General features: G+C 38.1%; 12 protein-coding genes, 3 long non-coding RNA genes and 1 pseudogene across 85 annotated transcripts; 11 read left to right on the top strand and 5 right to left on the bottom strand.

The window, feature by feature from the left end:
* Nucleotides 1–22577: 22577 nt before the first annotated feature.
* On the top strand, nt 22578–47479 carry STEAP4 (STEAP4 metalloreductase). The gene is made up of 5 exons (XM_045494749.1): nt 22578–22836; nt 39475–39932; nt 40574–41101; nt 42647–42811; nt 44421–47479. Exons 2-5 carry the CDS (start codon nt 39477–39479, stop codon nt 44706–44708), a joined length of 1437 nt encoding a protein of 478 aa, XP_045350705.1. The 5' UTR covers nt 22578–22836; nt 39475–39476; the 3' UTR covers nt 44709–47479.
* A 44662-nt stretch (nt 47480–92141) lies between these two features.
* Nucleotides 92142–108642, top strand: SRI (sorcin). Its single transcript, XM_045494748.1, has 8 exons — nt 92142–92249; nt 93223–93306; nt 95662–95731; nt 102850–102893; nt 103691–103838; nt 104100–104213; nt 105655–105713; nt 107311–108642. The coding sequence occupies exons 1-8, from the start codon at nt 92199–92201 to the stop codon at nt 107335–107337; spliced, it is 597 nt and encodes a 198-aa protein (XP_045350704.1). The 5' UTR covers nt 92142–92198; the 3' UTR covers nt 107338–108642.
* A 2188-nt stretch (nt 108643–110830) lies between these two features.
* ADAM22 (ADAM metallopeptidase domain 22) lies at nt 110831–352357 on the bottom strand. Of its 35 annotated transcripts, none has more exons than XM_045494713.1 (34): nt 352146–352357; nt 351522–351682; nt 308976–309052; nt 226092–226158; nt 199092–199174; nt 192858–192921; nt 191112–191181; nt 185519–185589; nt 181482–181556; nt 179519–179590; nt 178538–178704; nt 176760–176844; nt 175650–175740; nt 174177–174228; nt 169395–169494; nt 166683–166754; nt 166368–166460; nt 162442–162522; nt 159380–159430; nt 159093–159156; nt 157288–157393; nt 155066–155185; nt 151489–151657; nt 149857–149971; nt 146695–146785; nt 142344–142361; nt 134871–135065; nt 132463–132563; nt 132047–132113; nt 129701–129811; nt 127402–127488; nt 126046–126075; nt 121534–121657; nt 110831–117285 (listed from the first exon to the last, which is right to left on the bottom strand). In XM_045494713.1, the coding sequence occupies exons 1-34, from the start codon at nt 352228–352230 to the stop codon at nt 117157–117159; spliced, it is 3144 nt and encodes a 1047-aa protein (XP_045350669.1). In that variant the 5' UTR covers nt 352231–352357; the 3' UTR covers nt 110831–117156. The 35 variants fall into 35 exon arrangements, 31 of the variants coding, with proteins under 31 accessions (XP_045350669.1, XP_045350674.1, XP_045350671.1 ...); XM_045494718.1 differs by having other exon boundaries at nt 134958–135065; XM_045494715.1 differs by having other exon boundaries at nt 351522–351679.
* Nucleotides 170365–170500, top strand: LOC123607822 (annotated as a pseudogene).
* Nucleotides 351593–353562, top strand: LOC123606410. The gene is made up of 2 exons (XR_006716272.1): nt 351593–351699; nt 353035–353562. It is a non-coding gene; the product is annotated as an uncharacterized LOC123606410 (long non-coding RNA).
* Nucleotides 353563–367383: 13821 nt separating this feature from the next.
* On the bottom strand, nt 367384–399293 carry DBF4 (DBF4 zinc finger). 3 transcript variants are annotated; one of them, XM_045494710.1, is made up of 12 exons: nt 398969–399293; nt 397296–397468; nt 390968–391147; nt 389460–389510; nt 388906–388975; nt 388598–388674; nt 380259–380295; nt 378947–378992; nt 375835–375963; nt 375263–375374; nt 371513–371637; nt 367384–369277 (listed from the first exon to the last, which is right to left on the bottom strand). In XM_045494710.1, the coding sequence occupies exons 1-12, from the start codon at nt 399012–399014 to the stop codon at nt 368293–368295; spliced, it is 2031 nt and encodes a 676-aa protein (XP_045350666.1). In that variant the 5' UTR covers nt 399015–399293; the 3' UTR covers nt 367384–368292. The 3 variants fall into 3 exon arrangements, with proteins under 3 accessions (XP_045350666.1, XP_045350667.1, XP_045350668.1); XM_045494711.1 differs by having other exon boundaries at nt 378947–378989; nt 398969–399283; XM_045494712.1 differs by lacking the exons at nt 390968–391147; nt 397296–397468; nt 398969–399293 and adding an exon at nt 389686–389793.
* A 76-nt stretch (nt 399294–399369) lies between these two features.
* SLC25A40 (solute carrier family 25 member 40) lies at nt 399370–466156 on the top strand. Of its 4 annotated transcripts, XR_006716265.1 has the most exons (14): nt 399383–399597; nt 413554–413619; nt 415272–415392; nt 416616–416675; nt 418495–418601; nt 429993–430060; nt 432384–432508; nt 433379–433552; nt 443814–443923; nt 446251–446332; nt 450509–450589; nt 450942–451107; nt 451823–451855; nt 466050–466156. XR_006716265.1 is itself a non-coding variant. In XM_045494706.1 (12 exons), the coding sequence occupies exons 3-12, from the start codon at nt 415296–415298 to the stop codon at nt 451055–451057; spliced, it is 1020 nt and encodes a 339-aa protein (XP_045350662.1). In that variant the 5' UTR covers nt 399370–399597; nt 413554–413619; nt 415272–415295; the 3' UTR covers nt 451058–451214. The 4 variants fall into 4 exon arrangements, 2 of the variants coding, with proteins under 2 accessions (XP_045350662.1, XP_045350664.1); XR_006716264.1 differs by lacking the exon at nt 466050–466156 and having other exon boundaries at nt 451823–452701; XM_045494706.1 differs by lacking the exons at nt 451823–451855; nt 466050–466156 and having other exon boundaries at nt 399370–399597; nt 450942–451214.
* RUNDC3B (RUN domain containing 3B) lies at nt 455026–603554 on the bottom strand. 6 transcript variants are annotated; one of them, XM_045494700.1, is made up of 12 exons: nt 602957–603554; nt 584082–584197; nt 548690–548740; nt 542832–542965; nt 531872–531957; nt 521210–521299; nt 518627–518707; nt 506243–506411; nt 505213–505370; nt 477523–477669; nt 470582–470703; nt 455026–457401 (listed from the first exon to the last, which is right to left on the bottom strand). In XM_045494700.1, exons 1-12 carry the CDS (start codon nt 603076–603078, stop codon nt 457256–457258), a joined length of 1422 nt encoding a protein of 473 aa, XP_045350656.1. In that variant the 5' UTR covers nt 603079–603554; the 3' UTR covers nt 455026–457255. The 6 variants fall into 6 exon arrangements, with proteins under 6 accessions (XP_045350656.1, XP_045350658.1, XP_045350657.1 ...); XM_045494702.1 differs by lacking the exon at nt 477523–477669; XM_045494701.1 differs by lacking the exon at nt 548690–548740 and having other exon boundaries at nt 602957–603553.
* Nucleotides 529658–771793, top strand: ABCB1 (ATP binding cassette subfamily B member 1). Of its 7 annotated transcripts, none has more exons than XM_045494677.1 (29): nt 529658–529759; nt 656109–656179; nt 659562–659676; nt 661344–661392; nt 674845–675016; nt 687118–687169; nt 689939–690130; nt 690543–690714; nt 702671–702795; nt 711969–712140; nt 714193–714306; nt 714424–714534; nt 714714–714839; nt 714949–715152; nt 715474–715644; nt 724760–724921; nt 726006–726182; nt 726728–726874; nt 729118–729225; nt 734258–734335; nt 737689–737772; nt 744032–744235; nt 748381–748481; nt 749726–749866; nt 753113–753269; nt 753768–753965; nt 766329–766535; nt 769647–769793; nt 771184–771793. In XM_045494677.1, exons 2-29 carry the CDS (start codon nt 656137–656139, stop codon nt 771385–771387), a joined length of 3933 nt encoding a protein of 1310 aa, XP_045350633.1. In that variant the 5' UTR covers nt 529658–529759; nt 656109–656136; the 3' UTR covers nt 771388–771793. The 7 variants fall into 7 exon arrangements, with proteins under 7 accessions (XP_045350633.1, XP_045350635.1, XP_045350632.1 ...); XM_045494676.1 differs by lacking the exon at nt 529658–529759 and adding an exon at nt 655380–655625; XM_045494679.1 differs by lacking the exon at nt 659562–659676 and having other exon boundaries at nt 529659–529759.
* Nucleotides 730071–730896, top strand: LOC123606405 (acyl-coenzyme A thioesterase THEM4-like). The gene has a single exon (XM_045494709.1). The coding sequence runs from the start codon at nt 730190–730192 to the stop codon at nt 730787–730789; it is 600 nt and encodes a 199-aa protein (XP_045350665.1). The 5' UTR covers nt 730071–730189; the 3' UTR covers nt 730790–730896.
* Nucleotides 771794–794869: 23076 nt separating the features above from the next.
* Nucleotides 794870–869227, top strand: ABCB4 (ATP binding cassette subfamily B member 4). Of its 11 annotated transcripts, XM_045494687.1 has the most exons (29): nt 794870–795014; nt 795206–795291; nt 798523–798577; nt 802221–802371; nt 809185–809242; nt 810794–810985; nt 812078–812249; nt 813504–813628; nt 816308–816479; nt 818983–819096; nt 820187–820297; nt 820514–820639; nt 823806–824009; nt 824369–824539; nt 832630–832791; nt 839014–839190; nt 842307–842453; nt 844322–844426; nt 846255–846332; nt 847681–847764; nt 848863–849066; nt 853224–853324; nt 854904–855044; nt 858201–858357; nt 859865–860062; nt 861043–861249; nt 864031–864177; nt 864623–864796; nt 869034–869226. In XM_045494687.1, the coding sequence occupies exons 2-29, from the start codon at nt 795212–795214 to the stop codon at nt 869121–869123; spliced, it is 3903 nt and encodes a 1300-aa protein (XP_045350643.1). In that variant the 5' UTR covers nt 794870–795014; nt 795206–795211; the 3' UTR covers nt 869124–869226. The 11 variants fall into 11 exon arrangements, 10 of the variants coding, with proteins under 10 accessions (XP_045350643.1, XP_045350640.1, XP_045350646.1 ...); XM_045494684.1 differs by lacking the exon at nt 864031–864177 and having other exon boundaries at nt 794873–795014; nt 869034–869227; XM_045494683.1 differs by lacking the exon at nt 869034–869226 and having other exon boundaries at nt 794880–795014; nt 864623–864876.
* CROT (carnitine O-octanoyltransferase) lies at nt 866822–915915 on the bottom strand. Of its 4 annotated transcripts, none has more exons than XM_045494695.1 (18): nt 915807–915915; nt 915108–915159; nt 911889–912024; nt 908275–908399; nt 906375–906556; nt 906086–906210; nt 895240–895348; nt 888313–888406; nt 887409–887534; nt 885432–885533; nt 879849–879932; nt 879661–879768; nt 879306–879436; nt 873193–873316; nt 870905–870983; nt 870724–870817; nt 870263–870382; nt 866822–867689 (listed from the first exon to the last, which is right to left on the bottom strand). In XM_045494695.1, the coding sequence occupies exons 3-18, from the start codon at nt 912001–912003 to the stop codon at nt 867569–867571; spliced, it is 1839 nt and encodes a 612-aa protein (XP_045350651.1). In that variant the 5' UTR covers nt 912004–912024; nt 915108–915159; nt 915807–915915; the 3' UTR covers nt 866822–867568. The 4 variants fall into 4 exon arrangements, with proteins under 4 accessions (XP_045350651.1, XP_045350655.1, XP_045350652.1 ...); XM_045494699.1 differs by having other exon boundaries at nt 915748–915855; XM_045494696.1 differs by having other exon boundaries at nt 915738–915850.
* LOC123606406 lies at nt 910399–911500 on the top strand. The gene is made up of 2 exons (XR_006716266.1): nt 910399–911044; nt 911282–911500. It is a non-coding gene; the product is annotated as an uncharacterized LOC123606406 (long non-coding RNA).
* A 77354-nt stretch (nt 915916–993269) lies between the features above and the next one.
* On the top strand, nt 993270–1015599 carry TMEM243 (transmembrane protein 243). 4 transcript variants are annotated; one of them, XM_045494675.1, is made up of 5 exons: nt 993270–993515; nt 994222–994521; nt 1012518–1012568; nt 1013529–1013633; nt 1014994–1015599. In XM_045494675.1, the coding sequence occupies exons 2-5, from the start codon at nt 994444–994446 to the stop codon at nt 1015114–1015116; spliced, it is 357 nt and encodes a 118-aa protein (XP_045350631.1). In that variant the 5' UTR covers nt 993270–993515; nt 994222–994443; the 3' UTR covers nt 1015117–1015599. The 4 variants fall into 4 exon arrangements, with proteins under 4 accessions (XP_045350631.1, XP_045350630.1, XP_045350629.1 ...); XM_045494674.1 differs by lacking the exon at nt 993270–993515 and adding an exon at nt 993677–993854; XM_045494673.1 differs by lacking the exon at nt 993270–993515 and adding an exon at nt 993677–993986.
* DMTF1 (cyclin D binding myb like transcription factor 1) lies at nt 1015421–1060979 on the bottom strand. Of its 5 annotated transcripts, none has more exons than XM_045494667.1 (19): nt 1060813–1060952; nt 1058918–1059057; nt 1051471–1051593; nt 1049994–1050110; nt 1048090–1048212; nt 1043416–1043510; nt 1039025–1039139; nt 1038064–1038140; nt 1033230–1033387; nt 1032061–1032093; nt 1031045–1031154; nt 1026859–1027087; nt 1025492–1025643; nt 1023982–1024191; nt 1021338–1021423; nt 1018583–1018738; nt 1017700–1018074; nt 1016962–1017109; nt 1015421–1016767 (listed from the first exon to the last, which is right to left on the bottom strand). In XM_045494667.1, exons 4-19 carry the CDS (start codon nt 1050100–1050102, stop codon nt 1016658–1016660), a joined length of 2286 nt encoding a protein of 761 aa, XP_045350623.1. In that variant the 5' UTR covers nt 1050103–1050110; nt 1051471–1051593; nt 1058918–1059057; nt 1060813–1060952; the 3' UTR covers nt 1015421–1016657. The 5 variants fall into 5 exon arrangements, with proteins under 5 accessions (XP_045350623.1, XP_045350624.1, XP_045350622.1 ...); XM_045494668.1 differs by lacking the exon at nt 1060813–1060952 and adding an exon at nt 1060426–1060756; XM_045494666.1 differs by lacking the exon at nt 1058918–1059057.
* Nucleotides 1060980–1114493: 53514 nt separating this feature from the next.
* On the top strand, nt 1114494–1124929 carry LOC123606396. Its single transcript, XR_006716262.1, has 3 exons — nt 1114494–1114531; nt 1119090–1119145; nt 1124872–1124929. It is a non-coding gene; the product is annotated as an uncharacterized LOC123606396 (long non-coding RNA).
* Nucleotides 1124930–1153433: the final 28504 nt, after the last annotated feature.

Genomic DNA, 1153433 nt, shown 5'->3' with positions numbered 1-1153433 from the left:
CTGACTCTTGATTTCAGCTCACGTCATGATCCCAAGGTCATGGGATCGAGCCCCACGTTGGGTTCTGCACTGAGTGTGGAGCCTGCTTAAGATTCTCTCTCTCTCTCTCTCTCTCTCTCTGCCCCTCTCGCCTGCTTGTGCTCTCTCTCTCTGTCTCTCTCTCTAAAATAAAAATAAATAAAATAAATTTTTACTCAAACAAGAAATTCTGGAGGGAAGTACACCAAACACTATTAGTAGTTGCCTATAACTATTTGAATTACACATAATTTTTATTTATTTTCTTTACACCTTTCCTCCAAAAATCAGCTATAATGAATGGATATTGCCTTTTAATTAAAAAAAATCCTATTTGTCTTTACACTATGTGATTAAGAAAATGTACTGTATGTGCAGCAGAAGACTGGAAAGAAAAGCAGCTGTTCCTTGCAATGACAGAGAATAATTTGTGTATTACCTCTTGGAGATATAGTCCTATCTTGCCACCTTGAAATGATAATAAATAACAACTACTCTTACACTGAAGTGGTGTCAGAGTGCTACAATGGGAAGCCAAAGTAATATTAATTGTCTCAAAGTCGTATGTCAACCAAATGCAAAAGTTCCCCAGAGACAGATGCTGGTAGAATAAATCATCAAGAATAGTAGACAGTACCTCTGGTAAATAGTGTTTTTTGTGAGGTTGCATAAACAGAGTTCTAACAGCATGTAAGATATTACTCACGATACTAATTTTGATGCACAGTGATAAGCATTTCAAGAGTTATGTTATTAGATTCATATAGTCACCACATAAAGATCTTGTGAGAAGAAACATTTGGGAATTGGGTCCACATAACCCACTTAAAATGTATTTGTGTTAAAGCATTTATAAAAGCATTGTACCTGCAAGTTTATGAATATATTTACCCTTCAAATGTAACTTCCTTTAATCTCTCCCTACCCCACCTGAGCTTACGTGCTCCCCAATACACACGCGCACACACACATACACTCATTCTCATCACCATGATAATCAAAAACAACTCATATTTCTTTTCACTTTTACCTGGCAAATTTTCTGCTGTCTGGTTATCCAGTTACAATAGAGCCTAAGTTTTCTATTTTCACTACCTAGGGAAAATCCAGAGGAAATTGAGTTTCTTTGATTCATAAAGCCACTGCTAAGCTTATGAGCTTCTCTTTTTCATTCAAATCACATCGACAGTAAATTGATCAAAGAAGAAAAGTGTAGGAGTAAAGTTTCATAGAAATACTCACCTTTTACTCATTCACTGCAAAGAGGAATTGAATCAACTCTGCACTTTCCTCCCAGCCTAAGAGGACAAATGTTTCTATGCCTAACAGTTTAGGAAGAGATTCTTACTGTCATGCTGAGGGAGAACAACGAGCATGTATGACACTTTGATTGGGGGAATCAGGAAGTTATGTCAGCAGAGCAGAGAATGTTCCAACCTGTGAGCTTGTTAAGGCCAAGAGCACTGTGGGATTGTTCAAATGGGCACAGTCTGGGTTTTGTACTATTTCTTGTCCAGTGCCACTTAACAGCTCGCAATCCCTAAATAATCCTAAGGAAAAAGACGTCAGTGAATGTAAAAATTAAATACAGAGTGTTTTAGTTTGGGCTCCCCAGGAAGTAAGGATCTGAGTGAACATTTCCTTGGGAGGTTCAGGAAACTCCAGTAGCAGAGTAGGAAAAAGATAAAGGCAAGGGAAGGCAACAGACAGTAAGCGGTTAAGCAAATGCGTTGGTTAGTTTGTCCCACATAACAAGTCATTCCAATGCTACTGACTTTAAAATTGAACATGTATAGTTTCTCATGCTTCTATGAATCATCCAGATGATTCTTCTTGTCTGAGTGGGCTCAACTGATTCCTGCATTCATCTGGCAGCTCTTTCAACGACTAGGTGTCTTCCGTGGTCAGACACATACTTCTAATGGTTGGCCTAGGCAGCTCTAGCTGGATAAGCTCATTTCTAAGTCAACTCTCATCCTCCAAGAGGCCAGCCCTGGCTCCTTTAGGTGGCAGCCTCAAGTTCTAAGTGCTGCAAGCAAACAAGCCCCAGCAAGCAAGCACTTTTCAAGCTTCTTATTGGGTCATATTTGCTAATCTCCCAATGGCCAAAGCAAATTCACATGACTACCTAGATTCAAGGTTAGGGGAATGAATTCCACTTTTTGATGGGAGATCTGCAATGTTGCATGGCAGGAAGGAGGATGATTTGCGGTTATTTTTCAAATTACTACCACCAGCAGCCATACTGAGAGGTGGGAATTTAATCCAGCATGCAATTTCTGAATTAATCTATGCTTCAGAATTAATTCATCCCACCCAAGGAAGGGAGGAGGAGCCTGGGGTATTTATACACCAATCCCCACTGGTCACTGGAAGCCCACTGCAGGGTTACTAACACTCCAGTTCCAGCTGCCTGCACCAGACCAGCTAGATTAGCTCACTGATCCAGATACTGGCAGTCATGACTCTTCTGTCACACCCAGAAACAAGCCCTCAAGACAAAATGAGACCATGTCTGTGAATGCTATACACAGCGTATATTTACCATTCAAAGTGATTCAAAGCATCCAAGGCTAATAGTTTCAATCAGTTTGTAATTCTAGTTCTGCTCCGTGTGAAGTTTCTGTTGCTGTTGTTTGAATTCCTGAGACAGTTAAATGCCTGACAAGTGGCATGTAATAGCCCTCATCTGATTTCTGAGGAAAACAATGGCATAGTTGCTCTCTAGTGCCTCATTAGGCAGCCAGTTACCCACCAACTGGAAATGTCTGAGAATTTGTACTAAAAAGTCAACTTGTTCAATGAGCACTACTCAGTGTTCAAAGATACCCTTCCTCTTTACACAAAGAGGAATGAACTATAATAAGCTAGCCTAATCTTAGTGTCACACTTTATCTTTGCACCAACACCAATGAATAAGGATCAAGTCATTGGCACGTATTTTCTGAAATGGAATTATCAGAGAAGAGCAGTGATAACATTATTTCAATCACTTTGAATGAGATGTTACCAAAGACTCAAATCCACAATGAGATCCTAAAAACGTAACATTTTTGTTTACAAAATACTTGCATTTATTATAGGGAGAGGTACTACAGAGCAGTGGTCAAGATCATGATTCTGAAGTCAGATGCTTGGGTTAGAATCCTGACTTGGCCACATATTAGCTACCAGCTTGAACAATTCATTAAAGCTCTCAGTGCCTCCATCCTTTCAACCAATAAAATGAGGATAATAACACTTCCTATCCCAAAGAATTATAGTAAGAATTAATACATATGATGTTCTTAGAACAATACTGGACAATATGATTACTTTAGTAGTGAATTACTATTTCCACATACTGACTAGTGCTCTATTAACTCGAGTTAACAAGAATTATTTGAAAACAGAAGTAAGCTAGGAACAGTTTACAGGTTTGATTTAATTGCACCTAGATGTTAGTTAATACCTTGAGGAAATTAGACTCTAAAACTCAGAGACAAGCAGTTCTGATTTCAGTAAATTCAAGCTTTTCTCAATGACTTCTTGGTAAGCAATGAACTGTCCATTGCACACAGACACCCATTTACAATACCTACGTCCACACCCACACATACACACATAAACTAATATACTTACACATATACACCTAAAAAATGTTTCATGAAGCAACACTCATTGTGATATTCTCTACTTTCTTTTATCTCAGTTTATTAAAATGTTAGTAATAATATGTCACTGATTTTGCCATCATTAATGGGTCATGACCTCATGTCTGAAAAAATACTATATGACCAATCCTTTCAATGAGATAATTACGTGGGAAAAATATGTGCTCTTCCCATTTCTGGCCACTCTTCAGCCCAGTCCCGTCCTGTAGTACTGGGATAAGCTCTCCTTAGTACAAAGGGAAACAGAGACTCTTTACAGACTTTCCCTACTAGATCAGACTACCGCATCTCTAGCCCTGTCATCAGCTACTCATTCTTCTCAGCACGCTTCTGAACATGCAGGATGTGGGAGATGAATGCTTCTGCCTGGGAAAATAAAGACAACTCTATGACCTAAAGTTCTTCTGCCTATTGTGGACGTGGGAGACATGAGGTTGTAGCAAGGAGAGGTCATCAAACCTCTGGAGAGCTGTGAAGAGACTCTTTCCAGCACTAGAATAGAAATTATGACCGCTGACCTATCATCCAATTTGTGACCAAAGCGGCATACAGTACAGCATCTGATCTAATCCTTGACAATTAAACACATGACAAGATTTTAGAAATGGAAATTCTGTGGGGACAAGGTCAGGTTGAGTTTATTTTTAGATAAATGGTGCTTATCTCCAACCACAAAATCACATGAAACACAGTCCACTTGCTTTTTCAAAAATCTCTTTCCACCTGTGCCAACTACACTTCACTTTTAGTCATGATTCACATTTCTTTTTTTTTTTTTTTAACTTTATTTATTTATAGAAAGAGAGAGCACATGTGCACTCATGAGCGGGGGAGGGGCAGAGAGCAAGGGGGAAAGAGAATCCCAAGCAGGCTCCATACTGTCAGCACAGAGCCCAACACGGGGCTCAAACTCATGAACCCAAACCAGGAGATCATAACCTGAGCCGAAATGAAGAGGCAGACACTTCACTGACTGAGCCACCCAGGTGCCCCAAAGTACTTCTACTCCTTGATTTTTACACTTGGTAGGTTGAACTAGAGGTGTGAGAATTTCACCTCACATAACAATATTAAATAAGAGTTCTAGACAAAGGTGGTGGCGATTTTGATAGCACAGCAATGTGAATGTACTTAATGCCACTAACCTGTACACTTAAAAATTATTAAGATGGTAAATTTTATGCTATATGTGTATTTTACCATGAATATAAAATAATGTTCTTTTAAGTATTACATAGAAGTTTTTGAATTCAGGTTACATATTTAGACCCTCCTCCTACCTCACCCCCTCATTACTAAAAAAAAAAAAAAAAAAAAAAAAAAGAAAGAAAGAAAGAAAGAAAAAAACACAAGCAAGTGTTACATTTTATAGTTTGTTAGTCAAGAAATATTTAGGTAGCTATTTAAATCTTTAAACCTAAATGTCATCCGTCACCACTTGCTAATGTCTGTGGTTTTGGGGGATAACCAGAGGAAACGGAAATACCCCTCTTGATATCTTATTCACCCCAAAGTTTCCACACATCCAAACACCCCATCCCTGAAAAAGTTCTTCATAATAAACATGTCTCCAAAAATAGACTGATATTTTTACTGATGCCAGAATTGACATATTAACTTAATCTTTGTGTTCAGGAACCTACTGACTCACTCAAATTGAGCAGTCAAAAGTAATAAAAATATATTCAAAGAATTATATAAATACGGTATTCCAAAAAATATGAAAAATGGAGGACTTGTTTAAAGCCTGTGCTTGACTACACCTTGAAAATTCAAGAAAGCAAGGACATTTTAAATTTTTTTTTTCCACGTTTTTATCTATTTTTGGGACAGAGACAGAGCATGAACGGGGGAGGGGCAGAGAGAGAGGGAGACACAGAATCGGAAACAGGCTCCAGGCTCTGAGCCATCAGCCCAGAGCCCGACGCGGGGCTCGAACTCACGGACCGCGAGATCGTGACCTGGCTGAAGTCGGACGCTTAACAGACTGCGCCACCCAGGCGCCCCAAGGACATTTTACTTGGATGTCTCTAGTAAATGAGGCCTTGGAGAAAACCAAGGGAGCAGTTCGTTGAGCATGTGTTTCTCATTGACCTGGGGAGATATCCGTCAGCATCTTTAACAAAAGAAAACTGTGAATAAGTATGGTCTCTTACTGTTGAATTTTGATGGCCTTATAAGCCACTCAAGCTTCACCTTCCTGGTTAATGTATCATCAGAACCTATTTCTAGTCATTTTGTGGATAGCTTTGTTGTAGCTTTCAATTACCATACTATATACGCTTCTCTCTCTTGCCCACCTTATTACCCAAACCAAACACTCTACTTCCTAAGAACAAACTTATTTCATGTAATATTCATTTTTAAAATCCTTTACATTAGCCTTTTATCACAGCGCTTGAATGATGCATGTAACATCTCTGTCCTAATTCTAATCCTGAAATCGACCTTATTCAAACCTAATGGCTTAATAGTACTTTCATGCCCTGCCCCACCCCTCCTAATTTTCCAAAATAGTTGATTACATAGGAAATATAGTATGATTGAAGTCATGAAGAAACACTTAAATTTTAAAGCTAACTATGCAAATGCCTATTTTTCAATAAACAGTTCTGCTTAAGTTAAAAGCATTAAGTAAAGAATATTTTGTGGCATTGTCCTAATCCAGAACTAAAAGGAAGTTCTAAACATAAACAGCAAGTCAAACTTTCTGATCAAAAGTTCTGTTGTTCTGTTCTATTCTATTCTGTAATACACAACCACTGTACTACAAAGAGTTGAAGAGAGTCACATGTACCTAGAATTTCAGGAACAAACAATACAAACAGCCCTGACAAGATCATTTTCTTGTAACTACCAATGACCAAATTATATCAACAAGAAAGATTTTTTAATTGCTTAAAGAGATTCTGAAATTAACATAATGGTCAAAAGATGAAGATGTATACGTGCATGCCTTGCATAGTGTAAACCTCTTTGTGAATAAGGAAATCTCAACCTTGTAGCCTCGAATTCCTAAATCTATAAACAAGAAAGCATAGCTCACCCAAATATAACTGGCATTTTATTTGCATTAAACAAAGAACTATCAAGTAGCAAAGAAGGGTGAAATGATAGCAAATGTATTTCATACACAGACCAACTCACATTCCTTTAATCTTTGGATACTCCTCCTCCTGAAACCTTTTAGGCCCACATCCAGGAAGCCCTTTCAAATGACTCCTGTATATCAAACTCTCATTATCACAGTCTACTTGGCTTAATCTATGACTTCTAAGAACTGTTACTTTTTCAACTCCCAAACCTAACTGTACTACTAACATTTCCTACCACCCAATTCAAAAAGAAGAAATGGCATCAGGAAAGTAAAAAGAGGAAGGAAAACGGGGGGAAATGTGAGGAATCAAGAAAAAAAACAAGTAAAATCATGATTATAATAGGGCAAAATACCTCATTCCATTATTTTCCTTTTCTCCAGCTTACTAAATTCAGAAGAAAACTTTTCTAGTAATAATAGCTGATGTTTGCAGAGCAGCTATTATAAGCTGAGCATTGCTCTAAGTAATACTTGCTCTTACAAGTATTATCTCACTTAATACTCACAAGTCAATGAGGTAGGTATGATTAAAATTCCATTTTACAGACAAAAACTCTGAGACACAGTGACCCAGGTCACAGAGCTAGTAAGTACCAGATCCAGGATTCAACCCAAGCAAAACTACTTCTGGAGACCATATTTTTACCCAGTTCTGTGTAAGAGAACCTGTTACTGTATCCACTTGTGAGTTCCATTGTGACACTACAAACTCAGGGGGGAGGAGATCCTAGTAATTTGTTCCTTCAGTAAACATTTATCATGGGGGCCCCTGGGTGGCTCAGTCAGTTAAGCGTCTGACTGCTTCAGCTCAGATCATGATCTCATGGTTCTCGTGAGTTCGAGGCCCATGGTCAGGTTCTCTGCTGTCAGCACAGAGCTTGTTTCAGATATTCTATCCCCCCCTCTCTCTCCCCCACTCATGTGCACTCTTTCTCTCTCAAAAATGAATTAAAAAAATAAAAAATGAAAACATTTATCATGAACAGACTCTACTTTCAGCTTCTTGAAGGGAATACAAAAATGAACAGATCATATTTCCAGCCTTAGATAAACTCAGTCTAGTGGAGGATATGTTATTACAACACAATGAAAACAGTGCTTATAGAGCTCCATCCAAACTGCTACTGGGGATATGGAGTGGAATGACTAACTTCGTGGAGAATGTCAGGGGGATATCAAAGAGAGGTGATATACAATCTAAGTTTTTCAAAGGACAAATAGAAGTTTCCAGAAATAGGATAGAAGAAGTAAGTAGGTACCCATGTTTTCAATAATAATGAAGACTCATTTTTTAATTAAAATAAATTTTTGATGCATACATATACACAGGGTTTAAGCCAAGTCCACAGAAGACATAAAAATAAATTACAATTTCTTCTTTCAATAACTAGATCACCTAGAAGGGAGGTAACACACAAATGAATATTTTAAGGCCATATTTATATATATATATATATATATATATATATATATATATATATATATATATATTTTTTTTTTTTTTTTATTAATTTATTATTTATATAAATATATATATATTTAATGCTGTAAGACATCTAGGATATGCCCTTTAGATAACCTAAGAGCTTCTTAGAATGAATCTAAGGAATTCTAGGAAACTAATGCCTATTCTGCTTCTATAAGCCTGAGTTCAGGAATGTAGTTGGATCAGCTGAACTATCCTCAAGGACCCGAGGGTAAAGGATGAGAACTGAATGTACTGCTTCAATCACATTTTGCACTCTCTAATTTTGAGATTGATGACCTGGACCAAGTAAGGACATATCTGCACATACCCAGACTAGACAATGTGCAGGCCTCCTCCAGCCTTAAGCATAACACTGGGCATGGAAAGGGAAAAGTTATACTTCTAGAAAGACTTACAATCTGCACTCACAATGGTGTAATCCCTGGTTAGAGGGGGGTACTAGGAAGCTTGTATCTTTGTACTGGATGCTGCTACTGACCTTACCACCATTATCCTAACTCCACCTTGTATTGCATTCCTAAGATAAGTAAAGTGTGTCTGATTTACTCAAAGAGAGAGCGATGAAGTAGAAGCACAAAGAGAATCAAGGAACAGACACAAAAAGAGTACCCAGTGGTTTTGCCACCCTGTTCCAGTCCTTTGAGACCTATCTGTACTCTTAGTGCTGTATTCCATTTCCTTCCATCTAACTTGAGTTGGTTTCCATTACTTAAAACCAGGGTCTTAAATAGTAATATTGCAGAATCTGCAGAAGGCCAATTAATATTATCCCATTCACTAGGATACAGTGGCCAAAAGAAAGAGAAGGAAGGAAGAGAAAGAGAAGGAAGGAAGAAAGAGAAGGAAGGAAGAGAATAGAAAGAAGGCAGGGAGGCAGGAAGAGAGGGATGGAGGGAAAGGAAGGGAAGGGAAGAAGAGAGAGAGAAGAAAAACCTCCCATTCTGCTCCCCAATAGGAAAGGGAGTAGATTCACAGCCTGAGTTTTGAAGATAAGTGCATGTGCATAAGAACAATGAATTTGGTGGATAAAACAAACAAAAATTCCCAGACTAATCTTAACAGTGCTTTGGGAAAATGAACCTGGTGAATGGGTTTAGGGGTGGTGGATGGAAGCAGGGGGGAAAGAGAAGAGATATCATTTGGGAATTGAGAATTAACCTTAAGAAGGAAAGGACTGTACAAATCGAACAGACAAGAAGAATGCAATTATGTGTCATTCCCAAGTTAATTCAGGAAAAAATGGTATGAAAAATGCTGAGAAAGAAGACTGGACAACACTTAGCAACCAACAGCTGTGTGGGATAATGGAGGAAAGGAGGAGTCAAAGGTAACTGTCCCAAGTCTGGGGGCTGGGTGGCTACAAGAATAAGACCAGTGAGTCCATCAGAAATCAGGAGGAGTGATGGTTTAAGAGGCCGGAGATCATGCGTATGGGAGGTACCTGCCTGGCACTTTCAAATGACTCACCCAGTGGGGGTGTCCACCAGTCCAGGAGGAAAGACAATACGGTGTCTACAGATATGGGGGTTGGTCTTCTGGGCTGACAGTTGACATGAGCTCACTTAGGTAGAGCTTTACAGAGAGAGAGAGAAGGACCAGTAAGGCCTGGGGGAGGAGCCACATCTGGGGATGGACAGATGTGGGCAATAGGACTACAAAACCCCAGAGAAATCAAAGGAAATCAGGAACGCACAGTGCCAGTGATACTTAGAAAGAAGACAGTGTTCAGGAGGCGGCAGTCCACAGTTTAAAACAGCTCGGAGAGGTCAGAAAAAAAATTGAGAATTTGAGACTAGCCATCAAAATTCACATTAAAAAGTCACTGAGCACTTTTCAGTGGCTTGATGAGAGAGAATATCAAATGACAAAGGTCCCAGGAGTAAGTAGTTATGAGCACGTGAGAACTCTTCCAAGGGTGTTTGGAGATGAAGAGAAGCAGACAAGAGAGGCTTGATCATGAGTGTTTTCCTTTTTCCTTGTTTCTGTTTGGATGGTGGCTTTGGACTGTTGGTTGCCAATGTTTTGAATAATGAACACCTAATTGTAGGTAATGGGGAAAGGACCAGTGACACCAGACATTAAAAATGCATGAAAGGGAGTAAAATTGGTAGAAATAAGATCGTGGAAGGGAAAAACAGCACCAGTGTTCCTGAAGAGAAAAGTCTGATTTGGAGAGGGAGATTGTTAAGTGAGGTCTTCCATTCTCTGTGAAGTCACAGGAGAAGACTACCAAGAGAGATGGAGATGCTAGCACGTGAAATCACAGTTCAAAACACAGGCCCTGCAGCCAGTCAGCACGTAACAAACATTTGTTGAATGAATAAATGATTCTCCTACTCCAATATGTATGTGTGAATATAGACATAGATTTTTTTTTTGAGTGACAGAGAGGGAGCAAGTGAGTGAGGAGCAGAGAGAGAGAGAGAGAGAGAAGTGGGGTTCACTCAAAGTGGGGCTTTTTACCTGAAGCGGACCTCATGCTCACCCAAAGCAGGGCTTGAGCTCAGCAGATGGGGGACTTGAACTCAAAAACCATAAGATCATGACCTGAGCCAAAGTCAGATGCTTAACTGACTGAGCCACCCAGACTCCCTGTTGCTGATGGTTTTCAAAAATTAGTTCCGAAAAAAGAGAGCATTCTATAACCAATAACCCTAAAGAGAGCCAAAAATAACAATAAGCTCCACTTGCCTTGAACATCAGAGAAGAGGTATGCAATTATGTGTCATGCCCAATTCAGCCACACCTATACACTCAGAAGCCATAGCATCAGCAGAATAATTTTCCATGATGAAAGGCAAAGTAGTATAAACAGCATTTTCATTTCCATAAAGGAAACTCCATGACACCCTGTCCACATGACCTTCCTCTAATGTCCCTGTTTTCTCATAAATGACTTCGTGTCTTCCAGCACAAACATTCTGAGGGTAGCATGCACCCCATTTCCAGTTACAAGCCAAATAAGGAAGGTCAGTATATGACCAAGGCAGAGTAAAGATGATCACGCATTCAGAATCAATATCGAGAGCTGCAGACGACTAATGATAATAAAACCCCTCCGCAGAAAACTAACAAGACATGTTCAATGTGGCCGCCAAAAAAGCTGGTACACAAGATGTAGATGTAAATAAAATGTAAAGTAACTAAAGAGAACAAGGGCTTGGTCATTTTTGGAAAACTGGAGTGTTACTTATTGCTACTTGTCTATGCCCTTGAAAGGAAATGTGCTAAACAACCCAGGTTTCCAGAAGCAAATGATTTAATGGCCTCAGACCTTGATCGTCTTTCTTTCTAAGAGCTAATGCAAGGGTTCTTAAAATCTTCTGTGCCATTGACCTCTCTGGCAGGCTACGGAAGCCTATGGACCCCTTCTCAGAATAAAACTGATAAAGGCATAAAATAAAATAAGTTTACCAAAGCAACTGAAATTGAATTACAATTGAGTTTCATTTTGTGTTTAATAAAAATAGAAAATTTTTGCTGTGAACCTGAATTCACAGACTCCAGGTTAAAAACCCTTGGTTGTCCCTTTTATGAATAGAACAAATGTAATTGGCATTCACCTACTGTGATTACTAACTAAATAAACACAAGCTTTGGCCTTCTAGAACTATTAAGACTTCAGCAAGTGATCAGAGAGCAAGGACCTAGAACTGTGACTGCAGCAAGCACAGGAAAGATTCAAGTCCACGGATGCAGAGAATCTCTGATACACTCTGACAAAATTCACGTCACCACTACCCTGGCTCCCGGAAGGGCCCTGAAGAAGGATGAGTGAAGTGTTCCTTCAGTTATTCCAGCCTAACATGATTCACTCTCTGTGTCCTGAAAACCTATAACGTGCAAATGACAATCTTAAACTGTCTAAGATCATGTTGCTAAGTATGTTTCTCTCTGTATTATTTTGATTAAAATTCTCTCAGAAAGAAGGTATATTTCATCAAAATTCTAAGTTAGGCATTGTTCATTGAAATATTGCTAAACACATGACAATTACAATTTTTATAATAATACACATGAGATACTTAAAAAGAAAAACCACAGAAGCACAGATTTTTTAATATACTCGGGTGGTTGATTGTTGTTGGTATTGGGTTGTCTTTATTGCAAAGCTTGGGAGAAACCACCTTTTACCCAGGGATACAGTGAAAGTGGGCATTTGACGATGTATGAGACAGGAAATAACCATAAAGGAAGCAATAATCAGCAATAGGTAAGGATCTTCTTGGCATTGCTCAAGCCATGAACTTGTTATTTCCCCACTAAAACCAAGTGTTTTAATTTCCTACAGTTGCCATAACAGGTTACCTCAGGACTGGTGGCATAAAATAACAGAAATTTATTATCTCACAGTTCCAGACACCAGAAGTTGAAAATCAAGGTGTTAGCAGGGTCAGTTCCCTCTGGAAGCTCTGAGGAGGAATCTGTTCCAGGCATTTCTTCCCGCAACCCTCAGCATCCCTTCACTTGGGTCTGCATAACATCTCTTTACTTCGGTCTGCTTCTGTCTTCACCTGGCCTTCTTTCTGTGTCTCAAATCTTTCTCTTATAAGGACACAATTTATTGGATTTAGAGCTCACCCTAAATCCAGGACGATCTCATCTCAAGATCCTTAACTAACTACATTGGCAAAGACCCTACTTCCAAATAAGTTCACATTCACAGGTACTCACAGGGCTGGGGACTGGAATATATCTTTTAGGGGAACAGAATTCAACTTACTACACCAAAGAACCTTAAAATTCCAGACATGCTAGCTACAGAGGCTTTTGGTAAAAGATGATAGGAGGCAATGCAAAGTATAAAGCATTTTTTTTCTTATACACAGTATCAGTAGATACTTCTATATTTTTTTTAAAAATGCATATCATAAATTCTTAGCACTGCAGATCTGTGCAATAAACACAGGGAGTATATGTAGCTACAGAACTGAAATAGAGTTGGTGCAGACTGTGTAGTTGAAACAGAAAGTTAAGATATTTTAGGGACTTAACTTTGAGAAATTATAGACACATACCAGAAACTCCCGGTGATCATCTCTGAAATGAGCTGTGCCCAGGCCAGTCCGGGAAGGTGTGGGCTAGTGTAGGATGTAAAAACAGGATGAAGACAGATGTCTCCTTAGTCACTGCTGCCTAAGGGTATTCCTAGTTCTTTAAGGAAATAGGCTGAGTATCACCCAACCCATGTTGGAGCTATGACTGAATTGTTTAAGATATGCTGTCTATATTTGTTCTTAAATTACCACTTTGTGAGTTTTCAAAAATGTATAGTTCATCTAGTGGTATGTGGCCAACTCTACTAAATTAAGGCTTTTGTGTTTACAGAAAGTCCTAAAAAAGTGGGGAAGAAGACACTTAATGTAGTACAAAGAAAAATGGTATCAGAACTGGGAAGACCAACTGATACTTGCATTCAGAAAGGGGATTCTGCTTGATGCCCAAATATGAATATTCTTATTTGGATCCAACACCCTTAATATATCCTAAGACTTTGAAAGCTAGGTGCCAAGGTATGGTGATATGGCCTTTATCCAAGTAATCTAACTTCATGAATATTTTCCGTATCTTCAATATAGAAAGAATATTGTCACCTAAAAACTAGAAGTATGCAAAGGTATAAATATTTTATAAATTTGTTCATTTTATTTAATGATATTATACAGTCATTTATAGATGTACAATACTTAGACTTACTAAATATATTACTCCTGTCTTTTCCGAAAGGACCCCGTCTTATTCTTCTTTGGTATCTCTCACAACACCTAGCACAGTTCCTGGGGTGTAGTGTATCCAAGATCAGTGGTGGCTACAAGATTGCCTGATACTTTATGCTAAATGGTTGTTCCTTCTAATGGAAATGACGACCAGCAAATGTGATGATCTGAAGGGATTTAGGTTAGATAAACACTGCTCAACATTTTCCCCACTGAGGCAACAATGAAATCTAGGTTGGGAAATACCTAAGTGTGCGGGCATGTTCTGTGCCTCAGTTTCCTCATTTGTTGTACTTGCTTCAGAGGGCTGTTGTGAGGCTTAAACAAACGTTTGAAAAGTGTCCAGAAAAATGTCTGGCACATAGAAAGTTCTATATAAGCATTTTTATTAGCAGTGGTGTTCATATTATTGTTTTTCACTAGCCTTCCAGAACTGGATTTGTTTGAAGGAGAAAACACAATAATACATCTTTTATCAGCATTGCTGGGGAACAATTTCTTCCAAATTATTGTAATTACTACCTTTAAGTAGTCAATCAGTCAATCCATCAGTCAGTATTGAGCACCTATTGAATGCCAGTGACTGTTCTCTGACAATACAGAACACGGTAATGAAGAGGCGGTTCCTGGACTCCAATAAGCTTACCCTCCAGTGGGAACAGAAATACATAAACACATCAGTAAGAAGCTAGGCATTCTCAGACACTATGTACCATGAGGGAAATAAAATTATGTAATGTGACATACGGTGCCTACCTGAAAGGTGGTAGATGGGAGAGCTAATCTGAGCTAAGAGGGTCGTTAAAGGCAACAAGATGAGAAGCTGAGCTGAGAACAGAATAATGAGGCAGTCACTTGTAGATCTGAGCAAAGTCCTTTCTTTCCAAGCAGAAGCAGCAGTAGCTACAATATGCAAACATCCTGTAGTGGAAACAAATACTCAAGGTTAGGACAGGAAGACATTACTTGAATGCTATCTGACATAATCCAGGGCACAGGGATGAACCGAAAACTGGGACAAGGAAGAAGATAATTGGAGGAGTGGTCTTTATGAAGGTACTTCTGGGTGAGATCCAGAGTATACCTGGACAAAACGGCCTTAGGGGCACATTGGCAGAATGTATAAGTATGAATATGGGGGGCTCTTAGAATTAGTGGTAGGAAAATGAAATCATGGTAACATCACAGCATGTGATTGAGTAGGGAAGGGAAGAAGAGGTTTAAGGAGTCATTTCAGAGAGTGAGACATTGAATCTGCTTGGCAGACACAGCAGGATGGCACTTAGTGTGGTATGCCTTTGCCACGTGTGCTCATGGTTTTGAAATGACTGTAGTCAGCATGACTATGTCATTTTCCCCAGCAACAGTTACCTGCTTTGAGTGGAGGTGCAAAGTAGGCAGTTAGCTGGGGGAAACCGAGGTTGAGATTTTGCCAGATAAGGAAAATGGACAAAGAGATGGCCAAGGGAATCAAAAAGCATTTGTGAGCAAAGGGTCGCGGGAGTAGGTGGAATCTCGGCGAGGTAAAAGAAATGAAGAGACAGGGGGAGCAGGAGCAACTGAGGAGTATAAGAGTAAGCAAGAGCAGAGGTCTAGATGAGGTCAGAAACCAGCAAGAGTGGGACAGACAGGGTGAGTGGGCTGGATGGACAGAGGTAATGATGAGAAAATCAGAGTGAAAATGGAAGTGTGGCAATTATTAGTTATGAAAAGGTGGATGCAGGTGACTGTGAGTGGTTTCTCAGGAGAGAGGGTGGGTCAGTATTAAAAACTCACTTCATGACAATCGTTTTGGATAGAAATGCCATTAAAATGGTTTTTATACCATTCCTTGTATTATGGAAGCACACTAAACATAATTTTTCTTGTCATAATAGGGCTATCAATATAAAGATTAATATATTATAACATATATAGTAATTCCTTCAGCATATCCTGATTGTTTTGCTCCTATAATAAAGTATCCCAGTCATATTTTGAGTCTTGGGTCTGCTTTTTAGAGTTTTCCTGTCTCTTCCTTTTCCCCTTCCAAGTAGAGTGATCTAAAAACTGGTCTTAGACTTAACTAAAATGTCTTAATGGCACTACATTTGAAGTCCACGAACTTGACTGAATCTGTTTGGGTTCCCTTGGCGTCCTTAACTGGGCTTCCTTCCCTCCCTCTGGTCAAATGAGGATTTATTCTTTGAAGAGAAGGGGGCACCAGGATCGACAGATATCACCCTCCCCTCCAAAAATAATAAACTTTTATTTCTAGCAAGTGGACTTTGACAAGATTTGATAAACTTCGTTTCTCTACATAAATTTCTAGTGTTTAATTAAAATATTTCTCTTGCTTATGAATGGTATTCTTAATGAATGGCCATTAAGTTATGAATGGCCCTGGATTTAAGTTCAAAATTAAAATAGTTCTGATCTAAAGTATTAAGTAATTCACATTTGAATGACATAAAAAATTATAACCTACCTCCCCACTGCTCCCAAATATTCTTTCCCTTGTGGCTTTCCTTGTGTGTAAAATCTATTATGTAATCACTGCTTTACCAAATGCAAGAAAGCATAAATTAAGAATATTCCCAAATAGTCACTAGTCCCACCAAAGATATCTGTCTAAAGAGGATCAGTAGAATAAGCCATTTATTTTGTTTTTCTCCACCTCCTCTTTTTTAATGATTTCAAATATTTTTTACTTACACTATTTGAAAGCCATCTGTCCACATCTCTTTTCCCTGCAATGGTTATATAAAAACAAAGGTGATATTTCTGAGGAATCAAAACTCTTTCAATGGCTCCTGTACAGTCCTAAAATGTGAACAGGGTAGTCTTCCCTCCCTTTCCTATAATGAATGCTGGACACCCTTCCACGGCCTATTTACAAGTGCTAATTGCTGGGACTTTGTGCAATGTCTCACTACCAAGACACTTTCAGAAAAAAAGACCCAAGAATTCCATCACATTTTCACAAAATGCTATTGCAGTCTTAGGAGATACGGAGCTGGGAGAGAAGTAATTAAATGAAAAGGTTATAGCTGCAAAAGAAGTCTGAAAAAAAGCAGAACCCTGGGAATAGCAGGAGAGAAGTAGCCAGAGGCACTGGCCTTTTCTGAACGAGTTTAGCACAAAAATGTTTGGCCATCAGTAGAGGCAGTTAATTGAGCATTCCACTTCCACTGGTGAAGAGCAGATTTAATCACATCAATACAGTGTTTACATGAATGGTTTCAAAGATCTTAAATTTCTACATATCTCTCTTAGGGGTTGCTACCAGTCCATCATTGTTCCTTCGAAACATATATTCACTTATTCATTCAACAATATTTACTGAGACCCTGCTACGTGGTACCAACCACCATTCCAGGTGCTACATACACAGCAGATTGCAAATGACACAAAAATGCTTTGTTCCCGTGGCTCCTGCAATCTAGGGGAAGACAAACAATAAACACAGTAAATCATTCCATTACAGTGTGATAGAAACTAATGAGTGCTATGGAAACAAAGCAGAGAAAGGGGGGAACAAGTAAAGGAAGCTAGGCATGTACCGGTATATAATTTTAAATAGACCTGCCTTGACTGTTCTTTCTGAATGATCTCTAAGTTGCACCGTTAAGTGAGAAAAGCAAGAAGTAGAATGTGACTAGTAGGCTGCCGCTTGGATTTTTTAAGACTAAATATACAGGCTTTTATTTGCATAGTTTGTCTGTGAAAGGAACCCAATAAATCATCAACATGGTTGCTTCTGGACAGGAGAACTCGATGTCTGGGGGGAAATGCTTTCTAATCTTACTGCTTTCATATCTTGAATTTTGCACCTGTGCATCAACCTTTCAAATATTTTAATTTAATCCTTTAACATGAAGTTTTACATAACCTAAAATAATCTATAGTAGTGAAAGCAACTGTTTGGCAAGTAATCTATAAATAAAAAATAAATAAACTATATTTGGCATTCCCTTACCAGCATGATAAAGAAAGCTTTATAGTTATCTTTAAGGCAATTCCAAGGAAGAAAAATAACTCTTAGCAAGTAATTGATCTTTATAAACAGTCAAAAGTAGAAAAAAATGGGCTAATGTTTTCATTATTCTTGTCCTTTTCCAACAATGATCTGCTTTATACTAATCTCATTGCAAATTCTCTTTGAACAGGACAATGGATTAAGCTACATTCACTTTTTTCTTCTCCTTTTCTTTCTTTCTTTCTTTCTTTCTTTCTTTCTTTCTTTCTTTCTTTCTTTCTTTCTTTCTTTTTTTCTTTTTTGGTCTCCTCTTCAGTATGTGACAATTTAGCTAACCTCCCTTTCCTGGCACCAGGCACAGGCTGGCTGTACTAGAATCACCTTTACCAATAATATTTCTAGTACTAACAGGAACCACTACCCACTGTGGAAACAGCGCTCCCAGCACCTTGACAACCAGCTCCTTTACCAGGAGGCTGAGGTAAAACTTATTTTCAGCTTTTGAATTACAAAAAGAACATCTCTATTAACTTATCAAAAAATGTATCATTTATCAAAACATTAACTTGACTTAGATATTTCCTCCATCTCTTCAAACTTTGAAGATGTTGTTCTTTGATAACATCATAGCCAAGTGACCTCATCCGACACCAGTAGGTGTGGCCTGGACCCAGTCCAGATTTCTCTTGGGGATGGTCAGTCCATAGTCCTGCCAAATTACCACAGACCTTGTGACTCAGAGAGTCAGAGATGCAGATAAATACAACAGGGATTCCTCCCCCATTTCCCAATCCCAGAAGTAGCTGCCCTTGACCTCGAGTCAGTGCTATTATTCACTCATTCTCACACACTCAACTCTTCTACTTTCACCTTTTCTTAAGTTTCTAGTGACAGAGCCAGGGTCTTCAGGGCATGTCTTATTTTTAAATTCTTTATTGTTATTCCTGACATCATTGTCTAGCCCAGTCTCCATGATTGCCAGTGTCTGGCATATTTTCCCATCAGTGGTTTGGGTTTTTTTGGTTTTTTTTTTTGTTTTTTTTTTGGTAACAGGTGGGTGGCAAAATGTTGTTTGGTTTTGCTTCCTGCTTTGTGTTGGCAGGAATCCTAGAAATCGGTATAGTAAGTAAATTCAGGCCATGGACCCAGTTTGAACCCTTTGTCATTTCGCATTTCACGGGGGAGAAAAGGTGGTTCTATTAGCCCACCTCCCAGGAGAGTAGGAAAGAAGTAGAAAAGAAGTTGGCTAGGAAAAGAAATTAAACTTCCACATCTACCGAGAAGTAGCCGAGAAACTTCAGCCACACAGGTTATTTACTCAAGCCCCAGATTTGCTACAAGAAAATTCAGGAAATTTGTTTTTCCCCCAAACAATAAATGGCATCCGCATCCCAGTGGTGTGATGAAGCCACCTTAGCGGGCAGACTGGAGAAGCAAGACTGAGCAGGTGCCCTTCCCATCCTACCGTATCCCGTATCGTTACGCAGGATGGTACAAATAGCACACAATTATTCACACACGTAACTAAAAAGCCCAGGGTGTATAATCCTCCTCAGGTGTAGAGTTCCAACAGATTCAGAAATAGATCCCTCTCACCTCTTTGCTCTCCTTTCCCTTGACGGGCTTCTTTCTCAGGCTCACTCTCTCCTCTAGCAGGTTCACCTGAGGTCCAGGAAAGATTCCTATTAGCCCAGCCTAGCTCACGTGTCATCATGGAACTAATCACTGTGAACGAGACTGTGTGCTTTGACTGGCCAGGCCTATGTCACGGGTCTATTCCGAAAACCGACTCTCCCCCCATCCCTACTCAGTGTTGTCACTTCCACCTGGACCACAGGGACTGAGACCTGTGCTAGGGTGTTTCCCAAAGGAAAATGAAGATGTGGTTAGCACAAAGAAAAATGGATTCTGCAAAGGCTAGGACAAGAGGAGGTCGGTGAGGCACCAAAGAGCCTAAATTTAAGGAACACTCCTTTTCTGGTTCACAAGGATCCATTTTAAGAGTGGATAGAGTGAACCCCGCCTCAAATTTTGTGCCCCTAGGCTCCTCACTCACCTCACCCTAGTCCTGACCCTGGATACTGGGCAAGCAAAAGACAAAATACTCATTATACCCATATTCAAAATTATCTCCCAAAGTGCCTGAAATCCAATCCCCCTCATTACAGATTTATTTCTTTGGATAAGCCAGACATCTCCAGGAATCCTTCAGTTTTGTTTTGTTTTTCAAAAACAGCTAGAGGGCAAATCTGATGTGAAGAGTTTCCCATATATGTGCTAATTACAGACTATCATGTCAGTCACCTCCAGAGCCAGCACCCCATGATAATGTGTGACGCACTGTAAGAAGAGGTCTCTGGGAAGAGGGAGGAGTGGTCAAGACCCAAGACTGCAAAGAAAATAAGCCCCAAAGAGGAGAGAAATGACATAGAAAAGGAGGCACAAGCTATTAAAGGCATACTTTCATTCAGTCATTAAGTAATGGCTCCAGGCCTACTTCGTCAATTGTCCTAAATTCTGCTACATGGAGAGATTGAGACAGCAGGCTGGACCAGGAGGAAGTGGCAGGAAAGACTTAGGGCGTGATAAATGTGGAAATCTCTAAACAGGAATGCTACGGTGTGTGCAACATCTGGGAAGGCTTATCCGGAGTTCTGATGATAAGCTTTCAGGAGAAGGATGAATTCTGCCAACGGCAAAGCCTTGGTCTTCAGGCTGCTGGCATCTTTGAAAGTTTAATTTTCCCTACAGCAGGGGTTTAAGGAAAGACTGGGAGAGTTAGGAATTTTGTGTCCCTCCTAGGACCCAGGGAAAAATCAATCTTTAAACTACAAGATAAATAAGTCGAGTACCTCTTAAGTTTAGTACTAATACAGACAATTTCTTCTATCCTTCATATTTCAGTAATTTAATCTTCCCTTTCTGGGACTCTAGTTGCCTTTGGCAAAGAAAAGAGCTTACATAACTGAAATATATCTGCCTTTCATAAAAATCAGGTTTAAAATTTTTTTGTCCACCTGAAAATAAGTATAAAAAAAAATGATTCTGTTATTAGTTGAAGACTGCATTTGGGATATGATTATCCATATGTCAATTCATCACGGATCCAAACACCACCCAGACACCAGAATGACCTTGTCCACAGACCCAGCAACATGCTGGTGGCAGATATGTTATCCTGGTGTCAATGGTGGGTGCTTAGATGCCAGCAGCCTTGGAATGTGATACCTCACTCCCCTGTGTATAGAGGAGGCTTGTGCATAAAATGGCTTCCTTGGGATGTTCCCCCAGGGAAAGAATGTGATGGCTAGAATGTTTGGTGCCCTCCACAACTGTATTTTCACAGTAATTATTTTCTTTATATTCCATTTGACGACTAACAAATCAGCATTACAGTTGTAAGTATCCGGGTCAGTGTGCAAAGAATCAAGTTTCGTGCTCACAAAGGCTTAAAGCCACACTAGACCAGGGGCAGGTCACTAAAACCGTGCTGATTAACCATGAGGCCTCTAAGGAACACACCAGGAGGCCTTCTTTCCTAGCTGCACACCTTTCTCTCACTTTGTCAGTCTTCAAACTGGGGAAACTGATGCTATAAAATCAATTAATATTTTCTTAAGCTCTTCCTTGCCCAAAGAAACTATCAGATGAACCTCTAACATAGGTTTATCAATGAGTGCACTAAATATGGAGTACCTATTATAAGCAAGCACTGTTCTAGGTGTGGTGGAGAATCCCAGGCTGAAAACAATAGGGTGTCAACCCCGGGAGCTTGCAGTCCAGGAGAGGAGATGTAGACACAGTAACTCTCTTACGAGGCAAACCATCCTAACTGCTGTATTGGAAGCATAAACTACCCTGTATGGAGAAAGAAAAGTTTTATTGCAACCAGAGGCTCGGAGAAGACTTCTTGGAAGACATGGGGTGAGAGCTAACACCACAAGATACTCTGCAGAGAGCTGCAATCCAGGCAAAGGAAGGGTTGGCTCCAAAGTGCTGGGAACAGGCCTCCATGTGGCTGAACATCTGGATCTTGACAAGTATGCCATGGAACTTAAGACCAGATGGCTTGGCAAGAGACAGATTCGGAGATTCTAGGTTCTAAACTGCAGAGTTTGAGGGGTGCTTTGCCCCATAGGTTACCATGACTAATTAAATCTTAAACCCCCATAGCTGTAGTTTCTGAGCTCCTCCTATATAGGAAGACATATCAATCCCATTTGCATGTATATAATTATGCAATATATATTATTGCATATTATTATGTAATATTATCTAGCTATAGATCAACAATAAGGCATCCACATCATCATCCTTCTTTCTTTCAGCTTCTTTTGAACGACTTAATCTACCTAAATGAAAACCTCCTAATTCAAGATCAAGTTATGAGCCCCACGAGAACCCAAGGCTTCCAGACAGAGGGGAAAGATGTCACCTTTTACTCTGAATTGAGACAAAATGGCAGCAAGAGAAATGCCTGGAAGCCTAGACCAGGTAGTGTTTTCCCAGCTACTCAGAGTTGTCTGGCTCCTTCGGGAGAGGGATCCTCCTCAGCCTCCCTAAATTTCAATCTGCCTGGAATGCAGATTCCACGGGCTCTGGGGAAAACCCTTGAAAACCCCGCAGGCTGATACCAGCAGCAACATCCGCAGCAACGGCCACAGTGGCAGCACAGGAAGTTCTGGTTCTTCCAGTTGCCCGGGATTCCCAGTTTGAACGCTTCCTGGAAACGCTTTCTTCACCGCTTATCTTGCGAAATCTAGCGGGCCCTCCCTCCTCTCTCTGGCCTCTTATACGAGCGAGAGGCGCCACCCGCAGCCCGGAGCTGTGAGCTGACCCCCGGCGCTCCCTGCTGCAGCTGCGCCTGACCGTGGCCGCCTCGCCTCAAAAGCACTTCCTAGCAGGTGGGTCCCTGTAGCCCGCTACTGCCTCGTACTTTTCGCCGCGCGGCTCCCCTCCCTTATCTGCTTCAGCCCACCTCGAGCCCCTACTTCCAGGACCCCACTCTCCAGCCCGAAAGCACCTGGAAGAAGGTGCTGGCAAACTCCGCGCCGCGCCCACCCTACCCCCGCGTCCCTCTCCAAGACGGGCCATCCAAGGGTGTCCCGCGATGCGTTAAGCAATTCAGCAAGCATCTATTTTCCTGGAGTTTTATCGCCCATCTCTACCCCAGGGTGCAGAGAAACCCGAAGACTTAGGGTTTATATTCCTCTATCTTAACTTCTGGATGAGAGCGGTTTTGTGGCGCTCACCAGGAAGGGCGCCTGGAAGAATGTGGCTTTGGCAATCTCCGCAGTCTCAGATCTTCACCAAGAGCTGAAATGTGTGCCGAGATCTGCAACCACTTCCGTCCTTGATCTCGATTTAAACTCCCTCTTTTGTAATTTAGCGATTGCTTTTCCAGAGAAATACTGTTGGAAAAAGTAATTTATTGTGAAGAATAAATAAATCTCTGTTTCCCAGTTTGTCCAGAGGCAGCTAGAAGGTAGTTCTCCTCCCTCCCTGGATGGTAATTTAGGAACTTTTTAAAAAGATGACTGGTGTCATGAAGGGGAGCTGGACGGAGAATAGGGGAGGGAGGTTGGAGAATTCTATTCCTAGTTCTAACTAGAAGCTCACCACCTCAGCCTCATTTTCCACATATGTAAAATAAAAGGCTCTTGGACCAGATGATCGACAGGGTCCAACACTTTACCAAGGTGAAAATCAATGACTAAAGATGCTTGCTGGTTTGAAATATATAGAAAATCTCATTAATGCAGTAAGTATAACCAAGGAATTACTTTCTTCATACTAATGCAAGTTTCAGTGTTGTAGGGAAACTACCCAGTTTTGGAGTGTCTCTTCCCACACAAGTATCTTAGACTTCTAACACATTTATCATTCAGAGAATACTCTCAGCTTTCAAAACCATTCTTCAGCCTTGCTCTGTGAGAATGTCCTATTCCCTATAAATGGCAGTCATATAAATGTCACTCACATGAAAGAACATTTTTTCTGATTCAGTAGGTGTAATTTTATGAAATGGCACATTTATTTGAAGCAGTAACTTTTTTGAGATATGGCCTTTTGCAAGGCCCCGAGTTTTTCAGAATGCTGTGATTTAGCACAGAATGAAATTCCGCCTGCATGCATTCTACCTGCGTGGCAAACATTGCCAACCCAGAAAACCTATTTATCAGGCTTTGGGGTTGTAAAGTAAATGGTACATGTGTATAGAGAAATTGGGTCAGAGCACTTTCTCCATTGGCAACATTTATGGCTCTGCAGAAGTTCACAGAGCAACTTCATGTTCAGAAACCGATGTGTACAAGACCTGACCCCTAACTCGAAAACAATTTCCAGACTTCTGGCTTGCTTCAGCTTACTAACTATTGTTAGAAGTAACCAAATAAAAGTTTATAAGCCTGTTAATAAGTTGAAAACCCTGGGCCTTGAGCCTTGTTCTGAACAGTTTTAAGAAAAATAGATTCGTTTGTCGTAGAATTTCAAAATTGAAGAAACCCTGGGCAGTCACTCTGCATTTCACGATCTCCTGAAGGACCACCCCTACATCATTCCACCATTGTTAATGCCCTTATTAAAAGGACATAGATTCTCCTTTTAAAATCTCCCAAGTAGCTGATTCTGTGGTCACCCTTGGAAACACAGTCCAGTGTTTCGTGATCCTCACCATCTGGTGCTTTTTATAAGTCACTTAGATCTGTCGTCAACTGCTATTTAAAAATCATTTCCTTTTAAAATCTTAAGAAGGCTAAAAAGCTACTGGCAAATAGATGTACATAATCACCCTTCAAACTTGAAGACTTGCTAGGGTACCTTTTTGGTAGTTTCCCCTGAGTTGTCCTCTGAGAAGGAGGCCATTTGCTAAGTCTCTGTACCCACATCTACCTATAATTCTTACTGTAAGATTCTACACGGGCTACGAATAATGTGGTTTTCTGGGTGGGAGCATTTTTTTGAAGTTACATTTATGCCAGAAATAACAGAAATAAGATTTACAAAGACAAGAGCTCTGAAGTCACCTGTTTGTCTCTGTTCTTTGTAAGCCCAAAGAGAATGGGTCATTAGTCAATTATGAAGACTTTCTGAGCAGTTCTGCCTGATGTGTTAAGCCTACTTGAGACATTTTGAATGACTTTTCAAAATGATTTGAATTAACACTTGTTCTTTTGTTGAGAAGAAATCAGTCCTGGAAGGAACAAAGGCGATAAATAACTAAAGGATAATTAATGCTTAAAACAATGCATGATGAGAAAACATACTTGGCCTATATACATAAACAGTTTGTTTTTCCAAAACCATTAAGGAAAAGAGAACAAAGGATGTTTGTACTTTATGGAGATCATCTTTCCGAAATATACTACAAAAAGAATACACTCTTCTACTAGAAGAACTATTTCCATTCTAACTAGGCAGGACATTGACATCCTAATCCAAATCCTTCTCCACAATGTTCTAGAAGAGTTTATTAAACCATGTGAGAGAGATCTTACCACATTGTACTTTGGCAGTCACATATTTCTGAAAAGTTATTTTGAGAGAAATATGTTTCTTTTAAATGTAGATTGTATGAGCAGTTCTAATGTCAGGCTGAAGCAAAGTTCAATTTTCATCTTAAAAGGAAAAAAGTGTGTGCGAAGGGTAATTTTGAAAAGTTAGGACCTATAATTCTGAATAAAAAGAAACCTAAGAGGTAACAATATGACTACATAGTACACCTCCTAGAGGGTTATTAGAACCGAAACTAGGTCGTCTCTTTTGCCTCAGTTCCAAATACTGGGGGGGGGGGGGGGGGGGGGGGGGGGGGGGGAATGGCATTAACAATAGAGCAGGGGACTCCAGTGAGGTCTTCAGTGGTGACGGCACCAAAGCTGAGGAACATGAGAATATGAGGGGGCAATTAATGGTCCACACTGATTATGCATGTTTCATCTGCACCTGCTCTTTTCACAGGGTGTGGAAACAGCTTTGAGCCCAAGTTGAATAGTGGCTGAGGCAATTTTGCGCAGACTTTAGTAAACTTCCTTGTCCTGTTTCCCAGATTAACTTGTGCCCATTCTTTAACCTGGGACCCACTTTGCACAATCCCTTACTTGGGTCCTTACACACTATATTATAGCAGTTTGAGGATGTGTCTACGTCCTCTCCAAGAGGGAGTACAGCACAGTGCCTGGCACAGAGAGTCTGTTCAAAAAGTCTGTTGCAAACATGAAAGCCTAACAACATGTTGATAACACTGATTTTTATCTTTGGAAGATAAGAACCCTTATGGATGTAGTAGGTTCTGAGCACAGATGCCCCCTGCACTGTACCACTTAAGGTCAAAGTGTCCAGATTTCAAACATTTGCCATTTGGGGAGAAGCATGAGATTGCTTTGTACTGTACAGTCAATATAAAATAAATAGTAGGAATTATTGTAAGTATTTTTTTTAAGGAGGAAGAAATTGCAGGAACCTTGGTGGTTCTTCTCATTAACGTTAATTTTAGTAACCCTATTATGTTGCTATACCGGTTTCATAAAAAAAATGTGTAACTATAATACTTTAGAGTGTAATTCATTTTAAAGAGTGATTTAATAGGATTAAGGCATTTAACTGAGGCCAGGAAAATTGGAATATTGAATTTTTAAAGGTTTTAATTAGTTTAACTTAAGTAAAACATGTTAGCCTTCTTTAATACTTGAAAGCATGGTATAAGATACAAAGCCTAGTGAACAGTTCACAAGAATTAAGTTATATCAAATCATTCTTATACAAAAAAAAATTATCATACTTCCAGTTATTTCTTCTCCATTACCCAAGTACTAAAATGATTTCTTCATCCTATTCAATTGCCCTGACTTGGGTGGTATCGGAAAGGGGAGGATGTTGAGGAGAAAGCAGTTAGCAGCTTGGCAAATGGTTTGATTCAGTTGATAATGAAAGCGTATCAATTGCCTCTGGTTTTCCTAGACTAAGATCCCAAATTGTGCATTCTTGAAGCATATCTGAAAAATGGAAAGATACGTGTTTGGGGATAGCAGTACACAAAGAGGCTCCTGTCTCTATCTCCCCCAGGAAAGCAGGAATTACTTTCCCATTTCCACAGTCACATGCAATTCTTGGGAATGGAGGGAAGGGGGGGAGGTGTGGAAAGGTAGGGAAAGAGCCAATGGGGTGCTGGTAAATGGCTCTCTGAGAAGAAAAAAAAAAGTCCTGATTTATCACATTTGCTGATTTCCATGGCATGAAGATTCCCACCGTGCCTAATGTCAAGCTCTTACCTGGCAAGCCAGCCTCTAGCCATACATACCACTGAAAAGAGCTGACATTGAAAACCGAGGAATTTAAAAGAAGGAGCTGTCTCATTAAAGAATATTTATCAACTAGCACTGCTCTCAAGTTTGTATATCAGAGTATAACACAGGGAGGAAGGGGAGCAGTTTCAAGACCACTTTGTCCCCTGGGATAAGACAGGGAGCAGCTACAAGGCCAGACCCGGCCCGAAAGCTCAAGCTGATCAGTCCTGGCAAACATTAGAGGCACTCTGGCCACAGCGGAGTCCTTGCCTCTGAGAGCTAGCTTAGAAAGAGATGAAAATGGTACCCAAAAGATGAAGGAAACTATATTCCTAAGAATGTGTGAATCTCCCCTGCCCCCAGGAGATTTATTTTTTAAATGGTAAGAAGATAGACAATATGAAGCAGAATTGAGTTTCTTTTTTTTTTTTTTAATTTTTTTTAATGTTTATTTTTGAGACAGAGAGAGACAGAGCATGAACAGGGGAGGGGCAGAGAGAGAGGGAGACACAGAATCAGAAGCAGGCTCCAGGCTCTGAGCCATCAGCCCAGAGCCCGACGCGGGGCTCGAACTCACGGACCGCGAAATCGTGACCTGAGCCGACTGAGCCATCCAGGCTCCCCTAAGCAGAATTGAGTTTCATCAGCAGGGACTTAGGAGTGGGATCAGATCCACAGCAACACTCCTCTACCCCCAAACTAAGTTGGCAGTTATCAATACTTAGAGAATTCCTCGTGGCCTCAGTGCGAAGATAAATGACCATTCATAGGGAATTTACTTAAACAAAGTTCATTCAGAATTGAAATGATCAAATCACTTGCCAAATATCCCTGACCACAGTAGTCCTAGAAAAAGCAAACCCCACTAATTGACACTAACTATTAAGTGGGTTGTCGCGATCACCAAATTATCCAATAAGCAAATGCTCATGTAGCGTGTACAAGCCAAATGCCACCTAATCAGCAAGATAGAGTTATTTTTCTGATGGTGGCAAGTCCAGTTCTGTCCTGATGCTGAATGTGTGGTAAACTACAGATTTGTAAGAAGTTGTCCAGCATTTAGAAGGTAAATAGAGGTCAAGGCAAATTAACTCAGACGTGACTAAATTCCTGACCTTGTTGTCATGAGCCCCAGGCTTTAATCAAATAAATTAACCAACCTAGTCAGTGGCTAATGAACCTACATGATAAAATTCTTGGCCAGGGAATCTTGACAGATGTGGCTGAGATCCAAATGTGAAAACATGTATTAGTAAGGTTTTTGGTTGAACGAGAATTTCATGGAGAACTTAAGTTAAAAATAAATAATGTTTTCTTTTAAAGTACAATTAAAATAGATACTAGAGATCTGCATTTCCTTGCTGTCTTGGTAATTCATTGGGTGGCAGTGAAATGTTACTAACAGAATCATTATAGCTGCAGCACAGGCCATAGCTGGTTCTCATTATTAGCAAATCCCTATAGAACATTAACGTGAAGGTTATATAGTTATGTTCTTGTGACTTGATCAAACTGTACAGGTTAAGACTCCTGTTTCCTTTTGCATTATTCTGTTGGCCAGCGTAAAAGCTAATCATCAGTAAACTTGGTTGCTATGAGATAAATAATATTTTCTCACAAAACAATTGAAATAATTTATCAGTTTTTCAGCAACCAACCTACAGTGGTTTTTAATTGGATTAAATGCATTAAATGCTAGATATCTTTTTGTCTGTGACTATTACTAACAGAGGTACTTCTAACTACAAGGCTAAAATAAGAAATGCACTATTTTATTTTCAAATAACATGTGCAACTGAAGACTGAATGTCAAAAAAAAAACAATTAATTAGAAAAATCCATTGATTATAGACATGTTACATTTTTCATAAACTGCAATCAGAAGTCTTTTTAAACCAAGGTCTTCTGATTTTGCTGCAATAATATATACCTGTCAGTAAAATAATACATGCTTAAATGTGAATATGCTTGCTTTCTCTGAAGAACCTTGATTTCACTAAATACAGAAAGAGCTCAGTGAAAAAATTGGAGGAGTTCATGTGTTAGTGGAAGGTTTTAAAATTTTTTTAAGTATGTTTTGCTTTCCATTTGTCCCTGGGATATATTAAAACAAATGCTCTAATCACAAAAAGACTGGCACCATTGCACAAGTCCCTGCTGCCCCTCTGCCTTGTGATGAAAGGAGATACTTGATTGATGGGCTTCAGCTCATTACAAATATATTGTCAAGTCATGTAGGGCTTTCAGGTTGAAATTCAGAAGGAATAATAAAACAGAAGGAGGGACTTAAAAAAAATCCCTGTTTACAGGCATCAAATTAAAATGAAAAATCGTGTCACATCTTACAGAGTTTAAAAATGTTATTTGTATTCTAACTCTTTGGAAGGGGCCAAGCAAGATCCCTGGGTTTGTGTGCTACAACACCAGGGGCAGTGTATGTGTCCATTGGGGATACTACCTGCCAAAAGAATTCAAAATCTTGGATTGAACAATCGTTTCAGAATTCAAAGCTGAATTATTAAGTGGGGAAAGGTGGAGAATATCTTTAATAATGGTTTTGTCCAAATGATAAACGAGATAGTGTATGGCACCATTTGAGAGTTACTATTCAAATTCAGGAGCACTGTAGTAGATCTGTGAGGGGAATTGACCCAACAAACTTTGTGGCTCATGGAGAACATCCTGTCAAGGTTTCCTTGAGATAGGAACAAAGCAAAACCCTATCTGGCTGTCTAATACCAAACCCTGAGTCTGACTCCCTCGAGTTTCCTCTTTGTGGGTCCTGCACACTCATTCCTGCCTCTGGTTTTCATAAAAATAGGAATTCTAGGCTCTCAGACTCAGCCAATGAGTATGTGGTGGGAAAGTTGAAAAGCAGGTGAAATGTTCCTGCAAACCCTTATAACCTCATCAACACCCTACTTTCTCTCTGCCTTTCCCTTCCCTATCATCTCTCTCCAAAAAAGATAGACTTATCTTTTTTTCATTTGCAGTGGTTTTCAGCCGTGGTTCTCCTTAGAATTGATTGCTTGTTTGGGTTGGGTTTTTATGTTGTTGTTTGTTAATACAGACGTCTGGGCTCTATCTCAGACCAATTGATTCAGAATCTCAGGGGGTGGTGCCCTAGCATTTAATAGCTACCTAGCTGATTTTAATGTATGACCAGGAAGAGAACCACTGTAGCAGACCATTAACTGAAAGCTAACAGGTAATGGTTTGCATTCTTGGCTCAAGTAGAATCATCTAGGGGAGCTGTTTTTGAAAAAGAAAATGCCCAGACTCTACCCTAGACCAGTTGACTGAGACTCTCCAAGAGTTTGATCATCAGTATGTTACAAAAGTTCTCTACGTGATCCTAATGTATACCAAGGTTGAGAACCACTACTTTCTAGTGGTTCCTTTGTATGGGTGTTTGCATTTTATAAACCTTAGTGATTCTAAGAATTCACCTTGATGGTTGAACAAAACTCTGGAAAGAGTGCAAGGAAGACATCTGTTTGTCTATACCACCACCATGGCCCCTCTCCCTGCATTCCTGTCCAAACCAAATTCAATAAATGGGTCCTTCTTTGCCTGCTTATGGTTTTATCATGGTTCCCAGCACACTATTTCTATTACCCAAAATTGTGTGTTGTGATGACGATAGAGCTTCGTCTTTATAGTCCTTTTCATGATTACCTCCAAACCTTTTTCAGTGAAACGTTTTTTTTTGCATTTTTAGTTTGTATAAATATGTAAAACTGGGTAAACTAAAAAAACAAGTAAGCCTTCTACTATTGTGTGTTAATATAAGATTGTATCTTTGTATCAAAGAATTTACCTTAATTTGTATTTTCTCTAGATTTATCAGAATAGAAGATGTAAGAGGATTCATGAAGGCTAATTTTTCCTTTCAGGGCTCTCTGCACCTGAGAGAGAGGGGAAGATTTTCTTTCCTCTTCCCATTTTTAAAATGGTCTTATGTTCATAAGTATTTAAATATTTTCCTCTTCATTCTGTGAAAACATTAGGGGAAACAAATGGCCCATTTTCCGAAAGCAAGGCGACAAAGTGCCCACCTTTTAGAATGGGCATGCTTTGGGTTGTTGATCCCTGTTCTTCTTACTAAAAGGAATGCAGAACAGGATCTATTCCAGGGCACAGAGAGGGGAGAAAGGTCAATTTGCCTCTGGCTGCTGATACACAAAGGACTTCAAAAGTTTATTTTGATGTGTTCTGCAAATGAGGTCTATGCATATACAGAAATATACTGCTAAGGATAAAAAGAAGTCTATTTTACAAGTTTAGATTTGTATCTACTTATCAGATAACTGCACACTGCTATTATACTTTAATATGAATTAATATTGTAATACAGCCCGTGATTATCTCCTAAACAAAACAAATAGAGTATGTTTTATTTTCATAAAATGTCAAAAATCATTGATTTGTTAAGTATAAGCATTTAAAATATACAATTTTTTATAGCTATGGATAAGATATTACAAAAACTTATATTGAAAGGCAAAGGAACTAGAATATCTAAAACAGTTCTGAAAATTAAAAAAAAAAATGAAGTGGGAAGAATGAGTCTACCTAATTTTAAGTCATCAAAACTTCATAGAATTGGCAGAGTGTAGAAACATAGATCAATGGAACAGAATAGAAAACACAGAAATAGAGCCATGCATGTGCAGGCAACCGATTTTTGACAAAGGTACAAAAGCAATTAAATGAAAGAAGGATAGTCTTTTAAAAACTGATAGGGAAGTAATTATATATTCATAGGCAAAAAAAATTATTTAAACCTCAGACTTTGTACAAAGATTCACTCAAAATGGATTATGGATTTATATGTAAAATATAAAACTACCAAGCTTTGAGGAGAAAATATTCAAGACCAAGAGCTAGGTGAAGAATTCCCAGACATGACATGAAAAGTACAATCCACAAAAGGAAAAGGCAATATATTAAATTTAATCAAAATTAAAAACCTCTGCTCTGCGAATGACCCATCAGAATAAAAAAACAAGCTACAGAGTGGGAGGAAATATTTGAAGACCACCTATCTGACCAAGGACTCATATCTAGAATATATAAAAATTCAACAGTTAAAAAAACCAAAAATCCATTTAAAAAATGGCCAACAAGATGACTTTTCAAAAACAGGACATATAGTAGCAAATAAGCAAATGAAGAAGTCCATACAATGGACCAGTAGTCAGCCATAAAAAGGAACAAACTGATACATGCACCAACTTGGATGGATCTCAAGGGCATTATGTGACGGGGAAGGGGGGGGCGGGATGCCAGCATGAAAAAGTTACATTCTATGTGATTTCATTTATATTTCATTCTAAAATGACAAAATGATAGAATTAGAGAACAGACTGATGATTTCCAGGGGTTAAGAGAGCAGAGAGGGGAGTAGAGCTAGAACACTTCTGTATCCTAATGGCACCAGTGGATACATGAACTTACCTATGGGATAAAATGACAGAGAACCATACACACACATTCTACCAATATCAGTTTCCCAGTTTTGATATTGTACTACATTTATGGAAAATGTAACCCCTGGAGGAAATGAAGGATCCCCAGGAACCTCTCTTACTATCTTTACAACTTCCTGTGAATCTATAGGTATTTCAACAAAAATATTCTTTTGTTAATAGCATTGATTTGTCAGGCATAAACATTTAAAACATGCAATTTTTGTTATCTTGTTGAGACATTTCCATGTTTTTTAAAAGCTAGAATGCTCTTAAATTGGAAGTGGCCAGGCCCTCTCTCATCTCTGACCTCTAGGAGGTGATAGAAATAAAACACACAAACCAGACAAGCCCTAACTTCCTCAAGTGAAGCCTAGTTGGAATTTCCCAGAAGAAGGCTGTCTCAGGTTCCCCATGCCTGGGCTGGGATCTGCAGACAGAGGGAGATGACGGGCAACACTCTACATGACCCACACCTAGTCCCGCTCCGTGCCTTACACGCACGCACATGAGTGCACCCATGCGCAGGCACACAAGCTTCTCTGGTGGCTGCTACCATGGCCCTTCCAAGTCATCTTCGCCACCTTTGCATCTGTGCTGTTGGTTACCAATCTCTTAATCTATATGAACACCCAGTGGGGTCACTTTACCTGTCTTGGCCTTCATCTCAAGGAGCCTCTGAATGATTTTCCAATCCAGGGGGTATTCTTGTGTTTCCTGTGACAGAACTGAAGTGTGTAAAGAGCAGAAGGAAAAAGAAATCACTATGTTATGTTTTAACTATCTTAACTCTACTTTCCCTTAATACCTCTGCTTCCTGTGTAACACATTTCTTATTTTCTTTGTTCCTTCCATCCTACATCTAAAAGTAAAATAGGATTAGGAAACTTTTTAAGTGGCATAAGAAATCTTACTACCTCCAGAAACCCACGTTTACACACGGGAGCTATTTTGAGTTACAAATGGTAAGAAATGGGCGTAACTTCCTTTTTTATATAATACCTTCTCTAAAACGAACCCTCAACTTGATCTCCCTTGTGGTTTCAATTATGCCTACATCTCCTTTTTATGAACTCCTGTCATTGGAATTTTTTCCAAAAGTTCAGAATTAAATTCTTCCAAAGAATTAATAACTTTATTTTTCACATGTTTTTTCATCATCCCAGTTATGGTAACCTGAGATCTGATCTTTTTTGCTTTTTCCATGAAAACAAACAATAACCAAACTGCTGTATTATCCTGGATTGATTGGCAAGCAGAGGCTGTGACAAAGGTATGCATGCAGAATTTACTAGGAAGTGATTCCAAGGAGCGGGAGTGAAGAGCAAGGGGCATAAACTAGGAACGTGAGAAAGATGGCAGGAGAGAGCCTTAATGTGGCCACTGCTAAGGAGGAGTGGTGCTGTATTCTGCTGTGGCTTTCTGAGGAGCCTTATAAAACGTGTCAGAACTGCGTGCCAGAAGATGAAAGGGTCAGCATTTATCCAGGGGGCCACGTTCTCCATTGGGCTATGGTGGCCCCATGGGTCATATGTGTCTGAATGCTAAGCAGATACAGGTATCAGAGAAACCTCAGGACAAGAATGAAGAGGGTCCCCAAAGTGGTTCCCCAAAGCGAGCCTCTGATAGGCAGTGGAAGTTCAGCAGAGCTCCATTACTGCCCAATAACTAAAAGCAGAACCAGGAAGATTTGAAGAGGAGCTCAAGATGTGGCCAACACAATTACCAACCTTATAACTTCTGTAACTTGATAAGGAGTAACTAATTGCCCTATTTCTTTCTAAATCAATCAGTGTATTTTAATACCTCCTTACCATCTTTGTACCTCCAATTTGCCCAGTAATATCTCTGAAGGTTTAATACTGAAAATATTTTTTTAAGGTTATTTTCAGAGAGACAGAGCACGAGCAGGGGAGGGGCAGAGAGAGAGAGAGAGAGAGAGAGAGAGAGAGAGAGAGACCCAAGCAGGTTCTGCAGGGTCAGTGCAGAGCCCAGTGTGGATTTCAAACTCATGACCTGAGCCAAAATCAAGAATCGGACGCTTAACCAACTGAGCCATCCAGGTGTCCCAAGAGTGAAAATAATTTTAATGTTTGGTGTAACAACCCAAGTGTGTTACACTAGATTGTTAAGCTGCACTTTAAGAGGAAAATATTAAAATAAAATATGAAAGAATTACAAATGAGAGAAATTCACACTTGAACTGTTTATATATCTATGTTTTGATAAATTCCTATGCCCTAAAGCCATTTCACACAGGATTTTTAAGAAATAATTGAGGAAAGCAGAAACTTCTTAAGAATTATTGAATGCTATTCCAGATAAATTTTATATATTTCCAATAATCCGTTATAGAAGCATAATTATCCCTTACTTTATAGAATTTATATAAAGGTTTCATTAATTAGGTAACAGATTGGTTAATTAGAAAATTACTAAATTATTTGAATAACCTATTAATATTAGATAAGTTATTGAGCATTTTCTATATCTCAAGAACTATATTAAGATACACTAGTTCATCGAATCCTCACACTGTCTCCAATGTAGGTACTATCAATCTCTCATTTTAAAGGTGATGAAACAGAGACACCAAGAGTTTAAGTAACTTACCCAAGCTGAGAGTGGTAGTAAAAATTGGAGCAAAGAAAGAGGCATTTGGGTAGCTTAGTTGGTTAAGTGTCTGACTCTTGATCTCATCTCAGGTCTTGATCTCAGGGTCTTTTTTTTTTTTAATGTTTATTTATGTATTTATTTTTGAGAGGAGAAAGTGCGAGCAGGGGAGGGACAGAGAGAAAGGGAGACAGAGAATCCCAAGCAGGCTCCGTGCTGTCAGCTCAGTGCCTGACGTGGGGCTCAAACTCACGAAACAATGAGATTGTGACTTGAGCCGAAATCAAGAGGCGGATGCTTAACCAACTGAGCCACCCAGCTGCCCTGATCTCAGGGTCTTAATCTCGTGATCATGAGTTCAAACCCTATGTTTAAGCTTCACTAAAAAAAAAAAAAAAAAAAAAGTTGGAGCAAAACAATAGTGCTGTTTAGCTGATATGTTCATTTTTTTTTTTTTTAAGTTTATGACAGGTTAGAATAAATTAAGGTAGTGGCCAAACTGCCAAAATTGAGTCTGGAATCACTCTCACTTTGCAATGATTAAGATGATCCAAGTAAGAATATGTCAATAAAGATACCATCCATCTCATTAACAGTTGCTGGTAACTTTATCAAATCTGTATTTTGCTTGCAAATGTTCACCCAAATATAAGAGATCGAAAATAATGTTAGGATAAAAGACTGGATGAAAAGTGAGGGGACAGCTATCTGACCTTCTTTGAACACACTCACAGTCTGACAGTAACTAAGGCATCATTTACCAGTTTGAGGGGTTGAGTTGTAAAAACAAGGTGTTAACTGATTAGCAATTAACCAATATAATATAAATTGCTAACCTAGTGTGCATTTGTAGATGCTACTAAAAATTTTTCAAAGGCACAGCTACGTTCCCATCTGAGAGGCCCTATATCATCTTCAGGTGCTTCCCTACATGCGGTCACAAAAGTTCAGGGTATCAGTCACCAGCTGGTTTTAAAAATGATTCAGTTGCTATGATTAATTCAGTTATTCAAAGAGTTCCTGTGGAAGCACAGGAGAGTCTTGCATGTCCTGTCCTTTTCTTCCATGACTTGTGACTACCTCCAAAGCTCTAACTGGTCTGCTTGTGATACAGGTACACATTTTTAGATAAGCTCAGGTAAGAGTATAGGTGTTTTCCACAGGCTAAATGGAAAGGGCAAATTTCTGAAATCCCATTAAAAAGGTACAAGCTTCAAGCTCTACAATCAGCATGAAAGCCACCCTGTAGGAATTAAATAGTGACTACATCTGGTTTAAAATTCCACAGCAAATTCACTGAGTGTTACTTTAAACCCATTTGGATTAAAGAAGCAATGTCTTTACAACATCCTCCCCAACTTCTCTCCTTCTCCCTTATTCTTCCCCGTTCTTATATCATAATCATTCAACTTCCTCTTCATTATGTGCCCCACACTGTGCCTGGCACACAGAGCAAACAGCTACTTCTAACACCTACAATGCACCTTTCTAATATCATTCAACAAATTGTAGCAGGAAGTGTCTAGTCCATCATAATCAATGCTCTTGTTAGCACTGGGGATACGTTACTAAACAAAAAGACAGACAGACAGAAAGAAAGAAAGAAAGAAAGAAAGAAAGAAAGAAAGAAAGAAAGAAAGCGAGAGCGATGGAGGGAGGGAGGGAGGGAAGGAGGGAGGGAAAGAAAGAAAGAAAGAGAAAGAAAGAAAGAAAGAAAGAAAGAAAGAAAGAGAAAGAGGAAGAAAGAAGGAAGGGGAAAGAAAGGAAAGAAAGAAAAAGAAAGAGGAAGAAAGAAGGAAGGAGAAAGAAAGGAAAAGGTCAATTGAAAATTTAAACTAAATAATAAATGTTATTTAAAATAAATAATAGGGGTGCCTAGGGTGGCTTAGTCAGCTGAGGGTCTGACTCTTGGGTTTGGCTCAGGTCATAATCTCAGGGGCATGGATTTGAGCCCCACATCGAGCTCTGTGCTGAGCATGGTGCCTGCTTGAGATTCTCTCTCTCTCTTAAAAATAATTAATTGGGGCGCCTGGGTGGCGCAGTCGGTTAAGCGTCCGACTTCAGCCAGGTCACGATCTCGCGGTCCGTGAGTTCGAGCCCCGCGTCGGGCTCTGGGCTGATGGCTCAGAGCCTGGAGCCTGTTTCCGATTCTGTGTCTCCCTCTCTCTCTGCCCCTCCCCCATTCATGCTCTGTCTCTCTCTGTCCCAAAAATAAATAAACGTTGAAAAAAAAAAGTTTAAAAAAAAAATAATTAATTTTGGGAAAAATTCAGTACTAAAAGAAAAAAAAATATTCTAATAAAACAACCAAGTTTATTTTATTACATTGGAGAAATTTGAGGACTTTGATTTGTTTTTAATTTAAATTTCACAAACTTTCAAAAAGTAACTCACATGGTTTACAACAGTATCCAACTTTAGTTTCAACTTGCATTTCTTTTATTTTGGGTAAGATTAAGATTTTTTTGTTTCACTACATTAAAAAGTCTTTCATATCACCTTAGGATAAACAGTCAACTTATATCCTTTGCCCAATTTTCTAAAGGACAATTTTTTAAAAATATTTATTTATTTTTGAGAGACAGAGAGCATAAGCAGGGGAGGAGCAGAGAGAGGCACACACACACACACAGAATCTGAAGCATGTTCCAGGCTCCGAGCTGTCTGCACAGAGCCCGATGTGGGATTCGAACTCATGACCTCATGAGATCATTACCTGAGCCGAAGTTGGATGCTTAACTAATTGAGCCACCCAGGCTTTCCAGCAATTATTTTTTTTTATTTGTAGGAGTTAAAAATATTTTTTCCAGTTTGTTGATCTTCTTACTTTGTTTATAGTGGTTTCTGCTTTGCAGGTATTATTTATTTTTAGGTAATCTCATTTATTCCCTTTTTCTTTGATGGTTTCAGGAATTTATAGGAAAAGAGCCTTTCCCCTCTAAAGTTATAAAAGAAACCTCAATGTTTCCATCTAGTTCTATTATGGTTCTAGATAGATAGATAGATAGATAGATAGATAGATAGATAAAGACAGATAATTTAAGTGTTTAATTTTTCTTCATCTAGTTCTTGTACCTGTCTTGTTATCTTAAGTTTATTCCTAAATATTTTCTCTATTTTGTTGCAACTGTAAATAGGACCCTTTCTTCTATTAAATCTTGAACTTATTTTTTAATAAATGAAAAATATTGATATTAATTGGCTTCCTGAACAAGATGCTGGATTGATTTTATTACAGTACTTTTTCAGTTGACTTTCTCAAGGTTCCCAAAATTACAGTTTGATCATCCACAACTCCTTTTGACTTTCTATATCTCAAATCTTTTACTCTGGTCTAGTTGTGTTAGCTAGAATTTCCAAACAATAATAACTAAAGTGGTCAAAGCAGATAGGTTTCTCTGGCTTACGACTTTATTGGGAGTGTTTCTGGTCATTTTTTTTTTTTTTTGTAATTCTGTTTAAGTATAATACTAATTGATTTTAGGTTGAGGGAGATATTTTGTATGTTAAAGAAATATCTCTCTGTTCCTTTTTGACTATGAATCAAAAATAAATGTCAAATTTTAACATATGTCCACTTAGCATACATAAATTTGACTGTATTTTTCTCCTTAAATCTTCTAATATATTAAGTTATATTAGTAGAGTGCCTAATATTGAATTTAAAGAACTAATCTTTATATTTATTCCTAGAATAATCCCCATTTGATCAATGCACACTTTCTCTTACCAAGCTACTGGATTCCATTTGCTAATGTTTTATTTAGGATTTTTGTATCATAAAACATAAGTAAATTGGTCTACAATTTCCTTACTAGTGCATCCTTTGCTAGATTTTGCTCTGAGAACTCTAGGAACTGTTAAGTGTTAGGTAAATGCAGTTATCATTGTAACACAGGTCCATGGTTTAAAGCATCCACCAATAAGTGTCTTGGTTCTTCACTACATGTCTTTATCCAACAGAAGTTTTTCACTAATGACTTTGTTAAATGAGACACATGTGAGCATATACATGAAAATTTTTACTCTTTCCAAATTATGTGGGAATTATGCTTGAGATAATTCATGAGAAGATAAGAGCAACCCAGATGATCACTGTTTCCTGGATATGATTCTCATTAACTTTTCCAGGTTGAGCATTCCTATTTTGTTGACTATTTCTGTTATTATATTTCAGTTATGGAAAAAACTTCTACAGATGCATTTCCTTTTACTATGAATTCTTCAGAAAAGCAAGAGACTGTATGTATTTTTGGAACTGGAGATTTTGGAAGATCACTGGCACTTAAAATGCTCCAGTGTGGTTATTCTATTGTTTTTGGAAGTAGAAACCCCCAGAAGTCCAGTCTGCTGCCCAACGGTGCAGAGGTCTTCAGCTACTCAGAAGCGGCCCGGAAATCAGACATCATAATCATAGCAGTCCACAGAGAGCATTATGGTTTTCTCACAGAACTAACTGAGGTGCTCAAAGGGAAAACATTGGTCGACATCAGCAATAACCTCAAGATCAATCAGTATCCAGAATCTAATGCCGAGTACCTTGCTCAGCTGGTGCCAGGTGCTCACGTAGTAAAAGCATTTAACACCATCTCAGCCTGGGCTCTCCAGTCTGGAGCACTGGATGCAAATCGGCAGGTAATATTAAATGATTACTTTATACTCAATCTTTAAAAAAGTAAATGTTTGAATGTCCACTTTCCTCAAAGATGCCAAAATATAATTACAAAACAAAATACCCACTAAACATTTCAGTTTGCTAATATGTGCCATGGATAATTTTCTTGGGCTTAATCAAGTAGTCAATTGTTGTGATTTATTTCCCACTGTCAGCACCCTCAGCTTTGAGTTTGATTGAAGCCAATGGTGTCAGTCTCCAGAGGCCTCCTATAAATACTAAAAAGTAACACAGTTAAATTATTGATGGATATCCTTTCCATTCCCATCACACTGTATGAAACTGATTCCATTTATTCACTGAGATTAAAAGTAATCCCAAAGTGATATAGTACCCACAAATACAGAAGAAAAATCAAACCATCACCCTGGGAGAACCAAGTCCTATTGTGTCAGTGTGATATACTTAAAACCACTCTCAATTTCAACCCCGGTACTTAACTATCCAGCACGCATGTGCAAGTTGAAAACATGTTGCTTCTATATCCTTGTTTGAAAAGCAGTTCACTACTACACGTCCTTGCTCTGCACAGTGCTTACATAGACTTTCAAAGTAATTATTAAAGAAAGAATAAGTACAAAATAAATTATTCTTAACCCAGGTGTTCGTCTGTGGAAATGACAGCAAAGCCAAGCAAAGAGTAATGGATATTGTTCGTACTCTTGGACTTACTCCACTGGATCAAGGATCTCTCATGGCAGCCAAAGAAATTGAAAACTACCCCCTGCAACTGTTTCCAATGTGGAAGTTCCCCTTCTATTTGTCTGCCTTTCTGTGTGTCTTCTTCTTTTTCTACTGTGTTGTAAGAGATGTAATCTACCCCTACGTTAATGGTGGGAAAGATAGCACATTTCGCATGGCTATTTCCATTCCAAATCGTGTCTTCCCAATAGCAGCACTTACACTGCTTGCCTTGGTTTACCTCCCGGGCGTTATTGCTGCCATTCTGCAACTGTACCGAGGTACAAAATATCGCCGATTCCCGGACTGGCTTGACCATTGGATGCTTTGCAGAAAGCAGCTTGGCTTGGTGGCACTGGGATTTGCCTCCCTTCACGTCCTCTACACACTAGTGATTCCTATTCGATATTATGTACGATGGACAATGAAAAACAGAACCATTACCCAGGTAAATCTCTACTCATTTGTATTCTCCAGTTCCTTAAAGCAAAGGGAAATCTTGCTACATCATATTCCACTTCATAATTATAGAAAATCACTCTTCTAACCATCTTTTTTTTCTTTAATGTTTATTTATTTATTTTGAGAGAGGGGGCAGGAGCAGAGAGAGAGTGAGACAGAGAATCCCAAGCAGGCTCTGCACTGTCAACACAGGACCTGACACAGGGCCAGAACTCACGAACCATGAGAACATGACCTGAGCTGAAATTAAGAGTCAGACAGTTAACCGACTGAGCCACCCAGGTTCCCCAAACCATCTTTATTTTTTTTTTTTTTTTAATGTAGACTATAGTTCCTGTTTGGGGTTTTCTTTGTTTTGGTTTGGTTTGGGGCTTTTCTGAGTTTGGGTTTTAGGGTTTTGTTTTGTTTTTGTTTTTTTTTTAATGAATTTGGTTGAGATCTCATAAAACTAGTGAGAATGAAAGTTAGATTCCCAGGTTCGCTTGGGTGCAGATGTGTACTTGCGGGATTCACTGGGATACCGGCAAACTGGCAGATTTGGAGGCTCAGGAAACCTAATAACACTTACTTGAATTCCTTAGGGAAGGAGAGCAGTCAAGAAATGTAAACCAATGAGTTTTCAAGCTTCTCTTGTTGTGCATGCTACTTCCTTTTGGAAGTCAAAACCAACTTATAAAAGTAAGGGGACTGTTCAAACCTCTGTCACAGGAAGGTAAACAAATTCACAAAAGGGTGCTTATACCTCCACTAATGTTTGACTTGCAGAAAGCCATCCTCAAAAACTAGAAAATTAAACAATTTTGAGCAAATGTCAAATACTATTTTCTGCATAGTGAACAATTCAGAGAGAATCAGCTCAGAGAGTCATAAAGCAATCCCAGAGGAAGTGCTATCCATCCGTTCTAGTTTGGAAGTAATCGGTTTTGATCAATCTTACTGAAGTCTCAAAGTTTCTTAGTCAATAACTCATTGATGGTACTTCTGTGGATTTCCCTACATTATTTCTCAAATACATAGGAAATTCTTAGGCAACAGTCCCATTTAAAGGGCCTGGATTTTCTCAGTCTGTGGTATGGGCAGACTTGATGCTATGTTATGACATAATAAACATGAAAGAACCCAAACGTTGTGCGTGTGAATAATCAGCATAAAAAGCAGATGAACAGAATCCAGATATAATCATTTGAGAACATCAAGTTTTGCTTGAGGAACAAGAAGCCATATGGTAAAGAAGGTTTAAGTAAATGTTTACTTGGTTTTAGAATTTATAGGGTCAATTAAAACCTTCTACACAATTCCTAGAGTCAACTATATAATAAAGTCCCAGCAGAACCAATTACTTTTTCTACCAAGAAATATCATTTCCAAGTACATATTTCTCTATAGTTATTTTCAAGTGATTATTAAGAAATACATATGATTTGTCCTGAGCAAATATAGTATGCAGAGGTATTTTTCACTCCCCTTAAAAGTCTGGGCAGTTTGTAAAAAAAAAATGTAATTTTTAAAAATTGATAATAATTTTTCTTAGGCAACGGCAAAGAGAGAAGATCCATTTAGTACCTCTACTGCCTGGCTTAGTGATTCATACGTAGCTTTGGGAATCCTTGGATTTTTCCTGTTTGTACTCTTGGGAATCACTTCCTTGCCATCCGTTAGCAACACGGTCAACTGGAGAGAGTTCCGATTTGTCCAGGTAATGACTTCAAGATATAATCTACTTTATATTGCAAAATAAGTCTGGCTTTACAAATATTTTCATTTTTCTCTCATACAATGTACAGATTTTCATTATGCTCCTTCACTTCCACCGCAGTGTCACAAAAATAGCAAGTGAAACACGTTCAAGTCCAAAAATGCTAAACTCTGGTACCAAAAGGCATTGCATAATAGTTTCATTTCCTAGCTGGGCATCACATACCAAGACTGCTGACTACTCCTAGAGCCACAGGTGTGAGTATAGAGTGAAGAGCACCAATAACTATTAAACTTTGTGTGTAGGGATATGCTAGGCACAAGGTGAAGAGAAACCCAAAGACAAAATTTCTACTTCTGATATCTGCCTTCTAATAAGGACATATTGATACAAAAAAGGCATATATTAAACTCAACTTTAAAACCACCAAAGCAAGGTTTGTTAGACTGTCATACCAGACTCAGTGCGGGTCTATACAAGGGAGAATTGGTTTTGCCCACATACCAACCACCAGACACCTCACTAAAAGCAGTTAGTTACTATTCTTATAGACCAGTAGTCCTCAAAGTGTGCTACCTACAACCTCAGCATCACCTGGGATCTTATTAGAGACACAAGTCCCCAGGCTCCACGCAGACCAAATGGATCAGAAACTCTAGAGGTGTGGCCCCGCAATGTGTTTTAACAAGCCTTCCAAATTATTTTGATGCATGCTCATTGTGAATCAGTATAGTAGAAAAGACCATTAGTAACTGGAATTGGATTTGAATTTTATAAAACTATTTGAATTTCTGAAAGTCTTGCAGTTTCTCCCAGAGAACAAATGCAGTCAACATTTTCTCATGTTAACACCTTTAGTCAAGGCTATTAAGACAGAAATAAACATTGAGCTTTAGAATTTAGGCCAAAACAAACAAACAAAAGTAAAGTTTGCTAATTGTTCTTTACTGCAACAGAAATTAGCTAGCATCTGCTTTTAGTCTGTAACATAAACTAATGTGGTGCTTCTTAAGGACATACTGTCTTAGCATCTCTGGCCTCCAGAAAAGTTGATCAAGAAAAGAGTTTCACCACTGGGGAAGAAGCCACAGTATATTACTTATTCTAACTCAAAAAAGTTTACTTCTGGAAAACTTTCCCATCTAGCCAGGTTAAGATGAAACCACCACTTAATCCCTTCACCTATTTCGCCCATCCCAGGAATGAAAAGTACAGGGAATATAGTCAATAATATTGTAATAAAATAGTATGGTAACAGCTGGTCCTACACTTGTCATGGTGAGCAGTACAAAACATATGGAATTGTCAAATCAATACGTTGTACACCTGAAACTAATATGACATTGTATGCCAACTATACTTCAAGAATAAAATTTTTTTAAAAAAGGATGAAACCACCATATCATTTATAAGCACAATATTTTTTAAATGAAATATTTATCAACCTGAAGGAGGGTTAATGTTTTCTCCAGTACTTAGGAGAGTGTTGTAAATATTACAGACGTCAAAGGTTTGTGGTTGGTAATAAATATCCTGCATTGGCTTAGAGTGTTTCATTTTAAAATATAAATATAGTGTTAATATACATATTCTTTTCTTGCTTATCCAGTCCAAACTGGGTTATTTGACCCTGATCTTATGCACAGCCCACACCATGGTGTATGGTGGCAAGAGATTCCTCAGTCCTTCGAGTCTCATATGGTACCTTCCTTCAGCCTACGTGATAGCACTCATCATTCCCTGCATCGTGCTGGTGATCAAGTTCGTCCTCGTCCTGCCATGTATAGACAGGACCCTTACACGGATCCGCCAGGGCTGGGAGAGGAATGCAAAACCGACATTGAATGGAGAAAGATATTTAAAGCAAAGTTCAGTCCACCTGGACTCTGAACTGTAGTAGTGTATATTTAGAGAAGACTACGTAATGGGAACAGTTAAGAAGCCATTTTTCTCCCACCATGACCTGAAGTTTGTTAACAGAGAAGGAGCTGTTGCCTGACTTTAAGAACTTGACAGATAGGAATAGAACACCAGTAAATCTCAGGTTAGTGATGAATCTGTGTAGGTCCCTGCCTCTCTTTTTCCCAGAGGCAGCAGGGCTGAGGTCATGGTTATCTTTGTGGTTTCACACTAAAAAGTTGTTTTGTCATGGGCAACGTGCATGACCTAATGTCTTGCAAAATCCAGGGGAAGTACAGCAACTTCCTTCTCTGGGTCAAGGGGCTGAGTGGAATGAAAAAGAAAACAGTAAGATGGTGGCCACTGATAAAGGCTTTCTGAGGTATGTCTGAAAAGGAGGACCAATGAAGTGAAAGGAATGAGAATTTTTCTTATTGTTCTTTGCAAGTGAAGGTGGTCAAAAATATTGCCATAGTGAATTCTGTAGTTAAATGTGCTCTTTGATTTTGCTTTTGCCAACATGGATGTGTACTGTGGAGAACCATTTTATAACACAACAAATAATTTCACAATTGATTGGAAGTAACCATGGGTTGGATATATGCAAGTCTATTACTGTTGTCATAAGATCCTTCCTTTACAAGGAATAAGTACAGGGAAGATTGAATTACAATTGAGAGATATCCACTTGGATTTTCTCAGTGTACAAAAAGCAAGGAAGGGTTGATAAAACCCTTGCACAAAAAGTTCACATAAACCAGAATTTTAGACAGCAAGCTACATAAATTTTGTAAAGTTGCGCTATACTAGGTATGTATGATTTAGATATTGTGGTATGCTTTGTGAATACTATATTCCAAATATTGGTCAATACTAATCATCTACGAAATGGATTTCTAGTATAAAAAAAGTGTCTTCTCTAATTCTAAAGGCTTATTATAATTTTAAGCAGTGACATTAAATGAATAATGAAAGTATAATTTTGACAAATGCATAGATGAGAGAGAATTATGTAAAATCTTAGGGTAGGGAGGCATGAACAGTAGCTGAAGTATAAGACTTGGTTCTTTCTCAAATCTTTGTTGTAATGTAGATGGTTTGCTCTATTTTTCCTGTGCTGATAATACCATTTCCAAGATGACTTTCCACAGGATTAGCCTTCCTGGCTCATGCATGAAGCTGAAAGGGGCCTTAGGCACCCACTTCCCACAAAATGAAATAACCCAAAGGCTTTGGGTTTGACATTTTTCTGTCTACTCCATAAAGGCCACCTATTTTTCTTTCTGTTTTAACTTTTATTATCATATATTCTACATGATGCAAAATGATTAAAATATATTAAAATATCACCCACCATCCAGGAGATTTTTCTAGGAAACTTTTTGAAAATAGTTTCATCTATACTGTATATTCAACTTTACATCCTCCCTTTTTCACTTAATATATCAGTGGTTTTGTTCTCTTACTTACATGGTATATGTATATTATTAATGGCTGCATTAATATTACATCAAATGGGCACTTATTTAACCAATGCGCTAATTAAACATGTAGGTTATATCTGTTTTTTACTAAAACAAATAACATTTCAGAATATCTTAGCACTTATAACTTTTTTCCATACTTTAAATTATTTCCTTGGAATACTTGCCAAGAATTGGGATTATGAAATTAAAGAACTTTTTTAATGCTTATTTATTTTTGAGAGAGAGAGAGACAGAGCGTGAGTAGGATAGGGCAGAGAGAGAGACAGAGACAGAATCCTAAGCAGGCTCCAGGCTCTGAGCTGTCAGCACAGCAGGGCTGGAACCCACAAACCACTAGATCATGACCTGAGCTGAAGTCAGACACTTAACTAACTAAGCCACCCAAGAGCCCCAGATTTTGTTTTTTATATCAGTTTGTGTTCCCTGAGAAGGCACACAGAATGCATGCTCCAATAATTTATCTTTGATTCACTCAAGCAAGGTTACAAAAAACCTGGAAAACTGTGAGCAGAGCTGAGGTGTGTGGCACTGATCCTAGAGCATCCGTGGGAAAGACAGAGAAAATGTCATTACTCATCTACTCTGTTTTGTGCAAAACAACCGAGTGTTCTAGGGTTGGAGCCTGCTCTTTGTCTAGAGAATGGTTGCTTCAAAATTAAATACTATCCAGGCTGATATAAAGAAAACCTCTGGGGTTAATCATGCTTTTTGGTATGTTGTTACTTGATCATAGTTCATCACTAAAAATAGAAAATGATACAACTTGGGGGAGGGGGGGAAGCTGCCTAGAGTAAAACTCTACTTTTATAACCTAGTAAAAATGTTCTACCTATGTAGTTAATAAAAGCCATCCATGAAGCCAGAAGTTAAAGAACACGTCCAGTGGTTTTGGTGTAACAGTGCGTTGCTAGGCCTGACCCCCAGCTTCAACTACAAGGGTCCCCAGCCCCACCGGTGGACCAGAGAAGCCAATTTCCTCCTTTCATCCCTCTCAACATCCTTCCTCCCCAACCATCAAACCAACTTGGCCATCCTAACACAGCTGACTCCTCCAGTTCACCTAGGGTTGGAAAGAATGAGTTTGGAGCAGACGAAAGTAGCAAACTATATTCCTTTTAACAGGTCCAGACCGTTTTACATAAAAAAGTTAGACTAAACTTCACTGTATTCTAGGAAAATTTTTATTGAGCTCATAAACATTTTGTTTTTGTATGTCTGCCCCATGTTAAGGGATGACTGCTTTTGTAAATTTGTACTCATTAAATGTCATTTTAAAAATACATTCCAGGTTTGTTTAATTCTGGTTTTGACTCATTAGCATTTCAAAAGGAAAAAAAAGGCAAGAAAAGGTTGGAAGGATTTAAATCACAGTAGTTCTGGCATCTGGAAGTAAAAATACCTCCTTTCAGGCATAAGGAAAAGGAGAGGCAGGACATGGGCTTTAAAGCACATTAACAGATTTGCAGCTTTGTGCAATATATGCTTGAGCTCATCAGTGGGTGCACTGCAATACCCTATGCATTTCAATTTTACCCTCAGAGAGGCGAGAGCATCAGCTGGCCAAACAGGGGTAGGGGTATATTATCCCACACCAGATTTCAGTTAGAAGTAGAAAACAAAATGCCTTTCTTCCTCCAGGTAGATGCCACCATGGCAGGGCTAATGACTTCACCAGTGGACCGACCTCAGGTTGGAGTTCAGCCTGCAGACCAGATATTAAATGCCCTGCACAAGTGGACAGCTGCAGGCCTGATGGGTGTAACCATTCTTTCAAAAGCAAAATAAAAACTGGGAAATAGAGGGCTAGCAACCTGGAGTAGGCTAGAAGCAAAGAGAAAAGCCCCCACTGAAAAGCTACTTCAATTAGATATTACATTAAAAGCTTTTCCTGCGTTGATTGTTCAGGGACCACAAAAGAGCCATGATAATGATAAAAGTGTGTAATGAATTTTACCTCTAGGAACCCAAAAGATTCTGGACCTTCTCCCCCAAATCAAGGTGGAATGACAGTTAAGGTGCCGCCCACAGAGCTTGCAGGTTTTATTCTCTATCCCCAAAACCATCATCCACACCACCCACCTATTACACGTTAACACACCAAACATATCCTTGCATGATCCTACTCCAATTCTCTATAATGAGTAAGAATTACAATGTAGAAAAATCCTCTACTCTTCTAAAGATTTGTTCAGTAGAATTTAGGAAAAGAGAGTTTTCATTACTCTTCTATGCACTGCCTTTCCTCAAGCTCAAGCCAAAGCCCTGAAAGTTCCGGGCCAAGATGGCAACCTGGGAGGCCCCTGAACTCACCCCCTCCCTCAGACACAACAAATCTGTAGCTGCACACATTGCAATTCCCTCTGACAGCCCCTGAACTCATAGATAAGAGGAAATAAGAAGAAGACTACAGTGAGAAGGAGCAGGATCAAGGGTGAAAGGGAAAGGATTGGGGGTTAGAGAAAAGGGGACTGTGTCTGAGCAGGACAGTGAACCCCTGCCCTAGCCCAGAAGAGAAGCATCCATGTTTCCGGCCACAAGGGAATCCTGTAGGGCTTTTAATAATGCTTGTTGCCTAATTCTATGGGCAAAGCCTATGCTAAACACTTCACATGCATTATCTTACTTAATCCTCATGCCAATTTTCGGAAGTACTCATATTATCCCCAATTCTCAGAAGCAAAAAATGAGGTTTAAAAATATTGAGTGCCTTCCCTGATAGGAGGCAAAGCTGGAATTCGAACTGGAGGCAATGTGCCTCCAAGGCCACTCCCTTTTAACACCACAGTATAATGGAGGACACCCATGCCATCCTCCAAAACATTCCTTCAAATGCATATATTAGGCTGGATGGAACCTGAACCACTGACAACTCTTTTTCGAAATATTATTTAAAGAGGGGGCTCATTAGTACTTTCAATATCCCTGATTGCCCATCTTCAACACTCCACATTTGCCTAGTGTTGATTTTAGTACACCCTATGAGATTGTAGTGACTGCCATGGCAGTTTCAACACTGAGTTCAACTTTGTTGCAAGTGCCATGAAAATCTTCCCACTCCAGTCTGATGACAAGCTAGCATAAGCCTCAGAGAGAGAGCTTGGTTCACCTGGAGGCAGGCAAAACCCCTGACCTGAGGACTCAGAATGAGTAGCCAAGAACAGCCGAGCTCTACTCCAGAAGCTCAAACTCAAATGTGTTCTTTCTCTCTGGTTTCACCTCAGTGCTTTATGCAGTGAATGAACTTATTTGTTCTTGAGGTCCAGTGACTCACCTAGGAAATCTCTTAACATTGTTCACTTAGTATTTTAATGCCAGTTGAGAAACTTCAGTGCTTAAAAAAAAAAAAACAAAAAAAAAGATTCCGTACCATTACCTAGTTGCCAGTTTCCCAGTTCTGTAAATTACGAACAGTCACTGGATGAAACTCACAATACACCAAAGACTATCAGAACAGGATCAACTAGAACTAAACTTTCCCCCATAATTTTTATGTTTATTTATTTATTTTTGAGAGAGAGAGAGAGAGAGAGAGAGAACACAAGCAGGGGAGGGGCAGAGAGAAAGACACAGAACATGAAGCAGGCTCCAGGCTCTGCACTATCAGCTCAGAGCCCAACGTGAGGCTAGAACCAGTGAACCGTGAGATCATGGCCTGAGCCGAAGTCGGATGCTTCACCAAGTGAGCCACGGAGGCGCCCCTCCCCTATAATTTTTAGACAGTCAACAGGTTTTCAGGAACACAATCAGCATATTAGTTCCATTTTTACTAACCCTGTCTCTTGTTAGAAACAGAAGAAAATGAAACAACTAGAGAAAGCAAATAAAATACAAAACATACAGAAAGAGTAAAGACTCCTTAAAAAATTTTAAAACAAAGAAAAAGAATGACAGAGTGACTGCTCAAATTCCATTCAGACAGAGTGGGAGAATCTATTGAAATGGAAGAGTTCTGCCAGAATCTGAAGCTGGCTCCAGGCTCCAACCTGTCAGCACAGAGCCCAACGTGGGGCTCAAACTCACCGACCCTGAGATCATACACCCTGAGCCGAAGTCGGAGGCTTAACTGACTGAGCCACCCAGGTGCCCATAACCAAAATTTTTCTAGTTGTACTTCCACCCATTGTTCTTAGGACCATCATTTAAAGTTAGGGCCTCTCCAACTATCTGAGGTAAAGGCCAGATTTTTTGTTTTTGTTTTCTGCCAGTTTACCACAGACTCTGTGTGTGTGTGTGTGTGTGTGTGTGTGTGTGTGTACACAAAATCACATGCTTACATGTTGTGGCAACATCATATTGCTATAGAAATTTCTAAAGTTTTAAGCTCAAATTCTGAATTTATCAGATGGCTAACAACCAGGCCACAAACCGGCGCCATCTGCAGACCACACTTAGAATAGCACTCAAAGATAGGACTAACAACATGGTTAGGCTTGGGTTCCTCCAGAAGCCGACACTGAGGCAAGGATTCCATCACACACAGTTTACTTTGGAAATGAAATCATTAAGTATAGGAATAGAGTAAGAAAGTAGAGCAGAGAAGGAATAAAGTGTGAATTTTCAAGCTGGTTTCCATTGTGGGCCCAACTCCCCTGGGAAACTCTGGAAGACAGTGTTAAATGTAACTGAGATTTATCCCTATTGAGGGGAAGGGAAGATGGAGGTTGTATGCACCAAATCTGTTTGTTATTGGATAAAAGAAGCTTCTAGGGCATTAACTTTTGGCTCTCCTGACTTTTGCTATATACTCTCACCCCATTTGCCAACGTGGCCAGAAAAAAGCCTGCAGGGAAAGCATTACAGGTGTTCATTCAAGCAGCTTTCAGTTTGCAGAGGTGAATGCCAAAAGGATGAGGTATAGAAATAACAACCACTACATAATCCAGTACAAAACTGTGCAAAGGGTATGAACAGAGAGCTTATGTGGGAAAAAGTATCTCCAACATATGAAAGGATATTCACTTACATTCATAAAGAGACGCATGAAAACTGAAACTACATTAAGATGCCATTTCTCACCTAATAGGTGGCAAAAATCCAAAAGTTTGAGCACACTCTGCGTGGGTGAGGCTGTAAAGACACGTATTTGCATACATTGCTCTTGAATGTGCAAACTGGGACCACCCTTATAGATAGCAATAAGGCAGTATCTTTTGATACTAACAATGCATAGTTAAGTTTGGGCCCAGAGGCCCCACTCCCAAGAATTTATCCTATAAATATCTCTGCAAGATTTTGAGGTGAAAAATAGGCATTGCTGTTCATTTTTCTTGTTTTTTCATGAATGGCAACATCATACAAACAGAAACTGGGCAAGAACTCAAGCAATGATCTTTGGAACTGGTTATGTTACCTGTGGTGCTTTCACAGATGGAATTCTATACAACTATTTAAAACAAATGAGGCTCCCTGGGTGGCTCAGTTGGGTGAGTGTCAGACTCATGATTTCAGCTTAGGTCATGATCTCACAGTTCATGAAATCAAGTCCCGTGTCAGGCTCTGTACTGACAGTGCAGAGCCTGCTTGGGATTATCCGATCTCCCTCTCTCTCTCTCTCTCTCTCTCTCTCTCTCCCTCTCTCTCTGTTCCTCCTCTGCTAGCTTTCTCACTCTCTCTAAAATAAATAAATAAATTTTTTTTTCAACGTTTTATTTATTTTTGGGACAGAGAGACAGACAGAGCATGAACGGGGGAGGGGCAGAGAGAGAGGGAGACACAGAATCGGAAACAGGCTCCAGGCTCTGAGCCATCAGCCCAGAGCCTGACGCGGGGCTCGAACTCACGGACGGCGAGATAGTGACCTGGCTGAAGTCGGACGCTTAACCGACTGTGCCACCCAGGCGCCCCAATAAATTTTTTTTAATGAGGCACCTTCTTTATACATATATGGAAAAATCTCCAAATATATTACTAAGTAAAAAAAATTCAAAGTGCAAAATAACATGCATAGTTTGATTCCTTTTGTATATGTGTATTTGCTTGTAATTGCCTGAGGAAACACTGTGGAAGGATTCAAAAGAAATGAATAAAAAAATCATACCTAAACAGGATGGGGAAACAGAGTAGAAACAGAAGTAGATGCATTGATACCTTTTCTATTGTTTTGATTTTTTAATTATATGAGCAGTTTACCTAATTTTTTAAAATATATGTAATTTAAAAAATAATTCATTGCATGTTTCTGCTAAGTCTTCTTGTTTAGGCTAAACCTCTCGAGCAGTGTCAGTATTTCCTCTTATATAATAATTTAAAAATCTTTCATTACTCCACTCTCTCTTCTTTAGACCTTGTGCAAACACTTCAGTGTTCCTTTCCTAACACAGTTGCCTGAACCAAAAATAGAACTCTAGGTGACGTTTAGCCAGGTTACAGGACAATATGATTGGTGCTTCCCTTATTCTGGATCATTAATGTAGGTCTCTATTAATGTAGGTATTAGGTGCATTAGGTGGTTGTTGTGGCGTTTTGAAAGTCACATAATATCAGGACTGCATGACATAATATACCTAAATTCATTCCACACTCTGCCCCAGTAGCCCCATCTCAGCCCCTTCCACCACCACCCCACCCAACACTGATTGCCACAGATATTTTTACACTTAAGTGTAAGGCAAAAACAAATAAGCACTCTGTACTATCTTCACCATAAATCTGTAAATCTAAAACTGTTCTAAAATAAAAGGCTTATTAAAAAAAAAAACAATCCACCCTATCATTATTAAAGTTTATTTTGTAGAAAATAACCTATCCCTCAGGCCTGAAACATTATTTTAAATATTAATTGCATTTTCCAACATGTGTGCTGTCCACACATTTCCTAAATATAGCTTCCGTGTCTTTATTTTAGTTTTTGATAACAAATCTAGAAAATATTTTATCCATAACCTCCAACTTCAAGTGCAATATTTCATAGGCTAGATGAAGCCTAGAGATTATCTAATCTAATAAACTCATTTCCCAGATGTGGAAACTGAAGTCCAAGGGGGTGAAGCAATTTCTGCAAGGTCACACAGCTACATCGTAACAAAGCAGAATTAGACCACAGATGAACTGATTCCCAGGCTAGGAGTTTTTCTGGTCCTTTTGGAAGATGATTCAGTTGAAAACAAATTGGCTGGAGATCAAAATCAAAATGGTCAAAAGGACAGACTGATCAGAAACAGGTACATCCAGTCACCAATTTTGGACTTTGCCGTCAGTGAGGAGTACCTCACATTTGGGAAAATAAAAAATAAGACTAAAATAACAGCACTATCTAATGGTGTATTTAGATTGCCTACAATTATTGGAACGATAAATAATGAAAAATGATATTTTAACTTCTTTCACATTCTCTAATTAAAATAATATTTAGATTCTTAGACATTTTAGGAATATACAGCAACAAAAGTTGTACATTATTGATCTCTGTTGGAATCTTTGCCCCATACGGGAAGAAGACTTTGTCAAACTGCTTTAATATAGAAAAAAATTTACGTTAAAAGTGGTTTTTAAAACTGGCTAAATGTATCAGGTAGACATCAGCGGCAGCCATAGAGATGACCCACTCCCATGGCCCTTCAAGAGAACCTGCTGATTGACAGGAATGCAGCACCTCATTCACTCAATCCACGCTCCACATTGAACCTGGGCTGCTCCTGGCCAACAAATTGTGCGTGACAGGGGGACTGGAACCAAGCAATTACCGACCGCTTCACGCAAGATTCTCTAACGGGCACATTTTGTTTGAGTATTTCCCATTGCCCCGCCAGGAGTTTTTCATACCTGCACCAGGATCTGAATCCCTTCCTACCCCATTGTTCCATCACTTCCCTCTTTCACAGGTGTAAGACCTGCACTGCAGTATGAAGGCTCCTTCCCACCTTATCCATCATGGCATTTCCTCCAATGTATCTCTTGTTCTACCTTGCTGTCTGCTTCTTGGAGGACCTGACAAGTATTGGTGACCGAAAAGTCACAAAAAAAATAAATTATTTTTTATTATAATATATCTAAAAAAATCTTCACACTTATTGCGTCTTTTGTTGAAATACACCCTTTAGCAATTAGCTTCACTGACTTGAATACTAAGACAAGATGGGCATAAATAAGCAAAGATGTGCATTAACAGTGTGTCGGGACAGTGTTACTAGAAGAGGTAACTTATGTGGATCCTGAGAAACTTAACAGAAACCCATGGGGGAGGGGAAGTAGAAAAAAAAAAAAAAGAGGTTAGAGTGGGAGAGAGCCAAAGCATAAGAGACTCTTAAAAACTGAGAACAAACTGAGGGTTGATGGGGGGTGGGAGGGAGGGGAGGGTGGGTGATGGGTATTGAGGAGGGCACCTTTTGGGATGAGCACCGGGTGTTGTATGGAAACCAATTTGACAATAAACTTCATATACTGAAAAAAAAAAAGAAGTGGTATCTACTTCCCAAGTTCGAATCCCATACCTGTAAAACAGAAGATAATATGTGTTCCTAAAGATTTAAAGATATAAAATATCCTTCAAAACACACAGAAGAAAAACATGTATTTCTGTTTCACTGAAAATTTTGAAACCGATGGTCTCAGAGAGCGGTAGCTTGGGCAGCAGAAGTTGAAATGGCCAAATGTGAGTGAAAAAGTATGGGTTTAGCCTCTCCTCTACCCAGAGACTGAGGTGGCCAGGGGAATGAGGGTTGTGGAATGAAGCATCCAAGTGACGACAGCCGCCTTACGGAGTCTTAGTAAGACGCAAAGGTTTTAGCAAGAATCTTCACACGATGTAGTGAAGTGCTCTGAGAGTTATCTCTAAGGACACTCAAAGCGAAGAGCCTAAATCAAGCCAACTCTCAACAGCAGTAGCACATAGCCAGAGGAGCCAGAACACAGATGCCAACGGCTGTGTGGACAGGACCAGACCCCACCCCATCTTCTAGCCACAAGCAATCCCTGGCTCCTGCTTTGATAAAAAAGTAAAAGAGCATAAGACACAAAGAGTTCCTCAAATTGAATCTGGCTAGTTGAGTGGTAGCTCCAAAGAGTTGTTCTGATTTAGAAAATTAAGAATTGTAGCATTCCTTATACCCAGGAGTTATGCATCAAAAGTTACACAAGGATAGAAAATGAAAATTGATGGATGTCAAAAAAGAAATGGGAGAGAAGAGCAAAAAGTGAGAAATAAAAACTAAATTAAAAAGAACACACAGGGGCACCTGGGTGGCTCAGTGGGTTAAGCGTCCAGCTTCAGCTCAGGTCATGATCTCACAGCTCGTGGGTTTAAGCCCCACATCGAGCTCTATGCTGATAACTCAGAGCCTGGAGCCTGCTTCAGACTCTGTGTCTCCCTCTCTCTCTGTCCCTCTCCTGCTTGTACTTTCTCTCTCAAAAATAAACACTAAAAAAAAAAAAAAAAAAAGAACCCACAAATAGATGCCATGAATGCATAGAGAGGTAAAAGTGAAGGAAGGAATGCAAACAAAGTTGTTGTTGTTCATGTTACTGTTGTTGTTTTTAAGATTTAGGAGAAAATATGACAGAAAAAAATAGGATAAAATAGGCAGAGAGGGAAAGGATTAGGACCTAACAGCGCTGGGTGGGGAAAGACATATTTTGGAACAATGCTGGGAGTGTCTGACCACAGCAAACACTTTCAGGTGACTCCCCTTCAGGTTTCCTTCAGGAATTTGACAAAAGATCTGACTAAAAATAAGTAGACCATAAAACCTATGACCCACAAGGAACTGGTGTGGCCACAGACCACCCCTCATACAATGGAAAAGAGCTACCAGCACCTACAGTTATCCAGCCCTACAGTTATCCAGCCAATAAAGATAAAACCTGAGAAGGAATGAGGGGAAAGGGAGGGGTGGGGGTGGGGGCGACCAGAACCTTATAAAACAAGGACCCTTGCCTATTGTCAGGGTTCCCTCTCTGTAAAGAGAGCTCTCCTACTATTCTTCCTTTTTAATCTTACATTCTTTTTTTTTTTTAATTTTTTTTAATGTTTATTTTTCACAGAGAGAGAGAGAGAGACAGAGCATGAGCGGGGGAGGGGGAGAGAGAAAGGGAGACACAGAATCAGAAGCAGGCTCCAGGCTCTGAGCTGTCAGCACAGAGCCCAACGTGGGGCTCGAACTCACAGACCGCGAGATCATGACCTGAGCCTAAGTTGGACGCTCAACCGACTGAGCCACCCAGGCGCCCCTAATTTTATATTCTAATAAACTTATGCCTGCTGCTCATTTTGTGTCCACCTCTTGAGACAACGAATCCTGGGTATTGTGGTAAAAATCCTGCAACAAAAGTACTAGAAATAGCCAGAAAATAAAAGAGAGCTAATACAAATGTATTTGGAGAACTGTAAGATAACATCTAAGAAATGGGACAAATAAAACATTTAAAACCATAACGTAAGAAGTTTTCTGAAAAAAAAAAGAAAAAGAAAAAGAAAAAAAAAGGTTTCCTGAATTAAAAAGTATTGGATCTATATACGTATCAAGGAGAAATGCTGCGTGATCAGGTCATGATCTTGCGGTTAGTGGGTTCAAGCGGTGTGTCACGTTCAGTGCTGACAGCTCAGAGCCTGGAGCCTGCTTCAGATTCTGTGTTCCCCTCTCTCTCTCTGCCCCTCCCCACTCATGCTCTGTCTCTGTCTCTGTCTCTCTCTCTCTCAAAATAAAATTTTTAAATAAAAAGGAAAAATGCTATATTAACCTATAAATGATATATTTTATTGGACATATCTTAGTAAAATTATTGAATTTCAAATATAAGGAAAAAATTCTTTAGGTAGTCATGAACAATGAAAATCAGATTGGCACCCATTTTCCAAGCAGCAATATTTTGTGGTAGAAAACACTGGCGCAATGTCTGCAAGATACTCAATGAAAGAAAATAAGGAACTAAGGATTTACATCTAGTTAAATTGTTCTTCAAACGTAAAAGCCACAGATAAAGAGATGTAAAGGCTCTTTCTGAAGAAGGTACTAGAGAAGGATCCAAGCAAGTGGACGGCAGAAGGTCCAGCATAAAGCTGACAGGTAAGCACTGAACATACTCAACTGTGGAACAAAGACCAAAAGACAGGGGTAAGGCTGACCAAGTAGTATGTACATTCCAAAATGTCCTGACAATGTGTAAATAATCCATACAGAGAGCAAAAAATGCGAGGGGAAAGAAAAGCACACGAGGAAAGGAGAGCAGATATAAGGTATGAACCTTCCAGCGATACCTCTTAAGATACCCAATGAAAGAAAATGTGAGCTAAGGATATCTCCTGAAGGTGATAAGCCTTGTCATAGTAGTTTAATTGTCCTTAAGAATATACAGACTCAGATAAAACTATCACATTCTGTCTTTTTAATACAAAAGATAAAATTAAGGGGCGCCTGGGTGGCGCAGTCGGTTAAGCGTCCGACTTCAGCCAGGTCACGATCTCGCGGTCCGTGAGTTCGAGCCCCGCGTCGGGCTCTGGGCTGAAGGCTCGGAGCCTGGAGCCTGTTTCCGATTCTGTGTCTCCCTCTCTCTCTGCCCCTCCCCGGTTCATGCTCTGTCTCTCTCTGTCCCAAAAATAAATAAACGTTGAAAAAAAAAAAAATCAAAAGATAAAATTAAGACAAAAAAATAAAATTGAACAGTAGGGGAGAGGAAGAACAGAGGAGAGGTAGCAGTAATAAGCTATTTTAAGTCCTGGTTCTCATAGGAAGTCAGGATCTAAACAGAGAGAAGATTAAGGGCATTAGCAGAAAAGTAATAATTAGAATAAAAATGAAAAGTACTCCTAATTATCATCAGATATTAAGACATATTGTACAGTCACTATAATTAAAACAGTGTGTGGTAGAGGGTGGCTGAGTCAGTTAAGCGTCCATCTCGATTTCGGCTCAAGTCATGATCCCATGGTTAGTGAGTTCCAGCCCTGCATGGGGCTCTGTGCTCACAGCATGGAGTCTTCTTGGGATTCTCTTTCCCTCTCTCTCTCTATCCTTCCCCTTCTCTCTCAAAAATAAATTAATTAAAAAAAAAACACTGCTCATTTTGTGTCCACCTCTTGAGACAACGAATCCTGGGTATTGTGGTAAAAATCCTGCAACAAAAGTACTAGAAATAGCCAGAAAATAAAAGAGAGCTAATACAAATGCATTTGGAGAACTGTAAGATAACATCTAAGAAATGGAACAAGTAAAACATTTAAAACCATAACTCGAGAAGTTTTCTGAAAAAAAAAAAAAAAAAAAAGAAAAAGAAAAAAAAAAGGTTTCCTGAATTTAAAAAGTGTTGGTACAAATAGAACAAAAAAGAAAGTATGTAATAGACTCAAGTGTATATGGAAATCCAGTATCTGATAAAGGTGGCATCTCAAATTACTGAAGAAAAAGATGAACTATAATAAATAGTGTTAGGACAACTAGATATAAATTAGGAAAATAAAATTAAGTCAGGTGAATACTTAATACCACGATAAATTCCAGATAAACCAAAGTTTAAATGTTATGAACTGAAAAACATACTAAAAGAAAACATGGGAGAATTGCCTTATCACCTGAGCAGAGGAAAACCTTACTAATTCAAAATCTAGAAGCTATGAGATAAAACATTGAGATATCCAATCATGATCACATTTCCTTAAACTATTGGCATTGACACAACACAAGCTCAAAGCTAAAGGTAAAAGACAAATGGTAAACTGAGAAAATATATTTGCATGTAAGTGGCTAATATGCTTAATATATTAAGAGTTCTTACTGAGAAGAAACTAACAACCTGATAGAAAAGCAGCAATACGTATCAGCCGCCATTCCCAAAGGAAGAAATGAAGATGGTGCCTAAATATATGAAAAGATGCCCAAACTTACTCTTATTCAGGAAATGCAAATGAAAACTACAATGAGTTTTCATACAATCTCTCATATATCAGACTGGCAAACATCCCGAAGTCTGACAACGTACTCTATTGGCAAGGTTCTGGCAAACAGCTGATGAGAATACAAAATGGTACAACTCCCAGGGAATGGAATTTGATAAGATCTTAAAAAAAAAAAAAATGCTACCAATCTATCTAGAAATTTCACTTCTAGGAATCTACCTCCAAAACATTCCAGCAAAAATAAAAAATGACTTATATGAAGAAAATAAAAAATGACTTATGTGACTAATATAACTCTGTATGTTAACTAACTGGAATCAAATTTAAAACTTAAAAAAATGACTTGTATGAAAAGTATATTTTTTCAATGGCAAGATATGGAACAGTATACATAGTAGGATAACATTTGGATTAAAAAAAGCAGATTATTAATATATATGTAATTTTGTTATATTTGCAAAAAGAGAAACTAATAAAAATGGTTATCACTAGAACAGTGATTCTCACATATTACATAGCATTCACCTGCAGAGACTGACTCCCAAGGTTTCTGATTTAGAAGTTCTGAGATGGGGCCCAAGAATTTGTATTTCTAACAAGTTCTCAAGTGATGCTGAAGCAGCTGGTCTGGAGACCATACTCTGCCTCCAATTTAAAACAAATGAAAACAATCAAACCTGTCAATACATCCAAATAATGACATTGTAACACAAACAATAGATTTATTTCAAGTGGTTTTTGAGTACTTTGTAATCTTAAGTGTAATGTGTTCTAATTAAAAACAGAGCTTTAGGGGTGCCTGGGTGGCTCAGTCGGTAGAGCGTCCAACTCTTGATTTCGGCTCAGGTCATGATCTCACAGTTCACGAGATAAAGCCCCATGTTGGGCTCTGCATTGATGGCACAGAACCTGCATGGGATTCTCTCTCTCTTCTCTCTCTGTCCCTCCCCAATTCACTCACCTGCACGCGCTCCCTCCCTCTCTCTCAAAATAAAAAAATATACATTTTTTTTAAAAAAAATAGAGCTTCAAATAAGTCTTGAACTTAATTCAGTAACTATTAGTTTTAGTATTATTAATTTGGAACTAGTACACACACAAATGCACACATTTATGCATGAAGATAAATTAAAATAGTTCAATGTTGCTAAGAACCAAAATTATTAGTGTAAGAGAAAAGAATTTAAAGTTAAAACAGCTAAATGAAAATTCTATGCTGTTAAATTTGAATTGAATATCAATATTAAATATCAGTATTATTTCATTATTTTTCTTTTAAAAATATGTATTGCTTAGCTTTACAACTGCAAAGATCTAGAGGACAGTGACCACCCAAAAACAAGAGAGCCCCAGTGCCCAAATTCTGGTCCCTAAGCAGCATTTTCCACTAAAAGGAACCAGGGGTCTGTGACAGAATTCTGATTCTCTATGTGGGGAATAAAATGCATTAAATGAGTTTGTGGTGAGTTATGTCAGAAAGCAAGGAAGCAATCAAAGATTAATAGGACATGTCAGAAACAAATATAAACAAGCAGGAACAAATATAAGAATCCCACTGGAAAAAATATGCAAGCAATGAAAAAAATAGTAACTGAAATTAATTAATTAGAATTCATGAGTTCATTCCATCACTTAAAAATAAAAAACCCCAATACACACAGATACAAAAACCTAGTTGGTCACCGTTGGGTTTAGAATATTCCTTACTTTGAAAATTGGCAGAAGAAAAGAATTAGGCATTTAACCTGCCTTCTCTGCTCAACCCAATAACTAAATAGCCCTAGTCAATAAAGTAAAATTCTTCTCCACAGAAAAAATCCAGTTAATGAAAGTGAAAAAAAGAAAAAGAAAATTAGAAAATTGCCGTTTTACCTAATGAAATGATTCCAGCAACTTTCATCAGTAGATGAAATTGCTAGAGGAAAAGTTGATGGGTAATTGTATCATGTTAGCATCACATAAGTGTGATGACTAGACACTAACACTATGTACTTTCTATGAATGAGCCAACACCACAAATGTTTGCCAATAGAGTTGAACCTGAATCTCATCAAACACTGAGTATTCAGTTAACAAGAAATACAAGGGGTAGACCAACAAGTTAAATGTCACCAACAGGAAGTACAGAGACAAATCCAGAATATGAAACATTCTACAGGACAAATAACACAATTTTTTCAATAAATCAACAATACAGAGGATGTGAAACTAGATCAAGAGATTTAACCAAATGCAGAGTGTGTGGTACCTTGTGTGAACCAATCAAGTGTAAAAAGATATTTTTGAAATATTTGGAGAATTATAAATATATTAGACTTTGTGAAGAATTGCTAATTTTGTTAAGGTGATAATGGTTTCATGATTTTTTAAAGTCCATTTTAAAACAGCGCATACTAATATATGTCAGAATAAAATAATACAATGTTTGGGATTTGTTTTCAAATATTTCAGCAAGGGGCACCTGGGTGGCTTAGTGAGTTAAGCATCCAACTTCAGCTCAGGTCATGATCTCATGGTTTGTGAATTCAAGCCCCACATCAGGCTCTCTGCTCTCAGTTCAGAACCTGCTTTGGCTTCTCTGTCTCCCTCTCTCTCTTCCCCTCCCCCCCACCTCAAAAATAAATAAACATTAAAAGGTAAATATTTCAGCAAAAAAGAAGAATGGATGAAACCAGTGATGCAAAATGTTTATGGCTATTGAATCTAGCATATGGGTATTCATTATACCTTTGTTTCTATTTTTATATATTTAAAACTCCAAAATATATTTGACATAGTGGAATTGAAAAAGTGAAATTGGCCCAAAGAACTCTGTTAATTTTTTTAAAGTATTTCATGCTGGAAGGATCTAGATTACTGATAATTACTGCTTTCTCATCATTTAAGAATTTAATCTAAATCCAATGTAATAGAAAATGTCCTAGAGGGGCACCTGGGTGGTTCAGTAGGTTAAGCATCCAACTTCAGCTCAAGTCATGATCTCACAGTTCATGAGTTTGAGCCCCGCATTGGGCTCTGGGATGACAGCTCAGAGCCTGAAGCCTATTTCAGATTCTGTGTCTCCCTCTCTCTCTCTGCTCCTCCCCCACTTGCGTTCTGTGTCTCCCTCTCAAAAATAAATAAACACTTAAAAAAAAAGAAAAGAAAAAAATGTCCTTGAATAAAAGTCCAGTGGGAAACCTACAGCCAGTCTCTGACATTAATCTTTTGAATTTGGACAGGTCATTTAATCTTTTCAGATCTTGTGATATGCAAATTTAGGAAATTAGGCCAGATGACTTTAAGTCATATTTTACCTCCAATCACCAGAAAGTAACACAAATGTACCCTTTCGGGTAAGCAGAGGGCACAGAATTAGGTAACCAAAAAATCATGAAAGAGCAATTAACTGGAGTGCTCGCTTTGACAGCACATATACTAAAAAAGAGCAATTAACTGGAATAACTTCCTTGAGTCCCCTATGTGAAGTGAGTGGATTAGATTACATTTTTTCCAAGATGTCTCCTAGTTTTAAAATTCTATGAAATGCAATAGCTGTAGTCATAATCCAGACAAAAAATAAAATAAAAAAATAAGAATTTTATAGCAAATCCTAGTTGCTGATGTTAGTACTCAGTTTCAGCAAGGCTGTTGTTTCTGTACTTCATGCTTATTTACCAATAGGATAGGAAAACAAGAATTGGCCAATTGGTTTCTAACTTTCTTATCTGTATATCAAAGAAAGAGCCTATTAATGATGGAGAGGGAGCAAGTTGAGTTTTCTAGTGTAGTATTGCAACATCTCAAGAGACACCTAGTGCTGCAACCCCAGATGAGCATCCTTTAACATGGGCTCTCCCAGAAAAACAAGTTAGGACTAAGACAACGATTGATACTGAGTTGGAGAGTGTAGAGTGTCAGCACTCTAAACAGAAGATAAGAATTTTAAGCAATCTTGGTAAATGATTATATCTCAAAATATTACATTTGATGAGTTGACATAGTAGGTAAAAGGGCTGAGGGGAAGCTGTTGGCCATGACTGAGACTGATGACTGAAAGTTAAAGGAGACACTGTTCTCTGAACCCTGGGGATGAGAGCATTCTCGTAAGGACTACTGCTTTCTGAGGTGGAATGGATGGTCTCAAGAGACAGTGAACTTATTGCTACCGAAGGCTGTTTCACCAGAGGCCAGCATGCATTTTATCCACTTTTTTTAAGTTTATTTATTTATTTTGAGAGAGAGACAGTACAAATTGGAGAGGGGCAGAGAGAGAGAGAGAGAGAGAGAGAGAGAGAATCCCAAGCAGGCCCCACACTGCCAGTGCAGAACCTAATATGTGGCTCGAACCCAAAAAGCCGTCAAAGTCGTCAAAGCCATGAGATCATAACCTGAGCCAAACCAAGAGTCAACGCTTAACTGACTGAGCCACCCAGGAGCCCCCCTTTTTTTTTCCACTTTTTTTTTTAGTTTATTTTAGTGTGCATTTTATAAAGTGATTTCAAGCATCAAATATGTCATAATTTATAAAATGTGTAAATTTTTAAAAAGTGGAGGTGGGGCTTAAAGAAGCTACTCTATCCAATTTTTAAGTATGTTATGATTCTGCAACAGAAGTATAATGTAGAGATCTATATTACCAGTAATCACTGTTTTTTTCTCATTTGAGAAAATTCCAACTCCCAGTTAATGGATTCCTCATTGGAAATTCTAATTTGTCTATTCTATTTATAAAATAAGGAAAATGGTTATAAATATTTGTTAAATGAATGAGTAATGTGAAATTTAGGAGGGAAAAATCAATTCACGCAATCATTCAAGAAAGAGTTTTTGAAAGTCATCTAAGCACCAGAAAGTGGTAAATCCCTTGTTTTCATGGAGTTTATATTCTAGCTGAAGGAATCAGTTAGCAAATGATTTTTAAAATTACATGTCAGATGACTATTGTGCTGTACACCTGAAACTAATAACATTATATGTCAGTTATTCCTCAATAAAAAAATACGTCAAGTGGTAACTTTTATGAAGAAAAGTAAGTGAATAGGGACAATTGGGCAGCTATTTTCGATGGGGTTTCCAGGAAAGCATGTGTCATAAGGTAACACCTGGGCAGAAGTCTGAAGGAATTTGAGGGAGATGACCACATGGATATCTGAGGGGAAGGGCCAGGAAGATGGAAGAGCATGCACAAAGACCCTGAGGCAGGACAGTGTTTGGTGCTCAAGGAAGGACAAGGAAGCAAGTGTTGCAGGAGTAGAATGAACCTGAAGAAAAGCAGGTGGCAACAGCTCAGACAGATAACAGGGTCACTCCGCAAGCCTGGGAAGCCAGAGCAAAGACTTGGGCTCTTTTTTTTTTTTTTTAATATTTGTTTATTTTTGAAAGAGAGACAGACAGATAGACCATGAGGGGGAGGAGCAGAGAGAGAGGGAGACACAGAATCCGAAGCAGGCTCCAGGCTCTGAGCTGTCAGCAAAGAGCCTGACGCGGGGCTCGAACTCACAGACTGCGAGATCATGACCTGAGCTGACATCGGACTCTTAACCGACTGAACCACCCAGGTGCCCCAAGATTTGGCTCTTTAGTCTCTCTGAAAAGGAAGTCATTTAAAAGGAAGAGCGGCATGTTTCCAAAGGATCTCTCACTTTGCTAAGTGCGTAGTAGACCATGAAGGGCCAAGGGAATAGAGGAGAAATTAGAAGATAATGAGCCAGGAATGAGATTATGGTTTGGACTGGAGGGGTTGCTGGGAATATCGTGAGGCTTGGTCAGATGTGGGAGAAACAGGTTTGCAGGGAGGAAATTTCATTTTGAACATGTCAAATGAGAAAGGCCCATCAGTCATACAGGTGGAAATGTCAGGTATACAGGTGGAAATGTCAGGTGTACAGGTGGACAGACATGTCTGAGAACCATCTGGAGATGTAAATTTAGAAGCCTTTCACATACAGGTCTTTAAAGCCACGGGATTGAAGGAATCACCTGAGATGTGAGTGAGACAAAATCAGGTCTAATGACTGAGACATGGTACATCCTAACCTTAGAGTGTGGGGAGATGATGAAGATCCAGCAAAGGATATTGAGGTAGGCAGAGAATCTCAAAAGAGTGGAGACCTGGAGGCCACATGAAAAAATGTGCCCAGCAGGAGGAAGTGATGACCACGTTAAGCACTTCTGATGTGCCCAATATGATAAAGCTGATAATTGGATTTGGCAACATGGAAATCATTTGTGACCCTAAAAACCCTAATAACTCTGGACCTCTGAGAATATTTTACACATAGTGTGTTTAAAAAATATTTGTTGAATACATGAAAAGATATAGCTGTACACCATAATTCTGAAGTTTTATAGAATTCTGTCATTGAGCCACTTAAAAATATAAAAAGTTATTGCTCTGATTTAGCATAACAAAAGTACAAAAGAAATAAACTCTATGCAAACAGGTTGCCCAAATGCTAGAGATACGCCAGAGAAATTCTCTGCATATGATTTAAAATAAATTTTAATGCTGACTGTTGTATTTAGATGAATAATTTTTTTTCATTAAAAATAAATAAAAGCACAACTCACTAGACAGCCTGCGGGAGGAGATAGTAATGGATGTGATTAACATAAAAACAGTAGCTTCTAAAAGACAGCTACAGAAAGAAGTATCCTGCCTCCAGGGTGACCAATCAACCAGAGACCTCAGGGTAGACTTTCCAAACACCTGCTTAGAAACCGGCGTATTTTCCCAGATCTATTCCTGCGGTTTTAATTAAGCTAAAGAACATATCAGTTTTTATACTTGGTATGAGCTGTTGCATTTCCAACTGCTCTCAAGGTTTATAAATAACATGTGCATCAAGGGTAGAAGACATTGAAGTGTTATGGCTTACTTTATGTCATTTCATTCTGTGAAGAGGTTTAACACCAACACTAAGATGATGTGGGAAATAGGAGACACAGAGTAACGAGTACAAAATACTGGACCTGAAAACCTGTGATGATTTTTCTGAGATATCTTCACATTTGACAAAGTATACTAAGTACTCAGAAACTAGGAATTAATATTTCAGCACTATCGATCAACTAACAAAGTATTTGAAAAACATACTGTAGGGGATACAAAGAAATATAAGAAATGATCAACTGATAATCACCTCATTTACAACTAACCAATTGTACAGCTGACATTTGTGTCAGGAATTTGAATTTAACTAACACCTTCTGAGCATCTTATATAGGCCAGAAATGAGAACAAAAATGCATTAAGACTTCCTGCTTCATGCATTTTACGAAGTAATAATTATTTGTTTCCTCACTCCAAGGTAAGAGCAGATTAGTTGAAAGTTAAGGTGAAGGGAAGTTCAACAATTGGGCAGCAAGCCCATTGTGAGGGTTAGGAAAGGCCTTTCATGATACCCTGGAGAAAGGACGTGACAGCAGCATTAGGTTTTGTGATCTACAGACTTAAGAAAATAAAGGGAAATGCAATGCATAAGGAATAATTAGGTTAATTTAAATATAGACTCAGTGTTACAATTATTCATAATTACTGGGAAATTAATGTTAATTTTGTCATCTGGGACAATGATACTGTGTTTATATAGAAAATATTCTTCTCATTTAGAGATGTCATATGACACATTTGGGGGCAAAACATCATGATTTTATTAATTTAAATCACTTGAGAAAATTAAAACACAAGAAGTGAAATGCAAGGGTATCAGATACTTTTGCCTATTATAAATATCTGTCTGCTGTGCATCTTCGATCCATAAAATTGGAGATACTTTTGTCTCTGTCTCCCCAAGCAACATATATTGATCTGAGAACCACTGTTCTGAGAACTGACAGAATACAGTTACAGGTCATTTGAAGATTAAATGTGTTTTTAGGCTTCTAATCACACTGAGAGAATATGTCACATATGCAGATTTTTCTCTTGTACTCGATATTAGTTGTTTTTTTAAGTTTTTTTTAAGTTTAAGTAATCTCTACACCCAATGTGAGGCTTGAACTCACAACCCTGAGATCAAGAGTCACATGCTCTTCCAACTGAGCCAGTCAGGTGCCCCTCACTATTCGCTTTTATGATGAAATAGACCTCACATTAGGAAATATATTCAACTTTTACATACAACTTAAAAATATACACCTGGAATGAGACTGAATCTATATATTAATTTTGGGGAAAATTGACTTTTTTTTTTATTTGGAATCTTCCTACTCTTGAACATTGTATGGGTCCCCTTTACATTTATATTTAGGTCTTGCTTTAGTATCTTCTTATAATGTTTTATAATTCTCTCTACAAAATGGTGTTACACTTCATTTGTTAAATTTATTTCTAGGTATGTTATTTTGCTGACATTGTTGGGAATAATTTTTATTTTTTAACTTTCTATTTGATGCCAACATATAAATACCAATCTAGGGGCGCCTGGGTGGCGCAGTCGGTTAAGCTTCCGACTTCAGCCAGGTCACAATCTCGCGGTCCGTGAGTTCGAGCCCCGCGTCAGGCTCTGGGCTGATGGCTCAGAGCCTGGAGCCTGTTTCCGATTCTGTGTCTCCCTCTCTCTCTGCCCCTCCCCCGTTCATGCTCTGTCTCTCTCTGTCCCAAAAATAAATAAACGTTGAAAAAAAAAAAAAATACAAATCTACACACAAATGTAGACCTGTTCATTCATCCAATGTATTATGTTGATCTTATATCTGGGAACCAGGCTAAGCTCTACTATTATATTTAGATTCTTTTGAATTTCTACATAAATGATCATAAAATTTGTGAATCTATCTAACTCTTTCCCTTTCTGGTCTTACTGCATTGGCTAACGTCTTTAATGCAATGTTAAAAAAATAAATAAAGTGGTAGCAGCAAGAATTATTTCCTGGTTTTTAATTTCAGACAGAAATGTTTTCTAAAGTATATACAATAAGTATTTTTTTATCTGTTGTATTTCACTTTCTTTAGATATCCTTATAGGTTAAGGAAGTTACTATCTATATCTAGTGTTAGAGCCTGCAACATAAATTAATTAAATTATAGTGACTGTATCATTGTTCTCTTATAATCTTCTATACCACTATGGTGACTTACATTAATAATATTGCATTCCTGGAATACTCCAACTTGGTCAAATTGTATTATTTCTGCTATACCTTGCTAGATTTGATTTGCTAATAAAATATTTACTAATATTTTACTAGTACCGAGGGCACGCATGAAATTGGTCTAATGTTCCTTTCTCATATTATCTTTATCCAGTTTTGATTCCAAAATTGTATCAGTCTTATCAAATGAGGTAGAGAATGTTTTCTTTTTATATCTATAAGTAGATGTAAGATTGGAATTTGCTGCTCCTGATATGTTTGTAGAACTTGCTAATAAAACCCACTGAGTGTTTATAAGAGGGATAATTTTTGACTACTGATTCAACTTTTTTAATGCCTTAGCTGAATTCTACAGGTTTTCAGATGTAATTTTTTTATTTTACATAGTTAAGTATTTTCTAGTTTCTCCTATAATTGCTTCTTTGACCAACAACTTGGTTTAAATGCTTTTAACTTCTAAACATATGTTATCTATTTTGTTACTGACATCTAATTCAATTACATTGGTCAGAGACTGTGGTCTCCATACCAGTTCTTAGAAATATGTTGAAATTTGCCTTATAGACTCACATATTTTCCACTTTTATTAAAGTTCATTGTGTGCTTAAAAAGAATGTACGATCTCCTGTGGTTGACAGCAATGTTCTGTATATGTCCATTAAATTAAGTTTGTTGATTTTGTTTTTCTTTTTATTTGGTTCTTTTAAATCCTCTATTTCCTTAATCATGTTTTTGTCCACTTGATCCATCAAATACTGAGAGAAGTGCGTTAAAATTTTCAAATATGATTGTGAATTTGTCTTGTTTCTTTTATAATTCTATTGGCTTTTACTTTATAGAACTTGAAACTATGCATGGGGCATACACACTTGCAATTACTATTGTACTGAAATTTTATATATTACATATTATACATATTATACACATATATCAGTCCATTTAAATTGATTGTTATTACTAATATATTTGGATTTATTTCAAATGTGTTATTTTGTTCTTTTTGTTTATGTTGTTTTATAATTCTTTTTCCCTTTTCTTGCCTTCTCCTGGAGTGATGGACTATTTCCCTTCATTCCATATTTTCCTTTTCCTGCTTTGAAAGTTATAGTCTATTGCAGTCTTACAGTAAGTACCTTAGAGATTACAACATGCATATTTAACTTTTTAAAAAGTTTAAAGATAATCACTGTTTTTTTATCCCTTTCTGCATCATACAAGTACCAAAAATGTTTTAACTCCAACCCCTATCCCCTTCTACTTATACAGTCTTGTTGTTAGATTTATTCATGCTGTTTATTTATTTACTATCTCCCAGCTCCAAGTCCACTTTTTTCTACTCTGTTCTGCGCTGCAACTCTACAAATGATACTTCCCAGACTTTCTTGCCTGCTGACTTCCTATTGTGCTGATACTTGGGACACAAAAGGAATGTGAAAAGTCAGGGGAGAAGAGAAAAGCATTCCTTCCAATTTTTCAATTGTGGCCAGCATTGCCCATCAGCAACTTTGCTGGTCCAGCCCTCACCTTTTTCCAGAACTTCCAATACCAGCTTTGGCAGTCTCCTTCAGAGCAACCAGCAGCCTCCAGGGGACTCCCTCTGGAAGTTCAGCTTACTAAAAAATGGGAAAATTAGGAAGAGTGAAAATGCAAGCCCGGTTCCAAAATAAATATAATGTTACAGTGACATCTCGTGGATACTGGCAGTATAGCACTGACCCATCAGTGAAAAGTAGCATTGTAACTACAAAGCTGCTAGGTATTTTGGAACTTAAAAACAACAACAACAACAACAACAACAACAACAACATGTTTTAGCTAGACTAGAAAAATTAAGATCAAATAAACATAGGACAACAGAAAGTACAATTGGTTAAATCATGTTTCCATTCCTTGTGTTGCACAACACTAGATTGCTCCTTAAAAACAATAGCTTGTTCACATGAATAGACACTTTTACAAAAAAAGCCATCGAGATGGTTAACAGACACATGAAAAAATGCTCAGCATCACTCATCATCAGGGAAATACAAATCAAAACCACAATGAGATGCCACCTCACACCTGAAAGAATGGCTAAAATTAACAACTCAGGCAACAACAGATGTTGACAAAGATGTGGAGTAAGAGGATCTCTTTTGTACTGCTGGTGGGAATGAAAACTGGTACAGCCACTCTGGAAAACAGTATGGAGACTCCCCCCAAAATTAAAAATAGACCTACCCTACGACCCAGCAATTGCACTACTAGGTATTTATCCAAAGGATACAGCTGTGCTGTTTCAAAGGGGCACATGCACCCCCATGTTTAAAGCAGTGCTATCGACAATAGCCAAAGTATGGAAAGAGCCCAAATGTCCACTGATGGATGAATGGATAAAGAAGATGTGGTATGTATATACACAGTGGAATATTACTCCGCAAGCAGAAAGAATGAAATCCTGCCATTTGCAATAACGTGGATGGAACTAGAGTGTGTTATGCTAAGCGAAATTAGTCAGAGAAAAACAAATATCATATGACTTCACTCATATATGGAATTTAGGATACAAAACAGATGACCATAAGGGAAGGGAAGCAAAAATAATAAAAAACAGGGAGGGGTACAAAACATAGGAGACTCTTAAATACAGAGAACAAACTGAGGGTTGCTGGAGGGGTTTTGGGTGGGGTGATGGTCTAAATGGGTTAGAGGCATTAAGGAAGACACTTGTTGGGATGAGCACTGGGTATTTTATGTAGGGGATGAATCACTAGAATCTACTCCTGAAATCATTATTGCACTATATGCCAATTAACTTGAATATAGTTTAAAATAAACAAATAAATAAGACCAGCTTGTTCCACTTCAGTTTGCTGCCATTTTTAATTTCTCAAGTTTAAAGACCTAATTTCTTCTTCAAATAAATCAATGATCCTCACCCTTTTTTAATAACTAGTTTTTTCCTATTTATTATATATTTTTATAGTTGTGTTCTGTACATTTCTACCCTTTTCATTAACATTTTCAACTTGTCAAAAAGAAAAACACAACTTTTAGCAATCTATCCTACTAAACTATGTTTTTGTGTAAGACAAAGACATTAGCCCTGATATAATTGTAGTACATCCATTCATTTTTCTAAATTTCTACATTTTCCCTTTATTAAACAACTTGCTGGTTTTTAAAACCTTCTGTTATTATGTTGTGTATGTCAGTTACCGCTTCAACAGAATTTAACCACTTTCATGTTTTAAAATTAAAATAGTATGGAAAGAAGTTTAGTAGGCCATATAACAATTAGAAAACAAGATACTTGGTTTGAGAAGACCTAACCTCAAGGCTAGCCTTTCCGTTTATTAGTAAGACTAAGGAAAGTTGTCTAATTTAATTAGCCTCAGTATAATCATCTGTAAAATGGGGGTTCCAACAGGACTCACAAATTTTACAATATTAAATAGGAAACTGTACATAAAATACTGATACATTGTAAAGTATTCTACAGATTCCATTAGTTGAGATAACATGCATCATGTTCACAAGAGTCTACTTAGTTTAGGATTTTGTATGGAAGAAATTTAAAGTAGCCCATTCCATACATCTGACAAACAATCCTCACATAATTACTCAGAGTCTATTTTTTGCAAGATACTCTAAGAGATATAAAGGCAAATGATTCCCAGTGCCAGCCTTTAAAGTTTTATACTTTGTTTTGAGGATTCATATATACCGGATAAGCTAAATTACAAAGAGATTTAACTAATCTTTATTTTTTAATGTTTATTTTTGAGAGAGCATGAGAGGGGGAGGGGCAGAGGGAGGGTGGACAGAGCATCTGAAGTGGGCTCTGTGCTGACAGCAGTAAGCCCAGTGTGGGGGCCAAAATCCATGAACTTGTGAAATCATGACCTAAGCAGAAGTCTGACACTCAACCGACTGAGCCACCCAGGTGCCCCTAACTAGTCTTGAGGTGACTTCACAAAAAAAGTGTTCAGCTAGGTTTGGGGTACAATGCTGGGAAAAATAAGCTGTGAACAAAAGAATACTTTGATTTTCCCTGTCTTGGCACTGCTACAGTATTTACTGTTTAAAAAAAAAAATACTGTTATTAACTTTTGGCTCCTAACCATATGGTGCTTTAACATATAGTTTTGGTTCCCAAATATAACTTTGGCTCTTGTTTAATTTAGGATTTCTGCATGGATGTTCAATTAAGCTTGGTCAACGATTTCTTTTTCTGTTCTACTATTGAAACCAATGTCAGATTACCTTTTTAAAAACGAATTACATGGTGTCTCATCTTTTTCCATGTTCTGAAATAGTTTGTATAAGATAAGAATAATCTGTTATTTTAAGATTTGGTATCACATGACATTTGCTAGTGGCAAAACTTTGCAATATCCATTTTTCTTTTGTGACAATTCCTCTATTCAGATTTTCTACCAGCCCTGTCTCAGGAATGGAGGTGGATATACTCTATCTTTTCCAAAAGAACTGCAAATTTAAGTGACAAAGAACAGCGATATAGGGAAGGATATAGTGTGAACTTAAGGAAGGATATAGTGCGAACAATTATGCAAAATACCACAGACTGTATTGTGTTAAACCATATTTTTAAATTTCCTGTGTCCTTTTTTTTTCTCCTGTTCCTCTCTTCTCCTTGAGAAATCATACAAAAGATTTTTCTACATTATTACATTACATAAAGAACTAGCTTCTAATTTTATTAATGAACTCAAATTGATTTTTTGGTTTGTTTTATCCTTCTTTAATATTTATTTCTCAAATTCCTTCATTCTACTTTTTGGAGGATTATTATGTTGTTCTTTATCTCTGTATCTTTGCTCAATTATAGTCAATCTTTCTTTTCTAATCACAAACATTTAAGGGTATAAATTTCTCATTGGACACTAATTCAGGTGCACAACAACATATTGCTTTTTTAGCCTAGTTCCAAATTTTTATAGTTTGATTTTTATATGCTATGTTTAACCAAAAAGTTATTTAAATGTATGTTTTTAAATTTACAGCCATGTATAGAATTTTTAAAAATATCTTTTTGTTGTTGATTCCTTTTTAATACTATTCAGGTCAGTGAACAGGTATGTATGCATGTTTGGGGTTTTGGGGGCCATTCGTGGACAACTTTTCTCTTTGGTTGATTTTCAAAGATATTCCATGTTGAAAAGAACATGCATTCCCTTTTTGTTGGGTGCACAGTTGTATATGTATACTATGTTCTGCTTGTTAATTGTTCTGGTCTTCTCTGTTCTTATTTTTGCCTACTTGATCTTTCAGTGTCAGAGTGATGTGTTAAAAACTCCCAACAGGCTGTATTAGGCCATTTCTCCTTATATTTCCATCAATTTTGTTTTATAAAGTCTGACACTATGCTGTTCCTGTATAAATGTTAATGACTATAATGCATTCTTGGTAATCTGTTGGATTTTTTTTCCATATAAAAGTAACATTCTTTAGCCTTTTTATCTTGGGAGACTGAGTGAGTACAGGAGCTGTGTTTTATTCAGAGGAGCAAATCCTAGTGCTCCTGGGAGCCTGTACTGAACCTGTACAGAAGATGCCACATAGTGGCCTGGAAAGTCAAGTAAGAAAAACCTTTTAAACCACACTGCAAGATAAACAAACAAACAAACAGATCAAAGAGATTCCGTTCAAGAGGGAAAGAAACAAACACACAAAAAAAGGTGGGGCGGGTGGAAATTAGAGAATTAGAGGATAAACCTAAGAGATCTAATACGCAAGCAAATGTTCCAGAAATAAAAGATGCAGAGGAAACAGGTTATAATTAAAGAAATAATAGAATGGGGCGCCTGGGTGGCTCAGTCAGTTGAGCCTCCGACTTTGGCTCAGATCATGATCTCACGGTTCGTGAGTTCGATCCCCACGTCAGGCTCTGTGCTGACAGCTCAGAGCCTGGAGCCTGCTTCGGATTCTGTGTCTCCCTCTCTCTCTGACCCTCCCCCATTCATGCTCTGTCTGTCTCTGTCTCAAAAATAAATAAACATTAAAAAAAAAAGAAATAATAGAAGAATTTTTCCCAGAGCTGAAGAAAGACCTAAAAAAAGTTCACCCAAGGATGATTAACACACACACACACACACACACACAGCCAGAGACACATTCTAGAAATTCCTAAACTCCAAGAATAAAGTGAAAACCTTCTAATCATTCAGTCAGAAAAAAAGTTGCCTCATGAGACTGGCAATGAATGTTTCATCTGCAACATTAAAAGACGAAATGGGGGGCGCCTGGGGGGCGCAGTCGGTTAAGCGTCCGACTTCAGCCAGGTCACGATCTCACGGTCTGTGAGTTCGAGCCCCGCGTCAGGCTCTGGGCTGATGGCTCATGATGGCCCAGAGCCTGGAGCCTGTTTCCGATTCTGTGTCTCCCTCTCTCTCTCTCTGCCCCTCCCCCATTCATGCTCTGTCTCTCTCTGTCCCAAAAATAAATAAACGTTGAAAAAAAAAATTTTTTTTTAAAAAAGACGAAATGGAAGGCTTTCAGGGAAGATGGTGGAGTAAGAGGACCCTACGCTCACCTTGTCCCACGAATACACCTAGATAACACCCACATCAGTGTAAATAACCCAGAAAATGACCCGAAGATGGGCAGAACAGACTCTCCACAGCTAAACGTACAGAAGAGGCCACATCAGTGTGGGTATAAAGGGCAGGGATACAGTGGGAACCAAGTTCTATCCATGGGAGGGAGGGACAGGACAGGTACAGAGAAGGGAGAGGAGCAGACCTCATACCAGGCACCCCAGGCACAAGGGACCCATACATGGAAGATGAATCCTCATAATGTTTGGCTTTGAAAGCCAGAGGGACTTAACTCTGCAAGTTCTTACAACCAATGGGGCCTAACATCTGAAGATGTTGGCTCTGGGAGAACCAGGAGGAAGACAGGAAACTGGGCCCTCTGCCTCAAAAAGACAGCACAAGAAATAGCCCCTCTGACATACGGTATAGAAGGAGCAGTTTGAAAAATACCTGGGGTACACAGGAGGGAGATTTGTTTACTAATCTCAGAGCATGTGCTAATGGGGCAGAATCTTTAGGAAGCTTCTCCAAGAAAAAAAAAAGACCTGGTGGGCACCATCTGCCTCCTCTACCCCCTTGTGTAGACACAGGGACACCTGCAGGAAATAGTGCAGCACTCTGCACCTAGCTTGCTAACAATGTGCCTCAGCTCCACACTCTTCTGCAGATGACCTAATCCAACCTGTCCTCAACAGGAGTTTGCCAAAGCGGCTCCAGGTCCCTTCCCACAGCAGACCTGTGCAAACCTTGCTAACATCCCAAGCTCTGTTCCCTTACTCTCTTGCAGGCCTGCCCCCTCCAACCCACCCTCTGCAGAATTCCATCTAAAGTGGGCACCTCAAGCATGACAGTACGCAAGCAGCCCCAACAGGTGCCAGCACCACTCCAAAGTGACTCCTGCCCCAGGAAAAGGGAAAGATAACCACACCAACAGTATGACTGTAGCCCAGGCAGTGGGCTGGGGGCAGATATCTGGGGGAAGATAGGCCCCACTCACCAAGGAAAGCTTCTCAGGGGACAACACAAGGAGAGCACTCAGCAGTTCAGTGCTACTGCAGCTCTGACAAATGCCTAGTCTGATCCAACTCAAGCCCAACATGGCCCCAGTCTGGCCCATTAATAAAATGAGGACCAAAACCTTTGCACAACAGGTAAAGAGGGCCATGGAAGACAACTGGACTGAAGGAAGATGCAGCTCAGCCACAAAAGCAGGACAAACACAACACACACAGGAGAAGCACCATGTACTAGTGAACAGGGGATATGGCACAAAAGGACCTCTTCTTCATAAGGCCACTACTTTCAAGAGCAGGAGATGGAGCTGACTTTTCTAACCCATAGAAACAGACACAAAGAGTTAGACAAAATGAGGAAACACAGGAATGTGTCCCAAATGAAAGAAGAGGACAAAATCACAGCACAAGAGCTAAATGAAACACAGATAAGTAGTATGTCAGATAAAGAATTTAGGGGCGCCTGGGTGGCGCAGTCGGTTAAGCGTCCAACTTCAGCCAGGTCACGATCTCGCGGTCTGTGAGTTCGAGCCCCGCGTCAGGCTCTGGGCTGATGGCTCAGAGCCTGGAGCCTGTTTCCGATTCTGTGCTTCCCTCTCTCTCTGACCCTCCCCCGTTCATGCTCTGTCTCTCTCTGTCCCGAAAATAAATAAACGTTGAAAAAAAAAAAAAAAGAATTTAAAGTAATGGTCCTGAAGATACTCACTGGACTTGAGAAATGAGTGAAGGATCTCAACAAGACTCTCAACAAAGAAACGGAAAACATAAAAAAGGAACCAATCAGAGAGGAAGAACTCAATAACTGAAATAAAAAATACACTGGAGGGAATAAATAGTAGACTAGAGGAAGAAGAAGACCAGATGACTGAACTGGAAGACAAAATAATGGAAAACAATCAAGCTGAAGAGAAGAAAGAAAAAAGAAAAATTAAAAAATGAGAGTAAACTAAGGGAACTCAGTGATACCACCAGGCATAATAACATTTGTATTATAGGAGTTCCAGAAAGAGATGAGAGAGAAAAAGTGACAGAAAATGTATTTGAAGATATAATAGCTGAAAATTTCCTGAATCTGGGAAAGGAAACAGAAATCCAGATCTAAGAGGCACAAGAAGGTCCACACCAAGACATATAGTAATTAAAATGGCAACAAGGAGTGATAGAGATTTTTAAAAGCAGAAAGAGAAAAGAAAACAGTTATATACAAGGGAAACTCCATGAGGCTATCAGCTGATATTTCAGCAGAAATTTTGCAGGTCAGAAGGGAATGGCATGATAACTCAAAGTATTGAAAGGTAAAAATATACCTTTTTTTTTAGAGTACCAAGAATACTCTATCCAGCAGGGTTATCATTCAGAATAGAAGGAGAGATAAAGAATTTGTTAGACAAACAAAAGTTGAACAAATTCACTGCCACTAAACCAGCCTTACAAGAAACGTTAAAGGGGATTCTTTGAGTGGAAAGGAAAGACCATAAGCAGGAGTAAGAAAAGTAGGAAGCACATAAGCATTAAAAATAAATATATCTATAAAAATCAGTCAAGAGATTCAAAAAATAAAAGGATGTAAGTATGACACCATACTTACATGGTAAGTATGGAGAAGAAGAGTAAAAATTTAGTGCTTTTAGAATGGGTTCAAACTTAAGCAACCTTCAACTTAATATAGACTGCTATATGCATAAGACATTATATATAAACCTAATGATAATGACAAATCAAAAGCCAGTAATAGATATGCAAAAAAATAAAGAGAAAGGAATCAAAGTATATGACTAAAGAAAGCCAGCAAACCATGAGAAGAGAGCAAGAGAAGAAAGCAACACAGAAGAACTACAAAACAACCATATAACAAGTAACAGAATGGCAGTAAGTATATACCTTTCAATAATTACCTTCATTATAAATGAATTAAATGCTCAAATCAAAAGACACAGGATGTCAGAATGGATAAAAAGCCAAGACCCATCCAAATGCTGCCTATAAGTGTCTCATTTCAAACCTAAAGGTGCATGAAGATTGAAAGTAAAGGGGAGGAAAAGCATTTATCAGGCAAATGAAAGTGAAAAGAAAGCTGGGGTAGCAACACTTACATGGGACAAAACAGACTCTAAAACAAAGAAGGACACTATATAAGCATAAAGGGGAAAATCCAACAAGATATAACAATTATAAACATCTATGCACCAAACATGAAAGCACCCAAATACATTAAGCAGCTAGTAGCAAGCATTAAGGAAGCAGTCAATAGTAATACAATAATAGTAGAGGACTTTAATATCCCACCTATTCAGTAGACAGACCATCCAAACAGAAAATCAATAAGGAAACAGTGGCTTAGAATGACACATGAGACCAGATGGATCTAACAGATATATTCAGAACATTCCATCCTAAAACAATGGAATACACATTCTTTTCAAGTGCACATGGGACATTCTCCAGATTAGATCACATACTGGGCCACAAAACAAGTCTCAGCAAATTCAAAAAGACTGAAGTCATACCCATAATCTTCTCTGACCACAATGCTATGAAACTAGAAGTCAAACACAAGAAAAAAATTCTGGAAAGGCTGCAAATGCATGCAGGTTAAATAACATGCTACTAAACAATGAATGGGTAAACCAATAAATCAAAGAGGGAAGCAAAAATACATAGAGACAAATGAAAATGAAAACACAATAGTCCAAAATCTTTAGGATGGAACAAAAGCTGTCGTAAGAGGGAAGTTCATAACAATATGGGTCTACCTGAAGAAGCAAGAAAGCTCAAATAAACAACAAACCTGACACCCAAAGGAGCTAGAAAAAGAACAAACAAAACCCCAAACCAGTAGAAGGAAGGAAATAAAAACTTTAGAGCAGAAATAAATGAAATAGAAACTAAAAAAACAATAGATGAGATAATAAAACCAGGTGCTGATTCTTTGAAAAGATCAACAAAATTGATCAACTGTTAGCCAAATTCATTGAGAGGGAAAGGAAGAGAATGGACTCAGATAAATGAAATCAGAAATGAAAGAGGAAAAATAACAACCAACACCACAGAAATACAAAGGATTGTAAGAGAATATTATGAAAAATTATATGCCAACAAATTGGACAACTTAGAAGAAATGGATAAATTCTTAGAAACATACAACCCTCTGAATCAGGAAGAAATAGAAAATGTGAACAGACCGATTACCAGCAATGAAATTAAATCGGTAATAAAAAAAACTCCCAGCAAACAAAAGTCCTTGCCTTCACGGATAAATTCTACCAAACATTTAAAGTTAATAGGTATTAACTTCTCAAACTACTAATAGGTATTCTCCTCAAACTACTCCAAAAAATATGAGGAAGGAAACTTCCAAATTCGTTTTATGAGGCCAGCATTACTCTGATACCAAAACCACATAAAGACACTACAAAAACGAAAGAATTCTCTGATGCCAATATCTCTGATGAACATAGATGCAAAACTCCTCAGCAAAATATTAGCTTAACCAAATCCAACAATACATTAAAGAAACCATTCACCACGATTAAGAGGGATCTATTCCCAGGATGCAAGGGTAGTTCAATATTTGCAAATCAATGTGATATACTACATTAATAAAAGAAGGGATAAGAACCATATGGTCATTTCAAAAGATGCAGTAAAAGCGTTTGACAAAGGACCACATCCATTCATGATAAAAACCCTCATCGAAGTAGGTTTCGAGGAAACAGAAGAAAGGCTATATATGAAAAACCCATGGCAAATACCATACTCAATGGTGAAAAATGGAGAGCTTTTCCCCTAAGATTAGGAGCATGATAAAAAGCTTCTGCACAGCCAAGGAAACAATCAACAAAGTTAAAAGTCAACCTACAGAATGGGAGAAGATATTTTCAAATGACATATCAGATAAAAGGTTAGTATCCAAAATATATAAAGAACATAGAAAACACCCCCAAAATAAATAATCCAATTAAAAAATGAGAAGACATGACCAGACATTTCTCTGTAGAATACATACAGATGGACAAAAGACACATGAAAAGATGCTCATGATCACTTATATCAGGGAAATGCAAATCAAAACTACAAGGATATATCACCACACACCTGTCAGAATGGTTAAAATAAGGGGTGCCTGGGTGGCTGTCGGTTAAGCGTTCAACTTTGGCTTAAGTCATGAACTTGCAGTTTGTACGTTCGAGCCCCGTGTTGGGCTCTGTGCTGACAGCTAAGTCTGGATCCTGCTTCAGATTCTCTATCTCCCTCTCTCTGTGCCCCTTCCCTGCTCATTCTTTGTCTCTCTCTGTCTCTCAAAAATAAGTAAATGTTAAAAAAAATTAAAAACAGAATGGCTAAAATAAAAAACACAAGAAATAACAGGTGTTGGCGAGGATATGGAGAAAAAGGAACCCTCATGCACTGTTGGTGGGAATGCAAACTGGTGCAGCCACTGTGGAAAACAGTATGGAGGTTCTTCCAAAAGTTAAAAATAGAACTACCACATGATCTATTGTACTATTGGGTATTTACCCAAATACAAATATACTAGTTCAGAAAGATATTTGTACCCCTATGATTACTGTAGCATTACTTACAATAGCCAAGATATGGAAGCAGCCCAAGTGTCCACTGATTGATGAATGGATAAAGATGTGATATGTGTGTGTGTGTGTGTGTGTGTGTGTGTGTGTGTAGTGGCAGGCATAAAAAAGTATGACATATTGCCATTCACAATGACAAATGACATGGTTGGAACTAGAGAGTATAATGCTAAATGAAGTAAGTCACACAGAGAAAGACAAACACCATATAATTTCACTCATATGTGAAATTTAAGAAACAAAACAAATGAACCCAGAAAAAACAAGAGAGACAAACCAAAAAACAGATTCTTAACTATAGAGAACAAATTGATGGTTACCAGAGGGGAGAGAGGTGGGGGATGAGTAAAATAGGCGATAGGTGATGGGGATTAAGAGTACACTTATCATGATGAGCGCTGAGTAATGTACGAACTATTGAATCACTATATTGTATACCTGAAACTCATATAACAATGTATGTTACATACACTGGAATTTAAAAACTAAAATTTAAAAAAAAATTTTTAATTTTAAAATGGAGATAGAATGGCATCCACCGACCAGTGAGAAATAAGAACTGTATTCCAACTACCCCATGATGACCATAGATTTGCGGATATGCAAAAATTTAGAAAATACATCTGATTTGAGGAAAGATTTCCAACAAATGAATGTGAACAAGAGTACTCAAGCTAAGAGCATGTGGAGAAGAAAGGAGAAGAGTAATGTGCAATGAATCTTCCAAGTTAACTGTCTTTAAATAGTTCAATATAAATTAATAATGAGAAACTGAGGATATGGAAAATAAATAAACACAAAGAGCACTGAAAAAGAAGAGACACAGTGCCAGAGATATTCTAACCACATCATGAATGGAAAGCAGTAAAGGTACTCAGCAATTCCTAGTAGCAGGTGGTTGCAATAGGAAAGAAATACAAGCATTACAAATGGGACCAGAGGAGGCTGGGTGCAGAGCAAGGATGATAAATTATTCTAAAGATCTCACCTTACTGGGGAAAAGAGTGAGGAAGGTGAGTATTCTGGTGGGGGAAATATTGGTTATCATGTTTCAAAAAATAAAGAAATTGATGTCTAATCATAAGTGCTAAAAATTGAAGAGTAGAGTGGCATTTACAAATTAATCAGGGGGAAAAAACAGTAAAGACCCAAGTAAAAATAAATGATAAAGAACTATGGAAGGAATACCAAGAATATTAGTCAAGACATAAAACTCCTACAAATACTATCACTGTCTGACACTCTGCCAGATTCAACTGAAACTAAGCCTGGCTGCAGTCTGTTTCCAAGAAAACAGAATGGGAAAGGGGTAAAGCGAGGCTGGAAATGAAGAGAGGGGCAAAAAGCAGAAAAACATAAATTAAGCAAAACAGGGGCAAGATGGGCAATTACGATCAGGAAAGATTAAAGTTAAAAGTGATACAGTGGACAGTCATGTTTATATATGTAGATATGGATATACATAGACATACACACAGAGATATACATGAGTTCTTACAACTTGTAAAAATAAAATTTCCAGTGGGTAAAAAATGTCAAGTTGTAGAGTTGAAATTTTCACAAAGAAGCAACAAAAGCAGCCTGTGGACTGCTGGACACAGTCCACACTGGCAGCACCTAGAATACTTGTTCAAGTCATTTGCAATGTTTAAAAAGTGTGTGTTTGTGAGGTGCCTGGGTGGCTCAGTTGATTAAGCATCTGACTTCGGCTCAAGTCATGATCTCACCGCTCATGGGTTCCAGCTCCGTGTTGGCCTCTGTGTTGACAGCTCAGAGCGGGGAGCCTGCTTTGAGTTCTGTGTCTCCCTCTCTCTCTGTGTCTTCCTCTCTCTCTGCCCCTCCTCTGCTCATGCTCTGTCTCTCAAAAATAAATAAATGTTAAAAAATTATAATAAATAAACAAATAAATAAATAATTTTTTTTTTAATTAAAGTGTGGTTGGGAGGGTGGAGGGAGAATCTCCCAAAAAAGAATCTAGAAGCAATTCCTCAGAATCCTGTGTAAAAATAGCAGAATCAGCTTGTTTTTGCTTTACCATAGCAACAAAGAATAAGATTTTCAGTTTCCAGTTTGTAAGTTGTAAGGGCATTTGCACCTAGGTCAGTGGTTCTTATCCTGGGTGATTTTGCCCCATAGGTACGTTTGGCAATGTCTTGAGACATTTTTTGATTGTGACAACCAATGGTGGGAAGTCTTAACTGGTATCTAGTGGGTAGAGGCTATGGATGCTGCAAACATCCTACAATTCACAGGACAGTCCCCCAAAACAACAAATTATGTGCCCCACCATGCCAATAGTTCCAAGGCTGAGAAACCTTGCTAGAGTGACCAACTAATGTGGTTTGCCCAGGACTGGAGAGTTTCTCAGAACTAAGAACTTTCAGCTCAAAAACCAGGAAAATCCTACATTATTGTAAATCAAAATGACAGGCAAAATAATATGGCTGTGTAAGGAGCATTTTGGGGCAATCAAGATACTGACCTTAGTTGGACTCCTATCTGTATCTCTACAGATTGCTTCACAGCTCCTTTAAAGTTAATTTGGAGCTACAAATATAAAAAGATAGAGTTTACTACACTTCCAGAAAAATTTTCTTTGGGACAATGTCCTCATAATATTTTTTAACATAGTAAATGGGCATAAAGACTAATCCATAAAGCACTATACATCTGTTAGAATAAAAACAATATAATTAAAAAGTGGAATAATTCTGTTCATAAATGACCCTGATTTTTTTTTTTTTAATTTTTTTTTTCAACGTTTATTTATTTTTGGGACAGAGAGAGACAGAGCATGAACGGGGGAGGGGCAGAGAGAGAGGGAGACACAGAATCGGAAACAGGCTCCAGGCTCTGAGCCATCAGCGCAGAGCCCGACGCGGGGCTCGAACTCACGGACCGCGAGATCGTGACCTGGCTGAAGTCGGACGCTTAACCGACTGCGCCACCCTGGCGCCCCGACCCGGATTTTATAAAAAGAAAATCTTCTCTATATTTCAAAAATAATTCTAATTAATAGACTAATTCTTAGGACTAATATGGGTTTTTTAATAGATATATAGTTAAGATAACTTGCCAAAACTTCAAAAATAAAATTATGCTTTAGAAATATTCTGGTTTCTTTTTTAATTTTTTTTAACGTTTATTTATTTTTGAGACAGAGAGAGACAGAGCATGAACGGGGGAGGGGCAGAGAGAGAGGGAGACAGAATCGGAAGCAGGCTCCAGGCTCTGGCCCATCAGCCCAGAGCCCGACGCGGGGCTCGAACTCACGGACCGCGAGATCGTGACCCACGCTGAAGTCAGACGCTTCACCGACTGAGCCACCCAGGCACCCCAAGAAATGTTCTGTTTTTTAGGGAAGATGTTTCTGCACTGTAAAATTAAATACTGACTCAGAAGTATGGCAACTTTATTTTTTTTTTGAGAGAGGGAGAGAGAGTGCACGCAAGTGAGGGAGGGAGGGACAAGAAGAGAGAGAATCCCAAGCAGGCTCTGTGCTGTAAGTGCAGAGTCCGACAGGGGGCTCAGTCTCACAAACCATGAGATCATGACGAAGTATGGAAACTTTACAGATGCAGTAATTCAGTGGTCTCTTTACGATGATTTTATATTCAGATAAAATTTATCTGAATATAGATTTGGTAGATTTATATTCAGAATAACAATAAAACAGATATAACAATTCCAGACAACCATTTCTACTTATATCACTTTCTTAAAAGCAAACAAACATTTCCTAGATTCCCCCCATATGACTTCCCTTTTAATCTTACTGCCAGAAGTAGGTCACATGCTCATTTTTTTTTAAATTGGGATTTAAAAAAGGCATACAGGCAAAAGACAGGGGTATCCATTCTCACCACTCCTATTGAATTAGCATAGTACTAAAAGTCCTAGCTAGAGCAATCATTCAAGAAAAAGAAATACAACATATTAGAATTGGAAAGGAAGAAGTAAAATTGTCTCTATTCGCAGATGATATGATTTTATATATATAAAATCCTAAAGACTCAACCAAAAAACTATTAGATCTAAGCAATGAATTCAGTGAAGTTACATCATACAAAATTAATATACAAAAATGAGTAGCATTTCTGTACATTACTAACATATTTTCTAAGAAAAATAAATCTATACCATTTGCAATAGCATCAAAAAAACAAACACTTAGAAGTAACTTTAACTACAAAGATGAAAGATGTCTACTCAGAAAACAAAACACTGATGAAAGAATTGAAGGAGACACAAATAAATGGGAAAGAATCCTATAATCGTGGATTGGAAGAATTAATGCTGTTAAAATGTCAATATTATCAAAATTCCTCTATAGATTCAATGCAATCCCTATCAAGATTCCAATAGCATTTTTTTTACAGAAGTAGAAAAAACACTGCTAAAATAAATTTAGAACTACAAAAGCCAAATAGCCTGAATAGCCAAAGAAATCCTGAGAAAGAAGGAAAAAGAGAAGGCATCACACTTACTGATTCAAGTTATACTATGAAGCTTTAATCATAACAACAGTATGGTGCTGGTATAAAACAGACAAACAGACCAATGGAACAGAAAACCCAAGCATACGCAAATCAACTAGTATTTGACAAGGGAGCTAAGAATACTCAATGGAGAAAAGACAGTCTCTTCAATAAATGGTGCAGGGATAATTGGATATTCACATGTAAAAGAATGAAACAGGACCCATATCTTACACCACTCACAAAAATTAACTCAAAATAGATTAAAGACTTACGTGTAAAGACCTCAGATCATGAAACTCCTAGAAGAAAACAGGAATAAAGCTCCTTGACATAGGTCTTGGTAATGAATTTTTGGGTACGACACCTAAAATACAAGCAACACAATAAAAAATAAGTTGGACTGCATCAAACTAGAAAACTTCTGCATGAAAAAAAAAATCAACAAAAAGACTATTTATAGGACAACTGTGGTTAACAATTCATTATCACCTAAAATGTGCCAGGAAGCCACTAAACACTTTTCAAGCAAGCACTAAAACATCAATGATGGAAGTTTTACTCTCACTTAAAAATATTTACAGTTACTTGATTAATTGAGCTCTTATTCTGGGCAGTTAGAGAAGGGTGTCTGTGATTCCCAAGTGAAGATCCTAATCTTCATATCGTTCCCCAGCAATCTTAAGAAAATGGAGATAGTATTTATGGGTTCCCCATGTTATCAATCATTCCTATATTTTTTGAGATCTGAGCTCTCTCTAAAGCAAAGGTCTTTAAATCATGACATAACACACCAAGATCAGAGTTAAAAAAAGTAGAGACCTTAATCTGGTAAATGTCGTTGCTCATTTCTTCCTGATACATTAGACCTGGGGTTAATTCAAATGCAGGAAATAGTGAAGTAACTTCAGTTACTGAGCTGGAAGTTCTCCTTCACCCTTTACTTGAGCAGAGAAGTTCCGTCTGGATGCTCTATGCAATTCTTTATTTCCTTTTTATCAAATTATAGTTGACACGCAAGGTTACATTCATTTCAGGCATACAACATAGTGTGGGTACAACTCTATACACTATGCTATGCTCACCATAGTGTAGCCTCCATCTGTCACATACAACACTATTATAATACCACTGACTCTATTTGCTAAACTGTCCCTTTCATCCCTGTGACTCATTCATTACACAACTGGAATCTATGCAGTACTTTATATTAAATTTTTTCCAGGAACAAAGAGAGTGTTCACACAGCCTTTAGTCTTGAAAATAGAATAAAGGTGGATTGGGGATGGTAAAGCACAAAAGAACAAGATTCTCTCTGAAAGACATTTTCAGCTAATGCTATAACTTAAATTGGAAAGAGTGAAATATTTATATCAGGCTAGGACAGCCCTTCAAGATCTTGGGCCAGTCATTTACCTACTCCCATCCTCTCTAAGCTCTTTCATTTTTTTCATAAAACAACATGGCTGGAGAAGATGGCAAAGGTTATGTGATTGCATTGACGTCAAAATGACTATGATCCATAGCCTATCTATAAACCTCACATAGCTCTCACCCTAACCCATATTGCTGCCACACCCCTCAACCATTGTGGTATGGCTGCTTAATTTCTGTAGTCTTTTTCTAGATATTAGCAAATTAAAACAAATAACACAGTATTTTAGTCCCCACACTGTCCATAGAAGTTAGGAATCCCTCTTCCAACTATATAGCTTGGGTGTTATTTTGCTGAGTTTCTTTAAATGGCTTGAGGATTGCAACACCCGTATCTAGGACTCTGTGATCTGAACATATAAGGGTAAGAATGGATTCTGATTCCACTGAGGTTTTTATTGGGTTCAAAATCAAAGTAGACACAAGGAGTGGACTCTCTTTCTCTAGGTTATATTTAGAAATGGAGGAAGTAAGTAGGCATCGCTCCTTGATGATTTGTGTGGTCTTGCCCAAGGGTGACTCATATGACTTTGGACAATTTTTTTACCTCTAAACATTCGTTTTCTGCAGCCCCTCCACTGCCCCATTTCCTCAGGAAGCAGTACAATGAGGGGGGAAAATGTGAGTTTGGTTTAATATCTTTGTAGTTTTTCATGTTTTTTTTTAAAATGCCCATGCTTTAGAGTTAGGTAGATTAGAGGTCAAAGACATGGTAATAGCCTTGGGAAAGTTACTTATGCCTCAATTTCCTCATCTATGAAATGTGGGTAATTACATGTCCTTTTGAAGGTGATGTTCTTTAAGTGCAGTACCATAATGAAGTATCTTGGCACTTGGCACATACCAAGAACTTGGAAAAGTTGTTTATTTCTCCCTTCATCTTCACCCCTTCCTTTGGAATGAATGTCAAAACCATAAAAATAAATTGCCTGTATTACTTCTATTTTTGTAGAATTCCTATTGAGTACATGTTCTTGATTTTGAGGGGTTCGACAATACTCAGCCTATGAATAAAGTAATCCATGATACATGGATAAACATTCAAAGCTGGCTTTACATCCAGCTTTGTCACTGAACATGTCATCTATCTACTACTACACAGGATGTGATTGATAAGTCAGGGATTCACAGTGTCCCAAAAGGTCATCTCATTGGACTACAGGAAAGACTTTGAAGAAGCCATTTTATACATCAGATCCTGTCCCAGGGAGGTCATCATTTCTAAGTGTGACTCAGGCACTGCTACCCACAGCCCTATCCTAAAACCAGCAAAGCATTTGCTAAGGTGCTCTTCTCCTGGGGTCATAGCCAGAATCCTAGAGGGGTTTTCAGCAGTGGTTGGCAAACTACTACTCAAGGGCCAAATCTGGCCCACTGCTTGTTTTTGTATAACGGGAGCTAAGAATGATATGTACATATTTTAATAGTTGAAAAAAATAAAATGAAGAATAATGTTCCATGGTATGTGAAAATTATATGAAATTCAAATTTCAGTGTCTGTAAATAAAATTGCTTTGAAACACAGCCACACCCATTCATTTGTGCATTGTCTATGTATGCTTGCATGCTACAATGGCAGAATTGCGTAGTTGCTACAGAGACTATATGGCGCACAAAGCCTATTATATTTACCAACTGGCCCTTTACAAAGTTTGCTGTCCCCTAGTGTAGAGCACAGACTCCAGGGCCATGTGGCCTGGAAGCCAAGCTCAGCTCTGTGTTCATCCCACTTAGGAAAATTCTCTCATCTCCTCTGTTTCCTCAACTGTATAATGAGGATGATATAACCATTTACCTTATGGGATTCTATAAGGTTTAAGTGAATATATAAAGTGTTTAGAAGAGGGTCTGTCCATATTAAGTACTGTATGTATCTGTTGTTATTAGTTGCCACAATTTTTTTCATAAACTAAAACAGCAGCAACTTAACAATTTGTTAACAATAATTGTAAGAATTTCATTTGTAGCACTCCATTAAATTTAATTCTTTAGCAGTGGGGTAGTGGGAAGATGTCTGAAGACAACTGAAAACACAACTAGCATAGTTGCTTATCCATAAAGTTCATTCTGCACACTCACAAATATTTCATACACTATATGATCTTTCAAACTTGAGTCTTGAAAGAGCTTACACTCAACTTTGAGTTCAGTCCTCTCCATCTATTCTTTATTCTTGGTTACTTCTATAGAAATGGACTTCAAAGCAGAGGTCAAGTAACAGAAGAGAGAGCCCCAAAATAAATCCGTGCATATACAATTAACTGATCTTCCGCAAGAATGTCAAAAATACACCATTGAGAAAGGATGGTCTCCTCCACAAATGGTGTTGGGAAAACCAGATATCCATACACAAAAGAATAAAAAAATTGGAATCTTATCTTACACTATACACAAAAATCAACTCAAAATGGATTAAAGACAATATAAGACCAAAAACTATAAAACTCCTAGAAGAAAATATAGGGGAAAAATTCCATGACATTGGAGTCTATCTTAAAACCAGCTCTATCTTAAAACCAGCAAAGCATTTGCTAAGGTGCTATTCTCCCAGAGTCATAGCCAGAAGACAATGCCAAGGCAATGATTTCATAGCTATGACAACAAAAGCATAGGCAACAAAAACATAAATAGACAAGTATGACTATATCATACTAAAAACCTTCCGCACAACAAAGGAAACAACAGAATGAAAAGGCAAACCATGGAATGGGATAAAAATGTGCAAACCATATACCCGATAAGGAGTTAGTTTTCAAAATATATAAGGAATTTTTACAACAGCAAAAAACTAATAACCCACTTTGATAATGGGCTAAAGAAGCCAACAGAAACATGAAAAGGTGTTCAACATTAATGGTCATCAGGAAAATGCAAATCAAAACCACAATGAGATATCACCTCACACCTGTCAGAATGGCTAAAATCAAAAACATAAGAAACAATAGGTGCTGGTAAGGATGTGGAGAAAAAGGAACCCTCTTACACTGTTGGTGGGAATACAAACTGGTGCAGCCACTGTGGAAAATAGTATGCAGGTCGCTCAAAAAATTAAAAATAGAGCTACCTAATAAGCCAATAACTCCACTACTGGACACTTACCCAAAGAATATGAAAGCACTAATTTAAAAAGATATTTGCACCCCTGTGTTTATTACAGCATTATTTACAACAGCCAAATTATGGAAGCAACACAAGTGTCCACAAGAAGGACGAATGGGTAAAGAAGATGTAGTGTATATATACAATGGGATATTACTTAACCATAAAAGAGAATGAAATCTGGCCATTTGGAACAACATGGATGGAGGTAGAAAGTATTACACTAAGTGAAATAAGTCTGAGAAAGACAAATACTGTATGATTTTTTATATGTGGAATTTAAGAAACAAAACAAAGGAACAAAGGAAAAAAGACACAAACCAAAAAACAGATCCTTAACTATAGAGAACAAACTGGGAGATGGGTGGGGGGTGGGCGAAATAGGTGAAGAGGATTAGGAGTACACTTAGCATTATTAGCACTGAGTATAGAACTGCTGAATCACTATATTGTACATCTGAAGCTAATATAACTAATATAAACTAATTTAAGTATACTGGATTTAAAATTAAAAAAAATTTTAATGGGCTAAATAATTAAATAAATATTTCTCCAAGGAAAGTATACAAATGGCCAACAAGTACAGGAAAAAGTGCTCAATGCTACTAATTATCAGGGAAATACCACACTGAGCTATCACTTCACACCTCCACTATTAGGAACCCCCACCTGACCAGACAATAAGTGTTGGTAAGTATGTGAAATAATTGGAATTCTTGCATATTGTTGATGGGAGTGCAAAATGGTATATCCACTATGTAAAACGGTATTGAGTTTCCTCAATTAAACTAAATTTAAATTTAAAATAAAACTACCATATGATCCAGGGGTGCCTGGGTGACTCAGTCAATTGAGTGTCTGACTTCCCATGGTTTCGGCCACGATCTCATGGTTTGCGGGTTCAAGCCCCACTTTGGGCTCTGTGCTGACAGCTCAAAGCTTGGAGCCTTCTTTGGATTCTGTGTCTCCCTGTTTCTCTGCCCTTCCCGTGCTAGTGTTCTCTGTCTCTCAAAAATAAATAAACATTAAATTTTTTTTTAAAAAAAGAAAAGAGGATTTCAAAGAGCTATTTACACAGCCATGTTCATCGCAGAATTATTTGCAATAACCAAGATGCAGAAGCAACCCAAATGTCCATCTATGGATGAATGAATTTAAAATGTGGCATATACATGTAATAGAATTTTATCCAGACTTAAAAAGAAGGAAATCGTGTCATATGCTACAACATGGATAAATTTCAAGGACATTATGCTAGGTGAAATAAGCCAATCACAAAAAGACAAATACTTCATTATTGTAATTATTGAGGTATCTGAGGTAACCAATCTCATAGAAACAAACAATGCTGGTTTTGAGGGGCTGGAAGAAGGAGCAAATGGGGAGTAGATGTTAATAGGTACAGATTTTCAGTCACACAGGATGAAAAGTCCTAGAGACCTGCTGTATAACACTGTGCGTATAGTTAACAACACTGTATTGTACACTTAAACATTTGTTAAGAGGGTAGATCTCCTGTTCATTGTTCTTACCACACAAAAGGAAAAAAATAAGAAAAAAGAAAACTCCGCGGAGGCCAAGGACTGAAAAATTGCCTAATCTACCTCGATAATAGCTTTGGAATTTGAAAACAGTAATATACTTCCTAAATCAAACATTAAACAGGTAATACATAGTTTATTTGATAGGTAACAACAGGGACTATTAAAGTTGTTCTCACAACTCAGGACTTATCATCTTTGGAGTTTGAGCAGCCAAAAAGAGGACTTGGAAGAGAGTTATACATTAGAAGAAAACAATGACCCTAGTGGGAACACAGCCCGGAAACTTGGAATGGAGGAACCCGGTCCACCATGGTGAACAGCACGTCACCACACTCAACAGGTGCTCCAACATTTGTTAAATGTTTATGACTTAATTTTTCAGTGCAGCCTCCGTAGCAAATAATGTGAATGTTGCTCATCAGTGCATTTCTTAAAACGTTCAAATTCAGAAAAACATTCATGACTGAAATGACATGAAACCAAACAAACAAAAAAATCTCACACCTGAATTGCTCACATCAGACTGTTCAACGAGGGTGAAAAGAAAAATGCATGAAGAGAACCATTTCCTGAATCTGCCTAAAAGAATAGTTCTAACCTCTCACCTTCCTGAATATTTACCAGGGCACTCTTAGCTTGCCCTAAACTTTTCTTGTATACAAAGTGGCTGAGTAATTTTGGAGAAGGGGGATTGTTTCGCCTGAATCATCGAGATAATTCAAACAACTCATTTGCTAAGAACCTGGGCGGGGTTGCCTTGCCAGTCAATGCCCTCCGTCCTTCCCAGGCCATATGACACCCAGCTTAACCAAGAGTTGACCGCGTCCCCTAGCAAGAAAACAGGCCGGTGTTCAGTGAAACGTGCAACCGCAAACCAAAGGCTCGCTTGCACACAGTTCGTGAAGTTTATTCCTGTTTTCCAAGGGCGTTTTCTTATTTTGATTTTCCAACGTCTCCTTCCCTCACAGGCATCTAAGAGCTGTCCTAATGCATCCAGCTCCTTCCCTGCAAAACTGCACTCCGCTTAGAGCCGGGCGGCCCAGACTAACGAAGTTGGTTAAAATGTTCAAAAGTATCAGAATATAGCCGAGTTAGGAAGAAATAAAGAACCCCCGAGGCACCGTACTGGTGTTGGAATGTGCCATTCGTTTCGCAGGGAGGAATGCCACCGGCGTGAACTGCGTCGCAGGTCCCAGGCACTTGCGGGACCCAGGCTTGGGCGCGACCCCGGCACAGGAAGCGCGGAGCCACGCGGTGCGCACGCAGAGGGCTGAGGCGGGAGCTGAGCGCCGAGCGGAAGGGGGCTCCGGCGCGCGTCCCCCGCTGCCCGCGTGGTGCGTTCCGGGGCGGCCCCGGCGGGAGGGTGAGGGCGGTGGCGGTGGCGGCGGCGCAGTCTGCACCATGGCGTACCCCGGGCACCCTGGCGCCGGCGGCGGGTACTACCCAGGCGGGGTAAGTGCAGCCCGCGCGGGCTGGTGGCCCGGGCGCAACCCTGGGACACCGCGGACGCCGAGAGGCCACGCTGGGCCACTCTGCCGGGGCGGCTCCGCGGGCGCCTCCCGCCCCCACCCCGGGCTTCTCCCTGCCCGCTGCCTCGCCCCAGGCCGCTGCCCTTCGGCCTCATCCTGGGGCTCCCTCCTTCTCCGCGTCCCTTCGCCCTGCGGGTGGCTGCGTGGGGCCGAGGCGCGGGTGGGCTTTGATCCAAGAAGCTCACCCTGTGACTTTGGGACACGCGGCGTGAAATTGTGTAAATTCGCTTCCTTCACCTCCGGGTTTCCCCTGAGAGCAACAGCCATTTTAATCTCGAATGGCCCGGGGATCCACCTCCCATCTTTAAAAGAAAGTGGGATTAAAAGAGAAGTTGGGGGAAGACCGCTAGAGTAAAAGCCTTCCGGGAGGAAGGCCGCCTCGCTGGGCGCCTGGGATGTGCGTCGTCGTGGGAACTGTTTCTGAAAAGGAAAGTTCCTTCGCCGCGCCTCCTCGCCCAGGTGCTCGCCGCCAAATAGCCTAACCGAGACACCTAAGCACGGCCTAGGCTACACCTGTCTCAAAATGCTTCAGAACACCATAATCGTTGTAAAAGGAAAAGGAAGACAATTCCGAGCTCTGCCCTTAAGTTGCTTGCCTAGGCTGCATTTAATCAGTAACCTGCAGGTTAATTGGGATTTTGAAAGTTGCTTCGCTCATGCAGATGTCACTATTCGGGACATCTCATTTTGGTCCAAGCTGCCAGTTTTTACATTGTGATGGAGCGGGAATGAAAGAAAAGGGATGGGATGATTGCAGTCAGAGCGTGCTGGTAGTGGGGAGGTGAACCATGGATGTGACTGGCCGGCATTTGCCTAGCTTTGCACAAAGGCATTCAGTGGTCAAAGAATAACACTGGATTCAGTGGGATGATGCTCTTGTGTTTGTTGTTTTACAGTATGGAGGGGCTCCCGGAGGGCCTACGTTTCCCGGACAAACTCAGGATCCGCTGTATGGTTACTTTGCTGCTGTAGCAGGACAGGTTAGCTTTTTCCATTAATATTAAAGAATTGTCAGAGTCTTCATTTGTATTAGCTGTTGTTAGAGTGGCATGGAAAAAAGAACTCTCCTCTGGAAAAGAATCCCTTTGCTTGTGGAAAGAAAAGAGAAAGAATGAAGTTTATACTCAGTTGCTTATTTCTGCATATTCAGAACAAATTAGAACAAAGTGTTGTTACCTGTATTTATGTTAGTTCACTTCAAGACTAAATTTGTGATTGAATTAATGCCAGAATGAACAGAATAAAGGGCTATAAATATACTGTGAGGATCTGTAAAGTAGAAAGATGTTTTTAGAACGATGAATTGTCAGGGTCCATGGTGGTTTACAGAGAATAAATTCCAGATCTGGTGAACACAAACCCTTGTTAGTACGGTTTACAGACATGTGCCAGTAATCATGTAGTCAGATTCTAATGGACGCTTTCTTTGGATTGAATTTGTTAATCAATTACCCCCTGAGGAAATAGGTACTTATGTTAAAAACTTACCAGCTTCTGGGGCGCCTGGGTGGCGCAGTCGGTTAAGCTTCCGACTTCAGCCAGGTCACAATCTCGCGGTCCGTGAGTTCGAGCCCCGCGTCAGGCTCTGGGCTGATGGCTCAGAGCCTGGAGCCTGTTTCCGATTCTGTGTCTCCCTCTCTCTCTGCCCCTCCCCCATTCATGCTCTGTCTCTCTCTGCCCCAAAAATAAATAAACGTTGAAAAAAAAATTAAAAAAAAAAAAAAAACTTACCAGCTTCAACAAAAGAAAGTTACTTACTATTCCCTTACTATCAGGAAGTGAATCTTGTGCACAGTTTACTTTCTCTTTGATGCTGATGCTGTTACTAGGTCAGCTCTTCCATGTCCGTATAAAGTGTTGTGGCTTGTTGACCCAGAGAGAGAATTAAGGTGGGCTCCTGGAGACCTTTGACTTCTCTATATTGTGTGGTAGGACAGGTGGTGGTGTACATTGAGGAAGGACACTTCCCTAGCTCACCACGCCGCTGTGTATGGTAAATTCACTGCTGGTAGAACCCAGTCCTCTCCAGAAGGGATGTTTGCTCTTTTGTCTTGGCATTTACCTTTGTTTTGATCAAAAGCAAGAAACAGCACAGTCTTAATGTGAAGAAGCTGTAGAATATTATGAGATAAAAATTCAAGACCGCCTTGCAGAAAAGCATTCTAAGAACTATAGCTCAAAAAATTGAATGGAAAATTGAGTCCAAAACCGAAAGAGCTTCCCTTTAAGTATCTGCTTAATCAGTTAATGATCTGTATCTATGAAACCACAAGACAGGGCAAAGCTCAAGACTTGTGTTCTTAGATTGCCTGTGCCTCCAGCCCTGTAAGTGACCCCACCTGCTCCTCTTGCAGCAGCCTGGGCCTACCCCTACATCAGCATAGCCATTGTCTTTCAAATTATTGATCCTGCTCTGCACTTAGAAGTTACAATCCTCATGGACGTGAGGGATTTAGGTATTTTATTTTTAAATCCCTAAAAACAACATATATCTAGTTGTGAACTTGGTTAGCCAATAAATAGGCACTGGGAACCTGTATCTTCCAGATATAATTGTAGTTCTGAAAAAAACCATTCACCTCATCATAAACCAAGGTGATCACAAAGGCCTCTGTTTTATCCAGACTTTTTATTCATGGATGTTAGATTTGTATGCTGCTATGCCTTTACCACCCCCGCCCCCCACAAAAAAATAGCTAGAAAGAGGAATAAGACTTTAAAGCAACTATATAAATAATTTTAAATGCTTAAATGGCAGTTTCTTAGCTCAGACTAAAAGAAGAGTAGTTCAAGACAGAAACTAATTTCATTCACACATTAAAAAAAAAACTTGTGTATCAGAAGAAGAAACTGAATTTACCTCAGTGTTTCATTAAAAAGACCAACCTTCCGCTTGAAAATTTAATCCCAAATCTAATTGAGGAACTTAGAGGAATGATGAGAAGATAATGTTAATACTAAAGTAGAGGTGTAAGCAGCTTTCCAACCTTGTGAATTCATATGTAATAATTATTTAAAATAGAGTCTGAAATTGAATGCCCACTTAAGTATCACGAAATGTATTTTGTTTGTTTGTTTATGGCCCTAAATATGCATTTGTGGAAGAGGACTTAACTATTTGTTTCTCTTTCATTATTATTTTTGAAAGTAGAATTGGGAAAGGAATGCCTATGTTTGGAAGGCATTCTTTTTTCCAAAAAAAAAAAAAGGTCTTACGCATGAAAATGCTCATTTTCTTTGTCATTGCTAAAATAATATACTGAAAGTAAACAAAGAACTAGAAGGTACAAATCATTATTGTAATTTGTCTTCCTATTTTTTTTTTTCTTCAAAAGGATGGGCAGATAGATGCTGATGAATTGCAGAGATGTCTGACACAGTCAGGCATTGCTGGAGGATACAAACGTAAGTTCACAATCCCACAGTACTCTTCTGTCTCGTATTTTAACTTCCTTATGATTATAGCCTCCAAGGAAATTGAGCTTTTCTGATCCAGCATAATTTAGAATTTCAAAAGCTAATTTTGGTTGTTTATTATCACAAAATGTGAATTTGAAAACAGCTATTAATAAATCATTCTACACTACCTGCCCGTTTAGCGGGTCCATTGGATTTGGAACCTTTGGAAGCAATGAGAGGGACAGCGTGGTCTCCTTCACAGAGGACGAGGTGAGGTGCTGAAATGAAATCTGCTAGGTCAGGTGTCATTAATGGCAGGAGCTAACATTTACAACTGACCATTTGCCAAGAGTTGACTGTCCTGAGGCTGATGGCACTTAGGACTTTGAGTGCCTGGTCCTGTGCAGCTGCTCCCCAAATGGCCTGTCCTGCACTCCTAGTTCTGAGGGGTCAGTCCTGTCCCGCATTCCCCGCAGTGGCTGGTCCCACCCCTGGTCCTCAGGAAACCGGTTCTGCATTCATGGGCTCTGAGCATGCTGCTGGCAACATGAGCGCTTGCCATGACATCCCCCAGGTCTTTCTTCATTTCTCTTTCTGCTTCAGAGAATGTGGGCAGGCTATGTTTGAAGTGCCCTTCCTAATTTCTTAACTCTTTGCACCAGTCTTCCTTCTGCCCTGGTCCTCAGTTCTGCCACCTTATAATTCAGTGCTTACACCACCTTCCTGCCTTTTGAAAGAGCTCTTTGCCACGAGCTACAGATGGGGAATGATTGCAGAAGTACTGCATCTTATCAGTGCCTCTCATCATCCCATGTACATCCCACTTGCTTCTTTTCCAATCGGATCCTGACCCTGACAGATCCATAAGGTAGAAAGTAGTGTCTTGACTTGCTAACTTCTTTGCCTGTTGTTAATGGGGACAAAACATCAAATCAGAGCCTTAGCTGTTGGTAAATTGTGAATTACAATGCTCAAACTACAGGGGTGCCTGAGTGGCTCAGTTGGTTAAACGTCTGACTCTTGGTTTTGGCTCAGGTCATGATCTGTTGGTTTGTGAGTTCGAGCCCTGCGTCAGGTTCTGCGCTGACAGTGCAGAGCCTGCTTGGAATTCTCTCTCTTTGCCCCTACTGCGTGATCTGTCTCTCTCAAAATAAATAAATAAACTTTAAAAATAAAATGCTCGAACTAGAAGTCACACATGAAGATTTATAGTCGCATTTTCTTTGACTGTTTGACATGGCATATTTACTAGATGGCTCTCTTCTTAAACTATTTGCATTTCTATTTTTACCCTTTGTATTATATGACTTAAGTATCCTATTAATATTTCCTAGTTGGAGGAATTAATATGAAAGAGGAACCGTTTGCATTTCTCATTTAATCTGGTCCTAAACAAAAGAAGCACTTTCTAGATTTGGGAATTTTTTTTTTTTTTAAGTGTTGTAGGGAATACATTTAAAGTGTTAAATGTTAACCTCAAGCAGTTGGGGCTAGTGAACATAGCAGGTTTAATAGGGTTTATGAAAGTGAGCTGTGTAGCAACATAAACTATTACTCTGTACCCTTTCGGTAGAAGAGGTGTGGCAGGTTTTAAAATCTGACTAACAAATGGGCTGTGTATCCTGGGAGAATAGTCCTTTTAAAAATTTCATGTGAGGAGGTGCCTGGGTGGCTCTTGTCAGTTAAGCGTCCGACTCTTGGTTTCAGCTCAGGTCATGGTCTCATGGTTCATGGGTTTGAGCCGTGCATAGTTTCTGTGCTGATAGTGCAGAGCCTGCTTGGAATTCTCTCTCCCTCTCTCTCTGCCCCTCCCCTGTTCATGTTCTCACGCTCTCTCAAAATAAATCAACTTAAAAAAAAATTTTTTTTTAATTTCATGTGAGAAAATCATGTTTAGTGATGGCCTTAGAGCAGTGAGTTATAGGGAAGACATTTCCTGAGTCATCAGAGCCATGTGATTGAATTAATTTGCTTACCATCCTCTGGTTGTGGAGGCTGTAATAAATCACAAAACCATCCTGCTTGTGAAGTGTCACAGTGAGTTTCATGATACAGAAATTATACAGCCATTGGTGTTTTTTAAACCCAGCTTCCAAACCAAAAAGTACAGGTGGAGGTGGAATGAGGAACAGAGAGTATTCCAGCCTAGTTCCTACAGTCATCTTCTCCAGCTTAAAAGGAACCGGTCATACTCAGAAGTGGAGTTGATAAGAGACGTTGCTCTAGTCTGTAAGATAGTAATGCAGCTTCTTTTTTTCCCCCTTGAGTGTAGCTGTTACTCTATGGTAAGGCTGAGAGAAACAACTGAAGGTAATGTTTTCCTGCTAGGTCCATTACATTTTGGATTTCTACTAGAAGAAAAGATGTATGAGGCATTTTAGTAGAATAAACAGGAGAAGGGAGAGAGTAAAAATAAAATTATCAAAGACTCTTGAAGCTATTTAAAATAGAATAGCACTAGTAAAAGCTATTTCTTGGGACACCTAGGTGGCTCAGTAGGTTAAGCGTCCAACTCTTGGTTTCGGCTCAGGTCATGATCTCACAGTTCGTGAGTTTGAGCCCCATTTAGGGCTCTGCACTTAACAGCACAGAGCCTGCTTCAGATTCCCTTGTCTCCCTCTTTCTTTGCCTCTCCCCTGCTCACACGTGCTGGGTGTGCACGTGTGCTCTCAAAGTAAATTTTAATAAATAAAAGCAAACTATTTCTGGAGAAAAATAAAATTAAAATTGAGCAAGAGTTTTCCCTACCCAAACTTCTGTGACATCAGTGTTCTAGTTCCATTAGAACTGTCTGGAATAGTGAATTTTCTGTCATTCACTTTTGTTGCCTGCCCATCACGTTCCCTCTTTTAAACCCTTCTCATAAAAGATGACCAGATTTTTGGGCTTCCTGACACATCCTCTAACCTGTTAGTTTCTTCTTCTAAAATTCTTTGGTAGCTCCTTGGTACCTGTAAAACAAAACCTAAACACCTTAGTAGGAATTCAAGATCTTCTAATGTAGCCTCATCAAACATACTTCCTCCCACTTACTTTGCTTGGCCTGAACTTTCCTGATTCACTTTGCTTATGCTGGTCCATAGCTCTACTTAACTGTCCCCAAATGTCCCTCATCTTTCCTGTCATTCAAGGCTTGACTTAAATGCTGCTGCTTCTGTGAAGTGTTTCTTAGTAGGAAGGAGCCTCCTCAGTACTTCCTGGTACTGCTTACTGTCTCCATTATGGTTCGTTCACCACTCTCTACCTTGATTAGAGTTGCATGCATGCATGACTTCTCTTTTCCTTAGACTGTCAGGGCAGGATCCAGTTTTTAATTTGTATCTCCAATGTTCTTGGTATCCTGGGCCCTGTACATAATGAGTACCTAACAGGCATTTGTTGAATTAATGAGTATGGAAGATTTCCTAAAATGGAGAAAACATAGCTCTATACCCTTATTGGTATTTTGACTTATGATTTGTCTTAAGGGATTATACAGTCCTTTTAAGTATCCGTAAAAATGAGATTTTATTTTTAAAAACCTATCCTGCGTATACTGGTTGAGGGGAGTGTATAGCTGTCTACACAGGGATGAGGGGTCCTATCTATTCAGCCGTCTAACCAATACATTTTAATGGATACCATCATATGCAAGGTGCCAGGCTGTGCACCCACAAGTGGTGCCTGTGGGACACAGTGAAAAGTGCTGGGATAAGTGAAGTAGAGAGGCTGTGGGCCCACATAGGAGAGGCACATAACCCAGAAAGTGGTCAGGAAAGTTTTCCTGGCAGAACTGATGCCAAACTGAGGAGAAATGAAAGTCAAGCAGAAACCAGGCAGACCAAGAAGTGAGAGGGATAAAGGGCAGTTGTGCCCCAGGCAGATAGAACAGCATGTACTAAAGACCCACAGGTAGGGGGAAACATGTGCATGTGCAGTCAAAGAACTGGGAGAAATTGGCCTTGAAGATGGAATGTGAAGGTTGAATAAAGAGCAGGAGATTAGCTGAACTGGGAACATATGCATATGACTTCATATGCCACTTAGGTGCTTGGACTTCATCCTGACAGCAGTGCAACATGTCTACTGGGTTTTGTATAGAAGAGCACATACTGTTCTGGATGTAGCATAAAAACCAAATTGCGGGGCATGGGTATGGGGGGTGTGGAGCACGGGGAGTCAGGGACACCTGTTAGGTGGCCATTGGAGTCATCAGGTGAGTAAAATACTTCCTAAACGAGGGAAGTGATTATGGAACTGGAAATGGATAGGTCCTAAAGCCATTTAGAAGGCGATTGAGGGGCGCCTGGGTGGTTCAGTCGGTTGAGCATCCGACTTCAGCTCAGGTCATGATCTCGCAGTTTGTGAGTTTGATCCCCACATCATGCTCTGTGCTGACAGCTCAGAACCTGCTTCAGATTCTGTGCCTCCCTCCCTCTCTCTCTGCCTCTTCCCACCTTGTGCTCTGTCTCTCTCTCTCAAAAATAAACATTAAAAAAAGAAGAAGAAGAAGGTGATTGAATATCAGGGAACAGGGAACTGGGGACACTCCCTGGTTTCTGGCTTGGGTGACTGAGTGGATGGAGATGTTACTTGTAGCACTTGGGACACAGGGAAGCTGTCTGCCTTACAGCCCCTCAAAATCCTTGACTTAAAGTCAGACACAAGTGGATCTGCCTCTTGGTTGACAGGCCCTCTAGAGCATTGGTTCCTAAACTTGAGCTATGTCAGCATCACTGGATTGCTGAGCCCTGTCCTAGAATTTTTCATTTAAAAGGTCTGAGGTAAGACCGGAGAATTTGCATCTGGAACAAGCTTCCAGAAGATTCAGGTGGTCCAGGTCCACCAGCTGTTTTTATGTGAAAATAAATCACCTGGGGATCTTATTTAAATGCAGATTCTGATTTTTTTGGTGTAGGTTAAAGGCCGAGATTCTGTAATTCTAAAAGGTCCCAGATGATGTTAACATGGCTGGTCCAGGAATCATACTTTGAGAAGAACAGTGGTCTCAACCTTGGCTGCTCACTGGAATCATTGAGAAGCTTTAAAAAAAAACAGTCATGCCTTGGTTCCATGCTCAGGGATTCTCATTTAATTGCTCTGTGGTGATGGTGACAATACTGTATTGTATACTAGAAAATAGCTAGGAGAGTTGATCTTAAAAGTTCTCATCACACAGACGAAAAAGTTAACTATGTGAGGTGATGGATGTGTTAAATAACCTAATTATGGTTATCATTTTGCAGTATGTGCATATATGAGATCATTACATTATACACCTTAAACTTACAGAATGGTATTTGTTAATTATATCTCCGTAACGCTGAGGGGAAAAAAACTGTTCTGTGGTGCAGCCCCAGTACTATGATCTTTTAAAGCTTCTGGGTGATTCTGATAAGCACCCGGGATTGAAAACCATTGGTCTAGATCAGAGAGACTTCGTGCCTCCACACAACTTAAGAGTCAGAATGAAGAATCAACCAACTCTTTCTCAAAAGTGTGTAGAAGTGTTGCTTCCTGTCACCTCAGAGACCTGTATCTGTGGATTAGATGGAGTTTGAAGGGCCAAAACAGAGATAGTCCTCCACCTTTTATTTCATGTTCCAGAGTATGCCAAACACAGGAATCTGTTAAAAGTGGAAAATTTATAGTTTATACTGTTTGGAAACACTACAGTACTGAGAGTTAGCTCAGATGTATTTGAAATTCAGTTTGTTGGAGACAAAAATGAAGCTAGTAAGAGCTGTAAAAATGTTAGTTCTGTGTGCCTCTCAACAAACTTGCAGAATTTATGCCAGCTTTGCCCACCTGACCTTTGTCCCTTCTGCCTTCTAGCCTTCTAGCTTCTTTGTACCTATATATTTCCCCAGTCATTGATTCTCATGAACAGAATGGAAGATGCAAGGAATTTTTTCTTTATATTTGCTAATGCTTAGGTAGGTCATCAGTAGGCCCATTAACTAGTAAATATATTCTAGTGTGTTTTTCTAAGTGTCGTATAGAAATGTCCTCAGAATATATTCAAGCTGTTCAAAAACTCAAAAGCCTTCCGAATCATGGTCATCACTGAATTGGTCATTATATCGTATTCCAGAGTGCTCTTACTTAACACTGTTCTAGCAAGCATATTTATCTGGTTTCGTATATAAACTTACTGTATATAAAAAGGTGTCATAAGCTATATGAGGTAGGAGGTAATTCAGTGTGTGACATTAAAGGGGAAAGAAAGGTAAACAAATGAACTAGTGACACAGAACAAACAAAACCAGCAATTGATAGTCAGGAGTAGAAATGTAGTAACCCTATCTTCCTACTCACCATGGTGAATATAATACATTATGGTTCATTATGGTGAATTAAACTCACTATATTACAGTTTCAAAGGCAAAAAAGTATATAAAACTTTTTTAAAAAGACTATATTAGTGGCACCTGAGTGGCTCAATTGGCTAAGTGTCCGACTTCGGCTCAAGTCATGATCTCACTTCGTGAGGTTCGTGGGGTCGAGCCCCGTGTTAGGCTCTGTGCTGATAGCTCAGAGCCTGGAGCGTGTTTCGGATTCTGTGTCTTCCTCTCTCTGCCCTTCCCCTGCTCGTGCTCTGGCTCTCTCTGTCTCTCAGAAATAAATAAATGGTAAAAAAAAATTTTTTTAAGACTGTATTATAGAAAATGTATGCCTATCTAAGAACAGAGATAATTATTACGAACTTCCATGCACCTGTCACCCAGCTTCAACAATTATCAGTGTGTTGTTATTCTTAGTTCATGTGTAACCCTGTCTGTTTTCTTTTGAAGCTCATTCCAGATATCTTAACATTCATTTCATCTACAAATAACTTCAGTATATACTTTTCTAAAAGATAAGGACATTTCCCTCACCAACTTCAAAGCCATTATCATACCTAAAAATATTAATAGTACAATGCAATACTTTTTTTAAAAGATTTCGATTAAAGTTATTAAAATCAAATTTGGATTCTGCAAGGAATCCCCTCTATCCGGAAAAAATCTGCTTCAAAACTCCCATGTTGTTTGACATATAAAAATAAGATTGTGTAAATAAATAGTCATTTTCCTAATGAATTTGAATGTATGCAATATAATGTGAATTTTTGAAACTATTATGTGCTTTTTTTGATTTAACAGCTTTTAACCTGGAGACTTGTCGGCTTATGGTGTCAATGCTGGATGTATCCTTTACTTTGATTGATGTCTAGAGTGTTTTTTTCTGATCACCCTCCCCCCAAAAAAAAATTCTTCCTAAAAGAATTTATCTAGGAATTAATACCCAGTAAACACAAGGTGACAGATGACCACAAAAAAAGTTTTCTGAAATCATTAGCTTTTAAGATGTAGTTTGGTGTGAAAAAGGAAAGGAGCTCAGTAAATAGAATGTTGGTTCTTCAAGAATTCAAGGAAGCATCAGAGAACACCTATAGAAATCAGAGTGGTCTGGCAAGGTTTTTTGCTTTAACAGTGAGCTATGCATGATTCACACCTGATCTTCAGGCAGTGGAATTTCTCACATCACAGTTACAGCACTCAGGTTAGCTAGTGGTGACCCTGCAGTGCCTTTCATCCCACCTCCTTTTCCAAAAGTGAAAACCCTGGGTCTGGAAGGGCCCAGCAAATGAATGTTAAAGCCAAGACCCCAGTACCCTAGCAGCATACCCTGGGGCGCCCAGAAAGTGCGGCACAGTTCCAGGAACTCTGTTTTTTACATGTGGCTCACAGTGGCCACGTTATTTCATTGTAATCACCTCACATAGATTATCTTTTTCCCACAGTGGAAATACGTACTCAGCTTTTCTCCCTAGGCCCTTTTTATTATCTCATTGGAGTATGTTTTTATTATATTACACTAAGAAGAACATACAACATTTTTAACCTTTTTAGCAGAAAGATCATTATATTCCCTTATCCTTGATCTTGAATTGTTACAAAATGTTGCAAAATAAAGATACTCTAATCCTTGATTATAATTCAGAGAGATATGTCAGGCACAATGGGTTTCAATGAATTTAAAGAACTCTGGGCCGTGCTGAACGGCTGGAGACAACACTTCACCAGTTTTGACAGTGACAGGAGTGGAACAGTGGACCCTCAAGAACTGCAGAAGGCCCTAACCACAATGGGTGGGTATGGCTAACTCGAGCCACCTGGTCGGCATAATTCTGTGTTAATTTCTAAAACTAAGTACTATGGGAAGGCAGTTTCCGATTTCTAGAAGAAGTGTATACTCATAATTACATAATACACACATAGTTGCTAGTGTGTATTCATAATTAAAATGAGTGTGCCCCCAGTCTGAAAAAAATTGTGCTTGATTATTTTCAACGGTCTTCTTGTAATCCTTTCACGTTATTTTTTTCACTGGGTGATTTTCCTTCCTTCAGGATTTCGGTTGAGCCCCCAAGCTGTGAATTCAATTGCAAAACGATACAGCACCAATGGCAAGATCACTTTTGATGACTACATCGCCTGCTGTGTGAAACTGCGAGCTCTGACAGGTGTGTTCTTTGAGATGGTGTCTATCCAAAGGCCAAGAAGACACAACTTGCATTACATTTCATTTTCAGTGTTCTGAACTTCTTTTGTCCCTGATCAGTCTTTCCACCCCACCTCATTTCAATGGCTTTTTTAACACTGCTATTAAACCTATCTAGCAGAGTAATTGTGTTTTTTGTTTTCAGAAATTCTTTCAGATTAGTGATAATCTGCCATTAAAATAATCTTAACTTTCACAAAATGTTCCAAAATATGATAAGCTAATTTGTGCACTTTTGATCAGAGTATGAGTAGTATTCTGTGATTTCTCCCTATAATGTAAATATGTGAAGAGAGTAAAATTACTCATTTGTAGCTCTCTTTCCTAAGTCCTCTTGTTGGAAAGTAATTTTAAATGGTAGTCATTTAAATGGTAGTGATATTAAATGGTAGAACGTACTTCTTAGATGAGGCTATATTAGTAATCTCTACTTTTCTATCCCCTCTTTTCTTTCTTTTGTATATTTTTGTTGTTCCAGTCTTCTCTTTAGTCTTTTTTACTCTTTTTAAAATGTGGTTTTGTAATTTTTTTTTTTTTTTTTTGCATCCTAACAAAAATTTGAGGTCAGTTTTTTTTTAATTTAAATTCAAGTTAGTTAACCTACAGTGTAGTAGTAGTTTCAGGAGAATTTAGTGACTCATCACTTACATATGACACCCAGTGTTCATCCCAACAAGTGCCCTCCTTAATGCCCATCACTCATTTAGCCCATTCCCCCTACCCATCTCTCCTCCAGCAACCCTCAGTTCTCCGTATTTAAGAGTCTCATGGTTTGCCTCCCTCTCTTTTTCTTATTTTTCCTTCCTTTCCCCTATGTTCATCTGTTGTGTTTCTTAAATTCCACATATGTGTAAAATCATATTACATTTGTCTTTCTCTGACTTATTTCACTTAGCATAATATACTCTAGTTCCATCCACGTTGCAGGTAGCAAGATTTCATTCTTTTTGATTATTAAAGTAAATTCTTTTCAATAGCACAGAACTCAGATAAGTGAAATATTTTATTACAGCCCGTTTGTCATATTAGGGACTCCCATCTATCCATTTCCTAATTAAACATTATCTATGTTATTAACAAGTTTGAAATTCTGTGTTTTCATCACAACTAAGTAATGGCCTTGGAGGTCACATGGCTTTTACTGACTTTGGGATAAGATGCTTTCTTCCAGCTGCACATTGAAAAAGACAGTTGACTAACTTCTACATTGTTGTATTACTTTGTTGTTTATTAAATTTATTCATGTTCATTGTAGTTGGCTTCTTTGCTGTGGTCTTTTGTTTATGTTAGCTGGTTTTACAACTCACATGTTTCTACAGTTTGAACCCAATGCCAAAATAAGTAACTATTGTGATTTCAGATGTTACAAAAATAACCATAAATTTTACTGTGGTGTTTTACAGACAGCTTTCGAAGACGGGATACTGCTCAGCAAGGTGTTGTGAATTTCCCATATGATGATGTAAGTCTCCGTAAATTCACAATTGGGCATCCCTTTTGAAGTTAGCCATTAAGAGCATCTTAAGGATGCAGAGTAATGAAGGATTAAATGATCAGGAGTTACCGTTCAAAATTTATCAATTTCATTTATTATTAGTCTTACTCATAGACCACTGTTTGATTCGCATTAAAAGACTTGGTTCAAAGCCCAACTGGTCTCACTTGCTGGTGGGGTCACTTAGGCAGGTTTCTTCATTGCTCCAAGACTATTTGAGGAGAGGAAGTAGTAATGCCTTCTTCCCTGGGCTGTTGTGAGATTTCAGTCAGAAATGTCCCTGAAAACACCATGCAGATGTTGCTGTTTTTGGCTTCATCGAATAAATATCTCAGTCACTGAGAAGTAAATTTAACAACTCTAAGCTGTACTTGACACACCCATGTTCTTCATTGAGGCTATAAAGCACAAACTTAAGTTGCAATTTAAAACAATGTATTTACTAAACAGCCACACTAAATATGATAGGACAAGGCAAGGCCACGTAACCAATGTGAACATAGCCAGTTGTCATCTCTGATGGCATTAGCTGAATACACATAACTAGGGAGATGCTTAGTTCTTCTATTTTTTGGTCAGCTATGGACTTTAAAAAATTGCTTTCAGAATAGCAGTCACTGTGATAACTGAATGTTCTAAAGGTTTCTCTGCTACAAAATGCAAGGATGCACATATTTTCAGTTTGGCAGCTGCCACAGTTCAGATCATTTAAAAAGGCTTATATGTAAGTATGTTTATTTCTTCTGCTTAAAGGTGTGTTTTCATTAGTGTGTATCAGTGTCTCGGGTGACAGTCCTGTCATTCTTTCCAAAGATGGAAAAGCAGCCTATGGAGTGGAAAGTGCATGGACTTTGGCCTCCAATGGGCTCTTAGGAGATTTTAAATGTTCCCCTTTATCTGAAAGTGATCATCAGCTTGGCCTTGTAGGAATGCTGTAGGGATTAGCATACACAGTGCCTCACTGGTGTCGGAAGAATGAGAAAGAAAATTGATAGAAAAGCAGAGTGTTGGTGTTTATGGTGAAGCAAACATTTCACAGCAAATGCTGATGCCTCTCAACTTGGGTTTCTGAATTGCAGAGGAAAGGTCATATATTCCATTTCTGTGTATACATATACTTGCATGCTAGGATTTTTTTACAATTAAGCAGATTTTAAGGGCATAACCTATTTAAAGGTGCTGGTGCCAGAGCAGTGGGGTACTACTGTGTAGTTTGGAGGTCCCCAGGTGATTTAACAGTATCAACTGTTATTTCTGAGTGGGTACCTTTTACCATGACCATTACCATTTCTAGATTCTGAGATATTTGGAATTTAAATATTCGTTATCCATTGAAGTAAAGTCTGCTTTCTGTAAGAAGAGAAACCCACTCGATTTTCTATTAGACTGCTTCCCCTACAAACATGAATCTTTCTGTCTATCATGTACTTTTATTTTAGAAATGGATGTTTCTTGATCCATAATTCAATTTAGGAAAACAAAATGTAAACTGCCAAAAAATAAGCTAGGGTGTACTCAGTGCCACAATGTGTGCAGGGTAACGTGGACTTGGTCTCTCTTTCAGTTCATTCAGTGCGTCATGAGTGTTTAAATCAAGAGGAAGCTGCATGAACATAACCGACATTCCGACTGGAGTCCTCTTTTGCCTTTGCCTTCAGTAACGTGTGTAACTTGCATCACTGCTTTTCCTTAAGGGCCGTCATAAACGTTTATTACTTTGTGTACAACTGAAGTTTTTAGTATTGATAATAAATTCTTTGAAATTTTACTAATACAAGATCGGGTCTCTTATACCACTTAGAACTTCGTTGAGCCATTGTCAGTGATGCCTTATTTTGTTGCTGAGCCTCTTTTATGTAAATTTCAGCATGCAAAATGTTTAAGGCACATTATGTATTTTTCATTGTAAGATACTTTAAAATGTTCCCATCAGACTATATTGTTCTTATCTTTCCTAGAAGAGATTTTACATGGTATTGAAGGCCTTATGTGTGGAGTATTCTTATCATGTAAATGATTTATACCCTTTTGGATGCAGGAAAAAAAAAACAACGAAAAACCATGATAATCCATGTCAGGCTTCACCTTAGTGGAAACTTAAGAACAGGCTTTAAGGCTTACACATTTTTGATGGCCACACAATTGGACAGGGAGCATGAGTGATTATTTTCTGCCTCTTTAACACCTGTTGAACCATTTGAGTGGCAAATACTATCTGTCACCAAGTTTTTTTGTCATCATCCACCTAGACCTTTATTAACTGCACTTAAAAATCTTGTAAATTATGGGCTTAACTATGTAAAAAAAGAAAACTGATGGAAAGAAACCTAAGGGAATATATGAAAATATTAACTATGGTCATTTTTGGCTTATGAGATTCTAGGTGACTTGAATTTCCTTGATAGATTTTAGTATTTTCCAAGTTTTCTATAATGTGTGTGCTTTCCTTCTAAAATCAGAAGATAATTTTTAAAATATTGATAGATCCATTTTGATAGGCCACGCATTCACACTCACATTATAAAATATACACAGAAAAAGGACTGGAAGAGAGACCAAGATATTGATGTTGCTACCACTGGCAGTCAGGGTCATGAGTTCATTTTCTTCCTTCTTACTATTGTTCCAAATAATCTCTGATAAGCAAGTATTGCATTTATAATGGAAGACTTTTTTTTTTTAATTTTTAAACCACGTGATTTTAAGTAGGATCTGGAGTCCAATACCATAGGCTGTGTCTCTTCCTGAATATGTAAATTAATCATCTCAGATAATCTCAGAGCCTCAGTTTCCCCATCTTCGCAAAGGAGATTAATACTCCATGGGATAGTTCTGAACATGAAAAAGTGCGTTGGTTTAATAAGCACCAATAAAGTTTCCGTTTCTTGGATTTAAAGCTGGTCTGGTTTGCTCTTTTTTGCGAGAGAGCACAAGAGGTGAAACATGATGCGGTTGGCCTATTTTCTCCCTGCCAGCAGAATATCTGTCTTATTTTAGGGCTCCAGTGTGATAGCTACCATTCAGATGATCAATTATTTGTCACCAATGAGAAAACATTTCTAAGCATCTTCAGCCTCATTTCACTTGGTTATTTTTTCAAATATTGCTAAAATATATTAAATTTATAAATATTTAGCCTTAAGTATGTCAAGTATTCACACCTGGACTACATATGTGAGGCAGCCTGCTTTATATTACACAGTGTCTCTAGGTTTCACTACAGATACACTGTGAGACCATAAAGCCTGGCTTGAGCCTGAGCTTTCTAGCAAAGGGCTAAAGAAGGGTCAGAGGACCAGGAGGCAGAGAACTCATTGTTAAAGCCCCAGTGCCTGCTGTTTGATTCAGACTCACTAGGATCCCACGAGGAAGGGATAGTTAAAGGAAATGGTCATTTCCTGGGTGACCCTAATGTGATAAGGAAGAAGGCCTACACTAGCCCAAAGTTACAGACCATGTTTGAAATATCCTCCTGCTCTGGTAAGTCCCACAGGGTGCTGCATCAATCATGGTTCTGAATTTGCTTTTTGGATAAATGCTCAAGTATTGCAAAACCGTGTCTCTTGAAACATTCAATTACTTCAGTTTTAATTATTGATACCTTGTAGCAATCTCCTTATCTCTTCCACTTCTGCTTTCATAGTGTCTTTCCAAAAGTGTGGAGCCTCGTCTTCAGTATGTCCCCACAGTTAGAACGTTTCCTTCCCCTTGACAAATTTGACATATCCATCCGTGTTCTTCAATTACAGCCAAAGTCTTCATTACAAGTGAATCTCGGGTTGCCTTATTCCTGTTTTATGTTGGGTTCTGTGTTTCATTCACTATATACTTCCAGTGTAGTCTCACCCAATTCTTAAAACTGTTTCTTGATCTGTTCTTCTTAAAAGCATCTAGCTGGAGTATGGTCAAGCTGTGAGCCCGAGCTTGACTACTTCAATTATTTAGAGACGAAGTTCCTCAAAAAATGCCAACTCATCTTTGGAGATAATGTGAGCTAGTCTTGTGTTTCAGGAGATTCATGATTTATAAAGTACCTATATGTAACCAGTTTTGACGCACTCCATTGGAATGTGGCTGCAGAAGCCAGATTTATACCACAGCAGCCCTATATAATTAACCACAGTCCTCTCTCCCTTTGAGCCAAAGTGGAGGTAAGACTGCATTTCAGCATGATGCTCCAGGTGGTACTGTCTGTCCATGAGAGGCATGTGAGCTAAAACTTGTGCTATCCCAACTAGACTTTGCTTTTGCTCACCTGAGTGTGTTACTGTTTCAGTGTTCATCTGAATTCTTCTATGCCTAAAATATTACAAATACAAGAAATGGAGCTATATGTAATCCTAAATTTTTTTAATCTAATAAACATACAAACTCTAGTCAATGACTTCTGTTATTCTCACGTTAAAACTACTTTGGGGGGTGCCTGGGTGGTTCAGTTGGTTAAGCGTCTGACTTATGCTGAGGTCATAATCTCACTCTCCAGGAGTTCGAGCCCTGCATCGCACTCTGTGCTGACAGCTCAGAGCCTGCAGCCTGCTTCAAATTCTGTGTCTCCCTCTCTCTCTGTCCCTCCTCCGCTCCTGCTGTCTCTCAAAAATAAACATTAAAAATAATAATTTAAAAAAAACAGTAGTCTGACTACTTACAACTACTTTTTTCCTCAGCAGACTGTGAGCTGAAGGCAAGGAAACAGGTGTCAAGGTTAAGACCAGAGGATGAAATGGCTCTGTGAGAGACAAACAGCTAGGTGGACCAGTGTTTCAGGCAGTGAATCTCCTGAACCTAAGCCAAGTGCATCCAAGGCCCAATGCTTTAGAGTCTAACACAGGTGAACTTATTCTATTAAATAAGCACCACTGCCCGGGCTCTGGGTCAGGATTCAGGAAACAGATCCATGTTAGGGTCAGAGAGGAAGTGCTTATGAGGCAAGGCAAGTGGATAACGGGAGACTCCACCTGTCACTCAGCTGAGGAAACTCCAACAAAGTGAGCAACCAGGCTTTGCTACAGGATCTCTGTACTTCTCATGCTTCTGAAAGAGAAACCACGATTGGGAGAAAAAACAGGATTAAAGGGAGTCAGGCATCAAAATAACATAAAATCTTTTATTGAAAGTCACTTTATTGATGTTACAATGAGAGTAACATAGAAAACTGGTATCTTTTTAGCTTCAGAAGTGAATACAAATAAAATTGTGCCAGAAATTTGAACCTCAAGTTACAGTGACCTTTAAAAACAGTTAAGGTTTTTGTATACCTACAATATAAGAACAACTTGATAATTTGAACAGCCATAAAACACATCACGCTTGCTCAGGAAAGCAGTTGCCATAAACATTTCAGTTGGTGATTGCCAAAACCCAATTTTTAAAATAGCTTAAGACCTGAAGTGCAGAGGAGCAGAGAGAATATATTAAAATGAAGCCAATCTTAGGTATATACACAGGATTACCTGGTTACCAAAAGTGAAATCATGCCGATAATAACACTTCCCATGAAGTGGCTTCCACTATCTGCAGATGGACATCACCCCTTAAGATGATGGTTGTGGAAAACACTAGCGCAGAACTACCTCGGCTAACATATAAGCTGCTATGTTTAGTTAGAATGCCCAGTTCCTAAAAGAAGTTGTCTTCTTGGGATGCTAGATTGGAGGGGTAAGTCTCTTCCAGCAAGTTTAAAAAGGACATACGTGCTTAGTTATCCTGAATAAACCTTTTGTTAAGCACTTTAGAAGTTAGTGTTAAAAAAAAAAAAAAGTTTCCCATATAAAACAAAGGTGTTGGGTCATTTTTACCCATTAAAAAGACTGGCTGTAGAATCACAGATTTTGTGCTAGATTAGAAAAGAAAGTGGGGTTTCTAATCAGGCAGTGATATACATGTATAATTTAGCAAGAACTCTTGTATCATAACTGAATAAATTATTAATTCATATCAGCACTTTCCATAATGTGTTATCTGGTATAACTTAGCACCGCTATGTTTAAAGATTTGGGGGCTATTTGCATTATTTTAGAGTTTGACCATTACAACACAAAAAATCCGCATCTGACACTTTTTTAACTTGAGAGGAAAATGTCCTTTTCTTCATAAACTCTTTGAAAACTTTACTGATGATTTTGTAAGTGCATTATCTTAAGATTGCTAGTCTCATTGTATGCCTTTTTGTAAAAAAAAAAAAAAAAAAAAAAGGAAAGAAAGAAAAAAAAAGCCACCCTACATTTTCCCTGGTTTTGATTTTAAGGATACCTAAAAACATGAAATAATGGTGCCCTGGAGCAAAACTCTGCCAGCCTTGAAGTATGTCTCCATTCAATACAGGTTTTATGAACAATTCAATAGGGACACACTGAGCAAGGGTGACAGGCCCAACATGTACTGGGCCCATAAAGTATTTATAGAGCCAACACTCAGTAAAACTGCAAAGTATACCAGTCTGTCGTAGGCACTCAGCCCCTCTGTCCCCACCACACCCCCAGTGATCACCTTCTGCACACCTGGCTTCTGGGTTCATGTGCGTCTCCATTCTGCTCCTGTGTCAAGACTAAATACCCCGTGACCTCCCAAGGCTCACTACTTTCTATCCCCCCTCCATCCTGAAATATACCCGAGGACCAATCTCTTAGTGACTTCTAAATGTTGCATAATCCATGCCCAGTTGCCAGTGAGAGAAGACTAAAGTTGCCTCTCTTCCTCCTATTCTTCACCCTGTGGTTCTCCCCAGTGCCAGTTTAGCCAAGAAGGGACTTACCTCCATGACAGTGAGGAGAAAAGGGCTGGCAAGCTACTGAAGAGGAGTAGGAAGGGTTTGGAAGCATCTCTCAGACTCCGTAGGGAGGATGCTTACTGTTTGTCAGGCCCTGGAGATAAAGGACAAAAATGCCAGGCAGGTTTTTTTGAATGTTTTGCTTTTTTACTTATAAACTGAACCAGATGGTGCTCCATGTTAGGGGCTCTGACAAAGCCATGAATAAAACATGAAGAGAAATACTATGCCCTGATTTCTAAAGTCCTGCTGTATCTTCGTTTGATGAACATCTGGGAAAGCTCCTCTCAGAATTAAAGGCACCTGCCTGCACAGCATATGCTATCACCATGTGCCCAGAGTTCTAGCACATGCGGCTGTGCACGTGTGCACACACGCATACAGACACCCAGATCGTGGGCTGCTGCCTCTTAACGGATTCATAAGAGCAGTCTGGGCTCCTCACAATCCAACAGGGGAAGCTGTTTATGAAAGTGCTTAGTGCTCCTATGCCAGGAGGAAACGTGCTGCATCCAAAATCAGAACAGTTTTTATCCATTCAGAAAATAACTGAGGGGAAAAACAACAAAAAAAAATTAACAAGCCTCAAATTAAGCCCTATTCCACAGAAATATCTGCCTTTTATATATTTTAAGCTAGTAGAATGAGAAATTCACCTTGACTCCATTGAACAACAACGAAAATGTGCGTAGCAGTTTTAGGGGAAAACGAAAGCGAAAGGAAAAGGACCATCAGGACCCTGAAATGTAGATGTTATGCCGCCAGTGGAAGTCAGAACATTTCATGAAAAACTGATGGCAACTTACCAAGTTGGTAGGATGGAATTTATAATACGCTGCCCAAGGGGGCGCCCTTGACAGCAGCTGGCAGTGGTGTCCTAGTCAGGCTGTGGCAGCAAGCGGCTGGCCACCCTTCGTTCCTTCAGTCCACTGAGTGCCACATCTCGGCACTGCCAGCTACTCAGTATCCTCCCAATAAACTACCCTTCCTTTACGTTTAAGTAAAATAAAGTAAAATAGTCTTCTCTTTAGGTAAGGATTTATTATGTTGAATAACATGAGGAAATATTAAAACACTAAATATATAAGTTAAAGTAGAAGTACATGACAACAGGAAATGAAGAATGGATGAAATAAACACGCTTGATTTCGTAAAGGAGGGCATAAAAATACCGCATTTCCTCCAGCCCATAGGTAACTAAAAAGTAAAGAACAAAGTCCAAAAAAGCAAAAGGTAAAGAGATCTGGGACAATTGACAGTTTAAATTATGCAAATTTGCAAGGGAATCAACAACAACAACAACAGAAACGTAAGGCTGTGATGAAAATCAAACATAAATAGTCCTTTTTGGGAAGTGCACAAAAGATCTAATTTTATCAGCAACTTCTTTTAGAAACCCTATCCATCTTATGCACAGAAATCTATACCAGACTGACTTTATACATAAAGACAATTTTAAAAGCCTTTTTAAAGCCAGGGGAAAAAGAAACTAGTATCACTTAATAAAGCACCTATCTCAAGTATTTTTGGCATTTCAACCCTACATTTACTTTATTAGTCAAAAATTTTTAAAGAACAGCCCTGGGTTTCTTTAAACTATAGAGCAACTAAGGTAAACTGAAGGCCCTCACTATGCTGTGCTGTTTGAGTGGGTTCCTTTCCACAGACTGCACGTGACCTGGGATCACTTTCCAGCTGAGGGACTCCTGAGGAGGACGCTACTTCCTGACTAAAGAAAGAGTTGGCTGGACACAGACCGGTAAGTCTGACCTCAGTTCCTTCAGGGGCTCCCTCTTACCCCCACCCCCTTGTTATCACTCTTAATAAAGAGATTTCAATGTTTAAGTCAGAGTTTGCTATACTGCAATGTCTATGGACAAACGGACCATTGCAGGCAGCACGGTTGCCAATCTGAAGTTTTATCTATGCAAAAAACTTTAGAAAGAAAGAAAAAGGCATACAATGGAACAGAAAGGCCAATGAACCACTCTTCTCTGCTTGGCATCAGAGTTCTATAATTGACTGGGGGCTATAAATATTAGTTGCATGATACAAACCGCTATGATGACCTCAAAGTTCCTCTCCAAAAGATATTAAAAAGTTCTAATGCTGTGCTTGTGTTTAGTGCCATAGGTCCATTTTCCTGTTTCAGTGGATGAAAAGTCATAAATATTTAGATTTAATACATCTAAATACCAACCATGAGTACCCGTATAGGTATTTCTCAAAAGTATCCACTAAGATTATAAACTTGTCAGAGAATTCTGCAAATGGCTGTAAGAATGTTCAAACATTCTTAGGCAGATACCCAGAACAGAACATTAAAGCTACCATAAAATCATAATCTTCCTGCAAATAAAACAAATGCTTTTCATTCAGTTCCACCTGAAGGTTATTATCAAGGAGCCTGACTATAAATAACTATGCCTTACAAAAGACATGTTACAATGACTTTTACTTGAAATAATAATTTTCATGTAAAAATAATTGAGAAAGTAAGGAAAGTGTATGGGAGGGAATCTGTTGACAAGTAGCTCCCCATTTGTAAATTCTTTCAAATTAGGGTTTATGTAACCATAACTAGGAAGCATATTTACACAAGGTACCTTACATTCAAATCTATAAACTCTTTTATAGTCAAAATAAATCTTATAACATTAGCATTTTATACACTCAATACCAGAAAATATTCAGTGCACATTAAAGTGATCTTGGTCAAAAGCCACTTTATTTGCTACATCTTTAAATCTGTCTGCCCTCCTGCCCTTCATTTGAGCTACATGGCATCGTCACCCAACACTCACCCAAATCTTAATCTGATGGATCATTTCATTGTAGTATCGACAATCACATCCCTTCCTGTCATGAAAAATGCCATTTACAAACACTTTATAGTTTTGAGTGATTAAATTTCTTGTCAAACATTTTCAAAGACTTTCAGAAGAGAGGTCCGTTACAGAAGACAAAAACCACAGAATATAAAATACTGCCTCTAACATGGCCCTTCAGTTTGGGCATCTAAGATGACTATATGTGAAGATGAAATAGATTTTGACCATGGACACTACTGGGAGAGATCAAATTTAGGAGAATATTTCTGAAATCTTGTCTGCAGATTCCATTCCTCTCAAGAAAAAGGAAAGAAAATGAGGAAATTCAGAAGTACTCTTCACATCAAAGCACTGGATTGATCCCATCAATTTCGGAGTTCACTAGAGTAGTCTTTCCCGGGGAAGTTTTCTTTTAGAATGACAGAGCTGCGTTGTAACAGCTATCCAACTTTGGTTTTAAAGAAGGGACTTTAACATAGATTTCTCACTTTTCTATGGATTAAAAAAAAAAAAAAAAAAAAAAAAAAAGAGTTCAAAACGTCAGATCTTTTCCCCTGCCAGCTGTTTGGGTAACTTCACAGTTGTGGCTTTAGGTTTCTTCTAACCCTCTGTGGCCTGTTGAGGCTTCCCGCCCAGTGGGTAGAACCTCCATCACCTTGCTTCCACATCAGTGCGGAATGACCTGTTGGACTCACATCCTACTGATGATAAATATCCTTGATAAACAGTGTAAAAGTTGGTTTTATTAAAACAAGCTATTCATCTTACAGATAAAGGTAGCTAAAAAGTTTTGTCAAAGAACAAAAATTGAGGCCACAAAGGGTTAGAGTGTCGGCAAGTCGGAAGCTATCAATGTATCAGGGGCCCCCGTCTCACGTGTCTTTGGTACACTTGCTTAAGGTCAGCAGGACGTGCTGCTGAGGGGCTCACGGGCCTCCAGGGTGAGACTAGGCGTGCTCTGATACTGAAAGACAACAGCTGCCGAGGCAGACACTGGCTGGAGGACTCCCAGGGAGCAGCCATCAGCTTCAGAGTGAGTGCCTGGAGGCCGGAGACTGGCTACACTACTGAGCTCCTGCCCCAGCCAATGTGGAAGCCCCAGATTTGCTGGGCATTTTCTTCTCTGGTTTGATTAATCACTCAAGAAAACTGCCTCCAGGCTGTGCACAGCTTAAAGGGATATCACAGGTTTTGGAGGACAAATACCAATTACGGAGAGAGACACTTAGGGCACTGACCACTATATTTACAACATCATCTGTTTATCATCTTTAAAGACCATTTGATGGATGATGACGATGTGCCTGTTACTGATTATTTTTAGGCATTTGGCAAAATACACTTGTGTGTAACAGTTGCTTTTTTTATTTTAAAAATGTTTACATATGTACAATTGTCCTTGTATGCTGATATAAATATGAAAAGTAAAAAAACAAAAATAAAGATACATGTTTCGAGTAAGCATATGGGATATTGGCCTCTCAAGCTTTAAAGTCCTGCAGAAAAATCCTATATGCCTTAGCCCTGCATGCTAGTTTCTATTATGGGATGTTGTTTCCTTAAATGTGGAAAGCAATAAACAGAAGCTTCATGCACATAGCATTACTGTCTACAATGAGGATGTGCTTCAGAATGTCAGTTCTGAATCCACTATTGTCCCTTAGAAAACTTGCTACATTTGGGTCATGAGTTAATTTTAGTGAGATTTCTACATGTATCTGTCATGCGGATTATCCGTTAACATACCGGTACCTTTATTTTTCCATGTTATAGTGTAACATTTCAGTAGTTCTTTTCATGGTTCAGTTAAATCCTAAGCCAATGACAAAAAGAAAATGGTATCCAGACGTAAGACTCGGCTTCCTCTCCTCTGTGGCATCTCAGAGGGTCTGTATTGTCTGAAGAGCAGATAGATTTGCAGTGATTCCATGAGGCTGGGTTTCTATAAAAGTTGAAGTAAACAGTTTTGATGTATCACATGTAAACAGTGGATCTTAAATGGATGTCTCCCATAGCTGCACAACAGAGAAAAGCAAAATTGCACATTATGAAAGCAGAAAAACAGGCATTTTTTTTAATGTTTATTTGAGAGAGAGAGAGAGAGAGAGAGAGAGCATGAGCAGGGGAGGAGCAGAGAGAGAGGGAGACACAGAATCAGAAGCAGCCTCCAGGCTCCACGCTGTCAGCACAGAGCCCTATGGGGGCTCAAACCCACGAGCTGTGAGATCATAACCTGAGCTGAAGTCAGATGCTTTACTGAGCCATCCAAGTGCACTGGAAACAGGCCTATTCTGAGCTATGAAGATGAAAAAGATGAAAAAGAGTTGGTGATTCCATCCATACTTATGTGGTTGTGGAAGCACACTCTTATGACATCTAATGAATGGATAAAATAAACGCTCTAATTTTTAGCTTTCTCCTTCCTCTAAACCTGTGTTTCAATCTTGTTAGCAATTGCCACCTTTTAATACCAAACCCGTCACATCTTCATTTACTGTTACTCAAAAATTTGAATAGATTAAATATTATGTCTCAAATGAAATAAAATAATTTAAAATATTATTTTTTTAAATCATATATACACTCCTTTTCCCCAGGATTCTGATATGGCCTTCTAGAGTAGTGGTTCTTGACCCACCTGCACATTTCAGTGATCTGAGGAGGTTTTAAAAATCCTACTGCCCAGGCCACTCATCAGACCAACTAACTCAAAATCTCTCTGGGTCCCTGGGTGGGATTCAGGCATCAGCATAATCTAGAAGCCCTTCAAACAATTCCCATGTACGGCCAGTACTGAGAAGTACTGACCTCGGGAAAGTGTGATGCCATCAATACCACTACCACCCACTTAGAAATCACTGCTGTGGGCCTATGACCAGGCCATCCGCTCTCCAAATCCATCACTGTCTCCTAGAAAATTGTCCTTTCCCAGGAAACAGAGCACCCATGGCATGATGTCAATTCCTTACTTCCCTTACCTCTTCCCCTTCCTTACCTCTCCCACCAGTTCTGTACACTGTCCTGTTCATATCTAATTTCTACAGCATTCAGTAATTGCTTTAATGGACTATAAACAACTTTGGAATGATCAAATATGAATGCAACTCAGCTCACCAGAGTGGCTAATTAAAAAAAAGAAGAAGAAGATGACGACGACGACGAAGAAGACCTGGCTGATAAAATATTGCTTCCAAGGCAATATGATTTGGGTACACTTTTATAAACATGAACAAAGAAAGTCTAGAGACCAGTGTGACTTAAGTTACATCCAAATTAATCCAAATTCCATTTTTACTGAAATCTAGGGCATGTCATTGTATACCTAATGAGATTCTGGGACAGAAAAAGGAGAAACGGCTAAGTGACTATGTGGATGTTTCTACGTAGGTTCCCTATTTAATAGGTTCTCTTGAATCTTCATGGAAATCTTGTTCTCAATAGTCACGTTGGCTACTCCACAAAGACTATGGTAGAGCCGCCTGTGTTCTCCCCTTTTGGAGGACAAATCACTCAACTCTAAGGATGTTTGTGTGTGTGAATGACCCCTGTTGGTGGAGAATAGTGAAAATGAATGGTTAAACAGGACGTTTGCCGGGTAAGAACATCTGGATTGACACTCAGATGATGGTATGGAGTGGTAAAGGGTTCAGGCTTCAGCTTCAGTGAGTCCAGTTTTCTCTCAAACGGTTAAGAAAATTAGTGACAGCTTGCAGAAAGGGGAACAGAGGGATGACACTGGTGGGACACTGGTGGAACCTGAAGATCACCATCATCCCAGTGAGGAAAAAGGAGCAAAGAATTTTGCAAGTCATCACTTTTAGGAACAGACGTGACTGTGGCCATTTCTAATTTCTAGATGACTATAATGGAGGGGTTGCTGGTAAAAAAGATCTGCTTGTTTGATACTCCCCAGCCCTCCAAGGCAGCCCAGAGATGGGGGCTGCCTATTCTGCAGGATTCTGCTATGTGCTCATGTGGATGTTCATGGTGAACGGAGCCATGGGCCTTTCACACTGTCCCTGGGGTTACAGTCTTCACCGTCGCCCCATTCATCCCAGGGAAGAGGCCACGAGCCGGCCATGTCCTCTGGGGAGCTGTCATTTTCAGGGCTTTCCTGTGGGAACAATAACCTGCACCCTGGCATGACAAAGGCTGAGAGAATATCCCCAAGTAGACAGAGCAAAACAGCAATGTAAACAATTTATCAGAGGTAAAAAGTAGGGTGTTATACTTTGACAATTCTCTGAGGAAGGATGACAGCCTTGGATTTCTTTACCACATACTCATGTCATGAACAACTGGATGCCTATTAATGATTCTGTTTTTTACAGCCAGAAAGCTGAGGGCTGGGAATCGGAATTTTCTTCTTCCTTTCCATCTTTTACCATTATCCATATGAACACGGGAAGCTAACTTGTCACGTAATTCACAAAACACCACTGCTTGGTTTTAAAGTCTTTTTGATCATAGTAATCTAATCTGCTTTTAGCGAGTTTTCTTACTGACTGCGAGTGGATCGAGTTAAAATTTGAATGATTCGTGTATACCTTGAACCCCATTACTTAAGCCATCAAAGAGGCTCTGAAATATCTTTCTACACCAAAAAACCTAGGAACCTGAGACCCACTAGCAGATAAATCTGCCCGGGCTTTTAAAGCTCCATTTTTTTTTATTTTATTGCAAAATTATTTCTGAAAAGATCAACATTACACTGTAACTGACCACAACAGAACTTGGATACCAATAAAAGTACTCTTTAGTTATATCTCTCATTTAAGCCTCTCTGAGGGCCAGTATGCCTCTCTAAATTCAACTATCTCTCAAATTTCACATAATGGATGTATTCTGGGAATACTGTAAGGCTGAGCAGAACCATAATTAAAGTTATAAAAGAGGACTCAGTATTTAAGGAAACTTCTGGCACACCTGAAGCTAATATAACCCTGCAGACAATACTAAATTATATTACTAGATTATAGTAATATATTACTTCATTTAAAAAATAAAGTAGAAAGGAATTGGTTCTTCTATGTGAAGACCCAATGACAAATTAAAAAAAAAAAGTAAATAAATAAATAATAAATAAATAAAACTTATGGTTAACCATATTTTTATATAATCAGTTCTTATGCGTTTTTAAATATGGCTTTTTAGGGGTGCCTGGGTGGCTCAGTTGGTTAATTGCCTGACTTCAGCTCAGGTCATGATCTCCCTGTCCATGAGTTTGAGCCCGGAGTCAGGCTCTGTGCTGACAGCTCAGAACCTCGAGCTGGCTTTGGATTCTGTTGCCTCTGTCTCTCTTTATCCCTCCCCCATTTGTGCTCTGTCTCTCTCTCTCTCAAAAATAAATAAACGTTAAAATAGTAAAATAAATCTGGCTTTTTCAAATATAAAAGGTTGCTAAATTTTACCATACCCATTGCCATATTTTTTTAATATTAGAGATTTTCTTTTTTTTTTTTAATTTTCTTTTTTTAACGTTTTATTTATTTTTGAGACAGGGAGAGACAGAGCATGAACAGGGGAGGGTCACAGAGAGGGAGACACAGAATCTGAAGCAGGCTCCAGGCTCTGAGCTGTCAGCACAGAGCCCGACACGGGGCTCGAACTCACGGACCGTGAGATCATGACCTGAGCTGAAGTCGGCCGCTTAACTGACTGAGCCACCCAGGCGCCCCAATATTAGAGATTTTCATATGTATCCAAATTCCACCCCTGCCTCTAAGCCACTGGTCTAACTTTCTGTCACAGGTTCTGATTTCTAAAGTCCTATTGGGTATTATTAGCCAGTAAAAGGCCTGAGTAAGCAAATTAGGCATGAAGATGAGGCTAGTTTATTTCATCACTGGCATTTCCAGGTATATTAAAAAACTGATAAAAACAAAACACATTCTGTTTTGTTTATTCCAGGCTGTCATATAGAAGCTACGAAGTATAATAAAAGATAGAAATACATAGCAATGTATGATTAAAACATACCAAATATCACTAGAATTAATTCAGTAATTAAACTCATTTGCAAATATAAATCTGAGCCCCAAACCCCAAGAATCTTCTATTTTTCAATGGAATCTTGAAAATCTTCCCCCCCCTTTTTTTTTATAAAGAAGGAAAAACAGCTCTCTCTTTTAAAGCATGAACTCATAGATAAACGATAATGACTGAGGCTATTAGTGTATATTCCACATACCCTGGCACTTTGTCGGTTCACTTTCTTCTCTTCATCAGGAAGTGGAGGCATTGGGTATGGGTATTTTCTGCTGGAGGCAATAGACCCAGTTGATGAAGAAGGAGACTTGGCAGGAGATAGAGTCCTGAGATGTTGAGAACACATGGAATAAATACTATGTGACTGCCTAACATCTCTTTCAAATATCTGAAAAGTAGGTTCAAAACAATCCCTCTGATTGCAATTTTCATAGGCCACTACTGCAAAGGTTTAACTACTGGGAGATTCTCTGTTCTTCACAACACTGGAATGCTGGAATTTTATTTTCCTAATGTCATAACTGCAATGGATTATTTAAATGTTAGCACACAGAATCAGACTTCAACTAGAAAAGCCAATCATGAAGTTTCCTATAGAATAGATAAAAAGCTAAAATGGAGAAGGGGCAAAATTATTCTAAGAGCTCATAATGGTAAATTAAATGTACAACATAGGAATATTCTGCCTTGTTTTTACCACTTAATGTAAAAAGTGTTTTAGTACAGTAATTCCAATTATATTTTTAAGTTCTGAAAATACAATACAATTGATACATTTATTAGTTGCTAAGTCACACACCAGTTTACACATAACTCATGCATTCAGAGGCCAGTGTGTTAGTTGTGAAAGAACAAAGGCAAATAGAGGGGTTTTAATAATAAATTAGTAAACATGCAAGCAGTAAGGAGTGCAGAGTTCCAGCCAAACAACGAGTCTGATGAGAACATACAAAAATGGTCTGATCAGTCCCTACAATCAGCATTTCTGGACAGGGAGGGTTTTGTGCCACAGAAGTAGATCTTGCTAACTCATGTAGGGTGTACTTGTCATGCTAATAAGGTGGCTACACTTTAGTGACTGGAATTTTACTGAAACGAACACAAAACACAAATACCCTTCCTATTTAGATAACGTGTATTATCTCCATCATGAAGACATTCCGTATGAAAGATACGCATGAGTTGTGATGTATTCTGCTCTTCTGTATTCTGCCTGTGCAGTGGTAATATGTGTGACTAGGCTGAGCTCACAGGAAGTGCCCACATCTGTTATCTTGTCTTCAAAGTAAAAAAACAAAAAAACAAAAACAAAAAAACAGCTGAGAGTTTGTTCACTTACACCGTATCAAAGGGAAACAGATGTGCTGATTCAGCAGTACCTATCCATTCACAAATGTTACCACTCCACATCTATGACTGCTCAGCTCCCAGTGCCTGGTGGCTGTGAGCCACACCGCTGAAGTGGTTACACAGCCACGTCAGAGCACAGGTATTATTGCCGCAGGAGGCACCTCACCTGCTGGGGGGGACTGACAGCCTGGGAGTGTCAGCAGCAGGGCGGTGCTGGGCAGGGGAAGATCCACTGCACTGCATGCAAAGGCATCAAGAGGGTTCTTCTTTCCCCCTTGTTGTAAATTTTGGTTCCCATCCATATATTACGCTTTGCTCTAGTTCTCCTGTAGTCTTCAAACCAGTTTCCATGTTATAGACACCAAATTCAAGCTGACGTTTGAAAATACTTTTTCCTACAAGTCCTGAGATTCAAGTGACCCTTCTTGCTCAATTGTAAGAATCAATACTGCTTTAACTTACTTTTAATTTGTAGCTCCTAACACTTCCTCTAGTTTTGGGAAATGTCCAGGACCAGTGTGAACTGGTCTAATGTTCTAGCAGTGTGAATAGTCACAATATCACAGATATTTGACTTCTCTTGTGCTGATGCTCCCCACTACAGAGCAGATGGGTAAAACTAAGAATACAAGTACTTCAAATCCTTCGAAAGACTATTAAGGCAGTGTATTACTACTGCATTTTTTTTTTCTAATGCAGAAATTAAGGATGTTTTTAATTTTAAGAAAACACTGCCAATATGACTATGACCTTGAAGAAACATATTCAGTGTGTGTAGAATGAGGATAAGTTTTTGTATTTAGATATTTAAATACATATTTCTAAAACAAGGGATGTTAACCTGGGTTCAGATTTTTAGCCTAATCACTACTGGTAAGAAACCCAAGTTCGGGAAAGCTAGTCAGGTACACAAAGAAATAAATCTTGTTTACTTTAGGGGAACATGCAAAATGAGTCCTCTTCTTAACTTGCTACAGTGTGGATGTGTCCATAGCATGAGCTGTTAGCTTATAGCTTCACAGTCATGCCAGTCATTCACTTGGCCATGAGTCCAAATGACCAGCTCTACACACATACCAGGCCATCCCAATGAGGGGTGCTGGAATATTTCCTCCAAATATTTTTCCATGGCCAAAGCCAATGGTGAGTGAAAACAAAACAGAAGATATTCTCCAGATCCCCCAAGAGATTGCATGTATACTTCCTCTCACGTGAATACGCCAGCTAGCTGACACTTTGGACTGACCCTAAGGGGAAGAAAAGCCAAGCAGGATGGTTTTAGTAGGGGCCAGGGGCATCATGTCCTGGAGGTTGGGTGGTGTGTGACAGCATATTATTTTGAGGGGTTATTCGGCACCAGAACAGGAGTCAGAATAAGAGCAGAGAACAAGGTGGGGTAAATCAGCTTAGGGAAATAAAAGCAAACTAAAATTTTGTAACAAATGTCTAAAGAGAGATTTCTGCCTCCACGGTCTTTTCTGACCCTGGCTACTTGCCTGGTAGTTCCAATCTGGCATTTACTGAAAACCAGGCACTGGCCCAGCTCATTCACTTAGAAAGTAATCTTTGAACAAATGTTAATGATTATCATTACAGCATTTTAAAAAACCATAATAACCTTAATGGGTGCCATTTAAGGCTAAACAATGAATGTGTGCCTGTGTGCCCATGGATTGTGGTCTATCTTGGGGCCACAGGAGACTTGCTGGGCTTGCCTTTCGTAGACATGTCTGTAAGGCCACGCTGAGCTCAGTTCTGCCCCCCAGGAATGGCTGAAACCACACCAGTCATGTATGAGGGACACGGGTCCACCCTTACTCAATTGTCTTTGTTCAGATGCAAATTTTATATAATCCAGAAGGATTTATAATGTGTCCTAGGATAGAATTTAAGTAGTCACTATACCCCCTGCTATTCTTAAGTAATTACAGAGAAGTGGAAAGGGAACAGATTTTGGAGTCACAGCCAAGCTGATAATTCTGATTCTTATACTTAACTAGCTGTGCTACCCTGAGTTACTTGTTGTGTCTCAGTTTCCTCTATCCATAGAAAGGGAGTAAGAATGCCCAAATATCATGATGTGGTAAGAGATAAAGGTATACAGCAGGCACTCAATACAGGATAATTATTTCTGGTTTCTTTTCAGAGCTACTGCATTTTCCGTAAGATCATGGGACTCTGAGTAATCAAATGCATAATACTCCAGAGAAAAGATACCTGCTCAGAGCTTGGAAAGCACTGTCACCAACAGAACTGCCCCCAGGGTGTAGGTATGGGGAGATAATGCTCTTGTCCTGCTTGACGTGAGCATATGCTGGCAACCATTTGAGCAACCAGTGTCGGATACAGAACTGTGTAAGGGAGCACAGCTGAGGCACTAGCATCACTCAAAACTTTTTGGCATGTGCTTTTCTCTTCATAGTGATGAGGATGTAGTATTTTAAATGCTGGGCTATACTTTGGACCAGATTGTAGCACTCACAAAGTCCCCACTACGTTTTGATTAAGGATGCCACAAAGCCCACACCACATGGGTGATTAATAAAATGACCTTTGCCCCCATCGGTGTTTTGGCAGGAGAGGGAATCCCAAATAACCTGATGACTGTTGAAGCATATCTAAGCTTAAGCACAGGGCTGGCAAAGCATAAGCCAAAGTGTGAATGCACTTCGGCCCTCTATGTAAGGACTGGCTTGGACGGAGGGTGGATGAAATTCTCTCTGTTGTGTTAGAATCACTGTGCTAAAAGCTCTGGGGCATCTTCGATTATTCACGACTTTCACAAAAATTGTGCATTGGTTTTCAGGTCCTACCAACATAATGCTTATTAATCCTAAAATGAGAGTTATATTATAAACCTCCACTGGATTTTATCTAGCCTTTAAATACAAATACGGACTTTAATAATTAATTCATAATGTTGCCATCCACCGTGGGAGGTGACACCTAATTCTAAAAGAGGAGATAAAGAAACCCTCTAAAATTGCCCTCGCAGCTTTGCACGTGCAACCAGGGGTGCTAAAGCATTTCCCCATCCAAATTGCGTTTAGTCATGCAGCTTCTGGGCAGACCTGGGTGCTGATTTTAAGAAATGTGAACTCTTCTCTGGGAGCCACATCAACTACTCAGCTGACCCAGGGGAGGTGAAACAACTCTTCCGGGGTACCATTTCACAAATTAGTGTTGCAAAGACGCTAGGTCCATTTAGGGATAAAAGTCCTAGCCCATATGCGACCAAAGTCATTCTGTTTGGGTTCCATGGCTGATACAAATTACAATCTGCCCACAAGCCTGAGGAAGATAGACAGGAGAAATAGGACTGCAGGTGAGCCAAGATTCCAAATAACATTCAAAATAATCTTACCTGTCTTCCTGACGCTGGCCATCTTGAGAGCTACAGGTGAGGGTGGGATGTTTGAATGTGAGTGTATGTGTATGAGGTTCAGTGTGAGAAAGTGGTAAAAGCAGAGGAACAGGGCAGAAGGGAAAGATGGGGTATAAAAGCAGGATATATTGTTGTGAGCAGGCAGGGTTATGCTTTCCTTGGGGCATATGCAAATGTATGGATCAAAATAAAATGCAAGTAGGTCTAATCATTTTCTCAAACTATACATGTCTAAACTAAATGGTACACTGGAAGAGAAAGTCCACCTTATATGGGTGCTGAGAGTTAAACACACGTACATATTTTGATATCTATTAAATGCTGACCCAAGTCATGGCAAAAAGTAATCTGAAAGCTAATTGTGTTCAGAAGAGGTCGTAATTTAGTCCATATTTCTTCTTTACATTAGTTGTCCACAAAGTAGTCAGATATAAACTGGACATTTACCTCTAGGAAATCACTTTGGTATTAGAAAGAGTGAAAAAATGCCATTAAGAGCTCTTGGAAATTCTCTCTGACCTCTGACGTTAGATTGAGCTACAGTGGATTGAGTAAATTCTAGAGTTTCTAAAATGTAGGGATACTCTGCTCTTCTGTGAACCAAGAACATGTTTTCAGTCTGCTTCCTGCTCTGTCTGAAGTGTTATACAACAAGCATTCTACTAGCATAAAAAGTGCCTTGAATGTTTTGTTGCAAATCTGTAAAGTACTTCTCGGCACTGCCCTTGTCTGGGAGCAAACGGTTGTACTGAAAATGAAACGTAAATTCATCCAATCTACTCTCTTGTGGTCAAGATTCTCTGGATAATTTTAAGTTCCATTAAATCACTGGTTTTACTCGAAGTAAAATTCCACTACATTTCATTTAGTTTCTTTTCATGTTTTCCCTTAAGTTTTCTCGTACGCACTATGCACTCTTAAGGCAGTAAGTAGGAAAAATGCACTATGAAACTGCTAAATTCTAGACATTAAATTGTTCAGGTTAATAGTGCTTCTTTATTAGTGGAAAGTATGTTTCATGCCCACAGAACACTACATAGCATAAAATGAAGATAAAGCTACTAAAAAAGCTCAAGATGGTGATGGGGACATGCACTAAACGGCAACCCTTTCAAATGGCTTCATTTGAAACATTCAGGAAAAGGAAACAAAAAACAAAAAACTAGACTTGCTCACGAAGCCAGAAACAGAGATCAAAAGGCAGCAAATAAACAAGGACCCTTTCCACCTATGGGAACTTGTATTGGGAGATACAAGATAGAGAGCCAGTCACACTACAGTATTTGTATGTGCTGGGAGAGTTTGAAAAGGATATAAAATTAATTTATAAAATACCTAAAGTATGGTCCTTCAGTGTTTTTATTCACATCTTCTACCCACTTAGCTACATTATAGTCTCTTTTGAACCATGGGTTTAAATACCTGCAGAAAGCAATGGAAGGAACAAAGAAAGCAGAACAAGATAGAAAATCTGAAAATACACAGCACAAGCTTAGCAAGGATGTTCTTCACCCTCCAAATGCAAGTGACTATGGCAAATAAACCAGGATGGATGTTGGGTGATTATGAGGCAGTCTGTACAATGACATGAGAATAAACTCAGCTACAACAAGGCTCGAGGCATTCTAGAATGTATTCAACATTGCAGGGAAAATCTTTCCAGTGGTTTCCCCAAGTGGATCAGAAGCGGCCTTCCAATCAGTACTGTCAGTAATCTCATTCACCCACCTCCAAAGTGGCTTTTTCCAGGCCACCTCTCATTTGGTTCCTTGGTTTTCAAATGATAACGATGCTTTTTGAGAATATTCAGATGGCTGCAATTCCAACCTGGTGTTTGGGTATATAATGCCCCAAGAACAATTAAAAGGAGCAAAGTTCTCTTTCCAGTATGAAAAAAAGACTTTACAAGGCCTTGGTCTCACGGTCTCACTCCAGACAGCAGATCCTAAGCTGGAGTTAACAAAGATAGGTGCCTCAGCCGGCTCTATCAAGAGCAGACAGGGCCCCTGCTCTTCTGATCCTGGAACCCCAAAACACATTAAGTGTGGTCCAAACAGGCCTGCACGACCTTTAAGTTGGGCTCCGCAATTTTAGTTGTAGCTGCAAAACTCCTTCCTTTTCTTCATGCACTCCAGACTAAAGTGTTCATGTTTCCATTAGCAAATGGACCTCAGAAGTTGCCTTCTGAGTGTCTGATCATGAACTTGTTTGAGTGACTGCCAGAGGATACTAATGACCTTAATTAGCATTTCCATGATGGATCTGGCAAAGTCTCCATCAGAATTACTGTGCAAAGGAAAATGTAAAAAGGTGGTAAAACTGGGAGTGCAAGTCTGTTTTTGTTTTTGGGGGGGTTCCCCCCGCCCCCCCCCCACTAGAGTTTTCTTTGATTTTTACTCAGGGAGCCAAGCAAAAACACATCCTCTTTAGAATGTGCCCTTGTAAAATAAATACAGATTCAACAAATTCAGTGTTGGAATCATTTGCAGGTTCTACTGAGTTTTCTCATTTCAAAAGTAACTCCTAGAGATACTATAGATAACGAAGATGCAAGCTCCATCAAATTTTGCAAGTCATTTGGAAACAAACCAAGGGAAAGGTAAAATACACTATTTGGGGTTAAACTTTGCTTCTTTCTACCATGTTTGGTTTCAGTTTGTAAATAGACTTAAATCATGACATTTCCAGACATATAAACAAAAGTGGATTACTTTTTCCATAGTCCTTTCCCTCATTTTTAGCTATAACCAATGAAGTTCCCTCCTAAGAGAAGGTTTTGGTTGCCTTTTATGGCTGTAAGACCATTTTTGCTAAGACAGTGTTCCCTGACTCAGGAACAATTTCACACTAGTTTTGCCTTTAGCCACAATCATTGCCAACTTGCACTTTTCACAGAGATAGCCAATTAAAACTTGCATAAAAATTTCCACCGAGACTTTGAACAAAAAGAAAATGTCAAAAAGCAAGTGCAGCCACAGATGAAGGCTAGTGAATGCTCTGGCCTGGGGAAAACCGTAGAAAAAGCCCATGCAGCTGTTATCAGGTGAAACATAGCCACACAGCAAACTGAGTCACCCACAGGCAGCTTCCAGGAGGAGACGTGTGGTCCTTTCACTGACAATCTTAGAAGCTCAAAGGACTGACGCCATGGCTGTTCCATGATACCTACAGCTACATGGCTTGGCTTGTACATGATGGACCTTTTCTTCCATTTCAAGGAGCATCTCAGAAGGCTGTGATCACTTCACTAGAGGTCACTGAAGAGAGCTCTCAAAGGTTGTTCCTTCTGGGGATCTGCCCGTTAAAGTGTCTTCAAAGTGGGCTTCCTAGCATCTCTAGGTGGCGGTGGTGGAAGTGATGAGAGTTTATCAAACCGCTATAAACCTGCCTATGTGGCTTGACTTGGCTTGTAGCGCAACATGCAAAAAAATGCGTTAGACAGGGTAGGAGAGCTCTTTGTGTTCTCCAGGATGGAAAGGCAGAGGAAAATTAGCTTGTGCTGGCTGGACCAGGACCATGTCCAAGCAGACATTGGGGGTCAGTCAGAGATCAAATGACCCCGTTCTCAGCCAAGGAAGGGACTAGAAGGGAGATTAAGTGGCAGCCCAGAATGAAGGGGCAGGTGGAGACTGACCTGTGATCCAGACTCCCTGTCTGGGGGCTGTCAGAGCCCCCTGGGCTTATGCCTTGGGATGGGACTGTCTGGGCGAGGGAGTGCCCAGGCTCAGGTGCTTGGGGCTCCCTCCTGTAAAAACACAATATATAATACAAAGTCTAAGCCAAAACCTTCTTTTCACAGCATGTACAACAGTGAGGAAGATGCAAAAACGTTGAGTGTCAAAACAATACAATAAACAAGGACATTTTATGTTGTTAATTAGTAGGGTATGCATTTGTGGTGAATGCTTTAATTCATGTCCTGATGTTTTATCATCCCTGGGGATGATGGGTACTAAAGGGGATGTGGAAATAATGAACCTGATGATACCTTTTAACCTAAAAAATAAAAAAAGGTATGTTTGTCTGTGGTCATTCTGCTCCTCTTATAGTCCCACAAATTATATTGTTGTATCAGAAACAAGAGGGATTATTTAATGAATATGGAAAGGTATAAAAAATGACTGTCAATGTAATTCCTAAGATGCTACGTATTAGGATTCCTTTTAAGAAAAAACAAAATATGTATGTATATAGTGCCCATACAACAAGGTATGTGAGAATAGTGGTAAACTTCACAGGCTTGGTTCCATTTAATTAATATGAGTCATGTAACCCAAATGCAGAAAGTGAAAAATCTGAGGGAGTCATTACTACTTTTTCTCACAAAGGTGATTCCACTATGATGTCTTATTAAATATTATAGCGTTATCTCACAGGCAAGAGACTTATTAAGGGCTATCTAGTATTATAATTTTCATCATATGATATGAGCGGGAATTCTACAGAAAAATTTTTCAAAATAAGTGACTGCACTAGCAAATATTGTATGAATCTTGCTAAACATCAAGTGCTGTTTGGGTCCTAAACACATAGCTTTACTATGATGTTGATCTATTTCCACTCGGGAGTTTTCAAAACCTTATTATAGGAAATATCATTAAAACGCTAACCAGCACACAAAGGAAGTTCTGAAGAACACCTGACAGTTTTATCTGTATTCTTGTGAGCAACTGAGATGAGCTAAGGAGCTCTTACCAGGTGACCTCATGCAAAACAAATCAAACAACATTCCAAGAAGAGTTTATCCACAATGAGCCCTAAAGCATCCAAGCGCTTTGGGAAATGTTAAAGATAAACTCTAACAGATTAGTTATTTATGATGGAGTTCTATGATGCCATTCTGGACCATGCAATGGTATCACTTAAACCTATATTTTGTTTCTAAGGTAAAGTGTCCTCTAGCAAACTTTGACAAGCCACTTACAAGACAATACCATCAGCAGGAAGGTCCAAATTTCAGGGCACTGTTATTATTCCTGGACTGAAAAAGGCAGGGTATATGATGGAAAAGCTAACATAAGTTTCTGACAAGCAGTTAACAAATACCTGCTATTCAGATTTTTAAAGTATTAAGGCATGAAGAAGCAATAGTGATCCTGAAAACAATAACTAGCACTATAGTGAGAAATAAGTTAAAAAAAAAAAAACTTTAGGTAGGTCAAAAAAGTACGGTTAATGAAAACCTGGTGGCAAGGAAGTTCCAGAAGCATACCAAGGGTGTGTTTTATTCTTCGACGTCAGGTTTGAGGAAGCTTACTTTTGCTGTACTTTCTTAAGTGAAGAAACAAACAAAAACAGTGCATGGTGTTTACCTCATTAGAAGTAACTTTAAATGTAACTTGTGATCCCACCCCCCACTTAAAAAAAATGTGTGGCTATCATTGAAAACGGACAGTGTTGCACTTAGTGACAATGATTCCGTTAAAGAGCAAGTTTTGGGTAAGTGCCCTTTTAAATGTCCTCAGAAGGAAGATTTAAAAGGGAAGTGTATTCCATTAGTCTGAGAGAATGCTTAGATTGCAGCCATGAAGCCCTCGGAGCGGTGGTTTCACACTGGGAGCAGTATCATGCTCAGACGGTGGGAATTTCCCCCTGATGCTTCTAGGCTGTGTGAATACTGGGAACAGGAAGGGTGACCCCTCTGGAATGGCTGGACCCCGGGTGATGAGAAGAAAGGAATGTTATCAAAATTCCCTTCAAAAGGAACCAAGACACCACAATGGCAGGTTACTGGAGGAAAAAGCCTGCAGCGAGGGTGGGAACCCCGCTAGCAGTGAATATTGGTTTGGGCACAGTTGCGGAGATGCCTATGTAAAAGAGAAAAGCCATGGTTAATTTTAAAACGGCAAAAAGGAATTAAAAAGACAAAACCAAGACCAGAGGCATGGTTTACAGTTCTTTGATGATCTCGTTAATTAACTTTTCACACTAATTGCATAGGACCTTGGAATGCCTTTTTCCATTAGAGGTGTAGACTTACTCAGTTGAATTAGACCGAGGTCTAAATCTTTTGCCTCTGATTTTCTTTCTGTTGCCTCCCAGGTTACCTGAAAAAGATGGTTTACGGATAGATTCGCATATAAATGAACAACTGCCATATGTTTAATCACACAGTATTTCAAGTGGTAATATTCCCAGCCAGTCCCACCCAGAACACAGGGCTGTATAGCACATACAGCCTTCTGGGTTTGTCCAGAGCCCTGGTACTAGTGAATCCCATCATTTCTCAACCAAGAAAAAAAGACATGGACTTTCATAATAACTGCCCTCATCTCTGTTGGGAGAAGAGCTAAAGAGCTTACAGGAAAGAACAAATCTTTACAACCAAGAACCACAAAATGTAAAATTTGGGTTCTGCAAACAGACACACTAGCTGTTCAAAATGCCGCCCTCTACCTTGCCAAGAGTTACTTCGAGGTCGTCCATTTTCACAGATGTCTGAAATGTGTTTTGTGTCTGGGATCCTTTCACTCCAAGAATGAGAAAGCCCATTAGACCTGAAATTGAAAATGTATATATACTGTTCAAAAATACAATCAAGTGAATGCTTTAAAATCAGTAAGCAAAATCTCTAAGCACTACTGTGCATTAAATAAATCAAGAAAGAAAAAAATCTGAAATGAAAGAATGAAGAGAACATGAAAGTCTTCATGAAGAAGGCAGAATTACACAACATTCAATGTAAGAAAAGTCAAATACAATGGAACCCCATTACAATAGTTTATAGTTGAAAAGTATCAGCACACAGTGCAAGCCAATCACATTGCCAGCAACCACATAGAGCAAATTCACTACATATTTCAGTTATACAACTGGAGCAGAAGAGTTATAATGGGGTCCCACTATAGATGTTTCTTAACTGTAAAGCAATGGTTTTCATTCAAATATTATGAGAACATGGACTTCCAAGAGATTTCACTAAGATCTGTTCAACTGAACCTAGTCAACCTTTACCAAAGTAACATTCAGGTTTTTTTAAACAATAAAACTATTTTCTGAGAATTGGCATTTTCCCCACAAATACGGCCACCTCAAAATGTAGTGCTGTTAGTTACCTATCCAATAACTGAACTAAATCACATGTTTATGCTGGAAGTATCTCTCACAAAGCCCATGTACCATGATGCCCTTGTGCTATCTGTGTCCTGCCATCTTAAATAAACTGTCTACAGAAGCAAAATTCATACACCTACCACATAAGAAAAGTATTTTGACAAACTATATATACTTAGGAAGAGTTACATAATTTGACACCATTTTTAAATGCTTAAAAGTCATTACCCATTTTTCTAAAATCTGGGAATTATTCAAGTCAATATTTTAAGTTCTTCTTGAGATATATTAGAAAATAGCACTATGCTTAAAATATTTTCCATATGTCATTCCAGTTAATCACTAATAAACGTCTATTTTAAAAGGAATCTTCTACAGATGAATGAAAATAAATGAAACTCAGCACAATTATTACATATTAATTCCCCAAATTAGGATTTTTGCAATGTAAATTTGCTAATTATAGAATGAATCTTATTTTGTACAGAAGGACAACAGAAATTCCACTGGAATACATTGATTTCTCTGCTTATTTACCATCTTATTTAATTTAAAATTAAATATGTGACCAAGAAAATATTTATATACAGGCAGAATTTAGATCTTACTCTCTTAGCCAAAAAAATTCCCAATATGTTAAAAAAATAAAAATTTGGGGCATCTTATAGATTTGTACTCCTTGTGCAAAAACTAGCATTTTTACTTTTGCTCTAAGCTATGTTATCTGAGTAAAAACAATCCTTCATGCTTAAGATAGTTCTACATAAAGAAGAATTCCCAGATTTACTGATTCTTTCTTTTCTCCTTTGTGATTGTTTACTGAGTGAAATCCATTGCAGAATTTTTACAGATGATTCACTTATTTAGAATTCCAGAAGAGATCACATTTCTTCTAAACAAACTAGAAATTTCCACTTCAGTCTACAAAGTAAGTACTGTGCCCAAAGTAATGTACTGGGCTATCAAAAATTTTTTTTCTATATATTACACCAACAATATTAAAGAAACTTTTCCACAAGAGTATTTTAGCTTTCTTGAATGTGAATGGAGGTCTAATTTCCTAAAACATTCCAACTATTTATTTCTTCTACCAGTTTATTTTATTAAGCAATTATAAAGCATGCAGAATTTTAACTGGTCTTATACATCTTAAGATCCTGGATAAAGAATATAAGATCGAAGTTTAAAACATATAAATAATATATTAACCCCATTTGTCCTATTATAAAACTCAGGCAAATATATTTAAATATACTTAAATTAATTTGGCAACCAAGCTCTAAATTAGAAAGTCTAGAAATAATCATTCCAGGAATAAAAGGCAAAATCATAATATTCAAATATACAATTCACAGAAAAGCGATCTTTTTTTTTTTCACAGCAAGCTTAGCTTTGGTATATTTAAAATTTTTAAATATTCAACGCAGCACTTATTTTACCAACTTAACAACTGCTTTACGGAAGCATGACAGTAACCTTTTTCTTTGACTACCAAACATGACATAAAGCTCACCATTTAAAATATTATCACATACTATGAATAGTTTCTCAAGCCGTATAAGAGCAAGATTGAAAAACCCTACGATTTCTATATAGATTTAGGATTGCTGTTCGTTTAGTTCAGTTTTGTTTTGATTTCTGGCCTGATTTGTTTGAGTGGTTCTGAGCATATGGCATTTTGAAGCACAGTAATCAAAGAACAAAGGATACTATTTGTTAACATTCAAGAAAGAAGGAAGAAGTAATCAAACCTGCTGCAAAATAATGAAATGTTCTGACTAATGGAATAATGTGTGATGGAACAGGCAGAAATCTGAAAATGCGACAGAAAAGCAGACCTCTTCTTAGAACTAGATGCTGAGTTTGTGCTGATTCCGGGAGGAATGTCGCTATAAAAAGAGTCACCATCTCCAGGCTTTTTTACATAATCTCCCTGGGGTAACTGTCTAAGGCATAATAAACATTTCAGAGTCAGAAAACAAGACACACACATGAACACAGACATATACAAATATTATTTTAGGAAAAAAAGAGGTAGGGGTAATGATCTACATGAACCAAATCTATAACAACACATAAGATTATTAATAAATGTGACAAGTTTAAGTAAGTCATGCTAACTGCCAAGGTCAGAAATGCAATCGCTTAAGTCTTTACAGTCTGGATGAATAAAGCCTTGCTTCAAGGGAAAACTATGGAAAGATGAGGTTTTTCATTGTAACTTTATTACACTTCAAGATGTTAACTGCGGCTTTGTCTGAAAATAAATAAATAAATAAATAAATAAATAAATAAATAAATGGTGCTGAAGGAGACATGTCGGGACAGACAGTCCCTGCCCCTCATAAGGCATAGTTTTGTTTTTCTTTTGTTTACTGTCATGAATAAACTATTTATGATTTCTAAATGTGATATAATGTAACCTTAACTGGTCTTCAAATAACAGATTAATTTCTAAGCCATGTCTATAATTTAATCCAAGTAAATTCTTATTAATCTGTTCAATTTGGAGTTTCACTGTTCATTTAAGAGGAATATGAAGAAACTGAAAGAGATTCAAACATCAATCAACAATGTAATTCTATAACTGCACAGGAGAATATGTGAAGGAAGATGATTTAGCAAGAGGAAGAAGGGGTTGAAAACAATTCTTGTTGAGACTATAGGAAGATATTTACAGGGAGTTGGTGGGTGACCTCAGTTCTCTGTCTCCACCATAGAAGGATTACAACAAAGGAAGATCTACTTACTCTGTACTATTACTGACCCCACTTGCTCTGATTTTGAATTAACTACGATTAAAACAGATTTTTATTACTTTTCCTAAGGGAGGAGGGTAGAAAACTATAGAACGGACCACTCAATCTCAATAACCAATCATCGGCCAGTGCATGGACCGCAAACAGCCATGTGCATCCAAAACTTGATTCAGTTCCATTCAGAATCATTGTGAGGGGTGCCACAAACTGGTGCTGGATTGAGAATTTTAAAAAGAATATACTTAAAAAGGTATCCAACGAAGGCCACAGTTACTAACTGCTTTTCCTACTTGGTCTTTCCTTAGTTACCATGCTTACCTTGGTTACTTGCTGATGCTAAATTCTATTTTATTTTTTTTTTTTCTATTCAAAAAAAAATTTTTTTAATGTTTATTTTTGACAGAGAGACAGAGCATGAGCGGGGGAGGGGCAGAGAGAGAGGGAGACACAGAATCGGAAGCAGGCTGCAGACTCTGAGCTGTCAGCACAGAGCCCGACACGGGGCTCGAACTCACAGACCGCAAGATCATGCCCTGAGCCGAAGTCGGATGCTCAACCGACTGAGCCACCCACCCAGGCACCCCTAAATTCTATTTTTAAAAAATGCTACTTTCAGATATTTGCCTTGCTTGTACTAATTCCCATTCTGTTTAAAATGTTTACAATACTGGATCATTCGCTCTTCGGAATGACTGAATACTTCTCTAATATTTTTTCAATCCTATATACTCACACACCTCCATAAATTAAATTTTCAACCCATACAAAGCACATATAATAATTTATGTGATCCTCCCCTTCAAAGAAAGTCAAATTTCTCATTAAATTTGTATGTAAGACTAATTTTACCTATAACTCTGTGACACATATTCCTTCAAAATATTTTTAACCCCTTACGTGACTTCAGCTCATAATTATAACCTTTTTTGTTTTTCCCAGTATATTACGAAACATTAATTTTTTATAAGAAATAAGACAATTTCCCCATATTCATAGTGTTAATAAGACAAGGGTGGCTGGGTGGCTCAGCCACTTAAGCATCCAACTTTGGCTCAGGTCATGATCTTATGTTGGGCTTTGTGCTGACAGCTCAGAGCCTGGAACCTCCTTGTGAGTTCAAGCTTTGCATCAAGACCTGTGTTGACAGCTCAAAGCCTGGAGCCTGCTTTGGATTCTGTGTCTCCCTCTCTCTGCCCTTCCCCTACTCATGTGCACGCTCTTTCTCTCCCAAAAATAAACATTAAAAAATTATAAAAATATAGTAATACAGGACAAATGATATATATTCTTATTCAAGAGATCTTTAATCTCTGGAATCACATTTTCTGCCTTGCCTCCTATGAGTAAAATATTCTATCAATGCTCAAAAAAAATGATCTCAATAAAAGCAGAGCTCTGTATGTCGTCTCAGGGAGGAAACTTTCCTTTTGGATATTAATATTATAAAAGAATGCCAAGGAACATCCATCAATATCACATTTCCAATAATAATCCTTATGGTTAAATCCTTTTCATCGTTATTACCTTTAATGATCATCTGTATAAGTTGATGAGATGTAACTCACTACAAATTAAAAAAAGACAAGCTCCAAATCCACTTGAATTTTCCCATTAATCTATCCCCTAAATTACCTTCTCTTTACATGGTTCTAGCATTTGTGCATTTACCCAGGGCTCACTTAGCTGATCATGCAGGCTTAAATGGACTGCCTCTCATGATGGATGGGCTTAGATTTGTTGTTGGTTTGTTGTTGTTGTTTTAACTCTGCACATTTTACCACTCCTTCAACATAATTCCTCTGCAGTGCATGGTCATCTATCACACAACGCACAAAACTCCTAAATGCCAAATATATCATAAACTGTGGGCTTCAGTCAAGGGGCTGGAAGGAAGTTCAAGTACAATGAACTTCTGGGGCATGGCCTTGTTTTTATCGTGATGGGCAGATTAGATTCTTACCTACCTCTATTAGGAAGACTCCAAAATATAGACGCTACTCTGCATTCTCCTTACAATTCCATAAGGAATGCATGTAACTTTCTTCACATATTAAATGAATGAAAATGTTAATTATAAATTAAGAATTTTGTTAAATCTCTTAAGAATAATATTTAACATTCTTCACTGTCCAGAAATTTATCCTTCATCAATATCCATTACAGATGATAACAAACTGATTTCTTCTTGCTTAAACTTTAGTGAAGATAGAGAGTATCAGGTCCCCATGATCAATGAAATAATATTTCATCATTTGTTACATAAGATCATAAGTGACCAGCTAAATGATTCTTTAAAAATTTTTAACTGAATTTATTTTTCTAGTCTTTGTGACTTGCTTCTTAAATTTTGCTCATTTCATGGAATTTTGAATCAAGAAGTGATTACTACATTAGGTGGCCTGACCAGTGCCACGTTTTGTAATGGGAACATTATCTCATGTTTCCCACATTATATGCAAATATTGTAGACATGCGCATGAATTTTTATAAATAATGACCAAAAGAAAATACAAGTTTATTTAACTAAATTCTTTTTCCTCAAGAAGGAACCCTCTTGTGAGGGAAATCTGGTATTTCTTTAAAGGGTCCATTGAACCATAATATTTAATTTAATAATCCTTACACAGACTCAAAATGAGAATACAATGAGAAAAAATAAGTCTTAACCTTCATGCTGAAGGAGGCATTTCTCCAATGTTTTGTTGGTACCTGGGTTGTCTGATACTGGAATTGTTACTTTACTGTTTTAAGAAATATTGTGTAATGTGTACCAAGTCACATTGACAGATGCATGAATGTTACCGAAATAATAATAGTAATAGTAATAATAATAATGTAAAAACAAATTAAGATAGGTTTGAAAAAAATGAGGGAGGGTGGTTCACAAGCAGAAAATAAACTGGTTAAAAAGAATGAGAGAGAAAAGTGGGGAAAGGGGTTTCTGCTTAAGGAATAGATCAGGAAGATATGATCTAGTTATTTATTCTATTTCACATTAATTATAATGATGTGTGTTCATTTCAGACAAAGGAAGAAAATATTTCAGCTCACTATGGATGTCTCATAAATCCAAGTTCAGATTAATGTTTTCTTATTCTATTGCTCTTTGCAAACCTATCTGAAAACTAAAGCTCAAACTTGTAATTCTTGTTACAAAGTATACAGATGCTGGGGCACCTAGTTGGCTCAGTTAGTGAAGCTTGAGACTCTTGATCTCGGGGTTATGAGTTCAAGTCCCCCGCTGGGTGTAGAGATTGCTTAAAAATAAAACCTAAAAAAAAAAAAAGTATACAGCAGCTAAATCCTAAAGCAATTATGCTAAAAATGTAAGTGATAGCATCAACTGAAAATATTATGGAAGTCTTCTTCCCTGAAGATTTTAAAGAAAAAGATCAATAGCCATCTATCCAACCACATGATGTGTAAGAACTCTCGGTGGCTCCTAGGTTACATGGTTCTACCCTTCACAAGGTAACATTAGCAGATTTAAAGTAATATCATTCATGTATTGGGTTCTGCCTCTACTGTGCCCCAGAATAGGGTTCTATTTTTTATTAAGCAGTTTGTAAACAAAAAGAAAACAATGGGTTTGCTTCACATCTTTTTGCTAGACCTGCTATTAAACCTATCATGCCAAGTTATCAAGCTCCTTCACAGAAGTACTTGCCTGACCTCTCCAAAAATTTGAAAGTTATGCCCAATGGCATTTCTGAGCCATTATATCATTAGTAGGAATCTGATAACTAGCTACATATTTAATATGGTCTTGCATTTAGTGTCAAAGCAAACCTTTATGTTCGCGAATACCTATACCAGGTCAACCAGTATGTGTGGGTATCATTCATATCCATGAATGCTGCCTTTCTCTTTGAGAATAACCACATCCACCTCCTTTATTTGAAGATCAGAAAAACACAAAGCCTTCAGAGACCACATACTAATAACTTCCCTTGCGATAATGCTTTATAGATTACAAAGAACTTTATCTGGTTTTAAAGTTGTGGAAAGTTTAAGTGATTTCCCAAGACCACATCCTAGCAAGTGGATTTCTGATTTCTTGCCAATTGGTCCGCTCACCATGGAACCTCAGAGGAAAACCCACCTTAAAGGCAAGGATGACTCAAAATTCTTATTCCTATTTCCTGGCATCTTTTAGAACTGGACACATCTTTATTTGAATCCCTGACAATATTTTTATGAGAGTATAAATTTCTTAATACATGCTTTGTTCCATTCACCTTACCACCTGCTCTGTAACCATTGACAAATATTCTTAAAAAGGAAAGTCCTTCAGAAGATATTTATACATTTACGACTTGCTGATCTAAAGTCCACTGTTTGCTACTTCTCCACTTTGAGGATTATTATACAAGGCCTAAGATTCATTAGCAATGGACAGGGCAAAAATAAATAAATAAAGTTTGTGATGAAACATATCAAAATACATAAAATAAATATCTGTCGAAGATGTGACAGCTCTCAAAATAATGAACTAGATTCCAAAAAAGTAACCAGATCGACAAAATGATGACTCAGTAATACCAGGAGGCATGAAATTTTATCAGACACATAACGAAAATTCTTAATGTAAAAATGTTAACTGTGCCTAAGCATATATTGAGATAGAATAAGAAACTGGTACACAGTTTTGCCTATGAATAATTTTTTGTACCGTGGGCAATCCCTAATTCTGGATAATACTCTTGGTGAGAATGTGTCTTGGAGCACTGGTGTAGGTTTGCTTATGTTACACAGTAGTGACATTTTACTTTCTATCTTATATAGCTAGCAATATTAAATTACTTTAGAGTCTTAGCTACTATGGAAATGAGGCTGGGTCATCAATATTTGATCTTATTAGTCTAATTTTATTTTTCATTAGAGAAATCCACCAAACTTAGATTTCAATGTGACTGATCAAATTCTACCCAATAGAAAGTTTAAATGATTCCAGCTCTTCTCCTGTAGTTCCAGACACTAGAATTTTAAACATATCAAAAAGAAATCTAGTTTTTAAAACTTAATTAATTTTGTTTAGGTTTACCTTTTACATTAATGATGAGTTAGTTACCAGAGCAAGGTGAATATTTTCTATTATCTATGCTAACTGACCAAGATCTGCCTTGTGAGCACATTTATAGAGACTATACAAATGGCTAAAGTCTTCTAGGAATTTTAAATTATAACATGGAAGGAAACTGAATGAAAAAATGAAATCTGGTTGGGGAGTGAAAAGGTGTTATCACGTTTATTACTACTTATTTCCAATCTGCCTCTGACATTTAATGGAACAGTGGGGAGAGTTATGTAGGAACCTGCATAGATATCTTGAGCACAAAACTAGTACTATGTGATGTGCAAGACCTGGTCTGGCTCATCTATTTCCAGGATATTTAAATGTTTTTATTGGGGCGCCTGGGTGGCTCAGTAAGTTAAGCGTCCAACTTCAGCTTAGGTCACTATCTCGTGGTCAGGGGATTTGAGCCTTGCTTCCAGCTCTGTGCTGACAGCTCAGAGCCTGGAGCCTTCTTCGGATTCTGTGTCTCCCTCTGTCTCTGCCCCTCCCCTGCTTGTGCTCTGTCTCTCTCTCTCTCTCTCAAAAATAAATAAAAATTAAAAATTTTTATAAATAAATAATTTTTTGTATCAACAGCTAAGAACAATAATTTTTTAAATGTGAAAAGTGAAGGAGATATCTCAATATGGACTAATTTAGATTTAGAAAAAATAGGCATTTTTATAAAACTACATGAATGCTTTGTATCTCTTTTTATGCTGTTAGCTAAACACAGATTTTAAGGTTATGATGAATAGGGGTACCTGACTTTATGGGCTTTTATATTTATAAAAAAAGTATACTAGACAATCTGAGAGTCTAATAATGCAAATCATTTCTTTACCTAGGCAATTACCGAATCAGTACAAAAATATTTTCTTAGGCAGAGATAATCAGGCCCATTAAGTACTAGGACATTCTCCTGAAGCCAACACTGTGCCCACAGAAATGTTATCATTTATGAATGGAAGTTACTAATATAACAACAGTAACAAATAACAAATAAATTCCTTTATAAAGTACTAGGCAATAAGCTTGTTTAAAAGATGAGGAAAAGCCAATTAATTAATGTAAACACAAGTGGTTCCTCAACATAGAGGAAGTTTGTTTTAGATGGAAAAAAAATTCAATTCCACATATATTACTATAAAGGTAATACAAGTAACTGCTATTACTGTAGTATTGTTGGATGAAAGAACCATTAAAATTAAATAGGTCTATTTTAAAGTAATACATTCCTCAGCACCATTATTAAAATTATCATTTCAAGGTCATGAAAAACAAGATTGCTTTATCATTTCAACACAAAAACAAAGTCAACCTGATTTATAACTGCATGTATAAATTCCAAGGATGCTAACAGGATTTAAGCTTTTCAGTTATATGTTCAGGTTATTCTCATCACATACCTCTGTTCTCGATAATTTCTTTTCATGGACAAGAAGAAAAGGGGGGGAAAAAAAAGAATTAGTTACCTATGGAAGTACATTCAGAGAGACCACTAAACATAAAAGCTCTAACACTCATCGAAAGGTCTCTACAAAGGATTTTGAATTGCAGAACTAAAATGAGGAATACAGTCTCTCTCTTACACACACACACACACACACACACACACACACTCCTCACTTCATCTTTAGAAATGATACCAATGGATTTGTGACAATATTTTCAAATAACTATTTTTAAAAGCATAAATAAGCTTCAGTTATTAGAAAAATAACTGTCTTCTCAATATCAATTGTACCATATTTAACATTTAGTAATGCTCTAAAGTCAATCTTACTCAACTTACTTATATAAACTAACTGTGCTTCCATAGAAATAAAAATCATAATTCATTCCTTTTGGAATCTATACCTGCAAACTAAAGCTCTTCCTAAGAATTTCAAATAGGAGAACATAACTGGACCCTAGAACATTTTATGTCATCATTTATGTAAAATATTAGAGTGAGTTAATTCACAGCTGTTATGGACCTTCTAATTTACCACTACTTACTGAAACTGTACACTGGAAATACTTTGTTCAAAGTTTAGTCTCTGTTTTTCACTAAAACAAAATTACATGAGTTTTAAAACACATGATCTTGGGGCGCCTGGGTGGCGCAGTCGGTTAAGCGTCCGACTTCAGCCAGGTCACGATCTCGCGGTCCGTGAGTTCGAGCCCCGTGTCAGGCTCTGGGCTGATGGCTCAGAGCCTGGAGCCTGTTTCCGATTCTGTGTCTCCCTCTCTCTCTGCCCCTCCCCCGTTCATACTCTGTCTCTCTCTGTCCCAAAAATAAATAAACGTTGAAAAAAAAATTAAAAAAAAAAAAACACATGATCTTAAAAATGTGTCCTAGATGGTATAGTAGTTAAGACACCAGAACTCAAAAGAGTTAATTTTTAACTTTCTATCATGACCTAATTAAGTTTTAGTATTTTGAAGACAAGTTAGAAAGGCCAAGCAACTGAGTAGTGGGCTCCTTCCTCCTAGATCAAGCATGTTTCCATATTGCTTTCATTTGTAGCACCTTCCTCTGCCTATCTAGTCCAATACGTATATTGGCTTTTTTAAAAAAATTTTTTAATGTTTACTTATTTTTTGGAAGCAGAGAGAGACAGAGCATGAGTGGGAGAGGAACAGAGAGAGAGGGAGACACAGAATCCAAAGCAGGCTCCAGATTCTGAGCTGTCAGCACAGAGACCAATGCTGGGCTCGAACTCATGAACCGTGAGATCATGACCTGAACTAAAGTCAGATGCTTAGCCGACTGAGCCACCTAGGCACCCCAAGTATCTTGGTTTAATGATGAGCTCATGAGAGTAAAAGTTCCAATTTGTTACTTATGATTTTTCATTCTTCAAACCACTGGATAGTGGGGGAGAGAATAAGCTCCAGAATTTTTCTATTCAGTATGTTTTAATTTTATTGCCTCAGTGTGATTACGTGAGTGGTCTATCAGTTCCAAGTGAGTATTGCTCATTGCCTATTCCTGCCATTCCTTCACTCCAAGGCTTGGAGAAGGGGTAGAAAGTTTAATTGGAAGGATTAATGAGGAAATGAATTCTCACGTCCTACATCCATCTTTGAGTTTCAAATAGAATATGAAATTCATGAATTTAATTCCTGTATTAAAACTTAGACATTCTCTTTCTATTCTTAAACATATTCTGAATAAGTTTAGTAGCATTAAAACTTCCATCATTTATGTTCAAACTATTTATGAAGAGGATACTGTTGTATGAATAAGATTGGTATTTTTCCTTAGTGAATATGCAAAGTACAAATATTCAGAAACGGAAAAAAACAGTGAAATCTCAAAAGAATTTCATAAAAATAAGAAATGATATAAAGAAATAAGTATTTTAATTCTAATTATTAAAGCAAAGGTAATTTCATTAGCAATAGGAGAAGTTTAGATTTCATACTTTCTGAAAAGTAATTTTTTTCCAAGATTGCAAAAACATGAAATACCAATTTGCATCAGTAGGTGGCAGAAAATTGCACACCATAGAACTAATAATTTTGCTTTTCCCTTTTCACATGACCAATGAAACCCCTGAGCTACTTCAAGAATGCAAAGCTTCTGATGACAATTGCCACATAGGTCTTAAATCAGGGAAGTTGAGGAAACAGTGTTACTCCAAGATGGGGCTGATTCACCTGAGGTGTGAGGCAAGATCAAACAACAAATACACAGAAAAGCCTTCCTTTCAAACGTGGGATTTTACAACTTCTAATGTTATGCTGAAATCAGCTCGTGCAAATGTAAGTATGTGATATACCTGATGGCCTGCACATCAAAAAGGCCCATAGGTAGTGAGCATGTATGAGCCGGTACAGAGCTAGGTTCTCATTTAATCAAGGCAAAGCATTCCTACTGTGCTGTGCCCTCCTTCACTGGTCTAGGCTGTATTTACTATGCTGTGCTGAACTATATACTATGCTGTCTGGGTTGCTTGTTAATATAGCCTTCCACAAATGCCTTCTATATTTTAATGCCTTTAGCATATGAACTTTATCGTGGCAGTAAGTTAAATGTTTTCCATCAAAGAAACTCTTTCAGAGTTTTGACCTCGGAAAGGGCAACAGCCATGTACGCTTTTAAAGAAATTTCCTTTAACTCAACCGGTTTAAGACTATGTCAGGTAATAATAATAGTAATAGCACATAATTATATAGTGCCTAGCCTACTGAAAGTCTTGGGGTAATTTGGAAGCCTAAACTATTCTAATACCCAAGTCTTTCAGTGAACTAAGTTTGGTCTATGAGGGCGAAAAGGTGCTAAAATGCGGTAATGGCCAGAATGCCTAGAAAAAATTGCAGGCCCTTCAAAAGGGAGAAGCCCCGTTGGCCCGGGGTGCTGAGACATCATCATCAGAGATCAGTAGAACTATGATTTTAAGTTGAAATATTAAACATAACTTAAGGTTCACCATATTTAAGTGTCAATTTATTAAATTTAAATAAGTTACTTGAATACTAAGGAAATTTTTTACATCATAAGATGTACTTTAAAAGGAAGTTGAACATACTAAATATACAACAAGTTTGGAATTTTTGAAGTCATTTACTCAGCTAAATGTTCAAGGAGATGCAGTATTCAAAAGTTATATAATTTATAACTTTTTAAAAATTATTTTTAAGAACTAAAAACTTGTAAATTGAACTTGGAAGCTTAAGAATTAGGTTGTAGGGGCACCTGGGTGGCTCAGTAGGTTAAGCATCTGACTTCAGCTCAGGTCATGATCTCACGATTCGTGGGTTCAAACCCCATGTTGGGCTCTACGCTGACAGTGTGGAGACTGAAGCCTGCTTCAGATTCTGTGTCTCCCTCTCTCTATGCCCCTCCCCACTCATGCTCTCTCTCAACAATAAACATTAAAAAAGGAATTAGATTGTAAAAGTTGTAACTTAAAGCTGAATTTTAATTTGAACAAATAATCTCTGAACAGTATTTTCTTCCCACACAAAAACCCAATATTAACAAATAATAGTATCTCCTTCATACTGCCTATGAAGATAAAGAGGTTTTGTCCTTAGCAGGATGCAAGGCCATACCAAGTATGCAGCCAACAGATGTGCTGCTGCTGGTTCTTGTCAATATTGATGTTATCACTGGGGTGGTTAGTAAAGCACTATGCTCCCTACATAACTATCTTGCCTAGATTTTTGGATATGGGTTTAAGTCAAGAGAACCTGTGTCACTAAAGAGCCAATCCACACAGCCTTAGTTTAAGACACGATTTAGATTGATTTCACTTCACACCATGGTTTTTAAAACAATATTCTTGGGGCGCCTGGGTGGCGCAGTCGGTTGAGCGTCCGACTTCGGCCAGGTCACGATCTCGCGGTCCGTGAGTTCGAGCCCCGCGTCGGGCTCTGGGCTGATGGCTCAGAGCCTGGAGCCTGTTTCCGATTCTGTGTCTCCCTCTCTCTCTGCCCCCCCCCCCCGTTCATGCTCTGTCTCTCTCTGTCCCAAAAATAAATAAACATTGAAAAAAAAATTAAAAAAAAAAAAAAAAAATTAAAAAAAAAAAATAAATAAAACAATATTCTTTACTTTGAGAATAGAAGGCAGTTATTTCAAAATCTATTTTCAAGAATAATAAATCATGATTACCTCTAATCATGCCAAGAATAATCACTGATTGCATGTTCAGCCAGAATGATTTTCACTGAAAATGCTACAAAACTTTCTAGATGTTTAATTCACTTAAACAAAATGTTTTAAAGTATATTTTGATAGTAACAATACTGAGACATTTCACTTACTTATAACCCCATGCAGTTATTCCTAATATGAGGGCCAGCACCAAGATAGTGCCAGCGATTATGCCTATTATGATATTGGTACCAGCAACACCTACAGGGAAAAAAGAAAACAATGAAGATCAAGTGTATGTAATTGAAATTTTGATACAAAGTTCTTTCAGGAACTTTATTCTCCATATTTGGAATCATGACACTAACGAAATTATTTGTTTTAAAAAGTGGGTATTGTTTTCTTTTACCAGTCTTAATGTTAGAGAATATTTTTTTTCATTTAATTTTTTTGACCTACAATTGATACGCTGTTGTAGTGGTTTCAGTTGTACAGCATAATGATTTGGTATTTGTACATACTGTGGAGTAAAAAAATGGGTGTTTTTTAAAAGGATAAAAAAATCAACCATTACTTAGCAATCCCCATCAACTGTTTTTTAAAAAATAATTCTTGGCTTACATTCCCTTTTAATTCTTGTCCCAGTGCGTTTTGCAGTTTTATTTTCCATGTAATTTTCTCAAAAATAAGATGAGGTCAATGAACTACAAGAAGAGTAAAGACTGAAAAAAAGGGAGGGTAAGGGTGACCCTACTATATTGCCATAGCACTCTCTGGACAAGAACTTGTAGAAATTCATGTTCTTTTTTACTCTGACCTCTTCCTCAGGAATTCCAGAGATGTTACAGTCTTTGTCTCTCCATCTTTTTTTTTTCAAGTTTATTTATTTTGAGAGAGAGAGACAGCACATAGAAGAGAGAAGAGAGAACATGAGTGGGGCAGGGGCAGAGAGAAAGAAAATCCCAAGCAGGTTCTAAGCACTGTCAGCGCAGAGCCCAAAGCAGAACTCAAACCCATGAACTGTGAGATCATGACCTGAGCCAAAATCAAGAGTCGGATGTTTAACTGAATGAGCCACCTGGGCGCCCCCATGTCACTCCATCTTGACAACTAATGCAAAGTTCTTATTGCTCCCACTTGTACGTGTGATACATTGTCACTCATATATAAGTTCCTTAAGAGAGAAAACATGTCTACAGAGTTATACAATCAGTGCTCAGGTGATACAGACAATACAAGCACCGGGCTTGTAGTTCCCAGTCTTTGTAACAATGGCTGGCATCCGAGAGAAGGAAAAACCAAAGATAGAGTGTAGTGAGCAGGAGATCAGTGCTGGTCAGGCATGAGAGTGAGGCTGCAGCAGACTGGCAGAGGGCCAAGACTGGGCTGACTCTCAGGACTCAATAATGGCACTGTTGTGTCACCACCTGCTGTCAGACAGGCAGAGATGTAATCCATAGGGGAGATCATGGTGGTGTGAGTGGCCCAGTAAGTCAAAGCCTTGGTCAAAATGCTCAAGTGACAGCCCAAGAGCAGAAAAGACAGATCAGAGGCCTGGCTGTTTTGCTGATAATGATCTACACCACACATTTCAATCACCCAGATCTGTTTCACTCAGAGCAGCTCAGATCTCTTTTTGTCTGCTGCACTCATGAAGCATCCTTCTAGATGTCAACCATCAGTGATCATGTGCAACAGAGCAGATGGCAAATCCCCATGACAGAAGTGGCAGCCTCCTTGTCTGGGAGCCCTCAGTAAATCATTTCGGAAGCAGGGCATCTGAGGAAACTGGCAGACTCCACCCTGCCCAGGTCCTCTGTGAGATGGGTGGATGCAGAGGACCTTCTGGGTCAGTGGGGTTTTCCCACTGTAAGGCCTGGCATGTCTGTATTCTCTTTCTTTTCTTCCAGTGATTTTTAACAGGGATCAATAAACTTGGATGCCAGCCTGGTTATTTCTAAGTAATGGTAAGACTTTTGACAAGTCACTTAAATCCATGGATCTGAATAGCCACATCTCTGCTTTAACTGCTGAAAAGAAGCTCCACATTACCATTGCTAAGGCTGAGGATACCAGAATCTTAATTCTTTCACTTTCCTTGCTAAAGTCATCTTGGCTAAGAATTTTAACCTGTCTGGATGATTACAATGAACATACTTCTTTTTTCTCATCCTTTGGAAGTGAATGGACTTCAGAATTTGAGAACTTCTGTATGTAGAACACTCAATCATGAAAGATAATAAAATAGTTTAAAATGGGACCTCTAGGGGCACCTGGGTGGCACAGTCGGTTAAGCGTCCGACTTCAGCCAGGTCACGATCTCGCGGTCCGTGAGTTCGAGCCCCGCGTCGGGCTCTGGGCTGATGGCTCAGAGCCTGGAGCCTGTTTCCGATTCTGTGTCTCCCCCTCTCTCTGTCCCTCCCCCGTTCATGCTCTATCTCTCTCTGTCCCAAAAATAAATAAATGTTGAAAAAAAAAAATGGGACCTGTAGTTGCAATGTATGCGTTCTTTCAACTATCTGCATTGAATTTCTACTTCTCCAGTTGGACCATTCTAGCTTTTAGATCTGCACCTGTTGTTTATTATCCATGTCCTTAATCCCCTTCCAGGCACCTTGGCTAAGGTTACTACTTCTAGAATTACCTACAGTTCAGGCTACAGAACTCAGGTTGAATAGAGATGAGATTCTATAATGAAAAATATTAAAGTCGGGGCACCTGGGTGGCTCAGTCTGTTAAGCATCCAACTCTTGGTTTCGGCTCAGGTCATGATCTCATGATTCGTGAGGTTGAGCCCCACCCACCTCAGGCCCTGCACGGATAACCCAGAGCCTGTTTGGGATTCTCTCTCACCCTCTCTCTCTGCCCATCCCCTGCTCATGCTTGCTTTCTTCTCTTTCTGTCTCTCAAAATAAATAAATAAACTTAAGAAAAAAACACACATTAAAGTCAACAAGATATTTAAAACTCAATTCTTCAACTGTTTTTTTTTTCCTATGTATTCAGTCCCCAAATATAAAATTCTTCCCTTAAGTTCAGACAGTTCAGAAAGAGGACTACTGCTTTTTCACTTAAATGCTAGGGTTTTGTTGTCAGCTCCCAAAAACAGAATACTTGAAAAATCTCAGTCTCATGTAGGACAAGATGAGGCTCAATCAGTAGACTAAATTATATTCAACATTACACATGATTACAAGTTATGGAAAATATCAACTTCATATTGTAGATCCCAGTTGTATTTTATAGTTGAATTATAATCTAAATGAAACTGTCTGAAGAGTTTCCTTTAGTTATGCATAAAACGATGTAATGGCACCAAGTCCAGTACCTACCATTGCCAGACAGAGTAATGCCAGTCTTGGAGTCCTCATTGTGAGGGAAGTAAGTGCTGCAGTCTGCACCCACCCAGTGTCTGTTACACACACACTTCAGCTCATTACTGCACACCTGAAATCCAAAATCAATCAAGAGGAAACATCAACTCTCTGATACAATGGCATGGAAACTAAAGAGTGATTTCTAATTGTTATATGCCTAGAATTTGCTGGTACTGAAAAATTATCGGTACTTTCTTCTTCGTACTAATTACCTTATTTCTCACTCAAGTACCCAAAATAATATTTTCTAGAGATCAGCAGTTAGACCCAAAGGGAATACTGAATTTTAACAGGGGAAATGAGTTTACAGTCCAAAAAGAAATCAATGAAATTACTGTTTTGAATTTCATTAACTTAAATTTTATAGGAGGGAGGTTTTTATTTTTTTATCTAAAAAAATTTTATAGGAGGGAGACTTATAAAACTAAGCAGAAATACAAGCATTTGCCAATTATCTAATACAAACGTTTCTTTCTTCCAAACATAAGGTCAGGAATTCTAGATGAAGAAGACATTGTTATCATTAGCATGAATGAACAAGAAATAATTTCAATGTTTTTGCCCTATCCCCCCAAAAGCATTTCCGCTAACATTTTCTTACTTATTAAAGAAAGAAGACTTATTAGACTCATCTATAGGAGCAGAACTACTTACCACATACCTTCTCTGTTTTCATATGCTGTAAGAATTCCTATCCTTTGGCAAAAAGTTACTAGTAAGACCTCCCTAAGAAACTTCTTGGCACATTCCTGGGGATCTACGTGGAATGACCAGGATTAAAGGCTGACAATTTCAGGACAGGGATCCTTCACCTCAACTGGGTATTATGACCAGTTCAAGCAAAGAATCTGGTGAGGGTAGAAAGAAAATCATAGTACATGCCAAAAGAAAAAGAAGTGAAAATTATTTTATTAGTATAGGAATTCCTAACTAAAAATGACAAAACTATAGTCACTAATAGAGCATGTTTATCTAAGCTACAAATTTTGTTATCTAGGACTAACATTATCAGATAGATATATGACAGAAAGAATAAAATTTAGTATTTTATACAATGCCATTATTTCTATTCATTTGTTGATAAACACTTCCCTGAATTATTCAGTTTTTATTTCGAGGAGTTATCCTCAGCTGATACACACTCGGTGTGGCCACAACAGGTACTTATGATTTGTTCTAATTGCTTAGTGCCTGGACAATACGAATTGTTAAATACTGTGGCCAATGATCCTCCCTGTTATACCCTTTTTAAAAAACCCCATTACAGTTTATTAAAATTTGTCTCCCAGATCACTTGTAGAAAACTGGCCATTATACTTCTATTATATGAGATCACATTAACATGATAAGAAAGAAAAACAGAAGAATTTGGTTAGGAAAACTATACTTTTTCTTATTCCCAGGCTTGCACAGATTACGCAAGAGAAATATTCCAGTGACTATGACCAAATTACTGTTTACATGCCAGCTAGAAACACGGATAAGCATATTTTCCATTTTTACAAAATAAACAGGTTAGGGTCATGTCTATTTCTGTGTTACAAAAGAACAGAGGAGTTTCCCTATGGCAAGGTACTGAATACTTACTCCATTTCCTGAACAAACAGTGCCTTCTTTATTGCTTAAGCAAGTGCTAAAGTTGAAGGAAGCCACAGGAAGACACCTGTGTTCTAAGCACATCATTTGGGGACCACAAGGTGTCCCATCTTCCACATAGCCAAGATCTACATCTTCCTCAAGCTTCACATGCCCACCACTAAAAAAAAGGAAGCAAAAAGAAATTAGGATTCTATTAAGTCACATTCATTTTGAGAATCTGCTTTAAAAAACTAAAAAGTGGGCAAGAAAGTATTGCCCACTTATTGTACAACTGCAATAAAGTCGTACAGCGCTCTCTCCTCCACCATATATTCCTCCTTGGAAGAAACTGCTTTCTACTCTATTTTCTACTCATTATCTAATAAAAAACAACAGCATGAGCATTTTCTTCCTTTAAATGAAGAAAGCAATTGAATCTTTTGATCTAATGCTTTTGAGATATTGACATATTTTAGAATTTGAACATAATTATTATAGCAAAGGTCTGAATTAAAATAGCTTTGTCATTTTGCCTTGGATATCATGTACAAATCAAGTGAGGCATTATTGCTAGGATTTGATTTGGTAGTTGTAATTGTAGGTTTCAAGATTTCAAACATGTTTCAAACAAGCATGAGAACTGGTCTAGGTTTACATTTCCCAAGAAGGTTAATAATTTAAAAATTATATTAGAGAATGGCTAAAATATTTAACTTCACTATTCAATAGAGCAAGCCTACATGTTCTATAGAAATTTAAAAAACCAGAATGAGGTAAAAATGTATATTCATAGTTGATTTACTCATATGGTGCCATGTCAATGCCAGCACATAAATCTCAATTCTTTTTATTTATTTTTATCAAAATGACACATGCATACAGTTTAAAGAGTCAATCAGATAAATCAGTTTTTTAAATGCAATAAAGTCGTACAGTGCTCTCTCCTCCACCATATATTCCTCCTTGGAAGAAACTACTTTCTACTCTTAATTGATTCTTTTGTTATTTATCCACACATTTTTAAATAATGTGTTACTATTTTTTATTTTTCCATTTCAGATATTAGCAACCAACTTACCTCTATGGAACTTGAAGATTTATGTCTTTTTCCTATACCCCCATCATAAATTTTGTTTAATGAATAGTTAAATCAATAAAAAGGCACATTATTATGACCATGTAAATGTTATTCAGTTAAGTGATACAGTGTGCCATAATTAAGCCTTTTCTTTCCTGCACAACTCTTCATTTTCCCTCAAATTAGCAAGTCTCTTATTTGTTGTCTTTTTTGCCTACTTTTTAAGAATCTGTCACCAATGTAAAACTGATCAAACTCTGCTAACCCCAAATCCATACTCGAGATGTGTCTTGAGCATCAGTTCATCTTCCTGCAGAAATCTCTCCTGGAGTTTCCATCTGCAGTCTGCCCTGCTCCTGTCTGATCTAGTTGTCTTCTGTACCTTGTGGAAAACTTGAACACTTGGATTTCCCCTCACCATTCATTGCAGGATTGCCCTGTCTTCATGGTGGGTATTTTGTTTCCTACACGCACAGCCTTTCTCTTAGTTTACTCTTTGATTTTGGTGGAGTACAATTTCACCAATAGCTTCCTGAGAAATGGTACAGGGCAATAAATTCAGGGGCAACCTGAATATCTAAAAGTGTCTCTATTTTCTACTTTGACACTTGATTGATAAGGTACAGAAATAAGGTACAGAACTTATTTCAAAAATCATGTCCTCCATTGTCTTCTGATTCCCGGGGCTCCTGTTAATAAGATTCCAAGTCTGATCCTTTTTTTCTCCTCTCTGGAAACATCTGGGATTCCTTTCTTTGTCCTAAGGTCGTGAAATTTCACAATGACATGTTTAAATGTGCCTCTAATTTCACTCCGTGTATTTGGCACTTGGTGAACCTGTCAATGTAGAAACTCAAGTCTATCCATTGTAGACAATCAAAGTCACTCATTGACAATTTCTTCCCTGGTATTTTCTCTGTTCATCGTGTCTATTCTAACTTGGTGAGGTTTTCTCTATGGTTCCATTCCTTTGCTGCTTTTGCCCTACTTTCTGGGAGATAATTTCAACTACTGAGTTTAATTCCTACCTCCCTATTTTAAAATTTCCAACAGCATTTTATTTCTATGAATGCTCTTCATTTTTTTAAATTTTTTTCTATTTTGAGTAAGAGAGACAGCAAGCGAGCGGGGGAAAGGTACAGAGGGAGAAAGAGAGGGAATCTTAAGCAGGCTCCACACTCAGCATGGAGCCTGACACAGGGCTCAGTCCCACATCTCTGGCATCAAGAGTCGGATGCTCAACCGACTGAGCCACCCAGGCACCCCTGCTCTTCATTAAATAGCACTTTATTCTGGTTTCATGATAGAAATATCTTATCTCTCATAAATATTGACAGGTGCCTCTTTTTCTGGCTCTTTTTAACTCTTTGCGTATGTGTGTTAGAGCCTTTATTCACATGTCTAATAAACTGCTCATATTTGAGTTAGGAAATCAGATAAACTATAGGAGATTTTAGGGCTTTCTGGCTGAACATCAATGAGCCTAGACCACTTCCATACACCCTGATATCAATATTGCCGGCTATCCTTCAGTTTGGAAACCTGCTTTATTATCTGCAGAATGTAAAGCTCAAATCTATGTTGGGAGGGTGAGCAATCCCCAGTTTAGGTGGGTCAGGCAGTAATCTGTTAGCAGACTTTCAACTATCTTCTTTATTTTAGCCCTTCCTTGCCCCAAATCCTTTACTCCCTTTTGCAGAAGTAGATGATGCTACCAATTTTTGAGCCTTTTGGGAACTAACTTTATATACTGGGCTAGCTCTCAGTTTTCCCCGTTACTGACTTAGGAATTCAGCTTTCTTAGTTTTCTTTTTTTTTTTAATTTTTTTTTAAAGTTTATTTATTTTTGAGACAGAGAGAGACAGAGCATGAACGGGGGAGGGTCAGAGAGAGGGAGACACAGAATCTGAAACAGGCTCCAGGCTCTGAGCTGTCAGCACAGAGCCCGACGCGGGGCTCGAACTCACAGACCGCGAGATCATGACCTGAGCCGAAGTCGGCCGCTTAACCGACTGAGCCACCCAGGCGCCCCTCAGCTTTCTTAGTTTTGACAACTATTTGCCACACATCCATTTGCCTTCCACGCTCCAAAATTTTGTTGCTGTTGTCTCTTCTCCCTTTCTCTGCCTCCCTGTGGATACATGAATTCTAAAAAAAGATCCAGTTAGTGTCATTTTAGTGGGATTTCAGAAGGAAGTAAAAGAAGATGCATATATTTAATCCACTGATTTTACCCAGGAGTTCTCACTCACTTTCCTCAGTAGGAAAGAAATGCAAACCAAACCCTGCAAGGTATTACTGACCCATTAAATATAGCTCCAGCAACTAAAGTCAACTAATTCTCATCTTTTCAACCCTCTTGTGTCAGGATTTACTCAGTCACTGCTCTGGGCTAGATTCCATGTCGCCTTGCTAACATGCATGGGAACTGAAAACCGAAGTGATTCTATGCGGCAGTCCTCAGAAGTAAGATGAATGATGTTCTCGTGGAAAGAGGTAGAGCATTACCTGCAGTTTAATGTTCTTCCCTGCTGCACAACCAAAGTAGATGTGATTTCACCATCAAGTTCTCCAAGCCTTGGGATGTTACCAACATTGGTGCACAAAAGGTAACCACAAAGCACATCCCTGTGTTAAAAGATAACAATTCTTTACTTCTTTCCACAAAGAGAGAACAAACCATGTATAGTTAGAACAATAATCTTATCCTGCTTTAGCGTTTGTTTTTCATGTTTGTTTACATTTTATTTGCTCAAATTACAAGCTAAATACGCCCAAATTAGTTTGCCTCTCACTTTAAAAAGTGTCTTCTCTGAAGCTCCTATTAGCGCACCAAAATCCCAACTGTGTTCTAGCTTTTCCTGTACTGTCCATTAGTTCAAGTATTTGTTAAAGGAAATTATCCATCAGATAGACATCTTTTAGATCAGAATCTCTTTCTCTAGAACATATTACTGGATATGTTAAAACATTTTTTAATATTTGGTAAGTGAATAAATGACCTTTGGGTGAGTATTCTTTTGGAATACAGCTCTTTCTTTAACCTGTTGCCCCCAAATAAAGAAGAATTAGGCGTGTGTGTGGGGGGGGAGGGTATGTGTCTATATATAGACACATAACCACACACACTCATGATCCCTTTTTCAATATATTCCACTATTCCTCCAACTGCCACATATAATAACTAAACCTGTAAAATATTTGTACTGGTATAAAATATTATCTGACATATTTTCTGTATATAGAACATTTTAATTACTAACATACATAATTATAAATACATATACTGATAACTGTCTTGTCAAGAATGATTAGTAGACTAGCAAAATTATATATAGAAATAGGCTTTATCATACAGAGGAAAGAGAAAAATTAGAACTTACATCTATCACTAGCACAGAAAAAATGTATTAATTCATCCTTAAAAAACAATTTTTAAAAGTTATTTCATTTTATCATATCTATCATAAACAAAAATGCTTTCTTAACACAGAAGAGATGGTCAACATTTTTATAAGTCTTATTTATGTGCATGGAGCTTACAAAGTACTTTAGGATATACAAAGAAAAAAAGACACGGTCATGGAAATACGTTCTCGGTGAGAAGAGAATCGCACACATAAACAACGATAAAACAGAGAGGCTGGGACAAGGGCCACAATAATAGAACAAAAGGCCGTGGGAATTCAGAGAAGAGGGAAATGACTTTACGTTTGTTTATTTATTTGGAGAGAGAAGGAGAGATGGAGAGTAAGCAGGGCAGAGGCAGAGAGAGAGGGAGACAGAGAATCCCAAGCAGTCTCCATGCTGTCAGCACAGAGCTTGACGTGGGACTCAAACCCACAAACTGTGACATCATAACATGGGCCAAAATCAAGAATTGGATGCTTAAGTGTCCAAACTACCCAGGCACCCTGAAAATGATTTATTTCTAGAATAAACCCAGAAATAATTCATAAAGTATGGAGAGAGGTGGGGGGGGAGGGGCAGAGAGAAAGGGAAAGAGAGAATCCCAAGCAGGCTCTGCACAGTCAGTGCAGAGCCAGATGCAGGGTTCAAACTCACAAACTGTGAGATCATGACCTGAGCCAAAACCAAAAGTCAGACACTTAACCAACGGAGCCACCCAGATGCCCCTCAGTAGAAGAGTAGAATACAGCATGCCAGATCTGCTTGGCTTAAAACACTGTTAAGAGGCCTTTGTAATAGACCAAGCATTAACATAGGTCTTAGCTGGGGTAATAGGAAAGGAATGAAAAGATGAATTAAAGACAAATGGTGGAGGAGTAAAAGGGAAGAATGGCCATGATTTGGCATTTGGAAAATGTGACAGAGGGACGGTGGCATCAAGGTCCATTGTGAGGCTTAATAACTGAAGGACAGTGAGTTATGGTGACCTCTGACAAAAACAGTGGTTTAGAAAAGTCAGAGCCAGCTAACTGAGTACATATTCTGGTGGCTTTAATTTTTGTTGCTTTTGAGATGCTAGCAGGTGCCTTCTAGGTGAGCAAGTCCTGAGGCAGCTGCAAGTGTGACCTGGGCCTTTGGGGAGAGGCCAGCATATGTGTTAAGATTTGGGAGGCTTCTGCAAGGTAGTGCTGGGATGCAATGAAAAGATGAGGTGAGCAGGCAACAGAAAGCTCTGGAGGATGCAGAGAAGAGGAAATGGGACGCTGAAAGTAATGCTTGTAATTCACTAAGGGATAAACTCTGGACAAACTTCATCTCACCGTTTGTTGCACTGTATCCACGTATCTTTGTCTTTTCCACAGTTACCCTTCTCTGTCCCTTCGATGTTCAGTTTCTCATAGCAGTATTTGTCTGATGCCATCACCTCTGAAGCAGAATAGAGTTTTCTCTCAGTGAGGGACAGAACACGAGAGTTGCTCAAAATGTTTGCAGGAAGGGAAAGAAGCCATCTAAGGACTCTTCTTCATGACAATGTGGCCAGTTCCAAAACCTGGACCCATGGTTCTCCAGAGTTTTACTTGACCACAGACATCCATGACTCAGCTACATTCTTCATGACTGCTCATTGGAAATTTGGAAAACCAATCTATGTCAATCTTTGACAGGATTGAGGCTATCGGTTCCAAGGAACAACACTCCTCACAATTTGGCCAATAATTAGGGCAAGATACTACCAAATGGTCCCCAGAATAAATACTCCACACTTTAATCTCAGCGCCAAATATAAAGCACAAATTTTTCACGTGTCAATTTTTATTAATCATAACGATGAGTTTATTAAAATAGCTATGCACTATAATTAAAGATTTAAGAAACAGTATGAATTCTACCTTGTTTATAGTTAATTCTTATAGTTAATTCTATAGTTAAGTCTATAGTTAATTCTACCTTGTTAATTCCTAACAACTATCAAAAAAAACCACCTTAATTTTATTCTGTTCTAAATAAGCTTGAATTCATGTTAAATGTATGAGGGCCAAATAACATTTTAAACAATGTCAGCATTACAAAACTTTAATTTTGCTAAAGCCAGGGCTGGCTGATGGGATTGTCCTGTAGTGAGATCAAAAATGAGTTTTGCAAACTAATCAAATGATTACTGTTTGTGTATATATTTTTTTTTAATTTTATTTTTTTATTTAAATTAAAGTTAACTTACATACAGTATAGTCTTGGTTTCAGGAGAATTTGTGTATATTTAAAAAAATAACTAGTCACCATTGGTAGTTCTTTTTCCCTACTTCTTGCGATGAGCAACACTTTTTTCTCAAGCGGGGGAAACAAAACTGTAACTCTGTTCAGAGTGCAAACGTGCACACACCTCCCCTCCCAAACAGAATGCAGCCACTATCTGTGACAAGTAAAGATTAGCATTATCTTTTGAGCTTGCTTTCTAATACAAATTGTCTTCTGAAGGAGTTTCAAAAAGAACTGCTTTCAAAAGGGCCAGTAACACTGGGGGAAAAATAATGACACAACCTTTAAATACACATTTAAATAAAGATATAATTTAAGTTATATGTTTTAGAAATCAATGTTACATTTCCCTCAGAAAATGTGACAAACTTTGAAAGCGATAATGCTGAAATTTTTTTCTGACACGGTAGAGCTACCTAAGCAGAAGGTCACCTGTAATTTTAAGAGAGATGGTTGAGGAAGAAAAAGCCACTCTAGCTAAACTGCTACAGTGCCAAGGGTGCCCTATCCAGGGTCCGTGTCCATTCCATATGGTTGTACAGGTTTTGCTTAAGGACATTCAGCTGAGGGAAGTGTACACGGAGCTCAAATCCAGGTTTGTTCTATTCTCCAGGCTGCACACTCTGGGGTGGACTTCACCTGCCTGGCAGCAAAGGCACCTTATTTCTTGTCCAAAGGCACAACCAACTAGCCACGTGTCTTTCAAGGGAGGTGCTCCTCTCTAATTCCACAAAAGTGACCCTTCCAAGACTTGCAGTGTCTTTGAGAATCCCCCAGTCATAAAGTGGTTCAAAATTGACTTCCAGCCCACACGTCATATGGCCTCATATCATATTGTGAAAGCAATCAATCCACGCTATTTACTTACTTTGCCCCCAGATGTATTTGCATTGTCTATCCCTGGTTTTACATCTTCCTCCAAAGCAAATCCCCTAAAATGGAAAAGCACACCTATTAATGATGCAGTGTCTGCTTATGTCAGATCACTGAAAAAGAAACTGCGACTGAGACAGCTAGTAGATGAGTATTATAAAGCCTTTTATCTTCAGAATGGATTACAAAACATTTAAACTGACTTTCCTCTTTTGATAAGATTTCAGTATTTCTTTCATGCTGGCACACATGAAAGATTTAGGTAAAGATGAAGTAACCTACCTGAATACCATCACATGAATATCCATCCATTTTATGAATATTTGGGGCACACTAGGAAATGAAAACAGAACTGTGAACCACGTGCACAGCAAAATATCAGGCTGAGCTAATCCCTGTAATGTTTCCATTAAAAAAAGGTAAAATAAAAGTCTGATAATATAGTAAGTCTCTTAAAACAACTGAAAATAAAAACAAAAAAGATCAAGAGAAAGCAAAAGGAAATATAACAATTGGTGCACTTTCCTCTAAAAATATGCATCTACCAGAGGTATAAACAGTTGATCACATAGTAGCAAATAAAAAGAAGCAACAGCAATGACTCAGACAACCCCAACATTTCAGAGCATCTTGCTTTATACAGATACATCATTCCTCAGAGCGAGAAAAACGAGAGCGCAAAACAAAAGCGAGGAGGATCCCAACGTAAATGAAGCAATAGCTAGTTTCCTCTTTTTTACCATGAGAAGCACCACAGCCCTTACTCTTAAAATGCTCCTTGAGCAGAAATCCACCTAGCGCACATTAGAAAAATCATGTTATTTTATAGCCTCGGTTTTCCCTTGTAGCAAGTGCAGAAAATTGTAAAACATTCTTGTGTGGCTATAAACAGTATTTTTTAAATTTATTACACATTTTTTTCTATATTTAATAATTATACACTCATTGAGAAAAATTAGTAAATGTAAAAAAAGTAAAAACACACACACAAAAGTCTCATGTTCCCACCACCCAGAGACAATTTTTTATATTATGGTACATCTTTTTCTTTACATTTTTCTACAAAATTTTATTTTTTATTCTTTATTTACTTTCTTTTTCCTTCTTTATTTTTGAGAGAGACGGCTCGTGAGAGTGGGGTAGGGGCAGAAAGAAAGAGGGAGACAGAAAATCCTAAACAGGCTTCACAAGGTCACCTCAGAGCTCAACGCAGGGCTCGAAGTCATGAACTGTGAGATCATGACCGGAGCCGAAATCAACAGTCAGACGCTTAACCGACTGAGCCACCCAGGCGCCCCCAAAATTTGATTTTTTTAAACACAGGTATGTAATCAAGTTATAGATAGTATTTTATATTCAGCTTCTTCTCTTTATTTTTTCATCACATGAATTTCCTCATGTCACAATAAGTGTTTTTGTAGGGAATTTCTTTAATAGCTGTAGTACATTGCATTGTGCTAACAAACCATATAACCACCGTACTGCATTATTCATTTATAATTATAAAATATTATAAATTTATAAAATACTCATTTATAATTAAACAGCAGTTTATGCTGTTACAACTAATTCAACAAGAGGATCTTTATATGCCATCTTTGGATTTGGGCTTCTTTTTTTTAAAACTCCTACTTATTGGATTTCCAAAGAAGTTGCTTTAATATACTCCCCCTCCAGGAACATATGAGGCAATCATTAATTGTATCCTCATCATCACTATGTGTTAACTTAGAAAAACAATGCTAATCAGATAGTAAGAAAAGAAAATACTTTCATATGAAAGATCTTTAGTCTCTTAGGATGACTACCTTTAAAATAAAACATTTTTAATGATTAATGCAGGTTTACCACTATTGAATCCCTCTTCTCTAGAAGAAAAAGATGTAGGCTGTCCTTGTTTTGCATGGCTCCAATATACATGAATTTCAGTCACCATGGTTTTGTTAAATGACATCAGTACCCCAATGACACGGTTCCAACTTCAGTTACCACAGCGTATTGACTGTGAGTAACTGCATAAAGCACAAACTTTGCTGCTAGCTCATTAGTCTGTGATCACTAGGTATATGACAGCTGCCATTGTGGTCACTGATCCAACCTGTCATTTATCGCAAAGTCCGCAAGGGACTGGTACTCGCCTGGATGCATTTAGTTCATGCACAGACAACAAAGGCTGTAGCTGTGCTGCCTCTCTGTCTCTGGGTAATAGCACGTGACATTTTATAAAACTGGACAATCGTAAGAGGGAGCTGGCCAGAAAAGATGAAAGTGCAGAAAAGAAATGAAAAGTGATGACACTAGAAGTGAAATTCCAATCAAACGTAAATTGAGTTACAGAGAAAAAAAAAGCACTAACTAGGAATGCTGATACTGCTGCTTGGCCAAAAAACCCCCTCCCATTCACATCTTCACATCTCCTGGAGATATTTCATGACATTGGAAGTACAAAGGATAAAATGTCAAAAGCTGATCCAAACTTAGAAAGGAGTGTGATCATTGAACAAGGCACACAAAAGATGCTTACTATGGATCTTAAGGTTTCTGAACAGAAGACATGCACAGCTCAAACTACTCCTGATAAGGATTTTACAACAAAAATAAAGCTTTTAATTCTCAACGTTTGTTTTAATTTAGCATGCTAAATAAATACTGGTTTATTTTTTCATTTCCTTATTCACTTAAAACCAAGAGTAAGAGAGGTTTTAGTAGGCTGGCAACATTTTTTAAAGATCACAGAACAACTCTCATTTTTTCCATTGATTAAGATGCCTTTACATGACTTCAGCCTGCATGGTCATTTTTATGGTCCCACACTACCATGCAAACTGAAGACTGTCTGTATATAGAAGGACCATGTGAAATCTGTGAACTCTCACCAAAGTGTATCAGTTCCCGCATCTTCTCCATTTACAACTACATGATACTAAATTCAAGAGCAGGTATTAATGGGTGAGGTGCTGCACGTGGCCTCAGATCAACAAAAGACAGAACAGACCCCTTCTCATAACCCAGTGCTCTGTGGGTCTCTGTGCCTTGGCTGGCTCCTGTCTCAACCAGCTGAATTGAAAATTAGACAAAAAAGCAAATGCCTTTTACTCTCTCCTTAAAACCAAAATAGTTAAGGTATGAATGTAGTCTTAGGTTAGTTCAACATGAAGATAAAATTACATGGAACATCTGCTCAAGCTTTGATCACGGAAACTTAAATTCCCAGAAGTAAATAGAGAATGAGAACTGATGTAGAAAAGACATCGTGTCCCTTGACACTTTGTCTGGGGGCCAGGGCACTTAAGCTACCCCTGCTTTTTTGCCATCAGGTTTAGAGGAATGATTCTGTAAAGTACCTGGCTTGAATTTCCTGAGCACGTTTCACGAATATCGCAATCATTTACTGCTTCTCGGCACACAGTCCCCATAGGCTGAAACTAAAATGAACAAAAATCAATGTGTAAAACTGTTGAAGAAAAAAAAATCTCTCACAGTATCTATCGTCTTAAAAAAAAAAAAAGCAACATGAATATTTTTGGATAAGAATATTTTAGGCTGTTTTAAGATGGTAGTCTGAAGACCACAGTTACTGAATGAAACGTTCATTTAGTAAGTTTTCAGAGAGAGTTTCTCTCGTGTGAAAGAATTTGCATACTCATCACACAGAAGTCTTACAACATCTACTAAAATAGGGTACATCTTGATGGTACCTCTCCCCAGAAGGACAAGTCAGTCCATGTTCTACTAATTCTCCCTCTCAAAAAAGTTTTGGATTTACACTTTCCTCTTCATTTCTTACTGGCACCTTTGTCACATTACTCTTCTTTGGCTTATCTGCCAAGAATCTGAATGTTACATTCTGGGCTGAATTGCAAAAGTTAGATTTTCTGGCAAAGCAATTTCTTCCCATACTGTCCTTTATCTCCTGCCTCATTTTTATATAGATCTACGGCTTGGTCTTTTATTCTTGTCTAATGTTCTTGTTATTTGTATACCTGTGTATGGGAAGAGTCTTTCCTCTTTGTTTTTGCTTTTTCTTTTCTCTATTTTCAACTACCTCAAATATTTCTCATAAGTATAGGGGTTACAAATAAAATTTTAAGTTCACTGAATTTATAAATTGCTAGAGTCTTTATCCTCACAAAACAGACACACAAAGTCATCATCTTCCTTCTCTCCTCTTCCATACTATTCTCTTTCCCTCTCCAAAATGCTAACAAATGCTATGCTTTTATGTCTACTCACACAAACACACACTCGATGTGGGCCCCTCCCTCCCCCACTAACTTCCATTTTCTCTGCCTTGCTCACAACCCTCCAAGCACTTGAGTTTCCTATTGTTCCTAGAATATGAACAGCCCACTCCAATCAGGATTTCAACAGTATTTCTTAGAAGATCGAAACAAAATTTGTATTCATTTAGTTACCAAGTATTTACTAGGCACTTAACATGTGCCAGGCACTTTCTAGTCACTGGGGATTCAGTGGAGGAAAAAAAAGCACAAGAATCCTGCTTGCAAGGAACTCACATTTTAGTGGGAGTAAATAGGCCCTGAAAATAAGGAAATAAACAAGTAATTTAAATTCATATACTCTGGTTCTTATCCTTCCAATTTCTTGGGATTGAGGTAAGTAAGCCACAATTTTAGAACATCTCAGGTACAAATATAAGCAGATTTAAGAGGGAGTTTATATGAGAGTGTAAGTGTTCCAGAACTGCCAAGAAACTTCTGAAAGAAAGCCCAGTGAAGGACAGTTTGCTCTAAGTGCTGGGATATGCAGTAGATAAAGTGACCCAAATCCCTGCCCTCTTGAAACTTACCACTGAGTAAAGAAAAATAATAAGTCAATGGGCAATGTTTTAGAGCAGGGGTTGGCAAATTATAGCTTGAGGACAAAAAGTGGCTGTCCATCTGTTTTACTGGAACATAGCCATGCTGATTTGTTTCCGTATTTTTTTACAACATTTTTAAAAAGTTTATTTATTTATTTTGAGAGAGAAGGAGACAGCGTGAGCAGGGGAGGGGCAGAGAGAGAAAGGAAGGGAGAGAATCCTAATCAGGCGCCCTGCTGTCAGCACAGAGCCCAACGTGGGCTCGAGCTCATGAAGCTGTGAGATCATGACCTAAGCCAAACCCAAGAGTTGGACACTTAATCGACTGAGCCACCTAGGTGCCCCTTGTTTCTGTATTTTCGATGGCTGCTCTCAAAGGTAGAGTTGAGTAACTGAGACAGAGAGCTTATGACCCACAAAGCCTTAACTATTTACTACTTGACCCTTTACCTAAAATGTTTGCCAACTCTGACTTATAGATACTTTAGCATAAATACATACAGGGAAAACAGATACACAGGATTTCTCATCCTGTTTTTCTGTTCTCCCTCCTCCATTCACTATCCTGCCTCTGGCTCCTCCAGGAGGGTAGGGTGGGAGTAAGAGCCGGAGGTGCAGGATAGAGAGAGTGGCAAAAAGCTCTTACTTGACTGGTGTAACTGTAGCTTACTTTGGGGGATAGTTAATCCTGACATTTTATTGTACATATTATGATTCTATTATTTTATATTTGTTCCTTGAAATATTCATATAACAAAGAACCTAATTCTATACTTCAAAATAAAAATGGCATTTTATAAACGGGCAGACTTAAAACATCGAAAATTAAAATAAATGATGGGGGACCCATTGTTATGGCAGTTGGAGAAGCTGACAGATTATATAGTTGATGCAGCCCAAATTTAAAAATGTCTGTTTCATATTTGATTTTATATTCCTTTTTTAGAAAGTGCTTTCAGAGATCTCTGCCAGTGCCTTGCTTGCCTTAAAAAGCTGCCAGAGACATAGTGATAAAGTGGAAACAACACAAATGCTGCCAGCAGATCTGGGATGTAACTTCACATTTATTCCTTAATAGCTGAATGAGCATATGCAGGTTATATCACTTCCTTGAGACCAGGATTGCTCAACTGGAAAAATAAGGATAATAATGCCTTTCCCAAAAGTGTGGTTGTGAGCATTATCTAAGACAGCAGTCTCAAGCAGCAATGATCTGACCCCCAAGGGGACATTTGGCAATGTCTGGAAATATTTTTGGTTGTCACGGCTGGGAGGGGTGGTGCTTGTATCTAATGGGCAGAATTCAGGGATGTTGCTAAATAACTTACAGTACACAAGACACACCCTCAAAACAAAAGAAAAAATTATCCAGCCAAAAATGGCAATAGTGCCAGGGTTGAGAAATCCAGATACATGATGATATAACATAAAAGTGTTTACCACAATCCCCGGCACACAGTAGATACTTAGTATGATAGGTTCATATCCTACTCTCCCTTAACTCATTAGACTAACATTAGTCAATCAGCATATAATCAAGAAGAGAGTGTTGCACATATTTATTCTTCATTCAACAAATATTTACTAAGAACCTGTAGCAGGTACTGGGTAATTACTAGGGGCACGTAGGTGGCTCAGTCAGTTGAGTGTCTGACTTTTGATTGTGGCTCAGATTATGATCCTAGAGTCATGGGATGGAACCCCATATTGGGCTCCACACTGAGCAGGGAGCCTGCTTAAAATTCTCTCTCTCTCTCTCTCTCTCTCTCTCTCTCTCTCTCTCAGCTCCTCTCCTGCTCAGGCTCTCTCTGCTAAAAAAAAAAAAAAAATACATACTAAGATGCATACCAAACCTCAGAGATAATGTAGAATATTGTACCAGATTTTATATGAGAAGAGAAAAAAAGAAATAGATTTATTTGAAAAAGATAAGCCTCAAATAACTTTTCGTCCTGATGTTAAGGCTTAAATATTTGGAGAGAGGTATAGGATGCCATTGGGAGGATGAAAACAGATAATGTGAATAAAGATGCATTCTAAACTCTCATGTGAAGTGTTATCATGTCTAAAAGTACAGCTTCCGATCTCTCAACTGCTAATGCAAGAAATATACCAAGCAGAGCGGCAAGGAAAAAGAATCTACTGAATAGCCACTTGGCTTTACAAAGAAAGGAAAAACACAATTCGAAGGTTAGGAACACCTGGCTTCATACAATGTGCATATTTCTCAGGGAGGCAGTAATAAGAAGACAAACTGAGGAGATTAACAAGGTTCAGGACCCAGCTCTGTGACTTACGTGGTACAAGACCCCAGGCACACTCGCACTTAGTCACTCAATATATCTTAGACACTACTATTGTTATTACATTATATTTACCCAGTCTTAACGATTAAATCAAATATATCCTCTTTTTTTGTCAATTAGTCATTGCTCAACATTTATTTACCTTGCATTTCTTACAACAAAGACCATCGCTGCATTGAGAGTCTTGAGTCAAGGTGCATTTCTTACAACACTCTGCTCCTTCAAGGACACATTCCTAAGGAATATAAGCATTTGTAAAACATCAGAAAACCATGTCATTTTCCTCAAAGTTGCAGAATATTTTTTAAAGAAAAGTATATAGACCCCCCCAATAATAATCTTTCTTCCATATATCCTATGAAATTTCCAGACATAACACCAGCTCTGTATGTCTCAGTGTGTGGAATGACTCTGAATAACCTAAAAAAAAAAAACATCAAAACACCCAGAGACTTACTGCAGGGGTCCCACAGTCACACTCCTCTCCAGTTTCGATGAAGCCATTGCCACATTCAGGAGGATCGAGCAGCTGCAGGATGAAATCAAAAAGACAACTACAATTTAGATAAATCAAGATCAAAGACCTTATGAGGGACCGTAAGTGCCACACCTACGCATGCGGCATACTTATCAGTCATTTCAAAGTATATTTTTATTTTCCCAAACTTGAAAGCTTAACTTTAGAATTTTAAAACTGGGAGCTTTAGAACAAAAGTGTCTACTTCTGTTTCCATTTCAGATTTAATTATATTTACATAAGTAACATACATATCAAGTCTAGTAAATTCCACCAAAATAAAGATGATCTAGCCATTGACCCTTGACAGAGAGGAAGCAAGAGAATTGGGGAAAGAAAGTCTGTTCAAATCTTGGCTCAGCTACTTATCTTGGGCAAATGGCTTGTCATCTCTGAGCACATAGGTGCCTTAATATTTCAAGCAAGAATAATAATAATATTAGCTGCCCATCTACATCACAAATTATTGTGAGAATCAAGTTCAATTATCTGTGAAGGCCAACTAACTATATCTCCTTGTGAAATAGAGAGTTATTTCATAGACAAGTAGGAAAACATCACAAAAATTGATAAATCCATTGATTTAATATTAAATAGAACTCCTCCTATTAACATAGTTTTACAGATAACAGTAATAATAATTTGCCCCAGAGATGGAAGCAACTTTTGGCCTGTATAAGAGTATATTTTAAGGCCATTTTATCTTTTAACTCTGTATCAATTACATTATCTTTTGAGCATAACTTACCTTATGGTGATAGTTAAAATTAGTAAGTAGCTGCTATGTTCCACTTACATATTACTTATTCAGAAGTTCGTCAAAGTTTATGTGTTATAGAATGGGCTGGAACACACACCTATCACAGACATACACCCACACATACACTTTCTTAACTAATTAGAGGGGGGAAAACAGAATAAAAAAAGCAGCAATAACAACAACAAAACCCCCACCTGATTTCAAATATTCTCTTCTCTCCTACAAAATAATCAAAACATCTTTAGATTCTATTTTCAGTTGAAAGGGATCATAACAAATCAGACAGCTTTAAAAGCCAAACTAAAACTTATTAAGGTGAAAAACACACTTATTCTTTTACTCTGAGTTGGTAAAGAGGCTTGAATTGTTTTTCATTTATAGCAGCAGGGATTTAGATCAAATATCCCTTCTGAAGTTTTGCAACAAGTCTCACAATTATCAAGTTGCTTTTCAAGGCAATATGATACTCTTCCTAAATTTCACTGGAACAGAGAGAGAATGAAACCAGGAAAAATGATTATAAAGGCAATGCCACTCATTGCTATGGCACACAGAAGCACGGAATGGTTCACATAATTAACAAGGACAAAGCTTTCTACTGCATGCAGTTTTCCAAATGCATGAGGAAATTACTGCTTTCAAGTCAGTAACCAGAAGATGCCCTGCATGTTGGAAAAGCCTCTGACAAAGTCTAAGTACACAAAGACTTTCTCCTTTTCTGCTGTAAGCAGCCTTGGTTTTTATACTGAGAAGTAATGGTAATTTTAATCATACTGCTCATTCTGAAAGGCAGTGGTGGGGAGTTATGTGGGAAGCAATGCCCTCCTTGCTATCAGTATGAGTTGTGATTACATATCCAACAAACAAGGATCCAAGAACATGAGAAAGAAGGCAAATGACACCATCTTTGTAAGCTAATTATTTTTCAGAAGGAACACAGTCTTTCTACCTGCTTTCTATTCCTATCAGAAGAGCCCCAAATGCCCAAAATTAAGGCTGACTTTAAAATGCAGACATTTTGGGGCACCTGGGTGGCGCAGTCGGTTAAGCGTCCGACTTCAGCCAGGTCATGATCTCGCGGTCCGTGAGTTCGAGCCCCGCGTCGGGCTCTGGGCTGATGGCTCAGAGCCTGGAGCCTGTTTCCGATTCTGTGTCTCCCTCTCTCTCTGCCCCTCCCCCGTTCATGCTCTGTCTCTCTCTGTCCCAAAAATAAATAAACGTTGAAAAAAAAAATGCAGACATTTTAGGGCACCTGGGTGGCTCAGTCAATTAAGCATCTGACTTCTGCTCAGATCATGATCTCGCATTCATGGGTTCGAGCCCCACATCGGACTCTATGCTGACAGCTCAGTGCCTGGAGCCTGCTTCGGATTCTGTGTCACTCTCTCTGCTCCTCCTCCACTTGTGTGCCCTCTCTCTCTCTCTCTCTCTCTCTCTTAAAGATGAATAAACATTAATAAAATGAAATAAAAGCAGGTATTTTAGGGCTCCTGGGTGGCTCAGTTGGTTAAGCGTCCAACTTCGGCTCAGGTCATAATCTCACAGTTCGTGAGTTCAAGCCCTGTGTTAGGCTCTGCGCTGACAGCTTGAAGCCTTCTTCGGATTCTCTCTGTCTCCCTCTCTCTCTCTCTCTCTCTCTGCCCCTCCCTGGCTTGTATTCCCCTCCACCTCCCTCTCCAAAATAAATAAATAAACATTTAAAAAAATAAAATAAAATGCATATATTTCACATATCTAGTATATGTACATATAAGCCAAGTTAGAAAGCCTTCTTTTGTAAGACCCAATGGCTAAAAACTTGTGCTTGTAATAGATCATAATATAATATATATAATATAACAACTGATTATTATTAAAGATTATTAACTAATAACTCTGATCACACTTATTACCTTGGAAGGTTTGTTGAAAAGGCAGGCACCACCCCCACTATTCAGAAAGTCGTGATACTCTTCAATATTACATTGAGTGAATTTTTTAGGAAGATAATACCTAGAAGACAGAAGAAAAGCAATAATTGGGTACAATTGTAGTCCCTTATCTGTATGTTAGTCTTAAATTTGAACATTGTTAGAATTGCAACATTATTCTTAAAGATGAAAGAATAAATTCCACTTACGTACAAAATTTGTGTTAAATCCATAAGACTTTCATTCCACCAATACATTTCTAAATTATTCATTGGGTAAGTAATCGTGACTATGGGTTATTCATTGTTAGCATACACATGCAAAGGAAACAACACATACCTGTATTTTCAATCAAAGAGAGCTAGGAATACTTTATTTCATAATGAGTCTTTCTTAAATATTAAAGCCGGGCTGGATCCCAAACTGCACAACATCTTACAAAGTAACTGATTTATAATTTATGAATGTGTCAAAGTCATGAAAGTCAAAGAAAAACCAAAGAACTGTTCCAGATTGAAGGACGCTAAGAGACATAAAACTAAACACGATGCTTGATTCTGAACCTTCTGTTAAAGGGGCATTTTTGAAACAGAGGGCTAATCTTGAATGAGGGCTAGGAATCAGATGATCTCCTTGGTTGCACTGTGGTTCTGTAGGAGGAGCTGGTCTGTAGGGAATGCACACTGAGGTGCTTGGGGGTGATGGGGCACCAAGTTAGCACCTTAAGATTCTAAGAAGTTTCTTTGTTATTATTCTTGAAACTTTTCTTAAGTTTATGTCTATATATATATATATAAAGAAAGGTATACCAAAAAAAGTAATAAAGGATCAGTAGAAAAGGAAATGTGGCTAGAGAACAATGGCAATATATATTAAGAACCTTCAAAATGAGAAATATCCTTAAATCTGATAATTCTGCTTTAAGAAATTCTTCTTGAGGAAATAACTAGTAATCGCTTCTCGGCCTTTTGGCTAAGATCAAGTGTAGGAAATAACTAGCTATGTGTACAAAGATGTTGGAACAGAGGAACTTCCCACTGGAAGTTACACAATTTATTTATTACACAAGTTGTAATAGCCAACACTATGAAAATCACCTAAATGTATAGAAATAAGAAACTGCTACCTAGACTGTGATATATTAATAAAATAGAATACCATGTAGTTATTAATAATCATCATGTCAAAAACTACTTAGAAAAATGCTGACTATATAATGTTAAGTAAAAAATGAATAAACAATGACATATGCAAGATCCAAATTTTACAAAGCAAGAATAAACATGGAAAGAGAAAAAAATACTAATTAGTAGTATTTTCACATTAACCATGGCTATTACCAAATAATGAGACAAGTAGCAATTAATATTTAATTTTCTATTTTTCAAAAATTGTTTTAATTGAACTTTTTTTTTTCATGTTTATTTATTTTTAAGAGGAAGAGACAGGGTGCGAGCCAGGGAGGGGCAGAGAGAGAGGGAGACACAGAATCTGAAGCAGGGTCCAGGCTCTGAGCTTTTAGCACAGAACCCCGACGCGGGGCTCGAACTCATAAACCACAAAATCATGACCTGAGCCAAAGTCGGACGCTTAACCAACTGAGGCACCCAGGCACCCCTAACATTGAACTTTTATAAAAGTGAAACATAATTAAAAGAATAATGGATAGTTTTTATAAAGTCTCTCCCACCAGCCTGCAAGTACGATGTCCATTTATATCCCTACTTCTTTCTACCACAAAGGTTAATGTTTTGTGAATCAATTAATGGAATTTACAATGATTATTCACCCTAAACTAATTTGTCAAGTGTTTCATGCCAAATAAAGGTATCCTGGGTTTATGTTATCTGAATTATTTTATTTCCTTCACTTCATCTTCCTAATAGGTCATGAACTTTATGCTTTATTTAAGAAGTTTGTTACACATATTACTTACTTTTTTCCTCCCATTGCCTACACCCTAGCCAAAGTTTTTATCATCTTCCCCTCTAATCCATCCTACATATCTCTGTCTGAGTTATGGGATTTAAACAGGATTTCTTTAAGTTCCCTCTTCACTCTACTGGCCAAAACTTGAGATAGCTCCCTACTGGGAAAGAAAAAAGTGACTAATTCTTATGTTGGACCCCTAGTGTTGGAGTCCAACTCTAGTTCAGCCTCTACCCTGCAAAGGAGCCCTCTGGGGCCTCAGCCTGGCCCAGCCTCCTGCCCACTGCTCACCTGGGGGTTTAGTCTGCTCTTAGCAGTGACAGGAAACTCACCACCTTATAGGAAAGTTCTTTCTACATATGAAGAGTTGGAATTTGTGGATTTCTCTTACCTTCACCGTGCCAAGTCTGACTTCCTATAACTGTCACACACAGTTTTGTGTGGTTACCTGTGTCAAATAAAACTAACTCCTCTACCATGCCATGGCTCTTCAAATACCTGAAAGCCGAAATCTCCCTAGACTCTTCTCGGAAACTTCTTTTTTTGCAGGCTACTATATTTATTTTGAAGGGCAACTGTATCTATCTATTTGCAGGGTAATGTATCTATTATAGTCAATGCTTTCTTAAAATTTAATTTTTATATCTTTAAATAGGACTGGTGGTCATTTTAACATGCTTTCCAACATTTAGGAGTACACAGAAACTTCAGAAAGTAGAAATGAGAGGGAAAGTACCCATCAGAAATACATGTCCATAATTAGTACTGTTAGGTGACGTTTGACACAGCTCAAATTTTATATAGCATTGTGCTAGACAATGTCTTACGTTAGAAGCTTTTCTCTTGCACACATCTATTTGATGTAAGAGGAGTTCAATGCAAAGAGCTATATATATATTTCTGAATGTCGCCATTTGATCTTGCTACACATTATGCTTAGTCTAAATAGATTGTCTATAAAATTTTATTTCTAGTAATTAAGCAGAATAATCAAATATAACATACTAAATAGCTTTTAAAAGATAAGAACCTCTAGCTTCAATTTAGTAATTGTTGGAAAATTACAGCTATGGATAAGGATTTTTATCATTTCCTTTTATTACTAAACAGAAAATCCAAAGGTATTTTGAAAAATATTTTAATACATGTTTGCATACACATTCCCTCAATCATTTATTTTCCTTGTCATACATTTCTTGAGAGTTCAAAATTCAAATACCAATGAATATTTATTGAAAATCAAGTGTGTCAAGAGATGATGGTGTGAAGTCAAACAAAAATATCTACGTAATCTTCAAAAAGTCACAACTAATTGGTGAGTATAAGGATATATGGAATTAAATTACAACACAGGAATTAAAATTACAATAAATCTAAAAAATGACTAGAAGTGTGGTTAGAGAAAAATGAGAATTCCAGATGAAGACAATATACTAAAGGAACCAGAAGAAGCTGGAAATTACATTAATGGTGAGCAAATTTTTAACAAGCTTAAAATCAATGGAGGATTATCGTTAGAAAATTAAAAAAAAAAGCTGGAAACCCCTGTATAATTATGGCAATAAACAAACCGACAACCATGAACAGCAGTGGAAAATGAGGTTATAAGTGATGATGAAGAAAGATTATGCATATTTAAGTACTGGAGGAAGAAATCCAAATCTTATTCTTTAGACAATAGAGACTCACAAAAGTTCTAAGCAGGAAAATGATTCACACACATGAAGAGGAAAGTAGAGAAATTTGTGCTGTATATTTTCAGTGAACTAGGGCTATATATTATCAGCATAGATAAATCTTACAAACATAAAGATCAAAAAAAGCAAGTCACAGAAGACTACATATGACTCCTTTCATATAAACTAAAAGTTGCAAAGCAGTGCTATGTATTACTTCAACACACACACATATACACTGTGAAAGGTGCTTGTGAATGATACGAATCAAATTCAAGACAGCAGTTACTTTGGTTGGGGCTGGGGACCAATAAGAGAGAACACAAGGAATATTTAACTATGTAGGTGGTGTTTTGTTTGTTTGTTTAGGCTGGGTGATGGTATACAAGTGTTTACTCTTCTATGCTTTATACCTTTTCAGTAATGATGGAAATGGAGTTCAGAAGGGGAGAAAGGAAGGCTGAAAGTTGCCTGAGTATCTGGAATACTATTAAAATAATAAGAGCTAAGAGCTCAAGATGATAAGAGTTTAAAGGAGTAGTGATGAGCTTGACATGAAAAGAATGGTTGTACAACTTATTTAGGAAAAATAAATAGAAGACTGGCATCTGATAGTGTGTGAAGGGTTTAGAAATGAAAACCTTTCTCAGGACAGCAAAGTGTACACATCTCTTCCCTACTCCTTGCTCGGTGACGTACTATTGGTAGCCTGAAATCAGCAATTGTAGGAGTATTTACACCACAAAAATCTGAGAAAGCTACAAATCCAGGCTCTTTTCTTGTTTCTGATTTTGAATATCAGCTTACTAGCACATTACTGTTTACAACCCATTTAATTAGAATTGAAGAGACAAAAGAAAATTAGTAGGTAAGCCACGAAGAACACACCTGTTCCTCACTTCTTACATTTCTAGCCTAGATTGAAGCCTACAAACATCTTTGGACTACTATCTTAACTGACATCAATTGTTTTCATAAATAAGAAACTATTTTGTGAAAATACTTTATAATACAGAGCCATTGGGAAAATCTACTTCCGATTTTCTTTTTAAAGTCTTTGGTGAGGTTGCGCGCACTAAGTTATTCAGTATCATATTCCTAAGAAGACAACAGCACAGCAGGAAAGGGAAAGCGAGTTATTTTCCGAGAGGTGGCTCACCCAGTGTCTCCCATTATGCATCCAGACCACGTGTCCTCACATTTACACTCACCTAAGAGAAAATGAATACACATGCCTTGTTATAAAGTGAAAAAAGGTGCGTTAGAGTAGCCTGTTTTTAAACAGTATATTTTCACTTTATTCCTTAAATACCTTTTAAAAAGTAATACCTGTTTTCTAATTTTCCTTATATTTGAAGTTTTCTATGCAAGGATAACAACAAAAATCTACTCTGATCATATCAAGATTATATAATTTTTATAACAATAAAATCTTGATATTTGCTTCAAAATGGCTTAACAATTCCAGGGGCCCCTGGGTGGCTCAGTTGGTTAAGGGTCTAACTTTGACTCAGGTCATGATCTTACAGCTCGTGAGTTCAAGTCCCACTTTGGCTCTGTGCCGACAGCTCAGAGCCCGGAGCCTGCTTCAGATTCTGTGTCTCCCTCTCTCTCTGCCCCTCCCCTGCCTGCTCTATCTCAAAAAGTAAGTCTTTTTTAAAAAAATTTTAAGAAAATGGTTTAACAATCCCATACCAATGAAACAGCATCACTGTAGGATTCTGGTTTCACAGTTCCTTATGGGAATTCCTACACTTTCTTGTCCAGTTTTAAAACCTCTGCACCAAAGCTGCTGGCAGAAGGTAGTATAGCATACTAGTTAAGCAGAAAGGCTTAAAACACCTGGGTTCAAAACCTGGGCTTGCCACTTAATTTATGTGTCATCTTGAAGACATTACCCTTTTGACATCCAGTCACATTATTCTGTAAAATGGGGCTGATAATCGGTATGGTGCAGGATTATCTTGAGGATTAAACTAGTATCTAGATGTAGATAATAGTGGCATTCGGTTATGTCTTATAAAGGGTACTTCATAAATGGTAAGAGTTATTATTAACAGAAACAGTCTCATTTATATTTATTATTAATACAATAAATAAGGTTCTAATCAACTCACTCCAAATACATAATATTTGACCATTCCTGATAAATTAACTTTAGCTACTTGAAAAAACATATTCTTCCCTGATAGCAATCCTAGCGTATTTTACTAGATCCATATTTTACTAAGCCCTTTACGAGGTCTGATCCTGGCAGACAAGTTCTACGTCTGTGGCCATACTAAGAGATGTTTTAAATAAACCATAATAGAAGTATGCCTTAAACCTATATGCCTAAGATTCTCTACTAGACCATTTGAAATTAGCAAACTGAGCTCAATTTTTAGGTGAAATTCAACAATTAGTTTATCATCACACAGCTTTAAACGTTTATTACACATGGAAAAATTTTCACCTGCAATATAAATATTACCTTGTATTACTTTTGACAAAAATGTTGTATGCCCTGGCTGTTTATCTTATACTGTTACCCAAACTCTTTTGATCAAACAACTGAATTCAAAATCTCATTCTCTAAAATATTTATAGATAGTCTATTTTAAATACAACTAAACCACAAGGGTGAACTTACCACTTGCTAACTTTCTTTTGTCTGAGATAATACCAATATTATGAGCTAATGACTGGGCAAGTGTAACTGCCATTAAATCAGTTTTCCCAAACTGAAAAACAAAAACAAAATACATGTAAATACAAATTATTTTTTATTTAAGATGGGCCAGAGAAAGATGTCATAATATAATTGGAAATATGTAAGTTCTAAGCATCTTATTTAGCAGAGGTTAAACCAGTAGCTAAAGCTGAACTATGGAGCATTTGGGAAAAAGCTGTCAGAAATAAATCCACATTTGATAAAGTCTTATAGGGAAGCCTAGAAGCCAGAGAATCACCAACTTTTGGGTTTCGAAACTTAAGTCTAATTGTGAGTCCAAATTTCACCAGTGACATTTCTGAAAAACTTAATACTTGTATATACTTAAATCAGTCTTTTAGGTAATAATAAAAATAAAGGTGTAAATTATTTGGAACTTGTTTATCTTTGTGTATCCATCCAATTCACTCCTGAAATTTCCCCAAATTAAACAGAGTGTGACTTCAGAAAACAAATGGTATGGGTAAAAGGAAGTGGTAATGATCTGTGGGCAAAAGAAACTTGAGAAGACCAATAAAAGGTATTTTTTTCATTACGTCGATTTAATATTTTTCTTGTAGATCACTTCCATCAGACTTAGTGCCCTAAGGGTATATCCAAAAGACAGTTTTCTTTGGAAAACTTAATCTATTTTTTTTCTCTAAAAATTTACCAAATATTGAAGAAGGAAGAAAATTTCCAACTGGGTTGTTAGGTAGGAAGCCAATGCTTCAGAGAATTACTCAATTCTCCAGAAAATCAGCCAATGTAATAAACAGGGTTTTATTTTCAATAAAGGTAAAAGTAAAACATTTTCTCTATATAATCTGTAAATAGCTAAATTTGCAGATTATTCTAAGGAGAACATGAACAGAATTATCAAATATGATCTTCCATTATTTTCCTATTCTTTGTCCTCTGATCATTTTGGTTGTTAATAAAAAAAACTAACATCTAGAGAATGTGGAATATGAGAAATGATCTCTTAAATATTAGGAAAACATTTTCAGCCATCATACCACTTTGTATTGTACAGATGTTCACACCTACTTCATTCACGCCTCCTCCTTTCAGCAACGAGCAAATCCCACCAATATAAGCTGCCCCGCTCCGGCTACTCTCAAATTGACTTCCCCTTTTAGAAAAGGAAATGGAAAATGCTTACTCTTCGCAGTTCAAATATCATTGCACCTCTCATTATTAATTTACCACACTTATTTTCTCAACGAAATACATTTCTATACTACATATTCCTAAGTGAGGAATGTGAATACGGTTTACACACATAGCCAAAGAAAAACGTCTGAGGGATGTTTCCCCACATGAGCAATAATATCTTAAACAGGACCATACTTATTTTAAAAACTTACTAATATGAGGTATTCTGAGGATACAAAAATCACTTCTGTGTTTATTTCTGGACAAAATACATAACTTGAATCTCTTAATGAGAAAACATCAGACATTCCCACAAGGAGGAACATTCTATAAAATAACTGACCTACACTCTTCAAAAATGTTAAGCCCAAAATACACAAAGAAAGGCTGAGGAGATCTCCCAAATTAAAGGAGGCTAAAAAGACAGGACAATTAGATGCAATGCATGACCCCAGGTTGGGTCTGAATGGGGGGGAGGGAATTAGCTATCAAAGACATTATTCAGATAACTGGAGAAATCTGAATATAGACTATGGGTTACTTAAAAGTCTTGTGTCCCCATTAAATTTTCTGGTTTTAGTAATTTACTCTGGTGATATAAGAGAATGTCTTTATTTTTAGGGAATATATATGTATTTAGTAGTGAAGGCCCAGTATGTGAGTATCTCCAACTTCCTCTCAAATGGTTCCAGGGAAAAAAAATTGATAGATAAAAAAATAAATGAAGGGGCGCCTGGGTGGCTCAGTCGGTTAAGCGTCCGACTTCGGCTTAGGTCACGATCTCACTTGTCTGTGAGTTCGAGCCCCGTGTCGGGCTCTGTACTGACTGCTCAGAGCCTGGAGCCTGTTTCAGATTCTGTGTCTCCCCCTCTCTCTGACCCTCCCTGGTTCATGCTCTGTCTCTCTCTGTCTCAAAAATAAATAAACGTTAAAAAAATTAAAAAAAAAGAAAAATAAATGAAAGCGAAAAAAAGAAGGAAGGGAGGGAAAAAAGCATAGAAGGACAGAAGGAATAAAATCATACACAAATGGGGCCAAATGTAAATAATTGATGAATCTGGGTAAAGAACATAAGATATTTCTTTGTAGTATCCTTGTAACTTTTCTGTAAATTTGAAATTGTATAAAACTTAAAAGTTATCTCAAAATACACTCTTTGACTTCCATTTAAACTTCCTTCAATAGTTCTTTAGATAACAGGTTTTTTTATATGCTATAATATATAATTTGCTATTATATCACATATGCATTTTACCCCCAAAAAACTGAAATAGTGAGAAGAAATTAAAAATAAACTCCAGAAATACTAATGTCTCCCCTTGGAACCAAAACAAAGGTAACATTAACATTTAAAAGAAAGAAACTTAAAAGAATATAATTAATCTGTTAAGAATATTCTTTATAATATTACCAGTACTTTTACTCAATACTCTGATTAAAATATCTTAAAAATTAAATATAAATATATATTCAGTAATAAAATAATTCAAAATTAAACTTCTTACACTTTCATGACAATTTCAAACAACCTATACTTTAAAACTTCTTCCAAATGTATCTGCCATGTCAAATTCTAACTGCACTATACAGCAGAAAGGATATATCTCAGTCACAAGTAACAGAACATTCAACATGGAACCAAAAAAAGTAATAAATCATAAGTTACGTACGAAAAAAGGTGAACTGCATCACTTTTCTCTTTGATAAAATCCCTCCTGTATTTCATAAACTCACGTAGGGTGATCAATGGATTTTCAGATATGGCAAACTTGTTGTCAGCTGCCCAGGTTTCCATGGCAACCAATACTATCCTTGTCTTCAGTTGGTCTTTATAGATCTAGTATATTAACAAAATGAACACACCAGCTATATACATGCAGTAAAATCAAATGATTTATGAACAGGACTATAAATCTTTTATTAAAACCCTTGCATTTTAGTTAAATGCAAAAAACTCTAGTGTCTTTGAGGGAGATAATTATTTTTCTAATTCCTATGCATTTTCCTTGAGTAACAGAGAATCAAATTGTTTACCAACTAATTTCCAAAGAACAGAACACTAGTTAGAAACAAAAGATCACTTTTTGACAAATATTTGCACCCTTAATCAAGGCTCCCCCTGAGTCTATTTTCTGGCACCCTGGAAAAAGAATTTATGCATTCTTGGGTTTTCCAAGCAAAGAAAGGAACAACAAAAACACCCCAGGGATATAATTTCTATGCAACCTAACTGGCCCCAATTAAACTCACACTGCCTTGTCAAGAAAAGATTCAGAAAGTGAACACAGTAGGATTACTTAGTGCATTATTCCCAGAGACCTAGGCACTCTCTTGAAAATAGCATAACTGCTGTACTGTTTCTCTGTATCTTTGTTAAGGGCTAGGGCTCAACTTTTTATTTTTCATTGTGACCAATATAAGAAGAATTTCAAGCGTAAATCCATGGGTAACTCTGACCACCGCCTTTTATCCTCTTCCCAGGCAGGGATCAAAATCAAGGAAGTCCATAGCAAGGTTACTAGGGACATAGAGGACACCTTGCCTGAAGGGCAATTCAGAGCACCGAAAATATATGAGCCATATTATCCATTCTATTAGCAATCAGGAGAAGAAATTCCTCCGTGGCAATACTAGGTAGAGTTGATACTTACCAAATCCGCCATGTTCACCACTGATTTTGCATATGTATTGGTATGTACAACCGAAAGCCGATGTTTTTTAAACTGAAAACAAAACAAACAAACAAGTGAAGGGTTTCCAAGGTCATCAGCAAGTAATCACCTCAGCAGACAAAAACATAAAGTAACTGAAATATCTCTACAGCTTTTTGTAAAAAAAAAAAAAATGTAAGAATTGAGAATTAGTTCTTTGTATGTTGTATAGTCTAGGAAAGGCTCTTAAAGTTTGAGGCCTCAGTTGATTCAACTGTGAGATAAAATAAAAAAATACCTATTCCATCCATTTCACAAGTTTATTTTTATCACAGAATTGTTACTCAAAATGAGAAAACATGAAAGTTGTCTATGAACTGCAAGACATGCAAATATAAGTAGGGTGGACAGCCAGAAAAATGTACGTGAATACTGCTGTACGTATAAAAACTTACAAGTTCTGGGGCGCCTGGGTGGCGCAGTCGGTTAAGCGTCCGACTTCAGCCAGGTCACGATCTCGCGCTCCGTGAGTTCGAGCCCCGCGTCAGGCTCTGGGTCAGGCTTTGGGCTGATGGCTCAGAGCCTGGAGCCTGCTTCTGATTCTGTGTCTCCCTCTCTCTCTGCCCCTCCCCCGTTCATGCTCTGTCTCTCTCCGTCCCCAAAAAAATGAATGGACGTTGAAGGAAAAAAAAATAAATAAAAAATAAAAAAAAAATAAAAACTTACAAGTTCTACAAGACTTAATCAGTAAGAAGAAGAAAGTCCTAACGGGTCACAAAGAGGTAAATTAAAGGCTAGATGTGGATGCCATAAACCTTTTGTTTGGCCTCAGTAGTGTTTTAGAAACCAAGAACTATGTAAACCTGATTTCTGGCTTCCCTTAAAATTAGCATTCTCCCCATCGTGATAACTAGCAAGGCTAAGAGGCAGTTACTTCCATTAGACAGGCCATGTTACTTTGCTTTTCCCATAGGCCTCAACCTCCTCCCCCATTGTTTTACTCCTGGCTTATTTCACTTGTGTTACCTGCCTATAGACATCTGAATCTGTGCTGTCCTAAAACATCCAAATATATGTTTTTATAACTTATTCTGATCTTGTAAAAAACCTCAGGAAATAGTAACATTCACTGATTTCAAAGAGGTAGAAAGATAAAACTTAGTTCTAGCCTGAACAAAGAAGCACCCAATCTGGAAATTATTATCATTATTACTATTATTATCATTATTAGCAACAATACATGATCAATATGTTTGTTTACTTAATCATATACAAACAAATGAGACACTTTCCTTCAAATAAATCAAAGTAAATTAAAATGCACTTGTACCTGAAATTAAGTAAAAATCAACTATGTTCATCACTGAACATGTTTAGTTTAAAACAGTGGTTACATAGAACAATTAGCATTATAATTCACTGCTGTGCTGTAAATGTAAGCTAGTGACTCCAACAAGTCCATGAGTTGAATATACACACACTCTGGGTCAAAATAAATGACTCAGCAAGAAGGAGGCTTTGCCAGGTTCCTATCCTAAAATCTTCACTGCTTGCCTATATAAGCATTTCCACATGGTTTGCTACAGAGCAAGCCAGAAATCGAAAAGCTGCTTTTCTTTTATTAGGATAAAGCTGTACATTTCAAACTAAAGTGTCACATTACTGGTGCCTCACTAATTTTTTTTCAATATACAAATATTAATTAAGCAAATCCAAAGAGCTGACTAATTGTAAGTCAAATAAATATTTTTGGAACCTCACAAAATACTGCTAGTTACATCCACCTAAGAATGTTTCTAATTTACAGGTTGTTACTGGCTAACAAATACTTCAGCCACTTAAATATCTTCTCCAAGTTACAATTTTCTGGGTTTCTTGTTTCTTCTAAACATATTTTTGCACCAACCGGCTTTACCCACAGGGACAGACAAGTTCAAACAACAAACATTTCAGCAAATCCTACCATGAGATGATCGTTGACAATCATCAGTTCAATATATTTGGTCTCCTCCTCTACATTACGAGGATGTCGACGAAGCTGCAATATAGTAAAGGAAATAGCACCTAAATAAGCCCCCTGAACTTAGCTGTAACTAAAAAATATGTTACACGTTATGTCACACATTTTACTGTACCTTTTTTTCCAAACTCTCCTTATTTCCCCCACTCCTAGCCTCTGACAACCACTTTTCTACTCTTTTTTGTGAGTTTGACCTTTTTTTTTTTTTGATTCCACATAGAAGTGGTACCATACAATATCTTTCTTTGAATTATTTCATTTAGCATAATGTCCTCCACATTCATCCATGTTGTCACAAATGACAGGATTTTCTTCTTTTTTAAGGCTGAATGATATTCCACTGTAGATATTTACCACATTTTCTTTTTTTTATTTTTTTTAACGTTTATTTGTTATTGAGAGACAGAGAGACACAGAGCATGAGCAGGGGAGGGGTCAAGAGATGGAGAGACACAGAATCTGAAGCAGGCTACAGGCTCTGAGCTGTTAGCACAGAGTCCCACACGGGGCTCAAACTCACAAACTGCGAGATCATGACCTGAGCCAAAGTCCAACGCTCAACAAACTGGCCCACCCAAGCACTCCCCACGTTTTCTTGATCCATTCATTTGTTGACGGACACTTACACTGATAAGACTGTATTGTTTAATTGAAATATATACACACACATACACATATTATATATATAATCAAATCATCCCATTGTACAGTTGTACATCCCATTGTACATCCCATTGTACACACACAATCAGTGTGTGTGTGTGTATATACACATTATATATATATATCAAATCATCCCATTATACACTTCAAGTATCTCATAATTTTATTTGTGAATTATGCTTCAATAAGGCTGAAAAAATGTTTTTAATTTTAAAAAAACTGTATGAGAGAAATAAAATTTCCACTTTCATTCCTTCAGAATTCTTTTTTTCATTTTCATCAATTTTAACCTAGTTTTTGAATAGGTAATACATTTATATGGTTTAAAGAATTATCAAAAGGTTCAGGGTCAAAATCTTCCTCTCACTTCTGTTCCCTATCCACCTAGTTGTTAACCCTTCCCCCACAATTGGTATAGCACAGTTATTTGTTTCTTCCAGAAATATTTATGCATATAAAATCAAATATAACATTTATTTTACTTGGTACTTCCACTTATTTCACTAGCTTTTGCATGAGGGTATTTTCACTTACCAGTATATCTTGGAGATTATAACATATGAAGGGCATGCTTTCTGTTTAATTTAAGCTCCTGCGGATCTCTGAGAGGATACAGGGAGTATCTGATGGACACTTTTATTCTACAATCTCCAAATCTGGGACTGAGAATGTCCCTCCTTCTTCTGGTACATTTTAAGGGATCTCCCAAATGATATAAGAGCTTTTGTTAGGATAGTTTTGAGAGCTTCCAGGAAGTCTTGGATTATTTAGTACAGCTCTATTATATGTCTGTTTAACAATGAATTTTCTCCACCTTCAAAATCATAATTAGTGGATGCCACCAGTAGGAAACACGAAGGCAGCCATATGCCTTTGTTCCCTGCAGTCAGTCTATAACACAGTCTTTAACAAGATCTATAAAATTAAGTCTTAATTTTTTTAATGTTTATTTTTGAGAGAGAGAGAGAGAGAGAGAGACAGAGCACAAGAGGGGAGGGGCCAAGAGAGAGGGACACACAGAATCTGAAGCAGGCTCCAGACTCTGAGCTATCAGCACACAGCCCGACACAGGGCTCAAACTAATAGACTGCAAGATCATGACCTGAGCCAAAGTTGGATGCCCAACCGACTGAACCACCCAGGTGCCCCAATTCTTTCCATTATGCTATCTTTGGTATCCATTTTTTCAGTAAATCTTTTTATTCACTTGTCCAATGGCTATTTTTGTGATGAGAGTATATAACCAAAACTAATCAATGCATGAATATTTGCTTTCAGAGCTGCATTTAAAATAAACTAAAAAAATTGCTGCCATGTGGATTTTGTTCCAGTGTTAATTGCATTCCCAAATTTTAAAACTTATTTTAAAATTCAAATCCCTTACTACACCAAGTTGACAGAATTCTCAGTTTGGAAACCAAGTAGTAGTATAAACTGCATCCAATGACCTGAGGCTTTTTAAAAGTGGATGTTTTAGGATGACAGTATCTGCTTTGTAATTGTGGAAGAGACCTGAGTCTTACCAGTTATCACAGCAGACTGTCTAACAAGACTCAACATTTTCTCAATGTCAGAGACTTGCCATATTGGCCACACAGCATTCTAGCACCTCACCTCTGTGGGTTCACAGCTGTCTCAGAAAAAGAAATCTAGTGTCTGTCTGCCTTCAAATGACTGGATGTCACAGATGTTTATGAAGAACTTCACGGAACGTGTCAAAAGAAAACTATCCTGTTCTCTGATCTCATAAGTCATGAAAATAAATATTATTTCAAATTAAATCCTGTTGGCATCTTTATTTAACTGGGCCTCAATATGTATGTATATTCACAAAATATATAAAGCTCATGTAGCAATTCACAGAACACAAGGGCTTCTGAGAGGCAGTATATAAAGTATATATGGCTATAAAAATACCAGACTTCCTAGGTCAGAATCTGAACTCCACCACTGGATAACTCACTATAACCCTGGGCAAGTTTCTTAAGCTTCTCATGCTTCAATGTCCTTATCAGTAAAATGGGGATAATAATAATACATTCTTTATAAGATTGTTAGGAGAATCAAATGTATTAATATAATTTAAATTCTTAGAATAGGACCAGGCACAAGTAACCTGTGCCTCAATAAAAATAAGTAATTTTATTCACATTAGATATGTGTCTGTAAACTCATATTATGTCATACTTATAAACATATTTAAACAGAAGATGATTGGTTTCTTCAACTGTGTGATCTTACTAGAGATCTATTTCCATCATCCTATGTTTTTTATGCCAAACACCCATACATAATGTATGATATTTTAATTCTAATAACTGGAGTTCTGTTCTTTCTTTTCCTCTCCTTTTCTGAGTATACTAGACATATAATGTTACATTAGTTTCAGTATACAACACAGTGATTCAACTTCTAAGTTATGCTGTGCTCATCACAAGTGTAGCTGCCATCTGCGACCATACAGGTTATTGCAATATCAGTGACTATATTCTCTGTGCTGCCCTTTACCCCTGTGACTTGCTCATTCCATAACTGGAAGCCTGTGTCTCTCACTCTCCTTCTCCCATTTTGCCCATGACTCCACCCACTTCCCTCTGGCAACCACCAGTTTGTTTTCTATATTTACTGGTTTGATTCTGCTTTTTGTTTGTTTATTCATTTATTTTTTAGATTCCACAAAGTGAGTGAAATCGTACGGTACTGTGATGAGCAGAGTTCTTATTATGCCTAAAGCATTCGCCAGTTCTATGATTCTGGTCATTTTCATATTCGAAGACATCATTTTTTTTCCTGTGAAAGGGGATTGATAGCACCTCCTTCAAATGGTGCAAAGCATTATACAAACTGTCATTATTTTTTCCAAGTCCAAGATGCACTGGACATTCATAAAGTTGACATCCTGAGTTTATATCCCAGACTCCAACATAGTTTAAGTGTGGCAACAGCATTTTGTGGCTTTAAAACCTGATGGATTCTCTTTTAAGGGGGTATCTTTACAAGTAGACCTCATGATGTGGTACAACCCAGGCCAAGGAAAGAGGCCTATGTTATAAAGAACCCGAGATGCCACAGCAGGGGCCATAATCCATCTGTAAGATGAATAACCATATTATCACCACTATCTTGAATCCTTTTTGAGTCTATGAAACAATATGGCCTCATCTCCACTGCTCCTACAGATCCGTCACCCTTACTGTTTACCATGACAAATGCCTGAACTAATACTTAGCCATCTTACAGAGACTTAATGTAGATTTAGATGACTGGTAGTTGCCAAGTGTTTTTGAAACATCATGGAATATCCTGTGAATACGTACCTGCCGTTTACTTCTTTTTGGTGCTGGCTTCAAAATAAATTTTGGTGGAGTGATGTGTACTTGCTGAAATTCTAAAAGGAAATAAAAATAAATTAATGTAACTTGTATTTTCCAGTTTTCTTTCATACAGAGGAATCAAAGTTTTACTATCCCTTCATAGAATAAATTGTATAATTATACTTTATTAACTATTAGTAACAGTTACTATAACTGTTGATAATTAATGTAAGTTATAATTGGAAAATTAGATAATTATAATTATGTGGTTATTATAAATTTTATAATATATAATGTTACACTTAAAGATAATATAGAACATTAATCAAAATAATTGTGCTCATATTAATACTAAATACATATATCATGAATGAATATAATTAAAGCAATCTTGGGCACTATTCCTATTTTAATTTATCTCAAAATTTTTCTCATATTTCTGCAATAAATACTATCACATCCTTTATCAAGAATCTTCTAAATAGCCAACTTGACTTCCCACTACTGACCTTCATTAAAGAATGACACAGCAAATGCTGATGAAGATGTGAACAATCAGAACTCTCATATAGTGCTGATGAGCGTAAAATGGTATAAGCACTTAAGAGAAAGGCTCAGCAATTTCTCACACAACAATAGTTCTCAAAGTGAAATCCATGAACTAATGGCATCAGCATATTCCCAGCATACCTGGGAACTTGCTGGAAATGCAAACTCTCATAACCCACCCAAGACGTACTTGAATCAAAATCTGTAGCAACTGGTGCAGCCACTATGGAAGACAGTATGAGGTTCCTCAAAAATTAAAAATAGAACAATGCTAGGACCCTGCAATCCCACTTCTGGGCATAGAGCCAAAGGAATTGAAATCAGCATCTCAAAGAGATACGTGCACCACCATGTTCACTGCAGCATTATTCACCATAGCCAAGACATAGAAACAACCTAAATGTTAAAGGAAATGTGGTATACACATGCAATGAAGTATTACTCGGCCTAAAAACAAAAGAAGAAAGAAAGAAAGAAAGAAAGAAAGAAAGAAAGAAAGAAAGAAAGAAAGAAAGAAAGAAAGAAGGAAGGAAGGAAGGAAGGAAGGAAGGAAGGAAGGAAGGAAGGAAGGAAGGAGAGAGAGAGAGAGAGAGAGGGAGGGAGGGAGGGAGGGAGGGAGGAAGGAAGGAAGGAAGGAAGGAAGGAAGGAAGGAAGGAAGGAAGAAAGAAAGGAACCTTTCTATTTGTGACAACATGGATGAACCTGGAGGGCATTATGTTGAGTGAAACTAGCCAGACACAGAAGGACATATAAGAGTCCAACTCCTAGGGGCGCCTGGGTGGCTCAGTCGGTTGAGCGTCCGGCTTTGGCTCAGGTCATGATCTCGCAGTCCGTGAGTTCGAGTCCCGTGTCAGGCTCTGTGCTGACCGCTCAGAGCCTGGAGCCTGTTTCAGATTCTGTGTCTCCCTCTCCCTCTGACCCTCCCCCGTTCATGCTCTGTCTCTCTCTGTCTCAAAAATAAATAAACGTTTAAAAAAATTTAAAAAAAATTAAAAAAAAAAAAAGAGTCCAACTCCTAGAAGCAAAGTGGAATGGCAGTTGCTAGAGGTTAGGAAAAGGGGGAAACAGGGGAGCATTCCTCAAAGGGCACAAAGTTACAGTTGTACAAATGAGAAGGTCCTAAAGATCTACTGTACAGCACAGTGCCCAGAGTTAACAATACTATATTCAGTATACTTAAAATTTTGCTAACAGTGTACATCTTGTGTTGTATTCTTACCACTACTACTACTACTAACAATAATAATAATAACAACCACAACAATAATAAAGAGGGTGAAAACAAACTGCTGGAGCTAATCGGTATGTTTACAACATAGATTACAGTGATGACTTCATGGGTGCAGATTTATCTCCAAACTCGTCAAACTGTATACATTAATTATGTGCAGCTTTCCCTTAATGCCAATCATATCTCAATTAAGTGGCTTGGAAAAACCCTCTAGATACACAGCCAGGAGTCTGTGTTTAACAAGCTGCCATGAGGTACTCTGATGCACTCCGAAGTTTGAGAGGAATACACCATTGTGTGGTTAAACATACAACTACGCTGTGACTCGGTAATTCCACTGCCAGGTAATTAATTACAGAAGAAATGTAAACATGTGTCCACCAAAGAGATTTTTATAAGAATATTTATAGTTATTTTATTCAGACTAGCCAAAAAGTGGAAACAACCCAAATGTCCATCAACAGAATGGATAAAACTCTGTGTTATCTTCAAACAACAGAACGTACTCAGCAATTTAAAAAGATAAAGACAGGGGCGCCTGGGTGGCGCAGTCGGTTAAGCGTCCGACTTCAGCCAGGTCACGATCTCACGGTCCGTGAGTTTGAGCCCCGCGTCGGGCTCTGGGCTGATGGCTCAGAGCCTGGAGCCTGTTTCCGATTCTGTGTCTCCCTCTCTCTCTGCCCCTCTCCCGTTAATGCTCTGTCTCTCTCTGTCCCAAAAATAAATAAACGTTGAAAAAAAAATTTTTTAAAAAATAAAAAGATAAAGACAAACTGTTGCTATCTCTGACATTAATCTCATAGGCATATGCTAAGCAAAAGAAGCTGGACACAAGACACAATGCATGAAGATCTAAATCAGGATAAACTAATCTACAGCAAAAAAAAAAAAAAAAAAAAAAAAAAAAAGCCACAAAAGGGACTGCAGAAGTGGGAGCCACTGACTGGGATGCAGTACAAAGGAAGGTACTGGGGTAACAGACATGTGCCAAATCTCACCAAGGGAGTATCTATGTACCAAAACTCATTTAAAGGTATTCGAGATTTACATACTTCATTGCACTTATTTTTATTTAAAAAAAAATTTTTTTTAATGTTTATTTTATTTTTGACAGAGAGAGACAGAGCCTGAGCAGGGGAGGGGCAGAGAGAGAGGGGGACACAGAATCTGAAGCAGGCTCCAGGCTCTGAGCTGTCAGCACAGAGCCTGACACGGAGCTCGAACTCACAGACCGCAAGATCATGACCTGAGCCGAAGTCGGACGCTCAACTGACTGAGCCACCCAGGCGCCCCTCATTGTACTAATTTTTAAAACAGACTGTGCTAAGGGGTCCATAGGAAGTAAATAAACCTTTCCCAAATGTTTTCTTAGGGACACTAGTCCTGAGAGATGGGTCATGTAAAACAAAAGGGTCCACAGTGAAACAAGTCTGGGGGGACACCTGACCACATTCTGTCTCAGAGACATGCATCATGCACAGCAAGACAAAGGTATTGATAAGTCATGACCCAGGAAAACTTCATTAAATCTAAAGTAAAAAAGCTTCCACATGAGCTTATTTCACAAAAATCGCAGTTTTGACATTTCTTTCTTTCTTTTTTTCTAATTTGTTATAATAAATCCAAGTATCTAGAAAGACAAATAACACTCTTAAAACTGACAGTGCCAACTTCTGATGGGAAAAGAAAACCAGAAACTAAGGGAGACAGACCTGACTTGGGGAAGAACACGTTCAAAATTATTGTTAATGACAGCAAAAGTGCCAAGTCATCTTTAAAAAGTTTGTATGGGGCGCCTTGGTGGCGCAGTCGGTTAGGCGTCTGACTTCAGCCAGGTCACGATCTCGCGGTCCGTGAGTTCGAGCCCCACGTCGGGCTCTGTGCTGGCAGCTCAGAGCCTGGAGCCTGCTTCCGATTCTGTGTCTCCCTCTCTCTGACCCTCCCCCGTTCATGTTCTATCTCTCTCTGTCCCAAAAATAAATAAACGTTGAAAAAAAAAATTAAAAAAAAAAAAAAAAGTTTGTATAGAAAAGAAACCCTGAACAAAGTTTAAAAAACAAAACAAAACTGGAAGATTGTATCACAGCAAGCCTACAGTAGAGTCCTTAGGGGGATCTTTATTTATTACTTTAAATATTAATTAATGTTTATTACTTCCAGTAAGACCTATTAGGTTGTAGCTTTATTCTCAGACAGACTGGCATGATTTACTTTCTTCCCATCACAGGGATTGTAAATGGTTTCACAAGGTAACCGAAGGAACAGCCTCAAGTATCTATGTAAAGTAAGAGCATCTATATGCTTATTTGCACGTTTTTTTAAATTGTGAAATCTATAAAATGGATCCCCTAGCCCTTTGGCAGCAGGGCAGAAGAAAGGCAGAAGATCAAGGAGTCACAAATCTATTCCAGAGAAGGGACATTAGCAAACACTCATCTCATTTTCCAATAAGGAGACAACGTTAACTTCTTAAAAAGTATTTATTTTTTTATTTATTTTGAGAGAGAGCAAGCGAGAGCACACAAGGCAGGAGAGGGGCAGAGACAGAGAGAGAGAGAGAGGCAGAATCCTAAGCAGGATCCATGCTGTCATCATAGAGCCTGACGTGGGGCTCGATTCCAGACACCGTGAGATCATGGCCGGAGCCAAAATCAAGAGTCAGACGCTTAACCAAGTAAGCCACCCAGGCATCCCAAAACTTTTTATTTTTTTAAGTTTTTATTTATTTAAGTAATATCTACACCCAATGTGGGGCTTGAACTCATGACCCCGAGATCAAGAGCTGCATGTTCTTACAACTAGGCCAACCAGGCACCCCAACAATGTACACTTTTAAGTTGTTTTCCTAAGCAGTAGTTTAGGACATGCTCTTGGTTGGATAATTCTTCCATTTCCCCGCTGCCTCTCTCACAGCACACATTCTCATAGTGGCACAATCCAAAACCCCGCTCAGCCCCCGACTAGCTGTGGGCCCAGGAAAAGACAAGCTAGATGAGCCCATTTCTTCATCTATAAAATGTAAGTGATAAAATCAATCTCACAGAGCTGTAACGAAGATAAAAATGAGATTAAAAATTCGAAGGTTCTGTAACCATAGGTAGGGCCCACTAAGAAAGGAAGCGTCTCCACCCCAGGTATTCAGAGCGTGCTCGGTCTTGAAAAGAAAATCAAGGAATCCAGTACATCCAAAGACAAATGTACTCCGTATAATCGCTGTTCGACTAACGAGGCCAAAGTAGGAGTACTCTGCCCTGCTTGTCATGCAAAGGTTTGGATCAACTCAAGCCAACACGTATAAATAAATGGGCCTGCAAACAAACACACGTGAGATGGAAAGACTTCACAAAAACACATAAGAATAAAAAGCATTAGTCTATAATCGTGCCTTCTGAAAATGCTGGGGCAAAAAGAGAGGAGGAAAACAACAAATGGGGAAATGATTACAAGTCCATCCCTATGTTTATAAAATCAGTATCTCACTGAAAGTGAATTTTTCTGTATTTTGTCCACGCAGACCAATTTTTGCTCTAACATTACTTCTCCTTTCAGAGATACCCTACTGTGATTGTTACCATTTTAAAAAGTCTTCCTCCAATGTGCTCAAGCTGTATCTTTCCAAACTCATCCACTACAAACATGAGGTCAGTTTGCATTTTATTGTCCTTCTTGATGTCACTTGACCTCATGTCACTTTCTCTCTCAAACTGTTATGAGCAGTCATGTGCTAAGGACATTTCACATACAGATTAGCTCTAAAGCATTCAAATGAATTATTAAGCCTGACTTTTTTTAAAGTCATAATATGAATACCATACCAGATGGAAGATCATCCAAGGGAAATTCAAACAGTCTGGATTTGTAAACCGAATGAAAATGGAAATCCTCCTGCAATAACAAACAACAGAGATTGAGCACATGCAACCACTTATCCCCAGCCTCAGGCAATGAGAGCTGAAGAAGCAGAGACCCCTAAAAGAAGCATGACTATGCGCCCTCCTGGATTTGGAAAGGCAATGAGCCACTGTGCAACCCTCCCCCGCCTGGATTCCCCCTGCACCAGAGAAATATCCTATTAGAAACAAAATGCCTCTGCAGACACAGAGGCCAAAGCCTGCAGTAATGGAAAATAAATGAATGAACCTATTCCCCCAAGGAGAAGTAAGACATCTGGGAAAATGGGCTAATGCTTTTTATAACTAGTTCCTGTCTGAGGATCCCTGCCCCACTTTCAGAGTCAGATAGTTTTGCTAGGCAAAGACTGCAGGGCTAACACTCTTCCGGTATCGGGGAGTAGGATGACTGGTGTAAGCAGATGCCCAAACGGACCTTGCTCCAAAATTCAAATGTCATACAAAGTTCTGTGACAAACCAACAGACAAAAAGTCCTGTTCCATCTAAGAAAAATTAATGAACATTCAAGTAACTACTTCTGGCTTCTTTCCATTAAAAAAAACCAGAATGTCATAAACAGTCAAGTTTCATGATACTGCCATAAAAACATCACCTGGCCAGGCGAAGTGATACGACAGCCAGTAATAGGCATCCAGAAAACAAAATACAATACAAATAGCTTCCCTTTATGGGTGGCAACACAGTGTGTATTTTTAGAAATTACTTAAGTGTTTGAACACTGTTGCACGACACGATGAAGAATGTTTCTGTGCACAGAGCTAGAATGGAAGTGTATTATCTTTCTCTGCAGTCTATAATATTAACTCAACCCTCTTCTAGTTTTTTTTGGAAAATGAATTGTTTCGACTAAAATGAAGGAGAAATTAATAAAACAGATTTCTCTACATTTCACCAGCACAAGGCCTTATAGACAATAGGCAATAGAGAAAAATCTGAAATCCAGAAAAGAAAATGAGGTGGAAAATCATGCATCTATTGAGTTGGTGTGTAACAGACTGAATGATTGTGTCCATCCCCACCCTGCCAAATTAATATGTTTAAGCCCTAACTCCTAATGTGACTGTATTTGGAGATTGGGCCTATGAGAAGGTACTAAAGGTTAAAACAGGTTTCAAGGGTGGGGCTGGGGTCCTTATAGGAAGAGGAAACACCAAAGCGCGCTCTCTCTCTTTCTCTCTCTCTCTCTCTCTCTCTCTCTCTCTCTCTCTCTCTCTCTGCCATGTGAACACAGAGTAAGAAGGAAGCCATCCCAATCGAAGGAGAGAGCTCTTGACAGACATGGACCCTGCCGGCACCTTGATCTTGGACTTCCAGCCACCACAACTGTGAGAAAATAAATTTCTGTTGTTCAAGCCACCCACTCTCTTATGATGACTGCCTGAGCAAACTAAGACAAATCACAGCACATTATGGTGGAGTTAGAACAAAAATGGAAGCTTCAGAACACCTGAGAAGGAAAGTATTTCCAGTATCCAGAGAAAGAGACAGACTTTAAAAAACACTTGTGGTTTTGACTTATTCAATATTCAATTATATCCTGACTCTAAAAATATGAAAATAGAGACCAAAAAAAAAAAAGGAGGAAAAGGGAAGAGGGAAAGCCCCCAATATAAATTTTCACATTGGCCACAAGAAACAGGAGCACTTACTTGGGAGGTGTCATTCTCTTCTGGTTCAATGAGATAGGTGTGGTTCCCATCATAGAACATTCCACTGCCAAGGACAAGAAAATAATCAGGCATAGCCATCTTGCCTCAGAACAAGATCATTTTAAAATCAACAGCTGCTGAAGGATGAATTCACTTCTCAACCCTCACTTCCCAGTCCCACCCATCATCGCCAGTTACACACCACATACCATAGACACACAGACACACACACATTCCCCATATACCACACCACACACACCCTACTTACCACACACCACACACATACACACACACCCCACATATACCCCCACATACCACACATACACAGCACATACAGATTACATACTACATACCACACATCATACCCCACAAACCTCCCAATACCACACCCCACATACACATACACACTGCACCACATCACACGTGGGTAAACACACACACACACACACACACACACACACACACACTACTAAAGGGAAAGGCTCGTTCCTCTGACTCCCCATAAACAGCAGGGTCTCCTCATCCTGACCCTTCCCAGGTTCAGGGTTATCATTCTTTAACTGTGGTCCACTATTCCTCCCTCCAACACGTAATTTTAAAACTTTATATGCAAATAGTCACCTGGAGAGCTTGTAAAATTGTAAAACTTTCAGGGCCTTCCTCAGATTTCTTGGCTAGGGCCCAGGAAGCTGCATTTTAAACAAATCCCAGGTGGTTCTGACGCAGGTTGTCAGGGACTACACTGAGAATTGCCTATCTACCACACACCTGAAACGTTCTCTGGTAACAAGAGATGATGCATTTCAACAATTTACCATGCGCTAAAAACTTGACACTCATTTGAATCGCTTCCACAAATGTATGAGGGAGGCACACTTATACGTTTGCCTATACTCATTTTTACAAGAAATGAAACCAAAGCTCAAAGAGATGAAGTAACCTGACCAAATTACATAACCAGGAAGATCAGAGGCGGGAACAGAGAGCCCAGGCAGATTGGTTCCTGAACTGCCTATCTGCAGTTGGCTACCTCTTCATCCATTCACTCATTCAGCACACACTTACAGAGCACCTACAATACACTGCTCTAAGTGCTGGGGGTACCATAGTGGACAAAACAGATGATTTTTCTGCCCTCATGGTGCTCATGTGCATTGCAGGGAAGACAGACAAAAAATATATAATCAACAAGTATATATATATAGATATAAATATAGATATATAGATATACTATATATAGATATATCAATATATATACCATATATATAGTATATATATATAGATATATCTATATCATAGATACTATATATCATATATACTATATCATATCATATATCATATATACTATATATATGGTATATATATAGATATATCTATATATATGGTATATATATATAGATATATCTATATATATGGTATATATATATAGATATATCTATATATATGGTATATAGATATAGATATATCTATATATATGGTATATAGATATAGTTATATAGTTATATAGTATATCTATATATATCTAGATCTATATAGATATATCTATATATATATACTATATATATGGTATATATATTGATATATCTATATATATATATGGTGGTAAAAAATTCTAGGGAGGAAAGTAAAGCAGGTTAAGGACAATAAATTGTGCTAGAGGACTGGGTGTAGAGACCAAAGAGAGACGACTGTTGATTTACATAGAGTCTCAGAGAAAGGCTTTCTAGAGAAGATCTGAAATAAAGGAAGGGAGGATATCTGTGCAAAGAGCGTTGAGCCCTAAGTGTGCTCCAGGAACATCAAGGATGCAGTGTGGCTGGAGTAGGGTGGGTGTGAGGAGGGCTCTGAAATGATTATCAGAGGAAGAGTGGGGCCACATGAGGCAGGCCCTTCTAACAGCCCTGGCTTTCACCCTGAGAGACATCTGGATTTAAGTTAGCAGAGGGAAACACGATCGCTCTTAAATTTTAAAATAATTGCTCCAACTGCTGTGTTAGAATAGTCTTTAGGATGGCAAGGACAGGAAATGGGGAAATTATAGCAATAATCCAGGTGGAAAAAAAAATGGTAGCCACCTAGATCACAATGGTAATGGTGGAGATCGTGAGAACTGGTCAAATTGGGGGTAGTTTTTCAAAATTAGAACACCAGTAGGATTTACTAATGAATTTGAATTGGAGTATGCAAGAAAGAGTTGTGTCGATGAAAACTCCAAGGTTTTGACCTGAGCAACTGGTGAGATGGGTTTGCCATTTAGTCAGATAGGAAAAGCTGCAGGAAGGACAGAATGGACCTTGGAAGCAGGATGCAGGGAGCAGGGCATAAATCTGGAGTTGGGTTTTGATCTCTTAGGCTGAAGATGACTATAAGCCAACTGAGAAATCCTCTGGAGGGCATTTTAAGCTACAGATGGCCTCAGCTCCCACTCAGAGAGATCCTGATGGCCATTCCTTCTAGGAGAACATGGTCTTTCTACTAAGATGAAACCTCTAATGACACTGAAGAAATGTGTCTTATCATTCAGGCATCTGAGAAGGGACAAAGTGTGATCTTCAGGAGTCATTTCTCAGTGTTATGTGGAAATGACTGCATGAGACCCAAACTGTTAAGCATATAATAGTATTTATCTTTTGATGATGGCTTAATGGAATCAGTTGGTTTCCCTGAGCTGTAATCATAATGGCTTTCAGCTCTGCCTCTATCCAAATTCTTTCATTCCTGCTGTAACATCTTCCACATGCCCTCAACTTTCATATACCCTTAGAACTGCTTCTCTCACATCTGTAAGGTTTTCCACCAAAGTACACTTTCTGAATTTGGATGACATCGCATTTGGAATTTGAAGATAAACAGATGCAATTTATAAGATATTACTGACAATACACTCCTAAAGAATCAGAGTGGGGGAAGCCTTTTTCAAACAGTAGACCAAATACGACAGCAGACATTCTCTCTGCACCTGTTGAGAACTGGCCAGACCCATCCAGAAAATGGTACAGAACAACTACCCTTTGCCAAAATTCACATGGCTATGCTGATTAAACAGCAAGCAGATTGTTTTGTTTAAATAATCCAGGGTATTATTTCCTCTTGCATTAAGTTGGTGTCCAGTGTGAAAGTCAGTGACCTTTATTGGATCTAAACATCATGACACACAGGGTAAAGAAATCAGATTCTGACATCATATATATCTAGAAGATTCTGGCTCCCTATATGATAATGTGCCATCACTAACTCTTTAACTATTAAAAAGCATATGTGTTTTATTTGTTTTGAGCATTGACACCTTTCGGTTGTATTTATATAAAATTCCAATAAGTATATCAAGTCCACACAGAGTATACTTTTGATAAAAACCAGCATCCAGGACCTATTTATTATAGGCTAATAGAGCTGATTTTTTAAAAGGCTGGATCAAAACAAGATTTTGAAAAGAAACAGCCATTCTTAAAAATTGCCACAAGAGGGCAATAAACTTACATCTGATTCCATTCTTTTAGGTTCCTATAGTTACAGGATTTTGTCATAACATCAAACATACCAGGACCAAAATACTGCCTGTTAGTCCTCTGAATTTGAAAAAAAAATGTGCAATCCTGAGAAACTTAACAGAAACCCATGGGGGAGGGGGAGGGAAAAAAAAGAAAAAAAAAAAAAAAAAAAAAAGAGGTTAGAGTGGGAGAGAGCCAAAGCATAAGAGACTCAAAACTGAGAACACACTGAGGGTTGATGGGGGGTGGGAGGGAAGGGAGGGTGGGTGATGGGTATTGAAGAGGGCATCTTTTGGGGTGAGCACTGGGTGTTGTATGGAAACCAATTTGACAATAAATTTCATATATTAAAAAAAATAAATAAAAAATAAAAAATAAAAACTTAAAAAATTAAAAATTTTTTTAAAATGTGCATTTTCTGGTTCTTTATGGAAAAGATATATAAATATGCATCTTTCCCCCCCTTCATGTTCTTCAACTGAATTCAGTAAACCAAGAAAAATGAGAGATCTATGTATGTACTTGGTAAATTACTAAAGATGAGTCATGGATGAAATAATCTATTTCATATCCAAATCAATGTAATTGATACAATATAAATTATTTAATATTTAGTAATATCCTCTAAAATATTTGTCAGCAATTTTTTCAGAAAGTAAAATCAACATGAGGATAATTAATAATAAATAACAAAATGGATCAAGAGTAAATTTATCCAACACGCTCACAAAGGTCTAAGAACACCCAAAGATGCTTATACACAATCCTGACAGTGTTCCTAGACACATGATGCATTTTCTGTTTTTTTTTTTTTTTTTGTTTCATTTTAAACAGAAAGTTTTCTCATGACAGAGGTAAATTTTACCTAGTTAAAACAACTGAAGCTGCCTCAGAGTGATACTCCTGATATAGTCACTAAAGTTTCCTTAAAGTTTCTTTTCCATCCTCCTTCAAATGACTGTGTAAGGTTAGTAGCAAGCTCCTGGTCTACCAGAGTCCCTGGAAGGCAGTGACACCTTCTCATTGCTTCTCACGACATGCTGTTTGGAAAACTGGAAGACAAAGTGGAATAAGCCCTGGGCAAGATGCTTACATGGGAACTTTGGGTTGAGATGGTAAGAGGAAGAGAAGGAGAAAAAAGCCTCTTCCTATTTATATCACTATCATACATTTGTTGTCACGAATGTCGATGGGCCCAGGGTACCACTCTTAGCAGAAAGCTGTGCTCATCTTGAGATGAGTTGTAACAATTTTATTACTGAAGGGGACTTTAAATTTATTTTTACAGATAAGAAAACCAAGACCATATGAGGCATGGATTCCTGTTTGTAAAAATGTCTCTTTAGTCAAAGACTGTAATCAAAGTAAGTAAAAGTCTTTCAGAGCAAACAATCAGCAGATAGAGGTCTTCCATGCTCTTGGGCATCTGGTGTCATTCCTCTGGTTCCTCATACTCTCTACCTTCTGCCTCTCGCATACCTACTGCCCAAGTCTGACTGGAGGCACCACTTAGGCAGACTAGCTCGATTTTCCTGGATTTCCCATTAGAACTCTTTTCTAACGTTAAGACCTGTCTGCCTAGCCCTCTCTCTTGGAAGGCTCTATCAAAGCCTATTAAAGGGCCCACTCTACCTACTCAGATGGCATTTCTTCAGAGGCCTCAAGCACTACCTCATTCCCCAGGGCCCACTCTCTATTTGCACTTTTCTGTTACTTTCTCTCTCAAAGAAAACATACCTATCTCATTCCATAGTAGGAAGCTGAGCTAGTTTTAGCTTCCCCCACAGGACTGTGAGCTGTTGTGGACAGGAGTCATGTTCTCATTGCCTCGATTTTCCCAGGGGCTGGCACATAGCAGACACTCAATAACTGCTAGCTACACAAAAAAGCCAGATCTCTTACTTGGGAACTGACAGGATGCATTTTAAATTTTCCAAGAAAAAATTTAACAAAACTAAAGTGCTGGTTTGTTCCACATCCAAAAAAAAGTAAAGCAAACAAGGAAGAACTGAGATGATTTAGCTTCAGTAGAATGCAGAGGAGTGACACGGTAGCTTCACACGGTGTTAACAAAACAAGTGAGAGCTGGCCACCTGTGTGTCACCATTAGCGACAGAACAGAGGAAGTGGATGTATTCCCATGTTAAACATCAGCAAACATTCTTTGATAATGAAGGTTATGAGAAAGGAAGCAAGGCCCCGAAGAAGCATGACCTCCATTCCTTGGAGGTTTCCGAGAACAGACAGACGCTCCCACAAGCTTGCTGTGGGTTTTAGGTGGGATTCTGGACAAACAATGGGCTCCAACACATGAGCTCTTGAGGTGATTTGCAGTCTAGTGTCTTTGTACAAGGAGTCAAGAGTTTCCACCTACTAAAATTTCTACTATTCCATAAAACTATAAAAACTAGCATCAAGAAGGAGTAGGGGCAGAATGGTACCAAGGGTCTAAACACCCAGAGAAACAGAGACCCACATTATGCAAACCGCTCCTGTCCCAACTTGGATGAAACTAGAAAATGCTTCAAACATCACCATAGGGTGTCATATCATAACTCCAAAGACCCTGGCCTGTTTCCGCAACTCTAATCTAAAAATCTACCTGGTTTCGAAACCTCAGAAGAAAGTAAGATCAGATCCGTTGCTGATTTACTTGACATAGAATTTTGATTACAGTGCATTAAAAATAAAGAAAATAAGTGACTGAAAGAGTGGATAGTACAAAAACTTGGGGGACACTTACTGAAGTCCATGGCATGTTGACAATGCAACAAATGAAGCTGGGTTTCCTCGGACACGGCCCTGGTAGTAGCAATGTTCTCCTCCCTGGAAACAGAAACCGAGAGCATAAGCCTCCACCATCGCCAAGAGCATCACCCACGTCATTCCTCAGGTTCCAGTGCACGCCACACCTCCATGTCTGAAGCTCTGCAGAATATTTCGTTATTCAGATTAGTGCTATCAGACCTCTTCTAACAGAATTATTCATAAACACTCCAAGCGAGCCAACTCCAAATCAAAAGATGAAGAAATAAAAGTTGACTTAACTTGCCTTTTATGTAGGTGATGATAGAAAGAGCAAAGAAATAGATACTGAAATACATCTGTGGCTCCTGCATCAGGATCAGCTGAATCATCTATCTCCCCAGTCATGAGAAACTCAACCTAGAGCACCAGCAAGATGATGCTCTTTCACATACAGCTAAGTAAAAATGACTATAAATCATTCCAGAGTCACTAAATTAAACTGATGGAGGAAAATACCTATTTTTATAGTGTTTATAGCAAAACTTGACAAATTTATACTATTTTGTTCTCCAATCATGAATGGCTTTCCCAGGAAGCTGTCTGGGTGGGGTGTGAAATTCCAAACTTTCTTCTAGCAGCTGGTTACATTAACTAAAATCCCATGAGACTCATTTCTTTGGATTAAACGTTCCTGGAAAAGGTAATAGGATAAATCCTCTGCCATCTCAGGGTGGTGCCTCAGTCTTCAAATACCTGCCACTCAGAGCATAGTCTAGAAACCAGCAGCACTAACACCCCCAGGAGCTGGTTAGAAATGCAGTTTCAAACTCCAGCCCCAACCTACCTACTTATTATAATCGGCATTTTAACAAGGCCCCTATTGATCCATATGCACATTAAAATTTGAGAACCATTGTTCTAAATGGCCTCTTCCATTCCCCCACTAATCTCCTATTTCTTCAGAAGCTGAAAGCTGCTACTTCAACTGATCCACTGAGATGTGAAAGAATGAAATCAGAAGGACTTGAACAATGGATGGTTTAAAGGGGCAAAAATGCTACCTGCCTTATAGTCTGACTTTAGGACTAATCCTACCTCAAATATTCAGTACTTGACAAGTAGAGGGGAGAGAACAGAAAGACACAGGATGTAACAAGCCTGAAGACATTTTCTGCACTGGAATCCCAAGGAAGGCAGCTGGGCCTGTAACTTCTGCTCCTCGTGAGATAATCCTACAGGATCTGGGGGACCTCAGCTGCAGTGAGGGGGCCAAGAATAGGCACTCGAGCTAGTCTGCCTAATCCTGTGACATCACCAAATCTCCAAAGGAGTCACTGAGCGTCATGAACTGAGGAATGCAGTTGGATTTGATGGACGGTAAGAACAGGGGGGTACTCACCTATAAGCCTGGCAGGGGGTATAACCCAATAGGCCACAGACTGTATTTCTGTCCTAGGAAATACAGACAGACACCAACTTTCTGCATAGGGCTGGTTTGGTGTAGATGCTAACTGCATGAGCTATCAGCTCCTTCATTTACTGGCTGTGTGACCTCAGGCAAGTTACAGGCCATCTGGCAAATGGGGGCAACAATTTCAGAGGGGTGTTCAGACCATTAAAGAGGTAAAATGAAGAAAGGGCTTAGAATAATGCTTGCCACTTAGTAAGCACTTAATAAATGCTTGCTACTGTTATAATTACTGTGTGTCAATTATTCAATGTGCATACACAATCACCTTAAATCCCTACATCAATCCTATAAAGAAATCTTGCTCCCTCTGTTCTACATAGGAGGTCACAACCTTAAGAGTGAAGGTTGTCCACCTGGGAAGTTGCGAAGTAGAGATGCAAACTTTATGTGAATGTGTAAATGCAAGCCCTGTGTCATTTCCCCTACACTACTTATGAGTTGGGCCTAGAACCTATAGGGTGTCTAGTGAAAATCTAACCTTTCCCCCAGGCTGCTTCTTTAGGGGTTTTGTTTGTTTTAATTTATTTTTTGAGTAAAGCTAGGAGTAAATTTAACAGAGTTTAAAATATCTTCTGTTGAGAATTATCCATAACATTAGATTGTAAATTATAACTCACTATGTTTCAAAAGACCTTGTTTTCCTGGAAACATCTAATTGGACCAACAACACTCTAGCTTTCTACTCAACAGACAAGAGGGGCCAAGAGTCAATGGGGTCACCTGGATACAGAGATAATTCTATCTAAAAATGTTTCCCTCTATTGGATAGTTACTAAATAACCCCATCAGATCTCTTTCTGAAGTCTAAGACTGTAGTGAACAGCAGATATAAAGATAGTAGAAACAGGTGGCTCAGTTGGTTGAGCATCCAGCTCTTAGTTTCCGCTCATGTCATGATCTCACAGTTTGTGGGTTCGAGCCTCGTGTCAGGCTCTTTGCCAACAATGCAGGGCCTGCTTGGAGTTCTCTATCTCCCTCTCTCTCTACCCCTCCCCTGTGCTCTCTCTCTCTCTCTCTCTCAAAAAAAAAAAAAAAAAAAAAAAAAAAAAAAAAAAAAAAAAAACTTAAAAAAAAAGCAGAAACAAAAAAGATAATCAGAAGAATTATGGTATCAAATTAGGGAACAATGGAAGTTGACAAGTCACTGTACGTGGGGAAAATATGTCAGAAGCAAAGGCACATAAGAAATCTTTTATAAACTACTAAAGTTTTCTTTAAAATGCCAACTCTGGAAACATGTTATAGTAAATCATAAAAAAAAATAATTCATGTTTTAAAACAATCTTCCAATATACTGGGACTAAATAGATGATTAGATAATGGAAAACAATCTTTTACTAATTTCTGATTCTGAAAAATAGGAGTCAATCCAAAAACAGCATATGACTGAGACCCATCTGCACAAAAGCCTAACACTGCAAATGAAGCAAAGAGCTCAATATGGTTGATTCATTATCAAATGTTTCCATGACACTTCAAGAGAAGCACAAACAACAGGGGGTAAAATCTCTTCAGTTGGGCTATTTACAATTCCTATCCTGAGGCTCTTCACTGATGGTACATGCAATTCTTCTAAATACTGATGAGAATTAATTTGTGTGTTGTGATTTTTTAAGGGATTATTAACCAGATAGCAATAGTTATTAAAATAAGAACTAAAGCAATAAAGTTTTACATTGAAATTATTAATTTATTACTAAAATAAATAAAATAAGTATTGCTTCTCAGCCTTTTGGGTAAGATTAAGTGTAAAATACATAAAATAAACTTAATAGATTTTGAGTTTTTACGTAACTTTTCATCCAGTATTTTATTTTTTTTTTTTTTGTTTACCCAGTATTTAAAAATTAAAACATGCTTACAGAAAAATTCTAAGAATTCAGGAGGTACATGACAAAGAGTAGAAAAATATCTCCTTCATAAACACTGTCCAGGCTATAGATGACTCCTAAAAAGTAAGCATGTTTGGCAGATTTTGTGTGCTGTATCAGGAATGGTCTGTATGGTATATTAAAGGAAATACCTAAATACACAGATATCTATTTCAGTGCACAAATGGGTTGTACACTGGGCACACTGTTCTGCCACTTAATTTTTTTCCTTTAAGTTAACCTTGACATCTTTGTATATCAATATCTCATTCTTCTAGTGATGGCATAATATTCCATTAGAGGGGTGAACCATGATTTATTTAAATAGTCCTGTACTAACAGACATTTAGATTATCTCCATATTTGTTTGTTGTCATAAACAACATTGCAAACATCCTTTAACATATTTTGTGCAATTCTGTCGCTATGTCTGTAGAACACATTACTAGATGTGGATCTGGCAGGTCAAAAAATATGTGCATTTTAAATTTAAAAAAATACTTTAAGAAGCAAATAAAATTGTGTATCTTTGCACTTATATCTTAAAAGAGGCACTCCATTTGAAAATAATACACTTGTATCTTAAAAGAGGCACTCCATTTGAAAATAAAAACAGTACACTGCAAAAAAGATGACTCCTTAAGCCAACTTTCTCAAGCATTATCAATTATAAAAGTTCTCCATATCTTCATACAACTTTCTTGAGGAACCAGATGCTTTATGAAAGTAGGTATTATAAATAATAATCTAAGACAGATGTAGGAAAAGAAAAAAGCCAGCAGCACATCCTAATAGATTTCGGCTCTTTAGCCGACTGCCAGTCAGAGCTTTATTCCTTAAAGTCTCTTTTGTTCCAGAAATAAATCCACTGTCATTGAAACTTTCTTCTCCTTGATTTAGTAACACAATCATAATAGTACAGATGTTTATTTTTAGCTAATTAAATAGTTATAGCTAAAAAAAATTACCCACCTCTATAAAAATGAACTGTATGATAGCTCCATTGGTTTACTTCCCCCTGGACAACAGGCTTATTGTAATTTTTATTCTAGGGAAGTCAAAATAATCACTTACTTGCAATATTCAAAGACAAACCACATTTTTATTAAATAGCCAGAAAGATCTCAAAACAGAAACAGAATTTATTATAAATACGATAAACTGAAAGCACTAAGGAAGTTACACAGACTGGGTTACAAAACTATAAAAATCCAATAAAGGGAACCAATTGGAGCGCAGCACCAAGGCCACAGTCATTTGCCCTCCATTCAGACCCTCAAAGGAAATTCTGCAACTTTCATCAGTTCCAAGAGGAGCGGAGCCAGGGTTACCTCCTCTAAAGAGCCTTCTCTGAATCCCTCCTCTTCACAAATTACTCTTCCTAAACCTCTTTGAATTTTCATATATTTTCAGGTCTGTACTCCACCTCATTACTATGTCCCCCACTAGACCATGGTGTCTATGTTTATATCTCCAAGTGTGCTGTTAGAAAACTGCGAATCTCAAGTTTCCTCATCAATAAAATGGGGATAATATCTACCCACACTGCTTCACAGACATATGCGAAGGATTCCAGGAGATAACAAATTAAAGTCCACTGTAAACTGCTATATAAATAGGTGAGAGGTGCAGTCGGGGAATATTTACTCAATGAAAGATTCTATCATGCCCCTTGAGCTAGGATTCTGTTAATTTATTGTCAAGACGAACGATTCAGGGCATTGATTAATAGGACACCAGAACAGTGGTTCTCAATCTTGACTGCATATCAGAATCACCTGGGGAGGTTTTAAAATCCCATTGGGGCGCCTGCGTGGCTCAGTTAAGCGACTGATTCATGGCTCAGGCCATGATCTCCTGGTACCTGAGTTTGAGCCCTGAACCACATTGTGCTGACAGGGCAGAGCCTGGAGCCTGCTTTGGATTCTTTGTCTCTTTCTCTTTGCCCCTCCCCCCCCCCCCCCCCCCCCATGCACTCTGTCTCTTTCTCTCTCTCTCTCTCAAAAATAAATAAACATTAAAAAAATTTTTTTAGGGGCATCTGGGTGGCTCAGTCGGTTAACCGTGTGACTTCAGCTCAGGTCATGATTTCATGGTCTGTGAGTTCGAGCCCCGCATCAGGCTCTGTGCTGACAGGGCAGAGCCTGGAGCCTGCTTTGGATTCTGTGTCTCCCCCTCTTTCTACCCCACCCCTGCTCACGCTCTGTCTCTCTCTAAAAAATAAACAAACATTAAAAAAAATTTTTTTAGTCCCAATGCCCAGGCCATACTCCAAATCAATTAAGCCATAATCTCTGGAGACAGGGCCCAGGCATCAGCAACTTTATAAATGTTCTCAGTGATTCAATGAAGCTGCAGTGGCTGAGAAGCCCTGCACTGGAGAACAGTCGCTCAGGAGCAGTGGTTCCCAAAACTATTCCCCAAAGCAAAGCCTCACTGTGATAGGCTTTGCGAACCAAATGATTCCCAGGCCTTTCCTCAGACCTACTGAAGCAGAACGTCCAAGGAGGCAGGGCTCTAGGTTTTTTAGAATTGCAAAAAGTTCCCCAGGTGGTTTTGAATATTGTATTTGGAATTACTAACCTAAAAATACTCAACCCAATAGGAAATCATCCCCATGTAGGCACATGGGTGGCTCAGTCAGCTGAGCCTCCAACTCATGGTTTCAGCTCAGGTCATGATCTCATGGTTCACAGGTTTGAGCCCTAAGTCAGGCTTCATGCTGACAGTGTGCAGCCTACTTGAAATTCTCCCTCTCTCTCTCTCTGCCCCAACCTCCCCACCACCCAGCTCACACTCTACTCCTGCTCTCTCAAAATAAACTTAAAAAAAGCAGTTTCCATCACAATAACATGTACTTGTTAGAAATACAAGTTCCTGGGGCCCCTGGGTGGCTTAGTCAGTTGGGCATCTGACTCTTGATTTTGGCTCAGGTCATGATCTCATGATTCCTGGGTTCGAACTCCACATCAGGCTCTGCAATGACAGCATGGAGCCTGCTTAGGATTCTTCCTTTCTTTCTCTCTGTCCCCCCCCGACTCATGCTGTCTCTCTCTCATATGAAATAAATAAATGAATGAATGAATGAATGAATGAGAAGGAAGGAAGGAAGGAAGGAAGGAAGGAAGGAAAGAAAGAAAGAAAGAAAGAAAGAAAGAAAGAAAGAAAGAAAGAAAGAAAGAAAGAAAGAAAGAAAGAAAGAAAGAAAGAAAGAAAGAAAGAAATTCTCAAGCCTCACCCTAGACTTAATCCAATCCGATGCTCTGGGGATGTGTTTTCGCCAACCCGCCAGCTGACTTCAATGCACTCTAGACTTTGAGAACAACTGCTTTACACCACACCTGTCCTCAGAGCCCCTCACTGCTGAGCTCCCTGAAATCATACACTAGTTCCTCAGCAGATTCTTAATGAAGCAGAAAGGACGTAAACAGCCACAGCTCTTCTCCACTCCTTTTCCTGTTTTCCCCAGAGCAGCTGGCTTTATAAGAAACAATATGGAAGGTTAAAAGTGAGCCAAGAATATGTGAGAGTTCTACTGTGGACAGAGTCATGAAAAGCAGCACTACTTTTTGTAGGTGAGGTGCTGGTAAGTAGGATGCTTTGGCCAGCATTACAAAACCCAGAGTGATCAACTGTCCTGGTTAGATTAAGATCAAGGGGGCCTCACAGGATGCAAGTTATTCAGTGCTACATCCATGAAAACCACAGGAAAATAAAGATGATGTGGTCACCATAAAAGGGACATGGCCAGTGGAGACACTACCAGATCAAATTGTCAACCTGGAAACCCTTGTGTTCCTGCTCTGCTCCCTGGGTCATAGCCCTCTCCCTGTCCATGGGTACCAGTGCCAGGACCAGCCTTCTGCCTTGCAGATCAGGGCTTATTCCAGTCATCCTTCTCTATGGGTGAGATCTCTGCTCACTCTAGCACAGTGGTTCTGAGCCCTGGATACACACTAATATCACAGGGGAAGCTTTTAAAACAATACCAAGCCTCACTTCATACCAGTTATATCAGAATCTCTACAGGTGGGACCTGGCATTTCTAAAATCTATCCAGATGATTCCAATATGCTGCCATGGTTGAGAAGCTATGCTCTAGCCAATACCCCTTTGCAATAACTGAAGCCCTGCTGTTGAACTTTACTGTATACTAGATTCCTCCCAGGCATGTGCACTGCCCAGACTTCTGTTTGTGGCCATGCGGCTGAAATCTATTCCACCAGGTGCTTGCCTACAATAACCTATTTCCAATTTCCTCTTGAGTAGTATCAACATGAGGAACCCACCCTTTTCTTACCTTTACCCTCCCTCCCAATGGTGACAAATGGTGCTTTCAGTCATTATTCAGTCAGGAGTATACCACATCTCCCTAGTGCCATCTGCATCAAGGAAATTCCTAGAAAAGCAAAATCTTATTATGTTGGAGAGGATCTACCAACCCACCCGGATTAAAATTCATAATTTGGGATTACAAAGAATCAGAGCAGATTCGCAGAAGTGACATAGGCTAAACACCTCTTCAGGTACAAAGTATAAGAGTATTTGATTCTACAGGCTCTCAAAGAAAAGTGGAGAGAAAGATAATCTCATCTCATTTTACAGTAAGTTAAAAATTAAAGAACACTACCACATGGTGGTTCACAAATGCCAATAGTCCATGGGTCTATACTAATGCAGGTCAAAATCTCTACCAGTTCATGCCAAGATGAGAAAAATAATTACAATGTTGTCAGTTTTTCATAAAGCTAAATGTACTTAATTTTTATATAACTTCCTGTTGTTTTGAGATTAGTCCATTCCTTCCCTTTGATTATTAAACTTAAGCATTTTTAAAATTTTTAAAAAATCTTTATTTTCAGGGTAATTTTAGACACAAAAAAGTTGCAAAGATGGTGCCCAGAGTTCTAGTATACCTAATCACCCAGTTTCTCCCACTGTTAACATCTTACATTACCTGAGTACATTTGTAAAAACTAAGAAATTGACCTCAGTACATTACTATTTAATAGACTTTGAGCACTGAGATTTTACCAGTGTTTCCACTAATTTCCTCTTTCTGTTCCAGGATCTAACCCAGGGTACTATACTGCATTAGTTGTCATACTCATTTTCTGTGAATTGGTGACAATAGCAAATAGAATTTAAGTAATATGAAAGGGTTGTTTCCTATAATGATCTCCATAATTTGTTTTGTTAGTATGCTGAGCTATGAAATATAACTCTAGGATGAATAGTATAAGTGAATTCTTTCTAGGCTTTAACTTCATTCACACTATAAGTTTTCAAAAGATTTTTTTAACACCCTTATGTAATCAGCTTAATTTAGGTGACTGGTTAAAAATATATTTTTTAAAATAACCCATGGACATAAATTCTAAAAGATTAGTCAATAACACTTTGCTATAATAAAAATCTAGGACCCTTTGTTTTCTGGGATTGTTCTGGACTATCCTTTCAAGGATGTTCATATACTGGACGGCCTTGAAAGATAGAGATATTTCCCTCTAGAGCAAAAAGCTAAACATGTTTACTTCCTATTTTTTTTTTTTATATTTACTTATTTTTGAGAGACAGAGAGAGACAGAGCGTGAGCAAGGGAGGGGCAGAGAGAGAGAGAGAGAGAGACAGAATCAAAAGCAGGCTCCAGGCTCTGAGCTGTCAGGACAGAGCCCGACACAGGGCTCGAACCCACGAACTGTGAGATCATGACCTGAGCTGAAGTCGGACGCTTAACTGATTGAGCCACCCAGGTGCCCCTGCTTCCGATTACAAAAGATCTAGGTTTCCTAAATTCAGAATTTCTCTCTAGTAACATGACACACCATGTGTGCAGGTGTCACCCAGTCCCTCTGTTAGCCCCTGGGAATTAAGGCTCAAGACACAAATAAAAGAAAATGTTGATGTTCCGGCTATTGCTATTGCTATGAGATATAAAGTCCTTTGTCTCTGACCCAGGATCTCCTCTCTTCTGCTAGCACAGATGAAATTGCAGCAGGCTAACTTGTTAAACTGAAAGTAGGATAAAATCTCAGACCTTCAGAGTTCTGGAAATTGGGATTTCCATCTTTCTCTGAAGGTTAGGAGATTTGCTAACAGTGAGACTTAGTCCCATACTTCCATCTTCCTGTAGGACAAAAATCAGCTGAAGATGAAAAAGGCACACATTGCCCATTTTATCACAGCTAGCCACTCTCTCATTTATACTACTGGTTGATACTTTTGGTTATTTGTGCTTGCCACCCTATTCCATGGTATGGTTATCTAAGGAGCAACCAAATTACAGGCTTACTCCAACATCTGGAGCTAATGGGTCATTCAAAATTTGTGCACTGGTTTAATATTCACTGATAAGCACTAGGATTTTGCAGCAACATCATTAATCAAAAAACATTTTAAAAACTAATAGATAAATCTAGCTGACTAAAAAGAATTATTTCATTTAAAGATTACATGGTTCCTGTTAAAGAGAAAAAGATGTATATTATTGTAGCAAAAGTTACTACAAGAAAGGAAAAAAAAAAGAACTAGAAAGTCACTGGATATAAATAAAAGTGATAAGGGAAGAGTCTTATTGGAAGGTGGTGAACATCACAGAAAACGAGGGCCATAACTTTCTTACGAGCTCTCAGGTTTAAAAAAAAAAATCCCACTAGGGACCTAGTGAACTTAAAATCTATTTTTATCATTGTGCAGGAGTCTTTCCGTATACTGATTTCCCCTGGGTACTGTCAGTTAAGGAAAATAAAGTATGAAAACTATGGTAAGTTCCCAGGAGTTCCAGCTCACAAGTGCCCTAAGTGAACAATTGGTAGTCTTTTGGGATGCAATGCATTTCCAAAACGTACAGACTTAGTTCTTTCTCCTCTTGGATATTGGTCCAGGCACCTCAAGCACATATTCTAAATGTTTTTACATTAGTTATAATCAAAATGCCTTCTGTATTAGTTTCCCAGGTTGGCCATAACAAATTACCAAATTACCTGGGTGGTTTAAAATGGAAATGTATACTCTCACAGCGCTGGAGGCTAGGAGTCTGAAATCAAGGTGTTAGCAGAGCCATGCTCCTTCCGAAGACCCTTGGAAAGAATCCCCTTGTTTCTCCCTAAGTTCCTGTGGTTGCCAAGAATCCTCTATGTTCCCTGACTCGTACACACATCCTCCAGCCTCTGAGTTGTCTTCACATTGTGTTTTCCTTGTGTGTTTATGTCTCTAAGTTTCCCTCTTTTTTTTTTTAAATTTATTTAAGTTTTTATTTATTTATTTTTAAGAGAGAGAAAGCACGGGGGGGGGGATGGGGGGAGGGCGGGCAGAGAGAGAGGGAGAGAGAGAGAATCCCAAGCAGGCTCTGCACTCTCAGCCCAGAGACCGATGTGGGTCTCGAACCCACAAACTGAACCTGAACTGAAGTCCAAGGCTTAACAGATCGAGCCACCCAGGGGCCCCTAAGCTTCCCTCTTATAAGGACACCAGAATGTGATTATGGACCTCTTTGTAATTTGATTATAATCTGAAAAGATCCTATTTGCAGAAAAAAGGTCACATTCACAGATAACAGGCACATGAATTTTGAAGGTACACACTATTCAACACAGTACAACTTCTCATCAAGTGAATGTTTAGATTTCTAAATCCAGGGATTTTGCTTCTAAGAAGATTGGCTCAATGGAATAAACTGGAGGCATCCAGCTTCATTCATTTAATAAGATTAAAATGTATCCTAATTACCTCTAGCCAGCCATTCTAGTTTCCCATAACTTCATTTAAAAATGCTCGCCATTATTTTTACACAAATAATACGGTAAATCTGACCTTCAGTTCCCTTATTAAGTCAAACAGAGCTTCCCAAATTGCTTATTTTTAACCAGAAAATAGGCAAGAGAAATTATTTTTCAGCTGTCAGGTAATTATGACACTCATCAATATAACAATGTCTTCTTAGACTGCTAAAAAAATATTCAGTTCCCACAAAGTGCTCCTCTGCAACAAATTACTGTAATACAGACAGGGTACTTATCAGGTACTGTGAGATGCACTTCTAAATTGGGAGAATGGAAAATCAATGTGGACCACATACAGTGACTATATAATTACAAACTCATGAAATTATAACTCTTTCCAGGAAATTATTACATCATTGTATCTTTTTAAAATAACAGAAGTTTAAATCAATTGCTCTATATGAATATTTTAGCATAAGAGATGTATATTATCTAAAACTTTATTCTGTAGTTGATGTCTGAACATTAACATTGAGAAATATAACTGATTAGGAGATAGTTCTGCAAAAAGAAAGCTATGTGGCATCCCTAAAATGAAGAAAAAGATTATGTTACATCTGAAAAGAAGACTTTTGTTGTTGTTTTCTTGTCCTTTTTCTACCCCCCCCCCCAAACCCCCGCTAAGAAAAATGAGGGTCTGGGGTAAGGAGAAAAAGGACTTTTCCCCCACTTCTACCATGAATTTATCCTCCTTTATTTTCATTTCCATTCTATCATTCTCCCTCTACTCCTTTTCTGAAGAAGTAAGGATAAGCAGCATCCTTTTTCCCTCTTATACCTTGAGTCTCAAACACTTGAGCTCAAGAACTCAACACCAGCATTCAGCATTCCCTCCCTGGATGATTGTGAATTAGCTCAGGGCAGATTTAAATGCACATACAAAAAACTGACTTTCTAAGGAGGAACTTCTTAAGCAATGTCCTTCAGAGAGACAAACTGGTATATTTATGGCTGTATCTGATGAAAAGTGAAATTAAGTTTGGAAAAGTAAGTGTTGTTGTTTTTTGTTTTTCCCCCAGCAACTGTTTCTGTGGACACAGGTTGGTCATTTGCCATGTTTTTGTTGCTTATTTTCTTGTAAAATGAAAGTGGGAGTTGAATTACATGGTATCTATGATTTGTAGTCTATTTTTTATTATTGTTTTTTGTTTGTTTTTGTAATTTACTTTAAAAAAATCAAAGGTTACCAACTATTTTCTTTTAAATACCAGGCCAACTTCCAAAAATTCAGTATCTTATATACAGCACTTAGCATAAAGCAATAAAATTGAAAACCAATAACATAAGATTTGGAAATGTTTTTAATGTTTAATACAAAATTTTTAAACAATTTAAAAATTGTTTCTAAAATCTAAATAATTTCTGAGTCAACTGAAGGTTGATGGGTGTGGGGGCTGGGGGGGGTGGGTAAATGAGTGATGGGCATTGAGGAGGGCACTTGTTGGGATGAGCAATGGGTGATGTATGTAAGTGATAAATCACAGGAATCTACCACTGAAGCCAAGACTACACTGTATGTTAGCTAACTTGAGAAAAAATTAAAAATAAAAATAATAAATAAATAAATAAATAAATAATTTGTGAGTCATATAAAAGTCATGGTATAGGGGCACCTGGGTGGCTCAGTCAGTTAAGCATTCCAACTCTTAATTTCGGCTCAAGTCATGATCTACGGGTTTGTGAGATTGAGCCTCACCTCGGGCTCTGCACTGACCGTGCAGAGCCTGCTTGGTATTATCTCTCTACCTCTCTCTCTCTGCCCCTCCCCTGCTTGTGTGTGCTCTCTCTCTAAATAAGTAAATAAATAAATTTTTTTAAAAAGTCATGGTTATAGATTACGGAAAAAATGTATATGGACAACAAAAAAATGTAGGTATCAGAACTTCATGAATACTGCTAAAATAGTACTTAAGAGTAAATTTTACATTCCTAGATGCTTACAGAAAATAGGATTGATAATGAATCAGCTAAACATTTAACTCAATGAATTATGAAAAGAACAAAGAGAAGTGCTTTTAAAGTAAAAGCAGTAAACGTTAATAACAAAAGTAAAGCTGATTCTTTGAAAAAATGTTTTTAAAAAAGTTTCAGGATTAATCAAGTAAAAGAGTAAAGGCATAAACAAATGGAAATAAAATAGGAGACACAACAATATAGAATTCAATTTTAAAAACCTTGAGAAGATTTGAAACAAATATAGCAAAATACTAACATGTTAAGTGTACAAATGGATATGTTATAATATATGCAATTTTTAATGTTTTAAGTATTTCAAAATTATAGGAATTTATATCACAGGTCAGCTGCTGATAGCTTATGATTTTCAATTTAAAATTGACTTAGAAGTGGCTCTAAAATACTTTGGAAAGGAAACACATGTGGATGTGAGCCTCAGCACAGGTGATGAACTTAGCACTAGGTGAGCAGATGTGAGGCTCACAATCTGGTTCTTGGTATTCCTGTTTATAGTTACTGCATCTTTTTATGGCAGGGGGAGAAACAGGATCTCTCACACCTGTCCAAACTGGACTTCGCCCCACACAGTGTTGGGTGAATAGGAGCAACTACCCTATTTCCTAATGATGGGCTTAATTCATTCACTTATTTTTTTTGTTCAACAGATATTTATTGTCTTCTAGGCACACAACATGCTGAAGGCTAGGTACACACTACAAGTTTCCACAGGAGCTTACTCTTGGAGTAACTTCTCATGGAGTGTACAGTCTAGGGGCACAGACGATTGTTTTATTGTGAAGCAGAGTGTGAAGGATAGCTTTTGTTGATCCGGCTGTGCTTCCTGTGCCCTGAGTAGGATCAGAAACTGGCAGGAAGAATGGGCAGAAGCCACCAAAGTCCTAGCTAGAAATTCCTTACAAACTGTCACTCTACCTTAATAATAGTAATATCAAAACTGATATTTATGGAGCACTTTCTCTACCCAAAGCTCTGGGCTACATGTTTGTCTCACTCATTTCATAGACAAGGAAAATGAACAAAGAAGGAATAAGGACTGTCCGAGGTCCTACAAATACAAATTGGCACAGTCAGGATATGAATTTAGGACTGTCTAGCCTTAATGAGACTGTCAGTCTTTAAGCTTTACTGCTTCCAAACTACAGACCTGTTCTGGACTTCGAAACAAAAGAAGTGCTTAATTATATCTGTTAACACTACTCAAGAAAAATTGAAAAAAAAATTGTTTTTTAATCAGAAAAGTAGCATGAAAAAGCTCAAGAAGATAGCACTTACTCTGCACAAAAATCTAATTGTCATGTGGAATGCCTACTGACCCCACTCAGAATTACCAAAGCCACTATTCTGCTTTCCAGAGACAGTTAAAAGTACTCTTCCAGATTTTTGAGAATATTGAGAAAAGAGAAAAATCAATGTGTAAACCCAAAGGCAGGATTGGTCCAATTCTTGTAGGTCATACCTGATTTCTTTGAGTTGAGGCTCTGGTCACAGATCATACTCCTGCTTTGATCCCATCCCTTCTTGTACCACCTCCTGCTCTATCCACCCTCTCTGGTTTCTTTCAGTTTCTCTAAGGCACCAAGATCCTGCATCAGGGCCTCTGGATCCTTACACATGCTAATTTCACTGCCTGCAAAGCTGTTCCTATCCCATTTCACCTGCCTGTTACTTATTTTTCAAACTTCAGAATTCATATCATTTCCTTAAGGAAGGCTTTCCTAACCAAGCAGACTAGATGAGGTCTCACATAAAATGCTTTCAGGACGTGGACTTAATTCCCTTTACAGCACTTTCATAACTGCCTTTTGAAAAGCTCTTTTGGTAGTTATTTTCATTATGCCTGTCATCCCCACTGAACTGTAAGTGTTGAGAGTGAGAAGTGTATCATACTATTCATAGCTACATCCCTAAGCTGATGGCAAGCACTCAATATATATCTATTGAAAGAAGGAGACGTGAGAACACAAACAGGGTATCTGAGAATTTAGGTTTTTTCCCACTGTCATAAATCTCTAATGTCACCTTTCATAGTTCCTTAAACTCCACATGGGTAAGTTTTCAGAAGTTTCCCATAGGGATAATCAGGTCCACTTGGATCTACCTCCCATTCTAACTCTTACATGCAACAAAAAGGCTGTTATGATAAAACATCAAAAGGAGCCCTAATCAATTACCCCTCCAAAATGGCTCAAACCACCCAAAGCTAAGGTACTTATTCTCTAGTCATTATTACCTGTTCTTATTTTTATAGTGGCCACTTATTCACTGGAAAATAAGCATTTTTTATAAACGAGTAAGAAAATAACATTAGGTCAACACAGGGAATAATCTATGATTTTTTTTTTTTTTTGCTTCAAACCAGTTTCAAACTTGTCAAAAACATTTCCACAACTTCCTGTTCAATCATAATTACTCTAGTAATTGTTCACTCTAAATTCAAAAAAAATTGCAACAGTAGATTTATATAAGACATTATATAATGAAAAATTAACTCTGTGATTAGAATTAAAGAAGGAACAATATTCTATTACAAAATAGTTAATTGGTTCTAAACATAGAAATACCATTAGTTAGTGCTACTTTTAATTTTAACTTATGGCTGAACATGTCTTTTTAAGTTTATGGATAACACTTTGAATATTAACAGATGAAATAATTATTTAGGGACTTAATTGGAAAAAAACATTACACTAGAAAGAAAAGAAAAAGGACTTTCTACTCAAACTGGTTACAAACAGAGCTTTGAAACAGAACTCACACTGATACCAGCTGTCACTTTTCATTTCTTCCTGCTCCTATCCCTAAGATACTTGACCTGTATAAACTGGTAATGGGCCAATATATTTTCTTCAGGCTACAAAGTTAAGACTACTTGCAATCTTAACAATGCCATTAAGGTAGCTGATGCATTATACATGATGATGGACCTACAGCAACTCTGCTTTAGTCCCAAGGGAAAGGAAAATTTACTTAATCCCCAAAGAATTTCTTCCTATAATGCAAAGAGAATCAAATCGTGAAATGTGAGACCTTCCTGAAACCACACTGATTACAAGATGGCAGAGGAGCATATGTCTGCATAAGCTTGCCAAGGGAAAAATGCACACACTGTCCAGCTCATCAAAAGGATACTAAAATAGAGACTAGCTGTGGCTAAAAAATAAAGTTAGGAAACATACCCAGAATAAATATCACATGTAAGGAAGAAACAAACACTTTAGAATTTTTAAATTAAATTTGTGTAGCTCTTTAACTCTTCCGTGGGGGGGGGGGGGTGGCGTGTGGGTGTGGGTGCATACACATGGGGAAAGAAAAGGGAATGGGTATTTTGAAGCAGGCTGGCAGAAATATAATCAAATATCTTCTAGTCTCTTGGCACGATGATGATATGTTTCGGCTTAGTTACTCTTGTCCATAGAACTTCACATTTCCTCCAGATGCAAATAAATTTACACATAGGCATAAGATGGGCATAAGAACCCAGCCATGTGTTTGCCATGTGCAAGACAGTAACATATTTCAAAGGGTTATAATTTAGCAGCCTTGGCAAATTCCTATACTGAATGATAATCTAACCTCTATGGAGAACAAAGAATAGTTAAAAATAAATCCCAAGAGAATGGGGCACCTGGTTTGCTCATTCGGTTATGCATCTGACTTTGGCTCAGGTCACGATCTCATGGCTCTTGAGTTTGAGCCCCGTGTCGGGCTCCGTGCTGACAGCTCAGAGCCAGGAAACTGCTTTGGATTCTGTGTCTCCCTCTCTCTCTGTTCCTCCCTCGCTCACGCTCTGTCTCTTAAAAATGAATAAACACTAAAAAAAATTGTTTTTAATAAGTAAATAAACCCCAAGGGAAAATGGCTAAAAAAACAGGGCTTCCTTAGAAGGCATTTGGTTTTCTTTAGAATAGAAATTTTATATTTAGAATAATTGAAACTCACCTAAACCAAATGATTACATCTTCACTGTATGGCTTAGTAAAACAAGTTCCAATGGAGAGGAAATTGCAAATGGTAAACTGAAGTGTTATAACTTAAATATTTGTATTCTGATTCCTCTGTTATTATTTGTTTCCATACAGAAAGTAGACTATAGTGGAAAATAGTAGGAATTCTGGCACCAGACTACTTGGATTTAAATTCTTGGGCAAGTTAGTTATTAAACTTTCTGTGTCTTTGTTTCTTCACTGCAAAATGAGGATAGCAATGGTACTATTGGAGGATACATAACTTAGCGTATGTGAAATTTTTATTAGACTAGTATCCAGCACCTAGTTAGTACCACACCACCATCTGCTATTTCTTCAACTGCCACCAGTACTTCTAATCTTATTATTCCTCAGCCCAGTTACCAGTATTGATCCCATCAGAATATCAATATGATTCAAAGAGGTACAGATCGCTTAAAACAAAAAATCCCTGATGGTACAATGAGCATCCATGGGGTAATAATTATTCATTTGCAAAAATGCAGAATTTTGAGAATGATCTAAAACAGAAGCACAGCTAGGCATTTTATTTTTCAATTCCATTAAGGTGAGTACAGTTAGCTGGAAAGAACATGCTACCAATAGCCTTAAGGAAGCAAAATGAGTTTGGCTTTTAAGGAGAATTGGTTAACTCTTGCAAGCAGCTAACATTAAAACCACTGGCAGCAGTAATTTGCCATGAGGAAAGATTGAGTCCTGCAGATAGCAATGAAAACATAGACTTTATACAGGAAAGCAACACATGGTAATTATCAATCAACAAAGCCGGCTGACTAGGATTCACAAACATTAACCATCAAATAGATGGCTTTTCCAGCTATACTTTTGTTCACAATTTAAAATACTTATATGAGGATATATGGTTCTTGCACTAGTAACAGAGAAAATTAAGGAGTCGTCATTTCAATGTAATTCACTATTTGAAGATTAAAATATTTAAAAATGAGCAACAGCTCAACTCTGGACCAGAAGCACAAGGTTTCCCTGTGCTGTCTCTAGTTGCAGTTACAGAATCATTTCTAAACCAGGAGATCCTAGAATTGAATACCACTACCAGCCCCCATTATTATTCAATTCAATAACTTCTTATTAAATTGCTGGAAGATTAACCTTACTTATATACATATTTTGTAGAAAGTCTAGATCTCATTCTTGGAGGAGTCTTATATCCTCAGTTTTAAAAAAAAATTAGCTATGTCAGCAGTTATAGGCTAGTGAAATCATTGAATATAATAAAATACATCTGGTAACCAAATATTCATGCATAAGAAAAATATGTAGATCAATAATTCTTTAAAAGTCATTCAGGTTTTACTACTAGTCAGACTGATGTTACATCATGGCTAAACTGTCTCAGACAATGGAGAAGAAATTTCTTGAAGTCATCTAATTTTAAAAATCACGTATTTGTGGGTTGCCTGGGTGCTCAGTCGGCTGAGTGTGCAACTCTTGTGGTTGGCTCAGGTCGTGCTCTCACGGTCGTGAGATCAAGCCCCATGTGGGACTGCACTGAGCATGGAGCCTGCTTAGGATTCTCTCTCTCCCTCTCTCTACCCTGACCCCATCCTGCTTGCATGCATATGTGCTCTCTCTCTTTCTCTCTCTCTCAAAATAAATTTAAAAAATTTTTTTTAATTGTGTATTTGTGGTGAACTTGGTTTTTATTTTATTTTATTATTTTTTAAAAAATTTTAAGTTTATTTTGAGACAGAGAGCAAGCAGGGGAGGGACAGAGAGAGGACGAAAAGAGGATCTGAAGCAGGCTCTGTGATGATAGCAGACAGCCCAATGTGGGGCTCAAACTCATGGAGTGTGAGATCATGAACTGAGCCGAAATCAAGAGTTGGATGCTTAACTGACTAAGCCACCCAGGCACCCCTGAACTTGGTGTTCATTAGTGTAAAAAGTTATCACGTCTATATATATGACATGTGAAAATCTCCTCCCTGGTAAAGAGAACCTGTGTGAGGTACCTGTACAACCTGTAACACCTGTCCCTGAAATTGACCTTCATCCTGTACCTGGGGTTTTGCTCACAGAGTTTTGACTCAGTGGTGAAAAGTCCTTAGCCTAAATCTCCCAGAAAATCTAGCAACAAGAACATAAATACAGATTCTGACATATGGGTAGCTGCATCTGCCAAACATACTATCAATGCTTCATTAAATTGTTTGTAATAATTTTAATCAACTCTATTTACACACACTTGGTTAAAAAAACAAAAACAAAAAAAACCTCCCTGACAAAATTGAGACCAAAAACCACTTCAGTTTATAGTAAATGAACTGTATCTCAATAGAACTGTTTTTTTAAAAATAATCCCAGTTACCATGGCAGCAGGAACCCCCCCAAAGGACCAACTAAGGGTCTTTGATTGATAGTCTGCCCCTCAGCCATCCTTAAAATGCACATCACCGAGTTACTTTACTAGATAAAGGCCTTCTCCATTTCCACAGAGCCAGGGGAAATGCCTGAGCCTTGTATTTGAAATTAAAGGTGATACAACTAAGAGCTTACATGAAAACTTCTATAAATAGATCCATTAAAAAAAAAAATCCTCTCTAAAAGCATCTTTCCAGATCATGTGACTTAATTACCGTCTAGGTAACTAAGTATTACTCCCTTATCCAAGAAGCTCCGAAAAAGCTACTGTAGTGAGAATTCAAGATAGAAAGCATGTCCCTCAAATGTGAAGGAAAGTTGTAAACAGACACATTTTGGAAGAGAAATGCTGTTGTTGAGTTGTCCTCCTAAAAAAACAAAAACAAAAACAGAAAACAACATTTTAAAAAGCTTTTGTGTACATCACTTGGCAACAGTGGCTGTTGCTTGCATTTCATGTCAAAGACAGCCTCAAAACAAAGAGATCACCTAAAAGCTACTTGAAAAAAACACAAGTCTCCATTTCAGAAGATTCATCATTGAAGCAATGGTATAGAGGGCCCTGTACTAATGCATGCAGCAAAATTTACTGAACACCCAAGACTGGTTTTCCTTTTCTTCTTAATCACTTACTCTTTCTTCTTCCTTCTATAGAAAGAACCAGGATTCTGAACAGTAATGCAGTTTTGAGAATCAATAAGGAAACTTGATACTCAGAATAAGCAAAAACAGATTAACCCCTTTGTTCATCTTTTCTGCTGCAATAAATATATATAATGACACTTTGGCAGTTAAATAGCAATTTTTGTGTTCCCATGGCCAAAAAATAAATAGTTCAAGCATTTACGCACTACTCAATTGCATGCAATGAATTCAAGAAAAATCTCTCTCATAAAAGGATATGTTAAGCTTTTGTCATTAAAATAAAAAGTAGAAGCAGAATGCAGTCACTGAACTATAATCTATATTTTAAATAGACTAAATCCTTCTACTAATGACAAACTGAGAACATTTTTTACTTAAGAAAGCAGTCCACAATATTTTATAGCAACACATAATTATTTGGGGGGGTAGTTTTTTGCAAACAAAACAAGTTAAAAGATATCTTAAGAAACATTTATTTAATACATTATAGGCTTTTTAAACTATTCAAGTGTCGAACATTATGTTCGTCGTGGAGAAATCAGAAAATGAAACATGAGAAAGCTTGAAAATAATTCAAAATAACAAGGAATTTTTTATGGATACCATTCAGGCTTAAAGGAACTGCAAAGTTAGCATAAGCCAGGAAGGTATATGTTGCCCTGATGGTCATCACATTTAATATTTTCTAAGTGATCTCTTAAAGCTATTTTCCACTAGAAGCTTTTTTCCTATCTTTGACACATTCATTGTGGAAAACAAAAAGATTAAAGGCAGGATTAAAAAACAAGTTAATCTCTTCTTTATGAAAGAAGAATGAGCTAGAAATTGACTTATAAAAATGAGTGCAAAAGGAATCTAGAGATTCTGCCTGTAGCACAGGTATCTGCTGGTAGATGGTACCACTCTGTGCTGTTAATCTTTCATGGAGCTTCAACCCCAGGGAGCTAAGATGATGTGAACAGCAGGAGAAAAACTATGGTAGAAAAACTCAGGCTTTCTCCTTGCCTCTATATCAACTTTACTGATACTCTATTTCCAGAAGTAACATTAGCCATTTCAATTTTCTTTGAAAGTATTTTATTTATTTATTTTTAAATTTTTCTTTTAAAGAAAAAGGGAGAAAGAGCAGGGCAGAGGGGCAGAGGGAAAGAGAGAGAATCCCAAAGAAGCTCCACGCTAAGTGCAGAGTTCAACACAGGGCTTGATCCTGCAACTCGGGGATCATGACCTGAGCTGAAATCAAGAGTCTGACACTCAACCAACTAAGGCCCTCCTTAGGAAGTATTTTTAATGAGAATTACACCATCATTCTTTTACAGTAAAAGGTTTCCTCGAGTCACAATAACCTTTCCTGCCCTCAGGTAAACACTTTTTCCTCTGGCACCTGCACCCCAACACACAGCAATTCCTTTACTCATTTGTATACTCAACCTTGATCCACACTCCTCTGCTTTCTTACTATCTTTTTACTGCCACTATGGGCATAAATTGAGACAATGATCCTTGAGTGCCCTCAATTCAATTAAATGATGGACAGTAACCAGTAGATTGACAAAGTCAATGCTATATAATGAGCATTCTGTACACAGCCCTTAGGATCCTGATCCAAAGACAAGCTGGGAGTGCTCATATACAGTAGATTAGAAATAATTTGAGCTAATTGGATACTTAGCAGCTATTACTTTTGCTTATAAGACATCAAAAAATCTAACCAAAAAAATATTGTTATAACAAATGATACTGATGACTGGTCATGGTCTTTCATAGGTAATAAATACAATAAATCATATCTCTACCAAGATAACTATTCTTTTTCACCCAAAGGAAATCTGTCCCATTCCACATCTATATATATTCTTGATAGATATAAAGAATTGAACCATTACTTTCCTAATGATCCAAAATTCCTACTAAGGTGATTTTCCTGAGATGTGATAAGTAAAACAGGCTTTGTACTAGATGTGTCTTTACCATATGTTGCACAAGGCAAATGACATAACTGAAAAACTACCCTAACACACAACCAAATTTGAGAGAAATACCTGAAAGGTCTTTGAGTAGACCACCACTTCAGGTTAAGGATAACCTATAAAGGAGTCATTAGGTACCTCCAAAATGAATTAGGTATGTATAAAATCAGTCCAAATTAAATACATTTCAGTTTTCATGGCTATCCTCTCTTACATAATATAGAATATATGGTAGATAATATGGTGTAAGAGTCAGCTCGGGAGTTAAATAGCCTAGATTTCAATTGTGGCTCTACTGCTTTTCACTGTGTTGATTTCAGCAAGTTACATAACCTCTATATGCCTCAGTTTCCTGTCAAGTGTCATAATAATTATATTTATAATCACAGGTCCTTTTGAACACCAAATACATATAAGTTCATGTGCCTGTCACATCACAAGCAATAAATACCATGATTATTAGTATTATAACACTGATGAACCAGAGTCTATATAACTGGAAACCAATTAGGCTGAATATTGGCAGCTTTCAAGACAAAAAAGCTAGCTAACAATAAAACAGTGAGCTGCACAGTGTACACTCATTTGCTGCTGCTCATCAATCCTAATTTACTTTGTCTCAAGAGTCTAGATCTACAGTTCTTCACAGTCAAAATGAAAAGATTTTGTTCCCAAGATACTCTGATCAGTTGAAGCTTACTGTTAAAATTCTTTTTAAATGTTTTTTATTTATTTTTGAGACACAGAGAGACAGAGCATGAGTGGGGGAAGGGCAGAGAGAGAGGGAGACAGAATCTGAAGCAGACTCCAGGCTCTGAGCCATCAGCACAGAGTCTCATGCAGGGCTCAAACCCACAAGCTGTGAGATTATGACCTGAGCTGAAGTAGGACCCTCAACCAACTGAGCCACCCAGGCGCCCCTTAAAATTCTTTTAAAAGTTCATATTAAACACATAAAAGTTCTCTCTAAGCTAAGGGGCAAATTTATAATTTAATTTTTAAATGAAATGGAAATAAATTTAAGTGAAAGATGAGATTAATATGTCTTATTAAAGGTACAAAAATTTTTTTTTCTGCTTAAAGCCTTTATCTTTGTAACCTTTGAAGAAAAGTTTTTTAAAAAACTTTAAAATCAGGATTCTGTATCTATCTGACCAGAATAAAACCACCTTTGACAAGGCATAGAATTTCTTTGCAGACAATACACATTACTATCTTAAGGAAAGATCACTGACACATATTTCATTTTACTCTAAATATAAAATTGCAGTCAACAGCAAAATCCAGACTGAGAAAACACACAAGATCAACAATTTATCTGTGGAAGAAACAAATTTGTTGTAAAAAGAGAAAGATATGGGGAAACCAATGGATTAAAAGAGACTTTTTAAAAATCATTTTAAAAACAGGCAAAATTAAACTACAGGGATACATGCTTGGGTAATAAAACAATAAATAAAACCAGAAAAGTCACAATAGTATTTACAAGTCTATAAGAGGAGACAGGAGGAGCTCAGCTTTGGGAAGTATCACACAGAAGAGCTGGTCAAGCTCTATTTCTTGAATTGGATAGTGGTTATGGAGTATTCACCTTAGTAATTTCCGTGCCAGTGTTATATATTAGAAAAAAAAATGTTTGGGAAAAAAAAGGTTTGAAAAATATAATCGCAATCTAAAAGATTTGCCAAAGTAGCTATTATGTACTTTTCCATGAAAATACATTCCTTTCCCACAGTCATACTCACACACTTAAATAAATGCATTGTACCTGAGTCTCACAAATAAAGGTTCCATGACACGTGAGCAGTCATTTATCAGATTGATGTCTACTCATTGCTTAAATCTGGCATAAATGTATTTGGTTTTATGTCATCAAAAAAGTAGAGTTTTGGGGCACCCAGTTGGCTCAGTCCGTTGAGCATCCGACTTCAGTTCAGGTCATGATCTCGCAGTTTGTGGGTTCGAGCCCTGCATCGGGCTCTGTGCTAACAGCTTGGAGCCTGGAGCCTGCTTCGGATTCTGGGTCTCCCTCTCTCTCTGCCCCTTCCCCACTCATGCTCTGTCTCTTAAAAAATAAATAAAAACGTTTAAAAACATTTTTTAAAGAAGTAGAGTTTTGTCTTGATTTCATACCCTTCATTTATTTCACTTCCAAAAGCAAAGCCAATTTAAAAACAAAACAAAACCAAATAGAGCTCTTAGGAAAGGTGTTATGGGCTTAATTGTATTTCCCTGAAATTCTTATGTTGAAGTCCTAACTCCCTACTATTTCAGACTGTAAAGATAGTCTTCAAAGAAGTAATTAAGTTAAAATGAGGTTGTTTAGAGCAGGCCCTAATCAACATGATGAATGTCCTTTTAAGAAGAAGAAATTGGAGAACAGATATACACAGAGGAAAAATCACGTAAAGCCATATGGAGAAGGCACCATCTACAAGCCTCAGAGGAAACCAACCCATTTGACACGTTGGTCTTGAACTTCCAGCCTCCAGAATTGTAAGAAAATACATTTCTGTTGTTTAAGCCACTCTGTGGTACTTTGTTATGGGAGCCTTAGCAAACTAGTACAGCACATAAGAAAAAAAATTGTTTGAAAAGGTAGTAGAAAGAAGAAGAAGAAATACAAAATGTTACAATTTTACAATTTTAGTTGACTCATAATGTACAGTGAAAAGAAAAGCTTAAGAAAATTCTGAGTCATTAGTAAAGAAAAGAGAACAGATTACGTTAAAAAGAAACACCCCAATGAGCTAAGCACAAAGGGCAAGACACGAGGGAACCAGCAGGAAAATAACTGGCTACTGACTGAATTGATGGGGCAGGATTCAGAGCTTTCAGTGTGGTTTCTGGAAAAAACCCAGAGGAGAATTTTGAGTTAGGTTTTTAAAGGGACTAGACACAAATGGAGGTGATGGGTGAGATCCAAGTGGTTTTCTGAAAGGGAGAAACGTCTTCTGGCCCAAGGGTTTAAATGAAGGTTGGATTTTATTATTTCCCTGGTTTAATAGGGTTGGGGTTTAGGCAACCATCAAACAAAGAAAATGAAATTCTCAGACTGGAAAATCAGCAAAGATTGTGCAGAAAGTCAGTGCTCTGAGTGTTATATATACCCATGGAGCCTAATGATCTCAGAGTGGAATACGCTCTGTTGATTAAGTACAAGTTTCCTGAAAAGGGACATTACTGGAGCAACAGCAGATGGCTCTTTGCTCGATCTGCCCTCCATGCTCATATTTGCATTTCATCATTCCACTGACAGGCATAAATAGAAATAGTGAACTGCCTGTTTCTTTTCCTCTTAATTTAACAATAACAAATACTCTGCATTCAGAAAAGCAACATACAAAATAGGGAAGTAAAGCCAAGCAACGGGAAAGAGAATAAAAGCCCAGAGATTCTAAATCTAGGTAATTTTTTCCAACTATAAGCAACATGGCACCATTCTCCTGTGTCATGCCTGGAAGCATCCTAACGTCCTTTCTGCAGAAAGGCAGTAAAATAAATCAACCAACCATTCCATTTGTCAGCCTTAACAAGTTTAGAATAACTTTCTGGAAGGACTGGCATAATTATTATAAATTAGTTCACTTGTAAAAATTAACATATTTTGTTTTTAGTCTTTATCAAAGATATCTATACATGATATAGAAATTTTGCTTATAAAGCAAGATACAATACTGCAGATGTATATGATAGCAAATATGCAAAAAATTAAAATATGAATATGTGGACAGGGCAAAACAATACTAAAAGAAAATACAATAAAATTAAAACAAAGTTTACCTCAGTGATGAATTTTAGTGAGTTTTCATTTTTATTTTTACTTTTCTCTACTTGTAAGTTTTCTAAAACGAGTCTGTATCAAATGTATATTCAGAAAAAAAGCAAATATATATAAATGGTATTATAATTCTGACAAGGCAAATAGGTAGTCTGAACTCTTTTCGGAAGAAAATAAACACTTAGCCAAAACTTACAATACTACAAAATGAGCCTAAAAAAAACCTTTGGGTGGAATTTGGTCTCACATACCCTCAGATTACATCATCATCAGACCAGAAAAAAATACACATGCCTATGTCTGCAACTGGAGGAGGATTTTATTTACAAGGCATCTCTTCAGAGCTTACTTGACAAGAATCAATATCCTGGGGCACCTGGATGGCTCAGCTGCTTGAGTGTCCAACTTTTGATTGACTATTGATTTCGGCTCAGATCATGATCTCATGGTTCGTGAGTTCGAGCCGCACATCTGGCTCCATGCTGACAGCATGGAGCCTGCTTCGGATTCTCTCTCTCTCTCTCTCTCTCTCTCTCTCTCTCTCTCTCTCTCCCCCCCCCCCTCAGTTTCTCTCTCTTTCTCTCTCTCTCTCCCCCTCCCCCACTTTCTCTGTCTCTCTCTCAAAATAAATAAATAAACTTAAAAAAAAAAAAGAACAATATCCTGAGATTTCTCTCTCCAGGGATTTAAAACCTCCTGGGACTACCCTGAACACCAAATAAATTTATCATTTTACCAGGGGAATGTCTTTTCCAACTGAATGCAAAGTCACATACCTACCCTGGACCCAAGATTTCACCTTTTGGTTCTCAGGGCTAACCTTAAAGGCAAATTTCAGGAATTACTTTCTGTGACATATTCTAAATAAGAACCCTTGCATTGTATTAATCCCACACAACCCTTGTATTAATCCCATAAAACATAACTCCCACAATTCCTATAGCACACTAAGAATCCTTTTTCTGGTAACTAAAGGTTTTATTCACAAGCGGGTGATACACTTAGTTGAAAAATGCCGAAATACAGAAACCCCAAAACTGTACATTAGAAGTTTCACTGAAAATTAAAATCATAACCAATATTTTAACAATTTTCAAAAAATCTCCACCAGAGGGAGACAATCTTACTTACTTTAACTTCCACAGTCTTCCCTCCATGTTCAACATGTCTCTCTACGTATTCAGAGGACAGCAAATCGCTGTAACAGATAGAAATGGTGATTAAAAAGGACCCTGAGAGTGTAAATCACTTGAAAGTCACCAAGTTTACATATATCAGCTTTCTGATTTTTAACTCAGATTTGAATACAAAAAGAAAACTTTATAGGTCTCTCTCTGTATCCCTCCCCCTCTCCTTCTGTCTTTCTCTCTCTCTTACACACACACACACGCACACACACACACACACACATACACTCTCTCTCTCTCTCTCTCTCTCTCTCTCTCTCTCACACACACACACACACACACACACACACATACCTGGACTTCTAAAAAAACATGAGGTTAAATCACCTGTCACCCCTTGCAGCAGAGCTAATGCCACTGATCAAGTTCAACAGGTCTCGGAAACTACCATAAGCACACCGTTATTTGCAAGACATCTTATTCTTCCTGGTTTTACTTTAGTTTTTATTAAATAGTTCTGATTTGCTACTGTACTTGACCATTTTTAAAGTGTGATATATTAATCTAGCAAAATAATCCTTTCCATCACAAAAAACATTAAAAAGGGGGCAAAGGAAGGTAGAAGAAATGAGAAGGAATGTGCTTTCAGAAATTTTAAATAATTCTTTTTGAAATCTCTCCTAAACAATGTTCTTGTATAATTTAAACATGCTTACATTATCTTAAATATGCTTCTCTTTAATTCCATATGTATGAAAAAAAATTCCCCTTTAATGGTGGTGCCTCAAGATACAACTTCTATAACAAGTCATAAAGTCTGAAGATTTTTAAATAAATAAATAAATAAATAAATAAATAAATAAATAAATAATAACATTAAGTAAAAATAATTGTGAAGCTATAAATTTCTAAATGTATTAATAGACATTCAACCAACTAAATAATCTTTTTCACAGTGTTTTGAAGGTCACCATGCCAAAATCGTCCCAATCATTTCAAAAAAGTGAATTTCTGAGCACACAGGTCTGCTGTGATAAGCACCCTGTCTACAGTTGCTTCAAATGTAAACAGAATGATCAAACATGTGTTATATTAACCCAGGCACCATCATCAATTTCCTCCAGCATCTGACCCTTACATTGCCATTTTGGAAACCTATAATCATAGCTTAAGTCCTTGTTTCATTTATCTTTGTAATTTATTTTCCTATTGATGTTATGGGGGAGTCAGTTAGGATTCTCTAAGCTGCAAGATGCAGAAAACACAACTAAAAATGGCTTAAACAATCAGGACATTTATATCTTATTTCTTGTTAGAAATTCCAGGACAGGTGTAATGTGAATATGCTTTTGCAAATCTCCAGATGTTAGATGTATAAATCTGGAGTTCATAAAATACATGCAAACACATTTTAGATGTCTTAAATATAGATAAGTACTAGTAAACAAAATTGTGTTAGATGCGCCAGAATGCAAAGGATGTGTGAAGTATAACTAAGAAGATCATGTGTGTGTTACACACTGATAGAAAGGGATGGATGACCAAAAGATACCTAATGTTCATGAGGCACCTGGGTGATAAATGTTCATGATATAATAAATATACAAAAAAGATACTAAATATCCAGGATACACTATACATAAACACTTATTATTTATGAGGTCTTCATTCAATATCCATGGCTTCTCAACTTCCATACTACTGACATTTAGAGCCAGATAATTCTTTGTCTTGGGGGGTGTCTTATACACTGTCACATGTTTAGCAGCATCCCTGGCCTCTACCCACTAGGTGCCAGTAGCATCACACAGACACACACGCTAGTCATGACTATCAAAAATGTCTCCCAATATTGCCAATGTACACTCACGGTTAAAATAGCTTTGGTTAAGAAACACTGCTGACATCCATTTCTGCCTCATGTTTTCTTTGCCCCCAAAATACAAAGAGAATTCATGACTGACCATCAAGCTAACCAGCAATTTACAACCCCCGACCAAGCATACTGTCCCTGTGTAATTCAGATAGGGCAAACGGGTGTCATTAACTTGGACTACCTTTCACCTATGGAGCTTGCCAAAACCTCACCTCTAGTCCTTGAAACCACATCATCAGTAGGGAAGATAGATGCAACAGAGAGAGAAGCAGAACATATGAACACTGTGTACCCGAGGATTAGCCGGAGCGATTCTTCCATCCAACTTGCACCCTAACCTAAATGTGCTAACCTACCCATTTCTTTCCTCTTGCTTGTCACCAGGTCCTTAAAATTAATTCAGCAAACCATGTGACCTGAAGATTTTAATTTGGCGTATGGGGGCTAGCTTGCCTGGTACTTGTAGACTTGTAGACTTGTAGACTTGTAGACTACCATTGCAACATAGTAACTTCCCACCAGACAACAAGGCAGCTCCAGAGTTAGCTTGTGTGGTGGCTCAGCACAATTGTGTGACCAGGCATAAGTTCATCCTTCTGTTCTGCCATCAGTATAGTGAGTGATCTGTTCTCTTAACTGGCTCCTATCATGACCCTAACATGGCTACTGCAATTCTAAGCATCTCACACAGATAAAAATATCCCACGTTAAAAAACAAACAAACTGTATTTCCTTAAAAGAGTCAGTAAACATCACAAAAAGCCCCTAGCATTCATCTTCTCAAACATGTTTTTCCAGAATTACCTTACTGGGCCTTGCCAAAACAAATCTTTTCACTGGGAAATTTGTCTTTGAACAATCAAGTTCTCCTTCTCCCGAGCCTGCCATGTGTATCATGACTACCCAAGAGAGAGCTGAATAATGTCAGGGGGAAGGATGGTGGTGGAGAGAGTGTCTGTTGAACATCCAACCAACAGTTGTCTTTCTTTTATTTCTTGCTTGCTCTTTTTCCCCCTTATTATGGGGTTATCAGATAGTATTTCACAAATCTCCAAGGCCTTCTAACAAAAGTAAAGCCACATGATAAAAATCTGCCTCAAGCAATATATGTCATTGTGCAAGCATCCACATCTCACCCTCTTAGGCGTGACCATACCCCGAACAGGAGAGATACCAGCCAGATATCTACAAGGGACTGTCCCTCAACCTTGTATCGGTCTCAAACAACCTCCCCAGAAGTGGGAGAGAAAAACTGCCATACCCAGGCAGTGTTTATTAGCAGAAACTATTCCTTCCCTTGGGAATCTGAACAAATAAATGCATACACACAAAAAAATAATTCAAGGAAAGAGAAGCAGAAAGTCAAAAATAAGCAGACATTTGAGAGAAACAGAGTTGTGTCGGTGGTGAATACCAGAGGGAAAGCCCCAGATCTCTGCTGCTTAGGTCCCGGGACCCAGAACAGCACAGCCCTGCTGCTGAGTACTGGTGGGATGCTTTCTCCATCAGTCACCTGAGTAAACCCCCTAGCACGAGTGAGATCAAAAGCAACTAGGTACAATATCACTTAGAGAAGTTGTGATAGTAGTAATAATCACAATAATTTCTGAAAAACAACTTTTGAATCTTCCAGGTTTTCAAAGTTCAAGGGAATATTTTCTTTTCAATTATAAAATCTAGGAATTAAGAGAGTTTATGAGTCACCACATGAACGAAATTACAGCAAAGAAAACTCCCTGCTCAGGAATTATGTAGCTCTATACCTACAGGTATTGTTGGAAGGGGTTCCATGTAATTTAAACTAAAAACAGCCCTGACAATTGGGTTTTGTTTGTTTGCAGTATTGTGGAAGTCTGCTAAGAATTGCTATTTTAATTATTAGGCTGAAAAACCTTATATTTAAAATGTCACTTTTCCTCCACTAAAGCATAAAATCTTGACTACCATCTACTTAGACCCTAAGCAAATTTTCTTGAAGCCTCCTAGTTAGAGATAATAAAAATTACCTTAAGTTCCTTTCCTTAGATCGACATTGTTTACAGTTAAGCAGGGATCTATTTAAATAATCTCAAGTGCAGGAAAATGCGGAATCTCCTTAACATTGGGAAATTTTATTTTACTGTAAAGTGAGAAGGTAAAATTTACTCTATGTTAACGGCTTACTCGAAACTGATGTGTGAATGCTAACTTGTGAATTTTGAAAGATGAAAACTGAAAATCATTTTCAATCAAATTATAAAGGCCACTTGTTTTACAAAGAAAGTAGGGAGATGTTTTTAAAATTAGAAATGTAGTCTGAGGCCTTTTTTAAAATTTGCATACCTTAATAAGCCTAAAGAAAGCAAAACAAATACAGTGTAAACGTTCTCAGTCGTAATAATGATTACTCTTTGTCTAGTGGGCAACTGTCATGAATCAGAGGCAGCTGGTAAAGTACAAAGATTCTGGAGTTTAAATATGAAACTAGTATTTTGACTTCCTATCCAAACTGTCATTTATTTGCTGTGTGACCTTGGTCAAGTTATTTAATCTTTATAAACATAATTTGTCTATGGAGATAATATGAAGTTGGTAGATATTAAACCAGAATATGTGTGAAATCCCTCCCACATCCTGATTCCAAACACCCCATTCCCTATTCACCGTCTCCTAGCCATCTTTCCCTTAAACTTCCACTTAACTCTTTGGCATTTATTTATTTTTAAAGTTTATTTACCTATTTTTTTTGGGGGGGGAGGGGCAGGGAGAGAGGGAGAGAGAGAATCCTAAGCAGGATCTGCACTGTCAGAGTGAAGCCTGACACAGGGCTCGATGTGGGGCTCAAACTCACATAACACGAGATCATTACCTGAGCAGAAACCAAGAGTTGGACATCAAATCTAATGAGTCACCCAGGAGCCCCTGGATACTTTTAAACAATGAACCCTACCTACTGATTTTTCACTGTCCTTTACCTCCCTCCTGTCCATCTAATCTAACTCATATTCCATGCTCTGTCATGATAATCACCCCCTTATATACACTCTAAACTTCCATACTTCTCTTGCTCTGCTCTCTCCACTATGCTCACTTGGCCAAACCTCAACTGTGGCAAAACTTACCTCTTCCAATAGTCAAAGTCTGTCCTCAAAAAGCAGAATATCCTGAATGGTGATATGTTGAATTTATGACCACAATTATCAAGTGGTCCCTCAGCACAACACTGCCCATCAATCCACTAATCAATTTACTCTAAGAGGACCCTTCCAAGCCTTTCTCTCCAAAGTATTCCTTCATCATAACTCTCTGTTAATGACCTCAATTCTGTATTCACTGAGAAAATGGAGACACAAAAAGACTACTTCACCTTTCCAATCAACAGACCAACTGGCACTCCTATTTCTAAACCAGCCTGTACAAGGATGTCAAAGAGGCATCTCAAACTCAACATGGCTAATGCATAACTCTCTCAGCCAAATCCCAATATTCAATTCTACATTCAAAATGTACCCTAGTAATAAATTTACAGTGAAGAAAACTGGGGCATGTCACCTTAATCAAGTGATCAGTTAACATCATCAGTAATGGAAAAAACCAAAATCATGTGCTTCCTGAAGTGATATACTGAGAAGGACATATCATTTACAGTATTCCCACTAAAAATACCAAAGGAAGAAACAAATGAATGAAGAAATCTGAACCAGCATTAGATTTTCAAAATAACAGCCTTAGAGCAAAGCTCTAATCTAAGGTACTACCAGTAAAATGTGACCTCAAGGTCAAGATCAAATCAAAGATGCATTTGTAAGACCCTTTGTTAAGACCTCAGAAAGACTTAGGGCTGTTTTACCTGGATTATATCACCTATATAAGAGTTTCTAAGATTCTCCAGGGCCTACCTACCAGTAGCTCAGATACACAAAAGAGTTTCCAAGAATCTTAAAAGCACTGTCTTATAGCATCTTAACTCAAAGTCAAAAATAGGGAAGGGCCTCCCCCCCAAATGAGGTGTGGCTATGGTTTTGTCCAATGGGGTAAATCTCGATGAATTCACACAGAACCCACCAACAGAACAACCACCAGCTTTGGTCAAAATGGAAAGTCAATGAAAAATTTTTAGTCAGGAAGCAGACCTAGAAAAATATTTAGATTAAAACTGGGCCCATTTCTTATGGAAAAGAAATGGTGACTCAAACAGTACAGCCAAGAACCACAGGCAACCACCCCCAGGAAGCAGAACAGAGCCTTAACCTACATATTCCCTTTCCCCAAACAGGGGAAACCTGGCTGAGTATCAGAATTTCAATCAACTACATGAAAGCTAGGTACTTCCTATTTCCTCCCTTTTTAAACAAGAGTATCTACTGCAGTCATCCTGTCCTCATCTCTCCCTTTGGAACTTGAGTGTTTGTGGAACAGCTCATTTGTCTTCTCAGTTCAAGGGTCTGTACCTGAGTTACTTCATCTAATAAGCTAATTAAATACCAGAACCTGATTCAGATGATGAGGACCAGAGCCCTGAGCTCAAGTCTGATGCTACAACGGAATGAGATTTTTCAGGAATGTTTGGAGGAACTGAGTGCATTTTGCATTTGTGAGAAATGTAAATAATATGTGGTCAAAGGATGGACTGTGGTTAATTAAAGATGTCTAGGGGCACCTGTGTGGCTCAGTCAGTTAAGCATCTAACTTTGGCTCAGGTCATGATCTCACAGCTCTTGGATTTGAGCCCTGCATAGGGTTCTGTGCTGATAGCTCAGAGTCTAGAGACTGCTTCGGATTCTGTGTCTCCCTCTCTCTCTGCTCCTCCCCTACTCATGCTCTGTCTCTCAAAAATAAATAAACATTAAAAAAATCTTTTTAAAAAGATGTCTACAAATTATTTGTCACTTCTCTTATAGTCAAGTGGAGACCACTTCTCCTCCCCTCGAATCTGAGCTGGCCCTGTAGCAAATCTAATGAGGCAGAAGTAATACCGTGTGGTATCTGAGGTTTGCAGTTTCTACTTTCATGCATGTACAATTCTCCATTTTTCAATCTCTGAATCCAGCCATCATGCTGTAAGAAAGCCTAAGCAACCACATAATAAGATGCTTGTAGAGGACAACATCTACCTGACCCGATAATAAGATGCATAATAAGATGCTTGTAGAGGACAACATCTATCCTGACCCAATAGCCCCAGCTGAATTCCCAGCCAATGGCAGCACCAATTTCCAACCATGTGATTGAGGCCATTGTGGATCCTACAGATGTAACAGTGCCCCAGCCAATACTATATGAAACAGAACTGCCTAGTCAACCCACAGATTTGTACAAAATAATAATTTATAAGGCAGTAGGCTGACCGTGCCTGTTTATTCTCATCATTCAGTAATTGTTAATAGTGCACAAAATTAACATCATGTTTTCCTTAGAGCAGGCTCCAAACGAGCCCAGTGTAACTTACTTGGGATAATAAAAACAAAAGGATCATAAAATTTTCATATATGACTATAATCCATCCATTAAAATATGGAAACACCCTATGGGTCATGGGCCACAATGGAAAAATAGAGATTTCATTTGGTTTCAAAGCTTTTCAGAAGAACATAACTGGGAAAATGAAAAGTTTAGGAATCCAAATTTCATTAACTTACATAAGAGGTATAAGAAACTATAAGCTTAGGGGAAAAAAGAAAACACTCTTCCAATCCTCTCCATTTTATGCATTCCCTCCCTCCAATTCATCTTCTCTTTTGTTTTTTTGCCCCATCTAATCAAGAATTAACCTCTTAGATCCTTTTTAAAAACTAATATCTTCACTGAGAATCTTCACTACAGAAAATAGATAAATTTTCTGGACATTCATACCACTGAGAATTAATCATCCATTCTTCAGCCCTAGTTTGTCCCAGAACTGTTGCCTACATCCTCAGTATGTAATAACTAGTATTTAAAATTCCTATTTTGTTTAAAATAAATTAAAGGGAAACAACTAAATTAAAAGCTTACGTAAGATCTGCCTTTTGGATGAAAGTTTCATTTTATCCCTTTCCAAAATGTAAATATGAAGATTCCTTTCCTGCTTATACACTTACAAGAGATTTTCTGTATACTCTGTGCCTAATGGTGAGGCTACTTCAGTTATGCTCAACTGAGGAAGTCATAATCTGATGAAAATTTTCAAGGAGCTTTCAGTGTGCATATAAGGACTAAGACCTTTAGAGTAAATGTGATTAGGTGACAGTTGAATTGGGCACTATTATTAATATTGCTTCTTATTTATAGAATCCTTATTCCTACTAAGGCAAAGGTATCCAAGCCTGGCTTAGCAGCAGAATCACAAAAAAAATTTTTTTAATGCCTGGGAACCACCCCTAACCCACCTACTAAATCAGAATCTCCTAGGCTTATTTTGACATACAAAAAAATGTTACCAGGGCATTGAAGTATAATCAGACTAAGTCTACAAATATTCTAGCAAAATAATATTAATATAACAATGTGTTAGTATATTCTGACAATTGTGACTCATTACCCCGCTGAAAGCCAAAGATACTAGGGAACACAATGCAGCAAAGCAATAAAAAGAAATCCCTGGTGAATCTTAATGGCACACAATCAACAGAGGGAGAAAAAAAATGGCCTTTTTTCCATTAAAGCCAAATCAAGGAGTCATTTAAAAAAAATTGGGGGGCACCTGGGTGGCTCAGTAAGTTGAGCATCTGACTTCAGCTCAGGTCACGATCTCACAGTTCGTGAGTTCGAGCTCTGCGTTGGGCTCTGTGCTGACAGCTGGGAGCCGGGAGCCTGCTTGGGATTTTATGTTTCCCTCTCTCTCTGCTCCTCCCCTGCTCACACTCTGTCTCCCTCTCTCAAACATAAACATTAAAATTTTTTTTTAATTTTTTTTAAGTTTTATTTATTTTGAGAGAGAGAAGGAGCATGAGTGGGGGAAGGGCAGAGAGAGAGGGCGAGAGAGAGAGAATCCCAACCAGCCTCTGTGCTGTCAGTGCAGAGCCAGATGCAGGGCTCAGTCTCACAAACCAGGAGACCATGACCTGAGCCAAGATCAAGAGTCCAACATGTAACCAAATGAGCCACCTAGGCGGCCCAAGGACTCATTTTTTAAAAAGAAAATTGACAGACTTACTTCAATATTTACTTAGATTTCCCATGAGCACCATAGAAATGAAAGGTTTTGGTACTTGTAAAAAGTTGTAATCCTTACATATGGTTCAAATAAAGTGTATTACTTAAACATTTCCATTTTTATATTAATTACTTGAAAAGCATACTCAACAATGTAGGGCTAGCCTCAAACTCTCTACTGCCATCTGCCCAATGAACATCTTTACCTTCTTTGTCTCCTTCCTCTCCACTAACCATATTCTGGGAATATGACCATATCCCTCAGCCAGACTCCATTGTCAGTAATAAAGAACTCACTGCTAAATTCACTGTTCAACACCCCTACCTATGTGACTTCATAAGCTGGAGTCAAGTGGGAGTCCCAATTCTGCCTGTTCCTAGAAGACAGCATCTACCTACCATCACCCCATACAGCCTCATCATGGCAATGTGCTCCCAAAATATCAAGAATAACCTCCTTCAGGCCTATTACCCTAGTTCATGTCTGTCACCTCATGTCTGTCAGGCTCCCAAATCATCCCTCATCTCCAGATCTCAAATCCCTTTAGGGCTCTGTCACTTTGTCCCACACTCTCTACCCTAGATACCCTTTAATCATGCCCTCTGGAATTCACCCATGGCCATTAGAAAAATCTCCAGTCTCTTCCTTTAACACTTCCTTCACCATCTTCTGCTGGGAAACAGCTCTTCACTATAGGATCTGCTTTTTCTGCACCCCCTTAAGTGGGGGCTGCACATCCTTACTAAAGGGATGTGGAAAGATATCCTCCATGTTTCTCATTGCCATGTCATTCCATCCTAGCACATTCCACCAAAAATCACACCACTTTCTCCTATCATCAGACTATACCACCTATCACTGATCCTTATAGCAATTTATTGATTCCTGGTCAACTCCCCTCCTGCTGTGGAGATTTTAGCTTCTAGTTTTCATCATACTCTCCAACACTACTCTGTTGTAATTATTGGTGATTTTGATATTTACCTAGGTGACCCTTATAATTCTGCCTTCTCAGCTCCTTGACCTTATCTCCTCTGATGATCTCCTCCTACCTACATTTCACCTACATTTCACCTACCATATAAATATTCTAAATTCCAAGGCTCTCACTCTCTGAGCAACTTCTGTCCATCTAACTTTCTCCTTCAATACCCCGTTTCAATTCTTTGACCCCAGTGACATCCATAATCCACTGAACTTACTACCATTTCACTGTCCCTCACCACCCTCATGTCTCATACCCTTCCTTGCTCAGCTTCGATTCAATCTTAATATTCACTGCTTTGTAACTTTCCCTACCCAACTTCTACAATATAATTCTCCCTGGACTAAACCAATCCTGATTAAAGCCCTTACAAGCACCAGGCCTACTCAGTGAAAGTGAATGAAGCTGAAGAGCAGCCTATCATCATGTTGACTGTATTCGCTTTACAATGAGGAACACTGACCTCAACGAATCCTTTAAAGCCATCTGGAAACTTCCCTCCTAGTCTAGGAATTAGCTGTCCAGGTAATTATCCAAAGCCAACACCCCTACTCACACACCATAATCCATCCCTTCATGCCTACCAAGGGATATGGCACCAGATGTTGTTCCCTTTCCCGCATCATCAAATTCCCCCCTTCTATTAGATCTTTTCCACCAGCATACAAACTCTGTTATTTCTCCCATTCACAAAAACAAACAAAACAATTCTTAACATCATTTCCCTATCCAACTGCTACTACATTTCTTTCTGTCCATTAAGCAAAACCACTCAAGACAATTACCCATAGTCAATATCCACCTTTCTCTCCTCTCCTATCTCTTGAGCATATCTAATCAGATTTTCACCACATCACTTCACCAAAACAGCTCTTAACAAAGTCACAAATTACTTACCTTAAACTAAATGTAGAAATCTAATGGCTGATTCCCACTCTTCATCTTACTTGACCTATAAGCGGCATTTGATACAATTCATCACCCATCCTCTTGAAAATATTTCCTTACATTTCCAACCAGGCACCACATTCTCCTGGTGTTTCTCCTACTTCTCTTGCTGCTGTTTCTCAAGCTCCTTTGCTAGTTTCTTCCTGTTTCCCCAATCTTTAAACAATGTAGTGCTCTGAGGCTCAGTCGGTGGTCCTTTTCTTTTTATACTTAGTCTTATGGTGATCTTACCTAATGTCTTCTGTTAAATAACAAGTATATGTTGATGACCTTCAGATTTATATCTCCACTTCAGAATTCTCTGAACTTCAGAATAATATTTCCAACCACATAGTAACATCTCCTCCTTATCAAATAAACATATCACACTTAACTATATCCAAATTTAAGTTCCTGATCTTGCTTGACAAACGATTTTCCAATAGTCTTCCCACCTTCATAAATAGCTACTCCATCTTTCCAGTTACCCTGGCCAAAAACCAAGGAGTGATCACTGACTCCTCAATTTCTCTTATATACCATATCCAGTTGATTATGCCAACTCTGTTTTCAAAATATATCCAGAATGTGACTTCTATTGCCACCATCCTGGTCTGAATCACCATGGTATCTTGCCTGGATTGTAGTAATGCTTAAGATCTATGTGTCAACCTGTCAATACTTTCCTAATCATTTGTGTGAAGATGATAACAGTCCCATTTTTAGAGAGAACACAGATTAACAGACTTTTCTTACCCACTGGTAATGATGGTCAAATTTTTCCCCATTTTTTTTGTTGTTGGAGTATAATTAACATACAGTGGTACATTCGTTTCAAGCGTGCAACATATTAATTCAACAATTCTATCCATTATAGTTAACGTCCACCACAATAAGTGTAGTCACCCTCTGTCATTATGCAATGTTATTACAATATTATTGCTTATATTCCCTATGCTATACTTTTCATGTCCACGACTTACTCTGTAATTAGAATTTTGTACCTCTTAATCCCCTTTATCTATTTCATCCATCCTCCCACCCACCTGTCCTCTGGCAACCACCAGTTTTTTCCCCTGTTTTTAAGAGTCTTGGGTTTTCCTTGTATGTTTTATTTTTTATATTCCACATATAAATAAAATTATGTATTATTTGTCTTTCACTCTCTGACTTATTTCACTTAACATAATGCCTTGTAGGTCCATCCATGTTGTCACAAATGGCAAGATTTCATTTATTTTTATGGCTGACTAATACTCCACTATATGTATTCATCACTTCTTCCTTTATCCATTCATCCATTGGTGGATCCCTAGGTGGCTTCTGTATCTTAAATCATTGCCCTCTTCTGAGAAAGTAATCTTTCAAAATTTAGTAAAAGTCTTAAAATTCTGATATTCTTGGCATTCAAGAATCTAATGAAGGAAAATAGCTATAAATATAAAAGATATTTTATGCCATTTAAAAAATAGTTATTATTTAAAAGCCTAGTGTTGACAAGGCTACTAGGAACCAGTAGCACACACATTGTAAGCACAGAATTTTTAAAAACTCAAGGAGGGCAGTTGGACAGTACATCCTGAACTTAAATAGTTTTGAAACTGCAATTCTGTTTCTAAAACTTTAACCTAAGAAAATTATTTTTTTACTGTGTACAGGTGTTTAGCCATAAAGACTGTCAATATAGTATCATCATGGAGAAACACTGGAAATAACAAGAGAAACAATTAAATACATAGGGTATAAAAACTTACCGTTGAACACTACTAACAAGAACAGGTCATTAAAGATATTAAAAGATGTTCATAAGATGTCTACTTAAGGGGCGCCTGGGTGGCTCAGTCGGTTAAGCGTCCGACTTCAGCTCAGGTCACGATCTCACAGTCCGTGAGTTCGAGCCCCGCATCAGGCTCTGGGCTGATGGCTCAGAGCCTGGAGCCTGCTTCCAGTTCTGTGTCTCCCTCTCTCTGACCCTCCCCCGTTCATGCTGTCTCTCTCTGTCTCAAAAATAAATAAACGTTAAAAAAAAAAAATTAAAAAAAAAAAGATGTCTACTTAAGAAAAACTCCAAATTTTGCAAAAGAAAGAAAAATATATAGGTATGAAGGACAATGAAAAAACAAGCACACATTAAAAATGTTGCAGTGCTTACCTCTGGGTAATTAGATTACGGCTACATTAATTGTACTTGTTTTACTTCTACACATTATCTATACTATCTATTATTTCTATAATAAAAATGTATTACAGGGGCGCCTGGGTGGCTTGGTCGGTTAAGCATCCGACTTCAGCTCAGGTCATGATCTCATGGTCCGTGAGTTCGAGCCCCGCGTTGGGCTCTGTGCTGACAGCTCAGAGCCTGGAGCCTGTTTCAGATTCTGTGTCTCCCTCTCTCTCTGCTCCTCCCCTGTTCATGCTCTGTCTCTCTCTGTCTCAAAAATAAATAAATGTTAAAAAAAAATGTATTACATTAAGAAACTAAAGAAATAAGTTATAATTCCCTAAAATAGGAAACTAAATTTGAAATGTATTTCTCAAAGTGATCACTAAAATTATTCACAAAAAAACCTAAACATACAAAAATAGATGAATGGTTGAACACATTACTTTCTATCCAATAAGTAAAAAATAATAAAAGTCAACAAAAACTTTTAAGAAGAATTTGTATTAACTAGAAAAATGCTTCTTAAGTTAAAAAAGAAAAGTAGTACATGAAATTACATTGAGAGAACATGACAATTACATAGATAAAATAAAGCACAGAAAAAAAAAACCTGGAAGAAAATGCACCCAAATATTTAAAAAAGGTCACCTTTGAGTGGTCCTTAAATTTTTTTAGCTTCTTAAACAGCTTCTTCTCCACATTTCTCAAAAAGAAGTATGCTCAAAATTATATTTCTTTACTGTTTTAAGTTTAATTATTCATAGCAATAATAAAAATAACAGTTAATAATTTTGGGTCCTTACTACTAATTATTACTACTGCTACTACTACTGATCTAATGGCTTCACATGCATTAATTGAATCTTTATAGCGATTTTGGTAAGTGGGTATTATTATTATCTCCATATAGACGAGGAAACTGAAGCACAGAGAAGTGAGTAACTTTATCAAGAGTACACAGATAGTAATAAGTGTAGAGCCAGCATTCGAACTCAGACGGTCTGACTCCGGCGTGCATCTTCTTGACCAACTAAACCCAACCCCCACATGTACTTTCTTTCCCTTCTCACATCATTTTCTTCTCTTCTTAATTAATTTTCCATACATGTCACTAAATTAGCCCCAGACTTTCCCACAGAACTATAAAGCCTTCAGTATGGTCAAACACATCAGGTACTCTATCAATTTCATGTTTCTTCTTAGTTGTATTCCTCCTACACCCTTCTATCCTCCTGCTCATAGATGGGCTGATTGCACTCAAGGTCTGTGGCATAGATGTGACCTGTCTTTGTCTTCACCATGATCCTGAGAACCCCCTCTGGTTCTCTCCTTCTTGTAAACCTGTTTCCTATTTCTCATATCTTCATCTTTCTTGGTGTTCTCTCATTTATTTTGGTAGGAGTCAGTCTCCAGTACCTTCCAAATAAAGAATGCATATGATGTTCATTTATTTTAGATCTTGCATGTACATTTTTTGAGAACTCGCCTTTGATTGATGGTTTAGATTTGCAAGTACAGAAATCCTTCAGAATTTACACAGCACTGCTCCACTTTCTCTGGTATCCGGCATTGCTAATGAGAAATCTGATGTTATTCTGATGCTGATCCTTCCAATGTGACCTGGTTCTTGTCTTGAGAAGCTTTTGTGACCTTCTCTTCTATTTCTATCCTAAAACTTCAAAATTGTATGTCTTTATGTCGGTCTTCTTTTATTCACAGACTTGGGCACTCAATATTCCCTTTCAATCTAGAAATTCATGCCCCTCAGTTATGAAGAATAATTTTTGTTAATTTATGTTCTGTTTTCTCTCTACCCTATGGAATTCCTATTACTTGGATGTTCAATCTCCTGGATTGATCCTCTCACAGTTTTTATCTTTTCTCTCCTACCTTCCACCTATCTTTTGTCCTGTTTTCTGGGAGACAACTTTCCCCCCAACTTTATCATTCAACCCTTCTATCGATCTTTATTGTTTCTCATATTTTTGTAGTTGCTTTTCTCTGGATTTTTAATGGCATTTTCTTGTTTCATAGATGCAGTATTTATCTTTCTTATTTTTATTGGGTTTTTAAATATCTTCCTCTGTTTCCTGCATATTTTTGTTTCAGCTGAATTCATTTGTTTGTTCTGATCTCTTTCTTTTTGTTAGATGTTCTCCTCAAGTATCTGATAATCCATATTATATGCTTACTGCTTTTCAAATTTGCTTTTTTCCTCAATTATTGGAATTCTAATACCTAGTATTGACAATATGGGCCCTTCTAACAACAGACGACCCTTCAACAACAAAGGGTTGAATTGCATGGGTCCTCTGAATCGGTAGATTTTTTCAACACATGTGGTACAATACTGTAAAAGTATTTGCTCTTTCTTATGATTTTCTCAACACTTTATTTTCTCTAGCCAATTTTATTATAAGGATACAGTATATAATGCAAGCAACATACAAAACATGTGTTCATCAACTGTTTATGTTTTCAGTAAGGCTTCCAGTCAACAGTAAGGTATTAGTACTTAAGTTTTGAGGAGTCAAAAGTTATAGACAGATTTCTTACTGCGTTGGAGGTTAGTGCTCCTAATTCCCATGTTATTCAAAGGTTAACTGTATTGGTGAAAGGAAGTTCGTCAGGATAAAAAGAAACATTCTTTCTTCTTCCTGCTTCTATAGTGGCAGGAAAGCAAATACTAATCTATGTTATTGAACAGTTTTTGAAAACGTTATTTCCAACAACAAATTCTTACCCAGAATCCAGACATGAGGAAGTGTGGTATGTCCCATGAAAGTAAGCATACTGTCTAAAAAGTCTGTAATTCTATTTGGTCTCCTTACTTAAATGTTATTCTATTAATAATATTTAAACATTGTTTTTTGTAAAGCATAAATAATCGTTAAAAGAGCATTTCTTTTTTTTTTAATTTTTTTTAATGTTTTATTTTTATTTTTTGAGACAGAGAGAGACAGAGCATGAATGGGGGAGGGGCAGAGAGAGGGGGAGACACAGAATGGAAGCAGGCTCCAGGCTCTGAGCCATCAGCCCAGAGCCCGATGCGGGGCTCGAACTCACTGACAGTGAGATCGACCTGAGCCGAAGTCGGACGCTCAACCGACTGAGCCACCCAGGCGCCCCTAAAAGAGCATTTCTTGCTGACACTGCTATCTTCTCCCACGTTAGAGATGTAAAACAAAGTAAAACTATGACTGTATTATTTCCCATTATAAAACACAGTTTTAGAGCTTAATATCTTTTTAAGTTAATATAATCTACCTTTGCTTTCAGCACCACACCTTAGCCCAGTTTCCTGAGATATCTGATGGTTCCATTTCCAGAGCTCTTCCCAGGTTCTGCTTCTTACTGAAATTAGAAAGCAGCTTTCTCCACCCAAGTCAGTCAGTTACCCCTTGCCCATTTTTGTGACATCTTCCAAATTTTTTATTGATGTCTCTCATCTACTTTGCTCTTGTGAGTTTATTATGCCCTCACTGTCATTATCATGGAGGAAAGACACATGTGAGGGTTCAGTCGACCCTATCTAATCAGGAATATGCAGGTCATTTTAAATGTTTATATTTTTACATGATCATATAATTTTTATGATGGAAAATATTCGATTAACCTGAGCCAGGGAAATCTAGAGAATCTGGGCACGAAATAGATACCAGAGAATAGATAATTACATCTCACCATTTGTCTCAAACCCTAGCAATACTTCCTTAACAGGTGCCCTCTGCTCTAACACATTCCATTCTATTCTGTTAGCTGTCATTTCCTTACCTATCATTCAATTCCAAGGGCCATTTCCAGTTAGTGTCAGTCAATTTACAATGACTTTTTATGAGCAAATGGTAATCACACCAAGTCAAACTATTTTATTTTGGTTCCACTAATGTTTCTTCACAATGCCAGAATATTACAATTAATAATGAGTGGTTTTTAAAAATTATACCAGAACTAAATAGCCAGCTGAATTTCATCAATTTCAAACCATCATCTTTTTTTAAAAAAGTACTTACTTATTTATTTTGAGGATGAAGCAAAGGGGAGGGGCAGAGCGAGGGAGAATGCGAGAATCCTAAGCAGGCTCTGTCCTACCAGAGCGGAGCCCAACATGGGGCTCTATCTCATGAACTGTGAGATCATGACCTGAGTCTAAATCAAGAGTCAGACACTTAACCAACTGAGCCATCCAGGTGCCCTTGAAAACCAGCATCTTGAGATCTTCACCTACACCAGTGATACTATGTGACCCATGAGGAAACGAGTCTCGTTATTTCCTAACCATACTTTCTAAATAATAAATAGGCTCATTCCCCATACTAGTGAAAAGATGATGGTGAATGGATGGTGGCTGCTTCCAAAATTCAAATATGCCCTTCATTACCGATGTCATGTCACCATTAAAAAGGTTCAAAAAATGTGCTATAGGCTTTGATAGAAACTCTCCTCAAAAGATCTAACATTACTTTGAGCAATAGAGCGGTTATTGTAATAAATGTAATGCCCTCTTACAGGGACATCTTTGAAGGAAACAACTTACCTGGCTGTATGTGTTTTAAAAAGCTTGTTTAAAAAGACTTTCATCAGCTCATTATCACTACTCAAACTGGCTTAAACTGAGCAATAAATAGAAAACTAATTAAGATCTTGACTCTCTGACCTGATCCTGAGTTAGTGTCTATATTCTAAAAGCTAATAATCAAAACATAAAACTGCAGACATAGAAGCTAAATAGGCTTTGCTCTCTTACGCTCTTAGATTTTACAAAATTAGCCCTAGGAAACCCTTTTAGGAATACACTTTCTTGTGGAAAATTACTGAAATTTTTGCAGCTGAAAATCTGTAAAGCAGATAAAAGGGGAACAATAGAAAGCATATCATATATATATATATTTTAGTGGTGAATATCTACACTCCAGACACAGAGGATTGATTATCTAAGGCCTTTGTGTGTGCCACCTCTTTCCATAATTATATGATGAACCACCGTATTCTTCTCAATCTAAATTCAGCCACCAACCCAGGAAAAGGGAAAATAGTGTTTTCAGTGCTGCTTTTCAGTCATAAATTTCAAATTATGTTTTAACAAAAGAGAAATCAATGCATAATGGTAAGGCTTCATGTTCAGCTACTGGGAAATAAGCAGAGATCCTGAAACAAAATAATGTCTACTATTACAAACATCCACCTGAAAAAGACCCAAGATATAGCTACATGATGTGATATTCCTCCTGATGGGGTTCAGGGCAGGCTGCCCCAAAATATGCCACACTGGCAATAGTGATTATTTTGATTTAAAGCTACTTAAGAAACAGCCAGAGAAAGAAAGTCACTCTGGCCCTCCTCCATGACCCTGAAAGTAGGAAATGGATCTTCCATGTGAAAGGTACCTTCCCTGTACCAGAAAGTAAAGAGACATCCTCATCACCAGAGACAAGGAATTTAGGACTGAGATACTGTATAAACAAACCCTGTTACTTCTTCGTGAATTTACTATTCCAAGCCCAAACTTCTTTGTCTAGTCAATTCTTCACAAATTTATTGTTTCTTTGTCTAAAAGATATTAAAACTGTCTGCTCTGGTCACTTCTTTGAGTCTCATATTTCTATGAGCTCCCATATGTACAAAATTAAAATTTGAGTTTTTTCTGTCCATCTGTCTTGTGTCACTTTAATTAACAGACCAGCCAAAGAACCCAGAAAGAAAGAAAAGAAAAGATTCCCCCACCCTCCTCTATTCTCCCATGGCTCTATCTGGTTTTGGCTCTAATTTTAGGTTTCAGTATCAAATGAATTAGGCATTTGGGGAGAATGTTTTAATAAAATCTAAGCATTTCTCTTGCCTATCAAATAAAGAGAATGGACAAAAAAGAATCTATGAATATTCTATGCAGATGTACCAAGAAGTATAAAACTATGAGAGTTAACAGGGACTCCATAAATATTAAAAAACTTCAATGAAATGAAAGGAAGTTGAAGTTGAAGTTGAAGGAAGTTGAACTAGGGATTGTACAGGACTAAAGGAATATTTCCCAAAGCTCTGTCAATCATATGTGGATCTTCTCATATGCAGATTCCTAGGCTGTGAGGAGTCAAACCAGGGCTGTGAAAGCCTATGAGGATGACTGGCAATCCAAACAGCAAGTAAAACACTTGTCATGGAGACAGGCCGGAGATCAAGAAAACTGGGTTATTACAGTTCAAGAAGAGAGAACAAAACGATGTGGGGAAGAACACAAAACACCTAAAAAAGATATGTGCAATAGAAAGTACATAACTAAACATGGGAAGGGTTAAGAAAAATGCAAGAGGGAGCCTCTTTCCCTCCAATATACCTTGTTTTCATGTTGGAGCAATGGCACAGGGTTCTCTCTTGGATTCCTACCCTTCTGGCTATCTGAAGAAATGAGCTCACCTGGTTAGGAGCAATCCTGGTCCATGTTTCTGAAAGGTGTACAGTTAATCTTTCAAAAGTTTGTAAACACTGGGACTGCCTCTCTTTCCCTCCCTGCTCCAGACCAATGTGAATATAGAGATTGTAAGAAATCATATCTTCTCTACACACCCACATCTTCCCTAAATACCAAAGTCTAGACTTTCCAGGAGGAAATGGAGACAGGAAGACAAATAGGATCATTTGGCCTTCTCACTAAGGCATGATGTTTTTCAACTGTCTTATCAGTAAGACAGTAATCCTTTGCTCTCCAAATTCCTGCCTATTTCTCAGTGTTTCCAAACTTGGGCAGGCCATGGGAAACCTGTTGCAAGCAAGGTCCTGAAAACAAAGGATGACCAAGCAATAAAGGTAATGGAAAGAAACAAAAGATGTGCCTTTGATATTTGCTGAGTCTGAAGAAACAACAGCATATTCCATTATAAAAACCCTACAACTCAATGAATGGAGGACTGGAGTACTGATTTGAACCCAGAGAAACAGTCAAGTAAAAAAAAAACAACTGGCTTTGGGGAGCCTGGGTGCCTCAGTCGGTTGAGCTTCCGACTCCGGCTCAGGTCATGATCTCACAGTCTGTGAGTTTGAGCCCTACATCAGGCTCTGTGCTGACAGCTCAGAGCCTGGAGCCTGCTTTGGATTCTGTGTCTCCCTCTCTCTCTGACCCTCCTCTGTTCATGCTCTATCTCTCTCTATCTCAAAAATAAATAAACATTAAAAAAATTTTTTTTAAACTGGCTTTAATTTTTTTCCTTAATTTTTTTTTCCTTAAAAAACAATGAATTGCCTGATTTTTTATTTAGAACATTAAGATTAGGAACTATTTCTCACTACTAAAGTGAATACATTGGATGTAATGATAACCAAGGTCTTGTTCAACCTAAACTTCTGACATTGATTTATTTTAATTCATTTAAAAAGAGATCAGCTGAATGGAAGTATGAGCAAAGAGCCACTGAGGACAGTTCTGCGTGATGAGCACTGTTAACGTAAGTATGCAGAAGAAATCTGTTATGTTTATAGAGGAATCTCACACGTACCCAAAGGACAGCACCCCAGAATGGGTCTGGAAAGTTCTGGGGGAAGACAGCAAAATGGTGCTAACAGAGCAAGGATGTTTCCAAGAGAAATTTGTGGGAAAGCTGAGTCTGGAAGGGAAACAAAGACTGGAAGAAGAGAGGGCGCTATGGTGGGGCAGGGGTAAATTCCCAATGGCACAAGAAAGCACAAACTGAGAGAAGCATGAGAGGACGTTGATCCCCTCAGGGTCCCCCAGGAAACTCAAGAACAGCTAGAGTAAAGCTGCATGAGATGGATACTGGAGTGAGAAAATAGGCACTCTCACAAGTTTCTAGTGAGAATATAAGTTGTATACTCCCTTTGACTCAGCAATTTTACTTCTAGAATTTATCCTACAGAAATAATCCTAAAGGTTCAAAAGAATATGTTTACATGACTTATGACAGTACCGGTTGTTACCACAAAAAAAACTAAAAACAACCTCAATGGCCCTCAACAGAGAACTATTTAAGAAACTGCAGTAAATCCATCAAATAGTAAACTACACAGCCCTTCTAAAAAATGAGGCAGCTCTCTATACATTAATATGGAAATGTGGGGCGCCTGAGTGGCTCAGTTGGTTAAGCATCCAATTCCTGATTCCGGGTCAGGTCATGATCTCACAGTGGTGAGATCAAGCCTGGCATCAGGCTGCACTGGGCCTGGAGGCTCCTTAAGATTTTCTCTCTCTCTCTCTCTCTCTCTCTCTCTCTCTCTCTCTCTGTCTCTCTCTCTGCCCCTCCCCCTACCTTGTAAGCTTGCATGTGCTCTCTCTCTCAAACAAACAAACAAACAAACAAAAAAAAATAGAAACATATCCAAACATATTGCTAAGTCAGAAGTGACTTTTAATACATTTAATATGCCAACATCTATGTAGAAAATACACACAATTATATACGTAGGCATACTTCATTTTATTGCGCTTCAGAGATAACGCATTTTTTACAAATTGAATGTTTGTGGCAACTCTGCACTGAGCAAATCTGTCAGCTCCATTTTCCAACATCATTTTACAACTTTGTATGCCTCTGTCACATTTTGGAAATTCTTACAATATTTCAAATCTTTATCATTATTATTATTTTTGTTATGGTGATCTGTGATGAGTGATTATGACTCACTGAAAATTCAGATGATGGTTAGCATATTTTAGCAATAAAGTATTTTTTAATAAGGATATGTATTTTTTTATTAGACATAATGCTACTTCACAGTTAGGAGACCCCCCCCCCCCATAGTGTAAATGTAACTTTTATATGTGCTGGGAATCCAAAACCTTAATTTCATGCACTTTATTGCAATCCTTACTTTATTGCAGTGATCTGGAACCAACCCGCAAGATCTCTGAAGTCTCCCTGTATGTGTGTACGCATATTAGCATATGCATGTACAGACAGGCTACCTCAGAAAGGACACTCAGTAAATGTAATAATGAATGCTGCAGAGAGGGGGAACTGGCCAGCTCTCTGGAGAACAGGGATGTAAAGGAAACTTTATTTTAAATTCTGCACCATATGTCTGAGTCATCTATTTAAAAATAAACATATTTTAATTCATAAAATAATTTAGCAATAAAATATGAAATTAACATCCAAGTATGGTTTTTAAAAATGTAAACATAATCCCATGTGTTCAAAAGAATATGTGTACATCATTTATCACAGCACCATTTGTAGTAATAAAACACTGGAAGCAACCTAATGACCCTTAATAAAAAGAAAGCTTTTACATGAATGATGGCAGCTGAGGAGGAGTCTGAGGAGACGGAGCATTCGTTCGGTGAGGGGAGATCTGAAAGAGCCAACCAAAGTGAAGAGCAATAGAGTTTAAAAGCAAACAGAACAGTATAAGAGGGAGGAAGGAAATAGGAAAGTTAGGTTTTTTTCCTCAGTTTACCCCAAGGAAAAGAAATAATGCATGAGAGCATGAAAGAGTAAACAAAGAAACTATCACAGAGGGCCTCAATTAGGTTGGAAAAAAAACATGCAAAATCATCAGAGTATGAAAATCGTATTGAAATTTCACATATTGTGCTAAAGATTCTGAAAAAAAATGCAATATTTGATAATCTGATCAAATGGCATCATTTAGGGGTTGAATTTGTTGTTGTTGTTGTTTTGTTTTGTTTTTTGTTTTTTAGTAGCAAAGACCCAGGGTATTTGTTTGTTTTCATGGATACCCAGCTACCTTCCAAAGTTCAGAGTGAAGTGAGCAATGAGGACACTTCAAATGGTGGGCAGTAAATGGACCAAATGAATGATGAGTGAAACAAACACACCAAAGTTGCAATAAATGATATATCTGGAATAAGCTCAATTAACAGAGAGCTTCAGTTTCACATCTAGCAGGTTAAGCCTCACCCAGACATATTCTGAACTTCAGGGGATATTTAAAAATGTCTTTTTCAAAGGCAAAGGTAAAAATCTAACAACTGATCATCTATGTCAAAATAAAAAGAACATGGTAACAACCTTATCCCATGACTCTCTCCCCACTAGACACAATATGTCTGGTCTGGTAAAGCCCTTTCACTGGTCAACAGGAAATGATATTACATGAAGGGCCAAACTGGGATTCCTGGGTGGCTCAGTCGGTTATGTCTGACTCTTGATTTCAGCTCAGGTCATGATGTTGCAGTATGTGAGACTGAGGTTCATGTTGGGGTCTGCAACAACAGTGCAGAGCCTGCTTGGGATTCTCTCTTTCCCTCTCTCTCTGCCCCCCCTCCTCAAGTATGTGCATGTGCTCGCTCTCTCTCAAAATAAACTTAAAGAAAAAAAGGGCCAAGTTAAAAGCCAAGATTCAGTATATCTTGTTAATAAATAAAAAAAGAAAACAAACTATTGGAGATATATCCATGTTCTTTTAATAGAAAAATCAGATAAGCTAAGGTTTTCTCCAACTCTGACTTCAATGACCATATCAAATCATTCAATCATCCTCTTTACCCAATTCCTTTTGTTGCTGTTATCTTATGATCTCTAGGACTGATTCTCGACATTTTTCTTCTGTTTCATGCTTTATAATTTTCTCAAATATTTAAATTATTATATTTAATAAATAAAAATCATTTGGAGACCAGAGATCTTAAACAAAAACTCAAAATTAAAACTGTTCTTTATCTGTACTTGATCTATTTTATTTCTAAGTTCATCTTTTTTTTTGGAAAGTATATATTACTATATCCTCTTTTGACAGCACTTCATATTTCAAAGTTTCTGTTACAAAAAGCATTTTATATAAAATACCATATTTCATCACCTAAAAATAACATCAAATATGGCCAAAAATAAAAGTTACATAGCATTCACCAACTCTAACCTTAGATTTCTCAATTTATGATCAATGTCACGACAGACAAATCCCATGCACTGCAGACTGTACTTATCCAAAGGGCACATAGAAGACTGTACTCAGAAAAGTTCTATTACAGACCTAATAAGATATCAGACCCTGGACAAGTTATTAAACCTCCATGGACTTCAGTATGAGATGAGAAATAATTTAACTCTTGGGGCGCTTGGGTGGCTCAGTTGGTTTAGCATCTGACTTCGGCTCAGGTCATGATCTCACAGTTCATGGGTTCGATCCCCAAGTCAGGCTCTGCGCTGACAACTCAGAGCCTGGAGCCTGCTTCAGATTCTGTGTCTCCCTCTCTCTGTGCCCCTCCCCCACTCACACTTTGTCTCTCTCTCAAAAATAAATAAACATTAAAAAAAAAATTTTTAAGGAAATAATTTAACCTCCTACTTTATAAATAAGAAAACTGAGACTCAGAAAAGGTAAGGGATCTCTCAAGAAATGTAACCTCTCCATAGCCATTAAAACTTGAGGTAGAATCCTCCAACAAGAACAAGTGACAGGCTTTTTAGAAAAAGTAAGCTGGAACCTTCCTTCACACTAATACTTATATAGATCCTAAATGGGTTAAATCCTCAATTATTAGAAACAAAATGTTAACGTAGTAGGAAAAAATGTGGATGACTGTTTCCTCAATGAAGAGACCGTTCTAAGATCAAAACCAAAACTAAAAAGAAAACTTTTAATAGATTTGGCTACATAAACATTTAAATAGTCCTTTTGACAAATTACACTAAATCCAGTTAATGAAAGTGACACTCAGGGGGTTACAGAATGAAAGGAGAATTATTTGTAGAATAGATAATGTGGCTGTAAGATGGAAACATAGATATTATTTGATCATTAATTATATGAATACCTACTAGTCATTTATTATATATTCTCTTGTGTGTCCAGACTTAATGATGACCCTGTATATCAAACAAACAGCAAATCAGTAAGAGAAAGGCAAACATCCCAATAGAAAATGGTTAGACTACACGAAAAAGTAATTCATAAAATGTCTACAAATGGCCAATAAACATTTCAAAAGATACATTCAATCTTTCCAGGATCAAAGAATAAAGAAAAGAATATTAAAATTAAAAAAAAAGTTTAACTTGGGGCGCCTGGGTGGCGCAGTCGGTTAAGCGTCCGACTTCAGCCAGGTCACGATCTCGCGGTCCGTGAGTTCGAGCCCCGCGTCGGGCTCTGGGCTGATGGCTCAGAGCCTGGAGCCTGTTTCCGATTCTGTGTCTCCCTCTCTCTCTGCCCCTCCCCCGTTCATGCTCTGTCTCTCTCTGTCCCAAAAATAAAGAAACGTTGAAAAAAAAAAAATTAAAAAAAAAAAAAAAAGTTTAACTTATCATAAGCGAGGACTTTAAAAAATTATTAAAGGTATAAAAACAGACTAATCTTGAAAGAGTAAATTGGTATACCTTGATAGAAGGCAGTTTGACAAAATGCATCATAAATAAAGGTTGCATTATCAATCACCCAAGTGCCCCTCCTAAGAAGACAGCCAAAGAAAATTTAAGTGGCCAAGAATACTAATACTCATATATTCACATTAGAAAAAATCTAAATATTCACTAATCCATTATTAAATAAATTACAGAACTATATACTGGCATACTATGTACATTAAAAATGATAATATGGATGTATTATTAACATAAAAATATTTATAAAATTAGATGAGTAAAAAAAAAAAAAAAACAGGTCACAGAACAGAACAAATACTATCTCTTTTTTACATGTAACAGGGAAAATAATTATTTTTTCTACAGTTGGCACCAGTCCAGAAATAGGGCAGGACATGAGGAGAAAACATGGCCAGAAAAAAAATTCCAGGAGACAGACATATTCAAGAAACGTCCATTTTTACTTTTGTTAAAATAAAATATCAAAAATACCTGCATTCCCATGTTCACTGCAGCATTATTTACAACAGTCAAGACAGGGAAACAACCTAAATGGCCATCAATGGATGAAGGGATAAAAAAAGATGTGGAAAAAGTATACAATGGGTTATTTGGCCATAAAACAAAAATGAAATCTTTCCATTTGCAACCACAATGATGGGTCATGAGGGCATTATGTAAGTGAAATAAGTCAAAGACAAATACTGCATGGTCTCACTTCAATGTGTAATATATGTTAAAAAAAAAAAAAAGCAAGTTGTCTCATTCCCATTTTTATCTTTTCATCTTTTTAAAAGTGTATTTAATGTTTTTCTTATGTATATGTACATATAAATTTATTTAAGTGCATAGAGTTTATGCCTTTACTCACTTAATCCATTTATTTATAAATACACAGTGCCTCGCATATGTGTAATCTAAAATTTTACTATTAAAGAAATCTTTGTAAAAGACTCTGCCATAATAAATGATAAAAAAATTTTCCCTATAAATGTATTACAATCTCATATATTTTAATAAAATTGTTAAGAATTAAAATATTTAGAATATTGTTTTTATTTGCAAATATATGTAGTTAATAGTAAATAACACAAAACCATTAAAAAAGAAAAAAAGAAAAAAGACAATTCAACCATGCCTGCATGTTCAATTCTTAGGAAGATGTGAGAATTTAAAGGGCACTTGATCCCATGGAACTTCGAGTCTGGTTATGGAAACAACAAGCTCTGAACAGAGCTCAATACAATGTATTACTGAGAACCACAATAAATGGAACTGACAGTAGGCACACAGAATCCACAAAGAGAAAACTCCCTGTGAATATAATCAAGCCAGGTTCATGAAAGTGTAAAACTTCATTCTCAGAATACAGTAGAACGTCAGCAAGTTGGAGAGAGGAAGAGAAGGCATTCCTCAAATGAGAGGAAAAAGAGAGTTGTAGCAAGGGAAAAATTTCAAGTGACCCCAGGGTAGTGAGATAAGCCTACCTAGAGCTGAGGGTTCCAGTTGAGAGAGTAATACTACGAGCCAGCATTTGTGGAGGGTTCACTGTGTATCAGGCACTGGGTGAGGACTTTAAATGCATTAGTAGCTCACTGAAGTACATAACCCATCAGCAAGGCAGGTATCAACAAGATAGGAAGGCATAGAAAGAGCAGCCTAGAGAGGTCAAGCGACAAACCTAAAACTGTCCAACTGGTCAAAGAGAGAGGCAAACCCTTGGGGCGCCTGGGTGTCGCAGTCGGTTAAGCGTCCGACTTCAGCCAGGTCACGATCTCGTGGTCCGTGAGTTCGAGCCCCGTGTCGGGCTCTGGGCTGATGGCTCAGAGCCTGGAGCCTGTTTCCGATTCTGTGTCTCCCTCTGTCTCTGCCCCTCCCCCGTTCATGCTCTGTCTCTCTCTGTCCCAAAAATAAACGTTGAAAAAAAAAAATTAAAAAAAAAAAAAAAAAGAGAGAGAGGCAAACCTAAAGGTCCCCAGCTGGTCAGCAATACCACGGGATTCATTCCCCGGTAGATCCTGAGTCCACGCTCTGAACAACTACATTCCTCTATTACTAGAAAAGGGTAAAATCAGACTGCTGAGGGTTGTATCCTATAGCAACAATATGGCCAATGAACATAAACAGACAATTCAAGATGAAAGTCCTACTAAAAATAACCTAACTACAGTAGGTAAAAAGGATTAGCAGAGGAGACTCATGAAAAAAATATCTCCATTATATGAATAGAATGAATTTCTCCAACTCAGGGTAGATTCATGGAAAATTCCACAAATCCATCCATCTGTATACCAATTTGAGAACATCTAACAGAGTAGGTAATATGGTAGTTCATGAGCCTTCTAAAAAACCCATCATCCTTATAATCACAGATGATATGTAAATGAAATAGCCATAATCCAAAAGGGAAGAATAACTTCTGAGTTAATTTTAAATCACTTTCTTCAAATTATTCACTTACCAATTCCTTAATAAGAATTAAATTTCACTGTAATATCTGAGAGTTGTAAAGGGCAATTATATGATTACAGTTTTGACATACATTTAAAGTATCTACTTTTTAATAGAATGCATATTGCTTAGCTCCCTATTTTAATTTCAAAAAGGAGTACTTCTCTTTGGATTTAATAGAAACCATATTGCAGTGATGAAAAGAATGGTATAGTTGATTTATATGATGCACATACATAAAAACAGATGAAAAGAAATATCTTTGATGCTAAGAATGAAATTATTTTCCCTGGGATCTCTTGTACTTTTAAGTGGTATGCATACCAATGAAAAACTCTCCACAATTTCCATCCACCACATTGACATGTGTAGATAGTAGATGTGCATGGAAGTATCTGAGATAATATAAATGCTCTTCTTAAGTATTTTGCCTATACCTTTATTCAGTTTTTTCATTTGTTCAAATAGGAAATGAATGTAAATTTCTAAGTGTACTTTTTTTATATAATATAGAATGCTATACACTTTACCATGAAGAGTAGAACACTCCTTCCATTTAATAAAATAATGAACTGGGGCGCCTGGGTGGCGCAGTCGGTTAAGCGTCCAACTTCAGCCAGGTCGCGATCTCGCGGTCCGTGAGTTTGAGCCCTGCGTCAGGCTCTGGGCTGATGGCTCGGAGCCTGGAGCCTGTTTCCGATTCTGTGTCTCCCTCTCTCTCTGCCCCTCTCCCGTTCATGCTCTGTCTCTCTGTGTCCCAAAAATAAATAAACGTTGAAAAAAAAAATAAAAAATAAAATAAAATAAAATAAAATAATGAACTGAATCACTCATTACTTTTCCAACAATTACTTCCCTGATATCTATGTTTAAGATAAGAAACGGCGGGGCTCCTGGGTGGCTCAGTTGGTTAAGCATCTGTATTCTTGATTTGGCTCAGGTCATGATCTCACGGTTCATGAGTTCAAGCCCTGTGTTGGGCTCTGTGCTAACAGCACAGAGCCTGCTTGGGATTTTGTCTCCCTCTCTCTCTGCCCCTCCCTCGCTCTCTCTCCCTCTCCTCTCTCTAAAATATAAACATTAAAAAAAAAGATAAGAAATGGCAATATCATTTGAAACTGAAGATTTGAAATATGCAGCTAGCATCAAAACATTCACGCAGAGAAAAAGAAAAAAGAAAAAGAGGTAAGCTACTTGAAAAGTGGCCACTATGCAGAGAAGTATGTTTTATTCACCTTTCTGCTACTGATAGCAACAATTTTTTCCTTCTACAACTTGGTATATCCCTTTCCTTAGAAGGTTATTAATATTGTCAAAATTAGATCTGGTATACCCAGGAAAGAGGAAGAAATATTGATGGATCACTAGGGCCTAAGACACATCAAACGCCTTGAGATTGGGTGAGAAGCACATTTTAATGACATTCAAGAACAAGATGTTATCTTGTGGATTCATATATTAAGGCTCCTTTAATTGAGGCAAAATGTCAACCTGACCAGAACAAGTTCAAGAAAGATTTGAATTGAAAGATGAATAAAAATACTGACTGAGCCATGAACCTTTTTTTTCCCCTCTAAGAGAAAAGAAACATTAAGTCAATAAAGAGAAATGAAAACCAAATGTACAGGTGGGCAGAGATAAGCATATTAATTTCCAATTTTATTTTAAACTCCTTCAGATCAAGCACAGTGTTAAAGGGTCTACAGCAGAATAATCTATGAATATATATGTAAAAGACTGCTCCACATAATGGTCTTGATAGCTATAAGCAGCTCTAAATTAAAAAAAAAAAAAAAAAGTTAAGTCTTCAAGTGTCAGTATTTAACTTCATATCAGCTAAAGACTATATCAATAGAACCAACTAATTTGAAAATAATACCAAAGCTGACTTCTTCCTTTTGTTTTCTACAAAATCCTCTAGCTAAGATACCATATTTGTAAAAATGATGTAAAGTTTTGGATCCCAACCTCTGTAAAATAAAAGTAAGATTAAAAATCTTTCTTTCCGGGGCGCCTGGGTGGCGCAGTCGGTTAAGCGTCCGACTTCAGCCAGGTCACGATCTCGCGGTCCGTGAGTTCGAGCCCTGCGTCAGGCTCTGGGCTGATGGCTCAGAGCCTGGAGCCTGTTTCCGATTCTGTGTCTCCCTCTCTCTCTGACCCTCCCCCGTTCATGCTCTGTCTCTCTCTGTCCCAAAAATAAATAAACGTTAAGAAAAAAAAAAAAATTAAAAAAAAAAAAAAATCTTTCTTTCCTACAGCCAATTGAATAAATAGGCCAAAACTAGCAACGGGCTTCAATGTATGCAAAATGAATGCAAAACAGTGGCTCCCCTAAATAGATATTTTCTTCTTAGACTGGGGAAATGGTTTAGACACTAGAGCAAATAATGCAAGATAGATATGACTCAAAGAAAAGGTCTATCACCAATTTTAGCAACACAAGCAAAAAACAATTAACAACAAATCCCTATATATTTATGTAGAAACAGATGCTATTTATAAATATATTTTAGGAAACCAGAGCAGAAACACTATTCTTTTTATTCAAATAAGAAATCTACACTTTTATTTCTTTTAACAGATTTGCTCCTAAGAAAAATAACATTTCAAAAACACAGTTTGGCTCATACACACACAAAAGCAACTAAAACTAAGAGGAATGTTGTTCCTCCAAAGGTCAGAGGGCAAAGTAGGATGAAAGTAATAATTTGATTATTCGCCAGAACCAATTATCCTTATCTGTGAGGACTGATAAAGACAGTCACCTCATATTACACCTTATGTAGGCTAGCGAGGGGAAAAGCATGAATAATTACCTAAAATTTTATAACAAAGAATAAGAGCGAAAAGTACTCACTGTATCTCACAATAAAAACACAGTTCCAAAAATTATCTTAAATTTCACAAAGTCGGAAATATTTACTAAAAAGCATCAAAGACAGATTTTAGATACAATTAGTGTAATGTAGATGAGTAAATATTAAAACATCTTCTAAGTCTGTTTTTTAAACTATCGATATGGATACATAATCAGTATTATTTTTCATTAACACATACACATGCTAATGAAATTTTAAACTGGTATTGTATTGACACCACCTAAGTTAACATAACCATCTCAACTTCATCACTTAAATAATTAAAGGTGGCACTCCTACCATCCTCACTTCCAACTATCCCATGGTGAGGAGACTTCTAAGATGGTCCTTAGGATTCCCACCCCATGGTGTACACATCCCACATAATCCTTTCCCTCTGGGTGTGGTGGAACTGTAAATATATTGGGATCTCACTCTCAAGATTATGCTACCTTGTATGGAAAAAAGGATTTTGCAACTGTAATTGAGGTCCCTTAAGGCCAGCTTTGAGTTAAGGAAAAGGGAGAGCCTATGGAGTGGGTGTGACATAATCAGATGAGCCCTTAATCAGGTCAGAAAGCAGCAGCTCTCCCATAAGGACTAGAGACTAGAAAAAACACGTTATGAACTGTGAGTACTTGAGGGTGACCTCTAGGAGCCAAAAGGAGAGCAGACAACAGCTAACAAGAAAACAGGGACCTTCGTCATATAATCACAAGGAATTCTGACCTCTGCCAACAACCTAAATGAGCTTGGAAGAGAATCCCAAACCTCACATGCAATCACCTCCCCAGCCAGCACCTTTAGTCCACGTTGGTAGAGGACCCAGCAAACCTGAAAGTGGTCCCCCGACCTAGAGGAGCATTGAGATAAAAAAAAAAAAAAAATATGTGTGGTTTTAAGTCACTGAATTTGAGCTAATTTGTTGCACAGAAATAAAAGAAAACTAACCCTAATCAAAATTCTAATTTTCTCTTCACCACATCATCTGCAACAGATATTTAATAAGCCGGGATGTCTGTAGAAGTAGTAGAGACACAGATGCGTGAAAATCTTGAAAAGACCTATCCAGGGGAAAAGCTGATGAGTTTAGCAACAGATGTGTCGATCATGAAGTGACTGCAGAACACCTGTCCATGGAGAGGTAGGCAAGAGAGTGGTAGAGTTGTGCGGAGAAAACTCATCAAAGAGGTCAGGTTTAGGAAATATCTACAGAAACAGAGCTGAGCTCTGATGGTACGTGGGAGAATAAAAAGGGCATTGACTCAGGCTGGGATACACCCACACTCAGAGAAAGAAGTTATATTAAAGAAGTAGAAAGGAAGGAGGAGTTAGTATTAGGAAAAGAGTTTTGAGGATGAGAGAATCAACCTTTTCGAGTACTTCCAGAGCAACCAAGGACCAAAAAGGTCACTAAATCAGAAGAACTAAAATATGTAAGTGGTAACGTGGGTGAAAGAAAATTCAGTAAAGTAACACTGGCAAAATCCAGATAGTAAGGAAATGAAAAAGTAGTTCATTCTTTTTTCTTTTTTCCTTTTTTAGACAGGCAATAAATACTGGATGATAACCACTACTGACCATTCCAAAAATGAAAATACACATACACACAAAGAATAAACAAAACAAAACAAAACAAAAAACACCTTTCGAGTATAATCCTATTATCTATTCCAGTCCTTAAATTCTTTGATATTTGGAAACAAAATCAGGTTCAGATTATAGCTATCCTGTGGGAAATCATTTGTCTTCTCATTTAGAATTCCTTCTCATAAACTTGATTATAGCTACCATCCTTTGCAGATCCACAGTCCTGGGAAAAAAATTTGGAACTGTCCAGTTGGATTAAGAAATGTACACACACAATTACTAGATAGAAAAACAAAGATGGATCTTTCTTTTTATGTGATTTTTTTGGAGCTTGCTTATAAATGGAAGTTCCAGTCTAAGTTTTCAGGCAGGGATTTTATAGTTATGTCAATGAGTATGTCTGACAGCCATAAGCCAACATTTTCTGAAATTTGTACTGTATGTTAAAATTTTTGACAGAATGAAGTAATTTGTTGTCATTTTTTTAATCCTAAGTCAAAATGAGCCAACTGTTCATGGAACTTGTCCCCTCTGGTCTATATTCTGTCCCACAGAATGTGACAGAATATACTTATCTCTCCATGAGACATGGGGAATGCTAAGTCATACTGGCCAGCAACTGAGCTAGGTCCCTGGGACACACACACAAATAAAAACAAGGCATTATCTGATTTCTCAAGACATAAAATAAAGTGGCTCACAACTCCAGAACATTTTCATGCCAGCTGAGATACATCACAATGCCCAATGGCCACAGGGTGAAAAAAAAAAAAAAAAAAGCTGCTAATGAGGTACAATGTTCAGAATAAATTCATTACCTTTGGTTTTCCAAGCTGTCCAACAGTCATTTAAAATGTTCTCAGAACAATGACACAAAGTTTCCCACTGAAAGTCTTAAAGAGATGGTATCTATGATTATACCTTCCATACAAAATTAAAGAGAGCTAGTTTTATGAAAAATTCCCAGGAGAGAGGATGTACATGGAAGGGATGGGGAGCAGGGTAATCACCAAAAGCTTCTTGTAAAGGGAAAGATGGTGAGGAACTATCAAACCATTATTCTTCACTTACCATGATTGGGTTTAAAGGTCAACACCTACAGCCATGAAATAAGCTCTTAACAATAGGCAAAAAAAGAAATCAAACTAGACCTAACGGAAATTAGGCAGCAGGCAAACTTAACGGAAACTAGAAAGCAGGTTGAAAAGAAAATCAATACATGTCCCTTAACCTTTGTCTCTCCTTTTTCTTTCTTTCAAATATGAATCTATGCTTCAGGTTTTCATTTTTCGCCCACATAATAAACACAGTAAAGAAAGGTAATTTGGCAGAAAACATGTAATGAAGCCAATAAAAAAAAAATAGTACTCTAACACTGCAGCTATATATTTCCAAATTTTGAAAATATCTCGTTTACTATAAGATTATTAAAAAAATGCTTCTACTCTTTAATCCATTAAATCCATTACTTATTTTTTAAGGAAATGATGTCAAAAAAGAAACATTCTAATATGCAAATATATATACTCATAATAGTGTCATTTATAAAGTTCAAGACCAGAAATAACATGAATGTGAGTAAAATGTTAATTCTTTCGTAAATTATGGAACATCACTCACTTAGATTTTATGTAGCCAAACTGGATGTGCAACACATGGAGATGTTTATGATAAATGTTCAATGAAATGGGTAGAAAACAAACTGTCACTAAGTATGATGACAATGAGAAAAAATACATGCAACCCCAATGGGAAAGGACAGGAAAGAAACGAAGTGGGAAAAACCAGTTGTTTTCTTTGAATGGTAAGATTTTGTAGGAGGATTTTCTTTTCATTTCTTTTATTGTTGTCATAAATTGTGGACATCTTTTATAAAATAATCCTTCAAAAATGGGTAACTAAATCAAGAGAGTTTTTCATGTTGTCCTAATTTACTTCTTATCCTTTAGGTGGAAAGAGATGAGGAAGAACAGTTACTAAAATCAAAAGAAACTAAGTACGGGCTCAATTTATCCAGGGATTCATACATCAAAGGAGAGGAAACAGATACGGTATTGTCTATTCTCATGAACTGCTAAAGTCATGGTAAGGAAACTTTCTCATAGCTTTAGCCTGTGGTGGCTGTTTATACGGCTGATTGTACTGCTATGCACTGTTAATGTATCACAAGTATAATAAATCACAATAAAGTGGTGATAAAATGAATTGCTACATTGAAACTGAGATTGTGAAAAATGCTTTATCTTTATTCCTTCTAGCATCTGTACCCAGCCCCAATTAGAACACTGCAGAAAAGAAAGGTATTATTAATTTTTCCCATTAAAAGAGTTAAGGAAAGAAAACATTTACCCTAGAGGATTTCTGAACTTTGGGAGGGGCAATAAACCTTGCATCAATTATAACTCTTGAGTCTTCCCATTCTTTCGTGAAGGTTTTTAGCAAATTTCCAAAAGAAAAAAAAGAGCATTATATGGAGAAAAGAGCAGTGAAGGCCTTTTGTATTCAAAATACCCATGCAAAAATTATTTCCAAATGTGTCATAAACGTAAAACATAATGTGCTACTTATTTTTCATTTGCATTCATATTTAATTTTACCAGCTAGTCAGCAACTTAAAAGCCTTCTGCAAAAATAAAGATTATATGGCAATTATACTTAAGTATTATCTACTTGACATTCTTCTGTGGAAAGACCAAGACCATGTGGAGATAAAACAGATCCATATTTTTCCAGACTTTGTGCCTTTATAGCTCAAATAGAACAAGCAATTTAATTCTTAGCTTATAGAGTACAGAGGATGGTATTCTGGTTACTAATTCAACCCCAGAATTTTCTGACACATGTATACACTAACTCATTGTGTTAGGCCAGCCCAGCAACCCTGCCCTCTTACTCAGGTAAGAATACGCCTCTCCTTCCTTTGAGAAATGGCTGCACCATTGAATGAACCAACTGGCAATCATGGGGTAAGCAGGAGGCATTATCCCATGGTCCAACAATTAGACATGCGAACCAAGCAAAGCAAAAGAAGCTCTTTCCCTGGATTTTTATATATTTTTAAGTGGAAAAAAAAAAGAGATGTTTTCTTTCTATTTATTTGCTGGCTGGAATGTTATAAGTCTGGATCTTTCCATAACTACAGTGTCTTCTCAGCAGGAAGAAAAACTGAATTAAAAGAGAATGAGGCCAACACAGAAAAAGGCCAAGAAATAAAACTGAAGAGGCCTGATACAACTGTGATCCTGGATCTAGCCATACCTGAAGCCAGTCCACCTCCATTGTTCCAACTATAACTCATATAAATAAAAATAAATAAATTCCCTGTTTTGTAGCCAGAGTCATAAACAAAAGAAAAGTGAAATGAGTAGAAGTAAAAGACTGATTCATCTAATCTAGCCTAACAATGCTTTAACACAATGTAACAAGAATTATATTGATCCACTGATTGTTTAAGGAGTTTGTATGTACCTCATGAAAGAAACAAATTCCCTTAAACACTGTTAGAAAATCATATCTTGAGCTCACTCAGTGATTTTTCAGTATTAAATTAAAATTGTTTTCTTAGAAAAATATTTGGCTAGAGGACAGAATACATAAAGCAGGAATCCAAATATGACAAACCTTGAAATCATTCACATAAAAGAACAATAATTTAATGATAAAAATCTTAAATATGAGTGTACTTAGTTTAACTTATCAAGTCTACTTACGGGTATGATGAAAATCAATAACAATTTTTACACAACAGAACATACTATAAAACATACTATAACATTTCTGGATAATTTTATGTGGAAAGAAAAACAGTATACAACTTTTTCATTGATCCAAATCCTCCTTCCTATAACCTAACCAAAAGATTTTTCTCTTGCTTAAATCCAAACAAAATCTTCTCAATGAACATAAATCATCTTATTAGCTGGCCACAGCAAGAACTGTGGACCTGGATCACCCTGTTTTATATTTCAAGAATCCTGTAGCATGCACGAATTCATCAGACTGGAGAATTTTCGCTTGCAAGTTACTGAGAGCATTGAATTTCAATGTCATGAAACGTCTGGTATCATTCACTTTGTCCAGGCTACTGAACCCTAAAAATGCAGAGGTCACATTAGAAACATGTAATGAGAGGAAGAAGAAATTCCAAATAAATCAAACTTCCTTTCAGACCAATGTTTGTAGTCTTACGACACAAAGACCTCCGTGAAAATTTGATGAAAGCCATGGCCCTGCTCTCCTAAAAAATTCACATGTTAAATGCAATTTCAGGGGTTCCTAAAAATCAGTGTCCATCCATGAACAGTAAGTAGGTTAGGAAACTGTGTTTTGGATCCACTGAAAAGTCTGTTTAAGAAAAAAAAATGCTATAATCACTTGTCTCAAAAGAACCAATATATTTTTACATGTTTTATTTCTAAGCCAGATCACTAATAAAAAACACAAGGCAACAATATAAAAACTTAACCTATTTAGCATTTTTAAAGCCAAGATGGACTGTACAAAGCACCCAGAACAGGATGTGTCATATTATCTTACATGACCCTAAGCAAAAGTTTGGCACACATCAGGAGATCCTTCCCTGCAACAAGATTTGCACTACGCAAATTTGAAATTTGTAAAAATAATCCCTACCCCTCAGTTTACTTAGAGAATAACAAGGCTTAAGATCTCTGGAAAAGAAGCCCTGGTAAATGGTTGCTTTTGCACTGGGGACCTGGGGAACGGGGTGCTGGGGCAAGAGAGAGTCTTTTCCCCATATATCTTTTGTGCTTGATATCTTCTATTTGCTCCTGGGAATCCACGTGCCACCCTGCCCGTACCCCCAGGAAGCTGACCTATATGGTTAACATCAAGGGTTTTCTGTCCTCTGGCTGAGATAGACAATGGAAAGCAGGACAGATCAGTGGGAGGGAGAAGAATGAGGACAGAGTATTTATTCCCTGGTTCTCTCATGAAAGGTCTCCTGGAGTTGGCCGTCTCTCTGCAGGAGGTTATAGCTTCTCTCAAGGGCAACTCTACCTTAGTCCTAGTACCCACTTGCTTTAGTTCTAGTACCCATACCCTCCCTTCATCCCTAACTAGGCTAGTACTTCCAGCCTAGTTCTAGTTCTAGTAGTACCTTAGTTCTAGTACCCCACTCCCTCCCCTCATCCCTAACTAGGCTAGTACTAACAGCCAGGTTACTGCATTAGCCTTTGGAGTCCCCCCTGCCCCCCATGCTTTTGTAAATGGTTTCACTGTAAAGAAACTCTCCTGGAATAATCCTATTTTTAATGCCATCTATTCCCTTCAGAGCCCTTGACTGATTCACTCTTCTTCATATTTGAAATTATATATATATATATATGAATACAAAATAAATTTTAAATTTTAAAAAATGTATGTTTTCTTATAGTAAATATATCTGCAGGACTTGGTGACTACCTGGGCCTACTGCTTTAGGAGGCAGAGGGAAGGGTCAAAGATTTAATGAGAATTCACCTGATATCAGCAGTAAATTTCAGCAGTACTACTAAGGTAGGCTGGGATAGTGAGGGAGGAAATGAAACGAAGATCAATACAAATTTGAGGAAACAAACCCAGACAACAGTGTTGCCTCTACTCTCCCAGTGACAGGAAGTACGAATTACTAACTCATGCACTTTGCAGGCAAGACCACTCCTTTAATAAAGGGTAGAGTTGCACTGTGAGGGAAACTGCCCATGAGGAATATTGTTACATGTGGTTATGGCACCAGCCCCCCCTCCTTCTTGGCACAAGACGGGCAGAGCCATTGAAAACCCACTGTGTCAGGTTTAGGCAGGCATTACTAACCTTCAATTGAAAGAGGCTATGGTTCTGACATGAATGAGGCTCCAGCAGAAAAGATACTAAGAACTTTGTCTTTTCATTGTCAAGCTCTTTCACACTGGTAGTTAGAGAGAACACCTTGGGTAATACTTAATGCCTGCTCATTAACACCACACCAGTACTCATGAGAATGTGGTAAGTCACAGGTGTAATGGCAGAGCCTTTTCTCAGTATCATTAGTATTCCCCAGAAAAAAAAACTGCTATCCACATAAAGAGATAGCTTTCACTATTCTTTGTGAACTCTCATAAAGTTTCAGGAAGTTAACATTTACTTCACTTTCATCAGTATTATAGAAAATGATAACACTAGTTTTTCATGGTTTAATCTTTTAAAGAATGAAATATATTTAAAACTAAGTGTGTTCCCTTAAAAATTTCAAAATCAGTATGTTAAACTTTAAAAAGAATGAGTGTCACTAGGGAAAACTGTATTGAGGATTCTCAAAAAAATTAAAAATAGAAATATCATATGACCCAGTAACTCCACTTCTGAATATTTAACAAAAAAAACCCCACAAAAACACTAATTTGAAAAAACATATGCACCCCTGTGTTTACTACAACAGTACTTACAATAGCCAAGATATGGAAGCAATCTAAGTGTCCAGCAACAGATAAATGGATAAAGAAGATGGGGTGTGTGCTTTGGTGTATGTAATGGAATATTACCCAGCCATGAAGAAGCATGAAACCTTGCCATTTACAACATGGATGGACCTAGAGAGTATTATGCTAAGTGAATAAGTCACAGAAAAGACAAATATCGCATTATTTCACTTATATGTGGAAATTAAAAAACAAAACAAATGAACAAACAAAATAGAAACAGACACAATGGGATTCCTGCAGGTACAACTCTTAAAGTGTGAGAACCGCCCTAAGACCATGGCCCACAGGTGTCCCTCACTGTCATGCTAGTCCATGTTTCATTCCAACAATTCATAATCAGAGTTACCATTCCAGTGTTCCCACACCAGCAAGTAGGAACTTACTGCTTCAGATAAGCTGATCTCAGCTATTTTTCTCTATATCCTCCTATCTCCCTAGATCTGGGGCTGGCAGCTTACCCTAGGAACCTCTGTTCTCTGATGGGTCCAAGAAAAATCATTGATGTTCAATTTGTTCAGCTTTTTTCTCATTTTATGGATAGAAATGATGACTTCAAGCTCTTTATATGCTGGAGCTGAAACTAGAATTCTCTGTACTTTCAGTAGATTATATTTTTCCTGAAGCTTCTGAATGCTATATTAAGATGAATGATTTTCACTGATGTGACTCCATATATTCATATTCATACAGAAAGTAGTCTATACTATTTCCCATACTTGTGTTTAGACTTTGTTAGAATGTAAGCCTAATAAAGAGAGAGACTTATCTATATTCTTTACCAAAAACCCATCAATAAATATTCATGAAAGGAATAAACGTTAATAAGTGTTAGCCATCTCTGGATATCACTTATATTTTGTTTATATTTTCTTGAAATCAATTACTTTTAAATGTTTTAAATATCTACTGTACCCTTCTTTTAAGGAGTAATATCTGAAACCATAGGCTTGATATACTTATTGCACACTATTTATGATATATGTTGAAATAATTTCCTAAATATTAGAATAAAAATTGCCTAAAATCAAATGATATGAACATATGTGTCTAACTGGTGGTATAAGTACCCATGTTGGTAAGCATGCTCTAGGCTAATAAGTATGAAGAACAAACTGGTCCAGATGGGTGAAGTAGATAAAGTGGATAAAGAGGTACAAACTTCCAGTTATAAAATAAATAAGTCATGGGGATGAAAAGACTAGCACAGGTAATATACTCAATACTATAAAAACTTTGTATGGTAATATACTTACCATGGTGATCATTTCCAAATGTTGTAATTGTTTAATTACTATGTTGTACACCTGAAACTAATATTGTATGTCAACTATACTTCAAGATAGATAGATATACAGATAGACAGACAGACAGACAGATAGACAGGGCTAATAGTGTCCTGTCCCTACCTCAGTGCTAAATTGTCTGAGTTTTTTCCTCACCATATAAAAATGGAAAGCTATTGAAGTTAATCACTTCTATTTTAGCAGTTTACACATTTTTAAGAGTTCAGAAAAAAAATTCCATTAGGTAAGACATATCATGCTATATAGTATGCCATGCTATATATTTTGATTTTATAACTAAGCTCAATCCTTTTTATGTCAAAAAAAAGCTATAGGGCTCATATGTTATCTTGCAAAAGGAATGTGCATGGATACTACCTTTGTCCAAAGCTTTATGTAAACACTATTATATCCTATCATTTCTTGCAAAGTAATTATGCAGTTTGCTTTCTAAGATTACTATGTAAGAATCAGAGACAATTACTGCTATGGAGGCTTTATTCACTGCTAAGAAACCATTTAAATAACATTTGACCTCTAGGGGTTTTCATGTTCCAAGATTGTGTGCCTGTAACAGGAAAACAGGAAGTGAACATACCATTGGGAGTCTTAAAAAGTGAGTTCAGATGGAAAATCTTTCGGAAAGAGTGCTTTCTTTCTTTACAATGTGCCTTACTGTCAATGCATTTTGCAAATAAGGAAAAAAAAAAACCTCTTTGTATTTCTACCCAAATCTCATTAATATCATTTTACTCTATTTGTTTTGGCTTTTCTTTTTTATATATGTACATACAGGTGTTTTTCTGCTCTAGTTAGTAAGATTATGCTAATTCGGTAGAATAGTCTGATGGAAAAAAAAATCTAAATTACCTAATAGAATTTATTTAGAAAACAGAAGGTCCCATACAGGGGGGTTTATTAATTATACTGCTCTGTAATGTTTTTTGACAATGTTTTAAGGAAGAAAAACCATAAAAAAGAGACTATGGTGATTAGAACAAACTGAAAAAACAGGTACAATAGTGGTCTGTGGGTGGTCCATCTGGATCTTTTATTTTCAGAGGACAAAAGGGAGGCAAAATCCTTTTTTGGCCACCTGGCAACAACACTGTTTGGATCATCTACATATATGCTAGCACACAAACAAACATAATACACTATGTTATTTCTCAAGTCCTTTCCAATAACATGGGATAGCAAATACTGACCCTGGACAACAGGTCATTATTAAAGGGCCCACTCTGGACACCTAAAACAAGAGGACCTGAGAACAAAACGTGCTATTAGCTCACTGGAACCATCTCAAAATCTTTGGTGAGACAGGAGAAAACATAAGTATACAAGGCTTCTCCATGATATTCAGGATATATATGAAGGAGAAAAGTATGGGAATAATATGCAGAGCAAATATACTTTTTATGTTTTTGTGAAAAAATATGAAGAAACAAGAATATGTATACGCCCATGCTTGCGTTTATAAAAACAAAAAATGAAAGGAAAAAGAAAAGGAAAAAAAGCAAAAAGTTAATAAAAATGATTACCTATATGAGGCAAGGAGGTGGAAACTGGGTGGAGGGAACAGACATATAAGTGCAACTACTCTGAGTATATACTTTATGTATTTTATATAGTTTTGAACATGTATATGCCTTACATATTTCAAAAATTAAATAAAAAAGAAAACATGTTGGCTCTATTTGAAAACTAACTGAAACAGGGGCGCCTGGGTGGCGCAGTCGGTTAAGCGTCCGGCTTCAGCCAGGTCACGATCTCGCGGTCCGTGAGTTCGAGCCCCGCGTCAGGCTCTGGGCTGATGGCTCAGAGCCTGGAGCCTGTTTCCGATTCTGTGTCTCCCTCTCTCTCTGCCCCTCCCCCGTTCATGCTCTGTCTCTCTCTGTCCCAAAAATAAATAAACGTTGAAAAAAAAAAATTAAAAAAAATAAAAAAAAAAAAAAAGAAAACTAACTGAAACAAATAACCCACAGATATATAAAACTGGTAATATAACTAAACAGAGAAAATAAATAAAGTTAATTTAGAGCATAGTACTTTGTACTTAACAGGAAATATTCTAAGACCCAAAGAAGATATAAAGATATAAAGAATATATATAAAGGTAACTTAAGCATCATTAAACAGTTATATGACTATCAGAAAGTAACCATGTCACTGTTTTTAGGAGCTACGAATGTTAGCATAAGAAAAAATACATATATAACACCCTGTAATAAATCTATTGCTATTTCTAATTTTAAAATAACTCACAATTTTTAAACCTGTCCCCTAAAAGGGCCTCAAAACAAAGCCCCAATAGCAATGAACACATCTAGGACACAGATTTTAGTCTCTAGAGCCATTCCCCACTGCTGTAGGAGGAGTGAACTTGCTGTTTTGTCCTGTTTGTATTAATACCATTTAAGATGTAATCTTTGCTAGGTAGGATGCTAACCATCTGGCAACAAAAAAGGAAGACAGAAATACAATTAGGAAATGTTATATTCCCTGGCGAAAATCAAGAAGATTTAGGAAATGACTTTCAGACTCTAATTTGTATCAGGATCACTTCCAGGTTGTATAAAATGCAGATGCTTAGGCCACACACCCCAGCAAGAGACTTATTAGGTCTGGAATAGGACCCAGACTCCTCATTTTTAACTGTTATCCCAGCCAATTCTGATGAAAGTGATCAGAGAACACACCTGGAAAAACAGTTTTAGGGAAAAGATATTTTCTAGTTATATCGTTCTTTCTACACTTACTACTTATGAGGACAAAGTACGAAAGAGTGGAAAGTCATTGCCTCATAGCAAAGGAAAGTGTACAACTACTGAATTAATTTAAAAATATATATACATAACTTCAATCAAAATTAAAAACTCACAGGGATAATACAATGCCTCTAGCTCCACCACACAAATTTCACTAGTACAAAACGAAGCACAGATTTTTACATTAGTAATAAAAAATAATACATGAGAATACTAAAAATCATCATTTGCAGGGACATGGTGCTTGCAGAAAAATCCAAATGCCTGGCTTTAGAAGTCAAGCTTTTAATATTTCCTGGGCTTTGCTTGGCTTTGGTAAGAAGACATTTAATGTGCTCAGATGAAATGTGATGGTTGGAGGTCTGGTTCCATTTCCTCCTCCAGTTTCATCATGCGGCTGTTTTATTTGATCCAACTATATTCCTTTTACCACTTAGCTTCTCTGAACCTCTTTCCTGAAACCAAATGCTTGCAGTTATGCATGCCTGTGATGATTGATTCCACATGTCCAAGAAGGATGTCAGGGATGGTGGAGACAGCATAGTTACATGGACAGAGCCAGAATCCAGTTGCTTTACTCTGCTATGATATCGCTTAATATGGGTATTATTTTGGCATCTTATTACTCTCGTTCTACCTCTTTAAAAACAAGACAATATTTATCTACTTCATCATTAATCAATGTTTCAGTATTCCCAAAGTCTTAGAGTGCTCAGACTGTTATAACAAAATACCATAAACTGGGTGGCTTCAATAACAGACATCTACTTTTCAGTTTTGGAGGCTGAGAAGTTCAAGATCAAGGTACCACAGACGGTGTCTGGTGAAAACAACTTTTCCTGGTTTGCAGACGGCCACTTTCTTGCTTCATCCTCAAGTTGCAGAGAGAGAGTGCTCTGGTTTCTTCCTCCTCTTATGAGAGCACCAATCTCATCATGGGACCCCACCCTCATGACCTCATCTAAACTTTACTACCTCCCAAAGGCCCAACCTCCTAATACTATCACATAGGTGGTCAAGGCTTCAAAATATGAATTTGGGAAGACACAGTCTATAGCATCAATACACAGAAAACATTAATTAGGGTTCAAATCAACTCAACACACTTTAACCCCTAACTCCTTCTGAGACAGTTTTTAAAGTTCTTTGGATCTCCATAAGAATGGTATATTCAGTACCCATAATCCGTTGCTTTTTCTTTTTAATTAACCCTTGGTACTTTATTTAGAATGAGAGGAAAAGAGTGTCACAGCATACATTGAACAATTAGATAAGGTTTCTACCCTACCGCAATGATCACTGCATAAACCAGAACATACATAGAGCACTATATCAGGATCACCTGGGGAACTTCACAAATCTGCACAAATCGCAGGACTTCCCCACCAGGTCTGCTGAATTAGAATCCCTATGGGTGGGACTTGGACTGAGAATCATTTCTTCTAAAGTCTACCAAGTGATGCTGCTGCAGCCAGTCTGAAAATCGGCATTTGCAGATCACTGGAATACTACCTATTCTCAGTGGAATAATGACTTGGGAAATGCTGCCTTTGTAAATTTCCTGCTGCTGGAAAACTCTTGAACAACTTCTGGTTTTAAGGTGGCAAACTCTTAGAGAGCCCAGTGTTGCCAAAAGTGTATAACTTTTTTTTTTTTAATGATTATTCATTTTTGAGAGAGAGGGAGAGAGAGAGAGCAAGCAAGTGGGGGAGGGGCAGAGAGAGAGAGGAACAGGTATCTGAAGCAGGCTCTGCACTGACAGCATGGAGCCCAATGCAGGACTCAAACTCATGAACCATGAGATAATGACCTGAGCTGAACTAACGCTCAACCAACGGAGCCACCCAGGCGCACCATCTTCTTGATAAAGCTCGTGCCAGGAAAATTTTCTCAGCGGACTCTCAGATGTAAAGAGTGGTACGATGGAATATTCTAGTGAGAAATTGTATGATGGAGAGTTGGGAGAAAGGTGTGCCTTCCTGCAACAGAGGCAGCACCAGGGTCTCTTTCATTCCCACTCTTAGGCTATCCAGAGAGACAGAGTTTCCTCCTATCTTACTGAGGGCAATGTGTTTCTGCTCAACTAGCTAATTTTTGAGAGAACTCATAAAAAGAAGTAGTATAGTTGCATGTTACTCATTAGCTTAGAGCAGTGCTTCCCAACATGGGTCCAGATGCCACTAGTTGGACCCAGGATGATTTTAGGAAAGTTTTATTCTAATATTTAGGAAATTATTTCAACATATATCATAAACAATATACAATAAGTATATCAGGCCTATGATTTCAGATATTTCTCCTTAAAAGAAGGGTACAGTAGATATTTAACATTTAAAAGTAATTGATTTCAGGGGCGCCTGGGTGGTTCAGTCAGTTTAGCACCAACTTCGGCTCAGGTCATGATCTCACAGTTCATGGGTTCAAGCCCCACGTCGGGCTCTGGTGCTGACAGCTCAGAGCCTGGAGGCTGCTTCAGATTGTGTCCCCCTTTCTCTCTGCCCCACCCCTGACTGTGCTCTGTCTCTGGCTTTCAAAAATGAATAAAAAAAATTTTAATACTGCAAAAAATGAAAGCTCAAACAACAATTGGGAAGTAATTAAATAATATTTTTAAATAATATAAATTAGTGGGGAGATTTTATTCTATGGGCTAGTATATAATATATGTCATATTATATAGAGAGACATTTATATTATTATAATGCCAAAATTCAAATGTATTTCTTTATCTAGAAACAAGTACCTTTTCATTCTAGGTGTTTCCAGCATGTAATTGAAGCCAAGCTGTGTTCTAAAACAGCTCCACCATTTTACCCTGACCCTCAGTGTTCTCTTCTCCAAAATGGGGATAATAATGGTACCTAGTACATTAAATTGAGTCAATGGGTTTATGTACATGTTAGGCCTCACATATAGTAAAAGTTCAATAAATATTCCCTATTACTAGATTTATTATGTCTTTTTAGTTACCAGTGCTCAACTTCTTTCCTGACCCCTCCAAGGTTTATCCTGCTAAAATTGCTATTTTATAAACTGTTTCTCTAAATAAAATATAATAATTCCAAAAGTATATTTTCCCCCAGAAGAGCTGTTATACTTTTTGGCATAAGCATACAAATTATTTATATACAGGGTAAATATTCTATTTCAAGATAAAGTTTCTAAATTTTACATTATATGGGGACAACACACAACACCCATCAAAATCAAATTATGTCACCTCATTCAAAGGTATGATACCATTTCTTTTTTATTTCAACAAGACAATGTCATGGTAACAATCTACCACTGAAAGTGCTTCTCACAAAGGTATCATCTGATAAATAATATATTTCTTTCAGGATACTATATATCTGATAAATGAAGAATGCTGTTTAATTTACATGTTATATTTCCATGAAGTTTACATTTCCTTAAATCCATGTATGATCATGGTATTACCATACAATCTCAAATAATTAAAAAATAATTATAACTCCATTAATGTAAACAAATTATAATACAGTTCAACTCTGTTAGGTCATATTTGATATAGAACAAAGGTTATTTCAGGGTTCACCACCCACCTTCCCTTTAAAGAAACACATTACCAGTTCCAGTCCAAGATGGTGAGGTAGGAAGACCCTAAACTCACCACCTCCCTGAACACACCAAATCTACACCTATTTATAGAGCAATTCCTCCTGAAGAAAAACTGAGGACTGACTGAACAGATTCTACACAGCAAAAGGCAGAAAGATCACACTGAAAATGGCAAGAGAGACAGACACAGCAACAAAGGGAACCCTACTCACAACACTGCAAACTGTAGTGGGGAGGGCTAATAAGGAGGGACAAGGAACACATTCTTCCACCTAGGGGCACAGAAAAAAAGACACAGTTTAATAGAACAACTAGAATATAAGGGATCCAGCCCTAGAACCATGCCAAATGGCAGAGCTGCTGCTGGAACTCACTTACAGCGCAAGGGCTGAGGAGTACAACAATTTGTGTTTCGCTCCACCTCGATAGAATGGGTAGGTGCAGGGTCCGGGCACCCTAGCCAGCCTACCATCTCAGCAACCATAGGCCCCTAACCCACACCAGTCCCAGACATCCAACCAAGGCAGCTCCAACAGAGTGACACCAGGACAGCCACAGTCAGTGCTCACTGCAGCTCCAGCCATCTCGCCAAGGTGACACCACTTCAGCTGTAGACAATTTGCCTGGGCACCCTCAGAGCAGAGCACTTTGGGATACCCCAGCCCACAATTACCTTGGCTCCAGCCTCCTCACCAGGGCACCCCTGCAAGAAGCATCCTGGGACACCTTAGGTTGCACCCACTTTAGGGTGCCCTCTGTGCCAAGAGCCCTGGCACTGACCCAGCATGCATCTACTTCAGCTCTGGCCATCCCACCAGCGTGACCCCAGAACAAAATGCCCTGTGACTCTCACTAGCCACAGCTCCAGCCACCTGAAGTCACCAGGCACAAACCATCTTCATAGGGGATGACCATACACAAGATCATTCCTTTAAATTTAGGAGAAGTTAGCTGTTCCACCTAATTCACAGAAACAGAGAAAGTCAAGCAAAATGAGCAGACAGAAGAAAATGCTCCAAATGAAAAGAACAAAACAAAACCTTACAAAAACAACTAAATGAAATGGAGATAAGCAATCTACCTGATCAAGAGTTCAAGGTAATGGTTATAAAGATGCCTATCAGATTGGAGAGAAGAGTGGAACAAGTTAGTGAGAAACTCAACAGAGAGAAAATACAAAAAAGAACCAATCAGAGATGAAGAATACAATAACTGAAACAAAAAATACATTAGAGGGGATCAACAGTATATCAAAGGACGCAGAAGAACAGATCAGTGACCCGGAAGACAGCGTAATGCAAGGCACCCAAGCTGAATAGCAAAAATAAAAAAGTATATTAAAAAAATTGTTTAATGAGGATAGGTTAAGGGATACCCTGGACAACAATAAGCAAACTCACATTACAGGGGTCCCAGAAGGGGAGAAGAGAAAGGAACAGAAAACTTATTTGAAGAAATAATAGCTGAAAACTTCCTTAACCTGGGGAAGGAAACAGACGCCCAGGTTCAGGAAGCACAGAGAGTCCAAACAAGATGAACCAACCAGAGGAGGTCCTCACCACAACACATTATAATTAAAATGCTAACAGTTAAAGATAAAAATACTGATTCCTCACCTAGAATTATGAAATTAGAAGTTCTGAGAGCAGGCATGAAAATCTGCATTAAATAGCAAGCTCTCAAAACAAAAAGTAATGTTGAACAAGAAAAGTGATTTGGAGAACACAAGCATGATACACTTACATAAATTAAAAACTCAACAAACACTAAATGTATGTATCTATACACATATTTAAACATGGTAAAGGCAAAAATAAAAATAGATTTGAATGATTCCCATAAAATTCATAATAGAAGTTGTCTCTGTGGAGGGAGGAAGCAGGGGAAAAAGCAGAATTAGACCTTATCTGTAATGTTTAATTTCTTATGTTATGAAAAATATGAAACAAAAATGGAAAATGTTAATATATGTTAATTTTTGGTAATAGTTATACAAATGCTTGTTACATAATCACACTTTTTACATAAGAAATTTGAAATTTTTTTAAAAAAGGAAACATACTATCCAAATATTAATGTTCTCCACCAGGTTGACTTAAGAAGAACAGAAATTCTAAGCCTTTAATTTTAATGTTCAATACCAAGTTGTCTTACTCAAAGGGTTTAAATCAAAAATCAGATTAATTTAAACATTTCTTTTTTACCATTTTAGTACAAACATTAAAAACGTTGTTTCTGAAAGTTTCTTGGCCCTCAGATCCCCTTATTTCCTAACTGCTCACCCTCCTGAACTGCTATTTTCCAAATTATATAGGTTAGAGCCCTAAATTATTTTTAGAACTAATTTAGTCCCATTTTACCCAAATGTTAATAAAGAATTATGTGAATTAACTCGATACCTTACAATATACTTTTTCTTAAGTGTCACCTTTTTTTTTAATGTTTTTTATTTTTGAGAGAGAGAGACGAGAGAGAGAGGAGTAGGGAAGTGCAGAGACAGGGAGACAGAGAATTCCAAGCAGGTTCTGTGCTGTCAACACAGAGCCCAATGTGGGGCTCGAATTCACAAACTGGGAGATCATGACCTGAGCTGAAATCGAGTCAGACACTTAACGCCTTAACTGACTGATCCACCCGGGTTCCCCTGATACACTTTTAAAGGCACGTACTTAACTATCACAGAGAAGATACTTTCTGACACTTAGTGAATTTTGTTCCTGAATTTATCTTCAAAATGGGGATAAGCTACTGGTCTACATGAGGAATGGCACACTCCATGTGGTGGGTTTCATCAGTTATATGATTTCCATGCCCGTGTCCACACCAAGTCTTAGTCTCACCCACTGCAGTGGACAATTATGGTTTTGTCTTTCCAAAATGATACCCTACGTCTTCACGGAACCTACTCACCTCTCCCACAATCACATGCCAATCACAGTGCCCCACACATGCTAGACCCATGGGGAGGCACAAAAAAGTCACTGGTTCTAGAAGTTCTTTTGCCTCCTGGGCTAAAGAACCCACAATACTGCAATCATTTTTCAGAAAAAGGCTATTTTCAGGAATAGAGAATGAAACTGGCAGAGAAAAGCAGAGATGGGAACAGAAAGAAACTGATGAACAGACATGAAGCCGTTCAAATCCCTACATCCAAGTGATCCTCAGGCTAGCTCCAACCTGCTCACCTTTCAATAGTTTGTTAGCTGAACCAGCAAATTTTTTCTAACAAAGCCATGACCAATTCAAAGTGGGTGTCTGTCACCTGGTCACTTGCAATGAAAAGAGTCTTAAACCAAATTCATAAACGTACACTTCAGACAAGAACTCTGTTGTAATTTCACTTGTGACAAATTTGAAATTAGGTCAGTTTCTGGCACCCTCTAGCCAGTGTCCTTTGATGTGTTGATGTGTCTTTTCATGGTTCCCCTGAGTGATTTGTTCCAAGTGAGGTACAGCCAGAGGCAGGTGTACCCTGAACCTAAGGATCCCTTCCAAGCACTACGAGAGACCCTCACCATATGTCCATATGCTCTTACGTTTTCTGTATTTGAAAAAGATATTTAACCACAGTGGGCTGGAATAGCTGTGGGCATTTTGGCATCTAGACAAAGGGAAAGTAAATTGGAGAAATACTTATGTGGTTTGTGTCCCTTTTGTGTATAGTTAAGTTACTACTAGGCTTAGTGGCATAGGAATGGCACCCAGGTATGTTCCTACAGCCCACTGCACCTACTTAACCACTAACAGGACAAGAAGGTGCATGGCCAAAGTCCTATCCGCACAGGGATGCACCCTTTGATGCCTGACACTGAAGCATACAGGTATTGGAGATGAAAGGTTTGAAAGAAAAGCTAATATGTGGGAAATTTTTCCAGCCACCAGATGTCTGAATTATAAGCAGAAGATTCCATTATCACTGATGCCTAGTCAAAATTCAAAGTGCTCTCCTGTCAGAAATAAATTCAATATAAATGCAATATACCTTCACCAACATAATGTGAAGTGAAAAATTATGATGCCTGATTTGGATATGTATAAAGAGCACCTTCTTTTGTCATTTTTAAATTTATCAAACAACTAAAAGAAAATTCAGATAAAAAAAAATAAATCTGAAACAAAACTGACAAAGAACAGTCATGTAACCGATTTAAATTGATTTGACATTGAGAAACAAATGTTAGAATTTTTTTTCAGATTATACCAAAAGCAGAAATCCATCAAAAAGAAATAAAAATAATGAATAGGCCCTTGGGTTGCTTAAAAATCTAATTACGAAGAGGAGTTAATCATATGATCATAATAGAAAAAGATTTAAATTTCTTACTGATTTGACATACAATAGTGACATCGAAAGGATACTTCAAAGCTCACAGTGTGCCACTAAATGAGGACACTGATGGCAAACCATTTAACGAGGGTCATTAATGCATAGTATTTAAGATTAGTCAATGTGTCCCCCCTCCAAAACTTGAAATGCAATAAAATCTTACAGCTCAATAGGATAGATATTTCCCCAAATTTTTCCAAAAATCCCCCAAATTTATAAGACATTATTAATAACGAGAACAAAAGCCAAAAATAGAAATGAAACTTCAATAAACCACCATATAGGAGAGACTGAATTATCTCCATGTTGTCTCTCTACAGGAAATCATATTTCAAAATGATTATCATATTTAAGAGAGGTATATAGAAAGTATACAGTCAAAACACACTGACTAAAATAAAGTATTAACGTGGTCTTCCAGACACATAATTTTTTAAATGTTATTTTTTTGATTTTATGATGTTTCTTATGTTTGTTAGCTTTTTAAAATATAGAATTTTATTTTCTCATTCTACATAAATATTCACATCCATACCTAACCTTGTATTTATAATTCTGTATTTTTTTCTTTAAAAGGCCCTCAAAATTACACATAACTTTCAGGACTTACAGAATCCAGAACCAACCATGGACTGACTCAGCCCCTTATCATATTAATAAAAATTGCACATGAAGCCTACTACATTAGTCAAATATGGTTAAGGCAGCAGATTTAGCATTCCTCTCTGCTGATCCCTTCACCCACACACCTCAGCATCTGTATATAATAGGAATTCACTGGCCCCTATGAGTTCATGTCCATCTAGTCCTAGAACCAAGGTCTTAGCCTATTAACAGTATACTGATACAAAACTCCACAAGAATAAGTTGGGTCTGAAAAGACTACATATCTAGTACCTGAAACCTGCAATTGCTCGAAAGCAGTAGATCCCATGGTCATGGTGATAGCACTGGGCCTCCAAAATCTGCCTTCTCAATAAGAACTGTCTGCTTATCCAGACAGCTTCTACCACCCCTACCAGGCCCTGCCTCTCTAGGCCCGACACCAAGAAGGTGGCTGCAGTGTATTCCTGAAGGTTAAAGAGATGCCTCCTTCTTACCTCTTTCCTCCACGCCCAGTTTCATTGTCACATGGTCATCAATAACTTCCTGGCTATCACTCAGTCTGAGCTCACCATTCACAATCCCCAAAGCTTTGAACTGTGCACCCTTGGTTGATGACCTTCATTGAAGATGGGAATGACCCACCCAAAGGTAGATTTGGCTTTCCCACCAGAGTGGTTTTCTGCACTGATACTTCCTCACAGCAAGCAGATTCCTTTCCTTTAGCTTACCAACCCATAACTAGCTCAGGCAATCTCCTATCCATGTAATGTATCAACTTCATAGGAAGTGACCGGGTGAAGAGAAGATTCAATTATTGTTTTATAGTAATATGGCATAAAATTCTCACTTATAGTGTTGGATTATCCAAAAGTCAAACGATACTGGGGGTGCCCGGGGGACCTAGTCAGTTAAGCGTCTGACACTTGATTTTGGCTCAGGTCATGAACCATGGTTTGTGAGTTGGAGCCCCACATCAGCATCCATCTGCCAGTGCAAGCCTGCTTGGGATTATCTCTCTCTCTCTCTCCCTTTCTCTGTCCCTCCCCTGCTCTCTCTCGCTCTCTCTCAAAACAAATAAGTAAACTTTAAAAAAACAAAAAACAAAAGCCCAACTATACTGATGCTTAGGGCTCTAGAAAAACAAGACCTACGCCCCCCCCCCCAGATGAGAAAAAAGATTTTTTGACAAAAAAATCAACAAATTTTCAAAAGCATCCAAGTTATTAATCTTAGAGGTAGAATATATATTGTTTAACAGCATAAACTTTGGCACCAAACTGCCTCATTTTGAATCTCAGCTCTACCACAAACTCTGTGAGTGGCCTTATGCAATTGACTTAATCTCTCTGTGCCTCAGTTTACTCCTATGAGTTTTGAACATATTTATATATGTGAGTGTTCACCTGGCACACAGTAAATGGTACATGCTTTTATCATTTAGAAAATTAGAACTTCGTGGGACTTCCTTACCTTATTTTACAGCTTATTGTTTTTATTTTGAATTACATTTCATAGGCCATTGCCCTTTCTTCAGTGCTTCAGGCATCAAAGCTCATAATGTGACCCTGGTCATATCTTGAGTCTTTATTTCCTTGACTGTGGTCCAGAAGATATTAAAAGGTGTTTTCATGCCTGCCCCCGACAGATACATACGTGGGTCAAGAAGGTTAGAGAAATGACGAGTTCATCAAGTTTCTTACCTTAGAGCTTCTCAGAGCCTTTAACACGTGGGTATTTGTCACCGAGCTGACAGATACCAAGTACAGGAAAAAGATTCCAAGTCTCCACTATATGAGGAGGCCTCAGAAGCCTCCAGGTCTCTACTGTATGAAGAGGCCACACAGTGGTACTCCCAGGAAGAGAAGTCTTCCCAGGCCTTCAATCCACAAAAAAAGCCCTAGCTGCTGATGTTTCTCCTTAAATAAAGATTCATTTCGGTTTTCAAGTCTTTTTTTTCATACGTTTCTTTCTAGACTCTTAACGGTTCCTACTCAGATCTTCTGTCTGCCTGTCCACCAGATGCAAGCAACCACTAACAAGCCCATACGTTTCTGAGTGCTCCCTGAAGACTCCGTAGAGCAAGGGCGATTTCCCAGGTGCCACATATTTAATCTACATATGACATCAAGAGGTGGACATACTGCAGTGCATTTCCCAAATTTCTCTGATAACAGAAACTTTTCTTTAGGAACACTGAAAATCAGAGCTCCCTCTTTATAAAGAACAAGATTTCCCTACATTTGGAGACTCTAATCTGCCCTCTCTTCACCTCCCCAATTTGAAATAGCCAAGTATTTTATAATAGTTAATTCAGGCAACCAGCCCTGAATTTAAAAGTGATTCTCATGATATATCTAATTTGAGGGAACAATCCAAATGAACAAAGGTTGCTCTGACTTCTAAGAAGCTGTACGTAATACCTGAGTCACTCCAGGACCACCGCCGATCCATGTGATTGCCAGGCAAAGCCTCACCTCTAATACTGACTCGCTGTAGAACCTTGGCCAAGTTACTTATTTGAGCTTGAATTTCTCCATATGTATAAACAAGAATTATCATGAGGTTTAAATGAGAAAAATAATACAAAGTTTCTGCAATAACAAAGAAGTCCATTTTAAATGGTCAATTTCTTTCCTGAGTTAATAGCTGTTTAACTTTCTGCCTCTCTAAGTCTCCTTGGGTTTGTTTATTCCAGACCTTTGAAGACTCCCAGTTCTCGATAGCATGCCTCCTGCAGCTGTCTTTCCCAAACAAAATTTTAGTGGAGTTTTTTTAATTTTCCCTGTTTCACCTCTTTTCATTCTGACTCCACTTGGAGTCACTGAAAATCAGCACCAGTTTCACTATTGTCGTAGCTACTATTCTGGCAAGAACAGGTACATTTCTGACATAGGATTTCTCCTTCTGACTAAAGGTTCCAACACGTCACAAATAACATCCTCCTCTTATTTCAGCCAAGAATGAGCTTTTCCTAATCCTATTCCTTTGGGCTGAAGCTCTTTAAAAATGAATTGTTTCTTGGGTTAGGATCAAGAAGGAAGTAAAAACAGTCTCATAAAATGGCCATCCAATAGGGTGGAGGCTATTATCACTAGGCATGATGACTCTCATCCAAGTTACATACAGGAGAGGATTCTGCTTCACCCGTAACATTATTTATCTGTCCTCCATACATTTCTGGCCTTTTTCCTCTCTGATTTAATAAAATTCCCTTTTAAATTTGGTCCTTTCCTGAAATTTATGAATGCCCATCCATTATTTCTTAACTTTCCTTTTAAGCCATTACAGTCTCTTCACAGAGAAGAAAATAACAGTATCTTGTTCACTGGCAAGTTGTTCTCATGACACAGTATACCTTGAAGTTGGTAAAAGCATGCCCTGAAGTTCTTTGGGGGAATCAGCCCTCTCCACATTCAGGCCATGAGCTTTGGGAGAGATCAATTCCACTCCCTGCTCCAGGGGTAGGTCCAGACTGGCCCTAGCCACTGGCCACATCATATTTCCTGGTTATACTGCCGGGTTCAGAGACAGGTATGTGACTCAAGTAAAGCTGGTGGAAGACAATGAGACTCACTGAGACGGAGGCAGGCAGTCATCTCTACTGGACTGAACTTGAAGGCACATCAGCTATCATGCCCAGAAAAATACATTGGATTACAAGCTCAAGATGGAGAGGACTAGTGTTGAGAGTGGACAGCAACCAAATCCTGATAATGAAATCCAGTCCTGCCCCTGGCCTTCAGTAAATCTCTTTCTTCCTTTGGACAGTTGACTTAAATTTTTGTCATTTGCAAATGAAAGATTCCCAACCAATACACGTCATATTTGGTGAGGTGGCAAAGTTTGTAACATTAGCTCTTGACAACAATTCTCCAAGACAAAGCAGAAAAAGAACACTCACCATTTTAAAGTCAAGGAAACTGACCTCCAGAGAGATAATACAGCATATAGCTGAGGTTACATAACTGCTACATCACAGAGCGACAGCTCAAACCTGGGTCTTCTGAATTCCTGCTTTGCTATAGTTTTCACTTTTCTACAAACAGAACTACAGATGGAAAACTTCCAATGTGTTTGCTCCTCCTTGTCTCACCTTGCTAGTTCTTCACCCAAGTATTAGATCCTAAAAGACTCACCTATTGGTGAGAACTACAGACATTGTTAAGCACCACACCACATGGAACAATGGAGAAATGATCACTGTCTTCTATATTATAAGCCTGGCCTTAAAAATACAAAGTTATTGGGGCGCCTCGGTGGCTCAGTCAGCTGAGTGTCCAACTTTGGCTTAGGTCTTGATCTCACAGTTTGCAGTGACAGCGTGGAGTCTGCTTTGGATTCTCTGTCTCCTTCCCTCGCTGCCCTCCCCGGGGAATGTTCTCTCTCTCTCTCTCTCTCTCTCTCTCTCTCTCTCTCTCTCTTATCTCTCTCTCTCTCCTTATCTCTCTCTCTCTCTCTCAAAAATAAACAAACATTAAAAAAAATTTTAAGTACAAAGTTATTAAGTGGCAGCACATAGTGTACCACACATCAATTCTACCATTAAAACTCAAAATGCTATCTACCCCCAACCGCCACCCCTGGCTTTGAAGTGGAGCAGAATTCCCCAGGTATAAACACAAGTTTATAAAATCAGGAAATCAGAGAGCCTCGGTCCCCAGTCTAAACAGACAGTGAAATACTAGATCTCTAAACAAGAAAGAATTATTTATTCCCAAATACCTTAGCCTTTGAGTTTTCGAAGTCCTTCTTGCTGTTTCAGCATATGTCTCTATAGCTTTGGGCTGAAAGATGGGGAAGACCCAGACTATAAAGGGTCTTCCTCAGACTGAATCCCATAAAAGCTAACCAATCTCCATTCTTATGAGCCCACAAATGATAGAAGCAAGTCCAAGATGATACAATCACACTGCCTGACCTGGAATTCTGTCTAAAACAAAGACAAATAATAACCAACAAACAAAAGAGATGGAGAGCAACCTTCCTCAAGACCAGGGTTAAGAACAAAACCTACTTCCCTTCTCAGCCATTCCACCTCCTAACTTCCCAAAACACCGCAGTTAATTAAAACCATATTTATTCCTACTGAAAGAAATCTGAAAGAAATATTTCATAAGCTTTAATCCAAATGGAAAAATATTCAAATAATCACATTCAATATAGGTATCTATCTCAAAGCTTCAGTTTTGCAAGGTAACATTTTTGTTAAAGAATCCACATTATGTAACACAAAACCTATTTTGTTGAATCATAAAGCTGGTCCCGAGCCAAGATTTTAAAACTATTATCATAATAAATCATGTTAAACTAGAATATTTTCTTTGTGGATATAAAAACAAAATAACAGGAACAGAATGAAGACATTAGGAAAATCATTAGTCTTTGCCTGATATTTATTTTTCAAAGTAATGCACGATCGAGAATATGCATGCCTATTCTCGTTTTTTATCCCCTGTGACAATTGTAAAATAGAAAATGATAAGATTATTTTAGTAACAATTTGGAACAAATTCCTATTCAGACACTTATTACAGCTGTGTTTCTTGTGTCTTAGCTAAAATACCTCATTTGAAAACTACACTGTGATTTGCTGCTCTAATTGATGCATATTTTTATCTCTCAGTACATTTGCTTTCTGTCAACACTTTACTACACAGAGAAAACAGAGACCAAAACAGCGAGGAGGAATTTAAAGAGAATCAGTAGGGAAGCTGTTTACTTTTCAAAAGAGAATATTTTATATAGAAAGAATAACAAGCTGGATATCTAAACTTAACAACACCAAATGTTATGAAATGTTCCAATATTGGAAAAGGGTATTATTATTTCTAGCACTCGATAATGACTGTTAAATTGGTAAACGGTGTCATTTTGAGAGATGGCAATTTATAGCAAATAATTTTTAATAAAGAATTCGCCTAAGAATAAAATACTAAAGAGACTCTACTCTTAAGATTTAACCAATTAAAATCAATCCTAAAATAGTGGTAATTTTCAATCCTATATAACTGATAGCCTAAATGCAAATTAATTTTGATAAAAAGTCAAGCATCATAAATTGCCCCTGTAAGAAGTTTCAAAATGTTTTAAATATGTCAGAGAGCACTTGTAAATCTATAATTACGGATTGAAAACAACTATTTTAACAGGGTGAGACAGAGGCTAGTGTTTAAATCCCAGATCTGCTTCCAAATAGATGTTTCTTTGATGAATGGAGAAAGCTAACTTTGAAGTCAGAACCAAGTTCAAATTCCAGTTTCACAGTGACTAGCCATGTGACCTTGAGTAAATTAAACTACACACATACACACACACGTGTGTGTGTTGTATAGCTATCTAAGTTAACAGTATAGTATTTGATAAATGTTCTTTTCTTTCATCCTTTCTCTTACCTGTAATATTGATGCCTCCTTCTGAAACTTTAAAATGATGGTTTTATCTTGAAAATCCCTTTCAAAGATTATTTATTTATTTTGAGAGAAAGAGACAGAGCATGAGCAGGGGAGGGGCAGAGAGACAGGGAGAGAGAATCCCAAGGAGGCTCCATGCCATCAGCACAGAGCCTGACGCAGGGCTCAAACCCACAAACCGTGAGATCATGACTGGAGCTGAAATCAAAAGTCAGACACTTAACTGATATCATGAGCCACCTAGGCACCCCTTGAAAATCCCTTTTAGTTCTGTAAGTATGAATCTGAAAAACATACTTACTTTCCTGTTCTCAAGTACTGTTACATATGTAACATTCCACAATACTTTAAAATATATTATCAATATAAATGCTTTTTAAAAATATCTTTCAGGGGCGCCTGGGTGGCGCAGTCGGTTGGGCGTCCGACTTCAGCCAGGTCACGATCTCGCGGTCCGTGAGTTCGAGCCCCGCGTCGGGCTCTGGGCTGATGGCTCGGAGCCTGGAGCCTGTTTCTGATTCTGTGTCTCCCTCTCTCTCTGCCCCTCCCCCGTTCATGCTCTGTCTCTCTCTGTCCCAAAAATAAATAAACGTTGAAAAAAAAAAATTAAAAAAAAAAAAATATCTTTCACCAGTATTTTTTTATTATAAGTCCACAATCTTTTCAATAACCCTGAGGCCAGCTGTGTTTAGAGTTGAGAAATTTTTTTAATTTTAGAAAGGTAACAATGTGCATATATTGTGTAATTGTCCCAGCAGGATCAAGGACAGCAAGCTCTAATGAAACATTTTGATATTTCTGCACCAAATGATATTCATACCATAAGTAGGATAAAGACTATTATATAGTTTAATGCACTGGGCAGGCACAGTTCTCACAATGTCCCCCAAAATTCCTATTCTCTGGTTAGCCAATCAAATGCTAACCTAGGTACCACACGAAGAGACTTCACAGATAGAATTAAGGTTACTAATCAGCTGACTTTAAAACAGAGAGATTTTCCTAGATTATCTGGGTGGCCCCAGTGTAATCACAGGAATGCTAAAAAACAGAAGAGGAAGACAGAAGAGTGGATCAGAGAGATATAGTGAAAGAGAATGGCAGCAGGGCAAAGAGGAGGCAGAAAGGGGAGTCCACGCAATTCAACGTCTGGGAGGCAGGTGAATGGCCATTGCTGCTTTTGCAGATGGAGGAAGGGGGCCACTAGCTGAGGAGTGTGGGGCAGCCTTTAGAAGAACAATCCATGGCCAACAGCCAGCAAGGAAGTGGGACCTTAGTCCTACAATCTCAAAACACTGAATTTTGCCAATAACCTAAAAATACTTGGAAGTCCAGGCATCCTCAGAGCACTCAGGAAGGAGCACAGTCCAGACGACACTTTCACTGAGGTCTGTGAGACGGAGCAGGGGATCCAGGTGGGCCAAGTGGTACCTGCATGTCTGACTCACGGAAACTGGGAGATATTCAATCCGCACTGTACCAATCTGTACCACTAAATTTAGGGTAACTTGTTATGGCACCAATAGAAAACTAATATGTGTATGTTCAAGTGAGGTTTTTAATGCCAAATGAGTCACAGCAAATTTACAAAATCTTTCTGTGATCAAGGTGCGGGGGGTTTCAGAACTGCACACAAGGATTCAGAACTCTATTTCTGTTATTTAAATGTGTTCAGTGAGCTTACCAAGTTAATGGATACTAATAAGGCTTTGGAACTTTCACTAAAACCTTATTATCTATCTTTAAAACAAAAAACAGGAGCTCCTGCGTAGCTCAGTCAGTTCAGCATCTTACTCTGGATTTGGGCTCAGGTCATGATCCCAGGGTCGTGGGATTGGAGCCCTGGGTGGGGCTTCATGTTCATCATGAAGTCTCTCTCTCTCTCCCTCTGCCCCCTCCCCCAGCTCACACTCTTTCTCTCTCTCAAAAAAAAAAAAAAACAAAACAAAACAAAAACAGAAACAGAAACAAAACAACTTCCAATAGTAATCTCATCTCTTAACTCCCTTTTATCTTAAAGGTTTCAAAGTTAGCCAGTCCCTCCATGACAGATGACATCATAGCAACTCTTTAAAAGAAAAGTGCCTCTGTCAGTTTATAACAGTTAAACATTTACTGAGAACCTCTACATGCTCATCACTGTTCTGGGGGCTTCATATACATTAACCCATGTAATCCGCCAACCACTCAAGAGAAAAGTACTGTTACCATCCCTGTTTTACAGATGGAGAAACCCAGGCACTGAGCAGTTAACTGACTTGCCCAAGATCACATCGCTAGTAACTAGCATAGTTTTAAACCCAGGCAGTCTGGCTACGAAGTCTGCTACTAACCACTTGACCATATTGCCTCGCTGTTGGTACAGGTACCATTTAATCAAACACCCACAATGGGCACAACGGAGTACCTGCTACTCCAGAATTTATAGGCTAAATCTTTGTTAATACAAACTTGTACATTGATCCCTCAAGTCCTTCAGGAAACACAGTACGTTATTAGTCAGACAACCAGCTCAATCTTCTACCCAGGGTTTCCTGTTGTGCTACCTTTTCTCTCCTACTATATTGTGAAATTTATTTATTTATTTATTTATCTATCTATCTATCTATATATCTTATTTGGGGTGATTTTTTTTTACTGTTTATTCATTTGTGTGTGTGTGTGTGAGAGAGAGAGAGAGAGACAGAGACAGAGACAGAGACAGAGAGAGCATGCAGGAGCAGGGGAGGGAGAAGAGAGAGAAGGGGACAGAGGATCTGCAGCAGACTCCGCACTGACAGCACAGAGCCCGGTGCAGGACTTGAACTCACAAACCGTGAGACCATGACCTGAACTGAAGTCACATACTTAACAGACTGAACCACCCAAGTGCCCCTATATTGTGAACTTCCAGAATGTCATGCCTACTACCAGATCTAAAATCCCAAATAACCTGGCGTCACAGCCACATCCCTCTTATTTCAAAACAAACTCATGGTGACTCACGGAGTGGCCAAATCGCCATTTTCCAGCTCAATATAATACATCAGATCAAAGGAAGCTACACAGAGCCCGGGGGAATCTTCTTCAACCCAATTTGTAATAGCCAAGGTTATAGTTAAAAAAAAAAAAAAAACAACAACAAAACTGTTCATAGTTTTCAGCAAAACTTATCCAGAAGACATTACCTTTATTATAATATGAGTGAAAAGAGTTTTTAATTACTGAGAACTTCAATAAAAAGGTCATCTTGGAATATATGTAAGAGGCTAAGTGGCACATAAGTACAGGGTTGGGCTGGTGTCTGGACTATATCAAGATTATGAGAAAAAAATTAATGGCATGAGGTGAATGTCAGAGGGAAAAAACACTACAACGGTGGCTCTCAAACTTGAACATACATCAAAAATCACCCAGAGGGCTTATTAAAACAGTTTCTTGGGTCCCACCCATCAGAAGTTCTGATTCAGTAGGTCTGCGTGAGGTCCCTGAACGTTCCTTTCTAACAAGTTCCCAGATGATGTGGATGCTATTGGTCCAGGGATCACACTGCAAAACCACTGAACTAGTTGGTCTAGGGTGAACCCCAGGTACTGGCAGTTTTTCCAACTCTCCAGATAATGGTAATATGCAGCCATAGTTGAGATCACTGAGGAAAGCTGTTAACAAGGAAGACAGTAATGTAGAAACTGATTTTGAATAGCTAGGATAATCTTGGAGGGAAGATGTTCTTGGGGGAGTGGGTTTGCAGGCTAGTTTATGGCCTTCGAGAAGAGCCCTTTTGGACATCAAAATGTCCAGCTCTTCTGGACATTGCTCAGTAGCAATCAACGGCACACATGAGGGAAAACCCTAACCCTCTCCTTCAAGGCACTGTAATTCCCAAGATAATTTTTGCAGAGGAAGGAATAAATCCACATCTGTTATTTCTCTAAAATCTTCTGGTATTCATATCCATAACCATGTGTTACTGGTTAACTAAAAGGCCTTTAAAAAAACACTGCCAAAGGGCTGTTTCAAAGCCACTTTACTACTTAGGCTTTAGAGACTATCTATGCACATGATAATTTTTATTTGAAGAAGTTTGTGTAATTATGCACTTTAAATGCAAAGTACACAGCAAAGTGATAACTGGGGTTTTCTGTGATGTCTATTGAGCTTTGTTTTCTACTAGAATCTGGATCAAGCCTTAGAAGAGGAAACAGAATGGGATCAGAGCCAGAAAAAAATATTTTTTTAAGAAGAGATATGAATTAGATCCACATCAATATTAGATCTAGAGAGGCAAAAAGTAATGGGGCAAAAAGATTACTCAAGTGACAACGGATACCTGATCTCCACAAAGTCTGGCTTTGTGAAGAATGACAATCAACCATTGTCACTATGGAATTCACTTTAATTAATGAAATACTACTCAAATAATTTTTGTGAAAAGAGGAGGAGTTTTTCTTACTATGTTATTGTATATCAGGAAACTGAGAATCTTTCATTGTTAAAATGATTTTTGTTCTTCCTCTAAATGATTAATTGTGTGAGTATTCGGAATCTCTCAGTCAAGTCTGGTGTATATTTGGGTTCATGGGCCCTAATTATCCTTTGACTAGGGCTAATTCTGTGTAGATCATGCTTTTTGTGCAGTAAGATTTAAGAGATTTCACAGTGCTCAAAACTGTTCCCTGTCTTCCTAGCTGGCCTGAAATACCAACATTTAGTCAATCCATTGAGTTACTCCTAAGGGGCAGGAACACCTCTAAAAAGTCACATATACAGACCAAGAAGGGGACTAGAAAAAGCCAACACACAAGCATGGACTAATTCATCAGTGAACAGGTGGTTAACAGGACCAAGTTAGTTAAGTGACCACCCAACAGGGGCAGGACAGATTGCACATGATGGGTAAGATGGTAGAAGGGGCAAAGCAATGCTGAAAATGCCTGAGGCATACTGACTTCCCTACAGAGGGAAGCTATTGGCTCAGGTGGGGTCCAGAGCCTGGCAGCTGGAAGGCTAATAATGCCTATTCTTGGGCAACCAGACATTCAATACTTCTAATCTGATTATTCAGCTACTTAGGGCAAAAGTTACTAAAATGAGAAAAAATTAAAGCAATTTATTACAGGGTCTCAGTGGATATGGATAATAAGATCTATATAGGATTATTAAAACCAATGAATAAAATCCAGTAAGAATTCCCAGGTTTTACTGTCTCATGACACATTACTTTTTGGTAATGGGAGCTTCTCTTGGCTCGAGTAGAAAGGGTGTGCATTTAGAAGACCAGAAGGTTCTGATTTCAGCAAGTCTGTGGAATGAACTCAGCAGCAGTATTACGATATAGCACTGCAATCTATTCTTTGAAGGTCACCTTCAATAAAGAAGTTCTTTCTTTGGCAGACCTTCTTAGCTATCTCTCTAATATCTACCCCACATGGCACTAGCTAACAGAAACCAGAATGGGTTAGATATCCTACCCTCTCCCATGACACAGGGGGAAGATGAACTCACCCGACTTCCAGAATGATCCTGATTAGTATTAACAAATCACAGAGATACCTTCACCTTTGCCAAAGACTAGGTTAGCAGAAGATTTGACCCAGTTCTGGCCAATAAGACTTTGGAAATTTCGGTTTAAAGGTTTCATGATTTGCTACAATGAAAAGGAGGAGAGGTGGTCTTTTTGGCTCTTCTGGACACGAGAATGGCAAGCTTCAAAGCTAGAGTCACAGAGGCTGGAGCTGCCCAGCCTCTAGATTTATAGTTATGTGAGATTATCTTCTATTATGTAAGACTCTTTGACTTTCACTTTTAGCCCAAAGCATCCTAACTAATTTATTACCAAAATGTGCTATAAGAAAACAATTTCATAGTACCATAAGAAAATCACCACCTATGGTAGAGCTAAAAAGTAATACTACCTATGTGAGTCAGGAATTATTTTGAAAATCAAAACCACTAATAAAAGAAAACTTATTAAGTAACTCAAAACAGGTTTTTACCAGGTTTTTGTTTTCATGATTAATCAAATTTCCATACTACCATCAAAGTTTTCTTTCACACTACTGATTTTAAGACTTAAGTCACGTAAAAACTTTGACAGTCCTCCACTACCAATCACATAAAGTCCACATTCCTTGGTCTAGCAATGCAAGACCTCACCTAGTTAAGCCCCAGCCTAATGAAGCAACTTGGCCTCCTAGCCTTCTTTGGCTCTCTGAACTTGATACAACTCTGCCCAGAGCACTTTTCACATCACCATATCATTGTTCTGTCCCTTTTCTCTGTTTTACAAAATCCTTGCCCTCGTAAAATATTACATGGTTTAAAATTCAGGAAGAAAAATACTTTCTCTGTGACGTGTTCCCAGAACATTGGCAAAACTGTTCATTCTCTCCCTGGATTATACAACTAGAAACGGCTTTGATCAGCTTGCATTGTACATCACTGTATAGGTCTTGTTTCCTCCACATGGACAAAAATACCTTGAACAACAAGACCATTTCTCTGATCTCAGTTAAATCGGATTAGGGCGTACAGATCTCAATCAAATCTTTTGGTTGGAAGAGAAAAAGACATTAAGAATTTTACTTTGGGTAGGGAAACAAATATAGTTCTCTTTTAATTGACTGTTTTAACTCCATTGTTTCTTCAAATTCCTATTACCCCAACCCCCACATACGGTTAACTACCATGATATTCTGAAAACAGCCATATCTGAGATCCTATATTTTGCTTAATTTAATTGTTATGTGTAAGGTAATCCTCCCCCAAAACAAGTAATTAAAATACTTTTGTCACTGATTCATGCATTGGTTCAACATTTGATTAAAAATAAGAGTAAGTGATAGCTGTCAGTCTTGGGTTTTAATGAGATGATAATGCAATACAACTGAAATATTAATAAGATGATAGGGGCGCCTGGGTGGCTCAGTAGGTTGAGTGTCTGACTTCGACTCAGGTCATGATCTCACAGCTCATGAGTTCGAGCCCCACATCGGGCTCTGTGCTGACAACTCAGAGCCTGGAGCCCGCTTTGGATTCTGTCTCCCTCTCTCTCTGCCCCTCCCCCGCTCATGCTCTTGCTCTCTTGCTCTCTCTGTCAAAAATAAATAAACATTAAAAAAAATTTTTTTAAAGATGATAATGACATAAAATTGAAAGAGCAAAATAACAAGTATCTGTTCATAAACTAGTCACCATACAAAAACAGAAATCTGTTATAAAGTTAAAAGTGAACCTGGTTGTTCCATATGAAAGAAAGCCTTCTTGTTGTCCCAGAAAGCAAAGAAGCCCTTAAATATTAATGGGGTCATTAATATGTCAAAGGGACACAGGAACCAAAATGAAAGTGCTCCCATGAGCCAACTTTGGGACAATTTGAACATCATAAAGAGTAATAACTAATTGAATGTAAACATTGCATAAATAAAAATCCACAAGTCCATCCTACATTCCAATTTTTTTAAAAAGAGAGAGAGAGATGTACCTTTGTGTTTAGGGATGCATAAATAGGTGACAAAACTATAAAGAAAATCACTGAAATGATTATCAGAAAAGTCAGGGTGGTTGTTTCTAGGGAAGGAGAGAGCATGCTACAGATTTGGAGAACACTGGTAACATTCCATACCTGGGTAGTGGTTAAACTGATATAATCTTTATATTTTATACTTATTCATATATATTATTTGGACTATTCTATATATATGTATATACATTTTAACATTTTTTTATATTATTTCTTTTTTGAGAAACAGAGACACAGTGTGAGCAGGGAAAGGCAGAGAGAGGAAGACACAGAAACTGAAGCAGGTTCCAGGCTCTGAGCTGTCAGCACAGAGCCCGATGCGGGGCTCGAACCCACGAACCACAAGATCATGACAGAAATCAGACACATAACCCACTGAGCCACTCAGGCACTCTCTACATTTCAATATTTTAAAAACACTTAAAATAAATAAAAGTTTTAATCAGTCACAATGTAAAAACATAAAACTAGCCAACAAGTGTTGGTGTCTGCACAAAATTTTTCAATAAATATTTCCAGAAAACGGTATCCTTTAAAAAAAAAAAAAAGTAGTCTTCACACCCAGCATAGAGCCCAATGTGAGGCTTGAATTCATGACCCTGAGATCAAGACTTGAGCTGAGATCAAGAGTCAGATGCTTAATCAACTGGGTCACCCAGGCTCCCCAAATTTAAATTCTTTTTGTCAACTTTCCTTTCTTTCCTTTTTTTCCCCCCTAATCATTTGGCAAAAACAAGTCAGGATTAAAAATTATTTAAGAACACTGGGCATTAGGGGCACCTGGGTGGCTCAGTCGGTTAAGCGTCTAACTTTGGCTCAGTCATTATCTCATGGTTCATGGGTTTGAGTCCCGTGTCAGGCTCTGTGCTGACAGCTTGGAACCTGCTTTGGATTCTGTGTCTCCCTCTCTCTCTGCCCCGCCCCCACTCACGCTCTCTCTCAAAAATAAACATTAAAAATTTTTAAAAATTAAAAAATAATAAAAGAAACACTGGGTGTTATATGAAGTGCTGAATCACTGTACTGTACACCTAAAACATATTACACTGTGTGTCAACTAACTGGAATTTAAATAAAAACTTAGGGGTACCTGGCTGGTTCAGTTGGTAGAAGGTGCAACCCTTGATCTCAGGGTTGTAAGTTCAAGTTCCACATTGGGTGGAGAGGTTACTTAAAAATTTTTAAACATGTGGCGTCTGTCTTTCTCCGTATGACTTATTTCACTTAGGATAACACTCTCCAGGGAGAGAGCCAAAACATAAGAGACTCTTAAAAACAGAACAAACTGAGGGTTGATGGGAGGTGGGAGGGAGGAGAGGGTGGGTGATGGGTATTGAGGAGGGCACCTTTTGGGATGAGCACTGGGTGTTGTATGGAAACCAATTTGACAATAAATTTCATATGCTGAAAAAAAAAGCTGAGAACAAACTGAGAGTTGATGGGGGGTGGGAGGGAGGGGAGGGTGGGTGGTGGGTATTGAGGAGGGCACCTTTTGGGATGAGCACTGGGTGTTGTATGGAAACCAATTTGACAATAAATCTCATATTTAAAAAAAAATTTTTTTAATAAATACATAAAAACTTTTAAAAACTTGTGAGAGGGTGCTTGTCTCAATCAGTAGAGCATGCAACTCTGGACCTCAGGGTTGTGAATTCAAGTCCCATGTGGAGCACAGAGCTTACTTATAGTAAAAATTAAGAAATAAATAAATAAATAAATAATAAATTGTGAGGCATATCACATGATTCCCTGTTTATGTTGCATCAAATAAAGTAGGGTTATAAAATACAAAACTGAATAGAATAATTGTTTTACATTATTCTTATTGAATAACCTCAGCTCTAGAGCTTGTTGAAATACCTACTTCACATGTAAGTAAGTCAAATATGGAAAAGATATATGTGTATATGTGTGAATAATTATGAAACACAATGATGATTTAAATAAAGTTCAACCTTAGGTGTTTTTATATATGCACTGAAAAAAAATGAGTTATCTAAGCTTTCCATCTGTTTCTATTTAATAAACATGCAAACTGTCCATAATTTTCTTCCAAAAGGTGTTTTGATTAAACAGCCCATTCATAAATAAAAGCCTAATGCTATGTCGTAAGTTCACTGAAATATCCTACATCATATACTTAACCTTAAAGAACCAAACTTAAAATCCCATGCAGAAATGCATCTGTTTAAGGTGTAATGCTTGACTGTTTGTAACTTTTGACTCTGGAAATAAAGCATAAGCTAACAGCAAGATTAATCATTCATTTGCTAATTATTCTTCCCTTGGGACAAGAGAAAGCAAATAAAATAAATGGATTTATTTTAGGGGAAATCATTTTTTTTTCTCTTTTGCACTATGGTCTCTCTTTTATTTTTTTTTTAAGTTTGTTTATTTATGTAGTTTGAGAGAGAGAGAACATCAACAGGGGAGGCGCAAAGAAAGAGAATTCCAAGCAGGCTCCACACTGTCAGCATAGAGCCCAACGCAGGGCTTGATCCCATGAATCATGAGATAATGACATGAGCCAAAACCGAGAGCTGGAAGCTTAACCAAATGAGCCACCCAAGCACCCCACTATAGTCTCTTTTATTTTTCTTTAAATTTTTTTTAATGTTTTTATTTATTTTTGAGAGACAGCAAGAGACAGAGCAGGAGCAGGGTAGGGGCAGAGAAAGGAGACACAGAATCTGAAACAGGCTCCAGGCTCTGAGCCTTTAGCACAGAGCCTGATGCAGGGCTCAAACTCATGAAACCATGAGATCATGAACTGAGCTGAAGTTGGACGCTTAACTGACTGAGCCACCCAGGCGCCCTTATAGTCTCTCTTTTAAAAGAATATACAGGGAGGGGCGCCTGGGTGGCTCAGTCAGTTAAGTGTCCAACTTTGTTCAGGACATGATCTCTCAGTTCACGAGTCAGAGCCCGCACTGGGCTTTGTGCTAACAGCTGGGGGCCTGAAGCCTGCTTCAGATTCTGTGTCTCCCTCTCTGTCTCTGACCCTCTCCTGCTTGTCCTCTCTCTCTCTCAAAAATAAATAAACATTTAAAAAAAAAAAAGAGGGGCGCCTGGGTGGCTCAGTCGGTTAAGTGTCCAACTTCAGCTCAGGTCATGATCTTGTGGATTGTGGGTACGAGCCACCCACCCTCCACCCCCATCCCCATCGATGGGCTTTGTGCTGACAGCTCAGAGACTGGAGCCTGCTTCAGATTCTGTGTCTCCCTCTCTCTCTGCCCCTCTCCCACTCACACTCTATCTCTCTCTCTGAAAAATAAACATTAAAAAATATTTTTTTTATTTTTATTTTTTTTTATTTTATTTTTTTAAGTTTATTTATTTTTGAGACAGAGAGAGACAGAGCATGAACGGGGGAGGGTCAGAGAGAGAGGGAGACACAGAATCGGAAGCAGGCTCCAGGCTCTGAGCCATCAGCCCAGAGCCCGACGCGGGGCTCGAACCCACGGACCGCGAGATTGTGACCTGAGCCGAAGTCGGACGCTTAACCGACTGAGCCACCCAGGCGCCCCAAAAAATATTTTTTTTAAAAAATACACAGGGAAAGCAAAAATCTCTAGACTAAGACTAAGAAGAAGTTATCTATAACTCTTATTTTATCATGACTACTGGAGAGGGATATGTGTGCCTGAATTGAAGAGGCCCATCTGCTGTTTTAACCATTGCTAAAAAGGGCTGTTGATCCTCTGAGAAGCAGAGGAGGAGAAAAGAGCAAGGCAGCACAAAGAATAACCTCCAGAAAGACCGCAAATGGCTTATGCTTCTATTGGCCTTACCTCTCCAACACGTCTGAGTAGGATAAAACTGAAGTTACTATGAGTTCAGTTACCACAAGGTTTTCTTAAAATAAAATATGTAGAGATTAGTTGAATTTAAATATTCAATTCATATGTAAATATCCTGCCATAAACATTAATCTAATGCATATCCTACCATAAGAGAAGTCTTCTAGGGGCGCCTGGGTGGCTCAGTCAGTTGAGCATCCGACTTCAGCTCAGGTCACGATCTCACGGTTCATGAGTTCGAGCCCTGCGCAGGCTCTGGGCTGATGGCTCAGAGCCTGGAGCCTGCTTCCGATTCTGTGTCTCCCTCTCTCTCTGCCCCTCCCCCGTTCATGCTCTGTCTCTCTCTGTCTCAAAAATAAATAAACATTAAAAAAAAATTTTTTTTAATAAAAATAAAAAAAAAGAAGTCTTCTAATTTTCTTCCCTGCAAGAGCAAGGGATACACCCCAAAATATGGGAATACAGTTACGCAAAAGGTCCTGCACAGGGTTATTCCAGCATAGTCCTTACAGAGGAGCATTCCGGTTGTAGGAGGGCTAACAACACTGACTCCATCTTTGGCCCTCCATCTTGTTCATGCCCATGCAGTGACCTCCCTCAGGACTATGTGTTCTAGGCCCTGTGGAAGTTAATGTATGCCCTGACTAGAATGTGGGGAGGCTTGTTCTGATCTTCCCTAGAGAGAAGCACATAACAGGCCACTTCAGGCAACTAGTAGAGATCTTCTGGGGCACAGAAGGTGCCACTTCAGGCAACTAGCAAAGACAACTGGCATACAAAAGACCCTACTTGAGATAATTAGTTACATCTTCTGGCACACAGGATGGCACCACTTTAGATAACCACTCAACAGCCCACCACCATGCCCCTTGCTCTATAAAAGCTGGGGATTAAGGTCCGGACTAAAGGAGAATTGCAGAGAAGAGCTGAGTACAGCCTGGATCATCTGTCCACCCAATCCCCCCTTATCAGTAAACTACCCTGAATAAAACTCTGTCTAACCATTACGGAGCGACTTCCTTCATTTTTTTGATCTCATAGTGCCTTCTCAGTATCAGAGGATACAGTACTGACCCTCTTCTACCTCCTTTTTTTTTTAATGTTCACTTGTTTATTTTGAGAGAAAGAGAGAGATGTGTGGGGGAGGAGCAGAGAGAAGTAGAAAGAGAATCCCAAGCAGGCTCTCTGCTGTCAGCGCGGAGCCTGACGCAGGGCTCAATCCCATGAACCGTGAGATCATGACCGGAGCAGTTCCCACGAACTGTGAAATCACGATCTCAGCCGAAATCTAGAGTTGGATGCTCAGCTGACTGAGCCACCCGGGCTCCCTACCTCCTCCACCTTCTAACACCAGTGCCTTTCTCTCAAATCCCCCAGCTTTATATCAGGCACCCATGTATAATTCCTCCCAGCTACTGTTCATACAATTCCAACCGGCCACCATGCTGCAACAATATTTATGACCCCTCCCTCCCTATCATCACACCATGTTTCCATTCCTTGCTGCCTCTGCATTTTTACCCCATGATTCTGGGACCATTTCCTTGAAGGAAGCTGAAGCTGATCTTTATCCTCTCCCACTTTCAGCAAAAGCCTTAAGCCTCTGTAAAATGTTTAATGACCAGGCCATTCATATTTCTTTGTTTCTTAGTATAGCATGCCTAGCACTATCACTTCTAGGTATTAGAAGTCAAAACTCTTTGGTTTTAGACAAAATAAAAGAATCACCAAAGAATAATATGGCCACACTCCCTGACAACGGTTATAGCTAACATTCATGGGACAAGCATGTAAAGTATAACCTTCCACATCAGATCTCATTGGCTGAGAACCTATGCCAAGAGCTGAAGCATGAGAAAATATACACATATTCACAATGAGTGGTAACAAGTTGATATGTACTTTTATATGAATGAGAAATGTATTTCAGAGACAAGGAGCAACAAGCCAGCTCTATGTAGATGGCATCACCTGGGGTAAAATATGTACCTTATACCCCACCCTAAAACACAGTCTTTTTTTTTTAATGCTTATTTATTTTTGAGAGAGAGACAGAGCACAAGCAGGGGAGGGGCAGAGAGAGGGGGGGAGACAAAGAATCTGAAGCAAGCAAGCAAGTTCCAGGCTCTGAGCTGTCAGCACGGAGCCCAATGCGGGGTTTGGACCCACAAACTGTGAGATCGTGACCTGAGCCTGAAGTCAGACACTTAACTGACTGAGCCACCCAGGTGCCTCAAACACAGTCTTTACATAAAACAAATATTGCCATTAAAGAACAAGTGTCCAGTCACTCAAATTTAGTCTTTCATCTTGCAAAGATTTTGTTCACCTAATATCTTAACAGCCATATCATAAACTTAAATTTATATTAAATATGTCTAGGGAATCCAATTTATTGCACCAGCAAAATTCCCCTTAGTTGGAGTATCTACCATATCACTGCTAAATAATTTAACAGAGTTGTATAACTTGGCAACGAGGGTAAAAATAGCAGTGAACTCTTATAATTTAATCTTTGATGTGTCTCCTAATCACTGTAAAAACTCCAAAGAGTTTCTTTGCCATTATGCAAAAACATTTATTGCAAGTTTCATTACTGCACATCAAAAATATTTACTATATCCAGCAAATTACATAAATCTATAACACAGAAATATACAGTAATCATTTTAACTATAAAAATAGTATTTATGTGGTATTTTCCTTGAAACACCAAGGGCCATAAATAGTCTCAGTTATACTAAATAATTATGTAATTATTCTATTTACAATTTAAATAATATACTCATAAATGTGCTGAAATCTCGAGACTCCCTGATTAAAAAGAGAGGGGATAGTGCCAAAAACATCTCAAGGTCATATTAAACAATCAGATGAAAGACAAAGGAGTCTGCACTAAGGCTGTACTTTTTTTTTTTTTAAGTTTGTTTATTTACTTCGAGAAAGAGAGCGCGCGCAAGAGAGAGAGAGAGAGAGAGAGAAAGCATACACAAACAGGGGAGGGGCAGAGAGGGAGAGAGGGTGAGAGAGGATCCCAACAAGGCTCCATGCTGTCAGCACAGAGCCCGACGCAGGGCCAGATATCACTAAGTGAACTGTGAGATCATGACTGAGCAAAGATCAAGAATGGGATGCTTAACCAGCTGAGCCACCCAAGCGGCACCCTTTCCTTTTTAAAAGAAGTTTATTGAATATACTGCAAGGGAGCAGCAGGCAGGACAGCAGAGGAGAGGCTATCTGCCAAGGCTGTACTTTTAAAAACAAACCAGAAAGAGAAAGTTTAAACAGACCAGTAATAGGAAGCTGACTCTCCTCTGCTCAGCTCTGACCCATCCTTATAAAAGGACTGACTTGAGCCTTGCACAGCTTTCTCCCTACCCATGAGTTTGGCCTTCCAAACCCTATAAAAGGCTCCAGCCCCTACGGTCCTGTTTGCCTCTAGAACGCCTTCCAGATGCCCCCTTCAAAACAATTTTCCCGGTCTCAGCTTTAGTACTGGATGACTTACCGGCTCTTGGCCAGGCACATCCAATGCCCCCTACCTCACCCACCATTCTCCTTTGCTATGGGCTTTGCAGTCAAGGTGTGCCCAGCTAATAATCAAGGCCATTCTAGGCTAAGCCCAGGACACTTTCTGCCTAGTGTTAGCAGTCAGAATTTAAAATGACCATCTTTCAACTTAGAACAAAAGAGCAGAAATGAAATACATTTCAGCTGTGGTATAAGAAATATCAGGTCTATATAAAATTCCTATATAAAGTGCTAATGGTAGAATCTTATCCCTTAAAAAGTGTCAGAAGTTCAATATATATTTCAAATGTAGAGTTTTATTATGAATCAAAGAGCATAAAATCATAACCATGAGAAGCATGGAGCTCCTTCCAGACTTGCAATGGACATGGAATTGAGAACCTGAAAGCTTAGCAACTATTTATACCTGACACCACTCTTCCTGTAAAATAGAACTTACAGAAAAACAGCTGTTACTGTACCATTAAAAAACCAAAAGTCCACTTTGGAAAACAGTTTAGCATTTCTCAAAACAATTAAACATAAAACTAAATGAAAACTTAAATCCACACAAAGATTTCCACGTGAATGTTCATAGCAACATTATTCATAATTGCCAAAAACTGCAAACAACCTACATAACCCGTCATCAGGTGAATGGATAGACATAATCTATCTGTATCATATATCTATAAATGAAATAATATTCAGCAATAAAAAGGAATAAACTGTGAAGACATGCTACATCAGGGATGGACTTCAAAATCATGTCAAATAAAAGAAGCTAGACAGAAGAATGCATATTGTGTGATTCCATTTATATGAAATGTCCAGAAAAGGTAAATTTATAAAGACATAAAAAGGAGGTTAGTAATTGCCTGCGGCTGGAGACAGGAACGGGGATTAAGTTTCAATAAAAATGAGGAATCTTAGTGGAGAATTGAAAAGTGTTCTAGAGCCACCTTTGGTGGCTCAGTTGGGTAAATGTCAGATTCAGCTCAGGTTGTGATCTCACAGTTCGTGTGTTTGAGCCCTGTGGGTTGGACTCTGTGCTGACTGCACAGTGCCTGCTAGGGATTCTCTCTGTGCCCACCCCTCTCTCTCAAAAATGAATAAATAAACTTAAAAAAAAAAAAAAGAAAAGTGCTTTAAAAACTGACTTATGTTGATAGCTGTACCACCTAGTAAAGTTAAATTAAAAAAAAAAATCATTGAATTGTACACATGAAAGGGATGAATTTTATGACGTGTAAAAACGCCTCAATAAAATTGTTTTTAAAAATTGCAGGGTGCCTGGGTGGCTCAGTCAGTTAAGCGACTGACTTCAGCTCAGGTAATGATCTTGCAGTTCATCAGTTCAAGCCCCGTGTCAGGCTCTGTGCAGACAACTCAGAGCCTCAAGCCTGCTTCTGACTCTGTGTCTCCCTCTCTCTCTGCACCTCCCCACTCACACTCAGTCTCTCTCTCTCTCTCTCAAAAATAAACATTAAAAAATAAATAAAAATAAATAAATAAATAAATAAATAATAATCACATTGCTTAATTTATGTGGTAAATATGTTCCTAAAAGTTTGTATATTTGAGTTTATATCTGATAAGCATAAACGAAAGCATGGAAAATGACGATATAACAATAGATATAGAAGAAATTTTAGAAGTTATTTCCTAAAAAGCATACACAAAAATATACTGATAAAACTTATGTGGACAATTCTTCAGGAAAATACAACTTCCCAAAGTTGGTTTAAAAACAAGTAGATAGGGGCGCCTGGGTGGCGCAGTCGGTTAAGCGGCCGACTTCAGCCAGGTCACGATCTCGCGGTCCATGAGTTCGAGCCCCGCGTCAGGCTCTGGGCTGATGCCTCAGAGCCTGGAGCCTGTTTCCGATTCTGTGTCTCCCTCTCTCTCTGCCCCTCCCCCGTTCATGCTCTGTCTCTCTCTGTCCCAAAAATAAATAAACGTTGAAAAAAAAAAATTAAAAAAAAAAAAAAACAAGTAGATAAATATATCGATATCCATCAGAAATTACCGTTTATTGGGGCACCTGGGTGGTTCAGTGGGTTAAGCATCAGGTCATGATCTCACAGTTCCTGAGTTTTAGCCCTGCATTGGGCTCTCTCCTGTCAGCGCAGAGCCCACTTAGGATTCGCAGTCTCCCCCTCTCTCTCTCCCCCTCCCCTACTTACGTGCGTGCACGAGCACTCTCTCTCTCAAAAATAAACATTAAAAAAAAAGAAATGACTATTTATCAAGGACTTATCTCTTTAAAAGATTACTGGACTAGTCAAAATAAAGGTAAGGACTTTTAAACACTAAAGATATGTATGTGACTCTTATAGTCTCCAAGATAGTGTTTCAAGGAATTTTTTGTAAGTAAAAAAATTCATTTTATACAGTTTTTTAATTCTGATACAATCTCATTCATTATTGCTGATGTAAAAATTCTAATAATATAACAGCATATCTATTTTAGTAGTTAGTAACAGGGTACCTAAAGAGACTGGATCTTAAAATTCTAAATTAGAAACTGTCTTAAAATCAGTTGTAACTTTCTAAAATAAAAACTAGAATTTGCAGTTGGGCAACTCTCCCTTTTGGGGGGAGCAGATTCCCCCAGGAAATCCTTGGGGTTCTGTGAACTCTTCAGAGAGCCTGAACCAACAGAGAAAAGCAATTACACTCTCCTCAAGGTGTTAATTGCGGTGTTTGCCCCATGTTTGCGTTTGTCTTCCTGCCCCCTTCCTGAAAACTGTCTATCCTTGTCTAAGCACTGGATCAGGGAAAATTAGGAGCCAGATCGAATGCAGGAGGGCTGTGCAATTCTAATCTATTCCTCACCTCATGCAGGAGTAAAGACTGTGACAAAGACATGTACTTGGTGTTCTAGGCTACAGTCATCACACATGGAATATTATTTAGAGTTGAATAAGTCATACTTTGGGAAAGATACTGTCAAGCCATGGTAGTCAAGTCAGATCATCACTCTGAGATTAGGGGTCCAATTTCACTTTCTGAGAGTAGATGTCCCCAGTGCTTTTCACACTGAAACAGAACATATGGTGCCTTGGACCAGAGAAAAAAAGAACTTGCCCTTTTCTCTGCCTATCTCTAAGTAGAGGCTATAGCTGTGCCCTCCTACTATGGTGGCAATGACTCCACAAGAAGGCCTGTGGGTGGGTTTCGGCCTGTGGATACTTGGAATGACCACTCCTGGCAGATGTCAGCAGTCTTCACTGGTGGAGGGCAGCTGTGCCCAGCAGGGCAGCTGTCATGAGAGTCACTGCAGGAGATCTATCAGAGGCAGGAATGGAGGGGCAAGGTAAAAGACAACAACAAATCTCCTAAATGGTTGAGGAACACACTTGGAGACAGAGGTAACTTATAGCAGAAAAGCCTGTAAGGGCTTATGCCATAGTAATTTAGATAAAAACAGTAGGTATAATTCCATTCTGTAGTCACAACTAGAAAGGCCAGCAACATATGAGCTACAACGATGAATTATGCAACATGATAAAGTTGTCAAATAAGAACATCAATATGTTCACTCAAATTGACTAGAAAGGGGTTCAATAAAATCTAATACTCATTCCCTTAAAAAAAACTTATTATACAAGATATAGGATATTGCTTTAACATAATAAAGACTAGCTCTCAAAAATCAACAATCAACATTCTACTTAACAGTGAATACAAGACATATTCCCATTCCCAAAAGAAACAAAACATGGGGCGCCTGAGTGGCTCAGTCAGTTAAACATCCAACTTTGGCTAAGGTCATGATCTCACAGTTCGTGAGTTCAAGCCCCGTGTCGGGCTCTGTGCAGACAACTCAAAGCCTCAAGCCTGCTTCGGACTCTGTGTCTCCCTCTCTCTCTGCCCTTCCCTTGCTTGTGCTCGCTGTCTCTCTCTCTCTGTCAAAAATAAACAAACATTAAAAAAAAAAAAAAGAACCAAGACAAAAATGCTATTATCACCAAATAATAGAGTTCAGGAACTTCTAGATAAAGCATTAAGATGGGCAACAGTAATATGAAGTAACACTTTGGAAAGAAAAAACTTTTATAATTCTCCAGTAATGTTATTGTCAAACTAGAAAATCCAAGAGAAACAAATAAAAAGCACTAGCAACATTAAAGAAATTAATAAGGTATGCAAATCAGTGACTTTCCTAAATATCATTAATAACTAAATTACAAAACATGGAAAGATATCCACAGTAGCAACAAAGACCACAATTCCTATGAAAAGGTTCTACATGAAATGTGCAGAACCTGTAAAAACCAAAGTACTAAATTTTACTGAGAGACAAAATAGATGCTTAAATCAAAAAAAAAGAAAAAAAAAACCAAAAAAACAAAACAAAAAAACACAATGGTATTGGATGGAAAGAATAAGTACCTATAAAAACATGTACTTTTCCCAAATTAAAATAGAGATCTAGTGACAGTTCAATTAAAATTCCAAAAGGAGACTGACAAAGTTAGTATAAATTTCCATATTAGAAAAGGCAAAAATATCTAAGAAAGTTTACAAAAGAAAACTAATAAGAGATTTTTCTATGCTAGATATTAAAACATTTATAAAGCTACAACAAATAGTATGAGGATACCAGGCCAAAAAATTAATGAATAGATCTTCAGAAGAGATCGGTTTGGGAAGACATTAAAATATACAATAACTAAATATGATTAATAAAGGATCATAAGTTAGTGGAGAAAGGAGTCAATAATGCAAGATCATGGTGTGGGGAAAACCAGGAGTCTCTGCCTGTCATCCAAAGTCTTTTCTGTCTCTATGAGACCCTATATAATCTGGGTCCTGCTATCTTGCCAACCTCATTAATTTTTAAGTTTTTTCTTTACTTATTTTTAGAGAAAGATAGAAAGCAAAAGGGGGAGGGGGCAGAGAGAAAGGGAGACAGAATCCCAAGCAGGCTCCGTGCTGTCAGCAGAGAGCCCGATGTGGGGCTTGAACTAGCTGAACTAGCCACAACCAAGAGTCAGACGCTTATCAGACTAAGCCACCTAGGCACCCGAAGCACCCATCACTTATTTTTATTCACAATGTACATAAAGCATAGTTAAGGAAATGAGACTTCCAGACCTAACTCCAATTGGATTCATACCCTGTTTTTTGTCCATTGGGATTTCTACCTTCCCTGCAAATTCAAGAGTGCTAGCAGAAAGCAATCAAGAGGTGATTGATTGGCAAATGATTAGAAGGTGACTAATTGGCTAAATGAGAGAAGACAAAACTGGACTTGACCATTTCAACAGAATTTGGATGTTCCTTGTCTGACCCTGTTCCTGCTTCTCCCCCTCCCCCTACCCCCATCTCTACACCACCTCCCACTTGGCATGGGCAACCCCATCTGCTGACAGCTCCCCACTTCCCTCCTGTCACATAGGGGAAAATGCCACTGATAAAAGGATCTTCAGTTATAGAAAATATTTTTGTTGTTATCAGAATTTTAAAAATGAGAGAATATGTAAAATATAGTCAAAACTTAGGAACAGGATCATCTGAAATCTGTGAACTGTACCACAGAATCCCCTTCCAAAAACAGGCTATAAAAGATGGGTTCTCTTCCTAATTATATGTTTCACATCCTAAAACAACTAACCATATCCATGTGGAGTATTTGCTTCTTTGTGGGGTGTGTAGGGATGGGTATGTGGGTGTGTATGGGTGCAGGTGTGGGTGTGCCTACACGTGTGATTTGTGTTGTCAGGACACCTGTTGTAAAAGGATCAAGGAGTGTGGAAAAGAAATTTTTTCAAAATTTGTGCAATGCTTTGGGCAGTTTAATCATTCACTTTTTGAAGAACAGGAGAGAGACTTATAGGAAAAGACCTGGCTTGAATGAATTGCTCCAATAACACATATGTAATATATATAATGTACTATTATATATAGTGTGTGTGTGTATACACACACACACACACACATATGTATACACAGTATTACATATGTGGTATAAAATATCTTCATTGAGTCTTCTTCTTTCCCAGAAATGTTTCACCAGTCACTGATCTCTGGAAAGGTCCAATGTGGCCTCAGGACCAGTTTGACCAGGCTAGACCATAGGTTTGGGTTTTTTTTTTAATTGATCTGTCCTAAAGAGTGAAATTTCACAACTGTGTGACCCCATGAAAGAACTAAAAATCGCTCAACAAAACAGGAACTGGCTGTGCTTTTCATTTTTAACCATATTCCATATTCCTTATCTGCCTTTTGTAGAAATTACAACTTAAAGGTTGAACTCTTGCATAATTTTGTTATAGATAATTCTGTTTACTGAACAGTCAGAAGGAATATTATGTAATGATACTTTTCCTTCCACTCCAATCTAAAAATATGTATTATTGGATCTAATCTGCAACTGGAATCCAGCTACACAGAGACTTATTTAATTTGCCTCCAGTTTAAAACAAATAAACAAAAAACTCCACCGGTTCCACAACCCTAGAATTGCCTCATAAGAAAAATAATTTTTGAAGAGCATATTCAATTTTTCACCTTCCTGCTCCTTAATCAACACAACCACAAGGCAATATATAAACTGAAACCATGAATTAAAAACATTCTTCATAAAAATAAGAAAAAAAAACTTGGTATCAAATCATCCTGGCTCTTATAGCATAAAGAAATCAGCTTTGTGCAACCCATACGTAATATAGATCCCAGAACAAAAAAAAAAAAAAAAAAAAAAAAAAGGACTTCACATATTCCTCAGCCCAGGAACCTCCATTTATGTTATTATCTTATACTTTGTACTTCTTGCAATTTTAAATTTCCATTGTAATAAGAGGAAAAATGCCCAATGGAGATTCTTGCCAGTATTTCCAAAGAAATTCTGCTTTACCCTTAGTACTCCAAAGTATTCATGCTCTGATAAGTATGGCCATATGTGTTTCCCCTTTAGGAAGAGAATGTTTTGGGGCTGAGATTTCTCCAAAGGAAGTGAGGTAGTTTAGGGCAGAATGGACAGGAAAAAATATCATTTCTTTGAGAACTGATAATCAAGGCTTTACAACTGTCAGGAACCAGAAACTGAGGCTGGGTTATCCACAGGAATAGTGATTTAAAGGAGGAATGTGAGGGAATTTCTATGTCTATGTCACTCCCTCAACTTACGCTATTAAATTTTTCTTATGTTAAAAAAATTAAATAGGGGCGCCTGGGTGGTTCGGTTGGTTGGGTGTCCGACTTCGGCTCAGGTCATGATTTCACAGCTCGTGAGTTCGAGCCCCACATTCGGCTCTGTGCTGACAGCTCGGAGCCTGTAGCCTGCTCCAGATTCTGTGTCTCCCTCTCTCTCTCTACCCGCTCATGCCCTCTCTCTGTCTCAAAAATAAATGAACATTTTAAAAAATTTTTTAATAAAATAAAATAAATTTAATAAAATTTAAAAATAAAGGAGGGATAGGAAAGAGTCATTGAAACAGAAACGTAGGAATCTGACTTTCCAAATCACACCTATATACAGATGCTCAGCTTTTGGGAGCTAGTCCCAAACACTTAATCTCTGGATCTTTTTTGCTGTTTGCCTTCTCCCCAGTTGATAGCCTCCATCCTTTATCTGGTCTTCCCTGTGTCCTGCAAATTCCAGGGAATTCCAATGTCTGGCTTCTAAGTCTATATAGCTTCCCAGCCTGGAATTTAGTATCCATTCTATGCTAAGGAGACACCAAGGAAGGAAAGAAAATTCCTGCCCTCAAGGTGCTTATACTCTAGTGAGAAGAAGAAGACAATAAACAAAGTAAGTAATTAAAATACAGAATATTAATTCACCATATGACAATGCTGGTGTGGCTAAACTTTGTGATGTGCAAAAATGATGATATCATGTGAGTCAACCTATATACTAAATGGTGATGAATATTATGTTTTAAAAAATGAAGCAGGGGAGCAGTGCCTGAGTGGCTCAGTCAGTTAAGCATCCAACTTCAGGTCATGATTTCATGGTTCATGGGTTCAAGCCTTGTGTCAGACTCTGTACTGACAGCTTAGAGCCTGGAACCTGCTTCAAATTCTGTGTCTCCCTCTCTCTCTGCTCCTCCTCTACTCGTACTCTCTCTCTCTCAAAAATAAACATTAAAATAAAACAAATAAAACAAAACTAAATTAAATTAAATTAAATTAAATTAAATTAAATTAAATTAAAAATGAAGCAGGGGAGAAGAATAAGTAGTAGGCTCGATAAAAGAGTGAGAGCAGAGAGGGTTACAATTTAAAATTGGGCAGGGGCGCCTGGGTGGTTCAGTTGGTTGAGCGTCCGGCTTTGGCTCAGGTCATGATCTCATGGTTTGTGAGTTCAAGCCCTGTGTCAGGCTCTGTGCTGACAGCTCAGAGCCTGGAGCCTGCTTGGGATTCTGGGTCTCCCTCTCTCTCTCTGCCCGTCCCCCACTCGTGCGCGCGCGGGCGCGCTCTCTCTCAAAAGTAAATAGCCCCTCCCCCACTCGTGCTCTGTCTCTCTCTCTCTCTCTCTCAAAAGTAAATAAACATTGGGGTGCCTGGGTGGTTCAGTCGGTTAAGCGGCCGACTTCAGCTCAGGTCATGATCTCGCGGTCCGTGAGTTTGAGCCCTGCGTCGAGCTCTGTGCTGACCGCTCAGAGCCTGGAGCCTGTTTCAGATTCTGTGTCTCCCTCTCTCTCTGACCCTCCCCTGTTCATGGTCTGTCTCTCCCTGTCTCAAAAATAAATAAACGTTAAAAAAAAAAAAGTAAATAAACATTAAAAAAAATTTTTTTTTAAATAAAATGGGGCAATCCATTTCCAAGTGGTACACTTATGTGACACCGTTTTTGCTACTTTATCATTATTCTTTTAAGGAGCATGCATTCCTTTATACTGAGTTTTTAAAAACTTTAGAATATGAAAGTTGCCAAAAAAACGCAATAAGTAACTTAAAAATTTAAATTTTAGGGCATTTACATCAAGCAGCAATACAAGATACAAATCATATTAACAGAGTCTTATGCTCTATGAAACTAGGTTAAATACCTGGTATAAAGTGTGGTAGAAAGGCTTTAATTATATATGTTCTAAACCACTGATTTTAAAAACAAGCAACAAACTGTATTTTAATGAGCATAGTAGAAATATAGTTTATGTTACATTTTTAAAAATTTATGTTACATTTTTAAAATGTACATGATCAAAGAACAAACAACTCCCATTAATGGATCACCCAAATAGTCAATCTAACACAATGCTTTTCACATTTGTTTGTGAACTACAAAAATGTGGGGAGAGAGGAGAAAAACTTACAAGAGGTAGCTATGAGACAGCCTAATTAAAAAATAAACTAGGGGCTCGTGGGTGGCTCAGTCAGTAAAGCATCTGACTCTTGGTTTAGGCTTAGATCATGATCTCCCAGTGTCGTGGGATAGAGCCCAGAGTTTGGGGTCTGAGCTAACAGTGTGGAGCCTACTTAGGATTCTCTCTCCCCCTCTCTCTCTCCGCCTCTCCCCTGCTTGTTCTCTCTCTCTCTCTCTCTCTCTCTAAAAAAAAAACACAAAAAAAACAACAAAAAAAAAAAACCTAATACATGGCTTAAACATTAATATAACACAAATGATATTATCAAAATTTATGACATTGCAATAAATTCCATAAAAACCAGGATCCTAGTAAGACTAATTATTAAGTTAATCCATTGGACATGGCCTGGAATCTAAAAGGAAGACATGAATTCTCCTCCTGAATACTGACTGATCTAGCTCAAGAATCTAACAGTTATACATAGTGCCCATTCCCCAAAAGAAATCTAAACCAGCAATGCTCAACAGAACCGTTTGCCGTGATGGAAATGTTCTGCCTTGTCCAATAAGGTAACCACTAGGCATGGATGGCTATTGAACACTTCAAATGTGGCTAATAAAACTGGAAAACAGAATTTCCAAAATTATATCATATTTACAGAATAATAGCAGGGTACCTACATCTCACAGAAACGGACTCCCAAATCAAAGCATCTAATGCCATTATTAGGAGTCGCACATCATGCAGCCAGTCCTTTGAATCACTGAGCAAAAAAAGTAACTCTTTTCTGCTGTTCTTAAAGAAGATGTGTTAATATCCTAAATATTATTTTCACAATTTACTGCCATTCATAGGAACTTAGGTCACATATACTCTTATGCAAAATATTGGAGTAAGTCCTGCCCTCCACTTTACCTTCTCAAATCTGTTACAGCTGTTCAATTTTAAATGAATATCCATTTCCTGTCATTTGTCAGACTTTATAACTTACAGTCAATAGAAAAGTTTTAAATGTAGTATTTAACTGATATGGGAAGATGAAGTAAAATACAGTAAGAAAACAAAACTTTACGAAAGTTATAAAAGTGGTTTGAATGTATATCTGACAAAAGTGAGTACTGCTCAACAAAGACTTACTGGTTTAGCACGACATCGAGAATAAAGGATGTTCCAAAGGCATCAACCTGGAAGCTTGCCTGGTCAACATGAGTCAACTGCAATATCAAAAAGATAAAAGGTATTTATTATTTAGCCACGGCAATCGGACAATAAGCATTTCTTATGATGATTCAAAAAGGTTTATAACATCGTAAATTAGAAAGCCAATTCAACGCAGACATGAAATGAAAAAAACATCAAATCTGCACATTCTTAGAAGCCAAACATTCACCAGTCTGAAGTAAAATACCACCTAACCTTAGAGGGCAAGTGCCCTACCTTTCTGGTTTATCTCAAGTGGCTAACCATTTCATTTCCAAGAAGACTGCACTTCATTCATTTTATTCTGTATTAAATGACTGGCTCCTCTAAAATTAAACTTTGTATGTTAAAAAAGAGATATGGGGGGTGCCTGGGTGACTCAGTCGGTTAAGTGTGACTTCAGCTGAGGTCATGATCTGGCAGGTTCATTCTAGCCCCACATTGCTTCAGATTCTGTCTCCCTCTCTCTCTGCACCCATGTGTGCGCTCTCTCTCCCTCTCTTTCTCTTTTTCTGTCAAAAATAAGTAAACATTAAAAAAAAGATAGGAAAAATATGTTCAAGAGTAAAATAATACATTGAATACGCGCTATTTACAAGGAAGATATCTGAATCTCTTAAAAACTTTCTTCATCCTAAATGAAACACACACTTTAAAAATAATAAGTCAGTTCTAATTTACCAAACATTATTTCAGAGAGGTTTCCACATCTTCCTAAGAGCAAAACTGAACCTCTGCTATCTACTGCAAATACCACCTATGAAAATTTGTTTGAAAAAAAAAAAAGTCACTATTTTCTATGCTATTCTAGGAACTCCCAGAGAAAATCACAAGGGACTCTAAACTTAAAAAAAAAATGTAATGTTACCAATAACACTAATATTAACATATTCAATAATCATATGCATTAACTGAAGTAATCAAAACTATTCCATTTGATTCCCCAAATATTAACTGTAGCTATAGCTAAGCAGGACTATGAATTATTTTAATTTTTTGTTTATGTCTGTCTGGTATCCAAAATTTCTAAAATAAACACGTATAATTCCAACAGTGAAAATAAAACAAACGCTATTTTATAGATAAGAACCATCTGAGCAACTGTATTTATGTGGTACGTGAGGCAGATGGTGTTACTGTTCTCGGAGAACGAGCACATCTTAAAAAAAGAACTATCCTAGGATTCTGTGGGGCATAAAGGGCACCTCAATCATCCCTGGGATCTTCACACATAGTAAGCTTCTTGTTGTAGGTGAAAGGAGAAAGCTTAATTGATAATAATAAAGCTTTACGGAAAGAAAGGGTAATCCTTCTATTTTCAAGTATTTGAAAGAAGTGGGGGTAGGGCATTCCAGTTAGTCAGTTGCTAACACATTCCAATCCCCATGAAACCCCAAGAATGAACAACTATTTGAACACCTCTCAGCCTCATTACCTCATTACCATTCATTTTTAACTGCTGGCTCTTCCCAGTTAACACCCAGGCTATCTATCACCAAACTCTGGCTTTTTTTTTTCTTCTTGTAATTCCTGAAGCCACACCTTACTCTTCATTTCCATATCTGCCATAGATCATATTCTCCCTGATCTAAAATTGACTTTTGGTAAGCCCCAGATTTTCTACTGTATCAAATACAAACTTTCTCCCCCTGGATATCAAGATCCTCCACAGTCTCCTCCCCACCTCCCAGACAATGCCACACAAGTCCCCAAGGACCCACGTGTACTCTATTCATGCGCAATTCTCTCTTCTACTCTTTAATTCAACAAGCTGTGTGCATTCCAGCTTTTTTTGTGGCTTTCATTCATCACTTCTGCAAAGTGCCATGATGAACCAGACCCTTGGATACTGAGTGATCTTCACCAAGGCCATTTCCCAGAAATGGCCCTATCCATCTTTCAAGGTGTAGATCAAACTCCTCCTTGTATCAATCCCTGAGGGCTGTCATAACAAAGTGCCACAGACTAGGTGGCTTAAACAACAAAAATGTACTTTCTCAAAGTTCTGGAGGCTAGAACTACAAGATCAAGGTAAAGGCAGATTTGGTTTCTCCTGAGACCTCTCTCCTTGGCTTTTCACTGGATCCTCACATGGCCTTTACTCTGTATGTGTGCATGCCTGGTGTCTCTCTATCTCTTCTTTTTTTTATTTGAGAGAGAGAGAGAGAAAGAAAGAAAGGGAAAGAGAGCACGAGCAGGGGAAAGGCGCAGAGGGAGAGGGAGGGAGGGAGGGAGGGAGAATCTCACTCCATGCTGTGCATGGAGCCTGATGCAGGGCTCCATCCTACAACCCTGGGATCATGACCTGAGCTGAAATCAAGATATGGACGCTCAACCAACTGAGCCACCCAGGTGCCCCCCTCTCTCTCTTCTTGTAAGGACATCAGTCATCCTGTATTTAGGGCCCACCCAAATGACCTCATTTAGTCTTAATTACCTCTTTAAATACCTCATCTCCAAATACAGTCATAGCAGGGGTGAGAGCTTCAACATATGAATTTTGGAGGAAACACAGTTTAGCCTAAACACTCCTCTTCCATGAAGTCTTCCCAACCCTTCCAAGCCTCCTCCTCCTCTCCTCCTCAATACTGTTCAATTTGATATGAGGGCCTCAGTACTGACCAGCATGGGGTACTCAGTAAGTATTTCCCGATTAACTCATTTGAGGGTTTGTTTTATGAGTCACCTGGATACAAAAATGAGCAAAAATTTAACAGCTACAAATTGCCTGCTTATAGAAACGCACTCCTTCCATCAAGGTTGTTCTTAATGCCATTAATGTCTTTCCCTTTGTCTAAAAGCTTTCAGAGTTTCCTGAAGTGCTAACAACCATGTTTTGGAACAGGCTGAGCAAAGCTCGGCTTACCAGAATTGATGTCTCAATTAAAACCTCTCTTCCCTCTTCCCTCCATTCTTTCTTGGCATTTACTGTTGTCAACAGGGAAGAGGCCCCATGTTATTCATCAAGGCATCATGATTCATTGTAGGGATCAAGATAATATAACCATTCTTTCTTAGCAAGATACTCACTGTTTATATTAATTTCATCTAGTCCCTATGTTTTGTTTTTCCTGTAGCTTCAGTTTATATCTGGTATCTTTATTGATCTCATACATGTCCCAAAGAGAAACACATTACTTAAATTCAAAAGAAAATCTATTGACAGCATGTTTAACTGCTATTTAGTAAAAAGAAAAAATTACATTATTGATAGTAATAGGAACAAGTATATATTACTATTGTTGTAATGTAAGGCAGGCTTCCTTAGACTGTATACAGATTGATTCATTCAATAAACATCTTCTGAGAATCTACCAAGTGTTAGGAACTATTTTGATCTGGTAGACAAGGTAGTGAAGAAAACTGACCATGTTTCTCTGTTACTGGAGCTTGTTTTCAAGTGGAAGGAGAAAGAAAGTGACAAATAAAATGACAGAAAATTAATAATAAAAAATAAAATTGGAAAATAAATACACTATTCCCAGATTTAACAAAACAAGGTAAACAGGTGACCAGGATAGATGAGATTCTAGGTGGTCCTGGAAGCCTCTCTGAGGAGGTGGCACCTGGGAGACACATAAGTGACTAAAAGGAATCTATAGCAGATAGAATAATGGCCCTAAAGAGTCCCAAACTCTAGCTCCCGGAACCCATGAACATACTACCATACATGGAAAAAGGGAGCTTGCATATGTGCTTAATTTAAGGATCCTGAGATGGAGAGACTAGCCTGGATTATCCAGGTGGGCCCAATCTAATCACAAGGGTATTTATAAAACCAGAGTCTTAGAAGGGTCAGAGTCAGAGAAGGAGATGTGATCATGGAAACAGAGATGAGAATAAGGTGAGGCAAAAGCCACGTGCCAATGAACATTGGAAGCCCCTAGAAATTGGAAAAAGCAAGAAACATTTCTCCCCTAGTGCCTCCAGAAGGAACATACTCCTGCCAACACCTGCACCTTCACTTTGTAAGACCCATTCCAGGCTTCTCATCTCTAGAACTTAAGAAAATTAATTTTTGCTGTTTTGTTATATTAATTTTGTGGTAATGTAATGTGTGGTAATGCTGTAACAGCGGCAATACGAAACCAATACAGCATCAATGGCAATGTGCCTGAACATTTAGAAAAGGGGTTCAATAAAGAGTTGATTTCACCAATGGTTCCATGTCACTCTCCTCCATGGCACTCACACTGGAAGCACTGATACCCATGAAGGCATAAGGATCAAACTCCAAACATCAGACTTTCCCAACCAAACCCAACTTGCAGTGGTGACCACGACAGTAAATGTCGTCCCTGTATTCTCTGTGACCTTCTATCATTCAGGAACCTGCCTTCTCCATGTTTGTTTAAAAACCAGGCCAAAGAAAAGAAACATGTTTATGTCTTCAGGTTATCTTGGAGAAATAATAAATTAAGTAGAATTACACTGACTTCATGCCATATTAACAATGCAGCTTCTTAGCCAACACCATCAAAGTGAGACAGAGTGGGTCTCAGAAAGTTAATCTTAGACCCTGCCTTTTTAGTTCAAAGAAAAAGAAAATGTTTGAAACAGGAGAACCCATACAATATCAGGATTTTCCCTTTTTTTTTCAGGAGCAGGTTGGGTAATTCCTAACGCACATTGTCAAAGAAAATTTCTAATATTTATTAACTTTAATTTGAATGTAAAAGGTTGTAATTGCTCCCAGAGATATTTTTTAAGTTTATTTATTGATTTTCAGAGAGAGAAAGAGTGCCCGTGAGTGAGAGAGGGGCAGAGAGAGAGGGTGGAGAGAGAATCCCAAGCAGGTTCCACTCAGCACAGAGCCCGATGGGGGGCTCAAACCCATGAACCATGAGATCACACCCTGGCCGAAATCAAGAGTCAGACACTCAACCAACTGACCCACCCAGGTGCTCCTGGCTCTCAGGGATGTTTTTAAAATGTAATTTTGCAGAAATGCATTCTTTCAAATTACTACATAAGAATGATTTGTGATTTTAAAAACTATTAATCAAACAGTTCAGTATCATAGAATAATATGGAGAAAACCCTTAAAGCTCATATAATGCAACACCCTTATTTTACAAACAAGGAAAGTGAGGCCAGTGTGGGCAAAGGTCATTTGCAATGTCACGCTACTTGGCGGCAGAGACCATTCCCATCACACGTCATCCTGGCTTCCATTCTGCAGTTTGGAGGTGCTTGCAGGTTTTACTGGGTTCATATGAGTAATCATTTTTTTTTTTATTTTTTTTAATGTTTATTTATTTTTGAGACAGAGAGAGACAGAGCATGAATGGGGGAGGGTCAGAGAGAGAGGGAGACACAGAATCCGAAACAGGCTCCAGGCTTTGAGCCATCAGCCCAGAGCCCGACACGGGGCTCGAACTCACGGACCGTGAGATCATGACCTGAGCCAAAGTCGGACGCTTAACCAACTGAGCCACCCAGGCACCCCATATGAGTAATTATTTAAAAAAGAGCATTTTGGGGTGCCTGAGTAGCTCAGTTGGTTAAGCGTCTGACTTCAACTCGGGTCATGATCTTGCGGTTTGTGAGTTCAAGCCCCGCGTCAGGCTCTGTGCTGACGGCTCAGAGCCCGGAGCCTGCTTTGCATTCTGTGTCTCCCTCTCTCTCTGCCCCTCCCCTGCTTGCACTCTTTCTGTTTCTCTCTTTCAAAGATAAATAAACATCAGGGGCACCTAAGTGGCTCAGTCAGTTAAGCATCCGACTTCAGCTCAGGTCATGATTTCACGGTTCGTGGGTTTGAGCCCCGTGTCGGGCTCTGTGCTGACAGCTCGGAGCCTGGAGCCTCCTTCGTATTCTGTGTCTCCTCCTCTCTCTGCCCCTCCCATGCTCATGTTCTGTCTCTCTGAGTCTCTCAATAAATAAATGTTAAAAATTTTTTTAAATACAAAAGGAGCATTTTTAGAGCCATTAAAATGCTCCAATGAGCTTTTTTAATATATATGAAAAGAAAACTTAAATAATGAAAAGCAGTGTTTAGAACTTTTTCATCAGAACAGTCAATAATGTTACCACATCTGACACAGAGCACATGTTCTGAGGCCAATTTGATTACAACCTAAGAAATTAAGAATTAGTTTAAAGTAGGTATCTCTTAAGGAAAAAAAAATTACATAGGTATGGTAAATTGTGTGAGCGTATGTGTGTGTTTTCAGGACTGAGAGAAGTAGTGAGGCGGACATTTATAGAAGCTGTGAAACAAAAGATTAAGGGGAAAACATGCAAAGATATAAAATAACTATCCAGATGGCAAGAAAACTTCATAAATCAATAAAATTACATAAGGATAATTTTAATTTCAAATTTCAAAAATGAATCACAGAATTTTAGGACCAGAAGAACCTGATATAAATTTCCAGATTGAGGCCTATTTATTATTCATGGCTAAGAGCTGAAATTTAAATATGAAGTTAACATAGCCCCATGCTCCTGTGCATTTTGCCTCTCGGCAGCCTTTTTCTCCTGATATCTTCTGGAGCCAATGAACCAGGGCCAACCTACATAACCCAAAGATCAAATAAATACAAAGGAACTTTTGAAGACTGCTTTATTCATAACCCTTTTTGAAAGCTAAGTTGATGCTAAAACTTTCATGGTAGAATTGGAACTCTGACACAAAGAGAAAGACAAGGTAGTCTGGGTGTTTAATTAAGCCCAACTTGAATGAATCAATGAATACCAATGGGTGGGAATATTCCCAATCAAATGGCATTGTGCAGCACAATAACTGAAAGTAATGAACATTATTAAAAAGAAGTCTTTAATGCAAGTAACAGAATCTCTAGCTTTTCTGCATCCTACATACTTCTTTGCCATTTGATTGCTTCAACTGAGTTTTTAAAAAAATGCAAGTGTGGAACCATATGGTATCTGTCTTTCTCTGTATGGCTTATTTCACTTAGCATCACACTCTCCAGTTCCATCCACGTTGCTACAAAAGGCCATATTTCATTTTTTCTCATTGCCACGTAGTATTCCATTGTGTATATAAACCACAATTTCTTTATCCATTCATCAGTTGATGGACATTTAGGCTCTTTCCATAATTTGGCTATTGTTGAGAGTGCTGCTATGAACATTGGGGTACAAGTGCCCCTATGCTCTTATGTGGATCCTGAGAAACGTAACAGGAACCCATGGGGGAGGGGGAGGAAAAAAGGAAAAAAAAAAAAAAAAAAAAAAAAGAGGTTAGAGTGGGAGAGAGCCAAAGCATAAGAGACTGTTAAAAACTGAGAACAAACTGAGGGTTGATGGGGGGTGGGAGGGAGGAGAGGGTGGGTGATGGGTATTGAGGAGGGCACCTTTTGGGATGAGCACTGGGTGTTTTATGGAAACCAATTTGGACAATAAATTTCATATATTATAAAAAATAAAAAAATAAATAAAAGAGAAAAAAAAATGCAAGTGTAATTCCTGGCATCTAATACACCTTGAGCTCAGTAAAAAACAAAACACCAATAATCACTTGCATATATTATCCTTTTTTTCTACAACAGAAAAGGCCAATTGAAAAATGACCATCATTTCACTGTAGTTACTCCATTGCCTTGCATGGACTTTGGACAAAACAGCTCAAAGAGACACATCTAGTAACCTTAAGATTCTTCATTCTACAATTTGTTGTGGCCACATGAACAAGATAGTTTTCCCCTGGCTAGTTAGTTAAGATATGGAAATAATTTTATGAAGTAGAATTCTGTGAGGAAATAACATGAGTAAGCCTAAAGTGCAGCCAATTCCCATGGTCTTGCCCTCCAGATGAACTTGCTCTCCAACTCAAATGCCTGTCCTTGCACTGACTTTATTTGACGTGAAAATTTTTACAATCAATGTAAACATGTTCAATTGATGTGACATACCCTTGTTTTGAGATGGATGACCCAAGGACAGATATGATGCCATAGAAATCTCTGCACCTAGAGTACCTCTAGGTGAAGCCGTATATACCACACACACACGCACACACGCACGCACACACGCGTGCACACACACACACACACACACACACAAACTTTATAAACAAGGCTTTCTTTTTTTTTTTTTTTTAATTTTTTTTTCAACATTTATTTATTTTTGGGACAGAGAGAGACAGAGCATGAATGGCGGAGGGGCAGAGAGAGAGGGAGACACAGATTCGGAAACAGGCTCCAGGCTCTGAGCCATCAGCCCAGAGCCTGACACGGGGCTCGAACTCACGGACCGCGAGATCGTGACCTGGCTGAAGTCGGGCGCTTAACCGACTGCGCCACCCAGGCGCCCCAACAAGGCTTTCTTTAGATGAGTTTTTGAGAGGCATTCTCTGAATTTACCTTGCTGAAGTGTCCAGTTCTGGTGGCACTGAACACCCTAAAGTCTGTGATTCCCTGGCAGCCACGGGCCCTTGTCTCCAATGGCCCCTCTACTCCGATAAACTGGAAGCACAGAGACTATGCTGACACAGACACCAGCTCGATTTTCCCATCTCCATTCAGGAAGTCAGGCAGCCTCATTACCTATTTATGCTCCAGCTATCTTCTGATACATCAGTCTCTCCATCATTTTGGCCATTAACTGCCCATTACTAAGCATTCATTTAAGGTCTGAACAAGAGACGCTTATTCGTATAATTTTGAAGTCAAAGCAGATCTTTAAGATCTTTAGTAGCCAGAGAACAATATAATATGTAGTCATATTGAGCTGTAATTAAATCTGAGTGCAAGAAACCCCAATGTTTGGATGCAACAAAATCAGCAGACAAAATGAGCAGACAAAAGATGAATCAGTCTTGAAAAATGGATACTCTTCCTGAATGAAAAAGGCTTGGAAGAAAGATGACAGGGCTTCCAGGCCCCACTAGTGACTTGATATTTGATTTAAGAGTGGAGTTATGAAAACTTTCTATACTTCATCTTGCTTCTCCCCAAATGTGAAAGGGTATTAATTATAGAATGCTGTGAGAAAAATGCTTTAAAATTTTTGTTTATGGACAAAGTATATAAAAGCTGGTTACAAAGAATAATCTAACTACTGAAAGCTAAACAAAAGACAGGTGAAAAAAAAAAAGCAGAGGAGGGAAAATGAGTAGGCAGTTAAGCTATGACGTTATCAAATGAGTAAGTAGTGAGTTCAGCTCTAAATCAGATCATTTGAAAAGCAGCCTTGGAGAGAAAGGTTGTGTCTGCCAGCTGGGTCACACTCTCTCCTGGAGGCAACATCGGAAAAAGGCCAAGTCCAGAGAATAAACTTAAGAATGGTGAATTCATCACATCAAGATTCACTTCACTCAGTTCTGGTATGTCAATGGACTTTTGTCTGCTTGCTTGCTTAATTTCATCTCCTTTACAAAGACATTAGAGATGTCTGAGAATTATGTCTCATTTCCACTAAAAGGCCAGCTCCAAGCGTCCAAAGAAAGCAGAATCAGAAGTAACACTGAACAAAATCCCATGATGAATACCCAGAACATAAGAATTCCATAACATTTCCTTTGAGAAACAAATTCTCATGGGATAAAAAGGGTTTTTCTCTCCTAGAACTAAAGACTGTAATTGAACATAACTCCAGAGGGCTTTCTGCTCACACAAAAACATAAAAACATAAACTTATACATACATATACTAAACTTTGAAAGGACCAGATTCCTCATTTGCCAACATATCTCAACTGTCCAAAAGTTTTCCAAGAACTTAGTGAAGAAATAATCAAGTAAAATATCACAAGAACAAAGCTCCTGCTTTAGAGAAAAAAAAAAAAAAAAAAGACAGTAAGTCTCTAATGACAAAGATATTAGAAAGATGCTTTTTTTTTTTTTCCACAGAAACTTGGCAGGCCAGAAAGGAGTGGCGGGATATGTTCAGTGTGCTGAATCAGAAAAATATGCAACCAAGAATTCTTTATCCAGCAATGCTGTCATTCAAAGTAGAAGGAGAGATAAAAAGTTTCCCAGACAAATAAAAATTAAAGGAGTTTGTGACCACTAAACCAGCCCTGCAAGAAATTTTAAGGGCGGCTTTCTAAGGGGAGAAAAGATGAAAATATATATATATGTATATATATAAATAAATAAATACCAAAATCAACAAAAGATTAGAAAGGACCAGAGAACATCACCAGAAACTCCAACTCTACAAGCATCATAATGGCAATAAATTCTTATCTTGCAGTGCTCACTCTAAACGTCAATGGACTCAATGCTCCAATCAAAAGGGTAACAGAATGGATAAGAAAACAAGATCCATCTATATGCTGTTTACAAGAGACCCACTTTAGACCTAAAGACACCTTCAGATTGAAAATAATGGGATGGAGAACCATCTATCATGCTAATGGTCAACAAAAGAAAGCTGGAGTAGCTATACTTATATCAGACAATCTAGACTTTAAAATAAACACCGTATCAAGAGATGCAGAAGGGCATTATATCATAATCAATGGGCTATAGACCAAGAAGACCTAACAATTGTAAACATTTATGCACCAAATGTGAGAGCACCAAAATATATAAATCAATTAATCACAAACATAAGGAAACTAACTCATCAATAGTAATACCATAATAGGAAACTTCAACACCCCACTCACAGCAATGGACAGATAATCTAATCAAAAAATCAACAAGAAAACAATGGCTTTAAATGACACACTGGACCAGATGGACTTAACAGATATATTCAGAACATTTCATCCTAAAGCAGCAGAATATACATTCTTCTCCAGTGCACATGGAATGTTCTCCAGAATAGACCATATACTGGGACATAAATCAGCCCTAAGTAAGTACAAAAAGATCAAGATCATACCGTGCATATTTTCAGACCACAACGCTATGAAACTCGAAATCAACCACAAGAAAAAATTTGGAAAGTTAACAAATACTTGGAGACTGAAAAACATCCTACTAAAGAATGAATGGGCTAACCAAGCAGTTAAAGGGGAAACTAAAAAGTATATGGAAGTCAATGAAAATGATAACACCACAACCCAAAACCTCTGGGATGCAGCAAATGCAGTCATAAGAGGAAAGTATATAGCAATCCAGGCCTTCCTAAAGAAGGCAGAAATATCTCAGATACACAACCTAACCTTACACCTTAAGGAGCTAGAAAAGGAACAGCAAATAAAACCTAAAACCAGCAGAAGACAGGAAATAATAAAGATTAGAGCAGAAATGAATGCTATCGAAACCAAAAAACAGTAGAACAGATCAATGAAACCAGAAGCTGGTTCTTCGACAATATTAACAAAATTGATAAACCACTAGCCAGTTTGAGCAAAAAGACAAAGGAAAGGACCCAAATAAGTAAAATCAAGAATGAAAGAGGAGAGATCACAACCAACACAACAGAAATAAAAACAATAATAAGAGAATATTATGAGCAATTATATGCCAATAAAATGGGTAATCTTGAAGAAATGGACAAATTCCTAGAAACATACACACTACCAAAACTGAAAGAGGAAGAAATAGAAAATTTGAACAGACCCATAACCAGTAAGGAAATCGAATTAGTAATCAAAAATCTGCCAAAAAACAAGAGTCCAGGGCCAGATGGCTTTCCAGGGGTTCTACAAAACATTTAAGGAAGAGTTCACTTATTCTCTTGAAACTGTTCCAAAAAATAGAAATGGAAGGAAAACTTCCAAACTCTTTGTATGAAGACAGCATTACTCTGATTCCAAAACCAGACAGAGACCCCACTAAAAAGGAGAACTATAGACCAATTTCCCTGATGAACATGGATGCAAAAATCGTCAACAAGATATTAGCCAACTGGATGCAACAATACATTAAAAAAAATTACTCACCACGATCAAGCGGGATTTATACCTGGGATGCAGGGCTGTTTCAATATCCACAAAACAATTAACGTGATTCATCACATCAATAAAAGAAAGGACAAGAACCATATGATCCTCTCAATTGATGCAGAGAAAACATTTGACAAAATACAGCATCCTTTCTTGATAAAAACCCTCAAGAAAGTAGTGATAGAAGGAGCATACCTCAAGATCATAAAAGCCATATATGAATGACCCAACACTAATATCATCCTCAATGAGGAAAAACAGAGAGCTTTCCCCCTAAGGTCAGGAACAAGACAGGGATGTCCACTGTCACCACTGTTATTCAACATAGTACTGGAAGTCTTAGCCCCTGCAATCAGACAACACAAAGAAATAAAAGGCATCCAAATCGGCCAGGAGGAGGTCAAACTTTCACTCTTCACAGATGACATGAGACTCTATATGGAAAACCCAAAGGATTTCACCAAAATACTGCTAGAATTGATTCATGAATTCAGCAAAGTTGCAGGATATAAAATCAATGCACAGAAATCAGTTGCATTCCTATACACCAACAATGAAGCGACAGAAAGAGAAATCAAGAAATCGATCCCGTTTACAGTTGCACACAAAAACATAAAATACCTAGGAATAAATCTAACCAAAAAGGTGAAAAATCTACACACTGAAAACTATAGAAAGCTTATGAAAGAAATTGAAGAAGACACAAAAAAAATGGAAAAAGATTCCATGCTCCTGGATAGGAAGAACAAATATTTTTAAAATGTCAATACTACCGAAAGCAATCTACATATTCAATGCAATCCCTATCAAAGTAACACCAGCATTCTTCACAGAGTTAGAACAAATAACCCTAATATTGGTATGGAACCAGAAAAGACCCCGAATAGCCAAAGCAATCTTGAAAACTAAAACCAAAGCAGGAGGCATCACAATCCCAGACTTCAAGCTATACTACAAAGCTGTAAACATCAAGACACTATGGTACTGGCACAAGAAGAGACACTCAGATCAATGAAACAGAACAGAGAACCCAGAAATGGACCCACAAATGTATGGCCAACTAATCTTTGACAAAGCAGAAAAGAATATCCAATGGAATAAAGACAGTGTCTTCAGCAAGTGGTGCTGGGAAAACTGGACAGGAACATGCAGAAGAATGAACTTGGACCACTTTCTTACACCATACACAAAAATAAACTCAAAATGGATGAAAGACCTCAATGTAAGACAGGAAGCCATCAAAATCTTTGAAGAGAAAGCAGGCAAAAACCTCTTTGATCTTGGACACAGCAACTTCTTACTCAGTAGGTCTCCAGAGGCAAGGGAAACAAAAGCAAAAATGAACTACTGGGACTTCATCAAAATAAAAAGCTTTTGCACAGTGAAGGAAACAAACAGCAAAACTAAAAGGAAACTGACAGAATAGGAGAAGCTATTTGCAAATGACATATCAGATAAAGGATTAGTATCCAAAATCTATAAAGAACTTATCAAACTCAATACCCAAAAACAAATAATCCAGTGAGGAAATGGGCAAAAGACATGAATAGACACATCTCCAAGGAAGACATCCAGATGGCCAACTGACACATGAAAAAATGCTCAACATCACTCATCATCAGGGAAATACAAATGAAAACCACAATGAGATACCACCTTACACCTGTCAGAATGGTTAACATTAACAACTCAGGCAACAACAGATGTTGGCAAGGATGAGGAGAAAGAGGATCTCTTTTGCATTGTTCTTGGGAATGCAAGCTGGTGCAGCCACTCTGGAAAATGGAGGTTCCTCAAAAAACTAAAAATAGAACTACCTATGACCCAGCAATTGCACTACTATGCATTTATCCACAGGATATAGGTATGCTGTTTTGAAGGGACACATGCACCCCCATGTTTATAGCAGCACTATCAACAATAGCCAAAGTATGGAAAGAGCCCAAATGTCCATCGATGGATGAATGGATAAAGAAGATGTGGTATATATATACAATGGAGTATTACTCAGCGATCAAAAAGAATGAAATCTTGCCATTTGCAACTACGTGGATGGAACCGGAGGGTATTATGCTAAGTGAAATTAGAGAAAGACAATCATATGACTTCACTCATATGAGGACGTTAAGAGACAAAACAGATGAACATAAGGGAAGGAAACAAAAATAATATAAAAACAGGGAGGGGAGAAAACAGAAGAGACTCATAAATATGGAGAACAAACTGAGGGTTGCTGGAGGGGTTGTGGGAGGGGGGATGGGCTAAATGGGTAAGGGGCATTAAGGAATCTACTCCTAAAATCATTGTTTCACTATATGCTAACTAATTTGGATGTAAATTTTATAAAATAAATAAATAAATAAATAAATACATTAAAAAATTTTTTAAAAAATTTCAATATTGGTTACTCTGATGTATACCTGATACTTGTAGGCTATTGTATGTCAATTATACCTCAATAAAAAATTATTTTTCAATTAAAAAAAAAAGATGTTTTTTCACCTATAACTTAACAGTCACCCACCAAGGGCTTTCTTTTTTTTTTTTTTTTTCTTTTAATATATGAAATTTATTGCCAAATTGGTTTCCATACAACACCCAGTGCTCATCCCCAAAGGTGCCCTCCTCAATACCCATCACCTACCCTCCCCTCCCTCCCACCCCCCATCAACCCTCAGTTTGTTCTCAGCTTTTAACAGTCTCTTATGCTTTGGCTCTCTCCCACTCTAACCTCTTTTTTTTATTTTTTTTTTCCTTCCCCTCCCCCATGGGTTTCTGTTAAGTTTCTCAGGATCCACATAAGAGTGAAACCATATGGTATCTGTCTTTCTCTGCATGGCTTATTTCACTTAGCATCACACTCTCCAGTTCCATCCAAGTTGCTACAAAAGGCCATATTTCATTTTTTCTCATTGCCACGTAGTATTCCATTGTGTATATAAACCACAATTTCTTTATCCATTCATCAGTTGATGGACATTTAGGCTCTTTCCATAATTTGGCTATTGTTGAGAGTGCTGCTATAAACATTGGGGTACAAGTGCCCCTATGCATCAGTACTCCTGTATCCCTTGGATAAATTCCTAGCAGTGCTATTGCTGGGTCATAGGGTAGGTCTATTTTTAATTTTCTGAGGAACCTCCACACTGCTTTCCAGAGCGGCTGCACCAATTTGCATTCCCACCAACAGTGCAAGACGGTTCCCGTTTCTCCACATCCTCGCCAGCATCTAGAGTCTCCTGATTTGTTCATTTTGGCCACTCTGACTGGCGTGAGGTGATACCTGAGTGTGGTTTTGATTTGTATTTCCCTGATAAGGAGCGACGCTGAACATCTTTTCATGTGCCTGTTGGCCATCCGGATGTCTTCTTTAGAGAAGTGTCTATTCATGTTTTCTGCCCATTTCTTCACTGGGTTATTTGTTTTTCGGGTGTGGAGTTTGGTGAGCTCTTTATAGATTTTGGATACTAGCCCTTTGTCCGATATGTCATTTGCAAATATCTTTTCCCATTACCAAGGGCTTTCTTTATTAGGACACCAAATGAGAGAATTCCAGAGATAAGAATTCCTGCAAAAATATTTCATTTTTTGGTGGTTTCTCAAATAGCTAGAATGAAGACTGGTATGAAGAACACACTAGTTATCTTACTCACCAGAACTATGAAGGAAAGGAACAAAGTCAAATTGTGTGAGAGAAAGAGAGAAAACATTACCAGCTATCTCTGAGGAAACCATGTCTCAAGACCATGGAATCTTTCAATGCATGCATACATTAGAATATAGCAAGAATCTGCTAGAGAGATTCAGTAAGACATGAATCTGCCCCCCTCCCTCCAAATTCTTAAACTGAAGGGCTTCCACATACTACTAGCTGGTGTCTCCAAACTGCTTTGAAGGATAACTCTGTACCCTTAGGTTAAAGGAAAATGCAAAGAATCCATCCATGATGACGCATATTTGAGAGAAAACACAAATACGCAATAAGAAAACTGTCGTTATGTGCGTTACATTACATGTATCTGGCCTATAATCTTGCTGGGATGCTAATTTCAAAAGCATCTAAATCTAAATAAAGTACAATTTTCAGACATGTTATGAGGAAAAATCAAAGGGGTACCCTTATTATAAGGGTAATGAAAGAAACTCTAGAAATCACCTTTTTTTTAATATTTTATTTTTAAATAATCTCTATACTCAACACAGGGCTTGAACTCACAACCCTGAGATCAAAAGTTGCACACTCTACTGACTGAACCAGCCAGGTACCCCTAGAAATTACTTTTACTTACACTTCTATTATTTATTGGAGCCAGTCACTATTAGCCCTGGAAATAAATAGGTCATTCTTGTCACCTAATACTTAGCATGAAAAACTTCCCCTAGAAAAGTGAAATGCCTTTTAAAAATACGTTGACTGTAAATAATCTCTGAAAGTAGGAAATTCTAAAAGATACTGTTATTAAGACAGACAGAAAAGCTCAACAAATCAAGTCACAGTATCCACTGTACATCCAAATAATGCCTGCGTGCACACATTTCTGTGCATGTGTGTATATGTTATGGCAGGGAAATCTTGTAACCAACTGTAACCTAGAAAATAATTACTACTTGCAACAAGCGAACTCTATAAGCTGATGAGTCTGACTCTGAAAAGCCCAAATAGAAGGAACAACTGCTCCCCTAAAAGAGGGAGATAGGACATAGATCATCACTAAAAGGTCTTCTAGATTAGGACAAGCTAACAAACAGTGTCTAATGACATAAAGTCAGAATCAAATGTAGAGTATCCCTTAGCCCTAAAATGCATCTTCATACACGAAGAAAAAAAACCGAAACATAATACTGGAGATTTCCAATTTTTTATGAATTTGTGTCTAAACCGGAAAAGAAAGAAAATCCTTAGTCTCACCACTGTTTTCTTCACTGGCATACACTCAGCTCTGCTAGACACAACTTCAGGTCAAAGGCATGACAGAATCTGACTACCTCTATGTAAGAAACAGAAAGGATAAACCAATAGAGTCACAAGCAGCCATGACCTCATTAGGGTGGGTTGGTGGAGCCTGGGAGTCACCAACTAGAGGAGAGCCATTTTTTTCTTCCCTCTGTGTAAACTTTTGGCCTCAACCCAGGAGCACACACTGGGCTGTTTTTAATGTTCTATACATGACCTAGGTCTCTATGCTGCTCATGTGTTTTGATATAAAGCTGAACAAACTCTCTAGCTGTTGCCTCTACCGGAGGAAAATTAAAGCATAATGAGGGCTTTGTGCATCTCACATGCTGGGTTGAAGAAAGGATTCCTACAAGACATCTTGATTCTCTTTTACAAAGGAAAAAGCCTGGGTACCATCTTTCTGTCCATTTTGTGACAGTTTTTTACTGGTTGTTGCTCTGAAGCAAATGAATACTTTGAAGTAATATGGATTTCACTTTTCAATTAATTTATTAAATGATAACATAAAGGAATTTATTCACTTCTGAGAAGTGGGTCTGAACTATGTACGCTGAGTTTCTGGGAAGCTGCCTCCTGGCATGGACTCCTGAATGAAATGTTCCCCAGATCAGCATCTTCAGCAAACTGCCACCGATCCATCCCCTTTGTCCTTCTCTGCTCTTCCCTGCATGTGTCGACCGCCTCCATACCACCACTGCATCCTGAACCCTTTCCGTGTGCACAGGGACGCCGTGAGAACCAGAGAAGACAGTGAGGAACTCACAGTCTACATCCACAGATTTCAACTGTCTGCAAAGACATTCAACTACTATGTAAGAAAATAATATAATCCAGCATGAAACTGTTTCATCCTCAAGAGTTTCCCTCTGTTTTAAAACTGTGAGCAGTTTCTTATGAAAAGCTACAGAGGGTATTGGCTAAGACTCTAGATTCTAGAGCCAAATTTACTGTTTCAAATTCCACCTCCCCCCCTCTTCCCCCAAGTTAATGATCTTGGGCAAGTTATCTAAACTCCGTGTGCCTCAATTTCTCCACTTAGTAAATGCGAACAACAGTACCAACCTCAGGATTGCTGGGAAGATTGAGTATATGTAAGGTGAGCAGAACACTCTAGCTCTATCAGGGCTACTTATGACTGCACCACATAAGCAGCAAGAGTCTGAATATGTGCAAACAGAATTTTGTATTGCATCCAGGGCTCGGAATCGTTCTTGCTTACCCTCTGTCACGTCCATATGACAATTCCTCCGTCCCTGTCTCTTGAGGTCCATGCCTTACAGCTACATCACCCTGCATTTTCATCTCTATTCCAAGTGCCTATGTATTCCCAACACTTAGCACCTTTCTTGGCACAAAGGATGTGCTCACTTATGAATTTAAAATAAACCTGACAACTATTATCTGACAATAACATAAACAAACATTATTTTGCAAATTGTAATGATCCAAAAATGGGAAGGAGTTCTCAGGAGTATAACCATAATGAAGGCTGCTTTCATTAGTATAAACTGTTTTATTGGCTTCTTTTAGTTCTCTAGTATTTACAAACATTTATCACTGTTAAAAAGGGTATAACCCTTACCAGCATGCGCTTTCCACTGATGGTCCTTAAAATTACTAATCTGTATTTCTGTGCCCAATTTATTCAACTAACATTTGTTCGTGAGGGTGGTAGTCATTTGGTTACATGACTTAAAATATACATTATCTACAGGACAGAGGGAGAAAGATGGAACTTTGAGTTTTAGGGAAGCTCAATGACTTATGTGATTCATTTCCCACTTGTTAGGAAACAAATATCCATTCAAAACTATTATGAAAAAATGATTGTTGAGCCTATTTTATTATAAGTTCTTGAGAGAGTTCCTCAACCCCTATTTGTGGTCTGTTCCAATGCTGAATCATCTTATTTTCCCTCTTACATAGCTAACAAAACTCTCTTAATGCAATTTAGGTCCATTTTCTCCATTTGTGAAGCAGGATATGTTCAAAGATGGGTTGGAAGTATGCCTTTCATCTCTTAGGCAGAGTAGAAATCATGTGCCACTTTGTAAGCTCTACAGCAGGCTAGCACTAAAAATATCTACCAACCACACACAGTAAAATACCTTGCACAAAAGTAAACCATAGCCGTCCATGTACTAAACATAAAAGAGAAGTACATTTAACTACATGGAAGTGATACTGCCTTGCAAAGAAGAATCCAAATGCATTATATTGTGGGGAGATGGACGGGGGTGGATTACATTCAAACCCCAAAGTGAAAATTTGTATGGTCTTCTTTGGTGATAAAATGCAATCCTTTGAGAACCCAAGATAAAACTGAAAATACTGCCAGAGACATGGATAATTCCAAATATTTATCCCAGTACAGTTTTCAATGAGACCGCTCAACACCAATCTTTGGAGTAATAGCCCTGTTACTCATACCTTACAGACACGCGCTAGTCTTGGGGTCATTGTACTGGCTGTTCTTTCATCTTGGAATGCTCTTCCTGATATATATGCCTGGCTCACTCTCCACTTCCTTCCAGTTTTTCCCAATGTCACCTTCTCTCTGAGACATGGTGGACCACCCTATTAAAAATTACAACCTATGATATCCACACACCCCTGTATGCCCAATCTCCATTACCATGCTCATTTTTTTTCTTTTTCCATAGTACTCACCATGTAACTTATCATTGATTATGTTTTTATCTATCTGCTAGAATATAAGTGCCATGAAAAAAGAAATTTAGGGTTGTTTTTAATCACTTATGATCCAAAGGGCCCAGAATAGTGCTTGCATATAAGAGGCCCTCAATAAATATTTGTGGAGTGAATTTTAAAAATGTTACTTCACAAATCAAACCACAAGAAATAATTCCATCTCTCTCTCTCTTCCTCTCTCCTCCTCTCTCACCTATGTACTCACACACACACACACACACACAAACACACTAGTTATTAAGTCTTAATCTGAAAAAATTTTTAATGTAAAAATTTTAATTGCAAAGTTGTCAAGTTCAAACTTCATAAGAGAAGAAATAAGAATCAAAGCCTATTAAATATTTGCAACCTTCTCTGCTTCCTCATTATTCAAAGATAGGATGATGAAAAGAGAAATCAAGAATCTCTAGTTCTAGTGAAAACACGCTGCAGAGAACAGGAGCTATAAAAAGGCATGATTAATAGCTTGAGCATAACTAAAATACCCAACTGCACAAGGGCCAGAAGGTGCAGGGACAAGTATAGCTGTTTTTCTCATCAAGTGGGATATAAGAACTGAAACTGACCCCCCCGCCCTATGGAGACAGGATGGTCTGCAAACACTCTCCACACAGACACGCACACACCCAGCTACTACCACCAGCAACAATATCTGCACTTAGAGTTCTTTTCCTCCTCAACACTTTCTGCAATGAGCATATGATACTAAAATGAAAGCATACGGACTTCTTCTAACCTAATTATTTCTTGAGAAAGAGAAATAACACAATTAACTTTGAAAGCACAGATTTTGGAAATATGTTTGTTGAAAACTGTTGGAAATTCAGAAACACATGGTTGATTGATTAAGTGTTAAAATATTTATTAAATATGGAAATCCACTGCAAAAAAAAAATGGAAAGTTCTTCCATTAAGCTGAAGACTATGTCTAACGCTGGGTTGAGTCATCTCAACAAGAAGCTCAGCGAAGGTACTTATGATTACAGCTTATTTATAATGGGATCCAAAACAACAGAATGATAAAGAGTGAAGAGCCAGAACATAAAAGGAAAAACAGAGAACTGAGAATGACTAAAAGTTTTTTTTTTCCAAAAGGCATTGTATTTTTATTATTTTTATTTTTTTAATTTAAATCCAAGTTAGTTAACATATAATGTAATAATTATTTCAGGAATAGAATTTAGTGATTCATCACTTACATATAACATCCAGTGCTCGTCCCAACAAGTGCCCTTCTTAATGATCCTCACCCCTTGCGCCCTTTTCCCCACCCAACATCCAGCCAGCAACTCTCAGTTTGTTCTCTGTGTTTAAGAGTTTCTTATGGTTTGTTTCCCTCTCTGTTTTTGTATTATTTTTGCTTCTCCTCCCTTGTATGCATTTGTTTGGCATTTTAAATTCCACATATAAGAATGACTAAAAGTTTTATTAAAAGCCACTGCAAGGGGTGCCTGGGTGGCTCAGTCAAGAGCCTATGACTCTTGATTTTGGCTGAGGTCACGATCTCACGGTTCATGGTTTTGAGCCCTGCATTGGGCTCTGTGCTAGGGTGCAGAGCCTGCTTGGGATTCTCTTTCTTCCTCCCTCCCCCTGTCCCTGACCAGCATGCGTGTGCTCTCTCTCAAAATAAATAAACGAACTTTAAAAAAAAAGCCACTGCTAAAAGGGTGAATTTCGTATGCTAAAAGGGTGATTTTTATGATACATGAATTATATCCCAAGAAAGCTGTTATCAAAAACTATATTAAGGGGCGCCTGGGTGGCGCAGTCGGTTAAGCGTCCGACTTCAGCCAGGTCACGACCTCGCGGTCTGTGAGTTCAAGCCCCGCGTCGGGCTCTGGGCTGATGGCTCAGAGCCTGGAGCCTGTTTCCGATTCTGTGTCTCCCTCTCTCTCTGCCCCTCCCCCATTCATGCTCTGTCTCTCTCTGTCCCAAAAATAAATAAACGTTGAAAAAAAAAATTAAAAAAAAAAAAAAACTATATTAAAAGTTAGGATTGTTGTCATAAACAAATACAAAGTTTTCACAGAAGAAAAATGGACTTTGTTATAATAACTGCTACTTTCTATAAAATTTTGGAAACCATTTCTTCTTCAATGATCTGTTCCTTTAGATTTTTGCCTTCTGAAGCTCTTCAGATAAAACATGTTTTTATAAAAGAAAATAAAGCAAGCTATTAAAATAGAGCATCTTATCCTCTAATCCAGTTCAACATATAGATTCCAACACTCAGCCTAGTTTAGGAACCAAGAGCCAAACCTTTTATCCCACTGCCCATCAGCCTCTTCATGTCCTGCTTTCCTTCCCTTTCCTCACTTCCTGGCTAGGAACAGCCCTGTGGAGGATAGAGACTACTGAGGTCTGGTCTGATGCAGAGAGGTCTCCCATCCCAAAGTAATTAAGATGCATTGTTACTCATTCAATTTTAAGAAAACAAATCCCACCTGATATCTGAACTAAAACTATGTGAGGGGACAAACAAGAAACAAAATTATACAGCATAGAGCATACAGTCAATGATACTATAATTGCCTTGTATGGTGACAGATGGTAGCTACACTTGTGGTAAGCACAGCACAGTGTATCAACTTGTGAAATCATGGGGCGCCTGGGTGGCTCAAGTCAGTTGAGCATCAGAATCTGGATTTCAGGGGCGCCTGGGTGGCGCAGTCGGTTAAGCGGCCGACTTCAGCCAGGTCACGATCTCGCGGTCCGTGAGTTCGAGCCCCGCGTCAGGCTCTGGGCTGATGGCTCAGAGCCTGGAGCCTGTTTCCGATTCTGTGTCTCCCTCTCTCTCTGCCCCTCCCCCGTTCATGCTCTGTCTCTCTCTGTCCCAAAAAAAATAAAAAAACGTTGAAAAAAAAAAAAAAAGAATCTGGATTTCAGCTCAGGTCACGATCCCATGATTGTGGGATCCAGCCCTGCGACGGACTACACCCTGAGTGTGGAGCTTGCTTAAGAATCTCTCTCTCTCTACCCCTCTGCCTGACTCGCATGTTCTCTCTGTCTCTAAAATAAAATAAACAAACAAACAAACAAACAAACTTGTGAAAGTGCTATGTTGTACATACTTGGAACTAATGTAACATTGTGTGTCAACTATAACTCAATTAAAGAAAAGAAACATGATTAACTTGTTTTGTTAAATTCCTGGAAAGAATTCAACTACATCAAAGCTAGAACCCACAGTTAGCATGAGGGTCCAAACGTTCTACCCTCCTGGAATACTCGATAGGAATCAGCTCTCGTGAAACAATCCGAGTAACGCAGTGATTTGAGTACACAAGAAACTGGGCACCAATTTCACACCAAGAAATGATCATGATAGAAGCTTAAAAAAAAAAAAAGGTAACATTTATTGAGCTCTTACTATATACCAAATACTCAGCCACAAGCTTTATGTGTATTATCTCCTTTAATCCTCACAACAACATATGAGCTGGGTACTATTCTTGCTCCAGTCTTATTGGTGTAAAAAGTTACAGGCATGCCAAGTTCACACAGTGAGCTAGTGGCAAAGGTAGGCTTTGAGCACACGCAGCCTAATTCTAGAACCTCCAACCCTTAATCACTATCCTATAATGTTTCCAAAAAATTGTATCAGGGACTTATTTCACTACGAATTAAGACTTACTCTTTTCTTTTTTTTTTTTAATGTTTATTTATTTTTGAGACAGAGAGAGACAGAGCATGAACAGGGGAGGGTCAGAGAGAGGGAAACACGGAATCTGAAACAGGCTCCAGGCTCTGAGCTGTCAGCACAGAGCCCGACGCAGGGCTCGAACTCACGGACCGTGAGATCATGACCTGAGCCGAAGTCGGCCGCTTAACCGACTGAGCCACCCAGGCGCCCCGAATTAAGACTTATTCTTAAAAAAAAATTGTAGATTCTGCAGGAATCAAGTAATACACAAAGAATTATAAAGAAAAGAATTGATATGGATAATATCAAAAAAATTATTAATGTTAAAACAAAAGACACGATACAATGAGAATGGATGAGCCATAGTATTTTTTTTTCATTTTACTTATTTTAGAGAGAGAGAACAGAGGAGAGGGACAGAGGTGGTGAGGGGGGTGGGAGGGAAATATCATAAGCAGGATCCACACTCAGCATGGAGCCCCACGTAGGGCTCGATCCCATGACCCTGGTATCGTGACCTGAGCCAAAATCAAGACTTGGACACTCAACCAACTGAGCCACCCAGGTACCTCATGCCATTATAATTTATAAAAGTATTTGCAATAACCAATAAAAGAAAAGAATCCATAATATATTTTAAATGCCTATAAATTAATAAAAGACAAATATTATAGAAAAATGGCAAAAGTATATGAGTAGACCATTTAGAGGAAGAAATATGATCACCAAAAATGCTCAATCTCATTAGTCATCAGGGAAATGGGAAGTAAAATAATTACATACCATTCACATCCATAATGTTTTTATAAGTTTTTAAATCTTATGGTTCCAAATGATTATGAAGATGGAGACGTACAGAAATTCTCATGCACTGCCAAGGGACGTAAATTGGTATATCACTATGTGATGTGACATTATGTACAGAAGTTGAGAATGCACAAACCCGAAGAATCAACAATGGCTCTTCAAAATATATGTCCCACAGAAACTCATGCACATGTGTCTATCAATGGCAAATACTGCTTTAAGAGTGAAAACTTGAAAACAATCCATAAATACCACTAATATAAAAAGAAAGAAATGATGGTAAGTTTGTAACATAGAAAGCCAGACAACAATAAAAAAAGAATAAATTCAATTATTTTACCTGTACCAACTTAAGAAACTGAAAGCCAATGTTGATCAAGAAAGAAATAGGTATTAGGAAGAAGAACTGAATGTATATTTTACAACTGAAAAATATAGTACCAGAAGTAAAAAAAAAAAATCCTGGCTGGCCTTAAGCAGCCAGTAATGAAATAGCAGAATGAAGACAATAAAAATCATCCAATCTGAAGAAGAGAGAGAAAAACTTCTTTCTTTAAAGTGAGGAGAGCTTCAGATCATGGAATACAATTTCAAAACGTCTAACACATGGATAAATGGAGTCCACATGGAAAAGAGTAAGATAATGGAGGAGGAAGAGGAAATTGAAGAAATAATAGCAGAAAACCTATCAAATTTGGTAGAAGACACAAATTTATAGATTCAACATCTGAATAACCTGTCTTGTTTGTATGTTGTTGAGTTTTCAGTTTACTCTATATATTATGGATATTAATCTCTTATCAGATATATGATTTGCAAGTATTTTCTTACATTCTATGGGTTATCTTTTTACTTTGTTAATATAGTCGTGATACACACACACACAAAAAAAAGAAAAGAAAGTCAATGGTGAGAAGTATCAAAAGGATGTATATGAAACCAAATATGTACATGTAAAAAAACACACAAAATAGTAATATACACTGTTTATGGATAAATATTTATGTAGTTAAAGTATAAAAAGCCAAGAAGGATGCACATTAATTGCAAGATAATGATTTTCCCTGGGAAGGATGGGGAAATGGAAGGCAGGAGAGCATCAACTGAATCTATAATGTTTATTACTTACAAAAAAAAAAAAAAAAAAAACTAGGGCCACCTGGGTGGCTCAGTTGGTTAAGTTTCTGACTTGTGCTCAAGTCATGATCTCACAGTTCGTGGGTTAGAGCCCCATGTCTGTGCTGACAGCTCAGAGCCTGGAGCCTGCTTCAGATTCTGTGTCTTCCTCTCTCTCTGCCTCTCCTCTGCTCATGTTCTGTCTCTCTCTCAAAAATAAATAAACATTTAAATTTTTTTAAAAAAACTATTAAATTTGTGTTGATTCTGTATGGTGAGTACAAGTGCCTATCACATTACAAGGAGTTTTAAATTTAAAAAAGAAACAAAAGTTGTCCTAAATAAATTTTCACAAACACCTTCACACAGTCGATTTTGTAGACTCCACATAACAGCCAAGGGATGAATAGCACAAGCGCAGATATGTCTCTAATACTGTGGCCAGAAGAACTACAAGAAACAAAAATTAATGTTTCTGAAAGCTGCAGGGAGCTTCACATTGACTCAACCTTCTGAAACCTTTTTATTTTTATTATTGAGAGAATGAGACAGTGAGCGAGAGTATGTACAAGTTGGGGAGGAGCAGAGAGAGAGGGAGAGAGAGAATCCCAAGCAGGCTCTGCGCTGTCAGTGCACAGCTCAACTCGGGGCTCCATCTCATGAACTGTATGAGATCATGACCTGAGCTGAAATCAAGAGTGAGCCACCCAGGCACCCCAACCTCTTAAAACCTAAACCAGAGCTGCTCAAAGAAGACCTGCCTTGTAGGTATCAGGCTCACCACCAGGAATCCTATAGGTCAGATCATGACCCATTAGAGGGCTCTGAAATCACTGTAGTGCACCACAGCCAGCATTTTTTAGAAAATAACAAAGACAGAGTAGAATGCGGCCCCTGGGTGGCTCAGTCATTTGAGTGTCCCACTCTTGACTTTGGATCAGGTCATGATCACATGGTTTGTGGGATCAAGCCCCACGTTGGCTTCTGAGCTGATAGTGTAGAACCTTCTTGGGATTTTTTTCTCTCTCCCTCTCTCTCTCTATCCCTCCCATGTACATTCTCTCTCAAAATAAATGGATAAGCTTTATAAAAAAACAAAAGTAAAAAAAAAGAACAGAGTACAATGAAAAGTATACTACTGCATGTATTAAGGATAAGTATTTTTCAGGACACACTTGTTTCGGTATTTGGTGTGTTTGTGTTTTCACATGTTCACATAAAAACTTCTACACAAATGCTCATAGAATTATGCAGAATTCCCAAAAAGTAAAAACAACCCAAATCTCTATCAAGATGAATTAATAAGAGAATATTATTTAACAATACAAAGGAATGAAGTAACACCTCATGCTATAACATGGATAAACCTTGGAAAATACTATGCTGAGTAAAAGAAGCCACTCATAATCATACACAGTGTATTATTCCATTTATATGAAATGTCTAGAACAGACAAATCTACAGAGACAGAAAGTAGGTTGCCTAGGGGTGAGGATGGGGATAGGCAGTGTGGGAGAGTTTGGGGGATTGTATGGACTTTGTGAGGTGATGAAAACATTTTAAAGTTGACAGTGGGGGTCGTTGCATTACTGTTTGAATATACTAGTAAACTTTGAGTTGTAAACAATTGTTAAGCGGGTGAATTATAAGGTATGTAAATTATAATCCAATAAATCTCTTATTAAAATATATACATACAGGGGCACCTGGGTGGCTCAGTGGTTGAGCATCTGACTCTTGACTTCAGCTCGGGTCATGGTCTCACGGTTCATGGGATGGAGTCCCATGTCAGGCTTTGTACTGACAGAGTGGAGCCTGCTTGAGACTCTCTCTCTCTCTTCTCTCTCTCTGTCCCTCCCCCACTCATCCTTTCTCAAAAAATAAATTAATTAAAAAATACATATGTACACAATTAAAATATACATAATTTTGTTCCTGAGATTACACTGGGGCCACTCAAGTCATGAAAACTGTTAGAGTTCATTTCTATGGGCCAGCTACTTGATCCTAATATTTTGATGTGGGACCTCCCCACCACCATATGCCTCTATTTTCTTTTCTGGTCTTTAACCTACTTTTAGATCGTTCATTCACACTAAGCTATGAGTGCTTAAAAACAGCACAGAGTGCCATCCATCCCTCTCTGAGGTCTCTACTTATACTAAAGAAACTATTCTCTAGTGGTGTTTATTTTTTTTGAGGACACTTTTTAATGTTTATTTTTATTATTTATTTTGAGAGAGAGAATACAAGCAGGGGAAGGGCAGAGAGAGAGGGAGAAAGACAATTCCAAGCAGACTCCATGCTATCACCACAAACCCCGATGCAGGTTCAATCCTAAGAACTAAGGGATCATTACCTGAACTGAAACCAAGAGTTGGAAGATTAACCGACTAAGCCACCCAGGTGCCCTTGTAGTGGTGTTTATTCGGATTTAAGTCAGATGTGCAGAGCTTTTTGAGTCATGGAGATTTCATGGAGTAATAGTATTATATAGACATTATCTATATCTACCTCCTAAGAAACAAAGAAAGTAAATCTTTTATATTAACTTGTTAGGCCATAAAATGGTGCAGTAAACATTGGGGGTGAGGCAAAAATAAAGATAAAATAATAGACAAGGAAGTATCTGGATCTTAGTTAAAGGGAAACAAAAGACCAGGTGTTGTACTTAGTTCAAAAACCCAATTTAAAAAATCAAAATTATCAAAATTCCAAGAATAAATATCAAGGGAACTCCTTGGTTGAATTATGTCACATGAGTTTAGATCCATCAAAAACACTACATGGTCACTCTCCCAGAAGACATGCATCATTGTCTTAAAGAAAATGCAGCTCCAGGCACCAAACGGCAAACTCTGGTGAATAAAGTCACACACAAAGGTTAAACGGCTTGGATTTATTTTTGTTGGGGGAGATGAGGCTATAAACTGACATGAATGATTTTGTCACAGCGATTAAGGCTGCAGAGAGATGGCAGGCAGCCTCACGTGCCGGAATGTCAGTGTGCCAACCACTGTCCAAGTTCCTGCTGCCTTCTCTTTCCTTCCCATCACAGCCCTGCCTTTCCTCATAAACCTTGCTTCGAATGTGAAGCAACAGTGACAGCCATTTCAGTTCAGATGCTCACAGTGACGGGATCCTCACGAAGCTGGGCATGCCATCTACAGGGTGTCTCTGTAGGTGAGCAAGAATAGTTGTGGGAGGAAGAGGAACAAAGAGATCACAGATAAGGGAAAGTCCATGGCTCCTCTCAAGCTTATCCCAACAAAAGGTTTTAATAATCTCAGGGAAAGACCTACTCTAACCATTGGAAATAAATCAAAAGTACGTAAAATCGTAACATAAATGGTGACAGAACTCTTTCCTGCAACTTTGAGACAGAAAACTGAAACAAAGCCAAAATATTTGCTGAGCATCAACTATACGTCAAGCACAACAAGAAGCAGTGAACGAACAACAGTAAATTTGAATGACAAAGTCCCAGACCAACATTATTCAGTCTAGTTCATGGGGACACCTTCTATTAACATACAAGTTTTCAGTGCCCCAGTCCCCCACCCCACACACCAACATACACATAAGCAGGAATAATTTTATGACCAGCCTCTGAGGCAAGTTTTACTATACCTGCAAAAGTGCCTCATCATTTCTTAATACTGAGTCTGAATCCTGTGGCAATGCAGTGATGGATCATTCTAGAAGACTCTGAGAGGCACATGTTGAGCAACTATGGCGGGTGGACTGAGCACATAACTCAGAGTTTAAATCCAGGGAATGAAGAGCAATGAGAACAAACAGAAAAACGATTTTAGGAAAGCAATTAATCCAGCAGTACAAAGCAGAAGGGGCACTTCACTCCATGTCCAAAGAAAAGAAGGAATGAGAGACGACTGAAAGGAAACAAAAGAAACAAACAGAAAAAATAAAAGCCATACCCAACCCCCGCCCAAAAAAAGATTCAAAGAAAAGTAGTAAAACGGAAAGCTTGTTGAACTATAACACATTTTCCAAATCGCAAAATAATCAAGTCCAGCAATGTGCAGCAGGGATGGGTCCTAACACTGAATGTAAATAACCTTTCAGAGACTTGTTTTTTCTTTAGTTGCTAACAGAAAAAGAGGAACTTGACAGAAATAGAGTAGGGGAGAAATACAAAATAAACCAAGGGTCATGGGGAAAGTGAACAGAGGAAGACTAGGCTCACGGGAAAACAATAAATGGAAAGAGGCAACAGGAAAGTGCTCAAACTTGTACTGAGAGATGAAGAGAAAGAAATAACTGACCAGGGAAAACCTAACCTAATAACAGGGGTCTGGGGACATGGCATCAATGATTTCATCCAGCCAACATCTGCTTGTTGAGCACTATGTACACGGAACCACGTACAAGGCTGTGTGTCAACGCTGGGAAGAAATAAAAATGAAGATGAGGATGCACGCCTTCGCCCCTTGTTTTTTCTGTACAATGAAATTAATGTAAAATAATTTTTACCCCATCACCCTAAGAAAACTGCAAACTTCACGATTTCATCATCAGAACACATAGGAAATGTCCTAAATATCTCATTAATCAATGACTTCACACTGATTTCACATGAAACTGGTTAAGCTATAAATTAATAGTATTCTCCCTTCATTAATTCTGAGAACGTTGTCTATGCAAGATGATTAAGAACTGTAAGAACATCATGCTAAACTTACTTCAGAAATTAAATGAGACTTTTCAGTATCTCAGCACCAATAATATTTTTCTTCCTGGTTTACCCTAGAAAATCCTGAAAACCAACAAAAATTGCTATACCGTGGTTTGAAATATCTTATCTCAAGTCACCCTCCCAGGCAGAAATTGCTTCACCTTTGGTGACCACAATGAACACTACTTGAATTTTGCCCACCTTCTTATCAATATCTGTCCAAGATTTAAGGTACTTTTATGAGGAAATACATTTAAAAAAAAAAAAAACCCAATGTAACATTTATAGCTAAACTAGATGTACAAAGTCCTAAAGTGTGAACACAATTTTGCGGTTCTGAATCTAAATTTTCATCACCTTCAGTGATGCTTAAGTTTTTATCAAAATAAATAAAAATCTTCCTAAGAAATGATGGCTTAATTATTTTACATAACGGTATATTTGTAAATGCATCTGTAAAAACCAAATTCCCATTCTTCTTATTAAAAATTATCTAAATTTTTTTGAAAGTTTAGGTAATGAGGGGCGCCTGGGTGGCGCAGTCGGTTAAGCGTCCGACTTCAGCCAGGTCACGATCTCGCGGTCCGTGAGTTCGAGCCCCGCGTCGGGCTCTGGGCTGATGGCTCAGAGCCTGGAGCCTGTTTCCGATTCTGTGTCTCCCTCTCTCTCTGCCCCTCCCCCGTTCATGCTCTGTCTGTCTCTCTCTGTCCCAAAAATAAATAAACGTTGAAAAAAAAAAATTAAAAAAAAAAAAAAGAAAGTTTAGGTAATGAAACTTGAAAGCACGTGCAAGTACTCATAACTACTTCTAACTCCATATAATTCCAAACTCCCCACGAAAATAACCCACTATTTATAGAAAGAGAGACTGATACTGTCACCAGCAACATCCCACGATGGACCTCAAGACCTGACCTTTATTGCATAGATCCACCGACCTTTGTCCCACATTTTCCTTAAGTTCTTTTTTCCAGCTTATCTTTTAACAGGCAAAGGACCTCACAGCAACCCATGATGGAAACCGGAACGACTTTCTCAAGCAGTAACAACTGTCCTAAGAGTTCCAGCCTGCTCAGGCCACCCCGACCAGTTTGAGCTCAACCACCAACTCACATCTGTGCACATGGACCATGGAGCGACTGACAGGTACCTCTGCCTTGTTATAATGCTAAAATCTCTGCCCCAAAAGGAGCACAAACCTCATTAACATTACACACAATGCGTGTATAGGCTTGTTTCTCTAAGGCACATGCGTGACTTCACGCCTACCTCCACATCCAATGACAAAACGCCCCTTTCTGAATATTCTCCCTAACCCTAAATAAAAGGAACCCATTCACCCTTGCTCAGAGGGTCATGGCTTTGGAAGATATTCCCTGTGACCTCCTCACTTGCTGCAAGTCAAGTTTCCTTTGTGCAACAACTCTACCCGGTATAGTTCCTATCAATAACTTACCAAGGAGTGGACTACATTAGTTTGATTACAATACTAAAATTATCCACGTCAGTAAAATAAATGTTCCAAATAGCTACTGCAAAAGAACTCTTCAATCATTAACATACCTTTATTTAATGCATACCACATGGCATTCGAAATGAGCCTATTGCTCATTTTGTACAAACAAAGTGTGATTTTTCAGAGTATATAAAGCCATAAATCTTTAAGCCTCATCTCTTGACCCAGGAGAGGCAGAGTCCACGGTCTGAACTATGCATAATGGGGCAGAGTGAGCCCAGGAAAGCCCTCTCCCATCAGCCTTCAGACCTTTAAAAAAGATGGGACGCCTGGGTGGCTCAGTTGGTTGAGCGTCTGACTTCAGCTCAGGTCATGATCTCACAGCTCGTGAGTTCAAGCCCCACATTGGGCTCTGTGCTGGCAGCTCGGAGCCTGGAGCCTGCTTCTGCTTCTGTGTCTCCCTCTCTCTCTGCCCCTAACCCACTCGCATTCTGTCTCTCTCTCTAAAATAAACATTAAAAATAAAAAAATAAAAAATAAAAGACCAACAAAGAGTAAGATGGAGGAAGAAGAAGAAAGCAGGAAGAAGAAGGAATAAAGAAAGATAAGAATAGGAAGAAGAGGAAAGAAAAAAAGACAAGGAGAAGTGAGGAAGAAGAAGAAGGGAAATGGTTCTTCCCTCTGAAACAAAAACTTAAAACTCATGTGAGGATGAAAATGATCGCTGGTGCCATGAGAGACAGGTCAGGCTAAAAAACACTCCATTTCCTTAAAAACACAAGATCTAAATCAAGAGTGGAGCCAATCACTAAAACCTGAATGTGAAATTAAAAACTTAGATTGTGCCTCAGTCTGTTTCAGGTAGCTCTCTCTAGTTGGGACCCACCCGGCACAGCGCACCTAATATCTTCTCCCTGTAACTGCGTTGTGATTTCCCTGAGCTTTACCACCACACTTCTACCCACACCCTGCTCCTGCCCATGTTCTGATGACCCTAGACAGTTGTCTTCAGACAACTGCTCCCCCAGGCTACTTTAGATTAATACCACCATGTGTAACCTTGACAGCTCATTATGCCCACTGAGGATCCATAGCTGGGTTCCTGGCCAGACCCCTGACAGTGTATTCTGAAGTCATTAAAAATCCACTTGAGAATTCACAGAAATCTACAGAACTAGTTTTTGTCAAATGCCAGCTCTTTCTACAGCATCTTGCTGTAGTCCAAAGAATCCAAAGATGCTCTTTCTACAGCATCTAGTCCAAAGAATGAGAAACCACTTAAAGTTTGAGCTGTGACCAGTGGTGCCAAATCACATGTACCAGCCTGACTCCCAACCTTCTGACCTCACTAGTGGGGGAGTGGGGGGGTGGGGGGAGGGGAATGAAGGCAATTTCTCCCAACCAAGCCTATATAAGAAGTAAACTGGTGGGGCGCCTGGGTGGCGCAGTCGGTTAAGCGTCCGACTTCAGCCAGGTCACGATCTCGCGGTCCGTGAGTTCCAGCCCCGCGTCAGGCTCTGGGCTGATGGCTCGGAGCCTGGAGCCTGTTTCCGATTCTGTGTCTCCCTCTCTCTCTGCCCCTCCCCCGTTCATGCTCTGTCTCTCTCTGTCCCAAAAATAAATAAAAACGTTGAAAAAAAAAATTAAAAAAAAAAAAAAAAAAAAAAGAAGTAAACTGGAAAAAAAATAAAATAAGAAGAAAAGCAATTGACCGACTAGAGGTAAAGGCTAGAGACATGAGTTAGTGCCAAGTAGAATAAGGGGTCTAAGAAAACTGTCAACCAGGAGTTCTCCTGCCTCAGGTAGAAAACGTTAAAGCCACTTGCAAAATGTGAGCTCTTGAGGCCCATCTTCAGGAAAGCTTCACTGATTTCTCATTCTTCCAAAAATGGTTATCTAATGTTCTTTACTTGGGACAAAAAAAAAAAAAAAAAAAATGCAGCAAAAGGGCAACTACTGCTCAGTGCTAACTGAAATGCCCTGGTACAAAATCGATCTTTAAAAAGGAGAAAAATGTTGATCTACCCTTGCTGATACATGCATATGATTCTGAAAAACCTCTTCAACATAAACAAACAGATTGTGGGGGGTGGGGGCCAGGGGGTGGATTAAGTTATTTATTCCTTCTCTTCCCAGTTATAACTGCTGGTATTTCTTGGTCATGGTATGGCATTTTTTATTTTCAAAATCAAATTACATCTAATAGTCTGCTCTAGGGAAGACAAAACAGATTTTGATCTTAAAAGCAACTCAAATGATGAAATCAGAAATAAAGGACAACTAGAAGTCTAAAATCATTTTTATATATGAAGTATTTATATTCTAAAAATACAGCACACTGATAAGTAAAAAATAAAAACACAGCACACTGAACTCTATTTTAATTATGTGTAAAAGAGTTACAATTATCAAAGGGGGGTATAAATTCAATATTTAAAGACTAACATTTATTCATGTATTCATTATTTTATACCATACCAAGTTCCAAAGAGGACTTGAGGATGTTTACATGGACACTTACAAGATATTATAAGCAGATGAGAAACCTGGAGGGAAAGGAAACTTTATCACTTCAAGAAATATTTATTAAGTACCTACTCTGTGCCAGGCACTGGGCTAGGCAGTGGAGATGTGTGGTGAACAAACAGACAAGATCACTATTGTCATACACAATTCTCGTAGTTTATATTCCAGGGATGGCACACTGGAGGAACGACAATAAACAAGCCAATCATTAAAAAGAATGTCAAGTGCTGACAAGTGCTGGGAAGACAAGAGAGTAACATGATGTGATAGGGGGTGGGTGGACCACTTTAGGCAAGCAGACAGAGGAAACCTCTAAGATTACTTTCCCTAAGCCTGAATACAGATATGACGTTTCATATTGACAAATTATTACGAGTCAAGAGATATTTCAGATGACTCTTGAGCTGAAATGGGTGCTGATGAGCCAGGATGGAGCTGGAATGAAAACTCAGGCTATGACTCTGGCTTGGAGGAGGGCACAATTTGCCTCTAAACTTCTGGCGTCCCACCCAAGGAAGGAAACAATTACATGACAAATCTCTCCTCTTGGTCCTGATGAGGCACCATCCATAATGTTTTCCCCAGACTTCAATTAATACTGTAACTGGTTTCTCAGGAATAATTCTTACAATGTCCTTTAAAATATCCTTTTGAAAAGGTCTGATAAATTATTGAGGAGGTGAGTGATGCAAACAAGAAAACTGATCCCAATTCAGATACAAATTCTTGTGACTAACTTAAATCCACAAAGATTTAAGATGAAAAAAAAAATCTCTTAAATCTTAAGGATACACAGAGCTCCTTGACCCTGCATGCAAACTGGAATCCACTGGGGAGAATTTTTTTTTTTTTCATTACCCAGAATCCCGGTAGGTGAGGCCAGCACCCTATGGAGGAACAGAGGATAGTTCCCCATAAATAGTTTCTTCCCTCCCCCATAAAGAGTTTTTTCTGAGTTTCTGGCAGGTAAAACTCCAACAAGTACCGAGTACAGATATTCTATGCTGTTGTTTAGATGTAGATTCAAATATGCCTATGTGGCTAAAAGAATATCTGAGGTAGAAACAGAAATTATATCCACTTCTAGAAATGAAGACATGTAACAAGTGCTAAACACGACATCGATTCACACCTGAATGAAGTTAGCAAGGGAGGAGACGTGAGCAGGACCAAGAGTTTCTCAAAGAAATTAGGATGATTCCACCACAGAGATGAATGGGTAACTACATGTTAAATAAGTAGCCTATATTACAGAAGGATTATTTTATTTGGATCTCTAACATTTTCTTTGAGAATTCTTCTCCTAATACTACTGCTTCCTGGTTGTATGACCTTGGGCAGGTTAATTAGCTTCCTTAAGCCTCAGTAGCCTCATCTATAAAATGGATATAATATCTACCTCATAATGATAATACATGTAAATCACTCATCACAGTGCCTGGTACATGCTACATATTCAATAAATATTCATTCTTCTTTTTCATTTCTTTCCCTTAATATTTGCTTTCTAGGGCTTTTATTACCAAAATAAATGTGTATACTTATTGTTACATGAAAGCATGACTAGATGCTCACAGAAGCTATCATTTTGGTTATTAATGATTATGTATCGCTTTTCCCTGAAAGCTTTGATATTTGGAACTCTGGAGCTACTTGCTCTGTGAAGCTACAAAAGATATTCTGTATCTTTTCTTTTGGAGAAAGGTAAGGGTATCGATCCCTGTTTAGCATTTGTTTCTGTTTTATGAAACTTTGACCACAAAAGAATATACGTAATTTTGGTACTGACTGTTGAATATTAAAATCTTCAAATTACACAGAAAGATTATAACAATAAGTGTACACATGCAATCCCAAACTAGAACATGACCCTTGAAGAGGTGTTTTTCATCTTTTAAATGTTAAATATCTTTATACAGTCCATTCTCATTCTCAAATTAGTAGAAATGATGCATTCCTACTGTTTCTGCAAGCTGCAAAAAACATAAGGTTCCAACGGGACCAAATGTAAGAAAGCTTTGATCTCACTGCCATTGAACGACATCTAAAGAAATGTTGGTGGCCTCCTGCCATAAAGCCAGTTAAGCATAGTGGTTAAGCCCAGGCAGTGCAGTGGAGTTAAAGTACCTGGGTTCAATCCTTTCTCAGCTACCTACCGGCTTTGTGGTTTTACAGCTGATAAGTACTACCTGTCACATGATTCTTGTGGGACTGCAATGAGTTAATGTGCACCAAGTACTAAGAAAACTGTTGGGTACATAAAAACTAACCACATAAGTTACTGTACTTAAGTATGTTAGTGTACATTATAAGATATATGATAATACTACTATAAGCACTTCTCTCTTTTCCTGATTTGTTTCCTTCCTCCTTGTCACCACTCTCCTTACCATCCTTTCCTCTTCTGCTCACTCCCCTCCTTTTATTAACATCCTTTTTCCCTTTGGACCTTATCCATGAAATATAATGATAAGTGTGGCCTTATCTCAGCCCCACTGGAGCTACTGAGAGCTAGTGACCTTACAGACTACTGCTCTCAATGAACCATGACAAGAAAGCAGGCCTCCCTCCATGTATATACTTAGAAAGGGCTTTATCACTAAAAATGACAGAATACTTCACATTCTTTGAAAGTTGAGAAAGCAAATAAAACTAAGAACGATTTTTACCAAGCCATAAGCTCTTAGAGTCATTCACAGTTTTTCAGGTATAAATGTAAAGAAGTGAAGAGAGGGGCACCTGGATGGCTCCATCAGTTAAGCGTCCGACTTCAGCTCAAGTCATGATCTCACAGTTGGTGGGTTAGAGCCCCGCGTCTCGCTCTGTGCTGACAGCTCAGAGCCTGGAGCCTGCTTCAGATTCTGTGTCTCCCTCTCTCTGCCTCTCTCCCACTCGTACTCTGTCTCTCTCAAAAATAAATAAAACGTTAAAAAAATAGAAAATAAAGAGGTGATGAGAGATGGGTTCTTTTTGTATGCAGTGAGATCATTAGGCATAATTTCAAAGATGCCCCAAACACATATATACAAATTGGGATCTCACAGAGTAAAAACAAGACTTAAAGAAAACTCCCACAATTCTGAATACCATTTCTTTTAACAATTTAATTATAAGGGAAGGATGTTGGTAGGAGAATTAAAAAAAAAAATGTGGTAGGAAATGTCTCCTTCCTATTTATAGCAGAACAAACTTTTTACTGGTGGCAAAACTTTATCAATATTGAGCTACTTAGGTTTAACAAATGCCCATTAAGAAAAAAAAAAAAATGCTTGTGCTATCCTTGCAAAATACTCTCAAAGCTATAATTCCTAGGAGCCCTTTTTTTTTGCCAGAGAAGCAGTACCGCAGACAATTTACCGTGAAGCTGACTCAGTGCTCCCAAGTGAAACAGCACAATTTTAACTACAGCTCATCCATGCTTAGGCACATGTATAAATATACTCATAAAAATGGAGCACACTAGAGGCGCTTGGGTAGCTCAGTTGGTTGAGTGCCCGACTTCAGCTGAGGTCATGATCTCGCCACCGTTCCTGAGTTCAGGCCCCCCCACTGGGCTCTCTGCTGTCAGTGCAGAGACCACTTTGGATCCTCTGTCTCCCTCTCTCTCTCTGCGCCGCTTTCTCTCTCTCTCAAAAGTAAATAAGCCTTTTAAAAAAAAATGGGAGCACATGACTACTTACCATCTTGCTATACCATCTGGCATTACTGATTATCAAAAGTATGATAATTTACAGATCTGTGTTTTTGGTACCTGACTACTTGAGAAGCTACAACACTATCCAGGGAAAGAGACAGAGAAATGAGTAGCCCAACTATTCACTGAAAGCAAAGACTTATGATAAAAAGAAATTCTGCTATTTATAGAGAAATATCAATGGGTGAAAAATAAATAATTGAAAATATATGGGGTGAACACATTACAAAATAAACCACCAAATAACTTATCTTTGATGTTACAGTAAATCTGTCCTTCTTGGCTAGCCAAAAAAAAAAAAAAAAAAGGAACCATTAAGGTGCTTTTTTTTTTTTTTTAAGAAATTTTTTTTAATGTTTTTTATTTATTTTTGAAGGAAAGAGAGAGACAGAGCATGGGCTGGGGAGGAGCAGAGAGAGAGGGAGACACAGAATTCAAAGCAGGCTCCAGGCTCTGAGCTGTCAGCACAGATCCGACATGGGGCTCGAACTCACGGACCGTGAGATCATGACCTGAGCCGAAAAAGTACGCCTAACCGACTGAGCCACCCTGGTGCCCCTAAGGTGATTTTTCTTAAAAATAGCAATTAAATGATTATCAGTTATCAGTATCAAACCATCAATAAGGCTCAGGAGGCACTATCTTGCCCATATGGATGCCCATTTAAAAAAGTTTTATCTATTTATCTGCAAACACCCAATTCCTTCAGCACAAATCACTTCAAGGCAGAAGAAAGAAAGACTGAATAATCTGAATATTCTAGTTCCCTGTGCTATTTTACAGGACTGAAATTATCTCAGACTAGGTAGACAACCTTGAGGATACCAAGGTTACCCACAATCAAACATGGTTTCTTGGACTATCATTTCTAGACCTTGATGGCAAAATAACCTTTCATTATGGGTTGATCATCACACTTGGGATAAAAACAAAGTATGCATTCAAGTAACTAACTGGACAGGTAATAAAGAAATCTTTTACAACATGGGCTCATCAACAGAATTATTATTTCACACCAATCATATTGCCAGTATTTCCCCAAAACTGAAATAAAAATTTCTTTTAAAAATATCAGTATTCTGTGGCACTTGGGTGGCTCAGTCAGTTAGGCATCTGACTTTGGCTCGGGTCATGATCTCACAGTTCATGAATTCAAGCCCCTTCGGGCTCTGTGCTGATAGTTCGGTGCCTGGAGCCAGCTTCAGATTCTTTGACTCCCTCTCTCTCTGTCCCTCCCCTGCTCATGCTCTGTCTCTGTCTCTCGAAAAATAAATAAACATTAAAAAAGTAATAATTTGAGTATTCTTTTCCATTCAGTGGTTAAAAACTGAAACAAGGACACATTAAGAGTAAAATTAAGGTGTTTTATACCATCATAGTTCTTGTGAGCTTTCTGAAACATTAAGTGATACGTTACTGGTTTCCTTACTGTGGATCAATGACTTTATCTTACCAGGTGTGAAGTAATTCCTGAATTAGGTTAAATGACCTATAAGGTCTCTACCATCTCTAGGACTGTCAGATTCCACTTACTTATGTAAATTTTAGTAATGTGTAATTTACTTCTGGGAATGTGTTACATTCAGGTAATTAGGGCACCATTTTGCATTAAAGTGATGTCATAAAATTTCTAAATAGTACTCAAGCAGCCTGAGGGAGTAAATGTTATTTAACAAAAACTCATATAATGCTTACAATATACCCAGCATTGCTCTAAATGCCTTACAAACTCATTTATATGGTATTTTCAGTTTACTAACTAAATTCTTAGGAAGTTAACGAGTATGTGAATTAGCATTTACCAATAAATTAAAGTGAACAACCACCTGAACTTACCCTGTGAAATTAAAATTATTCATTTCTAACAATCAGGATTATCCCACAGTATCATGAGTCTGGTCAGTAAACTCTCCTTACTAAAGTCCTTCAATTGCCTTTGGGACAAAGTCCAAACTGCTCCACAAATCATGAAGGTACTACAGCATTTACTCTCTGCTTTCCTGTTTTGGCTCTTCTGTTCCCTAAATCCTAACTATTTGCACCTAACAAAAAAGTGTCCTAATTCCCAAATGTCCATGTACTTCTGCCCCTTTGGTTTGACATGCCCATCCCCTTCCTTTAATCTGGCCCATTTCAGCCTCAAAACACAGCTAAGACAGCACCTCCCCGTGAAAGCCCACCATGCCTGCTCACCTGGGTTAAACACTGTCTTCACTGCCTCCAAAGCTTTCTGTGATCACCTCCAGAAACTCACACAGAAGGGCAGAGTATAACTGCTTATCCATTCATGCACGTTCCCACTTGTCTATAAATTCCTTAAAGGTTTGAAGTGTGTCTCTTACCTCTAAATCCCCAGAGCCTTGTACAAAAATTGGTACACAGTATGAGCTCAAGTAAATAAGTGCCTTTTAAATACACAAACCAACAAATGAATATATAAGCTTTGCAGGCTGATAGGAAGGCATCCCAATTTTATTTCTGAAGAAGAAAGGAAATTACTAAAAAATATCTATGGGTAGCTAAGATGCCATAAATTTTATCTATTTAATTACCAAAGAAATAACAAGGGCCAAATACAATTAGCTTGAGTTTTTAGATCCAATGCCAGCTCTCAATGAATCTAAAAATGCAGGAACACTCCTGAGTTCCCTAACTGTAGAAAAATTTGGCATATGGCAACTAAGTCTTTACAACTGTAACTGCCAGGTTCAGATCTAGCAGTCAGCGATTTCTAACTGTAGTTTAAGGAGCACGGTAAAATGCAACAGCCCCCCAGGTGATCCAGACATCCAACCAGGTGTTCGGTATATACCTTACTACGTGCCAGGCACTGAGGTAACTACTTGTAATAATTACTTTGATGGTAAGACAGTAGACAGTATCTTCACTTCCAATCCTGACTTGAATAAACAATCTATTCATGCTGTTCAACCTAAATCATACCAGTTCATCCATACCTCACCAAAAGCCAGAGTCATTCTTCCTAACTGTGAGTTTTATTATTTTAAGAAGAAACTGCACAGGCCCAAGGTATCTTCTGCCCCAAGTAGAAAGGCCAATGAACCAAAAAACTGCCGAAGTGGTGCTCCATAAATAGGAGAAAAGAAGGAGGACTGGCCTGTTTTCCAAAAGTGGTGGTCTTTCACCAACATAGTGAAGGGCAGAGGGTACCTGAAGACATTACCAGCATATGGCAGAGATATGGGAGTTTCCAATTCTAAAATTTTCTTTTTCTATATTTCTACTTCTGTCTCCCTCCTCTCCGAGAAAGACTTTGTGATCTGTTTTAAAGCACTGGCTATATCAGCAAAAATGCAGGCTGAGAAACTACAGGATGAAAGACCCCTGTCTTCAATGAATAAATCGTAAGGAAAAAATGAAGGAAACAATAGGGGGTAAATTATGCATTAAAGAGACTCAAAAAAATAAACTAATTGCAGTCTATAGACATCATTTGGGTCCTGGATCAAACAAACTTAAATGTACACATATTATATTTACATATATTTATCTAATATACTTAAATATATTTTACATATTTATAATATTTATGTATTAGGTATAATAACAGGGTTACATTCTTTCTTGAAAGAATCCTTTTAGAAGTACAGAGTGAATTTTTTATGAATGAAATGATCTGATCTGCCTCAAATACAAGAAGGGGAAGAAAACAGGTAGAAGACAGATGAAACAAGACTGGCTATGAGTTGCTAATTGTTGAAGCATTATGTATTTATTCTAATATTCATTCATTATAACATTCTATTTTGCATATGTATGTGAAATTTTTCCTAAGCAATAGCTGTAAATGAGTGTGAGAATATTCCTCCACAGAAATAATTCTCATTTGTTGAAAAATAAGAGTGACCCCTGTTTCTTCAGTTTTACTATGAAAACAAGTCAAAATGAAAGAGAAGAGGTATTTATCAAACAATTCAAATAATGGAAATCTTCATTAAAGCTTGGCACACTGGACTTTCTACCACAGTACTCAAACTTTAATGGATATTAGTGTAGCCCTTTAAATTAATTTCTTGTATGAAAATTTGAACAGAGCTAAGCATTGGCATTTTTATGATTTATATGGCATTTTTCTGCTTCCACATATTTTACAGAAATAGGTCAAATATTATGACTATCACGGCTACAACATACATCTTGAAGTATTAATAAATGTATTTACACACGTGAAAATGTTCAGCTGCCTTTAGGTCAGCAAAACTTACAACGTTTTCAACCACACGAACAAGCTCTACCTTAATATGTACTTGCAGGTGAATAAACTGCTTGCCATGTTGATGTATATAAATACAAAAATTGCTTAGAGAGCCCTGAAATAATTACCTAAATTAGCAAGTAAGTTCAAAATAATTTTCAGGCATTATCTGTGGACATGTGATATTGATCTAAATATAGGTAAATGGAATAAACTTAGATTTTTTTAACATAGTTTATAAATGCCCAAAAAACAAAAGGACTCAAATTACGCCAAAGGACCATTGCCAGCGAAGAAATGGAGGAGGAGAGGCCTTTCCTGAAACGTGGAGGTGAATGGGTACATCTCTGGTGTCCATAAATCCAGTGAGCTGAGAACCCTGCAGGTTGGCTTATTTTTACAGTTTGAGTTAGTTAGGGATGTCTAGGCTTGCCTTTCCATTTTTTCTACGGTACCAACCTTGGTTTAAATCACGTATAAAGTCTTTTTGAGGATTAAAACAACCACAACAATAATGATGATGCAAACCCTGCCCACACATTACATCCTTTCTTGCCTATGCATGTTTTTTTGCCAGCCGGAGGTGAGAGGGTCTCCGCCCCTCCGCTCAGGATACCGCACTGCCAAAGACATCCCGCACAAACTCCTCTCTAGCAAAGCTCCGGCCTGTGGTGCTTTGAAGGGTTTGTCCCCCCCTCCCCTTCTTTTTCGCACTGGGAGCGCTATGCACGACTCGCACTAGGGCTGCGCTCCTTCCACCGAAGACACTGCATCTCCAGGGCGACGGAGAGCAAACATGGGGTCAGGGTGGGCCAGGCCGCGCCCGGGCCCACCCCCCTGGACCGCGCCTCTCACCTGCCCGCCGCCGGGGTGGCCCCGCACCCGCGTGTCGAGCGCGTCGTGTCCAGTTTCGTCTTCACCGCCCGAGCGGTAGAGGAGCCGGAGTGGCACGATGCTCTGGCGCTCCAGGAAGCGGTTTTCGTTCCTCCTCTCCAGCTCCGTCAACGAGGCGTCTCCTCCAGGCAGGACGAGGGTAAGGAGGGAACGGGGAGAAAAGGAGAAAATAATGACCCTGACCCACACGCGTGTCTCCTGCGGTCCGACGTCTTCTGTAGGAAAATCCCACCCCCCCCTCCCTCCAGGTCCCTATCTGGGAAGGACGCAGAGACACCAGCCGGAGAGCCTTGGACCAGCTCATCTGAGATCATCCAGGATCGGGGCCCAGAAGCACAGCACCCCTTTCCCATCCTCCGCATTCCGCTTTTTCAGATGAGGAAAAACATGCATTTGACCGAAGGCTTCTAATGCATCTGCGCGCCCCCACACATGTATTTTTGCTTCACTTCTCACCACCCTTCTAAATAAAAAAATCTCCCCGCGCACTCGGGAAACGGGCATGCCCGTTTCCAGTGCGCTTGAGGGCTGCAAAGACTCCTGGAAAATGGTACGTCCCTAAGCCACACAGGGTGGCGAACTTACCTGCCCGACCGCAGCGTGCCGGGGGGCAGGTCCCCAGGGCGCAGAGCAGCAAGAAGGGCACGGACGCAGCCGCCGCCGCCTGCATGGTGCTGCCGTCAGCCCGCCTCGTTCGAGACGCTCAGCTAGCTCCTCATGCCTCGGCAGCAGGGTCCGGCTCCCTCCGCCCGCGCCCCCCGGTTCTCCTCGGCCACCCCCTCCCAGCCCCGGACCGTGCTGCGGCGGCCGTGGCGCTGCAGCCTCCGCCGCGGCGCTGCCTCAGTGCTGCATTGTGCTCCGCGGGTGCTTCCGCTGGCGGGGGGAGCGAGCGAGTGCTGCATTGGGCGGTTGGCTGTAGCTAAGTGGATTCTAGCGCCTCCCACCTCATCCCATGGCAAAGGCTCTGGCGGGCGACGAGCGCTCGGTAGGGAGCGAGCGCCTGGTGCACTCGCCCCCCGCGCGCACGGGCAGGGGCGCGCGCAGGAGAGTCAGCTGGGAAATGTAGTTCTCCGCGTCCCGCTCCTCTCCACTGCGGTGCGGACGGTAGCGACTTTCGGGACCACGAGATCCTCCACAGCTGAAGACCGGAGGGAGGAAAAGGGCAGGAGAAAGAGAGGTCATCCCCGCAGGCCTCCTGGCACCGAAATATCCAACTGTGCCGCTGGATACAGTATTCCTCCACTCCGTACATCCTCAAAGAACCATAATAATGTTTTTCAAAGAGTTACTGGTTACATTATTAAGGGGGAATCACTCCCTCAAGAGAACATGCTAAGTTCATCATTCATCGAATACTGATTGAGGACCTACTGTATGGCCCGGTGGCTAAGAACGGGGATACAACCGTGAAAGACATGAGTGTAAGAGGCATGTGCTCTAAGATACAGTTGAGTAAATACTGTTTTTTTTACAGGACGGTGTGAAAGTGCCCGACAGTGCTTAGAGGAGCATCGTTAACTCAGCCAGGGGAGTCAAGAGAGAACATCAAGAAGCTCTACTGGAAGGGTGTCTTGAATATAGCCCAAGTCTCCAGGATATTTTGTTCTTTCTCTGATCTCTGCCTGTCTCAAACCTGTTTGTGAAAACCAGACTTGGGGAACTCTACTTTCTCAGGCTGCTAATTCCATTTTTCTCTAATTCCAAATGTTAGAAACTCTTTTGAGGATAAGACAGTAATACAATACATACAATTCAGTAATTAGTTATCACCGTAATTAACACTTGTATAGTGTGATACAGTTTTTCTGGGGTCACATATAATGTCGTTTGATCTTCGGGTCAGCAATTTAATAAGTGTTATTATTCCCATTTCAGAGAGGAGGAAATTAAGGCTTAGAGCTGCACCTTCTAAATACTGTAACCACTAGCTACATGTAACTATTTAAATTTAAATTAATTAAAAGTAAATAAAATTTAAAATTCTGTTCCTCAGTCACACTAACCACATTTCTTGTGCTGCATTTGGCTAGCAGCTACTGTATTGTAGAGCAAGAATATGGGATATTTCCATCATTGCAGACAGTTCTATTGGACCACAGTTGTTTGGGGAACTTAAATGATTTCCTAAGTTCCCGTGGCTTGTTATAGAGTAGACTGGATATCCTGCTTTCAAATCTGAGTCTTTTTCCACATCTTCCTGGTCAAACCCGTGTTTTTGTCACCTCCATCCTGATTCTGGTCCTGTAAAACATGCACAAGAATCTTCCACGTGATGTTCTTTGAAGATGTTTTTCCTTCCCCCGTGGGCAAAAATTCTTTTTACGCTTGCCTTTTGTGACATAGTTCTAGGTTTACTCATGATCATGATGATTTGAAAATACACTCCAGTATGTCAGTGTTCCAATTAAAGTGTGGTATTCAAAATTAAATACAACTTAGACATGGTTTTACAAGCAAACAGTAGAGAGGGACTCTTTTCTCCCTTGAGGGAACATTCTATCATCTCTAGGTAACCACATCTCACTGATCTTATTGTCATTTCAAAAAAAAAAAAAATTCCCCAATTTTTCAAATAAATAAGACACTTAAGAATTTTATATATGACATGCAATTATAACCTGAATAAGATCTAAAAGATTTCAGTCGTACACTTTACACCTTGATGCAGGAGATTCCATAGTAGTTACAGTAAAAGAGAATTAAAACCTACAGGCCTGGAAAAGCCCAATATCTTCATCTTCTATATCATACATCTAAATTCTTAACCCAATTCTCTAAGTTGGAATAATTAATTTTACAGGTTTTGTAAATATTGTGCTATTCTAAGTATACTCCATATTTTTTATTTACACATCTCTTATTGTTATAAGCAATGCCTCCCTGTGCATGTCTTGTAAGCATTTCTCTAAGACAGACACCAGATTTAGGACTTGCTTAGTCCAAAGGGTTTGCACATTTTTTTAAGGTAGTAGATACATGCCTTTATTTATTTTTTATTCTTTTAATGTTTATTTATTTTTGAGAGAGTGCAAGCTGGGGAGGGGCAAAGAGAGAGGGAGAGAGGATCCGAAGCGGGCTCTGCATTGACAGCAATGTGCCCAACGTGGGGCTTGAACTCACAAACCGCGAGATGATGACCTAAGCTGAAGTCAGACACTTAACCGACTGAGCCACCCAGGTGTATCTAGAGACATGCCTTTAAACCATTTCATCTTCTTGGCACAGAATGGACATCCTGAGAGGCAAGGTAAGCGAGAAGATACCTGCTCTAAACTACACAGTTTCTCCAAGGTGTGTGTTGTTCTAGGGAGGGCCAGGAGTAAGCTTATCCCAGTGTCATTTCAAAACAAAACATCCCATCCTCTAGAGACAGAATATTCTTTGAATCTCTTTGAAGTAATGCTTCTGACTACATCTTGCCTATTTTGTATATATTTATATTTGATATATAGCTTTTTGGTGAATTTTTTATTTGGTTTCCATCATCTAGTTAATTAACACATTCATCACCTCAAATACATGGTGGGGGTGGGGAGTGGGAACATTTAAGTTCTATTCTCAACAAATTTCAGTCATATAACACAATGTTATCAACTATAGTCACCAAGTTTTATGTTAAACTCTCAGGTATTATTCAACTTATAATTAAAAACCTGTACCCTTTTACCAACCACCTCGCTATTGGGAGGTGGGGACCTCCCAGACCTGACAACCAATTTTCTATTCTCTATTCTAACAAGTTTGACTTTTTTTTTTTTAGATGCCACGTATAAGTGATATCATGCAGTATTTGTGTTTGGGGGGCTTATTTCACTTAGCAAAATGCCCTTAAGTTCCATCAATGTTGTTGCAAATGGCAGGATTTCCTTCTTTCTTATGCCTGAATAATATTCTGTGGCATACATACACCATATCTTCTTTATCCATTCAACTGATTTGTATGAGTTAGTTATATATTTTGGATATTAACCCCTCATCAGAAATATGCTTTACAAATATTTCCTCCCATTCAGTAGGTTGTCTTTTCATTTTGTTGATGGTTTCCTTTACTGTGCAGAAGCTTTTTAGTTTGACATAGCCTCAGTTGTTTTTTTTACTTTTGTTGCCTTTGTTTTTGGTATTAAGTCAAAAAAGTCATTGCCAAGACTAATGCCAAGTTGATGTTGAGAGTGGTGGAGTTGGTTAATAGAACATGGTTCCTTTAGAAGCAAAACGATGGAGAGTAACAAGATAATTTCTCAATATGTCCTTTAAAAGAAATCAGCCTCAGGAGGCTGAGGGAAGTTGCTGCAATCAAGAATCATGATCTGTTTCCAGACTTAAGTCAGTTTTCAACCAAGAAACCACTGAAAAAATAGTCACATCCTCAGAAGAAGGACCTGGCATCACATGGTAAGTACACATGGTAACTATTCCCTCAGCTCTTCCCCAAAGGGACTTACCTCCATTTACCTGGGTAACTGTACTGGGGAAAGGGGGAAGAATACCCAAATAATTGTTGGATGCAGAATCTCAACTGGCAGTGATACCTGGGACCAAAGCACCTGTTATATTGGGTGCATGGGAGCCAGCTAATAAATGAAGTCTTCACCAAGCTTTGGCTCATAGTGGGTCAACAGTGTCATTTGCTTAGCCTCTTAATGTTTTATTAGAAAAGAAATACTTGGGGGCACCTGGGTGGCTCAATCAGTTGAGCATCCGACTTTGGCTCAGGTCATGATCTCACAGTCATGCGTTTGAGCCCCATATGGGGCTTGCTGCTGTCAGCCTGTCAGCACAGAGCCCACTTTGGATCCTCTGTCCCCGTCTCTCTGCCCCTCCCCTGCTTGTGTTCTCTTAAAAATAAATAAACATTTTAAAAAAGAAAGTAAAGAAATACTTAGTACTTCAGTAAATCCCCCACATTGTATCTCCAGCCTACAGGGTAAGAATTATTATAGTGGACAAGACCAAAAAAAAAAAAAAAAAAGAAAAGAAGAAAGAAAGAAAAAAAAAAGACCAAGTTAGAATCTGTGAAACTGCCTCTATCTCTCAGCCAAATAATAAATCAAAAACAATATCCCATGGGGCACCTGGGTGACTCAGTCGGTTAAATGTCAACTATTGATTTCAGCCCAGGTCATAATCTCACTGGTTCCTGAGTTCAAGCCCCACATCAGGCTCTGCATTGACAGTGTGGAGCCAGCTTGGGATTCTCGGTCCCCCTCTCTCACTGCCCCACCCCTGCTTGTGCTCTCTCTCTCTCAAAAATAAATAAATAAACCTTAAAAATATCTTTTTTCCTTAATTTTTTAAAATGTTTATGGGGCGCCTGGGTGGCGCAGTCGGTTTGGCGTCCGACTTCAGCCAGGTCACGATCTCGCGGTCCGTGAGTTCGAGCCCCGCGTCGGGCTCTGGGCTGATGGCTCAGAGCCTGGAGCCTGTTTCTGATTCTGTGTCTCCCTCTCTCTCTGCCCCTCTCCCATTCATGCTGTCTCTCTCTGTCCCCAAAATAAATAAACGTTGAAAAAAAAATTTTTTAAATGTTTATTCATTTATTTTGAGAGAGAGAGAAAGAGTGTGAGCAGGGGAGGGGCAGAGAGAGGGGAAGAGAGAAAAGCCCAAGCAGGCTCTGCGCTGTTAGAGCAGAGCCTGATGCAGGGCTCGAACTCACGAACCATGAGATCATGACCTGAGCTGAAACCAACAGTCAGACGCTTAACCGACTGAGCCACCCAGGCACCCCTAAAGAAATATACCTTAATATGGGGCATTGGTGATGGTGGTGATGGAGGAAATTAATGCACCATCTAAAGATGGTGGATTCCCATCCTTTTTATGTGGTTTATGAAGAATAACAGTAGACTACCACAAACTGCACTAAGTAGTAGCCTCAACTGCAGATGCAGTGCCAGATGTAATATCCTCTTCATTGGAAGTGAACATAGCCTCAGACAGGTGATATGCAGCCATTGTTTGGGTGGATGCATATTTTTCCATCCCAGACAGAAAAAAAGGATCAGGAATAGATTGCATTAACAAGGAAAACATTACAGTATACATTTTTAATTTTTTTAATAGAATTTATTGTCAAGTTAGCTAACATACAGTGTATATACAATGTGCTCTTGGATTCAGGAGTAGATTCCCATGATTCATCACTTACATACAACACCTAGTGCTCACCCAACAAGTGCCCTTCTCAATGCACATCACTCATTTTCCCCTCTTCCCTGTCCCGCATCAACCCTCAATTTGTTCTCTGCATTTAAGAGTCTCTTATGGTTTGCCTCCCTCTCTGAAACTATTTTTCCCCTTTCCATTCCTCCATGGTCTTCTCAAATTCCGCATATGAGTGAAAACATATAATATCTGTCTTTCTCTGACTGACTTATTTCACTTAGCATAATACCCTCCAGTTCTATCCACATTGTTGCAAATGGCAAGATTTCATTCATTCTCATTTCCAAGTAGTACTCCACTGTATATATAAACCACATCTTCTTTATCCATTCATCAGTTGATGGACATTTGGGCTCTTTCCATAATTTGGCTATTGTTGAAAGTGCTACTATAAACATTGGGGTACATGTGCCTCTATGAACCTGCACTCTTGTATCCTTTGGGTAAATTCCTAGTAGTGCTATTGCTGGGTCATAGGGTGATTCTATTCTTAATTTTTTGAGGAAACTCCACACTGTTTTCCAGAGTGGCTATACCAGTTTGCATTCCCATCAACAGTGCAAAGGGTTCCTGTCTCTCCACATCCTTGCCAGCATCTGTTGTTTACTGAGTTGTTAATTTTAGCCATTCTAACCAGTGTGAAGTGGTATCTCAGTGTGGTTTTTATTGATATTTCCCTGATGATGAGTGATATTAAGCATCTTTTCATGTGCCTGTTGGCCATCTGGATGTCTTCTCTGGAAAAGTGTCTATTCATGTCTTCTGCCCATTTCTTCACTGGGATTTTATTTTTTATTTTATTTTATTTATTTACTTATTTATTTATTTATTTATTTATTTTATTATTATTATTATTTTTTTCTGGTATTGAGTTTGGTAAGTTCTTTATAGATTTTGGATACTAACTAACCCTTTATCCGGTATGTAATTTGCAAATATCTTCTCCCATTTTGTTGGTTGCCTTTTAGTTTTGTTGATTGTTTCCTTTGCAGTGCAGAAGCTTTTTATCTTGATGAGGTCCCAATAGTTCATTTTCGTTTTTTTTTCCCTTGCCTTCGGAGACATGTCTAGTAAGAAGTTGCTGCAGCTGGGGTCAAAGAGGTTTTTGCCTATTTTCTCCTCTTGGGTTTTGGTGGTTTCTTGTCTCACATTTAGATCTTTCATCCATTTTGAGTTTATTTTTGTGCATGGTGTAAGAAAGTGGTCCAGTTTCATTCTTCTGCATGTTGCTGTCTAGTTCTCCCAGAACCATTTGCTAAAGAGACTGTCTTTTTTCCACTGGGTACTCTTTTCCTGCTTTGTCAAACATTAATTGGCCATATGTGTGTGTGCCCAATTCGTGGTTCTCTATTCTATTCCATTGGTCTATGTGTCTGTTTTTGTGCCAATACCATACTGTCTTGATGATTACAGCTTTGTAGTACAGGCTAAAGTCCAGGATTGTGATGCCTCCCACTTTGGTTTTCTTTTTCAACATTACTTTGGCTATTCTGGATCTTTTGTGGTTCCATACAAATTTGAGAATTGTTTGTTCTAGCTCTGAGAAGAATGCCTGTACAATTTTGATTGGGATTGCACTGAATATGTAGATTGCTTTGGGTAGTATTGACATTTTAACAATATTTGTTATTCCAACCCATGAGCATGGAATGTTTTTCCATTTCTTTGTGTCTTCTTCAACTTCCTTCATAAGCTTTCTATAGTTTTCAGCATACAGATCTTTTACATCTTTGGTTAGGTTTATTCCTAGGTACTTTATGGTTCTTGGTGCAATTGTAAGTGGGATCGATTCCTTGATCTCTCTGTTGCTTCATCATTGGTGTATAGAAATGCAACCGATTTCTGTGTGTTGATTTTGTATACTGCAATTTTGCTGAATTCATTTATCAGTTCTAGCAGCTTTTTGGTGGAGTCTTTCAGGTTTCCCATGTAGAATATCATGTCATCTGTGAAAAGTGAAAGTTTGACTTCTTCTTTGCCAATTTGGATGCCTTTTATTTCATTTTGTTGTCTGATTGCTGATGCTAGGACTTCCAACACTATGTTAAACAACAGTGGTGAGAGTGGACATCCCTGTTGTGTTCCTGATCTCAGGGGGAAAGCTCTCAGTTTTTCCCAGTTGAGGATGATATCAGCTGTTGGCTTTTCATATATGGCTTTTATGATATTAAGTTCTGTTCCTTCTATCCCGAGTTTCTTGAGGGTTTTTATTAAGAAAGGATGCTGAATTTTGTCAGATGCTTTTTCTGCCTCTATTGACAGGATCATATGTTTCTTATCCTTTCTTCTATTAATGTGATATATTACATTGATTGAATTGCAAATATTGAAACAGCTTGCAGCTAAGGAATGAATCCCACTTGATCATGGTAAATAATTAATTTAATATACTATTGAAATCGATATGCTAGTATCTTTTTGAGAATTTTTGCATCCATGTTCATCGGGGATATTGGCCTGTAATTCTCCTTTTTAGGGGGGTCTCTGTCTGGTTTGGGAATCAATGTAATCCTGGCTTCATAGAATGAGTCTGGAAGATTTCTATGAAGTCTGTTTCTATTTGTTGGGACAGCTTGAGAAGGATAGGTGTTAACTCTGCTTTAAATGTCTGGTAGAATTCCCCTGGGAAGCCATCTGGCCCAGGATTCTTATTTGTTTGAAGATTTTTGATAACTGGCTCAATTTCTTCACTGGTTATGGATCTGTTCAAATTTTCTATTTCTTCCCTTTTGAGTTTTGGTAGTGTGTGGGTGTCTAGGAATTTGTCCATTTCTTCCAGGTTGTCCAGTTTGTTGGCATATAATTTTTCATAGTATTCCCTGATAATGGCTTGTATTGTGAGGGTTGGTTGTAATAAATCCATTTTCATTTGTGATTTTATCTCTTTTCTTTTCGAGAAGTCTGGCTAGAGGTCTGTCAATTTTGTTTATATTTTCAAAACAAAACAGCTCTAGATTCATTGATCTGTTTTACCTTTTTTTTGGATTCTATATTGCTTATTTCTGCTCTAATCTTTATTATTTCTCTTTTCCTGCTGGTCTTGGTGTTTCTTTGTTGTTCTGCTTATAGTTCCTTTAGATGTGCAGTTAAGTTTTATATTGGGGATTTTTTTGTTGTTGTTGTTTCTTGAGATAGGCCTGGATTGCAATGTATTTTCCTCTTAGGACTGCCTTTGCTGCATCCCAAATGGGCTAGACTGTCATGTTTTCATTTTCATTTGCTTCCATATATTTTTTAATTTCTTCTTTAATAGCCTGGTTGACCCATGCAGTCGTTAGTAGGATGTTCTTTAACCTCCATGCATTTGTAGGCTTTCTAAATTTTTCCTTGCGTTTGATTTCAAGTTTCGCAGTGTTGCGATCTAAAAATATGCATGGTATGATCTTAATTCTTTTTTATATTTATTGAGGGCTGTTTTGTGACCCAGTATGTGATCTATCTTGGAGAATATTCCATGTGCACTCGAGAAGAATGTGTGTTCTGCTGCTTTTGGATGAAAAGTTCTGAATATATCTGTCAAGTCCATCTGGTCCAGTGTATCGTTCAAGGCCACTGTTTCTTTATTGATTTTCTGCCTAGATGATCTGTCCATTGTTGTAAGTGGAGTATTAAAGTCCCCTGCAATTACCATATTTCATCAATAAGATTGCTTATGTTTGTGACTAATTGATTTAAGTATTTGGGTGTTTTCAAGTTGAGGACATAAACATTTACAATTGTTAGTTCTTCTTGATTGATAGACCCCATAATTATGATATAATGCCCTTCTTCTCTTATTATAACCTTTAGTTTAAAATCTAGTTTGTCTGATTTAAGTATGGTTACTCCAGCTTTCTTTTGACTTCCAGTAGCATGATATATGGTTCTGCATCCCTTCACTTTCAATCTGCAGGTGTCCTCAAGTCTAAAATGAGTCTCTTGTAGACAGCATATAGATGGATCTTGTTTTTTTGTTTGTTTGTTTTTGTTTTTTAATCCATTCCAATGCGCTATGTTTTTTTGATTGGGGCATTTAGTCCATTTACATTCAGAGTTATTATTGAAAGATATGGATTTTGGGGCGCCTGGGTGGCGCAGTCGGTTGAGCGTCCGACTTCAGCCAGGTCACGATCTCGCGGTCCGGGAGTTCGAGCCCCGCGTCAGGCTCTGGGCTGATGGCTCAGAGCCTGGAGCCTGTTTCCGATTCTGTGTCTCCCTCTCTCTCTGCCCCTCCCCCGTTCATGCTCTGTCTCTCTCTGTCCCAAAAATAAACGTTGAAAAAAAAAAAAATTAAAAAAAAAAAAAAAAAAAAAAAAAAAAAAAAAAAGAAAGATATGGATTTAATGTCATTGTGTTATCTGTAGGTTTCATGCTTGTGGTGATGTCTCTGGTCCTTTGTAGTCTTTGCAGCATTCCACTCACAGAGTCCCCTTAGGATCTCTTGTAGGGCTGGTTTAGTGGTCACAAACTCCTTCAGGTTTTGTTTGCCTGGTAAAGCCTTCATCTCTCCTTCTATTCTGAATGACAGCCTTGCTGGATATTGGCTGTTTATTTTTCCTATTCCACACATTAAATATTTCCTGCCACTCCCTCTGGCCTGCCAAATTTCAGGGGACAGGTGTGCTACTGTCCTTATGTGTCTACCCTCGTAGGTTGAGGCCCGTTTGTCCCTGGCTGCTTTCAGAATTCTCTCTTTATCATTGTATTTTGCCAGTTTCACTATGATATGCCATGGAGAAGACTTATTCTTGTTGGATCTGTAGGGAGTTCTCTGTGCCTCCTGGATTTGGATGCCTACTTCCTTCCCCAGATTAGGGAAGTTCTCAGCTATAATTTGTTCAAGTAAACCTTCTGCCCCTTTCTCTCCCTCTCTTCTTCTGGAACTCCTCTATGATACGGATATTATTACGTTTCAATGAATCACTTAAATCTCTAATTCTCCCCTCATGGTCTAATATTTTCTTATCTTTTGGTTTCAATATTTTCCTTAATTTTAACTTCTATTTCACTTATTCTCCCCTCTACTTCTTCCATCCTTGCTGTCACTGCATCTAGTTTATTTTGCACCTCATTTACAACATTTCTTAATTTGTCGTGACTATTTCTTCATTCCTTGATCTCTGCAGCAATAGTTCTCTGCTGTCTTCTATGCTTTTTTCAAGCCCAGCTACTAATCTTAGGACTTTTATTCTAAATTTCTGATCAGATATATTATTTATATCTGTTTTGAGCAATTCTCTCACATTTCTCCAGCATTCTGGAGCATTTCTTCAGAAATTCAGAAATTCTCCAGCATTTCTTACTGGAACTTCTTTTCAGGAGAATTCTTCCGTTTTGTCAGTTTGGCTAGTTTTCTGTCCTTTATGTGTTTTAATAGCTTGTCAGGTGTCCTGAACCTGTGAGCACTACTATATTAAAAAGAGGTCATACACTGTCCAGGACCTGGCCCTTCAGGAGGTGTTTTTGGAATGTGTTGCATGCTGTTGTGACTCTGGTTGCTTTATCTCCCTACTTGTAGTGGTGGTTTGGACCTTCCACCAGGTGTGCTTTGATTTGTTCGTTGAAGTAACCCTGTCCGACAGGATGGTTTGGATCAGACACTTCCTACATTTATAGTGTTAACTCAGGGCTATTTAAACTTGTCCTTTGTCATAATTTGAAGAGGATGCCACTAAGAACATCACATTAATCCATTGTATTGATATATTTATCAGACCATATGAATAATAAGTTACTAACACACTGGAAACTTGAGTGAGGCATATCTTCCAGGGAGTGACAGATGTATCCTAAGAAAGTTCAGGGGACTGTCACATCAATAACATTTTTTAGAATTCCAGTGGTCAGGGGCATGCCAGGACATCCCATCCAAAGTAAAGGACAAGTTATTGCATCCTGAACTTCCTAAACATGAAGGAAACAAAATGTTTGCTAAGCCTCTTTAGATTCTGGAGGCAGAATGTTCCAAATGGGAGTACCGCTTCCATCCAAGGGCATGAAAGGCTGCCAACTGTGGGCAGAAAATAGCTCTGCAGTCATATAACCAGGCAGGTTCAAAAGTTTGAGAGGTATCATTGGTAGAAAAACGAGTTTATGTAAAGCCCCAATAGGGAGATGACAACTTTCCCTAGGAGGCTTAGAGTAAGGCTATGCCATCTTTAGTGAATAATTATGTATTTTTGGAAAAATGAAAAGTTTGTTCTATGAGATGATGGCATGAGATGAAGTACCTGTCTGTGGGACAAAAACCATCATGTGGTCACAACTGCCAATCATGAGCTGAGGTTCTGTCAGAACTATCAAGTCATAAAATTGGGCAGATGTACCAATAATCCATTGTAAAATGGAATTGGTACATCCAGGATTGAGCTAGATCAAGACCAGAGAGCTCAAGGAATGAACAGGCAGCTGAGATCCCCATGTCATACGTTGCTATTGCATCAGTACCTCTCCCTCGGGTCATACCTACAGGTGTATGGGCCATCCCTTTGGACCAGATGAAACATGAGGAAAACCCAAACTTGGTTCATGGATTAGTTGCTTCTGTGGGTGGAAGTTTAGAATAGATGGTAGTTGTCGTACATCTCCACTCAGTGGTGACATTGAAAGCCAGTCACAAGAGAAAATCTTCCTGATGGGCAGAGCTTCAAGTGGTATACCTGGTCATCCCCTTTGTAGGGAAAGAGAACTGGCCTCAGTTTAAAATATATATGGACTGCTGAGCAGTGAGAAATGACATATGGCTGTAAAGGGACTTGGGGAAAAAAAAGATCTGAAGAAAGAGTACAAGGGGTATAGGCACATGGCACATGGAGGTGGGCGCAAAGTGTGAGCATGTTCATTACTGTATGTTAATGCCACCCCAATGCTGGCACAATGGATACATGAGCAAAAGGATTATGGTGGCAGGAAAAAAGTCACATATAGATTTGACAGCATGGGTTTCTATTCACTGAAGCTGACCTCGTGTTTCTGCCATTGCCAAGAGGCCAACCTGCCAGGAACAGACACCAACACTAACACTAAAATGGCACAATCCCTCAAGATCAGACACCTGATGGCAAGTTGATCACATCAGGTACAGTAACAGAAGCTGAATGCGATTTATTATATATTAAGCACAACCAAGTGAAATAAACTAATATACAGGGACTTTGATAATTCCCATTTGCTTTCTTCAGGAGGGAATTGTGACATTCTTTAATAGATGTGGCTGTCTTAATCTGGTTCTTACTATTTAAGTCTTATTTTTTTGGTCACACAGTTTTCCCAGTGTTCAAAATTGGAGTATCTTTTTCTTGTTTGTGTAATACAATTTGTGTCAAGATTCTTTATGCATTTTTAATTGCCCACTGCTCTTCCCAGGCTTTTCCCTTTTTTTGCATGATATTGTAAGAAGGCTACTTCCCTCTAATATTGCCTACAATATTAATGCTAATTAATGGCCTTTATCAGTAAGGGTCTGGTTCTGATTTTTAACATTACTTGTGCAAAATCACTAGTCCATATAGTCGTGTAGGTGGGCATAATGTGGCTTCTTTATGCAAAGGTTGGAATCTGTGGAAACATGGATGCTATACTACTTGTGTAACAGCATTAAACATTCCTTGTAACTAACACAGCTAGAAGACTAATGTCCTTTCATTTGATCTAGTTGCCTTTGTACTTCACCATTCCTTCTCCTCAGTCCCTGACCTACTCTCCATTATGTAACAAAGCACATTATGTAACAAATCACAGCATATGGTTCATGCATTACATTACTGGTCACAGCACAGAGTTCAACACCAAGTCTATAGTGGCTGATATCTAAGATAATTTGACTCCACTTAATCTTTTGAGTAACCTACTGTGTAACCAGCATTCTTTCAGATCTTTTAATTTGGCAATCCCACGATTTAAGATCCGACTAGCTCAGTGAAGGATTAGTTTACATTATGCTTGAAAAATCTTTCCATCTCCTTCGGGAGAGGATGGTCTTCCTCATATTTCACTCCACTAATGAAACATAGCATTGGAATGATTCTTAATTGAAAAGTGAAACAAAACTCTTTGGTCTCACATTAACCAAACTATATTTATAGAAATTGATATTTAAATAGATATAACATTTATTATTTTAATATATTCTTTAGATAGAATAGTATTAACTACACATCCATTCTAGCACCAGTGTTTAAAAAAACCTTAATTTTTATCTGATGGCATAATAATCTCACATTTCCAGAGATAAGGATTCAAGTTCAATGGTTTTATGTTTAAGTTTTATACATAAAATCTTGTTTCCTTTAAAAGTAGGTAATTTTGTCTTGACATTCATCAAATTATTATCTACAAATTATTATAACATTAGAATTAATAACATCTATATATGGCTCCATTATTTTAATATACTAATCTATACATGCAAAGAAGTCACTGGCTTTAAAAACCATTTAAAAGATTCTACTGACATGTAAAATACACCTTTGCTAGAACTGCTTGTTACCTCAGAAAATTAAACATTCATTTTAAGTCACAAAATCACACTGTCTTTACTGCTGCTGTTTCTAGTTACTCCTAGAAAAAGAGCCACCAACTTTGAAAGCTGCACTGTTGCCCACAGCTAAAATTAATTAGGGTGCCTTTTTTTCCCCTTCACACCTTTCCACTTCAATGCTCTTGTTATCAAAGAATTAAACTTATCATGTACTTGCTGGGATTTGTTTGTCTAGATGCTTTTGGCGGAGGCTGTCACTTTTTATCAAGCAAACCAAGTTTTCTATCTACCCTGCTGAGGATTTGAAGCTTCCTTCTTAAGATGCCTTGCTACATTAAAAATTAAGTGTCTTTTTGTGAACAAATCTGGGAACCAAACCATAGTTAAGTAAACAAAACCGCAAAGGCACCTTGGCCAGGTGACCATGCCTTGGTAAAAGTTAAGAGAGAAAGTATTCATACTTCTACATGGCTGCTACCTCATACGCACTACTTACTGCATACTGGAGGCTCAATTACTACCTGCCACCCTCCCCTTGGTTGGGCACCCATCTGCACTGCCCAGCTCACACAAATTCTTATGTGGTGGTCCTGCTACCCACACACAGAATTTGAGCATTTCTTAAAACCTGACATACTCATTATAAAGATCTTGGAGGACAGTATCTTAAAGCCCAGTGTTCAAAATAATAGTTCAAAAATGGTGTCAAAATAAAGTTTAACACTTTTAACTACTGGAAGGGTTCAGTTCAAGTCTTTTACTCCTTATTAGATACAACTAAGGCAAACAGGGCAAATTGAAGCGACTATCACTCTAAAGTCTAAGGATCATAGAGCAAGTTTAAATACCTTTTAATTATTTGGAAAATTAAGAGAAAAAAATACCTCCTACAAATAATTTCCCAAGTTTCATCTAGGTTTTTAGAAGGCTATCTATAAAATCTGACATACATTTACATACACACACATGCATTTGTGACAGAAAATGCTATAGTAATTTACAATGAAAACAAGGTTTGCATGAATGCACTGTAAAAGAGTATTTCAGTGATCCTACTTACTTAAGGTACCAGAAGGACCAAAAAGGTGATGAAAAGCTACTATTTCTCACTGACACTTTCCACACAGTCAAAACACACACATCAGAACATATAAACGAATACACTAGGAACCCTACAGGGTTTCAAATAATTAAGACTGGTAATCAAAGTTAATTTTTAATGACAATATATTCAAAAATATTCAATGGCACCAACTTTTATTGTGAAAATGTCATTAGCTGTAAATGCCTCTCCTGGAAGAACACACTCAAAGGCAAACGCCTCTACCATCTAAAGATTGAATGGTTGACATTTTTCTTGTATTTGACTATTTTTTTCCCCTCAATTATTGAGTTGCTAAGTGCCCAATCAAAGGCAATCTTCACAATGCTTCAATACTTTTATTTATAGTTCAATGCCATCCTCCCTCTTTCATTTCCTGATACCAAATTAGGGGATAATGAGTCATTTTGGAAAAAAATCTTTCTAAAGGTGAATAATCAACAATGGGAAATTTATTCCATATAGTAGTTTGGCTAAGTTTTTCCCTTTATGGCTTCTATTTATCTCTTCAAATAACCTAACTCCTTGGTGCCAACACATGAGCAGGGTCCACGTAGGTCAGTATCAAGTAATAATGACTTCCAAAACCCAAACACAGAAATTAATACGGTTTTTCCCTTTTGTGTGAAAATGAGGTTTTTAAAAGCAATATTCTCAGGTTATCATGGGAATCTTATTTTAATAGCTTTTGGAAAAAACTAGACTATCCAAATATATAATGCTAAATATTAATATACCCAAAATTTCACTTGAAGTTCAGTGACATAAAACATTATTCATAATTCTTAAAACATAGTGTGTAAAATAAGTCACAAGTTTATTCTACAATTTTCCTATAAAAGGTATCCAATTCTGTAGAAAAATGCAAACATCACCTTTATTGTTAATATTTACACTTAGTTCTGTAAACAAAGTTGGCAAAAAGAAAATAAACTAAGCATTCTCACACACATTATTAAAATTTTCAAGAATATGATCTTCATCACTTCTGAAAGGTATTTATTTCAAGTCTAAAAGCCAGTAAATGTAGAAGTTGAAGGGGAAGAGAAAAACACTGACAACAAATTATTTGAATTTTCTTCTTCCCAAATATCTAAAACATCACATATACCACTGTTTTCAGTGTAGCTTGTGAAACCCAGAAATTCTGACTTCTCTTCACTAGTCTGAAACAAGTCTAGTAGAGATTGTACTGGTGAACTACAAATTCTGTTTCCTTCTTGTGTAATAAATTCAGTTCTTTTCTTATCTAATTCCACATTTGGTTCCAGATTTTCTTTTTTATTTCTTCCTAATAATATTTTCACTTTCCGATGGATCTTACCAGAAGGTAAACTATCCACATTGTTGAAGTTGCATTCACTGGGTTCCTCAGGGGGACTTTGGGATGGAGTCTTTGCCTGAACTGTTAGGTGCTCCTGTGAACTGTTTATTGCTAACAGACCAGAATCATGACCAACTATTGAATGAAGGTCCTTTTCCTTCACATCCTTTGCTGGAAAAAGCACAGTATCTGACTTTTGTTTTGGTTGAGATGCAGTATTATCCATACTGACGTTAGAAACTTGTACAGATGTCTGTAGCCTACATGGACAGCGATCTACACTTAGTTCTTCTAAGTCACTTTCATTTATCATTAATTTATGTTTAGAAATGTCAAGAATACATCCCTGTTTATTTTTATGTGGAGGTAGATGTGTAAAATTTTGTTTTAGGTCATTTTCAACTGGATTTAACTTGGAACATTTACTATTTGCTTTCTCATCAAGTCCTCTCAATTCACTTGAAGGGCAGGGGATGCATTCTGAAATAAACACAAACTTCCGTTCAGGTTCCTGGACTTCTTTATACAGGAAACGCTGCTCAACTATCTGTACATTATTTTCCTTGAAGTCTTTCTGAGAAGTATGTTGCAATTCTAGCTTTTCTTTTGGTTCAGACCTTTTCAAGATACTTGCAGTGATAGGAGAAAGGGATCCAATACTGTATTTTATTCTTTATAAAACAAAAAGAAAAAATTAAATTGCTATAAAAATTCCTTAAAGTCAAATTAGTATCTTTTAAAACTACTTATGTAGCTTATTTAACTTAGACAATAATACAAAAATACTGAAATCTTAACACTTAGCCAAATTTACTTTAGATGTCTCTAAAGTAACAAAACTGATATAGCTGAAAACTCTAGTGTACCCCCTCTTCTCATCTATGTTCTTCCCCTTCTTCCCAGAGGGAACCAGTTATCTTACTTAAATGTGATGTTTACATTACTTTAACTATATAATTCAAAGAAAGAGGACAGTAAAGAGATATGGGTCTTCTCCCAATATTGTTCTCATTATCCTGAAAAACATCCTAACTTCTATGGTTTCATTTACATTAATACTGTCTCCTCATTTTACTTAACAATGTGGGGAATGAGTATTGGGACCTAAGGCAGAAACATATTACCCACTTATATATATTTAAGTGTAAAATATCTAAGAACATATGGAGTCAGAAACCTGGTATCTTTATACTCTAAAAATGACAAAATAGTAATCCTGAAGTTTCACACATGTATTTGACCTGAAAACCTCTTCATGGCGTCTCTTAATATCCTTGGTATGCTAGTTTGTATTACACAATCCTACTAAATTATATACAGAGAGAAACTTACCAGCTCACTACTTATGTTTTCTGTTCTACATGTCACAGATAACACAGAGAAATATAGAATTCAGCCTGCCCTTTCAAAACCAGCAAGGACCATTTTATATTTATTTTGTTTATACTTTCACTCAAGAATTCCTCTTGAACAAATGGAGTATTAAAAATGTAAAATTACTAGTCCAATACTGCTCTCTCCTTTAATGTCTAGAGATGTTTAGGTGATGTGCACACAGATGAAAATTATGCAGATAATATAATTAAGGAAAAACCAGTCTATATTTAAGTACTAGTTCAGAATTTGCTGCAGATTAAATTTTTAGGGAATTCTGAATTCTTACAGTAGCCCACATAGTTATAGTTTTTTTTTTTTTAAGAGAAAGTGAGAGAGCATGAGTGGCAGGGGGATGGGGGGGAGGCAGGGGAAGAAGGACAGAAAGAGGGAGGGAGAGGGAGAGAGTAGAGAGCAAAGGGAGCAAGGGAGAGAAAAACAGAGAATCTTAAGCAGGCTCCACACTCAGCACAGAACCTGACATAGGGCTTGATCCCACAACCCTGAGGTCATGACCTGAGCAGAAATCAAGAGTCAAGGCTCAACCAACTGAGCCACCCAGGCGCTCCCCACATACTTTTAATAATTGAAAATATGGCTCCTCTCCAAATATCTTAAGTCAATAATAAACAACCATTCTGAATGTTACAGAAATAAATTTAGACTGTTCTACCTAGATATAATCAAAAGACTCTGCAGTTAATTTTCTGAACCTGTACCTTGATATATTTTCTAATCTTCCTTAAGCCTTAAGAGTAGACTAAAAACAGATATAAGGACTGAATAGCCTAATGAGTTACTATAAATTTTAGCAAGTGAAAGCATGTCTTTTTATTTTGGATTTATGGGAATAATCTAACCAGGATCATTTAGTCAAAGTGCAGTAAACTGCTAATGAACAGTACTGTATTCATATTTCAAAGTTCTGTTAAGTACTATTAGTAAATATTATTGGCAAGTAGAATATAAGAAAAAAAAAACTTAGTGAAAGTATAAAGACTTAACAGAAGTAAGTAGAAAAAGGTTTATTTAAACTCCTTAAGATTAACTAAAAATTCTAGCTCTTTTAGTCCAAGAAGATGGTAAACTTTATGGTCCCAGACCAGGGACTGACAAACTGTATAGCACATGGACCAAATCTAGTCTATCATTTATATATTTTTCAATAAAGCTTTATTGGAACACAGCCACACCCACTCACTTACATATTGGATGTGGCTGTTTCCACTGAGCAATGACAAAGCTAAGTAGTTGAAATAGGTATCTTATGGTTCACAAAGCCTAAAATATTTACTGTTTGCCAACTCCCCTTCTAGACTATAACAAGACTTGAAGACCTTAAAAGTAATCTAAAGTAAGCACTTTTGGTAGTGAAGAGGGGATGGGAGTGGGGAGAAAAGAAGTAATCAGTTCTTAATCATTTACATCCTGAAAAGATATATTCCTTCTAAGAATGAAAAACTGATTTATTTTTAGTTTAATGAAACAGCTTAATATTCTGGAAAAATTTAAAACTTAGGTTGATATATTACCTTTTATTTCTAGGCATGTCTCTTTCATATTCCACAAAGTCAAAAATTAACTTAGATACAATATCATCAACAACTTGATAGTGATTACTCTGTGCAAAGTTTTTATGTTGCTCACTTAGAAGATGCTAAAACAAAAACAAAAATACACATAAATCATATAATTATATTCTTAAACAAACAGATTCCTTTTTGTTCAAGCTTTCTAATATTTTCATGCCCCTAAGACTAGGTTTCTCATAACTACTCCAAAGAAATATCCTTTACTAGAACTTCAAAGAATGTTAAGTAAAATAAATTTGTGGTTTAAATGGAACTACAAATAAACTACATCAGAAAATGAAGACAAAGATGGAGAAATACAACAGTAAACATTTAGCATTTAGAGTGTGCTAATACTCTTAAGACAGTATTTCCCTTTATTTTATTTCATTCTTACACAATTACCACTAAGTAAATATGGTAGGGCCTATAAAATATTAAATGAATGAAATGTTAGTTTAACATATAGGAATCCAAAAGGCGATTATAAAAACAAGTGAAATAAATGCTGTGAGGTACAAAAAAAGAAAGAATTCACTATTGAGGAACACATTTGAGAATGAGCAAGTAAACCATCTCAGTTACCCAATGCTTATAATGGAGAATATGGAAATTATATTCTCAGTCTTTTTTTTTTTTTTTTTAATTTTTTTTTTCAACGTTTATTTTTATTTTTGGGACAGAGAGAGACAGAGCATGAATGGGAGAGGGGCAGAGAGAGAGGGAGACACAGAATCGGAAACAGGCTCCAGGCTCTGAGCCATCAGCCCAGAGCCCGACGCGGGGCTCGAACTCACGGACCGCGAGATCGTGACCTGGCTGAAGTCGGACGCTTAACCGACTGCGCCACCCAGGCGCCCCATCAGTCTTTTTTTTTTTAATTGAAGTTTAGTTGACAGTTATTCTCAGTCTTAGTCTTAAGTGTGGTGCAGAATAGTAAACAAGTTCAGTGTAGTGGGATAAAACTCAAAGGAAACAAAGTTTCTGCTAAATAGGTGGAATCTCCAGGCTAATTCTATTATTTCTCTGTCAGCTGATAAGGGAATTGCACCTAGAAGGCTGTACCAAGTGACTGTGCAAGAACCTCACTTCCGTTTCTCTAGTTTCATGTAACTTTTGATGATTTGACTGTATTTCCAAAAACTAAAGTCTCCAGTGATTACAAGAAACAAAAGTATTCTGGACTATTCCTTCCTAAGTTGCAAAATTGCCCACATACAAATTATCTATGCCCAGTAATGTTGAACAAATAAGAAATGATTAAAATGTAAAAAGAAACATTAACTTTTAAGTTTAGATTCCATTTACTCATGTCTTTAGGAGAAAGAAAATTAATTGTAATAAATTAAGAAAACAGTCTCCCAACTTTTATGTAGCTGTCCTCTACCTCCACCTACCTCTTCTCTGAAGTCCTGACTTAAATGTCGCTTTTTCAAGAGTTTTCTATGTCCCTTATCCAGTGTTAAGTACCCTCTCATTATTTGTTACCATTGCACTGTATACTTCACTTTTTTGATACTATCCTACTTGCAAAGGCATGTTTTGTATCAATCTTCTCTCTCATACCATAAAATATCTAAGGAAAAGGAATATGTCTGCCTTGCTTGTTGCTTAATCTCCAGTAATCAAATCTGCTAAATGAATGCCTTGATACAGGTGGAACTGAATCCCTAAAACCTAAGATTCAGAAAAACAAAATAATATTTTCTTTATTCTCAGCAACTAAGAAACAGATACATAAAAACTGTAATAACAAATGATTTTAAAATATAAATCCCAACATCTACTACTTTTCCTTCCTTGTGTCAGTGACCAGATTTTCATTTTTCAGTCCTAACATTTTTTGAACATTAAATGAGGATCACAAATTGGTATTAAAGAAAACATCCATTAGAGATTATTCAATTTTAATAACAGCAAACCAAAATTTCAGGACCAATCTATAACTTAAATTTCAAAATGATTTTTTGGGAAGGGGAAATATTTCTAAGATAGTTTTAGCTTCTTCTGATTAAAAATAATTTTAGGGAGGGGCGCCTGGGTGGCGCAGTCGGTTAAGCATCCGACTTCAGCCAGGTCACGATCTCGCGCTCCGTGAGTTCGAGCCCCGCATCAGGCTCTGGGCTGATGGCTCGGAGCCTGGAGCCTGTTTCCGATTCTGTGTCTCCCTCTCTCTCTGCACCTCCCCCGTTCATGCTCTGTCTCTCTCTGTCCCAAAAATAAATAAACGTTGAAAAAAAAAAAAAAATAATAATAATAATTTTAGGGCTCCTAGGTGGCTCAGGTTGGTAAATTGTCTGGCTCTTGACTTTGGCTCAGGTCATGATCTCAAGGTTTTTGGGATCGAGACCCACATCAGGCTCTGTGCTGACAGTGTGGATCCTGTTTGGGATTCTCTCTCTCCCTCTCTGTCCTTCCTCTGCACATGTACAAGCCTATATACCCAGTGTTTTCTCTGTCCCCCTCTCTCTCAAAATAAACATTTAAAAAAATAATTTTAAAGTAACCCTACATTTCTCCCTTATTACATAAATAAAACACAAAATACTAACACAAAATACTAATATATTTTGGGTTAGAAAACAATCAAACTTCAACTTAGAGTCTAAAAACAGAAATAGCTTATTTCTTAGATATTTATAAATATTATTCTTTCTCCTTAAACTTTTTCACCACCTTCTACCAAACTAAACACCAAACATACATATCCACTAAAATGACCAACTCAAATAATAACACCTAAAATTTAATAAACACAGCTCCCACCACTGTCCAAGGTCACACAAACAGGAAGCCAGGATTCAAAGCTGGGTAGCAGGATCCAAACAAAGCTTTCGTTTTTTTGTTTTTTTTTTTTTTAATTTATTTATCACTTTACAAACTGCATCTTCATCCCGTACCCCTTCCAATTATTCTATTTCTCTTTCTGCTAATTCAAAGAATTCTACTTTCTTCTCATCCTCCTATTAGTTAATCATATGCTCATTTTTTAATTCCTCAGGCCTGAAGCATCTTCTCTTACTCTGAACATCCAATCCACTGGCAAATCCCCTTCACCCCATCTTTAAATATATCCACAATCTGACCAGGCCACATCACTTCCACTTCCTCTAGGTCATCACTACCAGTTTAATGGTTTTTTCAATCCCATCAAATCAGTTTAATTTAGCACTTTTGCACTGCTTATTTCAATATCCATGAGTCTTGTTCCCTCACTTCCTAGGTTTCTACTTCAATTTCACTTTACTGAATCACAATATTGCATTCAATATTCAGTTATCTAGGTTTTCCTTATGTAGTCTAAATAAGTATCAACACTCCCATTTCTGCTTTACATTTTCTCATAGCACTGATCTCATGTTCTTTTTACTTTTCTTACCATGTGGTTACCTATCCCCCACCCCCTTCCATAGAATGTAATTTTCACAAGGGTAGGGAATTGGTCTCTTTTGTTCAATGCTGTTTGCTCAGAGTAGTGACTGGTATAACACAGGTACTTAATAAATATTTGCTGAGTTAATGAATAAAAATGAATTTTTCAAAATATTATTTTCCCACTTGGGGTTCTTAAAATTTAAGATAATTCTATAAAAAAGAAATACATGCTACTTACAAGTTATGAACCACAATCAGAAAAATAAGCTAAAATTTAAATAGTAAATATTCATAGTTTTAGAAATATCAACCCCCTAAGTATAAAATGACACTTACAGTTTCAAGATCTTCATATTTCTGCAAGCAACATTCACAGTATCCTTTTTTTTTCTTCTCTTTCAACTGGAGTTGAATTGGGATTCCACATTTATTGCCATCTGTTTGGATTCTGATAGAAATATACGGTAAAAGAATTAACTCCTGAACATTAAGAAGTAATTTATAAAGTGTACCGTCCTCACCTATCAAACAATCTGCTATAATCTCCAGAGATTTATATCAATAAATACTTTTAAATATATTTCTTTTTAAGAAATTAAGAAGCAAACTAAGAATGCAGTAATTATTCTGTAGAATATTGTAGATTACTTAGGAGATATAACACATTTTAATCGTAAATATCTGTAAGCCACCCCTCAACCTCAATCTATTGATCTGTCTAAATCTGACTTAGAAGAGATTCAGACTTCTAATCTAGCAGAGAGCCATTAAAAATACACAAGGGGTAAAACCGTAACAGTGATCAAACATAAACACACACACACACACACACACACCCCACCATGGCTAAATGAATTATTTTAAATATTTGCTTAAAACGAAAAAAATCACTTAAAGGTTAAACCAACCTTAGTTTAACCTGCGTTTGCTTCTGGATGCTAGATGGCTTATCTACATCAAATGGACTGGAGGGCTTCTGAATAGAATAATTTATAAAAGGCATATTGGTCAGCTGAAGATAAAATGGTCTATAAAGTCTAAAAAAGTAAAAAGACAAATACATGAAATTCTTTAGGGTGAAAAAAAAAAACACAACTGAAGTCTTCTATTTCAAAAACATGGAATTCATCTAGAATCTGAAATAACAGAAATCAGTTAGGCTTTCCTTCCCAATTCCTAGACCTAATTCTTTTCTTAAAAACAAACATTTTAAAAAGAATATGGTAAAATAACATAAAACTTACTGTCTTAACCATTTTTTTTAAAGTAATCTCTATATACAGCATGGGGCTCAAACTCATGAGCGACATCAAAAGTCACAGGCTCTACTGACTGAGCCAGCCAGGTGCCCCTATTTTACCCATTTTTAAATGTACACTTCAGCTGCATTAAGTACATTTACAGTGTTTTCCAACCATCAACACTGTCCATCTCTAGAACTCTTTTCATCTTTAAAAACAGCAATTCTCTACCATTAAACAGTAACTCATTCTCCCTTCCCCACCAACCCTTGACACATCTCATTAAATGGAACCATGTAGTATTTTTCCACTTATTTCACTTAGCGTAATGTCCTCAAGGTTCATCCATGTGTCAAAAACTAATTCCTTTTTAAGGTTGAATAATAACCATTTTATGTATATACCATATCATCCACTCATTGGTTGATGGATATATGGATTGCTTCTGCTGCTGGGCTACTATGAACAGTACTACCACCAAGATGGAATGTGCAAGTCTTGCTTTCAACTCCTTTGGATATATACCAGAAGTGAAACTCCTAGATCATATCATAGTTGCAATTTTATGAAGAACCTCCATACTGTTTTCCATAGTGGTCACACTATTTTACAATCCCACCAACAGTGCACAAGGGTTCCAATTCCTCCACATCCTTGCCAATACCTATTATTCTGATTTTGTTTTTAATACAGCCATCCTAATGGTGTGCGGTGATAGGTATCTCATAGTGGTTTTGATTTGCATTTCTCTGGTAATTAGTGATGTTGAACATCTTTCCATGTATTTGTTGGCAATTTGTTTGGAGAAACATCAAGTCCTGTGCCATTTTTAAAATCTGATAATTTGATTTTCTGTTGGCTTTTTAATATTACATTTTTTAAATTAAGTTTTTAATTCCAGTACAGTTAAAATACAGTTATTACATCAGTTTCAGGTGTATAATATAGTGATTCAACAATTCCATACATCACCGAATGCTCCTCCTGTTTGCCCCAGGCATTATGCAAACTATAGTTTCTATGTTGCCTCTTCGCAGGCTGCTGTCTCTTTAAGGGCAGGAACCTAGCTTTCACATGCCCTTCCAACTCACTAGTAAGTCAGCTGACTTTTAAATTTCTAAGATCCAAGTCCTCCTGGTTATACAAAATCAGGGAACTCAGCTGTTCTGGTTTTCAAAGCCAGGCATTATAGGGATTCATCCTCCCCTTGTGGGCTGCCTGGTGCTTTCACCTCTCCAAGCCAGGGCCTGCAGCTCCCAATCACCATTTCTGCCCTTTCTAATCTTTCAGATGTGGCTTCTTCTCCACATCTAGTTGTGAAGTTTGTTCTGCCAGTCTTCAGATGGTTCTCTGGTTTATTCATTCAGATGCAAGTGCTAACTAGTTGTAAACATGGGATAGGTTGAGGATCCTCCTCCACTATCTTCCCAAGCTCCACCCCGACCCCCCATATTACACTATATTAGATAAAGGATTTAAAAATATCTTCTCCCATTCCATGGTTTGCCTTTTCACTGCTGTGCACAGGAATTTATAATTTTGATCTAATCCAATTTATTTTATCTTTTGTTGCTTGTACTTTTGGTATCATATTCAAGAAATCATTGCAAAATCCAGTGTCATAAAGCTTTCCCCTTGTTTTCTTCCAAGAGTTTTATAGTTATAAGTCTTTGATCTATTTTGAGTTAATTTTATGTATGGTATAAATTAATAGCCCAACTTCATTCTTCTGCATGTGCATATGTAGTTTCCCCACTACTATTTGCTAAAGACTGTCCTTTCCCCACTGAATAATGCTGGCAACCATTTCACCATACATGTAAAGATTTTACTTCTTAGCTCTTTATTCTTTTCCATTGGTTTACACATCTGTCTTTAAGTCGATAACAAGTTGTTCTGATTACTGTAGCTTTTAGTAAATCCCAAAATCATGAAGTCTAGATCCTAAATTTTGTTCTATCAAGATTGCTTTGGGTGTTTGTGGTCCCTTGCCATTTGGTATGAATTTTAGGATGTATTTCTCACTTTCTGCAAAAAACGTCATTGGGATTTTGAGAGGGATTGCACTGAATCTGTAGATCGCTTTGGGCAGTACTGACATGTTGGTAGTCTGAGGTATTCCAATCTATGAACTTGGGATATCTTTCCATATACTGGTGCCTTCTCTAGGCCTAACTTTGAATTGCATTTTTTTTCCTCATAGTAATACATTTCATAAAAAGAAGCACTCAACACATCTTTGTCACCTCAATGAGTACCCAAAATTAATCACACATGTCTAAAGGAGTAACTAGAAGGTTAAGAAAAAGTTATCTAATTCTCATGTCAAATTAATTTCCTTGTATACAGTCTTCATTAAGATTACTCTTTGAAACTTCAGAATGAGTTCAAGAAAACTACTAAAGGTTATTCTCAGATTTTGTACTTCCAAATATTACCTAATAATTTATTTTTCACAAAGTAGAAGCAATCTTTAAACAGTATTTCTAAATCATTAGGTACTGCATTTAGCTAGCAAATCATTATTTGAAATATTAAAAAATGAGCTGGTTTCATGACTGCTCTAAACCAAATATTTCAAGGAATTATCATCTACAACATACTGAAACTAAATTAAGCTAAAAATTGCTTAATTTTTGAGCAAAAATTAATTAACACTACTTTCTCCAACTTGTGCACCTGCCTATTAGTATAACTCTAACAAAGAGACCTAACACTATTAGTGGAGATAGCTTAATTAATTAGATTTTTTTTCTTTTAACTGAACTTAGATACTTACTGGCTCATATCCTCCACCTTTACAAAAGGTTTTTTAAGTCTACCTGCTTGAGAACAAACAAAACATTATTATTAGATATGTATAAATCCAAGAAATTAAAAAAAAATACTCTGGCTAAAAATCCCACCCAACTATGTACAGGTCCTCAATTTACAATCAGGATACACCTCAATAAACCCATTTTAAGTTGAAAATATTTTAAGATGAAAATGCACCTAACCTATCAAACATCATAGCTTAGCCCTAGCCTAACTTAAAGCATGCTCAGAACACTTACATTAGCTTATAGTTGGACAAAATCATCTAACCCAAAGCCCAATTTTATAATAAAATGCTGACTATCTGATGTAATTTATTGAAAACTATACTGAAAGTGAAAAACAGAATGGTTTTAAGCATACTGGTTGTTTACCCTTACGACCACGTAAATGAATGGGAGCTGCAGCTCCCTGCCGTTGCCCGTCATGAGTATTGTATGGCATACTGCCAGCCCGGGAAAAGGTCAATATTCAAAATGTGAAGTACGATGTCTACTGAATGTGTATTACTTTTGTAACATTGTAAAGATGGAAAATTATAAGCCAAACCATTGTAAATTGAGGACCATCTATATCCATTATCCATTTCATTTCAACTCAAAGTTTTAAGCCTCAGGTGAGATATTTTACAATACCAGCCCATTTCCAAAATACCAGAAGTTCTGTCTATATCCTGAGATTCTTAAACTGAAGGGATCCCCCAAAAGATCTATGAATAGAATTCAGGAGAATAATGAGCTAAAACAGGAAAAAATTTCAACTTTTATTTTCACTGATCTCTAACCAAAATTTAACATTTCCTCCAGTTATGCACATAAGGAACAGGATCACAGTGGTATTAGCAGTGCCTGTAATTCTGATACTGAATAAAAGAAATACTTTCATATTAGTTATTACAGATATTCGAAAGCACCACTGATAGCTTACCACTGCAAAATTACAATAGCAATTAGAATCACTGCTAGAACTCATTTTTAATGTGTAAAAAAAATCAAGTATATCATGATTTCATGACTCAAAATATTCTGACAACTGAATTTCATTTACTGACTTTCTCAGTAATCTAATAATTTTTCAAATGTTTTTAAAAACATTATTCTGAAAAGGGGTCCATAAGTTTCACCAGACTACCATAGGTGTCCATATCCTAAAAAAGGCTAAGACCTACTGAACGAGTTCCCTGAAGTGTTGATTACATGATTTTTCAGAGGAGTTTTATATGTTCTATTTTCTAAAGGCAAATCAAACACACTTAAGGATATCAAAATACTTACTTCTTGCTTTCTGTGTACCAATACCTACTCTTTTCCCCTAAAAAGAAAAAAAAAAGAAAAAAAGTGAAAACACTGGATTTGAAAGTACTGTGACAATGGCAACTGCAATGGCTCTTTTTATCCTGAAGACCATCATACAGGGAAAGTATTAAATAAAAAAGGGTGATTATTGTAGTTTTGGTGGGGGGGGGGGGTGGGGGGCGGAGAGAAGCTTGCTTTTATTTATTTATTTTTTTTTTTCCAACGTTTATTTATTTTTGGGACAGAGAGAGACAGAGCATGAACGGGGGAGGGGCAGAGAGAGAGGGAGACACAGAATCGGAAACAGGCTCCAGGCTCTGAGCCATCAGCCCAGAGCCCGACGCGGGGCTCGAACTCACGGACCGCGAGATCGTGACCTGGCTGAAGTCGGACGCTTAACCGACTGCGCCACCCAGGCGCCCCGAGAAGCTTGCTTTTAAAAAGCAACTCAACCAAAGACATGAAACAGTGAACATAATACAAGCTCACTTTTATAATGCACCCCCAAAATACCTTGCATTCTAGCTATAATTGTTTTTGTCTTCACAGAAAGAAATCAACCAATGAGGAAAAGGTACAATTAATGAAATAATCTAAAAGTCATTGTAAGTTATTTTTATGCCTTTACTCAACAAAACATTTGTGATAGAATGAACAAAGGAATTATTGAAATATTACAGTCTGTCAATTCCTGTCAAGGTGGAATATGTTCAATATGGTTAATCAATCCCCCTGATTACAAGTAAAACTCTGGATAAAATACAATAAGCAACTACAGGAGAACAGAAAAGTAAATAAAAGCAGACGTACTGTAGAAAGAATCCAAAACTTAGGCCACCTTTAAGGGACTACACTTCCCATCCTCCCCTTTATCTCACAATGTAACCTCTAATCACAGAGTTGGCAGCAATTAGTGGAGCCAGTGGCTAAAACTTCTATATAAACCACATATTTCCTGTAGTCCCAAGAGTACAAAGGAAATCCATGGACTATTTTTTCCTTTTCTCCCACAGTTCTACCTCAGGGTGGATTCCAGTTATCAAACTGCAGTTGTAGGTGCCATAGGCAACTAAAATTGAGAAATCCTGACTTTCTAAACATAAGAACAAGGGAAAGGGCCATTGTAGGCTGGAGAGTGAAGGGTAGACTGCAGAAAGTAGCAAGTTGGAGAAAGGGATCCCTAATTACCTATATATATCCAAAATAGGTGTTAGGCTTAACTTCAAGGCTTTGAAAATAGAACTAAGATTTAAACACTGCCCAAGCCTTTGACTAACCTATAAGTGATACATGTGCAGAACAAACAGCTGCATACAAATCTTTGAAAACCAAAACGGAGACTGGAAGTGCTATGTACAGAAATTGAGACAGAACTGATAGTTTGAACAAAACTTGACAAATGTTTGCTAAAACAATCACACACACAAAACCCCCAATCACGACAGCAACAAAATCAGCATTCTCCAGAGTACTGTAATAGCTCTGGAAGTCTATACAACATAAATTTGCAATATTTAATATAAATCAAAAATTATTTGACATATTAAGTATCAGTAAAAACATGATCAATTCTTGAGGGAAAAAGACAATCAGATGCCAACCCCAAGATGTTCCCAATGTCAAAATTATCAGAGAAAGACTTTAAGGGTAAACACAGTTAAAATGAATGGGAAAATACAAGTTCTCTGCAAAAAGACAAACTATTTAAAAATAATCAAATGTAGAAGTGAAAAATACATGATTTGGAATTAACTGGATGGGCTTAAAAACACAGATGATCCACTGAAGTGTCAGAGAATTGGAAGACATCAATAAAAATCTTTACTTAGAAGAACAGAGGGAAAAAAAGGTGGGCGGGGGAATGAACAGTCTCTCAGGGACCCAATAAGCACCTTGTTTGTATTCTACTATAATTAACAAAAAAAGGTCTAAAATTAGTGTTACTGGAGATAAAGAAATAGAAGAAACAGAATGAAGAAAAACAAGTTTAACAAAATAGCTCAAACTTCCCAAACATTAAGTTTATAGATTTCAGAAGCTTAGTGAACAACAAACAGAATCATCTCAAAGTAAACCATGCTGAGGCATAACACAAACTGTTGAAAACCAAAGATAAATTAAAAATTTTGGAAGTACATAGAGACAAATGATCATTATATATAAGAAAACAACAATCGAATGACTCCAGATTTTTCATCAAAATCCGTGGAAGCAAGATAGTTGTAGAACATCTGTAAAAGTACTAAAATAAAGGGGCGCCTGGGTGGCTCAGTTGGTTAAGCATCCGACTTCAGCTCAGGTCATGATCCCGCGGTCCATGAGTTTGAGCCCCAGGTCAGGCTCTGGGATGATGGCTCAGAGCCTGGAGCCTGCTTCTGATTCTGTGTCTCCCTCTCTCTCTGCCCCTCCACCATTCATGCTCTGTCTCTCTCTGTCTCAAAAATAAATAAACGTTAAAAAAAAAATAAATAAAAGTACTAAAATAAAGAATTTTTATTTATTTATTTTTTTAAGTTTATTTATTTTGAGAGAGAGACCATGTGCACAAGTGCACACAAGCAGGGGAAGGGCAGAGAGAGAATTTCAAGCAGGCTCTACACTGCCAATGCAGAGCCGAAGCGGGGCTTATCTCACAAACCGAACTGTGAGATTACAACCTGAGCTGAGATCAAGAGTAGGATGCTTAACCAACTGAGCCACGCAGGTGCCCCTGAAATTAAAAAAAAAAAAAAAAAAAAAATTAATTCATAGTTCTTTATCCAGTGAAAAGATCTTACAGGAATGAAAGCAAAATAAAAACATTCTCACACTCTCCTCTATATGACTTTTTCGAGCTAAAAGGGTAAAACTGGTGGGTTTTTCAAAAAATGCAAATCTAACAAAACATACCACAAAAATTGGTTTGGGAGGATAAAAGGGTTCAAAAAGTCTTAAGCCTTCTACATTTTATTTGAAGGGTAAAATGCTAACTCTAAATAAACTATGAAAAGTTACATAGGTATAGTTTAAATCCTAAGCAACAACTAAAAACAAAACAAAAACAAAAAAAATGGATATGGTCAAAAAGCCAAGAGATAAATTTTCCAACAATCTGAAAGGCAGCAGAAAATAGAGAAACAGAGAAATAAAATACAGAGAACACCAAGAGAAAAACATTAGTATACTTACTAGGCCTAAATTAAACAATACTGATAATTACTAAGTAGAAATCATTAAAAACATGCCAATTAAAAGACAGACATTGGCAGATTTAATAAAAAGACAAGTTCCAAATATCTATTAGAAACGCATTTAAAAAACACACAGATATGTAAATGGAGAAGGAATAAAAAAGAGCATGCAAACACTAATCAAAAGGAAGCTGGAGACACCTGGGTAGCTCAGTTAAGTGTCTGACTTCTGCTCAGGTCATGATCTTGCGGATCATGGGATAGAGCTCCACATCAAGCTCTTGCTGACAGCTCAGAGCCTGCAGCCTGCTTCAGATTCTGTGCCTCCCTCTCACTCTGTCCCTCCCCCGCTCTTACTGTCTCCTTCTCGCTCTAAAATAAATGTTAAAAAAAAATTAATAGTAATAAAAAAAGGAAAAAAGTGGCAATAGTGTTTCAGACACAGAGACTTCAGAACATGAAATGCTAACAGGGACACAGGGACATTATATAACAATAAGGTTACTTACTAATAGGGATAGAGGGACATATGATAAGATAATTCACAAAGAAAACATAAGAATAATATACGTGTATACATCTAAGAAGACTCAAAATACATGAGTCAAAAATTGTGACAGAACTGGAAGGAAAAATACACAAATTCACATTATACTTGGCAACTTCAGTACTCCTCTCACTTTCAGTAATGGCTAGAATAAGACAAAAAATCAGTATGGATACAGAAAACCTATACAATTTGACCTATTTGACATCTAAAGAATATTCCACCTATTGGGGTGGCCTGTGTGGCTCAGCTGGTTAAGCATCAACTCTTGGTTTCAGCTCAGGTCATGATCTCACGGTCTGTAGGTCTGAGCCAGTTTGTAGGTTTGAGCCCCATGTCAGGCTCTGCACTGACAGCACAGATACTGCTTGGGATTCTGTCTCCTCTCTCTCTGCCCCTCCTCTAGTTGCTCTGTCTCTGCCCCTCACAAAATAAGTAAACTTAAAAAAAAAAAAAAAAAAAAAAAAAAGAACATTCCATCTATTAATTGCAGAATATACACTTTTTAAGTGCACATGGAACTTGCATTAAGAGACTATATTCTGGACAATGATACAAACCTTGACAAACTTGAAAGAACTGAAATCACACAAAGTGGGTGTTCTGACCATAAAAGAATTAAAACAGCAATCATTCATTGCTAGTGGAAATGTGAAATGGTAGAATCCTTTTGGAAGACAGTTTGGCAGCTTCTTACCAAATTCAACATACTCTTACCATCTAATCCAGCAATTATACTCCTTGGTATTTATCCAAATGAGTTGAAAACTAAGGTCCAAACAAAACCCTGCACATGGCAACCAAGATGTCTTTCAGAAGGTGAATGAGTAAAGTTGCAAATCCAGGCAATGGAATTATTCAGCAATTAAAATAAAAAAGCTATCAAGTCATGAAAAGACATGGAGAAACTTTAAAAGCCTATTACCAACTGAAGAAACCAATCTGAAAAGGCTACATACTATATGATACCAAATATGACATTATGGAAAAAGCCAAACTATGGAAAAAGGATCAGTAGTTACGAGGAGGGAGAGAGAGATGAATAGATGGAGCATTTTTAGAGAAACTACTCTGTATGATACTGTGATGGAAGATACATGTCACTATTCATTTGTGCAAACCTACAGAATGTACATCAAGAGTGAATGAACCCTAACGTAAACTATGGACTTTAAGTGATGATGACTTATCAATAAAGATTCATCAATTTATAATCAATGTACCTCTGTAGTGCAGGATGTTGATAGCGGGGGAGGCTGTGTGTATACTGAGAGGCAAGGGGTATGTGGGAATATCTGCCTACTACTCAAATTTACTATGAACCTACAGCTGCTCCAAAACAGTGTATGTATACTATACCCATAAATACCATATATATTATACATATTTGATGCATATCATAAACATATATATTATATACACATACGCACACACCCACATATATGTGTATATAAAGCTCTATATAAATTGCGTGGGAATGCAGTAAAGCAGAGCTCAAAAAAAATTTACAGCAAAGCTAGTTCTTTGAAAAGATTAATAAAATTGATAAAACTCGGGGCACCTGGGTGGCGCAGTCGGTTAAGCGTCCGACTTCAGCCAGGTCACGATCTCGCGGTCCGCGAGTTCGAGCCCCGCGTCAGGCTCTGGGCTGATGGCTCAGAGCCTGGAGCCTGTTTCCGATTCTGTGTCTCCCTCTCTCTCTGCCCCTCCCCCGTTCATGCTCTGTCTCTCTCTGTCCCAAAAATAAAATAAACGTTGAAAAAATTAAAAAAAAAAAAATTGATAAAACTCTATCCTGATGAAGAAAAAATGTAATAATGATCTCAGGAATGAAAGATGAAACCTCATTCAGACTCCATAGACATTAAAAGCTTAATTAGGGAATATTACAAACACCTTTGCCATCAATTTGACAGCTTAGACAGGAAGTACAAATTCCAAACACCAAAATACACTCAAGAAGAAATAACCTGGATTTCTTTTATCTAATAAAGAAATTGAATTCATAGTTGGCGATTTTCAAAAGAAAATTCCAGACCTAGATAACCTTACTAGTAAATTCTACCAAACATTTAAGAAATAAAACTGACTCTACAAAAACCCATCTAGAAAATAAAAGTGGAAATACATCCCAGCATTTGAGGAGAGAATTACCCTGACGCTAAAACCAAAGACATCAAAACAGAAAAAGAAGACCAATATTCCTCATGTACATATGTATGTGTATATGTACATGTACACACACACACACACTCCCCAAAATTTCAAGTAAACCGAGAAAAGAAAAAAAACTCCAAGCACTTTAAATAGTGGAGCAAAATGCATTCATTCAACTTTAGTACTTGGCAAGCCAAATTTTCCAGAAACATTTTCTTCTCATATACAAACAAAATTTCTTACATACATACAATCAATCAATCAATCAATCCCTGACAAGTATACATCCTGGACTACAGATAAATTTGGTATTCTTTTCCTTTTTGTTTTGAGAGAAAAGATCTGTTTCACAGCTATTTTATCACACTTTCATTGTTTTTCTTGTTTCACCAGGGCAACAACCCCTAGTGCCGGGCCCATAACAGGACTGAATATCTGTTGAATATTGAGGGTTGTAAGTGTAAACAAAATATCCCTGAATACTTTTTAAACTATGAACCATGACCTATTAGCAGGTTAATATCAACTTAAGAGTTGTGACTAGTATTTTTTACAAACGAAAATACAATACTATTGAAATACTGGCATAAATCACATTAAGGGTAAATACTATTTCATGAAACTTGTTTCAGATATGTACTTAAATACACTGCATGTAGACAGAAATACGTTTGTGTATTCAGAGACCATAATGTCCTTGTGAGTTTACATTTTCATATTTGTTTCTATATACCATCCAAAAACTCTGTAAAGAACAGTAAAGGTAGCTTAATGCTATTTAGCATATTTCAATTAAGGTATATTCACCCATAATTTTTTAAAATTTGGAAATAGCCATTTGGAGGTTTGTTTTATCACTTGTAAATAAGACATTCAAAGCATTAAGTATTAAGTAAACTATTTGTTACTTTCTGCAAATTGTTCCTATCTTATACAAATGTAAACTTATTAAAAATATAAAATTCATTAAGACTTTAGGTATCTTTGCACATAACAGGCATATATGGAATACTCATGATGTAAAATATGTTTCTTATTGAAAACTGTGTTCAGAAGAGTTTAAAAGTCACTGTCCCAATGTCACTATTACCAGCAAACATGCTTTACTGGCAACCAGACCTTTCCTATCTATTCAACTAGGTTCCTCTCCTATTAATAATCTCAGTAATTTTCCAAACCTTTCCAAATAAACTCTAACTCCTTTATACAATGTGCAAGGTCCTATCTGAACTTCGTAATTTTTCCTGCTTCATCATTTATCATTCTCCCACACAAAAATCAAGGTGCATTTGATTTCAGAAAATTTCCCTAACATGCCAGCCTATTTATGTCTACATGTGTTTATACATATACTCTTCTATAAAATTTTCCTTTTATATTTTAATCATTTAAGGATTGACGAAGAAAAAGCAGATCACAAAAGAATACACTGGTATGAGAACTGTGAGAAAAATGAGAGATGATGAGTTCCAGAAGAAAACAGGTAAACTAAAAAGGAGATGAACAAAAGCTCACAGAACCAATATGACTGGTTTTAAAAAGTGTTAACTCCAGGGGTGCCTGGGTGGCTCAGCTGGTTAAGCGTATGACTTCAGCTCAAGTCATGATCTCACACCTTGTGGGTTCAAACCCCACGTCAGGCTCTGTGCTAACAGCTCTGTGTATGTCTCTGTCTCAAAAATAAATAAACATTAAAAAAAAAAAAAAAGTGTTAACTCCATTTGGCAAATCAGTCTGCAGTTTTATACTTCATAGGCTAAAGAGTGAATGGGAAGTATGAAAGTGGAGATTTGAGTTTAGATGATAAAAAGACTGGATGGTTATCAGGCAAGGATAGAGATCAAAAGAGGTAAGTTTTATTATACTTATTTTAAAGGATGGAAAAGCCCTGGTTTGGTATAAAGGCTCTAAGGAGGAAGCTAGTTTTTGAAAAGGGAAGACACAAGATATGGAAACATTAGGTCTAACACTGCAATGCCTAATGCACTCAATTAGCAAATATTGTGAATTCAGGCCAGAAAGCCACAGTGCATAACAAGATTTTGTCATAATGCTATCTAGAGCAGTTGAAAAGTAAACACATTTCCTATTTATGTTCACCAAAGAAATAAATTATATATATTAGAAGCTTCTCCTGCAATAAGCTAATTATGTTTTCCTTCAGAACTGAACAAGAGTATCTAATAAAAAGCAACAGCAGCCAAAGAAGCAACCAAAAATAAATACAACTATGCCAGCCTCCCAGGAACAACTTTTACCTCAGGAGTAATCCTAAAGTTAAATGATACATAATACCTTATTCAAGTAACAGAAAGATGGAAACAGTACAAAGGCTTACCTTTGCTGGCAAGTAATATTTTCTACTTGGCAAGAATAATTTATAGATAAATAAAAACCAACCTTGATCACTGTGATTAGTTTAAAAATTAAGGAAAATAACATACCACATCTCTTACAGAAGTGCTTGATTTCTTGAGTAAATATAATTCTTTTTTCTTTTGTTCAATGTAGTATCTAATGTCTTCATTAAAAAAAAAAGTTTAAGATTAGCATTTTCATCTTTAGAGTTAAGCACTGCTATTTTCTTACTACTAGATTTAGGTAATTCTTTCACCTAAAAAATGAAATTCTTTCATTATAGGTCATTATAGGACCTCTTGCTATCAGAATACTTCCTACCTAAAGTTAGGAACCAAGGGGTACAAATTAATACTTTTAACAAATATTGCCAAAAAATTGATAAAATCCTTACCATCAATATGAAGAATTTTTACTCCCCATGATAAGGCATTTGATAATATACTATTTGAAGGAATAAAATCCTGTAAAATAAAAAAGGTTTGATAGTTTTTCTAGAAAATTACTAACTTAAATGAGCTAAATTTTAAAAATTATTTGAGGGTTAATGTCACTGAGGTGGGTATTTAGTAACATACACAGTTACAAGGGCAAAGAGTACACCAGTTTTTATTTTGCGATTTCCAAAATCAACCCTGTTTAATATATTCCCATATACTTCACGATTAATCCCACTGTAGCCTTCCAATTAACAGTTTCAAGAAATTTCATTTAAAAATACAAAAATGCCATAAGCTTCATACGTCTGCAGTAATATTTTAAAAGGCCACAAGATGGAGATGTTTCTTCATGAAAAGTAGATTCTGTTCTTTGTAAAACTAGATACATGCTGATATTTACGCTTTTCCTACTTAAAATTAGGAAAGGAAGATTTGGGGAACATCTCCATTTCCACTTGAATTTTTAATAACAGAATAAATACTGTCAGTTTTTAAATTTCATACTTACATGGTCCTTGATAGCTTTTTCAACTAATAATTTTCCTCTGCTCAAACACACCTATAAAAAGACCAGAGATCAAACGTTAAACATTATAACATAATGCCTCATTGGGAAAAAATTTAAAAATAGCTAAAATAAATAGATACAATTTATAAATTTTAATAACAAAATATCAAAAATAAATGAAAGGTATCTGTACAACTATTACAGACTATCAACACAATAAATGTACAGTAAAAGTGAGTTCCTTAGAGTCTTGGGAATAAGATCTATTAAAGTTTGCTTCTTTTCTTGATAGAGCAACTAAACAATTAAATGAGACCATAGGTTAGTTTTGTAGTAAATTCTATTAAACATTAAAAATAAAATAGCTAGATTCTTCTGAAATTGTCTATAATTAAAAACTAAGTTTAGATTCTAATTCCCTATTAAAATGAAGATCTAAGAATATCAATTGTATATGTTGTCTTTACGTGGTATTTCACATTTTAAATACTGGAGATGCAATTGAAATGCTATGAGCAACAGTTCATTTGGAACCCTTCGCTAGTATATAATCTGATTCCTGCAAAAAAGCATTAAAGTGAAAAAATGCATGAGCCCTCCTGGAATTTTTTCCCCTTCTTTGTATTTGTTTTTTCTCCTTCCACAATTTATCCTTGACTATAATCTTCAAACTTACTGTCAACAGAGTACTAGAGATAACTAAATAACTAAAACAGAGACTGGCAAACTTTTTCTGTAAAGGGCCAAATCGTACATGTTTTAGGCTCTACAGGCCATATAGTATCTGCTCCAATTATCCAATACTTCCTATATAGGAAACTCAATTTGTAAACAAACAGGACTGGTTGTATTTCAATAAAACTTTATGTACAATGACATCTGAATTTAAATTTGTCACAAAATATTCTTTAGATTTTTGCCCAAGCATTTAAAGATATAAAAACCATGCTCATAAGCTGTAAAAAACAAGTGGCAGGCCGGATTTGGCCTACAGAATCTTTGTTTGCTTACTAACACTGTGAAGCAAACAAAAAGTTTCCGTTTCTTCTTTAAATAATGATCTACTGTTACTTTTAGTTGTAAATTACTCTTCAAAATAAAAGTCATCCCCAAATGCAAAGCTATTATTTTAGCCGAGCATGACTGCATAAGTATTAGGAGAAAAATCACCATACTTCAAGACAATAACTTTATTGGGGTGCCTGGGTGACTCAGTCGGTTAGGCGACTGACTTCAGCTCAGGTCATGATCTCGCAGTTTGTGGGTTCAAGCCCTATGTTGGGGCTCTGTGCTGAGAGCTTGTAGCCTGCTTCAGATGCTCTGTCTCCCTCTCTCTGTCCCTTCCCCACTAGTACTCTATCTCTCTCTCAAAAATAAACATTAAAAAAAAAAAAAAGACTGGAAAGCCACACACAATGTAGATATTCTACCTAAGTGAACTCGACTGTCAGTCTCTTGAAAATCATGAGATCCTCCAGCTATGGCCTTTGTGAATGTAAGATACTTACTGAATCTGGAGATTTAAAAGAACTTCCATCATGGCTGGGATGAGGTGAGGTGGTTTCTGCAGTATATGCAGATTCTGGACTTGGTACAGGAGAAATTCTTCCCAACGTTTGTGCAAATTTAGCTTCCTTTTTATTTGAAATAAGGTAACTGATATCTTTGCTGAGAAATTCTTCAACTCGCTAAAGGAAACCAAAGTATTTTCAAATAAGCCATATAAACCATAGACTGTTTCATATTTTTAGTATAAAATGCAAATTTGATACGTTGTAATAATTTGTAGGGGCGCTTGATGGCTTAGTCAGTTAAGGGTCCAACTGGCTCAGGTTATGATCTCATGACTGATGGGTTCCAGCCCCACATCGGGCTCTGTGCTGACAGCTGAGAGTCTGAAGCCTGCTTTGGATTCTGTGTCTCCCTCTCTCTGCCTCTCCCCTGCTCACACTCTTTTATCTCTCTCAAAAAATAACACATTAAAAAAAAATTTTTTTAATTTGTAAATTGGGGGTTTTTATAAGGTGTTCTTCTGACTATGAGTTCTGAGCAAGTACAATGGGAGCTCCAATAACAACCAGCATGGGCTAGATACTATTTTTAAGTACTTTATATATCCCAATTAGTTTAATCCACAACAACTCCATGGTCCTAATATTGCTAATATCCACATTTTGTGGAGAAGAAAACTGAGAAGTTAAGTGACTTGCTGCAGGTTACAACAGCAGTAAATAACAGAACTTGAACATAGGTATTGTGACTCAAGTCCATCCTCTAAAGCACTACAGTTCAGTAGAACTTAATACAATAATGAAAATGTTCTTTACCAGCATATTGTCCAATATGGTAGCCAACTTGCCACATTTGGCTACTGAGTACTTAAAACGTAACAAATGTAACTCATGTGACCAAGCAACAGAATTTTAAACTTTACTTAAATTTAAATAGCCCCGTGTGCCAGATGGCTATCATACTTGACAGTATAGCTCAAAATCAATTATAACATCTTTACGCATACGAGGGGATCTTTACCCTTTGAGTCTAAGGTCAAAGACAATTACCCTACTAAAATTTTTGAAAACCACTGTTTAAATGCCTGAATTTATAAATGCAGGTACCAAATGTCAACATTATCAAAGATCATTCCCATCCAAGGACAGGAAAATTAAAGTAGACATAAATACTATCAATCATTAACTACTTCCATAAATGAAAAATTTCTAAAATATTTTAAAAAGCTGTATCTAATTTCTATAGGATCTTACAACATAAATGGAAGTAACAATAAAAACAGCAAAATATGTAACATGAATTAATTCCATCTAAGCATTAAGCAGAATCTGCTGCTTATACCAGTGGCTAGATGTAAATCACTATTTCCTTTTTTTCTGAGCAACATTTCATCAACTAGTAAATAAGATATTCACATTTATTAATTCCAGGGATTATAAACTCAAATGCCTACAAGTGCCAGCAGGAATATAAATTCACAATTTACACATCAAATGCTTTCTTCATTTTCATAACCATGTGGCTTCAGTGCTGCCAGAGGTTCCAATTTTTCAAAACAAGCCCAATCTCCTATATATTTTTTAAAAATTGTGATAAAGTATATGTAAAATTGACTATTCTATTTTTTAGTACACAATTCAGTGGTATTAAGTACATTTACAATGTTGTACAACCATTACCACTATACACTTTTAGAACTTTTCCATCATCCTAAGCTGAAATTCTGAGTCCATTAAACAGCAAGCCCCCCCCCCCCCATTTTTTTTTTTCTCTTCCTAGCCCTTCTTAACCTGTGTCCTACTTTGTTTCTATGAATTTAACCATTCCAGATTCTTCATACTGGTGCAATCATGTTCTTGTTCTTTTGTATTTGAGTTATTTTGCTTAGGACAGTGTTTTCAAGGTTCATCCATACTGTGGCATGGAAAAGAATTTCACCTCTTTTCAAGGTTGAATAATATTCCATTGCAGGTATAGACCACATTTTGTTCATCCATTGATCCTGATGAAAATTTGGGTTGTTTCCACCTTTTGTCTATTGTGAATGCCACTATGAACATATCTCTTCAAGGCCCTCCTCTCAAATCTTTTGGATATAACTTGTTTTCCACGCAGTTGCACCATTTTATAACTCCAACAGTGCACAAGGGTTCCAAATTCCACATATCTTTGCCAACTTATTTTTTTGACACTGACCATCCAAATGGATGTGACATGGTATCTCCTTGTGATTTTGATTTGTATCTTCTTAATGATTAGTGATGTAGAGCATCTTCTCATGTGCTTATTAGCCATCGGTACATCTTCTTTACAGAAATGTCTATTTTAGTCCTTTACTCACGTTTTAACTGGGTTGTTTTTTGTTGTTGAGCTACAGGAGCGCTTTATATATTCTGGATATTAACCTCTTACCAGGTACATGATCTGCAAATACTTTTTCTTCCCATTTTGTGCGTTTTTGCCCTCTTGATAATATCCTTTTGTGCACAAACGTTTTCATTTTTATGAAGTTCAATTTATCTATTTTTTCATTTATTCTCTGTGCTTTTGATTTCATATCCAAGGAATCAATTCCAAATCCAATGTCATGAAGACTTTTCCTTATATTTTGTTTTAGCTCTTACGTTTAGACCTTGACCCACTGGTAATTAATTTTAGCATATAACATGCATATAGCTTCATTTTTTTAAAGTTTATTTAGAGAGAGAGAGAGCAAGCAAGCAGGGGAGGGGGGCAGAGAGAGAGGGAAAGAGAGAATCCCAAGCAGGTGTCAGGCTGTTAGCACAGAGCCTGAAGCAGGCTTGAACTCATGAACCGTGAGATCATGACCTGGGCTGAAAACCAAGAGTTGGACGCTTAACCGAGCCACCCAGGCACTCCATATTTTAAACATACTCTTTCCTAGGGGTGCCTGGGTGGCTCAGTTGGTTGAATGTCTGACTTTGGCTCAGGTCATGAACTTGCGGTTTGGGAGTTAGAGCCTCGTGTCAGGCTGTGCTGACAGGTTGGAGCTTAAAACCTGCTTCAGATTCTGTGTCTCCCTCTCTCTCAAGAATAAACTTAAAAAAAATTTTCAAATATACTCTTTCCTCTATTTAGTTTGTTGACTCTACCTGGTATATTCCTACTAGACTTTCAAGCCTTAGGTTAAACTCTACCTGTGCAATGATTTCTGAAGGCAAAGTTAATCATTTTCTTCTCTGTATTCTAATGACAATTTCAACATAATTTCTGTTAGACACGGACAATGCTATATTGTAAATGATTTAGGTGTCTCATATTCCCAAAGACTAAGTGCAGTAGAGTATATCTTACTTATTTTTGCATCCCCAGCAGCTAAAATAGTGTTGGTATATGAAAGACACCAAACAATTCTGTAATGAATTTGCACATGCCCAAATTATAATCAGTCTTCAAAGCAGAGTTAAAATTGGGTCTGCAAAACAGCTTCCAAAATTTCTCTATTGGAAGTAATTTCTCCCTCCTGTTGACGCTGTATGTTGTGTTACAATTAATTGTGCCCATGTAATCTCTACCAAGATCAGAAGTTGAAGGCAGGATGGACTTAAGACTCATTTTTGAATCTACCAAAACACTTAATACCATGCCCTAAAGAATTGATTTAGTTTCATCAGTCTTCAATTTATTAGCTGTTGCTGAATTTAGGTCTTTTCAAGAGTAAACTCAAAACTTATTTTTGAGTCACTGAAGGTTACAGTGAACATCAGATAAGGAACTCTGTCCTCAAAGTTCATGATATGGCATTTGTCCTTACATCTCTGTTCTTCTCCAACTGCCTTATTTTGGCACAAAATGTTTAAATATGGGCCTAAATGTGGTTGGTTCCATGTCCTTTTTAGATGGTTTTATAACAGCTATATTCCTTGCCACTACCAGAAGATATTTCCCCAATAGGTCAGACTTCACTGCTGTGTTTTCAGTGGTTGAATGTCTCAGAAGTGTACTCTCTAGATAAATGGGGTATGTTTTCATTAAGAGTAGACAAAACAAATTCATAAAGTGGACAAGTACAGAAAAAAAACCACTGGTAATAATCTGAAGATCAATTACAAAATGAAAAGGGTGTAAGTAATCCCAAAAAATGCGTTAAAAAGCATCAGCCTTTCAAGGAATATCTATTCAACTAAATATTCCTTAATGTTGAGCCCTAAAACTCTTACTGTCTAGAGGTCAAGATTCTTTTATAGTTCATGTAAAAGATGACCATTACCAAAGTTCTTTTTTTTTTTAATTATAGAGATGGTAAAGTGCTAAGAACAGAAATCAGGACATCACTAAATTACTGGAAAGATAGTGTGGGGGAGATATCATAACTTGATAAAAATTTTTTTTTAAAAGCTAATAAATCAGGGGCACCTGGGTGGCTCAGTTGGATAAGAGTCCAACTGTGGCTCAGGTCATGGTCTCGCAGTTTGTGGGTTTGAGCCCTCGTCGGGCTATGTGTTGACATCTTAGAACCTAGATTCTACTTTGGATTCTGTGTCTTCCCCTCTCTCTCTCTCTCTCTCTGCCCCTCTCCCGCTCATACTCTGTCTCTCTCTCTCTCTCAAAAATAAACAAACATTAAAAAAAAGTTAATAAGTTAAGTTTAGTTGAAAATCCACAGCTTGAGGGAAAAAATCTGGAAATTTATGCTCTTAATATAATCTTCACTTCATTGGTCTACTTCAAACCATTTTAGGATAAAATTTGAATTGTATAAAACCCAACTATTATCAAATGCCTAAGTTAATCCAAAACTTGTTTCTTGCAAGTGCCTCAGGAACTGCTGTAGGAATGAGAGAGAAAGGGGGCAGAGCAAGCATCCCTGCACTAACCGTAAGTGCGGTTTTATATAGAACAGTTTTTCTTTTTACTGGCTTTATACACTGTGGACTTGTGAATGATTTTGCTTGAAGAGTTCTACTGCTAAAAATACAAGCCTAAAATCACTGATTTATATCATGTAAGTTAATGGGTTATTCATATTTGAGAAAGCTGTGAAACTAAACCAGAAAGCTACTTTGTAGCCATTAATTCCTAAAGGAACAGAATAGTGTAGTAGCATCTCAGTCCGGGAATTAGGCTGATCCTGTACTGGGCCAGTCATTTCACTTCCCTGGATGCTTAAGTACTTACTATCTAAAACGAAGGAGTCTTTATTCCAAGGTGGCAGGCCTATAAGACATGATCTTTAGGAATGCAGTCATAGGGTCATTATGACACGTTACTGCTATGACAAATGTGACAATGTTTTAATAACATGAGTAACAAAGTAGAACAGCTTTTCTTTTTTTCTTTTTTTTTTTCCAACGTTTATTTATTTTTGGGACAGAGAGAGACAGAGCATGAACGGGGGAGGGGCAGAGAGAGAGGGAGACACAGAATCGGAAACAGGCTCCAGGCTCTGAGCCATCAGCCCAGATCCTGACGCGGGGCTCGAACTCACGGACCGCGAGATCGTGACCTGGCTGAAGTCGGACGCTTAACCGACTGCGCCACCCAGGCGCCCCTAGAACAGCTTTTCAAAGATAAATAAATATCACACCAACAAACAATTCCAAGAAACTTGTTACATGTTCCTCTGCAAATTTCTGTTCTAGAAATGCCAGGATTCTTTCGCTTATTCAAAGGTATTAACCTCAACAAACTCAAAGTGCAGCACAAACCTTTTTTTAAATAGGACGAATTAGGAAAGAAATTAATGACTTCTTAACCTCACTTGCTAAAATTTGCCCAGTGTTAACCTTATTCCTAAGAAAATCTTAGAATTTTCCTCAAACTTTCTAATTATTTAATCATTTAGTCAAAGCGTAAGGTAGGAAAGAGGGCTTTCAAAATTGTTAACCCAAAATTGTTCTCTTAATGACATTCATTCTGTTGAGACTGTTACCACTGAGAGTTATTTTTAACTCATTGTGGTTTGTAGAGGTTTTTTTCCTTGTTCTGTATATGACATTCTTACTGTTATGCTAGTCCAGACAGATTTATGTAGCTCCCTAAAAAATCACAATCAAGGAGCTGCTGCTCTCTGGAGGACATACCAACATAATAATGAGAACGCAAGCAGAGGTCCCACCAGGCCAAGGGAGTCACAGTTCTCAAACTTCGTGAACTTTACATTAATCACAGAAACCTAAAAGTTCTATTATGCTACAATAGGTTAAAAGAAATAATTTTTCATTGATGATAAACAGCTCATAAAAATTTTAAGCTTGGTGATTACATGATTATGTTTCCCAAAATGAGTATCTTCAACGATTTCACAGCAGAAAGTACTAGTCACAAATTATTCCTTTGTCAAAATGTATAGTTTTGACTTACCCCTCCCAGATCCTGAATGTCCTTTTGCAGTTTTTCAGATATGGTGACAGAAGGTAAGTCAATGTAAAATATTTTTCCCCCTAGTGGCTTGTATTTGGATTTTTCTGGTTTGTTATCAGTTTTCATAGATTTTAAAGATGATCTGTTTTTTTCATTTTTGACTTGGATTCCACCTGTTGTTTAAAAAACGTAGAATTAGATGTTTTATACAGACAAAAAAATTTCTACTATTTTAAAATTATTTCTTATAGAACATTATACCACAGAGGAGAAAAAAATCTTTATAATCCCGCCAATTAAACACTCAATAGCATTTTTTTAAAAATCATTTTTAATGTTTATTCATCTTTGAGAGAGAGAGAGAGAGAGAGAGAGAGAGAGAGCGCACAAGCAGAGGAGGGGCAGAGAGAGGGAGACAGAATGAGAAGCAGGCTCCAGGCTCTGAGATGTCAGCACAGAGCCGGAACCTGGGCTCAAACCCATGAACCGTGAGATGGTGACCTGAGCCAAAGTCAGAGGCTTTAACCGCCTGAGCTAGGCACCTCCACTCAATAGCATTTTAACATATTTCTTTGTAGTACCACCTAATATAAAACCAAAATACCATACTTACTTTCACAGATATTGTAAAATAATTATTGTTCTAGCCAAAAGTTGAATCTGCAGGAAATATTTATGCATTTGTTCATATTTTTATGTACTTCGGTGGAAACTACATAAAACCCTTTTGAAAGATTTTCCTCCTTAGGATGTAAACTCCATGAGCTATTTACTCACACATATTTATGGAGCATCTGCCATTCTGTTGAACACTCAAAATTGGGGCTTAAAATGTTTAACACTTTCCAATACAAGAAACCTGTTACCCACGATGACCTAATCCTCAAGATGCCAAAGTTACTTTCCTATAGAGTTTGTCTATATATTAAGAACTCAATGGTACATTTTAAGACCCAAATCACCATTCACTTCATTATTTCCCCTGAAAGCATCTGAGATTGAAACAATTGCCTTAAAAATTAACTTTCAGAATACAATCCGTTCATAAGATGGGAGATTCCTATACACGTACTACCTACATATACTAGACACATTAAAAAGAAAACCTTGGGAGGATGCAATGCACCTACCATACAAAGTCATCGAAAATGAAAATCTGTTTGTCTATAATGCTGAAACAGCCAAGGTGTATTTGAAATACAAATACTATCCCTCAACTTTATGAGTGAAAAATAAATAAATTCAAAAAGACCAAAAACCCACCCACAGCCACCCAATTTAATCAGGAACTTAAAAGCCACGAACACCTCTGCTTTCAAATAGAGGGCTCGGCGGCAGCCTCAAAGGGCCTGAGCTGAGTCTCAGCATCTGTCCGAGGCTCGGCGAGGTCCCGGGTCCGCACATTGTTTCCTGGTTGTACAATCAACGGCACAACCGGGAATCTGGGGCTGCGGCTAGAGCATGAGCAGTGCGAGGGGCCTGGATGGGATCCGTTCCCTTTCTGAGGCAAAGCCCTGGACAGATCCTTCCTTCAGGCCACAGAGAAGGACGCACGAGCCATAAAAGAAAAGGAGCAGAGACCCCCGGGGGGAGAACTCTAGAGAATCAAAGGTGGAACCACGAGGAGAGGGAAGGATTAAAGGGACTGCGGGGGCGGGGGAGGGGCTTCATACCCTGGAAATGTCCTTTGCTGTGGATCCTCATGGCTACGGAGTTCATGGCAGCCGCCCGGCACCTACATACTGGGTTTGGGAGAGTGTCGCGCCGGGCGGCCACGAAAACACAGCGCGTCGAGGCCGATTTATCCGCGGGTCGCCTCTTCCCTTCCGCAGACTACCACACCCACGCAGCAGAGATGCCGCGTCTACCGTCCGGGTTTCCGGGGCCGGGTTCGGCTCCAAGGCGCGGAGGAGGAAGAGGTAAAGCACAAGCGAGTGGGCTGCGGCGGTTGAAGATTTGAAAACGCGTCACGCGGCCGCGGCGCCCATACGCGCGCCCCGCCCTCTCTCACGCCGCGCGCCGCGCCCCCACGTGCCTGCCTCCTGGCGCTGCGCGCCCCGCCCCCACGGGCCGCGTCTCCGCCCCTCGCCCCTCCCCCATAGCTGTGCCTTCCAGGCCAGTGGTCACCGCTCTCCGCCGGTGGCTTTGGGTCCCACCGCTACCGTGGAGTCCTTGTGGCTCCTTGTTTACCTAACGTAGTGAATGCAGTTAGCCCAGGTGGCCAGCCCAACCCTCCACCAGGGTCATTCCCGCCTACTAAGATTGCCGGGACCGCTAGCCCTCCAGCTTCCTCCTTCACCAGGTACGCTCCTTGCCCACGGGTCGGCTGTCCCGGAGGCTGGAGGCGTGGTGGCTGCGGCCGAACTAGGACCCAGCCTCCCGCCAGGCCGGGCTGGTTGGCAGCGGCAGCCTCTGCCCGGCGCGCCCCGAGTCGCGGAGCGAGGTTTTCCTGCGGTCATCGCCGACCCAGCAGGCCGGAGACAGGCCAGGCCGCGGAGTGACTTCCAGGGAGGGAGCAGCCTGTGGGGGGAGGGGGGCGTCGGAGCGAAGGTCGGGCCAGGCGACTCGCAGCCTAGAGCGAGTTCACGTCGCCTTGTGCCATTTGGTACTTGACTGTGTGCTGCTCATTTGGTCTCTGTTTTCGTTTTGTGGAGTTTATTTCAACAGTAATAGAAAATGGAATTTGAAATCTCAAGCTTTAGGGTTTGGGGTCTCGACCGGCCACTTAGCAGCGTGTAACTTTTGGTTAAATTACCTAATCCCTTTGAGTGCCAGTTTTTTTACTTGTAACATGGGGATAATAATGGGATTACAGAAAGGATTACATTAAAATATGTTGTAAAGTGAAATAATTTTGTAAGTGGGAAAACGCTTCACAAAAAAATTATTTTGGGTTTGTTACTGCTTGTAAACTTGTGAAGGAGGAAAAGGATTAAATCTTGTACCATTTTGCATTCATTAACTTCTGGCCGAAGTAGTCGCTCATTGTATAATGGTTGATTTTCGAACTAGTGGAGGTCGGGGAGGTTAGTGCCAATATCACCGTTTCACCGATAGGTACCTTAAAGCATAAGATTGTAATAACCCTTACCAAAATGGAGAATACAAAGAGGTGGTTCAGGTTTGCTAAGGGAAATGAGAGTTCAGTTGTGGATGGCTTTAAGTTGAAGGACCTGGGGAGAGAATCAGGAAACTATATTACCAATCGGTAATACTTGTTTGTAAGGTAGGAGAGATAGGGGGTAGGGGGGTGGGGGAAGGTAGTGAAGAGAGGGAAAAGATTGGTTTGAGAGACGTAGACACCCTCAGCCAGAGGGTGATGCGGAAGAGGTTATCAGATCTTGGGAGGCAGATGGAGGTATAGTTTGAACAAAGCATTCAACATGAGAATTTCTGTTTGAGGGAAACAACCTGTTTCCAAAATGTAAAACTACAGAAAGAGCACAAGATTTTTATGTTTATTAAACACTTTAGGATTGAGAAACACGAATATAGAATGCAGTTAAAGTCATTTAAGGAAAGTCATTTGAGGAAATGACATTACCCAGGAGGGCATGTGAAATAAGAGAAGGAGTGATGAGCAGACCATGATGAAATAGTGAGAAAGATGGAGAAAAGGTCGTAGAGGTGGGAAGAGAATTGGGAGCGAAACTTCCCAGAAGTCACAGAATTACAAACATTGGGCTCATGTAGTCTTCACTGTCTGGCTTTGGGTAGTTTTGAACCTTAATTTTAATCTTTGAAAAGGCTGTGATTAATACTTCTGAAATATTATGAGGATGAAATGAAACATTTTTCAAAGCTTAACTAGTACCACAGAGAGCTTAGTAAGGGCTATCGTTCTGGTGAACTCTACACCAGCTCCCCTCCATCTTCAAGATTTCAAGAAGGCCAAGACTTGAAAAATAGGCCTGTCAGTAGATGACTAAGGTTAAGTACTAGATAAAAACAATGGCCTTGACGTGGAGACAGGTTCAGTGTACTCTTGAAAAAAATTAGTGTAGGGAATTAAAGTGATAGGAAGGGAAAATAGGGTCTTTGGAAAGTTTAGGGGATATGGGAAATATTTAAACATATTTCTATTCAAGAAAATAAAAAAACGAAGCTCATTTTATGTTCTAGTGAAAACTGAGTTACCTTTCTTATTTATAATAATGAGGAAACAGTAACAGTTGTACCATATGGTTTTAGACACACCCTTTACTTCATTATAGGTGATAATGACAAGCTATGAATAAGCAGAAAGTCTGTTTTACTGGTGTTAATAAGTTTCTAATCTGTAACTCAAGGTTAATTTAAAAAAAATATTTTTGGAGCTCAAATCTTTCAGTAGCTACAGAAAAGATTTGGTCATGTGTCTATGCCCTGTATGCATAGAAACCCCCTTACCTATCATGTCAGTAATCAGGCTGTTGATAAGATGATAAGCTTTATGCTACAGTATGTCTTAGGGTATGCTTCAGGTGAAGGGTATACATTCAAGAAGAACTGAATGGGGAAGGGGGCAAGGTTATTTGTGTGTGAGAAGTTTGTTTAAAGAGTTTTATTAAGCAGAGGCGCCTGGGTGGCTCAGTCAGTTAAGCAGCTGACCTTAGCTCAGGTCATGATCTCACTGCTCCTGAGTTCAAGCCTCAGGTTGGGCTCTGTGTTGACAGCTCAGAGCCTGGAGCCTGCTTCGGATTCAGTGTCTGCCTCTCTCTCTGCCCCTCCCCCGCTCGTGTTCTCTCTCTCTCTCTCTCTCTCTCTCTCTCTCTCTCAAAAATAAATAAACATTAAAAAAATTTTTTTTTTTTAATTTTTTTTTTTTTTTTTCAACGTTTATTTATTTTTGTGACAGAGAGAGACAGAGCATGAACGGGGGAGGGGCAGAGAGAGAGGGAGACACAGAATCGGAAACAGGCTCCAGGCTCTGAGCCATCAGCCCAGAGCCCGACGCGGGGCTCGAACTCACGGACCGCGAGATCGTGACCTGGCTGAAGTCGGACGCTTAACCGACTGCGCCACCCAGGCGCCCCTAAAAAAATTTTTTTTAAAGTTTAGAGTTTTATTAAGCCAAGTTGTAGAACATTGAGCAGAATCATGGTCTAATTAAATGAACATTTGGCTGTGAATCAGGAGAAATGAATTCCACTCAGTATTGACTCTATTCCTAAGAAGTTTTATTACCTGAGGCAGTTTCCTCATTTGTAAATGAAGACTGTATCTGCTCAATCTACCCTACAATTTTTGTGATTATGAAATGAGGCCTAATCTTTTTCAGACTACCTCTCCCATATCCAGATTTAATTTTTTTTTAATTCTAGAGCCTAGGCAAATGAATGAATTTGTCCATTCTTCTATAATAGTCATCACTTTCCTATTTTCTTTCTTTTGCTTAAGACTCCACCTGTTCCTCTTCCCTGTTCATACCAAGCCTAACTTAGATTGAGCCTTTATCTCCTGCTAATTTGAGGCCTTCAGCAATATTCGTATTTGATTCATTTGTTAACTGTTGGTATATTATCTTTTGAAATGTGTTCTCTTGCTATCTTTTAAATTTAATTTTCACATTTTATAATCTCAATATCCTGGTGGATTGGAGAATTTAGGGGTTTTTGAAGATTATGTTTTTAGTTTCATAGGCTAAGCATATGAAAAGATAGGTGTGGCACTGATAGGTGTGGTCCATGTCTCAAGTGAGGGTGGGCTGGAAAACCAGGGAAAATTCAGTGGATCAAGTCCTTGAACACAACCTCAGTGAAGGGTAAAAAATGGAGAATTAGCAAGATAGGAAGATTCAGAATTTGAAAGTGGATTCCCTTGAGACAGTGTAATTCAGAGGCTGCTATGGCATCTATAGGAGGATAATGAGCTGGTTCGTAAGTGATATATCATGTTCTGAACTAGATTGTAAATTCCTTAAGGGTCATACAGGATACATACATACTATTTGGCCATGACTATAAAATAGTCTACATATTTATCTCATTTCTTTCCTTATGTATTGATTGAGCACCTACAGTGTGCTATGATCAGTGAGAAAGGTTTACATAAGACCCCATAGAATTCTCCTTATGTAAATTTTTTAAATTTCTATAATATAGTAGTCCCTTATCTGCATGGTCCAGAAGCAGATGGTCTTCCTTCTGATCTGTTGTCAGAAGGTCAGTGGTAGCCTAACACTGCTTCGTTCACCTCACTTCATCAGATCATACAGACATTTTATCTCACATAATCACAAGAAGGATGAGTACAGTATAATAAGATCTTTTGAAAGAGGAAGGGACCATATACACATAACTCTTATTACAGTATATTGTTATAATTGTTTTTAGTTATTATTAATTTCTCAATATGCCTAATTTATAAGTTAAACTATGATAGGTGTGTATGTATAGGAAAAAACAGTATACATTGACTTTGTTACTATATGAGGTTTCAGGCATCCACTGGGGGTCTTGAAATGTATTCCCTGGCAGATGAGGGGAGACTTCTGTATTCCTAATAATCCATATACAATAAAATGCACACATTTTAAGCATACAGGATGAATTCTAATAAATACGTATATCCATGTAATTTATTCTAAAATCAAGATATAGAACATTTCTGTTTTAGAAGGTTATTTCATTCTTCATTCCGTTTTCTCATCCCATCAGAGGTAACCAGTTCTCTGGCTTCTATTAGCATAGTTTTTCCTATATTTCAACCTAATATAAGTGAAGTCATATAATTTATATGTTGTAACTCTGAATTATTTTGCATAAAATAAACCTTTTATGATTTATCCATGTTGCTATACGTAACAATAGTTTATTCCTTTTTATCACCGAGTAGTATCCCATGGTGTGAATATAGTGTACCTGGTGATTTATATTTGGATGGTTTCTTCTCACCTCTGACTGTTATGAATAATGCTGGTATGAACATTTGTATACAGGTCCTTTTGTGGACATATGTTTTTATTTTTCTTGGAATTACTGGATCATATGTTTACTGAATGTTTAACACCATGGGAAATTACTGAAGTTTTTAACTCTGCCCTCCAGCAATGTATAGAAGCCTCAGTTGCGTCCTAGTCTGTGAGAGTGATGAAATACCTCACCTAAGTTTTTAAAAAAATTGAGGTGAAATTTATACAACATAAAATTCACCATTTTAAAATGTATAATTTAGTGACTTTGAGTGTATTTATATTCTTATGCAATCATCAACGCCATCTAATTCCAGGACATTTTTAAAACTTTAAAAAGAAAGCTGATAGCCATTCGGCAGTCATTCCCCTAATCCCCCTCTCCTCAACCCCTAGCAACCATGAATCTGCTGTCTACATATTTGCCAATTATGAAAGTTTCATATAAATAGAATCATAAAATATGTCTTTTTGTGTCTGGCTTCTCTCATTTAGTATAACGTTTTCTCAAGGTTTACCCATGATATAGCATGTATTAGTACTTCATTTTTTTTTTTTTTGATTGGATAAAATTCCCTTGTAAGGATACACCACATTTGTTTATTTATTTCTCAGTTGAGCATTCAAATTGTTTCCACTTTTGGCTGTTATGAATAATAATGCTCTGAATATTTGTGTACAAGGTTTTGTTAGGCTGTGGTTTTAGTTCTTCCAGGTATATATCTAGTGGTGGAATTGCTTGGTCATATGAAAATTCTGTGTTTAACATTTTGAGAAACTGTCAAACTTTTCTACAGTGGCTGCATGATTTTACATTCCCTCCAGTGTATGTAAAAGGTTTCCCATTTGTCCACATACTCATCATTCATCAGCACTTAATGTTTTTTTTATTTTTCATTTTTTGAAATTATGCCCTTCTTACTGCTGTGAAGTAGTATCTTGTATCTATATGTTATGCTATGTTCACCAGAAGTATAGGTAGCTACCATATAATATCATAGAATCCTATCACAATACCATTAGCGGTTATTTCCTGTTTCTCTATATTCTGTATCCCAGTACCATATTCAATCCATAACTGAAAGAGTATCTCCCACTTCCCTTCACCCATTTTGCCTATTCCCCACCCACTCCCTCTGGCAGCCATCACTGCACTGTACTTATGAGTCTGTTTATGCTTTTTGTTTATTTGGGTTTTTTTTTTTAATGTTTCACACATAGGTGAAATCATATTTGTCTCTCTGATGTATTTCAATTAGCATAATACCCTCTAGGTCCATCTGTGTTGTTACAAATGGCTCAGTAATGGTTCTTTATGTATATTTACGTATATGTATATATTCACCAAGTCTTCTTATAAGTTCATCTGTTGGTGGATACTTGGGTTGCTTCCATATCTTGGCTATTGTAAGTAAGAGTGCAATAAACATAGGGATGCATATATCTTTTTGAATTAGTGTTTTTGTTTACTTAGAGAAATACCCAATAAGTGGAATTACTGCATCCTATGGTACTTCTTTTTTTAAAGTTTTGAGGATCCTCCATACTGTTTTCCACAGTAGCTACACCAATTTACATTCCCACCAACAGTGCACAGGGGTTCCTTTTTCCCTACATCCTTGCCAGTACTTGTTGTTTCTTATCTTTTTGATTCAGCCATTCTGATGGGTAAGGTATATCTCTTTGTGGTTTGATTTGCATTTCCCTGATGATGAGTGATGTTGAGCGTCTTTTCATACGTCTGGGGCCATCTCTATGTCTTCTTTAGAAAAATGTCTATCTGGGTTTCTGCCCATTTTTTAAATCCTATCAATTATGTTTTTGGTGTTGTGTAAGTTCATTTTATATTTTGGATATTAACCCTTTATTGGGTAATCATTTGCATATATATTTTCCCATTTAATATATTGCCTTTTAAAGATGGGTTTCCTGGGGCGCCTGGGTGGCTCAGTCGGTTAAGCGTCCGACTTCGGCTCAGGTCATGATCTCACGGTCCGTGGGTTCGAGCCCCGCGTCGGGCTCTGTGCTGACAGCTCAGAGCCCGGAGCCTGTTTCAAATTCTGTGTCTCCCTCTCTCTGTGACCCTCCCCCGTTCATGCTCTGTCTCTCTCTGTCTCAAAAATAATAAACGTTAAAAAAAAAAAAATTTAAAAAAAAAGATGGGTTTCCTTTGCCATGTAAAAGCTTTTTATTTTAGTATAGTCCTAATAGTTTATTTTTGCTTTTATTTCCCTTCCCTAAGGAGACCTCTACAAAAATGTTGCTATGGTTGATGTCAAGGAAATTACTGCCTACATTTCCTTCTAGGAGTTTTATGGTTTCAGGTCTCCCATATGAGTCTTTAATCCATTTTGAGTTTATTTTTGTGTATGGTGTAAGAAAGTGGTCCAGTTTCATTCTTTTGCATGTAGCTGTCCAGTTTTCTCAGCACCATTTATTGAAGAGACTGTCTTTTCCCCATTGTTTATCTTGTCCTTGCCTCCTTTGTCATACTTTAATTGACCACTTGATTAAGTGTGGGTTTATTTCTGGGCTCTCTGTTCTGTTCCATCAACAGATCTGTGTCTGTTTTTGTGCCACTACCATACTGTTTGGATTATTACAGCTTTTTAGTATATCTTAAAATCTGAGATTGTGATATGTGATACCTCCAGCTTTGTTCTTCCATCACAGGATTGCTTTGGGTATTCCAGATCTTTATTGTTCCACACAGATTTTATTATTATCTATTCTAGTTCTGCAAAAAAAAAAAAGTGCTCTTGCCATTTTAATAGGGATTGCATTCAATCAATAGATTGCTTTAGGTAGTATAGACATTTTAACAATATTCTTCCAATCCATTTGCATGGGATATCTTTCCATTTGGTTGTGTTGCCTACAATTTCTTTCATCATTGTTATATAGTTTTCAGAGTACAGGTCTTTCACCTCCTTGGTTGAGTTTATTCCTAGATATTTTATCCTTTCTGGCATAATTGCAAATGGAATTATTTACTTAATTTCTGTTTTTGCTAATTTGTTGTTAGTGTATAGAAATGCTACTGATTTCTGCATGTTAACTTGTATCCTGCAGCTTTACTGAATTCATTTATTCTTTTTTTTAAACCATTTTATTTATTTATTTTTTAACATGAAATTTATTGTCAAATTGGTTTCCATACAACACCCAGTGCTCATCCCAACAGGTGCCCTCCTCCGTACCCATTGAATTCATTTATTCTAATAGCTTTTTGGTGAGTCTTTAGAGTTTTCTATATATAGTATCCTGTCATCTGCAAGTAGTGACTTCTTTATCAATTTGGATGCCTTTTATTTCTTGTCTGATTCCTGCAGCTAGGACTCCAGTACTGTGTTGAATAAAAGTGGCAAGAGTGAGCATCCTTTTCTTGTTCCTGATGCTAGAGGAAAAGCTCTATATTTATAAGGAAAAGCTCTCTATTAATAATGTTTGCTGTGGATATTTCATATATAGCCTTTATTATGTTCAGGTATGTTACCTCTAAACCCACTTTTTTGAGAGTTTTTATTATGTATGAGTGTTGGATTTTGTCACATACTTTTCTGCATCTGTTGAAATGATCCTGTGATTTTTATCATTTGTTTTGTTGATGTGGTATATCACAGTGATTGATTTGTGAATATTGACTCATACTTAAATCCCACTTGATCATTGTGAATGATCCTTTTAACTTATTGTTCAGTGTGGTTTGCTAACATTATGTTGAGGGCCTTTGCATCTGTGTTCATCAGAGATAGAGGCCTGTAGTTTTCTTTTTTTGTAGTGTCTTTGTCTGGTTTTAGAATCAGGGTATTGTTGGTCTCATAGAATGTTTTTGGAAACTTTCTTTCCTCTCTGTTTTTTTTGGAATAGTTTGAGGACAATAGGTGTGAACTCTTCTCTAAATGGATTTTTGTTTGTTGGGAGTTGTTTGATTACTGATTCCATTTTGTTACTAGTAATTGGTGTGTTCAGATTTTCTATTTCTTTATTCAGTTTTGGAAGACTGTATATTTCTAGGAATTTATCCATTTCTTGTAGGTTGTCTAAATTCCAAACATATAATTTTTTATAGTATTCCCTTAGAATTTTTTTGTATTTCTCTGGTGTCAGTTGTTACTATTCTTCTTTCATTTCTCATTATGTGTCTTTTTTTTTAAATGAGTTTTCTCAATTTTGTTTATATTTTTAAAGAACCAGCTCTTGGTCTCATCAATTTTTTTTTCTTTTTCTGGTCTTTATTTCATTTATTTATGCTCAAGTATTTCCTTCCTCCTACTCATCTTGGGCTTCGTTCTTACTAATTCCTTTAGGTATAAAGTTAGATTTTTTTGATAATTTTCTTCTGTAGGTAGGCCTTTGTTGTTATCAACTTACCTTAGAATTGCTTTTGCTATATCCCAAAGATTTTGGACCATTATATTTTTGTCTAGATGTATGTATTTATTTATTTATTTTATTTAAAAAGCATTTTTTTAAATGTTTTATTTATTTTTGAGAGAGAGGGAGAGACAGAGTGTGAGCGGGGGAGGGGCAGAGAGCTAGGGAGACACAGGATCCAAAGGAGGATCTAGGCTTGAGCTGTCAGCACATAGTCCAACGTGGGGCTCGAACCCGTGAACTGCAAGGTCATGACCTGAGCCGAAGTCTGATGCTTAAATGACTGAGCTACCCAGGCGCCCCTAGTCGTATTTTTTAATTTCCTCTGATTTCTTGCTGACCATTGGCTGTTTCTTGCCATGTTGTATAGCCTCCATGTGTTTGCATTTTCTCTCTTTTTTTTTCTTGTGGTTAATTTCTATTTTAATACTGTTGTGGTTGGAAAAGATGCATGTTATTCCACTTTTCTTAAATTTATTGAGACTTGTGGCCTTAATGTGATCTATCTTGGAAAATGTTCCATGTGCATCTAAAAAGAATATGTATTCTGTTTTTGGATTAAATGTTCTGTATATACCTGTTAGGTCCATCTGGTCTAATGTCTTGTTCAAAGACTTTGTTCATTTTTCTTACTGATTTTCTGCTTGGATGATGTATTCATGGATATAAGGGGTGTTAAAGTCCCTTACTATTACTGTGTTACTCTCAATTTCTCCCTTTATGTTTGTTAATGTTTGTTTTATGCATTTAGGTGCTCCAGTGTTGGGTTTGTGGATATTTACAACAATTGTTATACCTTCTTGCTGAATTGCCCCTTTATCATTATGTAAATACTTTGTCTCTTATTACAGTCTTTGTTTCAAAGTCTGTTTTATCTGATTTGAGTTTTTACTCAGATCAGATACCAGCCTTTTTTTTCTGCTTCTGTTCATATGGTGTCTTTTTCCATCCTTCCACTTTCATTCTATATGTTTCTTTAGGTCTGAAATATAGTCTGCATATAGATGAGTCTTGGTTTTTTATCCATTCCGCCATCCTATGTCTTTTGATTTGAGCGTTTAGACCATTTACATTTGAAGTAATTTATTGATAGGTGTGTACTTACTGCCATCTGTTAATTGTTTTCTGGTTATTTTTGTAATTCTCTGTTACTTTTTTTCCCTCTTGCTGTCTTTCTGTGTGATGACTCAGTAGTGTTTTGATTGACTTTCTCTTTATTTTTATTTTTTATTTTTTTGGAAAGAGAGAGGAAAAGAAAAAAAGCATGAGCAGGGAAGGGGCAGAGGGAGAGGAAGAGAGAGAATCTTAAGCAGGCTCCACACTGAGTGGAGGGGCTTGATCTCACAACTGTGAGATCATGACCTGAGCCAAAACCAAGAGTCAGACACTTAACTGACTGAGCCACTCAGGAGCCCTGTGGATGATTTTTAAATTTACATGAGAGACCACAGGGCCAAGAACAGCCATGACATTTCTGAAGAACAGGTAGGGTGGATTTACCCTACCACATATATAAGCGCCTATTACAACTACATAATAATGCAGTGTGGTAAGGTTTAAGTATGGATAAGTTTAACAGAATAGAATAGAGAGCCTAGAAACAGTTCCACAAAGCACCTGTTTAGAGGAGAAAAGAGGGATTATTTAGTAATTGGACCTGGAGAAAATAGTTACCTGTTTTCACCTGGAAAATGATGCAGTTGGCTCACTATTTCACATGCTATTTAAAAAATTCTGCTTAAAGGTGCCTAGGTGGCTCAGTCATTTAAGTGACTGACTGCGGCCCAGGTCGTGATGTCACAGTTCATGAGTTCAAACCCCATGTGGGGCTCTCTGCTGACAGCTCAGAGCCTGGAGCCTGCTTCAGATCCTGTGTCTCCCTCTCTCTCTGCCCCTCCCAGACTTGTGCTCTGTTTCTAAAAAAAATGAATAAACATTAAAAACATTTTTTAATAAAAAATTACACTTAGATTAAAGAATTAATATCTGTTCAATAGCACAACTTCAACACACCTAGGGAGGCATGTTTTTTGGACTTTTAAGTAAGGAAAGATTGCTTAAAGAGGAAACAAAAAGGTATTGTCTATAAAGGGAAAGATAAACTTCACTACATTAACAATGTAAGAATTTCGACCCTGGGGGCACTTGGGTGGTTCATTTGGTTAAGTGTCCAACTTCGGCTCAGGTCACGATCTCTCTATTCACGAGTTTGAGCAGTGTGTCAGGCTTTGTGCTGACAGCTCAGAACCTGGAGCCTGCTTTGGATTCTGTGTCTCCCTCTCTCTCTGCTCATCCCCCACTCACACTCTGTTTCTCTCTTTCTCTCTCTCTCTCAAGAATAAATAAATATTAAGGGAAAAAAAGAACTTTGACCCTTCTTTTATACCATACACAAAAATCAACTCCCAAGTGGGTTAAGATTTGAATATAAGATCTAAAATTGTAAAACTAGGGGCGCCTGGGTAGCTCAGTCGGTTGAGGTCATGATCTCACAATTCGGGATTTTGAGCCCCGCATCAGGCTCTGTGCTGACAGCTCTGAGCCTGGAGCCTGCTTTGGATTCTGTGTCTCCCCCTCTCTCTGCCCCTCCCCTGCTCACACACACACACACACACACACACACTCTCACTCTCTCTCTCTCTCTCTCTCTCTCTCTCTCTCTCTTTCTCTCTCAGAAATAAAATAAAAACATAAATTAAAAAAAAAAGATAGCAGTTAACATATTTGACTGAAAAAAATTAAAAATTCTGATGATACGAAGTATGTGTTGATTTACTGTCCTCCAACTTGGGTATTGCCCTAATCCTTTTAACTAAAGCCTCTCCATCCATTGTTTGGTTGAGTATTATTTTGTCACTAATTAAATTTATTTCTTTCCCCAAGAAGGGCTCGTTCATTATGCATGCTTGAGAATGTTTGCCTTTTATACTTGAAAGTCACCTTGGCGGTGTATACCAAACTATTAATACCAACTTAAGTACTGTGTAGAATGCAGAAAAGGTGTAAAAAATAGGAGCTGGGGGACTTGGGGAAAAAGCTTTTCTTGCAGAATATTTCTTTACGAAATATACTGAGTTTACAGGATATATTAATGTTAAAATCATTTCCCCCAATAGTCTGTGTGTTCCCTGGAAAGGGTAGAATAGCTGCCACTAGAAGAGTAGAAGGATGCAAAGAAAAAAGATAAGTAGGATGATAGGACTGTAAGGAATTTAAAACACTGGAGAATATGTTACAAGTTCTAGACAGTCCTCAATGATTATTACTTCCCACTTTTTCTCCATCTGCCTCCAAATCTGTGGTTATGTTGTTCATTTTTTCCCATATTATTTTTCAGATAAATTGAAAAAGAGACTAATTTTTCAGATCTCATTGTTAAGTAGATTATGATCTTATAAAAATTGCTGCTATAATTTTTTTAAAATTCTTTTCTATTAAGAAGAAATAAAAAGTCCAATAACCTTAATTCTGAGTTCTCAAATGTTACAACTGAATTTCTGACTTACATTCTATATAATTCTATATAATTGTTAGAAATATATCAGTTTTTTTTACTCTTTTTTCTGGTTTGAGCATATTCAGGTTAACAACTTTGCTGGAAAGGATGTCAAAATAAAGCACTGTAGGCCTTTTTAGTTTTCTGGAGGAGGAGTACACCTATATTCTAGCATATGTTTATTATTTTTCCACTTAACTATGTTCAAATAAACAAATGTTAAAAGTATTTTCTTGGACTTGACTTGAAGTTTCTACATAAATTTCAGGAACTAAAAAAATTTTATTGTTCAAGTTTTCCCGTATACAGAAAAATACAGAACAGTGAAAAACTTATGGTATATTTACCACCTAGATTTAGGAGTTTGTTTGTTTGTTTGTTTTGAGAGTGTGTGCACAGCAGGGGAAGGGTAGAGGGAGAGAGAGAATCCTAAGCAGGCTTCATGCCCAGCGTGAAGCTCAATCCAAGAGTCAAACTCTTAACTGACTGAGCCACCCAGGCACCCCAGCAGATTATTAACATTAGTATATTTATTTGTTCTGAAGTATTGTAAACTGCAGCTATCATAACACTTTAGCTTTATAATACTTACACTGTGACTCTCTTAAAAAAAAAAAAAAAAAAGACACTTCTGGGAGTGCCTGGGTGGCTCAGTCCGTTAAGTGTCTATTGATTTCAGCTCAGGTCATGATCTCATGGTTGTGAAAGTAATCCACATTTGGGATGCGCTCTCTCTGCCCTTCCCCCTTCATGGCACACACTCTCTTTCTTTCTCTTTCTCATTCTCATTCTCTCTCTTTCTCTAAAAATAAATAAATAAAAATTCTAATTGAAAAAAAGACACTTCCAGTATAACCATAGTACTATTATCTCATCAAACAAAATCAATAATAATTGTTTAATATCTGATATGTAGACGATGTTTAGATTTCCTTATTTACCCTCAAACTGACTTTTAAAATTTCATTTATTTGAATCAAGATGTATTTGGTTGGTAACTCTCACAAGATTCCCTTATACTAGAACAGTTCTCCCTCCCCTGCTTTTTTCCCACCTTAATTTCATTTGTTGAAACCAAGACAATAGTCCTATAGAGTGTTACAATTTCTCCTATTTTGTGGTATTCTTAACCATGTTACTTGAGTCTCTGAATTTCCTATAAATTGGAACTTAGATCCAGTGGATTGTTTAGATTTAGATTAAACTTTTTTCCTAAAAACTTCATAGATAGATGAATACTTAATTTTGCAGCACAAAATCTTACTGACTCAGTGATGCTAAGGTTAATCAGAGTGTGCAGGTTCTAGAATTGTTTTTGGGGTTTTTTTTAGCAGAATAAATTTACTGTGGCAATATTCCTCAAAGTGTGTAAAAGAGGATACTCAGTAAATATTTGTTGATTTGTCTTTTGTTTTTTTTTACACACTCCTTTCCTTAGGTTCTCCTTTTCTTGTGTGAAAAAATAAGACAATTACTTTCATTTTTCACTACAGATTTTCAGCTACTGATGTTACAAACAAAATATTGCAGCATAGAGTTGAGGAAAAGACTTAAACCAGGTGAGTAGTAAGAAAAGTCCGAAGAAACGATAAGAGTACCATTTTTATGAAGTTCATTATTGGGATGATTGATAAAATTGGAATATGAACCATAGGATACTCTCTAAATTAAGTTTTCTCAATTTGATAATGTTACTGTGAAATGTAAGAATATTCTGAGGTAAGGCACCTGGATGACTCAGTTGGTCAAGCATCTGACTTCGCCTCAGGTCACGATCTCACAGTTTGTACTTTCGAGCCCCAGGTCAGGCTCTGTGATGACAGCTCAAAGCCTGGAGCCTGTTTCAGATTCTGTGGTCTCCCTCTCTCTCTACCCCTCTCCCATCATTTTATAGATGATTTAATGCTCTGTCTCTCTCTTTCTCTCTCTCAAAAACGTAAACATTAAAAAAAAATTTTTTTTAAGAATATTCTGAGGTTTTTAGGATGAAGAGGTGTGATGTATTCAACCTACTTTCAAATTGTTCACAAAAAAAAATAAGTGATACCAAAGTGTGTTTGTGAGAGAGAGAGAGAGAGTGAGTTTGGTGAAATTCTGGGTTAATAGGAACTCATTTATTTCCAGTGGAAGTATAAATTGGTCCAGTCTTTCTGGAAAGCATTTTGGCAATTTATCTCAAGTTTTTAGTTAAGCCTAGTAAGCTTACTTTTTCTTATATAGTAATTCTAGGAAGACTACAAAAAACTATGTATATGAGGATATTTATACAAGAGTGTATGAGTGAATGAATAATGAAAATTTGACAGTGACCTAAATATCCAACAATGTGAGACTGAATAAATACAATCAAAAACTCAAAGTATTAGAAATGATAGTATAAATCTATATTTATTGATACAATGTCTGTAATGTATTTTTAAGGGTCCACACTGCTACTAAACATTATGAATAGTATTAACCTATTTGTTTTTTTAAAAAGATGCATGTACACAGGTATACAAATGTTTGTACGTGTTTGATTTATTATGTGTAATCTGCAGGTGCATGTGTGTATATGTTATATACATGTACATACTTATATATGCATTTGTGTGTACATAGACATTTGGAAAGGTGATACCCTTATATTGCTAGTGGTTATTTTTGAATAAAAGGTTTATAAGTGGTTTTTATACTTTTTTATATTAACTGACTTTTTAGAAAAGAGTATATATTGCTTTTCACATCAAATTTTTCTAAGATAATGCTTCTTTTGAAGATTATGTGTTTTTATTTTATACCTTTGGAGCAACTTTTGGCATGCATCAGAAATAATGATATATTTGCTAGCTCTATATTAGAGTATATAAGTAGTTCTTATGAGGCTAAATACACAGATTCTGGGCCTTTTTGATCAGGTGCCCTCATTCTGTTACATGGCCAGAGTCTGTATTCTTACTGCTCTATGAACTGTCTTACAAATGTGATGCTGCTCACACAGCTTAAGTGCACTACCATTTTTGGAAAATCAGAGTGCATGTTCTATTAATGACAATTGTGTAGTTAGTGCCTTTGTGCAGAACTTATATATATTTATTTTTGATTGTGGTCAACAGCACGTGCTTTGATATTAATGCTGGCTACTGTTTTTATAGATGATTTAATTTTTAGCAGTCAGATCTGAGGGCATTTTCATTAAACTCCTATTTTACATTTTGATTTTCCTTAACAGATTTTTCTTTAGTCAGTTAAAAATATGGATCCTGAGTCAGAGGGACCACAGATTATCAAAGTGACACCCCTTCAACAAATGTTTGCCTCTTGTACTGGAGCTATCCTGACATCACTAATGGGTAAAATAATGTTAATGTTATAGATTATGTAACTGTTATAGATTTCCATTTGAATTTACTGTCTGAAATAATGATAGTATTATCATTCATGCTTCATCATATCTCTCCATCAGCGTAACATAAAAATAACTCTGGAGAGAGAATCAAGAGACTTGAATTTTATTACAGTCTTTGCCATTCTTAGGCTGAGTGCAGTTTGAGACAGTCCCTACTTCTCTCTGAACTTCATTTTTACCTATGAAATCAGGGGCTCAGACCAATATTGAAGTGCCTGTCAATATTGAACTTTTATGACTCTATTAGCCTTTTTTAAAAGGAAACAAGAAAATAGGATAAAATATTAGTATAATGAATGATTTAGAACTTGGGCAACTTATGGTAGCAACAAATACAAGTTACGTTTTCTTTTGCTTGCATTAACAGTGAATTTCTTAAATTCCTTTGGCCACATTTTCTGTTTTTTACAGTCTATTTCTTCTAGAGAAAGACAAACAATATAGTTAGGTGATAGATGGCTAGTTTATTTAGATAAGATAGCAGATGATTAGAACACATATAAATGTATTACTGTTGGATGTGCTATCTTACTTCAGTTAGTGTTGTAAAGACCTTAAAGATAATCTAATGTGGCTTCCTCATTCTCAGATAAGGAAAAGGTTTCTTACAACCACTATTCGGCATTTTTTCCTACTTGGATAAAATAGCATGCAAATGAAAACAATTCTCCTTTACTGTGCTATTCCCAAATGGAGTAACACAATGTGACAGTAAAGACGATTTATGGCTAGCTTACTCACTTTTTCATTATCTATAGTTTTTATTTGATATAGCTAAATTTAATGTGTTAGAAAAACTAATATTGTTGATTACTTGTAATAGAGTTATTCTCAAATTTTTATATAGACTTCTAAAACTTTTATTCTTTACCTTAGATGATGTAGTTTCTTAAAAATACTAGTATTTTAGGTTTGGAATGGAATTATTATAGAAATATTATAAATGATAGTTTAGTGATGAGAGAAGTAATTGTCTTCTCATTGATCCTCCTTTAAACAGAATTCAAGGGCAAAAAATTAGAATGTTACATTTAAAACCACTTTGAGATAAATAATCTTACTCATAAAGTCATGAAGAGGGGTATGATTTGCTACATTTTGTCATATTTTGACAAATATCTCTATAATTTACGGGTATTATTAATTAAAATTTATGTTTCTTCATAGTGACTCCTCTGGATGTCGTTAAAATTCGACTGCAAGCGCAAAGGAACCCATTCTCCAAAGGTATGTGTACTAGTTATCCTGAAAATCTTGTTAGGTTTTTAAATGTTACTTTATTCATTTTTGTTTGAAAAATATTTTTTGTTAATTTTTTAAAGTTCATGCCTCTTTATCCTCATGCAGAAATGCTTTTTGGCACATACTTAGTTGTACGTGATGGAGTCTAGCCCTAAAACAAATATATATAAAACACTTATAACTCTTTTATATAGCTGATTAAAGTATCGGGTGATTTAATATTTGAGTATGTGTCTCACAAGAGCACAATTAAAAGTGTAAGGAATCTTAGACTGTAGCTTCCTCCTTAGTCTGAGAGTTCTGCCCATCCTAGAACATTCATCCAACAGTCATCCAACTGGTGCGTGAATATAGTGCTTAGAAATCATTATTTTATCAGAATAGTATGGTTTATGTGAATTTGAAAAGAGTAGTCATGTATTTTTATTAGATGGGGAAAAAATAGCAATTCCTTTATCAATCTTCCACAATTTTATAAAGATGATATTTTAAACATGTTAAAATTTTTTTTAATGTTTATTTATTTTTGAGAGAGAGAGAGAGAAAGTACAAGGTGGGGAGGGACAGATAAAGAGAGGAACACGCAAAATCCAAAGGAGGCTCCAAGCTCTGAGCTATTATCACAGAGCCCGACTCAGGGCTAAACCCATGAACCACAAGATCATGACTCAAGCTGAAGTCGGATGCTTAACCAACTGAGCTATTCAGGTGCCCCTCAAACATGTTTAAATAGCAGAAAACAGATTGCTTGGACTATGAGAATGTTGGCTTGGACATAGATGCCCCTCTGATGAACACAGTACTGAGATGGAATGAACAATAGGCATATTTCAGATGGAGGAAAGTATACATGGATTATAGGAGAGTAAAAGGGAAAGTAGTTTCCTACACATTTAAGAAATCCTTAAAAGCAGAAGGAGACACTTAGACTTACATATTATGAAACTCACAGAATTATACATGGTTGAATAGAAAAGGTAATTTTGGCAGCTAGAGTGAGTCCAATAATTAGAAGGAGTTGCTATTAGGGAAAGTTGTAGTAAATTAGGTGGGAGCTGATGAATGTCTAGATTGAGCAGTATAAATGGAGAGCAAGGGACAAAGCATAGCACAATTTACATGGGTGAGAAGAACCTTTTTTAAATAGTGTATTTTTCTAATTGGGATATAATTGACATATAACATTGTATTAGTTTTAGGTGTGCCACATAATGAATTAATGTATGTGTGTATTGCAAAATGATCAACCCAGTAAGTTTAGTCAGTGTTCCATCACCTCACACAATTAACATTTTCTTGTGATGAGAACTTTTAAAATCTACTCTCTAAGCAACTTTCAAGTGTACATTAGATTTATGTGTATGTTTTTATTTATTTATATGTCTGTTTCACTTATGTATAGTCCAAAAAAATTTTTATTGCCTGAATTTCCCTTGTATACCACAGTTTTCTTCTTGTCAAATAGGATGTACACCCATGTTCTCTTTTCAAAACAGGTTTTCCTCCTTTATTTCCCCCCTGTATTCCCTCATATACCCTAAAAGAATTTATTTCTGTGTGCATTTGCTTTCTACATTCTGAAAATGTAAAATTTACTCTATTACTTTTCACTACTTTGAGTTTAGAGACTAGTGCTATGTCATAAGCAAATCAGCGTATGTATTTTTCATCCTAAAAGGTGAAAACAAAGGTATATCTCTTTTCATAATTTTCTAGTCAACTCATTGTACTTTGAATTTGTTCATCTGTAAAAATAGCATAGTTGTGTGAAGTAGGTTTTGACTGTTGGGATCTTCTTTGTTAGGAAAATGTTTTGTATATAGTAATGGACTTATGGATCATCTATGTGTTTGTGAAGAGGAAGGCAACAGAGCATGGTATAAGAAGCCAGGACGATTCCAGGGTACATTGGTAAGGAGATTATGTTATTTATAATCACAATATGTTTTCTATTTTTACGATTTATGTATGAAAGACTTTTCTAATTGTAAGAGAGTAAAAAGTCCATGATACAGTTAGAACAGTTATCCAGAGTTAAAAGGTAGATGTAAGGCAGGAAAAGGCAAGTACTGCTTTGCTTTTAATTAATTTATTAACTTTCTTTTCATCTGTTTGTACTTTTTTGTGTGAAAAGAAAAAATGAACTTTTTAATTTTGACATAATTATAGATAATAACAATTTTAAGAAAAATATACAGACAGATCCCATATACCTTTTTCCTACTTCCCCCCAAGTGGTAACATCATACAAAAGTGGTACCATATCACATCCAGGATATTGGCATTGATGCATTTAAGGTGTAGAACAATTCCATCACCACAAGGATCCTTCCTGTTTCCCTTTTATAGCCACACCCATTTCCTTTGTGTTCTCAACTGCTCCTTACTTAACACCTGGCAGCCGCTAATGTGTTCATTTTTAAAAAAAAAAAATTGTTAATGTTTATTTATTTTTGAGAGAGAGAGAGAGAGAGAGAGCACGTGAGCAGAGGAAGGGCAGAGAGAGAGGGAAACAAAGAATCCGAAGCAGGCTCCAGGCTCTGAGCTGTCAGCACAGAGCCTGACATGGGGCTTGAACCCACAAACCGTGAGATCATGAACTGAGCCAAAGTCGGATGCTCAACTGACTGAGCCACCCAGGTGCCCCATGTGTTCTTCATTTATATCATTTTCTCATTTCAAGAATGTTCTGTGGATGGAATAATAACATATATAACATTTTTGGATTAGCACTTTTCATTTTTCATTATTATCTGGAGATTCATTCAGGTTGTTGCATTTATCAATAGTTTGTTCTTTTTCATTGCTCAGTAGTTCCATGGTATTGATGTACCACAGTTTGCTTTTTGGGTTGTTTATAGTTTGGGGCTGTTTCAAATAAAGCTGTTACATAGATTCATTTCCGGGTTTTTGTGTGAAAGTATTAAAAAACAAAACAAAACTACTCACTGTTTTTTTTCTGCGAACACTCTATTTACAACATTTCTCAACCAGATATGTGGGTTTTTTCCCTTATGCCAAACAATTCTTCAAGTATTAATGAACACCAGCTAGGTATCCTAGAGTTTAACTCCATTCTGACCCCATAGGACTATTCCCACTTCAGATGCCAATCATAGATCAGGTTGTCACCTGTGTTTCTGAGTAACTGGCTGTAAACAAAGGTTCCTGCAACCCCCTTTTCAGATTCAGTGAATTGCTGAATAGCTCACAGAACTCAAGAAAATAGTTTACTAACTAGATGACCAGCTTTTTATGAAAGGGTACACCTCAGGAATAGCCTGGTAGAAGAGACACATTAGTGCAAGACTCGGGGGGTGGGTATGGAGCTTCATTCTCTAGGTATGTCACCCTCCTTGAATTTCCATATGCTGTGCTCACCAAGTTGGAAGTTTTTAAACCCCATACTTGAGGGATTTTATAAGGAGGCTTTGTTATATAGGCATGATTCATCAAATTATTGACCTTTGGTTATTAATGTAACCTCTTGTCCCTTTTTCCTCCCCAGAGCCCCTGAAGTTGGGGTGTGGGTTAGAGTAGTGGAGTGAGACTAGAAGTTTGAGCCCTTTAATCACATGGTTGGGTACTCCAGCAGCCAGCCCCCCATCCACTGCTTATCTAGGGACTTTTCATGTTTATTTTTTATTTTTTTCTTTTTTCAGGGAGAGGGAGAGAGCATGTGTATACTAGCAGGGAGAGGGGCAGAGGGAGAGAGAGAATTTTAAGCAGGCTCCATTCTCGGTATGGAGTGGGACTTGATCCTTGACCCCGGGATCATGACCTGAGCTGAAATCAAGAGTCAGACAGGACTACTCACCTGACTTGAGCCACCCAGGTGCCCAGTCCTGAGGGACCTTTCATAAGTCACCTCCTTAGCATAAACTTGATGGGGTTTGAAAGAGATTTGTTACATGTCATAGACTCTTAAGTCTAAAGCTCTCTTTTGGCCAGCAAAAGAGCGGGATGCACGATGAAAAGCAAGAGATGGCTAATGTCTGGGAAAAGCCAAGAGCCCTGAATCAGGGTTTTTATTAGCCCCGTTTTTATTAGGATCAGAAGGCTTGCAAACATGATGGGCATGTACAAAGAAGCAATGAATCTGTGAACATTAACTTGGGGACATGAGGAAAGGGGGGTCTTGAAGATATTCGGGGTTAGGGGTTTGGGTTAAAACAAAACAAAATCTGGGCGCCAGGCAGTTGGGCAGAAGGTTGTTTACAGTGGACGTGAAGCACCACCTCCGTTTATCTTAGCTAGACTAGGGGATGAGACAGATAGGACACTTGACCTCAGAGTTAATAAGGCACTTTTCTTTTGTTAATCACCTCAGCTCTGGGCAGCTTCACCTGCATCACAGCAGTCTATAGCTCAATTTACCTGTTTACGTAACTTGATCCTTTCCTCCTGTGAAAGCAGCTTTTTGCTATAGTACTAAATTGGGGGGCACTTCTGCCCTGAACACCTAATCTTGCTTACCTCATAAATCTTTGTATTGGGCGCCTTTGTGCCCTTCTCTATCCTGGGGTTCCTTTGCACCTCCCTATTGTTGGGGTGCCAATCTTGTTTACCCAAGCTTGGGTGTGAGCATCCTATGGCCTTGTATTTCTTTATGCCTTGTTAACCCATTGGTGTAAGCCCGGGGGGGTTCCTAAGTTTATCCCCCACAGTTATGAGTAACAAAAGATACCCTTTTCACCTTTATTCTTTGGAGCTTTTTAGGACTAAGAAAAAAGGCCAAATATTAGAACAAAAGATGCTCCACTGCTCTTTATCAATTAGGAAATTATATTGATTTTAGGAACTATGTGCCAGGAACCATGGACAAAGACCAAAATGTATATTTCTAATTTTATAAGTCCTAATATCATCATAAGTCTTCATTTTTCTGGGATAAATGCCTAGGAGTGCAGTTGTTAGGTCACATGGTAGTTGTATGTTTAGAGTTTAAGAAACTGCCAATCTGTTTTCTAGACTAGTGGTACCATTTTACATTGCCAATGGCAGTGTGTGACTGTTCTAATTTGTCCATATCCTCACTAGCCTTTGATGTTGTCACTTTTTAGCAGTTTTGATAGATGTCTAATGATATCTCATTGTGGTTTTAATTTGCATTTCCTTAGTGGCTAATGATGTTGAACATCTTTTCATATGCTTATTGTTTATTAGTATATCCTCTTCAGGGACATGGCTTCTCATGTCTTCTGCCCATTTTCCAATTGAACTCTTTGTATTTTTACTGTTAAGTTTTGAGAAGTCTTTATAAAATCTAGATAATAATCCTCTCTTGAATGTGGATTTGCACATATTTTTTCCACTCTCAGACTTACCTTTTCATCCTCTTGAACAGTCTTTCATGGAGTTAAAGCTTAATTTTGATGTAGTTCAACTTATCATTTTTTTTCTTGCTTTAGGTGTCAAGTCTAAGAATGCTTTATCTTTAATAAGTTTTATAGCTTTATGTTTTATGTGTAAGTCTTTGATCCATTTTGAATTATTCTTACATAAAGTATAAACCCAAGGTTGACCTTTTCATTGCTTTTGTTCATTTTGCCTGTGGGTGTCTAGTTGGATTTGTTAAAAGGCTGTCTTTCCTCCATTAGGTGCTTTTGCACATTTATCAAGAATCATTTGGGCATACTCTGTGGCTCTAGTTTTGAATTCTTTACTCTCTCTCATTCATTTTTTTGTCTATTACCTATGTCAGTACCACACAGTCTTTTTTTTTCTTTAATATATTATTGTTTTTTAAATTTACATTCAAGTTAGTTATCATATAGTGTAACAATGATTTTAGGAGTAGATTCCGTAATGCCCCTTATCCATTTAGCCTGTCCCCCCCTCCCACAACCCCTCTGGTAACCCTCTGTTTGTTCTCCATTATTTAAGAGTCTCTTATGTTTTGTCCCCCTCCCTGTTTTTATATTATTTTTGCTTACCTTCCCTTATGTTCATCTGTTCCATGTCTTGAAGTCCTTATATGAGTTAAGTCATAGGATATTTGTCTTTTTCTGACTAATTTTGCTTAGCATAATACCCTCTGGTTCCATCCACGTAGTTGTAAATGGCAAGATTTCATTCTTTCTGATTGCCAAGTAATACTCCATATTTTATATATACCATATCTTCTTTATCCATTCATCCATCAATGGACATTTGGGTTCTTTCCATACTTTGGCTGTTGTTGATAGTGCTGCTATAAACATTGGGGTGCATGTGTCCCTTCGAAACAGCATACCTGTATCCCTTGGATAAATGCTTAGTAGTGCACTTGCTGGGTCGTAGGGTAGTTTTGTTTTTAATTTTTTGAAGAACCTCCACACTGTTTTCCAGAGTGGCTGCACCAGTTTGCATTCCCACCGGCAGTACAAAAGAGATCCTCTGTCCGCATCGTCCCCAACATCTGTAGTTGCCTGAGTTGTTAATGTTAGCCATTCTCACAGATGTGAGGTGGTATCTCCTTGTGGTTTTGATTTGTATTTCCCTGATGATGAGTGATGTGGAGCATTTTTGCATGTGTCTGTTGGCCATCTGGATGTCTTCTTTGGGGAAGTGTCTATTCATGTCTTTTACCCATTTCTTCACCGGATTATTTGTTTTTTGGGTATTGAGATCACACAGTCTTAATTACTATAACTATATAAGCCCTGAAATTGGGTAGACTGATTTCTCCCACTTTATTTTTATTTTTCTTGTTCAAAGTTGTTTTAGCTATTCCTGAAGTTCCTTGGTCTCTTCATATAAATTTTAGAAAAATATTTTTATATCTATAAAAAATGTCACTAAGATTTTTATAGAAATTGTGTTAAGGCTATATATCTCTTTGGGAAGAAATAACATCTTTACTGTGTTGACAATGAGACAGATTAACAGGAGAAAATCAAACTTAATTACATATGTACAGGTGCTCTGTAAGATAATACAGCCCCCAGGCAGGCATTTAAGGTTTATATGCCACCCACAGTTAAGAAGGGAGAGGGGTCTGGGACTTCAAAGGAATAAAGACAATTCACAGAAATATGAAAAAGTAAATGTTTGGTAAATAATGTGTGCTGAACCACATAGAAACATTGGGACACAGGAATTTTAACAGATTTTGCTAGATTTCTCTCTACCACACCTACTTTATATTATACTATAGTTATCTATGTTGAAAGCTCCCTTCCTAGAGCACTTCCTCTTTCTAAACTCTTTTAGACAGAAAGAAGGTCAAAGTTTCTTCCTGAACCTTATGTTTCTTGAAAATATTCAGCCTAAAATAATCTACATGTCAAAAAGTCACATTTTGTGGTGGCAAATTTTGCTCCCCATAATGGCATATATTGAGTCATGTTTTTTGAACTACTGTCAGTTTTTATCTTTTACCAGATGTATTTAGACTACTGATATTTAATAGAGTTACGGATATATTAGAACTTAATCTTTGTTAAAAAGCAAAATTCACTGACTAAATTTGAAGATCTAATTGGCTTTATTTCAACAATTCATGATTTGGGCAGTGTTGCATCTAGCAAGTAGAAAGGAGCTCTGAGGAGCTACACCAAACAGAAGACTTTTATAGGCAGAAGAAGATGGGGCCAGGAAGTTCTACTAACCAGGAGTGGATTGGTACAGGCAAGGTCACCTTCCTCTGAGGGAAGGTGAGGGTCTGTCTGGCAGATTACCTCACTAGTGCTAACCTGGTAATTACACATTGACTGATTAAAGGTCATGTTCTTAGGAGAGGCTGAAACTGCAGTTAGGTTAGGTACTATGCTGGTTGTGCTGACATAGGGGTGAGCAACCATGATTCCATTTTAGTTCTGTTGTCCCATTGTTAACAGCCTACCATTTCCTTTTTTGCTTTCTCTTTGTTTTCTGTTGCTGTTTTATTTTTCCTGCCTTCTAATGTGTTACTTGAACATTTTTTAGAATTCTGTCTTTATAGGGTTTTTGGGTGTGTATTTATTTGCTGAGGCTTCCTAATTTTTTGGATGTGTTTGTAAATGATCATTCAGTGATTTCTCTGTTGACTGCTTTAAAATCTATGTCAGATAATTTTAATATTCTTCTTTTCTCAGTGTTGGCGTCTGTTTATTGTCTCTTTTCATTCAGTTTGACATCTTCCTGTTTCTTAGAATGACAAGTGATTATTTTTTTTTAATTGAAACCAAGAAATTTTAAGTATTACATTATGAGACTCTGAATCTCACTGAAACATTCTATTGTGACTGGCTTTTTAGACAATGTTAGAGGAAGAGGGGTGTCACCTTGTTAGTACTGAGTGTAGCTGGAAGTTAAGGTTCCTCACTTAGCTTCCATGGGCACATCGTGTGGAGAGTTTCTTTACTCTTACACAGGTGATATGATCTGAATGTTTGTGTCTCCCCAAAATTCATATGTTGAAATCCTGATACCTGATGTGATGGTATTAGGAGGTGTAGCCTTTGAGAGGTGACTATGTCATGAGGGCAGACCCGTACGGAATTAATGTCCTTAGAAAAGAGACCCCAGAGTTCCCTTGTCCTTCCACTATGTGAGAATTCAATGAGAAATCAAAGACCTGGAAGAGGACCCTGTGACCTTGCTGGCACCCTGGTCTGGGACTTCCAGCCCCCAGAAATGTGGGAAATAAATTTCTTTCGTTTATAAGGTACTTGGTTATAGCAGCTCAAACAGACTAAGACAGCAGAGAGGAAGTTCTGGCTTGCCTTACACTGGTGACAGGAAAACCCTAACCCCTCCTCATTTTCTTCCTCTGCTCCTCTGACACTACCATTAGAACGCTTGGCATATTCATCTTAGTTATTTTTAATTTTTTTTTAATGTTTTTAGATTCCCAGTCTGATAATTCTGAAATCTCTGCCATATATGAGTCTGGTTCTGATGCTTGCTTTGTCTCTTCAGACTGTGTTGTTTGCCATTCAGCGTGCTTTGTAATTTTTTTGTTGAAAGCCAGGCATGTTGTATTGGTTTAAAAAAAAAAAAAACAGGTAAATACAGCTTTATTGTCAAGTGATATGTTTATCTGATTAGAAGCTAGTCTATGTTTACTGCCTGTTATAGCTGTGTTCTCAGAGAATAAAGTTCCCTCTAGTGTCCTATTTTTTTGTCTTGTTCGCTATCATCTTTGAGTTTTCCTAGAGACTGCTCAAATAGGGTCTTAGGTTTGTGGTTCTTTCAGCTGTGATCCACTGTTTCACAGGAGCCCTGTTGATGGGGTGGTAAGAATGTAGGAAGAGAAACATTCTATAGTCCTATGACTAGGTCTTACTCTTACGGAGCATGAATTGGGTATTTCCACTGTGCCAGATTGCAGATTTTGGCAAAACTGCAGTAAATGAGGGTCTGATAAAATAGTTTCCCTCGCTCAGCTTTGTTAAGGAGAATATAAGTTTGGGGTATATTTGAAAACTGGTTACGTTTCTAAATGTAAAACAAGTTGTTAATTTTTCAGTTCAGCTTTTTTCTTGTTGTGAGAACAGAAGTGGCAACTATATCCTTCAGAGCACTAAATTTGATGTATTCCACAATTTTGATGTTCCGTTTTTATTTTCAGTTGAAATATTTTCTGATTTCCCTTGTAATTTTGTTTTTTGCCCTGGGTTTAGAAGTGTAGTATTTTAATTTCTTAATAATGGGGTACTTCTAGAAATCCTGTTATTCCTGATGTCTACTTTTAATTCCAGTGTGATTAGAGGAATATACTCTGTAAATTTTCACATTTTTGAAATTTATTGAGTCTTGCTTAATGGCCCTACATATGATCTGTCTTGTTGAATATTTTATATGCACTTTACCCATCTACTATCTATCTATCTCTATCTATTTATTTATTTTAGAAAGAGAAAGAACATACAAGTGGGAAAGAAGGCCAGAGGGGGAGAGAGAGAGAAAGAATCTTAAGTGGGGCTCGATTCCATGACTGTAGGATCATGACTGAGCTGAAATCAAGATTCGAAACACTCAGTTGACGAGCCACCTACGCACCCCTTTATGTACACTTTAAAATCTGTACTCTGCAATTGTTGGGCATAGTATCCTATAAACTATTAGGTCAGGATGGCTGATGTTCCATTTAGATCTTCTAGATTATTACTCAATTTTTCTTTACTCTGTCAATCACTGAAAGAGGATATAAAAATCTTCAATTATGATTGACAGTTTGTCTGTTTTCCCTTTTAGTTCTGTTAGGTTTGTTACATGGATTTTGATATGTTTTTCTGACATATTTTCATCATAATGAAGTGTCTTTATCACTACTGGTATTCATTATATTGAAATTTTTGTCTGATATAGCCACTCCAGTTTTCTCATATTATTATTTATAAAGTATATCTTTTTCCATCCTTTTATTCCAAGACAACATAGCTGGGCCTTGTTCTTTTGTTACCCTCTCTTACAATCTCTGATTTTTAATTGGATAATTTAGTACTTTATTTATTTTTTAATTTATTTTTTTAATGTTTAATTTTGAGAGAAAGAGAGCATGAGCAGGGGAGGGGCAGAGAGATAGGGAGACACAGTATCCAAAGAAGGCTGCAGGCTCTGAGCTGTAAGCACAGAGCCCCACTTGGGGCTTGAACTCACAAACTGTGAGATCGTGACCTGAGCAACATTCAATGCTTAACCAACTGAGTCACCCAGGCGCCCCCAAAATTACTAACATGGTTGAGTGTCAGTCCAAAACTATATGCTCCCTCTGTTGCTTTTTGTTTTTTTTCTCCTTGCTCTCTTTTGGATTAGTTCAATTATAATTAATATTACACTGACTTCTCTATTCCCATTTCTAGGGAGACCGTTTTCCAAAAATCTTTCACATTTTTGCATAAGTTTTGAGCAAGGTACTGACTGCCCTTTGTCCTTACCATCTTTTCAAGGATGTTTACATAATGAATAAGCTTGGATGATACAGTGTTTCCCTCTAGGGCAAAGGAAAGGTATCCTCACTGCCTATTATAGAGGATTTGGGTTCCCTATGGTCAGATTTCCCCTCCTATAATGCAGGCCACCATATGTTCAGGTGTCTTCCAGCCTTCTTCATGTTGCCTTGTGGAAATTGGGGCTCAGGAAACTGGCACAGAAATGCTGATACTCTGGCTGCTGCTGGTCCTGTGAGTAATAAACTGTCCTTTACCTCTTATCCCAGAGATTCTTATCTTCTACCAGCTCTCATGATACTGTGGCTGGCTGATTTGTCAACTTGCAGGTGGAGTACAGTCCCAGCCCCTTCACAGTTCTTGACACCATTCACTCTCCTCTTTATTTGTGCTATAGCTTCGTGTACAGTTCATCTTTGCATGTTACAAATTCCACATTTCACTATTAGAATTTTTTATTTAGAGTCTTGTATCTTTTAAAGTAGTTAAAAGGAGAAAGGGGGAAAATAAATGTTTCATATATAACCGCATATTTACCATTTCTCCTGTACTTCCTAACTTGTTTGAAGATCTTAGTTGCTATTTGGCATTGTGGCCCTCTTCCCTGAAGAACTTTTCTCAACATTTCTTTAGTGCAGGTATTTTGGCAGTTTTTCTCTCAGCTTTTGTTCTAGTGAAATGTCTTTATCAAGCATTTTTTTGAAGCCTGTTTTGGCAAAATACAAAATTCTGGCATAATGTGTTTTTCAGTACGTTTAACGTGTCATTCATTATCTTGTGGCCTTCCATGTGTCCGATGAGAGGTTAGCCTTCATTTGTATCACCCCTTATCATTTTTCTTTTCTTTTTTTGTTTTCACTGTGTTTATTTTGCTTGGGATCCTTGTGATTTTAGGCTCTGTAAATTGGTATCTTTCACTTATTTCGGGAAGTTTTTGGCCATCATTTGTTCAGGTTATTTCTAAGACTGTTTTCTCTCCTTTCCTGTCTGATTCCATATAAAACCATTCTACCACTTAATGTTTCCCCAGTGTCCCTGAGCCTCTGTTCATTTTTCTTCATTCTTTTTCTCCCCCTTCTTCAGATTGAAGATCTACCTTCAAGTTCACCAACTCTTTATTTGCTGCTTCCATTCTGCTATTAAGCCCACTTAGTGAATTTTTCATTTCAGGTTTAGAATTTTCATTTGGCTGTTTTTTATGGTAACTGTTTCTTTGCTGAAATTCCAAATTTGTTCACTCATTATGTATGTATCCTCTTTTTAGTTTTTTAAATATATTTATAATAGCTGCTTTAGAATTCTTGTCTGCTAACTATATTATTTGAAATTTCAGTATTAATTTCTATTGACTCCTTTTTCTTTAAGTATGGGCATATTTTGTTCTATATCTAATCAATTTTTTAAAATTTTTTAATGTTTATTTTTGAGAGAGAGCGAGAGAGAGAGCAGGGGAAGGGCAGAGAGAGGGAGACACAGAATCCGGAGTAGGCTCCAGGCTCCGAGCTGTCAGCACAGAGCCCGAAGCGGGGCTCGAACTGACGAACCATGAGATCATGACGTGAGCTGAAAGTTGGACGCTTAACCAACTGAGCCACCCAGGCACCCCTAATCAATTTTGATTGTATAGTGGAAGTTATGAATGATGCGTTGTAAGGACTCTGGATTTCTTTTATATTCTAAAGAGTCAGTTTTGTTCTAGAATTCTAGCACTGAACTTTGGCTCTATTCAGACTCCATATTTAGGTTCCCCTGTGGTGAGTTGCAGCTGAAACTTCCACTCAGCAGCTTTTAGCTGCTGCTTTTTTTGTTGTTGTTGCTGTTGCCAGCACTTTGTTATCTTCCTCTAGGCATTGCATAATTTATTAGCGAGCCAAGTTTTGTGGCTGATTTTGTATGCAAACTTTGTGCACTCTTTATTTGCCACCCTGCACTCTGTATTTGCCACCTTAAGCAAGTACTTGTGCTGTTCTCAGCTGACTTCCATGGGCAAAAAGCTACAAACTTGCAAATCTCTCATTGCTCTCTCTTAACAGTACTTTCCTCTGATCTTTACCTGCTTTTGATTCCTCTCCAGAGAATTCAAGTATTGGGTTTAAATAATATTTTCTCAGATTCTTTAGTAGGTCAAGAGAGTTAATCTGACCAATTCTCTGCCATTACTCCAATTCATTTTTATAATAAACTTTATAAAACTTGGCATCTAAGCCCTAAGTAGAATAATCCAAAGCTTAGTGACATAGTTTTTATTCTGCTTAGCAGAAAGTATCATTCAGAAATGTTTTACTTATGTTTGAAAGTTTTAAAAAAATGGATGTAATATAAGTTTGAGAAACTCATATTTTGGACACAAATGCTTAAAAGAATCAATGTACCAATCATTTATCAAAAAGTTTGTGATGTTGGGTTCAGGGATATATTTTGACACTTTTTTCTATTATAATTTTAGGATGCCTTTTTGAAAATCATTCGAAATGAGGGCATTAAATCCCTGTGGAGTGGCCTTCCCCCTACTTTGTAAGTTATAATTTACTATTTTTTCTCACTAAATGGTGATTGCTGTTTTATTTTGCCTTATAGTAAACATGGTTTATAAAATTGTGCATAAAAATTTTAATATTAGGATTTTTTCATTTTCTAAAACATTGTTTTGTGAGTCTCACAACCACCCACATATTTGATGATTTGTTAGAAGGACTCACAGGACCTAAGGTTATACTCATGTCTGTGATTTACTGCAGCAAAAGGAGACAAAGCAGAATCAGTAATGGAAAGGCACAACAGTAGTTGACCAGACAGGCACAAGGCTTCCAGGGCCCTCCCTGGTGACATCCCACAGGACATGCTTGTTCTTCCACCACTGAAGTGCAGCAGCATGTGCAAAGTGTTTCTACCTTAAAATCCATTTGAATGGCAGTCTGAAGCTTACATTGGGATTGATGACCTTGCTTTATGACCAGCTGTGATTACCAGAACTCCAGACCCCCCAGAAGAAGACAGATATTTACCAAAACCACATAATTTGCACAAATCAGCCTAAACAAGTTGACTTTGTGCTACAAACATACCGAAGAAACCTAATTGCAGGGACTATTCCAAGGGCTAAATTCCTTAGAGTTGGCCAAAAGTCAGGCATGCAGAAAGGTCCTCCTGAAGATAAAGAAGATTTGAATAACCAGGCCTGCTGTGTTAGGTCTTTGGTGCATAATTTTGTTTACATTTTCTGAAATGAAGAGTTTGGTGTTATTTTGTTTTTTATTTATTTTACTAACAAGAAATACCCTGATGTGTGTACTTTCCCTTTCCTGGATAATTTTAATTCTCTACTAGCTAGCTATTATATGAGTTAATATGATAAACTTGTAAGGCTAAATGGAAAAAGCCCAAGTAATACTTTGTTTCATTTCTTTTTCTTTTAAATTTTTTAAATGTTTTATTTTTGAGAGAGTGACAGAGCATGAGTCGGGGGAGGGAGCAGAGAGAGGGAGATAGCAGGCTCCAGGCTCTGAGCTGCACAGAGCCCAACACAGGGCTCAAATCCATGAACCGCTAGATCATGACCTGAGCTGAAGTTGGCCACTTCACAGACTGAGCCACCCAGGCACCCCTGTCTCATATATTTTTATGGAGTGAATTAGTCAACTTTGAGGCGTATATTTTAATTTTTTTTAATGTTTATTTTTGACAGAGAGAGACAGAGCATGAGCCAGTGAGGGGCAGAGAGAGAGGGAGACATAGAATCTGAAGTAGGCTCCAGGCTCTGAGCTGTCAGCACAGAGCCCGACACAGGGCTCAAACTCACAAACCATGTGATTATGACCTGAGCCGAAGTTGGATGCCCAACCCACTGAGCCACCCAGGCGCCCAGAGGCATATATTTTAAACAGTGCCTAAAATTCAAAGTTAGTGGCTGATCCAGAACCAACAGTCAGTTCTTTTTCTAATTCTCATCATCAAATTTCACTATGGAACCTTAGACATTTCAAAGTATGGTCTGTGAATGTCCCTTAGTTAGACCATAAACATAAGTTGGTTTCTTGGTGTGTTAATATATATAACATGAGAGTGCCTGCAACTTTGTGTTTAATTTTTATGTATTTATTTATTTAGAGAGAGAGAAAGCATAAATCGGGGAGGGGCAGAGAGAGATGGAGAGAGAGAATCCCAAGCAGGCTCCATGCTGTCTGTGCAGAATCCAACTCAGGGCTCAGTCTCACGAATTGTGAGATTATGACCTGAGCCGAAATCAAGACTTGGATGCTTAACCTACTGAGCCACCCAGTGCCCCCCCACCTTTGTGTTTAATTTTATTTATAATAACCTTTTGATAATTTCATTTGAAAGGTATGTCATTGGAATTTCCTCAAAACATTAATTGTAATTTATTTCTAGTTATAAGCAGGTATGACATATGGCCCATAGTTTGAAAAATATTTTATAAATGCTCTTGTATTTTTTACTTCAGAGGTTTCCACATTATAGTAAATGTAATTGGGAGGAAGATTTTGGGAGACCAGAAACAATAGAACAAGTCAAGGAGGTAGAGGAGTGTCCTCATTAGTCTTTTCCTGTTTATGAGCTGACCAAGTGCTCTGTAACTTACCTTCACAACTAGAATCTAAACTTCCATAGGGCAGATACCTACTGTGTATCGTTTTGTTGCATACTAAGTTAAACACAATAATTTTAAAGGAAAAGTTGATCATTTGTACTGATTCATTGTGGTTTTCAGCTTATACACAATATAAGGATTTTTGCTTATATTTAATAATAATTTAAGAATACATTTAAGCCTTTTGTTAATTTTGTATAAATCTTTTTGTTTGTGTGTTTCTAACAGAGTGATGGCAGTTCCTGCCACAGTCATTTATTTTACCTGCTATGATCAATTAACTTATTTTCTGAAATCAAAATTAGGAGAAAATGAAAGTCATATACCAATTGTTGCTGGAATTGTTGCTAGATGTAAGTAATAAACTTATTGTTTAATAAACTTAAACATATTGTTATGTCATTTTGATTTCGGTTTAAAGCTTATTTTAAAATTTTGATTGTCACAGATAATGTTCTATAAAATACAGAGTATTGGTAAGATGTATTTTGCATTGTAGTTTGTACTGATTTGTTAATATCTATACTCTTTGAGTCGTAGTATGGTGATTGCCATAGGATAGGAGGGGATCAACCCATCCCTTTTGAATCTTGGGCAGAGAGGTTAGACTTTATATTTTCTAGATTTTAGAGTTACATCAGATGTCAGATTAATGTCAGGTTGATATCAAATTGATGCCCAAGTCCTGAATTATTTTCCTTGTAGACTCTGGGATTCAGAGTCTATTCAGAAGGGAATTTGCCTCTGTGAAGAAGGATATTTCTCTCCGTGAGAAATATAAAAGTGAGGTTTTATAGTACTTTAATTGCTGTGTAATATTTCTGGAACTGCTCTTGAAAGACTTGAAACTAGGCGCACCTGGCTTTGTTCAGTGGGTGGAGCACATGACTCGTGATCTCAGGGTTGAGAGTTTGAGCCCTACATTGAATATAGATATTAGACATTACATGTTACTTTAAAAAAATAAAATAAAATCTTAAAAAAAAGAAAAAGAATTGAAACCAGAAAGAGGAAGTTAAATGAAAACAGACTTTTAAGAAATACCCTTATCAAGGAAAAATAAGGTGCACCAATATATTGGCATCCTTACCTGTTTGATTTTAAGGTTTGCAGACATTTCAGAATAAAATTTTTTTATATATAATGATGAAATATTTTTGTATATATGTTTGCATCGTACATGGTTTTGTTTTTATTTTCTTATATTTACTTGTTTGTATTAGTTGGTGCAGTAACTGTGATAAGTCCATTAGAATTGATTAGAACCAAGATGCAATCTAAGAAGTTTTCTTATGAAGAATTACATCGATTTATCAGCAGGAAAGTGTCTGAAGATGGTTGGATTTCCCTTTGGAGGGGCTGGGCTCCTACTGTTCTTAGAGATGTACCATTCTCAGGTAGGATTTATTTTAGTATCTGCTCAATTTTAGGTAGTGTTGTCTGATGTATATATCACTTTTAAATCAACTAAATTTAAACCCTTTAAGGCTAACAGTAAGTTATCTTCTTTAGTGACCATAAACTTCTAGTTCGTTGTTGGGCTCTCAGATCTTTATGAGTCTTTATTGAATGAATAGTATCTGTCTAATACAAGCTTTTCTTTTTTCTTTCTTTTTAACTTTTTAAAAGATATTAACTGGTATGTAGTCATATTTAGATAATACAAACTACCTTTGACATTATTCTAAATGCCATAATTAGTAAGGTAAATAAATTAATACAAATCAAAATATAAAATACATTAAATACCACCTGTGAATTATATTGACTCCTGCTTTTTCAGTTATTACAGATCAAAATCTTCCCCTTTGAGTATCCTGTAAAACACTATTATTAATCAGAAGATTGTGCTAATTATTGAATTATGAAGAAACAGAAAATTATGAAAAAGAAGTATAAAACTAACAAATAACTTACAAAATGTGCATACTTCAGTAATATTTCTCTTGTGAATCACAGAATTTTCTGTTTAAGACCTGAGATGAATAATTATTGAGAACCCTTGTATTAAAGTTCCTCTTTCTTTTTCCTTTGAGTTAATCCTTTTCTTGGGCTCTCTTACTCACATGCATCTTGCCCTTTCCATTACTATTTTTCTTCAACCTTCTATATTCAGTTAATGCTATTTAGAAATATAGATTCATAGGCCAATTATTTTTTTTACTATAATATTTGACAAGTAGAAAGTAACAGTATAAATTATGAAGTGTATTAATAAAGTGAACACATGTGAAGTCACCAGTTCAATCTCTGAACTAGAACACTGCAGTTTTTCAAATCATGACATATATCTGCCTCGACTGCCACATCCAGTGGTCACTGCTATACTGAATTTTTTTTACCATTCATTTGATTTTTTTTTAAATATAAAATTTATTATCAAATTGGTTTCCATACAACATACAGTGCTCATCCCAACAGGTGCCCTCCTCAGTGCCCATCACCCACTTTCCGCTCCGTCCCACCCCCCATCAACCCTCAGTTTGTTCTCAGTTTTTAAGAGTCTCTTATGCTTTGGCTCTCTCTATCTCTAACTTCTTTTTTTTTTTCCTTCCCCTCTCCCACGGACTTCTGTTAAGTTTCTCAGGATCCACATAAGAGTGAAAACATATGGTATCTGTCTTTCTCTGTATGACTTACTTCACTTAGCATAACACTCTCCAGTTCCATCCACGTTGCTACAAAAGGCCATATTTCATTCTTTGTCATTGCCATGTAGTACTCCATTGTGTATATAAACCACAATTTCTTTATCCATTTGTCATTTAATGGACATTTAGGCTCTTTCCATAATTTGGCTATTGTTGAAAGTATTGCTATAAACACTGGGGTACATGTGGCCCTGTGCCTCAGCACTCCTGTATCCCTTGGGTAAACTCCTAGCAGTGCTATTGCTGAGTGATAGGGTAAATCTAGTTTTAATTTTTTGAGGAACCTCCACACTGTTTTCCAGAGCGGCTGCACCTGTTTGCATTCCCACCAACAGTGCAAGAGGGTTCCCGTTTCTCCACATCTTCTCCAGCATTGATAGTCTCCTGATTTGTTAATTTTAGCCACTCTGGCGTGAAGTGATATCTCAGTGTGGTTTTGATTTGTATTTCCCTGATGAGGAGTGACATTGAGCATCTTTTCATGTGCCTGTTGGCCATCTGGATGTCTTCTTTAGAGAAGTGTCTATTCGTGTCTTCTGCCCATTTCTTCACTGGATTATTTGCTTTTTGGGTGTGGAGTTTGGTGAGTTCTTTACAGATTTTGGATACTAGCCCTTTATCTGATATGTCATTTGCAAATATCTTCTCCCATTCTGTTGGTTGCCTTTTAGTTTTGTTGATTGTTTTCTTTGTAGTACAGAAGCTTTTTATCTTGATGAGGTCCCAGTAGTTCATTTTTGCTTTTAATTCCCTTGCCTTTGGAGATGTGTCAAGTAAGAAGTTGCTGCGGCTGAGGTTAGAGAGGTTTTTTCCTGCTTTCCCTTCTAGGATTTTGATGGGTTTCCTGTCTCACATTCAGGTCCTTTATCCATTTTGAGTTTATTTTTTGTGAATGGTGTAAGAAAGTGGTCTAGTTTCATTCTGCATGTTGCTGTCCAGTTCTCCCAGCACCATTTGCTAAAGAGACTTTTTTCCACTTGGTACTCTTCCTGCTTTGTCAAACATTAATTGGCCATAGCTTGTGTGTCCAGTTCGTGGTTCTGTATTCTATTCCGTTGCTCTATATGTCTGTTTTTGCGCCAATACCGTCCTGTCTTGATGATTATAGCTTTGTAGTAGAGGCTAAAGTCCAGGATTGTGATGCCTCCCACTTTGGTTTTCTTTTTCAACATTACTTTGGCTATTCTGGATCTTTTGTGGTTCCATACAAATTTGAGGATTGTTCTAGCTCTAAGAATGCCGGCACAATTTTGATTGGGATTGCACTGAATATGTAGATTGCTTTAGGTAGTATTGACATTTTAACAATATTCTTTCTTCCAGCCTATGAGCATGGAATGTTTTTCCTTTCTTTGTATCTTCTTCAGTTTCCTTCATAAGCTGTCTATAGTTTTCAGCATACAGATCTTTTACATCTTTGGTTAGGTTTATTCCTAGGTATTTTATGCTTCTTGGTGCAATTGTGAATGGTATCAGTTTCTTTTTTGTCTTTCTGTTGCTTCATTATTAGTGTATAAGAATGCAATTGATTTCTGCACATTAATTTTGTATCCTGCGACTTTGCTGAATTTATGTATCAGTTCTAGCAGACTTTTGGTGGAGTCTGTCGGGTTTTCCATGTATAGTATCATGTCATGTGCAAAAAGTGAAAGCTTGTCTTCATCTTTGCCAATTTTGGTGCCTTTGATTTCCTTTTGTTGTCTGCTGATGCTAGAACTTCCAACAGTATATTAAGCAACAGCAGTGAGAGTGGACATCCCTGTCGTGTTCCTGATCTCAGGGGGAAAGCTCTCAGTTTTTCCCCATTGAGGATGATATTAGCTGTGAGCTTTTCATAAATGGCTTTTATGATGTTTAAGTATGTTCCTTCTATCCCGACTTTCTCAAGGGTTTTTATTAAGAAAGGATGCTGAATTTTGTCAAAGGCTTTTTCTGCATCGATTGACAGGATCATATGGTTCTTATCTTTTATTAATGTGATGTATCACATTGATTGATTTGCGAATGTTAAACCAGCCCTGCAGCCAAGGAATGAATCCCACTTGATCATGGTGAATAATTCTTTTTATATGCTGTTGAATTCAATTTGTTAGTATCTTCTTGAGAATTTTTGCATCCATATTCATCAGGGATATTGGCCTGTAGTTCTCTTTTTTTGCTGGGTCTCTGGTTTGGGAATCAAAGTAATGCTGGCTTCATAGAATGAGTCTGGACGTTTTCCTTCCCTTTCTATTTTTTGGAACAGCTTGAGGAGGATAGGTATTATCTCTACTTTAAAAGTCTGGTAGAATTCCCCAGGGAAGCCATCTGGTCCTGGACTCTTATGTGTTGGGGGATTTTTGATAACTGATTCTATTTCTTTGCTGGTTATGGGTCTGTTTCTTTTTCCTCCTGTTTGAGTTTTGGAAGTGTGTGGGTGTTTAGGAATTTGTCCATTTCTTCCAGGTTGTCCAGTTTGTTAGCATATAATTTTTCATAGTATTCCCTGATAATTGCTTGTATTTCTGAGGGATTGGTTGTAATAATTCCATTTTCATCCATGATTTTATCTATTTGGGTCATCTCCCTTTTCTTTTTGAGAAGCCTGGCTAGAGGTTTATCAATTTTGTTCATTTTTTTCAAAAAAAACCAACTCTTGGTTTCATTGATCTTTTCTATTATTTCTAAACAGTATGTTATTTAGTTTTGCCTATTTTTGAGCTTTTTTTTAATGTTTATTTTTGGGAGAGTGAGCACAAATTGGGGAGGGACAGAGAGAGGGAGACACAGAATCTGAAGCAGGCTCCAGGTTCCAAGCTATCAACACAGAGCCCAACTTGGGGCTCGAACCCACAAACCCCGAGAAACATGACCTGAGCCAAAGTCAGACACCCAACTGAGCCACCCAGGCGCCTCTTTTTTTTTTTTTTTTTTTTTAATTTTTTTTTCAACGTTTATTTATTTTTGGGACAGAGTGAGACAGAGCATGAACGGGGGAGGGGCAGAGAGAGAGGGAGACACAGAATCGGAAACAGGCTCCAGGCTCTGAGCCATCAGCCCAGAGCCCGACGCGGGGCTCGAACTCACGGACCGCGAGATCGTGACCTGGCTGAAGTCGGACGCTTTAACCGACTGCGCCACCCAGGCGCCCCCCCAGGCGCCTCTTTTTGAGCTTTAAAAGCTTATTTTACTTAAGAATCTTAAGATTTACTTTTGTTTTTACGTATAACTTTAAAAAATTTTTACTCTTCTTTATGAGTAAACAAGTGCGTGCTATTGTGAATGTTTTTAACAGACTCTTGGTGTACAAGAATTTGTCCAGTATTAGATTTGTTAGTTCATATAAATATATATTTTAATTATTAAGTAATATCAAATTCTTTTTTTTTTAATTAGGCTTCATGCCCAATGTGGGGCTTGAACTCATGACCCTGACATCATGAGTTGCATACTCTGCTGACAGCCAGTCAGGCACCTCTCAAATTCTTTTTTAAAGTGATTGTGTAGATCAGTACACCTACCAGTTTTCTGTTCCTTCATTTCATCCCCTCACCAGCACTTTTACTATCAAAGTTCATAATTTTTGTTCACCTAGTAAGTTAAAGTGGTATCTTATTTTAACTTAATACTTACCTGATTATTAATGAGATTGGGCACTGTTTCATTGGCCATTCACTTATCCATAATTGATTTGCAATTAAGAACTGAAGTAAGTATTCAACTGTCTTTCTCCTTCATATGGATGGTAGTTATCCCAGCATCATTTATTGAATAACCATACATGCTCCAGGAGTTTGTAGTATAACCTGTCACATTAAAGTTTCACACATGCCTGGATCTATTCCACTGGACAATTTGTCTAACCCTTTGCTAATACTGCAGTGTTGTCTAAATTACTAGTGCATTATTAAATGTTTTGATCTTACCTTATTTCCCCCCTCCAGTATTGTCCTATATCTCTGTTATATAACTCTAAGTTTTTAAAGTGTTTTAGTAGAGTTTTAAAATTTTCTTAATATTATGTACAACTTTTTTTTTTAGATTTATTTATGGGTACACCTACCTCCAACTTTGGTAGCTATTTTATTTAAGTTTTTATTTAAATTCGAGTTAGTTAACATACAGCATACTATTGCTTTCAGGAGTAGAATTTAGTGATTCATCACTTACATGTAAAACCCAGTGCTTATCCCAACAAGTGTCCTCTTTAATGCCTATCACCCACTTAGCCCATCTCCTAGTCACCTCCTCTCCAGTAATCCTATTTGTTCTCTATAGTTAAAGTCTCATGGTTCACCTCCCTCTTTTTTTCCCCTTCTGTGTTTGTTCTGTTTCTTAAATTCCACATAGGAGTGATATTTCTTGAGTATTTGTTTTTCTCTGACTGACTTCTTTCACTTTTAATAATACAATCTAGTTCTATCCACATTGTTGAAAATGGCAAGATGTCATTCTATTTTATCACCGACTAATATTCCATTGGGTATATATACCACCTCTTAATCCATTCATCAGTCGATGGACATTTGGGCTCTTCATATAGTTTGGCTGTTGTTGATAGTACTGCTATAAACATTGGAGTGCATATGCCCCCTTGAATCAGTATTTTTGTATCCTTTGGATAAATACCTAGTAGTGCAATTGCTGGGTTGTAGGGTAGTTTTATTTTTAACTTTTTGAGGAACCTCCACACTCTTTTCCAGAGTGGTTGCATGAGTTTGCATTCGCACCAGCAGTGTAAGAGGTTTCCCCTTTACCCACATTCTCGCCAACATCTTTTGTTTCCTGTGTTGTCAATTCTAGCCATTCTGACAGGTGTGAAGTGGCATCTCATCATGGTTTTGATTTTCTTTTCCCTGATGATGAGTGATGTTGAGCATTTTTTCATATGCCTGTTAGCCACCTGGATGTCTTCTTTGGAAAAATGTCTATTCAAGGCTTCAGCCCATTTCTTAACTGGATTGTTTTTTGGGTATTGAGTTTGATAAGTTCTTTATAGATTTTGGATGCTAACCCTTTATCTGATACGTCATTTGCAAATATCCCATTCCATAGGCTGTGTTTTAGTTTTGTTGACTGTTTCCTTCACTGTGCAGAAGCTTTTTATCTTGATGAAGTTCCAAGAGTTGATGATTGTTTTTTGTTTCCCTTGCCTCCAGAGATGTGTCTAGTGAGAAGTGCCATAGCCAAGATCAAAGAAGTTGCTACCTGTGTTCTCCTCTAGCATTTTGATGGTTTCAGGTCTCACATTTAAGTCTTTCATCATTTTGAATTGATTATTGTGTATGGTATAAGAAAGTTGTACAGTTTCATTCTTTTGCATGTCGCTGACCAGTTTTCCTAGTACCATTTGTAGAAGAGACTGTCTTTTTTCCACTGGATATTCTTTCCTGCTTAGTCAAAAATTAGTTGACCATGTAGTTGTGGATCTACTTCTAGACTTTCTAATCTGTTCCACTGATCTTTGTGTCCATTTTTATGCCAGTACCATACTGTCTTCATGATTACAGCTTTATAATATTTTATAAATTTATAATTTTTCATAATAATCTCTTATAACTAATTCTGTGGTATTGGTTGTGATCTCTGCTCTTTCATTCATGGTTTTATTTATTTGGGTCCTTTTGCTCTCTTTTTTTTGATAAGTCTGCCTAGAGGATTATCAATTTTGTTAATTCTTTGAAAGAACAAGCTCCTGGTTTCATTAATTTGTTTTATTGTTTTGTTTTTGTTTGTTGGTTCATTTCTATATCATTTACTTCTGCTCTAATCTTTATTATTTCCCTACTTGTGCTTGCTTTAAGCTTTATTTGCTGTTCCTTTTCTGGCTCCTTTAGGTGTAAAGTTAGGTCATGTATTTGAGACTTTTCTTCCTTCTTTAGGAAGGCCTGGATTGCTATATATTTCCCTCTTAGGACCACCTTTGCTGCATCCCAAAGGTTTTGGACTGTTATGTTTCCATTTTCATTGGCTTCCATGTATTATTTTTTATTTCTTCTTTAATTTCCTGGCAAACTCATTCATTCTTTATTAGGATGTTCTTTAACCTACATGTATTTATAGTCTTTTCAAATTTTTTCTTGTGATTAACTTCAAGTTTCATAGCATTGCAGGCAGAAAAAATGTATAGTATGATATCAATCTTCTTGTATTTGCTTAGGCCTGATTTGTGACCCAGTATGTGATCTGTTTTGGAGACTGTTCCATGTGTACTCAAAAAAGTGTGTATTCTGCTTTAGGATGAAATGTTCTGAAGATCTCTGTTAAATCCCTCTGGTCCAGTGTGTTATTCAAAGCCATTGTTTCCTTGTTGAGTTTCTGCTTAGATGATCTGTTCATTGTTGTAAGTGGGCTGTTAAAGTCCCACTTACATATTTAGGGGTTTCAAATTGGGGGCATAAATATTTAAAATTGTTAGATCATCTCATTAGATAGACCCCTTTATTATGATCTAATTTCCTTCTTCATCTCTTGTTACATTCTTTGGTTTAAAATCTAGTTTGTCAGATACAGGTTTGGCTATTCCAGCTTTCTTTTTATGTCCATTAGCCTGATAAATGGTTTCCACCCCTCACTTTCAATCTGCAGATTTCTTTAGGTCTAAGATAAATCTCTTGTAGCCAACATGTAGATGGGTCTTTTTTTGGTAATCCATTCTGACACCCTATGTCTTTTGGTTAGAGCATTTAGTTCATTTACATTCAGAGTAATTATTGATAGATATGAATTTAGTACTACCATTTTATTACTTGTTTTGTCATTGTTTCTGCCTTTGTGGCTTTTGGTCTTCTTTTCCCACTCAAAAAGTCCCCTTTAATTATTGCAGGGCTGTTTTAGGAGTGGTCATGAAGTTCTTTAGTTTCTTTGTCTTTCTGGGAAACTCTTTTTTTTTAATGTTTTATTTATTTTTGAGAGAGAGTGTGAGCGGAGAGGAACAGAGAGAGAGGGAGACACAGAATCTGAAGCAGGCCCCAGTCTCCAAGCTGTCAGCACAGAGCCTGATGTGGGGCTTGAACTCACGAACCAAAAGATCATGACCTGAGCCAAAGTTGGGTAGCTTAACTGATTGAGCCACCCAGGCACCCCTCTGGGAAACTCTTTATCTCTCCTTCTGTTCTGAATGACAGCCTTGCTGGATAGGGTATTCTTGGCTGCATATTTTTCCCATTCAGCACGTTGAATAAATATATTATGCCACCCCTTCAGGCTTGCCAAGTTTCTGTGAAGAGATTTGCTGTGAACCTTGTCTTTCCTTATAAGTTACAGTTTTCATTTCCCTTGTTGCTTTCAGGATTCTTACCATATCTCTGTATTTTGCAAATTTTACTACAGCATGTCTCAGTGTTGGCCTGCTTTTATTGATTTTGATGGGAGGTCTGTCTCTGTACTTCCTGGATGTGGATGTCTGTCTCCTTCCCCAGATTAGGAAAGTTTTTATCTGTAATTTGCTCAAATAAACCTTCTGCCTCCTTTTCCCTCTCCTCTTCTGGGACTCCTATGAGATGAATGTTACTATGTTTTATGGTGTTACTGAGTTTCCTATGTCTACATTTGTAATCCAGTATTTTTCTTTCCCTCCTTCCCTCCTTCCCTATCTCTGTTCCCTCTCTCCCTGATCAGGGCCCCCACCCGTCCACAGAACCAGGTTCTTTCTCTCCCAAATCACATCTCTCCATCTCCTCCCCTCCATGATGTGGCCTCTTTTCTCCCTCTAGACGTGCAGTTTGTGTTCTCAGTCCTCAGGTCAATTTCCTGGCTGTTCAGATTGATTTAGTATTTATCTAGTTGAGTTTAAGGAATGAGGCAAGCATGGGGTCCTTCCTGTTCTACCATCTTAACTCCTCTTGGTAGCTATTTTAAAAGCTCTGTTAAAATAAAAATTCCAAATCTTAGGCTGGGGCAGTGTTATAATTAATTTTTGTCTGTTAGATTGTGTTTAATATTCAGCTACTTTTAAATTTCTATTAATAATTTTGTCTTTTGGATTTTCTATATAGACATTAATATATAAATTATAACTACTTTGTTCATTTTTAATCATTAGAGCTTTTATTTTTTTTCTATCTTACTATGCTCCGTAGAACAGTTTTGAATAATAAATAGCAATGATAATGTCACATCCCTATCATTTTTTCTCATTCTAGAGGAAATACTTCTGTTGTTTCACCATTAATTACTTTTGCTATTGTTTTTGATGCATATCCTTTTTCTTTTAAAATTTTTTTTTTTTTCAACGTTTATTTTATTTTTGGGACAGAGAGAGACAGAGCATGAGCGGGGGAGGGGCAGAGAGAGAGGGAGACACAGAATCGGAAACAGGCTCCAGGCTCTGAGCCATCAGCCCAGAGCCTGACGCGGGGCTCGAACTCATGGACCGCGAGATCGTGACCTGGCTGAAGTCGGACGCTTAACCGACTGCGCCACCCAGGCGCCCCTGCATATCCTTTTTCTATTTAAAGAAATTCTCTTTTATCCCAGGTTTTCAAGAAATTGCTTTGCTTTAAATGAAAATGTGTTGAATTTTATGAAATGCTTTTCCATCAATTTTAGATTATTGCATGGGCATTTTAATGCAGTGTTTGGCATTTATTTGCTATATTTACTACCTTTGCATTCCTCTTATGAAAACCCACTTTAGTCATAGTGTATGATCTTTTATAAAATACTTCTGGCTTCAGTTGCTTTTTTTTTTTTTTTTTTTAAGAATCTTTATACCTTTGTTAATGAATGAGATTGAACTGTAATTTTGTTTTCTCCTACTGACCTTGTCAGGCTTTGGAATTAAAGTCCTACTTTACTGTTGCATAGGGGTTCTTTTTGTTTATAAGACTGCTAGAACATTTCTGAGAATTTGGTTCTTCCCTTCCCCCCTGCCCCCTTCTTTTTCAATCTCATCTAGTATGTGTCCAAGCAGGATGTAGGGTGTGTCAAGGTTAGAATTACTCTTTTCCTTTAATATATATATTTATAAATAAAGTTCACATTTTACTTCTAAATTCTATGTTCATTTCATTCTCTGTTTTTATAGCACTGTACTGGTATAACTATGAAGTTTTAAAGAAGTGGCTGTGTGAGAAATCTGGTTTATATAAACCAACATTTATGATCCACTTTACTTCAGGGGCATTGTCTGGTTCTGTAAGTTTATATTATTTTGTTGTTAATTTTCCAGAATAATGGTAGTTGTCTTATTATAACAAATTATATAGCATTTCCTATCTGTTGAGATACCACTTTTGGGCTGCACGGCTTAAAGTATTGACTATCCCCTTTTGAGGAAATAAATTATTAGTCATTAAATGTCTTAAAATGTACTTTGTGTCCATGGTTTTATTATATTACAAATACATTTTTCTGAAAAAAAATTTGGATTTCTTAGATCATTACAGTTATGATAATAGTGCTTTACTATTTACCAGATATTTGCCCATTTGTTCATTAAATTAAATGCCAGTAAATCTGGTTAGGTAATTTTTCATGTAGTGTCATTTCATATGTATAATCAGATTGAATAGAAGTAATTTCATCCTCTGCACTAATTCCTATTTCTTTGGGAACATTTTGGTAAGCATTCCTTAAAGGAATTTTAACAGAAGTTACAATCAGAAGGAAAGAATCTCTGATGACCTTTTTTAGGTAGTAGAGAGTTCACTTTCTCTAACTCCTCCACATAAGGTAAAGTTGTGTAGTGGTCTTACACAAAATGAATTTGTAATGATCTAGAATGAGATGCTGACCTATTGGAACCAAATGAAAACAAGATTGAAGGAGCATAGTGAAGGGATGGAGACGTGCAGAAAAATACTGGAATAATTGTACCAGAAAACTTGGAGCTAAGGAAGCCACTGTGATTGAGCTCAAAACTTAGATTTGAGTGTTTCCAGGTCTGGGCTCTGTCAGATTTAACTCTGTAAGTTACACGCCCATTGACTTTTTGAGTAATTTAAGTAGTTAAAAACCAGCAAGGTATTTTCATTATTCTTCTTATTTGTGAGGTGATTAAATGTAACTTAATTGTATTTTCATTATATCTTAATCCAGCATGAATGAAGAAAAACAAGTACTATTATATATTGAAATTTATAACAGATGAATCACAAAATCAACTTTGTACATAAAAATAAATGCTTAATGTCTTTTTTTAAAAAGTTGGACCATGGCTCCAGGATTTTATACCAGCTTTCCAAAAATATGAAGGAAAATTCCCTATTTTTAGATGCCCTATAATGCTGCCCTTTGACTGTTTTCAAATAAAAATTTGTTTCTGTAACAGAAAAAGTACATGAGTATTATGTTCAGACTTTCTGTCAGGAAACAGAACAGCCTAAGCCACATCATTTTAGAAAGTGTCAAAGGCTTATATAACATTGTTGATACCTTTGGCTGCTACATGCTAGATTATAGAGAGGGAGAAATAATAATTGATTTTCACTTACCTGAGATCTTTGAAACTGATGTTAGTTCAGAAACTTAAAACAACATCGTTAGGGTGAAATACAATGTAATTGATTTTGGGGAACATTTTGGGAGCCTATTGTCAAATGTGAATTGGGAAGAAAAACATTTTTACTTTGCATGGCTATTATGTCAAATATTATGACACATTCTTAAGGGAATTTACTCTTAAAAAAAAACCTTAATTAGGTCATTTTGAAAATAATCATTGAATCACTTTTAGATGTTTTTAAAAGTGTGATTTGTGAACTACTGTAGCTATATTTGATAAAGATGTTGAAACCCATAAAGTGTTGTTTATGTAAATTTTTTTTAATCAATTTAAAAATATTGGAATTTTTAAATGCTTACTAAATAATTGAGAATTTCGGTTTTATTTTTTTATTTTTTTTTATTTTTAACGTTTATTTATTTTTGAGACAGAGAGAGACAGAGCATGAACGGGGGAGGGGTAGAGAGAGAGGGAGACACAGAATCGGAAGCAGGCTCCAGGCTCTGAGCCATCAGCCCAGAGCCCGACGCCAGGCTCGAACTCACGGACCGCGAGATAGTGACCTGAGTCGAAGTGGGATGCTTAAACAACTGAGCCACCCAGGCGCCCCGAGAATTTGTTTTAAAATATTATATTGGGATTCTCTCTCCCTCTACACCTTCATGTGTAGTAAAGGAATAGTAGGACCTACAGGAGCATCGGAAATTTGTGAATACTGGTTTTGGAGTCAGTGGTCTGTCTGGTTCTAATTCTGACTCTATCACTAGTAGTTGTGTGACCTCAGGAAAGTAGCAGAGCTTTTTTGAGACTATTTACTTCTGAATTTGGGGAGAAATATATAGGACACGTTATTTTTTCTTTAATAACAACTTCTCTTTGAATAGATAATGGTTTCATTTTAAGTTTCAGTTTAGTTATGATTTCCATTATTATCCTGAAGTAATTTCCTATTTAGAATAATGTAAAAACATTTAGAAAAAATTTAAAGGTAAATTTAATCAATTTTACTTTTTGACAGATTGCAGCTATTGCAACTTTGCCATTTGATGTGGTAAAAACACAAAAGCAGACACAACTTTGGATAGATGAATGTCATAAAAGTAAGTTTTATTAATTTAAAACATTTTCAGGATGCCATGATTGTTTTTGTTTTTGTTTTTCTTTCCAGGTAGAAGAAAAATAAGGAAACAAGATTTTTTTCCTTTGCTGCCTTAACTGAAACTATAATATACTGTTAGAATGAAATGCCCAGAAAAAATACTCTCAATCCCCTCCAAAATTTAAGAAATTTAAAAATCTCTTTTGCCTGCCATCAATTAAGTCTCATACCTGCTATATAGAAGATTACATACTAGGCGCGCCTGGGTGGCTCAGTCGGTTGGGCGTCTGACTTCAGCTCAGGTCACGATCTCATGGTCCGTGAGTTCGAGCCCCGCATCGGGCTCTGGGCTGATGGCTCAGAGCCTGGAGCCTGTTTCCGATTCTGTGTCTCCCTCTCTCTCTGCCCCTCCCCCGTTCATGCTCCGTCTCTCTCTGTCTCAAAAGTAAAAATTAAACGTTAAAAAAAAAATTAAAAAAAAAAAAAAGATTGCATTCTATATAACTATTTTTTTTTTTTTTTAAGAGTTTGAAAGAGAGAGGAAGAACGGGAGCAGGGAAGGGGCAGAGAGCGAGGGAGAGAGGATCCCAAGCAGGCTCCACACTAGCAGAGCCTGACACAGGACTTGCTCTCACAGACTGTGTGGGGGCTCCATCTCATGAACCATAAGATCATGGCCAGAACTGAAATCAAGAGTCAGACTCTTAACCAGCTGAGCCACCCAGGCGCCCCTATAATTATCCTTTCAAATAAATCTAGACAAATTAGGGTGAAGGGTAGGAAATTACTAGGAACCCATCGTCTCGTTTGTTTCATTAGTATACATATTTCTTTTTTTTTTTTTCTGTTTATTTTTTAGCTTCTTTGGATAGGTTTTTTCTTCATATTATCCAATTTTTCCTTCTTTATATAACCTGTAATTTCTTCTAGAACAAAAGTGTACTCTTAGTTGCTTCCACCAGATCTGTCATTATTATTATCTATGGAAAATGTGGCAAACCCACTGGAAATTACCCATTACAAAAGTATGTCATGTAAACCTTCTGACTGATAAGTCTCTTATAATAATGTAAATAGTTTTGACCCACCAGAAGATTTTGCATACAAAGTAAAATAGGTATTATAATATGTTGAAAAAAACATTGCTCACCGAACCCTGAAACTGAATCCGATGACAACTTTGTCCTTGACTTTCCATAGTCCTAGTTCCCACTAATAATAGGAGCTAACTAAAACCCGAGAAGTAATCAAAGTTGATTATCAGGGTTCTTCCAGTTCCCTGTTTTAGGTGGGAGCCTTTTAGCTGCCTATGCCCTATCTGTTCTTCCTTGGTAGTTTGAAATTACTGTTTCATTCTTCTTTCCAACTAATCATAATTCCTGTTTCCTCTATTGCATTAAGTATTTACTATAGTGGGAATATTTCTTTATTGTGATTTATGACTATGGCCATGAGGGCACAGACATGGTGACAGGGAGAAGATGGGAATCTCTACAGGTAAATTCTGAGGCTCACTAAGGTTTGAGAGTCACTTCTCTGGGTAAATACTCTTTGGAGTCAGCTGGGGTGCTCTTTTACTACATCTGAAGCTGGCCACCACCCCCAATGGACTCTCATTTAATAGTTGTAATCTGGGGCCCTAGCTTGTGTATTTTGAAAATGTTCCCTAGATGATAATGATTATACATCCTCGTTGAGACTGGCATCAGGGAGGCATCTTCTTTCACTAGATTCAGCTCTTACCGATGATAGCTGTTTTTTTCCTTATGTTTCTCCAGTAAACCCCAAAGGAGAGATCTAGAATAAGCCTTGGGTCTTAATTTTACATGATTATTTTTGGTCACTTTTACCTGTTCCTCTGCTTCAGCTATGAACCAGTTATATTTACTTCTACTGAAAACTACACTTCTGATTTGAGTGATAAATAGCCCATATTTTTTTCATTTTTATATATTATTTATCCCTACCAAATGCTCCATTTGTAGTGGCTCCTCCACTCTGGTATATACAGACAAATGAGGCAGTGTCCAACAGCTCATAATCTAATGGAAAAGAAGCATTTTAGGATGTAGTCCTATCATTTATGTAGTCCTATCATGAGTCTATCATTTATATTTAAAAATTTTAATCTCAGGTTTCAGGCACCTGGGTGGGGTTAAGCACCTGACTCTTGATTTCAGCTCAGGTCATGATCTCAAGGTTCATGAGTTCAAGCCCCACATCAGGCTTTGTGCTGCAGTATGGAGCCTGCTTGGGATTCTCTCTCTCTCCTTCTCTGCCCCTCCTCCACGCTTGCTCACTCGTTCTCTCAATAAATAAATAAACTTAAAAAAATTTAATCTCAGGTTTCCACTTCATAAACCTGGCTCACATCCCCATTGGGTTGTTGGGGAGGATACGGAGCAATGGTAATGCGAATGCTGGGCAGGTGAGAGTATGAGTTTGGAAAATAATCTGGCAATGCCAAGAAGGCTCTCTGAACAAGAAGTTCCACCTAAGATATGTGCCCTAGAGAAATGTCTGCACATGTACAGGGATACTCACTGAAAGAATTATAATCCCCAAAAGTTAGAAAGCACTGAAATAGCCCCTAGCAAAGAAATGGGTAAATTGTGATCATTCATATAATGCAATACCATACAGCAATGAAAATGAATAAAATATAGCTATGCTTGTCAACATAGATAATCCTAAAAGCACATTACAAATGTACAATGTCATATAGGATTTATATAAAGTTTAAGAGCATAAAAAGCAAGAGTATGTATTATTTATGGATATGTTCATATGTAGTAAAGGTTTAAACACATGCATGAGAAAGATAAAGGAAAAAGGAGAGAGAGTGGTTACATCTAAGAAGAGCAATAGTATTGAGAAGGAATATATTGAGGACTTCAATTGTAGCTAAAAGATACAGGTGTTAGGATTTGAAAAATGTGGATGGTCAGTAAATGAGTATTTTATTGTTGTCTATGCTTGAAATACATAGTAACCAACGGTGTTTCCTTACAATATTCCTATAGGAATAGCTCTTCAGTGTTGGAACTTAGGAGATATTGTGGAGATCGCTTTGGAGCTCTACTGAGACTTAATCTTCAGTTAATAACTCTTTCTGTCTGTTCTCTTCTGCATTTATTGCACCTTAGTCTTTAAACAGGGACTGGTATGGGGCTTGAATTCTACAAGATCAGAAAATACCTGGCTATTTGGTTTCCTTTCTTACACCAGTTGTTTCCAAAATTTAAATGGAATAATTCAAATATGCAGAAGTTGCCGACTCATAGTATAAAGTTTTTGTCATTGACTTTCTTTAGAAAGTTAAATTTCATTCATAAATACTTTGTTCTTGGTTTAAAAAATGTCCTTTTGTTGGGTTGCTATAATTATTATATTTATACTATTTATATTGATCATATAGCTTCTTAAATAACAAGGCCTCATTTATCTTCATAGAGAATCTGATATTTATATAAATGAGATTTGAGATAATGAGCCCCCCATTCCATTAAGTGGCAAAATTCTAAAAAGCCATTTCTGAAAGCTCTCTTTCTCCACCCTTTCCCTTTTTCCCCTGGCCATGCTTAATACTATATACTTTAGTCTTTCTTAATGACTCACTTGTCCATGTTCACATTGATGATTGTGGAGTCTAATAGCAGCTCCCAGCAGCTAATGAGGATAATAGAGGAGTGTTTGCCCCTCATCCAACTGGTGTCAAACCAAGACCTTGACAACTTCCGTGTGCAGCTATCACAGTGTTTGCATAGTAGTGTGTCTGCTTCATAGCAGCCTCTTGTTTTACTTACTGTGTCTAGTAGTCTTTGGGTTAAGCCAGCTGCTTAGAATCGTTGTGTAAAATAAAGGTAAGTAAACTTTGTGCATGAATAGCTCATTTATAGCTTTATGTTTGAACCTCAGTGACAAATTATACACTATAATTATACACTATATTATACACTATACACCTTTAACCTTCAACATTTTTCTATTTTTTCTTTTTAATGAATCCGACTATTAAATATAAGACTTTGGGTAAGTTTTGGGTAAATAGATCTTTTCTTAGTGTAATGAAATTATACACCCCACATTCCCAAAGACCATAAATACTTGATGTATGTCATATGTATTAGAAATAATTAAGTGGTAATTTATAATGTATCATTTCTTTAACATTTAGTTTCTATGCCTTTGCATATGTCAACGTGGACTATCATGAAGAACATTGTTGCTAAGAATGGGTTTGCAGGATTATTTACAGGTAAAAATACTTATTTTACCAAATTGTTGAATAAAATGATTATTTTTCAGTCTGTCCTTTTCCTAAATTAGCAGGAAATTATTGAAAATATTACACATTTATGACTTCTCCCTAAACATCTTTAAGTTAAAAAAAAATCTGAATAGATTTAATAAGATGAAACTTCTGTATAAAGTAAAGCGGAATTAAAGTGAGGAGCTTGGGAGTAATTTGGCTTGTTCTTTGATACCAGTTGATGGCACAGTGTTTGATACATCACTTCATTTGATCATTATCAGAATGAAATCAAATAAATTACATTTTTTAAACATAAGGTAAAATTTGTTATGATTTTTTTCTATTCTCTTTTCAGGCCTCATTCCCCGTTTAATTAAAATTGCTCCTGCTTGTGCCATTATGATCAGTACCTATGAATCTGGGAAGGCTTTTTTCCAGATGCAAAATGCCAGAAGACAACAATACCAGTGATGCTGTTTCAACCAACAACCAAAGCCAAATAATAAGTTGGAGATTCTTAGGCAAGAACTCTCACCATTATCTCAAAATGCTTTATTTTCTATTTTATAACTTAAATGAGTAGTAGTTTCTGCTTTGCCTCTAAATCATAATCCTAAGTTAAAAATAAATTCTGTTGGGCGCCTGGGTGGCGCAGTCAGTTAAGCGTCCAACTTCAGCCAGGTCACGATCTCACGGTCCATGAGTTCGAGCCCTGCGTCGGGCTCTGGGCTGATGGCTCAGAGCCTGGAGCCTGTTTCCGATTCTGTGTCTCCCTCTCTCTCTGCCCCTCCCCCGTTCATGCTCTGTCTCTCTCTGTCCCAAAAATAAATAAACGTTGAAAAAAAAAATAATAAATTCTGTTACCCTAATTTTTGAGATACTGAAAAAGATATTCCAGAAATCACATCCATTAAATGTCCCTGTAAAGAAAAGAAAAATTATTCCTAAGTACTGAAAGCAATAATCTGAGAGTTTGATAATTGAGAATGTATAGGATGTATCAGAACATTTTGAATTGTGTTCTGAATGATGTGGAGAGTCTAGCAGAAAAATGCCCAAGTCTTTTATACATACCTAAATCATGCATGTAGATATTTAAGTATTTCAGCAAAGTATATAATAGATGGCAGTCTTTAAGTAACATTATTTGCATTTAGCAAATAATACCTATTACTTTCTTTAATTCAAATGCATTAGATTTTTTTTTTTTTTTTTACTTCCTGTTGCTGTTTTAAGGCTTCACCAGTGTTAGGATTTCTTCACTCAAAGGTATGGCTATTTTATCTTTATGAATCAAAATATAACTGTTTATGTGATACAGTGATATTTTTGATGATTAAAGACTATTATTCACTGTTTCTGCAAAAGAGGAGTCGTCTTTCTGATGGTGTTAAATGTTTGGCACAGTGGCTCTTGGCTGAGCAGAAAACCACATTACATTTACATTAGTAAAATTTATGTTTCAGCCTAGGAAGGGCCTCTGGTTTCAGCCATCTTGTAATTCAGATATCACTGTTTGTGGAGTTCTCTAGGTCGCTTGTACTGGCTTCTTCTAACACAATAGAGATTACTAATATAGTATAAGACACAAAATATTTCCAAAATGTCCCTCAATTTTACACATCTTCATGTTAGTATGCTAGATCAAGAGACTAAAGAGGCAGCAGTTTCCTTGAAGAAATAGCTTTCAGTCACTGTAGGCTAACGCCTCAGTAATGTTGCTTATGACTGCAGGAATGAGACAGGGAAGGGTTACGAAGACAGGACAAAAGTGATACCCTTTTTTTGTTTTTGTTTCATTTTCCCAGGATCTGTATCCTATAAGAAAAAGCACTTTATTGCAGTCTACATATATGCTAGAAATGTGAAGTATTTTTTGTTCTAAAATAGAGTAATATGTTCAGGTGACAGACCTCTAGTGTTTGTAGAGGAACTAATGTACTTTGTATTATAGAAAAGAGTTTATCTATTTCACCAGAACAGATCGTGTGTGTATGTAGTCTTTTGTGTTTGCTTTACCCTCTATTGATTTACCTTAAAATTGCAGTATCTATAAAATCATAAATATTTATGACTTTGACATTTTCATTAAAATATTTTGATTTCTTAAAAGTATGACTGTGCTTCAAGCTATTTTCATACAAAATCATTATTTTAATGCTATACTTTATATAAGAAAGTTTTATCTTGAACACTGATGTTTAACAGTATTAAATTTATTTTATTTTTTTAACAGTATTAAATTTACCTTGGTTCTGTTATGCTTCTTTTTGGTAACTGATCAGTAGAAAACAAAAATTTTAATTTGTAACTTTTAAGAAGCAGTCTGATATTTCACCTTAATAGTAATACCAACAGGGATACTGCCACCATCCCCAGTACTGTATGACTGCATATATGGAAAATTCTTATCATTCAGGATTAAAATAAATAAATCTAATTCCTTAGAAGCTTTTCTAATACATACTACATGCAGCGTCTCTGGATGAAAAGAAGAGTGAAATGAAGCTTTTTCTGTACTTAGGTGGTAGAGGTAGAGAAGCATTAATGTTTTATTTAAATAAATAGCAGCTAAAAAGTGCTTGGCTAGAAATTATATTCTATGTAATGTTTCTGAAAGCAGTTTCCTTCTATTTATGTTAAGTTTTCTAACACATACATTTGATTTATGTGTAAGTTTTTTAATAAATCCATGTATTACATACTTGCTACCTTCCATATAATACACATTTGACTTTTTAAAAAAGCAGAGATGAAATTAAAATAAATTTTTCTTTTATTTCTAAGAAAACTATTCACTATACATATTTAACCACATGACTTTTTTATGCATTTTTTGATATTTTTTATTTTTTCAATATATGAAATTTATTGTCAAATTGGTTTCCATACAACACCCAGTGCTCATCCCAAAAGGTGCCCTCCTCAATACCCATCACCCACCCTCCCGTCCCTCCCCCCCATCAACCCTCAGTTTGTTCTCAGTTTTTAAGAGTCTCTTATGCTTTGTCTCTCTCCCACTCTTTTTTTTTTCCTTCCCCTCCCCCATGGGTTTCTGTTAAGTTTCTCAGGATCCACATAAGAGTGAAAACATATGGTATCACATATGACTTTTTTAAATTCTTCCCTCTTTCTGGAGTACGAGTTCCAAGGATGTAGGAAAGTTTTGAATTTTTTGAATCAGTTTTGAATTTTTTCTCCAAAATGAACTTTTTAAATAAATTTTAACATTCAACATTTACTCAGATCTTTTATGTGGTAGGCAGTATAAAGAGCACTTGAGATAAGAAAATACTTCAGATACTGTCACCGGCTACAAGGAGACGGCAGAGCTGTTTGACAGGTTTGCAAAGGAAGACATGGAACAGCTGAGGGATTGTCCACTCAGCCTGGGAGCAGAGAGGCAGGGTGTCAGGGACATACTTCTATGATTAGGACAGGTGATCCAGTTAAACATACCTGGAAGTGGGAGGCATTGAGCCCCAAATGTGGAAAAACAAGAAGACAACGGGAAACCAAAGAAGCATGTTTTGGCATAGCTCTAGTAATTATGGAGTTGAGTTGGTTGGTTGGTTTTCCAAGACCAGCTTTTTTTTTTTTAACTGAAAAGAAAATAGGGTAGCATAGTTTAGCACAACACAGCACAGCAAACACTAGAATGTGTCACATGTAGTAAGGCTGTCTTATGTAGTGAAACTTTGGTTTTATTTGGGTTTTAGAGAAATAATGGGGACTTATAATAAGAACTAGTTTGGACTAAAATACACTTTTGAAAGAGACCATAAGGTCATTGATACAATTTTATATCCCCTCATCAGTTAAAAAGAACAAAATCTACAGTGAAATAGGGGCTGCTGTGGCTTACAGAAGATTAAAAGATATTTAAGAGCCCTGATGTTCAAAGGAGTCCTGTGACATTTCAGAGGTGATTCAGTGTATTTATCAAAACTGGAGATTTGACTAGGAACTTCTTTTACAGAGAATTTCCTTAAGTTGTAAATTTGAGACACATTTTTAACCAATTGAAAACAATTATGTAAATCTAATAAAGATGACTTAAATAAAAATTTAGTTTACATAATATCTTTTAATGCTGACATCCTCTTGATGCTATCATAGGTTCTGAGAAGATGGTGATGTTTCCATTTTATAGGTGAGAAAACAAATATGGCTGATGTATAATTATATTAGCAACTGCCCAAATCACTATGGTATTGTACCACTTCAATAGATACTGTGTATTCTGAACCATATCATGTTATTTTTTTTAATAAAAGGTATTTAATTTTATATGAGTTAAAATAAAGATTTCTCTAAAACTTTTGTCCTATTAGTATTTTAGGTGTTGAATAATATACATTTACCATATTTGCTAAAACACAAGGCTCAGTGTACAACTTGAATCAAATAACTTCAAGGAAAAAATATAACCACTAATGCATAGTACAAAACGTTTAATATACATGCAACAAGTATAGTACATCAAGGCAACAAAATACACATGGAAATATCAGCATATAATTCAGCATTCTATTTTGGATAGGGTGTGTAAACAATAAATACTACCACCTAAAATTAAAGATTGAGACATACATTGTTTCCTCATGCAGACATTACGTATATAACAAGTGTGAAATGAACTGTACAGAAACCTGAATTCACATCAGCAGATGAATTTTGTACCAAGAGCTCCAAGAAAGGAGGAAAAGTCATGATCCTCAGATGTCATGTTTAAATCTGCATTTAGCAGCATGTGAAGATGCACAGGTTACTGAATGCATTAGACAAATCTGGAAAATTATCCATTATGGAATCTTGAATTTCCTTTCTGTATTATAAAAATGTATGGAAAAAATTTAACAATGATTGTTTTAAATCACTGAGGAATAATAAATGTCAGTTCAGAGTGGACTGTGAATGATAAAACATTTTACACATTCTGATCGTTTTTTAGGAAAGCAGCAATAGTGCTTAAGAAGCCAGCTTCAAATTTTTCAAGTTCCCCAACTTAGCCATTTCTTACTCTCTTCTCCCAGTGTTGCCACTGTCCTCATTTTATATCTTCCTTCCAGCCCCATGCTCATTAAAAATTGCTTTGGATACCTCACTCATAATAAGGTATACATAATTAAGAGCAGGTAAAAGTACCAATTTTCAAGAATATTTGCATTTTTACAAGTACTAAAGCCTTAAGCTAAAGGAATAAAGCTCTGAATATGTTCTGGTACATCTAGGATAACTTATTTTAACAGCTTCCAGGCCTCCTCTGTCCCTGAAATAACATTGCTTAAAGTGTCTTACATAGAACACTAGCCTTCTTATTATTTATCTTAAATTCCAAATTATGAGAATAAAGCTCTAAGTATTGCAGAGAACCACCACACTCCTACACATTTCTAATGCGAAGGACGATGTAGTAAGTTCAGCGCTCTTCTTGCCTCCTCTGAATAAAAGAAATCGCTGTAGGAGGAACATTCTTCCTGTTATGTCCAAGCTCCTAAGTTTGAATGTAATGTTTTCTTAGTAAACAAAAATAGCATACAAAGTCCCCATTAAGTATTGTGTCCTCTTCATGTAAACAATATAGAAAACTTCTTTGGCACAACTGATCGTGTTTTCCTCATATTACTTACTATAGAAAATATACTTCATACATTTTTTTTTCTTTCGGTATGGTGGGATTTTTATGGATGAAATATATAGTTGCAAAAACTGCAAAAAGTTTATAGCACATAACTTTTCAAAAAAGAAAACTAACTTTAGTAGAAGTGTAGGGATTTTTAACGTTAACATGGCATGGTTCATTGTTGCACACAAGGGACAACAAAACAACCCTATTATGTCAGATTATTTAGTGTGGTGATTACTAATCCTTACTTTAAAGATCTCAAATCCTTAAATCAACCTGGAGTTTTTTTCAAGAAGTATTGTACATTTTTAAATGTTTTCTAACTATTGAGGAATACTTGATATTTTTATGTAACCTCTTAAGAAAATCTTGGGGAAAATAAAGATAAGAAATTTATCCACTTTACCGAAATGCTGTAAAATACTTCCCATATGACCCTCATAAATTTAGTGATGGCCTAAAGGCACATTCCTACAAAATTTATAAAATGTTAATGGAATTTTGATGCCAAAACTGAATAAGCCACTATGAAACCAGCCAAGAATTTCCTCCTCATATTAAAAACAAGGCATTTAAACATCAGAATATAGGAAGAAATTAATGAAAAAATGAAATTAACATGTCATTTTTAGAAAATCATTGAATAAGAGAGTAAAAGAAAAAACTTACATGTCTCTAGAATAAAACCTTCAACTCAGCCTGGCAATGATGATGCATTTAAATACATGAAAATCAGCTAAATAAATATACATCACCGTTTACAATGGGTTATTAATTTAAAGGATATTTGAAAGTTTTTTAAGCCTATTCATATTTAAACTTCCTCAGTGACAAATGTAAGAATCTTAAAATGAAAATGGCAGGATCATTTTTTTTCACTCAGAAGGGCACATGAAATAGACTGAATTCTCTAAAAGAAGCAATAGGATTCCATACATGTGCCAGAACAATATAAAATTCCAAAGGTTTTCCCCAGCAGTCAAACTTATGTAAATAGAACATTTGCAACATAAAAACTTCTGGCTTTTACATAAAATTTTTCAGGATGGAGTTAGGCCTGGACTTGTCATCTCTGTTGTGGGACTTGCAAGGTAGTCATTAGATTTGAGACTTGTTAGTGATTTGTAACTTGCCACTGATGTTAGAGACCCACAGAGACCGAGTAATGAGGGAGTATCTTCTTTACCTGAAAGTTAAGATAAAATTACAAATATTTAATTGCCATTGAAGAATGGTACCAAAAGATCTTACAAAGCTTAAAACTTACATACTTCACAAAATAATGCAAACATAGATATCTAATCATGTATTTCTATAGTTTCAGTGTCACCCTTAAAAAAACATTACCAGAGAATTATTTGTGCTCCTCATAAAAGTTCTAGAAATGGAAGTCTGAGATGCCTTGTTTTGAGATGAAAATCAAAAGTTTACCTTTTTTCCAGAATATGTTCATGTTCAGTCGGTAAAGGATAATAAACTAAAGTAACAGTATCAGTGCCCAGGCCACAGAAATACGAGGAAATCCACATGCAGGTCAAGTACTGCTGTAGAAGCAAAACTGGTACAGTTCAGTAGGAGGGCTCAACTGGGACAGCCTTAACTCACTTAGTGAATATAAACATTTTTCAGCATCTGCCTTGCATCAGGAACTTTAGTATGTGCTAGACTTCAGTAGGCATATGAAGGAAGACTGGTAGATCTTTTGCACAGCTGGGGAATACAAGTGCTTCCCAGAGCAGAGTTTCAAGTACCAGCTAGAAGTAGCTGGTTTCAGACTGAAAGGCTAAGCTTTGAAAATCAGGTCTCCCAAGTAGATAAAAAGCTTACGTCTTACTTACAGTTATACAAGTATAAACCAAACCAGACAGCAGGTGTTTCTGAATACTATATACTGTTTCAAACGGCCCCTGTGAAGTGTTCCCACAGGGTTCTGTACTCTAACCCACCTAGTTGTACTATATGGTACAATATGTGGGGCCTATGTACATAGTACTATATACTATGATACGTATGATAATTGTGGGGCTCTTTTTCTAAACGGTACACTGAGAAAGGACATGGAATTTGTTGTTTATTATTATAGTCCCAGTGCCTAGCACACAGGAGACGGTCATTAAATAATTATATAATTAACGAATCATGACTGTAGGAACTGTACTGGGACCCAAGAGCGTTCCTAGTCCCTTTTGGCTGTATGGCCTTAGGAAAGGCATCTTCTCGGAGCCTATGTGCTTAATAAAATGAGAACAGATACTAAATATGACTAGTTATGTTAACTGCATAGTTTTGCTGACAAGTAAAATACAGGAAAACATAAAAGCGTTAGAAAAAGTTATGAAAAAGACTGTTAAATTCAAATTTAAAATGTTTATGGCATTATTTCATGACCAAAAGATTTAGGTGTTTCAAGCACCCTTTTCACGTTTAAGCTTAGAGACCCATTTCGGGTCAACATTCTGGAGTTCCTGTTAAATGCTCCTGGGACTCAACTGCTTTGGATAGTCTCTCTAAATTTCTACTTTAACTGTACAACTCAGTGGCATTAATTTTATCTATAGTATTGTGCAACCATCACCACTATTTCCAAAATATTCATCACTCCAAACAGAAATTCTCTACCCATTTAAGCAGTAACTATCCATTCTCCCCTTACCCCCAATCTCTGGAAACTCTAATCTACTTTCTGTCAATGAATTTGCCTACCATACGTCATTCCTACCAGTAGGATCATACAATATTTGCCCTTTTGTGTCTGGCTTTATTTCACTTACCATGTCTCCTAAGGTTCATCCATGTTGTATGTATCAGAACCCCATTCCTTTTTTATGGCTGCATAATATCCCTTTGTGTGTATACACTACTTTTTGTTTACCCATTCATCTGTACAGACACTTGGGTTGTGTCTACCTTTTGATTATTGTAAAGAGTGCAGCTGCAAACACTGGCACACAAGAATCTGTTTGAGTACTGTCTGCAATTCTGTGCAAGTCTATACTTAGGTAACTTTTTTTTTTTTAATACAATCATACAGTAATGCAAAAGACTAAACCACCTATATGTCTAACATAGTTACACAATGAGGTACTATACAGCTGTAAAAGAATCAGAAAGATCCCTATGTACTGCTAGGTAGTGATTTCACTGTCAAGTGAAAAAAGCAAACTGCAGAATAGTGTATAGCATGTTACCTTGTATCTAGAAGAGGGGCATGTAAATTATTTGAACTTACTTGTATTTTAAAAAGATAATTCAAAAATAAAAATAGTTAACTATGAAAGCAGAAGTGAACAGAACTGAAATGAACTTTCAGCACAGTAACTGGACTCTAGCATATATTCTCAAGATAAAATAATTAGAAAGAAATCTTACCACATTTTAGTAATAATATAGATACTGTTATTTTGAAATTAACATATAGTAGGATAAAGCAAATAAGTAATTATGTTCATATAAATTAGGAACCAATATATTCACCATAACATGTCAAAATATAAAATCAAGTGCACAGAAACCCTGAATCTTAAATTTAAATTGTAAAATAAGTTTAAAGTATATTTTTCTTTAAAAAAAATTTTCCTGGGGCGCCTGGGTGGCTCAGTCGGTTAAGCGTCCGACTTCAGCTCAGGTCACGATCTCACGGTCCGTGAGTTCGAGCCCTGCGTCGGGCTCTGGGCTGATGGCTCAGAGCCTGGAGCCTGCTTCCAATTCTGTGTCTCCCTCTCTCTCTGCTCCTCCCCCGTTCATGCTGTGTCTCTCTCTGTCTCAAAAATAAATAAACGTTAAAAAAAAAAATTAAAAAAAAAATTTTTCCTAACTCTTCCACAGGCTAGGAACAATGACTATTCTAGTAGCAACAGGGACCCCTAAAGCTAAATTATGGCCTCTAACATTTCCCAGTATAAGGAGGTAAGTCTTCTTAAAGAAATAGCTGATTCTGGGTGTGGGCATGAAACGTAAACATCTTTTTTTACCACAAAGTGAGGAAGCTATGATAGACTGGGGGAGTGTCGAAAGGACATAGGAGCCATCTTTAAGGGTCACTGTTCAAAAAGGACAGTGACCTGATGAGATGCATTGACAAAGATGTATCATTTATGTTGTTAATGCACATATGTTTAATCTGAATTTGATAATAATGAACATCAGACAAATTAAATCATGGGACATTTAACAAAACAACTGACCTGAGCTCTTCAATATACAAACATGTGTGACAGAAAAAGCCAAGTTGGTGGGTGCTCTGCTAGATGAAAGGACACCAAAGAGAATGAAAAGTAAATAATATGTGATCCTTGATCGGATTCTGGACATACCAAAAAAAATAAAGGCTTTTAAATGATATTACTGGACATGCTGAGATAAGAATATTAACAAACTATCAGGTAATAGTGTATTGATGTTAAAGTGCCTAAGGATCATAATGGTATGGCTTTGTAAAAAGACATCCATATCCCTAAGAGATATATGCTGACATACTTACAGATGAAGTTTATGATACCTGCAATTCACTTTCAGATGGTTGAGCACAACAGAAAAGGCAGATACGGGAGTAAATGAAGGGAGTATGTACCCACAAAAACAAGAGCAACATAATACAAGTGTGGCAAAATGGTTACATTGGTGAATCATGGTAAAGCATACAGGGGTGTTCATTCTTCTGTTCTTTCAACTTTTCTGTAGATTTGAAATTATAAAAAAAAAAAGTTGGAGTGGGGGAAGAAAACAAAGGTACACAAAGTCCTCAGTTGTGCCCCAACAAACAAATCATACAGCAGAGCTGAGTGGGGCATATCCAGGCGAGCACAGTGGGGGGGTGGGGAGCCACCTATGAAAGCCAGCCTTTGCAGACACACGGCCAGCCTCTGAAAATACTGATGCTGGGGAACATGCAGGGCAGTCTGTTACCCTCAAGAAAGCCCAGAGACTTCACTATAAGCCTTCATTTAAAAATAAAAGTAGAAAAAAAATGCACAAGATTCCAAAAATGGTTATGTTGTGACTGCAGCCATGCAACTACAAAAGGAAATAAAATATAAAAAGGAAATGAGCAAAAAAGAGCACCTGGATGGCTCAGTTAGGCATCTGACTCTTGATTTCGGCTCAGGTCATGATCATGGGATTCATGAGTTCAAGCCCTCCACACTGACAATGCAGAGTCTGCTTGGGATTCTCTCTCCCCTCCTCTCTCTCTGCCCCTCCCCCCACTGTGTGTCTGTGTGTGTGTGTGTGTGTGTGTGCGCGCGCGCGTGCACGTGTGTGTGTCTGTGTCTGTGTGTGTGTGTGCACATGCATGCGCTCTAACTTTAAAAAAAGGAAATAAGCAAAAGGAAGCATTAAGATACAGAATTATAACTGATTATTCCAAAATATTCTTGAATATTGTGATGTCAACAGTAACTTATGCATACACATATACGTATAAAATTACTATATGAATTAAAAAATAAGTATGTTAAACTCTGTGTTGATATTTTAACAATTTTTTGATATGGGAGGAAATAACTAGTCAAGGTTAACAAAACTTTCTAGCTCAGACAAATGGAAAAGTAGTAGTTCTAGCAGAAACAAGTTAGTCATAAGAAGCAGCAAATAGATTTTCATTTTATAGCAAGAAAGATCCGTTTTGTTTTAAACTTACGGATAAAGAATCTGGACTCTACAAGTCTTCAGATGGTACTGCTACAAATATTACTAAGTTAGAAGTCATTCAGCACAATGCCAGATATTGTGATAAAAATAAAAGGAACCACTTCTTGCCTGTAGGGAGCTTAATGCAAGGTAGAAACAGACACACAGAAAATAATAATAAAATGCAGGAAGTACAGTGAGAAACATAAGGTAAAGGTGAGATCACCAACTCTATAAGGAAGTCTGAGTGGGGATGGAGGGGCCGATGGGGAAATGAAGAGGCAGTAAACTATATCCTAATTTTAAGGAATGCCTACACAGATTCCTTAGCCACTATCATAAACCCATAAACATAGGGAAAATGTTATGTTAACCTGTTATGTAAGGAACATGTTACCTTTTTGTGATCAAAGGTCAAGAAAAGAGGTGGTCAGAATTTTGTGCGATAAAATTTCAAACTGGAACCACTGCGTGTAGTAGTTGGAGCTGGCAAAGAGGGAGTTGTGACACAGTTGTTTTTTCATGCACATGGATGAACGGTGGCCATGGGTGCTCATATCAATCTCTAGCAGACTTACTTTTATGAAGGCCAAAAAAGCCTTTAAAAACTTACAATTTCCCTTTCAAATTAGTAGTTGTTTGTTCATAGAAGAGTATGAAAACAGATAGTAGGATGTAAATTTCCTATTACTGAAGCAAATCTTCATTAAAGAATTACTACAATTCACACTTTCTGGTAAAACAACACATAGCACTTGGGACAAACCCTGCAAGTAGATGAAGCTTGGTGACCTACACAGAAGGATTGCTTATCACATGCCAAGTGTATAAATGAAAGCAGAAGAAATTCCTCAGACTAGATAAAAGAAATTTTAAAGCAACAAGCAATTGGTGTGACTGATTCATGCACCATGAAGGATTTCTGTTAAGATGTCAAATGTCAATTTGCCATGGAATTCCTGTGGCCTTTGAAGGGAAGCTATTTAACTTGCAGAAGTGTTTGATTTAATTGAGGAAGAAAAAGAAACTCTCAGGCGGATAGCAAAGTGTACACATAAAAATGTACAGGATACTTAGTACCTTGAGAGAAAATCCCTGTATCAGTGGAGGATTGTTTTGGGAAATGGTTCACTGTTGACACAGAAAATGCTACTGTAAGCAAAGACAGCCACTGACAATTTTGATTAAATCATTCAGAAGAGACTGACTCTGAATACAAAGAAGTTCTTTACAACTGAATTCACTTTTATTTTCCTTTTTACAGATACAGAGGAGGTCCAGTAATTTTTTAAATCTATGCTTAAAGTCTAATACAAGAAGCAATGAATAATCAGAAAATAAAATTGAGAAAGCAATTCCTTTTACAATAGAATCTACAAGAATAAAATAGGAATAAATTCAAATGAAGTGCAAGAGTTGTACACTGACAACTACATACTACTGTTGAGAAAATTCAAGGTTGAAATAAGTGGGGAAACATTCCATTTTTCCATGGATTCGAAGACAATATTGTTAAAATGGCACTATCTCCCAATTTTATCTACATATTGTGTAATCCCCATCAAAATTCTAACTGCCTTTTTTTCTAGAAATAACAAGCTGATTCTAAAATTCCTATGGAAATTTAGTGGAGTCCAAATAGCCAAAACAATCTTGAAAAAGAACAAACTCCTGATTTCAAAACATAGATAGTATAAACATAAAGACAGTGTGGTACTATAGTATGAATATGCACTGGTACAGGCATACAGACAAACAGAACAGAACTGAGAATCCAGAAATAAGCCCATACATGTATGGGTAATGCATTTCAATAAAGAGTCCTAGGACCATTCAGTTGGGGGAAAGAATAGTCTTTTCAACAAATGATCCAGAGGCAAATGAATATCCACATGCAAAAGAATCAAGCTGGACAATCAGCCCACACCATATACAAAAACTTAAATCAAGTAAGATCTAAAACTATAACACTCTTAAAAAGAAATACACGAGTAAATCTACATGGCTTTGGATTAGGCAATGGTTTCTTAGATGTGACACCAAAAGCAAAAGCAACCACAAGAAAAATCAGTTAAATGGGACTTTGTCAAAACTAAAAATTTTGTGAGTCAACACTACCAGGAAAGTAGAAAGACATCCCTCAGAATGGAAAAAAATATTTGTAAATCCTACATCTGACAAGGGCCTACTATTCAAAATATACACTGCAAGTAAAAAAAAAAAGGCAATGCAATTTTTAAATTGTCAGAGGAGTTGAACAGGCATTTATCTGAAGATGATATACAAATGGCCAATAAGCACATGAAAAGACGCTCAATGTTATTACTCATTAGGGCAATGCAGATCAAAACCATGAAACTCCATTTGATACCCACTAAGATGCTATAATTATAAAGACTGTCAATAACAAATCTTGGTGAGGGTGTGGAGAAAATGAAACACATACATTGCTGGGGGGATTATGAAATGATAAAATTGCTGTGAAAAAGTTTAGCAGCTCCTCAAATGCTTACACATATGTTCTAACCAATTCCATTCCTAGTTAAATACCCAAGAGAAGTAAAATATGCGTTCACACAAAAACTTGTATGCGAATGTTCATAGCAGCATTATTCATAACTGCCCCAAAGTGGAAACCATCCAAATGCCCAAATGATGAGTGGATAAACAAACTGTGGTATAACCATACAATGGAATATTACTTGTGCACTGAAGGGAATGAAGCACTGAGACTTGGTACAACATGGACGAACTGTGAAAACACAATGCTAAGTAGGAGAACCTACACAACAAAGGCTACATATTATATGATTTTATTATATTAAATGTCCAGAGTAGACAAATCCAAAGAGACAGTAAGTACATTAGTAGTTACTCAAAGACTGGGGGAGGGAGGAATTGGGAGCAACTACTAACAGGTGCAGTGCTTCTTCATTGGTTGATGGCAATGCTCTGGGATTAGTGGTGATGGTTGCACAACACAGTGAATACACTAAACACTAATCAACTCTACACTTTACAATGGTGAATTTTATGTTAAGTAAATTACAATAGTTTTTGAAAGCCTAAAGGATCTTTTAAAATAAATGTAAAAAAATGCTAAGAGATATGTAAACAATGTTATGATTTAATTGTTGGCTCTTTTCTTTTGGGGTAGCCACATAAAATAATGGTGTATTTTAAAACCCAAGTCATCTTAGATTTGCTGAAATATGGGACGCCTGGATGGCTCAGCTGGTTGAGCATCTGACTTCAGCTAAGGTCATGACCTTACAGTTCATGAGTTCAAGCCCCGCACTGCACTGTCTGCTGTCAGCGCAGAGCCCGCTTTGTACCTCTGTCCCTCGCTCTGCCCTTCTCTCTCTCTCTCTCTCTCTCTCAAAAATAAAAATATTTGCTGAGATATAGGTAGCTAACTAGTAATACTGTAATAGGAATTGTCACATAAGAAGGATTAATAAAACCTTCTTTTTTTAATTTTTTAACGTTTTTTATTTATTTTTGAGACAGAGAGAGACAGAGCATGAACTGGGGAGGGGCAGAGAGAGGGAGACACAGAATCGAAAGCAGGCTCCAGGCTCTGAGCCGGCAGCCCAGAGCCCGACGCGGGGCTCGAACTCACGGACCGCGAGATCGTGACCTGAGCCGAAGTCGGACGCTCAACCGACTGAGCCACCCAGGCGCCCCAATAAAACCTTCTTGAAAAAAATGACAACTTCTCACCCTTTTCCTTCAACAATTATGGTGCCATTTTAACTTCTGAGATATTCTTTTATTTAACAATCAGTGGGAATGTAGAATTGCTTTTTTTTTTATACCTTTCCACTGTATTATTCATTAAAATACATCCTTGAGGAATGTAAACACATAAAAGGTTATTCTATGTAAAGGCATAAAAGGCCTGAATCAAATTTTAGAATACAAGCATAAATTTCTATTTTTTTCAAGTCATAAGTTAACAAATCTCTATTTCTTAAGATTGTTCATATGGAGTTAATAAAAATATTTGTAACTAAAAATGCATAAATATATAAACTAACAATGATTTATAGTTCCACCACCAAAATTAATTACTTTTAAATCTTGACATATTTGGCTTCCACTGTTTTTAGATGGAAAAAACAATCTACTATGTTTATAAAAGTGACATATATTCATTGTAAAAATTTAATCAACAGAGTAAATATTATTTCTCTTGTTTTCCAGGTTCATGCCATCATCTGCAAAAATCCAACTCTCCTGTCTCTAGAAGTTTCTTCTTTACATGTGCTAGCTACTACCTCTAGTATAACATTAAACAGTGGTAGAATCAATCTGGTATCTTAGTATCTCCTCATTAAGTAAGATGCCCGCTTTGGGACAGAGACATTCATACGTACTCATGGAAAAGAACTATTATTTAGTTCTTTTTTCTTAAATGTGTCACACAATGTTGAATTCTGTTCAGGGCTTTTTTGTCATCTGTGGGGACAACCTTTTCTATCTTAGACCTATTATTATGGTATTATATTAATAGATTTCATAATATTGAATTAAACTTACATTCATGGGTTAAATGTGCATGGTCATTGTATACCATTTCTTTTTGTGTGGCTAAGATTCTGTTAACTAATATATTATTTAGAATCTTTATATCAATATAAGTGATACTGGGCTATAATTTTTTATTTTTTAATTTTTCATACTGTATCAGATTATATTTATCCCCTATACTTTTATTTGTTCTTTCTGCCTTTGTTATTAAATTAGCTAGGTCTCTAATTTGTTAATTTTAAAAGAAAAATGATTTGTTCATTAATTAGATCTGTTTTTCTATTCTTTATCTCAATTTGTGGTTTTATCTTTATTATTTTCTTCATTGGCTTTTTTATTTACTTTGTTTTTCTTGCCATATTGGTCTGGGAAACTTGATTCATTTATTTTCTTTCTTTTTAATGAAAAGGTATATATATAAAAATTATACACTTTCCTCTGATTGGCTTAAATAAATCTCACAAAGTGCTATGATGAGTTTTTATTGTCATTTTTTAGAAATGGGTAATTTCAGCTTTTCTTACTTGCTGTTTCTTTTTCTACAGGATAACAAGTCTTACTTTCTGTTTTAACTTCATATTATTTGGAAGGTTTGTAGTTTTGTTCTAGTTGTTACCTTTATCCTTTTTACAACTAGAGAAGTGTAATGCTAATCTCATCCTCTTCCCCTTATGAATTACTCGATCTTTTTGCCTAGAAGCCCTGAGTATGTTTTTTTTTTTTTTTAATTTTTAATGCCTAATTGTTTTAATACCATATGTCTTGGAGGTGATTAATACTGGTTAATTTTCTCAGGCACTTTGTCAGCCCTGTCAATTTGTAGATTTTAGTCTTTTATTTCCAGATATTTTTCTCGGATTAGAGATTCAGTATTAGTTCTGCTCCACTGTTTCATCTTCCTCAGTGACTTCACTGATAGATCTTCTTTGCTTGACTTCCAATTCAAACACTTCCTGATTCATTTTACTTCTTTCTTCATTGCATTTTCATTCTCTTGGTTCCTTTCCTGCTTTTCTTCAGTGTTCTTTATTAAGTTCTCTTTCAAATCTATTCTTTAGACAGCTTATTCTTTAATATTTACTTCTGATATAATTTTGCCTTTTTCTACATTTCTTTCTAGAGTGTAATCAACTACCAATTCATTTCTTTCTGTTTCTGGAACATTTCTGTTCCTAGTTTTTGACTTCTAATTTAAAATGTTTTTATCCTATCTTTCAATGCTTGTTTGAAGATACTGAATAAAATCGTATGGTTGTATTACAGGATTTTTTTTTTCCTGCTTCACTATTGTTTTTCTAGCGGAAGGTTTTATCAGAATTGTTTTCTGCAATTTAGGCATTTAAAAAAAACAGTAATTTTGTACACATAGGAAGTCTAGCTGATTTGATTGGTTGGTGAAACTTTTCATTCAAGAGCAGCCTCCTGTGTCAGTGTATCAAAGCAGTTTCCTAATTGTATGGCTTTTATGGGGGTGGAGAGGGGAAGGATGCTATGAGTGGAAAGGATGTGTGTCCTTCAAGTTTTACAATTTTTTCTTTAGTTTTACACAATCCTAAATGAAGTCCTTTTTGTTGTTGGGTTTCAGTTGGTGAATTTATTCTTTTTTTTTTTTTTATCATTCTATTAGATATTTGGGTATGGAAAGTCTATAAATAATATTTCATCTGTTATTTAACCTTGAATTCTTAAAGCCAAAACTTCTCTGTGTGTGTATGTGTGTTTACACATTTTATTTTTTAGAGTAGTTTTAGGTTCATAGCAAAAGTAATAAGCAGAATGTACAGAGATTTTCCGTATCTCTATACAAAGCCTCTCCCATTATGAACATCCCCCACCAGAGTGGTACATTTGTTACAAATGATAAACCCTACACAAACATAACATTATCAAGCAGGGTTCACAGGTTACATTAGGGTTCACTTTTGGTGCTGCACATTCTATGGGTTGGACCAATTTATAAGGACATGCATCCACCATTTTACTATCATACAGAGTAGTTTCAGTGCCCTAAAAATTCTCTATGATTCACCCAGTCATCACTCTTCTATATGTTTATTTTTATAGTATAAAAATTACCCATTATTAATCATGACATACTGCTGTTAAAATGACTATAATTATAAATTGATTAAAATACTAAATAAATGTGTCTTTTACATTGAGAGTCATCACAAGTAAATCCACTACTGGATTAATTTTTAAAATATACATATTCTAAATTGTGACAGTGAACTCAGTTTACTCTCTTCCATTTACATTAGTGCCATTAGGATACTCTATTATGCTATCTTTATTATCCACATCATCAAAAAAAGATTCATATGTAGTCAGTACACAGTATTTACAAAACTATCAATATAGACTTAAGGCCCTCTGAGAACATTTCAACAACTGTTAAAAGAAGCAGAACATTCAGCTTAACAAAATTTCCCATTGCCTGAGCCTTCTTGTTACATGAATTTTTACTTTATACTATCCACACCTTGTACCTCACATTCTAAGACATTCATTCATTATATACTTATTCTATCAAAAAACATTTAATAATTGTCTATTATGTGACAGGCTCTAGTAACACACTGGTGAAAAATATGGGTAAGTTTCCCTACCCTCATGAAGCTTACATTTTAGTGGCGAGTTAGAGACAAGAATCATAACATAACACAGGGCAATGTGATAGAGTGTCTGGAGTGGGTGGATATGGAAATGGGGATGGTTATTTAAAGTATGGTAGTCAAGGAAAACTTCTTTAAAGAGATATTTCAACAGAGATCTGATAAGGAGGTTACCATTCAAAGACTTTAAGAAAGAAGATGTAGGGCAGTGAGAAAAGCAATTGCAAAGAGTGGAGGCAGGAACCAGACTGAAGGAACGGCTAGGAAGTCAGTTTGCTGGGGTGCAGGGAGCAAGCAAAAGAATGGTATGAGGTAAGGCAGAGGTTGGCAAAGACATGATCATATGGGAGGCCATGATAAGCAGTATAGATATTAATGTGATTGTCATCGAGACCACTGGAGAACTTTAAGTTTGGGTATAATATTTTCTGACTTATATTTTCTAAGAACCCTGACTACTATATGGAGAATGGACTGCGAGGAGACAAGAATGAGAGAGGAAAGACCAAAGAAAAAGCTGTGGCAGCAGTCCATCCAAGAGGCTTGCTCCATGTGACTTAGACTAGGGTTATAATAGTGAAGAAGATGATGAGTCAATGTAGACAGCATGTGTTGTATGGGGAGTAACAGGACTTGCTAATAAACTGACTTGGAGTTGTAAAGGGTAGTAGAATCTAGTAAGACATATGGTAGCGCCATTTACTGCAATGCAGAAGACAGGGAAGAAACTGGAGACACAGAGGAGTGCAGGTTCCCCTGCAGTAAGGAACTCTTTCCCTAGCCCTCACCTCACACACACTGGCAGAAGGAGAACTGGGTCACAGAGATAAAAGATGTGAGCACCATATCACACCAGCACCACTTGTCCAACCCAAAGTTCTAGAGTCGCAGCCCTAGCATACGTTGGGGATAGGAAAGAAAATAACTTGCAATCAACTAAGCTACTGAAGCTTAAAAATACGTAGGCTGAGTCTTAGACAAGAAATGTGGTAACGAAAATGACCTGAAAAGTTTTGGAATTGAACCAAGATGTTGTCCAGGAAGATGCAATACAAGGGAAAGAGGGGTTGACAGAGCACAGCTGAAAGCAGTAACAGGAAAAAATAAAACTCTTACATCTATTCCCCAAGGTTTTCAGAATACTTAATAAATGAGGAACCAAAAGTGACTTGAGAATGAGGAAGTGGTCAGTTGTATCAAAGCTGCTGTAAAGTTTAAAACGATGAAGACAGAGAAGTGACTTTCGAATTGCAATATGGCAGTGGCTGACCACCTTGATAAGTCATTTTAGTAAGTTGTAGAGACACAAAGCCGAATCAGCATGGGTTAAAACAAACAAACAAACAAAAACACAACAGGACAGGAAGCGAGGGAAATAAAAGGAAAAATTACAATCTTCTGAGAACATGAGCCACAAACACATGAGAAAAAAACAAAAAACCAAAAAACAATACCAGACCTTTTAAGATCATAATGGCACTTTCATTCCTAGCATCCTTCACAGAAATGCCACTACTGTTCAACATTCTGCAACCAAAGCATACATAGTGCAGGAAAAACTAATTTCCAACTAAATTTTTCTTTTCTTACCTTCAGTGATTAAATTTAACGTGTCTTGTTTTCCATCTCCTTCTTGTGAATGACTTGGATCCAGCGAAGTCTGAGAAAGGCTAACTTCAGCTGATAACTGGTCAAGACTTTGATAACTTTTTCTGTAAAACAAGAGTGAAATACTACTTGGATTTCTTCTCACAAAAAAAAATTTCTTTTTTTTTTTTTTCAACATTTATTTATTTTTGGGACAGAGAGAGACAGAGCATGAACGGGGGAGGGGCAGAGAGAGAGGGAGACACAGAATCGGAAACAGGCTCCAGGCTCTGAGCCATCAGCCCAGAGCCCGACGCGGGGCTCGAACTCATGGACCGCGAGATCGTGACCTGGCTGAAGTCGGACGCTTAACCGACTGTGCCACCCAGGCGCCCCACAAAAAAATAATTTCTAGAGATATTCTTCAATGTTTTTCTTCAATTTACTGAGTTTTGGTTTATTTTTCCACAGTTTTTCCCCTCAACTCTGCCTCTATTGTGGCTGCAATATGATCTCCATTATACTTTTCCCTCTACCCTCTTTGAAGGTCTCTGGGATTGATCAACTAAAAAAGAAAAACAGTTTGTCAGACTAATTTAAACCCTTACACAAATTTTTGATTATTTAGCTGCTTAGAAAATGGAGACTTTCTGGTTATTATCAATTTTCTTTTCTTTTTTAGTAGGCTTCACACCCAGGCTGGAGCCCAGTGTGGGTCTTGAACTCACAACTCTGAGATCAAGACCTGAGCTGAGATAAAGGGTCAGATACCTAACCACTAAGCCATCCAAACACCCCTGGTTATTGTCAGTGTTCAAAGGAGTGGAAAATCTACAGATTACTCTTAATGTAGAAACCAAAATGATATAACTTAATAATGATGTATTATCTCTCAGGCACTTCAAAATTCACCAATGTCTTGATATTCTTATGGATGCTTTTACATAAGAGTAATTACAAATTACCATTACAAATTCCTCTAATTTAGAAGTTTAAAAATCTTGGATTATAAAATAGGTGTTTATGTTAATATACTATGAAGATAACTAATTTTCTTCCCTCATGTATTTGCTACTATGATTTCGATTTCCGTTAAACAAATTAAGAGAAATGAATTGTAACAGAGGAAAAATTCAGTTATATATGGAAACTCAATAAGGTTTATTATTAAATTTCCTCATATTTCTTTTGTCAAGATAAAAACAACTCAAAAGACTTATGCAGTTTTGGTGTTATTGACATATTGACAAGTAAGAGAATGGAATTCAATATTATTTCCAAATATATCTGATCCAGGAAAAATAATATGTTTTTCAGGTTTAATATCTATTTCCCAAGGTAGCCAAACCCTAACTAATTTCCTAGAAATGTCATATATTCTATGATAACATTACAGGAGAGTATATGTAATTTAAATTATCTATTCCAGAGCTATTCTCTATTCAGACACAGAAGAGTAAACTTACAAATTTACTTAAAGGAGAATCTATTGTAGGAAACTTCTGATAACTGTAATACATAAAATATATTATGAGCTATACAACATGTAATAAAGAAGGATAGCCAATATTTATATAATGCTTCCCACTATATAGGTACTGTATTAGGTACTGTCCCTACATGTTTATATAGATTAGTATATTTACTCCTCACAAATACTCTAAGAGGTTGGAATTATACTGTTCCCAATTTATAGCAGAGTTAACCGGGGCACAAAGAGACTAGATTTGAACCTCATAGCCTGGCTCTAATTCTGTCTCATTAACTTCTATGCTATCTCCTTTCCTACTACAGAGAGAGAAAAAAACGTTTTCTGTTTTATTAGAAACCCTTCTTAGGTTTCAAACAGTTTGCTTGCAGAGACTGACCACGTCAACTATACTGTATGTAATCGTATCACTGAAAATTTCACTTGACTTTCATTAAAACTGTATTTCTTTAGCTATACAAGAAAGCAGGGAACACAGGAATTCAATAAAGGAAGTTATAAATAAGTTTCTTTTCCAAATTATTTTTCTGTGCCTAATAGGTAGAAGGCCTGTCTTTAAATGGCTTTAAGGGAGTTTCTGACACTGGTCTTTCATCATTAGAAACTTGATAAAAAGTTAGTATTATTAAATTTAAAAAATTATAAAAATATTTACAAACAACAAAATACCTAGTAGCAAAACAAACATCAAATTAATTAGAAGATTATAAGGACTGAGAGCTTGACAGCACACATAGAAATCAAGTACTGTCACTACTTGAGGGGAGGAAAGCCTGCAAAAGTCTATAAAAGCAATCTCTGGTAAAAGCAACACAAAATGAGCTTTCTGCCGGAACTATTTAAGTTCCTTTTAGATATCATATTTCCAAATCCAAAGTGATTATGGAAACTTTCTAACCTCTAATTTGTTACACTTAGTAAACAATCTTTCAGTTTACAGGCTTCACTTAACCAACTGTCAATGAACACAGAAATAGAATTTGGTAGACAATGACTTCTGAAGCAGTATAAAAACGCCTAGGCAAAATTAGGCACCTGAATCAAAAGATATTAAGAACAGTACCATGTAATATCTTCCTTGCATGAAAATGATTACAGATCTACCACCTGGGAGAAATCTGGTTTAGCTGTTTGTAGTAATGACCAAGAAAGGTTTTCCACATTCTTACCTGAGTTCCAATGCAACTGGCGCTCCACCTGACAAACATGTTGTCATGGAGTAAACTGTCTATGGGAGTTCTGTCTTTAAAAGGTCACCACTAAGTCCTATTTTAGAATTCTAGACTCACTAACATCATACTGTAAAATTGAAATGTAACCCACCAAACACATCAAGCCCATCAACAGTCTAAGTCTACTTTCCAGAAGTGAATTTTTCAAGTAGAAATAGCTTACTTATTCAAAATAAGAACCCCAGATAGTAAGACAGGAGTTATGTCATAAGCATCTGGGACATAAAGAAAACCAAAAACCAAAAACCAAAAAACAAAACATTGCATTCAATATCTAATTACTTAAAATTTTAAATCACTCAAATCCAAACTTGTATACAAAGAATTTGGACACCAAATAAAGGCAAATTAAAAGGAAACTGAATAGGCCTGAATTCACTTATGAATAAATTTTCTACAGTCTTAGACTTCATATCAATGATCAGAAGTAATGATACCGATAATCTATATCACCTATTTGCCCAAGAGATATACAGAGGTCAGTAATAATTTACATTATCTCATAGTCATTGGGCAAGAGAGTATTAGGCTCAGAAGGAGACACTTTCCACACACAGAAAATAAAAACAAAGATACATACACTATATACACAGAGGCACATACGTGTGCATGGAGCCAGAGATAGGCTGTTCTTTTTATTCTTGGTTTGATTTTCATAGAAATGTGTTTAAAAAACAAAACAAACATTTCCTATAGTAGAATACTGATATACTTTTAAACTATTAAAATTAATGGAAGGATGCAAGGGAGCCTGAAAGGGAAGGCTGTATGCGAGTCAGGTCAATGCAAAATTTATAAGCTGTAAAAGATTTTTGCAGTCTCAATGCTTTGGGGAGTCCTACTCCAAAAATACTGGAAAGATTCACATAAGAAGAAGACCCTATAAGACATTTGAAGTAATTATACCTACTTATCAGCAGTCATTCAAAAATGTTAGCCTAAAGAGTAGATCATGAAGGGCATATAAAAGCTCATAATTCTTAATAATTTTGTGAATGACAGCCTAAATGAAAATAATGATAAATTTACAAGACAAAAAAGCCTACGTAGAAAATAAAAAGATGATGATAATGAATCTGATCTTTAGGGATGGAAGTGGGTGGGTTAGGCAATAATCTAACAAGATTATATAATAAAATTATATAACCTGTATCTAATAAGCTCATGTGCCCTAAACTTAACATATAAATATAAATAAACATTAAAATAGAAACAAATTGGAAATAAAAAAGTAATCAAATGCTCTCCAGGTGTGTGTTAAGGGAATGTGCTTACATATTTATTGTTGAGTTTTTACAATCAGCCTATAATGCTTGAAACATTTTTAACAAGATATCTCTAATGTTTGAAATAAGGGAAAAGATAGAAAATCTAACATAATTAATATTACCAGGTCTAAGTAATCAAGAAAACAATGGAAATGATACTTCTAAAGCTTTATTAACAGTACAATAAATGAAAATAAGTGTAAAATCTTCTACTATGCAAAGGATTTCTTCCATGAGTAGATGACAACATAGCTAAGTTACCCAATCACTCATTTTAAGAAATGTCTGCAAGACCAAGAAATTGATCAAGTCAAATAGCACCTTCTCAGTCTTTTCAAAGCTAATTCAGCAAGTCTCCTACAGAAATACAGGCATCATATTTTCTTAGCAGGAAATTATAATTATAATACATATAATGACTACTTATATGGTCAATTTCTTTCTCCGAATTATCAAGAGCACTAATGTTCCTTATTAAGAGATTCTGGCCACTTTGATAATAATTTGTAGGTTCTCAAAAATGTTTGTTAAACTACTGAAGATATTGGCCAAATTAAGAGGAATAAATGATGAGGTTAGTTCAAGAACTTTAGCTTATATTACAAATTTGAGAACAGCAAAAACTAATCCTGAGAAAAGCTATGATGGTTCAAACATGATTTATACAGCACCACTCTAATCTGAAAATCCAAAGTCTCCATTTTTACATTAAAAAGTTGCATTAAAAAGATTATTTGTTCAGAACATCTGGGGATTTGCTGGTCATTTTAATTTTACATAGGTTTTACAAACTCTCTAAGAAAGGAGAGCTTGGGACAGTGGGTGGGTGTATATTCTCCAAACATGGAAGACACAAGGTTATCTGAGAACATAAAAAAAAGACTATACAGAGTATAAAAGATTTTGTGAGAAGTATTAGGTGCCAAGCAACTTATTACTCATTTGAACAGGAATTAGCCCCAGTATTACATGTGCAGAAGGTAAGAGGAGGTATTGCTTAGTGTTGTTACACAGCAAGTAGGGTAGCAGAGATTACTTTTAAATCCTGACCTTACACTCTAGGTCCAGTGATCTCCATACTACACCTGCAAACATTTTGCATACTAGCTGCAAACATTTTATTCAGGAATAGGGCCATCTAAAGGCAATAACAACATCTACAGTAAGGCCAGATTAAAGGATGATGCTGAGAAAGAGCTAATGGAGTAAGTAGCTGAGTCAAGGAGTATAAAATCGGGATCTATGTCAAACAATTTCACTACTTTCTTTTCTGATACTCCAATTACTTTTGCTGCTGCTATAATACTTTGTAAAAGCTAGTCATTATTACCACATACATAGGTAAACTTTAAGTAACTCTTCCATTTAGACTCACTGGTTCCTCAATAGGTAGCTCTACAGGCAGCCAGGGCTACAAACACATCTTTTTGGCTAAAATATTTTACCTTGTACTACCTAAAGTAACAATGTGGATATTGTAGTAAAAAAACGTATTACTAGTCTTTTAACTTGTCAGGAGTTAATCTTTCAATATTTTTATAGTTATAAAAGCAAGAGTATCTTGTATGTTATATAGAAATAAGAACCAAGTATTAAAATAGATTCAGTTTTTTCATCATATATCAGAAATATGAATAAACTAATATTTTTATTACTTACATACATTATAGAAAAATAAAATTATATACCAGTATAACAAGATATACTCTAGTTATTCAAATTTTTCATAGGGGTATATAAGGGAACTAGATCCCAATCCATGAAAGCTTCAGTCAATACCTTGAATCATGGGTTAGTAGATAATTAAAACAGTTCTAATGATTTATTCTGTAAATAATCTGCTCGCTCTTCCTTATCTCTAGCAATCAGTGAAACCAACAAGCAAAAAAGGCAACAGAAGCTCAAATTTATTTTGAGTATTCCCTCTGATAAATGAAAAAAAATCACATAGTAAACAGGCGGAAATTAAGTCTATGCTGAAATAATCCCTGTAGAAATGTCTAGCTACTAACTACCTAGTGAAAAGCACCCTAAGAAGCACAAATGGAAGTGGGTAACTCTACCAGTGAAGTGTAAATACAAGAACTCTAAAAGAAGAGTAGAGAAAGAAACAAACAAAAAAAGAGGGAGGCAGGCAGGGAGGGGAGAAGAAAGGAAAGAGAAGAAAGTGGGGGGGAGGAGGAAAGGGAGAGAACAGAAGGGGATGGAGGGACAACAGGGAAATAATTAGAAAATTAGCTGAAGATAGGAAAATAAAGATAACCAAAAAGTTATCAAGATGGACAAAATGTCTAAAAGCCAAAAGAAGGTAATACAAAATTTAAGTTCAAAACGAAGACACCATAAAGGAATGCAGCCTAAGATTTGGCAGATTTCTCAACATTGCGACACTCTGACTTAATGAAATAGTCCTGAAAAGGGATAAAAAATAGGTAAAGGATCTTGTGGCCAACAGGTGGGGTGATTATATCTTCTATAGCCTCCAAAAATTAGATTTATTGAAAATAAGCAAAACTCTTTCAGACCCACCAAGAACAGGTAAGTATCTTTCCATTCTTTCATGAGATGGAATTTTTTCTCACTAGCAGGACAATTATTCCTAAGGCAAATACAAATACCAAAGCTAAAATTCAAAAATAGGTGGCTCATTAAATATGAGCTCATAGACTTAACTGAAGGACTGGCTGAAGACTAAAGGAGAAGCAGGTAGCAGGTACAATACTGCTTAAGAATTTCTTAGATACTTTACTTCCCCAGGGTGCCTTGGCTTCAAAATACTAACATATTTACTGCCTTAATCTGACTTTATCAAGCCAAAGTAGTCTTAAATTCTACTTTTGCCCTAAAGTAATAATGAATTCAGAAAGACGAATACGTGAGAAACCAAAGTGGATAACCAAATGTTTTGGTAGAACTAAATTTGTAATTAGTTGGAAAAAAAAGTATTACACTTACTCATACCACTGTTTATTGTGTTTTCGGTAAAGCAACGTATCCAAGGCAACAGCATTGACATCCAGAGCTCCTGGGGAAGGCCACTGGTTGGTGAGGTGGGCAGTTAACTCTTGTCTTGATCTTAAATCATTATTCTTTAGCACAGTCCTGTGAATATTAAGATGGTGAGTGCTTTTGTCTTCACTGTTCTGCAATGGCAGAGGAACCTAATGGTATCAACCTGGCCCCCAAAATTCATCTTTTAAAATGGTACGTTAACAGATTGTCAACAGAACTACAGGAAGACTAGTTGGGGCTATGACTATCTCCTACAATATGTGTTTTTCACTTTTTCTCCAAAGGCTGTAACAAATCACTAACGTGTGAAATGCAGACTTTCAATCTTTTACAGAGATGTTACTAAAGGACTAAAGCTGAATTTCACATCTTACCTAAAAAACTAGGATGATATCTTAAAGTTATAGATTATCAGATGCCAGTTAAAATAAGAAAAGATTGCATGTGTATGATTTTTTAGCTTCAAAATTCACAATCTGTTAAAGTCATTTAACTCAGTAAACAAAAAACAATTAAAATGAATAAAAAATAAAACCACATCAGAAAAACATAAAATTAAAAATCCATAAGGTTTCTGCAATTTTTTTTATAAAAGTGACCACCAATAAATCTTTATAAAAATAATTCCATCAGGACACGTGGGTGGCTTAGTTGGGTGAGCATCCTACTCTTGATTTCAGCTCAAGTCATGATCCCACGGTTTATGAGTTTGAGCCCCATATGGGATTCTCTCTCATCCTCTCTCTCTCTCTCTCTCTCTCTGCCCCTCCCCTGCTCATGCATGCTCTCTCTCTTCCTCAAAATAAATCAACATTTAAAAAAAAAGAAAATAATTAAATCAATGATAACTACATTGAACAATACAACCCACTGGAAATATTTCCATTTACAGAATGAGGCCATTATAATACATGGTTTATTCTCATTTTTTTGTAGAACCGTTAATAACAATTTTCAAAAGAAGTTAATTTTTGCCAAAATTTAAACCTCACAAATCACTGTCACAAGACTAATTCAACATTTGAGTTGGTAAAGATAATTTAAAAGCATAATTCTAGGGGCACCTGGGTGGCTTCAACTTCTGACTTCAGCTCAGGTCATGACCTTACCATTGGTGAGTTTGAGCCCTTGGTCAGGCTCTGGGCTGACAGCTCAGAGCCTGGAGCCTGTTTCAGATTTTGGGTCTCCCTCACTCTCTCTGCCCCTCCCCAACTCATAGTCTCTCTCAGTCTCTCTCTCTCTCTGTCTCTCTGTCTCTCTCTCTCTCAAAAATAAAATAAAACCATTAAAAAATTTTTTTTTAAGTTTAAAAGCATAATTCTGGGGGGGCGGGGCTGGCTGGCTCAGGTGGAGCATGCGACTCTTGATCCAGGGGTTTTAAGTTCAAGCCCCACGTTGGGTGTAGACGTACTTAAAAATAAAAACTATTAAAAAATAAAGTGTAATTCTGTTTGCAAAGGTTGTATTCTACTTCTAACTAAGGCTTCAAAATACAACCTAGGCAAGCCACATTCTCCAACAGGAGTCCATGACTTGAGTGTACCAAAGTCTTGAGCCATCAGCTCAGAAGCAGGGAAGTAGGAACAACTGTCCTATTGTGGATGGCAGAGTCAACAGTGTGCTGGCAAGACAACCCTTCACTAAAGAAAATTAGCCTGCACAAAACCTCTAGCTGGAAATGATTCAAATGGAACAACACCATGTATATGTCTCTAACAGTCTAACTATGAATATTTCTGATTTTACAGGATATCTGTGTACATTTAAAAATATTTGCTCCACTATACCCACAAAGAAATAGTATTTGATGTAAATACTAGATTCTCAGAATTGAATACTAAAAAAGTAAAACAGGCAGAAGTCCGTGAGAATGTATCATAAGAAGATACTCGTTTTGACTACTTTCAACAATTACACAGGAAAAGAATGAAAAATTTAAGAAGAAAGAAAAATTTAAAAACCTTAACCTAGGTTTTTATGAAAACAGTAAGGAGTTCAGAAAAATTACAAGACTGATAGAAAAAAATCTTGTGACGCCAAAAAGGGGATTACTGGCCAGATAATTTATTACGATAAAGTACCATTATTTTGGCTTTTTTTTTTAAGTTTATTTATTTTGAGAAAGAGAGGGTGTGAGCAAGTACCCGTGCAAGCAGAGAAGGGACAGAGAGAAAATCCCAAGCAGGCTCCATGTGTGGTCAGTGCGGAGCCTGACACAGGGCTCAGACTCACAAACCATGAAATCATCACCTGAACAGAAATCAAGAGTTGGACACCTAACCGACTGAGCCACCCAGGTGCCCCTAGGCTTCGCTTATTAGATTTTTCTCCTTCACATATTCACTCTCTAGGGTCTCTACTGACTGTCACTGGAAAACAACTTCAATGTCATAATTGGTTTATAGGAAGTATTTATAGCAGAATGCAAGGAAGGCAAATGGGCATCTGTGAGGAAATGACATTGGAAAAATTCAGTTAATGACAAGTAACTGAACAACTTCCAACTTAGAATATATTCTTTCTGGAAAAGCAAAGTTTTACACTGCATAGAATGAAAAAAAAAAGAACTAAGTTTTACACAAGTTTTTACATATTAGTCCATGGAAAATTTTAGTCTAATGACAAATTATTGTATTGTCTTTAGACTTTTGTGTTTAGAAATCCTAACGACATTGTTTTCTAAGGGAAACTGCCTGGTCCTTTGAAGCAGGAGATAAGAGATTTCAGTGTACTGGATGGGCATAACTTCATGCTGCATCTGTTTTCCACCTTCTGTGAGGAATATGGAGGGAAACACACAATGCTGGCATTCAACTTGATACTACAAAGGGAAAGTTTCCTGGAGGACCTTTGTGTAAGGCCCTTTCACCACTTCAGTATACTAGGGGCCATTAAGGCACCTTGAAAACCCACCCTTGAATTCTGAATCTTGGCTCAGTCTATTTAGATAATAAAGAGACAAAGTAGTTTATTCATTCTAGCAACGGGCCCTGACCAAAATGCACCAGCAAAGAGATATACGTGGAGTTCTACTTCCCAACTCTCTGAAGTAGCTCAACCTACCTCTCTCCAAGCCTACTTTTCTAGTCTTTCTATCCATTGCTTGAGTCACTGATATCAATCTAACAAATTCCATTTGTGCTTAAGAGTTGGTTGGACTTTTTTTTTTTACAAGCGAAGTAAAATGAGGGTATTTTTCTCATTGGCCAAGCTTAAAAGTAGGTTCATCTTAAGTCACTCAACAATTACTGTCATTACCTTGCGGTCAAATCAGTGAAAATTAAAGGCAAAATTTTATGAAGTTAGCATTTAACTTTAATAAAAACGCTAACCAATGCTAACACTAATGAGCTAATTTAATAATTAAATTATTGTATATGAGATAGATACTACTTGTCACTTATATCTATGTTCTAAGTCTCTCATTAACAACTGAATATTCTCTCACTAAGGTAACAATTTTACAGGAAAATACAATAAAGGAAATTTATTAACATATCCATATTATATTTACCACACTAATTTTAAGAACTTCCCTGTGGTATCTACCCCTAAATTGCTAGATAGCTAATTTCTCTTCAGATTTTCAATAGAAATTGTGCAAGAAGTTTGCCACAAAAAATATAATTCAATATCTTGCTCCATAGCTTTACTGAGGTATAATCAGCAATTAAAAATTGCATACATCTAGGGGCACCTGGATGGCTCAGTCAGTTAACCGTCCAACTTCAGCTCAGATCATGATCTCGTGGTTCATGAGTTGAAGCCTTGCATCCGGCTCTGTGCTGACAGCTCAGAGCCAGAAGCCTGCTTCAGATTCCGTGTCTCCCTCTCTCTCTGCACCCCCCTACTTAAGCTCTCTCTCTCCCTCTCTCAAAAATAAACATTAAAAAATTTTTTTTAAATTGTATACATCTAGAGTATACAACTTGATTTGATATGCATATACAATGTGAAGTAATCACAAGATAATTAACATATCCATCACCTCACAGTTACCTCTTTTTTGTGTGTGATAAGAACACTTGAGATGTACCCTCTCAGAACATTTCAAGTACACAATACAGTATTGTTAAGTACAGTCATGTTGCTTAACATTAGATCTCCATGATTTATTCATCCTGCATAACTGAAACTTTGTACTTATAGACCAACATCTCCTCATTTCCCCCTCTATCTGGGCCAGAATTGGTAATAACCATTCTACTCTCTGCTTCTGTAAGTTTGACTATTTTGGATTCCACATATAAATGAAATTATGCACTATTTGTTTTTCTACATCTGATTTAGTTCACTTAGCATAATGCCTTCAAGGTTTATCCATGTTGTTGCAAATGGCAGGATTTCCTTCCTTTTTTTAAAGGTGGAATAATATTCCATTGTGTTTATGTGTGTATATAGACACAGAATCTTCATATATCACATTTTCTTTATCCATTCATCCATCAGTGAACACTGAGGTTGTTTCCACCTCTTGACTACTGTAAATAAGGCTGAAATCAACACCTAAATGGAGATATCTTTTTGAGATTCTAACTCCACTTCCTTTGGATAAATACCTAGAAGTGGGATTGCTTAAACATAAGATAGTTCTATTTTTAATATTTTGAGGAACCTCCTACTCTTTTTCAAAGTGACCATACCCATCTATAGTACTACCAACTGGGCATGAGGGCTCCCTTTTTCCATATCCTCACCAACAGTTGTTTTCTAACACCTGATAACAGACATTCTAAGTAAGAAGGTATTTCATTGTGACTGTGATTTGCATGTCCCTGATGATTAGTGAAGTTAAGCATCTTTTCATATACCTATTGGTCATTTGCATGTCTTCCCTGGAGAAATGTCTATTCAAGTCCTTTGCCCATTTTTAAGCTGAGTTAGATTTTTGCTATTATGAGTCCCTTATAGATTTTGAATATTAACTCCTTATTAGACAGATGTTGAAAATATTTTCTTCCATTTGGTATGTTGCCATTTTACTCTAATGTTTTTTGTGCAGAATTTTTTAAATTTCATACAATCCATTTTTCTATTTTTGCTTTTATTGCCTGTGCTTTTGGTATAATAAGCAAAAATATGATTGCCGAGACTAATGTCAAAAGTTATTTCCCTGTTTTCTTTTGTATTTTTACAGTTTCAGGTCTTAGATTTAAATCTTTAATCTATTTTGAATTTATTTTTGTAAATGGTAAGAGAAGAATCCAATTTCATTCTTCTGTATGTGGATATTCAGTTTTCCCAACACTACTCCTTTTGTGGGTTCTTGGTAAGCTTGTCAAAGATCAGCTGACGTGTAGATTCATGGACTTATTTGGGGGCTCTCTATTCTGTTCCAATGGCCTATATGTCTGTTTCAATGTCAGTACCATACTTTTTTGATTACTATAATTTATAATATATTTTGAAACCAAGAAATGTGATGTCTTTAGCTTTGTTCTTCTTTCTGAAATCAGTTCTGAAAACTGATTTGGCTATTCAGGGTCTAAAATATGAATGTTTTCTATTTATGTGAAAAATGACATTGGGATTTTGATAGGGATTGCACTGAATCTGCATATCACTTTGGATACTATGTACATTTTAATAATATTAATTCTTCCAATCCATGAACACAAGATATCTTTTTTATTTACCAGTATCTTAATTTCCTTTGTCAACGTTTTAATATTTTCAGGGTATCAATCTTTTACCTCTTTGGTTAAATTTACTCCTAAATATTGTATTCTTGCTGCCACTGTGAATAGGATTGTTTTTAAATTTCCTTTCCAGATATTTAATATCCAGAGACTTTATATATGTATATGCACATATGTGTATGTACATACACATACACACACACATCTTCCTGCTGAGCTGAACCTTTTATCATTATATAATGACCTTCTTTACCTCTAGAGACAGTTTTAGACTTAAAGTCTATTTTGAGTACAGACACCCTGCTTTCTTTTGGTTACCATTTGCATGAAATATCTTTTTCCATTCCTTCACTTTCAGCCTACGTATGTCTTTAAATCTGAAATGAGTCTCTTGTTGACAGGATATCACTGGCTCTTACTCTTTTAATCCATTCAGTCACTCTATGCCTTTTGATTGATGAGTTTAATCCTAATTACTGCCATTCTGTTTTGCAGTTTTGTGTCTCTCTTCCACTTTTGTTTTCCTTTGTTATCTGATGATTTTTTTGTAATGATTTGTTGCCATTCTTTCTTTTTATAATTTTTAAAAATGTTTATTTATTTATTTTGAGAGAGAGAGCATACACATGTGAGTGAGTGTGAGGGTGGGGAGAGTGAGAGGGAGGGAGAAAGAGAATCCCAGTCTTTGCACCGTCAGCGCAGAGCCTGATGAGGGGCTCTGACAAGGGGCTCCATCTCAAAAACCGTAAGATCATGACCTGAGGGGAAATAAAGAGTTAGATGGTTAACTGACTGAGCCACCCAGGGGCCCCCATTCTATCTTCTATGTTTGTACTATAGGTTTATTCTCTGTGGTTAGAGTTTTGAATAAATTTTCATGTAGTTATAACTTCCTATTTTAAATCATGTTAACTTCAAATGTATACAAAAAACACTCTGTGTAAAGCACTTTGAAAGTGCTTTAAGTACATATGCCCAAGTTCAGTTGTAACCAAATATTTAAATTAAATCTACAAAATATTTCAAAGAGAGCATTTTCATGAAAATTGAAAAAACGTATTTGCAACTAATATCAAGTAAATGTATTGAGTGGGCCATGGCAGATACACAAAATGTGTAAAGAAGCAGGGGCGTCTGGGTGGCTCAGTCTGTTAAGCGTCCAACTTCGGCTCAGGTCATGATCTTTTGGTCCGTGAGTTTGAGTCCCGTGTTGGGCTCTGTGCTGACAGCTCAGAGCCTGGAGCCTGCTTTGGACTGTGTGTCTCCCTCTCTCTCTACCCCTCCTCCACTTGCCATTCTGTCTCTCTCTTTCTCTCTCAAAAATAAATAAAACATTTAAATAAATAAATAAATATTTTTAAAAATGACTAAAATGTGTAAAGAAGCAACCATCTAAAAGTACCTCTGATTATCCTATCTTTTTCATAACCATTCTCAAAAGGTAAGTCCAGAAAGTACAACTTAAATTCTATTATTATATTTTACCTTTCCCAATAAATGCTTCCAGATCCTTGAAAAGGATCTTTGTCTTGCTTACGTAAAGTTATTTTACTTGGCATTTTGGTAAAAAAATATCATGTGAAGTTTGATTCTTTATGCGTAACTATGTTGAAATATGTGTCAGTATTAACTGGCCATTTCATAAGCCCTCTGAATATACCTTCAACTCTCTAACCTAAGCATATCCTTATGGATATACATAAAATCAAAATACCATGGATTTATAAACACAAAATCTCTCTATGAAGCAGGAGTCCAGCTCTCCTGAGAAACAGTTTGGAAAAAAACAGGATAGCTTCCAGTTAAAGTTCAGTGAGTTGTTCTATTTTTCAAAGGAAATCAGCTCATTATTAAGCCCTCATGGGCATGACAGAACTATTTGATGAATACAATTTATTCTCTGGAATCTAGCTAAAGCCTGAAAATTCCTTACTTTCTAAATATGTAATTTGCACTATATATAGGTATATAATTTGCCAAAACACTTCATTTTTCTTAACTAAGTATAATACAATATAACATAATACGACTCTGGATTGATCATGAACACTGAAGAATTCACCTCTCCCTCCCCTGTCCCCCAGCCTATATATGCAGACACCTGCAGAATCAGCACAGACACTCTCCATGTAGCTTGTTAACATGCCTTCTGAGCCTGTGCTCTCCTGTGGACTACTCCCTCTAACTTGCACTTCTGAACTCTCCAAAGTGGCTCCAGGGGCCCTCTGCTCCAACCTTGCTAACTGCATGCCCCACCCCCATGATGTTCTGCAGACCCACACCATCCAACCTGCCCTAGGGAGGAATTCTTCCAAAGAGGCACTATAAGCCTAACACTGTGCAAACAGCCCTGACAGTGACAACTTCAAAAAAACTGCTGCCCTCATGAGAGGGAAATTTACCCATACACCCAGCTCCATTGAAGCCCCAGAAGTGGGCTGGGAATAGACACCTGGTCTGACTGCAGTCCCCACCCACCAACGAAAGCCTCTCAGGGGACAACAAAGGAAAGCACTCTGCAGTTTAGCATGACCACAGCTTTGGCAAATTCCTGGTCTGACTCAACTCAAGCCCAATGCAGCCCCATACTGGCCCACTAGCAACACAGAAACCAAACCCTGCCCAAAACAGTCAAAAACAGTCATTGCATATGACTGAAGAGAACTGCAGCTCAGTCACAGCAATAGGGTGTATTCGACACACATAGGAGATGCCCCTGAAGCTCCAGGTTCTGGTAAATGGGAGATTGCTCTATAGGGCACTATAGGACCTTTTCTTCATAAGGCCACTACTTTCAAGAGCCAGAGACATGGCTAACTTTCCTAAAACATAGAAAAAGACACAGAAAGTTAGACAGAAATGAGGAGACCAAGGACTGTGTCCCAAATGAAAGAAGGGACAAAAATCACAACAAAAGAATTAACAAAATGGAGATAAGAAATATATCTGATACAGAAAGTAATGGTCATAATCACTGAGCTTGAGAAAATATGGGAGGACCTCAGTGAAACTCTCAACAAAGACACAGAAAATATAAAAAAGAACCAAGCAGAGATAAAGAACTCAAAAACTAAAATTAAAAATATACTAGAGGGAATAGGGGTGGCTGGGTGGCTCAGTCAGTTGATCATTCGACTTCAGCTCAGGTCACGTTCTCACAGTTTATGGGTTTTGCGTGGACAGTGCAGAGCCTGCTTCGGATTCTCTATCTTCCTTGCTTTCTGCCCCTCCCCTACTCACGTGCTTTTTCTCCCAAAAATAAACACTAAAGAAAAAGCCATTTTAAAACAGTAGAGGGGATGCTGGGAAGATGGCGGCATAGGAGGATGCTGGGCTCACCCCGCGTCCTGCTGATCACTTAGATTCCACTTACACCTTTAATAACCCAGAAAACCACCAGATTAGCAGAACGGAGTCTCCGGAGCCAAGCACAGATGAGAGGCCCACGGAAGAGGGTAGGAAGGGCGGAGAGGCAGTGCGTGCTGCACGGACTGGCCGGAGGGAGCCAGGGCAGAGGGGCGGCCCGCCAGCCAAGCAGAGCCCCCGATCTGGCTCGCAAAAGCGGAGGGGCCAAACTAAGTGTGTTCCGACAGCAAGTGGGACTTAGCATCTGGGAGGTCATAAGTTAACAGCTCTGCTCGGAAAGCGGGAAGGCTGGAGGACAAAGGGAGGGAGAGTTGCTGAGCCCCGGGACGACAGAGCTCAGTTTGGTGGGGAACAAAGGCGCTCGCCAGCACCATCTCCCTCGCCCCTCCCCCAGCCAAAATCCCAAAGGGAACCAGTACCTGCCAGGGAACTTGCTCGCTCCGCGCAAACACCCAACGCTGTGCTACTGCGGAGCCACCCCTCTGGCAGCGGGTCTGACTCCCTCCCGCTGCCACAGGGCCCCTCCTGAAGTGGATCACCTAAGGAGAAGCGAGCTAAGCCTGCCCCTCCTGCCCCCATGCAACTTGCCTACCCACCCCAGCTAATACGCCAGATCCCCATCACCACAAGCCTGGCAGTGTGCAAGTAGTCCAGACGGGCCACGCCACCACACAGTGAATCCTGCCCCTAGGAGAGGGGAAGAGAAGGTACACACCAGTCTGACTGTGGCCCCAACGGTGGGCTGGGGGCAGACATCAGGTCTGACTGTGTCCCCGCCCACCAACTCCAGTTATTCAAGACAGCACAGGGGAAGTGCCCTGCAGGTCCTCACCACTCCAAGGACTATCCAAAATGACCAAACAGAAGAATTCCCCTCAAAAGAATCTCCAGGAAATAACAACAGCTAATGAACTGATCAAAAAGGATTTAAATGATATAACAGAAAGTGAATTTAGAATAATAGTCATAAAATTAATCGCTGGGCTTGAAAACAGTATAGAGGACAGCAGAGAATCTATTGCTACAGAGATCAAGGGACTAAGGAACAGTCAGGAGGAGGTGAAAACCGCTTTAAACGAGATGCAAAACAAAATGGAAACATCCACGGCTCGGAATGAAGAGGCAGAGGAGAGAATACGTGAACTAGAAGATAAAATTATGGAAAAGGAGGAAGCTGAGAAAAAGAGAGATAAAAAGAATCCAGGAGTATGAGGGGAAAATTAGAGAACTAAGTGATACACTAAAAAGAAATAATATACGCATAATTGGTATCCCAGAGGAGGAAGAGAGAGGGAAAGGTGCTGAAGGGGTACTTGAAGAAATAATAGCTGAGAACTTCCCTGAACTAGGGAAGGAAAAAGGCATTGAAATCCAAGAGGCACAGAGAACTCCCTTCAGACGGAACTTGAATCGATCTTCTGCACGACATATCATAGTGAAACTGGCAAAATACAAGGATAAAGAGAAAATTCTGAAAGCAGCAAGGGATAAACGAGCCCTAACATATAAAGGGAGACCTATAAGACTCGTGACTGATCTCTCTTTTGAAACTTGGCAGGCCAGAAAGGATTGGCACGAGATCTTCAATGTGATGAACAGAAAAAAATATGCAGCTGAGAATCCTTTATCCAGCAAGTCTGTCATTTAGAATAGAAGGAGAGATAAAGGTCTTTCCAAACAAACAAAAGCTGAAGGAATTCGTCACCACTAAACCAGCCCTACAAGAGATCCTAAGGGGAATCCTATGAGACAAAGTACCAGGGACATTGCTACAAGCATAAAACATACAGACATCACAATGACTCTAAACCCATATCTTTCTATAATAACACTGAATGTAAATGGACTAAATGGGCCAACCAAAAGACATAGGGTATCAGAATGGATAAAAAAACAAGACCCATCTATTTGCTGTCTACAAGAGACTCATTTTAGACATGAGGACACCTTTAGATTGAGAGTGAGGGGATGGAGAACTATTTATCTTGCCACTGGAAACCAAAAGAAAGCTGGAGTAGCCATACTTATATCAGACAAACTAGACTTTAAATTAAAGGCTGTAACAAGAGATGAAGAAGGGCATTATATAATAATTACAGGGTCTATCCATCAGGAAGAGCTAACAGTTATAAATGTCTATGCGCCGAATACGGGAGCCCCCAAATATATAAAACAATTACCCATAAACATAAACAACCTTATTGATAAGAATGTGGTAATTGCAGGGGACTTTAACACCCCACTTACAGAAATGGATAGATCATCTAGACACACGGTCAATAAAGAAACAAGGGCCCTGAATGATACATTGGATCAGATGGACTTGACAGATATATTTAGAACTCTGCATCCCAAAGCAACAGAATATACTTTCTTCTCGAGTGCACATGGAACATTCTCCAAGATAGATCATATACTGGGTCACAAAACAGCCCTTCATAAGTATACAAGAATTGAAATTATACCATGCATACTTTCAGACCACAATGCTACGAAGCTTGAAAGCAACCACAGGAAAAAGTCTGGAAAACCTCCAAAAGCATGGAAGTTAAAGAACACCCTACTAAAGAATGAGTGGGTCAACCAGGCAATTAGAGAGGAAATTAAAAAATATATGGAAATAAACGAAAATGAGAATACAACAATCCAAACGCTTTGGGACGCAGCGAAGGCAGTCCTGAGAGGAAAATACATTGCAACCCAGGCCTATCTCAAGAAACAAGAAAAATCCCAAATACAAAATCTAACAGCACACCTAAAGGAAATAGAAGCAGAACAGCAAAGACAGCCTAAACCCAGCAGAAGAAGAGAAATAATAAAGATCAGAGCAGAAATAAACAGTATAGAATCTAAAAAAACTGTAGAGCAGATCAACGAAACCAAGAGTTGGTTTTTTGAAAAAATAAACAAAACCTCTAGCCAGGCTTCTCAAAAAGAAAAGGGAGATGACCCAAATAGATAAAATCATGAATGAAAATGGAATTATTACAACCAATCCCTCAGAGATACAAGCAATTATCAGGGAATACTATGAAAAATTATATGCCAACAAATTAGACAACTTGGAAGAAATGGACAAATTCCTAAACACCCACACTCTTCCAAAACTCAATCAGGAGGAAACAGAAAGCTTGAACAGACCCATAACCAGCGAAGAAATGGAATCGGTTATCAAAAATCTCCCAACAAATAAGAGTCCAGGACCAGATGGCTTCCCAGGGGAGTTCTACCAGATGTTTAAAGCAGAGATAATACCTATCCTTCTCAAGATATTCCAAGAAATAGAAAGGGAAGGAAAACTTCCAGACTCATTCTATGAAGCCAGTATTACTTTGATTCCCAAACCAGACACAGACCCAGTAAAAAAAGAGAACTACAGGCCAATATCCCTGATGAATATGGATGCAAAAATTCTCAATAAGATACTAACAAATCGAATTCAACAGCATATAAAAAGAATTATTCACCATGATCAAGTGGGATTCATTCATGGGATGCAGGGCTGGTTCAACATTCGCAAACCAATCAACGTGATACATCACATTAATAAAAGAAAAGAAGCATATGATCCTATCAATCGATGCAGAAAAGGCCTTTGACAAAATTCAGCACCCATTCTTAATAAAAACCCTTGAGAAAGTTGGGATAGAAGGAACATACTTAAAGATCATAAAAGCCATTTATGAAAAGCCCACAGCTAACATCATCCTCAATGGGGAAAAACTGAGAGCTTTTTCCCTGAGATCAGGAACACGACAGGGATGCCCACTCTCACCACTGTTGTTTAACATAGTGTTGGAAGTTCTAGCATCAGCAATCAGACAACAAAAGGAAATCAAAGGCATCAAAATTGGCAAAGATGAAGTCAAGCTTTCACTTTTTGCAGATGACATGATACTATACATGGAAAATCTGATAGACTCCACCAAAAGTCTGCTAGAACTGATACATGAATTCAGCAAAGTTGCAGGATACAAAATCAATGTACAGAAATCAGTTGCATTCTTATACACTAACAATGAAGAAACAGAAAGACAAATAAAGAAACTGATCCCATTCACAATTGCACCAAGAAGCATAAAATACCTAGGAATAAACCTAACCAAAGATGTAACAGATCTGTATGCTGAAAACTATAGAAAGCTTATGAAGGAAATTGAAGAAGATATAAAGAAATGGAAAGACATTCCCTGCTCATGGATTGGAAGAATAAATATTGTCAAAATGTCAATACTACCCAAAGCTATCTACACATTCAATGCAATCCCAATCAAAATTGCACCAGCATTCTTCTCAAAGCTAGAACAAGCAATCCTAAAATTCATATGGAACCACAAAAGGCCCCGAATAGCCAAAGGAATTTTGAGGAAGAAGACCAAAGCAGGAGGCATCACAATCCCAGACTTTAGCCTCTACTACAAAGCTGTCATCATCAAGACAGCATGGTATTGAAACAAAAACAGACACATAGACCAATGGAATAGAATAGAAACCCCAGAACTAGACCCACAAACGTATGGCCAACTCATCTTTGACAAAGCAGGAAAGAACATCCAATGGAAAAAAGACAGTCTCTTTAACAAATGGTGCTGGGAGAACTGGACAGCAACATGCAGAAGGTTGAAACTAGACCACTTTCTCACACCATTCACAAAAATAAACTCAAAATGGATAAAGGACCTGAATGTGAGACAGGAAACCATCAAAACCCTAGAGGAGAAAGCAGGAAAAGACCTCTCTGACCTCAGCCGTAGCAATCTCTTACTCGACACATCCCCGAAGGCAAGGGAATTAAAAGCAAAAATGAACTACTGGGACCTTATGAAGATAAAAAGCTTCTGCACAGCAAAGGAAACAACCAACAAAACTAAAAGGCAACCAACGGAATGGGAAAAGATATTTGCAAATGACATATCGGACAAAGGGCTAGCATCCAAAATCTATAAAGAGCTCACCAAACTCCACACCCGAAAAAGAAATAACCCAGTGAAGAAATGGGCAGAAAACATGAATAGACACTTCTCTAAGGAAGACATCCGGATGGCCAACAGGCACATGAAAAGATGCTCAACATAGCTCCTTATCAGGGAAATACAAGTCAAAACCACACTCAGATATCACCTCATGCTAGTCAGAGTCGCCAAAATGAACAAATCAGGAAACTACAGATGCTGGAGAGGATGTGGAGAAACGGGAACCCTCCTGCACTGTTGGTAGGAATGCAAATTGGTGTAGCCACTCTGGAAAACAGTGTGGAGGTTCCTCAGAAAATTAAAAATAGACCTACCCTATGACCCAGCAATAGCACTGCTAGGAATATGCCCAAGGGATACAGGAGTACTGATGCATAGGGGCACTTGTACCCCAGTGTTTATGGCAGCACTCTCAACAATAGCCAAATTATGGAAAGAGCCTAAATGTCCATCAACTGATGAATGGATAAAGAAATTGTGGTTTATATACACAATGGAGTATACAGGGCAATGGGAAAGAACAAAATATGGCCCTTTGTAGCAACGTGGATGGAAGTGGAGAGTGTGATGCTAAGTGAAATAAGCCATACAGAGAAAGACAGATACCATATGTTTTCACTCTTATGTGGATCCTGAGAAACTTAACAGAAACCCATGGGGGAGGGGAAGGAAAAAAAAAAAAAAAAGAGGTTAGAGTGGGAGAGAGCCAAAGCATAAAAGACTCTTAAAAACTGAGAACAAACTGAGGGTTGATGGGGAGTGGGAGGGAGGGGAGGGTGGGTGATGGGTATTGAGGAGGGCACCTTTTGGGATGAGCACTGGGTGTTGTATGGAAACCATTTTGACAATAAATTATATATATGAAAAAAAAGAGAGATAACAGTAGAGGAAATGAAGAGTAAACTAGAGGAAGCAGAAGGATGGATCAGTGACCTGGAGGACAGTGTAATGGAAAGCAATCAAGGAGAACAGGATAGAGAAAAAAAGCAAATAAAAGAGAATAGAATAAGGGAATTAAGTGACACCATCAAGTATAATAACATCTGCATTACAGGGATCCCAGAAGAATAGAGAGTAAAAAGGGTAGGAAATGTATTTGAAGAAATAATAGCTGGAAACTTCCCAAATGTGGGGAAGAACACAAAAATTCAGATTCAGGAGACAGAGATCCTCCAACAAAATCAACCCACGGAAGTCCACACCAAGACATGTAATAATTAAAATGGCAAAAGGTAGTGATAAAAAGAAAATCTTAGAAGCGGCAAGAGAAAATAGTTACAAACAAGGGAAACCCCAGAAAAATATCAGCGGATTTTTCAGCAGAAACTCTGCAGGCCAGAATGTAGTGGCATGATATATTCAAAGCGCTGAAAGGGAAAAATGTGCAGCTGAAAATATGCTGTAAAGCAAGGTTATCATTCAAAATACAAGAAGAGACAAAAAGTTCCCCAGACAAACAAAAGTTAAAGGAATTCTCACCACTAAACTAACCTTACAAGTAATGTTAAAGGGGATTCTTGGAGTGGAAAGACCATAAGTAGGTGTAAGAAAAGTAGAAAACACAGAAGTAGTAAAATTAAGTATATCTATAAAAATCGGTAAGGGTTATTCACAAAATACAAGAATGTTGGGGCGCCTGGGTGGCGCAGTCGGTTAAGCGTCCGACTTCAGCCAGGTCACGATCTCGCGGTCCGTGAGTTCGAGCCCCGCGTCGGGCTCTGGGCTGATGGCTCAGAGCCTGGAGCCTGTTTCCGATTCTGTGCCTCCCTCTCTCTCTGCCCCTCCCCCGTTCATGCTCTGTTTCTCTCTGTCCCAAAAATAAATAAACGTTGAAAAAAAAAAAAAATTAAAAAAAAAAAAAAAAAAAAAAAAAAAGAATGTAAAGTATGACACCCTATTTGTAAAACTGTGAGGGAGGGAGGGGAATAAAAATGTAGTGCTTTTACAATGGGTTCAGACTGAAGCAAACATCAACTTAATATAGACTGCTAGATGCATAAGATTTTATATATAAACCTAATGCTAATCAGAATCATAAACTAGTAATAGGTCTGTAAAAAAAAAAATAGAAGGGAATCCAAGTATGTCACTAAAGAAAGCCACCAAACCTTGAAAGAAGAGAGCAAGAGAAGAAAGGAATAGAGAACTACAAAAATAATCATAAACAAGCAATGAAATGGCATTTAAGTACATACCTATCAATAATTACTTTGAGTGTAACTGGAGTAAATGCTCCAGTCAAAAGACATACGGTGATAGAATGGGTAAAGAAACAAGACCCATCCATAGGTTGCCTACAAGATACTCATTTTACAACTAAAGACACATGTAGATTAAAAATAAAGGGACAGAAAAACATCATGCAAATTGAAGATAAAAGAAAGTTGAGGTAGCAATACTTATATTGGACAAAATGGACTTTAAGGGTTTTGGATGGCTCAGTCTGTAAGGCATGCAATTCGTGATTTTGAAGTTGTGACTTCAAGCCCCATGTTGGATGCAGAGGTTATACTAAAAAAAGTTAAAAACTGGACTTTAAAACAAACACTGGAATAAGACAAAAAAAGGACACTACATAGTCATAAAAGGAAAAATGCAATGAAAAGATGTAGCAATTGTAAATACTTACGTACATAACATGAAAGCACCCATATATACAAAGCAACCAATAACAAATGTAAAAAGAGTAATCAATAGTAATACAATAATAGTATGGGATTTTAACACCCCACTTACATCAACAAATATATCATCCTAACAGAAAATGAAAAATCAAACAGTGGCTGTGAATGACATCTAACAGGTATATTCAGAACATTCCATCCTAAAACAGAACATACATTCTTTTCCAGTGCACATGGAACATTTTCCAGAATAGATCACATGTTAGGCAACAATACAAGGCTCAAAAAATTCAAAAAGAATGAAGTTATACCATGTATCTTTTTCAACCACACTGCTATGACACTAGAATCAACCACAAGAAAAAATCAGGAAAGAAGTCAAATACATGGAAGTTAAATAACATGCTACTAAATAAGAAATCAAAAAGGCCATCAAAAAATACATGTAGACAAATGAAAACACAATAGTCCAATATCACTGGGATACAGATAAAGCTGTTCTAAGAGGGAAGTTTACAGCAACACAGGGCTACATCAAGAAGCAAGAAACAGCTGAAATGAACAACCTAACCTTATACCTAAAGGAGCTAGTAAAAGAAGAACAAACAAGTAGAAGAAAGGAAATAATTTTTAAAAAAATTAGAAATTTTTTTTGAAAAGACAACAGTAGAACAAATCAATAAAATCAGGAACTTGTTGTTTGAAAATATCAACACAATTTATAAACCTTTAGCCATTCTTATCGAGAGAGAGAGAGAGAGAGAGAGAGAGAGATAAAGAGAAGACTCAAATAAAAAAATCAGAAATGAAAGAGGAGAATTGACAACCAACACCATGGAAATACAAGCAATTATAAGAAAATATTATAAAAAATTATACATCAATAAATTGGGACAACCTAGAAGAAATGGGTAACTTCCTAGAAACATAACCTCCCAAAACTGTATCAGGAGAAATTGAAAATCTGAACAAATCAACAACCAGTAATGCAACTGAATTAATGATCAAAAACCTCTCAACAAACAAAAGCTCAGGAATGGATGGCTTCAAACATTTTCTTTTTTTTTTTTTTTAATTTTTTTTTTATTTATTTTTTTCAACGTTTATTTATTTTTGGGACAGAGAGAGACAGAGCATGAACCGGGGAGGGGCAGAGAGAGAGGGAGACACAGAATCGGAAACAGGCTCCAGGCTCTGAGCCATCAGCCCAGAGCCTGACGCGGGGCTCGAACTCACGGACCACAAGATCATGACCTGGCTGAAGTCAGACGCTTAACCGACTGCGCCACCCAGGCGCCCCGGCTTCAAACATTTTCATCAAACATTTAAAAAAGGGTTAATATTTATTCTTCTCAAACTATTCCAAAAAATAGAAGAGGAAAGCAAGCTTCCAAATTCATTCTATGAGGCTAGCAATACCCTGATAGCAAAACCAGATAAAGACACTACTAAAAAAGAGAACTGCAGTATAACATCTCTGATGAACATACAAGCAAAATCCCCAATAAAATATTAGCAAACCAAATTCAACAATATATTTTTTTTAAAAAATCATTCACCAAGATCAAGTGGGATTTATTCCTGGGTTGCAAGAGTAGTCCAATATTTGCACATTAATCAACGATACATCACATCAACAGGAGAAAGGATAAAAACTATATGATCATTTCAATAGATGTGGAAAAAACATTTGACAAAGTACAACATTCATTCATGATAAAAACCCTCAACAAAGTAGGATTAGAGGGAACATACCTCAACATAATAAAGGCCATCTATGAAAAGCCAACAGCTAACATCATACTCATTGGAAAAAAAAATAGCTTTCCCCCTAACATTAACAACAAGACGAGGATGCCCACTCTCACCACTTTTACTCAACATAGTATTGGAAGTCCTAGCCACAGCAATCAGACAACAAAAAGGAAATAAAAGGGATCTAAATTGGTAAGGGAAAAGAAAAGTTTTACTGTTTACAGATGACATGATACTATGTATAGCGTAGTATATCCAAATACTAAGCATATAGTAAAATATCTAAGTATAGTATAGTAGAGTATAGTATAGTATAGCATAGTATAGTGAAGACTCCACCAAAAAACTTCTGGAACTGATAAACCAATTCAGTAAGGTATCAGGATACAAAACCAATATACAGAAATCCCTTCCATTGCCATATATTGATAATGAAGTAGAACAAAGAGAAATTAAGAAAACAGTTCCATTTACATTTGCACCAAAAATAATAAAGTACCTAGGAATAAAGTTAACCAAGGAAGTGAAAGACCTGTACTCCAAAAACAAACACCAATGAAAGAAACTGAAGATGACACAAAAAAGTGGAAAAATATTCCACACTCATGGATTGGGAGAACAAATATTGTTAAAATGTCCATACTACCCAAAGCAATCTACAGATCTAATGCAATCCCTATCAAAACACCAACAGTATGTTTTATAAAACTGAAACAAATAATCCTAAAATTTGTATGGAACCGCAAAAGGCCCAGAATAACCAAAGCAATCTTGAAAAAGCAGGACAAAACTAGAGGTATCCCAGTCCCAGATTTCAAGTTACACTACAAAGCTGAAATAATCAAAACAGTATGGTCTTGACACAAAAACAGGCATATAGATCAATAGAACAGAGTCCAGAAATAAATCCATGATTATACGGTCAAGTAATCTACATCAAAGAAGGCAAGAATATGCAAGGGGGAAAGTCTCTTCAACAAATGATGTTGGGAAAACAGGACAGCTAAAGCACAACAATGAAATTGGACCACTTTCTCATGCCATACACAAAAATAAACTCCAAATGGATTAAAGATCTAAAGGTGAGACCTGAAACCATAACAATTCTAGAAGAGAGGACAGGCAGTAATTTTCTTGACATCGGCCATAGCAACATTTTTCTAGATATGTCTCCTGAGGCAAGGGAAACAAAAGCAAAAATTACTGGGACTACATCAAAATAAAAATCTTTTACCAGCAAAGGAAACAATCAACACAACAAATAGATAACCCTCTGATTGGGAGAAGTTATTTGCAAATGACATCTCTGATTAAGGAGTTAGTATCCAAAATATACAGAGAACTTATCAAATTCAACACCAAAACATCATCATCATCAAATTAAGAATGAAAAGACATGAACAGACATTTCTCCAAAGAAGACATGTAGATGGCCAATATGCACATGAAAAGATACTCAACATTACCAATCATAAGAGAAATGCAAATCAAAACCACAATATGTCACCTCACATCTGTCAAGATGGCTAAAATCAAAAACACAAGAAACAACAGGTGTTGTTAAGGGTGTGGAGTAGAAGGAACCCTCAGGCACTGTTGGTGGGAATGCAAACTGATGCAACCACTGTGGAAGACAGTATAGAGGTCTCTCAAAAAATCAAAATAGCATTACAATATAATCCAGTAATTCCGCTCCTGGGTATTTATCCAAAGAATACGAAAAGAGGATATGCACGCCCATATTTATTGCAGAATTATTTACAATAGCCAAATTATGGAAGCAACTGAACCGTCCATGGATAGATAAATGGATAAAGAAGATATGGTGTGTATGTATACACACACACACACACACACACACACACACACACACACACACACACTGGAATACTATTCAGCCATAAAAAGGAATGAAATGTTGCCATTTGCAACAACACTGATGGATCTAGAAGATAGAATGCCAAGTGAAACAAATCAGTCAGAGAAAGACAAATATCATATGATTTCTCATGAGTGGAATTTAAGAAACAAAAAACAAACAAGGAAAAAAGTGACAAAAAGCAGGCTCTTAAATATAGAGCACCAACTGTCATTTGCTAAAGGAGAGGTGGAGAAATGGGTGAAACAGGTGAAGGGGATTAGGAATATACTCATAGTGATGGGCAGTGAATAATGTATGGAATTGGTGAATCACTATGTTGTATGCCTGAAACTAATGTAATACTGTGCATTAACTATAATGGAATTTAAAAAAACTAAAAACAAGAAGGGTATATTTACCCCTCTCCTCTGATAATGTGAACTATTTTACAGGCATTTTAATTAATTAAAAATTTTAAATTATTTTTAATTTAAAAAATATTTTGTTATTTTTTAAAATTTTTATTTATTTTTGAGAGAGACAGAGACTGAGCAGGGGTGGGGAGCAGGGGCAGAGAGAGACGGAGATACAGAATCTGAAGTAGGGTCCAGGCTTTGTCAGCACAGAGCCTGACACGGGGTTCAAACCACGAGCTGTGAGATCATGACCTGAGCTGAAGTCGGACCCTCAACTGACTGAGCCACCCAGGTGCCCCTAAGAAAATATTTTTTAATGTTTGTTTATTTTTGAGAGAGTGTGCATGCATGAGTGGGGAAGGGGCAGAGGGAGAGAGGGAGACACAGAATCCAAAGCAGGCTCCAGGCTCTGAGCTGTCAGCACAGAGCCCGACGTGGAGCTCAAACCTATGAACCAAGAATTCATGATCTGAGCTGAAGTTGGTCACTTAACCAACTGAGCCACCTAGGTGCCCCTATTTTCATTTAATTTCAATAGAGTTAACATACTGTTATAACACACTGTTACATTAGTTTCAGGTGTATACTATAGTGATTCAACAATTCTATACATTATTCAGTGCACATCACAGTAAATGCAATCTTAATCCCTTTCACCTATTTCACCCACCTCCCCACCGACTTCCCCTCTGGTAAACCTCTATAGTTAAGAGTCTGTTTTTCAGTTTATTTCTTTTTTTTTTCTTTGTTTGGCATCTTAATTTTTAATAGACTCATCTCAGATAAAAATATATAGTCCCAATAAAAGATATTTCAATGTTTCCAGAAAAACTATTTGTTTCTAATAATACTTTGGTTAATATTTTATTATGCTGATCTTCCTCATGTTTTGTACCCATGATTCCATATGTACTCTTCCCTTTATCTAGAAAAACCTTCCTTTCCTTCCTTTACCTGGTCACTTTAACTCCTGAAAAGCCCCATTCAAACATCAATATCTTAGTGATGCTTTCTCTGGACCACTATTCCTGTGCTACTTCTGTAAAGTGCACATACTTTTATTACTGTACATATATATACACGTTCCTATACACTCCTCACATCATTTAGATATCATTTAGTCAATTCTGATATCCTCATAATTATCGTATTCACATTTAAATTTTCAGTACCTAGCATAGTTCCTAGAACAACGTAGGTACTCAGTAAATGCTTATGTATCAGAAAATGTTATTTCAAAGGTTTGTCATTCTAAAATGGAAATCTGATCTGATGTGATGCTGGTAACTCCACACAACTCCTTAAGCTTCTTTCTCATTTACCTCAGAGGCTATGCTGATGCCCATGATGAGGGTTACCTTGGCAGCTGGACATATAAGGCATATGACCCTTGGCACATAGGATTTAATATCTGCGATTCCAAGTACTTCTGAGAAACCCCAAAGATGAGTGATATGAAACAATTTAAAAAAATTTTTTATGTTTGTTTTTTGAGCGACAGAGAGAGCTTAGTTAGCAGGAGAGGAGCAGAAAGAAAGGGGGACAAAGGATTTGAAGTGGGCTCAGTGCTGACAGCAGCCAGCTCAACGTGGGGCTCAAATTCACGAACCATGAAATCATGACCTGAGCCAAAGTTGGACACTCAACTGATTGAGCCACCCAAGTGCTCCTGATATTGAAGCAACTTTTAATTTTAATAAGGGAATACATTTGAAGCCCATGGCTATGAGTTAAGTTCTGAGAGTGAGTCTAACAAAATCTTAATGGTACTACAGTAAACCTTTGTTTTATTTTCCACTTATCACTTATTGTCAGATATGCTGTTATTCTTAGGATACCCTCCACTGCCATTTGTGACATGGCACATGGAGAAAATGTTAGGCCGTAATCATGAAAATGAAAGATTTAATATATCATGGCTTCAGGAATGCAGAATTTTATGCTAATGGTTAGAACGGCTGTGCAGAGAGCCCTAAAGATCAAAGAAAGTGAAGGCCACAAAACATGAATATAAAGAGGTTTCCACTAGACAAAGATGGGACAACATGATCATCAAAACTAAAATAATTACAAGCTATAGAAGCACACTGAATATGGGCGTTTCTGCTATAACACAGAAACAAAATAAAACAAAGTGTTCTGAAATATCACACTGGAAATAACCAGCCTTATGGGTAAAACAGAGGTAGGAGCTAACAATTCAAAACCTATTCAACTTTCTAACTATAACACACTTAAAAAAACAGTGACATTTCTAACAAAATTCCAAACCAGATTTAAAATATTGGTTAAATTCCCATTAAGTAAAGAAATATAATAATCATTTTACAACAACTTTAACAACAAAGTAAAAGCCATTTGATAGAAAAGGGTGGAAAGAAGGCTTGAGGCTGCTGAGGTTAAGGCTTGCCAAGAAGGCAACGATAGAATGCACAAACCTGGGTAAGGACAAAAAAAGCATCTTCAAGATAAAGTTCAACTGAACCAAAGGAATGCATGATGAAAGAGTACTACAGTGAGAGAGTGCCATCTATTGGTGCATTGCAGTATGTGCCCATGTTGGTATTTTTGCATTCCATTCATATTTCTTGTTGAGAAACAGTAACCTCAGGAAAAATCACCTATGACTCAAGGTGATTTCTTTGCTATACGGACATCACATCCTAGTTTGTGAATCCTGTATGAATTAATTCACATTACAGAAGTGATTATATATAACAAGTTCATCATATTCTCAAAATAAGAGAGAAAGCAAAACAAAGAACAAAATCTTCATTTCACTGGTAACTAAGTAGGGCATCAACATTTTCTTCTGAAAGTCAACAATATCCTCTAAGAATTAATATATCCTCTAAGAACTAATAATGTACACTGTTCTGAGGCTGCCTACTCTTGTGGCTTGCAATGAGTGTTTTACAAAGTTATTTGTACAAGAGATCATCGATCTGAAGATCTAAACCTGTGGTTGAGGACAAAGCTTTCCTCCCATGCAGGATACTCTTCAATTAACAATGTGACCAATGATGTCAATCTGTCCACTTGATTAGCTTATGAGGTCCTTGTACAGAGAAACTGTCTTACTCTTCTCTGTATTCTATTACTCTCAAGTACAGAAGTATACACTTAAATAAGTGCTTACTGAAAAAAACTAAATACAAAAATGAAAAGTTTTCCACAAATCAGCATAAATAATATGACACTTAGTTTTTTATAAGGCCAAAACCAATATATTTCATAATATTATGAGAAACTTTCCAAATATGATTCAAAATATAACTGATACATTAAGACTATATTTATTTAATGAAGTTTAATATATAAGTAAAATGGAGTTAAAAGTCATTTAAATAAATGTGTACCACAGATTTCAATAAAACTATGAGAATAAAAACCTAGAATGATGCTGTATTCTCAATGAAATGATAGGATTATTTCCAATCATTATTTGGAGATTTAAAATTATTTAATACTTTTAAACTCTACCACCATAAATGTAATCACTCAAATATATCTTTGTCAAAGCCTAATAATCCAAAATAATCCAAATTAGTAATATATCAGAGATCAATGAAGAAAAGATTTGCAGTTAAAGTTGATACCAGTAAAATCTTCAGGGGCCATGTCTTCCTCACAATATACACAAACCTATATTATGATTATAAATATTAATCCAAATGCCATTTAAAAACTAGATCTGAAAAGGAAATTTTTTGAAACTTGGGGATAACACAATCTAAGTCCAAACTCATTGTTTGATGTGTAGCATCTGGGCATGATAAAGTAAAATATTTTAAATTTACCATTTATCCAGGTGTATTTATTAAAGGAGATTTTAAAGTTTCCAGAGACCAAAATAGAGGAATAATCATTGAATGTTTTGTTTGTTCTAACTATATTATATACAACAGCATTTAATACTCATAGCAATCCACAAGGTAAATATCAATTCCAGTTTATAGATAAGGAGACAGAGGATACAGGACATTAAGACTGAGCTCGTAACGGGCAAATATAAAGCCAGTATCTGAACACAGTCCACATACGCAGGAAAGCTTTAGAATGCTCCTCTACTACGTCAATCTTAAATTCTATTGCCAAAACTGTAGACTGTTCACATTTTTTGAGACAAATTAAACCATATTTTAACAGTTATTCAAAAACACACCAAACACATATTTCTCAACGCATTGAGAAATATATAAAAAGAATAAGGTAAGTGACAAAGGATTTAAATCAACCAGGAAAAGATAATTAACATAACATGAAAGCAAATATTACATTCTACATAATCCATTTAAACCCCTCTCCTGACCTTTTCCTTCACACATCACAAATTTTAATCTTCTCAGGGCCACTATTATCTTCTCAGGATTAACAAAGAGAATTTAAATGCCCAGCTTTCACTGCAGGCCCTCCTAACTGTTGACAAAAATCTCAGCAAGAAAAGAAGGAAAAAAAGTCCACTCTCTCTACAACCACAAAAATGCCCAGAGTATTCAGTACCTGAGAGATGATTCAGTTGATGTAGTGAAGAATCGCAAAGAAACGTATCTTACTCTTCTATTCAGTATCCTTGTAAATGGTTTTTGCACAAAGGAATCTTTTAAGACAGCAATTTACACCTGGCTAAGATTGTAGCCATGTTATGTGAAAGTAAATCTTTAACCCTAAAGTCAAGAAAACAGCCTAATTCTGACTGTTGGCCTTCATTATTTATTTGTTGCTCTGATAATATTTAGTTTAAATCTCCTCAAGGCGTTAAAAACAATTTTAAGTATCAATGACACTCTTTTATCATACATAAAACTGTATTTTAGATTCTTTTTTAAAACTAAAAAGTTTGAGTCTTTTCCTTTTTTGATTGTTGTTTACTGTTTTGTTTTTTTTAAATATAATACACTGTCATACAGTGTATGACATACAGCTAACATACAGTATATACAAAGCGCTCTTGGCTTTGGGAGTAGATTCCCATGATTCATCACTTACATACAACATGCAGTGCTCATCCCAACAAGTGCCCTTCTCAATACCCGTCACCCATTATCCCCTCTCCCCCCGTACAACCCTCAGGTTGTTCTCTGTATTTAAGAGCCTCTTATGGTTTTCACTCTTATGTGGAATTTGAGAAATTTAACAAAAGACCATGGGGGGAGGGAAGGGGAAAAAATAGTTTCAAACAGAGAGGGAGGCAAATCATAAGAATCTTTTCCTTTAAATTATCCAAAGTACAATAAATGATACATTTTAATTCTTCAAATGAAAATATTTCTTTGATAAAATAAAAACTGATTTCACAATTATTTTTTAAGTTAACACCATTAAGACAGACTACCAGCATCACCTGCAAATGAAAAATTAAATTATCTTTTTACTCTTTTAATGGTAAAGAAATAACCAGAAATCCATATTGTTTGGCTCTTGATATTTTTCTCCCCACTTATAGAAGTGAGGACTTATGGAAGGTATTAATCTGCCCCTCAATGAGTAATACTCCAAATGACAGACTCTCCTTAAAATATTAGGAAAAAAATAAATAATATGTGAACATAATTCTTTTCATCAAGATACAAATTCCTAGAAAGCATTAAAGTTTTATGTTTATTATTAAAAAATTTTTACTTAAAAATCATCTTTCACTTTGACTAGCTCTCAAAGGATCTCTGTGCAAAATATGTAACATCCTTTAATTAAAAGGAACCATAATTACTATACAGAGAGAAAAACATCTTAACCAAATGATTAAAACTAATATCACTAAAAAAAGGCCAACAGACTCCATGGACCTCTGGATATGATATCCACAGCACTGACAGACATACTATGTATGTAATATTGCATCCACAAATTGATGAGCTCATTCTGATCATGAGAAAAAGCAAACAAACTCAAACTGTGGGACATTCTATAAAATTACTAGCTTGTATTCTTCAGAAATAATCTCATGCAAGACAAAGACTGAGAAATTCTTCTAGGTTAAAAGTGACTAAAGAAGCAAACAACCAAATGAAAAACATGATTCTGGACTGGATCCTGTACCAGAAAAAGGAAAGCTGCAATAAGAGCCATTATTTGGATAACTAATGAAATTGAAACGAGTTATGGGTAAGATGAAAGTACTGTACTGAATTAAATTTAAGTTGATAGATGAACTACGCTTATATATGAGAATATTTCTGTTCCTAGGAAAGACACAACTGAAGTATTACGGGGAAAAGTTATGAGGTATGCAAGAGGGACAGAATTATGAGCAAATGTGGCAAGTGTTGAAAATTGGTAAATCTAAGAAATGCCCTATGGGAATTCTTTGTGCTCTCCTTGCAACTTCTCTGAAATTTTGAAATTATTTCAAAAAAAAAACTTTTAAATCATCTTTTAAGATTAAATATTAATGTGACAAGATTTTCACCATAAACAAGTAATTAATAAAATCAAGTTTGACAAAATGGTATGATCAGTACAAGTGCTTTGAATAGTGATAATTTAAGGAGCTGGTACCAGAATGTAGATCAATACACAGCTTTCTTCATCAAAAAAAAAAAAAAAAAAAAAAGTACTGCTATGGAAAAGGCTCTCCTAAACTGTGCTTAGTGATATTCTGGGACAGCCAGGTAACAAACACTGCACTGTCACTATACTCTGAGTGGTACTGGTCTTATATACCATCTTTTTTAACCAATCATCAGTCAACCAATAACTAAATAAACACTTTTAAAAAATTATGTTTATGCATTTGAAAGAATATACACCAAGTTATAGCAGTTGACTCTGGGTAGCACAACTGAAAGTAATTTTTATTTTCTTTCTATATTTTGTAATCTAACTATAATGAGCACGGATTACTTTTAAAATAAGAAAAGTAAACTTTTAAAAAAGAGTAAGTGGAAAAGAACTTAATAGCAAGCAATCAGACTTCTTGGAATTTGAATCCTATGTCAAAACATCACATTTTCTTATGTTTATACACTGCCAATATTTTTCCAAAAGGAGCTCACTTACAGCTGATCTTGAAGCTCCACAATTATATATTCTAATTGTTCCTTTTCCAGTTTATGGGCCAGATCAGAATCTTCAATCCTTTGAAGCAGTATTTTATTCTGGGAGACAGATTCAGACAGCTGGTTCTCTCTAAGTCGTAAGAGTTCTTCAAGATAACCCTGAAAATACAGTATCATTGAGATAAAGCAACTGCAAAAATCTAATATATATCTTGAAAGTAAATATTGAGTAGCTTAAATGCCATTCTTTCCATATTGTAATAAAACAATCTCAAAACATTATTGATGAAATCATAAAAAAAATAATCCTTTTTAATTAAATATGAAAATTTAGCATATGTTCTCCATCATTTAAAGCCCTTCTCTGAAGTTTAATAAGATATGTTTGCTACAATAAGTAGAATGGAAGTTTGTACCTTTTGACCCTTTCATCCATTTTACCCATCTCCACCATGTTATACATTTCTGGTGAACTGTTACTTTTTTTCAAAGGCAATGTATTTCTTTAGTCTATTTAATAGTGCTTTTGCCTTAAGGTCTATGTCGAATGATATTAATATAGAATTCTTTTGCTTAGTATTTGTTTTATCTTTATTCTACCAAATGTTAAAATCTCAAACATATAAATGAAACTGCACACAAAACAATAAATTACTTTCTTTTTTTTTTAAGTAGGCTTCACGTCGTGCATGGAGCTCAGTGTGGAACCCAATGTGGAGCCCAACGTGGGATTTGAACTCATGACCCTCAGATCAAGACCTGAGCTGAGATCAAGAATGGGACGCTCAACCAACTGAGCCACCCAGGAGCCCCTAAATGGCTTATTTTTATATTACAACATAAAATTAGAAGTTGAACAAACAAAAGCCTCTTTTAAAACTATGCCTGATTTTTAATTAAGAGGACAATTCAAGAACAGAAAGGAAGTAGCAGCGGGTAAACACTTACATTCAACTAAAATCTTTTGGCAGTGACAGTCCAAACGCAATAATGAGAATCAAATTAAATGACTTTTGGCAACTGATAAATACCTTCTGTTCCAGGGTTAGCTGATACTTTTGTTTAACTCTCTTACACTTGTTGAACCAACTATTCTCATCCATGATGAAAGGAGGCCCGACATTCTCTGGAGTGCTGCTTTCACTACCACTGCTTCCCAAAGTCCTCAGTTCTTCCTCGTCACTGCTGATACTATCAGAACTGGGAAGGTTAAAATTTTTTAAATAAAGTTAATATATTCCACTCTGTTAAGAAATATTTCCATATTTTGTAAGCTACTGGTGAGCAAACTGCAAATATTTAGCACTCCATATACAGTTATAAAAATGATATTATAAAGACTTTAGTTCCTGAAAAAAAAAAAAAAAAGACAGCTAGCATAGGCTGCTGACTCCCTCTCACAGAGTTAAGCCTTGAGATGCTACGGAAATTCAGTTGAGGTTTATAGACCTAAGGAATTAACATAAAAACTGTGAGAACATTCTGAGAGAGAAAAGATTTCCAGAGAAGAGAACCACAAACCCCAAATGTGTTGGGAAGAACTTTCTAGCTATTTTTTCTCCACTGTCATAGGTAGTTCACTGCCTATTCAATATCCACTGTAGGGCAGACAAACAGCACTACCAGCCTAACATCGGGGGGAGTATAACAGGGCAGTATTCAAGGTGAGCTCAGTGTTGGCAAAAATAATAAAAGGTTCAGAAAAACTAGGTATTCCTAGGCATCTTCCATTGGATGAAGTAGGAGAAACAGAAGTAGAGCAGAGAAAACATCATTTACAACCCACACCTAAAATTTCTAATGACATCTTTATGGTAGAAGAGGACAGAATAAGGTGGGAAAAAAAAAGAATAAACTAAATGAAGAAGTGTGCTAAAATGGATGTCTGGTTTAGAAAGAAGAATGAGGAGATGTTATATTCAAAGAGGAACAGATAAAAGTACGTTTCAAAATATAAGCAATGATAGTAACATAAGAGAAACAGCATAAAAATATTCTGCATAATCTTCAAAGTATTAAAACAACCTGTGATCTATCAAATTGAGGGGCAAACTAAGAAAATGCAGTAAATTCAAAACAAAAAATAAGATGGCAGAATAATCCCTCATACAAAATAAGTTATAAAAATCTTAAATGGGTTAAATTCAATAACAAAAGCCAAATGTTTAATTTTATTAAGACAAATAAGAACCAACAATAAGTTGTCTACAAGATACATATGAATACAGAACAACTAACCTTAAAGAGATGGAAAGCACACCCAGAAAATATGACTCAAAAGAAATCCAGGTCAGCAATCATGATTTCATGGGGTAACATAGATATAATGGTGGAAAACAGTATAAGTATCAAAGAAAGATATACATTCCATTCTCCGTGATCCGTGTTTGCATATGTTGGTCTTTTAAGTCTGGGGTCCAAGTATGTTGTCAATATGAGTCAGAGGCCTCCACATAAAGAAAGGTCCTAACTACCAAGAAGATGCTCTCAGTCAGTGATCTAGGAAACAAACTAATAAATAAACACACACCAGAGGAAATTTGCCTAACATAGCCAAGGCTTTTGGTGGACCAGAGAAAATAAAGCAGTGGCTGATAATAAAGCTCCAGCTTTGAAAAATAGACAAATAGAACTTGTAAAAAATTATATTTGACATTAAAAAATTAAATGGATGAGCAAACAAGCAGATAGAATTGAAGAGGGAATTAGTAGAAGCTATGAAGAAATTATAATTAAAGATTTTCAAAATGCTAAGAAAAAAATAACTGCTATTCCAGGATAGCATATCCAGTAAAATTATCTTCCCAGAAAGAGGGCAGTATAAGCACATATTCAGAAAACTAAAACCTGAGAGTTACACGAATAAATTTTCCTAAAAGAACTTCTAATGATCATACTCCAAGAAAAAGACAATGATCTAAGAAGAAACAGTGATCAAAGAAATTTTTAAGTTTATGGGTAAACCTGAACAAATATTGAGAGCAATGAAACACTAACAATGATTCCTGCTTTGTGGAATTTTAAAAACATCAATGAGAGACCTAAGATTCTGGATGGTAGTAGCATATGTTAAAAACAAAACGAGTGGAGTTAATACAAAGTCCTCATTTATATGGAGAGATAGTAAAGTATTAACTTTAGACTTTAACTTTTAAATACGCATATTAAAATTAATGAAGTAGCAATAAAAGAAGAGTAGTATGTAACTTGTAAACTAGTAGAGAAATAAAATGGGGGGGGGAGAGGAAAAAAATCAATACAAAAAGAGGGAGAAAGAAGAGAGAGAAGGTAGAAAAAGAAATTCAAAAAAACAGAATCAAAACAAAGAGTAAAACAGTAGATACCAATCTAAATATATTAGTGAATGTCCTAATCACCTCAGTTGAAAGACAAAGCCTTTAGACTAGATTTCAAAAATTCCAGTTAAGTGTATCTTGATGAGCACGGAGCAATATACGGAGCTTCTAAGTCACTATACTGCCCATCTGAAACTAATATAACACTGCATGTCAACTACAATGGAAATTTTTTAAAAATTTCTAGTTAAATAGTACTTTAAAAAGATACACTTAAAAATAAGGATATAGAAAGGCTAGAAGTGCTCCATTTCATACCTTCCTGCTGTACGCTTTTTCATATATTAACATACTGAAATCAGGATACAGCATACAACTGATGACATTTTACTTGCTGTCAAACCATTTTCTCACTTAGTAATATCTCTGAACTGGGATGCATTTACAATGGAAGGCATGTCAGTTAAGATGAAATATGGTTTAAAAAAAGATAAAAATACACTAAAAAAATACCTAAAAAATTGGTGGGACTCTATTTATATCAGACAAAGTGGATTTTAAGGAATAAAAAATTACTACATATTTATGGCTACTACATAGTGATAAAAAAAATTCATTATTTCAGGAAAACCTAAGAATTCAAAACTTAGATGCATCTTTTTTTTTTTAGTTTTGGTAATTTTTTAAAAAAAAATTTAACTTTATTTAAATCCAAGTCAGTTAACATATAGTGTAATAATGATTTCAGGAGTAGAATTTAGTGACTCATCACTTACATATAACACCCAGTGCTCATCCTAACAGGTGCCCTCCTTAAAGCCCATCACCCATTTAGCCAATCCCCTACCTAACACCCCACCAGCAACCCTCCGTTTGTTCTCTGTATTTTTTTTTTAAATTTTTTTTTTTTCAACGTTTATTTATTTTTGGGACAGAGAGAGACAGAGCATGAACGGGGGAGGGGCAGAGAGAGAGGGAGACACAGAATCGGAAACAGGCTCCAGGCTCTGAGCCATCAGCCCAGAGCCTGACGCGGGGCTCGAACTCACGGACCGCGAGATCGTGACCTGGCTGAAGTCGGACGCTTAACCGACTGCGCCACCCAGGCGCCCCTGTTCTCTGTATTTAAGAGTCTCTTATGGTTTGCCTCCCTTGGACGCATGTTTTAACTCAGCTTCAAAACTAGAAAGCAAAAATTTTAAATACGACAAGAAAAAACTGACAAATCAAATACAACAGTGAAAGAATTCATCATCTCAATGAAAGAGATGAAGCAGAGAAAAATAAGAAAGGATACATACTCCCAGAACAACCATTAACAAGCATAATCTAATGAGCATAGGCCCCAATCATTGGAATACTGACCAATTCTAGACCATTTTTCAGATTTCAAGAAACTATTATTATGTGAACCATACTCACTAATCTCAACTGTAACAAAAGCCCTGAAAATGTTTGAAAATTAAAAATCATACTTCAAATATTCATTGGTCAAAAAAATTATAATGGAAATTTAATTTAAAACAACTAAAATATAATTTATCAAACATAAGGTACAACTAAAGTAGTAATTCAAGGGCCTTATGTACTTAAAAGAAGTAAATTTGAGTATTGAAAGAGAAAAGATCATAAAAACTGTCAACAAATTGGGTATAGAGGAAACATATCTCAACATAATAAAGGCCATATATGACCCAGCCCACAGCTAATATCATACTCAATGGTAATAAGATGAAAGCCTTTCCTCTAACATCAGGAAGAAGACAAGGATACCGACTGTCACCACTACTATTCAACAAAGTATTGGAAGTCCTAGGCAGAGCAATTAGGTAAGAAAAAGAAATAAAAGACATTTGAATTGGAAAGGAAGAAGTAAAACTGTCACTATTTGCAGATGACATGATATATATACATAAACCTTCAAGATGCCACCAATAAGCTGTTAGAATAAATGAATTCAGTCAACATGGAGACTACAAAATCAATATACAAAATAAGCTGTGTTTCTACATACTGATGACAAAATATCAGAAAGAGAAAATAAGAAGATAATCCCATTTATGTTTACATCAAAAGAATAAAATACCTTGCAAAAAATGTAACAAAGTGTTGAAAGATCTCTACAATGAAAACCGTAAGACACTGATGAAAGAAACTGAAAAAGGCACAAATAAATTTCAAGACATTCTTTCTGTGCTCATGAAATGGAAAAATTCATATTGTTAAGATGACCATACTATCCAAAGCAACCTAAGATTCAATGCAATCCTTATAAAAATTCAATGGCATTTTTCATAGAAGTAGAACAATCATAAAATCTACGTAATCACTCACAGTGAGTAGCCAAAGCAGTCCGGAGCAAGAAGAACAGACCGGGAAGCATCACACTTACTAATTTCAAAATACATTACAAATCAACAGCAATCAAAATAGAATGATACTGGAATAAACACAGATCAATGGAACAGAATAGAGTCCAAAAATAAACCCAAACATATTTAGTCAATTAATTTATGACAAAGGAGCCAAAAATATTCAATAGTTAAGAACAGTTTGGTCAATGAGTGGAGTTGAAAAAATTGATCAGCCACATGTGAAATAATAAAGCTGGACTCCCATTTACACATACCATACATAAAAATCAACTCAACAAAATAGATCAAAGACTTGAATGTAAAATCTGAAACTGTAAGACTCTAGAAGGAAACACAGAAAGTAAGCTCCTTGACACTAATCTTGACAATGATTTTCAGATTTGGGGCCAAAAACAAAGGCAAATAAAAGCAAAAGCAAAAGTAAACAAATGGGCCAACATCAAATTAAAAGGCTTCTGCACAGTAGAAAAAAAAAACCATCAACAAAATTAAAAAACAACCTACTGAATAGGAGATAATATTTGCAAATCATAAATCTGATAAGGAGTAAATACCCAAAATATATAAAGAACTCAGAGAACTTCATAACAAAAAGATAAATAATCCAATTACAAATGGACTAAGGACATGAATAGACATTTCTCCAAAGAAGATATATGAAAGGGTCACAGGTACATGAAAAGATGGTCAACATCATTAGTCATTAGGGAAATGAGTATCAAAACCACAATGAGATACCATCTCACACCTGTTAGAATGGCTATCATCAAAAAGATAAGAGATAACAAATGCTAGTGTGGATAGGGAGAAAAGGAAGCCCTTGTTCACTTTTGGTGAGATTGTAAATTTGATACAGTCACTATGGAAAACAGTATGGATGCTCCTCAAAAAATTAAAAATAGTACCATATGATCCAGAAATTCCACTTCTGGGAATATATCCAAAGAAAACAAAACACTATCTTGAAAAGATATCTGCACCCTACATTCATAGCAGCACTATGTATAATAGCTGAGATATGGAAACAATCTATCCATCAGTAGATGAATGGATGGAAAAGACATGGTACAGATATACAACAGAATATGAAATCTTGCCATTTGCAACACCATGGATGGACCTTGAAGGAAGGCATTATGCTAATAAGTGAAATAAATCTGAGAAAGACAAATGCTATATGATTTCATTAATATGTAGAAAACACATACATACACAAACACACAAACTTGTAGAAAAAGAGATTAGGTTTGTGGTTACCAGACACAGAGAGAGGGTAGAGGGAGGAAGAACTGAAGAAAGGGAAAGGGAATTGGAGGAAAGTGGTCAAAAGGTACAAACTTCCAGTTATAAAATAACTAAGTACTAAGGATGTAATATATAACATGATGACTAGAAATAACATTGCTGTATGAATATAGAAAGTTCACAGAATAAATCCTGAGTGGTCATTACAAGTAGAGTTTTTTTTTCCTTTTTTTTCTTTTCTTTTTATTGTATCTATATAAGAAGATGGATGTTAGCTGAACCTACTGTGGTAGTCATTCATTTCACAATGAATGGAAATCAAACCTTAATTCTGTACTCCTTATACTTCTACAGTGATGTATACCAATTATTTCTCAATAAAAGTTGAAAAAAAAATCTACAAAACTGACAAAATGCTTTGGCAAGAATGATTTCAAAATTAAGCCAAAATAAAAGGCTATGAACACAAAAGGCAAAAGGTAACATAACAGAAATGAAAAGAGATTTTAAAAGATATTTAAAGAAATCTCTGAACATCATGACGTTTTTTGTTTTACTTTAATAAAATATAATTTACCAAAACTGAATCAACAATAGAAAATTGTAATGATTAATAGGACTACCAATGAAATTAAAATAGTAATTTTTTTTTAATTTAAAAAGTAGAAAGCAAAGAGCAATAAGGAAGTTTCTTGTAAGGACGAGGAAGAAAATAAACACTTACATACAATGATTCCAAGGCATACATTACCTCATTAATCCTCATGATAACTCCATGAGGTATTGCTCTACTATTTAACAGATTCACCCAACAATGGAAGACAGTAAGAATAAGAGAAAAGTAGTTTGTTCAAGGTCGCCCTAGTAAGGGAAACTGGTATTCTATTACAAAATTTTAAAACAATTTTACATTGCCTCCCAACATTTCAATGACTAATAATACTACAGCTGTCTAAAAAAGCTGAATGGCTAAGAAGGTATATTGATGCCAGGTCATGAATGACCTATATGTTTTGCTAACACTTAGTTATTTTAGGCCATGGACAATGAAAAGCTGAAACTCACAAAAGTATCTCTTATTCTGAAGGACACAGGAGTTCTGCAATATTTTTGGTGGGAAAATGATACTTAAGAATTTCAGGAACATTCCAATATTTTGAAGAGCAAAATATTTTTAAAATTTTTATTGAGGCAATGATATAAAAGGAAAAATAGTTTTCCTTTACCGAAAACCTATATAATGCTTTATTATTTATAATTGTTAAACAGACTAAAAATTCTTATCACTCACCTTCTTTATTCCTTTACCTCTAATAATTAAGCACTTATTTTTAATAAGGGTATTAAAAGAAGGGAATAATGGACCATAAAATCTTCAGACTATTTATCTTGTTGAAATTTTAAAGTATCATCTCCTTCAGAGGGCTATTTTTAGTCCTGTAAATGAGCATGACAAAAACTAGAAGATATTCATTTAATTTTCAAAACACCTACTTATTGCATGTCTATTCTTATGCTAAGTACTGTTAAAGCACTGAGATTTAAGTGTGAGTCAACGTAACAGTCCTTGCTTTCTCGGGGTTTACATTCCAGTAGGAGGAGATAAACAAATAATATACCACCTGTTAGATAGCAAGAGTCACTATGCAGAAAATAAAGGAGGGAAGAGGCATAGCATGGGTAGGAATATTATTTTAGGTAGGAAGTTCAATGAAGGCTTCATCAGTAAGAGGGTATTAAGCTGGATTTTAGAGAAGAAGTGGGAAATAGACGTGTAAATATCTGAGTGATATTGCATTTGATAGGAAGGACAAAGGCCCTAATGCACAAGTGTGTCTGGTATGCTCAAGGAATTACAAAATGGCCAGGGTTACTGAAGCATGGTAAGTGGGAAGGCAGGTAGTAGGAGATAAGGTCAGAGAGGTACTGGAGGCCAGATCAAATAAGGACCTTGTCTTTTATTTTGAGTTACATGAAAGAAGCTGCTGGAAAAGTTATGAGCAGAGGAATGAAATGATCTTTCATTTAAGAAAAATCAGTCTAGCTGTCTATGGAGAATTAACTATAGGAGTCAGAGGTGAAGGCTTGAAGACTTTTGCAAATGTCCAGGTTTGAATTAAGGAGGTAATAGTGGTGGTGCCAAAGGATTTGCTGGTGGATCCTATGTGGATTATGGCAGAGAAAGTTCAATGATGATACCAAAGTTTTGAGCATAAGCAGCCAGAATGACAGAACTACCATTCTTGGAATGGGAATGGCTAAAGGAAGAAAAGTTTGGGAGAGAAACAGGAGTTCTATTTTGTACATGCTCATTTGAGGTGCTTACTACACATCCAAGCGAAGATGGCAAGTTGGCAGCTGGATATATGAGTCTAGAGTTTAGGGCAATGTTCCAGGTAGAAGTGTACATCTGGGAAAGAGTAGCATAAAGATAATATTTAGAGCCACTAAACTGGAGAGTGAGTACAGACAGAAAAGATGATTTGGGACTGATGTCTAAAACAGTCCAACACTTAGAGGTTGGGGAGATGAGGAGAAACGGGGAAGGGGAGTGAGGACGGAGGAAAACTGGAAGAGCATGGTACCAAACAGTGCTCAAAGAAGGTCGAGACAGACAAGGAAATGATTAACCACTGGATTTGACAATGAGACACCACAGCTGACTCTGACAAGAGCACTTTCAGGGGTAAGTATTAAAGCTCAATTTGAATAGGTCAAGAGAGAATGGAGGCAGAACAAAACAAACCTGGGAACACAGTGTTATAATAAAGGAGAGGTGACTGACTGAGAAGTAGCTAGAAGTGACTATGGGGAAAATTCCTCTGTTTCATTTTTTAACATGGGGAAAATAACAACATGCATGTATGCTGTGAGGTGTGGGAAGATACTGAAAAGAGGGGAAATTAGGGGCATCTGGGTGGCTCAGTTGGTTAAGCATTCAACTCTTTGACTTCAGCTCAGGTCATGATCTCACAATTCATGAGTTCAAGCCCCACATTGGGCTCTGCACTGACAGCACAGAGCCTGCTTGGGATTCTGTCTTCCCATCTCTCTGTCCCTCCTCTGCTTGCCCTCTATCTCTCAAAATAAATAAAAAATTAAGTAAAAAAATTAAAAAAAAAAAAAGAAAAGAGGAAAAATTAATGGAAGAGGACAGAACAACTGCTGGGACAAAAACCTTAACCTAAGAGACAGGATGGGTGGGATGTAGTACACAGGTCAAAGAACTGGTCTTCCATAGCAAAATGATTACTTTATTCCTACAAGAGGCAGAATGTATGGGATAGAATGTCTAAGAAGGGCAATTAACAGCATACATGAGTTAACAGTCTCTTTAAGTCAGCAATTTTGTTTGTAGAAATTTGCCTCTTTAAGGATATAGTCATGTTTAAGTACGAAGACTTAGCTATAAGAATGCTGATGGCAACATTATATTGAGAAGTACAAAACTGAAGGCATCATAAGACACTATCATTAGCTACTGGACTTTTCAGGCCTAAAATCTATTTAAGAAAAAATGTTTAAAAGATGTTTAAAGTTTTATCAAGCAGTAACTCAGAAAACCTGAGTTTTCTCAATGATACACAACCTAAAAGCCAGTTTTAAATATGAAATCTATTTTAGGATGTTTTCTATTAACATATTTCATATATTTAGCTTCAGAAGGATAACACTTCATTTACAGAGATTAATAGCTAATAAACACTTTTTAAAAGTTCAGCTTCACCAGCAAATAAATGCAAATTAAAACAATAGGGAAAAAACCCAATAGGATATTATTTTCCACTTGTACAACTGGCCACATTTTTAATACTTATTTGGCAATGGTGGGAAGCAAGCAATCTCACATATTGCCTATACAAACTTAACTAGCATGGCCGCTTTGGAGTGCAATTTGATAGCATATTTCAAAAGCTTTAATAATACATGTGCTATTTATCCCAGAAATTTTACTTCCACTTTAACTTAAAGAAATAATCATGATCTATATAAAAGGTGTAGTTACAAGGTTATTAACTGCAAAAGGGCATACGACAGTGACAACTAACTGAATGTATCCTAAAGGTCCAACAATAATTACGTAAAAATACTGTAAGATAATGAAATTCTATTCACTTAGGGAAATGATGCTGTGGAAGGATGGTTAATGACATGCAAGAATCTTCATTATACAGTATTAAGGGAAAGAAGTACTACATGTACATTATAATTCCATGTTAAAGAAAAAGATAAGGCTGGAAAGCTACCCATCAAAATGTTAATGCCTCTAGCAGCTGCTTCTTAAAGGTAAGATTTTGAGTGACTTAAGTTTTCCTCTATCTACCTATCTTTATTTTTCTAGTTTTTGTATAATGAACATGTATTACTTACCAAATAAATTTGAGTGGTGATGCACTCAGACCCACCATCAGAATGTATTACTTATCAAATAAATTAAAAGCAGTAATTTTGTTAAGGATATATTTTTACAGTTTCTTAAAATTAGAAACCTAATAAATGTTTTTTTTATTTGTCTAATATAGGTATATTTTGTGGAAGCAACTGAATGTTTACAATATTGGCTCTTTATGATAATCAAGACTGTTTACATATTTCTAAAAAGAAGACCTCCATTATCAGTAATGCTAACTTATTTATGACAAGGTGGAATTGGTACTTCCCTTCTCATTTCAGTGTCCTTTTTATAATAAGATAGTAGAAATCCCTCAGCGTATGAAGGAGAGGAAGCTAGACATACAAGTTTGGATTAGTGCATCAAAGAAAGACAGTTGCGTAAAAATGCGGACAAAAAGTGGTTAAGCAAGTTGGAGGCAGAGAGCATTTATCATTAAACTCATTCTGAGGGGACCACCTGAGAAAGTTCCATTATTGTATTTTTAAAAGTGTTGCAGTAATTACTATAGTCTCTTATGTATGTAGGAGAGAAAAATTAGTATTCATATTCATCTTTATATTTTAAAGTCACTTCCTAAATCATTACAAATAGCCTTTCTACCTACTTGTCAATGGCCAAACTCCTATGTCCAGCTGTCATCTTGCTCTTTAATTCCAGACCTGTGGCCCACTCTGCACAAACTAGCTGTGTGTTTAGACAAGCTACTTAAGCTCTGTTTCAGTTTTCTCATTTATAAAATTAGCTTTTGAGGATTAAATGAGTTAATAGAAGGAAAGCACTTTGAATAATGCCTGATATACAATAAGCATTCAATATTACTAGCATTCTTTCTACTAGTATTATTTTTGAACTACTGTCTTCAAAAATGTCCTGAAATCTAATATACCCAAAACAGTATAATTTTATGCCTGTTCAAAATTCTTGCTCTATTTGGTTTTTAGATGTAAAGTACTAGAATTATCACTTTCCCCAAGTGATCCACTTACTCAAGTTAGAAATCTTGGTACCATAAGACTGTGTTACTACTCTTTCACCACCTAAAGTATCTTCACACTCCTACCTCTCACATAGGGACTTCTCTCACTAGATGATGATTATCCTGGTGACAGGGACTATATTATTATTTTCAGAATTTCATGAATTGCCCTTACTGTTGACATCTGTGTATCCCTGGCAGCTGGTAAAGTTTCTTTCCTACATTAGATCCCCAATAAATGCATCTTCCAGTGTGCGTGTGTATGTACATTACATATATACCTATAATACTCTCTTTCTGTTTTCCTTAAAGCTTTACCTTGATCATAACACTTTTAAAGTATATAATCATTCTATTCAGGAAGCCAATTATGTAATCACACCTTCAAAAAATTTACAGATATCATCTGATTAATTTTCAATGCTGGTGAGATTGTTGGAAATTCTTAACTCTCATACAATACTAGTATTAAGATAAATTGGTACAGACTCTTTTAAAAAGACACACTTTAAGAGCCATAAAATTTTTCATTGTATTTGCCTGAATAACTCTGTAAATTCACAGCAGAAACAAAAAGAAAACTGATTTGCAAAAACATTCATTATCCTTTCCTCTATAATGGAAAACAATCTGAATGATGAATTATAATTTTGAACTCTCAATGGACTATTATAGAGCTATCAAAGTTATTATTATAATGATGATAGCAACAGAAATACATGATGTTTTCTAAAAACTACGCTGAAATTACAACTATGTAAAAAGTTTAAACACATTGGGGTCTGCAAATGGAGTCTGTATTTTTGAATAATTTCTGATACTAAAATAAAAGCAATTTTAATCAGATGAACATATTACACAAGACATTAAACTATAAGTTAATATTTATTTTTTCTCTATCTTTTTTTTATTTTAGAGAGCACGCACAAGTAGGGAAGAGGGGTAGAGGGAAAGAGAGAGAATCTTAAGCAAGCTCCACACTCACCACAGAGGCCAATGTGGGGCTCAATCCAACAACCCTGGGATCATGACCTAAGCTGAAATCAAGAGATGGGCGTTCCACTGACTGAACCACCCAGGTGCCCCTAAATTAAGATTTCAATAACATATTTCAAAACGTCATATACCTCTGGGTAAACTTCAAATATGGTGTGTAGTCTATTACAGCAGGAAAGTTTCCATCCAATCCCTCTCCCTTGAGGCAGAAGCTAAGAAACAAATAAATATGTCACATAATACATCAAACCTTTAAATCGACATTAAGCATTATAAACAATCTCTGGTTCGAGACATTTGTTTCATCAAATTGTAGGTAAATTTTTTATTCATATTTTAGATGCTACTTGTTACAAATAAACACCTCAATAAAGATACTCTGTGTTCAATACCAATGACAAAGGACTGCACAATACACTCTAACCTGAATATATCATGCAAAAGAAAAATTTTCTGAGAAATCTGTTCAAACGTTATTTGACACTATTTTAATCTTCACTGGATTTTTATTTTATTTTATTTTTTTAATGAACAGTAAAATTTATTTATTTATTTATTAATATATGAAATTTATTGTCAAATTGGTTTCCATACAACACCCAGTGCTCATCCCAAAAGGTGCCCTCCTCAATACCCATCACCCACCCTCCCTTCCCTCCATCCCCCATCAACCCTCAGTTTGTTCTCAGTTTTTAACAGTCTTTTATGTTTTGGCTCTCTCCCACTCTAACCTCTTTTTTTTTTTTTTTTTCCTTCCCTTCCCCCATGGGTTTCTGTTAAGTTTCTTAGGATCCACATAAGAGTGAAACCATATGGTATCCGTCTTTCTCTGTATGGCTTATTTCACTTAGCATCACACTCTCCAGTTCCATCCACATGAAAAGATGTTCAACGTCGCTCCTTATCAGGGAAGTTCACTGGATTTTTTAAGACGTCATTAGAGGATTTTCAAACGAAGACTTGTTCATGTTTTCATACAAATTCTTAGATGCTGCTGACTATATTTTTAAAAGATTTAACTAATTAGAAGATGACAGTTTTTTAAACTATGAATAAGTGAAAGGGCTTGGGTCTTTAGACCTAAAAAGAAAGCTAAAAAAAAATCCTTTTGATCGTCAGTCAATCCTTTTTGAGGCCATGGCAACAGGAAAGGTTGCTACTTGCCCAAAGTCATACCGGGAGTCACATAAAGCCAGTAAAAAAAACTCTAGACCTCTGGTCTCCCAATCCAGTAATCTTTGTTTTGTATGATGGTGTATCCAATAGGATAATAAAAAAAGTGTTTAGTTTTATGGTCACTGTTATTAAAAAAGTACATCTACTAGGAACATAAACAAGAACATTTACAAGATGTAGGTGGATCTTTCAAAAAACAAATTATTCTATGAACTCCTATGTTCTGATTTCTTTGGGAAGTCTGCCTACTGAAATTCCATTTTTAAATGTTAATATCAAGAGTATCTTGGTATTGCTCCACACTTTTTCATGCTTGAATAAGGAGTGAGCCAAAGTGGCAATACTTTATAAGGGCTTCCCTTCATTTACAGAAATATTACTAATGTATCTTTAAGACATTTACTTTCAGCTGATCATACAGTATCATTGGGTTACAATAAACCAAGAGTTCACATTCTTATCCCAAGTTTTCTTTTTGCACCAAAAAACAGAAATGTAAAGGATTCAGAAAGAACCAGCAGGATGACAGGTGAAAAATTAATACACTCAGAAGGATCAAAAAGACAACCTCCATATGGCATCTATCATTTTTGTATTCTAAACAATTAAGCTAATAACCTAATACTACTTTATTAAATTTTAAACAGAGGAAAGTTATACAGAGAAAATGAAAATATTTTGAAAAGGAAGTGATATGCTAAAAAAAAAAAAAGGTACCCTCAGTGATTTGCTAAAAAAAAAAAAAAAAGGTACCTGTATTAAAAATGAGCAGCATTATATTTCTATTAAAGATCTAACAGTAGATTTTCATTTAAGTTTTATACTTATTTTGTTGATACTCTTGGATTTTAAGTGATATTTTTCAATAAAATTGTAATATTTCCATTAATCTTATGTTTGAATTGTTATAAGCAAACTTTTTATTTTTAGCATAATGTAAAATCTTAGATCAATTAAAGAATACAAAAAGATACTTCCATGAATATATGAAAAACTTACATTTACATTTTTAGAACTTATACTCAGTCTGAAATCAATTCATCTTGTTGATGATAGAAGCAAATATTAATAATATTTCTGATGGCCCAGATACATAATATAAACACAAGATACCAAACACATCATGCCAGGAGTTTTTTATTTCAACACATGAGATCATGAAAATCGTTCTGGCTTTCCATCTACTTTCAGTGCATCTTTTCACTTTATAGCAGTAGCTGAAAAATACTAGGAGATAAGATCCAAAAACTTCCTTCAGGGCTACAAGGGTACATAATCTTTTGCTGAGGAGATATAGTCTAAGATTTGCCCAAACTACAGAACAAACATGTCAGTTAAATCCTTAACTTTGAGACAGTCTCTTTGCTGAGAGCAAACCCAGTTAGAAAGCTGATGTTACTGGAAAGGGAACGACATGAATCAAATATCAATATCCAGCTGTGTGCTTTACTTCTTATTAGCAAACCAAGAATAAAAGCTAAGTAGAAACTTGTATGAGGTAGAATAATTTAAAACCTGAATGCATTTAGACTAAGTACCTGAAATCAATGGCATTGAGTCCAAGCAGCATGCCAGCAAGCATATTCGCTTCCTCGCCCAAGACAATTGCTCCATCGTCATAAAATCGCCTATAAAATGAAACGGGTAAATATATAAATATTAAAAACAGACTGAAGTATCCTCTGTAGAAATTATTTAGAAACCAAACTAAGGTATAAAGAACTAAATTTTATTTATCAAAATAAAAACTATTTGGATCAGCCAATTCTTGAATATATTTAGGAAAAAAAACCAAAAAATGCTGCCATAAGAACAACAACAAAAAATTATCCTAAGTGTTTCCACCACTTTTAAAAAGAACTTCCAAAGTAACTCTTTCAACTGGCCAAGACTGCCTACTCTGTTTCCCTAACAGCAAAGCAATATAAATGTAATCTGAAAGGTGGAAAATTCACATTTTTACTGGTCTAATTTTGAAATTTTGTAGATATTATTGTATATATAGAAAAAGACAAACACACATTGCTTTTCTGTAAGTACAAGAAAGTCCATTTATTAACTAAATGGAGAACTAGAGAGATGTGATCATTAGTAATTCATCCTAATCTTTTAACACTACAATACTAATGAGCTAGCAGGGTGTTTGCGTATGAAAAAGGAAGTATTCATTATCTCTGACAAAATAAAAAATGAATCCACCTCTCTTAATTCTTGTAAAGCTTATTGTTTTGGTTAATGTCAGTTTTTAAAATACTACAATTTTATTTTAAAATATTTAAAATAAGTATTTTGAGAAAATACTATGATACGAGTCTATGGCATTTTTCCACAAATAAGTACGATCATTGTATTTACTTTTAAAAATAATACTGTGCAAAAACTAGTTTATGTTCAATAACCAGGCATCATTTGAGTGTATTACCTATTTATATTAGATATAGACAGTGGACACCACTCTATAAGATCCCACCAACTAAAAGGAAATTTTAGTAATGGAATTTTAGTAAATTTTGTTTATTTTATTTTATTTATTAAATAAAATTAATTTATTTATTTTATTTATTAAATAAAATTAATTTTATTTATTTTGTTTATAAAATAAAATTAATTTTATTTATTTATTTATTAAATTAAATTATTCCATTTTAGTAAATGGAATTTGTCTTACTCTTTTTAGTCATGAGTTTATTAAGGCTGCAAAAAAATTTAATAAGCTCATAATCCACCAATTTTGCATAGTTCATAGTTTAAAAAATACTTTTACAAACATATCCTTTGATACTTCTTTAAAAACTCCATGAAGCAGGGGCGCCTGGGTGGTGCAGTCGGTTGAGCGTCCGACTTCAGCCAGGTCATGATCTCCCGGTCCATGAGTTTGAGCCCCGCGTCGGGCTCTGGGCTGATGGCTCAGAGCCTGGAGCCTGTTTCCGATTCTGTGTCTCCCTCTCTCTCTGCCCCTCCCCCGTTCATGCTCTGTCTCTCTCTGTCCCAAAAATAAATAAACGTTGAAAAGAAAAAAAAAAAAAAAAAACAACTCCATGAAGCAAAGGTGGAAAGAACTATCATTAGTTTCAAATTTTCCACCAAGAAAAGTTAAGAATTAGGTTAAAACAATTTGCCCAAGCTCATGCAGATAAACTGCTCAAGGAAGAAACATAATTCTTCTTACTTTAAGTTCTATATATTTTCTTTTAAACCTTATCACTTCCTATAAAACAAAAATATTTAAAGAGAATTTAACCTATATTATAGTTCATAAGGAATTTTAAATGAGTGAAAAGTACAAAGGAAAATAAGAGACCTTCTGTCAGATACAAACAAATATGTGGTAAGACTTGCCTGGAATAGAGGTTTTGTGTTTCCTTGGAAATACGGGAATTGCTTTTATTGATTTATGTAAAAAGAGAGAAACTAAAACTTCCAGCCTAACAGAGATTAACAAAACAAATGGAAAAAATTTCTACATACTTAAGGTTTTCCACAAAAAGGTAAAGATATTTAAATAAATTTATATACCTGAGATTTTGCCACTGTTCCAATAGCTAAAATGGCTGTTGACAAAATATTTGGACTCCGAAAAGAGTTATGATTACAATGGCTCTAGAGCCCAAATTCTGTTGAACACATGCCTTAAAAAGAATTCTGGTTTTTGATAACTGGGAGTCACCCATTATTCCTAGTATTTCCCTATATAAGAAAAGGTCTTTTTTTTTTCTTTTTTAATTTTGAGTCCACCATGCTTAAAAGTACATTCTAAGAGTCAGATCAAAACTATTTCTGCTTATTCCTAATGTCAACATTGTGTTAGGGACTGCTGAAGAATACCAAAAACACACACATATCTCACCAGTTTCAGAGATTTCTTTAAGTCTAAAGATCTTATACAATATACTTTTGAGGAGTTCTTTGGCTTAAGTTTTACTAATAATTTTTTAAATAAACCAATATAAGTGAAACACTTGCTATATGTGAAATAATTCCACTTAAATAAAACAATACCTGAAGTGGAATGCTTCATAGACCTCATTTATTATGAGTTTTTACTGAACCAGAGGGGATGGGAGGACAAACGGTAGAGGAAGTGCTACTTAACGAGGTGTCCACTGTATGCTCAACATCTTCACTATTAATGCAAGCTAAGAAAAAAAGTATTTTCCATAAAATACACTTCTGAGATAACATTTAAAAAATAATTCAGTATTCAAAAAAATACTGAGTTAAAGTGATCTGAACCGAAAAAGGTATTTTTATCATTTAATCAAAGACATTACTCACATATATTAAAGAAGAAGCTGTTAGGAAAAATTAATTTTTTTTCTCTTAATCAAATCAACATATCAATTTTGACTGGAAATCTGATTCTTGTTATCAACCCTTTCAAAGACTTCAAAAAAACCTGTAAACATCTACATTTTATCTTACAGAAAAACTGGAGCATTAATAAAGTTTGCTTATATAACCAAAGTTATGTAACAAATGAACCAAGGGTAAATCCTAAATGACTAAATTCAATAATAGTAAGGTATACACTAAAAAAATTCCCTTTTATTGAAAATATTTTTTGTTCTAAAGAAAATAATTGTATGAGAAGGACCTAACCAAAACAGTATAATGAATTGCTAAAATATATTATAAACACTGAAAGTACCAAGGTGAAAAAGATGTATTAAAACTTCAATTTAAAGCTTTATACATTAGATTGTATCCCTAAAGAAGTGTTACATGTTAGAAACAAAGAAAAATTATGAGCAACTACTGATATTACTGTATCTGGAGGAAAAGCTTCCACTGTGAAAATTTTTTTTCATGTTTATTTTGAGAGAGAGAGAGAGAGAGAGAGAATGAACAAGTGGGGAAGGAGCAGAGAAAGAATTCCGAACAGGCCTGTCACTGACAGTGCAGAGCCTGATGTGGGGCTTGATCTCATGAACTGCGAGATCATGACATGAGCCTAAATTGAGTTGGACACTTAACCAACTGAGCCACCCAGATGCCCTGCTTCCACTTTTTATTACGTATACTCTTTCCAATCATTTGTTGACTACAAAAATATCAGAAACCAGAAAACCATTTAAAATAACACCCTAATAACAACTGTACTTTTTCTCTTATAATATATAATTTAACTCTCATTGAAATATATCTCTGTAATTCTTTCTTTGGTGTTCATTCTGTAAAACTATTTGAAGGCCCTTCAGGTACTTCAATAACAAATACCCTTTGAATTGCATCCAAAGGAACCACCAGAGTATCATACTGATACTATATAATATCATGCTTCAAATTTTCCTTTTTTGAGAGTCAAAAGTTATTTACACACACTGAAAATGCAATACTAAAGTATGAGAAAGTTTCTCTTCTAAACTAAAGAAATTTCATTATCACATTCTTGCTCCCTTGCCCAGTTTAGTCTCTATGTATGAAATTTTAAGGGAGGAAGTTAGAAAAGTCTCCCTCATGACATCCAAAATAGATTATAGTATTATAAATAAATGTTATATTCCATTCAAAGACAAACTGAATCAGAATGAAACCTGACTAAAAAGTAAATCTCCAAATATCTTGCTAAGAATGTGAGATTCATTAATTATTTTATCAACAAATATAGAATAAGTTCCTACTATGTGGCAAGAACTGTGCCAGGTATGAAAGTTAAATAGTGGATGACCTAAGCATGGTCCCTCTCCATGAAGCTTACCGTCTAGTAGAGGGGACAGGCAACAAACAAGAGAAAAAGGTAATTAGACTTGATAAGTAGGATAAGCAAATAAATAGGTTGTTGAAGTAGAGAAAAACTGAAGGAGAACTCAACGCTGAAGAAAATCACTATTAGGAAAGGCATTCTCAAGGGTTGAGCCTTTATGCCCAGAGAAGTCTGATCACACAGGGCACACAGGATTACACATTATATATATAATGTTAATATATAACATTAATAATAAATGTGAACATTTACTGAGTGCCAAGCACAGTTACAAATGCTTGATATGAATAATCTTCCTTAACTTTACCAGCACATATTATGCCAGGGAGGGATTAAGAACTTGTGTAAGACTCTACAGATAGAAAATGGTGAAACTAGGATTTGACTCCAAGAAGTATGTTTGAAGAGAAACCATTCTAGACCTAAGTGGGAATTAACACAATCTTTTTAACATTTAAGAAGATTGGCTGGAAGATAAATGGCTAGTAGAAGGGGGAAAACTGGAAGCTCAATTAGGACACCAATAAGGGAGTGTAGACAAGAGATAAACAAGGTATTTATTACTGTAACCGTCATGGAGATTGAGGTAAATAGATCAAGATATATTTTGGAGAGAAGATTGACAAGACTTGATAATTAGGAATTAATATAGAAAATGAGGGAGAAAGAGAAATCAAATACAAATTTTAGATTCTGACTTGATCAACCATGTAGGTAGATTGTGAGACCACTTGTTAAGGAAGAGGTAAAGAAGATTAGAGGGGAAAAAAATTTGATCTAAACTCGCTAGCTAGAGATTTAAATGTGGTGTCATGATCATACAGGTGGTATTTAAAGCCATTCTAAAAATTCTACGAAGACAGAAAGGAAAATGAATAGAGAATAAAGATCACACAATACAGGGCTAAGTCAGGATACTGATCTTTCAAAGTTGTGAAGAGCATGGAGAATGAGCTTCTTTTCACAGAGTCATTATTTTATCCCATTCCATCTGGATTTGATGTCAATCAAAATATACCACTGGATATTTAGTACAAAAAAAAAAAGGCAATATGCTAGTGCAAACACACCAGTTACTGCATGCAGAGTAAAGGAATGAGGAAGGGGAAAATGAAAGAATAAACTATCAACTAGTACTCAGGATGTGGTGGAACCAAACTGAGTTTTTTAATTAAAAAAAAATTTTTTTTAATGTTTTTATTTATTTTTGAAGGAGAGAGAGACAGAGCATGAGCTGGGGAGCAGAGAGAGAGGGAGACATAGAATTTGAAGCAGGCTCCAGGCTCTGAACTTTCAGCACAGAGCCTGATGCGGGGCTCGAATTCATGAACTGTGAAATCATGACCTGAGCCGAAGTCGGACGCTCAACTCACTGAGCCACTCGGGCACCCCTTTCCTTTTTTTTTTTTTTAATGTTTACTCATTTTTGAGAGACAGCGTGTGAGCGAGGGGGCAGTGAGAAAGGGAGACACAGAATCCAAAGCAGGATCTAGGCTCTGAGCTGTCAGCACAGAGCCTGACGCGGGGCTCAAACCCATGAACCACAAGATCATGACCTGAGCTGAAGTCGGACACTTAACCGACTGAGCCACTCAGGCGCCCCAAATTGAGTTTTTTAACACAGAATGTATTCTTGGTCTGTACGAACAGAGTTCTGGAACAAAGTGGCAGGTTCCTTCTTTAGTAGACACCTTCTGTCTGCTGCTGGAACACATCAGTTTTATCTTCCTTTTCTATTTCCAACTGTGTGGGTATGTCTGTTTCACTGGCTGGCTGTCTTTCAAATGGGAATCTGATCTGCCTTATAGACAAACCCTGTGGTTGACAGAAGGCTTTCATTAGTTTGCTAAGTGTTGTATACCTCTTAATCTTTTTTTTATTTTTTACTTTTTAATGTTTGTTTATTTTTGAGACGATGCGAGAGACAGAGTGCAAACAGCAGAGGGGCAGACAGAGGGAGATACAGAATCTGAAGCGGGCTCCAGGCTCTGAGCTGTCAGCACAGAGTCTGACGCGGGGCTCGAACCCATGAACCTCGAGATCATGAACTGAGCTGAAGTCGGATGCTTAACCGATTGAACCACTCAGGCACCCTTACGCCTCTTAATCTTAACACTGCACCACAGAAGCATCCTGACCCAACACCTTCAAAGTAATATGATCATTTTTCTCAGTCTTGACTCCTTCCTTGGGCTTTTCATTGACCATGGAGAATTTCAGAGTATCCTCCTCTGCCACTTCACAAAGGAGGTATCAGGTCCACACTGAATGAGCACAGAAGCAAGTACCAGTAGTGGCATAAGAAGTACTTCTTTTTTTATGACTGAATATCAATCCACAGTATGGAACATATAATTTGTTTATTCATTTGTCAGTTGATAGGACATTTGGGTTGTTACCATTTTTTGGTTATTATGAGTAATGCTGCAATGAACGTCCGTATATATGCTTTTTGTGAACATATTTTCAATTCTCTCGGAAATACATACACACATATATGCATATGTAGATATATATGTATCTATAGATAGATACACACACACATACATATATGTATCCATATATATAGGAGTTATGTGCTGGGTCATGTGGTAAATCTATATTTAACTTTTTGAGAAACTTCCAGACTGGTTTTCAAAGGGGCTACATGATTTGTTTCCTTCTATCAATGTATGAGGATTTCAATTTTTCCAGCTCCTTGCCAATACTTGTTATTATTTGTTCTTTTGATTTTAGCCATCCTAGTGGATGAGCAGTAATATCTCATTGTGTTTTTGATTTACAATTCCCTGTTATTGATGTTGAGCATCTTTCATGTGCTTATTGGTCATTTGTACATCCTCTCTAGAAAAATGCCTATTCAGATTCTTTGCCCATTTTTAAATATTTTGTTTTTGTTTTTATTACTAAGTTGTAAGAGTACTTTATACATATTTTAGATAGAAGTCCCTTATCAGACATTTAACTTTGCAAAAATTTCCTCCCATTCTTTGGATCATCTTTTCACTTTCTTGATGATATTCTTCAAAGCAAAAAGGTTTTAAGTTTGATTATGCCAATGTATCTACTTTTTCTTTTGTGGCTTGTGTATTTGCTATTATATCTGGGAAATTATTCCTAATCCAAGGTCAGGAAGATTTACATTTATGTTTTCTTCCAAGAGTTTTCATGAAGTCTGATCCATTTTCAGTAATTTTTGTATATGAAATAAGGTAGTAGTGCACAAGCAAGTTTTATTAATGTTTTTCATCTTAATAATACAAAATATAAATATTTTATTTATATTTTTAGGAAATAAATTATTTTAAAATATTTAATATTTAATATATTTTAAATATATATTTATAAAGTATTTAATTATTGTATTTTATAATTTAAACAGATTCAGATTCTAAGTCTTTCTTAGCTCTTGAAAGATATGGTAATTTTTCACTATTCTATCTACTTTTCTGTAAGTGGGAAAAGTATTTATCAACTCCTTTTTCACTTTGTGACAGCTCAGTTAATTTTTGAAGTTTTGTTTCATACTTCACTTCTTCTTTCTCTTACACCTACTGTAGTATAAAAAAATTATTATTTCTTCTGAGTACAACTTTTGTCATAAACTAAGTACTGCGGTACAATTGTAAAGTAACAAACAGGTCTCTACAAAACTAATTTTATCTCTACTTCATATTTTCCATATTTGTTACTTCAAATTCTTACCAGAATGGTTTCAATCTTGTTTCAAGTATCACATTTGTGTTTTTTAGCTTAACTTTTCTAACTATTTTTCAGTCTGTGGGTAGGGAGAAATTAAAACTTGGAACAAATTAATTCAGTTTCTACTTTACTTCTCTATTTCTCAGTCTTCCCAGTAACCTACAAAAACAATTGCCCACCTATTTTTTTTTTTAAGCTTGGATTCTAATCTCAACTCTCTAACCTCCCAACTCTGGCTATTTCCCAGTAACCCTTCAATCCCTAAACCAGAAACCCTGCAAGGGTTGTTTCCAACTGCTCACTAAGACATCCTCCATCTTAGCAAAAAAAAAAAAAAAAAAAAAAAAATCACTTGTATTTCTCTAACACTACAGAGCCATGTGATGTGCTCCTACAAGATAATTTACTATATTTCTGTTCCCCTACTTCTTCACCCAGTCTTATCCTTGGATTTTCACAGATTATTATTCTCAAGCTTGCCTATTTTAGCTCATGTAGCTCCTCCTTCTGTCCTGGGGTAAACACTTGCATCACCATTTTAAAGGACGTCATTACTCTTTATCTGTGAAGAGTAGAACAAGAAAAGAACACTTGATTCAGATACTCTCAAGATTCCTACAGGACCAGAGATCATTTCTCCTTGTTCTACAAGCACTTATGTCAGGGAGCATCCAGAGAAAAGGTAAGGTATAACTATTCTTTCCAATAGTTTGCTTGCATTTCACAAACCTAATCTTCCAAATAAGTATGTTTCAGCCAGAGGTTCACAATCAAATTTATTTATAATTAAGAAGTTTCTTTGGTTTGACTTCAGTAAAAAAAAAAAAATAGCATAGTTTTGTTTTGCTTTTAAAAAGGAAGACTTTTTGCAACTGCATTTTTTAACTTCTAAGGTGAGAATTCTGAAATAACACCCTCCTTCCTTTTCTGGAAATTAGAGCCATTGTATTAGCACTTAAATACTATGGGTGCGTATATTATATAAACATATATTTGCTTGCATATGTGTAGAAACATTTACTAAGCCATGTTTCTGTTTCAATAATGTGTGCTTATATATTTTTACAAGAGTATTTTTACTTCATGGACTTTTTTAGAGCTGAATCATTTCCTTTTTATCAAAAAAGACAGCTAACACCTAAGAACAAGCCAAAAAGCATTTCCCTTTAAATATTTGAACTGCTCAGTCTAAAAATAATCTATTCAAGAACTATTTCTACTCCACTCATTTGTCTAAGAAACAAGACTAACAACTTAGATTATCAATGCTTTAATTTCTATTCAGAAGACTAGCATAACTTTAATGCAACTTTGCAAATGCACAGGAGATGTTTATTGTGTAAACTTCATTTTGATTTCATTGATTTAGGATTTATAGGTTTGATCTATGAGATTCTTATACTACTTTTATCTTCAAAACCTTAGTATCCTCAATATTTAGTATCTTCCATAATTAAACTTATTTACTAGAAATAATAAATAGAAGTAACAAAATTTTCATTTCACAAAGTTCATCTCAAACATCTAAGAGTTCATCATTTCACTGCCCAAGGAATCATACTGCAATAAAAGAATTCAGTAAGTATATATCAAACAATTATGTGACATGATGGAAGTGTTAGTGATATGACAGTAATCATTTGATAGTAATAAGTGTATCAAATCAACATGTTGTACACCTTAAACTTCAAAATATGTCAATTATACCTAAGTGGGAAAAAAACAAAGCAAAAATGTATCATAATAAATGCCTAGATTTTCTCAAAATCCAAAATGCCAAATATTGCAACAGGACATGGAAATTAAGATTCCAGATATAGGAGTTCTTTATATATGGCCCTAATGGCTCTATCAAAACTGGTTTATAGTTGTCACTCTTTTCTTCTCTTTCAGAAATATGATTTATGAGGTAGTAATATGTATGGTAATTTAGAAGTGCCTAAGGCAGTGTGGTCCAATAGAATGTTCTACATATGTGCTGTCCAGTTTGGTAGTCATTAGCTGCACATGCCTACTCAACACCTGAAATGTGACATGGCAACTGAAGAAGCGATTTGGTAATTTTATTTACTCTTAACTGACAGTAATTTACATGGTGGCATGTGGTTAGTGGCCACTGTATTGAATAGTACATGTTTAAGGTACTGAAAGTACTGAATATTTTCATTTACAAATACTTTTGAAATGCAGAAAATCATTTTTTTAACAACAGTTATAAGCATAGAGATTAGCAGACCACAGTTTTATAGGAATGCCTGTTGTCCTAATATGTACCTTTTATCATTGTAAAAAAGTAAAGTCACATGGCACAGTATGTCATCTCTTACGTGTATACAACCTAAGAAAAACAACACTAGTCTAGCCTGCCTTAAAAAGACAACTGAGCAATCACTAGTTATATGTATGAATTAAATGAAAGAAATAAAATAAATATAATATAGAAAGAGAAAGAATGCTATAGGAATCTGATGGTGAGATTTTTCTTCAAATTGGTCAGGGAAAAGCCTGTGGAGAGAATGAACTTCAACTATTAAAAGTGTGAGAAATAGAAATGATTCAGAAAGATACTCTAGGTATAATGTAAAGCCTGAAAAGATAAACCCAAGAAGATGCATGATTAGCTGACAAATGGCATTTTCCTGAGAAGATAGTGGATTTACCTGAGCAGTACAAAAAAAGAGGAAATAAAATAGCTAAGGACTTAGGAAACGAATGAATCTTCATCTTATTCTTACTTCTAATCTTTAGGTGATTCTTTTAAATATATATTTGAAAATCAAAAAGACTTTTAAACCTGGTTGTTTTGAAGTCTCTCAGAGCTGTAGAGATGTATTCAGATAAATGTTTTTCCATGAGTGCTACTCTAATCCAGGCTCTACCCTAAAAGGAAGAAGAAAGAATCAAATGTGAAAAAAAAATTACAGGTTAAAAAAATATTTAACTGTCATCAAAAATATAAGCATTTTAATATGTAAATAACAATTCAGTCAAAATATACATTTGATAAAGACTAAAAAATATTTAAGTAGATAAGAACAGGTAGGTTTTGATTATATAAAGTTTGTTTTTTTGTCATTTGCTTCTCTAAATATATAGGGTACCGTATGTCATACTAATTTTCTATCAGCTGTAGGGAGGTAACTATTAATATTGAGTTACTCGGGTCAGAGACTTTACGTAACTCTACTTCAATGCCCAAATTAACATGCTAATTAAAATGAGTCCCCTTATAAAACGTGAACAGCAGAGTCCATTCTTTTTTTTTTAAATGACCATTGCCACACCACTTGTTTAAGAAAATTTCCCACCTATCCTTCCAGAGGGAGGTTTTAGATAACTAATATTGAACCAAATTTCATTACGTACCATGCATCCAAATCATGAGTTACTGAGTTTGCACCCGTAACATTCTAAAACTATTACCAAATATTTTAACTGGAAAAAACAAACTCACAATAAAGTTACACAAAACCATATATTCTAGTAGAAAATCACATAAGCAGACAATTCTGACTAAATGTGAATAATTTTACTTTTGAAAGGGGTAATATCATTCAATAGTTGAGACTAGCCAGTTTTGTTTTTGTTTTTTTTTAATAATCCAAAGCATTTCTCCTGGACTCTGTTTAAAATTAAAGAATATAAGAGGTCACATTTGTAATGAGAATTTTTTAATTCGATTGCTTTCATTTTCACGCAGCCCTCCCACCAATCTCCAGAAAATCTATGAAGATTAATGAGACAGAAAATCAAAACAATGCAATGGCAGTTGAGAATAAAGGTGACGCTAATCATTATACATGATGGTCAATCACCTGGTATGGAGAAAAAAAGCATTTTTTAAAAAGTTTACTTATTTATTTTTGAGAGAGAGAGAGAGAGAGAGAGAGAGAGAGGGAGAGAGAGGGAGGGAGGGAGGGAGGGAGGGAGGGAGGATGAGCAAGCTGGGGAGGGACACAGAATCCAAGAAGGCTCCGTACTGTCAACACGAGAGGCCTGACACAGGGCCCAACTCACAAACCATGAGATCTGAACTCACTCACGAACCCTGAGATCATGACCTGAGCCAAAATCTTGAAATCATGACCTGAGCCAAAATGGAGTCTGATGCTTAACCAACTGAGCCACCCGGGTGCCCAGAAAAAAACAAAAAACAAAAAACACACACAACATTCTTTAGAAATGTCTATAACTCTAGTGAATTCACCAAACCTCTGGATAGGAAAGATCAAAAAGGAGTCAATCTAGACAGTGGTAAAACCTGACAAACTAGAAGCAGAAGTATTGTGAAAAAAAGGAACGATATGAATGTGATTAGCAGGGCAGTCAATTTGTTCATCCAACTCAAAACCCCTTTTAGTTTGCCCAGGGCTCAGTCCATTATTCCTGCTGAGTAAGCCTTGGGGAACCTACAAAGCAGTGGCTGATCAGAACAAAAGGAAGGAAGAAGCAAGCCATTGGTCAGCAGTCTCAAGTTTCTCTCCTGAAATTTCCTTTGAAAGACACAGAGACTGGTAGTGGTGGTTTGAATCAAAAGGCCATGATTTCACCAGAGCAGAAGGTGGGAGAGTTGCTCGCCAGAGAAAGACACAGGAGACTGTGCTATTGCTAGATAAGAAATGTGGGGAAAGCCCTGCTTCCTGATTTATTAATTTCAATTCATGCAAAACTGGCCTGCACCTAATTTCCTGTCCTTGTATGTTTGTGGAATTCTCTATTATATTGTGATAATACACTGTGCTAATTTTAAGTTTCTTTTCTTTCAACAAAAGAACTTTTACTAGAACAGGAGATAAACAGACTTATAAAAGTTGTTGGGGCCATAAAGTGGGAAAGCCTTACAGCTTGGCTTAATTAATATATGCTTAGCTCTGGCTTAAGATACATTAAGATATTTATATACATTAAAATACTTAATCTTCTCAAGAATTGTGTGAGTTACAATACTAGCCCTACTTTACTCTATGAGGAAACAAAAAACAGACACATTGAGAAGACAGGAAACATCTCACCACCAAACCAACCAACCTAACTGAACTAAAATCTATACGCTCTATATACTCTACCTTCCCTCCTGTTTCAGGGGATAACCTATAATCATTTAAGAGAGTAAAAAAACAAATTACAGAGTAGGCAAAGATATCTGCATTATATACATATGACAAAAAGCTCTCATTTATAAAATACAAATAATTCTTACAAATCTATAAGAATAACTCAACTAAAAATTGGGCTTGCAAGGGAAAGACTTTATAGATTCTACTTCTTTAGTGGGTACCAAAATATTCAGATGTTTTCTTCCTTTTTAAGTTAGTTTTATTATTTTTTTCAAAGAATTTGTCCATTTCATCTAAATTTTAAAATTCCTAGGTATGGTGACTTGGTTAAGTGTGCTACTCTTGATTTCAGGTCAGGTCAAGATCTTGTGGTTTGTGAGCTTGAGCCCTGCGCCAGTTTCTGTGCAGACAGTGCAGAGCCTACTTGGGATTCTCTCCTCTCCCCACCTTGGAATAAATAAATAAACCTTAAAAAAATAAAATTTATAGGTATGAATTATTCATAATATCCTTTTAGGATTTTTAATGCCTATATGGCCTATGGGGTTGGTTGGCCTACTTCTGATACTGGTAATTTATAATCTTTTTCTCTGTATGAATAGTCTTGTTAGAAGCTTACCAATTGTATTAATCTTTTTAAAACCACCACCTTTTAGTTTTGTTGAGCTTTTTCTATTGTATATATTTTTTCAATTTAATTGATTTTTTTCCCTTTATTTCTTTCCTTCTTTTTGGATGTATTACTTTTCTTAAATAGCTTCTTGAGATGAAAACCTTGATCAATGACTTTCAGCCTTTATTTTTTTTTAATACATGAGCCTACGTAAGTCTTTTTTTCTCTAAGCACAAATTTTACATGTTATATTTTCATTATCACTACTTTCCATTTATTTTTCCATTTTAATTTTAACTTCTTTCATCCGTGACTTATTTAGAAGTCCTTCTCAATTTTTACTCACATAAGCATTTTCTAGTTATATTTTTGTTATTAATTATAGCTTAATTCCACTGTGATCAGAGAACACATTTGAGATGATTTCAATCTGAAATTCAATGAAATGAATTGTAATTCAGCATATGATCAATTTTTGGATAAGTTCTGTATGTGTTTGGTTTGAATGAATATTTTGAATGAATATTTATACATTCTTACATACTTCAGTTCTCTGGTACTACTAATCCTTATTAATATTTTCTACTACAATTACTTAAAAGTCTACTATCTGCATCTCCAATAGACCTGTTTCAATTACCTTTTTTTATTTCTTAGTTTTGGTCATTAGATCTTGTTTCCTGATATGCATAGTGAGCAGTTTTTGACTGAATACTGGACACTGTATATAAAAGTTTGTAGCTGCACTAACGCTACCTTTCTCTAGAGTAGATTTATTTTTGCTCAGGTAGGAAGGGAGTGTACTTAAACGTCACTTTTCACTGTTTAAGGGCACCAACTGTAGGACTTTTTTGGGCTGGTCTTTGTCTGAATATCTCTTACTCCCAAGGTGGAATCTTTCTGGGGTCACAAATAAAAGTCTACAGTATTTTACAAGGCCCCTCCAACTTGTTTGACCTTAAACTCTAACCTCTTTATCTCCAGACCAAAACTGTGAAATCTTTATAATCAGCTTTTTTAGCTTCCTACCTGCAACTTTCAGCCTGGTTTATGAGACTTTTGCTCTATGCTTCAAGTAGCTAAAAGTTGGCAAACACCTCACAGGAAAACTGCATGTATAACTTCAGACACATCTGTCTGCAGCTATCTCAATAAAGTCCTGGTTTCAGTGGCAGGTCCAAGCTCCACCTTCTGTTTCTCTAGCCTAGAGAAACTAAAAGAATTCCCAGCACTCTCTGATTGACTCTGTATCAATGATGTGAACAGACAAATGTCCTTAGGCTAACAGCCAAGATGAAACTAGGGCTCACACCTCATGTACGATCCTTCTCTCTAGTATTGTGGCCACTTAAGTCCTCATGCCTTGTCTGTTCTCTTATGTCTTAAATTTATTGTTTTGTGTATTTTATCCAAACTCTACAGTTGTTGGCAGAAGGGATGCTCTGATACAAGCTACTCTGTCATCACCAGAAGCAGAAACTGGTTCATTTCTCACTTCCAGGATCATCTTTTTTTTTTTTTTTTTTACTTCAGTTATATCCTTCTACTATGACTCTCTCCCTCCATGTGCATTCTCCATACTGCACTCAGTTGATCTTTTTGAAATGCAAACTACATGACAATACTCTATTATTTAAAAAAATTAAAAGAAAGAAACCCTCAAGTAGCTCCCCATTGCATTCAGAGTAATATCTAAACTCTTAACATACTCTGCTTCCTCTGCTTACCATTTGAACAGCACATTTCTTTCTGTAATTCACATCCTGGCTCAAATGTTGCTGCATCACACAAGCCTTCCCTACCCAACCTATCTAAAAGAGTGTCCTTTCTTCCACCACTCTGATCACTTTCTAACTTAACCTGTTTCATTTTTTTAAGGCCCCTGAGATTATATTATATATACACTGATTTGTTATAATTACTGAAACATTACACAACATTTGTTCTCTGCCATCTTTTCACCAATGCCACTGTATCCTCAATATTTATTAACAGTTCCTAGCACACAGTAGACAGTCAATATATACTTGTTGAATAAATGGATAAAACTAAAGTAGATAAGTAACTTGCTCATTGCCAGTAGGCATTAGAGGTACCAGTGACAAGTGGGGAAAAGGAATGATGTGAGGAAAATGGTCTTTCATAAAGATTCATATGAACTTAGTATTTAAAATGGAAAGAATGTAAAACAAATGGGCAGAATCAGAGTATTTCTGGTTTCTGCCTAGGAAACCGTTTTTTTATTTTTAAAGCTCCCCAAGTATGTCTGCCATTCTTCCAGGTTTGCAGCCATCACAATAAAGAATTAGGAATAGGAAACGTCAAGCGGTGGTTTAAGGGACAAGAGGAGACAGATTTGTTAGTAATAGAAAATGATTATAAAAATCATGTCTTCACAAATCTCTCTTACTGTAAAGTTCTAGTATTTGATAACTCTAGTGTATCTGTGATTAATAGCCCCACTGTCCCTACCTCTTTTGGTAGAAAATTTGGCTAACCTGCCTCTAAGAAAGAGCAGTGATAAAGTCAGCTTCTGAATAAAGGAAAAAGTATACAAGAGGATGAGACCAAAAAAGACCAGGAAGGATTGGGGATTTCTGTCCTAGAAATGTGTTAAGGACTGCATTCACAGTTCTGACATAGTATAGGTGCTCAAAAATGTATCAGATGAAAGAATGCATGAATATATGAATGGCTGGTATGGCCAGCATATTCAGAAATTGGTCCAATATGTTAAACTCAAGAACCAAAGAAATGTACAGAGTAAGCAACCACAAACCAGGAAAGCTTAACTTAGCCACAAACAAGAACTGTTCTTAAAAACACAGAAAAAGAGGGGCACCTGGATGCCTTAGTCAGGTGAGCATCTGACTGTTCATTTTGGCTCAGGTCATGATCTCATGGTTCATGAGTTTGAGCCCTGCCTTGGGCTGTGCGCTGACAGTGTAGAACCTGCTTGAGATTCTCTCTCCATCTCTCTCTTCCCCTCCCCCACGCTTGCTCTCTTTCTCTCTCAAAATGAACTTAAAAAAAAAAAAAGAACCATTAAAAACAAAGAAAAAGAAAACTACAAAAGATAGGCAGGAAGGCAAGAAGAACTCAAGAACAGTATAGAGCTCATATGCTGGAATTGCTGTTGCCTCACACAACAACAAAAACAGAAGGAGGAAAAGAATTTCTTGAGCTTGAAATCAGTTGGAATACTAAGAAAATCCAATGGAAATATATGTAAGATCAGTAACAGTGGTAACTAAGGATCCATTTAGGGAATTTCTGTCAGAAATCACCTATTACGCTGATAAGTAATCAGTCCAACAGCAGATGGGAAAGATGGGTGTGTTCAGAATAGAGTAAAATAAATGCCCTTTGCGATGAAGTTAGTTTTCTAAGAGTGCTAATTCTAGTCTGAAACTTAAATAAGAAATCCCATATACAGAAATCCCATTCCCAGAACCTCTGCGTATTGTAGAAAGAAGAGCTGCTGATACACCTGAGATGTAAAGATTACAGAAATGATCTTTAATTCAAATACTGTATTCCACCGTTAGGCTTTCTTTAAGCCCTGGCAAATAGGTTCAGCTGGACAAAGACTGAGCAAAGAAAGGGACTGTCAGCATTTCACAGATCTCAGCTCAGAGTGACCAAGTATCAGATCTCCCATGGTGGCAAGTTTCTATGATGTGAATCTGAGTTGTACAGTAGTTGTAGGACACAGACAATCCTGATTAAAATCAATGCAACTAAAGTTAAAGAAAGTTTCCATACTGAATTAGTCATTGTTCTGTAAGGTATCTTGTCTTCCAGTGCTTAGTATGTCATCCACATAACCCTAAAGGTGTAATCAAAGTTATTCTGCTTCTTATATAGAATTCAAAAATGAAGATCTGCTTGGTCCCAGGTGTATTGAGTTGCACATTGTTTAGCAGGTAAATTTGATGCTGTGGTTCTGATAAGTTTTCACAAATGTCAAAACTGGATGTGAGTGCTGTATAGGCTAGTAGTTACTCCTGAAAGCAGCTCGAAGTCTCAATAAACCAGCCATCTAAGGTATTTGCTTAATCCTTCAATCCTGACAGCTGGCATTAGCACGTGTGATTTAATAAGTAGATTAAATACTTTGTTCTTCCCACCACAATGAATAAAGACAGAAGTAATATTTGCTTGTAGACTTTCCCCAGCATAACCAGGCAAATCACTGATCTTTCTTTCCCCAGTAAATGGAATCTATTTGAGGCCTGAGCAAACAAAGATATAAATGCCAGATTTTGGAACCTGATTATTATGCAGTGATATTCAACACTGGTTTTTTACAGAATAAATATTAACTCTCTCTGATGGGCAGCACCTTGCTGTGCAGGGCCTATTCCCAAGAGTCTCATTAAGAGAGGTAGTCAGCTGGGTTTTGCATTTATGTGTTACACCCAAGTCCAAATGCTACATATCTAATGTGTGTTAACTTCACAATTACCTTTTGTATTTTGGTATACGCTAGTTCTATAAATATATTCTCTCCTATACTGAAGGGGTTTAGAATACACTTATTATCAATCGCTTCTACTTTTAATTTGAAAATAAGAAAATAAAGTTTACGTAACACCTGGGACACTGTCTATTTTTATACACTTCATTCATTCAAATTACATCTTGCCTTTTAATCTTAACCTACAGAAGAAAAGATTTTTTTTAATTTTAAAAATATTAAAAAAAATTTTTTTTCTTGAGAGCAAGCAAGTGCAAGCAGGGGAGAGGGCCAGAGGGCAAGACAGAGAGAATCTTAAGAAGGCTCAAAGCTCACCACAGAGTCCCACACAGGGCTTGATCCCACAGCCCTGGGATCATGGCCTGAGCCAAAACCAAGAGTCAGATGTTCAACCAACTGAGCCACCCAGGAGCCCCCAATATGATTCTTAAACCATGAAGAAAACATGAAAGGAAACCTGATATAAACTCAACTAAGATGCAAAGGAGAATTCAGAGTGTACATTTTCTAAACCTGTAGTCAATCAGATAATTCAAATGTAAATAAATGCATAAATTCAATAGTTTGAGAAAACAGAGGCTAAAGGGACTACTAACACAATATTATAGCTAAGAAGAAAGCCATTAAAATAAAAGACAAGTTTTAAACATCTATAAGAAAAAACTTTTTCAATAATCTAGCTATAATTGACTTAAAAATGAAGACATTTATTGGCTTAAAAAATGTGTGACACAGGGAAGAAAACTGATTCAAACTAATAAAGTTCAAAGACAATGAAACAGAAAGTTAACCATTGCTCAGACTGGCGGCAGTGAAGGAGGCAGCAGTGGTTTCACAAAATGCAATCTACAGCCCTAGTTTTCAAAAGGCACCAAAAATCACAGCTATCAACTTTATCCAAAAATACTTATATAGTAAAATTTAAAAATATTTAACTATCTTTCTAATTATGTCACTTAAATATTATAAATCTCATTTTAAAAAACATTCAGTTTATGTATTACAAAATGTTTAACTTTAATATATCTTTATCAATTTTGCTAACTAATAATTTTCCAGAAGAAAAAATACGCTAAATAAAAACAGATGCAGGAACAATAAACTTGGAAACTATACTTCTGAAATATGATTGCTATACTATTTTCATTTATTATAGAGACTTGTAATTTATAAGTTTGTAACTATGAAATAATGAATTGAACTGAATTATGTCTTGATCTTACAATTGTATGTATCTGTTTTCAATCTTTATTTTCTACCCGGGTTTCATGCTGTAACTCTTAAGTGTCAAAAATAGTAAGGAAAGCTAGTATGATGATCCAGTAAAAAAAACAAAACTCCTAAACTAAAGCTGATATAGGTTATATCAGCAACTCAGACCTATTATAATCTTAAAAATATTGAGGACTCCAAAGTGCTTTTATATAGATTATATCTATTGATATTTACTGTATTACAAGTTAAAACTGAAAACTTCTAAAATATTAGATAAAAAATATATAAAATTCTAAAATTAGATAATATATATACATATAAACCCATTAAATGTTAATGTAAATAACATCTTTTATTAAAAATAACTCTCTTGGGGCGCCTGGGTGGCGCAGTCGGTTAAGCTTCCGACTTCAGCCAGGTCGCGATCTCGCGGTCCGTGAGTTCGAGCCCCGCGTCGGGCTCTGGGCTGATGGCTCAGAGCCTGGAGCCTGTTTCCGATTCTGTGTCTCCCTCTCTCTCTGCCCCTCCCCCGTTCATGCTCTGTCTCTCTCTGTCCCAAAAATAAATAAACGTTAAAAAAAAAAATTTAAAAAATGTTTGTTAAAAAAATAACTCTCTTTTCCTAAACAAAAATATTAGTGAGGAAAGTAGGTCTGTTTTATATTTTTTCAAATCTTTTTTTTTTATTTTTTTTAATGTTTATTTATTTTTGAGGAAGAGAGAGACAGCACAAGTGGGAGAGGGGCAGAGAGAGAGGGGGATAGAGAAAGCAGGCTCTAGGCTCCGAGCTGTCAGCACAGAGCCTGATGTGGGTCTCAAACTCACCGACCACAAGATCATGCACAGAGCCCGATGTGGTCCTTGAACTCAGGGACTGCGAGATCATGACCTGAGCCAAAGTCGGTCGTCCAACTGACTGAGAAACCCAGGCTCCCCTCAAATCTTTTTAATGTATGGCTTAATAAACGTGAACTAGGTATCTGCTGCTGCATTCAATCTAAGGTGTTGTTTTGGCTGAAGCATATGAAGGCAATATAATCTAGCCTCACTAGATACACAGTTGAAAAAGGACACCTTTTATTTTTATAGCCTTTTTGGATAATTGTGGACATTCTCCTTTGATTCTACATTAAAATTCAATAACTGAGAATTCCTTAAAGGCTAACAGCAACATGGAATCTATAACCCTATCAATGAACTCTTCACACTGTATTACATTAAACCCACTGGATAAAATGGATCTTTTACCCATGCATGATTTTTTAATTCCATGCAATGATCATTTGGAAAGTATGAGGTTTGCAGGTTTACCAAATGCTAACACATCTCATTAAACAAGTTAAAAAATACATTTCTAATATCAACATCATTGTTATCAGAAAAGTCTAAGTTCAAGGAAATTGTTGGTCTTAAGATGGTAAATACAAGTTTTTCAAGATTCTAATTTTTACTTCAAAGTTTTGATTTTACCATTGGCAACAAATGCTGTCAGCTGTTTCCCTTGAATTAAAAGGCTTACTTTGTTCATTTTTATTCAAGAAAATTCTACCAAATGCCTAAATCTAAAAAACTATACTTTCTATGCGTTTAAGTAAAAATAGTATTACATGACACAAGTGTCTAATTCAGCTCACAAATTCGAATGGCTACATGAATACTTTTGCTTGTAACAACCATCATATTTTAATATGCTATAAAGCTTTATGTGTACTTTCCATTTTATTACTCAGGATATTAAAAAGACAGGCATTCAATGGCTGAATTTTAATAAAATTAATAATGCTTACTGCACCATCGTGGATATTCTCATGTGAAACAGGCTTTTTTTGTTTTGTTTTGTTTTTAAGACTGAATGCAGTAGGAAGAACACAATGATTACTAGTACAGTTTGATGCCACTGCCCTAATTCATACTAAGGAACTAATAATTCTGCCACCATAGCTTCTGTATCAGCAGTGCAAGTGCCAACATAGCACAAAAACCAAATAACACCCTGGTACTATATGAAAATAGTTGTGACATTATGGACCTCCAGGGTTCTTCAGGACACTGAGGGCCGCTGGGTTACGTAATTCAAGAAATGTACAAACCTCACAGAATAGGAAATATTTTATTGTGCTTCTCAAAAAAAAAATAATAATTCATACTGACTAGCTACAAATCCTTTTGCTATTCCTAAGGCCACAGTGAAGATTCAACAGCATTCTAAAGTAACTACATGCAATTAAAAGAAATGGAAACAAGCCTACAAAAGATGTTAAACTTTGTCAAGTGCTTAATCCCAACAAAGAAAAAAAAATTACATAGCAAAGAGCTCAGAATTTTCTATTTGGGTCAAAACTGTTTAGGATTAGATTATATACATTGCATATTATTATTTATTTCTTACCTTAGCTCTAGAGGAACTGACATTTTCCATATTTTCAATGCTGCAGATACAATTCTGTGAAACCTTCCGGCAAGCCACTCTGATATAGTCCCAGAAGCTACGAGGACTTTCATAACCAAACCAGGTTACTTGACCTTCAGAAGACAAATTGTAATACAAAATAAAAGAAAACTAGACTAGAAAATTCAAAATGCAAGAATAAAATTCTAAAAAATAAAGACAGCATATGTACTATAGTGAAAAGGGTAATGATCTCATTGGCCAAAAGCCTTAAATCTAGTCCTGCTCTACTTTTAATTAGTTGTGCTACTTTAGGCAATTTATTTAATGGATTTGGATCATAGTTTTCTCAACAATAAAACCAAACAAATCAAAGAAAAAGGGACTAGAGACTAACCATCTGGTAGATAGCACCCAGAAAACCCTCCTTATGGTTCTAGTTAACCATTAATTCACATGTCACCGGTTGCATTCTAAACCTTTCTCTACGTAGAGAAACAGAAAAAATAATAACACAACCCCGTTCCTCCTCTTCACAAGGAAACTTCAAAGAAATAAAACAATGTGTGGTCTACCCTCTAAGTAACATGATGAATTAGAATCCTGCATTCACTGATCATTCATTATCTACCCAATCGTTCCCATCTAAAAAGCCATCAAGTTTCCCTCTGTCATTCATCTGCTCTCTTCTAGTTGGCAAACCATCAAAATTCATTCAGGCATTTACCATTATAATTTTTTTCAGATTTGGGTAATTATGGGTCTGTTCACAAAAAAATGTTCTTTTGTGTTATCTCCTATTAGTATTACTATTTCTATGTGGGACTCTTCAGTGGTGGATCTGTGGGAGCCATTTTGTATTCTGAGCATTTTTAAGCAGAATGTAAGAGACATCTTAATACTTTCTTTAGTTTTTCTGGAATGATTAGTCTTACCTAAGGAAGTTGTTTAATCTTAATGTAGAAGCATCTTAAATCTGTGCTTCCTTATCTATCTATCTATCTATCTATCTATCTATCTATCTATCTATCTATCTATCTATCTCAAATCTTCCTTTCCCCCGTAATAGTTTCTCTCTAGCAACATCAAAAGCGTTCTTGTCGGCAAGCACTGTCTTAGGAGAACTGTCTCTAATGATACTTCAGTGGTTTCCAACCACAGGAGCTCAAAACAGTAACTGGGCTGCTTTTTAAAAAATATACATGCATGGGTTCCACCCCAAGCTAAATAATCAAAACCTTTAAGGGCAGGCCCAGGCATAGGTATTTTTTAAAAAGATCACCTTGCTATTTCTAATAATTTACTTATGGTTAATTAACCAATAGAAATTGTACATATCATGATAGGAAACTTGTATTCATTATTCTGGACATTTTAAAGTTCTTTTCTTCTTGCAACCGATGTATGATCTCTACAGTGGATCAACACCTTCCTATGTGCTGACACAGCACTCTGTGCTTATTTATCCTTATAAATGTTTACCTGATTATCTTACGTATTAGGTGGTAAAATCAGTAAGGCAAGGACTGTCTTATCTGTCTTTAAATCAATCTCTAGCATCTGACACATGCTTGGTTCACAGTAGGCATTCAGAAAATATTTGTTAAACAAATCAACTGGTGAATCAACACAAAAGAGATCATCTTAACTGCATATAAAAATTCGATTTTTAAAATTCTGCATATCTTTTTATAGTGACAGTTCAGAGACAATCTGAGAAGACATCTGCATGCTAGATTACAAATGTCAAACATTCTGGACAAACACACCTTTATCTATATAAATAAAAATACAAAAGCATCTACAAATCTTTACATAACTATTTCTATAACTCAATGTCTCCTTAAAAATCAAAGCTTACTACCTACAAACAGAAATCTATAGGAATACTTAAAATTTCCTGTCTTCCTCTCTAATCTCTCCCTACCACTTTCCTTTGCCCCCTCTGTTCTGTGGGTTAAAAAAAAATTCCTGGTACAGTATCTCAATATACTTTGTTTTTGGGTCAACATCAATTTGTTAGCCATTTGGAGAGGAGGTAAGATGCCTACTGGTTAAGAATATATGCTTTTGAGTCGGGAGGGATCTGAATTAGATCACTTTCTAGCTAATAAGTTAACTTCACTCTGTAAATTGGGTTTCATCTATAAGTTAACAATAATGGTAGTACCTACATGATAACACTGTTATCATGGATTCAATGAGATAATCTGTGTGAGGCAATTAGTAGACAGCCTGGTACAGATGTTAACAATTATTACTACAGTTACTGTTATTATCATACAAATAGTTAAAGAACCCAAGCTCCCCTGTAGTGTCAACGAAGTGGGAATGAGATGCAAAATTAAATTTTTCCCATTACTTGCTCAGAATCTAGGCAAGTCCTTAAAATTTGCTCCCTAATTCAGCCTTTTCACATATCAACCATTTTATATTCACCTCCCCAATATGTCTCTATTCTCAATTAATTTTCTTTGGCTTCTACTAAGTAGGATCATTCCATAATTTAAGATGAGAGGTATGGTTGCCAGACTTCCAAAATAAGGAGATCTTAAAGAAAGGGAATATTACAAGCTTTCTCTGTCAACTTTATTTTAAATCTTCTCATGAGTTTGACATGGCTAAAGAAAATAACTTAAGACGTTTTAAAATAAAGCTGTCAAAAAATCCCAAAACAATAGAACAAAGCCCCATTTTGGAGGAGAGGAAACCAAGATATCAAAAAGCAAAATCTAGGCTAAGGTTAAACAGAAGGAATGGGCACTAAATCTGCGGGACTCCAGATATGGGTAAGATGTGTTATCTATAAGACTCTCACCCAAGAGACCATGGCAAGATTTCCCAGATTACAAACCAAGAGACTAAACAATTAACAGAATGACATATCATCATGATTTGCAGGGCCTTAAAAAAATAACCTGTAGTTATCTCCACAACACTTTTATCTACTCCGCAAACTAGATGTAAGGATAACTTGGCTTGATTCTGCCTTCCTTCCTCTTCCGTGTGCATCATGTCCAAAGTCAAGTTCTTAATTCAAGACACTGAATTTTTCACATTCAAAAGAATCTGTTTTGAATAAGAGAAGGTGCATTCCCTTGTTAGAGCCTCCAAACAAACTCTCGTGTAAATTGTATATCCTAGAATTTTATTTAAATAGTTAAATTCTGCATCTATGAAAAGGTTACATTTAATTGAAAATAATGGAAGTGCTCAACTGGTCACTTGAAATATTATTATTTGAAGACAACTTTTAAACACAGATTAATTGCAAAAGATGTACTGAGAGTATTAGTCTGTAATCACTATTCAACAGAAAAATCAAAAAACAAAGCTACAAGTGGATTGATCACGCCTTCAAAAATAACTATTGAATAAACAATCACTCCTCAAATACTTTCATTTCCTTAAAAATAACCATAAAAGCAAATCACACTTCAAGAAAACAACTAGTTTATATCTTGAAAAAATTTTATTCTGGAGAAGAAATACACTGTCACTAACAGAATTATTTTTAAAGCCCTTGATAAGTGTATAATATGCTTTCAGTTATGTTTTCCTAGAAGTTAACTTTTAGCAATGACAAAGTTAACAAACTTTCCCAAACTTATCAGCATTCCATCATTTTAAGGCAAAGAAAGAAAGAAAGAGTGAAAAGTTAGCTAGACTAAAAGGTAATGTGCTACTAACCAACTATGTGGTATCCTTCCCACCAAACAGCATTATTTTCAGCACCTAACAATGGCCTGTGATCTCTCGGGTCCAATGTTATTCTAAAATTACTCTTCTAAAAAATTTTAAAAATAAAATAAAATTACTCTTCTGTATTACTTAAGTTAGATGTCTGTTCATATCATGCAATATATTTGTGTTTTGCTTATATCTTAGTTCACATCCAGAATGAGACCTTCTGAGAACAAGGACTAAATTTTCTAAAGTGGTTCTCTACTAAGTAGTGGCTAATGGCACATTATCTTTTGATAATACAAAATATAAATGAATCTGTTAAGTGACTTCCTTTCTCCAGCCTTTGTATTAGTGCTTATCTATGTAAAGAGCAAATGAAAAACTGGTCCCACAAATTTAAGTCTTGTTAGTGTTACAATACATCACATCAATGACAATATCAAAGACTACTACCTTGGAACTGTCATTCAACTAGACAAGCAATAAAATACAGTCCCATCAAATTTTAATTGACCACTCTGAAAGTTTTCAGACACTTAAAGGAAAATAGTCACTTGTAGACTGATTGTTGCCAATATATCAGTATTTAGTATACAACTTTAACTTTTCACTTTAAATTTTGTAACAGCAATCCTCAATTTCTTACTGCTAATTTATAAAACTCAGTTTAATATTTTCTATTATAGTTTTGCTAAACAGAGAAAATTCCCATTTCTGCAAAAAGAATCTTTTCCTTTAAAAAAAGTACTATTATTATTTGAGGTTCATATTTATTAGATCACTCAGCTCTGAAAGTAAAATAATGACAATGATAATTAATTTTCTAAGTAAAAGGTCATATATTCTAAAAAGAGGAATCAAATTTAAACACTTTAAAAATACTTTAATTACATATTAAGTTGAATCTTAAGAAGAGTAAATCTAGATTGGATACTCAGTTGTACTTATATTGCTAATGCTGTATGTTACTTACAGGGCATCTCAAGTAAGTCACTTAGCAACTATGAATCATAGTTTACAAAATATGATTATTATTGTTACTGACAATGTCTTATTCACTGGTAAGGAGTTTACCACAAATACCAATAATATGTATCTATACTGTAAAACTGAGTCCATTCTTAACCTTCCACAAAATTTAACATGACCAGGTTCACCAAAAATCCAAAAATTGAATTTGACTTAATAAGCTTTTTATCCCAGTAATTTTACCATCTTTCTGAGTACAAAGGTTTTGTTTTTTCCTTCTACCAGTGTTTTAACATAAGGCTTAGACTACTGGCAGATTGAATTAGAATACTGAAGGCTGAAATCCATAAAGAGAGCAGCACATCAATGTGCAGCCCCAAAGAAATCAAGCATAATTTATTTCAGTAGTGATTAAGGCTATATGTAGAGAACATGAAACAAACGAAACTGTTTAAAATGATTACTTGTGGAAATGAGGGTTAATAAGAAGACATTTGTTTTCTACTTTCTATCTTTTGTCTTAATTATAATCCTTAGAAAGAATGACTATATATTTCTTTTCTAATTAAAAAATGTAACAAAAGGCTAGGTCATAAGTACAGAGCCCAGCAGTGTTTTTGCAGACAGCAGGAACTCAATTAAAAAGTTTTGAATAAGTGAATAAAAGCATGCATTCTACCTGGGAGAAAGGAAACTAAGAAATATATTCCCACTAATGGTTCGAGAATGGCAAAGAAGTTATTGATACTGCCCATGTATGTTTCATTGAGTGACTGTTAAAATCACACAGCTTCCCTAAGCCCCCAGTTAGCATGTAATACAAATATTATTACACAGTAGTTACAAAAACAAGGAAATAACTAATAATTATATTAAGAGTTATAATAAAATGTAAATTACACTGATAGATGTAATTAATAAAAGTCATTAAGACCATGGAACATAGAGAAATGTGGAGGGGGTCACTGAGAAAGGAAGGAAAGTAAATAATTATGTTGAGTGGGTTTACATCAAGATATTAATTTAAAAATTAGCATAAGCATATTTGTGCTCTCTGGATTAACCAAAACAAAAAAAGAAAGCTTTGCAAAACCCATGCAATGTACTAAAAAAGATCACTTAACTGATACAGCCCTCCCCAGTAAGTCAATTCCATGCTCCCGTGCAGCTCAGTGGCGGGAGACATCACCAGCATAGAGTACCTTGAAGAGGTATTTGGAGATGAGCCAGCCATCTGCAACTTTGGGATATCTCTTTAAAAAAAATAAACAACAACAACAACAACACACAGATATTTAAGAAACCTGCTATCAAGTTTACAATTGCAAAGTGAATAGCCCAAATAAGATGGCTACACATTATCTCGATGCAGTAAACACTAGTTTTACCTAATAAATAAAATGAACTCAGTTAAGATGAATATGAGATACACCTAGCACGTAAATCAAGTTGGTCCCTTGTATCCTGTTCTACTGGAGAAGGGAAGGTATTTGCAAGTCACAGAAATAGGTTCCCTGTTTGTGTCAGGGCCATCATTCTTCCCAAAATTGATACGCCAATGTTGACAGGGCAAAAAGAGCAAAAGCTTGAATGAATCTGCTACCTTTGCATCTCAGAATTTATAAGATTGGTTAGGAAAACTAACTACTATTAAACTATTATATTAAACTATACAGCTTATAACATTTTCAACTGTAAAAATATATATACTTTCTACCTGGTAACTTTTGTAAAAGTTATAAGCAAACTCATTCTAAAGATCAGCTCTCTTGCTTTTTTGGCCTAAGAATAGTTAGTATGTTTGTTTGTTTTTTTCTTTTGTGAATTATGAGAACACCACTTAGAGATCAAGTAGAGAGTTGTTCAGTTTAAGGAATGTTAACTAAATGCCTGGTTCATGCAAAATACGTCTTCTACATCTTCCAATTATTGTTTAACAACCACCATGTGGAAAAGTACTGTAAATTGTTGCTTTGTTGTTTCAAAATTCCTAGTATAATTATACAGGAAAATTTCAAAGCCAAATTTCTAAAGTCGCAGTCCCCCAAAATGATCTTTTCGTCTCTCATAACCAAACACTGAAATCTCCAACAGGACATGGTCCCATATACCTTACCAAATATTTATACCTTTTACGAAACCAAACAAAATCAACTGCACAGTCAGTAATGTATGAAAATAAAAGTTAGAAGACATATATAGTTTGCACTATTGGCTACATCTATATGTTAACCACTCACTCTCTATCCTACCTCAATGTATAACATTTTTAACCAACATTAAATTTGGAAACACATATCCAAAAGGAATTATAATTTGGTACCCTAGTTGAAACATGATGTTTACAACATCATGTTGTTACTACAACTACCAGAAAAATGAAAATGTCTCAGCATTGAAATGTAAGTCAGAATAGAATGCTTTTCATTGCAAATATTAAGAATACCAATTCTTAATGTTTAAACCACAATTATTATCTCTGCCCTAAAAATAAGTTATGTGTATTATTTGTAGTCATTAACATAATCAAAAAAGTTATCAATGTAAAAACAATTTCTATGAAAATCTTAAAGAAATTTTACTTCAAAAAATGTATCAAATAAGGTGTATCATGTCCAGATTTATGTCATGACTTAACCCCTGGTATGAAGTAAGAAATAGTTACTAACTCTACTATAAATCACAATTTATAGATTAGGTTTTTTTTAAAGCTGTTAGTATGTTAGCCTTTATGTCCTCATTATGTAAAGTTTTTATTTTGGCTGTAAAATATCACGCAAAAATTTAACAAGTTAAAATGCTGGGGAGCCTGGGTGGCTAAGTCAGTTAAACGTCCTACTTTGGCTCAGGTCCTGATCTCACGGTCCATGGGTTCAAGCCCCATGTTGGGCTGTGCTGACAGCTCAGAGCCTGGAGCCTGCTTCAGATTCTGTGTCTCCCTCTCTCTCTGTCCCTACCCCACTCACACTCTGTCTCTCTCTCTCTCTCTCTCTCAAAAATAAATAAAACATTAAAAACAATTTTTTTTAAGTTAAAATGCTTTCACTTATTTGTAGGACTTAACTGCTTTAATCATAATATAATATCTCACTCTAGGTCAGTTATAAACAACGAGAAGCATCCAGACCAAATAACCATCCACTAGATTCCAAATTATCTGTAATCAAATTTCAACACTGCTTTCATTTTATAGATGAGAAAGAAGAGGCCCAGGGAGAGTCTGCCTAGACCCATTTCTGTTCGCTGTAATTTCATGCTGCTCTATTCATAAGACAAGATTTGACAGATAGAGGAGAATCAGTCAACTGGTTTTGCTGGTTGGTTATGAGTTCTCAATGACAGCCTCAGAAATAGAAAGAAAGAAAGAAAGAAAGAAAGAAAGAAAGAAAGAAAGAAAGAAAGAAAGAAAGAAAGAAAGAAAGAAAGAAAGGAAAAGAAAGAAAGAAAGAAAGAAAGAAAGAAAGAAAGAAAGAAAGAAAGAAAACAGGCAATAAATATCTAGTGTGGCTGGGGTGAATATTTTTCATACAAAATTTAAATTCTTAGCACAGTTGTTGCCAAAAAAGTAAATAAGTGAACCACAAATCACATTATTTCAGAGTGGCTCAAGGAGTTCTGTTTGGAAAAAACGTTCTCATTTGCAACTAAAATAAAACCCTTTGTTATAAAATATAGTAATGTTAAGAGAAAGTGAAACAGTATTTTACCATTAAGTACCTTAGAAAAAGTTTACACAAGACCAAATAAACCAAATAAACAGAAAGTGTTTTTGTTCAAAAACAAAATTCATTCAAGTGCACCATTACAACCATATCACACATACTTATAGTAGGTGTTAACTTAATTTCTGAGATTTCAGCCAAAGAGTCTACTCAGAGATGGGTATAATAAAAGAATATTTAATCATACTGAAAACAGAATTTTCTAACCCAAACAGTACTGAACTTTCACAAACAACTAAAAATAAATGCAACTATAATCTTTTCATGAATGTGGAAACTGGCCCTCAAACAGAAAAGATTACTGACCACAAGTAAATCTGCCTTGGTGATAAGCTGAATTTAATTCTAACGCATGAATATGACATTTATTCTTCAATTTTTTGGCAACAAATGCGCCTCTCTCTCCATCCCTACCCCGCTCATGCTGTCTCTCTCTCAAAATAAATAAATATTAAAAAAATTCTTTTTAAATGACATTTATAGGTACATGGTAGGTGCATTAGAAACAAAACCATTTGTTCATTCATTCAATAATTTTTGAAAACTGAGTATCAAAACTTTGAAAACATTTTACATTTTAAGAGTCATAGTGACTTTAAAGGAAAGACATGTAAAAAGAATTTTAATAAAATAAAAATATTAAGTTACATGAACAAACAACTCCTGAAATTAAAAATGCAGAAAGATGTAGAACATAAAATTATTATGATGCCTTACAAAAATGAACTAAAGTCCATTAAACTATGCAATCTCCTCCCTGTTCTGTAAAAATGAGAAATATGTGAGCAATATTTGAGCATTAAAAGTGATCAAAACTGTTGAATTTATGTATTAAAAAATTTAATGAGACAGCAACTTTCCATTACTTAAACAAAATATAACTTGATAATTACAAGTACTGTAAGTTACTCTATGCTAATTCCACAAAAACCATCAGGTCAAACTGGAAATATTGCATTATTTTTCTGGCTACAAATACAGATAAATAAACATAAGCATGAACTACCATCAGAAACCATTAATTCCTGCTAAATCCAAGAATCTGTATTATCTGGTAGAATTATAAATTTCTTTCCCTCTCTCATGTATTTAAAAAAGATTTTCAAAAATATCTGAGGCAATGTTATCAATAGTAGATATTATTTAAGTATTGTCATAGTATTTTTTTCTATGTGGTATTCACATTCAGAAGCCAAATCTAAATTTGGCATTCTTAATTTAATGGGGTTTGGAAGTAAAGTTCATGTAAAATAAACCTGAAAAATAATCCAAAAATAACAAAGATTAAAACCACTAGTAAATCTCCCATTCTGTAAATAAATAAATATTTAAACTGGGGGATTAAAATTACTCCTTGAAAATTCTGGTTTGGTTGTAAAACATAAAGACCATTTTGTCTGTATCTACAAATAAGTACAAATACTAAAGACATTTTTCTTGCTTTTCACCCGGAAATGCTTACAGCAAATACAGTAATTAAGAGTACTACCACTACAATCATATGGCTCCAAACAGAAGCAAATATCCAAGTATGGGGGGATTATGAGTTTTAGAATTATAAACATTCACAAATTATATAAAACATTATAAAACCAAAAGAAGAAAAATATTTCAGAAGTTTTAAAACAGAAATAATAAACACTCAAATAAAAAATAAGCAGAAATAATACCAATAGTAATCATGTAAAAAGACCACCAACAGGGAGAAAAAAAAGCCATTATTGATCAAAATGGGCTACATTAAAGCTAGTTCCATGTGATGTAAAAAGTTTTTTTTTTTTTTTCTATTCTCGGGTTATTAAGAAAACTCACTCCAGAAAATAAGCAAAGGTCATAATCAGAAAATTACAAAAAAAGATTTTTAATAAACATGAAAATATACTCTATCTCATTTGCAAATAAATGCAAGTTAAAATAACAGAATATTTAATATATTTCATATCAATAAAAGGCCAAAAAGATATTTTCCCCTATCAGGTTAAAAATTTTTAATATTAACAATGATACAATGAGGACATGAAAAAAAAATAACAATTATATACATATTATTGGTACAGCTTTTCTGGTAGACAATGTAGCAACATATATTGAAGTAAGAGTATATAAATCAGAATGTACACCCTATGATTTCAGTAATTGTAACTCTAAGAATTCATTAGCTAGTACCACTAACAGGAAATAATTTTAAATAAATCAGAAAACTACATAAACATAAATGTTCAGGGATAAAACACCATGCTTATGAAAGAGAAAATTAGGAAATAATAAATAAGATATTAATTATGGTTAATTCATGCATTAGAATATTATTCACTTGTTAAATATGAAATGGAAATATACTCAAAAAAAGAAAACATTTGTTCAAACAAAACGTTGTACATGAATATTCACAACAGCATTATTTATGAGAGAAAAAAAGTAGAAACAATCTAATGTTCCTTAACTGGATACACTAAATGTGTTATATCCATATAATGGATAGCCATAAAAGGATGAATGAACTACTCATACACATTACAACCTGCAAGAACCTTGAAAACTTTATGCTAAGTGAAAGAAGCCAAACACAGAAGATCATATATTTTATGATTTCATTTACATGAAATATCCAGAGTAACTAAATCCATAAAAACTGAAAGTAAATTAGTGGTTGCCAGGGAAGTAGGGTGGAGAGAAAAGAAGTAACCACTTAATGGGTATAGAATTTATTTTTAGGGTGATGAAAATGTTCTGGAACCACGCAGTAGTGGATACACTAAATCAGTATTTAGTATATACTGTGAATATACTATATGTGAATATACTAAAAATCAGTGGAATTATACATTTTAAGATGGTTAAAATCATGAGTTTATGATACATTAATCTCACTTAAAACTACTAAAAATAAATTAAATGGAAAATACCATATGGCCATGAAAAGATGCCTACAATACACTAAGGGCAAAATACAGATCATAGCAAAGGCAATACAAATATGTATACATGCATATGCAAATACATATGTAATATATGTAATAGGTATGCCAGCTGCAATTTATATCTGGAATTTTTGGAAGATTTTATTAATACTTCCTACAGCTTTAAACTTGAATATCTTGTCACTTTTAGGAGGAGTAGGGGGAAGAGGAAAGGCAAAAAATGATTGGTAGTCCAAGAAGATAAAAAGTATATACAGAACAAGATTAAATTAAAAAGTCAACTCAAATAGTCTATATGGCAGTTATGGAATAAAATCTTAAAGTGAAGAAAGCAGCTTTTCAAAAGGCATCAGAAAAACAAGAAATAATCATGGCTACAAGTTTAATAGTAAATACAGTATAGGAATAGAATTTAATTGAAAAAGATACAGGAAGAATACAGAAATCTGAGTAACACTTAAATTTTGTCAGTTACTAATTGTTTCCATCATACTTGCTTTAGAAACTAAGGCTTTTTGTCTTTAGATTCTATGCGTTTACTTATTTACTACTGAAACTTAAATGTACTGTATTATATAGAGGTTAATTTTATTTCCTATGCAATTTAAGACACTGAACCAAATATACTGTGCTACATACCATGTTTCAAGAATTACTTGAATAATACGATTTTCTGAGATACAAAATCTGCTGGAGCTTTCCTAAATTTCCAAGTGAATAACTTAAAAGGGTGTTTCTCAGAATGGCCTTGTCCATTGTCTAAAAGCCAAATTCTGCTAACCTTTAGGGCCACTTTCTTATCTCTTATATCATGTTTTGGCCTAAGTATATGGGTTTTTATTGGGTGAGTTGCGTTCCTATGTTACTACAGAAACAATTCCAGTCTCATTTTGTGTGCAAGCCAAGAATCAAAAGTTGGAAGACCTTCAAAATGAACAAAGAAAATTCAAAAGCCACATGAACAGGTTTATATTTATCCATTGTTTCTAACAGTGTTTATATGATACTTCAAAAGGTGGCCTCATGGGGAGGTAACTATTTATCATCTAAGTCAGGAAGAGCTTTGAGGTTCGAGCCAGTGTTCCTGAGCAATGCTAAGTATCATAACAGTTCAACTGTACTGGAGAAATTCTAAAGCATCAAGTCACAGGCGTTCTAACTTATTTTAAGAATCTGAATCCAGACACTGTTAGGAGAAAAACGCAGAGATGATTATTCTTACATCAAGGACTCTTGTTTTCCAACAAATATTCACTGAGTGCCTACCATATCCCAGGCACTAGAGATAGGGGATACATCAATGAAAAAAACAAAGATCTTAGCCCTGGTGAAGCTTACATTTTAGTGGAAGTAAAGACAGACAATACACAATAAACATAATAACTAAGTCACACAGTACGTTAGAAATTAAGACTTAAAAAAGATAGTGCAGGAAAAACAGGTCAGGACTGCTTGGGGGTGAAAGGAAGGGAGGTGAATTCGAATCTAAAATATGGTGGAAGGGTTTAGGCCTCAAAGAGAAATTTTGAAATGGATAGGGGAGTTAACCATGCAGATGTGTAGGAGAAGTATTTTCTGTACACAGGGAGTAATAAACCAAGTAAACACTGCACCAAGGCAGGAATGAGCCTGGTGGAGTCAAGAGAAAGCAAGAGACCGATGAGGCTTAGAACACAGTAATGTAAAAAGCCAAGAGGGGTCCACTGTACACAAGTACAACCAGAAAATAATATTCAGAATCAAGGCAAAATCTAAATTGAATGTGAGTCAGCAAGGCAGTGTTAATAAGTACAATTAGCAGATTAATTCACAGGAAATTTTTTATTGCTGAGTTTATCTATTGTATGGATATATATAATAGTTGGCTTAGCCATTCATCTCATGAAGGAAATTTGGGTTGTTTCCAATTTTAATGATTATGGATAAAGCTGCTGTAAACAGCTCTTGGTGTAAATATAAGTTTTCATTTCTCTTGAGTAAAGGAGGGTCTCATTATATTTGATCACTGTTTTCTTTAATAAATAGTATCTTACTAATTGATAGTCCGCAGTCCTCTATGATACTCAGGTTTTTCATTCTAGTCACTTATATTCCATATAACCTTTACAAGATTCACTACTATATATCCCATCCCCACACCTTCTAGCTGAAGTTTACACAACTGTTTCTGACCACTTTACTACTAAATTTCATATTTTTCTTAAACTGTCTAAACAGTTTAGTCTAGACTACAGTCTATAACCAAAGTCACAGATGACATCTTAAAGAATTAAACTTTAATTTTAATTTGAGCCACTTTTATACTTCTTTCCTGTATAAACCCTTTCCTGACCTGTCCAAGCAGAATTAATTCATTATTCTTTGGTGCTACCTCATGCTCATTAATACTTCTATTATAACTCAGTGACACTACTATACACCTTTATTTGTTAATGTAACCTCCTTCTGCCCTCCAAGACAGAATAGAGTTTCATATGAAAGCATACCTTAATTAATCTCCCGAAACCCCAGCACAGGGCCTAGACTTATTACTAAGTAAGAGAGTGGGACAAAGAGAATAGGTATGTGTATGTGAAAACAATCAGGGGAAAAAGGCAAAGTGGGGGAAAAAAAAAAAAGAGGAAAGTATAGGTGAAGTGCCCAATTTAAGACATATACTCCAGAAGAATTGGAAACTCATGCTATGATTCACTTTCAAAGGAGAGGAAAAGTAAGAGTTACATTTAGCCAAGGAAAATGTGGAAAGGTGATGGTAAAGGAATGCTCTTTGGGGTTTCTTTTTTACCGTGTTGTATGACAAACTACCCAACTCCCTCAAGCAATTGGGGATCAAAGAGTAGGAATTTTAAAAATTATCAGTGAAAAGGTGGTATCTTTCCACATTTCAAAATATTTTAATGAGCAACAATAGAATTTGGATGAGTTATATTTTTTAATTTACAGTAAATTTAATGTTGGTGTATAGTTCTATCATTTTTGAAAAATGCAAGGAGTAATGTAACCAAGACCCTAAGATATGTAACAGTTCCATCATCAAAGAACAAAAGAAAACCAACAAACCATAAAACAACAACTCCTTCATGCTGGTGCTATATAATCAATACTGCCCCTCCTCCTACCCCCTCCCCCCCCAACTCTAACCCATGATCCTATTCTCTGAAACTACAGTTCAGTCTTTTTGACAATGTCATATAAATGGAATCATACAGTATCTAACTTAGTCTTCTTCTTTCATTTAACATAATGCATATGAGATTCATTCATGTTGCCGTGTGTAGAAAAGGGTTTTTTCCTTTTTATTGCTGACTTTGTCCATTGTATGGATACATATAATAGTTGGCTTATCCATTGATCTCATGAAGGATATTTGGGTTGTTTCCAATTCTAATGATTATGGATAAAGCTGCTGTAAACAGCTCTTTGTGTAAATATAACTTTTAATTTGTCTTGAGTAAAGGAGTGGGATTTCTGGGAAGCTATTTTGCATTCCCACAAGTAACATCTGAAAATTTCCACACATCCTCATCAGAACTTCATACAGGTATGTAGCACCTGCTTGTGGTTTTAATTACATTTCCAAAATGACTAATGAGGTTAAGCATCTTCTCATGTGATCACATGGCATGTGTGTATCATCTCAGGTGAAGTAGCCATTCAAATCTTTGGCCCATTTTTAAAGTGGGTTGGTTGTTTTCATATTATTACATATGTACAGCTCTCTGCATATTCTGGATTCAAGCCCTTTGTCAAATATGTGATTTGCAGCTATTTTATCCCAGCCCATGACTTATCTTACTCTCTTAACAATGTCTCCTGGAGGACAAAAATTTTAATTTTGATAAGGTTCACTTTATACTATTTTTTGGCTTTTATGGATTAAATTTCCATTGTTGTATCTAAAATATATTAGCCTAATTGAACATAACAAGGTGTTCTATAGTTTTAATATTTTTGTACTTTTAAATTTAGTCTATGATCCATTTTGAAATAACTTTTGTATACAGTGTGAGGGATGGGTCAATGTTCATTTTTTGCATACAGGTATCCCAGTGTACCTGTTAAAAAAGATTACCATTTCACCAGTGAATTTGCCTTTTCATCTTTGCTAAAAGCCAATCAAGAATAGTTGTGTGGATCTACTTCTGGACTCTATTCCATTCTATCTCTCTACCTACCTACCTATCTGAGCTTTCACTAATAACACACTGTTTTACGCAGTGTATCCTGACAGTAAGTCTTAGATAGTTTCAGTATACGACTTTGTTCTTCCTTTATGAAACTGTTTGGTCTAGTCTAGTTATTTGTCTGGCCATATACAGAATTAGTCTGGTATCTACAAAAAAGCCTGCTAAGAATCTGAGATTGAATTGAATCCATAGACTAATGTCGAAAGAAGTGACATCTTAATGTTCAGTTTTAGAAAAATTATCTTGTCCAAAATGTCAGCAGTACTAAAGTGGAGAAACCTTGTTGCAGACTTCTATAGATGCCTACTGCAGACCAAACATTTGTGACCACCCATTGTCAAAACCTAATCCCCAGTGAGATGGTATTTGGTGGAGAAGCCTTTGGGAAGTAATTAGGTCAAACACCCCCATGAATGGGATTAAGGCCTTTATAAAACACACCACAGAAAGCTCCTTTGTTCCTTCTGCCATTTGAAGACAAAGCAAAAAGATGGTAGCTACAAACCAAGAAGCAGGCCCTCACCAGACATATCCGTCACTGGCATGATCTTTAATTTACCAGCCTCCAGAAATGTGAGAAATACATTTCTGTTATTTATAACCACCCAGTCTATGGTGTTCTGTTATGGTAGCCCAAACACAATGGTTAAGGAAGTTCTCTTCTAATAAATACTTGGTTGGTGAAGAGCTTTTATTGTAAATTAATGTTGAATCGTTGTCAAATTATCTATTGAGATGATTCTATGATTTTTATTCTTTAATCTGTTAATAAAATGAAATACATTCATTGATTTTCAAATACTAAAACGACCTTTTGATTTGTTAATATTTTATCAAGGATTCTAGCGTCTATGTCCACAAAGTTTCCTTTTCTTGTGTGATTTTTGTCTAGTGTTGTATCAGGCTAATGCTGACCTCATAAAATGAGTTGGTAAGTATTGTCTCTTCTTTTGGGGAAAAGAATGAGGAGGATTGCTATTATTTCTTTGTTAAACAGTTGGTCACAATCAACAGTACAACTATTTATGCCTTGAGTTTTCTTTGTTATAAGGTTTTTGGCTACTAATAGATATAATATTAGTTAGGTTATCTATTTCTTTGTAAGTTTTGTTAGGTTTGCCTGTCAAGAAATCAGTCCATTTCATAGGAGCTGTCGAATTTACAGTCAGAGTTGTTCACAGTATTCACTTACCTTTTGAATATAGAGTCTGCAGTAAGATGCCCTCTTTCACTCTGATACTGGTAATTTGTGTCTTCTCTTTTTCTTGGTCAGTCTAACCAGAGGTTTATGAATTCTATGAATGTTTTCAAACAGCTTTCATGTCATTGACTTTATCATTTTTATAGTTTTTTTATTTCATTGATTTCTGCTTTGTGTTTTTGTTTGCTTTTGGCTTAATTTTATTCTTTTAGTTTCCTAAGGTAGTAGTTTAGATTATTGACTTTAGACCTTTCCTCTTTTCTAATACAATATTTTAATGCTTTAAATATCTTTCTAAGCACAGTTTTAACCACATATCACAAATTTTGATATAATGCACATTAATTTTTCATTCAGTTCAAAATACTTTCTTTTTATTATTAAAGAATTTATTTTAAGCTCACCCATTTCTCCTATCTTCCCATCCCTCACCTCTGGCAGAACCAATCTGTTCTATCTATGAACTTTGTATTTTAAATTTATTTTTTTTTAGACTCCACATATTAAGAAAGAGCATATGTTTTCTGTCTTTCTTGGATTTATTTCATTTAGTGTAATGCCCTTGAGGTCCATTATATGTTGTCAGAAATGGCAATATTTCATTCTGTTTTTGTTTTTTTAAGTCTGGATAATATTCCATGGTGTATATATATATATATATATATATATATATATATATATATACCACATCTTCTTTATCTGTTCATTCCTTTATGGACACATAGGTTGTTTCCATATCGAGACTACTATAAATAATACTGTAATGAACATGGGGGGCACAGATACCTTTCGAGTTAGTGTTTTTGTTTTCTTCAGATAACAGAAAGCAGAATTGATGAATCATATAGTTCTATTTTTAATTTTTTGAGGTACCTCCATATTGTTTTCCATAGTGACTACACCAATTTACACCCCCACCTACAGTGCACAAGTGTTTCCTTTTCTCTGCGTCCTCACCAACACTTGTTACTGCTTGTCTTTTTGGTAACAGACATTCTGACAGGTGTGAGGTGATTGTGGTTTTGATTTGCATTTCCTGATGAGGAGTAATGTTGAATATCTTTTCATGTATCTGTTGGCCATCTTTATGTCTTCTTTGAAAAATGTCTATTTAGATGTTCTGCCTAATTTTAAATCAGTATTTGTTTTTGCTATTGAGTTGTAGGAGTTCTTTATATATTTTAGATATTAACCCCTTACTAGATATATGTTTTGCATATATTTTCTCCCAGTCAGTAAGTTGCTTTTTCACTTAGTTGCTAGTTTCCTTTGCTTTGCAGAAACTTTTAGTTTGATGTAGTTCCCACTTGTTTATTTTTGTGTTGCTTTTGCATTTGGTCTCAGGTTTAAAAAATCACCACCAAGACTTATGCCAAGGCGCTTACAGCCTATGGGGTTTCTTCCAGGAGTTTCTACAGGTCTTGCATTTGTCTTTAATCCATTTGGAGTTAATTTATTGTATACAGTATAAGAAAGCGGTCCAGTTTCATTCTTTTCCTATGGCTATCCAATTTTATTGCAGAGGCTGTCCTTTCCCAATGTTTATTCTTGGCTCCTTTGTAATAAATTAATTGGCCATTTATATGGGGGGTTATTTCTGAGTTCTCCATTCTGTTCCACTGATCTATGGGACTGTTTTCATGACACCACCATACTATATTAATTAATAAAGCTTTGTAAGATAGCTTGAAATGAACATAGAATTTGTGTTTGCATTTATTTGTGTCTTTTTCAATTTCTTTCAGTATTGTCTTATAGTTTTCAATACACAAGTCTTTCGCCTTGATAAAATTAATTCCTAGATATTTTATTCTTTTTGATGCAACTGTACATAGGATTGTTATCTTTCTGATAGTTCATCACTAGCGTATAGAAATACAACATATTTTTAAAAAATTGTTTTATTTATTTTGAGAGAGAGAAACCATGAGTGAGGGAGGGGCACAGAGAGAGAGAATCCCAAGCAGGCTCTGCAACCATTAGCACAGAGCCCAATGTGGGGCTTGAATTCATGAACTGTAAGATCGTGACCTGAGCTGATATCAAGAGTTGGATGCTTAACCAACAGGGCCACCCCTATGATATCTGTTATCCCGCAACTCGACTGAATTTGTTTATTACTTCTAACAGTTTTTTAATGGAGCCCTTAGAGTTTTCTATACATAAAGTCCTGTCATCTACAAATATTGACAGTTTTATTTCTTCCTTTCTAATATGGATGATTTTATTTCCTTTTCTTGCCTAATTGCTCTGGTTAGGACTTCCAATACAATATTGAATAAAAGTGTTAAGAATGAGCATCCTTGTCTTGTTCCTTAATTTAGAGGAAAAGCTTTCAGCTTTTCACTGCTTCGTGTGGGGTTAACTATGGGCTTGTCATATATGGCCTTTAATATGTTGAAGTGTGTTCCCTCCTATATCTACTTTATTGAGAATTTTTATCATAAATGGATGTTGAATTTTCTCAAATGCTTCTGTGAGGTAATCATGATTTTTATTCTTCATGTTGTTAATGCAGTGTATCATACTGATTCACTTCCACAAAGCTGATGTTGTATCAGCTTTGTATCCCTGGAATAAATCCTACGTGATCATGGTGTAGAATACTTTTAATGTGCTATTGAATTCAGTTTGCTAATATTTTGTTAAGGATTTGTGCATCTGTGTTCATGAGGGATACTAGCCTTTAATTTTTTTCTTGTGATATGTTTTCTTCTATGATGCATTTTCATTTTCCATTCAATTTAAAATACTTTGTAATTTTCCTTGAGACTTCCTCTTTGACCCATGAGTTATTTACAAGTGTTTTTTTTTTTTAAATTTTCAAATTTTGGTGATTTTTCAGATCCTCCTGTTTTTAATTTCTAGATTATTTATAATCAGAGAATATACTTTCTATGATTTCAATTCTTTAAAAAATTTTAAAGGTTTGTGTAATGGCTCAGAATCAGATCTTTCTGAATACTCTATTTGCCCTTGAAAAACACACATATTCTGCAGTTGTTGGATGAGCTGTTTTATAAATGTCAGTTAAGTCAGTTGGTTGATAATACTGTTCAGGTTTTTTTTGTCCTTACTGATTTTAGGTCTACTTGATCTATATTAGAAAAGGATTACTGAAGTTGCAATGTATAATTGTGGATTATTCTATTTTCTAGTTCTCTAGTCAGTTCTAACAGCTTTTGCTTTTTGAAGCTCTGTTGTTTAGGATTTATCTTCTTGGCAAATTGACTCTCTTTTTACTATGTAAATGTCCACCTTCAATCCCACCAATTTTCCTTATTCTGAAATCTATTTTTCCTTATGTTAATATAGTCAACTCCAACTTTCTTTCAATTAGTTTCTGCACGCAATATCTTTTTCTTTTCTTTTACTTTTAACCTATCTGTGTCACTATATTTAAAGTAGGTTTCTTTATATATTGAGTCTTTTTTTTTATATGTTTATTTCTGAGATAAAGAGAGACAGAGTGTGAACAGAGGAGGGGCAAAGAGAGAGGGAGACACAGATTCTGAAGCAGGCTCCAGGCTCCGAGCTGTCAGCACAGAGTCCAACATGGGGCTCAAACTCACAAACTGCAAGATCATGACCTGAGCCAAAGTCAAACGCTTAACTGACTGAGCCACCCAGGTGCCCTATGAGTCTGTTTTTTTTTTTTTAACTCTGTCTCTTTTAATTGGTGCATCATTTATATTTAAAGCAATTTAGGGGCGCCTGGGTGGCTCAGTCAGTTAAGCGGCCGACTTCGGCTCAGGTCACGATCTCACGGTCCGCGAGTTCGAGCCCCGCGTCGGGCTCTGTGCTGATGGCTCAGAGCCTGGAGCCCGTTTCAGATTCTGTGTCTCCCTCTCTCTCTGCCCCTCCCCTGTTCATGCTCTGTGTCTCTCTGTCTCAAAAATAAATAAACATTAAAAAAAATTTTTTTTTAAAATAAAGCAATTTATATTTTATATAATGTATGTTTAATGCATTTAGTAATATGGTTGGATTTAGGTTAACCATTTTATTTTCTGTTTACACCTTAATTTTTTCTGGCTTTCTTTCAGCTCATTTGAGTATTTTTAATCTCAGTTTGTTTTTTTTTTTTAATTTTTTTTTTTTTTTTTAACGTTTATTTATTTTTGGGACAGAGAGAGACAGAGCATGAACGGGGGAGGGGCAGAGAGAGGGAGACACAGAATCGGAAACAGGCTCCAGGCTCTGAGCCGTCAGCCCAGAGCCCGATGCGGGGCTCGAACTCACGGACCGCGAGATCGTGACCTGGCTGAAGTCGGACGCTCAACCGACTGCGCCACCCAGGCGCCCTAATCTCAGTTTTAATCTATTTTAATCTATTTACTGGCTCTTGGGGTAAGTCTCTTGGTATTTTTACAGTTGTTGCTTTAGCGCTTACAATATAATATCTCATCTATAACAGTCTAGAGGTTTTTAATTTACTGTTTGAAGTAAAATAGATGACCACATTGGTCCCTTTACTTTCCATTACTTGTTTTAAGCGTCCCTTATACATGAAAAGATAAATGTTAGTAATTTTCACTTACAATAGTCATATTTTTAAAATATTCAGAAGAAAAAATATCTGCTATGTAACTCAGATATTCACCATTTCTATTGTTCTTTCTTCATTCATGAATTCCAAGTTTCCCTCTGGTATCATCTCCCTTTATGAAGGGAAGAGCTTTCATTAGCATTTCTTTCAGATCAGGGGTACTAGTAACAATTCTAGTTTTCCTTCATTGGAGTATTTGCTTTGCCTTCATTCCTAACCTATGTTTCCACCAGAGATAGAATTCTGAGTTTTCAGTTTTTTTCTTTTAAAACTTTAAAAGATATTGATCCACTGCTTTCTGCTCTCTTTTGCTACTGTCCAACAGGTTTCAGAAGCTCTGTTCTTCAGGATGGGTAACTTCTACTGATCTAATTTCAAATTCATAAACATCTCTATTATCTCCATTTTGCTATAAAGACCCACATATTCAATGTTTTATTTCAGATATTGTACTTTTTTGTTCAGATATTGTACTACATTTGTTCATTTTGGAGTTTTGTATTTCTCAATTCAGAACTTCTATTTTTCTACTCATTTCAATAACGTTTACATGGGGAAGCCAAGTAAGATGGGAGAGGAGTATGGCGACCCTAAGCTTGCCTCCTACCCCACACAGCTAGATAAATATCAAATCATTCTGAACACCCAAGAAATCGATCAGAAGTCTTAGAGAACAAAGTTGCACATCTACAAACAGAAAAAAAAAAAAGACCTGGGGAAGGTAGGAAATGCAGAGAGTTGATTTGGGAGAAAAGAGTCAGAGTAGCTGCAGTGGGGAGGTATCTCTGATCTTCATAAGAGTGAAGAAAAAAAAGAGCGAAATAGCACAGAGGAGTGCTCAAGAAAACTATTCCCCAAAATGATTCAGAGGTAAAAGCAGAAAATTTCAATACCACCAGTTTTTATAAATAGCAGAGTACAGAGTCTGAAATCTCAGAGGTTAGCGCCTAGCAATGCTTTGACGAGGAAGCACGGCAGAGCCCCAGGAGTAGGCAGCAAGGTATGAGGACCTCCTGGGTCACCAGGGGAGAAGCAGTTCCCCTGCATTTGGTAGAGGTGACAAGGCCTCTCCACAAGCCAAAGACCAGGCAGGAGCCATAGGTCTGCCCAGTTCAACAATACAAGAACAAAGACACGAGGTAAGGGCAGCAAACCCTGGCAACAGCTGTGTGTTGCGATTTACCATAAACTCCAAACTGCTGTGGCTGCACAGTCATCCAGCTGGTTTCTAGGACAAGGATGTATTGACCAGAGTGCAGCAAGATGCTCCCCCAAAGGATCAGCACAGGTCCCAGCCACAAGGGTCTCTAAAGTATGGGGTTTTGAAACACAGCCCGGCCTGAGATAAAACCCACAAGGGTGGCATGGCCTGGCAAGTCAGGGATCTGACAAAATCTGGGGACACAGGAGGGATTACTGATTGCACATTTGTGAGGGTGTGAACTTCCTGCTCCAGAGACTAGAGAGCAGGGTGAAGCCATTTTCACCTCTAGCTCACCAGCACAGATCAACCTCAGTAAGTTAAATAGTGCCACCAAGTGGAAAACAGAGCCATTACACCAAGTTCCACCCCTGTGCCTCTCTATTAGGGCAAGTCGGCCTGAGAATCAAAACAGCAGCCCCCCACCCTACACCCAGAAAACCAGCATAAACCCCTTCCATGCCCTAAGTCTAGTGATCATAGAGTGCTGCAAAGCTTCAGCATTAGGGGAAACAGGATCTAGCTTCCTTAGTTTTTTTTGTGGTTTGTGTGTTTTTTTGTTTTTGTTTTCGTTTTTTCTTGGATACAGAAAGAGCAAATTTTTAATTTTATTTAATTTTTTACTTTTTATCTTTTTTGTCCTTTTTTGTTTTCTATCAAGTTTCTCTTAACAATCAGACCAAAACACACCTATGATCTAGCTTCCTTTATTATTTTAATTTTTTTTTAATTTTAATTTTATTATTACTTTTTCCCTTCAAAATGACAACACAGAGAAATTCACCCCAAAAGAAGGAGCGGGAAGTAGAACTCACAGCCAGGGATTTAATCAATGCAATATAAGATGTCTGAACTAGAACTTATAAAAAGTCTAGCTGGGCTTGAAAAAACCATAGAAGATTCTAGAGAATCCCTTACTGCAGAAATAAAAGAGCTAAAATCTAGTCAGGCCAAAATTAAAATGCTATAACCAAGATGTAACCTCAATAGATGCCGTAACAGCAAGGATGGATGAAGTGGAGGAATGAATTAGTGATACAGCAGATAAAATTATGGAAAATAATGAAGCTGAAAAGAAGAGGGAAACAAAGGTGATGGATCATGAAGGTAGATGTAGGGAACTCAGCAACTTATTAAAATGTAGTAACATTCATATCATAGGAGTTCCAGAAGATGAAGAGGGAAAAGTTGGCAGAAGTTTTATGTGAGCAAATTATAGCTGAAAACTTCCCTAGTCTGGGGAAGAATGCAGACATCAAAACCCAAGAAGCACAAAAACTCCCATTAAATTTAACAAAAGCCGTCCACTGCCAAGCCATATCATGGTCAAATTCACAAAATACTCAGACAAGGAAAGAATTCCCTTGAAAGCAGCAAGGGAATAAAAAGTCCTTAAACTAGGGAAGACAGATCAGATCCACAGCAGATCTGTCCACAGAAACTTGGCCTGCCAGAAAGGAATTAAAGAATATATCTGAAGTGCTGAATCAGAAAAATAGGCAGCCAAGAATTCTTTATCCAGCTAGGCTGTCATTCAGAATAGAAGGAGAGATAAAGAGTTTCCCAGACCAACAAAAACTAAAGGAGTTCATGACCACTAAACCAGCCGTGCAAGAAATACAAAGGGGGATTCTTTGAGGTGGGGGGGGAAGGGGACAAAAAATAACAAAAACTATAAAGGAACAGAGAACATCACCAGAAACACAAACTTAACAGATAACACAATGGCACTAAGGTCTTATCTTTCAATAATCAGCCCGAATGTAACTAGACTAAATGCTCCAATAAAAAGACAGATGCTATCAGAATGAATAATAAAAAAAAAAGATCCATCTATATGCTGCTTACAGAAGACTCATTTAGAAAAAAATTTTTTTAATGTTTATTTATTTTTGAGACAGAGAGACACAGAGTGCGAGTGGGGGAGGGGCAGAGAGAGAGGGAGACACAGAATCCAAAACAGGCTCCAGGCTCTGAGCTGTCAGCACAGAGCCTGATGCGGGGCTCGAACCCACAAACCATGAGATCATGACCTGAGCCGAAGTCGGACGCTTAACCGACTGAGCCACTGAGGCGCCCCTACAGAAGACTCATTTTAGACCTAAAGACATCAGCAGATTGAAAGTGAAGGGATGGAGAACCATCTATAACGGATGCAAAAAAAAAAAAAAAAGCCAGAGTAGTTATATCAGACAAATTAGATTTTAAACCAAAGACTGTAACAAGAGATGAAGAAGGGCATTATATCATAATTAAGGAATGTATCCATCAAGAAGATCTAACAATTATAAATATTTATGCCAACTTGAAACACCCAAATATATAAATCAACTACTAACAAACACAAAGAAACTCATTGATAATAACACGATAATAGTAGGAGACTTTAACACCCCCACTCACACTAATGGACAGATCATCTAAGGAGAAAATCAACAAGGAAACAATGGTCTTGAATGACACACTGGACCAGATGGACTTAACAAATATATTCATAACATTCCACTCTAAAGTAGCAGAATACACATTTTTACAAGTATATATGTGATATTCTCCAGAATAGATTACATACTGGGTCACGTACCAGCCCTCAGGTACAAACACAATGAGATCATACTATGCATATTTTCAGAACACAGTGCTATAAAACTTGAAGTCAACCACAAGAAAAAATTTGCAAACACCACAAATACATGCAAGTTAAAGAACATCTCACTAAAGAATGAATGAGTTAACAAGAAATTAAAGAATTTAAAAAGTACATGGAAGCAAATGAAAATAAAAACATGATAGTCTAAAACCTTGGGATATCCAAACCTCGATAGTCCAAAGGCAGCCTTAAGTGGGAAGTATATTGCAAAACAGATCTACCTCAAGAGGCAAGGAAGGTCTCAAATACACAACCTAACTACATATAAAAAAGCTAGGAAAGGAACAGTGGAAAAATAACAACAACAACAACAACAACAACAACAACAAAAAGTCAGTGGAAGAAGGGAAATAAAGACTAGAGCAAAGATAAATGATATAGAAAGAAACAAACTAGTAGCAGAGATCAACAAAACTAAGAGCTGGTCTTTCAAAACCATTAATAAAATTGATAAACCTCTAGCCAGACTTATCAAAAAGAAAAGAGAAAGGACCCAAATAAACTCACAAATGAAAGGGGAGATATCACAACTAACACCCCAGAAATACAATTTTAAGAGAACGTTATGAAAAATTATATGTCAACAAACTGAGCAATCTAGAAAAAATGGATAAATTCTTAGAAACATGCAAATTACCAAAACTGAAATAGGAATAGAAAATTTGAACAGATCCATAATCACCAAAGAAATTGAAACAGTAAACAAAAATCTCCCAGGGGTACCTGGGTGGCTCAGTTGGTTCAATGTCTGACTTGGCTCAGAACATGATCCCATGATTTGTGGGTTCTAGCCCCACATCAGGCTCTGTGCTGACACCTCAGAGCCTGGAACCTGCTTTGGATTCTGTCTCTATCTCTCTCTGCCCCTCCCCACTCATGCTCTTTCTCTCAAAAATAAATATTAAAAAAAAATTTTTTTAAATCTCCCAACAAATAAACATCCAGGGCCAGATGGCTTCCCAGTGGGAATTCTACCAGATATATAAAAGAGTTAGTATCTTTCCTTCTGAAACTGTTCCAAACAATAGAAATGGAAGGAAAACTTCCAAATTCACTCTACAAGGCCAGCATCACCCTGATTCCAAAACCAGACAAAGACCCCATTAAAAAGGAATATTTCATGATGAACATCTCTGATGAACATGGATACAAGAAATTCCTAAGATACTAGCAAATAAAATCCAACAATACACTTAAAGAATTATTCACCACAATCGAGATTTATTCCTTGGCTACAGGTATGGTTCAATATTTGCAAAGCAATCAATGTGATACACCACATTAATAAAAACCCTATGAGAAAGAACCACAGCTAGTATCATCCTCAATGGGAAAAACTGAGAGCTTTTCCCCTACAGTCAGGAACAAGACAAGGATGCCACTCTAACCATTACTATTTAACATAGTAGTGGAAGTATTAGCCTCAGCAATCAGACAACAAAAAGAAATAAAAGGCATCCAAATTGGCAAGGAAGAAGTCAAACTTTCCCTGTTTGTAGATAATATAATACTCCATATACAAAACCCAAAAGATTCAACCAAAAAATTGCTAGAACTAATACATGAATTCAGCAAAGTCACAGGATATAAAATCAATGTACAGAAATCTGTTGCATTTCTATACACCAAAAACAAAGCAGCAGAAAAATAAATGAAAAAATCAATCCCATTTGCAACCTCACCAAAAACAATAATATATCTAGGAATAAACCTAAACAAAGAGGTAGAAGATCTGTATTCTGAAAACTATAGGAACACTTACGAAAGAACCTGAAGAAGACGCAAAGAAATTGAAAAGCATTCCCTACTCCTGGATTGGAAGAACAAACATTGTTAAAATGTCTATACTGCCCAAAGCAATCTACACATTTAATGCAATCCTGAACAAAATACCACCCAGCCTTTTTAACAGAGCTAGAAAAAAACAATCCTAAAATTTGTATGGAACTACAATAGACCCTAAATAGCCAAAGCAAACCTGAAAAAAAAACTGGAGGCATAACAATTACAAATTTTAAGCTATATTATAAAGTTATAGTCATCAAGACAATATGGTACTGACACAGAAATGGACACATAGATCAAAGGAACAGAACTTACTAAACTCAATACCCGAATGCCCGGGTGGCTCAGTCAGTTAAGCGACCGACTTCGGCTCAGGTCATGATCTCACGGCTCATGAGTTCAAGCCCCATGTTGGGCTCTGTGCTGACAGCTCAGAGCCTGGAGCCTGCTTCACATTCTGTGTCTCCCCCTCTCTCTGTCCTTCCTCCAATCACATTGTCTCTCTCTGTCTCTCAAAAAAGGAATAAATGTAAAAAAATAAAAATAAAAATAAACTCAATACCCAAGAAATAATCGTTAAATATATATATATATATATATACACATATACATACACACACACATACACACACACTATATATAAACACACACACACATACACACACACACACACACACAACAGAGTATCACTCAGCCATCAAAAAGAATGATATCTTGCCATTTTCAACGATGTGGACGGAAAAACGAGGCTTTTATTATGCTAATAAAATATTATGCTAATCAAAATAAGTCAGTCACAGAAAGATGAATACCATATGATTTCATTCCTATGTGGAATGTAAGAAACAAAACAGATGAACATATGGGGGGGGGGATAAGGAGAGAGATGGAAAAAAACCATCAGAACCTCTTAAAGATAGGTAACCAACTGAGGGTTGATGGAGGGAGGTGGGGGGGATGAACTAGATGGGTGATGGGTCTTGTTGGGGGGGGGGCACCTAGATGGCTCAGTTGGTTAAATGTCTGACTCTTGATTTTGGTTCAGTTCATGATCTCACAGTTTGTGAGATGGAGCCCCACGTTGGGCTCTGCACTCACAGTGTAGATCCTGCTTGGTATTCTCTCTTCTCTCTCTGCCCCTCCCAGGCTCTCTCTCTCTCTCAAAATAAATAAACTTTTTTTAAAAAAAGAAAGGTACTTATTATGATGAGCACTGGGTGTTGTAAGTGGTGAATCACTGAATTCTACTTCCGGAAACCAATACCATGTTAACTAATAGAATTTAAGTAAAAATTTGAAAAAGAAAAGAAAAAAAGGTATTTACATCCCAGAGCATGGTTCTAATGGCTGCTATAGTATCTTTGATAATTAACCTCAGTATTAGCATCTTTGTCTTTTCTTTTTAGAACTGGCCATATTTTCCTGATTCTTCTTATGTGAAGCAATTTTTGGGTTTTATAGTAGGTGCTTATCTTTAAATTCTGTATTCTGTTAAAATCCTCGGAAGTATGTTGATTTTTGTTTTGCTCTGTTTTGGTAGGCAATCAACCTGGTTAAATCCAGATAGCCAAGTTCTTTCTTGTCTTATATGTGCAGAAGTTCCAACATAAGTTCAGTTTGCAAAGCCTTTGCTATGGTTCTTTGCATCTTACCCATATATATGCTACTCTAGGACTTAGTGTCCTAGCTCAGTCCTCAGAATCTTGGGTATGAAGCCAGGACTCATGCTCATTATTAGCATGTAGAATCAGAGCATTATTCTTTCCAGCTCTCTCTTCCCTGATACAATCTTTGGTTCCCAGGTCTCTTTTTTATTAATTACTCTTCCATTTTATCAGAAATTTTTTAACTTCCCACACTGTAAAAAAGATATGGGCAACTTTAAGCTACATTTGGGGGAAAGGAAGCAAGGAAAAAGAGAAAAAAATGGGAAGACTCCAACACTCCCTGACTCACAAAGGCTATCTTTCCTTATCCTCTTACCAGAAAGAGGTTACTGTTGAGAGTTTTTGCTGTCTGCATCCACAAGTGCAATTAAGAACTGAGGCCCCCACAGGTTAAAGCTGAGGATATAGTAAGAGGAAAAAATACACAGGATACTAACTCCTGTAATAGTTCCTCTTCAAATTTTGGTATCTCTTCCCAGTCTGGATGCTACTGTTTATTTTTCATAGTATACAACTAGTTGTTTTCTGTATTCTGCCTAGTTTTTAGATTCAATCAGGAGGAGAAAGATAAGGTCTGAGTCACATCCCCCCAAAGTCATATGTTGAAGTCCTAACTCCCACTGTGACTACATAGGTAATTAAGGTTAAATGAAGTCAGAAGGGTGGGGTCCTAATCTGATAAAATTAGTGTCCTTGAGAGCAACGATCTCAGAAAGCACTCTTTCTCTCTGCCATGTGAGGACACGGCAAGAAGGTGACCAGCTTCATGCCAGGAAAAAAGTTCTTTCCATAATCACAATTAGCCAGTACCTTGGTTTTGGTCTTCCTAGCATCCAGAAATGTAAAAGACAAATTTCTGTTGTTTAAGCTATCCAGTCTGTGGCATTATGTTATAGCAGCCTGAGCAGACTAAAACAGTTAGGAGAGTAGTGGATTTACTCCATCTTGAATAACATTTTAGGTTCAGTTAGGTTTTTTAATTATAATATTGGAAGGCTATAATGTGGCAAAGTGTACAGTGTAGTAAAAGACATGATAAATAGAACCCATGCTGCCTGAAAAAAAGGATACAGTAGAAAAATAAGGGAAGTTTTCTTAGGAAATTTGCCAGGGTTAAGAAAAATGAAGAGTTCAGAATGCAATAATAACAGCAGAGGAAAGAGAAAAACCATCTGAAAGAAAAGCTTATTAAGAACCAGCTAGAAAGAAAGGAATAAAAAGGAAACAGAAGAATGCAGCAGACTGGAAAACAAAATTACTATTCAAATAAAAGCTCCAGTGGATAATAACCAGGAGTATACTTCATGCTCAAGTAGAAAAGAACCTTGTATCCAAAGGAACAAAAAAGTAATTAAAACCCCAGGCTAGAGGATAGAAATAGGTTAAATTTATATAAAGATAGAAACATGGGAAAAGGGGGTGTCTTAACTTTAAAATATATATAATTCATTATATACGGTATTGCATAAACATTAACGTATATGATGACTACATATTACAGTGCATATAACATATACTATGCAAATATATATCCATATATCTGGATACTTTTTAATGGAAAATATTTTTAACCACATGACAGTAGAGACTATCTAAAATAAACTAATAAATACTTAAAATTACAGCCATAGTTGTTTTATCTCAATGTTACATACTTTGCCCATTAAGTTTATTCACTCAAACTATTCACAACAAAAGGCAAGGATAACTTTCAAAGAAGAAAAGAAGAGGAAGTTTCAGAGCTCTCTTTAGATATAGCAATAATTTGTCTATGGAGTGGTAAACATGGAATTTTAGGAACACCTTCCTGATACCCAACACAAAACAGTAGGAAAACTGAAAATGCTGGATAATATATAACACACTTTAAAATACAGTTACATGAAACAAATCATCGAAATCCTTAAGAATCCAAAAATAAGTAAACAGAAAATGAGGAAATCTATAAAAACCTTAAAACTGAATACACCAAAATAGACTCAAAATCTAAAAAACAAAATTAGACATATCTGTAAGAGTAACTTGGTAAATCCATCAAAATAATAAGTTTCAAATTTTAAGCTATTAATAGATATAAAAAATGTAACATTTGAGAAACATAATCAATTATAGAATAAACATTATTCTCAAGATGAAACATTTATTAAAGCCAACCATAAGCTAGGCCTTTAAGCAAATCTTACAAATTTCAAAACATCTGCCCTACAGATCAAATTCTTTGACCACAATTTAATTAACACAGAAGTAAAAATAAAAAGGAAAAATTCTTCTTTTCAGTAACCCTAAGAATTAACTTTTAAACAACACATAAGCCAAAATAAAGAATGAAAATTAGAAGTTACCTAAAAATGAGTATTAATAAAAATATTATATATCCCAACTTGTACATGTAACCAAAGCAGTACTTGGAGACAAGTTTGAAAATTAATCTGCTAGGAACCCAACATAACAAATAGACTCAAAGAAAATTTAATAGAGGAAATAATGATGTCATTAGCATACATAAATGAACAAAAAAGCCATAAGTTAATTACTTGAAGACTAATAAAATTAACAAATCTCTGGCAATACTGCTTATGAAAAAAAGAAAAAGAATTAATAATATTAGGGATGAAAAGGGGACCAACTAGCTGACAACTGCATGGAAAGTAACAACAGTGAAATTTTTGTTTCTTAACAGCAATCTGAATGAAACATGTCATATCCTTCAGAAAAGGGGGTGGATGGCTCATACGTAAGTATAGGTAGGGTCTAAGTTTAAAAAAAAAACAGAATTTCAGCTTTTAAAAAAAGCTATAAAGACGAATATGTGCTTTAAGCTTTAAGTTTTTACGGGATAGAAGGAACATACTTAAAGATCATAAAAGCCATTTATGAAAAGCCCACAGCTAACATCATCCTCAACAGGGAAAAACTGAGAGCTTTTTCCCTGAGATCAGGAACACGACAGGGATGCCCACTCTCACCGCTGTTGTTTAACATAGTGCTGGAAGTTCTAGCATCAGCAATCAGACAACAAAAGGAAATCAAAGGCATCAAAATTGGCAAAGATGAAGTCAAGCTTTCGCTCTTTGCAGATGACATGATATTATACATGGAAAATCCGATAGACTCCACCAAAAGTCTGCTAGAATTGATACATGAATTCAGCAAAGTTGCAGGATACAAAATCAATGTACAGAAATCAGTTGCATTCTTATACACTAACAATGAAGCAACAGAAAGACAAATAAAGAAACTGATCCCATTCACAATTGCACCAAGAAGCATAAAATACCTAGGAATAAATCTAACCAAAGATGTAAAGGATCTGTATGCTGAAAACTATAGAAAGCTTATGAAGGAAATTGAAGAAGATTTAAAGAAATGGAAAGACATTCCCTGCTCATGGATTGGAAAAATAAATATTGTCAAAATGTCAATACTACCCAAAGCGATCTACACATTCAATGCAATCCCAATCAAAATTGCACCAGCATTCTTCTCGAAACTAGAACAAGCAATCCTAAATTCATATGGAATCACAAAAGGCCCCGAATAGCCAAAGTAATTTTGAAGAAGAAGACCAAAGCAGGAGGCATCACAATCCCAGACTTTAGCCTCTACTACAAAGCTGTCATCATCAAGACAGCATGGTATTGGCACGAAAACAGACACGTAGACCAATGGAATAGAATAGAAACCCCAGAACGAGACCCACAAACGTATGGCCAACTCATCTTTGACAAAGCAGGGAAGAACATCCAATGGAAAAAAGACAGTCTCTTTAACAAATGGTGCTGGGAGAACTGGCCAGCAACATGCAGAAGATTGAAACTAGACCATTTTCTCACACCATTCACAAAAATAAACTCCAAATGGATAAAGGACCTGAATGTGAGACAGGAAACCATCAAAACCCTAGAGGAGAAAGCAGGAAAAGACCTCTCTGACCTCAGCCGTAGCAATCTCTTACTTGACACATCCCCAAAGGCAAGGGAATTAAAAGCAAAAATGAACTACTGGGACCTTATGAAGATAAAAAGCTTCTGCACAGCAAAGGAAAGAACCAACAAAACTAAAAGGCAACCAACGGAATGGGAAAAGATATTTGCAAATGACATATCGGACAAAGGGCTAGTATCCAGAATCTATAAAGAGCTCACCAAACTCCACACCCGAAAAACAAATAACCCAGTGAAGAAATGGGCAGAAAACATGAATAGACACTTCTCTAAAGAAGACATCCGGATGGCCAACAGGCACATGAAAAGATGTTCAGCGTCGCTCCTTATCAGGGAAATACAAATCAAAACCACACTCAGGTATCACCTCACGCCAGTCAGAGTGGCCAAAATGAACAAATCAGGAGACTACAGATGCTGGAGAGGATGTGGAGAAACGGGAACCCTCTTGCACTGTTGGTGGGAATGCAAATTGGTGCAGCCGCTCTGGAAAGCAGTGTGGAGGTTCCTCAGAAAATTAAAAATAGACCTACCCTATGATCCAGCAATAGCACTGCTAGGAATTTATCCAAGGGATACAGGAGTACTGATGCATAGGGGCACTTGTACCCCAATGTTCATAGCAGCACTCTCAACAATAGCCAAATTATGGAAAGAGCCTAAATGTCCATCAACTGATGAATGGATAAAGAAATTGTGGTTTATATACACAATGGAATACTACGTGGCAATGAGAAAAAATGAAATATGGCCTTTTGTAGCATCGTGGATGGAACTGGAGAGTGTGATGCTAAGTGAAATAAGCCATACAGAGAAAGACAGATACCATATGGTTTCACTCTTATGTGGATCCTGAGAAACTTGACAGGAACCCATGGGGGAGGGGGAGGAAAAAAGAAAAAAAAAAAAAAAAAGAGGTTAGAGTGGGAGAGAGCCAAAGCATAAGAGACTGTTAAAAACTGAGAACAAACTGAGGGTTGATGGGGGTGGGAGGGAGGGGAGGGTGGGTGGTGGGTATTGAGGAGGGCACCTTTTGGGATGAGCACTGGGTGTTGTATGGAAACCAATTTGACAATAAATTTCATATATTAAAAAAAAAAATACAGAGAGCAAACTGAGGGTTGCTGGAGGGGGTGTTGGGAGCGGGGATAGATTAATAGGTGACAGGCATTAAGGAAGCCACTTGCTGGGATGAGCACTGGGTGTTAAATGTAAGTGATGAATCACTAAATTCTACACCTGAAATCATTATTACACCAAATGTTAACAAACTTGGATTTAAATGAACAAAAAATAAAGTCTATGATCATATTCAAAGGGTGAAACTATAAAAAAAAAAAGCTTTAAGTTTTTAGATCTCTTCAGTGAGCTTTAACTTTTTAAAACCATTTAGATAAATTTATCTATTTTTTTAAGTTTGTTTTTTTTTTTTTTTGTTTTTGCTTTTTTTTTGAGAGAGAGAGACAAAGCATGAGCCTGGAAGGGTCACAGAGAGAGGGAGACACAGAATCCAAAGCAAGCTCTGGGCTCCAAGCTGTCAGCACAGAGCCTGACATGGTACTCAAAGCCATGGACCATAAGATCATGACCTGAGCCGAAGTCAGACACTTAAATGACTGAGCCACCCAGGCACCCCTAAATTTATCTATTTTAAATGTGGCACACTGAAAGGAAAAACAGAAACTGAATAGGGATTAAACAATTAAGAGGGTACAGAAAAGAAGAAACTGGTAAGTGTAAAAGAGAATACAGAAGAGAAGTCAACAACCTAAAGAGACCTGTAAGTATGCACATTCCCCACCTAACCCAGAGTTTTTACCGGCAGATTCTTTCTAACAGTCAATTCCAAGCTTATGGAAAATTCTTCCAAGGAATAAAAAAGATAAAACACTTTTCATTCATTTAGTGAGGCTAATATAATCTTCATAACAAAAACCAAAACAAGTATAAAACAGAAATTACATAGAACCAAAACTCCTAAAATACTAGCAAACTAAATTCTAAATCTGGCCAAGTATATGAAAACAATACATGAGGCTCAAATTGGATTTGTCCCAAGAATATATGGATTTAACATTAGGAACACTACTGATGTAATTCTTCACATTAAAAAATTAAATAAGAATTCTGGTACCAGACAGGACAAAGCAGATGCACTTTCCTCTTGCCAAATATAACCAATAACACTAGACATTACATATAAAACAAAAAGACTCTGAAGAGAGAGAATAAAAGGAACCCGGGCTAGAGATCTTAGACGCCAAGAAATAACACAGCAGGTAAATTTCCTTGCCCCATACATCCCAGACTCTGTGCTGGACAAATCAGCAACCTGAAATAGGCTGGCCTTCTCCTCTTGGGTTTTCTCAATTAAGTTTAATGGTGGAAACAAAAGTTCTAACACTGTCTAATGTGGTTCTAATCTATTGTAGGGGAAATATTTAAAGCATTTATATGTATTTCTTTTTTTTTAATTTTAATTCCAGTATTGTTAACATACAGTGTTGTGTTAGTTTCAGGTATACAATATAGTGATTCAACAATTCTGTACATTACTCTAGTGCTCATCATAAGTGTACTCTTAAACCCCTTCACCTATTTCACCTATCCCCCTACTTTCCTCCCCTTTGGTAACCATCATTTGTTCTCCATGGACAAGTAAGAGTCTATTTCTTGGCTTGTCTCTTTTTTCCCCACTGTTCATTTGTTTTCTTTGTTAAATTCCACAAGTGAAATCATATAGTATTTGTCTTTCTCTACTGTAGCATCATACTCTTTAGCTCCATCCATGTTGTTGCAAATGGTAAATTTTAATTCTTTTTTTATGGCTAGATAATGTCCAGTGTGTGTGTGTGTGTGTGTGTGTCTGTGTGTCTGTGTGTGTGTGTGTGTGTGTGTATCACATCTTTTTTATCCATTCATCTACTGATGGACATTTGGGCTGCTTCCATAATTTGGCTATTGTAAATAATGCTGCAATAAACATAGGGGTACATATATCCTTTTAAGTTAGTGTTTTTGTATTCTTTAGGTAAATACACAGTAGCGTGATTACTGGATTGAAGGTTAGTTCTATTTTTAACTTTTTAAAGCAATTATATTATAAATGGGGGGGGGGGTAAAGGGAAATAAAGGCATAGTTTTTAAATTTAAGACCAGAAAACAATGATACTTTTGATTGTGATTAAATTTTGTATATACAACCTAATACCTGGAGCAACCACTAAAAAATCTATGCCAAAAGATGCACTGAAAAACAATACAGACAGATAAAAATGGAATTCAAAAAAACACTCAAGTAATCCACAGGAAGACAAGAAAAAGAAAAATCAAAAAAATAAGGAAAACATTAAAAATAGGAAATTATTGTATTTTCTTCCTTATCATCTCATTTCTGCTTCAAGGCAGTTCTTTAGCCAGTCTATTGGTGACAAATTGCTTAGTTCTCCTTGTTTTGAGAATGGCTAGATTTCCCCTTCAAAACTGAAAAATAATTCTGCTATAGGAGTCTGTGTTGACATTTTTCTCTTAGCACTTAAAAGAAGTGCTTCCATGGTTTCTGATAAGAGATCTGCCATCATTCAAACAGTTTTTCCTTTACAAACAGGGTGTCATTTTTCTCTGGCTACTTTCAACATTTTTTCCTTGTCTTTATTTCTCAAAAGTTTAATTATAATGTGTCTTGGCATGAATTTCTTTGGATTTACTCTGTGATTCACTTAGTTTCTCAAATCTGTATGCCTATGTCTCTTGCTAAATTTGGGAAATTTTCAGCCATTATTTTTTCAGCACCTTTTCAGTACATTCCTTTCTCCTCTCACTCAGACCCTTTGATGAAAAGATTTAGATCTTTTATTATAGTCCTACAAGTCCCTGTGGCTCTGTTCATCTTTTAAGTCCACTTTCTAATTTTAGATTATTTTTAGTCTTTGTTATTTAGATTAAAACTTTTCTATCGTTCTCTCTTCTAGTTCACTGATTTTTTCCTCTGTCCCCTGCATCTTCTTGTTGAGCCTATCCATTCAGCTTTTCATTTTGGTTTTGTACTTTTTGTACCGAAATTTCTATTCAGTTGTTTTTATATCTTCTATTTCTTTGTTGATGCTGTCTACTTTTTCATTTGTTTCAAGCATGTTTCTAACTGCTCACTGAAGTATTTTTATCATGATCAACTTACGATCTTTGTCACTAACTTAATACCTCTGCCATCTCAGTGTTCACATCTACTAGTTGTCTTCTGTCATTCAATTTGAGATTTTCTTGGTTCTTGTTATGACAAGTGATCTTCATATGAAACCTGGACGTGTTCATATTATGTTATGAGTGTTGGAATCTTATTTCACTGGCTTTCTATGACAGTTCTGGCAGGGGAAGGTAAAAAGTGGTGAGATCACTTCATTACTGCCAAGTGGAGGGAGAAGTCCAATTTTTCCAGTTGAACTCCACTGACATTTGAGAGGGGAGTTCTCATTACTGCTGGGTGGAGGTGGGAGTCCAGGCTTCCTACAAGGTCTCCAATGATAATGCATTGGGAGTATTCTTGTTACTGCTGGGCGATGGTGAAAGACATCAATCTCCAAAATGTCTCTTCTGACACAACCTCAGGATGGCAGGGAAATGACCCCTCATTACTGTTGGGTTGGGAATGGAAATCCAGGCTCTCCATTAACATGGTGAGGGTGGGAGGTAAGATAGGAAGAGAAGACTCACAACCAGCCAGGAGGGAAGAAGTCCCAGTTCTCAAGTCCCAGTTCTTTGCATGGCCTTCTTTGATACCACTCTGATGATGATGGGGGACACACTGTTACAGCCTCAGGAGAAGGGAATTCTAAGTCCCCCACTTAACCTTTTCTAGCCTGGGTGGGGGTGGTACCACACTTCTTCTGTGGCATTTGGCTAAAGTAGAGCTGTTACTAAAAGTCTTCCACCTTGCTTTCTGTACATATTGATGTCTATAGGCTACTGGCTTACCCAATCTTGGTATACAAGGCAGTCAGAAAGTTCAAAGAACCAATCGTGTTATTCCCAAGGTCTGAGAGTCCCTAGAGAGTCTTTCTTCTTCTCCCTACCTTTTGGGGTCTTCATGTATTTGTTTTATATAATAATGTCCAGGCTTTTAGATATAGTGAGAGAAATAGGAAAAAATAGTCCACTTCATCTTTAGAAGTTTTAAGTTTTTTTATTGCCACTTCATCCATCTATATAGTGGACAACAAAGGAAAAAATACAGTATTTATCCCTATCAAACTTCTACACAGGCAACTAAGAGAATTAACTAAAACATAAATTAAGCAATAGTTCAATTTCTAAAAATCTATGGGATTTGACTTGGTCTCTATTTCAATGAAAACCAAAAGTGTGATGTGGGAATCAAAATATCAGCATAATCTTAAGTTCTGAACTAATACAGTGTTGACCTATATGAAGCACTTTACTCAGCTATGAGTATCAGATTTTAAGAGCAATACCAATAAACCAGTGACAAACCAGAAGAACAACTAAGACTGTGGTGGTTCCAGAAGGTTGAAGGAACTACAGATACATTACCTAGAAAAAAGGAGAACTGAGGACAAAGAATTATATAATAGCAGTCTTTTAATATTAGGTTCAAAACTGAAAAACAAAAAAGTGGCAGAAAATATATCAAAGCCAATCAAATAGGTTGGCTTCATTTATATAAGAGTTTTCTAACAATCTAAACTGCCCCAAAATGTGATGAACTGCTTTACTATCCTAAGTTCTCAGACATCAGAAGTATTCAAACAGTCTGTATGTCTACCAGTCATGAATACTGTTGAGTGGATTGCTTCAGAAGGACAGAGATTAGAGAAATTTTTAATCTGTGATTCATGGTGCTACCTGAAGTAATGCTACAGAGCTACAGGGTGGTGGGGTACAACTACTGCTGAGCAGGTACAATGCCCAATTTTCTCAATCTGCTTCAAGCACACACTCCACTTACACAGCCAGTGTCTACAGTTGCTTTTATTAGGGCAGGTGTGGATGGGGTGGAGAGGAGGAGACTTTAAAGTAAATAAAAGTTCAAAAATTAGTGAAGACCTGAACTGATGTCTCTTTGAATTCTATATTCTGTGATTAATTCCTAGTTCTCAGCTATCTTCCAGGAAAATAAGATCATTATTTTACTGAGAGATAACTATAAAGAAGATTAATGTATGTAGTTTTAAAAGCTTCCTTTTCAACACTGGGACTTTTAGAATGAATTAAATAAATAACTGTTTCAGTTTTCCACTTTACAAGTGTCAGTACAGCCTATTTGTGCCTAGGGGTGGATTTTACCTTTCTCTGAAAATTTTAATATTTAAAATGCCCTTTTATTTCAAAAATAAAAAGTACCTGGAGGAAAGTGAATCTCACAAACCCACAAAGTTACACATTTTAAATCTGTACTTCTATAAAGACAAACATTGGAAAAATTAGTTATTACATACTAAATTTTAGGTGAACACAGTGTACCACAAAAATAATTATATAACTTCTCCAAAAGTAAAAGCAATTTGTTATATATCAGAATACTAATATACAGAAGTCTGTAGACACCCAAGTCTTTAAAATAGCTCATCTCAGGGGCACCTGGGTGGCTCAGTCAGTTAAGTGTCTGACTTTGGCTCAGGTCATGATCTTGTGGCTCATGGGATAGAGCCCGACATCAGCTCTGTGCTGACAGCTCAGAGCCTGGAACCTGCTTTGGATTCTGTTTCCCTCTCTCTTAGCCCCAACCCCACTCACACTCTATCTCTCTCTCAAAAATAAACAAACATTAAAAAGAAAACTTTAAATAGCTCATCTCAAAAGTTAAGTATCATTTCATGATTCATATCTGTACTAATTATAGTGACCACATTAGTCAATCTACAGGATCTTTTTTAAAAAGCATAGTTTAAATTATTAATTTTACTTAGCCTAAAAAGACAACACAAATTTCACTGTATCATCATTCTTACTTTCTTAGTCACACTAGTGGAATCCTTATCCATAAATCAACTAGAGATTCTATTTTCAACATGGTAGTTCAATGGCTTCCGTGAAATAACATTCACTGGGGGCACCTGAGTGGCTCAGTCAGTTAAGTGTCCAACTCTTGATTTCAGCTCAGGTCATGATTTCACAGTTCGTGAGAGGGAGCCCCACATTGGGCTCTGTGCTGACAATGTGGGGCCTGCTTAGGTTTCTCTTTCTCCCTCTTTCTCTCCCTCCCTTTCTGCCCCTTCCCTACTCACATGTACCCTCTCTCTTTCAAAATAAATAAACATTTAAAAAAAGAAATAACATTCACTATTAATTCTCAAGATCTATCATCTATATTTTGCTGAGGCATGACTCAGAAGATGGCAGACTGTTGTGCAGGAGGGGTCCACTTATGTGGTCAGGAGTATGCCCAATCACTCAGCATGGATATCTCAACATGGCCTGTTTTCTGCTGATAGTTGTTTATGTACTTTGTGAGTGATTCATATGCTAAATGGTACACTGAATCAAGGGAACTGAGGTCTTGTGATAACACATTTGTAAATTTTAAAGCACATCAAGGTCTACTGCGTTGCATGTGTTTTCTACTCAATTATTATTTATAAATTTATACATATAATTCTAAAATATGATTACCACAATATAGTAACCTGGACAATATCTCAAAGTATTCTCATAGCTTTTGCTTTTATAAAAACTTATTTTCTTATAATACGTAACATTAATGGCAGAAAATTTAGGAAATGCAGTACAGCAAAAATAAAAAAATAACTTTTTAAATGCAAAATAACAAACTTTTAACAGAAAAGCATTAGTGATGTTATGGACCCCATTTTAAACTACAAAGGGCTGACTGAATACAATTTTGTTTTTCCATGTAATTAAATTCAACCCTTTGTTAGGCCCACAGGACTGTTCAAATGATTTAAATAATTAATTAAGAGTAAAGACGTGATGCTTCAAAAAGCATCAAAAAGCACAGAAAAGAATTAACCACTAGGTTAAATTTGAGATTCTCTTAAGTTGTATTACCAAAGCAGATTATTGATTTGAAACTATACCATTAAGATAGTAAAGATAATAAAAACTTAAGTGAAAACATCTTATGATCAAGTTTCCTTTAGGAAAATAAGATAATGGAATTAATGTGATAAAGTTATTATTTATTACTACTCACTTATGCTACATAATATTTTTTGATGTTATCCGCTATATTTTATAGGTATTTTAATGTAAATATTTTTTATAATTTGGAGAAACCACAGACTCTTCTTTCTAATGTGAATATATTTACTGATTTATTTTAATAAAACCATAGTTAAGCATCTTTTTACATACCTCTTTTAACTATTTATGGTAAAAAATTTTTCAGAGTCCAAAGTTTAACAAAGTAAAGATTAAGCAAACAAATGTAATGCCTGGATGCATCTTTGTAAATTGGTTAAAATAGCATGTAGAAGCCTTTGAAGATAGGCTACCTTTTAATTTAAGCTTTCGTTTTAATTACTTATGGAAAGTGACTCTGCTGCCTGTATGTGACAATACATTCAACACTTTTAATGCATCCTGGAAACAGGTATAAATCTGAGAACAGAAATTCTTTTCTTTTTGAGGGACAAAGGACAAGACAAAAGATTAGGCCTTCTAAAATCAGTTTTATGTTTTTCAAGATGGAGTATGGCTATTATCTAAATCATACCAGACTGTATGGCCTGTAAAATTTCAAGTTTATTAAAAAGAAAGCTGTCGAGGAATATAAATACATTAATTCTGTTACCTTTTAGCCGGTGACTGAGAATCTGTTCCAAAATAGCTGCAAAATTGTTAAATTCAGGAGAAGAATCATCAATTGTCTCAAAGCAGGACCGATCAATCAGGGTCTTCACTGAAAACCTGTGGAAAAAAAAGAGAGTTGATTCATGCACTCAACTAGGAAAAATGGAAAGAAAGCATTTTGAGGAACTATTACAAAAATACTTTCTAAGTATTACATATATTGAAAACTCTACCTATTTAAATTAACTCTGTAAATAGAAAATTTTATTTATTTATTTTTAATATATGAAATTTATTGCCAAATTGGTTTCCATACAACACCGAGTGCTCATCCCAAAAGATGCCCTCTTCAATACCCATCACCCACCCTTTCCTCCCTCCCATCCCCCATCAGCCCTCAATTTGTTCTCAGTTTTTAAGAGTCTCTTATGCTTTGGCTCTCTCCCATTCTAACTTTTTTTTTTAGAAAATTTTATAGAAATATCAGGCTTTCACTTATATATTTACTATCTACTGATCACAGTAAGACTTACGAATAGCTCACTGTTAACAGTCATTAAAGTAAGAATTTTTAAAATGACCTAAATTAAGTCCAAAAAACTCAAAAGCTACAATACTACTTCTAAGAAATGTGTCCAAATGCTTTTAAGAGTTTTGGAACACAATATTGAATAAAACAGGATAAGAGAATGCATGAAGTGTAGATCTGAAGTTTTTATGACCTTTGTAAATAGGAAACTTACAAATCTGCCAAGTGCGCTAGATTTCTCTTATCAGAATGTCCTTTGTCTCTATTTTTGACTGTCAATAATCAATGTGTTTTCCAAGACTTAGTTCAAATGCCACCTCTTCAAGGAAAAAGTATCCTCCTGCATATTCCCAGCACAAGCTAGCATTTTGTTCATATCTTCCTTAAGGAACAATTACAGTTTATCCTACTGCTGTTATGTGTGGTATCAATTTACTAAAATATAAACTCCTTGAGAGCAGAAACATAACTTCTGCACATTTATATGTTCCTCAGCACAGAGGACAATGCCTTGAACACTGTTGTCAGTACTTGTTCATTTATTTGTAAGCCCTATTTTGAAAGAACAGCAAAAAAAAAAAAAAAAAAAAAAAAAAAAAAAAAAAAAATTTAAATGCCAATATCATGGCAAGACAAGAGAAAATGTTTATTATTATTAACATATAACAACATTCGTGTAACCACCAAAGTCAGGATACAGGACAGTTCTGTCATCTCAAGCAACTCCCTAATGCCATCCCTTTATAGCCATACCCTATAAAGGGTGACAAATGAATGCCTAAGTAAGGACAATCTGTGAGGAAGGAGGCAATTGAGATAATTATGAGAGTTGTTAAATAATTAGAAATGTAAACTATGAGAGAGATAAAGGAATACAAACTATTTCTTAGGCTTTAGGCTCGATGGTTATACTATTCAATCAGGACAGAAAACACAGGAGGTAAGTATAAAGGGAAATATAAAGAGATTTGTTTATATGGATTACATCTAAAAACTCTATACTAAAAACTCTCTTTGCTGCCAGGTGTAATGTATAAGGAAATTATTTACAAAACTAGTGAAACGTTTATATAGTTAACTAAAATTTAAGTTATTTATTTTGAAAGAGAGAACACAGCACAGGAGGAGCTGAGAGAGAAAGAGGGAGGGAGAGAGAGAGAGAGGGAGGGAGAGAGAGAAAATTCCAAGCTGGCTCCTCACTGTCAGTGCGGAGCCCCATGTGGGGCTCGAACTCACGAGATCATAACCTGAGCCAAAGTAAGATGCCTAACTGACTGAGTCACCCAGAGGCCCCAATAGTACACTATAATTTAAAACAGAAATATTGGGAATTTTTAAATGTCTTCTCTGTAAAAAATTTACCAAGAGTAGTTTGAACAGTGCTTACATTCTTATTGTATAACTTAAAATACGGGCTGAGCATATTTTCTATACCTTGGCAAATTATTCCTTTCTAGGTCTGGATCAGTTTCCAATACATATATTTTTTTGAGAGTGAGAGAGAGGGTGCATGTGAGCAAGGTAGAGAGAGAGAGAGAATCCCACAGGGGGCAGAGGGGAAGGGGGAACAAGAGAGAGAAGCCGGGCTCACCCAAAGCAGGGCTTGTGCTCACCTGATTCAGAACTCAAACTCATGAAATGTGACATCATGACCTGAGCTAAAGTCAGATGCTTAACCAGTTGAGCCACCCAGGCACCCCGAGTTTCCAGCATTTTATCCTTTTCACTTTCAACTGTGAAAATCTCTGAGAGGTCCTATAACGTGAAATGGCCTGCCAGTGCCACTTAGGCTGGGACCTCCTTTTTGGCACAACCACTCTGTTCACTTAAATCAATACATCCTCCTTCACTAAGTTCCTATGGCTGCATACCTGAATTCCCTTGAATAGCAGCAATGTCAATATTCCTGTGATCTACTATTTCTTCTATAATTCCACTTGTTAAATTCAAATTTCACTTCCAATATTAGCATTTCCCATTTCTTTGCCACTCTTTCAATTATCCATTTTTGTAAAGCATGTGTTTTTATCACCAGAACACAAGGAGGCAACACAACTACAGGTTTTGATTTCTGTGTATGAACTAATAACACATGAATAGTGACCAATGCTAGACCCACTTACAAGAAGTGATGTCTTTGGTCACTAATCATGATGTGCATTTAATGACAGTGATTCGTAGACTAAAGCACGAGCAACAAAATTTTATTTTATGCAATTACAGTTAATATATGGTGGTGGTCAAACTAGAACTATGTTATTGTAGGACTGGTATTAACTAATTTTCAGGTACCTGAAATTAGTACATACTGGAACTGTGCAAAGTGAGGACCACCCCATTTATTTATTAATTACAAATGAAATTAATTATGTTCGAGTAATGTATTTTTATAAAACATATATTTGCTAAAACCAAAAATTAGCATTGGTGGTATAGTGGTGAGCACAGCTGCCTTCCAAAACAAAAAATTACCAAGAATAGCATTGTTGTACATCTCTGCAAATATCTTCTTTTCAAGTTTATTTATTTTGGATACAGAGAGAACACAAGCAGGTAAGGGGCAGAGAGAAGGAAAGACAGAATCCCAAGCGGGCTCTGTGCTGATGGCAGAGAGGGGGCACAGAGGGGCTTGAACCCACAAACCATGAGATCATGACCTGAGGTGAGATCAAGAGTTGTATGCTTAACTAAGCCACCCAGAGGCTCCTCTTTGCAAACATCTTTAATGTTGCGTTGAAGAGAATATAGCTAAATCCTCATATCCATTTCTGTATTCAATCTATTCTAATATTATACACCATGTGGCTCTGGAAAACTCCACTGTACACTTGTTAAAGAATGGGAACAAAAAAGGCAAATTCGGTCTTAAAATTCAGAAAATAATTTTTTTTTAATTTTTTAAAAATTTTATTTAAATCCAAGTTAGTTAACATATAATGTAATAATGGTTGCATGAGTAGAATTTAGTGATTCATCATAAGTGCCCTCCTTAACACCTATTGCCCATTGAGCCCATCCCCCAATGCAACAAGAAAGTAATTTTGACCTTTTGGACCTCTGATAAGAGTGAGGATCCAAGCATACACTTTGAGAATCATTCTTTGTATGTAATTCTTTGAATGTGATGAAATAACTAAGGCATTCTTTGTATGTAATGAAATAACTTTTCTCTTATGTAACCATGATGGCAGTAATTATACATACACACACACACACACACACACACACACACACACACACACACACACACATATATATCTCCTTGAGTGAACTGAGGAAACAATTATTCAAATAATTTTTTGGTTAGGGCAAGTAACCTTGACTGAGAAAAGCTAAGGAGGATTAATGTTCAGTATGTAGTACTATCTGTAACTACAACAAAAGATCAAAAGTGGAAACCATTATGTAAGGAAAAAATATGAACAGCTAACAAGTAACAGTGATGAAGTAGGTCTCTTATACCTAAAAGATAATCAAGTCAGATAAACATCAGATGAAATGCATGAGTAGATAAACAGAAACAAAAAGAAGATAAACAGATAAACCAGACTAAAGAGGAACCTGAAAACTTGTTTTTGTTTCCTATGTCCATCTCATAGACAATAAATGAAAAAAAAGCTGCCAATCCTCAGCAAACTTTTAATAATAAATAAGTACAATGTTCTTATTCAGTAAGAAAATGAAAAAGAAATGTTCCTAAAATGAATAAATAAAACTCACAGTTTGGATTTTGACCTAAATAAAAGGAAACTTTGGAACATCTGAACGTTTCCCTCTAATCTTTGTTAGGTAGACTAGAATAGGAAGTCTGATTCTACAATCACATTCAAGGCAAAAGTAACCTACTGCTTTAAAAAATTATGGCATTTAACTAACTTGGATGTAATTACTTAAATATGGCATTTAAGTAATGCATATTAGTGAAACGAACAAAAACTTTAAATTTAAAAATAACAAAGTACTTATTTCATCGAAAAGAGCTACGTTTGAACATTCAATTTCTACCTGTAACAATCTGGTAAGATTTTAGTCACTACGGTCCTCCAGGAACAATACAAAATTCCCTAGCAAATGATCTACTTTGTAAAATCTAATGGGAAGAAAGGCCATGGATATGAATACCTATATTTTGTAGCACCAAGAGCTATATACATATCAATCAGTAGTTAACAAAATACAGGAGTCTTTTTATCATGTTATCAGTTTATATTCCTATAGAAGACACTATTTGCATGACAAAAACATAAGATGGTGAATCTCAGAGCATTAAATTACTTTTAACCCAACACCTGAATAAAAACTAAAATAAAAGTTCACATATCTTAAAGGATACCATTAGACACAATTTCTGTTATTGCCAAGCATGAAGATATTTAAGGGTAAGAAAGCATTTTAAATATTCAATTACATCAAAGTTAATAATGAAAAAGGAAGAAAAGAAAGTTTTCTGGCTTTGCTTCATCATTTATATCTTAACTCTCCTCCTGATAACACAAATCAAAATTTCAAAAGGTAACTTAATTCCTTACAGTTCATGTTTTACTTCTAGCTAGCCAAGTCATCCCACTTAACACCGCTCTAGAATCATGTAGCTAGCTAGCTCCATTATGCCAAAATAATGAAAATCTTTTCCTCCATAACACATTAACTAGCTAAGATGTGCTATAAAAACCAAACCTGTAAAAAGAATTTCAATTCACCAAAAAAAATATCACACAGATGCCGAGCTATTTCCTGATAATGATGACATTAATATTAGTCATCTATTTCCTGAAGAGGACTGATTTTAAAATAATGAAATGACAATTTGATGAATGCCTAAAAATACCAATTCAAGTCTAAGTAACAGCTTTTACATAAGAATTAAAAATTCAAAAATTTACATAAAAGAGTCTTATAATTAAGCACAGTTTTTAAAATGTCTCTGTCTGAAAAGATTCCCTTTTCCACTTCCAAAACCCAAAGAAAATTTTTGTTAGATCATAAATAAGAAAGAATGATTGTGAACAAGCCCTTCAAACCTAAAAAAAGCATAAACTACCTTTTTCCCTGTGGCAACATACCAAGAAAAACGAGATAGTTACCAAAACTATGTTTAAAAACTATTATACTATATTAAATTAATTCCTTCTACTAGTCAAAGATTTGTAACATAATTATAACCATAAATAGAAATTATAAAAGTTAAAAGTTTTTATAATGAAAAAAATTATTTTCCTATTTCTTTTTACTGGGCATCTATAGACCAGTATCCATGGGCCAAATCCAACCAGTTGCCCATTTCTATAAAGTTTTATTGGAACACAGGGGAGAAAAGTCCCAACCATTTTCTCTGGAATGTGTAACCTAAAAGTCTCTATTATAGTGATTATTTCTAAAAATTTTGCCAAATCTAAAAATTAAAAGGAGAGACAGAAAAGTGTATTTTAAAATATTTTCCTCACCTGTAGTGATAATATTTCTTTTAAAGAAAACTGTTAATCTAGGTACTTTAAGGAAGATAATCTATATAATTGTATTACACTACTATATAAGCAGATAGATGACAACAGATTGCCCAACATGAAAAATATTAGATGCACTATCTTTTTAAAAAAAGGGATAAGACAAAAAATTTCCAATAAAAATACACATCTAAAATCAGAAGCTTTCAAACAAGAAAACTTCCATCTTAACGTAATTTCATTAAATTTCTTATATGAAAGAACTCCAAATTAAAATCGTGTTAATAAAGAATACTTGATTTTTTTTTTAAGCTTGTTTATTTTGAAAGACAGAGATAATGCGAGTGGGGGTAGGGCAGAGAGAAGGAGAGACAGAATTCCAAGCAGGCTTCACACTGACAGTGCAGAGTCCTCATGGGGCTTGGGGTTCTACAGGGAGCTTGATCCCATGAACTATGAGATCATGACCTGGGCTGAAATCAAAGAGTCTGATGCTTAACTGACTGAGCCACCCAGGAGGCCCAAGAATATTTTATACACTTAGATCACATATCCTTTTGGAATCTAACTGTTTTTTATCAAATGACAAACAGAAATATTCAAGTAACATATTTTAACATAGGTAAACTAGTAAACTAGATATTCAAGGTAGCAGTACAGCAAGAGGAAGAACAAGAACTTTAATATCAGAACGCCCTGGATTCACACCTGCCTCTGCTATTATCCATTCCTTGTCAAGACACTTAACTTCTCTGAACCTCAGTTTTCTCAGTAATCAATTACCAAATAATTGTGAAGATTAAAACAGGTAGCATTTGGGGAGCCTAGGTGGCTCTGTCCATTAAGCGTCCAACTCTTAGCTTTGGCTCAGGTCATGATCCTGCCTTTCGTGAGTTCAAGCCTCACAGTGGGCTCTGCGCTGGCAGCACAGAGTCTGCTTGGGATTCTCCATCTCGTCTCCCTCTGACCCTGCCCCACTTGCACTGTCTCTCACAATAAATAAATAAAATATAAAGTACTTAATACAGTTTCAACTTACACAAAAGTTATTAAATGTTAGCACACATCCCCTTTCTTTTTAGAGCAACAATGTTTCACTTAGTAACATCTAAGCATAGAAAAAAGGCAAGAATTTCAAGTGTTTGTATGTGAACTGAATTTTTAAAACACTTAGCAGACAGTAATCATGGTTTATGAACACCAGAAATGCTAAGAAAATGAAGGTTCCCAGTTTCTGATTCTATGGCTCAAATATAAACACATATACCCATACATAATTTAGATTCAGTTCAGACACATCACAGACACTGAAGGAAGCACAACATAAGAGGAAATGCATAGGTTTTGATATATTTGGGTTTTAATTCTACCAATGTTAGGCTTAACCAAACATAAATCTGAGTGAAACAGACATTGCTTCAATTAAAGAATTTCCATGACTAGTCATAAATGCTCAATCTAATATTTTTCCTCCAAAAAGCATATTCTGCATGCATTAATGTATTTTCTTCATATGTTAAGCATAGATGTTTTGTGTTTTTTTAATTTATTAAAATTTTAACTGATATTTTTAATATTAATTTTGAGACTACATCTGGAATACAACAGATGTGTTTTTTAACTATAAATACCAAGAGAAATTTAAAATTTCAAAATCAATTTTCAATTAATTTGAAAATTAAATTTGAATATATGGGAGATATTGTTATCCTCTTCTAAGGACAATCACCATCATTGTAGAAAATGGACAATGTCATTTTATTCAATGGAAAAAAATGTGTGTATTATGTACATTTTCTATCTTTTCAATAATACTTTTAAAATAGTATGCATTTTATATTTTTTTAACCTATTTTTGTGAAATAGCTTCTATACAATTGAAAATTAAAGTAGATTGCTTTGGTAAAGAAATACCAAAAAATATATTTGTTTACTTCAGCCTCACCGTTTTTACTATTATTTTTCAAACACTAGAAGAGATGAATTTTTATTTTTCCATTTCCTCATTAAATTTCAATTAGAGTGACTCCAAGCAAAAGAAAGCAAATTCTTCTGCTGACGCTATTAGATGTTTAAAATTCTATCATCAGAGATTAATCCTTCGGGTGACTTTCAAAAATTAAGTGATGATGATTCTTTAATTCGACCTTCACCCTTATTTTGGAAATGTCTATCCTATTATTTTTCATTAATTACAAATTACTTCATTTGATAAATATGCCTACTGTGTACTAAATGCTGGAAATAAACTAGATGCTGAATAAACTATGATTCCAGTACCTGAGAAATTCACATTCTAGTAAAAGACAAAAGATAATTAGGTTACAGCACAGTTGGTGCTATATTTATTTATATAACCTATTCCGGAAAGACTTAAGATTACTTATGGGGGCATATAAAATACCATCAGTTGGCTGCATAAATTAAAACTAGGAAGAAGATAAAAAACATGTGATTAGACTTCCACTTCTAAGGAGGACAGAATAAATGGTGGTAGACCAGTGCTCCCACAGAATACAGCTAGCAAAACTGGAGGGGAGGGGGAAGAATTACAGAAATCTTATGTTTGAAGCCTGCAGAGAGTGGCTCCAACAATAAGAATTAGAGAGGCTAAGACTCCAGAAAGAGAAAGGCTCAAAAATCAATTGACCGCTATAGCTGCTTTTACCCAGAAACGTCTGCCAATTCTGAGTGTGGAGGGTCTGACTCCCAAAGAAGGCGGCTAGTGGGGAACAGAAAAACCAGGAAAGCTTTTGGAAGAGACTTGGGAAGAGACCTCTAACACGTTGTCATTAGGAGACTAAAATCCTAATCAAAAAGTCTCTGAAAAACAGAATAAAGCATTTGGTAGTTACAGAAAACAAAGTAATACTTTAGGACTACCAGAGAAAGGGTGCTGAAAAATACATCAAACCTAGGTTGAAAACCCTGGATGGTCAGAGGCAAATGAAAGGCTGAGCAAGACTTAACAGGGTTGGAACACAGCCTGGATTCAGCATAATTCCTGACTGGATGGTGATCAGCTACCATTCTATCTTCCAAAGGAAGATAACATCAGTAAGGAAAGTGAGCATTATCCTATACTACGAGCCCTGGGCATTAGAATGTCCTTGGCCATGTTTTGTTCAAATGGATGAGTGGACTCCACCTGTTTACTCCGTGATCTTTTTCTACTCTGTTCTAATTAATACATTTGACACGATGGTTGGCAATAGGGTAAATATAATGGCATTTAATGAATAAAAGTGCTAAAGAAAAATTTAATACATACTCTCTGGCATTCAATAAAAAAAAAAAAAAAAACAAAAAAAAACAAAACAAAAAAAAACCCTAAATATGCCAAAAAATAAGACTGCATGACAAAGAGAGGAAAACACAAAAAAAGAGGCGCAAGACAATCCAAATATTCCAAATCAGTGATGAGAACTTTAAAATAACCATGATTAGGGGCGCCTGGGTGGCTCAGTCGGTTGAGCGTCCGACTTCAGCTCAGGTCACGATCTCGCGGTCCGTGAGTTCGAGCCCCGCGTCGGGCTCTGGGCTGATGGCTCAGAGCCTGGAGCCTGCTTCCGATTCTGTGTCTCCCTCTCTCTCTGCCCCTCCCCCGTTCATGCTCTGTCTCTCTCTCTCTGTCTCAAAATAAATAAATGTTAAAAAAAAAATTAAAAAAAAAATAACCATGATTAATATGACCTAGGGAATACAGGAAAAGATGGATATAAATAAAAAGATAGGCATTTCTATCAGAAGACTAGAGTTTATTAAAAAGGAATCAAATTAAAATTCTAGGACTATATGAAATTAAAAACTCATTTAATGAGTTAAACAGTAGATGAGAAACATCAGAAGACAAGATTAATGAAAAGAGAAGTCAATAGAAAATAAACAAACTGGAGCACAGAGAAAATGAAGAGAAAATACAGAAAAGGATATAAGGCAAGTGGAGCCGGGTAAAATTTATCATATATGTAACTGAAGGTTAAAAAGATATTAGCCAAGGGGTGCCCGGTGGCTCAGTTGGTTAAGTGTTCGACTTCAGCTCAGGTCATGATCTTGCGGTTCGTGAGTTCCAGCCCTGCATCAGGAGCTGACAGCTCAGAGCCTGAAGCCTGCTTCAGGTTCTATGTCTCCTTCTCTCTGTGCCCCTCCCCCACTCATGCAAGCGCATGCACGTGCACACGCTCTCCCACTCTCAAAAATAAACATTTTAAAAATTTTACAAAAAAAAAAAAATAGCCAAATCTTTCCAAACTTGATGGAAGATCAATGGCATGGGTGAATATGTTGGTAAACACAAATGTGTATTGCCTGAATATCAAGTGTAAAATACAGTAATAAAAAAATCTTGTAGAATGTAAAATATATGTAGACTTAAAATGTCTCAGGATGAGGGGCGTCTGGGTGGCGCAGTCGGTTAAGCGTCCGACTTCAGCCAGGTCACGATCTCGCTGTCTGTGAGTTCGAGCCCCGCATCAGGCTCTGGGCTGATGGCTCAGAGCCTGGAGCCTGTTTCCGATTCTGTGTCTCCCTCTCTCTCTGCCCCTCCCCCGTTCATGCTCTGTCTCTCTCTGTCCCAAAAATAAATAAACGTTGAAAAAATTTTAAAAAAAAATGTCTCAGGATGAGAATGAATAAATGGTTCTAACACTACTGGAGAAGCAGTGAGAGTTAGATTTATATTTCGCTGTAACAAATCAAGAGTAACTGCTAAAACGATAGCAATCATATATATAGAAAATGAAAAAGAATATATGACTAACAAGTCCCTAGAAAAACTGGAATAGTGGAATAAATAAAAAATACTTTACTGACATATAAGAAGAAAAAAAAGTAAACACAAAGAGTTAAATGGTAGCTATAAACCCAAATATAACAACATTAAATGTAAATCGACTAAATACTCCAAATAAAAGGTTGGATAAGAGGCAAAATTCAATTCTATCCGGTCTATGAGACACGTTATATTTAAGGACAAAAAGATTAAGGGGCGCCTGTGTGGCTCAGTCAGTTAAACATTGACTTCAACTCAGGTCATGATCTCCTGGTTCATGAGTTCGAGCCCTACTTCAGGTTCTGTGCTGACAGCTCAGAGCCTGGAACCTGCTTTAGATTCTGTGTTTCCCTGTCTCTCTGCCTTTCTCCTGCTCATGCTCACTCTCTCGAAAATAAATAAACATTTAAATAAAAATGTTTAAGGACAAAAAGATTAAAAGTTAAGGGTGGAAAAACATACATCATACATACAAACATTGGCTGAAAGAAAGTTTTATCTAATAGCAGACAAAATAGACTTTCAGGCAGTAACAGTATTAAAGACATTTCATGATGACAAATAATCCAACCCCTAGGAAGAGATCACAACTCTTAATCTGCACATACCAACAAAATACTGACAGCTAAAATGACACACTAAAAGAAGAAATAGACAAATGTACACTCAGAGACAGACTTTAACATACCTCTCAAAATCAGATAGACTAAGCATACAAAAACCAGTAAGGTTACAGAAAATAGGAATAACAAAATTAACATACTTAGATCTAACTAGCATAGACAGAATATGCAATCAATGACAGAATATATATGTTTTTCAAATATACATGAAGTATTTATCAAAACTAACCATATGCTGTATCATAAAGCAAGCATAAACAAAATGTCAAAAGTTTAAAAGCTTTCAGAATATGTTCTCTGTAGAGTAGAATTAAGTTGGAAATCAGTATCTAAAAATAACTAGAAAACCCTAAACTGTTGGAAAGATAAAAAATTTTTTAAATAATCCCTGAGTTGAAGAGGAAATCCCAACATAAATTAGAAAATATTTTAAACAAATTAATAATAAAGACACAACATTTCAAATCTTGTGAACAATCCCAAAGTAATGTCCAAGAAGGGCATCTGTATTTAGAAGGTATTTACTAGAAAAGAAAGGCTGAAAAACAGTAATCTAAAACCCCATCACAAGAAATTAGAAAAAGAACAAGAATTTAAATAAAGGGTAAGGAAAGAAATACTACAGACTTTTTTTTAAAGAATAAAAAAATATTTTAAGAGGATATTTTAAAGGTCTTAGGAATAAATTTGATAACATACATGAAGAACTCACTGAAGGCTGATTCAAGAAGTAAAAGGAAATCTGAATTCTACAGTGTCTATTAAATAAATTAAATCTGTTACTAAAAGACTTCCCACAAAAACAATTAGCAGTTCAAATTTCTTCCCTGGTGAATTCTTCCAAAAGTTTAAGAAAGAAATAATCTAATCTTACACAAATTCTTCTGCAGAGGAATATTTCCCAACTTGCTTTATAAGGTCAGATAATCTAAATGACAAAACTAAACAAGGACACTATAAGAACAATTACAGATAAATCTCTTTCATGAACATATATGCAAAAATCCCAAAAGAATATTAACTCATTAATATATATATTATTAATATATATGTTATATATAAAATATATTATATTAAATATATGTAAAAGCATATATTATATATATCATATATACAAAATATATATTAAAAAGTTAACAATATAGCACATGTTTTTATTCCAGAGTAGTTTAACCTCCAAAAGTCAATCAATATAATTTACCACATAAACCAAAAAAAAGAGAGAGAAATTATGTTTATTTTGGTAGACAGAAAAAACATTTGATTGCAAATATCTGCTTCATGGTAAAATTGTTAATATTTTCTACAATAATGTGGTCCTACGGAGTGCAGCAAAACAAGAAAACAAAGGTGTAAAAGTTGAAAAAGGAAGAAATAAAACAAGCAGATGACATGACTATATTCAAAATTTTTTTAAAAACTGCAGAAAATCTGTTAGAATAAGTAAACCTGGTTAAGATTACTAGATCACATGGGGCGCCTGGGTGGCACAGTCAGTTAAGCGTCCGACTTCAGCCAGGTCACGATCTCGCGGTCCGTGAGTTCGAGCCCCGCGTCGGGCTCTGGGCTGATGGCTCGGAGCCTGGAACCTGTTTCCGATTCTGTGTCTCCCTCTCTCTCTGCCCCTCCCCCATTCATGCTCTGTCTCTCTCTGTCCCAAAAATAAATAAACATTGAAAGATTACTAGATCACAAAACAAGTATTTTACAAGGTTGGTTTTATGTCTATGCATCAGCGAGAAAAAAAGAGATTGAAAAAAATTTTAATGATTTGTTACAATATAAAAAATATAAACAAATAGGTTTAAAAAGAGATATTCAAAACTACCAACATGTTTGAGAAAAATTTAAGAATATTTAAATATATGAAGGGTAACGTTCTTTTTCTTGACCTGGGTATTAGTTACACTGTAGTGTTCTCTTTGCAAAAAATTCACTGAGCTATGTGCACTTTCTGTATACAGATTATAGTTCAGTAATTATTTTTTAAATGTTTATTTATTTTGAGAGAGACAGCATGCATATGTGCAAGTAGGGGAGGGCGGAAACGAGAAAAAGAGAGAGGGGGAGAGAGAGAGAAAAGAATCCCAAGCAGGCTCTATACTGTCAGGCACAGCCTCCATCCCACAAACCATGAGATCATGAGACCAGAAATCAAGAGTTGGAATCTTGGGGCACCTGGGTGGTTCAGTCAGTTAACTGTCCCACTCTAGATTTCAGCTCAGGTCATCATCTCACCGTTTGTGAGTTACAGCCCCACATGGGGCTCTGCACTGATGGTGCAAGGTGTCCCTTGCTTGTCCCTCCCTCTCTCTGTCCCTCCTCTGCTTGGTCTCTCTCTCTCTCAAAATAAATAAAAATAAACTTAAAAAAAAAAAAAGGAGTCAGAATCAACCCACTGAGCCACCCAGGTGCCCCAGTAATAATTTATATGAAAAATGTGGAAACAAAGAACAGCTAAGAATAAGGCTAAATGCAATACTCCCATGTTCTACCTATCATTTAAAGCTTGGCTACAGATTTAATACTAAAATTTCTAAAGCTGTGTAAGAAAAGAGAAGTTGTCAGTTACACATTTGTGTCCAGTAGATATAAATACACCAACTGCCTAGAGATAGAATTCTTGGCACTAAAATAAGACCGATATTTCTCACAGAAATCTTTACAAAAAGAAGACACTTCTTGACATAATGATGTTCTTGACAACAATGTCAAGAAGACCTGTGACTGCTTCTTCTGATGACCCACAATATAGGCTAGCGGAATCTTACCAATACACAATTTTGTAAAAGCAACTGGTGAAAGGAGTGTGTGAACATACCCAACTGCTTTCTGATGATTTGGACCGACTCAGAGACAGATCTTTTAAACCTGTAAGACTGAATACAACAGTGGATAAGCTTCACATATTCTCCCCTGAGTATCTTATCTTTCAACTGAGCTTCTCAAATTTATCTATCAGCAGTGAAGTTAAGATAAGCAGTGCAGGTAAATGTGTGGAGGACAGCTATTCTCTGTAAGTTGAGTATGAACACATTTTAGCTAGGGAAAGAGATAATAACCTTCTATGAATGCTGAGAAGCTTATCCAGGACCAATAGCTGAAAAGATTATCATGCTACCTCGGTTGTGAATACCTACTATCAGGGCTCTAACAATCCTTAGAAACGATACTGAGCCTGCTCAAAGAGAATACAACTAAAAATGTTGATCAAAGACCAGACCCCAAGTTCTGCCACACATAGCATGACTAAAAAAGCTTTCACCAAAAATATAATCACTCTAGCCAAGGGATGAACAGTCTCATGAGGGATACTCAAGCCAATAGTAACAAATAGAGTAAGTCACTGGATTTAAAGTTAAAGGATTATATTGCCAATAATACTCAGTAACATTTTACATATCTGCATTTTACCCACCAAGTTCAAGCATAGGAATAGACCTTTTTTCTGATTATTCATCAAGTAGAATGTGAAGTTCAGAGTGCTAAAGATCACTCACTTAACTAAGGCCTCTGGGTGCCTTTTTTTTTTTTTTAACATATGATAAATTTACTTATCTGCTTTCCTAGATCACAACCAATTATAAGAATCCTGTGAGGATGGAAGCATAAAGGAAAGACCTGCCAGAAACAGGCAAAGTTGTAAGAAATAACAACTTGGTAGGAGGCAACAACAGAATACAAAACCAGACAAAAAACTTGAAAGACAATCTTCAGGGGCCATGTAGCAAAAAGCTCTACGTATTTCAAGAGTCCCCAGGGCAGCCACTGCAGAGGGCATATTCACAGAAACAGATTCAGAGTGAAGTCTTTAATAAGGATTTTATTATTCTTTAGAGAGTCTTTTTAAAGAAGGTAGGGAAATGTGTCATCCATTTTTAAAAGCAGTTCACCCAAAATATTTTAAATATTGTTATTTATTATGGCTTAAATTTGAACACTTAAATTAAAAGCTTCAGTTATTCAGAAGACTGTACTCCACAATTAATGCTGAGTAGGGCACTCTAGCTAATGGGAGAATTTTAAGCTTAACTCAAACATTAATAACATGGAAAATATGAGCACCTCATTCCCTGACTACACTGGAAAAATAAGGCCCTACTGTTACTTGAAATAACTTTCAAATTATGAATATATTCACCTACAGACATCCAAGAATAACTATGTACATCTTATTAGAAGTACTTTAAATTTGATAACCATCATTTGTCTCCACTCATCACACTTTCTCCTTAAATCACTCGTTAATCCTTTCTCCTCACAAGACAGGAAAATTATGACTGTGTGAGGAGTTTCTCTTAAAGAATTGATGTAAAAGCTGAATGTTATTTTAAAAGCTGTTTATGCATATATATTTAAACTGTATACTGTAACAGCTTTCTCATAAAACAATATTAACCCACAGAAAGAGACTAGATTTAAATTCTCCTTGTCAACGGAAGTAAAATTAAAGGAATATGTAAGCTTTTCAGTAAAACGTGAAGCTTAAAAATGACAGAAAAAATGACTAATGTACCTGATTTCCTATGGATGAAAAATACAGGCTAAAAAAAAGCCTATAAGACCTTAAAAAATTAATTTTTCAAAGTTCTAAATGGTAGAGAATATGCAGGGAAAATACTAGTTGGTACACAGAGCCAACATCAGTCTACAAATATTTTGGAGTTGAGTGTGGAATATTTAGAAGCCTCAAATGACCTACTTTCTCTCCACCACAATCTGTAAAAAGCATGATAAAATAGTACTTACTTACTAAGTACCATGCAAGTATTTTTAAGGCTGAAATACAATGTTCAATGGAACAAAAACAAGCGATGAAATAATTACATACACAATCACAATGTACTGCAATTTAATTCAGGTCCTGACTATCTTAACCTAACCAAATAACCCACTTCAAAAGTTTAACACCATAACAATATTGTTGTTGTATAAGGCCTTAAACCTAAAGAATTAGGAAGATACATAATAAGGTTTCAAAACTAAGCTGCGAATATGCATAACGTTTAAGGGTTAAGGAAAAAGCATTACTATATAAGTATTATAGATACAGTAGAATGATATGTGGTGGTAATGGGGGGGAACCTTTGCTTTGGTTTGCTTTGTTAAACTATTCACAAGTTTTCTAGAACATCAGTAGAGAAACAAAATGGAAGGCACAGTTCAAAATATTTTTCTTTAAAGAGAAAAATGCACATGCCTCATCTAGCTACCATAAAACCTATGTCTACCATTACCCTGCTCATATTTGGAGAAATTCAAAAGAAAAAAAATGAACACATTTGGCATCAAGACTATTACTAGTTTTAGGGCTGTTACTGAAGCTTACTAATGATCTAGTACAAGATTATTTTACATATGTGAAAACTAGAAAATGAGATGTTTGCATGGCTTGTTAAAGGACATACAACTAGTCAATGACAAGGTAAACTTAGAACTCAAACTCTAATCCAACTTCTTCCCAACTTAACTATCAAATCACCTCTAACTTGATAAATAAAAATTAAAAAATGAATTAAGAGACATGGGTGAGATTCTACAATATGGTAACTCTGAAAGGCGAAGAAACACAAATGCATAAATATTGATTTGTTCATTTTGCTGAATTAGGGGCAGAGCTACTTAAAGCATACAAATGGCCTATAGTGACTTTTTTCCCCAAAAAGTAAAAGCCTTTTAGACAAAGCCTATCAAACAGATCCCATTACTATTGAGATGGATGTAATTTATATAAACTATCGCCTCTTCGGACATAAAGAACAACCTTAGTAGTAAATCCACATAAATATATGTTGAAAAACTGAAATATATTTTAGCTACAATACTAAACTTACAAGTAAATTATAACTAAGGTCAGCACTGATACTCATTCACAATCGAAAATAATTATGCAAATAAAATTAATGAAAATACAGCTAGCCCAAACAGCTGTCCACACAAATCACTGTGATATAACTGAAATTTCTTATCCATAACTTAAAATGTTATTTAAATAAGGTTGAGATACAAGCCCTTTTTTCAGGCCTCGGCCTCTGATGAGGGAGAAGAACATTTAAATAACCTAAAATCGGCCATGACAAAAATGGAGAAGCAAAAGAAATAGTACCCACCACTGAATTTATTCATTCAATAAATACTTCCTGAGCATCAGATGCTATAGTAGGAAGGTTTTAAAAAAGTAAAAAAATACAATTGAGCAAAAAGCTCTCCTGTGAAATTTAACTCTGATGGAGCTTTTATAAAATACGCTACCCCAAGAAACGCTGTATATGTTGGATCCTGCTTGAGATGATTGTCTTTTAGAAAAATAAAATAATCTCTAATGTAGATAAAATAAAACTAAGAAATCAGCCTTGCTTATTGTTCTGTTTTTCCCAACTTAAAAAAAAAAGATTTATCTGGATTTAAATACATTTAAAACCTGTCTTCCTCAAAAGGTTGCATCCTAGACAGCACAAACGGTAAATTAAACCAATTCCACATTATAATATGGTTTACAGCTCTAAGTGCAGTAACAGCGAGGCAGGTCTTCCTGATATATAGGCAAACATCTGTAACAGTCCAAATTAAAAACAACAAGTCGCTCAAAGTTATTGAATATAAGTCCTAGTATAAATATCTGTATCTGTATAATGCATAAGATGCCAGACACATGTTACACAGGAAGAAATATACAGACAGAAATTGCAAGGAAGGGAAAGGTGTGATCATTCCCTAATTCTTAGAGGATTACCGATAGTTGCTGCGGAGGTGTTTGGTGAATAATCAGTTATTTCTGAATACTAGATACTAATTATTCCTTTTTATGTTTCTATATGTTCCAGAGTAAAGGAATACTACATTTACAATTAGAAAACATTGAAGGAGAGGCAGACGTGGAATAAATCATTGACATGAAGCCTCGGTATCTTCCACAGTCCCACTCTTAACAACTGCAGAAACTGCACTAGCACCGCAATTCAAAAGTGGAGAGAGAAAACACACACACACACACACACACACACACACACACAGCAGGCTTGTTGTAGTAGACACTCAATACTGGTGGAATGAAATGACTGAATACATATGTAAACAAGCCAAAACAAAACCAAAATGCATTCCGATTTTGAGACAACACAGTAAATAATCACAGTGACGACGATTTTACCAAAAGCTAGTTGACAGCTTAATGTGCAGTAAATGAAAGAGCACTTCCTCCCTGCCCTCCTCTTTTACTCTGACACTAGAAGGCACATTCAAAACAAATCCTCCCCCAGCCCCGCCCCAAGCCTTCTCCTCGCTTGCTTCCAGTGCTGAAACTGACGGAAAGTCCCGGGCCTCAGCGGTGCCCAGACCCCGGCCCGTTTCAGGGCGCTCGCGCCGGCGGACACGCCCGGTGCGGCAGAGACTGGGGCTACAGCCCCGGGTCTGCGGGACCCCCAGGGAGCACGCGCGCTCGCCCGAAGCCCGAAGCCTGGGGCGCCGGCGGCCCCCTCCCCTCGCAGCGCTCTGCGGGCCGCGCCGTACCTGCACACGGTGATCAGGTTCCTCCTCTCCACCGCAGCATTGCGGGCGCTCAGGCTCTTCTTGCCGCCGCCGCCGCCCCCGCAGCGGCTCCCGCTCAGGCCCCCCAGGCTCCGGGAGGCCATGGCGGGCTGACCCCGGCGCCCCTTTTGTCTGGTGCTACCCTTCCTCTCCACCTCCCCCCACCCCCCCACACCTGCTCCGTAACGCTCTTGTTCGTTTTGCGCCCGTGGGAGGACACTGTAGGGTCGTGGGAAGGAGCAGGGAGCGACGGAGGATGTGGAAGACGGCGGGGTAACCGGTACCCGAGCACTGACGGCTCACGCTCCGCACCCAAGCCCAACACACACACACACACACACACACACACACTCACTCGCACACACGCGCGCACCTCCCCCGCCCTCGCGCGCGCCGCCGGCGTCGGGCGGCGCGTGCGGGGCGGCGTTGGGCGCTCCCCTGCTTCCTGAGGGACCTCGGCTGCCAGCACGCGCGCGTTCCCGCTGGCCCTCACGCCCTACCGCCCGCCTTCTGCCGCCACTCGCGCCCCAGCTGCGGCTGCCACGGTGAAGCCACTGACCTGGCGCGCGCAGCCCCGCCCGCCCTGCACCTATCAGACCAACGCAGTCCACCTGGAGCCAATCGCGGCACGCGAGGGGCGGGGCCGGCCGCGTGGCCTTTTTAATGCAGCGTGCTGGAGCACCTCCCCGGCGCGTGGGCAGCTGTCAAGACGCCGGGCTCGTGCTCGCAGCACGCGTGCCGCAGGCAGCCAGCACGCATCCGAGCGGCGTCGCAGTTTGCCCGGGGATTGTGGGATGCGGGGCGCCGGAGAGCCCCAGGCAGAATGCTGACCCTTGTAGAAAGCCCGGCTTTAACCACTAGGATCCCTAGCAGTTGATCTTTTTCCTGCTCTTAACCTCTTCTGAGGTCCTCGGTCCCGAAAATGCAGCAGTCCGGCTGTCACACCCTACCTAGCACTTGACTCTCAGGAATGGAGCAGGGTTTTTTTTTTGTTTTTTTTTTTTTGTCCTAATTTCTTCCCCTGGCCTGGAAAACAGAGACAAATAGCCCCGGGGGGGGGGGGGGGAATGCCCGTGGAATATCCCTCTTGAGCGTCTCATGATTGGATTTCTTGACCGTCCACTCCACGTCGCTCCTACCCTAGACCCAGCATGTCCTGTAGCCAGGACTGACCACCCACATGAGAACCAGCGCGGTGCTAATGTGCGGTCTTGCCCCTTCCCGCTTCTCCTGGCCTGGGCAGCGACTCCGGGGTTGCGTGGGGAACAGTGAGTCTAGGGAGGGTTGGCCCTTGGCTCCTCTGGGCTGCTCCCTGAGAAGGGTACCGCTCTTGTCGCGCGTGTTTGGAATCTAGCGCCCACTTTGCAAAACTTCACCCCCTGGCCTTACCAGCAGGAAGGTCTTGGCCTCTACCTGGTTCTCCCGTACTCACCTATGTGGCGGTCCATCTCCCTTGGCATCAATATGCTCAGATTTAGAGTGAAATCCATTAATAACTACAGGCCTTGTGGAACCTTCCCTGCATAGAACAAGTACTCAATAAACGTTCATTAAATGTAACTTCAAGTTACATTTGGCATTATTTTGCTGAAATTTTACAATTTTAGTGTCCCCCAAATCCATATAACTTCCACCTTTAATTTTGAAGTTTCTGTCAAAGATGATTGTTATAGAATACATCGTTTAGTGTAAATGGATCTGGCCTTCATGTGTATTATACAAAGGAGGTATTGTTACTTTATGCCGAACACTTTAAAAAGAGTTTTGTATAATAAAATTGTAGATTACTAATATCTGAGTTTGTAAAAAAAAAAAAAGTCTCTATAGATTAAGGCAAAGACAGCCCTTTCAGCTACTAACTCTAATCATAATAAAATAAAAATCTGTGTAGAAAAAAAATACTTGTCTTAACTAACTTACTGCGATAAACATTCACACATTAAAATTATAAAAAATAACTTAGACTTTAAACTTTATATTTCTAAAATAATAAAAGCAGGAGGGTTTTCTAGGTCAGTGCACTTGTCTCCAAACATTTCCTGTCTGCTCTCTGCCAACATGGAAGCTTTTAAGGAAGTTGCCATTCTAGAAGCTCTGACTTAACTTGTCCCCTCTTGCTAGACCAACGGTGAATTCAGAAGTAGCCATAAGGAAATAGATACACTAGCTATGCATGCAGTCATTGCAAAATATTTGCACTGGCAATGACAAACACTGCTCAAACTGATTTTTTTGTTGTTTAAAAACAACTGAAAACTGCATAAGGAAAAGAGTGGAAAGCTAACAGTTATCAAGAAAATTCCTAGACCCCTATGCTGGTTTGTCCCACAGGAAGGAGAGGACACACAAGTCCTTAACATTTATCAAGAAGACAAAACTAAGTGGTTTTGCCAAATGCTGGAAAGTGAGGTGTTGTTATTCTTAAAATTGGCTCTCTAGCTTCAAGTACATTTTCATATTGTTTGTACTACAGATTTTTACTTATAACTGAAGACTTACTAAAACTCCATCTTAGATGATCAGGTAATAAAGTTTCTTCAAACGCTACTTGTTCAGCGAATTCGGTTGACACAGGTATTTGCTGAAAAGATTTCTTCTTAAGAAAGAACTTTTTTTTTTTGTATGTACAACGAGTCATTAAACTGCCACATGGGGGCCTTATCTGATAATGCTTTTTCTTGATTATCCTGAGCAATGTGTCCTGGGCCTCATTCTTTCTTTACATGACTAATCTGGAAATAATTAATCAATTATATCTGCTACAAAATATAATACTACTATAAAGTCACATGAGTTTTTATACTGCTTCTTAAACTTTCATCAAAACCAGTTACAGTCTTTATTTATTTGAGCACTTGAACATAGGTTATTTAGAGATGTAAAAAGACTCACAATAAAAATAATGAAAAAAGCAAATGCCTAATTTAAAGTATAAAAATGCTGTTTGACACACACACACACACACACACACACACAAACCAGCATCCATTCTTGATAAAAACCCTCAACAAAGTAGGGAATGATGGAACGTACCTCAACATCATAAAGCCCATATGCGAAAGACCCACAGCTAATATCCTCAGTGGGGAAAAACTGAGAGCTTTTCCCCTATAGTCAGGACCAACACAGGGATGTTCACTTTCATCATTACTATTCAACATACTACTGGAAATCTTAGCCTCAGCAATCAGACAACAAAAAGGCATCCAAATCAGCAAGAAAGGAGTCAAACTTTCACTATTTGCAGACAACATAATACTCTATGTAGAAAACCCGAAAGACTCCACCAAAAAATTTTTGGAATACATGAATTCAACAAAGTCACAGGATTCAAAATCAATGTACAGAAATCTGTTGCCTTTCTATACACCAATAACAAAGCAGCAGAAAAAGAAATGAAGGAATCAGTCCCATTTACAAGTACACCAAAAACAATAACAAACTTAAGAATAAACCTAAACAAAGAGGTGAAAGATCTGTACTCTGAAAAACTATTGAACATTTATGAAAGAAATCGAAGAGGACACAAAGAAATGGGAAAAAATTTCCATGCTCGTGGATTGGTTAGAAGAATAGACATTGTTAAAGTGTCTATACTACCCAAAGCATTCTACACATGTAATGCAATCCTGATCACCAGCATTTTTAACAAAACTAGAACAAACAATCCTAAAGTTTGTATGGAGCCACAAAAGACCCTGAATAGCCAAAACAATCCTGAAAAAGAAAAGAAAAGCAGGAGGCATCACAATTCCAGATTTCAAGCTATATTACAAAGCTGTAGTCATCTAGACAGTATGTACTGGCACAAAAATAGACACATAGATCAATGGAACAGAATAGAAAGCCCAGAAATGGCCCCACAACTATATGGTCAACTAATCTTTGACAAAGCAGGAAAGAATATCCAATGGAAAAAAGACAGTCTCCTCAGCAGAAGGTGTTGGGAAAACCAAACAGCAACATGCAGAAGAATGAGCCTGGACCACTTTCTTACACCATACACAAAAATAAATTTGAAATGGATGAAAGACCTAAATTTGAGACAAGAAACCATCAAAATCTAGAGGAGAACGTATGCAGCAACCTCTTTGACCTCGACCATAGCAACTTGTTACTAGACACATTGTTGGAGGCAAGGGAAACCAAAACAAATATGAACAATTGGGACTTCATCAAGATAAAAACCTTCTGCACAGAGAAGGAAATCATCAACAGAAATAAAAGGCAACCTATGGAATGGGAGAAGATATTTACAAATGACATATCGGATAAAGGACTAGTGTCCGAAATCTATAAAGAACTTATCAAACTCAACACCCAAAAAACAAATAATCCAGTGAAGAAATGGCAGAAGATATGAATAGAATTTTTTCCAAAGAAGACAACCTGATGGCTAACAGACACATGACAAGGTATTCAACATCATTTATCATCAGAGAAATACAAATCAAAACCATGATGAGATACCACCTCACACCTATCAGAATGGCTAAAATTAACAACACAGTAAACAACATATGTTGATGAGGCTGCAGAGAAAGGGGTACCCTTTTACACTGTTGGTGGGAACGCAAACTGGTACAGCCACTCTGGAAAGTATGGAGGTTCCTCAAAAAGTTAAAAATAAAACTATCCTACAAAGTATTTACCCAAAGGATACAAAAATATAGATTTGAAGGGGTACATGTACCCCAATGTTGATAGCAGCATTATCACTAATAGCCAAACTATGGAAACAGCCCAAGTGTCCATAGACTGATGAATGGATAAAGAAGATGTGATATACAATGGAATATTACTCAGCCATCAAAAGAATGAACTCTTGCCATTTGCAACAATGTGGATGGATTTAGAGGGTATTATGCTAAGTGAAGTAAGTCAGAGAAAAACAAATATCATATGATTTCACTCATATGTGGAATTTAGGAAACAAAACAGGTGAACACAAGGAAAAAGAGAGGGAAGCAAACCATAATAGAGTCTTAGTGATAGATGACAAATTGAGGGTTGATGGAGGGAGGAGGGTGGTGGATGGGCTAAGTAGGTGATAGGTATTAAGGAGGGCACTTGTGATGAGCACTGGGTACTATATGTAAGTGATGAATCACTAAATTCTACTTCTAAAACCAGCATTACAGTGTATGTTAACTACCTTGAATTTAAATAAAAATTTGGAAGAAAAAAAAGTATGAGAATGCTGTAGAACTGAATGGGCAGACCATACTTATTCACCATTTTCCCAACCTCCTCTTTCTCCCCATCAAGAAAGACAATAGTACAACTGTAGCATACAAAACACCCTCAAATTTAAAATGCTATGAGCAAGAAAGATTATCAAACCATTGTTTATTTTAATTTCAAAGAAGAAGTGGACTTTCTGAGCATGCCCAGACACAGCAATCATAAAGCAAAGATTGATAAATTGTAAGACACAAAATTTTTAAAACATCCCCCAAACAAGAGAGGGGATGTGAAGACAAAAGCAGAGGGTAGAGAGGAAAGAAGACAGTACACTGCTGGCTTTGAGGATAGAGGAAAGGGGACAGGAGCCCAAGGGAGCACAGGAGACCTCTGGATGCTGGAAAAGCAGTCCTCAAATACAAATGCACTGGGTAGCAGTGGAGACCCATGGGCCCAATCAGGCTTGGAGGCAACAATGCAGAGAAAACTCTGCAGATGCAGGCCTTGGACACAAACTCCTTCCTGCTAGCATACTCCTGTGGAGGCTTCAGCCATGTACGAGGAGCAGCTACTTTTCATTCTCATAAAGCTTTGCTATGAATGGAGCATGTTGAGGGGACAAAGGGCCACCCCAAAGTGGAAAACACTGAAAAAGTTAAAGTCCTTTGACAGAACAGGCCAAAGGCAGACCAGGTCTTCTTTCTCCTCAGAAAACGTCAGAGAAAGTGTGGCTATCCACAGTTGTCTCAGAGTTTCCATATCCTGCTCAGGAATTCCTGCAATAAAACAGAGTCTACTTTCACACATGGCTTATGAGACTGAGTCTCATCCATCTATGGTCTCTGTACTGTTTTCATTTGTCCCACAAGCCAGTCCTCAAAAATATTTATTGAACGAATCCAATAAATGAGCAAATGCAAAGTGGATAGACAAGTAAAAAGAACCAAATGTTGTCACAAAATATCACCGTTTTTCTTAGCATGAAGGTGCAGAGCTGGCGGTGAGATGGAGATTGGAAAAGATCCCTTGTTCTTTTAATCTCCCTAGGAAGGACCTGAATAAACATATCCCTCCCTGCAGTCAGGCATCCTGGCAGGTGTCCTTGCGCCCAGAATAGAAAGGTGTGGCTGAGCTCTGTTGCTGCTGCTGTAATTGGTATGCAGGCAAATGCTCCCAGCTCCCAGCACTGCTCCAGCACATTAGAAATCTGAGGGGGTGGGTGCTAATAACCCATAATCAGTGTTGGATTTGCCAACAGCCAAGAGAAAAATGAACCTTTAATTGAGCGAGATTTGGCATCAATCAATGATGTGACTTTAGTCAGGCAAAACTGACAAATTACTGAGTCAGCCATCCAACTGTGAGAATCATTCTCTACTGGGGTGAAGGATGCAAAATGTGGATAAATGGCCTATCTTTACCCACCCCAGGACCATAACTCACTGTGAAAAAAAATTGTCTATATTCGTTTTTAAATTTTCCTGAGTTTCTTTTTTAAGTTATGTTTTGGCAGAGCTTAATTTATTTTGTAAACTCCAAGCCCCTTTACAGAAGCATTGTGTTTCATTTTATGCTGATGGTCATTTCCAAGTGACAACTGAATAGAATTCAATTAGCAGATATCTAGCCAGAGAGCTGAAGAAGGAGCTCGAAGTAACAATAGCAGGCCTGAGAATTCTCTCAGGATGGTGGTGATAGGTCAGCAAGGTTTTGGATCTTCTTGAATTTTCATATAAACAGAGCTACTAAGCAGCCAAACCAAGAAACCCGGGTGTGGACAACATTTACCACAAAACTAGGTGATGAGATATTCCTATGCACCCCAAATGCAAACAAGTTGGGATAAACCACCAAGAGCAGCAAGCCCGGGGCTCTCTCCAGCAGCTGTGAGAAAGCAGAGGGAAGCCACAGGGCAGCTATAGACCTAGAACAGGAAAATCCAATATAGCCAATAGGTAGGTGGGAGCACTTACAGGCCTACGGGGAAACCATGCAGGTACTGGGAGGGGCTTTGCCCAATCCAGTCAGGGAGTGGGAGGGATCTGCAGTCAGCTGTGAGCTACAAACTTTCCAAACTGACCAACCAGGGCTCCCCTCCAGGACAAGACCCCACATGAGAGGAAACTGCTGGGAGTGGAATAAAAACTGAGCAGGATTGGTGCTTTAGACGGACAGCTGGCCCACAAAAGCAGGTAAAAATTAAGCAGCAGACACTTGTGCTGATGACCCTCCCTCCTACCAGCTGCAGGCAACCAGGCTGGCTCTCTATTGCTCTGGGCTCATTACTTGGCTGCCCTATCTGGACACAGTTCTGCAACTCAACACTTGTCATTCTTTCAGACACAGTTTTGTATTCACCATCCCAATTCATCATAATTTTCCTCAATTACTCCCAGTTCTGCCCATTAGAGTTAATAAAGAAGTCTCCTTCCTCTTCCATATGATGGGTTTCAAATATTTAACAATAGCTACACAGGCCCTCTAAAACATCTTTCAGGCCAAACATCTCTAGTTTCTTCAAAAGCTCCTTCTGGAATATGGCTTCCAGAATCCTGTCCTAGCCCCCTGCCTCTGGGCTTATTGAAGTTCAATTCATGGTTCATGCTGATCCTGGAACAAAAAAGCTTGTATTTAAATTCAGGAAGCTCCACCTCCCGGCTAGTCTATTACCCAGTCTGGGCCTCAGTTTTCTCATCTGTAATATGGGGATAATGTTACATTATATATTTATATTGAGAGTCGGTGAGATAATAAATATAGCGACTGTGAGAACTCTAGAGCATGGACAAAATATACATAACTGTTTTGGCATAATTTCTCAAAGTTGTAATATCACTGGTACTCCAACTTGTATTTCTATAAAGAGATCATTCTGGAAGTGATCTGTTGTGAAGAGGATGTGATGGGGTTATCTTTTCCCTTATTCTAGTCTCTAAGTTTTTATTAATACAGTTTGGGTTACATGAACTTGGAAGGCATATCACACTGTTGGTCCTCACTGAGTTGGCAGTAAGGTGAGCAAGAGCCACTCTATTGACTCTAGGTTTCTTAATTGTCTTAGACAAGGTCATAGTCATGTTACACAGCATTTTAATGAAGAGAGCTGCTGTCAGCCCCATATAGAGGACCTCTAATGATGAATTAGACCAGTCCATCATTCCCCATCTTGGTACTAAGGTATATTTTTTTCTGGAGGAGGGAATATACAGAAATCTCTGCACCTTTCTCATTTAAAAACATTTCTAAAAATCCATGAAGAAGTTTATCCATAAACAAAGCCAAAGAAAAATGACAGACTAAGAAAACATACTTGAAATTAATATCATGGACAAAATGCTCATTTCCTTTATATACACAGTACTCCTGCAGATCAGTAAGCATTGTTTCAGTGGAACAATGAAGGTGGAAGCCAAATGAAGGTGGGGAGAGAGAGGGGAGTGGTACAGAGTAATATTAAATAGAGGGATGTTGGTATTTTATCCCTATTGTTGTGTTGTTGCCTTTCACCAAAGTAACCTGAGCACATTTTAAAGTTGACAGAATGAATCCACTAGGAACGAAAGGTTGGTAATAGAGAGAAAAAAAGTGATCAGAAAAGAGAATGCAGAAAAGCAGTGGGATCCAAGGCACAGATGAATGGATTGAGCTTTGGTCAGAGGCACTAATTTGCAGTTATAACCAGAGAAAATGGTGGGAGTGTCCATGTAGATGTTAAGTAGTTTTGAACGTTTATTATTAGAAAGTCCAGGAGGTTCCCGTCTCATAGCTTCTGTGTTACCCACAAAATGAAAGATTCGAATAGTCCTTTCAGACAGTATGTAGTAGTAGAACAAATTCACTAATGGAACTTAGGACTCCTGGTCAGTGTTTGAGGATCCATTTGAATTTGGTGATGGTGAACTCACATTGAGATATATCCACCCTATCGAGTGACTTTCTTTGCCATTATTATTCTTATTCATCTCGGGCTGCCATAATGAAATAACATAGTCTTGGTGGCTTTAAACAATGGAGATTTATTTTCTCAGTTCTAGATGCTGGGAACTCCAAAATCAAGGTGCCAGTCAATTTGGTTCCTGGTGAGAACTCTCTTTCTAGCTTATAGGTGGCTGCCATCTTCCTGTGTGCTCACATAACCTCTTCTTCGTATACAGAGGGTGCAGTTGGGGAGTGGGAGAGAGAGAGCAAACTCTCTGGTGTCTTTTCTTAGAAGGGCACTAACCCCATCATTAGCACCTGCCCTGATGACCTTACCTAGCCCTAATGACCTCCAAAGGCTCCATATCCAAATATTATCTCACTGAGGGTTAGGACCTCAATGTATGGATTTGGGGAGAAACAAAAGCATTCAGTTGAGAACAGCTGGACTGCTGGCATGCAGGTGATGAGAAAGACATTGATTTCAAGAAGGACTGAGATTTTATGGGAGGGTAAAAGGAAAAGACAGAAGCACAAGGACGTTTGTATTAATAAGAGTATGACTCTAATGTACTTTAAATTTGATATAGAGGGAATGAAGAAAGAAGATAAGGAAGTGATTAGCTGAGGTAGAGAAGAAGGACCAAAGAACTGGCTGGTCTGTTGAGTTCAAAGAATAGTCATAATGGATATAGTTGAACAAGCAAACTAGGAGAGAAGATTGGAGATTGTTGTCAGAGTGGAGGAGTGGATGGGTAGGTCTGGTGATGAAAGCAGGTAAAAAAAAATTTAGAAGTCAGAGTATCGAATGGCGATTTATGTTGTTATGAAGTCACCCAGCATTGTGGCAGGATTTAGAATACACAGTAGCTGTTGTGTTATCTTACCTCCAATAATACAGGGGGAATAAGTGGGAGACTAATACATGACAGTATTGTCAAATTACCTAAACCTCAGGACTGAGAGCAAATTTTTTTGGTTTGCTTGTTTTTTTACAAGACAGTGGAGAAATAATGGTTTGGAAGTGGCAACAGAAACCAGTCAGGCATACTTCTGGCTCTAAGTTATGAAAGGGATGAAAATATTTAAAAACAAAACAAAACTAAACAAAACAAAAATCCGTTTGAGAGTACAAGGGAAGCAGAGTCCTCAGGGGAGATTCAGGCTTCCGTTGAGGAAAGAGGGTGGAGATACCAAAGAGCAAAAATTGAGAGGTCATCATGGAGGGGGTGGCAGATAAGGTCAAGATCAAAGACATGTAAAACGTTGGTACAATAGGGCATGGATGGTGAGACTGGCATTACAGGCCTTGTTGAAGAGTCCCTGACAGATGTCACAAATTTTTTTTTAAGGCTTACTTAATGGCTGATCAAAACAAGGTGCATCTGGTCTTACAGTTTCTTTGAGGAGGGTAACATGGGCTCTTAGTTCAGAGGGCTTTTTTCTTTTTCTTTTGAAGCAGGTGTTAACAAAAAATTACACACTCCAGACATTGCTTGAACTACATCAATTAATCTTCAGAGCCATTCTGTAGTAGGATATAGTCTCCCACTTACAAACAAGGAAACAGAGACTTGGAGAGGTTAAGTAACTTGCAGAAAATAACACAATAAATTGGAGAACCCAAATTAAAAGCTTCATTTATTAGAGGCAAATGGATCTATTAGATCCATTCTTTTTTTTTTTTTTTTTCATTTTGTCATCCTTTTTTTTTTTTTTTCCGCAAAAGTATAAATGACACACAAAGTCACATTAGTTTCAGGTGTACAATACAGTGATTCCACAAGTTTATACATTAGGCTGTGCTCACCACAAATGGAGTTACCATCTGTCACCATGCAACCCTATTACAATATCATTGACTATATTCTCTATGTTGTACCTTTCTTATTCATTCCATAACTGGAAGCCTGTATCTCCCATTCCCCTTCGCCCATTTTGCCTATTCTCTCACCCTTTTTCCCTCTGGCAACCATCTGTTTGTTTTTTATATTTATGGGGCTGTTTCTGCTTTTGTTCATTTGTTCTGTTTTTTAGATTCCACATATAAGTGAAATCATATGGTATTTATCTTTCTCTGTCTGACCTGTTTCACTTAGCATAATACTCTCTAGGTCCATCCATGTTGTCACAAATGGCAAAATCTCATTCTTTTTTATGGCTAATATTCCATTCTCTTTATATGTATACCACATCTTCTTTTTCCATTTATTAACACTTCAGTTGCTTCCATATCTTGGCTATTGAAAATAATGCTGCAGTAAACATAAGGGTGCATCTACCTTTTTGAATTAGTGATTTCACTTCCTTTCATAGGTAAATACCCAGTAGTGGACTTATTAGTGAATATGGTATTTCTGTTTTTAATTTTTTGAGGAACCTCCATACTGTTTTTACTAGATTCATTCTTTTTCCTAACATGTTTGCCACCTAGTTCCAGATGAAGCTTAAACACAAAACCTCTGCTTTGCACACATAGTGCTTAAGAATCAGGAAGAGTTGTATACAATGACCAGTTGCATCACATCTCCAGAGTCAAAAGCAGCAGTGCTCAAGCTTTCATAATGCTTTACAAGAAAAGTGGGATGGGGGCACCTGGGTGGCTCAGTCGGTTGAGCATCCGACTTCAGCTCAGGTCACGGTCTCATAGCTCCTGAGTTCAAGCCCCGCGTTGGGCACTGTGCTGACGGCTCAGAGCCTGGAGCCTGCTTCTGCTTCTGTGTCTCCCTCTCTCTCTGCCCCTAACCCACTCGCATTCTGTCTCTGTCTCTCTCAAAAATAAATAAACATTAAAAAAAATTTAAAAGAAAAGTGGGATGAATTTCTTCATTGGAACTAGCAAGAAAGTCACCTGATCAATTTAGAGCATGGAGCAGTCTTTCCATTTCCCACCTCCATCTTGCCTTTCTCTTTGCACTAGAGCCTTAGCCTCATCTTGTACCAGATTGAATTGTTTTACACCAAAGAGAATGTTTTCAGCATTCTCCAGCACATTAACTTCATTTTTCACCCACTCCCCTCCTCTTCTATGGTTCTAATAAATACCATCAACATTTTTCAATGTCACCTTAATGTTGATAAAAACTCTTCTGAAACACCATAATAACAAAATAATATTCCATGGTATACTGGTATCATAATGTATTCAACCCCACATTTGTTGAACTTCCAGCATTTTTCCAATTATGTTATTATATACAGCACTAGCATTGCTAATCTGCATATCCATGATTACTGCTTTAAGAGAAATTGTTGCATACATTTTTTGACTCAGAAAGTATTGTTGAGTCAAAAAATATGAAATATTTTATTTTATTTATTTTATTTATTTTTTATTTTTATTTTTTTAATTTTTTTTCAACGTTTTTTTATTTATTTTTGGGACAGAGAGAGACAGAGCATGAACGGGGGAGGGGCAGAGAGAGAGGGAGACACAGAATCGGAAACAGGCTCCAGGCTCTGAGCCATCAGCCCAGAGCCCGACGCGGGGCTCGAACTCCCGGACCGCGAGATCGTGACCTGGATGAAGTCGGACGCTTAACCGACTGCGCCACCCAGGCGCCCCAATATGAAATATTTTAATGGACACAAATTAAACTTTTCTCTAGAGATGTCTTACCAATTTACATTCCTACTAACGGTATGTAAGAGTGTTTTCTTATACCCTTGCTCATTCTGGGAGCTATCGTTCTTTTTGATATTGTTTCATAAAATAAGCAAAGAGCATTATCACATTTATACTTTAATTTTTGAATTAGTAGTAATATTGCACATTAATTTCATGTGCTTATTGGTCACATATATTTTGTGTTTGGGTTTTGCCTATTTGAGTCCTTTGCTTAATATTTTCTAAGGAACATCAGTCTTTTTTATAATGACTTACCATTTGTTCTACTGTATGGATAGCAACTACTTTTTCTAGTTCGTTGTTGCCTCTTTTAGGGTGCCTATAAAGTTATTATAGAGAGAGACATTGAAGTGTTCCATATAAATGAAATTCATCCATCTTTTTCTTTACTGGATTTTCCATTAGTGATTTTAGAAAAGCCTTTGCCACTTCCAAGGTTATACAGATATTTCATGGTTGCTGGTTTCTATCAGAAATTGTTCATCTATTGTTCTCATTTAAAAACATATTTCTGGAGAAATTTACGTGCACTATGGCTAAAGGAGGACAGATACCATGTCATTGTGTTTAGCATCTTGTACATCTCTGTTAGTATTCAGTGAATACTTTTTGAATGAAAAAAAATATCTATATGGAATACATGAAGATGTGAAATTAGGATATACCTTTATTTTTTCCAAATGATTAGCCGTTTGTCCAATTCTGCATATTAAGTGATCCATCTTTTCCCTACTGATTTGAAATATTAAATTTATCATGTAATAATTTTTAAATAGTAATTTGCACTTGCAATAAAGGTTTGTGTTACTGATAATAAATCCACAGAGACAACTAACATAAATATTTCACAGCAACTTTTTTCAAGATACATCTCCAGGAATACAGTTGAGATATATGTACTTAATTTTACTCAGAAGGATTCATGCTACATACAGTTGGTATATATTTTCACCACCTGTCACTATTTGTTTGTGTTTGTTTATAATGTTTTCTTCCTTTCAAATATTGTGTATCTTTTGCAGTCAAATTTACATATCTTCATTTTGCAGTGGCTGAGTTTTCATGCTTAGAAAAGCTTTCTGTTATGCTTAGATTATTAAAATGTTTACCTAACTTTTGTGGGATGTTTATTTTCCCTTTTTTTTTTTTTTTTTTTTTTTGCATTTGTATGTTTGATAACTACAGAATTTAGCTGTAGGAATCAATTGGTGTAAAAGCCTAACTTTTCCAAATGGCCAATAGTTATCCAATAGTGATATTGAAAATGCATTATTTTCCACTGATATGAAATACTACCTTCATTAGGTACTAAATATTTGTATATTTTTGAGTCCATTGTTAAATCTCCTATTCTGATCCATTGATTTATCATTTGTGCACTGGTGATGCCAAAATTGAATAAGCAATGAAGCCTTACAATTCTTTTTTGTTTTCAGACACAATTATTTTATTATATCTCACAGTTTCACAGTTTGTGGGTCATGATTTCAGGCAGGGCTCAGCTGGGAAGATACTTGAGCTTCATGTGATTTTGATGGCGGTCACTCATTGGTGTCAGCTGGCAGCCAGGCTGGTCTGAGGGTCCTAGGATGTCATCACTTGCATGATTGGCTCCCCGGGACAGCTGGGGGCTGGGCTGCACTGGACACTTCTCCCTTACTATGTAGTCTCAGGACCTTCCCATGTTGTCTCTCTAGCAGAGGGGCTGGTCTGCTACCCAGCTGTAAGAAACAGACTGTGTTTTTTTATTTTTTATTTTTATTATTATTATTATTTTTCCTTACAATTCTTTTAAATACATAGCAGCACTAATATCTTTTAATTATTCCCTTTCAGAATGTTCTTGGGTAATTTTGGAATGCCTATTCTTTCACATAAACATAGAATCATTTTAGTAAGTTATCAGAAAGACTGAATTGTCCACGATGAAGTCAGTAGGTTACATTTTTGGATCTTGGAAAAATAATTCTAAATTTTATCTGTTGGCATAAACATGCAAATGTAGCCAAGTAACAGAGAAGTCTTGCTTTATCAGATATTAAGATACTGAAGTATGTAAAAACATAAGATAAAATAGCAAAACACTCGCTCAAAAACAGAAAGATCAATAGTGAGGTTAGTGTAGTAACAGAAATCTCTTTACATCAGGAATTTTTTTTAATGGCTTAAAATATGTGAATACCAATTTTACAAATTCTACAAAGTAATTTTCTATAAGTTATATTGGGCAAAATATTCAAATGTAAGCTCTTAAAAATAATCATCTGGGGGGATATTTTGGCAAAAGCTAAACATCAGTGAGAAATGGGTTACTCACAAACTTCTGAATAAGATTTTAAGCCATGATGTCACGGTTGTAAAAAAATATCTTGCTTTAATCCTTCCTGAAGATAGACTGAATGAGACTTTTTCTCCTTAAAACAATTTTCAAGAAAATTCTTCCTGAGAGATCCTTAAAGTCAAGAAAATTAGAATACACTTTAGTACCAGTTTACTATATCCACAGCTGAATTTTGCTATTGCATGCTTAAAATATATCAAAATAACAATGATAGTAATGATTGCCCCTCTGAATTTTCAGGATCAATTTAATCATATATATTTATGTATTTATTTAGGTATATACTAATTTATGGCCATTAAGTTCTGTGTGTGGTGTTCAAAAATTGTGTCTTTCAAGTAATAAACCTAGCCAAGTATGTCAGCCAATGAAACTAAATAAGGAAAAGAAGAATTCTAAGGTCATCATTCAATTCTTTACCAAGCTTATGTTTAATTTATTGTGGTTCATATAGTTGATCTTGAAAATGAGGCTAATATCCTGTCAGATATTGGTTGGCAGAGTTTGGAATCTAATGCTTAAAAGTTATATTATTTTGCTATTGTTATACAATCACCACAAACTTAGTGGCTTAAAAATACCCATTTATTAACTCACTGTTCCATAGGTTAGATGTCTGGTACAATGTGACAGAGCTCTCTGCTCTGGATCTCATAAGGTGTCAGCTAAGCTACGTTCTCATTTGGAGAATGAGATTCTGGGCAAAATCTACTTATAACTTCATTCAGGTTGTTGGCAGAATCCAGTTCCTTGCAGTTGTAGGAGTAAGGTCCCTGTTTAATTGCTGGTTGTTGCCTGGGGGTCACTCCCAACTCAGAAATCACTCTCAAATCCTTTCCATTTGGCTCCCTCCATCTTCAAATCAGCAACAAAGCACTGAAACTCTCCCACACTTTGAAACTCTCACGTTCTCTTCTGCTACTAGCCAGAAAACTCTGCTTTGGTTTGGTCCACCTAATTAATCTCCCTATCTCAAAGTCACCTGATTAGTAACTATAATCCTATTTGCAAAATCCCTCTTGTCATGTAAAGTAATATAATCAAAGGAGTAAAGTCAGGGAGCTGAGATCCTAAGGGCCGTTCTAAGGATTTTGCCTATTGCAGTGGTGAAAGAAGCAATTCATTCTTTAAAAAAAATTTTTTAATGTTTATTTATTTTTGAGACAGAGAGAGACAGAGCATGAACGGGGGAGGGGCAGAGAGAGAGGGAGACACAGAATTGGAAGCAGGCTCCAGGCTCTGAGCCATCAGCCCAGAGCCTGATGCGGGGCTCGAACTCACGGACCGCGAGATCGTGACCCGAGCTGAAGTCGGACGCTTAACTGACTGAGCCACCCAGGCGCCCCAGCAATTCATTCTTTAAAGACATTTATTTTGTTAAATGTTTGTTACTTGGTGTTGTCTTCCCTACTCCAAACCATTTCTATTGACATACTTTTTTTTTAATTTTTATTTAATTTATTTTTTTAATTTACATCCAAATTAGTTAGCATATAGTACAACAATGATTTCAGGAGTAGATTCCTTAATGCCCTTTATCCATTTAACCCATCCTCCCTCCCACAACCTCTCCAGTAACCCTCTGTTTGTTCTCTATTATTTAAGAGTCTCTTATGTTTTTGTCCCCCTCCCTGTTTTTATATTATTTTTGCTTCCCTTCCATTATGTTCATCTGTTTTGTATCTTAAAGTCCTCATATGAGTGAAGTCATAGGATATTTGTCTTTTTCTGACTAATTTCACTTAGCATAATACCCTCTAGTTCCATCCACGGTAGTTTCAAATGGCAAGATTTCATTCTTTCTGATTGCCAAGTAATACTCCATTTTTTATATACCATATCTTCTTTATCCATTCATCCGCCGATGGACATTTGGGCTCTTTCCATACTTTGGCTATTGTTGATAGTGCTGCTATAAACATTGGGGTGCATGTGCCCCTTCGAAACAGCATACCTGTATCCCTTGGGTAAATACCTAGTAGTGCAATTGCTGGGTCATAGGGTAGTTCTATTTTTAATTTTTTGAGGAACCTCCAATACTGTTTTCCAGAGTGGCTGCACCAGCTTGCATTCCCACCAGTAATGCAAAAGAGATCCTCTTTCTCTGCATCTTCTCCAACATCTGTTGTTGCCTGAATTGTTAATGTTAGTCATTCTGACAGGTGTGAGGTGGTATCTCCTTGTGGTTTTGATTTGTATTTCCCTGATGATGAGTGATGTTGAGAATTTTTTCATGTGTCAGTCAGCTATCTGGATGTCTTCTTTGGAGAAGTGTCTATTCATGTCTTTTGCCCATTTCTTTACTGGATTATTTGTTTTTTGGGTGTTGAGTTTGTAAGTTCTCTATAGACTTTGGATACTAACCCTTTATCTGATATGTTGTTTGCAAATATCTTCTCCCATTCTGTCGGTTGCCTTTTAGTTTTGCTGATTGTTTCCTTCACTGTGCAGAAGCTTTTTATTTTGAGGAGGTCCCAATAGTTCATTTTTGCTTTTGTTTCCCTTGGCTCCAGAGACGTGTTGAGTAAGAAGTCGCTGCAGCCAAGGTCAAAGAGGTTTTCGCCTGCTTCCTCCTTGAGGATTTTGATGGCTTCCTCTCTTACATTTAGGTCTTTCATCCTGTTTTGGTTTATTTTTGTGTATGGTGTAAGAAAGTGGTCCAGATTCATTTTTCCGCATGTTGCTGTCCAGTTTTCCCAGCAGCACTTGCTGAAGAGACTGTCTTTATTTCATTGGATACTCTTTCCTGCTTTGTCAAAGATTAGTTGGCCACACGTTTGTGAGTCCATTTCTGGGTTTTCTATTCTGTTGCATTGATCTGAGTGTCTGTTCTTGGGCCAGTACCATACTGTACTTCATGATTACAGCTTTATAATACAGCTTGAAGTTCAGTATTGTGATGCCTCCTGCTTTGGTTTTCTTTTTCAAGATTGCTTTGGCTATTCAGGGTCTTTTCTGGTTCCATACAAATTTTAGGATTGTTTGTTCTAGCTCTGTGAAGAATGCTGGTGTTATTTTGATAGGGATTGCATGGAATATGTAGATCGCTTTTGGTATTATTGACATTTTAACAATTTTGTTCTTCCTATCCAGGAGCATGAAATATTTTTCCATTTTTTGTGTGTCTTTTTCCATTTCTTTCATAGGCTTTCAATAGTTTTCAGTGTATAGATTTTTAACCTCTTTGGTTAAATTTATTCCTAGGTATTTTATAGGTTTTGGTGCAATTGTAAATGGGATTGATTCCTTGATTTCTCTTTCTGTCACTTCATTGTTGGTGTATAAGAATGCAACCGTTTTCTGTGTATTGATTTTATATCCCACCACCTTGCTGAATTCATGGATCAGTTCTAGCAGTTTTTTGGTGGAATCTTCTGGGTTTTCCATATAAAGTATCATGTCATCTGCAAAGAGTGAAAGTTTGACTTCATCCAGGCTGATTTGCGTGACTTTTATTTCTTTGTGTTGTCTGATTGCAGAGGCTAAGACTTCCAATACTATGTGGAATAACGTGGTGAGAGTGGACATCCCTGTCTTGTCCCTGACCTTGGGGGGGAAGCTCTCAGTTTTTCCCCATTGATGATGATATTAGTGTTGGGTCTTTCACATATAGCTCACATAGATCTCAAGGTATCATCCTTATATCCCTACTTTCTTTGGAGTTTTTATCAAGAAAGGATTCTGTATTTTGTCAAATGCTTTCTCTGCATGTATTGAGAGGATCATGTGGTTCTTTTACTTTCTTTTATTGATGTGATGAATCATGTTGATTGATTTGTAGATATTGAACCAGCCCTGCATCCCAGGTGTAAATCCCACTTGGTCGTGGTACATAATTTTTTAAATGTATTGTTGGATCCGGTTGGCTAATATCTTGTTGAGGATTTTTGCATTCATGTTCATCAGGGAAATTGGTCTATAGTTCTCCTTTTTAGTGGGGTCTTTGTCTGGTTTTGGAATCAAGGTTCTGGCTTCATAGAAAGTTTGGAAGTCTTCCTTCCATTTCTATTTTTTGAAAGAGCTTCAAGAGAATAGGTGTTAACTCTTCTTTAAATGTTTGGCAGAATTCCCCTGGAAAGCCATCTGGACCTGGACTCTTGTTTTTTGGGAGATTTTTGATTACTAATTCGATTTCTTTACTGGTTATGGGTCTGTTCAAGTCTATTTCTTCATGTTTCAGTTTAGGTAGTTTATATGTTTCTAGGAATTGTCCCTTTCTTCCAGATTGCCCATTGTATTGGTGCATACTTTCATTCTTGATTTTATTTATTTGGGTCTTTTCCTTTTTCTTTTTGATCAGACTGGCCAGGGGTTTATCAATTTTGTTAATTCTGTCAAAGAACCAGCTTCTGGTTTTATTGATCTGTTCTACTGGTTTTTTTTTTTTTTTTTGGTTTCAATAGCATTGATTTCTGCTCTAATCTTTATTAATTCCTGTCTTCTGCTGGTTTGGGGTCTTATTTGCTGTTCTTTTTCCAGCTCTTTAAGGTGTAAGGTTGAGTTGTGTATCTGAGACATTTCTTCCTTCTTTAGGAAGGCTGGGATTGCTATATACTTCCCTCTTATAATCGCCTTTGCTGTGTCCCAGAGGTTTTGGGCTGTGGTGTTATCATTTTCATTGGCTTCCATGTACTTTTTAATTTCCTCTTTAACTTCTTGGTTAGCCCATTCATTCTTTAGTAGAATAGTCTTTAGTCTCCAAGTATTTGCTACCTTTCCAAATTTTTTCTTGTGGTTGATTTTGAGTTTCATAGCATTGTGGTCTGAAAATATGCATGGTATGATCTCAATCTTTTTGTCCTTGTTGAGGGCTGATTTGTATCCCAGTATGTGATCTATTTGGAGAACATCCCATGTGCACTGCAGAAGAATGTATATTTCTCTGCTTTAGGATGAAATGTTTGAATATGTCTGTTAAGTCCATCTGGTCCAGTGTGTCATTCAAAGCCATTGTTTCCTTATTGATTTTGTGTTTATATGATCTATCCATTGTTGTAAATGGGGTGTTGAAGTCCCCTACTATTATGGTACTATTATCAATGAGTTTATGTTTGTGATTAATTGATTTATATAAGTGGGTTCTTCCACATTTGGCACATAAATGTTTACAATTGTTAGGTCTTCTTGGTGGATAGACACCTTAATTATGATATAATGCCCTTCTCATCTCTTGTTACAGTCTTTATTTTAAAGTCTAGATTGTCTGATATAAGTATGGCTACTCCATCTTTCTTTTACTGACCATTAGCATGATAGAGTGTTCTCCATCCCCTTATTTTCAATCTGAAGGTGTCTTTAGGTCTAAAGTAGGCCTCTTGTAAACAGCATATAGATGGATCTTGTTTTTTTATCCATTCTGTTACACTATGTCTTTTGATTGGAGCTCTTAGTCTACTAAGAGCAAGCAAAAACACAAGCAAAAACAGCTCCCTGCCCTCTGCAGCTTCTCTCTCCCCCAGTTCACCTCTCCGCACAACGTACCTGCTGAGTTCTGTGGTTCACATTGTGCAGATTGTTGTGTTAATCCTCAAATCAGTTTTGTAGGTTTGCAGGATGGTTTAGTGTTGATCTGGCTGTATTTCATAGACGTGAGGCACAAAAAAACTTCTATGCTGTTCTGCCATCTTGGCTCCTCCCCTCCACTGTTAATATTCTAGTGATAGAAGTTTGATACAGCTAACTTCAAAGAGACCATCAACCCACTAGGGGTCTCCAAGCCTTAGGGAAACAATATTTGTCATTTTTGTTCATTCAGTACATAAATTTTCATTGCTGTATTAGGGTTCTCCAGAGAAACAGAACCAATAGTGTGTGTGTGTGTGTGTATATATATACACACACACATACATATATGTATATATATATGTATACATGTATATATGTATAGTATGTATTCACATGATAGATATAAGAGGAGATTCCTTCTAGCAAGAGATTCATGCAATTATGGAGGCCAAGAAATCCCAGGATCTGTCATCTGCATGCTAGAGAACCAGGAAAACTAGCGGTACAATTTAGTCCAAGTCTGAAAGCCTGAAAACTTTGGTGATGTAGGGATTTGGTGATGTAGGTCTGACTCTAAGGGTCCAAGAATCTGAGGTTTGATGGCATAAGTCCTGTTCTGAGTCCAAAGGCCTGAAGGCATGAGACAGTAGATGTTTCAGCTAACAGAGAAAGGTTAATTAACCCTTTCTCCCTTTTTTTGTTCTATTCAAGCCCTCAGCAGATGGGATGATACCCAAATCAGTGAGCATGATCTTCTTTACTCAGCCTACTGATCCACATGCAAATTTCTTCCATAGTCGCCCCTACAGATGGCGCATCTAGAAATAATGTTTTAGGAGCTATCAAGGCATCCCTGAGACTAGTCAAGTTGACATGTAAAATTAATCATCAGAGTTGCCCATTTGGTGATAGACACTGTGCCAGGCTATGGGGGTGTAATGGTAAACAAAAGCTCCTATTTTCCTCAAGTTTAAAGTTTAGATAAGAGAAAGAGATGCTGATACAAACTAATGGAATAAATACATATAGACTTGTGTAAACTTATGATAAATGTTCCAAAGGAGAGGAGAACATATAAAAGGGGAAGTTGGGAACAGGACTTCAGGAGGCACTGTCCCCATAGAATAAGATGTCAACAGTGTCTCTGAAGTTGAATGACACCGTGTCCCTGCAGCAGTGTCAGGGAATGAAGAGCTGAGGTGTGAAGAAAGAATTAGGAATTACCTAGGGAAAGGGGCTTATGGTGGGAGAAAGAATACAGGCAGAACAAAGAGCATGTACAAATGGTCTGTGGCTGGAGGAAATACACTGTGCCTGGGGTTAGTGTGGCTGGAGCTCATAGTGAAAGGGGACTAGAAGGGTATTGTTGGACATAATACCAGAAAGGACAACAGGATTTGCTCTACTCAGAGCCTCAATGATCACGTTGAGCATTTTGATCTTTATCCTAAGAGCACTGAGAAGCCCTGGATCTGTTTGTAGCAAAAGGCTGACAAGACAATGTCTGAGTTTTGAAATGATCACTCTGGCTGCTAGGTGGAAAGTTGTTGAAAGCTGCAGGTAAAAAGTGCTGCTGCATTATGATTTGACAGTGCTCAGAATGTAAGATTTCATTAGCGTTTCCCTAATAACTTAGGCTCTTACAAGCACTGTGATTGAAAACTCTAGTTCTCTCACCTTAAAGCCTTAGTAGGTTAAGTCCCTAATAATAGGTGCCTGTACTGTGCAATCTTATGTGCTGGGCCATGATGTACTTTGTAGAAGAAGAAAAACAATACCGAAAATCCAAAGAACTCCACCGTTTTTTCAGTAATATGCCTGTGGTTTTGCTTCAGATGAAAAGGTTACATGTTGTCATTCTTCAGAGTTTTCTAACCATCACCACAGTGAGTGAGATTGTTATTGGAAAACCCCTCCTTTATTATATGTGGGAATCCCCACTTCACCTATGCCTCCTCAAGCTTTGGTTGTTTGAGTCATTATCATCTTCTATCCAAAAGAAAAAATAAAGTAAACGAGAGCAGACAAAAGTGTGAGAATTTATCTGGGCAACTAATGAATAATTTTTTTCTTTTTCTTTTCTTTTCTTTTCTTTTCTTTTCTTTTCTTTCTTTCTTTCTTTCTTTCTTTCTTTCTTTCTTTCTTTCCTTATTTCTTTGTTAACAATTTCCTTTAAACTCCATTGTTAGGAGGGCAATCCTTCCTTTGATGCCTACATATATATTAGACCATTTGTCTCTTTATATTCTTTCTGCCAGGAAGTTCAGAACTAATCATAGTTTGAGTAATAGTAACCACATAAGTCACAGATTGATTATTTGTGCCCCTTTATTGATTCACAGGCTCTCATTGCTTTCTGATTTTCCACTTGCAGTTTTATGACACAGGTGCCACACCCTCTCCTGGGTTGGTTCATAGGGAGAATCCAAACTGGTTCTAACCTGTGTCTGGGTATGGGGTGAGGCTTTCTTCTGTTCATAGCCCCATACAGGTGTTCATGACCTCACCTTTTGTGCCAAACCATGTGATGGAAGCTTGTTCATGAGAAGTGGGTCTGCTGGGATAGGATGGTAGGAGAAGGAGGCCAAGGAAAGCCTCTGTTTGGCAGATGACCTCTGCTGGGTAGAGGTCCTCCTGAGAGACTGTCCATTTCAATTCAGTCCCTTGATTGTCAGGATGCCCATCTTTCCCCTAACCCGTCCTTTCCAGTCTCAAGGATGCTGCCTCACTCATTCTTTTCTCTTTATTTTATTTTATTTTATTTTATTTTATTTTATTTTATTTTATTTTATTTTATTTTATTTTATTTTATTTTATTTTAAACTAGTGAATAATTTTTAAAGGCAATACCTGAGTGCAGAATTATCTTGGTTTTATGCCTCAGCTCCCTCCCCACTTAAGTGAAATTTAGCATTCAGATCAGCGTCTTAAACCATTTAACAGAACCCAAAACCAGCAGATCTAGTTACCTGATTTTACCGATTTTGTGATTTCCAGTTTGCAGGGTTGGGCAGGACTGTAATTGATATGATGGACTAAAAAGACCATGTAACCCAAATCAGTCCATATCTCATGGGCTTTTCCCCTGCTCTGCCTTGCCACATATACACATTCTCTACCTATATTATTCAGAATTATCCAGAGAAACAGAACCAATAGTGTGTGTGTGTGTGTTATTGCATATATGTATGTATTATATTATATTTACATATATGTACTATTGTACTATATGTATATATACAACATACATATATATTTTTATATAATACATAATATATATTATATATAGCATATAATCTATATGTTGTATATACACTGTTATATATATACACTATGTGTGTGTGTGTATACACACTATGTATATATCATGTATTTTATATATATACATATATATATATATACACAAACTAAATATATACTATAAAATATACACTACAGGAGCCAACTCCCAATCCAAGGACAGGGGGATATAAGATGAGAAGATGCAACTTAGCAACAAAGCAGGAAAAAGAATAGAGATGAATTCCTCTTTTTTCTATCTTTTGTCCCATTCAAGCCCTCAATGGTTTAGATGATGCCCACTGACACTGGGGAGTGAAATCTACTTTACTGAATACATCAATTCAAGGGCTAATCCCTTCCAAAACATTTTCACAGGCAAACCCAGAAATAATGTTAATCTGGGCACCCTATAGCCAGTCGAGTTGACACAAAATTAACCATCACTCTACCTAGTCCTCCTTAACACTATATGCAGATTTTCTTGTTAAACTCTTAAAGGATACAGTGAATATGGCTTACTGAGCTCTTTTCAGACAAATTCTATCTTCCCTTACCATGAAGTTGTATAATAGCTCCTGCCTCTGTCCTTCATGAGCTCTAGGTCACCTTGGGGAAAATTATGTTTCTACATCCTTTAGTTTTCTGATCTCTAAAGTTTGTATAATGATGACAGTATCTATTGCCTAGAGTTTGGTGGAGATTAAATGAAAAACAAATAAAGCTCTTCAAACAGGAACTGGTGTAAAGTAAGTGTTTAACCAGTGTTAGCTATTATTTAATTGTTCTTCATGGAAGAAGCACCAGAACATCAAGTCTGGATTCAGTTGGGGTCTCCAAAATTGTATTGTATGGCTTGGCAAGGACTTTGTGAATTTCACCTTAATATTGTCATTGTTGTTTTTTAACCCAGGAAATTGTCAGTTCCAGATTAGACAGAACATCTAACCTTCCTTATCAGATATTTCCTCTTCTTCATAATTTTACAAAGAATGTTCTCTAATTATTCAGGTTTGCCTAATCAGGTATTCTGAATCATCTTTGTCCTTTTCTTCTATACACACAAGCTGCACTTCAAAGACCTCACAACCCAGAAGTCACAACAACTCAGTAACAGCCCAGGATATGCTCACATTTAAGATGCCTTATTATTCCAAGTAATAGAAGATACCAATAGAAGATATAAATAACTCTCAGGTATATAAGTTTACAGGGCAGATGTTTCTCATTATTTTGTCCCATCACTATAACATCAAACTTTATGTTAAAATCTACTCTCCTTAAACTGTGTTATACTTACTTAAAGCAGTAGCCATGAAGATATAAATCACACCCTGCATTTACTGTGCACATAGTTATTAATAAAGCCAAGCACAAGGTTGTTAGGCTCTCTTTCAGTGCTCTCTTTCTTAATCTTCTGAGTATTCTTCATCTCCACCAGTCAAGCAGATTTTGTAGATCTGTACCTTCTGTGGTCTGTATTGAAAAATCATTTTTTCCAATATAAAATTAGATTAAATATACCTTTTCAAATTTATAAACCTTGGAAATTTTGATATGACCACTTGCCCTTCTTCTTCCTCCTTTGTTCACCTCTACAATCTTGTTGGCGATACCTTCAAAATATATCTGGTATCTGAACATTTCTCAATACCCCCACTGCTGCTCTTCCGGGATCACCTGGATTATGGCACAGTTTCCCACTTCTCTCTCTTTTTTGAATTAATTAATTTATTTTGAGAAAGAGACAGACTGAGTGGGGGAGGGGCAGAGAGAGAGGGAGACAGAGTATCCCAAGGAGACTCTGTGCTGCCAGCACAGAGCCCAGCACAGGACTCAAATCCACGAAGCTGTGAGATCATGACCTGAGCTGAAACCAAGAGTCGGACGCTTAACTGGCTGAGCCACCCAAGCGCCCCTATGTCACTATTACTTCTATGATATGGCTCATCCCCCTTGGTCACTTTATTCTGGCCACACTGGCTTCCTGCTGACATTCCAGGCATACTTTAGTGCCTTAGGGGTTTTGCACTGCTGTACCCCAGATAAGAACTGGAACCATTCTCTTTCTTCCTTCAGTCACCTACTCAGTGGGGGCCTTCCCTGAAACCCTATTTGAATGACAAACCCCTTTCTTCTGAATGCCCTATATTTTTTCAATGCTTTGTTTGTCCCTGTAGCGCTTATCACAATCTTAATATATTTTCCATTCATCTATTTGTTCCTTTTCTATCTCTTCTCACTATGACATAAAATTTCATTAGTGCAAAAATTTCCATATATTTTGTTCACTGATGCAAACAGTGTTTGACATTTGGTAGTTGTTCACCTGTTACTTTCTGAGCCAATGAAACCAACCTCAGCTTTCTTTTCCTACTTTATCTCCTTTTCCCCATTCACTCATCATTTATTGAGCACTTCTTATATTCTAGTATTATAAGAATTATGCTGGGGTTACAAAAATTAACAAGACAGCTTCTTCCCTTGAAGGGCTCACAGACTAGTAGAGGACCTCAACATGGGAACCAATCATTACAACATACTGATAGGTACTCTCATAATGAAATCTCATACAACGTATATTGGAACATCAAAGGGGGTATGGTTAGTTTTACTTGGGTACTGGAGGTAGAGCAGAAGGACTTGCTGAGTAGGTGGAAGAAGGACTTCACTGATTGGACTGTAAGAGGAAGAACATTCCAAGCCAGAGGGAGCATAAGCAAAGTCTGGGGTAGTGAAGAACATGATGGATATTGGGGCTATAGTTGGTGAGGTAAGACTGGAACCGGGGGTGGCAAGAGAGAAGCCTGGCAAATGTTAACACAAGCGAGAATTCAGACACCCTTGTTTGCAAAGAAGCTTGGATTGTACTATTTAGGCAGTTGTGAGTCACTGAAATGTTTTAGTCAGAAAAGCATCCTGGTCAGATTTGTTTTTCTAGCAACTTTAAGATGTTAGTCTGGTGCAATAGGGAATTTGAGGGGATTGAGATCAGGGCAAGGAGCAGGTGGATTGTTTTAGAGTAACTCCCCATTCTTGCCTTCTTCATTTCTAGGCCTCTCGTTAACTCTGTGGAATAAATGCACGGGCCAACCTTATTCATTCATTAATTCAACCAATATAGGTTAGGTCCCTACTCTGGGCACAGGCTATGGGGGACTATAGAAATGGACAAGATACAGAGCTCTTTCCTTAAAACATTGATAGTGTAGCAGGAGAGATAGGAAACAAATCAGTAATAAAAATAAAAGATGAAACCAATAGTATTATTATTGTAAATACCTAAAATGGCTGACTTTTAACACATTTTGTTTTGCTTTATTTTAGATTGCAACACTCTTCTTACTTAATAAAATTCACCTTGAGAAATAGCGTAATTTGATCTAATGCTTTGTAATGCAAGGTCATGCTTTGAAATGCTATCAACTAGGGAATGTTGTAAACTACAGTAAATAAATATTAGTCAAGGTTTTTTTCTCCCATCATTTTATAATTTTATTTTTTAGTTTGTGGTAGAGAACTAACTTTATAAAGAAACAAATATTATTAGACTACTTAGAATAGTTTAGTTAAAATAAGGAGTAATCAAGTAGAGGATATTAAATATTAGCATGAACCCAAAGGATAGGAACAGAATTCTAGTTTTTACAGGTTAATAAACAAAAATAAAGCTTTCAAAGTTGGTAATTGCCTTTTTCAGATCTAATTAATTGAAAGAAATTAAAGAGTTCTTTTGGGGGGTTTTGTGGGGGGGGTTGTTTTGTTTTGTTGTGCCACAAGGCGTGTTTTATTTTCATTAATTATACAAATAATTTGCTACAATATACCAGAGCACACCAGAGAATTGGGCAGTCCAGTTGGGGGTTTCCCTCAGGGACCTGACGGCCAGACTGGTGGCCTCAGCTCAGAGTGCCCAGGTTCACAGAGCAGTTTGTCACTTGTGTCCATCTTGCAGGTGGCTCTTCCTACTCCACATCATGACTAGGTGTCTTGAAGATGATGGGGGTGGGGAATCTTCTACATTCTTAGGAAATTTCACTCTGCTTCTCCTACTCAGTTGTCTCTCTGGTAGGCAGGATGTTCCTCACCTGTGTCTCTGTTTTCTTCAGTTTGGCCTTATCAAAGCTGGCAATTTCCCCCTTGTCCAGCGTGGCTGCTGTTTTATTGTCTTTTCTTTTTTTTTTAATTTTTTAATATTTATTTATTTTTGAGAGAGAGAAAGAGACAGAGTGTGAGTGGGGGAGGGACAGAGAGCAAGGGAGACACAGAATGTGAAGCAGGCTCCAGGCTCTGAGTTGTCAGCACAGAGCCCAACATGGGGCTCAAACTCACAAGCTGTGAGTTCATGATCTGAGCTGAAGTTGGACGCTTAACCGACTGAGCCACCCAGGCACCCCTTAAAGTTGTTTTTTTTTTTTAATGACAAATTATTTTCTAAGAGGTTTACATTAATTTACAAATACAATGGCAAGGCATAAAAGTGCATGTTTCATCAAACTTTGCCAGTTAGATATTATTTTTAAAAAATCTTTTCTTAGAGGATAGGCAAAAACAAAACAACAACAAAAAGGCTAAGTTATTATTACCAAGTACCAATTATTATTTTGCACTTGGGTTGAATATTCCTATTTAAAAAAATTTTTTTTTCAACGTTTATTTATTTTTGGGACAGAGAGAGACAGAGCATGAACGGGGGAGGGGCAGATAGAGAGGGAGACACAGAATCGGAAACAGGCTCCAGGCTCTGAGCCATCAGCCCAGAGCCCGACGCGGGGCTCGAACTCACGGACCGCGAGATCATGACCTGGCTGAAGTCGGATGCTTAACCGACTGCGCCACCCAGGCGCCCCTGAATATTCCCATTTTTTAAAATGTCTACTCATGTTTAGCCAGGAATCCCATGCCATGCATCTAGACAGTTTTGTCTTAGCCCTTTAAAGTTACTAATTTTCTTTATATTTTTATATTTATAAATTAAAAATAATCTCATTAGTTGCTTACTATGTGCTAAGCTTTGCACATTTATTATTTCATTTAACTCAAATAAAAACCCTGTAAGAGACTGCTTTATCTCCATTTTACAGATGTGGAAACTGAGATCTAGTAGGGTAAAATGTGAATTTTCTGTAATAGTATGCTCAATGGTCAGTAAAGATACTAATTTTTTGTCTTTAATGTCTGCTGTAAACATTTTCCCTCATCTGATTGGCCTTTTAATTATTTTTACCAATAGAGGTTTTATGTCTTATTAAATCTGTCAAGGCTTCTTTTGTGTTCTTTTTCTATTACTTCTAAATTTAGAAAGCACTTCTCTCTTTGGAAGTTTATACATTTCTAATTATGTCTTCCAATTTGTCTGTGTTTTCTTTGTGATTTACTTTAAAGCACATGTCCAGAATGACTTTGATAGGTGGTATAAGGTAAAAATCTAAATGGATCTATTTTTACGTAAGTAGTCAACTGCTCAAATACAATTTATTGAAAACCCCTTTCTTCACCATTACTTGTGATGCTTCTTCTACTACATGTCATTTTCTTTAAAAAATATTTTTTGATGTTTATTTTTGCAAGAGAGAGAGACAGAGCACGAGCAGGGGAGGGGCAGAGAGAAAGGGAGACACAGAATCTGAAATGGGCTCCAGGCTCTGAGCCGTCAGCACAGAGCTGGTTATGGGGCTTGAACTCATAAACCACAAGATCATTACCTGAGCCAAAGTCAGATGCTTAACTGACTGAGCCACCCAGGTGCCACCATGTTATTTTCTAATATACAGTAGAGTTTATTTCTGAGTCAACATTCTGGTCCCTTCTTCTGATTATCTAGTTTGTGCCAGTATCATGTTTGAGTCTCTAAAAAAATGAAAGCACTTTTTTTAAGTGCTCATCTGAAATTCTTTGATCTATGCAGATTTCGTTTCTGGTTTTGTGTGCATGTAGCAAATGAAAGAATCTGCACCCAAGGTTTCATGAGGGAATCATTTTTGATTTATGACTTAACATTAAAAGTTACAAAGGTATAAATTAACCATGTTTGTTATACATAGAAGAAATCACCTTTATTGAAGAGAATTACATAATTTGGAAAGTTTTGAGATACTCTGGTATGATCAAGATTTGTGACCAGTTGGAAGGAGTTCCTTGCTTTTTGCCACCCCATACTATGCCCTGGTAATCTGATGCCAGAGGAAATACACTTGTTTAAATCTTTTTAATGGCTTACTGCAAATGGTTTTTCTCAAATCTAAGAATTCCACAACAAAAACATTTAACAAATATTTATTAAGCAATTGCACTGAGCATTCTAGACAAAAAGAGAAATGAGTTAGTACTTTCCTTCAAAGGAGCTCCTAATGCATTTGAAGAAAGAAAATAAAAATTTCTAATATTTGTTGAGCTCTAAATCAGGTGTTTTTTCCCCAGTAATCCTGACAGAGGCAGGGCTGTGATTATATTCATTTTGAAGAAGAGGAAATGAAGATTAAGTGAAATTAAAAAGCTGTGTAATATGACACAGTGAGTAGCAGAACAGAAATTTGCATCCAGGGTCCCATTCAGAAATTTGAATACTAGAATCCACATCTTTAACCACTTCTGTGTGCTTCCTCTCGTTCAGAACAACATAATGTTTAAGAAGCAGAAATGAGATTTTTTAGACAGCTAGTGTACTACTTAAGGGCATCCTTTTTTTTTTTTTTTTTTTGAGAACCCATATTTCCACATTTGATATTTTTCCCCTAAGTAAAGCACACAAGTTAATACTAAATGTAGCTATATCAGAGTTTGAGAGGATAAATATTTGAGGTGCATTGTTTTGTTGCTAGAAGGAGAACTTAAAATAGCCTCTATCAATGTGTCAAGGAAAGCAATTTGAGTTCATGAAGACTTCAAACCAACTTGAGCCAGTGATTATTACATATTTTCAACAGTTTCTTAAAGGTAAGATTTAGCCTATTAAAACTAATAAGCTGGAGTGTATTTGAATGATTTGATGAGTGATTTTCAGAGCTAGTTTCTGGAAGATGTGGCACTCAGGGTGGCCTTAGGACATAGAGATTGGCAATTAAATCTAGAAAGGTGTTGTCAGAGTCTGTATGGGTGGAGTGTGTGTGGGAAGAGTTTTTACTAATCGCTACAGTCTGGGAGTGTTGGCATGGAACCTTAGTCTAGATGTTCAGTTTGTATAATTCCATATATTCTTTGATGTTTTCTTGAATGTAGACTAACAGTATCATGTATTCAAGGATGGTGAAAGAACACCAGTATCCTACTTTAATGGTTTTGCAATGAAGTTCTACAATTTAGAAAGGATGGATAAAAAACAAAATACTGGAGAGCTAATCCCTAGTGGATCTAGATATCAGTTTGATCAGGGTATCCTTCCTAGAGTCCTTTATCCACAAAGCTAGGGTCATGGCAGTGTTTGTCAGAAACTATAAAGGAGTTTTTAACCTATATGGCAGTGAGAAAATTCTACTCCAAGAACCTCAATCTTTCAATTAAACTTCATGAGAATTTGACTTATCTCTTTTGATGAGGCAGTGCAAACCAGTATATAAATTAAGTTAGATTTTAAAAGAGGGAAAAAACACTATTCTTTCTGAGTAAATCTTCTCCATCAAAAAGGTTACAGGACTTATGCAGTTATTTCCTTTAAAGGAAGCAAAGGATGTGTCTAGGAAAATGGGAATAATTGGGAGAATGAAGAAAGACATAGAGTGGGAAGACGTGAATGCATGTATATTAAGATCTTTTTTTCCCCTCCACATTCTGACATTCCTTTGGCCCATAATTTTCAATAATGAGTTGATTGAAGACAGTGGCTTTACATAATACAGTAATTCAGTGGATATTATCACTGTTACCACTGTTCTAAACATGGTGTGTGGTAAGAATGAAAACTTGAGCCAAAAGAGTAGACCTTTTCTCAAGGTAGATAATGGTTACTGTGCTTTTAAGTTATTGATGAGCTATTCTACACTCAATGAAATGATGACATTGTCTTTCTAGCTGAATTTCTGCAGTCAGACTGTTAGTGAATATCTTATCTTTCAGATATCTTAGAGCTTATAGAAGTGCTAAGGCAATGTTTTTTTTTAAATGTTTATTTATTTTTGAGAGAGAGAGAGAGAAAGAGAGAGAGAGAGGCAGAGCACAAGCGGGTGAGGGGCAGAGAGAGAAGGAGACACAGAATCTGAAGCAAGTTCCAGGCTCTGAGCCATCAGCACAGAGCCTGACGCAAGGCTCGAACCCATGAACTGTGAGATCATGACCTGAGCCAAAATCAGATGTTTAACCAACTGAAACACCAAGGGACCCCAAAGCAGTCTGTTTTAAGCATTGATTTAAGAGATAATACTCAGACACCATACAATTGATATTGAAATGTATTTATTTATAGAACACAATTTAGGTATAAAAGATGTGTATGTGTCACTTAGTTCCTATCCACAAAACTTACATAATACTTCAAACCCTAAATATGGGAGATGTCAAGATCTAATGACAAAAGGAAGTATTCAAATTTCCAAGTATAACTAAAACAACCCGAAAATCAAATATCCATTGATCAAAAAAATTCAGACATGATCTAACTAATTAAAAAAAATACTAATGCATTATTTTCTTCCTAGTCTCAAAAGATGGGAATCTTTCTGAGGATGTCAAATGAAAGTAGTCATGTTGTTTGCTATATAAGACCTTGTAGTGTTGTTCTACAAGTGTTAGAATAAGGATTGAAAAAGAAGTGTACCCAGTAGGGTATAATGAGAGAAAAGTAAGGAAATGAACAATGATAATAATTTAGTTATATCTTCATTCAGCAAATATTTCCTGAGTGCACACTGTGCTTTATTTGCTGGGAAACAGAAGAACAAAGCAGAGCTGGACTTTGCTTATAGAGCTCGCATCTCAATGGGAAAGACATATCTTGTAATGAGCAAAAATGGCAATTGTGATGTAGAAGTCCAAGATACCTTGTGAAATGCTATCAAGGTGACTAAATCTAATCAGGAAGCATAGGGAACATTTCCTTGAGAAAGTGATTTTTATTTTATTTTATTTTATTTTTAAATATAATTTATTGTCAAATTGGCTTCCATACAACACCTGGTACTTACCCCAACAAGTGCCCTCCTCAATGCCCATCACCCAATTTCCCCTCTCCCCCACCCCCTATCAACCCTCAGTTTGTTCTCCGTATTTAAGAGTCTCTTATGGTTTGCCTACCTCCCTCCCTCTCTGTTTGTAACTCTTTTTTTCCCCTTCCCCTCCCCCATGCTCTTCTGTTAAGTTTCTCCAGATCCAAATCTGAGTGAAAACATATGGTATCTGTCTTTCTCTGCCTGACTTATTTCACTTAGCATAATACCCCCAGTTCCATCCACATTGCTGCAAAAGGCTGTTGTTGAAAGTGCTGCTATAAACATTGGGGTACATGTGGCCCTATGCTTCAGCACTCCAGTATCCCTTGGGTAAATTCCTAGCACTGCTATTGCTGGGTCATAGGGTAGATCGATTTTTAATTTTTTGAGGTACCACCACACTGTTTTCCAGAGCAGCAGCACCAGCTTGCATTCCCTCCAACAGTACAAGAGGGTTCCCATTTCTCCACCTTCTCGCCAGCATCTATAGTCTCCCAATTTGTTCATTTTAGCCACTCTGACCGGCATAAGGTGGTATCTCTGTGTGGCTTTGATTTGTATTTGCCTGATGAGGAGTGATGTTGAGCATGTTTCATGTGTCTATTGGCCATCTGGATGTCTTCTTTGGAGAAGTGTCTATTCATGTTTTCTGCCCATTTCTTCACTGGATTATTTATTTTTCAGGTGTGGAGTTTGGTGAGTTCTTTATAGATTTTTGATACTAGCCCCTTATCTAATATGTCATTTGCAAATATCTTCTTCCATACCATCGGTTGCCTTTTAGTTTTGTTGATTGTTTCCTTTGCAGTGCAGAAGCTTTTTATCTTGATGAGGTCCCAATAGGTCATTTTTGCTTTTAATTCCCTTGCCTTAGGAGATGTGTCAAGTGAGAAATTGCTGCAGCTGAGATCAAGGAGGTTGTTGCCTGCTTTCTCCTCCAGGGTTTTGATGGTTTCCTGTCTTACATTCAGGTCTTTCATCCATTTCGAGTTTATGAACTTATTTTTGTGTATGATGTAATAAAGTGGTCTAGTTTCATTCTTCTGCATGTCGCTTTCCAGTTCTCCCAGCACCATTTGCCAAAGAGACTCTTTTTTCCATTGGATACTCTTTCCTGCTTTGTCAAAGATTAGTTGGCTATATATTTGTGGGTAAAATTCTGGGTTCTCTATTCTATTCCAATGGTCTATGTCTCTGTGCCAATACCATGCTGTCTTGATGATTAAAGCTTTGTAGTAGAGGCTAAAGTCTGGGATTGTGATGCCTCCCACTTTGGTTTTCTTCTTCAGTATCACTTTGGCTATTCAGGGTCTTTTATGGCTCCATACAAATTTAAGGATTATTTCTTCTAGCTTTGAGAACAATGCTAGTGTAATTTTGATTGGGATTGCATTGAAAGTGTAGATTGCTTTAGGTAGTATTGACATTTTAATAATATTTATTCTTACAATCCATGAGTATGGAATGTTTTTCCATTTCTTTGTGTCTTCTTCAACTTCCTTCATAAGCTTTCTATAGTTTTCAGCATACAGATCTTTTACATCTTTGGTTAGGTTTATTCCTAGGTGTTTTATGGTTCCTGGTGCGATTGTAATTGGGATCAGTTTCTTTATTTCTCTTTCTGTTGCTTCATTATTGATGTATAAAAATGCAACTGATTTCTGTACATTGATTTTGTACCCTGCAACTTTGCTGAGTTCATGTATCTGTTCTAGCAGGCTTTTGGTGGAGTCTGTCAGGTTTTCCATGTAGAGTATCATGTTGTCTGTGAAAAGTGAAACTTTGACTTCTTCTTTGCCAATTTTGATGCCTTTTATTTCATTTTGTTGTCTGATTGCAGATGCTAGGACTTCCAACACTATGTTAAACAACAGTGGTTAAGAGTGGACATCCTGTCGTGTTCCCGATCTCAGGGGGAAAGCTCTGTTTTTCCCCATTGAGGATGATATTAGCGTTGGGTCTTTCATATATGGCTTTGCTGATCTCAAGGTATGATCCTTCTATCCCTACTTTCTTAAGAGTTTTTGTCAAGAGAGGATGCTGTATTTTGTCAAATTCTTTTTCTGCATCTATTGACAGGATCATAAGGTTCTTACCGTTTCTTTTATTAATGTGATGTATCACATTGATTTGCAAATATTGAAACAGCCTTGCAGGCCAGGAATGAATCCCACTTGATCATGGTGAATAATTCTTTTTATATGTTGTTGAATTCGATTTGCTAGTATCTTCTTGAGAATTTTTACATCCATATTCATCAGGATATTGGCCTGTAGTTTTCTTTTTTTGCTGGATCTCTGTCTGGTTTGGGAATCAAAGTAATGCTGGCTTCATAGAATGAGTCCAGAAGTTTTCCTTTCATGTCTATTTTCTAGAATAGCTTGAGAAGGATAGGTATTAACTCTGCTTTACATGTCTGGTAGATTGCCCCAGGGAAGCCTTCTGATCCAGGACTCTTATTTGTTGGGATATTTTTGATAACTGATTCAATTTCTTTACTAGTTATGGATCTGTTCAAATTTTCTGTTTCTTCTTGTTTGAGTTTTGGTAGTGTGTGGGTGTCTCGGAATTTGTCCATTTCTTCCAGGTTGTCCAGTTTGTTGGCATATAATTTTTCATAGTATTCCCCGAGAATTGCTTGTATTTCTGAGGGTTGGTTGTAATAAATCAATTTTCATTCATGATTTTATCTATTTGGGTCCTCTCTCATTTCTTTTTGAGAAGCCTGGCTAGAGATTTATTGATTTTATTTATTTTTTTCAAAAAACCAACTCTTGGTTTCATTGATCTGTTCTACTGGTTGGTTTGTTTGTTTGTTTTGATTCTATATTGTTTATTTCTGCTCTGATCTTTCTATTTCTCTTCTTATGCTGGGCTTGGGGTATCTTTGCTGTTCTGCTTCTAGTTCCTTTAGTTTTTCTGTTAGAGTTTGTATTTGGGATTTTTCTTATTTCTTGAGATAGGACTGGATCACAATGTATTTACCTTTTAGGACCGCCTTTGCCACATCCCAAAGGTTTTGGATTGTTGTGTTTCATTTTCATTTGTTTCTATATATTATTTAATTTCTACTCTAATTGTCTGGCTTACTCATTCGTTCTTTAGTAGGATGTTCTTTACCCTCCATGCTTTTGGAGGTTTTCCAAACTTTTTCCTGTGGTTGATTTCAAGTTTCATAGCATTGTGATCTGAAAGTGTTCATGGTATGATCTCAGTTCTTTTATATTTATTGAGGGCTATTTATGACCCAGTATGTGATCTGTCTTGGAGAATGTTCCATGTGCACTTGAGAAGAAAGTATGTTCTGCTGCTTTAGGATGTAGAGTTCTAAATATATCTGTCAAGTCCATCTGGTCCAGTGTATTATTCAGGGCCCTTGTTTTCTTACTGATTATCTGTCTAGATGATCTTTCCATTGATGTGAGTGCAACATTAAAGTCCCCTGCAATTACCACTTTGTTACCAATAAGATTGGCTATGTTTGTGATTGTTTTCTATATTTGGGTGCTCCTGAATTCGGAGCATAGACATTTATAATTGTTAGCCCTTCCTGATAGATAGATGTTATAATTATCATATAATGCCCTTCTTCATCTCTTGTTACAGTCTTTAAAGTCTAGTTTGTCTGCTATAAGTATGGCTACTCCAGCTTTCTTTTGACTTTCAGTAGCATGATAGATAGTTCTCCATCTCCTCACTTTCAATCTGAAGGTGTCCTCAGGTCTAAAATGAGTCTCTTGTAGACAGCAAATAGATAGGCCTTGTCTTTTTAACCATTCTGATATCCTGTGTCTTTTGATTGGAGAATTTAGTCCCTTTACATTCACTGTTTTTATTGAAAGATATGGGTTTAGCGTCATTGTGTTATCTGTAGGTTCATGGTTGTAGTGATGTCTCTGGTCCTTTGTAATCTTTGCAACATTCCATTCAGAGAGTCCCCCTTAGGATCTCTTGTAGGGTTGGTTTAGTGGTAATGAATTCCCTCAGTTTTTTGTTTCTTTGGGAAAACCTTTATCTCTCCTTCTATTCTGAATGACAGTCTTTCTGTATGGATTCTTGGCTGCATAGTTTTCCTGTTCATCACATTGATGATTTCCTGCCATTGCTTTCTGGCCTGCCAAGTTTCAGTAGATAGGTCTGCCACTAGTCTTATGGGTCCACCTTTGTATGTTAAGGCCCGATTATCCCTAGCTGCTTTCAGAATTCTCTCTTTATCCTTGTATTTTTCCAGTTTCACTATGATATGTTGTGCAGAAGATCAATTCAAGTTACAACTGAAGGGAGTTCTCTATACCTCTTGGATTTCAATGTCTGTTTCCCTCCCCAGATTGGGGAGACTAAACAGCTTAATTCAGAGAGAGAGAAAGGAAAATGAAGAAGGAGGAGAAAAAAAAGAAAGGAAGATAAAGTTACCCAGACAGAGAAACTATATGGCTTGATTATTCTAGAGAGAGAGAATGGAAAGTAAAAGAAGGAGGTGTAGAACATGTATCAAGAGAATGGATTAAATATGTCTGCTTAAACAAACAACCAGAATAGCCTAGAGGAGGGAAGAGATATGAAGGAGAAAAGGAAGGAAGCATATATCTAAATCACAAGAATTGTCCTAGAATTAATCCAGGCAATGCAGCAGAGCTGGTCTGGAGGAGGGGCCATCTGGTTCCTCAGCATCTATCCCGCTCCAGTAGACACACAGTTACCTGGGATGGAGGGATGTGGTTTGGTGTAGGCGGTCCGCCTCCACTGTGGGCTCCACGGACTGATCCCTGAGGCCCTGCCTCGGTGGTGATGGGGAGAAAAATGGTGATCCCTCAGTCTCTTCTTCACAGACCCAGTGGACTCCTTTGGAGTCATCCTCACTGTGCCGCAGGTGCAGACAGGGCAGTCTGTCTCGCTTCTCTGACTCCTGTGACCTGGTGCTTGGCTGGGATTTAAACTCCTGCTCCACTCACCACAGCACTGGGGAAGCTCCTCTCTATGCTGCCTGATATGAGGTCCTCACTGGTTTTGTCCTGCTCCGCAGCACTTCAGGAAGGTGATCACTTTCTCCTACTGTGAACTGTGCGGCTGACCTACCACTGAACCAAGGCTCCCCTCCTCCCTAGGTGCACGAATGGGGCAGCAGACCCCAGTCTGAAGAAAGCCCCGCAGTTAGAGATGGGATCTGTCTTCATCTTGGCCCAAGGTTTTTCTCTTCTCCAGTTATAGTCCTACCTTCCCCCAGCTGCTTTTTCTCTCCACAGAAGGAGATCCTTCCCCTCCACGCCTACGCGGCCTGTTTTATATCCCCTGGTTCTCATTCACCCATCTATGACCCGTCAGGTTGTACCAGTGTCTCCCTTTTAGACTCAGTCTCCTTTCTTCCCAGACTCTTGGGGTTCCAAGTCCTTTGACTTCAACCCTTCTTTGTTTGAGAGACACAGGAAGTACAGATCCCCCCACTTCTCTGCCATGTTGACCCCCCCTCCTGAAGAAGGGGAAGACAAAGAAAGACTGTGTTATGAAGCCAGGCAGAAGGAACACAGTGCACAGCAAAGCTCAAAGGAGCTGCCAGACAGCCAACGTGTGGCTGGATTCTGAAAGAGCAAGGAGAGAAGTAACCTGAGGCTAGAGAGATGAGCTAAATCCTGATCAGGCAAGGCCATCCTAAGAGCAATGGCAAACCATTTCAAGCCTTAGCTAAGGGGTATAACATGGTCATATGTGCATTTTTATAAGTTACTTTGGCTGCTGTGTGGAGAGTGGATTAGAGGAGGTCTAGAATGTAATTGGAAAAACTAGTTAAGAGGCTCTGATAGCGGACCAATTAAGAAAGAATAGTGGTTTAGTGGTGGCAATTTTCACAGCATATGTTAGTACTAGTATTTAGTATCCTTAACAGTAACAAAGATGATGGAGGAAAAGGAAAACTTGATTACAGAATAGTAAGAAGGTTTGCCTTTGCCATATGATGAAATGGTAATATAGGTAATATAGTTGACTTGGGTGACACTATTTGATTTTAATGCATAGTAATCAGTAAAATAAAAGGCACAAAGCTAGAAATGATAACAGAATATTAATTGAAAACTTAATTGTCAGTTCCCAGAAAAGAACATTGTAGTAGGATTTGCCAATTAGAAGGAACACAATGACTATAAGATCATGGCATGCCATGTCAAACAACAGAGACAATACAGCAAATATTTGGCAGAATTAAAGAATACCTCTTTGGGAAGGAATAATGCAAGGTAAACTAAAAGGTAAGAATTGTATTTATCACTGTCTCATTAAAAGTTCACACAATTAAAATTTTAGTTTTTTTTACAGTATTGTGGTTAGCATTGTCCCCTCATTTTCTATGTGTTAATATTTAAGGTATTTAATAGATTCTTATTAGTAGCTACAACAAAAATGCAACTTGTAACAAGCAATATGTTTTCACCCTTTTCTTTTTTTGTAAAATTTTTTAATATTTATTTTTGATAGAGAGAGAGAAGGAGAGAGAGAGTGAGGCAGAGAGTGAGTTGGGGAGGGGCAGAGAGAGAGGGAGACACAATGTGAAGCAGACTCCAGGCTCTGAGCTGTCAGCATAGAGCCTGACATGGGGCTTAAACCAATGAACTATGAGATCATGACCTGAGCCGAAGTCAGATGCTTAACTGACTGAGCCACGCAGTTGCCCCCTTTCACCATTTTCTAAGTATTGAACAATAAAATAAGCCTTGGGTCCAAATCTTCACATAATTGGACTGTAAACACTATTAAAACAAATAAATGGAATGCACTCTGGAACTGGTAACCCTTCTCCTGCATCCTGAAGAACAGTAATTAAAACAGGATAGTCTGACTGATCAAGGGCAAAAACAAAATTAAAATGAGAGAAACTTTACTCAAGGCGAAGTAAAACAGCTAGAGAATATGATTGCACCTGTCCTCCTAACACGTATCCTATACTAGCCAATCTGAAATCTTTGCCATTAGAATCCCCTCTCAACAGGCTAGAAAGAACAGTAAACTCAGTGTCAGAAAACCCATGTTGTTAACTTGACCCTCTTTCTAACTGATTGTGTGACCTTAGTCAAGTTTGTTAGCATTTCTTTTCAGTGTAATGAAGGAACTGTACACATCGACCTTGAAATTCTCTTATAAACCTAAATATCCATGAATCTGAAACACTGGGACATGAGAATTACCCTACATTAGAAACCATTTTACAGAAATAATTTTAAAGCATTCATATTCAAGGATTTCCAAGAGCTTTACTGCTCACTCAAATCTTTCCTCAGCTCTATCCTGTCTTGGCTCTAAAGAGGTCCTCCTACTTAAAATTGAGATCTTTCCCTGACTGGTCCACCCAGTCTCCTTCTGCTGATCTGTTTCCCCCCATTAGCACTGTCTACATTTTAACATACTAAATCACTTATTTTTTTTAATTCTTTTGTCAATCTGCCTACCATCATTGAATATAAATTCCACCCAAGCAGGAATTTTTGTTTGTTTTGTTCATGGATGCATGTCAACCTAGAATAGCACATGATGTAAAGTAGATGCTCAGATACTAGTGTTGAATGGATGAATGAGTGAATTCCTAATATCAACTTAAAATGAAACAGTCCTTGGTGTGTCTGGGTGGCTCAGTTGGTTAAGTGTTGCAGTTTGTGAGTTCAAGCCCCGCGTCGGGCTTTGTGCTGACAGTTCGGAGCCTGGAGCCTGGTTCGGATTCTGCATCTCCCTCTCTCTCTGCTCCCCCCCTCAGGTTCTGTCTCTCTCAAAAATAAGTAAACATTGAAAAATCAAAAAAAAAAACCCAAATATTCCTTAACTTGGTTTATAATTGTAAAAGCAGATCTAACCAACTATGCGTTGGTCTATTAGTACAATATTCCTTACACATGGAAGTGTATTTTAAGTAGATTTGTCCTATGAAATAATACAAAGCTTTAAAAAGAATAAGTAAGTGAGCATCAGCTCATTGAACTGATTTGACCTTGTTCCCAGGAGAGAGTTTATTTAAGATTGGACAAGTTCAAAGTCAATGAATCATAAAGCAATTAAAAAACTGAAAAGGAAGTGACATTTTTCATGAACTCTGCAAATTAACCATTTAAGGAAATGTTATCATTTTTATGTTAGGAATTCCTCAGTGCTGATGTATAAGGGCAAAAGGTTTCGCTGTTAAGTAAGACACTGATTAAATAGATACTGTATACTAGGATTGATCTAACTGAATAAGTATTGAACTTCAGAGGAATTTCCCCTTAGGAATAATCTTCAGAACAAATTTGCTAAGCGCACGCAAAAATTGGCTCATTACCTGGTAGCAATATTTAATTTTTCAACTGAAACTTCTGTCAAGTAAGTCACTCACTAGTCTAATAATAATAACAAGAACCACGAGAATAGAAGTTAACGTTCAGAATTTACACATCCAGGTACTAAGCTAACTGCTCTCCATTCACTGTCTCATTTTACAAATGGGGAATTTCATTTGCAGTGAGAATAATTACTCCGTCAAAAGACCAGAACTTAAACTCAATCTGTTTAATGCTAAAGCCTACATACTTCGCTGCAATGTGAGGTTTCTCTTGTTTCTGAAACTTAAAATTTTCAGTCACTGGCAGAATTTGCTATTCAGGACATTCAAAACATATTTCTGTAGACTCTGAAGACCACTTTTTTTAAAAAGTTCCAACTACTTTATTCCTTGGCAGGCATCGATGAAATTGGTTCATAGCTTCCATTGGTATTGACATTGAAAAGGATGGCATTCATTTAAATGTAAAAGTTCAGCTTTGTTTGTAAAAAACAAAAACAAAACAATTGCACTGTGTACCAAAACTACACTAATAGTTTTCACCCCTGAAAATACACCCACATAACTTGATGTACTTTGTGCCTGTTTGTCTTCCTAGCTTCAGTGTCTAGCAGAGCACCTGTCACTTACTAGTTGCTGTTTGCTTCCTAATAAGCAGCAAACTCCACTGAGAGGTGGATAACCAGAACCAGGATCCTGGACCTACTTTCTGAGCCCCGTCTCCATGCTTTACACGATATTTCATTTAATTACTTCCCCATTGTAAAAATAATATACTTTTATTTTTTTAAGTTTTTATTTAAATTCCAGTGTAGTTAACATACAGCGTAATATTAGTTTCAAGTGTACAATTTAGTGATTGAACATTTCCATACAACACCTGGTGCTCATCACAAGTGGACTCATTCATCCCCATCACCTGTTTCATCCATCCCTCCTGGATGACTCTGCTAGCCACCAGTTTGTTCTCTATAGTTAAGAGTCTTTTTCTTCATTTGTCTCTCTCCCCCCCCCTCATTAGTTTTAATATAGAAAATTGGAAAAACAGAAAGGTATAAAGGAAAAAATGGACCTAACTTCCATCATTAAAAAAAACACACAAAAAACCATTTTTCCCATTTTCATATATTCCTTTCTAGTATTACAGCAATTGATTTGCTTGACATAGTTAATATTATGCTGTTGCAATTTTCCCCTAGCCTTTTCCATGAATAGTAACATATGTAGTTTTGAATGTAATTACAAACTCTTTGTGAGCACATTCTTTTAAAAGTTTATTTACATTGAGAGAGAGAGAGAGTGTGTGGGGGGGAGCTCATGTGCAAACTCACAAGTAAGTGGAGAGGGGCAGAAAGAGAGAGAGGGAAAGAGAGAATCCCAGTCAGGCTCCACACTAACAATGGGGCTTGAACTCACAAACCCATGAGATTTTGACCTGAACCAAAATCAAGAGTCAGATGCTTAACTGACTGAGCCACCCAGGCACCCCGCAAGCACATATTATGTTATACTTGCTTTAAGTGACCATATAATTTATTCAGCCATTCATATGTGGTTACATATTTAGATCACTTCTCATTTTATGCTGTTATCAAATAAAGCAGCAATAAACATCTTTCTGCCTGATTTTTTTTCTACTTTGAGTTATTTCTTTAGGACAAGTTTCCTAAAACTGAATTAAGTCAAACATACATATTTAATGTATATATTGTCACATTGTTTCCCTATTCATTTTTACAGTTTTCACTTACTACCTATTTTACTTCACTTTTGTGAACACTTGATAGTCTTGTTTTTTCAAAAAGTCTTTTGCTGTTTTAATTTGCGTTTTTTGCAGTTAGTGTGAATGTTTCACTCGATCGATCTTTTTTCACCAGTGCGCTATTGCCTTTTTTGTGCAAATTTTTCACCAGTGCACTATCGCCTTTTTGTGTCTTTTGACCGGTTCTGTTTTAGCCTTTGAATTTTCTTATCAATTTCTATGAGCTCTTTCTATATTAAGAATGTTAACTCACTGTGATATTTGCAATGAATAGCCATTTGGTTCATTGTTGCCTTTAAATTTGAATTTCTTCAAGATAATTTTCTGTTCTTTTTAGCTTTATTTAAAATAATTATAATTATTTCCATTTCATTATTTTCTATCAATGTCTATCACTAGCCCTTTCTTGTCATTACACTTTTGCTCTCAAGTTCTTTTTGTAAAAAAATTTTGAGTTTATATATTTATTTTGAGAAGGCGGGGGAGGTGCAGCGAGAAAGGAGACAGAGAATCCCAAGCAGGCTGTCAACTCAAACTCACTGTTGACTCAAACTCATGAACCCTGAGTCCATGACCTGAGCCCAAATCGAAGGTTGGAGGCTTAACAAAATTTTTATTCCTGTCTTGGTAGTTCATGGGTCATTTTTATCAGGATATCTGGATAAAAATCCTAGTTACTCAGTACCAAACACTTTTCAAGTCTTACTTGATTTACTTCCTAGGTAGGGAACAACAACCTAGGTAGGATTCTTTTACTGTCTCCATTTTAGGGAGGGAGAAGTCAAGGTTTTGAGAGACTGTGTAACCTGTTCAAAGGCACTCAGCTCATAAATGATGAGGATGGAATTCAAAGCCTCTTGAGCCCCACTTCATTCACACCTTCTCTTCATCTTACTGTTCTCTCCCATTACTCCTGTAATTCATTAAAAAAAAACTCACCTTGTGGTATAATGGCAGATTTATCTTACTAGAGGACAACGACCTACTCAGAGAGATGGCTCTCTAATGCATTTTTAAGGCTGATACAGACTATAGAACTTTCAAAAAGACCCCAATGGTGGCTTTGGCAGTTAGCCTACTGGTCTAAATCCTATGAAGGTATCTTTGACGTCAGACTTGCAACACTTAATATTTTCAAAAAGCATTTATTGAACCTTTATTTTGTGTAAGTTGCTGTACTGCAAAAATATATAAAAAAATCCTAACATAAATGATATTAATAATAAATACCCAATTAGAGGTACAGATAATGAGCTGCAGTATTGAAAAGGAGTAGAAATCACTTCTGGCTGGTATAGGCAGAGAAGGGTTCATAGAGGAGTAAAATTCAGGTTTCTATTTGCCATTGACTGACAGACACATGGCTAAATCATTTAATTTAAGTCAATTTATTATCACCTGATCACCATTTCAATGTTGCATCGTTGGCGAAATGATATTACTAGAAACAACCTCTTTGGAAATGAATAGAGTCTGTTAAGAGTCTATTTTTTGTTCCTGTTTTTTTTTTTTTTTCAGTGCATTTGTGCATAGAAGTTATTGGCGGTAATCCAATGTGAGTTTACATACAGCCAGCCATTCAGTGTTCCTTGTCATTAAGACAGTCACATGTCCTCATACATAAAAAGCAATTATACCTAAGTGGGTAGAGAATATGTGGATCCTTTATTGTTATTGCCACAACTGAGTCATTTGTCTTGCTCTTTGGACTGGCCATTTCAGGCATATTCTCTCTGTGACTCAGGTCGTTTAAGATCATCAACATGAACTTCTATTCCTTCTTTCACAATACTGATGACCCTTAAGTTTAGACTCAGACTAGCAAAATAGAGGAGTGAGCGGGATAGAAGGAACATACTTAAAGATCATAAAAGCCATTTATGAAAAGCCCACAGCTAACATCATCCTCAACGGGGAAAAACTGAGAGCTTTTTCCCTGAGATCAGGAACACGACAAGGATGCCCACTCTCACCGCTGTTGTTTAACATAGTGCTGGAAGTTCTAGCATCAGCAATCAGACAACAAAAGGAAATCAAAGGCATCAAAATTGGCAAAGATGAAGTCAAGCTTTCGCTCTTTGCAGATGACATGATATTATACATGGAAAATCCGATAGACTCCACCAAAAGTCTGCTAGAACTGATACGTGAATTCAGCAAAGTCGCAGGATACAAAATCAATGTACAGAAATCAGTTGCATTCTTATACACTAACAATGAAGCAACAGAAAGACAAATAAAGAAACTGATCCCATTCACAATTGCACCAAGAAGCATAAAATACCTAGGAATAAATCTAACCAAAGATGTAAAGGATCTGTATGCTGAAAACTATAGAAAGCTTACGAAGGAAATTGAAGAAGATTTAAAGAAATGGAAAGACATTCCCTGCTCATGGATTGGAAAAATAAATATTGTCAAAATGTCAATACTACCCAAAGCGATCTACACATTCAATGCAATCCCAATCAAAATTGCACCAGCATTCTTCTCGAAACTAGAACAAGCAATCCTAAAATTCATATGGAACCACAAAAGGCCCCGAATAGCCAAAGGAATTTTGAAGAAGAAGACCAAAGCAGGAGGCATCACAATCCCAGACTTTAGCCTCTACTACAAAGCTGTCATTATCAAGACAGCATGGTATTGGCACAAAAACAGACACATAGACCAATGGAATAGAATAGAACCCCCAGAACTAGACCCACAAACGTATGGTCAACTCATCTTTGACAAAGCAGGAAAGAACATCCAATGGAAAAAAGACAGCCTCTTTAACAAATGGTGCTGGGAGAACTGGACAGCAACATGCAGAAGGTTGAAACTAGACCACTTTCTCACACCATTCACAAAAATAAACTCAAAATGGATAAAGGACCTGAATGTGAGACAGGAAACCATCAAAACCTTAGAGGAGAAAGCAGGAAGAGACCTCTCTGACCTCAGCCGTAGCAATCTCTTACTCGACACATCCCCAAAGGCAAGGGAATTAAAAGCAAAAGTGAATTACTGGGACCTTATGAAGATAAAAAGCTTCTGCACAGCAAAGGAAAGAACCAACAAAACTAAAAGGCAACCAACGGAATGGGAAAAGATATTTGCAAATGACATATCGGACAAAGGGCTAGTATCCAGAATCTATAAAGAGCTCACCAAACTCCACACCCGAAAAACAAATAACCCAGTGAAGAAATGGGCAGAAAACATGAATAGACACTTCTCTAAAGAAGACATCCGGATGGCCAACAGGCACATGAAAAGATGTTCAGCGTCGCTCCTTATCAGGGAAATACAAATCAAAACCACACTCAGGTATCACCTCACGCCAGTCAGAGTGGCCAAAATGAACAAATCAGGAGACTCTAGATGCTGGCGAGGATGTGGAGAAACGGGAACCCTCTTGCACTGTTGGTGGGAATGCAAATTGGTGCAGCCGCTCTGGAAAGCAGTGTGGAGGTTCCTCAGAAAATTAAAAATAGACCTACCCTATGACCCAGCAATAGCACTGCTAGGAATTTATCCAAGGGATACAGGAGTACTGATGCATAGGGGCACTTGTACCCCAATGTTCATAGCAGGACTCTCAACAATAGCCAAATTATGGAAAGAGCCTAAATGTCCATCAACTGATGAATGGATAAAGAAATTGTGGTTTATATACACAATGGAATACTACGTGGCAATGAGAAAAAATGAAATATGGCCTTTTGTAGCAACGTGGATGGAACTGGAGAGTGTGATGCTAAGTGAAATAAGCCATACAGAGAAAGACAGATACCATATGGTTTCACTCTTATGTGGATCCTGAGAAACCTAACAGGAACCCATGGGGGAGGGGGAGGAAAAAAGAAAAAAAAAAAAAAAAAGAGGTTAGAGTGGGAGAGAGCCAAAGCATAAGAGACTGTTAAAAACTGAGAACAAACTGAGGGTTGATGGGGGGTGGGAGGGAGGAGAGGGTGGGTAATGGGTATTGAGGAGGGCACCTTTTGGGATGAGCACTGGGTGTTTTATGGAAACCAATTTGACAATAAATTTCATATATTATAAAAAAAAATAGAGGAGTGAGGAGAAAGAGGGGACATGAATTATTGGAGAGATCAGGGAAAGAAGCACATAAGATTTACAACAAAAGGAGCATGGGAAAAAAACTTCTTAAGAATTAAAAACCCCCTTCTTAGGAGAAGAAGGGAAAGTAGGTGAAAAGCACAATACACAAATTTTAAGAGGGGCTTGAGAAAATAATAAAGGGTTGAAGGAGCTAGGATATAAATATTTATCTGAAAATATGACCAGAGAGCCTATACTTTCTTCACAGTACATTTTTAGTTAATGCCTGTTGATTGATAGAAACACATGTAATGGATTTTCTCTTCATGGCAGAGTTGTAAGCTTTTAAAAATTTCACATATAAGAAATACAAACATTTGTTAATAATACATTTACGGAAATTAAAAAAGAAGGAACTGGAATAAAGATTTATCTGTGCATTGTTTAACAGGCTGTAAAATAAGAAGAACTAATAAGAATAGCTAAAATACTGGTAGGCCTTCCACATCTTATCTCTAATATTTCAATGCACTGGGAGAAACTCATCACTTATGAGACTTCCAAGGCAGGTACTCGTCACATTTAAGACTGAGTCATTTGCTACATGTTCGCATATTAGCTTTGCTTGAGGTAGGGTAGAAAGTGTGTTTCTGAGGAGGTTAATGTTATTTGGGATGGCAAATAGTTTGAAAGAAAATAAGGCGAGTAGCCTGATAGTTTTTATGGAATCCCTCCTATTGGAAAAACACTACACCAACTGCTATACAAACAAATAAGTAAAATACACAATTGCAGACTATCAGGCCAGCAGAACTTCTACAGGTAAAATAATCTTACAGTCTCCCTGAAGGCAGAATATGATTAAATCATCCATCACTACCATTTAGCACAATATTTGGCATATGGCAGGTATTCAGTAAATGTTTGTGGAATAAATACTGACTGAAGTGAAATTCAGATCTATGAAGAAATATTCCATTATTGGAATTAATAATTATTTTCAAAGAATTAGAAAAATTTTAAGCAGCAGACAAAATAAGAACAATGTTCTGTCTTAGAATCAAAATGTTTTATATAATTTTATACTTAATCCACAAGTTCTGAGTCAAGTGGTTCCTTCATTTTTTTCCATTCATTTACTTAACACATATTTCATAAGCATTTACCACGTGCCAGACACTGTTTCTCAGTGCTTCAAGCAAAATAGCGTGACATTTGAGTAAAGGCTTGAAAAAATGAGGAAATGAGTCATGCTGTATAGCTATCTTAAGGGAAGAGAGTTTCCGGCAGAGGTAATGGTAAGAGTAAATGTCCCAATGTAGGGGCATGCTTGGTTGTTCAAAGAACAGAGGCTGATGAGACTGGAACAGAATGAGGGAAGAGTACTAGGAGATGAAATGAGAAGTGAGAGTGGGCCAGATCATGTAGGGACTTACAAGCCATTGAAGGATTTTGAATTTTACTCTGAGAGAGGAAATCAGGGGATGGTGACAGAATTTGACTTACTCTTAACAGTGGACTTTGGGGAGGGAAGGGGTGGAGAGAGACCATTAAAGAGGGGTAAAGGTAGAAGTAGAGAGGCCAGCTTTGAAGTTATTGCAATATTGCAGTATTCAGTATTCACGGTGATAGATGGGGAGGAGTGTCAGCAAAGAAGATGTGTTCATTTTCCTTAGTATTTTGGTGCTAGTTTTTTTTCTCTATTACTCTACTGAAAGTAACAGAGAATAAATAAATGTAGCTACAAACAAGAGTGCTGAAGAGCACCAGGAAAGGGCAGAAAGAGATGAAGAAGGGATATTATTACTAATTTATAGCAATTGTTAAGTGTTTGGGGTGTTTCAGGTACTGTACAAATCTTTTTAATACACAAATCACCTAATCTTTCAATGACACTGTAAAGTACCATTATTATCCCCTCTCTACCAAAGACTTAACCGAAAGAGAAGTAACCTGTTCAAAGTTATGCAGCAAAAAAAAAGACCAGAAATGGTACCTAAATCTGTTCTGACTCTAAGTCCCAAATTGTTGAGTGGAGTCAGGTACTGAAGTTGTAAATCAACTTAGTTACAGATTTACATGTGGAAAGATTTTCACTTAGAATTATGAAAAAGAGAGGCGCCTGGGTGGCTCAGTCGGTTGAACTTCCGGCTTCGGCTCAGGTTATGATCCCACGGTTTGTGGGTTCGAGCCCCGCATCAGGCTCTGTGCTGACAGCTTGCTCAGCCTGCAGCCTGCTTCAGATTCTGTGTCTCCTTCTCTCTCTCTGCCCCTTCCCTGCTCATGCTGTCTCTCTCTGTCTCTCAAAAATAAATGTTAAAAAACAAAATTAAAAAAAAAGAATTAAGAATTAGGAAGATGGTCAGAGAGAAGTCCTTCAAAGTTAGGTGGAAACTCTTAGATATAATTAGTGGTAGGGAACCATTGCATGTTTTCTAAGATGGTATCATAGATGAAAGTGTTTCATGGGGCTCAGAAAGGCAGTGTAGTGGAGTGCACTGTAATAGTGTACTGTAGTGTAGACTGGTGGTTAAGAGTTTAGTGAGGGGAGCCGGACTGCCCTCAGGTCCTGGGTCAGCTGCTTACCAATTATGTGACTTTGGGCAAATCATGGAAACCTTGGTTTCTCCCAGTGTAAAATGGGAGCAACAATAATAGTACCCACTTCATAGGATTCTTGTGAGGATTAAAAGAGTTACTCTCTTTCAAGTGCTCGGGATAGTTCCTGGTACATGGACAGTGCTTAGGAAATAGGAGTTAGCATTATTCCCATATGTATGTGAATGGACACAAATGTTGAGTGTGGGGGGGGGGCAGAGACAAGTTGGTAAAAGGACTGCATGCTGGTGGAGGACAGGAAGGTGTAGAATTATGAGGAGGCACACTTAAAGAAAATTTTTTTTCAATGTTTATTTATTTTTGAGAGACAGAGAGACAGAGCACGAGCAGGGGGAGCAGAGAGAGGGAGACACAAAATCCAAAGCAGGCTCCAGGCTCTGAACTGTAAGTACAAAGTCCAACATGTGGCTTGAACCCACAAATGGTGAGATCATGACCTGAGCTGAAGTTGGATGCTTAAATGACTGAGCCACCCAGGCATCCTGGGAAGTACACTTTTAAAAGGAAAAGTAGCAGCTTGTATGAAGGTATGTGAGTGAAGACTTGGGTTTCACTGGAAATTAATGAAGCTTGAGGAGGAAATGCCAAGTTCAGTTGTTAGATATTACCAGGAGTAGTGAGCAGTAATGCTGACAGGAGTCAAAATCTTTAAAGAAGTCAAGACTGTGGCTTAGAAGTAGCTTGGCCAGTCAATTGTTTTAGGTTTATCATATTTTATGTCCGTATTTTCAGGCCAGTGGAGTGAAGAAATTTAGAAAAATGTACAATAGAAAAAGGGAGCTTTATTAAAAACTCTTTGGGCTATTCTAATCCTTAAGCTACCTATGTCCTTGATAAAGGTTTTCACTTGAAGCTCAAGCCTGTAGACACAGTATTACCATAATATTATACTTTAAAGAAACATCCTGCATTGTTTTAGGGAGGATTTAAGGTCATTTACACAGATACATAAAATATAACAAGATCACATAAGTTAAAGGTGGGACAAAGTAAAACAACAGTGGAAACAGACAGCAGATTGATTAATCACATTAAAAATGGATGCAAAAAAGATGAAAGCTTTATACATTTGCTCCAGGTGGACCCAGGTGGTTGGTGTTAAGCTTTTAATCAATGAACCAATGCTGAACACATGCATATCCAATTAGAACACAGAAAATTAGTGGTATCTAATTTACAGTTTGCAAAGAAACTTGATTGTATGGCTAAGAAAAAAAATCAAGGCATAGAATATTTGGTAAAAGGCGAAAGATTGGTACAATCTAAAGAAAAACTAGAATATGACGTGGAATATTTGGAGTGAAAGATGGAAAGGAAATTAGGGCTTTGAAAAGTATGTTTTTCTTAAATAAAGTAGGGAAAATACACTACGCAGTAAAAAAAAAAAAAAAAAAGGTTTTTCTTCTTTTAAATTTCTGCAGCTAGCCAAGAGGCACACATGTTGAGTCAGAGAACGAAGACTAAAGGTGACAAAAGCATTCGTTTCCCCTAGGTTTATAAGAAGTAAGAAAAGCTCTGATGTGAGTTAACATTGCTTTATGAATTTTATTGCAAAGATTGCACTTAATTTTCATCAAAGTGAAGAAAAAAGTAGATAGGAAAATAGTAAATGGTAGCAGTAAATATGGAATTAAATTACAACTAATGTAATATGGTAAATACACAATACTTTTCTTTAATAATCCCAATTAAAGTGTAAATGTTTAGAAATGCCTTGGGGTGGGGCTCCTGGGTGGCTCACTAGGTTGGGCGTCTGACTTCAGCTGGGGTCATGATCTCACGGTCAGTGGGTTGGAGCCCCACCTGCTCTGTGCTGACAGCTCAGAATCTGGAGCCTGCTTTGGATTCTGTGTCTCCCTGTCTCTGCCCTTTCTCTGCTCATGCTCTTTCTCTCTCTCAAAAATAAGTAAACATTGAAAAAATAAAAAGAAATGCCTTGGGGAAAATGTGGGCCTTGATTGGATGGCTAAAATCTGTAAAGGTTACATGCTTTTAAATATTATTTTTACCCTGAAATATCCGTCTCGATTTACATATTTAAAATCTTCCTATTTCCTTCCATTTATCTTGAAGTAAAAGATGCACAGATATACCTCCGAAACTGTCAAGCATACTAAAGACTCTTGCAGAAAATTTTCACCTGGCTTTTTTACAGATGCTGCTAGAAAGCAAAGTTTAGCTTGTGTTAACACACATGTATATATTATATATATATTATATATGTATGTGAATATATAAATATGTAATTAGAATTAATAAAGTAAATTAAATTAGCTATTAATGGAATTTATAAATATGTATATTTACATAAATACCGATTATATATGTGTATTATTTCTGTATATTTATATGTACATTATATGTACATGTATATTATATGTACATGCATGTGTACATGTAAATTATATGTATATATATTATATATACAAAATATATACATAGATATACAAATATATAATCTGTATATACATACAAAATATACACGTGTGTATGTATATATGTGTATAATTTCACGGATATGGAGCGTGATGTGGACATGTAGAGACATGACTCTATAGAGGTACCCGTCCCCAGTGATTCAGCTGATAAGTGTTTGTCTCCTGACTCTTATGCTGAGGGGAAACAGAAAGGAGGACACACCTCTTGCAAATCCAACCTGTTTCGTAACTCGCGCAATCAGCATTCAAGCCAGAGGGCCCGGGAGCGACCCGGCTCGGTGAGGCTGATTGGCTGGGCACGAGGAGCGCCGGGTTGTGGGCTGCACCTCTCGCCTCACTCCCTGGGACGCAGGAAACTGGGTGCATACGAGCGGCTCCTCCCGGCTCTAAGAAGCCGGGGCTGCTGTTCGCATCCGCCGGGTCTTTGCTTTAAAATCTGAATCTCTTCTTTCAAAAATCAACATCTCGGTCGAAGTTCCGAAAGATAGCCCGAGGTAGGGACGCGCGAAGCTGAGGGCTAGATGGGGACAAGTTCGCAGGGAAGGCTCGGGCTCTCCAATTTCCTGAGCTTGGTCCCCCGTGGGAGGAAAACTTCGGAGAAGAGAGAAGGGACCATTCCTCTTAGCAAGTCCGCAGGGGGAGTGGAGGGCAAGCGAGGTGAGCACTAGAGTCCCCCGCGGAGCTCCTGAGGCACCCCAGCCCCCCCACCCCCGTTTTCTGCGCTCGCCACCCGCGCTGGGTTCTGCGGCCCGAGCGCGCGTAGAGGGGGCGCGGTGCGGGAAGCGGGAGTCTGAGCCCGTGGCCGGAGCCGGGAGAAGCATCACCGCGCCCGAGGGCAGACGGGACGGACAGATGCAGCGGCGGAGGCGTCGGGCAAAGGCCGCGATGCGCCCCCGTCCTCCAACCGCTCTCGCGGAGTGTCCCCTCCGCTTCCTGCGGTTTCCGCATCTGACTCGGGGCCTGTGGTGTCTCCTCAGGTCGCGATGGATCTTGAAGGAGGCAGCAATGGAAGAGCAGAGAAGAAGTTCTGGAAAATGGGCGAAAAAAGGTAGCCAGTTTGTTTCGCTTTCACAATTTAGACGTCTTGAGATTTGGGAGATTTGTTTCTAGCCTCCGGCTCTGTAATAACTGAAGAGTTGATGGTGGCGATGATATTTTTTAACCTTAAACGCAAGGGGGTTTTCTGCAGAAGTTCGCCGGCTGAGTTGAGGACAACGTTTACATCTTCCCACGGCCTCGGTGAGCTTCTCAGTCTTGCGGCTCCACACACGCCAGTGATTTCGCATCCCTTTCTGTGTTTTAGAAACTCCGCTCTACCCGCCACGACGCACCCGAACATGGTGCTGCGTGTGCTCTGCCTCGTGGTGTAGTCTCGCGCTTTCTGGTAAACCGTAAACATCCCGGTCACGTAAACATTTCATGTTTGTGGCATGGCAGACGGGACCAAAGGCCAAAACTGCATTTAGCTGTTGATTTTCTTTTTTCTTTTTTCTTTTTTTTAAAGGCAAGGAATAGCTGACCCTTGTAGAAGAAAATTACGAAAAGACTCGTGCCAATGAAGCTACTAGCATTGTCTGAAATTATTGGTAATGGAACCCCATAGGGGAATTTTCAGTAAATTTTGCTCACAGTGCGCTAAGCAGGAAGTTTTAAACTTTGCTCAGTAGGTTCATTGGTAGTTGTCAATTGTAATAAAAATGGTAAAATAAAATAAATTAGTAAATACAGTAATATTATTAGGCACCAAACTTTTCAGTGTGGAAGAAAAGAAATACAAATATGGACATCAAGTAAGTTTTTAGAAAATGTTAAATTTGAACTGGAAACTTCAATATGAACTCATGAATTTTAAAATAGTTCACTTTCTGTCCACTGAAAGGGACAGTAGGAGTGAGTACCTTCGTGCCAGATCTTGGTTTCTAAATACCATTGCTCACTAAATGGAATCTGTACCCCCATGTGTGGGATGGGGGGAGATGCAGAGTGAGCCTGGAGTAAGTATGTTGTTCAGTGGAATTGTCAAAAAAAGACACAGGAGCTGGCTTCACTGTGCTGGGTTATGAAATACCGTATACAAGAGGAAAATAAAAAGGTGGGAGAGGTGGTGAGAATAACGGAATGTTCTTCACTTCACAGAATGCCAGCTATCATATTTGGAACCTACATTGTTAATAGTTGATTCAGGCAAAGATTGGTAGGGATCGTTAATGACTCAGAGAAAAGTTTTGTCTAAGAATTCTCCCCAATTTTTTGTAATTGGAAAAAAGGAAAGTGGGGGATTTTCAGTGGAGAGGTTTTTTGCAGTTAGCGATCTTAACCATGTAATCAGACCTGGTAGAGTCCTGTATTAGTGACATGACACCACCCAGGAAGTACGTTTGCAGAAACATTTAGACTGAATCCTATCAAGCTTCTAGACTGTTGCTGTCCAACAGAAATGTAATGTGAGCCACATTTGTAATGGTTAATTTTCTAGTAGCAGCATTAAGAACATAAGAAGAAACAGGTGAAATTAATTTTGAAAAGTATATTTTAAAGAGCCCAGGCACTTTAAGTTTTATGTCTAAGATATTATTTCTGTATGTGATCAGAATTATTGATATAGTTTACATTCTCTTTTTCATACTACATATTCAAACCTGTGTATTTTGTGCTTACTGCACATCTCAGTTTGGACTCAGTTTGAAACTGACGTATCCAAGATGTGGGACATTCTATATGACATCTGTTACTACAAAAAGTCAATGTGGGGAGAGGGGGCAGAAGGACTTCTAGACTTAAAAAAAGAGACTAAATAGGAAAAACCACCCAGTGTAATGTGCGAACCTTGATTATATCTGAGTTCAAATCAAAAAAAGGAAAAACCTATAGAAAACATCCTTGGGCAGTTTGTAGGTTGGATATTAGATGATAGCCGAATTGCTGTTAATTTTCTGAAAAGTGAAAATGGTGGGAAAATATGTGAAGTGCCATGATGTTTGCAACTTACTTTCAAATGGCTCAGCAAAATATTAACGATGATAATATATACTTATGTAATTAAAGAACATATGGTCAAAATGTTAACAATTGTTGAATCTAGGTGGATCTTGTATGGGTAGTCATTATTAGTATTCTTTTAATTGTTCTATTTGAAAGGTTTCATAATAAAAAATTTCATATACACAAAAGGAAAAAGACTCCATAGAGTGGAAGAAAGATATTTCCGTTTTTGTTTTTAATTTTTGTTTTACTACATCTCTTAAAGAACTGTGTCCTTAATACACAAACAGGAGTATTGGCATAAGAAGTATTGAGGGTATGTGGAAAGAAATAGTAAAGAAATTTGTTGGAGCCTGTACATACCTTCATTTTTATTATTGGTTCTTATCATGGCCTACAGACTTTTTAAACAAAAAAAATTGTTTTTTTTTTTACTTAAGTAATTCTTATTAAACTATGCCCATCATCATTGATTTTAATCTGTTCTTAATATAACTATATGTTTTCTTCCAGGTTTATTGAGATACAATTGACATACAACACTATATAAGCTTAAGGTATACAGCGTAATGGTGTGACTTACATACACTGTGAAATGATTATCACAGTACATTTAATTAACATCTGTCATACACGTAAAATAAAAAGAAAAAAACAAATTTTTTTCTGCTTGCGGTGAGAACTCTTAGGATCTACTCTCAACAACTTTCACATATATCATAAGGCATTCATCATGTACTCATGTTAACTGTACTCATCATGTTGTACATTATATCCTTGGGACTTCTTTATCTTTGTATCTTTGGATCAACTTCCATCTATTCCCTACCTCCCACCACCTCTGATAACCACAAAGCTGGTCTTTTTTTTCTATGAGTTTTTTTCTTTTAACTCTGTGTTCTAAATTGGAATTATAAAGAAGCACATGGCTTTGCTAGTATATATAATGCTTGGATGATAATGTCATTTGGAATCTGTGTATTTGTAAAGGTTTAACAAGCAACTTGCCTTTTGTAAACACTGCGTTTCAAGCTGATGGGGATAAATGAATAATCTAGTAGGGATGAGAGATCAATGTGGAAGTGCATTTCTATATAAAGTGGTATCTCAGAAGCCTGAGGTTGCACTGAATAGCTTGGTGTTTGGGGGATAGACTTTTCCGCTTAAACTTGGCTTTATTGCAGCTGTGTGACCTTGAGCAAGTTCATGAACTCTCTTCACCTACAGTTTTCTCGGCTCTGACAGAACGACAAAAATGTGCCTGCCTTGAAGAGATTGAGATAAGATTAAATGAGATTGTGTATGGGAAGTGTTTACTTAGCCAGCATCTGGAACATTATCAATTCTTCAGAGTAGCAACAGTTTTAGAGAATGAAAAAATAAATAAAAAGGCTGGAGCTAAAATTCAATTATGTGTGACTATTTTTTTCCTCTCATCCTGGTTCCAGAGATACTGAAACCATGCTTTACTGGGAATAGGGTGGGACCAAATCTGAAGACTTATGTTTGTGTATTTTGTGTGTTTTCATGTCCGTCTAACATCACTTTAAAGCCAAATATGGGGTAAGCTGTGGATTTTTTTTTCCTTAGAAGTCTCTTCAATTCTTTGACCTCACTTAGCATAAAGAACAAAGACAAAGATGAATTTACTTTTGAACTTGAAAATCTGTATAAAAATAATGTGATTTTCTCTCAAATAGTCTTTCATTTGTACATATGAAAATATGTACTGCTTTTGATTGGTTTACTTTCATGCTATAGGTGGCAGTTAAAACAGAGTAGAAAAAGGTTAGTTAATTTGAATTTGGGCTCAAAATAGTAATTAGCCTTCTTATTCCTGAGGACAGCTTTCTGACAGTTGACAGACCCCCCCCCCCCTTTTTTTTTTACCATAGCTTTTCTGGATTGAATTTATTGTTGTAATGGTACATTTAAGGCTCCAGATATCCTTTCAGAATTAGATTAGCTCATAGAAAGTGATTTAATTACCTTTCTTCTTAGGTTTGTTTATGCCCAGCATCTGATTGCCACTACCCTCCATTAGTAGAGGGAATGATTAAGGATAATATCTAGGTAGTACATAGATAGGATATCAACTGCTAGAATTACTTAGATGATAATTAAGGGAATTAACTCTGGACAGGATGACTGATTTTCTAGTTACACATCTTCCTTAACTTATATCCCCATAACCCCATCCTAAGTTAAAAATACCATTAAAGTTGAAAATGCCTTTAAGGCATCTAACCTACTGAACATCATAGTTTAGCCTAACCTGCTTTAAACTTGCTTAGAATCTTTACCTTAGCCTATACTTGAGCAAAATTATCTAACACAAAGCCTATTTTATAATAAAGTGTTGAATATCCCATGTAACTTATCGAGTACTGTACTGAAAGACAGAGTGGTTGTATGGTTACAGGATGGTTTTAAGTGTATGGGTTGTTTACCCTTGTGATTGATTGCATGGCTGCCTGGGAGCTGTAGGTCACTGTGGCTGCCTAGCATCACTAGAGAGTACTGTACTGCATGTTGCTAGCCCAGGGAAGAGATCCAAATCCAGTGTTGGAAGTGTAGTTTCTAATGAATGCATAACACTTTCTTGCTGTGCTAAAGTTAAACCATTGTAATTCGGGGACTGTCTGTAGAATAAAAACAGGAAGCTTTCTTTTTTCAGCATTATTTTTTCTCGTTGAAAAAGTTATGTGTCTGTGTATTCATCATAGAAAATTAGGAAATATCAAAGGCACAAAGAAGAAAATATTTTGATAGAAATCTCAATACCCAGTGATAACCACATATCTAGATTTCTAAGATACATGTAAACGTTTTTAAAGTTCATAAATGGGATCATACTATTAATGTATATTTTTATGGAATAATATAGACATGTTTTCTTTGTCCTGTTTGCTATTAAATACAGGATCTGTGGGGCACCTGGGTGGCTCAGTTGGCTAAGCATCTGACTTTGGCTCAGGTCATGCTCTCATGGTTTGTGAGTTCGAGCCCCATGTCGGGTTCTGTGCTGACAGCTCAGAGCCTGGAGCCTGCTTTGAATTCTGTGTCTCCCACTCTCTCTCTGCCTCTTCCTCGCTCATACTCTGTCTCTCTCTCTCTCTTAAAAATAAAACAAACATTAATTAAAAAAAATATAGGATCCATGTTAATTCAGTCATTTAAAAATTTACATAATTTTAAGGCCTTTGTGCAATTCTGTTTCTGTTTTTCAGTAAAAAAGAGAAGAAAGAAAAGAAACCAACTGTCAGTACACTTGCAATGGTGAGTTTGAACTTATTTACTGTTCAAAATGCTTTGGAAATTTGACTTTTTCTTACCTAGACTAGAGATATTTCATCTGGTATAATATTTTCTTAGAGAGTATGTTAATGGAGAGGTAAAACGAATAGGTTTAATTTAGCTTGTTTTCAGGGGGAATGCTGATCATAATCTGCCACGTAAATGGATTCTCAATAGCTACTCTTCTTGGCCTATATTTTGGTATTCTGCCAATTGTTTGGTATTCGGCCAATATTCTGCAAATTGCCAGTGATTTATTCAGGTAAGCACTTATTTATGTAAGCCCAGTGATGATATCAGCCATCTAGATAGAGCCACACGGAGTGTGGTTCCAATAGGACACAAGGTTCCTTGTCATTAGTGACTCATATTCTGGCAGGTTTGAGGTCAAAGTCCCAGGTATGAAAAAATAGAAGTCAGCAATGCATTATTTATTACTATGCTTTATTTATTACTAGTACATGTCATTATTCCTCTGTGCTCAATAACTTATCTCAAACTTGAAATCCTTTATATAATTCTTCATCTCATTTTGTGGTTGCATGGCGGTTGCTTAGAACCTTTTGTTTAATCAGATTTGGAATAAGACAGGGATATTATAGGTGGGGCTGGTTGATGGTCTTTCTCTACTTGGATTCTGCTTTTTCTCTTTCCTAAGAACCTGGAACACTACTGAACCAATTAAGTCCAGCAGTGAGTACATACTTTATAATTCAGTTAGAACACACGAGACATTTTTGAAATGTCAGTGGGGGGGGAGGGATAGGCTATCTTGTAAAATGGATACTAGTAAATTAAATATAATAGTTATAGGCAGGAAAAAATAGTTGCCTCACTTTGACACTGCGGACTCTGTGGTTATCTTACATGATCATCCTCTTGCACTACAGTTGATCTGGCTACAGATCTCTACAATCTTTGAAATTTTAGAGGAATGAGACTATATGTTCACTCTCATGAATGACTACTCATTCTCAAGAAGACTATTCATGTGACCAAGGGACAGATTTTGTTTTATATTTCATTCTTATGTATTAAAAGAAGCTTTAATGTTAAAGTAGGGTTTATTCCCAAGATTTAATTTCAATTTTATCATTTTAAGACCAAAGCATTTCTGTCTTTTGTAGTTTAGTTTTTATTATTTGTAGCTTAAATTTTTTAAAGCCTTATTTCAAAAAATTTGACATATCTAATACTTGGAGGTAACAGTATCAATATAATTAAGCCACAAAAGAATAAAAATCTAGATTTTTAATGTGAGGGAATAATAACACACATAAAGCACTATATGCCATGTGTTCAGTCTAAGTACTCTATATAGAACTCATTTAATCATTGCAACTCCCTTGGAGATAGGTACTATTATTATTCTAATTTGACAGGTGAAGAAACTGAGCCAGACATATTAGCTTGCCCACTTGATACATAGCGGGACCAGAATTGAAACCTGTGAAGTTCATGTTCTAAGTTTATGTGGCTTTTCCTTGTGTCTTTTTCCTGAAGAGTTGACGTAGAAAACTGAACTTGTATGTAAAACCTATTGACCTGAGGACACATTCAGAAAGTTTAACAGTATAGTGCTGGTATTATCAGCTAAGACAAAAACTCGTGTGTCAGGGCTCCCCAAGAACCTCAGGTTTGATGATTCACTATGAGGTCTCTCAGGACTTAGCATATTGTCATACTCATGATACTCATGGCTAAGATTTATTATGGCAAAATAATACAAAGCAAAATCAACATTGGGAAAAGGAAAGAGGGAGGCAGAATTCCAGGAGAAACCAGGCACAAGCTCCTGGAGTCCTCTCCCAGTGGAGTCACACTTAACTTCCCCAGCAGTGAATGGTGATAAGTGTGAAAGGCCATCAGGCAAGCTCATTAGAAACTTAGCACCCAGAGTTTATACTGGGAGCTGATCACATAGGCATAACGTATACCAGCATTCCAGACTCATAGAAGGAAGGCAGGTATTTGACATAAAGCACATTGTTGTACAAATAATTTGGTCACTTTTATCAATTAGGTGATGTCAATCCACCCAAAATCCAATTTCTAGATGCCCACCAAGGGACAACCTTGAACACAGGTCTTTCTAAACAGCAAGTCTCAGGCTCGGAATTTTAACTTCTTTCTACTATGAGACTTTTTAGCAGTCTTGAGAAGGTGATGAAAAAGAGGTAAAGAATATTCAAGTGTTCCTACTAGCTTTTATTTAAGTTTTTTTTAATGTTTATTTATTTTTGAGATAGAGAGCATGAGTGGGGGGAGGAACAGAGAGAGAGGAAGACACAGAATCCAAAGCAGGCTCCAGGCTCTGAGCTGTCAGCACAGAGGCCAATGCCGGGCTCGAACTCACGAACCATGAGATCATGACCTGAGCTGAAGTCCAACACTTAACCGACTGGGCCACCCAGGTGCCCCCTAGCTTTTATTTTTTAAATATATATATCAGGCCTTGTTTCAACAGAACAAGAAACACAAAAGTAGAATAAAATCTAAAGCAAACAAAGAAATGAGACAGATGGAAATAAAGGCAGGAAACATCCAAGTGGGGTCGTAGGGCCAATACAAAGCACTGCTTAAAGATTACGTACTGTTGTCAGGATTGTGCAGCAGGCTCAACTCTGAGCATTCTACTTAATGGATCATATCGAAAAATTCATTTCTTTCAAAACAAATTATTGCTATTATCTGTCTATTGCTTCCTCTGTGCCAGGGATTTGTTAAGCACTCCACATTTGTTATCTAACTTAATCCCCACAGTGACTCAATGACATAGGAACTTGTATTATTCTTACACTACATGATGAAACAGACTCAGAGAAGTTGAGTAATGCATTCAAACTCACAGATTTACGTAGCTAGTAAGGGGGCAGGTCCAAAATTTGCCCCCATATTTGCTTACTCAAGCTAGAGCTTTTAACAACTTTAATCATTTATGACAGCTTGTGATCAGTTAAACTTTTACCTGCCTGGAGTTGAAAAGTTCTATTATCCTCTGACCACCTGGTCACTCCTCAGTCTTTGAAGATTTTACCACCAGGCTCAGTGTCTCTCTTTCCACTCCCAGAGCTCCTACTATCTCGGGTAACTTTTATGGTGTTCTGGATATCTGCTTCTTGACCTTCACAGGTGCAGTAATCTGTTTCTTCCTCCCTGCCCCCCTCCCCAGCTATCTGTTTGTACACTCACATCCTGAATTTTATTGTTATTTGAAACTGTCGTACCTCCAAAGTGATTGATTGAAGCCCCTGCTTAAATTAGTGAGCCATCTCCTTTCTTTCCAATCTGCTCACTGTTCTCTCTGGATATTTGGTCCATTGACCCATCACTTTCCCATCAGCCCTTTCTCTTGCCCAAACAATAATCTTCCTTCCGCTTGTCATTTGTTACACAAAGCCTGAGCAAAATCACTGGTGCCTGAACTCCTTCATTTGATTGTTGCTGTAGCAAACCTCACAACAGGGTATATTCCCAACTGAACTCCTATTTCTCCTCTTCTCTTGACTCTGTCAGTCCTCTACTCTTTTCACGTTTCCCACTTCTCCCTTTCCCCCTTTGGTGGATGGCCTCTACTTATATTTCACAAACAGAATGGAAGCCATCTGACAGAAGTTCCTCAGCCCATCTCTCCTAATCTGCAAGCATATCCCTACCTGGATCAGATCCCTCTTCCTTCCCTCCTAATATAACAGAGGAATAATCTGGTTATTAAAACTAATCACTCATTTGTACTTTGGCTCCCAAATCCTCTGCCTTCTCATGGACCTTATATATCACTACTGCTGTTATTATTAATACCATCATAATCATCATCATCATCATCATCCTTTCTCTTCTGTGTCTACAGTATCTGCCTCTTAACTGGGTCTATCCCATTGGCATTTATATGTGAGGTGTCTTTAGTTTCATTAATGCCATCTTTCAAGCCACCTCCCCTCTTGCTTGCTTCACATACAGGAGCTGCCTTTACTTGTTTAAGTTTCACCTTGCAGTCACTTCGTTAGACATTATAACTTGGCTTCTGTCTGTGCCACTCATCAAATTCAGTAGACCTGTCTTGATTCCATCTTGACTTTTAAGTAGTGCTTGACATTGTCTACCATTTTCTTTTTTTCTCTTTGCTTCTATGATGCCACAGTCTGCTGATTTTTCTCCTAGCTCTTTTTTTTTCTTGTGTCATCTCTGCCTCTCTGTCTTCTGCCTCTCTCTCTTCTGTCATCTCTGAAATTAGAATTCATTAATCCCTTGTCCCAGCTCTGTGATGGTGTTGGCATTTTTGTGCTTTCATACAGACATTTCCAAATTGTTTTCATGCAAAACTTCTTTCTCAATTGAGCTCCATTCTGTAAAGTTTTAGTATCTTTATCTATTTGCAGTGGTTTCCTTCACTAATTTCTAGTTACTTTTGCTTCTCCATTGAGGACGTTGGTATTTAATTGCTTCTACTTCACTCAGCTATGCTCTCATTATTCTTCTCTTTGGGCAACCTTAATAATGACTCCTAGGCTCAGCATTCTTTGACCTTTCAGCTCCAACAACCTTCACTCCTACTCTACTTCAGTAAATTACACTTGTGAACAAGGACCTGGGGTTTATCATCTGGGTGGACTCCCATCTAAGAAGCTATAAACTCAAAGGTATCAGTCTTCAACCTCAACTTTTGATTCCTTCTAGCTTAGCCTTTTCTCTTTGTTATCCTTCTTTTTTGACATTGTGTACTCATTTCCTGTTGTTATTGTAACAAAATACCATTAATTTAGTAGCTTTTTAAAACAACAAAAATTTATTACCTCACAGTTCTGGACCCAGAAGTCTCACTGAGCTAAAATCAAGGTGTCAGCAGGGCTGGATCTGTTTCCCTCCCCTTCTCAGCAAGCTTCAGGAAGCTGCCTGCATTCCTAGGCTAATGGTCTCTTACTGCACCCCTCCAACCTCCTCAGTCATCTGTTTTCCTGTTACTGAGTCTGAGCCACCTGGCTCCCTCTTGTTAAGGACCCGTGTCATTACATTTGGTCTAATTGGATAATGCAGGATAATCACCCCATCTTGAGACCCTTAACATCTGCAAAGTCCCTTTCACCATGTGAAGAAACAATTCACAGGTTCCTGAGATTAAGTTAATCTCAGGCATTATTTTATGTTCATGAGGAGAAGGCATTATTCCGCCTTCTATACCTGGTCAAGGGTTTGCTTTCTCAACCACTTTCTATTGCTGGTCCCCTTACTCCATTTCTGCTCTTCTAAAAGCTATTCTACACATAGTAGACACATCCAATCACCTCCGTTCGTTCCTTTCCTTTGCACTTAGCTGGGAAGTTTAGAGTAAAACCCAGACTCCCTTATCCAGCTGTAAAGGCCCTGTGTAATCTGTCCTCTGGCACATCTCTGACTGCACCACAGACTAATCTGTGCTCTGCTCTTGTCACAGTGGTAATTCTATTTGGTCCTTGAGATATACCAACCTTCTCTTCACCACAGGACCTTTGCATTTGCTCTTTCTGTCTAGAATGCTCTGTCTCCAGATCACCATGTGACTAACTGTATCCTTCCTGTCTTTTGGGTCTCAGCTTACATGTTGCCTTCTCAGAGGGACAGTCTTTAACCAGCCAGTCTAAGCCAACTGATACTGCCTGTCATTGTGGTCTAAGCTCTATGAAGGAAGGCATTTTTCTATGTTTGCTTCCCTAGGTACTCCTAGTACCTAGAATAGGTAGTTAGATATTGAGTGAATATTGAATACATCTTTTCCTCATTTTACTATTTGCACTAGAATATATATGAGGACAGGTAGCTTGTCTTATTCACTGTTACTTCCAATACCTAGAAACCTGACCCTTATTAGCTGCTTAACAAATACCTTTTGAATGTTGAATGCATGAATAAATGAATGGATTCACTGACTTCTTCTCCAACCCAGGCACCATGGTAGAGTCGTGTTAACCACCTGGTCTGCTGATTACCTAAACTATTCTTCTTCTTTGGGTATCAGCCTTCCTTCTATGTGGTTCTAGTTCACCATCCCCCCTATTTCTTTCTTTTTTTTTAGTTAAAAATATTTTTTTTTTGTAATTTACATCCAAATAGTTAGCATATAGTGCAACAATGATTTCAGGAGTAGATTCCTTAGTGCCCCATACTCATTTAGCCCATTCCCCCCTCCCACAACCCCTCTAGTAACCCTCTGTTTGTTCTCCATATTTAAGAGTCTCATGTTTTGTCCCTCTCCCTGTTTTTATATTATTCTTGCTTCCCTTCCCTTATGTTCATCTGTTCTGTGTCTTAAAGTCCTCATATGAGTGAAGTCATAGGATATTTGTCTTTCTCTGACTGACTAATTTCACTTAGCATAATACCCTCCAGTTCCATCCATGTAGTTGCAAATGGCAAGATTTCATTCTTTTTGATTGCCAAGTAATACTCCATTGTGTGTGTGTATGTGTATATATGTATACATACATATATATATATATATATATATATATATATATATATACTGCATCTTTATCCATTCATCCATTGATGGACATTTGGGCTCTTTCCATATTTTGGCTATTGTTGATAGTGCTGCTATAAACAGGGGCGTGCATGTGTCCCTTTGAAACAGCACACCTGTATCCCTTGGATAAATGCCTAGTAGTGCAGTTGCTGGTTCATAGGGTAGTTCTGTTTTTAATTTTTTGAGAAATCTCCATACTGTTTTCCAGAGTGGCTGCACCAGCTTGCATTCCCACCAACAATGCAAAAGAGATCCTCTTTCTCCGCATTCTCGCCAACATCTGTTGTTGCTTGAGTTGTTAATTAATGTTAGCCATTCTGACAGGTGTCAGGTGGTATCTCCTTGTGGTTTTGATTTGTATTTCCCTGATGATGAGTGATGTGGAGCATTTTTGCATGTGCCGGTTGGCCATCTGGATGTCTTCTTTAGCGAAGTGTCTAGTCATGTCTTTTGCCTATTTCTTCACTGGATTATTTGTTTTTTGGGTGTTGAGTTTGATAAATTCTTTGTAGATATTGGATACTAACCCTTTATCTGATATGTCATTTGCAAATATCTTCTCCCATTCCATTGGTTGCCTTTTAGTTTTGCTGATTGTTTCCTTTGCTGTGCAGAAAGTTTTTATTTTGAGGAGGTCCCAATAGTTCATTTTTGCTTTTGTTTCCCTTGCCTCCGGAGACGTGTTGAGTAAGAAGTTGCTGTGGGCAAGATCAAAGAGGTTTTTGCCTGCTTTCTCCTCAAGGATTTTGATGGCTTCCTGTCCCCCTCTTTCTTATCAATGTCTAGCCAAATGTTTTCCATTTCCTTGTGTTTAAAGGGTTCCAATTATAATTAGTTTATACCTCTGTGTTACATTTCTCCTGATATGTTACTTTTTTTTGTCCCCTTCACTGTAAGCTACTGAAGTCTTTTTAATTTTTACATTTCCTAAACCAATAACAGTACCTGAATATATTATATAGTACCATAGTGTATTCTTTTTTTTTTTTTTTTTTAATTTTTTTTTGATGTTTATTTATTTTTGAGACAGAGAGAGACAGAGCATGAACAGGGGAGGGGCAGAGAGAGAGGGAGACACAGAATCTGAAACAGGCTCCAGGCTCTGAGCTGTCAGCACAGAGCCCGACGCGGGGCTCGAACTCACGGACCGCGAGATCGTGACCTGAGCCGAAGTCGGCCGCTCAACCGACTGAGCCACCCAGGCGCCCCAATACCATAGTGTATTCTTAATAAAAATTTATTTAGTTAAATCTCATTTTCATCTTCGTAACAGCTATGTGAGTTTTCCTGCATATATGAATATTCTTCTCATTTTATAAATATAGAAACCAAGGCATTATGAAGAGATTATTTTCCCCAAACTCTCCTTCCTAGTAAGTGACAGAGCTAAGACATTTCACTGAGGGTTTTGTCCTGCTTAGCCTTATTGTACTTACCACTTTCCTCGAATCTTACCACCTTTTCTTGAGACATCTTGACTCATGTCCCAAGTAAACAGAAGGTTCTAAACTCTGTCAACTTTGTCCTTATCCTTGGAAACTTGTTTGTATCTGTGCTTACTCTTAGCTCATTTCTTCTAGTTTGAGTTGAAGAGGTATATCTTTGCCTATTTGAGAACCATTCTCCCTTTACCAAGTTTTACTGTGAAAACTTTCAAACACATGGAAAGGTAGAACAGTAAAATTCAGGCCCATATAGCCGTTGTCTGTATCTAACAACTGTTAAAATTTTACCACACATTTCACCTGAAGTTATAGATTTTGTGATATTTCATATGTAATTGTTTACATATATCAAAAATGTTCCTACACAAAATTTTTCTATAAAATATAATGACCATATTTAACAAATGAATCATAATTCCTTAATGTAATGTTTAGTTCATATTCAAATATTTCCAATTGTCTCCAAAAAAAATGTCTTTTACAGTTGATTTGTTCAAAATAGGATCTAGTCAGTGATGACATTTAGATATTGTGTCTTCTGAGTCTAGAAGTTTTCTCTTCTTTTAAAACTATATTGACATACTTTAAAGACTATACTAGTTGTCCTGTAGAATACCTCACCTTCTAGAGGTGAGGTATTGCTTCCTGATGGCATCATTTAACTTGTTCTTCCATGGCCTACATTTTGAATGTGCTGAAAGTTAGGTCTAAATACATTCACATTAAATGTTTGTGGTAAGAAGATTGTGTAGGGGATGCTGTGTACTTCTTGTCTTACCACATCTGGAAACCTCAAATGTCAGAGTGTTTTTTCCTTTTCTGCAATGCTAGGTTTGATCACTTGGTTAAGGTGATGACAGACTGGATTCTTCCACTGTAGATGGATCTCTGCCCCCTCACAACTATGAGTTGCCTTGGGACATCATGGGAAATCTTGTTTCACCCATTAGTTATAGCATCCACCCATGATCCCTCTCCTCAGGTTCCAAAGAAACGTTTGTTTGCTTTGTTCTTTAGGATTTTGCCCCATCTCAGTTTCCTTCTGTATTTTCACCAGTCATCTCCTTGACTGATTTACTTATAAACATGTGTAAGACTTCGCAAAATAGTTGCCCAGAGGGAATGTGACATTCCCCTCTATTGTCCATTCTCTTGCTTTTCCTTTTGCCCCAAGATCATCAAAAGGACAGTCAACATGCTGTCTCTATTACTTTATTTTCAAATTTTTCTTAATATCAGTCACTCTTTTTCTCTTCCTGGATGATCTTATCCACTCCCATGACTTCTGCTACATACGCTACTATCACAAAACTGCATTGCAAACTCTGAATTCTCTCCATGTGCTTCTTGGATAGCTCTTTCAGGATGAGCAATCAGATAGCACAAAATGAGATTTCTCTGTGCTCCTTCCCTCAAAACCCTTGCCTCTTCTGGTTATCTCAGTGGAAGGCAATCAGCTTTTTATTGCTGCTTCTACACCTCACACCCCAATCTCCTCTGAGTATACTGCTATGCCTACTTTCCGGCTGGAATACCTTTCTTCTTGCTTCTAAACACATGCTAAACTTTCAAAGCTGGGAGGAAGTATAACCTCTTCTGTGAGGCTTTTCCACAAAGGAGGCAATGACCATTTGCTCAGTGTTGTGTCTGCTTGACTGTGTATGCTGTGCTGTCACAGCTTGCAGAGTGTAGATTGCACATACTCTTTTGCTTCGCCTTATTCCTTCTCTTTAAGCACTCTGAAGGCAGGACTTACTCCTTTAGTATTTATCTGGATTTTATTAGTCATTGGGTACGCATTGAGTAAATATTTATATTTATTCTTGTTTTTATTATGGCCAGTCATTAGTTTTGGAGGTAAAATATCATATGGGAGTAGTGATGAGAGTGTCCATTATCTTTGCTTCCTCTACTGAGGAATTTGATATTTTGCCCACTTTTATAGAGTCTCTAAGGGAAGATAAATGGCTTCTGCCCTCTCTTCCTCCTTATTTGTGTGTGTGTGTTTGTTGTTGTTATTTTGTTTTGTATTTTCACATATGGCATTTTATTTTCTGGCAAAGGTGACATTTTAAACGAAGAGGGAGAAAACATGGGTCCACTGACAAATTGTTAGCAAAGAAAAGCTAGATTCCTGCCACATCCTCTCCTTTTTGGTGCCTCAAAGATTTAAATCCAAAGATTTAGCATGTATCAAGGAGTTGAACATAAACCATAAAATTTCGAAAAGAGAACATGAGTGCAGGTTGGAAAAGGTCTTCCTAAGAAGGGTGAAAAATCTAGAGGCCATAAACTAAACAGTTGGTAAATGTATTTATTTATTTTTCCCATTTCACCATTTTAGAGTAACAAAAAAGGTCATTTCTACTAGTACAATTTCAAGCCCCTCTCTACAATGCAAGAGGCCCCATCTTTTCCCAGAGTTCTTCTCCTGAGATTCCCAAGGACCTCCAGTATTGTTTACTTAATTTTTTTAGTATAATGTATTGTCACATTAGCTAATATATAGCATATACAGTGTGCTCTTGGCTTCAAGGGTAGATTCCCATGATTCATCACTTACATACAACACCCAGTACTCATCCCAACAAGTGCCCTCTTCAGTGCCCATCAGCCATTTTCCCCTCTCCCACACCCCTCATCAACCCTCAGTTCTCTTTATTTAAGAGCCTCCCTCTCTGTTTGAAACTTTTTTTCCCCCTTCCCTTCCTCCATGGTCTTCTGTTAAGTTTCTCAAATTCCACATATGAGTGAAAACATATGATATTTGTTTTTCTCTGGCTTATTTCATTTAACATAATACCCTCCAGTTCTATCCACATTGTTGCAAATGGCAGGATTTCATTCTTTCTCATCGCCAAGTAGTATTCCGTTGTATATATAAACTACATCTTCTTTATCTATTCATGAGTTGATGGACATTGGGCTCTTTCCATAATTTGCCTATTGTTGAAAGCACTGCTGTAAACATTGGGGTACGTGGGCCCCTATGAATCGGCACTCCTATACCCTTTGGATAAATTCCTAGTAGTGCTATTGCTGGGTCATATGGTAATTCTACTTTTAATTTTTTGAAGAACCTCCACACTGTTTTCAAGAACAGCTGCACCTGTTTGCATTCCCTGTATTTTTTTTTAGAGAGCTGGGGGGAGGGGCAGAGGGAGAGAGAATCTCGAGCAGACTCCATGCTCAGCACAGAACCTGATGTGAGGCTCTATCCCACAATCCTGCAGTCATGACCTGAGCTGAGAGCAAGAGTCAGATGCTTAACCAACTGAACTACCTAGGAACCCCAGGTGTTTTTTTTAAGGAGATGGATGAATGCTTAGTTAAGACAAAATAAGTAATGACAAAATTTAGCCTGTGTTTCAATGAAATGGGAAAAAAAATGCCAAAAAAACCATATTCTCGCTGTTTAAATTTGTAAAGAGGATAATGTTTTATATTATGGAATGTTATAGATTATGGATATGTCATTACTTCAAACTTAAGCTTACTTGATTACACTTTTAACAGCTAGAAAAATATTAAATGCAAATACCTAAGTATATTAGACATTCTTCTTACACCAAACTTGAATTTTTGCTGATTTTATAACTCAGCTTCACTAATTCTTCCCTGCTTTATGGACTGCCAGTCACTACTCGCAAGAACTGTTTTGATCTTTATTTCTCCACTTGTCAATTTAGTTCTTATTTGTATTTGTTACCACTCAAAGTTCCTTTTTAGCTAACTTTAGGATTGGCTTCTGTCTCTTTGTAAAGTATATGTAAATTCTAAAACCTTACTTCTGCTGCTGTGTCTTTTATGTTGCCTGATATTGATCTTTGTTTTGGTTTATGTTCCCTTCCTAGACCTCTGACTTTTTACCCAGTTTCCTCTCTAGGTTACAAACCTGCTGACTGTCATGAATCCACAGGACAACCGCCTGTTTATTCAAAACCCCCACAGATGGCTTCATCCTGTCTGTGTTTTTGTTTCTGTTTTCTTTCATTTGGTTTTCTTTCAGTCCTAACCTAGTTCCTTAAATGTATAGAAGTATTGATTGCTTTTCAAATGGACTGTCCTAGAGCCCCAAGCCAGGTCCCGTTACTATTTCTTCTTGTCATCACTTTTTGGATACAGAGAAGTCTGTCTTTTTTTTTTCTAATGTTTATTTATTTTAGAGGGAGAGAGAGCACAAGCAGGGGAGGGGCAGAGAGAGAGAGGGAGACACAGAATCGAAGCAGGCTCCAGGCTCTCAGCTGTCAGCCCAGAGCCCGTTGGGCTTGAACCCACAAACCACGACATCATGACCTGAGCCTAAGTTGGCTGTTCAACTGACTGACCCACCCAGGCGCCCTGAGAAGTCTTTCTTTATTTTTCACTTGCCTATAATTAAAGAGACTATGCAGACCTGCACTAGTCAGTCATTATGGCCATATTCTATCTTTTTAGACCTGCACTAGTCAGTCATTATGGCCTTATTCTATCTTTTATGGCCAGAATCTCTTTTGGGGAAGCATGCATTTAACTGATTCTTCCTTTCCTCTTCTTTTTCACTATTGAGTCCTAATTGTATTAAAATTATTTTACATTTGTGCTACTTTCATTATGCAGCAGATATTAAACCCAAGCCACTTTCATAAAGCAACAAAATGTTTCCTCAGTGGTGTCCTCACAGGAACTTTTGGCAATCAAGATTTGTCTTGGTTAAAAAAATCTTGAGATGAAGTGTTTTCTATTCTTGGAAAGCAGAGCAACAAATACATATTTCTTTTTTTTTATGTTTATTTTTTGAGAGAGAGAGAGTGAGTGTGAGTGGGCGAGGGGCAGAGAGAGAGAGGGAATCACAGAATCTGAAATAGGCTCCAGGCTCTGAGCTGTCAGCACAAAGCCCAAAGCGGGGCTTGAACTCACGAACTGTGAGATCATGACCTGAGCCAAAGTCGGATGCTTAACTGACTGAGCCACCCAGGCGCCCCAATACATATTTCTATTATTGTACCGTTAAAGACTTTTACAGTTTCCCAAAATGTCCCATCCCTCTCATCAATCCTCATGTGAGAAAAGAAGACAGAATGAGTCCAATATGAAGAAGTAGATCAGAATTCAATAGAAGAGCCAAATGCTCATTTCTTTTTTTTTTTTTTAGTTTATTTATTTAATTTAAGGGGGGAGGGGCAGAGAAAGGGAGAGAGAATCCTAAGCAGGCTCCATGCTGTCAGTGCAGGGCCCATTGTGAGGCTCAATCCCACGAACTTGGAGATCATGACCTAAACTGAAATCAAGAATCTGAGGCTTAAATGACTCAGCCACCCAGGCAGCCCTCAAATGCCCATTTCTAATTAGTCTATTGTAATAGTTTATGTTGGACCAGGTTGATAGTAGTACTAGTCTGAAAAATGTCTGGATTTTGGATATATTTGGAAAGTAGAGCAAACCATTCATGAAACTGTGCTAATTGTTCCTATTCTTTACATTTTCTTTCTTTCTTTCTTTCTTTTTTAGTTTCGCTATTCAAATTGGCTTGATAGGTTATATATGTTGGTGGGGACAATGGCCGCCATCATCCATGGAGCTGCACTCCCTCTCATGATGCTGGTTTTTGGAGACATGACGGATAGCTTTGCAAATGCAGGAATTTCACGAAACCTAACTAATCTAAACATAACTGGTGAAAGTGAGTATTGTTTGTGGTACTGATTTTATTGGAAGCTTGAAGGAAAATCAGTCACTTAAAAATGATGTTTGTGGAGCCCTTACTAAACGCACTAATGTGTTTAGTTCTGTGGAAGATTGAAGGGCCTGAGCTATAGTACATATTAGTAATGAGTTTGAGAAGATAATATTCACAAGCATTAGAATCCACTTGGGAAGAGCTGGCAGAGATACATAAAAAAAAAGGCCAAGCTCTGTAAAGTCAGAAAGATGCCAGGAAGTTTCTGGAAGAGGTATAGGAACTACTTAATCTGGACCTTGGATGATAAGTAGAAATCAGTTATGAGATTCTCTGACATATTGGATATGGGTATAAGAAAGAGGAGTCCAGGATGATTCTAAAATTTTTAGCTTGAGAAACATGATGAACTGGATGCAGTTATCATTGAGATACAGAGGGTGGAGAGAGAGAGTAGTGTTTTGAGCAGAAAATACCAGAAACTTAATTTTGGGTATTGTCACAGGTTGGGCTCTTTGGAAACATGCTAAAATGGAGAAATGTGGCCAAGATAAGTTGTGTGTGTGTGTGTGTGTGTGTGTGTGTGTGTGTGTGTCTGTCTGTCTAAGACGGAAGAAATAATAGCTTGTTTGTATGCTAATGGAAATGATCCGAAAGAGATGAGAAAGTGATGCTTGAGAGAGAGGGAAGAGATTTAGTTGAGTGATATCCTTGAGAAAGGAGGGAATCTAATGCCCGAAAGGAAATGCTTGCTTTAGGTAGGAGCACAGATGAATTTATCCACAGTAACAGGTGGGAATAGAGAACATTTGAATGACAGTACCCAAAGCTGAGTTGAGGAGGTGAGAATTTGTGGAAGGTTTCTTGTGATTATTTCAATTTTCTCAGTGAAATAGGAAGCAAGACAGTTCCTATAGGAAGAGTTCTATTTGGCTGATAAAGAAAAGAAATCTAAAACAGACCTCCAGGAGAGTGGGAAAGTGAAGGGACTATTGAAATTATTTGGGAATCACACACATTCTTACACTCACACTTGATTGAGGAGGGACTGGTTGACAGCTCTGAGATTCCAAGCCACCTTTAGTTAAGCCTTGATTGATTTAAACTAAACTTCCCAAAGACTTACAACCTCATGGGTGCTCAAATGGTAGAAATGTTGAAAATACCTGTTTGAGAATACACTTGAGACTATAGTGGTACCGCTTTTTCAACTTTAAGTCTCTGACGAATGTTATAAATCCTTTCCCCAGAAATATGCATGTAAATATTCATACAAATTTGGGGTATTTGTGGATTTTTTGAAACTGTCCAGGAGTCCTGGGAGCCCCTTCTTGGTAATTCTGAAGAACACACTGTTTACCCTGAGGCAGGCTTACTTCAATTCTGTGAATGCAGGTAATGAGTTGGGCCAGAAAATTTTATAGTATGTTTGAGCTATGTAAAATTCTTATGTATTATGTATTATTATGTAAATGGCATTCAGAAGGACCTGCCAGAAGATATACCACCTTTGAATTGACGCCTTTCTATTTTACCATTTACCCAACGGAAGTTCTCAGTGCTCTCTAAATTTATTGATTCCTGTGCATGCTGTATTAGGCAGTAGTCTTTGGAGTTCGTTCTCTTACCACCATACAGTGGGAGAATCAATTCTTATAGTACTCTTGTAGCCCAGCAGACCTTATGTGTACATCTGTACCCACTCTGATCCTACTCACTTTTTTATGAAGTCCAGACATACACATTGATCTAACGATGTGGGTGGGAGGTGTCATACTAATCATGCTGTGCACCTGCATGCACTACATAAAGGGACAGCTGCTGATATCATGTATATTAATAATGAAATATTGAGCTATTAAAATAACTGTTGAAGCTTGGCCCAGTCTGGGAAGAGCAGATCCTTAAATGGCTGCCTGAGCTAACAGAGCTGAACTCTGACAGGTCACAGCAAACTCAACTACTGTAATGTCCAGTGGTCTTTTTTAAAAAACTGCATTAATGTTTTGATACACTGTATCTCCATCACCCAGATATTAATTACCTTTTTATGAAAAAAACAATTGATTTCTTTAAGTGCAAGTACTTAATCCTTACTATGTCTTGGCTTTACCTGGACCTCCTGTAGACTGGTTAAGAGGGACAGTAATGTGACTTAAGTTACTGCATCACGTGCATGAGTTCCCCGGTGGTGGTCCAGCTGTGGAGCCTAGCTCCCTCATAGGCCCATGTGTCTGCATGCTGATCAGAGTCTCCCAGGCTGGAGAATGCCTGCATTACCACACCTCATGGGCTGGTAACTGGGACTTCATCTTCATAGATGCCTGCATCACATGGTTTCCAGTTGGGGTTGTAGTTCACATTGCATTCCTTGCTCATCCTTCCCATTTAGCTCACTCTTCTAGTCTTGGGAAAACTTTGAAGCATGCTTCTGTCAGGCTTTTAAGAGGTACAATATTCATTGATTTTCTGATTTTCTGATTTTCTGATTTTCCAGGCTTTCTGGAGTTGGACTGCCTGGCTGTAAAACTCCGCACCTATAACCTTTTTTAGTTTTGAACTTTGGGAGATTTCTTCATACTTTAATTTCCTCATCTATAAAAAAGTTTACTAACAGTAGAACCTACTTCGTGGAGTGGTTGTGAGAATTTAATGGATTCATCACTTAAGTCTCAAAGAATAGGGCCTAGTAATAAAAAAGTTCTCAACAAATATTAATTACTGTTATAACATCATCAGTAAACTAGTAATCCATGTTGCTCACAAATGAACCCACATAATTTGCATGATGATGTGGTTGTTTATGTTATTCCATCTTTTTTTTTTAATTTTTAAAGATGTATTTATTTATTTGAGAGAGAGACAGAGTTCTAGAAGGGGACGGGCAGAGAGAGAGGGAGATACAGAATCCGAAGCAGGCTCCAGGCTCTGAGCTGTCAGCACAGAGCCTGACATGGGGCTTGGACTCATGAACTATGAGATCATGACCCGAGCTGAAGTCAGACGCTCAACTGACTGAGCCACCCAGGTGCCCCTATGTCATTTCATCTTTATGGAACTCTGTGATACTTGCTTATTTTTTATCATTGTTTAAAGCTTGGGACATACCCAGAGTTACTCAGCACCTGTTACAGATGTGGATAATTGTCCCTATCAGCAGCATTTCTTTGGTAACTGTGGACCACTAGCCGTGCCTTTCCAGAAAAGCAAGGGTCCTCAAAGTATGGCCTGTTGGACAAATCTGGATTGTTGCCTCTTTGTATTGCTTATGAACTAAATCGTTGGAAAAAAAAAAAATCAAAGGATAATGTTTTCTGGCACATGATAGTTATATGATATTGAAATTGCAGTATCTGTAAGTAAAGTTTGAGTAGAATACAGCCATGCCCATTCATTTGCATTCTTCTGTGGCTGCTTTCACACCACACTGGTACAGTAGAATAGGTATGGCAGAGACTATATCATACCCAAAGCCTAAAACATTTACTTTCTCATTCCAGTAAGAGGTTGCCAGTCTCTGAGGTGGGGAATTAAGTAGGGGGTTATCATCTTCAGTCAGTCAGTAAATTTGCATTAAAGTGTTGCTTGTGCCGGTCATAGTCCACATCCTAAGTATTCATTCCCAACCCCCAAGAGACTTAGTGTAGTGATAAGAATGGACAAGTAAACCAACAAATGTAGTTGGATATGATTAGTGCTGTGATACAGAGATGTACAAAATGCTTGGGAAAAGACAGGAAGGGCACTCGACTCCACATATAGGAATCATGGGAGGCTTCCAAGAGGAGGTGATAACCAGGTTTGGCATAGTACCTCTCTCATGCACAAAATAAACATGTCCTGTATAACAAGTAAAATTATTTTAAAATAAATATTAGGTAAAAAATAAATTAATAACCTTCTCTCATCAGTACCCATTACTGCCACTCCCTGCTATATATCCTTCCATGTCATCTCAAAGGCAGCATGCAATCTCTACTTTAATTTTTAGTCTGGGACCCTCCGTTCCCTGTCACTAATCTGCTCGTCTGTAGATTCAGATTTCCAGATATCAGATCATCTAGGGGGACAGATTTAAGGTTTTGATGCTGGTCCTAGAGATGTGGTCTCTGATGTTTCTGGAGGGAGAGTCAATCTATGGAACTCCTAGGACCCCTGACACTCTCTGACCTTTCTTCTTTTTGCCTTTCCCCCTGTAGAACCTCACTACCTCCCCATGGGGGTAGACGTAAGTAACAGAGCCTGCTTGTTGGATAAGAAGTATTTCTTGCCTAGAGGAGACTTAGATTTGCTGTTTTACACTAAACATTGAATTTAACTAGATAGCTCTAAAAACTTTGAGTGAGCAGATCCTTCTCTGCTGCTACAATAGACTCATTGTAGGGGTCTTCTCCTGATGCCTTGTCCTGATTATCAGACACTGGCCTTTGTCCTGTTCTTTTTGTTGTGTACCTGATTTCTTGACACCCTACTCCCATCCATTTTAATCTTATAGTTAGAATTTTCCTTTGTCTGAAAATCTCTGATGATTTGGGCCTAGGGAACTCTCTGGTCCTGCCATACTACTGTGGTGAACAAAGCTTAAGCACTGCTGAATTTCTGTAGTATTCTATGAGTTCTCATTTTCCTCATGAGTTTGATGATTCTCTGGAAGTGAGACCAGATAAAGACAATTACGATTTTAGACATGCTGTGTCTAAGGTAACTGGTTGGGTACAAGTGTAAATGACATCCAGGCATTTGAAGAAATAAGAGTAAATTTGGCATACAGAAAAGGACAGAGAGTTGGCAGTATTTGAGTGGAAGGAATGTTAAACCTTCTGGAATAGGACACAGGGAAGAGTAGAAGGAGTGGGAACCTTAAGCCTTGAGAAAAGACTGAATTATTTACAATAACTAAAGCTAATGTTTATTAAGCATTTGAGATGTGCTTGGCACTGTGCTTAGTACATTACATGCATTGACTCCTTTATTCCTTTCATGCACATAAGATTGATACGGTTATTATCTACACTTGACATATTAGGAAACTGTCAAGTTTCCAGAGGGTTACGTAAATTTAAATTGCCTCTGGTCATTCAGATGGTAATGAGGATTTGAACCTATGCAGACTGGTCCCGAGCCCATGCACTGAAGGAAACAGAGGGACACCCAGAAAGGAAGACACTGAAGATAACATTCTGATCCAGAAATTAAGGGACATGGAGGGTATTTGTCATGTCCTATGGTGGTTATCACCCAGAGATACTCTTTAAATAAACTCTTGACTATTTATTGTCTCTAATGTTTCCATTTATGGTATATCCACATTGCTGGCTTTTTCCTTTTTCCATAACTGTATTATGGTCGGTTCTGTTTAGTCTCCTACCAGATTGTGGACTGAGGAATGGAGAAAACGTGAGCCACTCAAATTCTAGTACAAGTTCATCATTCAGACACAAAGGGGGCAAAGTGGAAAGAGCTTATTTTCATATTTTTCATTATACTTAACATTTCTGTTCCCCTGCTCTGAAACTCATGAGGATCAGGAAAGCTATTTGTAAAATTGTCTTCAAAATAATATCTGTATTTTGCTGCTTAAACTATGATTGTATAAGTCATGTACAGGTTTTGAATGTGTGTTTTAAGACTTTGATGTACACAAAGAAAATATTGCCATGTGTCCCCCTAAGGCCAGCATTATGTGTATGTTCCAAACTAGAATGTTAGATAATATTTAAATTTTAAGTATTTCATACAATTTTTCATAAAGGATTCGTTTTCTTTCATTTGCTCAAGGCTTTCCTCTGCCCCTAACCATTTCATTGGAACAGTTTTTAGAGATAAATGTCTGGAAAATTGAGTATGAAATTTTGACAATATATTCGAAGTGTGCTGTTCAGTGTGGCAGTTTTTAAAGTTTGAGTTAAAACTAAAACATGGGTAGTTTTGCTAGAGTAATAGTGTAACAGTCAGATTTTGGGGGGGGGGCGGTTAGTATCAGCGAATGCTTTTTCCAATCAAAAAGTTAAATTAGCTACAATGTTGTCTCCACAATATATTATAAACACAGCCTTAAAAAAGACACACAGATACTATGTGACCTATTTTAGATACTTAAGAAATGGGATAAACCTAATGAAAGACTGAATCATAGAATTTTGTAGGCAAAAAGAGCCTAGAAATTGGCCCAAACCCATAATTTGATAGCTGTAGAAAGGAAGGCCAGGGAAGCTGAAGTGATGTGGTCACAATGGAGTTGCTTGCTATTTGGCAGAGCCTTTTAGTCTGGTGTTTTGTCCACTGTACTAGCAGCTTTCAAACTCGTCTAAAATTGTGGCAAACAATTTTTCCCTTGGTCTTTTCTCTCCCTAAGATGCCACCCTGTAGATTTGCTTACAGGTATGTCAGGCAGGTCAGCCATGAGGTACAGCTCTGCAGGTCAGGGGTGTGAAGACAGCACATGGGAGGATAATGTGGCTCCTGGAGTCATCCGTCACCCGAAGTAAGCCCAACCTCTCTGAATGTCAGGCCCTACCCTGGGCAAATGCCTGAGGGATTAATCACCAAGGCCAAAGGTCCACATTCTCTGGCATGTGGTTGATGGGACTTCCGGTGCCAGAAGAGTATAAATATTGTTCTCATAGTGTTCTTGAGCTAGGATGCACCTTGTGGATCATTTAACTATGCAGTTTACTAGCTCTTTAATCAGACACTAACCCCCAACCCACCACATGAATAATGTCTCTCATGGAACTTCACCAAGTAAAACAGCTCACAGAGAGGCTTCCTTGGTTGACAGTGTCGGAGGGGAGTCCAGAGCCAGGATCTCCTGATTGTCTCGGTCAGCTACCACCTGGCAGCAATGCCGAGGTCACTCCACATATAGCCTACCACGTATAACCCTGGCCACAGCCTATCCTGGAGATAGTCTCATCGCTTGCCTACACGACTCTAACATCCTGACCCCACTCTTGCCCACCTGCATCCAGTTCTCCACACACTGTCACGGTGAGCTTTTACAAACACAAGTCAGGTCACATCTCTCCCAGTGGTTTTCCATTGCATGGAATAAATGCAGATTCCTTACATTGGCCAATATGGCCCATATGACCGGGCCCCTCCTGCCCATCATTCTCATTGTTTATTGCCTACTCAGCACATCCCGCCTGCAGCATCCTTCTCTGTTCTGTGAGCACTCCCATCTCTTTCCTGGCTTGGGGCATTGCGAACCTGCCCATCTCTCTCTAACAGCTTTGTATCATTCAGTTCTCCCTAAGAAAGAACTTTTGTCCCCATCCCACCTGAAAGTCACTATGGTATATTGCTGCTTGATGCAATAAGATTTATTACTCAAAAATGATCTTGTTAATTTATTAGTTTACTTGTTTATTACAGCTTCTCAAAGGGGAATAGAGGAATAAGGGGAAAAAGAGGAAGTTCCTGGGAAAAGCTATCAAAGATATTTCAACAGTGAGTGCCCTATCACTTGAAGTTCAGGACCTGAAAGTAAAAACATTTCCTGCTTGCACAGAAATCCAACAAGATTAGAAAAAAGTCACTCCCTCATTTCAGGTTGTGTCCCGGGTATCTGGAATAGTGCCTAGCACAAAGACTCTGTGGAAGATGGTCAGAAAATCACCCTTATGATACAATCTCATTTCACCAGTTTGGAAGCCACAAATGTACTTATGTCTCATTATTTTTATTCATACTGTTTTTAAGTGTGCAGTAGGTAAAATTATTAAATGTAATTACATATTTGGGTCAGATAAAAATGCAATGTAATATGATCCCTAGGTGGTATGGAGTCCTTAGTCATGGTGGTAGGCACTGTTGAGTTGAGGTTTCTCTGAAGTCTTGCTTAGGTGGTAAGGTACTGGTTTACTGTATCTCTTTTTGATCTTACAATATATGAGACACTCATATACTAAGTAGAACGATTGGATGGAATATTTTGAGCAGTGGTCCGCGTGTGTGGCGACTCTGAAACTACTTGTAAACCTTTCGGCTGGGTTATAGCAGATGGAGCAGGCTGTGCACTGAAGATACAAAGATTGCTAAGTCAGTCCAGTTCTGCAGGGACTCACACGAATGGGAGTGGAAAGAGGAGATAGACAGAGATTATCATACCTCTAGCATTGACTTAATAAATTTAATCTGGTGTTATGTGCTCTGTGACATGTGTCATGTATTTTGTGATGTGTCATGTGTTCTTGACAAGATGAATCACGCTACTAGGGGTAAACCATTTGAGAGGAGATCATATTTGGGCTCATTCATGGAGGAGGAATCTTTTCTAGAAGAAAAAAATGTGGTAAAAGGTGTGCCAGGTAAAGGGAGGAGAAAGAATAAAATCTTGGAGGAAGAAAGCTGTCATCACTTCTCTACTGAATATCTTCTCAGTATGTAGAAAATATTCTTTAGTCTAAAAGGGTGGGGCTCAGTCTCATAACATTTAAGCAGAATACTTTGTCATGCTCTGTATCCTCTCTAATCCCCAAGGGCAAAGGCTTCAGGAGCACAAAAGCCAAGAAGAAGCCTAGGTACTATTTTCTTTTATGCTGCAGCAGACGTCCCTCCAGACAGTGACTGCACAGTGTCCTAGTACTGAAATGGGAAAGGTGTGGTGGTAAAGAAAATGTTTGGAATTTCATTGGTTGTCATTTCAAAAATGTTATCCTGTCAGGTAGATATGGTAACAAGATTGCAAAGACACTAATATGACATGTTAGGGATCTTGGACTTTATCCTTGATGTAGCGAATGTCATTGAAGGCTATTGATGGAAGCAGTATGATTATATTTTTGTTTGCAAAAATAAAATCTTATGACAATGCAAAGACCTGATTGAGTAGATAAACCAGTTAGGAGCTCTTAATAGTGTAGAAGTAAGGGTTGATGGGACCCTCAACCAGAGCATTGACTCTGAGGATGGAGAGAATTTGAATAACTCCAGCCCAGATATGGAAGTCTCTAAAGTTGTGGAAGTGGCTAAGGTCACCTAGGAGAGACCATGAAGTTCTGGGAAACAACAGCGTGTAGTGGGAGGGAGAACGTGAGGAGTGAATGAGGCCAAGGAGAAGGATCACAGTGGTGGAGGAACCAGGAGAATGAGGTTCTGGAAGCCAGAGGAAGAGAAGAAAGTAGTCAAGAGTCTAAGCAAATGTTTTATTAAAACAAAAGCTGTACTTAAATGTTTGGCTTTCCTGTATTCATTATTTGGCTGATACTGTTAATGCGCGCGCGCGTGTGTGTGTGTGTGTATGGGTGTATTTGTATATTATATGTATCTATACATCCACACATATATCTATGTATATGTTATATAGAGAGTTTCTGGCTTTTCCCCTCTGAAAAAAATATAAATGTTTAGATACTATTTAAATATTCTTCTTTATAACTATTGGTTTGGGCAGTAACCCCTGAGACCCATATAAGTGAAAATTACTAAACCATATGACTTCTAAGATCGTTTCAGCTTGAAAGTTTTGATTTTGTGAAGGCATGCCTAAGGATGAGAATTTTGTGAGAAGCTCATAGAGGCAGGAAAAATCTCCGGGCCAGAGAACTTTCAAATGATAAGAATTGATTGGAGGAAAATAAAAGTTAGTTGGAGGGAGTCTAAAGAATATAGCATTTTTATTTCATTGGTCAGTAGAGATTGTCTCTCTCAGATGAGTTGAATGCTCCATTATGCTGATGGGTACACTTTGACACTACTGAAGCACAAGTAAAAGACACTTGTTGTTGCTAAGGTTGATTTCTGATGACTGAATCTATATATATCTATATGTATCTGTATGTATCTACCTCTCTATATATATCCATATATACAGATACGTATATATCACATGTGTAGTGTTGTGCACAAACATAAAGGGGTCAATTTTGACCTCGAACGTAATTTTTTACTTTATGGACTGTATAAAATGATTGTGGCCCTAGAAGCCACCATTGCCAAAGAACATTTTTTGAAATTCTTTTGATTCCTTACCTTTAGAATTGAGAAAACTGGTAGTAGCAATGAAAAGAGTAGAAAACAGACCTTTAGTTAGATTTGAAATTTTATCTTGATTTGGTAGTAATACACACTGGCGACAATAAATATCGTTTAGAAGCATTTCCTGGCTAGATAAGTAAGATTGAAAATCCCTAATGAGAGATCTTCTAAGACACATGTGGAGAAAAATCTTCACACAGCTATTTAATATTTTATCCTTGAAAATATAGAGCAGAAGCAATCTCATAACTGACTTAAAAGATCAATGTGGACACATTATTGCATTGCCATAATCAGTAGGAAGCAATCAAGGTTCTCTGCTACATCTCTGCATCTTTTTATTACTTCCTTACTTTCTTTATTACCCCTAAATATAGTTTTCCCTGGGTTTCTGTGCTTTCTCACTCCTTTTTGCTTATCTGCCACCCTGTTGTCACAGTTAAGGAGTTGGCTTTTTTCCTTCCAATTTCAGCTGTGGCCTCTAGCCATGACTCCTACATCTTCAGACCTGAACTCTTTCCAGAACTGGAGTGCTATAGTCTAAATACCTATTAGACATCTTCAGTTGAATGTTGCAGGTGCCACAGAATAAACATTTTCGAAACCGAACCAGTAGTCTTCTCACATCTGACCAGTTCTGCTCTTTTGGCTAACTTATTTCTCACCATGATACTACCACTCTCCAGATGCTTGGACTTGAGGTCTTGGTTGTTCAAGCAGTTGCTAGAACCTGTAACTTCTTGTTCTCTGAATCTTGTGGGTACTTTCCTTCTTTTCTGTTCTCATTTAGACCCTCTATGGTTACATAATTGCAGTAGCTCGTGTTGCTCGGTCTCTCTCTAGTTCAGTTAATCTTCTACATTGCTAGCAGCTAAGTCATCCTAGACCATACCTCTAATCATGTCCTCTGCTGCTCAAGCCACTGAGTGACTACTAGTTTCATACGCTCTGCCTGCAGGGGCCAGATGATCTTTCCAGCCACATATCCACCGTCTCCCATCCACACAGCACACCTACACCCCAGCCAAACTGGTTGACTCCTTCCTCAAACATTCCGTGGTCATTTGTCCACATTGCTCCTGTTGCAAAAACTTTCCTCCCCTTTCCCATGCCTGTCAAAATCAAACTCTTCTCAACTAGCCCCTCACATAACATAACTTTTGAAAAGACTGTAAGATTTGAAGTGTGCTTCCCCATTGATCCAGCAGTCCAGGTTATGATCATTTATCCTATAAAAATATATATCATACATTCATATATAATATATGTGTACAGATATGTTTAGTGCAACATTGCTTGTAATAGTAAAATATTGGAAACAACTGAAATAGATGCAGCTTGGAAAAAATGGAGACATATATACACACAAACTGACATAGAAGATTGGCCACTGAATGTGGGCTGTGATTTGTGTACTTATGTGTGAGTAGACATGCATACAGGAAAAAAAAAAACTCTGAAAAAGTACATATTGAAATTTTGAACAGTAGGGGTGTGTGTGTGTGTGTGTGTGTGTGTGTGTGTGTGTGTGGTGGTAAAATTTTAATGTACATTATCTAAAAATGTCAACATTTGCTAATACTGCTCAGTACTGTTAAAATTAATTTGCTTAGTAAAATGTGAGAGTTGTTTGTTTCTTTAAAAAAGTCATACTTATTACATTATTTTTTATATTTTATGTTTTTTAAATAAAAATAGAAGCTGGAGAAATGCAGCATTAGATTGTAAGCACTAAGTGCTTTAGTATCAAGTGTGTAGGTGCTGATACTTATTTATCAGGACAGAGGCCTTAGAAAAGAGTTTTCTCTCTGTCACCTTAGAGTGATATTTCATAAAATATTTTAATTCATGGACGCCAATAATCCAGCTGATAGATTACTTCTTAATAAATATGAGTTTCTTCTTGCAAGTCAGCTTCACTGAATTAAGTGTGTGTGTGGTTGCAACAGCCAACAGTGAAGGATTTGAATGGATGCCGTGATACTTACACACAATTCAAACATCAGTTTGACCAATTTTTGTGTAAACTGTTAAGTAGCACAAGTTTGATTCATTTTTATATGCTTATTTTTAATGGAGAACAAAGAGACATAATGGTATATGTTTGTTTTGTGGCGATCTAGGTATTGTCAACGATTCATATTTCATCAACCGTCTGGAGGAGGAAATGACCACGTAATTAGACATTTTCCTTACTATGCTTTTCTGTATCCAATTATAGCAGTGTTTTCCTAAGCTTTTCTGTAACCAATTATAGCAGTGTTTAAAATTTTGAATTATTAGAATAAAGAGTCAAACTGGAGAACAATACCACTGTTAGTTTTCTAGGAGGATATAGTGTAAAATTTTTTATTTTATTTTATTAAAAAAATTTTTTTAATGTTTTATTTATTTTTGAGACAGAGAGAGACAGAGCATGAACGGGGGAGGGTCAGAGAGAGAGGGAGACACAGAATCTGAAGCAGGCTCCAGGCTCTGAGCTGTCAGCGCAGAGCCCGACGCAGGGCTCGAACTCACGGACCATGAAATCATGACCTGAGCCGAAGTCGGACGCTTAACCAACTGAGCCACCCAGGCGCCCCCATAAAATTTTTTATTTTTTAAGAAAAGAATTTTCTGGGGTGCCTGGGTGGCGCAGTCGGTTAAGCGTCCGACTTCAGCCAGGTCACGATCTCGCGGTCCGTGAGTTCGAGCCCCGCGTCGGGCTCTGGGCTGACGGCTCAGAGCCTGGAGCCTGTTTCCGATTCTGTGTCTCCCTCTCTCTCTGCCCCTCCCCCGTTCATGCTCTGTCTCTCTCTGTCCCAAAAATAAATAAAAAAAACGTTAAAAAAAAAAAAAAAGAAAAGAATTTTCTGCATGAGATGAACTAAAATTAAGGTTAAGCCTAGATTAGATTTATGTATGCCTTGTAAATATAGAATATCATACACAATGAGATTAGAGGATTTCAAAGTGTTTTTTTTTAATGTGCTTAAATTAAGAATCACAAATTTCAATGGCTTTGTAATAGTTTGCTTCCTGTACTTTTCTAGTCATGATATGATGCTGAGACCAGTCAACACAATTTTTTTTCTTTAACACAGCACCAAATTCTAAATAATGAAATAAAACATCCCAGTGTAGATATAGTTCCTCTGACCTTTATTCATCTCAGGGTGCTTTTGTTAATGATTTATATATCTTGAAGTTTGGTCTCCAGAACAGCTTATGAAAGATGTCCAAAGGTATGAGTTTGTTAATCAGAAGATAACGAACATATTGTTTTATTGTTTTACTATCATCCTGTAAATCATCTGTTAGATTTGAAGAAGATAGAGAATCTTGATCATATGTTGAAAGATAAGAAGCAAGCCCTTCAAATATTCCTAGGGAAAAGCATTTTTTTTATACTGAGGAAAATGAAACAGTGTCTTATAATCATCTTACAGATGTTTAAATATAAGTATATTTTGTCTGAATTAACATGGACTGATTGTTTAGAATACGTTAAGTCCTTTTCAAGCATTGTACTTGTTAAATGGAATTTCTTTTTTTTTTTAATTTTTTTAATGTTTATTTATTTTTGAGAGAGAGAGAGAGAGACAGAGCACGAGCAGGGGAGGGGCTTAGAGAGAGAGGGAAACACAGAATCAGAAGCAGGCTCCAGCCTGTCAGCACAGAGCCTGAAGTGGGGCTCAAACCCACAAATTGTGAGATCATGACCTGAGCCGAAGTCGGACGCTTTACCGACTGAGCAACCCAGGCGCCCCCAAATGTGGTTTCTTTTTGGCTGTTTCTTGCTATATCATTAACACTTGGATAATAATTGCTAAATTATTTATTAACTAAAATTTAGTATTGTAATTATATCTTCCCACATAAGTACGTTGTAATCCCAAGGTATAGGTTGGGGAAGATGTTTTTACCACGATTCCTGCTGGACTGAACACACAGAGTTGTAAACAGTAACATGCATGACTGCCTGGTTATTTCATGGCTATTTTTGTAACTTCTTCAAGGTTCATACCAGCCTTTTTATTTGAAGACAGCAAGTAGTGCACTTTAAAAAATGGGAATATTGGAACTCCTATTTCATGTAGAATGTCTGTCTTTAACCAAAAAGAATTTGCGTAGTGAAGTGTGAGAGTTGTTTGCCTTTTTAAAATATAAAGTCTCAGAGCAAAAAGACATAAACTCACTATTTCTAGATAATCAAGAGTCCGATTTTAGAAGATGGTCATTTTTTTTTTATTGTTAGAGTTTGAACAGGAAGAAGTGATATTTGATTCATTAAGCATTTTAGGATAACTCACAAAGCCTAGTTGGGCAGACAGTATAAAAATACTTTTTATTTGGCATTTACGTTCTGCCAGATTAGTTGGCCCAAGGTCAGGAGACAATTTCCATGTCTTGGTTCCACTTTCTGACAGGTTCTGTCACTTCTTTCTATTCTCCAAGGTGCAGAAACCACCTCAAAGTGCTCATCAAGGATCCTGAGGCAATAGAAGTAGACAGGAGTGCAGTGGTAGGTCTTACTTGATGCTGGGATGCCTCAAGGCACCACACAAGTCTTTCACAGTAACTGGCATATACTCTGAAGCTTACTGTGTTCCAGGCACCGACCCAAGTGCATATCATGCACTGTGGCATTATTATTCTTACCTGCGCTTCACCAATTAGAAAAGGTTTAGAAAGGTTAGGCACCTTGCCCAGGATTACACAGCAGATAAGTGAAAAGCTGGGATTTGAGCCAAAGCAGAAACCACACTCCTAACCAACCCACCATGTTGGTTGGCATAGACATAGTTGGATGCCTACCATCAAATCTGTTTGTTACAACCCCTCCTTATTTGTTAAGGATGGAAAGATAGCCAGATGACTGAAAACATAAGTATTATTAGTCTGTTTGGGAAAGCTGTGGTGACCAGAAAACAGTGTACGTGTAGTGTTCTTGTTGCTTTGCAGGTATGCCTATTATTACAGTGGGATCGGTGCTGGTGTGCTGGTTGCTGCTTACATCCAGGTTTCATTCTGGTGCCTGGCAGCTGGAAGGCAAATACTCAAAATCAGAAAACAATTTTTTCATGCTATAATGCGACAGGAGGTAGGCTGGTTTGATGTGCATGATGTTGGAGAGCTTAACACCCGGCTCACGGAGTAAGTACCAGGTTTTGTGTCTAACGCGGACACGGTTCTTGTTCTTACTTACATCAAAAGGGATGCCATCACATCTGCTCAGAGATGTTAGTGCATAACTCAGGAGTAATTAGAAGGCCAAATTCCTTCTGAGCAGCAGCCATGTCTTATGTATTCTTTTGTTCCCACCACCCAGGCAGGGCATGAGGGGATTTGCATGACTGGCAATGAGGGAGACCTGCCAGACTCACAAAGTCCTCTGAGAGTGGTTCAGTAGAGCAACAACATGGCACTTTCTGAGGACGTTTCCAAGCAAAATTGTAGATGTAAACTAATTACCCTGCACTTAAAACAACACAACTAACTGGATTCAGGAGAAAAGTTCTGTGCTCACAATTCTAACATTTATTTCTAACACTGTCTGTTCTTTTAGTGATGTCTCCAAAATTAATGAAGGAATTGGTGACAAAATTGGAATGTTCTTTCAGTCAATGGCAACATTTTTCATCGGTTTTATAGTGGGATTTACACGTGGTTGGAAGCTAACCCTTGTGATTTTGGCCATCAGCCCTGTTCTTGGACTGTCAGCTGCTATCTGGGCAAAGGTGGGTAAAGCATGTAAATCCAGATTTTAAACTGTCCCCACTTCCCTCCCCCCATGGTGGAAGGCTGTTTTTGTCACATGATGACCCTGCCCCTGTACTTACTTGGTTTTAGATCATCTGTTCAAAATCAGTGGGAATAAGTGGGTGTAACCTCAGTAAGTCCTACCCTTGCCAGGACTGCATGCTGTCCTGGGCCATGTAATTATTTGGGCAAGGTATGAGCTAGAAGGAAGTAGGTCTCCCATCTCATCCCCTGATTTCATATAAAAGGCATACTCAACTCTCAAAGAGCTGTGTTCTATATTCACAAACAGAAATTCAACTGGAGATTCAAGTTCAGTGACAACATATGTCCCATTCAGCTAACATTATTGATTTTAAAGTCTTTTAGATCTTATTTAATTTGTAAATTGATTTAATAGTTGTGTCAGTGTTATACATGATTCTCTAGTGTTTAACATATTTAAATCCATTGGTATGAAAATTATTTTTCAAAACTACTTTTGGGTCCCCTATGCATATAAATCCTAAGCCTGAAGTTCTCTCTTCCAATCACAAAGCAAAGTAGTGCCAGTTGCCCTGCCCACCTCTGCACACAGATGATCTTGTGAAACGTATTTTCCCTTTCAAGGCTGGGTGTAGTGTTCACTTTAAACTGATTCGATATAAGAGTGGGTAGTGGTAGATATTGGTCCAGTTTCTAATTTGTGTCGGATTCAACACAACTTCGCAAAAGCATTACAAATTCATTTGGCAAAAGGATATAAAATATTGGGGACCAGCCACAGTCAAGCCTAACACAAAAGAAACCAGGTGGTAAGTATTAAGAAATTTTAGAAATTTTACCCCGTAGGCTGGATATTGTTTTGATATTGCAAACAATAACTACCATTTACTCAGCTATATCAGGAAAATACATATTATCCTTCTGACGTTTAGGTCTTAGCACAGGAAAAAACTGAGTTTCTGAGGAGTCTGTTAATATGTTGCTGAGACTAACAGTGTTGTTGGTGTTTCAACTGCATTTCTCTGTTAGTCTGCTGAAATACTTGGCCTGTGTGGTAATTGATTTTTCTGTTTACCTAGAATATTAGTCAGGTGGCAAACTGTTCATATCAGTATTTGTTGAAAAACTGTCTAAAATGTAGTGGTGTCTGTTCTAGTTATGTTAGGAAAACAGACAGCAAGTTAATCTTTTAATAATTATGCTTTGCTTCTGATACTATTTATTTAATAAATGGAGCCATCAGCTTATTGCCGGAGACCTAAGTTTTAATCCTCACTCTGTCATAAAGTTTTGGTAAGATTTGAAATGAATTTTTTAAATTCTTTGTTTATCAGCCATATTAAAGAAGTAATGTGGCCCCATCTGGGAAGCTTCTTTGTCCCTGTGAGCCTGAGGCTCTTCTCTCCAATTGGGTCAAGAAGGAGGAACAGGATGAGACCCAGTCACAACAAGCTTCTTGGTCTAGGAAGCCTCTTTAGACCGGTACTCTGGCAACTGACATCTTCCGATCAGAGACACTAGCACAACTAGAGGGCGCAGGTAGGGGAAACCACCACACGCTGCCTCTAGCAAGAGATACCCAGTGGTCTGACCTTTTAGAAACCACTTCCACTTCCTCAGGTAGCAGACACAGAGGCCAATAGAAGTACTGGCAGCTCCAGATAAACCATGCTGACCAAACTAATACACAAAGTCTCTGAATATGAAACTGCCCCTGGAACCACAGCTCACAAAGTAGGCCAGACAAGGTAACTGGTTGCTAAAAAGATTTAAATAGGACCCATTCTCCTAGCATACTAGACAAAATGTCCAGGATACAGTAAAAGGTCACTTGTCATACCAGTAATCAAGAAAATCACCACTTGAATGAATAAAAAATCATTAATTAACTGATACCAACACTGAGATAAATCAGATGTTAGAATTATTTGACATGGATTTTGAAACAGCTGCCCTAAAAATTTCAAATTCTCTTGAAACAAAAGAAAAAAATAGCTAATACCAGCAATGAAGTAGAAGTTACAAAAACAAATGAAATGAGAGAACTGAAAGATACAACAGCAGAAATAGAAGTCACAGCGGATGCGCTCGGTCTCATTAAGTGGAGATGACTGAATAGAATCAGTGTATCAGGAGATAGAATAATAGAATTTACCGGGTGCCCGGGTGGCTCAGTCGGTTAAGTGACCGACTTTGGCTCAGGTCATGATCTAGCAATTTGTGAGTTCAAGCCCTGCATCAGGCTCTGTGCTGACAGCTCGGAGCCTGGAGCCTGCTTAAGATTCTGTGTCTCCCTCTCTCTCTGCCCCTCCCCGGCTTGTGCTCTGTCTCTCTCTGTCTCAAAAATGAATAAATGTAAAAAAAAAAAATTTTTTTAAAGTAGGAGAATGAGAACCAGAGGCAACAAATAGTAAACAGGTAAAATGGTGGACTTAACTGCTATCATTAATTATCTTAAAGATAAATAGTTTAAATATACCCATCATAAGAGGAATTAACAGTGGATTAAAAAAACACATGAACCAACTACATGCTGTTTCAAAGAAACTTAATTCAAATTCAACAACGTAGGTAGAGTAACAGGATGAGAAAAGATACACCATGCAAACATTAACTTAAAAAAGGCTATATTAATATCTGGAAATTTAGACTTTAGAACAAAGAAAGTTATTATAAAAAGAATAATACATAATGATAAAAGTTTCAATCCACCAGGAAGACATCTTGATCCTAAATGTGTGTGCACCCAGTAACAGCCTTCAAATATATGAAGTGAAAGGTCGGAGAATTGAAGGGAAAAATAGAAAAATTAATTCAACAGTTACAGTTGAAGACTTCAACACCCCCTTCTTAGTACTGATAAAACTACTAGACAAAAAATAAGCTAGAATATAGAAGATCTAATCAATACAGTCAACCAATAGAATCTAATTGAGATTTATAAAACACTCTATGCAACAACAGCATAATCCACTTTAAACATTCACCAATATAGATCATATCCTGGGCCATAAAACAAACCTCAACAAATTTAAAAGAATTGAAGCCATAAAGTGTGTTTTCCCTGACTACAGCAGTGTCATACTAGAAACAAATAAAATAATGACAATGAGAAAATCTCTAAGCATGTGGGAGTCAATAGACTTTTAAATAATCCTTGGATCATGAAGTTTCAAATGAAAAGCATATATAACTAAAGGAAAACAAAAACAGTGTCAACATTTTGGGATACAGCTAAAGATGTGCTGAGGGAAATTTATAGCGTTAAATATCTACATTAGAAATGAGGAATGGTCCGAGGCACCTAGGTGGCTCAGTCAATTAAGCATCCTGACTTTGACTCAGGTCATGATTTGGCTCATGTCATGATCTCATGGTTTGTGAGTTCAAGCCCTGTGTCGGGCTCTCTGCTAACAGCTCAGAGCCTGGAGCCTGCTTCGGATTCTGTGTCTCCCTCTCTCTCTGCCCCTCTCCCACTCACCTATGTCTCTCTCTCTCTGTCTCAAAAATAAACATGAAAAATAATTATAAATTAAAAAAATGAGGAAAGGTCTCAAACCAATAATATAAGTTTCTACCTCAAGAAACTAGAAAAAAAAAAGAGCAAAATAAAATCAAAGCAAACAGAAGTAAATAAAAAGGTAAGAGCAGAAATTAGTGAAATTGAAAATAGGAAAATAATAGAGAAATCAGTGAAACAGAAAGCTGGTTTTTCAAAAAAGTCAATAAAATTAGCAAGACTAGCAAAAATACACACCAAATCAAAATAGCAAGAATGAATTAAAGGATGTCACTATAAATCCTGCAGGCCTTAAAAAGATAATAAGGGAATACTGCAAAAAATTTTGCACTCCTAAATTTAAAAAGTTTGAGATAAACTGCTTAATAACAGCAAACTGCCAAACGCAACTAAGGTGAGATAGACAATTTGAATGGCCCTATAATCACTAATATTTTGTGACTTCACAGCTTTTAGAAAGAAATCCCCAGGCCCAAATGATTTTTTTTTTTAATTTTTTTTTCAACGTTTATTTATTTTTTTGGGACAGAGAGAGACAGAGTATGAACGGGGGAGGGGCAGAGAGAGAGGGAGACACAGAAACGGAAACAGGCTCCAGGCTCTGAGCCATCAGGCCAGAGCCCGACGCGGGGCTCGAACTCACGGACCGCGAGATCGTGACCTGGCTGAAGTCGGACGCTTAACCGACTGCGTCACCCAGGCGCCCCCCCAAATGATTTTAATGAAAAATTCTACCAGACATTTAGAGAAGAATTAACATGATTTATATAATCTCTTCCAGGAAAAAGAATACTTTCTCTTCTTTACCACAGATTAAGGACCATTTTCCAACTCATTTTATGAGGCTAGTATTTTTTGATACCCAAACTAGACAACAAAGACAGTATAAAAAAAAAATGTACACCAATATCTTTCACAGACTGAGAGTAAAAATTCCTCAGTAGCATACAGGTGACCCTGAACAACACTGGCTTTGAACTGTGTATGTTCACTTCTCGGACTTTCTTTTAAAGTTCACTTATTTATTTTGAGAGAGAGAGAGAGAGCGAGCGAGCAAGCATGGGCGTGTGAGTGAGGGAGGGGCAGAGAGAGAGGGAGAGAGGGAGAACCCCAAGCAGGCCTGCACAATCAGTGCGGAGCCCAGTGTGGGGCTCAATCTCAAGAACCTTGAGGTCGAGATATGAGCTGAAATCAAGAGTAGGACACTCAACCGACTGAGCCACCCAGGCATCCCAATTTTATATAGATTATATACTATTTCCATATTATTGATTGAGCCCTGTTCCCTGGATTGAAGTAAACCAGTGAAAAACCTGGAAGCATTTCTTTTTTAAGTTTATTTATTTATTTTGAGAGAGTGAGTGAGAAAGCATGATCAGTGGAAAGACAGAGGCTGAGTCCCAAGCAGGCACCCACGATTTTCTTAATGTTTTCTTTTCTCCAGCTTACTGTATTGTAAGAATACGGTGTATAATACATATGTGTTAATTGACTATGTTACCTGTAAAGCCTCTAGTTAACAGTAGGCTATTAGTAGTTAAGTTTTTGGAGAGTCAAAAGTTATACAGAGGGGGTGCCTGGCTGGCTTAGTCAGTAGAGCATACAGCTTTTGATCTCGGGGTTGTGAATTTGAGCTCCTTCTTGGGTATAGAGATTACTTAAAAGTAAAGTCTTAAAAAAAAAAAGTCATACATAGACTTTTGCCTGTGTAAGGTGTTGGCATCCCTTTCATATTGTTGAAGGGTTAACTGTATTAGCAAACCAAATCCAGCAATGTATAAAAAGAATACTATACCGGGGCGCCTGGGTGGCTCAGTCAGTTAAGCGTCCAACTTCGGCTCAGGTCATGATCTCGCGGTCTGTGGGTTCGAGCCCCGCGTCGGGCTCTGTGCTGACAGCTCAGAGCCTGGAGCCTGTTTCAAATTCTGTGTCTCCCTCTTTCTCTGACCCTCCACTGTTCATGCTCTCTCTCTGTCTCAAAAATAAATAAGTGTTAAAAAAAAAAAAAAAGAATACCATGACCAAGTGGGATTTGTTTCAGCTAGGTAAGACTAGCTCAACATTTGAAAATCAATCAGTATAATTCACTGTATCGACAAGGTAAAGAAGAAAAACTGTGTGATAATATTAACTGACAGAGAATAAACATTTGACAATATCCAACACCCATTGGTGATTAAAAAAACCCAAAACCCCCAAACTAAAAAACCTCTCAGCAAGTCAAGAATGGTGGGATATTACCTCAACTTGATAAAAATCATCTGCAGAAACCCTACAGCTAATGTCATGTTTAATAGTGAAAGTCTGAATGCTTTCTCCCTAAGACTGGGAATAAGGAAGGTAAGGAGGTCTGCTCTTCCTACTTTTTTCAACAAAGTATAGAGCTTCTAGTCACTATAAGAAGGCAAGAAAAAGAAAGGCATATAGATCAAAAAAGAACAAATAAAATTATATCTATTTATCAGTAGCATACTTTTTTATGTAGGAAATCTTAAGGATCACTTCTCAGCCTTTTGGCTAGGATCAAGTGAAAATCTTAAGGAATCTACAGTCTTCTAGAACTAATAATTGAATTTAGAAAGGTCACAAGTTACCAGATCAATTACATTTCTACACAGTAACAATAAACATGCACAACCCAAAATGTAAATAGTAAGTTAAAATTAATACCATTTGTGATCACTACAAATAAGGTAATACTTAGGTATACACTTGATAAAACATACATAGGATCTGTATGGTGACAATTATTAAATGGTCATGAAAGAAATCAAGGCTGAGTAATTGAAGAGACATGGTATGTTCATAGATTAGAAGACCCAACATAGTAAAGATGTCATTTCTTTCCAAACTGATGTGTATGTAGATATAAGGCACTTCCTATAAATATATAAATATTACAGTAGCGTTTTCTTTCGGACATAGACGAGACAGCTATTCTAAAATTTATATGGAAAGACACAGGCCCTAGAAGAGCTAAAACAATTTTGATAAAGAATAAAGTGAGAAGAACAGGTCCGTCTGCTATCAAAGTTTACTCTACTGCTGTGGCATACTGGCTGAAGGATAGACTCATAAATCAATGAAAACAATAGAGAACCCAGAAATAGACTTACGCAAATATGCCCAGCTTATTTTTGATGAAGATACAAAGCAATTCAGTGAAGGAAGAATGAACTTTTCAACAAATAGTGCTGGAGCAATTGGATATCCACAGGTGCAGGGGTGAGGGGGGGACCCTTGACTTAAACCTCACACCATATAAAAATTAACAAAATGGATCATAGACTTATATGTAAGATGTAAAGCTATAAAACTTTGAGAAGAAAACACAGGAGAAAATCTTTAGGATCTGTGCCTAGGCAAGGAGTTCTTACATTTGACACTAAAAGCTCAATCCTTGGAAAGAAAAAATTATAAATTAGGCTTCATCGAAACTAAAAACTTTTGCTCTCTGAAAGCCATGTGAAGAGGATGAAAAGATGGGCTACAAACTGGGGAATAATTATATGCAAACTTATGCAGACAAAGGACTTAGTATCCTAAAACTAAAAACTCAGTAAAAGACAAAACAATTAGAATGGACAAAAGACATGAACAAACAGTTTGTCAAAAAGGATATACAGATAGCAAGTAAGCACATGAAAAGTTGTTCAGTGTTATTAGCCATCAGGAAAGAACTAAATTAAACTACAATACATCTATCAGAATTGCTAAAATAAAATTAAAAAATAATGAAACCAAATGCTGGTGAGATGCAGAGAAACTGAATAACTCGTAGATTGTTGGTGGGAATGTAAAATGGTAGGGCACTCTGGAAAACAGTTTTGCAGTTTCTGGAAAACTAAACATGCAGTTACCCATATAATTCAGCAATTGTACTCTTGGGCATTTATCTGAGAATAAAGAAAATTTTGTTCACTCAGAACCTGTATTCAAATGTTTTAGCAGCTTTATTTGTAAAGGTTCAAAACTGAAACAACCCCAGATATCCTTCAACATGTGAATGATTAAACTGTGGAATATTTATACCATGGAATACTACCTAGGAAAGAACTAGTAATATACACAACAACCCAGATGAATTTCCAGATAAATTATGCTGTGTGAAAAAAGCCAATCCAAAAAGGTCACATCACATTATGAATTAGCTTATATAAGTATTCTTGAAATGATAAAATTCATGACATAAAACAGATTATGGTTTTCAGGGTTAAGGGATAGGGAGGAGAGGAGAGGAAAAGCAAGGGGCAAGGAAAGAGGTGGCTGTGGCTATGAAGAGTAGCACCAAAGGATCCCTGTGGCGGAATTGTTATGTATCATGATTGGTCACATGAAGGTACAGAGATGATAATGTTGCTTAGAACTAATCACATGCACGTGAGTGCATGTAAAATAACATTGACAGATAAATGTTAAATGTTAAATTCCTGATTGGGATATTGTACTGTAGTTTTCAAGATGTTTTTCTTGGGGAACACTAGATGAAGAGTATGTTGAAAAATAAAATTTAACTGAGTGAATTTGAAGATCTGATTGGGTTTATTCATTGAAGCATGAATCAGGCAGCATCTCATCTACAAATAGAAAGGATCTCCAAAGAGCTGTATAAATGAAAGGTTTTTATCCGCAGAAGAGGACAGAAAGAGAAAGTTTTCTAACAAAAGATTGTGTCAGTCAAGATCACCTTCCTTTGGGGGAAGGGCATGCAGATGACTTCATTAGTACTGATCAAGTCATTTCAGAATGACTGGTTAAATGTCACATTCCTGGGAAAGGCTGAAACTGCAATTAGTTAGATACTAAGTCTTGGTTTGCTGGCTTGAGGCTTAGCACAGGTGACTCCATTTTAGATCTTTTGTCTCTGTTGTTTCTTACAACTGTACGTGAGTCTACAGTTATCTTGAAATAGAAAAGTTAAAAAAAACATAAAGCATATATAAATTATATCAATACAAAACAAAAACCTAAACTGAGAAATGGAAAAATGGGAGAAAGATAAAGATCAAAATATCTGGTCAGAAATATTGCTTCTGAATGTATTAGTTTGAATAATACAAAATTGCCTATATTACCCATCTTAACTTACTAAAATGGCAATTTCATGTCTCAAACTAAAAAAATTAAGTTTTGTTAAGAAATTGGCCATCTGTGGAAGAAAGGATGAGTAAGTGATACTTTATTTGGTTATTTGTAATGGAAGTATCACCATTCCATAATTTTATATTAGAGGGATAGTAAAAGTTCATTTTTCATATTCCTGAGAATAGTTTGGAGATTTTTTTTTCTTTGAAAAGACATGATCTCTTCAAAACAAAGAGAAACTAACAAACACTTAAGATTCTACCATAATCTTGCCTAAGCCTATATATATTTGTGGAAGGTCTTAGAAGAGAAAAAGATCCAGGTTTATTGAAGTAATTGATATGGTACTTGATATATCAACAATGAATTAAAATAGCATATTTTGAAACTCCAAATTCAAAAATATTTCTGGTAATCTTTCTGTATTTGTCTGCCTCGTGATCACTGTGGGATGAGGTTTCAAGGGCAACAGAGAAAAATAGCTGAAGTGTATTGCCTATGCCTCTTACATTATGCAGAGCTGTTTGTTCAGGGATGGCAATGATCACACTAACTCAGACACAGCACTATGAATGATTTTGGCAAGTGTGGCAGAGAAACCCTAGGAAGGACGGGAGGGGCAGAAGAGTTTTCCCTTCTTCCCTTTGAGGTTCTCTGGCTGGTCTAATAATTAAATTGGTGTAAGACAGATTAACACTAGAATAACAAGAGTTTAATAACATGTATACTTCCTGTGTACAGGGGAGGGACCAAGGAAAACTGAATAACTGCCCAAAATGGTTGAAGCCATCACCTTAAATACCATCTTCAGCTAAAGACAAAAGAAGGTGTTTGGGGTTGGGGTGTCAGTTATAGGAGCCTATTAGGAAACGCACAATAAGCAAGGGTAAGGTTGTTATGCAGATTTAAGTATTTGGTTGTCTTCTCTTTTAATACGAGTTTCTAGAGATTTAAAGTCTCGCCTTTGTCTTGGCACATCAGGGAGATACTCTTCCAAATGGAGATTTCCATGTGTGCCTGGGTGACTCAGTCGGTTGAGCATCCAACTCTTGATTTTGGTTCAGATCATGGTCATGGATTGAGCCCCTTGTCAGGTTCCATGCTGAGCATGGCCCCTGCTTAAGATTCTCTCTCTCTCTCTCTCTCTCTCTCTCCCTCCCTCCCTCCCTCCCTCTCTTTTGCTCATGCACTCTTTCTTTCAAAACAACAACAAAAAACAAACAAAAAAACAAAAAAATAAATGGAGATTTCCCTTATACATGTATATGTGTCTTACAAAAGGCTAATTTCTGCTTGGTTCTTGGATTTCTTCCTGTGTTTGCAATTTCTTAAAAATAACAAATTTAAAATAATATGTGTCGGGGCATATTTTGTGTGGCAAATTTTGCTTCTTTGTGGTTGCTTTGAGAAGTCAGGAAAGTCTAGTGCATAAGTGGGTTATTGCTTTGGGTACCAAAGAAGATAGGTACATACAGCACCATATCTGTACATAGAACACAGTTAATAGACTTTCATTTGCCTTCACCCACCCATTCTTGTTACTGGACAAGGGTCTGTTGCCTGGTGCTCAGCAAGCCAAATACCCCAGTTTTGTGGCAGAGAAAAAGGGTTTTATTATATGGCATCAAGCAAGAAAGTGAGAGAAAATTTCTCAGTCTGCCTCCTCAAAGGGCTGCAGTTGGGTATATATAAGGATAAGGGGTCAAGATGTCACAGGGTATGTAGGTTGAATGGAATAAGCTGATTGGATAAAAGGAAAAAGGGAGGTATTCTCTCTTCTGGGATTCATGTTCATTAAATAGCAGCACAAGAATGAGAGGTGTGGAGATCTCAGGGTATGTCATCACACAGATGTTACTTTTGTTCACTCTTGATGCCTTTTGTACAACCACAAGAATTCTTCCCATTTTGCTCTGTTCTCAGCTAGTCTTACCAGTGGTTGGTCGGCTTCTGCAAACTGGCTCCTAAATCAATCAGGTTAACCAGAGTTTCCTTACAGTAGAATGGCCAAGCATTTGTTAACTCAACATGTCAGTTTCCGTCTTAAATCCTTCACAGCTCCTTTTACTTTCACATACAGCAAAAGAAGAAATACACTGTTAAAATCAAAACCACTTAGAGCTTTTCACTGATATGACTTATATAAATGAGTCCACAAATGCCCATAAATTATTGAAAGGGTGTAATACTTTATTATTAATTGCTTACATGTAACCCTTAGGTGGCTGACTACATAAGCATTCCAGGTACAAATAGTAACCTTAGTCCTTTGCCCATATCACTTGATCCGATTTTCATAATAGGGCCCTTGGGGAGCCCAGTTTACGTGTCAGTGTCTGGCCTCCCACCTTACACTTCTGTTCCAGAGAACAATTAGCAATTGCTGTGTTCAGTTCATACCATATTTCCTTGATGTAATTAATGCCTTTTTTTCCCTGTTTTTATGATTATGGTATATACCTTCTTTTCTGAAATTTAAAATCTCCCCAAAGTTCTGTTTTATTTATTTAGATGAGGATCCGTGAGGTAGTTGGTGAAAAAATAAAAATTTTAATTTATTATATGCCATCTCAGTCCAAAAAGAATTTGAAGTGGCTAATAGAGTGAATATATATACTTAAAAATAGAACATCATTTCTCTCTCTCTTTTTTCCCCTCCCATATGTTCATCTTGTTTTGTTTCTTAAATTCCACATATGACTGAAATCATATGATAATTGTCTTTCTCTGACTTATTTCGCTTAGCATAATACATTCTAGCTCAATCCATGTTGTTTCAAATGGCAAGATTTCATTTTTTTTTTGATGGCTGAGTAATATTTCATTGTATATATATACACCACTTCTTCCTTACCCATTCATCAGTCAATGGACATTTGGGCTCTTTCCATAATTTGGCTATTGTTGATAATGCAGCTATAAACATCGGGTGCATGTACCCCTTCGAATCTGTATTTTTGTACCCTTTGGGTAAAAACCATGAGAGACTCTTAAAGGTAGGGAACAAATTGAGAGTTGATGGAGGGAGGCGGGTGGGGATGGGCTGGATGGGTGATGGATACTGATGAGAGCACTTGTAATGAGCACTGGGTGTTGTATGTAAGTGATGACCCACTGAATTCAACTCCTGAAACCAATATTGCACTGTATGTTAGCTAACTAGAATTTAAATAAAAATTTGAAAAAAAAATAGAACATTATGACCAAAGATGAGTTGAAAGACAGATTTTATTCTATATATACACTAACATACAAACATTGTTGGTGTATATATTTGTGTTTCTTTTACAGAAGATAAAATTGTTAAAAATTTTCAAATTATCTGAAATTATATTTTTAAACAGATACTATCTTCATTTACTGATAAAGAACTCTTGGCATATGCAAAAGCTGGAGCAGTAGCTGAAGAGGTCTTAGCAGCAATTAGAACTGTGATTGCCTTTGGAGGACAAAAGAAAGAACTTGAAAGGTTTGAGTCTCTTTTTTTAAGTTGCTAGAAATGTTAAGTTCTCTGTCATCTGATATGCCGTTCAGGTTGACAGTGTTGAGTGTAAGGGTGTGTATGTGTACGTATATATTTTTTAATAGCTTCCTCGATGTTGTACAGCATAGCTAATATTCTGGAAAAGTTGTAATTTTAGTTGTATTCCTCTTATATCTGCTAATTCAAAACATTTTCTAGAATGTCTTAGGTGGGTAGTGACAATGAAATGGTTTCTTAAGGCTAACATATTTTATATATGATGATAATTTTCCCCATCAAGTTAATACTTGGTTCTCTAAGACTAAATGAGTGTTTTGTGTAAGATCTAGGGAGATGTTTTAATCTGTGGTTCATTTCCCCTCTTGCCCAGGCACCTAATCAGTTATGTGATGCTTTTGGAAGATAAAAATATAATTAAAAAGCACCTTTGTACAAAATCAAAATCTTTATTGTATGTTGTTTAGTATATTCTTGCAACTGTCCCTTTTTACTAGATTTATGAGAATGTAGATAGTAATTTATTGCAGTGTATAATATTCATCAGATCCATTGATTTCTAAACAGTGACAGACTTTATTTAAAGTTGAATATATGTTATACTATTCTGATATTAGAGCATTTTAATGTTATGAACATATGTATATTTGGAAATTAGGAATAGTGAACTATATTGTTTGAAACATTATACATTGTTGGTAAAGCCATAAGAAAAACAAGGGAATTTTTATAAGTCAGAATAATAGTTCCCTCTGGGGGAGATGAGACATGGTTAATTAGATTAAGACTCATAGCAAGGGGCTTCTGTGGTTCTGTTTCTTGACCTCAGTTGTGTGCTGTTTCTTGACCTCAGTTGTGTGCTGACATGGGTGTTAATGGCATAATTATTCTTTATAGTGTACCTATGTGTTTCTGGTACACTTGTGTTCATAATATATATTTCTTTTTTAAATTTTTTTTTTCAACGTTTATTTATTTTTGGGACAGAGAGAGACAGAGCATGAACGGGGGAGGGGCAGAGAGAGAGGGAGACACAGAATCGGAAACAGGCTCCAGGCTCTGAGCCATCAGCCCAGAGCCCGACACGGGGCTCGAACTCCCGGACCGCGAGATCGTGACCTGGCTGAAGTCGGACGCCCAACCGACTGCGCCACCCAGGCGCCCCCATAATATATATTTCATACCCACAAAGATGCCCTCTGAGACTAAGTACCTACCATTGTTCAAAGGAAAGCAGTACTGTATTCTCTCTCAATTTTTGGTAAGGTTTTTGCTTTTGCCTTAAAGTATGTCTGACTAGTAAAATGAGAAGTCTTGCCTAATGGTCAAGCAAGCATCCAGTCAAATATAGCTTTCCTCTTTTGGAGCTTAAATTTTATCAAGGGGAGGGGAAAGGTGCAGATGATCACAAATAAACAAAATATCTAATATACCAGTTGGGTAAATATTATTTGGGGATATAAAATACTCTGTTAGAGTCATAGGGCATACTATTTAAAAGATGATTCAGAAAACTCTTTTCTGAATAGTTAATGTTTGAGCAAACACAGAGGGAGTTTTGAGCTCAGATTCTTTTCCAGTTTTTCTCAGTGGAAAGGTAGACCAGAGAAAGAATATGTCCACTAACATAGGGAAACAAATACAGCTTTTCTACTTCTGCCCAGTTTCTGAGCTGGGGGAAAGCATCTCCCCATAGAAATCAAAATCTCAAGACTCACTCTCCGGTGCCCTTAGGATCTGAATTTACAAAATTCTGTGAGCTACGGAGTGCTGTCTCCCCGAAACTGAGTATTTCACATTAAAAACAAATCCTAGTTCCATGATACCACTAGGGTATCTGGTAGAAGAAATGAAAAACTGCTGAAGATTAACAAATGAAGCATCCAAATTAAGAAGTTAGAAAAAAGAACAACAGAGTAAAGGAAGTATAAGAAGTAATAAACAGCAAAAAACAATTGAATAGAAAATAAATGTAAAAAAGCAGAGTCTTGACAAATCCATAAACTAATTCTTTGAAAAGACTAATTAATAACCAAGTATTTTGCAAGTTTAATCAGGAATAAAAAAAGTAATAAAAAATTGCTACAGATAAAAATACATTTTATTTTTAAAAAGTACAGCTTCATGGCTCAAGAACAGACACTCAGATCAGTGGAATAGAATAGAGAACCCAGAAATGGACCCACAAACGTATGGGCAACTAATCTTTGACAAAGCAGGAAAGAATATCCAATGGAATAAAGACAGTCTCTTCAGCAAGTGCTGCTGGGAAAACTGGACAGCGACATGCAGAATGAACCTGGACCACTTTCTTACACCATACACAAAAATAAACTCAAAGTGGATGAAAGACCTCAATGTAAGACAGGAAGCCATCAAAATCCTCGAGGAGAAAGCAGGAAAAAATCTCTTTGATCTTGCCCGCAGCAATTTCTTACTCAACATGTCTCTGGAGCCAAGGGAAACAAAAGCAAAAGTGAACTACAGGGGCCTCCTCAAAATAAAAAGCTTCTTCACAGCGAAGGAAACAATCAGCAAAACTAAAAGGCAACTGACAGAATGGGAGAAGATATTTGTAAATGACATATCAGATAAAGGGTTAGTGTCCAAAATCTAGAAAGAACTTCTCAAACTCAACACCGAAAAAACAAATAATCCAGTGAAGAAATGGGCAAAAGACGTGAATAGACACTTCTCCAAAGAAGACATCCAAATGGCCAACCGACACATGAAAAAATGCTCCACATCACTCATCATCAGGGAAATACAAATCAAAACCACAATGAGATACCACCTGACACCTGTCAGAATGGCTAACATTAACAACTCAGGCAACAACAGATGTTGGCGAGAATGCGGAGAAAGAGGATCTCTTTTGCATTGTTGGTGGGAATGCAAGCTGGTGCAGCCACTCTGGAAAACACTATGGAGGTTTCTCAAAAAACTAAAAATGGAACTACCCTACGACCCAGCAATTGCACTACTAGGCATTTATCCAAGGGATACAGGTGTGCTATTTCGAAGGGACACATGCACCCCCATGTTTATAGCAGCACTATCAACAACAGCCAAAGTATGGAAAGAGCCCAAATGTCCATCGATGGATGAATGGATAAAGAAAATGTGGTGTATATATATATACATACACAATGAAGTATTACTCAGCAATCAAAAAGAGTGAAACCTTGCCTTTTGCAACTACGTGGATGGAACTGGAGGGTATTATGCTAAGTGAAATTAATCAGAGAAAGACAGAAATTATATGACTTCACTCATATGAGGACTTTAAGACACAGAACAGATGAACATAAGGGAAGCAAGAATAATATAAAAACAGGGAGGGGGACAAAACAAAAGAGACTCATAAATATGGAGAACAAACTGAGGGTTGCTGGAGGGGTTGTGGGGGGGGATGGGTTAAATGGGTAAGGGGCAATAAGGAATCTACTGAAATTATTGCTTCACCCTATACTAACTAATTTGGATGTCAATTTTTAAAAATAAAAAATAAAGTTAAAAGTATAGCTTCATACTAATAAATTATAAAACCCTAATGAAGTAGACAATATCCTAGAAAAATATAGACTAAAATTCTCACTTGAGAGGACGAAAACTTGAGTAGGCCACCAATCATTAAAGGAATTGAATCCAAAGTTTAAAATCTCTACTCCTGACCTTATATACACACATAAACAAGCAAAACCCACAGAGTCCAGATAATTTCACAGAAAGGTTCTACTAAAACTTCATGAATGAGATAACTCTATCTCATAGAAATTGTTTCAGAGAATGGAAGAAATATATATAGCAAGTTGTGAGTTCATCTTATGAGGCTAGTGTAACTTTGATGCCAGAATAAGATAGATACATGAGAAAGGAAAATTACAAAGCAGTTTAATCCAGAACATAGATGCAGAAGGTGTAGATAAATTATTAGCTAAACAAATCCATGTGAAAAATATCATCAGATTAAAGAAATCTTGAACTTACTGGCTTTATCCCATGAATGCAAAGTGCAAATGCAAAATGGTTAACATTAGGAAATCTATTAATATAATTAGTCATATTAACAGATTGAAAGGAAGAAGCATTTTGTATTAACAGATGGTGAAAAAGAATTAATTATGTATTATTCATGACAAAAACTCATAAAACCAGGAGTAATAATTGACTTTCTTGATTCAATAAAAAGTATATACCAGAGATGTATAGGAAGCATCACACTTAATGGTGCAATGTGAAAAGCATTCCTTAAAATGATGAATGAAACAAATATGTCTGCTAGCATCATTTCTGTTTAGTGTTGAACTGGTTCTAGATAAGACCAAAGAAATAAATAAGAGTAAGAATAATAAAAGGAAAAGAAAAAAAAGAAATAAAAGTTATAAGGATTGAAAACAAGAAGCAAAACTGTCATTATTCACAGATGGTATGATTGTATGCACAAAAATTCCAGTAGCCTCTGCAAACTAATAATATTCACTGAGATCTCTGGGTACCTGATCACAATTCAGAGAAAATTGCTGTGAAGAAACAATGAATGATTAGAAAACATATAAAATGTCATTAATTCTAAGATGCACATTTTTCTCTCACAGTTCTGAAGCTGAGATAAATCTTACAATCAATGCTATCTTATAGTTGCTGTGGGTCTGGATTGAAGTCAGTTCTTGCAGGATTTGTGTTTGCTTCTGCCATTCACTGGGGACACTATTAACCTGAGACCACCTTACATTAAATTATATGTCTAGGAGTTTTTGAACCACACTGGCAGTGTGAATTTATAGTTCAGACCTGCATGAGTAATTGCCTGTGGTTCCGATTCTCAGGGAGTTGTTTTTCCTCCCTTTACCTGATGCCAGGGTTGAGACATGCAAGTTCCCTTGCTGTCACTTTCCCTGGGGCATGTGCTTACTATACTGAGGCTGTAGCCCTTTGACTCCCAGCTGTATATGGAGTGTCCTATTTTTTTATTAATTTTTTTAATGTTTGTTTATCTTAAAGAAAAACAGAGTGCAGACGGGGGACGAGCAGAAAGAGAGGGAGACACAGAATCCAAAGCAGGCTCCAAGCTCTGAGCTGTCAGTGTAGAGCCCAACACGGGGCTTGAACTCACGACCCATGAGATCATGGCCTGAGCCAAGTCAGTTGCTTTGATTGACTGAGCCACCCTGGTGCCCCTGAAGTATGCTATTAAACTCCTTAATGCTACATAAAATAACAGAATAACACTAACTTCTTACAATTAATGACATCCTAAATTTGATGAATAGGATAACTTTTAAAAAGGTATTATTAGAAATAAAAATTATAATTATGTATGGGATGTAAATAACATTGGTAAGGAGAGAAAGGACATCATGCGAGTCAAGTCCAATCTTCAGAACTTAGATAAATCTGATTATTTTAGTTCGGTAAAAGTTTAAATAAATTGAGGTGTTTGTTGTTGTTTTTAGTTTAACTGTTTTCATTAATTAGGCACAGTAAGGTTTTTTTTTTTTTTACCTAAAGAAGATGGGGATCAAATTTTTATTATAAGAATAAGCAAATGAGCATACACAGCTGTTTTCAAAGATTCATTTTTTTGTGTGGCATCATTCATTCAGAAGACATTAGTTACTGGCATGTATCTTTGAAAGGACATTCTCTGCTGGCAAATTGGAAATTGGTTTTGCCTTTAAATAAAGAGTAGATTCGGGACTACAACATGCTGGCATAAGTTTCTTTCCAGGTTGGCCATTTCTTGAAAGTTCATTCATTCAATAGTTTTAGCCAGTATCTACCACATGCACTGCACTAGGCTCTAGGTTTTCAGTAGTGAATTGGAAACGGAAAACCTTGTCCCTCTTATGATCCTTAGTCCAAAGAGTAAGATGGAGAAGGGAAGGAAAGAAAGTAGAAAAGGTAAAAAAGAAATCATTGATGAAATTAATTATCAACCTTTAAAATTTTTTTAACGTTTTATTTATTTTTGAGACAGGGAGAGACAGAGCATGAACAGGGGAGGGTCAGAGAGAGGGAGACACAGAATCTGAAACAGGCTCCAGGCTCCGAGCTGTCAGCACAGAGCCCGACGCGGGGCTCGAACTCACGGACCGCAAGATCATGACCTGAGCCGAAGTCGGCCGCTTAACCGACTGAGCCACCCAGGCTCCCCAGACCTTTAAATTGTACTATGACAGCACTCTCAACAATAGCCAAATTATGGAAAGAGCCTAAATGTCCATCAACTGATGAATGGATAAAGAAATTGTGGTTTATATACACAATGGAATACTATGTGGCAATGAGAAAAAATGAAATATGGCCTTTTGTAGCAACGTGGATGGAACTGGAGAGTGTGATGCTAAGTGAAATAAGCCGTACAGAGAAAGACAGATACCATATGGTTTCACTCTTATGTGGATCCTGAGAAACTTGGCAGGAACCCATGGGGGAGGGGGAGGAAAAAAGAAAAAAAAAAAAAAAAAAAAAAGAGGTTAGAGTGGGAGAGAGCCAAAGCATGGGAGACTGTTAAAAACTGAGAACAAACTGAGGGTTGATGGGGGGTGGGAGGGAGGAGAGGGTGGGTGATGGGTATTGAGGAGGGCACCTTTTGGGATGAGCACTGGGTGTTGTATGGAAACCAACTTGACAATAAATTTCATATAATAAAAAAAATAAATAAATAAAATAAATAAATAAATAAATAAATAAATAAAAATAAATTGTACTATGAAAGAATCAAGGAGTGTGCTGTAATATCAAGGAGGGAAAATTTACTTTAAATATGGCAGTCAGGGAAGGCTGTGGCAGTCACGTCCTCTCTAAGGATATTTCATCTAGGCTGAGACTTGAGGGATGAGGAAAAGCCTGCCCTGGTGGGATTAGGGAGAGAAGAGTCTTCCAAATTTCCTGAGGTGGCAGAGTTTGATGTATTCTAGAAAATACCACGAATGAGGCTTATATGCCTGGAGCTGTGTTGAGTGAGGGGAGATGGAAAGGCTTTTGAAGGAAGTGGCGGTTATGGTGAGGAGGTAGGATTTTACTCCAAGGGCTCAGGGTTTTAACAAAGGAATGAGTATCCACATAATATGTTAACATCATTTCTCTGTGTGTAATTGGTTTGGTGATTGGAGGAGAGCAGTTAAAGATTGGAAACAGGGACCAGCTGTGGTTGTAGCCCAGGTGAAAAGGCTTATGGTGGCCTGAGGTAGACTGCAGGCAAGAGAGGGGAGAGAAGTACCTAGATTTCGGATATAATTTGGAAGTAGGATTGCTAAAATTATATTTAGACGAAATGTAACCCTTCAGTTTCTTTTAAGTTCTTTCCCTTCCTTTCTCTGCTTCTGCATTGACAGGTAATTAAGGTCTTAGTTTGACTTTCTCTCCCAATTAACAGGTGCAGGAGGAAGCTGGCTTTCTTGGACAGGAAATTTAACGAGAGTTTAAAAGGAAATTCAACTCAGTAGTATAAGAATAGCTTTATTCTCCTAATTTTAAGATGATATTTTCCTCTCTTGTGTATGTCCTACCTGTTAGTATTTATTTCTCTTGCTTAACTAAAATTGTTTCTTGCTCTTGTAAGTGGCTGTTTATATCACTGATATATATTTTCATAATATTTAAGAATTTTTTTTCAAAATATCATTGTTTTTGTTGTGTATCTTTAATCCATTCTAGGAGTGTCACTTTAATTACCATTCTCATACTAATGCTTTTAACGAGTAGATTTGATTATCTGGTTTTATAGTGTGGTATTTTTATTAAAATGCTAATCAAAAAGCCTATGTAAAAGTATTGTCGATTTCTCCTTCCTCCTTACCCTCTTCCTTTTTTCATTTTCTTTTCTGGTATCTAAATGATTTTCTTCCTTGTTGTTGCTTCTTCCTGTGAAAGTGTTTCCTCTGGCTGCATGGTACCACATCATGTCATTGAAATGATTTCTGCATTGGTCTCGGTAAGCAAGAACTGATGTAAAGGAAATAACAATAAAGGTGTGGGTCATGTGCATTAAAGTTCCTTATTTGTAATCATGTATTGTCCATGCCTGATAATGTCTTTTGTCTCAGGTCAACTCAAAAAGTGGGAAATAGATAGATAGATAGATCAACCATTGAAACACGTTACTCAAAAATAATGTTTTTGTTCAAAGATTATAAGTGGCAAGTTAGGGTTTTTTGCAGAGAGAAACTCTAATAATTTACTATTTTATTACTCTAAAGTTCTGTTTAAGTTCCGTCTTTAGTAGACATAGTAGTCATGTAAATTGCATTTGGCATGCTTTTAATTGGTACAGTAGCTAGTTAAAAAAAGTCATGAAGGCAAGAAAGAAGGCATGCTCTTACCGGAGCAAGACTTTATCTTGGCTGTACATTCCAACTAACAGAGTGAATCCTCCAAAGAAAATATAATACTACATAATATTTATGTAGTTATGCTTTTACAGATCAAAGACCTCAACATATGAATTCTGTATGGAAGTAAGTTCTTTCATTTCAGTAGCTGTGAACTTTTTCCTCCTGCAAGGCAATGTTCTAAATTCCCAGGGAGATATGATTAAAAAGGATGAAGACAGATTTAAGACTCAATTATAATCTAGCCTATTTCTCTAATAATTTTACCTTGATTCTATATTTACAGAGATTCTTAAGAAAAGAGACATGGAGATAAGCTAATGGAGCCCACAGAAAAAAAAGAAGAAGAATTTTCCTTAATGTTTCCTTAAACATTCAGAGATTTAAGGAATTTCCTTGTGGTGGGCACTTTCTAGCATTATATCTGCTTTTTATTATTTAATTTAAAAGACGTGCAGATTATGAAGGGAAAACGGATGTTTTCATAGCTTCTATTTTTGTCTTGACTGTGAAATAATGCAAATTCTGGAAGTTTTGCTAAACATAATTTCCCTTATTTCACTATTGTTAAGGCCAGAAAGAACCTTTTGTAACACTTTCCCCCAAATTATTTAATCTCTGTAATCCTCAGTTTACTCTTTTACAAGAAGGGATTAATATAATACTAACATCATAGGGTCAACGTGTGGACAAAAGGAGAAAATACATGTAAAACACCTACCAACAGGGCTGGGCACATTCTAAGTACTTCATAACCATCATGTTATCTTGGCTCATTTCTTACGATTTATGAGTATTTGTGATAGTTTTTGTTATTTCTCCCAGGTACAACAAAAACTTAGAAGAAGCTAAAAGAATTGGGATAAAGAAAGCTATCACAGCCAACATTTCTATCGGTATCGCTTTCCTGTTGATCTATGCATCATACGCCCTGGCATTCTGGTACGGGACCTCCTTGGTCCTCTCCCATGAATATTCTATTGGACAAGTACTCACTGTAAGTGATGTTTTGTTAAGAAGTGAATCTCTCCTAAAAACTTCAGTGAAGTTGAGTGGTGTTGGCTTGAATGATGTTGGAGAATAGATTTTGAAGAACTGTTGAGTAATACAAAGAGTCATGTGCTACTAGATTAAAAGTGGAAAGGCAATTAGATGTATTGAGTAACCAATGTTGTCTTTTTTGCAGATCCCTTGCGCAGTTTTTTCTTGCAGCCTAAATAATACTAACATTACTAATCTCTGTAGCATGAACTTTCATTTGTTGAGATTATTTCTTTGTGTCAGGCTCAATGCTAAGCATTTCGATTTTATTTTCCAATTTACTCTTCACAGCAACAAATGGCAAAATACACAGTTTAACTATTTTTCAAATTCTTTTGAATGACAGCTAGTCCAACTTGCGAAATTATGGAAGTATTAATTGTTACCCGTCCTTAAAAAATACTCTGTTTAGAGGTTCTCTGCCTTACAGACCTTTGTACAAGCACAGAAAGCTTGCCATTTGATGTTATCCTCTTTTATTTAAAAATGGTGAAATGGTTCAAAAACCAAGCTCAATCTGTATCTTGATCTAATAAAGCGCATAGTTAGAAGAGTGACCCAGTTCCTTTTTCGTAGGCCAAGCACAGGTATATTGTTAGTACCCAGACCATATTTTGTTAAGTCCCTTAAAATACTTCAGGAACCAGATTTGTAATGTGGATATAATAATTGTCTCATCCAAAAGGTGCAAGGCTATTTAGTTAAGAATGGCCTTGACCAAAAGGCTTTCATTAGGATAGTAATGTTGTTGGTGAACCTAGGTTGCAATAAGAAATGTGTTCTACTTAATTGTAATGCCGATAAGCAGTTTAAAATCCTGTGTTCACTGATCCTAGATCTGCCTCACAAACTGGAAGTGTGCAGAATATGAGTAAGAACATGGGATTTGAAATCAGGATGACTTGGTTCAAATTCCAGCTGTGCCACTTACTAGCTGTGTGGTTTGGGGTAGCCACCTAGACTTCAAGTTTATGCTACCTCTTTTGCCAGATGAAAATGGCAGGAATACTTTGCCATAACTTTTCAGTGTAGTTGTAAGTCCTAACATAAGAAAATGAATATAGAATCACTTAGCAAAACTCCTTCTGGGTAAATTATTGGATAATATAATATCTGTGTGACTTAGAAAGAAATGAATAGTGATACTAGTTGCCTGTAACCCTGAAGAAAAACATTTTCATTTTGGCAAAATGAAAAATAGAAAACCTGTTTATCAGACCTCAAAGAGAACACAGTCTGTTAGAAGGAAAGAAGACAACCCGATAAAGAATAATGCCCTAGATGTATGCTTTATCATTTACAAAATGTTTTCATATATACTGTTTCATTTGATACAACTCTGAGGTTGCCAGGTAAGGAAAACAGACGGAATCCTGCGTACTTTTGCAAATTTGGGCCTTGGTTTTCTAACACTCCTATTGATGTTTGTCTCCCCTCTACCCTGCTGATGATCTAAACCAAACTTCTTAGCCGTTAAATAAATATATACTAGAATTATTACTATATTTTGGTCCTGTGGAATTTATATCATTGTTTCACTGAGCAAGTAAGACTAATTCTGCATTATAAATCAAAAAATATTTAGGGGCGCCTGGGTGACTCAGTCAGTTGAGCATCCGACTTCAGCTCAGGTCATGATCTCACACGATCTCTATACTGACAGCTCAGAGCCTGGAGCCTGCTTTAGACTCTGTGTCTCCCTCTCTCTCTGCCCCTCCCCTGCTCACACCCTGTCTCCTCTCTCTCTCTCTCTCAACAATAAATAAATAAGTAAATAAATAAATAAATAAATAAATAAATAAATCAAAAGTTAAAAAAATTTTTAAAAGTATTTAAATTGTTAAAATGCTTTTAACACCCAGTATTCGTAAGTTGCCTTGCCATTTCAAAATTTAATTAGCTGAAAAAAATAAAAATAACATTTAATTAGCTATGTTAGAAGGAAGATGTATGGAAAAAAATGTAATAAACACTAAGTAACTTGATGATTTTCCTTCACATTCTTCAGGTTTTCTTTTCTGTATTAATTGGGGCTTTTAGTGTTGGACAGGCATCCCCAAGCATTGAAGCATTTGCAAATGCAAGAGGAGCGGCTTATGAAATCTTCAAGATAATTGATAATGTAAGTTTGGGCTAGCCATTGATACATCTCTCTAAATGTTTTTCTAATTAAAAGTGAACCTCTTTATCGCTTTATCCAACTCTCCACAAAAACCTTCTGAAATTTTATTCTGTTTAGAAACCAAGTATTGACAGCTATTCGAAGAATGGACACAAACCAGATAATATTAAGGGAAATCTGGAGTTCAAAAACGTTCACTTCAGTTACCCATCTCGAAAAGAAGTTAAGGTACAATGATAAATGATTCATGAGCGATTCCACCATGTATTGGATGAGGAGTCTCTGATACTTTCTTTTAGTGATTTTAAAGAAATATATATTTAACCCTAGGTTTGACTTGAACTGTCAATTCATAGTCCCAATATCTGTGTATTGCCCTTAAGTTTATTTCTCATTCATTCTGTTAGATCTTGAAGGGCCTCAACCTGAAGGTTCAGAGTGGGCAGACAGTGGCCCTGGTTGGGAACAGTGGCTGTGGGAAAAGCACGACAGTGCAGCTGATGCAGAGACTCTATGACCCCACAGATGGCATGGTGAGGTGACTCTTGCTGAACTAGATGCTGCAGCAATCAGCAGTTACCATTGCAAATTTCGCATTAAAAATCTGCAATGCATGGAAATCACACTTACTTTTTATTTCAGGTCAGTATTGATGGACAGGACATTAGGACCATAAATGTGAGATATCTTCGGGAAATCATTGGTGTGGTGAGTCAGGAACCTGTGTTGTTTGCCACTACAATAGCTGAAAACATTTGCTATGGACGTGAAAATGTCACCATGGAGGAGATTGAGAAAGCTGTCAAGGAAGCCAATGCCTATGACTTTATCATGAAACTCCCTAATGTAAGTCTTCCTTGATCTTTGCCATGCTAGAGATTCAAACAATAGAATGCTGGCTAATGCATAAGAAGTTAGGAATCTACTAAAAAAATAGATGATCCTTCTAAGAAGAAAGATCAAGATTCCTTCAGATTTTCAAGCTCTAGCACCATCAACTAGTAGTAGGCATATTTGTAAAAAATGGCGTTGGTTATTGCTAAATTTTAAGGAACTGGACTGTATTACCTGTGGGCCTTGGATTGTTTATGGGATTACTTCCCATCTTAAAATGTGACCTGAGATAGCTTGTTCTTTTGCTAACCGCCTTTATCTTCTGTGTTGTAGAAATTTGATACCCTGGTTGGAGAGAGAGGGGCCCAGCTGAGTGGTGGACAGAAACAGAGAATCGCCATCGCTCGGGCCCTGGTTCGCAACCCCAAGATCCTCCTGCTGGATGAGGCCACATCAGCCTTGGACAGTGAAAGTGAAGCAGTGGTTCAGGTGGCTCTGGATAAGGTCTGTGAGCCTCAATTCACACCAACTTGATTCATGAGCATAATACTATTTTTAAAAAGGGACATTTCCGGTGACTCCTAAAATGATCTTTTAAGCTATCAAAATGAAATCTTCAGTCCTGTTTGGACCTATTCATTTAATTTCTATTTATCTCCTTTTTTAAGTAGAAATGAACAAATTTTGACTGAATGGTACTTGGGAATTTTTTAAATTAAACAATGAGAAATACAGATTCAAATGAAAATTGGTCTTCATTGCAATCTTGAAAATTTGACTTTAGAGATAACCCAGTTATTTAGACTTTCTGTTTTGTCAACAAGAGGAAAATATAATTTGAAGTTTCACATTTAATTTCCAAGATGTAAATACCTATTGAAGACTACCGGAAATGAGAAACCTCTTGTCCGCAGAGAACTGATGATGTTGGAAACTTACGTGGGCCGTGAAAATTCCTTGACTGTCAACAGGGTTTGACCTTCCTGCAATCCTTGAGTTCACATGACTTGTTCACGAAATCAGATTTGAGCGTAGTGTGCCAGTCTTGTGTGCTTGGTCTCTGGCATGTACTGGTAACCAGGCTAGTTCTGTGAGGACAAGGAATGTGAAGACCTTTTTTTAAGTTTTTATTTAAATTCCAGTTAGTTAACATACAGTATAATATTAGTTTCAGGTATACAATATAGTGATTTAACATTTCCATACATCTGGTGCTCATCAAAATAGTGCTCTCCTTAATCCCCATCACCCACCCCCCCAACAACCTCCCACAACCCTCAGTTTGTTCTCTATAGTTAAGAGTCTGTTTCTTGGTTTGCCTCCCTCTCTCTTTTTCTCTTTGCTTGTTTGATTTGTTTGTTAAATTCCACATTTGAGTGAAATCACATGGTGTTTGTCTTTCTCGGACTGAATTTCATTTAGCATAATGCTCTTTACCTCCATCCATGTCATTGCAAATGGCAAGATTTCATTCTTTTGTATGGCTGAATAATATTCTATTGTATATATATACCACATCTTTTTTACCTTTTCATCTGTTGATGGATACTTTTTGGCTATTTCCATAATTTGGCTATTATAGCTAATACTACGGTAAACATTGGGTTGCATGTATCCCTTTGAATTAGTATTTGTGTATCCTTTGGGTAAATGCCTAGTAGTGCAATTGCTGGATCATAGGGTAGTTCTATTTTTAATTTTTTGAGGAACCTCCTTACTGTTTTCCACAGTGGCTGCACTAGTTTGCATTCCCACCAGCAGTGCGAGAGGATTTCTTTTTCTCGGCATCCTCACCAACACCTGTTGTTTCTTGTGTTGTTGATTTTAGCCATTCTGACACGTGTGAGGTAATGGCTGATTGTGATTTTGATTTGTATTTCCTTGCTGATAAGTGATATTGAGCATCTTTTCATGTGTCTGTTGGTCATCTGGGTGTCTTCTGTGGAAAAATGTCTTTTCATGTCTTCTGCCCATGTTTTAATTGGATTATTCATTTTTTTGAGTGTTGAGTTTTATAAATTGTTTATATATTTTGGACACTAACCTTTATCAGATATGCCATTTGCAAATAACTTCTGCCATTCTGTAGGTTGCCTTTTTTGTTTATTGTTCCCTTTGCTATGCAGAAGCTTTTTTTTTTTTTTTTTTTTTTAATTTTTTTTTTTTCAACGTTTATTTATTTTTGGGACAGAGTGAGACAGAGCATGAACGGGGGAGGGGCAGAGAGAGAGGGAGACACAGAATCGGAAACAGGCTCCAGGCTCCGAGCCATCAGCCCAGAGCCCGACGCGGGGCTCGAACTCACGGACCGCGAGATCGTGACCTGGCTGAAGTCGGACGCTTAACCGACTGCGCCACCCAGGCGCCCCCCAGAAGCTTTTTATTTAAGCTTAAGTCCTGTTAGTTAAGTCGTGTTGGTTCATTTTTGCTTTTGTTTCCTTTGGCTGAGGAGACATGTCTGGAAAGAAGTTGCTGTGGCCAGTGTCAAAGAGGTTACTACCTGTTGTTGCTCTAGGAATTTTATGGTTTCAAGTTTCAAATTTAGGTCTTTAATCCATTTTGAATTTATTTTTGTGTTGCTGTAAGAAAGTGGTCGACTTTAATACATTTGCATGTGGTTATTTATCCAGTTTTCCCAAAACCATTTGTTAAAGAAATTGTCTTTTTCCTGTTCGATATTCTTTCCTGCTTTGCTGAAGATTAATTGAGCATATAGTTGTGTGTTCATTTCTGAGTTTTCTCTTCCGTTCCATTTATCTTTGTGTCTGTTTTTGTGCCAGTACCATCCTGTTTTGATCACTACAGCCTTGTAATATAACTTGAAGTCTGGAATTGTGTTGCTTCCTGCTTTGCTTTTCTTTTTCAAGGTTGCTCTGCCTATTTGGGGTCTTTTGTGGTTCCCTATACATTTTAGGATTGTTTGTTTTAGCTCTGTGAAAAATGCTGTTGGTGTTTTCATAGGGATTGCATTAAATCTATAGATTGTTTTGAGTAATACAGACATTTTGACATTGTTCTTTCAATTCATGAGCATGGACTGTTTTTCCATTTCGTTGTGTCATATTCAATTTGTTTTATTGGTGTCTATAAAGTTTCAGGGTACAAGTCTTTCACCTCTTTGGTTAGATTTATTCCTAGGTATCTTACTGGTTTGGGTGCAATTGTATATGGATGATTCCTTTTCTGATGTTTCATTATTGATATATAGAAATGCAGCAGATTTCTGCATGTTGATTTTGTATCCTGCAACTTTACTGAATTCATGTATCAGTTCTAGCAGTTTTTTGGTAAAGTCTTTTGGGTTATATATAATATTATGTCGTCTGCAAGTAGTTTTACTTCTTCCTTACCAGTTTGGATGCTGTTTATTTCTTTTTGCTGTCTGATTGCTGTTGCTAGGACTTCCAGTACTATGTTAAATGATAGTGGTGAGAGTAGACATGTCTGTCTTGTTCCTGACCATAGAGAAAAAATTCAGTTTTTTCCCACTGAGGATGATATTAGCTGTGGGTTTTTCTCTTTTTTTAAGTTTATTAATTCTATTGTGAGAGAGACAAAGTGAGAGAGAGAGACAGAGACAGAGAGAGCAAGTGTGCAAGCGGGGGGAGGGACAGCAAGAGAGGAAGGAGAGAGAATCCCAAGCAGTCTTCTCACTCTCAGCACATAGCCTGATGTGGGACTTCAACTCACGAACTGTGAGATCATGGCCTGAGCTGAAACCAAGAGTCAGATGCTCAACCAGCTGAGCCACCCAGGTGCTCCGGCTGTGGGTTTTTCATATATGACCTTTATTATGTTGAGGTATATTCCCTCTAAACCTACTTTGTTCAGGGCTTTTTACCATGAATGGATGTTGTACTTTGTCAAATGCTTTTTTTTGAATCTATTGAAATTATCATATGGTTCTTATCTTTTCTTTTATTAATGTGGGGTATCGTGTTGATTGATTTGAGAATATTGAACTACCCTGAGTAAATCCCACTTGATTGTGGTGGATGACTTTTTAACGTATTGTTGAATTTGGTTTGCTAGTATTTTATTGAGAATTTTTATATCCATGTTCATCAGGGATATTGACCTGTAGTTCTGTTTTTAGTGGAGTCCTTAACTGGTTTTGTATCAGGATAATGCTGGCCTCATAGAATGAATTTGGAAGTTTTCCTCCCTTTTCTATTTTTGGAATAGTTTGAGAAGAATTGGTATTAATTCTTCCTTAAATGTTTACTGGAAATCACCTCTGAAGCCACCTGGCCCTGACTTTGTTTGTTGGGAGTTTTTTGATTACTGATTCAATTTCTTTGCTGGTTACAGTCTGTTCAAGTCTTCTATTTCTTCCTGTTTCAGTTTTGGTAGTTTATATATTTCTAGGAATTTATCCATTTCTTCCAGGTTGTCCAAATTGTTGACATATAGTTTTTTATAATATTCTCTTATAATTGTTTGTATTTCTGTGTTGTCGGTTGTTATTTTTCCTTTCTCATTTGTGATTTTATTTATTTAGGTCCTTGCTCTTTTCTTTTTGATAAATCTGGCTAGAGGTTTATGAATTTTATTAACTTTTTCAAAGAACCAGCTCTTGATTTCATTGACCTAGTCTGTGGTTTCCTATATCATTTATTTCTGATCTAGTCTTTATTATTTCCTTACTTCTGAGGCTCTAGGTTTCATTTGTTGTTCTTTTTCTACCTCCTTTAGGTGTCAGAGTAGGTTGTTTATTTGGGATTTTTCTTGCTTTTGAAATAGGCCTGTATTGCTATATACTTCCCTCTTAGAACTGCTTTTGCTGCATCCCAAAGGTTTGGGACTTCTGTGTTTTCATTTTTATTTTTTTTCCGTGTATTTTTAAATTTCTTCTTTGATTTCCTGGTTGACTCATTCATTGTTTGATAGCGTGTTGTTGAGCCTCCATGTATTTGTGGTCTTTTCAGATTTTTTCTTATGATTGACTTTATTTCATAGTGTTGTGGTCAGAAAAGGTGCATGGTATGATTTCAATGTTTCTGTGTTTGTTGAGGGGTTTTTTTTGTTGTTGGCTAATATGTGAACTATTCTGGAGAATGTTCCATGTGCACTTGAAAAGAATATGTATTCTGCTGTTTTAAGATGAAATGTTCTGAATATATCTGTTAAATCTATCTAGTCCAGTGTGTCATTCAGAGCCATTGTTTCCTTGTTTATTTTCAGTTTAGATGATCTGTCCATTGATGTAAGTGGGTGTTAAAGTCCCTTACTATTATTGTGTTATTTCATTTAGTTCCTTTATGTTTGTTATTAATTGTTTTATATATTTGGGTGCTTACATGTTGGGTGCGTAAGTATTTGTAATTGTTATATCTTCTTGTTGGATTGTCCCCTTTATGATTATATAATACCCGTCTTTGCCTCTTTTTACAGTCTTTGTTTTAAAGTCTGGTTTATCCACTCTGGAAAACAGTGTGGAGGTTCCTCAAAAAATTAAAAATAGACCTACCCTATGACCCAGGAATAGCACTGCTAGGAATTTACCCAAGGGATACAGGAGTACTGATGCATAGGGGCACTTGTACCCCAATGTTTATGGCAGCACTCTCAACAATAGCCAAATTATGGAAAGAGCCTAAATGTCCATCAACTGATGAATGGATAAAGAAATTGTGGTTTATATACACAATGGAGTACTACGTGGCAATGAGAAAGAATGAAATATGGCCCTTTGTAGCAACATGAATGGAACTGGAGAGTGTTATGCTAAGTGAAATAAGACAGATACCATATGGTTTCACTCTTATGTGGATCCTGAGAAACTTAGCAGAAACCCATGGGGGAGGGGAAGGAAAAAAAAAAGGAGGTTAGAGTGGGAGAGAGTGGGAGAGACTCTTAAAAATTGAAAACAAACTGAGGGTTGATGGGGGGTGGGAGGGAGGGGAGGGTGGGTGATGGGTATTGAGGAGGGCACCTTTTGGGATGAGCACTGGGTGTTGTATGGAAACCAGTTTGACAATAAACTTCATATATTGAAAAAATAAATAAAGTCTGGTTTATCCAATATAAGTATTGTTACTCTGGCTTTCTTTTGATATCCATTTATGTGATAAATGTTTCTCCACCTCCTCACTTTCAATCTGTAGGTGTCTTAGGTTCTAAAATGAGTCTCTTGTAGGCAGCATATAGATGGATCTTATTTTTTTTTATTCATTCTGACACCCTGAGTCTTTTGATTGGAGTGTTTAATCCATTAACATTCAAAGTAATTATTGATAGAGCTGTATTTAATGCCATTTTATTACTTGTTTTGTCATTGTTTCTAGAGGTTTTCTCTGATCCTTTTTTGTCTTTTTCACTTTTGGTCTCTTTGTTGTACTCTTTGAGTACCCTTTAATATTTCTTGCAGGGCTTTTTTTAGTGGTCACAAACTCCTTTAGTTTTTGTTTGTCTGGGAAACTCTATCTCTCCTTTTGTTCTGAATGGTAGCCTTGCAGAATAGAGTATTCTTGGCTGCAGATTTTTCCCTTTCAGCGCTTAAATATATCCTGGCACTCCTTTTTGACTTCCCAAGTTTCTGTTGAGAGATCTCCAGCTAGTCTTATGGGTTTTCCCTTGTAAGTTAACACTTTTTTTTCTTGCTGCCTTTAAGATTTTTTTTTATCACTATATTTTGCAAATTTAATTACAGTGTGTCTTGGTGTTGGCCTGCTTTTGTTGATTTTAATAGGAATTCTTTTTGTCTTCTGGATTTGGATATCTGGTTTTGTTGTTGTTGTTGTTGTTGTTAGATTAGGGAATTTTTCTGCTATTATTTCTTGAAATAATTTTTCTGCCCCCTTTTCTCTTCCTGTCCTGGGACTCCTATAATAGGAATGTTACTATGTTTGATGGAGTCACTGAGTTCCCAAAGTCTATTCTCATATTCCACAATTCTTTCTCTTTTGTTCAGCTTTATTATTTTTCATTATTTTGTTTTCTAGGTCACTAGTTCATTCCTTTGATTCTTCCAGCCTGCTGTTCATTGCATCAAACCTGTTTCCAATCTCTGTGGTAGGGATCTCCCTGAAATCTTCTTTTCTCAAGTCCCCAGTGAAGATCCTTATGATTGTTGCTTTAAATTCTCCATCAGGCATGTTACTTATATCTGTTTTGCTTAGTTCTCTGGCCATGGCTTTATCTTGTTCTTTCATTTGGGATAAATTCCTCTGTCTTAGTATGTTCTAAGTGTCTGCCTTCTTCTCTGTGTTAGAAAGGCCATTTATGTCTCCTGCTTCTGAAAATGATGACCTTATAAAGAAGTAGTCATGTAGTATCCACGGCCTGGTGCTTCAGGGAGTGTCTCTGGTTTGTGCTATGTGTGCTCTGCTATTGTGTTTTGGCTGCTGTATCCTTCAGGCCAGGCATCTGCAGAGGCTCTCCTTGTCTGCTGTGGGCAGTGTTTGATCCTTGGCCTGAATGTGGTTTGTTTTTTTTTTTTTTTTTTTTTTTTTTTTTTCAAAGTTTTTTATTTATTTTTGGGACAGAGAGAGACAGAGCATGAACGGGGGAGGGGCAGAGAGAGAGGAAGACACAGAATCGGAAACAGGCTCTCGGAAACAGGCTCCAGGCTCTGAGCCATCAGCCCAGAGCCTGATGCGGGGCTCGAACTCACGGAGCGCGAGATCGTGACCTGGCTGAAGTCGGACGCTTAACCGACTGCGCCACCCAGGCGCCCCCTGAATGTGGTTTTAACTAGGTATGCTCTGATCTGCTTGTGAAGTGAGACTTCATACCAACTCCCCAGAACTGAGGCCCTGCAGAACTCTCTGATTGGGAGACGTAGAGTGGGCAGGAGTTGGTGCTGGTCTTCTCGGGGAGGACCCCGCCACTCTGAGACTAAGGCAAGCCTGACTTAGAATGGCAGTCCCGCCAGAGCATGGTGAGGGGGAGCTTGGTTTCAGCAAGTTAGGCAGCCTTTGTCTGAGCTGAGCTGTTTCCCTCAGGTAGCTCTCTGTTTATGCTGAGGGGCCAGGGAGGGAAGTGGCACCAGGCAGACAGCTCCTTTGTTCCCAGAGACACATCTCAAATGCTGCCTGACAGGGAAGTACTCCAAGAATAGTGAATAATCTCCCCCCAGTTTACCCCAGATGTTTTTTCAGATTGCTCTTTCCATACTGTCTGCCTCCAGGGTTTTTGCCTGCCTTCTTTCTAGGAGCAGCACAGTGACCTCTTGGCTCTATCCCAGCCAAGCCTGCTGACCTTTAAAACGCCAGGCTTTAGAGACATGGTGTGGGCAAGGGCTTGTCCTGGTCTTCTGGGGAAGGGGTCCACAGCACTGGGAATGAGACACGCTTGACCGAGAAGGACAATTCTGCCAGAGCACAGGGGTGTGGAGCTTGGTGTAAGCGAGTCAGGCAGCCTGTGCTGGTGCTGGTGCTGGTGCTGGTGCTGCGGTGCTTCCTGCAGGTGACTCTGTGTTTACGCGAAATGGCGCCTGCCAGCTCCCTTGTCCCCAAGGGGCAATTCCATGAACTCTGCCTCCTGCTCTGAGAACAGCAAACAGTATCCCCCAGTGTGCCCCAAGCATTTTTCAGGTAGCTGTTTACACGCTATCTGTCCCCAGGTTGTTTGCCTGCCTTCTCTCCAGGAGCAGCACAGTGCCCTCCTGGCTCTGTCCCAGGCAAGCCTACTGACCTTTAAAACTCCAGGCTTTAAGGGGCACCTGGGTGGGTCAGTTGGTTAAGTGCCAGACTTCAGCTCAGGTCATGATCTCACGGTTTGTGGGTTTGTGGTTTGTGGTTTGTGCCCCACGTCAGGCTCTGTGTTGACAGCTCAGAGCCTGGAGCCTGCTTCCGATTCTGTGTCTCCCTCTCTCTCTGACCCTCCCCCGTTCACATTCTGTCTCTCTCTCAAAAATAAATACACGTTAAAAAAAAAAAAAAAAGAATGGGGAACTCTTAAAAAAAAAAAAGAAAAACATTTGCATAGCTCTTCAGTTTTTCCATAATGCTTCTACCTAGGAGTGAGTACCATTTATTAAGCACTTACAGTGCATATATCCTAATGCTTTGTGTACATTATATTATTTGATCATCACAACTACTCTAAGAAGTGAGTACTAATATTATCTCCATTTTATATGTGAACAAATCGAACTCACATAAGTTAAAAGAGTTGAATAAAATCCTAGAATTTATAATTGGCAGAACTAAGGTTTGAATTTAGATCAGTGTGACACTGGATACTGAATGCTGCTGCCTCACACTCCTTGTCCATCTGAATCATCCAGAGATCCTGTGAGATGGGATGCCATGGATCCCCAGACTGATGCTATCTAGTCTGCACCAGTAATGCACATTGACCTGTGTCTGCTCTGACTGGCCAGTGCCTGGACCGTAGCATTTTTTACTTTGTATAAACCTCTTATTACTATTGTAAACTGAGGCTGATAGAGGTTAAGTAAAATATTTAGAAGCTTACATAACATTACTAGGTGATTATCATATTTGTGTTAATAATAAAACATTTTTAAATCATTATCAATTGACTATACATTTACTGAAGCAAGAGTGCCTTATATAGTTTAGATGGCTTTACAGTGTCCAAGTAAATCTAAATTGAATGAATTTTTGCATGTAATTGTTCATTTATTCAAAAACCTAACCTTTCTCTTTAGGCCAGAAAAGGCCGGACCACCATAGTGGTAGCTCATCGTTTGTCTACAATTCGTAATGCTGATGTCATCGCCGGTTTTGATGATGGAGTCATTGTGGAAAAAGGAAATCATGATGAACTCATGAAAGAGGAAGGCATTTACTTCAAACTTGTCACAATGCAGGTATAATCCAACTATAGAATTTTCCTGAACTGTCTCAGGTATAAGCTGATTTTGTGTGTTTAGTACTATAAATAAACATTACTTGATTTTGTTAATAAGTGAGAAAAATAACTGGGGAATTCAGACCAGGTTTTTTTCCCCATTTAAAAGGAGGGAAAATAAAGAAGGATAATTAGAGAAAATTAAACATTTAAAAACGTTGAAAGGTAATCTATCCACCATAGTAGGCATTAGCCACATGTAATTACTGACATGTCAGTGGTAGTTATTCTGAAATGAAGTGTTTTAGGGAGAAAATGCATACCATATTCCAAGGACGTGGTACCAAAGAAGAATGCAAAATACCACAGTAAGTTTTTATATTGATTGCATGTTGAAATGCCAGTATCTTGCATATATTAGGTTTAAACCAAATACATAGTACAAACTGATTTCCCTCTTATATTTTTTAATGTGGCCACTGAGAAAATTTTATTTTATTTATTTATTTATTTATTTAAAAAAGTTTTTTTAACATTTATTCAGTTTTGAGAGACAGAGAGAGACAGAGTGTGTGTTGGTGAGGGGCATAGAGACGGAGACGCAGAATCTGAAGCAGGCTCCAGATTCTGAGCTGTCAGCACAGAGCCCGACATGGGGCTGGAACCCATGAACCATGAGATGATGGCCTGAGCCAAAGTTGGACGCTTACCTGACTGAACGACCCAGACTCCTCAGCTACTGAGAAACTTTTAAATGACAAGTATGGGTCACAGAATGGCTTGGATCATATCCCCATTGATAGCACTGGTCCAAAGCAAATAGGATTGAGGCCCAAACACCCACAAAAAGGACATCACAACGTAAGATATAGGGAAAGGATGTCATGTTATTTCAGCATATTCAGTGGCAATCCTTCTTCAGTGGTTTTAATTTTCAAATATATCACACATTCACACATGCACAGAAACCCTCAGCAACTTAACTTTATCCTTTCCTATAATGATGTAAATTACCACTTTCCTTGATAGCTGATGGTTGGCAATTAACTTTCATTATTTTTTCCCAGCCTAACCCACTTGTGCGTATTTCTTGTTTACTTTAGACAAGAGGAAATGAAATTGAATTAGAAAATGCAGTTTATGAATCCATAAGTGAAATTGATGCCTTGGAAATGTCTCCAAAAGATTCAGGATCCAGTTTAATTAGAAGAAGATCAACCCGCAAGAGTATACATGCATCACAAGGCCAAGATAGAAAGCTTGGTACAAAAGAGAACTTGGTATGGAGGAGGATGTAGTTATGTCTTCAACCCTCTCTCTGTGGCTTTCGTAGTTTGGTGGGCTAGCAGTGGGGTGGTAGGGGTCAAAACAAGAAAGGCTTATCCAGAATCCTCCTGTCGTGTCTCCCAAAACCTTCCACAGACCAAATCTCAACATTTTAGATTCAGGTTAGAATGTATGAATGAGAATTTATAGGACAAGAATTTTACAATTAGAATTTATAATGTTAAAGAGATTCTAAGGGGTCTTCAAATATGGATAGCTCTATTCTTTTATCCCTACTTGTAAATCCTCTTGTCCTGTTCCAAGTGTGATTCTCCAGATGTCAGGTTGAATGTTTGTGGAGACAGCATTTATTTCTTAAAATATAAAGGAGTAATATAACAATCTTTTTTAAAAAGTTAAATAGCCACCAATTCATAAGAAAACAGGAATAAAAAAATCTTCATTTAAAAATTTGTGCATACTGAAGAACTGTTTATCATTAAATCAATTGAGGATCAGTCTTTTTATAACTAGCCTGTTGTCATATTTTGTTTCCCAGGATGAACATGTACCTCCAGTTTCCTTCTGGAGGATTCTGAAGCTCAATATAACTGAATGGCCTTATTTTGTGGTTGGTATATTCTGTGCTATTATAAATGGAGGCCTGCAACCAGCATTTTCAGTAATATTTTCAAGGATTATAGGGGTAAGTGTTTATGTCCATTTTTTTGGATTGACTTGTGAGGCCTGACTAAAGAATGAGCTGTTTATATTTGTAAGTGTACACACAAGCCACAAAAAAATGAGGACCTTCATATGAAACTCTGCAACTTGAAGATGTAAGAATGCAAATCTGATTTGTGATAGAAAGACTACTTTTTCAAGCTTTCCTTCATCCTTGCGGTTGGTTGCTGTCTTAGGGCCCAGATTGCTGAAATAGTCACAAAACTGACTAGATGACTCTCTCTTGCCTGCCGTCACTGGGCTCTGAGTAGACGTCATGAAAAGTCCTGTCACCAATGTGCTTGTCAGACTGGCTTGAGACAGAGCCATTCTGGGACAGACACACTTGTCAGGACACAAGCAGGAATGCCGCCTCTGTGAGGTGTCCATCCCACTTGTAAAGATGAAAACAAAAAGCAACAGCTTCTGAAAGGTTGACCTATTTTGTCTGCACCTGCTTTTAAAGAAGGCATTTTCAACAATAATGCTACAACCCAGGCAGGAATGCTCTTTGTTTAATGGTAGATGTTCATATATCAAGCTGAGGATACCCTTGCCACCATACCTGCTGAAAACATTGCAGAGAAAGAAGTTGATCCCTACGTGAAGGATGCGAAACTCTAACTTGTGATTATACTAAAAACTACGTAAATATTCAGCTCTCTACCCATGCTTGGCTAACTTATTTCTGGTTGATACTCATATGTATAATGTATTCATTCAAGAAATATTTTTTTCAGTGACTGCTCTGAGCCATATACTATTCTAGGTGGTGAAAAATACCAAGAAGGAGTTAGTGTCTGATTGCATAGAGCATATGTTCTAGGACAAGGGTCAGCAGACTTTTTCTTTAAAGGGTAAGATAGTAAACAGTTTAGATTTTGAGGGCCAGATGGTCTCTGTTGCAAATACTTAGCTCTACTGTTGTAGTGCAGAAGCACCCATATACAAGCAGAAACAAACATGGCAGTATCCCATTAAGACTTTATATAGACATTTGGCTGGTGGTCCACAGGGAGCTGATCCCTGTTCTAACATTTGTTGTACAGTCAGGGAGGTAGACAGTTTGCATCATCAGAAAAAAAAATGGAAATAGGAATGGGTTTGGCTGTATGTAACAAAAACTCAGCCTAAGAACTTTATATTTTTCTCATTCCTCATGTAACAGTAAGGCTGGAAGCAAATGATCCAGGGCTAGCACATTGGTTAGGCAACCAGTTATCTGCCTGGTTGAAGGTTTGTAACACAGAATTTAAGGCTGTGGGCTCTGAGTTAGATTGCTCATGTTTATCTCTTGGGTCATCACTTGCTGGCTCTGTTAACTCAAACAGGCTAATTAGCCTCTCTGAGCTTCAGTTACCGTTTATAAAGTGGTGATGATAATAAACCTTAGGAGGTGATAGGATAAAAGGAACAATATACATGAATTTGTGTAGAAGAATATCTGAATATCTGTCACAGAATAAGGGCTTGCTGATTGTTTGCTTTTTTTTTTTTTTTTTTTTTTTTGGTTGCAATAACTAATCATCAAAAATTGATCTCCTCTAAAAGGCTGTTGTTACTTTACAGAGTATAAAGTTGAATAGGTTGGATTAGGAGTGTAGCTCTGTTACAAGACAGTTTTGGCCCACTGTGAAGGGAGTTGTTTCTTTCCTGGGAAGTGGTGACTCTCTGTGTTCTCTAAGCCCAACACATCCTATGAGCCTTCTTACCATCTCTGGAAAGACCTCCATGTGTGGTGCTGGGTCAGCTGGCTGTCCAGCCGGCCATCCAAAAAAACCTACCTCAAGGAGGCTCCTTTCATGCCGAAGGCCTGGGCTCTCTCTAGTTTACCAAAACAGCACCGACAGGTTTGTCTCCAGTTTGAAATGTTCAAATTGTAAAACAAACTGCCATTGAGTGTGGTTTCCCATCAAAAGAAGAAGACAGTATTTATTCTCATTTCTACTTTACATAGTAGGTGTGGCTCTTGGGGCACTCAATTACTCCAAGAGGGGTGTGCTCAGAAAAAGTAGTGGATCCATTTAGGAACGACAGACACATTCTCAGCCCCTAAGGAAGGAAGAGTACACACACCTTTAGGTTTGGCATTAGGGAAACCAGACCTGACTTCTGTTTTACTAAAGCTATCTTGACCCCCAAATACTGTGCTTGACAGGACATGAGTCAGACCCAGAATGACTTCCTTAGGCCTTGAACTGAAACCTTTCAATATTTTCTTAACAGGTTTTTACCAGAGTTGAGGATCCTGAAACAAAACGACAGAATAGTAACATATTTTCATTATTGTTTCTAGTCCTTGGAATTGTTTCTTTCATTACATTTTTCCTTCAGGTAAATATCTACATTTTCACTTGATTCATTTTGGGGAATGCATTATTATTCAACTGGGGAAATTTCTAAACATCTGTGTGATTTTTTTCTTATAAACTGGACTGTTAGCAACCAAGTTTCTTTGACCTACTCATTTATTATTTTTTTAAGTTTTATTTTTATTTATTTTGAGAGAGAGAGAGAGAGAATGCCCAAGTGGGGGAGGGACAGAGAAAGGGAGAGACAATCCCAGGCAGGCTCTGCATTGTCAGTGCAGAGCCTAATAAAGGCCTCGAACTCACAAGCCATGAGATCATGACCCGAGCTGAAGTCAGACGCTTCATGGACTGAGCCACTGAAGCTCAGTCCCTTCTTTGACATAATTAAAACAAAGATGTTTTGCTTTCACTTTGCTTGGTTACCTTTTCCTCCCCAACATGACTTCCTCTAACTGAAATATTAATGAAATCAGAGGGAAGTGGGTATTTGATCTAATACAATGATTGAAAATGAAAGCTAGGTACTCAAAAATGGAATTCAGGGAATCCCTGGGCATAAGTTTGGATAGAAATACTGCCAGTCACTTTAAGTACTCAAAATGCTTTGTTATGTTCTGAAAACAACAAAAAGCAAAAAACACGTTAAGCAAGTCACACTATTTTAAAAACGTTTGAAGAGTTTATCATTCAACTTTTGCTAAAGGAGAAAGAACCTTTTTAATGATGGAAGAATGCCAGTCTTCAAACAGAAAGTGTATGACACATTTTTGAAGAGTCAGATTTTTCAGCTTGCAAATGATTTGGCTGGAACAAAACTGTAAAGGAATTAAGTGCTCTAAAAGTTTAGTATGATAAGGCGGTGTTAGACTTTGATTCAAGTATGAGCTGCACCAATTCCTAATTTTGTGTTTGGGGGCAATAAAATAATTTAAACCAACCCTCAGTTTCCTCATCTATAAAATAGGAATATTAGTACCTGCCTCTTGATGACTGAAAGAAATAATTGTGACCTGGGTCACGTGCCCCTCTGTGATGGGGGGAGGAGTGTGCTGGCCAGCAGCCATGCAGTCTTTGGGACCAGAGCCCCACACACCTTTGGAGCCAGACTGCAAAGCTGCTTCCTGCGTGGCCCACAGGGAGATGAGTCTCCACCATCAAGGGATCCAGGGCCACTTCCAAGGTTGTTTTATTCTGAGAAGGTCATTTATAAGGACCATGCTCTTCCTAGCCCCAGCTGGAGCAAGGACATGAGCCTCCTCTTTGACCAGCTCCTGAGGAAAGGTGCAGACAGCTCCTGGAAACATTTGCCTTCACATACAAATGTAAAACTACTGGAAAGATCAAAGACTTCAAAACCTTTTTTTCCTCACACAAAGCCTATAAAAGAACAAATGTCACAGACCCCACTCTTTCCCAGAAGTTTTGAGGAAGGCCTGAGCTTTGAATATGCAATGTTTCATAATCATGCTGAAGAAAAGATATTTGCATATTTCAGTGAGATACTTACTTGCAAGGAGCACGTAGATTCCTTCGTGGAGGTGCATTGCCACCATGATTACTGCTGCTGTTGGTATGTCTGCAGTTAGAGCCGGGGGAATTGCCCTGGCTGCCAATCTCAACATCAGCTTTATTATATTTTTTAAGTTTTATTTATTTATTTTGAGAGAGCTAGTAAGCAGGGGAGGGGCAGAGAGAGTCCCAAATGCAAGAATCCCAATGCAGGGCTTGATCTCACAAACGACGAGATCATGACCTGAGCTGAAACCAAGAGTCCTGAAGCTTAACCGACTGGGTGAGCCAGGTGCCCCTCAACATCAGTTTTAAAAGGCCTATCCCCCTTTGCTCTGTTGTGATAAATAGCCAGCTTGATAGAGTTCAAGGAAGGAAATTATTTCCTGTAATGTTCAAAGTGTGGATGAGAAGACCCTGTACTCAGGGCCAACAAGCTTATCTATCAAGCTGGATCCTGAAAAAAGTTTGACATAAAAGAGCTGCTCATGCATTCTACACCAGTCTGCATTAGGCTCTCCTTCTGCCAGAAGAAGCTGTTGTCCCCAGTCCTCTTACGCTTGCTGTTGAGTTGCCCACAGGTTGAAGCCTGCTAACACCAGCCTTCCTGAACATAATTTTGGAATACAACTCCAGGAGCTCTTTTCAACTTTCTGAACTTTTTAACACAGAAGCATCCCTGTGAGAGTGTCATCAGTTGTTTGTGTCTCCTAGGATAGGTGTCTGCTTCTCCTAAATTTGAATGGGCTCTTTAAGGTTGCACAAGCACAATGCTGCCCTGTTGTAGACCAGAGAAAAAATTCACACTGAAACTTTTAAAAATATTTTTTTAAATCACTTTTTTAAAAAGTTTATTTATTTTGGGGGTGGGGGACAGAGAAGGAGAGAGAGAATCCCAAGTAGAATCTACACTGTCAGCACAGAACCCACTGCAGGGCTCGAACTCACAAACCATGAGATCATAACCTGAGCCGAAATGAGGAGTCAGGTGCTTAACTGACTGAGCCACCCACGTGCCCCCATAGTGAAACTTTTACTGCAGACTTGGAAATGCCAGAAAACCAAATGAAGGAATAAGTGTGTGTGTGTGTGTGTGTGTGTGTGTGTGTGTGTGTGTGTGTTATAAATTACAAAGCTACCTTTATTGTATCCACACCAATCTTTTTTGGCTACAGTAGGAAACACTAGTTCCTGTAAGAATGGATACTTCAAATCTGGATTCTAGGGATTAAACAATCATTGAAAGAGAGAAAGAGAAAGGGAGAAGGAAGAAATAATGTGATCAAATTCCTAAGTCTGCGTGAGGCAGTAGCAAACAGTTGCTTATTGAATGAATAGATAAGTAGCCACATGTAATTTTTCTAAGTCTCTGTATTTATTTGTTTATTTTGAATGAGAGAGCAAGAGCAGGGGAGGAGCAGAGAAAGAGGAGAGCGAGAATCCCAAGCAGCCTCCAAGCCGTCAGCATGGAATCTGACTCAGGGCTCAATCCCACCAACCATAAGATTTTGATCTGAACCAAAGTAAAAGAGTCAGACGCTCAACCAGTTGAGCCACACAGGCACCCCTGACCTAAATATAATAGATTTGATACTTTAACTACATGCAAGATTGCCAGAGCAACTGTTAATGCCACAGAACGGAAAGATTGCCAAGTGTGAAGTTGGTTAAGGAGTTTCAAGGGTGGTAGGCTTTGAACTGGTCCCTTACACGTCGGAGACGGAGACGTGAACTGCTGAAGCAAAGGCAGTGAGAGCAGTTACCTTTGTAACATAATGATGCTCCAGGATACTGGAGCCGGACTTGCCTGGCAAAACTAAGTGAGAACAAAGGCTCTAAATTATAGGACCTCAGAGCTGTAGAGCTGGCAATGTGCTGAACAATGTTAGAATGCTCAGCCCTTCATTTAGAAACCAAAGGAGGGAGCTCTGTGGGTGATTAAATTTCAGGCTCTGGGTTCCCATTTTGGTTGGAATTCTCACAGACCCAGATTCAGGTTCCAACTCTGCCACCTTACAATTGTGTCTGTCCTCTCTCTAAACCTTAGTTTCGTTTGTAAAGTGGTTATACAGTTGTCATAAGGATGACCTTCTCCCATCATTAAAAGGGTTGTCATAGGTGTACACACATATATGTGTATGTGTTCGTGTACTTTGTATAAAGTACAGTGTCAGAGTAATCACTTAAAAATGGCTAGGTCCCTATAGAAATAACGGTAATATTCCTGCAGTGAGGGAGATATTTCACATTTCATTCAGTCCAGTGACAGAAACCTTAATCTGGCCATGTCTAAGTAAATTTACTGTTTTAGTAATTTCAGACTTCAGTCAATTAACCCAGGGTTTCTCCCTTTCCTCCTTCTTCCAGATCAGTGTCTATGTTAGCAGAGGCATAGAGAGTAGAGGCACGTCACGTGCCTGCCTGCTTCTTGCTGGCACCTGGCAGGGCCCACGGCCTTCAGTTACGTGGTCCAACCCGGCTGTGCCCCTTTATCAGAACCACTTGGAAGAATTGGCTCTTGCTTCACTTGTGCTCTTTGCGTGTGTTTCTTCCCTCTCTCGCTAATGTGTCTCAGCGGGCCCAGAGGAGCTATGGCTGCCCTCTTCCACGTCTCTGATTCTGCAGGGACTTGGGCTGTTATTCGAGCCTCTCCTCTTCTGATGCACCGTCGGCCATTTCCACTCTGCTTTCTCCATGAGATTGTGTGTCAGGCCTCGTCCACAGACTGCTGCTTCCTGGAGCTCCAGAAAGAAAGGGGGATGCTGCTCCATCCTCGTCCTAAATCCCCACACCCACTGGGGTGAGGGTTCTGATACCCTCCCTCCCCAGATGTGGCTGCACGGCAGCACACTCACATCTGACTCTTTATTTCCCCGAGTAACTCTTCCCTCCTCCCAGACACAGAAGGTTATATCCTTGGGGGAAGAGGAGAAGCAGTGCAGAAAATTCCTCTTGGCGTCTTCTTCCCCAGACTAGTCTGCTTCTACACCTTTTTTTTTTTTTTTTTTTAAAGCTTCGAAACTGGGAATTTGTTATCTTTGTTCTCTGCATCCTTTATGGCTGGGGTGACCAAATATTTCTTTTTTCTCACATTACACCTCAGGTCCTGGTGTAATTATTAACAGCACCCTTTTTCATTCTCCAAGTGTCCTGGTTTGCATGATAGGTAATACAGCCACCCTGCTTCGAGTGCCCCTGTCTTCGGAACTTCAGCTTCCTGAATGACAGACCCTGGTTCACCGGGAGAAATAAGCAGGGATAGAAATAGGGACAAAGAAACACATTTCCCAGTCAGCCCCTGATCAGCCCACCAGTAGCTGGGGAGTAGCAGGGATGGTTTCCAAACGGGGCTCCCCTGGCTATGCGGCTGCTGTGGCTAGGTGCCCTTAGTACACAGTCACCGAAACACCACCAACCCTGTTTCAGGCTTTCTGACTTTGTCTGGTGTCCCCGTTAGCCGTGACATCAACTCTCCCTCCTTTCGTGTAACCCCATGGCTGGGTCTGTGACAAGTCTTCTTCCTTGTGGCATGTTCTTCTTCACAGGGCTTCACGTTTGGCAAGGCTGGGGAGATCCTCACCAAGCGGCTCCGATACATGGTCTTCAGATCCATGCTAAGACAGGTATGTCTGCTGAGGATTGTGCCGGGGCTGTGCAGAACTCCCCGCTTGGGCCCGTGGTCTCGTGCAGAGGGAGTGCAGTTGGGTTTCTCAGAGCGAACTCCTGCAATGGTCTTCCCTCGGTCTCTCCTCACAGATGTGGCTGGACGCCGCCCCCAGGTTGGGCTCAGAGGCCCTGCTGTCCATCTGCTGTGGGTGGGACAAGGAGTGGGATCATCACAGATGGTCCCCAGAGCTGGTTCACCTCCAGCCTTTGTGTTGGCAGCTGGAGGCAGAGTCATCCCTTTCCTCTCTTTCTTTCCTTCTTTCCCCTCGGAACCCATATATGTGTCTTCCCACCAAGAGATGCTACCTGTGCCCTTTCTTTCCTCAAATCAAAATGTATCCCGACTACCCAGTTTTTTGTTTGCTGTGGCCAGAGTGATAGAGCAGTTCAGCTCATAGTGTTCGTTACAAGCTGATAACGGCTTACTAGAATGCCTCTTACATTTTCCACCTTCAGAACCCTAACAACAGGCAGACATGAATATTTTCCTGGGGAAAGGGGGAGGGAGCTTCTGGGAATGTAACCCAAAGCAGTCCAGTTCTAAGGGAGAGTTTCTTTAACAACCATGAAAATTTTGTATGTGAGTTTATAACCCTCCATCTTAAAATTACTGATCACTTGCCAGTGAATAACATGAGGCTCCAGAAGGATGCCCTGGACATGCCAGGAGTACTGGAATCCTGGCTGAGAAGCATCAGTTTGCTGTGTTAGGATTTCTAGTTGGCATTCACATCTTCCCAGCTGTCTTTGGTTCCTCAATCCTTTCCCACCTACACCACCATTACTTAAAAAGAAGCATATTTAGGGGCGCCTGGGTGGCTCAGTCGGCTAAGCGTCCGGCTTCGGCTCAGGTCATGATCTCGCGCTCTGTGAGTTCGAGCCCCGCGTCGGGCTCTGTGCTGACAGCTCAGAGCCTGGAGCCTGTTTCAGATTCTGTGTCTCCCTCTCTCTCTCTGACCCTCCCCCCGTTCATGCTCTGTCTCTCTCTGTCTCAAAAGTAAACGTTTAAAAAAAAAATTTAAAAAAAAAAAAAGCATATTTTTTTTTTCAACGTTTATTTATTTTTGGGACAGAGAGAGACAGAGCATGAACGGGGGAGGGGCAGAAAGAGAGGGAGACACAGAATCAGAAACAGGCTCCAGGCTCTGAGCCATCAGCCCAGAGCCCGACGCGGGGCTCGAATTCACGGACTGCGAGATGGTGACCTGGCTGAAGTCGGACGCTTAACCGACTGCGCCACCCAGGCGCCCCAAAAGAAGCATATTTATGGCAGTTGCTGGCCCATGACTGGCAGAGCACTGTTTGATGGGGGCGCTGTCCTAGGACTCTGAGTCAAACCATATTTATAACTGAGATTCCAGTTAGGATTGAGGCTGAACTTGGTCCAGAACCAAATGCCCCATTATCCCGCCAGCTGCCAGGCCAGCTCTTAGGTCTGTTATACTTCGGCAGTTGAGCTGATGGTTTGTGTAATGCCCTCTCCATAAATTATTAAATCTATCAAATACACATTAAGGACCTTCTGCTTGCCATAGTACTAAGTATTGTCAGGCATTCAAACCTCAGCAGTCCCTGTCTTCAAGGAAGTTACATGCCAGTAGAAGAGGCACTTAAACACAATAATTCTAAAAAGCAAAGTGATACATGCTATGATAATTTAGAACACTTTCTTCTTCATTAATACTTTGGGGGGAAATGGTAGATACTGCTTTAATTGCAAGCCACCAGGACCATAGTTATTTTTATTAAAGATATAAATTCATACTTCAGACTCACAATCTTTTTAGTATTTATGTATTTAAAAATGTAAGTGGCTTTATAGAAAAAAAATCCTGTTGTATGTAGTTCTTAATCTAGATTTCTTCTGTTGATTTTTTAATTTTTTTTTATTTATTTTTTTCAACGTTTATTTATTTTTGGGACAGAGAGAGACAGAGCATGAACGGGGGAGGGGCAGAGAGAGAGGGAGACACAGAATCGGAAACAGGCTCCAGGCTCTGAGCCATCAGCCCAGAGCCTGATGCGGGGCTCGAACTCACGGACCGCGAGATCGTGACCTGGCTGAAGTCGGACGCTTAACCGACTGCGCCACCCAGGCGCCCCTCTGTTGATTTTTTTAAACCCAATTCATTTATTCTGCCCTGAACTATAATAAGTTATCTAAACTGCCTATTCAACTTCTCTATTTAGATATCTAAGTAGCATTTCAATCTTATATCTAAAATTGCACTTTTGAAAAAAAAAAAAGTAAAAATAAAATTGAACTTTTGTTTCTCCCCTCTGCACAGGGCTTACTTTTTACCTAGTCTTCCCCCATATCCGTAATGGTAGCTCCATTCTACCAGTTGTTCAGGCTAAAAACTTTGAGGTCATTTTTGACTCCTCTCTTTCTGTGTGATGTTATAGTTACCTCCTAACTGGTGTCGCTGCCCTGATCCTTATTCAAATCCATTAGTTTCACCTCCTAAGAGCCAAAGTCATTCTTCTAAAATATAAGTCAAGTCACATCCCCCTGCTCATATCCTGCTAGAAGCTTCCCATATCCCTCAGGGTAAAATCTGGAATCTTTACAGTTGCCTCCAAGGTCATGATGTGGTCCCCACTCCCTCTCAGACCTCATCTTCTACAGCTTCCCCCCTTTCCCAATGTACAGACTGAACACTGGTTTGCTACACAAGGATGAGAGAGGGCAGGGGTAGGAAAGCCAAATGAGAATGGAGATCTGTCCAGAGGAAGAGACTTCTTTTACAAATTCACACAAAGGTCCTCTTAAAGCTGTTAGCAGCCCTTAAGGCCTTCTTGGAGGTGCATAAACAGATCAAGTATGACTTTGCCTCAGGGCCTTTACACATGCTATTTTTTCCTTCTCTGAAATATTTTTCTCCCTCTCTTCATTCAGATCTCTGCTTAAATATCACCTTAGAGAGGCCTTCTCTGTTCCCTAGTGCCTTTCTTCGCTTTTTTTCCTTCTTATTCTGATCTGTTTTTCTTCATTGAATTTATTTACACTTGGCCCTGTATGTATTTATTTACTTGTGGCATACGTCTCAAGTAAGCTTTATGAAAGCAGCAACATTCTCTTTTTTGTTCACTATTGTTTAGATCCAACAATTAAAATCACATTTGGAACAAAACACTCAAATTTTTTTGATAAATGAAATTATTTATATTCTTGTCTATTGAGTGTCAAATCTTGAGTGCTAAATACGAGGGATATAAGTGATAACCAACCTGACCCTGTCATTGCCCTAAGAGCTAAGAGTCTTATAAATAGAGCTTTAAGATAATAAAATCATTTTCTGTGCCACAGGATGTGAGCTGGTTTGATGACCCTAAAAATACTACTGGAGCATTAACAACCAGGCTTGCCAATGACGCTGCTCAAGTTAAAGGGGTATGTGCCTCCTTTGTGCTGGTGTTTGTCTTAATTGGCTATTTTGGATTTCAGCAGGAAATTAATTTTCTCATTACAGGTGTTCTCATAATCATTAAAATGTCAAATATTTAACACAGTACATATGCCTTATAGCAAAAATGTTAACTGCTTAAACATTATATATTGTATAGTGTATACATAACTTACAGGCTTTCTTTTGTTATTTACTACTTAGTCATGCTATTAACAAGATACACATGGAAGGATAATTATTTAGAAAAGGAAGTACTTATCAGCATATCATGTAGGACCAGTCTGTTGTGATCAGTTAAACAAGAGAAAATTGTAGGGGTGCCTGGGTGGCTCAGTTGGTTAAGTGACCAGCTTCAGCTCAGGTCATGATCTCACAGTTTGTGAGTTCGAGCCCCATGTTGGGCTCTGTGCTGACAGCTCAGAGCCTAGAGCCTGCTTCAGATTCTGTGACTCTGTTTCTTTCTGCCCCTTCCCCACTCAGGCTCTGTCTCTGTCTCTCTCTCAAAAAATAAACATTGAAAAATAATTTAAAAAGCAAGAGGGGAAGGGAAGGGGAAAAAATAGTTACAAACAGAGGGAGGGAGGCAAACCATAGGAGACTCTTAAATATTAAGAGAACAAACTGAGGGTTGATGGGAGGTGGGGGAGAGAGGAAAGTGGGTGATGGGCATTGAGGAAGGCACTTGTTGGGATGAGCACTGGTTGTTGTATGGACGCCAGTTTGACAATAAATTATATTTTTAAAAATGAGAAAATTGTAATTGCTGCTGAAAAAAATAATGTGTGTAGTTTCTGTATGAACATTTAGGAGCATTGCAGTTTAGAGGAGAGGGAAGAAAAATCTAAAAGCAGGTTGAAAGAAATGAGAAGCACATGAAAAAATGAAAGCAGTGGAACAACCATATCAGGCTACAAAGCTTAAATTTTACCACCACATGAATCTCTTTGATTGATCTAACTAGAAACTGTTGAACCAGGAGGTTTTGATTTGTGGATGAAATGACAATTTCTTCTTCTACAACCACAACTACAACTGTTGATAGCAAAACTCCACAAGATAATGTAGAATTCAAAAAAACATGTGATCTCTCCTGTGTCTCTCCCTCACTTGAACCTTATTAATCTTTATCTTTAAACCTTTCTATAAGGTAGCTCTATTTTAAAGTTTCTTCTATCTAGTAAATGGACCTTCTGTAAAAATAAATTGGGTTTTGAATGTGGAAGCACACACAGTTGTAAAATTACAGTATAAATCTTGGTGATTGTTTTAATACAGATTTCTTTGCTTGAGGCAAACAAATCAACAAAAACCGAGGTTTAGATCAAGTTGTAGAGAACCTAACAGAGCCGAATGTGCCCTGCTTGAAATAACTTTGAACTTCCTGAAACAGACAACTCTGGCTCTATGGCATCTACACGGTATATCACATTGTCGTTAAGTGCTGTGGAAAGAAAACAGCAGCAGGATATATGGGTATGGGGATTCTGGTTGTCAGGTAAGGAAGGCCTCAAAGATCTGGTGATAGATGCAGGAGGCCTGAATGAGGGAAAGGTAGTATCCCTGTAGATATGTAGGGAAAAGTATTTTAAACAGAAGGATCAGCAAGTGCTAAGGCCCTGAGGCTAGAGCATTTCCATAACTGTTCCCAAAACAATAAAGAGGATAGTATGGCGGAGTAAAGTGAGTGAAAGGAAGAGTCATAAGAATTGAAATCAGTATTATATCTGGAAATAAATGGGAAACCATTGTAGGCTTTTGAACACAGGAATGATGGGATCTGAAATCTTTAAAGGCTGCTGTATAATAGGCTGAAGGGGGCACGGGTTGAAGCAGGGACTCTATTGCCATAATCAGGGGAAAGATGATAGAGGTTTAGACCAGGGTGGTCATAGTTAGGTGACACAAAGTAATCAGATTCTGGACATAGTTTGAAGGTACAGCCAACAGAATTTGTTGGTTACCTATGGGGAATAAGAAAACAGCGATCTAGAATGTCTCCACAATTTTTGACCTGCTTTACTTAAAAGCTAAAGTTGCTTTTTAATGAAACTGGGAGCCTATTGAGCAGAATTGAGGGAGAGTTAGAGTTCTTTTTGGAACATGATAAATTTGAGATGCCCACATTAGACGCCCAAGTGGAGATGTCAAGAAGGCAGGTAGACATGCAAGTCTGGAGTTGAGCACAGAAGTCTGTTCTGGAAATAGTTTCTGGAGATTTTTCGGTGCATTGGTGGCTTATAAACCAATGAGACTGGATGAGATAGCCAAGGAACTTTGTACAGATAGAGATCCTTTACATCAGGGCTATGAGGATGGACCTGCAAAGAAGAGTGTAAAGGAATGGCCAGAGAGAGAGGAGAGCAGGGTCCTGGAAACAACACAAAGGGAGTGTTTCAGGAAGGAGCATTACAGGATATTAAGTACCTCTGGTGAGTTCGTAAGGTGACCAAATGTTTCACCTCCATGCGTCAGCCACACAGAGGGTGCTTTTGTTTCTCACAAGAACTGTTTCTAGGTTGTGGTGGGAGCAACATCTGTTGGGGAGTGGCTTCAAGAGAAAGGAGAAAAGAGGACTAACACAAATGGACAAATTGTTAATGGACTTTCTGGTAAATGGAGGAGAGAAATGGATGGTAGGTAGAGGACAGATAGCATCGGTCTCTATTTTTTAATTTACATTGGCATGACAGTCCATCACTGAGCCTGGGATAAATTTATTTTGCTGTCTCCCATCTTGCATGATCAGTCTGGACAAACTGTGTCCTGAAATTTTGAAACCCTATTTTCCCTAGTTAAACTTTGCTACCATACTTTAGTATGTCTTTCACAGAGACCTTGTTGTATGTGCTCGCATAGGGACACACATCCCATATCCCTTTTGGTGTGAGGGCTACATCCTAGGGGAAACACGGACTCAGTTGCGGCAGAACCCTGAGCAGGTGCAGTCTGGGCATTGTGGGCTGGTAGTCCTTCCACCCTCCTCTGAAATGCTTCTGGGCTTATGGTCTGTTTTAAGGCTGTGGTCCCTTCCTGTATCTGTAAAATTTGTGGTCAGCCCTGTCCCTTGCTGTGATGTCCTCAGCCACATGCAACAAGTCCATTAGTCCCTGATGGCCTGCTGGTGTTGACTGTCTGCTTTTCACTTGTTTCTTCAAACTCACACTCTCATGGCCCCACGAGCACGGGTGCCTTCACAGCCTGTGTGAGCTACTGAGTTGGAACTGTTGTCCAGAACTTAAAACAGGGGCTAATAAAGAAGGACCAGGGGAGAAGAATCAAGTAGGTATGTGAGTGCCATCAGAACTAGAAAAGTCCGAAATAGCTATAACCACAAATTAGCCAAGACGGGACAATTGTATCCACCTGATGCTACCAGCTGACCGGTTTCTTTCTGATGGGGGATATGTGTGTAGGTGTGTAAATACGTACACAGATACATGTGTAATACATACATATACACGTGTACATATACACACTCATGTATACATATATATATCACATATACACACGCATCTGTGTGTATATCTGTCTATTCCACAGTGGGAAGTAGTGAAATTAGTTTTTTATATCTAAAAACACCTGATGTAATCAGTGCTGTCAAAAATCATTCCACCCAAGGCAGAACTAACCCCCAGTTTGGGTGTATGTAGGTAGTTAGTGATAATGGTGACCTAGGCTAAATTTTTTTCACATTTAACTTCACCACCGGTGAAACATTTTCTCAGATGTATTTTTGAATAAGTAGCTTAATTCTGCTAAACATAAATCAGGAAGAAAATAGATCTCAATATTTTGCCTATGAAATGGTGAGCTTTTAAATTTTATTTTGGTATTAGGACTAGAATTCTGCAGGGGAAAAAGCAGGTGAGAGCCACGCAGAGATCAAAAGCCACCACGTATTTAAAAAAAACTTGTCCCCAGGAGAAGGTGGTTGAGGGAAGGATGAAGTTATAAATGTTTTTAATTTCAGAAGGTGGTTCAGGAAATAGGCTGTTTTTCCCCCAGTAAGCACGAATGTTTTAAATTAGATTTCAAGCAATACGGTCATGTGTGGAGGAGGAAATAAATAGCAGAACAGGGAGTGACCAGGAAGGGTGGGCAGAAAAATGAGTAGAAGAGGAAGTGAGATATAAATATGTATACATACAGTGGGATGGAGAGGTTATGAGAGGTGATAGTGGGTTTCAGGAGTGAGCCTGTTTTTATCGGACCCTGTTTCACACTTGGGCTGTGGTTTTTGGAGTGTTACCTTCACTTGGCTCTACTTTTGAAATGAAAATTACCAGGCTGTGCTCTCTCATCCACTGTGATCCTTAGAATTCTAGACTCCTACTCTATATGAGGAAAAGTTTTGGAACCGTGAGTGTTAGTCTTTAGAATACAGAACGGGGGGCGCCTGGGTGGCGCAGTCGGTTGGGCGTCCGACTTCAGCCAGGTCACGATCTCGCGGTCCGTGGGTTCGAGCCCCGCGTCGGGCTCTGGGCTGATGGCTCAGAGCCTGGAGCCTGTTTCCGATTCTGTGTCTCCCTCTCTCTCTGCCCCTCCCCCGTTCATGCTCTGTCTCTCTCTGTCCCAAAAAAATAAATAAAAACGTTGAAAAAAAAATTAAAAAAAAAAAAAAAAAAAAGAATACAGAACGGTAACTGGTGCCATGGCCCCCATGTGCTATATCAGGTTAAGCCAAGGAGCTAAGTCTCCCCAGACCTCATCAGCTTAAGGTTCTCAATCTTTTCGCTCACCTTTCATGTACATTAAGCTAGAATTTGTCATCTTTGACCCATTTTACTTATTTTCATGGCCTTGACTGCCATCCAAAGCTGAACAGTCATAGGTCTGAAAGGTTAATGTGCTTCAGTCAGTCACCTGCCTTGAACTTGGGGAATGTTCTGAGCACTTCTCTCAGTTGGTTGCTGTGGGAAATGAATTCTGAGGAGGACTTGTAGGTTCTAAGAACAGGGGCACTCTACATCCTCCCAGTGCCACAGACTCTCTCCAGGTTATAACCTTTGACTTTCAGGTTGAAAGTTTGCAAATACAGAGAGCTGGCTTTGAAATCCACTTCATTCTTTGACTTCGGCCGAATGTGGTTAAGCATCCCTTGAATACAAACTCAGTGACTGCATCAAATAAAAAGAAATGCCCCGTCATTTATGTTGTCTGATGCAATTCCTGGTACAGAATTTCATGTACAGAGGCTCCTGCTAGTTGTTGTGCCCTTTCCCCCTAATTACCGGTCTAGGGTTTATATCACATAAACACTACTGAGTGATATCAGAGGGTTGATGCTGGAATGATGGGAAAGGGGGTGTGAAGGATTCTGTTCTAAAATTTAGAGCTAAGAGAAGTGTTGGTTATTAATCAGTGTGTTCGCTCATTTTGAGAGTTGGCGGAGATTTGTCCAAAGTCACAGAGGAGGTAGTGACCATTCTAGACTCTACTCCATCATGATCTTTAGCTAAGTCTGACCCCACTCAGGCAGAGGGAACTTTGAGAGTGGAAAAAACATGGGCCATTTCCAGATCTGGGTGCCAGAGCAGGAATTTGGAATGGCTTGAGGGCTCAGGTGTTTCCAGGGTAGAGGAGAGAAGTACAGTATAGAGTAGTAAATTGACTGTATGGTTTGACTTCTGGCTTTAGAACTGGAAGTCACTGCATGCTACTGAAAGTCTTGCTTCAAGCCCTCTCTGGCATTCAAACTAAAGGCTCTGATGCCTGCCTAAAATCCTAAATTAACTTCCATAATTTTCAGCTCTGTGTCATTGTTCCAAATCAAATAAATGCATGTTAAATTAAACACAATAAGCATCTCAAATAGGCCACGATATATTTGGATATCCTTAATGACAAATATTAGGCTTAACTTATGAGTAGCTATGCATCTAATGTTGGAAATTTCCAACTGTCAGGCTATTTTATCTTGCTCATTTGCAGAGCTTTAGTGACCATGGTTTCATTGATTACTGAAAATTTTCTTAGTATCAAAAATCAGAAGAGATACAAATATGTAATTTAACTCTGAATTATTGATCTTCTACTTTGAGTATTTGCTCTGAAGTCATAGAAATCTTCATTTTAGAAACCAAGTGAACTTACAAGTAAATCTTTAGTTTTTATTTCATAACTGAGAAGATAATTAATAGAACTTCATGAAGCTGAATTGTCATAATCCTCAAGAAAGTATGAGCATGGATCTGAAAGAGAATATGAAAGCATTTCTCTAATTTTTGTGTGTTTGTTTTACAGGCTATAGGTTCCAGGCTTGCTATCATTACCCAGAATATAGCAAATCTTGGGACAGGCATTATTATATCCTTAATCTATGGCTGGCAATTGACACTCTTACTCTTAGCAATTGTACCCATCATTGCAATAGCAGGAGTTGTTGAAATGAAAATGTTGTCTGGACAAGCACTGAAAGATAAGAAAGAACTAGAAGGTGCTGGGAAGGTGAGTCTAAATACGACTACCGATCTAATAGAGTAAAATATTCTAATCAGTACCGTTCTGTTACTCACTGCTACTACTGTGCTTGGAGAATGTTTTTATAATCATTCCTCACAGCGATCTTATTTGACACTGAATCAGCAGATTGGAAGCTGAAGAGAAGGAGCAAAACCAATTCTTAGGCTCACAGACTGACGACTAACTTTATTAAGCTTTTCTAAGTCAAACCATCATCTTCACACTCTTCCTCTACTCCTTCCCTTCCTCTCTCTTTCTTTCCCTCAAGTCAGCTGAAATCCATTCCTTTATTGAGGAAAGTAGCCTCATTTAATTACATATGGTGGGGAAGATTAAAATAGTAAAAGGTCCTACAGGTATTTATTTTGTCAGGCTTAAATTATTAGCGTTCTTTCCTTTTTATCATGCTTCCTGTTAGCATCTTGTTTCTGTTTACCTTTACCCTCCTCCTCCTGCTGCTGCTGCTACTGTTACTCCTTTCTCCCTCTACTCCTCCTCTTCCTCCTGCTTTTCCTCTTTTCTTCTCTCTCTTCCTCCATGCTTGTCTATTTGTTGTTGTTGTTGTTGTTGTTGTTGTTGTTTAAACAAATGCTTATATGGCATTTACTGTGTTTCCCTGGCAAATGCTTTCTTCCTCATTGTGATCCTATGAGGTAAGTTCTATTATTAGCTCCTCTTGCAGGTGAGGCTGAGACACAGGTGGGTAATCATCCCAATGCCTTAGAGCTGATAAGCCTCAGAGCCAGGATTCAAAGTTGTGCCTCTGTTAAGAAACAGAGATGAAGGGCACCTGGGTGGCTCACTCAGCTAAGCATCCGACTTTGGCTCAGGTCATGATCTCACGGTTCGCGGGTTCAAGCCTGCATCAGGTCTGTGCTAACGTCTTAGAGCCTGGAGCCTGCTTTCAGATTCGGTGTCTCCCTCTGTCTCTGCCCCTCCTCTGCTCACACTCTGTCTCTGTCTCAAAAAATAAACATTAAAAAAGAAAGAAACAGGAATAAATCTGATATCACACAGTTTGTATATTGCAGAAATATAAATGGCCGGAGCACGGCTGAGCCCTAAAATTGGGTAGGGATACATCTATTAGTGGACCTTCCGAGGTTCCCAAGAGTTGGGGTAGGGACCGAGGAAGGTCAAGTGGCTCTGACTCTCTAGGCCTGTGTGTCTGAAGTACTTTGTTTCCAGGCCAGGCACCTCACCAGAGAATAAAGAATGACAAAGAGGGTACTTCTTCATGAAGGTTGATCATCACTGCTGACACTTTGTCCTCAAACATTGTACCTTATTTCCTTAGCATTCCTTCAGGAAATTCCTTTGGACCACAGCTTTAGTGCTTCCTAACTAGCATCTGTGGGAAAAAGGTCTTCTCAGGCTATCAGAGGCCCAGTCTTGGGCCTCAGCAGGACCGTGCTGACCCACAGGCATCTGGTTATGGTCTGGCCCATGTAACATTGGCCCCTGTCAGGGAACACTTGCTGTCACCAATCACTTCACTTAGTGCTGTTCTTTCTTGTTTTTTCCACCTAAGGTAGACTTTTCAAATGCAGGGAAGGTGGAAAAATCTAGAACAAAATGTATTTTAAAAAAATGTATTACTCTTTAGTAGTATCATCGTTTCCTGAGGTGTTCAAAAAGTCCCACAAAGGAGTCTTAGGTTGTTTATAGGAAGGAGGTGATTGAGAAGCTCAATTATAAGGAATTCACTGCACATCACAGACAGATTAGCACCTTTGAAGGGGCACATCAGATTTAAGACTCTTTTGGAGTTCTGTCACAGGGGCAAGACGGAAATGGATATGTGTACATGTGGCAGGTTTACTGCGCAAAGGTTAGGGGTGAGATAAATGCTGTGTTCAGTGGTGGTTCATGAGACAGGCAGAAGCAGGTGAGAAAAGTGGTGCCGGCGGCACATCTAGTCTATGTAATTTTGAATATCAACTCCCAAAGATCATCATTCTCAGGTTACCATTTAGTATTTATTATATACCGAGCATCATGCAAAGAGTTCTGCGTGCATTTTCCCATTTGATACTCTCAATAACCCTTTGAATTATTCCGGTTAGTTGATAAAAATCCAGAGTTCAGAGAAGTTAGGTAAGTTGCCCAAATCACACAGCAATAGTCTAACTGATCTCCCTGCTTCCACTCCTTTCTTGTCCACCCACTTTCTACATTCCTCTCACACAAGCCACCCTGATCTCTTACAAACATAAATGAGATCATGCTAACCCCAACTTAACACTCTCCAATCGCTTCTGATCACAGTTAGAATAAGAGCAACCTTTTACCATGGTTTATAAAACTCTGCATGACCCAGCTCCCCTGACAACTTCTGTGAATTCATCTTGTACTGCTCTCTCCCATGCCCACCCTCCTCTGGCCTCAGGGCCTTCTTTCAGTTCCTAGAACATTCCAGGCTGGCTCCCTCTGATCTTCCAATGTCTGGTTCCTTTATGTTACTCAAGTCTCACCATTATTACCTCTTCAGAGGGGCCTTTCCTGCATTGGAATTAATTCACGACACTTCTCAGTACCTGATGTTTTTTTATGTTTGTTTTTACTATTTCTTTGTTTATTGATTAATGTTCTGTCTTTCCTCCTAAGACATAAGCTCCATGGGGACCAAGACCATGTCTGTTGGTTTGCCCTTAAAGGGACAGAGCAGGCCTAGTGTTCAAGAGCAAGGCCGTGTGGTGTCAGCCTGTGCATAACCTCTGTCTGTGTTCTGTGCTCCTTAGATTTCTGTCACATTATTACTGACTAATGAACATCTTAGTAACATAAATGCTTTTTCCTTTTCAGAAATAAAATCCATAACCAAACTTCAGTTTATTTGAGGAAAGAAGAGAAGTGTGAGGAGGAGTTTTTTTTCCTCTCTCTAGAAATATGTGTATAATGCTTTCTCCAAAATTATTTAGTGCACACTGGCTTCTGAGGGAAACTCAATGCTATTTACTCTTCTCACATTAGAAGTTCTCTCACCTCTGGGCGCCTGGGTGGCTCAGTCAGTTGAGCATCCCCACTCTTGGTTTTGGCTCAGGTCATGATCTCACAGTTGTCCACCCCCTTCATTTTACTGATGAGGAGAATGAGACAGAGATATTTCAAGGTCCCATGGCTGAAATCTCATTTTATATACTGGAATCTTTCATGTTTTCCACAGACCTTTATGCAGACTCCAAAAGGATGTATTTATCCTAATCACATAGACTAATTGGAAGTTACATGCAATTAAAAAGTAACTGAATGATAGAAAGTTTGTGGAAAACAAATTGATAATATGTGCCATGTTCCTTAAAAATTAGTTCCCTTTGGCCTCGTAATTTCATTCTAAGAACCTCTCCCAAGAAAGTAACTTAATATGGACAAATGTTTATGTGTAAGGATGTTTATCACAGAATTTTTTTCATAGAGAATGGAAAACCTTGTTCAACAATAAAGGAATGTTTAACTGGCTGGGATATTAAGTGGCCCATTAAACATCCCATTATTAATGTATATGTCATGACCTTGGAAAATGCTCTTGATATTTTTTAACGTAAAAAGTGATGTAAAGCCAAATAGAAAATTTGGTCCCAATTTTGTTAAGTATGTATATGCTTAGGAAAAAAAACAGGTAAGCTAATATATAAAATACACCTATATGTAGCTTTTTTTTAAAAAACCTCTATTTTTTCAGTATTTTCCAAATATTCTTCAATTTTCATGAATGGTTATTATAAAGAGAAAATATAAACATCACATTTGAAATTTATGTAAAATAACAATAAACCTAAAACGTGACCGTCATAGAAGAAAGAGCACTACACTAGACATAAAATACTGAGTTCTCAGGTTAACCTTGCCTCTGTAATTTTGGCTTTAGATAAGTGTCTCATCTGTTTAAGCCTTAGCTTCTTTTTCTATAAAAACACTGAATTAGCCAATCCTTCCTGCCAGATCTAAAATTTGATTTTATAAATTACTATCCTTTCTCATAGTGAAGAAGATCATAGGTGATAATAAATAAGTAATATGTAACAATAAAATTAATTTTATTAATCTCTTTTATGGAATTCACACTAATTGCAACTGTTTTTTTTTTTTTTTTTTTTTTTTTGCCTCTGTGACTGGGGGCTCTCTGACAGATTGCTACTGAAGCAATCGAAAACTTCCGAACTGTTGTCTCTTTGACTCGAGAGCAGAAGTTTGAATATATGTATGCACAGAGTTTGCAGGTACCATACAGGTAATAACCATTGAAGAGTGGGAGGGGAGTGTGGGGAAGTTTTTCAATCATCAGATTTGTTTTCAGAAGGATTACTTTGGCCAGAATGTAGGGAACAAGTGGAGAAGCTACTAGAAGGGAACCAAATGGGAACCAAAGGGAACCACTTATAGTTATCCAGGACAGAAATCACAAGACCCTGACCTCTCTGAGGTAGAACCTGTAAGAGTAGGTAAGTGATGGGAAGCAGAGGGAGAGAGGATAGAGAATGATTCTGATGCCAAGTTTGGGTAATGGCCCTATTATTTGCTCTCATTGGGAATGAGTTCTCTATGGAACATGAAATTTGAGCTATCTGTGGGACCTGAGGGGTGGTGCTTCTTGAGTATGCCTTTCCTTCCTCTTTTGACACTTCTGTAGTGGAGAATTTCTGTATTAAAGGAAGCTAATGAACTCCTCCAGCGAGGGTTCAAAAATGTAAGCCCAACCTCTCTGAGTCTCACTTTCTTGTATGGTAAATGGAGAGAGCTGGACCTTATCGATGAGTTTTCAAAGGTTTAAAAAAAAATAATAGTAGAGGTTTTTTCCTGAAAATGTTTTCATTTGAAATCCCAATATATGAAACAGATAGAAATGGAGTTGACCTGGTTGAAGCAGGGCTTGGAGGCCCAGAGGCTACCCACTCACCAGCCTGCCCTTACCTCCACATCACCCAATTCACATGGCTCAGAAGATCCACCAATGTTAATGCCTTTGTGAAGTCTTCTCTAACTCCTCCAGAGAGTTGTGCTTCCTCCTTTCTTCCCCTAACATGTTATTCATAAGGTTCCTTCACTGCATAATTATAGTCAACTTGACTCCTGGACCCCAAGGGCAAGAACATGACTGATTCTTCTGTATCACCCAGCATGGTTCCTGAAGCTTGTAGGTTTTGGATAAATTTGTGTTGAATGAATATTTACCATAGAGTGCATATATCTTATGTGTCCAAAAGTGGGGGGAAAGGGAAAGAACTTCCATTTATTAACCCCTCTTCATGTTTTCCTTGGCTTATTGTAACTTTACTTCAGTACTTTGAGGTGCAGTTAATACTCCATCAGGAAGTTTCCTGAATGTTCACAAGTGGGAAAATGAGGACCAAACTTAACTTTTTTGGAAATTGAACCCATTTTTGTCTGCCGTACCCCACCGCTGATCTATCAAAGGTTATGTTTTAAGGACTGAGAAATGAAAGTCAAGTGAGTTTCTTAACGTCTCCTTTTCAGAAACTCTTTGAGGAAAGCACACATCTTTGGAATCTCATTTTCCATCACCCAGGCAATGATGTACTTTTCCTATGCTGGTTGTTTCCGGTTTGGTGCCTACTTGGTGGCACATGAGTTCATGGACTTTCAAGATGTTCTCTTGTAAGTATCAGGTTAATATTTACAGTTGAACTCTAGAAATAAAACTGAGGTGAACATGCTTCATGTCTAAGTAGAAAACCTTACTGTGAAGCTTTGTGAACAGATTTTGGTGATTCAGAAGGTGTCGTTTGCCTCTTGAGTCTCTGTGTATGATCCCTGAGGGACCCTATTTTCATTTAGGGAATCAGTGACTTCCCCCCTCCCCAGTGCTGACTCATACCTTTGACCTTCTGAATCTGTGGCTCAATGGGGTCGTGATTCACTGAGGGGGTTCTAGGAGGTTTTGGCATTTGAGAAGAAGACTAACTCGGAGCCAAGTGTCTAGCTCCTTTTAAAGAACTCTCTGAACAAAGGCAACTAAAGAGCAGGAGTAGAACACTGAGTTCTGCAAGCCCTGGGGGAGTCTAGGATACATTTGCTTTCCTTGATAAAAGAAGAGCAAGAGCTAAAGGTAAGAGCTAAAAAATTCAGAAATGACAAAGGAAAGGCTACATTGGGATTTCTGCCCCTTTGCTGTGAATGCCGAAAATTCTATCTTAGTCAGGAGAAGACAGACCCGAACTTAATTGTACCCCCAAGTACTCAAATATGCAGTTAGGTAATGAAAAAGTAGATATAATCTTTCTCAGTGTCTAGATTTGGTGGTAGGTGAGTTTCTGCCCTTTGACAGCATATCATAAATAGTGGTAATACAGTTTTTTATTTAAACCAGAATCACCTAAGCTTGTCTGATATTAGGTGTTAGTGTAATATTTCCATTCTGTTGAAACATTGGCATGTGTGTGCATTATAGTTTGCTCAGGACGACCCCAACAGAAGATTTAAAATTTCCACTTGATATGTCTATCTGACAAATGATATACAGAAGCTATTTATGACTTGGACCAAAAGACCAAAACCAAGCATCATTGGCATAGGGTCTTTGATTAGATAACTATTTGATACATTGCTTTACTTCAAGGTAAGGCATTGAATTGGTGAAAGTTGCTGACAGTCGGGTGTTTAGATTGGGAAAATCAATCTTCCAAGTAAAGGAAAGGGGAGACTTGTCTGAAGGGCAGTCCATTTTTTAAAAGATCTCCCAGGGGTAAATGATGACAAGCCTGAGATTACCCAGCCATTTGTATGATTTATTTAGAGTTCAGAGGAGAGGATGTGACAGGCTCACAGTATTCTTCCAGGAGGGTTCCCAAGTATTCTGTTAGTTCCAGGCCCACTGTTTAAAAAGATATGTTGAAATAGCCGAATTGTGGAAACAGCCCAAGTGTCCTTTGACTGATGATTGGATAAAGAAGAAGTAGTATACGTACACGGCAGAATATTACTCAGCCATCAAAAAGAATGAAACCTTTCCATTTGCAATGATGTGGATGGAGCTAGACAGTATTATGCTAAGCGACAGAAGTCAGTTAGTGAAAGACAAATGCCATATGATTTCATTCATGTGGAATTTAAGAAACAAAACAGATGAACATAGGGGGAGAAATAAATAGAGAAAAACCAAGAAGCAGACTCTTAAGTGTAGAGAACACACTGATGGTGGCCAGAGGGGACGTGGGTGGGGCGATGGATGAAATAGGTGATGGGTATTAAGGAGGGCACTTGTGATGAGCACTGGGTGTTATATGTAAGTGATGAATCACTGAATTCTACACCTAAACTAATAGTATGGTGTATGTTAACTACCTGGAATTTAAATAGAAACGTGGAAAGAAAAAAAATAAAGGTAAAAAACAAACAAACAAAAACATGTTGAGAAATGTGTCCAGAGGAGGGCAGCTGGAGTGTTGAGAAAGATGGGAGTCATCAAAGAAACACAGGGCCTTTTAAAAAATATTCCAGTAAGGGCTATATTATGCCAAAGGATGTACATTTTTATTCCATGTGAAGAAGAACTTCTGAACAACAAACTTAATCAAACTTGCTACTTCCTAAAACAAAGAATGGAGGCCAACCTAGGAGAAGTGCCCAGGAAACAAACATTGAGCACTGGACTCGATATCCTGTGGAGTCTTTCCCAGCTTTAAGCTGCTATGATTTGGATGTCATAGGTTAAGAATATGAGTGCATCCTGAGTGCAGCACGCTACCTGTATCTATAAGGAACTCACTCTTTGCTGTACAGCTCACACGTTTTCTAAGCATCTGGTGTAATTTCAGCACCAATGCCTGGATCTGTTATTTTTTTAATAGTTGACATACAATGTCACATTAGTTTCAGGTGTGCAACATACTGATTCTACTTCTCTATACTTTATGCTGTGCTCACTGCAAGTTCAGCTGCCATCTGTTACCATCCAAGGCTATTATAATATCACTGGCTGGATTCCTTCTGCTGCACCTTTTATTATTGTGACATTCATTCCATAACTGGAAGCCTGTGTCTCCTGCTCCCCTTCACCCATTTTGCTCACCCATTCCCCTCTGGCCACCATCAGTTTGTTCTCTCATTTATAGGTCTGATTCTGCTTTTGTTTGCTTGTTTGTTCATCTGTATTTTTAAATTCCACATGAGTGAAATCATACAGTATTTATCTTTTTCAATCTGACTTCTTCCACTTAGCATAATGCCTACAAGGTCCATCTACGATATCACAAATGCCTGTATCCGCTATTGATCGCCACAATCATGCTACATAACAACCAACCACTAACCCTTAGTGCCACACAATAATAAACGTTCATGTTTGCCCACAAGTCTGTGGGTCAGCTGGGCAGTTTTGCTGGTCTAGGATGGACATAGCAGATCGCAAGTAGGCTCACTTGTGTGTGTAGGGCATGACAAGCTGGTTGGCTGGGGTCCCCACAGCTTTCTTCCATCTGTGCCTTGTCCTCCAGATGCTAGCTGGGCTTGTGGTGGTGGCAGAGAGAGAGAGAGAAAAGCACACAAAGCCCCCTGAGTCATAAGCTTAGAACTGGCAGAAGTCACTTCCACCACATCCTGCTGGCCAAAGCAAGTCACAGGCCAACTCAGATTCAAAGGGTAGGAATACAGATTCCACTTCTTAAATGGAGGAGCTGCAAAGTCCCATTACAAGAAGGTGAGGATACAGAGACAGTTGAAAAAGGGGCCCTTTTACAATCTGTTACACTGATGCAAACTTAGAAGGGAAAGTGTTGACTTACTTTGTTTTATGTTTTTAATTTGTGTTTTACATTGTTTGAGGCAGTGTTCTCTATTGTAGAACTGTCAGTTGTCTAGCATTATAGCCATAACTCCGCTCATGCTTTGTCTTTGTTTTTGCAGGGTATTCTCAGCTATTGTCTTCGGTGCCATGGCAGTGGGGCAGGTCAGTTCATTTGCTCCTGACTATGCCAAAGCCAAAGTATCAGCTGCCCACGTCATCATGATCATTGAAAAAATCCCTCTGATCGACAGCTATAGCACAGAAGGCCTAATGCCCGTGAGTTTGAAGTTTTGATGATATGTTTTCATTCCTAACTAATGAGTGAAAGTACTCTAAGAGGGAATTTAATAAAATCTGTGGGGGTTTTTTATTCGCAGGTAATAAAATGAAACTTTCTAGATCATGAGGTCATTTTAATAAATGCTAATAACGTATGTTAACATTCAGTACTTTTGTAAAACAAGGCTGCAGGGAGATGGAAATACCACCCAATTTATGAGCAAATTCTGTTAATCGGATTTTATTATATGTAGGTTAGGTATTCTATTCTTGGAGAACAGATTTGAGTTATCACATTTGTATTGTATTAACAATACATGCTGTACAAACACTGACTCTCTTAGATGTTACCTATTACATTCTGTTAGTTACAAATGCAGCCTAATTGTAATACAAGTTTGCCGTCTTCTGACACCTGGTGATAGAGGGGATTTGCTATACAATGCGTTTTCAGGATCGCAGTAATCATCTCTATTGTTACTGTTCTGATTTTAGAACACGTTGGAAGGAAATGTGACATTTAATGAAGTCATGTTCAACTATCCCACTCGACCAGATATCCCAGTGCTTCAAGGGCTGAGCCTGGAGGTGAAAAAGGGCCAGACGCTGGCCCTGGTGGGCAGCAGTGGCTGCGGGAAGAGCACGGTGGTCCAGCTCCTTGAGCGGTTCTACGACCCAATGGCCGGAACAGTGGTGAGCACACCTTTTTATTCATCTCATTTTAAGTGTTTAATCATCGGAATGCCTGGATATGTTTAATTCCTGACTATGAGCTCTAGTTTTTCCAGTCTTTAAACAACAGCCTCACTTAAAGTCTGACATCCTAGATACCGTCTCCAAGCTGTGTCTGCTGCCCCAGCCTCTGTCTCAAATTGCCCCTCTACCCTCCTTTGTGAGCAGCCTTTTTATCATCCATCTCCCTTCCTTCCTTCGGTTACGTTTCTGTTTTCATGAGAGGATCCAGCAAAAATTTAAGTAGCCAGAAAGATACAGGAGCAGGAGGGATGCTAGGAGAGACAAGTAAGGTGGGTGTCAGGGATAGGGAATGTTTTGAGAAGTTGAAGGTAGTCAACAATGACAGATGCTGTGGACAGGTAGAGTAAGATGAAGACTGAAATGACAGGATGTGATTTGGCAATTTAATGGGCTACTTACGACATTTTAAAGTATTCTTAGTGAGGTATTGGTGGGGAAACAGTTTAGCACGGCTGAGGGATGGCTGGAAAGGGAAGTGGAGACTGAATGCAGATCGTCTAGAATATTAAAGGTGGAAGAAAAGCAGTAAAAGCAGTAGTGTGAGGGGGGAAGCAGAGGCCAGGGAAGAGGTGTAGCAGGGGGAAATCTTAAGTATTTTTATGGCTGAGGATGAGATACAATCATTGAGAGAGGGTATTGAAATAGCTTCTAAAAAGTGGAATCAATGAATTTGGGAAGCAGATAAAGAATATAGAAGGATTCCTTTTTCTTCCCTGAACTAAAAGAATAAATGAAGGGTCAGATTTTGTTCATTCAGCATTCAGTAAACATTTACTCAGTGCCTGTCAGGGACTATCTTGGGTACTGGGGAGGAGATAGAAGTCGTGAAGGGAGCAGTGTGACTACAGTGCAGAACAGGAAAAGAATCAGATTAGGAAGGAATAGAATTTATAGCAAGAAGTTTTAGTTAGTTACTAGTCATACTCACAGGTGATAATAAAAATACTTAACAACCGGAAAGGCATGGGCACTGACCAAACAGAATGGACACCTGTTCCATACAGTCAAATTGATGCCCCAACTCCATATGGGCCACACTTGGATTAATGAGTGAGGTGGAAATGAAACTTTTAACCTATAGTCATAAATATTTTTATTTATGACTTACTCATAAATATTTTTATTGTATTCTACTCAGTCTGTTTTTTAACAGCGACATAAGCTTTATCCTCTATTTTTACTTTCTTGTTGTATATTTTCTGTGAATTCTGACTTTATGCTTCAGTTTTGTGGTTGAAATTTGAACAAAGGGCTCTAAAGGAAGAGAGAAATGAAGCAATTAGGAGGAAATGTTAGCTCTCAGGAAAGATTATGGTCTTTAACAGATGTTGAGTAAGCAGTATATTAAATGTTGAGCTCTAATAAATTACAGGTGATAATGTCTGTACTCAAAGAATTTCACTGAAGAGATGGGGCATATACTTCCATGAGTTATATAAAAGAAGATAGACCTAGAGCATATTTTTTTAAACATTGCCATCAATTTTTTTAATATAATTTATTGTCGAATTGGTTTCCATATAACACCCAGTGCTCATCCCAACAAATGCCCTCCTCAGTGCCCATCACCCACTTTCTCCTCTCCCCCACCCTCCATCAATCCTCAGTTTGTTCTCTGTATTTAAGAGTCTCTTATGGTTTGCCTCCCTCCCTCCCTCTCTGTTGGTAACTCCTTTTTTTTCCCTTCCCCTCCCCCATGATCTTCTGTTAAGTTTCTCAGGATCCACCTAAGAGTGAACACATATGGTATCTGTCTTTCTCTGCCTGACTTATTTCACTTAGCATAATACCCTCCATTTCCATTCACGTTGCTGCAAATGGCCAGATTTCATTCTTTCTCATTGCCAAGTAGTATTCCATTGTATATATAAACCACATCTTCTTTATCCATTTATCAATTGATGGACATTTGGGCTCTTTCCATACTTTGGCTATTGTTGAAAGTCCTGCTATAAACATTGGGGTACAAGTGCCCCTATGCATCAGCACTCCTGTATCCCTTGGGTAAATTCCTAGCAGTGCTATTGCTGGGTCATAGGGTAGATCTATTTTTAATTTTTTGAGGTACTTCCACACTGTTTTCCAGAGCAGCTGCACCAGTTTGCATTCCCACCAACAGTGCAAGAGGGTTCCCATTTCTCCACATCCTCGCCAGCATCTATAGTCTCCCAATTTGTTCATTTTAGCTACTCTGACCGGCATGAGGTGGTACCTCAATGTGGCTTTGATTTGTATTTCCCTGATGATGAGTGATGTTGAGCATCGTTTCATGTGTCTGTTGGCCATCTGCGTGTCATCTTTGGAAGTGTCTGTTCATGTTTTCTGCTCATTTCTTCACTGGTGTGGAGTTTGGTGAGTTCTTTATAGATTTTTGATACTAGCCCCTTATCTAATATGTCATTTGCAAATATCTTCTTCCATACCATCGGTTGCCTTTTAGGTTTGTTGGTTGTTTCCTTTGCAGTGTAGAAGCTTTTTGTCTTGATGAGGTCCCAGTAGTTCATTTTTGCTTTTAATTCCCTTGCCTTAGGAGATCTGTCGAGTAAGAAATTGCTGCGGCTGAGGTGAAAGAGGTTGTTGCCTGCTTTCTCCTCTAGGGCTTTGATGGTTTCCTGTCTCACATTCAGGTCTTTCATCCATTTTGAGTTTATTTTTGTGTATGGTGTAAGAAAGTGATCTAGTTTTATTCTTCTGCATGTCGCCATCCAGTTCTCCTAGCACCATTTGTTAAAGAGACTGTCTTTTTTCCATTAGATACTCTTTTCCTGCTTTGTCAAAGATCAGTTGGTCATACATTTGTGGGTCCAATTCTGGGTTCTCTATTCTATTCCATTGGTCTATTTGTCTGTTTTTGTACCAATACCATGCTGTCTTGATGATTACAGCCTTGTAGTAGAGGCTGAAGTCTGAGATTGTGATGCCTCCTGCTTTGGTCTTCTTCTTCAAAATTACTTTGGCTATTCGGGGTCTTTTATGGCTCCATACAAATTTTCGGATTGCTTGTTCTAGCTTCAAGAAGAATGTTGGTGCAATTTTGATTGGGATTACATTGAATGTGTAGATTGCCTTGGGTAGTATTGACATTTTAACAATATTTATTCTTCCAATCCATGAGCATGGAATGTTTTTCCATTTCTTTGTGTCTTCTCCAGCTTCCTTCATAAGCTCTTTCTATAGTTTTCAGCATACATATCTTTTACATCTTTGGTTAGGTTTATTACATCTTTGGTTAGGTGTTTTATGGTTCCTGGTGCGATTGTAATTGGGATCAGTTTCTTTATTTCTCTTTCTGTTGCTTCATTATTGGTGTATAAAAACGCAACTGATTTCTGTACATTGATTTTGTACCCTGCAACTTTGCTAAGTTCATGTATCTGTTCTAGCAGGCTTTTGGTGGAGTCTGTCAGGTTTTCCATGTGGAGTATCATGTTGTCTGCGAAAAGTGAAACTTTGACTTCTGCTTTGCCAATTTTGATGCCTTTTATTTCATTTTGTTGTCTGATTGCAGATGCTAGGACTTCCAACACTATGTTAAACAACAGTGGTAAGAGTGGACATCCTGTCGTGTTCCTGATCTCAGGGGGAAAGCTCTCAGTTTTTCCCCATTGAGGATGATATTAGCGTTTGGTCTTTCATATATGGCTTTTCTGATCTCAAGGTATGATCCTTCTATCCCTACTTTCTTAAGAGTTTTTGTCAAGAGAGGATGCTGTATTTTGTCAAATTCTTTTTCTGCATCTATTGACAGGATCATAAGGTTCTTACCATTTCTTTTATTAATGTGATGTATCACATTGATTGATTTGCAAATATTGAACCAGACTTGCAGGCCAGGAATGAATCCCACTTGATCATGGTGAATAATTCTTTTTATATGCTGTTGAACTCGATTTGCTAGTATCTTCTTGAGAATTTTTGCATCCATATTCATCAGGGATATTGGCCTGTAGTTTTCTTTTTTTGCTGGGTCTCTGTCTGGTTTGGGAATCAAAGTAATGCTGGCTTCATAGAATGAGTCCAGAAGTGTTCCTTCCATCTCTATTTTCTGGAAGAACTTGAGAAGGATAGGTATTAACTCTGCTTTAAATGTCTGGTAGAATGCCCCAGGGAAGCCATCTGGGTCACGACTCTTATTTGTTAGGAGATTTTTGATAACCAGTTCAATTTCTTTGCTGGTTATGGGTCTGTTCAAGTTTTCTATTTCTTCCTGTTTGAATTTTGCTAGTGTGTAGGTGTTTAGGAATTTGTCCATTTCTTCCAGATTGTCCAGTTTGTTGGCATATAGTTTTTCATAGTTTTCCCTGATAATTGCTTATATTTCTGAGGGTTGGTTGTAATAAGTCCATTTTCATTCATGATTTTATCCATTTGGGTCCTCTCTTTTTCTTTTTGAGAAGCCTGGCTAAAGTTTTATGAATTTTGTTTATTTCTTGAAAAAACTGACTCTTGGTTTCATTGATCTGTTCTACGGTTTGGTTTTTTTTGTTGTTTGTTTTGTTTTTGTTTTTGTTTTTGTTTTAATTCTATATTGTTTATTTCTGTTCTGATCTTTCTTATTTCTCATCTTCTGCTGAGCTTGGGGTATCTTTGCTGTTCTGCTTCTAGTTCCTTTAGGTGTGCTGTTAGATTCTGTATTTGGGATTTTTCTTATTTCTTGAGATAGGACTGGATTGCAATGTATTTTCCTCTTAGGACTGCCTTTGGCACATCCCAAAGGTTTTGGATTGTTGTGTTTTCTTTTTTCATTTGTTTCCATATATTTTTAAATTTCTTCTCTAATTGCCTGACTGACCAATTCATTCTTTAGTAGGATGTTCTTTACCCTTCATGATTTTGGAGGTTTTCCAGACTTTTTCCTGTGGTTTATCTCAAGTTTCATAGCATTCTGATCTGTAAGTGTGCATGGTATGGTCTCAATTCTTTTATATTTATTGAAGGCTATTTATGACCCAGTATGTGATCTGTCTTGGAGAATGTTCCATGTGCACTCGAGAAGAAAGTATATTCTGCTGCTTTAGGATGTAGAGTTCTAAATACATCTGTCAAGTCCATCTGGTCCAGTGTATCATTCGGGGCCCTTGTTTCTTTACTGACTTTCTGCCTAGATGATCTGTCCATTGATGTAAGTGCAATATTAAAGTCCCTTGCAATTACCACTTTGTTACCAATAAGATTGGCTATGTTTGTGATTGTTTTCTATATTTGGGTGCTCCTGAATTCGGAGCATAGACATTTATAATTGTTAGGCCTCCCTGATGGATAGATGTTGTAATTATCATATAATGCCCTTCTTCATCTCTTGTTACAGCCTTTAAAGTCTAGTTTGTCTGCTATAAGTATGGCTACTCCAGCTTTCTTTTGACTTGCAGTAGCATGTTAGTTCTCCATCCCCACACTTTCAATCCTCAGGTCTACAATGGGTCTCTTGTAGACAGCAAATAAATAGGCCTTGTCGTTTTAACCATTCTGATATCCTGTGTCTTTTGATTGGAGCATTTAGTCCCTTTACATTCACTGTTTTTATTGAAAGATATGGGTTTAGAGTCATTGGGTTATCTGTAGGTTTCGTAGTTGTAGTGATGATGTTTCTGGTACTTTGTGGTCCTTGCAACATCCCACTCACAGGGTCCCCCTTAGGACCTTTTGTAGGGCTGGTTTAGTGGTGATGAATTCCTTCAGTTTTCGTTTGTTTGGGAAAACCTTTTCTCTCCTTCTATTCTGAATGACAGGCTTGCTGGATAAAGGATTCTCAGCTGCATATTTTTCCTGTTCATCACATTGAAGATTTCCTGCCATTCCTTTCTGGCCTGCCAAGTTTCATTAGATAGCTCTGTCACTAGTCTTATGGGTCTACCTTTGTATGTTAAGACCCAATTATCCCTAGCTGTTTTCAGAATTCTCTCTTTATCCTTTTATTTTGCCAGTTTCACTATATGTCAGGCAGAAGATTAATTCAAGTTAGTCTGAAGGGAGTTCTCTGTGCCTCTTGGATTTCACTGTTTGTTCCTTTCCCCAGATTGGGGAAGTTCTCAGCTATGATTTGTTCAAGTATACCTTCAGCCCCTTTCTCTCTCTCTCTTTTTCTTCTGGAATTCCTATGATACTGATATTGTTCCACTTGATTGAATCACTTAGTTCTTTAATTCTCTCCTCGTGATCCTGGATTATTTTATCTCTCTTTTTCTGAGCTTCCTCTTTTCCATAATTTAATCTTCTAATTCACCTATTCTCCCCTCTCCCTCTTCAATCCATGCTGTGGCCACCTCCATTTTATTTTGCAGCTAATTTATAGCATTTTTAATTCATCATGACTATTTTTTAGTTCCTTGATCTCTGCAGCAATAAATTCTCTGCTGTCTTCTATGCTTTTTTGAAGCCCAGTGATTAGTCTTATGACTATTATTCTAAATTCTTGTTCAGTTACATTGTTTATATCTGTTTTGATCAATTCTTTAGCTGTCCCTTCTTCCTGGAATTTCTTTTGAGGAGAATTCATCTGTTTCATCATTTTGGCTAGTTTTCTGTCCCTTATGAGTTTTAAAAGCTTGTTATGTGCTTTGCACCTGTGAGCACTGCTATATTAAAGGGGGTCATACACTGTCCAGGGCCTGGCCCTTCAGGAGGTGTTTTTTGGGGAGTGTTACTTGTTCTTTGTTGTTGTGACTTTGGTAATTTTATTTCCCTACCTGTAATGATCTTATGGACCCTCCACCAGGTGTGCTTTGATTTGTTCCTTGAAGTAGCCCTAGAAAGGAAAACAAACAGACAAACAGGAAACAAAAACACACAAACACGAGACAAATAAAACAAACAAACAATGCAAAAGCGAAAAACCAGAAACACCAGCTATAAGTAAAGAACAAGGTAGAGCTGATGGAAGAGCATATACAAAGAGAGAAATGACTGGGGTTGGTGGGCGGTGGGGAGAGAAAATAAACATTGACCAGGCAGAGAGACTAAACGGCTTAATCCAGAGAGAGAGAAAGGAAAATAAAGAAGGAGAAGGGAAAAAGAAAGGAAGATAAAGTTACCCAGACAGAGAAACTGTATGGCTTGATTATTCCAGAGAGAGAGAACAGAAAGTAAAGAAGGAGGTGTAGAACATGTATCAGGGGAATGGATTAAATATGTCTGCTTAAACAAACCAACAACTGGAATATCCAGCCTAGAGGAGGGAAGAAATAAGAAGGAGAAAAGGGAGGAAGAATATATCCAAATCACAAAAATTGTCCTAGAATTAATCCAGGCAATTCAGCAGCGCTGGTCTGGAGGAGGGGGCCGTCTGGTTCCTCAGCGTCTATCCTGCTCCAGTAGGCACACAGTTACCTGGGATGGAGGGATGTGGTTTGGTGTAGGCGGGTCTGCCTCCACTGTGGGCCCTGCGGACTGATCCCTGAGGCCCTGCCTTGGTGGTGGTGGGGAGAAAAATGGCAACCCGCCCCCCCCCCCAGTCTCTTCTCCACACACCTAGTGTCCCAAATCACTCTGTTGGAGTCGTCCTCACTGTGCTGCTGGTACAGATGGGGTAGTCCATCTCGCTCCACCGACTCCCATGCCCTGGCACTTGGCTGGGATTTAAACTCACGCTCTGTGCGCCTTGGCACTGGGGAAGTGCTTCTCTATGCTGATATGTGGTCCCAGCTGGTTTTGTCCCGTGCAGCAGCACTTCAGGGAGGTGACCGCTTTCTCCTATTGTGGACTGTGCCCCTAACCTACCACTGAACCCAGGGGTGGCTCCCCTTTTCCCCAAGTGCACGAATAGGGCAGCCAGCCCCAGTCTGGAGAAAGCCCTGCAGTTAGAGATGGGATCCCTCTCCGTCCCTGTCAAAGGTTTTTCTCTAGTTCAGATACAGTCCTATGCTTCCCCAGACACTCTTTCTTTTCCCTTTCTCTCTCTGCAGAAAGGGATCCTTCTCCTCCATGCCTACACGGCCCGTTTTATGTCCTAACGTTCACAATCACCCGTCTATGGACCGTCTGGTTGTCCTGATGTCTCCCTGTTAGACTCAGTCTCTTTTCTTCCAGACTCTTGGGGTTCAAAGTCCTTTGGCTTCAACCCTTCTTTGTTTGAGAGATGCAGGAAGTATGGATCTCCCTACTTCTCTACCATGTTGGCCCCTCCACCTAGAGCTGGTTCTTAAGAGATAAACAGAGCCATTGAATGAGGCTGAGAGGGTGAGCAGTCAAGATGTCATTTGATGCAAGAGATAATGTGAGCTACATTGATAGGTGATTTCCTCCAATGTCCATATATCCATATAGCCTATTTGGGCCGAAGTAGCAGATTTAATGAAAGATCTGATCCTTAAACTTCAAATTATAACCCATTTAGGAAGAACAAAAATGTCATGGCCTCTCTACTGTATTCATAGTCACATGGGTTAGTTTACTGTTGCTGCTAAAGAGAGCCTATACATTACAGATTTTGCACAGTGCATCTCACTGGTATAACCTCCATTACTTCCAGAGCCAAAAGGGAGTCTCAGAAATAGTTTTTGGCCTTCTGGCCCTTCCTATCTAGAAAGGTAGTACAGAGGAATATGGAAATGAATGCTGAGGGCCTCGGACAATAACCATCTCAAGACAACACTGACATTGCAAGGAAAACCAAGTGTTCTTACCTATTTAAGGAACACTATTATCTGCTCCTGTACATTTGTGCTAGAGCTTTGAAGTACTGCCAAGTTTTGCATAGAAGCCAGACTTCATAGTGGAAGTGTCCTCAAGACATACGAGTCCATGTGCTGTTTTGTTAATGACCATTAATTAGTAACCCTTAATAACTCAGTAGGTTACGAGTAAGTAGCTCTTGTTGCCGTGTAAAAATGTGTGTGGATCTGAGCATGATTGATCATAAGAACTGAAGGAAGGATGTGACCCTGAGGTCAGGAAATCCTCATGACCATCAGGGGGCCTTGAATTATACTTTGAGAAACAGTGACCTGAGCTGTGGTTCTCAAACCATCAGAATGGTTTACAGAACTACTAAAGAACACCCTGGCTCATTCCAGTAGGTCAGGATCTGGCCATTAATTTTTACAATTTTCCCAGGTGATTCTGGTGCCAGCCATCGTTGGAGAGTCACTGAGCTGATAAATTTGAAAGGTGTAGGTTAAATTTTGGAGACTCTTGAAAAATGAAGCCACCAAATTGTACAGAGGGGAGGTTCCAGGTTTTTTGGGGCATGAAGGTTCTACATTTTTAGGGACTCTCCGTAAAAGAATACAAAGTTATGAATGCAAAATTAGGTATAAAAGTGAATATTCACTTCTAATAAAACAAATCACAACAAAATATCGAAACCTTAAAGATTCAGGTCCCTTTTCTCTTTAGACAGGTTATCATAAATATTCACCTAGAAGATTCCTAACTGCAGCCTGGCCTTCCGCTGTTCCCCCACCCCGCCCCCTCCCAGAACACGGTTCAGCTCCCAACAATTACCTGCAGATTAGGATCCTTGAAGCTGAACTTCATTAGCTTCACTGTAAAATTGCTTGTGGTCTGAGTCTTGCCCAACCTTTCCTGTTCCCTTCTCTAGTCCATGCCATGCACTGTTGTCAGAAGCCTGTTGTCCTAGTCTGGGTATTAGCTGGTAGGTGCTGGGGCTAACATGGGACATTCCTCTTAGAAGGAGAACAGAAGGAATCTTTCAATTATAAGACACTGTGTTACCAAAACCGAACCTGCAGTGTATACATTCAATCCTAGCTCCTCTGGTTATTGTGTGACCTCATGCATATCACTTGGCTTTTTTTTTTGAATCTGTAAAATGGAGACTAAAACCACGCCTACCTCACAAGGGATGTTGTGAAGTTTAAACAAGAGAATGCATGAGACAAGCTTATCACAGGACCTATAATATAGCCAGTGCTCAGTAATTTGTCTGTAATCGTGATTTCAGAGTAAACATATATAGCAGAATAACACATATTTGATTGTGCTGATGAAAGCAGCAGTACAATGAACAGTCTGGAATAGAGATAGCTAGTCATTTTAATCTGGCTTGATCTCATTATTACCAATGTGTTTACTTTCCTCATTAAGTTTTTATTTAGGCCAGTGTCTTTTGAACAGTGTTCACTGATTCCCCAGAGTTCCTTGGTCTTCCCTTAGACCTTCACGCATGCCTCAGCCAAATAACCTCTGCACTGATCTCTTTTATCTTTAGATTTCTGAATGTTTTCTCTACAGAAACAGGTTTTAAGTAGTTTCTAATTCCAGTGTATCATGTGGGGATGAAGAGAGCCAAGAGTGTTACTGTATTCAGTGTGATAGGGAAACTCATTAAAACGTGATGGGATCGTTCAGATTTGTCTAATTATATTAGTTAGGCAATGTCTGTTTCCTTCCCAGGAGCATAAGCTTGGAAAAAAAATTAAACCACTCCTTGTTCCCTGAAATTTCCATTTCTCAAGTACAGTGTTCGATCTAACAAGACCTGCTGTTTCGCCACATCCTTGTATAGTCTTTATTGCCTCTCTCCACCTTCTACTTCCCACCTTCACTTAACACTGTAAGAAAGCCTGGAACACAGATGCTGGAATAGTCTCCATGGCAACTGGGCTTGTTACTAACAAGGTCATGGCTTTGTTTCTATCCCCACACGTGCCAGCTTCACAACCAGAAGCCGTGTTCCTGCAGCAAAGATTGCACCCTACCCCTGGCCAGCTGTCTCCTAGAGGCACCCAGCCAGGCACATGGGATCCAAAGAGCATATACAGCTCAGGATATGGTCACCACCACTCTGAGCAAAGCTTGAAGCTGAGTCACTGATGTCTTCTTCAGAGGGGATGAATAGCTCTCTCACCTGAATACCAGAGTTCTCTTGCAAAGTACATCTCCAGGCTTCTGCAGAGCAACCCAGGGAGCCAGGTCACTTAGGGAAGAGATAGCTTCTCCTTCTTACTTCATTGGCTCAGCATTGTAGATGTCTGTCCACCCTTTCATCCCCCACCCCCTCCAGGCCTCTGTCCATCCACTGTACGGATAGATAGTGACACAGTGGCTATGACAGTGTTCAGAGACAGTGGCACAGAGTTACCAGTCTCTGACAATCTTTGAGCACTTACTCAGTGCCCAACACTGTGCTGAGTAAGGTCCAGACATAATCTCATGTCCTCAGTTTTATGAGTATAGGAATTATTATCATAATACCTGTCTTACCCACAACAAAATGGTCAGAGAAATTAATTCATTTCCCCAAGATCAACAACTACTTACAGATACAGCAGCCACCTCCCACACACACTTCTATTCCATTTAACTGCTGCATCCCATTCTACCAAAACCTGATTCTTAGAAACCTGACCTCAAAACCTATTGAGTGCTCACAGTAGTTACTTACTTCCAGTTTAATCTCAGCTACATTTCTTGTGAAAAATTGATACATAAGAAGGAGGGTGCCAGTAAATTCAGTGGCATAAAACAACATAAACTTATTACCTTACAAATTCTGGAAGTCAGATGTCTAAAATGGATTTTACCGGGCTGAAATCAAAGTGTTACTGGTGCTGTGTTCCTTCTGGAGGCTTAAAGGGACTCTTTTCTTACTTTTTCTAGCTCCTGGCCCCTTCCTCGATATTAAAGCCAACAATGACAACTTGAGTGTTTGTCATATTGCATCACTCTGATACTGTCCTGCCTCCCTCTTGCTCAAAGACCCTCATGATTACTTTGGACCCATCTGGATAATCCCAGATCATCTTCTCATTTTGAGATCACCTGATGAGCAACCTTACACCTTAATCCCCTTTTGCCATGTGATCTAACATTCAGTGGTTTCGTGGATTAGAACGTGGGTATCTTGGAGGGCAGGCGTTATCCCGCCTACCACATTCATGTATCGGAAACCAGGGTTAAAACAGAAGAAACATGGCAGTTCATCAGAACATACAGCCATGACCTCGTTGAGTTAATTTTTTTTTTTTTTATTTTAAAAAAAATTTTTTTTTCAACGTTTATTTGTTTTTGGGACAGAGAGAGACAGAGCATGAATGGGGGAGGGGCAGAGAGAGAGGGAGACACAGAATCGGAAACAGGCTCCAGGCTCCAAGCCATCAGCCCGGAGCCCGACGCGGGGCTCGAACTCACAGACCGCGAGATCATGACCTGGCTGAAGTCGGACGCTTAACCGACTGCGCCACCCAGGCGCCCCTCGTTGAGTTAATTTTGATGGTCCAAACTCAGCAACAAAAATGGTGTCCCACGGTAACTTGGCAATTTTAATGTATGAAATAACAATACTGATTTTGCTAAGTTAATGTGCTGGTCCTGAAGTTTTCTGTGAACTCTCATTTTCAGCTAATTGATGGCAAAGAGATAAAGCACCTGAATGTCCAGTGGCTCCGAGCACACATGGGCATCGTGTCCCAGGAGCCCATCCTGTTCGACTGCAGCATTGGTGAGAACATTGCTTACGGAGACAACAGCCGGGTGGTGTCACAAGAGGAGATTGTGCGCGCAGCCAAGGAGGCCAACATCCACCCCTTCATTGAGACACTGCCTGACGTAAGTCTTTCTCCAGATTAGGAGCCCAGGAGCCTGTGGCAGCCTCCCTGACTCACAGTTTGATTTCTATAGGCCTGGTTTCCCAAAGGTGAAGAGAAGTGAGCAACCAAAATACACACCCACCTGTACACAACATCTACCCACACTTTGTATCCCCATTTGCTATTATGTTTGCCTGATTACCCAACTAGCTCTCCCTGTGAGCAAGCCTGACTGAACAGTGCATATCTGGGGCAGGTCTTTCCCTCTGAGACTAAGCGTAGGGCTTGCAGGAGTAGGCACAAGCCCCTCTACCCCAATTTCTGCCTTCCGTCTGCCTCCTTGCTGCTCTCCCCCAAGCTGCAAACCTACCTGGGTGGAGTTGGGCCAGGCTGGAGAACTGAGCCCATGTCAGAAAGAAGGCTCTCCCTGAAAAGAGCTGAGTCCTTGGAGTGGATGTTGTAACATGTAATCTCTCACCATTGCACATTTCATGGGTCCCAATCTCTGCTTATAGGGTTTATTATTGAAACCTTCTTTGGGGCTCCCAGGGCTGTCGTCTGTGGATGCCCTCTAAATTCTTCCTAGGAAGTTAGATAAAAGGAACCTCTTGCATTACCTTAAGCCCCTTAGGTCCTGCGTTGTTGTTTTTTTTTTTTAATGTTTATTTATTTTATTTTTTTAAGAGAGAGAGAGAGCAGGGGAGGGGCAGAAAGAGAAGGAGACAGAATCCCAAGCAGGCTCTGTGCTGTCAGCAAAGTACCCAGTGTGGGGCTCGATCCCATGAACCCTGAGATCATGACCTGGGCTGAAACCAAGAGTCAGACGCTTAACTGACTGAGCCACCCAGGTGCCCCAAGTTCTGCGTTTTGAAGTCACCTTGATCTGGTATATCTATACCCCCTCCCATTATTACTAGTTTTCTTATTAGGAAGCACCCCTAAAAATAAAGCTCAGTAGCCTCAAACCAGCAGAAGGCAATCTCCTTATACAGAAGGATGGCAAAAACAGCTGGCTCTGTTTCCCAAGGTTTCCTTTACCTGAAGCTCTTCTTCCAACAACTTCTGCCACCACATCATAGACCTCCGGGGAGGAGGAATTGTCCCTCTACCCTCCTTTTTTTAATTAAAAAAAATTTTTTTTTAATGTTTATCTATTCTTGAGAGAGTGGGGGGGGGGGGGGGTGGAGAGAGACAGAATCTGAAGCTGGCTCCAAGCCCTGAGCTGTTAGCCCAGAGCCCGACAAGAGGCTTGAACTCATGAACCACTAGATCATGACCTGAGCTGAAGTCAGACGCTCAACCAACTGAGCCACCCAGGCTCCCCCTCTTCCCTCCTTTTAACCTTCTCGCCCAGCTGTGGATAATTGGTCCTTCCCAAGGCTAGAAAACTTGAAAGATACAGCTTCAACCCCCTTTACTAGTGATCTGTCATTAAGTATGTTCTAAAGTATGGGCATTGACCATCATATTAGAGCTGCTGCATCAGAAACTTTGGAGGTACAGTTTAGCAATGTGTGTTTTAATGGCCCAGTTACCAGGTTGCACTTTGAGAGCCACTGGGCTAGTGGTTAACAAAGACAAACACAGAGACTAGCTAGCTTATTAAATACTAACTAGCTTATTAAACATACCTTGTCCTCTGGCATTCATTATTTGTCTACCAGAGGAACCCAACCTTTCTGGGCTCCTGGGCTCTCGCACACAGAGCACACACCTATAGGTGTCATGATTCTTTCCCTCGGTGTCTAGATACACAAACAGAAGGCAGAACTCCTTAAGTCTTATTTTTTCTGCCCAAGGACCCACTTCTTTACCTGAGTGATTCCTACTAGGAATTACTCACCCTGCAAGAAGTTAGTCTGGTTACCAGCTTCCTTCAAGGTGACGGCTCTGCCTTTGCCTGCTTCAACAGGATCGATATTGGCTCAGTACAACTTGAGAATGCCTGCACTCACGTGGGACACACTTCATTGCTCCTGCCACCTTTTTTTCTTAATGTTTAATTATTTTTGAGAGAGTGTGAGTGGGGGAGGGGCAGAGAGAGAGAGAGAGAGAGAGAGAGAGAGAATCCCAAGCAGGCTCCGCATTGTCAGCACAGAGCCTGATGTGGAGCTTGACCCCACGAACTGTGTGATGTGACCTGAATGGAAATCTAGAGTCGACACTTAACTGATTGAGTCAGCCAAGCACCCTGTGGCTCCTGCCTTCTGAGGCACCTGCAGCTCTGGGATGGAGCCAGTCAAAAGCATCTGCTGGAGCCTCACCTGGGGTCCTCTGACTCCGTCTGTACCTGGACATCTCAATCTGAGTGCCAGTGAACTAGGGTTACCAGGTAAAGCAAATAAAAATAGGCAATCCTGTATAGAACATGAATTTGTTGAGTCAAATTCTGGATGCAGGATTAGAACCCACAGTATTGTTTTCTAGGTTGTGCATGCTGTCGTTTCTTGTTCCTCCTCTCCCTTATATATCCTCGTAACTCCTGTTCCTATCCTCCTATTGAATAGTTAATGACAATTACCTACTGTGGGAAACTATATCTGAAGAACTTTGGAAGAACTCTGAAATCAAAAAATTTTAGAGATTTTAGCTTTTAAACTTAGATATCAAAGTGGAATTCCTTACCATCCATTAAAAGTATTGAAGCATTAGAAGATAGTTTATAAAAACAGATACCAAAAGGCTAGCATCCCAAGAATTTCTTCCCTCCCTGACTTTAAAATAATGCAGAGAGCACCACCTGCTGGTTGTAAGATGAGCTTCATTTATTTCTGCACGGCCTGTACAAGTCAGATTTCTTTCATCAAAACCAATCTTTGTCCCAAATATAATGAAATCAGAAGACTGGAAGAGACTAACATTATAAAAGTATTCTTCCTGATAAATTTATCGACTTGTTTACACAAAAACATAACCTCTAAAACCCAAATGTCTGTTTTCAAGAAAGAGAGATCAAACCTGCCGTTTAGAGCTCCATTTTTGTCGTTTAATTCTCTATGAACCCATTCTCAGCTTCTGAACTTAAATTTATTGTGTGTGTTTATGGTAGTAGTTGTCCTGTTTTCTCTGAGCAAACTCTTCTTTAGAATTATCAGTTCTATGTTTCATAATAACAAAACCCTATTCACAGAAATATAACACCAGAGTAGGAGACAAAGGAACCCAGCTCTCTGGTGGCCAGAAGCAGCGCATAGCAATAGCTCGTGCTCTTGTGAGACAGCCTCGTATTTTGCTTTTGGATGAAGCTACATCAGCTCTGGATACAGAAAGTGAAAAGGTAAGAATTTAATTCATTTGCACTCGAATTGGTTGTCCTTAAAAGGTTTACATTTATCTCCCTCTCTCTCTGCCCCTCCCCCACTCGCACTCTGTCTCTCTCTCTCTCTCTCTCTCTGTGTCAAAAATAAAGATTGAGGGGCGCCTGGGTGGCGCAGTCGGTTAAGCGTCCGACTTCAGCCAGGTCACGATCTCGCGGTCCGTGAGTTCGAGCCCCGCGTCGGGCTCTGGGCTGATGGCTCAGAGCCTGGAGCCTGTTTCCGATTCTGTGTCTCCCTCTCTCTCTGCCCCTCCCCTGTTCATGCTCTGTCTCTCTCTGTCCCAAAAATAAATAAACGTTGAAAAAAAAAATTAAAAAAAAAAAATAAAGATTGAAAAAAAAAATTTTAAGGGGAACCTGGGTGGCTTAGTCGGTTAAGTGTCTGACTTGGGCTCAGGTCATGATCTCACAGTTCCTGAGTTTGAGCCCCGGGTCGGGCTCTGTGCTGACAGCTCAGAGCCTGGAGCCTGCTTCACATTCTGTGTCTCCCTGTCTCTCTGCCCCTCCCCTGCTAGAGTTCTCTCTCTCTCTCTCTCTCTCTCTCTCTCTCTCTCTCTCAAAAATAAAGATTGAAAAAAAATTTTTTTTAAATGCTTTACATTTATGCTTCTGTCTTCCACAGTAGAGAACAAAATTCAGCCTAGATACGTTGATTGTTATTTTTGTCTGCTGTCAGCGTCAGCGGAATTTAAACACTTTCTGTGGCTGTTATTCAAGAGAACAAGATGCAGTAGGGGAAATCAGTCTTATAGCACTTAGGCTCCAAAAAGCAGCCCTGGATCTCTGTATTGACCTACGAAGCTGTGTCAGGAAGCCAATTTCCTATTTCTACTGGTGGCATCTCCTCAGCAACTATATAAAAAAGCAGGAGGTTAATACGGTGCAAAAGCTGATGGTATCTTAAGATACATATTAGTAATCATTTTCAGTTTAAGAAAAAGTTGAGTATTCAGGTATCTGAAAGACAAGTTAATTCTGAGCCATATACTGTCTTAAAAATGCCAGAAGTTCAGCCTATGCTCAGTCTTCCTGAATTTGCTTTATTGCTGGACCAGAGGGTGGCTTTGAAGGATGTTGTGTGGGTGGACACACCTGTACACGTTTTTAAATGACCAGACAGACTGCATTTATTGTCATAACTTTGAAAACAGATAACTCCTGCCTCAGAACTAATCCACACTAGGATTATCTCCTGATATGACAGCTTCCTGGCTTTGTAAATTCTGTTATATTTCACTGATACCATTATTAAAATAGGAGGACCTATTGTTGGAAGAGAGTGAGCCTTATGAAGGAAGAAAGGAGAGGACTGTTTTTTTTTCCAGCATTAATGTATGTGGTTACTGATCAGGTTGTCCAAGAAGCCCTGGACAAAGCCAGAGAAGGCCGCACCTGCATCGTGATCGCTCACCGCCTGTCCACCATCCAGAACGCAGACCTAATAGTGGTGTTTCAGAATGGCAAGGTCAAGGAGCATGGCACACATCAACAGCTGCTGGCTCAGAAAGGCATCTACTTTTCCATGGTCAGTGTCCAGACTGGAGCAAAGCGCTAGTGAACTGTGACCTTATGACCATATAAATATTTTCTATTTGTGTTAAAATATGGCATTTAATCAAAGTTAAAAAGCGAGCGCGTCACTGGAAACGCTATGTAGAATTATCTGTTTAACATTTCCTTCCGCAGCTGAAGATCATTCCACCAAGTTCAGAGCCCTCAGGCTTTGTTGTCATTAAAGGAATCGAAAGAAATATTATTGAAAGGAATAAAACACTGGTGTTAATTGCATTATAAAAATTTGTAGAATAATTCAAAGTAGATTTTGTTAATAAATAGTGTAATTTTTGTTTATATTTTCTTATTTGTAACTTACTGCCTTGCTGAAAGATAATAGAAGTGGCAAAAAGTGCTGAATGTTTGCATAAAGTGCTATAATAAAACTAAACTTTTGTATGAGCATAGTCATCTTGTCTGAAATGCTTGTAAATGATCATCTCCCAATTGGAATATTGAAGATTCTGTCTGCATTTGAAAAAAAAAAAAAAAGACTTCTTTTAAAAACTCCCATTAATTGTGAGAATGTTAAATACTATAAATAATCCCTATTATACATGTCTTTTCACAATGGGTCCTACAGAACCATCTGCTTTCATGCTTTGTGGGCTTGATCCTACTGGTTCTTACGTTTCCACATTATGATGGCTCTTAAACCAACCACATACATCAATACAGAATTTTAGAGGTGGGAGTGCAGCCAAGGATGCACAGTTGTTAAGTGTCTACTCTGATATACATCAAACATTTTGCCTTGCTCTGATAAAGGGCTCTTACGGGATTTTAATTTTTTTTTCCCTGAGAGGAAGAGAGTGAATCAGGGAGGGGCAGAGGGAGAGAGAGAGAGAATCTCAGGCAGACACCATGCTCAGCACAGAGCCTGACACGGGGCTTGATCTCACAACCCTGGGATTGTGACTTGAGCCAAAATTAAGAGTTGGATGCTGGGGGTCCCTGGGTCTCTCGGTTGGTTAAGCATCCAGCTTCAATTCAGGTCATAATCTTATAGTCTGTGAATTCAAGCCCCATGTCAGACTCTGTGCTGACAGCTCAGAGCCTGGAGCCTGCTTCAGATTCTGTGTCTCCCTCTCTCTCTGCCCCTCCCCTACTCACGCTTGTCTGTCTGTCAGTCTCTGTCTCTCTCAAAAATAAACATTAAAAAAATTAAAGACTTGGATGCTCAACTGACTGAGCCACCCAGGTGCCCCTATTTTTGCATTTTAAAAAATGCAGTAACTCTTTTTCTGTTTTGATAATGAGTCACTTTTCCCGATAATTGGTTGCTTCCAAAGCTGATCCTTCTGGTGGTAGATGTATGCAAACACAATAAAAAAAGAAAATAGCACAAAAGAATGATACTCTGACTACAACAACAACAACAACAGCAACAACAAAAACCACTACAAATAAGATTGAAAGTAAGATTGAAAGATCAGCTGGGGAAGAGTATTTGCCATATTTATTGAAAAGAATTGATGGGTCAGCTGGATGGCTCAGTTGGTTGAATGTCCCACTTCGGCTCAGGTCATAATCTGACACTTGTGAGTTTGAGCCCTGCATCAGATTCAGATTCTGTTTCCCTCTCTCTCTGCCCCTCCCGCACTCACATTCTGACTCTCTTTCTCAAAATAAATTTAAAAAAAGACTTGATAACCTTACTATATAAAGAATTTTTTTAATGTTTATTTATTTATCTTGAGAGAGAGAGCAGGGGAGGGGCAGAGAGAGGGAGAGAGAGAGAATTCCAAGCAGGCCCTGCACTGTCTCCGCAGAGCCCTACACTGGGCTTGATTTCATGAACTATGAGATCACAACCTGAGTTGGAAATCAAGAGTCAGATGCTCAATGACAGACCCACTCAGGCACCCCATAAAGAATTATAAAAGGAAAAAAAATGCCATCACCTCCAAAGAAAAATGGGCAAAGGACATGATCAGGTAATTCCCAAGAAGAAATACATTTTTTAAATTAATTTATTGTTTAATTTACATCCAAGTTAGCATATAGTGCAACAATGATTTCAGGAGTAGATTCCTTAGTGCCCCTTACCCATTTAGCCCATCCTCCCTCCCATAACCCCTCCTGTAACCCTCAGTTTGTTCTCCATATTTCTGAGTCTCTTATGTTTTGTCCCCTTTCCTGTTTTTATATATTACTTTTGCTTCCCTTCCCTTATGTTCATGTTTTGTATCTTAAAGTCCTAATATGAGTGAAGTCATAGGATATTTATCTTTCTCTGACTAATGTCATTTAGCCTAATACCTTCTAGTTCCATCCACATGGTTGCAAATGGCAAGATTTCATTCTTTTTGATTACCAAGTAATAATCCATTGTGTGTGTGTGTGTGTGTGTGTGTATACCACATCTTCTTTATCCATTCATCTGTCAATGGACCTTTGGGCTCTTGCCATACTTTGGCTATTGTCGATAGCGCTGCTATAAATATTGGGGTGCATGTGCCCCTTCGAAACATCACACCTGTATTCCTTGGGTAAATACCTAGTAGTGCAATTGCTGGGTTGTAGGGTAGTTCTATTTTTAATTTTTTGAGGAAACTACATACTGTTTTCCAGAGTGGCTGCACCAGTTTGCATTCTCACCAGTAGTGCAAAAGAGATCCTCTTTCTGCGCATCCTCGCCAACATCTCTTGTTCCCTGAGTTGTTAATGTTAGCCATTCTGACAGGTATGAGGTGGTATCTCATTGTGGTTTTGATTTGTATTTCCCTGATGATGAGTGATGTTGAGCATGTTTTCATGTGTCAGTTGGCCATCTGGATGTCTTCTTTGGAGAAGTGTCTGTTCCTTCCTGTCTTTTGCCCATTCCTTCCCTGGATTATTTGTTTTTGGGGTGTTGAGTTTGAGAAGTTCTTTAAAGATTTTGGATACTAACCCTTCATCTGATATGTCATTTGCAAAGATCTTCTCCCATCCCATCAGTTGCCTTTTAGTTTTCCTGATTGTTTCCTTTGCTATGCAAAAGCTTTTTATTTTAATGAGGTCCCAATAGTTCATTTGTGCTTTGGTTTCCTTTGCTTCCGGAGATGTGTTGAGTAAGTTGCTGCGGCTGAGGTCAAAGAGGTTTTTGCCTTTCTTCTCTAGGATTTTGATGGCTTGCTTCCTACATTTAGGTCTTTCATCCATTTTGAGTTTATTTTTGTATATAGTGTAAGGAAGTGGTCCAGGTTCATTTTTCTGCATGTCGCTGTCCAGTTTTCCCAGCACTATTTGATGAAGAGACTGTCCTTATTCCATTGCATATTCTTTACTGCTTTGTCAAAGATTAGTTGGCCATACATTTGTGGGTCCATTTCTGGGTTCTCTGTTCTGTTCCATTGATCTGAATGTCTGTTTTTGTGCCAGTTCCATACTGTCTGGATGCTTACAGCTTTGTAATACATCTTGAAATCCAGGATTGTGATGCCTCCAGCTTCAGTTTTCTTTTTCAAGATTTCTTTGGCTCTTTGGGCTCTTTTCTGCTTCCAAAAAGAAATATGTTTTTTTTTTAAAGTGCACAGTCTCAATAATGAAGGAAATGTAATAAAATACCCTGGAGAATAACAGCAGTTTCAATAAGATGTCCCTTGTTTTGAGGGCTCCTGGGTAGTTCAGTCAGTTAAGCATCCGACTTCAGCTCAGGTCATGGTCTCACAGCTCAGGAGTTCGAGCCTTGCATTGGGCTCTGTGCTGACAGCTCAGAGCCTGAAGACCACTTCAGATTCTGTGTCCCCTCTTTGCCCCTCCCCTGCTCATACTCTGTCTCTCTCTCCTTCAAAAATAAACAAACATTAAAAAAATTAAAATAAAAAAAAATCCCTTGTTTTTTTCCTCTCCACCTCAACAACAATGATTTAGCACCTATCAACAGACAAAAATGCCTCTGTGGGAGCTGTGAGATCCAGCACCATAAGCCATCAGTCCTGAGGAGTCTCACTGACTTGTGTGTCAGGAAATAGGCATACACATTTTAGTCCTGGCTATGGACGCTGCAGTGGCCTGTGAACTGTCTCCAAACCCTCTCAGCCACAGTCCTAGAAAAAAAACACTGTTGGACAGTCACCCATGGATGAGAGAGACTTTGTAGAAGTTCAGGAGTCCAGAGGAGAAGTTACAGCAAAAAAAAAAAAATTAGAACAACAACAAAAATACTAGCTTGAATGCATTGGAGAGGGTCAGAGGAACAGTTTGATTTGATTTGTACCACCCTGCTCCCAAGGCAACATAACTGAGGGCCCAAGAAAGATCTTAGCCCCAGACTTCTCTTGTGGAGGGAAGTGAAAGGGTGAATGAGAACCTGACTTCCCCAGCTGTGCAGAATGCTGTACAGAGGTTTATCTGCCTCATCCAGAGGACTGAATCTGGAGCTGCATGGCTTTAGGAAATGGGAAGAAACTGAGAGAGCAGCAGATTGGACTCTCAGAGGTCATGGAAGGGACACAGATCCTACCAAACATGTCACGGACTCTATCAAGAAACTCACCGGCAAGCCACCAGGAGTACCTTGCTTGCAGATCCCCTCAACTGGCCCACGGAGCACCCTAGTGCTTAGTGTTCTTCACCCACACACACATAGCCCCTCCCAGTCCTGTGTCTGGATCTTTGTACAAGTTCCCAAAGGTGACGGCAAGAGCTATTGAGCATACACAGAAGACTGACCCGAATCTGTGGGCCAGGGAGAGACCACAAACTTGAGCTTTACTGCTACTTTCAGTAAAACAAAAGGAAGACAGTCAAAACATGGCCTGGTGTGGAGTCAAGAGAAGGCACATGAGCTTAAGAACTCTTCCAACAAAGGAGTAAAAAGTGTGGATCAGCTGTATCCATAGAGAGTCTAATGAAACCTTCAAATTACTAGCAGAGCTGAGGGAAGATATTTCTCTCCTGATGACAGTTAATAAAGACTGGAGATGACTGGTACTTTGCATGGGAAGATAGTAATGCAAAACTTCAAGAAATATGAAAAATCAAGGAAACATGACACCATCAAAGGGTCACAATTAATTTTCCAGTAATTGGGCCTGTGACATGGAGCTCTGTGATTTATCTGGTAAAGAATTCAAAATAACAGGTTTTTTTTTCAATATATGAAATTTATTGTCAAATTGGTTTCCATACAACACCCAGTGCTCATCCCAAAAGGTGCCCTCCTCAATACCCATCACCCACCCTCCCCTTCCTCCCACCCCCCATAAACCCTCAGTTTGTTCTCAGTTTTTAACAGTCTCTTATGCTTTGGCTCTCTCCCACTCTAACCTCTTTTTTTTTTTTCCTTCCCCTCCCCCATGGGTTTCTGTTAAGTTTCTCAAGATCCACATAAGAGTGAAAACATATGGTATCTGTCTTTCTCTGTATGGCTTATTTCACTTAGCATCACACTCTCCAGTTCCATCCACGTTGCTACAAAGGGCCATATTTCGTTCTTTCTCATTGCCATGTAGTACTCCATTGTGTATATAAACCACAATTTCTTTGTCCATTCATCCGTTGATGGACATTTAGGCTCTTTCCATAATTTGGCTATTGTTGAGAGTGCTGCCATAAACATTGGGGTACAAGTGCCCCTATGCATCAGTACTCCTGTATCCCTTGGGTAAATTCCTAGCAGTGCTATTGCTGGGTCATAGGGTAGGTCTATTTTTAATTTTCTGAGGAACCTCCACACTGTTTTCCAGAGTGGCTGCGCCAATTTGCATTCCCACCAACAGTGCAAGAGGGTTCCCATTTCTCCACATCCTCTCCAACATCTATAGTCTCCTGATTTGTTCATTTTGGCCACTCTGACTGGCATGAGGTGATATCTGAGTGTGGTTTCAAAATAGCAGTTTTAAGGAAATTTGATGAACTTGAAGATAACACGGAAAGATAATTCAACAAAACCAAGAAAACAATACATAAACAAAATGAGAATTTTAACAAAGAGATGGAAAATATAAAAAAGAACCAAGCAAATTCTGGAGCTGAAGAATATAATGAATGAAATGAAAAATGTAATGTAGATCATTAACAGAAAAGATTAGTCAGAAGATGGGGCGCCTGGGTGGCGCAGTCGGTTAAGCGTCCGACTTCAGCCAGGTCACGATCTCGCGGTCCGTGAGTTCGAGCCCCGCGTCGGGCTCTGGGCTGATGGCTCAGAGCCTGGAGCCTGTTTCCGATTCTGTGTCTCCCTCTCTCTCTGCCCCTCCCCCGTTCATGCTCTGTCTCTCTCTGTCTCAAAAATAAACAAACGTTAAAAAAAAAAATTAAAAAAAAAAAAAAAAAGAAAAGATTAGTCAGAAGAAAGAGTCTGTAAGAAATAAGACGACAATTTTGAGACTATCCAGTCAAAGGAGAACAAAGGAAAATGAATGAAAAAGAGTGAAGAAAGCCTATGTGATCCATAGAATATCATCAAAGGAACCAGTTTCTGAATCATTAGAGTTCCAGAAAGAGAAGAGAGGAAGAAGGGAACAGAAAACTTATGTAAAAAAATAATGGCTGAGAACATCCCAAGCCTGGGAAGAAATTGGATATTCAAGTTCACAAAGCTCATAGATCACCAAATAAAATCAACTTAGATCCCCCTCCATACATATTACAATAAAACTATCAAAAATTAAAGACAAAGACTCTTAAAAGTAGGAAGAGAAAAATTAAAAGCTTGTACCTTACAAGGGGCCCCTATAAGGCTAATCCTTCGGTTTTTCAAAAGGAACTTTGTTGGCCAGGAGACAGTGGGCTGATACATTCCAAGTGCTGGAAAAAAAAAAAATCCCTGCCAACCTGTCTGGCACAGTTCTTCAGAAATGAAGGAGAGAGACTTTCCCAGACAAACAAAATCTGAGGGAATTTATCACCACTAGACCTGCCTTACTAAAAATGCTGAAAACAGTTTTTCAAGGTGAAATGAAATGATGCTAATTAGTAACATGAGAACATATGAAAATTTACAACTTACTGGTAAAGCTAAGTATGTAGTCAAATTTATAATACTCTAATACTATAATATGGTTAAGTGTGTTAAATGCTTAACTCTAATATAAAGGTTAATGGACAATAGTGTTAAAATAACTATATAGCTGTAATAATTTGTTAATGAGTATATAATGCAAAAGAGGTAATTTGTGACATTAAAAACATAGAAAGGGGCAATAAAAGGTTAGTGTTTTTGTATGCTAGTTTATGTATGTTTTGTAAAATACTCTGTTATAAGATGTTTTATGTTAGCCGCATGGCAACCACAAAGCAAAAACCTACAATAGAGTCACAAAAGATAAAAAGAAGGAAATCAAAAGTTACCACTATGGAAAATCATCAATTCGCAAAGGAAGGCAGCAAGAGAAGAAACAAGGAAACTACCAAACAGCCAGAAACAATAATATGGCATTACAAGTCCTCTCTATCAATAATTATTCAATGTAAATTGAATTCTCCAATCAAAAGAATAGAGTGGTTGGATGGGTAACAAAACAAGATGCAACTCTATGCTGCCTATGAAGAGACTCACTTCAGCTTTAATGACACACACAGACTAAAAGTGAAGAGATGGAAAAAGATATCCATGCAATAGAAACCAAAAGAAATCAGGGGTAGCTGTACTTATATTAGACAAAATAGACTCTAAGCCAAAAACGGTAACAAAAGAAAAGAAGGTCTTTATATAACGATAAAGGGGTCAGTTCATTAAGAAGATATAATAATTGTAAATACGTATGCACCCAACATCAGAGAATCTAATATATTAAGCAAATACTACAAGACATGAAGGGAGAAATAGACAATACAATAATAGTAGAACACTTCAGACAATACCAGAGGACTTCAGTACCCCACTTTCAACAATGGATTGATCATCCAGACAGAAAATCAACAAAGAGAAGTTGGACTTGAACTACACTTTAGACCAAATGGTTTAACAGATGTAAAGAACATTCCATCCAATAGTTACAGAATATATGTTCTTCTCAAGCACACATGGAGCATTCTTCAGAATAGGTCATGTGAGAGGTCACAAGTCATAGCAAATTTAAGAAGATTGAAATCCTACCAAATATCTGTACTGACCCCAGTAATATGAATCTTGAAATCAATAACAGGAGGAAAGCTGGAAAATTCATGTGGAATTTTAATTGGAATGTGGAAATTAAATAACATGCTCCTCAACAAGCAATGAGTGAAAAAAGAAATCAACATGGAAATGAAAAAAATATCTTGAAACAAATAAAAATATTGAATGAAAATGGAAACACAACATACTAAAACCTATGAGATGCAGCAAAGGTAATTCTAAGAGGGAAATTTATAGATACAAATATCTACATTAAGGAAGATCTAAAATAACCTAACTTTATACCTTAAGGAACTAGAAAAAAGAAAACAAACTAAGCCCAAACTAAGCCCAAACAAAGATCAGAGCAGAAATAAATGAAATAGAGACCAGAAAAACAATAGAAAAGATCAATGAAATTAAAAGTTGTTTTTTTGAAAAGATAAACAAAAGTGACAAAACTTTAGTTAGACTGAGGAAAACAGAGAGACAAGTCAAATAAAATCAGAAATGAACCCCCAACTAATACCACAGAAATTCAAAGGTTTATAAGAGATTACTATGATTACATGCCAACACATTGGATAAATCTAGAAGAAATGGATAAATTTCTAGAAGCATACACCCTACCAAGACTGAATTGTGAAGAAATAGAAAATCTGAATAGACTAGAAACAAATGAGGAGATTGAATCTGTAATCAAAAACCAACGAAGAAAAAGCCCAGGATCAGATGCTTTCACTGGTAAATTCTACATTAAAGAATTAACGCTACGCCTTCTCAAACTCTTCCAAAAAAAAATTAAGAGGAGAAAATACTTCAAAACTCATCTTAGGGGCGCCTGGATGGCTCAGTCCGTTAAGCATCCGACTTCAGCTCAGGTCATGGTCTTGCGGTTCATGAGTTTGAGTCCCACATCGAGATCCCGTCAGGCTCTGTGCTGACAGCTCAGAGCCTGGAGCCTGCTTTGGATTCTGTGTCTCCCTTTCTCTCTTCCCCTCCCACACTCATGTTCTGTCTCTCTCTCAAAAGTAAATAAACAGGGGTGCCTGGGTGGCGCAGTCGGTTAAGCGTCCGACTTCAGCCAGGTCACGATCTCGCAGTCCAAAAAAAAGTAAATAAACATTAAAAAAAAAAAAAAGACTCATTTTAGCCAGACCAACATTGCTCTGTTACCTAAGCCAGACAAAGATACTGCAAGATACCCAAAACCAAAATAACACTGTATGTTAATTGTACTGGAAAGAAAGAAAGAAGAAAGAAAGAAAGAAAGAAAGAAAGAAAGAAAGAAAGAAAGAAAGAAAGAAAGAAAGAAAGGAAGGAATAAAGAAGAAGGAAGGAAGAAAGGAAGGAAGGAAGAAAACTATAGGTCAATATTCCTAATATAGATACAAAATCTCTCAATAAGATACTGGCACACTGAATTCAAAAGCACATTTTAAGGATCCAATACCATTATCAAGGAGGAATTATAGGAATTATCCCAGGGATGCAAGAATGGTTCAACATATGCAAATGAGTAATTGTGGCACACCACTTTAATAGAATGAAGGATAAAAATCATATATGATCTTCTTAATACATACACCAAAAGCATTTGACAAAAATACAACATACTTTCATGATAAAAATTCTGAACAAATTGAGTATAGAGGAATATATACCTCAACATAATAAAGGCCGTGTATGACAAGCCCACTGCTAACATCATACGCAGTGGTGAAAGATTGAAAGTTTTTCGTCTAAGATTAGGAACAAAGTAAAAGTTAACTCTTAGCACTCCTATTCAATATCATACTGGAAGTCCTAGCCAGGGCAACCAGGCAAGAAAAAGAAATAAAATCAGAAAGGAAGAAGTAAAATTGTCTTTGTTTGTAAATAATAGGATCATAAATATAAAAAAAATACTAAAGACCCCACTGAAAAATTTGTCTTTCTCTGTCTGGCTTATTCCACTTCGCATAATGTCCTCCAGTTCATCCATGTTGTCACAAATGGCAAGATTACCTTCTGTTTTATGGATGAATAATATTCCATTGTAGATATTTATATACACATTTTCTTTATCCATTCGTCCATCAGTGGACATGTGGGTTTCTATATCTTGAGCAATGTGAATAATTCTGGATTCAGCACAGGAGTGCTGATTTCATTTTCTTTGGATACGTACCCAGAAGTGCGATTGCTCAGTTATATGGTAGCTCTATTTTTAATTTTTAAAAGAACCTCCATACTGTTTTCTCTAATGTTAAACCATCAAATTTGTGGTCATTTGTTACAATAGCCTCAGGAAACTCAAATCAGGGAATCTAAACAGGATACTTTTATTTAAAAGCAAACAACAAGGGTAATGAGATTCTGTGTTGGGCTGGTGGGAACAGAGAACAGGTGACTATGAGAAACATCTATGAGAAAGGTAAAGGGGTAATAAAAATTAGCTAGAAAAATTCTGTGACATTGATGGAGATGAAGAACTCTTTTGGAAAGAAGATGGCTTGTTCTTCTGCCTTAGAAGTGACATCATAGTAGAAGGTGTTTGGATGTGTGACCCTCAGGGTACTAACTAAACACAGGTGGGTCCCATTCTGTACTGTTTGCTTGAGTTCTACTCTTTTATCTTCCTAGTTCCATCCTAGGGTTATCCAGCTGTATCCAATTCTAAACAATGATGGTCTAAACCATGATGGTCTAAACAATGATGGTTCATCAGAATCAAATTCTGAATTCAGGCCAAAATGTATTTCAGTCTGTTTCCTGCCCCACAGAGTAACTATTTGGCCTCAATTATAAGAAATCTTTTTGATTCATTTTTCTTCCTCACATCTCTGTTTCAGATGCCTGCTCCCAGTTTATGAACCCTTGAGAGAAGGACTGTGTCTTTGCATCATTTGTGTTTGGCAAAGTCCTTGTATATAGTAGAAGTTGAATGAGGGTTTGCTTTTCTGCCAAGTTTTTGATCCAATGTGTACCTTCCTCTGGGTCAGTTTTGTTTTATCCCATATTAACATCTGAAAAGTCCTCTGTTAATATAATATATATTAAGAGAGTTTCTATCTAAGGCCATATAATTTTATATAAAAAGTAGTGAGGGGAGCCCATCATTACCATAAAACATAAAACCTATAATCCAGCCTTACCCAATCTACAGAATAAAAAAGAAAGCCTTATGAAAATTGTATCCATAATTTCATAAAAGAAAAAAAAATTAAGGAATTGGAGTGAACTGGTAACAGTATTGTATCAGTGTCAATGCCCTGGGTTTCATTTTGTCCTTCAGTAACTACATGTCAGCATTTGGGGAAGCTGGATAAAGGATCCACAGCCCTCTACAGTTTTTTTTCAACTGCCTGTGAGTCTGTCATTATTTCACAACAAAAAGTTAAGGAAAAAGAAACGGGAGAATCAGACTTAAGGATTTGTTGCTCTTGATGATGATTTGGGCTGAAATCTGAAAAGCGAGGAGTTACCCAGGAAGTGGTGGGAGTGGGGAGACAGGCCATAGGGAATGAGGGAGAGATTTCAGGTGGAGGAAGTGGCCTGTTCAAAGAGAGTTTGCAGTACAGAAAGGACTTTGAAGTTGGAGCTGGCTAAACAAGGCAGAGAGCGGCATGAGGCACCCTGGTGGGGTAAGCATAATTGCCTGCTTTCCTCTAGGAGCCTTCCCTGACAAAATGAGTTAAGCCAGTTGATAGCCAACAAGTAATAACTGTTCCAGAGCCTATGAAGGATGTTCACGTATTTTAACACCCTTGATCTTCCAAAGGATCCCACTCAGCTGCAATATGTTGGTGGGCACCTGGTTTACCCATGTACTCCAAGTCCTCTTTCATCACCTGGCACATTGAAAATCCTCAACAAAAGTATTTGTGAAATGAAAAAAAAAGTTGTTGCTCTTAAAAATGATTAAATGAGATTTTCAGGGTGCAGTTTCTGCAACTGTAGTCCTTTGTCCCACTTGGAACTTCTAACACCAAGGTTAAAGACCTCTGCCCTTGGAGTCTGGAGAAATCAGAATAGCAAAGAGAAAAGCAGGAATGCTTCCAGATATGTGCAAAAGGCAAAGGTACATGATGAAATATTTTCACCTGGACTCTTTCAAAAGAGCCAGTTTTGGTCATAAGGAAAAGTGACCTTGGAGTTGGAAACTCAGTGTTTTCGCTTTCTCCACTGGGCAGCTCCACTGAAATGTTTTCCCTCCTAGCGATTGTCACTTAGTGTGGGGAGAAACACCTAGTTTCTCCAGTCAGAAAACGCTGGGCTTCTCTTTTGGCTGTCAGTTTGTTAACATGTATGATTCTTTGAGCAAGTTACTTATTTTCCCTAAGCCTTTATTTCCTCATTGGCAAATAAGGGATTTCAATAGCTACCTTCTTGGATTACTTGAGCACTAAATATTAAAAGTATTTAGGACAATACTCAATACATAGAATATAAGCAAATAATAATGTTGTTTGCCATTGCTTCATATTTTTCTCACTCTCCAGGGCTACCAATTCTCTTACATAAGAAAAGGAAATTTTGTTTTGTATTTATTCTTTTAGCAAGTATCTTGAGTGCCTTCTGGACTAGATACTAGCAGCACAATAATAAGACAAAGAGCCCACAGTTTAGGAGACTAGAAATTAGGTCAGTAATATGTCTTGGTGCCGTGATTCAAGACTTCTTGGGGAGTCAAGAAGAGAGCAATCACTTCTCCTGCGAGTGATTTGAGGATTAAAAAGCTTCCTGGAGAACTGAGTACCTACCTGTCAGGTGGATGGTAGGGCAAGGATGTGGATGCGGAGAACTGTGTAGAACAGCCCAGAAGGCTGAAATGCGAAGTGACTCAGGATGGTCAGTTTCCTGTGTTGTGCGTTGGGAGGAGTGGGTGGTGGCCAACACAGGGATGAGTCTGGGAAGTGAGGTAGGAACCAGACCTGAAAGGCCTGGTGTGACAGAACAGACTGATTTGTGGTCTCACTGTGGTTTATTGGAAATAGAGTATTGAGACATGCCTTAATTTAGAGGGTCCACTTTCCTACAATTGTGCAGTGAGGTTTCATAAAATAAACCACATCTTACCTTTTTTATTTTCATTAGAAAGATGAAAATATATACCTTACAACTTCCACAAGTAAAGGAAGAAAAGAACACACTTTAGAAACCTATCTTGCATCTCTCAATCACATGGGTAGCCTCCAAGAGAGCTTCTGTGGCCATAGCCTTTCATTTTTTCAAGCATCAGGGAAACACAGCATCCTGGCGTCTTAGGCAGGAAATCACACTATTCTATCAGGAGGCAGGGCAGAGGAGGGTTTTTTTTTCCTTTTTAGTCAAAAGTTAGAGAAAACTAATTATCAAGGTCATAACTCCAATATTTCATTCCTAAAATCAAACCAGTATTGAAGTCGAGCCTTCCTTATTCAATCAGAATTTGAGTGTCACAATTTTTTTCCTTTCCAAAAGAGTTCATTGTCCTTCTTCAATTCTCTTATGCAAAACATGTCTATCAGTGTGGGCAATGACCCCACGACTCCAACCCTTTAGAGTTTAAATAGATCACTCACCTAGGATTTATCCATGGATTTCCTACATTGCTTTGGGAAAGTGCCAGTTCCAGCCAAGCTAGGGCAGAGACTGTTTGAATTATTTGAAAAACTGTAATGACTGTAATAATCTACCTCCCTAGACTTAAAAAAAAAAAAAGGTATAAAATTCTTTGGGATCAGACAGCCCATGTCTGGAACATGTGCATACAGATAAAACCTGGAGAGAAATATGCCAAAATGGAAGTTGTTGGGTTACAGTGAAAAAACACTTTTGATGATTTTCTCTGTGAGAACAAATATTTAAAAGGGTCTTTAAGAATGTTGGAGGCTTAATACAAAATACTGGATCTTTCACAATACCTAAGATTCATGAAAGTCTTTTGCATATACTTTAATTCTGAAAGCAAAATTTTTGAATAGCTAAATTTTCTATTATGGGTTATTATTGGCTATTAATAGATGAAATTAAATTTCAAGTACATTTTAAATTCTCAAAATTTGTATTTATACCAGAAAGGATAATTTGGCTAACAATTTTATCTATTAGCATTGCATATCAAGGCTAAGGTCACAAGTTAGCTAAGCAAATTCTCTGCACCAAAACTCCCATATATCTTGTACATCTTTTATGTTTATATTTTACTCTGTATTTTAATCATTTACTTCTTTTTCACTTTTTTTTTTTTTTTTTTTTTTTTTGCATACCTGAGGGCTGAGTCTCTGTCTTATTGTCCTATCTTTATTACTAGTTCCTTGAATATCCTAATTTGGATATACCATTCCTCTCCTGCTGAGACCTTGACTGATAAAAGACAGTTTTTATTATTGCAAAAAGAATCTACCATTCTTGACCAGTATAATGATTGCTTTCTAAAAATCTTCTCAATAGCTTCTGTAAGTCTAAATTCCTTTAGGAATTTAGCCTAACTTTTAGGCTCTTGGTGTGTAAAACTTCTTATGTACCCAGCCACATCCTTTTCTGTCTTTCACCTCAGCCAAATTAAGATCACACCTTCTTCCTTCCAGGGCTCCACTCTTCACCCCCATCTGTTCTTGTGTTACTTCTCTGCTCTTTGAACTTTGAGAATACTTTTCTTAGAAGTAGCTTCATGTGCAAGGCTAAAGTGAGTATGAATATTACATTTTCAATGGGTATTGTGGGATGGGGGTGGAGAGGTAACACAGGTAAACAAAGCTAAATCACTTTTTTACGGCAGCACTTTTTGGTCTTTGATGTGCATTGTGACCCTCTGAGAGAGCAGAGGGTAAGCAGCATTTCTCAAACTTATTTGACCATGGGACTCTTGTTATCTAAGGGAACCTTGTTACCTACTAAGAATCTGCCGTCATTCCTCAGTTCACAGTTTGGAAAACTTTGCTGTAGGAGGATGCTTCTAACTCTATCCTGCTCTTCCTCAGTAAATATGTATTGAATAAATGAACAAATATTGACACAATAGGTCAGAGCTCTAAGAGAAAGGAAGTGGAAGCCAGGGCTCTACACCCCCCTTTCTTTTAATCCCACGGTGTCTGTTGTGTCAGGATCTTCTAAGATGGTGTGAGCTGGGAGGTGGCCAGCACTTCCTGTAAGATCCAGTTTGAGGTACTGATTGATGGTACCTGGCTATGGATTCAGAGGTCTTCTTCAAGCCTTTATGCCTAGATTAATTGTAGATGCAGTGTCTCCTCTGGGCTTTCTGCCTTACCCCTGAACTTGGTAGGGGTGGAAAAAAGGAGTAAACAAGAAGGCAGAGAGTAGTATTTATCAGGTGCTTGCAATATGCCAGGTACTATATTTGGGTTATCTCCTTTCCTGGAGAAGCTCACAGTCTAGAAAGCTCACAGGAAGGAAAAGACATAAAAATAAGTATAATTAATGCAGTATAACGTAACATACCACAAAACATAAGTGTGTATGAATGAAGAGCTTGCACCCTGTTTTCTTTAACATTGTCTCATTATTCTGCTATGTCAGCATCTATAATTATTGGCATTTGACTCCCTATTTTATTGTGGAGTAAGCTTGAGACCAGACTGAGATAATGTCCACCTGTGTTCATGTCTTATGTAGAAAAATATACAGATTTTTAAAAGTAGACATATGGACTGGATGTTGCTAAGAGGGTAGAGGGGGAAATGAGCAGATAAGTTAGAGAAGTCTTTTTATCTAATATTTCACACCCCTTCTTCTATTGATCAACAAATACAAATATTGGCTAATTTGATTAATTTAGGGTCTTCTTCCTTTGCTTCTGCATTTTATTAGAGAAAATAGACTTAAAAAATTAGGCAGCAAGTTCTAGAAAGATGGAGTAGATGTATTTTTTCCTATTCATCCTGCTGAGTGTAGCTAGAAGCACTGAACATCTGATGTAAAGCAAACATAAGACTCTGAAAAAGGCAAACCAGTTAAGGACATTTGAATCCAAAGAATGACACAGTGGTGAGTTACCCAGTTTTCATTTTGTTTTGATTTGATTTGCTTTATTCTTGCCCCATATGTCCCAGGCTTGGAACTGAAGATGTGAAAAGCCAGAACTTCCAGTGTGCACAAAAGGGAGCCCCAATGACAGCCTGCTCTCTCTAGCCAAAGAACCAGGAAAGGGGCAGCCTAGCATGACAGAAAATGTTTAGACAGTTGCTATTCTACTCTAGCCAAACAACATAGAAAAAAAAAACTATGTTTTTCCAGACCCACATCTGAAAAGGCTGTAAGGGCCTTTCGACCTCCACCCTGGCTTGGCTGTAACAAGGTACCCCAACCTCATTGCCTGTCCCCAGCCACTGTGGTGTCGGGCAAGACTAAGTAGGGAGCCAATTTTTCATCCTCACCTGATAGGAATGAAGCACTCTCTCTTCCCTTTCTCTCTGGGGTGGTGTCATTTCAAAGGGGCCCAGTGGAGGCTGAGGACTCTCACCACCACACAGTGGTAATAAGTCCACCTGGCCATCCCCCGCTCCCGCCCCCATCCTCCAGGGTGCCAGGGGAGATCATATGGAGAACTCTAACAATGCACTTCTATAGCAGTGGAGGCCTAGCAGGAAGCCAGTAATGAGTGCTCAGTCGTAACAAGGACCCCCTACCACATCAGGTGTGAATAGAGACCAAGCGAAGAACTTGGATTTTCTCCCACTTACAGCAACGAGACAGTAATGATACCCCTTTTTCTTTTGGAGAAATGTCTAAAAATCAAGGAAAACAAAGGCTTAAGTAAGATCTAGAATCTCATAACATAATATCTCAAATGTCCAAGTGCCAGTTGAATTACACTCAACAGACCAGGAACTGGGAACATGTCAAACTGAATGTGGGAAATCTCTGTACCTTCTACTTAATTCTACTGCTTAAAAAAAAAAAATAAAGACAAAAAGAGAAAACTAAATATAAAGAAAAAATATTCAAAACATCAATGGAAAAAGGACACATCATTATAGGGAAAAATTATTTGAATGATACTGGACCTTTCCTCAGAAACTATGGGGGCCAGAAGGAACTGACAACCTTTTTCAAATGCTGAAGGAAAAGCACCCTCAACCAGGAATCTCATATCCAGTGAAATTATCCTTTAGGAATAAAGAGAAAATGAAGACATTCTTAATTAAAGGAAAACTAAGGGAATTTGTCACTAGACCACCTACCTTAAAAGAAGGGCTAAAAGAAGTTCTCGACACAGAAAAGAAATGATAAAAGATGGAACCTTGGAATATCAGGAAGGAAGAATGTGATAAGCAAAAATATAGCTAATCCAATGACCTCTCTCCTATGGTGTTTTCTAAATATTTTTGATGATTGAAGCCAAAAATTATAAAAAAAAATTAACCCCACACCCTGGTGTGGTTTCAAATGTATGTATATAGAGGAAATGTATAAGAAAATCTGTTTATAAATAGGAGAGGGTAAATGGCTGTAATGGAGATGAGACTTCTATATTTACTCAAGCAGGTAAAATGGCAGCAACAGTAATATTCAGAACCACACAAAATGGAAGTTCAAAAAATGTTCAGGGAACCCACAATCACTTACAGAACACAGAAATGAAGGAAATGCTTCCCAATTCATTTTATGAAGCTAGAATTTCCTTGATACTAAAACCAAAGACAGACAGATGGAGGAAGGAAGGAAGGAAGGAAGGAAAGAAGGAAGGAAGGAAGGAAGGAAGGAAGGAAGGAAGGAAGGAAGGAAGGAAGGAAGGAAGGGAGGGAGGAAGGGAGGGAGGAAAAGAAAACTACAGACTAATATTCTTTATGATATTAGACACAAAAGTACAATATATTACTACTGGGGAAGGTACAGGGGATCTCTCTGTGGTATTCTCACAACTGCATGTGAATCTGTAAGTATCTCAAAATAAAAAGTTTATTTAGGGGTGCCTGGGTGGCTCAGTCGGTTAAGCGTCCGACTTCGACTCAGGTCATGATCTCACACTCTGTGAGTTCGAGCCCTGCGTCGGGCTCTGTGCTGACAGCTCAGAGCCTGGAGCCTGCTTCACATTCTGTGTCTCCCTCTCTCTCTGCCCCTTCTCTGCTCATGCTCTGTCTCTCTCTGTCTCAAAAATAAATAAACATTTAAAAAAATAAAAAAATAAATAAATAAAATAAAAAATTTATTTAAAAAAAGAACAGAGCAAGGGAGTGGGTGAAGACAATATTAGATTCTATCTGATGTTAGTAGAATTCCAAAATTGATTTATAGGTAATTACAAACCCAAGTTAATTTTGCTCCAATAGACTTCTGAACATTTTACAACTCCCTTTAAGTGGTTGAAGGATGCCACAATTTTAGGGCTAGGAAATAGTGCTGTGAGTAATTGAAAACTAATGTCAAATGCAAACTTGATGTTACTGTTCTTTTTTGTTATATTATTTATAGATACTTCAGTACTAGCAGATGTCTTAATCTGTGGCAAAGTAAAGTGCAATCTTTTGAAAAGATATGGTTTTGGAATAACCTTAGGAGTAAGTCAACATAAATGACCTAAAGCATAGTGACCCCAACTCATGCTTATTCATTTCATCCCTAACCTTGGCACCTTGCAGCCATTCCTGTCTACCTAATCATTCCCATAATCCACACAGAGCACAAGAATTACATTAGGCAATGTGACCTTGGAACTCTCCAATGTGCCATTACTCTATGCTGACAGAAATGATATGACACTGTGATTCATAGCAAACCCTTACCAACTGCTTCTCAATGGTTTGTCATGGTAGCTTTGTAAGTCTGCCCTGGTTGAAGAGGGTGTAAGGAAGTGTTCTTTGGGAAAGAGATAGCTGAATCAGTACCACCCTCATCTTCATTATCATATGAATTCCAATGTGCTGGGCCAAATTGGTTAGATGAATTTTATAATGAACAAAAGAAGACTAAAATCAAAAGCAAATTATTTTTGGGGCACCGGGGCGGCTCAGTCGGTTGAGGGTTCAACTTCGGCTCAGGTCATGATCTCACAGCTCATGAGATCGAGCCCTGCATTGGGCTCTGTGCTGACAGCTCAGAGCCTGGAGCCTGCTTCTGCTTCTGTGTCTCCCTCTCTCTCTGCCCCTAATCCACTCACATTCTGTCTCTGTCTGTCTCAAAAATAAATAAACATTAAAAAAAATTTTTTTAAAAAGCAAATTATTTTTTAGGAGAAAGCTAGGTCAAAAGTGAGAGGGATTTTTGTTTTGGTTTTCAAGCAATGAAAAGGGTTTTGTTTTTTGTTTTTTGTTTTTAATTCTGGAGAAAAGTATAATGTGGAGCATAGTTTAAAGAAAGTTAAAGAAGAAATCAATCTATAAATCCTGAGAAGAAGATGGAAAAGTTAGATAGAGTTGAAAAGTACTTGTGGCAGAGAGTTTGGAAACAGAGTGCTGTTGAGAGTGACCATGTGCAAACACAGTAGTCGAAGATAGTATCTAGCTATTTTCAGAGCTGCAAGGTCAGGACTGTTAGCCACAAATACAGTGTGTGTGGGGGGGAAGCCACAAAGGATATTATTGTCAAGCTAGAGGTCAACTGGAGAAGGAACCAAGTCCATTGGATTCTCTTCAGGAAAAACTGTTGCAAATGAATTTATATTTAAAATCAAACATTATAATTTATTATTATAGCATATAAATATCCCATACAGTCATATTAAATATATATTTTAAAATAATTTGGTACATGGCATTTGTTCTTCCCTTTGGCCCTTATAGGGAACTCTTTTTTGTAATCTTTTATGCTATAGCTTTAAAATATTGATCTATTCAATACACATTTAATGAGCCTTCTATTGCTGTGGAGACTAGAAATATAGACAGGCATGGCCTCTGCATGGCAGTTTTCTTCCCCAGGGATACTGAATGGGCAGCTGGAATCACATGGCCAGGGATGGAGTCCCAATACCATCGTGTCCTAGCCACGTGGAAAGTCATCTACTCTTTGGCAAACCATTTCTACATCTTTAAATTGAGAATAACTTCTGATGTGCTTACCTTAAACGTGCTTCTTGTTTTGAGAATCGAATGGGATAATCTTAAGTGTGTGATGAGCTCTGTTCTTTATAAAGCATGATATATTTTTGTATGATTTTTGTACTTGTTTATACTCAGTCCATTGTGGGGCAGGAACCATGCCCTATGTTCTTTATATCCTCACACCCTAGCACGGGGTCTGGCACATAGTAAGTGTGGGCAGCAAATGCTGGATATCTCAGTGAATAACATCTTTACTCGCATGGGTCTTACTACCGAGGTGACAATAAACAACAAGGATAATAAATCTATACATTATATGGCATACTAGAAGTGATACATGCTGTGGGAATAAAAATCTGAGTAATGAGAACTCAGAGTCCTGAGGATATGAGATGCAGTTCTTAAAGGGGAGACCAGGCTTGATTCCACTTTATAGAAGGTGAGGGTTTTAGCCATGTGAATATTCGCGGGAAGAAAATTGGGGGCAGAGGGAAAGACCAGTTTCCTAGTTGGTGGAACTCTGCCTCTCTTGTTCAAGGAACATCAAAGAAGCCGGGGTGTTCTGGGTGGAAGAAGGCAAGAAGAGGAACAGAAAGGGAGGTCAGAGAGGACATGGACAGAGTGAGCTATTGCAGGTGCGCCTCTGAGTGCACTGGGGACCACTGCGGGGTAATGAGAAGATGTACCCTGATGTGGTCTGATTAGCTTCAAAAGAATCACTCTGGCTGCTACTTTGAGAGTGGATACAGGCAGACAAGGGGGAAATGACAGCAGCAGAGAGATTGTTAAGAGCTATTGTAGTAATTCAGGTGAGAGATGATAGTGCCTGCACCCCGGTGGTAGAACTGGAGAAAGAGAAGTGGTCAGATCTGGAAATATTTCGACAGTCTGCGTATGGGATGTGGAAGACAGAAGAGTCTGCATGATGACTCCGCTGTTTTTGCTGAACAACTGGAAGGCTGGAGCTGCCACATGAGAAGCCTGTTGGGGGGTGCAGCTTAGAGAGAGGACCAGGAGTCAAGGTTGGGCATATCAGACATCCCAGTAGAAATGTCAAAGATGCATTCATATATCTCAGTCAGGAATTCAGGAGGGAGTTCTAGGCTAGAAGTAATAATTTAGAAATTGTTGGATACGAGTGGTACTTAAAGCCATGAGACTGGCTGAGATTACGGATGGAGTGAGAAAAACAGAGGAAAAATCCAAAGAAGGAGCCTTGGAGCACTCCGGTGGTAGTTTAAAAGTTGCAAGAAAAGGAAGACAAAGGAGACTGAGAAAGAGTGATCAACGAAGCATTGGAAAATCCAAGATTTCCTCCAGGAATGCAAGTGAAGAAAGTGTATTATGGAAAAGAGAAAGATAAACTTGTCAATTGCTTAAATTTGTCAAGTAAGTTAGAGAGAACTGACCTTTGGATTTAGCAATATGGAGTTTATGAGTGACGCTTAATAGAACAGTTTTAGTGGTGTGAAAGTCAAACTCCTAATTAGAGTGGGCTTAAGGGAAAAGAGGAGGGCAGGAAATGGAAACAGTGATAGAAACAACTCTCTTAAGAAGTCTAGCTGCAAAGAGAAGGAGAGAAATGTGATGGTAGTTGGCAGAAGAAGTTGAGTCAAGAGAGGTTTTTTGTTTTTTTTTTTTAAGATGGCAAAAATAACAGCCTCATGTGTGCCAAGAGGAATGATCCAGCTAGGATGGGGAAGTTGATGATGCTGGGAGGAAAAGCGTTCTTAGGAGGATGAGATACATAGTATAAAAATACAAACATAATAGGGGCATGGATAGTTCATTTAGAGAAACGGGTGGAAGGGCAGAGTGTTGGGTACATTCTGGTGAGTGAGCAAATGTCATGTCAATGGCAGTTCCCTTCTGAACACTTTGATTCTATCTGTGAAGTAAGAAACAGAGTAAGTCAGCAGAAGATAAAGATCGGAAAAGAATGATAGAGTTTTGAGGAAAGAAAAGGCATGAAAATTAGATAGTGGAAGAGAGAATGAAAAACTTTGTCCTTATGAATCTTTTTTTAAAAATTTTTTAATGTTTATTTATTTTTGAGAGAGAGACAGAGACAGAGTATGAGTGGGGGAGAGACAGAGGGAGAGGGAGACACAAAATCCGAAGTAGGCTCCAGGTTCTGAGCTGTCAGCACAGGGCCTGACGCGGGGCTAGAACCCACGAATTGCGAGATCATGACCTGAACTGAAATTGGATGCTTAACCGACTGAGCCGCCCAGGTGCCTCAACTTCTGGTTGATCAAAAAAAGAGACTCTTCATGGTTATGGTAGACTGGGTAAGGAGAAAAAGCATTCTGAGGGGAAAAATACGTAAGTAAATTCACTTCTATCACCTAATTTGAGAATATGCCATAGAATCAGTCAAGTTGTGGCAGGACTAATAGTAGACTTTAGTACTAATAAGGCACAGCGTAAGGAAGAGACGGTGGAGAATCTTGCTACCTGATCAGGAAGAAGGCAGGCCATAAATGTTGACCATATACTATGTTTTAGGCATCATACTAGGTTTTTACCTTCTTAATTCACTTATTCCTCACAGTAACCTGGAAAAGGAGTTGTTTTTATCCTTATTTTCCCTATGAGGAAACTGAGGCCCAGAGAAGTGAGCAAAGTGTCCAAGGTCACACAGCTTACAAGATGTGAAGCTCTGGGATTGAATCGCACTGCCTTCGAAGCCTTAATGATGTACTGCTCCCTGTTTTAGACACTTTCTTTTCAAAAGGGTGTGGAGAAATTAATCAGAAGGGACAGTTCCCATACAGGGGACTCAAGTAGGTGCTAGGTGCAGAGACAATTTAGTATAGGGAGAAGTCTAAGATCAGAGTAGGGAGAGGAGAGGCCACTGGAGACTGGATTCTCATACCCTGATGCAGCCTCAGGCAAGACTCAACCTCTGTAGCATCAATTTATTCTTGTTAAAAAAAAAAAATGCAGGTTTTTATCAGGTGGTCTCTGACAGCCCTTCCAGCCCTAACGTTCTTTGTCTCTAAGTAGTAGAGGGCACCAACAGCTTTCCTCTTTTCTAGGGAGCGTCCCCTGGGCTCTGTGCCCCCAGCACCAGACGTGAGGACGCCTAAGTGGGAGGCGGGTCTGTAGCTTTCCCCGGCCCCTCGGTCGCCCTATGATTGTTGAGGGTCCGGAAACAACCCCCCCCGCGGGGGTGTAAACAGAAAACTGAGCACCGAGAGAGTATGACAGTCACTTTGGGGGGGCTTAGGTGCCCTGCCAGGCGAGCCTCTCCGAGCACCGAGCAACGGGAGCCCCAGGCTGGTCGCCGGCTTATCGGCAGCAGAAGGCGCGGTGGGGCTGGGGCTGGGGCTCGCCCGGGTGGGCGGGGGCCGCGCCGGGCGCCCTCCCCCCCCCCCGCCTCCCGGCGACGAGGGAGGCACTCAGCGCCCCTCGCCCGCGCCTGGTCTGCTGAGGGAGCCGGGATGGAGGGGGGGGGGGGCGGCGGCGTTCTGCTCCCGCGGGTAGGGGGCCTGGCCCCGGCGGCGGCGGGAGGCGTCGCTGGGGCGCGGCCCGCGTAGGGGGCGGAGGCGAAGGTCCTGCGAGCAAAGTCCAAGCTCCGCGGCCGCAGGGCCCCACGCGCCCCGCGGCTCGGACAGAAAGAGCTCGAGGTTGGAGGTAAGTCAGGCCCCCGCGCTCAGGCCTGCGGCGGGAAACGCCGGCGGCCGTGCGCGTGAGACCCGGACAGCGGGGTCTCCGCCCGGCGCCCCTTGGCCCCGCGACCCTGCGCCCGGCTCATACCCCTCGGTTGCGAGCGGTGAGGAGCTGGGCCGGTGCCCCTGGACCTGAGGCTGTTGGTTTCTCCCCAGGTTGACATGGATGTTGAGGCGGGAAGGAACGGAAGCGTCCGGTGCCCCGGGAGAGAGGAGGACGACTTTGAACTGAGCAGTAGCAGGTACCTCGCCAGCGCGCCAATCGGCAGGGCCCAATTCGGCCTTGGAAAGGGGAGAAAGTCTGTTGATGCCTTTGTTTTGGAGGCTTCTCTGGAGGGTGTCTTCTAAGATTCCGACTTTCCTGAAGGAGTGGCACAGAAGCTCCTTTTGAACAGGCTTAGGAAGAAGAGAAGGCTAGCTTCAAAAGTGCCTCTTCCCCACTTTGTGCGGTGTAGTTCGATGAATATCTGTGTTGTGTAACACTCCTTGCATCATAGAACTCAAAACTTTTATAAGTAACTTTCCTAAACATCTTCTGATTTTTCATGCTTATAGAGCATGAGATATCTGCTGTTGATGGCTGTGCTTTTTGAACAAGAGTAGTGAAGCAAACAAAACAAAACAAAACAAAACAATACAAAACAAAAACAATAGCAATAACCACAACAAAAACCCTCCTCTCCCTGTTAATTCCTCTTCCTCCTTGGGTTATCCCCTCCCTCTGCCCCCAGCACCTCCTTGTTCGTATTTCTGCCTTTGGGGCAGTGAGGTGAGGAAGGGGTCCTTGAGCAGACTCATTCTTGGGTAAACTGACCTTCCAGATCAATGCTTGTTCAGATGCAAAGGAGAAACCTCAGCGCTTCATTTGCTTGCTCCTCTTTCTCGGTGAATGGCTGTTTGGTACTCTGGGGCCCTTGTTAAGAGCATTTCACAGGCCTTAGTAGGGGTAGAAGCGACCAGTCAGTCAATGGTGTGTTGTCTTTGTTTCCTCTTTCAAGTGTGGGAATAGTGAATCATTTTCGCCTTTAGCCTCAAATAGTTTCTGAGGCTGTTATGGGAGTTCATGCCAGGCCACCCAAAACTAATTGACCTGTGTCATCAAGTAATCACCCAGAGGGACAAATTTATCAGGTTCTGTAGTGAGTCCTCAAGCTGCAAGGGGCCTGATTATCCAAATGAAAATACCCTATCTGATGTTTAAACTAAAGAATTATTTTAGTCTGTTAACATCTTCATACAGTGATATTGCTCCACTCCTTCTAAGTACTGTGGTATGCATTCATAGAAAATTTAGTTTGCCAATTAGAATTAGGAACCAGATGGATGGTATTATTTCTATAGGAAAAAAAAAAAATGTGGTTTTCATAAGCTGGCAATTTAGGCTGGGATTGACTGTGAATCCATAAATAGATGGCATTTTTATGAAGGCTATATTTATGTATTGCACCCGCTGAACATTCGATGAGTGTACAAAGGAGCTATCACTGCAAAAGATGCAGTAATCCCCCAGAACCCACAGGAGGTCTCAGAAGTGAAGTTCGCAGCCTTGTATTGCAAACATGAGAAAACAGTTCAGAAGAGAAATAGAGAAAGTTAATATTAGTTAAGACTGTAAGATTGTGAAAGTAAATGTTGAGACTAATTTTTATTTAAAAAAGCAGACCAGGGGCACCTGGGTGGCTCAGTCGGTTGAGCGTCCGACTTTGGCTCAGGTCATGATATCATGGTCTGTGAGCTCGAGCCCTGCATCAGGCTCTGTGCTGACAGCTCAGAGCCTGGAGCCTGCTTCGGATTCTGTCTCCCTCTCTCTCTACCCCTACCCCATTCATGCTCTGTCTCTCTCTCTCTGTCAAAAATAAATAAAACATTAAAAAACAATTAAAAATAAAAAAAATAAAAAAGCAGACCAAAGCTTATTCAGTCAAAGGAAGTCAAGCACACATTAGTTATTTAGGGCAAGTGGCAAGTTAGTCATATGATAGTTCCAGTCATGTTGCTATATTGCCTATGGCACCTTCTTCAGAACATATTTAGTGTCAGATGTCTGTCTTTTGATTTTAATATATGTTCCAAATAATTTGGGATCAAGTCTTCTGAGCAAAACTTTATCACCTACCTAAACTAAACAGTTAACAAATTAAGCTAAATCAGTGCATTTAGGGGCGCCTGGGTGGCTCAGTCGGTTGGGCGTCTGACTTTGGCTCAGGTCACGATCTCACGGTCCGTGAGTTCGAGTCCCGTGTCGGGCTCTGGGCTGATGGCTCAGAGTCTGGAGCCTGCTTTCAATTCTGTGTCTCCCTCCCTCTCTGCCCCTCCCCCGTTCATGCTCTGTCTCTCTCTGTCTCAAAAATAAATAAATGTAAAAAAAAAAAAAATTAAGTGCATTTAGGTAAAAAAAAAAAAAAAAATCTCTACCCCCATGGAGTTTACATTATTATATGGACGACAGACATAATAATACTTGTGCAAACTAAATAAGCTACAGCAAATGTTAGAAGATAATAAATGCTATGGAAAATATTAATCAAGGCTAAGGAAATCGGGAGTGCACAGAAAAAGTCGGTTGCAATTTTTAATAGGGTGGTTAAGATAGGTGTTATTGGGAAGGCAGTATTTGAGGAAAGACTTGAAAGACACGAGAAGAGAGAGCTATATGGATGTGTGAGGGGACAGCATTCCCGGCAGAGGGAACTGACAATATAAAGACCTACTACAGGACCATGTTTGGTATGTTCACAGAACAACGACAGCAAAGAGGCCAGGGTGGCTTGCAGCAAAGCAAACAGGAGTAGGGAAAATATGGTCAGAGAGGTAACAAGGAAACAGATCATATAGGAACCAAAATCTCATGTAAGAATTTTGGCTTTTACTCTGAGATAAATGGAAACCATTATAGGCTTTTGAGCAAAAGAGTAGCATATGACTTGAGTTTGTAAATGATTAGTGTGGATTCTGTATTGAGGGTAGTCTGAAGTTGGTATAATTGAAAGTAGAGAGACTAAGCAGGAGTTTTCCTGGGCCATTGGGATAGTAATAAAAGTGGTGAGTAGTGGTTGAATTCTAGATTTATTTTGAAAGTAGAGCCAACAGGATGTCCTGACATCACTCCTTACAGTCTTTCAGAAGAGTAGACTTTACTATTTTTAGATCAGTACATATTTTAAGCAACAGAAGAATTTAATTATTTGGCAGATATTAACCTCTGTGTTTTCTTTCTGTGTGTGGCCTCTGCAAGGCAGGTGGCCATTTCTCATTAATCCAGATATCCTTGTAGTACCTTGGACAGTTACCTTTGCACTTGATTGCCTTGCAGTGTTTGTTAAACTGGATAATGATGACAATGTGTGGATATCACTGTTTTATATTTGAAAATATTAGAATATTTGAATGTGATAATGACTCAAGTTTATAGTCAATTGACTGTAAAACATTTGGTAACAGATTTAAATTCAAACAATTATATTTTTTTACAGCAACCCAGATACGAAAAAAAAGGAGAGAGTGAACTTGATTGGACCATTAACCTTGGTAAGCTGTGAAATATTAAGTATGAATAATTCTTGTCTTCATTCAGATTTGGTGTCTTGAATCAGTAATTATGGAGCCAGTAGTTTAAGATCGTCTTAGGTTGGCTTCTTACAATCAACAGATCACATTCTCAACATAGATGATAAAAGAGGTAGGGATAGGCTGGCTATGAAACAGAACAGAGCCACGCCTTGTGTTCATAGCACCTCACAAACTCACCAATTTCTAGAAAACGCATCTATGTATCTGTTTCACACACACTTACACATCCACCACCGCCACCACACACACCCACCAAATTTTGGTTAAATAAGATTGCATATATGGGGCGCCTGGGTGGCTCAGTCGGTTAGGCGTCCGACTTCAGCTCAGGTCATGATCTCACGGTCCGTGGGTTCGAGCCCCGCGTTGGGCTCTGTGCTGACAGCTCAGAGCCTGGAGCCTGTTTCAGATTCTGTGTCTCCCTCTTTTTCTGACCCTCCTCTGTTCATGCTCTGTCTCTGTCTCAAAAATAAATAAATGTTAAAAAATTTAAAAAAAAAAAGATTGCATATGAAGAAAGTGATTGTTAACTACAGAAATTTAGAAATAATTAATAAATCTCTGTTTACATTTGGCTTCCCAGAAAATTGATTAAATGTGGAGTAATTATTAGAGATTCTGATTATGTTTAACACAATTCTCAGTGCTTTTCTGCTGGTACAAGGCAAGCCAGTATATTTTTGGAAGAAGTCTAATCAGTTTTTCATTTGTAATATGTCTCAGAGAGGTGGCCCAAGGAAGTGTTTGCCTGCCTTGAGTAAATATGATGGGTTTCAAACTATGACAGCCGTTATTCCATAGCAAAGAAGTTGGTATTAAGTGGCATGTCAGCTGAAATCTCCAATTTAGTAAGTAAATGAATGAAAAGACACCAAAACGTCTTCAGTCCCAAATGTTGTTGCACATTTCTCATGTCACCGCAAAGCCCCATTCTCCTCACCCTGATTCTTGTAATATTTTTGTTGAAAGGTATCCATTTTTTTTTTAATTCAGTGCTTTAGAGAATAAGTTGTTTGTAAAACGAAGTCTGGTTTTAATGCACATGTTTTAAATCTGCCTCCTACAGGAAGTAAAACACCACAAATCTTGAGGTAGAAATTTAGAACATTTAATTTGACCTTAAAAGTTAAAATTTAGGGGCGCCTGGGTGGCGCAGTCGGTTAAGCATCCGACTTCAGCCAGGTCACGATCTCGCGGTCCGTGAGTTCGAGCCCCGCATCAGGCTCTGGGCTGATGGCTCAGAGCCTGGAGCCTGTTTCCGGTTCTGTGTCTCCCTCTCTCTCTGCCCCTCCCCCGTTCATGCTCTGTCTCTCTCTGTCCCAAAAATAAATAAACGTTGAAAAAAAAATTAAAAAAAAAAAAAAAGTTAAAATTTAGACCAAGTTGAAATATAATCTTTTCTGCCTCTGAATACATATTTATCCTGAAAGAGGTTCAGGACAACTGTTAGACATTGGAAAAAACTGTTTCTAACAAGAATTAGCAATTAATTGTTTTATTGAAAATCACTTAAAACAAATCTAAGTTTACTTAGGATGTTGCTGTGAAATTCTTATAATTTTAAATTTAAGCTTAGAGACAATGAAATTTTATTTAAGTAGTATGAAAAGTATTTAAAATGATCCTTAATTTCATATAAATGTTCACTAAAGAGAACATTACATGACAGCCCAATCCTGTACTTATAACTGGCCAGGAGACCCAAGTGCTGTATCTCCATTCCCTGGGAGTCACTAAAATGAACCTTAGGGACACTAGTCCCCATTGTAGCAATTTTAGGGAAACTTCACCATTTGCTCTTAATTTTACCTGCTCCCTTTGTTCTTTGCCAAGCTCCCCCTGGCACTGAACCTTTGACTCTTTCGGTACTCTTGCTTGCCCTGCGTGTTTGATGATGGAATTTGGCCTCCCCATACTGAACTTCTGGAACTCTGTGAGAACAGTTTGCACACCCCTCCTCCCCACCAAGTGTGTCTGACCTCACATTGCCCTGGCCTGTTGACCCTGTCTGACTCTGCGTCAGCTCTCCAAGACCCCACTCTGCCAAGCCTGACTCATCACTCATTCTCCTCATGACTGTGCCTCATCCCCAAAAGGGGGTGGGGTGATGGAAATGGGTAGAGAGAACAGATGAAGAAGGTGGTTGAAGGGAGATGCAAGGGATGGAGGGGAGGGTAGAGCAATGGAAATATAAGAGAAGAAGGATGTAACCTAGAAGGCAGAGAAAGAAAGAAGAAAACAGAGAGAGCCATAGAGCAGTCAATCAAAAATGGGAAGAAAAAGTGAGATTAGAGCTAAAAAGACAGTAAGGACAAAGTCTTTGGAGTATTAGGACATTGATTGGCTGGTTAGTTCTTGAGTGTTGTGCATGTCACTGTGACAACTGGTATCACCCTTCTAAGTGATAGTACTAAGTACACTATGCATTGATAGTCCTAAGTCCAGGAGGGTTGGTGTGGTCCACCAAGTCTTTTATACCTCTTTCTAATAACATGCCCCACACTGCACACTTCAGGGATTCTACTCATGGGGTTATCTGAGCACTCCATGAAGCTTGTTAGGCACCTTGCTATTCTAGGCCTAAATACCCCCCACTTCATCTGTACTCCCCAGTTCTTCAGCGAATTCTCCCTTATCCTTCCAGATTCTACCGTGAGCATCATCTCTTTAAGCAAGACTTCTCCAAATTACACATATAGGCACTCCATAATGTTTGTTTTACTTCACTTCTGAGCTCCCTTTTAAAAGCTAACAAACTTCTTAAAGGAAACTTATCCATAAAACTTAGGGTGTCTGTTTCCTCCTTCTTTGTAATTCTCCCTCTGAAATATTTTGAATGTTGTTTTAAAGGATGTGATGTTTGTGTGCATGTGTGTGTTCTTAATGTTTACTCCTCGCTGTTTTTAACTCACTACCTAAGGAGCTTTGGAAGATCAAACAATATTTCTTCTTTTTTAATTGTTTTTAATGTTTACTCATTTTTGAAAGGGCGGGAGGGGCAGAGAGAGAGGGAGACACAGAATCTGAAGCAGCTCTGGGCTCTGAGCTATCAGCACAAAATCAGATTGATTAATAAATAAATTAAAACAAATAAATAAAAAAGCAATTAAGCAAAATCAGATTGATTCCTTCACAGTATACAAAATAAGTAGAATCATAAAATTAATCTATCAATAATTTGGATTGAAATCTTTCGTCTTCCTTACTACATTTATCTGCAACTATTATAAAAGTACTGACCTGTGGCGCCTGGGTGGCTCAGTCGGTTGGGCGTCCGACTTCAGCTCAGGTCACGATCTCGCGGTCCGTGAGTTCGAGCCCCGCATCAGGCTCTGGGCTGATGGCTCAGAGCCTGGAGCCTACTTCTGATTCTGTGTCTCCCTCTCTCTGCCCCTCCCCCATTCATGCTCTGTCTTTCTCTGTCTCAAAAATAAATAAACGTTAAAAAAATTTGAAAAAAAATAATAAAAAAAATTAAAAAAAATAAAAGTACTGACCTTAAATAAAAACCCAAAGAACATATAGTTGTGGAGGAAGAGAGATTCTTTTCTATGAGGTAGTATTTTATTCCCCCCGTCCCCCCTTTTTTTTTATTTTTTAGTTTCGATATTCTGACTGGCAGGATAAATTATTGATGTCCCTGGGCACTGTCATGGCCATAGCTCATGGATCAGGTCTCCCCCTCATGATGATAGTATTTGGACAAATGACTGACAAATTTGTTGATACTGCCGGAAATTTCTCCTTTCCAGGTAAGCATTTCTCTATTTTTTTAAAAACATACATTGTACTCTAACTGGATGAAAGATTGGAAGTTGATTTTGCTGTTTCTCATCTACTTGTTTAATGGTTTGGATTCCTGGGTGACTCTAGATATCACTGATAGAGTTATAAAATTCTCAGAAAATTCCTCAAATACTCATTTAAGTTTCAACGAATAGGTGTATGTTTGACTTTTCTGTTTGACTTTTAATACAGAATAGGGAAATATACAGAAAGCTTTGCATCTCAATAAAGCAGGGCAGTCCCTTTACTTGAAGGCTGTGGAACTATAACAGAGTATGTCCCTCCCTTTGGTGATTACTGACAGAATTCAAAATACCTCAGTTAGCATGGCATTACTTCTTAGCTATGCTCAGCTTGTAGCTCTGTTTCTGGTTTTATTTTTCTTTTTTCTCCCTCCACCCTTTCTGTTAAAATTATACCATTTTATGTCTCTAATTTTTGGATCAACCAGGTTGACTGAACCTTGATATAACACTTCATTAAGAGTGAATGGTTTCAATATGAGAATGATGTGTTTTGAAACTCAGGCAGAGGAGTATTAATTACTGAAGAGCCAAAGGGGTCCCATAAGTTAATGTCATCTGTAAGAGGGACTTGGGCAACAGCTCTGGATTCCGATTCCAATGGACAGAGTTATTTTCATAGTGGCCAAATTCAACAGAAAGAAAGATTTCTGTCCTTTCTACCAAGCCTGATGGCTCAGTTCCGGGATCCCAAGAGACCCTGTGGGCGCTAGGCTGGATAACACTGAGTGAAGCTTTATCGGTACACAGATGGTGGAGTATAAAGAAAAAAAAAATGATAAAGGAAAGGCAGCTTAACATAGCAAAGATACCTGAGAAAAAGTGGACTCTATCATTTAGGTCAGTAAGAGTTTTCAGTGTTTACTGATTCAGGGCTACGTATTTGGTTAGCAGTGTAGAGCTTAAGTGTAATTACCTAAGAGAATATGATTGCTTAATTCATACAATAAGATCTGTTTACGTAAATATTAATATCTTTTAGAAATCTGGTAAAAGTGTCTTTTGAATAATTAAAGTTCCTAAAAAAAAAAGCACACTTTATTTTTGCTCAAGTACTGTCATCTCTGAGAAGAACCTCTTTATCATAAAATAACAATGATAATGGTAATCTTTTATTGTATTTATTATATGCTAGGTCCTATTTCACTTAACCGTTACAAGAACAATCCTTCACAGTAGCTAATATTATCCTCTGTAACATATGAGGAAACTGAGGCTTGGAGAGGATAAATAACTTGTCCAAAATTACATAGCTGGTGGGGGTTAGGACAGATTCAAACCCAGGCCTTTCTGCCATCCAAACAATGCTCAGGACCCAACTATACTCCAATGTAAAAATGTGGGTTTTCTTATAAAAGCAAAAATGGGTTTGGGAAAGTTTTAAATGGATTACTTTGACCAGTGATTGAAACTTTAACACAAACATTGTAAAGGTAAAATTGGAGCAAGATAGGATAGTTTAAAAAGTCTTTAAGGAAATGAGGAGTAAGAATTTTCTATTTGTTGTCCTTTTACTTCTTAGAAAATCTATAGGTCTATTATGTGTTTACATATATGGCAGGATGATGCCCAGATTTGGACACATCAATCAAGGCTGGTTTCAACTCAGGGTTAAAAAATTAGATTAATGGATGAATGGATAAACAAAATATTATATATATATATATATATATATATATATATATATATAATGGAATATTATTCAGTCATAAAAAGGAAAGCAATCCTGACATGTGTTACACCATGGATAAACCTTGAGGATATTGTGCTAAATGAAATAAGCCAGTCCCAAAAAAGACAAATACTGAATGACTCCATTTATATGAAGTAGTCAAATTCATATAAAGAGAAAGTAGAATAGTGGCTGCTGGGGGCTGGGGAAAGGGGGAAATAGGGAGTTGCTGTCTGATGAGCATAGAGTTTCAGTTTTGCAAGATGAAACGTTCTGGAGATTGTGCAACAGTGTGAATATACTTAACACTACTGAGTCATGTGAATGTACTTAACGCTACTAAATTGTACACTTAAAAATGGTTAAGGTGGTAAGTTTTGTTATGTATTTTATCTCAATTAAACATTTTTTAAAATGAGCTTAAAATAATGCATCACACTTAGCACAGATGAGTTAGTGTTTGGGCCAATTTTAATAGTCCTGTTTTTGCTTTTACTGACACCAGAATAATTCCACAACTTTCTTATTTGGAACAGTTTGTTTGTTTATTACTTGTTTCTAATTATGCAACCAAATTGCTTTCAGCTGGGCATGGCAGATAGTGCCATGTGCTGGGCCCAGTGCCAAATTCAAGGTCTCTCTGGGAAATGACACAAGCAAGTCACTTACAAAGCTGTGATTGCGGGGTTGATAAACTCCCCAGAGTTGCCAACGTAGTTTCTGTAGCCACCAAATGAAATGACCCTTGGTCTTCTATAGCCACATTTGTCATCAGGCCTATAGGCTGTCTTGGATGATTTGCAGTAGGAAGCCCCCCACATGTTATTAATTTCCAATGTCCACTCTTCAGTAGTTTGTAAATATAGTATTCGCATACCTCTTTGGAGAAAATGAAATCTGTAAATTTCATACTCAGTCTAAATCCAGAGAGTTCCCTGGTATGTTGGGAGTTGTAGAGTTCAGCAGAAATCATGGAGATTGAGACAAGATCAGGTACTGAGCTGTACTTAGCCTTAGCTGAGCTTGCTTGCTCATCTCATAGAGATGATATTTATTTAAAGTCTATTCCTTAGAATTGTTGGATTCTTGGACAGCTGGACTTAATGGGAGCCAGTAAGAAGGGAATGTTAGAAGAAAAAAGGCCTGTTTCCGATTCTGTGTCTCCCTCTCTCTCTGCCCCTCCCCCGTTCATGCTCTGTCTCTCTCTGTCCCCAAAATAAATAAACGTTGAAAAAAAAAAAAAAAATTTAAAAAAAAAAAAGGTTTAAATTACAAGGTTTGACAGTGAATAATTGTGAACAGAGTCCATCCTGTGAACAGAGCCCATCCTGTCAACAGAATAAACCTAGTTGGTGACAAGGTTTGTTCCCTCACAATGATTCAGTTGTGCAGAAAGTGTGCACATTCTGTGTCCAAAACTTTAAGGACAGAGTCATAGGAGACATTTTTATGCAGAGTATCAGGAACTTTATGTTGTGTCAAGTCTATGTGACTGTAATGAGCTGGAAATTTTTGTAGAGAAATCAATATACCCCTCACACCTTTGCGTTGCTGCATTGTTAAGAGGAAAAGGCATTTTGGAGACCCGTTACCTTACCTAACTGCACATACTGCCTAAGTTGTCTGGATAAACATTAGCTCTTTGTTTTGTGCTGAATATTTCCATAAGATAAGAGAAGTTCTAGGCAGAATGGAGGAAGGCAGACATTGATTTGAGACTTAAACATGACAGTCAGGACTCTATGTAATATCTCCCCTGTAATCCTTAAGATGTACAGTTATTTAAGCCCTTTACTTACCAGCTGTATGACCTTGTGCAAGTTACTTAACCTCTGTAATTCTTATTGTTCTCATCTTTGAAAGGTAATCATAGACTTACTGATAGAATTAAATGAGACCATTTATATAAAGCATCTGGAACATAGTAAATGATCAGTAAATATTGGGGGAAAGTAGCTGTCAAAACTTGGAAATGAAACAACCACTCTAATACTCTGTTTCTTCATCCATAAAATAGATTTTTATGGGAGCTCTCTGAAAGGAATAGGCAACTTCAAGAATTCCCCGTTTCCTTGTTCTGGGAGGCATTCAGGCAGACCGGAGTGGGAGTTATCCATCTTTGTGCTATAGAATCAAGTGGGGAGGGGCTCTTGGGTGGTTTAATTGGTTAAGTGTCCCACTTTGGCTCTGGTCATGATCTTGTGGATGGTGAGTTCAAGCCCCACATTGGTCTGTCTGCTGTCAGCACAGAGCCTGCTTTGTATCCTCTGTCCCCCTCTCTCTCTTCACCCCCCTCTCAAAAATAAACATTTTGTTTTAAAAAGAATCAAGTGGGGCGGGGGGTGCCTGAGTGGCTCAGTCGGTTAAGGGTCTGACTTCGGCTTAGGTCATGATCTCATGGTTTGTGAGTTCAAGCCCTGCGTCGGGCTCTGTGCTGACAGCTCAGAGCCTGGAGCCTGCTTCAAATTCTGTCTCTCCCTCTCTCTCTGTCCTTCTTCTGCTTGTGCTTTCTCTCTCTCTCTCTCTCTCTCTCTCTCTCTCTCTCTCTCAAAAATAAACATTTAAAAAATATATCTTAAAAAGAATCCAGTGGGGGTACTTCTTAGAAATGTGATGCTCTAGACTCAGCCAGAGGTTCTGATTTAACTATTCTTGCATGGAGCCTGGTCAACTCTATTTTTTTTAAGCTCCGCATGTGAGTCTAACAGGCAGATGGCATTGAGAACCCCCAACAACAACTTGGAGATTGTTTATGAGACTGGGGTAGAGTAGGTAACATCTGAGAAGACCAGGCCTAGACCCTTTCAGATCTAGAATCCCATGAGATTTCCAGATCTAGAGTCCTATGACTTTTCAGGGAATACATCAGCACACATCTGCCTTACCTTAGTCCTTAGGCAGCGGAAACTCTCCCAGGAGCTCCTCGGGTTACTAACCCAGACCTAGGTGGCCATTCTCAGCTTGGACTCTGAGAACAGAGCATTTCAAATTTTGAATGCCCATAGATTCTTATTTCCTAAGATGGAGGATCAGTCTGAGTTATAATATCCTCACTGGGAGAATTTTAACATTTGCAGTAAACACTGGAGAAGAGTAAAATTCATTTAAATTTCACCTGATATCTTAAGTTCTGGAGGGGGGTGGAAACTAGCCCTATACACATATATGTGTTATTTTCCCAAGGTTTGAACAATGATTTCCACCAATACCCAGCTTTAGGTAGCTTGTCTGCCTCTAATTCCAAATACAGTTCCAATTTGGCATCCCAAAGCTGCCATATTTAAGAACCCAGGGAGGAGGCGCCTGGGTGACTCAGTTGGTTAAGCGTCTGACTTTGGCTCAGGTCATGATGTCATGGTTTGTGGGTTTGAGCCCCATGTTGGACTCTCTGTTGACAGCTTGGAGCCTAGAACCTGCAATGGGCTCTGTGTCTCCCTCTCTCTGCCCCTCTCCAACTCCTGCTCTGTGTGTGTGTCTCTCTCTCTGTCTCAAAAATAAACAGTTAAGAATTAAAAAAAAAAAAAAAAAAGAAGAAGAAGAAGAAGAAGAACCCAGGGAGGAAATGAGCACACACAACTGAACTGATTAGAACAGAAGTAAAATAGGGTATGATTCCTTAAGGATCTGATGGCTTAAAAAAAAACAGATTAATAAGCAGAAACACTTCCCTGTGAACATCAGTAGAAATTGCAATATTGAGGGAGAAATTATGCCACAGTCAGGCCCACGTGCCTGGTTATTGATCCTGACTGGTAATTGATTCTGACAGTAGTTTAAGTTTTAAATACATTTCAATCTTAGCCCTCTTTGGAAGAAGCTAAGGAAGATACACTGCATGCAGAAAACATGAATATTGGATTATTTCCATGTGTTAAAGGAACAAAGACTAGTTTCTCTCCTAGAGTCCTGGTAAATGGGAAATACCCTGGTATATTTTGTCCACAACACTGTGGTGACATTTTGTCCTATTATTTTGTGAGTGCAGTGGACATGGGCTGTTTCCTTTTTATTTTTTCACTTAGTGGGTTTTTTTTAAATGTTTATTTGTTTTTGAGAAAGAGAGAGAGAGAGACAGAGAGAGAGCGAGTGAGCAGGGGAGGGGCAGAGGGATAAGGAGAGAGAGAAAATCCCAAGAAGGCTCTGCTCTGTCAGCACAGAGCCTAATGTGGGACTTGATCCCATGAACTGTGAGATCATGACCTGAGCCACAACCAAGAGTCAGGTGCTTAACCAGCTGAGCCACCCAGGTGCCCCTTCCACTTTGTGTTTTTTGAAAAGTGAAAATACGTCCTTATCACATGAAACAATCAGTGTAGTATAAACTTAGGAACTATATGTACAGCGCTAGGACTCTCAGCCTCCTTAGTGGCTGTGTGACTTTGGATAAGTGACTTTGTCTGTGTCTCAATTTCCTCATCTGTGAAAGGGGGATTCATAAAGTAGTCATACCTCATTGGATTGTGGTGAAAATTAAATGAATTAGTACATGTAAAGTGTTCAGGACAAAGCCTGGTATATAATAAATGTTCAGTAAGTGCTTGTTATTATTAAAACAGAAATGGCACATTGATAGTTTTATCAAATTAGTTCAAATTAATAGACAATATAATTTTCCCTCCTTTACAATGGATGTAACTCAGCCTTTCTGTTACTTACCACAAAAGGAAACATGTAAGGGAAAACACGCATATATTGAAATAAAATCAACAAAAACAATTCTCTATAAAGTGCTTTTAGCCACTAAGAAAAAATGCCCCTTAAATCCTGTGTTTTCTATTGAGACCATTTATTTTTTCCTCCTCTGTCTTCTGTATCCGCTCCTCTCTGCTGCCTCAGAAAGCTGCTTTGCTAAAGGCCTGAGCACTCCAGGACCGCGGCGAACCTGGAAGGGCCACCTTTCCCCATCTGGACCCTAGAGATGTCCTGCATCTAAACCCTTGGATTTTTTATTTGAGTAAAGTGAAAAGAATTCATTGAGGGTGAAAGGAAAAAAGATTTTTAAAACCCGGTAATGCCTGTTAGTAGTTCAGCCTTTCAAAAATGTCTTATTTTGTTTTTTTTTGTTTTGTTTTGTTTTTATTTAGTGAATTTTTCATTGTCAACGCTAAATCCAGGCAGAATTCTGGAAGAAGAAATGACTAGGTAATTGGCTGATATATATGTAGTTATGATATATAAATGTAGGTACTTATATATATATATATATATAAATATGATGTACTTTTTAAAAACATTTATTTAACTATTTTAAGAGAGAGAGAGTGGGAGTGGGGCAGAGAGAGGGGGAGAATGAGAATCCCAAGCAGGCTTCATGCTGTCAGTGCAGAGCCCACTTCAGGGCTCGAAATCACAAACTGAGATCATGACCTGAATGGAAATTAAGAGTCGGATATTTAACTGACTAAGCCACCCAGGTGCCCCTATGATGTACTTTTAAAAATGTATTATTTGAGAATAATGGCAAACTTACAGAGAATTTTAAGAATATAAAAAAGTGTCTGTATGCTCTTTACCTTTTGTTATATTCTTTGACCTGTTGTTATCATTTATACCCACCCCCATCACATCCACTATTTGAAGTAACTTGCATACATTATCATGGCCCTTTATTCATAAAAACTTCAGTGTGGTTCCTAAGCACAGGATATTCTTTTCATAACCACAGCACAGTTATCAATGTCAGTAAATTTAATATCGATACAGTAGTTTGATCTAATAGGAATCTCAAGAGCCTGTAACATAATGTTTGTATGTTTACTTATCCATCAATGTTGCTGATTTAAATGAGCACATCTGTATACTATTATAGACCCAAAAGGCTTTTATCTGAAATAGTTTGTAAAATTATATCAAAGATGTATTTGAAAATGTCAAAACTGAATTTGTTCTTTTAAAGATACTAACTTTCCTGTAATTTAGTTAAGACTTTACTCAAAATTAGTATGAATTTATGACATATTTAGCATACTATTAAAAAAATATTTTCAAATTCTGCCAAATAGGAAGAGGTTATGGGGGGGAGTTCTTTCTGTAAACAATATGAGAAAACTTACACTAAGACCCACTTCACATGTTTGGTCTCTTTATTCCTGTAACTTGTAATCTGTGAATAGTAGTGAAGTTTTTCAATAGGATCAGATATACAAGTCTAAAATCTAAATAATGAAAGAAAAAACATACCATGTTTATAAATTGTCAGTATCAGTTTTAAAATCATTAATGTCATGATTTTTGTAGTTAAGCACAAAAAATTATGTGTTCTTTGATAGTTCAACTGGATAGATTTGCCATCATCCTCTTAAAATTTAGGAAAAGAGGAAAGGTTAAAAAAAATTTTTTTAATGCTTATTTATTTTTGAGAGAGAGAGAGAAAAGAGTGCAAGCTGGGGAGGGGCAGAGAGAGGGGGAGACACAGAATCCAAAGCAGGCTCCAGGCTCTGAGCTGCAGCATAGAGCCCGACACGGGGCTCGAACTCATGCCATGAGATCGTGACCTGAGCTGAAGTTGGACACTTAACTGACTTAGCCACCCAGGTGCCTCTGGAAAAGAGAAAAGATTTTAATGTGTATTTGTTATGATGTCCTACACAATCTTTGTGATTTCAGTAAACTTAATTGCCAATTCTGAAGATTTTTCCTGAAAGAGATGAAAAAAGGACAGTATTTAAAAGAAACTTTCTAATTATTTTCCAGATATGCATATTATTACTCAGGATTAGGTGCTGGAGTTCTTGTTGCTGCTTATATACAGGTTTCATTTTGGACTCTGGCAGCCGGCCGGCAAGTCAGGAAAATTAGGCAGGAGTTTTTTCACGCTGTTCTACGACAAGAAATAAGCTGGTTTGATGTCAGCGACACTAGTGAACTGAATACAAGGTTAACAGAGTAAGTGTATTGTTAATGTCAGACTTTCATAACGAAATTAACCACTAACTATGCGAACATTTGTCATGGTTAGATTTTAAATTTAAAACAATTACTAGATGAAGCGTTTAATACGTACTGGGACTAGATCATCTGATAGCCCTTTCTAGCATTTACAGCCTGTGCCACAATGCATTTTCCTTATGTTAGTTTGTTCTCCTCAGTGGTAGGGTAGGCTAATGTGAAGATGTGCTCACATCTTATATTATCTCTCAGTGGAGCTTACCACAGGGCCTGACAGATGTTATACATTCAATTTAGATGACTGAATGAAAAAGTAAATGTGTGAATGAAGTCACAGAGGGACTTTTCTTAGTTAATTGTTGGCTCTTCACTTATTCAACGAGTATTTGAGGGGCTACTTGTGCCAAGCACTATTCTAGATGTTCGTGATAATACCAGCGAACAAGACTAAGCTCACTGTCATCGTTGCTTACTTTCCCTCAGAGGGAGATAGATGGTAAACTTTTTCTTCCTGGAGGCCCTGGCACAAGTGTAGTGAGCAAATGAAGTACAAAAGGACGGAAGGTCAAGACATTTAGGACCTGGTTCGACCTCACTAAGGCCTTGTGCTTTGACTCAGAGTGAAATGGGCAGCCATTGGGAGCTTTTGGTCTGAGGAGTAACACGTTCAGACTTCGGTTTTCAAAGGATCACACTGGCTGCTGTATGGAGAATAGAGTGGGTTCAGAAGTGGGCCTGGGGTAGAAGCAAGTGGCACTTTCCGATTACCGTTGAGATGCCCTTCCTAACTCCCGCTTTTAAACAAATTGACTCATCTGTTCAAAATGCTAATCCTTCTCAGACAGGATTAACTCGTTCCGTAGTATCAACTTTAATGATACTAACTTCTTAGAGGCATGAACTGATCCTGAAACTCTTCCTTTGTGCAGTAGTTAGGTAAGGAAAAATATCGTTCAAGAGGCTAAGACTGTGAAAGCGGCTTGCTGTAGCGTGAACAAGTTTTACCTGTCTGTGTGTTTGTTAGATGTCTACTTCAGCTTTCCAGCCGAAGATCTCCTGCCTGTAACCACTTAGTGTGATCTTTTTTAGTGACATCTCCAAAATCAGTGAAGGAATTGGTGACAAGGTTGGAATGTTCTTTCAAGCAGTAGCCACGTTTTTTGCAGGATTCATAGTAGGGTTCATTAGAGGATGGAAGCTCACCCTCGTGATAATGGCCATCAGCCCTATCCTGGGACTCTCTGCAGCTGTCTGGGCAAAGGTGTGTGAAACCGGGGCATTTTCACGTGTGTCAGGCCACACATACAAGAGCTATTTTTAATATGCAGGACTCTGGTTCTTGCAGTTGTGCAGATCTGTGTTCCATGTCAATTGAAACCACAATAAGAAGCATGTTGTTAATGCTGTAATGAAGAAACTTATTTCTGATGTGATTTAAAATGTCAGTTATTACCTCAGATTTTTCTCACTGCTCTTATTGCTTTGGGTAAATCGTCAGGCATAGCAGTTTAAACTACTTACACGGTATGTCCTTATAAAGGAAACACAACTTTAAACCATAACATTCTTCCAAACCATTGCATGAATATAAGAAAATTAAAGTTCAGGTTTATTTACTTTTAAGTGTTACCTGTGATGGTTAAGTGGCACCCTGCCAGTCTTGCCTTGCTATAAAATGTGTACAACCTGTTCTACTTCAGACAATACTGTAGAGTTGAGAAATTTTTCTGACAACTTTCTCTCTTTTGGAGGTTGATGATTTATCTAGTAACTTACTTGTATCCCTTTTATTTGGATTATTCCTTTACCTTTCTCCTGCAGCGTCTTGTTTAGCCATCTTAGAATGCCCATCTGGAAGTATTGTGTTCAAAGTACGGTAAAACCTTGGATTGTGAGTAACTTGTTCTGCGAGTGTTCCACAAGATGAGCAAACATTTCTAACAAATTTTAACTTGACAAATGAGTCATGTCTTGCACCATTAGTAGTCCGTGATGCCGAATGTCACATGGTCACAATTGAGCCAATGGTTCTTGAAATTCTTTCATATACGAGTGCTTTGGATTATAAGCATGCTTCCAGAACAAATTATGCTCACACATCAAGGTTTTACTGTAATTAGAAATCATGACACAATAAAGGAAAGAATAGTGATTTTCCAAAGCATTAAGATTTTAGTTTAGTTTATTTTGCAATTAGAAGAGAAAAAAAAAAACATAGTAGATATGGAACGTGACATTATTCCTCAAAATGTATTAGAGAATTATATGTGGATTTTCTGTTCCTGACTACTCTTGGGGAGCAGATCACCAGGGTGGGTCAGATCTAGCCTTTGTAGGGGGTGGAGAAGCCATTGGATCTGGTACGAGTGTCGCTCCACTCACTTCAGTTAGTGGACTTCAGTTTTCGGGAAGGGATAGATAGACTTTGGAAAGAGAAAGTAAAATGAAGAGTTGACAGGCTGCCTTTGAACTTTTCTCCCCATACAAAAGTCATGAATGTTTCTCTTCTGTCCAGATACTCTCGGCATTTAGTGACAAAGAACTGGCTGCATATGCGAAAGCAGGAGCTGTGGCAGAGGAGGCTCTGGGGGCCATCAGGACTGTGATAGCATTTGGGGGCCAGAACAAAGAGCTGGACAGGTCAGGAAGGTTCTCTGTCCGCTTTTATATTTTTTGTTGCTCGTTCTTCTGTGGTATGTGTTTGCTGCTTTCCTTTTCTTAGTATTAATCCCTCCCCCACAAAATATACAGTTTAACGTCAGCCCCTAAAGCAGGGTTTTTACCCGTTTTATGTTCCGTGGACCCCTTTGGCAGTCTGATGAAGCCTATGGACTCCCTTCTTAGAGTAATGATTTTAAACTCCTAAGACAGAAATATATAGGATTACCAAGGAAACCAATTATAATGAAGTACAGTTTTCAAAATATTTTTAAATTACGATATAGTAAATATGTGCTTTCATTGGTAACATATTAATAAGAGCGAACTATGGGTTCAATAACTACTGTAACTCTGAAGGAGAAATACAGGTAAAAGTTATTTCAAGATATTTGTATCACTTGTAACATGATACAAAACTGATCCGAGATTTCTACTGGCAACAAAGTCATAGTTACTGCTAATTCTACCAGGGTTTGTTGCCTGCATTGATAATCCAAGGAAATACTTAAATTTCAGGTATAGGTCAGTGAAAATGATTATATAATTTTTTCCACATTCAAATTCCTTGACCATGGATCCCAGGCCAAGAACCCTGCTCTAAAGGAACCTGACATACAAAAACCAAAATGCCAGATCAAGGCCCGCTGATAAAGGCTAGGCTGCCTTACTTTAATGTCCCCAACCAGTTTTCTTTAAATAACATTCCCTAATACAGTGAAAGTATGATTCTGTGTTTTTTGTTTGTTTGTTTTGTTTGTTTGTTTTTGCCATTCTGTGGGACTCCTGATACCTACAACGTTTTGAAAGAGAAATTCTCTGGAAATACTCAAGCATTGAAAGCAACAGTTCCCCTAATCCCCTCCATTTTCGTTTTCTATTTTTCTGTTCCTTAAGCCCTCTTCAGAACCACGATGCTCCTTTCTCTAATCTCTTCCTTTTTCTCTCTTGCTGCTGCTTCCTGCACACAATAGCCCACACAGAGCACACTAACCCTCCCTCGGACCTCAGGATGTGAGTGTAATCAGTACCGCTCCATTAGCCGCAGTAAGCAAGCCACCTAAGCGAAGGTAATTACAGCACATCCACCACTGTCACCGGAGCCTGGGGGTCACACGGGGCTGGCCTGAATCTCCCTGGGCCCTGGGGCCCAGCCACACGAGACTCATCATAGTGCTGGACGAGGCATGCTGGCTGTCTCCCCATGGACGCTGCTCTGCTAAATGAATGCAGTGCCCGGGACTGAGGAAAGCATGCTGGAAAGCTGGCTGCTTTAAGTAATTAAACAAAGAAACTTTTTGGTGGCAACTACATTTTTTAAAAAACTAATACATTCTCAATATCTCATTTGGTTAAACTAAAAAGAATGACATTCGTTTTTTGTTAGAAACACACTATTTTTATATATTTTCTCTACAGTATCATTTTATATACATTGTGTTTTTTCCCCTAATTTTAGGAAGCCCCAATTAGATTTTACACACTTGCTGTTTCTAGCATGGAAAGGTAGATTTAATTTAAATTGATGTAAAAAAAATTATAACTTAACAGACCCATGGTAGACATTTGTACCTTTGTATGACATCCTAGAAGCCACTAATATGAAATTTTACTTATTTATTGATGTTTATTTTTGAGGGGGGGAGAGGCAGAGAGAGAGGGAGACACAGAATCCAAAGCAGGCTCCAGGCTCGGAGCTGTCAGCACAGAACCGACGCAGGGCTTGAACTCACGAACCGTGAGATCATGACCTGAGTGGAAGTCAGACGCTTAACTGATGGAGCCACCCAGGTACCCCAGTAATATGAATTTTAATTGCTACTCAAAAGTGTAATAGAATGAGCAATATTCAGGAGATTAAATTCTAAACAATAATAGTAATAATAACAGGAATAGGAATTACTAGGTTGTGCCAACTGTGTACCAGCACTGTGGTAACTACTTTCTAATGTTGTTCTTCAGTATCATAATTATCTTACAAGGTAGGCATTATTTACTCCATTTTACAGAAAGCGTAATGAAAATCTAAAAAAATTCAGTAAGAACCCATATCCTATGAGTAGTGATCACTTCATAACCTTGTTCCCTGGCTTGACAGTTGAAGATCAGCATGACCAGAAAACAAACAAAACAAAACAAAACAAAACAAAACAGCAAAGATGCAAGTTTAAGTACTTGTAGAGTGTAAAATTCCTGTCCCTCATGCAATGGGGCAGTAGAAGGAGGTTTTTCTCTTGCCTAGAGAAGAGAAATTGAGTTGTGTAGAGTCTAACTATTTTTGGCATCCTGAAAGGTATTTACATTTTGATGCCATTCCTGTTTGGCTTGGTTTCTCTTCTTCCACCTTAACGTTGGCTTGTGATACTGGCCATGAAGGTGAAGGTGAAGCTCTACCATATCCCGGAGTGACGTTCAATACTGGAACAGCTACAGGAGACTGTAGGGACCAAGGGAGGTGAGTTACCACCAGTAAAGAGAAGGTTCAGATGGGTTCTAGTCCTGGCTGATCCTGAATTGGTTCACTTCCCAGGAAGCTGGGTCCCAGCAAGTTTCTTACTTTGATGGCTTTCTTCCTTAAACCTCTAACTGTATAGGAGATGAATATGGCTCTGATTGTGGATTGTTTTCTTGTTACAACGTTTGCCTCTCATTTTCTGGTAGGTATGAGAAACATCTACAAAATGCCAAAAAGATTGGAATTAAAAAGGCGATTTCAGCAAGCATTTCAATGGGCATTGCCTTCCTATTAATATATGCATCATATGCACTGGCCTTCTGGTATGGATCCACTCTAGTTATAGCAAAAGAATATACTATTGGAAATGCAATGACAGTAAGTAGTTTTCCTAATATTGATGAAGAAACCAAAATATTGTTTATCCATCTACCTTTTGTTTCCTTTCATACTCCTCCTTTTCGAAGTATGAGCCATGATTACAGGCTTTTTTCTTTTGGTGAATCTTTGCTCTGTCCTTTGGGCAGAGCTGGCCTTCTAGGATACACAAGGCACAATTATGAGTTGGGGCCAAAAAAGTGGCATGTATTTAGACCAATTGAAAAGCTATATAACGTATAAAAGGAAATAAAAATTGGATACATTTATGAATGAACAAATATGGATTGAAGGCATCCTCTTTGTGCCATTGAGTTTCATCATGTAAGAAAGTAAACGGGCGCCTGGGTGGCTCAGTCTGTTGAGCATCCGATTCTTGATTTTGGCTCAGGTCATGATCCTAGGATCGTGGGATTGAGCTTGGTGTCGGGCTCTGGGCTGGCAGCGTGGGGTCTGCTTGGGATTCTCTCTTGCCCTCTCTCTCTGCCCCTCATGTTCTCTCTCTCCCTGTCTCTCAAAATAAATAAAAATAAACATTTTTTAAAAAAAGAAAGTAAATATTATTATAGATAGGTCTTAGTATGAGATAATGCTAAATTTATAGAATGTAAAACATTGGCTATACAAAATATAAGGTGGAAAGTCATTTTGTTTCTCAGAATGAACATAGCTTTCTCTTATGATTCTAAAAATAACATACATTAGTTATACAAAGGATTAGAAAACAGAGTTTTCAAAATTATTAACTACTTACAGTTGCTTATAATCTATTAAACCATATATACTTAATGATAACTTTTGGGGGGCACCTGGGTGGCTCATCAGTTAAGCGTCCAACTTTGGCTCAAGTCATGATCTCACAGTTTGTGAGTTTGAGCCCTGCGTCGGGCTCTGTGCTGACAGCTCAGAGCCTGGAGCCTGCTTCAGATTCTGTCTCCCTCTCTCTGCCCCTCCCCTGCTCATGCTCTGTCTCTCTCTTTCAAAAATAAATAAGCATTAAAAAAATTTTTTTTTAATGATAACTTTTGGTATAGATTCTCCAGATCATTCTGTATGTATGTATTTTTCTTTCAAAACTGGGATTATGATGCATATCTTTCCATAACCTTTTTTATAACAAGCAGTATTTTTTATAAACCAACAATATTTTGTGACCATCTTTACATGTCATTGATCATCAAAACAACATGTAACCATTCAAATAGCAACCTTTTAAAAACTACACTTCCCTGTGTTTCTAAACAGAGGATACTGAACACAGTTTGGCTCTCTGGTGAAAAATGAGGGCCATTGTAAAAATTAATCATCTGAAAATGTTTTCTGGGGTGATATCTTCAGTTTCCAATGATATTGAGGGCTGTTTGCTCGATGAGCTTTCATAATTGAGGAGTCTATTCCTTCTCATTTTGGTCTCCTTTCTGGTGGTCAGCTCATAAGCTCTCCACCTTCTTCACTTCCTCATTTGCTAAATTTTGTGAAGGAGACAGAATCCTGACTCCTCTGTAACCTGGTTTCCTCATTTGTACTATGTGGATGGTGATATCTTCCCAGCAGGGCTGGCGAATGATAGTCATGATGTAGAGAACCCAGCAATACCCTCTTCGTAAAAGGCAGGAGCTCTGGTGCATGAGCTTTATAACATCTGTTTTGGTAGAGACTTCTTTGCTTCCTTACTGGTCCTTACTGGTACTGCAGATAGTGGATAGATATTTGAGGGATATTTGAATTCTGGGTATGTGAAGTGTTACTGTTACTGTCTTCAGAGAACCGTCAAGCTACGTGTAGATGTTTCATATGTTTCATCATGACTAGAGAGAAAGGAGTAATTTCTCTACATTTATGTTTTCCTAGTTATGTTAATTATATGGATTCCTGAAGCTGTATTCCTGGTGCTTCTATATTAATTTAAAGGGAAATGTGTTAGATTTTGTTTGCTATAGCATAGAATAATTGTGTAAAGGAATTAGTGCACACAGATGTGATTTAGTGGCTTATAATATGTGAACTGTTACTCTTTCATTAAAAATCTTATCAAAATACATGTGGAAAATGCTATTTAAAAAATAGGAAATTCCATGGGACCAAAATCCGTCATGTTTCATTTTGAACATTCTGTGTAATTTCATGTATAGGTATAGAAAGTCACAAAGAACTGAATAACAATACTGATGGGAAATGTTTCCCTCTAGTGGCATTAGCTTCAGAGTCAAAGAAGTAGGTTTGAGAAATCTTTTTGACTGTGTAACTTCAGGAGAACAACAGATAGTTCAGCAAGCTAGACAAAAAAAAAAAAAATATTTTTGATGTTGAAGAAGCCCATTGAGCGACGGAATACTATATCAACCTTATAAATTTTGCCCTTTTGCTAAATAAAAAAACAAAATGTTAAAAGGATAAACTAAACTCAATCCTTAGTGTAATATGTGTTTCAGTCATATCTGAGGTGACAATGGGCACCAGAATGGGGCTTGCTTCTAACTTTTCCTCATATTCTCCTGTTCAGGTCTTCTTTTCAATTCTGGTCGGAGCTTTCAGTGTTGGACAGGCCGCTCCGTGTATTGACGCTTTTGCCAATGCAAGAGGGGCAGCCTATGCTATCTTCAATATTATAGATAATGTGAGTCACTTATTCATTCCATGTCAAAACGTACTTTGAGGCTTGCATACTTAAATTTGGCTTTGGGTTATAAATCCTGTGAAAATTAATTATGTGAAAATAAGGAACCTTTTCTTCGTGAGAGAAGAAAAGTACCTCTTATTAACAATATTTCTAAAAGCTCATCCTAAAATAATAGAATAACACTGACCTCATTTGGGAAAAGTACATCTGCACTAATGTTTATTATTAGAGTTCAGAGTAAAGACGTTTGCTCTTCCAAGGTTTTCTCTTTTTCTCTTCCAAGGTGTAGCTAGACCAAGAATACTATGACTTTCATATGCAGGAAGAATGGGTGGAAAAATTAGCCGTGTATTTTGCTGTGGGTTGCCCCCTTCAAAGAAAAAAATCACTGCATGATTCATATGATTTTTAACCCACTATATCGAATGAGTTTTACCAGCTGCAGTGAAATAAAGAATACAATTTTCACGTATTAAAACATGTTGCTGCATTTCTGTGGATAAAATGCAAAGTCGCTAATGAAATTTGGCCCTTTAAGTCAGGCAGTTCCTTCTGTGTCATTGTCCTAAGTCATGAGAAAACTGTGTGGCTTCTGAATATACTTGCAGTTTACACTGCTCCTAAATAACTTGGCCCCAACCAACGTTTCAGTCTTCACAACCCAAATCCATGGCATGTGTTGTTTAGGAATAAGCTCATTTTCAGAACAAGCTAAAATACCTGGCTCTATCAATTATAATATGTCTTGTTATCACAGGTGTATAAGCATGCATCTCTGACCATTTCAAAAATTTATGAATATATGCCAAAAGCTTAAAGCAAGATATTATAAGAAATCGAATTAATATGTCCCTCTGTACTTTTCAGAAAATGTCTATTTTCTGAAAAGGAATATTTCCTTCCACACACACACAACACACACACACATGCACACATGCACACACAAAATCTACAACTAGCTTTCTGTCTCACATGAAGGAAACTGAGCCATTCCAGGTCCTGTTTTTGGAATTTGCTAAGCCATATTCCTTAAAAGTGCAATTGTTTGTCCTATGATGGAATAGTTATTGAATTTTGTTTTATTTAGAGTCCTAAAATTGACAGTTTTTCAGAGAGAGGACACAAACCAGACAGCATCAGAGGGAATTTGGAGTTCAATGATGTTCATTTTTCTTATCCAGCTCGAGCTAATGTCAAGGTACTGTAAGCAATATTTACAAGAATTCCTAACTCAGATGGCTTGTGTCATCATTATAAGGGACCTAAACTCCCTATTATTTTGATATTTATATCCTTTTTCCTTTGGGGTTTTATTCCCTTATTTGATACTTTTTTCAAATTTAACACTGAATCAAATTAGTCCCCTTTCAGGATTTTGTTGTAAATGATTCTTCTTCTCTCTTTTCCCTCACAGATCTTGAAGGGCCTCAACCTGAAGGTTCAGAGTGGGCAGACGGTGGCCCTGGTTGGAAACAGCGGCTGTGGGAAAAGCACGACAGTGCAGCTGATACAGAGGCTCTATGACCCTGATGAGGGTACGGTAAGTGGGAAGAACCAAGTTCTCCAAAGTGAAAGCTGGGTACCAATTAGCCCTTCAAAAGTGTTTTGTTTTGTTTTGTTTTTAGCAACAGTTGGCATGTGAATCAATTTTAGTAAAAAAGCTATAGACTTGCAATACATCTAGACAATGCATTCAAACATTTGGACTGGTTTAACAAAAATATGCAAGATGATAAAAAGCCAAAGAAGCTAGATGACCCTCTCTTCTGTTCTCACTGAGCACTTCCATAACCCACTAAGTCAACTGGAAAACAGTCATCCAGGCCACTGACACTGTTGTTTTCAAAGAATTTTGGGGTTTGGTCAAAAATATTTCATCCAGCATTTTTTGACAAGCTGATATCAATGTCACAAGAAGTAATGAAATTAGGACAGTAATTAAATTCATCAAAGATAGTTGAGTTTTCTTAAATGTTGGAATATCTCCAGGGGAAAGTGGGATTCTCTCTTAAAAAATGTCTTCTGGGACATGGGGGACATTAATAACCTAGGGTACCTTTTTTACCTGTTAAAAACTTTCTTATAATTGAAACTTCAGGGGCACCTGGGTGGCTCAGGCAGTTAAGTGTCTGACTCTTGATTTTGGCTCGGGTCATGATCTCTCGGTTTGTGAGTTCAGTCCCCACATTGGGCTCCCTGCTGACAGTGTGGAGCCTGCTTGGAATTCTCCCTCCCTCTCTCTCTGCCCCTACCCCACTCATGCTCTCTCATCCTTTCTCTCTATCTCTCTTTCAAAATAAATAAATAAACTTAATAAATAAATAAATAAATAAATAAATAAATAAAATTGAAACTTCAACAAAAGGTGCAAGACATAGTCTTCACCCACATTTACTAATGATATTTTGACCCATTTACTTTATTGTCTTCTCTCTCTGTCCACATGTGCCTATGTATATATAACAAACATACATGCACGTGCATGCCTGCACACACACACATACACACACACACACCCCACAGGCATATTTTTTTCTGAACTTTTGAGACTAAGTTAAGGACATCATGTCCCTTGCCCCTTAAATACTTCAGAACATATTTTCTAAGAAGAAGGACATTCTCTTACATAACCACAAAACAATTATCAAAATCAATAGATTTAATTTTAGTACAGCACTAGCCCACAGTACATATTCAAATTTCCTCAGTTGTACCATCCAGAGGACATTGAGTTTACCTGATACTGAAATATAATTCAACAATTATGAAAACAGAAGCTTACAAGTTACAAAGAAAAACAAAAAACATTAAAAGGCGCTGAGATAGAATAGAGATGGCAGAAATGAATACAGAGTTTTAGGGTTCATGAATTATTTATTTAATTAATAAAATACACATTTTGGAAAAATCTGATATTACTAAGGAGGAACATAATCCTTTCCTCATTTGCAAAAGCTAACTCTGAATTGGCTCAAGTGTAAATATTTTTCTTTATTTTTTAAAAACAACCTAGTAAATCATGATCTCGTGGTCTGTGAATTCGAGCCATGTGTCGGGCTCTGTGCTGACAGCTCAGAGCCTGGAGCCTGCTTTGGAATTTGTGTCTCCCTCTCTCTCTGCCCCTCCCCCGCTCATGCTCTGTCTCTCTCTCTCTGTCAAAAATAAAAACATTTAAAAAAATTTTTAAAACAACCTGGTAAAATACTAACCATTAAAAATACACATTTGAAAATATCTTATCTTTGAAATTATTATTGGAATAGGGGCATCTGGCTGGCTCAGCCTGAGGAGCATGAGACTTTTGATCTCGGTGTCATGAGTTCATGCCCCACGTTGGATGTAGACCCAAGTTAAAATTTTAAAAATTTTAAATAAAAAATAAAATAAAATAAAATAATTACTGGAGTAATATATAAACTTTAAATATACATGTCAACAGGAAAAAAACTTCAGAAATTTTATAACTCAGAGATATTCAGTGTTTACATCATGATTTAACAATTTTCTTACTACTCAAATAATAAATGTCCAGTGGTATAGTTTTCATTTAATTTTTCCTAAATTTCTCTTCAGTAAAAAATCAGTAAAGCTTCAATAAAAGAAAGCAATACATAGAACTATGATTTATATATGATAAAACTATTATATTTAATATTTGAGAAATTTGGATGTATGGTAAGATATGAACATGAAAATCTTTGAGAATAAATATAATTATGCATTTGTAAAAAGTTTCAAGATATGCTCATTTATAAATAAATATAAAACAAAGCAATTATAAGGTACCGGCTTGCACTTATTAATAAAAAAAAAGTAAAATGATAAAACTCAGAGGTAGTAAATTGTAAAAGAAAAAAAAAAGCAGATACAGTGCTGGCACTGTAAATTATTAAATTCTTTTTAGAGTGTTGCTTATGCAACCTTTACTCAGCAAATAATAAATACCCAACATATACCAGTCATTGCACAGGTAAGTAATTGTTATCAGAGAAAAAAAATAAATCATACTCTTTAGCCTGGTAAGTCTCTACTTCTCCAGTGATTCTTCAGTGTTCCTTAAAAGAAGCCAAATGTCCAGCAGGTGGGAAATGCAGTAAATTATGGTATATTACATATTGTAAAACATCATAATACCATCAAAATGATATGTACACTAAGTAAGTAAGTGGACATTTTAATCAAATTTAAATAGCGGTAAGCAAAAAATAATAGTATGCCCAAAATCTATAACCTATTATTGCTTATGGAGAATAATCCATCCATGAAAAAACTGTATGTGTAAGATAACAAATATACTTTTTTAAATGTGTATTTAGTTTTGAGAGAGAGAGAGAGACAGAGAGAGCATGAGCAGGGTAGGGGCAGAGAAGGAGGGAGACAGAATCCAAAGCAGGCTCCAGGCTCTGAGCTGTCAGCACAAAGCCCAACGCGGGGCTCGAACTCAGGAACCGCGAGATCATGACCTGAGCCAAAGTCAGACACTCAACCAACTGAGCTACCCAGGCACCCCAGTAAGTATACTTTTTATTTTTATTTTTGCACATTGCTGTTTGTTTCTAATTCTCATTTATAACCATTTTTAACCACCACAATAAGGTAAATAAGTTAAATGTTAGCTAAGACTTTTTGTAACAAATTAAAGAGTCTTGATGCTTTGGATGTCAGATGGATTTAAAATATTTAATGGAAATATTTCTGTCTTTCAGATTAACATAGATGGGCAGGATATTAGGACCTTTAATGTAAGGTATCTCAGGGAAATAATTGGAGTGGTGAGTCAGGAGCCAGTGCTATTTTCTACCACAATTGCTGAAAATATTCGTTATGGCCGTGGAAATGTCACCATGGATGAGATAAAGAAAGCTGTTAAAGAAGCCAACGCTTATGACTTTATCATGAAACTACCACAGGTAAAGACTTTGTTAATGCAGTTGCCCTTGAAATTAGAATTTGACTTCATGTGTCTGAGTTCTTTCTTCAAAGTTTAAGCTAATAATGTTTGAGATGCAAGGTTGTCCAACTTTGTTTAGGAAAATCCCTTAAATTATTCACTTGGGAGTATATGGACAGTCTGGTACATAAATCCTGTAAATTTTATACAGAGTATACGTAAGTAGTTTTTTAGAATTCAGTATTCATTGATTTTATTGTAATTTAGGACTCATTACAATAGTCGAAATGAAGCTCCGTGTTGCCTTAATGAATTTTAGACTCCATAGCTTTTTCTATTTAAAATACATCAGGAACTCCTCCATGTTTTCTGTTGTAGAAATTTGAAACCCTGGTTGGAGAGAGGGGGGCCCAACTGAGCGGTGGACAGAAACAGAGAATCGCCATCGCCCGGGCCCTGGTTCGCAACCCCAAGATCCTCCTGCTGGACGAGGCCACATCAGCCTTGGACACCGAAAGTGAAGCAGAGGTTCAGACGGCCCTGGATAAGGTCAGTCAATCCTGAACACCTGAAGGACCAGCAAACTGAAGCTTTATTGGAAGTTCTTGCCAGTGCTTTGTGAGTCTAGATTGAAAAACATAAACATAAAAGCAAGTGAAGCTCTCTCCTGGGGCTTTATTGATTTCCCTTTTCTGTCAAGTCACATTGCAGAGGGAGGTAGATGGCCCATTAACTGGTATGCTTTGACTGAAGTGCACAGAGCCCAAATCCAGGTCTATGCAGCGAGCCACGTAGCTTCGTTTACTTCCTGCACATAGGCTGTTGCTTTGATCAGAAAGTAGTTGTGTTAAAATGTGCAGAGAAAAATCTTGTTACCTAGATGCTGGTCCAGCTGAAAAACAGCTCAAAATACTTGCCTTGTTTTGTAGGCAGTAACATCATCTTTATTCAGGAAGGCAAAAGGAAGGCAAAAGGAAATAAAGTTCAATTTGTGTGTTTGTCTAAGCACATAAAGAAGCAATGCATTTTAAGGATGCTGAGCTCATGTGCCCAGCTCAGGTATTTCTAAATCTCTCACTACCGTTTTTAAAAGCAGAAACTTCACGGGAAGAACCTTATGTTGGGACACTCCTGTGATCAATGCTGATATCATCTGTACTAACAGCACAGTATAGTAACCAGAGTCAGAAGACACCTTATAAATGGGTTTCAAAAACATAAACATCACAAATATATTTGGCTTGAGAAAGTTTAATAATCAAATGTGCAAGTTACTGAACAGCTACTATCCAAACTACCTCTTGCAACTTTAGAGACAAGCTGTATGTATCTTATTTTCTCAGGAAAATTTCTACCTGAATCCTAAGTAAACACTGTGTGTGCTATAAACTGTGTTAATCAATGTTTCCCAGTTTATCAGATTAATCTTTTGGCTTATCTCATATAATTTAATCTAATGATGATTAATGAGATTATAATTGTTCCTCACAAATTCTTGCACTGAATTATATTGCTTTCATGTATGTTAAGTCTCAATATTGAGGAATCAAAATATATACATAGGAAACTAGTATTTGTTTGGTTAATCAGGCATGACTTAAAGCAGGAAATTATTTTTTTAATGCATATATTAAAACAAAAATTAACTTAAAATAGCATTTATCTGTTCGTGGGTTTGAGCCCCGCATCGGGCTCTGTGCTGACCGCTTGCTCAGAGCCTGGAGACTGCTTCAGATTCTGTGTCTCCTACTCTCTCTGCTCCTCCCCCATTCACGCTTTGTCTCACTCTGTTTCTCAAAAATAAATAAATGTAAAAAAAAAATTTTTTTAAAAACCCAAAAATTAACTTAAAATGGCATTTATCTGTTGACATGGACTTTTTCAGGAAAAGTCAGGTGGGATAAGAAAGGTATTTATGGGGCAAAAAGTCCCATTCAGCCCTAGAGCCCAGGTCCCAATACTTTCTAGGATATAAGTATTCAATATATTAGCACTTTCTGTGCTAAAAGAACACAATTATTGGGCATGTTATTTTTTTGTGATATGGATAATTTCAGAAAAATTGTAGTCTTGCAGGTTTTAATTCATAGTTGGACAAGTTACTTCATCAATTTTAGCAGTTTGTATTCTCTAGGCTTATGACCCACACTCCCCAGTTGATAAACTTTTAGGTTTTAAAAATAGCTGATAAATCACTCATAGTTTTTTTAAATCCTCAAGAAAAGCCATTAGCAACTTTGGGGGGGCGGCTGTTAAAAGCACAGGCTTTGGTGCTAGACAGGCTGAGGGTGGAGTCCTGGCTCTGTCCCTTTTCTAGCTGCATGACCTTGGGCAAATTAACTAACATCTCTAAGCCTGATCTACTGCAGACTTAATTAGGGAGGGGGGGAGAAATAATGTCATAGGATGGTTGAAAAGATTAAATGAGTACTACATGTAAAGCTATTAGCACATGTCTTGCACATGGGAAACACTTGGTTATGTTAGCTGATGCTATTATTACGGTGACTACCATTACCATGATTATTATTAACTGCTGAATTGGTGCCCTATTGCTGCATAACAAACCATCCCAAATTCATACCTAAAACAGTAGCTGTGGATTGGCTGGCTAGACCTGCTGTTTTCACCTGAGCATATGATTGCATTTACCTGAAAGGTTGACTTAGCTAAAACAGTCCAAGACGGTCTTACTCACATGGTGGCTGTCGGCTGGGCATCTCCTGTGACTTCTCATACTCATACTAATACTCACGCAGTAGGCTAGCCTGACTACCTTACATGGCGTTTTCAGGACACTGTACCCAGAGGCAGAAACCAGAAGACATCTAGAGGCTTAGCCTTCTGGACTTACACAGTGTCATTGGCATCATATTCTGTTGGTCACAGCAATTCACAAGGCAGCCCCAGACTGAAGGAGGAAATAGATTCCACTTCTTAATGGGTGAGCTGTAAAGAATCTTTAACTATATTAAATCTTCCACAGCACACCCTGTCTCACAATTATTTATATTTCTCCCATGTGCAAAATAAATTCACCTCTTCCCAATACCTTCAAAATTTTCATGCAGATATGAGCTCAGGTTCAAAGTCTAGTATCTGAAGACCTGTACGTGGTCCAGATATGGATGAGTTCTTCATGTAAACCTCATCTTGATCCAGAGATCTGTGACTGAAAGAGACAAGTTTCTTCCACAGATACACCCAACATGTACTGTTGATTCAGGGATAGGATAATGGTAATCGCTCTTGTTCAAAAATTAGAACAGGAAGCACATAGCAGTTACTGGTCCATACAATTCTGAATGCAGTCAGGTGCATGTAGCCAAATACCCCGCTGCTCCAGGGAAAAGAAGCGGTCCTTGATTAAGGCCCAGTTCTATCCCCAGTAGTGGAACATTCTGAGCTCTTAGATCCTCCCTCTGAGAAGTCTTTCCTTTTCAATAAGAAATGGCCTGTGTCTGCCTCTGACCAGCTTTCTCAGTATGCTTTCTGCATATAGAAATTTGGGACCTACAGGCCTCTTCATATTTTGAATTTTCTCAGTCTCTTTCAGTCCAAGCTGATGAATTCTCTTAAAAACTTAGTGTACTTGGAATTTGGCTATGGTTCACTCCAGCCTCCAAGGCCACATCTATAATTTTTTTTTTTTTTTCAAAAATAAACTTCCCTCTACTTTGGGCTGTGTGTGAAGCTGCCATGAGAAAACCCTTACTTAAGAGTCTTAGAAACCCTTTTATGTAGATGCAGGTGTGTACTATACTGTACCTTAAATCTTTCAGAGATTTTAACAAAAAATCTTACACACTGATTTGATCTTTGGCTTCATTTCCCTAGATGGTTAACGATACACTTTCCAACCAAGCAGGTACTGGGTCTTCTATGTTTCCTCTAAATTCACCTTGCAAACCAAATAGCTCTTTCTTTCGCTCACCTTTCTCTTTCCATACCTTATAAAATACAGCTATTGGAATCCAGTTGGCACTTTCAACATTCTATTTAGAGATCTCTGGAAACTAGATGTACAAGTTCAATAGATAAAATAACTTTCTTCCAAGTGACTGCCGGAAACATTCTTAAGCAATTATTGCAACGTTGCATAATGCAGGTAACCCTCTTTCCAGGCTCCAATACCAATTCCCTTACTTTTTTCCTAGTCTTTACTAACAGCATTTCTTTTTTTTTTTTTTAATGTTTTTTTTAATTTATTTTTGAGAGAGAGAGAAAGAGAGAGCATGCATGCACACACGCATGAGTGGGGGAGGAACAGAGAGAAAGGGAGACACAGAATCTGAAGCAGACTCCAGGCTCTGAGTGGTCAGCACAGAGCCTGATGAGGGGCTCGAACCAAGCTGCGAGATCATGACCTGAGCCAAAGCGGACATTTAATCAACTGAGCCACCCAGGCGCCCTGTTACTAACAGTATTTCTGCATCAGTTGTTTTAAGCCAAAACTTAGTGAGGTGGCTGGTGTGGTTCCTCTTTTGGTTTGCTTAGTCTCCCTCAGGCAGCTACTTCCAACTCAGAGTCAGCTGGGCTGGAACATTCAAGATAGCCTCACCCTTGTGCCTGGCAGTTAGTTGGTGATGGCTGTTGGCTGAGGCAGTTCAGTTCTTCCCATGAGGCTTCTTGTCTTCCAGTAGATTAGACAGATTTCCTTTTATTATGTTTTCAAGGTAGCAAACACACAACTGTAAAGCCTTTTGAAGTCCAGATTCTGGAAATTGCACAAGTATCAATTCCTTCATATTCATTTGGTCAAAACAAGTCACAAGACCTGCCTGGAGTTGAGGAGATGGAGAAACAGACTTCCCCTCTGGATGGGAATGCCTGCAAAGTGTTTGTGGCCATGTTTAATGTACATAGTTGCCATGAATAGTTTATAATCTATGTAATCGACTCCATATTTTGCAAAATTACTAAGCTAATATATTTTGCAGACAATAAATTGTATCTTTAAAAGGGAAATCTTTTATCACTGCACTCCCCTCAATGTTACAAGTCAGTCAGTTGGGCCAGTCATTCTAAGGTATAAACTACATTTTAACAATGAAAAATTGAATTTTGCAGCTCATTATCTTTCCTCTGAGGAGCGTAAGGATATAGCACTATTTCATCTATTGTTATTCTTTCCTGATTACCTATCCTGTAAGAATATTTTCCTCTTGTGGATCGTTTCTACATTTATCAGTACCTCATGTGTGGCACCACCTTACTGTAGTTATTTATTTAGTTATTTATTTATATGCCTTCTGTTTCCTGGAAAGAATAAATTCTCTAAGAAGCAGAATTACGGAATGGTTCATATTTATATCTTTTTTTTAAAGTACACTCTATCCCAGGCTTGAACTCAGGACCCTGAGATCAAGAATCACATGCTCTACCAACTGAGCCAGCCGGGCACACCTATGTTTATATCTTTTTAACAATCACTGCCTTGCACATAGTAGGCCCTAAATAAATATTTACTGAATTGATTACTGTGATCCAGCTCATTGAAATCATACATGACTACGTAAAAAGAATTTAATGAACACATCAGCTTTTGACTCAATAGATAATGACTATTTATCAAAACATACAACAGGTTCTTCAATATAAGATCTTAAAGAATACAAATGTAGATTTATTATTTTGATTTTTTAAAGAGAGTCAATAACCACAAGATTTTATACCTACATGACTCTCCTACTCACAGTGTTACCATACTGGAGGGGCAAGAGAAAAATAAAAAATAGCTTTCATGTGATTTTTATCAAATGACTCCAAAGGTTTCATTTTATATACCTCCCCCACCTCTTTTTTTTCCTCAGAAGTTCCAGAAAGGTTAATGGATTAGTACTCCCTTTGTTTGGGCCTGTCTTTCATCCCTGCACATCCAAAATTAGCAGAAGGTCCAAATTTCTTAATAGTTGGTGTCCTTGAATCTTGGATATTTATTTGCCAGTGTTTTTTCATCATTGGAACATCTGATAACTCTGAAAAGAAATCTCTTTGTGTCAAATCTCTATTCTGGCCAAGATTTTTTGGTCAAGGGTGACAGTTGCTAACTTTTAAATTCACCAACATATCCTTGGTTTCTCTTGCACACCAATCATTTACTCACAAGTCTGTTTGTAACTCCTCTGGGTTTTTTGTTTTTTGGTTTTTTTTTAGTGTTGACATAGTATCAACCTATTATTATCATAATGTTAACATAATCACTGTTAGCAATTTACACATCACTATTAGCAATTTACACATCATTATTTTTAGTATCATGAATATGATTAGACTGATCAAGTTATTTCCTATGCGCCTTGTCACACATGGACTGAGCCATGAACTTCCACATCAGTAAGTATTTTTGAATGCCTCTTTGGGGCTTATGTACTAAAAATCAGACAGTCTTAAATGTCCAATAGAGCAATGCTCTAGTCTCTGTCTTTTCCTATGGTTTAACTCTTTTATACTTATTTAAACACAGTTGAAGGTGGTTATTTTAGTGTAAGGACAGAAGGAGAAAGACCCCCTTTTTTTTTCCAGGAGCCTACACATATGGCTCAATACCATTTTTTTTGTATATTCTACCTTTCCCCTTCTGATAGACAATGCCATATTTATCAGACATTAATTCTTAAATGTTTTATGTCTATTTCTGGACCCTCTATTTTGTTTTATTGATCAAGTTACCTATTCATGTGATACTGTCCCCTGGATTTTACTAATTTAATTGCTATAGCTTTTAATGGTGTAATATTTGGTGGAGGTATTTCCCTCTCACTAACTTCTTTTCCAGAATTTTCATGGCTGCTCTTTTTTTAAATTGAGATATAATTCATATACAATGAGGTTCTCCCTTTTGAAATGTACAACTCAGTGGTTTTTAACATATTCACTACATTTTGCAACCATCACTATTATCTAATTGCTGAAGATTTTCATCATCCCCATAGGAAACCTTGTACCCATTAGCAGTCACTCTCCACTCCATACTCACCCCAGCCCTTGGCAACCACTAATCTACTTTCTGTCTCTATGGGTTTGCCTAAGTTTGATTTTTCATATAAGTGGAATCATACAATGCCTAGTCTTTTGTGACTGGTTTCATTCATTTAGCGTAATGTTTTCTTTCTTTTCCCTAATTTTTATTTAAATTCTAGTTAGTTAACATGTAGTGTAATATTGGTTTCAGTAGTAGAATTTAGTGATTCCTCACTTACATACAATACCCAGTGCTCGTCACAACAAGTGCCCTCCTTAATACCTATCACCCATTTGTCCCATTCCCTACCCACCTCCCTTCATCAACCTCAGTTTGTTCTGAATCATTAAAAGCCTCTTATGACTTGCTTCCCTCTCTTTTTTCTTTTTTTCTCTTCCCATATGTTCATCTATTTTGTTTCCTAAATTCCACATATGAGTAAAATCAAATGGTATTTTTCTTTATCTGATTGACTTACTTCACTTAGCATAATGCACTTTAGCTCTATGCATGTCATTGCAAATGGCAAGATTTCATTCTTTTTGATGGTTGAGTAATATTCCATTATATGTATTCACCACATCTTCTTTATCCATTCATCAGTCAATGGAGACTTGGGCTCTCTCCATAGTTTGGCTATAATTGATATTAGCATAATGTTTTCAAAGTGCATCCATACTCAAACATGCATCAGAATATCTTTCCTTTTTATGGCCCAATAATATTCCATTGTATGAATGTACTTCATTGTGTTTATCCTTCGATCAACTGATGAACACATGGATTACTCCCACTTTTTGATTATTATGAATCTAGGCTGTCGTTTTAATTTGTATTTTTAACTACTTAGGTGAATTAAGCTGGACTCCAATAACCATCCTAATGATGTGGTTTTATTGCCTCAGAATAGAAGTGGTCGTAAGAAGCTGTTATCTTAATAGAATTAAAGAGAATCAAAAAGAATAACCTTTATTAATGACATAACATGAATAATTTGATGAGCATTTTCCAGGATTTAAATGCCCACTGATAAACCCACCAAGCCAACATGTGAGTTCACTGAACTACCTACTGGGGTGATTTGTAGATTTTAGCTTGGGGCTAGATGGGGGCACTTGTTAAAAAGCAGTTATGGGTCCCACTCTGGAGATAGTGATGCAGATGGTCTTTGAACTATAATTTAAACTGTCCTCATCTCGAACTACATTTTCACCTAAACTGCCTGCATGGAGCCCATCAGAATTACAATTGAAATCAGGCACTTCAGAAGAAACCCTAGAGAAGAACCCCGGGGAAGGCTGCATTTGACAATAATTCCAACATATTGCTGCTAAAGAGCTAGCGTACCATATAACTGGCAAGATAGTCTCCCCAGACAAGTGTAAAAACACTTGAGAAAGGTCATGCCTTTTCTTGTTTTGCTTGGGTAAGCCTGCACGGTGAGCTTGCAGAATTATCCATCCTTATACTGGAAGGGTTGGCCTCCTTTCTGGTCCAGAACTCAAGTGTCCCTGTGACCTTTCATAGATAAGGATACCTGTGAGCCCTAATCACACTGGGTAAGCTGCTCTCATCAACCGCAAACACAGGCATCCAAATGCTTGACTGTGTGTGCTACTGACAGTATATCAACAGTGTGACCCTGCCGCACCACGTCTGTCCTTCTCCCTTTTAGGCCAGAGAAGGCCGGACCACCATTGTGATAGCCCATCGACTGTCTACAATCCGAAATGCAGATGTCATCGCCGGCTTTGAGGATGGTGTCATTGTGGAGCAAGGAAGCCACGGGGAGCTGATGAAGAAGGAAGGGGTGTACTTCAAGCTTGTTAACATGCAGGTATGTGTTCCCCAGGATATGTTTTTGCTTCTCAATATAGTATTCTTTATATTAGTAAAATATTGGGCAGCTAATGACGTGCTGAGAAATATAAAACTTCAGGAAGATACCTAAAATGTGCATCTGAGACTTCAATTCAGAATCAGCGAAAGAATCCTGCCTAGAAGAGAGAAAGGTGAGGGAGGAGAAAAATGTCAAAAACATTTTGCATTTATTCTTCAGGACAGAGATCCTTAGTTGCCTGGGGAATGTGTTCAAACTTGCAGGTCTTTTCCACCGTAAGATTAGGGACCATCGGAGAAGTGGTAGGAGTGAGGGGGCAATGCCAGGATCTCTAATGGTGGGAGGAGGGCCTTTGTGATTTTGAAACGCTTCCTGGAAGATCCTAACAAAACCGACAGCAAGATTCATGACTCTGGGAAGTGAATAGTTTTGTCTTCTTTGTAAAAAAAATCATGCTCTGTAGCTCCTAAAACAGGTAATATTGATAATTATTGGTTTGTATTAACCTTGTATTGTGTTCACTTGTGCACTTTGCAAAATAAATAACCTATAAGTATTTTTCTATAAACATGATTCTTAGATCAAAGCAAATGTATATACTTCTATAAATATAACTAATTAGTATGGTCACGGACTTTTTTGTTGTTTTTCTTTTCCATTAACATTTCAGATACAGATCATCTGCATCCTAACATTTTAATGGGTGCTCGGCAGTCCATTCATTACATTAACATGTAATAAATTGCTTAGTCATTTTTCTAAAGTTGAATACTTGGTTTATTTCCAGTATTTCTCTATTCTAAATACATGTTTCTTCCTCTATCCAAAAGTAGAGTGTTCCTATGAAACCTTTCATAAGCCAAAATGGCGTAAAGCTTGGGGCACCTAGGTGGCTCAGTTGGTTAAGCATCTGACTTCAACTTGGGTCATGATCTTGTGGCTCATGAATTTGGGCCCTGCATTGGGGTCTGTGCTGACAGCTCAGAGTCTAAAGTCTGCTGTGGATTGTGTGTCTCCCTCTCTCTGCCCCTCCCCTGCTTGCACTCTGTGTGTGTCTCTCCCTCTCTCTCTCAAAAATAAATAAACATTTTTTAAAAATGGCATAAAGCAAAGAAGCAATTAGAATTAATTTACATAGAAAAATTTTTTAGCATTCCCAGACCCTCCAAATTATCCTCTCTTAGGCTTTTCTGATACCTTAGGATATACCTTGCTAACAGATGCACAGAAGAAATCAAGATGCAGCACAGATGCTCGCAGATACAGTTCAAAGCTCTGACGGCAGTCAGAGTGGCCAAAATGAACAAATCAAGAGACTATAGATGCTGGAGAGGATGTGGAGAAACGGGAACCCTCTTGCACTGTTGGTGGGAATGCAAACTGGTGCAGCCACTCTGGAAAACAGTGTGGAGGTTCCTCAAAAAATTAAAAATAGATCTACCCTATGACCCAGCAATAGCACTGCTAGGAATTTACCCAAGGGATACAGGAGTGCTGATGAATAGGGGCACTTGTACCCCAATGTTTATAGCAGCACTTTCAACAATAGCCAAATTATGAAAAGAGCCTAAATGTCCATCAACTGATGAATGGATAAAGAAATTGTGGTTTATATACACAATGGAATACTTTGTGGCAATGAGAAAGAATGAAATATGGCCCTTTGTAGCAACGTGGATGGAACTGGAGAGTGTTATGCTAAGTGAAATAAGTGATACAAAGAAAGACAGATACCATATGTTTTCACTCTTATGTGGATCCTGAGAAACTTAACAGAAGACCATGGGGGAGAGGAAGGAAAAATAAAAAGAGAGGGAGGGAGCCAAACCATAAGAGATTCTTAAAAACTGAGAATAAAAATAACTGAGGGTTGATGACAGGTGGGAGGGAGGAGACGGTAGGCAATGGGTATTGAGGAGGGCACCTGTTGGGACGAACACTGGGTATTGTATGGAAGCCAATTTGACAATAAATTTCATATTAAAATAAATAAATGAATTAATTTTAAAAAAAGCTCTGGCGGCTTGTTGCTGAAATGCTGAGTGTAGTTCCGGGGAAAGAGCTTGGCGGGGCCGCTGTCCATGCCCAGGGGCACAGCCTCTCTGGCAGCGGCTATGAAACAAATGCTGATCGCTATTTTCACTTTTCACCTTTCTTCATAGGAGCAAAAATTCTCTTCATATTTCTTTTTGCTAGTGTCAACAGGTACTAATGTAGATCTTTCATAAAAATGAAGTAGCATAATGCTGATGTTCAAAAAGCAGGGGATACCTATACTGTCCCTTGGAAACATGGTACTAAAAATGTTAAGTCAAAAATTGGCTTTACCTTTTGACAGGTAACTTCTCTGAGCCTCAGTTTCCACATTTAAAATACTAACTCTGGGGCACCTGAGTGGCTCAGTCAGTTAAGCATCCGACTCTTGATTTTGGCAAAGGTCATGATCTCATGGTTCAAGAAATCAAGCCCTTCATGGAGCTCTGTGCTGATGGAAAGGAGCCTGCTTGAGATTCTCTCCCTCCCTCTCTCTCTCTCTCTCTCTCTCCCCCTCTCCCTCTATGCCCCTCCCCCACTTACTCATGCTCTTTGTTTTTCTCTGTCTCTCTCAAAATAAATAAATAAACAAACACTTAAAAAGTACTAAATCTACCATGCAAGTTTGTTAAAAGGTTAAGAAATAAGCAACTGATTATACTAAAAAACAACAACAACAACAAAAACAACAACTTCAAAAGAGTTGCTCTTATGGTATGCGAATTGTTTCAATAAAACTGTAGTTTTTTAAAAAGAAGCACTCGGGGTGCCTGGGTGGCTCAGTCGGTTAAGCATCCCACTTTGGTTCAGGTCATGATCTTACGGTTTGTGGGTTTGAGCCCCGCATCAGGCTCTGTGCTGACAGCTCGGAGACTGGAGCCTGCTTCAGATTCTGTGTCTCCTTCTCTCTCTGCCCCTCCCCAACTTGTGCTCTGTTTCTCTACGTCTATCAAAAAATAAATAAATGTAAAAAAAAAATTTAAAAAGAAGCACTCAACACAAAATAGATGCATGATAAATAATAGTTGCTGAAATTTAAAAGTCTTCAAAGTAAAAATACCAAATGAAATGATAGAAAGTATTATACCTCTTGCCACAACTTGCCAGAGAATGTTTTCCAGCAGAACGGGAGTAAATTTTACTAACTGCCTCTCTTTATATGTCCTAGCCATCACAGGGTCTTTATCATTTCCCTAGTTTAAAAAATATGAATAATGTTCCTTTAATTCAGTTTTAGTTTTCATTGTATTAAGGGGTCCTAAGGCTGTGCGGTTTTGCCTGTGAAGACACCTTAGATCCTCAAAAGAGGTGGCCACTTTCTCCCCTGGCTGGCCTGTGTCTGTGCCCCTAAAAGAATGACCTTTCATTCCCCCGGCACTTAGGCTGGGAGGCCGCAGGGGGGTAAGGACAGCTCTGACCTTTCTCTATGGTATTCCGTAACTTTTTGTTCCTGAGAGAAGTTGTACAGTGAAAGATGGAACGGTGTCGTGTGATAGACAAGGCCTGTCACCAACTAGGCAGTGGTTTCAGCAAGTCATTGCGTTTTGGCGTCCTCGGTTGTTAAATGAGTGGAGTGTGCACTAAGATGACCGCTATTTCCACTGGCTCTGGCATTCCGTGATTCTTAGCCCCTTTGAACTTCTTGTCTTGGTACCCTCGCATTTCTCATTTCTGGTGTAGGCTTTACTTAACCATTTATTTGCTGGTGCTGGTGCAGAGATGGAGGAAAGAGCCGCAGTGGGCCTGAGTGTTCGCTAAATGCTCAAACTAACGTGTTTCTTTTTTTTCCAAAGCCCAACCTAGAGTTAATAAAACCTGGTCTTGGTTATGTTTCTAAGTAGAATAGTCACTGCTTTTTCATTAGTTGGATTATTGGCTCTTAGTTGTTTCTTTTATTTAAAAAAATTTTTTTAATGTTTATTTAATTTTGACAGAGCATGAGTTGGGGCGGGGGGGGGGGGGGAGGGACAGAGAGAGAGGGAGACACACAATCTGAAACAGGCTCCAGGCTCTGAGCTGTCAGCACAGAGCCTGACACAGGGTTCAAACCCACAGAGGTTGGTTAGATCATGACCTGTGAGCCAAAGTCAGATGCTTAACTGACTGAGCCACCCAGGTGCCCCAGTTGTTTCTGTTACATGTATACTAACTTTTTCCTGATTATAAGTGTAATGCACTCTTATTTTTAAAAATTGAAGCTTAAAAAAAAAATCCAAACATGAATATCTTTGAAACTTGAAAGACTCCCCATAATCCAAACCCCTGTTGATAATCACTAACAGCCATTTAGTATATATTTTTCATCTTTGCCAGCCTGAAAGAGCTAAACAGGATTTCCAGATTTCTTTAATTTTCATGAGATTGAGCCTCTTTTCACATGTTCAGTGGCCATTTGTGTTTTTTCTTACATTAAAGTGTTCCTATTTTAGGCCATTTTTCTGTTGGGTTGTTCATGACATTCTTGTTGACTTCTAAGAACTCCTTGCATGAAAAGGAATTATACTCCTGCATGTATTGGAAATGTTTTTCCTGCTTTGCTATTTCAGTTTCACTATGTAGTTTGTTTAGCTACCATAAAAAAGATTTAAAACTGTATGTAGTTATATTATCATTTTTTTTCTCTTCACGTCTTCAGGATTTGGAGTTGTTCTTAGGATATTCATCGTATTTTCTTTCAATATTTATTGTTTTGCTTTGATAATTAAATATTTAAAACAGCTAAAATACATTCAGGTGTAAGAAATAAGGGCTAGTGGTTTTAAACGTATACTTCTCATCACCTGGCAGAAAGTAGCCATCTTGACTTTGGAGCTCAGTGACCTCAGCACCTACCAAATGAGGGCTTCAGGTAGGACACAGAAAAACGTATTACAGGAGAGAGAGAGGGATTGTTCATTTGGTCCTAGAAGGCTAAAATCATAATGGGCTTATTGGGAGAACTGTCTGTTGAGGTGGACCCTTTGGTAGCATGGAGATGACAAAAAGAGGAAAAGAAAATGCCTTCATCAGTGGTGGTCCAGGCCATGAGCTAGAACTTGGGGGAGCCAGGCCTGAGCATGTGGTGAACCTGTGGAAGATTTTTGAGCTGGGATGTGATTTGAGCAGAACTGCCCTTTAGAGAAAAGAATCTGGTACCAGTGTGGGAGTGGATGGTAGCGAGGATGCAGGGATCAGTTACAAGGCCAAGGCTTTAGGTTCATTTGGGTTAGGAGATGGTATAAAACAGTTCTAGTTATAAGCAAGTAAGGAAGTCCACCAAGCAGAACATACCACTGCAATGTGGTTCCAGGCACATCGGTGATATTTTGTCAGGTATCAAAAGCACAACTGGAAAGCTAGGATCAGATTATATGCAGAGCTCTAGATAGGCCACTGTAGGTGCAGTAAGGCACAGTCATAGGATTGGATTTGGGGACAGGACCTGAAGATGAGGAGCAAGAACAAGACAGACAATACTATAATAACTCAGGCCCTGTATACCCCATTAAGATGTGCACTTGAACATGGAGAAAGCAAATGGAGAACCAGACTCAGATTCCCACAAGGTTGGCTTGATGTTCTTCGTCATGCATTGAGCTAGAGGTCCTTAAGTTACCTTTAGCTTGGTCCCTTTAAGGAGAGAATTGATCCCATGCAGGCAGTGAGGCTTAGCCTGCAAGTGAGGTCACCTGTGATGACGTGAGTCTGAGCGGGACACAAGGAAGAAAATGATTACAGTCAGCTAGTCAAAGAAAGCAGTTTAATTGCCTCCCATGGGGAGTGACCCAGCTTTTCTTTGTAGCTTTAAAAATGAGCCCTTGGTAACGTTTCTATTTATTCTTTTTCCCTTTGGTGGTGGTCATGACCTGGCCCCTGCATTCTTGCATGTTGACAGAACTCCTATATACCTGCCGGATGATGAAAATTTGGCCTTTTAATTTTTGGGAAACACTTTTATACTCCAATATTTATATTGTTCAAATTGAGTTTAACCTTTCTGTCCTTTTTAACCTTGAACACAACTTCTGTGTGTTGTAACACCTCTTTACAGTTTTCAAGCTAACCTTGATTGAAAAGCTGTTAGAGAATCTTAAAGTCATGACACATGTACTATTCACCGTGACTCCATGGCTCTAAACATGGAGGTTATCTCCCTTTGGGGACACACACACATGTGCACAACTTAACATTTTGTTCTTCTTTCAGACATCAGGAAATCAGATGGAGTCAGGAGAATTTGATGTGGAACTAAGTAATGAAAAGGCTGCCATAGGAATGGCCCCCAATGGCTGGACATCCCGTATATTTAGGAATTCCACCCATAAAAGCCTTAGGAATTCACGAAAGTATCAGAATGGCCTTGATGTGGAAATCAAAGAACTCGTAAGTTGCTTTTCACTTAAATTAAATCTTTTGTGATGTAGTTTGGCTGTTGAAATTCTTATCCTTGCAAGTATATTGCAGGCACAGATGATTCCTACTGTGAATTATACCTTTCCTGGAAAAAAGGAAATTGGAACTTTTAAATGTATTGGAGAATGAATTGAAATCAATTCCAATTAAAAGTGGACTTCTGGTAGATCCAGATACACAGTCTGTGTTTCGATGGTTAAAATTAAAAGTAGATACTCCATTCATCTTTGAGATCCAGAGATAAAGCTAGTCTAAAGTAAAAGGCTCCGATATTTGCATTCTGTTAAGGGACAATTACCTCTCATGGCCTGGGCTGAAAAAGCCAGAATAACATCCATTTAAATAAAGTAAGACTCTGCATTTTTCTTTGACATAAAAAAGCCTTAGTGGTGAGAAACCCAAGGCTAGCATGGTCGTGGCTCTACAGTTCCCTTGGACTCAGGCTCCTTTCATCCTTATCTTCACTGTCCTTGCCTGTGACTTGCACCCATGTGACCTAAAAGGGCCCCTGAAGCTCCAGCTGTAACATCTTTATTCTCAACAGCAGGAGGAAACAGAGATTTTCCACAAGTTCCATACAATGCTTTTATTTTTATCATTGGCTGTAACTTCATCCCATGGCCATACCTAGCTACAAGGGAGGGTAAGAAATTGGATCTTTTTACTGTATGCTATTACCACTCTGAATTGGATTGGAATTCTCTTACTAAAAGAAGGGGAGAATGTTCAGAAATAGCAAAAATTGTATGTTCTTTAACACTTCTCACCCGAAGACCTGTGATATCATTAATTCAAGTCAACAGAAACTTTTGTAATCGAGGGGAAATCCATTCCAAGAAAACATAGTTTCTTATTTGAAGAGATTGTTTGAAAACACATTACTTGATAAAGGTTGAGTTTATTTTTACTCTGGTCTTAGCCTTAAGAAACTAATCGTACTGAGAGTTCGTTGCATCTGTTTTTGTCTGCCCACAACATTACTTACTGCAGAAATTACAAGGGCTCCCTTAGAGGTCTTAGTCTTGGTATATTTACGAAAAGGAGAGTAACAATCATACTATTGTGAATTTGCATTATCTGAAGTAATATAAATACCCCCCATCTTTTGGCTATGGAAGTTTCCAGTTTTTTCTCATTTATCTTAAGAGCTGTGCTGCTAAGTCTTTACAGGCTGGTATTTCAGAGGACCACTTGAAGGGAAATGCACTTCCCTTGAAGAATTGCACAGAGAAGAGGGGAAGGCAGAAAATGCCACAGTCAACAAATTGTCACAAGTACCATCAGAGAGGGTTTGACAGTGTGCCCAAGGAGAGGGAGGAATTAAGTGTGATGAGAGGGACCTAGGGACACCTGTTTGTGTGTGTTGTGTTGAAGAACAGTCTGAGTAAAGGCTCATTTATCAGGCTGGAGACCAGGTCTTAGAGATAATGCTAACTATTGGGGGGGGGGCGGTAAAATAAAACAGAAAATGGGTGGCTTGAAAAATGAAAGCTGAGTAGAATCTACCCCCATGTTCTATGTTTCATAGAGACCCAAACATGGGGCTCTGCAGTGGCTCAGTCAGTTAAGCATCCGACTTCAGCTCAGGTCATGATCTCACGGTTCATGGGTTCAAGCCCCACGTAAGGCGCTGTGCTGACAGCTCAGAGCCTGGAGCCTGCTTCAGATTCTGTCTCTCTCTCTCTCTCTCTCTCTGCCCTCCCCACTTGCAGTCTGTATCTCTCTCTCTCTCTCTCTCTCTCAAAAATAAACATTAAAGGGGCGCCTGGGTGGCGCAGTCGATTGAGCGTCCGACTTCAGCCAGGTCACGATCTCGCCGTCCGTGAGTTCGAGCCCCGCGTCGGGCTCTGGGCTGATGGCTCAGAGCCTGGAGCCTGTTTCCAATTCTGTGTCTCCGTCTCTCTCTGCCCCTCCCCCGTTCATGCTCTGTCTCTCTCTGTCCCAAAAATAAATAAACGTTGGAAAAAAAAAATAAATAAATAAAAAATAAACATTAAAACAACAAAACATAGAGTCCCAAACATGACCTATTTAAATGACCATAAGGCTATGGGATTCCATGTGCACCTTTTCTATCTAGTTTAATTTTACAGGAGAATATTCTGATTCCAAAAGTAGTTTATATGACCTAAATCCTTCATGTTTGAGCAGACCTTGAATTTGACATTTGCTGAGAATCTGATATGGGCCAAGCACTAGGAGAGTTTCTAAGGATATAAAGACATAGTCTGCGGGTGAGTGGCTCAGTTGATTAAGTGGCAGACTTCAGCCCAGGTCATTATCTCATGGTTCATGGGTTCGAGTCCAGCCCCGAGCTCTTTGCGGACAGCTCACAGTCTGGAGCCTGCTTCAGATTCTGTCTCCCTCTCTCTCTGCCGCTTCCCCGCTCCAAGTCTCTCTGTCTCTCAAAAAATGAATAAAAACGTTAAAAAAATTTAAAAAATAAAGACATAGTCTTCACCTTAAAAAAAAAAAAACCCAACATATTAAAAAACAAGGCTTGGAAATAAATAAATGGGGGGAAAATGCAAAATAAGCTAAGCTTTGAAATAGGAGAAGCCAAGGAACAGTGATAAAAGAAAAGGGGCATAATTAATTTGGTTTTGTGAGTTAGGAACACGTCACGGAAAAAGGCAGCACTGGACAGGGTTCTGGGGGTGAGGAGACCAGGTCCAGGTTCATAATGGTATCCCACATTTATAAGGACATTTATCCATCTTTTCATGGGTATTATCTCATTTAACCCCAACATCATCCCTGTGTTGAGTTGGGACAAGATTCTAGAGCATTTTGTGCCCAGGTCCTGCCTCTCCTCCCTCTGCTGGGCTAGTCACATCATGAAGACTGCTTCTTGAGTGAACAGTTATTACCTTATGTAATCAGTGGACACTGTTAACATTTTATAACAGACCGTTTTACTCTCTAGGAGACTGGTGTGGACTGGTTATTCTCAGCACCTAGTTTGGAAGTTCTTTGAGGACAATGCTGTGTCTTTGTCTACAAACTCTGGTGGTAACTGTTGTGTTATGACCAGTTTGTCCTGATACATAGATGTGTGTGTGTGTGTGTGTATGCGTATGTTATAGGATGAAAATGTGCCACCAGTGTCTTTTCTGAAGATCTTGAAGCTGAATAAAACAGAATGGCCCTACTTCGTGGTGGGAATAGCATGTGCCATTGCCAATGGGGCCCTTCAGCCGGCATTTGCAATCATGTTCTCAGAAATGCTAGCGGTAAGTTTGAAACCATCATGTAGTAGTTTGAATTAAATGCGTTCTTGGGGCACCTGGGTGCCTCAGTTAAGCATCCAACTCTGTATTTTGGCTGAAGTCATGATCTCACGGTCTGTGAGTTCGAGCCCCACACGTTGATGGTGCAGAGCCTATTTGGAATTCTCTCTCTTTACCCTTTCCCCGCTTGCATGCTTTCTGTCTCTCAATATAAGTAAGCTGGAAAAAAAATAAAAAATAATAAAAATTAAAAATCCGTTTTTGTGCCGACCTCCCCACTGGGTCCATTTTGGAGTAAAGCCGCCTCCATTTTGGAGTAAGCTGAAGTTTTTAATTCCCCTTTGAGGAAAGACGCAAGGCAAAAGAAAAGGTAGCCTTTCAAACGATTCCAAGTTATGATACTAATGAAATTGTAAGTTATAAAATCACTAACAGAGGCTTTTAATTAGCTCTTCATTGAGGTGAAGACGGTGCTCCCTTTCCCAATTGAGGAGAGCAGGTGCAGGCTCCAGGAAGGCTGGGAGGAGGTGAAGGACAGGCTCAAGTCCCAGCCCCCAGGGACCAAGCGCTGGGCACAGACCGGCCTCGCCATTTCCCGGCTGTGCATACGTGGGCTGGGTGCTGCCCTTGTCGGTCCCCAGTTCCTTCATGTATAAAGTAATCCTGCCTCACAGGCTGGCTGAGGATGGAAAGAGATGCTACAGATAACTACAAGGGGAGTGTTTAAGAGTGTCTGCCTCAGAGTGAGTATTCAAAAACTAATAGCAAGTACATCATTGTTTTAGCAATCCTTCCCTGGCCTGAAGAGTCTAAGAAAACTCATAGTATCTAATCCAACTTCCTTGGGGAACATTTAGAGAAAGTTATCAGAAACATCTAAGGCTCCATTACACCCACCATTTATATTGTATAATCTTAGTCAACCCCTAACATTATTGCAGAGACTTTCTTGTTAAGATAAATTCTTCTTCATCATGTTATAAGTTTATTGTACTTGTGACATGGGACGTTGGTCTCCAATTAAGAGCACAAGCCAAAACAGTAGTAAATTAGAAAGGACCCTTCAAATGTTTTAAAATTAGAAAATAAAGCAATCCCTAGCTCTCTTGCAATTCAAGAGCTGTGCAGACTGTATTTCTATCTGCCAAAGATACAGGAGACTGTATTTCTCCTACATGCCAAATGGTGTCCTGGGCACCAGAGATAAAGCAGAAAATAAACCAAGCCCTGCCCTCAAACAATTTACTTTCTGTTGGGACAAACACAGAACACACAAAACACAAACACGTAGCGTGTCAGGGGACAGCAAGTCTTTTAAAGGCAGGGCCTGGCAGCAGGGGGCTGGAGGTGGAGGTGCTGTTTGATGTTAATTGGGCAGGGGTGCAGGGCTAGGGCCAGGCAGGCACCAGTTGGGGCAGAGGGAACAGCAGTGCAGAGGAAGAGGAACAAACACCAAAATGTGCAACCACACAGAACCCAGATGCAGTGTTTCTTCTCATGTTAATTACCACGTGACCCTCAAGTTCTGGGAGATGGGAAGTAGCATCGTGGTCCCCAAGGGCCTGGGGAGTGGGTACGGTGAGGTTCCTGTTTCATGGGTGCAGAGTTGCAATCTGAGATGATGAAAAAGTTCTGGAGATGGGTAGTGGTGAAGGTTGCACGATACGACAGTGAATGTATCTTATGCCTCTGAATCGTACACTTAAAAATGGTTACGATGGCAAAGTTTTTGTTGTATGTATTTTACAATTTAAAATAAAACCCCACATGTTCAAAGCCAAGTTTTTAAACTATAATGCTGAAGCCATTATTATAGGAAGAGTGAAGAGAATCATGTAATCCAAGTGGGCATTTTAAATGTTCTTTTGTAGGTTTTTGGACCAGGGGATGATGAAGTAAAGCAGTGGAAATGCAACATGTTCTCGTTGCTTTTTTTAGGTCTGGGAATTATTTCTTTTTTTACTTTCTTCCTTCAGGTAGGTACCTATGATTTCATCTTCTCGTAAGTCTACCTTCTATTAGAGAATATAAACTATCTATTAGGTTTTATTATCTATTCATATACATTAATTATCAATTAAAACCTAATGGAACTTTTGAATCTTAAATTGAAATGAATTGCAAACATAGTCTGTGCAGCTCTTTCAGAGGGCAGTGTCCTGAGCAGAAGGAATAGAGACTTTGCTATGTTCTAAATTATATTATGTCCCAGGTTTGCCCACAGCAGACATTCATTACAAAGGAAAAGAGACTTGAATTCATAAGAGAACATAAGTACCAGTTAAACTCATTATAAACTAGAAAAAAAATCAGTACACCAGTATATTCTCTTTTTTGCTATTACTTTTGGTACCGTTTCAAGCAACTTCTCTGATCTTTTCCTCCTTAACAGACGAACTCTGTGTAAGAACATCTATAATACTGCATTTATATATTGTAAACCTGGGCAAAATGAACTAAAAAGCCTGTTCTATTTGTACTTTTCTACCTAGATTTACTAAATTTCTTTTGTCTCTGTAACTCAGCACCACACAGGCCTTTCCAATACAATCCAGTAAGTCAGCAAAATGAGGTTTCCTAGTCTTGTCCACTATACTTGTCTTCTGTCATTGTTGAGCCAATGGTAAAAGTAAGCCAAGCTTTTTATTTGGAAATCATTGCCTTACTGGTAGCAACGCAGTGATGCAATCCAGCCCCAGGCCCTGGTGTGTTAGGGAGTGGGGATAGTTTTAGAAATGTATTTTATATACTGTGGGAACAGTGGGATGATGAATAGAACTGCAGTGCCCACATTGGCCTTGAGCGCTGTGCCGGCCGAGGAAGGAGGAGACCGCAGTAGCTCAGGCTTGGACTCCTGGGGCAGACTCATCCCCAGGTACTGATCACCTACTCTCCTGGCTTAATAAAGACTCCTGATGTGTCCTCCCAGAGCATTCTCTGCACACCTACACCAAAGCTCTGTGTGCCTGGAGGTCTCACCCAGCCCAGCGGTGGACATCTGTACTGCTCCTCCATTTGAACGTGGCATAATTGACAGAGGAATTTTCTGGCAAGGCCGCTTGAGGAGGAATAATAGCCTAATTGTTCCCCCAATCTGAGAACAGGTGGAGCTGTGACAGAGAACCAGCAAACTCGTGTGGAACTTGATAGTACAGACCTCCTCCTTTACACTACACAAGACAGAATGTGTTCCTGCATGGAGTTTTGTTACCTGTGCTTCCGGCGGTTTAAAGTATCAGGAACATGCCAAAAGTTGTAATTCTATACGATACTGTGCTTACTGAGATGCCCTTGAAAGTTGGGGAAAGGAAATACGTTTAGAATGTTTCAGAAGCCAGGGGTGTCTGCGTGGCTCAGTCGGTTAAGCATCTGACTATTGATTCCAGCTCAGGCCACGATCTCACAGTTTATGGGTTCTAGTCCCATGTCTGACTCCATACTGACAGTGCGGAACCTGCTTGGGATTCTCTCTCTCCCTCTCTGCCACTCCCCTGCTCACGTGCTTGCGTGCTTTCTCTCTTTCAAAAATAAATTATTAAAAAAAATTTTTTTTAAAGAATGTTTCAGAAGCCATAACTGGACATTTGTAAGGTTTTTGGTGTCAGGATTCTTTTGTATGCTAATGATTGGGCAAGTACATGAATTTGAAATTCGGACTTGGAATTAGTGTTTGGTCATAGACTTTTGTTACCTGAATAGTGGACTAATGTATGTGTAATGTAAAAACTAATATGAGTATACCCACTTGGGTCAAATACTACCGATGATCAAAAGGGACAACAGCTTTTTTTTTTTTTTAACCAGGGCTTCACTTTGGGGAAAGCTGGTGAGATCCTCACCACAAGGCTTCGGTTAATGGCTTTTAAAGCAATGCTAAGACAGGTAGGTGTGTGCACTGGAGAATGCCTTCTGCTCAGATTTCTTAAATTCACAGCCTCTTTCTGTCGTTTGGGTGTGTGTAGTTCATGACCATGCCCACCTACCCCATCCATGCTTTCTTGCAGGGACTGGGCAGGGCCCTACCAGTTGTCCTGGTCTTTCGATATCCAAAGACTTTTCAGGAATTTCATGGGAGTACGCTTAATTTAGGTAGCTTTTTGAGCTTATTTTGTAACTATCTCTATCCATATGGATACTGTCATTTTTAAGGACCTGTATCTCTTCTCTGGATTCTATGCAGGCCCAAGCTAGGCATCTGAGACCCCAAGATATCTTGAAACAAAGGAGAAGGTGGTTAGTAGGATTCATGTGCCACAACTGACTGTGCTAACTATACATTTTCCCAAATGTTGGTAACTGAGTTTCGGTTTTGTCTTACTTGAGCTCTGTTTTCATATTAATTCACGTGTTGATTCACTCAGTCATTACCAACTATGGGCCCCTGTGCTATTAGCCGGGACTATAAAATGCATTATGGGCCCCCTTGAGAAGTCCACAGTCTTAGTGCAGGACATATGGGGAAATGTGCAAATATGAATTCTCTGTTTTTATGGAGGAGGCTTAAGAGAGAGGGCCAGAATATTATCCATGCACTTGACAGGAAGTGATTATATCCGTGCTCACAAAAAAGCCCATAGCAGGTATCCTATTTAGAGCAGGTCTGAGTTGAGAAACATTTTTTGCAGTATCTTTTCAGTGTTGCTATGTGGGGAAGATGATTTGCTGTGAAACTCACATGCTATGGATGAGTGTAGGCTGCGGTTAAAATCTTATCTAACGTACACTTTATCAATTTTTGGTTAAAGAAACCAAACCAAACAAAACACGGTGAGGAAGCAGGGCTGATTTTCTCCTGCTTAGGAGTTACAGGAGCTGTGTTGAGCATCACTCCATCCTGTCTATGCAGTACATCACCTCAGCAGGGAGGAGGTGTCTGCAGTGCATGGGGTAAGGATGGGGTGGTGAAATGTGCCCACCTGTGCCCACCCCCTCAGGTGCAGCTGACGGGGAACACAGGTGTAGCTAGAGAAGCCCTACCCCACTCCCGGCCCCCAGATCAGCTGTGCTCTTCCGGCCACAGCAGGGCAGCCTGGAGCAGGGGTCCTAATGGACCCCAAGGGTGCGTGTTCCTGTCAGGGACCGCAGCTCCGCACTGCATGTCCACTCTCCCCTGACTCTGGGGCCACATTAGGTATGGGTATTTCCAGCATTGAAGGTTTTGGAGGTTTCATCTACTTTTCTTGGCTCGTTTTAATTTGGAACTAATTTAAAGGTGTGCTTTGTGCCACAGGACATGAGCTGGTTTGATGATCATAAAAACAGTACCGGTGCCCTTTCTACAAGACTTGCAACTGATGCCTCCCAGGTCCAAGGAGTATGTAGACTGCATTCTACTCTTTTTCTTTACTGTGGTTTTGAATACAAATATGGCATAGCTGCATCGGTGATGCAGCTGGAAATAACAGAAAACTCAAACCTAAACAATAAAGAGGAAAGTTGGACTTCAGGGTTGATTGATCCATTGACTCAAAACCGTCATGAAGGACATGTGTGCCCTCTGTGTGTATGTGTGTGTAGTTCTGTGTGTGCGTGTGCCCTCTGTGTGTTGTATGTTCTGTGTGTGTGTGCCCTCTGTATGTGTGTGATTTTGTGTGTGGCTCTGTGTGTGTGACTCTGAGTGGCTTTCAGTCCTCCAAGATGGCTTTATCCTAACGCTCCTTTCCTCGTGGTGGTAAGATGGTTGCCAGCGACAAACAGGAGGGTCCAGTGAGAGAGCGCCCACCTGTACCTCAACCACCAAACAACCACCTTCCCTTAAATCTAATTAAGGCTAATTTGGGTTATCTGCCCAACCCTTAGCGATAACTGTCTCTGGGGACGGCCGCATCTCCTTGGCGTAGGTCCCTACCCTTGGAGCTGAGGGCTTTTTCTTTGAAGCTTCCTGCTCCTACACAATGCAGAAGCAGTGGGAGAGCCACCTGCCACGTCCCGAACACCAGCCCTCCTTTTCTGAGCCTACACACAGTAATTCATCCGATGTATGCTTTCTGGTGGGTAGTCTGTTAGGACACGTACACTTCATAACAGATGGTTTCTTGAGGTATATAAATTCCCCTCTTACACATTTGCAGCAAACGTTCTCCAAATGACCAGAGTACGCTGGGGTTTTCTCTCTAAATGTTGCTTTTGTGCAAGAGTGCCTACGCCCCACATCCTATCCCCAGGGCAGAGCAGGTGATGGCCTGGTTCTGTAAGGCTGAATCCAGGTGGGAAGGACAGGAATGAGAATTGAGGGGCATGAGCAAAAAAAAGAACTGCAGAGCCTCTTGAGTTAGGCACAGGTGTTGTGGGTTTATTGCAATGAAAGGGGGCAAATGTAAGCCAGACCCACAACCCTCTCCTCATTCTGAACTGGAAGCCTGCGGGATTTGCAAGTTAAAACTCAGCTCCCTCTTTTCTTTTGCTCTTCCAGGCCACGGGGACCAGGCTGGCTTTAATCGCACAGAATGCAGCTAACCTTGGAACTGGTATCGTCATATCGTTTATCTACGGTTGGCAATTGACCCTTTTGTTATTATCAGTTGTTCCAATTATTGCTTTATCAGGAATCGTTGAAATGAAAATGTTGGCCGGAAATGCCAAAAGAGATAAAAAAGAACTGGAAACTGCTGGAAAGGTGGGTCAAATAAGGCTTCAGTTAGTGTAAGTATTGTTTTTAGACATGTATTGCTTTATCAGGAATCGTTGAAATGAAAATGTTGGCCGGAAATGCCAAAAGAGATAAAAACTGGAAACTACTGGAAAGGTGGGTCAAATAAGGCTTCAGTTAGTGTAAGTATTGTTTTTAGACATGTATTTTATTTGAGTTATTCCAACATGCATGTTTTGATAATTAAATGTGCTTGATACAAGTGAATAACTGTCAACACTGCATGAAATAGTTTATCTATAATAATGCCTATAATCTGACAATGGGATCATTAATATAAGGGTCTTAGCCTGTAGAAAAGCACTTTATGTGTGGTTCTTATAAAGAATTTCTGAATATCTGAAGTCTGTTTTGCCTTTTACTTCATAACCTGATGCCATTGTTGAAATAAATATCACCCCTATTTTACACAGGAGGAGTCCTTAGAGCAGAGAGCATACGCGAATTGTTTAAGTTAGTAATTTGCTGGTGCATAGGGGAGCAGTCTTTTCTTCTTGGCTGTGATTTCTATAATTAAGGTGGGTAGCCACCAGATGGCAGTAATGCTTTGATTTGTGCTTCCAACTATCCTGGCAATTGGGCAAATATTTACTTCGGCCCTTGCTATGTACCAATTACTGTGTTTATGCACCAACTCATCACATTCTTAGAGTAATTCTATGAAGCAGGCACTAACGTTATCCCGATTTTATAAATGAGGAACTTGAGAAACTAGATAAAGGCGTTGGCTGGGATTCAAGTTCTGGTCTAATTTCAAAGCCCTTTAGTATGTGGTCCCTATGTATTGAAATGTATCTAAATCTACATCTAAACATTTTACTCACATGTATATGCTTTTAAATATTTAAATATAGATTATAGCCAGGAATATTTTTATTTATGTCAGTATTATCTTCTATTGAAAGATGAGGAGGGGAAACAGATAATAAGTAGAAATTATGATCTAGTTTCTACAGCACCACACTTTACACAGCCCTTTCAACCATGTTACTGCAACTGGCTTTCACTCTGGTTATGCGAGGGGGGTAAATAGTATGGCCATGTTACAGGGAAGAAAGTATTCAGAGGGTCAGTGACTTGTTCCAGATGTATGTCACCTAAGGTATGAGATTAAAATTCCCTGCAAGCATGTTTGCACTAACCCACTAATGTCCAAGGAAACCATTTCTGTTTGTCTCTTAACCCACATCAGCTGTAGCTCAGTGTCATGTTGACATCACCCCTGGGTCTCCTTCAGAATGCTTCATTCTTGTCTTCAGCCCACATCCTCTCCTGGAGCCACTAGGACATTTTATAGTTCTGAGACTTGAGAAGCCCTGGGTGTTCAAAGTGCTTGAAGATTCTCTTGGCTGCTGGCTGTGTATATTTTAAGGCATCACCTCCTGGACTTGTGTTTGGCACAACTAACTGCTGAAAAAAACTCTGTAGTTTTTATTTCCCTTTTCCCCGAACCCTGTTTCTTCCACGTTTCAGAAGGGAAAATTGTCAGTAGATAGAATGAAGGTCAAGTTTTCTTAGACTAGTTACATGAAAGAAAACATCTCGAATCTAGTTAAGATAATAGTTTTCACTCTATTGAAAATGACTAGGAACACTGAAAGGTATCAGGAGGAGGGCAGTTAGAAATGACCTTATGGCAAATGAAAGATAACCTCTTGGATTATTAGTCTCCGTCTTGGTAGTCACTGTGTATGATACAGGAGAAGATCCCCAACTTCTCTGGTCCTCACTTTATACTTTAATGAACTGAGAAATTTGATCCAATAATGTCCCTTCTTTCTTCCAGCTAATATTCTCATTCTAGGAACCAGAGAATAACCTGGAGTGGCCAGTCTGAAATTATTTTTGATAACCAGTTAAACCTAATAAGGTTTTTTTTTAATATAATGTGAGTGGGGCACCTGGGGGGCTCTGTCGGTTGAGCATCAGACTCTTGATTTCTATGCAGGTAATGATCTCATGGTTGTGGGATTGAGCACTGTGTCAGGCTCCGCACTAAACATAGAGCCTGCTTAAGATTCTCTCTCCCTCTCCATCTGCCCCTAGCTCTCTCTCTCAAAAAAAAAAAAAAACAACAACTGTGTGTGTATATATTTATAATGTGAGAAACTAGAAATTTTAGATGTTGTTAGCAATGAGTCATAATTCAATTTTGTTTACTTAGTTAACTCTTAACACAGAATGAGGGTTAGAAAAAAGGTCCTGGAACACCCCTGCCCCCCATCCCCATCACAGTTTTTTGGTTGTGGGTTGTTTTTGGTTTTTTTTTTCCCCCCCACAAAAATAAAAGCTCTTACTAATCTGGGTATAGATTAATCATGGTTAAGTACATCAGGATTTGGGATCCATTTCCATTTTCATTTTTCAAAAAGGGCTTGGTAATGAGGATGTTGACTCTTTGGCTGGTACAGAGGTGGGGAGAGGCTGCATTTAATCCTCCTGACAAGGGCCCTGCCTAATGACTGAAATTATAACCCCGCTGAACCAAGCCTAGCCCATGACCAGAAAATCAAGAGGTGAATGTGAAGTCATTAACAACTAGCTTCCCCTTGTGTAAATTACAAAGCAGGGCAAGCAGTAAGCATGACGCGTTACAAATGCAGACGTGGAATTCTTGCCTACTTTTCAACTCTGGAGCCTCAGCAAGTTAGTAACTTCTCTGTGCCCCAGTTCCCACATCTACAAAAACAGGAAAATACTGATCTCACAGGGTTGGTGTGAGGCTAAGTGGGAGCCTGTCAGTTAAGTGAAGGAATACCTGGCACATAGCAAAAGCTCACAAAGCAAGTATTCTCTAGTCTGGGTATCATTACCATTAGATTTTTCATTTCTAATTAAAGATAAAAGGTCATTCAGCCTAAAATATTGAATATCTTGCCTTCATCTGGTTGCAGAGAACTGATGTAAAAATCTTAAATCTGATCAAACAAAAACATAAACTCTTATGCTCTTTGTGTTAATAGTTTAGATGAGCCACCTGTGGAACTATGCTTTATTTATTTGTTTTTAAATGTTTCTTTGTTTTGAGAGAGAGAGAGAGCAGGAGGAGGAGGGGCAGACAGAGAGGGAGACAGAGGATATGAAGCAGGCTCTGCACTGACAGCAGAGAGCCCAATAGAGGACTGAGACTCAGGAACCGTGAGATTGTAACCTGAGTCCAGGTCAGACCCTTAGACCCTGAACGGGCTAAGGCACCCAGGTGTCCCTGGAACTATGCTTTAAACTAAGTCACAGACCATTAACATTAGTCAAGGGTGGTTTGGCTATAAAAGTCAAAAAACTGCTTTGACTGGCTTGGGTAAAAAGGGTTTTGAGATAAAGACACAGGGAAGTGCAGGGAATACAGATGGATTATATTACTGTAAAATCGCCACCAGGTCCTCTGTTAGAGCCACAAGCTCCATGGTGTCTGAGTCTCTTTACACCTTTGTTCCCTTCCTCCCCTGCTGAATATTCAGACCAGCTTCCTCCGCATACCCAGTGTGGCTCCCCACATGGAGACCTTCATCTCTGAATCCACAGGACATCCTGGGTCAAGCTGTGGCCTCCAAGTCTAGTGAACCTATCCATCTGGTGTCTGCCCCTAGTTTAAGCAGGGACTTAAGGCAGAGTTATGTTGTTTACAATCGGGATCTTCGTTCCAGTTGTGAGTGACCAGTTTCTCTAGGGATATGTGCATGGAGGAAATGACTGGCCCCTTCAGTGGGCCCTTATAAATTCCATAACGTAATGCTAGGACCCTCTTTTTTAGGGCCCTACCCTGTAAAGAAAGCAAAGCCACAAAAGGCTGTGACTAAAACCAGTCAAGTAACAACTGCTGGCAGGGCTGCAAATAAAAACCAGTTTCTGGTGTCGAGACCAGTATGTTTGCTCTAAGCTTGTCAGTCTCCCTGGACATCTGAAGACTTGCCCACCAAGTCTTACAAGATTTGCTTTTAAGATGTCCAGTTTTGTCACAGAGTTCATCTTGAAGAACACATTATGCCATTGCTGTCAAAACTGAAGAAATTAAAAACCTGTCAAGAAAATGTTGAGGATTCTTTTGACAGAGCCCTAAAGTGTATATTTTTCATTATCCAAAAATGAAAGCCCCACTTCTCATCAAGATCTGTTCTATGTTACAGATTGCAACGGAAGCAATAGAAAATATTAGGACAGTTGTGTCCTTAACCCAGGAAAGAAAATTTGAGTCGATGTACGTTGAAAAATTGTATGGAGCTTACAGGTAATGAGCATATGTGATTGTTGCTAAGAAACTACTGCTTTCCTGAGGTTTAATTATTGCTCCCAAAAGATAATAAAAATTGTGCTCAAACAACAATAGAACTGGAAGGATGATATTTTCTCAGTATCTCACTGAAAATAAGTAGCTTTTTGATTGCGCTATAGGATTGGATTTTTACATCTCTTGTAGAAAAAATAGGTGTGTTCTCCAAGACCTAAAAGACACAGAGGTCTGTGCAAACAAATGTTCCTTAGTGTAGGCAACTCAGACACCCGGTGTGGGCGTTTAAGGATAAATATTATTTCAGGGAATTCCTCAAACTTTTATTTTCTTGGAACTGTGTAGACTGAACTAAAGATGAGACTTACTTGGTTGGACTATTCCATTTGTTCTCTGGATGAGGACCAGACCCAACCTACTCTGAAAACACACGTCTCCTGTCTCACTAGTTCTTACTCGAGCAGTTTAAGAAACTCACTGGCACTATTTGCCACTGGTTTCCAACCAGACAAGGCCTAGTTTTATAAATGAATACATTTTAAAACTAACAAAAATGAAAACAACTTACAGTACAACTTTGTAGACGAGAACAATAGTTCGAACGCTTATAAATTTGAAATGGGAGAATTGAAATTCTCATTCTATCTCCTTAGTTATGTACACTTCATGAAGTAATTTTTTCTCTCCATTTGATGCTTGACATATACGTGAATGTGCCATTACCTAAGACTTCTGGTTAATTTGAATTGCAAGGGAATTAAGGAAGAATTCATTTTCAATTTGATTATAATTTAAAAATTGAATAGCATTGTAAATTGTTGAGTAATTTTACATATTGACCGTGCTCACAGGATATAAGTTAAAATATCCAAATCAGTAATATTTTGAATTTTCCCGTCTTTCCAAATGCCTTCCTATTTTAATCTAGGAGAAAATAAATTACTGTTCTTTTGGAGGATTTAGAATCCTGAAGTATATATAATAAAGTAGCTCTACTGATAAAGGATAGCATGTGGTCTAATTAGAAATGGTGTCAAACACAGTGTATTAGGGCTGGTGGAATCTAGCTCAGGGAGGAGGGTGTCTGCATAAACCTCAGTGACCCTACTTGTCTGAATCTGAAATGTGAATTTGGACGTACGAGGCTATACCTTGTCATTATTAGAAGGCAAGATAGTAATGAAGAAATTGCATTGAGACCATTCCAACTTTAGTCCTAACTTTGACATCCTCCACATTTTTGATAAAACAGTCATATTTATATCATAGGGGTTGAATATCTGATTGACTAGATACTAACATTTAATAATATCAGCACCTCTCATTTGAACAACCAATAATGAGGTGCTTTGCTAGACATTTATATTTGTTTAATCCTCAAAAGAATTCTGCATCATGCTGTTTATTCCCATTATACAAATTGGAAAACGTGATGATACACAGAGAGATTGTCACTCACTCAAACTAATAAAACTGGAGTCAGAATATAAACCCAGCCTTAGAAGCTGTTGCTCTTTCTATGACAAAGTGCTAAGAGAGGCCAAAGAGAGGGTTATGAATATACTAACTTGCCTTTCAGGAATTCTGTGCAGAAGGCACACGTCTATGGAATTACTTTTAGTATTTCACAAGCATTTATGTATTTTTCCTACGCCGGTTGTTTTCGATTTGGTGCGTATCTCATCGTGAACGGACACATGCGCTTCAGAGATGTTATTCTGTAAGTAAACTTAAAAATAGATTATTCTATAAAAAGGTTTTAGAAAAAGGTTTTAGTAGGTCTATGTAAAGTTTGGGAATAGAAAAAAAAACACGTGCTCTAAAATGAGGTCAGAGAGTTGAATCTGCCACAGAAATCTGATCTTGATAATACTCCAAGTACAATTTAAACATCCGAGTTGAACTAAAATGAACCAAGCTCCTAAAAATGATCATATACCAGAATTGTAGTAATACACAGAACTCCAGTCAAGAGGAGAGCAAGGTTTCTTATTGTGGAGTGTAGGCAGAAATAAATTGTAATGAGAAAATCGCTGGTTACCATGGACTCAAAACAGAGGGTTAAATAGCTTGCTGTTGATCTGCAACCAAAGATGGCATTGATAATGGGATGGGAATGCTTAACTGAAATCTGGCAGAGCCTTGTTCCCCTGACTAGGCCTAGGATGACCTTGCCAGCATTGCCTCGTAGCCTCTCCTTTTTTCTCGGTTTCCAAGGCTAACCAGTGGTCTTCCTAACGGATGCATTCCTCTTTTCAAAATATGCTAAATACATTCAATTAGGTTGCATTCTTGTTTTGCCAAAGGGAAGCCATTCTTTTTCAGATCACTGGGCGTATTTCTGCTCTAATGGGTTGATTTTAAAGTAGTAGTGAGCAGCCTTTTTTTTGAACAGGGAAGCGTTTTCATCCAAAATTAAAATAACTATGAAAAAAGGTATATATAATGTTCATAGCTTTCAGGATCCCAGCAGGAAACAGATGCTCCTTCAAAGCGGTAACTAAGAGTTTGCTAAAGGGTCTGTTAATAAAGGTGTGAGAAGAGTTAAGGTAAGCAGTACCCAGGAAAGCTGTGAACACCCCAGCAGTTTGCAGCTAGGAACCAACCACTGAGAGCCTCAGCCTAAAGGGCCAGAGGAGGGGAAGATTCTCAGAACCCCGCATAGGGGGGCGTCTGTGGTCCCTGATGGAGGGACACCAACAACACAAGAATCTAACCAGACAGAAGCCAATGAAACAATACCCTGGCCTCACACTCCTCCAGCCCTCCCTTCCCCTGCTGTTGCCTTTCATGGCCAAACCCCATCAGAAGCCAGAGGACAAGAAAAACCTTTTGATGCCATCCATGAAGGTCACCCTCTCAGGCAGGAAGTGAGATGGTACAAGATGGGGGGTGGGGGTGAGGTGGAGAGCAGAAAGTGGTTGGAGAGGCACAAATGGCAATATCCAGCTCTGGGAATTACAACTTAGAGTACTTTTATTTTCTAGAAGAGCATCACTGAGAAAATTGGCCCTGCTTTTTTGTTTCTACTGATGAGGGAATATGAGTCAGGCTAGCCCAAGCTAGCAACCCCCTCCCCAACCCTCCCCCACCCCCTAGTCCCCAGGTGGGATCTGTGTGATACTTCTTGGACACTCCTGGCTACCCAAGAACAAAGGAAAGGGTTTAAGTGCTTGCCATGGTAATGTGGGAAACTAAAGCAAATGAAAAATTAAATTCCCTTACTGCCCTCAGCCCATTGACCAGTCCTTGAAACTGGCAGAGTGACCTCCCTCCAGGAGCTGAGCTGCTTAGATTATGACACTTTGTTAGGGGCAAAAGAGAACCTTAGCTTATTATCCCAACCTCAAGGATCCTGTAATTCTACTTCCTTTATCTCAATTGCCGCAGGATATATGCTGGCAATCATACTCCAAGCTTATGCCCCCCCCTCCCCAGTATACATGTGAAGGGTCTCATGGCTGGGGTTTTATTAAATGGTAAAAAGTGGCATTTTCCTAGCAACAGCTAGCCCTTCAAGGTCCTGGAAACCTTGCTTCCAAAATTCCTTAGATACTTACTCTCTCCCTGACCCCTTCCCAACCTGAGGGTATATAATGATTTACCTGTCAAGACCCCATACCATACAGCTCTTCCCCCTGCATGGGTCGTGTCCCCATGCTTTATTAAAATCACCTTTTTGTACCAAAGACATCTTCAAGAATTCTTTCTTGGTCGTTGGCTCTGCACCAGCCCACCATCCCCCCAAAACTTCATCACTACCATTAATAAATTAAATTCTGGATAATTGGAAGACAACTTTTTAATCTTCAATGCTAAAGCTAATTTATAGGCTATATCAGAAAGCTAGGCAGCAACATGCTGGTTCATTACTATTTTAAAATTTAGTTTTTGGTAACCAAACTTACCCAGTATTTAAGGGAAAACCTTATTACACCCACCATTCCTGCCCCCCATGTACTTAAAACGTAGTTTGATACCTCAGATTTAGAAGTTTGGGACATGAAAGTTTTTAAAAATTTTTTTAAGTATTGCTAGATAAAAATTTTCCTCCCCTCCCCTTTTTCTAGGGAAGCTCTGATGTCAGAAGTAAATAGTTTTGTGGAGATACAGATCTCAGAATCTTTAGCCCTTCCTAAAAGATACTATAATGTATTATCATTCTTCAAAGAGAAGATCATTGAAAAATAGAACTTTAGGGCAGTTGTTTTTCTGAGGGTAGTGCCAATAGTTAGCTGAATTGTAAGAGAAAACCTAGTTCTAGTAAAAGAACTTATTTTCCCTAACAAAATTTCTTTAACTACAGTGATTACTACTGTTTGGGAGCCTAGAAGAAACTACCAACTGGAAGTCAGGGCCAGCAATTCAATAGGAAACATCCTTTCTTGTTGGAGGCCGATCACACCTGCCCCCAAACTCCCCCCCCCCCAGCCACCCTCCCACCCCCCCCCAGCCACCCTCCCACCACCCCCCCAGCCACTCTCCCAACCACCCCCCCCAGCCACCCTCCCAACCCCCCCCCCCCAGCACTCTGTATGTACTTCATTCAGTTCCCTCAGGTCTAAAAAGGGTATAACTAGTCACTAAAAGTACTTGAGGTCACAGTCAGATTCAGTTATAAGCCACTTCCTGAAAAAGAAAAACCGTGGCAAGTTACATCAATTTTTGCTTCTCCTCTAGATGTCCTTTGTTAGTGGAATTTCATGGAAATGTGTGTAGTGGTCTTGTGGTGGGGTCGGGGGGAGGCAGGGATCAGGGAAGGGGTACCCAAGGGAGTAAAGAAAATCAATACTAGTAAGCAGTATGTCTTTGGACTTTGAAATATCACAGAGCTAATTATAGAAACTAAGGTTTTCATTCCTCTCCTTCCTTCTAGGGTTTTTACAGCGATTGTGTTTGGTGCGGTAGCCCTAGGACACGCTAGCTCCTTTGCTCCGGACTATGCAAAATCCAAGCTGTCTGCAGCCCACTTATTCATGCTGCTTGAAAGGCAACCTCTGATTGACAGCTACAGTAAAGAGGGCCTGAGGCCTGTGAGTTCTCCGTTGCCTGATGAATGCTTGCTTAATTTTTCCGAAAGGCTTGATGTCTGCTAGATTATAACCGCAGGATACGTTTGTAATGATTCTATCAGCCTGTTTTAGCTTACTCTGGGATATTTACAGGGCTAATATTTGGCCTGCATCCTTAACAGTTTAACAGTTCGTAAGAGGTTTCAAGGATTCTGAAATAGAGTACACTGAAAGTAAAGAAAGAGGAGCCTCGGCTCAGTGAGTGGAGCATGCGGCTCTTGATCTTGAGGTGGTGAGTTCAAGCCCCACGTTGGGCATAGAGCTTACTTAAAAAAAAATTTTTTTTTAATCTTGAAAAGCTAAAACCTCATGTATTGAATGAAAAGTCCTAATAATGAAATTAAAAAAAAAAAAATTAAAATACTCCAGATATACAAGAACTGAGTAATTCCCATGAAAACTGTTAGTTATTTCTGCATGAAGGTCTATGCATGTAATTCTATGGGTAAATGCAAATAGCAATTGTGCTGGGGTGCCTGGCTGGCTCAGTGGATATAGCATACAACTCTTTATCTCAGGATTGTGAGTTCAGGCCCCATGTTGGGTAGAGAGATAACTTAAAAAATACAATCTTTAAAAAATATTAAAAATAGCAATTGGGCTTTAATCACATTTTGTAATGACAGTGTTAAATTGGGAAGAAGGCTCCTTCATTCATATTAAGAGTAATAATGCTATACTGTCTCCAAAGTTAATTCAAATTTAGATCTGAATGTTCGTTGTAGGACATGAGCTGCTGTACATTATAATGCACAAGCAGCAGTGTGGGGAAAGAAATGAGGAGTTAGTTTTTCTGGGACTTTATCATGGATGTCACCTGCTGAGAAAATGGCCGTGCCCCATGAATGAGATAAAGACGTGGCCAGGGGGTACCCTGGGTGGCTCAGTTAAGTGTCTTGATTCTTGATTTCAGCTCAGGTCATGATCTCAGTGTTCATGAGTTTCAGCCCCACATTGGGCTCTCTTGCTGTCAGTGTAAAACCTTCTTGGGAGTCTCTGTCCCCACCCCTCTCTCTGCCCCTCCTTCTCTCTCTCTCTCACAAAAAGTAAAAAAAAAAAAAAAAAAAAAAAAAAAAAAAAAGGTGCCAGGGTTGGAGGCCAGGGCTGTCCACCGACACCTCACTCAGACACTGCACTGAACGCCCAAGCCTTTGAGCCTTTGGCCACTGGCTTGGCTCTAGCCTCAGAATCCTCATCTGGGAAAGCTAAATAGTTATCTAAATGAACCAGAAATTGAGCTTACAGAACAAGTCTTTCTAATGTGACTCTAACTTTTACCCCATTCTCCTATCTTCATTTTATGTAACAACAACTTGCTTTCAGTACCAGTGCCAACACTTAAACTGAATATGAATTTTATGTCTTTCTACTTTATCTTTGCTAAAGTTGCTGTGAAAGACTTGTAATAATTATCAGACCAATTATAATAGCAACATTAAACTTTGGTGTTGTTTTGTTTTGTTTTTAGGATAAGTTGGAAGGAAATGTGACATTTAATAAAGTCCTGTTCAACTATCCCACTCGACCAGATACCCCAGTGCTTCAGGGGCTGAGCCTGGAGGTGAAAAAGGGCCAGACGCTGGCCCTCGTGGGCAGCAGTGGCTGCGGGAAGAGCACGGTGGTCCAGCTCCTTGAGCGGTTCTACGACCCAATGGCCGGAACAGTGGTGAGCACGCTTTCTTAAGTTTGTAACCTGATTTAAGGCTTTACTTCAAGTGACTGATAAACCAGTATTCTTGTAATGGAAAAAAATGGGGCAAATAAAGGCCTATAATCCTATTTGGTGTGATGACCACATTCTATAAACCTCAAACTGGCACCCCTAGATGAGGAGATGGGAACAATAGGGTAACAATAGCTTAACTACACTGTGTAGGTATGCTGTACTAATACTCTGGTGGGAATATCTTTATTTATGGAGAGGTCAAGACTAAATGTACTTGTTTCTATTCCCTCACCCAGAAGGTTACTGCATTCTCAGCTAATAGATCACAAGACTTCTCTGGAAGCACTGCACCTCCTGCTTAAAAAAAATCACCACCACCAAAACCATATTCCCAAAGACAGTGTCCTTTGAACTTGTTTTATGTAGTATTGAACTCTTGTCCTTAGTGCCATCAGAAAGAGAAATGGGAGAAATTTAAGGCTGGTAGTTCTCAGGGAAAGAGTGGTAGAGGTAGGACAGGAGATACCCAACTTTTGGAATCTGGGGCCACATACTTACCAGCTTTTTTAACTGGTCCACCCAGAAGAGGGGAGTAAAGTCAAGTTGAAAGGTTGGAGTCATTCCAGGAACAGCAGATATAAGTAGGACACCTAATTGCAGACTTCTAGAGGCAGAAGGAACACTGGCCTGGAGGAGGGCAGATAAGGACGAAGAGGAATTTGGAAAGACAAGGCCAAATAAGCTACCATTTTGCTGGTGAGATACAAGAAAGGATGGCCTAGTCACCATAAAAATCATTTTGTTGGCCTCCAACAATGTGAGCCCTTAGAGGCTGGGAGTCTTGTTACTTCACAAACTGATGATGCCCACATGCAACAATGCTCCAAATGGTGAATCTATTAGTTTATGATTTGGGGTTTTTTTTTTTTTTTTTTTTTCTTTTTAAGCCCATCTTATAGTTTGTGGACTTTGGTTTTCAGCTCCTAGATGGTCAAGAGGCAAAGAAACTTAACATCCAGTGGCTCAGAGCCCACCTTGGAATTGTGTCCCAGGAGCCGGTCCTGTTTGACTGCAGCATTGCTGAGAATATTGCCTACGGAGACAACAGCCGGGTGGTGTCACAGGATGAAATTGTGAACGCAGCCAAAGCAGCCAACATCCATCCTTTCATCGAGACCTTACCCCGTGTAAGTTAATGCGTCACTTCTTAGGATGAAATCAGTCAACTGCAAACGGTTTTCATTCTCCAAGCAGTACACAAAGTTACACACCAACAAAATCTTAGAGGAGAATTTATCTCTTTAGTAGCACTGAGACCTTGGACAACACACTGAACTGCATACCGAGTTTCCTTACTGGCAAATGAGAATATTAGTCATCATGTCTAGATCTTATAAATGCAGTGAGAGGCAAATGAGGTGACATTAGCTGCAAACACCGTCTCTCAGGTTGCAAACTGGTGGCTGTGGGCTGCATTCAAATTGCAGTCCTGTTTGATTTATCCCTTATGGTACTTATATTTTTAATGATTTTTGAGGTAAACATGGATATGTGGTTGTAAGGAACAGAGATTTTACGTACCCTTTACCTAGCTGCCTCCAGTGCCATCTTGCCAAACTGTAATACAGTATCACAACCAGGATATTCACTGATTGAACGTGCTCATCTTAGATCCTCTAGTGTTAATCGTCATTTGCTTCTGAGTTTAGTTCTATGCACTGTTACTGCACGTGCAGACGCCTCCCCAGCATCCCTCATGTTGCCCCGTTACAGTCAGGCACCTCTCCCTTTTATCCTCACTCCACCCAACCTTTGGCCAACTACTAAGTTTTCCATTTCTCTAATTTTCTACTCTAAGAATGCTATGTAAGCATGCATAAACTATTAAGATGAGCTTTTTCCACGTAGCATAATCCCCTCAAGTTCTTGTTCTCTATAGTTCATGCCTTTTTCTCTCTTTAGTGCCATGCCATCCTGATTAGTAGGACGAGTAAGATTGCATGGTACGGGTATACCAGCTCGTTGAGCCATTCACCTGTTGAAGCCTATCTAGGTTGTGTCTAGGTTTTGGCTATTAAAATCTCCTAAGTATTACTGTACAGGTTTTAGTGTGAACTGGAGTTTTTATATCTCAGATACATGCCCACAAGTGCAGTTGCTGGACCATATGGTAATTGTGTGTTCAGTTTTCTAACAAACTGCTTAACTGTTTTCCAGAGTGTACCATCTTGTGTTCCTAGCGGCAGGTGTGAATTACAGCTTCTCTGCATCTTTGCCAGCATTTGCTGTTGTAATTCTGATAGATGTGTAGTAATAACTCATTGTGGTGGATTTCCTAATGAGAAATGTTGAACATCTTTTTACATACTTACATACTTACTTGGAAATACAGACTGTATTTCCTTTTTGGTGAAATAACTTGTTTTTTTACTTATTTTCTAATTTGAAAAAAATGTTGAGTTCTAACAGATACTTACATATTTTAGTTATTAGTCCTTTGTCAAATACATAGTTTGCAAATATTTTGAGCCAATCGATAGCTTATTTTTTCATCCTTTAACAGGGTGGGTCCTATGCAGAGCCAAGTGTTTAATTTTGATAAGGTCCAGTTAACACGTTTTCTTTATACACATTGTGCACTTGGTATCAAACAGGGCTATTTCCCGAGCCCCAGGTCTTGAAGAATTTCTCCATTTTTTTTTAAGTTTTATATTTTCGGATAAAGTTTTTCTTTAATGTTTCAATTTATTCATTTGGAGAGGGCATTCTCTTATTTGCATGGTCCCCAACTCTCCCTTGTTAGCTTATTGTAGCTACTGTGTCTGTAGCCAAAGTGCATTTAAGTCACTATGGATTTAAAAATGAGAAAAAGTTCAGTGGAACAATTTTCTCCAGTAATTGGTAAAGGTGAGTTGTCCTGCAAAGATTATTTGAAACTCGAAAGTGATGGCAGGGATCATTAATCTTGTGTCTCAGCTAGCATCTCCGGTTCCACTGAATTAAGCTGAAATAAATCTCAACTATTTTTACCTTTTCTCTTCTGCTGTAACTAACAATCACAGTCATACACTGTCAAACCCTCCATGTTGGTTAAACTTACTCACCCTTAACACCTAGTCATGGACCCTCATATAGAATTTGATTAGCAGAAAAGCTAAAGCTTCAGCTCTTTACTGACATTGGACTTGAGGAAATTCACATTACTGCCTAAGCCCTACAGTACTTTTTTGGCCCTTTATTCCTTCTGCTTTTTTTCCCCCTAGCCTAGAATGTTCTTTCTCAAGATGCAGCTTTCCAGCTTCTTTCCTTCATGCACAAAGGTTTCTTTCCTTCATGTATCTCTTGCTTGTTCTCCTGCTTTCTCTCCATAGTTGCTATTTGCTGCTTCTGATCTTTCATACCATGTTGAATATATTACTCATTTGGCACCTATTTGACCTTAAATAGAGTGCTGTATAGGTGGCTGATCTCTTCACATTATAAATTCTTTCAGGGTAACAACAAAAAAAGCTGCCTCCATTTTTATATTTCTCACAGTTGTTGGTATAACAGGTATTCCATAAATATTTAAGTGAATGAATGAGTTGAAAAGAGAATACACTAGGTTCCATATGAATATTTAACCTTAAAGTTAAAACTCAAATATTTATATTTAACCTTTAAAGACTGCAAAGACATCAGATCAATTGGCATTATGAGAATGGTAGGAACTCAAGAATTTATTGCTCAAATTTCTGTTGCAGAACACTAGTGAGAACTAAAGAACTTTCTTCCAGTGTGATTGTGATTAAGTGGGGGGAAAAATTAAATGGATCACCAAGTAGCTGTTATGTAAACTTCTGTTTCCAAATATTTTTTTCCTGTTAAGCAGAACTGTCAAATGTTGCAAAGTACAAGTTTATTCAGTATACCATGAATCATTTTGGGCGGTTAGGACTTGATTAACTTTACTAATGGTTAACTTGCAGAAATATGAAACAAGAGTGGGAGATAAGGGAACTCAGCTCTCAGGAGGTCAAAAACAGAGGATTGCTATCGCCCGAGCCCTTATCAGACAACCTCAAATCCTACTGTTGGACGAAGCTACATCAGCTCTGGATACTGAAAGTGAAAAGGTGTGGCCTCTGCCCTGATGTTCCATTTACTTTGCATAATTTTTGTGCGCTATCAATTACGAAAAAAAGTAAACAAATTTTTCCCAAATTTTGTAAAATTATCTTATTTCCTAAACCAAAAATATTCAAAAGAAAAAAGCAGCATACATCACATTTTTAGCACAATAATAAAATAGAAATAAAGGGGGACTAATAAGATAATGAGAAACTAGAAAATAATAAAAGGGAACTAGTAAGTAAGAGAACTGGACAGAAAACTTAGATACCTGTGATTTAGTGAGAATCGGTTATTATAATTAAAAAGAAAATACTTTTTAAATGCCATTTATGTAAATTTACATGCATTAAAACCAAAGACTCAAAGATTCAGAGATGAGAATATAAAAAGTAAAATATTCTTCTGTGATGGTGAAAGTTTAAGGTTTCTGTTCTGATTGATCATTAGATTGTCCAAGAAGCCCTGGACAAAGCCAGAGAAGGCCGCACCTGCATCGTGATCGCTCACCGCCTGTCCACCATCCAGAACGCAGACCTAATAGTGGTGTTTCAGAATGGCAAGGTTAAGGAGCATGGCACACATCAACAGCTGCTGGCTCAGAAAGGCATCTACTTTTCCATGGTCAGTGTCCAGGCTGGGACACAGAACTTATGAACTCTTGTTATATCTTAAAAATAAATTCAAATTATAGCTTTCTCTGATTTCAATTAGAAATAGTTTTTTTTTACAAATAATCATAATTCAGATGTATCTCATTCCATAAGTTTTAGAACATCTGATTTGCTGCTTATACTATAGCATTGCAATTTCAGGAGTTACAAGTGACACCTGTCTTGATGAGGTATAAAAATGGCAGCCTAGCTGTTATCAGAAACATACAGAGAAAAGACAAGTTCAAATAAAATAAAGCTATAGAGCTAACAGCACAGACACAGGGAAACTTCTTACTGTCCTGAATAGCTGGGTAGATGACAGGATAGATTGGAAAATTTTCCAAAGAAAAAGGAAAAAGACATTCATTGTTCCACTGCCTACTGTCTACCTTGGTGAGTTTCTGAACTATTCTTTTGGGGACCTGAGGTTTGTTTTTTCCAAAAGAATGGATTCCCAACTGTATCATCAAAGTCCAAGAGAAAATGAGATTCTTACACAAGCTAACTTCACAGGCACACATCTGTTCCTGTAAAATAAAAAATTGAACATTAAAATTTTAACTCCATAAAAATTGCAGTTATCTCAAGGGTAATTTGAAACATTGGAAACAACAATAAAATGCTAGGTTCTCTATTACTTTTTATCACTAATCCTAATTTGCCCAGAATATGTTGAGATAGGGAAAAGAAATCTAGGCAACCTTTGTAACCATACTAAAAGGTTTTTCCTTAATTTCCCATTTGTTTATAATTTACTGAGGCACTATCCATTCTCACCTCTGTCACAGGCTCTTTAGGTAAATAAACTGCCCCAGCTCCCTTCCTCTATCTGTAACAAACCAGATCTCACCAAAGATTTTTTTCACATGGAACCATGTGGGTAGTGGACTAAATTTCAGATTAACCAAGAGAAGAATAGGGCAAGGGGTTCATTACCCAAGTGGTGACTCAAAAGCCTCTGAAAATTTTACTACTACCAGTCGGGTTGAGACCCAGAAAGCTCTTTGTAAAAAGCATTACAGATGATTTTTACATCAGGCAGGTTAGGGAAACGTGTTAAAGTAGGACAGAAGAGGTTTCTCTGCAGGAGGTGAATAGTTTCTAAAATACCCAAGTCTTTAGACATTATTTAACAGTGAACCAAATGATTTTAAATCCCATGGCAATGTAGTCTATAAAATTGTACTAATGAGGAAAAAGGGCCAAAGTACAGAATAGGAGGAAATATGAACTGTTAAGGATGTATCCATTGCTAAAGAAGCCCACTCAACTTTTCACAAAGAAACAGGGGCCACCTGGGTGGCTCGGATGAGCTTCTGACTTCAGGGCAGGTCATGATCTCACGGTCTGTGGGTTCAAGCCCCGCATCGGGCTCTGTGCTGACAGCTCAGAGCCTGGAACCTGCTTTGGATTCTGTGTCTCCCTCTTTGTTCCTCCCCCACTCATGCTCGCTCTCTCTCTCCTTCAAAAATAAATAAAAACATTTAAAAAACTAAAAAAAAAAATGCTGTTTCTTCTATCAAGAAATGACACTCCCCCCGCCCCCCCCGAATCTACACTGCTACTGCAACTTATTTGGCATTTTATTGGTTAAAACAAGTGACATCAGGTGACTTCAGAGCCTAGGCCTCAAGAGGTCTTGCAAATTCTACCTTGCTCTCTGGGAACACTCCCAATGCCAAGTACAGAAGTCAAGGCTAGAATACTGAACGATCAGAGACCATGTGGAGAGTGTCCCAGGTACCAAGTCCCCAGGGAGTGGGGGCTTTACAGCCTCAGTCCAGCACCCTAGTGAATGCAGCCACATTAAACTACAGCAAGATCAGAAGAACTACCCAACTGGGTACAGTCAACTGACACCATCGTGTGAAATAATCAATTGATTTAAGACCATTAGTTTTTGGTGGTGTTGTACGCAGCAGCACCTAAGTTACATCAGAAAGTAGAAAGTCAAACAGGAATCGATTAGTTATCCAAACACCATACAAAAAGCTATAGGATTGACAGCTTTATTTTCTATTTTGAACAGCAGGGGAAAAAAACCTGTAAAATCCTGAGAATCTGATTCAACATTCAATCTTTTTAAAGTCACCAACTCTAAATATGTGCTTTCATTTTATATTCACAAACTAGTTATAATGAATTTTGATAGGTTTTTTGTCTATATGCATCATAGGGTATAAACCTCCCTCTAATTCTTATATCCAACAGAAATTCTACTTTTAAATGACCAGTAAATTGTAGTGGCCTTTCCCATCAAACAAAGCAGGCTTGTATCCCTGTGCTGAATGTGGAAGGCAATGATTTCATGGGGAGTTAGCATTTAATCATGTACTTTATATCCTTTGGCAACTAGAAAACGTTAAAGTGCTTGGAAGACAGACTCTACAATGATGGTCAGAGGATTTATAACCTACACAGGTACCAACAAAAATATTTGTAAGTTAAGAGTAAGACTTGCATTATTAAAAATTGTAGACTTGCATTGTTGAGAGGCTCATCTTCAACTTTTGCATGACGCTGTATTTCATTGTATCAATTTGCATTGCTACTGCATCAGAGGAAGCTTAAAAATCCTATTTTTATCTTCTAGGTGAGAATATATTTAAAAAACGTGATTCTACCTATTTCTACATTTAACAAGTTTCCTTAAATCAATATTCCTTTCTATCTCACATCAACAACCCACTCTCCACACCCAGTTTAATATTTTTGTAAATGCTTAATAAATGACTAGTCTCTAAAGATGAGCAGTGTTCATCAGCTGCATCATATCTTGGAAAGAACGAAAAACCAGCTGAACCAGCTTTTCTGCATCAGTTTCTGGGCAGGATTTCCAGGCTGTACTGGCCACATTAAACCTGTGAAGCACCAATAAAAAATGATTAAGTACTATACAAAAATCACAACACAAAGAGGCTCCAAATGGTGATGATGAACACAGCCATGACCTTTACACCATCTGGTAAAATGCCTACTATTATACTTAGGAGAAAAATTCTGACTTCTTGTATTACAAGGCCCTGTATCAACTGACCACCCAAACCAAGACTCTGTCTCCAGAAGCAATGTTTTTAAAGCTCTCTAGGTGATCCTCATGTGTACCCAGACTTGAGAACACTGTCCTCCAAATGGAGGACCTCTTCAACTTCTACCCCCACCCAAAGCAACTTCATTGCTAATTAATAGTCATGCTGTTTCTTTCTGTTCCTTATAAATATCAGGCTCTTTCCTACCCCACAACCATATAATTTCGTTCACCAGCAAAGTCACTGTGAAAACGTTAAGTGTATTCTACTTATTTAGAAGGCATTGTTACAGGGCTGGGGATACAACAACAGACAAATCAAAACCCCTGTTCTTCTGGGCTTATATCCTAGGAAGGGAAGAAAGAGAACATACAAATAAACATGGATACCCACTGGATGGTTATGAGTGTTCTAAAAAAAAAAAAAAAAAAATGCAGCAGGTGTGTGTGAAGGAGGCACAAGGGCTATTTTAGACCATCAGAGAAGGCCTCCCCGACCAGAGCAAATTTTAAGCAAATACCTGTACGGACTAACGGAGTGATCCCTGCATGTTATTTCAAGGAAGAGTAGGAGGCAGAGGAAATCACAACCACAAATGCCAGGAGGAGGGAGCTTGCTTGCTGTACTACAGGTACAAGAAGGCAAGGGTGGCTGCAGTAGAGTGAAAGAGGAGGAGAGCTAGAGAGGAAAGGTCAGATCTGTGACTGAGAACTTGATCAGACAGGATCTCACAGGAGGACTCTGAATTTTACTGTGAGTGAGATGAGCTCTTGGAGAATTTTGAGAAGAATGATAGGACTTGAGTCACATTTTTAAAAGGGCATCAGGGCTGTTGTGTAGACAGTGGTCTGTAAGAATGAAAGGGCGGACCCAGAAGACCACGTGAGAACCTGTTGCAATAACCTCAGTGGGAGAAGATGGTGGCTCAGCCCGGATGGTGGCACTGGAGGTAGGAGGTGGTGATCGGAGTCTGGAGAGCTGCTTTCTTGGCATAGTATTAATTCCTTCTCATCCCTAACATCTCAACTTCCCTGTTGCTCTCTGACCACACTAAGTAAAGCGGTGCTCGATCTCGCCCTCCCCACCAGTGTGTCTGTATTACCACATCAGCTTGCTTTCTGGTTCCCAGCACTCACCACTACTTACCTTCCTTATTTGCTTCTGCTCTTTCCCCAGGAGAGAATAAAATCTCTAAAAGCGAAAATCTGGTCTGTCTTGCATCCTGAGCACCTAAAACGCTACAAGTTTCCACTACATACTTCCTGAATGAGTGAATGGATGTTCTGCCCCAGGATCGGGACTTCCAAAGTCAGAGACCTGGTGTGTCTGGACTGAACCCTTGTCAATGCACACAATACAAGATCCATACTTGTCAGGAAATATGTTAGAATGCTTATGCTCTGTGTCTGATCATGATTTTAGACCAAAGACCCTTTATATTAAAACATAGTAAGATCTATGTTGAACCTTTGTAATTTAACCTTTAATTTGTACATTCATGGACATAAACTAAATACTATGGGAATAAATATCTAAGGAGTTAGATGCTAACAAATATAAGTACCACTGGTATAAGAGACTATATGCACAGGTCACACTTGACACGGAGGCAGAAGACAACATTTTGCAGAACAACCCTGACTGTAAAAACTCTTTTTAAAAAGTTAATGAAAAAAATAAATTACAAACTGAAATATGTCATACATATTATCGGTCCAATTGTTCACATTCCATCCGAAGCCCCCAATCCTACCATCTTATTCACATAGTGCTAAATGTGGCCACAGGATTTTTTACAAAGCCCCCCAAGCTCTCAAAGATCTCTGAGATGGCCAGACTATATGGATGAAGACCTTGCAAGCCATTCTCCCAATTTCATATTACCTTATTCTCCACCTAACAGGTTTTAGTATTTTCTTTCTCTTTCTTTCCACAAACATAAATCAAACCTCATCTGAAATTGCATCTGAGCAGGTAAAACATTCTTTTTTGGAATATAAATTAATTTACCTAGTCTCTTATCTTGGTCACATTAGTACTGTTAGGACTACATGAACCACCACATATTTATAGGCAATTACATTTTATGTGTTTTATTACCATAAAACACCTTGCCCAGAATGTTAATATGTGTACTGAGATTTAAGGATGATGGCAGTATATCACTGAGTCAACCTAAATTGGTGTTCTGCACAAAATGCCTAAGGGACTGATTTGACCAGTGTCCCAAAAGCAGGATAGAGAAACAAACACATATTAAATGCCCACGTGGTAAAAATAATTACCTATGTAGCGAGTGGCAGATGACAACACAGTCAGAATTACAGTGCAAGAAAGACATTCAAAAGACAGAATAAAAGCTTTCTTACTCTATAGCACAGTAAGAATGAGAAGAGCAGTCTCACCTGTCATCTCTGATGTGGTAGAAAAATCCATAGCCATTGTGTACCATGGGAACCACCACTCCCAGGACTCTTGAATACCCAACCAGACTTGTTGAGAGAACAAAGTTTCCACCTCCTCCACTATATGCCATAAAGAGAGGATATTTTACTAGGCTTACAGAAACTTACATTACTTCAGAAAAGCTTTTAGGGGCCCAGAGGTGGCTCAGTTGGTTAGGCCTCCTAGTTCAGGTCAGGTCATGACCTCTCGATTGCGGAGTTTGAGCCCCGCTTTGGGCTCTGTGCTGACAGCTCAGAGCCTGGAAGCTGCTTTAGATTCTGTGTCTCCCTCGCTCTCTGCCCCTCCCCTGCTGGCACTCGGTCTCCCTCTCTCAAAAATGAATAAATGTACATTTTAAAAAAAGCTTGTAACCTTCAGAAAGAAGGAACTGATTAAGTTATTAAACACTACATTACATTACCTTCTGGAGAAAAGTGGGTCTGTAAAGAGTTCTGGAACTGGAAGATCTTCCTCTTTTGCTATGAGTAAAAGACCTAAAAGATGACGGTCAAATCCTGCAATGAAACCCCAAGTATTAAGCTAGAAAACATTTTTCAACATGAGAGAATTTTTTTAAGTCAGAATAATTCCAACATAAGTACCTTTTCCAGCCAAACAATATTTCATCATTTTATCATGTTTTGCAAAAGCTTGTAACATCTTTCGTTGTCGCTCAAGAGGCTGTGTTAAAAATCAAGACATATTTCAATAAACCGTACAGCAACAACAACAACAAAAAAACCTGAGCTCAATGTAGTTAGGATGCGGGTCATCTGAGAGAGAAAAGATTTCTAAAAAGACCTTTAGGCACATGCTTCTATTTATTTTCCTCACTTCTACTCCCTTTTCTTTCCTATAGGTCCTGCATCTTGATTTATTTCTTTCCCAGAACAGGAAAAACAATAGGAACTTGTGGGCAGCACTGAAGTGATACTAACAACTGTCAAGACAGAAACAAGTAGGATTTCAATACTAACACACAGTTGTTCAAAATGATAAGGAAGCAGTTCTAGGACACTAAAATAAATTAACACATACATAACTATGTCTATCAAAATTAAAGAAAAAAATACAATACCAAAATACCAGGGGGAAGGAACTACCCTATCGTCTAAATGCTTCAAAAATAAATAAATAAATAAATAAAGTATCGGGGTGCCTGCCTTAGTTGGTAGGAGATGTGACTCTCGATCTCACGGTTGTGAGTTCAAGCCCCAGATTGGGTACAAAGATTACTTTAAAAACAAAACAAAAATATAAAACAAAACTGTTCTGGTTCCAACACATTAAAACAAGAATCTGTGATTTCAAAAACGTTCAACCACATTAAGAAAAGCTTCCTTTTAAGGCACTTTGGGAAAGTCTTCATTTTATTGGTGTTATCTCAAAGGTAGATTGATAATTAATCAAAATTAAAGAAAAAAATACAATACCAAAATACCAGGGGGAAGGAACTACCCTATCGTCTAAATGCTTCAAAAATAAATAAATAAATAAATAAAGTATCGGGGTGCCTGCCTTAGTTGGTAGGAGATGTGACTCTCGATCTCACGGTTGTGAGTTCAAGCCCCAGATTGGGTACAAAGATTACTTTAAAAACAAAACAAAAATATAAAACAAAACTGTTCTGGTTCCAACACATTAAAACAAGAATCTGTGATTTCAAAAACGTTCAACCACATTAAGAAAAGCTTCCTTTTAAGGCACTTTGGGAAAGTCTTCATTTTATTGGTGTTATCTCAAAGGTAGATCGATAATAGTAAAATACTCATGGTATTGAAGACACTTTGCTGAAATACCAATCAAAAGCACAATGAGATAACACCTCACACTTGTCAGAATGGCTAAAATCAACAACTCAGGAAACATATTGGCAATGATGCAGAGAAAGGGGAACCCTCTTACACTTTTGGCGGGAATGCAAACTTGTGCAGCCACTATGGAAAACAGTGTGGCGGTTCCTCAGAAAGTTAAAAATAGAACTACTCTAACAACCCAGAAACTGCACTACAAGACATTTATCCAAAGGATACAAAACTACTGATTCAAAGGGGCACATGCACCCCAAAGTTTACAGAAGCACTCCCAACAATAGTCAAATTATGGAAAGAGCCAAATGTCCACTGACTAATGAATGGATAAAGATGTGTGTGTGTGTGTGCGCGCGCGCGCATGCGCACGCGCGCGTGCCTCTCTCTCTCTATATAGAGAATATTATTCAGCCTTCAGAAAGAACAAACTCTTTCCATTTGAAAAACATGGATGGAACTAGAGTGTATTGTGCTAAACAAAGTAAGTCAGAGAAAGACACATACCATATGATTTCACTCATATATGTAATTCAAGAAACAAAACAGATCAACAAAGGGGAAAGGAAGGAAAAATAAGATAAAATCAGAAATGGAGGCAAACTGTAACAGACTCTTAACTAAACTGAGGGTTGCAGGAGAGGAGATGGGGGGGTGGGAAATGGGGGAAATGGGTGATGTGCAGTAAGAAGGGCACTTTCTGTGATGAGCAGTGAGTGTTCTATGTAAGTGATGAATCACTAAATTCTACTCCTGAAACCAATACTACATTATATGTTAACTAACTTGAATTTAAGTAAAATCTTAGAAGAGGAAGGGAGGGAGGGAGGGAGGGAGGGAACCAACTTTGCCTAGAAACAGACACAAATGGACTGCTTCTCAGGTCCTTCCTGTTTCATATTTTTCCAAGTATATACTTCATTAGCAAATGAATGAATGCTTCAAAAACTTTCAGAAAAAAATATCTGAAAGTATTTTACTGATCCAGGAGAACTGAAGCCAAGGGGTTCGTTATTCAAGGTCTAAGGATCCTTTTAACAAGTAAATAAATACTATGAATTTTTTGTTTTTCAAATACTCACACTAGTAGAGGGATCCTGCATGGACTGGCACCACGTGACTGCTTCTACTGTACATGACCTCACAGTCTCTGTGCGGCCATGATAAAAGTATCTGGTCATGGCAGTTTCATAGCAGCTGCCAGGGCTACAAGAAAAAAAAAATACAAGGATGTGTCACAAGAAAGAAAATGCTCAAACATCATCCAAAGAAAGCTTACGTAATAAAGCTGGCTTTGATCAGAGACTAAGTTCTGTAATACAGACCACAGTCGAGACTTTCAATAACAAAGAGACTATTTTCGGTATCAAAGAGCAAAAAGGTATTCTGATCAACAAGGCCTGGTATTAATACGGGCTGTTTCCAAGGCTTGGCTGCTCTGAGGTTATGTACACTGGAGTGTGTGTGGTAGATGGCCTGTAAGATGCACCTGCAGTGATCCCTGCCTCCTGTTATTTATGCTCTGGTGTAACTCCTCAGATGGAGTGTGAGAGGGACCTCATGATTTGCTTCTACTGAAAAGAACAGGACAAAGGTGATATCATTTCTGAAATAAGGTTACAAAGAGATCTCACTGCTCTCACTTCCTCAATATGAGGAACACAAGCTGCCATGCTGGAAGGTGCCCTACAGTGAGGCCCAGGTAGCAAGAAACTGAGGGAGGCCTCTGGAAAACAGCCTCGGAGGAAGTGATCCCTGTTAATAATCACATGAGTGAGCCTGGGAGCAGATCCCTTCTGAATACCTTCAGATGAGAAAAGAGCTGAATGACACTCTAACTACAACCTCAGCAGACTACTACAATTGTATTTACCCTCAGACTACAAAAATTCTAATTCAAAGGGATACATGCACTCCAACGTGTATAGCGGCATTATCTACAAAAGCCAAATTATGGAAAGAGCCCAAATGTCCATCAACAGATGAATGGATAAAGAAGATATGGTATACATATACAATGGAATGTTACTTGGCCATCAAAAATAATGAAATCTTGCCATTTGCAACGACGTGGATGAAGTTAGAATGTAAGAAACAAAACAAACAAGCAAAGGGGGGAAAAAAGAGAGGCAAACCAAGACAGACTCCTAACTACAGAGAACTGATGGTTACCAGAGGGCAGGTAGGTGAGGGGTTGGAGATTAAGGAATACACATGTTGTGATAAGCATTGGGTATTGTATAGAAGCTTTGAATCACTAAATTGTACACCAGAAACTAATACTACACTGTGTTAACTAACTGGAATTTAAATAAAAACTTAAAAAAAAAAAAACACTACAAGAAAATACTATAGACCATTATCCCTTTACGAATATAGATGCAAAAATCCTCAAATTAGCCAACCAAATTCAGCAGCATATTAAAAAGGACAATTCACCATGCCCAAATGCAATATATCCTAGGAATGTAAGGGTGGTTCAACAAATGAAAATCAATGTAATACACCTTATTAATAGAATGAAGGATAAGTCCTAGAGTAATTGAGACAGAAAAGCATCTGACAAAATCCAACACTCTCCAGTAAAAACGCTCAGTATACTAGGCATAGAAAGAAACTTGCTCAACATGATCAAGGGCATTTATGAAAAACTCACAGCTAGGGGCGCCTGGGTGGCGCAGTCGGTTAAGCGTCCGACTTCAGCCAGGTCACGATCTCGCGGTCTGTGAGTTCGAGCCCCGCGTCAGGCTCTGGGCTGATGGCTCAGAGCCTGGAGCCTGTTTCCGATTCTGTGTCTCCCTCTCTCTCTGACCCTCCCCCGTTCATGCTCTGTCTCTCTCTGTCCCAAAAATAAATAAACGTTGAAAAAAAAAATTTAAAAAAGAAAAACTCACAGCTAACATACTCAAAAGTGAAAGACTGAAACCTTTCCATCTAAAAGGAGCAATATGACAAGAATGATTCAGCATAGTACTGGGTGTTCTAGCCGGGAGAAAAGAAATAAAAGGCACCCAAATTGGAAAGAAAAAAGCAAAACTATCTCTATTTACAGACAACATGATCTCATATTTAGAAAACCCCAAAGAGTCCACAAAAAATTGTTAGAGGAAATAAACAAATTTGGCAAAGTTTATTTATTTTTTAATGTTTATTCTTATTTGAGAGAGAGCATGCACGCACATGCGTGAACGGAGAAGGAGCAGACAGAGAGGGAGACACAGAATCCGAAGCAGGCTCCAGGCTCCGAGCTGTCAGCACAGAGCCCGACACAGGGCTCGAACGTATGAACCGTGAGATCATGACCTGAGCCAAAGTCAGACGCTTAACTAGTGAGCCACCCAGGGGCCCCCGGCAAAGTTTAAAGATACAAAACTAACACACAAAAATCGGCTTCATTTCCATACGCTAGCAATGCACAATCTGAAGAAAATTAAGAAAACAACTGCATTTACAACAGTGTCTTAAAGAATAAAATACTCAAGATTAAACTTAACCAAAGAGGCAAAAACAGTATACACTAGAAACTACAGAACATTGCTTGAAGAAATTTTTAAAAACATAAATAAATGGAAAGGGATCCTGTGTTCATGGACTAAGACTTATTATCATTAAGGTGACAATACTACCCATAGCAGTCCACAGATTCAAAACTCCCAACATTTCTGCAAAAATGGAAAAACTAATCCTAAAATTAATATGGTATTTCACAAAGAGCCAAGAACTGCCATAACAATCTTGCAAAGAACAAAGGTAAAGGACTCACACTTTTGGATTTCAAAACTTACTACAAAGCTACCATAATCAAAATAGTATGGTATTGATATAAGAAGAGACATACAGACCAATGGGATAGAATTGAAACCCCAGAATTAAACCCTTACATCTATAATCAATTGATTTTAAACAACAACATCAAAACCATTCAATGAACAGTCTCTTCAACAAATAATGCTGGGAAAACTGAGTATCCACTTGCAAAAGAATGACATTGGACCCTTGGACCCTTACCACACAAAACTCCTAGAAGAATATGTAAGGGGAAAACTTCATGACATTGGATTTGGCAACTATTTCTTGAATACGTCAACAAAAGCACAGGCAACAAATAAAAAAAAAAAACGGATAAACTGGACTTCAAAATTAAAAACTTGTGCGTCAAAGGGTACTATCAAGAGAGTGAAAAGAAAACCCACAGAATGGGAGGAAATATTTGCACATCACATATCTGATAAGGGTTTCATATCCAGAATACATAAAGAACTCTTACAATTCAGCAACAAAATGGCAACCCAATTACCAAATACACAAAGGACATTTATGGACAGTTTGCCAAAGAAGATACGCAAATGGATAATTAACATATGAAAAGCTACACAACCTCATTAGTCAATAGGGAGATGCAAATAAAAACCACCATGAGATACTACTTCACAAATAATAGAAATAATTTTTTAAATGAAAAATTAAGTGTTGGCAAGGATGTGGAGCAACTGGAACCCTTACATATTGCTGGTGGGAATGTAAAATGGTATAACCATGGTAGAAAATAGTTTGGCAGGTGCTATAAAAAGTAGAAGAGAATTATCACACAACCCAGCAATTCCACTCCTAGGTACAGACTCAAAAGGAAACTAAAACAGGGACTCAAACAGATACTTGTACGTGAATGTTTACAACAGTATTATTCACAAGATCTAAAACATAGAAACAACCCAAGTGTCAACCAAGAGATGAATGGATAAACAAAATGTGATATACTCACATAATGGAATATTATTTAGCCATAAAAAAGAATAAAGTTCTGATTCTACAACATGGATGAATCTTGGAAACATTATCCTAAGTTAAGTAAATCAGACACAAAAAGACAAATTCCACTTACATAAAATATCTATAAAAATAGGCAAGTTTATAGAGACCGAAAGTAGATTAGATTACCAGGGGCTGAGGAAACAGTAGGAATGAGAAATTATTTTTCAATGGGTACAGAGTTTCTGTTTGGGGTGATGAAAAAATTTTGCTATAGACAGTTGTGACGGTTGTATAACATTATGAATGTAATTAATGCTGCTATATCATACACTTAAAAATGGCTACAATGGCAAGTTCTATTTTATATATTTTACCACATTAAAAAAAAGATACTCAAATGCTTAAGGCAAATACTAACAGTGTATTGTAAGGCTTGTAACATATGTAGAAATATAATGTTATGACAACAACAGCACTAAAGATGGGAGAATCAAAATAGAAACATTCTGTTTTAGGGTTCTTACATTATACTTCAAGTGGAAAATGTTAAAGGTAGACTCTGGTAAGTTAAAGATGTGCTTTATAAACCCCAGTTCAACTATTAAAAGCAAAACAAAACAGTATATCTGAAAATGGAAATAAAAGGGAACAAGTGAAAAAAAATGAATTCAAAAGAAGATGAGGGGCGCCTGGGTGGCTCAGTTGAGCTTCTGACTTTGGCTAAGGTCATGATCTCACAGCTCGTGAGATCGAGCCCTGCGTCGGGCTCTGTGCTGACAGCTCGGAGCCTGGAGCCTGCTTCGGATTCCATGTCTCCCTCTCTCTCTGCCCCTAACCCACTCGCATTCTGTCTCTCTCTCAAAAATAAAATAAACATTAAAAAAAATTCAAAAGATGAAAAAGAACAAAAATCAGATATGAGAAAAAGAAAAGAAACAGCAATATGGTAGACTTAAACCTATCATTACTGATAATTATATTAAATATAAATGACCTACATATCCTATTTAAAGACACATATTCTCAGGGCGCCTGGGTGGCTCAGTTGGTTGAATGTCCCACTCTTGATTTTGGCTCAGGTCACGATCTCATACTCATGAGATCAAGCCCAACATTAGGCTCTGTGCTGGGCGTGGAGTCTCCTGTTTTTTCTTTTAATTTTTTTTTTTTTAAAGTTTCTTTATTTCTGAGAAAGAGTGAGCGAGCATGAGCAGGGGAGGAGCAGAGGGAGACACAGAATCCGAAGCGGGCTCCAGGCACCGAGCTGTCAGCACAGAGCCCGGTGTGGGGCTCGAACTCACGAACTGCGGGATCATGACCTGAGCCGAAGTCAGAAGCTCAACTGACTGAGCCACCCAGGCGTCCCTGGGTGTGGAGTCTCCTTAAGATTCTCTCTCTCTTGCTCTCTCGCTCTCTCTCTCCCTCTGCCCTTTCCCATGCTTACAGGCAGCATGCTCTCTCTCTCTCTCAAAAGAAAAAAGAGAAAGGAAAAAAAAAAAAAAAAGGACACATATTCCCTAATTAGATTTTTAATTTTAATGCTTATTTATTTTTGAGAGAGACAGAGCACAAGCACGCACGTGAGTGGGGAAGAGGCAGACAAAGAGAGGGACACAGAAACCACAGCAGGCTCCAGGCTCTGAGCTGTCAGCACAGAGCCCGATGCAGGGCTCAAATTCAAGAACCAAGAGATCATGACCTGAGCCGAAACCAAGAGCCGGACAGTCAGCCAGTTGAGCCACCCAGGTGCCCCTGGATTTTTTTTTTTTTTTTACACTCAGCTGACTGAGCCGCCCACATGCCCCTGGATTTTTTTTAAGTTTTATTTATTTATTTTGAAAGAGAAAGAGAACAGGAGTGGGGAAGGGGCAGAGAAACAGAGAGGGAGAAAGAGAATCCCAAGCAGGCTCCACACTGTCAGCACAGAGCCAGATGCAGGACTTGAGCTAACTGTGAGATCATGACCCGAGCCAAAACCAAGAGTCAGGCGCTTAACCAACTGAGCCACCCAGGTGTCCCTCAGACTGGATTTTTAAAAAGCAAGATCAAGGAGCTTCTTCTTCTGCTTAAGATTTAAGAAAGTCTCAACATACCATTTCTCCAATCCTAAAAATTAGTAAAGACTGGATAATCTATAAAATCATGAACACATCAGGAAACTGAGGCTACAAGAAAACCAAGTGATTTGAATTCCAAAGAACATAAAACCCCTTGTAGAACAAAGCAGACACTTCAGAAGTATTAAGGTTATGAAAAACAAGACTATGAAAGTGTCACAGATCAAAACTCTAATATACTAATGATGTTAAGTCCCAATTAGGACAAGGTGCTACTTGGGAGAAAAGTCAGGAAAAACAATGGGGAGGAGTTAGGATGGAATAGCTATGGTAAAGATATACCCTTGGACTTCAAGATCTGAAAATGGAAAATGAATGGTCCTCACCGTCCATGAAGTCTATAATAGGCCAGCTGAAGTGCAAGCTGAATAAATGTATCAGGGTGAAGCCTCTTCTTCTTGGTTAGTTTTTTGCCAAAAGATGTAAAGGCATACACCACAATCTGCAGATCAGATGCCTAACAAAAAAAGTTAAATGGGAAAAATGAAAAATCACCTAAGAAGAATACCCCAAAGATAACCAAATCATCATTTGCATCAATCATTAGATATTAAATAAAGGTATCAAAGCTATAATTTAAAATGTTTTATGTTGTCATGCTTGGATGGTAGCCAAATTTTTATACACGGTAGTTAAAAGACAAAGCATCAGTTTCTAAGAAAAAAAGTTAAAAAAATCTACCTGCTTGAGATATTGGGCTTCAGCCTGTTTAATGTTGTTTAGGATTTTATCATCCACAGTGAAAACGAGCTCCTCTGGAAGTGATATATCCCGTACTTTTTCTGAACCCTGAAAATAGGGAAGACTTAAAAATGCTCAATCAAAAAACTACCAGGAAAAAAAAGGATGAAATATTTTTTCTGACATACCTTCCATCTTCCTTCATTCTCTACAATTTTCTCATCAACATAATGGCTGATGTTTACTAGAACCATCGCATCAAAAGGAGCATGCTAAAATGAAAATATACAAGATACTGAATACTTTATGTCAATTTAAAATTTGACCCAATATTTCATTTTCAATTTCCCTGCCCTTCATTCTTAATACAGAATAAACTGCAAAATTCAAATGCTTCACCTAGTAAGAATATATGGCATAATAAATGACTGCTATATTTTTTATCTGCTGTGAAAGAACAAATACTTAAAGCTGGAAGCACCTAATTAGAGATCCTTAGGTAATGATATTTATACTGGAAGTGAAAGCAGGTGTATGTGTGCAGTGCTAAGATGTTCTGAAATTTTAAGAGCACTGTGAAAAACACAAATAAGGCTGGCAGACTTTCTGAAGGCAAACTGAGCATGGATGCAAACTTTTTAGGTGAAGACATAGACCACTAGGTTGAGTATCAAAAAGCGTAACAATTTTGTGTTTATGTCTACAAAACTGTTCAGATGTGGCAGAAATAATTCTCAACGTTTAAGGAATTCTGGAAAGATGGGCTGAGTTACAGGGGTATTATGGGTTTGACAACTATATTAAGAGAAAGGAATTGCAGCTAGTGAATTTTTCCATCATTTACTGTGGAGGACAAACTTTATGCCTCCTTTTTCCCATGTCCTTTGACAATTGCATCAAATAGTTTTATTTTTTCTCCATGTTACTGCTTCACTTTAAACAGTTACCATCCATGAACTGTATGTGGCACTACCAGCCTTGGAGAGAAAGATGGAGGCTTAAGATAGGAACTGAGCACACTTGGACCCCGTTTCAGAGGGAGTTAGGTATCGTAAATATCACCCTAACATTACAGAGATCCGCTCCTCTCGAACAGCCCAGTGGAGCCTAGAAGTACAGATGAATACTGTTACCAACTAGAGAGCAGCCACAACACGAGGAAAGGCTCCTGAGAGAGTTCAGAACAAGATGCGTGAACAACTCACCCCACCTGTCAGCAACAGCACCCATAAGACACACAGATCAGTGACAAGTACATTTTCTAACTGCATCTTACAACTTTACAAAGAATTTTTTATTGGTATCACATAATGTTTCATTTGAGAAAATACTATTAATTTATAACTCTTTTACTAGAGCCAGTAAGAAAAAGCAAGACTGGAGGATAAAAGTCTCTTTGACTTATAATTCTATCCTACCCATCTCATGGTAGAAAGCTTATCATCTATTTTTTTTAAAAGTTAGGAACTATGAAAACTTTAAATGCTTTCGTGACGTTTTATCTGTTAATACAGTTTTAACTTCCTTTTCTTTTTATTTATGTGGAGACAATATGTGTAACATATTGTTTAGGAATGAGGGCTTCAATTCGGAGTCCAAACTCTACCATTTCCTAGCTGTTCAAGTGTTGAAAAGTTACTTAATTTTTTAAGTAATCTGCCTCATCTGTTAGTGGGGAAAATAATCACAGACTTAGTGAGAAAAATGATTTTAATAATGCTTATAAAGTACTTACTACAGAACCTGGACCACAGCAATCATCAGTAACTGCTGTTATTATTTAATAACTTTATTATATGCTTCCTTATGTGCCCTTCACAAAGCCCTAAAACAAAGCCTGTATAGAGAAGACAAAATAGTTGACCCCAGGATTTTAAACCCTAAAAGGGAAATGTAATTAACTGCTATAACCACAAAAGTACATATTCAAGTACCAATGGGATACAGCAGCGACATGGCTTTGGATATAGAATAGACCAACTTTTAGAGTATACAGATGAACAACACTGACCTCTCATGCAGTGAAAAATCCATATATAATTTTTCACTACCCAGAACTTAATTACTATTGACCCGAAGTCTTGCCAATAACATCAACAGTCAATTAACATGTTCTGTGTTATAAGTATTATATCTACATTCTTACAATAAAGCTAAGAGAAAAGAAACGTTGAGAAAATCCTAAGCAAGAGAAAATACACTTACTGTATAGTACATTAGTAGAACAAGGCACTACACATCTCCTCATTCCCACCCAAATTAGCAAAGCTACCCAGGAATGCAGGAAACCTCCTTCCAAGAAGATTCTAGGGGAAGGCAGAGAAATGGCGAAGAGAGAGCACCATTACCCTTCTCGCTAGGTTGCTTGCTCCCCTGACCCCTCTGCATGGTTCTAACTCAGCTTCTGCTTGTGGCAAGTGCTGGCAAGCGGCTCCCAGCAGTATTACTTTTCTACTTCAGAGAATTTTCAGCACCTCAGACAGCATTCCTTCCTGCCCCGAGCTCTGCAACCCAGGTTCCTGCCTGGTGCTATCCTGCCCCAGATATTCTCCTGGACCCGTGGCACGGAGAAAGGGTTGGAAGGAGTGCAGATTATCATTCTGTGGTTCCTGGCCAACTGTGGACAATGACTGGCCTCCAGTTCCTCTGCTCCTTTCAGTTCGAGACCTCAGTGAACCAAACTTTGCACAGGTAGTGAGGTGAGGACTGCCAGGAGCACATAGGAGCCCTGCTGTTCCAGCCTTCCCAGCATCTCTTCTCTACCTTTCCTTCACTTTTAGTCATTTGGCAACTTCTATCTTATTTTTCAATCACAATACAAAATATACACTTAAAACAATTAAAAAATAAAAATAAAATATATACTTTTAAAAATCCATGTATTTACACCCACACAGTTGAAACCCATGTTGTTCAAAGGTTAACTGTATACACTCTATTAATGATATTTTACATAGGTTAAATTGTTTTTTTTCTGTAATCATCTCAGGTTACAAGGGAAATCTACATGGAATTTTAAAATAAGTGGGTATTAATAAATACACATAAAACATGTCCATACACTTACTACAAGAAAACATCTCATTTGTGCTGAGATGTGTATTTATTTTGAGACCAATATTCTTCATTTAGAGATGAAAAAACATCATTAAAGTTATTTTCATCCTGAATTTGAGCAAGTATCAAGAGTTTAGTGCTATTAGTAAAAGTCAAAGTAGTGCAAGGAGTTTTTTGGAGGGATTTGAGGGTTGAAAGTGATGATGAGAATAATTTACCCTTATGTAACAATATAACAACCAGTTTGAACAATATACAATGAAACAAAATTCTCAAAATAAGAATAGGTAAAAACCAGAAAAGACTAACTGCTCCATTGAGAGATGAATGGATAAAGAAGTTGTGGTATACATACTCAATAGAATATTACTACTTTGCCATAAAAAAGAATGAAATCTTGCCATTTGCAACAACATGGATGGAGTTAGAGAGTATTATGCTAAGCCAAACAAGTCAGTCAGAGAAAAGACAAATACCATATGATTTCACTCATATGTGGAATTTAAGAAACAAACAAACAAAAATGATCATAGGGAAAAAAGAGAGAAAAGCAAACCAAGAAAGAGACTCTTAACTATGGCAAACAATCTGCTGGTTACCAGAGGGGAGGTGGGTGGGGGTAAGGGTGAAATAGGTGATGGGGATTAAGGAGGGCACTTGCAAAGAGCACTGGGTACTGTATGTAAGTACTGAATCACCACATTGTACACCTGAAACTAATAGTACACTGTATGTTAACTGGAATTTAAATAAAAACTTGGAAAAAAAAACCGAATAACTTTAAGCTACCCATATACAAATGGTCAATGAAACTATTAAACCAGGGGAGAGAACACACATAAGAGGAAACAGTGAGACTAATACTAAGGTCAGAATCAGTACACAGGACAAGACTGTTAAGAGATGGAGGCAATGTCAGAATATGTATGAAGAAGGTAATCAACTGCAGCAGACAAGTCAAGAGAAAGAGAGAGGAAGACACTAGGAAGTAGTTAGCTACTATACAAAGGATAGTTTCCGGGGAATAGAAAGAACTCAAGAAAATGGAGGCAATTAACAACAAGTATTTTGTCAACAATGAATCCCAAGGAAGATAATAGACAAGAAATCTTTAAAATGACTCAAAACAAACTTGCACTCTGATGAGGTACTATAATAGACATCTAGTTTATTACCTGCTCATCAACCCTTCACCCTCTTCTGAGATTTATTTTTCTGTAGGCAACCACCACATATGCTGTGGTGGTATGAATGAGAGTGATTCTACCCCCCTAGGTTCCAAGGTTTAACATGTGACCCAGGCCACACAAATGAGAGCACCTGATCCCTCAGAATGGGCACATGATAGACAAAGGCCAATCACAACCAGTGAGCATTATTCCAAGGGCTTTTGCTGGAACCACTAGGATGGTGGAGGCGGTGTGTGTGTGGGGGAGGGGGACGTTTAGTGTGCTGGCCATTTGCATGAAGAACACTAATCTGTGAAGGGAGCTGTGAATGTGAAGACAAGACATTGTGGGTACAACGACCACATGGGATGGTCCACCTGAAGTCAAACACAGGAAGTAGTGTAAAAAATGAAGAGGGAAATTTCTAATAAAAGCATTTGGACACTGGAAGTCAGCCTTACCCAAATTCAGCTGTACCCTTATGCCAACAAATACCTTCTTAAGCTAATGCCAGTATAATTTAGGTTTCTATCACCCAGCACTGAATACTGATTAACACAACTATTGAACGCAGATCAACATAACAGGTCTTTTTAGTATTGTATAGTCGCTAAATGCTTCTGGAGGAAGGCTACCAAAAACAATCTACCGCATACTACTTTATAGCAAATTACGTATTTTATGAAAGGTCTTAAAATGAGATTACAAGTGTATGCTGCAACTCTGACTTTGATTGATTTTTTAATTTTCTTGGTTTATAGACTTCTTGAATGGCCATCAGAAAATGGCAAGGTAGAGCTAATAAAGATGATCAAAGGAGAATAAAAGAAACAAGTTTTTTCTTTTTATTATGAAGAAGGTAAAAAATTGTAGAAGCATCACTTTAATATCTACAGTGTAAATAAATGTTCCAAGGATCATGTGCCATTTTAGGAAAATAGTTTAATAATTCCTGGGTAAATCTAGAGATATATCCACATATAGCTCTCTGTGCACAGAACATACACATAATCTTTTTTTTTCAATGCTTTTATTATCTTTATTTTTGAGACAGACAATGTGAGCAGAGTTGGGGCAGAGAGAGGAAGACATAGAATTCAAAGCAGGCTCCAGCTCTGAGCTGTCAGCACAGAGCCTGATGTGGGGCTTCAACTCACGAATCATGAGATCATGACCTAAGCCAAAGTAAGAGGCTTAACTGACTCAGGTACCCCAATGCTGTATCTTTTAAAATAGGTTGTAACTCTCAACCAACAGGTAACAGTGGACTTCAAGACCTTCAAAACTCTTTAAAATCCTTAACTACATAAAATACACACAAATTCCACTTTGGAGATACACGTCAAACCGTCAGCCTTACTACGAATAAAAATAACTTGTCCTATACTCTGTCTTCACTGGAATTCACAACTAAGCCTTTTAGTATAATGTTACAGAACTACACAAGTGTTTATTTGACCACAGCACAGCCTAACTACTATAGTTTATTGCCACTAAATTAACCTCAACAATTGAAAGGAAAAGTAACTTTAGTAGTTTACTTACATCACAATTACATCCAAATACTCCATTGGAAAAGGAAATCAAGTTATAAGATTTGTCTCCCCAGCGTAATGTTGGATCTCCTGCAAGAATCATTGCAGTTACCTAAAACAAATTCAATGTTTTAAAATTAAAAGAATTTTAATATTAAAAGGTATATAAGTATTTATACCTTAAACGTGTATATACACACACAAACACACACAAAACCCACTTTTCCTTTTCAGGTAAACCAAATTTAATAAAATGATAATAATTATACTAAAGAGATCATACTAATTCCAGCCTTGTCTTTAGGTATTTCTCAAAATCTCAAGAAATCCCACCAGTAAACAGAAAGCTGGTAAAATACTCATGGGTGTTTAGAGAACTTCGAAGGGAAAAGACAAAGCTTTTGCAACTTGAATAGTCTAAGAAGCTGTGATAAGTTTCGTCATTAGAGTCTAGTTACAATAAGAATATTTCAAGAATTCATACCCTACTAAGCCTGTTTCTTAAACAGTAGGTTTTGGCCCGTTAGTGAGCCATGAGAACAATTTAGCACATCAGAGTAAACATTCATTACAAAAAAAGTACAAAATAAAAATAAATATCAGAGTCTATCACAAATAGTAAAAGTAATTACTATTTTGTGAAACTTCCATTATGTGTGTATACGCATGTAGTGGGCTACAACCTAAATGCATGTCTAACTAGACTGCAGTAAAAGTTCAAACACTACATTAAACTATATTCTTCCTCAAGAAGTTTGGTGACTCTCCCAGGGCACCTGGGTGGCTCAGTCGGGTAAGCATACAATTTTGCCTCACGTCATGGTCTCAACAGTTCATGAGTTTGAGCCCCGCATCAGGCTCTGTGCTGAGTTCAGCCCCTGGCAGGGCTCAGAGCCTGGAGCCTGTTTCAGATTCTCTGTCTCCCTCTCTCTCTGCCCTCCCCCGCTCACGGTCTGTCGGTGTCTCTCAAAAATTAATAAACATTAAAAAAATAATTTAAAAAAAAGCTTGCAGACATTCCTACTAAAAAAGTCCAGCTAAAGTTATTTTTACTTACAAAATTTTTCAATCCTTTATTTTTTCTACTATTTAATCGTGATGAATCCATTATGAAATAATTTAAGTGTTTTCAAAAGCCTAAGAGACTTCTACAGGTACGAATACTACCTTTTATTGTTTCCCAGGAAATGATAACATTACCCTGGGGGGGCAGGGAAGGAAACAAAGTAAGGCCACATTTACTCTGTACTTGTACCTCACTCTGTAAGTAAGTAAGCAAGGCCACATTTACTCTGTACTCTGTACCTCACTAAAAGTCAGTGTGTCAATAAAAATCAAATGATAAATTACTTACAAGAGTGATATAACTCCTAGAACAGACCTCACCAACTAAGATGTCAAGGCACACTGCTGTGGGTTACCGGAAGGTTCTCATGTCACCTTTGGCATGATAAGCTCACTTAGCCCAGAGTCCCATGCAAATTTTCTGTTCATCCAAACAACAGCCATACTTCTTTAAATAATGTACAAGATGGGGCGCCTGGGTGGCGCAGTCGGTTAAGCGTCCGACTTCAGCCAGGTCACGATCTCGCGGTCCGTGAGTTCGAGCCCCGCGTCGGGCTCTGGGCTGATGGCTCAGAGCCTGGAGCCTGTTTCCGATTCTGTGTTTCCCTCTCTCTCTGACCCTCCCCCGTTCATGCTCTCTCTCTGTCCCAAAAATAAAAAAATAAACGTTGAAAAAAAAAATAAAAAAAAATAAAATAAAAAAAAATAATGTACAAGATATATCTAAATTACCTAAACAATGAGGCAAGAATTTACAAAGGATTATTTATGTATAAGCTTCAATCTGGTAAATGTATATATGACAGCTAAGTAAAAATTTTAAGAAACTGCATGTAACAAAAAATCTTTTCATCTTTAATATACACAAGAGCCTTCCAGAATAATCTGTGAGAAGAAGTAACAGAACAAGATAGTCAAGTACCTGAGAATAATCTTCTGGCGTTACATGTGGACTGCTATCCTCTAGGGAAAACACCAGTAAACTGCTTTGAATTTTTTCTAACCTAGTCAAGTTCTCCGGATCAAGACTAATCAAATATTCTCGTGCCTAAGAGACAAAGAAATAATGATTAAATGTTACAAACTAAATATATCCAGAAAATCTAAAAATAGTCTGTTAGGGAAAAGGTTTATTAAGAAAAGCATAAACCTCTACCTGAAAGTAGACTATTCCTATGAAATCTTTCATGAGCCAAAATGGTATAGAAGAGCAAAGAGGCAACTACCATTAATTTATATGGAAACAGGTTTGAACGTTCTCCAAAAATAACCTCGCTTTTGCTTTACTGATAACACAGGACACATCTTGTGAAGGGATGCACAAATAAAGTCAGATAAAGCACAGGTGCTCCCAGACACAGATGCCCAGAGCTTGATGGTGAGATTCTGAAGGCAGCTCCAGGGGAATGAGCTTCGTGTGCCACTCTTGCTGCTCAAGGAATGTGCTGTGACACACACTTGCTGACACTATTTTTGCTTTTTGCCTTTTTTCATGAAAGCAAAAATCCTCCTTGGGTTTCTTTCAATGCACAAAACCCAGTACTAATGTAGGTACTTTGTGAGAGTGTAGTGACATAACCAAAACTTTCAAAAAGTGGGAGATACTTGTGCAGTTAATAATGCCCTGTTACATACTTCGAAACTGCTAAGAGAATATATGTTAAAAGTCCTCATCACAAGACAAAAAATTTAACTATGTGAGATTTATTGTGATCATTTTACAGTATATACAAATATCTAATTATGCTGTACACCTGAAACTAATATAATGTTACGTCAACTATACTTCAGTTAAAAAAAAAAAACACACAACTATAAATTATAACCTTAGCCCATTGGGTTCGCTCCTCACTGGTTAATGCTGGTATCCCAGGTCCATCGGGTTCACTATGGCACTTCTTGTGAATATATGTCAGTTGCCTTAGGGAAGATTAAAGAAAGAATATGTAAAAAAAGCATAAGCAGGATCACTAGCTACTTTTAGCCTTTAATAGGTCATATTGTTTATCAGTACTTAACTGTTCTGATGTATTATCCAAAGAAAGGGATTATGATCTCAACAGCAATTTCCCACACCTTATCTCCTTTTTTTTTTTTTTTTAAAGTGAGTGTGTCGCCTATTAACACAAAAGTATATTTAATAACTTTAAGTAATTAAATTTGCTGTTTGGCTGGTATTATTTATACTTTCAAAATGTACATGTACTTCTGGGGTCTAAGTAAATACCCCTTACAATAGAGAACTTGAAAAATATTCTGTAAATGATATCACAAATATTATGTACATCTTACCTAACTAAAAACTATGTGCATATACATTTAACAGAATTCCTCTATAACCAATTAATATTTGTGTGTAACTTCAAAAATAGAATACGTTGTCAATTTTAAATGTTTTCACGTTACTTACAATCATTTTAAAGACTCTATTAAAGAAAAATTTTCATTCCAAAGTACTCTATACTCTCTTTAAACATTTGACAGGCAAACAACAGGGTTCTTCAATAAAGAAATACACTTTCATCAATCCAAAATCCACAGAAGTTTAGCACAGGCAACAAAAGCAAAAAAATTACATCAAACTAAAAGCTTCTGCACAGTTAACATCAAAATTAAAAGGCAACCTACAGAATATGAGAAAGTATTTGCAAGCCATGTATCTGATAAGAGGTTAATATTCAAAATATATAAGGAATCCCTACAACTCAATACCAAAAAACCAAATAACCCTAATTTAAAAATGGGTTAAGGAACTAAACAGACATTTCTTCAAAGACATACAAATGGCCAGCAAGTGCACGACAAGGTACTCAACATGACTACCCATCAGGGAAATATTAATCAAAACCACAATGATACATCACTTCACAGCTATCTGGATGGTTATGAGAAAGTAAGAAATAAGTGTTGGTGAGGATGTGGAGAAAAGAACTCTTGTGGACTGGTGGTAGGAATGTCAATTGCTACAGCCACTATGGAAAATAGTAAGGAGTTTCCTTGAGAAATTAAAAGCAAAACTACTTTATGACCCAGCAATCCCAGATCTGAATGTATATCCAAAAAGAATTGAAGTCAGGACCTTAAGAGACATCTGCACTCCCATGTTCACTGCAGCATTATTCACAATAGCCAAGAGGTGTAAGACACTTAAGTATCCACTGACAGATGAATGGATAAACAAAATGTAACATATATGTACAATGGAGTATCATTCACCCTTAAAAAATAAGGAAAGGAAATCCTGCCATTGGCAACAACATGGATAAGCCTGGAGTACAATACACTAAGTGAAGTAAGTCAGACACAGGACAAATACTACATAGTATCACTTACAGGAGCAAGCTAAAATAGAGTGGCATGGTGGTTTCCTGGACATGGGTAAGGGGGAAAGGGTGGGGGGGGGGGGGTGGTAATTAGTCAAAGGACACAAAGTTCCAGCTTTACAAGAAGAATATCCTAGAGATCTACTGTAGAGCACAGGGCTTGTAATTAACAATACTGTATTGTATGCTTTAAAAAATTAAGAGGGTAGGTTTTATGTTAAGTGTTATCACAAAAAAAATATTAAATAAAGGAGGCAGGCAACTTTTGGAGGTAATGGATAGGTTTATGGTAGATTGTGGTGATGGTTTCATGGGTGTATACTTATTTCCAAACTCATCAGGATGTACACAATAAACATGTACAGCTTTTCATATGTCAATCACACCTCAATAAAGTTTTTAAAAGTCTGTTCAAATTTTTTTAAATGCTACAGATTTGGTAACTAGGATAACCCCTTTTCCTTTAATTTGGCCATCTATGCATCTGTTTTTTAGCTACACATGCATTGTTTGATATTTAAAAGCACAAAATTTGTATTACCAGTATTTACATTTCAGACTCCTACACCTTTCAAAATATTCTATACTTGAGATTTTCTTGCAATCTGGTTTCTGCCTTCATTACTTTCCACTTTCATTTACTATAATCTGGTTTTGTCCTCCAATGATTATCTTGAAACTGCATTTCTGAAAGTCACCAACAGTATCCCATAAAACAAATGTAGTAGGTTTATCTCAGTCCTGTTTTCCTGATCACAGAGTATTTAACACCCAGGAGTAAATCTTAAAATTATCTTCTATCTTAGCTTTTGTAGCACTGTTCCACAGCAGTCTCCTTACCTCTCTTTCTGCTTAGTCTATTTCACCGATCATCTGTTCTCTTTTCACCGCCAAACGTTCCCCCAAATCTGTCACTGACCTCTCCTGACGTCTTCTACAAGTTTCTCCTTTGGTAATTTCATCAATTTGTTTAAGAGCTTTAACTGTCTATTACCTTTGTGTAAGAGGCAACCAAATCTCTAACTTCAACCCCACTTTCTCTTAAAATTTCTGGTCCAAAATTTCCTAATGCTTGCTGTTATCTCTACTTCAGTTTCAGTCAGCATTCCAAACTAGATTTAAAAATCATCTCCCTGTCCCCTTTCCAAATTAAAAGAAAAAAAGCTTATCTTAGAAGAAAACATAGGTATACATCTTTGTGACTTTGTTTTTGTTTTTTAAGGAGGCTCCATGCCCAATGTGGAGCTTCAACTCATGATGCTAGGCTCAAAAGTGGGATGCTCTACCAACTGAGACTGCCAGGTGCCCCTAAATATTTATGACTTTGGATTAGGCAACGATTTCTCAGATACAACACCAAAAGCGCAAGCAACCAAAGAAATAGAAAAGTGGACTCTGTAAAAATTAAAACATTTCTGCTTCAAAGGAAGTCAAGAAGAAAATGAGAAGAGAACTCCAGAAAGGGAGAGAAATATTTGCAAATTATGTATCTGGTAAGAGACATACTTAGAATATACAAAGAAGTTTTACAACTCAATAATTAAAAGACAATCCAATTAAAAATCGGTAAAGGAGTGCTCGCTTCGGCAGCACATATACTAAAAATCGGTAAAGGATGTTAATAGACTTTTCTCCAAGGAAGATATACAAATGGTCAATAAGCACATGAAAACATGCTCAACAGCACAGAAGAAAAAGAACACTACTGCACCATTGGTGGAAATGAAAACTGGTGCAGCCACTGTGGAAAATAGTATGGAGGTTCCTAAAAAAGTTAAAAATAAAACTACCTAGAATCCAGCAATCACACTACTGAGTACTTACCCAAAGAACACAAAAACATTAATTCAAAGGGGTACATACACCCCTATGTTTATAGCAGCATTACTTACAATAGCCAAGACATGGAAACAGCCCAAGTGTTCACTGATTGATGAATGGATAAACATGTGGTATACATATACACAACTGAAACTATTCATCCATACAAAAGAATGAAATCTTGCTATTTGCAATGACATGTATGGACCTAAGTGAAATAAGTGAGCAAAAGACAAATACTATATGGTTTCACTCATATGTAGAATTTAAGAACACAACAAATGAGCAAAAGGGGGAAAAAAGGGGAGAGACAAACCAAGAAACTGACTCCTCACTATAGACAACAAACTGATGATTACCAGAGGGGAGATGGGGGGAGGATTGGGTTAAATCGGTGATGAGGATTAAGGAATGCACTTGTTATGATGAACACCGGCTGATGTATGGAATTGTTGAATCACTGTACTGTATACCTGAAATTAATACAGTTAGGTATGTTAACTAAACTGGAATTAAAATAAAAACTTAAAAAAAAAATAAAGTTCTTAGGTATTTAAAAAAATGCTCAAGATCCCTGTCATTATAAAAAAGCAAAACTAAACCACAATGAGATCCTACGTCACACCTTTTTGGTTATAGCCAAGGTTACAGGATGGCTATAACCAAAAAGACAGATAATAACAAGTGTTGGTGAGGTGAGGATGCTAAGAAATTAGAACCCTCATTTACTGCTGAAGTGAATGTAAAATGGTGCAGTCATTTTAGAAAACAGTTTGGCATTCCCTCTAATAGTTAAACAGAGCTACGACCTAGCAATTCCCTCCTAGTTATGTATCCAAAAGAAATGAAAATACATATTCACACAAAAGTCTGATGTTCAGGACAGTATTATTCATAATGTCCATTAAGTGATGAATATTTACATAAAATGTGGCATATCCACAGAATGGAATATTCAGCCATTAAATGAATAAAGTAATAAAGCATGCTACAACACAGATGAGCCTTGAAAACATCACGCTAAGTAAAAGAAGCCAGACACAAAAGACCATATATTTTAAGATTCCATTTGTATGAAATGTCCAGAATAAGCAAATATACAGACATAAAAAGTCCACTGGTGGTTATGCCAGGCTAATGGGATTAGAGTGTTTGGGAGATATGGGTAGTGTCTACTAATGGATGGGGTGAAAGCTGGGGAGCAATAGGGCTTTACTGCTTATGGGTCCAGGGTTACTTTTGGAGGTAACAAAATGTTCTAAAATTGATTGTAGAGATGACTGCACAGTTCTGTGAATATTCTAAAACATGCCAAATTTCACCCTTTATTTTTTTAAGTAGCTTCACACCCAGCACAGAGCCCAATGTGGGGCCTGAACCCATGACCCTGAGATTATGACCTGAGCTGAGATCAAGAGTCGGACACTCAACCAAGTGAGCCACCCAGGCACCCCAAGAATTGCACACTTTAAATGGGTGAAAGGTATGGTGTGTGAATTATATCTCAATAAAGTAGTTATTAAAAACAAGAAAGAAAATGAAATGGTTCCTCCTCCTCTGTTGCCTCCTTCTGTTATAATACTACTTGCCTACCCAACCATGTTTAAAAATTTCAGTCCTATTTAATACCTTCTTTTCTTTCTAAGCCCAATCACCAACTCTTACTAATTTTATCCAATGATATTCTAATAGTGTTGTATGGTGACGATTGGTAGTTGCACTTCTGGTAAGTATAGTATAACACAGGAAAAAGTTGAATCGCTATGTTACGCACTTAAAACTTATCTGGGGCACCCGGGTGGCTCAGTCGGTTGAGCGTCCGACTTCAGCTCAGGTCATGATCTCACTCTGAGTTTGAGCCCCGCATCTGGCTCTGAGCTGTCAGCACAGCTGAGACAGCTGGAGCCCGCTTCACATTCTGTGTCTCCCCCTCTCTCTGCCCCTCCCCTGCTCATGCTCTGTCTCGGTCTCAAAAATAAATAAAAACATTTAAAAAAAATTAAAAATTTAACTTATCTAACACTGTGTGCCAACTTCCCTAATAGAAAAACTAAAAAAAAAAAAAAAAAAGATACTTTAATAGGGTATAAACATCTTCTATTCTGTGGATTTCAACACCTAAACACAACAAAAGGCTCACATCCAAAAAGTATAAAGAACTCCTCCCACATAGTCATATATGTATGAAAGTGCTAATTAGTATAACTATTTTCGAAAACTGCATTATGTACTGAATTTCAATGTTCACATACCCTATGACTCAACAAGTCCTTTCCTAAGTGTAATCAGAAAGAAAACGTACAAGGATTCTCACAGCATCATTTTTTGTTCTAGTAAAAACCGTAAACCACCTAAATAACTACCCTTGAAAAGAAGAGAAAGCATGGTAACTGACAAGTGGTATGAAGGAAATTTCTAAAATACTGGAAATATTCTATTATCTTGACCTGGTGGTGGTTACATGAGTATGTAGCTGTATATTTGTGTGCACTTTTGTACATGTTTGTAATACTTAACAAAAAAATTTTAAAGATATATATAGATACATACAACTCAACATTTATAAGACAATCTAGGGAGATTTGAACAAATGATTGTATATTAATGATATTAAAGAATTCCTCATTTTCTTTTTTTTTTTTTTTAATTTTTTTTTTTTTTTCCAACGTTTATTTATTTTTGGGACAGAGAGAGACAGAGCATGAAAGGGGGAGGGGCAGAGAGAGAGGGAGACACAGAATCCGAAACAGGCTCCAGGCTCCGAGCCATCAGCCCAGAGCCCGACGCGGGGCTCGAACTCACGGACCGCGAGATCGTGACCTGGCTGAAGTCGGACGCTTAACCGACTGCGCCACCCAGGCGCCCCAAGAATTCCTCATTTTCTAAAAGAAGCAAGTCATTAGGTGTGATAATGGGACTGCATGTGTATGATTTTAAGAGTCCTTATCTTTTAGAGGTACATACAAAAATACTTCAGTGGAAACATTATGTCTTGAGATTTTCTTTACAATAATCCATAGGAGACTGAGGGGAGGAGAAAAGGCAAGTCGATACAAGGCTATGAATTCATAATTGTTGAAGCTAGGAGATGATAACTGTTGAAGCTGGGGTATGAGAACATGGAAGAGCTTCATTATACAGTTCCCTCAAAATTTTGAAATTTTCCATAATATACTTTGAAAATACAAACACACAAAATACTATACGTACATACTACGTGTACATACTATTTATATGCATTTAAATACATACTAGATATAAACTACATTCTTTTTTATAAGTCTTTATGTGCATATAAATTCACTAGAATGGATACAGAAGGACAGAATACACCAAACTAGTTAATGGTGATAAATTCTGGGGCAAGAAATGGAATTGATAATATTCTGAATGTTTTCCTTTTCTCCAAGTAGAATAGATTCGTATACATCTAGTAAAGTTAAAAATTAATGAAACCTACAAATAATAAATTTGCAAAAATCAGCATATACAGAATTATTTCTTTTTAGCTTACTGTCCCTTTATACAAAGGCAATTGTGAACAAAATTTATTTTTTTAACTCAAGCAAAAACTTAACACCTCAAGACTCAAGAAAGTAGTTTGAAAACCTGTGAATCTCTGGTGGAGTCATCAAACATCCTTCATGCATTACATCAAAGACAAAAACTCGGCCTCGACAAAGCACCGTAATGTGAGTTGGGGAATGCCCTTCGCTCTCTGGAAAAAGAAACAGGAAATCCAAACTCAATCTCTCAAAGTTAAACAAGAGTAAAACTGCTTATTCACATCCAAAAGAAGAAAATAATCCTTGCTCCAATACTTGATAATATATTCATATATTAATCAAAAATATCATATGAACAATAAGGTGATGGACTTTCAATTATGATATAAATATACACTCTTGAAATCTCTCCATGTGAAACAGCCAAAAATCCATGGAGTTTCAAATATTTGTACACCTTGAGACTTATATAATCCCAAACTCCTGCAGGGCTTTCTAGTTTATTCATGGATAGAAATGACAAAGGGAAAAGGGCAGCAAGAAATCCTGTAGAAGAGCTATGAGAATTAGTTTCTCCTAGGCTTTATTTCAATGTTGACTGCTTATCAGATAATTTAATTGCAGTAATATCTAGCTATGATTTCTAAATAAAATAGTTTTCAGTTGAAAAAGGGCACTGTTTGAGTAGCAAAGAATGCTTTTTGCCAAATCTAGTTTTACTTAAGGCTCTAATCACACCTGGCAAGCCACTGATAATTGATTCTATGATTCTTTGGGCACACTTTAACTCTCCAAGAACTGTATGTTTGCTGTAAATCTCAGAATATTCTGATTTAGCCTCACTTTTCTATTACCATTGCCTTTGACAAAGGTCTTCCTATATGGTCCCTGTTCCTTTCCTCTAAGAAAAAAGACAGAAAAGACATACACTGCCAATGGAAGGAAATGTACTGATTGATATGTACAATTAACTGTGGTAAATGCTTTACACACATTATCTCATGAAACCCATCAACTATGAGGAAAGATTATCTCCTCATAGCACTGTTTTTTTTCTCTTATATCCTACTTCTTCCAGTTCTAGGAGGTAAGGTATGTATTTTCATTGTCTTTCATGGCTACTTCCAATACATTTCTTCTCTCTTCTCCTTCAAAAACCTCCTCATCTTTTTACATTTAATACTACTACATCTTATTGTTGCCATTTACTGACCACCCCCTATTCAAAATTTAGGACTGGAAAAGAAAAAAGAAAATAAGCCTGATGGCAAATTCATCAACAAATGTTGGGAGGGTGACAGGACAGGAGGGTACTACTTCAGGATGGGCCTAAGTGGGGATATTTTAGCAGAGACCTAAATGAAGTTAGGAGTGAGCATGGAAATATCTGCAAGAAGAGAATCTCAAGCAGAGGAAACGGCAAGTGCAAAGGCATTAGGACAAAATGAGATAGTTTGCTTTAAAAAAAAAAAAAAAGTCAGTATAGCTGCAGCAGAGAGAGAAAAGGGTAGAACGGTAGCCAGGATCAGGGCCAGGTTACACTGGCCTCAGAAAGCACTTCCAATTTTAAATATTATGAAAAGGAAGCCTATGGAGGGTTTTAAGTAAGACAGTAATAATGTGACCTCATTAGTACTTGAAAAAGGTCACTCAGGCTACTCTATGAAGAGGAGATCATAACAGTGAAGAGAACATACAGCAAGATCAGTTGAGAGATAACTAAAGTGATCTAGGTGACAAGGATCTATGTGAAAGGTGATGGTGGCTTTGAATGAGGTGTGACACTTGAAGCAGACAAGAGATCAATTTTTTTTTTTTCTTTCCAGATGAGCGATACTACAGATTAGAACAATCCAGTAAAGAGGGAAAACTGACAACGCAGCAAAGAGAAGATAAGTCTGCAGCAAGGTCCTTGATTACACAAGAAGAGGTGGGGCCCAGTGTACCATACAGAAGGTTGTCTTTATGAGACAAAGCAGTTCATCCATTTAAACAAGGGAAGGCAGAACGTAAAATAATGTATTGTGAGGGGGTTGCAGGATGGACAAGTATTTGAATGAGTAGGTTTTCTATGACTGCTGTAACAAATTACACTAACAACACAAATGGATTATCTTACAGGTATGGGGAACAGAAGTTTGAAACTTGTCTTACTAGTCTAAAATGAAGGTCAGCACGTCTCTGTTCCTTCTGGAGGCTCTAGGGGAAAATCAGTTTCCTTTGCTTTTCCAGCTTCTAGAGACTGTCCACACTCTTGCCCTTAGGACTCTCCTCCATTTTCACAACCATCAAAGGAGGATCATGACTTTCTCATCCTGCCATCAATTGGGTTCTCTTCTGCCTCTTTCTTTACTTCTAAGAATTCTTGTGATTATTTTGTGTCCACATGAATATTCCAGAATAATCTTCCCATGTCTAGTCAACTGATTAACAAGCTTAACTTCATTTGTGACCTAAATTCCCCTTTACTATGTAACCTAAAACATCTGACAGGCTCCAAGGATTAGGAAGCAAACATCTCTGGGGGGCTGAGGAGCATTATTCTGCCTAACAGATAGGTTGGTAAATTTTGTGATGGAAAGACTGCTTTACATTTATTGAGAGTAAGAGTTCATTAGCTGAGAATAAAGAAAAGCATGAGACAGTCTTTCTGGAAGAGAGAGAATAACCTGACAAAAATATATGGCAAGATCGGGGCACCTGGGTGGCTCAGTCGGTTAAGCATCCGACTTTGGCTCAAGTCATGATCTCACAGTTTGTGAGTTCGAGCCCCACATCGGGCTCTGTGCTGACAGCCTGGAGCCTGCTTCTAATTCTGTGTCTCCCTCTCTCTCTGCCCCTTCCCCATCATGCTCTGTTTCTCTCTCTCTCTCAGAAATAAACATTAAAAAAAATATATATATGGCAAGGTATGCTGTGGGTCCATTTGAGGTTTAACTGAGAAAATTAAGTGAGGTTTTCTCAAGCCAAGTAAATTGCTATGGTAATATGTAGAGGTAAGAGAGAAGATTATAATTAAACAGGGGTGGGTGGAGTGGGGAAGGGGGGGTGGGTGGAGTGGGGAAGGGGGGGTGGGCAAAGATTTGAATGTGTATGCAAAGGAGTGATTACAGTGGAGGTGGCAGGAATGGAACTGTGAAGAACTGTAGAATAACTGCATTTAAGTCACAGTGTGATCAAAGAAACAGCTAAGGTAGACTCCCAAAGGAAGGGAGTTGTGAAGACAAGGTGGAGATCAGAGTGAGATGCTTATAATTACCATTCAGCATCGAAATTGGAGATGGAGTTTTTGATAACAAGGTCTAGGGCATGACCACAGGAGTGTGTGGCTCCTTGAGAAGGAATGGAGGTGCAGATTACTAGAGGAAGAAAGTGAAGGAAAGCAGAAGTCAAGGATTATCAACAATTGGAAGTTCAAGTCATCAAGGATGTGACTGAGGTAGTAATGGAAAGAAATGCAGGGAGCCTGGTGCTATACCAATCAATGAACAAAGGGGAATGGTCAAAAACAAAGTCACTGCAATCATGACAAGCTCTGGGGATCTCACCTGATAGCTTTCCTCTTTTCCAGAGCTAAAACTGTAAGGAAGAAGGGAAAGTGGAAAGAATAACAGGAGATAAAGAGCATACAACATCTCCTACCTTTCTTCTAGTACCAAAGTATGAGAGAAAATATACGCGCTTGAGATGGTTATAGGGAACGCAATAAGCTCAAAGAATAACCAGGTTCAGTAACAGAACCCTTCAAAGTAAACAGGAACTTTCAGAGAAAAGGTTGAAGATATAAAGGATTTTGCTGACTGTGTGCTTCAGGAAGTACAGAAGAGTCTGGAAAAGGAAAGGAGAGTGGGTCACAGTAGTAAGGAACCTAGATCAAATTAGGCTATGCACAAATCCACGAATCCAGAGGACAGGCTATGATCTGAGAAGTCTGAACTTCTAGGCAAAATGAGGTAAACAGGGCAAAAGGCATGACGGAATTAGTGTTAATGGTCTCTTAAGGAGGAAGTAAAAATAAAAATAGTTCTATTGCCTCCTTATTGACACCATCCTTTGAGCCACAGCAGCTTACAGGCTGCCTCCACATACATCATTTCTTCAATTTTCTCTGTCTCCAAGATAGATTCCATGACCCATTTTAATTTCTCTCTTCCAAAACACTTAAATCTTCCACTTTCTCTTTCTGCACCTGCTTGACTGTTGTAGGAAAAAAAAAAAGAATATATCATCCAATTTTATTTTATTTTTTTAATTTTTTTTTTTTCAACGTTTATTTATTTTTGGGAGAGAGAGAGACAGAGCATGAACGGGGGAGGGGCAGAGAGAGAGGGAGACACAGAATCGGAAACAGGCTCCAGGCTCCGAGCCATCAGCCCAGAGCCGGACGCGGGGCTCGAACTCACGGACCGCGAGATCGTGACCTGGCTGAAGTCGGACGCTTAACCGACTGCGCCACCCAGGCGCCCCAACCAATTTTAAATTCGTAAACACCATTTCAAATGGGCACTCAACACTGATCAGCTACCCTACATTTCCATAGCAAATGTGCTTCTCCCACTTTCCAAAAATGACTAGTATTTCACACCATCTCTTTTCTCCTCAAATCTTCTACCCCAGGTGATGACCTCAGTTCTCATTTCACCAACGAAAACACAAGGAATTCATAGGACCTCATCTTCCCACAACAAAATTGGTCAATTATGTCTGCAACTAGATGCACACTTTCTGCATTCCCTCTCATCATTGCTCTTGTCAAAGACCAACCCCTCCACCATTTCTACTTTTTTGACCCTCTCAGCTCTTATCTTTTCAAAGACTCTGGCTGTAAGATTATTGTTCTTTCTCTCCTATGTCAATCTCATGACGTAATAGCACTCATTTTTATTTAAATTTTAGCTAGCCAACATCTAGTGCAGTATTGGTTTCAGCAGAATTCAGTGATTCATCGCTCACATACAACTCCCAGTCCTCATCACAACTGCCCTCCTTAATACCCATCACCAATCTAAGCCCATCTCCCACCCACCTCCCTCCATCAGCCTCAGTTTGTTCTCTATCATTAAGAGTCTCCTGTGGTGTTTTCCTCTCTCCCTCTTTCCAACCCCCTCTTCTCATATGTTCATGTTTGGTTTCTTAAATTCCACATAAGAGCGAAATCATACGGTTTCTCTAATTGAGTTGTTTTGCTTAGCCTAATACATTCTAGTTTCATCCATGTCATTTCAAATGGCAAGATTTCATTCTTTTTGATGGCTAATATTCCGTTGTGTGGGTGTATGTGTGTATACATATGTGTATATGCATATACACATATATATGCATACACAGTTTGACTATTGTGGATAATGCTGCTATAAACACTGGGGTCTGTGGACCCCTCTGAATCTGTACTTTTGTATCCTTTGGGTAAATACCTAATAGTCCAATTGCTAGATGATAGGGTAGTTCTATTATTAGTTTTTTGAGGAACCTACATACTGTTCTCCAGAGCGGCTGCACCAGTTTATATTCCCACTCACAGTTCAAGAGGTTTCCCCTTTCTCTGCATCCTTGTCAATGCCTGTTGTTTCTTGTGTTGTTAATTTTAGCCATTCTGACAGGTATGAGGTGGTTATCTCATTGTGGTTTTAATGTGTAGTTCCCTGATGAGTGATGTTGAGTATCTTTTTATGTGTCTGTTAGCCATTTGGATGTCTTCTTTGGAAAAGTGTCTATTCATGTCTTCTGCCCATTTCTTCAGTGGATTGTTTTTTGGGTGTTGAGTTTGGCAAGTTCTTTATAGACTTTATCTGATACGTCATTTGCAAATATCTTCTCCTATTCCATAAGTTACCTTTTAGTTTTGATTGCTTCCTTCACTGTACAGAAGCTTTTCATCTTGATGAAACAGTTCACATTTGCTTTTTTTCCCCTTGCCTCCAGCAACGTGTCTAGTAAGAAGTTGCTGTTGCCAAGGTCAAAGAGGTTGCTACCTGTGATCTCCTCTAGGATTTTGATGGTTTCATGTCTCATATTTAGGTCTTTCATCCTTTTTGAATTTACTTTTTTGTATGATGTAAGAAAGTGGCCTAACCCAAAAAACAAATTACCCAGTGAAGAAATGGGCAGAAAACACGAATAGACACTTCTCTAAAGAAGACATCCGGATGGCCAACAGGCACATGAAAAGATGTTCAACGTCGCTCCTTATCAGGGAAATACAAATCAAAACTACACTCAGATATTACCTCATGCCAGTCAGAGTGGCCAAAATGAACAAATCAGGAGACTATAGATGCTGGAGAGGATGTGGAGAAACGGGAACCCTCTTGCACTGTTGGTGGGAATGCAAATTGGTGCAGCCGCTCTGGAAAGCAGTGTGGAGGTTCCTCAGAAAATTAAAAATAGACCTACCCTATGACCCAGCAATAGCTTGCTAAGAATTTACCCAAGGGATACAGGAGTACTGATGCATAGGGGCACTTGTACCCCAATGTTTATAGCAGCACTCTCAACAATAGCTAAATTGTGGAAAGAGCCTAAATGTCCATCAACTGATGAATGGATAAAGAAATTGTGGTTTATATACACAATGGAATACTACGTGGCAATGAGAAAGAATGAAATATGGCCTTTTGTAGCAACGTGGATGGAACTGGAGAGTGTGATGCTAAGTGAAATAAGCCATACAGAGAAAGACAGATACCATATGGTTTCACTCTTATGTGGATCTTGAGAAACTTAACAGAAACCCATGGGGGAGGGGAAAGGAAAAAAAAAAAGAGGTTAGAGTGGGAGAGAGCCAAAGCATAAGAGACTGTTAAAAACTGAGAAAAAACTGAGGGTTGATGGGGGGTGGGAGGGAGGGGAGGGTGGGTGATGGGTATTGAGGAGGGCACCTTTTGGAATGAGCACTGGGTGTTGTATGGAAACCAATTTGACAATAAATTTCATATATTGAAAAAAAAAAAAAAAGAAAGTGGTCTAAGCTTCATTCTTCCACATGTCACTGTCCTGTTTTCCCAACACCATTTGTTGAAGGGACTATCTTTTTTCCATTGGATATTCTTTCCTGCTTTGTTGAAGAGGAGTTGACCATGTAGTTGTGGGTCCATTTCTGGGTTTTCTATTCTGTTCCATTGATCTTTGTGTCTCTTTTTGTACCAGTAACAATAGTGTCTTGAGGACTACAGCTTTGTAATATAGCTTGAAATCAGAATTATGATGCCTCCAGTCTTTTCTTTTTTGGATTGCTTGGACAATTCGGGGTCTTTTGTGGTTCCGTACAAATTTTAGGATTGTTTGTTCTAGCTCTGCAAAAAATGCTAGTGGTATTTTGATTGGGATTGCATTAAATGTATAGATCCCTTTGGGTAGTACAGACATTTTAACAATGTTTTGTTCTTCAATGACCATGGAATGCTTTTCCATTTCTTGGTGTGCTCTTCAATTTCTTTCCCAAGTGTTGAATAGTTTTCAGAGTACTTCTTTGGTTAGGTTTATTCCTAGGTATCTTATTGTTTTTTGATGTAATTGCAAATGGGATCAATTCCTTGATTTCTTTTTCTGCTACTTTGTTACTGGTGTATAGAAACGCAACAGATTTCTGCATGTTGATTTTATATCCTGTGATTGTGCTGAATTCATGTATTAGTTCTAACAATTTTTTGGTGGCATCTGTTGAGTTTTCTACATACAGTACCATGTCATCTGCAAATAGCGGAAGTTTGACTTCTTCCTTGCCAATTTGGATTCCTTTTATTTCTCTGTCATACAATAGTACCCATTTAAAAAAATAAAGTATCTCCCACTGTACATCAAAACTTCTTCCGTAAGGATTATTTCCTAATGTTGTCACTACTTACTTGGCTTCCTTTCATATTCTCCAGTCGAGCTCCCTTCCCCAACTTCCACTAAGACTGCTCTTGTCGAGGGCAGCCGGTCCATGTCAGGTTGACAAATAATTTGGTCACTTTTAAATTTTATCTCAGTTGACCTTTGGAGCATTCGGTACAACACTTCCTCCTCTTGGTTTCCGGGAGACCACTGTCCTTGCTTCCTTCCCACTTTAGTCTCTTTTGCTGTGTTCGACTCTTCAGACCACCAAATACCATATTTAATTGTGCTAAGGATCATTGTTTGTTCACTTGATAATCTTCCTCTTTATGTGTTACAAAAGCTACTCTTAGGGCTTTAAAATGTTTTCTATGCCTGCTAATAATGATTCCTAAATCTCTTGGTGCAGCACTGAAACTGCTCCCCCAGTCCAAACTTTGCATCCAACTATCTACTTGCATTTCCACTTCAGATGTCTAAAAGGCATCTTAAACTCAACATAGCCTAAGGGACCTCTTAATTTCCTCCCTGAATATTTCGTCCCAATTTTTCCCACCTCATCAACCAACACACCTATCTACCCCATTTCTTAAGCCAAATACCTTGAAGTCATCTGATTCCCCTTTTTTTTTCTTACATCTCATAACCAATCTATGAATAATTCTGCTAAACCCAAAACCAAAATATATCCAGAATCTAAGAACTTTTTTTTTTTTTCAACGTTTATTTATTTTTGGGACAGAGAGAGACAGAGCACGAACGGGGGAGGGGCAGAGAGAGAGGGAGACACAGAACCGCAAACAGGCTCCAGGCTCTGAGCCATCAGCCCAGAGCCTGACGCGGGGCTCGAACTCACGGACCGCGAGATTGTGACCTGGCTGAAGTCGGACGCTCAACCGACTGCGCCACCCAGGTGCCCCCCAGAATCTAAGAACTTTTTATCAGTTCCATATTATTACGCTAGTACAAGTCATTATTGTAGCTCACTAGAACTACTAAAACTATTTTCTAACTGATCTCCCTGCTTCTACCACTGTCTGTTTCCTAAAAATCTTAATCTTCAAACAGCAGGTACAATCATCTTTTCAAAACATAAACCTGATCACATCACTTTCCTCCTCAAAACTCACTAATACGATCTTATTCACATTTTAAATAAAATCCAAATCCACGAGTTGGCTTCCAAATTACCATATGATCCAGCCTCTAGTCACCACTCCAGTCGGCCACCTCCCCATGGCCTAGTATGCTCCATCCATATTCCCCTTCAAACATGCCAAATTTATTCATGCCCAGGGCATTTCTTCCCTCAACATAAAAACAATATGAACCAATCAAAAATAAAAAGACAAAAAACTGCTGGAACATCTTATTCATATCCTCAGAGATGCTTTCCCTGACTACCTAAACAGCCACCTGCTTACCCACTATTTGAATTCTCTATACAGTATTTATCACCAACTCTGTTATTTGTTTACTTATTACCTCAGCTTTATCCCTAACTATACCTCTTCGCATGGCTGTAAGTATAAGAATATAGTTTATGATAGCTTGAAGGACTGTATTAAGAGGCACATTGTTAAATTAGTGACTGCATTTTACATGCCCAAACACCATAAAATACCTAGGAATAAACCTAACCAAAGAGGTAAAAGACCTGTATGCTGAAAACTATTCAAAGCTTATGAAAGAAATTGAAGACGACACTAAGAAATCAAAGAACATTTCATGCTCATAGATTAGAAGAATATTGTTAAAATGTCGAAACTACTCAAAGCAATCTACACACTCAATGCAATCCTTATCAAAATAGCACCAGCATTCTTCACAGAGTTAAAACAATCCTAAAATTTCTATGGAATCACAAAAGACCCCAAATAGCCAAAGTAATGTTGAAAAAGAAAACCAAAGCTGGAAGCATCACAATCCCATACTTTAACTCGCAATACATGCTGTACCTTAAAGGATTATTTTATCTATCTTAGAACATACCTATGAAATAGTAAAGATTGAACTTGAAAACCAGGTTGACTGATTTGAGTTCTTAACCGATACGCATATTTCTCTCTTTGCTACGGCTATTCCATTTTCTCCTGTTCATTTTTTCCATTCATGTTTGGGCATTAAACTTTATGCCCTAAGTAACCAGGTTTTTCACTTGCAACATCAAGATAAAAGTGTGTGGGCCTGAAGACATTATCTCAAGCATCTAATGAGGTTTACAAAGAGGAGTTTATGAAAGTAAACTCATATTCCTCACACTACAAGCAAAACTGGCAAAGAAATTTTACTTTTAAACAAAATTTCAGGTAAGAAAAATATCCTTTCCTAGTTACATTCTGCAGTAACTATACACTATCTTATTAAATTTATAAAAAAGAAAAAGATCCTGAAATAACCAAAAATAAGCAGTTACTACAATAGAATTTTCCATTTTGAGATCTGCTAGCACACCAAGCAGAATTTACCATTAAGCTGACAGTAAAAACAAAAACTTTGGTGAGTCAATCTGAACTCATAGGCCTTCAAGAAGACTGACACCAGGCTCTCACCTCAAAAGGCTGGGAGTGGAAGGAAGGGCATACTCACAGAGAAATGGGGCATAATAACCATATATAAGCAAACACTCAAAAAGAAAATTCAAGTAAGAGGGTAGAGACAGAAAGATCCAAATCATATGCTCCAGATTTCCTAATATTCTAATTGATAATGTTCTTTAAAATTTAAATACTCAAATGATGCAACATAAGCACCAGCTTTTATATAGAACTATGTAAGACACATTTTATAAAATCCACTCCCAGGGCATCTGGGTGGCTCAGTTGGTTTAACATCCAACTCTTGATTTCAGCTCAGGTCATGATCTCACAATTGGTGAGTTCACGCCCCATGTCGAGCTCTGGGCTGGCAGCAAGAAGCCGGCTTGGGATTCTATCCCCTCCCTCTGTGCCCCTCTCTCTCTCAAAATAAATAAGCATTTAAAAAAAAAAAAATCCATTCCCATAAATTACTTACAACTAAAAGGTTCACAGAAAGCCTCCAATTAGTCACCCACAGCATCACAGTAGAAACCACAGCACAACTATCCAAATCCTAATGACTTAACCAAAAAAGTACCCATGTTTTCTACTTACCAGTCCTAAAATAATTCATAATTGAATCTCTGGTAATCCCTGGAATCTTGCATGTGGAAAACACCATTCGGAATTGATCCATATCTAGAGGATTATTTCCAACTTTATGAACAGGCACTTTTTCCCTATTAAAACAAACAAAGTATTTTGGTCAACAAGTCTTTATAACACTTGTAAAACAAGTAGTCACAACTACAGTATCCTTGAATAACTAAAATTCAGCTTCTCAACATTTTGCCACCTAAAACTGTAGGTAAACCTGTTACTAAATTCACATAACTGTCCTTACTTTCTTAATAGCTGCCAGTAGTTCAAGTTATGCCAAAGACTTATACTTCCTCTTTCCAACTGAGTCCCTTCCTTTGGAGGCCAGTAGTGTTCAATATAAGGTGTAGGACCAGCAAAATTGACATTCAGTTGTGACGGTAAACGAGCATCCAGATAGGCAACATTCAGCCACCATTCTTCCAGCTAAAAGAAATTAAGAACTTCAGCCTAATGCAATTGGGTATACTTGAATGTGTAATTGCTGCCAAAGAAAACCAAAAAACAAAAGCTGTATTTGTTCTTTTCTCTTTACTCTTTAACACTTAAAAACACATTTACTTACCCACATCAAATTGTACACGGACAATGGACTTTAAGTCAATTTTACCTCAGTAAGCTCTTTTTAAAAAAATGATAAATTAAAAAATAAAAACACACTTTCTTGTTTTAAATTATCACAGATACTGAAAAATGGTATTATGATCATTTCTTTCTTCTGGAACTATAGGATCTTAATTATAATTACATTACCAAAAACAGGCAACAAGAAAGCACTGAAAAGGCACCTTCAGATAGATCATACTGAAGTCACAACACCAAAGTCCTTAGGTGAGTTTTCCCATAGTACTTTGGGTATAATAAATATTTAACAAATCCTCAATTATAACAACTAGTAAGACATTTACAATTTTCCTTTTCCAAGCAAAAACTGCAGTGCTAAATCAGAACTATGAAACCTTTTCAGTACACATAAAACTAATTTAGAATTTTCAGTGCTTTCTGTGTCCTTCTTTCATAATATGCAACTAAATTTCAGGCAGATATGCAGATCTCAAATTATCTACAGTTATTTTTTAAGAAATGGATGTTATAAACTATAATCATTCAGAAAAGGAAGTAACCAAAAAGGATACAGACTTCTTACCTTACCCTGATTCAATTAAAATTGCTCAAGTCTCAAGACTGCAAAGAAAGAAATCTCAAAGTATAAAATTCTATTACTCCTTCATAGTTATCAATGACTAATGGAAAGATCAACTTGCTTTTTATTTCTAAAGCTTAAATACAGTTACAATCATTATTTCTAGATTAAGGCAATTTTTTTTTATGTTTATGAGAGAGCACGAGTCATTGAGGGGCAGAAAGAGAGAGAGAGCCACAGAATTTGAAGCAGGCTCCACGTTCTCAGCTGTCAGCACAAAGCCCAATACAGGGCTCAAACCCACAAATTGCGAGATCACGACCTGAGCCAAAGCCAGAAGCTTAACCAACTGAACCACCCAGGCACCCTGGCAATTTTTTTAAATTACGAAAACCTAACCTCTGGTTCACACTACAGAAGCAGAGTAGTTAAGCTGAAGAAGCCCAAGATTCCTTAAAGAAAATTATGCACTGCCTCAGTAATGACTGTATCAACATCTCCCCCTCAATCTATCTAATTCCAACATATAATACTCAAAACCATTCTCCACTCCAACTTTGTAATGGCCCTCTCTCTCCCATGCAATGTTTAAGTATTTGTATGCCACCTATGTGGCATGTCTATTTTTTTCAGGCTAGGATTACCTGAACAAAATGTTTCTCTCAAAGCAGGGTCTGCAGATCACCTCCACTAGGACCACATGGAAAGTTAAAATAAGGACTTCTGGGCCCCCATTCCAGAGATACTGAATCAGAATCACTGGTCCGAGGAAGTCTGCATTTTAACAAGTTCTCCATGTGGTAAAAGAAAAGTTCACACACAACACTTAAAACTCCCTAGAGTTAAACAATTCCCTCATTCTTCTGGATGATTACAACAACAATGACTGCAAGGATATTAACACTAATAATTTTAAATTGAAAGCTATTTAAATAAAACATTTTTATTTTTCATTCAAGCATCATCAATTTTCTAATTATAAGTACAATAACACAAATACCCAATTTCTTTTTCCTTTTGCCCTTTCAAGTAATTTCTGGTGCAATTTTCTTCCAATACCATCTTGAAATTTTTGGACAATTTCTTCAGTTTTTTTATATTCTTCTTTATTTGCAAATGGTTTTACTATAAAGATAAAATATGCATTAAAATACTTAGACATCAAGTACCATAAACTCACATTATTACATAAATCTTGAGACTTAATTATGTAAAACAATTATAAATGCATTAATTATCACAGCAGTCCAATAAATTATGCCAGAGTTTACAACATAAAAATAGCTGAAAAGCAACAATGCAAAACGAGGTGAAAAATAAAACAGTGGATACTGGGTATTCTGATAACCTTTTTCTGAAAAATTATTTTAAAATTATTCTGGATGATGAGAATTAAAAAGATATAGATAGAACTATCATCTAGCTATTAGTCCAACAGAAAAGTTAATCCTGTTTAGCCATGAATAAGAGAAATTAAAATTTCTTTCCACTAATGTTCAAGCAGAGCCTTGAACATCATGTATGTAAGTGCAATATGTACGTAAATTTAAGTGTAAAGCCTGCCTCCAGCCCAGAGCCAGAGCCAATAACAGTTTCCTTCCAAACTGTTCCAAACTGTGTGTACACACACACACAAAACAAAAACAAATAAAATACAGGATTTTAGTCCATGAAAATGAAAACCAATTGTTCTGAAAATTTGCTACCGAGAAAAGCAAATTAGCAATCAAAGGACATTAAGATCTTCCTTTTTTATGATTCTGTCTCTTCCAAGTACTATCTTAAAGTCAATTTAAACAGCTGTATTTAGAAACAGTCCAAGTGAAATGTATAATCAAAAACAGTGAATAATCACTAAAATTTTTACAAAAGAAACTTGAATTCCCAGATAAAAGTACCTGAGGAAAAAGAGAAAAGAAATTTAAAGAACATCAAGGGCTTTCAGTTCAAGAAAGTGAACCAAATGCATACATTTATCTCCAAACCTCCTAGAATTCAGTAAAATCACGGTAATTAAAAAGTCAAAAACCTATAAGGACCAAGAATATGGAAGGAGAGGACAGCAGACCAGTTAAGCTAACATTTTACAAATTAGAAAACACATGAGAAAATGGGGACTTTGTAGAATGGAGAAAGCCTGTCTAAAGCCTAGACAGCGGAAGGGAGGAAGATACAAGGTTAAGGTTAGGTGCAAACCAAGAAGCAAGTCAATTCCTGCAGTAGAATCCCAGAAAGGTTCAAGAATTCTAGGCAAATGGACTTTCAAAGGGGGGGCAAAAAGTGGCTGAAAACAGGTCTCCTGTAGATCTTTCTCCACTCTAGAAAGCCAGGCAACTTCCTACCAACGCCAGCAGAAATCTAAAGGTTTATTCTTAGGAAAAATTGACAAGCAGAATACATGGCTTCTAAGTCATATTGAAAACAAGAGATTATGATGAAAGGGTACACCCAGAACAATGACCCCTCCAGCCTCCTTCCCCTACTTAGTTCCCAAAACACTAGAAATCAGGCTCATGCCTTCTAAACAAAAGAGGACTCTTTGGGGAAACAGATCGGTCCAAGAAAAATTATTACTTAGATCTGGGCTTGGTCCCAATGGAACTGCTAGATCTCTGCAACAAGAGTCACTAGAAGGCCCACTGGTCACCAAATCCCTACCCACACATATAGAGCTTTCAATTGGCTTTTTAGGGTCTAACTCTAAAATATGAAGACTACAGATTTCCTGATATTTGAGGAAAGCCTCTCACATGACAGTCAAAGGCAGAATAAGCAAAAATAGGATTGGTGGTCCCAAACAATAAACAGACCCTTTCCCAGGAAGGGAAAGGCACTAATAATAAGGGAAATCATTTTTTAATTAAAAGCTTAGTCCAGAATGCCCCAGATCCAATTACTAGGAATTCCAGAAAGAGAGGGAAAACAAAGGAGAAAACTATTCAAGAAACACTATTTTTCAAATTTCCTCAAACTGAGAACTTGAATTTTTCAACTTAAAAGAACCTACTGTGTATTCAGAGAAATAAATGAGAAAAAAAAATCTACACACTAAGGGACATGGAAACAATCAAAATGGTAGGGATAAAAAGGTTTCCAAACACATCTGTAAAGTAAAAAACAAGCCACATATGAAGGATCAAACAAAATGGCATTAGACCTCTCAAGAGAACAGACAGTACCTTCAAAACTCCTAAGAAAAATCATTTCCAACCCAGAATATTCTATATTCAGCCAAACAATCAGATATGAGGGTAGAATAAATTTTCAGGTCTCACATTCTTTTTTTCCCCAGAAATTCTTTTCTCAAGTAGCTACTAAAGATGTACTTCACAAATATAAGTGAAAAGAGGAAGAAAAAGAAAGACAGGAACCAGAGAATCCAATAAAGGAGGGAGAGGTGAAGCAAACTGCTAGGATAATGGGGGAAAGAAAGTCCCCAGAGAACAGCTATCAGCCAACTTAAGAAAAGTATGCTGATTGAAGGAAGAGGGCAGAGGGCCCTAGGAGGGATGTCTCCAAGAAATGAAACTCAGAGAATAGCTTATGTGTTTAATATATGTATAGGTACATACACATATATGTATTATATATAATGTACATAAGGGTTTTCGGTGTATTGAAGTGTTTGGGAGTGAATTAGTTAAGGATACAAAGTAAGCAAATGAAAAATGAGGCAAAATAAAACAAAAAAACCAGCAAAAAGGTAACCAAAGCACAGTGTGATTAACTGCATAATCATAAACCCTACATGATCAGGTAAAGTAATACAGGTACATACTGATTTAAATTTTAAATTTTTTTTCAACGTTTATTTATTTTTGGGACAGAGAGAGACAGAGCATGAACGGGGAAGGGGCAGAGAGAGAGGGAGACACAGAATCGGAAACAGGCTCCAGGCTCTGAGCCATCAGCCCAGAGCCCGATGCGGGGCTCGAACTCACGGACCGCGAGATCGTGACCTGGCTGAAGTCGGACGCTTAACCGACTGCGCCACCCAGGCGCCCCAGGTACATACTGATTTAAATGAGGTAAAACCTGGAGTTCAATCAAGTGAATACTAATTTAATCATTTAATCCCAAATGGTGATTCTGTACAACTATATTGAGAGAATGAAAAGGAAAATGTGGATATGTTGGACTGCATATATGCTGAGCGTGAAGAGTGGAAAGGTAAAAGGTGTGGAAGAGCTAAATCCACATCTTTTTACCAACAAATTGATAATATCTAAAACTAAAAAAAAAAAAAAAAGAAATAGTAGTATAAAAATGTTACTTTAAATCTGGAGATAAAAGATATCTGGAGATAAACAATATCAAAAAACTGAGAAAATATTTGAAAATGCTTGCCTGAGGGAGTGGGATTTGGGGGTGGGAGTAGAGAATGAGGCAGAGGCCTGCTACTTTTTATTATAAACCTAAAAATACTATCTGGCTTTTCAAACTATGGAAAAAGTAACTTGAGAAATAAAGACAAAAAAGTTCTGCACATTTTAAGGATACATTCCATGAGTCTCAAGGAAAAAACAATTACACCCTCATCAACTTCTAGTAATTTCATAGTTTCCTACATTACTAATAATATAATACATACGAAAAGATTACAAACATACATACCTGATTCAAGATATTTTTTTAATGATTCTTCAAGTGAAGGAACAGGCAGAGATGGAAGAGAATCCTGGTATTGAAATGTTCGTTCTTCAGTTGATTTAGCCAATTGATTTTCCATGATGCAATCACAACAGGAAAACTAAAGAAAAAAGCCCTCACAATTTCAATCTCATAAATATTCTTATATATGCTAGTTCCAATGCAATAAATCATTATCTAGAGACCACAATATATACAGAACTTTGTTCTAGTCCTTACAGAAGTCATAAACTTGTCAGTGAGAAAATCAATTAAAAAACAAACAAAAACAAAAACAAAAAAACATGTAGATTCCAAGAGCTGGAGCTCAGAGTCAGTACCTACTATTTGCCAAGTACTACGGTATCACAGAAGACCTTATCTAATCTTCCTATTATCTCTGCCTTTTGGCATTCACTGACATTTTACATACCAAGAAACCAAAACTCAAAAGACAATTTACCAACTCTAGTAAGGTCAAGATCTGTTTGATTCCAATCTTCCCCTTAAACAAAAGCTACTAGAGAGTGGGTAAGAGAACCCACAGGAGCTCTAAATGGGTAGGGAGAATTCAGATGTGTAGCAAGTTATGCTGGGTGGAAGGTGAGCACTCCCAAGAGCCTAGTATGAAAAGCAGAAGATTCATCCAGCTGTGGACTTGTAGAATATTACAGAATTCATCAATCATACGACAAGCTGTTGTAACCGCATGCAGATGGTTTGAAGCCTACCCAGAATGACTTCAAGTATCCCCAGCAATCTTGAACAATTTTCATCAGAGAAATCAAACTAACCCAAAATGTGAATGAGGTATACAAATGTTAAAAGGAAAACTAAGTTTCTCAAAGTCTTTAATAGCAACTGAGAAATCAAGGAAACTTAAGAATTATCTGTGCTTTCTAATCTTTTTAAATTAAAACTGATAGCAAACCAAATAAAATATTCCACTCATAGGTTAAAGAATAAAACATTATCAAAAGCAAGGGTGTGGCAGAGACTGTTATCAGCCAATATTAACTGTTTCCTTTTTTTTTTTTCTTAACAGAATCCTGACTTTCAACTGGGTATAAAGCCACACAGCTTTATCTCCTACCCTGCCTTGGAGCTCAGTATGACTTTGTAATGTGTCACCTCAGGGTCATGCCCCTATAAAGGACTAACTACGTGTGTTCTCCCTGTGCTTTCTCTCCTAACAGGTATGACCAACGGAAGCAGCACCTTACAGACACCTCAACTGCTTACAGACACCATGTATTGAGGTTGTCAGAATCTTCCTATTACCCCTAGCCTCCACCCTCTAGATGTATGGGAAAACACTGTCATTCATGTCATCGAGCTTTGTTAGGATAGAACAGTTCAACCTACAGCACTAATAAAAAGATATAATCCAGAAGTAAGGTACAACAAAGACCTCCCATTTAATAGCTTCTTGCTATCTAATGACTTTGCACTTTATTTTGACCATCCACCGACATTAGCTTTAGACTTAACGGAAATGTAGGCATGGGTCCATATGCCAACTCTACCACTTTCTAGTCATGAGCCTCTGGGCAACTGACTTGGACCAAATTCCCTTATCTGTAGAGAGGATAATCATACAATCAGAAAGAGTTGTTGTTAAGATTGTTTTATTTTTATTATCATTCTTAAATAGGTTCCATACCCAATTGGGGCTTGAACTTGCAACTCTAGGATCAAGAGTCAGATGTTCTACAGAGCCAGCCAGGTGCCTCCAGGATTGTTTTTAAATGACTGCAAAAAGACGTCACAGGGGCGCCTAGGTGGCTCAGTCGGTTAAGAGTCCGATTCTTGATTTCGGCTCAGATCATGGTCTCACAATTCGTGGGTTCAAGCCCCGTGTCGGGCTCTGCATAGACACCAAGAAATCTGCTTAGGATATTCTCTCTTTCTCTCTCTCTCTTCCCCTCCCTTGCTGGCACGCAATCTCTAAATAAACTTAAAATAAAAAACAAAAAAACACACATCATAAAAATAAAGCAATCTGGGGCACCCGAGTGGCTCAGTCGGTTAAGCAGCCTTCTTTAGCTCAGGGCATGATCTGCCCGTTTGTGAGTTCGAGCCCCATGTCGGGCTCTGTGCTGACAGCTCAGAGCCTGGAGTCTTCTACAGATTCTGTGTCTCTTGTCTCTCTGCCCCTCTCCTGCTTATGTGCTGTCTCTCTCTAAGAATAAATAAACATTAAAAAAAAGTGTTTAAAAAAATAAAACAAATAAAAAAAGTAAAAATAAAGCAATCTAGTTGAGACAACCATGTTATGCCAGGCAGAATTTCTAGGAATGGCTCCCATGATTTCACCCCTACACTCTCCAGAACCTGTGAATATAATGAGATCATCACTTCCATGTCTGTGATCACGTTGTCTTACATAGCACAGGTGACCTTAGATTATCCAGGTGGGTCTAATCATTTGAGCCCTCAAGAGCAGAAAGCTTACTCCAGCAGTTGGCTGTAGATGAGTCAGGGGGATTAAAAGCATGAAAAGGATTGAAGGTGCTGTCTGGCAATGAACATACAGGTGGTCTTACGGAACTGACAAAGCCCCCAGCTGGAGCCTAGGAAGGAAATCGGGTCCTCGGCCCTACTACACCTGCAAGAAAATAAATTCTGCACCTTCACTTAGCCTAGAGGTGGATTCTTCCTCAGGGCCTCCAGACCAGAGCCCAGGACTACAGAAACCTTTATTTCAGCTTTGTGAGGTGCTAAGCAGAGTACCCAGCTGAAACTACCTGGACTTCAGACCTATAGAAGCTGTGAGATAACCACTTTGTGATTTTGTGTGGTTTGTTTTGTTTTGTTTTTTTAACTAAGTTTATGGTAAATTGTTATGGCAGCAATAAGAATCTAATACACATACGTAGAAAAGATAAGCTATTCTCTGTATACCTACCTCCCTTAGTACTTAATGGACGCTAGAAAAATGATACCAAGACTACCAATCCCATACCTATATGGTCTTAACTCACCAAAACGTACACAGTAAAAATATGAATTAGGAGATTTTTTCCAGCAAGGACTGTTTTGAATGTTCAACTACAAAGATGAAGTCTAAAAGAACCTACATACGCATTAAGAAAAATCATGACACTGGATTTAATTACAGGATGGCTTCCTGGGGCAATAAAATGTAAACACAGATTGGAAGAGAATCGGGAACAGCAAGTAAAAAAATAAATTGTCACATACCGGTACACCAAGATGAACTGTTTAGGACTTCCAGGAGGCCGCTGCAACCATCCTGTTTGAGAACGCAGGGGTTTGAACTAGGCTGGTGACTGCGGGAAGCAAGAAACTAGCGTGGGGGGTGGGGGTGGGGGGACATGGAAATTTTTACCAAAAACTGGCTTAAGAAACGGAAGAAAAGAAATCTGCAGACTATGAAGCCCTAAGACTTAAAACTGTTGGGAACCAGAGCACGCACTCAAAAAAGTCCATCTACCAGACAGCTGGCGAACAATTGTTACGGGATTCACCAGGTTTTGGACAACCACACTCAAGAGACAAAGTGCTCCCGGTGCCCGGTATCGGGGGCCCCCGCCCAGACGCAGGGCGACAAGCTTAAAGCTTGGCTGTAGATACAGAAGTGCAGAGCGAGGAGAGCTCAGGCTTCTCCCACCACACCAAAAGTTGCTCCGCATACTCAAGAGGCCACCAAGCGAAAGAAATCCAAATAAGCAGCGCTACGGCACCGCCCGGCGGCCCAACCTCGGGGGTACGTCTACGACCGCGGCAGATGAGCTGACTACACGACACTCCCGCCGAGTCCGGGCACTTCCGCCGTTCTACGCTATGGAACTCTGTTCTACGCAACTTAACTTTTCCCCACCATCTCCACGGGCTGGGGGAGAGAGGGAGCGCTGCCCCATCGGGCCTACTGGTCCTCACCGCTTGCCCTTGACCTCCTCGGCCACGGCCCACAGCCGCGCTGGCCCGCTCCCCCGCGGCCCCCGAGGAGCAGGAATTAAACGGAAAGCCGCGAGGGTCCCGCCCCGCAGGCACCGGCGAACGAAGATTGGATGGAAAGCCGCGAGGGTCCCGCCCCGTACTTGAAGCCTGGGACGAGCCGGACCTGCGCTCTGATAGGACCCAGCCCAATCTCACTCGGTCGTCCTCTGCCGGAGGCTGGGTTCCAGGCTGCGGGGCTGGGAGGGGCTTCCCTGACGCCAGAGAAACGGCCCCAGCCCTGCCGGACAGCGGTTGACTGCTTTCCGCAGGTGGAGCCCAGCGCCCGGGCCAGGGATACAGCGGGAGACTCCGGGCACGCAGCCCTCCGCCTACGCAGGTACACAACCCTGGGACGGGCGTAGTAACTGATGCCTCAGACTCATCTTGGTCCAGTTTGTGCAAGACTCGGCGCCCTGTTTACCTGCCTCTTCTAGCCCCAGCTCTGTCTTGCCAGCCGCTCCTTCCCCTTACCAGTGCGACTTTTTTTTTTTTTTAAATAAATTTTTTTTAGTTTTTTTTTTTAACGATTATTTATTTTTGAGACAGAGAGAGACAGAGCATGAACGGGGGAGGGTCAGAGAGAGGGAGACACAGAATCCGAAACAGGCTCCAGGTTCTGAGCTGTCAGCACAGAGCCGGACGCGGGGCTCGAACTCACGGACCGCGAGATCATGACCTGAGCCGAAGTCGGCCGCTTAACCGACTGAGCCACCCAGGCGCCCCATCAGTGCGACTCTTTTTGCAACCCTCAAGCAATAATTTATACCATTGCTTTTTAAAGGAATCTTGTTCACCCTGTGTCTTGGCAAGAGAGTAGTGACCACACAGATATCTGCTTAATCTCGTTTTCTATCCACTGAGACTGAAGTTTGCCCAGCGAAGATAATGCTTCAAGCACTCTGCAGCATCCCTGGCTTCCCTACCCGTCTACAATTCTTCATGATGCCCAAGGTCGGTGAAGCCCCAAGGGATGCTTACCCTGCAAGCTTGGGGTTGATCTGATGTTTTTTTTAACTATTGCGCCAAAAAATAGAGTTTTCAACCAAAATGGAGCTAGACGAGTTCAAGAAGATCACAATGTGATTAACTTCGTTAAACAGGCCAGTCTATTTTACATTTACCTCCTGAAACAAAATACACTGTTCGAATTTTCATTTTAAATACATTGTTTCATTTGTGTGGAAGCAAAGACCAATCTTTTACCCTGGCTCTGAACTAAATATCCAATATAAAGAACTGGGTTTCTAATTAACATATCAATGCAGGTCTGAATCCTTTATCTGTCTTTCCTAACTCCCTGGTAGTTAAATCTGAAGTGAATGGAACTGAAGCTATGTATAACTGAATATTCACTTGGTTTGAATATTCCTAAATTTCCTACAGAACTGTTAATGTGTGTGATTATAGTGCAGCTCCAGCCCTTGCTGAAGGTGTCGCAAAATATATGACAGACACACCTTTCTAATAAAAGTTTTGAATTCTGAGCTATATCAGGTCAAACAGGTTTCGAATAGGAGTTGTAAATTTGTAGCAGTTGTTTCTGAAGGTGTCATAAAGAATATTTCTCACAGTATGTAAATGTTGTGTTCTGGATAATGTTACAATTGGCTTATAAGATAGTATTCTTACACAGAATAATAAAGTAATAAAAAGCTGCTCAAAAGCCTTCATCGTACTTTTTTCTTCTTCCTGATGAGTGTTGGCACCTCTTGAAAAATTTATGCTTATTTAATGCCTTTTGATGGCATAGAAGTTAGGGTCTCTTCACTATCTTTCTCCTACTCTTGTGACTTATGGGGAAACAAGTTATTTCTGTAAAGATTCCTGGATTCTTGAAAGGTGGGAAAAGATGGACTGAATGAAAATGACAGGAATGGAGACTTGAGTGTGCAGGGAAAAAAATGTAAGCTTAAAATATACTGAGGAGCCACTTGGGTGGCTCAGTCAGTTAAGCACCCAACTAAGGTCATGATTGTATGGTTCCTGACATGGAGCCCCACATGGGTGCCCTGCGCTGTCAGCATGGAGCCTGCTTGAGATTCTCTATCTCCGTCTGTGCCATGCGCACGTGCTCTCTTTTTCAAAAATAAATAAATGTTGTGGTGCCTGGGTGGCTCAGTCGGTTAAGCGTCTCAGACTTCAGCTCAGGTCATGATCTTGCAGTTTGTGGGTTCGAGCCCTACATCGGGCTCTATGCTGACAGCTTAGAGCCTGGAGCCTTCTTCGGATTCAGCGTCTCCCTCTCTCTCTGCTCCTTCCCTGCTTGCGCTCTGACTCTCTCTCAAAAATAAATAAACCTTAAGAAAAAGTTTTAAAAATAAAAAAATAAACCTTTTTAAAAAGATTTTAAAATATACTGATAAGCATATGTACTAATAATCCTTAAAAGCATATAAGTGATTTTTCTTCAAAATGCATAATAAATACTTTAATGGCAGACTCCAGATTATGTTCTGTTCAAGTTAAATTCTAACTGGTTTGCATTTCTTAGAGTGATGTGGAAGATACTGGCTAGTGAGGAAGATGTTTCAGGCACATGAAGTACATTGATAACAGTAAGTTTTACCAAGATTAAGAACTGATTGTGAGTCAAAATATTTTGCTACAGAAAAACTTGTAAGTACTATAAGTGGTGATGATAAGTTTTTTTAAGTTGCCATAAAAGATCTTTCATTTTTAGTCCTGCATAGGTCTTTCTCACTATGCTACAAATAGAAAAAGCCCTTAGAGACGAGTCCAGTAAGTACAACTAGCTTACTGCTAACACTTGTAACTCTAATGTGATGGGGAAACTGAAGGGAATCCGATTTATTTTATTTTTTAATTTTTTTTTAATGTTTATTTATTTTTGAGAGAGAGAGAGTACAAGCCGGGGAGGGGCAGAGAGAGAGGGAGACATGGAATCTGAAGCAGGCTCCGGGCTCTGAGTCATCAGCACAGAGCCTGACGTGGGGCTTGAACTCACGAACCATAAGATCATGACCTGAGCCGAAGTCTGAGGATCAACCGACTGAGCCACCCAGGTACCCCAAAGGGGATCCATTTTAGAAAAGGTCCATCTGTGCTGTTTGTCTGCTAGGCCCATTTGCTCATGTTTTATATTTCATCTTTTATCTGAGTAAACCAAAGAAGCTATTATGTTTGCATTCCAAGGGGGAAACAAGAAAGTTAATCATTCTCTGAGTTTCGTCCTAGGCCCCCATATACCTGATAGCATCTTAAGAACAAACCTCGGCAGACACTGGTGCCAATAGCCCCTTCCTTCGGTGATTTGTGGAATAACACCTATTGTTCACCTGACACTCACCTTTGATTGGACCCTACCCTGGATTCGTGAAGGAACCCATGCCCTGGACCCCTTTCCAACATAAAGCCCTAATCCCAAGCAGTGGAGAAACTCACTTCTTTTCTGAGCCTCCCAGACACTCCATCTGGGGTATTCTATCTGTTCTGTGCTATCACTTAGGTTATTCATTAAACTCTGCTCTCACTTCTTCCCAGCTCATATTTGATTTCTATCCTGTACAAAGCCAAGGACCCTCCAGTCCTATAAGACCCCCTTTGGGTCCTCAGACATAGCCTGCTTACTATGTCACTACCTGTCACTAAGAAGTAATGAAATAACATATAAATAGCTCTAATCTATAGGATACATCTTGACTTTCATCCCAGTGTGTAAAATGAACATATGGAAGACATAGTGTTCTAATTTTTAATGGGGAGGCAGTAAAAAGGTGGTCATTTTGGGAAGCAGCCAAAAACAAAGTATGCTGGACGCAAAGAGGCCAAGAAGGTCTAGAAACCTACTTCTGCACCTGCGAGATATGTGTTCTTAATTGCACAAGGATTCATCATGCAAACCCCACGTAGGCAGGCTTTGGCATTTTCTGGGAAATAAAATGATACTCTCTAAGCTCCATGCTCCTACTTTATAGTTCTGAGAAACTCCCAATAAGATTTACCAGGTGTCCCAAAGCAGGGCCCATTATGCCCATGTCTCCAGCTGGGCAGAAGCCCCAAGAGAAACTGGAGTCATCCTGGCTTGAGCAGGATTTACAATCAACCACACGAAACTTGTAGGAGTCCTTGGAACACAAAATGGGTTTCATCATCTCTTGCAGCTGCCATCCACTCTTTCGTAACACGCAAACTGCTGTGGGAAACCTTCCTTCCCGTTCTTGTTCCTTCACCTTCTTACCACCCAGGCTGACTGCCTACCTGTTTCTTCACAAATCCTTTCCATTGTCCACCTTTTGTGTAATCATTGTGAACCCTTCTCAGCTGCAATTGCACCCTGAATTCCCTCCATCACTAAAGCTGCTTAACCTGAATAGTTAACATGACTAAGCAATTTGATACACTTGTCAACACCGGCCGCCCACTATTGTAGTTTTCTTGTTAGCATTCCAAATATCCTGGACTCTGCTTTGGTGTGGGTAAGATTCACTTCCTTTTTCGTGTGTTTCATACACATTCATATGTGATTAGCTACAGAGATAAAAGGCTATACAAGCAAGTGTTTATTTTTAATTTATTTATTTTTGAGAGAAAGAGAGAGAGGCAGAGAGAGAGGAGACAGAGAATTGGAAGCAGGCTCCAGGCTCTGAGTTGTCAGCACAGACGCCTTCTCTCGAACTCACAAACTGTGAGATCATGCCCTGAACCGAAGTCAGACGTTTAACCAACTGAGCCACCCAGGCACCCCTACAAGCAAGTATTGACTGAGCACTGCTCCTTACCTAACATTCTATTCAATATCAAGAAATCAACAAGTCAAATCCATAAATTTATGAAAACCTCCCCTCAGAGAAGTACAAATACACATATAGAAACAAAGTGTAAAAAATTTCTGAAGGTTCACAGATGCCCTGGAGCTTACTCATACATACCCTTTCAGCCTTGATCAAAGCATGGGCTACAATTTTCATCAGAACACCTGAAATGCTTGTATCAAATGCAGATTCCCAAAGGTTGCCCCAGGCTTTAATTGAATTGGAGGGAGCAGTGGGACCCCAGAATCTGCGTCTCTAAGGAGACAGTCATTCCCTACCCTCCAAGTATGCGGAGTGCATAGCAAGTGAGAATCTCAGGACCTAGGTGTCTACACATCCCACATTAAGAATCCTAAGTAAGAATAGCAAAAATTAAAATGATAGAGAATACCCAGTGCCATGTCTGGAACTTAGGAATCTGAGCAGAAGGCTGTCAAGTAGAGAAAGGGAGAAGGAGGCTTACAGCCAAGGAAGGGGAAGAATTGGACAGAGGGAAGCATGGGCACAGAAGTGTGAACTAATAACTGTCTGACTGGGAACCGGAAAGAACTAAATAAAGGAAGTTCAAAGTGCTCACACGAAGTCATGAGAAAGACTGTCGGAGTCACATGTAGAAGTCATGAGGCCAAAAATAGTGGTGCCAGGCTCAGGCTGGTGTGGTTTTGGAGAAGGGATGTTTAAAGTAGTCTTGGTGGGAGGACCTGGGTGGCTCTGTTGGTTAGGCAGCTGACTCTTGATCTTTTTTTTTTTTTTTTAATGTTTTTTAATGTTTATTTATTTTTGAGACAGAGAGAGACAGAGCATGAGCAGGAAAGGGGCAGAGAGAGAGGGAGACATGGAATCCAAAGCAGGCTCCAGGCTCCGAACTGTCAGCCCAGAGCCCCACACAGGGCTCGAACTCATGGACCATGAGATCACGACCTGAGCCAAAGCCAGACGCTTAACCGACTGAGCCACCCAGGTGTCCCTGCTCAAGTCTTGAGCTTGAGGTTGTGAGTTCAAGCCCTGCACTGGGCTCAGCACTGGATGTAAAGGCTACTTAAAAACATACATAAATAAAAATTAAAGTAGCCTTGGTGGTACATAAGGATGTTTCATATTGTGAGAGTAGAGGGGAATCCCATGAGCAAATATGGCAATAGCATTTATCTGAAGAGAAAATAGGAGCTAATGAGTACTTCAAGAAGCTATTCTGGAATCATAAGATGTCAAGAATAGTAAAGACCTTGTTACTTATCTCTTACAGCATCCTCATTTTTAAAAACTGCTTTAAAGTTTATTAAATATTTATGTATTCATTAGCATTTGAGGTAATACTTTTATGAAAATACAATAGGTTAATATAAAGTACATTTCATCACCGTATTTATTTTTTAATTTTTATCCGAGCCTCATTCCCTACCCCCAGCCCCCAATCTCCTCACTTTCTTATTGACACCTAATGATGTAATTTGCATCCAGGTCACACATGACAAAGCTGAGCTTGAAAGTAGCTCTATTTCCATACCACTCAAATTATACAGTGCCCAACGCTGAGAGGTAATAGGTCAATATTTATGCTACAAGCAGCCTTTATCCAGTAATTGGCTCAGTAGTGATAAGCACTGAGGATGGGCATTTGAGACAGCTACAACAATAGCCTACGGCTGCCACTGCTCAGCTCACCGCTGCCCCTACGCAGGGGAGCCACAAGGCCCAGGAAGCTCCACTCCTTCGGGGGCAGGCATTGGTAGTGAGCGATGACCAGGGGGTACAAAAGCCAGCCCCTTTGCCTCAGGTGGAGCTAATTTGGGGGCAGCTCATGTTCCAGAGCCCCCTAGAATAGACTGAGGCCAACTCCAGCCAGGACAATTGCTCTGCCCCATTCAGCCTCACCCGCCGCCTTCCTGGGTCACCATCATGCATGGTCTTGGATCCAGATGACAGAGAGGTGGAATGCAAGAAGGAAGAGGCGGACTGCAAGAAGTTTGGGAACACCAGAATTGCTGGAGGTAGAGAGAGACTTTTTCTACTGGAGCAGAAGTGTTTTCAGGAAACATAAGATCAATGGGTGGGATTAGGTTTGTCGTAAATGAAACCTGGGCTTTGGACATGATATTCAACCATTAGAAATGTTCGCAATCCTAGCTAAATGTCCACAAACCTGTAAACAAGTGAAAGTTTGCGTCCTGCTGTTACCCTAATAATTTGGCACATTTATTTTTTCTCCTTGGTTCATCCATCCATCTATTCCACCATGTTATTGTCAGTCACAGTAGTAAGTGCAGGAAATAAGGTGGAGCCTAAGACTGACATGTCCTCTAGCGCATGGAGTTTACAGTTTAGATGGGGAGACAGCCAACAAGCAAATGAAATACACAAGTAAATATCAAATAAGCATTTAAAATTTTTATTAAGACAGTAAGTGAAATAAAATATCTAATTTATATACTTGGTAAAAGAAGATCTCGTGGACAGATAACATTAAGCTGAGACCTGAAGGATGAATATGATCCTGGGGCTGCCTTGGTAACTAGGCTCTTACCAGGTGAAGATGGTTGAAAGAGTCCTCTATGTAGAAGGCAATCATGTGCCAAGACTTTGAGGGATCCCAAATAAGATCCATGTGGCTGAGGTCCAAGAAGGAGAGGAGGCATGGCAAGAGAAGAGGTAGGACAGGAGCAAGCTCACACAGGAATGCTCACCGTCCAAATCAGCATGAGGCTTCTAAACTTCAGCTGCCGCTTTAAAAAAATTTTTTAAACGTTTATTTATTTTTGAGACAGAGAGAGACAGAGCATGAACGGGGGAGGGGCAGAGAGAGAGGGAGACACAGAATCGGAAACAGGCTCCAGGCTCTGAGCGGTCAGCACAGAGCCTGACGTGGGGCTCGAACTCACATACCGCGAGATCTTGACCTGAGCCGAAGTCGGATGCTCAACCGACTGAGCCACCCAGGCGCCCCTCAGCTGCCGCTTTAAATGGCCACTCTGATCTATCTATGTTCTGGGAGAGGGATACTTCAGACTGCTGGAGTGCAGTATTTTTAAAGACAGACTGTCCATATTGTTTTACAACAACCTCATCAGAAAATTTTTAGCCAGGAGTTCATTTTGAAAACCTTGTCTTGGTTGGATAAGTTCACTAAATTCCTCTGAGCATTCAAGGTATTCCAGTTTTGGACAGTTTAAAAAGGTAAGATTTTATTCAGACCTACACAATTAACTAATATTTTTAAAGCAATAATATTGCCCAATGTTGGTGTGTATTTGGGGTGTGAATATGTTACGCCAGATAACAAAAGGGATTTTGCAGAACTAAGTTAAAGACCCAGAGATAGGGAGCACTTCCAGGGTTACTCAGATGTGTCTAATGTACACAGATGTTCTTAAAAAGAGGGAAGTAGGTGGGTCAGAGTCAGAGAGGGAGATGTAAAGATGGATGTCAGATGCTGGAATCCTGTGATTCCTGCCTGGGTTTGAAGATGGAAGGGAGCCACAGGCCAATGAATGCAGATGATTCTAGAAGCTGGTAAAAGGTAAAGAAACAAAATAGCTCTTAGCGCTTCCAGATGGAATACAGTTCCACTGACCCCTCAATTTTAGCCCCTTTTTCTGAGTTTAGATGGTAAACCTATGTTGTTTTAAGCCACTAAATATGTTGTAATTCATTACAGGAGTAAGAGGAAGTTAAAATAAAACAGGCATACCAAATATGTGCCCAAGGCCACATCACTAACATCACTAGTAAGTGATGGATCACAGTTCAAGCCTAGATCCTCTGTGACTCCCAAAGTTATACTTAAACCACTCTCATAGTGGTATGAGTTAAAAGATTTGTTGAATTAAAGATATACTGAGTTAAAGATTTATTCCAAAAGTCTGAAATAGCTGAGAAAAGGATATGTCCTAGTATTTTGAGTTGGCTTTGGTATCACATCAGTCTTCCAAACAGAATTCCCTGCAACAGTGGTGTGGATAAGACCAACTACAACAAAGGCCAGAGCAAATCTTGAGTGAAAGAGAATTTCTCCATTCTGTCTCCTCCCCCCCCCCCCCCCCCCCCCGCCACTACACTTAACTGCTACTATCACCATGATCTACTTTGAATTCTTGAGTGTTCACATTTTTAGCAATACACAAAGTGCTTCACATTCATAAAGTTCGTTCATCCTTTGCTTACACTAACATTTTAATAAAGACCTTTAGCACACTGCATCAGCATTCAGGTTTCATGGTTTATAACTAGGGTGAATAGAAAGAATAAAGAGGATGACAGACAAAAGAACAGAAGCTTTTGAAAAATGTGAGTCTGTAAACAACTGCCTTCTATTAAGCCAGATGGCCAGTCAACTTGGAAATGAGCGACAGATGTGGCCAATTAGTTCTTAAAAGTAGTGGAGTTAGAGCAGCTCTACAGGTTACTTTGAAAAGAAGCTCAGAGACATCACTCAGCCACTCATGAAATAAAATGCTAGATCCTCTCCTACTACAGAAGAAATGGAGAAAAAGACTGATCATATAATACTTTAAGGTCCTTAGAGTTACATACAAAGCAAATACACTTACATGTGCTGGCTATCTATGCTGGCAGATTAGGTCATGTTCAATCACCATCACTTTAAAGATTAATCGTTTATTCTTTCTATCTTGGTTCTAATTTTTCTAATCTCCATTTTATGAATGCCATTATGTGTTGAGTTGTAAACTGTTTAAGATTGTTTTTGAATAGATAGACTAGATAGAAATTTTAAATGCACAAATGTCTGGACCGTCAGTTGCAGAAAATCCAACTTGAAAGAAATTTAATTTAATTTATTTTATTTGAATATTTGACACACAATGTTACATTAGTTTCAAGTGTACAGCTTGGTGATTTGACAAATTTACACATTATGCTATGTTCACCACAGAAAGAAAAAAAATGTTTAAATGTAAATTATAACTGTAAGCATCACCTTTTAAGTCACTTTGCAAATCACCTCCTTCATATTTATTGGCTTTCTTGCTTCTACAACCTTAAACTCTTCCTTGCCAAGCACAAGAAAGGGTTAACTCTTCATCTTCCTGGTGATTCTTACGGAATCTATGATGATTTACTTAGAGCTGCCTTTTGTAGTCCAGGCTACAGTTAGGTTGAACCCCTGCCTTGAGTCAGACATTGTAAATGGAAAGCATGAGGATTATGAAGACGGAAGGGAAAAAAAAAAAAGATTGTTGTTATTGAATCCACACCACTGTTTTCATCACGATCCATCTCCAGCCCTACTTGTGTTTTGTTTTGCATGTAGCTTTTATTAGGCTTTCTGTGAATGCATTCCTGACTTCTATGCTGAACATATAAAAAACCATAAATACTAATTAAGTGAGTGGAAATCTAGAAAATTCCACATTTATTTAAGCCTTAGAGGAGAAAAAAAGAAAGAAGGGGCAGAAATCATGAGGGCTAAAAGAAAGACCTATTACTAATTTGCAGTGCTTAGATTTGGGTCATAACGTATTATCTGTTTTATGTGTTACTGGATTTGGTTTACTAATATATTATCTAGGATTTTTGCATTTATGTTCATTAGTACATTGGCCTAAAATTGTAATTTCTAGTTATGTCCTTCTGGGATTCTAGTATTAAGTTTACACTAGTCTCATAAAATGAGACAGAGATGGTGTTGTCTTTTTCTATTTTCTGTAAAAGTTTGAGTAAAAGAGGTATTACTTTTTTCTTGAATTTTTGGTAGAATGCACCAGACAAGTCCTCTTGACCTGTAAGGGTGTGTGTGTGTGTGTGTGTGTGTGTGTGTTTTGTTTTTACATATTACTTTAGTGTGTAAGTTAGCAGTTTATAGAAACTTAAAATAGAATTGAACTTTTAAGGTATGACTTAAAAAAAAAAGTCTAGTCTGAAATAATGACAGATTCACAGGAAGTTGCACAAGTAGTATAGAAAGGTCCCAGGTACTCTTCCCCTAGTTCCCCCACATAGTTTAATATAACTATAGTACATATAAACACCAGGGAGTTGACAATGGAACAATGTGTGTGTATACCATTTTATGTTATTTTATCACATTTGTGTAACTATAGCTGTAATGAAGGTACAGAAATATTCCAACACTACAAAAATGCGTTTGTGCTAACCTTTTATTAATAGAGCTGTTCTCCTCCCCTCCCCTTCCTTTCCCTTCCCAAACTCTGGCAACCACTAGTCTGTCTTCCTTTTCTACAACTTTGTCATTTCAAGAATGTTGTATAAGATGGAGCGACTGGGTGGCTCAGTTAAAGATCCTGCTCTTGATATTGGCTCGGGTTCTGATCTTGTGGGTCATAAGATTGAGCCCCACATATGGGTTCTGCACTGGCAGTATGGAGCCTGCTTGGAATTCTGAGTCTCTCTCCCTCTCTCTCTCTCTCTCAAAAATCAATAAACATTTTTTAAATGTTGTATGAATGGAATCACACTTTTGAGATTAGCTTACTTCACTTAGCAAGATGCTGCTGATAGCTGTCCTAGTAGTTGTATGTGAAAGTTGATTCTTTTTTATTGCTGGGTAGTATTTCAAGGTTCAGATGTACCAGACATATCGGATGTTCAAAGTTCAGATGTTACTAGAAGTTTTATAATTTTATATTTTACATTTGAATCTATTATCCATTTTGAGTTGTTTACATTTAAGCATATTAGAAATAAAACTGCTGTGGACATGTGCAGGTTCTTGTGTGAACATGAGTTTCCATTTCTCTGGGATAAATGACCAGGAATGTAATTGCTGGGTTGCATGGGAAGTGCATGTTTGGTTTCCCAAGAACCTTCCAAACCTTTGTCAGAGTGGTTGTACCACGTTTACATTACCGCCAGTAATGTATGAGAAATCTAGGTTCTCCACTACCTTACCATTATTTGGTATTACAAATTTTCAAATTTTTGGCTATTCTAACAGGTGGGTAGTGACCTCTCATTACAGTCGTGATTTGCATTTCCTCAGTGGTTTAGAGATGCTGAACTTATTTTCATGTGTTTATTTGCCATCTGTATATCCTCTTCAGTGAAATAGTTCTTCATGTACCTGGTTCATTTTCTAACAGGACTGTTTGAGTTTTTTACTGCTGAGTCTGGAGTTCTTTTTTTTTTTTTTTTAATTTTTTTAACATTTATTTATTTTTGAGACAGAGAGAGACAGAGCACGAACGGGGGAGGGTCAGAGAGAGAGGGAGACACAGAATCTGAAACAGGCTCCAGGCTCTGAGCTGTCAGCACAGAGCCTGACGCGGGGCTCGAACTCACAGACTGTGAGATCATGACTCAAGCTGAAGTCGGACGCTCAACCGACTGAGCCACCCAGTTGCCCCTGGAGAGTTCTTTATATATTCTAAGTACAGTTGGTTGTTGGCTATGTGATTTGCAAATATGTATATTTTTTTACCTAGTCTGTACTTACCTTTTCATCCTCTTAACAAAGTCTTTTCCAGAGAAAATGTTTCATTTTGATCAGGTTCAATTTATCGATTTTTCCCTTTTTGTATCCTATTTTCATATCTTAAGCACTCTTCACCTAGATCCTGAAGATTTTCTCCCTTTTTTCCTAGACATTTTGTAATTTTATATTTTACATTTAAATCTATTATCCATTTTGAGTTAATTTTTGAATAAGGTGTGAGATTTCCTTTTCTTTTTTTGCCCCCTGGATATCCAATCGCTTCAAATATTTGTAAATATTTAACATTTTCTCTTAATACATTTTTTTACATTTTATGAGTATACTTGACACAATGTTACATTAGTTTCAGGTGTACAACTTAGTGATATGTCAAGTTTATATATTATGCTAAGCTCACCACAAGCGTAGCTACCATCTGTCACCATAAAACATAACTACAGTGTCATTGACAATGCTCCTTATGCTACACCTTTTATTCCCCTAATTTATTAATTGCATAACTGGATGCCTGTATCTCCTACTCCCCTTCACCAATTTCACTCATCACCCCTCCTTTTCTCTGGCAACCATCAGTTTGTGCTCTGTATTTATAGGTCTGATTCTGCTTTTTGTTTAATGCATTTGTTTTTTTTTTTTTTTTAGATTGCACATATGAGCAAAATCATATGGTACTTGTCTTTCTCAGTCTGATTTACTTGACTTAGTATAATACCATCTAGGTCCATCCATGTCATGGCAAACGGCACAATCTCATTCATATATGGCTGTGTAATACCCACTGTATATGTGTGTGGGGTCATGGATGTATACATAGAGTACATCTTTTTTTATCTATTTGTCCACTAATGATACTTACTCTGTAATTGAAATCATTACCTGGCCAAGTTAGATATTTTGCCACATGTACTTTTTAAAAAAAATTTTTTTTTGATGTTTATTTATTTTTGAGACAGAGAGAGACAGAGCATGAATGTGGGAGGGTCAGAGAGAGGCAGACACAGAATCTGAAACAGGCTCCAGGCTCTGAGCTGTCAGCACAGAGCCCGACGGGGGGCTCGAACTCACGGACCACGAGATCATGACCTGAGCCGAAGTCGGCCACTTAACCGACTGAGCCACCCAGGCGCCCCTCCATAGGTACTTTTCTTTGACAACTTTGCTCACACCTGTAAACCTGCACAACCTTCCCGCAAAATGGCCATAAAGCTCAAGTGGGTCTGTGTCGGCAATTTGAAGACCAGCTTATATAGGAATTCATTTCAGTAGCACTTGATTTACCAACTGCAGCTTTATTTACTTGTCTCAAATTATGTTATCAAATCAAGGATTATTTACTTGGATTAAATTAGTTCCAGCTCACACGGTTCATATCAATGTCAAATATCAAAGTTCAAAAATACCCGACTTCCAGAGAGAATATTTTGAACTAGAAGGGAAAGCTTTGGTTTTTTCCAAATATTTTGTAAAAACAAAAACAAAGAACAAAGTGACACAGGAGGTTATTATCCCTGAAAAGAATAAATGTGCACTTTGATATTACCAATATTGTAGAATTCCAAGTGAACTGGAAAACTTCACTGAAGGGCAAAATTTCTGTGAAGAGTAAAATTTCATTCTATGCTTCGTTTAGATAGGTAGCTTCCACAGACTTAACAAATTTAAATGAGGAAGTCCAGAGAGGAGATTACTATTGTTAATCTCTGTTGATGACATTAATAGAAAAAACTAGTGGTAGATAGTGGGTTATTTCCTCCTTCACCTAATTATCGACCCTGATTTTGCAAATATATTAAACATTAGTGATTTCTGATGTCACAATAATCACCAACACCTTTATCTTCAAATGTCAGTGGGACTAAATAGTGTCTTAAGCCTCTTGGTGTCACCTAAAGGCAGAGACGGGGGAAAAAATAAGAGAAAAGAGGAAGGACGGGATACAATTGGAAAAGAGATAGTAATATGAAAGAAAGAGATGAGAAAATCAAAAATTAAGGTAACACTTGCACTTGAGTGAAAAATCCATGGAGTATAAAAAAAATGTATCGAGTAGGGGTGCCTGAGTGGCTCAGTCACTTAAGAGTCCAACTTTGGCTCAGGTCATGATCTTGTGGCTTGTGAGTTCGAGCCCTGTGTTAGATTCTGTGCTGGCAGCTCAGAGCCTGGAGCCTTGCTTCGGATTCTGTGTCTCCCTCTCTTTGCCCCTTCCCCAGCTCACTCTCTCTCTCCCTCTCTCTCTCTCTCTCGAAAATAAACACTAAAAAAAATTTTTTTTTAATGTATTGAGTAACATGAAGAAAGAGGTCAAGAAACAGCATGAAGAATCTTACTATCACACTGACCTAGATATTGGGAGAGTAAAGACATATATAGGCAAATATTTTTATGAGAGAATAAGATGTGAATAAGTTTATAAAGTTATTTTAAATAAAAAAATATTTCAATAAAGACAATAATTAGGGACAATTTTCTTTTTTTCTTTTTTTTTTTAAAGAAGATGGTTTTTTTCTTCTTTTTTTTTTTTTTTTTTTTTAGCTTTTATTATTTTTGAGACAGAGGAAAACAAAGCGTGAGCAAGGGAGGGACACACAGATTCTGAGACAGGCTCCTGGCTCCAAGCTGTCAGCACAGAGCCTGACTTGGGCTGGAACTCATGAACTATGAGATCATGACCTGAGCTGAAAGCAGATAGACACTCAACGGACTGAGCCATCCAGGACCCCTTGGGACCATTTTCAAGTGGCAATCTTACCTCCATTAGTTTATCTTATCAAAATCTCATTGGCAAATTTACAAACTTTCCTTGAACAGATAGGACTATTTTTATTTGAGTTGCTTAAAGCAGTAGTGTAACATTAAGAGAAGACTGTAGGTCTATACTGTATCTTGGTGTTAGCATTTATAGATCTATCGTTTCCATCGCCAGTGTCCAGTGTAAGATATGCTGGAACAGACCTGTGATCCAAAAAGCCATTTGCAAAAGACATTTATCATATTGTTGATGATACTGCTAGTTCTCTGATGCCAATACTTCATGAAAAGCTTTTGCTTATTTTGGTCACAAGGTAAAAAATACAAAAATAAGCACATGGATTTCTAATGATCCATTTTGGAGTTCTTGATATACATGCGTCTAAAGCCATTGATTTGGCTTTGTATTTGTTTAATGAATTAATGTATTAATGCTTAATGTATTTGTTTAACGTATTTTTAATTGGTTAAATTTTATCATTAATAAATGTTGTATCTACATTCTCAATAAGAGATCAAAAGAAACTATTAAGCAGTAACTATAAATACTATAAACCCCATGTGGCACTGCTAACTGACACATTCTTTTAAGGACTGAATAAGTCTTGTTTCACAGGACAATAAGTCCCCCACTAGACTGTAAGCTACTATACCTAGCACATTTTAATTCCTCAATGGATGCTTAAAACAATGTTTAAAAGTTAGTTGAGGGATGCCTGGGTGGCTCAATCGGTTAAGCGTCTGACTTCGACTCAGGTCATGATCTCGCGGGTCTGTGAGTTCAAGCCCCGCGTCGGGCTCTGGGCTGACGGCTGACGGCTGGGAGCCTGGAGCCTGCTTCTGATTCTGTGTCTCCCTCTCTCTCTCTCTGCCCCTCCCCCGTTCATGCTCTGTCTCTCTCTGTCTCAAAAATAAATAAACATTAAAAAAAAATTTTTTTAAGTTAGTTGAGAATAAACAATTTGTGGAATATCCATGCAATGGGATGCTGCTGAGCTACAAAAATGAATGAATTATTGATAAATGTAATAACATGTATAATCTTAAAAAGAATATGTTAAAAAAAAAAGAATTATGCTGACAGAATGATTCAAGATGGTGGCATAGGCAGATTCTCAACTCATTTCCTCCCATGGGGACACCAAGTGTATAGCTACATATGGATTAATTCACTCTGAAAATGACCTGAAAACTAGCTGAAGAGCTCCTCCACAACAAAAGGTCAAAGGGTCACAGCACAACAGTTAGGAGAGGTAGAGAAGCAATGTTACCCTGAACCCATCCTTGTCATGGCAACCCACAATTGGGAGGGATTTCACAAATACAGAATTTCTCCCTGAGGAGTGAGGGGTTTATACCCCACATCAGGAACCCCAACCTTTGGAACCTACCTCAGAAAGTTGAACCCCCAAAACATCTGGCTAAACATCTGGCTCTGAATACCAATGGGGCTTGTGTCCCGGACATCCAAAAGGCTGTGGGGAATGAAAAGTCTGTTCATAAAGGGTTTGCACACAGACTCACTCTGGATCCAGCACCAAAGCAGAAGTTTGAAAATCACGATGATACATGAAGGAGATTCGTTAGCTTGTTTTCAAAAGTCTGCTGGAGACCCCGGGGTCTGGTAGGATTTTCTCCAGGAAGGAGACGCTGGTGGCCATCATTTTTGTGAGCTCACCCGAGTTTGCTACTAACAGCACTCGTGGGTGCCATTTTTGTGCTCCTTTTACCTGGCTAGGCCAGCAGACTTGTCCCACCCTCACATTCTCCCATTGTCCCACTGTAGCTGGTATGCTTGTCCCACCCCCACACATTCCTACAGCCCTATTGTATAGCCAGGGGGCTCATCTCACCCATGCACTCTCCCACAGCCCCACTGTAGCAGACAAGGGTGCATAGTCCATGCAGGGAACACCTTTCAAACATTTGGCTCTGGTGGCCATGGGGACATGGGGACTCAACCCTATGGGACCGAAACAATTGGAAAGAGAGTTCTAGGCAGGTTACCAACCCCAGAGTACTGCGCAGACAACAGACTGAAACAAACCATTAGTCTTCATGTGACAAAGATCTATTTACTTGTCCTGGAACTTCTTCCTAAGGGGCAGGCTTTAGTTTTACCACACATCTAGAGTATGTGGAGGATTTCTCAGGGACTGTAGGTCAGGGAACACCAGCTTAGCACTTCCTCTTGGCCTTGCTATAGCTCCCTGGTACCTCCCAAAAAGGAGTTTGTAGACTTGTCTAGAGCCCCAGTTGCCGCAGCTGTCACCAAGGGGACACCAAGATCTCCTGATGTGGAGGCCAGCAGGAATTATGAGTGCAGTCCCACAGTACTGTATACATTTGTATATACTTTAAAAGCTACTACCAGAGGGTCTGGCTTCAAATCAGCTTGAAACTAGGTGCTTACCAAGCTCCCACGTTTTGGAGCACTGACTGGGCTTGGCAGAAGCCTACCAAGAAAAAATAAGGCTGCTTAGGTAATCACGAAGATTCAAAAGATAACCATGAACTAGGGCAAAGTTGAAAGATAAGTTTCATCACCTAGATAAGGCTGCTCTTCCAAGAGGGGAGAGGTTGCTGTTTGTCTAATACATAGAAACAAATGCAGAGAGAAATGCAAAATGAGGAAACAGAGGTATATGTTTGAAACGAAAGAACAAGATAACCTCCCCCCAACCAAAAAAAACAAAACAAAACAAAACAAAACAAAAAAAACCTTCACGAAATGAAGATAAGTAATGTACCTGATAAAAAGTTCAAAGTAATGGTCAAAAGTGTTTACCAAACTTGAGAAAAGAATGAACTCTCTAACTCAATAGAGAGTTAGAAAATAGAAGAAAGTAACAAACAGGAGTCACAGAACTGAAGAATACAATTGCTGAAAAATATACTAGAGGGGTTCAACAGCAGAGTAGATGAGGCAGAAACAGCAACCTGGAAAACAGGGCAGTAGAACTCCCCCAAACAGAGCAGCAAAAAGAAAACAGAATTTTAAGAAAGAAAGATGGCTTAAGAGACCTTTAGGACAGCATCAAACAGAATAACATTTGCAATATAGGGATCTCAGAAGAAGAGAGAGAAAGGAGAAGAAAACTTACTTGAAAAAATAATGGCTGCAAATTTCTCTAACCTGGGGAAGAAAGCAGACATTTAGGTCCAGGAAGCACAAATATTCCAAATAAAATGAATCCAAAGAGGTCCATAGCAAGCACATTCTAATTAAAATGTGAAAGGTTAACGAATCTTAAAAGCAGCAAGAGAGAAAAACTTGTTGCATCCAAGGGAATGAGGCTACCGGCTGGTTTTTTCAGCAGAAACTTTTACAGGCCAGCAGGAAGTGGCATGATACAAAATGCTGAAAGGAAAAAACTTCCAAACAATGAAATCCTGCTCTCTAACCAAGGGACTAGAAGAGTGGTGAATCAGCTATACAGAAACTTTTGGACAAAAATAAAACACATGGGACATATCTCAAGTTAGATTATATCCTGAACCGTAAAGCAATCCTCAACAAATTTCAAAGAAAGAAAATCATAGAATTGTTGAATGTGTTAGGGTCAGGCGTAAGGAAGGGTAAAGATAGGAGTCAGAGGCTAAAAAATTTTAGCAGTCAAAGGCTTTATTTGGGAACTAAGGTCTAGGGCGAGGTTCTGTGATTCAGGGAGAGGGAGGGGGGTTGAGAGAGAGAGAGAGAGAGAAGTCAGGGAAGTTGCACCCAGGTGTGGTGGGGTGGGGTTTTTAAGCTGCAGCGGTTCCAGGTGGGCCTTTTTCGCGTCAGGTCGTGCTGTCGCTCGGTGATTGGTTGACCTCCAATTCCTTCTGGCACATTACTAGGGGCTTTTCCTTGGGTTGCACTGGCAAGATGGCTGTCCCCTCTACTGTGGTTCCAAGGACATACTAACAGAATGATGGGGTCTTGAAGTGATGGTGGGGTTCGGAGCTGACGGCCAAGAAAGAATTCTTGAAGACGTCTTTGGTGCAAAAAAGTGATTTTATGAAAACACAGGGACAGGATCTGTGGGCAGAAAAAGAGCTGCATTGGGATTGTGAAGAGTGACTCCTGATATACTGTGGAGTTGGGGGAGATAAAGTCAAGAGGAAGTTTCTTAAAGGGATTTCTACATGCTAAAGAAAACTCACAAATTACTGGAGGCCTGGGTATTTTCAGGCTAAGGTTGTTTTTCCCTCTAGCAAAGCATTATTTTTAAGACAGTAGGGAGTTTGGAGATTAGGCTATTGATACGATTGACTTTTTCTTGTAATTTACTCAGATATTGTAAACTGATGGATACTATCAGTTTAACCATTTGTTTTCTGTCCTTTCCTTTGTTCTTGGGCAGTCAGGAATGCCTGAGGAATGTCACACATATCCCACCGGGATAGAGGGGGAGGGTTGTTTGCAGGGGATCAGGTGGCCTTATGCTCCCTCATCATTGAACACACTAAAATTAAACTAGAAATAATTAACATAAAATTTTCAAAAACTTCAAGCACTTAGAAACTAAACAACGCACTTCTAAATAATCCATGGGTCAAACAAAGTCTCAAGGGGAAAAATGTATTGAACCAAATGCAAATGCAACATATGAAAATTTGTGAGACATAGCTAAAGCAATGCTAGGAGAAAAATTTTGTAGAACTAACTGTATACTTTAGAAAGAAGAGGGGCGCCTGGGTGGCGCAGTCGGTTAAGCGTCGGACTTCAGCCAGGTCACGATCTTGTAGTCCGTGAGTTCGAGCCCCGCGTCGGGGTCGGGCACTGGGCTGATGGCTCAGAGCCTGGAGCCTGTTTCCGATTCTGTGTCTCCCTCTCTCTCTGCCCCTCCCCCGTTCACGCTCTGTCTCTCTCTGTCCCAAAAATAAATAAACGTTGAAAAAAAAAATTAAAAAAAAAAAAAAAAGAAAGAAGAAAAAGGCTCCAATCAATAGGCTAATTTCTCATTTCAGTATCTTAGACAAAGAAGAGTTAAATAAACCTAGGGTGAAAAGAAAGAAAAATAATAAAGATATGAGTAGAAATTAATGAAATTGAATAGAAAAGTAACAGAAAATCGATGAATCAAAGAGCTGATTCTTTGAAAAGATCAATAAAATTGACAAGTCTCTAAGAAGACTGACAAAGGAAAACAAGTGAAGACACAAATTACCAGTATCAGGCATGAAATGGGGTTATTACTACAAAGCCTACAGACATCAAAGAGACAATAAGGTAATACTATGAATAATTCTACAAACATAAATTTGATAAATTAAACAAAATGGATCAATCTCCAAAAAACACACTAGCACAATGCACTCAGTATAGAATGAGTAATTCGGATAGACAAATAACTATTAAGAAAATTTAATTCATAATTTTAAAACTCCCAAAGACAGTAATCTCTAGGCCCAAATAGCTTCACTGGAAAGTTCTAACAAGACATTTAAAAAAACCAACCACCGGGGCGCCTGGGTGGCACAGTTGGTTAAGCGTCCGACTTCAGCCAGGTCACGATCTCGCGGTCCGTGAGTTCGAGCCCCGCGTCGGGCTCTGGGCTGATGGCTCAGAGCCTGGAGCCTGTTTCCGATTCTGTGTCTCCCTCTCTCTCTGCCCCTCCCCCGTTCATGCTCTGTCTCTCTCTGTCCCAAAAATAAATAAACGTTGAAAAAAAAATTAAAAAAAAAAAACAAACAAAAAACCAACCACCAATTCTACATAATCTTCTAAAAATGGAAGAGGAGGGAACACTTCCCAATTCATTTTATACAGCCACTGTTACTACGATATCAAGCCTAGATAAAGAAAATTACAGACTACAATTTCTTATAAACAAAGATGCAAAGTCCTTAATAAATTATTAACAAATGGAATTTTAAAATATAAAAAAGAGGGGCGCCTGGGTGGCGCAGTCGGTTAAGCGGCCGACTTCAGCCAGGTCACGATCTCGCGGTCCGTGAGTTCGAGCCCCGCGTCGGGCTCTGGGCTGATGGCTCAGAGCCTGGAGCCTGCTTCCAATTCTGTGTCTCCCTCTCTCTCTGCCCCTGCCCCGTTCATGCTCTGTCTCTCTCTGTCTCAAAAATGAATAAAACATTAAAAAAAAAAAATTAAACATTTAAAAAAATATATATATAAAAAAGAATTATATACCATGACCAAGTGTAGTTTATTCCAGGAATGCAAGGTTGATCGATTAAAAAAAAAAAAAATGAATGTAATCCACTATATGAACAGGCTAAAGAAGAAAAATCACATGATCACATCAATCAGTGCCAAAAAACCACTTGATAAAATTCAGTTGCCATCCACTATTTAAAAACAAAACAAAACAAACTTTTAGAAAACTACATATAGTGGGCAACTTTCTCAACCTGGCAAAGAACATCTACAAAAAACTATAGTTAACATTATACTTAATGGTGAAAGACCAAGTGATGTTCCCCAAAGATAGAAAATAGGGCAGAGACGTTCATTCTTAACATTCTTATTGAACATAGTGCTGGAAGTGCTAGCTAACAGAATAGACAAGGCAAGGCAATTAAAGGCAGACAGATCAGAAATAAGACAATATCTATTTGCAGATGACATGATGCTGTAAGTAAGGGCTCTTTCTTTCTTTCTTTCTTTCTTTCTTTCTTTTTCCTTTTTTGAGAGAAATAGAGGAGAAAGAGAGTACAAGCAGCAGTGGAAGAGAGAGAGAATCTTACACAGGCTCCATACCCAGTGAGGACCCCAATGTGGGAATTGATTCCATGACCCTGAGATCATGACCTGAACCAAAACTAAGAGTGAGACACTTAACTGAGCAAGCCAACTAGGAGCACCTTTAAGTAAGATTTTCTTATGAAAATAGTAAGTATCAAAAAAAAAAAAAGTAAGTATCAGGGCATCTGATTGGCTCAGTTGATTAAGCATCCTGCTTCAGCTCAGGTCATTATCTCGCAGCTCCTGAGTTTGAGTCCTGTGTCAGGCTCTGTGCTGACAACTCAGAGCCTAGAGTTTGCTTTGGACTCTGTCTCACTCTCTCTCTGCCCCTCCTCCACTCACACTCTGTCTCTCTCCCAAAAATAAATAAACATAAAAAAAAAATAACTACCCCTATTTACAGGTGACATAATGGTCTATACAGAAAATCTTCAGATATCTACAAAACAAACAAAAAACTTCTAGAACTAATATATGAGTTCAGCAAGGTCACAAAGATAAAAGATAAAAATCAACTGTATTTCTATCAATGAACTATCAATGAACAGGGAAATTAAAAATATAAAGTCATTTGCAATCGTCCAACAAAAATTAGATGTAAATTTGACAAAACATGTACAGAACCTATATGATGAAAACTACCTAACACTAATAAAAGAAATTAGAGAAGAACTAAGCAAACGGAGAGACACACTGTGTTCATGGATTGGAAGATACAACATGGCAAAAATGTCAGTTCTCCCCAAATTGATCTGTGGGTTTAATGCAATTTCTATCAAAATCACAACAGGATAATTTGTACATAAAGCTAAAATTATTCACAAACATATGGCCAACTAATCTTTGACAAAGCAGGAAAGAATATCCAGTAGTGTAAAGACAGTCTCTTCAGTAAATGGTGCTAAGAAAACTGGACAGTGACATGCAGATAAATGAACCTGGACTGTTATGGAACCAGGCTGGAACGCTGTTGGAAAAACCAAGCGACACTCAGAGATCTTGGTGGATTGGAGATTTATTTAACACCAGCGGGCTCAGATGAGATCATTTCTCCAAAGATCTGAGCGCCGAATGCAAGTGAGGAGGGTAATTTATAGTCGTCAGCTTCCATATCTGTGGGGGTTTTTGCGTGCGCAGCAAACAAGGAAGAAGAATATGGAGGAGGGGTCGCTAAGCTAGAGACCAGAGTTTGTTCTACCCCATTGGCCATCTTTGGCATACTTTATTCACTTCTCCAACAGGACCACTTTCTTACACCGTACACAAAAATAAACTCAAATTAAATGAAAGACCTAAATGTGAGACAGGAAGCTATCAGGATCCTAGAGGAGAAAGCAGGCAAAAACCTCTTTGAGCTCAACCGCAGCAACTTCTTATTGAACATGTCTCTGGAGGCAAGAGAAACAAAAGCAAAATGAACTATTGGGACCCCATCAAAATTAAAAGCTTCTGCACAGTGAAGGAAACAATCAGCAAAACTAAAAGGCAACTGATGGAACAGAAGATATTTGCAAAAGACATATCAGATAAAGGGTTAATATCCAAAATCTATAAAGAACTTATCAAACTCAACACCCAAAAAACAAATTATCCAGTGAAGAAATGGGCAAAAACATGAATAGACTTTTCTCCAAAGAAGACATCCAGATGGTCAACCAACACATGAAAAAATGTTCAACATCACTCATCATCAGGGAAATACAAATCAAAACCACAATGAGGTACCGCCCCACACTTGTCAGAATGGCTAACATTAACAATTCAGGCAACAACAGATGTTGGTGAGGATGCAGAGAAAAAGGATCTCTTTTGCACTGCTGGTGGGAGTGCAAACTGGTGCAGCCACTCTGGAAAACAGTATGGAGGTTCCTCTAAAATAAAAAATAGAATTACACTACAACCCAGTAATTGCACTACTGTGTATCTATCCAAGGGATACAGGTGTGTTGTTTCGAAGGGGCACATGAACCCCAATGTTTATAGCAGTGCTATCAACAGTAGCCAAAGCATGGAAAGATCCCAAATGCCCATCGACAGATGAATGGATAAAGAAGATGTGGTGTATGTATACACACACACACACACACACACACACACACAATGGAGTATTACTCAGCAATCAAAGAGAATGAAATCTTGCCATGTGCAACAACATGGATGGAACTTGAGTGTATTATGCTAAGCAAAAGAAGTCAGTCAGAGAAAGACAAATATCATACGATTTCACTCATATGTGGAATTTGAGAAACACAACAGATGGACATAGGGGCAACGAAGGATAAATAAGATGAAAACAGGGAGGGAGCCAAACCAGCAGACTCTTAAACACAGAAAATCAGCTGAGGGCTGTTGGAGGGGAGGGGGGTGGGGGGATGGGTTAAATGGGTGATGGGCATTAAGGAGGGCACTTACTGGGATGAGCACTGGGTGTCATATGTAAGAGACAAATCACTGGGTTCTACTCCTGAAGTCAAGACTACACTGTTAACTAACTTGAATTTATAAATAAATAAGTAAATAAATAAATCTTCCGATTGTATTCTCAAGCCACAGATTAATTTCTAAGAGCTCTCTCTAGAAAGTTAGCTCTTGCCTAAAATGCTGCCATCTCTGCACTGTAACTGAAGACCTGAAGTGTATTCCTTGATGAAGATTACCCTCCTGAGGATCAGGTGGAGTCTGCTCACCCCCACATCCTTATCTCTAGATTAGGAAACAGAGTTTGTGTAATCTTGACTCTGCCTTGTGCCTCTTTCAATTCATCCTTCTACAACCTTCCTTCAAAAATGTTCTCCCTCATTGAGTTTCATCATTCCTCACCTCAGCTTTAAGGATGTTCACTTCCAACACAAAAACTCACATATTAGGTCACAATCTAGCATTTACCATCCTGAAATATTCCTTTAAAATGTTTAAGTCAATGGGGCGCCTGGGTGGCTCAGTCGGTTGAGCGTCCAACTTCGGGTCAGGTCATGATCTCGCTGTTTGAGTTCAAGCCCTGCATCAAGCTCTGTGCTGACAGCTCTGAGCCTGGAGCCTGCGTCGGATTCTGTGTCTCCGCCTCTCTCTGCCCCTCCCCCACTTGTGCTCTGTTTCTCTATCAAAAATAAATAAAATGTAAAAAAAAAAATTTTAATAAAATGTTTAAGTCAAGAAGGTAAATTGTATGTGATGTATATTTTACAGTAAGTAAAAAACACCTTTTAAAGAAATGTTTTTTAATACTTATTTATTTTTTAGAGAGAGACCAAGTGTGAGCAGGCGAGGAGCAGAGAGAGAGAGGGGGAGACACAGAATCTGAAGCAGACTCCAGGCTCCGAGCTGTCGGCAGAGAGCCCGATGCGGAGGTTGAACTCAGGAACCACAAGATCATGACCTGAACCGCTTAAGCGACTAAGCCACCCAGGTACCCCTAAAAACATCTTTTGACATAAATACCCTTTTTTGCCACAGCCTCCTATGCTGAAGCGACTTCCACCCTCTCTTTCTCTTTACCTTTGTATTAGCTTTACAAGACTCATAGCCTGCTGACTTCTCCCACTAGCCTCCTAGGGAAGGTGGAGACCATCAAGTCAGGAATTTCCTCAGTTTCTTTTCTCTGTCCCTCTGGACTCATCCACAGGTTTACCAAGTCTACATTCTTCCTTTTTACAGCAGAGGAAAGAAGCGTCCTTTACTGGATTTCACCTGTATTATTGATGCAGTTCTCTCCCATCTGCTAAGGGAGCTACTCAAAGCTTATCTGCTCATTCTCCTTTATCTTTAATCTCTGGATTCTTTGCCTTACTTATACAAATTGCTCATTTCCTGCACATACTAAGACATAAACCAAACACTCTCCACAGATCATGCATCCCCCTAAATTGATTTCTCTTTTCACCTGTAAATTTCTTGAACAAGTAGACTCTTCATTCCTCTCCCACTCCCCTCTGATGTACTCCACTGTGTTTCTAAAACTATCCATGCAACTGCCTCTGTGACCCCAATCCTAAGTGCCACAGGTCAGCGGAATTCAATGACCTCTTTCCCTTCCCCATCCTCACCTTCCTTCACCTCTGCAGCGTGTGACACTGCTGGTGGACCAAAATGGGTCCCCTTCTTGGCGCGCTAGAGACAAGAGACTACCCCAGGCAGAGTTATCACACAAGGTCATCTTTATTTGTACAAATAAGGAGATCATGGGGAATCATTTCCAAAGCTGTAACTCCCTGAGCAAGGGAAAGCAGGCTCATTTTTTTAGGGCTTGAGATGAATATTCAGAGGCGGATTTTAACATCATAATGAGGCTGAGGCACTTTTTGATGCATTTGAGCAGGTGTCTTCCTCCAATGATTCTTTTGCTGTTCGAGCAGTCTGTTATTTCTTAAGGTAAGATTGCCAGTTAGGCAGAAGGTCCTAGGAGTTATTCCTAAAAGGTAAGACTGACAGGCAGAAGCATCTAGTAGGAATTTCCCCAGTTCAGGCGGTCAGGACAATGACAACACTGTTCACCATCTTCCCTCCAATCTTACCACCTTGACTTCTATGATGCTGCTTTCTCCTGTGTAATTCCTGGCCCTCTAAAATTTTCACTTAGGTGCCGTTTTAGTGGACTCGTGACTCTTCTCTCCATCTTCATGGTTAACCTCTCACAAATTCCTGTCATTCAATGTCTGTAATGCCTCTTGACCCCATCCATTGCTCTCCACTCACTGCAGTGAACTTGGTCCAAGCTCTTCACCTGTTATATGCCCCCTCCACCTCCCTCCCTCACACCACAACCTCGGTCCAACCCTGTGCACCATTGCCAGAGCTATCTATCTAAGATCCAAATCTGACCCAATCACTCTCCTGGAAAAAAAGATGAGTGGCTCTCCAGTGATCCCGAGATAGTACTCAGGCTTCATAGAAGTCCTTAGCTGCTTTTGCTCATTGACCACCACTGTGCCTCACACTCCCTGCTGGATTCTAAGCCTGATTATGAACTCTTACTTGTGCTTCAAAGGCAGATTATATATTACTTCCTCTAAAGTATCTTTCTAGTCTGTCTTTTTCTTCCCTTACTTCTCTCTTTCTCTTTCACTGTCCTTGAGGACCTGATGTAAGTATGTACAGAGCTCTTTAGAAGCAGAGATGGTCAGTTAAGTAACTTCATGCTAAATATTCTTGATGAGGGAGTGTGGGGAAAGCTGAGGACAAAATACAGGCTAACAGCACTCCCCACCCTGAGATGGAATATGTGTGATATTCCTTGGACACTCCTGGCTACCCAAGAACAAAGGAAAAGGGTTTAAGTGCTTGCCATGGCAATGTGGGAAACTAAGGCAAATGAAAAATTAAATTCCCTTACTGTCTACAGCCCACTGACAAGTCCTTGAAACTGGCAGAATGACCTCCCTCTAGGAGCTCAGCTGCCTCAATGAGGATACTTTGCTAGGGGCAAAAGATAACCTTAGCTAACATTATCCCAACCTCGAGGATCCTGTAAATCAACTTTATCTCAACTGCTCCAGGATATATGCTGGCAATCATACTCTAACCTTATGCCGCATAAATCTGAAGGGTCTCATGACTGGGGTTTTATTGAACGGTAATAAATGGCGTTTCCCAGCAACAGCTAGCCCCTCAAGGTCCTGGAAACCTTGCTTTGAAAATACCTTAGAGACTTACTCTCTTCCTGACCCCTTCCCAACCTGAGGGTATATAATGAGTTACCCGTCACAACCCCATGCGGCTTTTCCTGCCTATGGGTCCTGTCCCCATGCTTTAATAAAATCACCTTTTTGTACCAAAGACATCTTCAAGAATTCTTTCATGGTCTTTGGCTCCGGACCACCCCATGAAACCCCCATCACCCCAAAACTTCATCGATTCTCACACATTTCATTGTCATGATTAGGACTGGCAGATAAGATATGGGACACCGAGTTAAATTTGAATTTTAGATGAGCAACAAAAAATTTTTTTGTGTAAGTATGTCCTAGGTATAAATATTCCCATGGAATATTTGGGACACAGATTATATTATAAAACCATCAAATTTAACTGGGTATCATAGAAAATAACTTATAGTAAAAATAACTTATTGTTTCACTGAAATTCAGATTGTCCTGCATTTTTATCTGCTAATCTGGCAATTATAGTCACGCACCAGATTGAAGGGTAGGTAAACGATGACGATTTCACAGCTGATGAAACAGAACGAGGCTTAGAGAGACCATTTCCCCAAAGGCACCTACCGGAAAAAATGGCAAGAGACATGATGGGAAACCCAGGTTTGACTGAAGGGGTATATCTCAACTGCCGCCTCAGTTTCAATAACAGTCGGCAATGGTGAGAAAGTGGGAGGGAAATGAGAGTTCACAAAAGCTTCAGACCCGAGGCGGGCGCTAGCTGCCTCTCCTTCAAACACAAGTGTCCTCTGCATAGGAGAAAACAGCTCTATACTTGACTTTCTGGTTGTTGATTTGGCTTCCTGAGCTTGCTGAGACGTGCTTAACATAACACTCGTCTCCCAGACATGTCACTGTCTGTATGCCCTACAGCTAGTCTCTGTTCTATCAGGTCTCAACACTTGGCGGATCACCTCTATCCCAGTTTCCTGACAAGGTGGGAAGAGGGAGATACATTACAGACCCCCACGATTGAGCTAGGTGGCTGCTGAGATGTATCCAGTAGGGCTTGATAGCATGAATACTAATAGAAACGTTAGCTCCCATTCATTAATACTTGATAGCATTAACACAAATACAAATACAAACAGCAGTTATTCTGTGCCTTGCATTGCTGGATCTCTTACATACATTGTATTGTATAATCGACACTCCCAGGCGGAAAATACTCTTATCCTCAGAGAGGCAAGTAACTTGCCCAAAGTCATTGGTCAGAGCCAAAATTCCTGTCGAATGTGGTCTGCTCCCAAATCCTGTGATACACAGCTTTGTCCCCAGCTGCCAGGAAACTAAACCCGGGGGTGGTGGCTCCCCCTCCTTCCAGCTATTCCAGTTCCAGCAGAAAGCACCGGAAGGCCAGGGTTTGAAATGAGCCCCTCTCTGCCCAGACTCACTGCCCCTACTTCTAAAGAGGATGCCTGAGCAGAAACAGTCCCTACCCGCCTCACCGCCTCTCCTCCTTTCGTTCCTAAGTAATCACATGTGCTGTAACCTGAAAGGGACATCTTTTCTAAAATTATCCACCAGTCTCCAAAGTGCCCTACCCCCAGAATTGGCTCTGTGTCTCTAGCAGGGCCCAGGATGAATGAAGAGGGTCTTATTATTTGGATATTTACTCATTGGGCAAAGCAATTGCAATTTTCTCTTCAGCAAGTTCTGCAGCTATTGTAACACTTTGCAATTGAAGTGCAAGACGGAACGTGTGTTCTGTCATACCAAGGACCTTAGGAGGATCCTACCCAACTTGAAGCCAAATCAGGAAACAAACTGTGAACACTGTATTAAGAGTGCAAAAAGAACGAAACGAGATTCACCCTCTTATATAAGCAGTTTGAAACTTTTAATCAGGGGTGCCTGGGTGGCGCAGTCGGTTAAGTGTCCGACTTCAGCCAGGTCACGATCTCGCGGTCCGTGAGTTCGAGCCCCGCGTCGGGCTCTGGGCTGATGGCTCAGAGCCTGGAGCCTGTTTCGGATTCTGTGTCTCCCTCTCTCTCTCTGCCCCTCCCCCGTTCATGCTCTGTCTCTCTCTGTCCCAAAAATAAATAAACGTTGAAAAAAAAAAAAGAAACTTTTAATCATAAGAGAGCCATGGAAAGGGCAATGTTCAAAGATAATTACTGATATTCGCACAACACTTCCTCAAATTTGTAGCAGTATATTTTGAGGAAGGGTTTAGAAATAACATTTTCAGTTTATGGATGTTTTAAAAGTGTCAGGGAAGCTGTATTAGAAAATGCTGGGGCACTTGGGTGGCTCAGTTGGTTAAGCATCCGACTCCAGCTCAGGTCATGATCTCTCAGTTCGAGGGTTCGAGTCCCATGTCAGGCTCTGTGTTGACAGCTCAGAACCTGGAGCCTGCTTTGGATTCTGTGTCTCCCTCTCTCTCTACCCCTCCCCTACTCATGCTCTCTCTCAAAAATAAGTAAACATCAAAAAAATGTTTTTAGAAGAAAATGCTGGTCTAGATCCCTGCTACTCAGTATGGTCCAGAAACCAGAAGCACTGGTGTCACCTGGGATTTTATTAGAACTTCAGCCCCATCCCAGAGCTACAAAATTAGAATGTGCATTTTCGCAAGATCCCTGGAGGGTTTCTATGTAATAGTCTAGATTAGTAATTGGTAATAGCAGCTGGCCTGGTAGTGGTGCTCAGACCTGAGTGAGATGTGGAGGTTTGGCGTAGAGGTGAAGCCTAAAGTGATCTTCAGGTGGGAGGTTTCAGACTGGGAGAAGTGATTGGGCAGCAAGACAAGCAGGGGGAATATATGTGGGATATACAGTTGACCTTTTTTTGAAATTTTTTGTTTAATGTTTATTTATCCTTGAGAGAGAGAGAGAGAGAAAGAGAGCACAAGTGAGGGAGGGGCAGAGGGAGAGGGAGACACAGAATCGGAAGCAGGCTCCAGGCTCTGAGCTGTCAGCACAGAACCTGATACAGGGCTCGAACTCATGAACCACAAGATCATGACCTGAACTGAAGTCAGATACTCAACCGACTGAGCCACCCAGGTGTTTCTCTAGAGTTGACCTTTGAACAATGTGGAGATTATGGGCACTGACCCCTTGCACAGTTGAAAATCCATGTATAGCTTTTGATTCCCCCAAAATATAGCTACTAATAGCCTACAGTTGACTGGAAGCCTTACTAATAATATAAAGCCAATTAACATATATTTTGCATGTTATATGTATTAATATACTGCATTCTTACCAGAAAGTAAGCTAGAGAAAATAAAATGTTACTAAGAAAATCATAAACAAGAGAAAATACATTTACAATACTGTACTATATGTATTGGAAAAAGCCTGTATATACATGGACCCATGCAGTCTGAACCCATGATGTACAAGGGTCAACTGTGTATATTTTATATATATACGTATTATATATAATTTTTACATATTATATATAACATATATATAATTTCAGTGCTATTATGGTTAGAAGAAAACTGTCAATTTGTCTTCTTAAGCCCAGGATGTTGAATGTTAGAAGTATTATCCAAATGTTAAAATTATTATTAGAATCTGTATTCATTTCACACCAACATAAACGCAGCAGTAACATCGCTATCCACGTAATAAAGCAGTCAGAATCACTTTCTCGACAATCTACATCTTGTTGTTAAAAACAGCAGAACTTGACTCAGAACCTGAAGTTCTGGATTATGCTTCAAAAACTTGAGGAGACTTAAAAGTGAATGACCACAGAAGAACAAGGAGATCTCATTTATAAAAGACAGCTGTCACCAGCCTGACCAGGAATGATGACAAGGAAGGCTGGAAATGCCCATGATTTTTACCACTCACGGGATCCAGGACCAGCCCAAACCAATGATAACAGCGGTATCTTCACATTGTCCTGGCTGTTAAATAGCCTATTAAAAAAAGAAGACTTAAAAAAAAAAAAAAAAAAAGAAAAAGAAAAAGAAGAGGTGCCTGGGTGGCTCAGTCATTTAAGCCAAGACTTCAGCTCAGGTTTTGATCTCACAGTTCATGAGTTCAAACCCCATATTGGACTCTCTGCTGTTAGCACGGAGCCTGCTTGGATCCTGTCTCCCTCTTCTCTGTCCCTCCCCTGTTCTCACTCTCATGCTTTCTCTCCCTCTCAAAAATAAATAAACACGAAAGAAAGAAGAGAAAGAAAGGAAGAAGAAAGAAAGAAAAAATGAAGAAAAAGAAAAAATTAGAGGAGGGTCCAGCCTGGGCCCATTTGTCTTCATAAAAACTTACATACATCAAGAGCTGGCTCCTCATTTCCCTACCTCACCCCTCCCACATTGCTCAGTTACTTTTTTCTGCATAGCTACCCCACACTTAGTGGTTTAATGTAACAAGTTATCATTTCTGTGGTTTGACTGGGCTCTTCTGGGCAGCCCTGTCCTCCAGGTCAGCTGTTTAGTGGTAGCACTGATGGTTGATCTCCACTTGTCCTTTTCTAGTGCTTTTCATCTTAGGGGTTCCAGATTTTAGAGGCAAAGATAACATCACCAACAACAGAGTCTCTGTAAATGGAGGGTGAACAGTTTAAAGAATCCTCTTCCCTCTGTTCAGAGCACACCCAGAGGGGCTGGGTTGAGCAGGGTGTTCTCTTTTCTCTGCATATATAACCTGTATGTAGTTTATGAAGGCCATTCACTGTGACCATGTCTCCCCCGGGGAAGATAGTCTAAGGCAAATTGTGCCACATACCTAGATAGCTGTCAAACATGCCTTTAGAATCTGTTTCCTGCCCCCCTCCATGCACTATTGCTGTCACCACATCAGACCACCGAGCAAAGGTGATCAGACCGTATGGCTCTAGTTTTCCAAACAGTCCTTTAATGCCAAGCGTTTCTTCCTTTTTCTTTTTTTAAGCTTATTTATTTATTTATTTATTTATTTATTTATTTAGAGAGCACGCACGCGCATGAGCGGGGGAGGGGCAGGGCGAGAGAGAATCCTAAGCGGGCTTGATTCCACAAACTGGGACCATGACCTGAGCTGAAATCAAGAGTCAGACGTTCAACCGACTGAGCCACCCAGGTGCCCCTGTAGGCTTTAGTTTCTTAGCATTGTGACAGACTTATTCATTGAGACTAGATTTCCTACAGTGGCTTTATCCCCCAAAGAAAGCAAAATATACATAGTGCCCCCACTTTGAGGAAAGCTCCTAGCATATGCATTATCACCTACTGAGAATCTTAAAATACTTGACTCCAAAAGAAATTAATTTTAAAAGTGCGTCAAGGAGTTCCAAGTAATATGAAAACCCAATAAATCTCCTCTGGTAATGACATGGTGAAAATATGCACTCGGGCACAGCCTGGTAACTGATAACTTGGTTGTAGATTTTAAAAAATGGATTCAGTGAGCAGTTTTGAGCCTCCTGCAAATGCTGGCTGTGGTGGAGCGACACCTTCTGGCAACCTTGGAGTACTGCATGCCAGCTGCCCGCCCCCCCCCCCCCCCCCCCCGGCCTTGGAAGAGGCTGTTGCTCAGGTTAGCTTTAAAGCAAGAGTTCAGTCCATTCTACTGACCAAGTTCAGTTTCATCAACAGGGTCAAAGGTCGGTGAGCATCTTGTTCCCAGAGTGAATAATTTGGCCTTCTCGGGGCACCTGTGTGGCTCAGTTTGTTAAGTGTCGGACTCTTGGTTTCTGCTCAGGTCATGATATCAGAGTCGATACCAAGCCCTGCTTGGGGCTCAGCACTGCTGGTGCAGAGCCTGTTTGGGATTCTCTCTCTCTTCCTCTCTTTCTGCCCCTCCCCTGCTCTCTTTCTCTCTCTCTTTCAAAATTAATAAATAAACTTTAAATAGAATAATAATTTCCACTGCTTGATTTTACAAGTTGTTCCTGGCTACGGTCCTTTTAGAAAGAAACAAAGCAGCCTTAAATACACTTATCATTTACAATTATAGGAAGTATCCACCAGACTCTCCCCACCCCCACTTCTTGTCCAACCCAAAAGGAAACTTCATAGGACCAAAAATTAAATGCAGTCTTTGCAACAGCAATCAGTCCAGACACTTTCTGGGTGATAAAGGTAGCTGACCAGTTATTACAGGGTGTTACAGCTCATATTGTTCTGGTGGGCCCTGAGACAGTGGGGGGAAAAAACCACAAACACAGTAATGGAGTTCATAACTTCATAGGAGGAAAATAGTGCATTGTTATTTAAATGTATTACTTCCTTACGGCTGCTGTTACAAAGTACCACAAACTGGGTAGTTTAAACAATAGAAATGTATTGTCTGCCACCTCCAGGAGTCGTAGATGTAAGCTTCCAGCAAGGTTTGTTCCATTAGAGGGCTGTATGTGTGTGTGTGGGGGGGGGGGGGGGGGGAGGTGGAATCTGTCCCATGTCTCTCTTCTCGCTTCTTTTGTGTCTCTTGGCTTGTAGACACATCATCTCAGTTTTCACCTTTATGTTCAGATGATATTCTCCTAGTATACATATCTGTCTCTCTAGATGGTGTTCTTTTTTTTTTTTTTAATTTTCATTTATTTTTGAGAGAGAGACAAAGCATGAGCGGGGGAGGGTCAGAGAGAGAGGGAGACACAGAATCCGAAGCAGGCTCCAGGTTCCAAGCTGTCAGCACAGAGCCCCACGCGGGGCTCAAACTCGCGGACGGTGAGATCATGACCTGAGCTGAAGTCGGACGCTCAACTGACTGAGCCACCCAGGTGCCCCTACACGGTATTCTTTATAAGGATACAGTTACATTAGATTAGAGGCCCACCTTCCTCCTGTACGACATGACCTTAAGCCATTACATCTGCAATGACCCTATTTATAAATAAGGTCACATTTGGAGATAGTGGAGCGCTAAGCCTTCAAGATATGAATGGGAAGGGGGGACACAACTCAACTTCTAGCAGTTTGTCCCTTGGTCCTCCCAAAACTCATGTCATTCTCACAGGCAAAATATAATCACTCCATCCCCACATCCTCAAAAGTCTTAATCCATTCCAGCATCATCTTTAAATCCAAAGTCTCTTTTAAATCAGGCATGGACAAGACTCAGGGTATGAGTCATCCTGGAAAAATTCCCCCTGTCTGTGAACCTATAAAACCAGACAAAATTGTCTGCTTGCAAAATTTGAAGATGGAACGGACATAGGACAGACAATACCATTTAAAAAGGGAGAATTTGAGAAATCCCATTTACCAGTATCTGTGCCCATGTTTCAATTTATATTTGGAGAATACTGGCCATGCTCTCTCTCTCACCTGGCATTCTATAACCAGCTCTCTCAACTGGAGAAATTTTATTTTGCTCCCCTCTTCTCCATATAAAAATGCACATTACTCCGATTCCTGGATTCCTTTGAAAGGAAAGGCATCTTGAACTTCAGTGCTTTTGCTACCACATCCCTGTGCTGCCCACACACCCACCCACACACATTCACAAATACACAAACACAAAATAATACTTCCGGAGCTGCTGCTTTTGAACATTCGGAGGCTACGTGATGGATACATGGAGCTTCATTATATTATTCTCTCTACTTTTGAATATATTTGGAAATTTCAGCAATAAAAATACTTTTAAACTATTTTTTAAATGGAGATATTGAAAAGAGGAAAGGGGCAAGATTTCATTCTTTTTTTATGGCTGGAGATTATTCCACTGTGTATATATACCACATCTTCTTCATCTACTTATCAATCATTGGACACTTGGGCTGCTCCCATATCCTAACTATTGTAAATAATGCTTCTATAAACATAAGGATGGGTGTATCCTTTTGAATTGGTGTTCTTGTATTCTTTGGGTAAATACCCAATAGTGCGATTGCTGGATTGGTTACCAGAGGGGAGGAGGTGGGTGGATGGGTAGAATAGGTGATGGGGATTCAGGAGGGCATTTGTGATGAGCACCCGGTGATGTATGGATGCATTGAATCGCTATGTTATACACCTAAAACTAATATAACACTGCATGTTAACTAACTGGGATTTAAAAAAAATTTTTTTTAATTAAAAAAAAAAAAGGGAAAAGGAGTCATGGGTCCCAAGCAAATTGGAAACCTAGCACAGCAAAGTGCATTAGATTTTGAGACATGAGAATAATCCTCTTTGGATGAGTGTTGTCTTCCAGGCCCACTGGTCTGACAACAGCCCTCTGGAACCAGGAAGTGACTTTGCCCTCTGAAATCAGAGAAGAGCTGGTCTCTGCAGAGACATTCTTGCCTTTTCTTGAAGAAGAATAACACATGTTCACAGCCAAATAGCTCTATTGTCCAGTTTCTTGACTGAAGAATCCCAGATGTGTAAAAGCCTCCCTTCATTTCTTCCAGTCTCTGCCCTGCCTTTAGCCCAAGCTTGCAGTTTCTGCAGAGATGGATAACTGGGTCCACGAATCACACACCTAATCTCTTCAGCATACTCTTGCTATTCTCTCTAGAGCACTTTCTCATTTTTTGCAGTACAGATAGGCTGAGAATTTTCCAAACCTTCAAGTTCTGGTTCCTCTATGCTAAAAAATTCCTTTTTCAATTTATTTCTTTCCCCTTGCATTTTACTGTAAGCAGCAAGGAGAAACCAGGTCATAAATTCAACATTTTGCTTATAAAGCTCCTCAGTTAAATATCCAAGTTCTCTGGGACTCCTGGGAGGCTCAGTCAGTTAAGCATCTGACTTTTGATTTCAACTCAGGTCATGATCTCATGGTTCATGTGTTCGAGCCTGGTTTCGGGCTCTGCACTGGCAGTGAGGAGCATGTTTGGGATTCTCTGTCTCCCTCCCTCTCTGCCTCTCCCCTTCTGACTATCTCTTTCTCTCTCAAAATAAATAAATAAATAAACATTAAAAAAATTTTTTTTAACATCTAAGTTCTTTGCTTAGAGTTCTACCTTCCACCCAACAGAAGAACACAATTCAGCTGAATTCTCTGCCGCTTTATCAAGTGGACCACCTTTCCTCCAGTTGCCAAAAACATGTTTCCCACATCTGTCTGAGAGTTTGCCAGAAATTCTTTTAATGTTCCTATTTCTTTTTTTTAATTTTTTTAATTAAAAAAAATTTTTTTTAACATTTATTTATTTTTGAGACAGAGAGAGACAGAGCATGAATGGGGGAGGGTCAGAGAGAGAGGGAGACACAGAATCTGAAACAGGCTCCAGGCTCTGAGCCATCAGCACAGAGCCTGACGCGGGGCTTGAACTCATGAACCGCGAGATCATGACCTGAGCCGAAGTCGGATGCTTAACCGACTGAGCCAACCAGGCGCCCCTTAATGTTCCTATTTCTAATGATAGTTTCCATAAGGCAATCTAGGCTTTCTCTCTCAAGGACTTCAAAGCCTTCCAGTCTCTACCTGTTACCCAATTCCAAAGCCACTTCCACATTTGTAGGTATCTGTGATAGCAGCACCCCATTGCCAAATACCAAAATCTGTGTTAGTTTCTTTGGCAGTTGTTACAAAGTACTACAAACTCAGGGCACCTGGGTGGCTCGGTTGGTTAAGCGTCCGACTTTAGCTCAAGCCGTGATCTCACAATTCATTGGTTTGAGCCCAGCATCGGGCTCTGTGCTGACGGCTCAGAGCCTGGAGCCTGCTTTGGATTCTGTGTCTCCCTCTCTGCCCCTCCCCTGCTTGCACTCTGTCTCTCCTCTGTCTTTCAAAAATAAATAAATGTTAAAAATAAAATAAAAAAAAACAAAGTACTACAAACTCAATGGCTTAAACAACAGAAATTTTATTGTCTCACAGTTCTGGAGTCTAGAAGTCTGAGATCTGCAGAGTTGGTTTCTTCTGAAGGCTCTAAGGTAGAATCTGTTCCATGTCTTCATGTTTAGGTGGCGTTTTCTCTGTGTGTGTGTCTGTGTCTTCACATGGTGTTCTTTTATAAGGTCATCAGTCATATTGGGTTAGGAGCCCATCCTAATCTTAACTGTATCAGCAACAGTACTATTTCCAAATAAGGTCACATTCAAAGGTACTGAGGGGGTTAAGACTTCAACTTCAGTATGAGTTTCAGGTGAGTGGAGAGGACCCAGTTCAATCCACAATATTAAGAAAATACTTTCTCTCTTAATCTCTTCGCCAAAAAGTAATAGGCGTCCCTGAAAGATGTGCATGTGTGTATTTTAGTAGGTTTCATGCCTCAAGAATAGACATGCCAGCAGGTCATACTGGTGAAAATTTTTGAAAAGCAAATTAGGACCCAAACCCGCTGTGGAGTCAAAGAGCTATGACAGTAGCAATTCTTCCTGCCCCTGTGTTGTGAGCTGAGTGTACCATCACGGAGAGCCCAGCCAGGTCCCTCGGACTCCTCCAGACCAGATGGCTCAGGCTTGGGCGAAATACATAGTGGGGATGAGAATGGCTCCAGGCTTTGTGACTGCTCCGTTTGCCTAAGGGCTGGTTGCCTGAAGGAGACAGTTGAAACTGATGGGAAGAAGAGACCAAGCTCTTTGGGACGGGGGAGCATATAGGAGGAGATCTCCTCTGCGGAGGGCCCTCTGTCCTTTGATGCTGCAGAACTCTGGCAGAGCTCTAGTTGGCAAGCGCTTTTGGCATATTTTCTGTGGTATAAATCTCTTTGAAGATTCCTAACCTTTCAAAGAAAATATTTACTAACCCTCACAGGACAATCCTGATGAGATGGAAGGAACCAGAAGGTCAGGGAAAGAGAAGCATGAGTCACTCATTTTGTCCCTGACTCTGATAGAGAAGGAACATTATCTAGTTAAGTGGGCTATTTAATGAGTGGCGAGACATGCAGCCGGTGGTGACCCAGTGTGGAGCTGCGAACAGTGGGGACACCCATCTGACCTGGCAGCACACTTCATCCAAGACAGACTACCGAGCTGAGACTTCTGTTTGCCCATCTACATTATAGGAAATGGGGGGAGCCGGTGGACATCCGAGGTACAAGGTTAGTCTGGCTGATAATAAACTCCCACCATTTCCTGCAGTCCTTATTTTGTAAAAGGATGGGCAATGGCTTTCTAGATAGGAGCTACTGTGTAGGTTTTTTTTTTAAATGTTTATTTATTCATTTTGAGACAGAGAGAGAGAGAGAGAGAGAGAGCAAGCTGGGGAGGGGTAGAGAGTGAGAGGGAGAGAGAAAGAATCCCAAGCAGACTCCATGCTGTCTGTGCAAAGCCTGACATGGGGCTTGATCCCACGAACTGCGAGGTCGTGACCTGAATGAAAAACAAGAGTCAGTTGCTTAACTGACTGAGCCACCCAGGCACCCCTGTTCTTTAAAAACAAACAAACAAACAAACAAACTAATAAAAGGAAATGGGATACCTCTGAGTATTTCCTGGGATCTCTAAATTTTAAACTTAAAAATTGGTTTCAGAAGGAGAAAAAAGCCCTAACCTTTGGGGAAAGGTTTTCAAGTTCATCTCTGAGAAAGGATTCATCAAATGAGTGCCTTATTTATTAAAGAACAACAACCCCACCCTGCCAAAAAGGGGAGGGGGTAAAAACAATTCCCAGCAGTGCAGTCTAGTTTTCAAAAGCACATTCAATCCATGGTTGTGGATTCCAAGCAGAGGACTTGGGACGAGACAAATACCTTTTGGCAGTTCTGGGTAATGGACAGAAGGTCATATAGGATATCTTTTAGACTGAATGTCTGGAAAATGCCAACAAAAGCACGATGGCTTCAGTACTCCTAATACACCCTGTCAAATCAGATATCCTATTTCCAAATCAAATCTCACACAATTACAGAGCTTGGCTGCTGATAGTGTCCTTAGCAAGCACTCTGGTTTCCTTATTTTGCAAATGAAAAAACAAAGCAAAACAAAACAAAACAAACAAACAAACAAACAAACACTCAAAGAGGAGAAGCTGGGGCCCAGAGTCGGCCTCAAATGAGTGGCTGCCTTTAGTTAGTGCCTCTATGGCTAAGGTTCCTAAATGTGAAGTATGTCAGGATCACCTGCAGGGCTTGTTAAAACACATATTGTGGGCGCAATCCCTCTGCCGCTAGAGTTTCTAGGGCTGAAGAATTTGCATCTCAGGCAATGCTAATACTGCAGGTCTAGGAGGCCCCCCGCTTGAGAACCACTGGTCTAGAGACTCGAAGTGAGAAGAAAAGGAAGGTAAAAGTGCCAAGAAACTAAAGCTGTAGATTTTTTGTTGTGTTGGATGAGCTTTTGGGGTTATATGGACAGAAAGTAATGCAGACTAACTGCATTAATAAAAGCCTATTGTGAAAATACAGAATATTGTATGAATTTCAGATAGTGTGAGACCATCAATAGAAATTTTTAAAAGGCAGAGTCCTTGATGCAGTCCATACAAAGCAAGCCCACACTGGAAAAACAGGTACTGCGGCCCGCCCAGGCTTTAAGGTGACCAGAATGTAGTTTATTTCATTTTATTTATTTATTTTTTTGATGTGAAATTTATTGTCAAACTGGTTCCATACAACACCCAGTCCTCATCCCAACAGGTGCCCTCCTCAATGCCCATCACCCACTTTCCCCTCCCTCCCACCTCCCCCATCAACCCTCAGTTTATTCTCAGAATGTAGTTTAGAGCTGAAAGTTTCAGAATGCGGCGAATAACCTGGTTAGCACCTTGTCTCCGGAAGCTGAAGGAAATTTATTTGCTGTCATGAAATGCAAACTTTGGCTATGCAATGGACATCTGGGGAGCTTAAAATGAAAAACATCTGAAGCCTGAGTCACATTGCCAGAGATGGTGAAGTAACGTATCTGTTGGGTGGCCTGAACATCGGTGTTTTTGAAAGCTCCCCAGGAGGTGCTAATGTGCTTCACCTCTAAGGCGAGTCACCACCTGTCTTTGCTTCTGGTGGCCTCTGAAGCTGCCAGTCAACTTCCTCAGCTTCCATTCTGTAGGACTGGTAAGCTGCTCATCATTCAAGGCAACTGCTGCCTGTGTGCAGCCGTGTTTATCTGTTATAACTGACTGATTCTCGCCTGAATCTTGTTTTTACATTTGGAAAAGACAGTAACTAACCGGTCACTTCTTATCCCTATTGGACAAAACTTTCACATTAGGCCGACCCATAGGCTAATTCTTAAAACAGGTGCCCTCCTGCAGCTCAGTCAGCTAGCTGTTTTGATGATGCTGGGTCAAGATAACTCTGTGGAAAAGAATCCCTTAGAAAGAGACAATTGGTGTAGGATTGTCAGATTCCACAAATAAAAATACAGGATGCCCAGTTAAATGTGAATTTCAAACAAATAATGAGTGATTTTCAAATATGAGCATGTCCCATGCAGTATTTGGGACATATACTAAAAAAGTAGTTATACCCAAATACTGCATGAGATATAGGAATAATATAAAAAAAAATATTCCTTGTCTAAAATTCAAATTTAATGGGACATTTTGAATTTTATCTGGCAACCCTAAAGAGGTGGGAACACCTTTGATAGCCATGGTTTGGCCTACCCAGTGTATACAGTGGTGTGCTTTTAAATGTTTCACATCCGGCTCTCTGGAGGAAAACAAACAAAACACCTGAAACTCTTGACTGTAAGTAGTTGTGAATTGGCATGGGGGAAATCCTCCTACTGGTGCTGGTTTTAAGCTGCCAAGATGATGCTACTAAAGTCAGAGTGGGAAACAGACATGCAGGAGGACATCCTCAGGTCATAGACCCACCAGACAGACACAACATACTAAATAACCTCAAGAGTACACACTATAATGCGCTAAAATGATTCAGAAGTAACGAGTGTTAAGTATCTAATATCTGTGTTTTAAATTTTATTTATTTAGGGGCACCTGGGTGGCTCAGCCAGGTAAGCGTTGGACTTCAGGTCAGGTCATGATCTCACGGTTCATGAATCTGAGCCTCACATTAGGCTCCTTGCTGATGGCATGCAGCCTGCTTGGGATTCTCTCTCTCTCTCTCTCTCTCTCTCCCTCCCTCTCTGCCCTTTCCGTGCTTTTCCTCTCTCTCAAAATAAGTAAACTTTAAAAAATATTTGTTTGATTGTTTGTTTATAAGTAGGACTCACACCCAGCACAAGTCCCAATGCAGGGCTTGAATTCATGATCCTGAAATCAAGCCCTGAAACTGAAATCAAGAATCTGATGCTTAATCGACTGAGCCACCCAGGCACCCCTAAATAAAATTTATTTAATTGTAAGCTTTTGAACATCAGTTTTTCATAACGGCTGGGGGTTTTAATAACTTGTTCCTGGAATTTCTGACAATTTAACATTTCATTCTTGCAAGCTGGGAGGAGATGACCACTAAAAGTCAAGCATATTTCAGGAAGCATATAGTTTGCTAAAGCCAAAACAGTTTCAGAAGCAGAAAGGAACTTGGGGTGGATAAAAATAATCATATCCTGTGTACTTTGTGGTGGTTTATGTCTTTTATTTGAACTGTCATAGATATAAGGTGGAAAATATTAATACCTAAAACAAATCAGTAAAACAAGAAAATTGATTTCGACACATTATAAGGTATTAATGGCTTAAAAGGAAAATGGTTCTAAAGTGGTTGTGCAGAAATGCAGATTCACAGCTGAATAAATCCATTGTATTTTGATATACTTTAGCAAACTTTCTGCCATATCTGTTAATAATAATACCTTTTATTATCAAGTGTTGAATGTTGTAAACATTCAGTTTGTATTGCCATGGATATTCCAGAACAGCTCAAATCTCTGGCCACACAAAAGCAATTTGGGTTGTGTAGTCTGTTATTTTGCAATTTAGGTTTGTGATTTGAACCAATTTAGTTGAATTACAAAGCTAAAAATGCAGTACTTGGCACTATCAGTAGACTGTGAAGGTATAAAGCACCAGGGATTCTTATTAGAGTGAAGATTGTTCTTGTAACATTTGGAAAACAACTCAGCGCTAGACAGAAAAATGAACAATTTTCCGATGCCAAGACGTGCAGTTCTGAGAAGCGTGCTGATTTCCTAATCAGCCTTAAAACTTTTTTCTCTGTTAGATATTTTCTAATTTAGTACATCTTTTCTTCCAATATTTAAAAAATAATGCATATGAAATGAGCAGGGAAATACGGCTAACACTGACCTGATATTGGTGTCACCAAAGGAAATAAACAGTCAAAGTTAAATACGTCTAGGTCTCTGTCAGTTGAATCTGAAGTTCAAGGGGAGTTTCTGCCTATGAAAGTCCTGTTTACAGTTATTTATGTTTAATATTCAATTCATTAACATCACCAATTTAGTTTTCCTTAAGAGATAAAGTTCAACTTAATCTTTTTTTTTTTTTTTTTTGAGAGAGAGAAAGAGAGAGAGAGAGAGAGAAATTGAGTGTGAGCAGGGGAGGGACAGGGAGAAGGAGAGAGAGAGAGTCCTAAGTGGGCTCCACACTGGGCGGAAGATCTCCGGACCATGAGATCATGACCTGAGCTGAAATCAAGAGTGAGACCCTTGACCAACTGAACTACCCCAGGAGTCCCAAGTTCAATCCAATCTTTTTTTTTTATTTTAAACTTTATTTTTTTTATTAAAAAATTTTTTTTAGTATTTTTATTTATTTTTGAGAGAGAGAGACAGAGCATGAGCAGGGGAGGGGCAGAGAGAGACACACACACCCAGAATACCAAGCAGGCTCCAGACACCGAGCTGTCAGAACAGAGCGAGATGCGGGGCTCGAACTCACAAACCGCAAGATCATGACCTGAGCCGAACTCGGATGTTTAACAGACTGAGCCACCCAGGAGCCTCCAACTCAATCTTAAATACAGAATATTGAGTTCATCTTGATTTTCCGTTTATAAATAAAATAATTTTGCATACCTTAACAAAAATCAAGTATTCTTTAATCAATGTTCCCCTAACAGTTTAAACTATCCTGGACAAATAATCTCTTTATAAACTTACTTAATAAATTGCGTCAAACCAGTGTTTCTTAAACTTCTGGAAAGTTATTAAAACCAAAGTTGATGATCCAACTCTATAATTTCTGACAAAGAAGACTTAGGGTGAGCCCCAAGAATATTTATATCTAACACATTCCAGATGATTTAAATTTGATGATATAAATCAACAAATATAGATGTAAAGTATCTGACTTTCTTGAACACTTCAAACATCTTATGAGACACCCAACTGGACACATAAGCAAGATCTTTCTTAGTACTTCACTGTAAGTTGTTGTGTTGTTTGTTTTCCAATTTAAATCCAAGCTTCTTAACATAGAGTATAATAATGGTTTCAGGAGTAGAATTTAGTGATTTATCACTTGTGTATAATACCCAGTGCTCATCCCAACAAGTGCCCTCCTTCATACCCATCACCCATCTAGCCCATCTCCCCACCCAACACCCCTCCAACAACCCTCAGCTGGTTCTCTATATTTAAGTCTCTTATGGTTTGCCTCCCTCTCTGTTTTTATCTTATTTATCCTTCTCTTCCCCTATGTCCATCTGTTGTGTTTATCAAATTCCACATATGAGTGCAATCATATATTTGTCTTTCTCTGTCTGACTTACTTTACTTAGCATAATACACTCAGGTTCCATCTATGTAGTTGCAAATGGCAAGATTTCATTCTTTTTGATGGCTGAGCAGTGTTCCATTGTATATGTATATACCACATCTTCTTTATCCATTCATCTGTTGATGGACATTTGGGCTCTTTCCATAATTTGGCTATTGTTCATAGTGCTGTTATAAACATTGGGGTGCGTGTATCCCTTCGAATCAGCATTTTTTTTGTATCCTTGCACTACCTAGTAGTGCAATTGCTGGGTCATAGGGAGCTCTATTTTAATTTTTTGAGGAACCTCTATACTGTTTTCCAGAGGGCTGCACCAGTCTGCCTTCCCACCAACAGTGCAAAAGGATTCCTCTTTCTCCACATCCTCGCCAACATCTATTGTTTCCTGGATTGTTCCTTTTAGCCATTCCAAAATGTGAGGTGGTATCTAATCATGGTTTTGATTTGTAGGTCTCTGCTGATTAGTGATGGTGAGCATCTTTTCATGTGTCTGTTAGCCATCTGGATGTTTTCTTTGGAAAAGCGTTTGTTCATGTCTTTTGCCCATTTCTTTACTGGATTATTTGTTTTTTGGGTGTTCAGTTTGATAAGTTCTTTATAGATTTTGGATGCTAACCTTTTATCAAATATGTCATTTGCAAATATCTTCTCCCATTCCATTGGTTGCCGTTTAGTTTTGTTGATTGTTTCCTTTGCTGTGCAGACGCTTTTCATCCTGATGAGATCCCAATAGTTCATTTGCTTTTGTTTCCCTTGCCTCCAGAGACATGTCTAGTAAGAAGGTGCTGTGGCCGAGGTCAAAAAGATTGTTGCCTGTTTCCTCCTTTTGGATTTTGACGGTTTCCTGTCTTACATTTAGGTCTTTGAAAAAGAAAACCAAAACTGAAAACATCACAAATGCAGACTTCAAGCTATGTTACAAAGTGTAATCATCAATACAGTATGGTACTGACACAAGAACAGACACATAGATCAATGTAATAGAATAGAGAACCCAGAAATGGACCCACAAATGTATGGCCAGCTAATCTTCGACAAAGCTGGAAAGAATATCCACTGGGAAAAAAACAGTCTCTTGAGCCAATGGTGTTGGGAAAACTGGACAGCAGCATGCAGAAGAGTGAACCTGGACTACTTTCTTACCCCATACACAAAAAATAAACTCATTAATGGATGTAAGTCAAGTTCTCATATATATTCAAATTCCATTAACAAACTTAATTAAATTCTTCTACACATGTGCTAAATCATAATGGAAAGTATAATCACACATTTCAAGTAAAAAATCACATGATTAGGGGCACCTGGGTGGCTTGGTCGGTTAAGCATCCGACTTTGACTCAGTTTCATGGCTCATGGCATGGGTTCAAGGCTGTGTTGGGCTCTGTGTTGACAACTCAGAACCTGAAGCCTGTTTCAAATTCTGTGTCTCCCTCTCTCTCTGCCCCTCCCCCACTTGTGCGCGCGCGCGCGCGCGCGCGCGCGCGCGCGCGCTCTCTCTCTCTCTCTCAAAAATAAATAAACATTAAATTTTTTAAAAATCACATGGTTAATATTATCAGAGTCAATAACAAGTCAGATTACAAATACCTTAAATTATAAGATATGCAGGGTTTGTGTCAGTAAGAGCAAAATTTATAAACAAGGTTATCATCGCTGATGGCCTGAAGTTACTAGATTCAAGGTTTTGGACCAGAAAATAATCACTGGTGTGAAAGGAGGACACAGAAACAAAACTATCAAGAAAAGAAAGTGAGTTTTACTTGCAAATTTTTGTGAAGGAGTCAGATTTTAAAAGAACTGGCTCACACACACACACACACACACACACACACACACACAAGACACCCAAACACAATATTTTAAGAAAAAGAAAGTTACCAAGACTGGTCTGTTCATGCCCCCAAAGCAGCATTTCTCCTCCTCTGTTAATATGGCATGTACAAGAGTCATCGATATTTATGGACATCAGCTTTACAAATGTCAGGGTCAGATCAGCTCTGGTTAGGAAGTCGATTCCATCTAGAGCTAGAGACAGCACCTTTTAAGAAATTATGCTCTGGGTGGCTCAGTCGGTTAAGCGGCAGACTTCGGCTTAGGTCATGATCTCACGGCTCGTGAGTTGGAGCCCTGCGTCGGGCTCTGGGCTGACAGCTCAGAGCCTGGAGCCTGTTTCGGATTCTGTGTGTGTCTCTCTCTCTCTGACCCTCCCCCGTTCATGCTCTGTCTCTCTCTGTCTCAAAAGTAAATAAATGTTAAAAAAAAAATTACGCTCTAAGGTAGCATTTCATATTAGATTGCATTTTAGGTCTGTTTTTTCTCTAACTAAAGTATGTGATGCAGCAGCAGGACAAGAGGCTGGTTGGTGGTCCTCACTTGTTGACAGTAATTGGGTACCAGGTCGAATTTACCTGGACTGGACATGCCATGTCCTTTCTTATAGTTGGATATGGCCAGCAAAGTAAATGAAGGATTCCCTAACCCACATTTCAGCTAGGACTTAGCTATGCAACTATACAACATCATGGATCCCATGAGCATTTTCCATTTTTAATTATATTAAGATTGTATTCTGCTCTTTTTCTTCTTTTATCTCCTGATTTTGATAGATTCTGAAACTCCATATTTTTCAGATTGCTGCTAATTTCCTTCACCAAGAATTCAACTAATCTCTTAACTGCCTGATTGGTTCTACACTCTTTTCCTTTTATCTGGACTTAGATCACTTATTGGCAGTCTTTAATGTGGAAAGTCAATAATCAAAACTCCATAGTTTTACTAAAAAACTAACCTATGAAGAAAATGCTACAACATAGCTAGAGAAAAATGATAATTAATCTTATTTTACCTCTTAGAAAATATTACTTCATTAGTAACACAATTTTAAGAAGTATTCTTTTAAAAAAATTTTTTTTAACATTTATTCATTTTTGAGAAACAGAGACAGAGCATGAGTAGGGGAGGGGCAGAGAGAGAAAGAGACAGAATCTGAAGCAGGCTCCAGGCTCCAAGTTGTCAACACAGAGACCAACATGGGGCTTGAATTCACCAACTGCGAGATCATGACCTGAGCTGAAGTCGGACACTTAACTGACTGAGACACCCAGGTGCCCCAAGAAGTATTCTTAATAAATCTATGTAAAAACACAAGATTAAACTTTTTAAATATTTCGAAAGCCTCAGTGCTCTGTTGTTCCCTTGGCATATTTCTTAGAAGCATTTTATAGTCTAGGAGAATCATTATATTAAAGAATTATAAGAATTACAACAGCATTTCCAGATACACTAGAAAAACTTGCTACTCAGGCATGTAAATGTGTTGCCCGATAGGGAAGATGGTAACTGTGTAACCATTTTGATGGTAAAGATTTAAAAAAAAAAAAAAGGAAAAATAACCCTTTTCAGCTATTAATTAGCAAAGAAAAAGGAAAACTAAAAAAAAGATAACAGTAAGTTAAAACACGAATTTCTTATCAAAAAGCACAGGCGCTGTAGATACACTTGATAGGCAGGTGAAATATTTACTCTGAGGCAATGGCTGAATATATTAAAAAGAAATAGAAAGCATTTGCAACAACATTGTGTTCTGCCAGATATAAACTGCTAATGGAACCCCACTCCTGGGCAAGGAAATAAGGCACTGTTTTTAGATGATTTACAGCATGATTGACTATCACTCACTACTTTTTTATTGAATTGAGAACAGAAGACAATGCCAAGCAATTTCTTGTTGATTGAAATGAAAGATTGCTTATGTACTCCAAGAGAAAGTCCCTTCCTCAGTTAACCAACAATGAATTAACCACAAAGCCTTTGGGGTTGAGGTTCCCATGAATGCAAGAACATTTCTCTGCAAAGGCGTTAGCAACAGTTGCATGAATGTATGATTTGATGTACTAATGTGGCAAGAAATAATGTGCCCCCTTGCTTGTACTGGGGTTGGTTCCCAGAAATAAGAGTGGTGGTCTAAGCAGCTAAGTTTGTAAAATTGTAGACTTGAATAAGGGATTTCAGGAAAGGTTTTCTGGTTTAAAACTTGAGGGAAATGAACTGACATTGTTCAGTTTTCTTGTTGCAATTAATATTGATAGTGTGAATGAAGAGCCAGAATCGGAAGCTACTGAACTGTGGTGCAATACAATACTGAAAACCAACTAGGAGGCTGTTGGAGAAGCAAATCTATGGTAAATATTTCTGAAACCATTTTCTTAACTACAAAAATCAGGGATTTTTTTTCAAGTTCAAAAGTACCTATGTTTGTGGATTACTGTTTTTCATTTTCAGTAAAGCCAACTTTTGCTTTCAGTTGAACAATGTATGGGGGAAAGTCTATAATAAGCACAAGACCTGAGACTGACAGGTAGAAAAGGAAGAAAAGTTCCAGGTTGTCAGTTCCAAATCAAGGGAATATGTAGTGAATTATGAGGTCATGTAATAACCAAGATACTTCTATTTTTCACAGCCACATTTAAAATATCTTCACCATTTGGGTGCCTGGGTGGCTCAATTGGTTAAGCATCCAACTCTTGATTTCAGCCCAGGTCATCATCTCATAGTTGTGAGATTGAGCCCTGCGTTGAGCTCTGTACTGGGCCTGGAGCCTACTTGAGACTCTCTCTCCCTCTCTCTCTGCCTCTCCCCCACTTGAACTCTTGCTCTCTCTCTCTATCTCAAAAAAACAAAAAAATGAAAAACATTAAAATATCTTCACCATAATACATGCATAGGAGCTCACATCTATAAGTATGTAAGCAGACGCCGTGTGTTTATTGTTCTGGTTGTTCTTTCTAATCTCTGCTCCTTCCTTCTTCCCACCCCCTAATCAGTAGACTTAACTTACTTGCTTTAGAAGCACACTTATAAAACAAACTTTTTGTATTCAGAAACTAGGTAAGACTGAGGAAGAGGATAGAAGAATGAAGAGAGACCATAAAAGGGAGGAAAGAGAGAATGGAGAACCTGAGTTCTGGAAAGGAAAAGAGGAAGGAGGGCCCATCACAAGTGCCAGGGCACCATGTGGAAGGGACTGCCCAACCATGATAGAGCTGGCACCAATAGCAGATGGCCCACTGGGCCAATCATCTTCTAATGGTACCTGAAAAGGACTGAATGCTTGTGTCTCCCTCAAATTGATATGTTGAAATCCTAACCCTCCAGTGTGATGGCATTTAGAGGTGGGCACCTCAGGGGATAATTAGGTCATGAGTGTGGACCCCTCGTGAATGAGATGAGTGACTTCATAAAAGGGACCTAGAGGGTCCCCTTGCCCTCTTTCTGTTGTGTGAGGACACAAGGAGAAGTCCATAGTCTGCAATCCAGAAGAGGGTCTTAATCAGAACCCAGACATGATGGCACCCTAATCTCGGGTTTCCACCCTGCATAACTGTGGGAAATCAAATTCTTGTGTTTATAAGCCATATACATACATGAAACAATTACGTGTGATTTTGTACATTTTATGTGAACCTCACCTCAATGCTCTCATTTTATCTCCATTTTACAGATGATGAAAAGGAGGACGAGAGACACTGAGAAACTTGATTAAGTATTCAGAGCTGTAAGTAGTGAAACCAGGACATTAACACTGAGTCTACCTGGCTCCAAAGTCCCTTTACCCCGTATGGTAGTCTTCTTGCCCCAGGTCACCGGGACTTGATCAGTGAAGGGCAAGCCCAGTGGACCTGGACTCTACCTTAGCTTCCTGGCACCTTCGCCTGTCTTCTCTGAGAAGTTTCTATGCTTTCCAAGTGTAACTTGTCCACATGAGCTCTTTTTTTTTTTTTTTTTTTTTAATGTTTATTTCTGAGAGAGAGCGGGGGAGGGGCAGAGAGAGGGGGAGAGAGAATTCCAAGCAGCCTCTGTGCTGTCAGCATAGATCCTGACTTGGGGCTCAGTCTCACATACCATGAAATCATGACCTAAGCTGAAATCAAGAGTCAGCTGCTTAATCGACTGCCACCCAGTCGCCCCTGTCTACCTCAGCTCTTGATTGCATTTCTTATCACTTCCCCTGGAATCTTTCTGCATTAATTCCATCCTGATTTTCTTACATCTTGTCATTCTCTCTTCACAGATTCCTTCCTCTTAGACTTACACACATGCTTCAATTTCTCCTATCTGACAAAAACAAATACCCTACCCCTTTCCCTTTCTGCTCCTCCTTTCCCAAAGCTTAACTTTGCCCTCAGATTCACTTCCCATGTATTTTCCTGTGTAATTTGGCTCCCCCTGCCCCCCACCGGCCAGCTCACGTCAAACACACCTTTTTAAAGTACTTGAACAAAAACCTAGCCTATTTTGTAAGTGCCTAACATTTAACAATACCCAATACAATATAAACTAAGGCTTATTAAGCTCCTTTTAGATGCCAAGTGTGGTACAAGGCACAGATATTAGCATTTGATAGGTCTTTGATTAAACTTGCTGAACTGACCATAGGCTAGCAATCACCTTTCCTGTGTTTTTAGCTGGATGCTTCTCCTTCTTTTTTTTTTTTTTTTTAATTTTTTTTTTCAACGTTTTATTTATTTTTGGGACAGCGAGAGACACAGCATGAACGGGGGAGGGGCAGAGAGAGAGGGAGACACAGAATCGGAAACAGGCTCCAGGCTCTGAGCCATCAGCCCAGAGCCTGACGCGGGGCTCGAACTCACGGACCGCGAGATCGTGACCTGGCTGAAGTCGGACGCTTAACCGACTGCGCCACCCAGGCGCCCCGATGCTTCTCCTTCTGTTCACTGTCTGGCAGATACTCTCATGTGATTTTTGCCAAATGAAATGGAAGCTTCTTCTGCTCCTAGTAGGTCATCTGATAGGTGGGGAAAAAATGCTTCCCAGAGTATGTTTCTGCCCTTATTTATAGTTTTTACCATGGGGACTATATGTTCCAGCATGTATTGTGGGATTCCAAATACCCTTTTGCCTAATTGTTTTCTGAGTATCGTGATCCCCGGATGAATACAGAAAGTACCTGTTTCCCTTAACACTCATGCAAGAAATGTTTACTGGAGAGTGTGAGTTAAGCATTATAATAGGCACTCAGGGACACAGAGGTAAATAAGAGAGGTACAGTTCAAAGAGGGATTTTACACAAAAGCAAATTGATAGGTGTGGCAACTGGGAAAATGGGAAAAGCACACTAGCTGCCTCAAAAAGCAGCATCTAGGGGCACCTGGGTGGCTCAATGGGTTAAGTGTCCGACTTTAGCTCAGGTCACGATCTTACGGTTCATGGGTTCAAGCCCTGAATTGGCTCTGTGCTGCAGCTCAGAGCCTGGAGCCTGCTTCAGATTCCGTGTCTCCCTCTCTCTCTGTGCCTCCCCCACTCATGCGCTGTCTCTTTCTCCCTCTCTCTCTTTCTCTCTCAAAAATAAATAAACATTAAAATCTTTTTAATTAAGAAATTGTGGTTTATATACACAATGGAGTACTACGTGGCAATGAGAAAGAACGAAATATGGCCCTTTGTAGCAACATGGATGGAATTGGAGAGTGTGATGCTAAGGGAAATAAGCCATACAGAGAAAGACAGATACCATATGTTTTCACTCCTATGTGGATCCTGAGAAACTTAACAGAAACCCATGGGGGAAGAGAAGGAAAAAAAAAAGAGGTTAGAGTGGGAGAGAGCCAAAGCAAAGGAGACTCTTAAAAACTGAGAACAGGGGCGCCTGGGTGGCTCAGTTGGTTAAGCGGCTGACTTTGGCTCAGGTCATGATCTCGTGGTCCGTGAGTTCGAGCCCCGCGTCAGGCTCTGTGCTGACAGCTCAGAGCCTGGAGCCTGTTTCAGATTCTGTGTCTCCCTCTCTCTGACCCTCCCCCATTCATGCTCTGTCTCTCTCTGTCTCAAAAACAAAAAACAAAAACCGAGAACAAACTGAGGGTTGATGGGGGTGGGAGGGGAGGGTGGGTGATGGGTATTGAGGAGGGCACATTTTGGGATGAGCACTGGGTGTTGTATGGAAACCAATTTGACAATAAACTTCATATATTGAAAAAAAAAACAAAGAAATGTAGCTCCTAAACACTGAAAAAAAATTTTTTTTAATCTTTTTAATTAAAAAAAAGGCAGCATCTACAAATGGTCAGTGGACTCTGAATTTCTGAAATGGAAAGCAAGACAGTAGAGAAAAATTAAAGGCATTCCCTCTGTGAAAGCCAGCTTGTTTGCTCAGTTTCCAAAGCATATAACAGGTTTCCCTCCAATTGTGCTTTCGGTTCGTTTCTGGGAGACTTAGTTAACCCCGGGAATGTGGTCTGATAACAGGTCTCCTTGTTGGTGAGGGTGTGAGTCTTTGTCTTTCTTTTCTTTATTGGCATGGCTCTCCAGGTCACTGGAGAGAGGCTGGGATGCCTGTATGGGGTAAAATAATTAGATCTCTATTGCACATCAATGCAAACATGTTTCAGATAGATTAAAGATTTAAATGCGAAAAGCAAAACTTTAAAACATCTAGAATGAGACTTAGGAGAGTGTCTGCATGACTTCAGATAGAAAACTGCTTTTTAAAGCAAGACTTAAAGAAAACAAATGAAGTAAAATATTAATAAGTTATGTCAAAATGAAAACATCTGTGCATCGGAGGATACCTTTCAAAAAAGTGAAAAGACAAACCATTCGGTTGGGAGAAGATGTTCACAGCACCTGTGACCAACAAAGAATGGATGTCCAGAATTTATCAGAGGACTCCACAAATCAATAAGGAAAGGGGCAAACGTGCCGGTTAGCAAAATGAACAAAGGATCTGAACAGGCAGGTCGCTAAAGAGAAAACCCAAAGGCCAATAAATATTTGAAAAGATGCTCAGTCTGACTGATAACCAGGAAAATGCAAATTAATACAAGATACAATTTCAGACCCATAATACTGACAAAAATTTAAACACCTGTATATACTGAACACTGTAGGAATGTGAGGCTAAAGTAACTTACACACAGCTGGGGGGGAGCAGAAAACTGTGGCACCCGTTGGAAAGCCATTCAGCTGTATCTAGTAAGGTCACAGACGCTCATATGTTCCTGCCCTTGGTATATACCAAAGAATTTGTACATGTGGTACAAAATTCAGAACAACCTAAATTTCCATCAGTAAGAAAATGTATAAATGAATTGTATATCTTCAAACAATAGGTAAATGAATGAAGCAGATGAGCTCCATGTATCAGTATAGATAACTCTTAAAAACATAGGTTAAGGGAAAGGCAAGTTGCAGAATTACAAAAGCATGCATGAGTATTACAAACCCCAGGGCAGACAAGGATGGGAATGAGATGGGACAGTGTTACATGCGGGGCTTCCATTTTATCTGTTGAATATGCATCAAACATGATCGAGTGTTGGGAAAGCTCAGGGGCGGTAGACGTATGAGTTAAGTGTTACCTATAAGAAAAAAAAAAAAAAAAAGAGCGACCTGATTTGGGACTGCAGCTAACAGCTGTGGGCTCTTTCACTTATGAGCTCCATCCTCAGGTGAGTTCGCGAACTTGCCAGAGCTCTCACTGCGCCACATACATGCCAGGTGTTGGGATACTTAACACTCTTTCACGGGCAGCCTTTATGGTTCTGATTCTGGTGTCTCCTGCCTGCTGTTTCTCTGAACTCTTGTTCATGGCTATCTGTTTCCTTATGACATTGCGATTGTTGAGAGTGCGTTCAGATTCCTTGGAAGTTTCTCTGGGAGAATTCTCAGAGGTCTGACTTTAAAGTGTTTTCCACCAGGGAGGATATATATTTTCCAGAGCCTGTGGCACCACAAAAGCAGGGCCACTTTAAACTTTTGCCCTGAGGGCTTTTCTTTTTCCAGAGTACCCCGATAGTGCTGTGTGTGGGTGGAAATCTATTGTGAGGGCGTTTTGGGGTCATCAGTTCTTGCCGTTGTTTTATCTTCACCCAATACCGAGGTTTGAGAGGATCAATTCTCCTTGTTGCTACATGAAAAGCTCATTCTTTCGACTTTACGTTCACACTAAACACGTAGCCCTGTGGCACCCAGCATAAAAGTGGAGGAATAGGAACCATTACGGTGCTCTCTGCTTTGTGTCGATTCTGGGTTTGGGTCTCCATCCCCTGAATTCATGGATACCATTGAGAATGGGAATGCAACTTCATCTGGGTCTAGTTAAAATCCTCAAGGTGAAAGCCAGTTTCAGTTCTTTGCCTGCTCTGATTTTCACTTAGTTTTTTGCCTCTGAGAATTCCTTTCTTTCTTGCCAATTCTTCAATGCATTTTCAAAGATTTTTTCCCTTAATTTAATTCAGCATTAAAAAAAATTTTTATGTGAGATGTTTCCTGACGATATCTCATTCATGATACTGATGGAAAATGAACTTGTGTGTTCTTTTAAAAAGATTATGTGAAATCATACCTGGGATTTGCATTAAAATAATTCCATCCCCCCCCCCCCCCCCACCTAAAGCCCTACAAGATTGGCCAAATTAGGTGATAGGTACAAAGGAATTCGTTACGCTATTCCTTCTACTTTTATGTTTGCTTGAAAATGTCCTTAATAAAATTTCAGAATCCAGAGGTTTGATCACAAAGGGCTCCCTTTTCTGTTCCTCTCAAGGGCTGTCTAACCTGGACTACCTTTTTGCTGCCAGCCACAGTGCCTATACACCTTTCTACTCTCAATACATATAAAAATGTAAACATTTGAAAATAAAAATTATATTTTTTTTACCAGGAGCTATGGTTAACAGTCTTTAGTCTGTCCCAGATGAGCAGCTTCCCCATGGCCTAGGCAGGAGGTGTTAGTATCTCCATGTGCAGAGGAGGAAACAGGCTCAGGGAAGTTCAAAGTAACTTGTTGATAATGACGTATTCCTCCAGTGACGGGGCCACGAACTCAAACTCAGTGACCACAAATCATTCCGTGGCTGGCTAGCTGCTCCTTTTTTTTTTTTTTTTTTTTTTTTTACTGTTTATTTATTTTTGAGAGAGCAAACGAGCAGGGGAAGGGCAGATTGAGAGGGGGACAGAGGATCCAAAGCTGGCTCTTTGCTGACAGCAGCAAGCAGCCCAATGTGGGGCTCCAACTCATGAATTGCGAGATCGTGACCTGAGCTGAAGTCGGATGCTCAACCGACTGAGCCACCCAGGCTCCCCAAAGTTCACGCTTCTAACCACCACAGTCGATTGGCTCCCACCACATGTACTTTACCAGAAAGAAAAAAACAAAGGCATAAGCTCCTGCTCCATTTGGAACCTGTCAGTGTCTTCTTCCCACTAGCGTAGGGGAAGAGATGCTTCACCTTCTTTCCCCTCCTGCGTTCTACAATCCTACTGTCTGCACCTCACTGGACCTTTCCCTCACCTCCTCTGCCTTCCCAGGACTGTGTCGCCAACTTCCTGCTGGGAATTTCCTGTTAGCCATTCCTGGCAACCAGCTCTTGTGGCCGTGATGTCTTTAAGCCCACTGCTCATCCCCAGGGAGCTGTGAGGCCTTGAATATGTAATAGGCTCCTACCAGTTTCTGCCCACCAATCTCTTATTTCTCTGGACTGATCTGTATTTCATACAAGTTACTTGCCCTAAAACACTGCTTTTGTGTGGACTCTGTCCTAAGAACTTCAAGTCTTCCTAGAACTTAGAGCTGGAATGACAAACACGAGTCACAGAAGAGCCCCTCGGTGCTCCCCTGCCATCCCTCGCTCTTATCTGAACACACAGTGCTCAAAGATCACAACCATCTTCTCTCTCAACCCAGTACTCCTTGGAATCCCAACTAGTCAGGTGCACACAGGAGACACTCTTCTTACACTGTGGCCTAGAGCCCTGGGGGTAACCTCCTGCATGCACGGTCAAGACCTCCCCAATAATGGTTTCATTCTTCAAGTGAAATCTCTATGGATCCTTGCATGAGCCCTACTATTCTAGCCAAACTGCTCTATTCACTGTCCCGGGGACACGTCTGACACTTTCTCACCTTGGCCTTTGCTCTTTGCTTATGCTGTTTTCCAAATTTTGCTTCCCATGCCCTCTATGCTTTCCATCGAACCCTCTCCCCTGCTCAGATTCCAGCTCAGATTCTAGCTTTTTAAAAAAATTGAAGTATAGTTGACATACAATGGTATGAGTTTCAGGTGTACAACATAGTGATTTGACAACTCTATATGTTATGCAGTGCTCACAACAATAAGTGTACTTACATCTGTCACCATGCAATGTTATTATAATATTATTATTTTTTTTTTTTAATTTTTTTTCAACGTTTATTTATTTTTGGGACAGAGAGAGATAGAGCATGAACGGGGGAGGGGCAGAGAGAGAGGGAGACACAGAATCGGAAACAGGCTCCAGGCTCTGAGCCATCAGCCCAGAGCCCGACGCGGGGCTCAAACTCACGGACCGCGAGATCGTGACCTGGCTGAAGTGGGACGCCTAACCGACTGCGCCACCCAGGCGCCCCTATAATATTATTGACAATATTCATTAGGCTGTACTTTTTATCCCTGTGACTTATTTATTTTATAACCAGAAGCTTGTATCTCTTAATCTCCTTTACCTATTTCACTCATCCCCCCCAACTGCTCCCCTCTGGCAACCACCAGTTTGTTTTCTCTATTTACGAGTCTGCTTCCGTTTGTTTGTTTTGTTGTTTAGATTTCACGTATAAGCGCAATCATATTACACGATCTATTTGTGTAATAGAGTGCAAGTTCATCTGCCCAATGCACAGCAAAGCCAATCACTGGGACACTGAGTATGTAGGAAGGAAAGGGTTTATCCTTGAGGCAGCCAAACGAGGAGACAGAAAGCTAGTTCAAATCTGTTTCCTGGACTGAGATTAGAACAAGTTTTTTTTATAATCATAGGGATGCGATTACATACATATTGATGAAAAAGGTGGAGAAATTTATGACTATTCATGAGGAAAGATGAAGCATGTGCACTGTGCAAACATAGATGTAAAACGTATCCCATGTTCACTTTGGGGTGGACACTTAACATTAAAATGAGGCAAAATTCACCCTCTGACATCAGGAGGTTATTTTAGGATTAGGAGAGGAGCTACAGGCATGTTCCTAGAGCCTGTATAAACTGGATGTGGTTTTGGGCTCATTAATCTACGGTAAGAAATGCAGGCTCATTCTTGGTCGTACGGTGGAACAATATCAATGACCCTTCCTGTGGATTTGTTCATGGAGTCTGAAAAGAAACAATGGTTGATGAGGGAGAAACAGGTGTCTGAAAAATAAGCTTTAAATTTCTTGTTAGTTTAAATCAAGTTGATTGCCCCAACTAGACATGCCATTTTGCATCCTCCCCTTCTTTAAACCCTTTCCCTTGTCTGGCCCATCTATCACCTCCTGACAGTGACTACTTATGAATCTTATTATGTCTCTCTCTAGTCCCATCCCTTTATCTCTTACACTGTATAGCTCATAGGCAGATGTTAGAAACATAATTTGTTCAATCTCATTAGTTAGTTTCAATCTCATTAATTCTATGAGTCATGTTTTCATTAATTCTATGAGTCATGATTTATTTCATGTAGTATAATACCTTCTGGGTCCATCCATGATGTTGATATCTTGCCGTGATGTTGTAAATGGCAAGATATCATCTTGCCATGGATGCCAAGAATGATGTCTTGCCATTTACAACATCATGGATGGACCCAGAAAGTATTATACCACGTGAAATAAATCAGACATATGAAAACATGCCTCAGACAGTTAATGAGATTGAAACTAACAAGAAATTTAAAGCTTATTTTTCAGACACCTGTTATATATATATATATATATATATATATATATATATATGTATACACACACACACGCACACACATATATACACCCCACATGTTCTTTATCCATTCATCAGTCAATGGACATATCTTGGCTACTGTAAATAATGCTGCACTAAATGTAAGAGTGCATATGTCTTTTCAAATTAATATTTTTATTTTCTTGGGGTAAATATCCAGCACTGGAATTACTGGATTGTGTGGTATTCCCTTTTTATTGAGGAACCTCTATACTGTAAACCTCCATACAGTGGCTACACCAGTTTACATTCCCACCAACAGAGCATGAGGGTTCCCTTTTTTCTACATCCTCACCAGCACTTGTTATTTCCTGTCTTTTTGATAATAGCCATTCTGACTGGTGTGAGGTGATATCTCACTATGGTTTTGATTTGGAATTCTTTGATGATAGGTGATGTTGAACATCTTTTCATGTGTCTGTTGGCCATCTGTATATCTTCTTTGGAAAAATGTTTTGTCAGATTCTCTGCCCATTTTTAAATTGGATTATTTGGTTTTTTGGGTGTTGAACTAAGTTCTTTATATAGTTTTTATATTAACGCCTTACCAGATATATCATTCGCAAATATGTTCTCCCATTCATTAGTTTGCCTTTTTGTGTTGTTGACGGTTTCCTTTGTTGTACAAAAGCTTTTAGTTTGAGGTAGTCCCAATAGTTTATGTTTGTTTTTGTTCCTCTTGCCTGAGGAGATATATCTAGAAAAAAATGTTTTTAAGGTCGACAATGTCCAAGAGATTGCGGCCTATGTTTTCTTTTAGGGGTTTTATGGTTTCAGGTCTCATAGTTAGGTCTTTAACACATTTTGAGTTTATTTTTATGTATCCTTGAAGAAAGTGGTCTAGTTTCATTCTTTGGCATGTAGCTGTTCAGTTTTCCCCACCACCATTTATCAAAGAGATTGTTTTTCCTCATTGTATATTCTTTCCTCCTTTGCCATCAATTAATTGACCACATAAGGTTAGGTTTATTTCTGGGCCGTCTATTCTATTCCACTGATCTATATGTCTATTTTTGTGCCAGTACCAGACTGTTTTGATTACTACAGCTTTGTGGTATAAATCACAAATTGAAATCAGATTCTTGAAATCAGATTCTTACCTCTACACAAATCTCCCTTGATTGCCCCAACTACAAGTGCCATTCCGCATCCCCCCCCCCCCCCCCCCCCGCCTTCTTTAAACCCTTTCCCTTGTCTGGCCCATCTCTCACCTCCTGACAGTGACTACTTATGAGTGTTATTATGTCTCTCTCTAGTCCCATCCCTTTGTCTCTTATACTGTATAGCTCATAGGCAGATATTAGAAACATAATTTGTTCTTGATTTCCCTCAAAAAGAAACAAAAGTGCAGTGAGGTTGAGGGATTTATGCAAGTTGACACAGTAAGGTACAGTAGACCTGGGTATAGAATGTCAATTTCTGGGTGCCCTTTCAACATCATTCTCCCCACACTCTGTTACTTCCTTCACCAACTAATGGGTCACTTCCTTGCGGGAAGAGAAGGTACTTCATACTTTGTATACATAACCGGTCCCTCATTTCCCCCCTTCCCCTTCCACTCCACATAACTTTTCCCATGCTTGCACCCAGTAGGCTTCATGCCCAACGCAGGGCTCAAACTCACAATCCTGAGATCAAGACCTGAGCTGAGATCAAGAATCTGGATGCTTAACCAAGTGATCCACCAAGGCCCCACCCAGTAGTTGTTTTATAAATATTTGTTGGTGAATTCTTATACACTAATAATGAAGCAACAGAAAGACAAATAAAGAAACTGATCCCATTCACAATTGCACCAAGAAGCATAAAATACCTAGGGATAAATCTAACCAAAGATGTAAAAGATCTGTATGCTAAAAACTATAGAAAGCTTATGAAGGAAATTGAAGAAGACATAAAGAAATGGAAAAACATTCCATGCTTATGGATTGGAAGGATAAATATTGTCAAAATGTCAATACTACCCAAAGCTATCTACACATTCAATGCAATCCCAATCAAAATTGCACCAGCATTCTTCTCGAAGCTAGAACAAGCAATCCTAAAATTCATATGGAACCACAAAAGGCCCCGAATAGCCAAAGTAATTTTGAAGAAGAAGACCAAAGCAGGAGGCATCACAATCCCAGACTTTAGCCTCTACTACAAAGCTGTCATCATCAAGACAGCATGGTATTGGCACAAAAACAGACACATAGACCAATGGAATAGAATAGAAACCCCAGAACTAGACCCACAAACGTATGGCCAACTCATCTTTGACAGAGCAGGAAAGAACATCCAATGGAAAAAAGACAGTCTCTTTAACAAATGGTGCTGGGAGAACTGGACAGCAACATGCAGAAGGTTGAAACTAGACCACTTTCTCACGCCATTCACAAAAATAAACTCAAAATGGATAAAGGACCTGAATGTGAGGCAGGAAACCATCAAAACCCTAGAGGAGAAAGCAGGAAGAGACCTCTCTGACCTCAGCTGTAGCAATCTCTTACTCGACACATCCCCAAAGGCAAGGGAATTAAAAGCAAAAGTGAATTACTGGGACCTTATGAAGATAAAAAGCTTCTGCACAGCAAAGGAAAGAACCAACAAAACTAAAAGGCAACCAACGGAATGGGAAAAGATATTTGCAAATGACATATCGGACAAAGGGCTAGTATCCAGAATCTATAAAGAGCTCACCAAACTCCACACCCGAAAAACAAATAACCCAGTGAAGAAATGGGCAGAAAACATGAATAGACACTTCTCTAAAGAAGACATCCGGATGGCCAACAGGCACATGAAAAGATGTTCAACGTCGCTCCTCATCAGGGAAATACAAATCAAAACCACACTCAGATATCACCTCACACCAGTCAGAGTGGCCAAAATGAACAAATCAGGAGACTATAGATGCTGGAGAGGATGTGGAGAAACGGGAACCCTCTTGCACTGTTGGTGGGAATGCAAACTGGTGCAGCCACTCTGGAAAACAGTGTGGAGGTTCCTCAAAAAATTAAAAATAGACCTACCCTATGACCCAGCAATAGCACTGCTAGGAATTTACCCAAGGGATACAGGAGTACTGATGCATGGGGCACTTGTACCCCAATGTTTATGGCAGCACTCTCAACAATAGCCAAATTATGGAAAGAGCCTAAATGTCCATCAACTGATGAATGGATAAAGAAATTGTGGTTTATATACACAATGGAGTACTACATGGCAATGAGAAAGAATGAAATATGGCCCTTTGTAGCAACGTGGATGGAACTGGAGAGTGTGATGCTAAGTGAAATAAGCCATACAGAGAAAGACAGATACCATATGTTTTCACTCTTATGTGGATCCTGAGAAACTTAACAGAAACCCATGGGGGAGGGGAAGGAAAAAAAAAAAAGAGGTTAGAGTGGAAGAGAACCAAAGCATAAGAGACTCTTAAAAACTGAGAACAAACTGAGGGTTGATGGGGGGTGGGAGGGAGGGGAGGGTGGGTGATGGGTATTGAGGAGGGCACCTTTTGGGATGAGCACTGGGTGTTGTATGGAAACCAATTTGACAATAAAATTGTCATATATTAAAATAAATAAATAAATAAATATTTGTTGGTGATGAAAAGGCAGTCCTGTTTGGAACTACAATATTTGTGTAATAAATAAGAAATGCATTTAAACACTCTTATGTCATCAAAAAATTCTCAGGAGCACAAAGAAAGGATATTGCCTCTCTTTGCCCAAGGCATTTTGATAGAGTAGAGAGGAGATCAATGATGTCTTCCTTTTTCTAACTGCCAGATTTTTCTGCTCAAAAATTCATCGCAGAGATCAGATGTGGTGACCGTGATCCCTAGTTCAGCTGAAATGTACTGGGAACAATTGTGTGCACGATTTATGCTCAGCCAGAGAGGACAGTTCCAAAGTGAGAGCTTCCCAGGCTAATTGGGAGAGTCACATGTAAAAGTAACTCTACATCAAGACACATTATCAGGGTGTTCTAGTGGAGGGTCGAATATTAATGGCCAGTAAGCATTTGGAAAATTATTTTACCTTATCAATAATCACAGACAAAGAAAGTCACATAAATATCGTGAGTCCTTGATCAAATTGGCAAAGTTTTTTGTTTTAAATCATGATATCCAGTGTTGACTAGAGTTTGGGACGGTGGGCTCCCAAACACTTGAAGATCCTTTCAGGTGATAATTTAGCAAAAAAATTAAAAACCTTATAAATGTACATAGTTCACCTAGCAATTCTATTTCTACAAGACCTAAGAAAGTCTGTTCTCCAAAGATTTTGCTACCAATGTATTCATTGTATCAGTATTTACTTGTAAGAGTGAAAAATTAGACACGATCTAAATAATGATAATAGATAACAATTAAGTATTTACAACATCTCACACACTTGCCTGAAAACTTTATATAGCTTAATTCATGCAGACCTTACAAAAAAACAATATGGGGAGATACTATTATTATTAGTACCCCCATTTTACAGATGAAGGACTGAAGCACACAGAGGTTAAGTAATCTGGTCATATGCCTGGTAATCAGGAAAGTCAAGATTTAGCCTCAGCTGTCTAGCTTTAGTGTCCACACTCTTAACCATTCCTCTCCACTTCCTGTCCAATCTAAACAGCCAATAATAGCGAGAGGGTTAAAATCAGCAATGTTCAATGTGTGTATGTGCGAGGAGGTGGGGAAGAGGGAAAGAGAGAGAGAGAGAAGGAGGAGAAGAAAAAAGAAAAGAGAAGGAGGAGGAGGAGAGCATGGGGGTAGAAAAAAGAGAGCGTGTATGAATTATAGCACATTTATACAAATACTATGCAATTATTAAAAATGTATAACTATATAGGTATAGCTCGTTTTATTGTAGTTTGTAGATATTGTGGGTTTTTTTTTTTTTTTTTTTTTTTTTTTTACAAATTGAAGGTTTTTGGCAATCCTGCTTGAAGCAAGTCTGTTAGCACCATTTTTCCAATAGAATTTGCTCACTTCACGCCTCTCTGTCACATTTTGGTAATTCTAACACTATTTCAAACTTTTTCATTATGATTATATTTGTCATGGAGGTCTATGATCAGTGATTACAACTGGCTGAAAGCTCAGATGGTGGTTAGTATTTTTTAACAATAAAGTATTATTTAATTCAGATACGTACTTTTTAGACATAATGCTTTTGCACACTTAATAGACTATATACAGTAGCATAGAAACATAAATGTTATGTGTACTGGAAAACTAAAACATCCATTTGACTCAATTTATTGCGATACTCGCTTTATGGCAGTGGTCTGGAACTGACCCCGCAATAGCTCTGAGATCTTCTTGTATTGAGTTGTGTTCTAGAACAGTGTCTTTCAAACTCTTTTGACATGACCTCTATTAAGTAATAAACATTTTGCATTGCAACCATGCCGATCCATGACAGGTTGAGGGTAAGGTGGCTTCTACCAGCACAGCTGTGCTATTTGTATATTGTGGGTGTCTCTTTTCCTATATCATGCCAGTTCTTAAATTTTTTGGAGTATCACATACATTGTTTTATACACACATTGTTTTATACACACACACACACACACACACACACACACACATCTGAAATAGAAGTTTCGTGAAAACAATACTCAATCTTACTAAGTATGAAGCAGTCTTATATTTTTTGTTGTGTTCTATTCCATTCTTAAAATTCTGGTTGTCACCCTCTAGTTGAGGTCATCATCCTGAATTAATGTAGACAAAATTTGAAACAGATTCTGGAAGCAAACCATGGTGCTTGTAATACCTCAAGTTTCCACAAGAAGGCACCACAATTCTAGCCAGACACATTTTCCACCAAAGGCTCCCCGTACTGGGGTTCAGGAGAGGGCAGGGATGTTGTCTTTTGCAGGATACAATTAAATGGGCCAGGCCCATTAGCACCTGGAAGAGGAGATAGGATCAATATACAAGGAGTGCAGTCATGTTAATGGCGGAGCCCCGGAGGGAAGTTCTCACTCCTGCTGCCAGCGCCCCTGGACCTCCCAGTTCTGTAAGGCCTGGTCATACTTGGATTCCCTTTCTAAAAGTCTCGTGGAACCCTGTATTCCTTAGTGCCAGGGATCTTTACGGTAAACTCTTGTTTCGTTTGCTGACCAAGCCGCAGTCGAGCATGTTCTCTTTATTCCTACGAAGGAGCCTCATCGAGAAAACAAAAAAGAGAGATGTTCTCAGTACATTCAGTTAAAAAAAAAAAAAAAAAAAAAAAAAAAAAAAAAAAAAGGATATCCCTTGACAGCACTTCTTTATAATGTAATTTTGTTTTAAAATGTATAACATAAAATCTGGAAGGGTATACAGCAAGATATTAACAGTAGTTCTAGCTGAATGATTTGGGAGCATATACTTTTTCTGCACAAGTTTTTTTTTTTTTTTTTCCTAAAATAACTGTATACTACTTGTTTAATGTTTTAAGTGCAATGCTCATTAAAAAGAAAGGAGGAATCTTAGGACACCTGGGTGACTCAGTTGGTTAAGTGTCTGACTCTTAATTTCAGCTCAGGTCATGATCTCACAGTCATGAGATAGAGCCCCACATTGGGCTCTGCAGTCAGCATGGAGATCCTCTTGGGATCCTCTCTCTCCCCCTTTCTCTGCTCCTCCCTCACCCTCTAAAATAAAAGGTAAATTAAAAAATTTTTAAAAAAAACAAGGAATTTTAAAAACCAAGATATTTTTAAAGACAACAGCACAGGGTTGCTGAATGTCTTCAGAAGTATGATAGGATTCAGGCTGGGTCCCAGAGGCCTTTGATGGAACAGGTGTCCTGGGAATTTTCCTCAATGGAGCCACCGAGTGAAGTCCGCAGGCTAGTACCCTCAGGAAATACTGGGAAAATGGTGAGGGTTGACTACGGCTGAAGTAGAGTATCCCGAGCTCATAAAGGACACAAAAATTTGAATGTGTTTGGTAGAAATAGTTTTATCTTTTAGACTTCCAAAAATTGCGCACTTTTTGACAGACATTTTATTTTATTTTATTTTATTTTTTATTTTTTTTAATTTAAAATTTTTTTTTTTAACGTTTATTTATTTTTGAGACAGAGAGAGAGACAGAGTATGAGCGGGGTAGGGTCAGAGAGAGAGGGAGACACAGAATCTGAAACAGGCTCCAGGCTCTGAGCTGTCAGCACAGAGCCTGACGCGGGGCTCGAACTCACTAGCCGCGAGATCATGACCTGAGCTGAAGTCGGACGCTCAACCAACTGAGCCACTCAGGCGCCCCTGACGGACATTTTAAATGATATAATGTATACGCAAGTTGTAAAGCATAATAATGAAACAACAAAAATATCTCCTTTATCCAACTTCAAAAATAGGACATGACTAATGCCTTTGAGACCCTCAAATACCTCTCTCTAAACCCACCAAGCTCCTGCCTTTCCAAAAGTAACCACTCTTCTGAATTCCGTGTTTAACATTTCCCTTACAGTTTTATTGTGAATGTATACATCCTTTTTTAAATCTTTACTTATTTTGGGGGAGAGAGAGGGGGGCAGAAAGGGGGTGGAAAGAGGATCTGAAGTGGGCTCTGCAGCAGAAAGCCCGATGTGGGACTCGAACTCACGAATGGTGAGATCATGACCTTAGCTGAAGTCAGACACTTAACTGACTATATACATCCTTAATAATAGTAACAGCTAACATTCTTTGAGTGCTTTCTCTTTATAGGACACTGTTTGTAGGACAATATTTTTAAAAATATTTTTTAATGTTTATTTTTGAGAGGGAAAGAGAGACAGAGAGTGAGCCAGAGGAGGGGCAGAGAGAGGGGGAGACACAGAATCCGAAGCAGGCTCCAGGCCCGGAGCTGTCAGCACAGAGCCTGACGCGGGGCTTGAACTTGCAAACCACGAGATGGTGACCTGAGCCGAAGTCACACACTTAACTGACTGAGCCACCCAGGTACCCCTGTAGGACACTATTCTAAAGTCTTTACATATTTTAACTCTAATCCTCCCAACAACCATGCAAGGTAAATATTGTTATTAACATCTCAATTCTGTAGTTGACAGAACTGAGGCATGGAGTGGTTGAGTGACATTCTCAGAGTCACGCAGCTGGCAGGTCCTGGTGTCAAACCCAGGCAGTTTGCTCTAGCTTCTGTACCCTTATCTACTTATTCTACCTACTCTTTTTTTTTTAAAGTTTATTTATTTATTTTGAGGGGAGGAGGGGCAGAGGAAAGGAGAGAGAGAATCCCAAGCAGGCTCTGTGTTGTCAGTAGAGCCCTATGTGGGGCTTGATCCCATGAACCATGAGATAATGACCTGAGCTGAAATCAAGAGTCAGACATTTAACCCACTGAGCCATCCAGACGCCCCATTATTCTACCCACTCTTAACAATATATTGTCATTCTCCTTATTTTTGAATCACATACAAATAGAATCCCACCAAGTTAGCTCTATTTGCCCAGAAGCACGCTCTGAGATGTGGGTTCTAATGAGAGTGGTTTATTTGGGTCTATTTTCGTCAGGGTTCTCCAGAGAAATGGAACTAATAGGATATACATCGATATATATGAGAGATTTATTTTTACTATAGGAATGGGCTCACATGGTTTCAGGGTTAGAAGTCAGTCCCACCATCTGCTGTCTGCAAACTGCAGAACCAGGAAAGCTGGTGGTGTAATTCAGTCTGAGTCCAAAGGCCTGGGCACTGGGGCCCCATGGTATAAGTCCTGGTCTGAGTCTGAAAGCCAGAGAATCAGTAGTGCCAGTGTCCAAGGGCAGGAGAAGACGGACGTCTCAGGTCCAGCAGAGAGCAAATTTGCCTTTTACTTGCATCTCTGTTCTGTTCAGGTCCTCCAAAGATCGGATGATGCCCGCCTGCATGGGTGAAGGCAATCTTCTTTGCTCAGTCTACCCATTCAAATAGTAATTTCTTTCAAAGATGTTCTCCCAGACACATCCAGAAGTGTTCTACCAGCTCTCTGGCTTTCCTTGGTTCAGTTAAGTTGACACATCAAATTAAGCATCACAGCCACAAAAAGCCAGTAAGGGAATGTAACGCTGGAACAGGGAAGGAAAAGCCAACACAGAACTTACCCCCGTGGGCAACTATATCTTAATCACACTGAGGAGCCAGAGTAGAATATACATTAAAGATTTATCCCACCCAAGGGGTGAGGGAACAAGAGTATTACTACAGCAACTCCTGTCAATCACAGGTTGAGGTTTGGCTTCTACAGGATGTTAATTCCTGGGTGCCCTGGCCTGCCATGCCTGCGGGCAGAGCAAGCGTCACAGAGAAACCCCTCTGGTAAATGGTTGACATTACTGACATAGGGGCTAACTGGCCTGTGCTGAAATGGTAAGACCGAAGGGAATAGGAGCAGGGAGCTTCCAGTATCTTGATACATACCCTGTGAGCATTCTGCAACTTGCTTTCTTGGCTTACTGTTCACCACTATGGTTGTGAGGCTCATTCCTGCTGGCATGCTGGGACATGTAACTGCGGTTTCTCCATTTTTCACTGCTCTAGTCCGTTGTATGAATATGTTCCCTTTTATTTATCCCTACTTTTTTGTTGATCTTTTCTTTTGTTAGTGGACATTTGGGCTGTTTCTACCTTTTTTTTTTTTTTTTTTTCTGTCTTCAGAAATAGTGTCATTTTCTTTCACAAAATCTCCTGCATTTGTCAAGAGGTTCTCCTCCATACCTAGGTTTAGAATTGTTGGGGTAGGAAGTATTTGCGTCTGAACTTTACTACATAGCGAGTGCAGTATTCTTCCAGTAGAAGTATCAGCAGCAGAGTACCAGAGTTCTAAAGTTTCATATCTTTACTCAAAATGATATTGTTAGGGCACTCAGCTGGCTCAGTTGGTTAAGCGCCTGACTCTTGATCTTGGCTCAGGTCATGATCTCACAGTTCGTGAGTTTCAGCCCTGAGTCAGGCTCTGAACTAACAGTGTGGAGGCTGCTTGGGATTCACTCTCTCCCTCTCTCTTTGCCATTCTCTCTGCCCCTCCCCACTCATTCTCTCTCTGTCTCTGTCTCTCAAACTAAAAAAAAACCCGATATTGTTAGACTTTTAATTTTTGCCGGTCTGAAGGGTATAAAGTGAAATTTCTTCATTTTTTGAGAGGATACACACACACGCATTTTTTCAAATTTAAAACTCATGTGGATTCAAGTTCAATTTTGGTCTCTGTCCTTGCAAATTAAATTGTCTAAGAAGAAAGTTTGGGAATAACAGCTGGAGTTGTGACTATAAATGACTGAAATTGTTCTGCTTGCATCACTCGTATGACGGTTAATTTTATGTGTCGACCTGACTGGATCACCCAGATATTTGGCTAAACGTGATTTCTGCATGTGTCTGTGAGGGTATTTCTGGATGAAATTACTGTTTGAATCAGTGGATTCACCTAAGCAACTTGCCCTTTCCAATGTGGTGGGCATCCTCCAGACACCACTACTGAAGTGAGGGCTTCAGTAGAACAAAAAAGTGGAAGAAGGAAGAATTTGGCCTTTCTGACTTGAGCTGGGACATCGATGTTCTTCTGCCGTCGGCATTCCTGGTGCTCAGGCCTTAGATCTGGACTAGATCTACCTCAGCTTTCCCTGTTCTCAGACTTCCAGAATAGGACTGGAATCTATCACCAGCTTTATTGCGTCTCCTGCTTGCAGATGGCAGATCACGTGACTTCTCAGCCTTTATAATTGCATGCGCCTATGTTTAATAATAAATATTTTGTTTATTTGTCTGATTATTTATTTATAATTGGGTCTGTTTATCTAGAGAACCCCTACTAATACAACTTGCCAACAGGTTCTAAGGTCCATGATGGGAGAAGACTTTCAAAAGTGTGATTGAAGTTAGCATCTTGAGTTAGGTGTTGTATTGAAGGATACACTGTAGGATGACACCAAAGTTTTGTATGTCTAGTCAAAATTCAGTGTCCTTATATTACAGGCAGGTCTCATTCCATACAGATGATGATAGCCTTCCCTCTTTGTGCTTCCCTCTTTTCCACCTTGGAACAAGTGGTTCTTCTAGAGGGCTTATCACAGGAGAGAACTGTGTCAACATTAACACCTTTTTGCAATATCTCTAGTGAAGGAGGAAGTGGTTCCCAGTATTAGTTTCATAGGATGGCTGTAACAAATTAGCACAAAGTGGGGGGCTTAAAACAGCAGAAATTAATTCTCTCACAATTCTGGAATTCAGAAGTCCAAAATCGAGGTGTCCAGCCTCCTTCTAGAGGCTCTGAGGGAGAATCTGTTCCGTGTCTCTCTGCTCGCTTCTGGGAGCTGCCAGCCAGACTTGGCGTTCTGTGACTGCTGAAGTCCGAATTCTGACTCTGTCTTCACATGACCTTCTTCTCTTATAAAGGCACTTGTCACTGCCTTAGGCCTCAACTTGGTCCAGGATGCTGTCATTTGGAGACTCTTACCTTCGTTATACCTGCAAAGACCTTTTTCTCAGTAAGGTCAAAGTGTAAGGTTTTTGGTAAACACATATTTTGGGAGTCCACAATTCAATCTGCTCCAGGAGGCAACAAAGGATGCTGTTGAGAGGGGAAGGTAATTACATCACACATTCAGAGGTTCTGCTCGTATCTCTCTTTTAGTGGGTAGAGCAGAAAAACGCCATGCTGGGCATGATAGATGAGAGTTCCTCATTTGTGTATTCTGAGAGTTCATAGCTTTTCCCTAAATAGAGGCTCAGTAACAGATGTCTGATCTCACCATAGGGATTGTCAGGGAAGCCAGCCAACAGGAGGTAGTGCTAATAGTTTCACTGGGGAGAATATAAATGACTCTCTAAGAAGGAAAAATATATGTGCTGTTGGATAGGCAGGTTGCAAAAGAATTTCCTTATCATGGTTGTTATTTATTTAACTTTTTCTCCCTGATCTTAATATCCTTCTTAAAAAAAGAAAAGAAAAGGAAAGGAAAGGAAAGGAAAGGAAAGGAAAGAAAAGAAAAGAAAAGAAAAGAAAAGAAAAGAAAAGAAAAGAAAAGAAAAGAAAAAGCCCTCCCTGGAAATTTCTTCCCTGGAAAATAAACCTATTCTGTAATGTCCTATTTATTTTATTTAAAAAGTCAGAAGTGAGAATGACAGCATGTGACCTTTTTTAATTCTTGGGATTTTTTTCTTAACTTTTCTGTATTCTTACAGTGAAAAAGTTAATTTGGTAAATTTCCCATCATTAGCAAGAGACGTCATAGATATTTTAAGCAATATCATTTACTTCTTCAGATGTTTATTTTTCACTCTGAACCAGATTTCTAAGCAGTAAGAAAGTTGTATTCCTGTCTAGTATTTCTTAAAAAAAAAGTGACATTATTCTAAGAAAAGAAGTGTGATCATCCCATTGTTATGTCTATTTAGACAACACCTCAAATAATTAGTACAGGACACGTGCCTCCAGCAAGGTGAGGAGTTTCAGACTGGAGTGTGCAGGGCTGTCCATACAGTACTAAAAATAAGCATCACAGGGAAAATACCTTTGTGAAAAAGATCTTGTGCCCTCCAAAAAAAAAAAAAAAAAAAAGGCCCAAAGTATCCAAAGAAGCTAATAAAAGCTTCATAAGGAGCTTACTACATAAGAAGAAAATAAGAAGCTAATATAACTGCACTGTGAACACATTATGCTTATATTTTCCTTTCTTTCTCCCTTTTTTTTTTTTTTTAAATTTTTTTTAACGTTTATTTATTTTGGGGACAGAGAGAGACAGAGCATGAACGGGGGAGGGGCAGAGAGAGAGAGAGACACAGAATCGGAAACAGGCTCCAGGCTCTGAGCCATCAGCCCAGAGCCCGACGCGGGGCTCGAACTCACAGACCGCGAGATTGTGACGTGAGCTGAAGTCGGACGCTTAACCAACTGAGCCACCCAGGCGCCCCTCTTTCACCCTTTTAACTTTAGACCTTCCTCTCTTAAGGTCGGAGTCACATGGTTTTAGTGCTAAAGACTCTTGAAAAGTTACTTATGCTATTGTTCTCATTTCAGAGTGAGGAAATGGAAGCTCTTAAGGATAAATGAAAAACAGAATGTGACACATGTAGTGACAAAGCCTTGGCCTGGCACACACTTCTTCTGAATCTAAATGCCTGAAGTTTAAACAATTTATTCAAAATCATTATCAGGAATATCCTAGATCTCCTATAAAATGATTACAAAAAATAACTGTCATTCCCAGCAGTTTTTCATAAGTTTTCTTAAAAGAAACTTAGAAAAATACTTTGTTTTTGCATCTTTATTTTCAAATTTCTAGTTCATGGAATTAAAAACAATATACACACACAGGTACAAAATTTGAAACCGAGAAGTTACTGTAGGTACAGTGAAGTGCTTACCTGCTCAAAATTCCGTTTGTTCCTATTTGAGAGGACTGGCTTAAATTGGCATATTTGTTTAATCTAATTTCTCTGTGCAAATTCTGTACTTTTTTGTGAGAACAGGGCTTCAGCTGTGGGCAACAGACAATTGCTTCAGATTTTATTTACTTCACTGCTAAGTCAATTATTAAAACACCTGAAAATTACTTTTTATCAGTTGTGGCTCATTCCAGAGAATAACACTTCAGAGTATAAAAATCAATTTCCCCCACCATATCTCACTTAATTCTCACGTGGCAACCCTGAGCGGGAATGCATTTTTCCTGATTTTTTTAGTGTGTATAAAACTGAGCTCCTGGGATTTGCTCAAGGTCACAGTTCTCTATTATACATCAGCCTTATTTAAAGTAGAGAACTCCAAATAAAGTGTCTGTGTGTAATAGTATTATACCAATTATTTTCTTAGGTTTGATAAATCCCTGTGCCATGTAAAATGTTAACATGGGGGAAAGCTGGGTGAAGGGTATATAGTGGATCTCTCTGTAGGATCTCTGTAGCTTTTCAGTAACTTAAAAAGTATTTAAAAACTTAAAGCGATTCAAAAACAGGTCCTCTAATTATTCTCTGAGTTGATTAGAATTTTAGATATGGTGGGCTAGAATATAATCTTTCCACTTACAGATAAGAAAATGGGTTCCAGGCTGACTTTCCTAAGCTCACACCAGACCAGGCTCTCAATTACTAAGCTGGTTCTTTCATGACACCTGCCTGGTTTGCAGGGCATGTGTAGAGATCGCATACTTCTATTCAGAAAACTTTGTCAGCAAGTCCGTAGATTCAACCTACTCTTGGGAACACATGCAGAATGATATGTCCGGTATGTTGCAATGCCCGAATTCATGATATTTGTGAATCAATCTTCCTATCACATGGCTATTCAAACCATGTGCACCTGCAAAGGCCCCCAGCAGTTCCTGCCATCTGGCCCCATGACGTAGGAAGCCACTGGCTCCCTTTTTCTCATTTCCTTTGCTTTTCATTGGTACCACAGCCTTTCTTCCAGCTTGACTTCTTTTTTCCAACTTATCCTTCTCCCTGTGTCCGTTGAGTGAGGTTGTGAGGGCGGGACTCATAGCAGAATTTTGAAACCATGTGCTTCTCCCCATCCCTACAATTTAAGAGACATCCCAGTTGGACAAGACTCAGGCACAAATTACCTGGCGTGGACTCCTCTCATCTTTGAGCTCTGGGGTCAAGGAGAAGCACAATTCTTCTAATTCTGCTCGGTGACCCTACCCAAATGAAGCTGCTTAATATTATTCTATCCCCCAGCAAGGGTTGTGTGTGGGTAACTGCTTCATTCCTTTTGCAAGCCACCTCACTGACAAGTGTTGGAAGGTGAATTTTTTCTTCAACTCTGTTCTCGCCCTTGGGCTGAGAACACTGCTTCTCTCCTCACTCTCTCCGGAGCTCTAGTGTTAGTCTTTGAAAACTGTTGCCCTTGGCTATTGAAGGAACATGCTATGCCAGGAAGCATATACTAAGAGAAAAAAAGGAGAAAAAACAGGGGCGCCTGGATGGGCCAGTCAGTTAAGCATCCAACTTCAGCTCAGGTCATGATCACCATTCCCAAGTTGGAGCCCTGCATCGGGCTCTGTGCTGACAGCTCAGAGCCTGCAGCCTGTTTCAGATTCTGTGTCTCCCTCTCTGTCTCTGCCCCTCCCATGCTTATACTCTGTCTCTCTCAAAAATAAATAAACATTTTTAAAAAAGGAGAAAGAACAATAAAGAAGCACAAAGGCATTATTATCAGTTTTTCTATTTTCTGGCAAAGGCATGGAACTGAGAAACCATTCTGGAAAAGAGAGAAAGATTTAAAAAAATGACAACTCTGCTTTTATATTTTCCATTTAAAAAATATTGTATTTTTCTAAAGTAATCTCTACCCCTAGTGGGGGGCACAAACTCATGACTCTGAAATCAAAAGTTGCAAATTCCACCAACTGAACCAGCCAGGTGCCTGCATGCCTTTATATTTTTATGTTTCTTCCCAGTCTTGGTTCACATGCATAGATAATTTAAACAACAGTACTATAAAGATTCTACTTTATATTTAGTTTTTCCCTTTAACACTAAATCATGTGCATTTTTTTCATTTTGCTACTGTCTTTATTATGTTCATTTTAGTAGATGCATAATGTACAGTGTTAACTGTATGTCCAGTGTTTAAAATGTTATTTGATTCCCACGAAACCCTACAGAGCAAGAATTGTTTTGCTCATTTCATCTTAATTACAAAAGTGAAAACGGAGGCTCAGAGAGGTTAAGTAAACGCTCAAATTCATCCATCTACTGAGGGGGTAAGTCAGGATTCAGACCAAGGTGTGTGGACTTCAAAGTCTATGATCCTGACTTGTCAGATAGTAGAGTGAGGACACACAGTGGGACTCCAGGTCCTGTTACTTAGCCTGATACTCTGTGCAGAAACGGGTGGTTCCCTGGCTGAACATCAGCATCATCTGGGGAGCTTTGAGAGACACTGCTGCCTCATCCTTAGAGATTCTGATGTAACATCAGGGTATTCCAAAAATCCAAGTGTTTTAATGTCCAGCTACTGCTTTCTGTGACGACCTCACTGTAGAGACAAAAGAAGAGGAGAAGCAACAATTAAATCACAACCGAAATGAATGAGAGTTATTTAGCTTCAAAAATGGCTTCGTGAGTTTTCTGTCTCCTGCCAAATTGTGGAAGTCTGTCTGTATAAGTTTAGGAGTTATTAGCATAGAGATATAAAGTGAAGCCTTGAATGTAGATGAGCGGGCTCTTGCAAAGCATGTAGCGAGGAGAGAAAAAGGCTAAGAACAGAGCCTTGGGGACTAATACTGAAGGGATGTGTGGAGGAAGAGAAGAGCGCTAGGACAGGATATTTCTAGGATTTTTAAATGCTAAGTGCTGCCAAGAGGCCATGTAGGAGAATGCCTGAAAACCCGTGGATTCAGCACCAAGTCCTCAAGGGAACGTTTATGGCGGAACACTGGGGGAGCAGTGTGGGTGAACAAGATTTCAGTGACTGAGGCCAATGTGCGAGGGAAGGAGGCAGATACAATCTATATGGACCTTTTTACTGATATGCTGGCTTTAACAATGTGTATGTTTTCAGCTGTAAGCATGAGAATCCCCAAATAAAAGTGACTTACACAATAGAGACCCTCCCATTCAACACACACGCGCGCACACACACACACACACACACACACCACATATATAACAAGAAACCCAGAGGTGGACGGTTCAAAGATTTAGACTCTAGTTGGCTTCTCTGGGATACTTTTGGCCATCCCTTCATGGTCATGAGATGGTAGAAGCATCTTCAAATATTACATCCTCATATGACAGCACCTAAGGGACAGGGCTCCTCTTATACCTCTCCTTTTGTTAGGGAGGAAACCTTCCTGAAAGCCCCAAGCCGACTTGCTCTAATGACTCATCACCTTTAACACCCACATTGCCATTCCCCCAGCTGTAAGGGATCTCTCAGTGAGTGAACATCTGGCTTTTTTCCCTTTATACTGGGAAGCAGGCTCTGCTTTCAAAGAAGAGGGGAGGAGAAAGATGGCTATATAGGCAACCACAGAGTTCCACAGAAAGTATGAAGGGAACATGATAGTCAGAGGAAGACATGGACTTAATGCAAGTTTGCTGCATGTTTGTGTTAACATCTTTGAAGCTGGGCATGTTTAAATGCTTTTCACAGATAAAATGTAATAGTGAGACCCCCATGATTGTGAGATGCATGGAAAGTAAAACATGAGAGACGGACAGGTGTCTCTTCCATTCTAATTGGAGGGAAGGAGAAATGAAGAGGGTGGATACCCTAAATGTATTGGTTTGCTGTGGACTTGAGGGGATCACCCCTGATGGCTTTGGTTTGTTTCTTGTGAAGTAGGTGACTGAGTTCTCTGCCAAGGGTAAGAGGGACACAAGACAACACAAGAGAGAGTTGCCCAGGCAACACAGGAATTCCAGCTGATTTTAAGGGTTCAGTTGAGGTTGGCTGCCCTGAATTTAAAATTATTCTAATCAGGGGAATTCATGATTTTTCTGTCCCCTCCAGCTGCACTACACGGCTGGCCATGGGGGTTGAGAAGGCACAACGGCTACTATCTCAGGGGACTTTCCGTACAGGTGTGACAAAATAAATGCGACAAAGGAACTGAACGCATCATCTAAAGAGCAATTTCACTGATATCACACACAATCTGAATGGGAACAAAGTGAAAACAGGGGAGTAGATCCACTGGGAGAAAATCAAGACACCAAAGGATCGGGCATGGAAGTGGCCGAGGGACTGATGTGAACAAATGAATTGGAAGAATTGGAGGACAAGGCTTAGCAAATGGGCTGACTTATTTCAAACACGGCACCATTCTGGGTGTTGAAAACATCCAGAATGTTGCATTAGAATGAGTGGCTTACGTATGATGAAGATCGAGAAATGACAAGCTATGGTATTGGAAGGGCCATCTATATGGCCTGACGCACAATTTGTAAAAATAGAAGCAGGTGAAAGAAGTGATTTTCAAACTTTAATGTGCCTATGAATCCCCTGGGGATCTTGTTAAAATGCAGATTATGATTCTGTAGATCTGGGATGAGGACTGAAGCTCTGTAGTTATAACAAGTTACCAGGTGATGCCGATTTGTTGATCCGGGAACCACACTTTGGCAAAACACTGGATAAGCCCACCATTGACTTCTACACATACTCTCTTTATTAAAAAACCTTCTATCCCACTTTGCTGAAGGGGATGGACCTTAGAAAGTACGTGTTATACCTGGTCCCACTTGTTGCCCTGTTGGGGTAGAGAACTTGATGCAACTAGAAACTACCCATAATCTGAACTCAGCTGATTGAAATTTATCATGAGATTCTGAACTTACACACTAGAGACTAAGTCTGCAAGTCATTGGTGGGTAGTGGCTCTCTAAGACCTATTTTCCCCAAGTTTAGCAGCAAAACAAGCTTAGGCCATTTGTCACTTGAAATTTTGGGGAGTAGCAATCAGGAAGAAGCTGGTTCTTAGGATAAAGAATGGAGCACAGGCACAGAAAATTAATGAGACGAAAGAATAAAGTGCTAGAGTGAGAAGGTGATTATCTCCAACTCAACCTTCCTCCTCAAATACGCCCTACACAAGTATGTGGCCTCTCTGGCCTGCATTGTTGACTTTCCTCCTCACACTGGCTAAGTCATACTCTTCCTTGGTGTCTTGATTTAGAAAGCTCCTTAAGGAAGCTTTCTCTGCCAGCTGAAGCTGGTGGGTGGCCTCCTATGTGTGCCTATAGCACCTCTTGGTGTCCAGATCATAGCATTTATCACCATGACAACCACCATTGGGATATTTATTTGTCAAATGTCTTATATATTCTCTACGCATTTTTCTTGATAAAAACTAGTTGAAGTTAGATATTCTAGTTCCATTTATTCACATCATTTTCACTTTTTATATAAAAGGAGCTCAAGAGAGATTACATGACTTGCCCAGGAGCACATAGTTTGTGGGTGGTGGTAATTAGGGTTTGAGAGCAGAGATGATCTACGTCAAAGGTCGTCCTCTTAGCCATCGTCTTTCCCCAGACTCTTTATCACTGTATTGCCCTATCTGGTGGTTGGCTGGTACAGAGCAGTTCTCAAAGGTATTTGTTGAATGGATGTGGCTGAACGTGAGTGAATGAAGCTATTTGTTAAGCCAATTAGCCTTCTAACAGAACTGAGTAAAGGATTGTGTAGTACTGCTGTTAAGAAGTCCTTAACAAAAATATCTTTTATGAAATCTATAACCGGTAGATCAGATGTGCACCACACCATACTCTGCTCAGCGTCGCAAATTTTCGAATTGATGGTGGTTCTTAGTCCATCCCTTGTCCTAATTCCTCGACCTAAACGTTGAAAGACCACCTGGAATCTTTGCTTGGACTCTAAATATTATATGGCTACAGCATTCCAACATGGGTTCTCCCTGCACACAGAATTGTCAGAGCTCTCTCTAATCTAGGAGCTGCAGTGTCCAGCGAAGCTGGCGTGGTTGCGTTTGTTTCCCAACACTTGTACTGTATAGGACTCCAAATGCAGTGACACTATGTCGTCCACATCCAGTTGACTATGCTGTAACACCCGGGAAAAAGGTTGACACATGAAGCGTTTTCCGTGGCTGCTAACACGCTTAGTCAGCACAATCACTAGCAGGATGAGTGGGCAAGTCAAGGAAGTATCTTCCTTACAAGTATCACGTCCCAACTGTTCTTTAAACGCCACAGGATCCCTATCACAGAACAAAAAAGAGAAATACACAAACAACCCTAAACCAAATTTATCAGTGACCCCCGTTGCGTCCTAGTCGTGCAAAGACTAGGCTGGTTGTTTTTAAGATCTTTTCAGCCAAATGCAAAGCTACCTTCAGAAATGTTTTTTGCCCACGTGGATCGCGCAGACGCTAATTACTAACGGGCTAAGAAACACGCAACCAGGGAGACTGGCCGCACCTCCGGGAATAAACTGGCACCTCTAGAAATAAAGCTCCGCAGCCAATGCGGCGCCACCGTCCGCGGGATTGGTGGCCTCGGCCGTGACGTAGCCTGGGCGGGCCGAGTCGGTTTGCGACAGAGGCCGCGGGTCCCGGCCGGGGAAGCTGAGAAGAGGTATCTGCAGCGCAGTGCTCGGCCCGCGAGCTCGCTCTTCGCCAGCCCGGAGGGCTTCTTTCTCCAACGCGCGACTCGCCGGCGCTGCAGAGCCTCGGCCCCGAAACCCGGCGGGGGTGTGAACCTGAGACCAGCAGACCCCGGCGAGGCCGGGACTCCCCAGCGCGAGGGCGGCAGGGGACGCAGAGGTTTGGCCTGCGGGCGCGGGGCGGGCGCGGGGCGGGCGCGGGGCGGGCGCGGGGCGGGCGCGGGGCGGGCGCGGGGCGGGCGCGGGGCGGGCGCGGGGCGGGCGCGGGGCGGGCGCGGGGCGGGCGCGGGGGCGTTTCCCGGGAGGGTGGCCAATCTGTGCGGGGCCGAGGCGGGATTTTCTCTTCCGCTGGCGCGGTCCGGGCCGACTCTCCTGCTGAGAGAGGAACGGGAGCTGCTGAAAGCGCGACGCTGCGCTGGTAGTTGCAACACTTGAGAGGGGAACCGAGTTGCCCGGCGCGGCTGCGGCCGCGACCTGAAGCTGCACCGCTGCGGGAGAGGTCCGAGGGGCGCTCGGCTCGGGCAACTTCACTTCTTCCGCTGCTCGAGAATTGGAGGGGTGGAGAGGTGCCGGGGGTTTGGAGAAGGGCTTGTAATGAATTCTCAGGACCACCGCCTCCTCGAGCGTGGAGGTATTGGTGCTCACCAGAATACTTAGAAAGGTTGGGAAACTATCGCGTAAAGTAATGGGGTGGTGAGGGGTGGGGATCGTGGGTAGCCCCGGGAGCGCGGGGCCGCCGATTTGCTTTGCAAGCCGCAGCGTCCGGCGGGGTTGAGCGCCGAGATTTGGGGAAGTGAGAGCTGCCCGGGCGGGGCGTCCCGAGGAGACTCGGCCACGCGCTGTTTGTTTCCTTTCACTTCCTGCAGCGGCCGCTCGCTATGAGGAGGGGAGCGGGCCTAGGGCGGAGCGGCCTCGTCCCCCGGGCCTGAGCGCCCACCCGCTGCCGCCGCGGGACGTCCCCAACCCTCCGGGGCTTTCGGCCATGGGCGCTCGGTGAATAGGCGGCGTGGGGAGTCGTGGACCTGCCACTTCGGGAGGTAATGCTGGCTCAGTATTGAGTGGCCCGGGGAGAGCGAAGAAACCCTAAAATGGAGGACTTTACTACCAGGACGTACGGCACCAGTGGCCTGGACAACAGACCTCTGTTCGGAGAGACGTCGGCCAAGGTGAGTGCGGACCCGGATTCCAGGGTAGTGGGTTTGTGTGTCTGTGTGTCTGCGCTCCCGCCCAGAGTCCTGGTTGCGGCCCCGGGAAGCACTTGTGGGTAGAAAGAGCTGTTTCTTCTATCCTGCTTCCCTCTTAAGATGTTTGTCCTGCCACTTGGCTCCTTTTTGGGGGTAGGGTTGGCCCGGAGCTTTGAAAGCAGGGTTGGGGGGGGGGCGGGGTGGAGAAAAGTTCAGGAAGTTCTGGGCTGATAGGGGCCCTTCAGGGGAGTGCGGAAGCCTCTCTCCGTGGGGATCGAGTGCTAATCTCTGAGAGGCTTCAGGTGTGAGACCAAAGCTTTCGTAAGAAAGAACCCTGCAGAGGTGCTTCTGATTAGTATTTATCTAGAGCCATTAAGGGTTTATACCGAGGCAGCCAAGCAAAGAAAAAGAGGCTTGGAATGAGATTTTCTTTGATGGCATTCCATTCCTGGAAGGGATCAAAGAGTCTCTGGACCTAAACAAGCTATAGTATCTTGTTTTAGCCTTCTGACAAGGATAATGCCTTCTTACAAGCTTTATCATGTGATGCTCAGGGCCAGTAATTGAAGACAGAGCTCTTTTCCTGTCTTCAGCCGTAACTTTGAAGTTACTTCAGCCGTAACTTGTTTTGGCAAGATTAGCCTGTGGTTTTTTTTGTTTTTGTTTTTGTTTTTCCAGCTAGAAAGTGATCTTGGTAAACTTTCACCCCTGAAAAGGACTTTCAGGCCTCTCAGAAAGGAGGGCACATGTGGAGTCCAGAGCTTCTTGGGTTTCTCAGCTTTGGCGGGGGACCTCTAACACCAAGGATTGGAAACTTGTACACCCGGGAGTGTGGGGCATAGTCCTGAATTTGGGCTGCCAGCCTGCCACAGGACAACTACTTTATTTTTTAAGTTCTTTGTGGATGTCCTTGTTTTCTTAAAGTATCTTAACAAGAAAATGCCTTAAGCTTGATCTCTAGGAAGATGCACCTTGTTTATTTGGGGGCTTTGCATAATCCCTGCCCACATTGCTTGTGGTTTGAGAAGCATGGTTCTAGTTTATTAGATGTACCTGTTTCTGCTACAGTTATTGAGCGTTATGTGACAGGCCCTGGGGATCCAAGGAACATAGGTGAGGGAAATATGTAAACTAATGTGATGCGTTGGATCTGTGCTATGGCGGGGCATAGAGGGGGTATGTTGGGGTACACAGGAGAAACTGGTCACTTTTGTTTGGGAAGCTTTGGCAAGATCTTGGATGGCTTCTCCATTCAGATTTTCTGATAGCCTTGGGCTTTCAGATATAAATGTCCTTAAATTGGGATTTAACAAGAAGAGGATTTGAGTCCTAGAGAGTGGAGGCAGCAGCTTGCTGCTTGTTGGACCCAGGGCACCTGACTGTCCAGCTGTTCCAAGAGCTAAGAGGTTCACTGTCAGCCTCATGTGCCTTGGTGCACAGATTGGGGTTCTGGGTGATGTAGAGTTCTGACCCCCTTTTTAAGCCCCACAGCCCCTGAATACTGAGGTGGATGATTTGGTAATGGACTTGATTTATAGAGGCACTGAGAAATATTGATGTTTTCTGACTTGCTTGGGCCTAGATAGTTAATGACCGTAAGTTTCCTATTGCCTGTGATCAAGTTGAAACCATCCAAGAACCTTTCAAAATGTTTATCTGTTGGCTTCATAATTATTTAGTCCAAGAGTATATGGGCCTGGCATTATTTAGGCAGCTTTGGGCATTTATAATAGGATTTGGCTACTCAGAGACAACATTAAGAAAAAGATAATTGGGGCACCTGGGTGGCTCAGTCGGTTAAGCGTCTGACTTCTGCTCAGGTCACGATCTCCCCGTTGAGAGTTCGAGCCCTGCATCAGGCTCTGTGCTGACAGCTCAGCGCCTGCAGCCTGTTTCAGATTTTCTCTCTCTCTCAAAAATAGATAAACATTAAAAAAAGTTTTTTTAGATAAGATATAATTCCAGATAACAGAATTGCTCCCTTTAGCCCCCTCCATGAAGCTGACAGAATAATTGGACATAGAGAAGTTACACAGAACTGAGAAACAGACCAGTGGTCTGAGGATGGGAGAAAACCTCGTGACTTTTTTTTTTCCAGTCAGCACAAAAGTGTTTCTTTTAAGGATGACAATTAAACCATATCCAAGGTCTTAACTTACAGTTAGAAGCCAAAGTGGCATCTATTTTTATTTATTTTAATGTGTATTTTTGAGAGAGAGAGCGCGCGTGCGAGCAGGGGAGGGTCAGAGAGAGGAAGACACAGAATAGGAAGCAGGCTCCAGGCTCTGAGCTGTCAGCACAGAGCCCGAATGCAGGGCTCAAACTCAGGGACCATGAGATCATGACCTGAGCTCAAGTTGGATGCTTATCTGACTTGAGCCACCCAGGTCCCCCCAAAGCGGCTATTGAAAGCATTAGCTATTGAGGTGCAGTACACGCACTCAGGGAAATTGCTTCACCATCTGAAGCTTCCGTCAAACTTTGCTTGGTCGACAGCTGAGCTCTGCTGGTGCCTGGGTGTGGTTGAGGGTAAGAGTATATCTGTGCATCGTATGTCTTACAAGTTGAGATGTCAGGTGTGAAGAGACGGAGATTTGTGTCTTTAAGGACAGCAAATGATTTTATTGGAGGATCTGAGGTGGGCAAGGCACAGGAACTGGGTAGGACATGTTGCAGTGGAGCCATTCCCAAGGAGGACAGTCAGTGCCAGAGCAGGCTGGGTTCCTGCAGACCCAGAGAAAAACCTTCATTGGCCCCTACGTGTAGGTTTTCCCTGCTGGCTCTCTTTCAGATGCTAGGAAACTGGACACAAAAGTCACTTAACAGTGAAACTTAATACATTACAACTCCTGAGGAGAAAATCCAGAAAGGGGAAAGCCTACGTCCTGTCATAATCTGATAGAGCCTCTGAGCTTCCAGTAACCATGTTTGCTCTACAGCAACTGACCACATATAGCCTCTCAATTTTAAATCGAGAAAGGACCAGAGAGCTTTAGGTCCAGTCTCTAGCTTTAAGGCAAAGGTGACTGAAAGCCCATAGAGCAGAGCAACGTTTTAAGGGAAGTCATGTGTCCTCAGTGCCACAGGCACCCTGCTAGGCATTCCACTTTCCTTTGCTTGGTCACCCAATTCCTTTGTGAGGTGGGCATTGTTACTTTTGGAATTAAGGAAACCAAACACACAGCAGGCTGCTTGTTCAGTCACACTACTAGTGCTTGCCTGGTAATGTTTTAACAACTTGCTTTCATGAGTTGAATAGGATAGTAAATGGTAAATTATGCAGTCTGTGCTACGTACTTTGTTTTTTATTAAAAATTCTTTTTTAATGTTTATTTTGGCAGCACACGCATACAAGTAGGGGAGGGGCAGAGAGGGAGAGAATCCCAAGCAGGCTCCACGCTGTCAGTGCGGAGCCCGATGTGGGGCTCAAACTCCCGAACCATGAGATAATGACCTGAGCCCGTATCAAGAGTCAGACGCTGATCTGACTGAGCCTCCCAGGAGCCCCTGGGCTACATTCTTTGAAAAGCACTATAGACATTCACATACCAGTTTTCCATTCACAGGAAACAGGTGAGTCACAGAGTAAGTGAAAGATACTAGAATCTACTGTAGAACAACTGATAAGTAACCCAGTGGGACTCGAGCAGCTCTCTTGGGCAGTCTCTGAAGGAACTTTTGTTTTCACCTGTACGGGATGCACATACTTCATTTACCAAAGTCCAAACTTACTCAAACTTAGAGTTTGGTAAATGAAGTATGTGCATCGTGTACAGGGATCCCGTGCTCAGAATTCAGCATGATGCTTAGGAATACCCTCTCACATAGAGCCATAGAGGGAAAGGCGAAGTGAAGCAGTTCTGTCATTACCTAAATATTGAAGGGATAATAGACAAGGAAAGAAAGGAACGATGTTTATCTTTTTGGAAAACTGTCATTCCTTTGGAATTACATGTTGCTAGGTGGGGTAGCTTTAGAATCCCGGTCAGAATGTTGTTTTCATCTATTTTTATCCATTCCCAAGTTCTGGGATATAGTTATGTATATTCTCTAGAGTGAAAAACAGCTGTTGGCACAGTTACCTGGATGGATATATCTGGGATTTCCAAGCCTATGCTCTAGCTTAGCATTTTCTAAAGGAGCACTAGCCAGTAGAAATAAAGTGTGAGCTGCCTATGTGATTTTAAATGTCGTAGTAACCATGCTAAAGTATAAACAGGTAAAATTAATTTTAATATGTCTTATTTAATTTCCTATCAAAAATACACTTGAAGGGAGCCTTGGTGGCTGAGTCGGTTGAGCATCCGACTTCGGCTCAGGTCATGATCTCACGGTTCGTGAGTTCAAGCCCTGCGTTGGGCTCTGTGATGACAGCTCAGAGCCTGGAGCCTGATTCCGATTCTGTGTCTCCCTCTCTCTCTCTCTCTCTGCCCCTCCCCCACTTGCTCACGTGCACATGCTCTCTCTCTCTCTCTCTCTCTCTAAATAAACATAAAAAAGGTTAAAAAAAAAAAAAAGTACATTTGAGGGGCGTCTGGTGGCACAGTTGGTTAAGCTTCCGACTCTTGGTTTCAGCTCAGCTCATGACCTCATGGTTTATGAGTTCAATCTCCATGTCAGGGTCCTTGCTGACAGTGCAGAGCCTGCTTGGGATCTCTGCCCCTCCCCTGCTCACTCTCTTTGTCTCTCTCAAATAAATAAACTTAAGTACATTTGAATGTACAATCAATATAAAAAGCAGACATATGTTTACATTTCTGGACTAAGCCTTCGAAATCCAGCGTGTATTTTTCACTTTGAGCCCATGTCAGTTTGTGCTGGACACATTCCGGGTGCTCAGTAACCACAAACAGCCAGTGCTACGTTATTGGACAGCACGGTTCTGAAGCAGGTGAGTTCTTAGTTACGGTGGTTCCATAATCATTATCACAAAATATTTTTCTTTTCTGTGGGACTTCTCAGAACCTTCAATATGGCAATTTTCTCAGGGACTCTGATTGGAGAGAGTGATAAGTAGTACTTCTGGACTGTTGGTGACGTAGCCTTTTAGGACTGGCACGAGGTGTTATGTATGGAGTTCTTACCCCCCCCATGGGAGCGTTCATGAGACCAGTTTCTACAGGACACCCTTTGGGAAATACTACCGTACAAAGCCTCATCCTTTGCTCCTTCCTTCCTTCCTTCCTTCCTTCCTTCCTTCCTTCCTTCCTTCCTTCCCTCCCTCCCTCCTGAACTAAAACCTGGAGAAATTCCCCTTCTCTTGTGCAGGGCAGTCTTTGTTATCATTATTGTTATTTTTTATTGTTTTTTAAGTTAATTTATTTGGAGAGCACACACACGAGCAGGGCGGGGGTAGAGACAGAACCCCAGGCAGGCTCCAGGCTGTCATGCTGTCAGCACTGATTTACGGGGCTTGATCTCATGAACCCTGACATCATGACCTGAGCTGAAGTCAAGAGTCCGATGCTTAACAGACTGAGCCACCCAGGAGCCCCTCCAGGACTGCCTTTAAAAGTATGCCTTAGGACAACACATAGTTGGGTGTCTTTCTGTGTAATGGAGGGGCGCTGTGTTAACCTCAAGCTTGTGAGTCGGTCTTCGTTCGGTTTGCTGGCTACCTTCCCAATCATCTGAAGTCCGTGTGTTCCAGTGCAGATGGGGTGAACCCAGGCCGGGAGGGAGAGGATGGCTGTCTCTGGGGAGAACGCAAACCAGCACCTCCTTGCTGGAGCAAGTGGGAATATACTGGTAGAATATAGTATAAACTGCCTTCTAGACCAGCCTATTCTGTTGATTTGTCACTGATCCCCAAAATAAGTGATTCATTTTCTAAGGGGGTGGTGATGGTGGTTGGATGTTATAGAAGAAAATGAGTGACTTTGGCCAAGGTGCATACATTGAACTCTGATGATTGGGGTGGGGGTGGAGCGCTCTGTGTAGAGGACAAGTTACTGGGCCCTGAGGCTCAGATCTTTGGTTCCAAAGGCAAGAGTTCCGTGTACAAAAAGCATCCTCTGTTCTTTTCCTGTAAACAAAACATATAAAATTGTTGGGGGCGGGGGGAAGGTCTTTTTATGTCCGGTACTCCAGTGAAAGCAATTCAGACTTGGGGCATGTGGCTTCTGCAAATGATAGTGTAAAATGAGAGTGCTCCTTCGCGTCCTTTTTTTGTGGGAGGGTGGGTTTAAAGGTTGCTGCTTAATTAAGGACAAAGCTGCGATTAAGATGGTTATGTCTGGCTGCCGCCCTTCCCCCTGCCTAGAACCCTGAAGTCTTTCCTCTGAGGGGTGCAGGCTTCTAGCTTCTTTCCTCTTGACACAGCTTCTGGGCAAACCTCAGAGCACAACTCCTGTCTCCCTCATGGGAGAGGTCGTAGCCCAAGGGACCAGATCAACCGTCCCCTTGCCTCTCAGATAGCCTGACAAACCACTTTGGGTTGCGGTTTCTTGTGCTGGAGACAGTTCAGGATGATTCAGGCCATCGCTTTTTTCTTCCCTACCATAATAAATTTGCTCTTTCTCATCCTCAGACCAGAGGACTGGGGATCTCTGGGGGTTGGACTCTGGCAGAGGTAACTTGGGAAGGCTCTCAGAGGTTGCTGGTGCATAGAGAGGGCTGAAATGTCTGGGTCTTACCCAAGCTGTGTGGACACTCAGGGCAGGCTGGCGCCTCTCCACCCACCTCTTTGCTTTTAGCTGTCTCCCGCTATGGGCAAATGCTGTTTACCTTTCCGTAGCATTGTTGCCGAACCCTGAAATCGGATTGGTGATGTGCAGTAAGCCTGTCTCTGAGTCACTGGGTGTGAAGCAGAGAAAGTTGGAGTAAGAGGAGGGCAACCCAATAAGAAGACAGGGGAGCATCGCCAAATCTGAGTTGCCCTATTGAGCCTAGGAACATGATTAGCAGAATATGTGGCAGTCATGGCAGGACATGGATGGGCCTTGAAACTTCTCAAGGGGGCCTCGAAACTTCTTGAGGTTATCATGTGCTGTCCTCAGAGTCTTGGTGCCAGCCAGAGGGTCCTGGTATGTTACATGTTAACCTGGTGTCTGTTACCGGTTCTGCAAGACAGACATTTCAACTGGTATCCCACTCCTGGTCTCTGTAATTAGCTTCAGGAAAAAGAATGAAAGGACAGAGTTATTAATTGTTGCAAGGTGGCGAAGGAACGTGTCTGTATGCAGCCCCTGAAGTTACTACGAGGGAGAGCCTCTTAAAGGTTTGAGTAAAGAAACCTGTTCCTGAGGTTCAGCACCCTCTCTTCTCCAAATATCTGAATCCTGTTCCGTTTCCGTCTCCACCTTAAAGCCTTTCTTAAAACCCAGCCTGCACCCATACTGCCCTTAAAGGAGCCTGGTGGCCAGAGGTGCCCCCTGGAACTTAACTCCTTGTGTTGTCTGGGATTTGTTGAGATTGTGCCTTCCTGACCCGAGTGTAACCTCCTTGAGGGATAGCCAGCTGCCTCATTTCTCCAGCCTCTCTGGCACTGGGTGTAATGCCTTACCCGATTCTTGGAGTTACGTATGCTAAGCCTTAAGTGAAAATGGAGCAACATCAGAAGGGTAACCTACATTCTTGGGACATACTGGGTGACAGTAGAAGAGGGGGCTGGTGTTCAGAAACCTGGAACACTGGATACCACAACAGGAAATGGTGCTTCAGGCTCTCATGCAGTTAGAGTCCTCATGTGATCCTCTCCTTGCTGAGCTTCAGCAAAGGGGCAGGTAGGAAACTTCATACAGTATTGCATAAAAACTATAAACCAAGGTTGGCCTCTAAGAGGGCTCTCTGGTCTGCTGAGTTGTCCTCTCGATAGGTGTGAGTTTTGCAGGTGTGTGGTGGTGGGCTGGGTCTACTGAAAGGAGTCCTTTTTTTCGTACGGTCAGTCTATGGGCCATGTATATGTATGATCATACACACACACACACACACGCAGCGTTTTAAAGTTTATTTTGAGAGTGTGCATGAGAGAGAGGGGCAGATGGGGAGAGAGAATCTCAAGCAGCCTCTGCACCGTCAGCGCAGAACCCAGTGCAGGGGGCTCCATCTTATGAACTGTGAGATCACGGCTTGAGCTGAAATCAAGAGTCAGAGACTTAACCAACTGAGCCACGCAGGCGCCCCTCTAATATTTTTTGAGCTGCTTTAGGATCAAGTGGGTTGACAAATTTGACTATCCCTGTGGTAATGATGGAATCCATTTGAAATTGGGGCTGACTTAGAAATTGGGGCCAGGGTCTGGACCGTCTCCATTCCCGCTCATCTCTGAGGACCCAACATGTCATTGGTAAGACACCTCATTAGATGTAGAAATAATACCAATGCCATATTAGCAGCTGTTGACTGGCTCTGGTAAATGTCACTCTGTTATAGGGGCTTGACATATATTATCTCTAAATCCTTAGAGCAACTGTACATGTTTGACCACTGTACAAATATGGCAATTTAGGCTTAAAAGTTGAGTGACTCCTCTAAGGACATAGGCTGGCATATGGCAGGAGAAGAAATCTGCCTGGTCCATCAGGCACCTCACCTCATAGTGTTGTACTCTGCCTCCTGTGCTGAAGGTCATGGCACATAAAATAAGGCATTTCCTGTGGGTACCAACTCTAGGGATTATTTTGCCCTTTAAACTTGTGGAGTAGGTTCGTTCTCTATTTTTACTGCTGCCGAATGTCCCTAAGTGGTGCTTTAATAAAATTAATACATTTCAAGTGCACATGTCTATGAGAAAGAATCTGGTGAGATGGATATACAAAAGTATTCACAAATGCAAAGTACTTCAAAATACCGATCTGTGAAATAAGGGAAACACTTAAAGATGTCTATGCATGGTACTTTGTCCAATTGGAGATGGGGGGGCCGTTGGTGTTCAGATGTACACGCAGTGGTGGTGGTCGTGGTGCATTTGTGAGAGTTGGGGGTGTGAGGGTGATAAAAGCATGGGCGTGTCTGCGTTCTCATAAATACTGTCTTACGCTGCCTCTGCTCCTGGCATTGTTCAAAGTCCCATGTGTCTTCGGGAAGTCTGAGCAGTAGCACCTATGATCAAGTACACTATCACCTAGATTTTGCCAGTGAGATAAGGTGTCCCCTGGCTTTCCACCCTTTGGATGCTGTCCCTAGGTTTGCTCCAGATGACAGTGTGAGGGGTGTTCCTACTTAAGAGTATGTAGCTCTGGGGGAACCAAATGAACCCACTGGAAGGTGTGAGATTTCCTGCTTCATCTGGGCCCCAACCTTCCACGTTTTACGTCCTCTCGGTATGTTTATTCCTATAGGGCTGCCTCTTAAGACCTCTGACTGGGCCATTCCCAGAACTTTCCTGACAAGAAGTTTTGCACTGTGATTTGCAAGAAATAAAAGGAAGATCATTTCCGAGAATTGGCCACTTATTTATGGTATTGGAACCCTTACGTTCGAGAAATGCAAAGACTTTTGAAACAGAATTGTAGGATGTGGCTCAAGGGTCTGAATCACTCAGTCTGGTTAACAATGGTAGGAAGTGGTGTCCTTTGGACATTTCATACGTGCTGAATGGATTGTTTGCTCTTTCCCTCATAAAAGAAGATAATCACTGTCTTTAATGACGTGAAGCTCTTGTGGGTTATGGAGGATAAGTTTTGAATTTAAAATGGGGTTGAGGCCTTTATTGAAAGAATGAGCAAAGTGCTGGAAGCCTGTTCTAGGGGCTGGAGAAAATTATAGTTGGGGCACCAGATCAGAGGGCTTTTGAGTCTTAGGCCTTGAAGCAAATGTAGGATTTTTGATGGGAGGAGGTGACTGGGAATCCCAAGCAGGAGGTCCAGCTGTGTCAAAGGGGTAGGAGCAGGAAAGTACAGGAAATGATATAGGAACTCTGAGCACCACTGTGACAGAGGAAAAGCTGGGCTGGGTGGAGAGCCTTGAATGCTGTACTAGGAAGAATGATTTTCTTCTGGAGGCTATAGGTTGTTGAGTGTGAATGTATGTATGCATGCTTGTATTCAGTTATTAACTGAGCGCATACTATGTCTGTGGAGGTGTAATATATGTTGGGTAGTTATCTTTTTTCACAGAGCACGTATGTACCGCATGGAAGATAGAAAGGCATTAAACAAATCATTTTTCTTCTCTCTCTCTTCCTTATTATAAGCTTCAGTCATTCTGCACCTCCCCCCCCCCCTTTTTTATTCATCTAGTACCCAAGCTTATTCCTGCTTCAGGGCCTTTGCACATGCTGCAGTGGCTTGTTTGCAATACCCTTCTGCCAGATCCTTGCCTGTGTCATTCCTTTCCCTTATAAAGGCCCCTGCTCAGTGTCACATCCTCAGGATTCTTTGACCTTTTTTAAAAAATAGCCCCCCATCTCCACCCTGGTCACTCTCCATTGACCCTGTTTGATTTTCTTCCTAATTTCCTAACACTTTGCCTGTAAAATGAATGGAGAATGAATGACCAACATCAAAGTGGGATGCAGTATGGATGGAAGGCTCTTCCGATGTTGGAGGGAATTGAGATTTTTGGGCTGGAGATGGACTCCATGAAGGAGAGATTGAATATAAAGCCGGAAATGGTGATAATTACTTGAGCCAGGAAATGGGTGCAGGATCAGAGAAGCTGGTCACCTTTTGATCCTCTTCAGGCTGAAAGGGGTGGAAACAGGAGGAGTTATCTTCCTGTTGTTGGCATCTTATTTATTTATTTAAAAAAATTTTTTTAATGTTTATTTATTTTTGAGACAGAGAGACAGAGCATGAGCAGGGAAGGGGCAGAGAGAGGGAGACACAGAATGTGAAGCAGGCTCCAGGTTCTGAGCTGTCAGCACAGAGCCCGACGCGGGGCTCGAACTCGTGGACTCTGAGATCATGACCTGAGCCGAAGTCGGACGCTTAACCGACTGAGCCACCCAGGCGCCCCGGCATCCTATTTTTAAAAGGATGTCTGCTGATGTATAGGCTTCAAGAGTGAGATCAGGAAGCTGAGTTGAGACGGATCTGCAAACCGCTTTCTGGAGAGAGACAGCGACAGTTCACTCACAAGGCAGTGGCAATACAGTGAAGGCTCAGCTGAAAACACGAATTTGCAGTAAACTCAGGTAGTGTGTATTTCAGCTAATATTTGGGCATCCAGTATGTGCTGGGTACTGTGGTCAGCAGAGGGAAATGACCAGTTCTATCCAGTTCTCTGGCACCTTTATACAGTCAGAAGGTTATTTCCACTCTGGACAGTGGCAGCTTCCCAAGCCACATAGCTTGGTTTTGTCTGAATTACAGAAAGGTTTTCCTGCCAGTGGGGTGATGCAGGCTGGTGCCAGGGTGCCCAGCTTGGAGAGTGAAGCATTGGGCTGGATTGCAGCCATGTGGCTGTGTGTAGTGAGTGGCCCACAGTGTGACAGTGAACAAGGAATACTTGGCCCCTGGGAGACGCATGGGAAACTGGTAGGTAGGGTTAGGACAGTCGAAAGGCTTCACAGCGAGGCTTCGTGCCAGAGCATAGAAGTGGTTGAGGGTTTGGAGGGACTCAGGACTGGGTTTTCAAAGCATGAAGAGCAGATGAACAGATCCACTGGGGAGTTTTCCATGCATTAGAAGCTGCTGACTCCATGGTCCGAAATTGATAGGGGGGCCCTCAAGTTAGAGCTTTGGTGTAACTCATGGGGAACGGTCTAGTCAGTGGGTGTACATAGGGCAGAGTGTTGCAGGAATATAGATTTGGCCGAAGCAGGTGCTGAAATAAGTGAAGTAACTGAGACGAGGGGAAGAAGTCGACCGGTTATTGCCAGGGACATATATTTTAAAGAAGATGCTTTAGTCCGTTTGGGCTGCCACAGCAAAATACCACAGACTCGGGGATTTTATAAACATCAAACGTTTTTTTCTCTTTGTTTTCGAGGCCGGAAGTCCGAGATGAGGTGCAAACACAAGCTACAACCTCACATGGCCGAAAGGGCGAGGGAGATCTCTGGAGCCCCCCATCAGGGTACTAATCCCATTCCAGAGGGCTCTACCCTTGTGGTCTAATTATGTCCCAAAGACCCCACCTCTTAATATGGTCACATTGGGCATAAGGGTATCAGCCTGAGAAATTGGGGGACACAGACACTCAGCCCGTAGCAGAGGATATTAACTGAAGTTGCTAACTCCACCTGGCCCGTGAAGCGGGGAACACCCTGCACCCTACAGCCCAGCCCAGTGCACTGGGGATGAGTATGAGGGTGACACAGTCTCTCTCGGGGACCGCGTTCAGAGACCAAGGCAGCAGGGGAAATCCAGGGTGTGGGAGAAGTCTGGAGGTCCACGAAGCCGTTTGCTCACATGGAACAGGTTTTGGGGGCTCACAGGGATGGCTCACAGGACTTGCAAGTGTGGGTATGAGGACTGATGGGAGAACATTTAGTGGGAGGGCGTGGGTGTGCTGGGATCTCTGGGGTTTGAGGAGCAGGGTATTAAGGAGTCACAAAGTTAGAGGCGACACCAAAAATGGAATTCTCAGTCTTACCCCAGCCCTTGGCCCCTCTTGTCTCCTTCCAGGGAGTGGAAGGGCACGTTTCCATGGCTTTGTACCTCCAGGGGTTTTCTTTTCTGCAGAGACCCTCCTGTTTTCCTTCCTCCTACTCCCTGGGAGTGACCACCAGCACTGCCGAAGGACAGACTCTGCAGCAGGGGCTGCTGCCATGCCTCTGAAACCGGGGCTTGGTCTTGCCCTGGTGGAAAATGCATAACTGGGCTTGTCCTCACATAGGGAAACCTAGATAATTCCATGGAACTAATGGGACCTAGCCTGGGAGGCACCAGTGGGCTGTCGGGCCTTTGTGGCTGGCAAAAACCTGATGTTGTGGGCTGCGGAACCAGGCCGTCGCTTGGGTGCAGTGGTGTCCCCGTCCCCGTGCTGCGGCGTGCCCATCCCGGAACAGTGAGGCCACATGCTCTGCTGCCTGGGAGCTGAGATTTCTGAGGAGCCGGGCCCCCGATGAATGATGAAAGTGGCCTCTGGTGGTGAGAGACCCTCTAAGGAAAATGCCCTCTGCCGCTTCTCTTGACAATTCTCTCCTCAGAGCGCAGGAAGTGTGCCGGGCTGCACGGAGGACAGGCCACGTGCCTCGCCCTAAACTAACTGCCAGTCCTGATGGAGGATACGGCTCAGAGAGTGTATTGCGATGCAGGAAGCATAAATCTGGGCAATGTGATCTTGGAGCCCCAAGACCAGCACATCTCTTCCTGAAGGGCGGTGAGGGGGGAGGTGGGGTGTGCCCGAGGATGGTGGCCAGAAAGGAAGGACAGTGGACTTGCTGTTCGAGTTGAGCTCTGAAGGGTGAGCGGTCAGATAGGGAGTGTGGCACGTCAGCCATCCCACCTCCCACCCTACAGCTCACTCTTTTGAGAACATTACGCCCTTTGTTTATCTTGTGGGTCAACGTGAGACGGTTATGTGTTAAGTAGCTGTGTTTTCTGCATCCGTGTATTTGCAGAGACCCATGCCACGAACTCTTAGATCCAGAAGTTTGTCTCTTCTAATGATCCAGTGTGCTTAATAATTAGCAAGCCCTTTTAAACCCTATTGCACTTCCCACTTGGTTGTCAGGAGTGCTTAGGGCTAACATTTGAGCTTAAATCAGAAACGTTTTCTTCGCTTCAATTTATATATGTTCATCATCTATCTTTCCACTTGCCAAACCCCTTTAGAAAATCTGCCTTTATCTTTTTATTGTTACTTAAATGGGTAGAATTTTACTACAGTAGCCCAAGTCCTGAAATCCATTTTGGAAGTAGACAAAAAATAAGTGGCTCTGGAAATGTTAGCATTCCAAACAGTCTAGAACCAGGATGTTTCCAGGTTGCTGAGGGCAAATGCCAGTTTTTGGTTATTTGGGGAGTTACTGCCAGTTTCCTCCCAGAGCCATCATTAAACACCTGAGCATTTGACATGAGTTTGGGGTTCTCTGTCTTGTATCAGGATGCTGGCTAATGACTGACCAGGCAAGATTGGGGGCTCCTCTGCTTTTTGATTGCTGGGGAGTAGGCCTTCTACTCTGGCCCAAGTGCAGTCTGAAGCTGATGATTCAGAACCAGAAACTGTTAAAGCAGGAAGGGACCAGATACCATGTAGCCCAATCCTCTGATGTGGTAGACTCAGAGTTAGCCAGTGGCAAAATGGAGATGAGAACCTTCGTCTCTTTAACTCTTAAAATTTCAGGGTCCACACAGATTAGTTTAAGGATTCTTAGACTTTTGGCCTCCATTTTGCTAAGAGCATTGGATAGACTCGGCCATTACCTGCCTTATGACCTTGACAGATGAATCCCATTGAACCTAGTTACTCATTAGTAAATGGAGATTGTATGTTCCTTACTTTACGGGGTTACCTTCTGCCATCCCAGGTACAAACCATTGGGATGTATGTTCTTCGTGTTCTCCTTCTCCATTTCAAAGTTAGATGAAGACTTAACTGCTTTGGGCCCAGGCTGACTCCAGCCCCTTTTCTCAGCTCTGACAAAGCTGGCTCAACTATTGGCCATGTCCATTTGCCATGCTTTTGTTCTCTCTGGGGTCTTGGTTAAGTTCCTTCTTCATGGGCCACCTTTTCTTTGCTTTTTGTTCATCTGCTAGTCCTCTTTCAGATTTGACTTTCTCTTAGGTTCTCTCCCTTTCGCCTTAGTGCCCTCTTGAGCTCTGGATGGTATCAACTTGTGGAAGGTAAAGACCATTTTATTTGCTGTGTTTGCATCTGGAATATAGGAATTTTTTTCATTTTAATGAGATATAATTGAGATGTTTAAATGAATAAATCGCTTACAAGGTTATACATGCAGAATTCTTCACAAAACTATACTCTATTTTCTGTGCTAATGTGTACATATATATATTTATATATACATAATGTGCATATAAGCTAAGACTCTGAACTTGTTGCTGAGTCTTGGGCAAGGATGTCCCAATTCTGTATTCTATCCTCTCTGCAGGTAGGATCAAGGCTGATTCTGATCCTGTCGGGCTTTCTGGGGGAGTGAAAATAAGCAGCAGTACAAGGTCTGAAGAAAGATCTGGGAGGGGAGAAGTTTTGATAGATGGAAATAGGATAATAATAAAACTGGGGAAGAGAGTTTCTTTGAGAAATTATTTCTTTTCATGTACTTTTTTCTGATTTGGTGCATATTAGTTTGAAAACTGCCCTTTGAAATGCTGACTATTTATAATTATTTCCTTACAGTGTTTTCTCTTTGGAGACTGGGACCTGGGAGAGCAACTAAAGCCTTGAAAAGTAATCTCTGTGCTAAGTGTCTTGTTCTGTTTGTCTAGACCAGCTGTAGCAACTGTAGGTGTTCTTCCAGTGAGAAGTGTCAACAGAATCCACTCTCTTGGCGTTGAATCCTGTCTCCTTCACTTACTGATCTGAGACCTTGGACAAATTGTTTCCCAGAGCCAATTTTGTCACCTGTAAGAGTCCTAATGCCACTTCACCCCAGGATTTGTAGAAGATAGGTACAAGGTCTCGGCATAGTTACCATCCCTTCCCTATTACTATTATTTTTCCTCCTGCTCTGGATCCTAATTGGCATCTTGCTGTTTGGACATAAGTGATGCTTCTTGGCTACCTCAGCGGAACCTCTTCCCTGTCTTCTATTGGTAAAACAGCTGTTGTTGTGAGGTAAAACCTCACAGAGCAGACCTTTGTAAACTTTTGCAAATCCTTGGAACTCAGAGCCAGATATTCTCAGTACAGTCAGGAGTTAAGTTGAACCTTTTTCCCAAGGTAAAGACAATGGGGCTCCCATTAATAGACCGTCTCTACATCTTAGGTTAAGACACACACGCACATTTGTCTTGCATGTGGAAAGAAGTGATTAGTGATCGTAATTTTCCCCTGGGTCTCTTCGCTCACAGATGGTTGTTGCTGGGCAGGCTTCTCTAGCTCTTGGATGAGAAATGAGGGTGTGGTCAGTTGTTACCTTTGTCCTCCACAGTGTGTGAATTGCAGTGACCTTGGTCTGCAGAGTGGTCTGTCCTTGATTAGATCAAACACACCCAGTTTAATGCTTGGCTTTCCTTCACTTTTCCCTCCCAGCTTTGCCTGCCTCTTAACTTTGGATTCTTATCTTTAAATGCAGACAACTTGAAAATGGCTCTGAATTCAGTTGCTTCTCTGTGCTTGTTCCTGTGCCCTTCCATCTGTGAGCTTTTGTTTTCTGGCTGCTCGTGGTCCATATCCCGCTGGTCCTTGCTCAGATGTTACCAGAACACTCATTAACACCGATTGCTCAGTTTTGACTTCTCTGAAATAAGACTACTTGGTATTCTCGCTGCCTGAAAATAGTGTTTCTTAATCAGGTCTTAAAACTCTTAGGACTTCGTTCTGTAAATCCATATATTATACATGTATTATATATTACTAATATTATTATATATACACTAGTTTTATATATGTATAAAATATTTGAACTTTTTAGTCCCTACAGCTGAAACTTTATGTAGCCAGTGATCTTTTTTTCAACGTTTATTTATTTTTGGGACAGAGAGAGACAGAGCATGAACGGGGGAGGGGCAGAGAGAGAGGGAGACACAGAATCAGAAACAGGCTCCAGGCTCTGAGCCATCAGCCCAGAGCCCGACTCGGGGCTCGAACTCACAGACCGCGAGATCGTGACCTGGCTGAAGTCGGACGCTTAACCGACTGCGCCACCCAGGCGCCCCTGTAGCCAGTGATCTTGATTTGGGAAACATGTTAAAAGTTGCTTTTTACTTGCTGTATGACTTTATGCAAATAATTTAACCACACTCAGTGGACCTAAATTTATATTAACTTATTAAATGAGGATTGAATTACATGAGAAATTAAAAAAAAATTTTTTTTAATGTTGGTTTTTTATTTTTGAGAGAGACAGCACAAGTCGGGGAGGGGCAGAGAGAGAGACAGAGGCACAAGTCGGGGAGGGGCAGAGAGAGAGACAGAGACACACACACACAATCCGAAGCAGGCTCCAGGCTCTGAGCTGTTAGCACAGAGCCTGATGGGGCTCATGAGATCATGACCTGAGCCGAAGTCAGATGCTCAACCAACTGAGCCACCCAGGTGCCCTAGAAAAATTTCAAACCATCCTGTGGAATCGATTGGGTGGGCATAGGAATGAAGAGAAGGCTCAATGGGTAGGACCCCAGGCTGCAAATTCAGCCATATGATTCTACTTGTGTTACGTATTGAAGGTTTTTGCTACTAAGTAAGTTGGAAAAGCACTGGACTAGATGGTCTGAGATTGCCTCCAGCCCTGGCATGGTGTGACCTCTGCTAGCAGAAGCATCTCCTTATAAATGACATTAGAGAAGGACATGTAAGCAGTATCACAAGTAGGTCCAAACTCACGGCACTCAACATCATCTGCAGTCTGATTCTGATCTCTTCACCACGGCTCTGGGCTGGCCATCCTAGTGGCTCCCGTCCCTTGGCTTCTGTTCAGACTGTTCCCCAGCGTGCGTGGAGTATTGATAAGCATCCCTTGCCCATTCAGTCCTTCCCAGCTTTCAGAAGACTGTAGTGTAAAAATGTCCTGTCCTTTCAAGGAACCATTTCTTTCTTTTCTTTTTTTTTCTTTTAAATATTTACTTATCTTTCAGAGGGAGACAGAATATGAGCCGGGGAGGAGCAGAGAGAGGGACACACAGAATCCAGAGCAGGCTCCTGGCTCCACGCTGTCAGTACAGAGCCTCATATAGGTCTCGACCTCATGAACTGTGAGATCATGACCTGAGCGGAAGTCGGATGCCCAACTGAGCCTCCCAGGCGCCCCAAGAAACTTTTTCCAACTAGTTGTCCCTGTCTTCCTAAAGTACCTTTTCCACTCTGGTGGCTCAGTACACTTTGCCTTTCTGGCAGTTGTATGTATGTGTCAAGCTCAGAGAGAGGCAGGACCTTGGTGTCTTAATTCTAAGTCACCCCAGTGGCTAGCATTGTACCTTTCTGAAAGTGGATCCATCACAGGGCTAAACAATTATTTTCTATTTCAGGATCGAATCATCAATTTAGTTGTTGGCAGCTTAACATCCTTATTGATTCTAGTAAGTACCTTTATTTTGTGTCTTCTGCAGGCTCTGAACCAAAGTTATTGAAAACTTGAGTATTGTGGTTAACACTCAAACCCAAAAAACAAAAAACTTAAAAGGGGCCAGTATATGACCATGTGAAGTACTGAAGTCATAGTTAAATTAATGCTTTCATTTCATTACTGCTTAAATAAAACTGCAGTTGATAACAGGAAGAGCTAAATTGATTTCAGCCTTCAGTTGAGTATATGAAATAGCACACAGCAAATAACTCGATTTTCTGAGTTTGCCTTGTCTAGGAACGTTGTACATAACCCACAACTGCCCCCTTCTACTACCTTAATTTATTACTAAAGCACATTCATTATCCTTTGGTTTAAAAAGATTATTTGGTCATGTAACAGTTCGGCATCCTGTGTAGTATAGCTTGGTGTTATCACTGTAAAATAAAGACAAGCTATATTTTCCGTGGTCTAAAGATGCCACATTTTTATTAAGTCTACGAATTTTAGTGAAGTTTGTTTCATTGACTTCTTAATAAAAAGAATGGGTATCATGTTTTATCTATGGTAGAAATAGAACTCCAGTGTATTAGAAACCTGAGTATTCTCCAGAATGTTCAGCAAAAACTGTTTTGGTTTTCATTTTTGTTGAAGTATTCAAAATAACATAACAAAGGTTGAACTTTGTCCAATGTAATCCTTAATCCTGGAATGAGGTTTAAATGCTTTCTAATCTTTTTGTTAAGAGGGTTTTTTGGAGCTTCGCTAGTTTTCTGAGCTGTGATGTTTTGTCTCCTTTGATGAAAGAGGAAGAGGAAGTGCTAAGAGAAGTAAGACACTGGAACAGATTTACAAATACTTTACTATTAACATACGTGGTGGTAGATACTATATAATAGGACATTGCTTAAACTCCAGTCTAGCCTACTATTGGCATTACTCTTAAGGCCTGACACAGTTTCTCTTCATACAGGTAACGCTGATCAGTGCTTTTGTTTTCCCTCAACTACCTCCAAAACCGCTGAATATATTTTTTGCTGTCTGCATCTCTTTGAGTAGTATTACTGCCTGCATACTTGTGAGTACTACTGAGAACCCTTGAGGGCAGACTGCTGCAGTGCCTACCTAGGACAGATTCCCAGCCTTAGATCTATAAGAAGGGGTGTGTCTAGTTACCCCCTAGTCCTGGCCCCACCAAGAATGTTAAGAATTCTCAGTATTTACTAATTTTAGATATTTTATTTATCTTTGGAATCAGTTTCCTTTTCCCTTAAATCTCAAAGTTAAGTTCCTATCTAAAGGAAAACTCTTTTCCTTGGAAAGTGAAAAACAAAAAACCCCGACAGGAGGAAGGGGAAAAAAAAAAGAGTTAAGACTTGGGTGGCCAAAACTTAAGGTTTAAGTTTAACTTACTTAATTCATCTTCCTTCAAGGGCTACAACATACAGGGTCCAACAGGCTTTGGCAAATGCCAGTACTGCTCTTAAGGGAAGAGATACGTAGCACTCTGGATTTATTTCTGATAATTACAAAATTAGTCTATTTTAATCTCTGTGCATATCTACCCAAATGAAAGTAATTAACCCAAGAATCTCCTGGGAAATCTTAAGCTACAGTTGTATCCTTATCACAAGAATGTACAATTTTACCATAAAGATGCTTGTCTTTTACATAAAGGAACAAAGATGGTGATAGGTCCTCACTTGGATATTGGACAGGTGCTTAGTCATTCATTAGTTGGCTTGTTGTTACATTTCTTTTGAGAAGAGGTAGAACCAAAACTATAAATGACACCCTTAGAAACAATAGTTTTTATTCACATGGGGCTTAAATCTTCATAGTGATGTGTTTATCTAAATGACTTCATTTGCTGGACTCCTATGATCTGAGGGAGACTTGGCCCACGCCCTTCCAGAGCCTTTGGAACAAAGCTACCAGAGATGCTCCCCACCCTCCCGGCCTAACACCCCGGAATGACACACAGGGTCTAGTTTGGTATAAAAGCTCTTATTTTGTATTGGCAATCTGACTCTGCTCCGTGAATTTAAAAGTTACCCTCCTTCCCAGTACCTAAAGAGAGCTGTACTTTTTACTCACACAGAATTAAAACAGATCTACAAGGTACAAATTCTTGGATAGCTGGTCAATAACTGGATGACTATGGGTTTGAACATTACCAAAGGTGAGAAAGCAGGAATAAGCATAATCTTGGGTGTGGACACTCGGTACTACTAGAAAAAAGGGAAACAAAATTACATTCTGGCTGCATTAGTTTTAGGAATGTAGACTAAAAGTAAAGAGGGCCTCATTGAGGGAGAAAAGTTTATATGGATGAAATCTGTCACAGTGGAAAAAAAGATTAGTTGAATTAAAATTTTTTAATGCCAGGACCAGTGACTGTTAATTACACTTTGATTTAATGCTTCTTTTCTTTTTAGATCTACTGGTATCGACAAGGAGACCTAGAACCGAAATTTAGAAATCTAATTTACTACATCTTATTTTCGCTCATCATGTTATGTATATGTGCAAACCTGTACTTCCATGACGTGGGGAAGTGAGGCTGCCGAGGAGAAACACTTATCAGGTCTCTGCGAAGCTGTACACTTGGACTGTAAGAGCTGGGTCAGGTGTGCTGAAGAATCTCCTGTGCAAGTCTGATACATGATTTTCATGTTAATTGTAAATCTAAAATTCCCTCTTGCAGGGGAGACGTATCCTAGATTGCTTTGCTTTTTTCTTTAAGGAGCTGATGTTGCACTGAAACATTCCAAACCTTAAAGCTCAAACAGCACAAGCAATTTTCACTTTTGAAATTAAAATTTTTTATAATGTAGGTGCATGGCGAAAGGCTATGTGACAATCTTGCATTTTAAGACAAATATTCTTTTATTTCTGTTAAACTGAATATACAATTGTTCCCTAGGCAACCAACTTTTGCTTATAACTACAATTAAATTTCACATTAACAAAACACAGACGGTGAAAAGACAACTTTGATTGTGAAGATCTAATTACAGTAATAAATAAAATAATTTATACAAGTTTTTTTTTTGTTTTGTTTTTTGTGTGTGTGTGTGTGGCTTTTCTGTTGGGGTCATGTTCATTAAAGTCCTAGAGGCTAATTTTGGTTTAACCTTCTCTAATACAGGAATGACTCTTGATTTCTTTCCTTTGCTAACAGAAGCAAATTTTGTGTTTTTAAACTGCCTGAGAGGGAGAAGTTAAGTGGCACCCCACCAGCTAATGCACTGCAATACCTTCCTCAACTATTTCCTGGGTCATCTGTATAGCAAAACGTGTAAGAAACACGCCTGGTATGGGGTAGGCAACTTTCCTTCCTTTGTCATTTAGTTTAATTTTACTTCAAAGTGCTAACTTTGTAAACCAACAACGGGGGGGTTCCGAAGGGGTGAAAAGTCTGCTTAGCTTCTGGTGAGCTGTGTTGCTACTCTCTTCCATATTCCCTTTAAAAGTAGTAAAAAACCTGTAGTGAATTTTAATTCTTTTAATGCTTTTCTGTGTACCCAGCCTAAATCAGCTCCCACTGCCAGCAATGGGTAAACCAAAAGCAACCGCCACACAATCGTCTCTTAGGTCTCTGTGTGTGTGTATGCTGGTTAACTTTCAGACTAAGGATACTTAACATTTTTGAGGGTCGCTGATAAGCTCCACACCATGTTGACAGGACTTCTCTGAAATATGAAAAGGCCTGCTTGAGAATGGATAGAGCCATGTCTGATCTTCAGAGATGAATATCACTGCTTTTAAAACAGAGTAGTTAAGCTTTGGTGATTGTAAACTTTTTTTCAGTAGCTGAATGAAATTCCCTGCTGTCAATTAACACTAATCACAGGGATCTATGCAGTTAAGTCCTCCATACTCGAGTCACCTACACACTGTCATAAGACTAGACCTCAGATGATCCATTTAAAGGAGGTAAAAAGTCATAGCAGCAACACTGTATGTGGCTTCAGCACTGTAGCTATTTAAAAGCCATAGGAATGGTAAATTCAGCCTCTTGGGAGTTGCTCCTATTTCTTTGGAGATGTAATTAACAGTGTGGCTTCTTTGCCTGAGGTACCTGTCTTTTAAGAATTACCTAATGACAGTTGACCAAATCTTCAACATCCTTTGAGTCTTCTGAAACAGGACTGCCCAAAGATGATCCAATGATATTTGATTCTTCTCGATGATGTTGGAGTATTGGATCTGTAAGAAGTTAAGTTTTAAGTGTATGTACTCTAAACCAGGTCAAGAAGTTAGAGTAAGTACTCTACCAAAGTGCAAAGTTAAACAAGATGATGAACTACTTACTGTTGGATCAAGACTAAAACAACAGAACTAAGGAGCCTGACTTTCCCCTTAAGATGTAGCAGGCACAGGATGCAGTTCTATTATAGTACCTGTTAGTGTCGTCAAAGGCAAGACCGATTCGGTATCGATAACGTCAGATGCCTGGATAAAGCCATGTGGTGAAGGAACAATAAGTATTGTTTCATCGTCAATGGTTGTCTGATCAACTTGTTCTTCTATGGTAGGAGACTCGAGGTCCTAAACAATAGCAATTCAAAAAAATCAGATTCTGACTTCTTTCTCAGTTTTAAGATCCCTAACACATTTAGGTTTAAAAGGACTTAAATTCAAACACTGTCCCATATTTTATAAAGCAAAGAAAAATGAAGCCTTAAAATGGACCAAAGTAATGACCCCCTACTCTCTTAAATATTGACAAAACAGAACCTAAAAGAAGCAATTCAGTTACAGGTTCCCTGAATGTAGAAGAAACAAATGCTGTTACACTGGGGTCAGTATGGTGGTTAAGCTGAACCACCAGGACCTATTATTAACCACCCGCCTGAAAATGATTCCATAGGTTTTCAACAAACAATTCTCAGTCTACTGGAAGGATAGGGGGGAAAGGTTTTAGTGAAGCACAGTGCTAAGAGCAATACTGCTCTCTGACGGATACTTGTGAGGTCACGGGTAGGGGTTTGCACTTGATTTTGTGTCTAGAGAAAAAAGGAAGGTATTGGAGGATGTATGACCTTTACTTCCCCCAGATCATTTTTAGGCTCTTTAAAAACTGCAGGTTTGAGGCTCAAGGCAAGAACCCAGAGCCTGTTTCCCTGGCTGCAACTTACCTCAGTAACGTAAGCACGGGCTAAAGGAGAAGACGACTCCTCTTGTTTAAGGTCGGTGTCCGAGATTTCTTCTGTTCTGACCATAACACTATCCATCAGTTCTGTGCTATTTTGGTTACTGAATTTGGATACATGAGCATCATTAAATGATGGCTCTACAGTTATCTTAGGCTGATGAATTTCATCGGGGAAAGTGTCTGCTTCTAGGGCATCTGGAGGCTCAGGAAAATCAGATGAGTGAATATCACTATCTACCGTCAGTTCTGCTTGGGACATGGAAGAAGTGATGTCCTCTGTGGCAACAGTCTGGATGATGACTCTTGGTGTGTGACACTGTACTGTGACATTGTCACTTGTGTTCAACAAATGTTCTGGCTATAAAATGTTAAAGAAAAACAATGGTAAAGTGAAAAAGGACCTACCAGACTCGTGTTACAGGCAAAAAATACCATCTACAGATGGTACCCTACTGTCCCTTCCCCGCCCCTCCCCTCTCCCCTCTGGAATGGTTGAATTCTTACACTATTTTTCTAAAACCCCTGTCAATCTCCTGTAAGGACAGACATGGGATGAGGGTTATATCCCAATGAAGGCACAGTGATGGTGTAAAACCTTGTTCCCAAGGCAACGGTGGTAGGAAACATTGTTTAAATAAATGGACGACATTAGTTCTGGTTCTTAAACTTTCTGTTGACAAATCCTGTTCCCTAACAAGTACTTGGATACTTGAAAGGAATACATAATCGATTTTTCCCCCCCAGATACATTATTTTTGAAGGCACATGGGTTTCATCATAGTATTAAAAATAAAAGCCATTTGGTGACACTTATCAGTTTAGCCATCTAGAGAAAGTAGAAAAATCAAGGAACGAAGGTAACATACGGATAGAGCATGGACAATGATCTGTTCAGGAGAAGCAGGAGCAGCAGCTGTCAGGGTTACTGTGGGACTAGCCGTCAGAGTTAGGGGAAGGCCTTGGCTTGAGCTTGTTTGAAGTAGGTATGTGCCTGGAGTGCCAGTGGGCTGTAAATGGAAAGACTAAGGGAAAAAAATGAAGATCAATACAGGTGCAAGAACACGGAGGAAGTACGCTTATGTACACTCATAAGTCTAGCTTTACATCCAAAACAGGGACTTCAGTTTAGCCACACACGTATTTCCCCATCCTGAAGGTGCCATCAAGTAACAAAATGAAGGCTATAATATTCTTGACTTGTCCCAAGTCCTTAGTTGTTCTGGAGATTTACCAGAGAGACTAGGTCAAGCCCTGATCCTGCTCTTCACTCCCATGTATGTCTATGATCTGGTCTTAGCTATTTATTTCAAGGCACCAAGAATGGCTGGCTGCCTAAGCCACTGTGTCCAGTGCAGTAACCTACCTGCACAATCTTCCTTTACCACATATAAAACTGGCAATCTCCGCCCCCCCCAACCCCCCACTTTTTTAAAGTTTCACATTTTTGAAAAGGTACTACAGCAGAGTTGACCTGGACAGATTTTTTTCATAGTATAAGAAGAAATGTACATGGATAGCAATTCAAAATCTGAATGAAAAAGAAAATTCCTATTTGAAAAGCTGGTTAACTGATAATATGTTTATCTCTGGAGATTTTTTTTTTAAATAAAACTAACAAAACTATTCAACATCAAGTCTTTCACAGCCATAGGTTTCTATAGAATAATTTCAGTTTGCTTTATCCTTCCTCCCCCACCCCCACAGGAAAGTATTTGCATTTGAAAGACAGGGTGACATTGAAGTCCTAGAGCCTGTGGTCTTGTGTACTTGAGTCACAACAACTCTTCTGGGTACTAATTCAATGAATCTAGGTTTCCTTATTGGCAAAGGGGGCATAATCACTAACCCCCAGGGAAGGGGTTGTGAGTATTACAAATTATTACAAAAGAGTGTCTGGCACACGGGGGCTCAATTTCTTTCCTCTCTCTTCATAGAAGTAAAAGCTGATCTTTTAATAAATACAACCTTTAGTAAATTACATGTGGTCAGGCAGGACAGTAAATATTACATATATGCATTTTATTTAATACACTTAAATTCACATAATCAGTTTTTTGAAGCTGAAGCACTATTATCATCCTCTTTTACTAAATTAGGACAGAAGTTTCTAAATACTTGATCGTAACCCAAGTTAAAACCTGGACACATACTCTAAATGTATGTGTATTTATTACTTTGGCCAGGGGCAGGAAGGGAGTTGGCAAAGGTTATACACCTGTGATAAACACATTCCTGTTTTGGAGACCACAGGATTAAGAAGTGGAAGCTTAGGTTAAGTAAGTTGCTAGTAAAAGTTCCAAAATTGTTCTAAAAGAGAACTTCTTGCTGTGTTGGCCATCCTCATGAGATTTGGCTGTGCAGAGGATAAATTCTTGCACTAATACGTCATAATTTAAATACTATCTACTTTCTATATTCTTCCTGAAAAATGAGCTAATTTTGGGCATTATCCATTTTAGTAAACAGAACAAGAACAAGGACTTAAAATTTTTCTATCACACCCAAAAGAAAAACCCATTCAAATTAGCAATCATGGCCCATTGCTCCCCAAAACCTCTTAGGAAACCTCATAATAGGCATTAATCTACTTTTTTTTTGTCTCTACAGATTTGCCTATTTTAGACATTTCAAAGAAACAGGAGTCAAACACTTTACAGTATTTTGCATCTCATTTCACTTAGCAAAATGTCTTCAAGGTTCATCCCAGGGGCATGTTATCAGTACTTCCTTTGTTCCTTTTTACTGCTGAATAATTGTGTGGCTATAGCACATTTTAATTACCCATTCATTGGGATGGACATGTGCGTTGTTTCCACTTTTTGGTTATTATGAATACAAACATTCATGTTCAAGTATGCAAACGCGCTTTCATTTCAAGAGAAATGAATATATATTGGATTAGAATTGGTGGCTCAGATGTTAACTACATTGTTTTACCTTTTTAGGAACTGCAAGATTCTTTTGCAAAGGGGCTAGTACGGTGTTTACTGAGAGTACTGTGAAATAATTCATTCCACAAACCTTTTCTCAGATAACCAGTATAAACTTTTTGGTTGCACATGGTGTCTGTTTAGCACTCCACCCAGGGGCACCAGGATGGCTCAGTCGGTTGAGCATCCGACTTTGGCTCAGGTCATTACCTCACGGTTTGTGTGTTCGAGCCCTACATCGGGCTCTGTGCTGACAGCGCAGATCCTGCTTGGGATTCTCTCTCACCTTTTGCCCCTCCCCCACTCACGCTTTCTCTCTCAAAATAAATAAACCAACTTAAAAATACTTTAAAAATTAAAAACAATAAAAAATTTAAAAATTATTAAAATGGCAAATTAAAAAAAGGACTCCATACAAATCCATAGCATGCACCCTACTCATTAAGCACTGTCACTTTCATATATTATTATTGGCTTATATACAGGTGAAAAAAAAGACTGAAGTTAATTATAAAAGTGAAAGTCTGATTTATGTCCTCTTAACCATCTGGTCTCAAAAACACGGACATAGTTGTACGTAATGCCATCCGTGGTAATTTTTGTTTCTTTTGTTCATGTGGTAACAGTGTAAAACCAGTAATTTTTTTAATGCATAAAATGGCCAATATCTATTTTGTGCAGTGTTACTCACTGGAAGAATCTCAAATGTCTGTAGTGTTCCACTGTTTAGTGTTATTGTTTCCGAGTCAACAGTAGCGGCAGGGGACTCCGTTGAAGCTATGGTGAGAACAAGGACAAAATAAATAAAAGACATAGTCTCATACTGAATAATTTGCATGGAAACCTGAAGTCATTTAATCTTATGAGAGAAGAAATCTAATGGATTTACCTGGGATGGCATAGATCAGGGTTGGCAAACCACGGCTCATACCCAAATCCAGCCCACTACCAGTTTTTGTAAATAAAATATTAGAGGAGCAGGGCCACACCTGTTTATTTTCTATGGTTGCTTTTGCACTACAAGGACAGAGATGACTAGCTGTGATACAGTACCTGTTAACCCCTGGTATTAATCACAAAATATTTCTAGTATTAAGAAGTAAGAGGAAGACACTAAGGTTAACTTACAAAGCAAGAGAAAGTGGATAAAAAAAATAAATTTTCCCTGGATATTCTGGTAAGCAGTACAGATGACTGGAACAGTAGTCCCCAAACACGAGGCTTTAGTTCTAGCAACATTACTTCTGAGAATGTAAACCTGAGCAAGTAACTTAATTTGAACTTAACTTATTAATGTTTAGAGATTTTGGCTGTCCTTCCTACATCATGGGAATTGTTGGGAGGACCAAAAACATGAAATATAAGAGAGTACTATTTCAGAATACCACATATGGGAGACTGAACAGCGCATTAGAGATCACATCATATAATCTCCTTATAGATGTGTCAATTGAGGCTTTATTTAAACTTGGGCAGTGTTGGTTACACCTGATCAAGGTTATTAGGAACTATAACTAGAAGACATGTTATCTCTTGGTGCTTTCAATTGTACCTGCAGATAAATCCATGTGAAAAAAAGATTTGGAATTGGCTTTTAATCTGTAGTTTTTACTACAACTATAATACATCTCAGTGAGAAAGGAAGAGACCCTTTTCAAAATAAATGCACTTGATTTATGTTATTTCTCTATTAGATGGATTCTTAAGATCATACCTAGAATAATTTAAAGTGATTCCCAATAAATAACCTAAGTCATGGGTAAACAAACTATGGGCAGGGACAGATGTGGCCCAAAGCGAAGAATCGTTTTTACATTTTTACAGGATTGTTTAAAAACAAACCAGAATATTCCACAAAGACCTATGTGGGCTCCAGACCCTACCATGTTTATATTTACTATTCTGGCTTAAAGTGTAACAATCCCTGACTCCTAACACAAAGGAAAAAACAATCCTGAGATTTTAGCCTGAATGCAAACAGTAACTGATGTGTTGTAAAACTCTTACTGTACTCACATTTCTTGCTGAAAGAAAATTATTCTACATATATTTAAAAAAAAAGCCATCTTGTAAATATTAGGGTACCAATTCTAAAATGTCTGTATTGCCAGTAACTATAGTCATTTCAATGGCCAAGGAACGTTCTACCAGTCTCTGTGCACAATCTATAGCCAACAGTAGCTCTCATATTTGTGGCAGACCAGTAATTTCAGTTGCTTTGCAATTCTTCATACTATAAAGGAAAATAAACAGGGCTAATGAATTTTTTCACGCTTTATATTACATTGGTGGAAAGCTAATGCAAATAACCAAACTTAAACTAGGACTGTAAGACAGGCATGATTAAAGATCCAAGGTAACTTTGCCAGTCACTGGATACAGGAGGTGTTACTACCACCAATAGATAGCTCAGTGATTCTCAAAATGGGATCATAGGGTACATTTGAAACCCTGTAGGGTGTTTTTATATTTTGCCATAATGATTAGAAAGTATTACTGGCATTCTGTGGGTGAGGTCAAGGGACAAGGAGCATCTTGCAATGTGTAGGACAGCCCTGGTAACAATGAATCGTCGCACTCAAAATGCCAATAATCCCCTGACTGAGAATGACACACAGCAATTGGTATACTCTCGGCAACGACCTTGCCATAGGCATAGCATTTAGGGAGAGAAAAGAAATGAGGTGAACGTGAATAATAATATAGTTCTGAGAATTTTATTTTCATTCTTTTTCTGTTACTCTATCATGGAAAAAAGGGCAGAAATACCAACCTGGTTTAGATCTCAGGAAATAAGTTTCCCTCCCTATACCAACTGTTGGTTTCTCATAATCTCCTTAAGCACAAAAAATGTCAGAGGCTAAGGAAAAGAAGGGTAAACACAACAGTTCCCACAGGAAACTGGCTCTTCACTTCCTGAAGAAAGTCTTTAATCTCATCAAAACCATTTCTTCTACATATGGCCTCAAGCCCACCCCCAATCCCTGTGCCTTCTGGTGAATTACTACAAATGATGTGCCACCTTGTGAAGTTTATTTCCTTACTAAACTGACTAGAGTTCAGGTAGTGTTTTATTAATCATTCTTTGTAACATCTAAAAGAAAGGATTTCAAATGGTTTATGAAGGCTGGGCAGTTGGTTATCAGTCCTTCCTGTCACACTCAACTTGTGTGCAAATATTGAGCTAATAAACATAAAATGCCTTGGACTGCCTTTGTCAACTTGTACAAATTTCTATCCACATTCTAGAAGAATGAAGGGTATTAGATGGTAAAGCCATTAACAAATTGTATAGGTCCCATAATGGCAAGGGGTCTTGAGTAATAAACACTTACAGACATGGGTGATCTGGACCGGAATCTGCAAGGCTGCCACGGGGCTTGGAGACATGGCTGTGCTGTCTTCCAAGCGGGCGACTCTGATCTGGACATGCTGTACACTGGAATTGGAATTACTGTTTGGAACTCCAGATCCTGATTTATTCTCCAAAAGCGTTGGGTTGTTTTTTTGGTTCTCATGTAACTGTTTAAGACCTTTTATTAAGACTGAAGGGAGATGGGTAGACAAAAAGAACATTGATTCTCCGACAGACCACCATCTAAGCAGCAAGGGAGGTGGGGGTAAGGAGGGAAAGTATTTGGAATAAATAATTGTATACTGCATGTGAGATCTCAGCAAAATAGTAATAAAAATATTTTAAGGCTACAACCTGTCTGGAAATTTGTGGAAACACTATCCATCACAAGAAATTAAAAAAAATTCATAGTATTATTCTTGTCAACGAAGATGCATTAGAAAAAACACAAAACCCTGTGTGGAACGTGAAAATAAGACCTCTTCAATGTCCTAAGGCTTCAGGATAAAATTCTTATTACTTAAGAAGAATATTGTTAATGCAAAGTAGCTTATTTTCTTTTCAAAACGAATAGTGTACGCCCTCCAACCCCCTCCAGGACTCAAGAACACTTAACTCACACCTCCAGAGTAGCAGCTCATCTTTAGCAAACAGTACTCTGCAACCACCTTGAATTCTTGTACAGGAAAGCAAAATCTACACTTGTCACCCTCCACTAGTCATGATAAACTCTGTAAACCCTTTCAGGTGATAGTAAAATCTGGGTGGGTTCATGTCACATTAGTATTCACTCACTCTTCTGCGTTTAACACCTGATTTATAAATTTATAACTATGTGTTAAAAAAATATATATATTTTCATCAAGCCAGAGTTCTTCAGAATATAATTTTCCTTTGGAAAAATGGGAAGTTGGAGAACTATACCAAGGGGAATGAATTTGATGACCTTAATTAAACAGACTGTACGACTTAGATGCACACCCTACGTGCAAAGCAGGCAATGAAGAGGCAAACGTGCTCTGCCTCATTTTAAGCAAACCCAAGTTAATATCTCTAGATTTAGATAACAAACGAATTACAATTCAGTCTTTGTACTATAAAAACACTAAGGAATTTCTCTAAATGACAAACCCAGTTAAGATATTTGAAATTATTCAACACATAAAAGTTGATTTAAACCTAAGTTTTCAAAAATACATCTTTGTACACAATATCTAAAATCAATTTCTTCTTCACAGTTTATATGAGAACAAGAATGTATGTCAATTGTGTATATTTTCATCTCAGCTGCTTTAAGAATTACAAATCACGTCAACTCTTCTCAAGGGAAGAAAAGACAGTTGCCCCCAAAAATAGGGCAGAGGTTTAAATGAAGTTCTGCCATGATTCAGATCTCTAGCTGAGGCAAAGAACTTCTAACCTCTAAGTAAGTCCTGAGGAGTAAAAATGGTAAGACTTGGGAAGGACTTAAGAATCAAATAATACATTACCAGGAAACGAAACATCCTTATGATTTGCAATTTGCCTTTTGATGGTCCACCATTTACTTCGAAGCCACTGTGGTGAACGGACACTGCTCCATCCCTCTGCTAACAGATCCCAGTTTATGTCATTTTCATCAGCTACATCAAGCTCTGCTATCCTACAGGTTAAAACAACCATTTGTTACATGTTATTTATTTCTCTGTAAGAAACCTCCTCTGACTACACGTGATGGCAATGGCAATAAAGGGAATGTCAACTTATGTTGGAGATGCTTTGTTAAGGTGTATGGGAAGGAAGGGATTCCAGGAGTGCACACTGCTTCCAGAGCTGAGAGCTATGAAATCCCACCAGCAAGAGCCTTTTGTTAATGGTGCAACTGATGGGCCCGAGTGTAAATGGTGACAATCAGATGAAACACTGTAAAGGAAAGGGAGTAGCTAAAGGTTATTAGAACAGGATAAGAGCAGGTTTAGTTGTATAGTGTTCTGCAATGTTTTATGGTGTGTTAGAGCAAGTTATTTCCTACATCTGAGCTTTTCCGTTTCTATACTAAAAATATTTAGAAATGAGCTATTTGTAGACGACTATTTGCAAAAAGTGTATTAAAAACAAAACCCCAAATAAAATGTTGAAAAAACAAAAACAATGCTCCAGCAACAACCGAAACATTAACAACCATTATAATAGCACAACTAAATTTTGGGGTATGAATGGTCTACTTGTTTTCTAGCTTCAACTGTCATGATGATTTTGATTTTCAGGAGGGAGTAGCTTCTATTACTTCAAGGTCTCAAACATTTTCTTGCTGGTATTTTTGCCCATTTGGGTCACTGATTCTTAATGGTTAAAATGACTAATTTAAAAAAGAAACTTAGGATTATCTCCTAGCTATGTTTGGATACGTGTGAAATGGAAGTATCTGATTCGGCCCAGTATGAAGGTGTGGGGTAACTGTAGTTGAACCCCCCTCTTGGCAATCCAAACAGCCCAAGAGTGAAGGGCATGGAGACTGAACAGCCCTCTTCCCCTTGACACGGTCTCCCTCTGCTAGGAGTGAGGCACATTGCTGGGACGGTGGCAAGCTGCAGGGCCACCGCCTGTGCCATACCTGTTCTGTGGATAGAGAGGACTTCAGTCTCTACGCCTTCAATCTGCTACTTTGCACGAGCACTAAATCCACTAAAAAGGAACACAAAACAAAAAAAGCTCAATATGAAATACATAGGATCTGAAGGATCCTCTATGGATCCTTTCTCTATGGAAAGGATACTTTTCAGACATGAGGCATCTAGGGAGACCCAAAGAGGAAAATCCATCAAGATACCTAGAGCCATTAAGCAGCTTTTGTTATTAAAAGATCTAGGACACGAACCTGAGGATGAGATTGATTTCATCTTCCTTGGTCCATTCAGTACCTCCACTTTGTTTCCAGTTCAGGTAGTTGAGCCATTTAGAGCGACACTGCTTTTCTGAGCGGGTCCCCACTCGTTCTGCCACAGCTGCCCAAGACACGCCCTGTGTCACTATGTCACCAGGCTCAGTGCTTGTCAATTCATGAACCACCTCTGCAAGTCTCTTTTCCTCTTCTTCTGTCCACTTCCCTAAAAGAAGGAAATCATCTAGACTACTACTGCTACCTTTTTTTTTTTTTTTTTTTTTCCAAATCAGATTCAGCCCTGTATTTCCAAGGACTGATGGGAAGTACACAGTAACACCCAAAGTATTTCTGAATGACCCGGGGGTGGGAAACTGCACACATCTACTAAGACAGTTGTTTTACTAGCCTATACTAGCCCAGTAAGGTTCTTGGTATCAAAGAAAATACAGAGTCTTGTAGAAAACAATAACCAACTCTTAAAGGAAAGAAAAACTACCCAATATATACCTAGAAAGAATTCTGTACTGTCAAGTTGCATTAATTGTAAGTAGGAAGAGCTTCACGAATGGCATGATGGACAAAGAAACACACAATTTTTACTTAGTATCACCTAAGATTCCTGCTCTGCAGAAGTGTAGTAAGCCAACAGAGATCCTTCATTACAGTAATGAATGGTGTAACTCCTATGGGCTTCCGCCCATTTTAGTAAAAATGAAAACTAGGTTTACATGATCTCCTTTCCCCCCATCCCAACTCCAAGAAACTGTGATAAAAGAGAAGTCTGAGACTGGCACTCACACATGATTTTACTCAAGGCTTTCCTGAAGCCATAAACCAGTAATAACACCAAATGATTCTCTTTGGTCTTTTCTTAAGGATCAAGCAGAAAAACAGGAAAAGAAGAGAAACTTTTTACCCCTCCCACTTCTGTTTCCATTTTGTTATTAGTAACTAAAAATATCTAGAAAATTTCAAAAGTGCCACTATGCCTGCTTCAGGGATTCCATTCATTCAACAAATATTTACTGAACATCTATTATGTGCTAGGCATAGTTCTGGATACCACATACTCAAGGCAAGATCCTGCTCTCCTACTTTAGCATGAGTGTCTCATAGTGTGGTACAAAAAAAGAGAAGTCATGATCAGAAATACTATGTAGCAACATGAAAAGCAAACAGGCGAATCAATCCCTCAGACTGGCAATCAGGAAATGGCAGTGTTTTTCCATTATTATGCTAACAAAAGGGGTTCTGCTCTCAGAATGTCTTACATAAAATGCTAGGGTCCCATCCTAAATCTAAAGCTCCTATTCCAGCTTCATTCATTAAGCTGTCATTCACAGAATAACAAGAGTTAGTGGAATTTCTGTTCTCACTGTCTTGCAGGTCATAGTGCTGGGGAATGGTTACTCAGAAAATATTCCTAATTCCACTTTAGCAGGATAGGGAGGTGAAAACAGAAAATATATACACTGAAAGCTTAACTTGATAACTATTTTTTTTTTTTTTTTTTTTTAATTCAAAGAATGAGCAGAGTGTGGATCCTTCAGAGAATTTTGGGGCTAAAAGGGAACAATGAGATCATTCTAACCTCTTTCTTTTACAGAGGAAACTGAGGCTCAGAAAGATTGAGTGAGAGTTAGTGGCAAAGTCTAAATACTGTTGTTGATCACAAAGGTTAGGTTTAACAGTGTCATCTGTTAAAAGTTAAAAAGGCATTTGTGGTCTGGGGGTTGAAACAACAGTCGCAAGTTTTTTCTATGGAAAAAATACTTATTTGTTTGAAATAAGCAAAAGAGAGCCACACCTTTGGAATATAACTTCTTAAGTTGTGATCTGCCTGAACTAAAGTGTTTTATAAACCTGAGTTGATAAGCTTGTTAACGTAAGCTCCACAGTTAGATGGGCTTAAATTAAAACAAACTCCTGTATGTAAGCCTTAATGATAAATACTTTCACAACCGGAGCAGTTATGAGTTTCTACAAAAAGGAAACATGGTACATACCTAAAACGACTAAAAAGTGAGATGTGTCCCTGTGAACAGTGTCATCTCACACAAAAGAAAAATGAAGGATTACTTAGGTCTATAAAGCTTGATGAAAAAGCAAGACTAGAAAATAAAATCTGAATTAAAATTGTGGTAGGGTCCCCTCCCTAAGGAAAGAAAAAAAAAAGCCTCAAGGCAACCTGACTATATGCATAGGTGACAACATCCCTCAGGACCTTGTAACATGAGACCACGTAATCAGACTACATGTTTGTGTGTTACCATATATGGGAGACGAAGTAAAAAAATACATAGAAAACTACACCACGTGGCGTTCGGGGCTCAGTTCTTTGGGTACGAACCCAACTGAGCGGTGCCAGCAGGAATAAAGTTGCTTCCTGGAAAGAAAAGTCTCAGTGTTACAACTCTCTGTGCGAGAATTCTGCTACATTACTGTGGGGCTCGTCCGGGATTCAGACAGTGCATTTCCACCTCCTTTGCCACTGGGGCTGCAAACCTCGGGGTGCCGGGAGAGGCAGCCTCACCTGGTGCCAGCAGGCTGCTTGATCCACAGGAGACCAGCCCTCCTGGCACACCGGGGCAATAACCCCCGTATGTGCTCATGGAACCCAAGAGGCCCAGGAACCGGCTCAGGGATGCCCATCAGCCTTCTAAGAACCCAGGTTCGTTTTGGCAGACCTGCCCGTAAGAGGCAGAAGGGGAGCCTGATCACCTCCCAGAGGTGCACTAGTAGTTCCACAAGGGACGAGGAACGAAGCTGCAACACTAAGGTGTTGGTGCTGGGCAGCAGGTTGGAGTCACCGTGTGACTGTGTATGGGGACTTGTGTCTCCTTCATTTCCTTGGTCAACGACTATAGTTCGAGCCAACTGTCTCTGGTTATTCTACCTCAGAACGGGGACTTGAGGGAATATTCCCAAGCAGCTGCCGAAACTCCTTTTGTTTCGGGGAAATTCCCTGTCTTCTCAGGACTGACATGGACTGTCTCGTTCCACTGGTGGCAAACAAAACAAAAGAAACCTGGGGTCAGCTCCTCTGTCTGAGCTGCCAAGATTTAAAACTGGGAATTCTCTTCTCTGCCTTCCGCTGGCACCTGTCTCTTCTGTCTTCCCTTCCCCGCTCCTGTTTCTGCACCACCTAGGGGGCGGCTGGCACAACTGGCTCCTCAATGCCTCAGGCACCATCAGCTCCTCCTCCCACCCTAGATGTCCAGGAACAAAGACCACCGATGTCAGATTTCCCCACCAACGTTGCAGGTAAAAATTAACCAAGGGGAACAAATTGTCTTACGTGGACTCAAGTAAAACGTATTCAGTGTTTAAGCTAATTTAAGTTTGTTGGTTTGAGGTAGATGTTTATCAACATTAAAAAAAACTTTTATTCTACCTTGATTTGCTAAGGGTCAAATAAGCTCATGTTATCTCTGTTCCAATTTGTTAACAAAAAGATGACTTAAAGTGACAGTTAATTTTGTCCGTCTCTTAAGTTTTCATGGGTAATTGTTAAGATAGCTTTCAGTCTTTGGTAACCTAAAACGTTAATGTTTTACTTGCATGATAAACTAAGATTGAATTCATTGGATATCTAACAAGATAAGAGGCTAAAGCACTAATTACTAGATGTAGGTTTGTGCTTCTGACTTGTGGCAAAAAACCCAAAAAACCTAAGGATCTTTGGAACTGGTGAAAACATGCTTTTTGCTTAATGGATTTATTTATTTATTTATTTTTTTAATTTTTTTTTTTCCAACGTTTATTTATTTTTGGGACAGAGAGAGACAGAGCATGAACGGGGGAGGGGCAGAGAGAGAGGGAGACACAGAATCGGAAACAGGCTCCAGGCCCTGAGCCATCAGCCCAGAGCCCGACGCGGGGCTCGAACTCACGGACCGCGAGATCGTGACCTGGCTGAAGTCGGACGCTTAACCGACTGCGCCACCCAGGCGCCCCATCTTAATGGATTTATAAGCTGGCCATCTAAAAAAAAAATTCTGATGTAACAGAGAGTTCACAATTGGTTACTAGTTTTCACTGGAGACTAAGGTTTCTAAGAGTTAAATTCCTGCTACAAAGTGAATGACAAATTTCTTCCCAGGACAGAAGACAGGGCATATGTGAAAGGCCAGGAAGCGCCAATGGAGACCAGAGAAGCCAGCGGGGGCGCTCACAGTACCTGTGTTGCAAGTATCCTTCATCAGTCGGCACCGATCTTTGACGGAAGACGCGCTTCTTCCTAGCGCCGCCCCTATTGTTGCCCAGTCATTGCCATGCTTTATCCGGAGCCTAAAACAAGAGTCTGCCAATCAGCATTTGGTTCAACTGTTTTCTCCCTTTTAATTTCATCATTTATTCTTCATTCTTCTTCTTCCCATTTGAGTGGTTTGGAAGTTGTGGGCAGCAATACTTTGAGAGCCAAAGTTTGAAAGTGTGGCCTTTTTTTGGGGTCCACAGTTGTCTGTGGGTGAAAAAAAAACAGGCAGCAATTGCCTTTTTCCTGGGTCAGAGAAGAAATAAGTAACTTGGATATGTGTTCAAAAAAGACCAAATTTCCCCTCAGGTTACTGACAATCTCCCAGGCAATCCCCAGATTGTTCCCTTTTGCGTACTCCTAACAAGCTCTTCTCAGTCATCTGAAAAAGTTTCACAAGGTGCTATCATTACAACAAGGACCAGCCTTCAATTTTCACCATGATCCATACAATCCATTTACCCATACTTTATGGCCCTGCTCAATGAAGCAAAATTATTTTTCCTGTGAAATAGCCTTTATAAGGTAGAGTCCGCCCAGACATTAAGTAAAACATTTGCTAAGTCATCATTTTAAACACAGAGTAGTAGCACAACCCTGGTTTTAATTCCGTATGTAAGTTCCTGAGGTCCAGTCTTCAGGCCACCAAGAATGGCCATCTGGTCTCTTCTGTAACCCTTATCAGTGGTCTGCCACACATTTCATTCGGCAGCTCACAACAGGAGACTAAATTTATGGGCATTTATGGGCATACTCTGCACGTATGGATCTGAAAAGTTCTTTTTTACGGTCTCATGCTTAACAGCAGGATTAAATATACCAGTCTACTAAAACTCTCTTGACATTTTCAAAATAAAAGTTTTAAACACAAAGATATTTTTTTAGAAAGGTAAAACCCAACTATCAGAATTAATGAAAAGGAAAAAAATTGTTAAACTTACTCCTTGAGCTTTTCAATTTCTTCAGGTGTATATCTAGAAATTTAAACAAATTTTTAAAAAGATGAATTAAAACAAAGAATGCTAAACAACCTTGATAAAAATCAGATTTTCACTTAGGGAGCCAAATGGTAAGTCACTTAGCATAATGATAATATTTTTAAAGTGACTAATTTCAAGGTAAATGACTGAAAATTAAAACTAATGCTTCTATTTTTTTTGCAAAAAAAAAACTTTTAGCTGTAACACAAGTAATTAATGTATATTTTTCTCTAGGAAAATTCAACATTTAAAACATATTTGCTCCTATTCTGTTTAACTTTCCCTTTATTTCAAAACTGGTTTCAGGTCCTCTGATAGTTATTCCGAAAGACTTATGCATGACATTATAAACCAGAGCCAAGATGCAAATCTATGGTGAATTCTCACAAGGCACTGAAAAATTTAAAATTCTCTTCATTTCCACTACCCATGCATGGACATCTGCCATACTCTTGCTTTAATGTAAAGGCTCTTTTTCTTTAGTTGGGCAAGTACTCAAAACAGCCATTGCAATTTCTTTTTAAAAGCAGTATCTAATAAGCTGTCCTATGACTACCTAAAATTTCCAAAGAGAAATTATAAATATGTTAGTAACACTATATAATCATTGAGTTGAAAAAAATGATGCCTTCCCATAACTGTTGCCTATAACAGAAATCCATGCATTGTATTAAAAAATTTAGTTATTTTTCCACTCTGGTTTTATTAAAAAAAAAAAAAAAAAAAAGTCACTAACCTAGGAAATGCTATACTATAAAAAAAAAAAAATTTGAATAGGAACAATGTTACTGATGAATTGAGGTTTTTCCACACTTCCTAAATCTTTAACCACTATAATACATTTTATTGTAACTTACTTTATTACAAAGCAGAGTTTGACGTATGAAGACAGCTAAGTCTAAAATCTGACATATATAAGGGGATTTAGATTCTAGTTTCTAGGAGCCCTTGTTAAAATGAGGTTTCCATATTTATAACATGGAAATGGAGAGAAAAAATATTAACACAACAAACTAATCATAGCTGTCTCCAATTAAAGTTTTAATCATAACTATACTTTAAAAAATGAAAGCTCCTTAAGGTATTTCCCCTAATTACATGAAAACATGCAGCATTACAAGTTTTCATACTTTCCCACATGGTTTCTGTCATCATACATGCGAAGCACTCTTCTATAAACTGCAAACAAAGGCCGGTTCAGACCCCATGCTATAGTCCTGTAGAAATCTTTTCTTTCGTCTTTTGACATCTCAAAGATGATTTCTGTAGCATCTTTTATTCCGCGTGCCTAAATGGGTTACATTTCTTTGATTTAGGGATTTCTGATAAAATGCATATGGATATACTATGCTTTTTAAAAGTTGTTTCTTTTATGTTCAAGATCACCAATGGCATTTAGAAAAATAATGCATTGTTAATTCATTAATAAGTCAAATATAAACTTTAGAATGTTTCAAGAGATAATAAAGTGATACTTTAATGTTCCAAAAAGAAACTGTATAAAATTCAGTAAAGTTGTGTCAACCCCTTTTAAAACAGAAAAATATTAAAATCTAAAGTAGAAAATCATAACAAAATTAATGGAATGAAGAATCAAGTAACAGAAATGACAAGCAATGCTAAAAAATGCTTCTTTCAAAAGACCCATTAAGACTAATAAAATATGAAAAGATAAACTTACAGCAAAACTAAAAGACAAAACCATACCGGAAATGAAAAACATGGGGCCTAAATAGAAATGCTACAGAGAGTAGAGAATTAAACATTATGAAAATTCTATGGCAATAAATTTGAAAACTTACATAAAATGAACAAACTCCTAGAAAAATTAAACTTACCAAAATAGACTCAGGAAGAGAAAGAAAATCTAGTAAGCATAGACCATCAAGAACATTTAATAAGTTATTAATAATTTTCTAACAATGGAAACACCAGGCCCACATGGCTTTATAGGTAAATCCTACCAAACAATCAAGATAATTCTGATTTTTAAACTATTCTAAGGTATAGAAAAACAGGCGGGACACTTCTTCATTCTCTTTATTAGGCTGACATAACCTCAATAACAAAACCAGACAAGGACAGTTTCAGAAAAGATTTTTCAGGTAAGCTCATTCATTAACATAGATCCTCTAAGTCCTTAAAGTATTTTAGGACAATGAACCCAACAATGTATAAAAAGGTTAATAATCAATGCAAAAAGTGAGCTTATTCCAGGAATACAAATTTGTGTTAATTTCAGAAAAAATTAGTTATTAATTATAAGATTTATGGAAAAAATATAAATATAAATATCAAGTTTGGTTTTGCTGACAATTTGATAAAAGAAAATATTTAGCAAGGCTGCCGCTTACGAAATCAATATATAAAGTCATTTATTTGCGTTTCTATAGAAAGTTCGTAACAAAGTTTACAAGTTCTCATTTACAGTAACATCAAAATTAAAAGCAATAGGACTAAATCTTAGGCAAGTTACCCAAGTCCTTCATGGAGGAAAACAAACTATCAAAAGGCATTAAAGAGGAATTCACTACAATGGAGGGCTATACGATGTTCTCACTAGCAAGATGAAATACTATAAAGATGTGAATTCCCCTCAAACTGATGCACAGATTCAATGCAGTCCCCCCAACAAATCCCAACAGTTTCCATTCTCTGCAACCTGATTCTAAATTTATAAAGGAAGAGCAAAGAGCCAAAACTAGCCAAGACATTCATAAAGAGACTTGTATCAACAAACAGAACCTGGGAACATATTAGAAAACCTAGAAACAAATGTGTGGAAACTAGATCTGGGACAGAATGGACATTGTACATTGGGAAAAGACTGATATTCCATAATGATGCCAGGACAACTGCCATCCATACAAAATAAAACAAAAAACCCCAACAACAGTGAAATCCTATCTCACAGCTATGGGAAAAAAAATCAGTATGAAAGGCAAAACTAAAACTTTTATGTCCTTGACGCAGAGGAGGAGTACCTTAAACAACCATGCAAAATATAAAGGTAAAAATGATTATTTTTATATTGAAAATTAAGAATCTTTTTTCATCATATGACCCCTAGGGAGAAGGAAATGCTAGGCCACTGAATTGGGACAAGATATCTACAATACAAATAAACAAAAAAACCATTAGTAACCAGCATACATTAAGAATGTCTAGGGGCACTTGGGTGGCTCAGTCAGTTAAGCACCTGACTCTTGATTTTGGCTCAGGCCATGATCTCAGGGCTTGGGGAGATGGAGCCCCACAACAGGCTATGCGCTGAGAGCACGGAGCCTGCTTAGGATTGTATTTCTTTTCTTTGTCCCTCGCATATGCGTGCTCGCTCGCTCTAAATAAATAAATAAATAAATAGTCTAGAAAATGAAAAAGAACCCTATGGAAAAACTGACAGAAAATACAAATAGGAATTTCAAAAAGGAAACACTAAAAATGGCCACTAAGCATATATAAAAGTATGTAATCAGAGAAATACAAATTAAATCCATAATAAAATACCACTCACACCCATCAGATTTTTACATATTAATAGCAAAAAACCTAAAAAGACCCTAAATGACCACTGACTGCACCTGGGTAGGTATTTATCCTAGCATAATGAAATACAGCTAAAAAAATCAACAGGGAATGGATCACAAAATCACAACAAACAACAGAAATCAGTTAACACTCAGGATAAATCTATTTACATAAATTTCAAAAAGAAGTAAAATTATACTGATATGCATTATATATATTCTTTTGAATATGTAAAATTTCAGAGTAAAAAGTCTCTAAATTTTTTAAAATTAATTTTCTTTTTTAAGTAATCTTTACACCCAACATGCACTTCAAACTCACGACTACAAGATCAAAAGAGTGACACACTCTACTGACTGAGCCAGCCAGGAACCCCAAGTTTCTACATTCTAGAATCGAAATATTTCTTATGCAGTTTCAATTATGCAAATAATTAGGCCTAATATTTATAAGCCTAAATATATGAAAGGCAATGTGTTGCAGGATGACCATACAGTGAGATGGAAAGATTTTCTTTTTCTTCTGCTGTTTTTTTTTTTTCAAACTTGTGACAGTTACTTTCATTTATCTGACATCTAATTAATTGGTTTAAAAATGGCACCACAATGTTCTTAAACAGCAGCACATACTAAAAACCATGGTCAAATATCAAACAAATTATCTTTTCCCAAGATCAGTACATCTTTGTGGACATTTCCTATCTCTGCCAATCCATTCATTATTCTCCCAGTTATCCAAAAATAAAACATTCTGAAGTTATTCCAACCCCTCATTTTCCCTCTTCCCCAACATCCAGTCACCAGGTTTCCTTAGAGATTACCTGCTTATCTGCCCTTTCCCTGAAAATTCTTCTCCCACCACCATAGCTTAAAGTCCTTACTACTCTCATCTGGTCAACTGAAATGGTCATCTAAAAGCTCTCAAATTTCAGTCACATTCCCACCCTTTAATCCCTGGAAACCATCTACTCCAATCCCCTAGACAAGAAACCACCTTAATTCCCAAAGTTCAATGTTGTTACTGTTTGTCATTGCCTTATTTAAACCTGCAACATTTTTCCAGGTTTTTCCATTTTAACTAAAGTGTATGTGACCAGTGGACAACTTTAATACACTTCTAGATACATTTTCAATGGTCACTGCACTTGTGTTTCTCTTAAAAACAAACAAACAAAAAACCCCAAAAAACTAGTTTGCTAGGAATAATCTTTACCCATTAACAAAGAAATGAAGTGTTTCACTCTTTACAGTTCATAAAGCTTAGCTTGGGAAGAGTACAGCTTAAAATTAAGCTTTACAACGTGGATATTCTAGGCAGCAAATGTATTTATAATAGTGAAAAATAATATAAACCACCTAAGGATCAAACAATAGAATGGTTAAATAAATACTGTACTCCTCCCATTCCCAAACAGTGCTAATGGTCTATATTTCAAACATGCACTAACTCCTTTACAGGAATGGTCAGCAAATCTCTGGAAACATTTCCTTGAGAAGAGCACAGATCTACTCCACCAATTCCTCACTTAACTAAGTTACCAGTTTTTCTCATTTTCCTATAGGAAAGAGTTCTAATTTTTTGGACTGGATTTCAAAGTCAAGTTTCCAGAGGCTAATTAACTCAGTTCAAGTTAAAAGGGCTAATTCAACGTGCTCTGGGTTTCATTTCTGATTCCTAGGTACTCAGCATTTACTCATGCTGTTCCCTCCAGCCCTATTCCAGTCTAAGTTCTATTTCTTAAAGATTCCGCTCAAATCCTTGATCTTCCAAGTATTTTCCCTAACTGTCCCAAACCCTAAAAATACACTCTTCCTTCTCTGATTTCATGCAGAATTTATCACTCACATGGTACAAAGCCTTGTGTTGGTCTTCACCTGCTTTCAACACTCCCAAATGAACTGCTGGCTTTTCAAACACCAGTACCTTGTGTTATAGGAATTCCTATCTCCAGTGCCTCAAAAATACTGTGTTCGAGAGACATTTACTGAAGAGGATGACTTAGCTAACATATAAGCCTCAACAGGAAAATGAACTAAATTATCCATTTTTTTAAAAAAGGGAGGACTGTCATGTCAGAAATTCACTCAAAGAAGAAGATGTGTATCTTAAGCTTTAGACAATACAAGCTTAAACTCTTAATTATTAGGTTGCTTGAAAAGACAGGGCTTTAGGGTTTTGAGAAGCTGTGAGGATTTTGTCTAAACTTTTGGTATTAACTAAAGCAGTAAAACTATTTTAAACTAAGAATTCAAAATTTGTTTAAAAACATACCATAATCACACACCTTACAATTATTAAGCCAAGACACATATTAGCCAATCATCCATTATAAAAATTACTGAAAAGCTCCTAATAAGTACAGACAATATGATGCTTTGATAATTTTTGCAACTGGAAATGAAAAAATTAGTGAAACAAAAATATGCCATAAGATACCTTTAGATAGCGTTCAATATTGTTCATCAAAATATCAATTTCCTCCTTAGACCACATCCCCTGTTTCCATTTATGTCCTTTAAAGGAAAACAAATAATATTATAGAAAATGTTATCCTTCAAGATGGATAAAACACTAAAGATTTGCTTTGTGATTAAATAAATTATCTGTGTGAATAAAAGGCAGCTAATTTCTCCTTCATCTGAAATCTGAAAGATCTCCACGTAGTTGCTTTTGTAACCTCTGGTTTTTAAAAAAGAATACATTCAATCTTACTAAATAAAGGCAGTAAGAAGTAAAAGGTGAGAAAATTATTACTTCCTATCAGTTATATTTCTTATTCAATAATAAAAGCCTGCTAAAAAAAGGCACGAGAATTATAAAAGCCAAATCATGCTCCAAACTTTCTGAAAAATTTATCCAATGCAAAAAATAAATTTTATGGGCAAAAGAATGTGCACAAAAGATTCTAGGACAAGGTAAACATAATCCAATGGATACCAAGTGAATAATACATTCTTAATGAGTATTTACTATACAGTGGTTGAAAACAATCAATTTACTTACTTTTGCTTCCTTTTCTTATTTCAGAGTGGCATATCCATGACCTGCACTTTGTTGTAGCAGTTCCCTAACAATCCTTATGAACTCTGCAGCACTATAAAACACTTACTTTAAGCTGCTAAGCTGCCTATCAGACCAAAGTTAGATCTCTGAAAAGACTGGTCTTCCCACTCCCATGCAGTAACTATACTGTCTTTTAATGGACATCTATTTATAATTTACTGCATGTCAGAGAAATGATCAAGTACTGAAAAACAAATGTTGGTTTCATGGTAAACTCAATTTCTGTAACTACTCAATCACAACTATGAAGGCCCAATCCAAAATCCTGATGACTACTAGATCTTTTTACCTCCATTTTTTTCCAGTGGACACTAAAATTCACAATATAGCTTACCTTTGTTAGTCAGAGAATCTTTATCTTCTTTAGTTGTAAACCATGCTTGGCTAACTGCTGAAACTTCCTCATTACCCAAGGGAGATATTTCATCTAGTTGCTCATTCTGTAGAATCTTGAAGATGTAAAAGTAGAAAAAAAAAAAAAAAAAAAAAAAAAGTATAGCTCGATTTAATACCCAATCTGATTCATCTTTGTGTGCAATACTAAACATTCTAAAACTCTACTAATACAGAATTCATTTGTTTCAGATATAGTAAAAATATATTCAATTTATAGAAAAACAAATTTTTTTTGCTGTTCTCATGGCAGTATGAAAACAAAACTGCCTGCGTTAATAAAATATGACCTTCATTTAAGCAAGTAACTCTGTACTAGTGGCTTAAATTTTATAGAATAATAGTTAAGATTCCATTATGTGACTGAATTAATATATCTGAAGCCATCTGTATATTCATATATGTAAAATGAGCTCATACATACAATAAAATGGAAATGTTACAGATGAGTGTCACGGTTGTTCATGTCCTTATAGGTTATTTGTTGCCTAAATATTTAGTCATCTGTAATGTACTCTCTTGCTAAATTTAAAGAATTAACAGGCTAAATCAAAAGACATTGCAAAATCACAGTCTGCTTATAGTTCACTGACAACTTTGTTTTAGCCAATCTCGAGAGTTGGTTCCTAACCTCATTAATATACCTTCTTCTCAAAGAACTATATGGTATTATTTATTATTATTATGGTAAAAATAATCTTCATTGAATAACATGAAGTTAAAAACTAACAACTTTATTGAGAACTTTATAACTCCCAATTTTTTAGTATATGTGCTGCTGAAGCAAGCATGAGATATAATTCACACACCATAAAATTCACCCTTTATAATATAAAATTCAGTTGCTTTCAGTGTATTTATCCAACTGTCACACCAGGTACATTTTCAACTACAGATATACCTAACCTAGCAAATTCTGCAGGAACAAAGCTGCTTAAGAGAGTTGGTCTTGGGCTAAAGACACATATAGTGTGAGTCAGAAAGATCTGGAAACAGTGCTACCATTTCAGGCATGAGCCCACCTACCATAGGCAGATAAGAATAGGAGGAAAGTCACATGCCTAGTGACCACTCAATTCCATTCGGTCTCAGACTAGATTAACTAAACTATGTCACTGGCTGGAGGTAAATCCTAAGAGATTGGACTATTTCTTGAATAGACAGAAATTGAATTTCTAATTTCAAGAGGAACTGAAATCATCCTACTTGGAAAGAGAGAAGCTGTCAGTGAACAAACCAAGCACAATGAATAGAAAAGCCACGTTTCCTTTGTCACCTACTTTATTTTTCTATTTGGGGGTAATGAATATATTGTATTTATTAAAGTGTTTTCTTAAATCCATGGGCAAAAAGCTAGAGTCACTGGAACAAGTATGAAAAGTTTTGTAACCCTGCATTTATGTGTCATAACACTTTAGATTTTTTCTTTTAAAGATCAAGCGGCTACCTTTATAAAGCTGAGAATGGAGACAGACTAGACAGATAATGTCTCTTGTATGCTGAAGAACCCAATTATCTAAGATTTGACACAGAGGTTACTGTGATAGAGACTGCTGTGAAAAGACCTTGATACAAACAATATCTACTGTTAAGAAATGTAATGTAGAAAATATTCTTCTGAAATGATGTTCTCTTATATATTAACCAGTTGCTTAAAAGAATAAAATGATCATTTCCCAGAGTGAGTCTAAATACACAGGCCACTCTATGAACTTAGGAATACACTTGTCATGCTAATTAACTGCTCTCTTTGGACAAATACCTAATGCCTTTTGGCTTAAATTACCCTGATGAAGAATTACAATTATTACTTAAGTCATATAATGGTAAACATATAAAAGGCAATCAAATGAAGCCAACAATTATTGTATTTTAGAACTAATAATTAACACTGTCCATAACAAATGAGTTAAATGAGGATAGTAGGAGACATAGTTACCTTAAATGTTATCTATCTACACGTAGTATGTAGATATTAAGTTTTACATTATTTTACCTCCATTTTCACTACTTTATGTAGAAGTTTTTTAAATTACTCAGATATGTTTAGTATACTTTTTTTTTTTTACTTGTGATTTTTTAGAGACAGAGCTTGAGCAGGGGAGAAGGGCAGAGGGAGGGAGGGAGGGTGGATGAGGGAAAGGGGGAGGGAAGGAGGAAGAGAGAGAGGAAGGGAGGGAGACGGGGAGACAGGGAGACGGGGAGACAAGAGAGGGGGAGAGGGGGTGAGGGAGAGAGAGGGAGAGAGAGAGAGGGAGAAAGAGAGAGAGAGCAAGAAAGAGAGAGAGAGAGACAGAGAGAGAGAGAGAGAGAGAGAGAATATCATAAGCAGGCTCCATGCTCAGTGTAGAGCCCCACTGGACCCTGATCCCATGATCTTGAAATCATGACCTGAGCCGATATCAAGAGTCGGTCGCTAAACCGACTGAGCCACCCACTATCGTGTTTTTTGTTTTTGTTTTTTAAATGCAGCCTTTTTGACTTGGTTGTAGGGTTTCATGCCTATAACATACATTGACTTAGGAATGTAAATCTAAGCATTTTACCCACTAAATGCCTCTTGCAACCACAAAGCACTGTATATATTGGGAAATTTTTTAGTTTCTAATCATTTTTCAAGATAGTTCCATTGCTGAAATGGGACAGTACAGTAACTACCATAATATGTGAAATAGCTACACCTGCTTTGACACAGAGGACAGAGCAAAAAGCAGACTATTTCTGAAATTTTAACTATGCTTTCACTCACAACCTAACGGTATTCTTACGAAACAAATATTAGAAACTATTACAAGTTTTTCATTGACTAAAATGGTTAATAATAAACCAAGAGGCTACTATGAAATTATAACTCACTAACTCTTAAGAAATAACCCAAACAAAACAACCCTATAATTTGTCTAACACTGCCACTGCTCAATCTTTTAACAACTAGGTTGTGAACCAAATCACCTATGAATACACACCTATTTGTATGGTGCTGAAAACGGAATCTAAGTGGGACTACATAGTCTTTGAATTGGAAATGAATTTGACAAGCCCCATTTTGAAGAACGTGCTCTATTGCTTCAGAGAGCATGGAAAAAATTCCTGTCCAAATCACCCACTGAAATATAAGAGCAGATAATGAGAATCTCTAGCTGGGCTCAAAGCTGTTTGAAGTACATGAAAGACTCACTCCTCTAGAAATTCAGTCATTCTGGAACCACTGTGAAGTTCCCTATTGAAAAAGGCTCACAGTGCACCCACTTGAGATATCCTTAGTCCTTGATGTTATATTATCAACTTGTAATTCTTCTACCTAACTGAAGAAGGCTCACTGTCATGCTTCACATAAGATAATGATGTAACGTCTCTACTGTCTACTTTAAAAATATTTCAGGGGCGCCTGGGTGGCGCAGTCGGTTAAGCGTCCGACTTCAGCCAGGTCACGATCTCGCGGTCCGTGAGTTCGAGCCCCGCGTCAGGCTCTGGGCTGATGGCTCAGAGCCTGGAGCCTGTTTCCGATTTTGTGTCTCCCTCTCTCTCTGACCCTCCCCCGTTCATGCTCTGTCTCTCTCTGTCCCAAAAATAAATAAAAAAACGTTGAAAAAAAAAAATTAAAAAAAAAAAAAAAAAATATTTCATTAATTAAAGAAATGAAACAAAAGAACAAGATACTAAAAAGAAAGGCCCAATCAGCCAGAGATATAAACTTATAAGTAAAAGAGATTTAAGCTCCAGGCTATCTAAAAGAGCAAAGGATTCTATTACTTTTGGCAGAAATAACTCATATGAAACACAGAAGTTCACATAAAAAGAAAGCAGTAACCCCTGATTGTTATCCAACTTCTTAACTCAGGGTAAAATGTTATCTAGTCCTGCAAACACCAAAAGGTTCTACCTGAGCTACAACTGTCATAATTAAAATCCGTGTTAAATAACTAGCTTCCATTCATATTAGAACACAGAACACATGTAGCCTTTCTAAATCCATCACTAGAGAGAAGTGCTGGGTAACACTTAAAAAGCTTTATATCAATATCTTATATAACCGGTAAGATAAAATTTAAAGTTATTTAACAGCTCAAATGAGTTCATTCCATGTAGCGAAAGAATACACGTGCACCATCTGTTTCAACAGATGTGAACCACTATAGGGAATGAATTTTAAAATTCTATCTTTGCCTACTATTGTGAGATTCATACAAGTGGGGACTGGAAACCTGAATGAAATAATAAATCTTACCTCAATTCTGTCCTTTGTCAGACAAATTATGTTCTCATCATTTTATCACCTAAGGTATGTGTTAAGGATAATCCTCTTGCAGTCAGTAAAAAGACTCACTATACCTGGATCTGTGTCACAGTTCCCTCAGTAATCTCATCATCTGCCACCTCTGTGGTTGCAGTCATGGTCACCTCAAAGCTCTGATCATTTTCTGAAACTTCAAGAAGAAAGAACAATTCAATTCCAATATAATAGCAAGTTCTAATTATTAAAAAAATAAAATCCATGGGAAAAAATACATGACCATCTAATTTCCTAGCACATTCCTTGCCAATTAAGTCTATGTCTATAAAGATACAGATATATATATGTTTAAGAAAAAGTCATTATGCACCTAATACACACTAAGTAATGCTTTGGGTGGTGGGAAGACAGCAGTGAGCAAATAAAACAGAATTGTGCCTTCATGGTGCTTATATTCTAGTAAGAAAGACACGAAATTAACATATTATGTTGGGTGGTGATAAATGAAAAAAAAGTAAAGCAGGAAAGGGAATGTACTGGGGGGAGGACATTGAAATTTTAGTAAACAGGAGAAGAGAAGTAACCCAGACTTGGAACAAAATGGGAAAGGGAGCTAGTCACACAGGTATCCTAAGAAAGAGCACTTCATGCAGAAGGAAAGCCATGGGCAGAGACTCTGAGATGGGGGCACATCTGGACTGTTCAAAGGGATGGCAAGTAGGATAGTGTAACCAGAGGACTGGTTCTGTGAGGACTTGTAGGCTAATGTAAAGACTTTGGCTTTAATTCTCAGATGGGAAACCACTGGAAGATACAGAGTGATATAATCTAATTTTTATTTTAACAGGATTGCTTTGGCTACTAACAAGAAAACAGCCTGATGGGTGGCAAGGGCGCTGTGAAATCAGTTAAGAAGCTAACTCAATAATCCAGGTTAGAGAAGTCAGGGACTTGGCCCAGGGCCAAAGGCAAGTGAGGATGATGAGCAGTTCAAACTGTGGATATATTTTGATATGAGAACCAACAGGATTTGTGGATAAACTAAATATGAAAGAAATTGACAACGAAAGGATGTTATTAAAGTTTTAAAAATCAGAGCTACTAGAAAAATGTACCTGCCACTAATGAAATGGGAAGATTTGTAGAAGCAGCAAATTTTAGAATTTAAGAAGTTTCATGGGTTGGTTTTTTTTTTTTTTATTTTAAAAAAAAAAAATTTTTTTTTTCAACGTTTATTTTTTTATTTTTGGGACAGAGAGAGACAGAGCATGAACAGGGGAGGGGCAGAGAGAGAGGGAGACACAGAATCGGAAACAGGCTCCAGGCTCTGAGCCATCAGCCCAGAGCCCGATGCGGGGCTCGAACTCACGGACCGCGAGATCGTGACCTGGCTGAAGTCGGACGCTTAACCGACTGAGCCACCCAGGCGCCCCTCATGGGTTGGTTTTAAACACACTACTTTGAGATACCTACTAAACATCTAGAGTTAAGATTAAGGTTGGACTGGAACAAATCTGAACATGATCACAGGAGACAGGATTTAAAACCACCAATTCTAGGGAATGAGAAAACAAAACAGAAGCAGCAGCCTAAGAATGGAGTCCTGGAGCACTCGAATTAGAGACTAGGGACATGTGGACAGGTCAGCCTAAGAGACTCAGAAGGCACAGACAGAAAGGTAGAAGAAAACTAGAAGAATGGGTCCCTGAAAGCCAAAAGACATTATTTCAGAGAAGACTGATAAATATTCTCAGAGTAATAAATATTGTCAAAAACTGTGGATAGATCAAGTGAAGACAAAGACTAAAACAAAAAATTCATCACTGGACTTAGCAACAAGATAGTTTCTGGAGACCTGGGAAGAACAATTTTGGTGAAGTGACAGAGATGAAAGCCAGACTGGAGTGGGTTTAAGGAAGAATGGGAGAAGAAATGGAGGGAAGTATATGGATTCTTTCAAAGTATTCTGCTCTAAAGGAAAGAGGAGAAGTTGGAGGGGAGCCCAAAGTGGGCTAACAGGACTTCTTATTTTAAAGAAGAAATTATAGTAGGTTTCTAACACTGATGGGAACGATCCAGTAGAGAATGAAAAGCTAATGATTCACACGAGAAAGGAAGAAATCCTCCAACAATGTCCTTGAGTAGGTAGAAGGGATGGGATCTAGTAAAGTGAAGGGCTGGCCTTAGTGAGAAGAAAAGATAGGAACATACGGACACAGATTCATATGGACAGATTCATTTGTAGTGGCGGAAACTGGCAGAAATTATCTTCTGACTACTTCAATTTTCTCAGTAGGGTAGAAGCAAGGCTATCAGTTGAGAGTGACAAAGGTAGAGAAAATACTGGAGGTTCAGGAATGTATGAAAATCATCTCTGAGTGGGAGAAAAAACCATTCATTTGTTAAGTGTGGCGTGACTGGCAGGCAACAGTATGAGCCCACCTCAAGTTAATGATCATGAATTTAAAATAAGATCATTCAGCTTGCTTGTGCTGTTTTTCAATTAGCTGTGCCAGTATAGACATAAATAGCCAGGCATATTTAACCAGGATTGTGGTTTCACTAAAAACAATGAAGTGAGAGAAGGAAAAAAAGGATTTGAGGGTAAATGCAACAGTGATTATAATGATTAATTATGAGCCAAACCTGGTAGGGAGAGATGGAAGTGGAAAAGGAACAATGAAAAAGTGGTTAAGATCAGTGGGTCCCTGAGGGGCAAAGGATTCCAAGTGTTGAGAGGATTAGAGAAAGTAACCTGGAAAGAAAGGAAGTATTGGTACAAAAACAAAGTCTGAAGTAGATCACAAATGGACTCCACTTAACAGGTAATACCAAAGGAGGTAATGGGACTAATTAATGAGGTAGCATGGAGAACAAAAGGCAGAAGAGGATAAAGTATTGCAACAATCATCTAAATGAATAACCACCAAGAGTTGTAACTATGAGTAGGGAATGGAGAAAATGTGGTGACAGAGAGTAACAATAAGAAGTTGTAAGTGATTTACAATGATTAACATGAGAGTTAAGATTTTTTAAGGAACAAATTTTTTTCATCAGTTTTATAAAGCATGTAAAGAAAACGTGAACATTAAAATGAAATTTGAAGTTAAATCTTTAAAAACTAGTATTTACCTCCATCAAGTCCAGCAAACAACGACTTGCCCATTCAGTCAGTCCCAGATGATGGTGATGATACAGGACTTCATTTTTTTACGTGACTTTTTAATGGAGAAGTTTTCCTACGTTGATTTTATCAACATGCTTTTTACAAATCTAGGGAACAATACTTCAAGCCCACTTTTCACAAATTTAGTACTACTGTAAATATTAGGCTCTAGAACATTCTCCATATATGATGATGCTCTGACCCCACAGCAAGTAGCTCAGGTCAGTACGTCCATATTATCATACCCAGTTAAGTGAAAGAGGGTGTGAAGGGTTCAGTGTGACACCGTACATAGAATATAATAGCAAATGGACTTTGAACCTACAGTCATGATCAAGGTACTCAACTTTACCCAAATGAATTAACCAGTCTTAATTTATTTCAAAATAATCCCTCAAAAATTCTGGCTTAATAAAATGTTTTCATCTTATTTTATGTCTTGGGGACATAATGTACAGCATGGGGACTATAGTTAATAACACTCTATGGTATTCTTGGAAAATGTTAAGAGAACTTATCTTGAAACTTTTCATCACAAGGAAAAAAGTGTTAACTATGCGTGGTGGCAGATGTTAACCAGACTTAGTACGTTCATTCCACAACAAATACAGATACCAAATTATCATGTTGTGCACCTGAGACTAATATGTTACATGTTAATTATATCTGAATTCAAAAAATTCTAGCTTGGAAAATGTCCATATAGGATTGTATCTGTATAGACATGCCAATCATGGCTGAATCACAACCTAATGATGGTCAAATTAGAGGAGTTTTAAAAAAATCGTATGAATCATCACTAGGAGTAAAGATCATTTAATTGGAAATACATATGTCTGTCTAGGTCACTAGAAGCAATATTAGCAATCTTAACATTAATACTGTCTTTCCATAAAGTCTCACAGTAAACTGAAAATGGTTTCTGTTCAATTGGATAAACAATAAACTCTAAATAAAGAGTACACATCTACGTGTGAAGACAAAGTCTGCCATGATGAAAACCTAATCTTAGTTTTTTCCAACCGGATGAAGATGTGATTGCGCTTGATGCTGAGTGCAAAATCAAAGTTCTCAAAGACCAGAATGCTTGGGTATGACTTTAGGCAAGTTATTGTATCTCTCCGTGCCTTAGTTTTCCTAAAAAATTTATGAAACAGGGATCATAATACCTACTCTACAGCATGCTTTCTCAATGAGGGCAAAATATGCTTGCATCTAGGAGGGGTGTGTGTGGAAAAAAAGTATCCTCTTTGTTATTAAAACGCTACATACATACAGTACATTAAAACACACACACACACACCAGTGTATCTGTGGTATTATAATTTCACTGGGGAGAGCATGATCAGGAGAAAATGTCTAAAAAAGCTTGGGGTGGGGAGGGTGATAACTGTCAATGAAAAAGGCTGAAAAAATTCAAATAGGCAACATATGCAAAAGCATTTAGAGCCATGCCCACTCATTAAGTATTAGTAAAAAGAGTTTTTTTGACTAAATGAAGAGAAAAATAATGGGTCTAAGTCTACCTTGAAATGCCAACTTGATCTCGCACAAGCTAAAATCAGATTTCAAAAGGGAACTGCGTTCTTCGTACATGGTGACTTACGTGGAAGTGCAACAACTGATATGCAAGGAGTAGAATCATCAATACTCTGATCATCCTCAGAAGACAGACAAAGCCTTTTATGTGGAGGTTCAGTACTATCTTCTGAGTCTATTTCATCAGCTTCTAATGAAACAAAATAAAACAAAAATCTCAAAAATCTTCAAACCAACGAAGAAAAACCCACATCTTCAACAAGTGTGAAACAATCTTATCTATTTGCTCAGTTAACCCAGTTGTGCAAGTAGGACCCCCAACGACACTGCCGTCTCTATCCCCAGTGCAGGGCCTCAGCTCCTATTCTTATGACAAGAACTATGAAGAGAGGTGCTACTTTTTAAACATCACACTTTTGTACTACTAACTATCTGTCTTTCCAAATATTTCACATGCAAAGACAGGGCTGGTTATTCAACTCACTCAGTTATTTACTGAATGCCTACTATGTGCTAAGTGCTGCGAACAGAACAATGACAGATACCCTTGACTGTCGAGGCACTCACAGGGTAATAGAGGAGATGACTAAACCGACAATTTCAAAATTGTGTTCTAAGAGCTATGCAAGGGGAATGAAGAAGGTTTCATGGGCAGAGGGGAGAGGCACTTAATTTATACTACAGGTGAAGGTTTCCCAGAGGAAGTGTGTTGAACTGGAAAGAACTTGAATGAACAGAAACCAGGGGAAAATGAATATTACTGGCACTAGGAATAATTATTTGTGGTGACAGTATAGTATGAAAAGCTTAAGGTATGTTAGGAAAATGAAGACAGCTATGAATTACTAAGACATAGGTATATGAAATGTGGCAGGAAGGGAGGCTAGCAGAAAAGCTGACATGGTAGGAGGCCATCACTATGTTCTAAAAACCATGTGAAACTTAAAAAAAAAAAAACAACCTTCCTCCACTACTGAGCATCATGACCAAGGTCAATGGCAGTATGAAAGATGAATTAGCAGGGAGAATTGTTAAAAGGCTACTGGGGCCTCCCAGGTGAGAAATGAGACTCTAAACTAAGAAAGGGGAACTTGAAACCAAGGAAGCAATGGACTCAAGAAACAAAATACTATCAACAAGTCTTCATGATAGAATGAATGTAGGAGATGAAAGAAGGGTTTATTCCTACCACATTTATGATCTGGGATACTAAGTAATGAAATTGAGAAAGAAAGAGAGAACCAGGTCTCGGAATTTTGTGCAAGATTTCAGTTTGGAACACGTGATATTTAAGGTGTCTATGAGAAACACAAAGAATTCAGAATAAAGACAGAAATTTGAATCATTTTAATAGGTAGGTGGTACTTAAAATCACAAGTTTGAATAAAATTACCAGAAATCAAGTATTGAATGAGAAGAGAAGATAAAACCTAGGTTGAACAAAGATAAACTTAAAGCAAAATGAATATAAATACGGAATAGGTAGAGAAGTGACAACAAAATCACAAGCCTCAGCCTCTTGAATCTTAACTGATTACAGATAATAATATTAAATCTTATTCAAATAGTCACGTAAAATCCCCTTCTACAGATTCTAGAAAAAATTGACAGGATTGCTTTTACATTTTTTAACGTGCTATATACATTGCCGGCAGCAAATGATATCAAAGAGAAAGTGTTAATTACAGTTAATTCATCATCTTTGGAGGCCCAATGCATTCTACTTATTTATAAAGTAGCTACGAAAGTCAAAAAAGTTCAAATTTATGGCAAATTAAAAAAATATAAAGGTATATTTTAAAAACATAAAAATATAAATTAAGATTAATTCATAAGCCAAAAAGAGAACTCCCATTTCTATTATCCTAGCCCAAACTGTCAATCAGGGTTATTTGTCAATAACGATCAAAGGGAATGTGAAATCCAGAAATCCAGAAAGACCCATAATTACATGTCAGCAAGTTTTCCTACCATTCTGAGGGCAATGAAGAATGAGGTTCCCGTCTGTGTCCTGAGTCAAAGTCACAGAGTTCACAGTTTCTACTGTTACTGTGTCAGAATCCTCTTCAACTGTGCTCATACTCAAATCTACATAACAGATTTCAGATTTAAAAAATTACTCCCAAATATGAACATAAAGTAGCCCCCAACTTCCCCCACCTCCCCATAAAAAAACCCTCACAATTTATACGTGCTATATAGTGCTCTTTATGTGAAATTCCAATGGCAGCTCAGACTTGAAATTTTTCAAAAGGTTATATCCATGATTCAGAATAAAATGTAATAATCTGCAAGAATCTGCTTCTCTAAATAAAAACCTACAGCATTTTTTTAATGTTTATTTATTTTGAAGTGGGGGGAAGATAGAGAATCCCAAGCAGGCTCCAGGCTGTCAGCGCAGAGCCCCACGTGGGGCTGGCTCTCACAAACCGTGAGATCATGACCTGAGCCAAAATCAAGAGTCAGACACTTAACTGACTGAGCCCCCACAGCATTTAGTTTTTAAGAAGACTTGTTTTTACCACATCCAATGAAAAAGACTCTGTTCCAAGTTGTTTCATCAATAAAATATGAGGTCTTATCAGTAAAACTCTCACCACTTTTTATTTACTGGCAACTTTGATACATTCAAATAGGTGTTTAACTTCTGATTCTTTCACAAGATGGATTAAGCCTTTTATCTTAGAAAGCATCGATAAATCTAAGAATTACTTCTCCAAAACACTTTTTACAAATATTTAAGCTCTGTTATTAGCTGAAACTAAGAGCACTAAAAAATTATTCTCATCATTCCCCCCCCCCCATAATATTAAACAAGTACGTACATTCATCATTGACCAAATTGCTTTTTAAATGGATATAGTGCAAGGCCTTCTTTTGAAATAGAGAACTGATTTTGTTTAGAGGGCCTTCACCTGCTATTTTACACATATATCATTTTCCTCTTGTTCAGACAGACTGAATGATCAGAGTCTCACAGTATAATACCTCATGGCTAACAGAAGGAAATGTATTGAATTAAAATCAAGGGCCTGGCTGAAGTATTCCAGTTAACTTTATAATGTTCAATGAAGTTTTTCCCTTAATACTCAATTTTGTTCTTGTCCACATACTTTTTACCAACTAAACAAGAAGCCATAAGGCTTAATGTGTACTACTCACTATTTATTTGGTTCCTATACACAACATATTAGTCTGCTCATATATTTACCATTTATTTAAGTGCATTTTCGCTTGCCAGAAAAACTTAAGATCTATTGATATTTACAGGGTGAAGACCCAGTGATTCGTTCAGGTTTTACTATACAAATCACTGCCTTAAAAGGACATCATTTTGCAATGATAAAAGACAACAGGTCCCAAATTCAAGATAAATAGAAATCACAATCTAGTTATACCAAAATTTGCAAAACACAAGGTGACATCCTTGGAATAAAGGCAGGCTTACCTAGAAAATAGATGGATCAGGTATAGCCCTTCCCACAGAATCAAGTCGCCTTCCCTTAGACACCAGCATCACTTTCATGTTATCCAGATTGCTTCTCGCCCATATTCCTACCTCTGCAACACTCTGAAAAAGTAACAGCATTACACAATAAGGCTTAATAAGAACAAACAACTGTGTGCTAGCCGTATGCCCAGGACACTCTAGCCTCAATCCTCTGTGATATCTTAACTAGAAAAAGAATGACAAAAACCAGAATTCTTTTCTTTTTTTTTTTAATTTTTTTAACGTTTATTTATTATTGAGAGAGAGAGAGAGACAGAGCATGAGCATGGGAGGGGCAGAGAGAGGGGAGACACAGAATCTGAAGCACGCTCCAGGCTCTGAGCTGTCTGCACAGAGCCCGATGCAGGGCTCGAACTCACAAACCGCGAGATCATGACCTGAGCCCACGTCGGGTGCTTAACCAACTAAGCCACCCAGGCGCCCCCAGAATTCTTTTCTAAACAGACCTTTTAGAACTCAGCCTCTAAAAGTATTCCCCAGTGAAAGGCAGAAATGATGAGATCTGTACTTATTAAGTTCATTTAGAGGCAGTTTCTCAACCTCAACAGGCAAACAGTCTCAGAAAAAATAGGTTAAACTATGGTACTAGTTCAATGAACTGTAGACCAAGGTATGTGCAACATGACCCAAGATGTAGAGTGCCACAAATGTTACCAGTAACTGTATTTTTTCTTTGTAACAATTTACTAACACCTCTTTATACATAATACCGTAGTTCATCCTAAAGCATTACAAACTGTATCCTATCTGTGATCAAACCTGCCTACAGATCTGTGGAAAAAAGAAACCCTCAACAGTTGAGCCAGAAAGGTAAATTACAAGCAAGCTCTTGAATGCAATGTGAAACTTACAAAATCTGAAATGATTTTTAAAGGTGTGTTTCAATAAACTCCTCATTATCATCCCAAAGCTTCAACCAAAGAATCAAAAAGTACAGCAGGATTCGAGATTCAAGGGAATGATTCAGCAAAAATTAATGATTAAAATTTCATTTTAGCAATGTTCTAATTAGAACTCATCTCCAAGATGTTTATATTTGGAGAATTGCTACTCATAAGTAAGTCTGCAGTAAAAAGGTAGAGATCCTACTAGGGTCAACTCCAGTCAACTATTAAATTTCATGTTTTTCTTATTTCTGAATCCATTAAGTTTTCTTTAAAAGGTGGTAATACTGAAGATAGAGAAATTCAATTCTAAAAAAAAAATCCATAAACTTACCAAAAGCAGAGTTGACTCTCTTTGTGTATGTTTGTAAACGTGTATACACTACAGTGTACAAGCAACTTATATTTTGCTTTTTAAGAATTAATTCACATTAAAAAGTATGATGAAACCTAACTGAAGCTAGGTACCTAACTGAAGTTTTCTGTATCACTTAGAATTTACACCATATTAAAAAAATGACATTATTTAACAATGACCCTATCGATGGACATTTATGTTTTTCCTAATTTTTCATTTCCTTAAAACATACTGGAACATTTATATACTCTATTTCCTTGAACATTAATGGAAATTATTACATGAAAGAAAATGACAAAATTTAGAACTTTCTAAATTTTTAAAATTTTACTTATGTATTTTGGGAGAGACAGAGCATGAGCAAGGGGAGGGGCAGACAGAGAGGGAGGGAGAATCTGTACTGACAGAGTGGAGCCCAATGTGGGGCTTGAACTGTGAGTTCACGACCTAAGCCAAAATCAAGTCGGATGCTTAACTGAGTGAACCATGCAGGTGCCCCAAAATTTAGAACTCTTAAGTCACACTGAGACAGGGAAACTGTAAAGGACCTATGAAAAAGAGCTGGTTTCTATTCGTTTTCCTGCTTCTATTTTTGCCAATACCTGCACTCCCACCTTACACATGCCTTGATATATGTCCCCCTTGTAAGGGTCAAGGAGTTAATTATTTCTTTAACGTCTTCCACTACAACTGATAACAACTTTGAAGTGGCCAGGTGAGGTCCTCATGAAAGTTCTCCAAGACCACTGACTCCAAACACCTTGACAAAAGACCCTGGCTCCAGAGGATAAGTGACTTATGGAGGACACCTGAGCACTCATCCTTGTTTGATCAGTTACTAGAAGCCTGAGAGGACATGTACACCAGGCCACTATCCTTAATAAAAACTCCAGACCCCCCCAAGCAAAGATGAGACTCATGCTCCTTTTCCTTTCTGAGTCTCCCAGATGCTCTGTATCTGCTGTCTCCAATATCTTCATTAAACTCTGTCCTCCCTTCTTACTGGCTTGAGCCTGATTTCCATCCTGCGTGAAGCTTACAACCCTTTTGCCTGGTCCTGTGGGACCCCTTCTGAGTCCTCTGACCTGGCCTGCCTGCATCAGTTTTCCAGAAATGTTGTTCAAATTTATATCCAAACCAAGGAAGTATAATCTCTATTCCTGGCAACCGTTCTTTTGTTAAAAAGAAAGCACAAAGCAAGAAACAGCACAAGACTTCATTTGATAGGTGCAAAATAGTCACAGGTTTAGCATTTTAATCAATGTCATCTCAGGACCCAAATGAATCCAAAACTCTAAGAAAAAATAAAGGCAGATTTGAGGCAATATGGAGATAAAGTGAGATAACAGTGTAAGAAAAAAGGGAGTCTGAAACAGCTAGCTAGATGCAATCAGTATTTCATTCTTGACAAGCTGTATTGATTACAGGTGATTCCATGCAGTGTGCGGTGTACCAGCTTTAAATAAGAAATCTGGGTTCGGTTTTTAAAGTTCAGCAACTCATGTTTGAGACTAGTAAATGGTTCTAAGGTGCTGTGCAAATTAACAAGCATATGTGGTCAATCAACAAATATTTATCACATGTCTACTATCTACATGTTAGGTGCTCTCTAGGCATTGGGGATATGGTAGTCACTTTTATTTTTTTACCATCTTGCTCTCGACTCATTTTCCAGGGGTCGTTCCCATTTCCCACCATAGTTAGAGCTACAAGGTCTAACTTAAATATCTAAAAACTGACCTGGTTTTACCTTCAATTATTTTTATTAGGTAACACATTTACATGGTTCAAAATTCAAAATATAAAGAGGGTTATACAGTTTAGTCTACTTCCCGTTCCAGTTCCCCGGTCATCCAGCCCCCCTCCCTGTATAGGTGAACTCATCAATTTCTCAGGCTTCCTTACACTTATCTTATGCATTGAGAAGTCAGTACAGCCCTTCCTATTCTTCCTACACATACTCTTTTTACAGAATTAGTATCATACTACCAACACTGAACAGTACCTTAAAGGCTACTTTCCACTGCCTCAGTAGCAAGATGAGGAGACATCACTACAGCACGCAACTGCAAGGTAGCCAAAGGATTAGCAATGGCAAAGTCCCTAAAGTGGGACCGCTTTGGCCTGTTGCAGGAAAAAAAAAAAAAAACACCCCACAGCTGGTATCCCAGAGGCTTTCCATAAAGAGGGAGAGCAGTTGAATTGAAGGTTGGAGATAAAGACTGGGACAGATCTCACAAGGCCGTACAAATCCTTGGACGATTTTCAGTTGAGGAATATAATTTACATTTTTAAAAGATCACTTAGACTGCAGTATGGAGAATGGATAGGTAAGTCAGAAGAGATGAAAGCAGTCAAAGGAAGGAGGCTGGAAAAAGGATATATTCTGGAGGTAGTGTTGACAGGATCTGCTGAATGAAGAGATGATGGAGATTAAGAGAAAGTGAACTATCTCAAGCTGTTTCCTAGGCTTCTGGCTTTAACAGCTGAGTTTGGGGGCACTTAGATATATTTCATTACGTATTTGCATTACTATTTGTATGAAAAAGTTATAAGACATTCAAATGAAGATATTAAGTTGATAGGTGGAAGCTGGAATTCAACAAACAGGATTAGACCTATCAAGACAAACTTAAGTTGGTGGCATGCAAGTACTTTTTAAACAGAAGATCACCCAGAGAGATCGTGGTACAGAACGCTTATAAGGGAACATTTATATTCGCATTTAAGTGATAAATATATTTCTTTTCATCTAAAGCTCCCAATGAGTGAGAACCCTATTTAACGTAGAACAAAAGAACAACTCTGGATCTAGTGTTTAATACAGAATTCAAAGAAATGAATCCTTCGTCCTACTTCATTCTGGTATTGATGGAAAGTTCTTATTCAATGGATTATCTTAGACTGGTGTTTTCATCAACTGAATCTACATACAGGCATAACTCATTTTATCACGCTTCACAGAAAGGGAGTTATTTTATAAACTGAAGGTTTATAGCAATCTTGCATTAAGCAAGCCTATCCACACTATACTTCCAACAGCTCACTCAGGTCTGTGTCACATTTTGGTAATTCTCAAACTATTTCCAACTTTTTCATTATTACAGTTGACCTTTGAACAATACATATTTGAACTTAATGTGTCCACTCATATGTGGATTTTTACAATACAGTACTGTAAATGTATTTTCTTAGCCACATTTTTCCTCTACTGTAAGAATACAATGATACATTTAACATACAAAATGTGTTAATTGACTGTTGTTATTAAGTCTTCTCGGCAAGAGTAGGTTATTAGTAGTTTTGGGGGAGTCAAAAGTTATACATGGATTTCTGACTGCCCGGGGGGGCATCACCCCTAAGCTCCCATTGTATAAGCTCCCAAGAACTGTATACTGGCTGTGGCCATCTGTGATCAGTGATTAAGACTAGCTGAAAGCTCAGGTGATATTTTTTAATATAGGCACATTGAATATACATACAATGCATGTGTATACACATTGATTTTTTTGACATGCTATTCACATTTTTAAATGAACTACCGTAAAGTATAAACAGAACTTTTACATGCACTGGGAAACCAAAACTCATTTGACTTGTTTTATTGCAACCTTTACTGCAGCAGTATGGGATTGAGACTGCAGTTATTTCTTTTTTAAATATATATATTTTTAAGTTTATTTTGAGAGACAAAGGGGCAGGGGGTGGCAGCAGTGAGGGAGAGAATCCCAATTTGCACTGATAGTGCTGAACTTAATGCAGGGCTTGATCCCACGAACTGCAACATCATGACCTGAGCCAAGATCAAGCAAGAGTCGACGCTTAACTGAACGAGGCACCCAGGAACCCCTCCTCTGTAACATTTTTGTGATGTTCTTCCAAACATACTGCCACATCTTTTAGAACTTTTTTGCACTTATTTTTTTCGTAGTATTTTTCACTATGTCTACTTACTCTTCCACAGCATTTTTAATGGATACTTAGTATCTAAGTTTATCTAACCATGATCCTATAAATGAACATTTTTCTTTGAGGTCATACTATTATAAAGACCTCATACTGACCAACAACATACCTATCATTGCATATAACTAATGCCTTAGGACACGCTTATAAGTGGATTTGCTTAGTAATATTTAATAAAGATGTGTTTGAAAATAATCTGAAAGAATAAACCTCCTTGCTAATTAGAAAGTCTTAGTGGAAGAGAATAATTAACAAATACTTGTATCCTCAACATGTGTACACAGCAGGCTGGCAGAATAGAAAGCTGCAGAATATTGATTTTATTCAAGATAGGAATAGGGACTTGAGGTTGAATGCTTCGGATTGTTGTTCCAGGCCCATGGGGATTTGCTTTTCTGTACACTTTGTGAAAAAGTCTGAGAAGCAAAGCTACAAATGAACATACAGCATACTAGACTAAGGTAACAAATGATCACTAATAGCTGAGTTTTAGTGGCAAAATATAGCTGTATGCCATATCAATAGTTGTCTGTAGAGTTTATTTTAATAGGCTTTAGTCACTTACGCTTTGATTTTAACTAGGGACAATTGAAGACAATGTCTAAGAGATTTCTTGGCAACATGGTTCATTTCAAGGTGTAGCATTTCATACCTGGTCTGGCAACAATGTTGCTTATTAAAAATAAAGAATATTTTTTACCCAGTGCATGATTTAAGAGCTTATAATATGTATTTGGCTACATTTAAAAATTTTATTCATTCAAAACTGAGCACTTCATGCAAGGTACCATTAGAAGCTCTTTAGATGGTAAATAAAGATCAGTGTTCACAACCCACTGCTGGAAGAATGGCCTGACAACAGTGTACATAGCCAAAATGACAGCTAAAAAAAAGGGATCGTGTAAATAAGTAAAATTAAAAACTGTTCATAAAGGGCTCTCCAGTGTGCCTTTTCCTGACAGCTTCTGGGATTCAGTCACGGAATGGAGTATCTTCCCACAAACTTGAAGCAGCAGACATGTTAAACAGGTTCCTTCTTTTATTTATCATTTATCTTTATGGAATCAAAACAAAACCAAAACCTATTTGTGATTTCTATTACAAGGATTTTCTTCACAAAATGAAAAAAAGAGGGGGCGATGATACGAAAGCACACACATTTAATATATCTGTACATTTAGCATACTTGGCACAGTTTATCATTTTCTCAGGTCACTTCATATCCTTTGAGGACAGAAAAAGCTTTGGAACTGAAATTACAAAGCATTTAAAGGTACAGCAATTCAAAAACAATTCTTTTATATGGGGGAAAAAAGTGCTGACGATTAGGGCAGTAAGAGAAAATTGACTATTAAAAAGAAAACTCTATTCCAAGAAGACAGATTACCATCTCCTGTTAAATAAGCAGCCTCTAAGACATTAGAACTCTTCCTAAACCTCATTGCTATTCGAAACTTTTGACGTCCCCGCAACAAATGAAAGTGTGTGTTCAATGTGATCTAGGACCTCAATACTTCAAAAAACTTCCCTGCTCCACTAAATTTTTAACATCTATGTGCCAGGTTGTAAATCCCTAGGGATGCTCGTGTTTCACATTAGTGCATTCATCTTCACAGGTGTTAACTTAAGCCAATGTACTTAATGGAGCATGACAAAAGCAACTGCTTATAATAATGAGAGGTTACTGTCAGGACATACAAATTTATTACAACGTTAATAAAAACTATAGGGTCTGTAGATGTTGGAAAGATAAATAAAGTGAATAAAAAGAAAGACATTATGTGGGGGAAGGGAAGGACTAGTTTTGTTTTTATTTCAACAGTAACTAGCCATTTCTAACCTTACAAATAGGCTTCTCTCTCTCACTGCCTCAGGGTGAAAGGAGATAAACTTGCCCCATCTTTAAAGAAAAAGAAAAAGCCAGTAAAGAGAAGTGAACTTAAAAAAGACTCAAGAGGATATGTCTTCTTTTGATATAATTCTATCAGTAATCCTTTTCCAGCCACACTCTGCTTCCAAAGATCGAATCCTAATTCCAAAATGTTCTTGTGATTGCTTCCTCTCAAAATACTTTTAAAATCTCAACATTCTGAAATATAGAGTATATGTTTATTCATCTAACTGCTCAAAGTATGAACTTAAAGTTCTAAGCAAGAATGCAATGCCCAGTACTTACTGATTAACTGTAGATGAAGACAGGGCAATAGCATTTTGGCTCCACCATCTAGCTCAACTGCAATCAATTAAAGAGATTCACGCAGAAAATGCAGATTCTAGATCAGTCCCCAAAAGCATATTTTGGTGTGAGCCTATCAACTAAAGTAGTAAAAAAAAAAAAAAAAAAAAAAAAAAAAAAAAAAAAAAAAATTAGCTTTTTGGTGGCACATAAGTATATGGAAGTAAAAATGAGATAAAATTATCACAAAACATGAAATGTATTTTTCTTCATAACTGTGATTTTTCCCCCTGACAAATTCAAGCTGTTTTTTTTGCCCCTGGTGAATGAAACAACTCTCACATCAAATTTTACACCCTGGCAATTTTTTCCTAAGGCTGAGGGATTTAGTTTTAATTTTTTCTTAAAACTTAACTAAATTTCTGTATCTGAGCCTAATAAATCATCTCTTATCACTACACCTTCTTAGTAAAACGCTACGTTTTCGGCATATTATCACCAGTCTTTAAATGTTACAGTGGTGGTAATTACTCAAATTACTAACCAGAAAACAGTGATACTAAAAAGCTGGGAACAAATTTAAAGCCAGCTCACAGAAAGAATCCTAATGGGAAAATATGAAAACCTTTGAAAAAGAAAAAAAGATTTTCCGTTTGTAAAACTTTCAACACAATGGAAGAATATTTTCTTAGACTGTAGCTTAAACGCTATAAATGGTTAATCGTCTTTCACGAATTAAAAAGTATAATTAGTACAAGATCAAAAATTTCGAAACGGTATATTCTATGCTGACAACATTGCATATTCGAAAGTCACCCTACAAAATACGCATTTTATCGGATGTCCCAACAAGCTGCCTCGGCTGTCAGGAGCAACACAGACGATCAATCAAGTTATGAAAAAAGCAACCACACATTGCATTTGAATTTCCAAATTCAATCATGCAAAGTAGAGATAAGTCCTGACTTATATTTCATGTAATTATAACCCTCCCCTTAACTTCACCGAATATTTTTATTATAAAAATACATGCTGTATCATTCAACTGCATAGAACGGCACTTGGCCACCTCTACTGTCATATCTATGGCGGAGAATGGGTCAAAATAAAGTATATTTTTAAGGACAAGAAGATTAAAAAATTTAAAAACTCATTCAGAACTCAACATATGACGATTACTACTTTGCAGACGCATTTTACTGTTCTCGGCTCGACTAGGGCACTCTCACTCGCAGTTAGTCCCTGCCCCTCCTTCTTAAAAGAGCCTGACATATTATGGCCAAGCAACCCCGATTCCCTCGGCACGGGCCTTGAATAGCAGAGCTAGAATGAATCCCAAAAGATGGAAGAGTCTAAGACGCAAACAAGGTAAAAGAAAAAAAAGGGGGAGGGGGGACAAGACCCGCCCAACTCTCTCAAGCCCACCTCTCCTTCAATGGACTACATAAACCTGAAAAGGAAATAAACAAAAAAGGAACACCAAGAGAAAGCAGCTAAGGCTCCCTTACTCTCTGCATTCTCGGGCCCAATTCTCTACCGAAGCTCTCGGCCCACCCCACCCCCAGGGGTCCCGGCGCCATTTAGCTCCTCCGAAGCCGCCGCCATTTTCCGCCCCCGCCGGATCGCTGCTGCGCCTCGGCGGCCGCTCGCTACCCCACTCAGTAGCCCGAGCCACTGCCGCGGGCCGGGCCCCGAGAGGGAGGCCCTGGCCTGAGCGTGCGGGAACGGCAGCTTCAGCGTCACGAAGGCCCAGCTCCGACCCCGCCCGCGGTGCCCGGGCGCCCAGAGCCTGCGCCTGCCGGCGGGAACAGGATGGCAGCAAGGGGGCCGGACAGGCTCCACTGGGCGGAGCGGCCCTGGCGGCGGTTGGGACCTGAAGGTTCCATCGCACTTACTTCCTGTTTTGGGTCCGGGCACTTTGGAAGAACCAGGATGGAGGCTCCAAAAAATACCAGGATGGAGGAAGCAGCCACGGGCAAGAGTGGCTGCAGCTGGAGTGAGCGAGCGCGACGAGCCACCGGAAACGGAGCTACGGCCGCGCCCCGCCCCCAGCCCCCGCACGCTCCCCCTCCCGCGCTCCGCTCCCTCGGGACTGCTGTGTCTGTTGGCTGCTCGCGTCACTTCCGACCAAGTCGGAGCGCGAAAAAAGGTCTCGGGTAATTGGAGCTTCGGTTACCGTTCTGGGTAAAGTTCGTTTGCGGTCCGCAGCTTCTCTTTTCCTACTGGGAAACCTCGGTACTGACAATTCCGCTGCTGATGCTATAAAGAAGGCCCATCTTTCTTGGGCGTAACTGTGGTCTTTCTGGCTCTGGTGGCAGTGGCGCCCCGCTGGCCGAGTTTCATAAATTCGCAGAGCTCAGAGCGGAGACAGCCGGGTGTGGAACGGAGTGAATGCCATGTCTAGATGCAAAAGAAAGTTGGAAATTCTGTGTGGCCCTTCACACTTAGTTTGCGTTGCCCTAGGCGCTCAGTGTGAGGTGTTCCCTCTTTGGGCGTGTGATGTTCTGGTCAAATGTATCCTTTGTGAGCGAAGGAAGGTGCTACTATAATGCACAGTCCGTCTTGAAGCGTAGGTTTTCTAAGCCAGCTGCTCTTGAGTAAGTGGGAAGCTTTTAGGAAGGACCTATACTCGGACCGAGCCCCTAGACCAGCCTTTTGGAAGCTCTATGAGACCCTGGCAGAGATTTTGTTTGTAGAGTTTTAAGGCGTTGAAAATCTTTTGGTGTAGTGGTGTGAAACTGTTACAACTCTGTATGATTCCGAACTCATTTTACTTGTTTATAAAACTAAATACGTTGTAGTCTTTTTTCTGTATTGGCATGAAGGGAGATTAAAAGTTAGACTTGACTGATGTTCTTGATTCCAACAGCTTTGTGTAGACTCACACTACATTGACACAAGGGGAATGTAGCCAGCATCAGTCGTAAAGGTCAAATAAAGGCTCTGCAGAACGTGAATATGTACTACTAAGTTGGTCCTAAGGAATTAATGAGATTAGTAATACTTAGTAACTTCTCCCCCTCCATTATCTTAGCATGTTTTGATTTTGCCACAAGGTTGTGGTTTCCTTTGACTACAAAGTATAGTTGAAAGACTTTGTGGAAAGAATAATTCATCAAAGAAACATGGAGGAGGAGGACAAAAAACCATACTGACACGGGTTTAGAAACTTATTATTTAGATTTTAAGCCAAATGTACTTAGTTTTCACCAGTGGTACCCATTACCATGCTATTCTTTATAGTAAAATAATTTCTCAGCCATAAATGCTGGGTTTCACAAAGGGACGACAACGAGATACTTTTATACACCTATTAGAATGACTAAAAAAAAATCCGCAGACAACACCAAATTCTTGTGAGGATGTGCAACAAAGGGAACTCTCATTAATTGCTAGTGGGAATGCAAAAGGTTACACTTTGAGAGACAGTTTGGCAGTTTCTTACAGGCCTAAACATTCTTACTATATGATCCAACAAATTGCTCCTTGATATTTACTCGAGTTAAAAACTTATGTCTGTGTAAAAACCTGCATGCAGATATTTATAGCAATTTTATTCATAATTGCCAAAACTTGGAAGAAACCGGGATGTACTTTAGTATGTGAAGGGATAAATTGTGCTACATCTGTACAGCAGAATATTATCCAATGCTAAAAAGCAATGAACTATCAAGCTATGAAAAGACACGAAGGAAGCCTAAATGCATATAACCAAGTGAAAGAAGTCATTCTGAAAAAGTTACGTACAGTATGATTCAAACTAGATGATACTCTGGAAAGGGCAAAATTGGAGACAGTACAAAAGATCAGCAGTTGCCAAGGTTTGGGGCTGGAGAGAGGAATAGATGGAGCAGAGGGTATTTAAGGCAGTGAAACAATTCTCTTTGATATAATGGTAGATAAAAGTCCTTCTACATTTATCATACCCCACAAAATGTAAAACACCCTATTGTGAACCCTAATGTGAACTATGGACTTTGGGTTCATCATTTGTAACAAATGTACTGCGCTGGTGGATGATGTTAATACGGGAGGAGACTATGCATGTGTAGGGCAGGCGGTATACGGGAAGTCTGTACCTTTGTCTCAATTTTGCTGTGAATCTTAGACTACTCTAAAAAAAAAAAATCTATTTAAAAGAAAGAATGAAAAGGCTAGATAAGCTTTTGGATTTGGACAACATGAGCCAGCATTTTTTGAGTGCTTACGTGTCAAATGTTTTACATGTCTTAAACTCATTTAATGTTCACAAGTGCCAAAGGCATTAGTACAGTTATTACAAATGAATCCTCTTTTAGACAACCAAAAAAAAAAAAAAAAAAAAAAAGAGAGAAAAAAATGTCAAGGGACACACAGCACATAAGTAAATGGTAGAGTTAGAATTGAAGCCTCAGCTCAGACCGTATGGTTTTGCAGTTTGCAAAGTACACTTTGGCAACAGCCTTTTTATAATGAAAACAAATAATTACAACCAGTTTCCAGAGTCTTAACTGGAAGATGGACATGTTTGGCCAATTTTCAAAAATAAATGCCAGAAGCAGCGTTTTATTACATCTAACTTTATTATCAATATGTGATACTTTGCATTCCATTATGGTTATGACGTAAATCACTCAATTTCTAAATAAGTACATAGGCAAAACCATGAGGTAGAATAGTGTTGAGGAACAGATGTTGGAGGTTGACCTGAGTGTGCATCTTGGCTTTATTGCTTAGTAGTGGATATGGTACCTCACCACGCAGCTGCATTAGCCTTCAAAAAATGGGAATAATAAAATCTACCACCCGAAATAATGGAGGCATGCTTTGCACAGAGCCTGACATGTGTAGTAAGCACTTAAAAATGGAAACTAATAAACCCCTGAATTAGAAAAGCAATTACTCTCAGAGCAGTTCTAATGCAATAATAATTACATATATAAAATCATTGACATTAACATTTATGAGGAAGTGGTTCCTAATTAGCCACATTTTTCATAAAGCATAACCATATAGGATTCTTTTTCAGCAAGGCATAACAGAGTGGTGTCTAAATTATAGTTTGGCTGTCCATTGCCCTCTGCAGCCTGCGCTCTGCTGCACTCTGCTGTTAATTCCCTGAAAAAGTCAAGCCCATCCTCATAATTCTCCCTTTCTTGGTGAGTTTCTTTCATAACTACGTTTAACAAGGTCCATTGGTATTTACTTGGGGAGGACAAATGTATTTTAATATTAGTTTAATACATAATTTTTTTTTTTTTGAGAGAGAGAGAGTGTGAGCAGGGGAGGGACAAAGAGGGGGAGAGGGAGAATCCCAAGCAGGCTCTATACGGTTAGCAATTAGTGCTCAGAGCTGATGCAAGGCTCAAACTCACGAAACCACAGGATCATGACCTGAGCTGAAATCAAGAGTCAGACGCTTAACTGACTGAGCCACTGAGGTGCCCCAGTTTAATACATAATTTTTTTTAAATGTTAATATTTTTTTTAGAGAGAGAGAGAGACAGAGTGCAAGTCGGGGAGGAGCTGAGAGAGAGACACACACAGAATCCAGAGCAGGCTCCAGCCTCTGAGCTGTCAGCACAGAGCCTGACAACGGGGCTTGAACTCACAGAACCCAAGATCATGACCTGAGCTGAAGTCAGATGCTTAACCAACTGAGCCACTCAGGTGCCCCTTAATACATAATTTTAAAAGCAAATTCAACATCCATTTGTGTTAAAAACAAAATGGGTATAGAAGGAATGTACCTCAATATAGTAAAGGCCATATATGACAAGCCCACCCCTAACCATACCCAGTAGTGAAAAGCTGAAAGTTTTTCCTGTGAGATCAGGAACAAGACCAGAATACCCAGTCTTAGCACTTTTATTCAACATAGTATTGGAAGCCCTAGGTGCAATAATTAGGCAAGAAAAGGAAATAAAAGGCGTCCAAATTGGAAAAGAAGAAGTAAAACTCATAATTTGTCATAAGCAAATGATATGACATTTTATATGTAAAATCCTGGACTCCATCAAAAAACTGTTAGAATTTATAATTCAATAAAGTTGCAAAATACAAAATCAATACACAAAAGTTGGTTGCCTTTCTATACACTAATAACACTGTCAGAAAGAGAAATCAAGAAAACAATCCCATTTACAACTGCATCGAAAAGAATAAAATACTAAATTTAAACAAGGAGGTGAAAGATTTGTGTGTTGAAAACTACAAAACATTAATGAAAGAACGTGAAGACAAATAAATGGAAAGATATTCTGTGCTCGTGGGTTGAAAAGATTAATATTGTTAAAGTGTGGGGGTGCCTGGGTGGTTAAGCGTCCAACTCTTGATTTTCAGCTCAGGTCGTGATCTCATGGTTCATGGGTTTGAGCCCCATATCAGGCTCCCTGCTGTCAGTGCAGAGCTTGCTTCAGATCCTCTGTCTCCCTCTCTCTCTGCCCCTTCCCCACTCGTGCTCTCTCTCTCTCTCAAAAATAAACATTAAAAAATATATATAGTTAAAGTATCTGAACTACTCAAAGCAATATACAGATTTAATAAAACCCCTTAAAAATTCAAATGGCATTTCCCACTGAAAGAGAACAAAGAATACTAAAATTTGTACGGAACCACAAAAGACCCCAAATAACCAAAGCATTCTTGAGAAAGAGGAACAAACCTGGAGACATCATCCTCTCTGATTTCAAACTGTATTACGAAGCTATATTAATTAAAAGAGTGTGGTATTTGCGTTAAAAACTGACCCATAGATCCAAGGAACAAAATAGCCCGGAAATGGACTCATGCATGTGTGGTTAATTAATTTATGAATGAGGAGCCAAGAATATATAATGATGAAAGGACAGGCTCATCAGTAGATGGTATTGGGAAAACTGGGCAGCCACCTGTGAAAGAATGAAATGGGGACCACTATCTAACATCATATATAAAAATTAACCAAAAAATGGATGAAAGACTTGAACCACACCTGAAAACATAAAACTCCTAAAAGGAGACACGCAATAACCTCCCTGACATAGGCCTTGGCAGTGGTTTTCTGAATATGACACCAAAATCAAAAGCAACAAAAGCAAAAACAAATAGGACTACCTCAAACTCAAAAGCTTCTGCACAGCAAAGGAAACCATCAACAAAATGAAAAGGCAACCTATTGAGTGGGACACAATATTTGCAAATCATATATCTGATAAGGGGCTGATGTCCAAAATATGTAAAGAACTCATACAATTCACTAGCAAAAAAATAATCTGATTAAAAAATGGGCAGAAGATCTGAATAGACATTTTTCCAAGGAAGATACAGATGACCAACAGGTACATGAAAAGATGCTCAACACCACTAATCAGGGAAATGCAAACCAAAACCACAAAGAGCTATCACTTCACACCTGTTAGAATGGCTATTATCAAAAAAGTGACAAGTATTGATGAGGTCATTGAGAGAAGAGAACCCTTGTACGCTGTTGGTGGGGATGTAAATTGGTGTAACCATTATGGAAAACAGTATGGATGTTCCTCAAAAAATTAAAAATAGAATAGCCATATGGTCTGGGGGCACCTGGATGCTTCAGTTGGTTGAGCATCTGACTTTGACTCAGGTCATGAGCTCATGGTTTGTGAATTCAAGCTCCATGTTGGGCTCACTGCCGTCAGCACAGAGCCCATTTTGGATTCTCTGTCCCCCTTTTGCTCTGCCCCTCCCCTGCTCACGCATGCACATGTACTCTCTCTCTCAAAAATAAATAAACATTAAAAAAAAAAAAAAAAGAATAGCCATATAGTCCAGAAATCCTACTTCTGGATTTATTGAAAAAAAATGAAAACACTACCTCAAAAAGATATATGCACCACATATTTATTGCAGCATTATTTACAAGAGCCAAGATATGGAAACAATCTAAGTGTCCATCAATGGATGAACGGATAAAGAAGATGTGGTATATATAAAATGAAATATTAGCCATAAAAAATGAAATCTTGCCATTTGTGACAAAACGGATGGACCTATTATTATGCTAAGTGAAGGTAGTGTGCTAAGTGAAATAAGTCAGAGAAAGACAAATACCATATGAGTGTATGTGGAAAATTAACTGCCCCGCTCCCCATAAAACAAATCCCAAGCTCATTGATATAGACAGCAAATTGATAGCTGCCAGAGGTGATGGGTTTAAGTTGGAAGAAATGGGTGCACTTAAATTTTTTTTAGTAACAAATAAAGAAAAAATAATAAAATTAAATTTATTATAGTAACACCATTATGTCTTTAACTCGCATAATCATTGTAAGGATTATCCATAATGTTATTTGAAGTCTAGGGTAGCTTTCTGTAGTTGCATATCTAGGTCATTTCCACCTTAGTACTTAGTCATTGTATACTTAGGGGATGCAAGAGATTTTTAATGTCCTAGGATTTGCCTAACTAGGAATTAAATATTTTGTAGAAAAATCATGAGAAATAATTCTATCCCAAATAGAACTTACTATATTATAAAAGTATTTATAGTACAGTTATGGTATTTGCTACATTTGCTAGTTATGATTAACTCTGTTGGACTCTACATTTTTATAACACTTTCTTGAACCTTATCAGTGATAGAATATTGATGAAATTATTCTTTTTATGAAAGAATGATATATTAATGAAAAAGTGTTTCAAAATACTGAGGCAGTTTCTGTTGTTAATGATTAATTGTCTTGTGTTTTGGATGGTGTGAAAGAGATGTTTTTACAAGTCCTTTGTCAAAGTACACGAAAACTACAATTATTGAGAGGTTCATTTTCTTTCTACACCATTTCTGAGTCCTGTTAGTACAGTTTATGGGTTACATTGGAAGGCCTTCGGAAAGTTCTGGATATCTGATGGGGAATCCTACGGTAATAGGGGAATCAACAAACTGTCCCTGGTTAGGCCTATACATCAAGTTCTTCCAGGTCCTTCTTTGTCTCACTTCTCTCCTCTAGGCTTTTCTCTGAGACTCATGGCACTCCATCTTATAACCCTTTTCCTGCCTCTTCCATTTTGTGACAGTGTCTTATCTCCACATTCTTTTAATCTTTCAACATAGTCACCACCTCTTCATACCTTCTTCACTTTTTCTTTTGTAACAGATCTTTACTGAGACTTATTAATGGAACGTTAGCAAAATTTGGCTTCTCTTTCAGTTAGGCAAATGGAGAACTAAGGCTTTGGATAATGCCAGCAAGTGAGGATAAAAGTTTTCATTCTGTCCTTGAAATTTTTTGTATGTGCAAAATAAAACAGTTACTTTACTAAGGTTGGGAGAATGTCTGAACCCAGATTCAAGGACCCATTCTTTTACAGTATGTCATAGGGGAGAGAAGGACAATAAGCCAATAAATAATTGCCAATTTTTATAAGTTCTGAGGACAGAAATGGAAGGCTCTGAAAGCGAACTTTCCATAGAGTGTTCAGAGTAGGGCATTCTGAGAAGACATTTGAACAGAGACTGGAGAGAAGAGAAGAAATCACCATAGTAGGGGATAAAAGATAGGAGAGCATTTATTCAGTTAACATGGGAAAGAGTGCATTTGCAGAAAGCAACTGGCTTACATGATGTTTGTAAAAGGGAAAGAGCACAGTGTTGGTAAGGGGGTAAGCTCAGTCTCTCTCACAGTCGTTAATTCAGTTTAAGTCCACTTCTCTAAGATTGGAAATCAGCATGTGCCCAGAGGTGGCTGGACAATTTGCTATCTCTGCCTTATCATATAGCTTCAGTTTGCCAGCATATGGTATGACACATTAAGTTAATAGACACTTAAATGTCTGTTGAGATCAAAGATAATTAAGTATCTTAAGCCAGGAGATCAGGAAGCTAGTCATTTCTTTTCTTTGGCGATAGTTACTGACTACAGGAGAGCTCATTTGTTTTTCAGATACTGTCAGTACTTACATAACTCGGGAATAAAACAAATGCTACCTTTTATTATTCCTGTAGTGCAAAGAGGTTATTTTAACAGAAGGTTGGGTGTTACTTTATTGCCCAAATCTCCTTATCCCCCTAGTTGCAGTATTTTAAGGATAAAAGCATTACATTTTAACCAGCAGATGTCCCTGTTGTTTAGCAAGATTTTTGTTTTCTTTCCAGAGTAGTAGCTTCAACAGTAGATGGGAATTTTTTGGCTTGAATTTGTTAGTGGTACACTATGGTAGACCAATGACAAGCCTCAAGAATAAGAAAACCAGGGGGATATGCTTTGAAATCTAAATGTGAAAGATGTTCTAGCATTTAAAGACTTGTCACTGATGTATCCTCTTCTCTTTTATTCAATGTACAGCATACAGCTAATTGCACAGAATATGCAGTGAGTGACGGAGAAAGAAACAAGGAACTTGTGTAACCTTTATAGCTTTGCACATCTGTGATACACCTATTCATTGGTTTCATTCATCAGACTTTACTGAGCACATACTTTGTGCTGAGCACTATTTTAGGGAGAAGGAATATGGTAGAGAGCAAGAGAGGTAAGGTCCCTGCCCTCAAAGAACATATAATCTAATGCAGGAGCTTACATTGTACTAGTTTTTTTCAATGTGTCTTTGTAAAAAAACAAACAACAAACCCTTGGTTCAACTACCAATTTACTGACTTATTGCAACTGCCCATAAAACTTGCTCATTGTTAGCAACTTAATGAGACAAAATATGAATCAAATCACTTGGTGTCATCAGATTACTCTAAATTGCAAATACTAGGAAAGATCAATGTTCATTGGTCTTACTTAGTCAAAGCACTTTGGTTTTCTTTTAATGACAATGCAGTTCTTTAATGTTTTTATTAGATTTTTAATTTTCATTCCAATACAGTTAACATAGAGTGTTATATTAGTTTCAGGTATAAAATATAGTGATTCAGCAATTCTATACATTACTCACAGCTCATCATAAGAGTATTCACCTATTTCACCCTTCACCTATTTAAGCGTCCCTCCCCCCCGCCCCCCACCTCCCCTCTGATAACCATCTGTTCTCTGTATTTAAGAGTCTGTATCGTGGTTTGACTATTTTTTCTTTTTCTTTGCTCATTTGTTTTGTTTCTTAAATTCCGCGTATGTTTGAAATCATGTGGTATTTGTCTTTCACTGACTGACTTGTTTCACTTAGCATAATACTCTTTAGTTCCATCCACATCGTTGCAGATGACAAGATTTCATTCTTTCTTATGGCTGAATAATATTCCATTGTATATAGGTATATATACTACACCTTGGACACTTGGACTGCTTCCATAGTTTGGCTATTGTAAATAATGCTGTAATAAACTCAGGGGTGCATGTGTCCCTTTGAATTAGTGTTTTTGTATTTGTTGGGTAAATACACAGTAGTGCAAATATGGGTTCATAAGGTAGTTCTGTTTTTAATTTTTTAAGGAACCTTCACTGGGGAAACAGTGGCTGCACCAGTTTGCATTCCCATCAACAGTGTACAAGGGTTCCTTTCCCTCCACATCCTCAGCAACACTTGTTGTTTCTTGTGTTGTTGATTTCAGGCATTCTGACAGCTGTGAGGTGATATCTCCTTGTAGTTTTGATTTGCACTTCCCTGATGGTAAGTGATGATGAACATCTTTGCATGTGTCTGTTGGCCACCTGCATGTCTTCTTTGGAGGAATGTCTGTTCATATCTTCTGCCCATTTTTTAATCGGATTATTTGTTTTTTGGCACTGAGGTGTATCAGTTCTTTCATACATTTTGGATACTAACCCTTTATCGGATATGTCAATTGCAAATATCTTCTCCCATTCAGTAGGTTGCCTTTTAGTTTTGTTGATTGTTTCCTTCACTGTGCAGAAATTTTTATTTCGATGTAGTCCCAATAGCTTATTTTTGCTTTTATTTCCCTTGCCTGAGGAGACATCTAGAAAAATGTTGCTATGGCCGATGTCCAAGACATTACTGCCTATGCTTTCTTCTAGGATGTTTGTGGTTTCAGGTCTCACAGTTAGGTCTTTAGTCCCCTTTGAGTTTATTTTTATGTATGGTGAAAGAAAGTGGTCCGGTTTCATTCTTTTGCATGTGACTGTGTAGTTTTCCCATCACCGTTTTTTGAAGACACTGTCTTTTTCCCATTGGCTATTCGTTTCTCCTTTGTCGAAGTTTAATTGACCATATAATTGTGGGCTTACTTCTGGGTTTTCTGTTCCATTCTATTGATCTGTGTGGCTGTTTTTATGCCCGTACCAGACTGTTTTGATCACTACAGCTTTGTAATATAACTTGAAATCTAGAATTGCTCTACCTCCGGTTTTGTTTTTCCTTTAGGGGATCCTTTGGCTACTTGAGGTCTTTGTGGTTGCACACAAACTTTAGGATTGTTTGTTCTACTTCTGTGAGGGATTACATTAAATCTGTAGATTGCTTTGGGTAGTATAGACATTTTAACAATATTTGTTCCAGTCAAAAGCACTTTGAACAGTAAGTGCTCAAAAATGTCAGATATTATTATTTGTCTCACCCATCATAGCAACAAAAACTGAAAAGCAGAAGAGAATTGTGATATTTGTTGAGTAAGATTTGTTAGGTAATGATTCTATCTCCTTGAAGACAATTGGGATATAAAAAATTTCTTAACATTTATATTGAGAAAAAAGATTTGTGTGGAAATAAAAATAGCTAACAGTAGTCTATTTTTAGATATCTTTTTAATTTGTTGCAAACTGCCTTTCAAAATATCAGCCTATTGCTGATAAGTATGGAAAGAAATATTATAAGTTCCATTGTTTTGAATTTTATGTTTCTCTGAAACTCCTTCTTGGAAACTGTTCTGTTTTCATGTTTCTGGGTAGTGTTTTATGCATTGGAGAAAGTGACATGGCCACTTATTTGAGGAATCTCCTTCTACTGAGGTTCACTGCATACCTTTAATATGTATACAACAGAAGCATGTAAACATATGCAAACTAAAGGTCTTTCTTGGCCTGAATTTTATGTTAGATTTAAAATCCAAACTCAACAGAAACCACTGTTTATCAAGGAAACAATTCCTCCAAAAATAGTAACCTGAAATAACAACCTAGTCTTCTAATATCTACCTATTTTAAGAACATCTACATTACATTAAATATAACCATATCAAATTAAATTCCAGAGCATAATACCTTTGTTATAATGACTGCATCTTAAGTGGGCAGATCTGGTAAAAATATGTAATATATAATTTTTAATTTAATGAGATTGAGAATAACAGGATTAGGAAAGCAGAGCTTCTGTGGCCCATCTGTTCAGACTTGAGAATAATATTATTACATATAATCCTGTTTTAGAATTGTAGCCATTGCAGCAGTATTATATTGATACTAGCAAACTTAGAGTAAGGAAGATATGTGGCTCCCACAGTCACAATATCCCTAATGTCTTTACCAGAAGTTTATATTTCTTACCAGAAGTTTACATTTAGGCTGAACTTTGGTCTGTGTTAGTTCAACCTGGTATAATAAGACATAAGGCTGTTACAGCCATTCTTTGAAGGTGAAACTCCTTTCTCTATTTCCATTATAATTGGATAAGCTCTATTTTTGTTGAACAGGAGCCCATTTTCACATGATGTTGCAGTCTTTTCTTTCTTTTCCTTTGCCAAAGAGCCATCTGCTGTGAAATCATTATTGAGAACACTCTTGATCTTGAGCCTGTAATAAATTTTCACAAGAATCTCCTCTGAGAAGGAACCCATGCTGCTTTACCATTGTAGACCAATTGTGGGAAAAATATACAATACAACAATATTTCATACATAATGTTATAAATAACTATGTTACTTGAAAAGGTCACAGTAAATATAGTACTCTATATACAATCTGTCTCTTGTAATGGCCAAAATCAAAAATGAATCTGAATTCTTTGCTTTTAGGCCTTTCCTACCTCTCTCTTCACTGTAACTACACTTTGATAAAGTAATAAATTGGATGAAGAATTTAAAAATTAGATTTCACTAGGATAGGTGGCTTATTACTGCTGGTAGGGATGTAACTAGTGACCAGAGTTTTCCTACCATTCTCATATTGACTTGGTAGTAACATATAATATTATTAAATGTTTTATTTAAAAAAAAAAACTAAAAAAACCCACTAAAATGGTTGATTTCGCTTCTTTTTATTGATGTTTAAACAAATAGAAGGTAAAATTCAGTCCTGATGAATAATTTAAAGTCATAGATCATACACCAAAGCTTTGCAAGTAATGCCATTTCTTCAGTAACAAGCTTTCAGAAGCTCCCCAGACCCTGATAGTCGTTTGTTCCACCTCTCTCTCAACAAATGACCTTCACAGAGTCTTTAACTCCCTCGTTGGCTTCCCCCACTAACATGCTGATCTGTGTTCATCCTGATCTGTGTTCATCCTAACTTCTCTGCAATCCTAGAGATGTTAATTCTCTTATTCAAGGCTAATCTCTTCTTTGGTGCTTTTGATCTGTCTCCCTCCTAGGACTATGTTCATGCCTTCCTCTGTGTTTCAACCACTGTAGTCTGGTTACTGCCTCTAACATGTCATTGAAGATCATTAATGGCCTCCATGTTGCTAAATCCAATGAATAATGTTCTATTATCACTTAACTTAATTTTTCAGCAGCACTGCCTCCTGAAATGACAACCTCTTCTTTCTCTGAATACTATTTTTTTCTTGATTTTGAGATATAATACTCTCTTTTTTTCCAGGCATAAAGAACACTATCTTTTATTGTATCAAGACTAAATGCCTAATATTTAGCCTAGTGTGATGTATGGTGGTTATGCTTGAAGCAATAATGATACTGTTGGCTATAATAAGTACAGATTTCCTTGAGTGGCAAGAACAACAACAAGAAAGAATTAAAAACTTACAGGATGTTCCTTATGCTGTAGGCATGAATCTGCTATGTATATTTTTTTTTTCTTTTTCTAGACAAGATATTTATTTAGGAAAGTTCAAGTTTTATTATATTTCATCTTAAAAGTTTTTTTTTTAATTTTTTAGAGAGAGAGAGAGAGTGCACACTGGGGAGAGGCAGAGAGATAGAGAGAGAAAGAGAGAGAGAGAAAATCCAAGCAGTCTCCACACCCAGCACAGACCTGAACATGGGGCTTGATCCCAAGACTGTAAGATCATGACCTAAGCCAAAATCAAGAGTCAGATGCTCAACTGACTGAGCCATGCAGGTGCCTCTTATCTCAAATAGTTTTAAGCAACATGGCAATGGTTGGTACTTTTAAATCACTCTGTAATTCCTTCTGTTTCTCTAAATACTTCTTGGCTGGCCTGACTTTTCAATTTTAGAGTTCTTTGTGGTGATTTCTCAAGCCCACACCTTCTTCTCTTTCTGTTCTCTCTTCCTAAGTGATTTCATCCACTCCAGTGACTTCAATTGCTGTCTACAGTGATGACTCCTACCTGTATAATTCTGCTAATCTACTATGCCCTGTTGGATGTGGCACTTGGCCTAAATGTGGACGATTATATTTTTCAAAGATGGCTGAAATGGTATTTCTCATCCAACATGCTCTTCATACAATACAACTTTGATACTCCTTCCACCAAGAGGAGGGACTCCTCCTCTTGAAATGGAACAGCTTCTGTGGCTATTTTAACGAATAGAGTATGAAGAAAGTCATTCTATGTGACTTCTGAAGATGGATCATCAAAAGCCTATCAGCCATCATGTAAGCAGCCATCATATAAGTAGTCCAGTTGCCAAACCATCAGGAAGCCCAAATTTGCCCATTCAGAAAAGGCATATGAAGAAGCATCATGTAAAAAGAGAAACATGACTGGAGAGCCCCTTGCTACTCCAGCCTCCTCTCCAAATTAGGTATCTATTGCTGCATAACAAATTACCTCCAAATCTTTGAACAGCAAGGATTTATTACCTCATAGTTTCTGTGGGTTAGGGATTCAGGAGTGGCTTAGCTAGGTGATTTCCTTAGGGAATCTCTTGAGGTTGCAGTCAAACAAGATGTCAGCTGAGGATTTCAGTCAGACTGGGACTGGAAGATCTAGTCCCAAGATCGCTCCATTCACATGGCTACTCACAACAGGCTTCATCCTTGGCTACTGACTGGAGACCTCAGTTCCTACCCTTGGGTCCTTTCCATAGGGCAGCTTGATTGTCCTCAAGCACATGGCCACTGGCCTCCCTGAGAGCAAGTGATCCAAGAGTGAGAGCAAGGAAGAAGCTTCAGTGCCCTTATGACCTAGTTTCAGAAGTTACACATTGTCACTTCTATTTTATTCTATTCATTGGAAGTGAGTCACTAAGGCCAGACCACATTCAGGGGGATAGGGATCTGGCTCTACCTTTTGAAGGGATTTGTAGATACCTTTCTTTCATCCATTGTTACAGCTCCAGCCATTATCTGACTGTGAAGGCCTGAGAAACTTGTCAGCTGGAACTATTATCCCAGCCTTTCCCCACATCCTCATCCATAGAAACTATAAGCAATAATAAAATGGTTATTGTAGTTTTAAGCCACTATGTTTTGGAGTAATTTTCCTTTCTTTTCTTTTTTCTTTTTCCTTTATCCTTTTTTCTTTTCTTTTTTCTTTTCTTTCTTTTCTTTCTTTCTTTCTTTCTTTTTTTCTTTTCTTTCTTTTCTTTCTTTCTTTCTTTCTTTCTTTCTTTCTTTCTTTCTTTCTTTCTTTCTTTCTTTCTTTCTTTCTTTCAACACTAGCTAACCAGAACATGGAGTCTTTTGGACTAAGCCCTGGAATGCCAGAAGCTACTTCATTCTTCTCTGGGAACCCTACAAACTCATCTGGGGTTTCTATTCCTTTCTTTCCCTCTGACCTAGGATTTTGACTCCAAGAAGGGAGTAGCATAGGGGAGCCCTTCTCATCTACTACAGCTTGTTCTCTTGTCAAAAATTTCATTTCCTTTGGTTGCGTAAACAGCTCATATCATCAGCATTCTCCCCATGCTCCAGTTCACGATATAGACTCTGAATCTAGGTGGTCTAGGCCCTTCTATTAGTTTTTAAATGAAAGTTTTTAGAATTCCCCAAACCTTTTTTTCCCCCTCTATAGTTCCTGGCTCTTAAAGACTCTGAGTTTCAATATTGTCTCATGTAAATTTATAAAAGTCCATTCAGAAGTTTAATTTACTTCTTTGTTCTGGTCTGTGTGTATGTTCTTCCTCTGAGGCAGTGTAGAGAAAGCTATCAAAGTTGCCTTTATGAAGGATAACAGCTATGAGAAAGTTCAGGAAGGAATAGCAACCCATTAATAGCTCAAAATTGTTATTATACTAAAGGAATACTTGACATATAGCATTTATGTTAAGTGCTATTTGATTTCACATAATTAACAAAAGTTTGCATAAACTGTATGTTCTAGTTATCTATCTATCTATCTATCTATCTATGATAGATTTTGGAATTTGGGAGATATGGAATTCATACCCAGAACTGGAATTCTAATTTATAACATTCTACTGTGGAAAATGGAGATTAAAGGAAATATGTACCTGGAAATTATCAGCATTCTTAGGAGACAAGCAACTCAGCAGAGTGCATTCTGGACTACAGAGATGCCTCTGGGTCCCAAAAAGCAGGAATTGGTATATTCACCTGAGTCCTTTACAGTAGTGGAGAGATAGGTCAGTGGTAATAGGGCATAGGAGTGGTAATAGGGCATGATACAGAGTTGTTGAGCCCTCTCACAGGAGATGAAGAGATTAAAAAGATTAGGATTTTCAATATTTTATATGTAAGAAGCTGAAAAAAATTGTTTATATTACTTTTAACATATTTCTTAATATAGCTGCCACAAATATTTGCAAACCATAGTGTGTGCAGAGAGGGAATGGTGTCTCATTTTAATAGATATTCTCGTCTTTGTTAAAGTCCCAAATTACCTGAAATTCTGCTTGTCAGTTTTTAGTAGCGTAAAGGTTACCTGAATATCTGGGCAGAAAATTGAAGCACCCTGCAGTAACTCAAATTGGACAGAGTCATGTTCTCCATTTGCAGTTGACCAGACATTTTCAACTTCTGTTTTTGTATAGTTTTTTTAGTGCAAAACTCTAAGGAGCTTTCCAGGTATAATCTGAAGCTGGCCCTTGTATGAGGAGGGAAAGGAGAGACCAAAGAAAGAGGCAGATCACTCCAGGTTGTAGGTGGCAAGGTTTTTTTTGTTTTGTTTTTGTTTTTAAATTTTTTTTTTTTAAATTTACATCCAAATTGGTTAGCTTATAGTGCAACAATGATTTCAGGAGTAGATTCCTTAGTGCCCCTTATCCATTTAGCCCATCTCCCCTCTCACAACCCCTCCAGTAACCCTCAGTTTGTTCTCCATATTTATGAGTCTCTTCTGTTTTGTCCCCCTCCCTGTTTTTATATTATTTTTGTTTCCCTTCCCTTATGTTCATCTGTTTTGTCTCTTAAAGTCCTCATAGGAGTGAAGTCACATGATTTTTGTCTTTCTCTAATTTCACTTAGCATAATACCTTCCAGTTCCACCCACGTAGTTGCAAATGGCAAGATTTCATTCTTTTTGATTGCCGAGTAATACTCCGTTGTATATATATACCACATCTTCTTTATCCATTCATCCATCGATGGACATTTGGGCTCTTTCCATACTTCGGCTATTGTTGATAGTGCTGCTATAAACATGGGGGTGCATATGTCCCTTTGAAACAGCACACCTGTATCCCGTGGATAAATGCCTAGTAGTGCAATTGCTGGGTCATAGGGAAGTTCTATTTTTAGTTTTTTGAGGAACCTGCATACTGTTTTCCAGAGTGGCTGCACCAGCTTGCATTTCCAGCAACGATGCAAAAGAGATCCTCTTTCTCCACATCCTCGCCAACATCTGTTGTTGCCTGAGTTGTTAATGTTAGCCAATCTGACAGGTGTAAGGTGGTATCTCTTGTGGTTTTAATTTGTATTTCCCTGACGATGAGTGAGGTTGAGCATATTTTCATGTGTCGGTTGGCCATCTGGATGTCTTCCTTGGAGAAGTGTCTTTTGCCCATTTCTTCACTAGATTATTTGTTTTATGGGTGTTAAGTTTGATAAGTTCTTTATAGATTTTGGATACTAACCCTTTATCTGATATGTCATTTGCAAATATCTTCTCCCATTCTGTCGGTTGCCTTTTAGTTTTGTTGATTGTTTCCTTCGCTGTGCAGAAGCTTTTTATTTTGATGAGGTCCCTGTAGTTCATTTTTGCTTTTGTTTCCCTTGCCTCCAGAGATGTGTTTGTAGGTGGCACTTTTGATAAACAAAAAGAAACTTACATATGAGGCTTGTCTTGAGCAAGAGGGAGCAAGATGAATGGATTCAGGCACTCACCCTCCAAATCATAAAAGTTTACAAAGAGGGCCTCATTGGGCTCAGTTACATATGCTATGTGGGTTTTTTCAACACCACATCCCTATCTCAAGGCTATGTCCTTGGGGCAACCTCTGGGAGCTGAAAGGCAAACAGAACCCACATTTGAAGGATAGGAGAGGGGCAAGGAGGGGCGCCTGGGTGGCGCAGTCGGTTAAGCATCCGACTTCAGCCAGGTCACGATCTCGCGGTCTGTGAGTTCGAGCCCCGCGTCAGGCTCTGGGCTGATGGCTCAGAGCCTGGAGCCGGTTTCGATTCTGTGTCTCCCTCTCTGTCTCTGCCCCTCCCCCGTTCGTGCTCTGTCTCTCTCTGTCCCAAAAATAAATAAACGTTGAAAAAAAAAAAAAAAAAAAGGAGAGGGGCAAGGAGCCTCCAAGTGCCCAGGTCTAGCTCATGGATCAGTTGGTGGTCACGTCTTTTTGATGATGTCTCTGAATAGCTTACATAGGAAGGACAGGACTATCTTGTTCAACAAGGAATTTCTTCTAAGAAGGCCTTCTTGTACCTGGTTAACATCTGAAAGGTCAGTTTCTGTGAGAAGTGACAGGTGGACACTCACATAGGGCTTCCCGATGGCTCTTGGTTTGTGTTTATTTGGTTCTAAGTAAACTCTCTCCATGACAGCTTCTAATGGTGATGAGGCCTATTCACCAATGAATTATTTTGTAATCAGGCATATTGCAATCTTTTAGAAATGCACAGTTGTCCATCTGCTAGGTCATTTCCACTAATATGGAGTCCATTTTGAAAGACAGAAATTAGCCAGTTCATCCTGTTTGCTTAACTGATGTGTTAGTGTCAGTACACAAAATGTGCTTGAGAAAATAAGGTGAAATTCTTAAAATCTGCGAAGGCTACGTTTAGCCTACTTTTCAGTTAAGAAAGTGATTCATACTTCTTATTTATTTCCAGTAGCTAAAACTTAACATTATTTAAACCTAACTAAAAGCTCTCTCAAATTGCTAACATTATAGTTGCTCTAAGTAGCATAATTAGAAATTCTGCATTGGTTTCTTTTGATTATGTTTTAACAACTATGCTTAATCCTGTTCTCAGCACCCTTGTTTGTTTAAAAGTTGTGGATTTTCTTTCTTTCTTTCTTTCTTTCTTTCTTTCTTTCTTTCTTTCTTTTAAAGGAGCTGTGGTGGTACTCTGGTACTCACATGTTGAGGCCTCCTATATCCTATCTCATAAAATCAATGAAAGATTGCTTCATTTCCAAAGTCCACTTATGTTTAGATCTTTCCATAGGGTCCTGAAGGTTCCTCTAATTCTTGTATCAAAGTGTACACTCTGTTTTACCTTGAAGAATTGAATCTTGGGGCACCTGGGTGGCTCAGTCAGTTAAGCATCCAACTCTTGATTTTGGCTCAGGTCATGATCTTATGATTCATGAGTTTAAGCCCCACTTCGGGCTCTGTGCTGACAGTGCGGAGCCTGCTTGGGATTCTCTCACTCCCTCTCTCTCTGTCCCTCTGTCATTCTGTCTCTTTCTCTCTCTCTCAAAAATCAATCAATCAATAAATATTAAAAAAAAAGAAGAATTGAATCTCTTTACCAGTTATCACAGGGCTTCTCATTCTAAGAATTTAGAGGCTTTGTGGGAGAGTTAAAAGTTTCAGGGAGGAGTTATAGCCTGCCACCATTTCCCTGGCTTCTATCTCTGTCTCGTATTCTCTTCTATCTTTCAGGGACAAAGCTAATTTCTCTTCTTGCCTTACATATAGCATTTTAGTAGGCTAATACACTTGATCTAACTTGTGGTAGATGCTACTACTGTTCTCCATATTTGTTCCCCTCTTCTTCCATAGTTGAGTAGAATATTTGAGTGCCAATGTAACAATACATTTCCTAGCTTCGTGTACAGACAGGTATGATTGTATGAGTGTCACTAGCCAATGTAATGTAAACAGAACTGAAGTATATAACATTAGGGGTTTTCCCTATAAAGGAATGAGCCTTTCCTCCTTTTCACTTTTCTCTCTTCCTTCTGGCTGGAATGTGGATGTGGTGGTAAGTATGCTCTCGAACTATGCAGATAAGAGTGACAGGACCAGTAGAGCAACAAGATGTACTGACATGATGGAGTCCCTATGCCTGTCCTTGATTGACTATGCCTTGAGAGAGGTAAATGTTTATTTTCTTAAATCACTCATATTTTGGGTTTCTGTTTCTGCAGCTGGGTCTATATTCTAATCCGTGCAATGCCCTTAAAGCTCCCACCCTTCACACCAAGGCATTTCTTAAGAATACTAAGGGGAAGGGGCGCCTGGGTGGCTTAGTTGGTTAAGTGTCTATCTCTTGATTTTGGCTCATGTCATGATCTCACGGTTTGTGAGTTCAAGGCCCACATTGGGCTTTGCACTGACAGGGTAGCCTGCCTGGGATTTTCTGTCGCCCTCTCTCTCTGCCCCTCCCTTGCTCATGATCTCTCTCCTCCTCTCTCTCTCTTTCTCTCTCTCTCTCAAAAATAAATAAACATTAAAAAATGTTTTTAAAAAAAGAATACTAAGAGGAAGTCAGTGAGCCAAAATTTCTCCCCCTTTTTATATTCACATATGAAACTTTCTGTACAAGGGGAATATGAGTGATATTTGCTTAAGCAGAGATGTGAGAGTAAAGGCACTTCAGGTGAAAGAAAATTTCATGAGGAAATATTCAGGAAAGTGAAAAGAACTTATAGGGAATAAAAACACCTGCAATTTGGGTGAAGCGTAGGGGAATTCTGGAAAACAAAAGTGGAAATGTGACTTGGCTGGGTAAGGTATTAGAGGCATACATCCGTTCATCTTTGCTGCTTTGTCATGTGGCAGTCATCTCTCCCCACCACCACCCCCCAAAAGCCATAATTTTAGTGTGTTAAAACAATTATTCACTTACTACTTACTGAGTTGGCAATTGGGACTGGCAGCAGTTCATTAGTTCTTCAACTCTTTTGCTTGGGTTTACTCATGTAGCTGCAGTCAGCTGGAAGATCAGCTGGGAATGGATGGCTTCATTCACATGTCTAGTTGATAGATTGATGGCTGGTGTGGCTCAGTTCTCCATGTTGTGACTTCAGCCGTTTGCCTTGGGCTTGTTCATAGAGCAGCAGTGTTTCAAGAACAGCAAAGGCAAGACCCAGTGCTCATGGACTTGCTAAGCCTCTGGTTGTTTCACATTACCAAGTCACTAACTGAGCCCATATGTGACTTTGAAGAAAGGACTTCACCTTTTGATAGGAAGAATTGTACATTATCGGGGACAATATTTTGCAATCTGCTAGGATACTTGGATACTAAGAAATTTGGACTTTTAATTGGTAGACAGGGAGGAAGGACACAGACTTAGAGATCAATCCTAGATGTAACCCAAAACTGTATTTTTGAAAATAGTCTTTATTTTTTAGAATAGTTTTATTTTTTAGAATAGTTTTAGATTTATAGAAAAATGAAGATGATACTGAGCCCCTATATATCCCACACCCAGTATCCCTTGTTAATAACATCTTATATTAATATGGCATATTTGTTAGAATTAATGAGCCAATACTGATATAGCATTACTAGCTAAAACATACTTTATTTAGATTTCTTTTTAAATCATTTTATCTTATTTTATTTTATTTCATCATGGTAAGTATATTCTTTAATCCTCATCCCCTAATTCACCCATCTCTCCACCCACCTCCCCTCTGGTAACCATCTGGTAACCATAAATTCCACATATGCATGAAGTCATATGGTATTTGTCTTTGACTGACTTGTTTCACTTAGCATTATATTCTCTAGCTCCATCCATTTTGTTGGAAATGACAAGATTTCATTCTTTCTTAAATGAAAGTTTGAATTCCAATATTATTTATCTATTCATCTATCGATGGACACTTGGGCTGCTTCCATAGTTTGGCTATTGTAAATAATGCTGTAATAAACTCAGGGGTGCATGTGTCCCTTTGAATTAGTGTTTTTGTATTTGTTGGATAAATACACAGTAGTGCAAATATGGGTTCATAAGGTAGTTCTGTTTTTAATTTTTTAAGGAACCTTCACTGGGGAAACAGTGGCTGCACCAGTTTGCATTCCCACCAACAGTGTACAAGGGTTCCTTTCCCTCCACATCCTCAGCAACACTTGTTGTTTCTTGTGTTGTTGATTTCAGGCATTCTGACAGCTGTGAGGTGATATCTCCTTGTAGTTTTGATTTGCACTTCCCTGATGGTAAGTGATGATGGACATCTTTGCGTGTGTCTGTTGGCCACCTGCATGTCTTCTTTGGAGGAATGTCTGTTCATATCTTCTGCCCATTTTTTAATCGGATTATTTGTTTTTTGGCACTGAGGTGTATCAGTTCTTTCATACATTTTGGATACTAACCCTTTATCGGATATGTCAATTGCAAATATCTTCTCCCATTCAGTAGGTTGCCTTTTAGTTTTGTTGATTGTTTCCTTCACTGTGCAGAAATTTTTATTTCGATGTAGTCCCAATAGCTTATTTTTGCTTTTATTTCCCTTGCCTGAGGAAACATCTAGAAAAATGTTGCTATGGCCGATGTCCAAGACATTACTGCCTGTGCTTTCTTCTAGGATGTTTGTGGTTTCAGGTCTCACAGTTAGGTCTTTAGTCCCCTTTGAGTTTATTTTTATGTATGGTGAAAGAAAGTGGTCCGGTTTCATTCTTTTGCATGTGACTGTGTAGTTTTCCCATCACCGTTTTTTGAAGACACTGTCTTTTTCCCATTGGCTATTCGTTTCTCCTTTGTCGAAGTTTAATTGACCATATAATTGTGGGCTTACTTCTGGGTTTTCTGTTCCATTCTATTGATCTGTGTGGCTGTTTTTATGCCCGTACCAGACTGTTTTGATCACTACAGCTTTGTAATATAACTTGAAATCTAGAATTGCTCTACCTCCGGTTTTGTTTTTCCTTTAGGGGATCCTTTGGCTACTTGAGGTCTTTGTGGTTGCACACAAACTTTAGGATTGTTTGTTCTACTTCTGTGAGAAATGCTGTTGATATTTTGATAGGGATTACATTAAATCTGTAGATTGCTTTGGGTAATATAGATGTTTTAACAATATTGTTGTTCCAATCCATGAGTATGGAATGTTTTTCCATTTCTTTGTGTTGTCTTGAATTTATTTCTCACTGTTAGTATGGATCTTGATCACCTGGCTAAGGTAGTATTTATCAGGTGTCTCCACTGTAAAGTTACTGTCCTGTGACCTGCACACCCCCCACCACATACTCTTTGGAAGGAAGTTACTATGCTCAAACCACACTTGTGGAGTGGAGCATTATTCTCCCCCTTCTTGAGGCTGGAGTAGCTTCATACATTATTTGGAATTACTCTACATGGGAGATTTATTTCTTCTTCCCCATATTATAGTTGACCTCTAAACAATGTGAGGGTTAGGGGTGTACAGTTGAAGATCCCTGCATATCTTTGACTCCTCAGAAACTTAGCTATTAATAGCCTGCTGTTGACTGATAACAATAACAGTTGGTTAACACCTATTTTGTATATCATATGTATTAAGTACTATATTTTTTACTATAAAGTAAGCTAGTGAAAAGAAACTATAATTAAGAAAATCACAAGGGAAAATACATTTGCAGTACTGTATTGTATTTATCAAAGAAAGTCCACATATAAGTGGACCCACGCAGTTCAAACACACATTTTTCAAGGGTCAACTGTAATTTATTCAGTAATTTATTTGTATCAGTGTGGACTCATGAGCATTTATCATATGCTTTTGGGTTATAATTCAATACTACTTTTTATTTTCTTGTTCAAATTGTTCCAGCTTTGATGACTAAGAGCTATTTCAGTTGGTTCCTATGCTCCTTTGACATGCCCCTATCAACCACAGGCTGATGTAGACTAGAAAGGCAGGCTGCACAAGTATAAGGAACAGGTGGCTTCAGGCGTGGGGGGCAGAAAGAGAGGGTTGCATGAGGACAATTGAAGGGTGGTGGGCAGTAAAGAAAGGCTTACCCCTCTTTCTTTTGAATTGGAGAGAGTAAGAAGAATTATCCTGTTATAGCAGATTTCAAGGTTAAAGATATCATCAGGGAAAAGCCAGATGTTGACTATATTATCATAGCCAAAAAAATACTTCTAGAAAAGTTTAAAGGTGCAGAGAGTTTTGACAGTGTCCTGCAGAGGTAGAGGGCTGTGAAACAGGGAGGGAGAAACATGGATATTTAGCTTCATGAATCATACTTATCCAATGTTGCAGTATCTCCGTATGAGCCCCAGGCAAGGGATTTGGTAGTTAAATGAATGAATAAAAATATCTTCTGACAAATGGCAAATTAGTAACTAATAATTGTTTGCTCAAATAATTATTTGGGACAAGAATGACGGAAGAGCATATGCTGCTTGTTTGAGCTGTCAGTACTTAGATGAGCTGTTGACAAAAATGGAAGGATATTAAATTAGAACCATGATCTTGCGTAACACAGTGAGTTCTGGAAACAGTGGCACTTTTCACATGAAAAGTCATAATTTCAATGACTTCTTACCATATGTGAACAAATTATATAATGATATGTAGGCTTTGTCATTATACTTTCTTAGGTTGGGGAGAAGGAAATATAATGATTCCCTCTTTCTTCCGCCATACTCCACATTCCCAAAACATTTTGGTGCATGTGTCACTTTGGGTTTTCACTTGGGATAAATGGAAGGTAGGAAGAATGCTCTGAAAAACAGAGACAGAATTAAATTGAAGAAAAATAATTTTTCATATTTATGTGTCATCTTCCCCTGACTCTCCCTATCACTACTGGAGAACTGGATTTAGTTGACCTATACCCAAAGAGATCAAAGATCTCTGTGTGCCTTCTTTGAACAACACAATAAGAATAGAATCAGAAACTGATTTAAACTCAACTTTAAAGACAGAAACATCTGACATTTTTGAGATGAAGAACTAGACAATTTAAATGACCCAAAATAACGTAACTGCTGTCTCCTGCAGGGAACAATCTTTATGAATCTGGGCCAGAAGTTTGCATCTCTTATTTAATGTTATCTTCTGTCATTTACTAGTTACCTGTCCTTGGGCAAGTTGATTCACACTAGAAACTTTCTTCATTCATGGTGTTCTGAAGAGTTAAATATAATCTATGTATACAGTATTTTCTCCCTGGTTTTATTTTTTATTCAAAACAAAAGCATTCTCAAACTTACATGAAAGTTGCCAGCACAGTATAATCAACTTTTTTTCCTAAGCCATTTGAGAGTAAGTTGCTAACATGATACATCATCACCCATGATTACGTTTGTGTTTCCTACAAGGGTAGGATATTTTAGTGATATTTGTGATATTTTAGTGCAGGATGATATTTAGAAATTAAGAACTGGATACTAGGTAGGTGTGGTTATAACTATTAGAACGTTGCTGTTTCCAGGCCTCTCAGTTGATAGAAATTTATACATGTCTTCACAAAGAGACCTGTATAAGAATAGTTATGCAGTTTTATTCATAAAAGCTCAAAGCTGGAAACAGCACAGTCATCTCCCAACAGGAGGGTGCGTGAAAATTGTGGTATATTCATATAATAAAATACTGCGTAGCAAACAGTTTTTAAAAAGAGAAAGAAAGAGGGGCGCCTGGGTGGCTCAGTCGGTTAAACGTCCAGCTCTTGATCTCAGCTTAGGTCTTGATCTCAGAGTTGTGAGTTTAAGCCCAGCGTTGGGCTCCACAGTGGGTAATTTAAAGGAAAAAGAGAGAGAGAGAAAGAACAAATGATACATGCTAGCACATGGATCAATCTCAAAATCTTTATGTTAAATGAAAGAATCCAGACACAGACAAGAACACTGTATTAATCCATTTATATGAAGTTCGAGAACATGAAAAACTAAACTGTAACAATTGACCAGAACAGTTCCTGCCTTTAGGGACTGGAATTGAATGGGAACACAGAGCAATTTGCTGCCATTATGGCACTATTTTATCTCTTGAGTGGAGTGTTGGTTCTACAGTATACCCATTGAATTGTACATTTAAGATTTGTACATTTCACTGTATGTAAATTTTAACTGAATATAAAAAATTAGTGGAGGGCTGACTTAGCTTGGCAGAGAGGATTCTATGCCTTATCTTGCTTGGCAACTATTTCTGAACATGGAAGCCATGAGATAAGGATGGCAGAATAGAAAGACAGAGTATAAGTTCTTTGTGACTTTGTAGGACTACACAGCATTCCTGGACTATTCTGTAGCTTGTGTGTGTGTGTGTGTGTGTGTGTGTGTGTGTGTGTGTGAGAGAGAGAGAGAGAGAGAGAGAGAGAGAGATCCTAATAGGTTTAAGTCATTATAGTTGAGCTTCAGCTCTAGCAGCCTAAGCCATTTCCTAACCACTACACTTCCCCTGATCTCTTTTTCTCTCATCCTGTTTGGTTAGAAGTACAGTATTTCTTAACCTGAATGTACCGTCAATCCTGAGGGAAAATTAAATAATTATTTCATATGACAGTAATTGCCTGTTCCTAAAGCATGCTCCACAGAAAGTTCATGTTACAAAGAGAAATTCCATATCCAAATAAACAGTTTAGCTTTTTATATGTGTATCATTATAAATTATTGAGAGTTGTAAATTCCCACCAGGGGAATACATTCTACTCATTTCTCATATATTTCTTGGGCATCGAAGCATTTTTTCAATGGTACATCTGGCTGGATTGGAATATATGTTTGGAAACATCATCCTCCATCAAGTGTGAAACATGGAATGAGATCATGACTGTTTAACAACACTTCTTGGGACTTGCCATTATCCCTACCTACCCCTTCCCACTTGAATAGGGTATGTAGCTTGCTTCAGTTTGCATATTCACAGAAAGTGTTCCCTACCTTGGCAGAACTTAGACAGCATTTTAATTTTTAAGTCCTATTAGTGCAGTGGCCTCCCTACTATTCCTTCCCCTTCCCCTTCTCCATCTCCTTCCTCTTTCCCTCCTCCTCCTCCTCCTCCTCCTCCTCCTCCTCGTCCTTCCTCTTCTTCCTCTTCCATCTTCTGTCTTGCCTGCTTTGCCCTTCCCATTCTGTTCCCTCAGCTCTTTATTCCTGAGATCTGGGCCTCTGATCTTATTCTCATGCCTAGAGCCTCTATGGATGCCGTGCATGTGCCAGAGTGTAGCAGGCTGCACTCATGTGAACAATGATTTGAAAGTGCCCCCTGGGATGCCCAGTGGTGCAGCCCTGGTTCTACTCTTTTGGGCCCTGCCTGCACCTATTTTCTGACTGACCCTATGTTCTAGGTTTCACTATTCCTGAATTGTGATTTCTGTTCACTTTTCTATTTTCTGACTCATCTTAGTTTTCTCATCCTTACTTCTTTTTTTAAGTTTATTTATTTATCTTGAGAGAACAAAAGAGAGCATGAGGAAGGGAGGGGTGGAGAGAGAGAGAGGAGAGAGGAGAGAGAGAGAGAGAGAGAGGGAGGAGAGAGGAGAGAGGGAGAGAGAGAGAGGGAAAGAGGGAGAGAGAGAGGGAGAGAGGGACAGGGAGAATCCCAAGCAAGCTCCATGCTTTCAGTGCAGTCAGCACAGAGCCCAAGTTGGACCTCGAACTCATGAACCATGAGATCATCACCTGAGCTGAAACCAAGAGTCAGACGCTCAACTGACTGAGTCACCCAGATGCCCCTCATCCTTGCTTTCATCTTAGATATGTTTTTGAGCTTCTGACAGGTTGATCTGGGAGCTGAGTATGGCTAAAATAAACTGGTATCCCATATCCACGTATCCAAGTACTAATGTCTCTCTGTTATCTCCCTCTCCCTCACAAATGCACTCCTGCTTGGCAGTCTTTTGCCAGATGACACTTAAGAGACATATGAAGAAAAGCTAACTACAGAGGAATTTTTTAAATTCGAGATTACTTCGTGTTGTGAAGATTTGAAAGTGAAGGTGAACTCCATTCCTCAGTAAGACTTTAGGTTGTCTGTTGAGAATTAAAAGTTTGAAAAGATCACAGGACAGGATAGCAAAATCTTCTCTGAAGAGAAAGAATGGTGGCTCAGCAGGTAACAATGAACTGTAACCTGAGTGAATATATTTCGTCGCTGAAGAAAATATGCATCAGTCAGATGGCGTGGGGCCTTGGCCAGCCCTGAAATTTCAAAAAAAAGAAAGATCACCTGGACAAAGATTGACTATACCGAGGGACAAGAGACCATGACCCGGAGGGAGCATAGAACTGACGCTACTCATCTTGAGGTTATGATCACCAATAAACCTTTGGATTATAACCTAGCTTCCCACACCGTGTTCCTGGAGGTAAAGAAGGCATGGGCGATGGCAACGTGTGGCAGTGAACACTTTTCTTTGCAAATCATTATACTTGAAATCGAGTTTATTTATCAGTCTTCGTGAGCTCGATGAGTGGGACGCTGCATGGTGTATTGAGAAATGAGTTTTCCGAGCTTTCATGGCTCGCAAGCCAAGCCTGTGAGAAGTTTTTCAAGGAGCTGAGTGAGGACCCCGCCCCTTTCCTCATCACCTTCCTCCCACCATGGCCTGCACACGAGCATATTTTCTTCAGACTGGTAGCCTCAATAACTCAGATTAATCAAGTGTGTCAGTATTAATGGCATATCAATATCTATGTACTTTCACAGTCTCCTTACTGCTTCCATTTTGGGGTGAACGTGTCAGCAGGGAACAGAGGGCTATTGTGACCACTTGGGACTTTAGATAAAAGAAAGGATTTCCTAGCAGGTGTGCTTTGAGAATTTTTTTTAAATATTAATTTTAATGTAATTTAGGTAAAGAGTTCAGATGCCAGTTAGCCTGAAATTGCTCCTTTTTTTTTTTTTTTTTTTTTTTTTTTCTGGGAAAAGGGAGCTGGGTCTGATGATACCACTCTTGTTTTGTCTAGCCCACAGATCCTAAAGTTTATTGTTCCACTTAATATCAAAAACATTATTCTTTTTTTCAAAGTTTATTTATTTTTGAGAGGGAGAACCCGCACACGAGTTGGGGAGGGGCAGAGAGAGAAAGGGGGACAGAGGATCTGAAGTGGGCTCTGTCCTGGCAACACAGAGCCCAATGTGGGGCTCAAACCCATAAATTGTTGAGATCATGACCTGAGCCACCCAGGTGCCTCTTAAAAGTATTATTCTAAGCAAGGATCTGTGCTAGTTCCTATTTAGATTTGGGGGATGGGCTGTCTCTCACAAAGTTAGGTGAGAAAATAGGAAATTAATGTGTTTATTTATTTAATTTAAGCAACCTCCCCTGAGTTTTGCTAAATTTCTGGCTCCATGTTGATAAGAGAAACCTGGGTAGTAATTTCCTTATACTTCAGCGTTTCTCCATGGAAACATCTGAGTCAACATGTATAACTGTTTTAATGGCTGCGATGTAGATTACCACCCAATCTCTACTGCGTCATAATCTTTACTTTTTCCATATTACCGAAGTAATTAGCCTGGCTATGTTGCCATACTATTCAATGACATTATATTACTATTATTAAATTGTGTTGGCTTCTCTTTCCCATCATCTAAGTGTAAAATAAAGTGTTTGATGGATTAACTAATTGATGATTATCATCTGGATTTTTGAAAGGATAACATTCCAACTCATGTGGGATAATACACTTAGGTTATAATCACAACTGAGTCAAGTACAAGTCTCAAACATTAGCATGAGAGGAAGAAGTCCACATGAGATGACTTCAAGAGCAGATAGATGTCTAATTTTGTGAATGTTGAGAAAGTTAAACTTTCCATGTCAAATAGCAGTCATTCAGTAGTAACAACTGGTCACAAATTATTTTTGTATACAAGGATCATGAAAGTTCACTAGGGCCCAAACTGGATGAAGGCCTGCCCACTGCACCTTTCTGGCCTGCCCTCAGAGGCATGTATTGTGTACTAGAATTTGTATGGGCACTGCATTTCATTTGCATTCTATTCTATTCTATATTATATTATGATAGTTACTTTAAAAAAAATTTTTTTTTAATGTTTATTTCTGAGACACAGAGACAGAGCATGAGTGGGGGAAAGGCAGAGAGAGAGGGAAACACAGAATCTGAGGTAGGCTCCAGGCTCTGAGCTGTCAGCACAGAGCCCGACGCGGATTTGTGATCTCACAAACCGTGAGATCATGACCTGAGTGGAAGTCGGTCGCTCAACCAACTGAGCCACTCACCTGACCCATATGATAATTATTTTTAAAATGATCTATTCTGGGGGTGCCTGGGTGGCTCAGTCAGTTAAATGACCGACTTGGGCTCAGGTCATGATCTCGCGGTTCGTGAGTTCAAGCCCCACGTCGGACTCTGTGCTGACAACTCAGAGCCTGGAGCCTGCTTCGGATTCTGGGTCTCCATCTCTCTCTGCCCCTCCCCTGCTTACGTTCTCTCTCTCTCTCTTTCAAAAATAAATAAACATTAAAAAAACATTTAAAAAAATGATCTATCCTAGAACTTTAAATTTTAACTTGAATATTTAACATGGATAACATTAACTGAAAAAGATAAACACGTAAAATAGACAATAAAAAACAATAAATAAAAAAGCATTTTATTTAAGTAATGTGTACATAGCAGTAAATGTAGCATTATCTTTATGTAGCCTTACCTTTTAGAGTAAAATGAAAATGAATTAAATGGGGTTTTCCTAGAAGTATAGGCAAATCAAGCTGTAACTGTTTACTTGTTCAATATCAAGTGAGACAATTACATTGAAATCACTACATTTAGTACATTAGAATAATTAGCCCATTAGAAAAATTCTATCTGGGTCAGACAAAAGACTAAAAAAAGAGGCTGAATATAATGAAGAGGGGAATAAGTAGGATATATTTTTGTTGACCTTTTCTTGTTCTTTAGGGTTTTGAAAAAGTGGTAAGGAATAACCTCAGACCCCTTTGGGTATGATATAAGGAATGATTTATCATTATAATCAGTTAGTAATGGCCAGTTGCTGAAATGGCAATATTTAATAAAAATAGCATACGTCCAGGAAAAATATGTAACAAGAATATTTTGATCACCTATTATGAGAGAGACATTGTTCCAATTCTTAGGCGTGTAAGGTAATAAAAGTCAGTATGACTCTGTAAGCCATCATCATTTTCAGTATAAGCTTGGATTTATTTGTGATAATCCACACTTTGTTTCCACATCTCATTTTGGGCCCAAGGTACTTGCTGAAGACAGAGGTACACGGCGCAACTTTACTTGTTTTTGAACAATGGCAGAAAAATCCTTACCTCACATAGCTGGACCCGATGGCTCATCAACAATGTGGCTTCAACCTAGAATCTTTTCTTAAATTTTTTTCTTTTCCTTTTTTCTTTCAGGGAATCTTTAAAAATCGATACATTCAATGTGTAATTAAAACTTGAAACATAAATATATATGCTTTTGTCAAGTTTTTAGGATGGCTTTTTTTTCACATGGGTCTCGTGATTGGAGTTTCATAATGTCTTTCATATATACATGATGTATATAAACAATAGTTAACACTTGCGATTCTCAGTTTTGTTTCCTGAAAATAAGATGGAAACTTTATTTTTTTTAATGTTAATATTTTTGAGAGAGAGAGAGAGCACGAGTGGGGTGGGCCACAGAGAGTGGGAGACAGATGATCTGAAGTGGGATCTGTGCTGACAGCAGAGAGCCCAATGTGGGCTCAAACTCACAAACCATGAGATCATGACCTGAGCTGAAGTTGGAAGCTTAACCAGCTGAGCCACCCAGGCATGCCCGGGATGGAAACTTTAAAACACTTGTGAAGCGAACTATGGGAAAGCTCCTATATTTTTAGGATTTGTTCACCTATCTTTTTGAGGGCCTGTTCAACTTCTCCTAAATTAAAGACCGTAGTTCTTAGAGATTCACCTTCACTGAGTCACTAAAGTGAACAAGATGGTATGATTCTATTACTGAGCATTTCTAAAACATTAGTTCTTATTGAAACAACTTTGCCTTTTTCATTTATATTTAATTGATTTTTGTGGTATTTATCTGAATTATGTGTTTACAGTACTAAGCTCAACTGGGATAAAGAGGTTTGAACGAACCTGAGTGACTTGATGACAACACAGTTTGACTGGTGGGAATAGAAGTATGTAGGCATAAAGGAGAAGAGTATTAGCCGTGATTGCGCAATGTGACAAGGGGCTTACTAAGTGTGTTTTATAGAAGAAATGGAGAGCGTTATTTTTCTAGCAGGGCAGTTAGGTGGATAATGGTTGAAGACACGACTACTAGTGTCTGTTGGGTAGATTCATCATAGCTATGGTAGTGTGGTCTTGAAACTTTGGAATGTAATGTTGAGGGGGGATTCCACACATGGTTTTATCAGGCTCTTCAGTCATCAAGTAATTCTCTTAGCTTTTCCTTCCTCTGTGTCTTGGTTTTAGCTTCATGCTGACTTCCCTTATAGTGGAAAAACAGCTGTAGTTCTAGGCCTCACATCCACATACCCCACTGATCAGAAGCATTAAAAGTATTTCTTCATGGAGCTTCAGCAGGAAAATAAGTATGATTTCTTCCCCAAAGCCTCTAGCAAACATCTCTTATTTCCTTGATGTGAATCGTATCATGGACCCTTCCCTGAATTAATTACTGTGACCAGGTGATGAGATGTGCTCTTTGACTTAAACTCATCATGTATATCCATGAAACACATGGAATGAATGAGAGAAGGAAGATACTGGAATGAAAATTGTGGTTCTGTAAGAGGGTAAAGAAAGAGGAAATGCCCACTATAGGATGCTAACCAAGTCTGTAAATTCCTTACCATATTGATCAATTTAATATAATATCATTCTTGAAATTACAAGCATTATTTTTTAAAATAGGGAGAAGTCATATAAGATATTTTTCTTATTATTATTAATGTGAAGTAGTATTTGTAGTGTACTGGAAATAGATATGCACAATTACATTGAATAATGTGAATTATTTCATTCAGTGTCTCAGAGGAGAACACAGCTTAGTGGCTAAGAACGTGGATCCATATCCAGAATCTTGCACTGCTGTAATATGACTACCTCTGTGACCTTAGACAAATTTCATAATATAAGACCTCAATTTCTTCATCTACTAAATGTAAAGAATCATAAAGTTGTGGGGATTAAATGATCCATATAAAACACTTAGTACAGTTTCTGGCCACACTTACAAATGTTAGCTATTATTGTCAGGATCTAATCAGAGTGGGTAGCCTCATTACCGTCTCACTACCTGGAAGTCTTCTAGAACTCTGGAATCAAACTTCATGTTACATCTTTGAAAGAAACTTATATAATTTGAAAATCCGTCTTGTTTGTTTTTCTGAGTAAAATGATAAATTCACTGCTCACTTTTCTTCTCACAGTATGAACTTAAGAATGAAAGAAAACTATAACAACATAAAACAACAATCTTGAGCTAAAGAAGCTGGGCAGAAAAGAGTAGATACTATGTGATGTCACTGAAATAAAAGTAGAGGCAAATCAATCTATGGTGTTAGAAGGCAGGATACTGATTAGTCTTGGTGGGGAGGGGTTAAGTGACTGAAGGGAGCTTGTGGAGAGACTTCTGGCTGGTGGTCGTGTTCTGTGTCTTGATTTGGAGGTTGGTTATAAAGTATGTTCACTTAATGAAATTTACTTAGCTGTATACCTATAATTTGTCCACATTTTTTTTTTTTTGTAATTTGTTACATTTATCAAAAGGTTAACAGTGAACATGCCTGGTTCCTTTGGATCAAGAAATACAGCTGCTCAACTTTTGTTCAGAGTACAAGTTATACAAAGATGAGCCAAGAGGAACCTATTTCTTTGCAGGAAATATGGCCTTACAAGGACAATCTCTCCCATGATTCCATGGTATGAACAGCTGGCCACCGAGAAGAGACACATCCTCAGAGAGTGGAGAGTGAATTATCAAACCCTTCTCTTTTGAGGTCCAATGTTATTAAAACCTTTTAAATGGTTGGTGTTTGTCCTAAAGGAAGATTGTTGTCAGTATGTCCTTAAAGTTCCCCAATGGGTTGCTAAAGATTAGGGAAGGAGAAAACGGACCTGATAATGGAGACCTGAAGGTTCATGAATGTAGAGCTGAGTACATCATGTATCTATTGTGGAACATGTGGGCCCTGCTGATCTAAGCCAATCTGTGTATTCTATGCTTTTAACCCGGGTGATTGCTTCAGACATGTGTGTGTAACCAGATCACAATGATATTTAAGGTCACATTTGCTGAACTATCTCATTAAAAGAAAGGTAAAGAAAAAAATTTGTCGAAATGGCAGAGATGACACGTCTTTTGTCCAAGATGTTGAGGTATAACATGTGAAGTTGGTTATATTGTGTCCATATTACTGTCACCAGCAGGGAAACCCTGAGGCTTCCCTGGAAGGCCATTATGTAGATCCTGAGGATAAAGCCTGTGTGACAAAAGGCAGAGTGGAGAGATGGAGAAAACACGGAGTCTTTGATGACACAGACTATTGTTAAAGCCTGTCTGAGTAGGTTTTTCTTTCATATATACTGATAGTTAATGGATTCAACAATTTAATTGTTTTAAGAATGTATGTAATATATATAGTTTTACCTGATTTCACCTGTATATAAATGTTGACAAGGGAAGAATACACATAAAATGATTGATCTGAGCTCATTAACCCTTACAAACAGTTCTGCCCTTATCTCTCCTAACTTCTACCTCTTTCTCCCACTTAGTTTTGAAGGATTTCCAGAGATTATTGTGTCTTGGCATTTAATGTTTTATATGGATATACTATACTTTCTTCATAGAGGGACCAAGCTAAAAATTGTCAGTCAAATGTTGTTGAATTATGACTATTTATTTTAAAGTAGACCTTAATTTCTTTTTTAATTCCAGGACAAGATGACTTCTCATAGTCATGTGTTAGGTGATCCGTAACTGGAAATCTGTCATTCCTGGATTCTAACTATATCAACAGAGACCATGAGGGATGATTTCTGCTGAGCACCATGGAAGTCATTAACAGTTTGGCTTGTCTCCATTTTTAGGTCAACACTCTCATACCCTCCCTCATTCTATTTCCAGTAGTTCATGTTTTCCCAGAATAGCTATGAAATCATGTAATTAGCCTCCAAATCAGCAACGCTGACACAGCCATTGGCATTAAGTACAGAAAAAATTGATCAACTTATTTTAAAGAAAACATTCTAAGGGAGTCAGGCCTGCTTTCAAATGCCAGGGACAGTCTGATCTATTAATACTATGTTTCTGTCATTATAACATGAAATGGCTACTAAAAACTGTTCCCACATTGCCTCCAAGAATGCCTGCTTCTAGATGCAGCACATACCCCATTGATCAGATTTCTGCACATGTATCATGGTGTGCCCATCACAAAGCCAAAGGAGCTGGGTCCAGATGGAAGTCTATAAAATAACATATTTAAAGGTGAGGTAGGTGGTATATGAGGGCAAGAGTGGGGTGCCACCCAAGAGATTTTTTAAAAAGGAAAATGGTGGGGTGCCTGAGTGGCTCAGTCGCTCAAGCGTCCGACTTTGGCTCAGGTTATGATGTTGGGGTTTGTGAGTTCGAGACCCATGCTGACAGCTTGGAGCCTGGAACCTACTTCATATTCTGTGTCTCCCTCTCTCTCTCTGCCCCTCCCCTGCTCACACCCTATATCTCTCTCTCAAAAATAATCATTAAAAAGATTTAAAAAAAAGGAAAATGTATTTTCCTTTGTTTTTTTTTTTTCTATAAAATCAATATATGGTGGATATGTCAGACATATAAGGTATTACCTGGGAAGACAGAAAGACTCATGAATAAAAGTAAGACATAATGGTGACCTGATTGGTGATGTGTCTGGGTGTATATTTGTGAGTACGTACATATGTAAAGTCAATCCAATTTTCTCATCTGAAAAATACAAATAACAATTGCACCTATTTCACAGTGGCCTCGTAAAGATTAAACGGAGGGAAGCATGGAAAGCATTTAGTGCAATGCCTGCTGCATTAGAAGAGCTTAGAGGGTGTGGAGGAGAAAGCAGCAGGCACAAGAACACATAGGAAATGCCATCCATTTGCCTCCTTTTCTGCACAGTCTGAGGTCTGCCCAGGAGCTGCTCTAAGTGCTTTAAATGTTTTAACTCCCTTCATTCCCACAATAGGTACTTTTGAGTACCTTTAAGGCAGGTGCTGTTTTATCTCCATTTCTCAAACCAAGAAACAGGCACCAAGGAGTTACTAAGCTTAACCTTGCCAACATTACAAAGTTGGCAAGCAGACAATCGCCGGAGAGGGGATGGGCCCCCTTCAGTCTATAATGCTGGCATCAATGGAGTGTGAATGTCCTTGGAGCCCACCTTGAGGTTCTGATGGTTTCCAGGAGTTCCTACTTTTTGCCCAGAGGCTATCTTTTCCAAAATTAGTCATCTCATGGTTCTTGGTTCATGAAACTGCTTAAATTTGTATAATTGTAGATTTATAGGAGTCCTTTACATTCTTTAACTTTTCTGCCTGTTTCCAGGCATCTGATGGTTGTAGTTTCTCTTAGGAGCTGTTAAGACCTTTTTCTTTTAAAAATTTTTAATGTTTATTTATTTTTGAGAGGGGGGGGGGAGGCAGGGACAGAGAGAGAGACACACACAGAATCTGAAGCAGCTCCAGATGCTTAGCTGTCAGCACAGAGCCCAACATGGGTCTCGAGCTCACAAACTAGGAGATTGTGACCAGAGCTGAAGTCATACGCCCAACCAACTGAGCCACCCAGACACCCCAAGATTTTCTTGGTTCTTTGTATGCCAGGTAATTTTGGATTTTATTTTGGGCATTTTGAATATTATACGTATCTGGGTTCTGTAAAAATCCTTAGAAATGTTGATTTCATTGTTTCAAGTAGACAGCCTGGTTAGGTTCAAACTACAAATCCTATCTTCTGTGGGCAGTGGCTCAATTTTTAAAGTCTTTCAAACTTTAAAGCCATGTGGTCCCAATCTGGGACTTGAGTGGGGCTCTATACCGCAGTTCCATGGAAAGCCTTCAGTATGCTGTTTTGGGTCTCTATTGCACATGTGCATCTCAGCTATGAACCTAAGACCTGTGTGGGTTCACACAGGGATACATAGGTTGAGCGAATTTTCTTTCAGCTTCCTCTTCTGTGATTTCCCATCTTCCAAGGATTCCTTATCCCAGTCCTGTCACTAGAAAGCTGCAGTTTCTCCTAGAGTTTCAGCCTCCCCACACTGTTGTGCCCTTCCCATAACTGGAGCACAGGGGCAAGAGAGAAAAAGAACAAAGAAAAAAATGTGAGAGAAATCTGGGCTTCTCTCACATTTTTGGGTATGGTGAGCAGGCCCTTCCCTTTCTGCCTGGAGATGAGGGTTTCTCTTTGGGTTTTAGCTGCTGCAAGACCTCAAGTTTCACTACTCTAACACTGGAGTTTGCTTCGGGGAAAGCTGGGATAGAGAAAGAGAAAAAACTAAAACAAAGATTTCTCCCACAATCTCAATCAGGCTACTACCCCATCTTATGATAAGAGTACAGTAAAACCTTGGTTTGTGAGCATAATTTGTTCCCGAAACATGCTTGTAATCCAAAGCACTTGTATATCAAAACAAATTTCCCCCTAAGAAATAATGGAAACTCAGATGATTTGTTCCACAAGGCAAAAATATTCATATAAATATTATTACAATAGTGTAATATAATACGAAACAATAAAGAAAATACAAAATATAAAGAAAAATAAACAAATTCACTTGCACTTACCTTTGAAATCCTTTTTGGCTGGTGTGAGGAAGATGAGAAAGAGGAGTGTTATCGTGTAGGATGATTTTCACTGTCACAAATGAAATCACTGCTATCTGTTGGCCCAATGGAATCTTTTTCTGCATGGGGGCCATTGTATACACTCACACAGGTTTTGACTGCAGTACAGTGTTAATAAACTCTTGTCATATACTGTATTTAATGTAAGTGGCAATAAGGCAGCAGAGGAAAGGGTCTGTGTCTGCAGACAGCCTGACCTAGCAAGGAGCAAAGCATTCCCAAGCTTAATCTTACATGGAAAACTAAAGGACTGTCCATAGGTGCTTTGAAGTGACAAAAAATACACTTGTGCCAGTTGTGGACACCTTCCAACTTTCTGAAAAATCACTGATTTCTGCCAAACACCACAGCCTGAGACAAAGCATCCGAGCATGGGAGGCGATCACCTATAATCCCACAGCGAAAGAGAGAAGAATCATTGGCTCAGTTGTGATCATGTGATGTTTGGCATCACATGCTAATTGTATTGTAAGACATAACTCATTTATCAAGTTAAAATTTATTAGAAATGTCTTCCCATCTTGCAGAACACTCACAGAACAAGTTATTCGCAATCCAAGGTTTTACTGTATTTTTCTCGGAGATTTTCACGTCCACATGTGCTGCACAGTAGTATTTGGGCTGCTCTCAAGTCTAAGCTGGGAAACTGTTGCATAGGCTGTTCTTCAGTTTTGGTTTCCTTCCCTAATATGCCTGCTCTTGTTTATTTTCAGAGACCTCAGATACTGCTCTTTTTATTCTCTTGTAGGACTTTTAGTTATAATCTAGGAGAATTAGGGTGTAGTGGGCTTACAACAACTTACATGGAAGCAGAAACTCTTTAGTTACCTTTTAAGTTGAGAGAATCCCATTCCTGGGTGTTATATAAATTCACTATGTACTGTGGTATAAAGAACCTTAATCCACTGGAGATTCCTATCCCGTTGATTTATTTATCCACTGAACAGTTGAATGCCTACTATGTTCTACACCCTGGAAAAATGTGCTGGATTACATAAATAAGACCCAGTTTTGAACCAAGTGTCTCATAGTATGCACAGAAGATGGATAAACCAGTAATTGCCGTATAGAATAAGGACTCTAGTGGATCTTGAACTTTTTTTTTGGACAAACCTCGAGTAGGGAACGTTCTCTATTAAAGGCTGAGCTCTGATCTCTCCCTCATTTTTCATTTCCTTTGATAGTTCCCCATTTCCCTCTCTGCCTTTTTTTTTTTTTTAAGTACAGTCCAGAACAGTTGGTTCCAAGGTAGAACTAAGTGTTTTTATTTCACAAAGAAATTTCAAGGCATATATTTTAAGCAAAATTAAAAGTAAATTCTCACTTTGGTGGGTTACATGAGAGGGATTTAGAACCTGGATACATCATCTCCAGTGTCCTCTGCCATCATTACCCTTTGGTCTCAAGATCTTATCTCTTGTCAAGGGATCAATCTCTGAGTGACACACTTTAAAAATACCTTCTTTCAACCATTGAGCCAATGCTGAGCTATAGCTGTGAGTTCTCTTTTAGCTTGCAAAACTTAGTGGTCTAAAGTAACAAATGTTTATTACCTCACAATTGCTCTGAGTCAGGTGCTAGATGCCTCTGGTTCTGAGTCTCTGGTGAGGTTGCAGTTAGGCTGTTAGGTGGGGCCACGGCCTCATTGCAGGCTTGACTGGGAAGGATACATTTCCAAGTTCATTTATGCGGTTGTGAGCAAGATTCAGTTCCTCTTGGGACATTGGACTGAGGACTTCTGCTCTTTCCTGACTGTTCTTTGTTGGTCACTTCTTTCCTATGTATGTCTAGTTCCAAGCTATGCATATCCAGAAGGCTGCTGTTAACATGTCAGCTGACTTCCCTCAGAGCAAGTGTGTAAGAGAGTGAGAGAGAGCGCCCAAGATAGAAGTCAAGGCCTTTCTGTAACCTAATCTCAGATGTTAGGTCATCACTTTGGCCAAATTGTATTTGTTAGAAGCAAGTCACTAATCCAGCCCAGGCCCATGGGGAGAGGATTATAAACCTTGACTGCCTGGACAGTCCATTTCTGATTTACTGTAAAGAGGACTTCTCTGTCCTAAGTCATGAGATATTATAGCCTTTGCATGCTGACTCAAAGCATCTAAAATTCCATAGATATTTATCTTTGCATTAAAAAATTTTTTTTAATGTTTATTTGTTTTGAAAGAGAGAGAGAAAGAGAGAGAGTCAGAGCACAAGTTGGGGAGGGGCAGAGAGAGAGACACAGAATCTAAAGCAGGTTCCAGGCTCCTAGCTGTCAGCACAGAGCCTGACGCAGGACTAGAACTCACTAACCGTGAGATCGTGACCTAAGCTGAAGTCAGATGCCTAAGGACTGAGCCACCCAGGCACCCCTATCTTTGCCCTTTTTATTTTGTTTATTCATTTTAGGTTTGAACAACTTCTTTATCAATAGGTTGGATTCAATCAAACTAGATCTCCCTTTAGATTATCCTATAGGAAGTCATAGTATACATTTATATATCAATAAAAATAATCATCTTCCTAAAGAAGTCTCTACTGTCTTTTCAAAAAAGTATGCAAAGTACTTAAGGCTTCATATTCATGTTGTTTTCATGTGCCTTGTCTTCCTCTTGTTTGTTTGTTGCTTCTCATTTCCCAGTTACTCTTGGAAGATGGAGGACATTTTGTCACACCACAAAACCCTTATCACCCAGGGTCACTTTGGGTATATCATTTTTCAGGACATGTGATTCTGGGAGAACTCTACAAATTCAGAATTGTATTATTATTTATGTATTAGTGCATAACTAAAGATGTGCTGATCAAATCAAAACAAGGGAATTGCTGCCATGGAAAAATATACATATTCTATTTCTATTCCATGCTCTGCACCAGTAGGACTACCTCTAATAGAAGAGAATGAACAGCCGTAACATTTTGGTTTAGCGTATCATTATAATGGAACGGCACTTACAATCTTCTGCTTCTTCAGTTTCTGTCCACTTTAGAATTTAAGAAGTTATGTACTACACAATGTGTTGTTTTTATTTTTCATATGATTTGATTTCCCCCAATTCGTGAATGTTTTCAGTTTAACAAGACAAAATTTGGAGCTTCCTCTTTGGTCTGTTCAACAACAATCTACCTGTTGCTAAAGCTAATTGAGCATCATTAACCGCATTATTACCACAATGCTACAGGGGCACATACATGACACGTATGTTGAGAGCCATGAGAAATAAGGACTTGAACATTTTGTGCTGAGGAGTCTAAGAATCCAGAGCTAGACTCTAAAGACACAACCCTGAAATAAAATCGTTGTACGTAGATAATGCAGAAGTGCAAACATCAATTTCTCCTAAATCCTAGAATAAAATGTATAGTTTGTTATTTTTTGTCTAAACTTTTATTCACTGAACAGATGTATTGAGTATCCATAGGTGCCGGTTCTGAGCTGAAAATTGTCACTTCTCTTAGGGTTCAAAGTATGATACAGAAAATGGGAGTAAATGGCCAGAAACAGTGCTATCTTTCTCTCTTTTTTAAATGGACTTTTTAAGAAGTACATTTTATTATGAACTATATTGCACATATATAAACTTTTTTAATTAATTTATTTTTTTAAATTTACATCCAAATTAGTTAGCATATAGTGCAACAATGATTTCAGGAGTAGATTCCTTAATGCCCCTTACCCATTTAGCCCATCGCCCCTCCCACACCCCCTCCAGTAACCCTCTGTTCTCCATATTTATGAGTTTCTTATGCTTTGTCCCCCTCCTTGTTTTTATATTATTTTTGTTTCCCTTCCCTTGTGTACATCTGTTTTGTCTCTTAAAGTCCTCATATGAGTGAAATCATATGATATTTGTCTTTCTCTGACTGACTAACTTCACTTAGCATAATACCCTCCATTTCCATCCACGTAGTTGCAAATGGCAAGATTTTATTCTTTTTGGTTGCCGAGTAATACTCCATTGTATATATATATACACACCACATCTTCTTTATCCATTCATCCACCGATGGGCATTTGGGCTCTTTCCATACTTTGGCTATTGTTGATAGTGCTGTTATAAATATTGGGGTGCATGTGTCCCTTCGAAACAGCACACCTGTATCCCTTGGATAAATACCTAGTAGTGCAACTGCTGGGTCGTAGGGTAGTTCTATTTTTAATTTTTTGAGGAACCTCCATACTGTTTTCCAGAGTGGCTGCACCAGCTTGCGTTGCCACCGACAATGCAAAAGAGATCCTCTTTCTCTGCATCCTCGCCAACATCTGTTGTTGCCTGAGTTGTTAATGTTAGCCATTCTGACAAGTGTGAGGTGGTACCTCATTGTGGTTTTGATTTGTATTTCCTTGATGATGAGTGAGGTTGAGCATTGTTTCATGTGTCTGTTGGCCATCTGGATGTCTTCTTTGGAGAAGTGTCTGTTCCTGTCTTTTGCCCATTTCTTCACTGGATTATTTGTTTTTTGGGTGTTGAGCTGGATAAGTTCTTTGTAGATTTTGGATACTAACCCTTTATCTGATATGTCATTTGCAAATATCTTCTCCCATTCTGTCGGTTGCCTCTTTGTTTTGCTGATTGTTTCCTTTGCTGTGCAGAAGCTTTTTATTTTGATGAGGTCCCTGTAGTTCATTTTTGCTTTTGTTTCCCTTGCCTCCAGAGACATGTTGAGTAAGAAGTCGCTGCAGCCAAGATCAAAGAGGTTTTTGCCTGCTTTCTCCATGAGGATTTTGATGGCTTCCTGTTTTACATTGAGGTCTTTCATCCATTTTGATTTTATTTTTGTGTGTGGTGTAAGAAAGTGGTCCAGGTTTATTCTTCTGCATGTCGCAGTCCAGTTTTTCCAGCACCACTTGCTGAAGAGACTGTGTTCCATTGGATATTCTTTCCTTCTTTGTCAAAGATTAGTTGGCCATACGTTTGTGGGGCACATATATAAACTTTTGACCAAAAAACATTCACAACGTTATAGTTGATGAAGTTAATATTTAGTATAAATGGTTTAACTATGTAACAATTCTTTAAAATTCTCTCACCAAAGAACGACATTAACTAGTCACTTGAATCCCTTCCAAACAACCTTATCTTAAAAATCTTAGTGCTCTGTACCTGTTACTCCCAGATCAAAGACCTTCAGTAGTTCCTCTTTGTTCACAGAATTTGCCTCAAACTTTTAAACCATAAATATGATGACTTACAGAAGACTTTTCTAACCCCATCTTTCATTCCTTTATTACTTTCCAGCTTCATCTTTCATAATGAATAGTTGAGACAACACTGTATTTCAACCAAACCATTCTCTTGCCTTATGTTCTTTGTCTGCATGCCTTTCCATGTGCTGTTCCCTTCACCTGGTTGTTTAACTGGTTCTTAACCAGGGGCAATCTTGTTTTTTCTCTCCTTCCCTCAACTAGGGCCATTGGACAGTATCTGGAGACTTTTGGTTGTCCCAACTGGAAGGTACTATTGGCATATAGTGGGTAGAAGTTAGGGATGCTGCTACAATGCACAGGCCAGCCCTTCCATGACAAAGAATTATTTCCTCCAAAACATTTCTAGTGCCAAGGTTGAGAAACCCTGTCTAAACAGTCCTTTCCTTTCTCTTTGTTCAAATTCTAAACATTATTTATGGCTTCTTTTAATGATTATCTCCTCTCTCAAAGCTGGTGTTGGCCTTTCCATCCAAATAACCACTCTTTTGACTTTGTACTTTCCTAGGCAAAGCACTTTTGATACTTAGTATTTTATTTAATTAATTTAAGACATATTTTTTTTAGACCAGTTTGAGGTTCATAGCAAAATTGAGAGGAAGGTACAGAAATTTCTCATATATCTCCACCTTCATACACACGAAATCTCTCCTATTATTAACAATACCCAATAGAGTGTTATGGTGGTTATAATTGATGAACCTTCGGTGACACATTGTAACCATACAAAGTCCATAGTATACATCAGGATTCACTCTTGGTGTTGTACATTCTATAGGTTTCGACAAGGGTGTAATGATATGTATTTATCATTATAGTACTATACAGAGGATTTTCACTAAATACTAAAAATGTCTGCTTTCACCGCACCCCCCCCTGCCCCCGCCCCAGCCTGCAACCACTGGTCTTTTTACTGTCTCCACAGTTTGCCCACTTCCAGAATGTCATACAGTTAGAGTAGAGTCATACAACTATAAGTAAATAGCTTTTTAAAATTGGTTTCTTTTGGGGCGCCTGGGTGGCGCAGTCGGTTAAGCGTCCGACTTCAGCCAGGTCACGATCTCGCGGTCCGTGAGTACGAGCCCCGCGTCAGGCTCTGGGCTGATGGCTCGGAGCCTGGAGCCTGTTTTCGATTCTGTGTCTCCCTCTCTCTCTGCCCCTCCCCCGTTCATGCTCTGTCTCTTTCTGTACCAAAAATAAATAAACGTTGAAAAAAAAAATTAAAATTGGTTTCTTTTCCTTAGTCATATGCATTTCAAGTTCCTCTATGACTTTTCATGGCTTGACAGTTCCTTTCTTTTTAGCCCTGGACAATATTCAGGAAATGCCCCAGTTTATCTGTTCACCTACTGAAGGGCATTGTGGTTGTTTCCAAATTTTGGCCATCATGAATAAAGCTGCTATATATATCTTTGTGCCAGTTTTTGTGGGGACGTGAATTTCCAACACATGTGGGTAAGTAAGAAGGAGTGGTTGCAAGGTCATATGGTAAGAGTAGATTTAACTTTTCCCATCTCCTTTTTACACCCAGTTCTATTCTTCCATACTCTGAGGTTCAGCTTACAATACATCTTCTTCAGAAAGTCTTTCAGATCACTTCTGCTCACAGAATTCTTTCCTGACTTTAAAATCATTTTATGGAGGTGGTATGGTACAGAGCAGTGGTTCTCAAACTTAAGCAGGCAGACGGGAATCCTGGTGAGAGGGCCTGTTAAAATACAGATTGCTGGGCTCCAATCTCAGAGCTTCTGATTCTGTAAGTCTGGGTGGGGCCCAGGAATATGCATTTCCGACAAGTTCCCAGGGGATGCTGAGGCTTCTGGTCTGGGGATCACATATTGAGAACCACTGCTAAAGAAGCACACAAGACCACCCTTGGAGCCAGACAGGTCTGGATTTGTATCCCAGCTCCTCTCCTTCCAAGTTATCTGACCCGGAACTAGTCATTTTACCTCTCTAAACCTAAGTTCCCTCACCAGTAAAAGGAACAATAATAATGACTACCTCATAGATTACTAGGATGAAATAAAATAAGACATACAAATGTTATAAAACACTGGATTTCTTTGGTATTATTTGTATTATCTATGATAAATACTAATCTATACCAGTTAATATTTTTGTTGTTGGAAAATAAAAAGTTGGGAAGAAGAGATTTCTTGGTGTTCACGGGCCAAACCCAAAGAGGACAGCCAGCACTGGTTGGCATGTGAGCAAGCTCCGTGGGGAGTGGGGCAATTGGTTACCATACGTTCTGCCTGCAAGACTCACTTCTGTGTGCACGGTATTTCATCCTTAGCAAGAGGCACAGCGTGTGCTGGTACGTTACCATCTGATACAGAACATTCCAATTGGGCAGTTTCACTGAAAGTTTCTCAGAGGATTAGCTCTTCTTAATGTGCAGCTTACCATGTCTGCTTAATTTAGCATAGACAAGAATATCTGGTCCAATCTGCTGTGCTCTAAGTGGCAGGCTTGGCTGTTCTTGATGTACACTGTTTAAGTCACCTCAGAGACAGCTGGGGGCTGCTTTCCTCACAAGAACACAGTGGGCATGGCAAGTAGGACCTTTGAATGGTCCATCTTGACAGGTAATGTCACCCATAACTCTTGGCTGGGCTTGGCTGACTGGCTCTGCTCTGAGATCTGTCTCTGGGTTGGAGGGTCAGTGGCTATAGAGAAAACCCTTTTTCATGGCCATGGCAGCAGTGGAAGAGAATGAGCAGAATAGGCAAGGAATATTGAGGCCTAGGCTTGAAACCAGCATTTTATCACCTTTGCCTGCCTGTTTTGGTCAAAGCAAGCTTCATGAGGTGGGAAAGGTAGTCTGCCTCTATGATGACATTACACAATCAATTTACTCCCCAAAATTAACAAAATGAATGAAGGCTCTACATGAAGAAGACTATAGCAATTTCAACATAAAACCAAGGTCTGAACAAATTGAGAGGCATACCATGTTCTTGGATGAGAAGATTCAATTTAAAAGGTAATTATTCCCAAATCAATTTATACATTTCATATAATTACAGTTAGAATACCAATTTGGATTTGTTTCGTGAAGCTGGGCATAATGACCTTAAAGTTCAGGTGGAAGACCAAAAAAAAAAAAAAAAAAAAAAAAAAATCTTAAAAATAGCCCGGAAATTTATCAAAAAGAATAATGAGAGGGCCTTCCCTTCTATCAGAACATAATATAAGGGCGCTAAACCCCAAGTAATACGGAAGTGGCACAGGAGTAGATACATTGTCCATCCATATAGAGCAGGAAACATTAAAATTTAACATATGACTGGGGCACCTGGGTGGTTCAGTGGGTTGAGCATCCAACTCTTGATTTTGGCTCAGGTCATGATCTCACGGTTGTGGGACTGAGCCCCACGCTGGGCCTGGAGGCTGCTTGAGATTCTCTCTCTCCCTTTCCCTCTGCCCCTCTTCCCCAACTTGTGTCCTCTGTCTCTCTCAAAAAAGTTAACATATGGCAAGAGTATTTCAATTTCAGGAGAAAAGATTTATTTAACAATTGGTTGCTGGTAAAACTGATTGCCCATCTGTAAGAATACAAAATCAGACTCCTATATTTCATATATATTTAAGTAAATTCCAGTTAAAATACTTACATATAAAAAATTAAAATGTTAAAAATTTTGGAAAGAAATTTAGGAGGTAACATACAATCTAAGGAGAGGGAAAGATCTTAATAATAATAATAATAATAATAATAATAATAATAATAAATCCTAGAAGATGTATTTAAAATTGACATAGCTGAGAACATAAATAGTAAAAATCTTGCATGCAGAATAAACTATAAGCTATGCCTGCAGATAGTCATTAGATCTGGAACAACTGTTTGCAAAGCAGATGATGAATTTAGCAAGGGTTAATAACTATAATATACAGCTTTTATAATTTGACAAAAAGACAACCCAATAGAGAAATAAACAAAGGATATAAATCTTCAGGTCACAAAGGCAAATCCAAACTGCTGATAAATATATTAAAAGATGCTCTATGGGGCGCCTGGGTGGCGCAGTCGGTTAAGCGTCCGACTTCAGCCAGGTCACGATCTCACGGTCTGTGAGTTCGAGCCCCGCGTCAGGCTCTGGGCTGATGGCTCGGAGCCTGGAGCCTGTTTCCGATTCTGTGTCTCCCTCTCTTTCTGCCCCTCCCCCGTTCATGCTCTGTCTCTCTCTGTCCCAAAAATAAATAAACGTTGAAAAAAAAAAAAATTTAAAAAAAAAAAAAAAAAAAAAAGATGCTCTAATGCAATAGTAGTCATAAAAATGCAAACTAGGGGCACCTGGGTGGCTTAATGGGTTAAGTGTCCAACTCTTGATTTTGGCTTAGGTCATGATCTCTTGGTTTGTGGGATTGAGCCCCACATTGGGTTCTGTGCTGACAGGAAGGAGCCTGGTTGGGATTCTTTCTCTCCCTCTCCATCTGCTCCTCCCCCACTCGTGCACACATGCACACACATTCTCTCTCTCAAAGTAAAAAACAAAAACAAAAACACCTTAAAAAATGTAAATTAAATTAACGTTGACATGTTGCCTTATACCTTCCAGAGTGGCAAATATATATTTTTTATTTTATTTTATTTTATTTTATTTTATTTTATTTTATTTTATTTTATTTTATTTTACATTTTATTTTTGAGAGAGAGAGTGCATGCATGAGAGGGGGAGAGGGGCAGAGGGAGAGAGAAAGAATCTCAAGCAGGGTGCTGGGCGTGGAGCCTACTTAAGATTCTCTCTCAGGACGCCTGGGTGTCTCAGTCAGGTAAGTGTCCGATTTCCACTGAGGTCATGATCTCACAGTTTGTGAGTTCAAGCCCCATGTCGGGCTCTGTGCTGACAGCTCAGAGCCTGAGGCTTGCTTCAGATTTTGTGTTTCCCTCTCTCTGAGCCCCTCCCCTGCTCACACTCTGTCTTTCTCTCTCTAAAAAATAAATAAACATTAAAAAAAATTTTTTTTAAAAAGATTCTCTCTTCATCTCCCTTTGCCCCTGCCCCACTTGCATTCTTTCTGTCTCTCTTTTGCAAAACAATTCAGATATTATATGCATATAGTTCGAAAAATAAAGAAAGCTTTCTCCTTCGATATTAGGTGTTTCTAATGCATCCTGGGGACTGGCATGGGGAGTGTTTATGTACTTTTTAGCATATGTAAGTCATTTTGACTCACCTCCCCTCTCCCTTCAACCTTAGCTTCATTAGTTTCCTGCTGCATATAGAATAAAATATAAACTTCTTCACACAGTCTGAAAGACTCATCATGATTGCTTCTTTAACTTTTTCTGTTGTCTCCTTTTAGCCCATTTCACCTCACTGGCTTTGTGCTGTCTGAGGTTCTTGCACTGGACGGGTTTCACTGCTTAAAAGACTCCTGGATCTGACTTTCAGGGCTTTCCTCACCCATTTTATACAATGTATCCATTAGTGTGTTTTATTTTCTTTATGGCACTGGTCACTCTCTGAAAGTATCTATCCATTTAATTGTTTGTTATCTTTCTCTCCCATGCACAAGTAAATTCATGAGACAAAGGACTTTGTCTTTTTCCTCTGTGTTTCCATAATATCTAGAAAAAAGCAGTGCCTGGCACGTAAGAGGGCATAAGGCATGTTTGTTGAATGAGTGAATATACCTTCCTGAGGACACACGGACAGACAGACACATGCATGCAAGCATGCACACATACTCAGAGCAATTTACACCAATAGGATCATGCTACCTTTAAAAACAAAATTAATGATATGTCTTTGAGATTTTCAGAACAACAGACATACATCTACATAGTTTTTTTTTTTTATGGCTTAAAGATCTTCAAGATATAAAATTTAGCTAAAGAAAAAAGCTAAGAGGAGAATGTAATACTACTTTGTGCATGTACTGTGATTCATTTATCTAGTCCCCTATTGATGGATATCTTGCTTTTGATTCCAGGAGTTTGCTATTTCAAAAATGCAGCAATGAATATATTCATTGTATCTTGGAAAACTTCTGTTTCTCTCCCACTTTAAAAATTTTAATATTTCAGGTGGGTACATATTTAAACAACATTTTATCAGAATCACCATATTATGTGACTGTTATTGCTGATAGGAGAGAGAGAATATTTTTCATCATTATGTTTTAATTTTGTTGTTGTTGTTGTTGTTGTTGTTTTTTTTGAGAAAGAGAGAGAGCAAGTGTAAGCATGGGAGGGCCAGAGAGGGAGGGAGACCTAGAATCCAAAGCAGGCTTCAGGCCCAAGCTGTTAGCACAGAGCCCAATGTGGGTCTCGAACTTACGTTCTGTGAGATCATGACCTGAGTTGAAGTCTGACACCTAACTGACTGAGCCACCCAGGAGCCCCAGGGGGAGATATTATTAAATACAATTAATACCTGAGGATTTTCAAAGATCAACAGGGTGATTCTTAGAGAGAAAACATTGTTCTTTTTACTTTAGCTCCAGACTTACTGTAAATGATATTATTATATGTGAAATGCCAAATTTTAAATGAATTTCCTAGAAAAGAAAGAAGTATTTCCCTTATTACTCTGACTTTTGAAATAAAAGCAAGAATTGGTTCATTTCTCAAGTGTAAAATTCAGCAGAAGCCATGCCTGCTGACCCATAAGAATTTTCAAAAGGCTGGCTAATGCATTATTGATTGTACTCTTTCTAATTAGTTCTAGGAAGTGGGCAGTCCTTGGGGTGGGGTGGAGGGTACAGGGCCTGGAGCAGTATTGTGCGCCCCCTTCTCTGCTCCACCGGTCTTGTTAATCTAGTGCTATGGAGTCATGAGGAACACAGACAGCTTGGGTGGCGAAAGTTTCTAGAAGGGCTAGCCTGAGGCTGGTGTGAGGCAGCAGGGAGAGGGAAGGCCTTCCGCTGAGCTCCATGGCCGAGCAGAAGATGCCTACACCTGTTCCTGTGGAAGACTCAGGTCTGATTAGCCCGCAGAACCAGCCCCTGCCTTACTCCATGGCTGCTTCCTGCTTCACAATTCATTGTTCAGCAAGAGCTGAGGACAAGGGGAGACGTAGGTGGTCCAGGGCTGTTTATCGGATCCTCATATCCTACATTAGTGTTTCTCAGAGGGTGACCTTTGTACCTGTGTGTACCTCTGGGCATACTCCAGTTTACTAGTTTACCGGTGGTTCTATTAAAGGCATTGCTGTAAGCCTAAGCAGGGTCTCCCACATGCTGCTCCCAACCCCAGTCTATATCTTGTCACAGTACGACCCTCTGGGCAGCCAAAAATTATGGCAGTGAGCAGTAATGGTCAGCTCCCTAAGACCTGGCAGGGCCTGCCCTTTCTTGGCCGCAATTTCATGCCTATTTACGCGCCCAGCGCCAAGAAGAAAGCCAAGAGAGAATCTGTGTGCGCTTTACATGCTTTAAATGCACAGTGAATTCTCATACTTTTAAGTGTGGCCAAATGAATATTTTGAGCCGTATCAATCTGGTTAGCAATTCCTCTTTCCTCGGAGAGAAGAAAGGGTTTGGCATAAGGTGGTAGAGTGGCAGATGTGTTTTCTTTTCTATATCTGGATTAAGTTTGAAAGGAGAGGTTTTCCAAGTAGAAAAGCTAGAATTCAGTTTAAGCAACAGAAGTCTGAAGATAGGGGCTATTTTGAACCCACCTTGGTCTGTGGTCCCCTCCCTTTTGTCTTTCTGTACTGTTTTTATGTGATTTTGATTTTTTTAAAAAACTAAACCTTGGGAAGGCCACATATATATCTCAGTAACATACCTGTGACATGATGTCAGGAGTATTTTTATCTTTCTGGAGCCTTTTTCCAGTGCTAATGGCTGACTCCATGAGATGCCAGAATACCTCAGAAAGATGAGGTCACTGAGACTTCCCATTCCCTAAGCAGGACAATATCTCAGAACTGCAGATGGCAACCATTTTGTGAGATGCCCCCATCCCCATCCCACCTTTTCATATCCTAGTGTTTACCATGGGAGGTTCTTTTTTTTTTTTTTTTTTAATTTTTTTTCAACGTTTATTTATTTTTGGGACAGAGAGAGACAGAGCACGAACGGGGGAGGGGCAGAGAGAGAGGGAGACACAGAATCGGAAACAGGCTCCAGGCTCCGAGCCATCAGCCCAGAGCCTGACGCGGGGCTCGAACTCACGGACCGCGAGATCGTGACCTGGCTGAAGTCGGATGCTTAACCGACTGCGCCACCCAGGCGCCCCTACCATGGGAGGTTCTAATGGTAAGTAGTGTGGCATTGAACTTTGAGAGATAATAGAACGTGGGAAGGTGACAAGTTCTTGACCAGTATATGAACCTTTACAAGCATGTGTGCCTTTGAGCTGGTATTGAGCATTTCATTACATATTCATGCCAATAGGTCGAACTGCATAATACTTCCAAAGGTTCTACCTGCCAGAGTCTATCTATGTTCATGTTGTATTCTAGAAGACTCTGGAAGGACTTGACACTTAGGAAGAAAGGGCTGGTTCTGCTATTAGTGACTGTAGGTGTTTGTTCATTTTCTATCGGGAAAATTGCTATTCTTTCACCAAGATGTTTATAATTTTTTAAAAACAGCACTTACTAAATGATGAGGTAGTGTTTTCCCTTTCAAATATGAGGAATGAGTATAATATCTTTTCTAAAGAACCTATTATTAATGTTCATGACCTGTAGGTCACCAATTACTTTGCTTGCTGCTGATGGGGCAGTGGCAGGACCTGAAGGTCCAGGACCTTACTCCCATAATTATAGATATATTACTTCTAATAATAACTGAAAAATTATTTTTAAATATAATTTTATAAATAGTTGAATCATAATTAAAGCTCAGTAGTGAATTATTTTGTTTCAGGTAGGTTTCCATTTTTAGTATACTACATGTTCTTTTTTTTTTTTTTAAGCTAGGCACATTTTACTTTCTATTTTGTAAATTCCACCTTGGATGTGGGTAGTCACACCTCGATTATCCTAGAAGGGAAGGAGTAAAGAGGTGAAGATTACAGGAAACAGGAGTAGATTGAGTATGTAACCCTCTTTGTAAGTAACAAGGGTAGTCTAGAGAATATACTCCAAGGGTGGACCTACTGTTCCATGTAAGTGTTAGTTTCCTGAATGTTCTTGTAGATATCCCATCAGAAATAATATAGTGAGCAGAGATGAGCACAGTTTGTAATGAACAAATGGCTTCTCTACTAGAGTAAAATTTAACATCAAAGACATATTTTTATGCTTAATTTTTGGTTGTATGGTCTATTTTAAAGCTCCAAAATGATTCTATAGTGATTTTCACTAAAAGACTTAAATAATAAGCTGTGTATCTCTTGAAGGTTAGAGTCAAAGATTATGACAGGCCCTGGGAAATCACAGCGGATAGTGGTAACATGATCTCAATTTACGTCACAGAATTCTCATACTTTGACCAAAAGTATAATGGAAAGAGAGAGTAGGTATTGTAAAACTGTAAGGAGCCAACAATGATGGGAAAGATTACTTTAAGAGTGGACATTTCATTCTATTATCCTGAAAATTAAGACTTCAATGATGACAAAGCTTAATACACTTTAGCATGGCACAGATAATTGTGTATGCATGGGATATCCTTTAATATGTAGACCGAATTTTCCTAAGGCCTACCATGTCTAGTTTCATGATGTCATGAAAAGATAGCCATAAAAAAATAATAAGGAGATAGGCCCATTTGTTATTCCTTCTTAATTTTGTTGCTGTTTCTTTCTGCAAATCCCCTCAAGAAGGGAATGATACCCTAGCATGGTTTGAGATCTCTCAAGGTTTGCATTTCTTTCTTCCATTCCTCTTTTTCCCTTTTGCTTGGCCTTGGAACAACATTATTTATACTCTAGTTGTTTACTCTTTGAATTAATTATCATGACTTATAGAGACACATGTTCTGTTATCTGTTGCACATCATTAAGTGGCATCATTAGAACATTAAATTATATCAGGGTGAAAAACATTGGTGAGTTCCGCTCATTAATATACATATCACCCTTGCAAACTCTAGTTATGAACAACCATCTGTGCAAAGATCTTGCCGACAAAGAGAAGAAGCCTATAGATTATAGACTGCACAAACACAACTGAGGAACTCCACAATAATTGTTGGTTCATGATGAGTCCCCACAGCACTCCAACCAATATAGTTTGAGTGAGATTGTGGCCAGAGCACCACTAGAAAACTATGTTCACACTGACTGGGGAACATATATTGTACCAGTTTCCTACTAAGAGCTTGTCTGTTACAGTATCTCTGCTAGAGAGTTATTGACTCAGCAGAAGTGTTGCTACAGAGAGCTTCAAATCTATACTCCAGGCAGTTGGAAGAAGGTGGGAGGTCAGCACATGGGTAGGCTCTGTGAGCAGCAGAAAAGGATGGAAGCAAGGTTTGTTTGGAGGGTCTTCTTCTGTGTAATGGTCTACCCCTGGTCAGACTGGCTTCACTCTGGTTTGACAGAACCTTAGAATTCGGTCAAAGATCTATATCTGTCATGCAGTAGGGCTTCTTGTTGTCAGGGCTGTGATGTAGGAGATCTTTGTGTCAATCCTGGGTCTGCCACTTACTCTGTGTGAAGTCCAAGCCTCAGTTTACACATTTGTATTACTTCCTAAAGTGTCTGTAAATGTACTCACCTAAGGCTTCTCACTCTTGCTTCCATGATGTAGGTGGAAGTGAAAATGCAAATCATGATACTTCCATTCTTTTCTTTTCTTTTTTTTTTTTTCAACGTTTATTTATTTTTGGGACAGAGAGAGACAGAGCATGAACGGGGGAGGGGCAGACAGAGAGGGAGACACAGAATCGGAAACAGGCTCCAGGCTCTGAGCCATCAGCCCAGAGCCTGACGCGGGGCTCGAACTCACGGGCCGCGAGATCGTGACCTGGCTGAAGTCGGACGCTTAACCAACTGCGCCACCCAGGCGCCCCTCCATTCTTTTCTTCAACGTTTATTTTTATTTTTTTTTGGGACAGAGAGAGACAGAGCATGAACGGGGGAGGGGCAGAGAGAGAGGGAGACACAGAATCGGAAACAGGCTCCAGGCTCCGAGCCATCAGCCCAGAGCCCGACGCGGGGCTCGAACTCCCGGACCGCGAGATCGTGACCTGGCTGAAGTCGGACGCTTAACCGACTGCGCCACCCAGGCGCCCCTCCATTCTTTTCTTAAAGACTGTATATGAGTGACAGGGAAAGGAGAATGAGTGTATGAATGGAGATGGCCTGAGGGTACCTAGGATTTCCCATATTTCCCAGGGTTCATGATGCTCATTGGCTTTTCAACTCTTGTTTACTTCCTTTTCTTCCAGAGCCTGAGTCGTAAGAGTCAGCAATAATGGACTGGTGAGTAGGCAATACTGAGGTGGTACCCATCTCTCTGCCTATAAGGTATTTATTTCTGGGTAGATATAGAATTAACTGTAGTCAAAAGGAAGCCAGAGGCTATAAGTCAATCCTGCTCTTTCCTGAAGGCAGAGCAAAGATTCTGGGTTATCAGACTGAAGCCTACAGAAAATTTACTAAACACGGTTTTATAGGTTTAATTGTGTTCCCACCCCTAAATTCATATGCTGCAGTCCTACCCCCCAGGAACTCAGAATGTAAATTATTTGGAAACAGGGTGATTGCAGATGGAATTAGTCAAGATGAGGTCACACTAGAATAGGGTGGGCCTTTAATCCAATACAACCAGTGCCCTTATAAAAAGGGGAAGTTTGGAGGCAGACACACACACACAGGGAGAACACCACTTAAACATGAAAGCAGCGATCAGGTTCTTGATCCTAGGAGTCAAGGATCACCAAAGACTTCCAGCAAATCACCAGAAGCTGGGAGAAAAGCATGGAACACATCCTGTAGCACAGTCCCCAGAAGGAACCAAACTTGCCAACATCTTGACCTTGGACTTCTAGATTCTAGACCCATGATACAATGAATTTCTTTTAAGCCATCCAGTTTGTGGCTCTAGCAAACTAATACATGTGGGGAAAATTAATCTCCATTTCTCTTAAAGCTGGGAACAGGGTGAAGCAAATGAAGCACTTGCCTCAGCACATTTAAAGGGCACCAAAATAAATAAATAAATAAGTGAATAAAGTCCTCTTAGTAATCAAGATAAATAGCACCTGAACGCAATGTTTTAAAAAATTGAAAGTAATGCAAAAAATCAATGCCAAAAAAATATCAGAAGTTTAAGTAGCAACAAGATCAGTAACAGCTTCATGCTAAGCATATTGGAACATGGTTCAAAAGAAATGAAAAAATTAGTAATACTGTGTTTGTAGTGTTCTTAAAGGACACTAGGCTTATATCTAGCTTTTACTGCTATACAAAGCATCACAATCAACACCTTAATACACATACACTTGTCTAATGACATCCTCAGGCTAAATGATTAGAAGTAGAATTATTGGACCAAAAAAGTACAGATTTTATGATTTGATGCTCATCGTTAAGCTGACAAAATTTTGCTTTCACTATTGATCTGTGGATATCTTTTACTCCTGGATATAATTTGGTGTTTTTAATATTTCACTCATTTTGTGAATTGCCTATTCATGTCATTTATATATTCTTTTGCATTATTCATCTCTAAGTGTTTTATTTAAAGAGCTCTTATCTTAAGGATATTATCTGGATATTAACTCCTAGTTAATGTTATAGATATCACTAAAGGTTTCTCCAGTTTATCAGTTGTCTTTTAACTTAATATATGTTGTATTTTACCCAACCAGAAACCTGAGTGTAGGTGGAAAATAAGATGGTAGGTCGTTTTTATATGGTTACAGACTCATAAGTATTAAGGGCAGACACCTGACGTCAACAACAGGCCAGAACAGTGAAGAGCTTTTCCCTGTATCTGTTCACTGCTGAATAACTGATACACGTGTACGTAGTACATACATACTGACTGATTGGCATGGACTAATGACTTCTACTTTTTACCTAAACCAATTGGTGTTAAGTTTTTGTAACTTATAGTCAGAAAGAGTCTTGATTAGTCGGGCCACATAATTTGGGGAAAATATTTTTTTTTTTTCCTGCTAAACACAAGGAGAGATTTCCAAGGAACCTGAAGAACTGAAGAAGCAGGAGTCTCCATTTTCCTGATGTTGGAGGGCAAAGGCTCAGGTGGTCTTCTAGATGGACTAATTATAAATGAGAAAATAAACCAGGTTTTTGACATCAGAATCATGGAGGCTGTTAGCATTTACACATATCTGAAGCTCTAAGTGTAAAGGTTGGATTGGAACTGAGGGTCAAAATTTTTTGTTTACCCTCATGGAGGTCTGCCTCCAGGGAGAGAATGTGCTGATCCATTGACTTTAAGCATTCTGGTTTATGGCAATGATTTTTTATCGTATAATACCATGGTGGCATTTGGTTGGTTAATAGGAATCTTCCCTTGGGACGTGACATAGTACCAGGGACTTGGCTATTGTTACTTCACTCCAAATTTAACCTTCTCTGTTCTGCTCTGTGATGATGTGGCAAACTACATTTGCAAACTACATTTCCCATAATTCTTTGCCTATTAGGCTCAAGTAGAAGGCCCTACAGAGAAATTGGGAGTTAGGAGGAGGAGTTTTGGTGCCTGTTTGCTTGCTATTCCTGTTAGTAAGGCCTCTACATCGGCATTTTGTTCCAGTCTCCAGCTTCTTTTAGTACTTTGCTTATTTGTCTTCTCAGAGGTACCTGGAACAGCCACGACTGCCTCCTCTGAGCTTCTAGGCTTTGCTAATCTAAACTTTGTATTCCCTTGGCCTAAGGGGTGGTGGCTGCACTTATGATCTCTGCATTACCTCAGTGTTTCTATTTTGCTCTTTGGGCCCCCAAACATTTATGTAACCAATTCCTTATATTTAATTCCCTTCCTGGCTAGACCCTAATATGTAATAACAGGAATGGTCCCAGGAAATATATCCTAAAAGATAGAATTCTGGAATTGGTTCAATTATGCCTTTGGCCGTAGGTATACTGCTTAACTCCTTGGCAGGAAAGAATGAGTTACTAATAATCCATGACATGGCTTTGATATCATGATTAAATAAATGATCTCTTATGATGTGTTTGTTGAAGCAAATACCTTAGAGACCAAGTGGCTATCATACTTTTTTTTTTTTTTGGCAGTAATGAAAACTGCAAAAACTAGAAGGTAGAATAACTACTTCTGATTGTACTCATGGGTTTACTGAGGAAAAAATAGTAAATTTAGGCCTTTACACTTTCAACTCAAGACACTGTTGGATAATCAGAGTTTCTGTAGCAGTCCTAAAAGAATCTCTTATACTTTGTAGCCACTGAGCTGACTTTGCTGAAGATTAATCCATAATTTAATTGGGTAGGTTGCAGAATTACAACACCAGTTGCATTTATAACCTATCAACTTCTTGCTTGAAAGTTAGGACATTGACTGGGAAGGAGTGGGACCTGGAATGGTGTTATCTGTGAGACTCTGAGGAGACCGGCTTTTCTCACTCAAAGGTCCTACAGTAACCTCACTGATAGCAGCCTCTTAAAAAAGGCATGCCTCTGGGCACCTGGGTGGCTCAGTTGGTTGTGTCCAACTCTTGATTTCAGCTTAAGCCATGATCTTGGTGGGTGAGTTCCAGTCCTGTGTTGGTCTTTGTGCTGACAGCATGGAGATTTCTTGGGATTCTGTCTCTCCCTCTCTTGGCCCCTCCCCTCCCTCTCAAAATAAATAAATAAACTTAAAAAAAAAGTGATGCCTCACCTTGTCAAGACCTATCAACACTGTCTCTCATGGACTCTATAACTTGAGTCAGAACAAGTACAAGGTGTGAGTCAGGAGCGTATGGCTATGCTCAAAATAATTAAAAATTTTTGTTATTACATATTGGCAGAAACCTGGTGAATTTATGTGGGAATGAGTTTTCTGGTTGTTAGACTAAGAAATGGAATATAACGTTAGATTAGGCTAAATTTATTGATACGGGTTCCCAGAGCTTCTGGATTTAATGGATTAGCTCAAGCAGCTGAAAGTGGTTGTAACAGTTTGCTTGGTTGATTGATAGTCAATCGAAGGAGTCCTTGGTTGTCTACATTCAACGAGGTTGAGATGTCAAAGTTTCTGGGAATAATGCGGAGGAGGAAATTCAAAGGTTTGGAGAGGTGCAAACTTTGGAGTGGATTATTCATCTGGCAGCTTCTCACTGCTCCACCCTCTTCACTATCATACTATAGAGGGCCCAGCAATTACCCCATTCACTGAGGCATTGAGACATACATTAGTGAGAGGAGCTCCAGCATCTATAAAAAAAAAGTGCAAAACCATGGTAGCTGTTCTCTGGAGGCTAGGGATGATGACATCAGGATGCTTTGACTTTCTTTGTGCAGGAAGACACTGAGGCCCCTCAAATTTAAGTTTTTTGGGAGCAGAGGTAGAACCAGAGCCGATATCTCTTGACTTCTAGCTTGAGACTCCTTCATTAAACCTCATTAGATCCAAATCCATCATTCTTGTTCTTGTATATACTTTAAGACTCAAGGTCACTTTGGTTTTACAGGTTTATATTCATGCATATTTATTCTCTTCCTCACATATGACTTATGGGTAGAAAATGATGAGATAATCTCATAACGTGCAAAAACACAACTGCAATCCATTAACGTAGCTGCTGCATGCATGTTCATGCTGCTTTCCAGGTACAAAGACTGTGCTGAACAGTTTTAATGGAGACCTTGTGACCTGCAAAGCCTGAAAAGTTTATTATTTGGCCCTCTATGGAAAATGTTTGCCCACCCCTGCTCTAAAAATAAAAGCATTTAAGAGAAAGCTTAAATGTTTTGTGATCACTCTTCTTTTTGTCTGTATAAATTTGCTAATATTGTGTTTTCATGTTTGTAGATTTAAATTATCTATGATTTCTCTGGTCACTAGGAAACATGGGGCAATTTTCCCAGAAGACCAAACAGAATGACAATCCTCTAAAGAAGGTAGGCTACTTGAGCTCCCTTTTCTTAGGTGAATTTAATTTAATTTAATTTAATTTAATTTAATTTAATTTAATGGTTTAATTTTAAGTAGGCTTCATGCCCAGTGCGCGGACTAACACGGGGCTCCTACTCATGACCCTGAGATCAAGATCTGGGCTGAGATCAAGAATCGGACACTTAACTGACTGGTGATACCTCCTGATGATTAAGAGATAACTTTACTTTTACAATTGTTAATATTCCCTCTATTTTTAAAAAAGCCTCTTTCAATATAGCTGTATAGACCAAAAACTTAAAGACAACCATTGTTAATTGTTACTTTGGGTTCTTTACGAGCATTAATTTTAATTGAAAAATGCTAAAGAAGTACAAAAAATGGATGCATTCATTATTTTCTGATTGTTTCTAGCTTAGCCTCGTATGCAATATTTATATAATGTTTAGTCAATAAATAATTAGTTGTCACCTGCCTCTTTTTTTTCTTGTGGAACATAAGATTGTATGTTATTTTCCATAAGTCAACAAGCATGCTCATATCCAGGACAGGCCATTATTTCTGAAATTACTGAAGTCATCCTGGAGATGAAGTTGTTTTGAGATGACTGATTTTTTTCATTATCCCACCAGTCTGAGTATTTACTGCTGTGCTCCTTGTCACCGTTCATATTTTAAGAATCTCTCAGGGAAATAGAAACATAAAAAGCCCCTAGGATCCTTCTCCCTTTCAGGGCTGCTGTGACGCCCACCCTTCCTAGCTTCTGTTGAACTCCATCATGGCTTCTTGCTCAGATTTGTCTTCCAGAGAGACTCCATGAGGGAATGCTTCCTGATGGAGGAACAACCGATAGTGTGTCAGTCTGAAGACGTACTCAAACACCTTTTCTCAAGTGACTAAACAAATATGCTGATTGAATAATGATTTGATTCTTCCTTCAGCTTTGCTTCCCTTCGCTTCACTAAACACTGTATTAGTGTCCTATTGCTGCTGAAATAAATTACCTCGAATTTAGTGGTTTAAAACAACACAAATGTATTCGCTGACAATTTTTGGAGGTCAGGAGTCCAAATCGGTTCTCACTAGACTGAAATCAAGGTGACCACAGGGCTGTGTTCTTTTCTGGAGATCGTAGGGGAGCACCTGTTTTCTTGCTTTTTCCAGTTTCCACTTCGTTCCACATCTATCTTCAAAACCAGCCATGGCCTGTCCAGTCTTTCGCACATTGCATTACTCTGACACTGACACTCTGGCCTCCCCCACATTTAAGGTCCCTGTGATTACATTGAGCCTCCCAGGGACAATCCAGGATAGTCTCCCTGTCAAGATCCTGAATTTAACCACAGCTGCAACATCCCATTGGGCACATGAGGCAGCGTGTTCACAGGTTCTGGGGATTAGGACATGGGCATCTTTCTAGTGGGTGCGCTGTTCTGCCTACCACAAACACTTGAACTCAAAAAAGTAGATAATGTCTGAAAAGGAACAGAATCGTTGGGAAGATTTTGTTTTCCCATTGCTATTTCTCAGTCATACTAGTTGACTACTTCAGCTGTTGCAGTATAAAATACATTTCAGGGATGAAGTTACTATTCTCGTGTGCCTCTTTTCAGGGCTAACCTGAGGCAAAAATTTTTTAATTTTTATTTAAATTCTAGTTAGTTAACATACAGAGCAATATTGGTTCTGGGAGTCGAATTCAGTGATTCATCACTTACATACAACACCCAGTGCTCATCAGAACAAATGCCCTCCTCAATGCCATCACCCATCTAGCCCATTCCCACCATCTGGCACTTACCCACCTGCCTCCATCAACCCTCAGTTTGTTCTCTGTCCTTAAGATTCTCTCATGGTTTCTTTCTCTCTCTCCCCTCCCCAGCCCCATATGTGTATCTGTCTTGTTTCTTAAATTCCACAGATGAGTGATATCATATGGTATTTGTTTTTCTCTGACTGACTTATTTCACTTTACATAATCCTTGTCATTGCAAATGGCAAGATTTCTTTCTCTTTGATGTCTGAGTAATACTCCATTGTATATATATACCACATCTTCTTTTTCCATTCATCAGTTGATTGGCCTGGGGCAAATTGTGAACCTATAATTGAATTTGTTTGGCCTGTCGATCCACCCCATCCCCACCTCTGCCTTGTCCTATTTCTTCTTCCCCCAAACTTCTGTCTTTTCTTACTCCTGGTCTTAGGCTAATACTGATAAAGTATTTTGTAATAGGAACTAAAAAAAAAAATGACGTTCCTGAAGATATTCACAGTATCAAAAGGTTTTGAAAATCAAAAGACTTCTATATCTTTTTTTTTTTAATTTAATTTATTTTTTAAATTTACATCCAAGTTAGTTAGCATATAGTGCAACAATGATTTCAGGAGTAGATTCCTTAATGCCCCTTACCCATTTAGCCCATCCCCCCTCCCACAACCCCTCCAGTAACCCTCAGTTTGTTCTCCATATTTATGAGTCTCTTCTGTTTTGTCCCCCTCCCTGTTTTTATATTATTTTTGCTTCCCTTGTGTTAATCTGTTTTGTATCTTAAAGTTCTCATATGAGTGAAGTCATATGATATTTGTCTTTCTCTGACTAATTTCACTTCGTATAATACCCTCAAGTTCCATCCAAGTAGTTACAAATGGCAAGATTTCATTCTTTTTGATTGCCGAGTGATACTCCATTGTGTGTGTGTGTGTGTGTGTGTGTGTGTGTGTGTGTGTGTGTGTGTTTATCCATTCATCCATTGATGGACATTTGGGCTCTTTCCATACTTCGGCTATTGTTGATAGTGCTGCTACAAACATGGGGGTGCATATGTCCCTTCAAAACAGCACACCTGTATCCCTTGGATAAATGCCTAGTAGTGCAATTGCTGGGTTGTAGGGTAGTTCTATCTTTAGTTTTTTGAGGAACCTCCATACTGTTTTGCAGAGTGGCTGCACCAGTTTGCATTCCCACCAGCCGTGCAAGAGAGATCCTCTTTCTCCACATCCTTGCCAACATCTGTTGTTGCCTGAGTTGTTAATGTTAGCCATTCTGACAGGTGTAAGGTGGTATCTCATTGTGATTTTGATTTGTATTTCCCTGATGATGAGTGAGGTTGAGCATTGTTTCATGTGTAGGTTGGCCATCTGGATGTCTTCTTTGGAGAAGTGTGTATTCCTGTCTTTTGCCCATTTATTCACTGGATTGTTTTTTGGGTGCTGAGTTTGAGAAGCTCTTTATAGATTTTGGATACTAACCCTTTATCTGATATGTCATCTGCAAATATCTTCTCCCATTCTGTCGGTTGCCTTTTAGTTTTGCTCATTGTTTCCTTTGCTGTGCAGAAGCTTTTTATTTTGAAGAAGTTCCAATAGTTCATCTTGCTTTTGTTCCCCTTGTCTCCAGAGATGTGTTGAGTAAGGAGTTGCTGTGACCAAGGTCAAAGAGGTTTTTGCCTGCTTTCTCTAGAGGATTTTGATGGCTTCCTTTCTTACATTTAGATCTTTCATCCATTTTGAGTTTATTTTTGTGTATGGTGTAAGGAAGAGGTCCAGGTTCATTTTTCTACACGTCACTGTACAGTTTTCCCAGCACCACTTGCTGAAGAGACTGTCTTTATTCCATTGGATATTCTTTCCTGCTTTGTCAAAGATTAGTTGGCCGTATGTTTGTGGGTCCATTTCTGGGTTTTCTATTCTGTTCCATTGATCTCAGTGTCTGTTTTTGTGCCAGTACCATACTGTCTTGATGATTACAGCTTTGTAATACAACTTGAAGTCTGGGATTATGATGTCTCCTGCTTTGGTTTTCTTTTTCAAGATTGCTTTGGTTATTTGGGGTGTTTTCTGGTTCCGTACAAAAAAAGACTTCTAAATGTTTAAGACGCAGAATAGAGCTATAAGCAGATACTGCTTATATGCACGTAGGCCTGTGTGGTCATTTCAGCACTATGCTGGCATATACCCTGGCCCCAGACATATTTCTAGAGGTGAAATCTCTCCATATAGTGGCTTCTCAGTCCCAACTCCAAACTTTTGCTGGAGAGTCCTTCAGCTCTCAGAACATTGTATCCCTTTGTCAGAGCATGCAGCAACCATTGGGTCCCTTGTATCCCTCGTGTGAGCTGTAGGACACATGCGTGCTGCTTCAGGCTCACTTGGTGTCTTTCCAACACAGCATTATTGCTTCTGCATCATGTGACACTCCAACTATCGCCAGTCTTTCAAGGGTTGCAGATAAGATTACCAGGAGACATACTCCACGATGGAAATTTGCATGCGGAAGTTTGTGAGGAGGGCTCCCAGAATCTCCACCTGGGTGGGAGTGAGAGGAATGATGAAAGTATTGAAGCATGATGGAATGTGGCAAAGTCTCAGCCAATCCTGTGGAAAAGCTTTGAAGCTGAAATAAGCCATAAAGTTGTCTTGAGTTAAGGCAAGGGTACTAGGCATCCTATTTTGACCAGTATTGGATCAGTATTAGACCTGTATTGACCAGTCACGGGATGAGAATTGCTCCCTGCCCACCAGACCCCCTGGGAGCCATTCCCTTAGGCAGTGTGGCTCTCTTTATCTGAAAACAGTTCCCTGAGAAATATTTAGCTGTGAGCTGTCAGATATCAATACTGCCATAGTCTAAGAAAATGAGTGTGTTAGTCTTGAAGGAGGGAGAAGCTGGGGGCCACATCACAGCATCCACTATCGGGGGGAAGCATGCCATTAGCCACCCCTGACTCCCAATTGACATTCTTGGGATCCCCCTTTATTCACCGGGATGCTTACTTCATTCCCCCATTCTGTCTAGGCATTCTGCCCTGAGAGGGAGAGGAAGGGGTGTAGTCATTTGATGTTATTTCTTTATCTCCTGTCATTTTTATTTTCTACACTCTCCCTGGACAGTAAGGTGTGGGCTTTCTTTTGTCCTCCTCCTCCTCTCTGTAGTGGATTTCTCCTATATTATGTTGAAAAGAACGGTGAAGGGTCTGAGATTTTACCCTGCTTTCAAGCTAACAAGTTATAACGCTTGCCACAGTTTCTAAGGCATCTGGCAGAAGACATGAGACTCCCAAGTCAGAGACTGGGGCTTTATTACCCAAGGCATGTGAGGTAGTATGAGCTTCATGTTTGTGCCCACCCTCCAGTTCCCCCAAGTCCCATGGGACCAATGTTTACGGCTCTATATGGGTGTTATGCACAGAATGGATATATGTCAGAAACTCTAAGCACAGGAAGCCCCAAATATGCTCAAACTTGGAACCAGAGGGAGACATTTTTTTCATTTTACTAGATAACAAACAAACCTACCCTGTTCTCCAGAGGGACATACTATTTCTGTGTTTCAAGATTGTTCCTAGAAAAATAGTCCAGAGTAGAAGACTGTCAGTGCCTCTGCTTATAACATGTAAAGAAACATGATTCATGGAGAATTGACTCCCAACACACACATCCTAACCCATAAGCTATAAGCTTTTTTTTACAGCTCAGCCTTAAAGGTAGGTGTGTTATTTCTACATTGTGGAAGAAATTATCATCAGAGGCTTCTAGGCTTGACTATTGTTGTAAGAGCTTTGGGATACTAGGAACTAGGAATTTTCAAGGATAAAACATACTGGCTTGATATCTCCCAAATATTGCCCAAATTATCAACTACTTTTGTATTCTTATACATTTTCTATCTAAAACTTAGGAAGCTCACAACTGTATGATGTTTGTAACACACAGATATTGTCTTGTCTAGGACCATAACAATCTAAAGACTGCATTTACCTGAATTGACCATGTTGAGGACCACACGGTATGTTTTAAGGGTTGGGCCAGAAAGTGAGATATATCACCAGCCATATGTCTTTGGCCCACACTAGTTACACAGTCTGACCTACATGCCAAGGGTCGGGAAATATGATCTTCCTATTGACTCTGTCATATTCTTTAATAAGAATCTGTCAGTCAATAATATTTATTCATGATCAGCTTGGTGCATATCTTTGTATTAAGCACCGTGAAAGTAAGAAGAGAGTCAAAAGTTCCCATGCATGGTTGTAGAGAATGGGTTCAGGCAGGAAGTCTTTTTTGACTCATTCTGGTTTTTTTTTTTTTTTTTCCAACGTTTATTTATTTTTGGGACAGAGAGAGACAGAGCATGAACGGGGGAGGGTCAGAGAGAGAGGGAGACACAGAATCGGAAACAGGCTCCAGGCTCTGAGCCATCATGAGCCATCAGCCCAGAGCCCGACGCGGGGCTCGAACTCCTGGACCGCGAGATCGTGACCTGGCTGAAGTCGGACGCTTAACCAACTGCGCCACCCAGGCGCCCCTTGACTCATTCTGTTTAAGTAAATCATTTAGTAATAGGTTGAGTTCAGTGCTCCACTGCAAGTTAGTTTTTTAATTTTACTTATTTATTTATTTATTTATTTATTTATTTATTTATTTATCTATCTGTCATAATAAAAATAACTTTATTGTTTTTTCTAATTTGTATCCTACAAGGAAGCAATAAAATTGAGAGTGAAAATCACCTGCAATTCACTACCAAAATCAGACTTAAAAAAAATCTAATTGGCTTTATTTTTTTAATATGTAATTTATTGTCAAATTATTTTCCATACAACACCAAGGCTCATCGCAACAGGTGCCCTCCTCAATGCCCGTTACCCACCCTCCCCTTCCCCCCATCAACCCTCAGTTTATTCTCAGTTTTTAAGAGTCTCTTATGCTTTGGCTCCCTCCCTCTTTTTTTTTTTCCTTCCCCTCCCCCATGGTCTTCTATTAAGTTTCTCAGGATCCACATAAGAGTGAAAACATATGGTATCTTTCTCTGTATGACTTATTTCATTTAGCATAACACTCTCCAGTTCCATCCACGTTGCTACAAAAGACCATAGTTCATTCTTTTTCATTGCCACATAGTATTCCATTGTGTATATAAACTACAATTTCTTTATCCATTCATCAATTGAAGGACATTTAGGCTCTTTCCAAAATTTGGCTATTGTTGAAAGTGCCACTATAAACATTGGGGTGCAAGTGCCCCTATGCATCAGCACTCCTGTATCCCTTGGGTAAATTCCTATCAGCGCTATTGCTGGGTCATAAGGTAGATCTATTTTTAATTTTTTGAGGAACCTCCACACGGTTTTCTAGAGCGGCTGCACCAGTTTGCATTCCCACCAAGAGTGCAAGAGGGTTCCCGTTTCTCCACATCCTCTCCAGCATCTATAGTCTCCTGATTTGTTCATTTTAGCAAGTTAGTTTTTTTTTTAGATATTAGGGGCATATTTAAGCCCTGGAAATGATATATAAATTATGGTGTGTGTATCAGATACATGTTTTCTGGGTTCAAACATTAGGTGCCTAGATCCCTGGTAGTTATTGTGGGTAGTCCTCTACTTTCAACAGCTGAGGCAACAGAAGAGGATGAGCAGAAACACTGTAAGCAGTTGGGTATACCAGTAACAGGTTAATTCTTTGCATAAGCATAAAGAAAGATACTTCATGTTAGGCAGTCAGTGGCAACCTAAAGGAAGTTGGGATCCGGCCTAGGGATCTGGGTCATGAGAAAACTATATGAAAGAACAGGAAACAAGTGACAGGACATGATCATGGTCATCAAATTGGTAAGGACTTGTAATATAAAAGGGGGGGGGCAAACCATTGTGATTATTGAATATGTAATGATGTTAATAGCTAAAGAAAAGAAAACCTAAGTTAGAAATTGCTATGACCTCCTTTTTGCTGCAACAGACACAAATATATTTTCAACAGAGTTGGTGACCTTGTAATTATAAGATGAAAGCAAATTAAGTAGCTGCTTGCCTTCTGAGGTCCAATTTTGATTCCCCACCCCTCTTCTTATTTTTAAATGATTCAGATAATCAAGTAGACCAATGATATTAGTAGGGAACTAATACTTTTCGAATGCCTCTTATATGTTGGGAAACACACTGACACTTAAAAGATGTTTACTATTTAAAATTTTTTTTTGTTTAAATTCTAGTTAGTTAACATATAGTCCAATATTGGTTTCAGGAGTAGAATTCAATGACTCATCATGCACATACAACACACAGTGCTCGTTATAACAAGTGCTCTCCTTAATACCCATCACCCATCTAGCCCATGCACTTACCCACCTGCCTCCATCAACCCTCTGTTTTTTCTCTATTGTTAGGAGTCTCTTATGGCTTATTTCCCTCTCTCTCCACCCCTCCCTTCCTTTTTCCCCCTTTTTTCACCCTTCCCATATGTTCATCTGTTTTGTTTCTTAAATTCCACATATGAGTTAAATCATATGGTATTTGTCTTTCCCTGACTTATTTCTCTTAGCATAATACGCTTTAGCTCCATCCACATCATTGCAAATGACAAGATTTAATTCTTAATTCTTTTTGATGGCTAGGTAATATTCCATCACATATATATATATATATATATATATATATATATATATATATACATATATAATATGTATATATATATGCACATAACATCTTCTTTGTCCATTAATTAGTTGATAGAAATTTGGGCTTTCTTCATAGTTTGACTATTGTGGATAATGCTCCTATAAACATTGGGGTGCATGTACCCCTTCAAATCTATGTTTTTGTATCCTTTGGGTAAATACCTAGTAGTGCAATTGCTAGATGGTAGGGTAGTTCTAGTTTTAGATTAAAAAAAATTTTTTTAATGTTTATTTATTTTTTGGAGAGAGAGAGAGAGACCAAGTGGTAGCAGGGGAGGGACAGAGGGAGAGGGAGACACAGAATCCAAAGCAGGTTCCAAGCTCTGAGCTGTCATCATACAACCAAACATGGAGCTGGAACTCACAAATCTTGAGATCATGACCTGAGCCAAAGTTGGATGCTTAACCAACTGAGCCACCCATATGCTCCTATTTTTAGTTTTTGGAGGAACCTCCATACTGTTCTCCAGAGTGGCTGCACCAGTTTTCATTCCTACCCACAGTGCAAGAGTGTTCCCCTTTCTCCACATCCTCACCAATATCTGGTTTCCTGAGTTGTTAATTTTAGCCATTCTGACAGGTGTGAGGTGGTATCTCATCGTGGTTTTAATTTGTATTTCCCTGATGATAAGTGATGGCGAGCATCTTTTCATGTGTCTGGTAACCATTTGGATGTTTTCTTTGGGAAAGTGTCTATTCACATCTTCTGATCATTTCTTAACTGGATATTTTGTTTTTGGGATATTGAGTTTGCTAAGTTTTTTTAATAAATTTTTGATACTAACCTTTCATCAAGTATGTCATTTGAAAATATCTTCTCCTATTCTATAGGCTTCCTTTGTGAAACAGGAAACTATCAAAATCCTCAAGGAGAACACAGGCAGCAAATTCTTTGACCTCAGCCATAGCAACTTCTTACTAGACACGTTGCCAGAGGCAAGGGAAACAAAAGCAAAAATGAACAATTGGGACTTCATCAAAATAAAAAGCTTCTGCAAAGTGAAGGAAATAGTCAACAAAAATGTTTACTCTTTTAATTCTCATGAGGATGCTTTGAGGCAGGCATGATTATCCCTGTTTTATCAGAAGAGAAAACTGAAATCCAGTGAGGAACATGACTTAATGAAGGACACATGACTAATTGTGGAATTGGAACTAGAAACCAAGTCTTTGGACATGGTTCATTGATTTACATTCTAATGGTGACATAAATTTAACTGCTTCTTGTCAACCAGAGATGGTTGATATTTTGAGCAATTTATAAAGCTATATAAGGTAAAATAAAAGATTGCTTATTTGAAATCTAAAAAAAAAGGTGAAAGAAAGGAAGAAAGGTAAAATATTGAAATGCATTGATTTGGCATCACAGAAAAACATGTGTGCCTCTCTGACTCTACAGTTCGTGCTCTCATTCTCTTTCTGTCCCTTTCTAATTTATATTTCATCAATTTCTAGAAAATGATTGATGTAAATTCTTTGGCTGAGTCCCAGGAAAGTATTAATGCAGTAAAATTATTTTCAGATTTCTAGCTAAATAGATTGCTTGCCTCCAGATTGTGAAGAACCAACAACATTGGCAAAAGAAAAAAAAATCAATGTAGGTAGTACGTGCTTTTGTGCTTTATACAAATGGAATCATATTATATACATTTTCTATAGCTTTTGTGTCTGATATTATGTTCTTGGGATTTATCCATGTTGTTCTGCGTCATCTGTAGTTCTTTAAGTTTTACTGCTGAATATGCAATTCCATTGTACATATATACTACAGGTTTTTTTTATCCTTTGTATTGTTGACAGACATTTGGATTGCTTCCAGGTTTTTGCTGTAACAAATAAATTCTGGTGTGAACATTCTTTTACAAGTATCCTGGTGCACAAATGCAACTGCAGGGGATGTATATTCTTAGGAGTATAATTGCTGGGTCCTACAGTGAGTGTATCAGCTTACTGGATAATGTCATAGTGTTTTTCCAGAGTGAGAGTTGTGCCAGTTTACACTCTCAACAGCCGTGTAAGAGTTTTGATGGACTGCACGATTGATTGATTGATTGATTGAGAGTTAATACGCAATGTTGCATAAGTGTCAGGTATAAAACAATGTGATTGGACAAGCCTATAGGTTATTCTCTAGTCATGGAACAGTCTTATTGTTCCAAAATCACATCTTACCCTTGTTATTGTCACTTGACTCTTACAAATCTCATAGGTCAGTGTAGTTTAAACTTGTATGTCCTTGAAAATAATGAGATTAAACATGGTTTCTTATGTTTTTTGGTCATTCATGTTTCCACTTCTGTTACTTTCCAGGCTCTTTGCCCATTTTCAGTTGGGTTCTTTGACCTTTTATCATTGATTTGGACAAGTGGCTTTTTTTTTCTTCATATTTTCTGGACACAAATCATTTCACAGTAATTTGTGATGCAAATCTTTTATGATTTATTATTTCATTTATAAATGGATTTTTTGGTAAACACAAGTATTAAATTTTAATGTTGTCAAATTTATCATCATTTCTTGTATAGTTTGCACTTATTGTGTCTTAGTTAAGAAATTTTTTCTATTCCAAGTTTGTAAAGATAGTCGCTTACATTTTCTTCAAAAGTGTTTCATTTTTGGGGCAACTGAGTGGCTCAATTGGCTGAGCATGTGACTCTTGATTTTGTGTCAGGTCATCATGATCCCAGGGTTGTGGGATGGAGCCCCATGTTGGACTCTGTGCTGAGTGTGGTGTCTCTTTAAGATTCTCAATCTCTCTCTCTCTCTCTCCCCCCCCACCCCCCAACCCAAACCTCTCCCTGCTTGTGCTCTCTCTCTCTAAAATAAAAGATAAAATGAAATAAAGGAAAACATTGCTTAAAACAAGTGTTTCATTGTTTTGTATATGATTTTATGAATATATATGGTATGTTTTAGAAATGTAATTCATTTGTTTTCCATGTGATTAACAAATTAGAATCCATCAAATTGGGGTTTTCTTTTTTTTTTTTTTTTTAATTTTTTTTTTTCAACGTTTGTTTATTTTTGGGACAGAGAGAGACAGAGCATGAACGGGGGAGGGGCAGAGAGAGAGGGAGACACAGAATCGGAAACAGGCTCCAGGCTCTGAGCCATCAGCCCAGAGCCTGACGTGGGGCTCGAACCCACGGACCGCGAGATCGTGACCTGGCTGAAGTCGGACGCTTAACCGACTGCGCCACCCAGGTGCCCCTGGGGTTTTCTTTTATATATCAAGTTTTATGACTTATATAACCAAAAAGCCACTCCCCATTTTTAGACATTTTCACATGATATTATGTGATTATGATTATATATGTTTTCATTGAAAACTAAAGTGTGGTTAAGGTGGATTAATCTAGATCTGGTAAGCAGGAAACAGGAAAGGTGTAAAAGAGAACTTTGAGGCGAGGGAGTCCAGTTAGGAGTTTATCACAAGTTTAAGACAATTTGGCTCTGAATCATGACAGTGACATGGTAATGGAAAGGACAAAAATGTGAGAAAAGTTGCAGAGGAGGAACTCTGCGTTTGGTAAACAATTGAATATGGAAAGCAAAATAAGATAAGTGGTAAGCGTAACTGTAAGTTCTGATCTTGGATAACTCCAGTTTTAGGAAAAGCAAGGTTATTTAAATATTAAATTTATTAAAATTGATATGGCCACAGGATACAGGTAGAGATTTAGAAAGTATTTGTACATAATTGATAAGTTTTTTTGGAGGGATGTTTTAAATTTGGTTTCTGCATTCTTATTGTTTCATAGGAATTCTTTATATATTGTGGATATGAATCCTTCTCCTAGGAAGCTCTTGCAGTTTGTGGGTTTTTTGTTGTTGTTGTTGTTTTTGTATCTTTTTATGGTGTCTTTTGAGACAGGTGTCTTAATTTTTATGTAGTCAATTCTATCAGTTATATTGTTTGTTTGTTTTTTTCTTCTGAGAGAGAAAGAGAGAGAGAGAGTGAGCAGGGCAGAAGCAGAGAGAGAGAGGGGGAGAGAGAAAATCTTAAGCAGACTCCATGCCCCAGGGCTCTGCCCAGCATAGAGCCTATAATGTGGGGCTCGATCTCACAACTGTGAGATCATGACCTTAGCTGAACTCTAGAGTCAGAGGCTTAACCAACTGAGGACCCAGGCGCCCCTCAATTATATTCTTTATGTTTGCACATTTTAAGACATTTTTCTGTGCAGTGAGGTCATGAAAATATTTTACTATATTGTATTCTAATTATCATTTTAACAGTCACGTATAGATTTTTAATCCAACTGAAGTTGAATGTTGTTTAACAATATCAGGTAAGGATGCATCATCATTTTTACCCCTTGTGGATACTCAATTGTCCTAGTACCATCTTGAAAAGTCCATTTGTCTCTTATTTATTTTTATTTATTTTTAGTTTTTAAGTTTATTTATTTATTTTGAGAAGGGAGAGAGAGGCAGAGTGTGCAAGACAGAGAGACTGTGCATGCAAGTAGGGGAGGGGCAGAGAAAGAGAGAGAGACAGAATTCCAAGCAGGCTCCAAGCAGAGCCCAACACAGGGCTCAAACCCATGAACTGTGAGATCATGACCTGAACTGAGATCAAGAGCTGGATGCTCAGCTGCCTGAGCCACCCAGGTGCCCCTCTAACCAATTTTTAATACCACCTTCATCATATATCATGTGATAAATGTATGAGTCTATTTCTAAGCTTTTTACTAGATTTCATTTCTCTAATTCTCAGTCTGGGCCAATACCACCTAATTTTAATTTCTATAACTTTATAAAAAGTTTCGATATCTAGTAGGGCAAGCTTTCACAACTTTTTTCCTTCTCCTTTGATAGAATAGCATCTTGGCAATTTTTTGACCCTTGAACTTCAATATAAATTTTAGACTAAAGGGGTGCCTGGGTGGCTCAGTGGGTTAAGCATCAACTTCGGCTCAGGTCATAATCTCACAGTTTGTGAGTTCAAGCCTCATGTCAGGCTCTGTGCTGCCAGCTCAAAGCCTCGATCCTGCTTCAGATTCTGTGTGTCCCTCTCTTTGTCCCTCCCTTGTTTGTACTCTGTCTCTCAAAAATAAACATTAAAAAAAAATTTTTTTAATTTTAGACTAAACATGTTAATGTATACACACACAGCTGATGGATTGTTACTGCTACTGTATTGAATTTATATAACAGTTACAGAGCTATGATCTTTATGGTATTAGTCTTTTAGTTAATGAGCATCGTATACTTCTTGATTTACTTACGCCTTTAATATATTTAAGTGCAGTTTTATATTTTTGTCTCTAATAGTTTTACATATTTTTATTAAATTTCCTTCTGAGTATTTCATGAATTTTTATGTTAGTTTTTAAAAATGTATTTTTGGAGGCACCTGGGTGGCTCAGTCAGTTGAGCATCTGACTTCAGCTCAGGTCATGATCTCACATTTGTGGATTTGAGCCCTGTGTTGGGCTCTGTGCTGACAGCTCAGAGCCTGGAGCCTGTTTTGGATTCTGTGTCTCCCTCCCTCTCTGCTCCTCCCCTGCTGGTGCTATCTCTGTCTCTCAAAATATAAAGTAAAACATTACAAAAATTTAAAAATGTATTTCTCAACTCTGTATTATTGGTATATGAAATGTAATAGATTTTTACTCTGCAAATATACTCTTTTCTTATTCTATAAATTATAGATTCTGTTGGATTTTCATAATAGTCATACCACTTGAAAATAATAATATTTTAATTTCTTCCATTCTTTCTAGGGGCTATTTCCTTTATTCCCTTTTGGTACTGGCTAGAGACTCCAATGCAAAGTTGAAGAAAGTGGGTATTCTAGTCATTGTCTTGATCTCAAATGGAATATTTTTATCATTAAGTATGCTGTTTAGTAGTACATCATGTGAAGAAATTTTGCTAATTAAAAAAAATTGAGGTTGAATCATTGGGCTGGAACAAAAGACAGGAAAAAATGGGCAAGAAGACTTTATTGCGTTTTTAATTTTAATTTTTATATTTTTAATTTCTAAGTGTCTTATATGGTTCCTTTTTCCCTCCTCCCCCCCCCCGCCCCCGTTTCTTTTAAAATCAGTTTAATCTTTAAAAAAGTATTCTCGTATTTTTCCTTTCTATCTTTAGGGCCCTTTTAATTTTTAAAATAGATTAGGTATATTTAGTATTTATTCTTTGTCTTCTGATTACAATATCTGAAGTTCTTACATATCTAACTTTGTTTTTCCTATCTCTCACTCCACGTGGCATATTTCCTCATGCATCTTGCAAGTTTTAACTATAAGTTCTTAGTTTTTGAAATTTTATCTGTTTGAATTTTTCAAGTCCTGTATTGGCAATTTATACCTCCAGTGACTATTTGTATTAGCTTCTGCCAAACCTTGTGGAACTCTACCAACATAGGAACACTTTACATTTTCTTGCTTGAAGATTTTTTTTTTTAATAGTCCCAGGTAGGATGAGATCAGGTGAAGGCCAGCTTGTGGATATGAATTCCAAGGTAGGATTTAATGTTTCCTTTTACCCAATGCCGCATTTTATAATAGGCAATTTTCTTTGTTGTCTCCTGGATTTATTTCTAGTTCACATATACCTCGAGGGTATAGGCCTCTGGGGTACCTGATTTATTAAGGTATCTTCTGTTAGATTTCTCATCTTGGTCAGGTGCCTCTCAGGATTTATCTCCTGTTACCTATAAATACAGAAGCTCAAGTTCACCTTCATAGGCAAATGTCCTCAAAGTGAAAGCCAGATTCAAAGCTCAGGTTACCTCTCTGGATTTCTATTTTCACATAGTTTTGGGTTTCTGAGGGTCCTTACTTTCTTGCTAACATGGGGATGTATTTAAATTTTTTTCAATTATTTTAATTATTTTCAGTGGGAGGGTTGGTCATGTGTCAGGTGTATCATATTACTGGAAAATAGATTTCTTAGAGTCTTTGAAAATAATTTATTCCTATAATAAATTTGCATTGGCATGAAAAAATGGGGGAATCCTTTATGAATAATAGATACTCTAAACATAAGATCATAGACTAAACACTTATTCAATTATTCACTGTTTTATACATATTTACTGGGCATTCTGTGAGATGCTGTGCTACACTGCAGGAGGTACCAATAAGTATATTGAAAGGTCCCTGGACTTCAAAGATCCTTTATATCACTTATAGATATAAATGATAAATTCAATAGAGACAGGATAAACTAATACTCATACCCAGTTGGGGAACTAAAGCAAATCTCTGTATAGAAGTTGCTATTTTATCTTGGTCTATAGGATAGACAGAGAGAGATGAATGGAACTTCATTCCAAGTAGAAGAATCAAAGAGCATGTACAAATGTGTAGAGATAAAAAAGCTTGGAATGGCTTTATATTTATATATATATATATATATATATATATATATATATATATATATGCTTGACTGGATCATAAATGATTTTAAGGAAATGGTTAATGATAAGAATGGAAAGTTAGGCTGAAGCCAGAGCGTGAAGGGCCATGAATTCTAGGCTAAGCAATGTGAACTTAAATTAGTAGGGGGACTGAGTTATTAATAGATGTATATACCTGTTGATTTTAGACAGTTTAAAATGTGTCATTTACGGGAGGCTGAGAGTGGAATCAAGACTTACTCAGTTAATCGATTGAAATTGTAAACGGGTAAATGAGGATGGGATGAAGTATGGGAGTGTGAGACAAGCAAAATACAGATATTTTACTCAGGATTTCTGATGATGGTGGGATGTTGTTTACATAATTACTTTCTTCCTTAGCTTAGAAAAAATGTTATTTATATTCTGAATAGGTTTGAAGCAACATCTTGGTATTTCCTTCCATGAGTTAAGATTCAAGCCTGAGTTGTGACCCTAAGGACACATTATTTAGAAACTAATATTTCCCTCATTTTAAAGAGAAAGATCTGGGCCGGTTCTTGCTCAGTTTCGGTCATTTTATCTTTTCTATTATTGTTGTTAGGATATTAGTTTAACAGAGCATCTCTATAAATTTCTTAGGTCAACTCACTTTGCCAATAAGAAAAAGAATCATTAAATGCCAATTAGGATTTCTGGTATCGAAATTCGAGGTCTACTTAAAAACGCTAGGGATCATAAAATGATCAAAGGAATACTAATAGGCATACTACAAATGGCTAATGTAATTTTTATTTCAGAAGTGAGATGCAAACTGAGAATGTGCATCGTTCTCCACTCCAGTCCCAAAACCTCATTAGGCTGCGGCCAGCCTGTGGGGGAGTGACACGGCTGAGGCTTTCTCAGGCAAAAGACATTAACATTACAAATGAAAGTTGGTCCAAATCTATCTCAAGCAGTATTTTCTCTCAGAGGTATAGTAAGAATTACATTAGCAGTGCAGCTATTAAGCTCTGTCGAATAATTCTGTATTTTGGAAAAGGAAAGTGACCTTTTGTATCTCTTCGAGGGGAATAGCCATACAGATATATTTAAGATAAGGCTAATTGGGACAGGACACCAGAGTTACAAAAATATGTGGGGATTTTTGGTATTCAGTTAAAAGATACACAGTATGTTATACAAAGCATTTCATAATACTAGACAGATGTGTGACCTTTCTCACTTCTTAATCAACTTTATCTCCTGTTTAGAGGCTGTAGATAGGGAATGGAGGACAGAAAAACACTTGCTAATTCTCCATTTTTGTACTGCTCTGAAATATGAGCACAGTTTATAACCTAAACTCCTCAATAATTAGTGTAACTATTGTTTTCTTCAATTATCAGAGTTACATATTTTTTTTTACGTTTTGACATACTTGAAATCTGGGTGTTTCCTAAAAAGCAATGTCAAAAAGGAACATGGTGCATTTCCTACACTTCTTAGTGGTCATTATCTTTGTGAGTGATAATACAGTCGTATGTGGTAGGATTCAATGCTTGAATTAACTTGGGTTGGAATCTGTAATATTGCTTTAAAAATTAAAAAAAAAACCCACTATAATACAGAAGTAAAAGAAAACATTTTATACAAAGAAAGACTATTGAACACCAAACAACGAAATCAAAGATAGTAGAAAACTGTCAAATCTCTGGAACATATTATGGCCTTTCAAAGCCAGGAAAGAGTACATGACAGATTCTTGGGCCTGAAGGATTATTACTCAGGTGCCAAGCATCTGTCTATCAGAAGCTTCTGGATGACTCTCAAGAGAAGGTAATTCACTTACAGTGATGGTAATTCAATTAAGGAAAAAGTGAAAGTATCAGCTTAACCAGATATGAAATGCAAACAAAACCCTAAAATAATACTGTCAATCTTAAAGATGCCCAAGAGCCAAGATCGCAAGCATGGATTATAAAAAGCAACATGTTGTCATGCTGCCTGACCAAAATCAACTCAGAAGGCTGAGTGGGAAGACACTGGAACTCAAACTGCATTTTGACGGTGCAGAAAGGGCTATCTCCAATTACATGAACAAAAATATAGTACCACGAGTATGAAAACAACATATATCTCATTTAGTGTTTTGTTTCTGAAAACACAATAAATACTTAGAAGCAGAAATGGTAATCACTAAGGTCCAAAATGGATTTGCCATCTCTAAATTACTTCCCAAGAACATGATATTCCTTTTTGATAGGGTTCTAACTTTGAGACGGGATAACAAATCTATATTTCAGTAGAACACTTAACAAACTCATTGCATTCTTGTGGACAAAATGAAGAAATATGGCCTAGATTAGATAGTGTATTAGAGTTTGAATGAGTGCGGATATGGTCTGACCAGTAGATTTATGGCATCTGGAGAGGTTTCTGGTGGTTGTGGATAACTCTTTCCGAGGCCTCATTCTATGCAGTGTAATTTGTTGGTAACTTGAACACATGGAAACCTTTCTCATGAGACTTGCAGTTGTAAAAAAGTAGCAAGGATAAAAATACTTTAGATCAAATCAGTATCTCTAAAAAATTTTGACAGACTAGAGGGATGGACTGAATCCAGTAAGATAAATTTTATGAGATAAATATAAAATCCTGAATCTAGAATCCTGTTCGGATAAGCTAGTTCTTAATTTCTAACCATTTTGCTACACCTCTCTAAGCCTCAGTTTCCCTATGTATAAAATGGGAATAATAATACTATCTACTTAGCAATTTGAGGTAAGGTCTCAGCACAGTGCTGGCACAGAGTAAGTGCCCAATAGGTATTAGCTACGACTTTTCCAGAAATCCTGGAGCAGAATCCAAATTCTGTCATTTATGGGGTATTTGAACTTGAGTAAGGTACTTACTCTTTTTTAATTAAAAAAAAAAATGTTTATTTATTTTTGGGACAGAGACAGAGAGAGACAGAGCATGAGCAGGGGACGGGCAGAGAGAGAGGGAGACACAGAATCTGAAGCAGACTCCAGGCTCTGAGCTGTCAGAACAGAAACTGACAGAGCCTGACATGGGGCTTGAGCTCACGAACCGCGAGATCATGACCTGAGCCGAAGTCGGAGGCTCAACTGACAGGGTCACCTGGGCGCCCCTGTGCTTATTCTTTCTAAGTCTCATTTTCTTTACGTGAAAATGGGGATAAAAATAGTACCTACCTCATAGGTGGCTGGCACAAGAGGTAAACGAGATGATGGATGTGAGGCCCTTTTTGAGGTGCGTGGCACCTAGTGAGCTCCTAATGAGTGTTAGCAATTACAGGGAACATTAGTGTGACTTGTAGAAAGTCTACCTGGAATTAAATTGCAAAAATAGAACTACAGCCTCTCTAGAATAAGGGAAATGATACTTCTACTCTATCAGAGATTAAATCTATGCTATTACTTCAGTTTAAATGTATACTTTTGAGAGAACTATTGGAAAATTGAGGTGAACAGAAAATCAAACAAGGTGAAAAATGATGGCAGAAACTGGGGATGTTTATTTTGGAGAAGGTTGTGAGAGGAGGAATCTATTTGAAGGGTCACCATGGGAAAAGGAAAGAGGCTTGTTTTGTGTAGGCCCTGAAGTGAGGATTATGGCATTGAGACATGTTTGTTTGGTTTTTTTTCCTTTTGTTCCCCCGAAGGAAGACTTTCGTCCTGTGAGAGTTGATGCAAAGGTAGGATGACTGCCTGAGAAAGTAGTGATTTCTCAGTGACGGAAGTTTTTTAAGTCTGAAGAGTCATTTGATGGAGGCTTGCAGAGAGGATTCGGGGATTTGGGATGGGATTTGGCTCAGTGATCTTTAAAGGCCAATCCTCTTCTTAGGTTCCGTGGTTCTGCAGCTGTTGACTTCTTTACAGTTGCTTAACATTTAAAATCTTAAAAAAAAAAAAAAACAACAAAAAAAAACCTGCCGTCCACTCACCCAGTTTCTCTTTCAAAAAACTATTTGACTGAAGCACCTCACACTAAGTAAGAATTGCATATCCCTGACCTTTAAAGGCTGAAATTTATTTCCTTCGCTGCTCTTATCTGCCAGTATCTGGGTAAATGGATTTGCAGAATCTGTGCGTGCCAATCAGACTTGCCTTTCTTTTTAATAGGGCAGTTGATAAAATGGTTAAAGAATGGTCAGGCCACAGGATTCCTGATGGCTCAGCTTTTAGAGCCAGCAGTGATTTGTCCCAGGTAATGTCAATTTTAGTTAATAGACATGCAAATATTGGGTATGTGGTTCAGACGCAAGCTTGTTATTGCAGAGAGTTCTTTGAATAGTGTGTCTCATAGGAAAAAGTTGTATTGACATTTACTATTTCATTCAACATACTAGTCTGCTTCCAAGTGGTTTAATGTTTCTTTGATTTTTAGTTTGTGTTTCTTGGCCTACAATTACATGTTGGAAAACTCAAAGACTATTTCCCTGCTTTTATATTGATTAACAGATAAATCATGTGTGTCTCTGAAGGACGATGGAAAAGGGAATTTCTCCGATGGATACACCCTTAGCATAAACATTGCCTGGAAGAAGGTAATATGATGTCTAATATACATCAGTTCGTGGGTAATACTAAAGATGTGGCATCTGGTGAAGGAGTTGGAAGGAACAAGGTCTGAGGTTTGCTGATAAAGAGGGTTGAGGATAAATTATGTAAATGAATCTCTTGAAAATAGCCTAGCGTGTAGGAGTATTCATGTCCCATGCAAAGTTACACCAAATGTTCAATTAGCCAGGTGAGCCAGGTGACTCACGCTGTTGATGTCAGTCAACTCGTTTCTCGGGTTACTTTACCGTGTCAATTAGCTCATAAACAGTGGTCCATCACAACAGTGATGAAGATTGTACATGGCTTAGTAAAAACTTGATTGCCTGTCTCCAAGACTGTTTTGGATCTCCCACCATGGCTGAATGCTCGATCTGCCAGCAGTAGAGATGGATAGTGAGCTCTTGAAATTGTATGATATAATGAGGGGACCAGCCTAACTGCTGGTTGATTATATTGGGTCCCCTGCATTATTAAATGAACAGCATTAATCCTCACTGAAATAAACACCTAATCTTGATGGTTTGTTTTCTTGGTCCATTATACTGCTTCTGTTGCCTTGATGCCTTATTGACATCATCTCTTATTACCTCATGTTTCCCCACACAATATTGCTTTTAATCAAGAAGCTCATTTCACAGTAACATAATTAAGGCCAGTGCTGTTGGGTTTCACTGGTATTTCCACAAAACATTCACCTAGATGACCTGGCTTATGGTCTAGCAGAATGACCCAAGGAATTGATTTACTGTGTCATCTGGGAAACAGTACCCTGTGACATTAGGGTGGTGTCCTTTAGGATAAGGCATATTCTCTGAACCGGTGACGAATATATGATGCTGTTTCTCCTAAAACTGGGCTGCATTGGTCCAGAAACCAAGGAGGGAAGTGGGGTGGTATTTCTCATTATTATACTGGATGAACAAAGCACAAAAATTACCTTCCCAAGTCCATTACTTTAGCTTCTGCTAATTTGGAGGTCTTAGTATTTAGTGGAGAAATATTCCACCAGATGAGACAACTGAACTGAGAGTTGAGATGCTGAGATGACCATTCGGCCTTTTTGGGCTCCTCCTGATAAACAGACCAGGAAGCACAAAGGGAAACAAAAAGTTTACTATGATTTTCAACAGTGGACCTCAGGAATTCCTCTGGAATGCATCCTAGGATTGTAATATCCAATAATAACAGTTAATGGGAGTCTACAGCAGCCCCATTTAGTTAAGATCACCAAGGTTCAAACCATTTGGGAATTAATTTGTGGCTTGCCTCCCCAAGGAACCAGGACCACTGAGATACCACCTGAGTACAAAGGGAACGTGGAGGAAGAAAGTCATCAATACCAAAGGTAATCTCAGAAGCAACTGAAGAAATGAAAATTATTGTCCCTACTCGTATTTTCTTGTTTTTGTATTTTTATAATATATATATTGTTTTTTTCTCTTTTGTTTCCATAGTTTTTTTCAAAAATTAGTAACTTCTTCATGTCTATAAAACCTAACATATTGTCAACTTCAGTAGTTGTTACCTTTAGGATTCATGGGGTTGCACTATTTGAATAAAATTTAATTCTTGGGGTGCCTGGGTGGCTCAGTTGATTGAACATCGGACTCTTGATTTCAGCTCAGATCATGATCTCACATTTTGTGGGACTGAGCCCTGGGTGAGGCTCTGCACTGAGCCTGCTTGGGATCTCCCTTTCATCCTGCCCCTCCCCTGTGTTCTCTCTCTCTCTCTCTCTCAAAATGAATAAACTTAAAAAAAAAATTTATTCTTTAACATACAGTAAAGTTGACTTTTTGGCATCCACTTCTATGGATTTTAATGCATATGCAGATTTGTGTGACAGCCATCACAATCAAGATACAAAACAATGTCATCACTCCCCCCAAATTTCCCTTGGGTTGTTCCTTTGTAGTCACACCACTTTACCGCCATAATCCCTGACAACCACGGGTCTAATTTCTATCGTGGCAGTTTTATCTTTTTGAGGGTGCCATATAAATGGAATCATTCAGTACTCTTTTGTACGCTTTTGAGACTGACTTCTTTCCCTTAGTATAATGCCTATGAGATCCATCCAAGTTCTAATGTGTGTCAATAGTTCATTTCTTTTTACTGCCGAATAGTAATCTCCTAGTTTTTAATATATGGTGGATTGGTGGTAGTTAACTTTATAATTCATCTGATAGATTTCAGGATATCAAGATGGATTGTCACTGAGAGCTAGAAGAGCAATGAACATCCCTCAGAGATGCAAGTTTTAATGCAGGGGTGAAAGCGTTTACGTAGGTTGAGTGGCAAGAGGGGGAACTGCCGTAAAAATGCACTTTAACTCACTTCTACCCAATCTGTCCTACTTTTAGTGTGCCTTCCTGAAGCAAAGAGGAGAGACAGCTAGCTAAAACATTTCCAGACTCCCTAGAAACCAGATTGTATATTAAAACTAGATTTTGCCTAGGAAATGTCCTCACATGAGATTCGGAAGGAGGGAGGGAACAACATGAGACAGCAGCTGCCTGAAAGTAGATGGATTCTTCCGGCTGACATGGCAACAAGGGCATTTGAGTCTTCTGCTCTAGTAGTCACAGAGGTTTGGATGTTTGGATTTTATTTTGTATTTTTTGGATGTTTAGTCTTTGAGCATTGCATGTGCTGAGATCCAAGCTTTGTTCCCTGGACCCTCAAGAAATTCTGTAAAGCACTCCATGCTGTGTAATAAGTTCCTTTTTTCCTTAAAGAAGATAAAGTGGATTCCCTTGTCCGTGATTCATCCTTTGGTTCTCAAATTGAGAATTTGGGGATTTCCCCTCAAATTCATTGTTGGATAAATTTTAGAAATGATTAAATTCATTGCTGTGAATCTGAAATATTTTGTGTGAGCACTAACAAACTAACTGCTCTCATTAATGGTACTCTCGTGATGCATTCATCCATGCAACCCATATTTAGTGAGTGCCTATGTACTAGATCTGGAAATACAGCAATTAAAAGAAAAGCAAAACGTATTTTCATGGAACTTCCATTCTAGTGAGGAGAAATAGACAATAGGTAAAATAGGCAACATGCAAGATGATGATCTGCCAGGGAGAAAGGTAAAGCAGGGAAGGGGATAGGGAGCATCAGCAATGTGAGAAAGGGTGGCCAGGGAGGTCCTTACGGGGAAAATGACATTTGAGTCCTAAACAAGGAGCATTCTGGGCAGAGGGAGCAACAAATACAAACACTCTAAGGTGGAAGAAATACATCTGTCAGGTTGAAGGAACAGCAAGGAGGCCAGTGTCACTGGTATACAAGGAGCAAAACCTAGGGATCATAAAGTCAAGTAAAACAATGGTATTAACATTTTGTGTTAATGAGTGACATACAAGTCATCTAGAAAACGTATATTTTTATGCATATGCATATACTATTTCTGATTATCAACAAAATGCAAATACAAAACATAAAAATTCTGACAGGTGTAAGGTGGTACCTCATTGTGGTTTTGATTTGTATTTCCCTGATGATGAATGATGTTGAGCATTTGTTCCCGTGTCGGTTGGCCACCTGGATGTCTTCTTTGGAGATGTGTCTATTCATGTCTTTTGCCCATTTCTTCACTGGATTATTTGTCTTTTGGGTTTGAGTTAGGAAAGTTCTCTGTAGATTTTGGATACTAACCCTTCATCTGATATGTCATTTGCAAAGATCTTCTCCCATTCCATCAGTTGCCTTTTAATTTTGCTGATTGTTTCCTTCACTGTGCAGAAGTTTTTATTTTGAAGAAGTCCCAATAGTTCATTTTTGCTTTTGTTCCCCTTGCCTCCAGAGACGTGTTGAGTAAGGAGTTGCTGCGACCAAGGTCAAAGAGGTTTTTGCCTGCTTTCTCCTTGAGGATTTTGATGGCTTCCTGTCTTACGTTTAGGTCTTTCATCCATTTTGAGTTTATCTTTGTATATGGTGTAAGAAAGTCGTCCAGGTTCATTTTTCTACATGTCGCTGTCCAGTTTTCCCAGCACCACTTGCTGAAGAGACTGTCCTTATTCCATTGGATATTCTTTCTTGCTTTGTCAAAGATTAGTTGGCCACATGTTTGTGGGTCCATTTCTGGGTTTTCTATTCTGTTCCATTGATCTGAGTGTCTGTTTTTGTGCCAGAAATACTGGTATTTCTTAAGAAGGAAACACTTATAAAGAGCTACAAATGTACCAATAAGCATGGCAATGTTTTAGGCACATTGACTCATTATTTTATTAATTCATTGCAAACCAAGTCTACAATGTCAGGTATTTTTAACTCTAAATTATGGATAAAGACACAGAAGCCAAGGGAGATTAGGTAATGTTCCCCAGATCACACAGCCAGTAAGCAGTGGAGTTTTGATTTTAAATGCAGGTTTGACTGACTTCACAATCTTTTGAGTATCTCCATAACCTCTTACAGAAGGTTCAACTGTATACCCAAGTGAAACATTTTTCTTTCTTTACTAAAAATAGTTCTGTTTTGAGCCTTGAAAGAAATGGAGAGCAAGGGACATATATCCCACTGGTAAAAGTCTTTGTGGACTTAGAGACAGTAAATCAAAACACCCTAATTTAGCCTTTCCTCATACGACCTATTTTTCATTTTTTGAAGAACCATTTTGTTTCTTTTTGAATCCTCTCCATTTATCCTCCCCAATCCCCCATTCTTTTCCCCCTACTAGTTAATTTAAGATATGGTGACCAAATTGAGGTATAAAATATAAAATATACCAAATTGAGGTATAAAATATGGATAAAATATAGGATATGGTAGAAGAATCACTTAAGAATTACGCTCCTTTTTAATATACTTCAGCTCTCTTTTTTAAAACTTGAACAATATGTATTTTCTGTAAAAGAATTTCCAAACATTTGTAAGTGTGGAAAAGTATAAAGAAATAGGAAAAAAATCACCCATAACATATTATCTAGAAAACATCATTATGAAACATTCAGTCCATCCCTTCAGTCTATTATCTATCATCTATCTGTAATTTATATATATAATATATTATATATATAATTTATATCTAATATATCATAATATATTAATATATATTATAATATATAGTATAATTATATAATATAATAATATATATAATAATTTTGTATATAATATGTATAATTTATAATATGTATATGTTATATATTATATAATTTATGTATGTATTATATATGTAAATTATACATATTATATATATATATATTTATTATTTATTTATATATATTTTAAGAAGGTTCCATGCCCAGCACAGAGTGGGGCTCAAACTTAAGACCCTGAGATCAAGACCCTGAGATCAAGACCTGAACTGAGATCAAGAGTCAGACGCTCAGCTGAATGAGCCACCCAGGCGCCTCACTTCTGTCTTTTCAAAAGGAATTTTTGGGAGTGACTAGATGGCTCAGTCGTTTAAGCATCTGACATGGGCCCAGGTCATGAACTCGTGGTTCATGGATTCAAGCCCCACCGGGCTCTGTGCTGACAGCTGGGAGCCTGGAGCCTGCTTCAGATTCTGTGTCTCCCTCTCTCTCTGCCCCTTCCCCACTTGTGTGCACTCTTTCTCTTTCTAAAAATAAGTAAAAATTAAAAAAAGGAATTTTAAAAACGAGTAAAGATCATATTCATTGAAATAATTTAAATTTTTGAATATTTTAAAAATATGGAACAATATAGAGGGTAATAAAACTAACTTCCTAAGTGGGTGAGCCCTAGAATCAGACTGCTTGTGTTTGAATGCCTATCCTGCATCCTGCTGAGCAATCTTTGCCTTTATTTCCTCATCTGCAAAATGGGGACACTAAGAGTACTTCCCCGAGAGGGTTGTTTTACGGGTTACATGAAGTAGTGCTCTGAACGCTTTTGGAACAGTGTTGGTCTCTATCTATGAATAGCTCAATAAATGTTAGCCGTTATAATAATTACAACCCAACACCAACGAAACATTACATTTTGTCATATTTACTCCAGATACTTCCTTGTTTTTCTCTTTCCCTAATATCCCTCTTTCCTTTCAGAAATAAAGTAAGGAAGGTGTAAGTGAAGTACCTTGTATTCTTCTCAATCCCAGTTTCCTTTATTCTCTAGGCAATCACTCCTGAAATTGGTTCATATCCTTCTGTGCATGTTATTTTTTTTATTATACTGAAAAGATCTATTTTGTATAAGTTTGTATCACGATTTTTCCCATTTAACTGAAAAGCATTTCATAAAAGCATTTCCCTCTATCAGAGATTTTTCATAAAACAATTTTTTGTGTTGAGAGTATATACCATTGAATATTATTATTTACTTAACTATTTCCTTAGTATTAGATAGTTAGATTTTATTTATTTTCTTTGACAAATAACACTGGTGCACACTTTTATCCTTACACTTTTATATGATGATTTCTTGAGGTAGGATTGACAGACATTAAAGAAATAAACATTCTAGCAATTCACAATGATTATGAAAATAATCTATGATAATTATGGAAAAATTAAAAACAAATATGTAAAAATAAGAGGAAAAACATCTGTATGCCACCATTGAGAGATTATCACTACTGACGTATTGATTTCTGGTCACAGTCCTTCTATAAAGCACACTTAAACACTCCTCTTGCCCTACACACTATACTTGGGAATGTGCTGTTTATGAAAGTTCGTTTCTTGCTTTTTTATATTAACATTATATGAGCACATTGTCTTGACTCATTCAGTATTCTTTGGGAAACATAATTTTCAACATCTATATAACTCTACCATGGGAAGTAGCAGAATTCATGTAAACATTCCCCTATTGGAGACATGTAGACTATTTCATTTTTAGTTGTATTAGACAATAATGAGTATTCTTTTATTTATTTATTTATTTATTTATTTATTTATTTATTTATACTTATTTACTTATTTATGAGAGAGAGAGAGAGAGAGAAAGAGAGAGAATGAGGAGGGGAGTCGGGGAGAGGGGCAGAGGGAAAGAGAGAGAGAATCTAAAGTAGGCTACAGGCCCAGCACAGACCCTGATGCAGGGTTCGATCTCATGACCCTGAAATCATGACCTGAATCGAAATCAAGACGCTTAACCAACCGAGCACCCAGGCACCCAGTGAGTATTCTCGTATAGAACTTTGTGCTCCTTATTCCCTATTTCCTTAAACTAGAGTCCTGAAAGTAAAAAGTACTGGATTAAGATGTAAATATACTAAAGGTACTTGATGTATATTATCAAATTGGTTTCCAAAATACCTGTTCTTTTGAGTGTATAATGCACAACACACATTTGCTTAAACTATTATTGCTTTGCTAATTAGATACAGAAAACACTTTTCACCAATTTTTCATTTTGACTGTTTAAAATTGATTTTTAGAAAATTTGTTGCTTGAATTCATTTAGATTTTTTCTAACCTTTGTGAAGTTAGACAATGTCTAAAAAATTGGGCTTATTATACCATAATCTGATTTAAGTTAAAAAAATTAAAAAAAAATCTATGTGTTTAGCATCGTTTGTCTATAGCAATGGCATTGTTAAATAGCAAAGTTTGGTTCAATTTTCAGGTATCTACTGCAAAAGTTAAAGTGGAAAACTGATGACCATCTAGTGACTTTACGCTATTTAAACCTTCCGAGTTGAAACTCTCCTTCATCAAATTTCATTAGGGATTCTATATTATTTTTTTAAACTTGATTTTTTTCCAATATATGAAGTTTATTGTCAAATTGGTTTCCATACAACACCCAGTGCTCATCCCAAAAGGTGCCCTCCTCAATACCCATCACCCACCCTCCTCTCCCTCCCACCCCTCATCAACCCTCAGTTTGTTCTCAGTTTTTTTTTTATTTATTTTTTTTTTTAAATTTTTTTTTCAACGTTTTATTTATTTTTGGGACAGAGAGAGACAGAGCATGAACAGGGGAGGGGCAGAGAGAGAGGGAGACACAGAATCGGAAACAGGCTCCAGGCTCCGAGCCATCAGCCCAGAGCCCGACGCGGGGCTCGAACTCACAGACCGCGAGATCGTGACCTGGCTGAAGTCGGACGCTTAACCGACTGCGCCACCCAGGCGCCCCTGTTCTCAGTTTTTAAGAGTCTCTTATGCTTTGGCTCTCTCTCATTCTAACCTCTTTTTTTTCCCTTCCCCTCCCCCATGGGTTTCTGTTAAGTTTCTCAGGATCCACATAAGAGCGAAAACAGATGGTATCTGTCTTTCTCTGTATGGCTTATTTCACTTAGCATCACACTCTCCAGTTCCATCCATGTTGCTACAAAGAGCCCTATTTCGTTCTTCCTCATTGCCACGTAGTATTCCATTGTGTATATAAACCACAATTTTTTTATCCATTCATCAGTTGATGGACATTTAGGCTCTTTCCATAATTTGGCTATTGTTGAGAGTGCTGCTATAAACATTGGGGTACAAGTGCCCCTATGCATCAGTACTCCTGTATCCCTTGGGTAAATTCCTAGCAGTGCTATTGCTGGGTCATAGGGTAGGTCTATTTTTAATTTTTTGAGGAACCTCCACACTGTTTTCCAGAGTGGCTGCACCAGTTTGCATTCCCACTAACAGTGCAAGAGGGTTCCCGTTTCTCCACATCCTCTCCAGCATCTATAGTCTCCTGATTTGTTCATTTTGGCTACTCTGACTGGCGTGAGGTGATATCTGAGTGTGGTTTTGATTTGTATTTCCCTGATGAGGAGTGACATTGAGCATCTTTTCATGTGCCTGTTGGCCATCCGGATGTCTTCTTTAGAGAAGTGTCTATTCATGTTTTCTGCCCATTTCTTCACTGGGTTATTTGTTTTTCGGGTGTGGAGTTTGGTGAGCTCTGTATAGATTTTGGATACTAGCCCTTTGTCCGATATGTCATTTGCAAATATCTTTTCCCATTCCGTTGGTTGCCTTTTAGTTTTGTTGGTTGTTTCCTTTGCTGTGCAGAAGCTTTTTATCTTCATAAGGTCCCAGTAGTTCATTTTTGCTTTTAATTCCCTTGCCTTTGGGGATGTGTCAAGTAAGAGATTGCTACGGCTGAGGTCAGAGAGGTCTTTTCCTGCTTTCTCCTCTAGGGTTTTGATGGTTTCCTGTCTCACATTCAGGTCCTTTATCCATTTGGAGTTTATTTTTGTGAATGGTGTGAGAAAATGGTCTAGTTTCAATCTTCTGCATGTTGCTGGCCAGTTCTCCCAGCACCATTTGTTAAAGAGACTGTCTTTTTTCCATTGGATGTTCTTCCCTGCTTTGTCAAAGATGAGTTGGCCATACGTTTGTGGGTCTCGTTCTGGGGTTTCTATTCTATTCCATTGGTCTACGTGTCTGTTTTCGTGCCAATACCATGCTGTCTTGATGATGACAGCTTTGTAGTAGAGGCTAAAGTCTGGGATTGTGATGTCTCCTGCTTTGGTCTTCTTCAAAATTACTTTGGCTATTCGGGGCCTTTTGTGATTCCATATGAATTTAGGATTGCTTGTTCTAGTTTCGAGAAGAATGCTGGTACAATTTTGATTGGGATTGCATTGAATGTGTAGATAGCTTTGGGTAGTATTGACATTTTGACAATATTTATTCTTCCAATCCATGAGCACGGAATGTTTTCCATTTCTTTATATCTTCTTCAATTTCCTTCATGAACTTTCTAAAGTTTTCAGCATACAGATCTTTTACATCTTTGGTTAGATTTATTCCTAGGTATTTTATGCTTCTTGGTGCAATTGTGAATGGGATCAGTTTATTTATTTGTCTTTCTGTTGCTTCATTATTAGTGTATAAGAATGCAACTGATTTCTGTACATTGATTTTGTATCCTGCAACTTTGCTGAATTCATGTATCAGTTCTAGCAGACTTCTGGTGGAGTCTATCGGATTTTCCATGTATAAAATCATGTCATCTGCAAAAAGCGAAAGCTTAACTTCATCTTTGCCAATTTTGATGCCTTTGATTTCCTTTTGTTGTCTGATTGCTGATGCTAGAACTTCCATAAACTCGATTTTTTAAAGTGAAGGTATTGATCAGAAAATCACAAACCATTTGAATAAACTGCTGTTAGATTCTAAAACAGGTACAAGAGAACCAGAGTTTTTTTTTTGTTTTTTTTTTTTAAATTTTCCTTTCTCTGTCAGTCTTGTGGTGGTTTTAATTACCTAAAGTCAAGATCTTTTCTACAGGTAAGACTGCTATGAAAAACATTATTATTATTATTATTATTATTATTATTATTATTATTATTATATAGTTGACATACAATGTTACATCAATGTTACATTAGTTTCAAGTGTAGAACTTAATGATTTGATAAGTTTATACATTATGTTGTGCTCACCACAAGTGTATCTACCACCTGTCCCATTACATCACTATTACAATATCATCGACTCTATTCGTTTTCCTCTGCTTTTTATTCCCATGACTTACTCATTCCATAACTGGAGGCCTGTATCTCCCTCTCCTCTTCTCCCATTTGCCCAACCTCCTGCCTCCTCCCTTCTGACAACCTTCAATTCTCTGTATTTATATTTCTGATTCTGCTCTTTGTTTATTCATTTTTTTTAGATTCCATTTATGAGTGTAATCATATGGTATTTGTCTTTCTCAGTCTGACTTATTTTACTTAGCATAATACTCTCTAGATCCATCCATGTTGTCTCAAATGGTACAGATCTCATCATTTTTATGGCTATGTAATTTATTCTTTTATATACATAATTATATTATATATATATATATATAATTATTTGTTTATATATGTGTATATATAATTCCACAGGTTTTCTATCCATTTGTCTATTGGTGCACACTTAGGTTGCTTGGCTATTATAAATGTCTTGGCTATTGTAAATAGTGCTGCAATAAAAATAGAGGTACGTATATCTTTCCAAATTAGTGTTTTCACAATTTTGGGTGAATACCCAGTAGTGCGATTATTGGCTTGTAGGGTAGTTCTATTTTTTTTTTTTAATTTTTTGAGGAAACTTCAAACTATTTTCCACAGTGGTTGTACCAGTTTACATTGTTCCAACGGTGTAGCGCTCCTTCCTTTTTCTCCGAATCCTTGCCGACACTTTTTGTTTCTTGTCTTTTTGATTTTAGCCAATCTAACAGGTGTGCTTTTGATTTGCATTTTCCTGATGATGAGTGATGTTGAGCATCTTATCATGTGTCTGTGTGTTTCTTCGGAAAAACATCTATTCAGGTTCTCTGCTCATTTTTTAATTGTTTGGTTTTTTGGTGTTGAGTTGTAAAGTTCTTTTTTTTTTTTATGTTTTATTTATTTTTGAGATGGAGAGAGACAGAGCGTGAGCAGGGGAGGGGCAGAGAGAGAGCGAGACACAGAATCTGAAGCAGGCTCCAGGCTCTGAGCTGTCAGCACAGAGCCTGATGCAGGGCTCGAACCCACAAACCACGAGATCATGACCTGAGCCGAAGTCGGAGGCTTAACCGACTGAGCCACCCAGGCGCCCCTATAAGTTCTTTATATATTTTGGATATTAACCCTTTATCAGATATGTTGCTTGCAAATATCTTCTCCCATTCAGTAAGATTTTTTGTTTTCTTGATGGTTTCCTTTACTGTGTAAAAGCTTTTTATTTTGATGCAGTTCCAATAGTTGATGTTTGCTTTTGTTCCCTTGATGTTTCCTTTGTTTCTAGATTTCCTAAAATCTAGAAAATATTGTCATGGCTAATGTTGGAGAAGTTACTGTCAGTGTTCTCTTTTAGGATTTTTATGGTTGCAGGTCGCACGTTCAGGTCTTTAATCCATTTGGAGTTTATTTTTATGTATAGTAGTAGAAAGTAGCCCAGTTTCATTCTTTTACATGCAGCTGTCCACTTTCCCCAGCATTATTTATTGCAAAGGCTGTCTTTTCCCCATTTTATATTCTTGCCTCCCTTGTCATAGATTAATTGACCATATAAATGTAGGTTTATTTCTGTGGAGTCTCTATTCTGACCTGATCATTGATCTTTGTGTCCATTTTTGTGCCAGTACCATACTGATTTGATTACTACAGCTTTGTAGTATATTTTGAAATCTGGAATTGTGATACCTCCAGTTTTGTTCTTCTTTCTCACGATTTCTTTGTCTTTTGGGGTCCTTTATGGTTCCATACAAATTTGCTTTAGTTCGTTGAAAAATGCTGTTGTATTTTGATAGGGATTGCATTGAATCTATAAATTGCTTTGTGTAATATGGACATTTTGACAATGTTAATTCTTCCAACACATGAGCATGGAGTATCTTTCCATTTGCTTGTTTCATCTTCAATTGCTTTCATCAATATTTTATAGTTTCCAGAGTACAGGTCTTTTACCACCTCAGTTAAGTTTATACCTGTGTATTGTATTCTTTTTGGTGCAATTGTAAATGGTATTGTTTTTTAAATTTCTCTTTCTGTGACTTTGTTGTTAATGAGAAAATTGTTTATTGACAGTGATAATATGTCTCACTGGAAAATCTGTAATTGTCACGTAACCTATGAGCATTGAGTAGGACAATCTTTATTTTTACAAGGAAAGAAATTATCCATTAGTCATGTTGTTAAGTCTTGCTCAGATAAAAAAAAAATATAATCTGACTCACACAGTTTGGATGGATTAAAGAATAACAAATATATAAAAAGAAAATAACTAAATAAGAAATTATAGGATCATTTACACAATCTGTAGAAGCACAGGTGTCTCTAAAGATAAAACATAAGAAGAAATCACAAAAAGAAACATTATATTTGAGTACATAAAAATGACAATCTTCTGCAAAAAAGGCCACCTGAAACAAAATTAAAAGACTACAAACACAGAAATGTATTTGTGACATATGTGGTAAACAAGGTGTGGTACACAAAACTTACAAGATTGCTAGGGTGCCTGAATGGCTCAGCTGGTTAAGCATTTGGCTCTTGGTTTTGGCTCAGGATCCTGATCTCACAGCTAGCGAGTTGGAGCCCTGCATAGGGCTCGAGGTTGACTGTGAGGAGCCTGCTTGGGATTTCCTCTCTTCCTTTCTCTGTCCCTCCTCTGCTTGCTCTCTCTCTCTCTCTCTCTCAAATAAAAATTAAAAAAAAAAAAATTAAAACAGATTGCTTACAAACCAATAAAAAAGATGGAACTTTAATGGAAAAATAGCCAGAGTGCCAGTGGAAAGTTCATGTGCGCTGACAAGAGAAGGAAATATACAGTCAGTAAAAATACATATGAAAAACTATTTAACGTCACAAATTGTAAAAATACATTTAAAAATACTAATAAGATAGCATTTTCATCTTCTACCAAAATGGTAAATATCTAAAGTTTTATTACAATCTAGAATGATGTGAAAGAAATACTCAAACTGCTGGAAACAATTGATACAAAATTTTTGGAATTTGGGAATTTGTGCACTAGTCATCAAAACCTAAAAATACACATACAACGCTATCCAATGACATCAAATGCAGAAAGGCATCATAGGAAATTAAAAGTAGAGGTGCGAACAGATTATGTACCAATGGCAGTCATTCTAGAATTATTTATAACATCAAATACTTGAGAAACAATGCCTAATATCTGATAAGAAAATCGTGTATCTCCAAAGAGCAGACGTTATCAGACAACTATTAAAGCTGTGTTGGCAGAGGGGTGCCTGGGTGGCTCAGTCAGTTAGACATCTGACTCTTGGTTTCAGCTCAGTCATGAGCTCACAGGTCCTGTGTTCGAGCCCCACGTTTGAGCTCTCTCAATCCCACGTTTGGGACTCTCTCTCCCTCTCTCTTTGTCCTTCCCCCTCCCCCCTCCTCTCTCTCTCAAAAATAAATAAATAAACTTAAAAAAAAAAAAAGGAGCTGTGCTGGCAGAGACTTCAATGACTTGAGAAAATATTCACCTTGTTAAGGGAAAATAGAAGTTACAGATTATAATTCTAGTTTTGTAGTACACAGGCAGTTAAAAGACCATGAAGAA

Source organism: Leopardus geoffroyi, chromosome A2 (genome assembly GCF_018350155.1).
Source record: "Leopardus geoffroyi isolate Oge1 chromosome A2, O.geoffroyi_Oge1_pat1.0, whole genome shotgun sequence".
NCBI classification, from domain to species: domain Eukaryota; kingdom Metazoa; phylum Chordata; class Mammalia; order Carnivora; family Felidae; genus Leopardus; species Leopardus geoffroyi.
This window is presented reverse-complemented; position numbering and strand designations above follow the sequence as displayed.

Coding starts and splice junctions, on each gene's coding strand:
- STEAP4 (XM_045494749.1), top strand. CDS start 39,477: ATGGAAAAAACTTCTACAGATGCATTTCCTTTTACTATGAATTCTTCA. Junction 39,933..40,573: donor CACTGGATGCAAATCGGCAG/GTAATATTAAAT, acceptor TTCTTAACCCAG/GTGTTCGTCTGTGGAAATGA. Junction 41,102..42,646: donor AAAACAGAACCATTACCCAG/GTAAATCTCTAC, acceptor AATTTTTCTTAG/GCAACGGCAAAGAGAGAAGA.
- SRI (XM_045494748.1), top strand. CDS start 92,199: ATGGCGTACCCCGGGCACCCTGGCGCCGGCGGCGGGTACTACCCAGGC. Junction 93,307..95,661: donor TTGCTGCTGTAGCAGGACAG/GTTAGCTTTTTC, acceptor TTTCTTCAAAAG/GATGGGCAGATAGATGCTGA. Junction 104,214..105,654: donor GAAACTGCGAGCTCTGACAG/GTGTGTTCTTTG, acceptor GGTGTTTTACAG/ACAGCTTTCGAAGACGGGAT.
- ADAM22 (XM_045494713.1), bottom strand. CDS start 352,230: ATGCAGGCGGCGGCGGCTGCGTCCGTGCCCTTCTTGCTGCTCTGCGCC. Junction 151,658..155,065: donor GGAAGAACATTAAACTGCAG/GTAATGCTCTAC, acceptor CCTTTTTTTTAG/TGGTGGGCATGTGAAGCTTG. Junction 121,658..126,045: donor GGCCAGCGTCAGGAAGACAG/GTAAGATTATTT, acceptor TCAACATCTCAG/GACTCTATCTCCTGCCAAGT.
- DBF4 (XM_045494710.1), bottom strand. CDS start 399,014: ATGAACTCCGTAGCCATGAGGATCCACAGCAAAGGACATTTCCAGG. Junction 388,976..389,459: donor AAAAAGCTATCAAGGACCAT/GTAAGTATGAAA, acceptor TTTATTTTACAG/GATTTTATTCCTTCAAATAG. Junction 375,964..378,946: donor AAGGTGGAGGATATGAGCCA/GTAAGTATCTAA, acceptor TTACTTTTTTAG/ACTTTATAGACCATTTTATC.
- SLC25A40 (XM_045494706.1), top strand. CDS start 415,296: ATGGATCCTGAGTCAGAGGGACCACAGATTATCAAAGTGACACCCCTT. Junction 432,509..433,378: donor TGCTGGAATTGTTGCTAGAT/GTAAGTAATAAA, acceptor TGTTTGTATTAG/TTGGTGCAGTAACTGTGATA. Junction 433,553..443,813: donor TAGAGATGTACCATTCTCAG/GTAGGATTTATT, acceptor CTGTTTTTATAG/CACTGTACTGGTATAACTAT.
- RUNDC3B (XM_045494700.1), bottom strand. CDS start 603,078: ATGGCCTCCCGGAGCCTGGGGGGCCTGAGCGGGAGCCGCTGCGGGGGC. Junction 542,966..548,689: donor TCTCCAAATACCTCTTCAAG/GTACTCTATGCT, acceptor TGTCTTCTGAAG/GTCAAGTAACCTGGTTTGGT. Junction 531,958..542,831: donor TCAGTTCCTCTAGAGCTAAG/GTAAGAAATAAA, acceptor TCTTCCTTTTAG/GGTAGAGCCTGGATTAGAGT.
- ABCB1 (XM_045494677.1), top strand. CDS start 656,137: ATGGAAGAGCAGAGAAGAAGTTCTGGAAAATGGGCGAAAAAAG. Junction 726,875..729,117: donor TATTTTCAAGGATTATAGGG/GTAAGTGTTTAT, acceptor TTTTCTTAACAG/GTTTTTACCAGAGTTGAGGA. Junction 753,966..766,328: donor ACCCAATGGCCGGAACAGTG/GTGAGCACACCT, acceptor TCTCATTTTCAG/CTAATTGATGGCAAAGAGAT.
- LOC123606405 (XM_045494709.1), top strand. CDS start 730,190: ATGACTGAAAGAAATAATTGTGACCTGGGTCACGTGCCCCTCTGTGAT.
- ABCB4 (XM_045494687.1), top strand. CDS start 795,212: ATGGATGTTGAGGCGGGAAGGAACGGAAGCGTCCGGTGCCCCGGGAGA. Junction 810,986..812,077: donor CTGAATACAAGGTTAACAGA/GTAAGTGTATTG, acceptor GATCTTTTTTAG/TGACATCTCCAAAATCAGTG. Junction 853,325..854,903: donor AAATTGTATGGAGCTTACAG/GTAATGAGCATA, acceptor CTTGCCTTTCAG/GAATTCTGTGCAGAAGGCAC.
- CROT (XM_045494695.1), bottom strand. CDS start 912,003: ATGGAAAATCAATTGGCTAAATCAACTGAAGAACGAACATTTCAATAC. Junction 908,400..911,888: donor AAAAAAATATCTTGAATCAG/GTATGTATGTTT, acceptor TTATCTTTATAG/TAAAACCATTTGCAAATAAA. Junction 870,984..873,192: donor TGCAGGATCCCTCTACTAGT/GTGAGTATTTGA, acceptor TTTTTAACACAG/CCTCTTGAGCGACAACGAAA.
- TMEM243 (XM_045494675.1), top strand. CDS start 994,444: ATGGAGGACTTTACTACCAGGACGTACGGCACCAGTGGCCTGGACAAC. Junction 994,522..1,012,517: donor TCGGAGAGACGTCGGCCAAG/GTGAGTGCGGAC, acceptor TTTCTATTTCAG/GATCGAATCATCAATTTAGT. Junction 1,013,634..1,014,993: donor GTATTACTGCCTGCATACTT/GTGAGTACTACT, acceptor TTTTCTTTTTAG/ATCTACTGGTATCGACAAGG.
- DMTF1 (XM_045494667.1), bottom strand. CDS start 1,050,102: ATGAGCACAGTTGAAGAGGATTCTGACACAGTAACAGTAGAAACTGTG. Junction 1,027,088..1,031,044: donor GAAGGATACTTGCAACACAG/GTACTGTGAGCG, acceptor TCCTTCTTTTAG/GGAAGTGGACAGAAGAAGAG. Junction 1,024,192..1,025,491: donor TAAGGATGTTTCGTTTCCTG/GTAATGTATTAT, acceptor ATCTCCCTTCAG/TCTTAATAAAAGGTCTTAAA.